Here is a 1106549-nt window from a genome sequence, read left to right on the forward strand (position 1 = left end):
TAGTAGGGATTTGGAGAGCTTCCAGATTGGCAAACATATTCACACACAGCGGTGGGGGGTGACACACCCCCAGCTTCACAGGGACAGAAGCTGCTGTGCTTGGTACCCTCCCAGACCTCATCGTATATATCTCTTCATCTGGCTATCTATCTGTATCCTTTACCATAACCTTTAATAAACTAGTAAACGTGAGTAAGTGTTTCCCGGAGTACTGTCAGCTCCTCTACCAAATTAATTGAACCTCAGGTCATGGGAACCTCTGATTTGTAGCCAATTCAGACAGAATTGTGGGTAATCTGGGGACCCACTACTTGCCATTGGCATCTGAAGTACGGCAGGAGCAGTCTCGTGGGACTGAGCCCTTTACCTGTGGATCTGGCACTGTCTCCAGGTAGGACACCCAGCTGTTGTTGCAGAGAACTGCTTGTGGGAAAAACCTCTACACATTTGGTGACGAAAAGTGTTGTGAGTGTTCTGTGTGAGAAGTAAAGGAGGCACCCGGCAGAGACACAGGAGAGAGAACTGGGTTTTTTCCTACTTGGGGAGACTGACCTGAGGTTTTTCCTCATATAAAGACTATGGATTTAATGAATTTAGAAAAGTTTCATGTAACTACTTATCCCTTTTTGAATTTGAGTTAATTCTGGACAAATGCTTGAATGTAAAAAACATGAGAACAGCTTCATTCGGCTCTTAAGGTGAATCAAACACTTAATCCTTGAATGAAATTTAGATTTATACATTTACAAAGTGTAAAAATGTTTTACATACTCAGTAATTTACTTTCTTTATCTGCAATTCAAAATTGATTAGAAATTAACAAAAGGATACCCATTTTGCAATCTTCCTGTACTTTTTAGTATGCGAAATTTTAAACATACAAAAGTTGTCTTAACAGGACGTGAAAAATACATTAATACATTGCCGTATTAGCTTTCTATTTCCTATACACTTGCAGGATAAACAGTCAATCTTTAATGTGTCCAATGTGAAGAATGTAATGTAATGAAGAATATAATGTAACTTCACTCGTGTACGATGTTGGTCAATTAAGACCCTATTGGACAAGCTAGGCCTCTTCGGGGGTATTAAAGTTATCATTCCCATATGTTACTATACAGGTCCTCGTTATCTCAGAGGACGTAACACACCCCGCGTCCCACGTTCGGGAGCTCGCACCCAGCCAAACACGCGATGGTCACATCGCTGATCCCACAGGGCGGCCCCGCACACACAGGCCTGCGGCCTCGGAAGGCAAGCCCCCGCAGCCCCTCCCACACGGACGCGCCTCCGGCACCCGGAAGTCTGAGGCCACCGGCCTCAGGTGGGCCGCCAGCAGTGCGGGATCTGCGCCTGCGCAGCCCAGTCCGGCCCTCCCAGAAGCCTCCGGGGCCGACTGGCGGCGCTTCCCCGAGACGGTGGCAACCTCGGACCCGCCTCCACGAGCACAGGGACGTCGCCTCGTGCGCCTTTCCGTCCCGGTGCGCGCCGCGCGTGAGCGGCCCCGCGTGAGGAGGAGACGGGCGCGGGTGGCGCGGGAAGGGCGCGGCGGCGCAGCCCGAAGCCCGCGGGACGGGAGCGGGTGAGGAGCCGCGGGGGTCCGAGCGAGGGGGCGCGGCGTCCTGGGTGACGGGGTCGCGGGGGCTACGGGGCTCTGTGGGGTCGGGTGGCGCGCGCCTCTCGGTCCCCGCCTCCTCTGCCCTCCTCTCAGCCCCACTCGGCTGTCGCGGAGATGTGGCCGCACGTGGGGAACACTGAGCCCGAGGAAAGGTCTAGGTGAGAAGGTGCGGACCCGAAAGGACGGGCGTGCAGATCAGGAATTGTCCCCGCCGCGGGCTCCTGGGGGCATCTGGGTGGAGACTCCAAGAACAGGCTTCCTCCCGGGGACTGTGCCCCCCGGGGCTTCTCGGGGGTCGTGTGCATGGTTGAGAGCGACCGCGTTCCCTGAGCTCCGAGCGCGGGAACTGCCGCGAGTCTGACCCGGATTCCAGGCTCTTCTCCCTTCCGTGTGGCTGCGCGCCGTCACGGGCCGCGGCCATGGAGGGTGGGACGTCGTGCTCGCTGTGGCGTCGGGCTCCTTCCGGTTGGGTTTCTCCGGTGGAGGAGCCGCGGGGTTGCAGGCTGAGGGGCCGAGGCAGAGGCGTCCCGCACGGGGGTCCTGGGACCTTATGCGCGTGTGCGAAGCGGCCCGCGGCCTCCCGGGCTGTGTAGGGAAGGGCTGGGTGCGGTTCAGTAATTCAAAAGAGACCTGAGTTTTTATCTAGAGTCAAAAATTATTGTTGGTATGATTTTGCACAAATTTAGTGGTCGGGATAATGAGAATGGTGAGAAAGTCACAGACATCCATGACAAAATAGACAGATAATAAAATTTCTGTTAGGGGCCAGCCCGGGGTCGTAGTGGTTAAGTTGGCAGCTCCGCTTTGGTTGCTGGAGTTTGCGCTTCCATCCCGGATCCCAGGCGCCTGCATACACACTGCTCATCGAGCCCTGCTATGGCAGCGTCCCACATACAAAATAGAGGAAGATTGGCACAGATGTTAGCTCAGGGACAATCTTACTCAAGCAAAAGGAGGAAGATTTGCAACAGCTGTTAGCTCAGGGCCAGTATTCCTCACCAAAAAAATAAAAAATAAAAAAATTCTGTTTATGAGAATTAGTCATTATAAGGAAAAATGGCTGTGATCTAATGTTACACTGTCTTCAAAGCTGTGGAGAACAGTACTGAAGAAAATGTTAAATTATATATGGAGTTCATTTAAAAAAATAAAATTTTATAAAACCCTTTTGCAAGGATTGTATTCAGAGTGATATTTTGATTATTCAGAGAAGAATGGAAGGTGTGTAGTCACATTTATAATCACCTTCTGTGTACTCAAAACTTTTCTGTCCATTTTGCGTACATATTCTCATTAATCTGCAATGGCTGTTTTCCTTTGTATTAATGGAAAAATCTTTATAGTGAAATGTGTCTGATTATGCCCGTATCGTACAGCTAAAAGATATTCAAGAACAGGTAAGTGATATTTGTTTCAATCACATTGAGTTTTCAAGGCAGGCCTAGTGTTTACAGACTTTTTTTTTTTTTTTTTTTGCTGAGGAAGATTAGCCCTGAGCTAACATCTGTGCCAGTCTTCCTCTGTTTTGTATGTGAGCCACCACCACAGCATGGCCACTGAGAAGTGGTGTAGGTCTGCACCCGTGAACTGAACCTGGATGCTGAAGCAGAACACAGCGAACTTAACCACTAGGCCACCCAGGCTCAACCAGTGTTTACAGATTTTTTTAAATGACGAAAATATAGCCTCTGTTGTCATGATGCTTTAAAGATTTTTAATACTTTGAAATATCTTTATGTTGTATTTATGATGATGGAATTAATGCTGACTTGTTGCAAACAATTTAATTTTCTAAGGAACTTATGAAGGAGAAAATAAGAATACTCCTTCATGCCCCTGCCTAGAAATAATCACTTTTACTGTTTTGGTGTATATGTTTCCAGTTTTTATGTGTGAACATTTCTGTGTGGTTTTGTTTTGACAGAATATAATCGGTCAAATAAAGGAGACTAAGAATCCTGGCCTTAGTTTGAAAAGGAAATCTAACCCTGTCATGGGTTTCCTCGCACCTCTGTGTGCTAGGGAGAAGGGTGCACCTGGGGTCTCCTTGTTTAAAAAACATTCTATTTTCACCTTTTAGATATTAGGAATGGTATTTAAAATATAAGTATCATGGCACCAAATTACTAATAAGACAGCCTTTCAGAATTAATAATTTAGAGACTTAAGGTTACTTTCAAGAAATAGCACTAGTTTCTTATTCCAGTTGTCTTGCAAGTACTAATAATATTTCTAAAGATAGTTATTATAACAGAAAATAAAAATTGTAATGCAAATCCCCATATTATGCAGAAGAATAAGATTCACTGGCTTGGAGCTGGCCCAGTAGCACAGCATTAAGTGCACATGTTCCGCTTCTCGGCGGCCCGGGGTTCACCAATTCGGATCCCGGGTGCGGACACGGCGCCACTTGGCAAAAGCCATGCTGTGGTAGGCGTCCCACATATAAAGGAGAGGAAGATGGGCATGGATATGAGCTCAGGGCCAGTCTTCCTCAGCAAAAAGAGGAGGATTGGCAGCAGATGTTAGCTCAGGGCTAATCTTCCTCCAAAAAAAAAACGAAAAACCAAGATCAAAATAAAAAACACTGTTATTATATCATAACCTTCCAGACTTTTTTATCTACTGATTTCAATGGTCTTTTTCTCTGCCACTCTTTCTCTATTGGTACTTTCATATATTTTTCAAAAATACATAGTTCAGTCTAATTACTCTATTGATAGTATGAATGTTTGATCTGGAATATCCTCAAATGTTTTTCCCCAACTTCACATTTGATATCTGCTTTGTATTGTAGTATGATGATGGTTTGTTATATATTTAACTAGTAACCTTTCCTAGATTCAAAATGCCGAACACTGGCTGTCCGTCTCCCATGTCTTAATCAGCTTCAGCCAATTCCAGTGCCATACAAGGGGTCCTGGTTAGGAGGGTCTGGGCTCTTTGCAGTCTTAGAAGGTGTTAACAGAAGGAAGAGGATCTGCTCGGGCCGTGACTGCACCGCCCATTCTCAGGTCTCCATCTACCTCACCAAAAGGACGCAGTGGCCAGAAATCTCCCTGCTGTCAAACCTGGGTCTGGCTTCAATACAGAAATGCCTGTCTTCTCTGACTGCTTAGCAGAGACCCCTGGGATTTGGGGGAGAAAGTGGATTTCTCTAGAATCCTAATGGGCCCAAATTGTGTGTGCTGGGAAATGGTTTGGAACCTGGAATGGAAGATCCTAACGATGTTATTAATTTAAGTCCTGTCGGGACACTAAAGCAGAACTGGTCTCAAGATCTTTCTCTTCTCCCAGCTCTTGCTTTCTGGATCTGTGCTTCCGTTAGAGGAGCCCTGAGGACTGATCCGCTCCTGCAGGTCTAAAACTATGGCCCATGTAAGTCGATGTTCCTTTCCTTCTTGAAATATGTGGGGTTTTTTTAGTCATGTGAGTATTTTTATTAATTTTATAAAGTTTACTGCCAAGAGAGGGCCCTCAAATAACCTGCTCCCCATCTCTTGTTCCAGTGAAATGTGATGCCACATTACCCAGCATCCTCTCTGTGTCGCCCGTTCTAAACTAACTAGTGTTCATGTTATCACTGGAAAGTTATGGACCATATCTTAGGTGCCCCTTCTTCTCCCAAAGGCAGTGATGGAGCGGTCAGGTGACAAGTCCTTTGAAGTAAAGATTTATGCTACTCAAGTCAGGTCTGTAGTTTGGTGAGATAGAGACAGTGGTTACTGGTTATATTTTACCATCCCTGAGAAGAATTTGCAATTTTCCAGACTTGAGATTTCCAGGTAGATAAGATAGAAATTTGGTATTGAATGACCTACATCTCAGTGTTGGGTGAAATGTCATGGTTTGTGTAGATTAGTACAGGCATAGCTCAGAGATACTGCAGGTTCAGTTCCAGGCCTCTGCAGTAAAGCAAATATTGCAATAAAGCAAGTCACGTGAATTTGTTGGTTACCAGTGCATATAAAACTTAGGTTTCTACTGTAGTCTTTTAACTGTACAACAGCATTATGTCTAAAAAAACAATGTACTTACCTTAATTTAAAAATACTTTATTGCCGAAAAATGCAAACCATCATCTGAGCCTTCAGTGAGTTGTAATTTTTTGCTGGTGGAAGGTCTTGTAAAAAATGCAATATCTATGACAGCAGAACACCGAGATAAAAGGTACCTGGGTTCCTGAAATGCCAAGTGAAAAGGCTGCTGAACACCCACATTGGATGGTGGTGTACATGAAAAATAAACTATCAAGTTAGGGGGAAAAAATGCAATATCTGCAAAGCACGATAAAGCCAAGAGCAATAAAACAAGATATGCCTGTATCTGATTGAAATTTGCAAACTTGGAGGTTGTGGATCTTGGCAGAAGATCTCTGAGAGATAAACATCAAGGCTAGCCTGTTGTTGAATGGGATATACTAAATTTGGGTGAAATCTACATAATTCATCACCCTTCCTCAATATTCTTTACCTCAGTGTATTGGTTATCTATTGCTGCGTAAAAAATTACCTCAGCACTTACTGGCTTAAAGCAGTAAAGGTTTCTCTCACAGTTTCCGTGGGTCGGAAATCTGGGCGTGGCTCAGCTCGGCTCTCCTGCTCTGAATCTCCTACAAGGCTATCAAGGTATCAGGGCTGCAGCCCTCTTAAGGCCAACGTCGGCTGCATCTGCTTCCGAGCTCACTCCAGTGGTTTTTGACAGGATCTGGTTACTCCTGGACTGTTGGCCAGAGGCCACTCGTGGTTGGGCAAGTGAGACAGCAAAAGAAGGCAAGCAATATGGAAGTGTCATAGTCATTTGTAGTCTATCAGAAGTAACATTTCATCACTTTAGCCATACTCTGTTTATTAAAAGCAAGTCACTCGGTTCAGCCCACACATGTGGGAAGGAGAGCACACAAGGGCATGAATGCCAAAAGGTGATCATTGGTAACCTAAGTAGCAGCTGCTCACCACACTCAGCATGAGCCAGGTGTTCAGTGACACATGGTAGAGGGCAACAACAAAAAATCCTAAGTAGTAAGTGAACATAGAATCACAGAATTGAGGAAGACCTTACAAATGTTATGCATCCTACCTGTGTAAGGATTAAATCCGTAAAACATAATGTCATATGCCAAAGAGTACATGGGTTTATCAAAACAAGAAAAAATAAGGTAAGATCTGATGTAATGAAGTATTTAATGCTTGAAAAAATTATTTTTATACAAACCCTATTTTCTAAAATTAAGACTTTATACTGCATTTCAAAAAATATCTGATTGAGGTCAGCCTGCTGGCATAGTGGTTAAGTTCATGTGCTCCTGTTCAGTGGCCCGGGGTTTACTGGTTCAGATCCTGGGTGTGGACCTACACACTGCTCATGCCATGCTGTGGCGGCATCCCATATAGAAGAGTTAGAAGGACTTACAACTAGAATATACGACTATGTACTGGGGCTTTGGGGAGGAAAAAAAAAAACAGGGAGATTGGCAACAGATAGTAGCTCAGGGCCAATCTTCCTCACACACACACACAAAAATCTGATTAAATTTTCTCTTATCTAAAAAGTGAAAATTTTCTTCAGTGACTCACATTTACTGAGAATTTATGTGACACATCTCAATCAGGCATTATGTTTGTATTCACTATTTAACAGTAAAACATTATTTTATCTATTATCAAATGGTTCAAATATTTAAGAGCGTGCCAGGAAATTTTGTCTATTCCAGCAGGCTTCTTCAAAAACATATGTTCTGCTTTAGTCTCCTCTCATAGTATAGATTTTTTAGCCTACTTACTTGCTGTGTTGCTCTCTTCCTGCAATGCAGTCCTTATCTCCTCTCCTTCCAGCTTCAAAATATTCCTTTAATTTCCCTAGTAATACGTGGGTTTGCCGTTTCAGTCATCTATGACGTTCAGCGATGTGGCCATAGACTTCTCTCAGCAGGAGTGGGAAGGTCTCGACCCTGTTCAGAAGACTTTGTACCAGGACGTGATGGTGGAGAGCTATAGAAACCTCATCTCACTGGGTATGTTTATCAGCTTCAAATGGTTTAGAATAATTTAGAATCTGTTCTTTAGGATATGTTTTTTTCCACTGTGATTTTCAGGGCTGCTTTGCAAGAAACTAGTTAAATTTCTTTGTTCTTTTTTTCCAAAGAAGTGGTTTGAGCTTTGTCCTGTTGGAAATGGCAGCTCCATTAAACACCTTCACCTTCCCTGTCCTTCAGTGACACTCATACCTCCTCCAATCTGACTTGCAGTTGCCTCTCTTCTTTAATGAATACGGTCTAGTTTAGAATTCTCTGGCATTTATAATCATCATCAAAAGATCCAGGTTTCCTATTTATTTATGCTCAGAATTTCTATAGATACTTCATTTTAATATCTGATCCACTTGTAGGGAGATGAGCTTGTCACAGGGTCCTGAATTGCTCTTAACTGCTGTAAAAGAGCTTCCACAATTTATGTAGTGGTGGATTAGATAAATAGAATTAATTGAGAACTGAGGCATACAAATAATATTTTGTAAGAAATTTTTTCTATTTTGTGGTTGAAAGTTATAATCTATGAACATTACATTTAAAATGAAATGAATATCCTATAGGTATCTCTTCTTGTGTACTCTTCGTAAAACAACATTATCAGTAATAATGTTGATAGCTGACATTGTGCTCGTATGTAACAGGCAATGCTCTAAGCATTTTACATATACATATCAACTTGTTTAATCCTCCTAACAGACTTCTTATTCCCATTTTACAAGTGAGAATTCTGAGGCCCAGGGGGTTTAAGTGACTTTCCCAAAATCAGGCACAGCTGAAAGTGGCAAAGGCGGGACTTGAACCACAGCTCCAAAATCTCTGTTTTTAGCTATGGTATTATGCATGCTCTCAAGAAAAAGAGGATATATGAGTGTATATTTTTAAAAACCACTACCATGCCTAATTTTTTGTTTTTTAGTTCCCTTACCCTCTCTTCTCAAAAATCTTGTTCAATATCATTTTATGTTTAGTTTATTATTATTATAATTTTAACTAAACAATGTTTTGTTCTACATCATATGGCATGTTTTTTCTTTGTAAGCAAGACATTCCAATTCTAAGCCAGATGTGATTACATTATTGGAGCAAGGAAAGGAGCCCTGGATGGTTGTAAGGGAAGAAACGAGAAGATGCTATACGAGTAAGTATGAGCAAGTCCAACTGTGGGAATATATTTGTGTAAGCAAAAGCCCAAGTAGTTAAGGACGAGACACACTTGAAGTGTTGGTTGGAAAGCTGCATTCGCATTGGAGAAAATAACCTGTGATCTAGAGGGGAAATAAATACTCTGCATGAGCTACCCAGTGAGTTTCATCTTCACCTCATTAACCACTCACTTTGTTATTCTTCTCATATTTCTGTCCCGGTTCAGTGATTGGCATTGTCCTTCTTCCTCATGCACCATTTTATCTGTATTTTGAACTCAAAGTGCTTTCCAGATCCTCTTGTGCAGGACAAGGTTTCATTGCCTAAAAAATGTATTCATTCCTATATCTGGCTAATAAAATGGAGTTTATAGTGTATTAGGTAAGACATATAAATAATCATGTAAACAAATACGTAGATATACAACATTATGTAGTGAAATGTAGTATGAAGGAAACTAACCAAGAACAGGGCAGATTTAGGTAAGGCAGGATGGTCAGGAACCCTTTTCTGAGGAGGTGATATTTGAGCTGAGACATAGATAGTAAAGGGCCCAGGCCATTTGAGTATCTGAGGAGCGTTCCAAGAAGAGTAAACAACAAATGCAAAGGCCTGGAAGGGAGCCCGAGTATTGTGTGTTTCAGAGCAGCAGGTAGATGAGAGCAGGGTTATTGAGGGGTGACTAACAAAATGTGCAGTCAGTATGTTATGAGGGACCAGATCATATAAGGTGTTATGATTCATTAAGAGGAATTAAAGTTGTTTTCTAAGATTATTTAGGAGCCATGATCTGATTATATTTTTAATATCTTTAATTTTCAAAAATTAAACCTTTTTGTTAATTATGAGACTTACACAGAAGTCTAGATAAAATAAATATAGATTGATTACTTATTTGCTTCTCTCATATACTTTTCATATATGTATTAATTTTTATTAAAGAAATTTTTGTCCTAATATTAATCTATTGGAGTTTTTCTTAATTTCTTTCTAGGTTGGTCTTCTGAAATTACTTTTTCTTTTATCTCTCCTGTATTCCTGAGCTTTATCACTTCATTTCTGAGTTTTTCTAATTCTGATTTATGTTGTTCTTTGATTTCTTGTAGCAGTTTCTTAAAGTCAGAATACTTAATATTGTTAAGATGGCAGTACCACGCCAAATCTCATTGTCTTATTTGCAAAACTTGACATCCTGATCATGAAACTCATGTGGATATGCAAGGGATCCAGAATAGCCAAAAAGTCTTGAAGAAAACAGAATTTGCACTTTCCCATTTCAGAACTTAATACATACCAAAACTTAATGGGATGCATTGAAAGCAGTGCTAGGAAGGAAGTTTATGGCTGTAAACGCTTACATTAGAAAGAAAGATCTCATGTCAACAACCTAACTTCATACATCAAGGAACTAGAAAAACAGTGGAGAAAATCAATGAAGCAAAGAACAGTGGAGAAAATCAGTGAAGCCAAGAGTTGATTTTTCAAAAATATCAACCAAAGTGAGAAAACTTTACCTAGATTCTTGAAGCAAAAAGAGAGAAGACTTGAGTAACTAAAATCAGAAATGAAAGAGGGGACTATAAACAATTGTATGCCAACAAATTGGGTAGTTTAGATGAAATCCTGAAAATACACAACCTACCAAAGCTGAATTAAGAAGAAATAGGAAATCTAATCAGACTTGTACTAGTAAAGAGATTGAATCAGTTATAAAAACCTCCTAACAAAGAATAGCCCTGGATCCAGTCACTTTACTGTTGAATTCTACTGAACATTTAAAGAAGAATTAACACCAGTTCCCCTCAGACTCTTCCAAAAAATCAAAAAGGAAGGAACATTCCCAAACTTACTCTGCGAGGCCAGCATTACCCTGATACCAAAGCCACACGAACATACAACAGGAAGAGAAAACTACAGGTCAGTATTCCTAATGAATATTGAGGCAGAAATTCTCAACAAAATACTAGCAAGCTGAATTCACAAGCACATAAAAAAGGATTCTACACCGTCGCCAAATGGGATTTATTTCTGGAATGCAAGGATGGTGCAATATATAAAAATCAAGCAATGTAACACGATACAGTAACAGAATAAAGGGGAAAAAACACATGATCATCTCAATTGATGTGGAAAAAGCATTTGACAAAATTCGATACCCTTTATGACAAAAACACTCAAGAAACTAAGAATAGAAGGAAACTACTTCAACAACATAAGAGCCATATATGCAAAGCCTGGCTAACATCAGTCTCAATGGTGAAAGACTGAAAGTACTATATTTTCTGTGTCCCATAAGTTTTCATATGTTCTGTTTTCACTTTCATTTGTCTTACAGCATTGTAATTTCCCTTGTGATTTCTTCTTTAACCCATTTGTTATCTAAGTGGCATTTAAGTGTGTGTTGTTTAATTTCCACATATTTATGTATTTTCTAGTTTTCCCTTGTGGATTTCTAATTTTATTCCTTCGTGATCAGAAAAGATGCTATGATTTCAGTCTTTTAAAAGTTCTTTATATTTGTTTTGTGGTCTAATGTGATCTATCTTGGAGAATGTTCCGTGTGCACTTGAGAAGAATTTGTATTCTCCTCTTGTTGTATGGAGTGTTCTCTGTATTTCTGTTAGGTCCAGTTTGTCTAGTGCTGTTCAGGTCCTCTATTTCCCTATTGATCTTCTGCCTGATTGTTCTATCCATTATTGAAGGTAGGGTATTGAAGTCTCCCACCATTACTGTATTGTTGTCTATATCTCCCTTTAATTCTCTCAGTGTTTGCTTCATATGTTTTAGAGCTCTGATATTTGGTGCATAAATATTTATAATTGTCTGTCTTCCTGGTGATTTGACTGTCTTATCATTATATAATGCCCTTTTTGTCTCTTGTGATAGTTTTTTACTTCAAATCACCCCTACTTTCTTTAGGTTGCCATTTGCATGGAATATCTTTTTCCATCCTTTGACTTTTAGTCTGTGTATGTCCTTAGATCTAAAGTGGGTCTCTTGTAAGTAGCAAGTCATTAAATTGTTTTTTATCCAGTTCAACCAATCTATGTCTCATGGTTGGACAGTTTAATCTGTTTACATTTAAATTACTGATAGGAAAGGATTTCTTATTGCCATTTTGTTACTTATTTTCTGGGTGTTTTTGTGTGTTTGGCTTTTTTGACTCTTGTTTCCTCTCTTACTGCCTTCCTTTGTGTTTCATTGATTTTTTTTTGTAGTGACCCACTTTGATTCCCTTCTCATTTCCTTATGTGTGTGTTCTATAGATACTTCCTTTGTGGTTACCATTGTGATTATATAAAACATCTTAAAGTTATAATAATCTATTTTAACCTGATAAAAACTTAACTTCAGTCACATACAAAAACTACTCATTTATAGCTCTGCTCTCCACCTTTCTATTATTGATGTCATAAATTACATCTTTATATATTGTGTACCCATTAACATAGACTAGTTTTTTTATGATGTCTTTTAGATTCTAAACTAGAATTTAAAGTGGATTTATGCACCAGAATTACAATAATACAAGATTCTATATTTGTCCATATATTTACTTTTATTGGAGAACTATATACTTTTGTGTGGGTTTGTGTGGCTTTCTAGTATCTTTTTGTTTTATCTTGGAAGGTATGATTTCTCCTTCATTTTTGAAGGACGGTTTTTCCAGATATACTATTCTTGGTTGATTTTTTTTTTTTTTCTTCCAGTACTTTGAAAATATCATCCCGCTCCCTTCTGGTCTACAATGTTTCTGCTGAAGAATACACTGATGATCTTATGGAAGCCCACTTGTATGTGATGAGTTGTTTTTCTCTTGCTGCTTTCAAGATTCTTTCCTTCTCTTTGAGTTTCAAAAGTTTTATTATTATATGTCTAGATATGGGTCTCTTGAATTTTCCTAGTGAGAGTTCATTCAGCTTCTTGTTTTTTTTCCTCAAATTTGGGATGTTTTCAGCCATTATTTCTTTAAATAAGCTCTCTGCCCTTTTCTCTTTTCTCCTCCTGGGACTCCCATAATGTGTATATTGGTCCCTTTGATGTTCTCCCACATGTCCCTTAGACACTCTTCATTTCATTCTTTTTTCGTTTTTTTCCTCTGACTTGATGATTTCAAATGACCTTTCATCAAGTTTGCTGAGTCTTTGTTCTGCCTGATCAAGCCTGCTATTCAACCCCTCTTATGAATTTTTCAGTTTGTTGTATTTTTCAAGTCCAGAATTTCTGTTTGGTTCTATCTTATAATTTCTGTCTATTTGCTGATATTCTTATTTTCTTCATGCATTGTTTTCCTGATTTCATTTAGTTGTCTTATCTGTGATCTCTTTTAGCTCATTTAGCATCTTTAAGACAGTCATTTTAAATTCTTTTTCAGAAACTTCATAGATCTGTTTCTTTAGCGTCAGTTCCTACAGCTTTGTTTTCAGTCCTTTGACTGGGCCATGTTTTCTTGTTTCTTTGTATGCCTTGTGATCTTTTGTTGAGATTTTAGCTTTAAGAAAAGAGCTACATCTCTCAGTCTTTACAGAATGGCTCTGTACAAGAGAAGACCTTCACCAGTCAGCCCAGCCAGGGGTTCTAGAACCTTTTGCACCTTTTCTGGAGATGCATCTTTTTTGGGGTTGTGTGTGTGCTTTTATTCTAGTATATATGGCTGCTTAACTGTCTTAATTTCCTGTCTCTTCTCAGGAGCTTTCAGTTTCTGTTGTATTCCTCTATCCTTAGTCTTTTGCTTCTCCTGGCGACTGCCTGTGGAACTGCCCATCCTCTACTGCTCTAACACACTGCGGTGCTTACCTGTTTTCAGTGGTCTCCAACCTGATGTGCAAACTATGCTGGCATTCCATCAGCACCCCAAGCCAGGTGAGACAGAAACCAGTCCCTTGGGCAGCCTACAGACAAGCCAGAATGCTGGACACAAGTTCCACGTTTTTTTCTGTCCCAAGAGAGGAGCCAGAAATTGGGAGGTGGTATTCTCCCCATCTGACCTCATTACCCTGGGTGGCACGAGGGGCTAGGGCAAGCAAACTATGACCAACTCTTACCCTTTTTGGCTGCCTCTTCTTTTGTTTATATGTTTACCGGGGTTCTGTAGCCCCTTATGTAGTTTTTAGTGTTCTCACAAAGACATTTTGGTACATATATTGCTGTTAATTCAGTGTCTCTTGGGGAAAACAAAGGCCTGTATCTTCCTAGTCTGCCATCTTCCTAATGTCCTATCCTCTTGGTTTTAGTTCTGTTTCCCATTTCCTGCCTTGTACTGGAATATTTAAATTTTTTTACTATTCATTTTAACTTATCTATTGGCATTTTGGCTGTTTCTCTTTGCATATTTATTTTAATGTATGTTATAGGCATTACAATATACAATATACCTAAGCTTTCACAATCTACATAGTTAATATTGTAGTATTTCTTGTAAAATGAGGACACTTTGCAACTTCAATCCCTTTATACCTACCTTTCCCTTCATAATTGTCATGTTTATCACATCTACATACATTGATAATACCATCAGACAGTGTTATAAGCTTTGCCTTCAACAGTCACATATATCCGAAAGAACTTAAAGGGGAATAAATGATCTCACGTATTTACGTAGATATTTACCTTTCATGATACCTTTCCTTCATTCCTGATAATTCAAGATTCTCTTTTGTATCATTTTCCGTCAGCCTAAATGACTTCCTTTAGTAGTTTTGTTCTTTTCATCAGACATTTTTTTTTGCCTTTGTCTCTGTTTTCTTTTCAGATCCTAATTACATCTTTAGATTTATTACCACAGGTCCCTGAAGCTCTATTATAAAAGTTTTTAACCTGTAATATCTATGAATTTCATCTTGACATCTGTCTGTACATTTCTATACATCTGTCAAGTTTACTGACTCTTTTCTCTGTTGTTTCCATTCTGCCATAAGATCTTCCAGCAACTTTAGAAATTATATCTTTTAGTTCTGCAGTATTCATTTTGTTCTTTATGTGGTTTCTTTTTCTCTTGTTTCTATTTCATATCTTTTCAGTAATTTCAAATGTGTGGGTTTTACATTTTTTCTTAATCTCTTAGTGTATAAATAAAAATAGCATCTTTTATGTGTTTGATAATTTTACCACCTGGATTGTCTCAGGTTTAGCATCTGTGGTTTCTTTTCCCTTGAGAGGGGATCACATTTTTTCTTTTTATGATGAGTAATTTTGAATTGTATTGGTGGACGTTGTGAGTGCTGTGTTGTATTTATTCTGGGTTTTCTCCATTTCTCTGAAGAATACTGATATGTTTACATGTTGATATTTTAGCAAGTAGTCAAAGCAATAATATTTAGACTTTACGTGTGTTCTGCTGTTTGTGGGCAGTGGTTTAATTCTCAGTTGGTTCTCTGAGGCTTTGCTACACTGGTTTGTGTTCTTCTCATGCATGTGTAATTCAGATTCAGACTAAGATTTGTACTGGTTTGTACCCCAAATTAGGGAATCTTCTCTAAATGTTTCCCATCCAGGATTCCTCCCTCACTTTCCAGTTTGGTTGTTTTCCTTGCCATGGTTTTCATAGCAGGAAATATGTTGGGGCTTTTGTAGCCCATTTTTGTGCCAGTATAACTGGGGCCCACCCCTGTGGGAAGGCTATAAGTGACAGGGAAAATAGCAAGAAACTCACTCTAGTGTAAGTCACTTCTTAAGGTTTTCACTCCCCTCTCCACTCTTCCTCTATTGTTTACTTTTATTTACTGACTTCAGGTGATTGATTTATTTTGTCAAGCATTTTTAGTTGATGCCAGTCAGAAAGGGAGATGGACTCTAAGAGGTTTACTCCACCATCCTGAAAGTAGAACTTCCTCAGTTAAGGAGTATTTAATGGTGAAAATGGTTTTTTTCATTTATTTTCTCTTGTATCATGATGGACTCATTGGTTTTTATTGTATTCTTTTTATCTATCACAATCATTTTTATGCTACTATTTTAAAAATTTTGGCCAGTCATGTAAGTCTTTGACATCTTCATTTCTTTTTGGCATAAGATTTCTAGGCTCACTTTTCTTGCCCCCTTCCCAAATTGTTTTTTTTATCCAACTATCTTGGATCCATATGGTGGACATTGATATTTAGAAATTATAATTTAGGAGTTAAAGATTGCTCTTTATAACTATCTTTTCTGACACCTTTTTCTATTTCTTCTGTGGCAATTGATCTGTTTAAGCTTTCTCGGTGACTTTTTTTTGATGAATTTTGTTGAATTTTTCTGGAAAATTTTCCGTTTTGTTTATACTTTCAAAAGTATTAATGATGTATTAAGAAATATTCATAATATCAATAAAATTCATTTTAATTTTGCATTTACCCCGTAATCATTTTTTTGTTTTTGTTCTTTTTTGATTGGTTTAGCTAGTGTTTTACTTCTTGATTTTGAAAGCACCAGCTCTTTATTTATTAACACTACTCTTTTCTAATTCGTTACATTTTCTTTTATCTTAATTTATTTTTTCTGCTTTACTTTGTTTGTTTGCTAAGTTTTGGAAGTGGTTCCTTAACTCATTTGTTTCTTCAGTTTTTATTGAAATAAGTGCTTAAATCTTTGAATTCTCTGAATGCTGAAATTTCCGAGATTATGGTATGTAGTTATTTTCTCTATTGTAATTTACTGGAATTCTTCTATTTCAGTTTTATATTTCCATATTTACCCAGCATTTATTCTAGAGAGGATGTTTCCATTTTCATGTGGAACATGTTTTCATTTTCTAATATGGCTATTAATTTATATTGTTACTTGTTTTTGGAGCGAGAGTGTGTATGTTGTCTCAGAGTTTTGCCACGTACATACTCTACTTGCAAGATATTTCTTGCCCCCAAATCTCATGCTGCTTATTCAGCAGTTTCAAATTTCATCAAGATATTCCTTCATATTGGTTGTTATGTTACAGGTTACGTCTGTCAGTTCTTTTTCACATACTTCCTGGCATTCTTCCTCCAAACTCCTTCACTGTATAATTCAGTTTCACTTCTTTTCCTTGAAGTCCCCAGATTCTCAGAGTTTTATAAGACTTTTTGTAGGGTGTATACCCAGTACATGTCTGAAAATTCATTGAGACACTTGTAGGAATTACCAGAATGATCAACCTTGGTTAGAAGGAAAAGAGAGAGAGGACCTGAGGGAAGATTTGAAGGGATAAAACAGATAAAACATCTGTAGAATGGGTAGTTAATAAGAAGGAGCTCGATGAAGATAAGTAAATAAGAACTCTCATTTTATTTCATATGGGAACAAAGAAATGCACTCATGGCTGTGCACTGGAGGGAGTGAACCACAGTATCTGTATTTTTAAGGGGAAATATATAATTGGAGAAAGATCAGGTATAAACAGTTGCCTTTAATATATTTATATTTTATATGGAAACTTATACAGGAAAGAGTACATTAAATCATTGTAGTAAAGTGTGATAAATGAATTATGGAGACATTGTCAGTAACTGTTACAAACTGCATAGCCGATTTTAGAGTTCTCTAAAGTATTCATCTCTAACAGGTGATATTTTTTATTTTTAAGAAAACCTACTGTAAAACATTCACCTTTTTTGGTCAGGAAAACAAAATGTCTTTCTCATTTCTTTTAGATTTGGAGTCAAGATATGAAATAATCAGCTATGAAAAAGTACCCATTTATGAAAAATGTCCATCTCTTACTCTGCATCAGAAATTTCATAATAGAAACCCTATGAATGTGACCAGTGTGAGAAGGCCTTTAGTTGACATACAGACCTTACAGTACATCAGAGAATTCATACTGGAGAGGAGCCCTATGAATGTAAGCAATGTGGAAAGGCTTTTAATTGTGCATCCAACCTTCCACAACATCAGAGAATTCATACTGGTGAAAAACCCTATAAATGCGAGGAATGTGGAATGACCTGTAGTCGTAAGATAGATCTTAGAGTTCATCAGAGAATTCGTACTGGTGAGAAACCCTATGAATGTGAAGAATGTGGGAAGGCCTTTAGTTGTGCCTCACATCTTACTCAACATGGAAGAGTTCATACTGGTGAGAAATCCTACATATGTAATGAATGTGGGAAGGCCTTTAGTCAATGTGGAAGACTTAGAATACATCAGAGAATTCATACTGGTGAGAAACCCTATGAATGTAAGGAATGTGGGAAGGCCTTTAGTCAAGCCTCTCACCTTGTACAACATGGCAGAATTCATACTGGTGAAAAACCCTATGAATGCCATGAATGTGAGATGATCTTTAGTCGTGGTATAGATCTTAGAGTACATCATAGAATTCATACTGGGGAGAAACCCTACAAATGTAAGGAATGTGGGAAGGTCTTTAGTTGTGCCTCAAATCTTGTTCAGCATGAGAGAATTCATACTGGGGAGAAGCCCTATGAATGTAAGGAATGTGGAATGACATTTAGTCGTGGCTATCAACTCATTCCGCATCAGAGAATGCATATTGGTGTGAAACTCTATGAATGTAACGAATGTGGAAAGGCCTTTAGTCATGCTTCAGCACTTATTCAGCATGAAAGAATTCATACTGATGAGAAGCCCTATAAATGTAAAGAATGTGGTAAGGCCTTTATTCTTATTTATTATTAAGAATGCATCACAGAATTCATACTGGTGAGAAACCCTATGAATGTAAAGAATGTGGGAAGGCCTTTAGTTGTACCTCAAACCTTGTGAGGCATGAGAGAATTCATACTGGTGAAAAACCATATGAGTGTAAGGAATGTTGGAAGGCCTTTAGTCATGTTGAAAGCCTTAGAACTCATCATAGAATTCACACTGGTGAGAAACCCATGAATGTAAAGAGTGTGGGAAGGCTTTTAGTAGTGGCCATCAACTAATTGTACATCATAGATTTCATAGTGGTGAGAAACCCTATGAGTGTAAGGAATGTGGGAAGGCCTTTAGTGTGTATGGATGACTTACTCGACATCAGAGTATTCACAGTGGTGAGAAACCTTTTGAATGTAACAAATGTGGGAAGTCTTTTAGGCTTAATTCAAGTCTTAAAGTACATCAGAGAATTCATACTGGAGAGAAACCTTATGAATGTAAGGACTGTGGAAGGGCATATATGCAGTAGACAAGGTACAGACAGCAATGGATTTATAACACTGAGAAAAAATTTGAATGAAAAGAATGTGGGAATGCTTTTAGATATGGTTGAGTTCTTATAAGGCATTAAATAATTTGTACTGGTGAGAATCCCTCAGAATGTAAATGCTGTTTTGGTTTTTTAATTTATGACCCAAATATTGTTCATATTCAGAGAATTTAGGATCTATTTTTATATAACATGAGAAAACCTTTACTAGCATTTCTCTATTTATAGATTATGAAAATATTCATAATGGAGGAAAACTCAGAGAATGTAGAAATGCCCTTGTTTTTGATGCTTTATTTATAAAAGCCCTCCAGCCCTAGTCAATTATTGTTAAACTTGAGAAAACTCATACCCCAGAAAACCCCTGTTGACCTAACAAATGTGGAAAACCATCAGGATTGCTATTTGATTCTTTACAGTCTGTATGACATTGGGTAAGATATTTATCCCTGTGGGACTCATTCGTAAATGATGATAATAGTACCAACATTATATTGCTGTTATTGGAATATAGAAAACTTGGAGAGCTATCTCAAACATAGTCTTTATTCAGTGAGTATTAGATGCTATTTTTAGTGTTGTCATTATTTGTATTCCTATCAATGAGTTATTATGTGATCAAGTCCATATGGATGTGGTGAATTTAGATAAACTTCATGTAATTACTTATGCCTTTGTTAAGTTTTAAATAATTCTTTCTAGACAAAAATCTAGTAGAATGTAAAAAACATGGGAGGATTTAAAACATGAGTCTGTTGGAGCGCTGCCATGGTCATTCTTCACATACTGTCTATGGCCGCTTTTGTACTTCTCGATGGAGCTGAATAGTCGCAAAGGAGGCTGTCTTGCCCACAAAGCCTAAAATAGTCACCAACTAGTTCTGCACAAAAATGTTGTGAATTCCTGCTTTAGAACAACATCCTCACCATTTTTTCATGACTGGATTTTTGAAGAGTACAAGAAAGTAGTCTTATCGAATATCCCACGTTCTGGATTTTTTAAGTAGTTTCCTTGTGGGTCATTTATCTCGTTTTTCTATCCCCAATAGTTCCAGCAAATTTGAAGTTCAAGGGGTTTCATTGAGTTGATGTTGTGTACATTAAGAAGCATATAATTTTGAGTTTTGCCACTATTAATGATCCTAGATATTATCACTTTTTTGTCGTGGTGACTGCTAGATCTCTCCAATGTAGAGATCCATTTTACATCTGCATGGTAGTATTTTGTCACCTCCTTTTGCAAATTGATAATCTCACGTATAAGTCCTGAATTGAATAGGAAATTAAAATTGAAACGAGGGCCTAGTTGGAAAGGAATGATAATGAAATGCTTGTATACCAGAACTTTGGGATGTTGCCAGTCCTCTACTTGTTGAAAATGTAATATTCTTCAATGCATGCAGGAAACCAAAAATGAAGACTAGAGCTTTATTTCCATTGACCTCTTTATCCCCAGAACCTGTTCAGTGCCTGTCACTTAGTAGGCAGTAAGAAAATAATGGGGCCGGCCTCATGGCCGAGTGGTCAAGTTCACGCTCCACTTCAGCGGCCCAGGCTTTAGCTGGTTTGGATCCTCGGCATGGACATGGCGCCGCTCATCAGGCCATGCTGAGGTGGCGTCCCACATGCCACAACTAGAAGGACCTAGAATATACAACTATGTACTGGGAGGATTTAGGGAGAAGAAGCAGAAAAAAAAAGAAGTTGGCAACAGATGTTAGCTCAGGTGCCAATCTTTGGGAAAGAAAAAAATAATGAATAAGAATTTGACTTACAAAGCTAGGAAAACAACAACATAAATCCTAAGTCAAAATAAGGAATTAATACAACTAAAATTATTAGAGTTTATTGATTAGTAACTGAAATAATACTCTTTAAAAGTTTGGGGTTTTTCCTGTGAAAAGCAATGATACATGTAGAAGTAGAGTTTAGTGATTTAGAAGTGAAACAGTAATCTTGCAACAGTATTTTTTAACTTTTAAATTTCTCCGTTAAAAGTATATTAACATCAAGTAGACATTGGTAAATCTGGTCAAGAAAAACATATTAATGATTACGTTCTAGCATTGTTAATAAGGAAAGGGATATAAATGTGGAAGAAAAATTTAAATTATGAAATAATGCTTTATTTTATTCCAGTATACTTAGAAATCTAGAGAGAATGAATTATGTTCCTAGAAAAAATGTGATTTATCAAAATTAACCTAATATGATATTGGAAATTTATTTTAATAAAATCAAAGGAAAACCTCTTTCTCTTAGAAGTAGCACTATGGCCCATTCTCAGGTGAGACTTAAATAAGGAAATTATTCCTAACAAAGTTTTTCCATCTCATTGCTACATGGATTATGTGATAAATCTCTATGAGAATAGGTCGCCCAAATCAAAAGTTATATGCGTTTCTATTTACTATTTGCCCTTTACAAAAAAGTTTGCTGACGTGTGATCTAGATTGATTAGTTTTTCTAATCTTTATTTAACTTTAGGAATGAGTTGAATTATAGATTTCTTCAATACTAAAAGGAACAAGTTTTTTTTTTTTCCTGCATTTTACCATTTTCTAAATCAGAATGCTATTTATAACTGACAGCTACTTTCAGTCACTTCCAGCCAGCTACCCATCATAAATTAGTCATTTGAAATGCCTTCCACCGTATTTTCTGGCAATGTCAAAATGCCAGCATCAAAGCATACGAGTTTTGATGAAATATTCTTTTTGCATAATTAGTATTCAACCCTATAAAAGAATTAATACCTTTCAAATAAGAATGATTGTGGAGGGCTGGCCCAGTGGTGCAGTGGTTAAGTGCGCACGTTCTGCTTTGGTGGCCCGGGGTTCGCCGGTTCGCATCCCGGGTGCAGACATGGCACCACTTGGCACACCATGCTGTGGTAGGCGTCCCACATATAAAGTAGAGGAAGATGGGCATGGATGTTAGCTCAGGGCCAGTCTTCCTCAGCAAAAAGAGGCAGATTGGCAGCAGATGTTAGCTCAGGGCTAATCTTCCTCAAAAAAAAAAAAAAAGGAATGATTGTGGAAAATCACAAATTACCTATTGTCAACCAACAATCCAGATACCCATGTGATTTTCCCTTAATAATTGACATTTCTATATCCATTTGTTGCAGATGGGGAATCCAGTGTCCTATTTAATGATTCACCATCTGATAGTTAAAACCATCATCCCATACAAGGTAAAGTTTTAGAATTAAATATAACACAATGGGATAATTTGAGTTCCCTAATATAACCCATTGGTGCAGTAGGTCAACGTGGTAATTCTCCAGGTTACTATATTTGCAGGTTGAATGTAAAGACATACCTTTACCCAAAATATTTGTAATTATGCCCCCAGGAGCACTGTTAGAACTTGATAATATTTTTAAAAACGTTTTTGTGCTTAAACAAGTTTATGAAGTGCTGAATACTAAGTCCCTGCTTTTGAACAATGAAACGCTCATGTCAGCTGACAGATGAATGGGACCTGTGGTGAAGAGCCTTTGATAATGTTTCCGTGGAAACCCCGTTGCTAAAGCTGTTAGCATCTCTGGGGAGCGTTGCCAAATCCAAAGGGGGCGACTCTAAGGTTGGAATTACGTCGTTACTTCATGTAATTAGTGATGATTTGATGGCAGACAGCTCCCATCATGACCTACAGTTAGCTTCCTTTTTCTGAATGTTCTTTCTACAAAATGAACTATCTTTTAGCCCAAGTTTATATACATATACGTCAATGAATTTGTCTTGCCCTTTGATCATTATACAGTTGTTGACTGTTTTTCAGTATTACAAAAACAGTGGCTAGCTTTGTTCTCAAATGCTAGTAGATGTGAACAACAGTCTAACTGCTGAGGCATAGGGTGTGTGTATTTGTGTGCATTTGGTATGTATTGCTAGCTTGTTTATTTTTGTAACATCTGACAACTCAGTCAACAATGAAATGTGTCCTATATTTCTTCTAGTATGTGGTTTAGTTTTTATTTTTCTAATTACTAGTGAGTTGATTACTTTTCACATATTTTTGTCAGCCAATCGTGTTATTTATTATGATTTTCCTAGTTCTGTTTTTTGCCCATTTATTAATCTTTTTCCTGCTGATTTATAGATGCTTTAAAAAATAGTATCTAAATCCTTTGCTTGTTTTATATGATGTCCTTAGTTTTCCCAAACTTATACTGATTTATGCTATTATTTACTGTGTTCAATACCCATCATAGAAACATTTTAAATTTCAATATAGTAAATTTTCATCTTACCAGATATTCTTATTAATTTCTATTCACAATTTTATTAGACTATTTCGTTTTCTAAACAATCAGTCAAATTATTGGCGAACCAAAATGAAAATTCCTTTTTAAATATATGGATTAGTCTTTTCATTGAAATAGCTTTGGTTGTATTGTATATTGGTAGTGATACCAGGCTTTCAGTCTTTTCCTCCAATTTAATGGAAATTATATCAACATTTCATGGTTAATGAGTGGTTTGCTTTGGGTTATGGGTAAATAATCTGTGTATCTAAGTAGTTTCCTACATTAGAAATACCTAATTTTTTCCAAATACCGTTTCATTATTTGTTACTTTAATCATATAGTATTCTCCTTTAATGTATTGATATATTAATTAATAATGATAGATTTCTTGGTTTTTAACCATCCCTGCAATAAATCCTGGTCAGCTCTGGTATATTATTATTTATACCTGCTGAATTCCATTTGTTAAGATTTTATTGATAGTGTTTACGTTTATATTTGTATGTGAGATTGTATCATATTTCTCATGTTTGATATTGCAATTATCAGGGTTTTTTTAAAGCTTAAAAAGTTTAAAAGACAAGATAGAACTTGTCTTTGAAAACTCAAGAAGTCTTATATATCTCTTGATTTTATTTGTTTTTAATGTTAGATCGTTACTCACCTTAAAAGAAGCATCTTTTTACACAAGCCCCTCAGTAAAATCAGCTATCATGTTTTTGGCAATACTAGTTGGGACACCAGAGCTCCTCTGGAAGGCCATAAATGCGTTTTGGCTCCTTAAAAATGTTTGGATACTTCTCAGCAACCACGTTGGTACTGATTGATTCTTTCATGCCTGGATTTTTATAAATAGTTAATATTTAGAAGTATTCACTAATTAGAACTATTAGAAATAATACTTCAGGAATATCAAATAGAAAATGTCACTGATTTAGGAATATTTAGTATTTAGAAATATCCATTGATATTTGTCTTTGTTTAAAGCTAATTTCTAATCTTTTAATCTATCAATTAGTATTTCATTAAGTATTAAGTAATCAGCATTTCTCTACGTATTTGCTCTATTTAGACAGCCAATAAACCAGATCTTAAAGATTTAACAAATTAAATGTCTCTATGTAGTGATCAATTGTAAATGTAAGGTCTTTGAACATCTGCTGAAAATCAGAACCTTAATATTTTTTTTAAATCACCTAAAACCTGTAAATGTAAAGATAACATTCCAAAGATTGAAATGTTTATAAAACTGATCAGTGAACTTACAATAATTTGTTTTTCAAATGCCTTACTATAGATTCACTTCTCTATTCTAATGCTGTTTTTTATTTATGTTCTAATTCCTTCCCAGTTTTTCTTCCTTGGTCTTTTTTCCCCATGGGACAAGTTTTATGGTGTATAGTTTCAATATTCTCCCCCGTCAGACAAGATGGCAGAATCTGAGTGATCCAGCATTTGTTTCTTGGTCAGATCACTGGGGCTGGTCAGAGTCACTGTGATCCTGAGCTACTTCAGGGTTGTTTTTTTTTTCCACTTTAATAACATATCTTAAAAATTGTAGTAAAATACACATAATACAAAATTTACCATCTTGACCATGTTAACCATTTTGAACTGTGCAGTTCAGTAGTATTAAGTACATTTATATTATTGTGCAACCATCTCCGTCAGCCATCTCTTTTCATATTGCAAAACTGAAACTCTCCACCCATTAAACAGGAACTTCCCATTTCCCTTCCCTCCAACCCCTGGAAACCACCATTGTGCCCTTCCTCTATGATTGGTACTGTTCTAGGTCCTCATGTAATACAGGCATACTCTGTCTTTTTGTGACTGGTGTATTTCTAGCACGCCTGCTGCCTTTTGGTGTCTGTTTGCATGGAGTATCTTTTTGCATCCTTTCACTTACAGCCTATTTGTGTCTCTGGATCTATAGTGAGTCTCTTATTGACAGCATATAGTTTGATCATTTTTTTATCCATTCTGCCAATCTCTGTCTTTTGATTGTAAGTTTAATACATTTACATTTAAAGTAATTACTGATAAGGAGGGACTTCTGTCATTGTGCTATTTGTTTTCTATATGCCTTACAGCTTTGTCCTCCTCATTTCCTGCATTCTTGTCTTTTGTGTTTAGTTGATTTTTTTGCAATGAAATATTTTAATTCCCTTCTCATTCCCTTTTGTGTGTATCCTATAGCTATTTGTGGTTACCATGGGATTACAGTTAACACCCTAACATTATAACACTCCACTTTGAGTTTATACCAGCTTAACCTTTGGGTCTTTTAAATTAATAAATATTGACAAATTAAGTTGTAGGATATTTAAGTCAAAATGTGTTCTTATGAATTAAAATTTTATAAATATAATGTTTTCCCCACCATTATAGTATATTAAATAGGTCTGTTTGCTTTTTAGTTCTTTTTTTTTTTTTTTTTGAGGAAGATTAGCCCTGAGCTAACATCTGCCAGTCCTCCTCTTTCGGCTGAGGAAGTCTGGCCCTGAGCTAACATCCGTGCCCATCTTCCTCTACTTTATATGTGGGACGCCTACCACAGCGTGGCATGCCAAGCAGTGCCATGTCCACACCCGGGATCTGAACCGGCGAGCCCTGGGCTGCCAAAGCAGAATGTGCGCACTTAACTGCTGCGCCACCGGGCTATCCCATAGTTCTTTTTAAAATAATTGATAGGTATTTCAGTTCATGGGAGATGACTGATTTAGTCTGTTGTTTGATTTTCTCTTCAGACATTTGGCAGTTGTTTTCTTTTGGGGATGCCACTGAATCCTCCATCTATCTGATTTTTGATTGTGACATGCCTAGTGCTGATGACCTGTTGGACCCCCTTCTGTGTGGTTATTCTGAGTGACCATCAGTGCTGATCCAGTTTTCCTCGTCTTTGTATAATCCTTATTTGTCTCATGGATTTCCTGTTTTCCTTCCTTTTCTCTTTACACAGATTAACAAAGTTAGATATTGCTATCTATACCTTCTAAACAGACATACAATTGATGAGAGAAAAAAATACTTATTTGTATTAACACTCTCTAACTTACTGATGTGAACAGTACAATACATGTAGATTATATATATCCATATTTATACCATAACTATTTTATACATTTTGTATTATTTCTTCTTATTTTAATGTTATCATTATTTTATGCCTAACTATTAAAATGATATTATCATTGTCATCTTATGCTTAACTAGAACAGCTTCATCCGTAGCAGTCCCATTACACTGACTCCTTTCTCTTTAGCACTGTCCATGACTTCCTTGAAAGCATTACATTTTTCTGAAAATAGAAGGATGTTTAGACTTACCCTTTTTGTTTGTTTGCTTTTAATTTTGCCTCGAGACAGGGACTTAGCCTTCCTCCTTATAGTAAAGAACAACATTGGAAACCAAAGTTTGGGTGTTGTTTGATGGGATATAAAATTGGGGAAGGAAAAGGGAGAAGATGACTAGATTATTCTCTACACTCAGGAAGTGAACCTACAAGTCCTCGATTCTAGGATCTCAGTTCAGTTCAGTAAGTCTTTGTACCAGTGATGGTCTCCAGGAAATCACTGAGTCCCACTGTGCCTGGTTGCATTTAGTCAAATTTAAACTCTATCCTTGGCTTCCCCAGTGGGCTGTCTTATTTGTAAGACTGCAAAATCCATTACGCCCCTTTTGTGGCAGTAGCTCCTCCACTTGTGAGTTGGGGTTATGCCCAGTCCGATTGAGGAGTACCTTTATTGCTGCTAGGTGTGGCCGTAGAACAAGTTATCATCAATGGCCTGTCAGTGGAATTTTGTAGCGGTTTCTGGGTACCTTTCTCAAAGGCGTCTTGCTCATGTCCTTTGCTCCTTTTCTTCTTCCCTTTCTCCATCTATTGCCTGTGTATATATATAATATCCCTGAGGACGTCGTATACTGGCCACACTTATATAGTTCCTCCAGATTTCTATGTGACAGGGGAGTACACTACTATCTGGTTGGAGCCACTAGTTAGTTTGTGGAACAAGGCTAGGTAGGAAAACTCATGAAAGAACATAAAGGTTCCTAATTGTATTAGTCTGCTCTAGCCACCATAACAAAATACCATAGAGTGAGTGGCATAAAACAACAGAAATTTATTTTCTCACAGTTCTGGAGGCTAGAAATCGTGATCAAGCTGCCAGCAAATTCAGTTTCTGGTGAGAACTCTCTCCTTTGGTTGCAGATGGCCACCGTCTTGCTGTGTCCTCACAGGGCAGAGAGAGCAAGCTCTCTGGTGTCTCTTATAAGGGCACTAATACCGTCATGAGGACTCTACCCGCATGACCTCAGCTGATCCTAATTATCTCTCAAAGACCCCATCCCCAATACCTCACATTGGAGGTAAAGGCTTTAACATACAAATGTGAGGTTGGGTGGCACAAGTATTCTGTCTGTAAGACTCATCCTTGAAAAATGTAAGTATAGCATATTTGCCAAAATAAAATCACTAGTTCACCTGATAGGTGACTTAAAAATCATCAAAGCTGATAATTTCTAAGGTTCCTTTCCTGTGAGGTAAGACATAGGGCCGGGCTTTGAGGGAGGCAGACCTGAGGTGCAGAAGTCCATGAGAGCATACGTATGTTCATTAAAAGTGATATCCTAGAAGGCCCATCAACAGTAGAATGGGTGAATTCTGGTATATTTACACAATAGAATAATACACAGCAGTGAGCATGGATCATCTCAAACTACAGTCAGCAATATGTATGAATCTGCCAAGGAATGTTGAACAAAAGAAACCAAACAGAAGACTGTATCATCTAGAATTCCAATTATACGTTCTGACAGCACAGATTAGGAAACTAATTTACACTCTAAGGAATTAGGAGATTGGTTTCCTTCAAAGGTAGTGACTGGAGGACATCATGAAATGGGACTTGGAGCGTGCTGCTAATGCTGTTACTCTTCATCTGGGTGCTAGTTACAAAGGATTGTTTAGCTTAGGAAAATTCATTGCACTGTTCCCTTATGTGTGCACGTTGGAAGAGAGAATCTGCCATGGGCCCTTAGCACTTCTGCACATTATTGCTGAGTGTGGATTGTGTTCCCGTGCCAAAAAAAATCATGTTGAAACCCTAACCCCCAGTACCTCAGAATGTGACTGTATTTGACGTTGGTGCCTTTCAAGAGGTCATTAAGTTAACACAAGGCCCTGAAGGTGGGCCCTAATCCAGTCTGACTGGTGTCCTTATAAGAAGGGAAAATTTGGACACAGACACAACCATGTGAATGCACAGCAAGAAGGTGGCAATCTGCAAGCCAGGGAGAGGGGCCTCAGGAGAAATCACACATGCTGATACCTTGATCTTGAACTTCTGGTCGCCAGAACTGTAAGAAAATAAATTTGTTTAAGCCACCCAGTCTGTGATGTTTTATTATGGCAGTGCTAACAGACTAATACCCTGGGTATACCAAAAACACAGGTCTCTGACTACTCTTTGCCCAGGACATTCCTCAAGTTTGTGCTGGCAGCAAGCAAATGTGAGCGATGGGGAAGTGCCTGACCCTCAACAAAGAGAAGGCTTGCTCACAGGCCGCTGTGAAGTAGCGGGTTCCCCAGCCTCAGTGCTCCGCTTGTCTAACGACCCACTGTGTGCAGGCGTCCGTCTAGCCTCCCCTGCTTCACGCCTGTGGGACTTGGGGCCACGGAGAACTCACACAAACAGGAAACTCACGCTGCCTCGTGGTCCGTGATTGAGTCATTTGTTCTTGACTGGAAATCTCATGTCTTCTGCCCGCTTCCATGAAACAATAATAGGTTTGCTCACTAGCTTGCTGATAGGGCAAAAAAATCTCAGTCCCTTCAGAAACCTTGACAGTGCATACTGTAAAGAGTATTATTATTATTGTTATTGTTGTTATTATTTCCATGAGAGAATAGTCTTGGCTTCCCTCTCTCAGACTGACCTATTTGAAAAAGCTCCTCTGTAATCCAAACATGTTGAGCGAGAATGGACCACTCCTTCCTTTAGCACCAGGGATTGCAGGCTCTTCCTGGAGTGGAGACAGAAGTTAGCCATCTTCTCTCCCTCATGCATGTGCCGTATTCTTTCCTCCTCAAAAGTTTTCACAGAGGAGGCTTACAGCTTCCCTTATAACAGGGGAAGCTTCTGGGGATCCAAGTCAGGATCAGGAATTTCTCAAACTTCCCTGAGCAGAGCTTAGTCTGACTGAACAAGAGACTAGATTTACTTCCTTGGTATTCCAAATATAATGATTTTTGCCCTTATCTCTCTGTAGACAATGTTAATGGCACTGCCTCCTGGGCCTGAAAGAAAAAAATCCACTTGCATTGTCTACCAGCTTTGTTACCTATTTATTTCCTAACTAAAACTTCCAGGCCATGCTTCCCCTGGTTCCAGTCAGTCCCTCTCATACTTTGTTTGTAAACTTCAATTTGCCTCCAATCCTGTTTTGTGCTGTGGGGGACCACGGCCCCCTTGCCTCTGCTTTTGCTGGTTTCCTTTCCCCATGCATTTAGCAACAGATCTAATAGATAGGCCTTCAAGAAACTGTCAGGAGACCAGTGAAAAAGACAATTACAATACAGTATGAGGAGATGGGGACTGAGATAGCATATGAAAGGGAAGGTTGTCTGTACAAGTTGGTATTGAACCTCGTCTTAAGGAATATATATATTTCTCTTAGAAGCAATAGAGCAGACCAGATAAGCTGATAGAATCTTTCTCTACAAAACACCTGTTAGTAATGCACACAGTATAGGAGCCATCCTTTTCAATGCATAGCTGAGTTCACAAAATCCTATTGGAAAGCCGAGGGAACAACAACAACAAAAAAGTGGGCTCATATGCTGTGGTTAACCTGGGAGGTCTTTGGATATTAGCACTTGTGGTGCACATACCCTAAATTGACCCCTCCAGTGATAATGAGTCACTCTCTTATATAGTCCTCTCCTCTTGAGTACAACAGAACTTGTGACTTGTTTCTAGCCAATGGATTATGGCAAAGATGGGATAGTCACTCCTATAATTACTTTACTTTGTAAAAGACTCTGTCTCCACAGACTGGTGTGATAAAATCTGCTGCTGACCTTGAAAAAGTGAGTTGCCATGTTGTAAGAGGACCTGGAAGAGGTCCCATGGGAAGAAGCTGTGGGCAGCCTCTAGGAGCTGACAGCACTCCCTAGGTGACAACCAGCAAGAAAACAGAGCCCTCAATCCTATGAATGCAAGGAACTGAATTGTCAACAACCACAAGAGCTTGAAAGAGGACCCTGAACTCCAGAAAGGAACATAGCCTGGCTGGTACCCTGATGACAGCCTTGTGAGACCCTGAGCAAAGAAGCCTGTTAAGCAATGTATAGACTCCTGACCCATGAAAACTGTGACATATGAACTCTTTTTTTTTTTTTTTTTTTGAGGAAGATTAGCCCTGAGCTAACATCTGCCTCCAATCCTTTTCTTTTTGATGAGGAAGATTGGCCCTGAGCCCATCTTCCCATCTTCCTCTACTGTATATGTGGGATGCCTGCCACGGCATAGCTTGCTAAGTGGTATGGAGGTCGGCGCCCAGGATCCGAAGCAGTGAACCCCAGGTTGCTGAAGAGGAGCACGCGAACTTAACTGCTATGCCAGCAGGCCAGCCCTGTGAATGTATGTTTTTATAAACTGCTTGGTTTGTGGTAATTTATTATGCAGCAGTAACTAAAACAGAAATAAAAGAGTTTGCATTTTAATGTCTGTAATGTGATAGGTTATGAGTCTTAGGAATGAATGATTCAGAGAATTGGAATTAAGAACCCTGCATAAGGCTAGGTGCCAAGATGGAGAAACACTTCTTTCCCTAGTATTTATAAATTATAAGTATTAGTATTTATACTAATTCATAGGTTTTTATAATTAGTTTTATACTAATTCATTCATATTTATAAATTAAAAGTCTTCCTTGGGTTTTAGATATGAGTTTATTTTAGTTGCAAGGTATAGAAATATCAAACCAAGAATAAACAAACAAAACTTCCCAACTGGTGGAAGCCATAGGGTACAAGGCAGAGGGGAAAAAAATCATCTCAATTTAACCTGTTCCTCTGAGATTTTCCACAGGGAAAACCTCACTTATCATGAGCTCAGTCCAAAATTAGAAAACATTCAAGAAAACAGTCCACTATGAATAAATTTTGATGGACACAATGAAGAGCAGAATTCACACTCTTTCCACCCGTCAGAAAATGTAAATACTGCTTGGAGATTATACTGTAATGATTGTTAAAACAATAACTGACAATAGATATAGAAATCACGGGGAAAGAAAATACTAGTAAAAACACCAGATGGGGCTAGCCCAGTAGGGTAGTAATTAAGTTTGTGCACTCCACTCCAGCAGCCCAGGGTTCACCGGTTCATATCCTGGGCATGGACCTACACACTGCTCATCAAGCCATGCTGTGGTGGCATCCCACATGGGAGAACTAGAATGACCTACAACTAGGATATACAGCTATGTACTGGGGCTTTGAGGAGGAAACGAAAAAAAGAGGAGGATTGGCAACAGATGTTAGCTCAGGGCCCATCTTCTAAAAAAAAACCACAAACAGAAAAAAAAAACACCAGACAGGTTTGGAAAAGACAGGATAGACCAGTTAACTGGTTTGACACAGCTGAAAAGAAAATGAGTAATCTAACAATTAGATCAGAGGAAATTAAAGAGAAGGTAACTTAGATGGATGGAGAATCTATGAGAGGTCAAGAGGCAATGTTGTTGAATGAGAAGTGCCAACCTATGTGCAGTCAGATTTCTAGAAGGAATCAATAGAGTGAATGAGGGAGAGGAAATAAGCAAAATGTTAACATGTGAGAATATTCGCGTAATGAAGAAAGACATGAATCCTCAGATGGAACAATGAAAAACAATTATTGCCAAACATTTAAAGAAGAATTGATGCTAATCCTCAAACTCTTCCAAAAAATAGAAGAGGAAGGAACACTTCCAAACTCATTTTACAAGGCCAGCATTACCTTGATACCAAAACCAGGCAAGGACACTATAAGAAAAAAATAACAGACCAATATCTCCAATGATCACAGATGCAAAACTCAACAAAATAGCAAACCAAATACAACAATACATTAAAAGTATTATACACCATGATCAAGTGGAATTTATTCCAGGAATGCAAGGATAGTTCAACATCCATAAATCAATCAGTGTGATACACCATATAAACAAAATGAAGAATAAAAATATGATCATCTCAATAGATGCAGGAAAAACATTTGACGAAATTCAACATCTGTTCATGACAGAAAATCAAAGTGGGGTAAAGAGGGAACATACCTCAAGATAATAAAGGCCATATATGAGAAGCCCACAGCCAACATCATACTCAATGGTGAAAGACTGAAAGCTTTTCCTGTAAGATCAAGAACAAGGCAAGGATGCCCACTCTTGCCACTTTTATTCAACATAGTACTGGGAGTCTTAGGCAGAGCAGTTAAGCAAAAAGAAAAAAGAAATAAAAGGCATTGAGATTGGAAAAGAAGTACAACTGTCTCTATTTGCAGATGACAAGATATTATATATAGAAAACCCTAAAGACTGCAACAAATTGTTAGAGTAAACAAGTCGAGTAAAGTTGCAGGATAGAAAATCAATTTACAAACATCTGTTGGGCTCTCAGACCTTTCCCCTGAGGTCTGACTACTACTCCAGGGTTTCTTTCCAATACTCCCGAACTTCTCATCTCCTGGGCTAAGCTTTTGCTTAGAATCTGTCACCTCCCTCAGGAGTCTGATTTCTCATGCCCAAGATCCTCCACTGGGCTTCCAAGCATCTCCTTCATGCTCTAGCTCCTCCCTTCCTCTTGCAGTCTCCCTCTTTGAGCTCTGTGTCCTCTCCAAAGGTACCTCCAAACTTCCTTGAGGTCCCAGGCTCCCCTCCACCCTTCAGTTCCTCTTCTGTATTCCCAGTACACTAAAATGGGCCTAGCCAGAATCTCATGTGAGCCTCACAAATGAGCCCCATTTTGCACATGATGAAACTGAAGCTTAGCGAGGTGAAATCACTGGCTCAAGATTACATGTTAAGTTGGAAGGCAGAGGTTCAAATCCTGGTTTGAATCTAGAACACATTTTCATACACACACCAGCTCCCATTAAAATAGCTACCCTTCAGAGAAAGACAGCTATGTTCCAGGAACTGTGTTAAGCATTTCACTAAGGTAGGCGTTACTATCACCGTTTTACTTTGAGGAAACCAAAAACTAAGATTAAAGAGCTAATAAATGGTGGAGCAAGGACTGAAATGAGAGTTCTGAATTCAAAGTTAGCATTCTTAACTGTTACTTCACTCTCTGTCTCCATTATATAGATGAGAACACTGAGGCTTAGAGGTGTTTAGGAACTGAAGTCAAAGTTTATAAAGAGGCAAAATGATGGGTCTCCTCTGCTTCCTCATATAATGCTAAATAAATAAAAGCGCACCTGGGCCAGGCACTCTCCCTCCAAGATCCTTTGAGGAAAGAAAACAGAAGCCGAAGAATTTGAGTACCAGGACAAACTTTTCTATCAAAAGGTGATCAAGTACCGGCCCCTGCCCTCCAAAGGATGTAACCCACTGACTGAAAAAATTGTCCCTCTTAGAACAAAGGTTATCTGTTTTCTCTGGCAACTTTCTAGGGGATGCCAGGCTTGGAGAAAGAGGAATAAGCCAGCGTATTTGCTACTTATTTTATTCAACACAGACTAGCAGCTTTCTGAATCTCAATGAAGACGAGTCCTTGTCCAGCCCCACCTTGAAGTCGAGAAGAGGTAAGGAGCCTTAAAATCTGTGGCCCAGGTTCATTTCCCAATAAGACCCCGAAGTCATAATATTAGGCCAAATCAGAGAGGACGAGTAGGGGTGGTGGGCGGCCTCTCAATAAGATAAGGATTGACTTGCGGTAGGCTTTTCCAGGCAAGTTCTAGGAAACCATACTGGGCGATGCCCACAGGTTGGATAGTGTGCACCTTGTTCTGCCCAGGCAGGGGGATAACCTTCTGGAACTTGAGGGGACCTCCAGGGGCATGGGAACTACCACAAAACAGGTCATACAGTACCCGTTCACCAAGTACCAGCTCCTTGGTTTTCAGGGCCTTGTTGTAGATGGTCTCTTGGGGCTGGAGTTCCTTTCTGTGCAGCAACTCTAGTAGAAGCCTCTGGATTCGGGGCGACTTAAGTTGGTACAGGTCCATGAGCTGGTGGAACTGTTCCATCCAAGCAGTACTGTCTTTTGCATATCGCTGCTGCAACATCCGCAAAACATGATACAGTGCCACAAATGTCTCCCATTGAGGCACTGCTTCCTTTATTTTAGAGATGGGCTGTGGCTTCTTCTCCAACTGGGGCAACTTGAGGGGTCTGCCTTTACCCTTGAAAGCTCTGAGATCCTTCTGAAACATCAGTGCTAGAGTTTGTTTGTCCACAGAAGCATGGGCACTGGTGGAAATGTCTCTTGTGTCAGGATAAAAGTGTCGCATTTCCATGTCTTTGAGAGCACTGGCTATCTGCTGTGCCCGTGCACTCCTGTAAGGTTCTCCTAAAAGATGCCAATTTATAGCCTTTGGGACTTGAATCCTCTTGGTGGTTGATGGTAACACTGGTGCAGGGATGGGCAGTGCTTTCTTCTTTGCCTTGTGAATTTGGGGGAGTTCACTCCTCCCCCTCAAGGCCCAGAAGTCCTTCTGGAATGTCCAGGACAGGGATTTTTTATCCACAGAGGGATGGATAGCTGTAGGAACTTCCTTTCTGACTGGATAAAGCTGCCTTATCTCCTTGACAGCAGTGGATAACTGTTGTGCCTGCTTCCTCCTGTAGGACTCAGCTAAGAGGTGCCAATTGAGAGTTTGGGCTGTTTGAGTCCTTTTGGTAGCTGATGGGGACACTGGTTCAGGGATCGGAAACAGCTCTAGCCACCTCCCCTTTTCTTTTCTTCTAATTGGAGGGATCACTTGTAAATGCACTGGACTCAAAACATCCTTATAGGTTCGTGCTATATCTGTGTGACTTAACTCTAGGTTCTGCCTGAGGTGTTTAGCAATGGCTTTAAGATTGGACAGATTCGTCCATTTCACGTATCCCTTTGAAGTCAAGTGTCTGAGGAGCTGGCTCAGTCTATGGAAACTGTCTCTGGAAAGTTGCTGTCCTGCTTCCAGCCTTATTAAGGCATTATTAATCCAGTCCTCATCTGAGAGGCTGGCTTCTGAGTAGCACGGGCTTTGGGCCGGCATGGAGGTAAGGGATGGGGCTGGGGCTGGGGCTGGGGCTTGGTACTCAGTTTTCCCCATCAGGGAATCCCACTTCCACCTGCCGCCTTTGGTCCTCCATTCAGGTTTTTGTGGTTTCCTGGTTTCAGATAAGTGGAACTCTGGCCTGTGGAGGCCTTCTGGGAACTGAGTCTCTAAGCCTGTTTCCATGACTTGTAAAAACATGCCCCTGGCTTTCTCCAAGAGCACATCCTCTTGTCTTCTCCATGAACTTGTCATGGGGCGTGCTCCAAGAAGTCGATTTTCCTGTGCTTCCAAATCCAGATGATCCCCTAACACTTTCAGGGGCATTCCCTCTTCTTTCTCGAGGACTACTGGGAGTGGTATTTTGAAGGGGCTCTTCAGAAATGTTGTCCACGTAGCCGTATCCATAAGTGTAGGTTCTCTCCTTCCATCAGGCAATCTCTCTTTCTTAAAAGGCATTTCCCTTCGAGCTCTACGCTCCCTTTCCTCAGTAAGAACATCACCTTCTGTTACTGGCTTCAGTAAGCTCACTTCTTCCTTTGCAAGCTCTGTTTTCAGTACTCTCTCTTCTAAGAGCACTGCCTCCATAAGTCTACTCTCTTTTTCCTCGTCTTTGCTCAAGCTCTCCTCCCCCTCCTCCTCCCTCGGGCTCTCCTCCTCCTCCTCACTCGGGCTCTCCTCCTCCTCCTCACTCGGGCTCTCCTTCTCCTCCTCACTCAGGCTCTCCTCGTCCTCACTCAGGCTTTCCTCCTCCTCACTCGGGCTCTCCTTCTCCTCCTCACTCAGGCTCTCCTCGTCCTCACTCAGGCTTTCCTCCTCCTCCCTCGGGCTCTCCTCCTCCTCCTCACTCGGGCTCTCCTTCTCCTCCTCACTCAGGCTCTCCTCGTCCTCACTCAGGCTTTCCTCCTCCTCACTCGGGCTCTCCTCCTCCTCCTCACTCGGGCTCTCCTTCTCCTCCTCACTCAGGCTCTCCTCGTCCTCACTCAGGCTCTCCTCCTCCTCACTCGGACTCTCCTTCTCCTCCTCACTCAGGCTCTCCTTCTCCTCCTCACTCAGGCTCTCCTTCTCCTCACTCGGGCTCTCCTCCTCCTCACTCGGGCTCTCCTTCTCCTCCTCGCTCAGGCTCTCCTCCTCCTCCTCACTCAGGCTCTCCTCCCCACTCGGGCTCTCCTCCTCACTCAGGCTCTCCTCCTCCTCCTTGCTGAGGTGCTCCTTCGCTTCCTCATGTGGGCCCTCTGTTTCCTTCCTCCTCAGCCGCTCTTTCTCCGGAAGCAACCTCTTTTCCTTTTTCCTTCTTTGGGCTGAACTCTTAGGCTTCTTAGCCAAGTTCTCTTCCAGTTTCTCTTCACTCAGGCTTACCTTCTTTTTCTGCTTCTTAATCAGATGTTTCCTTTTCTCTCTCTGGGGCAGAAGCTCCTCCTCTTCTCCTTCCTCAGTGAGACTCTCCTCCTCTTTCCCCTTCTTAGTTGGGCCTTCCTCTATTTCCTTCTTAATCAAGCTTTCAGATAAGCCCTCTAACATTAGGCCTCTGATATTCTTTAATAACCACTTTACCCAGGTCTTTTCTGGTTTATTCTCAACTCTCTTCACAAGCTTCTTTAGCTGCTTTTTTCCTAACAGATTTTGCTCCTGGACCTCCTTTAAGATACTTTGTACCTGGATTTTATCTAATAGTGTGTTTTCCTGGGCCTTCTGTAATAACCGTTGGTCCTCCTCCAGGCTCTCTTCATCAGTCAGTGTTCTCTCTTTGGTAGCTAGTCTGTCGTCTTCTAGTTTTCTCTCTTTCTGAGCTAGTTCCTTCTCGTCTGTGGTTATTTCCTCCTGTTCTTTAAAAAATTCCCACCTCTGGTCATCAATTTCACTCCTTTCCATAATGAATGATCTCTTTTCCTCAAGTATTTCTGTTTCTTCCAGTGTCGCTGTACTTATTTCTCTAATTGTTTTAGCCAGGATCCTCAAGAGCTGACTCTCTTTCTTCCTTATATCTTTTTCCCTGGAACTGGCCTCTTTGTCTTCCGAACTAATACCCTTTTCCATATCCAGTTTCCTCATTGCCTCTATTCTTTCCTCTTTGGTTCTTTTCTTTTTTTTCTCGGCAGCAGCCGTCTCCTTGGTCCTAATATCATAGGCCAGTTTCCTCTCTTCCTGGGAAGGTTTGCCCTCTTCTTTCACAACTTCTTTCTCTTCTTGGGTTGTTTTTTTCTTTCGCTTAGTTATGCCAATTCCCTCCTTGGCTTTTGCCTTTCCTTTCTTAGCAATATGTCTCTCTTCTTTGGCCACTTTACTACCTTCCTGTGTCAGTCTTTTCTCCATGTCACCTGCTTGTTCTTCCTCTTCTAGGGACAATCTCTCTTTTTCCCAGGCCCATTGTTTTTTTTGCTCACTCTCTTTCTCCTCTTTCTGACCCTGTATTCTCTCTTTCTGGGCCTGTTTTTCCTCTTGTAGGGCGAGCTGCCCTTTTTCATAGGTCCATTGTTTTTTTTCCTCGATGGCTTTCTTATCTTGCCCAACCCATTTCTCCTCTTTCTTAGTTTGTTTCTCTTTTTCCATGGCCTGTTTCTTTTCTTTTGGGGACACTTCCTTAATTTCCTCCTTCTTTTTCTCCTCTTTCTTAGCCTGTTTCTCTTTTTCCATGGCCTGTTTCCTTTCTTTTGGGGTCACTTCCTCAATTTCCTCCTTCTTTTTCTCCTCTTTCTTAGCCTGTTTCTCTTTTTCCATGGCCTGTTTCTTTTCTTTTGGGGGCACTTCCTCAATTTCCTCCGTCTTTTTCTCCTCTTTCTTAGCCTGTTTCTCTTTTTCCATGGCCTGTTTCCTTTCTTTTGGGGTCACTTCCTCAGTTTCCTCCTTCTTTTTCTCCTCTTTCTTAGCCTGTTTCTCTTTTTCCATGGCCTGTTTCCTTTCTTTTGAGGTCACTTCCTCAATTTCCTCCGTCTTTTTCTCCTCTTTCTTAGCCTGTTTCCCTTTTTCCATGGCCTGTTTCTTTTCTTTTCGGGACACTTCCTCAGTTTCCTCCTTCTTTTTCTCCTCTTTCTTAGCCTGTTTCTCTTTTTCCATGGCCTGTTTCCTTTCTTTTGGGGTCACTTCCTCAGTTTCCTCCTTCTTTTTCTCCTCTTTCTTAGCCTGTTTCTCTTTTTCCATGGCCTGTTTCTTTTCTTTTGGGGGCACTTCCTCAATTTCCTCCGTCTTTTTCTCCTCTTTCTTAGCCTGTTTCCCTTTTTCCATGGCCTGTTTCTTTTCTTTTGGGGACACCTCCTCAATTTCCTCCTTCTTTTTCTCCTCTTTCTTAGGCTCTTTCTCTTTTTCCATGGCCTGTTTCTTTTCTTTTCGGGACACTTCCTCAATTTCCTCCTTCTTTTTCTCCTCTTTCTTAGCCTGTTTCTCTTTTTCCATGGCCTGTTTCTTTTCTTTAGGGGACACCTCCTCAATTTCCTCCGTCTTTTTCTCCTCTTTCTTAGCCTGTTTCTCTTTTTCCATGGGCTGTTTCTTTTCTTTTGGGGACACTTCCTTAATTTCCTCCTTCTTTTTCTCCTCTTTCTTAGCCTGTTTCTCTTTTTCCATGGCCTGTTTCTTTTCTTTTGGAGACACTTCCTCAATTTCCTTCATTTTTTCTTCTTCTGGGATCAGTTTCATTTTTTCTCTGCCCTGTTTTTTCCCCTCAGCCTCTTTCTCCACTTTTTGAGCCAACTTCTCCTCTTTCTGATCCCATCTTTTCTCCTTCTGGGCCTGTTTCTTTTCTTCCTGTGACCATCTCTCCATTTCTTCAGCCTGTTTCTCCTCTCCTAGGTCCATTTTCTTTTTCACCCTGGCCTGTTGTTTCTTTTTCTCAGTTGTTTTCTCCTCTTCCCGGGCCCTTCTCTCCTTTTCCCAAGCTTTTGTCTCCTTTTTCTGGGTCTTTTTATCTCCTTCTTGTGACAATTTCTCCATTTCCCCAAATGGTTCCTCCTCTTCTAGGCCTGGTTTCTTTCTTTGCCACGCTAATTGTTTATCCTTGGCCTGTTTTTCCTCCTTCTTAGCCTGCCTCTCTTTCTGGTCTTCTTTCTCCTGTTTCCCATCTTGTTTTTTCTTTTCTTGGGTTTGTTCCTCTTTATGGGCCTCTTTTTTCTTGTTTACTAACCATTTCTTCTTTTCTTGGGTCAATGTAATCTCTTGCTTTGCCATGTTGGCCCTTTTTAATGCCTGTTTTCTGTCTTTCCCAGACAGTCCTTCCTCTTCTCTAGACAAATATTCCTTTTCCTGGGCCAATTTTCCCCTTTTCCAGGCCTCTTCCTCAACAAGTTTCTCCATACTCCAGATGTGTCTCCTCTTTCTGAGGACCTTTTTCCATTCTTCAGCTTGTTTCTGTATGTCCAGGATTAGTTCCTCTTCCCAGGCCAGCTCCTCCTCTTCCTCACCCAGCTCCTCCTCTTCCTCACCCAGCTCCTCCTCTTCCTCACCCAGCTCCTCCTCTTCCTCACCCAGCTCCTCCTCTTCCTCACCCAGCTCCTCCTCTTCCTCACCCAGCTCCTCCTCTCCTTCACCCAGCTCCTCCTCTTCCTCACCCAGCTCCTCCTCTTCCTCACCCAGCTCCTCCTCTCCTTCACCCAGCTCCTCCTCTTCCTCACCCAGCTCCTCCTCTTCCTCACTCAGCTCCTCCTCTTCCTCACCCAGCTCCTCCTCTTCCTGGGACAACTTCCTCTCTTCCCAGACAGGCAACCCCTCTTCCTGGGCCCACACGCCTTCTTCCTGAGCCAGCATAATCTGCTCCCGGTCCCACTTCCTCCTTTCTGGTGTTGCCTTCCCGTCTTTCCGGGTCACTCGCTCTCTTTTCCCTGGAAGTCTCCCCTCTCTTCCAGTCCATTTCTTTTCTCCTAGGCCTAACTTCTTGGTTAATATTTTTTGTGGGAAAGCCAGTATTTCTTCTTTCCCAGCTATTTTACCTTCTTGATGGGTCAGTTTTTTCTTATCCTTGGTCAGTTTCTCCTTTCCCTGCACTAATTTCCTCTCTGGCTTACTCAATTTCCTTTCTTCCTCAGCTATTTTCCCTTCTCGCCTGGCCAGTTCCCTTACTCCTTTTTTTAATTTTCTTTTCTCTAAGACTAGATGATCTGAGAAAGAAATTTTCTTTTTCTTGACTTTCTCAAAAAGTGCCTTGCCTTTCTTTAATAATTTTTCACCCCTTTGTTCTCTCCATCCTACTGTCCTTTCTTCCTTGACCTCTCTAACCACTTTTTCTTTTTCTTCCACCCCTCTGTCATCCAGTTCTGATGAGTCCTTTAAAAGGGGGCAGATCTCTTGGAAGAGATCCCAGCTGGGCTGTCGGGAAGCAAGCATCACCTGAGCCAAGTCCACCAATTCTTGACCCAAATCCCTTAACATTCCTGGATGGGTACTTGCTATCCTTGAGGTGACAAGATAGCAAATGTCATCCCTCCAAGACCTGGTGTCTGATCTACTTGCACGTCCAGGGATCCCAGCCAAACCATGGGAACTCTTTTTAGATTTCTTCCTTGTATCTTCTTCTTGCTCAGTAACTTGTACGACTTCTTCCTTGGGCTCTTCTGCAGGTGTCTCAGAAATAACCTCCGAATGTTTTTTCTCTTTCAACTTCACATATGCGTTTTCATGCCCTTTTTTCAGTGCGCTTTTCCAGAGCCCTTTCACGTATTGTTGTTTTTGCAGTGTAGGGATCACTTCTTCATCCTCTTTCATGCCATGTTGATCTATGGCCTTCATCACCTCCATGACTTCCTGGGCTTCTGTGGCTTCCGTGGCCTCCAACGCGACCTCCTGTGATTCAGCGTCCTCTTGGGATCCAACTGGGCTGAAAGTACTTAGTGTTGGCTCTGGCTCCAAGGCAACATCCTGGGTGTCAGTTTGCCCTGATTTCCTGGCCTCTCTTTGTTCACCTTGATCCTCTGACTCCACCAACACAGGACTAAACTTTACAGATTCTGTCCGTCTCTGCTTCCTGGAAACTTTCAGATCCTTTTTACCTGCAGAGATATTGGGAGAAAAATAGTTAAGAAAAACACAGAGTTCCTGAGTGGGATCCTTTGTACTATCTAGTTCAATGAACTACCATAAGAGGTACAAAGGCAAAGGAGACTGAGGCTTTATGGTACAGAAATGCTTGCTGTTTTATCCCAGCTTCCACATCCTAAAGAAATAAGACCTTGGTCTCTGTTGTGTGGTCAGTCTTTCCCAGGAAGCTTACTTTCTGTGAAAAAGATTCTCCTTATTTAACTCTGTTCCCACTGGAATCTTTTTATATACCTTGGCCTTATAGACCTTGCCTTTTGGTGCCCTGAGATGGGCCCCAATTATGCGCCACATATTACCCCATACATACTATGATATCTGCTCCTTGCTTGAATATGTGTCGTTCTTCTCCTCGGTTTAATGATCTTTTTATGTTCTGAAAAAGGTGTGCGTGTTTCTTCATAAAGGGCCTCAAGTTCACTAGCCCTTGCTCTATCTAAAGAAAAAGTAAATTCTTGGTCTCCACGTGACAAGGTCAGGTTTTCTTTTAGCCGCTGCTGCACCTGAGTAAGCAGCCACTGGATGTCTTTAGCTTGAATCCCCAGCAGCTGGTCCAGAGAGGCTTCTCCAATAAATTGCTTCCTGCAAAAGTCAAGAGAAAAGGAGGATAATCCTGAGCCAGCAATAAAAATTTGAAGAAGAGGAGGAGGGCGGGAGCAGGAGAGGGGGAGGAGGGAAAACGACAATGGAAGAGGCAGAAATAAGTAGCCACTTAGGACAGTGTCTTCTGAAGGAAAGGACGGATAAAGGAAAAAGAATCAAAGATAGCAGGGAATAGAGTAGTCAGGGTGACACAAGATGTTTCTTTGGTTGGGAGATTTGTAGGCTTGAGTCTTAAGGAATTTAAGGAAGTGAGGAAATAATGCAGGGGCAGGCTAGCCAATGGTCAGAAGAAAAGGGGTAGGCACTAGGGGAAAATGTGAATAAAAACAAAGAACATGGGGGAGGAAAAGAATAGAAAAAGAGTAGTAGAAAAGGAGGAGAAGCAATCAGATTTTTACCTGCAGAGATATTGGGAGAAAAATAGTTAAGAAAAACCAGAGTTCCTGAGTGGGATCCTTTGTACTATCTAGTTCAATGAACTACCATAAGAGGTACAAAGGCAAAGGAGACTGAGGCTTTATGGTACAGAAATGCTTGCTGTTCAATCAGCAATCAGAATCAGCAATCAGGTTAGAGCTAGAAGGGACAGAAGGGAAGAAGGTCACCACCAACTTACTGCATTTCCTGGAGAGTTTCTGGTTTCTTTAGCAGGCCCACCAGCATGGTCTTAGTCTGGATGCCTGTGACTCTTATCATAAGGTATAAGGCCTTAGCCCGCACATTTTCGTTACTGTCCATCAATCCCACAGCCAGTGGAATAGCGAAGAGATGGCTTATGAGGCCTAGCCTTTCTAGTGCCTCCCAGGCTAGCTCACGGATCCGCGGATTGGAATAGGTTGTATCTTCCAGGAAGCGACAGGCAGCCTCAGAGCGCAACTTTGAAGGCACTTCATAATTGGCAAAAGTTTTTGCCAGGACGCTAATATATGTCTTGTATTGCTCTACAGAACAGCAAATTGTGAGGCTGAGGATGGCCTCGATTGCATTATTTATAAGTCGTTCATCAAATTTTCCCATCCAATTTTGGTTTTTCATGCTTAGAAGAACATCAAAGAAACTTCGTTTCCCCTTCCTGGGTTTCTTCTCCTGTTTACCCATTGAGATTTTCTCTTCTGTTAGAGTCATAGGTGACAGTTCACTCTTGTCCCTTTCCTCATCTCGGTAGGATGGGTACAGATCACAGCGTAGGAATATTGGGGTACCCTCAGGCCAAAGGCGGGCGCGGATCACTGAGTTGGGGATGTAGCCATCAGGAGCGAGGGGCCATTGCCTCCCATGACCAAAGAAGCACCGTAACATATGGTAGGGCTTCAGTCCATCCCAGCCGGCCAGCCGTAATTGAGCGGGAACCACGTGTAGGGGACGATTATGTCTGGAGTCCAGAGTAGAAGAATCAATACCCTTATCCTCCAAAATATGTGATTTGGATCCCTCTGGAATGACAGAGGACATATGTCTCTCTTCCTCTACAACATGGGGCACAGTATTGTCAAAGGCAATGACCCGTTTGTTAACAAGGGCCTCTAGCCCCTGTAATTCCTGCAGCCCTTGTCCAAGGTAGACAAATTTGGGTACAAACACTGTTTCAAAAGAAAAGAAGAAGCTAGGCAGGAAGGGTTTAGGGGCTTCTTGTCTGTGATCGGCACTGTTTAGGATAGTTAGGTGAGTCAGCCGAGCTGGATGGAGCAGTTTCAAGCAGGATACCAGGTAAAGACTCTGGTTAAAAGTCACAAGCAGGTCACCCCGATTATTGGCAAAGCAGAGTGGGCCAAAATGCAGTGCTGAGTCCAACTCAGTTATGAGTCTACCATGGAAGTCCCAGATCCGGACTGAGCCATCAGTGCCCCCCGTGACAAAAAGTTTCAGGGAAAGGCAGACATCAAATGAGGTGATAGCACACTCGTGCAGGCGTTTTGTCTCTTTAAACCTAGAGCTTTGTTCTGATCCTGAAGATGTTGGAAAATCTTGGTAGTGCCAGAGACGCCAGCAGTTGTTCTCAGTGATGGCGCCCACAGAACCTGGCAAGAGGATCACATATGTTAGCAGAGAGCTGCAGAAAATTTTGCTGACAGGCTTCAGGGTTACCTTGTTCCCCTGAAGTACAGCTTCTGTCAGGTGGACAACATTATCCATGCTGTAGGAACAAAGCAAGCAGTCTTCCTGGGGGCCTTCCAGGGTAGACAGTGCCAATACTGCCCCAGAGTGAACTGTCTTCTCTGTTCGGGCACAGCTGTAGTGGGAGAGGATTCTCACAATGCCACTCTCATGCCCACAGAACATCAGTCCCACCAGGCCCTTCCCCAGACAGGACTGCGCATAGGCCAGGCATCTTACTCTATCCTCATGGTTTACTGAAGTGCACACAAGATACTTGGCTGTGCAAGGCGAGCGTGTTGCATCAAACACCAGCACCTCTGGACTGTCTGTTGCCACAAAGAGCTCCTCTCTGTCTGAGTCATAGGCCCAAGCCACAGCCTTATCCATGACAAGTAGAGGCCAGGTGATAACCAGGAGATCTCCTGTTACTGGAGACAAGAAGCGCAATAAACCATCCTTAGTGGCACACAGGATTCGAGTCCAATTATGGCCACAGCAGACCCGCTGCACCTGCTGGGGAGGAGAGCCACAGACATTGAAGAGGCTATAAAAGTAGGGCAGACGGTACAATGAGAAGGTGTAGGTGGTCTGGCAGAAAAAAGCGGTGTTATCAATAAACTGCAGTTGCTGCAGATCCCCAGCAATATTCAGCTGCCGCAGCAAGTTCCCAAAGGCAAGATTCCATTCCCTCACTACGCCCTCACTGCCTGCTGTTAGTAACGTGTGGGCCTCTGGCCGGCTATGGATGCATATCACTGACGAAGAATGGGCCTGGAAGCTGTGGAGGAAGTTACCCTGGTCTAGACCCCAAGCATGGATCTCTCCATTCCTGTTTCCAGCATAGAGATAGCCCTGAGAGACACAAGTGAAGGAGCAGGTGATGGAGGAGCCACTGCCTACAGGAATGAACTTCTTTACCTCTTCCAGCCGGCCCTGTCCCTGGTGGGTGAAGACCCTCACCTTATTCTCACAAAGAGCCAAGAGGGAGCCCCGGGGGCCATTCAGGGAAAAGCCCTGTACAAACTCACAACCAGGCAAGGGCACTGCTTGTGCCATCTCGAGGCCCCTGCCGTTTGGTGAGATAAACCAGGTAACCACAGCCCCTAAGGTACCAGAGAGCAGCATCTCAGCTTCTGAGTCATAGCAGAGGCAGCTGATGGAGAAACGACAGGGCACTGTACCCAGAGGTGTGAATGCTTGATGGTGGTCTCCAAAGAGCCACAGGTGCATGTCGCCACAGTAAGCAATTAACATGTGGTAGGAACCTGTGTGGACCATTGCTTCGATGGGTGGCACTTGATCCATCACGTTAAACTTCGTCTTCTCTATCATTCCTGCCATTTCCAGATCTTTTTCCTGTACCCAAAGTACTGCCTAGAAGAGGAGGAAAGAGGAAAGCTTGACTGTGGAGGCAGATTATCTCCCAATAGTGAGGGGGTAAGAAAGGGTTGCATGTTTAGATACCGGTTCCCTCTTGTGGGACTAAGGAAAGACTGGACAGCCTGACTTCGGGAGTCTCCTGGCACGAGGAGTCGGGTATGTGATAGAAGCCCCATGCTGTGGCTCTTTCCTTAGCCTTCCGTCTACTTTATGGGGCATATGAATTCCAGTGACTAGAGGTGAAGAAGAACCGCTGCATCCAGGTCAATTGGGATATGGAGATGGCTATTAAAATGTGCCAACTCAGAATCACCCTCCTCATTCTGAGACGAGGGCAATTTAGGTATGATGCAGGTAAAGTGGAGAAAGAAGGAGGAAAATAAAAAGGTCACGTCGCTTTACCTGCGTTTCTTTTGAACTCGGTTCCACCCAGTTTAAGGAGACGAAGTAGTTGGCGTTGATGGAGTAAAAGCAGATAAAAGGCTTGCTTCTGGGGTGGTGAGGCTCCTGGTATAGAGTCTCAGGCCAGTCACTCAGTACAACCACATCATTCTTTGGTTTTCTATCAGCCTGAGAGAGAAGAGTGACCTGAGCTAAGAGGACTGAGTCTCCACTCACTCATTTAATGAATATTTATTGAGGGATTAGTGGACATTTGTTGTTGTTTAGCTAACCAACATTTATTCACTCTACTACTGGAAAGCACTCTTTGGGGAGTCATGCCTCCCTCCCCCTCAGAATACATCCTAAGTCGTCAAAGCACCTTCAGCCCTTCTCAACCAGGGCTCCATAAGAGAAGTGAGCCCTGAAGTCCTAAAGTATCCACTCTACATAATGAATTCATCTCTTCCCTATGCGTCTAGAATGCTACTGGTTATGTACCATCCTTAAGAGAACTGAGAAAATAGCCCCTCAAATCATTTTCTGTGTTCCATGGTTCACATGAGGAGCGACATTTGAGGAAGGCTGGTCTGTTCTATGACAAACACTGTAGACACAATGCTGAGCAAAGGACACACGGCCTTAGCTCTCAAAAGATAAAGATCCAGTGGAGGAAACAGACATTAAACAAACCACTAACAAATGACTGTGGAAAACAAGTAAGTGCTTCAAAAGAAAGGGGTACAATCCCATGCGAGAATGACAAGGCCCCCCAACCTTGGCAAATATTGCTACCTGTCACGGTTGCAACAACTCTTCACAGTTCCTGCCTAGCCCCAAAGGACTACTCCTGTCACATTCACACTCATGATATACTGCCTATGGGAAACTCATACTTCACAGACACAGAATGCCCCCACGTGTGCCAGCTACACCTGTGGCACACTCCGCCTTCACTATTCCTACGGACATCCAAGGGAAACATGCTATTCACAGCATGGAGTTAGACTGTGCTTCGACTCCAACATTCTGGAGTCTCACCCAGTGGGGTTTGTGTGTGTGTGTGTGTGTGTGTGTGTCAAGGGAGATAGATACCTTTTAACATGTTACACAGTAGAACATGTGCAATGCACACTACATTCCGGTGGACATAGTGTATATCTAGCATAAAAGTGCATCAACTCGTCCTGAGCAGTGAAAACTGAGGCTCATGAAGTTGGCTTTTGAGGTCTCTCTTCTCAGCAGATACTTATGCTATACCTGCCTCCTGAACAATGCTCCATGACTCTAACTCTCCAAGTTTCTCTGCACCAGAATTTGTGCTATGACTACCTAAGCTGAAAAGTAAGACATTGAATTAAACCAAACTGTTAATATTTCTTTACTCAAAATGTCTCTCATGCCTGCTTCCTGCATCCACAAAGGATTTGAGACCATACTGAGGCCATTATCTGCAACTCAGAATCTCTCTTCTCCCTGTATTTCTCATTTTCAGATCTTTGTGTATCCTGAGAGAATACAGAATGCAGAGAGCTGGAGGGCTTCTAGTACCCATTGTCATTACTGATTCAGTGACAGCAGCAGAGTTGAGAGAAAGGACCCTGGTGTCTGAGCTCCCAAACTCCCATTTAATCAGAAAGCTCATTTATATACCCTTTATTCCATTAGTTAATCATCATTCCTTTTCTTCTTTCCAGACTTCACGTACAAACAGCTCATTCACTCAGTCAACAATAGCAACGTCTATCTACAGAGGACACTAAAAGATCAAGACTGTCTTAAGCTCAAGCAATGTGTCTGTGCCTGGCACTACTGTTGCCTCCTCTCTATAAATCTCCCTTCCTTCCTCTTCCCCCGCCTTCCATCCCAATAAAACTTGAATCTTGTTTAGGGCGATCATGGACCCAGAAATTCTGGCAGTATAGAGTGGCACCGTGGTACTCCATGGCCGTCACAGCTCTGGGCTTTCTGCCTTTTTCTCTTCTACCTACTTACAATTTAAAGCTGATACATGGAAGTGCAGCAAATAATCTAGTAACTTTCAGATAATAAGCTAAAATATCAAGGTTGGTGAAAAAGAACAGAAAAGAACATGGGTCCTTGATGACATGTAAGACAAAGATGCCTCCTGCTTGTCTAATCCATGTGAGTGCATTCTCTGTTTTTTGTATCAGAAAGTGTGCTAATTATAAGTAATGTTATCATCTTAGTCTAGAAGGGAGAGTTTTTTAGGGGGATGGGAGGACCCTTCCGAAGCTGCTCCCTGTTGCCCGTGCCACAGGCTGCCTTAGCAGGGATAGATAATTAGTCTAAGCCCACCATGTGCATCTCTCTCACACACGTCACCTTTATATCCTTCAGCTTATTATCTATGAGGAGTTTCAAGTCCTTCCACTCAGGAATAAGCCTGGATGAAGACGACATCCTTGTGCTATTCCAGCTCTTTACAGACATCTTGGATTACAGAACCTGTGGAAGGAAAAGTGACTTACAACACCTGATGATAGACTGGAAATTAAGGGAACTGAGAGAGGAAAGAGCAACAGGGAAAGTTAGAGAAGGAGAGAAGGAAAAGAACTCCTTTAGAAACAGGAGAAACTCTCTTATTTCAAAAAGATAGGGGAGGAGAATGAACTACTGATACTTACAGTGACATGGATGAATCTCAAAAACATTAAATGAGTAGAAGTCAGACACCAAAGAGCACATACTATATGATTCCATTTATATGAAACTCTAGAAAAGAGTAATCTCACCTACAGGGACAGAGAGCAGATCCGTGGCAACCGGGGGCTGAGAGTTTGGGGAATTGCCTGGGGAAAGGGAACTTCTTGTAGTGATGGGAATCTTCCTCATCTTGACTGTACTAGTGGTTACATGGGCATATAAATCTGTCAAAACTCATCTAAACATACACTTAAATTGGTACACTTTGCTACATGTAAGTTATACCTAAATAAATTGGACTTTTAAAAGAGGATAGGAATGAAGTGGGAGTTTTATGAAGTCTAGAAACGGGAAAAACCGTGCCAAAAGAAAGCTGTTAGGTGAGCTGAGGCGAGTCAATTGTAGCAAAGCTGAAACGATACAGGCGCCTGGCTTTCCAGCCCTCCCATAAGGCTCTTCATTGGCGTGCTCATGTTTGTAGACATGATTACATCTATCCTTCACTGCTGAAGCCTTGATGTATGTGAAAGTCACTCATTTGTTCAACAAATATTTACTCAGCGTTCATTGTGTGCCAGACTCTGTGTTGAGAGCTGGAGATAAAGCAGTGACCAGGAACGATTATCTGGTCACCTACATGGTCAAACTGAAAGGGAGTTTACCATCTACTATGGAAAGCAGACACTCAGTGAGTTCAAATAGACATCTAGTTTTGGCAAAATGCCAGATGAAAATAACCTGAAAGCCTCTCAGTACCAACTCCTAGAAATTCTGGATAGAATAATGAGTAGCTGAATTCCAGGAGCCAGAAATGAAGGGATGGGGTAAAGACACAGCATAAGTGCAAACTACTTCTGGGATGGCCCCGAGGAGGTGTAGTTGTCAGAGCCCCACACTGACCATAATGGCTGGAGCTAGGGTAGCATTGTCCTGGCAAAGAGAAACGACAGGACTTGGGCCGACCAGAGGTAGGGAGCTAGAACTGAGACGCCTCCATTACCTCGGAGAGAGACACTTCCACAGACAGAGCTGGCTCGTGACCAGCTTCCTGAAAGCTTACACACCTTTAAACATTTTTCCAGGCATGAGTCAGGAACCTACATACCTCCACTTTCCAGGGGATACCCATGCAGTCCTCCAAATGATTCTTGGACACGTATCTCACCTGGACTGACAAGGAAGAGAAGCAAGAGGGAAGGAGAAACACCACAGAGCATACCAACAATTCTCTCTAAATCTATACCTGAGAAGGTAACAAACTAAGGGCCACAAAAATCTCCTTAACAATCTCGTAGCACACTCTGCATAGGTTCTCTGACATCTGTTGTTCTCAAATGAAATTCACAGAACACTGAACGTCACGTTTAACACCCTGCCATATGTGTATATTAAAAATGCAAAGGAATACTCAATGGACAAAAACTGAAACCCATCCCCCTGAGAACAGGAACAAGACAAGGGTGCCCACTTTCACCACTCTTATTCAACATAGTACTGGAGGTGTTGGCCAGAGCAATTCAGCTGGAAAAAGAAATAAAAGGAATCCAAATAGGCAACAAAGAAGTAAAACTCTCGCTGTTTGCAGATGACATGATCTTATATATAGAAAACCCCAAAGAATCCATAGGAAAACTATTAGAAACAATCAACAGCTACAGCAAAGTTGCAGGGTATAAAATCAACATACATAAATCAGTAGCATTTCTATATGCTAACAATGAACTAACAGAAAAAGAACTCAATCTCATTCACGATCGCAACAAAAAGAATAAAATACCTTGGGATAAATTTAACCAAGGAAGTGAAAGATCTATACAACGAAAACTACAAGACTTTCTTGAAAGAAAGCGATGACTACATAAAGAGATGGAAAGACGTTCCATGCACATGGACTGAAAGAATAAACATCGTTAAAATGTCCATACTACCTAAAGCAATCTACAGATTCAACTCAATCCCAATCAGAATCCCAATGACATTCTTTACAGAAATTGAACAAAGAATCCTAAAATTCATATGGGGCAACAAAAGACCCCGAATTGCTAAAGCAATCCTGAGAAAGAAGAACAAAGCTGGAGGCATCACAATCCCTGACTTCAAAGCATGCTACAAAGCTACAGTAATCAAAACAGCATGATACTGGTACAAAAACAGGTGTACAGATCAATGGAACAGAATCGAAAGCCCAGAAATAAAACCACACATCTATAAACAGCTAGTCTTCGACAAAGGAGCTGAGGGCCTACAATGGAGAAAAGAAAGTCTCTTCAACAAATGGTGCTGGGAAAACTGGACAGCCACACGTAAAAGAATGAAAATTGACCATTCTTTTTCACGATTCACAAAAATAAACTCAAAATGGATCAAAGACCTAAAGATTAGGCCTGAAACAGTAAGTCTTCTAGAAGAGAATATAGGCAGTACACTCTTTGACATCAGTTTCAAAAGAATCTTTTTGGACACCATAACCCCTCAGGCGAGGGAAACAATAGAAAGAATAAACAAATGAGACTTCATCAGACTAAAGAGCTTCTTCAAGGCAAGGGAAAACAGGATTGAAACAAAAAAACAGCCCACTAATTGGGAAAAAAATATTTACAAGTTATTTATCAGACAAAGGGTTAATCTCCATAATATATAAAGAACTCACACAGCTCAACAACAAAAAGTCAAACAACCCAATCAAAAAATGGGCAGGGGATATGAACAGACATTTTTCCAAAGAAGATATATGAATGGCCAATGGACACATGAAAAGATGCTCATCATCAGTAATCATCAGGGAAATGCAAATCAAAACTACACTATGATATCACCTTACACCTGTTAGAATGGCGAAAATATCCAAAACCAAGAGTGACAAATGTTGGAGAGGCTGTGGAGAAAAAGGAACCCTCATACACTGTTGGTGGGAATGCAAACTGGTGCAGCCACTATGGAAAACAGTATGGAGATTTCTCAAAAAGTTAAAAATAGAAATACCTTATGACCCAGCCATCCCACTACTGGGTATCTATCCTAAGAACCTGAAATCAGCAATTCCAAAAGTCCCGTGCACCCCTATGTTCATCGCAGCATTATTTACAATAGCCAAGATGTGGAAGCAACCTAAGTGCCCAGCAACTGATGGTTAGATAAAGAAGATATGGTATATATATACAATGGAATACTACTCAACCATAAAAAAGGACAAAGTCATCCCATTCACAACAACATGGATAGACCTTGAGGGTATTATGTTGAGTGAAATAAGCCAGACAGAGAAAGATGAACGCTGTATGACTCCATTCATAGGTGATAGCTAACATATAGACAAAGAGAACTGATCGGTGGTTACCAGGGGAAAGGGGGCTCGGGGGAGGGCACTAAGGGTGAAGTGGTATACCTACAACATGACTAATAATAATGTACAACTGTAATTTCACAAGGCTGTTTAACTATCATAATCTTAATTTTAAAAAAAATGCAAAGGAAGCCACCAAAAGGAGAGAAACAAATAGAATGTATGATTTAACCAGTTGGGGAAATGGGAGAGCAAACAAAGGAAATACAAATTAATACAACAGCAGAAATATAAGACAAAATGTAAGAAGGAAAAAGGAGGCATAATAAATAGAAAGAAATGAGGTGATAGATGTAAGTCTAAATATGTCATTATTATCACACAGACTAAACTCATTAGATAAAAGACAAATTCTCAAAACAGATTTCTTTAAGTGAATAAAGTACATTTGCATGCTATTAATAAGAGTCAAGTCTAAAATGTAAAAACAGAAACCTTAAAGTATCATTATTACCATGGCTTTCTGTTCCTGAAAATCATCTGAAAGTGATAAAGAGAATGAAAAGATCTTTGGAAACCCCACATTCAGCAAAACTAGGAGATAAATATAATCTCTAGATAACAAATTACACATAAGTGCTGGGAAGAGCAGCTGAAATCAGGGGCAACCATGACAAAGAAATTGGAAACAAGAAACTGTGGAGAAACATTTGAGCAAAAGAGGGACAAACAGCGGCAGATCTTTGAAAAAAAACTCCAGGAGAATTAAGTTTCCTAAAGGTGAGAATCTGTGCCTCCTACTTGTAACTACAAGTGCAAGAACCTTGGAAGCAGAAGCAGATGAAGTTGAGCTGCTCAGTCCCTTATAAAAGCCATCTATGCAGCGGAAGACAAGAAATGAGCCTTAATGTTGGGAAAACCAGCCCGCCTGGAACTCCACCCCCGACCCCTTCAACACACCCGGAACCACTAACAAAGAACCAGTCCCGGAAAACCCAACTCAGACAACGCTGTTCAAGAAGAAAGGAACTAGTGCTACGTTAATCCAAAGCTACAAAAAGAACTGTGAAGGAAAAGAGTAAAAAAAAATAAATGAATATATGAAGAGCATTCACTAGAAAACGGCTGCAATGGATCAGATAAAATTATAACTAAATACTTTATCATGAATGTAAAAAAAATTAATTAGTTGCCTCTATGATGGAAGACCACAAAGCAAAAATGCAAGAACTCAGGGAAAAGATGGTAAAACAACATAGTAAGATAAAAGGTGGGCAGGCAGAAATGGAAGAAAAATCAAATATCATAAATATAAGGACAAAATCTGAAGAAACACAAAGGAGAGAAACTCAGTAAGGAATATAGAGAATAAAAATGGAAAAAACAAAAAGAAACATAAATAGAAAGAATTACGTAGAAAATAATACTTATTTTCAACAGATGGTCTGGGACAGCTGAATATCCAAACACAAACTAACAAATTTGGACCCCTATCTCATGCCGTGTACACAGATTAGCTCACAATGGGTCAAATACCTAAATGTAAGCCTAGAACTCTAAAACCTTCTAGAAGAAAACATAGGAATGAGTCTTTCTGACCTTGGAGTAGACAGTGGTTTCGTAGATGACATCTAAACCACAAGCAACCAAAGGGGGGAAAAATTGGACTTCATCAAAAGGACACTATCAAAAAAGTAAAAACAACCCACAGAATGGTAGAAAATATTTGCAAATCATCTATCTGGTGAGGGTATAGTATCTAGAGAATATATAAAGAACTGTTACAGCTGAACAGTAAAAAGACAAATAAGTCCAACTGAAAATAGGCTAAAGACTTGAAAAGACGTTTTTTCCAGGGAAGATATACAAACGGCCAATACCCACATGAAAATATGCTCAATATCCTTAGCCATTAGAGAAATGCAAATCAAAACCACAATGAGATACCACTTCACACTGACTAGCATGGCTATAATTATAAAAAATGAAAAGCGACAAGTGTTGGCAAGGACGTAGAGAAATTGGAACCAAGCTGCCCAAACTTGGAAGTAACTGAGATGTCCTTCAGTAGGTGAATGGATAAATAAACTGTGGCGCATCTAGACAGTAGAGTGTTATTCAGGGCTAAAGAGAAATGGGCAATCAACCGTGAAAAGACAAGGGAGAACCTTAAAGCACATTACTAAGTGAAGGAAGCCAATCGGAAAAGGCTGCATATGTATGATTCCAGCTACATGACATTCTCAAAAAGGCAAAACAGTGAGAAGACCAGTGGTTGTCAGGGTTGAATAGGCAGAGCACAGAGGATTTTTAGGGCAGTAAAAATACTCTATGGTGTTATAATGATGGATATATGTCATACTTTTTCCAAACCCATAGAATGTACACATCAAGAGTGAACCCTAAGGTAAACTATGGACTTTGAGTGATTATAATGTGTCAGTGTGGGTTCATCCTTGGTAAAAAATGTACCATTCTGGTGAGTGATGATAATGGGGGAGACTGTGCAGGTGTATATAGGAGTGTATGGGGCAGAGTGTATGGGAAATCTCTGTACTTCCCTCTCAGTTTTGTTGTAAACCTAAAACTGTTCTTAGAAAATGCTTTTAAAAAAACATATCTTCACTCAAAAATTTGTACATAAATATTCACAGGAGCATTATTCATAATAGCCCCAAAATAGAAACAGTCTAAATGTCCATAAACTGATGAATGGGTAAACAAAATTTGGTATTTGTGTATATATATGTATACACACACACATATACACATACAGTGGGATATTATTCAGCCATGAAGAGGAATGAAGTACTGGTACATGGCTGCTACAACATGAATGAACCTTGAAAACATGCTAAGTGAATGCATCCAGACCCTGGATAATTACACAAAAACTAATTACAGTGAGTTTCAAATGTGAAATTCCGAGCTGTGGGGACATGAATATTTGCTCTTTTATTCTTTACACTTTTTTGCCAGTTCTTTAAATTGAAAACAAATTACAGCTGTAGAAGATGCTAAGGACAGTGTCTAATAAAGATGTGCGGCAGTGAGACCTGACTCCGAGGCCCTGGAGAGGGAGACGTGTGCCTCACATACTGAGACGGGAACCTTCAGAGGACAGGCAGCTTTCCTGGAACGTCAGTGGTGGTTTTTGGTTTTCACACGGAGGAACTCTTTACAAGGCAGGTACATGTGATTAGAAGGCTGGGGTGAAAGTTCTTGGGTGAAAAAAGTCTCTCCAGAGCTAAGGGGAACCCACACCTGCGGAGGGCCTGCTATATGTAAAGTGTTGCACCTAGCTCTGTAGCTGCCCCATCTATCTGTCCATCCTCATTTAATACTTACAACAACCTGTGAGAAGCGCATTGTGGTAGGCAGAATGGCCCCACGAAGTCCTCCATGCCCGAAGCCCTGGAACCTCTGAATATGTTAAATTACATGACAAAAGGGACTTTGCATATGTGATTAAGGTTATGGACCTTTAAATAGGGAGATTATCCTGGATTATGTGGGGGGGCAATCTTATCACATGAATCCTTAAAAGCAGAAAACTTTCTCTAGCTGGAATCAGAGAGGTGAGGCACGAGAGGGAACAGAAGGGAGGGGTGGCAGAAGGGGAAGTCAGAGAGATTCCAAGGTAAGAGCATTTGATTCGCTGGCTCTGACATGTAGGGGCCCAAGGCTTCTGGAGAGAAGCCTCTGGAACTAAAGGCAGCCCCAGCTGAAAACCATCGAGGAAACAGAGACCTCAGTCCTCCGATTGCAGGAAACTGGATTTTACCAACAACCGGAATGAGCTTGGAAGCAGGTCCTTTCCAGAGCCTTTGGAGATGAACCCAGCCAGCCAACCCCTTGACTTCAGCCTTGTGGAACTCCAAGCAGAGAGACCAGTCAAGTCTACTGGACTTCTGACCTACAGAACGAGGAGAAGATACACTTGTGGTGGTTAAAGCAGCCGATTTATGGTAATTTGTCACCACAGCAAGAGAGAACAAACAGAGGCACTCACAGTTTTTGAAAATTTATTTATGCAGCAAAAGTACTTTCTGTGTGTTATCTCATTTAATCCCAAAAACCCTCTGAAGTAATAGCTAGCTTTATTCCCATTCTGCAAGAGAAGTTACTGAGCTCACCTACAGTGGTACGAGTAAGTGGCCAAGCCAGGATTCACGCCCAGAAGCGTGACAGCAGAATGCGTCCTTTCAGCTCCCGAGCTGCACAGCCTTCCGAGGGTCATTGCAGCTCACAGAGTTTGTATTGTGTGTCCGAGGTGAAACAGCTTGCAGTCAGCTGAGCTCAAACATGAGCCAGGTTTGTCTACTTTCAAAAATGCCAATCGCAAAACCTTCAACAAATACTTGTTAAGATTTTACTTTATAACATGCATTCTGCTATCCACTGGGTACACTAAGATCAAAGGTAGTCAGTGTCCTCCAGGAACTTCAATTGTTAAAATTTGGTCAGGCCAGCCCAGGTGGCCTAGTGATTAAGTTCCCGGGTACGGACCTACACCACTTGTCTGTCAATGGCCATGCTGTGATGGCAGCTCACATACAAAATAGAGGAAGATTGGCAACAGATGTTAGCTCAGGGTGAATCTTCCTCAGCAAAAAATAAATAAATAAATAAAATTGGTAATTGCTGCAGTGGAGAACCTGAAGCTGCACGGGGCACCACAGAAGACTGTTGGAAGAAATGCTGGCACTGAGGAGGTTGCCAGGCAGAGAAGGCTGAGGCATTCCAGGAGGAGAGAATGGCACAGACACTTAAAAGTATGATTTGTGCCAGAAACGACACAGGAGTTAAATATTCTGACCGCACAAGTTCAAGAGGGCAGTAGAAGAAAAATGGCTACATAGGTGGGAGTCAGTACTAGGTGCCATGCTAAAGAGGTCGATTTTTATACGGAGTAGGTGTTAGAGAAAGGCTGAAAACAACTTTAGCAAGAGAGTGATGTCAGACCAGCCTTTTAGAATGTTCACTCATCCAGCCTGGGGCTGGGGGTCAGGAAAGACCCCAGCAAGGAGGTTACTGCAATAGTAGAGATGAAACATTGTTATATATTCTGATTTAGAGCAGTGGGAAAGGAAAAGCAAATGATGAGAGCAATATAAAATATTTAGGGGGTAGAGTCTATGGGTCTTAAAGATTAATCGATACAGAGAGTCAGGAAAAGAGAAATCTAGAATGGTTCTGGGTTTCTGGGCTGGGCTCTGAATGAAATTTGCTGCATTGACGTGGACTGAAGAGTAAGAGCAGATCTGGAGGAGAGAAGATCGGTTTGATTCTGGATTGGTTGAGGTGGTCATGGACTATCTGAATGAAGACAGCTGGACATGTGGGTCTGGAGCTCAGGAAAAAGGTCTGCGCTGGAAACAAATATATGAAAATGACCAACCTATAGGGACAGCTGAGGCCACGTATCTGGAGGGGTATACCCCTAGGGGAGTAGGCAGCATGAGGAGGAGACTTGATGACCAGATATTGATGGGGAAGCACACTGAGGAGGAGCAACTATGAAGAGAGAGGATGTTCGCCCAGAACCAGAGGAGGAGAGCTTCCTGAAGATAGCGGGTCAGCTGTAGCAGAGAGGTCAAGTAAGACGAACCAGAGTGGATCTGGCAAATGGTACTGGTGTCCTTAATGGGAGCGGTATGGACAGAGTAGTGATTCCTGAAGTCACATTGGAGGGATCTGAGGAGGAGATGAAAAGTAAGAAACTCAAGGCCACTTAAGTGTAGCTTTTCAAAAGCTTGAGGATGAAGGAGTGAGAGGGAGAAGGAGAGAAAGACAGAGGGAGAGAGGTATAAGAAGGAAAGTTTTTTTTTAACTCCAGATTTTTCATTATTAAGTTCAACAGACTAAGATTACTCTGTCAAATTGCTATAAAAGTTCCTAAATGCTTGCTCTGAATTTCTGTACTTATCTTGCCGAGAACCAGGGCAAACAGCTCCTGGGCTGGCGTTGAGTGCTGTGGAGGAGCGCCTTTGCGTTTCCCACCCCTAGCTGAACGATCCCAAGCGTTTCTCTTCCACTAGCAACAGTTACTGCCTCACTTCACTTTCCACCATGAGTAACGTTTCAACTCTCCAAATCCTGCATACAACTCTCAAGGACATGCCTGGGAATACCAAATGATTGGCCCCTGAAAAGAAAGACTTTGTGTGCGTGTGCGTGAGAGAGAGAGGAGGACTGTTGCTGAGCTAACATCTGTTCCAATCTTCCTCTATTTTATGTGGGATGCCGCCACAGTGTGGCTTGATGAGCAGTGCTAGGACCTTGCCTGGGATCCAAACCTGTGAACTAGGGCCGCCAAAGTGGAGTAGGTGAACGTAATCACTATGTGTGATTATTTATTTATTTATTTATTTTTATTTTTTTGAGGAAGATTAGCCCTGAGCTAACTACTGCCACTCCTCCTCTTTTTGCTGAGGAAGGCTGGCCCTGAGCTAACATCCGTGCCCATCTTCCTCTACTTTATATGTGGGACGCCTGCCACAGCATGGCTTGCCCAGTGGTGCCATGTCCGCACCCGGGATCCGAACCGGCGAACCCCAGGCCGCCAAAGGGGAACATGCGCACTTAACCGCTTTGCCAGCAGGCCAGCCCAAGAAGGACTTCTTTAAATGAGATAATTAAACATGTTTAAATGTCAGGAGGAAGGAGCCCTTAAGCAGGGAGAGTAAAAATGCAGAAAAGAGGAAAGGGGCTGCTACACCGAGCTGATGTGAAGAGAAGTGAGGGTCGGGTCCCACAATCTCAGAGACTCCCTACAGTTTCCTCTGGGAGTTTAAGAGTAGGAGCTCTGAGTGGGAAACTGGAAAGTGCCTGGCACTTCTGTCTAAATCCAGGGCTACGTTCTGTACCCCCAGGTCTGCAGTGAGAGGCGTTGCTCGTGAACCCCTCTTGGTCTCAGAGAGGAAGGACCCTCGCTTTTTCCTTTACAAAAGCCTTTTAAAAAATAAAGCGAGACAATGAAACTCAAAAGCCTTTATAAGGAAAACGTGCGCCATAAATTCCAGGCGCTATTCTAGTGAGAGAACTGAAGGGGCGTGCTGGATTGAGGGAGAACGGGAGACTCCAGAATCCGACAGACTTACATGTATCTTCCCAGGCTCGGCCACTGCAGCGTGTCCTTTTTGCCTTTAGACTTCTCAGTCCTACCGCACTTATGGCAGAGGTCTGGTGAGCTCAGCGGCACCAGTGCCACTCACTATACATTCTCCGAGTTGGGAAAACCTGTTCCTGACATCACAGGCTTCCCCATTCCCTCTCCCTTTCCTCCTAGCTCACACACCTTTATCCTCTAGAGGATAACATGCCCTTAATTCTAGAAGAGACAGACTCTACTCCCAGCTTCCTACAGAAAGAGTGTCACGGGCTCCAACATCATAATGGTTCAGACTCCCCACCCCCCGACCCCCACCTTTGTGACCCAGTGACACAGCACCAACACTACTAAGAACCTGAAAATCCCCACACGAATCTGCCAAGCAGTGGGAGGCAGGGGGACCTGGGTCCCTCTAGAGCCGTAGGGTGGACAGGGCATTTAAACTGCCCTCCTATGACAGGGTGGCTTTCTGAGGGCTGGCCACTTCCGATAGTACAGGCAGAGGACGAGAGTCGCGAATGTGTTTGGAGCGGGGATGCGGTGGGAGGAGTTTGGCCCTTCGATATAAATAAACCTTATTTTTTATATAAGTACACGTTATTGCACGTTTACACATGCCAGGCACTGTTCTAAGGACGCGTTCATGCCTTCCATCAGGGTTGCCAGATAAAATACAGTTAAGTTTGAATTTGATTCCCAGTTCAATTTGAATTTCAGATAAACAATATTTGGGACAAGCTCATGCTAAAAAAAAAAAGTGACTTTTTATGTGAAATTCAAACTTAACTGGACGTCTCGCATTTCTATTTGCTGGACGCGGCAGACCTACCCGGAGGTACATTACAACCTCCTGCAGCCGCCGCTGGATTTTGGCGGGAAGACACGAAAGACCCCTCGACTTCGCATGCGTGCGGGCGGGGGGCGGGGCTGGGACGCGCGCCGTCCTTGGGGCGCGGGACTCGGGGGTGCGGGCGCTCCCGGGCCTGGGGGGCCTTCCTGCAGGGCGCTCTCCCTCTACGGGTCCGAGCCTTCCTCCCGCTCCGGTTCGGAGAGGGACGCCAGCAGGGAGGACTCGGCGGGAGGAGCGCATCTCCCTCGGGGCGGACGCTCGTCCCTCCGCCGGGGGCTCGAACGGTTGCTTTTCCAGTTTGCAACCAAGTCCGTGCGATCGCCCCCAAGTTGCGCGAGCTTCGCCGTTCCCTCCGGTCGCGCCGGCTCCCCAGCGCCCCCTGGCGACCGCAGAGGAGGGAGGGGACCGCGTGTCCCGCGAGCCCCGCGGGGAGTCTCCTTGGGCTTCAGCGCCCCGCCGGGCCCACCCGCTTCCGCAGCGTCGCCTGCGACAAGTAGCTGGAGGGGAGCCGGTGTTTGGGGAGGTGACGGGACATCCGCGACGCGGGGAGACTTCGCTTTCCAGGGTGGCTCGTCGTAGCGCCCTGTGTTTCGTCTCTCCGCCTCCTCGAAGTTCCTGAGGAGAAGGTGGCGGTGACGGGGACATCACCGCTCCCGGGAAGCTGCGGAGGGAGGGAGCTTCCCGGCGGGCGCCGCGCCACTTGCCGAAGGTGGCGGAGAAAAGCGCGCTGTCACTCTGGTCCCCACTTCCAGCTATGACCGTGAACCTCAAGCGGTTCTTAATGCTTCCCTGCAAACACTTTTTTGTTTTGTTTTCCAAGTCCATTCACTGCCGCACACAACGTTTCAAACCTGCAACCCCTGCTGCCATTGCCTTTCTCTCAAAGAGTAACCCTGCTGCCCACTTCACGGAGAAAATCGAAGTATCAGGAGAGCATCTCCACAGACTCACCCACCTCCCTACCGTCTACACCTGTGCCCTATACACTGCTTCTGCTCTCATCCCACAAGTGAACCGACCATGTTGTCTAAAGCTAGTCCCTCCACTTGGGCGCTAGCTCCCACGCTCTTTTGTCTATCAAGTTCTTAACTCTAGCAATTCCCTCACCTTGAAAACAAACACACCAAACACACACACACACGCTTTCTTTATCCCCCTTCTCCCATCAACTACTGCTCCATTTGTAGCAAAACTCCTAGAAAATATTATTTTTCCTGCTTCCAATTTCTCTCGTCTCATTCCCTCTTGAATCCACTCTAGTCAGACTTTTGCACCCATCACTCTACTAAAACTGTGCTTGTCAAGGTTACTAATCATCTTCATCTTGCTAAATCTAGTGGTTGACTTTCAATTCTTTCCCCCCCCCCAAAGATTGGCCCTGAGCTAACATCTGTTGCTAATCTTCCTCCTTTTTTTTTCTTCTCCCCAAGGCCCCCAGCACATAGTTATATATTCTAGTTGCAGGTCCTTCTAGTTCTGCTATGTGGGACCCGCCTCAGCATGGCTTGATGAACGGTGCTGGGTCCACACCCAGGATCCGAACCGGTGAAACCCTGGACCACCGAAACAGAGCCTATGACTTAACCACTGGGCCATGGGCTGGCCCCTGACTTTCAGTTGTTCTGCTTGACCTGTTAACAGCACTTGACACAATTGATCACTCCCTCCTCCTTGATACACTTTCTTTGCTTAGTTTCTATGATATTATATAGTCTTGGTTTTCCTCGTTCCCATTAGTGGCTCCTTCTCGGTTTCCTACGCTGACCTCTCCCTGATCTTAATGTTGGAGCTCCTCAGGCTACCATCCTTTTTCCTCTCCCTTAACCACACTCTCTCCCTTGGTCCTCTCATCCAGTCTCCTGGCTTTGAGTATCATCTATATCCCAATGATTGCCAAATTTATGGCTCCAGTCTGAACCTGTTTCCTGAACTCCAGACTCATATCCAGTTGCCTACCAGACATCTTTGCTGAAATATCCAATAGGCATCTCAGTCTCAGTTTGTCCAAAACCGAACTCGTGAACTCCAGCCTTCCCACCACTACCAACTCCTTTGTTAATCTTCCCCAACTAACTCGATCACTTGATGGCGCCTCCACCTCCTGCCCGGTCAAGCCCACAAGCCTGGAGCTGTCCTTGACTCCTCTCTTTCTCTCAAGTTCACGTCCAGTCTGTCAGCAGATCTGACCGCTCTCCCTCCAAATAGGTCCAGATCTGCCCAATCCTCCTCCTTCTACTGCTCCTTTCTCCCTGGTTCAACCCGCTATCCTCTCTCCTCTGAATTATTACAGCAGCTTCCTCACTGTCTGCTTCCCTTCCTACCCTCAACTTCTGACCCCCTTACCACCATCTATTCCACACAGAGCCACCAGGGTGCTTTTTTTGGTTAGACTGTATCACACCTCTGCTCAGCACCCTCCTATGGTTTTCATCTCATGCAGCATGAAAGCCAAAGGCCTTAAAATGTCCCGAAAGCTGTTATAAGACATCAGGAAAATCTATATGGTACTGAGAGAACTGAGAGAGAGTACCCAAAGAAGGACAAACTTGGAAGGATGCTCCCTCCCCGAGGCTGGGGTTCAGACCTCGTTGGAGAAAGTGTAGTTCAGCCCACTGGGTGGCAAAAACTTTCACTGGTTCGTCCAGGCTGGAGCTGGTCGGCAGTGTCTGGACGATGATAACCGAATGAGCAGCTCTACGAGGCAGAGATACGTTGTAAAGAAAAGCGAGGCTTTATTAAATGTTTGCAAACGGGGCAAGTACACCTCAACCCACAAATTGATAGGTGGGCGCCCTCTCGGCCAGGGGGCGGCGGGTGTTTAAAGGCAGAAATGCAGTGTGTGCAAGTTAGGGCTGAGTCCAGTTCTGCTCAAGTCGCCCCTTCTGGCTACAGTGTATCTCATGCCCCAGGCTTTCTCAGTGTCCTAACTGCAGGGAAAGACCGCATTGTTCTCTGGCCTTCTGGCGACAGTCAAGGTTAAAATGTAATTCTTGATTTCTGCCCATAGTTCAGCCTAGAGGTGGTCATGGTAACCATCACCTCAACTCTGGCCTCATTCTTATCTCTTTCATCAACAAATAGGAACCAACCCTCCTGAGTGCAGGTGGGGCACAGACACTCAGCAAACAGCGGCCTGGGTGTGCAGAGGAACCAGAGGCTTGCTGGGAGCCATCTAAGCTGCAGGCCAACAACGCGGGAAGTAGTCCACGATTGGGACACCATTGCAGGTAAGAGGCCTTTGGGGTACTGGCTTCCGTATCCGTGTGGGAAGGTAACTGGAAGACCGGGCCAAGGCTGCAGGGTCACCAAGAGACTGCGAGTTCTGCGCACCTGGCTGTGGCAGAGCTCTCTTGCACGTCCTCACTCCTACACTGCTGCCCCCCACCCCCACCCCGCCACCGTGCAGTAGCCAGAGACAGCAGGAGGGCCCTTTCCTCCCGCAGTGACCTTGCAGAGCCCCACACGGAGAAAGTTTAATGTTGTGCTCCCTGCAAAGGAGAGATGCTTAAAGGAATTCTGTCCACACAGAATTATTGAAGGGTGAATTCGGAGCTGAGAGGCAATAAATTGACAACATCATTTCTCTAGCAAGACAAAGTACTTTAGCAGGCTCTCGTGTCCTTTGGTCTTCTCCCATCCTTGCTCCCTCCATTCGTGTTGATATTGTATAGAATTTTATTTCTGAGTTATGGATGTTCTCTTTGTTTTATTTGACCCTAGCCTTTTTAATATAACAATAATAAGGAATGATAAACAGTTACCAAAATATTTGGTCACACTTTCTTCCCACTTCTCTTACAGCATCTCTGGGATTTTTCCCTTCTTCTTTTTAGTCCTTCCTCCAAAACTGTTTTCAAAGTGGGCCTTTCTGTGACAAACCTTGTGAGGCCTAATGAGCCTGTGGATATTTTTTTTTAGTCCTCACTGATGGGCAGTTTAACTGGATATAAATTTCTAGGTTCCTTCCCTTTAATATTTTACTCCACAGTCTTCTTGCATCCAGGGTTGTGACAAAGAAATCTGATGTCAACCTGAACCTTGTTCCTTTGTAAATCAAAGCAAACTCTTGATTTCCTTAAATTGCACTGTGTCTAGATTTGTGTTTTTATCTCTTCTGTTTTGCACTCTATAATCCTTTCTCTCTATCTCTTAGCCTTTATTTTATATTTTCCCTTTCTCCGTTTTTGGCTGCTTCCTGGGAGAGCTCTTCAAGCTGATCTTTTAATTTACTCACTTCTGAGCTATATTTATCCTACTGTCTACCTCATCTATTTTGTTCTTTATTTCAATTACTACTTTTTTTTCTGCTTTTTCTCCCCAAATGCCACCAATATATAGTTGTATATATTCTTTTAGTTGTGGGTCCTTCTAGCTGTGGCGTGTGGGATGCCACCTCAACGTGGCTTGATGAGCAGTGCCATGTCCACGTCCAGGATCCGAACCGGTGAAACCCTGGGCTGCTGAAGCAGAGCGCGCACACTTAACTGCTCGGCCACGGGGCTGGCCCCTAATTATTACATTTTTAATACCTAAAATTTCCACTTGCTACTTAAATGTATATTATTCTGCGTTTTATATTGCAGACATCTTCCCTGATTTCCTTAAGAATATTTTGCTTATTTAAAATTCTTTGTTCATGTAGTTCTGCTTCAGATGGTGTATATTTTCCCATCCCGTTGTCATTCTTTGAAAGAATCTGTGTTCCTCAGATGTGTGGCTGTTTTGGCCCAGGAGCTCCTGTTTTCGTGGGGGATCAGCTACCCTCTCTAGTAACATGTACTCAGAAAGGGCTGAGAACCAAGGCACGTCCATTGGCGGTTCTGGTGAATGTGAGGGAAGGGGAGGGGTGAGACCCAGAGTGGAGCCCCGCAGGCCCCAAATGGTTATAGCAAATATTACTCCTATTTGCTGCCATTGCACGTGGAAACTTCTCTGAACAAGGTTTCACCTTTAAACTCTTAGGGAAAGGCAGCATTGGAGTGTTGCAATTTCTAGGTTTTTTTAAGCGTACATTTATCTCATTTAATCCTCACCAGATGACTGTCCATCAAAATTCGTATTTCTCCTCCAACAGTGTAGAACTGAGGCTAGGAAGTGGTTGCCCAGCCAACCCTGCTCAAACCCCTGCATTTTGGTGAGGCCGTTAACCATTCTCACCAATGGAACGGCAGCCGAAATGATAAGTGTTGCTTTTGGGCCAAGTCGGTGAACTAACAGGTTTTCCTTCTTCCTCTGCTCTTTCGTGGGGGCAGAGGACTCCAAGCCCCTAGCAAATGGCAGAACCACAAGATGGAGGAAGTCAAGGTCCCTGAATCACTGATGGAGGGGTGCTGCCTCCTGACCAGGAGGTCTGCCATGTATGCAAATAAGAAAGAAGCTTCGGTTTCATTAAGCCACTGCAATTTTGGTGTCTATTGGTTACAGTAGTTGGATCCAGATCTGCCCACACTTCTGCCGCTTCTTTCTCCCTGGTTCAGCTCCCCACCCTCTTTCCTCTGGATTGTGGCCGCAGCCTCCTCACTCATCCCCCTGTTCCCATTCCTGACCTTTACAGGCAGGTGTTATTCATATGCCCATTGAACAGATGCAGAAACTCGCCCTCGGTGGCAAAGCTGGGCTTGGAGCCCGAACAATCCGGCTGCAGACCCCATGCTGCTTTTGTAAGTTCTGCTGGACTAAAGGCTGTTTCTTGTCAACCCCATTTTACTGAGGCCGGCACAGGATGTCACACTGATGTCTCCGCATTTGGCCTCCAAAACTGACTTTCAGTGAGCCTGTGGTCGGACTCCCAAGAGATCATGGGGAATTGTGACAATTTTGTTACTCTGTGTTTTGTATTCGTTTCTGAGGTGGTCAGTCAGGCGCAGTCATAAGAGGAGACCGTTGGGGCTGGCCCGGTGGCACAGCGGTTAAGTTCCCACATTCCGCTTCTCTGTGGCCCAGGGTTCGCTGGTTCGGATCCTGGGTGCAGACATGGCACCGCTTGGCAAAAGCCATGCTGTGGCAGGCGTCCCACATATAAAGTAGAGGAAGATGGGTATGGATGTTAGCTCAGGGCCAGGCTTCCTCAGCAAAAAGAGGAGGAGTGGCAGTAGTTAGCTCAGGGCTAATCTTCCTCAAATAAATAAATAAATGAATAAATAAGAGGAGACCGAGGAGAGGCCCAGGAAATGAGTTTATGACACTCGCAGGTCCTGGAGATGGAGGCACAGCGTACTACGGAGGCCACGTGGGAAGGACAGCGGGGTGATTAGGAGGCAGAAGACAGGACCGAGGCGAAGGCTTCGGCCACAGCCTTTACCGGGGTTTCCGCGAGAAAGGCAGGGCGGGGCAGGATGAACACTAGGATTGGCCAGTTTGAGTAATTTCTGCAGGTTTTGGACTGTGGGGTGGTCCCTCGTTGCCTGGCCCCTGGCCCTGGGACGATTAAGCCAGGAGAATATTGCCTCCGATTCTTGTGTTTGCTCTCTGCATTATTACTACCATACCTATTCTTCAACTGCATCAAGGTCTCCAGTTAGTGACCTTTCTCCCTATTGGTCAGCTTCCTGCTGATGTCCTTTCCTTCTCTATCCATCCTACATACCACGAGCGTCTGATTTATCCACTCCTCCGCCAGTACACTTCAGCCTCATTGCCTCTTTCTCCTCACACTCTGCAAACCCTCCCGCTGTAGATCACTCCAGCTGTCCACACTGACCAAGCGTTCCCAGTTGCCCATTTTTTTTTACGCTCTGCCTGGGCTTGACCAAACTGTAGTCAAGCTTCTCTTTTCCCCACAAGCCCCTGAAATTTAGCTTGACCTCCAGTCTGAGCAAGCACTAAAATGCTCAACATCCTCCCTTAACGGTTCTTCCCGAGAATCAGCTACCAGCTGAACACAGGGAGAATTATTTCCTGTCAGATGAACCTGATCACGCTGTCTGCTCACCTCCTTGCTTGCCCAGTTTCCCCTTAAAAGTCCTGGGGCCGGCCCAGGTGGCGCAGCAGTTAAGTTCGGCACACTCCGCTTCAGTGGCCTGGGTTTGGTTCCTGGGTGCGGATCTGTGGTGCCCATGCACTGGTGGTGGCCCACATCCAAAAAAAAAGAGGAAGATTGGCAGCGGATGTGAGCTCAGGGTGAATCTTCCTTAGCAAAAAAAAAAAAAGAAGAAGAAGAAAACCTCCGTGTGATTCTGGGGTCCTTGCAGCATTCTCTCTCTTGCAATGGTCTTTTTGAGTAGTCTCTCTTTGTCCAAGTCTGAATTTGTTTTGGTTGGACAGCATTCACTGCTCTTGCGCCCAGGCTTCTAAGCATTCCAGAGAATCTTGTCCGTCCTTAGAGATTGGTGCCTACAAACTCCGGTCTTTTCACACTCCCAGCAAATAACTTTCACTTTACTCAAAAAAGAGAGTGTATTAGATGGGAGCTCTGAGAAAGAGCTTGACCAAACTTCAGTCAGGCTCCTGAGCCTTCTCCTGGGCCCATCTGCGCACTTCCTTGTAAAATCCAGTTTTGGCGAGAACCCTGCTTGCCAGATTAACCAGAACCCTCCACCCTCGATATCTTATCACCTTGGATATCTGATCAGGTTCCCTGCCCTCCAGCATCCCCCAGGCGCTGTCTGATCCCTCCGGCCTGCTTCAGCAAGAATCCTGTTAAGTCGGTTTACCCAGAATCCCTGCTCACCCATGATGTGTCCTCTGAGGAATTTTCCATCCACTGCCCCCACCCTGCTGCTTGGCTGTTAAACCCCACCTGCCCAGGCTGTATTCAGAGCTGAGCCCAGTGTCTCTCGCCCGCTGCAAAATCCCATTATGGTGGTCCCCATACCAGTCAAGATGGTCTCCTTGCTCAAATAAAATCTTCCTCACTGTGCTTTAACAAGCATCATTGAATATTTTTTTTTCTTAACAATTTCCATAGCGTTTTGTCACACCTACAGTCTTCTCCATCTTTTCTTATTCCCCTTGTTATTATGCTGGAAAGATACACTCACCCACCCACCTTGTACCCTTCTCTGGAGCGAATTCTTCCCGCTGGGCTCTGGACCCCATTCCCTCGTGTTCTCGAGGCCCTCACTTATACCAGTATCCCCAATATTCTGCTTTTTCTTCCATATCTTCAAAACTACCATCTCCACTGGTTTGGCCCCATCAGGGTATCAAACATTTGCGAGTTTCTCTCGTATGACAATCTTCCCACGCTGTCTTCTTTGGGGATACTGCTTTCTCTCCTCCCTCTACTTGATAGTCAAACCTATTGAATTTAGATTGTCTTTCTTGGCACCATCCATTCTCCTCAGCCCGCTGAGGTCTAGCTTCAGGCTTCATCACTCCACTGAATCGGCTTTGGTCAAGGTCATCACAACCTTCTTGTTGCTGAATCCGCTGACTCGCTGTCAGTCCTTTTCACGCCTCTGCGGTAACTGGCCCTGCTGACCTCTCCTTGAAACACTCCTCCTCCTAAGGCTTCTCTGGTCCTACGCTTTCTTGATTGTTCTCCTGCCTCTCTCTGGCGTTTCCCTCAAAGTGTCTGTCAAGGAAACGATGCTCCTTGAATGTTATCATGTTTCTGCGTGGTTTGGTTTCTCGAGCAGAGGAGGATGCCGTGCGGGGGAATGTTCTTTTCCCCAGACCCGTTTGTTCCTGACATTCGCATGGTGTGAGACCCGGAGCCATCTGCTTCTGTGCAAAGGGGAATGAAACTTCTCTCGCTAGAGCCAAACGCTTGCATTATGAAGCAGGGACTTTGCCCTCTCTCCTCCTGAGAGAACTTGTTTACACGCCGAGGGATGTGTTGACATCAGGGGTGTTGGGCAGGGTGGCAGGTGGGCCGCGTGTAGTCTGTATACACTCTCAGATTCGTCATGTCCAGCTCCTCTCCTGTGGTTCAAGAAAACCCCTTTTTCACAAGCCAGGTCCGTCTGGTTCCATCGTGTCACCTGTAGGGTACTGGGCATGGGGGACTAATGCATTTATTGCTATAAGTAATAATCGTGATAAATCTGATCTCAGATCCAGAAGCCTCATGTTTTCTTTCAGAATAATATGAAAACAAAAATAGACATTCAAACCTTGTGAGGCTCCCCCAGCTCTACCCATCCGTTAGATATTGGTGCTCTTTAAAATTGTATCCTATACCCTTTTCTCTTTCAACTTCATACTCCTTGGATAATCTTAATGATTTCCAGGAGTTCAATTACTGTCTATATGTGGATGACTTCCCAACTTCTATCTCCAGCCCAGACTTTTCTTCTGAGCTCTAGACACAGATTTCAAGGGTCCACTGGAGATTTCCATTTCCTTGTCGCACAGGCCCCTCAAACTGAGCACTTTTTTCTCTACCCTTCCTTCATCTCCACACAAAAACTCATACCTTTTCCAGGAAAAACAACACGTGCTCAAGTTATGTGAAAAGGAAACCTGGTTGTCATATGTGACCATTGGTTCTACCATCTAAACACCCCCCCTCATATCCTGGTGTAGGCCATCAGATCTTGTCAGAACTTGTCTTGACCACCTTACCCCGTTGGGTGACTGTCCCTCCTGTGTGTTCCTGCAGAAGTCTCTGCCCACTCCTGTGTGGCACTTATCGATCTACTTTGTAATTACTTGACTATCTCAACTGTAGATTGTATTCTCCTTGTGGGTGGGGACTGAATTTTACTCAGCATCGCACACCCCCTCTCCTGCCCGACCCTGGCATAATGTCTGGCTCTTACAGTGACCAGTAAATATTGGTGAGTGAATGAATGGACCCCAGTTACAGTTCTGCTCCTGACTGACTGAGCAATCTGAGTTTCCTTTAAGATTACAGCTAGAAGGAACCCAAGAGATGGCATTGCTAAGGTGCAAGCCTGTAGCATTCCTCCTGGTAATCTGGCCACCATGATGAACAGGTGGATTTTAAAGTCTTAGGACTAAGTTCATTAGCATTCATTGCATGGATGGCTCGGCGTATTACTTTCCCAGTCCTTGAGAGCCAAGCCTTGTCTTTGGTTACACAGAAGCTAACAGCTAATACGTGTAGATTCACCCATTCAAGAAATTCTTACTGAGAGTTTAACTGTTTTCCAGGCACTGGGAATAGCAGTGAACAAAACAAAGTGATTTCTTTCATAGAGCTGACACGACGTGGGGAGAGAGAGACAATAAATGCAGAAATGCCAGTTGCTAAGTGCTACGGAGAAAAATAAAGCAGGGTGAGAGGGAGGAAGAATGCCAGAGGGAAAAGGGGAAGGAGGCCTCTCTCATAAGGTGATATTTGAGCCGAAATTTGAAGGAAATGAAGAGTAAACCTTGTGTTTATCTGGAGGAAGAACCTTCCAGACAAGGGAATAGCAAGTGCCAAGGCCCCTGGGGCGGGGGGAGCATTGCACTTCACAGGTCTGAGCAGGGTTGCTGGGGGGCAGAGGAAGAGTGACAGGACGTGTACTTGGAGAGCCAAGGCGGTGGGGGGCTTGCTTTAGGTTATGTGGGCTTCTGGGCCCTTGTAAGGACTTTGGCTTTTCCTATTAGACGGGGAAACATTGGAGAATTTGAACAAGGGGAATGATGTGTTGGATGTTCGCTTTTAAAGACTCCTTCTGGATGCTGTGTGGAGAATAGAATATAGGAGGTCCAGGGTGGAAGCAGTGAGTTCATTATACTGATCCAGATAAGAGGTAGTCCCTTGGATGCTGAAGCCAGGTAGGACCTGCTGATGGACTGGGTGTGGGATATATCTGGAAAAGAGGAGTCCAGAATGATCCCAAGCGGCTTGAGCAAATGGAAGAATAGAAATTGCTGTTACTGAGAGTGGGACAAACTGGGGGAGGGGTAGTTTAGAGAGATGAGATGAGGATGTTTTAAGTTTGAGATGCCTATTATACATCCAAACGGAGATGTTAAAAAGGCAATTAGATGTCCCAGCCTAGAGCTCAGAGTAGAGATTCAGGCTGGAGATATAAACTTGGAGTCATCAGAATGTGAAAGCATTTAAGGCCCTGAGTGGGGGTGGGAACCCGTCTGACTGCCGCCTCCTCTATCTGTGCAGCTTGCTTCCTGTCTAATGACTCTTGGACCCCGATACAAACCGTTGATCCTATAACCTTTCACTGTGCCTTCCCACCCTCGTCTCCTCATGTCCCTCCCCACCACACTTACCTGTGGTCCACCATTATAGTCACTCTCTTGACTATTCCCTCCACAAACTTATGCCTCTTTCCCTCCATAATATTGAATTAGAAAAATGTCAGCTGTGGTTAAATCAAATCGTCTGCCCACTGCTCGCATCCATGCAGATGAACAGAGCTGGAGAACTATCTACCAGGCTAACTAGTTTCATTGAAATTCATGACCACTAACCTCAAACGAGAACAGACTGCTGCCTGCCAGCCTCACTGCATGTTCCAGGGCTGTTTCCTCTTTCACTGTCCTCGACCTCTATTTCGTGACTTCTCAAACTTCCAATACTTCCTCCCTCCTTCACTCAGTTGATGACCTTGCTTCCCGTTTCAACGAGAATATCAGAAATAACAGGAAGAACACGTCTTCATGCTCCCTCCATGACATTTACACTCATCTACTCCCCCTGCTCTCAACTGCTATAGATGAATAGCCCATGTTCCTGTCTAAGACCCACCCCTATAATTGGACACGGGATTGCTGCTACTCACCACCCAAGGTCATCGCTCTAGGAGTTTCCCCCAGTCTCCTGGGTCATTCCCATCGTCAAACAAACATACAGTGAGATCCCACATCTTAAAAAAAAAGGCCCTCCCTTGACCCCATCTTCTCCAGCTGGCACCCCATTTCTCTATTTCTCTGCTCTGGTTTATGTTTTCAACCTTTTTTATGGTGGTAAAATCCTTGTAAAATTTACTCGTAACCGTTTTTAGTGTACAGCTCAGTGGTGTTAAATACATCCATGATGTTGTGCAATCATCACCACCCCATCTCCGTAATTTTCATCCTGTCAAACTGCAACTCTACAGCTATTCAACGGTAAGTTCCATCCGCCCTCCCCTCAGCCCCTGGCAACCACCGTTCTGCTTTCTATCTTTATGATTTTGACTGCTCTGAGTACCCCATATAAGAAGAATCATGTAGCATTTGTCTTTTTGTGACTGGCTTATTTCACTTGCCAAAATGTCCTCATGTTGTAATGTATTGCAGAATTTTCTTCCTTTTTAAGGTTGAATAATATTCTACTGTATGTATATAACACATTTTGCTTTTCCATTCATCCATCAATAGACACATGGATCGCTTCCACATTTTAGTGATCGTGAATAATGCTGCTATGAACATGAGTTTACAAATGTCTCTTCAAGATCCTGCTTACAATTTTTTGGGGTATATACCCAGAAGTGGAATTGCTGGATCATATGTAATTCTATTTTTCATCTTTTGATGACCTCCATACTGTTTTCCGCAACAGCTGTACCGTTTTAGATTCCCACCAACAGTGCAGAAGGGTTCCGATTTCTCTAATCCTCACCAACACTTGTTCTTTCCTGTTTGTTTTTCTTATAGTAGCCATCCTACTGGGTGTGAGGTGGTAGCTCATTGTGGTTTTGATTTGCATTTCCCTAACGATTAGTGATGGTGAGCATCTTTTCATGTGCTTATTGGCCATTTGTATATCATCTTTGGAAAAATGTCTATTTAAATCCGTTGCCCATTTTTTGTTTTTGTTTGTGTTTTTTTGTTGTTGAGTTTTAGGAGTTCTCTCTCTATTCTGGGTATTAATCCCTTGTCAGATATATGATTTGCAAATATTTCACTCATTCTGTGGGTTGCCTTTTTACTCTGTTTATAGTGTTTTTTCATGAACACAATTTTTAAATTTTCATGAAGTCCAATTTTTCTATTTTTTCTTTTGTTAACTGCACCTTTGGTGTCTTTCTGAGAAATCATTGCCAAATCCAATGTCGTGAAGCTATCGTGTGTTTTCTTCTAATAGTTTCATTGTTTTAGTCGCACATTTAGGTCTTTGATCCATTTTGAGTTAATTTTTGTATATGGTGTGAGGCAAGGATCTAATTTCATTATTTTACAAGTGGATATCCAGTCTTCCCAGCACCATTCATTGAAAAGACTATCCTTTCCCTATCGAATGGTCTTGGCAACCTTGTCAAAAATCATTTGACCATATATACAAGGGTTCATTTCTGGTTTCTCCATTCTGTTCCACTGGTTTATATGTATATCTTTATGCCAACACCACACTGTTTTGATTACTGTAGCTTTGTAGTAAGTTTTAAAATGAGGAAGTGTGAGGCCTCCAGTTTTGCTCTTCATTTCCAAGATTATTTTGGCTATTCCAAGTCCCTTGACATTCCGTCAATGTTTTAGGATGAATTTTTCTATTATGCAAAAATCATCATTGGGCTTTTGATAGGGATTGCATTGAATCTGTAGATTGCTTTGGGTAGTGTTGATATTTTAACAATATTAGGTCTTCCAATCCATGAACATGGGATGTGTTTCCATTTACAGTCATGTGTCACTTAACAATGGGGACATTCTGAGAAATGCATCGTTAGGCAATTTTGTCCATGTGCGAATATCATAGAGTGCACTTACACAAACCTAGATGGTAAAGCCCACTACACACCTCAGCTGTATGGTGTTAATCTATTGTGAGCACCATTGTATATGCGGTCTGTTGTTGACTGAAATGTCCTTATGCAGCGTGTGACTGCATTTCTTTCAGCGATATTTTGTAGTTTTCATTGTACAATTCTTTCACCTCCTTGGTTAGGTTCATTCCTCAGTATTTCATTCTTTTTGATGCTCTTGTAAATGGAATTATTTTTGTAATTTAATTTTCAGGTTGTTCATTTTTAGGGTATAGAAGTGCAATTGATTTTTGTGTGTTGACTTTTTATCCTACTACTTTGCTGAATTCGTTTACTAGAGCCAACAGCTTTCTTCGTGTGGAATCTTTAGGATTTTCTACATTTAAGATCATATGATCCGCAAACAGAGATAATTGTACTTCTTCCTTTCTAATTTGAATGCCTTTTGTGTTTTTTTTCTTGCCTAATTGATCTGGCTGGAACTTCTAGTCCTATGTTGAATAGAAGTGGTGGAAGCAGCAGGCATCCTTGCCCTGTTCTTGGTGTTAGAGGAAAAGCTTTCAGTCTTTCACCATTGAGTATGATGTTTGCTGTGGGTTTTTCATATATGGCTGTTATTACGTTGAGGTAGCTTCCTTCTATTCCTAGTTTTATGAGTGTTTTTTTGTTTGTTTGTTTTGAAGAAGATTAGCCCTAAGCTAACATCTGCCGCCAATCCTCCTCTTTTTGCTGAGGAAGACTGGCCCTGAGCTAACATCTGTGCCCATGTTCCTCTACTTTATATGTGGGACACCTGCCACAGCATGGCTTGCCAAGTGGTGTGTAGGGCTGCACCCGGGATCTGAACTGGTGAACCCTGGGCCGCTGAAGTGGAATGTGAGAACTTAACCAGTACACCACCGGGCCAGCCCTGAGTGGTTTTATTTAAATCATGAAAAGGTGTTGAATTTTGTCAAATGCTTTTTCTGTACCAACTGAGATGATCGTGTGTTTTTTTTCCCCTTCATTCCGTTAATGTGCTGTATTACACTGATCAAGTTTTGAATATTGAACTATCCTTGCATTCCAGGAATACATCCCACGTGATCATGGTGTATAATCCTTTTAATATGCTGAGGAATTCAGTTTGCTAGTATTTTATTCAGGATTTTTGTATCAGTATTCATAAGGGATATTAGTCTGTAGTTTTCTTGTAGTGTCTTTGGCTTTGGTGTCAGGGTAATGCTGACCTCATAGAATGAGTTAAGAGGTGTTCCTTCCTCTTCAATTTTTTTTGAAAAAGTTTGAGAAAGACTGGTTTTAGTTCTTATTTAAGTGTTTGGTAGAATTCACCAGTGAAGCCATTGGGTCCAGGGCTATTCTTTGTCAGGTTCTTGATTACCCGTTCAATCTCCTTACTAGTTGTAGGTCTATTCAGATTTTCTCTTTCTTTGTTATTTAGTCTTGGTAGGTTTTGTGTGTCTAGGAATTTGTTCATTTCATCTAGTGAACCAATTTTTGGTGTATAATCATTCATACTACTCTCATAATCCTTTTTATTTCTGTAGAATTGCTACTAATTTCCCCACTTTCATATTTGATTTTAGTAATTTTTGAGTCTTCTCTTTTTTTCTTGGTCTGTGTAGCTAAAGTTTTGTCAATTTTGTTGATCTTTTTTCTTAATTTATTTTTTTTAAGATTTTAATTTTTTCCCTTTTTCTCCCCAAAGCCCCCCAGTACATAGTTGTGTATTCTTCGTCGTGGGTCCTTCTAGTTGTGGCATGTGGGATGCTGCCTCAGCGTGGTCTGATGAGCAGTGCCCTGTCCACGCCTAGGATTAGAACCAATGAAACACTGGGCCACCTGCAGCGGAGCGCACAAACTTAACCACTCTGCCACGGGGCCAGCCCCAATTTTGTTGATCTTTTGAAGAACCAACTTTTGGTTTCATTAATTTTCTCTGTTATTTGTCTCTGCTTCATTTATCTCTAATCTAATCTTTATTTCCTTCTTCTATCTTTGGGTTTAGTTTGTTTTTCTTTCCTAGTTCTTTAAGTTGTAAAGTTAGGTTGTCGACTTGGTATATGTCTTATTTTTTAATATAAGCATTATGGCTATTAATTTCCCTCTTAGCACCACTTTTACTGCGTCCCATTAATTTTCATTTTTGTTTATCTGTAAGTATTTTCCCTTGTGACTTCTTCTTTGGTCCATTGGTTGTTTAAAAGTGTGTTGTTTAATTTCCCAATTTTTGTGAATGTCCCATTTTACTTCTGTTATTGATTTCTAACTTCATCCCTTCATGGTTGGAGAAGACACTTTGTATGATATCTATCTTTTTTTTTTTTTTTTTTTGAGGAAGAGTAGCCCTGAGCTAACTGCTGCCAATTCTTCTCTTTTTTTTCTGAAGAAGACTGGCCCTGCGCTAACATCCGTGCCCATATTCCTCTACTTTCTATGTGGGACACCTGCCACAGCATGGCTTGCCAAGCAGTGCCATGTCCACACCCAGGATCCAAACTGCGAACCCTGGGCCGCCAAAGCAGAACGTGCGCACTTAACCTCTGCGCCACCAGGCCAGCCCTTGATATCTAACTTTTAAAATCTATTGAGACCTAATTTGTGGCCTAACATATAGACTATCCTGGAAAATGTCTCATGTGCATTTGAGAAGAATGTGTACACTATTGTTAGGTAGAGTGTTCTGTATATGTCTTTTAGATCCAGTTGGTCTATTGTATTGAGTCCTCTATTTCCTTACTCATCTTCTGTCTGATTGTTTTTCCATTATTGTGAGTGGGGTATTAAAGTCTCCGACTATTATTGTAGAACTATGTATTTCTCCCTGTCAGTTTTTGCTTCATATATTTTGATGGGCCATCACAAGGTGCATAAATGTTTATAATTGTTCTATCTACTTGCTGTATTGAAACTTTTATTACTATATAATATCCTGCTTTATCTCTCTTTTTTTTTTTTTTTGCTGAAGAAGATTATCCCTGAGCTAACATCTGTTGTCAATCTGCCTCTTTTTTTTTTTTGCTTGAGGAAGATTAGCACTGAGCTAGCATCTGTGCCAGTCTGCCTCCACTTTATATACAGATTACCTCCACAGCGTGGCTGATGAGTGTTGTGGGTCCATGCCCAAGATCCAAACCCATGAACCCACGCCACCGAAGCAGAGTGCACCAAACTCAATCACTACAGCATGGGGCCAGCCCCCATCTTGTAAGCTTTTTAAATTTAAATTCTATTTGTCTGATATTAGTATAGCCACCCCTGCTCTCTTTTGGTTCCTATTTGCATGGAATATTTTTTTTCCATCCTTTCACTTTCAATCTATTTGTGTCTTTGGATCTAAAGTGAGTGTCTTGCAGATAGCATATAGTTGGATCATGGGTTTTTTTTTTTACTCCATTCTGCCAATGTCTGTTTTTGACTGGAGAGTTTAATCTATTTACTTTTAAAGTAGTTACTGATAAGGATGGATGGACTTCTTTCATTTTGCTTTTGTTTTCTGTATGCCTTATAGCTTTTTTGTCCCTCATTTCTTGCATTATGGTCTTCTTTTGTGTTGAGTCAATTTTTTGGTACTGAAGATTTTAAATTCTGCTCTCAATTTCCTTTTGTATATAGTCTACAGCAATCTTCTTTGTGGTTGCTATAGGGATTATTTTTAACCCCCTGAAGTTATAACACTCCAATTTGAGTTTATACCAACTTAACTTCAATAACATAGAAAACCTCTCTTTATAGCTCTGTCTCCACCCCTTTTAGTTATCAATGTCACAGAATTACATTTTTATATATTATGTGCCTTCAAACATCAACTAATAGTTCTTTAAATGCATTAGTCTCTTAAATCATGTAGAAAACAAAAAGTGCAGTTAAAACCTTTTTTACAATAATATTAGGTTTTATAATTACCCATGTATTTATCTCTATTGAGATTCTTATTTCTTCCAACGGCTTGGTGTTCCTGACTAGTGTCTTTTCATGTCACCTTGCAGGACTGCATTGAGCATGTCTTGCAGGGGAGGCCTAGCAATCATGAACTCCTTCAGCTTGTTTATCTGGGAATGTGTTAATTTCTCTCTGACTTTTGAAGGACGCTTTTGCCAGATATAAGATTCTTGGCTGACCTTTTTCTTTCAGCACCTTGAATGTATCATCCCACCGCTTTGTAGTCCCCAAAGTTTCTGATGAGAAATCTGCTGATAATCTTATGGAGGATCCCTTATATGTGATGATTTGCTTCTCTTTTGCTGCTTTCAAGATTCTCTCTTTGTCTCTGTCTTTGAAAGCTTGATTATAATATGTCTTGGTATAAGTCTCTTTGAGTTCATCCTTCTGGGAGTTTGTTGAACTTGTTTATATTCGTGTCTTTCATCAAATTTGGGAAGTTTTCAGCCCTTATTTCTTCAAACATTCTGTTTCTTTCTTTTTTGAGAGTCCCTTTCTCTCTCTCTTCTCCTCTGGGACTCCTACAATGCCCATGCTGGACTGCTTGTTGGTGTCTCACAGGTCTCTTAGGTTTTGTTCACTTTTCTTCAATCTTTATTTCTGTTCCTCAGACTTGATCATTTCCATTGTCCTACCGTCAAGTTTGCTGATTCTTCCTTCTGCCTGCTTAAATCTGCCTTTGAATCCTTCTAGTGAATTTTTCATTTCAGTTATTGTACTTTTCAGCATTTCTTTTTAGGTTATCTCTTTATTGATATTTCTCTTTTGTTCATACACCATTTTTTTTTTTTACTTTCTCCACATCATCCTTCAGTTCTTTGAGCTTCTTTAAGACAGTTATTTTAAAGTCTTTTTCTCATATATCTGCAGTTAGCTCTTTTTCAGGGACAGTTTCTGTTTTGACTTTTTTTCCTTTGAATGGGCCACATTTTCCTGTTTCTTTGTATGCTTTGCATTTTTTTCCCCGAAGATTCATTATTAAATGTGTAAAATGTTTTTTTTATTGCAGTAACATTGGTCTATAACATTATATAACTTTCAAATGTACGTCATTGCTTTGTATTTTTTTGTTGAACACTGGACATTTGAATCTAATAATGGTAACCCTGGAAATGAGATTCTTCCCTTTCTCCCAGGTTTTCTCTTTTTTATTATTTTTGTTTATCTATTTATTTTTTAATTGTCACAGGCTGTCTCTGTGCCAAGGGTCAGCCTGATGTGTAACTTTAAGGTCTTCTGAAGTCTTTTATGAGCCTTTCCCTGGCATGTAGGTCACTTCCTAATTTTCCCTGTATATGTGGTTGTTTTTGAATGTCCTACTGTTTAATGCCTGGCTACCAAGGGGGCAAAAATAGGGAAAATGAGGAGGGGACATAAAGGGCACTGGCCCTTCAAGTCCCCTGGAAGTCACTTCAGCCAGAGGGGGAGGGGCTTGCAACAATGGAGGAGGTACATTATTGAATGGCTGCCTCTGTCTTTGTTTGTACCTCCGGAATCAGAAGCAGCAATCAGCAATGAGAGCACAGATCCCTGATATTAGGTGGACAGAGCCCTTTTGCCTGTCCTGGCTCCTGCAAGCTGTGTGCAAGTTGCTCCAGGAGCACATGCACAGCTGCCTGCCACTGGGCTGGGGATGGAGGATGGGTAGCTGCTACTGTGCCAAGAGCTGAAACTGACCAGAATTAACTGCAATTTACCATGCGAGTCTTCCTCTGGAGGTTGCAAGCCTTCAACAGACTTACAGTTACATCAGACAGATTCTACCAGTGTGATTGTTGTCTAGGCAGGGAACTAGATTCCTGGCGCTTCTCACTCTGCCATCTCCCCAGGATCCTCTCCTGGCCTGCTTTCTTTTATAGAAGACCCCACTGAATTTATTACAAAATGTATCACAGGAAAGATAAACCAGAAAACAGTGAAGTTGGATACCTACAAGGAGTATGTAGGGCGCAATGGGGTGGATGGGATGCAGAGGGAATGACACTTCTCTGAGTATACTTTCTGTGTACTGTTGACTTTTGAAAGCATGCTAACCTTATGCATATTCAAGCAAAAATAAATAAGAGCTAGAAGGAGGGAATCCTATAACTGAAAGCAAACTGACAGAATTGAACCTAATTGTATTTCAAATAAATAACATAACCCTAAAGGAAAAGGGAGAAGGAAGGAGACGAACTAGTCCAAGTATCTTACATGCACAGTATTTGACACATACCCTCAGTCTTGGGTGGAGTGGGGTGTGTACAGGAAAAGAACTCAAGCAATTCAACTCTTTTAATAGGCTTATGTATTGTAGTGGTATGGGCACAGCAATTCTGAAATGATTTAAAATGCATCATAGACTTGAGCAAATGTGTTTATGTTGTTGGGGGTCAGGGTACTTACTGTGGAAGGAAGGACATACGAACGTGAACAGGGGCAGACACAACGGACCTTGTGGGGATGGACTGAAATGGAAGGTATTGGTGTGAATTCATGATCTCTAAAATATGCATATGTATGTATATAGGCATGTTTATGTGCACATGCATGTATGTATATATGTGTACATCTATGTGTATATATACATCCATATATTTCCTAGCTGTGTCTGCTAGAAGGGCGTTGAAACAAAGTCACCCCAGTAGCCATGAGCACACTTAGTGCCCAGATTGTCACTGTTTCCTAGGGCCGCCATGACAAATTACCACAAAACTGGCTGGCCTGCAACAACGGAAATTTATTCTCTCACAATTCAGGATGCAGAAGTCCAAAATCAAGGTGTCAGCAGGGTTGGTTCCTTCCGGAGTCTCGGAGGGAGAATCTGTCCATACCTCTCTCCTCGCTTCTGGCGGTTACTGGCAATCCTTATTGTTCCTTGGCTTGTAGAGGCACCACTTCAGTATCTGCTTCTGTCATCAGGTGGCCTGCTTCCCTGTGCATCTGCGTGTCTCCAAATCTCCCTCTCCTGATCAGGACACCAGTCACTGGATTTGGGGTCTACTCTGATCCGGTACGACCACATCTTGATTACACCTGCAAAGACCTTACTTCCAAATAAGGCCATGTTCACAGGTACCGCAGGTTAGGACTTCAACACGTCTTTTTGGGAGAAACGATTCAACTCGCAATAGTCTCTCATCCCGTTCCCCTTTAAGAGGAACCAGGTCTCCCCAGGGAAATAGTTAATTTCAGAGCTGGAGAAGGGCGGGGTGCAAGAGGAGCCTGGAATATCTTGTTCTACCAGAAAGTAACGAAGTGCTAAAAAACAAATGATGGGAGCATATCACAGGGATGCAAGAGGCTGAGGGCTGACAAGAAAATGTGGAGGGAATTCTGGAATCAGGAAATCATTTTGCAGCCATCGTGGTGATGATCAGATCAGCCAAGAATCTCAGTGGACGCTCAATCTCAGGAGAAACTTTGATAAGGAGCCAAATATTTGATTGTCTTAAGAGTGTCTCCTCACATACAACTTACTAATGCGAAGGAAGGGGATAAACAGTAAATACAGTGGAGAAATTGGGCCACACATTGACCGAGTGATCAAAATGAACATCACCAACGAGGGGTAGATGGATATTGTATGCTCCAGTTGTGACACCCTACAGGACGCAGCGTCACCTAGACAGTTGTCTGCTCGAGAACACGTAACTTTGGTCTATTCAGGAGGAAACACCAGAAAAACCCCAAACAAGAAACGTGCAGCTAACTAAGTGTGTGTGTGACTATATTTTTCAAAAATGGCAATGTTTATAGTCAAAGTCCTAGAGATAGAAAGTAGAATGGTGGTTGCCGGGGACTGAGGGGAGTGGAATGGGGAGTCAGTGTTTACCGGGGACAGTTTCCGTTGGGGAAGATGAACAAGTTCTGGAGATGGAAGATGGTGATGGTTGCACGAGAATATGAATGTAGTTAGTGTCACAGAAGTGTACATCTAAAAGCAGTTAAAATGGTAAACTTTATGTTATATATATTTTACCCCAATAAAAAAGTGGCAATGTTATGAAAGGCAAATAAAAGCTGTGGGAATGTTCCAGATTAAAGGACATTAAAGAGACATGACAATTCAGTACCTGACTCTAGATTGGCTCCTGTAACGGTAGGGAAAGAATGCCATAAAGGACGTTAGGTCAGCTGACAACACTGCAACTGGAATATGGATGGCAGATTAAAGTATTGCCTCAATGTAAATTTAGGAGGTTGATAACTGGACAGAGGTTATGGAAAAGAATATCCCTATTCCTAGGAAATACACACTGAAATGTTCTATGTGACTTACTCTTAAATAGTTCAGACAAATATCATGTATCACCTACACAGCACACACACACACACACACACACACACACTCAAGAGAGAGTGATAAAGCAATTGAGGTAAAATGTTAACAATAGTTGAATCTGAATAAGGGTATACAGGTTTATTGCATTATTTTATTTTCGCAGTTTTTTGTCAATTTGAAATGATCTCCAAATGAAAAATAAAAAACAGGAAAACCCCAATGAGTTAATTCTTTTCACTCCATTCTCTCTTGAACCCACTCTAGTCTGGCTGTCTGTCCTACAACTCCACTAACATGCGTTTGTCAAGGTTACCAATTACACCTAGTTTGCCAACTCCAGTAGCCAGTTCTTAGTCTTTCTCTTGATCCGCCAACAGCATTTGACACAGGTTATTACTCCCGCCTTCTTGAAAGTCTCATCTTGAATTCTGGACACCACTCTTTAACGGCTCTTCTCTTACCTTCCTGGCTGCTCCTTCTCAATCCCCTAGACAGGTGCTCTTTACGTCCCCCTTTCCTAAACACTGGAGTGCCCCAGGCTCAGTCCTCAGAGCCGAGCCATCCAGGAGTTTCCGTGGGCTGTCAGGGTCATTCACAACTCAATCTGGCGTCTTTATTCACTCACCTTGGTGTGAGCATGTAATACTCTTCCAGGAAATGTAGACTCCTCCTCCCCTTGAGGTCTTACCCCAGGTCAACTTCCTATTACCTGTTTGCTGGCTCAGAGCAGCTGGTCGCTGTGCGTGGTAGGGAAAGTCTCTCACGCTATCCTGCACACCATCTGAGAGAAGGATGGGGGGCTGGAAAGCCTTTCTAATATCTTGGAAAGGTCTTAAGTATAGCTACCCAAAAATTAGAAATCTAGGGCCTGTGAGGGGTAGGTACTTGCTGAAGGTCATTCAAGTGATTACTAGCAACGTCCGTGCTAAAGCCCAGGTGTTTCTGCTCTCGCCGTAAGTGGTGATGTAACGTGTGTGTCAAGGACTTCCTCAAGAATCTGAGGGAAGCTACAGACTTTCTCCTTGGGGGAGGGGAGGGAGGAGGTGCCCAGCACATACCTATAATTTTTTCTCATCTAATTTCAGGAGCTTCGTGGACCCTTGAAGGGAGTTGACCTCTGGTTGCAAAACTCTGCTCTATCAGAAAACTCCCAAACATGGAGAAATCTATAGGATAGTTGATTCAGTGTCTTTGACAAATCAAAGGTGCAAAAGAACTGAGGAGAGGGGAGTGTAAATGTTTAAAAGAGTCTTAGGGGGCCGGCCCCATGGCCGAGTGGTTGAGTTCATGTGCTCTGCTTCAGCGGCCCGGGGTTTCACTGGTTCGGATCCTGGGCGTGGACATGGCACCGCTCACAAGGCCATGTTGAGGCAGCATCCCACAGTCCACAACTAGAAGGACCCACAACTAAAATATACAACTATGTACTGGGGGGCTTTGGGGAGAAGAAGAAGAAGAAAAAAGAAGATTGGCAACAGATGTTAGCTCAGGGCCAATCTTAAAAAATAAAAAGTGAAAAAATAACAGGGTCTTGGGAAGCATAACAATCAAATGCAGTGTGTAGACCTTGCTTGAATTCTAATGCAAACAAATCAAGTATAAAAGGTCGTTTTGGGGGATAACCAGGGAAATTTGCATAGAGTATTTGGTGATATTAAGGGATTATTATTTTGTTAGATGTGAAAATCATTATGTAAGAAAATTTTATTTCTTAGAAATGAGTAATTAAATCTAGGTGATGGGGACTTGGGGGTTCGTTATCCTACTTCTACTTTTGTGATTGAAAATTTTTATACTGAGGAGAAAATACAAACAAATCCTACTCTCTGCCTTTCTGGCAAAGACAAGAGGATACCTAGGTTGTCACAGCCAGTACCAAGGTTTTGAGGTGCCCTGGAGAGCCATCCATAGACTTCCCGACTCTGGGACCACAACAGGTAGACTGTTTTTTTTGTCACTGTGTTTCATTTGTTTTTGAGCAGAGGACCCAATGACATCCTGCAAAATGAGTTAGATAGATATTGCTATTCCCTTTCTGGGTCTTTCAGAGAACTTGTCCATTTCATCTATGTTGTCAAATTTATGGACATAGAGTTGTTCATAGTAGTCTCTATCCTTTTAATGTCTTTTAATGTAGGATCTGTAGTGATGTCCCCTCTTTCATGCCTGATATTTGTAATTTATGCTCTATCCCTTGTTTGACACAGAAAAGTAAACAGAGGCCAAAAAGGAGAAATGATTCCGGTCAAGACTGCAGAGCCAGCCAGGCCATCCTTAATTCTGCTGCCTTGCCCATCTGTTGGGTCAATCATCCTCTTTGAGGCTCCCTGTCCCCAGAACACAGCTATCATATACTCCACGTGCCCTGATATGTAGTCTGACGTGGAAGAGCCCAGTTACACCCCCAGGGCTCTCATCACCCTTGGCCTCCAAGGTGAGTCTGACTTCTCAGAATGTTCTCTTGCCCTGGATTCCTGGCTTCCCCACAAAAGCTAACTCAGGTGGAAGGAGCGGAACAACAAAGGAGCGGTTGGGATGGGGGTGGCAAATGGTCTAGATGGGCTACTTGCTAGAAGCTGTTGGAAGGCTCAGCTTGCCTGGAAAGAGGCAGTTTTGAAGCCTCCATGGTGGGGAGAAGAGATGAGGGAGGAACGTGAGCACCGGCAGTGACATCTTCCTCCACTTTGCTGCCCTTTTCCCGTTAACTCGCCTCCTTCATTGCTGGAGGGAAGGGCCTCAAGTCCCTAGACAGTTGTGAGGCCTATTTGAGCTTATACCTCATCTTCCACATTCTCGTTCTGTCATCCTCCCCACACCCCAGGTCTAGGTGTTGGCAAAGGAAGTGAAGACATAGGCCTCCCGCCTTTTGTTTCTGCTGTGACCTCACATGGCCTCATCCCTTAGTGCCGTCCGGCACTGAGGTCAGCAGGTGGTGCTGGCTAGAACTTGTTGAAGCTTTTTCCCTTACTGTGAGGGTCTACTCAAGACCCACCACACGTGCTGCGTGGGCCTCAAGTCATCAGCATGCACAGCTATGATCAGAGAAATGGAGTCTGACTCCACCGTGTACCCCCAAAACTAAGGGGACAAAATGCTTAGTCTTCTGATTCTAATATTAATTTTCTTTCCACTATATCAATTCCTCTTACATTAACAATGCCAAATATCCATTCTTTTTTGTGCCAGGTACTTTCCTTCCTATAGTCTTTAGGGGAGGTAGGTGGGAGGCAAGGAAGGAAGAGGCCTCCGGAGGGTGAGCACCAGTGGCTTTCGGGAAGTCTCCCGCCCCCAGGAGCACATGGGCATCTGGTCTCCCTGGCCGCCTTTCTGGAGAAGCAGCCTGAGGAAAAGGGACGCATCACAGTGCTTGCTGCAAACGAGAACTTCCTCTTTATTCCACATACAAAACCTGGTTTCTGGAGCTGGGTAGGGAGAGGGCTGTGGCCTGGCTCTACCTCTGTGTGGGCCCTAGAGAGAAAGGTCTAGATTCTGGTCACAAGGCCTTTCTCCAGGCGGGAATGAAAAGTCCTGACCTCCCGTCAGTCCCAAATTAGGGGGTCGGAGCCACGACGTGGGGCAGTTCCTTGGTGAGGTGAAAATCAGCATGAGGTAGGCTCTTCCAGGCAAGTTCTAAGATCCCATACTGGGCGATGCCCATGGGAAGCATGGTACGCACGTTGTTCTGCCCGGGGAGGGCCACCACCTCCTGGAACTCCAAAGGACGTCTGCGGGCGTGAGGGCCACCGCAAAACAAGCGGTAGAACAAGCGCTCCCCGGGAGCCAGCTCCGTGGCCTTCAGCGCCTCTTCATAGATGATCTCTTGGGATTGGGGTTCCTCTCTCAGTAGCAGCTCCTGTAGCAGCTTCTGGATTCGGGGCGACTTAAGTTGGTACAGGTCCATGAGCTGGTGGAACTGTTCCATCCAAGCAGCCCTGTCTTTTGCATATCGCTGCTGCAACATCCGCAGAACGTGGTACAGTGCCACAAATGTCTCCCATTGAGGCACGGCTTCCTTTTCTTTAGGGATAGGCTGTGGCTTCTTCTCCAACTTGGGCAACTTGGGCAACCTGCCCTTATCCTTCAAAGCCCAGAAGTCCTTCTGGAACATCAGTGCTAGGGTTTGCTTTTCCACGGAGGCGTGGGCACCTGGGGAAACATCTCTTGCGGCAGGATAGGAGCGCTGCATCTCCATCTCCTTGAGAGCGCTGGCTGTCTGCTGTGCCCACGCGCTCCTGTAAGGCTCTCCTAGAAGATGCCAATTTATAGCCTTTGGGTCTGGAATCCTTTTGGTAGCTAATGGCAGCTTTGGTGTTGGGACAGGGAAAGGTCTGGGCCAGCTTTCCTTTTCCTTTCCTTTGATAGGAGGGATCACTTTCAGGTATTTTGGACCCATGGGTTCCTTCCTGGGTTTTGGGACACCTGTGCTTCGCGATTCTAGGGCCTGCCTGTGGCGGTACACTATGGCTTCAAGGATGGGCAGATGCATCCACTCTAGTTTTCCCTTTGAGGTGAGGTCTTTGAGCAGCTGGCACAATCTGTGGAAACTATGCCTGGAAAGCTGTTCTCCCGCCTCCATGCGTTCTAGGACACGGTGAATCCACTCACCGTCTGAGAGGCTCGCCTCTGTGTCTATTTCCTCAGCCAGGATGTGGGGCACAGGTAACTGTACCTCAGTCTCTGCCAGCAGAGATGGGTGATACTGCAAGAGCCACCGCCACTTGGGCCCCAGTGGTTTGCCATGGAGTTTCTGAGCTTCCACGGTCTTCCTCAAAATGTGGGATAAATATGGGGACATTAAGTCCAGCTCTTCGGACTCCAAAATTCTATCCATAACTTGCAGAGGCGTGAGCTGATATTTCCTCAAGAGTTCTTCTTGTCTGTTGATAAACCTTGCTTCTGGGAATATCCTGAATGCCTCGAGATAAGTGGCCTTGTCTCCCCAGGATACTTGTTTCCTAGGCACTGGCTCTGGCCCCGGCCCCACCTCCCCCCTCCCCAGAGCTACTGAGATGAATTTCCTGGACGGTCTCCTCAGAAGGTCCAGTTTGATAGCACTGCGTCTGACCTTGGGGGTTCTTTTCCCGATAGCAAGGATTGTGTCTCTTTCTTGTAGGTCCTTTCTTCTCTTCTCTCGTAACTTCAACACTTTCTCTTTTTCGAAGATCTCTTTTTCCTTGTCTACCTCCTTCTCCTTATCTACCTCTTCTTCCGACGAGCTGCTCTGTTCTTCTTCTGTTTCATCACTCACACTTTCTGTCTCCTCCTCACTCATGCTTTCTTCCTTCTCCTCAAACGCTTCCTCCTCCGGAACCTCCTCCTCCTTCTTTTTCTCCTCCTTCCCTTCCTCCTCCTCCTTCTTTTTCTTCTCCTTCCCTTCCTCCTCCTCCTCTTCCTCCTCCTCCTCCTCCACTTCCTCCTCCTCAGACAAACTCTCTCGCTCTACTTCATCTAACAGGCTTTCCATTTCTTCATCAAAGCCCTCTTCTTCACTTCCCACGTCCTCCTGGACCACATCAACTGTCTTTAGCTCCTTGCTCTTTTCTGACCTCTGTTTAAGGAATGGCTCCACCTCCTCTTCGTCTGGTGTTTCTTCTTCCTCTTCTTCCTCTACGACTTCTCTCTGTTGCCTGGCCAGTCTCCTTTCTTGCTCAATCATTTGTTTCTCTTTCTTTGTCATTCTCTTTATTTCCTTGGCCAGTTTTCTCTGCTGCTTAGCCAATTTCTTCTCATCTTCAGTCACTTCTGATTGATCCTCAGAGAGACCCCACTCCTTGGCCTCAAGTGCTTGCCGTTTTTTGCTCAGTCTCCCTTCCTTAGCCAAGAGGGATCTCTTTAATTTTGTCATCTCTATTTCTTCCTGGGTTAGTTTCCTTTCTTGTTGGATAAGATTTTGAAGTATCTTCAAGACTCTGCTGCTCGCTTTTAGTGGTTCCTTGGAAACGCCCTTGCTGTGTTTAGCCAATCTCCTTCCTACCTTGGCTAGCTTCCTTTCTTCCTGGGCGTACACTCTCGCTCCTCTCGTTAGCTCCAATTTTCCTTTGGCAATGTCTCTTTTCTCTGTGGCCACTACCCTATCTTCATGTAACAGTATCTTCTCCTCTAGTGACAATTTCCTCTTAACTCGGTCTAATTCATCCTTAGTTGGTTTCTTCTGTCTTGAGGTTTCTTTAATCTCTCCCTTGGAGAGAGTTACCTTTCCCTCAGCCACCCTCACCTTGTCCTGAGCCAGTTTCTTCATTTCCATGTCCAACGCCTTTTCTTCCTTAGCAACATCCGACTTTCCTCGGAGCACTTCCAGTTCTTGAAATACTGCCCTGCTCTCTGCAGCTAATTTCATTTTGTCCTGGGCCAGTTGCTGCTGTTTCTCAGCAAGACTTTCCTGTTCTTGGGTCAGCTTTTTCTCTATTTCAGCCTGTTTCTCCTTTTCCTGGGCAAGTTTCTTCTTGTTCTCCACCAGCTTCTCCTCTAACTGTGTCAGTTTGTTCTTGTATCTGTCCAGTTTCTCCTTTCCTTGCACTAATGTCTTTCTGTCCTGGGTGAGGTTTTCTTTGAGCTGGAGTAAGTTCTCTTTCCTCTGAGCTAATTCCACCTTCTCCTGAATCAGAGTCTTCCTCCTCTGGGATAGCAGCTTACTCTTTGTGAGTTCCTCCGTTTCCTGGGCCAGTTTTGCCTGGTTTTTCATCAGTTCTTCCCTTTTCTTGGCAAGTCTTTCCTTTTCCTCACGCGGTTTTTCTTTGTCCTGGGCCAGTTTCTTCTCTTCCTGGGTCAGCAGCTCTTCTTCTCGGACCAATTTTTCCCTTTCCTCAGCCAGTTTTTCTTCTCGCCAGGCCAGTGTCTTCTCTCTCTGAGCCCGTACCTCCTCTCCCTCTGGCCGTTCTTTCTCCTTCTGATTCAGTTCCTTTTCTTTCAAAGCCAGTCCCTCCTCTTGCCACGCCAGCTCTTCCAGTTCCTGGGCTAGTTCATTTTCTTGCCATGCTATATCTTGCTCCTTCTGGGCCAGTTTTTCCATTTTCTGGATGAATACATTTTTTACCTCGGCCAGCTTCCCTCCTTTCTTTGCCATTTTCTCTTCTTCTTGAGCCAGTTTCTCCAATCTCTTGGCCAGTTTCTTCCTTTTCTGGGCCAATTTCTCTGCTTCCCGGCTTATCTTCTCCTCTTTTTGGGCCAGGTTTTCCTCTTTCTGAATGAGCTTCTTCTGTGCCTGGACCATACCCCTGTCTCTCTGCGCCAGCTTCCTCTCCTCCTGGGCCAGCTTCCTCTCCTCCTGGGCCAGCTTCCTCTCCTCCTGGGCCAGCTTCTCTTCTTCTTGTGCCAGCCTCCTCTCCTCTTGGGCTCGCTTTCTTTTTGCTTGCGCTCGTTTCGTCTCGACCCAGGCTTGTTTATGTTCTTTCTGGATCTGTCTCTGCTCTTCCGTCACCAGCTCTTCCGCTTCCTCCCACTCCTGAGACAGCTCCTCTTCCTCCCAGGTCATTTCCTCCTCATCCTCAAGCACCCGATCCCTGGACCTGGCTGACAACGTTGCTTCCCAGATCGCTGCCCACTCGTCCCATTTCTGCTTCCTCCCATCTTCATACGGCTTCTCCTCCTCTGGGAGTAGCTTCTTCTTGTCCTCTTGTGGTTTCTCCTCTTCCCCAAGATGCCTCCTGTCCCACGCTTCCTTCCATTCAGCCCAGGACATCCCTGACTCACGGGAGGCCCGCTGCCAGTCATCCCAGGACTTCTTCCACTCTTGCCACGACAGCCTCCTCTCATCCCGAACTGGGCTTCCTTCTTGCTCAACCACCTCCCACTGCCGTTTGGCCATTTCTCTCATTATCTTACTCACTTCCGGCTCTCTCTTGGTCACTGTCACCTCCTTTTTCTCCACTTGTGTTTCCTGCCGGGCTGCTTCCCTCTCTGGCTTAGTGGGCTTCTTCAAGGCTTTCTTCTCCTTCTTCGATATTCGTTTGCCCTTGGTTAGCTCGCCTGGCTCTAAAAAAATAACTCTCTTTTTCTTGGCCTTTTTGAAAATCAAGGGGGTTTCGTGCAAGTCCTGCGTGCCCGTTGCTTCCTTTTGCTCGTGCGTCTGCTCCCTTAGTATCTCTTCCATGTCTGCGATCACCGCGTCCTCTCTAATCGCTCCTTCGTGAAAAAAAATTGGTTTCTCTTCCGGCCAGGTTACATCCCAGTCGAGGTCCTCAAACAGGACATCGCTTTCTTGCTTCAACAGGGGGCAGATCTCCCGAAAGAGGTCCCAGCTGGCTTGCTCATCTGCCAGCACCTCCTCAGCCATGGTCACCAGCTCGGTGTTTAGAGCGTCTAACATTTGCGGTTGGGAACCGGCTATCCTCAGGGTCAGGAGCCGACACAGATCGTCCCGCCAGGACACAGAGGCAGCTCTGTGGCCAGGCGCTCCAGCCGCACCTCGCCCTTTGCCTTTCATCCTCCTCACAACTGGGGCTTCCCTTTCGGGAGACAGAGGTTCCTCAGTTATAACTTGACCTTTTTTTGTCTTCTTGTGCCTCTTGACTGGTTTTTGAGCTCTCTTCTTGCCTGTTTTGTCACGGATTTTCCTCAGCATCTTCAGGCTGAGCACGACTTGATCCCTTGAGGTGTCTTTCTCTGGAGGTGGTTGTTCAGCGTCTTTGGACATCCTTAGTACACTGAGGATGGAGGACCGTGTGGAGTAGATGGCCACGTCCTCCCCCTCAGGCAGCACAGCTTCAGTCGCAGCCTCTTCACCCTCTGAGGGAGCTGGCTCCCTGTCAGCCTCTTTTGTCTTCTTGAGGCTTCGCAACCATTTGCGGGCTGTGGAGAAGATCAGCAGATGTGGATAAGGAATGCACGGGAGGCTTAAATGAAACCCTTCCCAACATCTGGTGTGAACCAAGAGGAACTGCCATAAAAGAAGGAGCAACAGAGGGGGCTGAGGCCTTAAAAAATAAAAAAAGGCATTCTCCTTGCTTTATTCCCAGTGCCCCACACCCCCAAATCCTAGGGAGATAGGCCTTGGGCTCTCTCTGAGTTTCGGTGGGTTTTTCCTTGGTAAGGTTCTTTTCTGTGAAAAGATCTTTCCACTTATCTCGATTCCTAGCTGATATCCCTTGACCCACTCTAGCCCTAACTGCCCTGCCTCTCAGGGCCCTGAGGCATGAGCCAGATCACCCCGTACATACTGTGCCTTTTGCTTCCTGGTCGACTTCGTCTTGGACCTTTGCCCGGCTTGATGCCAACCTCAGACTCTTCAGGAGCTGTATCAGCTTGCTTGCGATCAGATAGTTCAGAAGCCCTGGGGACTTCTAAAGAGAAAGAAGGCCTTTCAGCTCCTTGTGACAAGGTCAGGTCTCCACTCAGTCGCTGCTCCACTTGAGTATGAAGGATTTGGAGATCTGTAGCCCGCATCCCCAGCAGATGGTCCAAGGGTTCCTCCCCAACCATTTCCTGCCTATGGAAGTCAAAGGAGAGGAAGGACCACGCTGAATCAGGGACCAGAGGCAGAGTGAGAAGGAAACAGCTGCTGTGGAGAGGCAGGGGTCTTGGCAAAGTGGCCAACAGAGACAGACAGTGTATGTAGAGGGAAAGGATGGTCAAGAAGAAATAAAAAGCCTGGGGAGCCAAGATGGCAATGAATGGAGTGAGCTGCATGGGGGCTGCAGGGGGAGGATAAAAGGATGGAAAGGGGAACTTGAAGACGTAGGAGGATAGGGATAGGAGACAGGGATAGGAGAAGAAATGGAGAAAGGGGTGAGCAGTCAGGGGATGGCCAAGACAGTCTAGGAAAGGAAAAGGACTGTGAAGAAGGAAACAGCCCAGGAAGAGCTGCTGAGCAGGGATGAAGGGATGGCAAAGCAAGGGAAGGGCAAAATGGGGAAGGGCGAGAAGCAAACTGAAGCTAGTAAAGAACTGAGGAAGGCACAAAGGACTTACTGCATCTCCCGGAAAGTCTCTCGGTTATGGATCAAGTCTAAGAGCGAGGTCTTAGAGTGGATTCCGGTCTCACGCATGAGGGACAGGGCCTTATTCCTCACTCTTTGGTCCTTGTCCATTAGTCCTTGGGCCAGAGGCATGGCAAAGAGACGAGTAATCATTCCTAGACGCTTCAGTCCTTCCCAGGCTAGCTCTCGGATCAGTGGGTTGGAATGGGCTGTGTCATCCAGCAGACAATGGGCTGCTTCGGAACGCAGGGATGGAGGCACCTGGTAAGAGGCAAAGATTTGCCCGAGCACGCCGATACAACATTGGTACCTCAGTGGAGGAGCGTGGGTCATAACGTTGAGGAGCGTCTCAACCAGGCTGTTCACAGCTACTTCACTCATCTTTCTTCCCAGCCAACTGCGGTTTGCTGAGTCTGTAAGGACATTGTAGGTCATGTCCTTAGACATTCTCATTTCTAGGAAGTCTTCATCCTCTTTTTCTTCTGGATGTTGTCCTGCATCACTTATAGCTCTTACCCTACTGTGCCAGAAGAAGAATTGATGAGTCTTGTCCCATTCGAGTTCGCGCACAGGTGAGTGCAGGTTGCCCTGTAGGTATATCGGGCTGCCTTCTGGCCAAAGTCGGGCACGAATCACTGAGTTGGGGATGTAGCAATCAGGAGCGAAGGGCCATTTACGCCCACGACCAAAGTAATGTCGCAATATCTGATAGGGGTTGAGTCCATCCCAGGTAGTCAGCTGTAACTGGGGAGGAACCACATAATGTGGAGGAGGAGGTTTGCTCGCTTGCGTCCCCTCGATTTCCTCCTTCTGTAAGAATTCGTGTCTGGAGGTAGACAGTAACATGGTGTTCCCTTCCTCATCTTCTTCTATGACGTGTGGCACAGTGTGGTCAAAGGCAATGGCCCGCTTATTGACAAGGCTCTCCAGCCCCACTAGTTCCTGTTGCCCTTGTCCAAGGTAGCTATACTTGGGCACAAACAGGGTCTCAAAGGAGAAGAAGAAGCTTGGTAGGAACGGCTTGGGGACTTCGAGCACTTCATCTGTCATGCTGATAATGGAAAGGCGAACCAGCATGGCTGGGGGGAGCAGCTTTAAACAGGACACCAGATAAAGACTCTGGTTGAAGGTCACAAGCAGGTCTCCCCGGTCATTGGCGAAGCAGAGCGGGCCGAAGTGCAGTGACGAGTCCAGCATGGCTACAAGTCTGCCATGGAAGTTCCAGATCCGGACAGAGCCGTCAACACCACCTGTGACGAAAAGATTCAAGGACAGGCAGACGTCAAAGGATGTGATGGCACACTGGTGCAGAGGCAATGTTTCTATGAACACTGAGCCCTCCTGTGACCCAGAGGACAGAAAGTCATGGAACTTCCAGAGACGCAGGCAGTTAGTCTCCGTGATGGCACCCACAGACTTGGGCAAGAGGACCAGGTGTTTCAGGTGACAGCTGCTGAGAATGCTGGCAAGGGGCCGCAGACGTACTCTGACCCCCTCAAGAACAGCTTCTGATAGGTGTACGTAGTCATCCATTCCATAGGAACAGAGCAAAGAGTTTTCTCGGCCACCAAAAATCCCTCCAGGCAGCGTGGAAAGTGCCAGGACAGCCCCAAAGTGCACGAATTTCTCTATTCGGGCACAGCTGTGCTGGGAAAGCACCCTTATCATACCACTTTGGTGCCCAGAGAACATCAGTCCTTCGAGACCCCGACCCAGGTGGAAGTGCCCGTAAGCCAGGCATTGCACCAAGTCCTGAGAATTTGGTGAGGTGCTTAAGAGATACTTGGCTGGGCAAGGGCAGCGGGTTGTGTCAAACACCAGCACCTCTGGGCCACCTGTTGCTACAAAGAGCTCCTCCTTATTTGGGTCATAAGCCCAATCCATAGCCCGGTCCAGGATTGAGAGGGGCCAGGTGAGAACCAAAAGATCCCCTGTTAACGGGGACACAAAACGCAACAAGCCATCCTCAGTAGTGCACAGGATCCGGAACCAGTTAGGACCAAAGCGGACCCGACGCAGCTGCTGGGGAGCGGAGCCGCAGACGTTGAAGAGGCTGTAGAAGCAGGGCAGAGAGCGCAAGGAGAAAGTGTGGGTGGTCTGGCAGAAGAAGGTAGTGCTGTCGACGAACTGGAGTCGATACAGCTCCTCGCCGAGTTCTAGCCGCCGCAGCAGGCTCCCCGAAGTCAAGTTCCACTCCTTGATCAAGCCTTCCTTGCCAGCTGTTAGCAGGGTGTGGGCTTCTGGCCGGCTGCGGATGCATATCACTGCTAAGTAATGGGCCTTGAAACTGTGGAGAGACTGGCCCCGACCGAGGCTCCAGACTTGGATTTCCCCAGTCTTGTTTCCGGCATAGAGAAAGCCCTGATCGAAACAAGTGAAGCAGCAGGTGATCGAGCTGCCGCTGGTGGTAGACGTGAACCTCTTCACCTCTGCCAGCCGGCCATGGCCCTGGCGCTCAAGCATCCTCACCACAGTCTCACAGAGGGCCAGGAGGGAGCCGTTGGGGCCATTCAACGTGATATCCTGGACAAGCTCTTCGCTAGGCATGGACACAGTGTGGGCTATCTGGAGGCCCTTGCCGCTCCGCTCGATGAACCAGGTGACCACTGCTCCCAGGATGCCTGACAGAAGCATCTTCATTTCCGGGTCGTAGCAGAGGCAGCTGATGTTAAAGCGGCAGGGCACTAGACTCAGAGGTTTGAAGGACCGAAAGTGGTCCCCGAAGAGCCGCAGGAGCAGGTCACCGCAGTAGACCACGAGGATATGAAAGGAGCCTGTGTGGACCATGGACTGGATGGGCGGCAGTCGCTCGGTCATGGAGAACGTTCTCTTCTCGACCATGTCCTCGGTTTTGCTCTTCATCCATACTACAGCCTAGAAGAGAATAAAGATGGAAACTGCCTAGAAAAAATAGCAGAAGAGGAAAGGGCAGAATATTATCAGCTATTTTTCCCTGTTCTTGTGCTAAGGAGGAATTGGAACACTCTGGATTTTACCTCTCGGTTATGGCGGTTGGAAATACTGTAGAAGCAGCACGGGCCTAGGACTCGTTCCCGAACCTTAGCGTCCTTTAGGGGAACCGTGAAATCTTTTCAGTATGGAGGCCATAACTGGAGAAGGGACGGGGGCGGGAGTCCTGGATCCAGGTCACTTTCATTCAAGGATATATCTGCCTTTGCCAATCTGGGTGGAGAGTTCCTATGGGCATGGCCCCTACAGAATGGGCTAAGAAGGAGAAGGAAGGCCAGCCGGGTTTACCTGTAATTCCCTTGTGCCTGCTGTCACCCAAGAGAGGGAGGCAAAGAAGTTGGCATCACTGACGTAATGGCATATGAGCGGCATATTTTGAGGATGGCGAGACTCTTTGAACAGTATCTGGGACCGGTCACTCAGCACAACTACCTCATTCTTTGGGTCATCTAAAGTTTCCTGGGGAGAGGCATGGCATAAACTAAGAGACCAGGACCCCACGTGCACCAAATACATTCTCACACCAGTCACAATTGAAGCAGTTCCCAAAGTCATGCCTCGACCCCAAGGACCACTCCTGTTACGCCTTCACATGCACAGCTTATCACCTGTGGGACACGTGCACGTCGCAAGCATGTAGCAAAACCCCCAACACAAGAGAGAACCAAACCCCTACAGGGCCTGTAGTGGCACATTTTATAGTGTGAGCACAGGGAAAAGCGATGTTCTTCTCCACATGAAGTTGGCCATCCGTGTCCTCTGACATTCTCCCTTCTGTCTAAAAGGTACATATGTCATAAAAGACACATTTAACAGATTACCCAGGCATGTAAGTGCTCCGCCATGTACCCACATGTAACAGGGTGTCCTGAAAGTCTTACTTAGTGCAGCTTTAAGTTATTAAAACTGACTTTCAGGACACCCTACCTGGCCTTTAAATTTGCCAGAGGAAGATAATATATACACAACATACATACAATATATATTATCCCACAGTGCTCGAGCATGGTCTATGAAACGTGCACCCGGGATCCTTTTACCCGGAGCCACCCACAGCAAAACTGAGGTTGGCAAATGTTCTCTCTGGTGCCTTCCCCCTTCTCCTTCAGAAAAATCTCTGTTCCCAGAGGGTTGGTTCCTCTGACAATGCTCCAAAGTGTTCACCTTCCGCTATCAAAATGTCCTTGCAATAGGTCCCTGGACTCATTTGGAAAGTGATGGCCCACTTCCTAGTAAGACGACAACTGTCTTTATGGTCTACCCTGCCTGCTTCCTGCTTCCATGGAAAACCTGTGCTCCTCTGAAGGGCTTATAACTATTAAAATAGATAAAGGCCAATACCATGTTGATGTCCCACATATACGTTACCTTGCTTTTCTCTATGGTGTCACTTAAGAGGTATTTAAAATCCTTCAGCGGGGGAATGAGTCGGGGCGAAGACATCACCTCGATTATCTCCTGGTCCTCAGGACCGTTGCTTAAAAACCTGTGGGAGTCCGAAAGAGGCCCTCTTAGCCACTCCTGCTATTTGAGGAGCTAGGACTGAGAAGGCAAGATTCATGAATTCATGTTTATTGGACGCTTTTTGGATGGCGGGAACCATGCGTAAGACACACCTTCTCATTTAACCCTTGCTACAGCCCAGCGAGACAGGTACCACCTCATTTTACAGACAGAACACTGAGGCTGGGAGGCGGGGAGTGAAAGAGCCAGCGGTTGCATCTTCATGTAGGCTGTCACAGCCCAGTCGGATACTCCGAGTGAGGGAAGCAGAGAAACCTAGAGAGGGGCTAGAAAGGTGTACTGCCACAGGCAAATCATAGCTCTTTGCTGCTGGTGGTGTGTCCAGAGAGCATTTTGCGAGGACTCGGGAGTTCCCCAAGTATGGTCCCCGGACCTCCTGCACCAGGTCCTGGGGGAGGGGGTACGTCTTCCAATGCAGATCCCGAGGTCCCGCCCTAGACCCACTGAAGCAGAATTCCGGAGGTGGGACCCGGGGACCTTCACGTGTAACACGCTCCCCAGGTGATTCCATGGACAGTCAAGTCTGCCTCCTGAAATAGGAAATCGAGATAAGGGGCGCCCAGGAGTAGGAGTCAGCCCCCCCAGCGCGGCTGGAGAGAGAAGCCCGCCATTGGGCGTGCAGGCTTTCCCAGGCTCGGGAACCGAGCGGCTCTCTGACGCGGGATCCGTCCGCTGTCATCATCCTCTCCCCCAGGCCCTTCTCTCTGGCCTTCATGAGGACAAACCTCTACTTTTCCTGTTTGGATTGTGAATAAATCCCACTTTTAAGAAGCTCCCTCTGTCAGGGAGCCTGTCATTACTGGTCTGACGATGTGCTTGTTTTCCTCATTTGTAAAATGAAAATGCCAGTCTTGCCTACTTCACAGGATTGTTGCAAAGATCAAATAATTCCTGTGAATACCTTCTAAAGTATACTCTGAAGCAACGAACAATTTGGATTGCTGTTTTTAGGCTGGCTGGGTTCTCAGACAAGTATTTATTTCCTTCCAACCCATACTTTGTACTCTTCAGCGGCTCTGCGCATATGACAGCTGTATTTCTATCTGGCCAGCAGAGGGCAGTGGAGGCCATCCTTGTGCCTGCCAGATGAAGGAAAACTGACGCGCTCTCAGTTGAGAGAAGTGGTCCCGAAGTGTGGTCCCTGGACCAGGAGTGTCAGCATCACCTGGGAACTTGTTAGAAATGCCAGTTATCGGGCCCTACCCCAGACCTACTGAATGGGAAACTCTGAGCTTAGGGACCGCAAATCCGGGTTTTAACAAGCTCTCCAGCTGATCTTACGCGCGCTAAAGTCTGAGAACCACTGGTTTGGAGAGCTGTGGGAGTTCCAGGTTACTTTGGCCTGGGCCTCGTGAGGCAAGATCTCACCATCTCCCTTATGCATATGAAGAACGTGAACTCAGAGAAGGAAAGGGGTGTGTTCAAGGCCACGCAGGGCAGATTCAAGACTCGGACCCAATCCACCGTTCAGGATTCTTCCACCACGTCAGAGGAGGAAGAGGTTCTGTCAGCTGATGCTAAGGAAGCTCTTTGACCCACGAACGCACTAATGGGAACTGAGGACCGGCTGTCAGACATCAGCAGCCCCTCGCTCTTCCCACTCCCCACAAGGCTGCGGGCTGCCCTCCCTCCATATCTTTGTCCATTCTCTTCCCCCGTAACCCTGCACTTACTATTCTTTTGGACCCCCTTTCAGGAGCCAGTGTGATCGGCTTCAGATCCTGCACATCAGTGGATGGGCCTGCGGGCCAGCCCCACAGCTCAGATTTACCCCACTGGCACTTCCTGAGGCCCCAGAGCTGCTGAGCGAGTAGTCGTTAGTAACAAATTTGCAGTCACTGCCATCAGTTTCCCTTGTCCCTAATGTGTCCTCGGGGTCGAACCTCTCTTAACCAGGCTACAAAAACGAAGCAGTTGGGTCCCTTTGGGGGCACAGGCCTTGGGGGTTAGTGAGAAATAAGACCTTCAACCCCCAAACCTCTGCTTATTTTTTTGCCACTCTCCCATCCCATACACCAGGTTCCCCAGGTTACCGTCAGAGGAAACCTCTCTCCTAAAACCCCCACACTTGATTCCTAATCCCATTACCTGCCTTAAAAGCAAGCCCAGAGTGAGCTCCAGATGCCTTAATCCCAATGGTCTTGACTTTTTACTATCTTGATAACCCAAAGGTGATCTAATGGGAGAATTCAAGCCGTGCAGCCAATTCAGGGGAGTCCGTATTTGGGGCCGAGATATGGTATGTCCTGCTGACTATGGAGACGAACCAGGTCTGTCTGGGCATTGACACTGGCACTACATCCTTTTTCTTAGCCGCAGTCACTCCAACGTACTGTGTCAGCGGTGGCGGGAGGGAAGAACGCCATCCCAGGAGCCCTGCCGTTGTGAAACAGAATTGGCGGTAGGGGACGCTGCACCCCATGACTCCACTGGGCTCCTGGGCTCCTTTGGGGTCCCTCCTTGGCTCCATATGCTCTGTCGTAGGATTGTGAGGGCACTCAGTTCCGCCCCATAGAACTTACAGTTCGGCAGGGAAGGCATACAGCAAAGAATAGGCATAAAACTGATTACAGTGGGAAATTCCGGGTGAGGGGGTACATTATTCTTTGAATTTTTCTGCAATTTTTTTCTCAAACTTAAATTACGCGAATGCTTCACCTTGAAGAAGGAAACGAACAAAATGCCCTGAGTACATGTAACAAGGAGACGCGGCCACCCAAAAGGAGGGTGATGTGCGCTCCACACTTTGAGGTAGGGCCCTGCGTGGATCCTGCAGCTTTACAGGTGGCCCTCACGTTGGGGGACAAGGGTACAGAAGGCTCAGCTGGCATCAGAAGGACCTAATTAGAAGGGCTATAACGCCAGAGGACAATCTTGGCTTACTCTGTTTTTTGAATGACGTTACTGATAAGGAGCCCGAGTCTGTCCCCAGGGCCTGGGAATGCTACTCGGGCCTTACAGGTGACTTCTCAGCTAGGGCTGGGGCTGTAGACTTCACTTTTTTTATGGAAAGAAACAATCTTCCAGGCTGACAAACGCACATGATCAGGGTGGGCTAGTTTTTACTGGCGGGGGGAAGAGTGACCTGGGAGCAGCAACAGCATCTAGAACTGATTAAGTTGGAAAGCTGTAGCCAGGCACTTTATATCTATTGTTTCATTTAATTTTAACTATGATTCTGTGACTTAGCTATCAACCTCAATTCAATTAAACAACTTTTAAAAACGGACATGGTAAGAATATTCCAAACACACTAAGGAGCGTTTAATGAAAAGAAAGTCACCTTTTCACCTCCGATCACCTGTCCTTCTGTTTCCCCTTCTCAAAGGTAACCCTACTTGTGTCTTTCTACAGGTGTTCTGTACCTACACAAGCATACAGTATATGTAAAAACATTCTTTTTCTTATACAAATGCTTATATGTTATGTACACAGCTCTGCACCTTTTTCTCACATAATATATCTTAGAGACTAACTCATTAAAACATATAGCTCTGTCTCATGTTTCAGCAGTTGCCGGCTGCATGATATCCAACTGTGTGGCTGAACTATCATTTATTTATCCAAATTCTATTAATGGCCATTGGGCAGTTTCTGTCCTTTTGCTACGGCAATCCACGCCACAAATGAATGTCTTTGTTAATGCCTCAGAGTTTTAATTTTATTTAACTTCAGTGAACTGAAAACTGAAGCAATGTCAATCCTTTTTTCATTAAACATAACTTATTTTGGCTATATTGGGTTAAATAAATTTCACTTTTTTTAGTGTAAAGTTTAAAATTGCGTGGCTTGTGTTTAATTTCTATTATAGTACTGCTTTAGATTGTCACTGTGTGCTGGTGGTCTGAAACCCCGACTGGACTTAGCTCCTTGAAGGTAGGAACCCAACTTGTCTTTTGTGTCCGCGTAATCACGCGACCTGGCATGAAGTAGGTGCTTAATACATGTTTGTTGAATGAATGAGCAAATGAGTAACCTTCTGCCCTCTCCCAGGAATCAGAAAATACAGTGTGCTTCCCAGTTTCGAGTCTTACTGCGCATCTGCTCGCAAGGAAGGATGAGGTGGGCAGGGTATTGACTGGGTTTTCTTGGCCAGAGGACCTTGCAATTCCAGCCAATTCCCTCAGTAACCCCTACGGAGTAGGAGTGGCAACATCCAATTTTTTTAAAAAGGGTCGGATCTCTGATTATGTCAGCAGCTGGACTAAATTTGGACAAAATCTCCCAGGCCGTAGGTACTCTCTAAACACCAGTTACTCTCAGAATGCGCGATCAACGAATGGATGGCACATAACAGGGCCTCCGGGGCAGCCCCCCGGGTGGGAGTCACCAGACTCCTGTCGCAGGCACAGCTCTGGAGCCGCCTGGGCCGGGCAGAAGCGACCAGACCCGCGTCCCTACACCCTCGGGCGTCCCGGCCCTCCGCGTGGGCGGGGAAGGAGGGCGTGGCCGCCTCTTCCAGGCGGGGGCCGCGCCTATTACCTGCGACTACAGGACTCCCGACAGGGGATGGGTACGGCGTGGGGGGCGGCACCCAGGAGCTCCTACGTGAAGGACCAGACCTCGAAGGAGCACCTGAGGAGCCACCTTGGGGATGCTGCGGGAGGACCGGGCCGGCAGAGCGGTTAGCCCCGCAACCCCGCGCGCCGCAGACTGAGTCTGGCGAGGGGCGTGAGCGCGCGTGCGTACTGGCGCGCGCCCGGCAGGAAAGAGCCCAGCGCGAGACCCCGCGCGCGCGCTCCTTCGAAAGGAAAAAAATTCCTCCGCGCGGGGGCCCGCGGCAATTTAGGCCGGCGCTGGCCCGCGAGCGCGCGTGCGCGAGCGCGCACACACGCCCGCCGCCGCCGCCGCTCCCTTCGTTGGGGGTCTAGCGCACTGCTCTTCGTCCCCGCCTCTCCCGAGGCTCGCGCCCTCGGGGTAAGTACCTCGCGCTCGCGGAGAGGGAGGGAGAGAGTCCGCCGAAGGAAAGGAGGAGGCGGACAGGGCTGGGGAAAAGGGAAAAACCGCCCTCGCCGTGCGAGGAGCGCGGCAGCCGCGTTGGAGTCTGCAGAAGACACGCCTCCATCCCTCACGCCCCTCGGGGCTGCGGAAGTGCTCTGGAGACTGGAGCGGCTCGGAGCCGACAGGTGGACTACCATCCCCAGAAGGCGGCGCGGGCCTGCGCCTACTGCTCCCGGCAGCCTCTGCGCGCCAGGCTTTTTTCAGTTTGCTGCCGCCTAGGGCGAAACTACAGTTCCCGGGAGGCCTCGCGCGAAGCGGCTTGGAAGTGGGCAGCCTGGAAGTCACTCGGGCCACCGGAGCTGGCGGCGTCTCCAGCGAGCCGCGCGGGGCCGGACGCAGCGCTCGTGGGGCCCGCGGGGCGGGCAGCCGGGACGCCCAGGTATGTGGCTCCGGGTGCAGGGGCGGCCTCTTGCAAGGGTGGCGCGGAATCGGTATCCGCTCGGACCCCGGGGGTCAGCGCGGCAGGCTACCGGGCGGATGGCCGGGTGTGGGCACCGGTTGTTGGGGGCGGCGGCGCCGGGACTCGCGCCCTCCGGACCTGGCCGGACCCGTGCCCGCGTGGCTCAACTTTCCAGACGTGCTACCCGGCGCTGTGCGGAAGAGCGTGGAGGGTTCGCGTCCTGGCTCTCCCACTCCGGAGCTGCGATCTGGGGAAACCGCGCCGAACCTCTGTTTCCCCATTCGGTGAAACGGGGGAAGAAGAGTGTCTGTCTTTTGCTGGGGATTCTGTTGAGATCTGGCGAATAGAGATTTTGGCACATAGAAGGCGCTTATTGACGTGTTTGCGCTATTGTTGGCCCCCGAGAAATGGGGTGAAGGAATTGTCGACTGCATAGGGTTAGTTTCGAGTGTGCATGTAGAGAGCCGAGTCTATAGTTAGCACTCAAGGCAGGGTGGCCGCTGTTAACTGAAATTATTTTGTTGAGAGCTTTGGCTTGGGAGGCAGAGAAACCCAGGTTCAAATTTAGGTTCTGCCATTTGCCAGCTGGGTGACCTTGGGCTACCGACTTCACCTCGCTGTGCCTTGGTTTCCCTTTCTATAAAATGGGGATTTTAGTAGAAGCCACCTCAGAGTTGTTTTGAAGATGCAACGAGAACGCCATGTGTAAAGTGCTTAGAGCAGCAGCTGGCACATAGTCAGCGTTCAATAAATGGTACCATTTATTCAGCGTTTTCCCAGTGTCCCTGAGACCCTCTGCGAGTGGGGCTCTGGCTGTAGTCTTGGTCTCCCCAGTGGGCAAGACTCAAAGTGGTCTAGCTGACTTCCTCTCCTGCAGCCTCAGGTCCCTCATTTCTGAAATTGGATCGCGGTATCAGCCTCCGGGGTCTGTGAGGCTTTGCCGGGATTGTGTTCCGAGTGCAGAGCCATCTCTCGCTGAGTAGCAGCTCTTATGTATTATAATTGTTCTTCAGTGTTCTCCATCTGGCCTAGAGACTGCCTGCCTGTGGGCTGTGACATGACAGCCCTGAGCTCCCCCACACGTTCGCTCTCAGCCTCAGTGTCCCATCTGTGAAATGGTAGTCACAGGACTTTCGTGCCAGGGTTGTTTTGAGATAATTCATGTTTAGTGTGTAGCACAGGGCTGGGTGCCTAGTGAGCACTTAATAAACGTATCTTGTTTTTCTTGATAAGCCTTTGCTGCTTCTGTCTGTATTTACGGGGCAGAGCAGGTAAGGTGACTGCGTGTCTCCACCCTTCAGTTTTTATTCACCAAAGGCTCCATTGTGGAACATACTGCACTGTGAGGCCCTAAAGGAGATGGTGCTGACCTGCTCTCAGCGGCCCCCTGCTCTGCTCTCGTATATTCCTCCCCCCAAGCCAGGGCTTTATGTACTGTCCCCGTGATGCCAGCACTTAGCTGTCTCAAAGTCATGTTAGCCCCTGAGCTCCAGCTCCGGATGTGGAGCATGTTCTTCCACGATGTGTCCGGGGCTCCTGTCCCTTGGGTACCATGAACTCAACGTATTCAACCTAAACTCGTTCTCTCAGGCCCAGTAGCCATCGTCCCGGCAGGTGGGCCGACGGTGACCCAGTTGCCCAGGCCAGAAGCTGGGGAGTTGCTCTTCTCGCCCATCCTTCCCAGGTCCCGTAGATTGGCAAGAGGGGTGGAGCTCCCGTTTCACTGGCCAGTCTTGGTCTCCCGTCTCTTGGGCACTGCAGGTTGCCCTTGGCCCCGGGAGGTGGCCTTTTCTGACAACGTTGAGATGTTTCTTTTAAGTCACCACGGATTCATGTATGTAAAACATTGTATTAGTCAGGGGCAGAGAAGATAATATGGACTTGGCCAGACTGCAGTGGCGGCGGGTGGGACATCAAAGCCTGGCTTTCAGGGAACCCATTTCTGTGGTTTTAGCCTGGCAAAGCTCGGCTGAGTTGTTCATTTCATTCTGAAAAGTTATCCCGTGACAGCGGGTTAGCATACCCTGTATGGGAAGGTGGCCCTCCCAGGCACCTGGGGAGGCCGTGCACACACCCGGGGGGAGGCTGGAAGGGAATTTATTAGCTCTCCCCGTAGGTTGAGTCTTCTCAGACACCTGTCATTGTGATTTCATTTGCTGATGGGAGCCCGTGGTCTCAATCAGATTTGTGATGGCGCCAAATTCACTTAAGTGTTTCTTTAATCTGAGGAAATAAAGCGGTGACTTTTAAAAAAATCGTCATCGTCATTGTTGTTGACAGCAGCACGCGGGTTTGAGCACGTGGGTCGAAGGGCTCGCTGTGAGCCTGTTTTCAGACGTTGCAGTTGTCGGGCGGTAAATCAGACGTGGAATCTAGAACGCTCAGTGGTCGATGCCTTTTTTTTCCTGTGAAGTTTATTTTGCCGATATATTTCAAACTTAGGTTTAAAAAAATGACACAGGTTATGGTAGCAGCTTAACCTTGTTAGACATTTAACCGGCAAAATCTAAGTTAAATGTATTTATGTTTTAGTAAAAGAAGCAGTCATTTCCTTTAAAGAAAAGTGTGTGTTTTTAGCTGTTAGAACGAGAGGCCCTTGGACCCGTTGGTGGTTTGTGCTTGCAGTGTGACCGACACTGCTCCTGGTTCCTAGGACTGCTCATGGCCTTTGGCGTGTGTGAGAATGATGAGTTGAATTTGGTTATAAAAAAGTTATGTGAAGAAATACATGCTGGTTGTAATATGTCAAGCAATCCAGAGATGTTTAAGGGGAATAATAGGTGCCAGCTCCCGCTCCAGGATCCCGTTCCCCAAAGATAACCATTTATTCCGACAGTGTGTTCGCTAAATATCCACTGTTGGGTTTTGGAGATGGAGTTGTGAACAAAATGGATCGCCTCTGCCCTTGGAGATTTGGGTGGACGCACTTTCTTACCTTTTCCGTGCTTAGGTGGAGGTGCAGATGCACATAGCAATTGTTACTTCCTTCTCTTTCACCGATCCCCAAAAAAGGTGGGCGAGGGATCAAACCACACATATTTGTAACTTCATTTTTTCAGTTAATGATAGAGCGTATGCCTTCAAGTCGTTACCTCCAGATCTGACTCATTCTTTTTAACAGCTGGACCCGAGTTAGCCTGCTTTATCCCGCCATTCCCCTAATGCCGGACATTTGTCTCTGGGAGTTCTTTGCAAACACACCTCCAGTAAGCATCCTGGTCCGTAGGCAGTATACCACAGTGGCTGAAAGCCTAAACTCTGGACCGTGAGCAAGACAGACCAGATCTTTGCTTTCCTAGGGTTTACATTCTAGCTGGGGAGCCGTGCCGTAAGCTCGGGCATTCACACAGTTTCCGTGGAGGCCGTCACAGGCTGAGGGCTAGGGGCTGGCTGGTGGGCGGGCTGATGGTGGGAGGGGTGGTTACTTTAGCTTCCATGGTCAGGGAGGCCTCCTAGGCGTCTCTGAGGGGGCGTCATGTGGGCTGGGACCCTATGAGCAGGAGGCACCAGCTGTGCCAAGAGCCGGGCAGGGGAAGAACCTTCTAGGCAGAGGGAACAGCAGGTGCAAAGGCCCAGAGGTGGGAATGAGTTTGCTGGAGAAGGGTGGCTTCCCATTTTTCAAGTTCTCCCTACTTTAATTTTTGTAAAATGCTAATAATAATAATAATAGCAAGTAAGGTGCTCTTCTAAGCATCTCACACGTGTCCTCAGTCCACAAAAGAGTCCAGTGGAAGAGAGGAGCTGATGGAGCTCACCTTACGTGTGAGGGAGCGGACTCCGGGCTCTCGGCCCATGTGCCCTCCTCCTTCCCTCCCAGCCCTCTGTGCCAGGCCGAGGCCGTTGTGGGAAGTGGAAGCAGCGTTTCCTCTCCGTGTCATTTAACATGCAGAGCTCTGTGAACTATATTTAGTGCCCCATTCATGAGGCAGCGGGAGTGACCTCGGCATGTTGCGGCCTCCTTCCAGGGACCGTAAGACGCGATGGGGTCAGTTTCTGTAGGGGTTTTGGGTTGGTTGTTTCAAAACTGAAGGCCCTTCCACAGAGCCTGCCGTCAATACAACAAGCCTGACTGCCGGCTGCCACCACAGACACAGGGTAACAAGGAGCGAGGCATGTGTCAAGGAGACTGAGCAAGGCGAGTGTCTCATTGGGGTGAGCTTGGTGAGGGGACTTGGGCTGGTGGGCGACAGAGTGTTTCTAAGCCCCAGGCCCGCATTACGGACCGTTAGAATATCAAAATCCAGTCCGGCACCTAAAGTGGTGATGCCAGCCCTCCTGGGGCCCCAGGACCCTGCTCCGGCCGCCGTGACTGTGTCCATTTTGATTTGGTGTAGCCTGTACCTTATGGCTGGTTAAATGTTTTGAATGAAGGGCAGGCCTGGTTAGGCACGAGGATAGTAGTGGGTGCTTTTAAGACCAGAATTGTGGAGAGCATCTTTCATCCAGCCACCCATGGAACATTGGTTTCTACCTAGCATGTGTGCCAGGCACCATGCTGGACACTGACAGTGTGAAGTCGGGTAACACTGGTTCTCAAAGGTTGCAGCAATACTGTTCATTAGAAATATAATGCGAGGGGCTGGCCCGGTGGCGTAGTGGTTAAGTTCACGTTCTCTACTTCAGCGGCCTGGGATTTGCAAGTTCGGATCCCAGGCACGGACCTGCACACACCGTGCATCAAGCCACACTGTGGTAGCGTCCCACATGCAAAATAGAGGAAGATTGGCACGGATGTTAGCTCAGCAACAGTCTTCCTCAGCAAAAAAGAAATAAAATGCGAGCCACCAGTTGGACTGTATACGTAATTTAAAATTTTATAGGGGCCACGTTGGGAAGAGTAAAAAGAAACAGAGGAAATAAATTTTAACATGTTTTATTTAGTCCAAAATATTATCACTTCAACGTGTAATCAATATAAAAATTGTTGAGCTATTTTACATTATTGTTTTCACATTGTCTTCAGAATACAGTGTGTATTATATGCCTTCACATCGCCATGTGCACTGGCCGCGCGCTTCAGATGCTCAGTAGCCACGTGCACGGGACAGTGTGGGCCCAGGTGAGGCTCCCATCAGTCAAGGGCGGTAGTTCACAGCAGCAGATCAGAGGCGCCAGCCTGTGTTTTCTTGGTGGGAGGGAGGGATGAAAAGCGTGTCTGTCGTAGGCAGCGGTAGCTGTCGGCCATCAGGGCTGCTTCACGGCCTGGCACTGTTCTTAGTGCCCGGCGTGTGTGATGTGGGTTCTGAAGTGGCCAGGACTGTGATTGTCCCCATCGACAGATGAGGAAGCTGAGGTCTGGCCATGAGAAGCCGCTCACTTGGTTTGGAAGTGATGGAGGCAGAATTTGAACTCAGCTCTGGAGCCCATCCCCTTGCATCTCTGCTGTGTCCGCTGTGGGTGTGTGTGAGGGCGATGGGGCCTGAGTTTTGAGCAGTAGAAACCACAGGAAGGGCTGGCTGCACCAGACGGACTCCCAGAGTCTGTCAGCCTCGGTCCTCGGGCTTCTGTCGGTGCCAGGGTGCTGGTCTCGACCTGAGTGACTGCTGGGTGGCACCTCACATTGAGCTCCCGGTGCGGTGGAACAGGTCTTACCTCCCAGGAAAGAAAGGGGCTCTGGGGACTGGGGAGGAGGGTGGACAGGGGGCTGAGGGAGGCACGGAAGGGGCCCGGCCTCTTGAAAGCTGGTTCCGAACAGCTGCTTTGGGCCCGAAGCCTCTTTTCTCTTTTGTCTCCTGCCTGTCCTGGCAGCTGCGGCATCTTCCTGTGAGCCCGGCCCCAGCAGCGCTCACCCGGCTGTGGCTCTTGCCCTTGCTCTGGTCCGGAGCGGCCTTGCTGGGTGGGGGCGGAGAGAGGGGGCGGCACAGTGGTTTCCTCTCTCATCGTTGTGAGTCACTCTTCTAGGCTTTTAGTCACTCTCTTGGTTCAGGGTTCCCCATCTCAGGGGCAGGGGGAATCTGGGCCTCCCACCCAAACAGGCCAGTGCTGGAGATGCCGAGTCTGTTCATGTCGCCAGGTGGTGGCCTGGTGCCAGTCCCCATCCCCAGGTGGTGATTCCTGGGGCTTTTAACCTCTTTGCTCTTGGCTTCCACTGCTGGACGGCGCCTGGCAGTAAAAGATGCTCCATACTTGTTCCTTGGCTGAACTGATGGTACGGGCAGTGTTCCCTGAGTTCTCATTATGGATGGACGGGCGGTGCTCTGAGTGCTTGCCTTGGAGTATCTCATTTAATCCTCACGACGACTCCGCGCGGTGGGGACTGTCCTTACTCCCATTTCCCGTATGAGGAAACTGAAGTCCTGAGAAGTGTGTGCGGCTGGTGAGTGTCAAAGCCAGATTCAGACCCGTGCCACTGCCTCCAGTGTCCAGGCTCTTAGACACTCCCCCGCGGTCTCCGTGGACGGACAGACAGACGAATGGGGTGGACAAGCAGGACCATCCTGACTAGTTCCAGCTGCTCCACCCTGTGGGTGGTGTCTGATCTCCTCTTCTGGGGGAGCCATGTGTCAGGACCGGACCACTGTGGGCCTGGAGGCTCCCACACCACTCCGGGCACGGGGTTTTTATGATTCTGGAACCTGCACTTCCCTTTTCTTTAAAATAACAAAAACTAACTGCAGATTTGATATTATTAAGGAATTCTTGTCAATGTTGTAGGTGTGATAATGATGCTGTGGTTCTGCTTAAGAAAAAAGTCCTTGTCTTTAAGACGTGTGTTCTGAAATCCCTGGGAGCTGCTAAGATGTCCGGGATTTGTTTTGAAATAACGGACGGGTGGGGCGTGCAGGGGGACACGCGTGTGCGGGCGAATGAAGAGGTGGGGGGAGAGGACCAGGAGTTGACGGCTGCGGAAGCCGGCCAACGGCGGCTCTTAGCTCATCGCCTCTGTGTGTTTGGAATGTCTTATCATGAACAGTTAGGAACAAGTACAACAAATGTCCCGCAGCATGTGCGTGTTTCCAGCCCAAGAGTACGTGGCGGGGACTTCCCTGCCTCTGCCCAGTCCACTTATATAGTAAAAACACATTTTTTTTTTTTACGAGTCAATACTTGGCCCAGGTCTTTAGAAACCCCTTGGTAAACAGCGTCCAGCAGCACTGAGGACACGGCCGAGGCGCCAGCGGCCACACGCTTCCCCACACGCTTCCCCGGCTGCTCTGAGTCGGCTCACAGGGGTCCCTCTTCCCTGCGGTCTGTTTCCTGCCAGCACCCGACCGTGGGGCCCCTCCCACATTTTTTCCAAAGACGAGTTTGAACAGGAGGCCTCCCATCCTCTCCCATCCTCCCCTCAGGACAGACGTGTACAGCTCCTTCCTCTGATGGGTCTTTGTTTAGGCCCCACAGGAACCAGGCTCCAGCCTTGGGTTCGCCTCCAGCACTGCAGCGGGAGGCAGGGGACGCGCCCCCTTTCAGTTCTGACTTGGGTAGAAGACGGAGAGGGGCAAGATGCAGCTTGTGACAGTGCCTGGGACCTGCTGCTATTTGTCATCGAGTCAGCAGTTCCAACTCCTTCACCGCAGACGCGCACCCCCGCTTCACATCGAGTAGGGGCTCCTGTCGCGTTTGTTCCCTGGGGTCCCCGACTTCTCAGTGGAGCCGCGTGGTGCAGCAATCCTTGTGTGGAGGTGGCAGGAGCAGAGGGCACCTTCCTCCGGGGGTTTCTGCGTATCGCTGGCTTGCCAGGTAGGTGGGGATGGCTGAGGGAGCAGGATCACTGCTGGTCCTATCCTACTGGATGCTGGCACCGTGAGGTCCACCTGGTGGCCGGCTCTTGTCTCCAGTGCCTGTGTCTGTCACCACGTGCTCGGTGTGCGGGAGGAAGGCGGGAAGCCTGCAGCCCCTCCGGCCTCCTGAAACTCTGGCCCTAGCACCCTCTTCCTGCTGGCCTTCCTTTTCCTTTCAAAGGCCCCAGCGTGGGGAGGACATTCGGAGCGCTCTCACCAGTTTAGGGAGCCTGATTTTTCCAGGTTTCCCACGTAGACTGCATGTGTTGGATCTGAGGGCAGCAAACCCCTGATCCTGACAGTGCATCTGATTTTCAGACGTACTCATTCAGCAGGTATTCACCGAGCTGAGCACTCTCCTAGGTACTGGGGTGCTAGGTACTAGGGAGACAGCAGTGAGCCAGACGGACGAGGCCTCTGCCCTCCCGGGCTCTCATTCAGGTGGGGAATTGAGACAGGAAACAAGACAAATAAGGGGCTGGCCCAGTGGTGTAGGGGTTAAGTTTGCATGTTCTGCTTTGGTGGCCCAGGGTTCAGAAGTTTGGATCCTGGGTGCAGACCTACCCACCGCTCATCAACCCATGTTGTGGTGGCGTCCCACATACAAAATAGAGGAAGATTGGCACGAATGTTAGCTCAGCGACAATCTTCCTCAAGCAAAAAGAGAAAGATTGACAACAGATGTTAGCTCAGGGCCAGTCTTCCTCACCAAAGAAGAAGAAGAAGAAAAACCCCCCAAGATAAGTAAGTAAGATATGTACTGTATTAGGTGGTAGTAGTGCTGAGCGTAAGAAATTAAGCAGGGAGAGGGGCTGGAAAGTATTAGGGTGGAGGGTGTTGCAGTTTAGAGTAGAGGGCCAGGGATGGCCTCCCTGGGTGGGCTCTTGAGTACAGGCCTCAAGGAGGAGAGGCAGTGTGAGCAGTGGGAGTGTCTAGGCAAAGGGAGTGGCTAGTGCAAAGGTCCTGAGGCAGCGGGCCTGACAGTGAGATTGAGGAGCTGGCAGGAGGCCCAGGGCTGGAGCGGAGTGGAGGAGGGGAGACGTGGTGGGGACTGGGGCAGAGGGGTGGTGGGTTTGCAGATCTCTTAGCATCCAGTGCAGTTTGTTCTCTGATTGAGATCGGAGGAGACTGCAGGGTTGACTGACTGATTAATTTCATTAAATTTTGAATAGTGACCACACATGCATGGAACCAAAGGAACAAAAATAAGGCGCCCAGTTCCTTCCCCAGAGGCCACTGCCCTCCCAGTTCCTTACTGGTGACCCGTTCCTGGACACCACATTATTTGAATGCGCTTCCTGGCTTCTGTTAGGTTGAACCGTATGAGCTTGCCTTTTTGTGGGTCAAGAATGGTTGAACATTTGGCAGTTTTATGATGGTCAGCCTGATAGCTTTCTTTCCAGAGCCAGAGGAGTTGGACCAATCCTTTCTTGACCCCGGGCTTGGTGGTCAGAGGTCGAGACCTCCTACCCCTTCCCGCCTCCCACACTTCTCTGTGAGTCCCGACCCCGCAGTGTCAGTGACCTGGTGAGTCCAGAAGCCCTGTCCCCCACCAGAGCCCCGTCCCCAGTCTTGCCCTGGAGCCTGATGACAGGCTGCCTCTTCCTCCTGGGACCTTACCTGGGGTGGCATTAGTCATTCTTTGGCTTTCTGCGTCTTGGTGCCACCAGTTTTGAAATCACAGATAGCTCCCGGAGGGAAGGGCCCCCCTGGGCTCTGGCTGGATGTTTGGCATGGCTCCCACGGTGGGGGTGCTCTGTCGGCCGGCAGGCCTCGTGGGCATTCTGGACCAGTAACTGGGCAGAGTGGTTGGCAGAGCGCCCGGGCCGGGGCGTCCATGGGCGTATCTCCTGGGACCGCGGAGGCTTTGGCCGTGGGAGGAGATCCGGACTGGGAGACAGGCCTTCAGCCCCTCCTGTGTGTCACACCCGGGTGCTGACCAGAGAGTCGCCCGTCTCTGGAAGCGCAGGGCACGGGGCTGGGTCCTGGGGGGTAAAGTCAGCATAGAGGGGCTCTGGACCCAGCCTTGGGGGAGCCGTCAGGAAGGCGGCGCTTGCTGTACCTCTGGCCACCAGCAGTAGTAACAGCGACCTCAGCAGCAGCCAGTGGCAGTCACTAGGCCGTGCACCGTGCGTGCGAGGTGCTCTGCCGGGCGTCCCGCGGAGTGAGTCAGCGGAGCCTCCCAACAGCCTCGTAAGGCGAGTACTCTTGTTATCCCTTTCTCACAGATGACGTAACCACATTTAAATAGCTCGCCCCGGGTCACACAGCTAGAAGATGGCGGTGACAGGATTTGGATCCAAGGAGGCTGACTCCAGCAGCCTCACTCTGAGCTCTCCTCACTGTGCTTCTCAAACCTGAGCAGGATCAGAATCCCCTGGAGGGCTTGTTAAAACCCAGATGGCCTCGCCCCACCCAGAGTCTCTGACTCAGTAGTTCTGGCTCGAGAATTTGCATTTCTAACAAGTCCTTGGGTGATGGTGGTACTCTCGGGGCTGGGAGCACATTTTGAGAACCACTGATCTACTGTAATGGGAAACCTAGCTGAAACTGGCCTGAAATCAGATTTATGAACTCATGTATCAAGCCTATAGGTAGGCAGCACCAGGGTTGACTAGGCAGTTCCACAAGACCTGTAGGCAAACCCTCTCTGTTGTGCCACTCTGTCATCCTTGGTGTGTCTCCTGTGTCCTCAGGCTCCCCTCGTGGCCACAAGATGACTGCCATGGCTCCAGTCATCACACCCTGACAAGGCTCTATCCAGCTGCAGAAAGAGGGCCTCTCTCACTCATTATGTGTCTTAATCTTAAGAGTGAGGGAACCTTTCCTAGACGACCTGTCTCCTAGATTCCCCTCACATCTCATTGGCCAGGATTGTGACATATTACCATGCCTGGGCAAGGGCCAATCAGGATTTACTCTCAGGGCTGGGGCTGGGGCTGGAACCATCCTCACCTGAAGCACATGGCTGCTGGGAGGAGAGTGGCTACAGGAAAGAAATCACAGTACTATTTAGGAAAGGACTGGTGGGGGGGGAGGGATATGGGGTAGGCGAGCAAGCGGTCTGCGGCAGAAGTTAGCGACACGAGGCGGAAGCACAGTACCCATGCACTTGTGTCACCAACTTTGTCTTGTGATTGCCTGAATCAGGACCTAGGTTTTGTGCTCTGATCACATCCACCTGTGCGAATGTGTACGCAGAGTCCCTGTACCTAGGAGCGCTCGGTCTTGTCCAGAAAACAAACATTTCGTCTGAAAATTCGGGGAGACCCAAGCTGGGTAAGGAGGCGGCAGAGAGGGGCAGCGTGCGGGTGTTCGAGAGCATTCGTTCTGCCCGGAAATACCTGGGTCTCGCTCCTCTTGCTGCTCCCGACCAAGTCCTATTGAAGGTGCGCCTCCCACAGACTCGGTTTCCCCGTCTGAGGACTGCCTGGTAGGCGGTGGTGTGGGTGAAGGGAGAGGATGCAGGTGAGGGCTTAGCCCCAGGCACTGGCACAGGGTGAGTGCTCCAGAATGTGGCCTCTGCTATTAACGTGAACCGCGACTTATTCATTGAATAATTAAGTATCCTTTAATAACCCCGCCCTCTCCTCCCGCCCATCTGTGAAAGTGATGTCGACTTGCAGGCTGACATTTCCTGCGGGCGCTTGTTGCCGCTGCTGGTGGACGCGCAGAAAGTGCTGGCCCTCAAGCCCGCAGAGGGCTGAGGAGGGGGCCTGGGCTCGGGCCACAGCTGGTGCAGGCCTGGGCCCGCCTCAGGCCCCCGGGTGGCCTTGGGCAGGCCACCGAGCCTTGCTTTGTCTCCATTGCCCTATCTTTAGGGTGGGGCTGGCGATGGTCCTGTCCTCCTCAGATGGCTGACTCAGAAGAGAGACTGTGTATTTTTTGTGGGTGGAAAAAAAGGACAGTAAGAATCTTTCTTATTTTTTCTCTTCGGCTGCCCAGAATTTCAACTCCGTGACCATGATTTTACCCCCATTTTGAAGGTATAAGCTGAACCTGATTGAGCCCAAGGGTGGCATGTGACAACTGCAGCCAGGAGACAGTGAACATGCTTGGTGGGTTAAGGCTAAGATCTCGCCGACTCCTCACACTCACCCCATTTTACAGAGCAGGAAACTGAGGCCCGGCCGGGGGGACCTGTCTGTTCTCTTGAGAGGAGGTCCAGGGCAGTGGTTAAGAACTGGAGACCCAGAGTGGCCCAGCTTGTGTTCACTCCGCCCCAGCACTTCCCTGCTGTGTGACCTCATCCCGTGACTTCTCTGTTCCTGAGCTTTCTCCTGTGTAAAATAGGCATGATCACAGTCCCTACTCAGAGGTAGCTGGGAGCACCGGGGAGATCATTCTCCTGAAGTGTGGAAGACAGGAGGACGGTGGTTTTATTAGGCAGGGCCAGCAGCCGCCTTCCAAAGCTGGCCGAGGAGCCCGCAGCCGGGCTTAATCATTAAGCTGTGTTGCTCTGAGAGCGGCCCGCTGTCTGTCGGGGAGAGGAGCCCGCCTTGGGTTGGGCGGCTGTGAATGAAGCGGGCAGGCGCCAGCACAGCGCGGGGGATGCTGTGGGCGCAGGGCCAGCCCTGGCACAGTCAGCGAACAGGTGGCCTGCTCCTGGAGGGAGGGATGGGAGGTGACAGGGGACCCCGTCTTTGTTACCTCTGAGCTTTCTCTGAAGCCCATTCAGGCCTCAGACCACGTGGCTGATGAGTAAGGAGGCCTTTCTTTTCCCTCCCCTAAAGCGACTGTTGGCAAAACAGCCCTCTTTGGGAACACGCCTGTTCCCGAAGAGCAGCCATCTCTTGGGGAACTCCGGTGGCTGGCGGCTCCTCGCGGCCGGTGAATAAGTGACTGTGAAGAGCTGGCACGGCAGGTCCCGTTTCCGCATTCCAGACACCCACGGCGGCGGCCAGGGGTGGCCCCACCCTGGGGCGGCCCCGAGCTGGTGCAGGTGGCCTTCGCCCGGAGGAGACCCGGCGGAGCTCCCTTGCAGGCACCTGCCCCTGCGATCGGGCTGTGCTGGGGACCTCCTTCAGGTGAGTGATGTGTGTTAAGTTTGCCTGTGACTCGTGGAGTAGAGGAAGTTAGTAACTGTTTCTCCTTTTCGGATTAGACTGGTGGCTTTTTTTCTTTTTCTTTTTTTTCCTCCTCTCCCATGAAATGTTTACCTGTCTGCTCCTAACTGTGAAGAAAGGGTGGGCGGAGTGTTGAGGGAGTGAGAAGGAAACGGAGGACGTTTCTCCCTGGAGAAGGGATCGTTGCCTTTGGTGGAGCTCCGGCGGGAAGCAAACTCCTTTGCTGGGGCTGTGGAGCGTCTCAACCTGGTACGGACGAGCTGTGTGTTCCTTTCCCTCTCTGGGCCTCAGTTTCCTCATCTGATGAAGTGGGAAATAGGAGCAGCTTTTTCCAATGAGTCCAACCCACCCACCTTTCCGATGAGTCATATTTGTGGCGTGCTCACAGCCTGGGCATGGAGCGGTGCTCGATGTCAGCTCCCCCTGGGCCCCCAGCCCCCCAGATTCCCTGTCTGGCCTTATCTCTGACTTCTCCCCTGCTGCTGGCTGTCCTCCAGCTCCACTGGCCGCCTGCTGTTCCTCCCTCAGGGCCTTTGCCCTGGCTGTTCCCTCTGCCTGGAGCACTTCCCCCTGTGTCCCCAAAGCCGTGTCTGCCTTCAGCCTCTGCTCAATGTCACCTTCTCGGTGAGGCCTCCCTCCTTAAATGACACCTTCTCCGTCACCTCTAGCCCTTCCCTCTGCCTTATTTGTTTATAGCATTTATTGTCACTTGACGTGTATTTATGATCTGCCCCTCCCCGAGCCGTGGGCTCCACCAGAGCTCGGGGACTTCTGTCTCTGTCCTCGTAGGACGGCCCCTGCACGTCAAAGGTGTGCGATAAATTATTTTGTGAATGAGTTTGTGGAAGCAGGTACAGTGTTGTCCGAGGATGGGCGGCTGTCCCCATTTGGGGATTGAGTAGAACGCTGGCGGACGCGCACAGCTGCAGCTGTGGGAGGTGGTGTGCACACGCCCTGCCCTTGGTCACCCAGCAGTCCTCAGCCTGCCTGCCGTAGCCAGCCGTCTGGCTTCCTGTCCCTCAGCCCGGGTCCTGGCATGGCTCATCCAGGCGGCCTGGGTGCATGTGGCCTGGAACAGACATGCGCAGGTTTGTTTAATGGGAAGGGCCTTGTTGGGGACCCCGGCCACACACACGTCCCCATGTGTCTGCAAAGCGACCCCCTCACCAGGCCATCTTGGGCTTGTAGTAGGAGGGCGAGGAGTGGCCGGGACATGAGTGTGCTGGCCAGGCGAGGTTATCAGCCTCCCCTCCTTGAGCACGCTGTAATTCTTGATCTGGGGCTGAGCAGGTTTTAATTAAAAGGTGAGCTCGAAGAGTCTGGCTGTGTCCGAGCTCACACCTCGTCGTCTGTTTTCTGGCTCCCGGTGTCAGCAGTGGATTCTGTAGAAATATCCTGGGCAGGGCTGCCCCAGGCTCTGGGGCGCAGGTCGGTGGCCGTCTTGGATTTCTCCCAGCAGCGCGAAGCGCAGGGACTGAGGTGGGTGCCGCTGCGGCACACGCCAGCACCCCCCGGGCCTGCTGCAATGTTAGGAACGGGCGAGCGTGAGGGGAGCCGCTCCTGCAGCACGCGCCCCGTGCTCTGAGCTCCAATGCCATGGGTTTGGGGTTGGGTCCGGAGCCTCCTGGGAGGCCGGTACACTCAGTCCTCACGTCGTAGCACTGCCCAAGCTCTGGGCACAGTGCTTAGCTTCTCTGGGTCTCAGTTTCCTTATCTGGAAAATGGGGTTAATGAATAGTACCTGCGTTAAATGAGAAGTGAGACCAGGTGACCTTGTGAGCTCTGTGTGGTGCATGGAGAGCACTGCATAAATGGGCTGAAAGATTTCTATTAATTGGTTTCAAGCCCCTTTGTAATTTTTTTCAGTCCTTTTTTCGTGGGCTCCTTCTCTCTTCCTCTCTGCCCCACCCCCACGTCAGCATCCTCCCACTGTCCTTCATCCATGGTGTCAATCAAGTACTGTATGGATTTTTCCATGTTTTTCTCCATGGTTATATAATCCTATAGGACATAGCCTATAAGGGGGCAAATAGCCTAGAAGGGGTAATATGGCCCTTGTTTTCCTGCATTTTGCTTTGCTCACATGGCAGTACCAGGTGGAAGTGCCTGCAGGTTCTCATGGAGAGCTCACATGTGCTCTTTTTAATGGCTGTGTAACACACTGTGGGGGGGTGGGGGGTGCCATCATTTATGCGGCCAGGCCGCCACTGATGTGCGTTCCCTCTGTTTCCAGGTTTTTTCCTTCCGAATTATTTTTTTTGATAGCCTTCTTTAATTAGATCGCAGGCGTCCAGCCCGCTAGCCACCTTGTTAACTTGAGCTCCAAGCCTTCGAGAATGAATATGAAGCAGCATTACTATGATGATGCCTCTTGCCCAGATAGGAGATACGTTTTCTGAGCATCTCACTGCGTCCAGCACAGTGTCGAACCATCTGCTTTAAATGCTTTTTCATTATTAAAGTGGCTAATAGATTGATCACTCATAATAAAGATTACTTGTGCTTAATAAGCACTTATTATGAAATGGAGGGAGGGTTCATGTCTTTTCATAGTAACAATCTTCGTTGGAAATCAGAACATGAAGAGATTTGGGGCGTTGTGATCAACCGGCATGTTTCTCTCGTGGCTTGTCCTTAGCTGAGGACCGTGTTTGGCCTCATGAGACTTGTACGGTGGTGAACGCAGGTACAGCTTTGTTCTCATTCGCTATTGCAACGTCACAAGCCATCCCCGAACTTAATGCCGCAGAACGACAACAGTTTATTACTTCTCATGACTGGTCGCCTGAGGCTCAGCTGGCTGGCTCCTGTGCCGGTCTTGCTTGGGGTCTCTTATGTGGCAGTTGTCAGAGGGGAGATGGGGCTGGAACACTCAAGATGGTTCTGCTCACATGGCACCCTGGAGGTGCCTGGGCCCCTCTGTCCCTCTCAGCTCAGAACCTCCTTCCATGTGGCCCCGCCAGCTAGTAGCCGGCCTCATAAGCCGGCAGCCCGGGGCTCCCCAGGCTTCCTGAGGGGTGGGTCCCCGACGGGCCCAGCCTCATCGCAACCTCATTTCGTGGTTCAGGTGAGTCGTAAGGTCAGCCTGCACTCACTGTGGGAGCTATGACGGGAGGCTTGAGCTCCAGGAGGTGTGGCCTGCTGGGGGACACCTTTGGAAACTCCCACAGTGTTCGTTTTCTCAAGAAAGGAGAAGTGCAGAGGTCGGCAGGCCAAGGTGGTGCTGAGCTTGTCTCTCTGGGGCCCCAGGCTCCTCTGTCTGCGTCGCTGCCCTTGGCCTCCATAGTCACAACGTGGCGGCTCCACCTCCAGCCCCGCATCCTTCTGACGGGCTCAGGAGGCCAGGCTCTGAGGACAGGGGGCAGCTCCCCTGTCAGGAAACCATGGCCTTCCCGGAACCCCTAGGCGACTTCTGCTTCTGTCTCTTTGGCTGGAGCTTTGTGACACGACCACCCCTTCCCACAGGGAGCTCTCAGAAATGCAGTTTTGAGTTGGGCTTACCACTCCGTCGAACAAAGGGTCAGGAAGGAGGAAGAGGGGCGAGGGGACGTGCGGGCTGGCCAGCTCAAAGTGGTCTGTTCACACAGCAGAGGGGGTGCCGGTTCAACTGAGGCAGCGCACGTTCACTCCTCACCTGGTTAGGAAGTGCTTGGGATGGGCCGTGCCTGGGCTGCTCACAGAGGCTGCACGGATGAGCGAGGCCAGCACATCTGGGGGTTACACTGGCCGGGATCATTTGCAGGCCTTGACCAGGTAATTGCTCAGCTCGTACTTCCCAGGTAGCTGTTCGAAGTGAGACTAGCGATAATAACAGTAGCCGATCTCATTAAGGGCTTAACTTGCGTGGAGGGACTGTCATGAGTACTTTTCATCAGCCCGCTCGTTTCCTCTTCACAATGGCCCCGTGAAGCCGGCGCTGGGATCATCTCACCTTTGCAGATGCAGAAAGAGGCACAGAGAAGTGCAGTTACCTGCCAGAGGTCCCAGGCTGGGTGTCATGAAGTGGGCACGCCGTCCCGGTGGGCTGGCTGTGGAGTCCATGCGCTGGACCGTACCGCTCTGCTTTACTCATTTATTTATTCCAGGAAGCATTTTTTGTTGAAATGAATGTGTGAGTGACAGCAGAGCAAAACATGAAGAGAAGCAAACCACTTACCACTCCATCCCCTCCACTCCCGCTCCCTGCCTCGTTGGTCCGGGCTGTCAGTAACTTGCTGAGTTCCCCCTCACCTCTTTCTAAGTGCATTTCATTTTCGAAAGTTGGCCTTAGGGCACACAGAATCGGATTAATCATAATCCTTGATGCGTGATACATCGGTATTTTGGTCCATGCAAAAATATCTATTATGATGAACAGCCATTAACCTACCGCCCGCCCAGCAACTAGAAGCTTAGCAAGAACTCGTATGAACCTGTGTGGTACTTTCCGGTTTATCCCCTGCCTGCTCTCCCAGAGGGGACCACCATCTTGAATTTTTTTGTTTATTGTTCTTTGTCTTAAAAAGAATTAGTTTTGGGGGCCGGCCCCGTGGCCGAGTGGTTAAGTTTGCTTGCTCCGCTGCCGCGGCCCAGGGTTTCGCTGGTTCGGATCCTGGGCGCGGACATGGCACCGCTCATCAAGCCACATTGAGGCGGTGTCCCACATGCCACAACTAGAAGGACCCACAACTAAAATATACAACTGTGTACTGGGAGGATTTGGGGAGAAGATGAAGAGAACAGAAGATTAGCAACAGGTGTTAGCTCAGGTGGCAATCTTTAAAAAAGAAAAAAGTAAGACTGACTTTTGAACTTTACACAAATGATACTCTACTGTGTATAGTCTTCCGGGACTTGCATTTTTCACTCGATATTATGATTCTAAGATTGATCCAGACTGGTATAGCTGTAGTTCATTCATTTTTTACTGCTCTGTACACCTGTTTCTATCGTGTGCCACATAGGCGTACGGCCATGTACACATCTATCTTAGTGAACATGGATGAGAATTTCTTCTGGGTTTGTCATGAGGCGTGAGATGCTGTGTTAGGATGTGAGCATCTCTAACTTTGCCAAATGTTGTCAAGCCATTCTCTAAACATTCCCACCAAGGATGTAGAGTTCCTGTTATTTTGTATTCTTGTGTGGTTTTATAATGCTTTTTTATTTTTGCTGGTCTGATGGATATGAAATAAAATCTCTTTGTGCTTTTAATTTCTATTTCCCTGAAGACTAGTAAGGCAGAATGTCTTTTCCTTTATGTTTCTTCTTCTGGATATGGTTCCTTCATCACTTCTGCTTCTTTTGCTTATTGATTTGTGTGTGTTCTTTATGTACTCTGGTTACTAATCCTTGGGCAGCAGCCTCTTTAACCTAATGAGAGGTTTGTGATTCTGATGTCCTCATTTCCTTGGTTGTCTCCTCTCCCCTGTCTGCTTTCTCCCCAACTCCATGATATCTCTTTGTGTACCCCAAGCTCACAGTGAATCTGTCTTGGGGACAGTCCTCAGTTATGGGCATTTGTATATGTTTGTATAGATATGTGACTCTCCCTGTTCCACCCCCTCTACCATAGCTTTTTGATCCCAGGCGTATCAGTTAAGATTGGGTTCAATTGCATAAATAGAAAACTGCATATAAAACAAAATGACAATGGTCTAAGCAAGATGGAAGTTTATTTCTCTCTCACATAAAGGAGCCCAGTGATAAGCAGACCAGGGCTGCACTCTTATCAGGGACCCAGGCTCCTTCTACCTTTTTGCTCCACAATCCTTAGCCTGTCACCTCATGGTTCAAGATGGCTGCTGAAGCTCCAGCGATTATGTCCTAGCAAACAGGAAAGAAAGGATGAAGATGGGATCCCTGTCTTCTTAAAAAGCCTTAATGAAAGTTGCACACAATAATTCTGCTTATAGACTTTCGCCTAGAACCTTGTCACCGTACCCTATATAGTTGCTAGGGAATCTGGGAAATGTAGTCTTTATTGCACATGGCCTTGTTCTTAGCTAAAAATCGGAATCCATTACCAAGTTAAAGAGGGAGACTAAATCTTGGATTCGGCAGCCAGCAACTTTCCTAGTTCTGAAGTGTTCCATAAAAATGGCTCTTAAAGGAGCGGCCAGCCACCAGGATGGACCTCCCGATGATGCCCCTTTGATTCTTGGGTTTATTACACGCATATTTCTTGAGCACTTATTTTGCTCAGGCACCGTCCTGGGAGCTGGGAAGATGGTAATGAACAAAACAAAGGAAGTCCCGTCTGTCCCCCGTGGAGCTAACGTTAGAAAAGGGAGGATAGATAGTAGACAAGGAGTGTATAGTGAGTCAGAGATAATAGGTGTGAAAGACACTAAAGGCGGATGTTGGCCTGCGAGTGAGTGGCAGGCAGGTGGCAGGCTCCACGCGGAGTGGCAGGCCGTGCTCTTGCAGGCAGAGTGGTCAGGGCAGGCCTCTTTCCTGAGGCGACACTGAAGCAGACAGAGCTGAGGCAGGGGAGCGAGGGGGCCATGTGGAAATCTGGGACGAACACGTGGGGCAAAGTCAGGGCCGGTGGAAGGCGCGAGGTGAGCCAGCCTGGCAGGCCTGAGGAACTTCAGAGCCATCAGCAGTGCTCGCTCGAGGGGCGAGCGAGGGGAGGGAGGGGAGAGGAGATGGGGCAGGCGCGGGCCGTGAGTATCTCACAGCTGAATAGTTCAGTATTTGTCTGCGGAAGACAAGAGTTCTTCAAGGACCTAAGGACAATATTATTGTCACGATTAAAATAAATAATTAAATAAAATAAGTAAAATAACAATTGCTTGACGTCACGCGTGTCCCTTGAGTGTTAACATTTCAGATCTTCCCATAAAGATCTTTCTAGAATTGATTTGCTCCAGTCAGGACCCAGTAAGGTCCACTGTTGGATTTGGTTCACGTGCCTGTTAAGTGGCATTTAATTTGTGGGTTCCCCCTCCCTCTTTTACAGTTTATTTGTTGAGCAAAGCTGTGTCGTTTGTCGTTCGGGTTTCGCACAGTCCGCCTGGCCGACTGGAGCCCTGTGGTGGCAGGAAAGGCTGCTTCTGTCCCTGAGTTTCCTGTAAATGGGGAGTTGGGTCTAGAGACTGGAGCAGAGTGGAGATACACACACACACAGACACACACACACACACACACACACACACATTTCGGGGTGTGTGGTGGGGGGCGAGACATTGTCCTAGGCGTTGCTGTGTGTGTACAGCCACTAGGAGGTATGTGAAGCCCGTTGGCTTTCTGGGATGTTCTGTAGAGTTAATGGCTGCCAGTGACCGTTGCCTAGGCCTACGATTTTGTTGGGGTTTACAAAAATTGTGACAGTGTAGTTCTGTCCTCCTGTTCGTGTATTAGCTGGAATATTCCTGCAGAGAGAACCTCTGTCATCTATTATTCAGTGATCCTGAGGGCACTGACTCTTTTGAACTTTTGTTTACATTAGAAATGAGTATCGAATACTTGACCTCCTCGTGGTTTCTAATCTGCTCATCTTTCCTTGGTGCCTCGAGTCTTCTGTCCTTGGTTTTGTGTGCATTTGTTCGCTATTTCCCGGTCTCTGCCGCCGCCCACGCCCCGTCTTGGATTTGGGGGTAAACAGAGGAACCGGTCAGTCCTCTCATTGCGTGGGCATGGCTGCCTCAGGCCCTGCCTTTGACCAGGCAGAGCCCTGTGCGTGCCTCTCAGTCGGCGTAACCAGGGAGAGACGACTCTAGACTGTTGACATTTCCATTTTTTTCTCTCTCGCCCTGGCCTTGTATTCTCAGACCTCCAGCTTCTGAAGAGCGCCTGCTCCACGCCAGGGGATTAAACCTTTATGCTTGGGGCATGAGGGTTTTGAGCATTTGAATTTCTGCTGATCTGAAACTCAGTTCCTAGACAAAAGAATAAGGGCTCTGCTCCACTGGAGAGGCTGGTCCTTCCAGTAACCTGGCCGGGGGCCACTCTGACCCCAGGCACTGCTGTTCTTTAGGGCACCAGCACGCTTGAAATCGTTTGGATGCCTTGGGATCAGTTATGCATTTTATTGCATGCTCCCTAAGGGCTTTCTTTTCTTCTGGGGATTACAACAGGTTTGTTCCCTTGGGGAGGGGAGAAGATTTGATGTGAAATGACGTAGAATTCATTAATTCGTTCAGTCACTGATTTGTTCCTTTGGCAGACATTTATTGAGCGTCCCACGTGTTCCCGGTGCTCGGTCGGAGCCTGGGGAGGCCTGTTCGGCTGGAGCGTATGTGCAGGTGGAAGTACACAGGTGATAAAGTAGTGAACAAATCAGTGAGATAATTTCAGGTGGGGATGAATGACTCAGTGGAGGCATTGAAGCAGAATGGTGAGAGACACACACCTGGAAGGTGGAGGGGCCGTGGGAGGCGGACGACTGGGGGATTGGGGGCAGTGACACGTCAGCTGAGACTGGAAGGAGACGGGCCAGTCTTGTGGAGGGTCTCGGGAAGAGTTGGTGCCAGGAGCAGCAGGTGCGGAGGCAGGAATGGGCGTGGTGTGTCGAGGAACGGCGGAGCGAGTAGCCGGTGCGGCTGGAGCATCGAGGATGAGGTTGAAGGGTGGGTGGGGGCGAGAGCCTGGAAGGGAGTTGGGGTTTGATTCTGAGTGTCGTCTCTCTCTCCGTCCCTCTGGCCACTGTGGGGAGGGAGCACAGATGGAAGAGGAGGGGCGTGGAGGGAGGCAGCGCGTACTGGAGTGAGGACAGAGGTGTGGTGGCAAGGGTGCCTAGGAGAAGTGCTTAACCCACCAGAGCTTGCCAAGGGTTGGTCAGAGTGGGTGGTGAGTGGGCAAAAGATCTCCCAGGGGTTTTGGACTTCGGTCTCCCATAGTAACAGTCCCAGACCCCCTTAACACGCATCTCGCTATAGGACAGTCGACTCTTCTTTCCTCTTTTGCAGATTCGGAAACTGGGGCCCAGAGAGATGAAGCCCGTGATCCTTGTCACACAGCTAGTTGGGGCTGGGCTTGGAACTGGCCATCCCGACCCACAGTCTGACCTTGCTCTCTTTTCTCTCCCTGCAACCCCAGCTGTTCCTAAGCGATGCTGACACAGCCTGGGCCCCCGAGGAGCCGAGTGTCAGTGTCCTACATTTGTGAAATCGGGAGGGGATCAGGTCCCCCCACACCCGTGGCCCTTCCACCGTCCCCGCTAACCTAGATCCCGACGTGCCTTTTCTTACGGTATTTATTACAGGGTAGAAAACAGGGACTTTCTGGTGGCTGACACGTACGTAACTTGACACATGGGCCAGATAAGGTGTGGAGAGGCCTGGGACTTTGAGCTCCCCAGCCTGCTTAACTGATGGGGCCGAAAGTCTCCTCACCCGTGAGTCCTCCTTATCTCCTCCCCAGTGCTCCACCTGTAAAGGGAGCTCGCCGCCCGTGGGGATGTCGGATGTGATACCTTGGCCGCCAGACGGCCTTGCTCAGTGTCCTCTGGGAGAGGTGTGACCGCTGCCTTCCTTCTGCATGCGGCTCTGGGAAAGGTGGCTGGAGTTGGATCCTGCCTCAGCCCCCCGCTCCCCTTCCTTGGCCCTGACAGATGCTGGTCATCGCCTGCTCCTACTTGCATTTAAGTCACATGACAAAAATTCTCTATCAATTTTTTAAAATTCTGTTAAAAAAGTCTTTATTGATGTAAAACTTAAGAGAAGCCACACGCTGGTTGCAAAACAGTTCCAGCAGTAGGGCCATGTGTCAGGTCGAGCATGGAGGTTCTCGTTCCCATCACGCCCCAGCACCTGCCCTTCGCTGTCTCTGTCACCCCCCGAGAGGGCAGGAGTTGTACCCCTCCTTGCTGTGTGTGCAGTGTGTTGTTTTTGTTAAGAGCCTGGGCTCTGGCGCTTCAGTGCTTGGGTTCAGACCCCGGTTTTGCTAGGTACTGACTTGGCCTTTATGGGATCACCCTGTGCCTCAGTTTCCCCATCTATAAAGTGGTGGTGATGGTCCTAACCTCTTGGCCTGCAAGGACTCATTGCGTGAATGTGTGTCAGAGTCAGAGTGGAGCCTGGCAGGTGAGGAGTGCTCACACATTAGCTATTTTTATTGCACACACGTACGCGTACGGCCGGTGGTTTTACAGACATGCTCTCCAGGTCTGTTCTTCTGCCGATGGCACTTGCCTTCCGGAATCCAGCTTGGAGAGCGTCCCGGGGCAGTGCCTCCAGGTCGGCCACGTTCCTTCTAGTGACTTCGCAGCGTTCCCTCCTGTCACTGCCCTGTTGTTGGACGTACCGTGGTTTCCAACTTTCATTGTTATGACTCTGAGCGGCTCACACACAAAACCCTTTGTTTGCCTCTTAGATCTTTCTTAGGACAAAGCCTGGGGTTGCAATTACTGCAACAAAGTGTATACATGTGTTTAGAGACGAGGTATTTATGCTGACTGGTCTTCCTGATCTGCTTGGGAACCATGTGTATTTCCTTGTTAGTTGCCTTCTCTTCTGGGAAGGAGGTTATTTCTGATTGATTTATAGGGGATCTTTACATTATTGAAGGTACAGATCATTTTGTTATATGTTGTAAACTTACATTCCTAATTGTTTACCTTTTAATTTTTTTATGTTATTAAACATCATGCTGAGGGTTTTTTTTTTCTTTTATGTTCTGGCCTTTAAGATGAGACAGATATTATACATGCTTCTTGGTAGTTTTGTGGCTTTATTTTTTACATCCAACATCTGGAGTTTTTTTCTTTGGGGTTAAGTGTGGGATGAAGAGCTTAAACCCCCCTCCACACCCCCTGCCAGGCGTTAACCGGTTGTCCCCGTAGTGTGAACAGTCCACCCTTTGCCACTAACTCGAAAACCTTCATATGAGCTGGGCCGTGGTCTGAGTGTTTTCACGTCTCCCTTTCAGTCTGCCACCATAACTCAGTGAAGCAGTCGGCGATGTCCCCACACACAGAGAAAACCTGCAGCACGAAGAGGGGCCCTCCTGGCTTGATGTCCCACCCCTTGGGGGAGGCAGAGTCCAGCTTGGAATATTGTGGTTTATTCAGTAACCAGCCTCCTTATTTCACGTGTATTTTCAGTAGCTTTGCCTGCAGTCTCTTGGCAGACCTGCCTTTTGTCCACTGGTAACAGTCCTCGTGATCGCTCCTCCACGACGCTCATCTGTTTCAGGCCTCTTCCCTGCCTCGCTGGCTTGGCCAGGACTTGCATGACACAGTTGAATGCCAGCGGAAGTCACAGGCAGGTCTGGGTGCCCCAGATGTTTTATCCTGCAGGGCTCGTCTTGATGGGGGCCTGGTTAGCCAAGGACCAGAATTTTTCTGAGTACCCTTAAGAGGTCCCCAGTTGCCACTCTGTGGCAATGTCAGTGAAGGACTCCTCTGTCCCCATGGCTGGGCCAAACCAGGGAAGAAGCTGGCATCAGGGGCGACAACTTGAGTACAAGCAGCAGTGGACAACATTCTGGCGCTTTGGTTAATATTTTAAAAAAGGTCTGGGGCCGGTCCGGTGGCACAGCGGTTAAGTTCACATGTGCTGCTTCAGCGGCCCGGGGTTCACCGGTTTGGATCCCGGCTGCGGACATGGCACCACTTGGCACGCCGTGCTGTGGTAGGCGTCCCACGTATAAAGTAGAGGAAGATGGGCATGGATGTTAGCTCAGGGCCAGTCTTCCTCAGCAAAAAGAGGAGGATTGGCAGATGTTAGCTCAAGGCTAATCTTCCTCAAAAAGAGTAAATAAATAAATAAATAAATAAAAGGTCCAGCAGTGCGGCTGTGGGAGCTCAGCAAGGAGCCTGCACAGCGAGCCCAAACATGGAGAGGGCAGCCTTGGAGCTGGCTGCTGGATCTCTGGAACTGGTTGCCCACCAGGATATCATGAGACCGGACATCAGACTGCCAGCTTCACATCTCAGCAGTCTTTCTTCCTAGCTGGGTAGCCTTGGGCAAGTAATTTACCCTCTCTGTGCCTCAGTTTCCTCTTCCGTAAAATGGAGCAATAATAACTCTTACCCTGGGTGTTTGTAAGGATTGAATGATCCATGTAAAGGGCTTAGAATTGTGGTTGGCACCTAGTAAACTCTCAAATAAACATTAACAATGTTTCTTTCTCTCTTTCCCCTTTCTCTATTTCTGAGGGCAGGGATGAAGGTCCCAAGAGGGTGTGTGGGCAGATGTCATCATTCAGGTATTTCCTGAACACCTACGACATGGCACACGCGTGCCGGTGCCACAGCAGGGCTCAGGAGCTGACTTTCGAGAGGGGAGGTGGACAGTAAACACACGGGTAGATGATGTGACGTCAGGCAGTGGGATGTGCTGTGAAGAAACCGGGGGGAGGCTCTAGTGACAGAGGCTGCTGTCTAGCGGAGGCCATCGGGGCAGGCTTCCCAAGAGGCGACACTTGGACGTGAAAGATCAGGAGCCGGTCATGGAAATGGTTGGGAAAGGTCATTCCCAATGGCACAGCAGATGCAGAAGCCCCGGGGTGGGAGCTTGCTGAGGGCGTTCTAAGTTCAAGGAGCTGGTGGGGCCAGAGGGCAGTGAGGGAGGGACAGCGAGAAGGGCAGGAGGTGGGTCAGAGAGCGGCCAGGTGGGAAGTTCTTAGCCCCGGTTTTTTTGGTTGAAAAATAACAGAAACCCATATCAGATCCACCTGGCCCTAAAGAATTCTGAGCTGCCTCCTGGAGCCTGGGACAGGCACTGTCTGCTGGCGTCGTGAGCAGTGGGCCTGAGGCCCACACAGTCTGCCCTCTCTGTTCCCCGCCCCCTGCCTCTCTGCTTCCCTCTCTCTCTGGGCTTCTCCAGGCATTGGCTGTGCCATAGCTCCTTCCTCTGTGGGGTCTGTAGGTCGCAGCCCTGGGCAAAGCCGTGGGCAAAGCCGTGGGCTGTCTCCATCCCAGGACGGGGGGGTCTGATAGGCCCAGCCTGGCGCAGACGGCTGCCTCATCCAGTGAGCTCTGGCGAGGCGGTAAGCACGACACACACATACTTCTCGTAGGAGGAGGCCTCGCGGAAGCTGGGCAGATCCTCTTCTCTGCCTGCCAGGCCCGGGGCGTCACTGCCCTTCTTACTAACGGAACATCTTCACGTTGTGGTTAAACGTGGACCAGACGGCTGGATTCAAAGCTCAGCCACTCGCTGGCAGTGTGACCTCGGGTTTATCACTTCACCTCTCAGGGCCTCAGTTTCCGCATCTGTAGAATGAGGACGGTACAGGTTTCTACCTCGGGGGGCTGTTGGGAGCATTGGACAGTCTGAGCCTGGTCCCTAGGAAGCGCCCAGGAGGCAGTGGGCATCGTCGTCCTTGTTTCTCTGTCCTGAGGCTGGGTCGTGCTCCATCGTTCTGGCGTCGTCATCCTCGTCGTCGTCCTCGTTTCTCCGTCGTGAGGCTGGGTCGTGCTCCATCGTTCAGGCATCGTGGTCCTTGTCGTTGTCCTCATTTCTCCGTCCTGAGGCTGGGTCGTGCTCCATCGTTCAGGCGTCGTCGTCCTTGTTGTCGTCCTCGTTTCTCCGTCCTGAGGCTGGGTCGTGCTCCATCGTTCAAGCGTCGTCATCCTCGTCGTCGTCCTCGTTTCTCCGTCGTGAGGCTGGGTCATGCTCCATCGTTCAGGCATCATCGTCTTCGCCGTTGTCCTCATTTCTGCGTTCTGAGGCTGGGTCGTGCTCCATTGTTCAGGCTGAGACTTGGGAACGAGAGCCTGGAATTTGGCCCCACTCTGCCACCCACCAGCTCTGCGACATTGGCCACGTGCGTAACTTCCCGGGAGTTTTGGTTTCTTCGTCTGCATGATAGGGAGATTAACAACTGATGGGCTCGTTCGTTGGACGTGTGTGCTCTCTGAGGTTGGGGGGATTGTGGAAACTCAGGGGATCCGGGTGTCTGAGCTCAGGGCAGCCCTGGCCCCCGATCGCCCCCATGAGTGGAGCTAGTGGTGAGAGTGACGTTAGGATCCACCACCCATCCTTCACAAAGGCCTGGCCAGGCCCTCTGTGAGCACAGGTTCACCCTCTGTGCAAGCAGGACCCAGGTGCCCCCCGCCGTTCCCAGGCCCCTGGGGTGCGGGTCCAGGCGGGAGTGCAGAAACATGCACCTCCATCAGGCGGCTTCTCGGGGGGAAGACAGGCCTGGGAGACGGCGTCTCAGGGCATGTCGTGTTTGTGTCTGGTCATAGCCGTTCCCCGGACGGTGACTCTGGAACCTGGCTGGGAATTGGCACCACCTGGCCAATCTGGTGAACAGTTGGGCTCTCTGGCCTCGCTCCTGGAGCCTCTGTTTGCGCAGGTGCGGCAGGGGATCATCTGCTGGTTTGGCCACCCAGCAACCGCTTGCCGTTCTTCTGGTGGCTCCTTCTAGAAGCTGCTCTTCCACCTCCCAGTGCCCTCATTGACTGAGCCCCACTGTGTGTGGACACTGCTTGCTCCAGGCCCTGGGCGTGTGGCAGTGAGCGAGACAGGCAGGAGGCCCTGGGCCCAAGTAGACTGAGATCACAGCATCTTAGAAGTTACAGATGTCTTACAAGTTGTACGGTGGGTAACCGGGCCCTAGATAGCGGGATCGTATCACTGCCCCTTTCTGATGTCAGTAATTTCTCTGTGATTGAGAGAATATCATTGTTCTTGGGAACACCCCCTGACTTCTGTAGGGGCTAAAAAATAAGAACAAATTCATGGAAAAGGGGATTCAAACCAAGATTGGTCGAACAATTACAAACACGACTAACATGTTTATCATTTTTCGCTTTGGGGGGCATCATCCTGAAGACCCAGCCATAACAAAATGCTTTGTTGTACAGAATAGGTTTCTGTTGAAGAAATCAGTGCTCATATGCACAATTTTGAGTTTAAAAATTCTAAAAACTTTAGTTCATCAGCTGAGTTTCGTTCATCGATTTCGTTTTCTTCTTTATACTTTTATGTATTTTTCACATTTTCTAGAAAGGACTTTTAGAAACAAGAAAAGAACAACTTCAGTGCCCCCCTCGTGGAGCATTCTGGTCCGTGTGGTTTGGACGCGGAAGCCCCTCAGGAGCAGGCAGGGCGTTCACGTGCTCCCCCCACTCCTTGCCAGTGATTGGCTCCGGGAGGGGCTCACAGGTCACGTGTGTTCACTCAGAACTAATGCTCGTCTTTTCTGGAGCAACCAGGAAAGAGTTGCTTACTTTCTACTGAGTTGCTGCTGAGGGCCATCTTTGCCCAAGGGGTCAGATAGAAAGGAGGTGGAAGTGATTCCTGATAAATTCTTTGGGTGGCTGGAAGTGGGAACAACCCCTGGACTTTTCAGTAACGTGAGCCAAAACAAATTGCTCTTTTTAAATTCTTGAGCCAGTTTGAGTTGGGTCTCTGCTATTTGCGACCCAGAGTCCTATAAGTAATGCGGTAATTTTAGTGGGCCCTAGAATCTGTATCTTAAAAATTCTGCACAAATGGTTTGTATGAATCAGATGTTTGAGAACCACTTTGCTAGACTTTTCTGAGTGGCAGTTCTCGGACTGAAGTGAGCAGCAGATTTGCCTGGGGAACTTGTTGAAACACAGAGGCTCTGCTCCAGACTCCGGAGATGCTGCTACGGGGCCTGGGCGTCTGGGTTTGGAGGAACGTGCTGGGTGACTGGGTGCGCGTGAGTGGGAGACCCGCTCTCCTGGTCAAGGGCAGGGTCAGCCCAGCCTCCAGCCTTGGTCTTCCTCAAATGAACGACAGAGTTTGAGTGTAGATCTTCTCTGGAAGATCCTTCCTTTCCCGCCTGTTACCCGGCCTGGCACTCCACATCATGTTGCAGGAGAAATTGGGTGAGATATGTGAGTTTTATGAGAATAGCAGTTTAACCAGAGGGTAGCCCCTCAAGTAACTTTGACAAGAGCTGGCTACGGTCCTGCTGAAATGTTGCCTCAGATTCAGAACAACGTCTGCTCTCGAAGAAGAATTTTGGTGGTAGTGGAAAGTGTTCAACAGGGTAATTACGCGCTGACTTAGTCTGAGGTCATTTATGGTGACTGCTTCCCTCACGTGTGTGTGCGTGAGTGTGTGTGTGTGTGTACACACTCATACTTAGGGAGGTGAAGGAAGGGCCACAGACCTTTTACTTGGGTGAAAGGGAATCTTTTGAGGTGACCCATCGGGCCAGAAAATCCCTTTTCAAATACTGGCTCGTAGCATCGAGGCTTTTGAGCCCCCTGATAGCTGGGGCAGGGGGTGTGGAGCCTGACCCAGTGCCCTGTTGGCTCCAGCCCGAGGCACGTGGGACTTTGTCATTGTCTGAAGTCTTTTTTCCCCAGGATTTGGACCCCATGCTGAGTTCCTGTGGCTCAGCTACCAGGAAGTAGGGCGTGGGTTGGCCAGGATTATTCAGATTTAAACTGATCGTCTTCCCGTATTTTTGTTTGTGTCCTCTCAGAAGCGTTTGCATAAGCCCTATCCCCTTGTGCATCATAAAGCTAATATCTAAAGGAATTTTGTGGTAAATTGAAATTTTTCTTATTTGTGGGAGAAAGGAAATAGTATGTATTTTGTCAGATGAGATAAGATGAAGATTGACTGTAATTGAAATAAATATTATGATATGGTTGGATAAACTAGATTTTCATTGCCCTGTGGACTGAAGCACACAGATTCTGAAATTTACATGAATTCTCCCTGGGAATTTTTTCTGATGGATTTTGAAAAATTTAGTGGTCCTGCAAAGCATTCCATTGAAATGAATCAGGAACACTGACCTGTACTGCTTTGACTGATCTGAATTTAGGGGATCCCAGCAGGGGCCAAGTATCCTGTTTCAAAGCCAAGGGTCGTATTTAACAGAAAGATGTCTGAGTCAAGTCAGGGAAGGACAGACAAGTCAGGGGCCTTAAGGGGCTTTATTATGCATTGAAGACTACTTCCCTGAAACCAGTATTTGATGTTTTCTGTTTGGAGTCCCGGAGGTTTACACGCCCCCTGGGCAGTCTCTCCTTGGGAAGTGGCGGGTGTCTGTGCCGTGGGGGATGGTCAACTGAGAAGGCAGGCTGGTTCGCAGGCGGCTCCGTTTTGCGAAGGAGCTTGTGGCAGTTGAGGATCTGAACGTTGCTTCCCGTAAAAAGGTGTTTGCTCTTGGATCCATTGAAAGTCTCCATAAACCCCTGGGCATCGGCACATGCAAGCCTGGAGACTTAAAGAATCTGTCTGCTCCTTCTCTCAGGGAGCAGCAAGTGCAGAGGTAGGTGGGTTACAGAGATGGGTGATGGGGTCGCCGCCACCACTGTTGCAGACCCGGTTGCTCTCAGCTCCTGGCTCTGCAGCCTTCTCCTGCGTGCAGCCCTTGCCAGGTCCCGAGAGCACTCCGGCAGCCCCAGGCATTCTGGCCAGACAGAACGGTGTCTAAAGGAGAAGGAGGCCAAGCACCTGTCTCCAGAAGCCCCAGCGGGTCTCTCCCCTGTCTCCTTGACCCAACTGGCTTAAGCCGGCTCATCTCCTGGAGATAAGCAACAAACCATAAGGTTAGGATATAATGTTCAAAACATCACTTGCTGATCAGGAAACAATTAATATGGTGGCTAAAAAACAGCTGCCATGTAGGCCTCAACACCATGGTTCCCCTGTAGTCAACATCTAAACTCGCATCACCTCTGTTCACTTGGGTCATCTGTTTCATGTCCACACGGGGTTCTGACCTTTTACTAATTTTATTTAAAATGTAACCTTGAGACTTTCATCTTTTTGTTAAAAATGTTGTAATGAGTTTTGAGAGCATAAGTTTTTCCCATATAGGGGCTGGCCCAGTGGTGCATCAGTTAAGACTGCATATTCCTCTTGGGCGGCCTGGGGTTCCCTGGTTCGGATCCCAGTTGCGGACGTGGCACCACTTGGCACGCTATGCTGTGGTAGGTGTCCCACATATAAAGTAGAGGAAGGTGGGCACGGATGTTAGCTCGGGGCCAGTCTTCCTCAGCAAAAAGAGGAGGATTGGTGGCAGATGTTAGCTGAGGGCTAATCTTCCTCAAAAAAAAAATTTTTTTTCCCCTTATAAAAATTAGGTGAAAACACATCAAGAACTATATATGCTCTGTGAAGTTGGGTATTAAAAACCAAAGAAGCATTTTACTAGGAAAAAAATGTTAACCCAGGAGACGTTCTTTGCAGTGGCACTTGGCCCGTAAATCCTTGGTAAATGTTGTTGTTATTACTGGTGGGCTGTTGGTTAAACTCTCCAGCACCTCCCTTCCCCTAGACTAACAGTGGCTAATAAAGTAGCCACTCAGAAAATGTTTGTTGAGTGCATTAGGAGGAAGCACAGGGTGGCGATTGAATTGACAGCATCTGATAGCCCTGGAATTAGACCTAAGTGCTAATCCCACTTCTGCCACCTTTCAACTGTGTGTTCTGGAACAAATCATTTAAGTTACCTGCGGCTTAGTTAATTTCCTGATAAAAAGAGGCGTCACTCAAAGGGTACTGAATCCTCAAGGAATAGGCTGGGTTATGTTGCCACAGCACATGACCCTGACATCTTGGCAGCTTAAAAGACTGCAGATTTATTTCTCGTTAATACCACGTCTTCTTCGTGTGTTGGTGGTGCTCTCTGCTCTACGCCATGCCCCTTCAGAGAGCCAGGTTCCACCACCTGGACCAGGTTCACTCATCCAGTGAGGGGAGGAGGGGAATTGTACGGCAGCTCTCAGATGACCCCGCGTGGAACTGGCCCATGTTGCTTCTGCTCGCATTTCAGTGGCCAGTGCAGATCTTATGGCCATAGTTAACTTTGGGGTAATGGGGACATGTGGTTCCACCCTGTGCCTGAAAGGTGAATCAGCTGATGCAGTTGCCGGGAGGTTTAAATAAGATAATTGTGTGAAGCAGTTAGCACCGTGCCACAGTGAAGGGAAGACATGTCAGTGCGAATTTTGTTACGGTTGACAGTGATGATAGGAGACGAATGGTTATCACCTTCATCCTGAAGATTGCCCTGGGGGCTAGTGGATGAGCTCAGTGGCTAAGGTGCTGGCCTGAGTTCCGTGTCAGTTCCCTTCTTTGCTAACCCTGTCATTAAAGAGTGGTTATGGTGGTGGGCTCCTGGGGACCTGGGGACGTGATGTTCCTGCCTGGGAGGGATCAGGCCAGAGCCTGTGTTGGACATATTCAAAAGTGGGTTGTGGGGGCTGGCCCCGTGGCCGAGTGGTTAAGTTCACACGTTCCACTTCAGCGGCCCAGGATTTACCAGTTCGGACCCTGGGTGCGGACATGGCACCCATTCATCAAGCCATGCTGAGGCGGTGTCCCACAAGCCACAACTAGGAGGACCCACAAATAAAAATATACAACTATGTAGCAGGGGGCTTTGGGGAGAAAAAGGAAAAATAATATCTTAAAAAAAAAAAAGTGGGTTGTGGGGCCGCGCTGGTGGCTCAGTGGTTAAGTTCGCATGTTCTGCTTCAGCGGCCCAGGGTTTGCTGGTTCGGATCCTGGGTGCAAACCGACGCACCGCTTGTCAAGCCATGCTGTGGCAGGTGTCCCACGTATAAAGTAGAGGAGATGGGCATGGATATTAGCTCAGGGCCAGTCTTCCTCAGCAGAAAGAGGAGGATTGGCAGCACATGTTAGCTCAGGGCTAACCTTCCTCAAAAAAAGAAAAACAAAATTCAAAGAAAAAAATGTGGATTGTTATTAATGTTGTCATCAACGTCGTTTCATTAGCAGGGCCTGAAATACCCCACACAGAGTACATTTAAAATTACATAGCCGCGTCTCTCCTGCCTCTTTCCCCCTGCGCCCCTTCCACTAACACCACTCCATACAGGTTTTGATATGTCATTTCTCATGAGTCATTTCTTTCCAAATGATGAGCAGGTTTTTTTTTCTGGGAAAGATTTTGCCCTGAGCTGACATCTGTTGCCAATCTTTGTCTCTCTTTTTTTTTTTTCTCCAAAGCCCCAGTAGATAGTTGTATATTCTAATCATAAGTCCTTCTAGTTCTTGTATGTAAGCCACCACCACAGCATGGCTACTGACAGATGAATGGTGTGGTTCTGAGCCCAGGAACTGAACCTGGGCCGCTGAAGTGGAGAGCACCGAACTTTAACCACTAGGCCATCAGGGCTGACCCTGATTAGCAATTTTTAAACACGTTTATTGAGGTATAACTTTTTGCATCTGGCTTCTGTCACTTAGCATAATGTTTTTGAGGTTCTCCAAGTTGTAGTGTGTCTCAGTAGTTCATTCCTTTTTATCACTGGGTGATATTCGATTGGATGGGTATACGAATGGATACGATGTGTATCCGTTCACCAGCTGATGGATATTTGGTTGTTTCCAGTGTTGGGCTATTATGAGTAACGCTGTTATGCACATTCATGTAGAAGTCTTTGCATGGACCTATGTTTTCATTTCTACTTAGGAGTGGAATTGCTGGGTCATTTGGTAACTCTATGTTTAACTTTTTAAGAAACTGCCAAATTGTTTTACAAGGTCACCTCCCCATTTTACAGTCCTGCTAGCAATGTATTGAGGATTCCAGTTGTTCCATATTCTCACCCACACTTGTTATTGTAGCCATCCTGGTGGATGCACAGTGGTACCTTATTGTGGTTTTGATTCATGTTTCTCATGACTAATGTTGTTGATCACATTTTTATGTGCTTATTCTGTATGCGTATCTTTGGTAAACTGTCTCTTTGTATCTTTTGCTCATTTCTTAATCTTCTTATTGAGTTGTAAGAGTCCATTTTATGTTCTGGATAATAGTCACTCATTAGATATATAATTTGCAGATATTTTCTCCCAGTCTGTGACTTGTCTTTTCATTTTCTTAATGATGTCTTGAAGTGCAAAAGTTTTTAATTTTCGTGAAATCAAGTTTATCTATTTGTTCTTTTATGGAACCTTCTTTTGTATCATGTCTAAGAACTCTTTGCCTAATCCAGTGTCACAAAGATTTTTCTCACATAGTCTCCTAAAAGTTTCATACTTTTAGGTCTGTAATCCATTTTGACATCATTTTTGTGTGTTATGTGAGGTAGGGGTCTAAATTTATCTTTCTGCATGTGACTATACAGTTGTCCCAGCACCATTTGTTGGAAAAAGACCATATTACCCCATTGAATTGTGTTAGAACTTTTGTTAAAAATCAGTTGACTGTTTACGTAAAGGTGTATTTCTGGACTCTTGGTTCTGATCCTTTTATTTAAATGTTACTCTGTTGCCAGTACCACACTGTCTTCATTATTGTAACTATTGTTTTATAATTAGTTAAGAAACTGGGAAGATTAAGTCCTTACTTTGTTCTTTTTCAAAATTGTTCTGGTTATGATGGGTCCTTTGCATGTCCTTGTGAGTTTTAGGTCATCTCATCAATTTCTGCACAAATGCCTGCTAGGGATTTCATCGAGTTTATGTTGAATCTATATATCAGTTTGGTGAGAATTACCAGAGTAACAGTAGTCTTCCAGTCTGTGAGCATGGAATTCTTCTCCATTTATTTAGATTTTCTTTCATTTCTGTCTTCAGGCTTATTTTGTAATTTTCAGGGTACAAGTCTTAACACTTTTTGTTAAATTTATTCCTATATATTTTATTCTTTTTGATGCTGTTGTGAATGGAATTGTTAATTTCATTTTTTTGATTGTTGTTGCCAGTATGTAGAAATACAATTGAGTTTTGTATCACTGTTTGTATATTATGACCCTTTTGTATCAATGTTTGTATCCTATGACCTTGCAGAATTCATTTATAGTTCTAGTAGTGTGTGTGTACATGTGTGTATTCCTTAACATTTTCTATATACAAGATCATATTATCTACAAGGAAAGAGAAATGGTGACAGTGTACATTCTTGCCTTGTTTCCGATCTTAGAGGGAAAGCATTTAGTTCTTTCCCATTAAGTATCCTGTTAGATTTAGGTTTTTTAATAGGTGCCCTTTGTCCAGTTGAACAAGTTCCTTCTATTCCTAGTTTGTTGAAAGGTTTTTCTTTGTTTGTTGGTGGTGGCTTTTTAGTGAATGGGTATTGGATTTTGTCAGATGCTTTTGCTGTGTGAATTGGCATTATCATGTACTTGTCATTTGTTATTCTATTAATATGGTATATTATTGCTTTACAGATGTTAAACCAACCTTGCATTCCTGGGATAAATCCCTCTTGCTCATTTTGCTGGATTCAGTTGCTCATATTTGTTAAGGATTTTTGTGTGTACATTCATGAGTGATGTTGATATATAGTTGGATTTTTTTTATGATGTCTTTATTGGGCTTTGGTATCAGGTAATACTGGCTTTCTAGCATAAGTTGGGAAGTATCTCTGCCACCTATATATTTTTTAGAAGATTTGTGAAGGATTGGTATTATTTCTTCTGGAGCATTTCATAGAATTCACCAGTGAAGCCATCTAGAGCTGGGCTTTTTTTTTGTGGGAAGATTTTAAATTATTGCTTCATTTTCTTGTTAGGTCTGTTCAGATTCTTTTTTCTTTTCTAGTCAGTTTGGTTAATTTCTGGGAGTTTGTCCACTTCATCTAAGTTAACAACTTTGTTGGCATAAAAGTTGTTCAGAGTATTCCCTTATACTCCTTTTAATTTATGTAAAGGTGGGATATTTTTTCCTTCCTCATAATTTTTGTCTTTTCTCTCTCTTTTTTCTTTTTGGTTAGTCTAGCTAAAGGATTTTGTTGATCTTTTCAACAGAGATCAACAGACTTTTAGTTTGATAGACTTTTCTGTATTGTCAGTTTCCAATTTCATTGATTTTTTTTATTGAGGTATAATTGACATATAACATTGTATTAGTTTCAGGTGTACAACATAATGGTTTGATATTTGTGTATATTGCAAAATGATCACCACCGTAAGTCTAGTTAACGTTTGTCACCATACGTAATTACGAATTGTTTTTCTTGTGATGAGAACTTTTAAGATTTACTCTCTTAGAAACTTTTAAATATGCAATACAGTATTATTAACTATAGTCACTATACTATACATTACATCCCCAGGACTTATTTAGTTTATAACTGGAAGTTTGTACCTTTGACCCCCTTCACCCATTTCACCCATCCCCACCCCTGCCTCTGGTAACCACCAGCTTGGTTTCTGTATCTGTGACCTTTGTTTGTTTTTTTTAGATTCCACATGTAAGTGAGATCATATGGCATTTGTCTTTCTCTGTCTGACTTATTTCACTTAGTATAATGTGCTTGAGGTCCATTCATGTTGTCACAAATGGCAAAGTTTCATTCTCTTTTACAGCTGAATAATATTCCATTGTGTGTGTATATATATATATATATACACACACCACATTTTCTTTATCCATTCATCCATTGATTGACACTTAGGTTGTTTCCATATCTTGGCTAGTGTACATAATGCTGCAGTGAACATAGGGGTGCATGTATCTTTTTGAGTTAGTGGTTTTTTTCCTTTGGATAAATACCCAGAAGTGAAATTGCTGGATGATATGGTAGTACTATTTTTAATTTTTCAAGGAACTTCCATACTGTCAATTTCATTGAGCTCTCCTCTGTCCTTTACTATTTTTTTCTTTCTGCTTGTTCAGAGTTTGTTTTTCTATTTCTAGTTTCTTTGGGTGAAAACTTAAGTATTTGATTGGAATCTTTCTTCTTTTCTAATATAGGAATTTAAAGCTATAAATTTTCTTTTAAATACTGCTTTAACTACATTGCATAAATGTTGTTATGTTGTGTTTTTGTTTCATTCAGTTCAAAATATTTTCTAATTTCCCTTGTTATTGCTTCTTTGACTCATAATTTATTTAAAATATCTTTTTGAATCCAATATTCATGAGAGTCACCAAATTTCTTTCTTTTAGTGACTTTTAATTTCATTTCACTGTAATGGGATAACTTTCTTTGTATAATTTCGGTTCTTTAAAAAATTTCCTTTGTGTTTTATTTTGAAGTAATTTAAGTCTCACAAGAAATTACAAAAATACTACAGATAGGGCAAATGGATACCTACATGCAAAAGAGTGAAGTTGGATCCTTACCTCACACCATATACAAAAATTACCTCAAAATAGATCACAGACCTAAATGTAAGAGCTAAAACTATAAAACTCTTAGAAGAAAACATAAGAGTATGTCTTTGCAACCCTGGGTTAGATTGTAGTTTCTTAGATATGACATCAAAAGTATAAGCAACAAAAGAAAAAAAGTAGATAGATTGGGCTTCATCAAAATAAAAAAGTTTTGTGATTCAAAGGATAGGATCAGGAATATATGGGCCGGCCCCATGGCCAAGTGGTTAAGTTTGCGTGCTCTGCTGCAGCAGCCCAGGGTTTCACTGGTTCGGATCCCGGGCGTGGACATGGCACCTCTCATCAGGCCACACTGAGGTGGCATCTCATGTGCCACAACTAGAAGGACCCACAACTAAAACATACAACTATGTGCTGGGAGGATTTGGGGAGAAAAAGCAGCAGAAAAAAAAAAGAATATAAAAAGGCAACCCATAGAATGAGAGAAGATGTGTGCAAATCATGTGTCTCATATGGGACTTGTGTCTAGAATTTACAAAGAACTCTTACAACTTGACAGTTTAAGAATAAATAACCCGATTTAAGAATGGGCAAAGAATTTGAATGGATATTTCTCCCCTAAAGATATACACCTGGCCTATAAGCTCATGAAAAGATGCTCAGTGTTATTAGTCATTAGAGTAATTCTAATCAAAACTACAATGAGGGGCTGGCCCCGTGGCCGAGTGGTTAAGTTCGCACGCTCCGCTGCAGGCGGCCCAGTGTTTCATTGGTTCGAATCCTGGGCGCGGACATGGCACTGCTCATCAAACCACGCTGAGGCAGCGTCCCACATGCCACAACTAGAAGGACCCACAACGAAGAATATACAACTATGTACCGGGGGGCTTTGGGGAGAAAAAGGAAATAATAAAATCTTTAAAAAAAAAAAAAAAAAAAAACTACAATGAGATTCCACTTAAGTAGGATGGCTATAACCAAAAAGGTGGACGGTAGCAAGTGGTGGCAAGGATGTGGGGAAGCTGGAGCCCTCGTGTACAGTTGGTGAGATTGTAAAATGGTGTAGGCACTTTGGAAGACAGTTTGGCAGTTCCTCAAAAAGGTACGCAGTTACCACATGACCCAACAGTTCCATTCCCAGGTATATACCTAAGAGATATACAAACGTATGTCTGCACAATAGCTAGTATGCAAATATTCATAGTAGCTTTACTCATAATAGCCAAGAAGTGGAAACAACCCACATGTCCTTTAACTGATGAGTGGATAAACAAAATGTGGTATATACACACAGGAGTATATTATTCTGCCGTAGAAGGGAGTGAAGTACTAATATATACCACTGCAGGGATGAACCTTGAAAACGTGATAAATGAAGGAAACCAGACACAAAAAAACTCATATTGTATGATTCCATTCATATGAAATATTCACTGTAGGCAAATAGAGACAGAAAGTAGGCTGGTGTTTGCCGAGGGCTGGGCGTGCTGGCACGGGGAGTGGGAAGAGATTGCTTTTATCAATTTCTTTTTGGGATGATGAAAATTTTCTGAGTTTAGGTTGTGGTGGTGACTACACAACTCTGACTACACTAAAACGATCGACTTGTACACTTGATAAGCGTGTATTTCATCCATTCACGTTTGCTGTGATTATGGGTCTGTTTGGGTTAACATCTGCCATTTGTTTTCTTTTTCCCTCTGTTCCTCTTACTGCCTTCTTTCTGATAATTTCGTATTTTCTAGTGTTTTATCTTAATTCCTTTGGATTTTTAAAAACTCTTTCTCTTGTTATTTTCTTAGTGGGTCTCTAGGGGCTGACAGCATGCATCCTAATTTATCAGGATCTATTTCAGATTAATACCAAAACTTAGTTCCAGTTAAATATGGGAACTTGGCTGTAATGTAGCCCCACTTCCTCCTCCCTCTTTCCTGTTGTTATTGTCACGTATATCTTTATATGTTACAAGCCCCACGGTACAGTTTTATAATTGTTTTATGAGATCTTATGAAATCTTACATCTTTTAAGTCACTCGAGAGAAGAAAAAGATGTAGGCTTTTTTATTTACTATGCATTTACCTTTTCTGGTGTTATCTCTTCTTGTCAGCTGGAGCTACCATATGGTACCTTTTCTGTTCAGCCTAAAGGACTTCCTATAGTATTTCTTACAAATCAAATCTGGTAGCAGTGAGTTCTCTCAGTCTTCGTTTATCTGGGAATGCCTTTAATTCACCTGGATTTTTGGAGGATAGTTTTGCTGGATAGAGAATTCTTGTTGGACAGGTTTTCTTTCGGCATTTTGAATGTGTTATCCTGATGCCTTTTGGCCTCCATTGTTTTTGGTGGGAAACGAGCTGTTGATTGCATTGATGCCTCCTGTGCGTGATGAGCTGTTTTTCTCTTTCTACTTTAAAGATTTTCTCCTTGTCTTTGTCTTTCACCATTTGACCATGTTGTGTCTAGGCGTGGATATCTTTTTATTTATCCTCTGTGGACTGCTTGGACATGTAGACTAATGTTTTTCATCAAATATGGGATACTTTTTTCTTTTTTTCTTTTTTTTTTTTGCTGAGGAAGATTTGCCCTCAGCTAACATCTGTGCCAGTCTTCCTCTGTTTTTTAGTATATGGGCCACCAGCACAGCATGGTCGCTAAAAGAGCGGTGTGGTTCCGTGCCTGGGAACTGAACCCAGGCCGCTCAAGTGGTGTGCACTGAACTTAACCACTAGGCCACCAGGGCTGGCCCTGGGATGTTTTTGACCATTACTTATTCAGATTTTTTTTCTGCCCTTTCTCTCTCCTCCTCTTCTGGGACTTCATTATGCTCATGTTGATGTCCCATGTATCTCTGACTGTCTTTTTAAATTTATTTTTCTTCTTCTGTTTCAGATTTGGATAAGTTCTGTTGATCTATCTTTAAGCTCACTGGTTCTTTCTTCTGCCGTTTCAGATCTGCCATTGAGTCCCTCTAGTGAATTTTTCATTTCAGTTATTGTAATTTTTAACTCCAGAATTTCCTTTTTTAAGAAATTCTTTTTTTAATTGTCTCTACTTTCATTCTTTAAACACGATTTCCTTTAGTTTGTGCACATATTTATAGTAGCTGTTTGAAGTCTTTGCTACCTCCAACTTGCAGGCCCTCTCAAAGACAGTTTCTATTAACTGCTGCTTTTCCTAGTGTGGGTCACACTTCACCACTTCTTTGTCACTTTTTTTTTCATTAAAAACTGCACGTTTTGGATCATATATTGTAGCAGCGCTGGATTCTAATCCTTCCCTCCAGGCCATTGTTGTTACTGTTTTGTTTTTTGAGTTGTGGTGTTTGTTTAATGACTTTCTCCTTTGGCGTGGAGACTCATGTCTCTGCTCTTTTAAAAACATTCTTGTCTGAACTTTGAGCATAAGTTACTAGGGGTTGCCCTTGGTTCAGCGTGGTTTAGTGACCAGCTAATGCTTGATCAGCAGTTGTGCTGAAACACCTGGAGCTATAAGGCTTCCCCCCTTTGCCCGGGGATCAGCGTGTGGGTTGGGGAGTGTTTTCAAAGTTCAGGCGGTTTATGAGTCTGCCCCAGCTGTCGCTTTCTGCCTGGCCGTCCAGTGTCGTCTTTGCACCGTCTCAAGCCCTCCTGTTCAGCCAGGGATGTGCAGATGGCTAGGCCCCTCTCTGGTCCCTCCGGAGCTTGCTTGCAGCCTTGTCTATACGTACATTCTTCCAGACCAGCAGGGACACATGGGAGCTTACCAAGGCTCCGTGTGGCTTTCTCCTCCTCTGGGTCTTCCTGTTGAATTTCTGGCCAGTCTGCAGGTCTGCTGCTTGCTCCGACCAGATTGTAACCACAGGCCAGCTGTGACGTTGATCTTCCCTGTCCGTCTGCCACTGAGGTTGCCGCTGCTTCAGCAAGGCCCAGGGGCTGGGGGTTTTTCCATGCCCTGCTCTGGGTCAAGTCAGCCCCTTCCAACAGCGAGCTTTTCACGGCTTGCTCTGCTCTGGTCACCTGTAGCACTGGTGGGGCACGTGATGGAGGCGTGCGACAGGCATGTGACAGGAGCCGCCTCAGGTAAATGCCACATGCTCCTGCTGTTCCTACTTGAAGTTTGGCAGTTTTTCTTCAGTGAATGCTTCTCAGATTGTTGTCTGCTCTTGCATGATTTCTGGAGTCCTCAAATGGTTGTGTATCACAGTTCTGTCCAGTTTTATTACTGCTTTTTGGGAGAAAGAATGTTCTGAGCTCCTCGTCTTGCCATTCCGGAGGTCTCTTGGCACTTTTGACTGTTAATTTCCTCTTTAACTTAAGACACACCCAGAAGTATTTACAAATTTCAAATATGTAACCCTGGCTGCACATTCTGGTCCACTGGGGAACTTTTTAAATTGTTTTTTGTTTCTTACATTTCCCTCTTTATTAGAAGCAATTGCAGACATGTAGCAGCAGAGCATATGTTATCTAGTCGTGACCAGTCTTGTCTCCTTCATGTTCTGGCTCTCCCTGCCCCCCTGCCCATTATTTTGGAGCAGGTATTACATATCATATCCTTTCACCTGCAGATACTTCAGGATGTGGTTCCAAAAGGAGAAGGTCTCGTTTTAGAAACATAACCACAATACCATTATCGCAGCTAAAACAATTAATGGTAATTCCTTAACATCCTTGGATAGACTTGGGGAACTTTGAAAAATGAGTTACCCAGGCCAGGGACGTCAGACTCTGCGGTGGAGGGGCTGGGCCTCAGCATCGAGTCAGCTCCCAGGTTGTCATGACTTGCAGCCTAGGCGGAGAACCACTGAGTTGGTTTCTCTCTATCCTTTTTCAGAATTGTTCTTCATTTCTAGTTTAAATGCGTTAGAGTCAGAGGATTGTGATAGGAAAAATTCTCTTTGGGGGAATTTAACATTTTTTTTTTTTCTTTTCCTAACATACAATCAGTTTTTGTGAACATTCAATATATATTTTATAAAGAGTGAATCTCATCTGTTTTCTCCTGAAAGAGTTTTATGGAAACCTTTAAAACCAAGTTGCTAGTTTGTGTTATTCAGATTCTCTCTAGCCTTATTTTTGGCCACCTTTATCTGTTACTCTCCTGAAAGAAGTGTGTATATGTGTGTGTGTTTCCCATATTGATTATGATTTTGTCAGTTCTTATATTTCTAAATGTTTTACACATTTGGATTCATATTTCCTTTATAACTTTTTCCATGAAACGTTGAAGAAAACAACAGCAGGCTGTCTGCTCCCCTTCCCCCGTGCCTGCCTCTCCAAAGCCTTAATTGTAGTTGGAATGTTTTCTGATGTGTCATCAGATGTGTTGGGTGACATCGAATGCCATTTCAGCCCTTCTGTGATAGGCCCTGTCCCGCCAAGGTTCGTGTGAGGGACCCAGCCTTCCACGGTGCCTCTAGCACGTGTGGACGTCGCCCCCTCCCGCCCGCCTCAAAAGCACCTGCGCGTTCCTGTTCTTCGTGGGGTGCCCTTGGGGGAACTGTGCGTGCTGGAATCAGCAAACTGTGGTTTTTCACCTCGCCTCGCTTGGCCGGGTGTGTGCTGGGCTAGGTCGCCACCCTCTGTTAGTACCATTTGGTCTGGACACAGACTGAGCCCCCACTCCCCTGCTGTGTGATCCATGGCTCGCTGTTCTTCCCAAAATAAGTGCTAATTGGGTTTCCGTCCCACATGGATTTGAATGCAGCCCACTGCAGCCCTGGGCCAGAAACACTGACCTGTTAGCTGAGGGCTCCCAGGAGGAGGAGTCAGCCCTGCAGGGAGCTGGCAGGCGCTGCCCTTCCCAGCCTGCCACTGTGCCTGTGGGCGTCTGCCAGCCACATGTGCCACCTGCTCAGGCTCAGCGACAGGTGCTGTGCAGCGACTTGCTCTCCGTGGTGAGGACAGGTTGGGACAGAGCTCCCCCTCCTCCACGTATGGAGCGCGACGGGGCCTTGGTTCGTGGGTGCTGGAGGAGTGGCATTTGCCCAGCTTGGGGGGCTGGGTCCTGGACTCCTGATCTGGGACCCAGGAGCATTCCTGTGTCTCCTGGACGACAGCCGCCAGAAGCCCACCTCCCCCCGCGTCGCCCATCTGGGCGGCTCTGTTCTCCAGTTTGCCGCGGGGGGCGTGTGGGGAGGCCGGGTGGTGCTGTGCCAGCCATCTGGGGTGGGGAGGTGGTTTCGGGCTGCCTCCAGCCTCCTCCAGTGTTTTCTTCTGCTCAGAAGGCCATCCAGGGCTGTCCGTTTGTGTGCCGCCTCCAGAGCCCTGCACCCCTGCGGCCCTCCCCTCCGCGCTCCTCCCCTACCCAGGCGTGGGGGCACATGGAGAACAGGGGCGCGTGGAGAGCTCAGGACTTTTCTAGACCCCATGATCGGGTGGAACAGTTCCAGAAGGCAGGGGGGAACATCGCAGTGGTTGGAAATACCGCCTCCCCGGGTAGACAGACAGTACTTCCACCTGGCTGGGGAGTTTGGGGCAGGTGGGCACACCCCTCTGGGCTCACTTTCCCCTTCACAGTTAGTTTGCTGGCTTGGCCGTAACCGAGTAGTACACACTGAGTGGCTCAAACAGCTGGAGTGCGTTGTCCCACAGCTCCAGAGGCTAGGAGTCCGAGATGCAGGTGTGGACGAGGTAGGTTCCTTCTGAGGGCCGTGAGGAAGCTCTGTTCCTGCCTCACCCGCAGCTTCCGTGGTCTGCTGGCAGCCTGCAGTGTTCCTGGGCTTCTGCGGCATTACTGTGATCTCTGCCCTCGTCTGCACACGGCGTTCTCCCTGTGCATGTGTCTGTGGCCACATTGCCCCTTCTTATGAGGACACCAGTCATCAGACTAGGGGCCCATCGTGTTCCAGCATAACCTCATCCTTTTTTGTGTGTGTGTGTGAGGACAATTCACCCTGAACCAACATCTGTTGCTAATCTTTCTTTTCTGTCTGTCTTTATTTTTTACTTGAGGAAGATTCGCCCTGAGCTAACATCTATGCCAATCTTCCCCTGCTTTGTACATGGGATGCCCCACAGCATGGCCGCTGAGTGGAGTAGGTCCACACCCAGGCTCTGAACCATGAACCCGGGGCTGTCAAAGCGGAGTGCGCAGAACTTTACCCACTTGGCCACAGGGTCGGCCCCCAGTGTAACCTCATCCTGACTTTACAAATTGTATCGCAACAACCCTGTCTCCAAACAAGGTCACATTCTGAGATACTGAAGGTGAGGACTTCACCACACAATTCAACCCGTAACAGAAAAAAAACATCACTGATAATACTACCCGTGCGGTAGGGTTGTTAGGTTATTAATTCATAGAAGTGAAGCACTTCACTCCGTTCCTGTCACATGGCGAGTGCTCAGTGTTAGTCAGTCTTGTCAACAGGCTCCCATGACTTCATCTCTCGCTGGGACTGTTGCAGTAGCCTCCTGTTGGCTCACTCATTCTGTCCTTGCCCCCTCCGTTCCGTTCTCCAAAAAAGAGAAATGAAGTCATGTCATACCTCATGTGTAAACCCTTCAGTGGTTTCCCATTTCTCGCAGCCAGGATCTTAGGGTCACAAGTAGAGGAAAACCCAACCCAAACTGGCTGAGGGACATCGACAAATTATTGGCTTAACATAAGTGAAGTCTGGGGGTAATCTGCTTTAAATGCGGCTTGATCCAGAGCTCAAATAATGTACTGAGTTTTTCTCCTTGATCTCTCAGTTGGTTCCTCTGAGCTGTTTCACCCACAGCACTTCTGCCACCAAATATGTGGGTTTTTCCCTCATGCCATCCAGTTCCCCAACTCTCCAGACACTGAGTGTCTTACAGTTCAGTTCAATTCAGATACTAACTACGGAGTTAGCGCAGACCCCACAGGTTGAGGGCTCAGTCCCACAGCACTGCCTCCACTTCTGACGCCAGTCACAAGTCCCAGGTTGTCACCTGTACTTCCGACCAACTGGCTATAAACTGGGGGTTCCAGTGACCCCCTCCTCAGGTTTGATGATTTGCTAGAATGGTTCTCAGAACTTTACTTACATTTCACTTTACTTACATTTAGCAGTTTATTGTAAAGGATACAGCTCAGGAACAGCCCAGTGGAGGAGATGCATAGGGCAAGGTGTGGGGAAGGGGCACCGAGCTGTGACAGCTTCGGTCATGTGCCCCTCCTGCCACCTCCTCACCGTCACCAGCCTGGAAGCTCTCCAAACCTCTCGTTAGGGGTTTTTGTGGAGATGTCATTATGCAGGCATGATTGATCAACCATTCGCCATTGGTGATTAACTCAGTCTCCAGCCCTTCTCCCCTCCTGTGGGTCGAGGGGTGGTGCTGACCGTACCACCCTTTAGTCCTGCCCTGGTCTTTCTCATGACCGGCCCCCGTCCTAAAGCTCTAGGGGCCTCTGAGCCCACAGTCACTTTGTCAGCATGAACTCAGGTATGGTTGAAAGGGGCTTGTTGTGAATAACGCACGATGTTCCTCTCACCCCGTCATTCAGGAAATTCCAAGGGTTTTAGAAGCTCTGTGTCAGCAGCTGGGGACAAAGACCAAGTATATATTTATCACAGTTCCAGTCTCGAATTGGTCGTTCTCTGATACTTACAAGATGATTGCAACAACTCTAGCCTCAAATTATGAGGCTCAAGTCCGGGGGAAAAAGGAGAGTGCCCTTTCTTTTTTTGTGTGTGGGAACTTCTACAAAAGTTCTGAAGTCGCCTGTGAGCCAGCTTAGGTCATGTGGCAAGTGTCACCGTCACTGTGACCAGGAGGAGACAGGATGCTTCGAAGGGCTTAGTTAGGCCTGGGTCAGGGCTGGAGTCCCACTGACGTCTCCTGGCCTGAAAGTGGGGGCCATCTGGGCTCCAAGGAAATTTAAGGAGCTTTGTGGGAAAAGAGACAGTAGATGCCAGTGGGGAAGAAATAACAGTTCCCTACTACTAAGCTCTTGTACTTAAAATAATATTCAAAAAGCCTTCTCGTGGTCTATAAGGTGCCGCATGATGCAGCCCTTGCCAGCCTCACTCACTGCACACCAGCCTGTCTTTCATTTAGTTTCTCAATTAAGCCAAGCTTTTTTGCTCCCTCCGCGCCTTTGTATGTGCTCTTCCCTGTCCTTGAAATGCTTTTCCTAATGGCTCTTCTTCTAGTCTTCTCCTCCTTATCTCTCAAATCACAGCTTAAGTGTCAACTCTCCAGAGTCCCTTTTGGAGCATCTTGAATCTAATCTAGGTCCCTGTTTTTCTCGCTTGGCAAACCTTCAGAGCAGTTATCAGAATATTTAATTACACGTTGGGTTTGCCTTCACATGTTTAATGTCTGTCTTCCCCACTGGGCTGTAAGTCCCAGGGGGTCAAGCCCAGGCCTGTTGTTATTTCCTCTCATTGCATCCCCAGTACATACTAGGTTCTCAAAAAAAAAAAAAAAGTTTATTAAATGAATGTGGTTGAAGAGGAATGGTTTACTCATTTAAAATTATCGTTGGCCTGTCATTGAACTGGAGCAGGAAACAATGACCGGCCGGAAGTTTCAAAAACCCTGGCAGGGAAATTTCAAAGCGAAAGTTTTACTAGTAGATTAGATGAAATGCCTGCTTCGGCCCTGTTTTTATAGGCCTGTTGGTATTAATGATGCTCGGAGTGACCTTCCTTTTGGAGTCTTGGGGCCAGTTGAGATGGTACATCTAACAATAAAAACTTCGCCACGTTAACTAGAGACCGACAATTAACGTGTTTAATTAGCCTGTTGGTCATCTTGCTTCTGAGGTGGCCGGGGAATGGGAAGCTGAGGTCAAGCGTTTTAACACTTGGTCATTTGAATGCCTCCAATAACTGTCCCATGCCGCTGGCCCCGTCTGCAGCTCCGCCGTCCATCCGGGATCCTGCAGGCGGGAGTCTCTCTCCAGGTCGCTCTCTTCTCTCCCAAAGCCGCAGTCAGCATCTCAGAGCAGAGTGGAGAGGTCACCATACTAGCACGGCAGCTGGCGTGGCTGAACCCTCCTCTCCTGCAGGAGGCAGGGGTGGGGACACTCAAGGATGTGGGAGTGCATCTCGGGGAAGAGTTTGCCTCAGCAGGCATCGGGGAAAGCAAAAATGCTGCAGTCAGGTGTCACCTTTAACCTTCTCTTAGCATCCGGGCGTTAGTCAGATGAGTGTAACAGACCCAGGAGAGCAGTGGTGTAAATGGGAGATCAGTTGATTTCCCTCTCATGAGACAGTTTGAGAGTGAGTAGCAGGGCTGATGAGGCAGCTCCACAGTGTTGGGGACCCAGGCTCTTGCCATCTTGTTGCTCCCCATTCCTGGGATGTTGCCCTCATCTGCGTGGTCCGTGGTGATTCCCCACCATCCCCATGTGTACATTCTGGTCCATGGGAAGGGAGGAGGTGAGAGAAGACGCCTCACCTCTTCTTCTGAAGGTGGGGATTCTTTTTTTTTTGAGAGATAATTCACATCCCATAAAATTTACACCCACCCCGCCCTTTTTTTTCTGAGGAAGATTTGGCCTGAGTTAACATCTGTGCCAGTCTTCCTCTGTTTTGTATGTGGGTCGCTACCCTAGCATGGCTGCTGAGGAGTGGTGTAGGGCCGTGCCTGGGAACTGAACCCAGGCTGCTGAAGCAGAGCACGTGAAACTTATCCGCTAGACCATGGGACCGGCCCCAAAATTTACCCTTTTAAAGTGTACACTTCAGTGGTTGGTAATGTATTTACAGGGTTGTACCATTATCGTCTCAGTCTAATTACAGAACATTTTCATCACTCCCAAAAGAAATCATGAATCCATTCATTCCCCATTCCCCACCTCCACCCAGCCCCTGGCAACCACTGATCCACTTTCTGTCTCTCTGGGTTGGTCTGTTCTGGACATTTCACGTAAATTGAATACTGCATTATAGGGCCTTGCATGTCTGACTTCTTTCACTTAGCATCATGTCTTCAAGGTTCCTCCATGTGCCAGCGTGCGTCAGTACTTCACTATGGCTGGATAATACTCCACTGTGTGGGCGTACCACATTTGCTTTATCCGTTCGTCAGCTGATGGGCCTTTGGGTTGGTTCCTCTTTCTGGCTGTTATGAATAATGCTGCTCTGAATGTTTGTGTACAAGTTTTTATGTGAACATATTTTTCAGTTTTCTGGATATATACGTAAGAGTGGAATTGCTGGGTCGTGTGGTAACTTTTTGAAGAACAAAGCAGAGGTTCTTAACCTTTGTGTGCTGTGGACCCTTTGACGTCTCCTTCTCACAATCTTTAAATTCATAAAACGCATGAGATTACAGAGTAAACCAGCTGTGTTGAAATGTAGTTTTCAAAGTATGAAGATAACACGTTTGTGGTGTGGCCTGGCAAAACCCAGTGACAGGTCTAATAAGTACATAATTTCAAAGTACTAAAGGGCATAAATGCTGTTTTGAGATGTTTGTGAGAACCGTAATGTGATTTTAAAAACCCCTGTGATTTCTATTGGTGACAAATTCACAGATGTTGTGAAAACTATTGTGGTTTGCCCAAATTCATAACTGAAGGAAATGATGAATTTGTTAGAGGTTAGTGAATCTAATAAAGAGGTAATTCTCCCCCCTCTAAATTAATGGATCTCCTAAATCGTGTCACATTTCAAAGGGGTGACACAGAAGTCATCTACACCTCATCCACTCCCATCCCATTGGTCTGAATGTAGCCACATGACCACACCTGGCTGCAAGGGAGGCTGGGAAATGTAGTCTTCATTCAAGTCAGCCATGTGCCTGCCTAAAATGTAAGAGTTCAGTTATTAAAGGAAGAAGGTGAAAATGGGAATTGGGGGACAAGAAGAAGTCACTATTATAGTACCCCGGCACAGCCAATTTCTCACCCAGGTTCAGAATGTGTGTTCTTCCTTCCGATAAGCACCTGCCAGAGAGGTTGCTTTGCCATTAGAGGCCATGTCGTATGAAAGGCGTGTGTCTTGGAACACTAGCGTGCTCCTCCGAGTGGTGAGCTGCTCCCGGATGAAGATCCGAGCCTGCCTGAGGGACTAGCATATGCTCCACTCCTAGCTCACATTCACACCGGAGCTCCTGCTCATGGAGCGGAATGCTGGACATCTGTTCTCTTTAAATTGTGGGTCCTTTTGGGGGCGGGGGTGAGGGGTCAGGTGCATTGTTGAATATGTGTGAGGTAAACATTCGATGCCACCTCTTTGTAACTTTTTAAGGTGGCATAAGATGTGTGGTTGGCTTCTCAAATGACTGGATGTTGATGATATATTGGAACGCTTGATTCTAAGTGTCAGAACTCATCTCCCGTCACCTAAGGCAGATGATCTGTTGGTTCGGATCCAAGAAGGTCAGCAGCAGAGAGAGTGGCCAGCTGCCGCGTCGGGTAGGAAATTGCGAGACGGGTATGGCCCATCAGCAAGGTGACCTCCCCGTTGTCTCAGTCGTTGGGGCTGAAAAGCAATGATGCTGATCCTAATAAAGACAACATCTCGTCTCTACTGAGTGCTTACTGTGTGGCTGGCAGTGTTCATGGGTGAACTCATTTTACAACAGCCTTGCGAAGTGGATCCTGCTGTGTCCTCATTTTTCTGATGCACGGGGGTCCACTCACCCACCCAAGATCAATTGTGTGTTTATTCATGGCAGAGGCGGGATTTGAACACAGGGTCCAGTTCTGGCCCGTGCTCTTAGTTAACCTTACTGTGGTGAGGGAGGAGGGCGAATGCAGGAGTAGAAGCCTTGGAATTCTGGACAGGGGAGCGTGTGTTTACTTCCATGCTTTTTGTCTCCTCGGTATTTATTTTTCATGCTGACTTGTGGGTTTCCAGGATTTCGCCGTCACAGACACCCCTCCGTCTGTTCTAGAACCCAGCGGTGCATGGCCCCTTCCTCAGCTCCACCATTTGAACGCTGAAGACCCTGCTGGTCTCCGTCTCCCTCGATTCTAAGCCAGCCCTTCACTCTGGTCTCGGTGTTAGGAGCCCGTGTTTTCCTGTCCGAGTTTTAAACGTGAATTTTTAAAAAGTAGTGGATTTGTTACTCAGTGCGTATTTGCAGTGCCCCCCAGGTGCGGATCCGGGCCACCAGACCCAGGTGCATCGTTAGGGAAGTGCCTGCCCTTGTGGAATTGACAATCTGGAGGGAGGCGAGAGGTTCAGACACTCCGCAGCTTCACGAGCACTGGTTGCCGCTGTGATGAACGCCATCCAGGGAAAATGCAGGGGGCTTGGAGGGCATGGGGACATGTGGAACGTGGGGCCTGAGGCTGGGGTCAGGGGCAGGCGGCGAGGGGTGTGGAGGCACCATCTGTGCTGAGGCCTGAAGCTGAATGGCGGCGAGAGGGCAGCTTGCAGGCAGAGGGGAAGCGGATCCCCTCCCACTGGACTCTGCGGAGGCTGCTCAGATCGAGGCCCCCCCCCACCTCCTAGCAGGTCACACAGCCTGTCCAGGCTCAGTTTCCTCATCTGTCATATGGGAGTGACATTGGTCACGGCACTCACTTCGTTGACAGCCGTGAGGATTAAACGAGTTATACCACATAAGCCGGTTAGAACAGCTTCTGGCGTGGAGCACGGGCGCTATGGGTGTTAATAAGTCATTAAAACTTGAATGTTGTGGGACTTAAACAAGCTAATCGAAAATCAAAGAGCCAGCCGAGAGCCGGGATCCAGGTGAAGAAAGCGCTTGGCAGGGGCTGCCAGACATGGGCACGCGGTGTGGGGGCCGGGGTGCAGCCGCTGGCTACCACCCCCAGGAGGCATTGAGAGATGTGGGGGGCGGTGTGGTCTCACCGTGAAGGGGAGGGGAGGGCCTGGGGGCCAAGGATGCTAAATAGAGGATTGGTCTAGTAACACAGGCTTGTTCCACCCATGGTGCCAGCCTAGGCCCCTGTGGCGGGCTGTCCCCTAACGTATGTCCTTGGCTCTCCCTCCTGCTCCCTGTCTCCTGTTGGGGTCCCCTCCCCAGGTGGAAAGATGGCTGTTCTCGCAGATGCAGGCTGCCCCTAAATGCCCTGACCACCTCCTCCTCCTAAAATGTCTATAAGCTGCCCCTCCCCGCAGCACTTGGAAGCACCGCCAGCTCATCTGGCAGAAAGCGTGAAACCGAGTAAGTCGTCCTGGTGTATCAGTCAGGGCTCTTGGGTTGCAAGCAACAGAAACCAGCTTGGGCCGCCAGCAGTGAAAGTGAAGCTGGGGTCAGGCAGCTCTGGGGCGTCTCTAGGTGGGGGTTCAGGGCTGTGCCGGGCATCGAGGAGGCAGTGGAGGGTAGCAGTGAAGACCCCTGACTCTGTAGCTGGCCTCCTGGGCCGGAGGCCCAGTGTCACCGCTTGTTCGTAAGTTTACAGCCTTTCTGGGCCTCCGTTTGTCAGCTGGAAGACGGGGGTAAGACAGGGTTGCTGTGAGGATCCAGTAAATCGATACTTGAGATGTTTAGAGCAGAGCCGAGTACGGAGTGTGTGGCTAGATAAGTGTTAGCAGCTGTTTTTATTTAATTGCTGCTGTTATTAGCATTATCATCACTGTTATCTGCAGCTTGAAAGTCAGATTCCTGAGGAAGAGCAGCTGAGTGGCCCAGCTTGGATCATGTGGGTGGGTGGGTGGGCTCCTGTGATCGTCCCCCGCCCCCAACCCCAGCTAGGAGGAACTGGGGAGGAGTGGCTGTCCCCAGGAAAAGTGGGCTGCTGTCCCCAGAAGTTGGAGCAGAGACACCAGGCAGGCCCAGATGCCAGATGTCCTCCTTGCTCGGGCGTTTGACTCGGTAGCTGGTGGTTATTTGCCTGCTTTGTGCCGTGGTCTGTGCTGAGCACAGGGGACACACAAGAGACAATGATTCGAAAGGTCCCTTCCTGACAGGTCTTGAAGTTCAGAGGGAAACAGCTGGAGAATGAGGGTCCTGGTTAACACCAAGTGCCTAGAACAATGCCTGGCCCTCAGGAGGACAGTGAATATTTGTTGAATGAAGCAGCACACGGGGAAATGCCAGAGGTTTCTGGGAACATTCAAGCAAAGCATCTACTCTCTGGTCCCGCTAGTTACTTTTAAGAGACGCTCATGTTTGCACCCGCAGCCTCCAGGGCAAGGCGCAGAGGGTGTCTGCCTGCAGGTCCTTGCACACAGTAGGTGTTTCATGCCCACTGAATGGTCTCATAGGTGCACAGCCCTGCAGTCCACCCTCTGTGACAGTCGGGGACAGACCCAGAGTTGGGGAGCTGGCTGCCTTCTCCGATGAGCAGGATGTGCAGACGTGGCTCCAGGATGCATCTCTGTGGAACGCGGTTGCTCAGACAAATGAACTTCCTCCTGTCACAAGGCATCTATTATGTGGACAGTCGGGTGGCGCCCCGTGGGACCGGGCGGGCTCGCCACGGGGATTTCGTAGGCGCAGTTATGTTTCAGCCTTCCCTTCGCAGAAGGGCTTTTCCCCACAAATGATTCTTAATAAGCACGATAATAACAGCCAGCGCTTTCCAGGTGCCTGACACTGTGCAAAAGGATTCACCCAGGGAATCCTCACAGTAGCCCCTGAGGCCAGGACTTATATTATCCCCATGATGCTGAGGCTCAGAGAAGTCAAATAACTTTCTTGTTGGGTACACAGCAAATGAGCAAGAGAGTTGGGGTTCTGACCATAGGCTTAGGGTCTTAATCCCATACACGGCCTCCTTTCTCTCTTTAGTATTAACTTTAAAACAATATGTTATTAATCTGCACATGGTACATTGTTTAAAAAAGGAAAAGTCAACTTTCTTCCCACGCCCTCCACAGAAGCAGCCATTGTGCCCTGCCAGCTTCCAGAAATTCTCTGCGTGTGTGCAGCACATACGCAGACGTGGTGGCCCTGCTCCACACCAAGGGCGGTAGACCACAGCCCACGGGCCACATTGGGCCCTCTGCCTGTTTTCGTGTGGCCCCAGGAGCTAAGAATGGTTTTTACATTTTTTAATGGTTGAAAAAAATCAGAAGAATATTTCCTGACGTGTGAAATGATATAACTTTGGGTTTCAGTGTCCCTGAATAAAGTGTTACTGGGGCACAGTCGTGCTCCTTCACTGAGGTGTTCCCTGCGGCTGTGTTCACACTGCCACGACGGAGCGGTTGTGACAGCGACCACGATTAGGGTATTTGCTCCCTGGCCCTGTGCAGACACTGGCTGATGCCCGCGCTGCCCTCTCCCTTGGCAGGGTGTCTTGGAGCTCTTGTCTTGCGTGGGGACTGTGTTCCCTCCCCCCACCCCGTTCATTCATTTCATGGGAACAGGCAGACCGGCTGCAAGCTGTGGGCCAAGCCCAGGTGTGTGGCTGGAGGTAGGCCGGGTGCCGCATCCACGCACGCTCACTGGCAGCATTTCCCGGGCACCAGCTGTGTGGCAGGCATCTGGCTGGCGGCCAGAGCAGGTCTCGACCAGCCCTCGGGAATCCACAGGCCAGTGTGGGAGTCTGACGTTAGTAGGCCGTCCCCCGGATGGACGGATTCAGGTCTGCACCCTCCACCCATTACTCCTACTTTGTTTTGGTTTGTGACAGTTTTAAAAAAGCTCGTGCATTTATTTGCTTCAGAAGCCAATTCTGTGTGCATGCCGCTGTGCGTGCACACGTGTGTGTGTGTGTGTAGACAACACGCTGAAAGGTGTCTCTCTCCGACCCCTTTTCCTACCCATCTGGTTCCTCCACCCCTTAAGTAACCGTTTGTGTTAGTTTCTGGCATATCCTTCTTAGGTTTCTGTGTGCAAATACAAATACCTATTTTTCTCTTTCCCTCCTTTCTTATACAAAATATAGCCCGCTCCACACCCTGTCCTGCACTTTGCTTTTTTTTACTAACAGCACATCCTGGAGATCTCTTTTTATCCAACCGAACCCTGAAGGATGGGTAGGAGTTAATTAGGGGAAAGAGAAAGGTGTGTATTGGGACAGGGGGAGCGTGAGGAAGAGCATTCCAGGCAGAGGGAACAGCATGAACAGCATGTGTCAAGGTCCTGGGGGCGCATGGCTTCCCTCCAGAGCAGAGGGAAGGCCTGTAAGGCTAAAAGCAAGGGAGGGAGGGGCCTCCTGCTCAGGCTGAGAGAGCCTGATGGTCGGGGAGGGACCTTGGCCTTGATTCTGGGAGCACCTGGGTGTGGGGTTCTGCTCTGTTTCCCTCCGTGTCCTGCTTTTCTCTGTGGCCAAGTACACGTGGCCTTTATCACGTGTGACCAAGGAGAGGCCAGGAATGTCCTTGAGAGTGAATTATTGACTGTGGTTAATAATAAAAGAAAGTTTCTCCTGCAGGCTGTTCCCCAGAGGCGTGATGTGGTGTGTAGGGGGTTGCAGCCTGTACCTCCAGCCCACGGTCCTTGCCAATCAGGTGACACTGGTCAAGCCCCATCGCCTCTCATCTTTTCAGTGGACACAGTCACAGTGCCGACCACGGGGGTGTTCGGAGGGTAACACGCTGTGCTCGGCTCCCAGGTTGCCACGCAGTGACGGCTCCGGTCGTTTTTACGGGGCTGGCGCAGTCAGGCTCGTGCTTATTAGGAGAGCTCACCATGAGGAGTTTTGCTGAGGGAGTCGGGTCGCCTGGGTTCCAGTACCCTTCTCTGCCTCTTACAGTCTGCACTGTGCAAGTTACTTAACCTCTCTGTCCCTGCCTTTTGTCATGTAGAGTGGAGATGACAGTACCTCCTCCTGCTCTGTGCTGAGAGGAGATGAGTTAGCGCTGGGACTGCACTCAAATAGCGCCCAGCAGGTAGTGCCATCAGGGGCTGCCAGCTGCTGTTACTAGTTGCTGCACAGCCTCTGCTTTCCAGCCAGAGGTCCTGAGGTAGACTCGGGAATGCGGTGTCAATGCCACCAGCGTTGCAGGGGAGCAGTGCCCATTGTTTTCAGGAACACCTCACCTTTTCCAAAGGACACCCTCCTGCAAATACCAGGAGCAAAGGATCGTCTATTTAGTCAGGAATGGCAGTCCCACCGGACTCCCCCTCGTATGTCACTGGCCATGCACAGTCACGTGAGCGCTCAGCTGCAAGGAAGCCTGGGAAATCAAGAATTCTCCTGATTGTCTCTCCCAGTAGAATACAAATACCGTAAGCACAGGCGTGTTCAGTAAATATTTGCAAGCATGTGAATCCGTTTGTCAATCTGGCCGTCGTGAGGCGTCCCAGCAGTTTACACGTCTGCGTTGTGGTCGCTTTGCAGAGAGCGACGGTGGAATGTGGCGCAACAGCTGGCCCCCAACCTGAAGTGCTGGAAGGAAGCTTGTGAGGGCCTCCTGAATTGTCTGTCTAATCAGGGAGACAGTTACACCTCCTGGATCAAAGTCACGGGGCAGCTTCTGGGAACTGGACCTCGAGCAGCCGGAGAAAGGCTGCAGAACTGGTTTCTCGGGCACGGCTGTTTACTTGTTTGTCTGATCGCCTAGTGGACAATCCCATTGGCTCCCAGGGGCCTTCCGGGTCAGCTCCTCCCCTGGACTGGGCCTCTCTTAGCACGTGGCTTGGCCCCCGGGGCCAGGGAGGGCTGACTGTGTGTCTGGTTCTGTCCAGGGAGGGCCTACTGTGTGTCTGGTGCTGTCCCGGGTGCTAGAGATAACAGTCAGTGACATTTACTGGGCGTCCACCATGTGTCAGGTGTTGCAGGTGCTCGGGTTAACTCATTTGATCCTCTCAGCAGGAGGTGGGTCTGTGTTAGGCCCTTGACAGATGAGTAAAAAGTAAGGTCTTCTGCTGAGGAAGAGTGGCCCTGAGCTAACACCTGTTGCCAATCTTCCTCTTTTTTCCGCTTGAGGAAGATTAGCCGTATGCTAACACCTGTGCCAGTCTTCTTCCACTTTGTGTGTGGGATGCCGCCACAGCATGGCTGACGAGAGGTGTAGGTCTGTGCCCCGGATCTGAACTCGCAAACCGCAGGCCACTGAAGTGGAGCTCACCAAACTTAACCACTACGCCATGCACCCTGCCCCTAAAGTCCTTTTTTTAAATGAGGTATAATTGACATAACGTTATGTTAGTTTTAAGTGTACAACATATAAATTGTTATTTGTATATATTGCAAAATGATCCTTGATTCCTTTTTGAAATTGAGGTATAATTGACCTAACATTATATTAGTTTCAATTGACAACGTAGTGATTTGATATGTATACATATTGCAAAGTTATGCTAAAATAAAGTCTTAACTTTATAAAACAATCCTTTTTTTATATAGTGTTCAATTTTTTAAAAATTATGAATATTTATCTCAGAATAACATAAGCCTTTTCATTGATGGCTTATTTTGTTAGCCTGATTTTTCTTTTAACAGATTTGACTTTTTAAAGTAGTTTTAGATTTAGAGCAAAATTGAGGAGAAGGTAAAGAGATTGCCCGTGCACGCCCTCCCTGCTCATGCATAGCCTCCTTCGTCATCAGTGTCCCCCCAGTGGCACATTGATTGCAGTTGCTCACCTGCATCGGTGGTGTTGTCATCACCCAGAGTTCATAGTTTACACTCGGGTCCACGCTTGGTGTTGTACCTTCTGTGGGTTTGGACAAGTGTATAGTAGCATGTGTCCACCATCGTAGTGTCATACAGAATATTTTCACAGGCCTAAAAGTCCCGTGTGCTCCACCTGTTCACCCCTCCCCCCAGTCCCCGGCAACCACTGATCTTTTTACTGTCTCCATAATTTTGCCTTTTTTCAGAATGTCGTGTGTTTGGAATCATCAGTACGTAGCCTTTTCAGATTGGCTTCCTTCACTTAGTAAATGCACTAGGGTCCCCCCTGTCTTTTCCCTCATTTCTTTTGAGCGTTGAGTAATCTTCCATTGTCTGGATGCACCAGAGTTTATCTGTCCATTCACGTACTGAACGATGTCCTGGTTGCTCCAGGTTTTGGCAGTTATGAATAAAGCTGCAGTAAACATCCGTTTGCGGGTTTTTGTGTGCCAAAAAAAAAAAGTTTTCACCCCCTTTGGGTAAGTTCCAAGAGCGTGATTGCTGGATCCTGTGGTAAGAGTATGTTTACCTTTGTAAGAAACTGCCAGTTGTCTTCCAAAGTGGCTGCACCATTTTGCATTCCCACCAGCAGTGAGTGAGAGCTCCTGTTTCTTCATGTCCTCGTCGGCACTCGGTGTTGTCAGGCAAGATCCTGCGTTCTGGATTTGGCTGTTCTAATAGCTGTGTGGTGGTAGCTCATTGTTTTAATTTGCATTGCCCTGATGACATCTAATGTGGAGCATCTTTTCATATGCTTATTTACCGTCTGTACATCTTGCGTGATGTGTCTTTTAAAGCCTTTGGCCCATTTTTTAATTGTGTTTGTTTTCTTATTGTTGAGTTTTAATAGTTCTTTGTGCATTTTGGATAACCGTCCTGTATCAGATGTGTCTTTTGCAAGTATCTCAGTCTGTGGCTTGTCTTATTCTCTCGATGTTGTCTTTCACAGAGCAGAAGTTTTAAATTTTATGAAGTCCAGCTTATCACTTCTTTCTTTCATGGATCGTGCCTTTACTGTTGTGTCTAAAAAGTTATCGCTATACCCAAGGTCATCTAGGTTTTCTCCTCTCTTATCTACTAAGCGTTTTATAGTTGTCCATTTGACATTTAGGTCTGTGACCCATTTTGAGTTAACTTTTGTGAAGGGTGTAAGGTCTGTGTCTAGGTTCGTTTTTTTGCACGTGGATGTACTGTTGTTCCAGGACTATTTGTTGAAAAAGTGATCTGTGCTCCATCGTATTGCCTTTGCTGCTTTATCAAAGATCAGTTGGCTGCATTTCTGTGGGTCTGTTTCTGGGCTGTCTCTTTCGTTCCATTCATCTGGTCGGTTCTTTTGCCAATACCACAGTCTTGACTACTGTGGCTCTGGAGTAAGTCTTGAGGTCCGGGAGAGTCACTCCTCTGACTTGGCTCTGCTTCAATGTTGTGTTGATTATCCTGGGTCTTTTGCTTCTCCGTATGAACTTTAGAGTCAGTTTGTCGATACCCACAGAATGACTTGCTGAGATCATGCTGAATCTGTAGATCAAGTTGGAAAGAACTGCTATCTTGACAATATTGAAGCTTACTGTTTATGAACATGGACTGTCTCTCCATTTGTTTAGTCCCTCTTTGATTTCATTCATCAGGGTTTTGTAGTTTTCCTCATGTAGCTCTTGTACATATTTGTTAGTATTTCATTTTTGGGGTGCTCATGTAAATGATATTGTGTTTTTAATTTCAAATTCCACTTGTTTATTGCTGGTATGTGGGAACGTGATGGACTCTTGTATATTAACCTTGTATCCTACAACCTTGCTATAATCACTTAGTTCCAGGACTTTTTTATTATTATTGTCCTTTCCAGTCTCTGTATCTTTTATTCCCTTTTCTTGTCTTATTGCATTAGCAAGGATTTCCAGTACAGTGTTGAAAAGCAATGGTGAGAGGGAACATCCTTGCCTTGTTTGATCTTCATGGGAAAGCTTCGAGCTTCTCACCATTAAGTATGATGTTATGAAGTTGCCTTTTCACTCATCAGCTCCCTTAAGCCAAACATTTAAATGGTGGGTGGGGGACTTGCATCCGCTTCCTTAGGCCAATCCTGACCACGCAATAGGTTTCAAAAGCGTGTCTGAATGAATGAGTGAATAAGTGGGTCACGTGGCACAACGAACAGCTGAGCAGAACTTGCTTGCACTGTCTTCTGGGCAGATGTGGGGTCAGGGTCAGAGGCAATGGAGTGCTGGGACCGGAAGCCACTCTGGAGCCACGGCTGCGTTTCCTTGCTGAGTGACCTTAGACAAAGGACTGCCCCTCTCAGGACCTCAGCTTCCTCATCTGTGCGGTGGGGATCATAATAGGACCGACCCCGTGAGGTGGTCGTGAGGATTAAATGAGTTGGAATCTTAGAGTGTCTGGCACACGAGCACGCGTGGGAGAGTTGTGGTCTGCTGCTGTTGGGTGTCATGTCAGTAGTTTTGACTGTGACAAGTACTTGAGTCCTTGCTTCAAGTGTGTGGAGAAACAAGCTCCATTCCAGGGGAGATGAAGCGCAGCCCGTGAGCCTGAGAACAGCGCTGGCAGCCGACGATGGCTGCTGGGCGCTGATGTGGAGTCGTAAATCCACCCCGACCAGTGCGCTTGCTTAACACCGATGTTAACAGTTAGAGTTGGGGTTTTGTGAGAAACTGTGTGTTCCTTGTGGGGGAAGTTGGGAGAAAGCCCCACCTGGCTGACTCTCCTGAGAACCAGGGGTCGCTTCCCCAGACACCCTTAGTTCGGCTCAGGGCGCCGTGCCGTGAGCCCTGTGCGGGCAGGCAGGGCAGTGGTTGAGGGCCCGGCACGGTACTCAGTCCTGGCTAAGGTGTGACCTCGGGCAAGTGACACAGCCCTTCCGAGGCTTCGTGTCCATCTCTGCAGGACGAGGAAGAACAGATAGCACATCACAGGCCTGTCAGTGAGCTTTGAGCTAGTAAAGCACCTTGTGCGGTCCCTGGCACACAGTAGGTGTTCATTCAATGTTAGCTGCCGTACTATTATTACTGTAGTTGCTATTGTTGCTGTTGTGCTTTCGTTTGCTGTAGACTGGAGCTGGTCTGGTCGTCCACCAGCATCTCTTACGCAGGCGACTCTGTAGCAAATGAGAGCATGTCGTCCTGATGCCCCTCAGGAAGATGATAGTTCTTTCTTTTTTTTTTAAGATTTTATTTTTCCTTTTGCTCCCAAAGCCCCCCAGTACATAGTTGTGTATTTTTACTTCTGGGTCCTTCTAGCTGTGGCATGTGGGACGCTGCCTCAACATGGCTTGACGAGCGGTGCCATGTCCGCACCCAGGATTCGAACTGGCGAAATCCTGGGCCGCCGAAGTGGAGCTTGCGATCTTAACCACTCGGCCACGGGGCTGGTCCCCAATAGTTATTTCTTTAACCTGGCTAGAAATAAAGATTCATGTATTCATTCAAAAAATATTTAATGGGTCTTCTGCTCTGTGCCAAGCACTGTTGTAAGTCCCAAATACACAGTGGACACGACAGACCCAGTCCCTGCCCTCCTGGTGTGCAGGGTCTTGCAGGGGAGACAGCCTGGAAACAGTGTCAGAGGTGATTGCTGGTGCTGCGAAGAAACTAAAGCAGGGTCCTGTGATGTGAGTGGTGGTGGGAGGGGTGCCTTAGAGAGGGGGTCAGGAAGGCAACATTTGATCTGAGACTTGAAGGATGAAGAGGAGGCAGGCATGCCAAGAGATGAAGAAAGAAGGGGCCTGGCAGAGAGAACAGCACGTGCAAAGGCCCTGAGGCAGGAATGAGCTCGGCAAGCTGGAGGAAAAGAAAGGCTGGCGTGGCTTGAATTGGGTGAACAAAGGTGAGAAAGTGGTGGGAAGAGTTTGTAGGTCTGAGTTTCCTCCCTGAAGCTTCGGGTTTTTCCATCCCTGGAAGTGTTTGAAGAGAAGGGCTGTCGGGGGCCGACTTTGGCATCTCAAAAGAGGGCTGCGGGGGCCAGAGGCCTGGCTTGTGCCTCGCTCTTACCAGCCTTCTCAAGGCCCTTACCCAGGGACTCCAGGCCACGAGGAAGAGACCCTTTGCCCATGACTGGGTTCTCTGCCTCCCCAGCCGAGAATGTGGTTCTCATTTCTTGTCCCAAAGTGGCCCAGCTGTGCTGTCACAAGAAGCGAAGCCCGAAGCCCCCTTTCTTCTTCCCCAAAGCAGGGCAGCTGAAAGCTAGCTGCCTTGGAGAAGTGGTGGGGAACAGCCCTGCCAGACGGGGCCCAGTTCTTGGGGGTGTGGACGCTCCATGAGCTCCCCTCCCTGAGTGCCCAGGGCCTGTGGGATGGAGCAGCAGCGAGGAGTCGGGCTCTGGTGTCAGCTCTGACTCCCCGGTAGGACCTTGGACAGGTAACTCCCTGGGCCTCGCCGTAGCTCCCTCATCTGTAGAATGGGGACAGTAGTTGCTGCACGCGGGGAGTGCTGGCGCTCCTTGTCAGCGCCTTCCAACTTTAAGTCGCAGTGGCATGAGCTCCTCTTTGCTCTAGTTTCTTGTGAACAGTTCCGACGCTCGGATTCGACTCCTGTTTCCCGCAGCAGCCCGGTTCTTGCCCAGAGCTTGGCAGTGGGCAGCCAGCCAGGCCTCTGGTGCCAAAAAGCAGCCCAGCTTCAGGGTGACAGGTTATTCGATGCCAAGAAGCTGAGAGTCGACAGGATATTTGTCACCAGAGATCGGGGACTGTGAGGAGCCTTCACAATGGTGACCGCTCCTGCCTGCCGAGCAGAGAAGCCGGCTTCCTTGGGGCAGGTTGCTGTGCTTCTGAGCTCCAGCTGGATGGAACTGGGGGGCCTGTCGGAACCTGCCCAGGCCTGCCCCCACCCCCGGAGGGCCCGAGGCCCAGGCGCGGAGAGCTTCTCAAAGCTCCCTACCGTGGCACCCGGATTTCTGGTCACTGAATGTGCCTGAGGGTCACCTGGGGACCTTGTGAGAATGCAGATTCTGATTGCTGGGGTCTGGGGAGGCGGGGAGGGTCTGCCTGTCTCGGGAGCTCCGGGTGGTATGGCGCCTGTGGCTGCCGCTGCACCCTGGACCCCAGCTCCAGGACCAAGGGCCCAGAAGCCGGCTTCCCAGACTCAGAATCTGGGACCCCGCCATGGAGTCCCGCTCTGCACTTTCTCACATCCCCGGTGATCCACTGTCCTCTGCGGTTTGAGAGTCTGGACCCAGAGTTTTGCAACCTCAGTACTGTCGTCCTTTAGGGCCGGATCATCCTTGGTTGTGGGCTGTCCTGTGCATTGTGGGACATTTAGCAGCATCCCTGCCACTACCCACGAGATGCCAGTAGCAGCGCTCCCCCCGCCCCCAGTCACAATGGTCAAAAATGTCTGCACATGTCCCCTAGAAGATAGGGGGAGGGGTGCAAAATGGCCCCCCAGTGAGAACCAGCGGCCTAAATCTTTGTTGTGCCTGGGAACCCCTGGGCCGGCTGGGCCCCCGGATGTCCGGACCCTGCAGCAGAGGTCATGGCTGCTTCGGTTCTGGGTGGGGTCAGCATCCACACCGGCCTTCCTGCTCCGGATGGAGTCTCTAACCCGTGATGTCCCTGCACTGCTTTTGGGTGCCACATCCAGACTGGCCTCTGGTCTCCACTCACCCAGTGGGCTTGCCAGGGCCTTCCTGAGCTGGCCCTGGGGAGGAGAGGGGTTGGGGCTCACGGCTGTGTTCATTGGTGTTGCTCAGACAGCCATATGAGCCCCACCTGGCCTTTCGTCTGCCTGGTGGTGGTGTCTCTCTGCACAAGGCGAGCTCGCAGGTGCAGCAGGGCTCCGTGGGTGGGGCCAGGGTGGCAGCTGCTCTGGCCGTGCCTTGCAGAATCCTCGGGTGGGGTCGACTCCTGTTTCTGTGCCCCGACCCCTGGCCTCTCCAGGTTGCTGACCTGCCCTTGGAATGTTTCTAAGTCACTTTATACCATATCTTGATCTCGGTGACCAAGATCACCAGATGCCTAGGGGCAGGGATGGAGGCATCTTTTTTTGGTCTCTTTTAGACCTGGCAGGTGGAGTAATGCTATTGTTAAATAGATCCAAAGCCCTCATTCACTCATTCATTCATTCCTTCACTAAGCGTCTCTCTGGAGGCCTTGGGCTTGTCAGGGGAAGGCAGTGAATGCGATGTCACATGGGACCCGGGTCACAGGGTGAACATGTGCTGACCTCCAGCTCGTGCCAGGTCTTGTGGGGTCTGGAACAGCAGCCTCGCCTTCATGGAGCTCTCTGTCCTAGCGTGGGGTGGGAATGAAGGAGAGACACGTGCACAGCCAGACACGCCGAACTGTTGGCAGTGGACCACGACGGCCGCTGTCTCGCAGCTGGTCAGCAGGAGCCGAGAACCCCGCGCCAGCTCTGGGCTCAGGTGCCCTTCGCCACCAGCAGGCCAGTGGGGTCCTTTGAGAGAGTCCGCTTTTTCTTGATGCGTAGCTGGAGGGTGGTCACAGGGTCTTGGAGGCCCAGTGGCCATCTCTGCCCCCGCCCCCCGGGGTGTGAGTGGGCCTCTTTGGGCCCCTGATACTAACAGTAGCGAACACTTAGACAGCTGTAGTGCCAGGCCCATTGAGTGCTTTAACCCCACAGCAACCCTATGACGTGCTCTGATTATCCCCCCCTCTTCCGCATGAGGAAACCGAGGCACAGAGAGGGCACGTAACTTGTCTGAGGTCCCACAGATGGTAAGTGGCAAAGCTGCGATATGAACTCAGGCCATCTGGCTTCAGAGTCCTCCCTCGTAAGCACTCTGGACGCATCGGGCCGTTGGGCAGGACCAGGATCTCTCACTGGTGGAGCTGTCTGGAGTCGGGAGGAAGGCCCTGCCAGGGCAGAGAGGAGCAGAGGCCCAGTTGCAGAGCTTCAGGGAAGAGACACCCCCCACGCCCCCAGAACAAAGGCTGTGGAGGAGAAGCTGAGGGCAGGGCTCACGGCAGAGCAGGGTCACTGGCCAGTCGCCGTCCTCCTGGAGAGCCCTGGCCTGGCTCCCAGGCCCCCGCTGCACGTGAGTCCCGTGGGCTCAGGAGAAGGGGGCAGCTGCGGAGCTATGTGCCGCCCTGCGGGGTGGGCCCGGCTTCCTCTGGTTGTGATGCCGTCTGAAGTGACGGTCCAGCCTGCTTTCTTGGACCTGCAGACTGACTTCTCTTCAGGGCTTGCTGGGAGCAGGGTGAAGATTTGGCATGTTTGGAGTTTGGGTGTGAGGTATGGAACTTTGCAGCTAATGGTTTTGGAGTCACACTGTAGGTCACTGTGTCTTGGCTCCACCCTGTTCTAGCTGTGTCACCTTGGGCAGGTGACTTCACCTCTCTGAGCTTCAGGCTCTTCATGTTTAAAATACATACTCATCGAGGTGTGTATGTGTGGAGGGTGAGGGTTGTAATTCACAGAGGTCATCTTATGTAAAGTGTTCAGTCTGGAGTCTGGCACCCCGTGAGTGCTCAGTACACAGTACACAGGAGAGATCTTCTTGTGAGAGGTAGTGTCACCAAGTGGTTAAGGCAGGGCCTCTGGAACTCCCAGTTCTGTGGCCTTGGGCCAGTGGCTTAAGCTTCTTTGCAGCTGCCTTTCCTCATCCTAAACCAAGGGTGATGCTCGCCCCTACCTTGTGGGGATGCTGGGCACCCTTGGAAGTCAGCCCGAGGGGCACGGAGTGCAGGCCTGGTGCGTGGTGAACCCCCAGGAGCAATCGCCGTCCTGCTAGAACCGCCAGTTCGTTCGCGGGCTGTGGCCTGGCAAGCAGGAGAGGAGAAAGCGGCACAGCATTGTGTGAATGGGCTGGTTTAGGAGACCCCGCTTTGGTGAGCCGGTGCCCCTCTGGCAGGAGAGACATGACATGAGCCTCCGGTTGGTGGCGTCCAGGTCGTGTTCCTTTCAGAGGAGGAGTGGCCTCTCAGGGCTGAAGAGCGAGCTGGAAAGGCGTGAGGAAGTGGGGGTGGGGGGCACAGGAAGGTTCTGTTGGGTCGCCTGCCGTGCCGGCTCCGGGTCAGCTGTGCAGGGCCCGTGCTCCCAGCTGTGTGACTTGAGGAGGTCCTCAGACTTGCTGGGTGTCTGTGTTCCGTCAGTGCAGAACTTGGTCAGCGCTGGCTGCTCTGGGGCAACGGGGAGTGAGGAGGTGAGGATGGAGGTCCCCAAGGTCAGTCACCTGGATGCAACCCTGGCAATGTCACATCCACGCTGTGGGACCTTGAGCTGCTGACTTCTGAGCCCCGGTTTCCTCATCTGTGAAATGGGGGTGATACACGGCGCCTCATAAAGTCCTTAAAGTGGCACCTGGCACAGAGACAGTCCTCAGTGCACACAGGCTGTCATTACTGTTACCGTTAACTCGTCCTAGAAGACATCGTAAGTGGAAAGTATAAACCATGGATGTGTTCCGGGGGACCGAGCCCCAAGGGAGGAGTTTGGGAGAGACTTCGGCCTGTGGGGGGCTTGATCAGAGCTAGGGTTCGAGTTTTTGTGTTTCTAGAAAGTAAGCGAAAGAGAGAATGTGCGAAGGAAGTAGGTAGGCGCGTGCTGACTGGGAATGATGTCTTATTGCCATGGGGACAGAATTCCCAAGGTCGCCTCACTCCGTACTGGATCATTCGAGGTGCCGTGTGAATAAACACGTTAGGCGTTTTAATAGTTGTACTTTTATTTTAATGCATAACAGGAAAAGAATTTCAATAGCTCTTCAGGCCCAGTATTCCGTGGCTATTTCTGCTTTGGGTGAGGCTAACATTGGTGTGTAAGCGAAAATAAGAGTGAGCACAGTTAAAGAAAGGTGCAAAGTAAGTAATAGTACAGGTGGGCCGAGGCTATGGCACAAATGATGCCAGTGCGTATAGATCCTGGCCGTCAGGACATGTGGCAATACGAGAAACAGGTCCGAGCTGCATTTCAGTCTTGTTTTTTAGCCTTGCGGGCGCTGCGAGGTTGCCGAGCCACTGGCCCCACTTTGCTTCTCTCCTCCTCGGCTCCTTGATGTCTCTGAAGGCCAGGTGGCAGCCACCTCAGAGTGTCCCTCCCTCCAGGTGGCAGGTGGGTGCAGTGTACCAGGTGTGCGCACTGGCGGCTTCCCTCCCTGCTGGGGGATGAGCAGCAGGATGGAGAAGCTGTGAGTGGCCTTGAGCGGCCGGCTGCGATATGGTAACCATCTTTAGCCGACATGGAGGGAGTGCCAACAACGGGCCAAGCACTTTCCATGTGGATGGCATGGAACCCTTACTCTGTGAGGCGCCCTGGGTTTGGGGCCCCTGGGGCTGCAGGTAACAAGGTGCGTGGTGAGTCCTGGCTGGCAATGGTGGTGCTTAATCCTCTTGCAGCAAGGTGTGGAGGAGACAGGCTCCGCGGTGGGTGGGGAGGCTCGGGGACATCTTCGAGAACTGGGCGCTTTCTCTCTTTCTGCTTCCCAGCCCTCCATGTGCAGGCGTTTCGTCCTGATGTTGGTTTTTGCCTGGTCAGGGGATGGCTGCCCCGACCTGACGCTCATGTCCTCAAACACAGCATCCCAAGCAGGCAGGAGGGGCAGGGGAAAAGGCTGTCTCTCCCTGTGCCTTCCCTTTCTGAAGGGACTATGTACCCATGAACACCTCTCCCGCAGCAGACGTCTCTTTCTCCCTCACTGGCCATCAAGGAGCCAGTGGCCACCCCTAGCTGCAAGGGAGGCTGGGAAAGTGGGTGTCTGCACGGTGGGAGGCAGCAAGAGCTGGGTCGGGGATGACCGTAAGCCACACAACCAGGTGTCTGCACAGGTGGCTTCTCACCAGCCCTTCCGTGGATGAGAAAAATCGAGGAGCAGAGAGAAGAGGAAGTGGCTGGCCTGGGTCTCAGAGCGGGGATTTGAACCCACATCGTTCCCCCCGCAGAGCCTGTGGTCCTAAGTCCTGTACGGTACTGCCTTCCCCGCCGGGCACACCCAGGCTGCTGGAACACACAGTGCTGGTGAGCACCAGGAGCTGTGGGAACAGGGAGCAAAGAGAAAGGCCTCACGGGGCTCGGTCAGGGAGCGAGCTGGGCGGAGAGGGGAGTGTGGAGAAGCGCCAGCGGAGATTGGGCTGGCCTTGCACAGGTGAGCCGGACTCCTCCAGGTGCCCAGGGCAGGAAATGGCATGAGGGGGGCGGGCCCCAGAGGGAACCCAAGTCGGGGGATGAGTCAAGGCCCTTCGGGTTGTGAGATGACCTTGACTTCCGCCCCTGGGAGTCCGGAGGGGAGGGCCCGCGTGTCCCGGGCCCTGTCTCTCTCGCTCGCTCTGCGCGGCTCCACTGTGCAGACGGAGGGCTGGGTGCAGGAGCAGACCCTCCTGACCTGTCAACCGAGAGGAGAGGATTTCTTGCCCTCAGCGTCTCCGCACAGCCCCAGGGCAGATTCTGACTGCGTGTCTCCGTCCATTGGGGCTGCTCTACAAAAATATTTTGGATTTGTGTTGCCAAGAGGCCCTTCAGAAAGCCATCGCTCCGTCCGTAGAGGCCAAGGGGTACCCGGTCTTACCTTCCAGGACAGATTTCATTGTTGTTTTCATCAGTAATGAAACCAGCCTGGTGTTATGGACACATAAGAAAATGTCCTTATTTTTCAGAGCTGCAAACTGAAACCTGGGAAGATGAAATGACATGATGTCTGGGATTTATTTTGAAATACTTCAGCAAGAAGGAAGGGGAGTGGAATGGATAAGGAATAGATGAAGTTCCTGTGGCAGAATCTTGAGAATTATTGCCTCTAGGTTTGAGTACATGGGAGTTCTTTGTACCTTTCTCTCTACTTTTTTAGAATTCCAACAGTGCCAAAAAAACAGCCCTCCCCCCCCACCCCCCAAAGAAGCCTCAGCCTTGAGTAGTGGTGCCTGGTCACTGAGCTCCTGCTCGAACAGGCACTCTGGGGACCCCGGGCCCAGGGGGTGTTGGGTGAATGACAGCCCTGCAGCCCTCGGTTCCCTCAGTCCCTCTCTCCATGGACCCCCTTTGTGGGGAGACCCTTTCGGCTCAGCAGCAGGGAGTATGGTGGCGTCCAGACCCAAAGCAGCAATTTCTCGTCTCCTTCCCTGAACCCAGCGTTCAGCGACCTTTTCCTGAAACAGAGGTTTTCTCTTCCCGCCCTAGAGGGGAGGCCAGGCTCCCTAGTGTTTTGGGAAACCCCCCTCGCTGGCGGGTCTGGTTTTGCCGTGGGAGGAGGGAGGCGTGCTTTCCTCAAGGATCTGCGTGATGATGGTGAAAACGTAACTGGCTGATGCTCCACGGTGGCTGTTGACTCCAGCCCCACACAGGAGTGGCCCTGTCCATCCCTGGCCAGCGGCCGGCACCCCAGCCCCTTCTCCAGATGCACATGTAAACGGGGTGGCCTGGTTTTCCAGCGTTGGGCTTGTTACCCGTGCCGTTGCCCCGTGGAAGTCAGGGAGGAGCCTTCACATCCCATCTGGCGCCGGGCGGGTTCTCAGTCCGCGGAGGGCTGACCCTGGCCCCTCCAGCAAGGTCATCGCTGAAGAATGTGTCTTGGGCAGCTCAGCAGGAGACCCACGTGTGGATGTGGTCAGCTGTGGCTTCCGGCTGTCTCACTTTTGCTGAATTCCAGCAATTTCTCATTTCCTTTAGGAAACAAAATGAGCCTGGAGAGCAGTATGAATAATCATGACGACAGACTGACAGTGGGGCCATTGGGAACCTTGCCCTGAAGCTCATAGTTGCTGTCATTGTTGCCAGGGTCTTGAGTAGCGTGGACCAGGGGAGAGAGGGCACCCGGGGCCAGACGGCCTGGGTTCAAATCCCACCGCCACCGCTTAACGGCCACGTGACCTTGGGAAAGTCACTCAACCTCTCTGTCTCAGTTTCCTCATCTGTAAAATGATGAGTACCTGCCTCATGGGATTCTAAGGATTAAATTAGATATGTTATTTGTAAAATGTTTAAAATGGCCTGTCTGTAGTAGTTGCTTAGTTAATACAGGCTGTGGCAATCACTGTGTCCTGCTGTTATGGTCATGCAGTTAGGGTTGAGACACGCTGGTCTGTAATGGCAGTTCGGGTGGAGACAGGAATTGGAGGAGAGGAGGAGGGAGGTCTCCTCCCTCCCCCAGTCTGTAATTTGGGGAAATAGGCTTAATTTTGCCATTTAAAAATGTTATTTTTCACTTGGGATTTAAAAGCTCCTAGGAAAGCCCCGGTGAAAGACTTTAAAGGGGGGAAATCTCTCCCCTCTGCTTTCATACACCCGCCACTCACACTAGGAAAAAAGACTGGAAGGAAGTGAACCAGCATCTCTGTGGTGGTTGTCCTTTGGTGTGGAGATTATGGGTAACTTTATGGTCTTCTTTGCACGTTTCTTTATTTTCCAGGTTTTTTATATGTGTATAGAAGCATATATCACTTTCATAAACAGGAAAAATATTTTAAAAGGTAAGGAATCAGGTGAGCTGTGGCCTCTGGGGAGGCTGAGTGGCATTCTCCCAGAATGCAGCCATCTGTTTAACGTTCAGGTGTGGCCAGGAGCCTGTGCTCCAGCCTTCCTTGATGGGGTTCCTCTAGCCCTGTAGAGTTGCTGCTAAGAACGTCCTTCATCCCACAGCCCGTTCCTCGGCATCCCTCCCTGCACCTGCCCAGCCTTGCTCTCAGGGTGTTCACGCTCGCCCCTCCTTCTCTTGAGAGGAAAGAACTCTGTTCTTTTGTGGTTCTCACCTTGAGAAGGAGCCTCACTTTTAAAACAGGCATGACAGTAATAAGTACCTCGTGGGGTGTCATGCATCTCAGCTCACTGCCATATACATCCAAGGGCTGCCATGTTAGTTAGCTGAGATTATGAATGACAATAAAATTGGGAACAAAACAGTTGATTTAGGGGGCCGGCCTGGTGGCCTAGTGGTTAAGTTTGGCACACTCCACTCCAGCGGCCTAGCTTGGGTTCCTGGGCGCCGACCTATAACACTTGTTAGTGGCCATGCTGTGGTGGCTTCCCACATACAAAATAGAGGAAGACTGGCATAGATGTTAGCTCAGGGTGAATCTTCCTCAGCAAAAAACCCCAAATAAACAGTTGATTTATTTATTCAGTAAACATTGGCTGAAGACCTGTTCTGGGCCAGGTACCACTGAGCAAAGCAGACAGTCTGCCTCCTACAGACAGAAGACACAAGAAACACACAGCCACACGGATGAGTCCTGTGTTCTAAATGTTCAGCAGAACCATAGGACTTTTTGAGCCACAGAACAAGGACTTCCCAGAGGCTCCGCAAGGAAACGGACTGTAGCATATCCCGGGTGCAAGCAGAAAACATGAATTTGGTGTCCATCTCTTGATAAGCCTTTCTTCTGAATGTTTCCAGCTGTGGGCAGGGAGCTCCAGATGGGTGTTGCCATGGAGGCACCTTCCCGGTCTCACTTCCTGAGCGAGTTTATTTCCGAGTTTCCCGTGCTGGTTCCCAGCTGTAGACACAGACGTGGCGGGGTCCCTCCTTCCTGCCGCCTTGTAGCTGTGCAGAGAGCGGATGTGGCTGGAAGCCAGCCCGGGAGCCTCTCCCCACTGTTAGTTGTGGAACCTGCTGTGCTGTGCTTTCTCTTGCATCCAGGCTCCCTCCTTTGTCCCCTCGTGGGACGGTGCCAGGGCGCCGCAGCCTGTGTTTTGAAACTTTAGACCCCAGCTTGTATTTGATGGAGAAACGGGTTCATGAGGGCTTCCTCCCCGGCCCAGCTCCTGGAGAGGTTGAGTCAAATCTCTTTCATTCAGCTTCCCGCTGAGGCCAGCTCTGCCACCCTCCGGACAGAAACCGGGCCGGCTGTTCTTTGGGACTGTTTGTGAAGAAAGGACTTGCTGACCTGAACAAAGGACCAGCCCACAAGATGGGGGAGGGGTGTAGCTGACTGCTTTCTGAGGTGGAGACCTCTCGGCCACCCTCCAGGGCTTTCGAAAAATCATTGCGATGATGTGCTAGGTAGTCTTTAAATCATTTTTAATCCTCTTAACAACCCACTGAACTTTTGTTACTATTATCTCCGTTTTACAGCTGGGAAACTGTGGCAGGGGGCAAGTTAAGTGGTTGACCGAATTGCTATACTACTCTCCCAGAGCATCGTAAGACCTGCCATTTTAGCAGTTTAGGCAAAAAAGGAGGAATTAACCCGAGCGTGCTGGGATGGCCCGGAGGCTGAGGCAAGGCCTCAGGAAGGACTGGCCCCGTCAGTTACTTGGTTGCAGGTAACAGAAACACCAGCTCAAACAGGCATAAACCCTAAGGGAGAGGATTGGCTCACACAACCAGAAAGCGCAGAGGTGGGGCGAGCTTCTGGACTGGTTGGTCCAGGAGCCCAGGGCCATCACCTGACCCACTTTCTCTCTGTCCCTCCATTCCTCCCTCTCATGGCTGCGTCATCCTCAAACCTGGCTGCCCTGGAGGTGGCAGACCGGCTACCAGCACCGGTCCAGGCTTCGTCTCCTCATCCTTGGCCTGAGAGAGAGGGAGAGGGTGTGTGTGCCCCAGCCATGGTGCCAAGCTTCGCAGCTCCTCTCTGGTTGGACCTGCACAGGTCACGTGACCTTCTCTGAACCAATCACCATATGGGGGTGGGATCTCCCTAACAGGCTGGTTGCTCCCACCCAAAACCACTCATGGGGAGGGCGGAGTGGGTGCTGGAAGCAGCAGGCCTCTGCCTGGGAACCACAACGCCACTGCCACTCTCAGGATTCTCTTCCATCCTGCCCCCGGCCTGTGTATGCTTGAGTCCTCCTCTCGTATTCCTGGTCTCTCTTTCTGTCTTTCCCTGTCACGGGTGGGAAACCTGGCCATGCACAGACCAAGCTATACCCTGGCAGTGCAGGCTCCCAGAGAGCCCAGCACAGCCCTGGGAAGGGAAGATGCTCCCTCTGGGCTCAGTAATCAAGGCCAGGGAGGGGGTTCTCCAGACAGGCCCAGCTGGGGTCAGGGCTCTCCCTGGGCCAGTCAGCTTAGGCAGGGACGGGTCATTGTTCCCTCTGTCCCCTCCTCGGTGCCTACTAGCATCCTAGCATCCTACTGGCCTCCTGGCATCCCTACTGTGTCCTTTTCCCAGGACCTTTGAGCTGGGGGTCATTGAAGCAAGACCCTGAGAACAGCTATTGGTCTGCACCTCTTGACTGGAGTGACACGAAACCTCATTTTTTCCCCCAGCCGCTAGAGGATGAGGGGTGTCCCTTGCATTTTCCACATTCCCCAAGCAGTGCCCCGTAGAAAGGCCGGCTCTTCAACGTAGCCCACCAGGCCAAGCATGCTGCGGCCTGTCCTCAGCCTCGTCCCGCACGTCCCTGTGCACGCGGCCCTCCAGCCACCTGGCCTGCTTTCAGTTCCTTCAGTGCGTGACATTTGTGCCCTATCCCAGGAGAGCTTCCTCTTCTCCCCTGTCGTCCCCCGCTTCTGGCCTGCCCGTGCTGCCTCTTCTTCAGAGCTCTCCTCGAGCGTTGCCGCAGGGGGCCTGCCCTGGCTCGCACCCCACGCTTCTTCCCTGAGCTCGGCTTACGCATTTGGGGCGTTTCATCCTCTCGGTCAGGTCAGCTCCATAGAGGCAGCAACCGAGTCTGTGTCATCAGAGGAGGGGTCCCTTCCCCCAGGTGTGCGCCCTCCTGAGCTTTGCTGAGGACGTGACTGAAGTGATCGTAGGAATGTAGTCAAAACGGCTGATTTTGAGTGGCTGCTTCCTAAGGGGGACAGCACGAAGCACTTTTACATACAAAACCTTTAAATGATTACTCCCATTTAACAGACTAGAATAACGACGAGAGTGATTTGTTCAGCAGTGAGTGCCAGCCATTGTTCCCAGTCCCTCACCTGTGTCATCTCGTTGAATCCTTCCCACAGCCCTCGGAGGCTGGGTTTACTGTCATCCTGACCTCACGAGGTCGAGGGAGATGGGGCACCGTGACCTTGCCCAAATCATTCAGCGAGGAAGCGGCAAGGCTGGGATTCAGCCCAGACTGTGGAACTGCTGTCCTGTCCCCTGCATCGATGGTGACACGGTCCCAGGGGCTTTGGAAATTTGACGAGGCCCACCCAGATCGGAGGTGGTAAGAGCCCCCCATTTAACCATCAGCCAGGTTTGGAGCTGCTCACAGGACTCAGGAGAACATTTCCTTACTAGGTCACTGGTTTATCCTAAAAGGACATCACTCAGGGACAGCCAGAAGAAGAGACGAATAGGGCAAGGCGTGGGACAGGGCGCCGAGCTCCCTGCCCTCTCCCTGCACCTCCCGGGTCCGCCAACCGGAAGCTCTCCCAGCTTCATCGTGTTTGGGTTTTCCTGGAGGCTTCGTTACATAGACGTGGTTGATTAAGTCATTGGCTGCTGGTGGCTGAACTCCATCTCCAGCCCCTCCCCTCCCCCAGGGCCGGGCAGGGCGCAGGACAGGGCTGGAAGTTCCAACAGACCTGCTGATCTTGGGTGATGCCCCTGGCACCCAGGCCCCCACCCTTAGGTCGCCTGGGGGCTGTCCGCAGTCCACAGGTCAGCTCATTGACTAAAGTCAGGCCTGGTTGAAGGGGCTTGTTTTGATGAACTGGCCACTCCTTCCACCTTTGTCACTCTGAAGCTATTTCAAGAACAGAGAACAAAAGACCAGATAATGCAAAACAAAGACGCTCCCCCTGCTCTTATTCCTTAGGGAATTCCAAGGGTTTTAGGAGTCCAGTGCCAGAGACGGATGAGGACCACAGATGATTTCTTATTATAAATCACAATGTGTGCTTCCATACTGTATTTATTCTATAACGTGAATTTTGCCCACTTGTTGAGTTGATAACATAGTCAAGCGTTCACAGTTCAAAAGTGTGTGCCGTGAACAGTCCCCTCCCATCCCCGTCCCCAGGCCACCAAATTCTGCTTCCCAGAGGCAGCCGCTGTGAGGTTTCTGTGCTGTGTGTGGATTTTCCTTCCAGAGATTTCCATATGTGTGACAAGCGCATTGTCTGGTTTTCTTTTTCCCCCCCAGAATGTCGTTGACTTATGATCTCCCCAGTAGTGACAGTCAGGCTGCGCACCCCCTGGGCAGGCTCCGTGTTTCTGGTTTTCTGCCCTCCGGAGTCCAGGCTCCTGGTTTCTGTCCTGACATCTGTGGCCTCTTGCTGTCGGCCTGGACCCATGTCCCTTCTCCAGCATCACTCCTCGCCTGGTTTGCTGCTTATAGTTCAGCCTGGTTCAGGCGACAGGATTGCCACATTTGTGGAAAATTTCGCCTTAGCAGAAGTCCTTGAGACTCTGAGTGAGGACCCTGTGAGCTTGGCGGCCTCGAGAGGTGTAGTGTGGTGGGTCAGAGCCCAGGTTGGTGTCCCAGCTCTGCCACCCACTAGCCTGGTGACCTTGAAGAAACCTCTTCACTCCTGGGCGTTTCCTCAGCTGGAGAAGGGGTGTGGTGAGAGACGGGGGTTTAGTAAGTTGGTACCCAGAGGATGGGGGGTTCCCAGAGGAAGTGCCTTACTTACCCAGTGAGATGGGGGAAGGGAGGCAGGTCTGGCATCAGAGGAGGTTTCCCAGAGAAGGGGCATGTGAGCTGACGGCTGAGGAAGAGGGAGCCCGTCAGACAAGGGCAGGGTCTGTCTTGTTCATGCCATGTCCCCAGTGCCACTGTCCTCTTCCTTAGCATGTGTGTCAGTCAGTCGGTCTATGAACCTTCCCAGCCCACTTCTCTGTGCTGCACTCCATGCTGGATGTGGAGAATTCAGCTGAATCCAGTGGTCCTGGTCACCACCCTCACGGAGCTCAGTCTGCTGTGTGTGGTGGGGGAGGGCAGGATTAAACAAATGGGCTGACAGATAAGCATTTAGTTCAATTGTCAAGGAAGAGGTGGGCGCTGAGAGGCCTTAGAACTCATTGGGGGAGGTAGAAGTAGGAGTGTGCCAGTCTGGGGGGGCGTGTGGCTGTGGTGATCTCAGGGAGGAGCTGGGAACAGCACATGCAAAGGCCCTGAGGTGGGATGGAGCCAGTTTGGAAGAACTGGAGGCCAGAACATGGAAGTGTCATGAGTGAGGGTGTTGGCTCCATGAAAGGGGAGAGGGGGCAGGCCCCAGCCATGCTTGGCCTTGTGGCCTTCAGCTGGGATATTGGGCTTCAGTTCTTTTGCATTCTAGGGCCTGGGGAGGAGAAGAGACGGGAGAAGGCGAGAGAGGTAGGAGGCTGTGAATACTGTCCAGGGAGATGACGTGTCTGCCACCCGCCACCGGCAGCATCTGCAGAATAGGAGATGCTTTTTACAGCAAGGAAAGGTGTTCAACATTGCACATCAAAGAGAGACACCAATTAAAGTCATGCTGAGATGATACTTCTCACCTCTCAGAAGGGCAGGAGAGAAAGGCAGCAGTGTGGGGGAGCAGGCAGGCAGGCTGGGCTGGGCTGTGCCAGCGGGAGGGAACAGGGGCCCTTGCTTTAGAGGGACTTTGGCAGTGTCTGTCAATGCGACCCTTGCACATGCGCTTCCTTTGCCCCAGCAGTTCCACTTCCAGCAGTTTCTGCCTGCAGACGTTCCCAAGTGTGAGGCTGATCCATGTCCAGGGCGGTCCTTACGGCACCGTTGGTCAGCGTGAAGGATGGGAACCGTCTTCCGTGTCCCTTAACAGCGTACTGGATGGATCGGGCTGTCTGTGCAGCGACGAAGGGGGACCGGTTCCTGGCGGGGCGGGCCTCCCTGTCTGCGTGCCCCGCCAAGTATGAGAGAGGAGAGAAGAGGAGCAGCTTCTATTTGTAGTCCCCCGTCGGGGAGGGCACACTGGGATCCGGGGGAGCAGTGTCGGTGTTACGAAGATGCAGGCGCAGGCAGCCCCAGAGCGCTCGGAACTATCAGACCCGCTCAGCCTGGGTCTCCGTGGCGGGCACTGCGTGTGTACCTGTCATAGAGACAGACAGACAGATAGGTCCGTCATTATGTGTCTGTGGGCGTGGACGTATAATTTCCCTGCTTCATCCAGGTCTCTGCTCGAATGGCTGAGACCCCGCCCCGGGGAGGCCTTCCTGAGCGCCCTGTCTGAGACGGCCCTCCCGCGCCTCTCTGTCCCCTGCTTTATTCTCTTCCGAGGCCTTGCCATCTTCTTTTTGCGCCGTCCTCGCCAGCACGTGCGCTCCGAGGGCTGGGGTCCGTGGTCCTTCCCTGCTGTGACTCAGGGTCTGGAGCCATGTCTGGCCCGCAGTCGGTGCTTTGTCAGTCTGCGCGGAACGATAGGGAGCGAGCCCGAAGAGTGAACATTATCCCGGGTTACAGATGGGGACCCGGGGCCCCCGGAGGCCTGGCGCTCAGTGCATGGAACAGACGGAGGGCCTGCTGCCATTCTGACTGCGGAAGAGGCAAGAAATCGCCCTAGACTGCCTTTGATGCTCTTAAAATTCTCCCTGAACTCACGTTTCCGTTTCAGAGTCGCCTTGAAAGAGGTAGACCCAGGCCGGATGCCTTCTGCAGGGGGCCTCTGCCTGGGAAGCACCGAGGACTGTGCCTGTCCCATGCACGGTTGGCACCCACTCCTCCATCCTTGGTGGCCCGGCCTCCTCTGGCTTGGGTGATGCTGTGGGCAGTTGTCCCTGGAGAAAGGGTCGAGGAGAGGGAAGCTTCCGCAGTGAAGGCCTCTCTCCTCTGGGCGACCCTTCGCTTCGGCCCTGTGCTCCCTGTTATCAGAGTGCAGTGTGCCCACACCCGTCCTCAGACCTGAGGAGTTGAGAATGTCGCTTGTTATTTCTTCGGTATTTCAGTTACCATAACAGCTTTGCCATCCCTCGATCCCTGTTGCAGCCTTCTTGGGGGTGGGTTTGACGCCCCCGCTTTACTGATACGGAAGCTGGGAACTCAAGGAAGGTCTGGTGATGGCCGCAGAGCACAGAGCTGCTGAGGGGCAGAGCCAGGGTCTGATTCCTGCTCTATGACCACCAGGATGGTGCTGCCGGGCCACGTGGCCATGCTGCTCTCCCGTCTGCTTTTTGGGATTCCCCCAGGGGCCGGGGGAGGGTGGTCTGGTTTCCCATAGTGTGATGTCGATTGGTAATCGTGTTGGAAAGCCCTGCTGGCCGCAGGAGGCCTTGATGCGTCGGAAGTAGGCAGAGAGCCTTCTATGTGTTTATTTCTCATAGACGTTTGCCGCACAGATGACCGCACTTCTGTTTCTTGTCGAGGTTGGGCATCTTGGGCAGGGGAGAGGGTTGGGTAGTGGCCGGAGGAACCCTGTTATTGGCCAATCAGATCTGTCCCTCGTCTACTGAGATGCCTCCTATGGCTCCATCTCACCCAGAGTGAAAGCTGAAGTCCTCACCGTGGCAACCAGACCCTGCACGGTCCGCCCCCGTTCCCTGTGACTTCACCTCCTCCCCCTTTTCTCCCCACTCACTCATCTCCAGCCACGTGGGCCTCCTCACTGCTCCACAGACACCCGGATGTGCCTGCCTCAGGGCCCTTGCACTGGCTCTTCCTGCTACGAGGAAAGCTCTCCTCTCGGATACTCATGTGGTGTCCCTCACGTCCTCCAATCCTTTGCTCCTGTGTCGTCTTCGCAGGGAGGGCCCCATCTCCCTTCTCTGTTTTTCTCTGTTGCACTTGACAAGCATGTCTTTTACTTCTTTTGTTCATTATTCATCTTCAGCACGAGAATTGTCAGCTCCAGTGTTCTGTTTCCCTGGATCCCTAGCCATCACCATCACAAAATGATCCCCTGGACCTTTGGGGCCTAGAGCAGTGCCTGGCACCAAATAGGCACTCAGGAAACACTTCTGGAAAGAATGAACGAGTCCCAAGTGCAAGGGCTCAATCCTGGCCTTATTGTGCTGGGGGAGGAAATGTGGATGTGGGTAGGGGAGTTAGTTCCTCTCCTCAAGCCGCAGGGAGACCCTCCCACATGCCAGGATGGAGCTCTGGACACCGCGGGGAATAAGCCCTGCTTCCCCAGCTGGTGGGAGTGTGGAGGGAGGGTGCGCCTGCCGAGGGCCCGGTCCTGCCCCATGGCCCGGCCACAGGGGAGGCTGTGAGAGCCCGTTGCGGCCTCTGTAACAGCTCACCACGGGAGAGGGGCCCGGCCCCCCTCGAAGGCTCACAGGCAGGAAGTTTCCAAATCATAGGAAAATGATGGGCAGCCAAAATGTTTTAATTAAACTATCATGTAATGCAGAAAAAGGCAAGCACACATGTCAAAGATGTGTAGTTAGATGCACATTCACACCCTGAACACACCCATGTAGCCAGCTCAGAAAAACAGTATTTCCAGCCCCTAAAGTCCCCTTTCTGCCCCTGCCAGTCATTCCTCCCTTCCGAGCAAAACCACTCTCTTGACATTTCACTTTGAACTTTATGTAAATGCTCCTTTGTGCCTGGCCTTTCTGTTCAGCATTATGTCTGTGAGACGTCCCTGTCGCTGTGTGTAGTTAGATCTCATGCCTACTCACCACTGTGTACAGTCATGGGGAGACCTGACTGGCAGGAAGAAACCAGCCTTGAGAAGAGCTAAGGTAAAATGTGCAAAGGCCCTGGGGCAGGAATGAGCTTGGAAGGGAAAGAAAGCCAGTGCAGTAGGAGCATTTGGGTGATGGGTAAAGTGGAAGGAGATGAGGTTCGAGAGCTGTTGAGAGATTTTAAGCAGGAAAGCAATCTGGTGTGATCCCTGTTTGATTTGATCTCTCTGGCTGTGTGTGGAGCATCGAATCTAGGAAGGCAAGAGTGGATGTGGGGAGACCAGCAGAGGATCTGATGGAGCTGTCCAGGTGAAAAATGATGGTGGTCGCTTGGCCTAGGAAGGATGGGGAAGGAAGTGGATTCAGGATCATTTTGGAGGTTGTGGCAACAGAACTCGCTAACGGACTTGCCGTGGAGGGTGAGGGACAAAGAGACATAAAGGATCCCATTGTGTGTGTGAGTCACAATTTTCGGCCCATCCCTGCTAATGGGCACTCAGAGGCCGCTCCAGCCAGCCCCTACGTGCACGCGCCCTTGCTAACTGAGCTTTAAGGCTCAGTAAGGGGTCAAGGGCAAGAGTGTTCCAGGAAGCGGGAGCCACAGCAACAAGGCTGGGGCCTCGGGCACCGAGCTCCGCTCAGGCCAGGGTGTGGGTGGCAGAGGGCAGCACGGGACCTGGATCGTGTGGACTGGCGGACGATTTTAAGAGTTTTTTTCACGCCGTCCCCTCTCCCACCTTCCCCTGAGCTGTTTTCTCCTCTGGCTGCGCCCGGTGCCGTCCGTTCTGCAGGTTCATCTCTGGCAGGTGCGTTTCTTTGGAGTTGCAGCCGTACTTGGGGCCCGGCTCTCTGCGCTGGGTCAGCTTTGTTTTCCTGTCGCGTGAGTCACAGTGGAGCTTAGGAGCAGTGGCTGGCAAGCCTTTTGGTTCTGGTCCAGCCTAGAGCATGACCGGCCCAGAGCATGTGAACGAGAAGGCCTCTTGTTTGTACGAACTTGACTCTCCCGTGTTCTTTGTTGCCCATTCCCTCCTGTCTGCCGTCTCTGGCCTTGCTCCTGAGAGGGCAGGTCCTGGGGCAGCAGCTGCTTCAGGCTTCCCTCACCCTTGCTAAGAGGCTGTGGGCGTGTGGGGGCCCCTGGGCTGCTGGCTTGTGAGGGCAGCTCAGCCAGCGTGAGTTTAGAACAGCGTGCCCTGCGAGCGTGTGAGGAACCAGCCCTGCCACTGTCTCTGCCATCGGCGCCCTCAGGTCCCGGAAGACGTCGCTCCCACCCTGGCTTGGGTTTCTCTCTTGGGCTCCTGGGAGGTACTGGCCAGGCCAAGCCGGGAAAGTGAGCATCTCTGGAGTTTGCCCTGTGCCTGCCCAAGGGCTGTAGACTGGGAGGGCTCACGGGCCGCAAGCAGGTGAGACTGACGTGGCTCGGCTCGGCTCATACTACGTCAGAGAAAGAAGACCGGTGGGGGAGGGGCAGCCTGGAAGGAGGAAAATGTAGGACGTTAATGAGCTCAGCCAAGAGCTCTCCCAAGTTGCTGGAGGACGTGTGGATCACTGCAGCCTTCCAGAAGACAGCCTGGAAAAGAAAATTGTATTTGTTTATTTTTACTTGAGTACATGCACGTGAAAGAACGCTCAAACGGCACAAAAAAAGATGCACAGTGAAAAGTGTCCCTGCCCTGTTCACTGTCCCCTGGCCCCCCTCCCGTGAGCACACCGTTTCAGGTGTGCCCTTCCAGAGATACTCAAGACAGAAACACACGGTCACTTCTAGGCTTTGATCTTGGAAACCATTCTGTGTGGTATAGAATATTCCAGAATAGTCTTTGAGGCAGCACTGCCAGCCCTGACAACTTAACCCACGGAAAACTCGGCCCCCGTATAAAAGGGTATTTACTGCAGCGTTGTTTGCAGTGGCAAAACAAAAGGCAGACTCTGCAAGTAAAGGGAATGCCCATTTCCGAGAATGAGTGAGGAAAACGTGGCACGTCCCTGTGGTGGGGTACCCGCTGCTGAAGAGAGCGGGTGAGGCCGTGCCTCGTTGGTTTGGAGGCGTTTCTGGGCTCTGTTTAAGGGAAAGCAGGATTCAGAGAAGTAGTTACGACACGATCCTGTTGGTGTGAAACGCAGTGACCAAAGTCTCAGCGTCTCTGTTGTGATTGAGTGATGGGTCTCCGTGGAGAGGGTGCTCCGTGCCCTTCCACATCGCGCGACCTGCTGGCCCGACGTTCTCTCTGGGGGACTCGGCAGTGCCCTCCGTTGTAGTCAAAGCAAACCTCACTTGTTGGGGGGTGTTAGAGGCTCTGTGGGAGGGTGCTGCGGCCCCACCCCTGCTGGAGAACCCGTGGCGTCTGTGTTGGTGAAGGCTCGCCTGGACCCCGTCAGGCTGGCAGAGGCTGACATGGTGCCATGGTACCATGACAAGCGTTTGACCTAGTTCCTGGTCATTCAGCAGCGTGAAATAAGCACGGAGTTGGTCAGCTGTGACACACACACGCTGGCACCAAGTCTGGGAGAATAACCCGGAGGAATTGCAGAAACACTGATGTCAAGCCGTTGGGTCCCCGGCTGTGTTCCAGGTGAAGCTTCACGGGGCTCCCGCACGTCTACCCCAAACCCTCACAGAGCTACCCAGCGGAACGCTCTCACCCCCACTCATGAAACACATGAGCCCTATTGCTGGGGATAGTGACCTGGAGGGAAGGTTCTCGATGGGCCCATCCGCACAGGACCGTTGCGTTGTCCCACTCCGGAGGCACTGTTTGCCTGTGGTCTGTGATCTGGTGGCCCCGGAGTTGTCTCTCAGACTCTGCATCCCTTGCCCTGGGTCCAGGATAAGGATGGTACTCCCCTCAGAATGGACGTGGCTGTCGGTGGGCTGGGCTCATGACCCGTTTGGCTCATCACTTGTCTCCTTCTGGGCTTCACTTGCAGTGGCTGCTCTTAAAAGGAAAGGCACAGGGTCAGATTGAGGGCCCCCCAACCCCAGACCATGTCTTCACAGTGATTTCTCCCCTCTCTTGACTGTATCCCCTACCCCTCCCTGCCCTCACCAAAAGGAAAGAGAATGCTTCCTGTCTCGGGAGCATATCTCTTTCTGTTTCCTCTCCTACAGGTTGTTCATCAGGAGTGAGAGCTCACTTCCCACTACCTTGTCTGCTCCTCTGAGCCCCTCAGAGAAGGAGGCACCTCATTGTTACTGACTCAGCGGCTTTATCTTGCTTAGGGCGTGTGTATAGATAAAAGAATAACCCTCAGATTTCTGGTTTGAGCAGACGGGTAGTTGATAGTGTCCTGTGGACCATACATAGTCTTCCAGTGGATGGGAGAGAAGCAGGTATAGGTAAGGATATTGTGTTTATATAGATAGAGACAGACATATACGTGTGTATATCTATGTCTGTGTATGGAGAGAGAGAATTCACTTCTTGAAAATACAAAAATGAGCCCCACAAAGAAAATGGGCACCGACTTTGTTCATTTATGCAGTTCATTTAACAGGCATTTGGTGAATGTTCTTGCTGTGCTGTGCACAATTTGAATCTGGCAGAAAACCACTTTGGAAAAACTCCTGAGACCACGTGAAGACCATTCTTGTGTCTTCCTTTTCTGCCTCAGCCGCCGCGGCTGATCCATCAGCGAGGCCTGTGTCCTGGATCTGAAAACAGATCTCCGCCAGCTGCCTCCTCTCCCTTCCGATGCCCTCGCTCTGGTCCCAGCCACCACCGTCTCTCCTTGGACGTCACAGCAGTCAGCTCCCTGTTCTCCCTGTTTCTTTTGAACCCCGACAGTCTATGCAGCAGCCAGAAGGGTCTTTCACAAATGTCAGTCAGAGCACATTATTCTCCTCTCACACTTGGAATAGAAAGCATGCGGCTGACCGGGGCTCTCACAGCCCCGCCAGCTTCTGCCACATCTCCTGCCCCGTCCCCTGCCACGGCGATCCAGCCACGCGGGCCTCCTGTGCGTTCCTTCTGTCCTCCTCCGTCTCCTGGGATGCTTTTATTTTTTTTAACTTTCCTTAGAGACTTTATTACCAATCTGCTAATTCATCTGGTACCCCTTTGTGTTTTAATTGAGAGATAATTCTCATACCATAAAATTCACCCTTTTCAGGGTCCAATTCTGTGGTTTTTAGTGTATTCATAGGTTGTGCAACTATCCCCGGTATCTAATTCCAGTACGTTTTCATCGGTCCCAAAGGAAGCCCTGCACCCGTTAGCGGGCACTCTCCGCCATATCTCCCCATCCTCCGGGGCTCTGGCGATTTGCCTATTCTGGACATTTCATGTAAATGGGATCATAGGCTGCGTGGTCTTTTGTGACTGGCTTCTCTCATTTGGCACGATGTTTCCAGTGGTCATCCGTGTTGTGTATGACTGATTCAGTACTTCGTTCTTTTTATGGTTGAATAATATTCTGTTGTATGGACGTGCCATATTTTGTTGATGCATTCTGCAGGGGATGAACATTCTGGGCTAGTCTGACTCCCACTCTTCGCCTGGCTTCCTTCTCCTCTCTCTTTAGTTCTGGGCTAAAACTTCCACTGGTTTCCTGCATGGCACATCGCACCATCTGTACTTATATATGAGTTTGTTTGCCTGATTATTTCTTCTCTGTCCCCTGGTCTGGACTGTAAGCCTTGTGAGGGGAGGGACTGTGGCGCTGGTGTTCACCATGTCTAGCCCCTGCCTCACCCCGTGCCCCGCGAAGGGCCGTGCTTGCTAACTGCTGAATGAGTGACTCAGAATACCTCAGAGTTCTCATTTTACCTCCTCCTAAGGCACAATGACTGTAAGCCCGTTCTGGGGGAAAGTCTCTGTCCAGCTTTCTCCCTGGTCTGGAGGGGGAGCAGCGTCCTAAAGCACAAGGACTCTTTCGACGGTGGCATGTTGCTAGAAGGGTTTTCTGGTGTGGAACATTGTCCCCTTGGTCGTCTGCTGTGTCAGACCACAGCATCATTTGAAAGTGCATTTGGCTGCCAGTCCAGAGACCAGAAATAACAAGGGTTTGAGCTCAGTGGAAGATGCCCTCATGAGTCAAATGTCCAGAGATCCACAGTCCGGGGCTGGTGTGGCGTGTAGCTCCTTCTGTCTTTCTGCTTCACCATCCCTAGCACGAGGCTTTCATCCCTAAGGTGCTTCATGGGCCAGTGTGACTGCTGGAGTCAAGCCAGTGAGCCTGGAGGCCAGGTGGGAATCAAGGTGCGGGGGTGGACAAGTGTATCCAGCTCTGTGTTGCTGGTGTGGAATGTTCCTTGAAGTCCCACAACAGCTTCTGTCTACCTCTTGTTGGCCACCCCTAGCTGCAAGGGAGGTTGGGAGTTGTCGTCTCAGCTGAGCGTCCTGAGAAGAAAGGGAAGAATGGCTGCTGGGTAGGCGGCTGGCACCCAGTAGGTCCATTTCCTGCCCGCAGTGTCCTGGGCCTTCAGGCCTCGTCCTTCCCTAAGTGGCCAGAATCAGAGCAGTGCCTTTCCCTGCCTGTCTGCTTGACACTTCTCACAGGCCTTCCGTCCAGGAGACTCTCCACGTCACCAGCCGTAAGAGTGCTGGCAGCTCACCTTTACTGAGTAGTCACCGCACGACAGGTCCTGCTCTCAACGTTTTTCCTGGACTAACTTACTTAATCCTCACAACATCCCCGTTATTATCCACATTTTATAGATGAGGGAAACTGAGGCACAGAGAGCTGAAGTAACCATAGACGTTCCCTATGTTCATAATGTTGATTTTTTCGTTCTTCCCTTTCAATATATGATGAATAAGAGGATTAGGAAATAAAGCCTGACCTCTTTTGGTAGATTGACCACTGTTCTGTCTTCCGTCTGATTAGCCGGGGTCTGGGCAGCGCTTTGTGGAAAAGCACCCAGCAGTCGAAAGCACACTGACAAGCTGTTTTTGTAGAAGGGCAGGAAGGGGCTTAACCGTTGGCACATCCAGCAAATGGCTGGTGACAGGAGGAGAAAGGATCTACAAGCTGTGCAGGATTTCCCCCGCCCCGCGAGCCTGGGGCCAGCGCTCCACGATGCGCTTGTGCCAGGGGCCGGGTGTGCCCTTTAAAATCACAGTCTCCCTGACTGCTCTTGGAAGTCTGCGGGGAGAGCAAAGGCTGCTCCCGGTGCAGGTGCTCCGAGAATTAATGCCGGCCCCGCGTTATCTTTCTAGATGCCTCTGTCAGCCGTGCTCGGTGGAAGCCTCTGATCCCCAGAGTCCATCTCTGAGTTGAGTCGTTTGGAGACACCTTCAAATCCATGTGTGTGGCTGTTTGCAGACACCCCGGGGTGACGGCACAGCATGTGGCTGCTGGAGCCTGGCTGTGGCTGGCATTTCCAGTAGGAAGGCACTTGGCTGCAAGTATCACAACACGCGAGTGACATTGTCACTTCGACACAGAGGAGGCAGTTTGTGCCACATAACATCTGGAGGGAGCGGGCGTGGCTCAGTGGCTCGGCAGAGTCCACGCCAGCACTGCTCTGACTCTCCTACCCCCTCAAGGCCACCAGACGGCCACTGCCCCCACCTTCCCCGGGAGGCTGGGGCACCCAGAGAGTTCAGCCCCTCTGTGCTGGCAGAGTAGTGTTTGGCGACAAGAGGGACTCTCACATCTGGGTATCACTTCCCCATTCCGAGATGGAGAAAGGCAGCCTGGCAAAGGGGCAAAGGGCTTTGTCGATGGGTCTGCCCCTTTCATGAGGAGAGCACACGCTTTCCCAGAATCCCCAAGTGGGAAAGCTTGGCCTGCCCCAACGCAAAGATGTGCTCCCCTCTTATCTTCTAGACGCACTCGTGTTTTTCCTCTTGTGTTTAGGTCCCTGATGCCTCTGCGGTTGATGTCTGAAGGTGGCGTGAGCTGGGGCGCAGGCTGAGCGTCCTCTTCACTGCGCTGTGTGGGAGGTGGCGCTGCTGGCTCCCCAGCCCGGCCCCCTGGGCTCCAGTCTCTCCTGGCTGTGCCCCCTACTTGCTGTGTGATCTTAGGCAAGTTACCTCTGTGCCTCCGTTTTCCGGTCTGTTAAAGACGGGGGTGCTGGTCGACCCTGCCTCACAGGGTCGTAGGAGGGTTTAAATGATGGTTGAAGAACTGAAAGCCGCGCCTGGCGTGTAGTAGGGTTAGAGCGAACGCCTTGTGATTCGAGCTGAATGACAGTGCACAAGGCCGCGTGGGTCTGGGAGCTCAGCGGGGAGTCCCCCATCCATGGGGGAGGCGAAGCATGTCCCCCAGGTCCCTGTCTCTTCCTCTTTACGAGAAATTGCTGGCTGCTCTCTCAAAAATGTGCTCATCACCACTCCCACCCGTGGTGACTGAGAGTTCCCCTTATCCCACAACGTCAGTACTTTCGGTGGCCTCAGCCTCTGACGTTTTGGCCAGCCTGCTGTGCGTGAAGCAGCCACACGCCACTGCTTTCCCTGGGCTTCCCCTGCAGAGGCCTGCCTTGTGCCGCGCCCCCGCGGGGTTCCTTGGGCTAGGCTGGGGACAGGACAGCCCTTAGCCCCCTGGCACAGTGAAGTCCTCAGAGCCCGGGACAGCAACGCTTATTTTCAGACGGGAGAGACAGAAGATGAGGACACGAGACCCTGGAAATCAGTGACCCAGCCTTAGTCATGCTCGTGGACTGAATGCATCAATGAAAGAACCAGTGCTGAATCGTTAGTGTGTGTTATTAATAGAATGTAGGTCAGGAGAGAACGTGATTAATTGCAGGATGGTCTTGGTGGCTGCGCACAGTCCAGCGGTTGAGGGCCTGCGTCTTCCCAGGCAGAGGCCTTTCTTTGTTGCCAGGTGGGTAGAAACACTGGAGTGACCAGCTGTTTTCCCAAGTCCCTGTTTCAAAGACGGGATGGGGATGGTGTGATGGCAATCTTCTCTAAATGAAGGATGCAGGGACCACCATTAGTAGGCGAGCAGGCCTCCGATGCCCCAGTGGGAAGCTCTGGTCAGGTCTGGAAAGGAGGATGCAGTTTGTAGCAGGGAAGGCTAGGAATGTCAGGCCCAGAAGCACAGGCCCAGAAAGGCCAGGGGCACCAGCTGCCCTGGGGTCAGGCGAGCAGCACCCTGGCTGGCCCCGGGCAGAAGCACCTCGCACGGAGCCGTGGCCACAACGCCTGCGCCATAGGGTTCCAGGGAGGACCAAAACCAAGGTCATTCACGTGTAATACTTTGAAAGGTGACGCTGGAGCTTGGTTTTCTGTCTGCTGATTCGGGGGTGATGGATGCTTTGTCAGACGCTTCCCTGAAAGCTCATTTTATGAAACAGGAAAAAGTGGAGCTGCTGCAGGGAAATGGGGTGCGGAGGCCTGGAGCCTCACCGCCTCCCCTACCCCCACCGTCTACCCAGAGACCCTCCTCAAAGGAGTTCAGGGGGAGCCTCCTGGGCTCATTCTCAGGTCTCCGTTCCTCCCCGTCATCCCCACCCCAGTGGCAGAGAACCCTCAGCAGCCCTTTCACCCAGCAATTCCAGCCACATTTCAGGGCCGGCTCTGATGGGCCCTGCTTGGAGCGTGTGTCTCCGCTGAGCCAACCGCTGTTGCTGAGGGAGGAGACATTCCTGCTGGGAGTCGCCCCCTGGCCCTCTCACCCAGCTTCTGTTTCTTGCTGCTCTGGTGGGTGAGCCGGGGTCACCCCTCCAAGGGCGTCCTCCCTTCCCAGGTGGTGTGAGGAGGGGCTCTGGGCTATGTCTGGAGTCCTGGCTGAATTCCTGGCCCTGAGACCCACCTTTGCTGCCCTTTCCGCAGCCCCTCGGCATCTTCCGCTCTGTGCCGGGCTCTCCCGTGTATCAGGACCCCAGACTGTGGGACATCACGGCTCCCTCCAGTCGACAGGAAGGAGATTCCCAGCTCAGAGACGTGGCACCACCGCACGTCACCACTCATGTGCCTTTGAGGAGCCGTGTGCATCCATCACTCTAGAGAAAGAAAGAGAAGTGAGGGTGGCAGAAAAGCCATTTCCCTTGCAGTTTAAAAGGCAGCTGTTAAAATTATACAGACCTTTATTGCAGGGGTTCCTCATCATCCCAGGAATTTTCCTAATGGGAAGTCTGGTGATAAAGGAAGCAGTTCTGGGTGCTTCTGGTTCCCTCCTGCCCTGCCAAGCATCTTGAAAACCAAAATGGTTAGGGCTTCACAGACCAGCTTAGGGATAGCAACTACCCTAGAGGCTATTTGTGAGTGTTTTTTTTTTTTGGTTTTTTTTTTTTTGGAAGATTAGCCCTGAGCTAGCTACTGCCAATCCTCCTCTTTTTGCTGGGAAAGACTGGCCCTGAGCTAACATCCATGCCCGTCTTCCTCTACTTTATATGTGGGACACCTACCACAGCATGGCTTTTGCCAAGCAGTGCCATGTCCACACCCGGGATCCGAACCGGCGAACCCCGGGCCCCTGAGAAGCGGAAAGTGCGAACTTCACCGCTGCGCCACCAGGCTGGCCCCTATTTCTGAGTTTTTAAAGAGTGTTTTTCTGTATTTGCTGCTTCTGTGTATAGCAACCGTTTCTAATTGTTTGCTTTCCTCAGTGGCTTGGTAGTGAGCTATGGGAATTGTCAAGCACTGCCCTTGCCTCTGCCTTTCTCTGTTACTTGAGAGTCATTTGGTTGTGCAGATGAAAAGAAATTCAGGTCAGCCTTCTTAAGCTAAAAAGAAATGTTTGAACTCACGGCCTGGGACAGCCTATGCATAATAGCTTCAGGCATTGCTGGATCCAGGACCTCACATGAGGTTGCCAGGACCCTGTTTCCTTCTACCACCTGGCTCTGCATTCCTCTCTGTTGGTTTTATTGTCAAGTAGGCTCTGAGGCAGCTCCACATGTATAGCCCCAGTGGAACTAAACCGTCTCTTTCTCTGGAGTCTCAGCACATGTCCTGAGGCTGGTGTTCATGTGACCTGATCAGCCTGGCTTCTGTGCTAGGGCCACCCTGAGCCATCTCTGAGGCCAGGGGCAGGGAAAAAGGGAGGTGGCTTTATTGACCAGGCCTGGATGTGTCACCAGCTCCCCCCTTCCCTGCCAACCTGTGGGTGGGGTCATCCCCACAGGAATTGCATGGGCCGAGGGGGAAAGGTGAGGTTCAGGCAGCTGCCCCAGAAGGGGAAATGGATGCAGGGGGCCCCGGACTGCCACTTCTCAGGACCCCTCCCCGGGCAGAGTTCACAAGGATCTGAATCCGCCCCAGGCCCCCGGTTGTTCCCTCCTCTGGGAACCTGCCCCACCTTTCTCCTGTCTCAGGTCTAGCTTGGGGTTCTTAATCTCGGGCCCATGGACCCTTGAAGGGTCCCTGGATGGAATTCAGAGGATCATGAAGTTGGCTGGGCATAAATTACATCTTTATTTTCTCTACCATCTAGCTGAAATTTAGCATTTCCTTTCCTGAACGGGGGCCACAAGCCACAATTGTATTAGCAATACCTGTGACATGTTGCCACCAGAAGTCAAAAAATATTTCCATAGCGTGTTACTGTTGTTGCAGAGATGGCAAAATATCATTTACACTCGTCTGTTTCTAAGTTACTGTAGTTATTGGACCCACCACTAAAGATCTTGTCATTTAAAGTGCTCATAAGGAAGCTCGAATATTACTGTCCTCAGGTGAGGTTTTGTTTTACGGATATCTTGATATCTGAATATAATTGGTTTCCTTCGTGGTCTTGTGTATCACATTCTGTACATTTAAAAACGTGGTTCTGAGAAGGAGTCCACACCTGACTGCAGCAGGCTGCCCGCAGGGGTCCCTGGCGTGAGGAAGGGTAGGAACCTTCTCTAGCTTCTCCGGGGACCTCTAGGGCAGGATGATTGGAGCTCTCCCGATTCCTGGACTCTGGGAAGTTATCTAGCTGCTTGATAGGGTTCCTTCCTGGAGCAGGCTTCCAGGAGGAGGTGGCTGCTGTTTGAACTCAGCCCTGGTGTTTGCGTAGCATCTGGGTGTTGCAGTGCTGAGGGGTGGGCTGGGTCGGCATTGCCAGCCTTCTCTGACCGCCACGGCCCTGTGGCCTGGCCCGGTGGTCAGGAGCCAGCTCTGGAGCCAGGCTGCCTGCGTTCAGCCCAGCTCCTTTTGACCAGCTGGGCAGCCTCAGCTAGTGGGTTCCTCCCCCACTCTGTGCCTCGGTTTCCTCATCTGTAACATGGACATAATAGTAGCATCTATTTCTTAGGGTCATCGGGAGAGTGAAATGAGTCAGTGCGTGTCCGCTAGGACAGAGCCCGGCACGTAGGCAGTAGGAGTCGTTATTTAATGGCCGTTCTGTATAGGAAGGTTCGAGGTTGTCCTCTCGGGTCCCATCCCCCTGACTTAGTGAGTGCTGGCCTAAACTGAGATGTGATGGTGAGCAGTACCGACAGTTCTTCTCAGCCTGGAGTCATTCAGTCATCCATGAATTATCCATTCGAGTGTGAACAACCATACTAAATATTCAAAGACTTAAATTAATAATATCAAGTTACAAGTCAGGACAAGTGCTATTTCTCTGCCACTCCTTTGCTCACAAGTGTCTAGAGGAAATGTCCTCATCGTGGCCTTCCATGGGCCCTGTCACCTCCACACCCTTCTCTCCCACCACTCGCCCCTCCCTCCGCCTACACAGTGCGCACCGCCTCCTGCTGAAATGCTCCGCACGCGTACTTCTGCCTCAGGTCCTTGGCACTGGCTGTTCCCATGGCCTGAAAGGCTCCTTCCCAGAGAGTGGCGCGGCTTGTGGTCTCCTGTACTCAGGCCTCTGTGCTCTCCTCCGGCCTCCTCTGACCGCTCGGAAGCAGGAGCCCCGTCACGCCTCCCTCTGCTTAGTTCCCATCCAGGCTCTCACCACTCTGCCTTACTACCGTGTACTGTGTCCCATCCCCTCCCCTGCTGGGATGTCTGCTCCCTGCGGACAGCCACTGTGTTGATCGCGGTGTCCCCTCGGTGCCTGGCGCAGAGCACGTGTTCGCCAGGATTTGTTGAGGGAGTGGCCTGGGGAGTGACAGACGGATCCTGCAGCAGGAAGGTCCAGTTGGCCAAGGTCTGACCTTGTTTGTCCCTCCCCACAGATGCGCCATCTTTGACGTCGGCTCTCCTGGGACCCTCGAGGAGCACTAGTGTGCAGGACGGACAAGGGTGAGTACAGAGTGGCTGCTTGTTTGTTTGCTTAAATTTTACAACTAGTGCACATAAGCCTCTTTATTATTAAAAAAAAATTATCGAAAGAGCATCAAGGGAAAAAGGGAAATCTTCACTGTCCCTCCCGGTACCCACAAGTCTGACGTCCTCCCTCAGAGGTAGTGACGACTGAGGGTCTCGGGGGTCTCCCGCCAGACCTCTTTGCACGTGTGAACATTCCCACTTATGCGTACACACACTGGTTGTTTGCTAGATAGAGAAGAAAGAAGCCTAACGCAGCCTGTTTCCCACTATCCCCAGCAGGTGTGTATCCTGGAGATTTCCATTCAGAGCATACATCAGTGTATCACACTTTTTTGATTCACTTTTTAAGATTTGCATAGAGTAACAGTCACTCTTCGCTGTGCCGCTCTTTGCATTTAGGCAAATGGGTGCATTGTCAGGATATGGAATGGCCCCGTCACCCCCGTGGGGATGTGCTGTTGCTCTACAGGCTGGAAATACAGTGTGGGTATTTACATGCCATGAAAATGTGACATATGGTAAATACTCACCTGTAATGCAAAGATTTTGCATGTGGTACAATCATACTTTCTGGAGTTTTTGCTGGTGAACGTCCTCTTCCGTTTCTGGGGCGTAGACTGAGAGGGGCCTCAGGGCGCGTGGCGTTCCGGCTCCTGAGGGAGGACGCCGACCTTTGTGGGCAGGATGTAACCAGGGTGCTTGGGACGGGGGCCGTCGTCTGACCCTCGAAGCAGCAAGAGACCCTAACAGTGTGGAGAGTGGGACAACAGAAGCTTCTGGCTCCCGGACGCTGGATGCAGGTAGCGATGTTGGCCACTTACAGGAACCAGCCCGTCGAGCTCTGGGAGCTGAGTGAATCTAGAGGGTCACCTCCATCGGGTCTCTTCGCCGTCCTCCCTCCTGGCCTGAGGCTCTGCCCGGCTACCTGGAGCTTGGTGGTGGCACAGTCCCTAGGGGCCAGATTTCCATCAAAGTAAGCTTTTTAGCACAATTCTTTATTAACTTTTCTATGTTGAAGGAATTTTAGACTTATAAAAAAGTTGCGGAAATAGTCGAGAGAGAGACAGATCTGCCTGTCCCCGAGCATCGCCTAATGTTACCGTCTCATACGACTGTGAAACCGGGATGTTAGCACTCCCCCAGTACTGTGAACGAGCTTACAGACTTTTGTCGGCTTTCACTGGTTTTTCCCCGATGTCCTTTTCTGTTCCCCGATCCTGTCCAGGACCTGACACCACGTTTAGTGGTCCTGTCTCCTTAGTCTCCCCGACTCTGCAACGGTTCCTCGGTCCTTCCTTGTCTTTTGTGACTGTGACACTTTGGAAGGAGACTGCTCTGTTATTGTGTAGAATGTCCCACTTTGGGTTTTCTAATGTTTTCTCCTGACTGTATTGAGGCTGTGCCTTGTTTGGCAGAACCCTACAGGGGTGAGGGGGCCCCCCTCAGTGCCTCATACCAGGGGGTCCGGGATGTGCGTGTGTCTGTCACTGGTGATGTTAACCTGGATCGCTTGGTCAGGGTGCTGTCTGCTGGGTGCTTCTCCGCTGTAGAGTGACTCTGTTTCCCTCTGTGACGGATAGATCTCTCGGTGGAGGTTCTTTGAGACCGTGCTTGTTTCCCCTCAAACTTCTGCCCGCTGATTTTGGTACGTTTTGGTGGGTGAATCCTGCCTGCCACAGTGATGACTGTAGTTTTTCCCTAATGGTGGTTTCTGTATGTTCCTCATTCCTTGTACATTTATTAACTGTCCACATAATTAATTCTGTAAGAATCACCTGTCCCTTCTCTCTCATTTATTTCAGTTTGTTCAGTTGTTAACGTATATCTGTATGGCCTCATAGATAATCGTTTTAATCTAGCACATTCCTTTTTAGTGGGGTAAAAGGTCTCAAATTCTGAGTGAATTCCTAGTTTGCCTCTCAAACCACAGGAGAACCGAGATTTTCCCTGCAGTGGTACCAAGCGCGGCTGGAAAGGGGGAGACAGGGCTTCATTTTGTTCTTGCATTTCTTTCTTTCCTTCACTCAACAAATGTGCGTTTGAGCGCCTACTGTTAGGGTCCAGGCGCCGGGGATTCACGGATGAACAACGCAGAGAAATCCTTTCCCTGTGGGGACTGACGTCCTACGGGCAGATGGAAGCAGGCGGACGAGCGCGTGAACGTGGGAGAGGCTGTGGGGTACGGGCTGCAGATGCGTGAGGCGGGCGGGGGACTGATGGGAGAAACAGGGGGCCTTTCTCCACAAGGTGGTCTGGGAAGGCCTCTCCGAGGGGCCCTCGACCGAGGGGACAAGGCAGGTGCCTGACCCAGTTCTCCCACCGGCCAGTGGGAGATCCGAGAGAATTCTCTCACTTCTGGACAGGGTTTCAGGAACCGTGGCTGACGGGAAACGTGTCCCCTCTCTGCCCAAGTATTGCCAGATCTTCTGATATTTTTTCCCCAGTTGAAGGCAAAAATGAGGAATTCTTGCTAGTCCATTGAACCCAAATTACGTCACATCAGACAATTTTTAGTGGGAGGTGGATGAGTATATTTTGTTTGTTTTCATTGTATTTCCTTATTGTTAGCTTTGTAGCAAGAGATACCAATTTTTATTTTGACGGTGATGTAGATTTCTCTTCAGATATGTGTATGTGTGTATATATGGGTTTAAAAGTGAGTTGACTTAAAGAAAACATGAATAAACAATTGTGCAGATGGGACACAGCTGCAGCTGGAAAGGAAGGGCGAGCACAGTGACTGAGGCCGATGACCATGGACGACATGTGCCCTGAGCCGTTGTGTGATGGTGGGTGCGTTAGCCAGGACTGCTTTCGGCTGCATGAGCCGACAGCCGGCTCACAGCAGCTTAAACAAACGAGAACTGATTTCTCTCCCGTAGCAGCAAACCTGGAAGTACTGGGCCGCTGATGTTGGGTTGGAGGCTGAGTGACGCCTGGCCTGGAGCCTCCTGGGTGTGCCTGGTCTTCCCTCACGGATGCAGGGTCGCTGCTGCAGACCGAGGAGGGGAGGGTCAGCTCCAGCAACACTGGGTTTCAGTTCTGGACCACTTAAACACTCCCAGCATCCCCCAGAAGATTCCACTCATGTCTCATTGGCCAGAAGCGTGTCACGTGGCCTCCTCCAGCTCCAGGAGGGTGGGAAATTTCATTTAGCTTTTCAGCCTCCTCTGAAGAGGAAGCCAGAGAAAAAGGGAGTTACGAGCATTAGTCGGGTTAGCCAGCTGACAGCGTCTGACTCCACAGGGGAAGAAAAACAATAATAATTAACTTGAACGGGTGCTGACCCTGCGCCAGGCCTGCTGTGAGCACTCTGTGTGCGTGATCTCACTCCATCCTGACCCCCGCCCCAGGCAGTCACTGCTGTGATCTCCCAGTGGTAATGACTTGGAAACTGAGGCACAGAGTGTTGAAGCTACTTGCCAAGGAGAGGAGCCAGGCTGGGGACATTTGCATCCTCTCTCCAGAACCCTCGCTCTTGGCCGCTACCCTCACAAGAGGCCCGGGGTTCCCTGCTGCTAGCCCTGTGCCCTCGGTTTAAATCCTGCCACAGGGAGGCACAGGGCAGCATGTTTTGCTGTGGGGAAGTTTCGATCATTCGGAAGTCTCCTTGTGAATCACATCCGCCCAGTGTCGCTGCCTCTCACTGGGTCTGGTCCAGTCCTGGGGAGCGGCTCCAGCCACGTGTCTTCTTTGTGGCTTGCAGATGGCTGAGAAGACTTCTGGCCTTCCCTTTCCAAACAAATTGTACCTGTGCTTTTAATTATTGTTTCCAGAATGAGGCTTCCAGCCTTGTTTCCTTTCTTGGGGTTCTGCTGGTCCGTTCAACACACATGTAATCTGTGTGTCCTCGGTGCCCGTTCCTCTGGCATAGTGGTGTGGGTAGGACAGTCTCACAGCTGGGGGACTGCCCGCTCCTCATCCCACAAAGGAGCCAGGCCCTCAGACAGTCTCACCCAGCGTGGTCAGGGCTGGATGGGGGAAGTCCAGGTGACAGTGGGAGCCAGAGGAGGTGTCCAGCCCAGCCTGGGGGTCAGGGAGGGCTCTGGAAGCAGCTCTGGGCCTGGGAGGAGGAATGGAGGTTCACCACGGAGCAGTTTCCCCTTCTCCTCCACCCCCTTCTTGGTGGACTCCTCGCCGCAGCTCTCCCTTCTCAGTGTCCGCTCCCTTCCTCTGGAAAGTGAAGGACTTGCAGTTGGCTTTCCATCCAGCCACGTTGAGTGGGCATGTCCCCTTCCCTGGTCCTGAGCTGGGCCCTGGCTGACGGGAGACCCTCCTGGAGAGAGAGTTTGGGGACAGCTCTGCAGGTGAACAGCCCAGAGTGATGGGTTCTCATAGGGGGAGGCCTCAGGGCTGTGGGGACTCCGCAGAGACGCTAACCCGGCCTCGGGGTTTCAGGGAGAGCTGCTTGAAGGAGAGAAAACCAAAGATGGGTTGACACAGTGGCCAAGTGCACAGGCTCCAGAGTCTAGCCAAGCTGGCTTCTAGTTCTCTCTTAGCCACTGACGAGCCCCGAGTGGGGAGCCCAGCCCTGGGAGCTGCTGTTTGCTCCCAAGGTTGTTTTGAGAATTAAAAGGTGATTATGAATCTCAAGTACTTAGGACGGTGCCTGGCAGAGTGGTCACGTCATGGAGGAGATGATGATGGCGGTGGTGGCGGTGATGGTGATGGCAACGGCTTACATCCGTTAGTCCTTGCTGCATGTCGCAGCGTAGCCGGCTTAGTCACCGGCTGTGAGATCATCAGCGTTCGCTGCTGCTGTTATGATTATTTATTCACCAGATATGGGTGTGTACCTGTGCCCAGCCCCGGGCTAGTGTGTTGCCTGGATGTAGCCGGACCACGCTCTGGACACAGGGCTTGAACGGCTGAGACCTGGGCTGATCTTTCCTGGGAGAGGACAGGCATTGCCTTGGTGTGAGTTGGAAGCTCACAGCTGTCAGCCTCCAGTCCCCTCTCCGTCCCGTCCCTTTCAGCCCTGGCCTCCAGTGTAGGGGCTGCCCTTGACCTCCGTGGCCAGAACGCATGGATGCTCTGCTCAGCCCATCAGCCGAGGCCCAGATTAGACCTGACAGTGTGATTTATTCTCTGGGATGGAGCCGGGAGGGCAGCGCCCTAGTGGGTGATTCCGAGGGAAGGCTGTCAGCCCGAATTAGCCGAGCCCTTCATGCAGCCGTGCTGCTGCAGCTCCCCCCAGCTAATAGGGTTTTCTAGGGTGTCACTGGCTTCTGAGCGGCCTCCTCCTGTCCCCGGGGGCTGAGACTTGGCTGTGATCCCTAAGGAGCTGTGTTTGATGAGGACCCTCCGAGGCAGGCCCCGTCTGGAGGGGGCAGGGGGCTCTGGGTCCTTTCATCTCCCACGTTGGGAATTGAAAGTGGCGACTCTCCGGGAGTAGCTGTTCCGTCCCCCTCTCTCGTCCTGTCACTGAGGTTCAGTATTGGTAACTAGAGGCCACTGCCTTGCTCCTCACCCCCGGGTCTGTGATCACAGTGATCTCTGCCCCCAGCTGCCTTCATGCATTCACAGGACTGCCGGTGACAGGCAAGATTCTGCGGCGGTGACGAGTTAACCCTGAAGTCCCAGAGGTGGGGACAAAACCAGTGTCAGTCTCCTACTCCAGACACAAGGCCGGTCAGGTGGGGACCTTACCTTGTGTCTCACGGACCCAGGCTGACGGGGGCTCCCCTGTCTTGAAGCCTTATGACTGGAACGCACAGCGTCCAGGGTCACCACGGCAGGACAGCACGTGGATGCCACGGCCCAGGGCGACTCAGATCACTTCCACTCACACCTGGACCTAGGTGCATACACCTGCCCGACTGCAAGGGGCCAGAGATGTCGAGGGCACAGGGTTGTTCCGTGAGCAGGAAACACCCCGGCCGCAGTAGGCAAGTGTGGTGTTTATTAAACACCTACTGTGTGCCAGGCCTCCTGAGAGTTCTGGACACACAAACGGGCGCTCAGAGTTCAGTGGAGGAAACAGAATCTAAGTAAGTGGTTACTGGTAAGTGATTGAACCGAACCCCGGGCACCAAAGCAGAGCATGCCAAACTTAACCACTGGGCCATCAGGGCTGGCTCTGAGTCCTCCTCTTTAGCAGGCAGTGTTTCAGGTACGAGGGAACAGCTGTGAACAAGACACACAAATACCCTGCTCTCGTGGAGCTGGTGTTCTGGAAGAGGGGACAGGCGATAGACCAGAAAAGCAAATAAATAAGACAGTTTTACCTGGTGAAGCAACTTACGACCAAAAAATAGGACAATTTAATGGAGAGCATGTAGTTTAGATACTTTTGGATGCAAATCACAGAAATCCCCATTTGCACTGGCTTGAGCTGTGAGGAAATGTGTGGGCTCCCCCACTCCAAGTCCCAGGGTTCTCAGGGCTGCCTCCCGGGCTGGGGACATGGCAGCTCAACAGGGGCCTCAGGGACCTGGGGGCGTCTGTCCTCGCTCTGCCATCGCTGCTGTTGCCTTCCCCTTAAGATTTCTCTGAGAGGGCCCGGCCCGGTGGCGCAGCAGTTAAGTTCGCACGTTCCGCTTCTCGGTGGCCCGGAGATCGCCGGTTCAGATCCCGGGTGCGGACATGGCACCGCTTAGCAAAAGCCATGCTGTGGTAGGCGTCCCACGTATAAAGTAGAGGAAGATGGGCACGGATGTTAGCTCGGGGCCAGTCTTCCCCAGCAAAAAGAGGAGGATTGGCAGCAGATGTTAGCTCAGGGCTAATCTTTCTCAAAAAAAAAAAAAAAAAAGATTTCTCTGAGAGATTGTGCAGGAAGGAAACCTGCTTTGACAGTGGAACCTTTTTATTTCCTAAAAGACACTTAGTAACATGTTCTGCAGAAATGTTTGAAGAATTTTGCTTTAATGATGATTCTGATCTTGACTGCACAATTGAGTCACCTGGGAGCTTTAAGAACCCCCGGCCTGGGCCCCACCCCACCCCGGTCAATTAGAATAAGTGAGCGTAGGACCCACGTGGATGGTTTTTCTAAAGCTCACCAGATGTTTCCAGGGTGCAGCCGGGGATGAGGACTGTTGCCCTCTGTGTCCTGGGATGAGCTTAACCTTGTGAAGCCGTATTGCTCATTTGCATGTCTGATTATCAAAGTAATGCCTGTTGTTGAAAAAAAGAAACCCAAGGGCCCAGAATCAGCCAAGAGAATCACTTTTTCAAGCTGGTGTGTTCCTTCCGTTTTTTTAAAAAAATACTTGTACTAAAAAAAAATACCAGATTTTATCCCAAAACAAGGTGATTCCCCATCTTTCCAAAGAGAAGATTAAAAAAAGTTTTGGGGCCCCCTTGAAATCTTTGGGGATACAGATGACATAACCAGCCGCCTATTTATGTTTTTTAATTTATTTGTGACTCATTTAGAATCATGGTACCAAAAGTCATGGGCATCGTCATCATCCTTAGAGTCACTTTCTGGGTTATCTGCACACGCTTCCAGATTATGTCGTCTCCACATCCGTCTGAAGTGTCTGTGATGTGGCCCTTCCTGAATCTGTTTGTTATGTTGTTATGGGAAACTGCATCCAAATAGTCACGTCATTAGACAGTTTTTAAAAAATTCCCCTTTTAGTTGTATATTGGTGACCTCTAAAGTGTAGCCACTAACTTACTGTGTTACATTAAAAAAAAACCTGATTTTTTTGTTTTAAGGACAGTTACTGAAAATGGGTAAATGAATAAATGTGAACATGTGAAAGTGGTTACCTAAGCTCTTGTTTTTGAGTCAATCAGACGAATCCTTCCAATGGGAATAATAAATGAGAGTTTAGGAAAATTAAATTTATCGCACCCAGTGGCACTTGTTTCGTGACAGTTTTCAAGATTACCTTACAACTGTTTGACTGCCTTTTTTTCAGTTTCCAAATTTCTAGTTTAAGTGTCTTTCTATAAATAGTGAGACTTACATCAAGCATTCGGTTTAAATTAGGTGGATGTTGTTTATAATCATTTGTCTCTATCTTGCTTTTTAACGTTTCAAAGGCCTGTTTAAGTGACTTATGACACTTGGAATTGAGGTCAACCCTCCGGAATGGTGACACGCAGTTTAAGTCTCTAGATGCTAATGTGTCTTTCCCAGACAGCACTTTGTTCAAAGTAAAATAATATGAAAACTCGGAAAGACAGCTGTTATTTCTGAGGATGATTTTGGGGGGGAAATCTTGCTTATATTTGGATAGATCTTGTATTCAAAATAAATTAATTAGGTTAAACACACCATTAGCTCAGTGGTATTTGACCTTCCTGCCATGAGCGATAACTAGTTGGAGAGCCTGAGTTCTCTGGCTTTCCCAGCTTAATCTCATTCATTCATTCATTCATTCATTCATTCGGCACTGATTAATTTCCTGTCAGCTATCCTAAGAGCTGGTATAGAGGACAGTTGTAGAAATGGCCTGTGCTGGCGTGCCAGCTCTCACCCTTCTACTTGTGCAAGTGTGGCCAAGGCACTTAACCTTCCTGTGCCTCAGTTTCCCCATCTGCCAACTAGTCGTAGTAATACTGCCTACCTCATAAAGTGGTTGTGGGGGTTCAGGGCTTTAATACCGACCCACAGTCCCAGATGGACGGTGATCCAAACTGACGGATCGTCACTGCTGCAGGATACCGATGTGGCGGGTGCTCCCCCAGACCCTGCGGGGGGGCGGGCGGGCAAGCTCTCTGTTGCCTTTCTAAAACCCACATTATCCAGAACTCCAAAACACGTCTGGCCTAAGAGGTTTGGAAAACTATCTTGTGCAGCTGTATATATAAAGCAGCTCGCATAGTGCCCAGCACGTAATAAATGCGGTGTAGATGCTAACCATTTATCATTATTACTGTTATTGTTATTATTTCAAGGGTGTACCTCACCTTCCTTAATCATCGTCCTGCAAATGCAGATGCTAACCACAGTGAGATGCCACCCCACACCCACCTCAGCGGCTGAAATAAAAGACAAGGGGGAGAGGAGGGCAGGGAATTGCACGTGAGGCCTTGTGGGCACCAAGGCTCTTTCCTAAGTGTGTAGAGGGAGGGCTCTGAGCAGGGGAGGGACGTGACCTGGCTCACGGTGGCAGAGGACCTCCAGCTGTGTGTGGGAGCAGGGGTGGGCGCCTGGAAGTCGAGGGGGAGCTCCTGCCGTGCCCAGGGTCCAGGCAGGAGGCAGTGAGGTGGGGGGAGAAGTAGGTGGACCCTAATCATGTTTTGAAGGTGGAGCCGACAGTAGGTGTGAACGGACCGGATGTGGGGGTGAGAGAGAGGAGTGGAGGACGGCACCAGGGTTTTGGCCTGAACTCCAGGCGAATGTGAAGGTGTTGACTCAAGGACCCCAGAGTGGAGGTTTGCAAGGAGGGGGCGCAGGTGGTGTGGAGGATCAGGAATAGGGCCGTGGGTCTGTTCACTGTAAGATGACGTTTTAGACAGTTGGCTCTTCAGGTCTGAGCTGAGAGAGAGGTCGAGGCTGGAGAAGGAGGTGCAGAGTCCTCGGCAAGGAGATGGTGTTTGAAGCCAGGGCAGATGAGGTCCCCAGGGAGGGGTGCTGATGGAGAAGAGAAGAGCTGTCCAGAGCCACTCGAGGAATGAGCAGGGGAGGCTGCAAGGGGTGCCGGAGGAGGAGGAGAGTGTGGGGCCCCTGAGGCCAGGTGGGCAAGGAGGGAGGTGAGGGCCCAGAGATGACGGCTGGGTCAGGCGAGGGGAGGGACGCACGGCCAATGGGATCGGGCTCAAGAGAGACAGGGTTTTTTTTTTTTAAGAGTGGTTTTAGGTTTACAGGAAATTAATCATCGGGTACAGGGAGTTCCCACAAACTCCCCCTCTCCCCAGCACACACTTTCCCCCATTATTTACATCTCCTGTTAGTGTGGTCCATATGTCACAACTGATGAGCCAAACTGATGCATTGTTATTAACTGAAGTCTGTAGTTTACAGTAGGGTTCACGCGCTGTTTTACATGCTGTGGGTTTTGACAAATGTCTGACATGTATCCACCATTACAGTATCACACAGAATAGCTTCCCGGCCCGGAAGCTCCCCTGGGCTCCACCTATTTGTTCCTCTCTCCCTGCCTCCCCCTGACAACCTCTCCTCTTTCTACTGAAGAGGGATGGGACCTTTGGGTTCATCTTCCTGATGAGCAGACGTGAGCCGTGTGAAAGTGATGTGTCTCTGGTGCTCCGGCCATGCCTGACACATAGTAGCTGTGCAATAAAAATTTGGGACCGGCCCAGTGACATGGTGGTTAAGTTCGTGCGCTCTGCTTCAGTGGCCCAGGGTTCATGGGTTTTGCATCCCAGGTGCACACCTACACGCTGCTCGTCAAGCCATGCTGTGGTGGCATCCCACATACGAAATAGAGGAAGATAGGCACAGATGTCAGCTCAGTGACAATCTTCCTCAGCCCTCCCCCCCCCAATGTATTAAGTTAATGTCACCCTGGATTGGGGAGGGGTTAGACTGGAAGGGGCCCTTGGAATCGCAGGCTGTCCCTCTAAAGTGTGGCAAAAATGTGTCATATGGACCTCGGTTTCTCCCGTCAGGTTAGGGGAAGAAGAAATCAGAAATATAACCCAGACATCTGGATGACCCCCAAGCTGACCATTCTCTGAGTGCCTGTGGGCAGGACTCATGTGGCTTCCCCATCTGTGAAATGGATAATAACAGTGCTGACCTCATGGAGCTGTTGGGAGGAGTCGGTGAGATAAGTCTGCGAAAGCCCGTAGGTGTTTAATAAATGTGGGCTGTTGTTCACAATAATAATATTATTACCATTATTCTGACTTCATGACACTCCCAATCTCGTGGGGGAGATAAATATCAGATAATCGCTCAAATAGCCACATAATTTAACTGGTAATTAAACTCTAAAGAAAAAGCCCAGAGCACCTTGAGAGAGGATACCCGGCTGGGGGTGGGGGTCTCACTCGAGGCTGGAGTAGGGTGGGCAGGGTGTGAGAAGGCGTTCCTGAAGAAGTGACCCGCAAGCCGAGACTGGAAGGGTGGCTAGGAGCCTGCGCAGGGGTGGGCTGGGGGTGGGCAAACAGCCTGGTGGAGGGACAAAGGCCGCTGCCCTGAGCGGGGTGAGGGGGCTGACGGGCAGCAGGCTGGCCGCTCTGGTCTGGCGAGCCATCGCTCGAGATGGGGACTGTCTTCAGGGCCCTGGGCGCCACGGCAGGGTTTTCAGGACAATAGTGATGTTCTTTGGTTTGGCTTGCACTTTCAAGGCTTGGCATCCTGACTCCCTCGCTCCCCCAGGACAGGACCATTTGTCCCAGGGTCAGGGTCAGAGACTCCAGCCCATCCCACCATGTGGCCCCGTGAAGTGCTGCGCTGTCATCTGGCTGCTCAGCCTGCAGGGTTGAGAGGAGGAGCTTTCTATGAGGAGAAGGTGCCCTGGTTCCAGACTTCATCCATCCTTAGGAAAGAGGCAGCTTGCCCCTCTGCCCCGGGCCACCGGGAGGCTGCAAAGCAGGTCACAGCAGCGTCGTCTCTTCCTGATACAGGAGGCTCAGGGCCTCGCTGACTCACCATCACTTCCTCCCGGAGAAGGACCCCAGCCCGCGCCCCGCAAAGATGGCCTCGTTTCCTCCGGCCTGGAGCTGCCCACAGCCCCCACCCCTTCTCCGCTTCCCTGTTTTGCAAGATGCCATCCCATTTGCTGCTCTCGCTTCCCTCTTCTGGGCCAGGCCCTGGAGAGAGGCGGCCGGATGAGGAGGGGAGTTTCCAGGTCACCTTGGTCTCTGCAGCACCGCACAGGAAGTGCCTGTTTGGTGGGAGGCCCATGCCCAGCCCCTCCAAGAGGGCCCAGCTGAGTCCGCCAGCCCCACTCTGGCCTGGGAATGGCGTCAGCCTCCCGTGCGCCACGTGGGTCTGAGCATCTCCTCCGATCCTGTGCCCTGGCAGCTCTGCCGGAGTCACCTCTGCCAGTGGCTGGGTGAGTGGGGGGCCTTGCTGTGCCCACGGCTGTCCACTCCCAGAGCAAGGTGGGCTCTGACCCCGCGGGGAGGGGGCCTCCCGTCGGTGCACTTGGGTGCATCGTGTCTCGGAAAAGCCACTTTCAACTGTGGCTTCTTAACAGTGCCGCCCAGGTGGCTGATGGGCTCTTAGAGCCACTCTTAGCTAGATGGCTCCCCCGTCCAGGTCTGGTCCTTGCAACTCACTTAACCCTCCCAACAACCCTCTGCGGTAGGTACTATCCAGTTTCACAGACGAGGAAACTGAGGCACAGATAAATCAGGTCACTTGCCTGAGCCACACAGCTAGGAAGTGGTGGAGCGAGGATTCAAACCCACACTGCCGGCTTCACAATCACTGCGCCACGCCTCCTGCCCACCCGCTCCTCCCACCCGCGAGCACACACTTCTTATCATATCACCGTGTTTGTTTTCTCCTCAACACTTAACACCATCAGTTTGTTGACTTGTGTGTTGCTGTGTACGCCCTTCGGTGTGAAAGCTCCTATTTGGTAATGCGAATTATGAGTCTTTTGTTGCTGTAAACCCAGCGTCTAGAACAGTGCTTGGCACACAGGCTGGGCATTCATAAATACCTGTTGGATGAATGAACACAAGTTGCCAGTGACAAGATGTGGAGAAGCTGGTCTTAGACGTTGCTGGTGGGAATGTCAAGTGGTACAGCCACTCTGGAAAACCAATGGGCAGTTTCTTAAAACGAAATGACCAACTGTTATATGACCTAGCCACCGCGCCCTCGCGCATTGATCCCAGAGAAATAAAACTTATGTCTACACAAACACCTGTACACAGTTGTTCACAGCAGCTGTATTCATAAAAGCCCCAAACTGGAAACGGCCTGGATATCCTTTAGCAGGTGAACGGTTAAAACGAACCCTGGTACGTCCAGACCACGGAATACTGCTCAGCAATAAAGGGGACAGACCATTGATACACATGCCAATGTGGATGCGTCCAGGGAAACTGCCCTGAGTGGAAAAAGCCAATGCCAGGGGTCACACACAGGATGATTCCATCTCTCTCACATTTGCTTATTGGCAAAACTATACAAGTGGGGAGAGGTTGGTGGCCATCAGTGGTTCGGGATGAGGGGGGTCACAGGATGGTAGGTGCTTCTAAAAGGTGACATGAGGGATCTTCGTGGTAACAACTGTTCAGATCTAGATTGTGATGGTGGATACACATGTGTACGTGTGATGACATTGTTTAGAACTGAATACACACACACAGATGAGTGCAGGAAGTCTAATAAAATCAGTCAATTGTGTCAACATCAGTATCCTGGTTATGATGTTATACTATAGTTTTGCAAAATGTTGCCATTTTCCAGACTGGGTGAAGGGTAGATGGTATCTTTCTGTGTTAGATCTTACAAGTGTGTGTGATCTACAGTTAGCTCGAAAAAGGTTGCCAGTGAGACTAGAGGACTCCGAAGGGGGCGTGGAGGGTGGCGCTGGGGGGATGGGTGGGGGGAGCACATGGCTTCCTAGGCCCCGGGGAGGAATTGACCCCGAGCTCAGGCAGGGGAGGACCCTGGCCAGATCCGCGTTTTTAAGTGATAACGCTGGCCGTGCACGGAGAGACTGGTGAGGAGACTGGGGCGGAGAATCTGGGGAGAGAGCGCCACCGGGGGACCGGAACGTGGAGAACAGTGAGCCAGCTGGAGAGCCCCGCCTCCGCAGGCGAGGGCCGGGGGTGACTCCGGATCCTGACTTACCCGTCCTGCCCCCTGTCTGGCCGCACAGTTGGGAGGGCTGGAAAGGGGCTCTCTGCAAGGATGGCGCCTGGCTCGGGCCTCATCGACCGTGTGGAAGGAAATAGCTTTATAATCACCCGTGGGCCACCACAAGGCCCTGACATGCCTGCCGGTGGGACCCGTCCCTGAGATCAGGAGCTGGGGCTGGGGAGGAACAGGGCAAGCCCTGTGGCTTGTTTGGGGTGTGGGTTACACAGTGTAGACGTGTCAGAATTCCTCAAACTGTATGCTCAAAACAGGTGCAGTTGACTGTATGTAATTGTACTTCGTAATTGGATAGATATACACCATCAAATCCTAATGATAATAAAATAGCTCATGTTATGGCGCCTTTGCTCTGTGCCAGGCTCTGTGCTCAGCACTTCACACGTGTTCATTCATTTTGTCTGCACAGCACTTCTGTGAGGTGGCTGCTTCTGCTCATATTTGGTGGCTGAGGCAGCTCAAGTGACGTCACTCGTCCAGGGTCACAGGCTACCCCGGGGCTGAGCAGCAGTTGGCACCAGGGCTGTCCGGCTCCGGAGTGCGGTTCCTTTAACTCCGTCGTCTCCCTCGGGCCTTTCCCGGGCTGCTGGTGGAGTGGAGACTCGCCCGTGGTAGCCGGGAGCTCTCCTCGCTCAGGTCCTCGGGCCTGTGCCACTTCAGAGAGCCCAGCTGCGGTCAGATAGGGTGGCCCACATCCCCGAGTCTGGCCTCCGACTCAGGAACAGAGCCGCTGCAGGCGAGCCGGGCCGCTTTCTTGTCCGGTCTCATCCTCTGCTCCAGCCAGCTGGGGCCTCCCCCCTGCTGCCATCAGAAGCAGCAGAACACAGGAGCTGCCTGCAGCTCGGCTCTTGTGAAGAAAGAAGTAACGCGCTGCCCAAGGGTTTCTGAGCCCCGTGCACAGAGGACAGCGCTGCCGACCGCTGCTGTGGCATCTCGCGTGGTGCTGTCTGCACGGCAGGGGACTTGCCACTTGAGACTTGGGGACGCTCTCCGTACGTGAGATGCATCGTCCCTCCCTGTGCGTGCCTCTGATCTCCCATTTCCCTTGCTTTTTGTTGTGGTTGTTAATGCTGTCGAGTCAGTTCTCACTCCCAGCACCCTGTGCACAGCAGAGCAGAACCTGCCCGCTCTCTTTGCGCCGTCCTCTCGCTGTCCAGCGCTCTATCAGACAATGCTCCGCTGCTACTCAGAGGGTTTTCATGGCCAGTTTTTTTGCAAGTGGGCGCCCAGGTCCTTCTTTCTGCTCTGTCTTAGTCTGGAAGCTCCGCTGAAACCTGTCCACCATGGGTGGCCCTGCTGGCATTTGAAATCCTGGTGGCACAGCTTTCAGCGTCCCAGCAGCACGCAGCCGCACACTGTGACAGCTGACAGACAGGTCATGCGGTTCCCTGACCTGGAAATGAGCCTGGGCCAAAGCGCCGAATCCCTTGTTTAACAGTCAAAAAATGACTGCCCAGTGTGTGGGTCTCAGGATGCTTTTCGTTGCAAGTAACAAAAACCCTGGTATTATCTAGCCAAATGGTAAAAACATTTAATATGTCTTGGAAGTCTGGAAGTAGGTGGATGTCAGGTGGGGTAGGATCAGCAGCTCAAATGTCTGTTGTGAAGGACTCAGATTCTCAGCATTAGCTTCATCCGAGGATGGAGATATGTATGTGTGTGTGTGTGTGTATATATATATATATATATATATATATATATATATGTATCTTGCCTCTTAGTCCCAAGATGGCTGCCAGTGACCATCAGGACCACTTGCTTTCTTTCATCACAAGACAGAGGGAAAAAACAGCCCTATCCCCTAAGAGTATAAATGCTTCCCTTTAATCTGGTTGGTCCAGTTTAGGTCGTGTGCCCCCCTCACCAGGCCAGTCGGATCACCAGAGGAATGCCACACCCTGATTGCCGGTGACCAGTGGGGTCTGTCATCCAGGGCAAGGGGGACATGGTATTGAGTAGAAAACCAGCGCCTGCCACAAAGGGACAGGCCTCCATGCTCAACCCCTGACTGAGGCTCACTGAATCAACAAGTCGCATCAGGCCCAGCTGATCGTGGCGTTGGGGAGCAAAGGAGTGTGATTTTCTTTTGAAGGAGTATAGTGATTTGTGTCCAGGTCCTGCCTTTGCTCTTCCACCCGCACGTAACCCCACAAATGGGGTGCAGGTTGAGGCTGGCTCCACCAGACTCCTTGTCTGTTGGCGGAAACCATGTTTGTGTTGCCTCCCTTGTCACTGGGTAGGTTTTTGTTATCTTTTCCTTCTTCATCCTCTCTCTCCCCTTCCATTCCCTCCCCCACCTGAGGTGCTTGTGGTGTGTCTGTAATTATGTACATGTCCTTGCAAAATATATATTGACATTTGAGTAAAGAGTCCACTTTCAGAGCCAGCCCTGATGGCCTAGTGGCTAAAGTTCGGCGTGCTCTGCTTCGGCAGCCTGGGTTTGCTTCCTGGGCGCAGAACCACACTGCTTGTCTGACGGTAGCCATGCGGTGGTGACCACTCACATAGAAGAATCAGAAGGATTAACAACTAGGATTTTCAACAATGTACTGGGACTTTGGGAAGAAGAAAAAAAAAGGGAAAGGACTGGCAACAGATGTTAGGTCAGGGCAAATCTTTCCCAGCAAAAAAAAAAAAAAAGCTGAAAAAAGGAGTCCACTTTCAGAAATGGGTTTGGGCTCTATATCTCATTCTTTCCATTTCTTCTGGTTTCCACCAAACAGCATGTTTCTGAGATGAGCTGTGTTGCTCTGTGAGCGCCGGGGGTGTTGTGTCTGTCCAGTGAACAGTTGTACGTGACCTGCATCTGCCACTCCTCACATTCCTAGTCCCCAGGTGTTGGGGATCTGGGTGGCCCCTGGCACCACACCACTGCAGACAGTGCCTCAGGGAGCGTCCGTGCTCCTGTGTCCTGCTGAACCCCGGGCTTTGCATCCAGGGCTCGCACTGTGGCAGGAGACGGCGCTCCCTCTGCCCCAGGGATGGCCATGGTGCCCCCGGGAGCCTGCTCTGGCCCATGCTCTCCCCAGAGCGCAGGGGGGTCCAGCGTTCCTGTTGGCTCGTCACGTCTGCTGTTATCCTGCCGCCTGATTGTGTCGCACTGATGAACTGGGCTCTCCGGTTTCAGTGCTCTGGTTACCCATCTGGCCGAGCGCCACTTCCTGCCTCTTCTAGCACCTCTTACCCCGACTCAGCCTTCCCTTTCCGCGAGTGGCCCCCTCAGAGATGGACCGAGGCAGGAGGGCAGGTGAGAGGGGCAGACCCAAGCCCGATGGCCTGGGTTCGAATCCTGACCCTGCCGTCTAACGCGGCAAGTGACTTGACCCCTCTGAGCCTGCATTCCTTCAGTAGCAAATGGGAATAATGACAGGAGCTGTATCCTAAGATATTTTGGGGATTTAATGGGATGACACATATGGAAAGCATCTAGGGAAGTATCTAACGTACACGGGATTTGAAAATATCAGCAATTATCATCGTCGTCATCATCATCATCATTGAGTGTCTTAAAGTTTCTAAGAACTCAAATAGTATACCCGTTCTCTTCTTTTCGTTGACATCAGAGGCATTTCTGGCCTCTCGCGGGCGGCTCCTTAGGAACCACGAGCGACAATATAGTGAAACTCGTAGAAAGACAGCCCAGGCCTGGATACACTCCTTTCTCCCACACTTGGGTGGGGCGCTGTGGGTTCATTTCCATATGTGTAGTTTTATTTTTGATTTTTAAAAATGTGTGAATTTTTTAAAATTTAAACCTTGTAAAAGTATCTAAAGTAAAAATTGAAAGTCTCGCTCCTCCTCTCCCTGCACCCCGCCCCACTGCTCACTTTCTGGAGGTGAAATAACCCTTGTGAACGGTTTGCTGTGTTGGGCATGTTGTTACGGGTCGGACCCTGGAGCCGGAGGACCTGGCCTGGAGCCTGGTCCCAGCACCCCCCGGCTTTGGGACCCGGTGCGGCAGTTTGCTGGGGCCGTCGTAACAGCACCGCAGGCTGGGTGGTGTAAACAATGGAAGCGTGCTTTCTCCGGATCTGGGGGCTGGAGGGCCAAGATCGAGGGGCCGGCTGGTGGTCTCCTCTGAGGCCTCTCTCGCTGGCTCGCAGGCGGCTGCCCTGTTGCTGCCTCTTCACGCGGTCATCCCTCCGTGGGCATGTGCCCCCAGTGTCTCTGCATGTCCACTGATCTCCTCTTCTCATGAGGACACCAGGCAGGTTGCACTAAGGAGCGCCCTGAGGGTCTCTTTTTAATTTACCTCTTTAAAGGCCTTATCCCCAAATAGTCACAATCTGAGGTCCTGGGGGATAGGACTTCAGTGTGTGGCTGTGATCTTCTGTGCCTCAGTTTCCTCATCTGTAATATGGAGGCGGAACTGCATCTCCCTTCTAGGGTTTATGGATGTAGATATCCTCTCTGAGGTGCTGACACGTGGTGAGTGCCCTGTTCATATTGTACTTCTGTTGGTGTTGGAATCGCTGGGTCCACGAATGTATGGAATTTTAATGTAATTAACCGACAATTGCCTTCAAAGAAGCTTCTGCTGATTTGTACTCCCACCAGCAGAACAGGGACCCATTTTCTCTTCCCCGTTGGTTTTGTATGAATAATGGAAAATTTGAAACATTTACAGAGGTGGAAAGGGGTATACAGAGGCCACAGGCACGCTCTTGTCACCAGATCCCTGTCACCAGCACGTGGACAGGCTGGCTTCTTCCATCTCTCTGCCTTTGAGCTATTTCTTTTTTTTTTTCTTTTTTGAGGAAGATTAGCCCTCAGCTAACACCTGCCACCAACCCTCCTCTTTTTGCTGAGGAAGACTGGCCCTGAGCTCACATCCATGCCCATCTTCCTCTACTTTATATGTGGGATGCCTACCACAGCATGGCTTGCCCAGCAGTGCCATGTCTGCACCCGGGATCTGAACCGGCGAACCCCAGGCCTCCGAGAAGCGGAATGTGCGCACTTAACCACTGTGCCACCGGGCCATCCCCTGAAGTATTTCAAAGCAAATCTCAAACATCTTATCGTTTCGTTTGGGGGGCTTCAGACTCCACGCCCATGACGAGCCTGTGCATAGTGGGAGAGAGGAGGACGTCTCACAGATAACCCTCGGTTGGTGTGCTGCTTTCCGCTTCCCGAGGGCATCTTCCCCCGTCGTTCTCCGATGCCCCTCAGATGCAGGCGAGGCCGGTGGATCTACCAGGAAAAGGGGATCCGCTCTGGCTGCTTCAGGCCGAGGGGATTCAAGGCAGAGAATTTGGTTACATGAGCGATGGAGGAACAGAGGAACCAAACAGGGCCCGAGGGGCTGGAGCAGCCAGAGCTGGAGGGACACAGAGTGGGGGTGGTGTCACCAGAGCCCAGGGCAGTGGGGGACCGGGGCGGGAGCGTCCCCTGCCCAAGACGCTGTCCAAGGTGGAGGCGAGAGGGAGGACCGCCCGTCTTCCACCCCCTCTGCCTTCCGGGCTTCTGCCGCGGTCCCGTTGGCGTCACCTAACCGGGAGTCCCGGGAGATGTAGTTCCCTGCAGCTCAGAGCAGGGCCGGTGGAGGGCAGGCAGGGGTCCCTCAGGGAAGCTGATCCTGTTCACAGGCGAGAAATCCGGAGGGTCTCAAGGGCCTGGTCAGGGGCGCGTTGGTTGGTGACAAACACCGTCCCAGACACCGGTCCCTTGGTTGCCGGGGAAACCCAAGGCACCTCTGGGGCATCACCTGGCAGCTGCCGGTCACTGCAGCCTGGGACAGGCCTCCCTGGGGGCGCTCAGGGCCATTTGCCCATGGTTGCAAGTTCTTCCTTTGCTGGAGGAATCCTCTCCACGCTTCCCCATCCCACGCTCAGCGCAGATGCTTCCCTTGTTCCCTGTCGGGGGACAGAGTTGTGCCTCATCCGGGAGGGGCCCTGTGAGGACACTGCTGGCAGGCGGAGGGGCCCTGCCTGACTGCAGAGTCCTGGCTGGCGGGATGTTCTCGGGGAGGCCCTGCAGGAGGCGGCAGTGTCCCAGCCAGGAGAGAGGCCGTAGGAGCGTCACCCCACTGGGCAAGGCTGCCTGGTGGTTCACGGGCACTGGGCACGTGCCAGGCGCCCCTGGAGCTGGAGGTAGCCAGGGGCGCGGGTGGTGCCGGATCTGCAGGAAAACAATGTGAGAGGTAAATAAAAGCGTAGGAGGCCAGCCGTCCAAGAGCCCCCGCAGAAAGGACGCGGTCACTGGCAGGCGCGGGGCCTTCCGCTGAAGCAGGCCTCATTTCAGTCCTTCGCCCTTCTTGTAGATCGACTTCGTTCTCAGAATGACCCCGTGGGGTAGGTGCTACCAGCCACCCCGCGCTGGAGGGGAGAAAGGCAGAGTTTGTCACTTGGCCCAGGCCGCACGTCGGGGGAGCCGTCTACCGGGATCCACGAGACTAGAAGGAGTAGGAGCGGCTGACCCTTCCTGGCGGTTCCTGCACCAGCTCGGCTCTAAGAGCCTCGTGTATTAACTCTACCTATTAGCTCATTTAATCTTCTCGTCAGCCCTGTGAGGGAGGTACTTTTGTTGTTTTCATCTGACACATGAGGTGACTGAGGCACAGAGAGGTAAAGTGACCTGCCCAAGGACACACAGCAGAGCTAGGATTCACCCAGGCAGCCCAAATTCAGAATCCATGCTCTTAACTGCTCCCCTGGACTGAGTCAAAGATGAGAATTAGCATTGGCTCGCAGGGCGCTTCATACTGAACTCTCTCAGATCTTATCTCATTAAAGTAGAGAGAGATCCTGGTAGTCATGTGACAGGCAAGGAGACAGAGGTGGTGACAGCAGCTAACTGGTGTCCCTGGGATCACACCCAGCGCGGTGCTGAGCACCCCACACATGTGGATGTGGACGTGTCCTCTGAACCCCGTGGGGTAGACACTCGGAGATGAGAAAAGTGAAGCTCCGGGAGGTGGACGGCCCCATTTGGAGCTGGGAGGAGTGCAGCTGGCAGTCGGCCCGGTGCGTCACCCTCCAGTGCCTCTGTGCTCCACGACTCTGTGGACGGTCTCCAGGGACCTCAGGATCGCTCACCAGATGTCGACTGTGTGTCTGCTGTGCCAGGCCGTGTGCTGGTGCTGAGAGACACACTGAACAAAGCTGACAGTGATCCCAGCCCTCGAGGAGCTCACACGCAAATGTTTGGATACACACAAGGCTGGTGTTCACCAGCTGCCATCCATTCGGATTGCCTGTCACTTGTGCCATACTGGTTTCTAAATATTTCAGCCTGGCGTATAAGTAACAGGAACTCAGCTCACAGTGACTTATTTAGCTAGAAGTCCAGAGAAAAGGCAGTTCTGGGATTAGTTCAACAGTTCCACATGTCCAAGTGTGTGCTTCTGAAATCACTGCAGCCTTTCCTCCTGGTTGCAATATGGTTGCTGTGGCTCCAGGTATCACATCCTCTCACAGCCATGAGATGAGGCAGGAAGCAGGGAACCAGCTAGGACCACGGTACTGCTCTTTTGTCAGGAAGTCGTCCGCCTCCTCACCCCTCTGCTGCCAGCAGACTTCTCAGTGGAAAAGTGAGTGTCTGGCCTTCTCAGCCTCCATGTTGGCTCGTAAGCAAAGGACAAGGAGGTCGGAAAGCTGTGGAGACGCCCGTGAGAGTGTTTGCTGTGGCTTAAGTGAGGTTTGCCTCCCTAAGCCAGAGCTCCCACTCACTCAGGCTGGTCCAGGCGTCCCTCTCCGTGCTGTGGACGTTGTGCAGTGATGCATGCAGCAGGCGGGCGAGCCGCGAGGTTCCCAGCGTGGACACTGGGGTCCGCCCGCAGGATTTGAACCCCACTCTCCCGTGAACCAGCAGTGTGACCCTGGGCGCGTTCCCTCACTCTGCCTCCTGTGTAACACAGGGGTGGCAACAGTGCCTCTCGGAGGGTCATTGTGTGGCCCAGTGCTCGGCACACCGCCGGGTGCGGGGAGCCCTGTGAGTGCCAGGTGGCGTGCTGACCTGCTCGCCCCATCGTTGCGTGGACCTGAGCATCTCCTGCAGCTGCCGGCGCTCGGGGAGGAAGCGAGGATGTGGGCACCTGCCCATGGTGGCTGGTCTTGTCACCCCAACAGGGGTGCCAGGGAGATGGCCTTTCAGACGCCACAGCAGGCAGGGGGTGGGCCAGGCGGGCAGGGCCCCGAGCACTGCTCGAGCGGCAGCGCCTCACTGGGTGGGGAAATCAGGGAGGGCCTCCCGCAGGAGGTGGCTGGGCAGTCCGCCCGAGGAAGCAGAAGGCCTGGTGTGCAGAGGGCAGGCGGAGGCAGAGGCAGGCCCTCGGTTCCACGGTGGCTGGGCACGAGTCAGGAGTCCGGGGCCGCCTGGCCCGGGAGTCATAGCTCATCTGTGCAGAGAAGTCAGCTTTGAATCTCAGTTTAGACACAAAGATCGTCTGGATTGGTGAACCCTCCTGGTCACAGGGGGACCTTTGAAGGGAGACCCAGAGCCCGTGTGATGGTAATAATAGTAGGACCGGTTGTCGCGTGGTTACTGGACACCACACCCATGCTTTATATTCACTCCTCGTTGACCCTCCCAGGCTCCGGTGGAGCCAGCGCGTTCCCGTTTTCTGGAAGAGTCGACTTCCGTGCGTTCAGTCCTTGCTCCTTCGCAGTGTGTGCTGAGCGCGTGCCGCCAGCCGGGTGCTGTTCCCGGTGGTGGAGAGGGAGCCGGGGAGAGCGCACATTCCGTGGGGCTTGTGCTTGCCGTGGAGGGGGATAGGATAGGCACACTGTTCAGTAGAGAAATGGACTCAGCCCGGTTTCTGCACAGCCAGGACCCTGAACTGAGATTCAGGGCTGCTGTGAGGGCATGGGGAACGCAGGCCCACGCTCCAGCCTTGTCCCTGCCTGGCTCTGTGTGACCCTGGGCTGCTGACCTCCTGCGCAAAGTTTCAGGGTCCTTACCTGTAAAATGAGTGTCAGGTCTATCAGTTAAGATTGCAGAAAACCCATAAGCAGTGGCTGAAATAAGGAAATAGTTTCTCTCTTGCACAGAGGGAGGAAAGGGGGTGTGGATAGACCAAGGCAGGGCCACTGCCTGGGAGAGTGGCCACCTCCTCACTCCCTGCCCTGCCATCCTCAGCATGTGGCTTTCAGCCTCACAATCACAAAATGGCTGCCACACCTCCAGATACAGTATCCTCATTCCGGGAAGGAGAAGAATAGAAGGGGTGTGACAGCTGAGGCGACTTAGGACTTCGTTTTACTGGCAAGCAATAGCTTTACCAGAAGGCCCCTGCCCCCACCCCCAGCCAACTTCCACTTAACCTCTCATAAACCAGAAGGGGACACTGTTAGCCAGAGCTGCAAGGGAACCTGGGGAAGCAAGCCTTTTGTATGGGCATCCTGCTGCTCCAAACAAGTTCAGGCTTCTCTCAAGGGGGAAGAGGTGAGTGGGTTTGGGTTTGACAGCCGGCAGCGGAGTCCGTGCACCCGCGAGCGTGGAGCGCTCAGCCTGTGCCTAGTGGACGAGTAGCCCCCAGTGGAGGGTCGCTGTATTCTCCCACCAAGGCCCCAGTTCTCGTTCCTGTTGTGGAGGAGCGCCGCCCCTCTGTGCCTGGCTTCCTCATCTGCCCATTGGGAGTCTGTGCTCCTTGTGAGTCTGTGAGAACTGGATGGGAAGGACTTTGAAATGCGTCCCACCCTGTGGGAGGGCTGGGCTGGCTTTTGTCTGGAAAATTGTCAGATGTTCCTCAAGCTGAGCTGAGCCCTACCAGCTGACTGCGAGCCCAAGCACACTGTCCTGAGATGGCTCGTCCCTTCATCTCTGTCCCCCCTCGTCTGCAGAGTGTGGGGGCCAGAACAGGAGTGGGGCCCACATCGGTGACCAGTGTGGCACCGCGCCCGGTACCCACCCGACGCTCAGCTCAGGACCGATGCCTTGGAGCGGCTCTGCGTGTCCCAGCATCCCCACCTCTCCGCCAGCGCCACCGCTGTTCTGGGCCTCACTGCTCCTGCCCCCACGGGGACGGCTACCCCAGCCCCAGTGGGGCTCTGCCGCCCGTCGCGTTCGTTGTGTACACAGCAGCCAGATCGAGTCCCGCCTCCTAACCTGCAATGGAAGCCAACTCCAGACGTTGTGGGGTCTTCGCACCTGCTGCTCATCTTTCTCCCTCTCCTGCCCCCAATGAGTTAAATGAATGAAAACTTACATTTGTTCCCTGAGCCTGAAACCACATTCATTCAAGGGAATTTGGGAAAATACAGGAAGGGGTAAATAACCCATTTTCAAAAATCTCTGGCAGTCCCAGCTCCAAGAGATAACCCCGACACGCACTCTACAGTCCTTTCTCCAGCCTTTTTTCTGTGACTGCTTCTGCGTAGATATGAACGTTTAATGTCATAAGGACGTGTGGGAATTTATTTAACAATTCTGTTGTTGGACATGGAGGTGGGTCTGTTTCTTTGCCTTCTAAGCGATGCCATGAACTTTTTTCTCCGTCTCTGTTATTGGTTTGGGATGAAGTCCCAGAAGTGGCGTTGCTGGTTCAGAGGGTAAGAACCGTTTTAAAAGCTCCTGGCAGATTGCCTCTAGAAAGCTCCCACCAACCGTGGACCTTAGAAAAGCAGTCCTGGGACGGGGTGGCTGATCTCCCAGTGCCCTGGGCCCCCACCCCCTTCCAGCCTGTCTTCCGCCGCCTTGGCTCCGTGTGCGTCCTGCCTGTGGCCCTGTGCAGGATGTTTGATTAGGGTGTTGTGCAAACAGAGCTGCAGGCCTTGCCATCTGCCGCCGGCCCGCGGGCCCACGAAGAGGCTCAGCACGCAGGCAAGGGTCAAGCCTGGAGCCCTCCTGGAGCCCACGGTGGCCTCTGCAGGGGTGGGGCTGGGGTGCACCCCTAACAGCCCTGGAAGCCCGCCCCGTGTCTCTTGGGTGGGTGTGGGTCCCCTCCCCTCTGTTCCCCGACTGTCCTCTGATGAGTTGTCCCCAAGCTGCTGCTGTGAAGCGCCTTCACCCAGCCCAGCGTGCCGGATGTTTGCGTTCCTGCCAGGGAAGCGGTCCTGCTGGTTCTGGGCACTGGAAGCCTGGGGTAGGAGAGGGGGTTCCAAGCCAGGGCAGCGAGAGTGACTTTACGGAACACAAAAGTACCAGCTCGTTGTTTAAAAAGAATTCACGCAGCACAGAAGACTTGTTAAAACTTTGTTAGTGTGAAACGTACTGAGAAGTGCGTTGAACACATAGGAAGCAAGCGCTCATGTGACCCCCCCAGATCGAGGCGAGCCTTGCCAGAAGCCTCCGTGCCCCCGCCCTCCAGACCCTCCCCCAGAAGCCGCTGCTCTGGACTCCAGGGTCACCATTTCTTGCTTTTTGAGGGTTTGGCCGCCTGTGTGCAACTCTCAGTACCACCGTTCTGTTTCACCTGTTTCTGAGCCTTATGTAAACGGAAGCATCGGCTGCACGTGTTGGTCTGTGCCTGGCTTTGGGCTCAGGATCGTGTCGGAGAGCCGCACCCCAACCTGGATGTCAGGGCGTCTCTGGTGCCCAAACTGACTTTCACCGATGCACAGACAAGCTTTACGAATTTTCACATTCGTGCATGTTGTTCGATGAGTATTGGAAAAAAATACAGTGACTGCAACACCGATACCGTGAAGGCTTTAGTAAGCGGCGGGTGGAAGGGACCCTCCAGTGAATGACAGTGCAGGTGGTCAGTGGAGGCGCTGGCTGCGGGAAGTCTGGGAGCTTCCGGGTCGCTGCCCCACGTCCACACGCACCGTCCCGCCCCCTGGGGGCACCCACGTGCAGCTGGAGTCGGCCTGCCAGACCTGTGCTCTGCGTCAGCCTAGGCAGATATATAGCTATCAAATATGTACTGGGGATTTCTTTTAAGTACCAATTTATTTTCATGGTAAGAGCGACTATGCCCTTCTTCCGAATTTCTTCTTGGGGTTTCTGAGTTTGTTCTCTCTTAAAGCAGCCAATTTCCTCTTGAGATTCCACTTCAGGGTGGGTGAGACTGGTCGAGACAGTCAGAAATCCTGCCTAGAATACGTGACATTCGGGGCCCGAACAATGCTGCCTGTGCCCGTGATGCTTTTAGGAGGGGCACGGTTTGGTATCTGCCTCCCCATCCTTTTTTTTTTTCTTTTAATAATCTTGGCCAATTCCTTAGCTTCTCTCCCTTCTGCAGATGTTGGGGACTTGGCGTCTGGGAGGGGGTAACAGAGGGACTGGGCAGGAGCCGCCCAGCCTGGGACACATCGCTGTGGGGAGTTAACATGGGATTTTTGACTCAGGGGCCAGAAATGTGCAGGGCTGTGCCATCTGTGTGTGCATATGTGTGAGAGGGACACAGAGACAGAGGCACGGGGACACAGATGGAGCAGAGACACAGAAACGCGGGGCAGGGATGCAGACAGAGGGTAGAGATGTGGAAATGGGGACAGGGACACAGAAACATGAGACCATTGGCTGGTTAACTGGGTGGTTGGTTGTCTGGTTAGTTGGTTATCTGGTTGGCTGGCTAGTTGGTTATCTGGCCAGGTGGCTGACTGGTTGCCTGGTTGGTTTTGATTTTGCGTGGGTTTTTTTTTTTATGGACTCAGAAAATTCTTCTGGAGGCCTCACCTCACCTCGGCTTCAGACCTAGGGACAGAGCAGGGAGCAGCAGGCGCAGGCATTTGGGTGTCTGACCACCACTTTGCCCCCAGCACGAGGGGACCCTGGGGGTGCTTTGTCACCGTCGTTGTTTTCTAAATCCTGATAAGGATGGGTGAGGGCTTATTGTGTGCCATCCACTGTGGGCAGTGGTGCCTCATGGGGATCCTCTCGGGCTCCTGCAGCAGTCCCACAGGTGGCACTGCCATCCTCTCTGGTGCGTGTTGGGGCCAGGATTTGATCCCAGGCCATCTGGCCCCAGAGCATGAGCCTCATTGCTGCCTTAAAATCACTCGAGGATGGACGGTGGGCATTTATTGAGCACTTACTGTTTTCCTAACTCTCTCCCTGCTTGTTAGCCATGGCAGTGGTTGTGATGGCCATCAATTTGTCCACCCGGGTTTGAGCCCCACCTCTGCCTTTTGCCTCCTTGCTGATCTTGAACAGGTACCTAGATTCTCTGAGCCTCGGTGTGCCCTTCTGTACAGTTGGGGGAACAGCAGGGCCCTTCCCCAGGACACCGCGTGGAGTGAGCAGAGCCGGGGTGCGGCCCGTGCTTCCTCGAGGGGCTGCTGTTGCTCCGTCGGTTGGGGAACAGGGCCCCCGGCGCAGGCCTCCCCCCTGGGCTCCTGGCTCTAAGGGCCAGGTTTTGCTCTCCCTTTTGACAGCTTGTGCTCTCATGCAGTGGCCCCAGGACTGGGCACAGGGCGGAGGCTGGAGTCAGCCAGAGCCAGGTTCAGAACCCCCACTCCTCCTCTCATCCCTGCTGTGCCCTTGGGGACCTCGGTTTCCCCATGTTGAAGTGGAGGTGATGAGAGCCCGCCTCCAAAGGTCACCAGGAGACTTGAGTGCAGTGTTCTGTGACCAGCGCTCTGCACGGGGCGTGGCCCTCGGCAGCCCCAGATCAGGGGACAGTTAGGGTGGTCACTGCTGGGCCCCGGATAACAGCACCCGGCTGCGTGCCCCGCTTACCCACCTCCCTCCCACCGCAGGGAGCCTTCCTGGCCACGGGGTCCCTGGGGGCCTCCCTGCTCCCCCTCACCCCCCCGGAGCCGTCCTCAGGTGAGGACAAGCAGACCCGGAGAGGCCCGGGCTGGCTCCCCAGGGCGGGCTGGGAGGAACAGGACTCTGGCAGATGTTCTCTGACAAGAAGTCCCTGGCTCTGTTTAATCAAGATTGTCAAATATTGATTTAATCTCCAGGCCCAGCAGATGTGATCCTAACAGGTTTCAGTGGCAATTAGCTGGGATTCGTTTGCAAGTCAGGCTCCATGCTGACAAGACACTGCCTTCTAAAGGAGCCTGGCCTGGCCACAGGAGTGGGCCCTAGGGGCACGGACTAAACATGTAACCAGCAGCCCCACCTGGGCGCCAGCAACCTCAGAGCAGACCCAGAAGCCCCTGTGGGCCCAGCGTTGCCCCACGCAGTAATAGTGGGGACACTCGGGGTGCAAGGCAGCTGCTGTTTACCAAAAGTTTCAGTATCGAAGTAAACGGCATGGCCACCCCAGTGCAGCAGCTTCAGGACAGGCCTGGCTAGAGCCAGCGAGGTCCCTCTGGGGTGTCCGGCCACCTGGAGCAGGGGTTGTGCCCCCGATTGAACCTCCCCAGGAGGGGCTTCCCTGACCAACAGGCCCCTCATCTGGGCCTTCCAGGCCCCCAGCCCAGCTCTGCAGCATCACCCCCCGCACCCGCGGGGCTGTGGCTCCTGGGTGGGCCTGGCGCCGGTGCCCAGACTCCGGGAAGCATGCTTTTTTAATTTTGCACATCGCAGTCTCATTTGAAGTGAGTGGGCCTGCGCCCAGAGCTGCAGCAAGAGGCCCAACCACATGTGCTTCAGGGAGGCAGCCACACCCGCCCGACCCCACGGGGACTCGCAGGGGCCCCTCCCCATGGCGCTGGCGCTGGGCTGCCAGGAAGGGGGGGTTCGCCCCTCTTCTTGTTCAAGGCAGGCCACCCTGGGACTGAGGACCCAGCGTTCATCCCAAGGCCACATTTGGTTCCGTTCGTTTGCTTGAGATTTTTCTTTTTACTATTACACAAGTAAAAACAACAATAGCTGGCACTTGTCTATCATTGTGTGCCGGAGACCGTCTGAGTCTGCATTCATTAACTCATGCCGTCCCCGAGAGCTCAGCCCTGCCATGTCCACTTGACAGATGGGGAAACTGAGGTACAGCGTGGCTAACTTACCTGCCTCTCCCTAGCTGGTCAGGTGGCAGAACTGGGAGCTGGACCTGGCTGGTCTTTGCTTCTAAGCTCTGTGCTGCAGCCGCCACGTCAGGGAGGATGGCCAAGAGCTGGTAACGAGGAAGAAAAGCAACTAGGAAGATAGTTCTCCATAAGCCTGGAAAGATCCAAGCATTTCACCAAGCATTTCACCAAGCATCTCATGCTCGCTTTACAACTGAAAACGTAACCCCAGCCTGAGACGCCACCCCTCCGCGCCCGCCATGCCTCTCCTTGTAGACTCACAGAGAAAGGTCTAGAAGAAGGCACGCAGGACCTGTTCACAGGGCTTCGCTCCAGGGTGCAGACTGGGGCAGGGCCTCAGAGGGGCCTGAGGCCGGCCTTGAACTGAGACACATCAAATTTTTTTTTAACGTTTCCCTTTTTGTCCACCCTGTTTTATTCCTTAGAAGTAACCACTGTTAGCAGTTTGGTGGCTGTCTTCCCAGGCACTTTCCTGTACATTTAGAGACAGTTGTGTACACACACATTAATCATCTCCCCACCCCCCCCCCCCCCCCCCCGCTTTCGCTGAAACCAAACAGGGCCATGCTATACAAACTATTCCACAACTTGTCTCTCCCTTCGCAAGTGGCAACATAGAGTAGAAGAGTACAGATTACGAAGCTGGATTGTGTGGGTTCGAATCCCAGTGCACCATTTTCTAGCGGAGTGACCTTGGGCAGGCTACTCAACCTCTCTGAACTCAGTTGCATTGGCTTTAAAATGAGGATGGTATTAGTCCCTCCCTCACAGGGTTGTCGAAAGGTTTAAATGGCTGACTGTGTGTAAAGCCCTTAGCCTGGTGCACAGTAAGCACTCAGTAAGTGTGAGCTGAGCTCATTCACTCGGGGCCACGTGGGCGTCTTGCATGCATGACACACAGTGCTACCTCTCTGTTTATCCCGTCTGCATTGTGTTCCCTGGAATAGAGGCGCCCACATTCCCTTAACCCGTCCCCCGCTGGTGGCCCCGGCTCTTCCGTGTCACAGCAGCGTGGCAGTGGGAAGGCCCTGCAGTCCGACCACCGTGCCCCTGTCTTCCGATATGCACTGGTGTGACTGAGGGACAGACTCCTGGAAGTGAAATGGCTGGATTAAAATAAAAGTGTGCACACCTAAAATTGCAGTGCATAATTCCAGTTCATTCTTCCTGTTCCCCCCAGGGGAAAAAATGATACCACTTTACACCCTTAGAGGCGGTCCAGGCCACTCGGGACCTCTGACCCACATGGGACCCCCATCTGTTTGAGTGCCATGGCTGTACATGGCTGTGCTTGCCCGTGTGGGGACTACCCCGATGCCTCACTAGGAACGCGGGCCCCTTCTTTCCACCTGGGAGGGTTTAAATTAGGTACACCGATCCTCTGGGTTTTTTGACATTAAATGTGAAAGTGCAGGTTTCACAGTGTGTTATTGTGATAGAATAATAAATATATATTTGGTCTTCATCCGGGTTCCTGGCATAAAACCCTTGGAATTTGCTGAGTGACATGGGCGATAGTGTTTTTGGTTATTCATGATAAGCTCCTTTCAACCATACCTGAGTTTATGCTAAGGAGGGGACCCCTGGTGGGCCCCTAGATAGCTTCAGGATGGGGCTGGTTGCCCCGGGGAGCCCACTGTGCGGTTGGAGAGGGTCAGAACTTTCAGCCCTACCCAGGGATTGAGTTAATTACCGATGGCCAGGTTTAATCAATTATACCTACTTAATGGGAACACCCTAAACAACGGGGCTCAGAGCGATCGCATCCATGTGCTGGGAGCCCTCCAGCTGCTGCGCTGGGGACCCTTGTGGACCTCATCCTGTGGACCTGTTCATCTGGCTGTTCATCTGTATCCTTTATAATAAATCAGGAATCGTACGTAAAAGGTTTCCCTGAGTTCGGTGAGCTCTTATAGCAAATTATTGAACCTGAGAAGGGGTCGTGGGAACCCCGATTTGTAGCCAAGTCAGAAGTGGGGGGGAAGCCCTGTGGGACTGAGCCTCTGCCTGTGGGGTCTGATGCCAGCTCTGCGTAGTGAGCATCAGGACCAAATGAAATTGTACAACACCCATAGGGTGTCTGCGGAGAAGTGGAGAATTGCTTCGTGTGGAAAACCCACACGTTTGGTGTCAGAAGTGGTGGAAGTAGGGATCAGAGCGCACACGGCCACGGGTCCGGTGCCACTCATTGTTCCAGGCTGAGGGAGCAGCGCCTGTGCCGCGGCGCCTCCTGCTGAGCCGGATGGATGAGTCCACTGTCTCCTTCCTGGGGGAGCCCCCAGGTGGTCCCCTGTGTGCTCAGGTTTCAAATAAAGTGGGAGAGACATGGGCGAGAAAATAGCTCCTTACCCTGAAATCCGCTGAGCGGTGGGTGACTTTCTGGAGTTTCGTCCTCAGGAATTCATTTTGAAGCTACTTGCGTCCTTCATGCATTCACACAACACACGCGTTTGGACCGCGCCATCTTTTATTTAGAGCCAAGTAGTGGAGTGTGGGAGCCAGACTGTCGAGGCTTGAACCCCAGCTGCTCCACCAGCTGTGGGGTGGGCCACGTGGCCTTCGCCTCATCTGTGAAATGGGCATGCTAGAAGCCCTCCCTTGTAAGGTGATTATAACACGCAAGTTAATACACGCCAAGTGTGTGGCCCCGCGCCAGGCATGTGGGAGAGTCTGTGTTAGCCTTACTGTCACTACTGTCATCACCATATTGTCCCCCCCACCCCACACGGCAAGGACACATGGGGTAGATCCCAGTGCGCTGCAGACTTGGAGCTCTTGAGAGTCTCAGGAGGACAAAAAACGCTCCAAGGCTGCGGTCCTTGAGTGCGCAGACGCCTGGGGGCTCAGCCGGGGGAGGGGCCACGGGGAACAAGTCGGGGTCAGCCCGCTGCACTGGGGGACAAGGGGCAGGGACAAGGTTCCCGGGGCAGCAGTCCCTCGAAATACCTCCTGTAATGATCACCCATGCTCTTCAGACCAATAACTGTCAGCCAGCCCTGCAAGCACCTGGTCCTCCCCAGGGCCCCCGCTCCCTGCCTCCGTCACACCCGCCCTCCTGCCTCCCCCTATCCGGCTAATGGGGCGTGGTCTGTCCTGCTCAGGACTGTATCTTCTTGTGAAACGTGCACAGTAGGTGCTTAAGAAATGTACTGAATAAGTGAATGGATTTTAAGTGCTTGGTGTTTGTGGAATGAATGAATGAGTTATACACACCTGGTAAGTGTGGAATAAATTTTTAGTACTTTTTTTTTTGTCCAAATGAATGTTTTGGACTGAATGATTCGTAAGAATGTGGTAGGTGCTTGCTGTATGAGTGAGTGAGTGAATGAATGAGTTTTAGGGACTAACTGGTTTGTTGTCACTGTCCTGAGCCGTCCTGAGCTCTTGGGTCCCACTGAGCCCACAGCACAGTGACTGGATCACACTTCCATGGAGGGGAAGCAGCCGGAGCAGATCGGGGCCGCCCTGGACACAGAGGCTGCATGGGAGGAGGCCCTGGATACCCTCTGCCCCCTCATCCGCCGGCCCCCACCCCCAGACACACTCCACTCACTCACTACTTTCAGCTCTTGGACGTGCTTCTTTCCTGGGACAGACACACCTGGGCACCAGGCGAGCCCCGCCTACCCTCAGGTCACAGACCCCCCCCCCCGCAAGCCGGTGCTCCCTCTTCCCAGTGATATTGTCGTCCATCCCTCATTTAGTCAGCAGAGGTTTATTAATGGCTTCCTATGGCCTGTGCTGGGGATGCAGGCAGTGGCTAAGAGGCTCACATTCAGTGCCTCGCAAACCTTACATATGGCAAACAATTAATTACATGGTAAATTACTTACATATATTGATGTAGGTGCCCCCAAAGAGAAAGGCAGAGTGCTCCGGATTGAGCAAGGTTGGTGAGAAGGGAAGGTCATGTGAGAAAGTAGCATTTGTCCTCAGTCTTGAGAAAATCACATGGGTAAGGGAAGGAGCAGCAAGGATGGCATGTACAAAGGCCCTGAGGCAGCAGGGAGGACAGGGCATAAGAGGAACTGAAAGAAGGACATTGTGGCCTGGGCCCTGAGAGCCAGGGCTTTGAAGAGGGGTGGAGAGCCTTGAGGGCTGAGGTGAGGATTTTGAACTTTCTCCTAAGATTGCTCTGCCTGCTGGGTGAAGAAGGGCCCTTTGTGGGGAGCAGGAGGGACAGCAGTGAGGCTGTGGTGTGATCAGCCAGTGAGAAGTCACGGTGGCTCGGGCCAGGGTGGGCACTGGGAAGGGAGGACGGACTCAGATCTGCCGGGGGGAGTCAGTGGGACTGCGGTTGTTGGACTGGACGTGTGGAGGGAAGGCTCACATTGCCGCTGATGTTTCCTGCCTGGGATGGAAGGAGCACCCTCACTGGGACCTGGAAGAAGCAGGTGAGCAATTGCCTTCCTGTTCGGACCAACACTCTGGTGTACCTGCCTGTTGACATCAGTCCTGGGTGTGTGACTAGATTTGGCCTGTGAAATGTGAGCAGAAGTGACACTGGTTGTTCCTGAGCAGGAGCTCAGAGGGCCGTTGCGTGGTTCAGCCGTGTCTCTTCCCTCTGAAATGGGCGCAGTCTCAGGAAAGGGCCACTCTGTCAACTGGGAGCGAAGCTGGTCTGAGCAGGGCCCTTGGCCAACCCGTGATGGACATGCAGCGTGGGCAAGACCAGACCTTTGTTATGTCAGCCTCTGAGCACTTGGGGACCTTTGTTACTGCAGCACAGCTTCGCCCATCCTGACTCCTGAGAAGGTCCGAGGCTGGTGGATGGGGAGAGAGCGAGAGTTGCAGCTGGGAATGTCCGGTTGGCAGTACACGTGAGCTGCAAAGGTGTTGATGTCAAGTAAGCAGATAATAACGATGGCTACCTCATGGACTTGTTGCGAGAGTTAAGAGAGACGACAGAAGTGCTTAGAAAAGGACCTGGACCTCAGAAGGATCATAGTCACGGTAGCTGCTGTTACAGTTGTTTTGTGATGTAACTAAACTGTCCAGTGGCGGGAAGTGGAATAGTGCTGGCTTCAGGTCCAGCTTGATGCAGAGACTCAAATGCTGACTACAGCCCCCAGATTCTCCCTAAGTCTCAGCTCCTTTCACTGATGGTTCCCCCCTCATGGTCACAAGATGGCTGCAGTGATTCCATCCTTCACGTCCTCTCAGACTCAGGGTAAGAGGGGAAAGCAGAGTCTTCAGCCCCTGCACTCCTGGCAGAGATGTCACTGGGTCTCACTGGTTCTGATCAGGTCACATGATTTGTTCCCAAGCTCCAGAGGAGCCCCGTTTCTGGCCCATTGGGTGGGAGTCAGAGAGGGTAGGTTCCCAGAGAGAAACCTGGGCTGTTGTTGGGAAAAGGAAGCTTTCCCATGGAAGCTGGGGAAGCAAAACATGTACGTCTGGCACTGGAAGGCGTGTGTTCTCCCGTCTGCTCTGGCCTGTGAGGTTCTGGTGGACATTGTGGCCACACGGAGCAGAGCCCTTCAGGATACTGAGGCTGTGCGCTCGCCTCTTATCCCGCTGTTCCAGGCTTCAGGTTTGGGGGCCTGATAAGGGAGCCTCCTCCCAGCTCAGACTCCCCAGCTCCTTCCCAGGCGACAGTCAGGGAGCGTTCACACAGGTCCACCGTTGGCTGCCTGCTCTCCTAACAGACTCAGACATTCCCAGGGATGATCACAGATTCTTTCCAGCTTCCCTGGCACCCGGAGTGGCCATAAGTGACCCCATTCTGGCCAATGAGACATAAAAGAAAGTCTCTGGAGGTAGGGCAAATGTTCTAGCAAAGGTTCTTCCTGATCGGGGGCACATGGGCAAGAACACGCCTACATCTCCCTCTATTTCCCCCTTGCTCGTGGTTCAGGGAGAAGCATGGCTGTGGCCGCCAGCTTGCAGCCATGAGCCCAGAAGCCAAAGATGGAAGCCAGCAGCACCGGGAGGGAGGCAGGCGGGATGGGGGAGAAAGAAACCGCCTGACATCATCCACTGGACCGAGGGTGGTGCCGGCATCTCTGGCCTCCTTGTCACACGTGATGATGAAATGTCTTCATCGCCCGAGCCGCCCCGTTAAACAGTGTTCTGTTCACTGCAGCCAGATGCGTCCCACTTGACTCTCCCACAGCCACTTGCTTCTCATTGTGCTGCTGTCGTGGCCCCGTCCCTTCACACCACCAGCCCCAGCTGATTCCTCGCACACGGCGCTGTGTGTTAGTCACGTTCTCGGATGCCAGCAGCAGAAGCTGCGCTTGACAGTCTTGAGCAGAAGCAGAATTGATAACCATCATTGGGCCAGAGGAGCAATCACAGAAAACACGGGAGCCCAGGGAGGCTGGAGGGAAGGAAGCAAGGGTCCCCAGCAGTCACTGTGGGAAAAGTCAGGGCCACATGCCCCGCCTCTGCAGGACACCCTCCAGCCTCTGTGCTCTTAGCTGGGGTCCTGGGTCCCCCTCCCCCATGCCTGTGCTTCTGTCATTAGGGAGAAGGGGTGGACCTCCTGCCGAAGATACGTGAAGGAGTGGTATTAATAGCTGTGGCCGTGAGGCGGGTGGTATTGTCCCCATTTTACAGAGTGAAATTAAGTCACAGTTTCAGTAGCCAGTCCATGGCACATCCAGGCGGTCTGGCTCTCATGGCAGTCGGGGCTTTCTCATCAGGAAGGTCAGCGTGCTTTCAGGAAGGGGGAGCTCGGCCACAGACAGCTGGAAAGGGACCAATGTGCACCAGTCCCTGGATCTCAGAGAGGCCGTGGGTGTCACTCAGCCTCCGAGCATCACAGGGAGACTCGACTGCACCTGCTCAGAGAGGGGATTTGTGCAAAGGGAGTGGGGCCTTGAGAACATTTGTGTGTTTTCACAGAAGGGAGCAAAATGGATTGGGAGTTTCCGACTGAGCTGCAAACAGAATGCCATCAGTGAAGCCTGTGGGTCGGGAGGTGCTTGCGTCAGCCAGTCAGGGTCACATCCGGGCCACTGGTTTTCCCAGCCAGCCCCAGTGCGGCCTCACGGGACTGATCCTCTGCACTCTGCCAGGCTGACCCAGGGGCGCGCCGGGCTGCCAGTGCAGGCAGTGCCCTCGGCCGGCCAGACCCCTTAGCTTGGCCTGGGACCCAGCAGCCCGCGGAGTGTGGGGCTGGCCTCAGGCCCTCCTCTCTGGCAGAGCTGCCACACTGACAGTCACCAGAGGTCGCACACCAGCAGCCCCCGCCCACATCCAGCCCACGTACTTGCTTTGTTGACCCTCATTGTGGTTTTGGTTGGTAATGTTCTTAAGTACTTATCTGTTTATTAGAAGAAGTCCATGCAAATAATTGGCAAAAGATTGCCAGTGGTGTAGAACGAAAAGTAAACTTCTTTCAAAACACAGGTCCTGGGGAGTACTAAGTACTAAGGGGAAAGTACTAAGTACCAGTACTAAGGGGAAAACATGAAGTGGGGGGAAGGCACCCAGTTCCCCTCCCCAGAGACAACCACTGTGAGCAGTTTCTTGAAAAGCCTTCTAGAGATCATCTCTGCATGGTAGGTGGTGGTGGTTGCCATATATTTTTTTTTTCAAATTGGGAGATTTTGCACACGATTCTAGATTTCTGGCTTCCCCTGAAAACTCTGATGGTCTGGCATCCACGTTCTTGCAAGGCTGGTCCCCGGAGCTGAGGTGCACCTGCTCTTGAGACGCCCCCGCCGTCCAGGTCACTGAAGACTCGCCTCCTGGCTCCCGTAGCCAGCCCGGCCTAGGAGCTCTCCGCTTTCCTCCCCTTCTCTGCCCCCTCCCCTGCGTGCTCCCTGCTCGTGGGGAACCAGGAAGAGGGGTGCCCTCTTGCCTGCCCCCCCCACCTCCACTTCCCATCTTCCCAGAGACTGTAGGCCCGCCTCACTCTTTCTCTCTGTGAATGTGTCAGGTGTCCCCTCAGTCTCTCTGCCAGCTCACTCCGTACGTCTGGGCACGAGTTAGGAAATGCCCCCTACATACTCACACTCACGCACTCACACACACACACACACACACTCACACAGGAGGCCTGCCACGTGCTCGCTCAGAGCACCAGCACACATTGACCCCATGGCCATGTCTGGCTCCACATTCCAAGGGAGAGAAGTTATTGGTCCCCGTGCGTCAGATGCCCAGCCCGAACCAGCGCTCTGCTGCCCTGAGCAGAAGCAGGAGGGGTCACAGCTGCTGGGACAACCCACAGGGTCTGCCCCAGACCGCGCCCACTGTCCCCTTCCTCCCCCGCAGAGCGTTCCATCTTCCAGAACTTGAGGGAGACAGAAAGGGAGGTGATCCTGCAGAGTCCTCGGGTTGCCAGGCAGAAGCCGGGCTCCCTTCCCTGGAGCTCTGCACGCTGGGATGTGCTCCTCCGGTGGGTTAGGTAGGGCTGCCTGCTCGCTGGTCCCTACAGTACATAGTGGACGAGAGTCCTGGATGCTCTTCTTGAGGCTGGGAGGCGGGGCTGGGACACCCCGCCGTCCTGGAACTGATGAGTTAGCATCGGAGACGGTAAACAGGTAATGAACAAGAGAATATCAATTGGTGGTAACTGCTAAGGAAAGAAAGCAAGCAGAGTGGGTGACAGAGAAAGGCTTTGAGGGGACGGGAGCTTCTCCATCTGCATGCGGTGGTTGGAAAGCTTCCTTGAAGAGTCGACGCCATGGAGGGAACCAGCCTGGTGAAGAACCCAGGAAGGATACCGAGAGAGCCTGGATGGGGTTGGTATGTCAGAGAACAAAAAAGCAGGCCAGTGTGATGGGCTCTTGGTCAGGGAGGGGAGGGGCATCAAGCAGACGCAGAGCCAGATCCTGTGGGGCTGGTGGGCCCGCAGAAGGAATTTGGGTTTTATTCCTAATGCAACAAGGAGCCAAGGAGGGGGGCGGGAGGGGCAGGGTCTCAGCAAAGAAAGGACGGGAGCTGATCAACCGGCTCCTGGGATCTATTGGTCATGTAGGTTTCTAAAGAGATTCCCTCGCCCAAATCCACCAGCGCTCACGGTGCCTCAGCGCTTATTGTCGCTTCCTTTCTGGTGGGGGGCTGGTCGGGCAGACTGCAGAACAGATGGACAACGGTCTGGCCTGTCCCTGCAGCCACCCCTAGACAGGACTCACGGGACAGAGGAACGTGTTCAGTGACACCACAGGGAAAAGTCAGCCAGATCCTGGGACAAGGGACCCCACTCCTTCCACAAGGAAGTCCCATCAAAGTAACGGTGGCGGGGGGCATTATAGAGTACAAGAGACTTAAATACGTCTGCCAGAGCGGAGTATGGCTCTCGTTTGCATCCTGACTTGAACAAACCAGCAAAGACATCTTGGAGACGATGGGGAGATGTAATGCAGATGGGGTACCACATGGGATTAAAGAATTCTTACTCATCTAGACGGGTTTGATAAAGGCATCGTGGTTATTTCTTTACAGGCCTTATCTGCTAGAGATACAGTCTGGAGTATTGACGGGTGAAATGGCCTGATGTCTGGGATTTACTCTAAAATATTCTGTCAGAAACACAAAGGACAGGAGCGGGTGGAGAGCCGAAGCAGGCATGGCTACTAGTTAGTGGCGGTTGCAGCTGGCGGGGTGGCTCATCACGCCCTTCTCTCTGCTTTTGGGCATGTTTGAAAATGTCTAAAATAGGAAGGTTTTGTAAGTGAGTAAAGCTGTCCAAAAAAGTCCTCCTCTGGAAGCTGTCACGTCCCGCTCACCTTTACTTCTCTCCTTTCTAGGATGGCCGCGAGGATACCGATGCAGCCTGCTGGCCGGCACCCACATCTACCACTGGCCCTGCCCTGCTGAGCCGCCCATTCTGGAGCCGCAGGACAGCAGCCGCTGCCCGAGGCTGTTCCGGCGCCGTGGTCCACAGCGATGGTGGAGAACTGGACTCCACAGGCTCACAACGTTCCCGTCAGGCTTCAGGGCCCAGCATCCTTCCTCCTGGGACTGGTGGCCCTGAACAATGGCTGAGGCCCAGGGGACCCCATAAAGTTACCTGACAGCTTCCGGGGGCCAGTAGCACTCCAGTGCCCGTGGACTATGACCACCTATCGGCCCATTCCCAATGATGCTGTGGACCTGGCAGCCAGCTGTGGGGTCAGGGGGGCCGATGTCCTCCCGGGGCCACACACAGGGGACTACGCCCCCATGGGATTCTGGGTCCAGAACGGCAGCATGGCCCAGCCTGTTGAGAGCCCCGCCAGCGCCACCACCCGACCCAGCCCCACCACCCCCGCGATGCCCAAGATGGGCGTGCGCGCCCGAGTGGCCGACTGGCCACCCAAGCGGGAGGCCCTGAGAGAGCAGAACAACCCCAGCCCCTCACAGGACACAGACGGCACGAAGGCCACAAAGGTGGCCCATCCCATGAGGAGCATCCAGAACGGACAGCCCCCCGCCAGCACCCCGGCTTTCTCGGGGTCCAAAGCCTTTCACCGGCTGTCCAGGAGAAGGTCCAAAGACGTGGAGTTCCAGGACGGGTGGCCGCGGTCCCCGGGCAGGGCCTTCCTCCCCTTGCGGCACCGCAGCAGCAGCGAGATCACGCTCAGCGAGTGTGACGCGGAGGACGCGGCGGAGGCGCGGGGCGCGCGGCACGCGGGGGCACTGCCCCTCTTCCGCGAGTACGGGAGCACATCCTCCATCGACGTGCAGGGGGTGCCCGAGCAGAGCTTCTTCGACATCCTCAACGAGTTCCGCAACGAGCAGCCCGAGGCCCGGGGAGCCCCGCGCCTCCCCGAGCTTGACCGGGGCGCGCACGTCCCCGGGGGCGGCGCCAAGGGGGACTCCCGCCACGGGCAGCCCGGCAAGGACGGCCTGGTGGCGCTGCAGCCCACGAAGGAGAAGGCGCGGAAGAAGCCCCCGCGGGGCCCGGGCGCCGGGGACGCGGGGGACTCGTGCATCTTCCGCAAGCTGCGGAGCGGCCGCGCCGAGGCCGAGGCGGCCCGGGCGCCCGGGGAGGCGGAGGAGGCGCGGGGCGGCCCGGAGGCCGGGCGGCCGTGGGTGTGCCAGAGGAGCTTCGCGCACTTCGACGTGCAGAGCATGCTGTTCGACCTGCACGAGGCGGCCGCCAACCGCGCGTCCACGGCGCAGCGGCGCAACACCACCACCGGCGCCTCAGCCGCCTCGGCCACCGCCGCCCCAGGTGCCACGCGCACCCCCGGCCTCGGCGGCCCCGAGCCCGCCTTCGCCAGCACCGAGGACCTGAACTGCAAGGAGAACCTGGAGCAGGACCTGGGTGACGACACCAGCAACGAGCTGCTGCTCAGCTGCCCCCACTTCCGCAACGAGATCGGCGGCGAGCGCGAGCGCGACGTGAGCTTCTCCCGGGGGGCGGCCGGCTCCCCGGGGGGCGGCGGTGAGGGCCGCCCGGCAGAGCCCGCGCGCAGCGCCTACCGCACCAACGCCAGCATCTCGGTGCTCGAGGTGCCCAAGGAGCAGCAGCGGACGCAGAGCCGCCCGCGGCAGTACAGCATCGAGCACGTGGACCTGGGCGCACGCTACTACCAGGACTTCTTCGTGGGCAAAGGTGACGGCCGGGGCCCGGGGGACGGGGGTGGGGAGGAGGGGGCAGCTTGTCTCGGAGACGCCCCCTGCACACCCGTTCGCAGTGCTCCAGACCTGGCTCTCGGCACTGAGGGTGTGGCAGGAAAGCAAGCCCCCGCGGAGAAGGGCTGCGAGCCAGCCTCCTGGCCCCCACGGCTCACACTCCGAACCGTGAGCCCCAGGGGACAGTAGATGTGCCCGTATTCAGCAAATCTCTGCTCGGCTGAGCTATGTGCCAGGCACTTTCGAGAGCCTGAGGTTACAGTATTGACCAACTGAAAACAAAAATCTTGTTCTCCTGGTACTTAGCGATTTAGTGGGGTGAGACTAAGGCTGAAACTAGGTAATTAGGTGAAACGTGTGTCTGAAGGTGGCAAGTGTCGTGGAGGAGAGTGAAGCAGGGAAGAGGGAGACGGTGTCAGGGTGGGACGGGGGAGGCCGAGGGGCCTCCTAGGTTGGTGTGGTGTGGAGACTGGAGACAGTGTTCCTGGCACAGGGAACGTGGAGTACATCAGGCCTGGAACACTGGAGGACTAGGAGGGAGGTCAGGGTTGCGGGGACAGAGTGAGGAGAGGGGAAGGAGCGGAGGCACAGGTGACAGGGCAGAGCGTGGGGGTCTCTGTGGGCCATGGGAGGGCCCTCACTTTTGCCCTGAGTGAGGCGGAGCCGCAGGGGGGCTCTGGGCTGGAGAGGTCCTGGTCTGACTCCCTCTTGGGAACAGACCGTGGGGGTGGGGAGCCAGAGACCAGGGCGGGCCTGCTGTAATAGTCCAGGCAGGGGATGATGATGGACACGTCCAGGAGGGCGCCCAGGAGTGGGGAACAAACTGGCAGGTTCTGGAGCCCCTTGGAAGGTGGAGCTGTTGATATCTGGAAGGTGTTAACACCAGGGAGAGACGGGCTCCCTCCATCCCCAGGTTCCTTGGTGCTGGTGGGACAGTCCCAGGAAGCAGCATTGCAGAGTGCAGGGACCACAACCCGGGCAGCCACAGGGGCCAGGCGGGACCCACGCAGAAGTGAGGCATGCCATGCAGGGGCCAAGCACAGGGCAGCTTCTGCTTGGCTCCCGCCTGCTGTTGTCATGCAGGAAATGCAAACAAATCCAGTCTTGCCAGCCATTCCAGTTTTTCAAGATTCTCCTGAAATTCAGATTTTTTTAGTGTAGATTGTCCTAATTTTGTAAATGCTGGCAGCTGTATCGATTCAGAATTGCTTAAAACTGCTAGTTACAGGCTTAAACAAACAGAGGTGTATTTCTCTCATATAAGGAGGTCTGGAAGTCAGCAGCCCAGTCCTGATATGGTTGCTCCTCATCAGTGGAACGCCAACCATAGTGCATGGCCTCCAGCCCTCAGGGTGGTCTCCTGGTCCAAGATGGCTGCTGGAACTCCAGCCATCACATCCATGTTTCCAGGCAAAGAAAAAGAGTGAAGGATAAGAGCAAAAAGGCAGATCTCCTGTCAAGTCAGCTCCCTTTAAAGAGCTTTCTCAGAAGCCCTGTCCACTTGCTTCTACTCATTGGTCACTCCTATCTGCAAGGCAGGCTGGGAAATGTAAGTTTTTAGCTAGACACAATCCCTCTCTTTTTCTCCCTCAAAAGTAGAAGGTTTTTCTTAAAAAGGAAAAAGGGAGGGATAGGTGATGGATTGGCAGCTAGTATTCCACATCAGCTAGCTTAAAATGTGTTTGAGTGTCCTAGTCAAACATAATGAATGTCAGCTGGGCCGTCTCACTGGGCTCAGGTGCAGTCTCTGGAGCTCCAGCGTTGGGGTCAGACCCCTGCGATCGGGGTGTCTGCTCCAAAGCTTATTAGCTCTGTGACACATTTCAGCACTTGCACTCCGTCCTCCCGTGAGGAATGGAGATGACTGTTGCAGCATCGCATGCCCCAAGCCCAGGTGACACAGATCGAAAATAAAGGGGTGCAAAGAGAAAGTCCTGCCAGTTGCTAAACCCAGAGAAAGCAGCGAGGCAACACCACTGTCACACGAATTAGATTTCAAGGCCAAAAGCACTTGTTCGAGGAACTGAACATTTCATGTTGATTTTTTAAAAATCACCAAGGAACTCTTGTGGTTGTGAACCGTGTGTCCCTGGCAGCCTGCGTTGGGGTTCGTAAATAAAAACCCACTACAGGGAGAAGTGGGCAAATCCATACCCAGTGGGAGAAGACGACAGGGTCTCTGTTTGAAGCTGACGAATCCAGTAGCCAGAAAACAAGGATGCAGAGGATCCGAATAGCCCAGTGAAAGCCTGATTTTGCGTGTCTATGCAGTAATTTTGTGCCATGCCAGTAGAGGATACGTTGCTTTCAGCTCACACCCAGAAAGACCTCCTTAAGAGGACTCTGAAGTGGATCAGATAAGATGGTACATTAAAACACTTAGTTCTTCATCAGACACGCGTAAGTCCTCATCACGGAGCTTTAAAAAAAGCCATTTTCTGTAGACACGGTTTCTTGGTAGCCCCGGCAGCTTGTACATAAATTGGTTGTTGGTCAGTGTTTGTTGAGTGCCTCCCGCATGTCAGGACTGCAAGGTGGCGGGTGTGCGTCAGTGCGGAAGAACCTCTGTTGCTGCTTTGGGACTGAGCTGATATCCGGGAAGCACAGTCCTTTCTCTTTCTCTGGCCGGCTGGGGCGGTGGTGTCACCCACTGCAGGTGCTGTTCTGATTGGGGCCGTGAAGTAACACGTTTTTTGGGCCTTTGATGAGCCTTTGGTTTGCCAGGAGCGTCTCACAGGACCGGGAACCCTCAGTGAAATGTCAGAGCGCAGGGTGGGAAGGAGTCGCTGGCAGTGGGTGGCCGCTGGCTCACAGACGTGAAGGCAGACTGCTGGTGGGCGTCCCCCACGAGCTGGAGATGCTGGGGCCGCCCATCGGGAAGAGCTGTTTGCCTGGAAGGGCTCTGAGACAGGGGGAGCCAGCTGTCGCTGAGGGGAGGGGACAGGAGACTTCCCCCATGGGTCATTAAAAGCTCTGTCACCACGAGGACAAAAAGAGCAGCGTTTAAGCTTCCTGGGTTTGTAGGTACAGGGTTAGATGAAGTCGTGTTTAGGCACTTGAGTCCTGGGCCCTTTTCTCCACAACCGTTGTGCCGTGGGGACGGGACTAGCCCGCACTGCTCACGTGCCTCCTGTGTGCCCCGCTCCGCGCTTAGTGACTTACGTGACCCTCACAACCGCACTGAGAGGCGAGTCCGTCCTCCCTGATCCGGGCCATTTTACTGATGAGAATGCTGTCCAGTGTCTGAGCCCGGGCCGTACATCTGACAAGCGGCAGAGCCCAGATTTCAGCTGGGCAGGAGGCCTCCAGACTAGAATCTTCACCACTTTCCAAGGGCTGATGGGCAGCCAAGCTGAGGGAACCTTGGCAAAGACAGGATGATCCCAGTGAGGCTGGGTTTGTCACACGCCGTGTGTGGCGCTAAGCATTTTCTTTATGTGGCTTCGTTTCCCTGTCACATCAGCTCTGAATTGTGGGTCGCAGCTGGGCCCCCATTCCTCGGAGGAGAGCATGGAAGAGATGAGGCTCAGGAGTTCTGGGGCTTGTCAGAGGGGCATCATCGTACGGTCTCTCCTATGAGTGTGGCCGTGACCAGGCTTGAGGTTTGTGTGGCCGGATCCCACGGGTTGCACAAGCGCCCGCCCTAGCTGTCCCCTCAGGGACAGGCCGTGGGACGCCACCACCTTCCCGGGGGGCTGACTCTGAACTCGCCTGCTCTTCCCCCTCAGAGCATGCCAATTACTTTGGCGTGGACGAGAAGCTGGGGCCAGTGGCCGTGAGCATCAAGCGGGAGAAGCTGGAGGACCACAAGGAGCACGGGCCTCAGTACCAGTACAGGATCATCTTCCGGACCCGTGAGGTAGGCCTGTCACTGTCGTTAAGCATGTCACGGCCCTTCCTTTGCCCGGGTTCTGTGGGCAGGCGCTTCCCCTCCTGTAGTCCTTCCAACAACCTCTTGCAGGCCATCCGGTTAGCTCCCCATTTCACAGAAGGGAAAACTGAGACTCAGAGAAATGAAACCATTCCTACGGGGTCAGCGGGTCAGCGGCCAGGCCAGAATTAGGATCCAGCGTGTCTGGCGGCAGGGCCTGACATTCTTGCACATGCAAGAGATTCAGTGTGGTTGGCGCAAGAAATAAAGTAGGAAGTGTGAGACCGTGAGATGTCCTGCAGAATGGAAAGGAGAATTAAGACAACAGGCCTCAGGTGGGGTGGGAATTGGGGACGCTCAGCAGGGGGCTGTTGACGCCCGTGGGTCAAAACTCTCCCAGCATCTCTTTCCGTTCCGAGTAGGGAGCCCTGTTGTCCTCCCTTGGTCAGACGTCTTACCCTGGATTAAGTGTCAGCTGTGGCTAGGGGACAAGGCCTGTTGAGGGCAGGCTGCCACATTAGAACTCTGACTTGTAACTGACAGAAATCTAATTCTAACTGGTTTAAGCCAGAAGTAGAATTCATTGGTTCATGAGACTGCAACTCCAGGCATAGGGCTAGCTTCAGGCATAGCTGGATCCAGGCATTCAAGTGATGTCACCAGAGCTCTGCCTCCTTATCTCTCTGATCCCCTAGGCTCTGCTTCTTTTTTTGCGTTGTGACTGTCATTTTCTTCTGCCCCCGACAAGCTCTGTCCATGTCATAGGAAAGTGGAGACCGGCTGCTCAAATCTTCTTCATCTTTAAGAGACTCTTATCTGCCGAATCTCCTGGGGGGACTCTGACTGGCCCTGCTTAGATCACAAGCCCACACCTTGGGCCAGTCCATGTCATCAGGGGTGATAGAGAAACTGGCCTGATCTGGGACATGTGCTCCACCCTGGGGCCAGGGGCAGAGCACTGTGATTGACAGTTGCATCAGAGCCACCTGGAGGAGGCAGCAGACGGTTCCTCCGAAAAAAGAGGGGCACTAGGCTAGCAGAAATGATGGAGACTTCCAAAAGACCCAAGTAAGGAAGACCTTGCCAGAAAAGGGGCAGTCGTCAGCGGGGCAGGCCCCCCAGAATGGGTCTCCCTCTGCCCGGCATTGCCGGTCCCCGTTGGGCCTGGCCTTAGCCCAGACACGGGAACCCAGCAGGCTGCTCTGTCAGGGACTGTGGGGGTGGGGCCCACCAGGCCTGGACCTCGTCCAGACCGGCAGATGCCGCACGAGGCCCCAGCCCCGTCCCCTCACGGGGACCTTCATGCTCCGGGGACTGAGACGGCACGGAGGCTCTGAGGCAAGGCAGCCCCAGACCGCAGGTGGGCACCGGCCCCCTATCTCCCGAGCCTCCCGCCCCACCTTCCTGGCCACGTGAGCAGAATGTGAGGTGACAGCTCACACTGCCTCCGACTGTTGTATCGGACACGGGGAACTGCCGGGTGAAATGACGACAGTCGTGTGCTGACAGATAGTATTTATTGCAGTTGCTGCTGGACCGCGCATCTCAGTGACCTTGGGTGTCGGGCATTTTCTCTGCCTTCACGTGTGTCCAATCATTCAGCGTCATGACAGTCGTACGATGAGAGCAGTGCTGTCCTCGTGTACAGCTGACGAAACAGGCCCGGAGAGGTTAGGGGACTTGCCGATGTCAGCCTGTGCTCGGCCACCGTTCGCCCCCTCTGGGGTTCCCCTGACTCAGCCCAGACCGCACAGCAGGCCCAGCCGTGGGTTATGAACTCAGCTTCCTGCCAGCCTTTCTGTCTCGTTGGGTTTCTTTTTAATGAAAGTAGTGTGTGTAGGATGAATTTTTAAAATACCCAACTGCGGTGTGTGTGCTGGGAGTCGGGACCGCGGTGCGGACATGCTGGGCCAGGGGGCGACAGCTCTGCGCTGGTCCCTCCAGCAGGTTGGAAACCGCCTGGCGCCATTCCAGCCTGTGCCTGCTTTTGTCCGCTTCCCACCCCAGCACCCGCAGATCCAGCCTCTGTCCCACCCCCAGCTGGGCCCGGGGCCCTCAAGACTCGGGCACAGGATTCATCCACTCTGCAGACATTCCCCGGGCACCACCACCTGCCGGCCCTGGGCTGGCACTGAGGACACAGTGGTGAGGAAGGCCACAGCGATGCTCACGGAACTGCATTCTTGCAGGGGAGGCAGACAGTACACAGATAACCTGAGTAAATTGTCCAGTGTGGTACGTGCTGACGAGGTGGAGGCAAGGAAGAGAGGCAAGTCTGAGGGGTGGTAAGATTGTTAGACAGGATTGTCAGGGAGGTGCCCTGGCAAGATCATGTAACATTTAAGTAAAAGACCTGAAGGATTTCAGAGAAGGAGCCGTGTGGATATCTGAAAGAGCATTCCAGCCAGTGCAAAGGTCCTGAGGCAGGCACATTGGAGACCTGCTGTGGGTCCTAGTTCAGCCACTCAGCAGGTATGAAACCTTAGGCACGTGGCTTCTTCTCTCAGAACCTCAATTTCACCCTGGGAATTCCAGTGTCACAGGACTGTGGTGTGGGCTCGGTGAGGTTGTGCTGGGCCTGGTCCTGGAGGAGAAGGCCTTTCCTTTCCTGGAGGCAGAGCAGGGGTCACACAGCCCAAAAGGAGGAACACCAAGAGTAATCACAGAGCTGATTTAGCACATGTTCCTGCCAGGCACCGTCCCGAGGGTTTTCAGGGCACTGACCCTTCGAATCCTCTCTGCATCCTGTGACGTGGGTCCCTTGATAATCCCCACCCTATGGATGAGGACGTGGAGGCCCAGGGCCCCACAGGGGCAGAGCCGGGACGAGACCCAGGCTGCCTCGGCCCGGAGCCCAGCTGAATCCTGGCTCTGGGAGCAGACACGCTGGGTTCAGCCCGGCTTGGCCACTCTACAGCCTGTGACCTTGGGCAGAAGGCTTCACCTGGGGTGCCTCAGTTTCTCCTCTGTAAAGGCGGCTGTGTGTGGTGCCCTGCCCTGGAGCCGTGGGGAGGGTCCCCTGGGTGGGCAGGGCAGTGAGTGCTCTGAGCGCCAGATGTCACTGTAATGACGCGGCCGGTGTGGCCGCTCTCCTGCGAGGTCAGAGGGCCGTGCTGGGGAGCAGGGGTTGGGTTCACGGGCAGGGTGCTGTCCTCCTCCTGTCCACAGGCACAGTCTCCAGCTCCTGTAGACGAAGGCGTGGGGGCCCCAGTAAGGGGCCCAGGCTGGTGTCCAAGCCACCGGCTGGCCCGCCCCAGATGGCCGCCCCCGGCCGCCAAGCAGACAGTTGAGTGGGCCCACACTTCCCAGCAGATGGGAGGTGAGCGTTGGCAGCCCCGAGCTTCCCGCCCGGGCAGAGCAGACTGCGAGCTGGGCTCTGAGACCACACGCCTGAACCTCGGCCCGGCCCCACCCTGAGCCTGGACGGGCCCAGCCCCATGCCAGGGCCACCCTGTCCTGAGCCCCGCTGGCTCTGTCTCTCCCGGGACACAGGGGCCCCCACTAGCCAGCGACAGGCTGGCCCGCCAGGCCCAATGGGTGCCATGTAGCCCCCAACATGAGTTTTTGACGGGCCTTAGTTTTGTTAGGGTCAGAGGTTTGGCTTTTTATTCTATTTAAATAGTAACAGTCACTACTGTCGTGAATTTAATTAAGTGTGCAAAGTAGAAAGGACGAGTCTCGTATTACGTGGAAAAAGCAAGTGTAATAGTGCGTTGAGTGGGGCCTCGTTTGTGTTCAGTAGGTACCTGATTGTGTGTGTGTGTGTGTGTAGTAATCTCTAAAGCATACTGTTAAGTGGGGAAAAAAGTAGTTGTAGCTTCCTGTTTATGGTTAAACTTTTTTTTAAAGTCTTAATTAAAGATTTGAGATGCATGTGGCTTAGTACAAATGTATTTGACACGTGTGCACGTCATGATGGCTGAGACGTGTCGAGCGCTTGCTGGCTGCCAGGTGTGGTCCTGAGTAGGCCCCGTACGTGGGTTATCTTATTGAGTCCTCACAGCCCTTGAGATGGGCACTGTTATCTCCATTTTATAGATGAGGACACAGGCACAGAGAAATTAAGCGACTTGCCCAGGGTCACACAGCTAGGGACAGAGTTGAACCGGGATTCGAACCCAGGCCGACCGACTCCCAGATGGCCTCCCACGGAAAGTTCTTAAAGGGCGCGCCCCCCGCCCAGCACGGAGAGAGGCAGGGACGCACCTGAGTGGGGGCCGGTGGAGGACAGCCTGTGCAGAGGGGACCTGCTTGCTCACGTGGCTCCGTGGCCCTTCACGGCTCCCGTGACTGCATGTCCTCAGTGAGGTGACGCCCGGTGGCATCGAGGGTCAGATCACTCGGCCTCGTGGACTGAGCTGCAAGTGCCGACTGTTCAGAGAGAGATGAGAAGCCCTTAGTGGGTTCTGCGCTGGGGAGAAACGTGATCTGATTCAAGCTGCTGTGGGAAGAACGGGCTGGGGTGGGGCGGCAGCAGGGACAGGAGCCAGGAGACCCTTGCGAGGCGGCTGTCACAGTCCGGGGGGGCATGACAGGGGACAGGACCCGGGGGAAAGTGATGATAGCCGCTCATTGCAGCCTCCCGGTACCTGACTTGTTATCCCCAGCAGAGGAGGGAAAGCTGGGAGCTTTTCAAGCAGTGGCTCTTGGTTATGTCATCCGAGCCGAGATGTGACCGGAGGCCACCTGTCTCCAGCGTGGAAGGAGGGGGGATTCTGCTCGACGCCCAGCAGAGGGCGCTGTGGGGCAGCGTCCGCAGGATGCAAAGCTGCGGATCCCGGTGCTGCGTTAATTGAAACCCACAAACCCCCCGATTGGCCGCAGAGCTTCTGGCGTCAGTGCCTTTCATGGCCTGTTTCAGGACTGCCCTGCTCACGATGGGCCAGATGTGTCTGTCTGTGAACTGTCAGGGCCAGAACTGGGAACTCCCAGCCGCCAGCTCATTCCTCTCCTTCCACCCCCGCCCCTTGCCTGGGTCCTCTTTGCTGAGGGGGCCGTCGGCTTAGGGCGATGTCAGGACACGCTGTTTTTGCCGCTTCCTGCCTGTTGACTTAGGGTGAGGATGTTTTTCCAGTTAACACTCATCCTCCTTGGTCTTAAACCATGGCCGCGGGTGTGTTCTGGGAGCCTGTAACAGTCCCCTTGGGAGAGGACGTTTTCCCCACACTGCTGCAGACCCGCTGCGGCGCAGCCTGGTGCGGCGGGACCCGGGGCCAGCAGCACCGTGTGGCTAGAAGCCCGAGCTGGTGTCAGTGAGGACGGGAGCACCAGGGGCCATCAGACCGGGCTGCCAGGGAAGCTGGGACAGCCACCTGGAAACTGGCAGTTCAGTGAAGTTGGAGACGGGCGTGCCCGTGACTCAGCCATTTCTCTCAGGTCTAAACCCAAAAGAAGCTGTTCATGGGCCCCCGAGCGCTGTTTCTTGCACGTTCCCCCAGCCGTGTTCACAGTTGTCAGACGCCAGGAGCACTTTCCGTGCTCATCACAAGGGACTCAGTCCATCGCGCTGAACGTCAGCCGCTTGCGGCAACACGGTGGGATCTCACATCTATAACGTTAGAAGAAAGAAGCCAGTGGAAAAGGATGTGGACTGCCCAAAGCCCAGAAATAGGTTGTGGTGTTAGAAGTCAGAGGAGGAGGGGGGGCACGCAAGAGGGCTGTGGGGCCGGCAGGTCGTATTTCCTGCTCTGGGCGGGCATTGCCTAGGTGTTCACCTTGTGATGGTTCCTTCAGCTGTACTTACACAGCTGTGTACTTTTCTGTGTGTGGGTTACACTTCACAGCAAAAAAAAATCATGAGCTTTGGAGAGGTCAGACCTGGGATGGCGCCCTGGTGCCGCCACTTCACCGTGGTGACCTTGGGGAAGGCGCCAACCTCTGGAGCTTCAGAGATGATAAACTCTCCCCTGAACAAACCTGTACGTGTAATTACATAACTGTTGTCATCCCTGGAATACAGTGCCGTGAACTCTACTGTCATAAATGGGACTTGTTGTAAAGGTGTGTCAGTTAGAAATTGCTTTATCTGCAAAGTGACAGAAAACCTGACTAACTATAACTAAAACAAATGAGAGTTATTTTAATTATTTAATGAGAAGCCTGCAGGTAGGCAGCTGCAAGGATTGAGTTCTCTGTGATTTTGTTGTTGTCGTCTCTTTCCTCATGATCACAAGATGGCTGCCACAGCTCCAGGCATCTTATCCTCACACCAGTGTCCTTAGCAAGAAGAAATGGGCAGGTGGAAAAGGACTTTCCTTTTACCGGGGAGGAAAATCTGCCCCAAAAGTCCCCCCAAACTGAATTCCCCTCCCGTCTGATTGCCTGGAGCTAATCACGTGACCAGCTATTGGAAAACCTTGGAGAGCAACACCTGGGGAAGGGAAAGGGGAGTAAGATGGCCTTGACTGGCTTGACTAACGGTTTTCAACCCTGGCTATAAGTCAGAATCGTCTGAGTGTTATTAAAAATGTGTATGTTTATAAGTATACGAGTGAACACACATATATGCCTGGCCCCACCCCAGACCAACCGGATCAGAACCGCTGGTCATGATTTTGTCAGGAAACCAAGTGGAAAACCAGCCGCAGTTCCGGATGGTTCCCCGGCGGTGCTGATGTCTGGGGTGGGCGCGGGTTGTACAGAAGAGCTTATGGTGGTATGTTTACACCTAATAAAATCATGATAACGTCACTGAGAGTGTTGGTTTGAGTGCCCACCTGGAGCCGGTTTTATTCATCCTACTTCTCACTACCTGACGTGAGCCGTCTCCGCACTCGAATGCCAGCTCCACGAGGACGGGGGTCTTCGTTCTGTCCACCGCACCTGGAGCAGGGCTGGCACTTAGGAGCACGCGGTCAGTATTTGTTGAACGAATGAAGGTGTGTTCCATCGTTGTCTCATTTCATCCTCCCAGCCTCCCTTCAGGGTTGTGACCCCATCGCTGCACCCATTTCACTAAAGAGAAAGCTGAGGCTCAGAGACAGGCAGTGTCCTAGTCAAGCTCACACAGCCGGGTGGCAGCAAGTCTGAGTCCTGGTCCAGATCCCGGGCTCTCTGGCCCTAGAGCCCCACTGCTGGCCCTTGTGTTGCTTCGAGAACAGAACACCCTTCCTGGGCCCAGAGCTCCTGATCTTCCCTTCCCTCCCTCTCAGCTCATCACCCTGCGGGGCTCCATCCTGGAGGACGCCACGCCCACAGCCACGAAGCACGGGACGGGGCGGGGCCTGCCCCTGAGGGACGCGCTGGAGTACGTCATCCCTGAGCTCAACATCCACTGCCTGCGGCTGGCTCTCAACACACCCAAGGTGACGGAGCAGCTGCTGAAGCTCGACGAGCAAGGGGTGAGCGGCCGGCCGGCCTGGGGCAGCAGCCCGCAGCCACTCCTCGCCACGCCTTCTGTCCTGCTCTCTTTCTTCTTTGCAAAGAACAGAAACCCGCTTAAGCTAGTTTGAGTGAAAGGAGGGATCTGTTATCAAATTCTGGGGGTGCCAAGAGCAGGAGGGTGACGGATCTCAGGAAGGAAATAGTCTAGGGGTGGACAGTCGCCAGGCTCCTGTGTGTCTGTGCGTGTGTGCATGCGTGTGCATGTTTTCCCTCCCCCTCACTGCACACTCGCTCCCTCTGCCTCTCTGGCCCTCCCACAGCTCCCAGAACTGCCGGGAAAGTTACAGCCACATGTAGCCCCCAGCCAGGTGACTCCCACGCCCAGGAGAGATTCTCACTGGGCCACAGTTCGGTCAGGTGTGTGTCCGTGGTCCAGCCACCAGTGACCAGGGGAATCAGGGGTTCATCAAATACGGTGATTGGGGACCCACCCCCTAAAAAGTCGTGTTGCCTGTGCTGGGCCTTGAGTCCTCCAGAATCTCCTTTGGCAGAACCTTAGCTGTTCCAGCCCGCCTTCTGTGGGAAGCTGGCCCAGGTGATCATCTCTTTCTCCCTCGACGGTGGCATCACCCTCCGTGGAGAGAAGAGGATGGGTGGCATGGGCACCTTGCCCTGCTTCTCTGGAATGGCATGGAGGGAGGGGACAGCTGGGACGTGCCCTCCGCCTTTTTCTTCCTCTCCGGCTGTGGCACTGAATTCCCAAGTGGCCCCAGGAGCTCCCTGGGCTCCGCGCCCGAGACAGCCCACTCTGTCCCCTCCCCTGTGGCGGCTCTGCCCGGCCCGCCTCCACCAGCCCCTGTCGCCCGCGCAGCTCTGCCGGAAGCACAAGGTGGGCGTCCTGTACTGCAAGGCCGGCCAGAGCTCGGAGGAGGAGATGTACAACAACGAGGAGGCCGGGCCTGCCTTCGAGGAGTTCCTCTCCCTGCTCGGCGAGAAGGTCTGTCTGAAGGGCTTCACCAAGTATGCCGCCCAGCTGGACGTCAAGAGTAAGTGGCAGCGGGGGCCTTGTGGGACAGCCGGCTGGATCATGGGGAGCCCCCCGGCCTCCGCGGGTGGGAGCGAGGTGGCGCAGCCACTTTGGAAAACAGTACGTAGCGCATGTGCTAGTCCAGTCTGAAGGTCCCCTTCTCCCCGTCTCGGCGATTGCTCTGCTAGACGTGTCCGTGTGCGCTGGGGGATGGCCTGAGCATCCGTCCCCACAGACGCCGGGGTGGTGCCCAGCGTACAGGCAGAGCTGTGGTGTATTCCCGCAGCAGGGTGCCGTATGGCAGTGACAGTGACAGACTAGAGCCGCAGGCGTTGGCCAGGACAAGGGTGCGTCCTTGGGGTGGAGCACGGACAGCGGGTCTGAATGAGGCCTTTTGCAGGATGATTATAGTAAAAGCACACTCAACAATGCGCCATTTGCAAGGTGGTTGTTATATAGTAAAACCCTAAAGAAAGACAAGGCAGTGACAGAGCCGTGTTCGGGACAGGGGCCGCCTCTCGGGGAGACGGTGGATTTAATGGACAGTGTGCTCACGTTAGAGTGTTGGTGCTGGTCTGTTTCTTCAGGCGGGTGGTGGAGAAGCACGTTCATCAGAGCATTCCCTGGACATACGTGTGCACGCACGTGTGTTTGACATGCCATCAGGTCAGCTCCGGCTCCTGGCGACGCTGTGAATGAGTGATGGCCACAGCAGCCCGTCCTCATAGCCCCGCTCTGCCCCTGTAGACTCGTTCCGTGGCTTCCCGTATGGACTCCGTCCGTCTCATATTTGCTCTTCCTCTTTTCCTGCTGCCTCCTGCTTTCCCCGGCCTTCTTGTCTTTTCCAAAGAGTCCGCCTTCTCACGATGTGCCCGAAGCAGGACGGCCCACTGTTGCCTCCAGTGGTCGTTCAGGCTTAGTTTGCTCTGGGACGCCCCGTTCATCTTTCTGGCTGTCCAGAGTTCTCCGCAGAGCTCTCCTCCACCACCGCATATCAGATGCATCCGTTGCTGCCCGCCAGCCTCCTCCTCTGCCCGGCTCTCACGCCTCTGCAGGGTCGTCAGGAATACGAGGTGTGGCTAACCGGGGCCTTGGTCTCCCGCGACACTTCCTCGCTCGATGGCTTTCCTAATTCTTGCGTCGCTGCCCTTCGAGTCTCAGGCTTCTCTTGATTTCTTGGCTGCAGGTTCTGTTTAAATTAATGACTGAACCAAGGTAAACAAGATGTTTAAGAATTTCGGCGTCTTCACTGTCTCCGTTAAAGTCAAGTGTTTCTCCTGTGGTCGTGGTTTTTTCTTCTTGATGTTCTGATGCACTTCTGCTTCGGCTCTTTCTTCTGTCGCTTTCGTCAGAAGTCGTTTGAAGTCATCGCCGCCTTCTGCCAGTGAGGTGGTGTCGTCTGCATGTCTTAGATGGTTGACATTTCTTGCGCCTATTTTCTCTCCTCCATCTGCGCCTAGCCCATACACATCCATAAATATATTTATATATGATACAGAGGCTTGAACTGTTTCATGATGAGCAGTTCTGGGGGGTGGCTCAGTGACGTTGTGTGCTGGCATCATGGCTCCTGGGAGAGGGCTGCCCATTGCCCATGGGGTGGGCTGGTTGCTCAGGCCGAGTCGGAAAGCCCCGAGATGGGACCCTGGCTTGATCACTCGCTCTTCGCCTTTCCTCGCCAAGCCTAGTTCCCTCATCTGGAAAATGGAGGCGCAGATGAGGAGGCCAAGCTTAGAGAGGTGAATCAAGTGTCGAGCCAGGTGCCTCTGGCTCTTGTCCTCACCATCACTGCCTCTGCTGAAGGAGGCAGGAGGAGGAGGAACCTTCCCATTGTGCCAGCTGCAGGTTTTATGGTCTTGGGCAGGTGGCTTTGCTGCTCTCTGCCTCAGTTTCTCCGTTTGTAAAGTGAGGGTGATGGCTGCACTGACCTCAGGAGCACAGTGTGGACCCTGACATACTGAGCCCTCGCTCTGCGGGCACCAGGTCTGCCAGCTGTGGGGCACTGCTGGGCGGCGGCCTCTCAGCAGGTGTGAGCGCCAGCGCTGTGGTTCCGTGGTGACACTGTTTCCTCATCGCTAAGGGCAGTACGCTCAGGCAAAGGGACAGGAGACTTAGCATCCCCCTTCCAGGCCGATGTCTACCTCGGAGGCTCAGCATCCCCCACAAAGTGATGCTGTTGTCTGGCCCCCTCCCTGGCCACTGTGAGGACCAGATGCCCAGCACAGCGCTTTCCTGAGAATCAGTGCTCTGATGAACACCAGCTGCTGCCATGTGGCCCTTGTGGGAATGGGTTTCCAGAGGACCCTGCTCCCGGCCTGTCTCCCTAGCCAACAGACAGGGTGCCCTGGGCTCGCAGCCACCAGAGGTCACCTGGTTCGGGCCTGGCTCTGGCGCTGGCCACCCGTGGCTTCAGCGCCCTCCCTCGTCACAGCCTCTCGCCTAGAACATAAGCCCACGAGAGCAGGGACTCCTGGGGCTGTTTCCTGCTGTGTCTGCAGCCCCTCCAGTTAAATCAAGCTGGTGGACCTGAACGCCCCAAAGCCAAAGGGCAGGCTTCCAGGCTGAGCACGACCCCTGGAGTTACCTGCAGCGTGGGTTAGGGTTCACACATGCGTTCAGCAAAAACCCAGCCCTCCTCCCTGGGCCGAGAGGAGCAGCTCAAGATAATGCAAGCCTGTGTGGAGAGCCTGACATCGTGTCGGGGCTGGGAAGGGTTCCTTGAGGACGTGGCATGTGATGTGAGAGGGACGAGTTAGAATCAAACAGGAAGTGGGAAAAACATTCCAGGCAAAAGAAACAGCACATGCAAAGGCCCTGAGGTCTGAAGGCTGTTGTCCAGGGAACTAACATGGAGGATGAAGTGAGGGAGGCAGGTAGGGGCCCTATCGTGCGAAGCCTTTAAGTCTAAAGATTAAGAATTTGGGTCTGTTTGCGGAAGTCATTTATGTGGCGGCCATGACTCATTCTTCTTCATGGCCGTGTAATTTTCCACAATATGAACATACTGGTTTGTCTATCCATTCTTCTAACTGATACTTGAAGCCACTCGTACCCGTATCCCGGGGACTCGTGTACGATTTCTCTAGGCTCTGCTCCGAGGAGAAGTGGTGCCCGGCCATCATTAAGCCTAGCTTTAGGTTCAATAGTTCTTGCTAAAAAGGTTTCCAAAGTGGTTGTACCAGTTTGCACACCTGACCGGCCGCGTCAAGGGCCGCAGTTGCTGCCCGTCCTCACCAGCCCTCGGTACTGTCACACTTGAATTTTTCCCGGTCCGGTGGGTGTATAATGTAACATCTCCTTTTTATGTAAGTTTATTTAATCTTAGGGAGTGGAGTTAAGTGCAAACGTCCTTACAAACGGGTGCAGATGGTCTGTGGGACGTGGCGGAAGCGCAGAGGTTTGGGGACGTGGTGCTCACTGGTGTTTCTGTTTCAGCCGACTCCACGGGAACCCACTCCCTCTACACGACATACCAGGACTACGAGATCATGTTCCACGTCTCCACCCTGCTTCCCTACACCCCCAACAACAGGCAGCAGGTCAGTGGGGCCCAGGGCCGGGGCCCAGGTGACGCCCAGCTGATGCACAGCCCGAACCCAGACCCCTCCCTCCCCACGCTGTTGGCTGGCCGCCTGCCTGGCCTTGGCGGCCCTCTACAGCACGGTCGTGTCACCTGGGGGTTGGAGACTAGGCCAGGTGTCACTTGATGTCAGTTTTTTTCTAGTTGTTGCTTGGCCACCCTGCTTGCCTCTAGCTACCCCAGTTCCCCTCAAGGGTCTCTCGAGTCCCCCCCCCAGGTCCTATGAAAAACAAGAGTAAATCAGTCAACATTATTTCAACCACAAGTGACAGAAACAAACCAAACTAGCACGAGCAAAAATTGGGGTTTACTAGGTTATGTAACTCTCAAGTGCTAGGAGATGGCTGGCTTTAGGTATGGCTGGATCCAGGGGCTCAAACAGTATTAGGAATCCTTTCCATTTCTCACCTCTGCTTTTTTTCATAGTGGCCTTATTCACAGGTTTTCCTAAGTTAAGTGGCAGAGATGCCCCCTAGCAGCCCCCAGCTCACATCCCACTGGGGTGGCCACCCCAGGGGAAAGAGAGCTCTGCCTTCCAGGGGTCCCAGAAATGTTTCAGGGCTGAATCTTGTTGGACCATTTGCTTGCCAGTCCCTGGGCCTGGGCAGGGATGGAGTGGGCTGGTTGGGCAAACCTAGAGCACAGGCCCGCCCTTCGAGAGAGTGAGTGGGGTCAGCTCAACCTGGAAGGCGACAGAGATCAGGGAGGGGCTTTCCCAAAGGGGCTGGACGTGGATGCTGAAGGAGGAGGAGGAAGCGGACCTGGTGGGCTGCCCAGAGGCTGCGCCTGGATGCATCAGGCAGACCCAGTCCGGGGACCACTCTTTCCAGCTTCTGATGAACAGAAACTCTGCAGACTTTGATGAGTTGGGAAGTGTTTATTTTTTCCATTGGTACAGGTGATGCAGATTTTATAGGCCAAAGACAGTCAAATGTCAGTGATTCCTCAGGTTAACCTACTAGCATGCTGTGGGAGCGCTGGTCTCAGTGAGACCTGGGTTCGGGTTTGTTCTTTGCCACTTCCTACTGGGTGACTGTCCGCTCTGAGCCTCGGGGTCCCGCTCTGTAGAATGGATGGAATGAGAGCATCCGTGTCTTGGGGTCATTGGGAACGGTCCCTGCGCTTGTGCGTGAAAGCTGAGCGTCAGGCAGGGCCTGGCACCAGGAGGGGCCCAGGAAGCAAGCAGTGCCTGGTCCTGGGTATTCGGCAGGCGCGCTGGAGAAGAGCTTGGGTTGGAGAGTCAAGCGGAAGTGGATTCAAATCCTGGTCTTTCCCCCCATGACTGTGTGACCCAGGACAAGTCATAGAACCGCCATGAGCCTGTTTACTCATCAGCGGAAAGGAGTAGGATGCGTTAATGCCTCAGGGGTTGCTGTGAACATAAGTGAGGTGGACTTTAAGATGTGGGTATAAATTACGCAGTGCAGGCCAGGCCCCAGGAAATGGGTACTAGATCTAGCAATTTAATTTAATCCGGTTTCCAACACACATAAAGAACTAACGGTTCAGTAGCGTGAGCTGTGCTGCTCCGTGTGTCTGGATTTCACGCTGTGGGCCACCTCACGTGGAGCCACGTGGGACTCCCGTCTGTGGACCTCGCCTGACCAATGGGGATTCCTGACAGTTCTGTGAAGGCTGAGTGTGTGTAAATAAGAGCAATGTGATTTCAGCAGACAAGTAAACACCATGAATCCACCGTCGCAGGCGAAAGTCACAGAGTCTGCCCCGAGATGGTGACGAGCAGGGAGAGAGGACGAGGCTCCTGGAGGCCAGTGTGAAGCCACAGCTGCCCTGGCCATTCCTTCCCGGGTGTCTGAGGAGGGGCCGGTGGCCTGGGGTCGGCCCTGCCCGAGGTCTCCAGTCTCACTCTGCCTTCATTGTCTGTGCGCGTGGCCTCGAGCAGATCGAAGCCTGCCAGCCCATGCTCTCCTCCAGGAGGTTCTTATTGAACACCCACTGTATACGAGTCGCTACCCCGGGCACTGAGGGTACAGCAGTGGACAGTGAACAGCACAGGTGAAGTCCTGTTGTCATGGGGCTGACACTTTAGCAGGAGGAGACAGACGAGAAACAGGAGGAAGAGAGCAAAGCCACTGTGTGCGAGGTGTCGATAAACATTGAGTGACAGGGGCAGGAAAGCAGAGATGGGGTCTTGAGAGGTGAGGCTGGGTAAGACAGCGAAGGCCTCCGTGGGAGGGTGACAGTGCGGCCACCACCTGAGGCGGGGGAGAGGGAGCCGTGTGGGGCTCTGCTGGATGAATGTTCCAGGCAGAGGGGACAGCCACGCAGGGGCCTTGAGGAGGAAACGTTTCTGATGTGTTTGAGAAACAGCAGGAGACAGCGTGGCTGGAGCAGAATGAGCGAGGGGGAGCATGGACGGAGGTGGGGGAGAGGTGACGGGGCAGATCGGGGCAGGGGTGCTCCCTGGGCCACGTGGGGACTTCATGCTTTACTCTGAGCCAGAGGGACGTGACCTGATGCAGGGGTCCATGGGGGCCAGGCTGTGGGGCAGGCTGGGGACCGGGAGACAGTGAGGAGGCTGCTGTGATGGTCCAGGCGGGACCCTGGAGTCGACCTCATGCTTTTCGCCCCCCCCCCCCCCCCCTGCCCGCCGTGTCCCGTTTACCAGCTGCTGAGGAAGAGGCACATAGGGAACGACATCGTGACCATCATCTTCCAGGAGCCCGGCGCGCTGCCGTTCACCCCCAGGAACATCCGCTCCCACTTCCAGCACGTCTTCATCATCGTCCGAGCCCACAACCCCTGCACGGATAACGTCTGCTACAGGTACGCGCCTCCACAGGGCCCCCCAGGAGATCACAGAAATAGGCCACAGGCAGAGAGCGAGGCCGGGAGCAGGCCTGGCCCAGACTGCCCGCCGAGTCCCCCATTTGTGCTCGGTGGGGGAGCTGTGAACACACATTCCCCCACCTTCCGAGAGAGTGGCTCTCAGCCAGAAGGGGGCCTGTCACCCCAGGTCTGATGAGGAGACCATCAGGGGTTTGGATTTGCCTGATGTCTATTGGTTGCAAGTGACAGAAAACCTGCCTCAAGCTGGCTGAGGACAAAGAGGCGGTTGTGTGCATACGAGCTCTCCCACATGACGGGTCCAGGCTGGATCTGCTCCGCTTTCCAGCCCGATGCTTCGTGTGCTGGTGGCTCTGAGCTTAACATCCTTCCAGCTGCTAATCCAGCAGGAAGAGAGCTTTCCTTTCCCAGGAGAAAGAGCCTCAGAATGGGGGCTCATTGACCTGCTTGGGGCTCGGGTGCCCATCCCAGAGCAAAACCCCGGCCACGCCTGCGCAGCGGGCACACAGGCTGAGAGGCACGGGAGTGAGTGACAGCCCACGGGGAAATTGGGAGCAGGGAGGGTGGGGGCCGGGCGGGCAGGGCCCCGCCAGGAGTAAGCTGAGGGTTTCGGTTCACAGATCAGCAAGTGGCACAGGCCTCAGAGCCATTCCGCATCCTCCCCAAGCCCCAGTTCTCACCCGCAGGGTGGCCGGCCCCCAAGGCCCCATGGGAAGCACTCTGTGTGTGGGGTGAGGATAGAGCTGTGGTCCTTGAGAAACAGCCCATCACTCACCCAGGCCGGGCGGAGGGCAGCCCTGTCCTGGGAGTGGCCCTGCAGCCTCTGGGGAACAGGCTGGGGAGAGGCGAACGGTGAGACAGAAAGGTGACAAGATCGAAGTCTCCCTCGCACCTCTGACCCCACCCGCCCAGTCGCCCCCACCAAGACAACCCCTGTGAGCAGCTGCTCGTGCGTCCTGATGTTTTACACACATAAGCAAATACTTAGGAGCATTTCTTTTCCAGCTTCTTATTACAGATGGTGGCATGTCACATGCACTGTTCTGCGTCCTGTATTTTTTCACACAGCAGTCCTTCAGATCATCCCAAACCAGTACATAAAGTGCTTTTCTGTTGCTCCTGACTGCGAACATCCCATCCTATGGATGCACGAGGATTTTTCCCCATCCCTGTCGATGGGCCTTTGGGTTGTTTCCTGTTTCCCACTGTTACAGTCCATCCTGCCACGAATACCCTTGTTTATATTCTCATTGTGCACATGTCCAAGTGTACAGCTGGGATAGGTAAATGCCTGAAAACAGAGTTCCTGGGTCAAAGGGTATGCATAGGCGCACTGGTGTTCTTGGTGGAATTGCCAGAACCTCCCAGTTCCTTCTCTTGGCCGGGTGTGTGAGAGAACGGAGGAGGTTCCAGTGTGCAGCGCTTGCTGTTAAGAACCGCTGTGCTAGATGTGGCCCGGGTGGCTCCTGGGAGCCAGGACACTGTGGCAGGGCCCCTACCCGATTCTTCCCGGGACACTCAGCATAGCTGTAAGCACCTGCACCTCCAAGCTGTGTGTGGGCCTGCGGTCACTCAGATGGCCATCCAGCAGTTCCCAGCAGCTGAGAGATGGCCCTGGTGAGGGAGGATGGAGTTAGCAATTCCCCGGATCACGTGACTCAGAATGTATGTGGTCAGGGCTCACACACATACACGTGCGCGCGCGGGCACACACACACACACACTCGTAGCACATCAGAGGTAGGGGGTGGGCCCTCACCCCCTTCCCACGCTCCCCCCAGGCCATCCCAGGAGCCTGCGGCTGACCTCCCACCTTTCCAGGCCAGCCTTTCCCGGGTCTCCACGGTAATTGCTATTTTCTGATGTGCAAAGCTTCCTTGTTTTTTACAATGTAACTTAATATATTTTTTGTAATATTTTAAACATTCTGAAAAGTACAGAAAATAATATAACAGACACCCCCGTGCCCAGTACCAGATCTAACAGACGTTAACATTTTGCCACGCTTGCTTCAGCTCTCTCTTCATTTTTAAAGAAAGAAAATGTTACGCATACAGCAGAGGCTGTGCCCTCCCGCTCCCTTCCCTTCCCCTCCCGTCGTTCCCCACAGGCAGCTGCTCTCTGGACAGACCTTACCCTGCCTCCCCTGTGTCCCCAAGCACGTTTCTGTCCCAGCACTCGTCACACTGTGAAAAAGACTGATTTATGTGGCTCTTGCCTCCCTGGAAGGTAACTCCATGTCCTGTTCACCTTTGTGTGTCTGTCCTGGCACGGTGCTTGCCATAGTGGGCCCAAAGACATTTCTGCTGGCTGGACAGATGCCTGGCCCAAACATCGTTTAATCGAAATAATAGTTGGGTACGTCATTGTGAGTATTCTAGAAATGCTTCCTGAGCCTCAGTGACCGGGCGACCTGGTGGTCCCACCATCTCTTGGTTTGTAGCAAGTTGCCATCCTTTCTTGTTTCACGTGTGCTGTGTCTGCACAGCACCAGCCTCCCTGTGGCCCGTGGGCTAGGAAAAGCCAGTCCCTCCTGCTGGGACGCCAGGGACCAGCTGTTCTGATTGCCCAGAAAGCCTCAGCAGCTTGCAGTTTCCTGGTTCTTAAAATCATGAATCAGGACTATGGGAAAAGCCAAAATCTGTCACTATAAGCAGCCACGTGCTGAGTGAAGACGTGGCCGAGCCATTCACGTCTGTAAAGCACAGTCTGAAGGCCCGGTTCATTAAAGGCGCCAGCAAGGCCATCCCATGCATCGTCCTGCCCGGGGCCAGGCCGCTCCCACGAGGGTTCCCTCGGAGTAAAACCTGTCTGGTGTGTGGGGCCTTTGGAGAACCTTTCTGCTGGGGAATGCCTTTTCCGTCAAACCTACAGCCGCTGCACGGTGGTAGAAATCTATTCCTTCTTGGTCTGTCTGTTCAAATTTAAGTCATTCCTTAACCCACACTGAGCACCTGTGCTCGTGCTGGGGCACCAGCCGAGCCCAGGGTGGCACCCGCCCATGCGGCGCTCCAGGCACACAGCAAAGGTCATGGACAGTGGCAAGTGGAGGTGGAGAGTGAGGCACTGGCCTCATCCGCCTGGGTCCGCAGGAGCTCCCTCCGTGGCCTCCTGCACATGCTCTGGTCCCTTCCAGTCCTTTCTTCATGGACAGCCATGGGGGTCTTTGCAGACGTCAATCTGGTCGTCACTCTGTGCCAGCACCTGCGTCCCTCAGGAACCCAGCAGGGAGCAGGTGCCTCCCTTACAACTTTACCCGAAGGGAGCTAGTGGACTGACTAACAGAGGCATGGCTAGGTTAAGGGAACCCATACAAGAAGCGAGGCATCTGGGAACCAGCAACAGCAGGGAGCCGTTGCCCCACCCCCTCAGCTTGAGGAAGTTGAAGAGGGATGGGAGAAGTTTCTGGAAGCTAGAGAGAGGTGGCTCTGGGAGGGGGCCCACCTGACAGGAGCACTGACTGAGAGGAAGGGACAGAGTGAGTAGTAGGCGCAGGCAGTGCCACTATCCCAGCCCAGCAGAGAAAGAAGTACCCCATCCTCTCCCTCTCCCCCTCCATCGCCTGCCAGCGCCACATCTTGGCTGAACTCAGCTGGAAGCCAGAGGGCGTGGGTACCCAGGCGAAGGTGACCTCGTCCGTAGAGACCCACCTCCGGACCCTGAGTCAGGCAGAGAAGGCCAGAGACTGGATCTGGGGGCGCAGGCGGTGAACAGCGGCCCAGATGGTTAGACAGTCACTTGCTCTCCTGCGCAGGATGAAAAGTGCCAACTAACCATGAGGGCCCCACGTGGCCTGGCCTGCCCGGCCCCTGGCCACCTCACCAGCCTCCCCCTCCTTGCTGTCTGGGCTCTTTGACCCTGGCCTCCTGTGTGCTCTTTCCCAGCAGGCCTCGCATGTGCTGTGCCCACGGCCTGCGGCGCCCTCCCCTCGGCTCTTCCTCCGGCTCCTCCTCAGCCGCACATCCCAGCTTCATTGCCACCTCCTCAGGAGGCCCCCCTGGACTCCCCGTCAGATCCGGTCCTTCTGTTCTCACGTGCCCCGTTCACTTTCTTGGTGTTTCTGAGTTCGTTTGTGAGTGTGTTTAGTATGTCTCCTTCCAGATGAGAAGCTCGGGAGGGCAGGGACCGCTGCATCCCCAGGGCCCCCAGGAGAGGGCGTCCTGGAAATGCTGGCGGACAGGGCGGGGAGCTTGCCCGGCCCCCTTGTCAAGTGGGGAGTCAGGACCTGAATGAGCCTGACACAGTGTGTGGGTTTCATGGAATATGTTTTCCGCAGGAATCTTGTTTAAAACACTGTTTTCAGGTAGGAGGAGAAGCAGTAGACGTCTGTCCCAGCCACACTCACAAGAGCAGGTGTTAGGGTGAGGACAGTGCTCTAGAAGGAGCAGCTCGGCGAGCTTGCCGCTGCTCGTTTACGGCTCTTAACCATTTTTAATCGGCGCCGTGTGAGCAGCAGAGCTCAGGGAGTCTCCGCGGCCCCTTGAACCGCCTTTCAGCAGCTCATCTGCCCCCGCCACGGCCCCGGGGTGAGCACTGGCAGCTGCCGTGAGCTTTTCGCTCTATTTTAGAAATCTCTGCCTTGTAGGCCCTGACTCTCCACTCGATTTGGTCATTAGAACGTCACATCCAAGATCTTCGTCAAATCTCCGAACTTGACTTATTAGCGGATCTTCTCCCGATTCCCAGCTCAGGGTGCTGCCGTCTGGAAGCCTCTGGGGACGAGGGGCCTGCCTGCCTCTCCTCTGCTTCTCCCTGCCCCAGCCCTGCGCACTGTGGGGTTGGAGCACAGGGAGGAAACAGGAGGTGGGAGGTGTCGCTGGGACCGTGTGACAGCTGGCAGCGTGTCAGTCAGGTGTTCCTGCGGCCACACTGCTTCACACACCACCCCAATGCAGCGGCTCACAAACACGAGCATTTCTTTCTGGCTCACAGAAAACTGGCAGGTCCAGTGGGGGCTGGCTGGCTTTGGGTCCAGGTCTGCCCCGGGTGTCCGTCATCCTTCTGGGACCAGTAGGCCCCACACACACTTGAAAGCCAGTGGCCAACTCGGGTCACTTGCCCACGCCCAGGATTAATGGGCCTGTCCGTGAAGGCGGAGAGGAAGCGGGGAATTTTTGCCCAACTATAATCTAACGTACCACACCGTCTGTAGGTACGTATAAGGGGGGTAGCTGAAGTTGAACGGTGCTAGAATTATTCTTTGAATATCAGTGGATGTTCTGATAGCCTCTGTATAGGAGGTGAAAATGCATGTTTGTGCCCCAAGACTTTCTGAAGTTTTCCATCTAGTTAGCCAGCAACTTACTAATTAGGTGTGGACTTCATTCTTAAACTGGAAGCTCCTATTTCTGATCGTGTATTTTCTTTCTAAAGGGAATCTCAGGCGTCTTTCTTTCTGTCGTCTAAATGATTTCTCCCTCCCCAGTATGGCTGTGACCCGATCCAAAGACGCTCCTCCCTTCGGCCCCCCCATCCCCAGTGGAACCACATTCCGCAAGTCTGACGTCTTCAGAGACTTCTTGCTGGCCAAGGTGATTAATGCCGAGAACGCCGCGCACAAGTCCGACAAGTTCCACACCATGGCCACCAGGACGCGCCAGGAGTACCTCAAGGACCTGGCTGAGAACTGTGTCTCCAACACACCCATCGACTCCACTGGCAAGTTCAACCTCATCTCCCTGACCTCCAAGAAGAAGGAGAAGACCAAGGCCCGGGCGGGCGCCGAGCAACACAGTGCAGGGGCCATCGCCTGGAGGGTGGCAGCTCAGGACTACGCCCAGGGGGTGGAGATCGACTGCATTCTGGGAATTTCCAACGAGTTTGTGGTGCTCCTGGACCTTCGCACCAAGGAGGTGGTGTTCAACTGCTACTGCGGGGATGTCATTGGCTGGACCCCAGACTCCTCGACGCTCAAAATCTTCTATGGGCGAGGGGACCACATCTTCGTCCAGGCTGCAGAGGGCTCTGTGGAGGACATAAGGGAAATCGTGCAGAGACTGAAGGTAAGGGAGGGAGCTCAGCAAGGGGCAGTGGTTCTGCGATTGGCAGAGGTCTCGAACGGCTGAAATGCCTGCCCTCGCCCAGTCAGTCCGGCCAAGGCACTGATCGGCCCCAAGAGAACCAGAATTGTCACTTAAACACACCAGGGGTCTCGTGGGCCCTGCGGCCTGGGTTCCTTGTGGGGAAGGTTTCGGCCAGGGGTACAAAGCTCTCCATGCCGTCCTGGTGGGAGGACAACGGCGTATTTGTTCACTCTAGATGTTGATAGGAAATACGGTTAAGCTTATGTTAAAAATGTAAAGGTCCTTTCTAGAAGAATTGAAATAGAATGAGAAAGCTTCCAGGCCATTAAAGGATGGAGCGTAAGTAGGGAGGTGGGGGGAATATAAGAAAGTGTGGTAAAGGAAACAAAACAAACACAAAATTCTGTGGCAGGAATAACGCCACATCAGTAATCACAATAAACATGAACGGCTTAACTTCTATTAAAAGACAAGGACTCACAGTCTGGATGAAAATCTTACCCTAAGCTCCTGGTGGACAGCTCGGGCTCAGTCCATTGGCCACTTGAAGCTAGGAGGTTGTGCTCAGAAGTACTCAGGCCACACCTGAGCTCTGAGAAGGAGGGCTGTGTCAGCGACGGGCTCGCAGTGGGTTTAACAGAACAGCATGTCGCACATGCAAAATAGAGAGGGCAGTGCAACATGGGCGTTAAGAACACGTCCTCTAGAGTCAGCGGGCCTGGCTTCAAGTCCCAGCACTGCCACTTCCCAGCTGTGTGACCTTGACCTGAGTTCGTAACTGCTGTGTGGCTCAGTTTCCCCATCTGAAAAATGGGAACCATAGTCATCCTACATCACATGAAAGTTTTAAGGACGGGATGAGTTATGTGGCCCAGATGAGCTTGCCTGACTTGGGCTGCGGCCTCCCGGCACCACCCTGTCTACCGGCCGTGCTCGCCCTTCCGGGCCTTTGTGCTCTCTCAGTTGGCTCAGGCTGGATTGTAAAGCCCTGCTCTCGGTCTTCCGTGGCTGCAGAATTCATGTGCAGCCATTGGTAACCACAGTGCCTGTTGAGAGCTCCCCTTGGGGTGTGAGGTCTGTGAACCAGGGCCGCCTCCATTTTGTTTGCTTGCTGATCTCGTATGCGTAGATCAGGGCCGGCTCATCAGAGATGTTCAGTAAATGCTGATTAGTGGGTTAGTTGAATGAGTTTGTGGAGCCCTGACTGTGCTAATGAGCATTTTACATGCACGATCTCACACTCCTCCTCCCCGCCCGGACGGTAGATATTGTTCTTATCCCCGCCTGACAGATGGGGAAACTGAGGCACAGAGTGGTATAGATACTCACAGTAGGTCGTACAGCCAGTAGGTGGCCGACTGGGGTCTGAATCCAAGGTTTTCTGATTCCAAAACCTGTTTCTCGCCAAACTTGTGGCAAGTAGCTAACTGTTTTCTTTACTTGGCATCTCCCGTCAGGTGTCTATAAACCCCTGAACCTTGAGATGTCCAGGGGCAGACTCCTGGTTTTCCTCCCCCACCTCTCAGTCCCTGTCTCAGTAACGGACAGTCTGTCACTGCGTTTGTTGAGGTCACAAGCCTTGGCCTCAGCCTCGCCTATCTCTTTCTCCCACACCCACACCCACCCCATCAGCTCCTTCACCAGGCAGACTGCAGCCACTTCTCCCCTTCTGTGGCCACCCCCGGCCTCCCCTGGACTGGCCAGTAGCCACCTCGCTGGTCTCCCTCGCCCCCACCTTCGCTTCCCTGTGCTCTGTTCTCAGTAAGGTAGTCAGAGGAATTGATCACGTCACTGCTCTGCTCAAACCCTCAGCTCCCCCTAGGTGAGAGCAGTGGTTCTTACGGTGGCCCGCGAGGCCCTGTGTGATCTGGCTCCATGCTGACCTCGTCTTCCCATCACTCGGTCTCTGCTCTGGGCACTCAGACCTTTCCGTTTCCTGACTGTGCTCGGCAGGCATCCAGCCTCAGGGCCTTTGCACTGTCTGTGCCCTCTCCCTGGAACGCTTTCTCTGACCCCTACATGGCTCATTCCCTCCTCTCCTACAGGCCTTTAGTCACACGTCACCTTGTCAGTGAGACCTTGTTACCTAAAATTGCAAACCTTCCTCCCCGACTTGGCCCTGGGAATCTAACCCCCCCTTTCCCTGCTTTCATGTTCTCCGTGGCACCTCCCACTCTCTGACATGTATTCCTATATTCATGGACCCCCACCATGTCCCCAGCACCCGGGCCAGCACCTGGCACACAGTAGACGCTCAGTGACCGTGTACAGAGTGTGTGCCCACCTGCTGCGAGAAGGAACAGTTACAGAGGTTGACTGGCAGGCCCTGCCCAGCATCTTGCACGACCTTGCATTCCTTCCTTGCAAAAATCAAGAGAGGGAGATACCATTTTCATTCCCACTTCACAGATAAGGAAACTGAGGCCCAGAGGGGCAAAGCGACTTGCCCAGGGCCCAGAGTGGGTTCAGTGCCTGGGTTCTTAGACATGAGGGCGTTCTTCCTCCCCAAATCCTGACAGCAGCTTGCATTCCTTGAGCAGTGACCATGCCAGGCACCGGGCCAGAGGACATTTTACCCACATCTTCCCTGTGCCACTCCATCCCACGCCTGCCCTCTGCCTACTGTTGGCGCGGGGCTTGTAGAGCACATCCCCACAGCCTCCTCAGTCTCAGTGCCCCAGGGCCCGCCGAGGAGCCAGGAGGCTGGGAGTGGTGACAGAGACCGTCTTCTTAAACGATTCCTAACAGCGAGTCTCTCCCCTTGTGGAGGCCTCCAGGGCGAGGAGTCCACGCCCTCCCCCAGCAGAATGGGGACTCAAGCACCTTGCATTTGTGAAGTTTTATGATGTGCCTGGCCTGGGCTGGGCAGTGCTGGGACGAAGCAGTGACCACGGTGGCCTGGGCCTGCCCTCCTGGGGCTCCCATCCGAGGCAGATGTTGAACAAGGAATTACAGGTGCCAGCAGGTCACAAAGGGGAGCGTCGGAGGCCAGGGGAACCTGTCATGGGGGGACAGTCTCAGACTGGTGGGTGGGATGCAGCCCCAGACACATCTAATTAGTTCCGAAAGCAGCATTCAGGGGGTTTCACGGGAATCTTGCATTCTGGCCTGTCTTGAAAAGCTGGGGATTGGGCTCTGCTGGGCCTGGGTCTGCACGCGCCATGGTCAGCTGAAGCTGAGTGCTGGGTGCCCGCTTTAGAGGGGGCCTGAGTGCACCATTTGGCCATGTCCTCCAGCCCACGTCCCACTGACATTCCCCACCAAGCGGCTGGGGGCCCTCCCCAAGGAAATGACTTATAAACTGAGACTAGAACGATCCATAAGAATCGTCCTGAAGAATGAGGGGGAAGTAAATAAAAGCATAAACGGCAGGGGGAGCAGCAGGGCGCACAGTGGCTGAAGGCACGAGCTCAGGAGTCGGATCTGCTCTGTGGCCTCGGACGGCGGTCAGCACCCCAGTTTCCGCAGCTGTGAAATAGGCAGATTAGTGGAACCTACCTCCTAAGTGAGATGTTAGCCTAATTGAGCTTATAAAGGGCCTGACCGGTGCCCGGCACACTAAGATCAGTCCCCAGGAAAATGAGCTTTGAAAAGGGGACCTGGGCCTGTGTGGCCACATGACGCGGCCGAGGTTCCTTTGGCCTGGCTTGTGTGTTTGGGCTCAGAAGGTGCTCCCTGTGCCGGGGCCGTTCTGGGACCTCGTAAACATCGAGAATGGTTCTCCTCTTCGGGTGGTGCTTCCTTTAGTTTGTTACCAGAGCGAAGGGGACAGAGGTTCCAGGACGCTGAGAGACAGAGCAGCCAAGGAGTTAACCCGCCAGCTCGCTGTCCCCTGTTTAAGATGACGCAGAGCAGGTGTAGTGCGCCGTCACAGACCAGGCTCCTCAGAGAGAGCCTGAGAATCCCAGATCTGAAGGAGGATGGGAGGTTCTTCTGGGAGGTGGCGCTGCGCCTGGTCGGGGCTGGCGGGGAAGCCCAGGGACTCCTGTCCTTTCTGTCTTGTGCTCCTGCTTTCGCTTCGATGTCGTGCTTGTCTGCGTGGTCAGAGCGGAGTCACTCCACATCCATCTTCCCGTCTGTGGGGAGGGAGAAAGCATGAGCGAGGAGGGCAAGCCGTGTCATTTTTAAGAACATGAAGTAAAGCTTCCATCGCTTCTGCCCGTATCCTGTGGGCCAAAACCAAGTCTTGTGTCCACACCCAGCTGTGAGGGAAGCTGAGAAATGTCGTCCCCAACTAGGTGACCCTGTGCCCATCAAAACTCTGATTTGCAGTGTGTGGGGGGATCTTACTCCTAAAAGGAAGGAGGGGAGATGGAGAACGGAAGGCAGTCGACAGCCCCTGCCGCGGCAGTGTCTGAGCTGGCCGGGCCTCTGGAAGGTCAGGCCCTCCCCGTCAGGACAGCCCGGACGCCCAGGGCTGTGTGGCCTCCTCAGTCACAGGCAGGGACACACAGCACTTTTCTCTGTAGCCCACAGCAAATTCTTTGCACACAAGGGTGACTGCTTCAAAGAATTGTGACTCCCAAAGCAGAGGAAATGGGCTAGGACAAAGCCAGTCACAACTTTCTCTTTCGAGGCACTAAATAGTAGGCTTTTCGTTCAAACCAGTTTTTTGAATTTTTATTTATGGAAAATTCCCAACATACACGAAGAAGAGGGACTTGCGTCACGGACTCCTAACCCCATCGCCAGCTTCCGCAGCTCAGCCCGTGGCCAGTCCTGTCTCTTCCCTTCCCTCCCGTTTACTTTGCAACAGATCCTACACATCCTATCATTTCATCTGTGAGCATTTCAACATTTAGCTCCAAAACATGCAGACTCTTAAAAGAATAACTTTTGGCATTATCGTACATAAAGAATTAACAATAATTCCTTATTGTCATATAAATAAATGGTGCTATGAAATCAATTACTGGGTCTCAATTGGCAGTTTTCAAGGGTTGGATGGGAAAGAATAAAAGTGTCAGAGTACATCCAGTGAGTAAGGGTAAGTGTAAGTGCTGTTTTGGGGGACGTGGTTCCCGGCTTACGCGTCCCCCCAGATTCTCCCCATCCAGATCAGGGACCACACAGATGGGACCACATCTTCAGGTAAGCCCTTCCCATCCAAACTCTCATTCCCTTCTGCCCGCTCAGGAATGGCATCGATCCGGAATGCGTGGACCATTTTGTGTGTATGGCTGTGTGTGTAAATGTGTGAATGCATAGCATGGCTTGTGACATAGAATTCCTTCTTACTGTGGGTGGTGGTCAGTAAAGTGTGAAAGCCCCCGCTCTGATAGGCACGTGAAACAGCCTTTCTAGCCAGGGATGGATGGCTTCTCACGGGGAATGCGAACCGTCATCACGTGTTTTCTTTCCTTGATACGGTTCTAGGAAAGGACAGGCAGAGCGTGACGCAACTTCTGTAAGAGCCATAGCTTCTTAAGGTGATCGTTCTATCCTAAGATGAGGAGGCGTCCCTAAGGGCATGCTGAAGCACTGGTGCTTGTGTTTGGCAGGTCCTCGTATCTATGGTAGTACGTTATCCAGAGGAAAACCTTACACCTGTGAAGCAAGGAATAAATTGGAGGCAAGACCCCATGTGTCTGGTCGGCTCCAGGTTGGGAGATCGGGAGTGAGTTTTGTGCCTCTAAAGATGATGTCATGAAGTAAAGAATACAGCGCGAGCCCCCAGCCTAGAAAAGATCCCAGGCTCGCTGGTCTGTTGTTTCTCGGCTTTCTTTGGTTAAACATTCTGTCAGTCAGGATACGTATTAGTGGCTTTAGCAACAAAGGTTTATCTCTTGCCCACACTACACATCCATCTTAGGTTCAGCTGGGGCCTCTGCTCCACGTTGTTCTAACTCCGGGACCCCAGCTGGCCAGACCGCCACTATCTGGACTAGTCCCAGTGGCTGTGGCAGAGGGGAGAGGCTCCGGAGGGTCTCAGACTGGCAGTTAAGTGCCCCGGCCCAGAGGACGCACCAGTTCCTCTCACCACCCCTTGGCCAAAAAGGTCCCTGAGCCCACCAGCCACGAGCGGACCGAGAGTGCAACCCCGCTGTCCCCGGGGCAGGATGGAGGCGGGGGCATTTGGAGAGCGTGGCCTCTTCGGGTTAGTGAGCCATGTAGCTGCATTTCCACATCCCCCAGAGTCAGGAGTCCCCGCTGGGACTGGGAGGCTGTTTGTGCTCCTGTACGCTGGCACCCCCAGGTGGGGGTCAGCAGGGTCTCTGGCCTCAGAGGAGGGAATCTGGCTGGGGGTCTTGCAAAAGAGCTGACCCGGAACAGCCTCTGAGGCTGGATCCCGCCTGTTGCCCGCAGGTGATGACCAACGGCTGGGAGACGGTGGACATGACCCTGAGGCGGAACGGGCTCGGGCAGCTGGGCTTCCACGTGAAGTACGACGGGACGGTGGCCGAGGTGGAGGACTACGGGTTTGCCTGGCAGGCTGGCCTCCGGCAAGGCAGCCGGCTGGTGGAGATCTGCAAGGTGGCCGTGGTCACGCTGACCCACGACCAGATGATCGACCTGCTGCGCACCTCGGTCACCGTCAAGGTGGTCATCATCCCGCCGTTTGACGACGGCACGCCCCGCAGGTAAGGGGGTCCCCTGCAGCCGGGAGCCGGGTGGGGTTCGCTGCTCCCAGAGTGCTGGCATGAGGCCGCCCCGACTCAGCTGGCACTCGAGGGCCTTTCTCACCCTGCAGACAGTGGTGATGGTAACGGGGCTGGGGGTCGACGTCCATGGAACACTTACACAGGCCAGTTCTGGCTTGTGCTCTCCGTATGCAGGTTATCCTGTGTAACCACAACAGCCTCATGGGGTGGGCGCCCTTGTTAGTCTGAATCTTCTAGATGACGCACACCCCAGTAAAAGTCACCTGCCCGAGGGCGCACTGCACTTCATTCATTCATTCAGCTCACGTTTATGGAGCCCGTGCCATGTTCAAGCTCCGCTTGGAAGTGCTGGGGACACAGCAGTGACAAAGTGCCTGCTCCCTTGGGATTTGTGTTCTAAAGGGAGGGATGGGCAATAATTAAATAGATAAATGATGTGGGACCAGGCAGCGATGAGGTCTCAGGAGAAAATTAGAGCGGGGTGGAGAAAATTAGAGCGGGTTAGAGAAAAGGGCCTGTCGTGTGGCGGGAGAGCCCCTTATGGGTGGTCAGTGAGGGCTCCCAGGCGGAGGCGGCCATGTGGTTTTCCAGGCCAATGGGTCCCAGACAGGAGCCAGCCATCACAGTCTCTGAGGCGCATGTGTGTGGGGCACATCCCTGCGGCACAGGGAGGTGGTGTGGCTGGAACAGAGTGAGCAGGGGTGAGAGCTGGGAGAGGGGACGGGGCAGACATGGGGGGAGCATATGGACACGGTGATGAGCTTGGGTTTATTATTCCAGCATAGTGGGAAGTCAGTGGAGGGTTTGTTTCTTTCGTTTTGCTTCATCTCTCAAATGGAACCTTGCAAACATTCACAGTACACGGAGCCCCCTGTCCCGACAGTTACCAGCACGGGGCCAGTTTATTGTGTTTTATCTCCACGTCTCCCCACCTGGGATCGTTTAAAGCAATCCCAGCCTTGGAACCTATCGCTCCCCACTCAGGACCTTTTTAAAATTATTGCTAAGTCAGTGTCACCCACTCCTCTCTTTAGCTTTCTGTTGTAGCAGAGAGATTGTTTGTTAACCAGGCTCCTCCCATTGCATCTGGTTGATGGGTCTCTTCAGGCTCCTTTTAATCTCTTAGTTTCCCCTCCCTCTTTTTTTTTCCTTGCCGTTTATTTTGGAAAGAAGCCAGGTCCCTTGTCCTTGAGAGTTTCCCACTTCTGGGTTTAGCTGTTTGCATCCCCGTGGTGTCCCCGAACCGGTTCCTCCAGCACGCATACTTCCCGTAAACTGGAGTTCCATGTGGGAGCTTGATCTGATTCTGGCTGAAGTCCTTCTGGCAACAACACTTCCCGGGTGTGTCCGTCAGGAGGCACCACGTGTCTGGTTCTCCCTCTGTGAGGGAGACTAAGGGCAGACAGAGGGTGCAGGTGATGGCGGCCCGCTCCATCGTCACACACGGCCCGCTCCATCGTCACACACGGCCCGCTCCATCATCACACACGGCCCGCTCCATCATCACACACGGCCCCCCGGCTGTCAGCGGCCATTCGTGACCACTGCTAGATCCGGTATTTCATTGCGGGCCACAGATGAGCGATGCTCTCAGTTCTGTCTGTCCTCCTTCGTTGGTTGGCTGGAATTCTTCCAAAATGAGCTTTCTTTCAGTAACTCTCGGTGACTCTGAGACGTCATTGATGCAGAGAAGGCAGGATAAAGGCAGTGTTTAGAAGAATAAATGGCTACCCTAGCAACCTCCAGAGGTGACTGGAGACAGGTTCCGAGTGCTGGAACACAGCCGCACAGAGGACGGTGAAGGCCTTGGCCCCCGGGAGCTAATGGATGGATTGGGGGAGACAAACAGTAAACAAGGAAGCAGATAAGGTGATTTCCTGCTGCAGAAGCGGGAGGCGGCTGAGCGTGGTGAGAAAGCGGCTCCTAGGTGAGGTGGTCTGGGTTTGAATCTGGCTCTTCCTCTTTTTAACTGTGTCCCTGGGCAGGTGGCCTCCCCACTCTGTGCCTCGGTTCCTTCATTTGTAAAATGGGAAAGATGACAGATGCTTTCCCCGAAGGTGGTTGCGAGGTTGGAGAGGAGACTTGTCACCACGTAGGTCTGCATTGGGCCCGCAGGGGGCGCTCTAGAGTCACAGGGCATGAGGAAGATAAAGAGCCCGGCCTGACAATGGACGCGTGGTCAGGGAAGGCCTGGGGGAGTGGGGAGCCATCACAAAGGCCCGAGGTGAGGATAGCAGCCCTTGATTGTGTGGCTAGAGCCAAGGGAGCCAGGAGGAGGGCAGGAAGTGAGGGGACACCAAGAGTTTACACACGTGACCTCACAGGGCTGATGTGATCCCCACTTCACAGATGAGAAAACCGAGGCTGGCGTGGCCCAGCCCCCTGTGCAGAGTTGTACAGATAGAAAGCGGCAAAGCAGAGCTCAACCCACTTTGCCGTCTCCATCCTGCTCCGCGGCTCTGAATGCAGTGCTCCCTCCCCGCTTCCTGGGTCCTTCTGCTCCGAACTTGGCGGGGGACAGTGTGGGCAGGCCTGGACTCTGCAGCCAAGGGCTTGGCCACCCCCACGCACACCCCGGTCCCCCGACCTCTGGCGCCTCTTCCAGGGCCAGCTCCACCTCTGCTCGGAGCCACACCCGCTCCCAGCCCTGCAGCAGCGAGTCCAGCTGAGGTAACCCCCCCCCCCCCCCGGCGAGCTCCCTGCAGGCCTCCTCTCCTTGCTCTGCACACACGCTCACACCCGCATGTGTGCACACGATGAGCCCGCTCGCCTGTCAGGTGACTGTCCCAAAATGTGTGCCCAAGAGGCCGGAAAGCCGCCCCTGGATCTGCAGGTAGGGACCCGCTGAAGCGAAGTCAGAGTGTGCAGGCTCCCTTCTCCGGCTCTGGGGTGACAGGCCAGGGAGGGTGTGACCAGACAGATGCGTTCCGCTCCCTGCCCTATTTAGGCGAAAGCCAGCATCCTGCTCCCTTTACAAGGCGGCTGCGAGACAGGGTCTCCCGTCTGCAGGGCTGGCGTGGGTTGGGACTTGCATGGGTTCTGTTGTTCCTCAAACGCAGAGGCGTCTGGCTGACCTCATTTGCAGAGCTGATAACCCCAGCTCTGCGTCCCGCCAGCCTCTCGCTGCAGCCCTGGCCTCCTGGCTCAAACGTCGCGGTAACGCGTGGGCATGGGCAGAGGGCTGTCACTGCCACCAGCGCTCTCTGCATGGTATGTGTCCAACCCCGTGCTCTCTAGAAACTGGGGAGAGTACAGGGGGTCGGCCCCCAGCCCCAGGCCACAGGCTGGGGTTCTCGAGTGAGCCCTGCACCGCTGGGCCACAGCTGGGCCGGGCCAGGGAGCCAAGAGGACATCCCAGAGCCCCAGCTGAGATGTGTCATGGCGACCTGGGGTGCTGGAGTAGGCTCCAGAGGGGTGTTCTCATCTCACTGTGTGTCGCTGCCTGAGGGGGGAGGCCATCCCAGGATGCTTTTGTCCCCTTATGTTGGACTCAGGACCTCTGGTCGCAGGTCGGAAGCTCCTCCCCGAGAAGGGAACTTGAAACCCCACAAGTGAGCGAGTAGAAGAGGTGAGAGAGGAGCCGTGGCCCCCAGAGACTGGGCTGTCAGGAGTCAGGGAGCAAGAGCGGTCTGCGAGCCCGGCCCCCTCCCGCGCACGGCTCCCCACGCGCCCGAGAGGCAGGACAGAAACCTTAGCGCAGCCTTGTTGGTAGAGAGAAGACGGGAAGCCTCCGAAATATCCATCCGTGGGGCTGACTGATGGCACATCAGCCGTGGGATGAGGAGGAATTGGCTGGTTAGGGACGATGAAGTGACTGCTGAGAGCACCTGGTGAGAAACACTGTTAATTGAGGCAGAAGGAAGCCAGATGTGCACGGGGCTGTAGGGTGCAGTTTTTATGACTGTTTTAAGTTGTATTTCTTATCTGCGTAGAGTATTTCAGAAAGGATATGTAAGAAACTGGAAGCTGTGGTTGCTTGTGGTGGGTGAAACCAGGGGACAGAGAGACAGGACAAGGACACTCTGTTGTTCCCCTTTCATCTTTGAAAACGATTCGAAAACTCAGTCAACAAACTGGGCTTCTCAGGCTTTTCCGTGTGTCGAGATCATCCCGGGCAGCTCAGTAAAATGCAGACTCCTGGGCCCCGCCCCGAGGAGGATCCTGACTCAGAGCAGCCGAGGGGCCCAGGCTCGGCGTCCCCCTGCTGAGTGCGCAGGGTGACTTAGATGCTGGGCAGGAGCTGGTTTCCGAGCCCGCAGCTGGGTGTGGTTGGACCTCAGCAGCTGGAAGGGAGGCTTGGGCCTCTGAGCGTGTGGGAGCCGCAGGTAGCTGTGGGCAGAGGGGGCTGGAGGTGGCGACAGCATGCATCAGCTCTGTTCCTTAGGTGGTGGCGTGGCCTGGCTTTCTCCTGATGCTCCCAGACTGCCCACACCCACCTTGTTCTACAGATTAGGAAACAGGTTCCAGGAAGGAGATCCCTTCCCCATGGCCACCCGGCCCAGGAGCCCTGGCTCGCCACCCCTCTGAGCTGCCTTCAAGATGATGAGATGCTGTGGCCCTCCTTGAGGTCATGCCCAGGGGCTTCTGGCCAAAAGTGAAGCTGTCAGTAACTGGAGGAGACGTTGGGGACCCAAGAAATCTGCCCACTGGTCCCCACAGCACTGTACAGTGGGCCAGTGGGCATGGTGGCTAACATGGGCTTTGGAGTCAACTTAAATATACTTAAATCCAGTTTCCACCTCTTACGGCTGTGTGACCTTGGGCAGGTTACTTCACTTCTCTGTGCCTCAATTTACTTCTCTCTAAAATGTGACGCGGTAATCAGGTCTCCCATTACTAGCAACAGAACCAACCCAAACGTGTTGAAGCAAAAGAGGAACTTAACTGGCTTATGTACCTGACAAGACCAGGGGACGGGCACGATTTAGCTGTGGCCGTATGCAGGAGCTCAGGCGCCCTCACGAGGAATCTCTCCCACGTGTCCCCTTTGCTGGGTCGCTGTTGTCCTCAGGCACACTCCCCTCCTCAGAGCTCCAGGCTCAGGTCTCCCCAGCTCAGCAGCCCCAGGGATGTAGATCTTTGCCCCCAGCAGTTCCGGATCAGGTCCACAACTGATGCTACTGTCTCTGATTGGCCTGCTTGGCCACCTGCCCATCTTGGGCCGGGCGGTGTGTCTTGGGGGAGAGGAGTTTCTGATTGGCCAGGCCTGGGTCACGTGCTCATACCTGGAGCTAGGAAGTGAGGTGAGCCCCCCGCCCCCCCAGAGCGCACAGACCTGTTCTCACGAGACAGGGTGCGGAAGCCGGGCGGGCGGACGCGGTGCGTGCACTGCCTGGGCGCCGCATGGTGCCTTCCTTCACACGCCTGGCCTGCTGTGTCCCCGGGCTCTGTTGGCCATCCGCATTGTTGTCATTCCTCGCCTGGTACCTGGTGAGGCGTCAGCACCTGCCAACCCAGAGAGAGAGCCAGGAGGAGCTGCCGAATGTCGGCTCCCACTCACACTGCGGGGCGCACAGTGGGGCAGGCCCCGTGCAGAGCGCCTCCCTGGGTCACCTTCTCATGACTCCTGAGTAGCTGTGTCCTGGGCCTACGGCCTCCCAGCCACCAAGCCCATCAGGTCTTTTGCCGGGTGGCCCTGAAAGTTCCGTGGGCTGCGGGCACTCAGGAGAGCCACAGAGGGTCACCTCGACGGGGGCAGGAGAGCTTCCAGGCCCAGGGCTCCTCCGAGCTCGGCTCCCACAGCCGCTGGGAGGCGGCTTTTGTGAGCACGGCCCCCTCCTCGGGCTCGGAGCCCCCACCGTGCTGCGCTGCAGCCGCGGTAGAGAGTGCCAGCCAGCGCGCGGAGCCCCCGCCTCCAGCCCGAGCCTGTGCTTGTGCAGCCTGGTCTTGGGGGAGCCACAGGCCCTTCTGCATCTATTTCAAGGTTCTGGATTTTGTGGCTTTTTTTTTTTTTAACCACCCTGCAAAGTAGGTCACCTGCTCCTCTTCCAGCTGCCTTTGAGCTTCTTCGGAACAAGGCAGATACTATCCTTTGATTCCAAGGGCATCCGCCTTTCTGGCCCTGAGGACTGCTAAGGGGGGCCGAGCCAGGCCATGGGGGACAGTGGCCGGCTTGAGGCCTGGGTCAGGGAGAGGAGAGAAGGGAAACGAGAGACGGAGAGGAGAGGCGAGGAGAGGAGCTAGAGAGGGCCGGGCAGTCAGAGTTCCTGATGCGCCCCGTCCCGGGTGAGGACTCTGAAACTGGTGAGTTTCAGACCAATTTCAAGGGTCTCTACGCGGCCTTGAAAACGGGCCATCACCGTTCAGACTTGACCGGGCAGTCCCAGCCCCGTGTTCCGGGGCTCAGGCACGTGCGCTGGTGGGCCAGGGCCTTTCCAAGTAACGAGGTTTCTCTTCCAGGGGGTGGCCGGAGACCTATGACATGAATACCTCGGAGCCCAAGGCAGAGCCGGAGAGCGTGACCCCCGGGGGCCGGCCCCCATACCGCAGCAACGCTCCCTGGCAGTGGAGTGGGCCCGCATCCCACAACTCGCTGCCAGCCTCCAAGTGGGCCCCGCCAGCCACCCCCGGCCACGCCCAGTCCCTGAGCCGGCCCCCGAAGCAGCCCCCTGTGGTCCCCTTCCGGGAGCCCCAGCCCCTGCACAGCAAGAGGTAAGGTCACCCCGTCATCTCCCTCCCACGCTTCGCCCTTCCCTCCCTCCTCTCTCCCCAGCCTCTTCCTCTCCGCAGCCCCCTCCTTCCTCCTCCTTTGTGCCTCCTTCTCTCCCTCCCTGACTCGTCCAAGGGCCCAGGGCCGGGAGTGCAGCCACCACGCCACGTGCAATGAGAACTTTCTGTTTCCTGAGAGGTTGGGGACTGAAAGCACACCATTTAGGACGGTGACTGCTCTAGGGGGGCAGGGAAGGGGGACAGGAGCCACCCACAGGTGGGGGTGCGTTGCCGCCCTTCTGTTCTGGGGTTGGCTGGTGGCTTCAGGGAGTTCGTTTCATTATGATGACATACAACTTACAGATATTCCTTTGAATCTGTTAAAAGATAAGGAGAACTTTCCAGAAAATGAGGGAATCCAGCTTGCAGGTCGTCTCGCCTCGTCCCTGGAGCGGGCGAGAGCGTCTTGGGCAGTGTCCGGGGGAGCGGGCCGGCACGTGGTCCTGGTTCCTGCTGCCCTGTGCCCTGCAGCTCTCTCATCCCTGGGGGGTGGGCACGTGGCAGGTGGTTGGGCCGGAGGGAACGGCCTGGTATGTCCGTCCTCTGTGGGGAGAGGGGTGGCCTCCACACTCACTCCCGGCCTCCTCCTGTCTCTGTTCCAGGCCTGTCAGCTTCCCAGAAACCCCTTACACAGCATCACCAGCAGGGGCCGACAAAGTCCCTCCCTACCGGCAGCCTTCTGGGAGCTTCTCCACCCCCGGCTCAGCCACCTACGCAAGATACAAGCCATCCCCTGAAAGGTCAGATTCTCTTCATCTTCTTAAGGAATCTGGTGAAATCTGGGGATCCTTCTTCTGCAGGAAACGCACATACCCCCCAAGTTTATTTGCCATTTTATGGGGTTTCTAGATCTCTGCAGGTCGTCAGAGGGCCAACAGGAGGACTGGCTGTGTCTCCTAAGATTTAGGGCCAAGCGACTCAGGCAGGGCTCACCGTCGGCTTTCCTTGCAGCAAAATTTTGGTTATCATTTTCTTTTTTGTTTTTCTTTACTTTTTTTTGTTTGTTTGTTTGTTTTGCTGAGGAAGATTTGCCCTGAGCTAACATCTGTCTCTAACCTTCCTCTTTTTGCTTGAGGAAGATTCACCCTGAGCTAGATCTGTGCCAGTCTTCCTCTACTTTGTATGTGGGTCGCTGCCACAGTGTGACTGACAAGTGGTGTAGGTCCATACCCATGATCTGAACCCAGGCCACCAGAGCAGAGCATGCCAAACTTTAACCACTACACCACAGGGCAGCCCCGGTTGCCATTTTCTTGACAGCTGTATCACTTGTTTGAGCAAGACCATCCGCCTTCCAGCACAGCCATTCATCTAACTCTCCAGCCCCGCTTCCCGAAACCAGGCCACCAGCATTACCCCGTTTTCATGGCCTTTTACGCTTCAGTCCTGCCCCCTTGAATCCTCCGCCAACCTGGCAGCCTGAGGGATCTTCCCAACTCCTCCATGGCTCCCCAGGGCCCTCCCAATAAACCCAGACTCTCCAGGTTGCTCTCCGGCTGCCTCAGCTCCTCCGTTCCCCTGTCCTCGGGCCCGAGCTGTGGGCCTCGTCTGGATGCCTCCCTTCCTCCTCCCCCTCCTGCGGTCCATCCGTTAGTCTTCAGAGCGTCTCTACCCCGTCCCCCCCATCGCTCTGGCTCCTGCCTGGGCCCCGGCCTTCGTCTCACCTCTGGTCCACCCTCCACAGCGGCCAGAGGGCTCTTTCTGTATCTGGCCACACCTGTCCCCTGCTCCAGACCCCTCTCGTGCATCTGAGAGCCCTCAGGACACAGCCTGCGCGCCTCCCCGTGGCCAGCGAGGCCCTGCCCGCCTCGCCAGCCGTGTGTGGTGCGCACATCAGCCACGCTGGCCGCTTCCAGTCTCCTAAGCAGGCTGTCGGCATTTCAGAGCCCTCCTCATGTTCTTCCCTCCTCCTAGAAGTTCTTCATGCTCTTCACCCCACTGGTGCTCTTCCTCCAGGAAGCCTGCCCTGAACCTCCCCCGGCACTCGGGGAGGTCTGTGCCCTGCCCCTCGCTTCCCTGTGTGTTTCCCGACCGTGGCCGTGAGCGCTCTCCATTCTGTTAGCCCAGTTGTGTGTGTGTGTGTGTGTGTGTGTGTGTGTGTTTACACGCATGCGTGCTCTTGAGAGCAAGCCCTCTCCCCAGGATCTAGGCTTCCCTGTCCATCTTTGCGTTACCATCATGCAGCACAGGGCCTGGCACATGGTGAATCCTTGGTATGTGTGTGATGAAAGGATGGAGTGAATTTGTTTCCTTAAAGCCCCTGCCGTGAGGCCGGGGATCAGTGCCCTCGGCCAGTGGGCCTGCCTCTGAAGCACCTGGAGGGAGGGTTGGTCGACATCCAGATGCCTGGGCCCCACCCCCAGCTTTCTGGCTTGGTCGGCCTGGAGCAGAGCGTGCGATGCCAACATTGCCATCGAGGGAACACTCTGAGAGCTGCCCCACTAACCATCGTTTGATCGCAAGCCTCTGCTGTAAAACCAGGGGAAACATACCCCCTCTCTCCTCTTCTGGTAGCTGCCAGTCAGCTTCCTGTCAGCACGGGCTCTCCAGGGCTTCTGTGTGCCATGTGCCGGGAGAAATGCTGGAGCTGCCCACTCACCGGGGCTCCGCGGGGCAGAGCGCTGACTGGTGGAGAGAGGGTCTTAGAAGAGATGTGCACCCTGAGGAAAGTGCTCAGACTCAGGCCCTGGAGGAGGGAGCCTGCCACCCTGGAGGTCTAGGCTGGCTGCTGGAGGAGGTGACATTCGTGCAGGGCTTTGAGAGATCAGTAGGAGTTCGCTGCAGAGAGGAGGAAGGACGTCATTCCAGACAGAGCAGAGGCCACAGACGTGAATGAGCAAAAGGGTGTGGAACTCGGGAGGAACCAGAGGAGCATGGGGGCTGCAGGGCGCAGAGACCCCTGGGCAAGGGCTGCAGGGCAGAGGCTGGATGTGGCAGGTGGCCCGAGAACAGAGGTGGCGGGGATGACGCTACTGCTGCCCCAGGGAGCTTTCCTTTTTTTTCACTTCAAAGTCTTGGTGTCCCACCTTTATTATTATAATTTTGAAATAATTATAGATACACAGGAAATTGCAGAGAAATGTACAGGGAGGTCCATGGACCCTTCACGCAGCCCCCCAGTATTAACATCTTGTGTAACTGTAATCCAAGACCGAGCAAGATGTGGACCTTGGTGCGATCCGTAGAACACATTCAGAATTTACCAGTTACGCATGCACACGCGTGTGTGTGTGGCTCTGTGCAGTTTTGTCACGTGTGTAGTCTTATGTAACCCCCACAGTCAAGACACTCTGTTGTATAATCACCACAAAACCTCTTCCTGCCACCCCATTATGGCCACACCCATCCCTCGCCCACCCCAGCCCCTGGCACCCATTCATCTGTTCTATCTCTCTTTAATTGTTGTTTCATGAATGTTATTATATAAGAGGAATCTTATCGTATGTATCCTCTTGAGGTTGCTTTCCACTCAGCATAATTTCCTTGGCGTTCACCCAACTTGTCGCCCGTATCTGTAGTCGATTTCTTTCTGCCACTGAGTGCGTTCCATGGTGCAGAGGTACCAGAATTTGCTAACCATTCACCGTTGAAGGATGTTTCAGTAGTTTCTGGGTTTGGGCTATTATAAATATTTATGCTCTGAACACGTGTGAAAATAAGTGTTCATTTCTCTGGGATAAATGCCCAGGGATACAGTTGCTTGCCAAGTTGAGGAAACCACCTCAGTGTCCATCAGTGGAAGAATGGCTAAATGAAATGTGGCACATGCCCACAGTGGAGTATTATTCAGCCCTAAAAAGAGGAAATCCTGCCATCTGTGACGACGTGGATGGACCTGGAGCGCGTTACATTAAATGAAATAAATCAGACAGAGGAAGAGAAATACTGTATGGTATCAGTTGTATCTGGAATCAGGAAAAAAGTTGAACTCAGAGAAACAGAGCAGAGTGGCGGTTCCCCAGGGGCGCGAGTGGGACGGGGAGTGTTGGTCCAGGGTACAGACTCTGAGTCATGAGATGGATTAAGTTCTGAGGGTCTCAGGAACAGCACTGGGATTATAGTTAATAAAGGTGTAGCATATACTTAAAATCTGCCAAGAGAGTAGATCTTAAGTGTTTTTACCCAAAAAAGGGTAACTGTGATAGATGTGTTAATTAACTGGGTTGTGGTAATCATTTCACAGTATAGACGTATATCAAACCGTCACATGGTGCACTGGGAATATATTACAGTTTTATCTGTCAGTGATGCCTCAGTAAAGCTGGGGTGGGGGGTGGCTCTAAGTGCCACTTGGCAAGTGGAGGGCAGGGTTACTGCCGCGAAGGGCTGGCCGACCCTTCTGTATTGCGTGTAGAGAAGTGTTTAGAAAAAAAAAGAATACCACTGCTTACTGTGTGGTAAGTCCGTGTTTAGTTTTAAAAGGAACTGGCAAACCACCCTCCCGAGCGGCCGGAGCGTTTCCCATTCCCACGGCAGTGAGGAGCCATCCACTTTCTTGGCATCCTCGCCCCCGTTAGTCTCATTGCAGTTTTTTGTTTTGCCCATTCCGATAGGTCTGTAATGGTGCTCATTGTGTCTCTCGAACAGCTAATGACGATGAACATCTTCCTGGCTTATTTGCCAACTGTGTGTGCCTTGAGTGAAGTGTCTGTGCCTCGTGTTGGCCGTCTTCTCATTGGATTCAGTGTTTTTCAGTGTTGGAGAGTTCTTCGTGTAGTCTAGATACAAGTCTTTCATCAGATATATGATTTGCAAATATTTTCTCCCAGTCTTTAGTTCCTGAACAGGGTCCCTTTTTTTTTTTTTTTTTTTGGTGTGAGGAAGATTGGCCCATTGGCCCTGAGCTAACATCTGTTGTCAGTCTTTTTGCTCGAGGAAGGTTGTTGCTGAACTCACATCTGTACCTATCTTCCTCTGTTTTGTACATGGGACACTGCCACAGCATGGCTTGATGACCAGTGCATGGGTCCACACCCAGGATCCAAACCCACAAATCTCAGGCTGCCGAAGCAGAGTGCGCGAACTTAACCACTACACCACCAGGCCGGCTCCAACAGGATCTTTTGCAGAACAGAAGCTTTTAATTTTGATGAGGTCCAAATTATTTTCTTTCTTTTACGGATCGTGCTTTTGGTGTTAAGTCTAAGAACTCTTAGTCCTGAAGATTTTCTCATGTTTTTTCCTGAAAATTTTATTGTTTTCCATTTTACATTTAAGATGATGATCCATCCTAAGTTAATTTCATTCAGTTAATTTTTGCATAAGGTGAGAGGTTAGGGTGAAGTTCCCTTTTTTGCCTACAGATGTCCGTTTACTGAGAAGGCTCTCCCTCCTCCACCACATGGCCTTTGCTCCTTAAAGCGAAAATCCGTTGGAAGGAGACATTAATTGGGCACATTTGTGTGGGTCTGTTTCTGGTTCTCCAGTCTGTTCCATTGATCTGTATGTATGGTCTCAGCGAGTGCTCCCAGCGGCTCCCCGAGTAGGTGGTTCATTATCCCATTTCACGGAGGGGAAACTGAGGCTCGACAAGGTGAATCCTCTTGGCCAAGGTCACTCTTCCAGGAAGTGGCAGAGCCAGGCATGTGACTCAGGGGGCTCACCCTGATCCCAGAGCTGTGCTGCCCGCCCAAAGGGCTCTGAGCGCATCCTCCGAATCCAGGCGACATGCACTGTCCCTGATGCGGTCCCTGCCCACAGCGACCCTCGGTGGCTGTGTCTGTGTTTCCGGCTCTCTGGCATTGACAAGTGGGAACATAGCAGTTTTTCCTGGGCCTCTCCCTCTTCCCTGCCCACCCGTCCCTTCCCAGAGCTCCAGTGGAGCCTGGCTCTGCTCTCCGCGGCCCAAGCCTCCGCGTTTTTATCTCTGTCCGTAGCTAGCTTCCAAGCTTTGCCAGATATCCCTGGCACAGCTCATCCCTGAAACCCCCAGAAGTGTCTTTCCTAGGCTGTCACCAGCCTGTGGTAAGAGGCCTGGGAGCAGGTCAGGCTGCCTCAGTGGCCTTAGGCCTCAGCTCCGTAGCCCTGTTCCTGCTGCACAGTTGCCCCCTGCCATCCTGGAGACTGTGTGACGCAAGCCGGACCTTTCCGCCTCTGGGCTCCTCTGTCTCCTGCTGAAGGCTTCTCCTTGCCAGGCTTTTAGGAGCACAAAGGCCCTTGTGGACAGAACCTATCCCGTGGCCCATCTCAAACTTACTGAAGGACAAGGTGGCGAGATGGCCTGCCCTGTGAGCCAGTGGCCTGCCCCGTGAGCCGTGAGCATGGGCGGGTGGCTTCGCCCTGCGCGTCTGCTCACACATGGAACGTCCGTGTCCGAGCGGTGCTGAGACCAGTGCTGCCGAGAGGAGGGCCTGGGCCAGTGGCTGGTGACAGAGGCTGGCGGTCGCTGGCTGCCCTCAGGAGTTTGCCCCGTTGCATGCAGGATGGGCAGACCGCACTCGGGACAGCGTTAAGACAGATCATGTGCCCGGCTCACCCAGCCTGCAGGGCCAGACCAGGCCCCAGACCCTGGCTCATCAGATTGCCTAGTTGGCTTTTTTTCCCCTCTGTATTTTTCTGTCAGCTCCTTAAAGAGTGGTACCGCAGTTAGGAGGCATTTGGCTCTCTGTGAGAGAAAACCTAACTCAAGAAGGCATGAAGGGTCAGCCCTGGTGGCCTAGTGGTTAAGTTCAGTGCATCCGCTTTGGTGGCCTGGGTTCAGTTCCTGGGCGCACACCTATACCACTCACCAGTGCCGTGCTGTGGCAATGGCTCACATATGAAAAGAAGATTGGCAGCAGATGTTAGCTCAGGGCAAGTCTTCCTCAGGAAAAAAAAAGAAGAAGAAGGCATGAAGCATTGGAGGGATTTATCATCACATAATAAGAAGTCCCGAGATGTATGGCTGGTTAAATTCTGCAGGGCAGTCCTCAGGGACCTGGCTGCACTCGTGACCCATGATGGCTTCTGTGGCCCCAAGAAAACCAGTGCCCTTCAGAGGAAGACAGAAGAGCTTCTCTTTGCTTTTGAGAGTGAAGGGACTGGGTCACTTGCCCATCCCTGAACCAAACCTGGCAAGGTCGCCTGCATGACTGTCTTAAACCATCAGGACTGACTCCAGTCACCTGGCAGAAGGATGCCTGCCAGAGCAGAATCGGGGCTCCACCTGCAGGGACGCGGCAGCTGAGGGCTGCTGGCGTGGCAGCCCACGATGGCCACACCGTCCTTCCACCCTCTCCCCAGTCAGCCTGTGCTTCACCCGTCCTTTGGTCCATGATCGGTGTGGGAGAGTGACTGCAGGCTGGAGCCCTGCCCTCAGGAGAGGCCTGTGCCCTCGTTCGTGTCTGTCCTGGCCGTTTCCTCTGTGCTGCGTGGGATTAGGTTTGCCTTCATGATACAGAAAATGTTGATTCAGATGAGATAGTTACTTCCTCCCGTGTTGTCAGGGAGCCAGTCTCCCCGTCGCCGATGCTGTGCCGTCCTTGGCCTGCGTCCTCCTGGTCTTCAGCCTGGAGGAGAGGATGAGGCAGAGGCACCAGAGCGCACTTCCAGAGGTTTCCTGGAAGTCACGTCACGGGCAGCACTTTTATCTCATTGACCGGAACTGCAAGGGAGCCTGGGAAATGTAGTCCGTTGACTGATGGCATTGCTGCCCTGGGTGCAGTTGGGATTCGGTGGCAAAGGCGGGGAGGGGAGGGATCTCGGGGGAGCCGCATGCAGCACCTGCCCCTCATACCTTCCTCTTTCCTCCGGCTGACCCCAGCCGCTGCTGCTGTTTTCCTTTCGTGCTCGGGATTTGATGGAGAGCCTTTGAGAAAATGGAACGAGCACATCAACACTTCCATTTCCAGCTATGGAGGAGCCACACTTTACCAGGCAGTTGGCTGCGAAGTCAACCGGTCAGCTGAAGATTGCTTATGCTTTTGTCGTCCTGGCTCTGTCTTCCTTTCCGGGAGGCATCAGAGGTGATGTCTGGGAGGGGGGATGTTATGTGTTTTCTCGGCAGGTGAGCAGAGACGAGTTTTCAGAAAGTCCAGTGCGTCTCTGAAGCCGCCCTCTGCTGCCCTGGAGGTCTTTAGAGTCAGTCTTTGCGGAGACCGCCTGGCTTGGGGCTGGCGGGGTGACCCTGGAGAAGTCGGCTAACTCCTCTTTTGGATGTCGGGGGTCCCACTGCATCACCCTCCCAAGTGGCAAGTGTAGACACAAGCAGCCAGACGAGTGATCACCATATGGGCTTGACTCGTCGAGGCTCAGGAACGCCACAAAGTACGGGGCCTGTGTCGATGGGGTGCTTCTGGCCGCAAGGAACCGAGATATGGCTGGCTCAAGCATTGTAGGAATTTGTTATCTTACAGGACAGGAGGCTCAGCGGCAGGGCAGGCCCGGGGAGGGTTAAGGCAGCATCTCGACTACTTTACCGAGGGCCGGGTTCCTTCCACCTCCCCTCTTCACCCGCAGCCATGACCTCATCCTCAGACTGGCAGCCGGAGGCTGACAGCAGCTCGCGGTGTTCTGCCTGGACCAGCAACGCCCAGATGAAGAAGAGAGGCCATCTCTTTTAGAAGCAAGAGACTTTTGTAGCCGATTTCTCCCATATCAGTCAGGTTATGCCAGGTGACAAGCACCTGAAAATCTCAGTGACTTAAATTGACAAAGGTTTATTTCCCTCCCAGGGTGCAGCTCCACTGCTGGCTGGCAGGGGATGTCTCAGAACCCAGGCCACCGGGGCAGCCTCCATCTCCGAGTCACTTCCCTCACGGCTCATTGACGAGAACCAGCCGCACGGCCCCCCCACCTATCTCAGGGGTCCCCTCCTGCCATGTGCTTGCCAGGGGAAAAGCCAGAAATATTTTGTGGGAATCTTAAAAACTCACACCCTCTCACATCTCATTAGCCAAATTGTGTTATTGCCTGTGCCCAAACCAAGCCAGGGCGGGGAGCAGGGTTTCTGGCATGACTGACTCTGAGCTGAGGTGAATGGACGTTGGGAGGCGCCCAGAGGATTCACGTCAGGGCATGGAGGATGCTTCCGGGGGGTGAGGCCACGGGGGCCCCTCCCCCGTTCGGTCTCCGCCCTGGCCTGTGGGTGAGCAGAGCCAGCCTCCAGGAGAGTCTGTCTGGGAGACGACTGTTTCCTCCGCTCTGTGACCCTGTGAGGTGGAAAATGTCATTATCCCATTTTTCAGATGGGAAAACTGCGGCTCACCTCGACGAGGCTTGCGGACCAGGGTCACATGGCTTGCAAGGCGGAACAGGGGTTTGAGCCCAGATCTGCCTCGCTGTGAGGCGTGAGCGCACAGCTGTGCTCTCCTCCGGCAGAGGGACGCGCAGAGCTCTGGCCCGTGGGCCCATTGTCCCAGCTCACCTGTGTCGTATCAGCCTCAGGCCCAGTGCTGGGCACCCTGGATGTCATTCAGTTCTATAGGGAAAGGCCTACTGTGACTGCCTCTGACAGCTAGGGAAACTGAGTCTCCAGGCTAGAAAGTGACTGTCTGTCCCTGGCTGGATGAGAGGCGGTGATGAGGTTTGAACCCCATCCTGCCCGGCTCCAGGCCTCCTGTGCCTGCAAACACTCCTTATCCTGCTCTGTTCCACCCGAGAAAGGGGGAGCCCAACAGGCCCCGGGGGCTGCTGACAACAGCTCACCCCGTTTTGCAGCCAAGAAACAGGATCCTCCAGGAGCCCACGGGTAGGGCGGTGGCCCCAAGTGGCTCCTGCCCCTCCTTCCTTGAGGACCCGCCTTGCCCTGCGCTCCCTGCCACCACCAGCTCCCTGGCGGGAGTCCCAGGCGAGACTCATTCCTGACCCTCGGTTAATAGCAGGTTTCCAGGCTTACTCATCCAGCCTTGCTTTCTCCTTCCTCGCAGAGCCTCCTGTGCGTAAACCCCCCAGGGGACAAGCCCGGGGCTCAGGTGGTTTTGACACAGCCGTCCTCACCCGCCTGTACCTCCTCTCACTCCCCTGCAGGTATGCGGCCGCCCCTCACCCACTGCTGTCTTTTGATCCCCACTTCGGCCACGATGGGACGTCCAGCGGCGACTCCTCCTCGGGCGGCCTGACCAGCCAGGAGAGCACCATGGAGCGCCAGAAGCCAGGTAAGGCCCCCCCAGGCCAGCCGTGCCCACCGACCTCGCCCTGCACACCCCTCCCTTACAGTCTGACGGGGGACGCCCCTCGCCTGTCAGTCATGGATAAAACACAGAAAAGCTGCAGGAGCCACATGTGAGACTAGAGAGGTCACCCGGGAGAGCCGTGGGGACCGGTGAGCCGGGTCCTGATCCATCCAGACGGCCTCAGCAGACGGCCTCTGCCAGCACTGTCAGTCAGCAGCCAGAGCACAGATGTGTGACGTGGGGTGGTGACCACCAGGAGACAGCGATGAAAAGGACTAAAAGCGGTGCTCTCAGGAGGACGGTGTTGTGAGGCTGTTCCTTCCATAAGCCTCCGGTGCTGTTTTCCAACTGTTACAGACGAACAGCATATGCTGAGCATCCCGTGTGATACCATCACAAAGTGACGCACCCGCGTTCCACACCCAGCCTCCCAAGAGCCCCCATGCCCCTCCCAACCAGCACCCCGAGGGCCCCCCACTCCTGCTCCTCACAGCCAAACCCAGTCCTGCCTGGTGCTGAAGTTTATGGGCTGCAGGCTCCGCCGGCTGCATCATGTGTGTGCTGCTGGCTGCTGGGCTCAGTGTCGTGTCCGTGAGAGTCATCCGCGGGACAGTGTGTAGCAACGCGGTTTCTGAGTAGCGTTCCATTGGATGAATGGCCCACCCTTTATGACTCTGCTCTAGTGTTGATGGGCGTTTGGGTTGTTTCCAGTTTGGGGCTGCTTAGAATAGTGCCGCTGGGGAATATTCTCACACATGTCTTTTGATGAACACAAGCTCACATTTCTGTAAGTGTGTACCTGGGAGAGGAATTGCTGGGCCACATGTTTAACTTTGTAAGAGACTGTCGAACTGTTTCTCAAAGTGACGAACCATTTCACACTGCCACCGGTGACACCCAAGAGTTCCATTTGCTCTGTATCCTCTCCAGACTTTTCTTTTTTTCTTTTTCTTTTTTTATTTTTCTTGGTGAGGAAGATTGGCCCTGAGCTAACATCTTTTGCCAATTTTCCTCTTTTTGCTTGAGGAAGATTGTTGCTGAGCTAACATCTGTGTCCATCTTCCTCTGTTTTGTGTGTGGGACACCAGCACAGCATGGCTTGATGTGCAGTGTGTAGGTCCGCGCCCAGGATCCAAACCCGTGAACCCCAGGCCGCTGAAGTGGAGTGTGCGAACTTAACCCATGTGCCACTGGGCTGGCCCCCTCACCAACCTTTACATTCCAGCCATTCTGGGGGGCACAGAGTAGTAGCAGGTTGTGGTTTTAGTTTCCGTTTTTCTGCCGTCTGATGAGATGAGCATCTCCTCATCTGTTCGTTCTCCTTGATGTAATTACTGCTCGTGGGCATGTACTCCTTAGGGGAATATTTTAAACATAATTTCACATAGCAAACTTGCAGTTCCTTTACAGTCTGAGAACCACCAGATGAATGGGTGGGTTCAAAAGAAAGGAAGTATCAGAGAGTGTTGACGTGGGAGGGGGAGGGGACGGACGTGTCCACTTAGGGGATGTCCGAGAATTTCCAGGCAGCTCCTGGGGCTGGCCGTGCCGGCGCGTCACTGGCTCCCCGGGCACTGTCGGGTAGGGAGGAGGTTGCACGGCCCGGGGTCAACGGCCTGGAGAAGGCCTCAGTACCCTGGCCCCGGGGTTCCCTTAAACCGGGGAAAATGGTTGGACTGGAGGCCAGCAGCTCACCCTCCCAGCCCTGCCCCTGCCCCCCCACCCCCCGCACTGCCCCCAGGGCCTGCGGACACGGGATGCTCCTCTCCTCGGCGCGCTGGGTCCTGCCCATCACTGCCAGCACTTCCGCAATCTTTGCTCCGACACAGACAGATACGGATCTTTTTTTTCTCCACCCAGTTAATAAAAGAAAAGTGTTGCTTAGAGATTTCATTAAAACAGGGAGGAAATTTTTCCAGCACTTACCGTGGGCCTTAAATAAGGTGTCACAGAAACCCACCGTTGTTCTTCCCTTCTCCTCTCTTCTGTCCCCTGGAGCTTGGTGCCCCTCTCACTTCCTTGGGACCTTGTTGTAAGTTGACTAACAACCCCCCTACAGACACACACACACACACACACACACAGAGTGTGTGTTTGGAAATCATCACGCAGTCTAGAATGTGTTCAGACTCAGATAAAAGGTGGTCAGGTGAGGGGCAGGGATCTGACAACATGACAGACACGGGCTTGCACAGCTGTTCAGATGATGATAATCATAGTCACAGCAACCCAGGTTTGTGCACTTATTTCCTCATCCCAGAACACAACAGAGTGGGCACTAGGGCTGCCCCGTTCTCGAGATGAGGAAAAGGAGGCACAGGGAGATTGTCACGTGTCCAGGGTCCCTGCTGGTGAGCAGCATAATTGGGATTTGAATCAAGGCCTGTTGGGTTCTAGAACCCTCCTTAACCTCCCCCACCTGCAGACCCCACCCGCAGTGTCTCACCCACGGAGTGTGAGTGTCTCCCAGGCATTTGAGCACCCAGGTTGGGAAGGTGGCCCCAGAGTCTCCAGCTATCCGGAGTCCAAGCCCGGGCACAGTTTCAGCACCTCTCTCACAACCAAATCCGTGTCTGTCACCCGTGTTAAAGGTGTTAAAGGGAAGGTCACTGGTGGCCAGTCCAGACGACAGTGAACAGCCCAGAATTAGGGCCTGCTAAGGGCAGAGCCAGGGACACTGGGAGAGCCAGAGGAGAAGGAGACTGGCCTTCATCCCTCGGTTCCTTCGACATGTCACTAATGATGTCCACCAGGCTGGGTGCCAGGGATACAGTGTGGGCCAGACGGGCACCTCCTGCCTTTTTGGAACTGACAGTCTGGTAGGAGAGATGGACAGTACACGGGGGCACGTGGTGATAAAATAATCACCAATAATGTCGCATGTCAAGTGGAAACTAACACAGGCCAAGAGAGAGGTTGACAGAGTTTGGCGGAATCTCTGAGCAAATCACATTTGAGGCGAGACTAGAAGGAGAGCCTTCCATGGAAGGGATCAGCTAGTGGAAGACCCTGGGGCAGCAGTGAGTCTGGAGCTGGAGGGACGAGAGGAGGGCCGTGTGGGGCAGAGAAGTGGTGGGAGGCGAGGTCAGGCAGGTGACGGGGACAGAGCACGGGGGAGGACCTTGCGACTTTGTGCTCAGAGTGAGACAGGAGCCACAGGGCTCAGTTCTTCTGAGCGGGGGAGGCATGGGATCCAACTCAGGTGTTCACAGGGTCCCTCAGGCTCCAGATTCTTGACAAGTGGGGACAGTATGGGGGAGAGATGGGCTGGTTCTGGATCTGGTCCTTTGAAGGTCGAATCGACAGTTCCCTGATGCCTCTGTGGGTGTAGAGAGAGGAGTCAAGGATGCTGTGGCCTGAGCAGCTGAAAGGTCAGAGCCACATGGACTGAGCAGGAAGGACGGTGAGAGGTGCAGGTTTGGGGGAAGATTTTGGTTTTGCCCGTGTCCAGTGGGAGGTGCCCAGTAGACACCCCACTGGAGGTGGTGAGGCAGCCATATATATGAGTCTGAAGTCGAAGAGAGGTCCAGGCCAGACAGAAATGTGGGAGTCGTTGGTGCTGTAGGTGGTTGGAAGGCTTTGCACATGACTGCACGGGGTTGGCTCTCAGGAGAAACCTGGTCTCCCAGCGTGGTCTGGCTGCCTCCCAGGGGACGGGTACCTCCTGTACCCGTGGGATGCTCCAAAGAGGAAACCCCACTCCAGACGTGGAGTAGGTAGACAAAACGGCCAGCCTCCCCGCTTTCTCGTATCTGTGGTTCCCGACTCAAAGCCACACAGACGGTGACACCCATCACTGTACCAGCCAGGCCACTCTCTGCGGTGGCCCTGAGCACCCTGCCCGGCCCACCCAGAGCGGGAACCTCCCCCAGCAGGAAGGAACGTGGGCCCAGAGCACCCTGGGGCTGCATGGCTCTAAGCACAGGCTCTGACAGGCCTGGCGGGAATTCTGGGTCAGCCATGTGACCTTGACAGTGACCTCAGATCCCTCCTCGGCAGTAGACGTCCTAGGTGTCTCTCCTTCCAGGGCAGTTTGGGGCCCAGTGAGATCACACCTGCCCAGCCCTCAGCACAGGACCCCCCTGTCACCAGGAGCATGACAGCTGCTGCTTGTCAAGCCCTGATTGTCTTCGTTACCCGTGGTGTCGTGTTGGGGAAGCACAGAGGGCACAGGGGTCACGAGCTCAGGTCTGAGCCCTTCTCACTGGGAGACCTCGGACCAGTTCCTTAACCCCTGCGGCCTGATGTTCTCCTTCATCTGTGGGACTGGGACTGTCCCTACCTCACAGTGTTATTGAGAGGACGCGGCAAGGTCATGCTGCTGACCCGGGACACTGGCTTCGTAACAATCATCGTTACTGATGAGTATCGTAAACGCGGCAGTGATCAAAAGTGAGGGCTCTGGGGTGAGACCATCTGGTTCAGATGCTGTGTTAGTGCATTTGTAAGTTTAATCGATACTGACTAGCCTTCCATTGGGTCATTGTTTTGCTTTTTAAGGTCAGATGCTCAGGTCAGGCACACTGACCAGCCTTGGGAGTCTAGACTAATTTACACCCACGCCAGCCGTCATGGTTTTAAACCCACTTCACGTTTGAACCAGCAAGCCCACTTGTAGAACTCTGTCCCAGACGCGTCCCACGCTTGCTCCAAGTTGCATGTAGAGGGAAGGCCACTAAAACCTTGTTGCAAAGAAAAGATGGAAAATAACCTAAACATCCATCAGTAGGAAACTGGTTAAGTAACCGATGTCCATTCACGTGCTGGAATGCCGTGCAGCTCTTAAAAATAAGATGACCACATGTTCAGTTGCGTGAGGATGTGTTACGAAGCAGCAAAGCGAAAGGCAAGTGTAAGTATATCGTAAAGTGAAAAATCAAGTTGTAGGACATTTGTTATGATGCCGTTTTCCTTTTTTAAAAACGTTATGCACGTTTAACCAACAAAGGATTGCTACCTTGCCTATATGAAGAGTCCTATTCGCCAGTAAGATAAAAGACAGTCAACCCCATAGAAAAACAGGTAGAGAATGTGAACAAGGAATTTACAAAACAGTCTGAAGGCCTGTAAGGATGGCCGTGTGCACAGCCTCCCTTAGGGATGGTGATGGAGGTTGCTGAAAGGCATCAATGAGTGGACCATGTGAAACGCTGGAGTGGTGCCTGGCACAGTGGAAAGTGCTCAGTAAATATTCCATTACTGAGTCTCACACCCAGGACGGGAGCAGATGGGGTCAAGGCCCTGGTGAGCTGAGCCAGCGGGCTGGCAGAGGGTGGGACCATCAAAATATCTCTAGGCCACATTCCTCGGCCTGCGTCACCTCTAACCGCTGCTGTGTCTCCTTTCTTCCTGCAGAGCCTCTGTGGCACGTGCCCGCCCAGGCCCGGCTCTCAGCCATGGCCGGAAGCAGCGGGAGCAAGCACACCTCCAGGCAGGACGCGGCAGGCAAAGAGTCCCCCAACAGGCATTCCAAAGTGAGTCTGGGCCCCGCGCGCCCCACCCTGGGGCTTTGGGACTGCCAGCTAAGTGAGCTGAGTGCTGTGGGGCATGGCCTCCTCTGGGCGGGGCCCCTGAGTGCCACGCGTCCTCCCCCTTTGCCACCGTCCACTCTAGCCGAGGAGCTAAATGCTTGGTCTGGAGTTAGAACCAGCCAGTTTCTCATTATTGCGTCTGTCGTGGTAGGTGTCTTCCCAGCTCGGGCTGCTGTAGCAAAAATACCACGGTTGGGGTGGCTTAGGGACAACAGAAATTTATTTCTCGCAGTTCTGGAGGCTGAAAGTCCAAGGCCAGGGCACAGGTAGATTCGGTGTCTGGTGAGGGCCTGCTTCCTGGGTCACAGGCAGCCTTCTCGCTGGGTCCTCACGTGGCGGAAGGGGCGAGGGAGCTCTCGGAGTCTCCAGGGGCACCGATTCCATTTGTGAGGGCTCCTCCCTATGACCCAGTTGCCTCCCCAAGGCCCCACCGCCAGTCACATCTGAGATTAGGATTCAACGCGTGAACCTGGGGACACAAACCTTCAGTCTACGGCAGTAGGTTAACGGGCACCACAGGCAGTCCCCAAACCTCGGTGACCTCACACAGTGGAACTTATTTCCCTCATCTGACGATACAGGACAGGTGTTCAGTGAGCAGCTTTCCACATAGCGGTCCCGGAACCCAGGCTCCGTTCCTCCTGTGGCTCTGCTGTCCTCAGGGCCCCGGAGCCTCTGCTGGGTCCCGGCCTCTTTCCAGCAGACGGGGGTGAGAGGGAGAGAGGATCCCGTGGGAAGTGTTTGTGGCCCAGGCCTGGAAATGGCGTAAGTCACTTCCACTTCCACTGCATTGGCCAAGGCTCCGTCACGAGGCCACACAGAAGTGCAAGGCAAGCTGGGAAATGTAGTCCCAGTGCGCCCGGGAAAGGGAGAGAGTTTGGTGAGCACTTGGCACCTTTTGCGTCCGTTCATTCAACGGGTGTTTGATGAACTCTTACAACATCCCAGCACTGGGACCACAGTGATGAAGGGGATGGCCGAGCCCCTGTGCTCACACAGCCGACATCCCAGTGGCAGCAACAAGCAGTACGCAGATAAACAGATGCATTATGTAACACGGAGAACTGATCCTTGCTGGGGAGGAAAAGCAAAGCACGGTTAAGGGAAGAGAGTGTATCAAGCTCTGCTACGTTAGGATGAGGGGGTCCGAGAAGGCCTTTGAGGAGGTAAGCTGTAAGCCAAAACCTTGAATGAAGTAAGGGGCGATCCATGAAAATACTTGGGGGAAGAGCATTGCAGACAGAGGGAGCAGCAGGTGCAAAGGCCCTGAGGTGGGAGTGTGCCTGGTGTGCTCAGAGAACAGTGAGGAAGCCAGTGTGGCTGGAGCAGAGTGATGAGGAGGGAGGGAGGAGGTGAAGTGAGAGCCCAGAACTCGTGGGCTCTTCCTTGGAGGGAGGTGGCACCTCGGGAGGGTTCTAAGCAGGGAGGGGACGTGATCTGCTGCAGGTGTTCTCAGCCTCTCTCTGGCTGCATGTAGGGAACAAAGTGGGGGCTGGCAGGGTCAAGGGAACCAGGAGGGAGCAGGGAGACCAGCGAGGAGGCTGCTGCCGTGATGCAGCGGTAGATGGGAGCGGGGTGGCGCCGTGGAGGGCGGAGAGGGGACAGGTCTGTTGTGGGCACGCAGGCTGTGGGATTTGCTGTGGGACTGGATGCGAGTGTAGGAGCAGAAAGAGGGTCGGGTGGCTCCCAGGCTGTGGGGCAGGGCGGCTGAAAGGATGGAGGCGCCACTGCGAAGGCAGGGAAGGGGCGAACTCGGGAGGGAAGGTCTTAGACGCAGTGAGCCCGAGCTGTGGGCAGCACGTTACATCCCCACTGCCACGTCTCCCTCTGAGCAAACCCTGTGAGGCAGGGTTGTCATGAGTCCTGCTTCACAGTTGTGGAAACCAAGGCACCGGGAGGTTCGTTCACTTGCCCGAGGTCACGTGGCCGCTCTGTGGGGGCCAATGCTGGAAGCCGTGGCTCCAGCCTTAACACTCACGAAGAGAGCCGGGGAGGCGAGCGAGGGCTGACACGCTCCCTGCCTTCCAGGGCGAGCCTCAGTACTCCAGCCACTCCAGCAGCAACACCCTCTCCAGCAACGCGTCCAGCAGCCACAGCGACGACCGCTGGTTCGACCCCCTGGACCCTCTGGAGCCAGAGCAAGACCCCCTGTCCAAGGGCGGCTCCAGCGACAGCGGCATCGACACCACGCTCTACACCTCCAGCCCCAGCTGCCTGTCGCTGGCCAAGACACCTCGGCCAGCCAAGCCGCACAAGCCGCCCGGGAGTGTGGGCCTGTGTGGGGGTGGGCACGAGGCCGCCGGGCGCTCCCACCACTCGGACAGGCGGCGTGAGGTGTCGCCTGCCCCGGCGGTGGCTGGCCAGAACAAGGGCTACCGGCCGAAGTTGTACTCCTCGGGCTCCAGCACCCCCACCGGCCTGGCCGGGGGCAGCCGTGACTCCCCAAGGCAACCCAGGTAAGGCGCTGCCCCTAGTCTGGCTTCCTGAGGGGACCAGACTACCTCCCACTCCCCCACAGTCTGGAAGCGTGCTCACAGATGTGTGTGCTTGCACACTGGTTTGCTTATAGAGTTGGGCGGCTCGGGGACCAACCCCTGCTGCCCATCCATCAGCCTTCGAGGACGCAGTACAGGGAGAAAAATCCCTGGCTGTTCGTCTCATCTGTCTCTGGTTCACTCTGACCCTCTGTCTCTCTTTCCTTTTCTCTTTACTGAGACCAACGGGTTTTATGACTTCTGGGGGGGATCACAGACTATCTGTTAGGAGTGCATTCAGCTGAAGGTCTGGGGAAACCTGACCCACAGTGGCCTAAACAAAGAGGTTGAACAGTTCCCCTGATGGGAAGTCTGGACAGAGAGAGCCGACTGGTGCAGTAGCTCGGGGCCTGGCACCCTGTGTCCTCCTGCTCCACCATCCTTATTGTGCCACCTCCAGCTTCCTGCTCTGGTGCCCCTGGGGCGCAAGGTGGAGAACAGCGGGAAGGTTTTGGCGTCTCTATAGCTCCCTTCTGTGGAGAAAGCGAATGCTCCCCTGTCCGCAGCTGCGTCATGTGCTCCCAGCTCCCGGGAAGTCTGGGAGCTCACGGCTTAGCCTCCCAGCCCCCACAGTAAAGGGCAGGGCCCCACACAGCTGTTCAACTCAGATTGCCGGGCCCCGCCCAGCATCTCTGATTCACTGGTGGGGCCTGAGAATATGCATTTTTACAAAGTTCCCAGTGGATGCAGATGCTGCTGGGCCCAGGACCACACTTTGCGAACCAGTGGGAGAGAGGCAGGCAGGCGAGCAAGTGACAAAGAACAGACGTGGAGGAACCGACACCTGGAGTCTGGACCTCATCCACCCTGAGCATCTGATGGCAGCCATGAGCTGCCGCCCACAAAAATGCAGAGACAGGAAAGTCCCCCTGGGCTCAGCCTCGTCCCTGGGCCCCTGAGAAGGATCCCTGTGCTGGGACACTTAAGGCCACAGCCTCCCTTTCCTTTCCTGAGTGCACTGAGCAGGGGCCAGCCGTGTCCAGGACCCCAGCGGGGTCTTCATCTCCTTGGCTTCCTGACGCCTTTGCCGGTCCTCAGACCTGTGGCCTCTCTCCACACAGGACATGTGCACCCAGGCAGTGGCTCAGGCCTCCTTGACCACAGTCCACAGTGGACTGTGTCTGTACAGAAACATCTATGTTTAAAGACGGATGAAGCCAAAATTTCCCTAACGCACTTAGCCAGACAGTGTGCGATGCACTTGGCTCTGGGCCGGTCTGTTTAAAATGTTCGACTCCCGCTCAAGACCCAAGTCAGTGACCTCGTGACTTAGCAGTGGTTCTCCTGCAGATTTGGGAAACACTGGCTTTGAGAGTGTCCAGATGGCAGGGCTTCCCCCTGGCGTGGCCCAGGGACCCCTGAGTTGAGGAGCCCAGGAGAAGGTGGAGAGAGCGCCCCGGGGGTTCGGTCTAATCTCAGCCCGCCTCCCTGGGCGGGTAGTTCTTACTCATCTTCTGGACTCACGCACTCCTTGGAACAGCGTCGTCATGTATTTATTTATCCATTTATTTCACTCAGTGCTTCTTGAGGATTGTTATGTCCCAGACACTGAGCTGGGAGCTGAGGAGGAATAATGAGCAAATCCCAAGAGACCCCCAGCCCTCAGCTCGGCCCACCGTCCATCGATGGAGACGGCTGTCGGAGCGCCCCCCAAGGGGGACCCGGCACCCGGAGAGTCCCCCCCGGGGCTCAGGTCTCAGTGTGGGCGCCCCTGTGCCGGGCACAGCCCTGTTGGTACACTTGGTACCTGTGGGATTTTGGCTTCCAGGGTACAATGGCAGCAGCGCCGAGGGGTCAGTGGTGGCTGAGGCAGGGGGTGGCCGTAAGATTACCCATGTCTGGGAGAGGGGTTCGTGAGGAGCCGGCTCCAGACGAGGCCCTGCGCTGGGGAGCTCTCGTTTGCATGCAGACAATCGAGGCTAATTGCAGATGTTCTCATCCACTCATTAAATCTGCTTCCTGAAGTTTTCTCCTAGGCAACCAGGCGCTCGGGGGGAGTGCGTTTCCCAAAATGGGGTGCTTGAGGTGATTTGGGTGGTACCGGAGGAAAAGGGTTTATTTTAAATGGATATGTGCTGGCTTTAATGAGTATTAGGAAAAATGTTATCTACCCATCCCCTGACTGACGGGTCCTGCCTTGGGCAAGTTCAGGAAATTAAACGAGTTGGTTTAAAGAAACAGATTCATGGGAGATGAGAGTGCAGACTCCAGCCCACCTGACTTCAAGCCCTCCGCCTGCCTTGTCTTGGCTGTGTGGCCTTGAACACATGACTGAACCTCTCTGGGCCTCGTTTTCTTCATCCATGAAAGGGGGGATACATCACAATCCCACCTCATAGGGACGTGTGAGGATTACCGGGCCAGTGTGGAGAGCCCTTGGAACACGGCCTGGCACAAGACTCGAGCCTGGCTGCCCTTAGAATCGTGGGGGGTGGTACATAAAGATGAGGCCCTGCCTCAGGCTCAGGCACAATGTCTCCTGTGGGTCAAGCCTCTTCCGGGCTGTGCTGGGGACTCCGACTGAGACAGCCCCAGGCCTGGACCAGTGGGGGAGGCAGACCTGGCCCCAGGCAGTGACAGGCCGAGTAGTCAGGGCTGGGGTGAGGGAAGCGCCTGGGATGCAGGAGCCTGGAGGAGGCGCCTGACCCCGCTGTGGGAGGGGCTTCTGGACAAGAGGCTGCACCAGCCAGGGAGCTGGGGGGCAGAGCGGTCCAGAGAGACCTGCGCATCCTGCCATCAGTCTCACCCCACCTTGCTCTGCTGGTCCTCCCACAGTCTGCCCATCTCCACAGGCACAGGCTCCCCACGTGGTCGCCAAGCACCCGCTTGGGGTCAGACCTGGGTCCCAGGGGCCACACGGGCCTCTGCCTGCTGCTGGCCTCGCTGCCCCTGCATCTGCTGTCATCGATCTGTGCCCTCGGGCCAAGCACGATGACAGCCTGCTGCCCGGCCTCGGTGCTCAGAGCCGCCCTGGGCTCTGTGTCACAGCGCTTTGTTAACATAGCTCTTTGGGTTTATTCACACAGTGAGTGCCTGCTGTATGCCCGGCTCCCTGCTGGGTGCTGAGGGCACACTGGCTGCCGGGGAGACAGCAGGCCAATAGTTAGAACAGTAAGGAATAAATGATGCTAGGGGAGAGGCTGCAGAGGAGCAGGCTGGGATCCCAGAGTGGATACGGTACAGGCCTCGGGGGGAGGAGGGGGCGTCTAATCTAGCCTGGGGCGGGGACAATGTCCTGGAGGGGGCTGTCATCCCTGCCCAGGGTGAGAGGGATGAGGAGGTGGGAGCAGGTGAAGAGGTGTTGGGGGGCTGATGATATGTTCTTGATCTGGGGCAAGTTATGTGGGTGTTTGCTTTGTAGCTGTTTTTGAAATTGTACATATATATTTTGTACACTTTGCTGTATATGGGCTATTTTACAATTTAAAAAGAGAGAGAAGGGAAGGATGGAGGACGGAGAACAGTGTACTTATGAGAGGGAGTAGCGTGTGCAAAGGTCCTGAGGTGGGGAGGAGGGACGGTGCCGTCAGGTCCCTGAACACAGGCCCCTTGGCTCAGCAGGCCTGTGTTGGGATGGGAGGTTGGGATGGCAGCGGGGCGACACCACACACAGTCCTGCCAGCCACACTGCAGATGGTGGCTACTGAGGGTCAGGAGGCTGCTGCAGATGGGGAGCCAGAGGTTCTGGAGAGGAGAGGGGCGGGGCAGGCCCGAGAGGAATGGTGCCCTTACCTTCTCCTGCCCCTGAAGCCCGTTGTGTTTCAGACACGGCGATGCAGCAGGGCACTGTCCCTCCCCCAGGGAGCTGAGGTGCTCCCGGAGAGAACGAGGCAGACAGACGCCTGAGCAGCCGTGTGATATTAACGTGCCAGCGGGAGATAAGGTCTGGGGAGAAAGCCCGAACAGGGCGGAGGTCTGGGAAGGCCTCTGGGAGGAGGTGACATTTTGTAGGAAGCAAGGGAGCAACCCAGGCAGAGGAACCAGCCTGTGCCCAGCCCCTGAGGGCGAGCTCATCTGCAGTGCCCAGAGATGGTCAGGTGGCCGAGGGGGTGGAGCAGCCAGGGCGGAGGGGAGAGTGGCAGGAGGTCAGCTGGGTAGGGTGGGCGGGAGTGACCGTGGTCAGATGCTGGGTTCAATCTGAGGGACGTGGGAGCCACGGGAGGCATTTGAGGACATCATCTCACTTACGAGAGATCGCCCAGGGCTGCTCTGGGGAAAATGGACAATCTCAGGGTGGGGGCGGTGGGGAGTGAGTTTGCTGGCAGAGTTGGAGGGCCATGGGGAGAGGCGGGCCCTGCCGAACCCCTACAGGGACCCAGCGCCCCAGCTCTCGCAGCCTGTTGCAGCTTGTGCCCAGCGATGACCTCAGTGCCTCAGATTCTCCCGCAGACGTTCGTCATGGGAGCCCGGCTCCTGGGCTCGCTGCCAGGCACCAGGCCTGCTGCGGGCACTGCCGTGGGCTGAGCATCCCGGGCGGCCCCAGCCCCACCTCCCGTGAGCAGCACACGTCCCAAACTTCCAGAGCAATCTGTCAGTGCCGTTGAGGGCAGGCCGAGGCTCCACACAGAGGTGCCCGGCCGGGCCCTCCCGGCGATGCCCCTCTGGGGGTGCAGCCCTGAAAGGTTCTGCAAGGCCTCAGGGTCCGCTGGGCCCCCCCGCCTGTGTTCACGAGGAGGCTGCGGTCACATGTGACACAGACCTGCTCGGAGTCCCTGTCAGCTTGGGCAGCGGAGGCCAGGCTTCTCCTGGGACTCGGGGGAGCGGGAGGGAGCAGCGCACAGGCTGCGGCGTGGACATGTTTCTGGCCGGTTGAGGGGCTGCTTCCATGTGGCCGAAGCAGCGTGACAGGGAGGGACAGGGGGAGGAGCTGAGGGCAGCGGGCACGGAGCAGGTGGTGGGATGGTGGGGCCGCAGCGCCCTGGGCAGGAGGGGGCCATCAGCCTCCTGGGGCTCCAGGCTCCGGGGCTGCGTTTGTGGGGTGGGCTACAGGGGCCGCTGCGGTGGTGCCCACGGTGGGGAGCGGGCTCGGATTCCGCATCGATCTTGAGCCAGTGCGTCTTCACCCCGGGTCCTGTCCGCTCCCACCCTCAGAGGACCTGCCGCTTCCGCTCCCAGGCCACACGGTGCCTTGCGGCCCCTCGCGGCTCCCACGCTGGGGCGTAATCCCAGCCACGTGCAGGGACGGGTCTGACTGTCAAGCCCACGCCAGACACCAGGGAGAGAGGGCGAGCTTGGTCCAGCAGTTAAGACCAAGTGGTGAGTTTATTTAGTCTCTGGGCCTCAGTTTCCCCGCTTGAGACATGGGGATGGTGGTAGATCCTACCTCCTGGGGTTGCTGGGGCGATGGAATGAAGTGACCCCTGCAAGGTGCTTAGAGCATGGCGGGGCACGGTGCAGTGCCACCGTCACCTGCTCTGCCACCATCCTTCCTCCTGAAGGCAGGGCCCAGCTCCCATGGTGCCTACGCCACCACCAGGCCCCCGGCAGTGTCCCTGGGGCCAGGCAGCCAGAGCTGCACGTGGCCGCACAGCTGTGTGGTGTCTCCATCCAGCCTGTGCTTTTTCAGCTGTTTTTTAAGCCACGGAACCTTTCACTTCAACCCTTAAATGCTCCTTTAAGATACAACACAGGTAAATGCAGAGCCGCAGAGCCTTTCGGGGTGGGGGTAGGGATGCAGAGCAGGCTGGTCCCCCCGCCCCAAGTCCTGGCTGGGCCCGGAGCGTTTAGCCCCTGGACCCACCACCCCTTTCCTACCTGCAGCTCGGGGAGCATCTCTCGGGCCCGGCCTGCGCTGTGTGATCCATGAGGCAGGCGGGCGCTGCCTCATTTCTCAGAGGAGGAAACTGAGGTTCGTCGAGGGGAAAGGACTTGAGCAAAGAGTGCAGTGTGTCACTTGGCCAGGTGGGCGGCCCGGCCTATGTTCTCATCAGCCGCACGGTGCTGCCTCCCTTTTGAAGTTGAAGCTGAGGCCCAGCCAGCCAGGACCCCTGGCCACGCCGGTGCTTCAGAAAGAAAATGTGCTCTCTCTTGATTGGTGGCGGGGTGGGGGCTCCACCTGTGCCACACACCTTGCCCGCTGCCACTGAGAAATGAAGCGTGCCTGGCATGGCTCCTGGTCCCTGGGGGTGTGGGAAGGGCGGCCCGCCTGGAGGGCTGGGTGGAGAGGCACAGCCTGCTGAGGGCCTGGCGCTTTGTTGCGGCCCTGCTTCCATTCCTGAGGCTCCTAGCGGCTGAAGATGGGACAGCCGTGGGAAGGCCTTTGGCTGCAGGCAACAGAATATTCCAGCTCCTTGGGAGAAGTCTGTTATCTCCCAGAACTCGAAGTCCCAGGTAACAGGGCCCCAGGACTGGGTAATTCATTGACTCAAGGACCCAGGTTCTCTCCCCTTTTTTGTCCTGCCCATCTTGGACTACAGGCTGCGTCCCCTCACGGTCTCACAGAGCCTGTCATTTAAGCAGATAGTCAGTGTCCAGTGGCAGAGGGGGTGATGTTTTCTGCAAAGGCTCTTTGTGTGTTTTTTGGCACACAGTCCACACACACACTCGGTGTCTCACGGGCCCACCCCAGCCCATCCCAGACAAGTGATGTCAGCTAATCAGGATTCGCCCCCTGGGCTGGATGTTTGGTCACCTCCCTCAAGCAAGGGACAAGTAGTCAGCCTTTATTTACTGGGGGGGGGGTGGGGGGGGTGGTATTGGGATGACACCACAGGGTCTGCCACGAGGCCTGAAGAGGAGCAGCCCCTCTGGAAAAAGGCAATGGATCGAGCTGGTGTTCAACTTTTTCCCTTCCTTTTTAAGATCCTCTCTTGTTTTCTCGGCTCACAGAGGTTGAACATGCCTGTTGACAAGGTCGAGAAATGTGTACTGTGGGAAGTACAAGTTAGAGTTAGAATCCATGAGGGTATGTCCATGGAGTGGACCCTCTGCAGCCATGGAAGAGAGGGGGCTTGTCTGGCCTGACGTGGAGAGATCTCCAGAACGTGCTGTGGAGGTAACAGCAGGTGCAGAGCGAGCTTGCAATGTGCTGCCATTTATTTTACAAAGACAAGTTGGGAGGGTACGCACTCGGTCTCGCACCCATGCCCACGCGCTCTGTCGAAGAGGAAGACAGGGTGGAGCGAGGCTGCCCAGAGGAGGGCACTGAGTGTCAGAGGGCACTTCCTTCTTACCCTGTGCGACTTCGACGGTTTCGCTTGACTTCTGTACGCGTTCCCCATCAGTGCTGCCTGCAGAGATAGTCAGTGTACACTCCCCCGGAGATTTTTCTCCAGTCGGCACCAGCTTAGTTCCTTCAAACATTTTTGACCATTACCCAAAACAGGAAAAGCCTTTTACGTTGCACCCAGCACAGACACCCAGAATGAAGTCTCACACGGTCCCGTCATGTACACCAACGTTTTTTATTTTAGCCTGTTCCTTTTTTTCCCCTTAATAATGGTCAAGACCTACTAAATTGAGTTCCTGACCCACAGTTGGAAAAACACCGTACATCTCCTTTTTGTAAAAAAGACCCAAAAAGGCCCAATAATCATACAACACGTAGACATTTGAAAAAAGAGAAAGAAGGTCCAGCTTTGCACCAAGCCTTATTTCCACTTCCTGTAGCTCAGACACCTGTCCACATCCGTAAACAGAAATCTACCTCATGCTTTGCACTCGCTGCGTACTTTTTGATCGTATGGATGTGCTGGGGATGATGTGTTCATCTCCTATCAAAAGACGTTCCTGCCGTTTCCGAGTTTCCTTGATTGCACACAGCACGCAGTGCCATCCTTTGTGTGTCTGCGTGTGCTGGTGCTGGCCTTTTGTGGCACGGACTTCAGGGACGTCAAGCGTTCGACGGGTGCTGCTCATCCTCCAGTTCTCGGCTCAGATGCCCTTGCCTCCTGGCCGTCCCAGACAGGCCACTCCTGGTGCGATGTGCTCCATGGCTCCCTGGACCTCCCCTCACCAGTGCCCGTCCTGGCCCTGTTAGTAGATGCTGCTAAATTGTAGAAAGCATATAAGTCAGAGCTTGCTCTTTTAATTTAGTCTGACAGTCTCTGCCATTTGATTGGGATGTTTAAACATTTGTGTTTAATGTAATTATTGAATGGTGATTGGATTTACGTTTGCTGTTTTGCTGTTTGTTTTCTATATGTGCACTGTTTTCTTGCTCCTCTGTCCTTTACTGACTTCTTTTGTGTTAATTAAATGTATTTAAGTATACTTTAGTGTATTTTAGTTTGGATTTCTCTTAATTTTGTTGACTTTTTTAGCATATTATAATATGCATCTTATCAGTATAATTCAGATTAATACTAACAATGCCAATAAAATACAGAAACTTTTCTCCAATATAACCCCATTCCCTTCCCCCTCCTGTGTGCTATTTTTGTCATATGTATTATGTCCGTCTGTGTTATAAACCCAACAGTATGGTGTTATGATTATTGCCTTATGCAGTCTTATGGCTTTAAGGCAGTTAGAGAAGAAATACGAAAACATAAATCCATAGAGTCTTTTCTTCTAAACCACAGATTTGCCATCCTGGATTGTTCATTTCTCCATGTGGATTCAGCTCACCATCTGGCGTCATTTCCTTCCAACCTGAGGACTTCTTGTATTGTTTCACTCTGCAGATAATCCTAGCAATTAATTCACTCACTTTGTTTATCTGGGAACGTCTTTACTTTGCCTGCATTTGTGAAGAATAGTTTTGCTGGATGTAGAACCCTTGGTTGACAGTTTTTTCTTCCAGCACTTTGAAAATATCATTCCATTCCACCGTTTCAAACCAGGAGTCAACAGATCGTTGTATTGATGCTCCTCTGTGTGCAACGAGTCCTTTTTCTCTTAATGCTTTCAAGGTTTTTATCTATAAGTGTTTGACGTCCACCTGTTTTTCTAGGTGTGAATGTCTTTGTATTTATCCTGCGTGGGATTTGTTGAGCTTCTTAGATGTATAATTCATGTTTTTCATCGGATTTGGATGGCTTTCGGCCATGATTTCCTCAACTCTCTTTTGCCGCTTTCTTTCTTCCTTCTTCTGAAACTCTCTTTGCGCGTGTGTTAGTGTGCCTGGCGCTGTCCCAGAGATTCCGCTGTGGCAGAAGTTCCTGGTTCATTGAGCTGGGCAGGGGGTGGGAAGAGCCCCAGGCCAAAATGCCACACATGCCCTCTTTCCTTCCCTGGGGATCCACAGTTTTCAAGTATAAACGTTTCCTGGGTTGTTGTATGCCCTTGGTCAGTTTCAAGTGCCGAAATGGTGGGTTTTGTCAGTTTTGTGCTTTATTAGAGAGAGGATTGCCAGTCTTCTCATTCGGCCATAGTCCAAAGTCCCACCCCTTCATCTTGCTAAGTTGACCTTCAAAAAGGATGTATTGACTTACACTCCAAGGGCGTTAATTTTCTCATTAAATACCTCTTACCTGAAATGGAATTGGAATTTTACTAAAAAGTTTTAAAAGTTGATTTGCCTCAGTGGGGTAAGCGGTTGGGTCCCCAAGAGTTGGGTCCCAGCGAACAGCGGTGGGGTTCACTGCAGCGTTAATCTCACAGGAGCCCAGCATTTGGGATGCTGAGCTGTGGTTTTGGTTAGATCACTTGGGATGTTGTCTGACGTGTAGTCGGTGCTCAAAAACTGTTGAAATGAAGAGACTACATGGCAAGATACATTTTAAGTAAAAAAAAACAAATCCACGTTACAGAACAGTGTATTGACATGAACCTAGTTATAAAAAACGTAGCACTTCACCCCCCCTCCAGAAAGGGTGCTGGTTCTCTGGTCGTGTACACGTGTGTATCTGGAATGCGCAGGAGAAGGTGAAGAGGACAGAGCACACTGTGAACCGTGGGCACCTCTAGAGACAGGTGGCAGGACCCCACCTTCGGCTGGAGGTGGTCCCCAGGAGACAGAATCTCGGGGCACATCCACCCACGGAGGTGACATTTTAGATTCCGACAGAGCTACCAAACGTGCTAGGAGGGCATTCCTGGGTGGGACTGGGGGCCGTGCAGGCAGCTTTGCTTTTCTCCGTGTGGCTTCTGTATTGTTGGAATTTTCACAGCAGGAGTGTATTTGTGACTCTTGTGTGAGTGAAGTTTCTTCTTTCCCAAGAGTAAATTGAAACAGATCGGTCCTCTGAAACGTGGGGCGGATTCAATCCTTCATTTCTCTCGTTTCTACTTTGCAGTGACATGGGCTCCAGGGCCGGCTACCCCGCTCAGGTGTACAAAACAGCCAGCGCAGAGACTCCCCGGCCCTCGCAGCTAGCCCAGCCCAGCGCCTTCCAGCTCTCCGCCTCTGTCCCCAAGTCCTTCTTCTCCAAGCAGCCTGTGCGCAATAAACACCCAGCAGGCTGGAAGAGGACGGACGAGCCCCCACCGCGGCCGCTGCCCTTCACTGACCCCAAGAAGTAAGTGCCCGGACGCCCCGTGAGGCATAGCTGGAGCGTCTCTGGGCAGGGGAGGGGACAGCACCTCTGTCCTCATTCAGTAGGACACTGCACCAGTTTGCGCCAGGACCACAGCTGTGAACAGGCAGAGATTCCCGCCCCCGGGGAGCTGACGTTCGGGTTGGGGAGATAGACTACAAATAGAGTAACTAAGGAAAGGACGCAGTAGGTCAGTGGTGGCTGGCGCTGTGCAGTGTGCGGATGAGGAGCATCCCAGGCAGAGGGATGACCGCTTCAGAGATGCTGAGGGGGGAGCGCGCTTGGTGTGCGGGAGGGCGGCTGGGATGGCTGCAGCAGTGAGCACGTGCAGTCAGAGACGCCTTAGGGACTGACCATGGAGGGTCTTGTGGGCCACCTCTAAGGGCTTTAGCGTCTGCTCAGAGTGACATGGCTTCACGGGAGGGTGTGGCGCACAGGAGGGACATGATCTAAACGGTGTTCACAGGGTCCCTGTGGCTGCATGGGGTCACGACCAGCAAGGAACTGGGAGACCAGGGAGGGGCTGCTGAGATGGCCCAGGCAGGAGCAGGGTGGAGGCCGAGGAAGGGGAGAAGGAGCGGCCTCAGGATAGGTTCTCAGATGGCAGCAGACTGGGTTACTAGCAGAGTGGATGTGGAGCGAGAGAGGGCGAGGGTGAAGAGGATGCCAGGTCTCGTAGCCTCAGGGGTGGCTTTGCCTTGAGCTGAGAGGAGGACCCAGTGAGGAGCAGGCTGGAGAGAGAAACCTGGGTGTCGTCAGCATAGAGGCACGAGGCTGGAGCAGCTGACTAGGCCGGGAGTGTGGGTAGAGAGGCGGGGAGGTGTCAGACTGGGCCTGAGCCCCTCGGTGATTAGAGAGGAGGAGGACCAGCAGAGGAGGCTGAGAAGGAGGCGCCCGGGGGTGATGGACCACGAGCGGTCAGCTGGGACGGAGCCCCGTGGAGCTGACTCGGGGGTGCAGGAGGAGAGAAGGGGAGCAGACGTGGAGGCTGCCGTGTGAGCAGCTCGTTTGAGGTTTTGCTGCAAATCGAAAGAGAGACAAGAAGTACGCAGGTAGGAGAGAGCCGTCGTTTCTTCATGATAGGGGACTGTGGTGTCTGACATTCACTGAGTGCTGGCTGTGTGCCAGGCTCGGTTCTGAGTTCTTAGATGTGAGTTAGTTCACTGAATCCTCAGCAGCTCCGTGAGGTGAACCTACTGTTCGCCCCATTTTACAGATGAGGCTCCTGAGGCCGAGTCGTGCAGCTGGTCAGGGATGGTGCTTGGATCAGAGCCTGGGAACCTGGCCCAGGGCTCCCTTCTGCTGGGTCTGAGGGCGTCTACCATCCTCCATTCTGTTCTTTGTAAGGTCATCTTTCATGACTTGGATGGGGCCATTCAAATGTGGGGGTGACACAGAGATCATAAGGAAGTAGAATCAGCGTCCCTGGAGATGTCGAGGGGAAGCACGCTGAATCACCCTGAGAATCCAGTTCACACACCTCCCTGACAGCCAGGGGCATTCTGGGAATGAGTCCCCGTCCTCCAGGCCCCTGGTTAAAGACTCCAGTGCCACCCCCCGCCCCCCCAGGGTTAGTGAGAGCCGCTCACGTTTCTGAGCACGTTTCATACCAGGCCCTGGTGCGCCGTGTGCTTGGGCCGACTCCCGTCCACCCCGTGTGACCACCCCACACCCCCTCCTCACTCCACAGGCCACCCGCAGGGCCGTGGCAGTGGCTCCTCACCGCCTGGGGCTCGCCCCAGAGCTTCAGGCCCTCCACACAGGCCCAATCTGCTGCCATCTCCTCAGAAGGGCCTTCATGGCCCCTTCTGTCATTCTGTCATTTTTCTGTTTCACAGCCCATCCCCACCCCCACCCCCTGGGAAAGCAGGTGGCACTGTCTTGGTGACAAGACACTAGTGGCCTGCCTGGCACTCTGGGTGCCCCATCGTGAAGCTCTGAGGCAGGCATCTCGCTTCATTGTCACTGCAACCCCGTAGGGTATGTAAGGCCCACTCTTAGGGTGGCCCAGGCTCAGGCGGTGCTGAAGGTTCGAAGTCCCAGATCAAGGTGTCAGCGCAGGTTCCCTCCGAGGGCGTGAAGAGGGATGTGCCCCCTGCCTCCCTGTCATCTGCTCTTGTGCTGATCTGCTGGCCATCTGGGGAGTCCTCGGCCTGCAGATGCGTCTCCCCTCCTCTGCCTTCTTCGCCAGGCTTCCTGTCCTCCCTGTGCGCGTGTCTGTGTCCACGTTGCCCCTTTTTGTGAGGACACCCACCATGTTCAGGTCCGCCCTGACTGCCAGGTTGTACCTTGGTTACCTCTGTAGCGACCCTGTTTCCACTTAGGTCACATTGCAAGACCCTCCAGGTTAGGACTTCAGTGCATCTTTGGGAAGACCCATAACACCTGTCGCGACCTCAGCACACGGGCCCTGCCCTGGAGAAGGTCTCCCAGCGCACTCCAGGCTCACCCCTCCCGCAGAGCCCGCGCCCCCTCCCTTCCGTGGGCCCAGCCCAGCGCCCATCCGGAGGTCATCTCCTGGTGACCGCCTTCCTGTCTGTCGCCCCCACTGAGCTGAGAGTCCTGGGAGAGCAGGGACACCCCAAGCCCCACCCAGGGCCCTGGACGTAGTACATGCTCAGAAAATATGCCTGGATATAGGACAACCCTAAAAACCAGCCCCTTCCCAATGGGAAGATCCGAGAAGCCCTTCACGTAACGTGTGTGTCCGTGTGAACGTATGTAAGCTGAATCTATAAAGTATTTGGGGACACAAATAAGATAACTCCATGGATTCTTACAATATTTATTAATTTATCGATACGTTTTTAAAATCCCATGCATAAGATAATACGCTAGTCTAGAGTGACTGCTTTTGTCCACATACTCCCCTTTCATAAAGCCGTTTTATTCAAACTCTCCCCGAGCATTTTGGAGGTTAGTGTCTCTGTCATTGTTACAGTCACTTGTGAGTCACCTAACCCAGTTTTCCAGAAAACATTGTCATCACTTCCAACTAAATTATTTGAGGTTAAGCATGTGTTTTTTTGATCTGTGTATGATGCTGTTGCTAAAATTTTATCCCGAGGCACAAGAATTTATTTGCATAACATTTACCTACATTTACAGACAGCTGCCCTGCCAGACACCGTCACAGCCCTTTACCTGCGTAAATTCATGTACTTTCTGAGTCCGGAACAGTAGGCGTGGGCCCTTGGCACCCCATTTTCCAGATGAGAAAAATCGAGGTCCTGAATGGTTGAGACACTTGCCCAGATTCACTTGGTCAGTTCAGGTTCATCACTGCAAGTGTATGATGATTGGTTTTGTAATTTGTCCCCACAAGGTCACCACGTATTATGAGCCCATCCCCCCAGGAGTAGTTACCACATCCGTGCCCTAACTTTCTTGGCCTCCATTCTCTGGTCAGGGCACACTGCCTTTCAGCCAGGCCACTCTGCGCCGGCTGTCCAGGCCTGGCCCCAGGAGAGGGATCCTATTCTTATTGCCATTTCCAGATGAGGAAACTGAGGCACGGTTAGAAGTGCCTAGCCCAGGTCGCCCAGTGAGACGGGGCAGAGCCAGCTCCATACCCGGCAAGATCAGGAGCAGAGCGTCTCGTCCCGGGAGAGACTCAAGGCGGACCCCGTCCAAGGCAGGGACTCGTATGTTCTGAGGACTCGTTTCTTGGAGGGAAGCGGCCCCCTGTATTTGGGCATGTGCTCTGTTGGTTGAACGACAGATGGAGTGAGCTGGGGGAGGGCAGAGAGTCTGTGTGAGGGGACCGAGTGCATCTGCCTCGGGAGCGGGCCGCAAAGCCCCTTCTGACCACTTGGTCCCAGGACCCTCAGCTTGTTGGCCTGCCTTCTCCAGCCATTGGGGGGCAGAGCCACATGGGGTCAGGGTGGGTCCTCGTGGGCTGCTCACCCCTCCAGTTCCCTCTCCTTAAATTGGGGTGACAGTCCCACCTCCAGAGTTGTGCAGACTTGCTTCGTTAATCCATTAATCCATGTGGCCCAGTACTGAGTTCGAGCTGCCCGGGGCTTCACAGGGGCGGGTGTGACGGGGCCCAGGGGATCCAGGCTCACAGGGAGCAGGCAGCACCAGTGTCCCTGGCCCTGCCCTGTGGCCGTCCTGGGCACCTCCTCCCTGGCAGTCTCATCTCAGCCCAGGTGAAGGGCTGGCACTGCCCCAGCAGGCCAGTGGCCCTTGGCCTCCTCGAGAAGCTTCCCAGGGCTGGCATAGCCAGGACGGGCCTCTCCTCCTCCAGAGAGGGCCACGCTGCCACCCTTCCTCTGGGTGTTAACCGGGTCAGCGACACCACGGAGGGTTGTCATGAGGTGCATGTGGCTTGGCCCCTGACTCCACAACCCAGGCCCACTGAGGGGGAGACAGGCCCTGGGGACCACACCCTGTGCTGCCTGAAGGTGGAGCAGTGGCTGGGGGCCGCCCCTGAGGGCCCAGGCCCCAAGCATCCTCATCCACAAGAGGGACAGCCCCCCTCCTGTTGGGCCTCCAAGGGGATGAGGTGAAGGAATGCGGGCACAGAGCGGCCCGGCCTGGGAGAGGGTGAGCACTGGCTCAGAGGCGCTTGGCTGTTGTTAGCCAGGCTGGCGGGAACTGGCATCTGGAGGGTGACACCTGGCACTCGGGCCCCTCCTTGCTGGGGTTTCGGGCCTGGGTCCAGCTCAGTGCAGCCATGGCAGGAGCCGAGGAGGCCTCTCCCCAGCGTCAGGGGCAGGGTTGGCCCCTCTCCCAGCATCCTTCTAGGAAAACCCACCAGCCACCTGCCATGCCGTGCAGACCTGGTGCGTGTCCTCGCCAGCCATGGGGCAATGATGCTAATCAGCTTATTAACCGGCCCGGGAGCTGCCCCAGGTGGAGGCTTGCAGTCGCGGGATGGGGCCCAGCCAAGCTGCAGCCTCTGGTCGCCCTCCACTTCTGGCGCTCCCCTCACAGGAACAAGACACGGCTCTTGCCGGGGTCCTGACTGCAGAGCCTTCTCTGTAATGTTTCTGTCTTTTTCTTTTCTAACGTAAGTGGTTTAATGCCACAACATGACAGGATCCCAGTTCAGACAACACGGGCAAAGCAGAGATGCTGTCCAGGGCCCGTCAGTCAGGACCTTCTGGATGTTTCTTCATTTGCTTTTTGAAAAGTCAAACACGCACAGGGTGAAAACCAAACCAGCAGAAAAGGGTTTGCCGTGAAAACCGAGGCTCTCTCCGGCCCCGGCCCCCGCCTCCAGCCCCCTCCCCAGAGTGGCTGTCATTTCATTTCTCCTGCATCCTTCCAGAACATTCCCAGCACCACCAGGCGTGTGGTTGTGCATCCCTCACAGCCCCTTCTATTTACCAGTGTGGCCACCTCCTCTCTCTGCCCTCAGCCTTTTCTGCCTGCTCTTTTCTCTCCAGATGCCTTGGTGACAGTTCCATATCAGACCGTAGACAGGGAGCTCGTCTTGTTGAACCGTCAGAGAGTGTCCAGTTCACCCTCAGAGGCTGTGAGGCTCTAACAGTGGAGGAGAGCGGAGATCTTGAGAAAAAGGAAAAGGATCAGAGATTTATAAGGCCAGTTTGGTTTTTTAACCTGGAATTAATACCATTTTGAATTATTGCTTGGGATGTGCAATTTAGAAAATACATTGGGGGCCGGCCCTGTGGCGCAGTGGTTAAGTTCACATGCTCCACTTTGGTGGACCAGGTTCACAGGTTTGGATCCCAGGCATGGACATAGACGGCTCATCAGCCATGCTGTGTTGGTGACTCACATTAAAAATAGACAAAGATTGGCAATAGATGTTCGCTCAGGGCCAATCTTCCTCAGCAAAAAAACAAAAGAAAATACATTGGAAAATTCTTCCAGAAGAAAGAGAATAAGAGCAAAAATGATGAATTTGACTCTCCAAACTGAATTTCATCGTACTTCTTCCTGTTAGACGTGTCATGGCAGCCCACGGATAGTGTCAGGCTGTGGGACCTGCAGGGGATGAGATAGGTGCAGACTTGAGGGTCAAGGGAGAAGGTTCTAGCATGATTTCCTCGGGTGAGCCAGCCCTCCACTGTAGAATTAGGATGTCCCACTAGAGTCCTGGAGGTCCTAGGGGCGGGAAGGTGACTTTAGCAAATGGACACAAATTAAACAGAACGGGGAAGGAATACTTCCGTCCTTTGGCTCGGTTTTTCAGAGTATCTCTATACTTTGTTCTGTTTTATAAAAGTCACTTACACCTGTGAAAGGAAGGAAAAAAGTAAGGAGGGCTGGAAGGAAGAAGGTAGGGAAGCTGGTCGGTTGGTTAGAAGGAGGGGTGGTTCCATGTCCTCCACGTTTAGCAGGCACTGTCGGGGTGCACCCCGTGTGGCCTGCCCTGTTCCGACACTGGCCATAGAGTGCAGAGGGCTGCAGGGGAGGTGGGAGGAGTGGGGCCAAAACGCACAGGTACACACAGTGAGAAAGCAGCACAGGAACTGATGACCGTGCGCTCCTGGGCTGGGAGGAGCCCCAGAAGGTCCAGCGGTCAGACGAGGCCTCTCTGAGGAGGTCACACTTGAGCTAAGCTGGATGGATGAGAAGCTGCCAGTCATGGGGAATACTGGAGAGGGCACTCTGGGCAGACAGAACAGCCAGTGCAAAGGCCCTGAGGCAGGAACGTGCCCGGTGTGTTTAAGGAATGTTGGGAGGCCTGTGTGGGAGGAGATGAGGACAAATTGTTCAGACCTCATGGGCTGTGGTGAGGAACGTAGTTTGAAAGTGAATCCCCCACATATCCACCTTTTGAGCCGAGAGTTTGGTAAACTTGATATGCCAAGCTAAGCGCTCTGTGAGTTTTGCTTTCTAAAAATGAATTCACACTATGCGTACCACTGCTTTATTCCCCTGACGGGTCTGGGAGAAGCTCTTGCCGTGTCGTGCGAGTCAGCTCCTCTTGTCTCTGGCAGCTACAGGGTCTTGTCTTCTGGGGCCCCGCCCTTCTCCTGCCCACCGATTCTGTGCGCTTCACAGGCAGGACCCTGTGAAGTGTCCCTGGCACCCGTGGGTCCACACGAGCCTCTCTGAAGGACACACTCCCAGAAGGAGAGCACACTTTAAAGTTTCCAGCAGGTCTTGTGACCGCCCTCCAGAGGAGAGCCTGTGGACAGTGCCCCTTTTTTGCGGTATAGGCAGCGAGGGCCCAGCCGCTCCCCCCGGGGGAGACGGGCACCGCACATCGTGTGTCCTCGCTGAGTCTCATTCTCCCCGTGCAGGGGCTTCTGGGAAATGGCGAAATCCAAAGGGAACGCGGGGGGGTCAGTCCCCTCCTAGCTCCCATGGGAGGAACGCGTGCTCCGGGGTTTCTGCGTCTCTCCGTCCTTCTCTCTCGGATCTGAAGGTTTTCCCTTGCCCAGTGAAGGCCCTCAGAGAGCTCCCTAATGCAGCCAGACCCCCAGCCCGGGCGTTCTCATTTGGGAGGAATATGACCTGACAAAGCCTGCCGCCCGCCCGCCCTCGCTTTGTTAAAGTCCCAAGGCTGGCAGCTGAGGAGAGAGACGACGTCGACCTCAGAACCATGGGGAGCCCCACAGCTTCTGTCCCCACGGGCCAAAGACTTCTGTCTTGAGTTACAAAGTGATGAAGTCTAGGTGTCAGCTTTTGTAAAACTGGTTTTTGTTATCATTGTTGTCATAACATGTGATTCTGGTACAGTAAATTCAGACAGTTCAGAAGGGGATCAGATGAAAAAGTCCTGTTTTTCCACTTCCTAATGACTCCTCCTTTCAAGAGGTCATCATTGTTCATTGTTTCTTCCAGAATGTTCTTTCCGCATATAAAAGCGTATTATTAAGCCAAAGGCGGCTATGTTCCACACACCATACGTCTTCTGGGGGCCGTCTTTTGTGATAGAAACATGGTGGTCCAGCACGGTGACCCCTGGAGACTCTGCAGCCTCGTGGCCCTGGCTGGCATCTCGACTCCTCCACTCAGGCCATGTGTCTTTGGACAAGTGTCATGTAGTCACTTTCTCTCTCCGTGCCTCAGTTTCCCATCTGTACAATGGGGGGGGGCATAGGAATAGTGGCTCCGGGGGGAGCTGCCATGTGGGTTTAACAAGTGGGCTTACACAGAGCCCTCGGGATGGGGGATGGTGCCCGGCGCACGGCGAGGGCTGTCCCCCTGTTAGCTGTCATTATTTGTCCCCCGGTGATGGCGACACATCAATTCAGGGACCCAGTTTTCACTGGGGAGGTAAGACCTGAGCCTACAGGCTGGGCCAGAACCGGAAGGCAAGAGGAGGCGTCAGGGGCAGTCTCAGGAGTGGAGGACATGGTGTCCCGCGGGCGCCAGCCGTGGCCGGGAGAGGGCCCGGGAGCCACGGGATGACAACCTGTGGAGCCAGCAGAGGGCGAGGGAGCCGCCGAGCAGGGTGGGTGCTGGTCAGGGTGCTGGTCACCCTCCAGTAAACGGTGAGAGCCCTCAGCCCTCACTTTCCAAGCGTCCGCGCCATGTGAGGCGCCGGCCAGCCCTGTGCAGCAAAGCCCCCAGCTCTGCGAGGTCAGGGTGTTCTCCCATAAACAAACCAGCATCAGAGAGGTGGTACGATCCGCCCAGGGTCGCACAGCAGGAACAGGCAGAGCCGGGACTCAGACGCAGGCCCATCCACCTCCAGGCTCCTGCTTTTAACCCCAGGCTGTGCTTCAGTGGCTTTTAGCCCACAGAGCATTCTGGAAGGTGGTACAAGGTCGGCTTTGGGAATGCCGAAGAGGGGGATGGTTGTTGGAGTGGCCAGGCTCGCAGGCCGACTTCTGGAGCGGGAAGTCCAGTGGAACAGTGGGCACGGTGGCAGTCAGGGCTCTAGGCTCCCGCTCAGGGCAAGCCACCCCATGATGCATGAGCTCTCCTACCCCACGTGACAGATGAGGAGCCCGAGGTCAGGCAGGTCTGATGATAGGCCCTGGGGCACCCGGGCCGGGGCTGCTGCCTGGGGCCCTGTACTTCCCACAGAGGCCAGTCCTCCCCAGGGGACTGTCTGTTTGGGAGGCCCCATCCCTCCTCTCTGACTGGAAGCCCTGGTCTTGGCCCCCCCCGCCCCATCTCTCACCAAACAACTGCAGGAGCCTCCCCGCTGCCTCCTGTCCCCACTCCCATGAGGGTCTCTTTTCTCTCCAGCAGCCAGAGCCAGTCCTCCCAAAGCGCAGATGAGGAGCAGCACTCCCCAGCTCAGAGTCCGGGGGCTCCCGCATGCAGCCAGGTCCCCTCTGAGGCTCACCGTTCCCTCACGTCTGCCCCCGCCCCTCCCGGGCCCCTCCCTCCACCCCTCGGCCTGCTCACACCCTCTGCCCCCCTGGGCCTCACCCCCCTCACACCTCCTGGCCTGGGATGCTCCTCCGCCCTGTGGCTCCCTCCCTCCACCCAGGACCCTGCTCAGCAGTGACCTCCTCAGGAACGCCATCCTCCATCCCTATGGCTCCTTATCCACTTACCAAGCTCTCTTTTTCTTCAAAACCCTTCTCTCTACCGCACCTCATGGGGTCTCCCTTTCCATTCAGTTGCTCATTGTAGGTCTCCCCTCCTGGAGGTTGGCTCCACGTTCACGGCTGAACCCCGCGCCCCACCCCGCACCAGAGAAGGTTCCCAGGAGGTATTTGTGGGCTGAGGGAACAAGCGGACAAGCGGAGTCCCGCTTCTATCGCACTCCGCCAGGTGAAGTGGACACGGCTGCGGCCTCTCACCCAGGGCAGCCAGCCTTCTCGGGTCAGGACAGCTTGGAGAAGCCACTCGAGCCTGCCCGAGACCCTCTGACCCGACCCTCTCGTTCCAGGCAGGTGGACACCAACACGAAAAACGTCTTCGGGCAGCCGCGGCTGCGGGCATCTCTCCGAGACCTGCGCTCCCCGCGGAAGAACTACAAATCCACCATCGAGGACGACCTGAAGAAGCTCATCATCATGGACAACCTGGCGCCCGAGCAGGAGCGGGAGGCAGGCGTACGTGGCAGGGCCGGGGGCGGGGGGCGGCCAGCTGCCTACAGAGTCAGGACGTCCCATGGTTCCGGGACAGAATCAGTGTGAACCGGCCTGGGCGGGCTCGTGGGGAAGTTATCCCAATAGTACCGCATGTGGCCAGAAAAGGACGCTGTCGTTGGTCCTCATGTCCTTCTCATGGGGCCCGGGGGGCAGGCGGTGCTGGCCCTCCAGAACCTGGTGGGCCACAAGTTGGGGAGGTGGTATCCCCAGGGGGAAACCAGGGTGCTTTGACCAGAAAGGGGGCAGGGTTGGACGCTGGGTGCGTAAGCGCCACTGATGACCAGGCCGGGAAGAAATCTCAGAGCACGGTGACCATGGCCAGGCTGTGACGCGCCACACGTCCACCCTGTCTCGGCAGCAGTCGCCACAGAAGAGCCTGCAGCGGACGCTGTCGGATGAGAGCCTGTGCAGCGGGCGGCGGGAGCCCAGCTTCGCCAGCCCTGCCGGCCTGGAGCCCGGGCTGCCCAGCGACGTGCTCTTCACCAGCACCTGCGCCTTCCCCTCCAGCACGCTGCCCGCCCGCCGCCAGCACCAGCACCCCCACCCCCCCGGCCCCAGCGGCCCTGGCACGGGCCCTGCCCCCGGCAACGGCTTCCCCGAGAAGAAATGTGAGCCGGGACTCTGGGGGTGGCAGGGGGCGACCCCAGGGCTGGGAAGCGGGGGCATCACCACTGGAGGTTGTTGGTGTCAGTGTCAGCTGAGGGAGGGATCTGGGGGGCACATGAGCATGGAGGGGGGCCCTGATGGTTGGGCACTGAGTGTCACCCTCGGGGCAAGGGATGTTAGCCGAGCATCTAGGGATCACCTAGGATGCAGAGCGCCCAAGGATTGGGGTTGTCTGAGACCAGAGAGAGGACATCAGACTGGAGAGCTCATCGTGGGGCCCCGAGGGTGGGGTGTCTATTTGCTGCTCCCCACTCCTGGTTCCAGCACCAGACAGATTGCTTCATGAGTGTTGACTGACTTAGCTGACTCACCCGAAGTCTGCCACCTCTTGCGGGGGGTGCAGGGGTGTGACTCCCCCACCCCTTTGTTCATCCTCAGATATTTACCGGCTGTCCCTTGTGAAGGGGCACCGTGCACACAGCCCCATCAAAAAGCTGAGCGCTAGCTGGGGGTGGCCGTGGCTTTGTCCACCCTGTCGTCCCTTATCCATGACCCCAAAGGCTCTGAAATTGAAATGCAGCACAGAAGCTGGGGCCAAACTCATTGGGTGGCGAGACCCAAACCTGGGCCGCCATGAGGCTGTTTCTGGTCCTTTAGCCCACTCAGTGTCAGCCATCACTGCTCCCCGCAGACACTGGGGTGTCAACTATGGGGTCCTCCCCAACCTCTCTGGGGGTGTTAGGAATATACAGCATCAGCACAGCTTTCTCAGATCCAAACAGATCGTGACTTCAGAGATGTGTCCATCCCAAGGGTTTTGGTTGAGGTCCCGTATCATCTATTTTTACTTTTTTTTTCCCCCCAAGGAAGATTATCCCTTAGCTAACATCTGCCAATCTTCCTCTTTTTGCTGAGGAAGACTGGCCCTGAGCTAACATCTGTGCCCATCTTCCTCTATTTTATATGTGGGACTCCCACCACAGCATGGCTTTTTGCTAAGTGGTGCCATATCCGCACCTGGGATCTGAACCGGCAAACCCAGGCCACCGAAGTGGAACATGCGCACTTAACCACTGTGCCACCAGGCCGGCCCCCCATATCATCTAGAAGGAGCCTCTGGTACACTGCTCTCCAGTGTCTGGGTCCATATCCCTTGTCCTGGTGTTTTGGGGCCCCCCGGCTGCTGGCTCCTGGTGGGGGTCCGATGGCTTCCACACACTGCACCTCCAGAAATAAACTTCTGATCCCACACCCAGATCTCCCTGTCTCCCTTAGTGCCAGCGGTCTCCCACTCTGCCCAGGCCAGAACCTCGATGACATCCTGGGCCCCCCCATCACATACCCACACCCACTCTCCAGGAAACATTTCTCATTCTGCCTACAAAATAGATCCGGGAGGGGCCGGCCCGGTGGCGCAGCGGTTAAGTTCACATGTTTCGCTTCAGCTGCCCAGGGTTCGCCGGTTTGGATCCCGGATGTGGACATGGCACTGCTTGGCACACCACATTGTGGCAGGCGTCCCACATATAAAGTAGAGGAAGATGGGCACGGATCTCAGCTCAGGGCCAGTCTTAGCTCAGGGCTAATCTTCCTCAAAAAAAAAAAAAAGAGATCCAGGATCTGCCCACTTGTCCCTCCACAGCCCTGCCTGCTGCTGTCCGCCCTCGTCTCCCTCCTGGACCAGCACAGCCTCCTCTCCGTCTCCCTGCTCCCCCCACTGTGACACACACACACACACACACACACACACACACACACGTCTGTCCCTACACATAGCCAGAGGGCGCCTGTGAGCACCCATGTTAGGTCACGTCCCTCCCTGCTCAGAGCCCTCCCGTGGCTCCACGGGAAGGGACAATGTCATCGTGGCCCACAAGGCCCCACACGGCCAGCCCTGTCACTTCTCTCACTTCACCTCCCTCTACTCTCTCCCTCTCGCTCTGTCCCAGCCGCACGGGCCTCCTCCGTCTTTCTGAACCTACAGTCACGTTCATGCCTCGGGGCTTTTGCACTGGCTGTTCCAGTTGCCTGGAATGCTCTTCCCCCACGGATCCCCCAGCTCACTCACTCCCCTCCTTCAGAGCTTTATTCAAACACCACATTCTCAGCAAGGCCTCCCCTCGCACCCTCATTAAATTGTACCCATGTGAACATGTGACTCCCCTCACCCTGCAGGGCATCTCCCTGGTGTTTTTCACCTAATAAAGATGACGTGTTTATCTCACTGTGTGTAATATTGTAACAATCGGGTATAAAGTGGAACCTGACATGTCAGTTGCTTTGTCTCGCCTGCCGTCCTCACCGTCCCCGTCTTTGCTCTCCCCGCCAGCCACCATCTCGGCCTCGGAGCTCTCGCTGGCTGACGGGCGGGACCGGCCGCTGCGGCGCCTCGACCCCGGGATGATGCCGCTGCCCGACACGGCCGCCGGCCTCGAGTGGTCCAGCCTGGTCAATGCAGCCAAGGCATACGAAGGTAGGCGCCTTCCACCAGCCTCGCCGGATCCCTACCCTTCTCCATTTCAGAAGGATCAGTGAGGGGCCTTGGGGCTTTGAAGGGGGACGCATTTGAGTCCCAGAATTGGGGAGCAGGCTTCACGTCCTACCCTGTCACTTGCTCGCTGTGCAGCCTGGGCGGGTGTCTTCATCTCTCTGATCCCCAGTGACTTTGTCTACAAAACAGGGATGTGACTGTTCCCACTGCCGGGGCCCCAGTGAGCAGTATATGAAATGCTGTGTGTGAAACGTGTCAGACACAGAACGAGCCCTCAACAGACGGTACCTTGTATTATTACAGGGCAACGTTGCCATAATCCAAACTGTATTTAAATTTGCTCTGGTTGCAACTGGCAGCAAACCCAAATTAACAATAACTGAAACATGCAAAGTTTTGTGGAGGTAAAAATCCTGGGACGGGGGACCGGCCTAGTGGTTGAGTTTGCGCTCCGCTTTGGCTGCCCAGGGGTTCATGGGTTTGGATCCCGGGTGTGGACATGGCACTGCTCATCAAGCCATGCGGTGGTGGCGTCCCACATACAAAGTAGAGGGAGATTGGCGCAGATGTTAGCTCAGGGCCAGTCTTCCTTACCAAAAAAAAAATCCTGGGGTGGGCACTCTGGGGCTGGTGTGGCACTTCCACAAGTTCACAAGGGCCTGGACTCCTTCCAGCCTCTGCTCTGCCATTTTGGGGGGCAGGGTTGGGGGGGGGGGGGTCATCCTCATGGTCCAAGATGGCTGCTGGAGCTCTGGCCATCAAGTTCAGCTCCCACCAGCAGGAGAGAGGACACATCCCCTCCCCTTACGGATGCTTCCCGAAGCCTCACCCTCCTCCTGTGCTGACTTCCATTGGCCAGAGCATCACACACAGCCACACTTAGCTGCAGGCAGGCTAGGAGATGAGGCCATGTGCCCAGCTAAAATGTGGGATTAAGTTATTACGGAAAACGGGAAACCGATCCTGAGGAACAGCTAGCGTTCTCTGCTATTTCCTTCCCACCTGACCTTGGGCGAGCAGCTTCACCTTCCTGAGCCTCAGTTTCCTCATCTGTACAGTGGGACTCAGGGTGATCCCTGACAGACACGAGCATGTTCTTCTGGCTCACGTTTCCATCTTTTAGGCCACTCCTTTGCTGTGCCTCCTCCAAGAAGCCCTCCCTGATATCCCCCATCTGGATCAGGCACTGCCCCTGTGATCCCACTGCCCTGACCCCCTTCCTGTGCTGTGCCTATCCCAGCCCTGACCACTCTGGGCCGTCACTGTCTCATGATGTGTCTCTCTCCCTATCGGGCTGGGAGGGCAGGACCCAGGGCTGCCTCAGTCACCACTGGGTGCCCAGCATGGGTCTGGCAGAGCAGGATCCGTCAGTGCAGATGCAGAGGGTGCCTGTGCTTCATGTTGCCCCGATTGAGCAGTCCGCATGTGGCAGGAGGCCCCAGAGGAAGCTTCCTTCCTCATCTGCTCTCGTTCGTTTCTTCTGTCCATCCTGCAGCCTCTCCTGGCCGCAGGCTGTGGCGGTTAGGCCCCAGGGGGACAGGGGGGCCACCGGGCAGGGGGGAGTGGTCAGAGAATGCCGGCCGGGCCTCTGGTCTACCCCAGTCTTAGGCTCCGGCACCAGTAGAGCAGGGCTGCCGGGCAGCAGCCCAGTGCTGCAGGTGGATCTGAGCCTTTGGAGGCCTGACTCCCTCAGTGGGGAGAGGGTTACTCGGGGCGCTTCTTGGAGGAGGCAGCTGTGCAGCAGGAGCCCCTCCTGAGCCGGCGCTTTGTCGCTTTACAAACAGTAGCTCTTCCCATCCAGTCTGAGGGGTGTGTTAGGATTCCCATTTACTGATGGGGAAACCGAGGCTCGGCTGCCAGAGTCACCTGGCCAGGACATATGGGTCAGGATTTGAACCCACTCCTGAACAGCCCTCCGTTGTTCAGAGAACAGACCGTTTACAGGGAAAGGACTCAGTGGCCCTCAGCTTCTGAGGACTCCGCTCAGCCTCTCCTAACAAGACAGGTGCAGTGGGAGCTCCTGGCGCTTCCTGCCCTCACAGGACTGCGGGGATGGAGCGTGACGGTGCGGGGGCGGGGGGCGGGCAAGCAGGGAAGGGCCCCATGTGCATTGCAGGCGTGAGCAGGGTACAGGCCCCCGTGGAGGGCGGCTTGGCCGTCCCTGCCCCAAGCCTGACAGTGCCCCTCCTCCGGCCGACAGCTCCCAGGAGCCGGGGTGTGGGGACAGCCTTCCCCCTGTGTGAGCCAGTGACCGTCGTCATGGCCCATCTGGCCTGGCGTCGTTCCTCTTGCTCCCCCGCCGTCCAGAAGGCCACAGTGGGCAGCAGGGGTGATTCCTGGAGAAACAAGAACCCCGAATATTTTATTGGTTCATTGGTTGACTCCACAGACTGGATGCTGGTGGCCCAAGGACTTCGCGTGCCGCCTATAAGTCCCAGGACTGTCAGGCTGTGCAGGACTGGGGTCCAGGCAGTGCGGGGCCCGGAGAGTGGAGGACACGGTGTCTCCTGAGGGAGGGAGGATCGCCAGGGGTTGGAAAGGAAGCCCGAGCTGCGGCCTGGGTCCTAGCCCCAGCCTTGCCGCTGGTGGGTGGGCTGGGTGACAGGCTGGCTTCTGTGGCCTCAGTTTGCCCATCTGTAAAGTCAGATCCTAGTCCCGCCCTGCAGGGGGCTCTGAGCATTAAGTGGATTTACATAGATTCACCGTTTATAACGCCTGTGTGTCCCTGGGACGTTTGGGATTTTGCCGAGATTTGGGAGCCAGGAGGGGTCTGAGGGCCTTTATTGAGCGTCCCCTGCAGGTCTCCATGGGGCCTGCAGAGGGGCCCTCCCTCCCCAGGCTCCCGGAGCAGTGGGCAGGGTCTGCTCCAGCCCAGGGCTCTTGATTGTATGGGGTGTGCGGGCCAGGCTGTGTCCCGGGAGGAATGCAGGGAGTGGGGCCAGGTGCTGGGCCGGCTTCTGCCCCCGGGTCTCCCGGCATCCTATCCTGGTCCTGTGCCCGCGGGAGGCGGATGGCCAGCTCCAGGCCTCTCCCTGGAGACCCGGAGGCCGTCTGGGGAAGGCAGAGCTGTCCAGACACTGACCCACCCAGCCATGGGCCCTTATCCCAGGGCCCTGCCCCTGCTCCGCACCCCACAGCCACCGCTTTACCCTCCTGCCCGTGTCTGTGGGAAACGCACCCACGGGTGGGAAAGCTCAGGGAGCCAGCTCGGTGGCGCTGGGTCCTCACCCAGACTGTGCGTCAGTCACCCAGGGAGCTGTTTCCTCCTCCTTTATGAAATTAACAAATGCAGCGCAGTGACAGCATGGAGGTTACGGGGGGGGGGGGGGGGGGGGCGGGGGGGGCGGTCAGGTGGGGGGCGCAGCTGAGAGGCCTGGAAGGAAATGCGGATACCATAGTGGCAGTTACTGCCCTGGAGCTGGGAGGGGGCCAGTCCGGGAGTGGAGTCATGGTGCCTTCAGCTCATTGTAAGGTTTGATTTTTTTAGTGAAGATATATGTGGGTTATCCTGTGCCGGTCGATTATATGGAAAAGACTAGGGGCCAGCCCGGTGGCACAGCGGTTAAGTGCGCACGTTCCGCTTCTCGGCGGCCCAGGGTTTGCTGGTTCAGATCCCGGGTGCGGACATGGCACCACTTGGCAAAAAGCCATGCTGTGGTAGGCGTCCCACGTATAAAGTAGAGGAAGATGGGCATGGATTTTAGCTCAGGGCCAGTCTTCCTCAGCAAAAAGAGGAGGATTGGCAGCAGTTAGCTCAGGGCTAATCTTCCTCAAAAAAAAATAATAAAAATAAATGGAAAAGACTAAAGGAGTTATTGTTAATTTGGGTAGGTGCGTCCGTGGCATAGTAGTTTTGTTAAAAAAAAAAAAAAAAAACTAACAGGAGAGATACTTAGTGATGTTTCTTCAGGTGAAACACAAATACAGAGATGTCTGGGATTTGCTTTAAAATATTCCAGAAAACAAAAAAGTAAAGGGGATCACCTTCTATGGTATCAGAAAATAGGGAAGGGCTAAAAAAAATAAAAGGGGATAGGGCGTGTCAAAGGGACCCAGGAGCCAACCTGGAGCGCTCCCGGTGGCCTACGGTGGAAGGATTGAGCGACAAAATCAATAGCGGTCGTCTTGGATTATAACCCGAGGAATAAAATGAATACCCGAGTCCATTCTCTTACAAGTAAATAACTTAATACACAGATGGGGGTAACGCGGCAACTCTTGGTCACAGGAGGGTTCCAATTCATAAATCTAGAAGGCACAGGGGGAGCAGAGAATCCTCAGGACGACACTGTGATTGTTGATGAGTGCTGAAATTCGTGGGGAAGCTTTCAGCAGAAGCAGGATGCTGACATAGCCTCAGTGTCTGCCTCAGAATATTCTGGATTATTGTGCTCTCCACAGATGCTTTTCTGCTCTCCTTTTGAGTGGGGGCTGGACTTAGTTCCCCACTTCTAACAAATTGAGTATGGAAAGAGAAAAACAGTAACTTCACGGTGGACAGAGTGGGCAGACAGCACCGTAACCAGGCGTTCGAGGTCACCATCGCCGGCGACCAGACGCGTGACATCATGGACCCCTGGTACAGTGCACTGAGAGGGACACACCACCTGTCTCGTCTTCCCCCAAATCCATGAAAACATCAGACACACCGAACCTGAGGGACATTCCACCAAGCCTGACGAGAACACTTTGGGTGTGAACGTCACGAAATGCAAGGACAGCTGAAAAACTGTCCCGGGTTGGAGGAGACCCAGAGATGTGGCAACTGAGTGCCACATGGGATCTGATGAGACCCCAGGTCAGGGAAAGGACACGGGTGGGAAACAGGTGCCACCCGCAGAAAGTGTGTAGTTGAGTGAATAATGGGGACCGGTGTCAGTTTCTAGTTTGCTCACAGTGTCCCGGTTATCTGAGAAGTCACGTCGGGGGAGGCTGGGTGGACGGGACACAGGAGTCTCTCCCATCTCTGCAGCTCCTCTGTAAACCTAGTTATTTCCAAATGAAAAGTTGTTTTAAATTGAGGAAACAGTTGGGGGAAGGTTCTTGCAAATGGGCACAGGAGACTTCCCGGGGAGTAGGTATGTTCGTGATCTTGAGGATGGCGATGGAGGCACAGTGTGTGTAACATGCCTCACAACTTCTCGAGTTAGACGCTTTCCACATGTGCAGCGTACTGTATGTGAATTCAGCCTCACTAAACTGTTTTGGTTTTTTTGTTTAAGGAAGATTAGCCCTGAGTTAACATCTGCCAATCCTCCTCTTTTTTGCTGAGGAAGACTGGCCCTGAGCTAACATCTGTGCCCATCTTCCTCCACTTTATATGTGGGACACCTCCCACACCATGGCTTGCCAAGTGGTGCATAGGTCTGCGCCCAGGATCCGAACCAGCGAACCCCAGACCACCTAAGCAGAACATGCAAACTTAACTGCTGCCCCACTGGGCTGGCCACTCAATAAACTGTTTTTAAAAAGTAAAGGAGAGGAGCCGGCCTGGTTGTGTAGTGGTTGGGTTCATGCACTCTGCTTTGACAGCCTGGGGTTCGCAGGTTCAGATCCCAGACACAGACCTACACACCACTCATCAAGCCATGCTGTGGCAGCATCGCACATAAAAAATAGAGGAGGATGGGCACCAGACATTAGCTCAGGGCCAATCTTCCTCACCAAAAAAAAAAGAAAAGTAAAGGAGAGGAGTAATCAGAAGAATGAAAAACAGCAAGGAAATGCTGGGGGGGAAGCCAGGGTGTGTTGAAACTGGTGATGGGTTCAGGAGGACTCATGATGCTATCTTCTCTGCTTTGGGGCCACGTTTGAAGTTGTTCATATAAAAATATTTTCAAAGAGAATATTAAATCCAAGGCAGAATACAAGAGCTATGAAGGATATTAGCGAATCAGGGAAATTTTAAGATGATTCTATTAGACAGTGTATGGTATAAATGTTAAATTTCTTGAATGTGATAGTGTGCTGTGTCCTTACTTTTTGGAGAAGTGTAGTGAAGTCCATAAGGTAAGGGACCGTGACGTTGGCAGTTTACTCTCAAAGATTAAGGGAAAAAATATACACACACGCCGATAAGGAGAGAAAGAGACACTGTGGCAAGATGTGAATAATTGGAGAGTCTAAGGGAAGGGTGTTCAGGTTTTACTGTGCTGCTGTTCACGCACAGAAGTGTAAACAGTTGCTCGCTGGCGGTGTGTGTGCGCTGCCCCTGGCGGTGCCCTCTCCCCGGGGCACACGCGCAGACCTGCCTGCTGCCTGGGTCCACGTGGTCCCCTGTCCGGCTGCCCTGGGGCTCCCTGACCCGCTTTTCGAGGGCAGCAATTCCTGCCGTCACAGGGCAGCTAAAAATGCAGGTGCTCAGGCCGAACCCAGAGCGTCACGTGTCTGCGTGGGACCCAGGGATCCCCGCTTTAACTGGCAGCCCCCCGTGACTTCTCCCCCCGTATACACGATATTCTCTGCTGCACTTTTCCTTTGAAATTTCGCAGACACGCTCAGAGCTAGAGCGTAGCAAACCCCAACCTGGCCACCAGCCAGCTTCGACCCGGTCCACTGACTCACTGATGACACCAGGTCACTGGCGCTGACTTGGGTTGGGTCCTTCCTCACACTGTCATTTCACTCATTCCTCTGTGCCTTGAGTTGGGTGTAAAGTGGCCATTGGATCTAGAAGGATCCGAATCAGGGTGGGGTTTGCTGGTTCTCCTTATTTGGTTTTTTGGCAAGAATCCCCCCCAGGTGCTTGCGCGATCTCACAGAAGTGGCATGGGGAGTGTCTCGGGGATGTGCAGGGGGAGGCGTGGCTTGTCGGTCTGGGGGCCCTGCCAACCCTGCTCCCCCCTCTCTCCCCGGCAGTGCAAAGAGCCGTCTCGCTCTTCTCTCTCAACGACCCAACTCTGAGCCCGGACGTCCCACCTGCTCACAGTGCTGTCCACAGCCACCTGAGCCTGGAGAGGGGGCCCGCGACCCCCAGGACCACCCCCACCATGAGGTGAGCTTTCCCTGGGTGCACCCAGGGGCCCGGCCACCCAAGGCCCAGGAGGCGGCCCGCCCGCACAGTGAAAGAGGGACACCGGGCAGGAGGCAGGTGCTGCAGTCAGCCCGCCACCCGCCAGGCAAAGCCAGGATCATCTCCTCGCACGTCACTGACAGTAGGGCCCCCCCCCACCGTCTGCCCAGCTCGGGGCCCTGCTCTCTGCCTCAGTTTCCCCTTTGTCTGCTCCTGGGTCTCCTCCACGGATTCCTCAATTATGCAAACGTTCGCCTGCCCTTTGCCTTCCCCCGCCCCACAGGTCCTGTGCTGGGCTCTCTGGGGACCGAGTCACTGGTGACTGAGGCCCAGGCTCTGCTCACGAGGCTCTCGGGGGCAGGAGGACAGAGACAAATGTGCGTTTGTCTCCTCCCCTTTAGTGCTCCATGTCTGTCGGCACTCGCTTGGCAGAGACTAGAATTAAAAAGCGGGAGAGAGAATGGGCAGGGCGTGTATGCACGTCCCTGGATCTCAGTAGTGCGTTTCACACTCAGCTGCACTCCTGGCCGTGCCCGGCGTCCGGGCCCTGAGCTTCGGGCACTGTGAGCGCTGTTCCAGGGCGGCTTTTCTCTTCTTGGTTTGGCTTCCCGCGCTGGCTGCAGAACTCAGCCCCCTCCAGAGCTGTGCCCCCAGGATGACAGGACTAGGCAGTGACTGCCAGTGCAGCCGGGGTGGGGACAGGGCGGGGGCGGAAATGGAGGACCTGTGGCCTCTGGGCACACACCTTCGCCCCCTTTGCCCCTAAACTGGTGACCTCCTCCCCCCGCCTCCACCTCCCCTGCAGCCCCTGGTCCCCAAGGTCCAGGACTGTGATGGGAGGAAGGGCTGGGGGGGGCGGAAGGGCCGAGTGCTCCCCGCTCCCTGGGCCGAGACCCCTGCCTCTCTCCTCATCTGCTGCAGCCCCCGCTTCCCCGCACCCCCAGCGGCTGTGTGCATCCCTCAGTGCTCCCACGACGCCAGCCTCACCCACAGACTGCCCTCGCTGGGTGGAGCTTGGGGGGAGGGCTGGCTTCCGGCTTCCCCCGGAGCTGCTCCTCCCAGCGCCCCTCGGGGCTTTGCAAGGAGAGGACTCCCCAGAACCTTGGGGGCAGAGGGGCCTGTGCCCCATGTTCCTCCTAGCTCTGGGCCTTAGGCCTGACCCTGTCCCCTGTCCCTGCAGCGAGGAGCCGCCCCTGGATCTGACAGGCAAGGTGTACCAGCTGGAGGTGATGCTGAAGCAGCTGCACACGGACCTCCAGAAGGTAAGGCAACCAGGCAGCCGCCTCATGTGGCACGCACCTCCCAATTCCACTTCCAGACGCTCTGGGGGCCAGCGAGACTGAGGCCCATGTCCCAACCCACCCCTTCTATTCCAGGGGAGGCCGCCACCTTTGAATGTAGTCAAGACTAAAGAGAAAAAAGTGACAATACTGGCACCAGCCCAGTGGCATAGTGGTTAAGTTCATGCACTCCACTTCGGCAGCCCAGGGTTTGCAGGTTCAGATTCCAGGTGTGGACCTAGCACCGCTCATCAAGCCATGCTGTGCCAGGCATCCCACGTACAAGATAGAAAAAGATGGGCACGGATGTTAGCTCAGGGCCAATCTTCCTCACCAAAAAAAAAAAAAAAAAAAAAGTGAAGGCTGGTAAGCACACGGAGAAATTCTCATTCATTCTTGGAGGGAGAATAAATTGGCTCAACCTTTTTGGGGGGCAGCTGGACAATATTTATCAAAAATGTAATTGCAGGATGTTCATTGCTGCACTATTAGCAATAAAAAGTTGGAGCCAGTGCAGCCATTCCTTCACGGGAGAAAGTTATGTGAATGACAGGACACCCATGCAGCGGAATATCCTGCAGCCAATTAAAATAATAACAGAAATCTGTATATTTACCAACATACAAAAGAAGTCCAGTAAGTAAAAAACTAAGCAAGCAGCAGCACTGTTTCCTGGAACAGCACACACTTAAATGTTTACCATCCACGAGTCAGAGGGGCATGCAGAAGGCAACCTTCCGGATTGTTCCGCATCCTCATCTCCAGGGTGTGGAAGAGGGAGGAGAGAGAGGTCAGAGGATGCCGACTTGTTGTTTTATGTACTCTGGGGTGAAAGGCAAATGGTGGCAGAGTAGAACGTGCGGGTCTCAAGCACAGGACTCCAGGGGCCCGGGTTCAGCCCCACCCCACCGCTCGATGCTGTGTGACCTCGGACAAGTCACTGCCCTGGGATGTCCATGATCCTGGAAGGGCGTCTCAGAAGAGGCCGTGGAGCCTGTGCGGCAGCCCCACACCCACTTCCCAGCTCCACACCTGCTCTTCCGGGAAAATGGGGGTGACAGCAGTCCCCAAGTCCTTGGGCGGCTGTGAGGGTGAAATGAGGTGACGATAATGACAGTGGGGTTTGGCGAACGGTTACTCCACATTAGGCTGTGTCTCAAGAGCTTGGCATATATGTCCTCATAGAAACCTCAGCCACCCCTCTTAGAGCTGAGGGACCCAGGGCCCAGAGAGGTGCAGCGACCTCCCCAGGGTTGCTCAGCTGTCGAGAAGCAGAGCTGGGATGGGAACCTTGGCAGCCTGGCTCTATCCCACAGCCGAGCCGGGGCTCCCCAGTCCGGGAGCCACTGGCTGTGCCGCCTGCTGATGCCCGGCCCCACCCACAGGAGAAGCAGGACAAGGCCGTGCTGCAGTCGGAGGTGGCCAGCCTGCGGGAGAACAACCAGCGGCTGCAGGAGGAGTCACAGGCCGCCAGCGAGCAGCTGCGCAAGTTCGCTGAGATCTTCTGCAGGGACAAGAAGGACCTGTGAGACGGAGAGGCCGCGGCCCCTGCTCCCTTCTCCCTCAGCTCGCTCCGGGTTGCAGGCGTGACCAAGAGAACCCAGCCAGGGCCCTGCCGCCCTCCCGGTGGACACGGAAACCCCAGACGGCAGTGGGCCCTGAGCCAGGCCTCACCGGGGCTGGGGGCCAGGGTGGACTCATGGTCCCCGAGCCCCAGAGGGTGACATGGTCTCAGGCCTCCCTCTGAACTGCCTGTCTCCGCTCCCGGGGGGCTGGGCTGTGCCCACAACGCCCCGGGGGCCCATCCTGCCCTCCCCATCCAGCCTCTTCCTAGGACCAAGCCATCGGAAGCTGGAGGAAGGGGAGGGAGGGCAGGAGCGAGGCTCAGACCTCAGCACTCCAGGAGTTCACGACCAGCTGGCTTCCCCACATACGACAGAGCCTGGGCTGCATGAAAGTCACAGCGTGAAAGCCACCGTCCTTCCCCGAGGCCCCGGAGAGAGGAGGCCCCAGGGGAAACAGTGCCCTTGCTCCAAAAAGCACGGACATGACCCCTCCCACCCCATCCTTCCGAAAGCAGACAGGAGCACTTTCTTAGAGGCTCAGTGGTTTTCTTGGGGGTCCCAGGATGGAGAGCAGAAATCCCAGCATCCAGAGGCAGCGTCTCGGAGGGAGCGCCCTCTTTGCACACGTGGGACCGTTTACACGGTCTGTTTCTATCGGCCCTTGCCCGCCAGCAGCCTCGGCGCCTGGGCCCCTCCACTTCCAGCTGCTGCCCACCAGGCCCGGGGCAGAGCCCCCCAGCCTCACCGGCCCCGACCACGCAGCGACAGCTCTGGGCTGGAGAGAGACAGCCTTCATCTCTTCTCCGGGTCTGCTTGCCCTTCTCGGCCCGGCTCGCAGGCCCCCCCCGCCCGGGGTGGCCTCCCCGTGCGCCCCCACGGGGTGCTGCTTCTCTAAAGGCAATAAGGGGCAGCTGGCCAGCAGCCAGGCCGGTGTGGTACTACACTGTTCACCCAGGAAACAGAGTTTCTTTTTTTCCTTTAAAAACAAAACAAAAAAATATATATATATTTATTTTTTCATGTAGAGTTGCGCCAGAACAAGTCCTTATGGCCACAATCTGTGGATCCCCCCAACCTCCAGCTGAGGATCAAGGCGCGTCCCCCGAGGGCTGGGGCTGCACAGAGGACTAGGAGGGACAGACAGGGTGGGCGGGCGGGTTTCCCTTAGGGGGAGCCACCAGGCAGGGCGTTGTGCGGGCCTGGCTCAGGCTGGGAGCACCAGGCGGCCAGCCCTTGTCCAGAGATCCCACCGCCTTCTCTTTGGGGCCAGAAACCTCAGGGAAGGGGGTTCTGGGGACCACACAGGACACAGGCACTCGGGCAGGTACCAGGCTGGATGAGCAGGGGTGAGAGCAAAGGGCGCCCCTTTGTGCCCCCCTGCCATCCCCCTCTGCCCGCAGCCCCGCCCCGGGGAGCCCTCAGCCCTGCCGGCTCCTCCATCGGGGGGGGGGGGGGGGGGGGGGGGGGTGAGGCGGGACCAGCTCGGTCCTCAGCCCTGGCCAACTACTGTGACGTCTCTGCCCCTCTCCCTGGACCCCCTTTTCCAGAAGGTTCTCCAGGATCACCCCACCCCCCCTCCTCGGACCCTAACCTGGAGACCACCCTCCCCCCCTTTTTTAAGTCATCTCCTCACCTCTTCAGATCATTCAAATCATTTTGGGGACCTAATCATGTACATTGACAAGTGTAAATTATGATTTTGGGTTTTGTTTTCTGTTGTTTTTTTTTAAGGATCTCTGCAAAACAAATCTATTTAATTTGAGATTGGTGTTCTATCCGACGGCTGAAGAGAGCGGGAGCATTTTTTTCATGTGTTGATTTGTTTCATTTGGATTTTTTATTTTTATTTTTTTTTTTTCCTATTCCTGTCTTGAGATTTTCTGGCATGTTTCTGGAGGTTTCAAAGGAAATAAATGTTTCATAGAAACGGCTCGTGTGCTCACTAGCTGGGCAGCTGCCTGGAGTCACTGACGAGAGGGTGTGGTCCAGCGTGGGCCCCCTCCCTGTCCCCGTTGTCCCAAGCACTGTGACACACACTTCCCTAAGAGCCCGGGAACACCAGCCTTGCAAATTTCTTTTCCTCGAAACCCAGACAACAGAAATCTATCACGCGGAATGTCAAAGTCCTTAAGTTAAAAAGCAGGAGATTGTCCCCCGGAAGTCCCGTACCGGTGGCCCGACAGCCAGACCCAGCCCACGGAGTTGTGTTGGCTTTAGAATTACTGTCCCCTTTAGAACTCTGGAGACCAGGTGTCAGGAAAGCCAATCTCCAGCTCAGTAAATGTCTCCTTCGCAGCAAGTCTGGGGCTGAGTCTGGGGCCTCTGGGGCTGGGCTGTCGCCCCCACCAGCCCCCCCAGCCCTGCTGAATTTGCATTCCACCCCCCTCCCCCCCGTGGGTGGCATTGGGCCTCTGCCCGTCATCTGGCTGGTGGTTTGGGGTGGGAAATGCCCCAGCTTCCAGGCCGGGGGAGCACGGCGAGGTGGAGGTGGCCGGAAAGATACTGACGGCCTCGGTGGCCTCAGCCCGGGCCAGGCCCTCCTCCAGGGGCTCTCCTGGCCGTTGGCCGGGGAGCATCTTCAGCTCCCGGGGTCCGGATCTGCAGCTGCCACGCGAACACTTGCAGTTTGACCGGAGGAGCAGGGTCAACCTGATTCTCCAAATCTCGAAATTCCACACGAGAATCCCAAAGTCTGGCCTCCCGTGGGAAGTCTGGGTCTGGCTCCACCCGGATCTGAGAGCAGCCCAGCTCTGGACAGGGCTGGCCACGTGGCAGGGTCTCAGGCCCACCAGCCCCGTGTACCTGCCGTTGAGTTTTTCATCTCTGAGCTAAAACCTGATGCTTCTCTGACTCAGGCCTTCCCCCAACCCCCGAAAAATATATTTTTTCAAAACGGGTATGTATCCTTTTTCCAGAGGAGGTGGACCAACTATTTCCACATCTCCTAAAAATTCTAGAGTGTTCCAGACATGCTCCCTGCTGTCCCCACCCTCCGTGAGGCCTCATCCTTAACCCGTGCCGCCCTCCCCCACCAGCCCTGGACGGGTGGAACAAGCTGTTCTCACATCCTCTCCTGGCGCCTGTGACACACCAACTCCCAGATCCCAGATCCCAGGACGGCACATGCCAGCCCGCGGTCTCACCTCAACTGTGCCCTGCCCGTCCCCTCCCCACCTTGCCCCAGTTGTCCGCTCCCTCTGGCTGGTGCCCTGTCCCCCTCTCTCTCACACAGGCGCCCTCTCGGATGCTCCCCCGGTCTCTCCCCCTCCCACCCCGTCTCTGGCTCTCTCCTCATCCAGTCTCTGACCCTTTCCCCCCTTTGGCTGTCTCCAGATTTTCCTGTTGCCCCCTAAATTCTTTGTGTCCCTCTCTTCCCTGAGTCTCCTCTCTCTCTGTCGTCGTCCTGGGCCTTTGCCTGTCCCTGGTCCTAACTCTGAGGCTCTCTCCCCAAATGTCCTCTCCTCTGATTCTCTTTTTCTCTCTCCTCATTTGTGTGCCCTGGGTCTCTGCCTCCCCTCCGTGAATCTCTTCTGCTTCTCTCTCTCCAAATCACTGTCTCCTTCCTCCTTCTGTCTCCCAAAATGTGTCTGCTATTTTTCATTAGTTATTTCCCCTCTCCCACTAAATCTCCATCTCTTCTCTTCGCCATAATTCCTGTGGCTCTCCTCATCTCCATCTCTCTCCTGCTCTATTTCTTCCCTCTTCAGCTCTCTCCTGCTCTCTTTTTCTGATTCTCTATAAATTTGTGACTCTCTGTCCGCGTCTCTCTCCCCATCTGTGTCCTGGTTCTCTCTCACTCTTCACCTCGCCTCAACCAAATGTCAGTCTCCTGATGTCCCTGTGTCTCCACCTTTCTTTCCTTTGCCCCTTTCCCTCTGCTCTTTGCCACCCGTCCGGGACAGGGAGCCCCAGGCGAGGTCTGGGCCTAGGACGAGATGCTGCTGGCTCCCAGCTCCCACCCCAGCCCGGGAGGGGCCACCGTCTTCATTTCCATCCCTTCCCTTCCCCCCGTCCCAGCTCCCAGCTCCCGCCTCCCTCCTCACTTCCCACTGCAGCTGCAGCAGTCCGTTGCCAGGGCAACCACAGCTGGCGGGGCGGGAGCCCCCTCCACCCCATCCCCCCTCTTCTCCTTTCCGGCAAGGCAGGGAGGAGCTGGGACAAAGCCAGAGAAAGGCGGGGTGCAGGGGGGAGACGGGGAGACGGAGGTAGGGCCGGCTCCAGCTGTTAACCTCAATTGCTTCTTCCCCAGCGAGGCCCCATCTCCCCTTCCTGGTGACGCCCCAAACCAGCCTGGAGGACGAGGTAGTTGTGGGCAGACGGGTCAGGCCCGGTTTAATACACAGAACAAGTTAATTCACAGCAGAGCAGGCAATAAAGGAGACTCGTTTACAAGGAGGGGCATGCCTGGATTGGGGGAGACCCCCCAACCCACCACCTCCCCCACTTGCAGCCTCAATTTCCCTTTTTTTTTTTTAAACCGAACAACAAACACACACAACCACAAGAAACAACCACGCCCCCTCGCTACCCCCAAAATGGCCAGCGAGGGGGGCCAGGGCAGTCCGGCCTGGCCGGCGGGGCATCGGGGCAGGGGGGCAGGAGAAACGAGTCCGTTGCAGAGTATGTGCTTCTCATCCCAGCAGGCGCCAGGCAGGGGCCGCCAGCCACCCAGCCACGCCGGCCACGGCCACCGGCAGGGCGGGGCTCCCAGGGCGGGGCGGGAACGGCGTTCAGAGCCATGGTTCACTTCATGCAGTATCCATGGTGGGCACCAAGAGGGGCGGGGGGGGGCACCACACCCACCTGCCGTGGGCACAGGGGGGAATGGTGCCACCTTGGGGGGAGGGGGACAGCTGCCACTCCAGAAACTCAAGAGAGAGGCCGCCAGGCAGAACGCTGGCATAGACTGGTGCCCAGAGGACGGCTCAGCGGTGCCCCCGTCCACCCAGCCAGGCCTTATAGGACTCTTTGTATATATTAGTTTCTTCTTTCTTTTTTTTTTAACTTTTTGGCTTTTTCTTTAGAAAAAGACTGTGTCCGTGCCCCCAGCTGGCATCCACGACCCCTCGTGCCCGCCCAGAGGCGGGGTATGGCTTTGAGGGGAGCAGAAGCCCCTGGTGCCCATTGGCCAAGGGGTGGGGGAGGAGAGAGGGGGCCCTGCCGGGCGCCGACCCCCAGGGCGACATTCCACTTGCACGGAGGGAAGGGGGCCCAGCCCCCACAGGCCCCGTCCCCTCCCGCTGGGGGGCCTCAGGGACGGGGAGAGCCGAGCAGCCCCAAGAGGCAGGTAGGCGAGCACCACCCCAGAGTTCCGGTGAGCCAGAGCCAGGCCTAGGTGAGGGTGATGTAGGCAGAAGCCTTTTCTTTCAGGTGCCGAAGACAGAGGTGACAACTCCAGCTCCCTGTGGGGGCGGCAGAGGACAAGGAGTGAGGCCCAGGTCCGGGGAGGGCTGCCCAACCCCCCCCACCTCCAGCAGACAACTTTCCTGCCCACCCACCTCTTCTCTCACCTTCCGGGGGCTCCGCCATGGGGGGACTCAGGCAGTACATATGGTAACCCCGATCGCAGTCGTCACAGAACAGCAGCTGGTCCTGGGGGGTGAGACCCGCCCAGCTGGCACCCTGGGGGCATGGGTACCAGAAACCGGGGTGGGGGGCTGGGGCAGGGGCTAGGTCCGAGGGGCTGGGGGAGGCGGTCCCTTCCACGAGAAAAGGCTCTGAGAAAGTCTGCATCACGGACTCTGCAAAACCCTGCAGCACCCTGAGGACTGTCAGTGTGCATTCTGTAGCCTGGGCTCTCTAAGATTCGGTGGGGCATTCACATGACACTGAGATGGGCTGATACCAGCCCTGGAAGCAGTGGACAGGGGTTCAAGTCCCAGCTGTCCCATTTTCCTAGCTGGGCACCCTTGGGCAAGTCCCTTCCCCTCTCTGGGCTCAGTTTCTCTCAAGAGTTCCTCCCTCTGTGGGTGTTGGGAGGGCTCAGAGCGATGAGGAGTATGAAATGCGGGGCCCAGTGAATGGACACTGACAACAATACTAATACAGTAACGAGAGTTCACCAGGGAGGGGCTCCTGGCAGAGGCGGGGGCACGGGGGCCGCCTGGGGGCAGGTCCCGGGGAGGCGGGCGGCACTCACGTCGTTCTCCGACGTGCCGCACAGGCTGCACGACTTGCACTCGATGCACTGCCAGCGGTAGGTCCGCACGGCCGCTGTCATGTTCACGGTGAACTGCAGACACGAGGGGTGTCCTGGGGGCCGAGGGGCAGGGATGCGGTTAGGGGTCATCGTGCCCCTGGGGAAGAGACAGCTCAGAAGGCCGGGCAAGCTTCTGCGGCCCACAGCCCGGCCCCACCCTGCCCACGGGGCCCAGCCACCGTCCTGCGGGCAGGGCCGCCTGGCCACCAGCCTCCTACGAGCCGCCATGGCAACCACCCTCTGCTCCCCAGAATGCCATGGCAACCGCATTCCATTACCCACGGTGCTGTGGCAACCACTTCCTACCACCCACAACCCCGGGCAGCCACGCTCTCTGAACCACCGTGCTGAGGTGGCCGCCGTCCATTACCCACGGCAGGACCGGCAGTAACGTGGCAGCCACGTCCTCCCAGGCACGAGGCCATGGCAACCACCTTCTGCAGCAGGGTCCCACACCCTGCCTCCCTGCGCCCCCAGCCCGTTGCACGGGATGCCGCAGCGACCGACCTGGTTCTAACAGTACCATGTGATGCCAATCTGCCAGTCAGCCCACTACCCCGGTGCAGACACCCCAGCCACAGCCAAGGGCCACGACAACGACATTGCACTATCCCCAATTGCCACAATGACCATATTTCATTCCCCGCAACACCATGACAACCACAATTCATTAGCCGCTGTGCTGAGGCAACCACAGTCTATTCCCCACAAATCCACCGTGGGAAACCACATTCCGTTAACCACAACTCCGTGGCAAGTGCCCTCTCTCGGCCACAGCACCAGGCAGTGGCAATCCATTACCCGCCATCACAGTCCGCTTCCCGCCACGCCATGGCAACCACATCGCCTCCTTCCCAGAGCCTCGCGACCACACTCAGTTCCCACAGTCCTCAGCAGCCCTCTGGTTATCCGCAGGGCCCCCGTGGGGACCCCATCCTCAGTGTCTGCCTCCCATGCTCCAGATCGGCACTCCTGGAGGCCTCTCCACCCCGGCCCCCGGGAAACTCCGGCAGGGGCATCACCTGATCGCCCACAGTCAGCACAGGAGATGAGGTCCTCGGGACACCCCGTCTTCTTGGAGCCACCCAGGCAGAAGTCACAGTAGCCGTTGGGGATGACAGTGCCGTCCGGCGCCTTTTTGGCTGCAAGACAGCAGGCAGGGGTTGGCACGGGCAGGCAGGGCACCCCGTCCAAGGCTGCTGCTGAAGTAGGGGCAGAGGGAGGCGTCCCTACCTGTGTGTTTCCTCTGTGCCTCAGGGACCCAGGCCAATTCTTTGTAAAACTCTGGGGGTGGAGGACAGAGAGAGGGGCTCTCACCATAGGGCAAGGCCCCACCCTGCCCCCAGCCTCAGCCCCAAAGGTGGACCCCTTGGTCCAGGCAGGAGAGAGGCAGGGAGAGAGAGTAGCTACCCCGAGCTGCGGCCAGGAGCAAAAGAGATTTGGGGGTACCCAAATAATTCTCACCAGGAGCCCCCTAACTTTGAGGACAACGGACATGTCCTCTTTATTAGGTAACAACTTGGCAAATACAGCATCAGAAAGAGTCCCCTGCCTCCCGGCTCGTACACGCTTCTACCAGACAGCCACTCCCCACTCAGCCCCAGCGAGATAAAAATTGGGTCGATGCCACTGGCCAAGATCTGGTATGGAAACAGACATTCCAAAGGAAAATTCTGAAGCCAGAGGTGCCCGGGCGAGCATGGGGACGGGACCAGAGACTGCCCTCTCCTGCCAAGGGATGGGTGGGAAGATGGTTTCTCCCCCAGCAGAGCATCTGCACAAGCCCTCGCCCATCCCTCCGCTGTCGAGGCTGGCATGGGATGGGCATGGGCGGTCACCACCGGCTTCCAGGCCACCGACCCTGCGCCTCAGCCGGGGCTCAGCAGAGAAGGGAGAAAGGGGGGCGGGGAGGGAGGGGAGTCATCTATCACCCCCGCCCCAAGCTCTAATTGAAACAATAAATCAGACCCAGAAATATTACGCCCGGCCGGGAGTGAGGGAGAGATGGTTGGTTGCCATGGCAACCCCAGAGCCAGCATCCCCATGGTCGGTGGGGGGAGGGGACCGCCGAGCTGGAGATTTTCCAGAAATGTCTAACGTGCCCCCTCCTTCGCAGGCTGCACAGCCCCCGCTCCCAGGGCCCCTCGCCACCCCCGCGGCCGGCCGGCCTGCTCACGTTTATGGTTGTTTTTCCGGTGGAAGGGCAGGGCGTGGCGCTCGGCGTTCTCCTCCCCCTCCTCCTCCGCCAGGTGGGTGTGGGTGTAGTGGTAGCTGAGCCCGGGCCGGTTCTTATACCGTTTCCCACAGACTGGAGAGCGAGCAGGGAGGGCCCGTCAGCCCCCCAGCCCAGGCTGCCTCCACACTGGCCTCCAGGATCATGCCTCCCCCCTCTGCCAGAGGCCTGAGCTTGCCCCACCAGGGTCCAGACAGGAGGGAGGGGCGGGCCGGGAGGGGTCTTTGGGGCCCCCCTCTCTCTCTCTCCCCCTCTTCAGAAGGACTCACTATCACAGACATACGGCTTGTCTCGGTCTTCCAGGGAAGCGGTGTCCTGGCGTTTCCGGAGACCTCCGATGCCATATGCCTGGGGGGAGAGGCAGGAGTGAGGGGCCGAGACAGGGAGGGAACTAAAGGGCCCACAAGTCGAATCGCAGCTCTGCCGCTTCCTAGCTGTGGGCCTAACTCCCTTGAGCTCTCTGGGGCTCAGTTTCCCCATATGCAACCCAGGTATGAAGACAGCGCTCACCCACTGTACTATCTCTGTTTGGCAAACGGTTTACTATCTCCGACCCTCCATTCCCTCATCTGTAAAATGGGCATAAAATGCTTCAGGCTGCTCTGGGGAGTAAATGAGGTCAAACTGGGGCAGGGTCTGACCGCTGGGCACACTCCCTAAACGGGCTCTGCAGGGACGGGAAGGGGGAGGGGGGTTTGGGGGGTACCTTGCCCTTGGCCCTGTTCTTCCTCCTGGGAATGTCATCCTCCAAGTCTTCGACTTCGAGATCGTGCGGAAACTCCAGCAGCTGCTGTTTCTGGGCATCAGGAGAAGGGAGATGGGGGTCAAGAAGGTGGGGGGCACTGTTCTGCTTTGGGGCGTCCTGGGCAGAGCTGGAGATGGGGGGTGGTAGGGCAAGTCAAGAGGTCTTCCAAAAAGAGACAAGGCGTGGGAGGATGGAGACTCAGAGGCACAAAGGCCCAGGGCACAGGGAGAATTCAGACAGGGACGGGGTGTGCGAGGGCAGGGGACAGAGGGCAGCTGGGGCCCCTGGGGTCCTACCTGGCAGTCCATAATGGTCTCCTCCTCCTTCAGCTCAATCTTCTTCTCCCCCGGCTCCGCGCACAAGAGAGCCTCAAGGACCGGCCCTTCCGGGAGGCCGCCCTCCTTCTTCAGGGGCGCCTCACAGTCTGGGGACAAGGCCACGGGGGGTCAACTGGGGAACTTGTCCCTAGAGGACTCCTCCAACTGCCCAGGTCGGGGACCACGCTCTCGGCTGGAGGGACGAGGCTTTCCCACACTCAGCCAGCAACAGACGCCAAGATTCAACCATACAGAGTGGAGGATGCCCAGACCCTGGGGAGACCCAGCCAGACCCTCACTTACACGTGGACACATATGGAGAGATACACACACTCAAACCGGATACACAAGAAGCAACACAGGGACATCCATGGGGGAGATACAGACAGAGCATCCGAGACAGCCAGACACACAAAGAAAGAGACACCCAGACACTCAGAGACACCGAGACACGTAGAGCAGACACCTCCAGACCCTTGGATACACCCAGACACGCTCAGAAAGAGACCATTAGACCATCAGATGTGCCCAGACCCATGGGGGAAGACACAGCCAGATCCTACGATACACCTGGACACCCATGGGGAAGATCCAGACACACCCAGAGAGGGTCGCTCAGATGGATACACACGGACATACATAGAGATACAGAGATACAGACACAGCTGGGAAGACAGCCAGGTGGACACTCCGATACACCTGGACCCACACAGACTTGGATACACCTGGATGGGGGCAGAGAAACAGCCAGTGACTCTGATCGTACTGGACACATTCAAGAAGCGGCAAGGCCAGACATTCTGCTGGACCAGCACGTGGACAGAAATACACCGAAGACGCCAGACCCGAAGGGAAGAGGTTTTCCCAGACATTCCAGAGCATGTGGGCACCCCCAGGAAGAGACAGCAGACACCCTGAAACCCCCAGACACACTCAGGAACACCTGGATCCTCTGACAGGCCAGACACACACAGGGGAAATAAACCTTCTAATACACTTGGAAACACCTGGAAAGAGACTGAGACACTTAGCTGCAGTCCACTGCAAATGGAAGGGTTACCATCAGACACTCTGACACACCCAGACACACGAAGGCACACACAGGAGGAAATACAGCCAGACACTCTGATCCACCCCAGCTCATAAGGGGAGAGACACAAAGACTCGATACACACAGCAGATACCACTCCACCCTGCAATACACCTGGGCCCAGGTAGGGCCAGACAGAGGTCGAAGCTCAGTGACTTAGGGAACAGCGGAGAATCTCTGGGTCCCACCCAGACACACCCTGCAGACACACAGCCAGCCCCTCGGACACTGGCTGGGAGGGGAATAAAGGCGGATGCTCAGACACACACTGGCACCACCACACACTTCTCAGCGCCTGCTGGGGGCACGGATGGCGGCCACCCAGGCACAGGACCAAGCTCCACCCACCAATCTTGTACTCGCAGGGCCGGAGTCTGGGGTCCTCCAGGATGTTGAGTCTCCGTTTCTTCCTCCAACAGCGGGCGGGGTACGTATAGATCTGTCCCGGGGCCAAACCTGGAGGGAGAAGGGCGGTCAGAACGCGGGCGCAAAGCCGCCGCCCCGCCCCACCCCGCCCCGCCCCGCCCTCCCGCCGGTACCCGGCCCGCGGTGGGTCTTCTCCATCCAGATGTAGCAGTTGTTCTGGGCCACGCCGGTCTGCGAGTCGAGGAAGGGCAGGCGCAGGCTGCGCTCGGCGCACAGGCGCGCGTTGTAGCTGCGGCAGTGCTCGATGGCCTCGCGGTAGAAGTCCTCGCCTAGGCTGCGAGGGCGGGCGGGCTGCTGTCAGCAAGGGCACGCGCCCCCGGGCGCCCAGCACCCCTCCCCCAGCCGCCCGCCGGGAGTGGGTGGGCCCACTTCCCCAGCCTCACCTCTCCCCCTCCTGCCGCTCCTGGACCCAGGAGCCCCCAACCCGGGGCTCAGGCAGGCCTCAAGCCAACGAGTGGATACCCACAATATAGAAAGAGACAAAAATACACCGAGACCCTACCATCCCAGCACATATCCACACACACAACACAGACAAATCGCACACAGTCACACAGGATTCACACACAAAGAGAGACACATCCCAAGACTCACAAAGGAGAAACAGACAAACCTCACATATGTGCACACACAAATATCTTCCGAAAAACACAGATATCTCAAGTCACATAGTGTAGAAACAGCCAGATCACACATATATCCATGCACAGATACGCATGGCATATCCAAAGACACACAACATAAACAAATCACCCACACAAAGACACACAACATGCAAACAGTTCCCACACACCACAACACACACACACTCATCATCCAAAGACACACGCAGATACACAAATGTTAGAAGAAATGTTAAAACAAACTACCTACATATGCACTTACACACATATCCAAAGACACAACACAAATCACACACACGATCCAGACACACTATACAAAGAAATCACACAGAGTCACACAGGATACACACACACATTCACAAAGATACACAATATAAAAACCAACATATAAATGCCACATATTCAAACACAGAAAGATACACACATATAGGACACAGAAACACACAAATCCACCCATATTCACACAAAAATTTACACACCAATACATGCATACCCACGTATGCAAAGCCACAGAACACAAATGAGGCACAGTTTCAAAGGACATGGACACACACACTCAGAGACCCAAATATCCAAAAATACCTAGTGTCGAATAAAAGAAATTAAGCACATATCCACACACATAGCCACGAAAACCAGAACACAAACAAGTGACACACACTCCACATGCCAAGACAAAGGTGGTACGGGCTTCACTCAAGTTTACCAAGGCCCCCGCACCCCCGGGCCTTTTCACCCCCTCCCCAGCCCCGGGGGTCGCAGGTCGGGACATGACCCCGTTCCCCGGAGAGGACCCGACGAGGACTCGGAGTTCCCCACGCCCTCCGCTCCTCCAGGAGCAGCGCGTCGGACCCCGTTCTGGCCAGAGCCCACAGTCACACACGCTCGCACCCCCGCGCAGCCCGGCCCGCGGTGACAGCCCCCCAGACACCCCGGCGGCCCCACCCCCAGCCGCCACACACACGCCCGCCCGCGCCGACCCGCCCGCGCGCCCTCCCCCGCCTCCCGCCGCCCGCGGCACCTCAGGGGGCCGGGGATGACCGTGGCCATCTTGCTCCCCGGGTCCTGCCCCCAGCAGGTCCCCGCCGGGTCGGTCCTCCCCGCGCTCGGGCGGGCGCTGAGGCCGCCCATCCATTCATTCCCGGGGGGCGGGCACAGCCGGGCCGCAGCCAATCGCGGCGGCGGGGCGGGCCGGCCCGGGGCATGCCGGGAGTTGTAGTCCCGGGCCCGGGGCTGGCGGGACCCGCAGGGAGGGGCGCCTAGGAGGGCTCGGAGCACGCACGGTCACTCAACACGCTCACCCGACACGCTCACCCGTACACACGTCTAGCCTCAAGGGCGTACGCTCACACGTGCACACCTGGACGCGCACACCCACACGGCAGTGTACACACATTCACACGTATACTCACAGCCGCCCACGTAGACTCACGCACGCCCCCACTCCCACGCCTCCACCCAGACGCACTTTCAGTGACACGCGCACGCACACCTCAATGCCAGGAGACAGCGACGCCTGCCTTCCAGGTGCCCACACAGGGTCCCACCAACACACCCGCGCTGGCGCAGGCGGTGGCTCACTGACACCGCCCCCACCCCCATCCCCCCAGTCCCTCCTGGCTCCAGGGACCCCTGTTGTCCTTTCCCACTCGGGGCTGTCACCTCACAGTGACCCCGCCCTGCTCAACCCTCTCCGCAGGCCTGACAGCCCCGGGGCTGGTTGAGAGTTGTTGCCACACCTCCTGGGTTCAAATCCTGGCTCTGCCATTTGGTGACCATGTGACCTTAGGCAAATAACTTCACCTTTCTGGGCTTTAGTTTCCTCATCTGTAAAATGATTAAATGAGTAAACATGGGTAAGATGTTTTAAAAGACACCTGGCAGGGAGTAGGTGTTCAATAAATTCATTCATTCCACAAAGAGGATCTGGCAGGTACTAAGCTGTGAAATGGTGAGAGCTAACCGTTGTTAAAAAGAATAATGCCTGGCACAGAATAGATGCTCAATAAATAGTTGTTGAGTGAATAAATATCCTGAGGACCTGCCATGTGCCAGGCACAGTTCTCAGTGCTTTGACAGGGATTAACTCATTTACGCCTCATTATGACCCTCCTGGGTGATGCTGTTATGACCCCATTTTCCAGATGAGGCACAGAGAGGTGAGCTCACCTGCTCTCTGCCGCTGGTAGCTGTTTGAAGGTGGGACTCCGGGAAGGACCCCTCACCATGATGTCTGTACCCAAGTCAGCCTTACCTCCTTCTCTCTCCCACGTCACCCAAACAGGATCTGCCCTAGGGGACCCCCAGAGAGTGAGGCGAGTCATGGCACTCACCCAGTGCCACGCATGCACCTGGAACCCAGTTGGTCCAAAGTTTGTGTTCAAGTTAGAGCCCCTGCATGGATGACAACGCCCACAAATGTCCTTGTCCACCAGAGGGCTCTCCAGCAGACAGAAGAGGTGTACTAGCCTTCGCTTCTTGGTCACTTGATGCCCCCACCTGCCTCCTAGTGAGAGAGACCCGCTCGGGGTCTTCCACACCCATGGTCACTGATAAACAGACAGGTGCACACACCCCTTTAGTCTTAGAGCTCTTCCTCAAAGGCTCCCCTTTGCCCCCAGGTAAGGTCTTGACCTTCTCCCTCCCCCATCCCCAACGGAAGGAAGGGAGCGGGCCTCTGCTTTACATCTGGCCTAGAGCAGCTGGCCAGGGGAGTAAGTCAGGAATGCTGGCAGCCCCATGCTCACTCCGGCCCCCAGGCCCCCACAGGGGCCACCCCACATCTTACCCACAGCAAGCCCTGCCACCTTCTTCTTGCACCTCACAGACCCCCCAACACACCCTTACACTGCTCCCCACATCTCCAGCCTCAACACCCCGGCTCACTGCTGCCACACCCAGAACCCTACACCAACTCCGTCATTTTGGAGTCTGAGTGTGGAACACTCCGTCGCCTCCCCAGAGGCCCTTGTCCACCAGCACGACTTGACCCCCAGACCCAGGCTGACACTTGTGGAGGGGGCTCCCTCCCTTCCCTTCACCTACCCCTCTCCCACACTTGAACTTCCCTGCAAACCACTCTCCTGTCCCCACCCCCAGCGCCCTAGGTGGAAACTGGAGCACAAGTGAAATCAATATTGATACTATTAATAATCGTCACTCCACTCCGCTAGGGTCAGGCTCTGTAGTGAGGGCTTTACAAAGATCACAACAACCCCACGAGGTGATAAGAGCTGCTATGAGTCCCCAGGTCACAGATGGTAACACTGAGGCTGGAGGGGGGATCCGTGTCTCCAGACGGGGTTTGAAGGCGAGCAATCAGAACTCTGAGGGCTGCACCTTCCAGCCTCCCATTCCCAAGGGGATTTGACTCACATTCTTTCAGGAGCAGGAGTCCCACCCTCTCCCCTGCAGACCCTTGGGAAGGTGACAGCAAAGAAGGGCGCTGGCGCTCCCAGCACAACGCTTCCTCTGGCCTCCGCGGCCCTGCAATGGGCTGCCCCACGCCTCCCCCAAGGTCTGGGCCAGGGTTAGCGTGCGGAGGCCTGGATGCCTACAGACCCACCAACCTGCACAGGACCCCCATCCCAGCCAGCGTGAGGGTGTCCCTCATAGCGGAGACATCTGTCTGTATGTACGACTTCGAGTGAGAGGGAAGCAGGAGGGGATCGCCGTCACACAGACCCCAACCCCACACACGCCCTCCCAGCCCTCTTCCGCTCCCCGCAAAGCCGCACGTGTAGGCGTGTGCCTACAAGCCCCCGCCCCTCCTCTCTCAACTTCCCCCGCCAGAAACCAGAAGCAAGAGGGGCCTGTGGTCCAGCCACCAGGCACAGCCCTTCTGGGGTAAGGGGGGGCGCTCCCGGGCCCCTCCCCCTCCCAACCCTCTCCCCTCCCTAACCCCCCACCCCCGCACACGTTGTTCAAGGTCAAGGCGGCGAGCGCACGGGGTTGGGGGAAGGGTGGGGGAGGTCGCCCCGGCCCCTTTGTGCGGCGCTGCCGGCGTTCGCCCTCCGCCTCCTCCCCCGGGCCCAGGAGGAGGGGGAAGGGAGTGCCGCGCTCGCCAGCCCGGGCGGGAGGCGGGAGCGGCCGCGCCTGTCACTCCGAACCCGCTGTCACTGCCTGGGGAAGGGGGGTGGGGAGCGCTGGGACCCAGGAGTCCGGGATTCCGAAGAGGGAGCGAGAGAGAAAGGGAAAGAGACGGAAGAAGAGAGATGGAGAAAGCGAGGGATGGCTAGGAGAGGGGAGGGATGGGAGGCAGGTAGCCTTGAACCCGGGCCTCCAGGTTCCTGGCCACTGGGCCCGGGAGGAAGCCCACGCACGGAGGACGGACGCGGACAGGGAGAAAGGGAGGGAATCCCCGGAGAGTGGGGGAGCTCGGAGCACCCTCTCCCGAGCATCTGGTCCCCAAGCGGATGGGAGATGCTCTCCTTAGATGTGTATGGGCGGAGAGAGGGAGGGATCCCACAGTCTAAGCTGACCGGGGCTTCGAGGCTTCTAGGTCTTGAAGACCCAGGAAGGAAAAAGGGTCGACAGCAGGGATCGAACCGAGGACCCCCGGCGTCTCAGCTTCCACCCTGCGGCCGCGCGGGCCGAGGTCCTCGGAGAAAGAGCGGGGAAAGAGAGAAAGGTGCTTCGATGAGGGGAAGAGGGTGGTGGAGACCCCGGGGACTGAGATCTGGACTTGGGCGTTCGTACTGCCATCCTCGTGCTGGGGCAGGCCTGCGCCCCCAGAGACACGGAGGAGGAGAGATGCAGGAGGAGGGGAGGGAAGCCCCTACCCCCACTCTGGGTGGGGAAACGGCCTCCGCCACCCCCAGCCCGCGCCACATTCCTTCACTGACAGCTACAAAGAAGAGGCGCCCCCGCGACCCTGGAGGGGCTCCGGCCTCAGACCCCAGGGGGCGACAGGGGGTGGCAGGCCCCCCAGGGGCACGGGGGGGCGTGCTGGAGGCCCCCACTCAACTACCATTCGCGCGCTGCGTCCCCCTCCCCAGCGAGGGAGGGGGAAGGGCTCCGGGGGTGGGAGGTTCGGGATGGAGGGATGTGGACGGCGGGGACACTCACGACTTGAGCGGGTTCTGAATGGCGGTGGCCATGGCCCACTCGGCTGGGCCGCCTCCGGCCCGGGGCGCCGCTGCCGCCGCGCGCGGGCCCAGCCCGGCCTGCGCCGCCCGCTCTGCCGCCCAGCGCGCTACGATTTCATTCATTCTTGGGGCTGCGGCGCGAGCGGAGCGGGGCGGACCGGGGGCGGGGCTCGGCCAATCCCCGCTCCTCCCGGCGCACGACGGGACGTGGAGTCTAGGGGCGCGCGGCGGCGCCCAAGGGCGCCCGGGTCCGGACTACACGTCCCAGGGGGCGTCGGGAGGACCGCGCGCCCATTGGCTGCTGGGGATACGGGGCGGGGCTGGGTTCTCCCCAGAGCATCCTTCCCTCCTCCCTTGGGGCTCTCCATTCCCAGACGGGGCTTTCCATCCTCTAGGCACTGCGGGCGCGGGAGTGGGTGATCCCCGGCCTCTGGGTCTCCCCAGGGTATGTGGTGACCCTGGGGTCTGTCATGTCTTCTTGTCTAGGCCGGCTTGTCTGTGTGTCTTTTCTGCGTAAGCCAGCCTGTAAACAAGAACGGGAGTTAATCAATGCCTTTGTTCATTTATTAAGGGCCTGCTACGTGCCGGGCACTCTTCTAGGCACAGGGGATACAGCGGCGATCAAACAGACAAAGTCGCTGCCCTCAAGGGGCTGACCTTTTAATGGAGAAAGACAGATGGTAAGCAAGAAAATGAATAGACAAGATCATTTGAGAGAGTGATAAGTGTTTCTCTGAGGAGGTGACATTTGAGCTGAGCCCTGAGAAGCTGCCAGCCATCAATAGGAGGAGAAGGGGAACAAGCTTGACACGTCCAAAGATCAGTAAGAAAACTAGTGTAACTGGAGCAGAGTGAGTGAGGGGGGAGACAAGGTGGGGGAGAGAGCAAGGACCCAGATCACGCAGGGCCTTGCAGGCCATTATAAAGAAAATGGATTTTGTTCTAAGTGCAATCAATCATCCGTGACTCTCTTCTCTTTTTCACACACACACCAAGCCCATCAGCTAATAATCCTGTTATCTCTACATTCACAAAATAGATCCAGAATCCACTCAGTCTTCTCCCTTCACAGCCTCCACCCTGCTAATATCCACACCTCTCCCACCTGGGCAGTCCCATGTCTGTTCCCTCCATGGCAGCTAGTGGGCTATCTAAAGCATAGGACACCAGAGGCTCTCTGGCTGAAAACCTCCCTTGGCTTCTCTCACAATTCGAATAAAATGCAGTCCTCACTGTGCCTTCCAGGCTCTGCTCCATCCCCTCCCCAACCCCCAGCACATTTCTGACCTCATCTGCCTCCTTCCTTCCCTTGGCCAACTTTGCTCCAGCCACACTGGCCTCCTCCCTGTTCCTGGAATATTCCAGTCCCACTTCAGCCACAGGCCCTTTGCACCTGCTGTTCTCTCTGCCCAGAACACTTCTCCCCTAGATAGCTGCGTGGCTCCACCCCTCACTTTATTCAGGTTTCTAATTAAATGTCACCTCCTCGGACGACCTCAGCCTAACAGCATCCCCATAACTTTCTGTCCTCTTAAATGCTTTCTGTTTCTTCCGACACTTGTCATAGTTTGTCATCGTTTGTTAGACCTATTTCATTATTTGATTTATTGTCTGTCTCCACCCCTGAGAATGTCAGCTTGGAGAGGGCAGGGGCTGTTCTTCCACCTCCCTTGGTGCCTAGAACAGGGCCTGGAAATAGTATGTGCTCAGTAATTGTGTGTTGAGTAAGTGAATGGATCGATTAGTCACTGTGCTCCGGATCTCACCGCACGGTCTAGCTCAGAGGCACACAACCAGCAGGGAGAGGGTAGGGTGGGCTCCGGGCTGTGCCCTCTCACACACACCAAGGCCCAAGGCAAAGAGAAGGCAGAGGTTAGCAGGCACATTCACCCGTTTCTAGAGTGTTATGGTCCCCAGCCCTGCGGGGGCGTGCTGGGCACACAGCAGTGACGGTTATGGCCCCAGGCTCTGCCTTAAGCTCGCAGTCCAGCGGGGTAACAGACCCATCACCACACAGTGACAGCCACGCGCAGGCAGAGGGGTCAGGGCCGGGATAGGGGAGGCACAGGGGGCTGTGGGAGCCCAGAGGAGGCTCCTGACCCAGCCTGGGAGGCAGGGAGGGCTTCTTGGAGGAGATTTCAGGGGAACCTTTTCAAGGCCTGACCCCTTGACCTCTCAAGACACAGGGCACTCTGTCCTGACCTCTTGGGGCCTTGATGCCTGATCTTGCTGTCACCCAAGTCTGGGGAACAAACCCTCATCCTGGAAGTTGCAACCTCTGTCGCTTCTCCTGACCCTGGAACCCAAAGATTTTGCCACTAGAGGGCACTGTGGCCCCAGTCTTTGTCCGCACAGCCTGTTCCTGAATCCTCAGACCCAGGAGAGCCATCCATCTGGCCATGGGGCCGCAGCTGGAGACACTGGTCCACCCACCCTGAGCCTCAGACCCTGCGCAGCACCTAGTCACCGGAGTCTGACCCCCTTCCCCAAAGGCTCGTGTGCAATTGCCAGGAGACCCTCTGTCCCAGACTCCTGGGGGCCCGGCTTGCACCTCTGAGGGAGACGCTATTGCTCACCCCTTCCCCATCCTTCTCTTCCCCACTAATCTTCAGAGGATGCAGCCCTCCCCTAAGCTGCCCTTGGGATGTCCAGACATGACTTCAGAAGTCTCTTGCCCAGATGGGGATACTGAGGTACAGAGGAGGTGAGGCTGGGGGGGTCGCACAATACCTGGGCAACAACAATACATAAAGCCCCATTGACTGAGCTTGTCCTGTGTGTCAGGACCTGAACTGGACTCTCACAGGTTTTACATCGCTGAACCATCCAGACCACGCCCAGGAAGCAGGAGCACGTCAGCTCAGCATCAGACGAGGCAGCTTAGGCTCAGATGGGACCGTACCCTCCCCCCGTCACACAGGGAGAGCCGAGATTTGAACCCGGCTCTGGCTCTGCAGCTAACACCTCAAGCTTCCTCCCTCCGCTCCTCTGAGGGGGCTTGCTGACTGCCCGCGTCAGAATCCGGTCAGGCCCCCCGTGCAAACGCCACCCCTGCCACGCCGCCCCATCAGTCTAGGCATTCAGGGACTCCGAAGGCAGATCGCAGAATCTGCCCTTCACCAGCCCCAAGCCTTTCTAACGACCTCAAGGCCTGAGATTACTGGGTAGGGTTTGGAGCAAACCCAGAAGGAAGGAACACAACGCAGTTGGACGGATGGCTCTCGGGCTCTGGGATGGGGTGGGGCGGGAGGCAGAGCTGTATCAGAGGCCACAGAGCCAGGAGTGGAGAGTGTGGCTCTGCAGGCTGATGTCCCTTGTTCCCCTGTGGCTCCACAGGAACCTCCCCAATCTTTCTGGTGCTTCACTTTTCTCCTCTGTAAAATGGGAGGAATGGCCCCAACCTCACCAGTTCGTGGTGAGGATGCTGCGGCCCATGTAAGGCTCTTAGAAGTGCCTGGCACATTTTAACACACAGTGAATGTTACCTGTAATCCTTACACCATAAATTCCTGTGGCTGGACACCTACTGTGGGCCACCCCTGGGCTGAGGGTTTTGCGTCCGTAGTCTCAACAGCTCAGTGGGACAGACGTGACGTCATCCCCAAAGAGGTGCAGGCTCTGGTTGGAGTTCACAAATAAATTGCAAAGCATGGACTTCGACTCGGGTGTGCTGACCCCCAGGCACCTGTATGCTGGCCAGATGGGTGGGTATGGGAGGAGTCCCGCCCATGGGTGCTCTTCCCTCTCCAGGCCCCCTCCGAGCGCGCACGGAGACAGGGGATGAGGTGACATAATGTGAGGCCAGAAGTCGGAAATCAGTATCGTGAGGTTGAAATCAAGGGGTCCGCAGGCTACACACCCTCCAGAGGCCCTGGGAGAATCTGTGCTTCGCCTCTTCCGGCTTCTGGGGGCTGCTGGCATTCCCAGGCTTGTGACTGCATCGCTCCCGTCTTCCAGGCTCCATCTTTGCATCGCCTTCTCCCCTGTGCGTGTGCTGAGTCTCCCTCTGCTTCTGTCTTATAAAGACACCGTGATGGCATTTAGGGCCCCCTGGGATAACCCACCATAATCTGCCCCGCTCAAGAAGCTGGATTTCGTCACATCTGCAAAGACTTCCTTACAAGGGATCAGGACCTGGTCCCTTTGGGGGGGTCATTGTTCTGCCTACCATGGCAGAGTGGGCACAATCTGCGGATGGACAATTTATGGGGCATTAGGGGAAAGTCTGTGGAGTGTCAAGGAGGACTCCAAGGTCTGGGGCCTAAGCAGCTGGAGGGATGGAGGCGTCATTCCCCCTCCCAAAAGGGGGGGGGGAGGGGCAGGTTCGGGAGAGCCCAGGGGCTGAGCTGGGGACGTTGAGTTTGACATGCACATGAGACATCCAAGTGGGGCGGCTGGGTAAGCCTCAGGGTCGGGTTACAGAGAGAAATTTGGGAGCTATGCGTTCTCAATGGCATGTAAAGTGAGGGGGCCGGGAGGAGCTCTCCAGGGAGAGAAAAGGACCAAGGTGGACACCTGGGGCTGGCAGTCAGTGACAGATCCCGAAGATGCAGAGGAACCCAGGAGGGGACTGAAAGGCAGCCAGCCAGGAGGCGGGAGGGGACCAGGAGAGGGTGGCCAGTCCCTCAGGAGCCAAGAGAAGAGAGTGTGTCCAGGCACAGGGAGGGATCGCCGGGCAGGTGCGGCTGACAGGTCAAGTGAGATGAGGACTGAAATGTGACATTGGTTAGCACCAGGGGACCCTGACAAGAATGTTTCTGTGGAGCGGGGCATGCCGGGAGAGTGACCCGTGAGTATGTGATTGCAAGGATTCGAGAGAGAACTGGAGACATCTCTGTGAGGAATGTCACTGCAAAGGGGACAAAGAAATGGGGCTGTCGCTGGGGGAGGTCAGGAGAGTTTCGCTTTGTGTTTTGTTTTAAGATGGAAGAAATTACGACATACTGGTGTGCCAGCAGGAATGATTTAGGAGAGCAGAAAATTTGACCATGCTGGGGAGAGGCGGCATTGCTGGAGCAGCGGCCAAGACGAGAGAAATGGGGAGAGTCCCTAAGTGGGCCCCCAGGGACAGTCGATCCATTGTAACAGGGGGAGAAGGCGCGTGTGGAGCAGATGCCAGGAGGTGGGGAATCCAGAACGTTCTCTTCTAGTGGCTTCCATGAAATAAGAAGCTGGGACCTGGGGCCGGCCCAGCGGCGCAGTGGTTAAGTTCACACATTCCGCTTCAGTGGCCCGGGGTTCGCCATTTCAGATGCCAGGTGCGGACATGGCACGCTTGGCATGCCATGCTGTGGGAGGCGTCCCACATAGAAAGTAGAGGAAGATGGGCATGGATGTTAGCTCAGGGCCAATCTTCCTCAGCAAAAACAGGAGGATTGGCAGCGGATGTTAGCTCAGGGCTAATCTTCAGCAAAAAAATAAAAAATAAAAAAGTAGTAATAATAAAAAATAAAAACCCCTGGAAAAAAAAGAAGCTGGGACCGAAGATGGGGGAAAGGAGAGAGGCCACTCACCAGAACAGTCACTGGGAGCACAGGAGTGTGACCAGACTGGAGGACGAGGCCGGAGTCGGTCAGGAGCTTAAAGTGAGAACTCGAGTTTCCTCCAGCCACTAGCAGACAGATGAGGGCGCAGGCATGGAGTAGAGGCCAAGTTCAACTTAACCAGTGATGAATAAATGACAAGCAATAGGATATATTGGAGAATACGGGGAAGCCATTGGGTTTAGAACTAATTCAGCCTGACCTTGTTTTTCCAGAAAGGCCTGCTGTGGCCTGTTGAGCATGCGTTGTCCATCTGCTTTAACATTTGCAATGTCCCAAAGCCAAGAATGATGCCCCTAAAGACAGAGATGTATCTTCCCCCCATATCGCCATTTCTTTAAGGATAAGCATCTCTTCCCAAAGACTCAGGATTAATTGCCCACTTGCTGTGTTTACCTTGTGACCACTGGCCAGCTGTGCCAGCAAAGCAATTTATGACTGTTGTAAAAGGGACATTCCTGCCACATGCGATGTACACTCTTTGTTTCAAGACGGGATATAACCACTCTATACGCCTGCTTCTTCGGGGTGCTTCCTTCCTCATGAAGGTCCTCTCCCGGACTATATGGTCCTTAGATTTAGCTCATAATAAACTCACCCCAATTTTGAGTTACAGATTGATTATGGATTATTCGCATCAACATTTCTAGTCATAGCTGCAGCAGGATTTCAGAGAAATCAACTGAGACCACCTGGAATCTGCATTGAACCAGCACTTGGTACCACAACTGGAATATTGCCAGCATACCCTGTCCACTCCACCTCCGTCTCCCCGTCTCCTCCACCCCTAAGGAAACAATGAGTAGCTCTCCGGGAGCAGATACTGAAAGTCCTAAAGTTATCGTGGCCCCTTTAAGGAGAAACCGGTTACTGGGAGAGACGAGCCCATTCTTGCATCCACTCCCTGGACTAGGACTGAACTTCAGAATTTAAGGAAGGACATCCCAGACCCTTTGCAAGATCTTTTAGGGTTTGCACGAGAATTTGATGTAATTGTTAGAACATACGCACGAGGATATTCAGATTTATATCGGCTTGTGCATTTGCCGGTGTCTGAGAGCAAAGCAAAGAAATGGATAAAAGCAGCCAGTTGGAGAAATCCCCCAGAGGGTTTTCGTCAACATGAGCCTGAGGAAACTCCAGAACTGTAGAGATGTTGCTCGGGAACGATAGAGAGCCGTTCCTGTAGTTCCTCCCAGGAGAGTGGATTGGCCGAAGTCCAGCAATTCAATTGTAGACCTGAAGAATCTATCTTTGATTATGTTGAAAGGCTGGAGAAAATCTTCAAACCATGCTCCAGGATGGCTCCCCAAAGTTTTCAGGAATCATCAAAATGATCCAATTTTAAATTCAATTTTCCTAGAAGAGTTAGATGAGGGATTTGCCAAGTTAATGAAAAGACGTGAATTGGACTGGATTTTACTGCACACTAGTGCTCTTGTCACTACTGGGAGTAAACTCTCTAAAACCTTACAAAAGAAAGAAAAAGCCACGAAGTTTATGACGATAGCTTAGGGGCCCAACGGAAACCATCCTTTGAATGGAAATAGAAACAGAATGGCCATGCTTGTTATTATTGCAAAAAACCTGGTCATTTCAAACAAGACTGTCGTAAACTCAAGTGGGATTTGGAGCTCGCAACAGTGAGCAGGAACAGGGAGGCTCCGAGGGCATTTCCCCTCCTCCTCACCAATACCTTGGGGGAAATGGAGATAACTATGGCAGGGGAAACTTTACAGGCCCTTGTAGATCCCGGGACCACATTATCTGACCTTAACTGCACCCTTGTTCACTGTCCTCGTCCTTGGAGTAAACAGCCCATTCAAACGGTAGGGGTTTCAAATTTTCCAGTGCAGGTTTTTCAATCAGAACCAATAATTTTTCAATTAGGAACCATCACGGGAAAACACGTGTTTCCCCTGGTAAAGCATGCTCCAATTCATTTGATTGGACGAGATCTTCTGGAAGCATACGATGCCCAGATTGCCTTTTCACAAAAGTGTGAAATGCTTCCAAATCTAGAAAATCGAGATGCTGACCGAAATGTAGTTACTGAAAAGCCAGAGATGGTAAAATCAGTGAGTGAGATGGAGGAAGAGGAGACTGATGACCTATTATTACAAGCGCCTAGAGAATTATACTCAACATCCTCTTCAGATATTGGGAAAATTAAATTGGCCACTCCTATTAAGGTGACTGTCAACAGCTCTGAACATTTACCTAATATTCGACAATATCCACTTAAACCAGAGGCATTAAATGGGATAAGGCCTATTGTTCAGGAATTTCTTGAAAGGGGACTTGTAATTCCTTGTACTAGTCTCTGTAACACACCTATCTTGCCAGTAAAAAAGCCGAATGGGAAAGGCTGGAGATTTGTTCAAGTTCTTTTGTGTGTGTGTGTGAGGAAGATTAGCCCTGAGCTAACATCTGTGCCCGTCTTCCTCTACTTTGTATGTGGGATGCCTCCACAGCATGGCTGATGAGTGCAGTAGGTCCACACTGGGACCCGAACCCAAGAACCCTGGGCCACCAAAGCGGACCATGCAGAACTTTAACCACTCGGCTGTGGGGCTGGCCCCCTGTTCAAGTTCTGAGAGTTATAAACGACATCGTGATTCCCCGATGTCCTGTGGTCCCAGATCCACACAGTCGGCTCTCGGCCATTGCAACTAACAGCTGCTGTTTCTCAGTAGTTGCTCCACGCAGAGCTTTCTTCAGCATCCCCAGAGAAAAGCACAGTTAATAGCTCTCTGCCTTCATGTGGGAAGCTGGCCAGCACCTGGACAGGGAGGCCACAGGGCTATCCTGAGAGCACGTACTGACTTTCCCCAGATACTCAAGGCTGATTTAGCTCATGTGGAGTTCCCTAAAGACCCCACCTTAATTCAGTATGTGGATGTTTTGCTTTTGTGTTCAAAGACTAAGCTGGACTCTGAGAAACGCACGATTTATCTGTTACAACAGTTAGCATCCAAGGCGCATAAAGTGTGGAAGGGTAAACTCCAATTTTCCCTGCCTGTTGGAAAATATCTACAGCACTTATCTAAGGATGATGCTGAGAGGATTAAAGGGATCTTGGCTTTTTCTCTCCCTAAGACAAAGAGGCAGTTAAGGGGATTCCTGGGACTAGCTGGATGTTGCAGGAACTGGGTACCTAACTTTCCACTTATTGCCCAGCCTTTACAGACATTAGTAAAGTCTCACCAGCTTGATTTAATTGAATGGACACCAGAAGGAGAGGAAGCAGTTACTACTTTAAAATCTATTTTGCCTTGAGCCCCAGCCCTAGGGCACCCTAATTACAGCTTGCCATTTTTCCTCTTTGTCCATGAAGATAAAAGAAATGCCTTGGGTATCTTAACTCAAAAGCATGGGGCTCCACATCGAGCTAGAGGGCGTTCCAGCCAGCAGTTAGTCGCAGTGGCAGAGGGTTTTCCGCCTTGTGTGAGAGACATTTCAGCAGCAGCCCTCTTACGCAAGACCACCAAAGAAATAGTGATTGGGTCTCCTTTAACTTATGTCCCTCACTCCATCGAGTGTCTCCTAGATTTCCATCATGAACAGCATTACTCTGTAAGCCAACTACCCTCCTATGAAGTTCCGTTGCTCTCTGCTCCTAATATTCCCTTAGCCCAATGGAATAATCTTAACCCTGCAACTTTACCCCCAGCACCACAGGAGGAAGATGCCCACGCTGCATTTTATTAACTGATTACCTTCTGACTCCTAGGAATGACTTGCAAGAGACTCCCATGGATACTGCTGATCTAATTTGGTTTACAGATGGGTCTTACTTAAAGGATGAGCAAGGACATTATCGGGCCAGATATGCAGTAATGTCCTCAGTGGGCATAACTGAAAGTTCTTATGTACCAGAAATAAAGTCAACACAGCAAGCTGAATTAATTGCTTTAACTTGAGCTTGTCCATTGGTCAGAGAGCAGGTAGCAAATATCTACACTGACAGCTGTCATGTTTTTGGGGCGGCATACAACCTTGGATTACTGTGGGAACAATGAGGGTTTTTAAGCTCTGCAGGACAACCTATAAGGGACTGGAGACAGGTTGCAGAATTATTAAATGCTATACAGTTACTGAGACACTTAGTAATTATTAAAATACCAGGGCCTTCCAACTCTGATACTTTAGAAGCTAAAGGAAAATGACTTCCTGATGCATTTGCTAAGTGAGCAGGCTTGAAGGCTTGAAGGCTTGTCCTGTCCAACCTTGAGAATGCCCGCTGCTTCCTGTTAACTCTGCTAACCAAGGAAAAGACTGCCTTCTACCGGCTCAAGAAATCGCCACGGAAGAAGAGAAACAGATGTGGCAACGAAAAGGGGTAATTTTCGACACCACCTCGCAGATGTTGTTTGGGTCCGATAAAAAACCCACAGTGCCTTTTGGATCACAATTGCCACTGCTCCATCATATACATCAGTTGACCTACTGGGCTCCTGAAAAAATGATTTTATGGGGAAAACAATGCTTTTGGAAACTTTCTCTCGCGGTGGCTCATAAAGCCTCTACGTGTTGTGTTATATGCCCCAAGTATCCACAGAAACCACTTCGTGTGTCACAAGGCCACGTTCCTCCTCCTAAGGGACCCTTTGAGGTATGGCAGTTGGACTTTGTCCAAATGCCACCATCTCAAGGATCTAAGTATATCTTGGTAACGGTCTGTACGTTCTCACGTTGGGTCGAGGCCCTTCCTTGCAGAAGAGCAATGGCCTTCGCAGTAGGTAAACAACTATCGGAAAGGATAATTCTTATTTGGGGAATTCTTACCGAGTCACACAGTGACCGGGAACTCATTTCACTGGACAAATAATTCAATCTATTTGTGATATTTGGCCAATAATGCAACATTTTAACTAACAGCACCATCAAAACTCAATTGGCAAAGCTTTCGGAAGCATTTAACCTCTCGTGGCCGGAGCTTTCCCACTGGTGCTCCTCCGTCTTAGATCTACACCCTTTGGTCAATATCGGCTGTCCCCTTCAAGATGGTAACTGGACAGCCCATGCAATTAGATGAAGGAACGTACAAATGAACTTTGCTTAAAGGAGATCTTACATTATTGTTAAGGTCTCATTGAGATGCTTAAAAGCAATGAGAGGTTGGCAGCTGCTTCTTTTCACAGTGAGCTCCTGGGAGACAAAGACCTTAGGGATCATGGACTACAACCTGGAGATTGTGTTTATTGAAAAAGACACTGGATATAAGACTTTTTGCAGCCCTGTTGGAAAGGATCCTATCAGGTGCTTTTACCCAGTCATGCGCTGCAAAACTAAAAGGCACAGGCTCACAGATTCACATTTTTCATTTAAAAAAGGCTTCTGCACCTGAGTGGATTTCAACTCCTGTTTCTGACCCCCAGCTTTGATGACCGACCAAGACAAATATCTCCAAACTAGGATGAGAAGAAGACGGCATCTGTCGTACACAGCTGTCCAAGACTCTGGACCAGGCCTGTATTCCCAACCTTGTATCTCCCCATTTAAACCCTGGTCCTGCCTAACCCTACACAATTGCCACAATCATCAGTTTCTAAATTGCCTTACTTTTTAACCCACCCCAATAATTTACTCCCCTTCAACTCGAAAAGGCAGATTAGAACCTAATTGCAAAAACTTTTAATTAATCACAAATATGCCATTGAAGATTTTCCTGGTACTGTGTTTGTTTTTCCAGTCCACGTCTGCATGGGCCTCTGATGACAGTGTTTTTTTCGCAATGGGTACGTTCCCTTGCTACACATAAAACTCAGCCCAAATGTTGGATGTGTGGCCGACTTCTCCTTTCTAGTACATCTGGGCTGCTTTGGTGGGTTTCTCCTTTTCAAGGCATGGGTTGGAAAGCCTTAAAGCAATTTATTATGATGGAAGGATCTAGGGCCAGTGTTCGCGGTTTGTCTGACATTGCTAATTATGATCCTGAAACCTGGCAGCAGCCCATACTGTTAACAGTGTAGAGCACAGGTCCTCTTTTTCTTTACTCAGACCATCCAATGATCCCAATAATTTGCCAATAAACAAAAGAAGCCAGATGTTGCAGTAAGAACTGTGGAAGGTTTCACACATATTCGGGATGGCTATGTTTGGCTAACTCCTAGCCACGGATCTTTAAACATACCAGCACCTTTATGTTGGGAGCAAAGAAATCATTCCAAACAAAAACTACCAAATTGCACTCGAAATATAGGATGGACATCTCCCGAGTCGTGTCAGAATACCATCGTGCTTAAAGAAAGAGATTGGTTTGGAAGAAACTGGTCTCAAAGGCCAAGTGTTTATTGGGTGGCTCCTAATGGGCCTCAGTGGTTATGTGGAACAAACCCCTGGCCTTGCTACCTCCCGGATGGCTAGAACACGGCTCCCTGGGCTTCCCTGGGGTGCAAGGAAGGATTCGCCCTGAGTTAACATCTGTTGCCAATCTTCCTCTCCTTAAGGCCAGACGGGATTGTTCAGTGTTCCACTGGTCTAACCACCTAGTGACTGTCTTTGTTCCTTCCTCAGGGTTAGAAGAGGTCATATCACATAGAAGCCTTGACGAAACTTACTCAACAATAGTCAAGCAGGAATGGCCTTATTAAATACTGAAATGTTTTTAAAGAGAAAGGCTGTCCTTCAAAATAGAATGGCCTTAGATATTCTAACAGCACCCCAAGGTGGTAAGTGTGCAGTCATTCAGACTGAATGCTGTGTTTTCATACGTGATGAATCTTCCAATGTGTCATCTCTGCTAAAGCACATTAAAAAAAAAAAAATAGGTAAATGCCTTAAATGGTTCTACACCCAGTCTTGATTTGTTTGGTTGGCTCCCTTCAGGTACTGGTTCACTTTTTCGATCTGGATTGCAATTCCTATTTCTAGTCCTCCTTGGAATTCTTGCATTAGTCATAATATTCTAACTAACTACTGTTTCCTTTACTCAGTGTTGTAAGACTGGCATGCAGGCTAGAGTAATGACTGCTCAGCAACTTGAGAAGGTCAATTGATCTCACAACCCTGGACAAATTTCCTCTTCTGACAAAGACTATGCCTAACAATTCATTTTAAAACTAATCTTTTCAAATATTGAATTATCATCATCGTTACTGTACCCATTCTATAATTGTAAACAGTGTAAACATAAGGATTCATGTAAAAGCTCATATACGAAGTTTGTGCAACAAGCTAAAATTAATTGAAAAACCTATGAAACGCTTCCTCAGTTAATATATTCCTCTATACTTGTCCAACTATTTCCCCCCAACATGGATAACTGGGCAAATCAATGAAATAAAGGCCTAGAGCCGAGGGACATGATGGACCCAGGCAGCCAGCAATCACCCTGGCACCGTGGGACAATATTCTGATCATCAGTGCTTTCCAGAGAAAGATTATTTATCAAAAGGGGGAAAATGATGCATAAATGACAAGCAATAGGATATATTGGAGAATGTGAGGAAGCCATTGGGTTTAGAACTAATTTGGCCTGACTTTGTTTTTCCAGAAAGGTGGCCTCTTGAGCATGCATTGTACATCTACTTTAACATTTAAAATGTCCCCAAACCAACAATGATGCCCCTAAAGACAGAGATGTAGCTTCCCCTATATCATTTCTTGAAGGATAAGCATCTCTTCCCAGAGACTCAGGATTAATTGCCCGCTTGCTGAGTTCACCTTGTGACCACTGGCCAGCTGTGCCAGCAAAGCACTCCTGTGACTGTTGTAAAAGGGATATTCCTGCCATATGTGATGTATGGTCTTTGTTCCACGATGGGATATAACCACTCTGTACACCCCACTTCTCTGGGGCGCCTCCTTCCCTTGTGAAGGTCCTCTCCTGGGCCAAATGCTCCTTAGGCTTGGCTCATAATAAACTCCCCCCAGTTTTGAATTATAGACTGATTATGGATTATTTGTGTTGACACCAGGTTGGAGGTTTCCCAAGTGAGAATAACAAATAAGAAGGTTTGACGGTGGATGCAAGGGAGCCATTTTGATGAGTGACACAGACTTGAAGGGCTGAAGGACAGCAAAAGGGAGTGAGGTCAATGAGACTGTAGGTCCTGATGGGGTCAGGGTGCTGGAAGGAGGGAGCTGGAGAGAGAGGCGGAGATGGATGGAGAGTGAGAAGCACGGAACTGAGGTTGGAGGGGCTGCATTATCGGGGATGACAAGTCCAGGAAGAGGCTGGGGTTTGGGAGAGGACAAGAGACATCAGGCACGGAAGCTGCAGTGGTCGAAGGAGCATCTACCCATATATTAGGATTATGTGACAATGAGCCGCATGGAAAATGTAAGAGGCCGTGATCCCTGGATCAATAGCCTCTGAGGCCAGCCCCCACGCTTTCCCCTCTCCGGGCTGTGTCCCTCACTAGAAAAGGGGGGGCAAGTTCTGCTGGATGGACAGTTGGTTTGGGAACTGGGTCCCCGTGAGAATCGGCTGCACCAGCTGCATTGTAGACCTACATGTGAAAGGCAAATCTATAAAGTTCACAGAAGAAACTGTAGACCACTCTCGCCACTGAGCAGCAAGAGGAAACAACACTTTTTTTTTAGAATTTTTAATCTTTCAAAAGAAAAACAACAAAGTAAAAATAATTGGTTAATTTGATCACTTTGAAATTAAGAATTTCTTTGGCCAAATCTGGAATGTGGCAAAAGAAAGCGTTTTGTTTTGTTTTTTTTTTTGAGGAAGATTAGCCCTGAGCTAACATCTGCCGCCAATCCTCCTCTTTTTGCTGAGGAAGACTGGCCCTGAGCTAACATCCATGCTCATCTTCCTCTACTTTATATGTGGGACGCCTACCACAACATAGCTTGCAAGCGGTGCCATGTCCGCACCCAGGATCTGAAATGGTGAACCCTGGGCTGCCCAAGCAGAATGTGCAAACTTAACCACTGCACCACTGGGCCGGCCCAAGAAACTCTTTTTAACAAACGGGGCTGGATTGACTGGATATGGATACAGAAACAGAAAAAAAAAAAAAAAAAAAAAAAAAAAGGAACATAAAAGTTTATCTCAAATCAAACATAAAAATTAACTCCAAATGGATCATGGACCCAAATGTAAAACCTAAAACTATAAAACTTTTAGAAGAAAATATAGGAGAAAATCTTTGTTACCTTGGTTCAGGCAAACACAAGGCCACATGACCTGGATTTTCAACAAATAATTGGCTTTAAAGACAGGGAGGGAGCGGATGCTGTTAGCAAGTGTTGTCAGCCATTTGTGAGCTGGGGACACTTTGGCATCTAGCAAAGCCCGTGGGCCCCTTTTCAGAATCATCTTTGTAAAGACATAAAATCCATAGGAGTACAGAGGAGGCTTGATGTCTTGATATGTAGCTAGTAAAAAAATTGCGATATGGCAATGTATGTGCTTCCTTACTAATACATTCAATAATAAGATCTGGCTGCAGATCCAATAACGACTATAATTTCTAAGTAGTGATGAGTAAAACCAAGATTTCAGGATCTCTGCAACAACTGTAATGTGCCATGAAACACCTGTCATCTATCTTAAGCAGCAGTCACAGGTTCTGCCAACTGTACTGTGATTTGTTGCCAAAATTCATAATTGACAGAAATGTTAACTTTTAGCCAGAGGGTAGCGAAAATAAAGATGTAAGTTTTTTCCCACCAAAGGTCATAGACCCCAAGAACTCTGGACCCTTGGAGGTCCTTGGACCTGTAGATTAAAAACACAATGTGTGGATCTTGTGTAGATCCCGATTTGAACAAACCAACGTTTTGTTTTCCGTTCCTCCCCAAAGCCCCAGTACATAGTTGTACATCCTAGCTGAAAGTCATTCTAGTTCGTCTGTGTGGGACGCCGTCTCAGCATGGCTTGATGGGCGGTGCATAGGTCTGCACTCAGGATCCAAACCAGTGAACCCCCGGGGCCACCAAAACGGAGCACGTGAACTTAACCACTCAACCACAGGGCTGGCCCCCGAACAAACCAACTTAAAAAGACATTTCTGAGAGTCGGCCCTGATGGCCTAGTGGTTAAAGTTCGGTGCTGTCTGCCTCGGCAGCCCAGGTTCCTTTCCCAGTTACGGAACCACACCACCCGTCTGTCAGTTTTCATGCTGTGGTGATGGGTCACATAGGAGAACCAGAAGGACACACAACAAGGAAATACAACCATGCACTGGGGCTTTGGGGAGAAGAGAAAAAAAAGGGGGGAAGATTGGCAATGGATGTTAGCTCAGGGTGAATCGTTCTCTGCAACAAACAAACAAACAAAAGATATCATTTAAAAACAAAAGACATTTCTGAGACAATCGGGACATTCGAACATAGAGTACTATAAGATATTAAGAATTTATCATTAATTTTGTTGGTGTGATAATGGCATTGTGGTTACGATTTTTGCAAAGCCATTACTTATTTGAGATAGATAATGAAATATTTGTGGTTCAAATTACTTGATAGCCAGGGCTGAGTTTTTTGTGTGGTTTAAAACTGGGGTTTGCTTTCAAGTACCACAGCCGATGGGGCGTGAGGGCTATTTCTGGGATGATGATGATGTTGTGTTTCTTGATAGGGGTTGGGATGACGCAGGTATAATCATTTGTCAAAACCCGTCGAATAGCATACTTAAGATTTTGCATCCTTTGTGTAAAAATTTGACCTTAAAAAAGCAAACAAACCTTGAACTCCAGGATATGTGTACTTGTTCCCAGGGCTGCCTTAACAAAGTACCGCAAACAGGCTGCCTTAAAACAACAGAAATTTATTGTCTCTCAGTTCTGGAGGCTGGAAGTCGAAAATCAAGATGTCTGTCAGGTCATGGCCTCTCAAAGCTTCTAAAGGAAGATCTTTCCTCGCCTCTTCAAGCTTCTGGTAGCCCCTGGGTTCCTTGGCTTATGGCCACGTCCCTCCCTTCTCTGTCTCTGTCTTCACATGATGTCCTCCCTGTGTGTCTGTGTGTCTGTGTCTTCACACGGCCGTCTTCTTACAAGGACACCAGTCATCCTGGATAGGAGCCCAGCCTGCTCCAGGGTGACCTCATCTTAACGAATTACACCTGCAACGACCCTGTTTCTGAATAAGGTCACATTCTGAAGTCCTGGGAGTTAGAACCTCAAAATATCTTTTTTTTTTTTTTTGAGGAAGATTAGCCCTGAGCTAACTGCTGCCAATCCTCCTCTTTTTGCTGAGGAAGGCTGGCCCTGAGCTAACATCGTGCCCATCTTCCTCTGCTTTATATGTGGGATGCCTACCACAGCATGGCTTGCCAAGCGGTGCCATGTCCGCACCTGGGATCTGAACCGGCGAACCCCGGGCCATCGAAGCGGAACGTGTGAACTTAACCGCTGCACCACGGGGCCGGCCCCAACATATCTTTTTTTGTGGGGGACACAATTCAACTCATAATAATCTGCTTGCTAAAGCGTTTAGAGGTAGGGAGTGGAACTTACTTAAAACGCATTCAAAAAATACGATGCATGGATGGGGGGACGGACAGAGGAATAGGCGTGTGATAAAGCGAGTCGAGTAAAAAGCTAATGGTAGAGACCAGCTGGTGGGTATATGGGTGTCCACTGAACAATTATTTCCACTTTTCTATATGTTTGACAGTTTTCATGGGAAAATGTTGGAAAAGAAAGTGTTAGCTAAAAAGTAAAAGAGCGAAGGAGGAAAATTGAAATCAGATGGCCATGCATTGATAACTGTTGAAGCTGGAGGATGGCTAAGTGGGGGATCATTGTACTATTCTCTCTACTTTATGTATGTTTGAAATTTTCCAAAATATGTAAAATTAAGGATTCTGCTCAAGGGAGGAGCCATGAACAAAGTTAATAGGTGAATGAAAGAGGATTGTTACTATGTCTGAAACTGACAAGGAATTAGTAACAAGATTAGGGCCAGCTTGATGGCGTAGGGGTTAACTTTGCATGCTCCACTTTGGCAGCCCAGGGTTCATGGGTTTGGATCCCGGGCGAGGACCTACACACTGCTCATCAACCCACGCTGTGGCAGTGACCCGCATACAAAACAGACAAAAACAGGATAGACCTTAGCTCAGGGACAATCTTCTTCACCAAAAACAAACAAACAAACAAATATATAAATAAATAAAATAAACCTTATTTAAAAAAATAACAAGAACTCTTACAAGGCCACAAGACGGCCACCTCCCCTACAACAAAGGGCGAGCAAAGGATATGAATACTTAAATGTCAGGAGACCACAAAAATAACAAGCATAAGAAAATGTGTTCAAAATCATTGGTACTCAGAAAAATGGAAGTTAAAAGCACAGTGATATGGGTATTCATCGTAAAATTCCTTTCAACTTTTCTGCATGTTTGAAATTTTTCACACTAAAATATGGGGAAAAAAACAATGAGAGATCACTTTGTACCTAGTAGACTGATAAAAATGAGAAAACTGGGTAATTCCAGGGGGTGGGGGGGATATGGGGACCCAGGACCCCCATGCACTGTGGGTAGGAGTGTGGCCTGGGGTGGCAGTTCCGGAGGGCAATATGCCCCTCCCTCCCTACAGTCAAATTAAGTATCCTCAAAGCCTGCAACACAGAAATTCTGCTCCTAGGGAGCATCCTCTGGAAATTCTCTCACGGGTCTGTAAGGGGAATGGCCGAGGACGGCCACTGAGCATCGCTTGTGGTGGTGGAGCCAGCTGCCCCCCAGGTGCCACCCTGGGGGAGTGGGCAGGTAACCGGTGGGGACACACAATGGGGAGCCCTGTGTGGCAATGAGAAGATGGGTTGAGCTATGCACAGAGCAACATGGATGGATCCTTAAAACACAGTGCTGAGACACAAGTGTAAGAAACAGAGCAGGATGCTTAATCCGATTCCACTTGCATGGATGGAAATATCCGCACACAGTACATCAGGACACATTTTGCAAGAACACATATACGCAAAAGACGCCATGGTGTGAGGCTGACGTGCAGGATTGTCCTGTGAACGCCCCCCGTGCCAGGAGCAAGAGCTCCCCTACCCTCAGTCCAGCCTCCCAAGAGAGTGGCGCATTTGCCAGTGAAATGCTGCCACGTGGGCCAGCCTTTAGGGTTTTGGACTCAGAGACTTGTCCCCACTGCTGGCTGGTATGCCCCTTTTGAGAGGCAATTTTTAGCCTGCTACTGGGCCCCGGCAGGGGGGCGGGAAGATGGCTTCATGGGAGGGACGTTGGAATCTGACATTCCCATCCTTCAATAGCGTTCTTGTGGGGCAAGACAAGTAAATTTCCATTATTAAAAACAGGGCATTTCATCTGGGCTCGCTGTTGGGTCAGGTCAGAGACCTACCAAGACCGAATGTTAGAGATACACCCTTGGAGGGGACGCTTCATGAAAAAAATATAACAGTTAGTTGTAGCGCAATTTGCACGCCAAATATGTACACATCCCAAGAACGGAGCACATTTTAAAGAAAGCATCTGGAAAGAGAAAGCAGATTGAGCTGAGCGGCCGTGATATCCACAGCAGCCAGCTGGAACCTTTCCCCAACCCTCCACAGGAACAAAACCGCCATAAAGCACTGTTGCGTCCAATGAGGAATGCAGTGGTGACACGAAGGAGCCACTGATGCTTAAGAGCTGTAGTCCTGGCCCAGTAGGTGGACTTCGAGGTGCACTGCTGGCTTGAGGTGGAATTGGCTGTATCAATTATGGCCCCAGGAGGAAACACAGGGCCAGCCAGGTGAGGATAACCTGAGCCAGACAGCTTTAATAAAGAGGCTACGTACAGAGCCAAGAGCAGGATGCGGGGACTCTCTCAGGAGCTGGTGGCATGTTTCATATCTTCCGCGACCAAGGGCTGGGTTGTGGAAAGAGACAAAGAGGATTGTGGGCGAATGACCTGGAAGCTCCGGTTGCCTGGCCATCAACTGACCAGGGCAAGGACTTCCTTCCCCTTCCCCAATGGGCAAGGTTTCCCACGGGACCCTCAATCCTCATGGGACCCTCAGCAGCTCAAACAGAACCCTCCCCGCACCTTCAGTGAACTGCTGCTCCCCCTCCACTGCCCTCACCGTGTGGTCCAATTAGAAGCTGCCATTTTGGATGTGATCCCACCCCCTTGTCTGAGAGACAGGACAGGACCCAGACTGAGCCAATCAGAGTCCTTCCCTGGGATTGTTCAGTGGACCCACGTAGAGAGGTCCTTAGTTGCACCATGAGGTCTGTTGCTTGCAACCAAAGAATCCTAATGGACCCAATCTGAGTCCGTCTGAGTCTCCGCACCTCTCATTCATTCATGGTTCAGAGAATGTGTACCGACTGTGCGCGCATGCTGGGCCCCGAGCCCACGGCACTGACTGAATCTCCACCCTCATGTTGGGGGTACGAGAATTTCCAGCCATGGGAGACTCAGCCCTTGCTGTAAGGTACACAGCGCCAAGTTGCAGTTGAAGGAAGCTGAAAGTCAGAGAAGTGGCTCAGCCCACGTTTAGCAGAGGGGCAGCTGCCTTGTGGTTAAAAGTCTGGGCTCAGGAGTCCAATTGCCTGAGTCTGACTCTCTTCACGGATGACTGGCCCTCTCTGTGCCTCAGTTTCCTCATCTGTAAAATGGAATAATAACAGGACTCACCTCGTCCACCTGTTTATCGATCCTACAAATATTTACCAAGTGCTCACCCCGTGTCAGACAGTGTTTGAAGGACTGTGAATCTTGCATGGAAAAAAAAAAGGGCAGAAATTCCTGCCCTCCTGAAGGTGATTTTCGAGAGGGAGGAGATAAGCAATAAACGTATGTTTAAAATAGGTTGTACGGAGACTTTTCCTTCTGCTCAACATGGAATAAGAGGGACTGGATTTGCCTTACTGCCTGTGACAAGAGAAACAATCAAAACAGACAAAATATATAAAATAACGGTTTTCAAGATCTGGGATATCAGGCCGTGAAGGACAGTGACCCCCGAGAGATGGAAAACAAATGAAGTGACACTTATAATTGTCCGAGCACGGCCTGGAAGGTGCGACCAGTGTGCAACGCATGGAGGGGACCCAGGCGGAGTCTGAGGGGCAGCAGAAAGATGCCACTTGGCCACAGCATCGTTTTGAGCCAAAGACAATGGAGAAGAAAAGCTCTCTGCCCTCCCCCATTTGCCTATAAGCAGGACACGAATTTGTAAAGGTGTCCCCTCCCCCTCTGCCAGGAAGGACAGCAGTTAATCACCAGACAACTCCAGCTCCTTATCACCCCCGAGAACCCCCAGAGGAACCTACACTACAAACCTTACTAACTAGCCCTCGCCTTCCACTAGCTCCCCCATAGCTCTACCTTCCCACAATTTGCCACCCTAGGAACTCAAAGTCCTTTTCCTTTGTCTCGTCATTTCTCTAAAAAGTTGGGTTTTTTGGTTAAGATGCTCTATAAGCCAAAGTTCTAACCACCTTTTTGAGTTACTCATCGCCGAGCGCTCCCATGTGTATGCACGATGTTAGTAAGTGTCTGTTTTTCTCTTGTTGAGCTGTCCTTTGTCGGGCTAATTTACAAGGCCCCAGCCAGGGAAACTTGCAGGGTAGAGGGAAGATTTTCTGCCTCTGCTACAAGTCCAATGGACTCCCCGAGCTCAGAAGAGATGGAGCTGAGGGTCTGGGGAGAGTGAGGTGGTGAGAGTTTGCAGGACGGAGAACCAGAGAGGAGACAGCTGCAGAGGGAGACCCCAGAGATCTGCAGAGGCCCCTCGAGTGTTCATGGGTGCTGATCAGCGCATGTCTGTGAGGAACTACTCGCGTTTGGGGAACGAGGCCATCTGAAAGGAACAGCGCCTGTCCCCACCAGCCGGACGGGATAGGCTCATCCTTCGTGGGGCGCTGGGTAAAATATTCCAGAAGCTGTTGCCTCAGCAGAGGAGAACAGTGGGCTGTGGATGGAGCACTGCTCAGGACCCACCTAAAACAACATAGATGCAAAACCCAAAAGCAGGGGCTGGCCCAGCGGCGCATGTTCCACTTCAGCAGCCCGGGGTCCACCGGTTCGGATCCCGGGTACAGATATGGCACCGCTCATGAAGCCATGCTGTAGCAGGCATCCCACATATAAAATAGAGGAAGATGGGCACGGATGTTAGCTCAGGGCTAATCTTCCTCAAAGAAAAAGTAAAAGAAAAATAGAAAGAAAAGAAAAGAGCATCACTGAGCTGTGGGTCAACTTTAAGCAGCCTCTTTTATGGTAACCATGCGTATTCAAAGAACAAGGGCCATTTTTCTGTCCACCACACCACCCTATTCAAAATTGCAATCTTCCCCCTCCAGCACTTCTAATCTCTTTACTCTGTTTAATTTTTTTTCCTTCCGTTTAACTTTTTCTGTAATTCTCACCACCTTCTAGCACACCATATGATTCATTCATTTATACTGTTTATTGTCTGTTTGCCCTGCTAGAATCTGAGCTCCTCTTATCACCTGGCACCTGGAACAGCGCAAGACACCTAAGAGGTGCTCATGAACATCTGTGGATGGGTGAATGGGCCACTCTCCAGAAGCCTGGACCGTGATCCACGCCCACCCGCAGGGCATGGGGGCCCTATTTCCCTGTGCTCGGGCCAGGGCCTCATCCACTTCACTCACGGAGCATGACCACACACCATGTGCGTGCCCACTGGTCTGTTCTGTGGGTCAACGCCACTGCTGCTCCTGTCAACACTTGGCATTCTCCAGCTTTCTCATTTTTCTCCCATCAACACATGTTAAATCGTATCTCATTTCTGTTTTAATTTGCATCCTTAGGATTACTATTGATTTTGAGCATTTCCTCACGTGCTGGTGAGCATTCCAGCTTCCTCTTCTCTTAATTGTTTGTTCATGTCCCTTTGGCATCTTTCAGTCAGGGTTGCTGTCTTTTGATGCTGATTTGCAGCAGTTCCTGAATTATTATTATTATTTTTGCTGAGGAAGATTGGCCCTGAGCTAACATCTGTGCCAATCTTCCTCTATTTTGTATGTGAGATGCCACCACAGCATGGCTTGATGAGTGGTGTGTAGGTCCGTGCCTGGGGTTCCAAACCTGCCCTGGGCCGCCAAAGCGGAGCATGCAAACTTAACCACTATGCCACCAGGCCGGCTCTAGTTTCTGAATTTTAATCATTTATCAGTCTCAGATGTTGCAAATGTCTTCTCTCACTCTGTCGATTAAATATTAACTTCATCCATGATGTCTTTCCTCGACCAGAAACTTTCGACGTATCAAATTCATCAAACTTTCTCCCCTTACGGCTGACACTTTTGAAGTTCTGTTTTAGAAGTCCTTCCCCACCCCAAGTTCCTGTTCCTGTCATCACTGGCTGCGTGACAAACTACGCTAAACTTGGGGGTGTCAAACAGTAGTCATTTGTGACATGTCTCTCTCCTGGTTCTGGGAGCGTCGGGGCTCGCTGAGCTCCTCTCCCTGGGGGTCTCTCCTGCTGTCACAGCCAGATGGTATCTAGGGCTGGAGTCCTCTCCCTCCGGGCTCTCTCACCCCTGCGTCTGGCAGTCGATGCTGGCTGTCGGCTGGGACACCAAGCCTCCCCATGCGCCTTGGGCTTCCTCACATCACGGTAGCTGGATTCCAAGAACAAGCATGCCGAGAGGACTGAGCTGGAGCCTTCTATGACCCAGCCTCAGAAGTCACTGTTACGGACTGAATGTTTGTGTCATTCCCCTGCCCCCCGAAATTCCTGTGTTGAAGCTCTAACCCCCAAAGTGATGGTATTTGGAGATGGGGCTATGGGAGGAGACTAAGTTTAGATGGGGTCCTGAGGGCAGGTCCCTGGTCTGATGGGACTAGTGTCCCCATAAGAGGAGACACCAGAGAGCTTGTTCTTTCTCTTTGTGACATATGAGGACACCCAAGAAGGCAGCTGTCCCCACGCTAGGAAGAGAGTCCTCACCGGAACCCCTCCATGCTGGCATCCTGATCTCAGACTTCCCAACCTCTAGAACTGTGAGAAAATTGCTTTCTGTTGTTTAAACCACCATCTATGGTATTTTTTTGGCAGACTAAGACAGCCACTCGGCACCACTTCCATCACATTTCATTTCATAGAAACAAGTCGCCGAGGCTGGTCTGCACTCAAGACAAGAGGAATGAGACGCCACTTTTTGATGGGAGGCATGTCAAAGAATGGGTGGACAGGTCACAGTGATATTCTCCTCCGTTTTCTTTCACGCCACAGTTTTATTCTCTACGTTTAGGTCTTTATTCCATTCAGACTCTACCTTTGTATACGGTGTGAGGTAAGGATCTATTTTTCTTCTCCATATAGTTAGCCAGTTTTCCCAAAGCCACAATGAGCAACCCATCTTTTCCCCACGGGAGGGCAGTCCCACCTCTAGCATTTTGTCATGTCCCTATCTGTGCCTGGGAGTCAGTTCTGTTCCTTCTGTGTGTTCACGTGTTCTTGCACCAAGCCCACACTGTCTTTGCTGCCTGTCTTCATATTTCATAGGGCCAGCCCTCCCCCGGTCCTTTTTCATGTTGATTTAGCTATTCGTACTCCTTTGCTCAATGGATTTATCAAGTATCTCAAAAAAATCCACCTGGAATTTCCACTGAGATTGCTTTGACTATGCTGGCTAACTTGGAGAGAACCTACATGTGGATCATATTAAGACATCTAGCCGAGGGCACGGTTGGTCTCATTTTTTTCAGATTATCTTCGATATCCTTTATTGGCATCTTAATGTTTTTTCCATCAAGGCCTATGCATCTTTGATTAAGTTGTTAGATAAACTATAGTTTTTGTTGCTATTGAGAACTGCGCAATTTTTTTAAAAATTATGTCTTCTTTGGCTACTACAGTGTTAGTGAAATGATATTGATTTTTGCAGGTCGATCTTATATCAACCAGGATAATCCCTTCTCTAGGAGCTTTACTGCCCTCTTTATCACGGGGGTGAGAAGTGTTATCAAAACATTTCAGCCGATTGTGAATACCGGTCACATGACCGACGCCAGCCCATTCCTAATATTTATCACCCTAATTGGCAAAGCGGCTGGTGTTGATCCGAGATAAAGACGGGTGAGCGCCCTGTAGACCTCCCGCGGGAGCCTGCTCCTCTAATTAAAGGCCAGCGGATCCGTCCTGGAGAAACCGATCGGGGTGTAATTTAAGACCAACGCGCACAGCCACGAGAGGGCGGTGAGTCCCCGCTCTCCACGGGGAGGGTCCCTGCGGAGGAGCACGTGGCCAGCAGGGGGCACTGTGACCGCGCCAGCACCTACTGTGTGCCGGGTGGAGCCACGCTGGAGGCAGGCGAGGAGCTCATGTTCCAGAGGTGGGGCAGTGGGGACAATCTAATCATTTCAGAGTAATAAGTCCCACAGAGAAAATAAATCCGGGTGACTGACGGTGGCGTCTAGGTAAGGGGCCCAGGGACGCCTGTCTGAGACTACACTGCGTCTGCATGCGGACCAGGGGCTCTGGGCAGAGGGATGGCGTCTGCGGGCCCTGAAAGGAGGGAGCCTGGGGGCGGGGGAGAGGGAGGGACAAGTGGTGATGAAGGACAGAGAGGGGAGGGATGAAGGCAGGGTGGCAACAGGTGGCGGGTCGTGATATGAAGGCGCCCCGGATAGGGTGGGAAGGGAGACAGGCAAGGCCGGAGCGGCGCGCAGGGCGCACGCTGGGGGTAAGCCGGGGACCAGAATACAGGCTCGGCCTTGCTTGCATCTGCGTAAAGACACACTGGGATACCACCAAGAAACAGGTGCAAAACGGTGAGCTTGCGGGGAAAGAGGGAGAGGGAACGAGTGCATGGAGACGTAGGTGAGATGGGGAAAAGCGTCACCTGGTCACCGAGCGGGAAACAGACCCCAGACCCTGGGAGGCAGGGAGCCCCCCAAGAGGTGAGGGCGGCAGGTCAGGTCCACTGTGTCCTTGGGGGCTTTACCGTGTCAGAGGGCTTGCAGGACGTCCTGCTGGCCAGGGATGGTGGCTGTAGGAGCTGGTGGTCCAGCCCCTCCTTATAATGATAAGGTTGATGACTGCTTATTATGTGCCTGGCGCTAGTCTGTGATCTGTGCATTTAAACATCACAATAACCCCGTGAGGCGGGTACCATTATAATCATCTTCATTTTACAGAGGTGGAAATGGAGGCACAGACAGGTTAAGCGACTTGCTCAGGATCACACAGCTGGGAAGTAGGAAAGACAGCATTTGAATCCACGCAGTAAGTGAGTCCAGGCTCATACCCACCACAGTATGCTGCTTCTCAATCCTTTCGTTGTAGCCTTGTTCTCCATCAAGTTGTATTGCCCTTTAGAGAGGATATCTCAGAGGGTTGTGAGCAGTCACTAACACTTTAGTCTGAATTAGCCAACCTCTTCCTGCCACTGAAGAATAGCAATCATCGCTATGGTGATATGGGCACTGGAGTGTAGGAGTTAAGTAGTTGCGCTCTGGGGTCAAAATGTCTGGGATTGAAGCCCAGCACCACTTCCAAGTTGTGTGACTCTCGGCAAGCGACATCACTAATCTGGGCCTCGGTTGCCTCATCTGTGAAGTCTCCATTTTCCAGACGAGGAAACTGAGAGGCCCAGCCTGTGTGTGGCACACCCAGGACTTTACAACTTGGGTTTCGAGCACAAACCACCTCCACAAAGATGAGGAACCAAAACCAGGTTCTGTGAGAGGGAAGTTCAGAGTCCCCGAGGCCCAAGCGGGGTGTCTGGAGACGGGCCGAGGGGCTCGGATGGCAGGAGGAGGGGTTCCTCCATCTCCACACAGCCACCCTTGATGTGTTTGTGTGGAGGGAGGGGCACTGAGGTCTGTCTGTCAAGGACAGCAAGGCCACCTGAAGGGCTGGCCAGGCCAGGGCCCCCCCAGGCTCTTCTCCAGGGGCATCTTTCTTCCCGCTGGACTGGAGCTCAGACCCCCGGGAGAGGTGCCTGATCCTGGCAGGGGTGCCGGACGGCAGGGGGCGGGGAGACATGCCTGGTCCCGGGGTCAGGGGGCGGGGAGGAGCTCTGGCCCCGCCCCAGTCGGTAGGGCAGCCACAGCCCCACCCATCTCCTGACCATCCACAGCTGGGACCACGGGGACCACCAGAGCCGCTGTTCGAATACTCCAACATTCCCATAGTTCTCGGTAAATAACCACATCACAGCCCCTCCCCTGGACGCTTCAGGCCCCCCACGCCCCAGCCCAGAGCTGTCCCTAATCCAGCTCTGAGGGACTTGCCCATCTTGCTTGGTGGTCGGCCCTGCCAATATCTGGTATCTTCTCTGGCTCAGCCTCATGTCAATCCCTCCACCCCCAAGTTCAGAGTCCTCAGACACCCGGTACCCATTCCACACAAACTCCTATGCGTCCTTCAAAGCCCTGCCTCATTGTCACTTTCTTCAGGAAGCCCTCCTAAATTTCTCCCCCACCCCAAGAGTGAACGGCTCCTCCTACTCCCTGGGCTCACAAGTGCCTCAGACCACTCAGCACACTTTGCTCTAACCCTCTGCACACAGGCCCTTGTCCCCCACCAGTGTGAACACCTTGATGCCAGGGACCATCTTCTGCTCATATTTGTGGCCTCGATACCAATGGCCACGCCAGCACATAATAAGTGCCCAATAAAATTCACGGAGCGGACGGATGGTTGGTTCATGGGGTGTTGTGGTGATCTGTGCATCTCCCCTGGCCTAGCGACCATGAGCCAGCGTTCCCACAGGGGCCCTGAGTGCCACCCACATGCCCGGGTCCCGGGAGGTGGGGACAGGATATGAGTCCCGGGGGTGGGAGGCCAACAGGGCCTGTTCTCATGCTCTCTGGCCTGGGAGGAGTGATTCTCCATCTGTCAGGGCCAGCTGCAGGCGCTGGGACACGAGGAGACACGGAGGGGGCGGGGGGGGGGTAGGGGGGGCCGGTGGGGGGATGCCCACAACGACCAGGGAGAGGACACACAGGCAAGCAGTGTTATTGTTACAGAACCATTAAATACAACTTACAAACAAGCCAGGATGGCCTGGGGGCGGGGGACACGAGGGCCATGGAGGCAAGAGAGGGTCAGGGTGGCGCGGTCCAGGCACGGTCCTGTGGGGGACTCAGGCTGCCGTCCCCCGAGAGGCTGGGCTGGGGGAGGCCTGACTGCTTGTGGAGGCCCCGCAGCTTCCCCAGCAGCTCCTGGATGAAGTCCTGAGGACAGGGTGGGGGTGTTGAGGACACAGAGAGGGGTGGGGCCCTACCTGGCCCAGCCCAGCCCCTCTGCCCTGGGCCCTCCTTCTCCAGCATCCTGGTCCGTGGGAGGACGCGGAGGTGGTTAGGGAGGGGAAGAGGCTACAGAGATGGAGGAGAATGTGATGGGGGTAGAAAGCGAGATGGAGACAGGGAAAGAGAGCAAAACGGAGAAAGAGACACAGAGAAGGAGAGATGGGGACAGATACAGAGAGAAAGATAGGGAGAGACAGAGACTGATGGGGACAGATATGGAGAGAAAGATAGGGAGAGACAGAGACTGCGAGAGACAGCGAGAGAGAGATGGAGAGAGACAGAGACCCAGACATGGAGACCAAAACAGAGACACAGAGACAAAGCGAGATGCAGAGCTAGAGAGAGAGACAAAGGGACTGAGAAAGATACTGCACCACAGAGACCTCAGCATGCTTCTCAGGCCAAGAGCTGACCAGGAGGGCCCCCAGGGACAGAGGCCTGGGCCAGCTCCAGGGCAGACAGACACACAGTGACGTTTGTCCCCCAGGCAGCCCAGAGCTGCTTAGAGAAACATGAATATTTTTCCCTTTTAAAGCAGGGAAGGAAGTGGGAGGGGCTGGACCAGGAGCCTCCGGGGCCTGGAAGGATGGGGGCCCCTGAGAGGTGGGGAGGGAGCCCCGGGGTGGCAGAGGCAGGAACAGGGGAGAGGGGCGGGGCAGAGGCAGAAAGGGGAGACAGACAGGGGAGGGTCCCGGGGGAGGAGATCCTGGAGCCCCCGTGGCAGATGGGAGAGAGAGGAGACAGGAGTGGGGAGGACAAAGAACACGCTGGACATGAGAAGAGGGCCCTGAGAGAGACGGGGGCTCCCCCAGCCCCTCTGCGTCCTGGGCACGGCCAGCTCCTCCCTCCTCCAGAGACCCCTCCCAGCAGGGTGCAGGGGCCCAGATCAGGGCCCGGAACAGGGACATCTCACCTCTGTGGGGTTCCTGCAGGACTTCAGGAGTCCCTAAACACCCCCGCCCCACAAAAAGAGAGAAAACAGTAAATGACTAACATCCACAGCCCTCCGGCCCCTTCCCTTTTCCAACAAAGCCCCAAGGCAACAAGACAAATGGAAGTCAGACTCCACGGTGGACTTCCCACATGGCTTCAGGGGAGGAACACAGCCTGAGGTTCTTATAGGGCAATTGGGGGCAGGGTTGATCCAGAGAGGGCAAGAAGGTCACACAGCATTTCCTGCCTCTAGGAGAGCACGGGCCGGAAGAGCAAGAACGCTGCAGCCAGACTGCATGGCTTTGACTCCCAGTTCTGCTCCTTCTGAGCTGTGTGACCCTGGGCCAGTAATTAAACCTCTCTGGGCCTCATTTTCCTCATCTGGAAAATGGAGATAATAATAGCGATAATAATGAAATGGAGATAGACCCTTCAGAGAGTTTCGTGAGGATTCAATGAGTTAAGAAGTGTAGAGCAATTGAAACAGGGCACAGCACATAGTTACTGCTCAGTAAACACCTTAACTCGTGCTGTGGTTTTTAGGGAGGTGCGAAGTCGAGGACGGCTTGGCTTCCCTTCCACCTACCTGGAGTTTCCGGCTTCGCTCCTCGTCGCTCTCTAATTCCAACAACTCATCAATGTTGACCTCGTCGGGCATGTCGGCCTCCTAGAGCAGGAGGGTGGGGTGGTCAGGTTCCCCCCCTACACCGCCTTTGTCCAAGGCTCTCGAGAAGCCCCGCTGGCTCCAGGGACCAGCTGGCGGCTTCCGGAGCAATAATGTGGCAGTCAGGGACAGCACCGCCTAGGCGGGACATCTGGGCCTTGGGGGGAGGAGTGACAGATGGGGTGACAGAGGCCCGGGGGCCTGTACCAGCTCGGATGCTGGGCCCCTGGGCCCTGGAGCCTCGAGGCTGGCACAGGTCTCCCTCCTTGGCCCCAGTTCCCACAGCAGGACACAGGCCCGGTCCAGTCTTGGAATGCGGGATTCTGAGCTTCAGGAGAGGGGCTGGCTCTGCCCTTTCAAGGAGAAGTCTAAGCACTACGTGCAGGGGAGGGCAGCGGGCAAGCCCGAGCCTGCTGGGGGCCGCCCTGGCCCAGGGGACAGGAATAGTGAGGAGGGCTCGGGGCCAACCCCGTGGACCAAAGCAAATCCCCGTGAGTCCAGGAAGATGACCACTGAGGCCCCCAAGGTGGGTGGATGGGTGGGTGGGATGAGCCAGGAGCCCAACTTTGAGCAGCCAAGAGGGGGACTCCTAGAATGGCCTCTTGGGGCAGAGGGCCAGCTGCAAGCTGGCTCAGCACCCCTGTGGGGGACAGGACCCAGCTGTCGGGGCAAAAAATCCGAGGCCACATATTTTTCCTTCCCCCATCCAAAGTCCTGCTGACTTCTCACAGGCACCAGGGCTGGGTGGTGGGGGCTGAGCGTATGGAGCACAGGGCTCAGCAAAGGATGGAAGGTGTATAAGGGTGTTACACGCCTGTGGCAGTCTCTGCGTATGAGCCAGAGCTGATGCCAAGGGCCAGGGCAGGCGTGAGGGTGCAGAGGGATGTGGCATCGTGTGGGGGGCTGGCACAAGGGCCTACAATTCTGCGGGTGTGAGGCGTGTGGCTCTCACTCAGCTGTGCTTGTCTCATCGTCATGCGTCTCGGGCAGCCGTAGTGCCCCCAGTCTGAGGACGACCTCATAGGAGGCACCTACCATCCGTACGAGCCCACCTGTGTGTCTGAGAACAGAGGGGCCTCGGGTCACTGGGAGGGGCCGTGACTTCTCCCACCTTCGTGCTGAGCGGAGGATTCATGCGTCCTGTGTCCGGGGACTTGTACGACCATCCGTGTCTGTGGTTGTGTTCCGCAGCATGTGTGTGTTGTACAAAGTGTGACTTCAAGCAGAGACTCAGGTGGAAGGTGCATGTCTGTCTGTTGCTTGTGTGTCAGCAGATGAGGCTGTAGCTTATGTCCCGTGTGCCCAGGGGCAGCTGTAGTTTCTGCCGTTGTGTGTCTGGACCCACAGCTTCCGCGGAGCTCTGTCTGGGGGTGGCTATCATGTCTGTTAGTTTATGTCTGAGTGGCCGCAGGATCTGTCATTGTGTTTGCATGTGGTTGTGTTTCGCCTGTAGGAGATAATGGATGGTTGTTCGTTGAGATATTTGGAGTCCGGGGTTAGCTGCTGTAGCTTGCACTGTCTGTGAGTCCTACAGCTTGTGCCAGTGTGTATCTATCAGAGCCGTAGGTGGAGTCCTTTTGTGTGGGTGTAGTTGTGTGTCTGCACGTGGCTGTGGTCTGTGCTATTGTGTCTGTGGGTGCCTGCAGCTGTAGCATATGTTGATCTGTAAGTGACCACAGCTTTCATCCTTGAGAGTCTGTGTATGGCTGTCGCTCCTGTCACTGTGTCTGTGAGAGGCCATGGCCTGTCATCCGGCACGTCTGTGAATGCTGCTGCTTCCTTTGCTGTGTGTTCCTGTGTGGCTGTATCTCTGCTGTCACCATGTCTATGTTTGGCTTTAAGACATCCTCCTCCCCCCACCCTTTCTCCAGATAGAGCCACTTTGCCTCCTCGCCCCTCCCATGCTAACCCTTGGCCCTGCCCAGGTGTCTGGACACATCTCTGGAGACTGAAGCGTGTGTGTCCACAAGCAGAGCGCCATCGAGGCTGGATGGCGGGGCCAGTGGGGCCAGCGAGCGCCTGGCCCCGGCTGTGCATCCTCTGGCGTGAGCGGGGCTGCGTGTGCCCCAAGAGCACAAGCACCCGGAAACCCCCGAGGGCCGGGGCGTCCGGCCGGGGTCTGCGGGTCCGGGCCGGCGCCACGCCCCACGCCCCTCGTCACCTCACCCTGCCGCGGTACAGCTCCTCCAAGCGCCCGTCGATCCACTTCTCCACGTCCAGGCGCCGCTGCAGCTCCCGCCGGTCGTACTTGACGGTGACACGCGCGTGCCGCTTCTGCAGCCCCCGGGGGCTGCCCCCCGGGCCGCGGGCCCGCGCCGGAGCCTGCAGCTTGCTCAGCACCCGCTTACCCAGCCGCTGCGCTGCCATCGCGGTGCTCCCGGGCCGGCCCCGCGCCGCGCTGTGCGCCCGCGCCTCGCGCCCGGGCCTCCACCGGCTGGACGGGGCGGGGCCGGCCGGGGGCGGGGGCTCGGGCTCGCGGGGGGAGGGGAGGACGGCCCCGCCCCGCCCCGGCCTCAGTTTCCCCGCCTGCAGCGCGAGCACTGGCCGCTGCGCCGGCGTGGAGCACGCCTCCGGGCACGGCTCAGGTGTGGGCGGGTCCCCGAGCCCCGGGCCCGGCAGGGCGGCGGGGTCTCCCGGGGCCGGGCTCCCGGGGGCGGGGTCCCGGGACGGGCTCTCGGGACCGGCTTGTCTGCGCCCTCTGGCGGCTGCAAGGGATGGTGCAGGAGCCCCGGTGCCACCTTCTTTCTCAGCAAGGAAAAGTCAAGCCGTGTCCCCACCGCGCATCATTTATTCGTTCTTTCATTTATTCGCTCATCCCTGCGTCCATTCGTTCACTTATTCACTCTATTCAACGAATGTTCATTCGACATCGTGACATCTGGGCTGTTAGCCCATCTCTCTTTCTCTCTCTCTCATATCACACTCTTTACACCAGATCGCATCCAGGGGGTCCTCTCTCCCCCAGGTCATTCCAGGTTCCCCCTCCCCAGTCTCTCTCCCCACGGGTTCCTTAGTGACCTGTGCAGAGGGAGACGGCCGCTGCGCCCTTCAGTCCTCTCAGCTTTCTGTAGCTATTTATATAGCAAAATCTCGATAAGATGTCTTCTCCCCAAATACACACACACACACACACACACACACACACACACACACACATGTTACCAGGCACTGTTCAAGGCCCTGGGGATAGAGCAGTGGACAAGACAGACAAGCCTGGTCCTCATGGAGCTGACGTTCTTGTGGTGGAGACAGGCAGTAAACATAAGTAAGTACAGTATATTATACAGTTTATTAGAATATGATAAATTCTGTGGAGAAATAGGAAGCTGAAGAGAAGTGGAGTGAGGGTGGGGCCGCACTTTTATTGAGGGGGACCAGAGCGGTCCTTTACTTTACAAGTCTGCTCACTTCTAATTATAAGCTGCAAGAATGATACTTTAAAACTTAAATTTGGCCGTGTCCCTCCCCCGCTTAAAACTATCCATAATTAGCCAATGGTTTCTTAGATATGGCACCAAAAGTACAAGCAACAAGAGAAAAAATAAAGTGGCCACCATCAAAATTACAAACTTCTGTGTTTCAGAAGACATCAGCAAAGTGAAGAGGAGAGACGACCCACAGAATGGGAGGAAAAAATTGCAAATAATCTATCAGCTAAAGTACTCATACCTACAATAAATAAAGTTGTGCAACTCAAAAATAGTAAGACAAATAACCCAATTAAAAAATGGACAAAGGATCTGAATAGACATTTCTCTTAAAAATTTACAAAAGCCGATGAGCACATGAAAAGATGCTCAACATCATTAGCCAGCAGGAAAATGCAAAGGAAAACCACAGGGAGCTACCACTTCACACCCAGCAGGATGGCTATACATTTTTTAAATGGAGAACACCAAGTGTTGGCAAGGAGGTGGAGAAGTCGGAACCCTCACACATTGGCGGTGGGAATGTGAAATGGTGCAGCCACTTTGGAAAACAGTCTGGCAATTCCTCAAAAGGTCAGGGTTACCATAGGGCCCGGCAAGTCCACTCTTAGAGACGTACCAGAGAATGGAAGACAAACGTTCACACGGAAATGTGTCTGTGAATGTTCACAGCAGCATTGTTCATAACAACCCAGCCCACCAAGCAATGAGCCGATAAATAAGATGTGGTGTATCCATACAACGCAGTGTTATTTGGCAAGAAAAAGAAAGTAGGTTTTTATACACACTACAACATGGATGAAGCTTGAAAACATGCTAAGCGGGAGAAGTCAGACACAAAAGGCCACGTGTGGTCTGACTCTATTTGTATGAAATGTTCAGAACAGGCAAGTCCACAGACGGAAAACAGGTTAGTGGCTGCCTGGAACTGAGAGAATGGGGGAGAATGGGAAGTGACTGCCGAAGAGGCTGGGGTTTCTTTGGAGGATGATGAAATGTTCTGTAATTGATTGTGGTGTAGTTGCACAACCCTATGACCACATTAAAAACCATTGAACTGTACAGTTTAAAGGGTGAATTGTGTGGTAGGCGAGATATACCTCATTAAAGCTGTTATTTTAAAAACAAAAAAGAAAACAACTGTCCAGAGCTCCTCATTGCCCTGAGGCTGAAGGCCAAGCTCCTAAATTTACAATCACCGCTCTGCCAGGCACGTCCTCATCTCAGCCTCTTCATACTGGCAGTTCCCTCTGTCAGGAAGGGTCGTCCTAGGATGATATCGACAGGGCTCGCTCCTTCATCTCCCCCAAAGGCACCTGTGCAGGGAGGTCTGCCCTGACCGCCCTGCTTCATATTGCAATTCCTCTGCCCTTTACCTGGCTCTCTGTTTCATCCGTAACACTCATTATCTTTTTTTTTTTTTTTTTTTTTGCTGTGGAAGAGTTGCCCTGGGCTAACACCTGTTGCTAATCTTCCTCTTTTTTCTTTGCTTGAGGAAGATTAGCCCTGAGCTAACATCCATGCCAGTCTTCCTCCACTTTATATGTGGGTTGCCCCCTCAGCATGGCTGAAAAGTGGTATACGTCTGTGCTGAGGATCCGAACCCGTGAACCAGGGCCGCCAAAGCAGAGCACGCCAAACTTAACCACTATGCAACCCCCTCACTATCTTTTAACATTGTGTGTAATTTACTCATTTTCTTTATTGTCCATTTTCCAACTAGTGGTGTACCAAAGGGAGGGCAATGGGAGTGGTCCACCTTGGGGACAGGCAAAAAGGGGTGCGCTGTCTGGATAAGAATTTAAACATAATAATAAAACTGACCAAAAGTTGGTCAAGTTTTTCCTATAGCACGAACTGACAATTCTACATGGTATCACTGATAACATGATCCTCCCACCCCCAGGAGAAAACCTCTTGTTAGTCTTATAATTGTCACTTACTAAACAATTCATGCAATTACTGTTCAGTTTTAATAATATACATGTAAGCTTCTAATTAGATATTTTTATTACTCTACCCTTTCATAAACATTGGATCTCTATTAGTTTTCTAGTGCCGTATAATAAGTTACCACAAACTTAGTGCCTTAAAACAGCACACACTTATTATCTCACAGTGTTGCTGGATCCAGGCCAGTCATGGCTTAGCTGGGCCCTCGGCTCCAGGGTCTCACCAGGCTGCCATCCAGATGTCAGCCGGGGCTGCTGTCTCATCAGGGGTTCAAACGGGGCAAAATCTGCTTCCACCTGCTTGAGGTTGTAGGGAGGAGGTCTTCATTTTCTTTTTTTTTTTTTTCTTAGAGGAAGATTAGCCCTGAGCTAACCACTGCCAATCCTCCTCTTTTTGCTGAGGAAGACTGGCCCTGAGCTAACATCCGTGCCCATCTTCATCCACTTTCTATGTTAGACGTCTCCCACAGCATGGCTTGCCAAGCTGTGGCATGTCCACACCCGGATCTGAACCGGTGAACCCCGGGCCGCTGAAGCAGCACGTGCGCACTTAACCGCTGCGCCACTGGGCCGGCCCCGGTCTTCATTTTCTTGCTGGCTATCAGTGGGGGCTGCTCGCTGCTCCTGGAGGCCACTGACAGTTCCTTCAATGTGGCCTTCTCCGTAGGTCCTCTCACAGTGTGGCAGCTTATTTCCTTCAAAGCCAGCAATGGAGAGTCTCTCTTGCCCGTCCTCTGAGACAGAGTCTTACACCATGTAAAGTCATCACAAACCTCCTTTGCCGTATTCTCTTAGTGAGAAGCACGTCCCAGGACCTGCCCACACTTGAGAGGGGGGGATTATACCGTCTATGAACATGGGGGCTGCTCAACCTCTGTTTGCCAGAGTATTCTATAGAGAAGTTACTGGAGAGAACTCCTAGGTATACTGTTGACCTCTGACATATGAAGACTCAGCTATATGTGTTCATTTTGAAAATAAGTTCATAACAATTTGGAATCATTTGGGCTTGTATCACGCACAGTTTCAATCTTCAATCTCTGTGATTCTACATGGTCTTGTGTTTAAGTAATAGATTAGAAATTAAAATGAGGGGCCCGCCTGGTGGCACAGCAGTGAAGTTCACACATTCTGCTTTGGCGGCCTGGGGTTCACCCGTTCGGATCCCAGGTGTGGACATGGCACCACTTGGCAAGCCATGCTGTGGCAGGCATCCCACATATAAAGTAGAGGAAGATGGGTACAGATGTTAGCTCAGGGCCAGTCTTCCTCAGCAAAAAAAGAGGAGGATTGGTGGCAGATGTTAGCTCAGGGCTAATCTTTCTCACACACACACAAAAAAGGAAGTTAAAATGATAGCGTTACCGAACCAGGTTCGTTTTGCCCGCTGCACAATTATGCCAATCACCAAGACGATGAGTTTGCAAAGAGAAAGGATTTAATCACAAGGCAGCCAAGCAAGGAGGCAGGAGAATCAGTCTCAGATCCACCTCCTTGAAAATGAGGACTCAGGGATATTTATGGGGTCGGGGGAGAGGTGGTCTGAATGTGGGGATAGACGTCGGGAGGTGAGGAGAGTTGAGGTAGCTGATGATCCACACAAGCGTAGTCCAGCTACATGGCTCTTCGCAGGACACGTGTTCACAAAATGGCCCTGTTCCCATGATCTGAGGGTGGCGTTTTTAGCTCCCTGACGTCAAAGAGTCGTTTATCAGTCATCCGTGCAGGCCCACAGGCCCCGTTGATGAGTTGGTGGTCTCAGCTGGCCTGAACTGCACAAGGAGTCAACTCTCAATTCCTGAAAAACCTGAGCACCCCACCCGTTACCAGGGTGACCCATGCGTCAGAGATGCTATCTGTAGGGTGAGTTTCAGTAACGCATTATCTAACGACTTTTGCAAACAGACAGCTAAGCCTAGTTAAAGCAAGTTGGCCCCCAGTTTCAGCAGCACAAGGATCGGAAGGATGAAGAAACTATTCTGTCATTCTATGTATTCTTTTGGAGTTTTCTGTTTAAAACTGAAAACAGTGAATCAGGGTACGAACTGCAAGGTGTAATATTTTTATTTGGTAAGTGTAAATTTTCATTCATACGTGTGATATTTTACTGAATTTGAGTAATATCTTTAAAATGGAAATCTATTCATTTTCAATAGTTAATTTTGAAATGAAAGAACAAATAATGATTCTTCCGTGCTTATTATTGAAAATAATTTTCTGGTAGAGAGGAGATATAAAAAATTATCTGCTCCAGGTGTCAAACAGGCTGGTTTCACCACTGTCCCCAAGACGATCAAGGGAGTTCCAAAAGGGCAGGAACTCTGCCGCGTCCACAGCTGTCTGTTCTCCAGGGTTTCAGACAGGACCTGGCTGGCAGTGGGTGCTCAGTGAACGGGTGGACGCGTGAATGGATGAACGAATAGGCCCTGCCTCCTCTCCAGCCTGCCCCCTCACCCCAGTCCTCTCCGTCTTCCAGCTCAAGCCCTGGGAGGGGGTGGGGCTGGGGTCAGGTGCTGGAGAGACCTTTGGCTTCACATTCAGACTCCTGACCTTGAGTCCCAGGACCTCACTCCAAGATAAAAGAGGAAGGCTGGCATGAAACAATTGTTATGGTAAACACCATTTGGATAAGAGTCGAGGCTCTTCACATATTATTATGTCAGGAGGGAGGCTGAAGAGCCGGCTGAAGTGCTCCCGGAACACCCTGATGTCTTTCTTGCCTCAGGACTTTTGCATCTGCTGTTCATGATGCTTGGAATGTTGTCCATAAGCCCTTATCCTTCAGGGTTCATGATCAAAGCCACCTCCCCCTGGAGCCCCTCCTCCAACACCCAGTTCAAATGGTCTCCTGTTATTTTCCATCCCAGCCCCCAATGCATGTCTCTCCTAGCACTGTTAGTTGTTTTCAATAATAATGCATCTATTTTAATTATCCCGTTGGTTATTCTCTACTCCTATACCTGCTGCACTCCCTCCCCCTTTCGAAACTCAGCTCATATACACCTCTTCTAAGAAGCCCACCTATGGGGCAGTCCTGTGGCCTAGCAGTTAAGTTTGGCTGGCTCTGCTTTGGCAGCCCAGGTTCCTGGGTTTGGATCCGTGGCATGGACCTATACCACTTGTCAGCCATGTTGTGGCAGCGACCCACAGATAAAACAGATGAAGACTGGCAACAGATGTTAGCTCAGGGCCAATCTTCCTTAGCAAAAAAAATTTAAAAAAAAGGAGCCCACCTACTCTGGGTTAGGTGTCTCCTCTGGACTTCCCTCCTTTCAGGCTGATTATTCTGCCTGTGCTTCCCCATCACAGCCAACACCTATCCCTGCCTAGTGAAGTATTTTCTTCGTCTCAGGACTGGCAACCTCGGAGGCAGGGCCTGGGCTTGCTGTTCATTCAGGGGCCGATCACCTCCTCTGGAACACCTCCCTGACCCTCTCTCACGCTGAATGGGGCTCCCATCATGCCGTGCCCTTCCACCACCCCAGCCTGTGGTCACTCAGGCTGTGCTTCCCGCATCACATCCCTAACCACTCTGCCCTATGCTTCCGTCATCACCACCCTGGGCTGTTCCTGCCTCGTGACGCAGGGACCAGTCTGGCGTGGTCGCCGCTGGGTTTCCAGCAATGCCCCGAGTAGGAGCTCAGCAAACGCTGCATTTAGGAAGGAACCAACACCCTCCCCCAAAGGAAGGCTGAAGCGGTGGGCAACACCCCACAGGTTTCCAGGGAGAGCGTGTCTGCGCCCTATCCTCCCAGCCCGAGGCCCAGCCCAGAGCGCAGGGACCCGGACGCCGACCACAGGGGCGAGGGCTGCAGGAGCCCCACGCGCATGGGGCGCGCGCCTCCCAGGGCAAGGTTCCCACAGGGGCGGGGCCACTGCAGGCCCCGTCCCTCCCCGCGCCGGGGGCGGGCCCAGGTGCGCCGAGGGAGGGGCGCGGCCGCCCAGGTGCCTGCTCTCTGCGCATGCGCCCTGCCGCCCCGCCCCGCCAGGTGCGTCCCGCCCCTCCGCGGCTGCCACCTGAGGGAGCTGCTTCGAGGCGGCCGCCATTGGCGCCAGCACCCACCGCGCGTGTGGAGGTGTGGCGGGGCCTGCACGGTGGGACAGTCGCCGAGTGTCGCAGGGGGCAAGCGAGGGGCGGACTGACGCATCGCGGGCGGAGAGGCCGCGTGTCCGCACCCCGCCGGTCCGCGACAGGGTCTTCCCGGCGACTTCGACCTGAGCGCCTGCGCGGCACCTCGCAGACCCTCCGGGAGCGCCCGCACAGGAGCACCCGCACGGGAGCACGAGGCGCTCCAGTGCGCGTGCGCGGCAGGGGTCTTCCCGCACCTGCTCGCGAGACCCCAACGGCCCGCGGCTCGAGGCCTCGCCTGCCTGGGCGGCGGGTGGAGCCGGTCATGGCGCCGCTGTGCGGACCCGGGTGGTGCCGGGCGCTGCTCGCGCTGCTGGCCTCGCTGCTAGTCCTCGGGGCTGACGCGGCCGACGGAGAACAGGGCGTCCACGGTGAGGGACGCCAGCTGTGTGGCCCGGGCGGGTCTCCCGGGAGGGTGTGGGGCCGGGGGCCCGGAGGCGGGGCGTTAGGGGCAGGGGCCGAGCGGGGAGGGTCGGCGGGGGTGCCTGAGCCTTGAGACGAGGTTTGGGAGCCCTTGGGAGTGAGAACGGGCGGAGGAGCCCGGGCTGGGAAAGTTTCCTGTGGGTGAGGGCGGGGACTAGGGCTGGTGACCGAGGCGGAACGACAGTGGCCCTTCCTGTGGCAGGAAGGGGTGAGAGGCGGCAGACCATCCTCTTCCTGGCAGCTGAACGTTCCAGGGTCCGGGAAAGCCCAGGGAGGCCAGGCCCGAGGGGGTGGGAGTTGGATTGGGGATCAGGTGACCTGGTGGCAGTTTTAGCCGCGGAGAAACAGCCCCCACCGCCCCCTCTTTGGGTACGGGACCAGAGCTCCCCGAGAAACCTTTTGGGTCAGTTGCAGTAGAGGGCCTCCAAGAAGGAAGGCGTTTCTCAGACCAAAGGAAGGAGAAGGAAAGCAGGTGCTGCAGGGGAGAAACTGCCCCGCTGCAGGGGTGTGGCGCCTTGTGTAAGGAGAGCGTTGGCACTGGGGGGGCTGCGCTGGGGTTGCGTGAACTGGTCCCCAGAGGTTGGTGGGGCATAAGCCGGGTTTAAACCTCTACATTCCAGGGAGGTTTGGCCTGCAAAGTCTTCTTGAACGAGTGGTACAACCTTAAGGGCTTCAGACAAGCACAAGCGGGCTTGGGAAAGAAGTCTCTTGAAAGAAGAATTTATTGATTCAGCAGAAGCGATTGAGGCCCTGCTCTGTGTCAGGGACGGTGCTGGCCCCGGTGATAACAGCTGTGACTCAGACAGGCCGGGTCCCTGCACTTAGAGAGCTTATGTTCTAGTGGGAGAGACAGACATGAGTAAACGTTTACATCAGGAGCGCTCACCGCAGTATTAAATTACTCAGAAGGAAAAGGACAGGGCGAAGTACACAACAGGTAGACGGATGTAAGGCGAGGGGGGGTGCTTCAGCTCAGGTGGTCAGGGGACTTCTCTCTGAGGAGGGTGACCTCGGAGCTCTAACCTGGAGAATGAGGAGGTGGCAGCCACGCACAGACCTCGGGGACGAGTGTCCAGTTAGAGGTAATGGAGTACAAAGGCCTTGAGGCTGGAACAAGCGTGGTGATATTCCAAGGAAAAGACGGAGAGCTGGCATGGCTGGAGCAGGGGTGGGGGTGGGGGTTGGAGGAGGGCGTGAGTTGGATGCCAGGTCGTTTTATAGGCCAGCATTTTGGGTGGAAAGAAAGCAGGATGTGTATGCACCAAGTCATTGTCTGTGGTGACTTTTGAAAACTTCATTTGCCTATGCCCAAGGCAGAGAGGGAAAAATGAGTTAATGGGGATGTCGAGGGCCAGTGGGCAGAGGCCCAGCTCTAGAGGACCAGGAATTAGGCTTGCAGCTGTTGGTCATCCTTGCAGTCGGAACTGGAATTTGTCAGCCCTTCTGGACTCTGTTAGATGAAGTAATTATGTTAGGATGTACCTTCCAGGTACCTAGCCTGGGTCTTCATCAGAACTGACTTTGGGGCTAACATCTGTTGCTTACTCTGAGCTCGGATGTGTTATTTAATCCTTGAGACAACCAGGGGTGGTAGTGAAGTCACAGATCTGGCCTAAGGTCACACAATAGTTGTGACGAAGCCAGGTTGGCCGCAGAGCCCTCTCCCTTCCCAGTGGCCTCCCCAGCTGCTGCAGCCAGCTCGACCTGCTGACCTTTCAGAAGTACTCCTGCCTGGCTGGGTGAACTAATGCCCTCACTTATCTGAAGTTGTTTGTTCAAAAGCTTTCCACAGCTCAATTGGAGGCAGGAGGTAGTTTTGATTTTTTCCCCTTCTCTCTTCTGGTCACTTTGATGCCTAGCCTTCTCAGGAAGGAAGGTCATCTGCAAAGAGTGAGATGTTTCTCTCGCCACTTGCAGTTGCACAGGTCCTGCCAGAGGAGTCGGGGCAGGGGGGAGTGTGTAGTGAATGTGTGTAAGAGGGTGGTTATAATGGCTGAGCAAGGAATTTAATCTGTGTGAAGACATGAGGGGGCTGAGGGGTCGTGGAAAGGTGGTAGGGCTAACGGATTGTTGGATTTTGGAGGAATGATCTAGAAGGAAAGGATATGATGGGCCGTGAGTGATGTGCATGAAACTGAGGTCCTGAAGAGGCTGCAGTTCTTGAGACGAAGTCTAGGCATGACCATGGGAGGGAGGACCTGGGGGAGGACAGGATCACTGGAGGAGAGAAGGTCTAGGAACCAAGAGGCCAGGATGGTCCGAGGATATGGAAAGGTTGATGGTAGGAGCAGCGGCAGTGCTCATGAGCCAGGAGCTACAGTCGTGGAGAAGTGAGGAATAGGCATCTGAGTCAGCAGGGGATGCACCAGGGCTTGGATCCACTCTGATGGAGAGATTTGGAGCTGGGGGCTTTTGAGGGGGTGGAGGGAGGATGGTCTGGAAGCACCGCTGAGGAGCAAGGAGACCTTCCCTCTTGGAAGGGCACAAAAGAAGGCATATCTCGGGGGAGAGCGGGTTCCATTAGAGTAAGAAAGTGACAGGAATGTTCAGAGAAGAGATTGAGGAAATGAGATTCCACTTAAGATGGGTCATCAGGACGAGAAGCCCCAGGAGTTGGGGGACGGGAGCTGGTGACGAAGCAGGATGTACGGGGATGAGGGGTAACTCAGGACTCTGGGGCTTCTTGTGGTGATAGGAGCATCAGGTGGTCTCAGGACTGATGGTGTTGGTGAGGCGCTGGCTGGGAGAGGGCAGGTGGGGGTGGGGGGGCGGCATGGGACACAGTGGACACCTGGAAACTCGGCGAAGAGTGTCCTGATCCAGCTCCTTTGGGGAGCGGGACCACTGGTTTTGCTCCGCGTGTGTCTGGCGTTCAGGGAGAGTTCCAGTCTTCGATGGAAGGCACGCCGATTATAAACCGGCCATTCCCAGGAGGCTTCAAACAGGCTTTAAGTGACTTGTGCAGTTGCCAGAACTGGGAATTTTTTATGGAAAAATCTAGCTTTTGGCTTCATCTGAAAACTGAAGATCTGGTGGCACCAGGCCAGTGTTCCCACCCAGCGGCCCTAAGCTGGTGCTGAGTGCTCCTTGGGAACAGGACATAGACTTCTGTCCCTCAGTCTGTGTTTCTTCACTGGGCCTGCCCACTGTATCTGTAAGCGTTTGGGTTGTGACCCCCCACCTTAAGAATCTGCTCCACTTAGGAGAAGGAGGTGCATCACACACAGCAGTGCTGTGTCCGTAGTCCAGGGCAGAGAGGGTGTGTTTGTGTGGCGCTGCTGTTAGGGAGGGAAAACCCCTTATCAGGTGGCCACAGATGGGCATGATTGTCTCTCTTCCCCAGGTGATAAGTCCTGGTATTTGGAGGGCCCTCAAATCCAGAGTTTTGATCAATACAAGGGCAGATAATGTATGCCTCCACAGAACAGAGCCTCGAAAGTGCCTTTGGGCAGTGGTCGGTTAAGTGTAGTTCCTGCTGCCTTTCTGCCGCCGCGGGCAGCAGAGCTTGTGTTAATGGTTACTTGGCTCACAGTCCTTTGTGGATTGTTCTTGGGAATTTCCACTGGAGACGAGTGTGGCAGCGTTCATTTGAGAGTCTCCACCGCACTTTCAAGTGACCTTCAGTTTCCATTGACCTCTCGGGTTAGTTACAGTTTCCCCAGAGCTTTGACCAGAAGGCTGAACTTTCCAGCCAGTCTCCAGTAAGCATGTTTTTAGTCACGTTCCCTTGTCTTCTCCTCACTCCCTGGATCGTGGGTGGTCAGAGGTCCCTGATAGATAAGCACCCAAGTGCACTGGTGTTGGTGGTCAGCGGGGCTGCTCCAGAGGAGCGGCTGCAGGAGTCCTGTCCCCCTAGAGGAGGCGCTTGTTGTGCTTGCAGCAAGGCCATGGGTCCCAGGACAGTCTGAAACGGCTGCTCATTGACTCAGTGCGTGTTTACTGAGCACCTGCCAAGTGCCAGGCACAGTGTGAGGCCCTGGAAATAGGGCACTGAACAGAACCGGAGAGCCCCACTCCGTGCTGTTGCATTGCACTGGGAGGAGGATGGAACGGCACATAAATGAACAGTGAGTCTGTCTGGTGGTGGGTGCGCTAAAAAGTAAGGTAAGGTGTGGTGTACTGACAGTGGGGCCTTTTGAGGCTCCAGTGGTGACAGCCCCTAAAGAACGGGGGGCGCTTTTTTAGGTGCACTGAGAGAGTGGCCGCTTTCCTCTGGAAACTGCCTTTGCCCTGGCCAGCACTCGAGAGCTCCTCGTGTGGTAGAGAGGGCAGGCTCTCCTCTTTCACGAGTCCCACCAGGCTCGCAGGTTCCCCATCGCAGTCATCTGCACGTGGGCTTGTCTGCAGGTGGTTGGCCAGGCAGCCAAGCCTGTGTGTGCATGGCCTGCGGCCAACAGGGGAGACCAGCTAAGGGTGAGGTAGCCTGTGACGTCACTAACCCCAGGAGGCCTTGGGGGCCCGCTGGTCACATGACTAATGCATCGCTCACCGGTGCCTGGAGGCATTGGAGTAGGGGTTGTGGATGCCTTTGTACGGGCCTGGCCACAGAGGCCTCTGCGCCTGTTGTTTGTGACAAGACCTTTTTGGAAGCTCCCTGTGAAGGAATGCGGGAGCATGGATGCTGAGGCCCAGAGCTTCGGACTTGAGTGACTTTGAGGTGTATCTCCCATCACTTTCACTATTGGAGAGGGTTCTGGAAGTGAGGGTGAGAGTTTCACTGTTTTATACACAAGCATCTGAGGTGGATCTCACTGAGGGGTCCTGGGTCCACGGCTTCAGAAGGCCCTTAACTGGAAGTCCCTGAGTTTATATGTGCTGTTGTGTCCGTGTGTGTCCCAGGGTCTGTCATGTAGAGTCTAGGGCATGTTTGGGGGGGGGGGTGACAAAATATTAGATATTACAATAGTTAGTGACCTTTCAAAGTGCTACTCTACCTAGATAGATATTCAGTATGTCTGTGGTATTGAAATGTGATGGGTGACTAGGAAAAACATGTCTAAAAAGGCTCCTTAGGGCAGTGATAATGAAACAAACGTTAAGAGATGGGCTCTAGGGAGAGGACCCTTGGCTTTCCTCAGAAGAATCTCTGAGAACAGTCCTTGCTTCAGGAAAGGTTAGCCCGGGAGTGCGCACTGGCAGCAGCGTGGGGAGAGGCTCCGCAACGGCTTGCTCCTTCCACGTTACTCGGATGGGCCGCTGTAATTCCAGCTATGGTTGAGGTGAGGGTGGAATTTACAATCCTGCTGGAGTGAGGAATATGAAGTGACAGTGTGTAGGAGCGCTGGTTTGCCTTGTGCTGGTCGTTTATGAAATGTAAACTTTTATTTCTAAATATTTTATATCTAAAATGCCAAGATTTTACATCTAAAACACCAAGATTTTATGAGCTTTATAATTTAAGTTGGATTTGTCATTGTAAATGTTCTTTTCCCATAAATACCTCGGGGTGATTTTAAATTTTCTGAATTGCTTGTCCTAATAATGACAACTTCCAGGCAGCTGAACCTAGAGGAGATGGGTAGCTGGTAGCTGTCTGTGCTGGAAACAGAAGCGCTCAGGTATGTAGAACCGAGCCAGCGAGCCGAAGTAGGTAGATTTTTCCATCACCGTGAAATAAGGCTGATTATAAAATAAACGTCTCCTTTGGAATTTGGTGCGATAGAGTTAAAACAGCCTTGAGTACCTCCTGGTCTTCGTACCTCTTCACTCACACAGAATTTTGAAGATCCTCTGATTCCTTGGGGAAAAGGCACTTAAAGGTCCAGAAGTGCAAGTGGGTGACCAAGGCCTGGCTCTTCTCCCTCTCTCCAGCCCCGCCCTCGGGCTCTGTGTCTGAGCTCAGGCTCGTGATGGTGCAGCGTTGCCGGACTTTGATCTATTGTCCCATGCTGGGTGAAGATTAAAGGAATCCTGTCACTCAGGGCATGGCAAGTGGGGGCACAGCAGACAGACAGAGGTTGAGTTGGTTTGATCGGCTCTGACTCAGAGGTTGTACTTCCGGTTGTCCGTATCCCTGTATCCTGTCAGTCACCACTTTCAGTTGGACTTTCTGCTGAAATGTGTCATCCATCTCTTTCTCTTCATTCCCATTCTCTCTGTGTTTGTCTGGTCTTCGTAAAATGTAATGTCTACTATTTCTTCAAAGCTTTGTGCCAAACATTTGAAGTGCTCGTAGTTGAATTAAAAACTCCTTTAATCTTCACAACACTCTTCTGTGTCCAAGAAACCCTTCTCTCGGAGCCGACGTTAGGACCCGCCTCTGCACAAAGATGGGCCTTTGGGTCAGCTTGGACTCAGTGAGACTTAGAGTGGCCTCAGGATACCTCTCGCCAACGATCTTGGCCTTGCACCTCCCCTGACCTAAAGGGATTTGAGAGGGGAGGCTCTCGTTACTCCAGAGTACTTCGGACCCCACGGGGGTGGGTTTTCCTGCATCCCTCCTCAGTGATATGAACTGGGTGTCCTCCAGTGTAACTCAGTTCTGACACGAACTGCGGAAGTGAGCGCAGGCCCCACAGGTTAACGGCCCAGGCCCGCAAGACTGCCCCTCGCCCTTCAGGTGCCAGTTGAACATCCCAGGTTGTCACCTGTTCTTACCAACCTACCATCAATTGAGGGTTCCCATGACCTCCTCCTGGGGTTCAGTAATTTGCTAGAGTGACTTGCAAAACTCAGGGAAAACATGTTTACTGCTTTATTATAAAGAATACAGGTGAACAGCCAGGTAAAGATTTAGGGCGAGGTCTGGAAGGGTCCCCCAGCACAGGAGCTTCTGTCTTCGTGGAGTTTGGGGTGAGCCACCCTTCTGGCATATGGATGTGTTCACCAACCTAGAAGCTCTCCTAAGCCCTTAGTTAGGGATTTTTATAGAGGCATGATTGATTATTAACTCACCCTCCACCCTTCACCCCTCCCTGGGGGTTGGGGTGGGGCTGGAAGTTTCAGTTCTCTAAACTTGCCTTGGTCTTTCTGACAACCAGCCCCCATCCTGAAGCTGTCTAGGGGCCCCCCAGCCACCAGTCATCTCATTCGCACACAAAAGACAATCTTATCACTCCAGGGATTCCTAGGGTCTTAGAAACTTGTGTCAGGAACCTGGGTCAAAGACGAAATAGAACAAAAGATGCTCCTAGCACTCAGGAAATCACAAGGGTTTTAGGAGCTCTGTGTTAGGGTAGGAACAGCAGTGAGCGGGGGCGGCCAAGACGAGATATCTATTTCTGACTGTGTCACAGATATGGTGGGTCCATAATCAGAGCTTTGCCTTGTCTTCCTAAGTCTCCGAGGAGTCTTTGATTTAGATACTCTAAGACTCTAAAATCTGCATTTTTTAAAATTAACCAGGCCTAAATCCGTGAATATGGGGCTTGCTGAATTAAAAAATTTGGGGGTTTATACATTTTCCAGCTTTATTGAGAGTGTCGTACATGTTTGTTACATGTATTGTGGTTCCTGTGTTACGAATGAGGAAGTAGCTCAGGGAGGTCAGGGAACCGGGCAGTCTGGGATTCCTGCGCGTGGGTGCTTTACCAGACGGCTTCCTACAGCCTCTTCTCCAGTCTGTCCTACACACTTTTGCCGAACGACTTCCTTATGGTGTCACTCCCCTCCCTATACCAGAGCCTTTGGTCGTTCCCTTTGTACGTTGTGAGGCTTACAAACCCTTTGAGTTTAGGGTGTGATTGTAATATTTTACTTTGTGTTCTTCTATCTAAGCAAGACTTGCGGCTCTGACTTAATTGTGAACCCGTGGGGCAGGACCACATCCCCAGTCACTGTCTTCTCTGTAGGATGGCTACTCAGCCAGTTTACCTTGGAGGGTTCCAGTTTACACCCCTGTATGTTCCAGGGTAACTATTAAGAACACCTCCCTTCATTCTGAAAAGTGTCGTGATCCGGAGGATAAATTATATAGCCACCCTGTTTACATATAATAGCTATTCACCAACCCCTGGTTGCTTAGTGCTGCCCAAGATGCTAGGGAATTTAGTACATTCAGTTTTATTTACCATGTAGTTTTAAATTTTTAAGTGTAAAATTTAAGCCAAAAAAGGGATCATAATCCATTATCCAGATAAAACCACTCCTGAGCCTTAAAAAAAAACAAAGCAACACATTCACAAGACTAGAATACTCCAACTGAACTAAAAGATGCGGATGGAAAAGAAAACCTGTGGAAAAGCCTCTCCCTCCTTTAGTCCCTTTCCCTGAAGGTAGATTCATACATGCGTCTAAATTAAAAGTTTAAAAAAGCAATCGTAGAAGCCATTCTTTAGCTTTTTTCCCCTCTTAGTCTTAGACGTTTTTCTGGACCAGCACGCGCTTGCCTGTGTTTACCAGCTCTGAGTGTTCCGCTGTGTGGCCGTCTCACGGGTTACTGACCCAGCACAAACGAGCTGCCTGGTGCTAGACGGCCAGCTCCTGTAGGGCTGGGCACCAGGCCCGTTGTGGATGGACTGATAGTTGCCCCTGTTCTTTGAAACTCTTGAAGTAAATGACTCTTCATTACTTTCTTTGCTTTCGGATACTGAGGGATGAACTATATCTATTTTTTTGTGTAAAATATGGTTTTCAAATGTGAGGGTTATTATAGTAAATAATTTCCCTTTTTAGGCATTATCCTTAGAATTCCAAGTGGCTATAATGAAAAGCATAGAGCTGTTTTTAGTGATGGAAGGATGTGCCACAGCGTTTTTGGCAAAGGATAGACCTGAGGAATGCATGATCAGTGTTGTTGTAAGAAATGTGAACTCTCAGAGTGTATATGATAGCTTCTGACCACGCTTATCAGACTCGCCAAGTCCTGACAAGAGGGTGGAAAATCTGAGCAGGGTGTTTTTATAAACACTGAAGAAGCTTCTGGCAAACTGCAGCTCGGGGCACTGCTGCTTATGGCCTGAGAGCTAAGTATGGTTTCTACATTATTTATTTTTTTTGCTGAGGAGGATTGGCCCTGAGCTAACATCTGTGCCAGTCCTCCTCTATTTTATATGTGGGTCTCCACCACAGCATGGCCACCAGTCTACACTCAGGAACCGAACCCGCCAAAGCCCAGCATGCCGAACTTAACCATTAGGCCACCAGGGCAGCTGTCTGCATTTTTTAATGGTTGAAAAAAATCAAGAGAATATTTCAAGACATGTAAAAATTATGTGAAGTAAAATTTTAGTGTTTATAAATACAGTTTATTGGAATGACAGCCGTGGTCATTCACTTACATATTGTCTAAGGCTGCTGTCATGCTGCAATGACAGATGAACTGTGTGACCCACGAAGCTTGAAATAAAGGCAGTCCTAGCTTGTGTGGCTTTTGATATGCACGAGTTTCAGTTACCACAGTTTCATTAAGTAATTTCAGTGGCCCAACTGCAGGGCTCAAATTTCGATTACCACAGTATATTAACTGAGTACGCGGGAGGACAGGTTTCAGCTCCTGGTGCTCCAGTCACAGGTCCCCGTGTCAACTACGCGGGCTGATGGCTCCCTGCACGCCTGTGGTTCAGTTCATACACAGCAAAGCCTCTCCTTTCCCAGTGATAAACATGGGCGACAGTGTACAAAACTCGTTAATCGGTAGAAGTAACAAGAGGAACAGTGGTAACGCTGAAGGTCAGGCTCCATTCGCGCCTAAGTGGAGTGATAGAAGCAGCAGCTGCCCGCGGGGACAGTGACACACTTCTGTCTGAGAGCCTGGACGTGCAGCCGGGGAGCTCAGTGAGGGCGCCCTTACCCACAGGAATGAGGACAGTGGTTGTGACAAAAAGGATGATGTCCCGGAGGAAGCATCACTGGCAGACACCTCTGCGCGAGGTAAAGCAGCTCCCAGAGCAGTTTGACGACGTGGAGAGGGCAAAGGATAAATGTCGGAAGCGGCTGCAGCCCTGCAGAGAGGGAGCACGGTCCCCCGGGGGAGCTGACGGGGGCCGGCTCCGTGGGTAGGGGTGTGACCGAAGGCCACAGCACTGTCCAAACGGCTCTTGGCGATTTATTTTACGAAGAAATTTAAACACTTTAATTCTCAAGTTTCTAATGTTTTAACTTAGAGTGTACTACACAAATATTTGTTTCACTGTTTTTTTCATTATTCTATACATTTACAACCCACAGTTTTTAATGTTTTGACAAAAAATTTTAGAGGTCATAGACCAGTGGTAATTTTTCCTGTTGTTTTGCATGATTCTACACTCACGTGCAAAGCAAGTCAGTTCTCCTCATGTTTACCATTTGGCCCATCATAAAAAACGTTTCCTGACGTTCGCTCTAGAGAAAACGATGGTGGGAGGAGGAGGAGCAGTTCACAGGAGGCTCCAGGCTGGTGGGGCCATCTGGGGCTTTCTTACTGTGCATGCGGTGGGCATGAAGTCAGCGTTCGTCAGTTCGTAGCACCGTGGGGTGACGTGTGTGCCAAGGAGTAGAACCCTAGGAGAGTTACTTTTGCTTGTTTTAAAAGTAACCTACTCTGAATGGGTATAAAACATGAAGAAAAGCAAACACCAAGTTCATGGTGGTGGTTAATTCGGGGGGGAGAGAAGGTGGGCTTGAAGTGAGGGATGTACAAAGGGTTTCAGTTCTATCGGTAATGTTTAGTCCTTCAAAACGTTAGAATTTGATAAAGCTGAGAAGTGGATACACCAGTGTTATGGTATTTTCTGTTCTTTTCAGGATATTTGAAATCTTTTATTAAAGTAAACTTCTTTCTCAGTGTAGGCACCGATGGCAGTTGCACATTTTTTTATTTTGTTTTGTTTTTGCTGAGGAAGATTTGCCCCAAACTGACATCCATGCCAGTCTTTCTCTATTTTTTAGTGTGCGGGCCACCAGCACAGCATGGCCGCTAACAGAGCGGTGTAGGTCTGCACCGGCAAACCAAACCTGGCCGCCAAAGTGGAGCGTGCTGAACTTAACCACCAGGCTGCGGGGGCCACTGTGCCTTTGTGAAGAATGATTACACACCATCTTCTTCAGCCTGTGAAGTTAAGTTAAATTATAGTGCCTGGGGGCCTGAAGTTCCCCTGACGTCCTTGTTAGAAGGTGACAGCAGATGAGTCCAGTGAAGTTGTCTGAGCCATTGCTGCTTGTCTTGGTCGAAGCTCTGGTGACTTCAAGACCAGAGAAACCTGTTTTCCATGACAAAGACCAGTCTGTTTGGCAATTTTGTAATAGCTGATATTCAAAATGCCTGCCGGGGTTTGTAATTAGGCTGATATTTCAGAGAGTGTGGGATTTTAACCGTTTGTGGGTGCTTTTCCAAAGGAGCATTACTGTTTCTACAAGGCGGAAATGCCATTTTGGCATATTCTGAAGTGAGTGTATCCAAATTTGGTTCCTTTCAGCTTTTCCCTGTTTTTCTTACTCTGCGCTTTGAAAACATATAGAATAGTATTTAATTTTGCACTAGCGTTTATGAGCACACAAATAGGACTTGAGACGTGTTTTTCAGGATTGTTTCCCAGCACTGTTATAAGACTAATGTCATTTCATCATCTCTTAATAATAATAGAATTGTTCATTAAGGAGTAATTTCTTGAAGATGTGTCCAACCACATTCTCCCCAGCCTTGACTGGTTCCTTTGGTATGGGCTGTCCGTGACCCTGTCTTGGTATGGGCTGTTTGTGACCCTGTCAGTTGAGTGTGACTGAAAACAGCGGCCTGGCCTTGCCGATAGAGGCCCTCAGGAATGTTTTGGCTTTTAGGCAACTTGAGTTTCTTGTTTTTCCCACTGCCTGTTACTACAGCGACTTTCTCTTTGTGTCGGACCCGGGCTGAGGGGTCGTTACATTAGTGCTCTCTGCTGAGGCCTGTGTGAGCGCAGATCCCAGCTCTTCTCTTGGTCAGCTTCCCAGCCCCAGGCTCAGGGTCCTCGGGCATGTGCGGGTGGGCCGTGTTCTCCATGGTTCACAGTTTTATTGGGACATTAGGCACAGGGCCCAGAATGTGCCTGCCGTAATGCCTGGGGCAGGCCGTAAATGGGGAGTCAGTTGAGGAATGAATAATGCATGAATAGTGCGCTGCATTTGGGTTCATTTGACTGTAATCTGGATCTACCAAAGTATAGTACTTTAAGTGTTTTTTAGATTTTTTTAAGGAAGATGGTAAGTCATGGAAGCCCCTGTACATGCTGAAGTATTTCTATTTCTGTCTGTCTTTCTGTACAAGCTTTTTGGAAAACAAGGAAAGGAAATGGCCTGCTGCTGTTTGAGGCAGAGGTGAAGAGCCTGTGGCCCGGATTCCCTGAGGGAACACTGTGCCTTTGAAATGACAAGCAGACAGACGCAAGATTCTTTTCCATGAGTTCGTGTCTCTCCCGTCCAGAGAGTAAAACTTTGTATCATTGAGGCTTAAAGGCAATTGAGTTAGTAAACGCATGTGACACGTGACAGAATGAGACCCCTCCAGTCGCCGGGCTTCCGCGTTTATGAAGGACCTTGGCGCTGTGAGGGGTGCTTAGACTTCGCTTTGTTGAACCTAGCTTCGGCCGGTTACTCTGTGACTGAGGGCTGTCTGCATTTTACTCTAATCAAATTTGAGGGAAAAGGAAGTTGCCTTTTTTTCTCTTTTTATTATAGGAATTTTCAAATGGACACAAAGTCATGAAAACAGTTTTATGAACCATCACTCAGCTTCACCAATTGTCAACATTCTGTCTTTCCAGACATACTGTGGTTTTTGTCCAAGTTTTCTCTTAATAAAGAAACATTTCTAAATTCCCCTGGGACAAAAGTAAAGTTGTTCCCCGCTCCCCCCCCCCCCAAGGAAGCTGGAAATGAGGCTGCTTTCTCAAGCTTCCACTGTGAAATCAGTTGTGACAATTGAGAGCAGATGTGAGCATCTGGCTGAGAGAACAGATTAGTAATGAAGGGACTAGCACATCCACCGGAAGGACGTTCCTGTCAGGAAAGGGAGCGTCCCGGAGGCAGACCTGGGCCGCGCTCTACTGACTGGTGAGCTGTCCCCACTTGTCTGCTGTGTGCCTCTGGTCTGCCTGCAAGGTCCCCCCGGAGGGGACGTCCCTGGGAATCCTGCAGTAGACGTCCCTTGTCTGACTCCACACGACCTGCTACACTTGAGCTTGCTCTCTGAAGTGCTGTGCTGGTTACTGTACACATCCAGCCTGCTTGACAGGTACTTTCTTAGTGTCCCCTTGTGCGCCTCATTAGTGAGGATCAGCAGGCCTGTGTCTCGTCGGTGTGAGGGCACCTGGAGTGCGGGTCCCAGCCTGCAGAGATGAGGGCCAGATCCCCGGCAGCACTGACTTCCCCAAGGCACTGCCTTCCATCCCTGGATAAACACACCCTCAGCTTCCACACCTGCTACAGAGTGTGTGTCTGGCACCCTTGCTCATGAAAAGCCCCCGAATTCCCACCCTTTATACTAGGTCACCCTGTCGAATTCTCTGCCGTGGTGTTTAGTCCTTCCTGCCTGGCTGCCGTGACCTTCGCTGGGTCCTCTCTCAGGTTTTTGTTTTAACTGAGATCCAGTTCACCCACTTAGAGTGTGAGTGCCCCCCTCGAGGTGTTGACTGTGGAATTTTTTTTTTTTTTTTTTGAGGAAGACTGGCCCTGAGCTAACATCCATGCCCATCTTCCTCTACTTTATACGTGGGACGCCTACCACAGCATGGCGTGCCAAATGGTGCCATGTCCGCACCCGGGATCCGAACTGGCAAACCCTGGGCCGCTGAAACAGAATGTGCGAACTTAACTGCTGTGCCACCAGGCTGGCCCCGACTGTGGACATTTTTGACCTTTGGCACATCGTCCAAAGTCCCTGCTCCAGGTGCACACCCAGCTGGTTCTGGTTGATGTGTTAGGGACAAAGGATGCCCCGGTTATTTTTTAACTGTTTTATTGAAAAGAATCATTTATATACCATAAAATCACTTGTTTTAAGCATGCAGTCCAGTGATTTTTGGTACATTTACAGAGTTGTACAACCATCCCCACAATCCAATTTTAGAACATTTCCATCATGTCCAAAAGATCCTTGTGCCCATTTTCAGTTGCACCCCACCCCGCGCCCAGCTCCCGGCAACCCCTGATCTACTTCCTGTCTCTGTCGACTTGCCTTTTCTGGACATACTGTATGATTCCATTCATATGAGGTGTCCAGATAAGGTGCTTTGTAACTGGCGGTTTAATCGACGGTTGCTCTCAAATTAACAGAGAATTTCTGATTTAGAATACGCTTTTTCTGCTGTACTGGTCACTTGTATTTATTGCTGTGCGGAAGTTCCCTGGGGTGCGTGTGTTTGTTTCGCACAGTACCGATCTTTTTTGTCCAGAGATTGATGTTTTGTGAAGCGTTTGGTTTCATGCCCATCCCTGTGACGTATTTTGGGAGACCCTAGAGAAGCACAAATCTTGACCCCTGTGCTTTCACAAGTCATCCCCTGGTTGGTGAAGTCAACCTGACAGATGTGAAAACAACTAGAGAGCAGTAAATGGCAGCGTGTGACCAAGTGTAGGGCCCTGGGGTGCTTTTATTTGAGGTGTGCGTGGAGCCCCCTGTGCTGGGCCCACGCAGGCTGGATGCCCTGATGCCAGAGGGCAGAGGTGGGTGATGGCTGGGTGTCAGGAGATGTGGACTCGTGCTGAGGGCCAGGAGGGGCGCTGGGGTGGTACAGGGCAGACGTCGAGGCGTGTGGCCTGGTTACGCCCTCGTTGAGCTGCTGTCAGTCCTTCTGTCCTCCCGGGGAGTCTCGCTTAGTGCGGGTGAGTCTTCCAGCGCTGGCTTCTTGCTCCCTTTTTTAGAAAGCGCGCAGATTTCTAGGCCTTTTGCAGGCAGACGTATCTGGCTAGAATTTTATCCCGTTGCTTTGCGCCCCGTGTTCTGGAGTGGGGCCAGATTTTAGGGCTCCTGGAAGTCCAGGCCGGTCTCGGTGTGCTCAGGTGGGAGCCGCTACGGCGCCGGGCAGAGGGGGACCAGGCTTAGGGAGCTTCTCTCTGCGGCTCCTGTGCTCAGTGAGTGGAAAGTGGCCTGCCCCAGCAGAGGGTGGACGGGGGGTGAAGGAGGGTCCTGGCGAGGGGTGCCGAGAGCTCCAGTCGAAGCACTGCTCCTGCCACACGCCACCAGCTCTGGCCTTTCCAGCTACGCTCCCCTTGGCCCGGGCTGACGGGGTGCACAGCCAGAAAGACCCTGACTGAAGTCTGCGTTTTTGGCTTTGAAGGTCTTACTTTCTATACTGGATGTGTGGATCTTTGATAATGGGGGCCGGACAAGATCAGCATGCAGCTGGAACACAGTTCAGTCGGGTGGGTTGGCATCAGTGGTGTTAGATGACGTGTTTCCCCCCTATACAAGGAAGGAGTCACTCAGTGGGCCTGATGGGGACACTGCAGAGCAGCCCACAGGAGGGCTGTGCTGGAACCTCAGGCTTTGGGGCTCTGAACGCCCGGCCTTCCCTTACCTGTCCACGCGTGTCCCTCGTTGCCGGGATTGCGCTGCCAGACTGACTGGTCTCTGCTTTGTGTTTTAGAGTTTTGCCACGTTTTGAAGGCTGTGGGAAGATGCCGGGCCGCCTTCCCTAGGTGGTGGTACAATGTCACTGACAGATCCTGCCAGCAGTTTGTGTATGGAGGCTGCAACGGGAATAAGAATAATTACCTGACCAAGGAGGAATGTCTGGAGAAGTGTGCCGGCGTCACGGGTGAGACGGTGCTGGGGGGAATTTTATTTCGAGACAGTGTGTTGACTGGGATGTGAATGCCTTTTTGCTCTTCCCTCGTTCTTCATGGCTGAACCTGGGGGATGTTTTAAAAAGCAGAAGAAACAGGCACACGTGCAGGTCGCCCACGGTGGTTTCACAGTGTTACCCTCCCTCGTCTTCCTAGAAAGGGGCGAGTAGGCCGCAGACGGGGGCCCTTCTCTCCGACTTCCTTTCTCCTGCTTCTGAGTGCGTGTCCCACAGCAGACCCGGCATAGGAGGAAGTGGCCTTCCCCTTCTGGAGCAGAGCCCTCCAGGTCCACGCGGACAGGCTGCCCCCCTTTGCTCCCTAGGCATTCGGGTTATTTTTACCTCCAGGACAAATGGCTTGAAGAGCTCACCCAGCCAAGTTATGAGTCAAGTGAAACTAGCACATACTTCCTGGGATCCGTCCTCCCAGCCCTCGCCTGCAAGGGCTTCTGTGGGATCAAGCGGATGTTGACCGAGAGCCTCACCATCTAAACAAAAACCTGAAGGCTCACAGCAGCATGCACTGGCTCTGAACTGAGCTGGGACGACTTCTTGAGGTCTGGTGGCACTGAGACTTGGACCCTCTGGGGCCTGATCTCTCCCTCCCGAGTGTTCAGAGACCCAGGGATTTGGCCAGCCAGACCGTCTGTTAAAGATTTTTACTGGCGATCTCCCTAACATTGTCGTGTGGCTCGTTGCAGCCTTCCTTGCCAGCGTGGCATCTGCGTTAGGACTCTGGATTGTGGTGCTGTGTCGGGAGGTACTGGTGCCCCAGTGCTCGCTGCGCACCGCCAGCCTGTGAGCCCCGGCCTGGAGACAGCCCCGTGCCCGTGTTGGGTTTTCACATCTCCTCACTCACCGGCTGTGATCTCAGCAGTCAGAAATCAGATAGGCTTATTAAAGTGGCCTGTAAAGAGGGGGAAACAACAGTGGCTTTGGCTGCGATGTGAGGTTGAAAACATACGGCCCGAGCACACAAGCCCAACAGTGTGAGCACCTCGAGGAACGTTCTGTGGGTCTTAGTGTGGCCGGTGCCCAGGGGCGCTCAACAAGTGTTTGGATCATACAGGCGAGTCCTGCACCTTTGGGGGGACAACTGACAACCTTACCAGGTGGCAACTAAGGAAAATACCATTTATTATGCTTTTCCATTGACAGCTATGATCCAGTGTCGGGGGAGGAAGTAAGGAGAAATTTTTTTGCATTTTCTGTCCTTTCCCAATCAAGAGTTGCCTGTAGCAAATGTACCTGGTCGTCCTGTTACTCCTTATTTTCTCAGGAAGAAAGTCGAAGTTGTAAGAACACAAGCAGCGGACAGTGTGCATTAAGACAGGGTGTCGCTACAAGGGGCCGTGGGTGATGGTTTTGCTGGGAGAAGGCAGACCGCTGTCTCCCTAGAGGTGGTCCAGCGTCTGGCTGTGCTGTTAAGGGCTCAGAGACCCATTTGTTGGAACGCGAGTCTGGCTCCACTATGTCTCTCTCGAGGCGCCCTCGCCGGAGTCTGTGAGGAGATCTGGCACTGCCAGAGCAGCTAGTCACCGGGGTCTTGCCGGCATATTCTCTCCCAGGCAGGCCAGCTCTGTGGGAAGCCAAATGATAAGAGTGCCAGTTTATGAATTTATAATGAGAGCCAGATCCGCCCCGGGGATCAGACGCTTGGGCCCCGATGCTGCATCCTCGGGCCACGTAGGCAAGCCTCTCGGCCAGACTCCTGCGATGCTTTCTGAGGAGGAGGCAGGCAGGGAGCTGCTTTGGGATGTGGCTGGGCAGTGGCCTCAGGTCAGGCCAGCCCGCGCCCTCCACAGGGGCTGCTGAGACTGGCAGGGAGGCAGGCAGCCAGGCGGGTTCCCTCCCTGGACCCTGCCAACGCTCCCTTTGTTCTTGTTCTTCCTTAACTGGCCGGCCTCTCCACCCCATGCCTTAAGGCTGTGTGTGTGTGGGTGTGTGTGTGAGAGAGAGGGAGACAGGGAGAGAGAGAATATACATAACAAAGTTTACCATTTTAACCATTTTTAAAGGTACCTGTGGCTGAGTGGTCAAGTACGCACACTCTGCTTTGGCGGCTCAGGGTTCGCCAGTTTGGATCCTGGGCGTGGACCTAGCACTGCTCATCAAGCCATGCTGAGGTGGTGTCCCACACAGCAAAACTAGAAGGACCTACAACTAGAATACACAACTATTTACTGGGGCTTTGGGGAGAAAAAAAAAGAGAGAGGAAGATTGGCAACAGATGTTAGCTCAGGGCCAATCTTCCTCAGCAAAAGAAAAAATGGTGCAGTTTAGTGGCATCAGGTGCATTCACACCACTGTGCACCCCCTTAGCTTTTTAACTCATCCAGTCGGTTAATGCAGTTAAACAGGTTATTTGGCCATGGAACCCATTCTGTCTTTTTAAAGTCACTTCACACGTCTTTGCTCTGATTCACAGCGAGTTGATCTTAAAGTTTAACCCCCAAGGGCAATCTTGGTTCCTTATTTCCCAGCTCCGGTAGGCTTGTGGTCCCACATGCGCATCGAAGGGCCCACATAAAGCAGAAATCGGAGTCACTGGGAGAGGCGAAGGCCCCTGACTGCACAGGCCCAAAGCTTGTGTTGTCCCCGGCAGTCTCGCAGGTGCCCTTCCTCACGGCGTTGTTTGTGTGTCCTCTTGTAGAGAACACCACTGATGACTCGGCTGCCAGCGGGACTAGAGTGGAGTCCTCTGTCCCAAGTGGTAGGTTCTTAAGCCCCAGATGGACTGAGGGCCGTCCGAGTGGGTAGCTGGGAGAGGACCTTTGTAATCTGGGATTGTACAGGGGCTCCCACCTCCTGCTTCGCTATGCCCGGGATTGGCACACGGGCTCTGCCTCTTTACGCTGGGAGCTCACCTTGTCCGGCGACACAGGGCCGGGGGACTCTGCAGGGCTTCCTGGCTGGCCTCAGCTGGGGACAGGAGGTTATGGTGGTCACTGCCACTTGTGGCTCAGGCCTCTGCTCCTCTCCTCCTCCTCTGGGCTGCCCCTTGTCTGCTGTGCTGTCTTCACAGCCCCGCCCCGCCCCTCCCTGCCTGTTCTGTCTCCTGTGCTCTCAGGTGTCCTTGCCACTTCCCTCCCTGTGCTGAGCCCTCTGTCCTCTGCCGCCCCCACCTCCATTCCCGCTTCAGTCCCTGATCTCGAGCTTTCTGTTAGCTTGCTTTGTAGTGCTGACAGCAGCTGCCCCATGCCTCCTTTATGCTTAAGGACTCTGCACTGGGAGCCTGGGGTGAGTGGTCCAGACACACTAGCCAGTCCAGCCCACCTTTCCTGAAGTAGGCAGTGGGCTCAGCTGGATGAGATCTGCCCTGGAGGGAGGGATCCCCCCTGCCGCCCCATTTGAGGACGGCCCCCCACTTGGCCAGTGGACACGCGCTGGCTGCAGTCTTGGCTCTGGTCCTCTGGCCCCGACGTTGGTGCTCACATGAGAGAGAGCATTTGTTAGTTCAGTGGTTGGCTGACTCGCAGAGTGCCGAGAGTTAGGCTAGAGTGACTTTCCGGTTATGCTAGGCCGGGAGTCCTGTGACTGTCCTGGCCATTGCTTTGCCTGGGTTCACTGTTTATTCCTGAGCTGTCCTCTCCCAGGTCATCCCGACCCCTGGGGCACTGGCATGATAACTCTGGTTTCCACCTGTTTTGGGAAAAAATTTCTCACTGTGTCAGAGTAAACAGGACTGTCTTCCCCATCACCCCAGGAATTGTGGCTGGAATCCGTTTCCATAGTAACCCCAGTGGTGGCGGCAGGTGGGCCTCCCCATCCAGCATCCGCTCTGCGTGTGCTGTAGAGCCCATTTGGGCTGGGAGGTGACAGAGCGAAGCTGCCCATGGAGGTGGGCTCCACTCCCTCCCTTGCAGGTGCCACAGTGTCCACGCTCCCTCAGTGGTCCCCTTCACACTCAGCCCCAGCCAGGCCTCATGTCCTGTGTCCATCCCAGCCTTCCTGACACGGATGTTTGTGTTTTAGTTCCCAGAAGGCAGGATTCTGATGACCCCTTCAGTGATATTTTCGACTACGAAGGTATAACATTTAAAAAATATTTATATATGGGCAAAGCGTGTTTTCTTTCTTAGTTGGGAACTGAGACACAGTTGATGATTTCCACTAAGGGCGTCCTGACCTTTCCTGGGTGGGAGAACTCCGAGGATGCCCCAGGGCGGCAGGAAGCAGCATGTGCCACAGCATGCCGGGAAGCCCTGCTTTAGAGAGGTGGTGTGGTGGCAGGTGACCACAGCTCTGCCCCAGATTCCCCGAGGACAAAGTAAGGGGCCTGGGACAGATCTTAGAGACCGAGTTAGTGCGCATGAACAGTGGCTGGCATAGAGGAATCAGCATAGCAACCCAGTCTGGCTGTGAAGGTGAAGGTACCTAGGAACGTGGAGGTGGGCGTCAGATGGGCCCCCCGGCTGCGTCTGTGACGCACGGGTCTCTGTAGCAGAGAGGGCTTCTTCGTTGGCTGGCCTCCGCGTGACTGCTCAGGAGTGTTCCGGCTCCATTCCCTTCCCTGGGCCCTGCTGACTGTCCTCCTTGGGCCTTCTCGCTCCCAGAATACTGTACTGCCAAGGCGGTCACGGGGCCTTGCCGTGCGTCCTTCCCGCGCTGGTACTTCAATGCCGAGAAGAACGCCTGTGACAGCTTCGTCTACGGAGGCTGCCGGGGCAATAAGAACAGCTACCTCTCCAAGGAGGAGTGCATGAACCGCTGTTTCCGTGAGTGGGCCAGCCTCCTGTCCGAGCGGCGGTGGGGGCGGTCAGCCCTTCCCCTGTCCACCCCTCCCTAAAACCGAGGCCTGCCACATGCCAGCGTTTGCACTGCAGCCTGCTCTGACTCCTAGTGGGGCACGCTTGGGCTTTGGCCCGGTGTTGGCAGATGTGTCTTAGGACCCCCCCCCCCAGGGTGGCAAGGCCTCAAAGCCCTCAGAAAGAGCCCCTCACGAAGGCCCAGGGCTGTGGGCATCCTCGGGTGGCAGCTCCCAGGGCAGGAGGACTGTGAGCTGACCTCTCAGGGTTGTCTTCTCTTCCAGGCAAGCAGCTGTACCCTGCTCTGCCCCACAGCACTAAAGGTAGGTGGCCTCTGCCCTCCCCCCGCCTCCTTGGCTGGGCTCAGCGGTATTGGCAGGCCTATGTTGTTGTGGATCCCTCACCCTTCACTAGAAACAACTCCCTGGTAGAAAGTCGTGTTTCTGCACGAGAACGGAACACGTGGGGGCCGTTTGTCCCACCGCACAGTGCAGTAGTGGGGGCTGGGCCCAGGCAGGCCCGAGTCTGACTCCAGCTTCGGAGGGAACTCTGCTGCCCTGGGGTGTACAGGGTTGGTCACGGGTGACAGGAAGGAGAGCCCTTGCCATGTGTGAGCGGAGCGTGGCCAGGTCAGTGCTCTTGTCCCCACCAGTCTGGTCTGACAAGGAGGCGGGGCCTGCTCTCCCCTTTGTTTCTGGTTCTGAGCCTGAGTCACTGAGGGCAGTGTTTGCACAAAGGACCTGCCGTGCTGGTTGGGCCTCTTTCCGCCTGCTGCCTTGTTAAGGAACGCAGAGCTGGTCTGCGTGCCTGCTCTGTGTCAGAGGAGCGAAGCTGGAACCTGTTGGCCAGGCCTGGGCAGGAGCAGGCCCGGTCTGCAGGGTTGGGGGTGGGGAGGGAATCGGCCCTGTCTGATTCTGCAGCCAAGCCGGGAAGGGAGCTGGGTGGCGGCCACAGGAGGCCACGTTCCTTAGGAGCCCCACCTAGAAAAAAGCGTCTTAACCGACCTGTGGGACTGCAGTTAACGCCCCCCTGTTATATTACCTGGGCACTGCTCCGGGTACACCCTCGCCTCCCCAGCCACCTGTGGGGCTATGTCCTTCTCTGTGGCTCCCGAGGGTGGGGCACACGCAGGAGCTGGGGCAGGGAATGCAGAGTTGCAGTGGGACCTTTCCTTTGAGAAGGAGCCCAGATAGTCACTGCGCTTGTTGTGCACGTGCCATGGCGCCTTCTTTTTCAGGAACCTGCTGCTCAGGGCTGCAGGGACTCTCCTTGGTGACTTCCCTGGGGCATGGTGTCAGGTGTCCAGACCCACCCAGGTTGGGGGGACACCCCCCTGAGCCCACGTGTCCTTGGTGTGCCCCGGGCGGCCCTCCCTCCCAGTCCGCAGGTTCTGAGCCTCTCTCCTCCGCAGTGGTGCTGGCAGGGCTCTTCCTGATGGTCCTGATCCTCCTGCTGGGAGCCTCGGTGGTCTGCCTGATCAGGGTGGCAGGGAGGAGCCAGGAGCGCACCCTCCGCTCCGTGTGGAGCTCCGGGGACGACAAGGAGCACCTGGTGAAGAACGTCTACGTCCTGTGAGCGCCCCGCCCTCAGGACCCCGAGAGGGCGACAGCAGGATGCGCGTGTGCTTTTAGAATACGGGATTGGTGTCTGTGTGAGTGCCGGGCTTCTGTCCGCTCCTTCTCCGGAGGGTGAGAGGCCTGCTGCCCGCGCCCGGGCCGTCTGCGCTGGAGACCCTCTTCCGGAGGCGCCCTCCACCGCAGGGCGGCCCCCAGGGGCGTTGCCTCCTCAGTTTCTTTCTTCGCTCCAGGTGTAGTTCCTTCGCTTCTGTTGAATCCTGTTGCCTCCTTTCCCATCACAGAAGTGGTATTTTAATAGTTTCCTTTGTTTGTTTGATTTGGGGTTTTTTTTAAGTAAGCAGAAATAAAAGGTTTTTTTATTAGGATTACTGAAAGCGAGAGAGTAAAATATACAAATTCAATAAAAGGGGCCTTCCCTTTCAAAATAAATTTCAGCATGTGCCTCGTTTCTTTATGGAACTGCTCATTTAAACTGTACCGAAATTGTCACAGGGCCCTACATGAGATGTCCCATTCTAGAAACGGACTCCTTAAAAAAATGGCGGCTCTCAGATATTTTTGGCCAACATACCTCTTCCATTACAGCTGAGCGCCCATAAAGTTTCACCAGACAACACTTAGCCTCACCACCTGTGGTGAGCTCGGATATTTTCTGATTCGATGTCCCTTTTTAAAATTCTGGCCACATCCCACTGAATTGACTTTTCTTCTTTTTTTAATGCCCCACTGTGGAGTGTACTCACAGCTTGAAGCGCTGCCTTTGAGGGCACAGGAGGGTTGGGATCAGGATGAAGAAGGGCAACACCGAGACCTTGCTGAGATCGGCGTGGCTGTGCCTAAAAGTCACTTTGGCGTCCACGGTTTTCATCTTTCCCTGCACTTGCGCAGTCTTCCTCAGGTCTCCCACATGCCCTGCATTGAAATGGGGACCAGGCTCAGGCCCCCTTCTGCTGCCTTCCCGGCTCTGGACTCTGTCTTCCAGACACGTAGTGCTAAACACAGAGCAGCTTCTGGGCAACCCCCGGGGTCAGGCAGGTGGCCTGCGGCCTCCGCCTGCCTCAGTCACTCAGGAGGCTGGGCCCTGGCCTGGGAGTGGGCGGGGGTGCCGGGCCAGCCTGTGGGTCCCATGCAGCTGACAGTTCCAGACCTTGGAACAAAAAGACTAAGCTCTCCTAGAAATCCCTTGAGGCCAAAAAGGCCACATTCTACACGTGAGGGGAAGGACTTGAATCCATTAGGGCTTAAAAATCTCTTCCAGAAGCAAGTTGGGCAAATGCCGCGTCCCTTCCCCGGCCCCCCTCGTCCATGGTGGACATTGCTCATGGATTCTGGCATTCTTCCTCCCCAGACTTCCAGGCTGCCCGGCGCTGGTGAGCAGGTGAAACACTTGTCCTGCCCAGACGGCTCGGCTCCCCAGAGCAGGAGGGCCCGTGGCCGGGGAAGGAGGCCTGGGCGCTGCGAAGATTCCCCGCCACTGCTGTCCAGGTGTGCGTGGCGCACCCTCGCCTCCTTCACACCTCCGCTTTCCTCACCGTGAGTCGGGCGAGTGTGAGGGTTCCATGACATCATAGCTGTCAGGTGGCCCGTTGCTAAGTGCTCCGCGAGGGAGCCTCCTTCGAGGGGCTGGTGCCCGCCTCTGCCCACCCGCCTGTCTCCTGTGCTCCTCAGTAGTTGGTGGAGCTCATGGGGTGGAGCAGGGTTTACCCAGGAGACGGCCACGTGCGGAGACCGGACCGCCTTACTGAATGTGGGCCAGCAGGAGGGCGAGTGAGAGCTCTGTTGATTTTTCAAAAGTGCATTCCATCTCTTCATGATGCCAGCAGCCGGGGGATGGCAGGCGCCCTGAAACGCCCACTGTTGGGCAGCCTTTGCCACAAAGAGCCCCTGAAGGCACCCTGCCACCCCATGAGCAGCCCTCAGACCCGCCGAGGCCTCTGGCCCAGCAGAAGGCCTTGCTCCACGAGCTTTCTCCCTCACGCCTCGGTTACGTGAAGGGGAAAGCTGTGTGTTGGGATTTCAAAAGCACCTGCTGGGAATCACTTTAAAACAGCTGCAGTGGGAGGGTGGTCAAGTGACTTGGCACCATCCAGACCAGGGCTTTTGGAGGCTTTCATCCAGGCTGCCTTTGTGTGTTCCTGACGCAGCAGTTAGCGTTCTGCAACTCTTCTGCCGCAATCTGGCCCATTTGTCTCATGGTGAGGGAGGCCCCAGGGCCCCGCCTGTCCTGGCAGATGGACCGCCTTGGACCTGGGGACCCCTCTGGGTCTGCAGTGGTATGTCACCGCTGTGCTTGCTCAGGGGACGGTGCTGCTGGTCCAGTCTGATCAGCCCACCCCGGCCTCGCCGCGTGGCCCCTGGGACGAAACGGTGCCATGTGTTTGACTTTCGGGACCATTTACAGGCTGACACTGGGGCTCTTTGTTGGAAAGGCTGCCCAACAGTGGGCCAATGGCCAGGGTACTCTGGACGTTTCAGGGTGCCTGCCATCCCCCGGCTGCTGGCATCATGAAGAGATGGAATGGACTTGTAAAAAACCAACAGAGCTCTCCCTCTCCCCTCTGCTGGCCCACATTCAGTAAGGCGGTCCGGTCTCTGCATGTGGCTGTCTCCTGGGTAAAGTCAGGTCAAAGGCGTGCTGAGTTCTGTGGACTATTTTGAAGCTTGGAGCTCTGCCTTCATTGTCCCCGGGTGTGGTTTATCTTTCTTCCCCCTCACATAGAGCCTGGCCCCTGATTGGTGCATCCCCCCAGTGGCCAGCGACCAGAAGGGGGCCTCAGGGACCCAAGTTGACTCTGGTTCGGCCCCCAGGGTTCCTTCTTAGACTGAGTGGTTCTAGGTTGTGAAGACAATGACCACTTGGTCATTGAGGGCCCTGCTTGCCAACTCCTGTGGTGGCCCACCTAGTCCCTTGGTTTGCAAATGCCGTTCCACTCGCAGCTGACCCTTCTGAAAATCAGGTCTGCGTGTGAGTAGGTGATGGCAGAGGAGTGAAGCTCGGCCTGCTTGGATTCACACTGATTGGGTGTCCCCGGAGGGAGAGCAAGAACCTGGCACCTGGGAAGGGAACGCCTTAGACCCCAAGGGCGAGAGGAAGGGGGAGTGTGGTCAACGCGCCCTGTCCTCTAGACCCAACACTGCCACCTGCCAAACAGCCACCTAGTCCGCCCGAGCCTGTCACTCCTGCAGCTGGCACTGCACCCCGGAGACAGGGCCAGGCCTGAGCGGTTCTGCTGGGCCTGGTGTCGTCAGTGGCAGTTCCGGAATGTGGCCCTGCCCCCAGACGTTTCCAAATGCGTGCCCCTGCTCGACCTTGTTCTCCTCTGGCTGACAACAGAATCACACACTCGGATGCCAGGCCGCCCTGGGCTAGGCCAGGTACGGCCTTGGACGCTATGACTGCTCAGCACACTGCCCGTGCGGCTTCACCAAGCCCTGCGGTGGTGTTCCCAGTCAAGTTTAACTGAGCGGGGGTGCCCTGCGGCCTGTACCCCATGTCGTTGCCTGTGGGGAAGAATGAGCCCCAGTGGCTCTCCATTGGACTTGAGGGTTGCTTTGCAGCCTATAATTATTGGCAGGGACACCAAAGACCAGCAACTCAGTCTGAACTCCCGTGTGTGAGTCCTGGTGGATGATGGACTGGTTAGTCTTCGCTTGCATCCTGGCCGTCTGAAATACACCCTGCTCCTTTGCAGCTGCGTGAGCCCGGGCCCTGGACAGCAGGTTGGCCTCACGTCAACAGGACTCTGCTGCTTGGAGCCCTGTTGACAGTGGCTTTGCTAAGAGACAAACTGACCGGATTTGGTTAATCAGAGTGGCTGACAGATGGCCTACTCACGAAGATTCACCAGAAGCCAAGAGGGCTGGGAGGCAGTCCTCCGTGGGGGTCTCGTGCTGCTGCAGGCCTTGCTGGATGCGCCGAGAACGCCCACCCAGACCGCTGGCCCGTTTCCCAGGGCCGGCTTGGCAGCGAGCACCTTGAGGGATGAGGGAATGGCTGCCTCTGGGACGACGGGCAGGCTTGCCTTCTGCTGGCTCTGGAGTGCCAGCTGCCCAAGCTCGGTGTCCCTCTCTTGTAACGCAAGCCACCACATGTGCAGGGTTCATCTGGAGCCTCCGCTTTACCCCCCGGGGGTGGCGGGGAGGGGAAACCAACACATGTGCTGATGCTTATGCCGCTTGCTGGGAGAAGAAAGCCTTGTGTCTCTGACCCAGGAGTCAGTCTCAAGGCTTCTGCCAGCATTTTGGGAACAGTTACAGGCTAATATATTAACTCGCAGATAGAATAAAATCAAGTCCCGAACCCAACAGTCAGCTGGGTGGGGGCCAAGCTCGGGATTCCCCAGCTGGGCTGTCAGCCCTTGGGCACCTCCCAACGGATGGCCCACCAAGCCTTTCTGATTATAATTCCAGAACGTCCAGGGCCAGCACAGTGGTTTTGTCTTGTGGGAAAGGAAACTGAGTCCCTGCATACTGTGTGCTTAAGGTCATGCATCTCGGGGTTGTGGTTAAGTTTAAAGAAAACATTCCAGAGCAGGGATTACGATGTTTATCGACCGGGACTCTGTTCACGTGAACTTCAGGAAAGACACTAGACCAGGCCTGGTCGCGGTTGCTCTTCCAGTCAGCCAAGGCAGTCCTCAGAGGTGTGGGAGCGCGGGACCCCACGGAAGCCTGGCTCCCTCACAGTCCGCTCCTCGGTCCATCTTGGCTTCCCTGGCCACTCAAGTTGACATCCAGAAATCTCTTCCTAAATTGGAGTGATTAGGTAAACACTGCAGAGGCGGAGTGGCCCTCTGAAGGTCTCCTGGGGCAATGGGAGAAAGGGTGAGCTGACACGGCAGGGAATTACGCCAGCCCTGCAGGCCAGTTGGGAGCACGGTCCCTTTCTCCTACAAAGGAGAAGGCGTTGCTTAAACCCTCAGGACCAAGTCATTGTGGGCAGAAATAAGGAAACAAGCAGGGGACGGCAGAGCCATTAGATGCCAGGGGCAGGCAGGGCCTGGGGAGCATGGACATAGGCTACTGTGCCTGCTGCCATGAGCCATGGCAGATGAGCACCGAACGGCAGGGAACTAACACTTCCCCAAGAGCCGAAGGATGGACGTGCGCTCGTCTTAGGACCCCACGCCTAGGTTTTCATGCAAGCATTTGTGTCCACCTTCCCAGCTGTCATCTGGCCTCCATTTGTAAACCTTCTAGGCCGGGCAGAGCAGGGGAGCAAGGGACACTCACTGCCACCAACAGGGAGTAGTGACGGACAGGCCCCCATGGCCATTTTCCTGCTTCTGTTCAGTAAGAGGTCCCCGGGTTTTCCCTGGGTGTGTGGCTGCCCAGCTGGGAACTACAGTTCCCAGCCTCCCCTGCAGCCGGATGAGGTCATGGGGCTGAATCCTGGCCGAAGGGATGTGCGCTGCCTCCAGGTGGGGTCCTGAAAAGGAAGTGGTGTGCCCTCCTCTTCCCCTTCCCCTCCCCAGCGCCTAATGTAGGGCCAGCCTCCCCGTACATCCAAGGGCAACATCCTGGATGCGGAGCAACTAGACAGAAGGAGCCCCTGTCCCTGGTTGGCCTCGCAGCACACCCACCCAGCCCCGGACTCGCGCCAGCTCAGGGCTTCGAGGGAGCAAAAAGGGAGCTGTCTTGTTAAGCTTCTGTCGTTCGTTCAGGTCTCTGTAAAAGCTGCCACCTGGCGGGCTTCCAAGATGGCGCCGTGAGTAGTCCTCTTTGTCTCTCGCCCTTCGAGTCTACAATTATTTGGACACTTATCGCTTGACAAAGGATATCCAGACAGCATCTCAGGACGTCTGAGACACCCACGCGACTATACATCGGAAGGTGGACGGACTTTCCTCCGGGAGGATGTGGAAATAGGTGAAAACTCTCCGACCCCGACGGGCAGCCTAGTACCTGCAAGCGGCTTTCTTCCAACGGACGCCCCCAGAGGATCCACACACATCTAGGGCAGGAGCGAGAACACAACAGAGGAGCGACGGTGGAAACAGGTGACCAGAACCCTACTTAAACCCCCCGCAATTACTCCTAAACGCAGAGGGAAACTTTGGAGTTGCACACCTGAGCCCGCGGGGAGAGTCTCTCCCCGCCATTGGCGGGGAGACCCGGCCTGGTGCTCGGGGCGCCCGGAGGGTCCCAGAGAGAGACACGGTGGGCACGGAGGTCTCCCAGCTGCCGTTGCCCGCCCCGTGGGACTAGGGATTGCCGGAGATCTCGGAGAGGACCGGGGCGGGGGATCTTTCAAAGGCGGGTCCGGCGACCCGGTGGGGAAGCGCCAGAGCTCCGCCAGGCAGCAGACAAAACTCTCTGTCTGCCGGTAGCAGAGGGGCCACGCTGAGCATTCAGAGCTCCCGGCAGAGGCCCGGACAGAAGCCCAGAGGGCGGGGCGACCCCCAGCTGCCGTTGCCCGCCCCGTGGGACTAGGGATTGCCGGAGATCTCGGAGAGGACCGGGGCGGGGGAATTTTCAAAGGCCGGATCGGCGACCCGGAGGGGAAGTGCCGGAGCTCCCCCAGGCAGCAGACAAAACTCTCTGTCTGCCGGTAGCAGAGGGGCCACGCTGAGCACTCAGGGCTCCCGGCACAAGCCCGGACAGAAGCCCAGAGGGCGGGGCGACCCCCAGCTGCCGTTGCCCGCCCCGTGGGACTAGGGATTGCCGGAGATCTCGGAGAGGACCGGGGCGGGGGAACTTTCAAAGGCGGGTCCGGCGATCTGGTGGAGAAGCGCCGGAGCTCCGCCCGGGCAGCAGACAAAACTCTCTGTCTGCCGGTAGCAGAGGGGCCACGCTGAGCATTCAGAGCTCCCGGCAGAGGCCCGGACAGAAGCCCAGAGGGCGGGGCGACCCCCAGCTGCCGTTGCCCGCCCCGTGGGACTAGGGATTGCCGGAGATCTCGGAGAGGACCGGGGCGGGGGAATTTTCAAAGGCCGGATCGGCGACCCGGAGGGGAAGTGCCGGAGCTCCCCCAGGCAGCAGACAAAACTCCCTGTCTGCCGGTAGCAGAGGGGCCACGCTGAGCACTCAGGGCTCCCGGCACAAGCCCGGACAGAAGCCCAGAGGGCGGGGCGACCCCCAGCTGCCGTTGCCCGCCCCGTGGGACTAGGGATTGCCGGAGATCTCGGAGAGGACCGGGGCGGGGGAACTTTCAAAGGCGGGTCCGGCGATCCGGTGGAGAAGCGCCGGAGCTCCGCCCGGGCAGCAGACAAAACTCTCTGTCTGCCGGTAGCAGAGGGGCCACGCTGAGCATTCAGAGCTCCCGGCAGAGGCCCGGAGAGAAGCCCAGAGGGCGGGGTGACCCCCAGCTGCCGTTGCCCACCAGGTGAGGCTAGGGATTGCCGGAGATCTCGGAGAGGACTGGGGCTGGAGAGAGTTCCAGAGACCCAGCTTAGTAGCCTAGGGGGAAACCCTACAGGCTCACAGAAGCCTTAGGGAAAGCCTCGGCACAGCACCAGTAGAAGGCACCCAGCCGCCAGCCACAAGGCTGGAAGACCCCAGGGCAAAAGCAGCATAGCTAGGTGTACTAACCACAGACTGTAGAAGATGCCAATAGCTCTCCTGCGACCCATAGAGGACAAGTGAGATTTGGTGGGTGCCGACAGCAACCGAGCGACAAATAAAAGTGATCCCACCCCTGGCCGCTGGAAAAGCCCATAACACCGTTGCAGACCCCAAGGAGAGAGCGCATCTAGGTGGGCAACAACAGTAGGCACCTGCAGTCTGAAGCCCCCCGTGACGGCCCCCACGGCAGAGGAGGGAATCCAAAGGGCCACTGTGGCTACGAAGAGGGGCCCAGGCCCAGTTAGCAACTACGGACAGGGTTCCTGGTTGGTGAAGTATAAACAGCTGCTCCCCCCACCGCAGCAGCTGAAACAAGTGAAAGGAGCAACTAAACTCTATCTCCATGCGGAGGCACAAATCAACATCATCAAGCAATATGAAAAAATACATCAAATCTCCAGAACAGAAAGAAAGTAACAAATACACAGAAAACAATCCCAAAGAAAATGAGATATATAACCTAAATGATGATGACTTCAAAACAGCCATCATTAAAATACTCACTGAGTTAAGAGAGAATTCTGACCGACAACTCAACGAGTTCAGGAGCTATGTCACAAAAGAGTTTGATACGATAAAGAAGAACCAAACAGAAATACTGGAAATGAAGAACACAATAGAGGAGATTAAGAAAAATCTAGATGCTCTGAACAGTAGGGCCGATAATATGGAGGAAAGAATTAGCAATTTGGAAGATGGCAATATAGAATTGTTGCAGGCAGAGGAGGAGAGAGAAGCAAGACTTAAAAGAAATGAAGAAACTCTCCGAGAATTATCAGACACAATTAGGAGATGCAACGTAAGGATTATAGGTATACCAGAGGGAGAAGAGAAGGAGAAAGGGGCAGAAAACCTATTCAAAGAAATAATGGCTGAGAACTTCCCAAATCTGGTGAGGGAGATGGATCTTCAGGTGACAGAAGCCAATAGATCTCCAAACTTTATCAATGCAAGAAGACCAACTCCACGCCATATAGTAGTGAAGCTAGCAAAAGTCAACGACAAGGAGAAAATATTAAGGACAGCCAGGCAAAAGAAACTAACCTACAAAGGAACCCCCATCAGGCTATCAGCAGATTTCTCAGCAGAAACTTTACAGGCTAGAAGAGAGTGGAATGATATATTCAAAAATCTGAAGGACAAAAACCTACAGCCGAGAATTCTCTACCCAGCGAAAATATCCTTCAAATACGATGGAGAAATAAAAACTTTCCCAGATAAACAAAAATTAAGGGAGTTCATTGCCACAAAACCTCCTCTTCAGGAAATCCTCAGGAAAACCCTCATTCCTGAAAAATCCAAAAAAGGAAAGGGACTACAAAACCAAGAGCAGAGGAGATAAGTAGAAGGACAACAACAGAGAGTAGCAGCTCTACATCAGAACAGATTAAACCATGGGACGAGAAACAAAGGAAACTGAAGAAAACCGGAAAACAAGACACAAAATGGTAGTGGTAGGCCACCACGTCTCAATAATCACTCTAAATGTAAACGGATTGAACTCCCCAATCAAAAGACACAGAGTGGCAGGATGGATCAAAGAACAAGATCCAACAATATGCTGCCTCCAGGAAACACACCTCAGCCCCAAAGACAAACACAGACTCAGAGTGAAGGGATGGAGAACAATACTCCAAGCTAATAATGAACAAAAGAAAGCAGGTGTCGCTATACTAATATCAGACAAGGTAGATTTCAAAGCAAAACAGATAAAGAAAGACAAAGAGGGACAGTATATAATGATAAAAGGGACTCTCCACCAAGAAGACATAACACTTATAAATATATACGCACCCAACACAGGAGCACCAAAATTTGTAAAGCAACTCTTAATAGATCTAAAAGAAGACATCAACAACAATACAATAATAGTAGGGGACCTCAACACACCATTAACACCAATGGACAGAACATCCAGACAGAAAATCAACAAGGAAATAATAGAATTAAATGAAAAATTAGACCAGATGGACTTAATAGATATATATAGAACACTTCATCCAAAAACAGCAGGTTACACATTCTTCTCAAGTGCACATGGAACATTCTCAAGGATTGACCATATTTTGGGAACCAAAGCAAACATCAATAAATACAAGAGAGTTGAAATAATATCAAGCATCTTTTCTGATCATAACGCTATTAAACTAGAAATCAACTACAAGAAAAAAGCAGAGAAAGGTGCAAAAATGTGGAGACTAAACAACACGCTTCTCAACAAACAATGGATCATTGAAGAAATTAAAGAAGAAATCAAATATTATCTGGAGACAAATGAAAATGAGAACACGACATACCAAATCATTTGGGATGCAGCAAAAGCAGTCCTAAGAGGGAAATTCATCGCAATACAGGCTCACCTCACTAAACAAGAAAAAGCTCACGTAAGCAACCTCAAACGACACCTAACAGAACTAGAAAAAGAAGAACAAACAAGGCCCAGAGTCAGTAGAAGGAGGGAAATAATAAAAATAAGAGCAGAAATAAACGATATTGAAACAAAAAAGACAATAGAAAGGATCAATGAAACAAAGAGTTGGTTCTTCGAAAGAATTAACAAAATTGACAAACCCCTAGCCAGACTCACCAAGAAAAGAAGAGAGAAATCGCAAATTAATAAAATCAGGAATGACAGAGGAGAAATCACAACAGATACCAATGAAATACAAGAGATCATAAGAGAATACTATGAAAAACTATATGCCAACAAATTGAACAACCTGGAAGAAATGGACAAATTCCTAGACTCCTACAATCTCCCCAAACTGAATCAGGAAGAAATGGAGAATCTGAATAGACCAATCACAAGTAAGGAAATAGAAACGGTAATCAAAAACCTCCCCAAAAACAAGAGTCCAGGACCAGACGGCTTCTCTGGAGAATTCTACCAAACATTCAAAGAAGACTTAATACCTATTCTCCTCAAACTGTTCCAGAAAATTGAGAAAGATGGAGAACTCCCTAACACATTCTATGAAGCCAACATCACTCTGATCCCCAAACCTGACAAGGACAACACAAAGAAGGAGAACTACAGGCCGATATCACTGATGAACATAGATGCAAAAATCCTCAACAAAATTTTGGCAAACCGATTACAGCAATACATCAAAAAGATTATACACCATGATCAAGTGGGATTTATACCAGGGACACAGGGATGGTTCAACATCCGCAAGTCAATCAACGTGATACACTACATTAACAAAATGAAAACCAAAAACCACATGATCATCTCAATAGATGCAGAGAAAGCATTCGACAAGATCCAACACCCATTTATGATAAAAACCCTCAGTAAAATGGGTATAGAAGGAAAGTACCTCAACATAATAAAGGCCATATATGATAGACCCACAGCCAACATCATACTCAATGGACAAAAGCTGAAAGCCATCCCTCTGAGGACAGGAACAAGACAAGGGTGCCCACTTTCACCACTCCTATTCAACATAGTTCTGGAGGTGCTGGCCAGAGCAATTCGGCAGGAAAAAGAAATAAAAGGAATCCAAATAGGTAACGAAGAAGTAAAACTCTCGTTGTTTGCAGACGACATGATCTTATACATAGAAAACCCCAAAGAATCCACAGAAAAACTATTAGAAATAATCAACAACTACAGCAAAGTAGCAGGGTATAAAATTAACGTGCATAAATCAGTAGCATTTCTATACACTAACAATAAACTAACAGAAAAAGAACTCAAGAACTCTATCCCATTCACAATAGCAACGAAAAGAATAAAATACCTTGGGATAAACTTAACCAAGGAAGTGAAGGATCTATACAATGAAAACTACAAGACTCTCTTGAAAGAAATAGGCGATGACATAAAGAGATGGAAAGACATCCCTTGCACATGGATCGGAAGAATAAACATAGTTAAAATGTCCATACTACCTAAAGCAATATACAGATTCAATGCTATCCCAATCAGAATCCCAAGAACATTCTTCACAGAAATTGAACAAACAATCCTAAAATTCATATGGGGCAACAAAAGACCGCGAATTGCTAAAGCAATCCTGAGCAAGAAAAACAAAGCCGGCGGAATCACAATCCCCGATTTCAAAACATACTACAAAGCTACAGTGATCAAAACAGCATGGTACTGGTACAAAAACAGGTCCACAGATCAATGGAACAGAATTGAAAGCCCAGAGATAAAACCACACATCTATGGACAGCTAATCTTCGACAAAGGAGCAGAGGGCCTACAATGGAGAAAAGAAAGTCTCTTCAACAAATGGTGCTGGGAAAACTGGACAGCCACATGCAAAAGATTGAAAATTGACCATTCTTTTTCTCCACACACCAAAATAAACTCAAAATGGATCAAAGACCTAAAGATTAGGCCTGAGACAATAAGTCTTTTGGAAGAGAATATAGGCAGTACACTCTTTGACATCAGTTTCAAAAGAATCTTTTCAGACACTGTAACTCCTCAGTTGAGGGAAACAATAGAAAGAATAAACAAATGGGACTTCATCAGACTAAAGAGCTTCTTCAAGGCAAGGGAAAACAGGATTGAAACAAAAAAACAGCTCACTAATTGGGAAAAAATATTTACAAGCCACTTATCCGACAAAGGGTTAATCTCCATAATATACAAAGAACTCACACTGCTTAACAACAAAAAAACAAACAACCCGATCAAAAAATGGGCAGAGGACATGAACAGACATTTCTCAAAAGAAGATATGAATATGGCCAATAGACACATGAAAAGATGTTCATCATCGCTAATCATCAGGGAAATGCAAATCAAAACTACACTAAGATATCACCTTACCCCCGTTAGATTGGCAAAAACATCCAAAACCAAGAACGACAAATGTTGGAGGGGTTGTGGAGAAAGAGGAACCCTCATACACTGTTGGTGGGAATGCAAACTGGTACAGCCACTATGGAAAACAGTATGGAGATTTCTCAAAAAGTTAAAAATAGAAATACCCTATGACCCAGCCATCCCATTACTGGGTATCTATCCTAAGAACCTGATATCAGATATCTCAAGAGTCCGTTGCACCCCTATGTTCATTGCAGCATTATTTACAATAGCCAAGACGTGGAACCAGCCTACATGCCCAGAAACTAATGATTGGATAAAGAAGATGTGGTATATATACACAATGGAATACTACTCAGCCATAAAAAAAGACGAAATTGGCCCATTCACAACAATGTGGATGGACCTCGAGGGTATTATGTTAAGCGAAATAAGTCAGTCAGAGAAAGACGAACTCTATATGACTCCACTCATAGGTGGAAATTAGTATATTGAGAAGGAGATCTGATTGGTGGTTACCAGGGAAAAGGGGGGGTGGGGGGAGGGTACGGAGGGGGAAGTGGTGTACCCACAACATGACTAACAAAAATGTACAACTGAAATCTCACAAGGTTGTAATCTATCATAACATTAATAAAAAAAAAAAAAATTATAAAAAAAAAAATAAAAATAAAAAAAAAAAAAAAAAAAAAAAAAAAAAAAAGAAAGAGACAGTATATAAAAGCGGCACAAGGGCCACATTAGACTTAGGTAAGCAAGGACTCTAAGGGACAGCATCAGAGCGGAAGTAGAGGGTCAAAGTCATTAACATTCGCTTTCAGGAAAAAGCTAATTTATTCATTCAAAAATATTTCTTTTTGCCTACTATTTATCAGGTGTTGTACTAGAATAATATTTAGTTTTATAATGACTCTGTAGAGTTTACTGTGTAGTAGTTGAGCCAAACTTTGAACAAATAATCAAAATAAATGATATAATTTCAATTGACTTAAGTGCCATAAAATAAAAATCAAGGTTTAAGAGATTAAAAAAAAAAAAAAAAAAAAAAAAAAAAAAAAGCTGCCACCTCCTGACTGTAATCCAGGAGGGAACAGAGAGGAGTCTGGAGGACCAGGCGTGGTCTCCCTGGCCCCACCCCCGCTCCCCCAATTTGAGCACAGTAGTAAGAGCGCTTTATCTGGGTTCTGGAAGGTGTCGCACTGCTGCTCCACGACCAGCATCCTTGGGTGTGAAAGTGCACCTTTTTGAGGCTTCACCGCCTCGTATATAACACAGGGATCCCACTGGCACTTCCAGGAGGAATTAGGAGATTGTGTTTCTGAATGATAATAAAAACTAACATTTCATGAGCATCTATGTACCTGGTGCCAGGCAGGCTCTGCACGAAACCGTTTACCTTATGTTCTCCATTGTACAGAGGATGCACCTGAGGCCCACAGTGGCTACCTTCTTTGTCCCCAGAACAGTAAGGGGAGGAGCGAGGAGTCACCTATGAGCAGGCTAACCACAGAACCCAGACCCGTAGCCACTCTCTGCCCGCTCCAGCCTGCCGTCAGCTGTGCCTGGCATCGGGACCTCATCCACCAAATGATGGCAAGCACCAACTCTGAGTCACACTGTTCTGGGTGCTGAGCAAAGCAGACGAGGGCCCACCCTCATGGAATTTGTGTTCTGCCAGGAGAGACCGACACTTTCTCTTATATCCTGCATCCAGCTGTGGGCAAAGCCACAATCATCACTTACCTCTCCTCACTCAGAGGGAAGACCACCAAAGATCTCTGATTTACACGACCCCTTCTCCCCACCCCTCCTCATCTCCTGCTTCTTTCCTTAGATTCTCTCTGCCACTCTGATCTCCTTCAGTTCCTCAGACACACAGGTAGGCCCTGCCCCAGGGCCTTTGCACTTGCCATTCCCTCCGCCCAGAGTACTGTTCCTCCACATGCCTGTGTGGCTTGTCTTCTCATCTTCAGATCTTCACTCAAAAGGCTCCAGTGAGGCTTTCCCTGGTTACTCATTTCAAACTCCAGCCCCTCCCCAACATACCACAGAGTTATTACCTAGTCCCCTTTCTTGCTGTGTTTTTCTTCGTAGCATATATCTCTTTTTTAAAAAATAGCTTTTGGGGCCGGCACTGTGGCCGAATGGTTAAGCTCACGTGCTCCGCTTCAGCAGCCCAGGGCTTCACTGGTTCGGATCCTGGGCATGGATGTGGCACTGCTCATCAGGCCATGCTGAGGCGGCGTCCCACATAGCACAGCCAGAGGCACTCACAGCTAGACGATATAGAACTATGTACTGGCGGGCTTTGGGGAGAAGAAGGAGGAAGAAAAAAAAGAAGATTGGCAACAGATGTTAGCTCAGGTGCCAATCTTTGAAAGAATAAAAATTTTAAAAAAAAAAGGTTTTTTGAATATGTTACATGCAACTCACCCACAAGTGGACAATTCAGTGTTTTTTAATCACTTTACCAAGTGGCGTGGTTGTCACCATAAAGCAGTTTTAGAACGTTTCCATCCCCCAGTGAGCCCCCTCATGCCCATTTATAGTTAACCCGCACCCCCCACTCAGCGTCCAGCAAGCGCTCATCTCCTGTCTGTCTCCGTAGCTGCCTTCTCCCAGCGCTCCATGCGAATGAGGTCATACAGCAGTGTGTAAGCCGCCGTGTCTGGCTTCCTTCACCCAGCACAAGGGTTCTGAGGTTCATCCGTGATGTGGCCTATGTCAGGAGTCCCTTCCTGTCTATTGTTCAATAGTTTTCCACTGCATAGATGACCACGTTTGTTCACCAACTGCTGGGACATTTTAGTTTCCCGCTTTTTTCTAACATACTGTGCATTTCACCTCGATTCCCGCACTAGAAAGTCAGTTCCACGAGGCTGGAATGTTTGCTGGTTTTGTTCCCTCCGTAGGCCCTGCACTTGAACTGTGCTGGACGCAGAGGGTACTCGACAGACAGACGGGGGCGGGAACGGGTGAGGGTAAAGATGCCTGCAGACAGTGGTAAGGGAGGGCTGCGCCCGCCATCCCACAGGGGCAGGTGGTGGAGTGAGCGGCTCTGGGGAGCGGGTTGTCGGGACAGGCTCCTCTAAGGAGCGGAGCCCTGGGGGCACAAGGCTGACCACTGCACTGAGTCACCACGCCCAGGCCTCAGCCCCCTCCCACTCCTGCAGGATGGGCAGCCCAGGGCTGAGGGCGGGGCTGGGCTACGCTGGGGAGGACGCCCAGCCTCACGGCGACAGGAGCCGCCCCCAGGCTGAGCAAGGCTGGGCTCGCTGGCAGCCCCTTCCGCAGAGCGCCCTCCGCCGGCCAGAGCCTTGGACTCCGGGCACTGACTGGGTTCGAATCCCAGTTCCAGCCTGTGTACTGCTCTACACGCCCCTCCTCATCTTAATTAACTTGCCCCTCGGTTTTCTCACCCGTAAAGTAGGACAGTAGCGATACTTACCTTTAAAAACACCCAGAGTATTATTTCATAAGCCCTTACTCTGTGCCAGGCAGTTCCAGGAAAAGAATCCATTTGATAGTCACGTCAACTCCATAGGGCAGCTGTCATTTACAGGCGAGGAAACTGAGGCACAGAGAGGCGAGCAACTTTCCCCAGAGGTTCTGGCTGCTAGGGGAGACAGCTGGGCTGCAGATTCGGCAGCTGGTTGCGAGTTCGCGCTGCTCACCCCTTCCGACACTGCTGCTCACCGCCACGGGGGGATCGTTAAAGTGAGTTAATAGGGGTGAAGCCCTTGGAAGCGCGCCGGGCACACAGTAAGTACACGGGCGCGTTAGAATTATTACCGTGGCACAGAGGGCGCGACGAGGCGCCCTCGCTCACTCCTTCAAACGCTGGCGTCTGCCCCCGTTGGGGAAGCTCATGAAGCTGCAGCCCCCGCCCCAGAAATCTGCAGCTGCCCCCAGGTCCCGCCTCCCCTCCAGCCAAGGCTCCGGGGACGGGGTTGGACGGATGCAGCTGCCCGCCCTCCCCATCTCCGGCAGAGGGAAAGCGGGGCGGGGCCGTGAGTCAGGCCCGAGGACAAAGAAAGGGCGGGCGCGGCTCTCGGAATTCCCGGGGCGGGCAGGCCCGCGCCGCTCCCGGGCCCCCGGCCACACCCACGCCCGCCACCATGGAGTTCGACCTGGCGGCAGGTGCGCTCCGGGGAGTGAGGGGCTTGAGGGGCACGGGGCCAGCCCCAAGGCCAGGGCCCCTCCGAGGGAGCGTCCCCTGCGCCTGCGCCGACCCACCCTGCTTGGCTTCTCTCCGCAGCCGTGGAGCCCTCCTCTGAGAAGCATCCGGAAGCAGGCCAGGTGGGCGACCCCAAGCAGAGCCCCCCGAAAATTCAGGGCCCGTCCGCGGCAGGGGCCGCTGGTAGCCCGAGGGTAAGTCACCGCACCACCAGGCACACCCCGCGGGGGTTGGGGGGTCCGAGTTGCTTCTGATCCCAGGGCCCTGCCTGGCCTCGGGCTTCCAACTTGGGGGGCGGGGGCTGGGTGGGGCCCAGCCTCACAGCCACGTCCCCAACCAGCACGGCCACCATGGCTCCTCGGACTCGACCAGCAGCAGCAGCAACTCCAGCGACTCGGACCCGGAGGCCAAGGTAAGGGCCGCCCCTCCCCAGCGGGTGCGCGGCGCCAGGCAGGGCAGAGGCTCACCGGCCGGACCCTCTCTCCTCTCCCCTCGGCCGCAGCACGAAGGCACGGCGGGCAAGGTCAAGAAGCCCAAGGTGAAGAAGAAGAAGAAGGAGAAAGGGAAGAAGAAGGAGGCTCCCCACTGACGGGCGGGGCGGGGCGGGGCTCGGCTCAATAAACTTCTCTGGCCCTCCGCTCGTCTTCTGGCTGCGAGGCGCAGTGACCCGCCCGCCCGCGTCCCCTTCCCGGCCGGGCCCGCCCCCTGCCGGGCGGCCGCGCCACCAAAGAGAGGCTGCCCACGCAGAGCCCATCACGGTTTATTGTTTCTGGAACGGTGGCCGCACCGCTGGGCGGCCTGTGCAGCTGGCGATCTCAGCACCTTGCGGGGGGACAGGGGGCCTCGGGATGGGGGCGCCGGTGCCACGCGGGCGGGCGGGCTGGGGAGATGAGCGGCGCGCGGGGCCGCCTGGAGCAGCAGCTGCAGCCCCGGGCCGGGCCTCACCGCACCAGGTGGAAGGTGAGCCAGTACATGAGCAGGGGCTGCGCCGCCGCCACGGCCATGGTCAGGTACATGCGCAGCTGGTTCCGCGCCCCGCGCACCGGGACGCCCTGGGCCGCCGCCTCCGCCAGGATCTTCAGACGCAGCGTCCGGATCTGGGGCGGGGTGGGGGGCACCCGTGAGCCCTCCCGGCCCCGCACGCTCCTCCAGTCCCTGCATCTGTGCAGCCACCAGTTTCTCCCTCCCTCCAATCTCGCTCCTGGGGAGCCCTGGTTCCCCCAGGTCTCCTAAGAGAGGGTGAGGCCCCGCTCCTCCCCAGGCCTGGGAGAAATGGGAGGGTTCCAAATTCAGACGCCAGTGGAGGCCCCTGAGTGAGGCGGGAACTTCTCTGTGGCTCTCCCGCCTGAAGGGGGTGGCCAGGCTCAGCCCTGGCTGCCGCCACCCGCTTCTACGGGCCAGACAACAATTTTTCAACATAAGCCAGAAATGCCTTTTTTTTAAAAACTTTGAAATAATGCTATCTAAGTCGAAGTTTATCTGGGGGTCAGATTTGGCCCACCAGCCATGAGTCTTTGCCCACTGCTCCTCACACAGGCTCACCCTGAATCCTCCCAGGACCCTGAGGTGCAATTACCATCATCCCCACTTTACAAAAGGGGAGACTGAGGCTTAAAGAGAGGCAGTGAGGTGCCCAGGGCCTGGAGGGGCCCGGTGCTCTTAACCAGCGTCTCCAGGCCAGCTGGAAGGGCCCTCCCAGGAGCTCCTTCTCGGGTGCTGACGCTTTCTCACCCTAACAGACTCTGGCAGGAAAGCCGCCATAGGAGTGTGGACAGAGGGTGAGCGTCCACCCTGGCTGCCTGGCTGGCTCCCCTCTTCCTTCAGGCCCCAGCTTGGGCACCTCTTCCTCCAGGAAGGCCTCCTGCCCCCCAGGCCGGGGATCCACTCCAGGGCCCCTTGGTTCAGCAGTGCGGCTCTGGCCTAGACTCCCCACCCGACCCCCTCTGCTTGGAGGCCTCCAGGGCCCCCGACTCTGCCCGGAGGCCTGTGCCTCAGCCCCATCCGGCCCGCCCCAAGCCCCCGCTCACCATGAACACAAAGATGGATACGCAGCACCAGCCCAGCACCAGGTAGTAGCCGATCTTCCCGCAGAGCAGGCCCATGAGGACGCCGCCAATCATCCTGGGGGAGGGAGGGCCGGTCTGAGGAAAAGGCGCCAGGGCCCGGCTGGCAGGGGTGGGAGGGGGTACTCACCCGACGTATTTGTAGCCCAGGAAGGCCACCAGGTCGATAGTGGTGAGGTCGGTGTTGACAGTCAGGAGGTAGAGGCTGAGCAGGATGGCCAGCACCTCCACGGTCAGCCAAGCCAACGCTGAGCTGGCCTGCAGCCCCAGGAGGTCCGGGGAGAACCTGCCGGCAGCCAAGCTGTGTCACTCTTTGGCTGGGTCGGACCCTCCCTGCGCATCCGCTGGGGACGGGGTGGGGCTGGAGACCCAGCAGTGACCAAGATGGATCTGGGCCCTGTCCTCGTGGAAATCTCATTACAGGGAAGGTGGACCTGCCCTCAGGGACAGCTCAGAGAGGTCAGGGCTGGGATGGAGGAAACAGCAGGCTCTGGGAGCCCAGTGGAGGTGCCTGACCCAGTCGGGAGGGGATGTTAGAGAGGGCTTCCCGGAGGAGGAGACACTGAGCTGAGGCCTGAAGGAATAAGGAGGTGGAACAGAAGGACCTCGGTTTCTGCCATATGCCCCATGCCTCAACAATGAATTGATTCTAATGACACCTGTTTTCAGTGCCACAAAGGAAATGAACAGGGGCCTATGAGCGAGAGGTGGGAGCCTGACCCAGACTGGGGGGGCAGCAGGCATCCCTGAGGAAGTGACATCTGAGTGGAGACACTGTGAATGAGCAGATGCTCAGCAGATGATGTAGGGGAGGAACATACTCCTGAGCAAAGGGAACTGGATGTGCAAAGGCCCTGGGGTGGCAGCACCAGGTCCTCCGGAGGAGGCAAAGAGGACCAGAGTGGTGCAGCAGAGTGAGGAGGAAGGGCAGGCAGGGTGAGGAAGAGGATGGATCTGGTGGTGAAGCCCAAGGGGAAGGACAGATTTAAAGAGGCACACCAGCACAAGGTGTGGTGATAGGCAGAAGGGGAAAGAGAGGGAAGAGGCGAGGGTGACCATGAGCGCGACAGAGGGCTCTGTCTTGGGCCGAGGGGAAGCACAGTGGGCTCTTCTGAGAGAAGGGATCCAAGAGACCTTCGGGCTGGCCCTCAGCCCCCCAGCCCACCCCACTCTGCCTTCCCCCTGCCTCTCTTACCTATCCTGGGTCCCCAGGGCCAGGCCAGCCACCAAGATGTAGGTGATGAAAGCCATAGCTGTGGGAGGCAGACACACAGACACTGGTCAGAGGAAGAAGGACCGTCTGGGCCTCCGGGCACCTAGACCTCCGCCCAAGACCTGCCCACCCAGAGGAAGGAGGGTGCCGGGGTGGAGGCGGGTGGGGGAGACCTGGAATGTAGAGGTCAGGCGCGTTGATGTCAAAACGGGGGGCCACTGGGGTGTCCTGCTGGTACTGCACCTCCCAGTCCTGTGGGGAGAGGGGGGGACAGGCAGGACCCCCAGAGCTGGGCTCCTCCCACCCTGCCCCCCACACCTGCCCCAGAGGCTGTCCCCACCCAGCCCCGGTCCCTCGGTGGGCGGCGCTGACCTGGTGCAGGTAGGGGAAGAAGAGCAGGCCCAGCTTTTTGCCCACATACATGGTGTCCACAGCGAAGTAATACTTGAGCTTGGTGACGGGGATGAAGCGGTCAATCTGGGGAGGCAGAGCGCAAAGCTGACGCCCGGCCCCCAGGGTCCCCACCCTGTCCCCCAGCCCGGCCCACTCACATTCTTATCCACCAGCTCCTTGCCCTGCGCCGCCAGGCTGCTCCCGTAGGCCATGGCCATGTTGGACACGGGATCAGCCAGGAAGGCCTCCTGGGGCGAGGCAGCGGCTGCAGGGTAGCCCAGGCCGCCAGGTCCCCGCTGGGCCCCGAAGCCCCGGCTCTGGGCTGAGCTTGTGTCATCAAAAAGCTGGTGGGGGTCAGCCATGCCGGGTGGGGACACAGGGATCCTCCGCTTCGAGGCTGCAGGGGGAGAGGGGTGAGGCTCATTCATTCCGCCTGCGTTCTCCCGCCCACCTGGCTCTGATGTCAGGTGGGCTGGCGTCAAGTGCAGGCGGCTCTCCCTGCCGTCCACCCATCCGATGATGACGATGATGACGACAATGACATGCTCCCATCTCAGGGCCTCCGCGCTGGCTGTCCCTCTTCCTGAACGCTCTTCCTCCCGACATCCTCATGGCTCCCTCCCCATCTCGAAGTCTTGGCTCAGGGAGGCATCCCCCTCCCATCCCTGCTTCACTGATGGCCACAGAACTCACACCTCCTGATGTACTCCCTAGCTGTTTTATGTGTCTGGTTCACCGTCTCCCCACTCAAACGTGAGCCCCCCAAGCTGGGGATCTTCGTTTTGTTCACGGCGGAATCCCCAGCCCCCAGAACAGGGCTCGAAAAGGTACTTGATAAAAACCTGAAGAGTGAATGAACGGCTATCCCCATTTTACAGATGGAGCAACCGAGGCCCAGACAGGCTAAACGACATGTGTGAGGGCCAAAGCCAGCAAGTGACAGCACGAGCCCAGCCCAGGTCGGCCTGATAAGCATTAGAATAATTAACCCCTAAATGAGCACTGACCACACAGCACTTCGGATTAACTCTTCAATCCTCACCACAGCCCCGTTTGTGTCAAGTCTATTATCAGTATTATCAGAGGGAAAAGCGAGCCGCAAAGAGGTTCAGGCCCTTGCCCAAAGTCACACATGGTATGAGGCAGAGCCAGGTTTCAAGGTTTTAAAAAAGCCCCTCTGGCTTCACGTGGGGACAGGTTGGGGGGCGGGGGCAGGGAGAGGACGGGAGGGAGGAGGCGGCTGAGGCGGTCCAGGTGGGAGACCAGGATGGAGGGTGGGGCTGCTTCTGCAGAGATGTTGGAAGGAGGAGGGGGGACTTGCTGGAGGCGCTCAGCTGGGCGGGGAAGGAAGGGGGAGACGGGACGCGCAGAGGGCGGGTCTGACCCCAGCACTGGGGCTCCAGGGCCCCTGCTCCCAGCCAGTAAGGGAGGCTGCTGCAGCAAACATCTGCTGGGCTCCTCCTGGGTGCCAGGCGCCACTGTGGGCACAGGGCAGCAGGGCGGACAGGAACCGAATAATCCGCATCGTGACTTCCTCTGCTTCTCAGTTCTCTCTGTGGAGCGAACCCCAGGCAAAGTGACCTTAGAAACCACTCAGCCCCTGGCCGGGCTCAAATACAGCGGTCAGTCCCTGTCACCTGTTATCAACGACTGGCCCCTCCACTCTTCCTCTCAATTACCAGCAGCCTGAAAACAGACCCAGGTGTCCTCAGTCCCAAAGCAGGCAGCCCTGGCCCCGGCCCCCGGCCCCCGGCCCCAAGCCCGCTTCCCTCTCCCCTGTCCGACCCGGGGCCAGAAGGGCCGGTTTCCTGAAAGCTTTGATGCAAGGGCGTCCTCCCTCCCTGTCTCCCCCTCAACCCTTGGCCTTTGGGGGTCTGCAACCCCGCCCTCCTAACTGTCCCCCTGTGCTTCCAGGCCAAGGGCGTGACGCCACTCTCTCGACTGCAGCCCTCAGCAGCATTTGACGCCACTGCCCCAAATGCCCGCCTCCCACTCTCTTCTCTCCTGCCTTCCGAGACACGCCCTTTCTCTTTCCTGTCTGAGCCACCAGACACCGCTGGAGGACCTCTGTGAGTCAGGCCCTGCTGCGGGCCTGGCCGATTCAGCGAGGATCAAACAGACACACGCTCCTGCCTTCCCGGAGCTGATGGTCTCCCGACAGGTCCCTCTCCATCAATGACTTATTTCCAGCTCCCTGAAAAGTGTCACCCCAGTCTCCACTCTGGCCCTCACCTTCTGCCTCTCGCCTGGGGCAACCTCCCAACCCACAGCTTTCACACCCACGGTGTGCCCTGGGCCCTGGCCTCTGTCTCTAGTCACCACTTTCCTCCTGGCTCCAGACCCGGGTCTGGCCACTTCCCAGCAACGCCCTCGGGCTGCCCCGGGGCTCTTACCTCAGTGTCCAAACCCCGATTCCCCTTCTGGCTGACATCCAACCAGCCAATCGCTAGTTCTCGCCCACCATGTCTCAATGTTACCCTCCCCTCTCAGACTGTCATCTTGCACCTGACTTAAATGTCCTCCTACCGGGTCCCCTTGTCCATTCTTTGCCCCACCAACCTTCTCTGTCAGCAGCCTGAGTGATCTTTTTAAATGCTAAAGAGAACACTTTATGTCCTCTGCCTGAGATGGGTGCCCAGTGTGATGAGAATAAAATCCAACAGCCTATGAGGCCCTGCGTGAGCCAGCCCTGCCAACCACCCTTGGTCGATGACAGGCTCTCTGCACCAGTCTCAGTGGCCTCCTCCTGGCCCTGACCACGCCAAGCCCCTGGCCCCCACAGCCTTCTGAGCATGCAGTGCTAGCCCCTTGGAACGCCTGCCCCCGGTCAGCACTTGCTAATAGAGCACTGGGGCCTCAGCCCAAACGCTTCCTTCTCAGAGGGACCTTCCTCACTGCTCAGCAGAAGGCACTAGCCCCAGCTGTGCTTTCTCACAGTATCCAGTGGTGCCTTTTCCCCTTCTGAGCACTTATGACAATTGCTAAATATATATTCATGTGTCTACTTGTTTACTTGGCACGAACCTCCAATGCTTTTCCCTCTCACCACAAATCTCCTTCTCGGGCCTAATTCCTCATCATTAGACGTCCCTTGTCCAGGAAGCGTCACTGACACCCCCAGGCTGGGTCACGTGACTAATCGGGGCTACAACACCTCCGGCCCGGCCACCAGCACTCCGATTGGGCTTCCCCCATCCCAGCCCTGACTCCTCTGCCTGTGCTGCTCTCGTCACAGCTGCACCGCTCTAGACTGTCGCTGCCGTCTGCCCTGTACTGGTAGCTCCACGAGGACAGGAACCAGAGCTGCCTGGCACAGCTGTATCCCCAGCATCACCCAGGGCCAGCCAGGCACCTCACTAACGGGTGAGGAAAGGAATGAGCGCCCCATGCCCTCTGCCTCGACAGAGAGGGCTCTGCAACCCCGGCTACGTCCTGGATTAGTTATGCCCTAATTACTCCCCCAATTATCTTGCTGACGTCTCTGCTTCCCAGTTCAGGGTCTGTCTTCCCACTCAACTCTGAGCCTCAGGGTAACAAGGACCAGGGCTACGCCGGTTACTACCGGGCACCCAAACTCCAGCACAGGCCCTGGCACCATGGGATCTGGGGCAGGGCGTACCGAATGAATAAACGAGATGCACACACACTCACGGAGACGCAGAGGAACCTACGTGGGGATACAAACTCAGAGACAGGGAAAGGCCGTGAACAGTACGATACAGACAGGTTGCAATTTAAACGCGGGATGAACCCGGCCCTCAGCGCTCACGCAGAGCTGCGAACACCGTCGTCAGGAGCGTGGGCGACCGCTCCAGGCCACAGGACGGGGAGCGGGCCGATCGCTAACTGACAATGAATGAAAATCGCGTTTTTCTGCACATCACACAGCGTCCTGCCCAAAGTGGTTTTCTTCCAAAGGAATTTCCTAAGGAAAAGAAGAATCGACCCCAACGCGCCCCCTACCCAGACCTGGCATCCCTGCGCTGCGCACACGAAACTCCAGATCCCTGACCTCGTGACCTCCGACCCGCAGCGACCTCGCCAACTGCCACAGCGGCCCTGCCACGCCCCTGCCCCCCCCATCGCCTCGCCCAGCCACGTACGCCACTTACGCTGCCGGGGCGTCCCCGCCGCCGCCGCGCCTGCCGGGTGCATCGTACACCTCCTCCGCCGCCGCCGCCGCCGCCGCCGCCCGGGCCGCGGTTCCAAATGTGCCCGCCCGGCTCCCGTAGCCACCCCCCGCCGGTGACGCGACAGCCAATGGGCGACACGATCGCGCAGAGGCCACGCCCCCTGGCGGAGTCGTGGACTAGCTGGCGGTGGGTAAGAGGCGGGGACTGGAGGCCGTGACGTAAGGCGAGGGCTAGGGGCAGGAGGGCGGAGCCGGGAGCAATCCTAGCAGTGGGCGGGGTCGCGCATGATCGGAAATGTGGGAGTCGAGCGAAGAGGCCGATGGGAAATGGAGTTCTTTATAGACGGAAGCTCACCTTGGGCGGCTGAGAGCGCTGGGGAGCCAGGGAAGGGTGTGGAGCAGAGGAGGAGAGATCCATTTGTGTTCCCGAAGGGCTAAGCGGAGTTAGGCGGGCTCTAACGCTTGTACAATTTTGGCAGACCTTAGGTATTTAAGATTTAAGTGAATATTTGGAGTGAGAAAAGGACACCTAACAAGTTAGGTGGGAAGAACCAGGTGTCTTTCTTGGAAGACATCTTAGACGTTTTCCCAGAAATTCATCAATGCTCTTGCGTTGCTACCTGGCTCCCTGGTCCGCCCAAAACACTACAACCCCCAGCAACTCCTAGCGCACACAAGCACACCTGCAAGTGAGGGACCCTGAAAATTGAGCTTCCTTCGTCTCTCCTCTCTCTGTCCCCGTCTCCCCCTTTATCTGGCCCGGTCTCCCCACTTCTCTTCCCCTCAGCCTCCCTGCTTCTGTCCCTGGGCCTCCTCCACTTATCTCAGGCAAAGATAATGGTAGAAGTGACTTCTGGGCAGTGATAGCACTCCGGAAGGATGTCAGCAAGTGACCCTGTCCCTGTGGCTTTCCCCTTCCTCCTCTGGGGACCTCGAGGACTGTTCTGGTCTCTCCGTTGTGAGTCCTGGCTCAGCCACGGTCCTTTTTGCTAGTGAGGTGCCCCCATTCTTCTTCTGCACCTTCAGTTTAGCATCTGTCCCTTGGCTCCGCTACCATTTTCTCATCCGTAGGTCCCCCCCTTCTAAATTCTGTGAATATTTTTTATTAATAAAGCAAGTATTTTGGCTTTCTGTTGGCCTCATCCTCACCCCTGACTAGTTGCGTCACTACTCCATTTTGAAGCCTAAATTTTCTCATCCGTTTAATGGGAATGATATGGGGGGGGGGGGTTTCAGGACATGTGTCCCCAGGGCCTGGCATAGTGTGAGCCTTTGATCCCTGGCAGCTACTGTTACTGTTTTTATTATCAGGTGTCTCTTCCTATGAGTTGTCAGCCCCAAGCTGGGCTCTGTTTTATAAATAGAGGCGGCTGGGGTGTGTCTGAGCTGGGCCCCAAGCCCACTCCTCTGCTAGTCAGCTGTGGCCGGGACTCCGGGCTGCTCTCCAGACGGTCGTCAGGGAGGGTGCTGAGTTACAGCGGGAGGGGGACGTGCAGAAACACACGGGGGGAGCAGGGAAGGGAGACTCCCCTTTAGTAGAGGTGTGGATCTGTGGCTCTGCCAGGAAGAGATTTCCTGTGCGTCTTCATGCATCAGCTCAGAAGACCCCTTCCTGGGGAAGCTCTCTTGACCCCCCTCAGCTGGGGTGGTCACCTCCTCTGGGCTCCACAGGCATCTAGTCTTCCCCTCACCTCAGCCCTGGTCACTCTGCCTGTGCTTCCCTCATCACCCGTGACCCGCTGCGCTGTCACTGCTGGAGTGCTGGGAGCCCCCGGAGGGTAGTGTCTTGGTCAGTGCTGTGTCCCCAGCATCACCCAGCAAAGGGCTGGGCACAAAGTGGGCGCAGAGCAAAGATTTGGTGAGTAGCAAAGGACCCTTACTCCGTCCATTGGCACAAGGGACCCCTGCCCCTGTGCTGTCCCTCGTTGTGAATTAGGTGTCCCCTCCAGGTGGCCGCAACCCCACTCCAGAGCGCACGATTTAGTGAATGGAGCGAGGACTGGATTCGGGTTGTCCCCTTGTCCCCTCAGCCACGTGCCCTGATGCAGTCCGTGCACAGTCTTCGCAGCGGGGCGCCTTGGCCCTGAGGAGTTAGGGGGCGACACCGCGGTCCGCGAGCGGAGAAGACGGTTCGGATTCTCTCGAATACAGGGAGCCGCCAACTCCTGGGAGGAAGAGAGGGAAGAAGAGAGGGAAGAAGGGACGGAAGGAAAGGAAGGATGGTCCCCAGCCCCCACCCTTTCCAGCCTGTTGGTCTGCTGGATCCCGGAGCTCTGGGCTCCACCCTCTTGGTACACACGAACACCTGGCGGCGGGGCGTGCCTCAGTTTCCCGGAGGCGGAGCGTCCTTTCCCCGCCGCCCCTCCCCGTTCCCTCTCCTTCCTCTTTGGGGCGCTTGTGGCCGCGGCCCGAGCGCTCCCGGAACTGAGGCTGGGCGCCCGGCCGTCGGGAGGCGGGGGCCACGTCAGCTGGGCGGCCGGGGGCTCCGCGGGGCGCGGGCGGCGCGGGCCATGCGGCAGGGCGCGCTGCTGGCGGGCGCGCTGGCGGTCTACACCGCGTACCTGGTGCTGGGCGCGCTGCTGGTGGCGCGGCTGGAGGGGCCGCACGAAGCGCGGCTCCGAGCCGAGCTGGGGGCGCAGCGCGAGCAGCTGCTGCGGCGCAGCCCGTGCGTGGCCGCCCCGGCCCTGGACGCCTTCGTGGAGCGGGTGCTGGCGGCCGGACGGCTGGGGCGCGCCGCGCTCGCCAACGCCTCCGGGCCCGCCAACGCCTCGGACCCCGCCTGGGACTTCGCCTCGGCTCTCTTCTTCGCCAGCACGCTGGTCACCACCGTGGGTAAGTGAGCCGCGCCCGGATCCCCGCAGCCGGCGAGGACCCGGCACCCCCACCACGTCCCCGCAGCCATCACGAAATACCCCTATCCCAGCGGATCACTCCCAGTCCGCTCTGGGCCCAGGATCCCCTCCAAACCCCTCATCGAGGACCCGGGACCCACACTCGTGGGATCTGGCCCGCTTCAGGGAACTCCCATCCAAGCCTTTCCCCCAGCAGGAAGTCCCCGGGTTCCTTCTGGGACTCGGGCCTCCCTCCCAGTACCTTCCAGTGAGCATCTGGGACCCCGTTCCCAGGCCTTAACCCCCTGGGAGACCCAGGTCCGTCCAGTCCCCTTTGGGCCTAGGGCTACCTTCAGAGACCTCCCGCGAGGACCTGGGACCCTCGGCCTGAGATCCTCACCCCCCTGGACGGGGACCTCAGCCATGCAAGGACCCCTGTCCCCTCTGGGCTCAGACCACCATCCCCTCCGACAGTGGCCCCTGACTCTCCAGATGTGTCCTTCTGGGACACCAATTGGGAAGCCCTACCCCAACCTCCTGCTGACCCTGGTGCCCCAGTGAGGACCCTGAATCTCCAGACCCTCTCAGGGCGCCGTCACTAAAGACCCTACTGCCAGTAGAGATCCCTCAGCAAGGACCTGGTGCCCCCACCTGAGACTTCCACCCCTCTGGCCCTAGACCGTGCCCCAGCAAGGGCCCCTGCCCTCCTCCAGACCAAGGACCACCCCATCCTCGTACTCCCCAGCAGGTAGTCCTGACTCACACATGGGACCCCTCTCCCCATACCCCATTCCATCTTGACAGCACCCCTGTCTTGGGAAGCCCAGTGGAGCACCCCCTCTCCATTCTGGACCTGGGACTTCCAATTCAGCAGCCCCTAACTGTGGACATGTGAGAGGGACCCACTGTGAAGGGGGCCAGAGCGCCCTCCAGGAAGGACCACTGACTGTTTCCCACCAGAAGCCCCCAGCCAGGACTCTGCCCCTTCAGTCCCTGACCTGCCTGCAGCAAGACGGCTGACTCCCCACCGGGGCCTTTTGAACACGAGAAGCCCTGGGCGAGGCTCTCATCCCTCTCCGGGCCCTGACTCCCCTCGGCGAGGGCCCCAGAACGACCTGGACCCCCTTGCAGGGGCCCCAGAGCTCTGTACACTGAGAGCAGAATCCCAGCCCCCTCCACATGCACACACAGGATGCCAGCATCTGCCACGCTGGATTTCCCAAGGGAATCTCCTGGGGATCAGGGACCCTTCAGTCTCCTCCAGACTGACAGCTGGGACTTCCCTCTCCACCTTAACACTGCCCCAGCCTGCTGTGGACCGGAAATTCTCCCCCCATCAAGGACGCCCTGGGCCCTCTGCACCCCAGTATCCACTCAAGACCCTTACTGCCCACCCTGGACTAGCGAGGACCTGAGACATGGTTCCCTATCGTCCCCTCAGCAGTGCCTGTCCCCTTCACGCCCCCTCAGGCATCCTTGCCTGAGGACTCCCCTCCCCATCCCATTTGTGATCCAGAAAACGCCCTGCTGGTGCCTGTCCCCTCCTTTCTGTGGACCCAGGGCACCCCCCCACCCCCAACGCTGCCGCCCCTGCAGGTGGGACCAACCCCCTCCCCAACCCTCCCAGGGAAATCCCTGCCCGGTGGGCCCTGCAGACCTGGGAAACCCCAGCATGCTGGGCCTCCCCCTGTGCCTCCCCAGCCCCCACACTTCCTCTTTGTCTCTTTGCCTGGGATTTGGACAGGGGAGGGGGTGAGGCTGGGGCCGGGCTAGCCCGCACTCCTCCCCGAGGCTGTGGCCGTGGCCGTGGCCTTGGGTGCCCTGTTGTGTGGACCGGCAGACCAAGGCCACAGGCAGCGGGCCTAGCAGGGCCAGATGCTTCTCACAGCCTCTGGAATTCGCGACCTTCCCTGGGGCTTCTCTTCCCCTGCTGGCTGGGCCTGCCTGACTTGCTCCTGGGCTTGGCTGGGTCACATCAGTGTCTCCCTCTGCCTCCGCCCAGATCCAGAAGCCCTCCCAGGCGGGACAGGCCAAGAAGCCACTCGAGGCAGGCACAGCCTCGGTTCAGATCCCTGCTCAGCCACTGCTCGTCTCTGGGCCGGTGCCCCCCCTTGTCTGTAAAATGGGGCTACTAATGCTCCCCCTTCATATAATATTCGTATACCTGGCAGAGTCTTACAAATGGGCTTTTACTCACTTAATTGGCACAGCAGCCTGTGAGGCAGGTACCATTGGTGGCCCTGTTTTTTTAGCCATGGAAACGGAGGCCCAGAGAGGTTGGATAACTTGCCCAAGGTCACACAGCTCGGAAGGTATACAATCCCTAGTTCTTAACCAACACTCTGCACCACCTCTTGGGCTTGCACAAAAGAGGGGGATGTATGTGCATGGTAAAAGAAAAATTATTCGGAGAGAGATGGAACTCAACTCCAAATATGGCGAAGACAGCTGGGGGTTTAGAGCCGAGAGCAGAGGGAGGGATCGGTGGATGGAGAGTGACTCAGGAGACAGCGAGGGTGGGGGATTCTGGCTCAACTGGCTTGAGAGGATTCTTGCTAAAGACAGGCCAAGGACTGAGATCAAAGGACTCGGGTCTGAAGGGCAGAGGAGGAGGAACTTGATGAGATGTCTAGAGTGGGGGCATCCTTCCGTAACCGACTTAGGGCTCCTGCTGCCCCCGGGCCTGGTTGAGCAGAGGGCCCAGCGGGGCCACATGAGTTTGGTCAGAGAGGGAGTCCTGTCAGCGTGAAGCACTGCTCCCGGTCACGGAGCTTTCCTGATGCTCGGTGGCTGCCGTCATTGCTGGCGAGACCGGGAAGCCAAAGGTCCTTTGGAGGCTCCTCTCCCACAGCATCCCTGGTCCTGTCGGCCCACCGGGAACGGGGAGTCGGGAGCGAGGAAGCCAGCAGCGCCGTCCTGGTGACTCTTCCCACGCCCTGTCCCCACCTGGGAGGATTATCATTGTCACATTTGAGGAAGCCCGTTTGGCAGTACACTGGGGAAACTGAGGCTCAGAGAGGAGAAGTCCTGTGGCCAAGGTCATGCAGAGAATAAAGGGCAAAGCACTGACCAGGATTTGACTCTTCGAGGCTCCCGGCCCCCGTCCTGACTCTATATAACTTTTCTGTTTATAAGGATTTTGGGTCCTTTGCAAGCTTGTCGTTTCACCCAGGCTGCTGGCGTTTCTCCATCAAAATCCTTGTCTTCATGAGGGCTGGAGCCATAAGGGATCCATCTCAAAGCACAGTTATTTACGTAAGATAGAAGGTTCTTTTTTCTTTGTTTTTTTGAGATTGGCGCCTGAGCTGACATTTGTTGCCAATCTTCATTTTTTTCCTTCTCCCCAGAGCCCCCCAGTACATAGTTGTATATTCTAGTTGTAGGTCCTTCTGGCTCTGCTATGTGGGATGCCACCTCAGCATGGCTTGATGAGCAGTGCCATGTCTGCGCCCAGGATCCGAACCAGTGAAACCCTAGGCCGCCAAAGTGGAGTGCACAAACCCAACCACTCGGCCCCAGGGCTGGCCCCCAAGATGGAAGTTTCTTTTTTTGGTGAGGAAGATTGTCCCTGAGCTAACATCTGTGCCAATCTTCCCCTATTTTGTATGTGGGATGCTGCCACAGCTTGGCTTGGTGAGCGGTGCATATGTCCATGCCCAGGATTTAAACCTGCGAATCCTGGGCCACCGAAGCAGAGCACACGAACCCAACCGCTATGCCACCGGGCCAGCCCTGGAAGTTTATTTCTTGCTCACATTTGTGGTAGTTGGTCCAAGACTGGAATGGTCATAGTTGGAGACCCTCATGCTCCTCCATAACTCCTCTTTGCACAGCTGCCATTCCCAAGGGTCACCTCATTGTCCAAAATGGCTGCTCAACTCCAGCCTTCACATCTGTGTCCAGGCAGCAGGATGAGGGAGGAAAGAAGGGGACAGGCATTCCCCTCTCTTTAAGGACCCTTCCTGGAAGTTGCATGCTTCTTTCACGTGTACCACATTGGCCAGAAGTTATTCCAGAGTCATACTGGGCTGCGAGGGAGGAGGGGATGTCTTTATTCCAGGCAGCTGTGTGTCTAGCAAAAACTGGAGGATCCTTTATTTTCCCAGTTCTTTTTTTTTTTTCTTTTTTTTTTGCAGGGAAAGATTCGCCCTGAGCTATCATCTGTTGCCAATCTTCCTCTTTTTTTTTTTCCTCCCCAAAGCCCCAGTGCATGGTTGTATATCCTAGTTGCAAGTCCTTCTACTTCTATGTGAGTCGTTGCCACAACATGGCAACTGACAGACGGGTGGTGTGGCTCTGTGACCAGGAACTTTAACTGGGCCCTCAGGGCTGGCTCCCCAGTTCTTTTTTAATTTGGTAAAATACACATCACATAAAATTTACTATCCTTTTTTTCCTCCCAAAACCCCAGCACATAGTTGTCTATCCTCGTTGTAAGTCCTTCCAGCTCTTCTATGTGGGACGCCGCCACAGCACGGCCTGATGAGCGGTGTGCGGGTCCACACCCAGCACCTGAACCGGTGAACTCCCGGCGGCTGAAGGGGAGTGCGCGAACTTAACCACCACGCCACCGGGCCGGCCCCTAAAATTTACTATCTTAACCATTTTTATGTGTACACTTCAGTGGTATTAAGCACATTCACATTGTCGTGCAACCATCACCACTGTCCATCTCCAGAACTCTTGCAAAACTGAAATTCTACGCCCATTAAACCCTGACTCCCCAGGCCCCGGCCCCCACCGTTCCATGTGAACTTGCCCACTCTAGGAACCTCATATAAGAGGAATCTCACAGCAGTTGTCTTTTTGGGACTGGCTTATTTCATTTAGCCTGATGTCCTCAAGGCTCATCCACAGTGGAGCACGTGTCAGGGTTTCCTTCCTTTTTACGGCTGAATAATATTCCATCGTATGTATGTACTGCATTTTGTTCATCCATCCATCTATAGATGGACACTTGCGTCGCTTCCACCTTTTGGCCGTTGGGAATGATGCCGCTGTGAACGTGGTGGTACAGGTGTCTCTTCAAGCCCCCGCTTTCCGTTCTTTTCAGTCTATAACACCTGAGGACCCTCCTGCCTGGAAGACGGGCACAGGGGAATGGCCACCGTGTGTGCAGGGTTTCGGTGTGTATAGGGGGTCCTATAGCCCCATGGCCCACCCCGGGTACTACTGACCACAGGCTGGATCTGCAGCCTCTTGGGCGAGACGTCTTACTGTCAACACAAAGCAGGCCCCTCAGCACCCCGGTCCTGTCTCCGAGCCTTTGGTGTGCCTAGTTTGGGAAATAAAGAGACCTTAGACTCCACATCGCCAAAGCGAGTCCTCCCAACAGCTGGGTTTCCCCGTATCATATGTCTGTTTGCAGAACTCACACCCACACCGAACTTCCTCGTTCCCACCGTCCTCGGGAGCCCAAGGGGGCTGGTCACGCCCATGGTAGCGTGGAGGAAACTGAGGCTCCGAGCCAGGCCAGAGCCTGCGCCCGTCATTCTTTCTTTGACTATTGATCGAGCGCCCACTCTGGGCCTAAGACCAGGGCTCCAGGGGTGACAAAACAGACAGAAGTGCTGCCCCCCGGGAGCTGGTGCCCAGAGACAGACAGGAACTAATAAGGAAACTGTATATTATGCTAGAAGGTGTTGAGGCCATGAAGACAAACACAAGTGGGTTTGGTAAGAGGGTGGAACGGTTTAAAATAAGGTGGTCAGGGAAGGCCTGAAAAAGGGACATTTGATCAAAGACCTGAAAGGAGGAAAGAAAGGGAGCCACGTGGGCGCCGGGGGAACCTCGGAGAGAGGACAGTCCGTGCAAAGGCCCTGGGATGGGAGGGTATTGCCCTGTCGCACTGTGTGGGGCCTCGTGGGTCACAGTGAGCGCTTTGTCCTTTTACCCGAGTGGGAGGCAGCCACGGGAGGGCTCTGAGCAGCTGAACTCGGGTGTCCACAGCTTCCCTCTGGCTGCTTGTGGGGAACAGACAGGGGTCAAGGGCGGGGGGAGAAGGGAGGCGAGGGAGGAGGCTGCCGGGGTCGGCAGGACCAGGTGGGGGCCGTGGGGTGGGGTGAGGGGAGGCGGGTGGGCTCGATGTGTATTTGAAGGTTGAGACGACAGGATGCGCTGACAGATGGAAAGTGGGTGTGAGTGACGAGGGACTCAGGGTGACCCCAAGGCTCCTGGCCTGAACAGCCGCAAGGATGGCGGTGCTATCACCTGAGATGAGAGACTGGGAGGGCAGCTTCAAGGGTGAAATGAGTCTCCGTTTGGGGTGAGCCCCAGCCTGAAGGGAGGTGCTGAGCGGGCAGGACGTCCCCTTGCTCCCACAGGCTATGGGTACACGACGCCGCTGACCGACGCAGGCAAGGCCTTTTCCATCGCCTTTGCGCTCCTGGGCGTGCCCATCACCATGCTGCTGCTGACCGCCTCGGCCCAGCGCCTGTCGCTGCTGCTGACCCACGCGCCCCTGTCCTGGCTGAGCACGCGATGGGGCTGGGACCGCCGGCGCGCAGCCCGCTGGCACCTGGTGGGCCTGCTGGGGGTCGTAGTGGCCCTCTGCTTCCTGGTGCCAGCTGCGGTCTTTGCCCACCTCGAGGAGACCTGGAGCTTCCTGGATGCCTTCTACTTCTGCTTCATCTCTTTGTCCACCATCGGCCTGGGGGACTACGTGCCCGGAGAGGCCCCTGGCCAGCCCCACCGGGCCCTCTACAAGGTGCTGGTCACAGGTGAGGGCAGTGGCTGCCTGGGGATGGGAGGGCGGGGGCACAGCCTGGCTCTGGAGGCTCTGAGGGGGACTGGCCCTGTCCCAGGGGGGAGTTGAAGGGCACGGCCCCACCCTGGGGGTCCTATAGCCCCATGGCCCACCCCGGGGGTCTGAGTCCTCCCATCGGCCCTCCGCCATCTCCACAGCCTACCTCTTCCTGGGCCTGGTGGCCATGGTGCTCCTGCTGCAAACCTTCCGCCACGTGTCCGACCTTCACGGCCTCACAGAGCTCATCCTGCTGCCCAGCGTGGACCCTGCCAGCATCAGGGAGGAGGATGACGATCGAGCGGACATTCTGGGCCCCCCACCTGAGCCGCGCCAGCAACTCATGGCCGGCTCCCACACCAACTATGCCTCCATCCCCAGGTAGCAGGGCCAGCTCCCAGGCTGGAGGGAGCTGGTCTGGAACATTCTAGAACATCCGCGAGCACATGCCGGTGTTCCTGAGGCATCGCCACCAACCGTCCGTCCTTTGTCTTATGTGTCCCGGCTCCCCCCCGGCGCCAACACTGCCTTGTCCTCCCTGCCCCTTCTCTCATTGCCCCCTCTGTGCCTCCCTGGCTTCCTCACCATCTTCACGTCTGGTTCTTTTACTCACTCCATCAGCCTCTCTCTCCCAGCCACTTGTCACCTGCGTGTTGCACCCGGCTCTGGGCTTGGACCTCATTTCTGGCACTGGCTCGCTCACTACACCTCGGGCAAGTGACCGCCCCTCTCTGCACCTTGATCTCCTCATCTGTCAAGTGAGGAGAATATCGTCACTCATCCACAGCTCCCTCCTCCATGCCGGGCAGTGCTCGGGACACAGTACTGGTCGAGATGGCCTGACCCTGCTCCCGGGGGGGCTCACAGTCCAGGGAGGTAGACAGACCCGTCCCCACACAGTGACAGCCCAGAATGGGCAGGACCTCAGTAGGGGAGGCAGTGTGGTCAGGGCTGTGATGGAGGCAGCACAGGGAATCACCTAATCCCCCCTGGAAGGTCAGGGAAGGCTTCCTGGAGGAAGTGACAACTTGACTCAGCCTTGAAATATGAGGAGTAGTCGGGGGAGGAACGTGTACTTGACATTTTCCTTAAGTGACTCCAGGAAGCCAGACCCATGCGGAGAGCCCTGGTAGCCCCCAGTGCTGGAATCTTCCTCAGCCACCCAGCAGGAGGATGCCACAGGATCCCAGCCTGGACACCACGGTGACTGCTGTCCCTGCTCCCCCAGCGCCCTGTCCCAGCCCAGCTGCATCCCGCCTCCGCCCTCGGGCGGTCCCTTCCCCTCTGTTTCTCAGTTCCCTCCCCTGTGAAATGGCCGCAATAACAGTGCTGACTTCCAAAGAGGATGTAGGGACCCTGCTCTGTTGTCTGTGCCGCTGTCTTTGGCCAGGCCCTTCACATAGAAGGAAGATTATATCATTGCCCTGTTTGCACAGATGAGGAAACTGAGGCACGGGGAGGGGAGGGCCCTTGTCGTGGACTCAGAGCTAGGAGGGGACAGATTTTCCATTTACTCCCTGAGATATGCTCCCTCCCGAGACGGTACGTCAGTGACAGCACTTCTGCCCAAGGCCGGTCCTGAGCTGTCACCTCGACCACGCCCTTGGGGGTGGCAGAAGGGCTGGGGCCTTTGGGCTGAGCCTGCCGAGTAAGTAGACAAGTAGAAAGGGCAGGGAGGGCGTCCCGGCAGAAGGGCCTGTGTGCACGGCCTGGGGGAGGAAAGCATGTGCACATCGGCTTCCTGCACAGTTTATGTGACTGGCGTGCAAGGGAGTGGGGGAAGGAGGGTGTGGCGGTAAACACGGGCACAGCTTAGGTGTCCTCAAGTGACAAGCTTGGGAACTTGCCCTCTTTCTTGAGGGCACTAGAGAGCCATGGAAAGGCTTTGAGCAGGAGAGGGTCATGGCTGGGCTTGTGCCTTGGAAAAAGCCCCCTAGCTTCTCTGTGGACTTAGACCAGAGCGAGAGACCAAGGCTGGGTGTCCAGCGGAGGGTGGGGCGGGAACCAAGCAGGAGGCCATGGGGCTGGGCAGGGCCAAGGGGAGGCGGGGGTTGGGGGGTGGAGGGGTGCTCCACAGGCCTTACAGACTTGGGAGGGACAAGGCCAGGGAAGGGCCCAAGGGATGGTCAGCTGCCCCTGAGATGGGGACCTGGGAGAAAGAACAGGTTTGAAGGGGAGACGCTGAGGCTAGTTTGGAACATGGTGGGTGTGAGGGACTAAAGAGACCCCCAGGGATGGGGCTCAGGGGATGGGGTTGGGGGGCGGTCGGGGCTGGAGACAGATGAGGGAACCGAGGCCATGATGGGGGTGTGGCAGCCCGGGGTGGGAGTGAAGAGAGAAGACCAGGCTTGAGAAATCAGCCGTAAGGAAAGGATCAGTAAGGAAAGATTTGGCTGCAGGGAACAAAGTCCTGACTGGCCCTGGCTGAAACAATGAGATAACTGTAGATTGCACATCCCCAGAGTTGGGCAGACCTCTGGTCATGACACAGTCCACAGCTCCAGGAAGGTCTTGTGGCCCCAGGGTTCCTCTCTCTCTACTCTGCCACTCTCAGCTGAAGGCTTGGCTCCCACACGGGTTCCCCTCACAGCCCCAAAGTGGCTGCCACAGGTCCGGGCATCACAACCAGCCATAATTTCTAGTGCAAGAAGACAGGGGCATCTCTTCCTGTGTCTCTTTGGAAACAAGGAAACCTTTTCCCAAAGCCTCCCAGCAGACTTCTCTTCCATCTCGTTGGCCAAAATTGGCTCACATGCCCGAACCAATCATTGGCTAGAGTGATGGAGCCACCATGATTAGCTTGGATTCCTCAAAATTCTCCCTGCCCCCGGGACTGAGGTTTCGGTTTGGAGGCTGGTGAATACTTGAGCAAAACTGGGCTTCTATTAGAAAGGCAGAAGGTCGGGAGAATGCTAAAAAGTCACACAAGATTGTTTTAATGCCAATGGTGGGAAACACATGGGATTTACCAGGTGCCAGGCACTGTTCCAAGCCCTTGATACATTATAATTTATTTTTTTAAAATCTTTCTATTTTATTTTACTTTTTTTCCTTTTTCTCCCCAAAGCCCCCGGGTACATAGTTGTATATTTTAGTTGTGAGTCCTTCTAGTTGTGGCATGTGGGATGCTGCCTCAGCATGGTTTGATGAGCAGTGCCATGTCCGCGCCCAGGACTCGAACCAATGAAACACTGGGCCGCCTGCAGCGGAGCGCGTGAACTCAACCACTCGGCCACGGGGCCGGCCCCCATAATAATTAATTTAACCCTCTCAGCAACTCCGAGTTAGGTACATTCTCTACATTACAGGTGAGGAAAGGAGGTCCAGAGAGGTTAAGTAACTTATCCAAGGTCACACAGGAAGTGCAAAACTGGGATTTGAACAAGGTTTTGGTGGATCACCTTGTCCCACGGAGGCTCAGAAACATCCGCTGTCCAGCTCTTTCTCGGCCTCCCAGCCTTCCTGCCTCCTCCGTGCGCTCACTGTCGACCTTGCTGCTGAAGTCAGCGGCTGGGTGGGGAGGCAGTTGCTTCTCCCCTTCTCGAGGGTGGTCCTTGTGGGATCTGGCTTTTGCTCTTCACCACTTCTCCTTCCAAATTCCTCTAGAAAAAGAACCCAGGCCCTGTTCAGTTCAAGACCTTAAGAAAAAAATGTGCGTGCTACAAAATTGACAAAGTACGAAAGAGCGGAGAGTGGAGAGTCAGCATTTCTCTCGCACGCAGGCTGTGGTCACTGAGGTCTCCTTCCAGCCGTGGAGCAGCACTGTATGTGTGTGTGTGTGTGTGTGTGTGTGTGTGTGTGTGTGTGTTTCACTTTTTCCTTTCCCTCTACACAAGTGGTACCTAGTATGGTGAGGTGCTCAGTTACAGACTCTGGAGGCAAAGTTCCTGCTGTAAATCTCAACTCTGTGCCTCCCCAGCTCTGTGGCTCTGGGCAAGTGGGTTCACCTCCCTGGGCCTCAGTTTGCTCATCCGTGAAATGGGATGATAACAGCACCTACCTCGTGGGCTTGTTAGAGAATTAAGCAACTTAATATCTGGAAAGCTCTTCGAACACTGTCTGGGCCTCAATAAACTGGTAGCTAATGACTATTATTCTCTTGTCTGCACCTTGCTTTATTGTATGTTATATGTAAATATATAATGTTTCTATCCTTTTCCCAATACTATTCTCAGTTTTGCACCTTGCGTTTCTCACCAAGCCCGTGTAGTCCAGAGATCGTTCCAGAGACACACAGGTCTCAGATCCTTTTTGACGTCTGCAGAGCCTCCTCTAGGACCCGCGTGCCATAAACTATTTCCATGTCTGGTTAATGGACATACGTGGTTGCCAGTCTTTCGCTGCCATAAATGATGCTGCAAAGCGTACCTTGGGCCGTCAAGATGGAACGAAGCCTCCTGTCCCTGGAGGGGCTGTATTGCTGAGCGCGGGGTGCCAGGAGGAGACCCCAGGCTCTCTGACTCTGTGCAACGGCAAGGGCTCAGGTACGCAGCCGCTGATTCCCTCAGATGAAGTCACCCCTCCCTGACCTGTGGGCGCGGGCTGGGGAGCAGAGACTTCCATCCTCCGTTCATTTACATAGAACACCTATTCTGCGCTGTGTCCGACTGAGTTGGGGTCAACAGTGCCCAGGAAGCCCGTGATGCTGTGGAAACAGATCCGTTCCTAGACAGTCACGGCCTAGGGTGGTCGGGGGAGCGGTGGGGGGTGGTCCTGTGGCCCAGACACGACCGAAGGAAGGAAAGCGGGCAGCCGGGGCGGCATCACGGCAGAAGCTGGTAGAGCGCGTGCAGTCCGGGGCGGGGAGCGGGAGCTCGCCCCATCAGGGATGTCCACGCCGCCCCGTGTGGCTGGGCTGGGGCCTACAGAGAGAGCACGTGAGTCAGACAGGAAGGACGGCGGGGAGGAGGTTCGGCAGGGCTCTGCAAACCAGCTGAGCATGGTGTTTCCTCGAGGTCCTGGCGAGTCACGCAGGGGACGGGAGCGCTGGCTCCCAAGGGGTGGTCCCCAGACCGCCAACATCAGCATCAGCTGGAATCGCCAGCCAGCAATGCAAATCCTCGAGCCCCGCCTCAGACCCGCCGGAGCAAAAACTCGCGCGGAGCCGCAGCACCTGCTCCAACCAGTCCTCCTGGGAAAGCTCGGACGCCACGGGGTGGAGCCAGCCGCGCGGCTCATCCAGAGGTCACGCTGGGAGTCACACTGTTGGGCATCAGGACCCAAAAGAAACTTGTTAACTTATTGAATATTTGCTTGTGCCGCACACTCTGCACGTGTCATCTTACAGACTTCCCACGATAACTGTTTTTGTCCCTGTTCTGTCGAGGAGGGTGTTAAGCCGCAGTCAGAACAGCTCCTACAAGGAGACCCACCTTATTTTTTAGGAGTAAAACTTTCGATGGAAAAGCCTGATTGCGAAGAAGGACGGCCGCGCATAACCAATGGAAACTCCTCGAAGGCCCTCCGCGCGTACACGCCGCCTCCAGCGCCCCCTGCCGGCCGGGCCACGCGCCCGCCGCGGGCGCCCCGAGGGATACGCGTTGCCATGGAGACGCGCGCGGAGCGACCTCGTGGAGGTGGGTGGCGGCGGTGGAAGTGCGGGCGGCCATCTTGAAACCGGGCAAGAGGGGCGGGACTGGAGCGGCCGAGTGACGGTTGACCGGTTTTAACCAAGTGACTGGTACCGCGGGGCGGGGGAAAGAGGGAGGTGCCTGGGGCCATCCCAGGGAGGGAGGCGGGGGGCGGGGGAGGGATTAAGAAGGGGCGGGGAGGGGAGGGGGCGAAGAGGAGGGAAGAGGCTGGGGAGAGGGAGGAGAGGCGAGGACCGAGCCGAGGAGGGGAGGGGCGGAGAAAGGGCGGGGCGAGGAGGAGGGGGCTATGAGGAGGGGCGGGGTAGAAGGGGCGGAGCGCTGAGCCGGCAGCGGTCCAGGGCATGGAAACAGATGGTGAGAAGGGGCGGGGCGAAAAGGTGTTGCGGTTCCCGGGGAAGGTGAGGATCGGGAAGTTGCCGAGCGACAAAGGAGCGCCGGCGGGGCAAGAGGAGAAGGTGCAGGGAGAGGCGAGGGCGAAAGGCGAGCAGAGGGAGAAAGGCGAGCAGAGGGAGAAAGGAGAGGACAGGGCGAAAGGCGAGGACAGGGCGAAAAGAGAGAACAGGGCGAAAGGAGAGGACAGGGCGAAAGGCGAGCAGAGGGAGAAAGGAGAGGACAGGGCGAAAGGCGAGCAGAGGGCAAAAGGAGAGGACAGGGCGAAAGGAGAGGACAGGGCGAAAGGTGAGCAGAGGGCAAAAGGAGAGGACAGGGCGAAAGGAGAGGACAGGGCGAAAGGCGAGGCGAGGGCGAAAGGAGAGGACAGGGCGAAAGGAGAGGACAGGGCGAAAGGTGAGCAGAGGGCAAAAGGAGAGGACAGGGCGAAAGGAGAGGACAGGGCGAAAGGCGAGGCGAGGGCGAAAGGAGAGGACAGGGCGAAAGGAGAGGACAGGGCGAAAGGTGAGCAGAGGGCGAAAGGCGAGGAGGGATCCCGCAGCGTGGGGAAGGCCGGGGGCGAGGAGCGATCTGAAGGCAAACAGAAGGTCTCGAAAGAGAAGGGGCGGGGCCATAGGCGGGGGCGGGGCGAGGAGCATCCTCGGGCAGAACAGCGCTCCCAGGACGAGGGGAAAGGGCGGGTGGATAAGGGGCGGGTCGAAGAACAGGATCGGGTGGAGGAAAAACGGCGGAAGGAGTGGAAGCGGAGCGAGGAGCAAGCTCCGGGCGAGAAACAGAGGCAGGGACAGGGGAAGGGGCGGGGCGTGGGGAAGGGGCGGGGCGTTGGGAAGGGGCGGGACCAGGACCGAGAGAGGGGCGAGGCTAGGTGCAGGAGCCTGTACCTGGGCAGGACCACAGCGAGGAGAAGGGGGCGGTGCGAAGAGAAGTGGGGGGGCAGGTCAAGACGAGGGGGCGGAGCCAGGTGCAGGTGCGCGACCAGAGGCACTAGCCGGATTGGGGAAAATAGGAGGGGCGCAGCCAAAGCGAGAAACAAAGACCGAGACCACGAGAAGAGTAGGGGCGGGATGCAGAGCAGGGGCGGAGCAAAGAACAAGTGTGGGCCAGGGTTAAGGGCGAGGAGGCGGGGCGAAACCAGGAGCAGGGCCGTGGCCAGGAGCCAAAGTAGAGGCGGGACCTGGAGTCACAGAGGTGGGATCCAGAATAGGAGCAGATGCAGGGCGTGGGGCAGGGGCGAAGTCTGGGGCAGAGGCGGAGCCAGGAGCAGAAGTTTGGATGGAGCCGGGAGGAAGAGCAGGGATGGAGCCAGGAGCAAGAGCAGAGGCGGAGCCAGGAGCAGAAGCTGGGATGGAGCCGGGAGGAAGAGCAGGGATGGAGCCAGGAGCAAGTGCAGAGGCGGAGCCAGGAGCAGAAGCTGGGATGGAGCCGGGAGGAAGAGCAAGGATGGAGCCTGGAGCAAGAGCAGAGGTGGAGCCAGGAGCAAGAGCCGGGATGGAGCTGGGAGCAAGAGCAGGGGCGGGGCCCGGAGCAAGAGCCGGAGCCAGGCCCCAAGTCCGAGCAGAGGCGGGGCCAGGAGCAGGGGCGGGGCGAGGCGCAGGAGCGAGGCGGGGTCTCAGAAGACGGCCCCCCAGCGCAGTCTGGCCGGTGGTTGTTGACCCCGGCGTTCCCCAGGGTCGAGCCGCGTTGCGCGCTGCCCCGCGATGTTCCCTACTGGGCCTGCGTGGCCGCGACTCCGAGTCCTGCGGGCGCTGTGGGCACTGCTGGCGGTGCTGTGGGCGCCGTGGAGGCTGTTGGCGATGCACGAGATCCACACGTGCAACTGGCAGGTTGTCCTAAACCAGTTCACGACGGTCGGCAAGGAGGGCGAGAGCGACCGCTTCTCCGATCAAGAGCCCCTGGACACAGTGGACAGCATGTTCAGCCAGCTGGTGGACGCGCCCATCAACCGGGACGAGGTGAGGGGCCCGGGGTCAGGGGAACGGGAGAGGTCCTGGACCCGCACCCCTCTGGGCTCTGGACGTTTGCCCAACCTCTGCTTGCAGAAATACCTGGGCTTCCCTTACTACCTGAAGATAAACTACACCTGCAAGGGCAAGGTAAGTGGGTGCAGCAGGGGTCATCCTGTGTGGGCCTCAGTTTCCCCATCTGTAACCTTTTAATAGTGGTGGTGCCTCCAGACCCTGGGGACCTTAAGGATTCAAGAAGATCCCTGTATCCCACCAGATAGATGCTCAAGTAAGCTTTTTTTTTTTTTGCCATTAAAAAAAATTGAGACATAATTCACATACCACAAAATTCACCATTTCAAGTGTACGGTGCAATCGTTTTTAGTATATTCACAAAGTTGTGCAATCAGCATCATTATCTAATTCCAGAACATTTCATCACCTCAAAAAGAAACTGTACCCCCATCCCTCCAGGTCCTGGAGACCACTAATCTACTTTCTGTCCCTCTGAACTTGCTTATTCTGGACATTTCATAGAAATGGAATCCTATACAATATGGCTTCTTTCACTTAGCTGGTTTTCAAGATTCATGTATGTTGTAGGCTGTGTCCGTATTTCCTTTTTATGGCTGATAATGTTAAACTGTTTGGATGTGCATTTTGTTTATCCATTCATTCCTTGGTGGACATTTGGGTTATTGCCACTTTTTTTTTTTGGCTGGTATGAACAATGCTGCTATGAACATGCGTGTGCAAGTTTTTGTGTAAACATTTTTCAGCTCTCTTCTGTACCCCTGTGGGAATGGAATTACTAGGTCATGTGCTAAGTCTGTTTCACTTCTGAGGAACTGCCACGTGGGTTTCCAGAGCAGCTGCGCTAGTCGACATTCCTATCAGCAATGTGTGAGGGTTCCAGCTTCTCTACAGCCTCACCCAGCCCTGTTACTGTCCGTCTTTCTGGTTATAGCCATCTTAGTGTGTGTGAAATGGTACCTCCTGTGGTTTTGATTTGCATTTCCCTCATAACTATGATGTTGAACATCTTTTCATATACTCATTAGCCGTTTATCTTTCTTCTTTGGAGAAATGTCTATTTGGATCCTTTGCCCATTTATAAAGTGGTTGTCTTTTTATTGTTGTGTTGTAAAAATGTCTTTACATATTCTGGATACTAGTTCCTCATCAGATATAGGATTTGTAAATATTTTGTCACATTCTGTGTGTTGTCTTTTCACTTTTTTGATGGTGTCCTTTGAAGCACGAAATTTTTATGTTTATTGAGGTATAATTCACATACCACAAAATAGCACCAACGTCTTTAATTTTGATGAAATCCAATTTATCAATTTTTTTCTTTTGTTGCTGTCTCAGAAGGCCTTGACCCACCGAGGATCAGGAAGATTTACTCCCATGTTTTCTTCTAAGAGTTTTTTAGTTTTAGCTCTTATATTTAGGTCTTTGATCCACATGGAGTTAATTTTTGTATATGGTGTGAGGTAGGGGTCCAGCTTTTGTGTGTGATTATCCAGTACCATTTGTTGAAAACATTATTCTTTCTTTGTTGAATTCTCTTGGCACCCTTGTCAAAAATCAATAGGCCATACATGCAAGGATTTCTTTCTGGGAATAACTGTATTCCATTGCTCTATGTGTCCATCCACATGCCAGCACCACACAGTCTTGATTACTATAGCTTCGTAGTATGTTCAAATTGGGGAGTTTGAGTCCTCCAACTTTGTTTCTCTTTTTAAAGATTGTTTTGGCTCCAGTAAGCTTTTAGAGGACAGTAGAACATTGTAGTCTAGACCAGGCTGCAGACCTGGGTTTGAATATGCCACTGACTAACACTGATTTGGAGGGAGCATAGCGTGATAGTTAATACTTTGGGCTCTGGAGCCAGGCTGCCTGGGTTCACACAGCTGCTACAAAACAGCTGTGTGATCTCAGGCAAGTTACTTAACTTCTCTGTATCAAAGTTTCCTCATCCTTAGCAAGGGTTCCATCATGATCATACCCACTTCATGAAATGATTGAATACGTGCGAAGCACCTAGCACAGGGCTTCAGAGGGCTCAGTGCACGACAGCAACAAGTTTCCAGAATGTGACCCCAGGTAGAGAGTTTTACTCCATGAACCTTCTCTCCTTATCTGTAAAAGTTTGATAATAGTACCTTTACTGTTCATTCAACACCTACCATGGGTCAGATCCTCTTTGTTTACAATGGGAGGGATACAACGATCAACAACAGGCCATGTTTTTCTTATGGATTCAGCCCACCAGGGAAGCAGACAATCAGCAAGTAAATATATAAAATAATTTATGTGGGGCCGTGGTGTCGTGATTAAGTTTGTGTGCTCCACTTCAGCAGCCTGGGGTTCACTGGTTCAGATCCCGGGTGTGGACCTATGCAGCACTCATCAAGCCACGCTGCGGTGGCATCCCACATAAATTAGAGGAGCATGGGCAGGGATGTTAGCTCAGGGCTAATCTTCCTCAGCAAAAAGAGGAAGACTGGCAATGGATGTTAGCTTGGCCCATCTTCCTCACCAAAATAATAATAATAATAATAATAATTTATGACAGTAACCTCAGTGCGACGAAGAAGAAAATAAAATGAGGTGATATGTTAGAAAGGAGGGTGTTAGCCGGGTGGTTGAGCAGAGACCTGAATGGTGGAAAGGGATGACCATGCGGAGAACTGGGGGAAGCAGTCCAGGCGGAGGGAACAGCAGCGCCACGGCCGAAGTAGGGAAGAGGCCCATGTGGCTGTGGCAGAGTGAGCCAGGGGGCAGTGGGAGGAGACAGGCCAGGGAGGTGATGGGGGCAGAGTCTTAAGGCCTCGTGGACCACAGTGAGGACTTGGCTTCAGTCTGAGTGAGATGGATTCAGGAGAAGGTTCTGGGCGGAGGAGGGAGGAGGGACGCACTCTGACGCAGGTGTTCCCGCACTCCCACCTGCTGTGGGGGAGCAGAGCAAGCAAGAAGAGGCTGTGCATGGTCCAAGCAGGAGTCGAGGGTGGACAGGGGCACCGTTGCCCTGACAGGGAGGAGGTCACCCCCCGCCAGTACCTGCTGCCCTGCGATTGGAAGCCCAGAGGCAGGGCTGGGACAGGTGTGGCCAGCAGGACTGGAAGGGCCCTGGCCAGGGCACTCCTCAGGATGGAGGCCTGTGTGAAGGTGGTTGTGCAGCCCACCCCCAGCCCTGCCCACAGTGGCCTGAGCGCAGCCATCTCTTGGGGATGCTTCTGAGCCTTTGCTTATGCTGTTCCATCCACTGGCACACCCCTCTCCTTCCCGCCTTCCGTCTCCACTCTAAGCCCTGCCTGCCCTTCTCAGTGCAGCCAGGACCCTGGCATCTCTGGGGGGCGTCCCTGCTGCTTCCTCCCCCTCGTCCCCAGTTCCTTTCTGTCTAACTGTGCTATCCCACTCTCACCCCGGGCCCCAGCCCCAAACCTGGCCATCCTCTGACCGCTGCGGGTGGCAGAGGGTCTAACTTCTGCAGGGAGGGTGGAGGCCTCAAGCGCGGCCCAGGAATCGCTGCCGTGAGGGGAGAGGCTCCTGGCAGTTCCGGGTCCTGGGTTTATCCCCACCTCACATTTTGCGCATCTCGTGCCCCACTTCCCTGTGCATTCCCTACATCCAAATTCTGTCTGAAGACCTTGGCTCTGGACTCACTTCCTCCAGGAAGGCCTCCTGACTCCCTCCACAGCCCCTCTGCCCCTCCCGTGGCCTAGCCCCCACCCCAGCCCCAAACCTGCACCAGGTTCTCTGACCTTCCGTTGGTGGAGAATCTGTTCTCCCCACCCAGCCCAGGAAGACAGGCCACTAAAGGTGGGGTTAAGGCAGGGGGACCCAGAGGCTATCTTAAGGATACGTCTGTGGGGCCATCTTGCCCTCAGTCCTCCAAGGCCCTGGTGCGCAAGGGCCACCTGACGGGGCTGAAGCCCGTGGTGCTGGTCACCTTCCAGTCCCCAGTCAACTTCCATCACTGGAAGATAGAGCAGCTGCAGATCCAGATGGAGGCGGCTCCTTTCCCCAACAAAGGTGGGCCTGGGGGCACCCTGAGGGGTCGCAGCCTGGCAGAGGTGTTGGGGGATTGCTGGGGGCCCCAGCAGGGTCCATGACCTCGAGGGGAGGCTGGGGTCATCAGAGGGGCCCACGGCCTGGCGGGGAGGTGGGTGGTGTTGGGGGCCGCAGAGGGGTCTACGAACTGGAGGGAGGGCACGGGGAGCCCCCAGCAGGTTCCACGGCCTAGGCGGGGCCACACAAAGGCTGCAGTGTGGTCCGGGGCGCAGAGGGGGCCTGGGGAGTTGCAGGGAGATCCCGGGGTCCTGTGGCCTGGGGGAGCCGCGGGGAGCCCGCAGCCTCAGGGCCCGGTGCCTGCGCGCAGGGGGCTGCGCCACGGAGGAGGTGTGCGCCATGAGCTGGTACACGCCCATGCCCGTCAAGAACGGCAGCGTGCTCATGCGCGTGGACGTCAGCAGCAACGGCCTGGGGCCCTTCGTTCCCAAGCAAAGGTGCCCTTTCCCAAGCCCGGGGCGGGGGTGGGGGGTGGTGGTAGACTCCGGGAGGGACGTCCCAACCTCAGGTCCCCAAGAAGCTGGGAGACCAGAGGGAGGGAACAGAGCGGGGATGGCTGTGGGCCGCGGCGGGAGCGCTGACCCCGGACCGTCGCCGTGCCTGCCCCACGCCTGCGCCAGGTTCCAGGTGAACATCAACGGCTTCCTGCAGAGGCAGCAAGGCGACACCCCCCAGTTCACTGTGGGAAATGAGGTGAGCGCGGCCGCGGGCTGGGGCGGACCCGGCGCGGAGCACGTACTGCGCCAGGCCCCGGGGAGGGCGACTGCTCTCCTGACGGTCTTGCATGATGGTGACCGTGTGAGGGAAGGCGCGCCCAGGGGCCCATTGTAAAGAGGGGAAACCGAGGCCCCAAAGGGCTGGCGCCGTTTGCCCAGTCTCTGCACGTACATACGGCCCCAGACTTGAAGCTGGGTCAGCCCGACCCCTGCACCCATGTTCTTCATCACTGTGCATTCATTCACTCCCTCATTCGTTCAAGCAGCAGCCTCTTCCCGGGCAAACGGTGTGCCACCAAGGGAACACAACAGTGACACACAGACACACAGCCCTGCCCCCCTAGAGCTGACATTCTAGTGGGAGAGGCAAACACCAAAGCAGTAAATGGGAAATCGAGTAAATTCCACAGTAGGCTAAGAGGTGGTAAGTGCTCGGGAGAAAGTCGGGAGGGAGGGGAGCTGGGTCTGTGCAGGAGGGGGTTGCCCTGTTCAGTGGAGGGGTCAAGAAAGGCATAACGGAGAAGGCTGATACTTGAGTGAAGCCTTGAAGGAGGAGAGGAGGGAATCGTGCAAAAGCCAGGGAAGAGCATTCCATACAGAGGGAACAGCCAGTGCAAAGGCCCTGAGGTGGGAACACACTTGGTGAGTCTGCACAGCAGAGAGGAGGCCCATGTGGCTGGAGTGAGGGAGCCAGGGGGGAGTGGGGGGCTAAGGTCAGAGAGGTGACGGGGCAGATTGTGTCAGGTGAGGACTTTGGCTTTTACCCCAAATGAGATGCCGGAGCCCATGGAGGCCGGAGAGGGCTGAGCAGCCCCGCGCCCCTCCCCCGCAGCTCTTCCATCTGATCCCGCGGTACTTTGTGAACGTGCCGTCGAGGCCCTTGTGGTACACGGTGGACCAGTCGCCCGTGCTCATCCTGGGCGGCATTCCCGAGGAGAAGTCCATCCTCCTGACCGACACCAGCTTCAAGGACTTCTTTCTGGTGGAGGTGAGTGCGGCGGGACAGACCAGGGGCTGGGGCCTCTGGAAGGGCCTGGGCCTCAGCCCCTAAAACGGGGTGGGGCCTGGGGCTACAGAGGGGGTCCCCAAAGACCTTCCAGCCCCGTGAGGGGCAAAGGGCATGGAGGAAAGACAGACAGCAGCCGGACAGCCTGGCTTCAAATCCTGGTTCTGCCCCCTCCTGGCCCGTGACCTGGGGCAAGTCACTTCGCCCACCCAGGCCTCAGAGTCCCCATCCGTAAACGGGAGTGACGTTTCTGTTCGCCTCATCGGACCGCTGTGAGCACAGTGTCAGTCAATATCGGCAGACCCAGAATGCGACTGTACCGTGGGAGTCACAGCTGTGATTGTGTGTCGGTCTGCCGTTTGTAATTCTGGAATCCAAAAAGCTGTGAAAACTGTGTTTTCACAAGTTTGGGACTGAAACCTATTTGTCGAGAAAGCCTGACCCGAACTAACAAAGGCTCTTTGTAGTCTTTCTGCATCCCACTTAGATATTCTGCATTTCACATTCGGATGCCGCCCTGCAGAAAGATTAAGGGGTCTGATTATGGGGTGCTGCTTAGGGCTTACGCATGGATGGTATATATGTGCCACATTACCTTGTAAACGCTGGAATATTTTGAACTGCAATATACCTCGGGCTCCAAATTCGGCCTTGTGAATCTATTCTATTAGAATTGGGGAAGGAGTGTCTGAAGAAGGTTCTTTTGGTGTGAATGACTGAAACACGTTTGAGCTGGTGCAGCTGTTGGCAGAATTCCGGCCCAGTTTGGTTTAAGAAGAGAAATGGATTTAGTAGGCGCACCTGTCAGCAAAGCCTGGGCACAGATCAGGCTTCAGGTCTGGCTTGATTGGGGCTCAAATGAAGACTCCAGCTTTCAGTTCCTCTTCTTCTGGTTAAGCCCCATCCTCAAAGTGGCTCATATCATCCCAACTTGCAGGCCAGAGGGTGGGAGCATCTATTTCCTAAATAGCTTAAAAAAAAAGCTGATATTTATTTCCTTGGTCCTGATTGGTGCAGCTTGGGTCATGTGTCACCAGATCATGGGATGCGCCAGCTGGCTTAGCACAGGTCGTAAACTCCCTCCTAATGAGGAGGGCGGGGACGACAAGAAGCAGAGAAAGAATCGCTCCCCAGAAGTCAGGGTAGCTTTGCCACAAGTTGGGGGGAAGGAGATGCTGGTCGTTAATTGTGTCCGAGATAACAATTTTGCATCACAGCAACCCCATAAGATTGCCTGGACCTCCTCCCTCCCAGGTGGAAAGCGCCCCTATGACTTCTGAGAACCAAGTGGATTAATGCTCTCCCGGTTCCCTCTAGCTCTGAATTCCTGGTTCCACTGAATTTGTTCAGTTCACGGACCCTCTCCCTGTCCTGTGCCAGCTCCCTCCGTCCTGGGCGAGTCTTTCAGACATCGCTCAGTTTTCACAAGCCCTGGACCCAAACCCTCCCACAGGGGGCGCGCGGCTGCTATGGAGATGCGGAGGGCAGAGAGGGGGTTCTTGTCACAGCAACAAGAAGTTCCGTTTGAACTTCAGGCATCCTGATCCTTGTGCCTTTTTTAAACAAAGATTCATCAAGGTGAAAATCATAAAATTAGCCATTTTAAAGTGACTAATTTAGTGCTATTTACTACTGTGCATTCGTATGTGCAACCACCACCTGGTTCCAGAGAATTTCCATCCCTCCCAAGTAAAAGCCCGTTTCCTCTCATTCTCGAATCACGGGGATTTCTCCCACATTGCTGTCTCCGCTCTTTTCCTCCTCCCGTTTCAGCTCCCTGCTCCCTCCCCGACTGCCCCTAGGAGTGCTCCCCCTGCACGGCCCTGCGTGGGTCAGGTTTAGATGCTGTAACAGAGACCCCTGAAAGGGAGCAGCTGAAATAGATGCTATTGCTCATTCTCGTCACAGTCCAGAAGTCAGGACCCCAGGTCCTGTCCGTTTTCCTGGTTCGCCATCCTCTAGGCCCCAGGTGTTGATCTCATCTGTGTGGTCGGAGCTGGGTCAGGCCCACATCCATCTTCCAGCCAATGGGAAGGGCAAAGAGCAGAAGTGGAGGGCAAGCTATTTTCTTTTCAGCAAATTTCACTTACATTCCATTAGTGAGGAGTCAGTCACTTGGCTACATCCAACTGCAAAGGAGTCTGGGAAATACAATTTCTACCTGGGTGGTGCATGCCTTGCTAAAGCTAACTTACCAAAGAATATGGGGGAAATGGATTTGGGAGCTCAACTAGCCATCTGCCAAAAGTGGGAGAGGAAATTTGTTGGTTCATATAACCAAAAAAAAATTCAGGACTTCAGGTCCAGCTTGACCCAGGAGTTCAAACAATGTCACCAAGACTGAATTTCTTTCTCTTCATCTCTTGGACCTGATTCTGCTGTATGGACTTTATGCTCAAAACAGCCCTGTACTCTGGAACGGCCGAGGCTGTGTCCTCTCTGTGGGCAGAGGCCCACCTTCAGTGGGAAAGATCTTTGCCATTACACCCTAACTCCCAAATCACACGTTTCCTTCCACTTGGTGTGGCTCAGACCTTTTGCCCACTTGGACTAAGTCATGGCCAGGAAAACCCAACCTGCTGCTTATGGAGTTAAACGAGTCAGAAGTCTCAAACTTTGCTCAAATAAGGAGTCCAGCTGACTCACAGCTTTTTTCCCTCTCCTCTCATATGTGGGCAAAGAGGGGAAGGTGGTGATCTTCTTCTAGCTTCACAAAGAAAATTTCCAAGTATTTGTTCCAGAAAACAGAGGCATCACTTCCAACATTAACAGGGTAACACATTAAGTATGACAGCTAACCAAAGTGACAGACTTAGAGGGTACAGGGTAGTTTCACCAGGCACAGCAACAGCCTCTGTAGTCTGGATTGCAAGACTTTTTTAGAAATAACATTTGCACGGGCCCTCTTTTGGTGCTGAATAGTGTAGGAGAAGTGAGAATGTTCAGTTCTCCTTAACTTGATGAAATTTCCCTCAGCAGCAGATCCTAGTGTTTTGCTTTGATTTTTCTTTCTTTCTTTCTTTCTTTCTTTTTTTTTTTTTTTGCTGAGGAAGATTGGCCCTGAGCAAACACCCCTGCCAGTCTTCCTCTATTTTGTTTGGGGGTCGCTGCCACAGCATGGCTGCTGATGAGTGGTATAGGTCTGTGCCCAGGAACTGAACCTGGGCTGCCGAAGTGGAGTGCACTGAACTTAACCACTAGGCTATGGAACCAGCCCCTGATTTATACTTTTTATTGGAAAAGTTAATGGAAAATTCCACTTTTTGGTGGAAAATTTCAATCTGACACAAAAGTAGAGAGAATAGTATGATGAACCCAGCTTCAATAATTATCAGCATTTTCCTTTTTTTTTTTTTGGCCATCATTTTTTTTATTTCCTGGAGTATTTTAAGGAAAATTTCAGCCATCATACCATTTCATCTGTAAGTTCTTGAAATACTCGAAGAAGTATCTCTAACACATGAGGACTTTTAAAAAATAAAATCACAATGCCATTATGGTACCCAGCAAAATTAGCAATAACCCCTTAATATCATCTAACCCAGCCATGGTCAATTTTCCCCAATTATCTAAAAATGTCTTTTAAAGTTGGTTTGTTTGAATCAGGATCAATATGTTGCATTGGTTGTTAAGTCTTTTAATGGTCTTCTCACCTGTAAGTCTGTTCCTCCCAACCAACCACCCTTTTTTCAGGCAATTTAAGAAGCCAGGCCTTTTGTCCTATGGAATTTAGCTGCTTGCTTCTTCGTGGAATCATTAACTTGTGCCTCTGACCCCGTGTATTAGTCTGAGCAGCCTGCCCTAACAAAATACCACAGACTACGTGGCTTAAACAACAGAAATTTGTATTCTCATAGTTCTGGAGGCTGGATGTCCAAGGCCTAGGGGTCAGCAGGGTTGGTTTCTGATGAGGCCTCTCTCCTCACCTGTGATGTCTCTTCCTCTTCTGTTTTTTTGCTGAGGAAGATTTTCCCTGAGCTAACATCTGTTGCCAATCTTCCTCTATTTTGTATGTGAGCCCCTGCCACAGCATGGCCGCTGACAAATGGTGTTGGTCCGCCCCCGGGAGCCAAACCAGGCCAGCGAAGCCAAGCATGCTGAACCGCCGGGGCTGGCCTGCCTGCTCCTCCTCTCCATATAAGAATCACAGTCCCTGGCCCGGTGGCCCAGTGGTTAAGTTTGTGCACTCTGCTTTGGTGGCCCAGGGTTTCGCCAGTTCAAATCCTGGGCATGGACATGACACCACTCATCAGGCCATGCTGAGGCGGCATCCCACATACTGCAACTAGAAGGACCACAACTGAAAAAAAATACACAGCTATGTACCAGGGGCTTTGGGAGAAAAAGGAAAAATAAAATCTTTTTTTAAAAAAAAGAACCCCAGTCCAATAGGATTAGGGCCCCACCCTTATGACATCATGGGACCTTAATTATCACCTTAAAGGCCCTATCTGCAAATACAGTCACATTGGGTGTGTCAACTTGAAAAGCAAATTTACCTGTTATTTTATCTCAAAATAAGTTTATTTGGGACTAACCAAAAGAATTGCAATTGAGGAGGTGCATGCTACGGTGAACCACAGGTGAATCCAGAAAACAAAGGAGGGGAGCTGCTTTTTGGGGTGTGGGGTTGGGGAAGATTAGCCCTGAGCTAACATCTGCTGCCAATCCTTCTCTTTTTGCTGAGGAAGACTGGCCCTGAGCTAACATCCATGCCCATGTTCCTCTACTTTATATGTGGGACGCCTGCCACAGCATGGTGTGCCAAGCTGTGCTATGTCTGCACCCGGGATCCAAACCAGCAAACCCCAGCCGCTGAAGCAGAACATGGGCACTTAACCGTTGAGCCCTTGGGCCTGCCCAGAGGTGCTTTTATACAGAAAAAGGGCAATATGGAGGGACTGTTCTAAGGGGAAGTCCATTGGGGGAAAGTAACAGTTCAGGGCGGCAATGGCTTCTCATTGGCTGAGCTGTGGCATTTCTCATTGGCTGAGCTGTAGTGTTTCTCATTGGCTGAGTTGTGGCATTTCTCATTGGCTGAGCTGTGGTGTTTCTCATTGGCTGGCCTGCAGCGTTTCTCATTGGCTGAGCTGTGGTGTTTCTCATTGACTGAGCTGTGGTGTTTCTCATTGGCTGGCCTGCAGTGTTTCTCATTGGCTGAGCTGTGGTGTTTCTCATTGACTGAGCTGTGGTGTTTCTCATTGGCTGAGCTGTGGTGTTTCTCATTGGCTGGCCTGCAGCATTTCTCATTGGCTGGGCTATGGCATTTCTCATTGGCTAAGCTGTGGTGTTTCTCATTGGCTGGGCTGTGGTGTTGCTCATTGGCTGAGCTGCTGTGTTTCTCATTGGCTGAGCTCCTGCATTTCTCATTGGCTGGGCTGTTGCTGGGTGGGAGAGAAATCTTCCTTCGGCAGTAAAGTAGTTTTATCTCCTGTCCAAGATGTGAGAACACTTCCCTTCCTGGTTGGAGTAATTGATGACGTGTGATAGGGCACAAGAGCTGCCCCTACAGGCCTCCCCACTCCAATTTCGTTAAGATTCCTTTTATTAATTTCGACAGGGGTTAGGGCTTCAACATGTAAATTACGGGGTCGGGGGAGAGCACAGTTCAGTCCCTAACACCCTATATTGCCTATAAACTGATAGCTTGTCAGTATAAACTGATAGTTTATAGGCAATAGGGAGGCTGGAATATGGAGCTCTAGAAACTTGATAAAACTTAGATTCAATCTTTTAGGCAAGAACCCTTCACTGATGGTGCTTTCCCACTGTTCGTGATATTGCCAGGGTTAGCGGTTGGTCCGTGAGTTCAGACGGTGTTGGCCTGACAGCCAACTGTGTTCTAAGTAGAATGGGATTATTAAGAGTGCGCCTTGGGCCAAGCGTGGACTCTTTTGGATCCACGTGGGTATTATCCTGAGTGCGGCCTGGGGAATTGGGACTGCCAAGCACCGTTGAGTACTGCTGTGCACTGCCCAACTCTAGGGAGCACCCAGAGCCCCAGCTGGCTCCAGCCTGGGTCGCCTGCTGCCCTGGCCCATGGTGGGGAAGTTTGACCATCAAGCTGCTGCTTCAGGGTGAACAGGGAGGGCACCCTGGGGACAGCTGCGTGTGTCCCTCCTGAGCAGTTGTCAGAGCAGGTGCCTCCCCCCAAGGCAGGACGTGGGGGCTGAGGCCAAGGCCACCTGCTCACCGCTGGCTCCGCCCGCCTGCAGTTGAGCATCGACAGTTGCTGGGTAGGCTCCTTCTACTGCCCCCACCCCAACTTCACCGCCACCATCTACGACGCCATCGCCACTGAGAGCATCCTCTTCATCCGGCAGAACCAGCTCGTCTATTATTTCACGGGCACCTATATCACACTCCACGAGAGCAACCGTGGCAGCGGTGAGGGGCCGTGGCATCTCAGGTGGGGAGGGCGCCTCAGCGAGTCCGTCCACTGGAGGCACCTGGGACTGGAATTGCCGTGGGGGCGGGGGCGGGGGCAGGGGGGAGGGTGTCGAGGGAACTTTCCAAGGTCCTGAATCATCCCTGCCCTCCCTGCAGGGCCTTCTCCCCTCTGCACGCTGGGGTGAGGCTTTCTCCCAGACCTTCCGAGGTACTGAGAACCAGCTGGGGGAGGAGGGAGGCTCGAGAGGGAAGGGAAGGAGCAGAGAGAGAGAGACTCAGCATGCACGCGTGCACCCACACACACATGTGAGTGTCAGAAGGACAGAGACAGGCATACCAAGAGAGAAATCTGGGGGGTGGAGGAGAGGCATAGAGAGTCAGAGAGAGAGAGACAGAGAGAGAGAGGGACGGGACACTGGAGAAGCAAAGCTGTGAAGGAGATTGATCAGAGAGGAAAAAGAGAGACTTCTTTTTCTTTTTTTTTTAAGATTTTATTTTTTTCCTTTTTCTCCCCGAAGCCCCCTGGTACATAGTTGTATATTCTTAGTTGTGGGTCCTTCTAGTTGTGGCATGTGGGACGCCTCCTCAGCATGGCTTGATCAGGGGTACCATGTCCACGCCCAGGATTCGAACCGAGAAAACACTGGGCCGCCTGCAGTGGAGCGTGCCAACTTAACCACTCAGCCACGGGGCCGGCCCCTAAAGAGAGACTTCTGATTCATCCCCATCTTTTAACAATAGCAAAGCCCTCCAAGTCCTAGTTTTCCCCCCACCTAAATGAGCGATGTCGTTTAGACAGCTTATGGGGTCACTCAGACTTACAGGGTCACAGAAATGGGTACTGTAATGTATGTTCCATTAGTTAGTGCCTGTTCTCGACAGCCCCATTTTTCTCCCTTTCTTTCTGAGGGCACTTCGACAGTGGGAGAAACCAAGTTAAAATGGGCTTAAGCCAAAGAAAGGGGGTGTTTATTGGCTTAGATAGCTGAAAACCCCAGGAGCAAGTTGGTTTCAGGCATAGTTGGATCTAGGGGCTCACTGTAGCTATTAGACAGCCCCCTCCTTGTGGTGGCCATGGTGACTCCCCCCTTCCCCAGCAACTGCAGACTTTTATGCCCTCAGGGGCCCCAGGAAAGATCATCTCTTTGTTAGTGGTTGCAAGCTGGGACTGTCTTGGACTTGCCCAGTTTGGACACATGCCCAGCTCAGAACCAATCACTCTGGCCAGGGGAATGCAAGGGTGGGGTCAGCCCAGTCTGAACCTTGGGGATGGAGTGTGAGCAAGCAGGCTTTTCTCAAAGGCAGCTGGGGCCCTATACCAAGGGCCCCTCAGACACCACCCTGAACAGCTGCTCCAGCAGGAGAGGACAGGTAACAGGCTCATTAAGGCCGGGGAAATGTGGTTGGGGGGCCAAGGTCCCAGGTCCAAATGCTTGGGCCTGAGGCTCTATGCTGGCCCCCCACAGGGAGCTGGGTTCGTGTCCTGGCCAAGGAGTGCATCAAGAAACTATGCCCTGTGCATTTCCATAGCAACGGCTCCGAGTACATAATGGCCCTCACCACTGGCAAGAACGAAGGTTATGTCCACTTTGGGACCATCACAGGTAAGGGTGAGGGCCCCTCCATACCCTCTCACCTCCAAGAATTCTGACCTCAGGCCCTCATCCCTCATCAGGTGCCTTCAGGAGGGATCCCAGGCTGGAGGTTGTCCCTGTGAGTGGGGATGGGTTTATGCATGTGTAGGGGTAGGGCTTGGGGTCTATTATGTATCTTTCATGATGTGTTTGGTTTCAAAGAGCAGAAGCCCAATTCAAAAATCATTTAGGCATAAAGAATTTGTGGACTTATATAAATGAAAAGACCAGATTTCAACTTCAGGCATGGCTGGATCCAGGGGCTCACAGGGTATATCATCAGAACTCTGTCTATCTCTTGGCAAGGTAGTATAGCATAGCGATTATAGCACAGGTCTGGAGAGAAACCTCTCCGACACACCCAACTTAAGTCACCTGTGGCTTTCGACGGACACTTAACCTCTCTTTTTGGCCTCACTTCCTCATCTGCAAAATAGGGCTCATAGCAGTAGTACCTGCTTCATTGGGTGGACAGGAAGATTAAATAAGTTGGCATATGGGAAGTTCTTAGGACGGTGCTGGGGACATGGCGGGTGCTATAAAGGGTTTATTATCATGAGCCCTATGATTTGGCTTCGTTTTCAGGTAGATACTCCTCTCACGGGGGTTAAAGATGGCTCCCAGGAACTCAGGGTCACATCTCCCACCAGTTTGAGCCCCCCAGCCTCCAGAGAATGGGAGCAGCCTCTTCCCCATTAACTCTAGCAGGAATCCCAGGGTGCACTCTGATTGGCCCATTGTGGGTCACGTGCCCAGACCTGAGCGGAGACAGACAGACTCTGATAGGCTAGATGTGAGTGACTGACAAGCCAGGGGGTGGGACCTGCTCCCTGGCATCCCAGGGACTAAGCCGGCAGGGAGGCCCCAGTGTTCCACCCTGGACAGTGGGATAGCTGGCGGGGCGCAGGGGGTGCCAGACGGGCTGGGAAGGGCCTGAGTGTGGACCTGCCCTGCTCCCCAGATGGCCGCGTGTCCTTCGAGTTGCTGCCCAGGAAGCAGTCCGTGTGCCAAGGGATACAAGGTACCCGTCTCCCAGAGGGGTCTGTGGCCGGCGGGTGGGCGTTCGAGCAGGTGGGAGAGCAGGGCAAGCGGGGAGAGGTGACGGGAAAGGATGGCAGTGTCTTGGGAGGGGTGGAGCGTTACAGGGGCAGACTTGGCAGTCACAGAGACGGTGGAGAGGGGCGGGGTCCGAGGACATCTCCGGACCGCCCTCTTCCCCGTCCAGTTGTCAACTGCTCCATAACCTGGGCCATATACATGGAGGACCACCACCGCCTGCTGCTGCTGGTGGAGATCGAAGACCCTGCCGCCGGGAAGCGTTTCCAGGTGGTCAGCTACGACCTGGGTAATTGGGGCACCATGAGGGGCTGAGCGCCAAGGGGTGGGAGTCCAGGATGTGAACTGCGTGTCCATCCTGTGGGGTCTGCGCCCAGCAGACAGTGGGAGGAACTGTTGCTCATGTCACTCCTGGGTAAGGAGTAGTGGTGGAAAACAGGCTTGGTGGGCTGGAGAAACTGAGAGGAAGTCCATGTGACCAGAACAGAGGGGGAGGGAGGAAGGAGCGAGATTGGAGAGGTGAGCAGAAGCCAGATCTGGAAGGGCTTTGTGGCTCACAATAAGGAGATTTGATTTGATTTTACCTGAAGTGAGAACAGGGCTGCCACGTACAGTTGTAGAGGCTGTGCACTGCACTCCCCAGCCAAGGAATCAGAGGAAGCAAGTCCTGTGCCCTACCACCAAGCCTCTATCCTCTCAGAGGATATAATTCACACACAGAAACTCTAAGGGCTAACAGACCCCAGTGGGAAGCCATTGGAGGGTTTTTTAGAGAGTTGGGAACCTCGTGGCTTGCCCAGTTTCAGGTTTTGGAAGCTCAGGGCCTCAGGAGATTTTGCTGTCTTCTCCCCACCCATAGTCAGTGATTACCTGGCCATCCTCTACACCATCCCGGAATTCATCCCTGACGGTAGGAGGGGAAGGCAAGGGGGTCTCAGAGGTGGGTGGGGTGAGAAAGGGCCCAGGTGGCCCCTCCTCACTGCTGTGTCCCCTCTGCCTCTGCCCGGCCAGCCCGAGGCCTGGAGTTCCTGATGATCCTAGGAACAGAGTCTTACACCAACTTCCCTATGGTGCCCAAGGGCATGTCCTACAACCCATACAACCACATGCTGTTCATCTGGGGCAACTTCCTCCTGCAGAGGTACGGGTCGGGGCGTGGTCTGCCTCCCCAGCCCCATTGCAGAGTGGGGGGGGGGGGGGCGGGGGCTGAAGTCCCCGAGTTTTTAGAGGCTGCCTGAGTCCAGAAGTTGTCAGGACTGTGATGGGGGAAGTGCTGCTGGGGTGGCCAGGACTAGGATAGGGGAAGCTGATTTTGAAAACTGTGGCAGCCCCCTTGTGAGGACGCAGCCTAAGTGAGCAATGGCGGGGCACTGTCTGCAGAGAGGCTGGGATCCCTGTCACCCCTCAGGAACCTAGGGGCCCAGAGCCAGCTCCATAGGTGGTTGGCCGAATGCTCCTGCTTGCAGATGGGCAGGCCGCCCGGAGGGTTTGGAGTGGGGGGCGTCCCGTACATGTTCTCACAAGGCTAGTGAAGAACTGAGTGCACGGTTCCTGCCTCCGGCGAGGCCTGGAGTGGGGGGAGCAGATGCCCTCTGGGGGCCTGGCCTGGGCGCCCCCAGCTCCCCTCTCTGCCCTGCAGCTATGACAACGAAAACTTCATCTACCTGCTGGACTTCCCCAAGGAGCTGTCTATCAAGTACCTGGTCAACTCCTTCCGAGGGGAGATGGCGATTGTCACCGAGACCGAGGAGGTGGGCTGCCCTGTCCCTCTCCCCACTTCTTCTCTGCGTACCCCCAAACCCCGGGAGTCTCCCTTCTCCCCTGTCAGGGTAGAGGGGCCCAGGGGAGGGAACACCCTCAGGGACCCCGGGTTAGGGCAGCCGAAGCTCCATTTATACCCTGGAACTCACAGGATCAGTGTCTTTTCCAAAGCCACTCAGCGGCGTGACAGACCTGTGCTCAGAGTTATCACCCGATTTCCCGAGGGGGCCCTCTTTCATTCATCCTGTGCTTGTTCATTTCATAAATATTGAGCACTTACTGTATGCCTGCCGCAGTGCTGGGGACACAGTGGTGACTGAGTCAGCCCTGGGCCCTGCCCTCACAGGGCCACAGTCCATCGGGAAGACAGACTCCTTCCCAGACAGTGACAGCTCAGAGTGGTCAGGGCCACAGTGGGGAGAACAGCGCCCATGGAAGTTCAGAGGAGGGCCTGATCCAGGCTGGGCGTGTGGGCATCAGGGAGGGCGTCATAGAGGAGGCCACATGGAGCGGGGACATCCTAAAGGCTGAGCCTGAGGAGGAGGCCAGGTCTAGAGTCAAATGCATTGGGGGCCTAAAGGGGTGGGCATCAGTGCAGTGGTGGGAAACTGAGGCCGAGGGGATGGCGAGACCCTGCAGTGGGCAGAGAGTGAGAAGGAAGAAGAGGGCTGAGCCCTAGGAACCCCGGGCGTTAGGGGCCAGGATTAGGAATGCTTAAGTGGCAAGTCCTCGGAACTCAAGCAGACCAAAACCCGGAAGACACGTATCCTGGCGAGTGAGGGCTGGGCTCGGGGGAGCTTGGGTTCTGGCAAGGAGGGAGAAGGTACGTGAGCTCACCTGGTTCCAGCTGAGAGGCAGAGGTGGGGTCCGCGGTCCCCGTGCCCTCACACACACAGCTGGCTGTCACCCCCAGATCTGGTACCTCCTGGAAGGCAGCCACCGGGTGTACAAGCTGTTCCCGTCCGAGGGCTGGGAGGTGTACGTCAGCCTGCAGCGGATGCATCAGTCCTCTCTCCACGCCCCCAATGAGACCATGGTCACTCTCTTCTACGAAGACAGCAAACTGTACCAGGTGCTCGGCGGGGGCCGTGGGGAGACACCGGGGCGGGGGGGGCTGCAGGAAGCTGACTGCAGCTCACCTGGCCCTGCGTTCCCGCTGCAGCTGGTGTACCTTATAAACGACCAGCAGGGCCGGCTCGTCAAGAGGCTGGTGCCCGTGGAGCAGCTTCTGATGTACCAGCAGCTGGGCAACCGCTACATCTTGGAGCGGCAGGGGTGAGAAGATGCTGGACCACGGCAGTAGTCAGAGAGCCCTGGGCACTGCTCTGCTCCAGGGGTGGGGGTGGTGGGGAGCTGAGCCATCCCTAGTGACAACCTCCGGGCTGTGATGGGGGAGCTCAGGGCTTATGGAAGCTCAAAGCAGGGGCCTGGCCCAACCTGGGTGAAGGGCGCATCAGGGAGGGCTTCCAGGAGGAAGAGGTGCATGAGCACTTCTGTGACCGGAAGGGTAAGGAGGAAGTGGCCAGGGGGTAAGATGGAGAAGGGTGTTCCAGACGGGGGAACCACATGTGCAAAGGCCCAGAGGAGCAAAGGAGATTGGGTGTTCAAGAACTGAGAGAAAAGACAGTGCCGGTAGAGTGCAGTTGTGATGGCAGGGTGGACCAGGTGAGCCTGGGGTCAGAGGGAGGAACTTGAACTTCATCCTGAGGGGCCTGGGGAGCCATGATGGGACTAAGGGGAGGGACTCCATGGTCAGATTTTACTGTGTTCGGTGATGATCCTTCTGGTCACCTGCAGAGAGTCCGGGGAGGCATTTAGGGGGCGGGGGGAGTGAAAGGCCGCTTAGGAGCTTGAGTGCCCTGGGGCCAGGGGCATCTGGGATGAGGTCCAGGGCACCAGGACTGAGGCCGAGGAGGAAGGCAGGGCTGAATCAGATGTGGGGCCCCCGCAGCGCAGAGGGGAGAAAGGGGCCTGCGAGCGCGGAACAATCAGCTGCGTCCCCCTGCCGCCGCCAGGGGCCACCTGACGCTCTCCTTCAGCAACCTCTGCCCCTTCACGGTGATGCGCCTGCGGGACCTGCCCAACCCGCAGATCTACACGCGCCAGGAGCGCTACCGCGCGCGGCCGCCGCGCGTGCTGGAGGCCTCGGGCTTCCACACCAGGAACTCGCTCGCCGTCTATCAGGGCCTCGTCTACTACCTGCTCTGGCTGCACTCCAAGTACTACAAGGTGGGCGTCCGGCGGCCCGTGGGGCCGGGGCCGGTCGAGACGGGATGGAGGAGGCTTGGAAAGCCCGCGTGGCTGGAAGAACGGGCGCGGAGGGTGGAACAGAGCGGCGCTGCCTTGGAGAGTCTGAGGCTGAGTGGGGGCCGGCTGAGGACTATGAGCCGGGCTTTGAAGCATGGCTTTCAGGATGTGGTGTTGGGCTGAAAGCGGGGCTTGGGGACAGGCCGGGGTATGCACCTTTTGCTTTGGGTTAGGGGCTGGGACTGAGGCCAGGAAGGGGGCTGGGAATGCCACCTGCTTGGGGACTCACCCGCCCCGCCCCCCTCACGGTGCCGGCGGTCCCTGCAGCCATATGCGGACCCGGTGCACGACCCGACCTGGCGCTGGTGGAAGAACAAGAAACAGGACCACGTGCGTGGAGAGGGCGGGGAGGCGGGGAGGGGCGGCCCGGACACCCCTCTCCGTGCCCCTCTGCGGACGCTGACTTTGCTCCTCGTCCCATCCCCCAGCATTACTACTTCTACCTGGCGAGCAACTGGCAGAGCGCGGGTAACGTGCACATTGACATGGCCAGCTACGAAAAGATCTACGACCTCAAGGCCGAGCACGAGCTGCCCGAGCGCATCTTCCTGGACAAGGGCGCCAGCTACCGCTTCTCCATCTTCCTGAGCGTCCGCGGGCACTCGTTCAAGTCGGAGGCCCAGAGCGGTCTGTGGGCGGGGCCTGCGCGGAGCCCGACGGGCGGACGGGGCGACGGCGGGGGCGGGGGCGGGCGCCTGGGCCCCATCCGAGGGGCGGGGCTTCTGTGGGCCGGGCGCTAGGCCCTGACCCCTCCCTCTGGCCCCGGCAGGCTTCTCCTTCTACCTGAGGAGCCGGTTGGATCTGGGCCTGGTGCTGGCCCACCCGCACTGCATTGAGGCCGTGGTCTGGCAGGAGCTCCTCATCAATCGCAACTCGGTGCTTTTCTGGGTAAGACCAGGCGGGGCGGGGGTGCCAAGGGGGGGCAGCGGACCCTGAGAAGCCCGCGGTCAGCCGTCCCTGGGTGCTCCCGCAAGCCTGCTGACCCCTTCCTTTCGGCCCCCACCCCCAGGTTACCCTCAGTGATAAGAAGGCTTGCTTTGACCAGGGCATTAGTGGACACCATCTCATGAAGACCTCCATGCTCATTAAGGTGCGCCCCCGAGCCTGGAGGGAGGTAGGCGGGATGAGGGGAGAGAGCGGGCCCAGGGGGCCGCGGTCATCACCTGCTCCTACCCACAGGTGGTGGGCTCGGCCGGACACTGCTTCCAGAACACGTACCAGGGGCCGCGCATGCAAGTATTGGACCTTGGGGTACTGGGCCCTGTGCAGGAGGGTGGGGGTTGGGGCGAGTCTCAACAGGGCTGGTTCCGAGTGCTCCCCGGGGGCATCCTACCGCGTTCATAATTTCTTCCCTCTCCTTCGTTTTCCTCCTTCATTCACCCACCCATCCACTCCCGCCTTTCATCCATTCCTGTTTCCAGAAAGGGCCGCCTTACTGGTTGTGTAGATTGCACACAAGCTTGTATGTTCCTCCTGGTCCTTCCCTGCCGGGGCAATGACTATCTGGGACTAACCGTGTGACCATATTGCCCATCTAAAATTAAGTTTAAAAAAGGCAATGATGTTTGCTTCTAGACAGACAAAGAAACGGAGGGGCTGAAGGTAGGATGTAGTCTGAGCTGCGCTTCCTTTGTATGCTCAGGCTGGGGCCTTTCAGATTCTCCTCTCTCCCCTCACCCCCGCATTACAGATCAAGAGGCATGTGTATTTGGAAGGCTTGGCGCCTCTCTGGCTCCCCATCCTGGAAAAACTGGAAGCTGGAACTCACTGATAAGCAGTGGGTTCTCAATCTGTAAATAGGGTGCATGAAGGAGGGAAGAAATGAATTTACATCCAGTAGGTCCTCAATCAAACTTGCTTAGGTGAATAAAGGCTCGGAGTGTCTCTCAGCAGGCCAGCCCCAGAGGCGGGCCTACAGGGGGAAGGGGGCTGGGGCTGGGGTCTCACGCATCAAGCAGGAACAGATATCACGCCCTGCCCCCTGCCCCAAAGCTTAGTCATTCGTCCCACCAATGCTTACTGAGTGCCTCCCACACGCCAGCATTGTTTTAGGTGCTGGAGTTAGGAGGGTGACCGAAACAGACAAAATCTCTGTCCCCATGAAGCTGATGTTCTGGCCGGGGGGGGGGGGGGGGGGGGGGGGGCATTGATTTCTTAAGGCTGCCATAAGGAAATACTGCAGACTGGAATTTCTTCTCATCCAGTTCTGGCGGCCAGAAGGCCGAGGTTCTGAGGGAGAATCTGTTCCATGCCTCTCCTCGCTTCTGCTGGTTGCCAGTCCTCTTCTTGGAGAAGTGTCACTCCAATCTCTGCCCTCATCTTCCCAAGGCGTTCTCTCTGTGTGTCTGTGTCCAAATGTCCCTCTTCCCGTAATGACACGAGTCCTTGGATTAGGGCCCACTCTGATGCAGCATGACCTTCTCTTAACTTGATGACGTCTGTAAAGACCCTGTTCCAAATTAGGTCAACCCACAACAGAGAGTCAGGCAATGAGCAGGAGAAATACAAGGTGCTGTATGTTAAGAGATGATGAGAGCTAGGAGAAAAGTAAGCAGCAAGGGGCAGGGGGGAGGCGAGCATTCTCCATGGGATGGTTCAGGGAAGGCCTGGCCCAGGGAAAGTGAGCAAAGACTTGAAAGAGAGGAGGAAGCGAGCCCCGGCGTTCTGTGTGGAAAGGCACAGCCGAGAGGGACGGGTGGTGGGAAGGCCTGGAGGCAGGAGGATGTTTCCTGTGTCAGACTAAAGGAACAGCCAGGAGCAAGTGTGGCTGGATCAAGGCGAGAAAGGAGGAAAGGGGAGAGAGACGAGGTCACAGTTGCGACGGTGGGCAGATCACTGAGGCCCAGGGGGGCTGCGGTGAGTGAGATGGTACCCCGAGAGGGCTCTGAGCAGAGGAGCGGCTCGGGTGCTCACAGGGACCCTCTGGCTGCACCTGGGGGACAGACTGGGAGGGGCGGGGGCAGCAGGAAGACCAGGCAGGGAGCAAGGGTGGGGCGGAGGCGTTGAGGAGCTGAGTGAGAGAATGGCTCTGTGCTGAAGTTCAGAGATGACAGGATATCTGGAGGGATTGGATGTGAGGGGAGAGGGCGAGGTTTCCGGGATCAGGCCAAGGCTTGTATCCTGAACATGGAACGATGAGGTGCCAAGAATGAGATGGGTTGTGGTCAGATTGAATCCGAGACGTCCCTTAGACCTCTCAGTGAGCAAGTGGCCTCCGGGTAAAGTCTTTGGCCCAGGCCTAGCCTGGGAAGTGTTTAATCTATGGCCACCAACCCCTTTCCACAGTTGCTGTCAGGCCCAGGCCCGTCTCTGGATGCCCATGTCCCTCTGGCGATCGGGTGAAACCCTTGGGCCCTCCCGCCGAAATGAGCCAGGGGCCCTTCCCTCTGAAGGCAGTGTCATGGGGCTCCCTGACCCTGACCCCCATCCTGGCCTCTCCCTCCCTCATAGAGCCCACACTCCCTGGGTCTATTGTTTGAGAATTCGGGCCCAATTTCGGCCCCATGAAGCCCGCCTAGGAGTTGCCTTTTCCACAGGTGCAGGTGTCAGTGGTTTTGTTTCTGTCTTACTCTGGACGCAGCTCGAGCCAACCTGTCTCAGCTCCAATCCCAGCTCTGCCACCTACCAGCTGTGTGGCTTTCGATCATTAATTAGTGGCTTGACCTCTCTGTGCCTCACTTTTGCCATCTCTAAGACGGAGATATTAGTAGTCTTTACCACACAAGGCTGTTATGAGGATTAAATGAATTTGAATATGTAAAGCATCTGGACATCACCCAGTGCCTTGTGCACAGTGAGAGAAGCTATTGCTCTAATGATAATAGTGACCACACCCCTCCTGGTGAGGGTGAGCCTGGCAGTAGTGGTGGGGGATGTGGGAGGAGGGGTGTGGGAGGGGGTGTCCAGCGCGAGGCTCTTCTCCCCCAACTCAGGGTAACCTGATGGTGCCAATGTTCATCGGCTGCCCCCCGGGCAAGCGCCTGGCCTTCGACATCACCTACACGCTGCAGTACAACCGCCAGCAGAACAAACACTACTTCGACTGCGTGCACGTGGACCGCGAGATGCCCTGCTTCCTCTTCCGCGATAGTGCGTGTCCGGCTGTTCGCGCTCCTCTGCCCCCACCACTTGGCCCTCCCTGCCCGCTCACCTCGCCTCTGCTCTTCCTCTTGGTCCTCGCATCTCTCCTTCCTCCCCTCTCCTTCCTCCGCCTCTCGGGCCCAGCTAATTTCTTCTCCTCCTGGCTTCAACCCTCTCCGACTCCACAGTCTTCTACCCCTTCTTCTTGATCCAAGATTTGGTGACGGGAGATTCTGGCAGTTTTCAGGGCAGGTAAAGGCGTGGCCAAGCCAGCGGCTGACGGGAGTGGGGTGGCTGGAGTGGGCGGGGCAATAAGGGGGGTAGGTGGTAGAGGTAATGCGGGACTCAGGACACCGAGGCCAGTCCCTGCGCACCTCTGCTCCCCGCAGCTACGTGCTGAAGGTGGTGGGCGGCGGGCCCACCCTGGACACCATCAAGGAATACAGCGAGGAGGACATCTACCGTTACAACAGCCCCCTAGACAAGTAATCCCTGTGGGCCCTGGCCCCCACCCCCCATCGGCCTTCCTCTCCCGCAGACCCCTCCCGCTTCCCGCCACAGACCTCGCCCTTGCTGCAAGCCCCGCCCACAGCGCCAGCTCCTAGGGTCCCGCAGACTCTGGCCCCGCCCACGCCGCGAGGCCCCGCCCGCCAAGGGCTCCGCCCCTCCTTCCCCTGCTCACCGGCTGGCCTCGCTCTGGGCCCGCGGCCGAGGCCCGCCCCGCCCCGCCCCGCCCGCACTGAGGTCCCGCGGTCCCGCACAGGACCGACAGCCTCATCTGGACCACGAGGAACGCAACGACCACCGAGGACCCGGCCTTCAACATCTTGTCCCACCAGAGCTTGGGCATCGAGTGAGTGCATGGCCTGGCTGCAGGCCACCTTACCCCCACCTGCCCACAATCCCTTCTGCCTCCGTCCTCAAGCCACGCTGACCGCCTTGTGTTCCTCAAATGGGACTGACCTTTACCAAGCTGGACCCTGTGTGCACAGTGCTGGGCCCTCTGACTCTCTTCAGACCTTGGTTCGGATGCCCCTTCATCCAGGAGGACTTTTCTGACTGTTCTGGATGGGCCAGGGGACTCCCACGTCCTCCTGTGCTTTCCCTATTTTCACCCTGACCCCTCTGCCTGTATCTGCCATCCTGGTCCCGACCCCTCTGCCGGTGCCCCCTCATCCCGGCCCTGACCCCTACGGTGTGAGATTATGCCTCATGGGGGCTCGCCAGAGTTCTGGGTTGGAGGGAGAAATCGGCAGTTGGCACGTGCCAGGCAAGGTTTGTCCCACAAGTGCCTGAACTTGTGCCGCCAGGTGGCTGTGTCTGGAGAACTCCCCATGCCATGACACCATTCCCCATAGCATCTTCGCCCCCGAATTCTTCTTCAAGGTGTTGGTGAGCAATAGGTGAGCCAGGCATGGGGCCCAGGTGGGGTCGGGGGCCTCCTGTGGGGTGGCCGATCTTCCCCCAATCCTGCACCCCATCCCCGCCAGAGGTGTGGACAAGAGCACATACTGTGACTACCAGCTCACCTTCCTGTTGCACATCCACGGCCTCCCACTCAGTGCCACGCAGGCGCTCTTCATCCTCGTGGTGAGTGGCTGTCGCGAGCTGCCCTGTGGGGTGGATGGGGCCCCGGGCTGCCCACCCACCCACACCTGCTGTGCGGTGCCTCCAGGTGTCGGCCAGCATCTTTTTGGGCCTGGTGGTCCTCTACTTAATCTTCTGCCTCCTGCTGCCTGTTATGATGAAGGCCTGCAACATCCTCCGCTGGAAGATCAACAACCTCATCGCCTCAGAGTCCTACTACTCCTCCACCTCCTCTTCCATGATCTTCAGCAGCGCCTCTCGGACCAGATCCAGGATCGGCTCGAGGATCAGCTCCAGGATCATCTCCAAGATGGCCGAGGAGAAAACGGCCAAACCTGAGTAGACCTTGTAGAAGAAGTCGCCGGCCTGAGCCCCTTGGCTGCCCCGACCCTGCCCCCCCGCCTCAGCCCTCACATCCTGGGCCAGCTTGGAAATGCAGCCTGTCACCCGTCCCAGGCCTTTCTTTCTGTTTTGCTTGAATTTTCATTTCTCATTCAGACCCTAATAAAGCCTCATTTCAGGACCATCTGGGGGGCCTTGTAAGTGTTCCTGTTCGGTTTGTTTGACTGTCCACACAGCCACAGGGGCCACTAAAATCTCAAATCCTCTGTGCCGGCTGGTGAGTAGTGGCTTCTCTGTGTGCCTGCCAATCAGCCCCTCCCCAGTGCCCCCACCCTCCCTACAGTCCAGCAGGTCCTCCATGACCCAGGCCCATTGCCATGGCCAGCAGTCTGTTCTGGTTGTTTGGACGCAGGTTTAGAACGAGTCATTAAATATTTTGAATGTCAACACCTATCTAGTGTCTAGCTTAAGGAAGGGACTCTGGAGAGGTTAGGATTTTTGTTTTAGTTGCCAGTAGCAAAAGTTTCGTAGTCCACCTGGAAATGGTAATTTATGGGCTTGGTTAATATAGGCTTCAGCTACAGTTTGATCCAGAAGTCCTTGATGTCCAGAGGATTCTGGGACCATTTCCCTGTAGCTTTCCCTGCTCTGCCCTCCTCTGAGTGTGGTCTCTGACCTCAGGCCAGCCCCCGTCGCGGTTTGAAGCTGCACATCTACAAGTCTTATTGTCCAGAGGAAGAAGGGGCTGGAGGCCAACATTCCCAGGCCGAAGCCCTGACAGTGTCTCTGACTGGATGGGGCTGGGTCACCACTTCACCACTCGCTGTGCTTGAGGGATCAGCCTTTGATTGGTTTAAGCCACTCAGAGCCCACCCCTGGAGCTGCGGGTAGCCCGTCCCACCCTCGTCTCTTGCTTGTGTGTGTGGAAGGGCAGTTCTTATAAGGAAAATGTGCTCTCAGGAATGGGAAAAGGAGACTGAAAGGCAAAAAGCAAATGCGCCTTTGGACTCCACTCCCCATTCACTGAATAGGCTCAACTCCAGCCCCTCCCCAAAGGGCCTGGGCGGACTGACTATGGAGGTTGTCTCACCATCCCCCTCCACTCCTCTGCTCCAGGAGTACAGGCCCAGGGGACACATGCTGTGAGGGGACACCAGGGCAGACAGCTGGGTCAGCTTGTCCATGATGAGACAGCACAGCTCCAGAGCAGGCAAGGCCACTGAGGTCACATTATGGAGCTTAGCAGAGGCGAGAACCCGAAGGACCGCAGTCTGATGTAGAAAGATGCTCCTGGCAGCCCTGTGGAGGACAGCTCAGGGCTGGAGGCAGAGATCCCAGGAAGGCAGTAGGCCAGGGACCTGCGCACAAGAGGGTGAGCTGGACCAAAGCCTGGTGGAGGGAGGAGAGGAGGGGGCAGGTGGGAGAGATGCTTGGGAGGCCTAGGGGACAGGCTGTGGGGCTGGTGGGCCACGGAGGGAGTGGGAGTGAGGGAGGCATTTAGGAAAAGGCCCAGGGATCTGTCCTGGAGACCAGGGGACAAAGAGGCTGTCCCTGAGATAAGGTGCAGGGAGAAGGAGCAGGTTTGGGGGAGATACTGAGGCCGATTGGTGTCCTGGTGCGTGTGGGAGACCTGAGAGATTTCTAGAGGAGGCCATGCAGGAGGCTGCGGGCACCTGGGACCTGGGGTTCAGGAGGGAGGCCGGGGATGGTCAAGCAGTATGGCACAGTGGTCGGAAGTAGAGACTTGTCTGCCAACAAAACCAATTGCATTGATGCAATTAAGGAGAACGCGATGAGGGAATATCCCGGTTCGACCTAGCTTCATCTGTTTAGGCTGCTGTAACAGAGTACCGTAGACTGGGGGCTTACAAATAACAGAAATTTATTTCTCACGGTATGGAGACGGGAAATCTGAGATCGAGGTGCTGGCAGATTCGGCATCTGGTGAGGACCTGCTTCCTGGTTCATAGACAGTCGTCTTTTGGCTGCCTCCTCACGTGGTGGAAGGGGTGAGGTAGGGCTCTGCGGTCTCTCTTATAAGAGCATCAATCTCAATTATGATGGCTCCACCCTCATGACCTAATCACCTCCCAAAGGCCCCGCCTCCTAAAGCCATCACATCGAGGGTTAGGTTTCAACACATACATTTGGTGGGGACGCGACATTCAGTCCACAGCAGAGCCCTTTCCTTGGATTGTCCGGTAATCCCTATGATGTTTTATCAGGAAAGGGCTCTCATTATCCCCACTTCACAGATGAAGAAACAGAGGCTCAGGTGACAGACACGTGTGATTACATAAACAGGTGCTTGGACGGGCTTTTTCTAAAATTCAACACCCGTTCCTTACCTAAATTCCAAGTCAAATAGAAATAGAAGGAAACTGAACATGATTATCAAATGGCCTGATTACCAAAGACAGATGGCGTGTGACCTGTGGTAGTTAAATGCCGGAGCCATTTTCATTAAGATCAGGAACAAAACAGGAATGACTCCTCTTGCCACTGTTTCAACACTGTGTGTGGAGGTTTTTAGCTAATGTAACAAGACAAGAAAAAGAATAACTCTACACGTTAGAAAAGAAAAGGCAAAAATTATCTCTACAGTAGCCCCCCATCAGGGATATGTTCCAAGACCCCCAGTGGATGCCTGAAAGCACAGATATTACCAAACCCTATATGTACTATGTTTTTTCCTAAAGATACATATTTGAGGTGCAACAACAAAACTAGCACAACGTTTTTTCCTTCACAATTTCATAAACAGAAAATTTGTTCTCACTGTAGGTCTTAGCAACCTCACCATTTGAATTTTTTTCTTTCCTTATTAAGTCAAGAACTTCCACCTTTTTATTTAAAGGAAGCCCTTTACAGCTTCTCTTTGGCATATCCGAATTGCCAGCAACACTACTCTTGAGCTTTGGGGCCGTTACTAAGTAAAATAAGGGTTACTTGAACACCAGCACTGTGATACTGCGACAGTCAATCAATCTGATAACTGACTTGGCTACTGACTGACTAACGGATGGGCAGCAGATACAGTGTGGACACGCTGGACAAAGGGGTGATTCACGTCTGCATGGGACAGAGTGGGCTGGGGCGGGATTTCATCATGCTACTCAGAACAGCACTCAATTGAAAACTGATGAATTGTTTATTTCTGGAATTTTCCACTTAATATTTTCAGACTGCAGTTGACCACAGGCAACTAAACCACAGAAAGCCAAACCATGGATAAGGGGGGCTACTGTATATTCAGAAGAAATGTTGTGTACCGAAGACATCTGAATGACTCCTGTAAGAAAAGAAACCTAAGTGAATTAAGACCATTTGAAAAGGTTTCTGTATATAGGACTGTACAAAATCAATAGCTTTTCTTGGTACTAGAACTAAAAGTTCAAGATGAAAAAATACAATTTGTCCAATTCCTGATAGCCACACAAACTACAAAACACCTAGGAATAAATCTGTCTGGAGAAGAACAGGACTTAAGAAAAGTGTACAATCTTGCTGAAAGGTGGTAAAGTTTGACATAAACGAGTGATTGAGAAGATGCGAGTCCCCGCGTTGGGAGGTACACTTCCATTCAATGAATGTTCCTGGGAATAACACAAGTCTGTATGAATCTTTTCCCACTACAGAGGGAACTTTTGGACCTGATTTTGGCTAGCAGCCTTTTCTGATATCGACCCTGATATCAGCTTCCCCACATTAAACCCAGCATATATGGGGTTAAAACCAAAACACTCATTCCCTGCTTACTCCCTGGCTTCCTGGCTCCAGAATCCGCTATCCTCCATGGAGACAGACACCGTCAAGGACAAGCACCTGGACTATCTCCTCCCGCAAAGAGATACAGGCTGGTGGGAAAGCTGCTGACCAGCAAGGTCATGAGCTCCCTCCTCTCTGCAAGTGTCTCAAGGCCAAACACAGGCTGGTGGGAAAGCTCTGACCAGCAAGGCCATATGCTCCCCCTCCCCTACCTAAAACCCCAAATAAAAACCCTTCCTTTTAGCTTTTCCGGGAGCTTGGGATTTCAGCGTTAGCTGCCCTCTCTCCTTGCTCAGCGCTGTGCAAAAATAAAATTCCTACTTTCTTCCACCACACCCGGTGTCAGAGATTGGCTTGCTGCGCAACGGGTGAGCGAACTCACTTCAGGTTCGGTAACATTTCCAGAAAATATCAAAGAGTAGTCAGCTCTTAATGATAGGAAAACCTGACAGTAGCAACCAGAGCTGGCAGCATCCATGTGTGCAAAGTCTGCTGGCCAAGGATGTTCCCACAAGAGTTGAGAAATTCTGCACACCAGCACCAGGATTCCTTCAAATCACCTCATGGTCCCCATCATAATCCTGCATCAGCCAAGTCAATGTCTGTTTTAAATATCGCCATCTCCATTTCTGGCCAAGATGGAGGAACAGGGACTGGATTTACCCTCATAGCTGAAACAAACAGACACAATACATGAAACAATGGTTTTCAAGACACTGAACACCATGTAATAAAGACCAGTGATCCCTGAGAGATTGGAAACAACCTGAGTCCTGCCTGCAGTTGCCCCATGTTACCGCCTTGAGTGAGGGTCCAGGACAAGGCGCAGGGAGGAGGAACTGAGGTATAAGTCTTTTCCCTACATTATTTCACAGGCAGTTGCATAAAACAATAATTATAAATTAATGTTAATGAGCACACAATATGTAACGATGAAATTGTGATGATAACAATATAAAAGAGGAGGGGTGGAGCAGAGTGTCTGTATACTATTGAAATTAATCTGACATTTTTCAAACTTAAGTTGTTGTAAGTTTCAGGGTTTTTTTTTTTTTTTTGAGGAAGACTGGCCCTGAGCTAACATCCGTGCCCATCTTCCTCTGCTTTATCTGTGGGACGCCTACCACAGCATGGCTTGACAAGCGGTGCCATGTCCGCACCCAGGATCTGAATTGGTGAACCCCAGGCCACCGAAGTGGAACGTGCGAACTTAACCGCTGTGCCACCGGGCTGGCCCCAACTTTCAGATTTTAATCATAATCCCCAAGGTAACCACTAAGAAAATAACTAAAAAATATACAGAAAGGAAATAAAGGAAGGAAAGTGGTACACTATGAATAATCAACTAGATTTTTTTAAAAAGCAATCATGGAGAAATTGTGGAACAAAAAAACATATAAAACAGAGAAAACAAATAGCTAAATGGTAGAAGTAAATCCTTCTTATTAGTAATTACTTTAAATGTAAATAGGTTAGTGTCCTATTAAAAGGCAGAAATTGGCAGAGTGGATTAAAAAAACATGATCCTCCTCTTCTATGTGCTGTCCACAAGAGAATCAATTTATAGACCCAAAAGATTAAAAGTAAAAGGACGGGGAAAGATATTCTGTGCAAAAAGTAACCAAAAAAGAGCTGGGGTGGCTATATTATTCCAAGAAAAAATAGACTTGAAGTCAAAAAGCTTGTAAGAGACAAAGGACATACATTGATAAAAGGCTCAATCCAACAAGAAGATATACCATATGTATAATATATATAATATAATATAATATAATAATGCACCTAAAATAGAATGCCAAAATATATGAAGCAAAAATTGACATAATTGAAAGGAGGAATAGATAGTTCTGAATAATAGTTGGAGACTTCAGTACCTCCCTTTCTATAATGGATAGAACAACCAGAGAGAAGATCAATAAGGAAACAGAGGACTTGATTACACTATAAACCCGTTAGACCTACAGACATGTAAAAAACGCTTTACCCAACAACAGCAGAATACACACTCTCCAGGACAGATGATATATTAGGCCATGAAACATGTCTTCATAAAATAAAAAATATTGAAATCTTCCAAAGTATCCTTTCTGATTACAATGGAATGAAACTAGAAATTAGCAGAAGGAAAAGTGGAAAATTCATAAATCTGTGGAAATTAAATGATACACTCAAACAACCAATGGGTCAAAGAACAAATCACAAGGGAAAATTAGAAAATACTTTGAAAAAAATGAAAATGCAATCATAGCATACCAAAATTTATGGGATGCAGCCAAAGCAGTGCTTAGTGGGAAGTTCATAATTATAAATACCTACATTAAAAGAGAAGGAAGACCTCGAGTCAATAACCTAACTGCCTACCTCAAGGAGCTAGAAGAAAAAGAGCAAACAACACCAAAAACTAGCAAAAGGAAGGAAATACTAAATATTAGAGTGGAGATAAATGAAATAGAGAATAGGAAAACAAAAGAGAAAATCAATGAAAATGAAAGTTAGTTCTTTGAAAAGATCAACAAAATTGAGAAAACTTTAACTAGACTATGAACAAAGGAGAGAAGACTCAACTTAAATCAGAGACGAACGTGAGGAGTACTTACTACTTATTTTACAGAAATAAAAAGGACTATAAGAGAACACTATGAACAATTGTACACCGACAAATGGGATAACATCGATGAAAGGGAAAAATTCCTAGAAACATACAAACTACCAAAACTGACTCAAAAAAACTAAAAATTTAAATATATCTATAACAAGAAAGGAAATTGAATCTATAATTTAAAAATGTCCCAATAAAGAAAAGCCTGGGACTAGATGGCTTCACTGGGGAATTCGACCAAACTTTTAAAGACAAATTATCACCAATTCTTATCGAACTCTTCCAAGAAACTGAAGAGAAGAGAACATCTCCTAACTTATTCTTACCCTTGTATCGTCATACCAAAGCCAGACAAGACACCACAAGGAATGAAAACTAAAGGCCAATATTCTTCATGAATATAAATGCAAGAATCCTCAACAGAGCACTGCCAAACCAGATTCAGCACACAGTAAAAGGATTATTCACCATGGCCAAGTGGGATTTATGCTTGGAGTGTAAAAGTAGTTCAACATACAAACATCAATCAAAGTGATACACCACATTAATAGAATGAAGGAAAAAACTCATAACAATCTCAACTGATGCAGAAAAAGCATTTGACAAAACCCAACATCCTTTTATAATACAAACGCTCAGTAAACTAGGATTAGATAGGAACTTCCTTAACACGATAAGGGTAATAGGTAAAAATTTCATAGCTAACATCATACTCAGTAGTGAAAGACTGAACTCCTTCCCCCAGGATCGGGAGCAATCAAGGATGCCCTATTCTGCTTAACATAGTACTTGAAGTTCTAGACAGTGCAATTAGGCAAGAAAAGATAAATGAAGGCATCCAAATTGGAAAGAAAGAAGTAAACTTATGTCTGTTTGCAGATGACACATGTTGTATGTAGAACCCACATGCAAAAGAAACTGTGAGAGCTAATCAACGAATTCAGCAAAGCTGCAGTATACAAAATCGGCATGCAAAAATCAGCTGTATTTCTATACACTAGCAATGAGTAATCTCAAAAGGAAATTTAAAAAAACAATTCTGTTTACAACAACATCGAAAAGAATAAAATATTTAAGAATAAATTTACACAAGGAGGTGAAAGTCTTGTATACTGAAAATCTAGACTTGTATACAACAAAACTTTGCTGAAAGAAATTAGAGATTTAAATACCGTTTATGAATTGGAATACCTAACATTGTTAAGATGACAGTACTACCTGTATTGGTCTGCTAGGGCTTTCATAACAAAATACTAGAGACAGGTGGCGTAAACAGCAGGAATTTATTTTCTCACAATTCTGGAGGCTAGAAGTCCTGGATCGAGGTGTCGGCGGGTTTGGTTTCTGAGTCCTCCGTCCTTGGCTTGCCAATGGCTGCCCTCTCGCTGTGTCCTCACATGGTCTTTTCTCTGTGTGGTTGCATTCCCAGTGTCCCTTTGTGTGTCCAAATTTCCTCCCCTTATGGAGACTCCTGCCAGATTGCATTGGGGCCGTCCTAATGAGGGGAGGGCTCATTTTAACTTAATCACCTCTTTAAAGGCCTCATCTCCACCTACTGTCACGTTCTCAGGTACTGGGGGTTAGAGCTTCAACATACACATTTTGGGAGGACACCACTTAGCCCATAACACGACCCAAAGTGATGTACAGATTCAGGGCAATCTCTAACAAAATCCCAGTGGCAATTTTGCAGAAATAGGAAAATCCGTCCTTAAACTCATGGAATTGCAAGGGACCCCAAATAGCCAAAACTATCTTGAAATGTAAGAACAAAATTGGAGAACTCAGACTTCCTAACTTCAAACTGCAAAGCTACAATCAAAACAGTGTGGTGCTGGCATAAAGACAGACATACAGACCAATGTAGCAGAATAGAGAGCTCAGAAATAAACCCCCACATACGTAGTCAGTTGATTTTTTTTAAAGATTGGCACCTGAGCTAACATCTGTTGCCTATCTCCTGTTTTTCTTCTTCTTCTTTTCCCCAAATGCCCCCAGTACACAGTTGTATATTCTAGTTGTGGGTCCTTCTGGTTGTGCTGTGTGGGACGCCGCCTCAGCGTGGCCAGATGAGCGGTGCTAGGTCTGCGCCCAGGATCTGAACTGGAGAAACCCTGGGCCGCCAAATCGGAGTGCACAAACTTAACCACTCGGCCAGGGGACCGGCCCCTCAATTGATTTTTGACCAGGGTGCCAAATCCAATGGGGAAAAGACACTCTTTCCGACAAATGCACTGGGAAAACTGGATATCCGCATGCAAAAAAATAAAGTTGGGCCCTTACCTTACACCATATACAAAAGTTAACTCAAAATGGATCAGATTCCTAAATCTAAGAGCTAAAGCTATAACACAAAATCTTGACCTTTGACTTGGCAATGATTTCTTAAATATAATATCAAAAGTGCAGGCAAAAAAAAAAAGATAAATTAGACTTCATCAAAATTAAGAACATTTGTGAGTCAAAGGATACTATCAAAAGAGTGAAAAGGCAACTCACAGAATCGGAGAAAATCTTTGTAAATCAATTATCTGATAAAGATTAATATCTAAGATACAAAGAACTCCTACAACCCAACAACAAAAATCACATACAACCCAATTAAAAAATGAGCAAGGGACTTGAATAGACATTTCTCCAAAGAAGATATATAAATGGCCAATAAGCACATGAAAAGATGCCACCATCATTAATTATCAGGGAAACGCAAATAAAACCCACAGTGAGATACCACTTTATACTCATTAGAATGGCTATAATTTTAATAAAAACAGCAGACACAGCAAGTGTGGGTGAGGATGTGGAGAAATTGGAACTCTTGTACATAGATGAGGGGAATATAAAATGGTTAAGGGGAAAACAGTTTATTGGTTCCTCAAAAAGTTAAACAGGGGCTGACCTGGTGGTGTAGTGGTTAAGTTCATGTGCTCCACTTTGGGCGGCCCGGGGTTCACTGGTTTGGATTCTGGGCGCAGACCTACACACCGCTCATCAAGCCATGCTGTGGCAGAGTCCCATGTACAAAAAATAGAGGAAGACTGGCAAAGCTGTTAGCTCAGGGATAATCTTCCTCAAACAAAACGAGGAAGATTGGTAACAGATGTTAGCTCAGGGCCAATTTTCCTCACCAAAAAAAAAACCATGTTAAACATAGAATTACCATATCATCTAGCAGTTCCACTCCTAGGTATATCATCTAAAACAACTGAAATCATGTTCTCAAACAAGTACATGTTCATATCAACACTACTCACAAAGCCAAAAGGTGAAAATAGCCCAAATGTTCATCAATGAATGAATCAATGAGTGAATGGCAAGCAAATCATGGTATAGCCATACAATGGAATATTATTCAGCCATAAAAAGGAATGAAGTACTGACAGATGCTGCAACATCTATGAAACTCAAAAACGTTGCCACAGAGGCAGAATGCAGACTGATGATTACCAGTGGCAAGGAAAAAAAGGGAATGGGATGCAGCTGCTTAAGGGGCATGGGGTTTCCTTTTGTGGTGACAAAAATGTTTTGGAGGTAGACAGAGGTGGTATTTGCACAACACTGTGAATATATTAAATGCGACTGAATTGTTCACTTTAAAAAGGTCAGTTTTATGTTATGTGAATTTCACCTCAACAACAAAATAATGATCTATACATATCATTACAAACAGTATGATATTTACCAAGAATAAATATAGACTAGAAGAATATAATAGATGCCTTAAAGTATATCTGATTGTTGAAGAGATTTAAAATAAGACACAAATGTCTTTCATTTTGGAGGGAAAGCGATGGTTTATTTAATAAATGGTTCTGGAAAAATTGACCATGAGGAATGAAATCAAATTTGGATCCCATATGAAAAAGTTAATCCAAGGTTAATAAAAATTACATGTGGAAAAACACAAATATTTTACCAAAAAATCTGGAGAGTATTTGTTTTACTTTGACATGGGAAGAACTTCCTAAAAAAGACAGAAAGCACAGCTGTCTGTGGAAATTAATGAAAGAAACCTCAACTAAATTGGAATCGGGAAGGCCTGTAGGGAGCGCTCGCCCGTTCTAGCACATATCGTCATTTACTCCAAAGAGAAGAGATGGACACTTGCGTCTTCTGGCATCTTCTGCAGGAAGTAAAACTACTTTACTACTAAAGGAAGATTCCTCTCCCCACCTGGCAGCAGCTCAGCCAGTGAGAAGCCGCTGCCTCAGTGAACTGTTACTTTCCCCTAATGGACTTTCCTGTGGAAGGACCCCTCCCCATTTCCCCTTTTTCTCTATAAAAGCAAGCTCTCCGCCTTTGATTTCCGGGTGTGCCTACGGTTTGGCCATAGCATGCATGCCCCAATTTGCAAATCTTTTGGCTATTCCTGAATAAACTCATTTTGAGGGTAAAATAACAGGCAAGTTTGCTTTCTAAATTGACACGTCACGAAGGGAAAGTTACATAAATTTGACTATATGAAAATTAAATTTTGCACTGGGACAGATAAATAAATAAATTCAGAAGATAAATAGACCAAAGAAGATAGTTGTAACAGATTTGACAAGAGTTTTATCTCTAATACGCAGAAGTGCCTAAACATTTATAGGAAAATGCAACAACCTCGCAGAAAATTTAAGAGAAGAGGAAATCCAAATGTTCAACAAACGCAGGAAAGGATGCTCAACCTCATTAGTGGAAATGCAAACTAAAGCAATAAAAAACTAGTGCTTGCTCCCTATCAGACTGGCAAAAGGAAGGAGAAACTATAAAGACCAGGGGCTGTGATGCCAGCACTCTTTCATTGCTGGTGGAACTGTAGGCTGCTACAACTTTGGAAAGCGATCTTATGATTTCCACCAAAATTAAAAATATGCATATCTTGGGGCCGGCCCTGTGGCAGAGTGGTTAAGTGCATGCACTCCACAGTTGTGGCCCAGGGCCTCACTGGTTCGGATCCTGGGTGCGGACATGGCACCGCTCGTCAGGTGATGCTGAGGTGGTGTCCCACGTACCACAACTAGAGGGACCCACAACTAAAAATATACAACGATGTACTGGGGGGATTTGGGGAGAAAAAGCAGAAAGAAAAAAAGAAGAAGAAGATTGGCAACAGTTGTTAGCTCAGGTGAGAATCTTAAAAAAAAAAAAAAAATGCGTATCTTAACTCAGTAATCTTAGGACCTGTCCCTTAGAAACAAAACAACTGTATTCTAGGAAATGCATTTAAGGATCTTTATTGTAGCATTGTTAGCAGTGGCAAACAAATAAACAAAAACAACCCAAATATTAACATGAGAACTGTTAAATGAATTGTGGTATATTCACACTGTGGAATATTATGCAGCCAGTTTTTTTGTGTCAGAAATACATCCATTGATCTGCAGAGATATCTTTAGCATATTGCTAAAAAGCATGTTGTTTTTTCTTTTTAAAAAAATATGTATAGTACGATCCAGTTTTTGTTTAAAAACTTTTTAAAAAGATACAACTTATTTTACATATCTATTCATTCACTCATTCAACAAATATTTATTGACTGTCTATTACACGCTGGAAATACAGCAGTAAAGAAAACCGATATAGGCCAGCCCTGGTGGCCTAGTGGTTACGTTCCACACGGTCCACTTCAGAGGCCTGGGTTCGGCTCCTAGGCTCGGAGCTACACCACTCCTGCTAGCGGCCATGCTGGGGTGGGGGTCCACATAAGAAAGAAAAAAAGTGGAAGATTGGCAATGCATGTTAGCTCAGGGAGAATCTTCCTCAGCAAAAAAAAGAAGGGAAGAAAGAAAGGGAAGGAAGGGAGGAAGGAAGGAAGAAGGAAAGACAGAAAGAAAGAAAATCAATAAATATCCCTTCTGTCATGGAGCTGACAATCTAAATGATGGAGACAGAGTTGGGTGTGAGAAAAAGTGGAGTCTTTGAGAAAAAGTGGAGCTGTTGAATAGGCAGCTGTGGTATCTGTGGAGGAACCAGCAGTAGGGATAAAGAATTGGGAATGCTCCGCATACATGTGGCATTTGAAGCCATAAGCGCGGATGACTTCTGTAAAGTTCGTGCGCATTTGCACCAGCTTGGAGAAAGCTCGGGAGGATGCGCTGAGAGACGAGAGGGAAACACCTAGTCTCCCATCCTGGCTGCTAGTCCTGGGAAGACCACCTAGCTTCTCAAAGCCTGTCTATGAGGGGGAACAAGAACAGCTGTCCCCACGGCTCCACCGTCGCCAGCTGCCGGCTTAGAGAAGCGGCCGCGAAGGTGGAACCTCCAAGGCGAAACGCAGCATCCCGAACGCCCAAACTGAAGCCACGGCAGCCATATTGATCACGGGCGGCAGAGGGGCGTTGCGACCGCTCCCATTTTCAGTTAGGGCAGGAGGCGACTTCGGTCACCATCTTGAGCGACAGTAGAGGCGGAGCTCGGACGGTCATGTTGGTGAAGGGCCGGGCTCCGAGGGCACCTCGCCGAGAGCAACAGAAAGCCAACCGCGGCGGGCGGGGCCCGGCGGCTCTAGCCCCGCCCCCGGTCGCAGGCCCCGCCTCCCGGCCCCACTTCCGCCGGGCGAGCGTCTGCCGGCGGCGCTGCCGTAAGTCGGGCCGGCGGTTTGCCGCATCACGGAAGATGGCTGCCGCGGCGGTGAACGGGGCGGCGGGCGCCTCGAGCTCGGGGCCTGCGGCGGCCTCGGGCGCGGTCCTGCAGGCGGCGGCCGGCATGTACGAGCAACTCAAGGGCGAGTGGAACCGTAAAAGCCCCAATCTGAGCAAGTGCGGGGAAGAGCTGGGCCGGCTCAAGGTAGGGCTGCGCGGGGGCGCTCCCGGGGTCCGGCCGCGGGGAGGCCGCGCTGCCCACGGGGCCCGGGTGGGCTGGGGATCTGACGGCACGGAGGGTGCGGGACAGCCCACGTGCGGGCGTGGAGGGGGGACGAGGCGAGCGAGGCCTGGAGCGCAGCAGCGCGGGTCTGCCACAGCCGAGGGAGAGGTTAAAATTGGGGGGCCTGGCTGGCTGGGGTGGCAGGACGGGGTTGTCGGGGTTTTTCTGATGGCGGGTTCTGGACGAGACCAAGTGGGGACTGAGGGCTGGACCGGGTGATGAAACGAGAAGGCTGAGATGATGGGGTATGTGATCAAGACCAGGCCAAGTTAGAGTCTGAGAGATCTGGAGCTTAGGACGCGTCTGTGCGGGCTGGGGGCCGGCCACATGGTGAGCGCACGACTAAATCTAGACAGATAATCTTATTCTAGAGGACGGAATGGGGCTCAAGGTGCTTCAGACCAAGTGTTTGGGAAAGAGTAAGACGCAGTGGGCTGGAGCAAGTGGCTGAGAGGGTGTGTGGGATAAAAAATGCTGTGTGGGCTGGGCTGTGGGGGACGTGAGCGCCCCTCCCTCCCTGCTGTGGATTTTGGGGGGCAGGTTGGGCGCAAGTCAATACAGAGTCTGCTGAGCAATTGGAGATGCTCTGTCCCCCACACTCCCTTGCGTCCATTGGGTCAGGTGCAGTGTGTGTCCTGTTTGCCCAGTGAGGCTGTGAATTATTGTAATCTGAGGTCATCCTAAATGGGCGCCCACAGTGTGCCCAGGCCCTGTTCTGGTGCTTTCGGAGAACTGACGCCTTCAATACTGAGAATTACCTTATGAGTCAGGGATGATGATGAGCTCCATCTTCGAGGTGGAAAGCCTAGGCCTAGAAGAGGTTAAGTGACCTGTACTTGAAATCCTGTCCTCTTTCCTTCCTTCCCTGTTCTCATTGTCAGCTGGTTCTGCTGGAGCTCAACTTCCTGCCAACCACAGGGACCAAACTGACCAAACAGCAGCTCATTCTGGCCCGTGAGTGTCCCTCGAGTTGGTGGCGGGTGAGGCGCTGGGGGTGGTGGCAGGACTCGCAGCAGTGGCCGTCAGGCAAGGGACTCAATCACTTCCTGAGAACGCACCCTGTCACCCACAGGTGACATCCTGGAGATCGGGGCCCAGTGGAGCATCCTACGGAAGGACATCCCGTCCTTCGAGCGCTACATGGCACAGCTCAAATGCTACTACTTTGATTACAAGTGAGGATGGGCCCTGCCCCTGGTGGGGGTGGGGGTGTTACGTGGCGTCTCTTTCAGCCCTGGTGCTCCAGCCGCTTGGGTCATTTTCCTTCACTTGGGAACTCCCCCTTTGCCCTGCTCCGTCCCTAGAGACTGCAGGGTCAGCGGGTTGGCCTGGAGCCCCTGAGTCTAGGATTGCACCATCCGGCCTCTGTTGGCCTCCAATCTTTCTCCCCCTCTACCTTCTCACACTCCGTTTCCACTCCAGAGTATAGCCACCATTGCCTTTCGCCTGCCCTGGCCCCAGCCTTGCCCCTTGCCCTCTTGGATTCATCCCCCATGACAGTTAGTAGGATCTTTGTGACACTACAATTTGACCATGTTCATGCCCTGCTTAGAACCTGTCGTGGCTCTCCATGGCCCTCAGGCTCCGGACCAAGCTCTCTTGTGGCCTCCAGTGCTGTTTCAGCCCTGATCCCTGTGCCTGTACCCCCCACCCCCCAATCCAGGCCCTGGCCCCTCTGCCCACCAGGCTCTGTCTCCCCCACTGGACTGTGAGCCTCCTAAAGGCAGAGGGGTCTTGGTCCCTGCTGTGTCCCAGCACTGCCTGGCATGGGGCCAGACCCAGAGCAGGGAGTCACTGGATATGTATGGAATGTAAAACGGGATGTTTTATAACTCAGTGGTGCCTGCATGGACTAATGGTCCAGAATTTGACATCAGAAGTCAGACAAACCTGAGTTTGAAACTAATCTTGCCACTTCCTGACTATGTGGTCTTGGGCAAATGCCTTCACCTCCCTGGGCCCCAGCTTTCCCTTAGAGTAAGGGTGATGGTTTATAACATCGTAATCACAGCTGACATTTACACAGCCACACATCGCTTAACGATGGGGATACGTTCTGAGAAATGTGACATTAGGTGATTCTCTTGTTGTGTGAACATCACCGAATGCACTTACACAAACCCAGATGGTACAGCCTGCTACACACCTAGGCTCTATGGCACTGATCTTGTGGGACCACCATTGTACATGCAATTGTCGTTGACCGAAACGTCGTTATGCAGCATGTGACTGTACAGTACTCTTTTGGGCCTGTACTGTTCTGATCACTTTACCTGGGTTAAATCATTTCATTAACTTAACTCTTATTCATTTAACCTGCCTCTATGAGATGGATCCTGTGGTGATACCCATTTTACAGCTGAGTAAATCAAGGCTGAGTCACTTTACTGAAGTGAGGTCGCTTGCTTGGGCCCACGGGACTTGTGACTTCTTTGTGCTTCTCTGGGCCTCAGTTTCATCTGAAAACCCAGGACCCGATACCTCTCCAAGGAGACAGCACAGGGCAGTCATCAGGGGCCCTGGAGCCCGGAGTGGGGGGCTTGGTAGGCACCTGAGCCCTCCTTACCTTGGATTCCCCACCCTGGTCCACAGGGAGCAGCTCCCCGAGTCGGCCTACATGCACCAGCTCTTGGGTCTCAACCTTCTCTTCCTGCTGTCCCAGAACCGGGTGGCTGAGTTCCACACAGAGTTGGAGCGGCTGCCTGCCAAGGACATCCAGACCAATGTCTACATCAAGCATCCCGTGTCCCTTGAGCAAGTGAGGCAGGCGGGAGGGCGGGCCGGGCTAAAGGAGGTGGGATGGGGACACGTTAGGGGGGGTTTCCTGGAGGAGTGGGCAGGCTCCGCCCATCTTTGAGCCCGTGGACTCATTCATCCAGCAGATACTGAGGCTCAGCCGGGTGCCAGGCCCAGGGGTTGGTTTTCAGACTGTGTGGTGAACAGATAAAAGCCCTGCTCTTGTGGGGATGACGTCCGGGTGAGGAAGCAGACAGTGCACGAAAAGCTTCAGTAACCTGTATGGTCCATCAGATGGAAGTGCTCTGAGAAAAATAAAGCGGGCAGGGCGTGGAGCGTCGGGGCCAGGGGTGAAATTGTTTATGAGGGTGGCCAGGGAAGGCCTTGCTGGAAGGGGAGATTTGAGAAAGACATGAAAGGGGCGAAGAACCCAACCCCCTGGAGCTCTGGGGGGAGAGTGATCCAGGTGGGGGGAGCAGCCAGTCCAGGGGTCCCAAGGCAGAAGCATGCATGGTGTTGGAGGCTCAGCGAAGAGGACAGTGCTTGTGAAACTGGGTGCACAGGCTCAGGGCGGAGCCTCAGTTCTAAGGTTAGAAGCAGTTCCTGGAGCGGAGGTCTTGTGAGAGGATTTGGCTTTGGGGAGAGGATGTGGGGGCAGGTACAGCAGGAAGCAGAGCTTGGACAAAGGTGTGGAGGATTGGGCTCGGCGTGGACCCAGCTCTGTCTTCCTCCTGGGACTGAAGACTAGATGAGATAGTTAGATACCAGCCCAGGGCAGCTTTGGAGTGCATGCATGTGTACAAACCGAGGAGGGCTTCCCGGCGGAGGAGGTGCGCAGTGTGCATGGGGAATGGGTGACTGTATGGCAGAGGGTGTTCTAGCAGGATTGGGGTTCTGGAGGCACCGGGAGCAGGGTGAGGCCTCGGCGCCTGTGCTGCCTCTCCCTCATCCTCTCTTCTTCCCCACCCCGGCCTCTGCAGTACCTGATGGAAGGCAGCTACAACAAAGTGTTCCTGGCCAAAGGCAACATCCCTGCCGAGAGCTATACCTTCTTCATCGACATCCTGCTTGACACCATCAGGTGCGGGGGCCAGGGCCCTGTGGGGCTCGGGGAGAACTTGTGGAGTCTCGACTCAAACAGCCCTGAGTTTGACTCCCGTTCTGGCCCCTGTGCTCTGCGGAGGCTGACACATCAGTTCTCCTTTTCTGCAGACTGACCCGGTGGTGAGACTGTGGATGGCGGCCCTCCCTCCCTCCCTGGGCTGTATGCAGTGGGTGGTGGGCGGTGTCCTGAGCACTACCCGGGTGTGGTGCCCAGATAGCACTCGGCAGAGCAGGGCCACGCTGCCATCTTGGAAGTGCTCCAGCCCCCTAGTCATGGGACCTCCCCTCCAGTCACCTCAACTGTGCATCCCTCAGTTTCCCCTTTAGAATGGGGCCATCCAGTTCCCGCTTGGGTTGCTGTGTGCACAAGTGACATCACACGGGCAGGTGGGCTTGAGAAGTAAAAGGGTGTCCAGGTGGTGGCAGAGCTGGTTCACTCAGGCAGAGTGCTGGATGGAGATGAGTTTCCATTCCTCGGGTGGCAGAGCCCGGCCCAGAGACGAGGTGGGAAGCAGGAGGGGTAGTTGAGTGGGTTTAGGTTATTTTTAATTATGAAATATTTCTGCTCTCCAAAACGAACAGGGAGTGGTGTAATGAGTGCCCGCATACCTACCGCTTGGCCTAAGAGATAGCATCCCTCAGAAATGGGTGCATGCTCCCCAGCACTAACCCCTGCTCCTGTTTCAGTCCCTCAGTGCCTCTTGTCAGGGGTGCGAGGAACCCCCTCTGAATCAGATCTAGAAATGGTGTTAGGTGGGGAGGTCCACTCACGGGGATCCCGGGTTGTGTTTCAGACAGCATGAAGGCCTCGTGGCTGCGAGCAGGATTTGGAGTGTGGCCCCTCCTGTGGCCCTGGCCTTGCAACTCTGGTCAGGCTGTCCTCTCTCTGAGCAGGAGAGTTGTTAAAAAGGGCAGGTGACAGATTCCAGCCATCAGCGCTGAACCAAAGGGTCAGGGCGCACACGTGTCGGGGGGGACGCGGCCTGGAGAGTCATCCGTGCTCAGTAACGAGAACCCCGTCTTCCCCCAGGGATGAGATTGCTGGGTGCATCGAGAAGGCCTATGAGAAAATCCTCTTCACTGAGGCCACTCGGATCCTCTTCTTCAACACACCCAAAAAGATGACAGACTACGCCAAGAAGGTGGCTGGGGTCAGGGTGCCGGGTGTGGGGCTAAGGGGTGCGTTCCCTGACAGCAGGGTGGGGTGGTCTGGGGGACACTGGAGCAAGACTACCCATGTTTAAATCCAGCTATGTGACCTCAGGCAAGTTGCTGGACTTCTCTGAGCTTCAGTTTCCCCATCTGTAGAATGAGGCTAGAGTGTAAGACGTGGGATGAGCCTAGCTGAGCCCCTGGCACCAGTGAGGTGGGCACTCAGCACGCCTTGACTCTTGTCCTTGCCCTTATTCCTTGGAGGCTGCAGCTTTTCCCCATAAGACTTTGGTCCATTTGCTCCGGGGTATTTTTGCAAGAGCAGGGTCCCGGAGATGTGGGTGCGCAGGGTGCAGTGACCCTGGGGACTGGGGAGGCTCGAGACCAGACTGGAAGAGGTGAAATTGAACCGGAGTGGTCGTGACGGCTGGTATTTAGTGATCGTTTACTCGGCCAAACACGATTCTCCACGCTTCAGGGCCTTGATTCACTGACTCCCCACAGTGGACCCCGAGAGCTGTGTGATGAGGGTCCCTGTCTCAAACATGGAGAAACTGAGGCACAGAGAGGGGGAGTTACTTGCCTAGGGTTGTGTGGGTGAGTAGGGCTGGTGAGGGAAGTGAGCCAGGGCCCACTTGAGGTCAGTGCTGGCCCTGCGGGGTGGGGAGGGAGCCCGTGTGGTCACTCCCTGCCTCCTCCCTCTTTCCTGCAGCGAGGGTGGGTCCTGGGCCTCAATAACTACTACAGCTTTGCCAGCCAGCAGCAGAAGCCGGAAGATACCACCATCCCCTCCACGGAACTGGCGAAACAGGTCATCGAGTATGCCCGGCAGCTGGAGATGATCGTCTGAGCACCCGGGCCCTGGGGGGCAGCTGGTTATTTAAGACCCCTGAGGCCTCGCAGTCCCGGGTCACCCGGGTCTCCAATAAAGGTGGATCGACACTCTCTCCCAGGCCCTTGTCTCCCCGGGGAATGGTGGGCACACCGTTCTTATCTCTAAAGAGCTGGGAAGTTTGGGGGCCTTGGGGGGTCTGAGATAACCCTCTGTCTGGGTCAGCTCTGTCCAGTGGCCATTGCCCCAGGTCTCAAACACACGTCCACTGCAGGGGCCCAGTGGCACTGTGGCTGTGGGAGAGTGCAGGCCCTGGGTGGAGGGACTGTTGCAGCCAGCTGTGGACACAGGAAGGCCAGGCCAAGGCACCAGAGTTTGTCAGTGAAGGGGGTGAAGTGTCCTATTTTAAAAAATATTTGCAATGAATTAAACCAGTTTTGTACATGATGTACGAAAAGGAACCCGTCTGTGGGCTACCAGTTCAAGACCTCGGGTGGATGAAAGGTGTGGGCCCTGGGTGGCCTCGTCCTGGTCCCCAGCCTTCTTGAGCCAGGGCTGGGACTTAGAAGCTCCCGCACCCCCAGCCTGTTTTCCTGAAGGTGTTTAAGGCAGAGTCCACATCTGGCCGAGCCATCTGTGGGATGTGGGATTTCCAAGAAAGTCTTCCGGAGTCAGTTTCCCGGCTGTAAGCTGAGAGTGACCACTCCTGCTTCTGCAGTGATTGTGCTGGATCCCTGAGTTTGGCCCCAGATCAGCTGAGCAACGGGGCTGGGGTGTTAAGGGGACTGAGACTGTCTCACCCCTGGGCCCGGCAGTCTGGGTGCTGGATGAACGGAACCTTCTTTACTGCTGCACTGCCTGCAGCCGCCTTGTGTCCCCAGGATGTGGTGTGTTCATGCTCTGCCACACCCCTCCACCCTTCACAGGTGACCGACAGGCAGCTAGGCATCTGGATGTTATTTTATTGTCGAGGAGGGGAAGGCAGAGGGCACTGAGCACGCTGCTCAGTTGGAGTGGGTGGCCTGCAAGTCGTAGTGCTCCAGCCCGGCTACCAGCGAGCCAGCCAGCTTGATGGTGGCGACCCAGGGCGGCTCACTTAGGTGGTTGGTGGGCGTGCTCAGCCTAGGGGAGGGTGGAATCAGCAGGGCCTGCTATGTGGCCAGGCCCTCAGCCCTTTAGGCTTCACTTTCCCTGTCTGTGTAGGGGCCACGTCTGAATATCCCAGAGGCAGTCTAGGGCAGGCCCATCCACTTAAACTTAGCAGGAAAGGGGGCTGATGGTTGGGGTTAGTGTCCCCCACACCTACCCCAGGTCTTAGCTGAGCACCAGGGGTTCAAGGCAGAGGGTCTGTCAGTGACTCAGACAGGTCCTGGTGACCAGATGCTGAGATCCAGTGTGGGGGAGGGGGACCTGGAGCATGCACTGTCTCCTGGGATCTGAGGACTCAGCACAGCAACTGGGGCGTCAGTGCCCTCTGGCGGTCAGCGCCTGGGTCCCAGAGTCAGGAGAAGTTGCCAAGGCTGGAGGGAGGGCTCAGCAGTGTGGGGCCAGGCCGGGGCTTCCTTCAGAGGCCTGCGTTTACATCCATTTGGTTCCAGAAGACATCTCCTCCCCTCCCGTTCCTGAGCAGCCTGGGACGTGGCCCCTCTTGGTGCCCTCAGGCACAGGGTCAAGGCCCTGAATAGGGTCCGGCCAGCTGGGACCAGCTTCCTTCCCTGGTGGTTCCAGAGAGTAACGAGAGGGCCAAGGGTCAGCTTGGAGGTCTGGGTACGGGCCCTGTCAGGGGTCAGTATAGTGTCAGGACTCCTTGGTCCTGAAGGATTGGAGCTCAGCTGCCTTTGAAATGCAGCCAAAGGGAGGGTCACGAGTCAGCTGGGGTCAGGACACCAAAGGGCTCAGCGGGTCTCTATCCGGGAAGGTCGAGTTCAGGTTTCCTGGGGGTATTCTAGGAAGTCCGCCCTTCCCTACTCCCTGACTTCTCCTCACCAGGCAGACACGTTGCGTGGCAGGCGACGATGGCGCGGTTGGTGGCGACAGTAACACTTGCAGGGACACGAGTTAAGCACCTGAAAGGGCGGCCAGTGGCGCGCGGCGCCCGTGGTGGCCGTCCCCGCCGGAGGAGCCCCGCCGCCACCACTCCCTCCGCCGCTGTCAGTCACAGCAGCTGCAGTCTGTTCGTGAGGGCCGTCTCCAGGCGCGCCGTTCTCACGGGTCGCGCCCCGGGCTGCGCGGGAGCCCTTGTTCCTGCGCGTGCGGGCCTTAGGCGCGGGCGGGGGCGGCGATGGCTCGGCCGTAGTTGGAGTTGGAGCTGGAGCCGGGGACGGGGCCTGGGCCGGAGATGGGGCCTGGGCCGGAGATGGGGCCGGGGCCGAGGCCCGGGCTGGGGCCTGGTCGGCAGCCAGGGCAAGGGGCAGAGCGGGAGCCGGGGCGGGAGCCAGGGCCGACTCCAAGTCGCCTGGGCCTGGGGTGGGCGGGGGCGCCACGGGCAGCGGCGTGGGCTGGAGCACCGGCGGCTGCGGGGTGGGCGGCGGCTGCGGGGTGGGCGGCGGAGCGGGAGGCGGCGTGGGTGGTGCCCTGGGCGGCGGCGGCGGCGGCAACTCCTGCGGGCCGGGAGGCCCGGGGCGCACAGGCTTGCCATTGGTGGGCGCCGGGAAGATAAACATAGGCGGCGCCAGCAGGGCGGGCGAGGGCCTGCGGGGCCCAGGAGCCGGGTGCATCTGCCCCGGCAGAGGCGGCGGGGAGCCCCAGGGACCTGAGAGCGCGGCCCCGCGCCGTCGGGGCGACCCGACGCCCCCGCCTGCTCCATTAAAGCGGAAATGGCGTTCAGGGCCATCGGGAGGGCTCACCCAGTCAAATTTGGGCTTCGAGCCTGGGAAGGTGGTGTAAGGTGGTGGCGGAAGGGTCCCGGCGTGGGTCGCTGGCGCCGAGGGGCGTCCAGAACACCCCTCGCCGTCTCCATCACCGCCCTTTGCTTCCTGAGTCCCCCGAGGGACGTCTCCCGAGGGCCGAGCGGCCCCCGGAGCCAGGCGCCCCTGCTTTAGGACCTCAGCGTAAGAGATGGCGCCCGAGGTGGAGGAGAAGAATCTTCCACCTCCGCCGCCCCCGAGCGAGGCTTTGGTCGCTAAGGAACTCGACGCCGCTGCAGGGGGCAACGGGGGCCCCAACTTGAAGGTGACTTTACACAGCAGGCTGAGGCCAGGCTCCGAGGCCGCAGGCCGGGCCATCTCGCCCTCGCCGGCCTGGGGAAGCGCCCCACCGCAGGCCCCGCCGCCCGCCTGGCCTTCGCCGCCGTGCCCGGCCTGGCTTTCTGCAGGGGCGGCGGCGGGTGTGGCCAGCGCGGGGGCGATTCTGCGCTCCGGGGGCTGGCAGTCGGAAGGTGGCGGCGGCAGCGGCTTCCGCGGCTCCATGGGCGGCGGAATCGGGGTTGGGGTCCTCGGGACAGGGTCGGGGTCCTCTTCCATCAGTTGCCGGGGCGGCGGCGGCGGCGGCAGCGGGCGGAGATTCGGAGGGTCGCCCTGGCCGCGGTGGCTCGCCTCCAGCAGACCGCGGATTCGGGGCACCGGTGGGCCCGTGGGTTTTCGCCACTTAGACGGCGCGGGCATCAGGGTCCCCACGGGGGGCGGGGGTGGTGTGGAGACCGCGGCCGCAGCCGCCTCCTGAGAAAGGGGCGTCACTGGCGAGGGCAGTTCTAAGGTCGGGGGCAGGGGTGAGGGTGAGGCCTGGGGCTCCGGGGGAACCAGGAGTCCCGGGGGTGCGGAGCTGCCGGGGAACCAGACGCCCAGCCCGCGAGCCAGGCGCATGGCCGGGGAGGAGGGGGTGACCTCGGGCTCCGCCAGGGACGTCCGGCGGGAGTCGGAGGAGCGGTCCGAGGCCTGCTCTTTTCGGGAGCCCCCGCCTGCGGACGGCTCCGACTGCACGTTCCCCATTTCTGACGGAGGTCGGGGACTGTGGTCAGAAAAACTTCCTCCAGTCAGTCTGCCAGGATTGTGGGGACCCCCACGAGGCTGGCTGTACGTGGTCCTACCCGTCCCCATCGGCCCCGCCCCTGTCCTCCAAGATCCACTCAGGCACTCGTCTCCAGCCTCATTCCTGTTCCCTGACTCTTGACACTCACGCCTTCTTCCCCATGGCCCCATCCTCTTAGTGTACTAAGGTTCGGTCCCTGTCCCCCTGGCTGGTCCCTCAGATCACATCCCTACACTTGGGCCACGTCTCCAAATTCCAAGACACACGTCTTGCCTCCTTTCCTGGCAGTCACCCAGGCCACATCATGATGATGGTACTCAGTAGCCTCTACGGCCTACAAGGAGTTCAAGCTTCTCTCCCTCACTTTAACCGGGCTCTTGAGGCCCAGGCGCCGTCCCCGTCCCCTGGTCCCGCCCGGGTCGTCAGGAGTCCAGCCTCGTCAACCACCCCCCAGTTCTGGCCCCGTCTCCGTCTAACATACCGGGTATTCTTGTCCTGCTAACCCCTCAGTCCTCACCAATAGCCCTCCAATCCCTCTCTCTGTCCATCACTTGGGTGAGGTCCAGCCCTCTGGAAAGAGGCAGATCCTCAGGCCTGGCTCCTAAACTTCTGTTCCCGCTTCGGATCTGCCCGCAGGCCTCACCGCTCAGGCCCCACCCCTCTCCCCAAGCTCCGCCCTGGCTCCGCCTTCGCCCAGACGTTGCCACTCACCGACTGCTGCAGCCCACCTAAGTTCAGACCGCGGCCCCCTGGGCCCAGGGCAGGGCGGGGAACGGCCGTAGCAGAAAATAACCGAAAAGAACGGGGGTGCGGGTGAAGGCAGGTAGGCGAGCCAGCGAGGGCAGACCCCGAGGCCTAGGCCCCGCCCCCTCGAGGCCACGCCCCCGTGAGCCAGCTTGAGCCCGGCCCCCTACGAACCTGGATCTCCCTTTGAAATACTACTCCGTTGTCTTCTTCCCCGCCCCCAGGCCTGTAGCCCTGGGTCCCACCCCTTTCGATCGTTCTCCTTGGCTCCGCCCCTCTGCAATGCTCCGCCCCTCTCCGTTAGTCCCTATCCCGAAGCTCCGCCCATTATGAACACGGCTACGTAGCTCCTCCCTTTTGGCTATTTCTTGCGCCCCGCCCCTACGACAATTTACTTCTAAACTTCGCCCTTTTAGGACCCCGCAACATCTTTTCCCAGGACCCTCTCCTGCCTCGGGCCCGCCCAGAAGGCCCATCCACCGCGGGCCCGGCCCCCCGTGACGCACGCGCCGGTCCGCGCCTTCGGCGTCCTCACCCTCTCCTCCCCAGGTCCTCCGACCCCGCCCCCTGGCGATGCTTCCTCCTCGCCCCACCCCTTTTCGAACCCTGCCAGGCACCCAGCCCCTCCCATTGAGAAACCTAAGCGTAGACCCTCGCCTCTTTCGAACCTTGAGACCAGGCCCTGTCCCGGACCCCTTCCCCACATCCTCAAGAGCCAATGGCGCGGATGGATGGGAAAGTAGGGGGTCCTCTCTGGATGCTGAGAAAATGGGGGCTGGGGGGCTGTTCGCTGGAGCCAGTGCCGGGCTCTAGGACCCAGCGGGCAAGTGCGCCCGCCTCGCGCTTACCCCTCCCCCAAGCCGCCCCCTCCCCCCCACCCGTCTTCCAGGTTCCCCCTCCCTCCCCCCTCGCCCCGGCTCCCGGTGCCCGTCTCTAGCGCCGCCGGAGCCAGCGAGGGAGCCGGAGCGAACAGGAGGAGGAGGAGGAGGCCACGTCGCCGCCGCTCGGAGCCCGGCCGGAGCCTCCCAGGCAGGTGCCGAGGGGGGCGAGGGGGCGGGGGCTGACCGACCGCCTGTCACGGTGAGGGGGCGGCCAGGACCGCGCTGCGCCTCCTGCCCACCAGGGCGCCCCCCACACCCTGGCTGGAAGGACAAGGGGGTGGGGGCCCCTAAACTGCGCGGCAGCCATTTGGGGTACCAGTCTCCATTTGGGGGGCCTGGACTTCTTCCGAGGACGCCCCATTCATAAAATTCCGTACTGGACCCCCATCATTGAGGAACTCTGGGGACCACTCCCCCTGGGAAACATGTGTAGGGAGCGTAGGGCACCCAGAAATCCCGGCGTCCCATCCCAGCTAGGCCCTGCGGGGGACCCCTGCCCTCTTTCTCGGCTTCACCTGTTGTCGGCGGAGGCGGGCGGACAAAGGAAGCAGCGTCACGTGACTGCTCATTCACAAAATCCCATCCCATTGAGAAAAGGGGGCTGGGGGCTCTGCGGCCGCCCCTTCCCCTCCCCACCGGCCGGGGAAACCCGGCAGCCTGCGGGTGGGGGAAGGGGCTAGAGCTTGTCCCCTGGGTCCCTAAGGCTGGGACGCCAGGGTCCTTGCGCTAGGTGGTCGCGAGGGCCTGGACGCTGATCCCGATTACTGGGCGGAGGGCTACGTCCCCTGAGCTGGGGGGCGGGGTAAGATGGTTCTGAAGGATGCTGGGGCGGGGAGGGAGAGGAGGAGGGATCAATCCCCCCCCACCCCCCGCCAATCTCTCCCCCTTGCCTTCCCTCTGCTGAGGCCTGAGGGAGCAGGTTTGATTTTTGTGAATGAAATGCTCTCTGGATGTGTCTTGGTCGCCCGTTTCTGGCTTCCTCTGCCTCCATCTCCCTTTCGGCCTCTCTCTGGCCATTTCTGATTCTCTCCCTGCTCCTTGCCCATCTCCCGTTGCTGGGTGACTCAGTGAGCTTTGCATCCGGTCTCATTCATAAATCCGGGAAGGGGTGGGGGTAAGGGAGCCTGGGTTTCTCACCCAGCCAGTGGCCTGGGCAGCCGGGTGCGGAGGCAGTGTAGGGAGGACTGGAGCTGAGTTGATGGGCTCTAAGAAAATACATATGCGCAGGCACCCAGCTGTGAGGGGGAACGATGGGTGGGGCTGTGGGTCTGTGCTGAGGGAGAAGAAGGAGACAGGGTTGATAGGGGATGAACAGGAGGGGGAAGGGAAGTGGAAAACCGAGGCTATGGCAGAGGGGACGGGAAGGATGGGGAAATGAAGGAAAGGAGGGTATGGGGAGAAAAGGTAGTTATGGAGAAGGTAGGCATGGGAGAAAGAGATGGCAGGAGGAAGAAAGAAGCCCTGCTAGAAGAAGGTGGGCATGGGGGAGAAGGTGTAGATGGGGAGGAGTGGATGGGGGAGAAGGTGTAGATGGGGGAGAAGGAGTGGATGGGGGACAAGGTGTGGATGGGGGAGAAGGAGTAGATGGGGAGAAGGAGTGGATGGGGGACAAGGTGTGGATGGGGGAGAAGGAGTAGATGGGGAGAAGGAGTGGATGGGGGACAAGGTGTGGATGGGGGAGAAGGAGTAGATGGGGAGAAGGTGTAGATGGAGGAGAAGGTGTGGATGGGGGAGAAGGAGTGGAGGAGGGAGAAGGTGTGGATGGGGGAGAAGGAGTGGAGGGGGGAGAAGGTGTGGATGGGGGAGAAGGAGTGGATGGGGGAGAAGGTGTGGATGGGGGAGAAGGAGTGGAGGGGGGAGAAGGTGTGGATGGGGGAGAAGGTGTAGATGGGGAGAAGGTGTAGATGGGGAAGAAAGAGTGGATGGGGGAAAAGGTGTAGATGAGGGAGAACGAGTGGACGGGGGAGAAGGTGTGGATGTGGGAGAAGGTGTGGACGGGGGAGAAGGTGTGGAGGGGGGAGAAGGTGTGGAGGGGGAGAAAGTGTGGAGTGGGGAGAAGGTGTGGATGTGGGAGAAGGTGTGGAGGGGGAGAAGGTGTGGAGTGGGGAGAAGGTGTGGAGGGGGGAGAAGGTGTGGAGGGGGGAGAAGGTGTGGAGGGGGAGAAGGTGTGGACGGGGGAGAAGGTGTGGAGGGGGGAGAAGGTGTGGAGGGGGGAGAAGGTGTGGAGGGGGGAGAAGGTGTGGAGGGGGGCGAAGGTGTGGACGGGGGCGAAGGTGTGGAGGGGGGAGAAGGTGTGGAGTGGGGAGAAGGTGTGGAGGGGGGAGAAGGTGTGGAGGGGGGAGAAGGTGTGGACGGGGGAGAAGGTGTGGACGGGGGAGAAGGTGTGGAGGGGGGAGAAGGTGTGGAGGGGGGAGAAGGTGTGGAGGGAGGAGAAAGTGTGGATGGGGGAGCAGGTTGGGGTGGAAGGTAGAGGATCGGTGGCCAAGGGTGCCGTGGATCCAGATGTGAGGGATGAAGAGGGGAGGTGACGGTTGGGGGAACAAGGAATAGGCAAGCAGGATTGGAGCTCACTGACCATGTTGTCCCTGTCCCCCCATCTCCTCCAGGTACATGGTTCGGGTCCGAGCCGTGGTGATGGCCCGAGATGACTCCAGTGGGGGCTGGCTGCCTGTGGGGGGCGGGGGCCTCAGCCAGGTGAGCGTATGTCGGGTCCGAGGGGCCAGGCCCGAGGGGGGGACCCGCCAGGGGCACTACGTCATCCACGGGGAGCGCCTCCGGGACCAGAAAGTGAGCCACCCTGGGCGTGGGGATGTGGGGGGCATGGGGACATAGGGAATGGGGCCGGGAGAGCAGAGCTGAGGCCAGGGCATCTCCCAGCCTGGAATCACCCCGGCGTGTGGGAAGGAATTTGGCAGTGAATATCTGTCCTATGGATAAGGGTTGGGAGTTTGGGGTACCAAGCAGGTCCTGTCCACTGCCATCACCTGCTGGACTGTCACAGCAGCCTCCTCACTGGATTCTTGCCCTGCTTCTGCTCCCTCCCCCAACCTCAGTCTGTTCCAGGGTCCCTGCTAACACCTGACTCAGATCATATCCCTCCTCTGCTCAGAACCCTCCCGTGGCTCCATCTTGCTCAGAAATCCTCACCATGAGGCCCCTGTCTGCCCTGAGTATACAGAGGCATTTGGTGGGGGGCCATCTGGAAGTGTCAGATAGGGTTTACAATGCCACATATGGGTTCGGCAGGAATATTCGGGGCTCTCTGGCACGATTTGGAAGGACAAGGTTGAAGCTTTGGCGGGAATGTAGTAGAAAGATGTGAATTATCTGAAAAGCTTTGGGAGAAGGGTTGCATCTCAAAGTAGGGGTCAGCAGGAACAGTGTGGGGGAGTGGAAACGGTGTGAGGGAATTTTGTGGTGTCGGGCAAGGATATGAGGGAATGGCTAGGTGTGGACCAGCGTCTGAGGGGAAGTCTGTGGGAGTTTGGTAAGAATTTTGGGGGTAGTGTTTTGGGAGATTATTGAGGCATCAGAAGGGGATTAATGGTAATCTTTTGAGATGTTCCATAACGTTTGGGGGTGCACTTGACTTGGAAGGGGGGATGTTGGGTTATCAGAAGGGGGTAAGTAATTTTTTGAGAGATCCAATAAGAGTTGGGATTCCCATTGGGAATATCAGAGGGAGGTATTGGAAAATGTAGGGCTCAAGGGGCTTGGGAGAAATGTTGGAGTATCAGAGGTGTGTTCAATAAAATTGAGGAGTGGTATTGGGGTGTTGATCAGGGTTCAGGGGTACCCCTAGGAGAAATGAGGTTCGCGGGATGCTGGGCATATGCAGAGAGGCTGGGGGTTAAGGGGAGGTCACAGGCATGGCTGGATGGGTGTCTGACCTGGCCCCCTCCCGCCCCCCAGACCACCTTGGAGTGTACCCTGAGGCCAGGCCTGGTTTACAACAAGGTGAACCCCATCTTCCATCACTGGAGCCTGGGCGACTGCAAGTTTGGGCTGACGTTTCAGAGTCCTGCAGAGGCTGATGAGTTCCAGAACAGCCTGCTGGCCGCGCTGGCCGCCCTGGGTCGAGGTGAGTGGCACAGGTGGTGGCCAGTGGGGTGCTGGGTGGAGAGGTGAGAGAATCTGGGGCCCCGGGAACTCACTCTCTGCCTCTCTCCCTGCCACAGGCTCGCTCACCCCCTCCTCTTCCTCCTCCTCCTCCTCCCCTTCCCAGGACACCGCAGAGACCCCCTGCCCTCTGACGGTGAGTCTCCAGGACGCAGGTCTGCTGGGAGGGAGGGGTTCATTTCTGTTCTGCAAACATTCTTGAGCACCTGCTGTGGATCAGGCACCAGGCCACGTGCTGGGGACACAAATTTGGGCCCAAACTATTAGCATCGATCCAATCCCAGTTACTCTAGTTTTTCTGTTCTATCGTGATGGAGCACATTCATCCATTCAGTCAGGGCTGTTTACTGAGCACTGTCCATAGGTAGTGTTTTAGGCACTGGGGATGCATCGGTACAAAACCAAGTCACTTCCTCCTGGAGCCCCTATGCTAGTGTGGAGAGGCAGGGAAAAAAGATAAACGATAAAAATGAACAAATATGAAAAGTAAATGGAGGAGCAAACAGTGACAAGTCCATCCTTCTAGTGACTCAGGGTACAAACCCTGGAGTCAGCCTTGACTCGTCTCCTTTTTTATGCCCCTCATTTAGTCTGTCAGTAAATATTGGCTCCGTTTTCAAGACTACCAGGATCTGGCTCCACCCTGGTACTGACTACCCTCATCTCCCACTGGACCATCTCACCAGCTTCTCATTGTCCCCTGCCCCCTCCTATGCCCTATTGGCTGCTCCACACACACAGCCAGAGGGACCCTAGTGACATCGAAGTCAGATCGTGGTCATCTCCCACTCAGAACCCTCCCAGGGCTCCGTCTTACACGGGGTAGCGGACAAAATCCTTACAGTAAGATCCCACACCATCTGGCCCTCTGTTGCTCTCCGTCTTGCTCACTCTGCTCCAGCCACAGTGGCCTCCTCACTGTTACTCCAAAAGGGCAGACACATTCCTGTCACAGGGCCTTTGCACTGGCTGGTCCTTCTGTCTTGGCACACTGTTCCCCAAATTTCTACCTGGCTCATGCCCTTATTTCCTCAGGGTTTTCCACACATATCCCCTTCTCCCTGAGCCCCTCCTTGAGTAACTGTTTAAAATTGCCATCCCAGTGCTCCTTATCCTCTTCTAATTTGTTCCCATCTTCTAGGCTATTTCCCTGATTTGCTTTCCCAGCAGACACTCTTCTTATGTATCAGTTTACTGTCCCTCTCCCTTGCTAGAATGTCAGCTCCAGGAGGGCAAGGCTCTTCTATGGCTTTCCCGCTGCATCTCCAGTGCCTAAGACAGTGTCCAGGATACACCAAGTGTTCAGTAAAGATGTGTTGAATAAATTTATTGACTGAATAAATGTACATAATGTCGGATGCGAGTTGGTACTTGCTGGGAACACTGGGAGTTGCTGAAAACACTTGGAGGAACTAAACTGGGTCCCTGGGCAGAAAGGTGGAATGCCAGGGTAATGGGAGATACAGGTGGGGCCACAAAAGGTGCGCTGACCATTCCCACTGCCTGAGCTCTTGCTCAGGAAAGATGCTGTGCTGGCCACACTCCATCTCCCATCCTGACAATGTCCCTTGTGCGCCTGGCACGTGGTGGGTGCTTAACGAATGTTTACTGAAAACAGTGAAACGATCCCCGAGTTATGGAAAGGCAACTGAGGGTTCTCGGAAGCTATGTTTCAGCTTATGAAGGGCAGAGCTCGGTTTGGATGGGAAGGAACCCATCTCAGGTGGGTGGAACTGCCCCCGTACAGGTGTGGCCGTGGGAATGAGGCAGCAAGGCGGCTGACTGGCCGCGGGAGAGGGGTTCTGAGAAGGGAGAAGGATGGTTTGATGTTCTGTAGGTTGGTGAGCTAAGCCTGGGGTCGAATACTAATAACAATAACGATAACCACTTCCTGCTCTTCCTGCCCTTTAGAACACTGTTATGCCCAATACAGTGGGTCCTAACCATACCCTATGAATAGACACTACTAGCATCCCCATTTTACAGAAGAGGAAACTGAGGCTCAAAGAGGAGGTCACGCAACCAGTCAGTGGCAGAGCTGCTGCGGAGCCCTTGCTGGACGTGGGAGGGGGTCTGTGTGAGGGGATCGGCAGCCGGGTCGGGGCGGGGAGGTCCGGCTCTGAGTTCGCCCGTCTCCCCCAGTCCCACGTGGACAGCGACTCCTCCTCCAGTCACAGCCGCCAGGAGACGCCTCCCCCCACCGCGGCAGCCTCCATCGTCACCGTGGAGTCAGCCTCCGGCTTCGGGCCGGCCACGCCGCCCCAGCGCCGCCGCTCCTCGGCTCAGGTGCGACCTCCGACCCCCAGCGGAAGTCTGGGGGTCCAGGTGAAATGGGGCCAGGCGCTGGGGTCCCGAAGTGGGTGGGAGCTGAGGCCACAGAGGGGCGAGAGACCACACCTGGATTCTGGGGCATGCCTGACCTGACTTCTGGCGGGGCGGGGCGGGGGGTGGGGGAGGAGGGGAGGGGGCGGGGCTTGGGGGCCTCCGAGGGTTGGGACTGTTGGGCGAGGTCTTCCCGCGTCTCCTGCGCTCTTGGAGATTTTAGAAAGTTCTGCAATTCCAGAGGAGTTCGGGGGACGACTTGGCCATTGAATTCGTCAAGTATGTTAGGGGGTTGCTAGGACTCATGGAAGGAGTTCTTTAGACTGCGTAATTCACGGAGTTGGGGGGGAGGGCGGCGTGGTATCCAAGGGGCTAAAAGAGTACCCGGGGACCGGACTCCTGCGTCCTGAAGGAGGAGGTGGCTGGGGTCCAGGACTCCTGGATCTGAGAGTAGAGGGGGCTGGGTGCCGGGACTTCTGGATCTCGAGAGAGGACAGGACTGGGAGCCTGGACCACTGGGTCCTTACGGTGTGGGCTTGGTGTGGCTTCTTCTGTCCGTCTATAGATTTCCTCTGTCCCGGGGAGAGGAGCGGGCTGAGGGCTTGGAGTCTGAGAGGCGGAGGTCGGCACTCAGGATCGGAGGATGAGTGAGGCCTGTGGCTGCGTCTTTGGATTCTCTGGTCTTCTGAGACTGATGGATTGTGGATTGTGGTAGGGTGTGGGGGATCCAACACCCCACTAACTCGTTCTCCTGTCCCTTCGTCCCGCAGAGCTACCCTCCGCTTCTACCGTTCACGGGGATTCCGGAGCCCTCAGAGCCCCTGGCCGGGGCAGGGGGCCCGGGCTGGGGCGGCCGCGGCTATGAAGATTACCGGCGCGCCGGGCCGCCCGCGCCCCTCGCCCTGTCCACCTGCGTCGTGCGCTTCGCCAAGACCGGCCCGTTGCGGGGCGCAGCCCTGGGGCCCCCCGCTGCACTACCCGCCCCTCTCACCGAGGCTGCGCCCCCAGCGCCCCCGGCTCGCCCGCCCCCTGGCCCCGGCCCGGCTCCTGCGCCGGCCAAGGCCTCCCCGGAGGCGGAGGAGGCGGCGCGCTGCGTGCACTGCCGCGCGCTCTTCCGCCGCCGCGCTGATGGCCGTGGCGGCCGCTGCGCCGAGGCCCCGGACCCCGGTCGCCTGCTGGTGCGCCGGCTCAGCTGCCTGTGGTGCGCCGAGAGCTTGCTCTACCACTGCCTGTCGGACGCCGAGGGCGACTTCTCGGACCCGTGCGCCTGCGAGCCAGGCCACCCGCGCCCCGCCGCGCGCTGGGCCGCGCTGGCCGCGCTCTCCCTCGCCGTGCCCTGCCTCTGCTGCTACGCGCCCCTGCGCGCGTGCCACTGGGTCGCGGCGCGATGCGGCTGCGCTGGCTGCGGGGGTCGCCACGAGGAGGCGGCGCGGTGAGGACGGCCTGGGGGGTCCCGCAGCCGGACCGAGGGCCTAAAATTGAGGGTCCAGGACCCCGGACTCCATTCGGACCCAAAAACCGGAACTTGGAGCTTGAGTTTGGTCTGAGAGACCCCACACCTGGAACTTGGACCGCAAATCTAGGACTGAGATACCCCAGACTCAGCTTCATTGGGATGTCTGCGCAAGAGGTCCCAGGCATCCTGATTTCTAGCGACCCTGTACGCCCCCCCTCCCGCTCCCATCCCGACCTGACTGAGGAGACTCCAGGCACCCTCAGACTCGGCAGCTCAGGCTGCCGGGCAGCACACGGATCCCTGAGAGACACAGGGCCCTGAACCCTGACTCCCTCTTCAAATAACCAACCCAGACCTGGTCATGCTTGGCGCCATGACCCCTCAGATTACAGCCCCCGAATTAGTCAGGAGTTGTCAATATCTGACCCTGCCTGTATACAGTTACTCCCAGGCCTTGAGACCACAGGATCCAGAATCACCCCAAATGGTCCCTGAGTGCTCACCTAAAACTTGGGGCACTCATATCTGAGATGTTCTTGTAGCCCCAGGAGCCCTGAGACATCAAACCCTCTTAAGATGCCCTCAGTCCTTGGATATGCTCAATCAGATGTTTTCTGACCACCATTACTTGGGAGACCCATTCCAGAATGCTCCCTCCCTGCCCTGCCAAGACCCAGATGTCAGACTCCCAAGATGCTCTGGGAGTCAGGGGTCAAAGACCTCTGTAGACCCACCCATCCCCAGCCAGTGTTCCCAAGAACTTCGGATCTCATATATAGGACTCTGAGCTGCCTAGTACCCCCAGATGTAGGACTGAAGCCCACCAACACCTCAGGGCCCAAGACACTGGTCCCAAGTCCACAGATAACCCTCTTCCAATCCCCCTTGGACCAGGAATTCAAGCCCCAGCATGTCCTGGAATCTTCGGCTTCTTTGTACCCACAGATTCCCAATCCCCGAAAGGCTGGGAACCCAGCTTGGGACATTCATGGCATCCCAGACCTCTGACCCCTTGGAGCCCAGCCCCTGAGTGACCCCAAGGTGCTTTAGGAGCACTGGATCCATGACCCCAAGGTGCCATTGACCCCCCAAATTCAGGGCTCAAGCCTACACAACATTGGAATTGTCTCTGACGCAAGACCTTGGTCCCTCCATGTCAGAGATGGTCAGATCTAAGGTGCCCCAGCACCCCAGCACCTTCAGGTCCCACATTTCTTTGCACTCAGACCTCTCTAGCCTGATGCTCCCTGAGACCTGCTGTCCCTTGAATGGCAGGCCATCCATGGGCCCCTGAGACCCCCAAGGTCCCAGACTCTGGAATTCTTGTCTCAGGGGCTCCAGCCTGAGCCCCCAGCATCCCACAGAATTAGCCCTTTACTCTAGGGGAGGAAAACTCCACCATTTTGAGCTCATATTCCTGGATTCCAGGACTACCAAGAGCTCCCCGACTCCCATCTCTAGGACCCAACCATGGATGATTGATTGTGCAGGCTGTGCACCAAGCAAAGGCATGTGGCCAAGGCGGGGAGTGGGGCTGGAGCTCCCACCGCCCTCTGCTGGCCATGCTGTGCCCTCAGAGGAAAGTGTGCCTTTTCTAAGTTGCACAAAGGCAACTTTTGGGCTAGCTGTGGCTCTGCTGGTGTACACACACATTCACACTCACTCACTCTCTCACCACAGCCTTGTAGACCCTGCCCCAAGCCCCAGCTTGAGTCCTAGTCCAAGCTTTTTATGTCCGCTGCCGCCCCCACCCCCATGAACCCCTTCTCTTCCGTCTCAGAGTTGAAGTTGCTTCAGAAAGTTTGAAAGCCTGTTTCAAGGCCCTCTCAGACCCCTCTTCTGGGGAAGGGAGATGCCACAGTGTCTTTACCCTGAATGGCATGGGACTTCCAGGGTACCTCAGATCTGATGGCCTGAATGGGGGGACCAAGGTCCTGAAGCAAGACAGTCTCACTGTTGTGTGGGCCTGGGACCTGCCCCTGGTCCCGAGCATCTGGAATGTGCACATATCTTTCTTAATTACCCAGACTTGGATGGCCTTGTGGGGGTTCAAGGGATAGGTCAAGGGGGCCAGAGGGATAGATCCTTCTGACGCTTCCTTTAAATTATTAACTATTTATTATATCCGGAACCTGTGACATTCAGCTCTCCCAACCAGACCCTGGGATGGGTGAGAGAAAAGGGGGGTGTCCCTCCCACCCCCACTCTGCCCAGCTCTCATCACTGTCAGACCCACCAGAGCTGAGGGCGGAGGGACTGGGGGCTGGGGCAGCCTGGGTCCCCATCCCTCTCTCTGTGCCTCGGTCTCCTCCCTTCCGTGGTGGGCGGGGGGAAGCTCCATTCTTAACCTACCTCGTTTTGGGGAGGGGTGGGCCGGGGACCAGAGTGCTGTAAGGTGCTGTGGGATCTGCGGATGAAGCTCCGCCTCTCCCAGGTCTCCCAGTCCTGCTCCCTGCTGATACCCACCTCTGATCCATGATTACCCTTCATCACCCCCAAAGCAGGGGTGCATGGAGGGCTGATCCTGGGAGCCAGGAAGACCTCAGACCCTGGAGCCCCCAGGCCCAATTTCCCAGCTGCTTGCCCCTCGGATTGGATGCTTGGCCCCCAGACTTGGGGGAGGCACCCCGATATTTATCTTCCTGATCTTGATTCCAAGCCAGTCTGTGACCTCAATATCTTATCGTCAGTGCAGGCTGAAGTGGCGGGGGAGGATGGGGGCCAAAGACCCAGCCTTGTCATCGGGGGAGGGGGGCATGAGATATCCGCTCCAAGAAATGTCTGTGACAAAGTCTCAGCCTGTCTTCTTTATTCGCATCGATGTGCCCCCATCCACGCATCTTCCTGAACCGCCGAACCAGCCTCCTCCCCAATTCTCCTTTCTCCTCTGCAACCTTTAATCCCGAGCAGACCCTCCAGCTGAGTTGTATGCATTGAGTCACTCAAAAGCACATTTATTGAACACCATTATGTGCCAAGCCCTGTTCTAGGCACTAGGGATAAAGCAGTGAAGAACAGACAGAAATCCTTTCCCACAAGGAGCTTATGAACCTAACAGTGAAGGGGACAATAAACAAATGACATGTTAGAAATGACCTATACTATAAAGAAAAAATAAAGTGGAGATGGGGGTGCAGGCAATTGTAGCCAGAGTGGTCGGGGAGGCCCCCCTGAGGAGCTGAGGGAGCCCTGTGGACGTCTGCAGGAAGAGCATTCAGAGAAAGGGGACAGCCAGTGCAAGACTGTGAGGGAGGGGCATACCTGGTAAGTCTGGGGGACGGCAAGGGAGCTGCAGGGGAGGAAGCAAGGAGGAGGGTACTTAGGAGATGAGGGCGGGGAGGTGACAGGGCAGATCTGAGGGGCCTTGCTAGCCGTTGCATGGACTTTGGTGTTTGTCCCGGGTGAGAGGGAGCTACAGGAAGTCTCCAAGCATGGGAGGGGTGTGACCTGACTCAGGGGTTCACAGGTTCCCTCTGGCTGCCAGTGGGGAACAGACACGGGGCTGGGGGGCAGGGAGACAGAGAGGAGGCTGCTGGGATGGTCGGGGGCGGAGGCGGGGGGGGGGGGTGGGCAATGGTGCGCAGGACCACGGTGAGAGCGGTGGAGGCAGACACTGGATCTATTTTGAAGGTAGAGTCCACAAATTTAGATATGGGGTTTGATATAAAGAGAGGAGCCAAGGTTATCACCCCCAGGTTTTGGCCTGAGAAATTTTTAATGTTTTATTAAGGTCAACAAATGGCCCCTGAGTCCCCCGCCTTGGGGGAGGCAGGACCATGGAGGAAGGTCAGGGCAGGCTCTGCCCAGGAGGAAGTTCTGGCCCCTGTTCTTCCCCGCGGCTCAACGCCCAGCCCACTTCCGCTCCCAGCAGAGTTATCTAGGAATGACTGGAGACCAGGGTAGCGTCGGGAAGAGATAAGATCTGGAACAATAATTTTAACAACAGCAACAAAAACCGTAGCAGTAAAAACAGTCATAATAGGTTAAGTGGATAAAAGCATGGACTTTGGAATCAGATCTGAATTTGAGTCCTGGCACTCCTACCCGTTCATTCTGGGACTTAACCTCTCTGAGCCTGTTTTCTCTTCCGTCAAACGGGGATAAGATACTTAGCCCAGTAGCACACAGAACGCTCAATATACGTTAGTTATTCTTGAGAACTCCCTACATGTCTGCTAAGCACTTACACACAGCACTCTAACCCTCATTATTATTCCCACTATGCAGATGAGACGCAATTTGGCAGCGACACGGAGGTGGGGTGGGGAGTGGCGGAGCCAAGCCCTAACCTTGTCCGCCTGACTCCTGGGGGGGGGGGGTGGGGTGGCAATCTCTTAGTCACGACAGCCTATTGCACCTGCTCCCTCTCTCCAAGGCCTGGGGAGGGAGAGGGATGAGGGACTAATGCGTGCCAGGTGATGGATGAGGAGGGCCGAGCTCTGGTGGGAGGGGGGTGTGAGGGACGAGGAGGGATGCTTGGGTCCCTGACAGAGTTCCAACGCTAAGTAGGAAAGGAGGAAACATGCTTCTGGGTTTGGAGCGGAGGTGAGAAAACAGCCCTTGGTCTGGGGTGCTTTAAGGGCAGGGGGCGGCTGAGGAAAAGGAAACCGAAGTGGCTTCTCTGTCGCAGCAGTAGCGACACGCGGGATCCAGATGCACGCTCCGGGATGCACAGAGCGGCGGTTTCCAGAGCCGGGACCCGCACCCGCCGGGCGGCGCTCTAGGTCCCTGTGCCGGCGGGCCTGGAGGCGGGCTCTGCCTCCCCCTGCACCAATGGGAACGCCGAAGGCCTTCGCGAGAAGAGGCTGATTGGCCGGTGGCGCCGCAGGGGGCCGGGCGCTCCTGGAGCAGGGCCTCCAGCTGGCCGGCAGGGGGCGCGCGCGGCGGAGAGGCGCAGCTTCTATGGAGGGGGCGGCGGCGGAGGCGCGGGAGGGGGCCGCCGTGGCCCGGGACCTGCGGGCCTTGGGGTAGGGGGGCGGCGTGGGGCCGGGGTGCAGGCGGGGGCGGGCTGCCCTCGGACGCCCTTCCTGATGCCCGCGCCCTCCCGCCGCAGGTACGAGGGCTTCCCGGGGGCGGAGGCGCTGAGCCCCGCGTGCCCAGACTTCCGGGCGCTGTGCGCGCGGCTGGCGGCGGAGCTGGCGGCTCTGGGCGCCCTGGAGCGGGAGCCGGAGTGGGGCGCCGGGGCGCTGAGCGACGGCGACGGTACGTGCGGAGCGGGAGGCCTGGGGGTGGGGCCGCGGGGCCGCCGCGCCCTGACGTCTCCGTCCCGCAGGCCCCGGCGCGGAGGCGGCGTTTGTGCGACAGCTGGCCGGCCTGCTGCGGGAGCTGCACTGCCCGGTCCGCGCGCTCGGCAGCGGGGACTGCGGCGCGGCGCTGCGGGAGCCCGGCGCGGGCCTGCGCCTGCTGCGTGAGCCCGGGCGGCCGGGGGCGGGGCCTCCAGGGGGCGGGCTCGCGCATCGAGGGGGAGCCTGGGGCCCCGGGGGGCGTGGTCAGGGCTTGGAGGCGGGCAAGAGGACCTGGGGTGGGCGGGGCCGGAACAGTGCGGCGGGCTCAGGGCTTTGCGGTGGGTGGGCCTTGAGGCTCGGGCGGGTTGGGCTAGATGCAGCCAGGTGGACGGGGTTCAAAGTCCGGGGAGGAGCCTGGGTCTCGAAGTGGGCGGAGCTCACTCTGGAGGAGAACCCAGGGTCCCAGGTGGGCGGGAGTGGTAGGCGGGAGGTTTTGAAGCCTCCGGTAGGGAGTGGCAGCCCCCCTCCGTTGCATCGCTCCCTTTCCCGACGTTTAGGCTTTCTCTGCTCCGAGCTCCAGGCCGCCCGCCTCCTCCGCCTGCGGCCCAGGCTGGATCCCGGCCCTGCGCCGCCCGGTGGGGAAGGGGCAGAGGAGGGAGCCGGCATGGTCCAGGAACTGGTCCTTACTCTTCAAGCCCTGGGGCTGCCCAGACCCACGCCGGGGACCCCTGCCAGCCGGCTGCTGCGGGAGTTGCACGCCAAGGTAGACAGCCGGAGTCCCCTCGTTCCCGGGCCACCCCACCTTCTTGTCGGGGGACAGCCCTTTCTGCAAAAGCGGCGCTGGGAGGGGTCCCCCAGTCATCGCAGTTTTCTAGAGCTGTGACCTCCCTTCTTGATTTGGGACCTGAGGTCGGTGGAGGAGTCCATCCTCCCTCTGCGCGGTCAGCCTCAGACTCCTCCTCCTCCCCCCGGCAGATCTCGGGGCTGCTGCCCTCCCTGCCGCCAGAGTCCCTGCAGCCCCTCCTCGGCTCCCCGCTGGATGCGCCCAGATGGGTAAGAGAGCGTATGGCTGTGTGTGAACACTGTCCTCATCCAGAGATGGGAGCGAGGGGGACCCTGGTACGACCGAGGTCTTTCTCCCCAGGAGGCGTTGGCGTCCCTGTCCCAAAGCCTGCGAGCTCAGTACTGCTGCCGCCGCCGGCTCCTGCTCCGGCGTCTGGACCTCACTACCTCGGCTTTCCACTGGAGTGAGCGGGCAGAGGTGGGCGAACAACCTTGGGGGGGGGGGCAGGGATGCTGGGCTGGGGGGCCGCAGTGCAGGGAGGAGGGACGAGGGCCAGGAAGAGCGCCCTCGGGCAGGTTCTGCGGCCCAGGACACTTTAGAATCTTGTGAGGTTTGAGGTCCTAGAATCTCAGGGTCCCCAGGGCATCCTAGAATCGCCAGCTCTGAGCTGGGACTGTCTTCAGAGCTATACTGCTTCTTTGCAGAGGTGGGAAGTGAGGCCCTGAGTGGGCAAGAGATGCTTCCAAGATGACACATCCCAGCTGGGGAGGGCTCTGGGGCACGCTCTCCATGCCCCGCCTCCCCCAGGTCCAAGGAGAGGCCATGAAGGCAGCTCTGATCCCAATTCGAGAGGCCCTGACCCCGGAAGTGGATGTCTCCATTGCACACGTCCTGGCTGCCCGAGCTGACCTGTCTCGTCTTGTCCCGGCCACCAGCAAGGCTGCCCGTCGGGGGACCTGCTGTGCCATCAACAAGGTGCACACCTGGGTGTGGGGAAGGGCCCCAGCATCCTTGGCCTTCAAACTGGCCTGTCAGCCTCTGCCCTGGTCCAGGCTTGTCCTCTCTGGCCTGGGTTCCTGGCCTCTGGACTCGCCACCTCTGATCTGCCCTCTCCACATCGCAACTAGAACATTTCTAACTCAGAAATCTGATCATGTTCCTCCCTACCTCAAAACCCTTTTATGGCTCCCCAGTGCCTTCAAGACTATTTACTAAGCCCCTGCTCACCTCTCCAGCTTTGGCTTAAAATCCTGCCCCCCAACTTCACCCTGTCTGTTGTATTGGTTTTTAACCATTTTTAAAACAGAAATACCCTCTAGGGGCTGTCCTGGTGGCATAGTGGTTAAGTTCGTATGCTCTGCTTTGGAGGTCCAGGGTTTGCGGGTTTGGATCCCGACCACAGACCTACACACCACTCATCAAGCCATGCTGTGGTGGCGTCCCACATACAAAATAGAGGAAGATTGGCACAGATGTTAGCTCAGAGCCAATCTTCCTAACCAAAAAAAAAAAGGAAATACTCTCTGTTCAGTGATTACATATTTAGCCTCATACCTCTCGGTTTACACAGTCTTATAGTTGTGTGAATGAGTCTTAGGATAAAGTCTAGCACAGCAAAGAGTGAGGCAAAATTTAAGAAAAAAGGTTATTTGCTTTAAGGAAATGCAGGGAGTAAATAATATTCCGGGTGATGCATGAGTGATGGATATTTAGGAAAAAACACTAATTTGCTGGAAATGGTATAGAAAGCCCCAGATATGAAACAGACGAAAGCTGAGGTGTCCTCGTTAATATTGGTGGGGACTTGGACCTCTGCCATCACCCTCCCCTTTCTTTTTATTTCCCTTTTGCTGAGGCCCCTGGAACCCAGTTTGAAAGCACCAGGCCTGTATGTTCCACCACTGCACCCAGACAGTCAACATCTGCCCTTCCATTTTCAACCTCATGCTGTTCCCTTTGCTCTCTGGCCCCCTTGTCCGAGATGCTTTTCCTCTCTGAAACTCAAGTCTAATCAACTGTCAGGTGCTTATGGGCGATGTGCCAGACCGAGGGGGCCGCCCTGACGAGCTGGAGGCCCCCATGCCCAGCTGGCAGAGCAGGAGAGAGGACGGGGGCGGGCGGCAGGCCGGCCGCCAGCGCTGGGGCCGCAAGAAGAAGAAGAAGTAAACCGCGACTGGCGGTGGGAGTGGTCCCCGAGGAGATGCTGACGCCCCTGCGCATGCTCTCTGGGGAGCTGGCCTGAGGGCTTCTCTTGGTACCCGGCACCCAGGCCCCACCTCCCCTGTTCCTGGCGCCCAGATGTCCTCTGCACACCCACCACTCAACACCAAAGACGTGTTCTCTGGAAAATAAATTTAATTTCTGACAACCGTGGGACCTGTCTCTGTGGGGCCAGGTCAGGGCGCTGGGGTCTGAGGAGGGATGGGGATCTCTGTCATAGCAGGCCCCTGATGCTCTGACCCAGAAAGTCCTTGGCTCTTTGGCCACGCATCTTTCCCTTCCTGCGGGCATGGGGAAGCGGACACGCAGCATCAGACACGCAGCATCGGACAAACATTTATCAGGGGCCCACCAGGTGCCAGCCCTGTTCTAGGCACTGGGGACGCAGTGGGGAAAGATACAGATGATGAACCCCTGCTCTCCCGGAGCTGCCATTTCTGGGGAGGAGGGGCAGACATTCAACAGGAGAAACAGGTAAAAAAGATAGTTTGTCACGTGGGGAAAAGACTTTGGAGAGAAATAAAACTGGAAGGCAGGATCGGCACTGTGGGAGGATGGCAACTTTGAGCATCATTGAGGAGGCCTCACTGAGAAGGTGACACTTGAGCTAAGTCCCAAAGAGGGAGCCCTGTGGTCCTCTGGTGAAGAGCATTCCAGGCTGAGGGAACGGCCAGTGCAAAGGCCCTGAGGTAGGATTTTTGGCATGTTCAGGGACCACCAAGCCCAGTATAGCGGAAGAAGGATGAGTGAGGATGTGAGTGGTGGGAGGTGAGGTTGGAGAGGTAGGGGGTGGTCAGGTGGTGTTGGGTGGGCCAGTGGGAGGACTCTGGCTTTCCCCTTGAGAGAGATGGAGCCACTGGACGGCTCAGGTGTCCGCAGGGTCCCTGTTCACCCCTTCTCTAGCCGTCTCTCCTGTCTCTGAAGCCCCAGAGTTTGGAACTCTGCCCAGCATGTCCCCTCCCGCTCCTGACCCATGCTGTCAGTGTAGCACACCAGGCAGGAACTGATGTTTTAGAGGCAGACGAAGACCTGGGTTTGAGTCCTGCCTCTGTGGGCAGCTTAACCTCACTGGGCCTCAGCTTCCTCATCTGTAAAACGGAGATTTAAGGAGTCGGTGAGATGGTGCCTAAGTCTAAACGCACCCAACATGGAGCCGCACAGATCCTCGGTGCGGGAGAAAGGGGTACAATTAACAGCCACTCTGATGCAAAAGAAGAAAGTGACTTTCAGAGTGAGAGATGGTGGATGCCTCCACAAAGGCAGTGTGGTGGGACGCCTGCGATGCCTGTGGGATTCTGCTGGAGGCCCAGTGACAGGACTCAGCCGTGATCCAGGGGAGGGGAGAGAGAAGTGACCGAGGCAGGTCTAGGAGTCCGGCTTGGAGGACTGCGTGGGTGGCGAGGCCATCGCCGGGAGGGGGACCTGGAGGGAGAAAGACATGGGTGATGTGGGGAGTGTCTGGTGTCTCCAGGACGCTTCACAGCCGGGGGCAGAGCCTCCCCGAGACTTTTGTTAAGTGGATGAATGAGTGACCCCTGGGGACATTTTTTTTTCCACTCAATCTGAGAGTCTCTACCTTTGAATAGTGGAATTTATGCCACCGACATTTATTATAGCTCCTGATATATTTGGCTTTATTCTTGCCATCTTATTATTTTCTTTGTTTTTTATCCCTAAAATCCTTTTTCTGTTCTACTAGAGGCTACTCCCTCCCCGCCCCCAACATATTGAAAGTTCCGATTTTCTGTCAACATTACAAATTAACCCGTATCTGTACCCTCCTACCCAAGCAGGTGAGGACTTCCACACATCACGCTTTCCTGCGCTTCCCCAAAGCTGCCTGGGTTCCCCCAGGCCAATGGCCTGGTCTCTCCTGTACCAGCCGGGGGCAGGGGGCAGTTCCTCCTCACCAGCTTGGGTTCCCAGGAAGGGTGTGGGGGCTCCGTCTGGGTCCACGCGTGGCGGAGGCGGCGCCCCGTCTCGGCTTCCAGGGACAGTGTGTAGGAGAGGTGGTCCTCGGAGCCTGCTGGTGAGGTTGGATGGGAAGGGTCTCAGGACCTTGGGATGGGTCCCCCCCCCACCAGGACCACTCCGCCTGGGGTCTTACCACAGCTGGCATGGGGAGCTGGTGTGGGTGGGATGGGGGCTTCTGGGGAGCTCACGTCACCCTTGGCCCCTGGCCTCTTCTTACATTCCACCTTCACTTGGTCTCGGCAGTGTTTGTGGCAACACAGCCCACAGTCTGGAGGGGAAGGTCAGTGGTTAGTGGCCAGAGGCCCAGTCCATGCCCCTCATTCTCCCAGCCTGCAGGTCCTGGATCCCGCCCCACCCCCAATGCCCCACTCACCCTGACAGCGGTAGCCTTGCTTGGTGACACCCCAGAGCTGGGAAGAGAAAGCAGAAGAAGTCACCTAGGTTAGGGGAGTGGGGCTGTGGATGGGAGCGGCTGTCTGGAAGGGTGGAAACTGGCCAGCTTTAGGAAACCCTCAAGGCTAGAGGGGTTCAAGGAATTCGGGGGTTATCTCAAGTTTGGGGAGTCAGCTAGGATATTAGGTAAAACTTGGAATCAATAAAATATAAATGCTATGGGCAAGGATCGTGTCTGTGTTTCCTGCTGTCCCCCACCCGGCCCGGAGCCTAGACCCGAGCCTGGCACACAGGAGGGGCTCAGGAAATACTGAGCGACTGACAATGCGAACTTGGGAAGTAAGGCAAGGCCCATGAATTAGTCTTGGTCTGCAGATGGCGAGATCCGTCCACTGTCCCGCGTTTGAGGACACCTTGAATTTGCAAATTATCCAGGGCTTGAATTCTCTGGAGTCTAGAGACTTGGAGAGGTATCCGTCTGGAGGTAATCTGCTCAGGGGTGTAGATTACCCAGGGTTGCAGACACCGTCCACGGTTTGACAGTTACCCAGGATGGAGATGCTCTGGGATCTGCGCACTATCTAGACTTCAGAATGATCCGGCATGTAGGGAATATCCGGCGTTTGGAGTTGCTGTGAAATGTGGGGATCGGGGTGGAGAATCTTCTAGAATTTGGGGATTATCTGGGGCTTGGGCACTGTGACAGCTCCGGGGCCGCGCTGGCTTTCTGAGCTGGGGCTATGAGGAGCTGGGGGCACTCGGGGGGAGACGGGCCTGAGGATAGTGGCGGGGGTGGGCAGAGCACTCACGAAGCCGCTGCAGCTGTCACAGAAGGTGGGCTTGCGGAAGGTGACCTCGTGGAAGGTGTGCAGGAAGGCCAGGCCCAGCTTGGAGCAGATGGCGCTGGCCCGCAGCAGGTACCCCGTCAGCTCCTCTCGGCTGAAGGTACCACTCCTGCGACAGAGATGACACCTCAGCATGACTGGCCCCTTCCCCCTGGCCCTGCCAACCCCAGTCTCCCCATGTGGGGGACCCAAGAGTCGGAAGCACTCACCCCTGGCACGGGGGCGGGTGAAGCCCGTGGCAGGCAAAGGGGAAGTTGCCTGAGAGACGCTCGAAGTCCTCCCGGGAGATGGTTCCGCGGCCTTCGGAGTCATAATGCTTGAACACAGACTTCAGAGGAGCACGGGATGGGGACAGTAAGGACCAGGACCAAGTCCTGCCCCCGTGGCCTGAGCTCCCCTGTGCAGATAGCTTCCTCCCGGCCCCCAGCCGCCAGGCCACGGTCCCCTCCTTACCTCCACCAGCTGCTCCACATGCCGACCCAGGGTGACTCTGTCAGGCTTGGCAGTCACGCCAGGGGCCCACTCCACCACCAGGGGCGCTTTGAAGGGGGAGGGTGGCTGGGCAGGGGCAGAGGGGCACGTCAGTCAGTGCCCGGGCTTGGGCTGGAGGACAGAGGCAGGGCGTCAGCGCTTACCAGGCTTCTGGGACAGCGGGGCTCCCGGGCATAGGAAAGCTCATAGATCTCATCCTCCGTGTAGAAGAGATCCAGGGAAAGCTGGGGGGTGGGGGGCAGGGCGTTACACACGCACCCCGGCCCCTGCCTCCTGCCTCCAGCCCGCGCCTGCCTGGACCCCCGCCCTCTTCCCGAAGCCCCTCTTCTCGGGGACCCCTAGGGTCCTCCCTCCCACTGAGCCCCATTCGCCCTCTATGCCGCTGTCCCCTCGCCCAGAAATGCCATCTTCTCACTGAGGCTTTTTTGGATCCTGTTTAAAATCGCAAACCTCTGTCACTTTCCACACCCATTAATGTCCTCCGTGGCTCTTATCCAGACGACCGTATGACTGATGTGCTGTCTCCCCCACTAGGATGTCAGCTCCACAAGCACAGCAATGTTTTTTTCTGACGTGCTTGCTACTGTGGACCCCAGGGCCTGAAGCAGCGCCCGGCACCCAGCAGCAGCTCAGCGAAGATCTGGGCTGATGGCCTTTCAGAATTAGCGGAGTGCAGGGCCTCGGGCACCTGCCATCTTAAGGCGGGGCCTGCTTCACGACAAGCCCCGCACTCAGAAGGGCCCCCACTTCGTTGAATCCTCTGCTGTCACTGTCCTGACATTCTTTCTTTCTTTCTTTTTTGCTGAGGAAGATTGGCCCTGAGCTACGTCTGCTGCCAATCCTCCTCTTTTTGCTGAGGAAGACTGGCCCTGAGCTAACATCTGTGCCAGCCTTCCTCTATTTTGTATGCGGGATGCCACCAGAGCATGGCTTGATGAGTGGTGTGTAGGTCCATGCCCAGGATCCAAACCCTGGGCTGCTGAAGTGGAACATGCAAACTTAACCACTCCGCCAATAGCCAGCCCCATCTTGACATTCTTAAGAATGTTGAAGAAAGAGCCCCACATTTTCACGTTGCACTTGGCCTTGCAAATTTTGTAGCTGGTCCTGTCTTAGAAGCTGAAAATCAGTCTTAGACGACAGGGCCTTCCGAACGCCAGTCTCTCTCAATTTATGGCTCCTTAGAATACAAGTATATGTATCAATAATATCTATAAAATAAAATATACCCAGAACCCACACTCCCAGCCTAGGACAGCGTGATGGGTAACATATGTTAACACACACGTTGTGAAGCTGGCCTGGGTTCAAATCCCGGTTTTACTGCCGTGGGACAGTGGGCAAGCGACTTTGCTTCGTGGGCCTCAGTTTCCCAATCTGTAGAATGGGCACGGTAAAGGTAGCGAGGGGGGAATGAAGTGCTCTGCAGAGCATGTGACACGGTGCCCAGCACATAGTAAGTGATCAATAACGGTTATTAGCTTTCCGCTTAGGTTCCTGGATATATCAAAGCTGGGCAGTTCAGACTAGTGACATCAGAAGCTCAGAGGCTCGGAGCCCAGTAGTGTGAAAGCCCAAAGCAGTCGTGGAGTCCGCATCAAGGGCTCCTTGAGTCACTGGGGAAAAAACGCATCACTTACACCGAGCTCACTGTGTCCCAGACACTATTTTAAATACTTTATATGAATTATATTACTGATTCATCTTCTCAGCCACTCTCTGAAGTGGATTCTATTATTATTCCCACTTTGCAGGTAAGGAAACTGAGGCTGAGAGGTTAAGTGACTTGCCCAAGGCCACACAGCTGAAAAAAGAACAGACCCAGAAGCTCTGGCTTCAAAGCCCAAGCGCGTTGTCATGTGCTGGCCCTGCAGACCCTCCGCAGGCAGGCCCCTGGATCTCGGTGCCCTTGGCCCAGCCTCCAGGTGCCTGGCGGGCGGCTCACCGTGAGCAGGTGCAGCAGGTCCTCGTTGGCGCTGCAGGGCGGGCGCTGCCTCTGCAGGGCAGCCAGCTCCTGCAGCCGCAGGTAGAGGCTGTTGAGCTTGGGCAGGTGCAGGCGGCCGTCAGGCAGCCTGTCGGGCTGGGCCTCGTGCAGGGACACGAGGTCCTTGAGGTGCACCCCCAGGAGGGGCAGCCGGAAGCCGGTGCAGCCGGCCCAGGCGCGCCGGTACCGGGCGTAGTTGTTGTGGGCGGCAAGGAGCTCTGTCAGCTCCAGCAGGGCCTGTGTGCAAGGGATGTGTCACTGGGGGCAGTTCTGTTCCCTCAGACCCCCCGAGGGGAGTATCTGAGAGGCCTCCTGTGTGGGCTCTAGACCCCAGGGGCCCAGTGGCATTTTGGATACTTCCCAAGCCCCTCCATGCCCCATGCTGGCCTCAGCATCTCTCCAAACTGCCTTGCCTCTTGGTCCTCACCAAATCTAATCATGGTGCTGCCCTCACGCCCAGACCTTCTGTAGCTCCCCACTGCCCTCTGGGTAAAGCCCAGGTACCTTAGTTCAGCCTGCAAGGCTCAACAGGGTCTCCTCCTGGGCATCTCCAGCCTAACTTCCTGCCACTTCCCGACCTCGGCCACACACAAGACTCATGAATGACTCACTCTCCCCAGGACATCCTCAACCTTGATCCTCCCAAGGGTGGCCCAAATGTTGGTGTCCTTGGGGGCATCATTTCTCGCCCCACCTGGCCTGCAAGTGCCAGCATCTCTCTCATCCGCCTCGTCCAGTCCTGCTCAGGACCAAACATGCAGAGAGTAGCGAGTGTCAGCACCGTGGGCGGACGGATGAGGAGGGAGGGAGGACAGAGGAGGACAAAGCCTGGGGGTCTGTGGGATCTGAAGGAGCAAGGTCTGAGGAGGATCCCTGGCAGGGATGGAGGGGCTGGGGAAAAGCGTGTTCAGGGTCCAGGGTGACTGACAGTGGGGACTTTGGGGAGGGGAGTGGGGCTCACCTTGGTGCTGTCAGGGCTCAGGTGGGCGTGGGAGTCCTTGAGTCTGGAGATGGCGCTGTGACACAGGCCCCCCGTGACCGCCATCAGCGTGTTGAAATTGTGCAGCTGGTGCAGCCTCTACGGAGGGCGAGGCAGAGACGGTGGGACTCACAGGGAGGACAGGCACCTCGGGGGTTCGGACGGCAGCGTCCCAGCTGAGTGGGGGTGTGAGGAGGCGACGAACAGGAATGTGGGCATTGCTCCGGGGGCAGGCAGGTGATAAACCGATGTGAGGTCAGAAAAAGTGGGCGGAGTCAGGCAACTATGGGGAGTTGGCGAGGCGTGGGGACTCAGACAGGGGTCGGGGTGTCGGGCACCTGAGGGTCAGACTGAGCTGAGGGGAGACAAGGCCCGGGCTCTGGGCGGGAGTTAGGAGGTGAATGGGCCAGAGTGACAAGAGGGGTCCCACAGACGGGAGACAGGGGTGGGGTCAGCCGGGCCTCAGGGGCCATTGCCTCCCCTTCCCCCTTTCCACGTTTGAAGGTCGGAGGTCGCTGTGGGGGGAGGGTGGGGCCAGGGAGGAGCGGAAGATGCTCAGACCGAGGCGACCCCAGACGGACGCGGGAACCCCCGGGTCTGAGGGGCCGCACAGGGCACAGGGGAAGCGAGAGGAGAGCAGCCGCCAGAGGAAGGGCGTGGTCTGCGAGGAAATACGCAAGGCCAAGCCCGGGGTGGGGAAGGAGGGCTTCCCTTTTCTCCAGAAGGGAGGGAAGGTATCTGGAAGGGAGGGGGAAGGGAGGGGCGGGGCGCAGGGGGGCGGGGCAGGGAGAGACCCGACGGGATGGAGAGAGAGGCAGTCACTGTCCCGAAGGGACGGCTGGGGGCTGGGGACTGGGGTGGAGGGGGACGCAAAGGCGGGGGCATGAAAGGGACGCTTTCACTGCCCTGGGGATAGAATATTGGGGCGTAGGGCTTGGGAGACGGGGCCAGGAGGGACGTCAACAGCCACGTCTAGGAATGGGGGTGGGACGAAGGGGTTTGACGCGGTGACGTCAAAGCCAGGGACGGAGTGGCGTCACAGTCCCGAGTTAGGACGAGGGGACTGAGGCTCGGGGGCGGGGCCAGAGTGGGGCGTGGGGCGATGGGGCGGGGCCAGGAGGGTGACGTCACTGCCCGGGATGGACAGAGGGTCCGACGCCTGGGGCGGTGGCGCTCTCAGCCCGGGGCTGGCCTCACCTGTGCCACGTGGATGAACTTGTCCAGCACCTCCGCGCGCTGTGCCGGCCCGGGGCGGCTCAGCACCATGACCTGCACCCAGCGGGACACGCTGTTGCTGAGCCCTACGGAGCCCTCCAGGGTCGGGCAGCCCCGCACGGAGCCCTGCAAAACGTAGCCCCGCAGGTCCTGGGGCTGGGGGTGAGGTGGGCGTCAGCGTGGGCCGTGGCGCTCAGACCCTGCCCTTCACGCGCCCAGCCCCCTCGCCGTCACGACCTCCGATGTCCTAGCCTGGCTGTCACATGTCCCTGTCGTCACCACGGCCCTCTCCCATCTGAGGAGCAATGTTTCAGTAAAGCCGGCACTATTCTGAGCCCTTGGTCATATGAACTAATTCAATCGTCACATCAACTCTGTGAAGTGAAGACTCTATTATCCCCATTTTAGAGATGAGGCCACTGAGGCACAGAGAGGATAAGTAATTGGTCCAGGGCGTGAGTCAGGGGGGGACTCCAGTCTGTTGCTCTCAACTGGTGCCTGACTGGTGTCTGCTCAGCAAAGGGAAGGATGGCGAAGAGGGCAGGGAAACAACTTCTATTTCTTCCGCTCCAGGGGTCAGCATTGCATACCACATCCACTGCACCGTGTGTGTGTGTGTGTGTGTGTGTGTGTGTGTGTGTGTATACAATCAGGAAATTTTCACATTAAGGAACCAGATCGCCATCTTCCCTTGAAATGGTGATGGCAGTAGCTAACACCTCTGTATAGGCTGAAGCATCTGAAATTGCCACTTGGGTAGGTAAAATATGGTAAAATATGGCAATTTCAAATGGTTCCGCCAGACAGCATTGACACTGGACGAGGCACTGAGCCTGTGAGGCAGGCACTGTTAAATCCCCCTTTTTACAGATAACGGAACTGAGGCGCAGTGGATTTCAATGCTCCTCAAGTAAATGAATAATTAATAAAATATTTAGAGTAAGCATTGCAACAAGCACTTTTAATTGGATGTATTAATTTAATTCTCCCAACCACCCAATGAAGGGTTATGAGCTCCATTTTACAAATGAGAAAAGAGAACCAGAGAGGTTGACAAACTAGTTCAAAGTTGCACAGGTAAGAAGGGGCTGATGAATTCGAATCCACGGGCCCTGCGCTCAGCCAGCTTAATTCATTTTCTGGACTTTCGAGCACCAAAGCTGGAGAGCTTGAGATCATGCCTGGTGCCCATGCGGGGGTCCTCCCAGTCCTGCGGGGCCCCAGCCAGGCTCCTTCCCACCCCAGCCCTCCCCAGCTGGGGGTGGGGCGTCCTCACCGTGATAGCCTGGAAGGACCGGAACTCCAGGTAAGTGAGGTGCTGGGCCAGCTCCCCGGTCTCCAGATGGTCAAACAGCAAGGACACTTTGCGCTTTTTGCCCAGGCCTGGGCTGCTCATGGGGGTTGGGGGGCCAGGGCCGCCGGGGCTCAGGCTGGGGGCAAAGAGAGGACAGGGTATTGACGAGGCTCAGGGTGGGGGTGGGGGAGTGTGGAGGGAGGTGGCCCCGCGAGGTGGGGAGGGACCGACGGGGCTGACTCACAGGTTGGAGGGGTCTCCCAGGCTCCTCTGGGCCGCGTTGCCCTCCTGCTCCACCGCAGCCCAGAAGCGGCCTATCACTTCTTCTAACTGGGGCTCCTGGTGCACCGTCTCAGGGTGCTGGGTGAGCCAGTACCTGCGTGTGGTTCAGAGAGAGCGGGATGAGGCTGGGGGTGGGGGTGGGGAGGCTCTCTGAAAGGCGCCTCTCGAGCTGAGGAATGTCCAGGTGCTGGGCTCAGGGGTCTGGAAGACCACAGGTCGGCGAGAGAGGCCCCAGGCTGGGGCCATCTCTGGGGTAGGGTTGGGGCCTCTTAACACAGGCTGCGGGATCAATGGGAGATAGACTGGGGGGGTCTCTTGGAAGTGGGACTGCTGGGAAGCAGGAGAGTGGGGGGGGGTCTCAGGAACCAAGCTGGGGGCCTCTGGGGGTGAGATCTTGGGGGAACAGGCTGAGGGGGTCTTAGAAGCTAGGCTGGGCTATACGGAAGGTGGGAGTTTGGGGGGTCAGAGCTGGAGGTGTCTGGGCACCAGACAGGAGGGGGCCTACGGGATTTGGTGAGGGGTCTGTAAGAGGAGAGGCTCTAAGGGGCAGAACTGGGAGGGTCTTAGGAACCAAGCCAGGGTGCCTCAGAAGGGGACCTGGGGGAGCAGGCCTCAATGGGTCTGTGGGGACTGGGCTGGGGAGCTCCTGGGAGGTGATGGGGGGCAGCAGGGTGGGGGTCTTGGCCCATCCCTACCTGACCAGGTGACAGATCTGCAGCCGCCTCAGTTCCTGCTTGTTCCCTGTGGCCTCCTGGTACGTGAGCTCTGGTCAAGGCTCTGTTGTCCACATGCCAGACCCGCCTGCTCACCCTGTCCCCACGGCCCAGGTTCTCATGTCTCCGCCCTCTACCTTCCACCCACTGCTCCCGGCCCTGGGAGGATATAAGGTCAGCAGACGGGCAGCAAGGTGGGCAGAAGGCAGCACCCAGCTGTGCATGGCCAGCGCCATGTTGAGAATGTGGTCCCCGCGGCACAGGCTGCCAGCTGAGTCTGGGGGCGGGAGGAGAGGATGTCAGAATGGCCCCTGGGCAATGGACTGCCCAGCCTCCAGAGCCAGCTGACGGCCTGGCTCCAACCCCAGCTCTACCGGGGACTTCCTGCCTGAACTTGGGCAAGCAGCTTAACTTCCTTGTGCCTCAGTTTCCTCGTCTGTACTGTGCATGGACCAGCACAGCTCCTGGCAAGCTATGCTGAAGGTTGAAATAGCATCAGACTTCTCTCCCCTCCGCATCGCAGGAAAAAGAAATGCAGGCATCTCTCTTATCCCTAATACAGTGATTGAGACCCATTCCGCACACCCCTGGTCCCACTTTATACCCTGCAAAATCGAGGCCTAGAGAAGTGGGTGCTGGGCCCAACCTTAGGCCTGGGGAGGCTGGCAAGGGAGGGGGCCGCTCACCGAAGGACTGGATGCATTTCTCCAGCAGCTCGTCCTCGCTGCAGCCGCCCTCGTTGAGCATGCCCAGGGCCATGGAGGCCATGACCTTGCTGATTTCTCGCGGGCTGGGGCACGTCTTGTGGCGCCGGGCCTGTCGGGGCCGGCCCCGGCCTCCTGTCGTCCCGGAGCATTCCTGGTGGGACTTCCTGCGGCACAACCCCCCGCCCCCCCACAGGGAATCATGAGAGCCCCTTCCTTCGGGCAGACCCCCAGAATTCTCCTTGACCCCACAGCCCCAAGGCATCATGGGAGAAACTTTCTAAAGGCAAAGCCCCAGGGCTACTCCTGACCTACCATGGACTCATGGAAGAAAACCCTGGAATGCTCCAGATGATGAGAGCCTTCTCCTACAGGTAAACTCCAAGGGTTACTCCTGCCCCCTTCAGGGAATCAGAGGAAAAGACCCTCCAGACTACCCTGCACTGCCCCTCACGCAGGGAATCACAGGAGAAGACCCCCAGGACTACTAAGGACCCTCCAGGGAATCATAGGAACTCTCTCCTCCAGGCATTGTCCCCAAATCCTCCTTGACTATACCCTCCCAAAGCATCATGGGAAAGACTTCCTGTTGGCAGACCCCTGGGATTACTCCTGGCCTCCCAGGGAATCATGGGAGAAGACCCCCAGAATTTTTCTGTCCTCCCCCGGGGAATCATGGGAGGTTCTGCCTTCGGGGAGACTCACAATTCCCCTTTGCTGTCCACCGCCCATCTCTCCTCCCCTCAGCTGTTATGAGGGCAGCAGACCCCTGAAAGTCCATCTCTCCGTCCTTCCCCACCTTGACCCCCACTAAGGTGACAGACCCCTCCCCCCAGCCAGCCCTCCCGCAGGACCTGGGTCCCTAGATTTCGAGCCTGGAAGGAAGATAGCGATGCAAAGAGGCCTCGCAGGGCTCTTCAGAGCTGGGCGGGGTCCCCGGGGCTGAGGCAGCTTCAAGGAAAGTTTAAAAATAACCCTCGCTCTGCCCCGTGCCTCCCCGAGGCTCATGTTCCACTTGGGGACAGAGGGTAATGGGAGAGACAGAGACGGTGGAGGAAGGAGGGAGCAAAACCCTGGCAGAACAGCCTTGGTTTCTGCAAGAGTCAGACAAAACTGGGCTGGAAAAATTTATGCTGGCCCTGTGACTTTGGGTTAGTCACTTAATTTCTCTGGGCCTCAGTTTCCTGATATGAAAAATAACAGTCATCCTTGGACCTTGCCCGGGAATTTATTATGAACATTCAATGCCTTGCTTTTGGAAAGTGCTAAATAAGGGACCGAGTTTGCTTGGGCTGTGAAGTGGCCAGAGGTGGGAGAGTTGAACTTGAGATGCAGAGGGAGAATGATGGAGCAAACTAGCATCCAGGCCTGGGGCATGGGGGGGAGCCAGACCCTCCTAACAGGGGCACTACCACATCCCTGGCACATCCCAGGGGCTTGGCAAAGCAGTAGTGAATGTTGTCGAGTCACAGCTGGCATCTACGGAGTCCAGAATATGTGCTGGGCAGCGGGCTGAGCACCTATCCAGATCAGTGGTTCTCAAAGCACGGTCCCCACCCACGATCAACAGCATCGCCCGGGAGCTTGGTACAAATACAAATTCTCGGGCTGCACCCTGGACCTATAGAATCAGAAACTTTGGAGGTGAGCCCAGCAACCGGGGTTTTGGAAGCCCTCCGGGTGGTTCTGATTCGTGCTTAAGCTTGAGGAGCAGTGGTCTAGACTGTCTCACCGAGGACTTACGTGCCCCTCCAAGGAGAGACTGTGATTGTTCTATTGACAGAAGAGGAAACTGAGGCACAGAGCAGTTAAGTGACTCATCTAAGATCACGCAGGTAGAAAATGAGGCAGCCAGGTGTCCACGACCAAGCTGATGGATGTTAGGGGAGGGGACCCCTTTGCCCATCAGAGATAGGCTGGAGGAGCCGCCCAGGCTTGGGGCTCAGCCACAATGGGCCCTGCGAGGACAGGAGGGCAAGCTTGCCCAGGTGATGGGAAGCCCATTCCAGAACCTGCTGGCAAAGCCAGGCGCTAGGCCCTCACCTGTGGACTGTCTGCCCCGAGCAGTGTCTGGAGCAGCCAGGAGAGCTTTCAGACCCAGGGAGCCGCCTTGCCCTGCGTCACACTCCCCTCCCCCGGGGCAGGGCCCTGCAGGAACCTGGAGCTTCCAGTCCAGCGGGCAGCAAGCGACTGTGTTGGGGAACCAGGAAGACCCCAGGAGGACAGAGACACCCAGCCTAGGGAGCTGGATCGGGGCGGGGTAGAGGGGGAGTCGGGGGGGGGGGGTGCCGGGGGAGAAGGGATCCAGAGCAGCTCAAACTCCAGAGAGAGCGACGACAAGACACAGACACTCATACAAGCAGCCCCAGCCGGCTCTGGCCTGCCTGAGCATCTTTCCACCTTGCACCTCTGCTCCAGCTCCTGCTCCCAGAGAGGCCCAACACCCTCCCCTCCTGGTTGGTACCTCCCCAACCTTCCCATGCAGGCGGGTTGGGGGGGGGGGGCGGGCCAGGGCCTTAGGGCGCTCCGCGTCTCTTTGGAGAGGGTCCTCTCACCTCTTGCTGTCCTTCCTGTTCATGCTTCCTGGGGGGTGGGGGTCTTGCAAGAATCTGGTTCGGCTCCTCCCCCCCTCACCAATGCTCCAGCTTCTCAGCCCCTTGGGAGCTGGGGCCTCTTCGGTGCTTGGGAAGGAAAGAGGAACTGCCCTCCCCACCCAGCCCCAGGCCAGGGGGAAGGAAGAGGCTGGGGAGAGACCAAGGGCCCCCTCCCCCCACTTGGGGATCCCATCAGGCTGAGGTTTCCGGTGCAGCCGGCCGCCACCCCCAGCGCTCCGCGGGCTCTCTCTATCTCCCCATCTATCTTTAGCCCCGTGATTCTCTGTCCTGTCACTGTCACACTTCAATAAAAGCAGCTTTTTTTAAAAAAAGTATGCCTAATATGACACATTTATGTAGAAATGCACACTCAGAAGGAGAATATGTTTCTACAAGGTTCATGCATGTCACGCACAAAGGTTTGAAAGGAAAGTCACAAGGCACGATACTTTGTATATTTCTTCCTACATTTCTTTTGTGCCTAGTTTAGTTTTAATAGTACCATTTGTACCCCAGAAAACATTTTCACTTTATTACTTTTATTGGAACAAATTCTTATGTCGTACCTACTGTATGCCACATACTGTTCTAAGGGCTTTTAAAATATTAACTTTTTTAATCCTGACACCATCTTAAAGACTATCTTATTATGGAAACATTACAGATGGAGGCCGAACCCTCTGGGGGCCCCTCCCCATCCCACTGGCCCTCTTGGGCTGGGGTGACCCATATCACACATTGTCGGCTTTCATGTGATCTGTTGGCTATGTGTTTGTTCAGGTACATAAATACCTGCTCATAGAAACCCAGACTTGTCTTTTGAGTATGTGTGCTTTTTTCTTTTACCTAAATGTGTCATGCTTGACATACTTTTTAATTCATGTACAAAAAAGAGCAGAAATCAGAAGTGCTCAGGTGGATGAAGGGTGACACACTTACCACATCCATGCAACATTCACGGAACATTCCCGTCTCCCACAGCCCCCTTGTGCCCCTTCCCCATGCTACCTCCCCAAACTTCCCAGTGGCCGGACTGCTAGCAAACGGTTTTGCCCCATTTTGAGCTGTATCTAAGCGGAATAGTTTATTGTGTCTGGTTTCTTTCACTCAACATCATGCCTTTTGTGACTCCTCCATGTTCTTATATTTGGTTGTCATTTATTCCTTTTTGCTACCACGTGGGCTTCCGTTGTGTGACTATTCCACGATTTATCCATCCATTCTCCTGTGATGGGCATTTGAGTTGTTTCCAGTTTGGGGGCTGTTGTGAACATTCTAGCACCTGTCTTTTGAGGAACATTCATGTGTGCAATTCCGTAGCAGATACCCAGGAATGGATCCTAGGAATTAGTATGATTCTGCCAAACCTAGTCTGTTAGTCAATTCAACCAAAGCTTTCTTAGACGTATATTTTTGATTCTTTCTTTTTTTCACTAAAAGAAGTCACCATGGATGTTTTTTTCACACCGGAACATTGAGACGAGCGCAGAGCCCATTCTCTTTAGCTTTTCCAGACCCTCTGTCTCCATTTCTTCCTCTTCTGTCTCTTTTTCCCTTCTCTCTCCCCTGGTCTCAAGTAGTGCTCTCCATGATGCGCTGTCTGTCTGTCTCTCAGCCCATCTCCTCAGCACCCGCCTCCCACAAGGTGATGACACACTTCTTGCTGAGCTGGGTTTGCAGTGTAGGTGTCCCCAGGCCCCCGGGACTCAGGTCAGCAAAGCCCGTGGCACTGGTATACACACATGCCACCCTCTAGGCCCCCGGGGATAGTTAATACCAACAATAACACTGACAACTACAAAGGAAAAGGCTGCTGAATCAAACCACAGAAACTCGTAAGGCAGAAAAAGGGTGCATTTGATAACATCCAAATAAGGATTTCTTTTGATGAGAATGCTACGGGACAAATATCAGATGACAAGGCGGGAAAAGGCATTTACAATGTCTAAAATCAATGTGAAATTAATATCTTGAATGTAAAAGGAACAGCTGCAAATCAGCAAGAAGAAAAGACAGGTACTCTGATAGAAAAATGGACTAAGAGTATGAGCAGGTGATGACGAAATCCCAAACTGGGACAGGCACCCGAGAAGACTCGAGAAATTACTGGTAACTGATCAGGGAAGGGCAAATTGAAACAACAGTGAGTCATCCTACTGGTCTAGCAAAAATTAGACACTGGAAAATGCCAAGTGGAGGTTGGGGATGTGGGGACCTGGGAACCCCCACACATTAAGAGTGGGCAGCCATTTCCGTGGACCACTCGGCACCATCTAGTCAAATCAAGTGTGTGCACGGACCTCTCACCCAGCAATAGAATAGCTCCCAGGTCTGCATCCTGGGCCACGCTCCCTCAGTTCCACACAAGGACGTTCACCTCGATGTTAGTTTCGGGGAGCTGGGGGCAGCCTGGGTGCCCACCCGCAGGGGAGTAGGTGAACCAACAGAAGGGGACAGTCACCAGGGAGTCCTGCAAAGCCCCCACAGCCACAGACCAGGTGTCCACCAAGCAACATGGCTAGTAGGTCTTCAAACACATAATGATGACGGACACAAAAAAGAAACACTATTAATATCTTATGATATAATGCACAATGACACAGAACAATTGTAGGTTACATATAAAATTCTAAGGAAAAACCTAATATTTCATATACAAGTGTGCATTATATAATGTATAATAAACATAAAATTGTATTGTACTGTATATTAGCCTAAATATATAATTATGAATTACATAGTTCAGTAATATAGTACAAACTTGTGTGCCATATATTACAATTGTATCAATACTTAATGGTGTAAGGCATAGCAAATTATTATACATTTAATAACATTTTCTTATAATTTTATTGAGCTGTGAGATATTGTTTTGTGGAATGTAGTAGATATCATTACATGTTAATAATAATAATTTTAATAGATCCCTGAATCGATCAGTCACCATGGGGTCATCTCTAGTCAGTTTCCTCATGGAATCTTCCCCTGTACCGCCCAGACCCAGGAGATGGCGACCATACCAGATTAACCCAGTTGACAGATGAGGAAACTGAGGCCCAGAGGCATGAAGGTGGCTGCCTGGCAGGAGGCCCAGGTGTGCGTGGGGTGTCGCGATTTGGGCCTCCAGGCCCCGCCACCGTCTGTGTTAAGGAAGGAACTGCAGAGGCCCCTGGCCTGAGCCCCCGGGAGCCAGCACCTCCTCCAGCCCGGGGCAGCCAGGAGCCAAAAGGAGCTGACTACCTCCCAGGACTCTCCTATTTACAAAGCCCAGGGCACTCATCTGCATAAAAGGTGGCCCAGCCAGTGGCCCTTAGTGGCTCAAGCGGCCCTTGGAGAAAGGGAGGGTTAGAACTCTGGGAGGCGGGCTCTGGCCCCGTGGGGAAGTGAGCTTTGTTATAATTTGGAGATTTTATGCAAATAGCAAGACAGTAAAGCGGAATGGTTAAGAACCTTGGCTCTAGGTTCAAATCCTTGGCTCAGTTTCTGTGTGACTTTGGGCAAGTTACTCCACCTCTCTGTGCTCGGCTTTCCTCATCTGTAAAACGGGCACCCTAAGAGGACAGACTTGACAAGATTGTTGTGAGAAATATATTGTTTATTCCAGTCATGTCCTTAAAACTATACATGGCAAGGACCACACATTTTTATTGCCTCTCTAAACAACGTGAATCATTAGCAAGATTATCGTTATGTTAGCAAGAACTAAATGAGATGCAGTAAAAAGATCTTAACTCAGGGCCTGAAATACAGCAGGCGCGCAAAAGGCATCTGCTACCGCGAGGATTCCTGCCTCATCAGTTTTCATAATAATGAGGAGGAGGATGACGATAGCAGCACTAACATAACATTTACTAGGCGTTGGTGCTGTTTTAAGAGCTAAATTAAGATAAATAAATTATCTCATTTCATCCTTGCAACAACCTTGGGGGATAGGTGCTATTAAAATCCTCCTTACCAGTTGGGGAAACTGAGGCACGGAGAGGTGAAGTGACTTGCCCCCCAAGTGAGGGGCAAGGCTGGGATTCGGGTCCAGGCTGGCTCAGAGACTTTGCTTTTAATAACTTTTAAAGTCGGGAGACCTGGTGCGCATCTGGCTCTGCTGCATGACGTCAAGCAGGGGCTTTCCCAGGTCAGAGCCTCAGTTTGCCCTCTGAGAAATGGGAGAACGACGGCGCCTTGCACACCGCGGAGGTGGAGGGAGGGCAGCTACCCTCTAGACACGCCCCCTACGCCGCCCCACCCTCCACGCGTACCCCGGGCCTGTGGGCGGGGCTCCGGCGAGGGGCGTGGCCGGTGTCGTCCGGGCCCAATGGGGACCGGGGGGCGGGGCCCTCCGTCCAGCTCTGTCCAGCACGCGCATCCTCCTCGCAGTTCCATCTACTCCGCGGGGGGCCTCAGGCGTCCCCAGAGGTCTCCGACCCCAGCCCGCCCCCAGCCCGCCCGCCCGCCCGCCCAGCCCGCGGCCCCCTCCTCCTATTCCCCGACCTCAGCCCCGGCCTCTCGGGCCTCGACATCATGGGTGACGGAGCAGAGGGCGAGGATGAGGTCCAGTTTCTGCGAACGGTGCGTATCTGCGTTAGGGGTCTCTGGGGCTGTCTCTGGGGACCCTCTGAGTGTCTCTCTGTCTCTGGATGTCTCTGTCCTGATTGCTGGTGGTCTGAGCTTCGGAGTCTCTTCCTCTGTCCCTTTGGGTGGCTGTCACTCTCTCTTTCTCCATGTCTATCTCTCTTAGTCTCCCCCACCTTTCTCACCACAGAGAATTAGCAGAATTGGGGGCCAAAGATGGAGAGGGGGCTCTTTGGCTACCCTTTCTTCTGACATTAGCGATCGGTCCCGGAGAAGGGGGACCGCTGAGGGAGCACCCCCTCCCACCATCCTGGACGCAGACACTTGGGGAAGGTGGTTCTAGTTCCTGAGCTTAATTTAGCCGTCCCCCCCTGCCCCCACCCAGCCCTAATTCTCTTCTTGCTCCAGACTCTGACCTATTTAAGTTCTTGGGAAGGGGGCTGGGGTGGGCTGGAGGACGCAACTCCTTTGAACTCCCAGCCCTGAGGGTCTCCTGGGGTCCCTCTGGTTCTGGATCTTCTTCTTTCCGTCCTGGGGTTCACGGAAGAGGGTCAAATATGGCTCCTAATGGTCTCTGGGTGGTGTCTCTGCTTATCGGTCTCTTTGGATTGTCTCTGTGTCTCTATCTCTCTCTGTCTCCCTGTCTCTGTCTCTGTCTTTGTTCTTTGGCTTCAGGCCCTCTGCGTTTCGCTCTGCCCATCTAGCTCCGCGTCTCTGATCCTCGGCTGGGGGGCAGGGATGGGAATTGGAACAACAGGTGGCCCTCCCAGAATAGCCCACATTTCTGGGGCCTGGGCAGGGGACAGGGAGATGATGAGGGGGAGGAGTCCTTCCCACTTTTCCTAGTGGCTTCCCCTTCCCAGGGGCTGAGCCGGGTGTGGGGCTGTGAGGGTGGCAGGGGATGTTCTCTCTTCTGGGCCAGGTCTGCTGACCCTGCATTAGCCCCTCCCCTCCCCCTCCCAGCCCTGGGAAATGCTGACACAGCATTCCGGCCCCAGAATAGGACCCTGGTGAGCCGGGTCTGGTTTCCGGGGAGGGAGGAACAAACAGCTGGGGCTGGTAGTGAAGGATAGCGACAGCTGGACATTCGGCCACGGGAGGAGGCCTAGCTTCAGCGTGGACTCCTGCCCCAGCTCCAGCCCCTTAGCAGACACCATGGGTTGGGCTCTCCCCCCTCCCTGGCCCTAATAAGACCATGACCATGGCCATCAGCCCCTGAGCAGCCACTCTACGTCAGGCCCCGTGCTCAGGACCTCAGCCTCCTGAGGCATCTAATTATATCCTCGCTGCCCTATCTTCTGAGGTAGGGCCCTATCTTTATCTCCCTGCGAGACCTGAGGGAAACCGAGGCCTGAGTGTCAGTCACTTGCCCAAGGTCAAGGCCAGGAAGTGTCATCTCTGGATGCCCCTGGGCCTAGCCCTCCGTGCTTTCACAAGAGGAAGAGTGGGCTCAGACTTGCCAATGTGGCCAGTGCCAGGTTCTAGAGGCCTCACCCTGGCAGCTCTTGGCTCCAGTCTGGGTCTGTTTTCCTGCATTTTATTGAGGTTTTGTGGTGGTTTCCTCAAACTTTTTGGACGTCCTGCCACCAGCAATAAATATATTTTATATTGCAACCCAGTATATGCACATACATACATATATTATAAGAAATAAGCTTTCTTGAGGTATAATTGACATGCAATGAGCTGGACCCATTTTAGCCGTTACAGCCCAGTGAGTTTTGACAAACTGTGCACGTCTGTGTAAACACCATCATAGTCAAGACGAAGAACGTTTCCTTGACTCCAGAAAGTTCCCTCTTGCTCTTAGCAGTAGTCACCTGCCCCCATGTGCTTTATGTTACCACAGATTCCATCAGCCACTTCTAGTGTTTCATATATACTGTGTGCTCATCTCTCTTGCTTCTTTTCTCACCGTGATATTTTTGATATTCAGCCATGTAGCGTGTATCAAGAGTTCACTCCTTTTTGTTGCCAAGTAGTATTCCATCGAGGGAATATGCCACAATTTGTTTATCGGTTCACCTGCTGATGGACATGGAGTTGCCTCCCATTCATGGTATAATGGGCAAATTAGGTGCATTCACACACACTTTTTTTTTTTTTGGTGAGGAAGATTCGCTCTGAGCTAGCACCTGTTGCCAATCTTGCTCTTTTTTTGCTGAGGAAGAGGGTCCCTGAGCTAACATCTGTGCCCATCTTCCTCATGTCAGAACCCCTGGGGGCTGGTTAATGGCACAGACTCCCTGCTCAGCCAGATCCGCTGCATCCGGCTCTGGTGTCACGGCGGGGGGACTGGCCAGCAAGGAAGCTGCATTTTTAACCAGACCCCCGCCCCCTTCAATCTGATGCAGGAGAAAGTTTGAGAATCACTGGGTAGTGACCCGCCCCCTGTGTCTGGTTTACATCTGGCTTGGCCATTGCCTGCTTCCTCACTCTGGGAAAGTGATTTTTACTTTGCTCTCTGAGCCTCAGTTTCCTAATCTGGAAAGTGGGGACAGAAATAGGTACCGTCAGATTCAAGTGGTCCATGCAAATATTCCTCTGAGCTCCTCTCCTCCCACCTCCCCCCTTGCTCCTGCCGCCCTCCTGTCTCCCTCGCCACCCCAACACCCTCGGCCCTAGGCCTTTGCACAGGCCGCCCCCTCTTCCTGGAGCATGCTTCCCCCAGAGATGGCCAGACCTGATTCCTTCTCGTTATTTGGACAAGGTTCTTCTCAAATGTCACCTCCTTGGAGAGGCTGTCCCTTCACCCCCTCACTGATGTCATCCCTACCCCAAAAGTCACTCTCTTACGGCACCCTGGGTTATTTTTTCCATGACGCTTATCCCTGATATCAAAGTGATGAATCTATTCACTGTTGATTGCGTGTCGCGCACGAGGATGTCAGCTCCAGGAGGACGGGGATTCTGTCCCCTTGATCCACTGCTCTACGTCCAGTGCCTGGCCCATAGCAGATGCTCAATAAGTGCCTGTCTGATGAATGTAGAGTCCTGAGCAGAAGGCCTAGCAGACAGTACGTGCTGGATAAATGCAAGCTATACGATTCCTATAAATACACAAGCGCACGGCACGTGCCTGGACGTCGGCGTTGGGGGTTCAGGCCAGAACCACTGTGGGGCCTCCTGCCAGCGGGTCAGTCCTGCCTCCCTTCTCCCCGGCTGGATGGACAGACTGAGGGCTGCCTGTGTGGGTCAAAGCCCAGGAGTGGGACATGTTTGTGTGATATGCTGGGAGGGCTAGAGGCTGTGTGACCTCAGGCTGGACGCCTAACCCCTTCATTTTTGATGGAGACTGCTATAAGTAAAAATGTTGAGTACTCTCCCATGTACATTTATATTAGTTATAAATGTAGACATGGGCTACTATACTAATGTGTTAAGAGGCAGGCTAGTGTTCTAAGAGGGTGGCATATAGAGCCACAGTGTTGGGATCAAATTCCAGCTATGCTGTATGCCAGCTGTGTGACCTCAGGCAACTTACTTCACCTCTCTGGGCTTCAGTTTCCACAGGCTCACATAATAGGACTAACCTCAGAGGCTTGTTGTGAGGATTAAATGAGTTAATACATGTTAAGTGCTTGGAATGGGACCCAGCACATAGAAAATGCTTTTATTTTACTTAAAATTTTAATTTATAATCTCGAAATCATTTCAAACTTAGAGAAAAGTTGCAAGGTTAATTCAAAGAACTCCCATATGGCCTGCGGTCATTTCCCCCAAATGTTGGCACGTCTGCTTTACCTTCCTTTCCTCTCTCCTTCTCTCTGTCTATTTTTTTCCTGGACTGTCTGAGAGTAAGTCATGGACATGATACCCTCACCCCTAAAGACATCAGTGTCTGTTTCCTAAAAACCAGGGCCGTCTCTTAGCCAACCAAGGGACACTTATCAACATGGACATTCAGTAAGCTCTGACCCCACTATCTCGTCCAGGGTCCTGACTCAGCCTTCACCAGTGGTCGCGACGCTGCCCTTTATGGCATTTCCCCCGTCCAGGGTCCAGCCCAGGCCCCAGCACTGCATCCAGGTGTCATTGGAAAGCGCCCTCCAATGACAACTGTTGTGACAACAGTGCACAAAAGAGAAATCAGAGTAGGCTGGGCTTAAAAGCTGCTTAACTCGAGGTGCTTGTAGCCCTCTGATGGTTCACCTCGCTGCACACCCCCTCCCCGGGAGGCTTCTAGAGCCAGCCAGACTCGGGTTCAAATCCCAGGTCCTCCTCTTACCAGCTGGGTGGCCTTGGACAAGCCATGTACACTCTGAGCCTCAGTTTCCCCGTTTTAAGATAGGGGTGACACTGGCTCCTATCTCAGGGGGATGTTAGAAGTGTGTAGAGTGCCCAGCATGGGCCCTGGCTGGATAAATCTCGAGGGTGGGGTTTATCAGCTGCTATCCTCTTCACGAGGAGGAGGGCGGGCCGTCAGCGGGATGCTCTGACCCCTGGGTCCCACCCCCAGGATGACGAGGTGGTCCTGCAGTGCAATGCCACCGTGCTCAAGGAGCAGCTCAAGCTCTGCCTGGCCGCCGAGGGCTTCGGCAATCGCCTCTGCTTCCTGGAGCCCACCAGCAACGCCCAGGTGTGTGCTGGACGGAGGGCGGGGAGGGGGTCGGCCAAGGGGCGGAGAGTCTGGGGTCCAAAGAAGAGGGGTCCAGGAGTCTGGAGAGCGGATGCTGACAGGGGAGAAAGCAGGGAGGGGGCTAAGAGGGAAAGGGGGCCGGGGGTCCAAGGTGGGTAAGCGTGGGAGACTGAGGATGGAGGGCAGGGGTCCCAGGGGTCTCAGGAGGCAGGTGTCTCAGGGGCAGCGGGCCCTGAATGGAAGGCAAAAGGGCCTGGGGTGGGGGGCGCAGGGGGATGCTAGCAGGGGGCTGACTCAGGAGGAGGTTGGAGGCTCAAGTTGGAGGGAGCCTGGGGTCTCGGGCGAGGTGGACGCAGGGTCTGAGAGAGGAGGTGACCTGGGGGTGGGGAGCAGGAGAGGGAGGGGACGTGGAGTCCAAGGCGGGCAGAGGGTCTTGGATTCAAGAGGAGGGCGTCTGGGAGTCTGAGGTGAGGGGGTGTGAGACTGAGGGGGGAGGCGTCAGGTTGGACCCTGCCAAGATTTTGCAGCAGTGTCCCCAGGTGTCTGAGGGAGGAGGAGGCGCTGGGACTGTCCCCTGGTGACGTCTGGGGCTTCCTTTGGGACTGGAGAGATTGGGGTTTCTCAGGGAGGGCACAGAGGAGTCCCCTGGAGTTGGAGGCGGTGCCGTGTGTCTGAGGGGGGAGGCATGGCCCGGGGCTTCCTATGCCATTAGGTGGGGCGTGGGGTACCCGAGTGGGAAGGGGAGGGTGGAAGCTTCCGTGAGGCTCGGGTGGGCTTTAGGTGTTCGAGGGAGGAGCCGAGGCAGAGGTGTTTCCTGCAATGGGGTGGATGCAGGGTGTCTGAAGGGGGTGGCAGAGGGCAGGGCTTCTTGGGGGGTTGGGGTCAGATCTAGGTCTCTAAGGGGTGTGGGTGTTTAGACCAGGGGCAGGGGGTGCGCCAGCTCAGCCCCGCCTCACATCTCCCCACCCCCCACCCCCAGAATGTGCCCCCCGATCTGGCCATCTGTTGCTTCGTCCTGGAGCAGTCTCTGTCGGTCCGAGCCCTGCAGGAGATGCTGGCCAACACGGTGGAGGCCGGAGTGGAGGTGAGGCTCCCGCTCCTGCGGGCGGGGCCCTGGGGCCAGGATGGCCCGGGGGACCTGGGGCTCGTTTACCATCTGATCTTCTTCCTCTTTCTGCCCCGCCCCCAACAGGCCCTCAATTTGGATAAGTGGGTAGGTCTGGCCTCGGGTGTCACCTGTCCTTCCCACCTCTCCTGACCCCAGGTCCGCCTCTTGGGCCCACATCCTGCACACAGGGGCTGGAGTCCCCCCACCCCGGGTGTCAGGAGCTGTGGAGCCCAGAACAGGCCCGGCAGGAAGGCAGGAAGGAAGGAGGTGGGGGCTTCAGAGCCCCCGTCCCCCCCACCTGCTCCTTTCTCCTCTTTCCCATCCTTTCCCTCAGCCCCGATCCCAGCTCTTCTCCGCATGGGACCTCTCCCCTCCCCTCCCCCACCCCCACTGTGGGTCCCCTCCGGTCCAGGAGTGGGTCCGCCATGTGATCAAGTGGCCTCATCACATGGCCCCCTCAGAGCATGGGCATGTGAGAGCTGGGATGGGAGGCATGATGCCATCAGGCGACCGGGCATCGCCCCCACAAAGAGGGGCTGGGTGTCCTGGTGCTCGGTGTGTGTGGCAGCCCAGGACGGGTCCCCACGGGTGATGCTCAAATATTTAACAATGAGTTAGTCTGTACCAGGGCACACTGCCTGCAGCTCAGCCGTGTTATGACAGGTTAGAGGTGGGGGGGGGGGTTGAAATCCATGGGACACGAGATACTAGGGCGCCCCCAAGTGTCCCCAGATACCCAAAGGAGCGGTCCAAACTCCCTGAGTGACTCTGGGGCCTGGTGAACGAGGTGAAGGAGGCAGGGAGGACAGAGTGGGCTTTGGGAAATATAAAATACCCCATCCACAGGCTTCTCAGCCCCTGCTTCCACGAGTGGGGAAACTGAGGCAGAGAATCTGTTGCAGTCTGAGCTGAGGCTTCCTTGCGGCCAGGCCTGAGCATGGTATTTTGTGGGGAGCATATTCCCACCTGGGAGAGGCCAGATGTCTTGGGGGGTCTGTGCTGACTCTGTGCCGACTCTGTGCCCTCCCTCCCCCTACAGTCGTCCCAGGGCGGGGGACACAGGACACTGCTGTACGGCCATGCCATCCTGCTGCGGCATGCGCACAGCGGCATGGTGAGTGCACCAGTGGGGGGCGGCGCAGGGAGGGGGCAGGGAGCGCAGAGCCTGCTGGGAGGAGACTGACACCCCCCCTCCCCCCACTCCACAACCCTAGTATCTGAGCTGCCTCACCACCTCCCGCTCCATGACTGACAAGCTGGCCTTCGACGTGGGACTGCAGGAGGATGCAATAGGTGCAGGGGCACGGGGATGCCCTAGGGGCAGGGATGGGGGGCGGTGAGGCAGAGTTGGTGGCAGCAATAGGAGAACGGTGGGCAGAGGGCTCAGTGGCAGGGAAAGCCCTGGGGACGAGCTTTCTGGGCAGCCAGCATCCTGACACTCCTTTCGCCCCCATAGGAGAGGCCTGTTGGTGGACGACGCACCCAGCCTCCAAGCAGAGGTCAGAAGGAGAAAAGGTCCGCGTCGGGGATGACCTCATCCTCGTTAGTGTCTCCTCCGAGCGCTACCTGGTGAGCAATCCCCCGCCTCCCCCATCAGGGCTCCTGCTGCCCCCAGGGCTTGGGGCTCCCCGTCAGCCCATCTCCTCATCAGGTTTGCCTGTTCTCCGGCCCCAACTTCCTGACTCCCAATTTCCAGGTTCCTGACTCCGACATCAACTTCTGGTTTCTGACCCCCATTTCCCATTTCCTGATCTGTGACCTCTAATTTTTGGTCTCCCGTCTGCCTGTTTCCTGGCTTCCACCCCTGCTTTCTGGCCTCTGACTCTGGAACTATTGCCCCCCACCCCACTGTCTCTGATCGCCACATTCCGGGGGCCCCCAGCACCTGTCGACGGCCAGTGGGGAGCTCCAGGTTGATGCCTCCTTCATGCAGACACTGTGGAACATGAACCCCATCTGCTCTGGCTGCGAAGAAGGTGAGGCCCCAGGCCTCCGGCCCCTAAACTGGGACCCCCCAAAAGACCTCCTACATTGTCCCTCAGATGTGTCCAAGCTGAGCCTTGTACCTCAGACCCCAAATTGTGACCTTCGCACTTGGATCTCAGCTGACCCCCAATCCAGAACCCTGGAGCCCAGATCCCAAACCTGAGACTCAGCGTTAGACTCCCAAACTCAGACCCCAAACCAAGACCCCTCATTCAGGCCCCAAACCTCAGCCAACCAGCTTCAGACCCCCAACTTTAACCTCCAGTCTCCAAAATCATCTCCCAGATTCAGACCCTAGGCTGAGCCCCCAAAGCATGAGCCCCGAACTTCGGCTCCCCCCAAACCTCAGAGCCCTGAGCCAGATGCACTCTGAGACTCAAACCATGGACCCCAAAACTCAGAACCACCAGCTTCCAACTCCACAGCTCAGATCTCTCCAGACTCAGGCCCCAAAGCTCAGACTTCCAAACTGTAGACCACCTCAGACCCCCAAATCACCCTCAAACTTCAGACCCCAACTTCAGACCCAGCCAACACACCTCTAAACCCAGACCCCACATCCCTGGAACTCAGACCCCCACATCAGGGAACATTAGACACAACCGTCTGACTCAACCTTCCAAATTCGAACTCAGACCCCCCTACCCGCCAGCCCCAGCCCTGCACGCTCACACCCCCAAACTTAGATCCCCAGCCTCAGCCCCCAAATCTCAGTGCCCCACTTCAGGCCCAGACTCAGCCCAAACCTCAGACTACCCCTTCTTACCCTGACACTCACATTCTCAACTGCAGACCCGCCTATCCAACCCCCAGCCTCCCGCAGGGGAGAAGCAGGGCCCCCTGACTCCACTTTGGTCCTGGGCTTTCAGGGGCTCCAGCCCCAGGGTGACCACCTCCTCTTGCTTCTCTCCAGGCTATGTGACCGGGGGCCACGTCCTCCGCCTCTTTCACGGACACATGGATGAGTGTCTGACCATTTCGCCTGCTGACAGTGACGACCAGCGCAGGTCAGGCTGGGGACAGGAGGGCCTGGGGGCTGGGGATGGGGGCTGGGAGGGGGCAAAGGTCAGCTGGGGCGTTATGAGGGAGGTTGGGGATCTGGGGGGCTGCAGCCTGAACCCCTGACCTCACTCCCTCCCTCCTGTGTCCCCAGACTTGTCCACTATGAGGGGGGCGCTGTGTGCACCCATGCCCGCTCCCTCTGGAGACTGGAGCCACTGAGAATCAGGTATGGGGGGGGGGCGTGGAGCTGGGCTGGGAGAGCGGGTTGGGGCCCCTAGGGGGCCTGGAAGGAGAGAGAGGGTTTGAAGGAAGCTCTGAGGAAGATACTGGAGGGTTTTGTTGGAAAATCTAGGGAGCCTAAGAGAATGACAAAGGTCCTCAGGGTTCTAGAAGCCTGGAGGAAAAGGAGGTCTTAGGGGATGGTGGGGGCCCCTGAGGGGGTCCCTAGTGAAAATGTGGGGAGTGGAGGAGGAGAAAATGAAGGGTCTGGGAAAACTGGGGGCACTGAGCCATCTGGGGAGCCCCAAGGAAGCTGTGAGGGCCTGAGAGGATTGGGGTTCCTAAAAGAGGACTGGGGGTCCTAAGAAAGATCGGAGGGTCCCAAGGGAGATTTGGACCAAGACTGTGGTGTCCGTGGGAGGACTGGGGGTCCTCTGACCCCTCACCCTCACCCTCCGCAGCTGGAGCGGGAGCCATCTGCGCTGGGGCCAGCCACTGCGCATCCGGCACGTCACCACCGGGCGGTACCTGGCGCTCACCGAGGACCAGGGCCTGATGGTGGTTGATGCCAGCAAGGCTCACACCAAGGCCACCTCCTTCTGCTTCCGCGTCTCCAAGGTCAGCGGCGTCAGGGTGCCTTCCCCCATCCCGAGCCCCAAATCCCACTGCAGCCCCCCCTGCAGTCTCCCGGTGGTGCTCCCCCGTTAAACGCACAGGCAGGGGAGGCTGACCAGTGTCCCCTGTCCCTGCAGGAGAAGCTGGATATGGGCCCCAAACGAGACGTGGAGGGCATGGGCCCCCCGGAGATCAAGTACGGGGAGTCGCTGTGCTTTGTGCAGCATGTGGCCTCGGGCCTGTGGCTCACCTATGCTGCCCCGGACCATAAGGCCCTGCGGCTCGGCGTGCTCAAGAAGAAGGTGGGTGCCTAGCAGGGGCAGGGGTGGGGGAAGGCAGGGGAGGAAGCGGGCCGGGGGGAGGTCGTGCTTGAGCTTTCACGAATTTGAGGATGGGGCCGAGAGGAAGATGGAGACTGGGGAAGAAATTGAGATTGAGAGAGAGAGGCAAAAAGAGGGATATATATGGGGGGGGGGTGCGGGGAGGAGGGAAAGAGAGGAAGGGGAGGGAGGAAGGCAGAGAGAGATAGAGACAGGGAAAGGCAGAGGCAAAATGATATGAACAGAAAATAGAGAAAGATAGACACAGAGAGGCAGAGATGGAAAAGACAGAGAAAGACAGACAGAGAGAGAAAAAGACAGATAGTGACAGACTGAGGGTCACATTCAACAAATTACTGAGTACCTAAGTGGTTCTGGATGTGTGTGTGGAAAAATAGGCGAGCTATACAGACCTGCTCCCTGCCCTCCCAGTGCTCAGACATGGCGAATAAACTGCCTTTAATGCAGTACATAGTCATACAGCTACTTTTGACAAAGGGAAGAGCATGTGCAAAGGCCCTGAGGTTGGAATGAGGTTGGATCCAGTTTGGCAGGAAAGAGTGAGTGAGGGGTGAGTTGTGGGAGATGAGGACAGAGAGGGGATGGCAGCAGATTGTGTGGGGCCTTGTGAACCATGAGGAGGGTCCTGGCTTTTACCCTGCTGAGATGGAGCCACAAGGGCATTTTGAGCAAGCCAGGGAGGTGACCTGAGTCAGGTTCTCAGGGTCCTTAACTGCTTATGGGAATAGCCCGTGGGGGGCAGAGCTGAAGTAGGGAGACCAGGAAGGAAATTGCTGCAATGGTACAGCGGGGAGGTGACAGTGGACTGGGTGGGACTGTGGAGTGGAAGGTGGCGGATTCTGGTTGTATTTTGACGCTGGAGTCAACAGGATTTTCTGACAGATTAGATACAGGGTAAGAGAGACAAGGGTTGAGGATGACTTTTTCCCTGAGCAACTGGAAGGATGGAAGTGCCATTAACCGAGTCGGGGAGAGTGAAGCATCAGCTCAAGGGGACAGAGCCCTGAAGTTTTACCCCCAATGCCTAGAACAGAGCCGCTCCATAGACGCGCTGAGTGAATGAGTGGGAAGACCAGGGAGGCACCCGTTTGTGAAAATAAGGCCTGCAGTTGGATACATGAGCAGAACATGTGGGTCTGGTCCAGACGGGGAGACGCGGGAGGCATCAGCAGGTGGATGGCATTCCAGCCCGGGGACTGGGTGGGGCTCTGGGAGGTCAGCTCAGGGGGAAGCCGGCAGCCAGGATGGTCTCACCTCCCAGAAAGGTGATCAGGCGGTCTATCTGGGACCTGTTTGGGGTGCCGTTAGAACTTTCGGTGGGGGGGGATGTTACAGGAGTAGATACAAGTGGAGAGGATGCAGCCTGAGACAGACAACAGGCAAAACAGGGAGAGACAGAGAGAGACAGAGAGAGAGGGAAAGAGAGAGAGAGAATGAAAACCACAGAGACAGATAAAGAGGGAGAGGAGGAAGGGGCACTGGAAGAGAGATTCGGTGGGGGAGGGGGCAGCTTTGGGGATAGAGTCTGGGGGGCATGGCCCTGGGTGGCAGGGCCCCCTCCTGACTTCTCTGACCCCCCACTGCCAGGCCATGCTGCACCAGGAAGGCCACATGGACGATGCCCTTTCGCTGACCCGCTGCCAGCACGAGGAGTCCCAGGCTGCCCGCATGATTTACAGCACCGCTGGCCTCTACAACCAGTTCATCAAGTGAGCCACCGCCCACTCTGTGCGGGTGCCAGGCCACCCCTGGACCCCATGCTCCTGGCGTTCATGCACCTGATCCCTTTAATCTCTCCTCTGACAGCCACACCCCCGTCTAACATACACAAGACCCCTAACCTCTAACCTCTAACCTCTATACTCTTGACTCCTAATCTAACCTCGACAGCTATGGTCCTGACCCATCGCCACCCAACTTCCACACCCCTGGCACCCAGACCCTTGACCCTGGACCTCCCCAGCCCTGTCTCTTTCTTCCAAGAACCCCTGTGCCTACACAGGCGTGAGTCCCAGTCCCAGTCCTGCCCTTGGCCACTGGGTGACCTCGGGCCAGTGCCTTCTCTCTCCGTGTCTCAGTCTCCCGCTCTGTTGTGTCTGTGGGAGTCCTGCGGGGACCAGGGTGGGTACTCGCCAGCGCATCCCCGACATCCAGCGCTCCCGGCCCCCTGCTGACCAGGGTGCGGTCCCCGCAGGGGCCTGGACAGCTTCAGCGGAAAGCCGCGGGGCTCTGGGCCGCCGGCCGGCACGGCGCTGCCCATCGAGGGCGTCATCCTGAGCCTGCAGGACCTCATCGGCTACATGGAGCCGCCCTCCGAGGAGCTGCAGCACGAGGAGAAGCAGAGCAAGCTGCGCAGCCTGCGCAACCGCCAGAGCCTCTTCCAGGAGGAGGTGGGGCCGTGGCCAGGGAGGGGCGGGGCCTGTGGGCGCAGGGGCGGGGCCTGCGGGAGGGGCGGGGCCGCGATGTCGGGGGCGGAGCCTCCAGGAGTGGCGGGGCGGGGCCTGAGGGACCTGGGAAGTAGTGATCTGAGAGGAGTGGGGCTGGTGGAGGGCCTCGAGGAGGAACCCCGGCCTGTGCTACCAGGCGGTGGCGCCGCAGGAACGGGGACAAGTGGGGGGGGCGGGGCCCTTAGGGGGCGGGACTGTGGTTGTGGGCGGAGCCTTGATGAGGGGCGGGGCGCGTGGTGGAGCAGGGGCGGGGCCTGTGAGAGAGATGGAGCTGGAGCGATGAGACGGGGCCAGCCTTGTTCCCTCACATGGAAGAGGGGCGGGGCCTAGTGAAGTTCAAGGCCAAAGAGAAGGCAAGGACTGGGGAGAAGTCAGAACAGGAGCGAAGTGAGGCTGCGAGACTCAGGGGGCGGTGTCTCTGGGGGCGGGCCTGGGGGTGGGCAGACAGAAGGAGAACAGGGCATGGAGGAGAGAGGCAGGCCCAGAGGTGGGTCTTCAGGCGTCAGGGAGGGCAGCGCAGGGAGGGACCTCAGCGGGGGTCAGGGGCTGGGAGTCTGTGTGTTACCAGAGCAGGAAGGGAAGAGATGTTGGGGGCTCCGCTCAGCTCCAGGTCTGAGTGGGAGGGGCCGAGGGGCTGGGAGGAGGGGCTGCACAAAGGTCGGAGGGTCTGACGTCTCCACAGGGTGATAAGGGTACATGTTCATTTAAAGGCCTCCAACTTGGCCCTCCCTTCTCTCCAGGGACTCCCAGCCTGATGGGGGGAGGCCGACCCAGAAAGGATAATAGTAACAGTAACAAAACTTCCTTATGGAATGGAATTAGTGTATGCAAAGTGCTTAGAACAGGCCCAGCGCGTAGTGGATGCTATACGAGTGCTAGTAGTAGTTATTATCACCTTGAACTCAGCCCTTACTAGGTGTTAAGGGCGCTGTCTACGTGGCATCCTCCCCATCACCCCATGGGGGCTTGTAGTTCCCATTTTACAGATGGGTCACTGAAGCACAGAGAGATGAAATAACAGTCATCTACACAACAAATATGCTGGGGATACAGCTGTCAACAAAACAGACGGACATCCCTGCCCTTCTGGAGCTGACATGGGGGGAAGGGTCGATGATCAATAAAATAAATAAGTAAATTATATGGTATATTAGATGATGAAAAGTGCTAAGGAGAAAAATAAAGCAGGGCCCTGGCAGGGAGTGGTGGGGTTACTGCAATCGAAAACAGCGTGGTCAGGGAGGGTGACCTGAGGGAAGAGGGGGAGCCAGGTGGACACCTGGGGCAGGGAGATGGGGGGGCTAGAGGGACAACCGAGTGCAGAGGCCATGAGGTGGGGGTGTGCTGAGCAGGTTCCAGAATAGGAGGAGGCCAGGGCGACTGGGGCCGTGTGAGCCTAGAGGAGGAGAGGGGGGATATGAAGGCAGACAGGCGACAAGGGCCAGGCTCTGGTGAGGACTTACCCTTTGGGAGCCACGGGAGGGTTAGGTCTTCTAAAGTCACAACTAGTTGGTGGCAGAGGCAGTCTGTGTGACTCCAACCTTGCTGTGCCCGCTGCCGTGATGCTCTGCCTCTGGTGCTAGTCAAAACTCAGTTACACCGTTGCCATCAAAGTCAGGATGTCGGTTATCCCCAACAGAGAGGGCTGTGTGATGCGGAGGGGCACCCAGGGAGTCTGCATGGCTGGCCACGTTCTCCTTCTTGACCTGGGTCATGGTTACACAGATGTTCCTTATATTTGTTACGTCATATACATTTGCTCCTTATTATTCGCAGATTCTGTCCTTGCAAATCTGCCTACCTGCTAAACCTTGTTTGTAGCGCCCCAAATCAATACTTGCAACACGTCTGTGGTCATTTACGGACGTGTGCAGAGTGGCCAAGGATTTGAGTCCTCTGATGTGTATGTTTCCAGCTGAGGCTGAACAAGGCAACACTCTGCCTTCTCGGTTCAGCTCTCCAGATGTAAACAAGTGTCCTATTCATGGTCTGTTCAGCGCCACACTTTTTGCATTTTTGTGCTTTTTGCTGATTCCACTGTTTAAAATGGCCCCTGAGCATAGCGGTGAAGTGCTGCTAGTGTCCCTAAGTGTAAGGAGGCTGTGATGTGCCTCGCAGAGAAAATGTGTGTGTCAGATCAGCATCGTTCAGGCTCAGTTACAGTGCTGTTGGCTGTGAATTTAACGTTAATGAATCAGCACTATATGTAGTAAGTAAGTGTCTTTAAACAGAAACGCACGTAAAACGAGGGTGTGTATTGATTGACTGGTGAAAATGTGAGCAGAGACCCACAGGAACTGTCAGTATGTCCCCTGGGAGCCGTGGTTCCTAGTCACTGATTCAGTGTTCCCGGGGACTTTATAAATCTAAGTACCACGAATAATGACAACTGGCAGAATGTGTTTTATGTGCTTTTCTGTATGTCTGTGATAGTTCACAATAAAGGGAGACAAAAGACTAAAATGTAAAAAAGCAAGGGGCAAGTGAGAAAATCTCTCTGATGGGTGGTGCGGAGAGTGAACCGGGCCAGTTGGAACGAGGAGGGGGGTGCTTGGAAGTGGAAAGGATGGAGAGAGAACTGCTGGAAAGAGAAGCGTGAATTCGGTCCTGATGTTAATAAGGATGTGTTGTGTTGGGGGCAGAGGCAGACAGGACAATGTGGGGAGCTGAGGAGGACAGGAGGGTGATGGGAGCGCAGGGGACACGGAGCTAATGGCGCTGGCTTAGGTCTAGGGACGCACAGTTGCTCGTTGTTAAAGGCATGTGAACTAGCAAATCCAAGAAGACAAGGAAGGGAGGGCCTGGGACTCTGTGGTGAGCCCCCGGTTTTGCTCACCCAGGGGATGCTGGCCCTGGTCCTGAATTGCATCGACCGCCTAAATGTCTACACTACTGCTGCCCACTTTGCCGAATTTGCAGGGGAGGAGGCAGCCGAGTCCTGGAAAGAGATTGTGAACCTGCTGTATGAACTTCTGGGTAAGGGGCCCCAAGTCCTGACGCTGCCTAGAGCACCCTCGGTCCCCGGTCCCACTGGTCTGACCCCTCTTTCCACCCTCAGCCTCTCTGATCCGTGGCAATCGCACCAACTGTGCCCTCTTCTCCAACAACTTGGACTGGCTGGTCAGCAAGCTGGATCGGCTGGAGGCCTCGTCCGGTAGGAGGACCCAGAGGGAGGAGACAGGGACTTGGGACTTGGGGGAGGGGAGGGCCGCAGCCACCTCCTCTCTCACTCTGCTCCCCGGCCAGGGATCCTGGAGGTGCTGTACTGTGTCCTGATCGAGAGCCCCGAGGTCCTGAACATCATCCAAGAGAACCACATCAAGTCTATCATCTCCCTCCTGGACAAGCATGGGAGGAACCACAAGGTCGGCTCTTCACCCACCTCTCATCCCCCGAACTCTGAACCCTGACCCCTCCCCATTCCCTCACTCCCCTCCGCCATCTCATCTCTCACCTGGATTCTCTCCCACATGCTTCCGTCTCAACCCAAGGGTCTCAAACTCATGGTTCTTAAGCGGATTCGGGGCCACAGATGTGTTTCGTTAGATCTCTGAAATCTTTTTTGAATTTTCCAATCTCATAGCCTTTGGGTGGGCTGCGTATGTATACGCTCCCCAGTTTGCCACAGGTCTTACTGGTCCCCATTGCATTGTCTCACCACTTCACGTGTTTACATTATCCACCTGGCCCCTGGAGACCCCAGTTTGCAACCCCTGCTGATGTCCAGTCTCATCCTTGCCCCGTGCTCTCTCACTGACCCCACCCTTTCATGCTTCTGCCTCATATGGCCCCCAGCCTTTCACTTGACCTTTCTCTTTGACCCTTGACCTTTCTCTGTGATCCCTCACCTCCCACTCACTACCTTCTCTCAGTCAAAATCTCCATCTCCTACCCTGATGCATCGTCCTTTACCTCCCACCCTGAGCCTCCCGTGACCCCCATACCCTGTGCCCTCATACCCTGACCTCTGACTTTGACCTCCAGGTCCTGGATGTGCTGTGTTCCCTGTGTGTGTGCAATGGCGTGGCCGTGCGCTCCAACCAAGATCTCATTACCGAGAACTTGCTCCCTGGCCGCGAGCTTCTGCTGCAGACAAACCTCATCAACTATGTCACCAGGTCTGGCTCCTACCTCCGGACCCCAGCCTGACCTCACCCTGACCCCAGAACTCAGACCTCTCAACCCTGTCCCTGACTCAGGGACTCCATGCCCAGGTGGATGTCCCTTCCTCCATCTCCCACCCCAGGACTTAGTGCCCAGTCCTCACAGATGTCCGCTGTCCCCCAGCTCCGGCCGGCTCCCCACTCTTGTTCCCTCCCTGCTCCATTTCTGCCGCTGTCTGCTCCTCTCCCTCTTTCTCTCTTCCTCCCCCTCTCTCCTCTTTGTCTCTCTCTCCATTTGTCTCTCTCTCACTTTCTCCTCCATCTCTTTTTCCCTGTCTCTCTCCTATCTCTCTTTGCCTTTTGATGTCTCTCTGTCCCTGTTTTCTCTCCGTCTCTTACTCTCTGTCTCCATGTCTCTGCCTTTCTTTTTTTCCGGTGTGTGTACCTCTTTCTCCCCTCCCCGCCACCAGCTTGGCCCTCCTCTCCATCTCTCCCTCATCCGCTCTCCTGTCCCATCTCTTCTGCAGCATCCGCCCCAACATCTTCGTGGGCCGAGCAGAGGGCACCACGCAGTATGGCAAATGGTACTTTGAAGTGATGGTGGACGAGGTGGCTCCATTCCTGACAGCTCAGGCCACCCACCTGCGGGTGGGCTGGGCCCTCACCGAGGGCTACAGCCCCTACCCCGGGGGCGGCGAGGGCTGGGGCGGCAATGGGGTCGGCGATGACCTCTATTCCTACGGCTTCGATGGGCTGCATCTCTGGACAGGTACCTGGGCCCTTCTAGCGGGCCCTCAACTTTAACTCTTGATCCCAGAAATTCCAGGATTCTTATCACACACTTTGGGGATCTTGGGATCCTGACCCCCAAACCAGGCCGACTTTTGACTCCTAATTCCTCATTTCCCAAGACCCTAGCCCTAGAGCTTCCAGAAATGTGCCCCCAACACATTTCTTCATAGCCTCCAGAACTCTGACCCCACAAGATGTAGGATCTCTGACCCTAGCAATGCCAGAAAACAGCCCAGATTATTATGACCTCTAATCTTTGACTTCTGACCCCAAAGGTACCAGGATCCTAACTGTAGGGCGAGTTTAATCTCTGATCCCATAGCTCTCAGGATCCTAACCTCAGGGGAACCTTGACCTCTGCCCCTAATCTCAGAGCTACAGGACCCTCCACGGGAACACTTGACCTTAGGGACTCACACCCCATAGATCCTCTAATATCTGCCCCTTGTCTATTGAGACCACTGATTCCACGGGACCTCTGACTTCTGACCCCTCCCTGGTGACCCTGGTGCAGGACACGTGGCACGCCTGGTGACTTACCCCGGGCAGCACCTCCTGGCCCCTGAGGACGTGGTCAGCTGCTGCCTGGACCTCAGCGTGCCGTCCATCTCCTTCCGCATCAATGGCTGTCCCGTGCAGGGCGTCTTTGAGGCCTTCAACCTTGACGGGCTCTTCTTCCCTGTGGTCAGCTTCTCGGCTGGTGTCAAGTAAGGATTTGTCCCTGTCCCCAGACCTGGGACTGTCCTGAGACAGCTTCCCCAGTCACTCCGGGGCCTCCTCTGAGGCTAAGACCCAGAAGCCCACCCTCACACCCTTACGTGAAGGTCCCAGTGACCTCTACATGATCCCAGACATTTTCAGTGTCCTTCCAATGACCCCAGACCCTCCCAATGACCTCACTTTCTCCCCAACCCCATGTCCTTCCAATGACTTCCAAGTGTCCCCCAAATTTCACAATGACCTTCTAATAACCCCAGACTCTCCCAGTGACTCTGTGCCATTCCAATGACTTCCAAATGACTCCAGAATCTGACAATGACCTTCTAATGACTGCAGACCCCCCTAAGGACCCCCCGATGATCTGGGACCGTCCCAATGACTCCATGCTCTTAATAGCTTCTCAGTGATGCCCGCACCTCCCGATCATCTTCCTGTGGCTCCATAATCTCCCAGGGACCCCTCAATGACCGCAGTTATTTCAAAGACCTCTTAGTAACTCAGTCTGTCCCAGTGACCCCAAGCTCTGTGAATGACTTCCCGATCATTCAGGGACGATTACGGTTGTCTCACAGTTACACGAGACTCTTGGTGCCTTCCAAAGGAACTTCTTGGTCTCCCCCAAACCTGCCAATGTCCCCAAATGCTCTGTTGACCCAGGGTCTCCTCCCGAGGGCCTTCCCAGGACCTCGCATTAATTCTGCAGTGGCCCCACACTTTCCTCTTTTCATCCTCCCATGATTCCCATTGGCCTCAGACATCCTCTTTGAACTTAGACTTTTCTTCCTGACTCCTAAATGACCTCCGTGACCCCATGACTGCCCAGTGACCTCAGGTCTCCCCAGAACCTTCCACTGATCCCAGGATTGCTCCCTTACCCCCCTGAGCACAGACTCTGCCCTGTGAACTGCCTCACGGTTGGCCCCCCCTCCCGTCCAGGGTGCGGTTCCTCCTTGGTGGGCGCCATGGCGAATTCAAGTTCCTCCCTCCCCCTGGCTATGCCCCGTGCCATGAGGCTGTGCTCCCGAGAGAGCGACTCCATCTGGAACCCATCAAGGAGTATCGGCGAGAGGGCCCCCGGGGGCCCCATCTGGTGGGCCCCAGCCGCTGCCTCTCACACACTGACTTTGTGCCCTGCCCCGTGGACACTGTGCAGGTACTGCCTGCCCTGCAAGGGTTTCCTGGGGAGGCAGACTCTCCTAGGAGTCAGGGAGGTGGGGAGCTGAGCTGGAAGTTGGGGACCTTGTGCTTTAACAGATGGGGAAACTGAGGCAGAGAGGAGGTAAGGGACTCGATCAAGGGAGAATCCCAGTTTAGCCTCCTCAAGAAAGTACTATTATTGCCTCCAATTTACAGTTGAGGAAAGCAAGGCCCAGAGAGGTTAAGCAACCTGTGCAGGTCACACAGCTGATCTGAACTCAGGCCATCTGATCCCAAAGCCTGTGATGTTACCCAGTGCTATGTGTCAGACATTTCTTCTATTCCAGCTGCTCCCACTTTCATTATCCCAGCCTGAACTCCCCACCTTCCCCCCAGGCATGTCCCCATAGGAGAGGCTATAGTGTTTAGGGGCCTGACTACAAGGTCCACTATGGGCAAGTGGCTTCTCTTCTCTGTGCCTCAGTTTCCTCATCTGTGAGGAAGGTTAGATGAATTAAATCATGCGAAGCACTGTCCTGAGTAAATAGTGAGTACTCGATACAGTTACTGTATTGTAACATTATCTCGGGGGTGAACTTGCCAGCCCCCTGTAGCCAGGCCAGAGCCCCAGGCCTCCTTCTGGATGCCTCCCCCCGCCCCCCCAGCCCGTCAGCCTCATGGGCTGTCACTCGGCTTCCTGCACATCCCTCCCACCTCTCCTCTCCTCCCCATGGCCGGCCTTGGCCCAACCATTATCTCTTGCCTGCAGACCACGAACAGTGTAAACATTTATTAGGCACCTACTGTGTGCCAGCCATTTCTATAAACTGTACGACATTTAGTGGTTTATGGAAATGATTGCACTGAATCCTCAGAGGTCAGTATTACGAGTTAATATTGCTCTGATCCTCATCGCACAGAGAGGAAAAGAGACTCATCCATTCATTCAGCAAACATTTCTGGAGCTTCTCCTCTGGGCCTGGCTCCGGGCTGGGCAGGGCTGAGCAAGTGGTGGAGACAGAGGTAGCCCCAGGCCCTGCCCCGTGGAGCTCCTGGTCCACAGGGGGAGACAGGCCCATTCCCAAAGAATTCCTTAGTTCTGGTAATGGGAGGTCCCTATTTAGCTGGGTGTCAACCCTGAGAGCAGGGCTGCGGGATGGCAGGAAAGGTCCAGAGAGCACGTGAGGGGCCCTGTCCTGGCCCATAGATGTTCTCAGGACGAGGGGTCATGGCACAGGCTAGAGGGGCCTCAGGGACCTCACGACTGTCCCCCCTCCCCCAGATTGTCCTGCCTCCCCATCTGGAGCGTATTCGGGAGAAGCTGGCAGAAAACATCCACGAACTCTGGGCGCTGACCCGCATCGAGCAGGGCTGGACCTATGGCCCGGTGAGGGGCTGCCCGCAGCACGAGCGGGTCAGGCTAGACCTGCTGTGGGAGGAGTGAGATGGGCTCACTGGCGGGGAGGGGCCGGTGGCGGGGGAAGGGACTTTAGGGCACCAGGGGGGACCTTGGTTTTCCAGAGGCAGAACTACGGGTTGGAGGTCAGAGGCCATAGCGTGGGAGTGTTGGGGGGAGGGAAGGGGACCCGAGGAGTTGACTCTGGGGTTTCCCCAGGTTCGGGATGACAACAAGAGGCTGCACCCGTGTCTGGTCAACTTCCACAGCCTCCCAGAGCCCGAGCGGAATTACAACCTGCAGATGTCGGGGGAGACGCTCAAGTGAGGGGGCACCGGGGAATGCGGGCTGGGGGCAGGCCAGGAGAGACAGGGACTGAGAGAGACAGTGAGAGAGACAAGAAGGGAAACAGAGAGAGGGAGACAGAGACTGTGAGGCAGAAGCTGACAGACAGTGAGAAAGAGAGACGGAGGCAGAAAGAGATGGGAGAGAAGCAGACAGGAAAAGATGGACGGAGTCAAAGAGATACAGAGACAAAGAGACAGGGAAAGACGGGAGTCCGAGAGACAGAGACCCAGAGAGAGATGGGGACAAAGACACGCAGAAAGTCAAAGAGACCCAGAGTCAGAGATGACAGGAGCGGAGGGGGAAGGGGAGCCCAGGCTGGGGGAGACAGGGCCAGGGGCAGGGAGGCTGTGGCGGGCATGACCCTGTCCCCTGTCCCCGTCCAGAACCCTGCTGGCACTGGGCTGCCACGTGGGCATGGCAGATGAGAAGGCGGAGGACAACCTGAAGAAGACGAAGCTCCCCAAGACGTGAGTGTGGGTGGCCCGGGGCCCATCTGGGAACAGAATCCAGGCTGGGGGTGCTGTGGTGAAGGCTGGGGCAGTCAAGGGGTCTTGTGGGGAGATTGAGGTCGGAGATGAAGGGGCCGCGGGTTAGGGTGAAGGTCATAGGGGCAGGGGGCAGGCTCTGGAGTCAGTAGGGAGGGCCCTGGGGCGGTGTCAGGATGGCTGAATTGGGAGTTCCAGAGAGAGTGGGAGCGAGTCAGGACCCGGGGCCAGGGCCTGCCGTGGAGCCAGGGAGAATGAAAGCAGTGGTAATATCTCTGACTTAGTGGCACGGGGCCCACGGAAAAGGGTGAGAGTTATTGGAGGTGTAAGTGAGAGACCCTAAAATTACAGGTGAGAGGTCAGAGGTGAGAGGTCCTGGGCACAGAAGCTGGGGTTCAGAGTGAAGGACTCCAAAGCCAGGAGTCTGCAGTGATAGGATTCTGGGGTCAGAGGTAAGAAACCTCAAGGTTAGCAGTGAGAGGCCAGAGAATTCCAGGGTCCGAGAGGAGGCTCCCAAAATCAGGATGAAGGGGTCACAGAGGCCAGAGGTCAGTGAAGTCAAAGCCCTTGCTAAGGTCACAGGATCCTGGGGTCAGAGGTCAGGTATCTCCAAGCTTCTTTGAGGGAGTTGTAGAACCCTGATGTCAGACATCAAAGGCCAGAAATTCCAAAGCTCAGAGTGAAGGATCCTGGGATCCTGGGGCAAGGGTCGGGAGTCGGGGATCCCACAGCACAGAGTCCAGAGCGGAGGGGGGTCTCATCCCACGGAGCCCCACCACCCCGCAGGTACATGATGAGCAACGGGTACAAGCCGGCACCGCTGGACCTGAGCCACGTGCGGCTCACACCAGCGCAGACGACACTGGTGGACCGGCTGGCAGAGAACGGGCACAATGTGTGGGCGCGAGACCGCGTGGCCCAGGGCTGGAGCTACAGCTCGGTGCAGGACATCCCCGCACGCCGAAACCCACGCCTTGTGCCCTATCGTCTGCTGGATGAGGCCACCAAGCGCAGCAACCGGGACAGCCTCTGCCAGGCCGTGCGCACCCTGCTGGGCTATGGCTACAACATCGAGCCGCCCGACCAGGAGCCCAGTGAGTGCCGACTTCTGGGCCTGACCCCGACTCCTAGCCCGACCTGGACTCAAACCCTGACCCCTGATCTCTGACCCAACTCAGCACCTCAATGGGCTACATCTGCACCACTGACCCCCTCCCCCCAACCCTGACCCTTACTCTGACCCCAACCTCGAACCCGATCTTGACCACTGACCTTGACCCAACTCAAGCCCTGCCAGGGCTATGGCTATAACACTGAGCAGCCAGGCCAGGGGCCCAGTGAGCATTCACCCTGACCCCTGACTCCAAATCCTGACCCCTAGTGATGACCCCTAACCCCTGACCTCTGGACTATGGAGCCACCCAACTAAGGACTCAGAGAGCCTCTAATCTTTACCCCTAACCTGACCCCTGACCTATCACTGACTTGATCCCAGCCTTGACCCCTAACCCTGGCTCTGGTCCTCAATCTTCAATTTCTCAACTCCTGGCCCAAACCCCGATTTCTATCCCCTCCCTGCCCCTGACTCTGACCCCTCTCCCTGATCCTGCTCTCAATCTGTGCTTCTAAACGTCGACCTTAATCTTGACTCTTTTTTTTTTTTTTTTTTAAAGATTGGCACCTGGGTTAACAACTGTTGCCAATCTTTTTTTAATTTTTTTTCTGTTTTATCTCCCCAAACCCCCCCTGTACGCAGTTGTATATCTTAGTTGCACGTCCTTCTAGTTGTGGGATGTGGGATGCCGCCTCAGCATGGCCTGACGAGCGGTGCCATGTCCGCGCCCAGGATCCAAACGCTGGGCCACCGCAGCGGAGCGTGCGAACTTAACCACTTAGCCACAGAGCTGGCCCCTTAATCTTGACTCTTAACCCCAGACCATGACCTTGACTGACCTAACTTTCTCCCTCTGTGTCTGTGTCAGCATCTCTTCTCAGAGAGCTCTGACTGCCAGAGACACGGGGGGAGGACTCTCCCCCAGTAGAAACCTCCTACCTCTCTGACTAGTCTGAGATTCCCCAATTCTTCTTCTCTAACGCCAAGAAATTGTCCCTCTTCCCCCAAGGCCCTTACCTTCTCTGGCCTCTCCCACCACCCCTTCAATGTCTTGGGATCCACATTCCCCGCAGCCTCTGACTCTGCCTGGCCCCATTTGTAGGTCTGGTGGAGAGCCAGTCTCGTTGGGACCGGGTGCGCATCTTCCGGGCAGAGAAATCCTATGCGGTGCAGAGTGGCCGCTGGTACTTCGAATTCGAGGCGGTCACCACAGGCGAGATGCGAGTGGGCTGGGCGAGGCCTGAGCTGAGGCCTGACGTGGAGCTGGGAGCTGATGAGCTGGCCTATGTCTTCAACGGGCACCGCGTGGGTACCCCACTGCGCTCTGCTCTGCCAGGCCTCGTGGTCCCTCCCCCAGCTCATACACTCCATCCCTGCCTCTATCTGTGCCTCACGGTGTCCACCCATCCCTGCATCTACCTTACCATCCATCCATCCATCCATCCATCCTTCCCTCTCTCTCTGTCCATGGATATCCATCCGTCATCCATCTCTCTACTCAACCATCCATCTGTCCATTCATCTATTCACAAATCCAACCATCCACCCACCTACCCATCCATCTATTCACCTGTCCAGATAATCACTTAGCCATCTACTCTTCCATCTAGTTACTAACTTATTTGTTAGTTCAGCCATTCGTTTATTTAACCAATTTGTGACTTCATTTATCTATCCAATAATTTAATGCATGCATCCATCAATTCATCTATTTATCCATCCATCCATCCATTTGTCTGTATATACTTTCTTCCTGCCCTGCATCAACCCATATAGACTCTCAGCTTTCATTTCATTCTTCCATCCAGCCATACACTCAGCTTCCCATCCATCCATCTCATCACCCGCTCATTTACTCCAGGGGCACCTGGGTCTATAGAGATCTGTACAGGGGACGTGATAGGCTCGTTTTTCCTTTCCATCTCTCTACTTGCTGGAGATACAGAGATTAGTAGAAGTGAAAGCATGAAAGCCTATCCTTTACATTCCAAGGATCATGGATGCAAATGCGGGGAAAGATGAAGGACACTGTGGGGGTGACCCCTCTCCTGTCCCACATGCCCCGGACCTGATGCCTTGCGTGTATGTCTTTTCGCGTCTCTCCTTGCTGCCGTCTCTCTCCATTTCTCCATGTGTCTCTCCCACACTGAGCCCTCCCTGTGCCTCCTCACAGGGCCAGCGCTGGCACTTGGGCAGTGAACCATTTGGGCGTCCCTGGCAGCCGGGTGATGTCGTGGGCTGCATGATCGACCTCACAGAGAACACCATCATCTTCACCCTCAACGGCGAGATCCTCATGTCCGATTCAGGCTCCGAAACAGCCTTCCGGGATATTGAGATTGGCGATGGTGAGGGCTGGCCTCGCGGCCCCCGAGACCCCTTCATATGCCCTTTCTGGTTGTCCTCCATCTCCTCTGACCCTACACCGCCCCCTGCAGCCTCCTCTCCCCTCCCTTCCTTCCACAGTGCGCCCTCCCCACGCTGCCCCTGCCCCGCCCACCTATCCTCACCCCCGCCCATCCCTCCCCTCCCCCCAGGATTCCTGCCTGTCTGCAGCCTGGGGCCTGGCCAGGTGGGCCACCTGAACCTGGGCCAGGACGTGAGCTCCCTGCGGTTCTTTACCATCTGCGGCCTCCAGGAAGGCTTTGAGCCATTCGCCATCAACATGCAGCGCCCGGTCACCACCTGGTTCAGCAAGAGCCTTCCGCAATTTGAGGCCGTGCCCCTTGAGCACCCCCACTATGAGGTGAGGACCGACCCCACTCGATACCCTCTGATGTGCCTCCAAACCTCGATCTCCCCACAGTTCTCTCCCCTGAGTTTCTCCTTTCCTCCTGGGTTAGCCCGCAAACCGCGCAGAAGGGATGTCAGGATAATGGGCTCCCGGGGCTGTCTTTTAGCATTTAACTTTGGCAAACCACAACCTTTCTGGGCTCCAGCTACCTCACCTATAAAATGGGGAAAGGGAGAAAAGAGAAGCTGGGTTAAGTGACTCCAATGGAAATTTCCAGTCCTTATAACTATCTGATCCTAAAACAAGGTTTGAAGAAATATAAATCCCTGGGGACATTTTGGCACCTTCCTTACTCATTGTTTTCTGTGTGTATATGTTTTTTGTTTATTTGTTTTTAGTAGCTCTTTATTAATCTGAGCATCCTAATTTTTAGACTCTAGTGTCTTTTCTTCCCCAACGTTGAAAAGTCTGGGTCAGACTCAGACATAAACGCCCCCACATACACAACGTGACTTCCCTCAACTTGGGAAGAATTTGAACTCTATGTGACTGAGCCTCAGTGGGCATTTTAGAATCAGACCTGTGGACTTTGGGCAAGTGACTCTGTCTTCCTGAGCCTCAGTTTCCCCATCCAGGGCATCGTTCGCATCCAGCACTCACATAATCTCTTTTTCTCTTTTCTGAATCATTTGAGTAAGCTGGAGCCAGCGTGCCTCTTTACCCCTCAGTATTTCAATGCGCATCCTTCAAAACCGGCTGTGCTCTCATGGAACTGCACGCAGTGCAGTCATGGACATCAGGAAATTTCACATTGACACACACTATTTCCTAATTCGCAATCCATAGTCAAGCTTTGTTAATTGTGGCAATAAGGTCCCTTTTTATTTTTCCAGCCCAGGATCCAATCCAGGATTACAAGTTGCATTTAGTGGTTGTGTCCCCTTAGTTTTCAAAGTAGAATGTTTCTGAGTCTTTGTCTTTCGTGATATCAATATTTTTTTAAGAGTACAGGTCATTTTTTTGGAGTACGGTCCTCAGTTTGGGTTTGTCCGATGTTCCCTCCTGATCGGGCTCGGGTCACACATATTCGGCAGGGATGCCCCAGAAGTGAGGCCGTGCCCTGCTTGACGCAAGGGCTCAGTTGGCACATGGTGTCGCCATGTCTGATGCTGATTACGTCAACTTTGACGATTTGGTTAAGGTGGAGTCTGCCAGGTTTCTCACTGTAACGTTTCTTTTTCTTTCTTTCATAAGTAATTTGTGGGGAGGGGTAAGAACAGGTAAAAATGGAAGGGTTTTAAGCAGGGAGATGTCCAGTTCAGCTTTGAGTTTTGGACGGTCCCTCTGGACACTGGATTGTAGGAGGTGAGAGTGGAGGCAGACAGACCAGGGAGGTGGCTGGGGAGGGAGAGGACGGCAGAGCAGACACGAACCTCCGAGTCCATCCCACAGTCAGATGGCGTCCTCAACCCAAAGAACGGAATGCCAGACAGCAGTGGGAAGGCAGAAACGGACCTACACACAACCACGCGGATGAATCTCACAGACCCAGTGTTGAGTAAAAGAAGCCAGACCCAAAAGAGCATGTCCTGTGGGAAGCCATTCATAGAAAGTTCAAGAACAGGCAAAGCAAATCGATGGTGTGATAAATCAGGAGGTGTTACCGTGAAAGAATAACTCAGGGACATTTGGTCACTTTGCACACAGTCACAGGAGGGAGTCGGTCAGTAGACCGTGGTCAAGGAGCAGGGGCACGCAGTGCCTCCTCGATAAGAGAGGAGGGAGAAGGGAGAGGACAAGGCCCTGAGGACAGTCTGGGAACAGCCAATCTTGGTGGCACAGTTTTGGGGTGAATTCATTGGCTCGAGAGGAGCGCAGAGGTCTGTCTTGACAATGGGTCACTGAGGAGGGGAGTCAAAGCAAGCGAACCACTCCAGTTGTTTCTGGAGTCTCCAGAAAACTTTTGAGAGTCCGTCTTTGCAGTGCACAGGCCAGGCATCTGTCCCTCTGTCAGCCCGTGTCCCGTATTTAGGCCAGGTCGGTGCATTTCTGTGTCAGAATCTTCACTGGCTTTGAGAGGGTATTGACTAAGTGGGCACCGAGGGGCCCCTGGGGGGCTTGGTTGTGCTCTGTATCTCCATCTGGGTGCTGAGCACACGGGCGTGTTCACTCTGAAAACTCAGCAAGCTGTGCCCTTAGGATGTGTGCGTTTTTCTGAGCATTGTATTTCCACAAGTTTAACAAAAATTCATCTGGGAGCCTTTACAAAACTCTGACCCTTATGGGCTGCTCTTTCCGAGAAATCTTCCCGAGAGGCCAGGAGGGCAGGGCCTTTGTGCTGTTCACTGATGCACCTGGAACAGGGCCTGGCACACAGTAGTGCTCAGTGCCTATCTGTGGAATGGGTGGACAGGTGGATGGACGGGTGGATGGAGGGGTGGATGGACAGGTGGATAGACAGTAGATGGACTGATGGATGGAGAGGTGGATGGACGGGTGGATGGAGTGGTGGATGAACGAGTGGATGGACGGGTGGGTGGACTGGTGAATGGGTGGGTGGATGGAGGGGTGGATGGACGGGTGCATGGACGGGTGCATGGAGGGGTGGATGGAGAGGTGGATGGAGGGGTGGATGGATGGGTGCATGGAGGGGTGGATGGACGGGTGGATGGACGGGTGGACGGAGAGGTGGATGGAGGGGTGGATTACTTAGTGTGGAGTGAGGACTGTGCACAGGTAGGTTTTGAAAGCTTCCCAAGCGATGCCAGTGCCTGACCAGGGCTGTCACTGCACAAGGTGCCCAGACAAAGGTTGACAGAGGGCTGAACGCACCCCACAGCCAAGCTGTGTGCCCCACGTGAGCTCCTCTGCTCAGAGGAGTGAGTCTCTGGCTAATTCTCACGCAGGTGCTCTAGGGACTAATGGTGGCTCTGTGTGTAACAAGTTTTAGGACCAATGGTCTAGGCTGCTTGCCTGGCTCAGTGCACCCTGTACCCCCCAGGTGGCTCGTGTGGACGGCACCGTGGACACGCCCCCCTGCCTGCGCCTGACCCACCGCACCTGGGGCTCCCAGAACAGTCTAGTGGAGATGCTCTTTCTCCGGCTGAGCCTTCCAGTCCAGTTCCACCAGCACTTCCGCTGCACCGCAGGGGCCACCCCCCTGGCACCCCCTGGCCTGCAGCCCCCCGCGGAGGACGAGGCCCGGGCAGCGGAACCTGACCCTGACTATGAAAACCTGCGCCGCTCAGCTGGGCGCTGGGGCGAGGCTGAGGTGGGCAAAGAGGGAAATGCCAAGGAGGGGGCACCGGGGGCCACGCCCCAGGCTGTCGTGGAGGCCCAGCCCGCCAGGGTGGAGAATGAGAAGGATGCCACCACAGAGAAGAACAAGAAGAGAGGGTGAGTCAAGGGTGGGGCGGGGGGGTTGGGATTTGGAAGTGATGGAAATTTTTTGGTTATGACAGTTTTGGGGGGAGGTGCTCGTGTGGGGGGCAGGGTTGGGGGGCTGGGCTTGAGAGCTGGTTCTCATGGCAGCCGCTCCTTCTCACCACCAGGTTCCTGTTCAAGGCCAAGAAGGCCGCCATGATGACCCAGCCACCAGCCACCCCTACTCTGCCCCGGCTCCCTCACGAGGTGGTGCCCACCAACGACCGTGACGACCCTGAGATCATCCTCAACACGACCACGGTGTGAACCGGGGGCCTTCAACTCTGGGGACTCCACAGATTTCCAAATTTCATGCTGCAATTCCCAGGAACCACCTAAACCTGGAGACACCCCACTATACACTGGAGACCACAAAATACAGACTCCTAATTCCATAGAGCCAGGGACCTAAAAATTGCAGGGAACACAGTGAAGCTATGAGGAACACTGTTATAACTCCCAAAATCCAAGGGTTAAACCGATATGGACTCAGCACCCCAATATTTGGGTTCACCCATACAAACTCGGTACCCCCAAATTCAATGGTTATTCTCGTATATTCCTAGGAACCAGAATTTACAATTATTCCAATATAGTCTTGGGATTCCCCAAAGCTGGAATATTTTCTGAGACAAACAGCCCAGTGGTTAGGACCCTGGGCTGCCTGGGTGCCCCTTGGGTAAGTCGCCTGGCCGCTCTGGGCCTTCTTTCTGTGGAAGCTCTATGGTTTCCCCATCAGTAAAATGGGGATGAAAATTGTACCCACCTGCTGGTGATCGTAAGGTCTGAGTTAATTTGTGAGCTATTATTTATTTATAACTTTGCTGTAACCTGGGGAGGACCTAAATTTGGGGGTATCACAAAATAGTCCTGAAGGATTCCTGAATCTAGAAATACATCAGTAGACACAAAAACAGCAGGACATAGAGCCAGGGGGTCCCCAATCCGGCAACTTCTTGTTAAACTGCCAGAGGACACAGAATCCAGAGAGACCAACTTAGGGTGCCAGGGAAGCCCTGCGTCACCAGCCTTCCAGACTGACCACAGGTCCCCCTTTGCCTCTCCAGTACTATTACTCCGTGAGGGTCTTCGCTGGCCAGGAGCCCAGCTGCGTGTGGGTGGGCTGGGTCACCCCCGACTACCACCAGCACGACATGAACTTCGACCTCAGCAAAGTCCGGGCAGTGACGGTGACCATGGGGGACGAACAAGGCAACGTCCACAGCAGGTACCGGCGAGGGGTGGGGACTGCGGAGGTGGGAGTTCAGCGCTGGGCCCCTGCTCACAAGCTCCCCTCCTCCTCTCCTCTTCCTGTTTCTCTTCTGCTAACGGCTCCTGGTCTAATGGCTCCTCCTCTTTTCCCATTTCTTCTTTTCCATTTTCTCCTCCTTTTCCATCTTGCCCTCCTCTTTCTACGCTACCTCCTTTGTCTGTTGTGTCTTCCTGCTCCCCCTCCTTCTCCTCCTTCCAGAAACCCCCCACCAGCTTCTAAGAATTCTGGCTCCGAGGGGCTCAGGGTCTGGGGTGAGGGGTGTCAGTGCTCAGGTCTGCAGGTGGTGGGTGCTTGCGGATGGGGTCTGAGGTCATGGTATTCTGGGAGCTCGGGAGGGTCCAGGTCCCGAGCTCCTCAGCTGAGGATCGGTGCAGGGACCACTCATGTCTCCTCCAGCCTCAAGTGCAGCAACTGCTACATGGTGTGGGGCGGAGACTTCGTGAGCCCCGGGCAGCAGGGCCGGATCAGCCACACGGACCTTATCATCGGCTGCCTGGTAGACTTGGCCACTGGCCTAATGACCTTTACGGCTAATGGCAAAGAGAGCAACACCTTTTTCCAGGTGAGCCCAGCCCTCAGCAACTTAGCAATAGCATCTTCACGTCCCAGCATCCCGGATAACCCTTCCAGACACCCCGCAGGCCAGACCCCAGAGAATCAGCTCCTAGTCTGTCCTCAGGACTGGCCAGAGCTGGGAGGCCCCCGGGGGACCACCTAGTTGAACCATCCATTGAACAGAAGCCCAGAAAGAAGGAGACAGAACACAGCCTTGACCTTCGAGAGAGGTCCGTGTTCCCTCTTAGGCCGGGGGACACCAGTTGCCACCTTTTCACCAATCAGGGGACACCCCAGGATGCACGAGAATCCTCAGGTGGTCTTCTCCTTTTCAACATTTTATTGTGGAAGATTTCAAGCACACAGCAAAAGTAAAGGACCTGTACAGTGAACGCCTACATACCCAGTACCGAAAATCCACCGTCTGTGTTTTACTGCCCTGGCTTTATCACATATTTATCTGCCTATCCATCATTAACCCGTCTAACGTGGATTCTGTAAGACTTTATTTTAAATGGAGAATTTCAAAAGTAGACAACAATAGAATAGCAAGATGAACCTCCACATCCCCAGTACACAGCGTCCACTCTCAGCCAGTCTGCTTTCATCTTCACCCCACACACCCTCACCCCACACACCTTCACCCCACAGCCACCTCCACCCCCACACCCACCCTCACCCCACAGCCACCTCCACCCCCACACACACCCTCACCCCACACCCACCCTCACCCCACACCCACCTCCACCCCCACACCCACCCTCACCCCACACCCACCTCCACCCCCATCCCCCACCCTCACCCCCACCCACTCACCCCACCACCCTCACCCCACAGCCACCTCCACCCCCACACACACCCTCACCCCCACCCACCCTCACCCCACACACCTCCACCCCCACACACACCCTCACCCCACCCACCCACCTCCACCCCCACAGCCACCCTCACCCCCACACACACCCTCACCCCCACACCCACCCTCACCCCACACCCACCTCCACCCCCACCCTCACCGCACACCCACCTCCACCCCCATCCCCCACCCTCACCCCCACACCCACCCTCACCCCCACCCTCACCCCACACCCACCTCCACCCCCATCCCCCACCCTCACCCCTCCACACACCCTCACCCCCACAACCACCCTCACCTCACACCCACCCTCACCCCCACAGCCACCCTCACCCCACACCCACCCTCACCTCCACCCCCACCCTCACCCCCACACCGACCCTCAGCCCCACACACACCCTCACCTCCACCCCCACCCTCACTGCACACCCACCCTCACCCCACAGTCACCTTCACCCCCACAGCCACTGGGAGATCTTGATGGAAATCCCAGACTTCATATGGTTTCATCTCTTTTGGTATGTAGCTCTAAAAGATAAGGATTCTTTTACAAACTATAACCACAATACCACTATCACCTAAAAAAGTTCCAGCGATTCCCCAGTATCATCCATATTCCCCAAAATATCCAGTCCATGCTCAGATTTCTCTGGTCGTCTCAAAAACGTCTTTTTGCTCTCTATTTGTTTGAATTGGAATCTAATAAGGTCATATAGTTTAGTTGGTTGCTGGGACCCTCGAGTCTCTTTTCAGGTGTAGATTTCCCTTCCAGCTCTTTCTTTTTCTTTGAAATATATTTGTTGAAGAAGCTGGGCTGTCTGTTCTGTAGAGCTTTGCTCTTCACAGGGTGGTCTCGTGGACCAGCAGGATCTGAGTCCCCTGGGAGCTCCTTAGACAAGCAGACTCTCAGGTCCCTCCTCAGACCCGCCCGATTAGAATCTGAATTTTAACAAATCCCCGGGAATTTGTGGGCACACTACGTCGGAACAGTGCTGGCCTGGTTTCCCACCGTCAGGATCTGGCCAATGCAGCCCTGCAGTGTCCCTTTACCATTTTCCTCTGTTCCCTGTATTTCCTATAAACTGAGAGACGGGTCCAGAGGTGCGATTAGACTCAGGTTCGGCAAGACTGCCTCACAGATGCTGGTATTTGTGGTGGTGGAGCCTGGGTGGGTCCCCCTGTGAAGGTCGGAGGGGCTGGAGGGAAGGGGCAGGCAGAGGACGCTGTCTGGATTTTGAAGAAGGAGTACGTTTGGAGAGAAACGGGAATGGCATTTGTGGTGGGGGTATGAGGTGCGCAAAGATACGGATGTCAGGGTGCCCTGGGGGAGCTGGACGAGGTTGGCCTGGCTGGATCGGAGGGGCTCACTGTGGGCCCCCCAGTGCCTGAGTCTGGATCTGCAGACACTAGGAGGATCAGGAGGGGCAATGGGCCCCAGAGTTTGGGTTCTAGAGTCAACACCTCCTCCAGCTCACCCTCCCCACTTCTCCTTTGCCAGGTGGAACCCAACACAAAGCTGTTTCCTGCCGTCTTTGTCCTGCCCACCCACCAGAATGTCATCCAGTTTGAGCTGGGGAAGCAGAAAGTAAGAGTGCAGTGGTCGGGCAGGCCAGGGAGGGAGGGGTGGGCGGTCAGGCTGGCAGAGCGGCTGAAGGGGAGGGGGCGACCAGGGAGGCCTTCCTGGAAGCAGGGTGGCAGGATGCAGCGGGCTGGGAATCCTGACCCGTGCGCCCCTCCATGCCCCCAGAACATCATGCCACTGTCAGCCGCCATGTTTCTGAGCGAGCGCAAGAACCCGGCCCCGCAGTGCCCGCCACGGCTCGAGGTACAGATGCTGATGCCCGTCTCGTGGAGCCGCATGCCCAACCACTTCCTGCAGGTGGAGACGCGGCGGGCCGGCGAGCGGCTCGGCTGGGCCGTGCAGTGCCGGGAGCCGCTGACCATGATGGCCCTGCACATCCCCGAGGAGAACCGGTGAGGGCCAGCCCAGTGCGCAGGGGTGGGGCAGGTACTGCAAGCCCTCTGGGGTCTGGATCCAACTCAATGACCCCTCCCACTACCCTGGGATTCCAGACAACATCCCAAGAGGCCCTGGACCTACCTTACTATCCCCCAATAATACCCCTGGGGGCTCTAAATCCATCTTAGCGGCCCAGATCCACCTCAGTGGATCACAGACCCATCTCAGGGAAACCACACTCAGCCCAGGGGCCCCAGATAACACCCCAGGGAACTCCGGACAGCACCCCAGGGCTCCAGACCCACCCCACGGGGCTCCACTCATCTCAGGGAGCCCAGATCCACATCAAGGAGCCCACACAATACCCCATGGACCTCAAGTGCACCTCAGAGGGTCTTGGCCATTGTTGGAGAGGGCTCGATACATCCCAGGTCTCTCGGGCATATGCAGGGAGATTTTAGATGCATCCATGGAGATCTCGAACCCCCTCCAGGGGACCCAGACACACCCAGGGCTAGAGATGTGCTCACATGGATGGCAAGAATGCTCTCAAGCACTCTGATCATGGCCAGGGGTCCCAGATGCACCCACACGGCTTCCAACATGCCTCATCTTTCCTTCATTCATTCATTCCATAAATAGGTCTGAGCTCCTCCTGTGGGACCGGCGGCATTCTAGGCTGGGGACACCAAGCCCTTGTGAATGCACATTCTAGTAATGCTCACGTGTAACTTAGGGGCTCAGACCTGCCCGAGGGGGCTCAGACCCATCCCCAGACACACCCATTTGTTTATTTATTCATTCAACAAATACTTATTGAGCGCTCACTATCTGCTAGGTTCTGTTTAGGTGTTGGGAATATAACAAAACAAAACTCCAAACAGGCAAAAACGTCCTGCCCTGTGCAGTTTACATTCCAGCACTGCTCAGACATAAGCAGGGGACTCAGACCTGCCAGAGGGGGTTCAGACCCAACCTGGGGATCCCAGATACACCTCAGGGTCACCAGATCTTCTCTGTGGACTCTCAGGTACTCCAGAGTCCCAGACCATCCCACGATCCCAGATGTATCCGAGGGGGCCCCCAGACCCCTTAGGGACTTCCAGAACCACTCTAAGACTCCTAGACCCAGGGGAACACTGGGATTCCCTGCTGGAGCCACCACACTCACTAAGCACCTCTTTACCTCTCCGTGGTCTGTGTCTGTCTCCCATCTCCTCTGCCCGCTGTGTTCCTGTCTGTGGCCCGTCTCCGCCGCAGGTGCATGGACATCCTGGAGCTGTCGGAGCGCCTGGACCTGCAGCGGTTCCACTCCCACACCCTCTGCCTCTACCGCGCTGTGTGCGCCCTGGGCAACAACCGCGTGGCGCATGCTCTGTGCAGCCACGTGGACCAGGCGCAGCTGCTGCACGCCCTGGAGGACGCGCACCTGCCCGGCCCCCTGCGTGCGGGCTACTACGACCTCCTCATCAGCATCCACCTCGAAAGTGCCTGCCGCAGCCGCCGCTCCATGCTCTCTGAGTACATCGTGCCGCTCACGGAGGAGACACGCGCCATCACGCTCTTCCCGCCCGGAAGAAAGGCGGATAACGGCCCCCGCCACTATGGCCTGCCTGGCGTCGGCGTCACCACCTCGCTGCGGCCTCCGCACCATTTCTCAGCCCCCTGTTTCGTGGCTGCCCTGCCAGCTTCCGGGTTGGCAGACGCCCCGGCCCGCCTCAGCCCCAGCATCCCTCTGGAGGCCCTGCGGGACAAAGCACTGAGAATGCTGGGGGAGGCCGTGCGAGACGGTGGGCAGCACGCACGCGACCCTGTCGGGGGCTCTGTGGAGTTCCAGTTTGTGCCCGTGCTCAAGCTTGTGTCCACCCTGCTGGTAATGGCTTCCTCCTGCTTCCCTCTGTCCCATTCTTCTTCCACATGCCAAATAATCCATCCATACATACATCGACCCCCCTCCCATTTCTACATCCAACCACCCATTCATCTCTCCATCCACACATCCTTCACCTTTCAGTTTATCCTCCTATCATTTACTCATCCTTCATCCACTTTTCCTTCCATCCATTCATCTGTCATCTATTCATGTGTTTATTAAGCTCTTATTCCTTCTTTCCATTCATCCATCCAAGCAACCATCATTGATCCACCTATCCGTCCATCCATCCTCCACCTTTCCATCCATCCCTTTATTCAAACATAACCCTGTCTTTCCATCTGCAAGTCCATCCATCTATTTATGCTTCCATTCTCCACCCACATATCCATCCATTCATCCATATGTGTATCCGTCTATCCAACTTTCAATCTAATTGTCCATCCAGCCTTCCATTCACTCATACATCAGTCCATCCACCATTCCATCTATTCATCTACCCACCTATCCATTTACTTATTAATCTACCTTTTCTTTCATACATTCAATCATCCTCCTCCTCCCACCTGTGCACCCATCCATCCATCCATCCATACATCTACCCTCCACAGATCCACCGTTCTTTCATCTTCCACCTACCTGTCGATCTATCCAGGCACCTCTTTATCCATACGTGTGCACACGCATCCCCCTACCCACGGTCCATCCAGTCATCTACATGCATTCATCCACCCACCCATCCGCCCATTCTCCGTCCTTCTATCCATCCTTTACTTCATGTGCCCTTTCATTCATATGTCCATCTAATAATAACTCATCCGTATATCCATCCATCCGACTTTTCATTCACAAACCTAGCACCCATCCATCCATCCCATCCCACCCCATGGCTATTTATTTACCCATTTGTCTATTTACCCATCCACTCATTTACTTGCTCATGCATCTATCAAACCATCCATCCACCTACCCACCTATCCATACATCATTTATCCTCTGTCACCGTCCACTCACCATCCCTTCCTCCACCTTGACCTTCACTTCTCCGTTATCCACCCTTCCATCCATCTCCCCTTCAAACCTCTACTATTCTATCTATAAATTCATCAAGCCAGCCACCCAGTCCTCCTCCCATTCATCCATCTCTCTCTTTCCCCACTCCTCTTCCCTTTCATCAACCTGTTTCCCTCCCACCTGTTAGCATCTTCATTATGTTACTGAGAGCTGGCATGTGCTGGGGGCTACGAGGGCCTCCAGCGGGCATAGGGTGTGTCCTGTTCCAGAGTCACATGCGCTCAACCTTAGGAGAAAAGATACTTACTTATGTAGGGAGAGGCACTCATGTTTGGTTATGTGGTCGGGCCATGTGGGTGGGACACAGGGTGCGGATCTGGGGGGATCTCAAGGAGGATGGATGGCAGGGCGGGAGGATGCCCTTCCTGCACGTGGGAGGAATCATATACAGCCAATGCAGGAGTGAATCTGGCGTGTGCAGGAGAAGCAGGTCCGGGAAGTGAGGTTAGGACTTCATTAGGGAGGCTCTGCAGGCCACAGTGAAGGACACAGGCTTTGTCCTGTAGGTCATGGGCATCTTTGGCGATGAGGATGTGAAACAAATATTGAAGATGATTGAGCCTGAAGTATTCACTGAGGAGGAAGAGGAAGAGGAGGAGGAGGAGGAAGAAGATGAGGAGGAAGAAGATGAGGAGGAGAAGGAGGAGGATGAGGAGGAAGAGGCACAGGAGAAAGAAGATGAAGAAAAAGAGGAAGAGGAACCAGCAGAAGGGGAAAAAGGAGAAAGCTTGGAGGAGGGACTGCTCCAGATGAAGCTGCCGGAGTCTGTGAAGTTACAGGTGGGCTGGTTCTTCCCGCTTGTCAGCCTCCATCCATCTGGGCTGGGAGGCACAGGGTCTGGTGAGGCATGAGTCTGGACTCTGTCCTGAGGCCATGGAGAGCTGTGCGGAAGTGCGTAAAGCAGTGGGGTGCTGCTGGCTTGGAATGATCTCTCTGGTTTCCAAGTGGAAAGTGAATTGGAGGTATGAGGCCATGGGGAAGTCTGGCTTAAGGGTCCAGGCAGGAGACAATGGTGGCTGGACTGGGGCAGAGCCATGGAGAGGGGAGAGAAAGCAAGAAAAGTTTCATGGAGGTCCTGATGGTCTCACCACCATCCCTCCTACTACATGGCTGTCCTCCCACAGATGTGCCACCTGCTGGAGTATTTCTGTGACCAAGAGCTTCAGCACCGTGTGGAGTCCCTGGCAGCCTTTGCAGAGCGCTATGTGGACAGGCTCCAGGCCAACCAGCGGGACCGCTACGGCCTCCTCATGAAAGCCTTCACCATGTCTGCAGCTGAGACCGCCCGGCGTACTCGCGAGTTCCGCTCGCCACCCCAGGAGCAGGTCCTCTGACCCCTGATCCCGGCTGGCCTTAGTGTCTAAACCCCAACCTCAGCCCCTCCCCTACTCTCATCACTAATGGTACTCGACCTCTGAACCTGTGCTTGGTCTCTGACCCTATTGATAGACTTACCTCTCACTCTCCTAACACTCTGGACCAAACCGACCTCTGAGTCACCTCAGACTGTCCCTGGCCCCTTCAAACCTCTAGTCTCCCAGATATTCTTCACTAACTCACACTTTGACTCATAACCTTAGACAGGGAGTCACAACTGGATCTTTGATCCTTGACCTCAGAGTTCCTGCTCTGAGGTCTCTGACCCTCATCCTAACCTTGATCCTTCTCCTAGATCAACATGCTATTGCACTTCAAAGATGAGGAGGATGAGGAAGATTGTCCTCTCCCTGAAGACATTCGACAGGATTTGCTCGAATTTCATCAAGACCTGCTGGCACACTGTGGTAAGGAGAGGGGATCAGGGAACCATCCTCCCAAACCTTCTCTTTAGACGTCTCCTGAAGTTTCCCTCAGATTTCCTAATCTTAAACATCTACAGTAGTGGTGCTGTGTAACTGTTGGTTGGTTGAATGAATGGATGTATTAGTGAACAAATAGATGAGGAATAGAAGGATATGTTCATATGGGTATTTGGGTGGATGTATACATGGATGGATGGCTATAGGCAGATGGATGAGGGTGGAGGGATGCATGGCTGGAGGGATGGATGGATGACCTCCATTGTTTCTGATGTCAGCTAATAATCTTACTGAGATTCCCTTATGATGTGTTATTTTCCTCTGGCTGGCTTTCAAGATTTTCTCTTTGCCTTTGCCATTAAGTATGATGTGTCTAGAAGTGTAGCTCTTTGAATTTAACCTGCCGGGATTTTGCTGACTTTCTTGGATGTGCAGATCAATATTTTTCATAAAATTTGGGACTTTTTGGCCATATTTCTCCAAATATTTTTTTCTGCCCCTTTCTTGTGTCTCCTTCTGGGACTCCCATTATGCATATATTGGTATATTTGATTGTGTCCCACTGGTCTCTGAGGCTCTGTTAGTCTTTCTTTATTCTTTTATTTTTCTGTTCTTCAGATTGGATAGTCTTTATTCTCCTACCTTCAAGTTCACTGATTCTTTCTCCTACCAGCTCAAATAGGCTGTTGTACCCCTCTAGTGATTTTTAAATTTCTGTTGTTTTACTTTTCACCTCCAGATTTCCATATGGTTATTTTTATATTATCTACTTCTCTATTAATATTCTCCATTTGATAAGTCATTGTCATCATACTGCTCTTTAATATTTTAGACATGGTTTCATTTAGTTCTTTGAACCTGTTTATAGTAGCCGATTTAAAAGACAAATGCTTCAAAGAATGATTAAATGAACGAACATATGAACATGTAAAGAAATAAATGAAAACCCCCATGAATGAGAAATGAATACACAAACAGATGAATGAATAAGACGTGAATGCTTGAGCAGACGAATGAGCAAATGGATGAATGACACTCCCTCCCGTCTTGATCACCTCCAGGAATTCAGCTGGAGGGCGAGGAGGAGGAACCGGAGGAAGAGGCCACCCTGAGTAGCCGCCTGATGAGCCTGTTGGAGAAAGTGCGGCTGGTGAAGAAGAAGAAAGAGAAGCCTGAGGATGAGCCGCCCGCAGAGGAGAGCAAACCCCGTGAGGACTGGGACCACCAGGAGGGGGCTGGGGCGGGGTGGGCAGCCCTGTGCTTGGGGAGCCGCGTGCATGAGGAGTAGGGCAAGGAGGGGTATATGGGTATTAATGAGAGAGGAGGAGTGGAGGGCGGGGTGAGAGATGAGGCAGGTGGGAGGTGTGGCCCAAATGTGGGGGCTGCACTGTACGTGTGTTGCACCAGGATAGCATGGGTAGCCCTCCAGCCCAGAGACATACACCCAACCTTGGGATGGTGGCAACTCCTTTACCTTCGTGGTTTCCATGTCCTTGTGGCTCTTGTTTGTTTTTCTTTTCTTTCTTGGTGAGACAATTACTGTGCTGAGGCATTAGAAACCCAGTTATGATAAATGTTGGTCCAGTGGATCACTGTGCAAACTATATATCAGCTCCATCTAACAAGGACAGAGTCCCTGACGTTGGTACAGGGTTTATTCTGCAAGATTCAGGAAACTTTTATTGGGCCAACTCCAGGCCAGGCACTGTTGGCAGGGCTGGGGAGTACAGTAGGGGAAGAGTCAAAGTCCGTGCCCTCGAGGAGTTTAGACTATTACAACAGACATAAATATACACATATCATAATGTCAGGTGGCCACGGGTGCTGAGAAGAAAAATAAAACTGAGTGAGAGGGACAAAGACAGCGGGGTGGGAGCTGGGGAGTGAGGTGTGCAAAGATCTGGGGAAGGATGATTGGTTCAGAGGGAACAGCCAGTGCAAAGGCCCTGAGTCAGGGACATGCTTGACATGCTTAGAGGCCCATGTGGCTGGAGCAGAGAGGATAAGGGGGAGAGGAGCAGGAGATGAGGTCAGAGGGGACAGGGCCGGATTGTGTAGGGCTGCTGGAAGGAAGGTAGGATTAACATATTGCCAGTCATGAAGTGACACCATCATTCAATGCCAGTGCATGGAGTTTTCTTCTAACACTGAGATACAGGGGACATCTGTCTTCTCTCCCAGAAATCCCGAGAAGGAAAAGGGTTGGGAGAAAAAGAAACAGAGAGCAAAATGGATGTGGGACATGGGAGAGGTGAGTCCCACCGAGATCAGCAGGGAAAATAAATGAGTTGTTTTGACATCATTTTCAGACGACGCCAAAGTCCTCCCAGCTTATCTTTGTGTCTGTCGCCTCTCTTGATGAAATGTTGGTGGCATTTGTACAGAACCAATGGAGCTGGGACTTGTGCTTTCAAAGATGCACAGTGAACTGCTTACAATAGTGCGTTGCTGTTCTGAGTGACACAGTTCCTTCTTCCTCTTGAGACTGGTCGGGGGCCCTGAGGAGTGAGGATGAGGGTGAAGAGAGCAGAGAGTCTTAGGGCAACAGGAGAACATCTGCCCGGATTCGCGCACCCCTGGCAGGTGGAGGATGTGGGCCCTTAGTGACTGAGGAGCCTTCTGGAAAGAGGGGCCCCTTCCGCATGGCTCTGGCTCAAAGCCCTGGCCAGATGGAGGGTTCTGACTCTTGCGTCCCCGTCCAGAGTCCCTACAGGAGCTCGTGTCCCACACGGTGGTGCGTTGGGCGCAAGAGGACTTCGTGCAGAGCCCAGAGCTGGTGCGTGCCATGTTCAGCCTCCTGCACCGGCAGTACGACGGCCTCGGGGAGCTGCTGCGCGCCCTGCCCCGGGCCTACACCATCTCACCGTCCTCCATGGCGGACACCATGAGCCTGCTTGAGTGCCTGGGCCAGATCCGCTCGCTGCTCATCGTGCAGATGGGCCCCCAGGAGGAGAACCTGATGATCCAGAGCATCGGGTGAGCCCCGCCCGCTCCCCTGACTTTGCATGTCCCGGGGAAGAGAGGGGCGCCTTCCCAGCTCCAGCTTGTCCCCCTGGGTCATGTCCCCTGGATACAATGATGTCTCCCTCTCCCACTTCTGCCCCATGCTCAGCGTCATCCCCTCCTCCCCCCTCAGCCAGCCCATCTCCCTGGGTCATGTCCCCTCCTCTTACCACTCCATCCACCCCACGTAACAGCTCCTACTCACCTGCAACTCTTGGCACAAAGTTTACCATCTTTGAGCTTCAGTTTCCTCGTCTCCAAAATGGAGAGAGCACGTCTCCCTCATAGAGTCGTGGTGCGGCCTTAGTGAGCTTGCGCACAGTCGCAGGAGTAATAATAATGGGAATAGTATTGAGCACTCACTCAGTGTCTAGTGTGCCTCATTCATTCACTCAGCAAACTCCAAGCACCTACTGTGTGCCAGGCCCTTTTGAAGCACTTGGGGATTCCATGGGCCACAGGACGAAGGTCTCCTCCCCAGGGGAGCCCACCGTGGGTCCAGGCCTTGGCTTGCTTGTCTGTGAAATAGGGGCAATTATAATCCCCCTCCCAGAGCGGACAGAGAGTGGACGAGTTCAGAGCTGTAAAGGGGCTGGGCCGGGCACAGAGTAAGCTCGATGAGTGTTAACTGTCATCACGTGGAGGCGACAGCTCCCCCAAGGGCTGGGGGCCCTCCCTGGAGTTGGCCCCCCCCTCCCCCCGCCCCTGGTGACGCATGCGCTCTCTGGCTCCAGGAACATCATGAACAACAAGGTCTTCTATCAACACCCGAACCTGATGCGGGCGCTGGGCATGCACGAGACGGTCATGGAGGTGATGGTCAACGTCCTCGGGGGTGGCGAATCCAAGGTAAGGGGCCCAGGGGGCCGGGGGTTCAGGGGCGGGGGCCGCGGAGGGCAGCACTGACCCCCGGCCCCCCTGCCTGCCCAGGAGATCCGCTTCCCCAAGATGGTGACGAGCTGCTGCCGCTTCCTCTGCTACTTCTGTCGCATCAGCCGGCAGAACCAGCGCTCCATGTTCGACCACCTGAGCTACCTGCTGGAGAACAGCGGCATCGGCCTGGGTGAGGACCCTCGTCTCCCTCCTGGCCGTCCATCCAGGCCCACCTCATTCTCTGGGCTCACTCACTCATTCAGTCATTCAACAAACACTCCCTCTCAACCCACTCTGGATCTGGGCCTGTAATGGGCAGTGCTGTGGACACCCAGAGAGCCCTGGATCTGGCCCTTAGGGGCCTCCCAGTGCCGTGGGGAAGACCGACTCATCCCAGACAGCGACAGCCCAGAACAGTCAGGCCAGGGATGGGGAAGCACAGGCCAGAGGAGGCCCCTGACCCAGGCTGGAAAAGGGGTGGTCAGGGAGGGCTTCCTAGAGGAGGTGAGGCAAGCAGGAATGAGACAGGCGGCCGCACACCTCCAAAGAGCATTCTCGTGGCCTCTCGCCCCACAGGCATGCAGGGCTCCACGCCCCTGGATGTGGCGGCTGCCTCCGTCATTGACAACAATGAGCTGGCCCTGGCGCTGCAGGAGCAGGACCTGGAGAAGGTGCAGATGGAGGAGACCAGGCCCCCTGAGGCCCCCCGGGGCCCCTGCTGACTTGGGACCCATTCGGAGGGGCGATTCTGGGTGGTCCAGGACCCGATCAGAAGGGGAACAATTTGCTGGGCAAGAACAGGACTCAGTCACTCATTCACGGGGCTGAGTGCGAATCCACACTCCCCCTCCCCAGCCGCGCGGCCTTGAGGTGCCTCTTGGCCCCTGTGCCCCCGCTTCTGCATGTAGCAGTGAAGGGCCTGGGCTCTGGAGTCCAGTGACTTAGGTCAACAACCCCGGCTCCCTTGCTGTGTGGCCTTGGACAAGTGACTTAACTTCTCCAGGCCTCTGTCTCCTCATCTGTAGAATGAATATCATAATAGAAACCACTTCATAGACTTCTGGGGATTAAATGAGTTAATCCAGGCTGCGTTTATAAAACAATAAGCACTCAATAGCAGTTACCCGCGGTTATGTATTACTTATTTAACCAATATTGATTGAGCACCTGTGGGCATGGGGTGTGACAGTGACTGGGACAGTCAAAAAGCCTTGTCCTTGTGAAGGTGACTAGCTGGGAGGATGGATGATAAGATGATTAAGTAAAATACAGGTGTGTAGCTGGTGACGAGTGTTGAGGAAAAAAGTAAGCAGGAGAGAGAAATATCGTGTCACAGGGTGTCCGAGTTTAGACAAGAGCGGTCAGAGAAAGCCTCATCGGGTGACATCCAGGGAAAGCTCTGAAGGAGGTGAGGGGCCTTATGGACATCGAGGGAAGAGCATTCCAGGCCGGCAACAGCCAGTGCAAAGGCCCTGAGGCAGGAATGAACCTCATGAGTTTGAGAAACAGCAAAGTGTGGTTGGAGCCAAGGAAGGGAGGGGTGAGCAGAGGGAGGTGAGGGCAGGGAGGTGACAGGGCAGATTGTGTGGAGGGTCCTGTGGGCCACAGTGAGGGCCCTGGCTTTTACGCTAAGTAAGATGGAGCCACAGGAGGGTTCTGAGTAGGGGAGGGGCATGACCTGACTCAGGTGTTTGCAGGGGCCTTCTGACTGTGTGTGGGGGACAGACTGGGGTGAGCAGGGAGGCAGGGAGGAGGCCGCTGGGATGGTCCAGGTGGGAGATGAGGGTTATTGTTTGCGGAGGGATAGAGAGATGAATTGGCCTGTGGAGCCCCAAGGATGGCCAGGGACCTGCGCCTTGGTGAGGAAAGTGGTGAAGGTCTGGCCCTGGCTGAGCCTCCTCCGCCCGCAGGTGGTGTCCTACCTGGCAGGCTGTGGGCTCCAAAGCTGCCCCATGCTCCTGGCCAAAGGGTACCCGGACATCGGCTGGAACCCCTGCGGCGGAGAGCGCTACCTGGATTTCCTGCGCTTCGCGGTCTTCGTGAATGGTGAGGCAGGACGGGAGGCGGGGCCCCGGTGGAAGCTCCCCCGGGGTGTGGTCCACATCCTGAGCCCCCGGCCCGGCCTGCGCAGGGATCCCTCCCGGTGGGCACGGGCCAGGGTGTGAGCCAGCAGCGGCCTGGCGTCACCCCTTGAGGTGCTGGGTGCGGGGCTGCCCCGGGGGGCGGTCCCTGCTTGGTGGCTCACGAGGCCCCGCCCCCGCCCCGCGGCCAGGAGAGAGCGTGGAGGAGAACGCCAACGTGGTGGTGCGGCTGCTCATCCGCAAGCCCGAGTGCTTCGGGCCGGCCCTGCGAGGGGAGGGCGGCTCGGGGCTGCTGGCCACCATCGAAGAGGCCATCCGCATCTCCGAGGACCCCGCGCGGGACGGCCCCGGTGTTCGCAGGGACCGGAGGCGCGAGCAGTGAGTCCCCGCCCCGTCCATCGCCGAACGGCCCGCCCTCCCCCGGCCCCTCGCTGCCTCCCCCACACCACCGCCTTCCCCCGCAGCTTCGGCGAGGAGCCCCCTGAGGAAAACCGGGTGCACCTGGGACATGCCATCATGTCCTTCTACGCTGCCTTGATCGACCTGCTGGGACGCTGTGCGCCAGAGATGCATGTGAGCCCCAAAAGGCCAGGAACGGGGAGGGGCATCCATGGCCACCCTAGAACCTCCTCATTCAGACATGACAACACTGACTGAGCTCTTGCTATGGGGGTGGTCCCGAGCTAGGCAATCCTGGGGACACACCAGCGACCAGGACACCCCAGGCCCGCTGTCATGGAGCTCCCGGTCCAGTGGAGGAGACCAGGCAAGGGGAGCGGGGGTGGTCAGCGCTGCAGTGGGGAAGCACCGGCAGAGGGGGCAGCTGGGCGTCCTAGAGTTAGCCCCCCAGAAGGAGGCCTGCGCCACCTGCCAGCGTGTCAGGAAGCCATGGATGGAGTAACGACGTGCGCACCTCCCCCTCCAGCTAATCCAAGCCGGCAAAGGCGAAGCTCTGAGGATCCGTGCCATCCTGCGCTCCCTCGTGCCCCTGGACGACCTCGTGGGCATCATCAGCCTCCCTCTGCAGATCCCCACCCTGGGCAAAGGTGCGGAGGACGGGGCGGGACTCCGCAAGGGAGTGATGCTGGGGAGGGAGCCGCCGGGGCCCAGGGGCGGCCCTCACCCCCTGCCCTCCTTGCCCACAGATGGGGCTCTGGTGCAGCCCAAGATGTCGGCATCCTTCGTGCCCGACCACAAGGCTTCCATGGTGCTCTTCTTGGACCGCGTGTATGGCATCGAGAACCAGGACTTCTTGTTGCACGTCCTGGACGTGGGGTTCCTGCCTGACATGCGGGCGGCCGCCTCGCTGGACACGGTGAGCTGCCTGGCCAGCCTCCCTGTCCAGAGCGGGATGTGAGATGGGTCGTGGGAACAGCAGCAGCACGGTGGCTTGTTCTGAAATTGTGCACGTGTCATAATCCTCCCTCCCCCACCATCAAGACAGAAAACAAGAACCAGGAAAAACTCTGAGTTCTGGGTAGGCCAGGTGGAAATCTCCAAGACCTCAGGTGTTAAGAATAATCATTCTCACTGATGGCTCAGCACATGGAGACACAAAGACCTGTGCACAACCACAATAATAGTAACAGAAAGTGACAAGGCCACGTAAGATGAGGACTGAGAACTGAACTCCCCTTGGCTGTGGTCCACATCCTGAGCCACCGGCCTGGCCTGAGCAGGGGGATCCCTCCCAGTGGGCACAGGCCAGGGTCTGAGGCCAGCAGCGGCCTGAGGTGCTGGTTTGGCCAAATGAAGGTCCCTGGTGAGCTGGACAAGCAGTGTCAAGGTTGGAGGAAAGTCTGGCTGAGAGCCTGGGAAGGGAGAGACTGGAGACAGCGAGTGTCGACAGTTCTTTACACGAGTTGGTGACAGAGGAGGCAGAGGGACGGTGGTGTGCTGGAGGGTGAGCTTGGTCAAGGGGAGGCTCTTCTGAAGGTGGGAGAAATAACTGTTGGCGGTTAACAGGGAAAGGAACTTCAATCTGTAACCACCAGTTTATCAGAAGTCCAGGGGACAGAGGGACAAGTTAACAGACACCACCGGGAAGCGACCAGCCAAAGCCAAAATGTGGGAAATTCCACTGGGCAAATGACCCTATTTCTCCAGCAAATAAATAGCATGGAAAAGGGACAGTTACAGAGGAAAAGAGCCATCAGCCAAATACAGTATGTGGCCCTTCTTGGGACCCTGATCCAAACAATCCTGGCTAAATGCAAAGCAATTTTTGAGACCCTTGGAGAAGACTGGTCATGAAGAGTAAGGGATTGTTAATTCTGTGTGGTGTGATAATGGCAGCGTGGAATGTTAACTGGAAGCACTTGTCTGAAGGGAGACACACATTTTAAGTACCCGTGGGTAAAATGGGATGTGTGTGGAGGTTGCATGAAAATATTAGAGGAAAAAAGGTGAGAGAGAGAGAGGAAACAAGCCTGCAGAAGGTGCGTATCTGCTCAACAGTCCAATCTGGGTCATGAGGGTTCATTGATTGGCACTTCGATTTTTGTGTGTGTGTAAAATTTTGCATAGTCCAGAGTCATAAGACTGGGAAGAGCTGGTTTGGGGGGAAGATCAGAAGCCTGGGTCGTTTGCTCAGAGTTGTCCAGGACGGGTGCCAGGGCAACCCCAGGAGCGTGCAGCGGGCCTGATGTCCCTGCCCTGCGCCCCAGGCCACTTTCAGCACCACGGAGATGGCGCTGGCGCTGAACCGCTACCTGTGCGTGGCCGTGCTGCCGCTCATCACCAAGTGCGCGCCGCTCTTCGCGGGAACCGAGCACCGCGCCATCATGGTGGACTCCATGCTTCACACGGTGTACCGCCTGTCCCGCGGCCGCTCGCTCACCAAGGCGCAGCGCGACATCATCGAGGACTGCCTTATGGCGCTCTGCAGGTGGGGCGGGACCCCGAGGCGGGACGGTATGGCGGGGAGAGGTGGGGCCTCAGGGTGACACCCGCCATCACTACGTGTCCCCACAGGTACATCCGCCCGTCTATGCTACAGCACCTGCTGCGGCGCCTGGTGTTCGACGTGCCCATCCTTAACGAGTTCGCCAAGATGCCGCTCAAGGTGAGGGCGAGCCCTCTTTAGCGTGCTCATTTGCATGCCCCACCCACCCGCTGGCTCTGCCCTGGGAAGCCCCCTAGAAACCTCTTTGGCGTTCTTAATTTGCCTAGCGGGATTCCCAGGACATTCGCTTTGCGTCATTGGTGCCTCTAACACTCCCTAATTAGCATTTAATTTGCCTAACAGTGAGCCAGCCCCCGCCTCAATTAGCATAGATTTGCATGGGGTGCACCGCTTTTCCTAATTAGCTTGCTTATTTGCATGGTCAGACCACCAGCCTTCCACTATTCAAATGAGTGCATTTATTTGAATAAACAGTACCACAGCTATTCTGAATATTTGCACACTGTCTCTCCTATATTTTTTCACTTGCGTGCTAGTTTGCATAAGGAGATACCCCCAACTCGGATAGCTTGACTATTTTGCATAACACAGCTAAATCAGTCCTACTTCAATTTGCATATTGGATGGTGGAGGCCCTCTTCCCAATTACCATATATTTGCAGGGGTTCTGTCTATGTTTCTATTTGCCATAGTAATTCGCATAAGTGTGGATCACTCTCTCCATATGCCCATTTGCACATGACTCTACCCACGGATTAATATTAGCATGCTTATTTGTGTAAAGGAACACTGACAAATCCAGCTCTGATTTAATGCCCACCCTGACTCTAAATTAGAATGCCAAATTTGCATAAGAAACTGTCCAGGACCGCTCGTGATACTATTTCCTCCTCGTTAGCATATCATTTGCATAATCCACACCTCCTTCATAATTTAAAAGCACTGGCACCCCTGGGCCTCCCAGGACCCTCACTTGCCTGCCAGCTGCTTATGCTCCCTTTATTTGTGTGTCCCCCTCTTGCTTCCACCCAGCTCCTCACCAACCACTATGAGCGTTGTTGGAAGTACTACTGCCTCCCGACGGGCTGGGCCAACTTCGGGATCACGTCAGAGGAAGAGCTGCACCTCACTCGGAAACTCTTCTGGGGCATCTTTGACTCACTGGCCCATAAGGTCTGGGCCCCCGGGGGCCCTGAAAGGAGCCTGTTTGGAGGGTTTGGGGCCCAAAGTCTTGGATCCAGAATGAAATCCTTCGGGTTCAGGGAAGGGGGTTGATGATTGGAGGGGTGAGTTTGAGGTCCTGGGGCTCCAGGATTGGAAGGCTCAGCCAGGCCTGTGGTGACCGCCCCACCCCCGGCATCTGCAGAAGTACGACCAAGAGCTGTACCGCATGGCCATGCCTTGTCTGTGCGCCATCGCAGGGGCCCTGCCCCCCGACTATGTGGACGCCTCGTACTCATCCAAGGCCGAGAAGAAGGCCACGGTGGACGCTGAAGGCAACTTTGATCCTCGGCCTGTGGAGACCCTCAAGTGAGGCCTGGGGCCAGGAGGGCGGTGGGGCTGGGGGCTGGGAGAAGGAGGTGATGTCAGAGGTGGAAGGAGGGGCCAGCCCCAGCATGTGCTGATCCTGTCCCCCTTGATAGTGTGATCATCCCAGAGAAGCTGGACTCCTTCATTAACAAGTTCGCTGAGTACACACATGAGAAGTGGGCCTTCGACAAGGTTGGCGTCAGGGTCCTCCCCTCACCAGGACCCCCCACCCCTGCCGGCCTCCCTCAAGACCCCAGCTTTCCCCAGACCCAGGTCTTCCCTGAGGCCTCCAAACTTCCCCGAGACCCCTAACTATTCCTAGGACCCACAGGCTCCTCTGGAGCCCTCAGCCCTCCAGGGTTCCCGCCCTGTGTCCCCCAGGCTGCTGTCTACCCTTCATCCCGCCCCACCCCCAGCTCCATAGCGGCACAGCCTCCACCATCCCCTCTCTGCCTCCAGATCCAGAACAACTGGTCCTATGGGGAGAACATAGATGAGGAACTGAAGACACACCCCATGCTGAGGCCCTACAAGACCTTCTCAGAGAAGGTGACGAAGCCTTGGGGCCCCATGTTGGGGGTCCAGAGTGAAACCTCCCATTTTGGGGGTTCAGGGAGGAGTGTGTCTGCTTCACGGGCTTGGATCAGGCTCCGTCTGCAGGTTGGGGCTCCCCACCCAAGGACTTTGCTTTTCCTCAAACTTGGCTGCCTCCCCTAGAACCCAGACTCCTAGTGTTCCTTCTAGAGTCAGAGAGACTGGGTTTGCTGCCTTGACGGTGCCATTTAACTTCTCCGAGTCTCACGTGTAAAATGGGATAATGAGGGTTGGTTTGGGAGGCTCTGTTACAGAGCAGTAAGAAGCCTGGGTTCGTATCCCGGCTGGACCACTTCCTACCCTTGTGGTCGGGGCTGTCGGCTTCCTGGGACACTGGAGGCCAGGGAGGCTGAGCCAGGGGCTCCGACCTCCACCTCCCTCTCACCCCATTCCATCAACTTCGTTCCCTCCTGTCCACCGCAGGACAAAGAGATTTACCGCTGGCCCATCAAGGAGTCCTTGAAGGCCATGATTGCCTGGGAATGGACGATAGAGAAGGCCAGGGAGGGTGACGAGGAGAAGACGGAGAAGAAAAAAACGCGGAAGATATCCCAAAGTGCCCAGGTGGAGGCGGGGCCGGGGCAGAGGGCGGGGTCACCAGGGGGTGGGGAGGGGCTAGGGCGAGGGGCGGGGCCGTGAGAGGGTGGGGCCAGGCAGGGGGTGGGTCGAGAAGGGAGAAGAGCCAAGGGAAGGGGGCGGGGTCGGGGAAGGCGGGAGGGCAGGAAGGCTGAGAAATCTGGGAAAGGAGAGGGCATGGTCGGAAGAACCGCAAACAGCAGAGGAGAGAAGGCAAAAGTGACTTAGAGACGGGGCCTTAAGGAAAAGGCGCCGAGCAGGGGTCTAGGGCCAGGCGCAGGGTGGATTGGGTTGGGGCCCGGGCTCCCTGCTAGGCCGTCAAGCCCCCCTCTCCCCCTTGTCCTCTCAGACCTATGATCCGCGCGAAGGCTACAACCCGCAGCCCCCCGACCTCAGCGGAGTTACCTTGTCCCGGGAGCTGCAGGTGAGACCCCTGACTCTGTATTTGGGGACATGGAGATGTCTGTTGGGGTTGGAGGATCCTCTGAATCTGGGCCTTGAGTCTTTGCATCCACTCCCAGGCCATGGCAGAGCAACTGGCGGAGAATTACCACAACACGTGGGGGCGGAAGAAGAAGCAGGAGCTGGAGGCCAAGGGTGAGGCGGCCATCCGGCCCTGCACAGACCCCCTTCACCGCGGTCCCCTAGTCACGGGCTCCGCAGGGTGCAGTCGTGTGACTTTGCACAATTGCTTTCACCCGCTGAAGCTCGGTTTCTGCGTCTGTGCAATGGGGATAATGACAGCGTTTGCTACCTAGGGCTGTAGCGAGGGTGTGAGGAGCATCGGAAAGCCATGTTCTGGTTATTCTTACCTCAGTCCTTATTACACTAATCGTGCACGCCCTAAACTACAGAACCACTTCCATGAGAGTGGCCCGGGTCCTCCCCAGCCCCCTGATACCTGGTCTTTGCCGCTGCAGGTGGTGGCTCCCACCCCCTGCTGGTCCCCTACGACACGCTCACGGCCAAGGAGAAGGCACGAGATCGAGAGAAGGCCCAGGAGCTGCTCAAGTTCCTGCAGATGAACGGCTATGCCGTCACCAGGCACGAGGGCTGGGAGCTGGACCTGGGAGTAGCGCGGGACGTGGGCGGAACCGCAGGGCAAAAGCTGGGAGAATCCCACCGGGCAGAGGGCGGGGGGACGGAGGGGCTAAGGAGGGTGGGGCCTGGAGAGGAGGGGCGGGGCCAGAGAGGGGAGGAGGCTAAGAGGGGTGGGGCCTGGAGAGGAGGGGCGGGGCCAGAGAGGAGGGGGCTAAGAGGGGTGGGGCCTGGAGAGGAGGGGCGGGGCCAGAGAGGAGGGGGCTAAGAGGGGTGGGGCCTGGAGAGGAGGGGCGGGGCCAGAGAGGAGGGGGCTAAGAGGGGTGGGGCCTGGAGAGGAGGGGCGGGGCCAGAGAGGGGAGGAGGCTAAGAGGGTGGGGCCTGGAGAACAGGGGTGGGGCCAGGAGGGGAGGAGGCTAAGAAGGTGGGGCCTGGAGAACAGGGGTGGGGCCAGGAGGGGAGGAGGCTAAGAAGGTGGGGCCTGGAGAACAGGGGTGGGGCCAGAGAGGGAGGGAGGCTAAGGCGGGGGTGGTATGTGGAGAGTGGGGGCGGGGTGAATAGGGGTGGGGCCTGGAGGCGTGGGCAAGGCCAGAGGGGAGGAGGCTAAGAGGGATGGGGCCAGGGTGGAGCAGGGAACTCCCTAGGGTCCCCGAGGTGAGGCAGCAGCCTGCGGAGGCAGGGCTGGGGGGCAGAGGCAGCACTGGCGAGGCGTGGTAAATAGGGCAGGCGTGCTGCCGGGTCGACCCCTCTCTCTGCGTGTCCGCGCAGAGGCCTTAAGGACATGGAGCTGGACACGTCTTCCATTGAGAAGCGCTTCGCCTTCGGCTTCCTGCAGCAGTTGCTGCGCTGGATGGACATTTCCCAAGAGTTTATCGCCCACCTGGGTACGCAGAATTCCCTCCCGATGCCCACGCTCCCTGCAGGTGCACCCAGGGGCCCGGTTTCCTGCCTTTCTCCTTCCTCCCCTCATCTGCTTAGTGTGCCAGACACTGTCCTGGGTGTTGACAATACAGCAGTGAACGAGACAGAGATCTCTGCAACTTACAGTCCTGGGGTGGCTTCAGACAGTGAACGTCAGAAATCGCGGGATCCCTTCGCGTGTTAGAAGGTGGTTAGGTTATGGGAAGAATTCACCAGGGCCAGCTAAGGAGGCCTGGAAATGTGGGGCGATGGAGGCCGTGAAAACTCAAATAGAATATTCTAGGAAGACCTTGAAGGAGCTGGGGAGGGAGCCGTGTGGACATCTGGGGAGCGTTCCAGGCAGAGGAGCCCCCGTGCAAAGGCTCTGAGAGGTCGCTGTATGAGCATTAGGAGGCCACCGAGTGACTGAGGGGAGCGGGAGAGGACATGGGGTCAGAGAGGTGACAGGGGCAGATCCTGTGGGGCTTTGCAGGCCATGGTGAGGCCTGTTGGCTTTTGCTGAGCGACTCCATGTTCACAGGCTCCCTGTGGGAACGGACTAGGGGGCAGGAGCAGGAGAGGGTGAGAACTGGGCAGATTCTGGATCTAGTCTGAAGGCTGAGCCTCCTGGGATGCCCTGCGCATGTCCCGTCTGTTCATTAATTTATTCCAAATTTATTCAGTATAAGTTCAGGAAGAAAAGGGCCTGTAATAGGTGAGGAGGGGGATGTTCCAAGGCCTTAGCCCATCCTGGTTTGTCCTCCTCCCCATTTTCAGCCTCAGGAAGGGCTTGATCAAGGAGTCAGGGGATCAGATGGAAGGTAGGGGAGAGAGGTTTATCTCAAAGCCAACAGAGGGAGCCTCATATCAAGAATCTATCTCCCATCATTTTCTAACTCTGCCCCGTCAGAACACCCTGAGTTCCCCAGCCTTGAACCCACCATCACCCCTCTTTGCCCTCCCCCACCAGAGGCTGTGGTGAGCAGTGGACGAGTAGAAAAGTCCCCGCACGAACAGGAGATTAAATTCTTTGCCAAGGTGAGGGGTGGGCTCAGAAGCTGGAGGGGCTGGGGACAGGGTGGGCTCTCCCCACCTTTCACCTAGTCCCCCCCATCTCTTCCCCATCCCCCCAGATCTTGCTCCCTTTGATCAACCAGTACTTCACCAACCACTGCCTCTATTTCCTGTCCACACCGGCCAAAGTGCTGGGCAGTGGCGGCCACGCCTCCAACAAGGAGAAGGAAATGATCACCAGGTGGGCCGCCCTGTGACCTCTGACCCAAGCCCCTGACCTCACAGGATTGCAATCCTGGACCCCTTCCTCCAACCTTGCACCTCAGGGGCTCTGTCCAGGTGCTGGGCACTGGCCGCTGTACCTGCAGGAGTGATCGAAGGGCTGGGGTGCCCAGGACTAGGGGTTTCCTAGGCAACCGGGGATGAATTGGTCGACCTGTCAGAAAGGCAGGCCAGCCTCCGCCCGTCAGCATCCCGCTTCCTGCCCGTGACTTTCAACCTTGCTCATCTCTCTGCCCCTCCCCACCCCTCCTGTCTCCTTCGCTTTCTTCTCCATCATCCTCGCTCCTCCTGGCCCTGTCTTCTGGCCTTGTCTCCCTGTCTTCCTTGTCCCTGCCTCCTCTAATTGTGTCCTTGTCCCCTTGGTGTCCTCGCTCCGTCTCCCCTGGCCTTCTGTCCCGCTCTCTTTCTTCAGCCTCTTCTGCAAGCTTGCCGCCCTTGTCCGCCACCGGGTCTCTCTCTTCGGTAAGTGGCTCTGCTCCCCGAGCCTTTCTCCCTCATCTTCTCTCTCTCCCCTCGTCACCAGCCCCGCCCTGGAGAAACAAGGCCCAGGCTCACGGCTCAGTCTGAGCAGCCTTCGCTGTGTTCCTCCTCTGGTCTCGGACGTGGACTGGGTCGTCCTGGGGACAGGGCAGTGATGGGGACAGCCCTGGGCCCTGCCCTCATGGAGCTCCCAGGCCAGTGAGGGGACAGACTCATCACCAGACAGCGACAGCCTGAGGGGTCAGGGGTGGGATGGGGCCAGGTAGAGGGGTCAGGGCCGGGATGGGGGGGCACAGGCAGAGGGGTCGGGGCCGGGATGGGGGTGCAGGCAGAGGGGTCCGGGCTGGGATGGGGGTCCCAGGCAGAGGGGTTGGGCCAGGATGGAGGCGCAGGCAGAGGGGCCAGGGCTGGGATAGGGGAGCGATGGGGTCTAGGGGAGTCGAGGTAGGGGTGGGGTGGGATGGGGAGAGGTTGGGTGGGGTCGGTGTGGCGGAGTTCTCTAGCCCGTTCTTCACCCTAGCCCGTCTTCCTCTCCCAGGGACAGATGCTCCAGCTGTGGTCAACTGTCTTCACATCCTGGCACGCTCCCTGGATGCCAGGTAGGGCCGTGGGTCGTGGCGCCCCCTCCCCCCCAGCCCCCGTTCTCCTAGACTCTCCGACATCTAGAATCTGAGATTCTAGAGCTGGGGTGCCCCCGCTTCCCGCCTAGGACGGTGATGAAGTCCGGCCCCGAGATCGTGAAGGCCGGCCTCCGCTCCTTCTTCGAGAGCGCCTCGGAGGACATCGAGAAGATGGTGGAGAACCTGCGCCTGGGGAAGGTGTCGCAGGCGCGCACGCAGGTGAAGGGCGTGGGCCAGAACCTCACCTACACCACCGTGGCCCTGCTGCCCGTCCTCACCACGCTCTTCCAGCACATTGCCCAGCACCAGTTCGGAGACGACGTCATCCGTAAGGGCTCCTGACCCAGGGGGCAGGGGTCGGGGGTCAGGGCAGCCAACACCACCCACCCTGTGCGCCTGATAGCATCCCCAGGTGTTTGAATGTGTATTTCCTGAGTGGGTTATTGCTGTAAGGACAGTGTGCAGCCAGTATATCGGCAGGTAACAGAATGAGTTAATGAGGTACGAGTTCAGAGCTCTGACAAAAGACTCTGAATTACTGGAGCTTAAACCAGAGAGAAATGTATTTCTTTCTCATGTGATGATCCACTTGTAAGTGGATCATACCGTCAGGATCCCTGGTCCCATCACCTTGCTGCTCTGCCATCCCTGAACTGTTGCTTTATCCTTCTGGTCCAAGATGGCAAACGCTACATCCTCATTCGAGCCTGTAGGAGACGGGAAAAGCAAAGAGGAGGGCACCTTGGTTCTTTTAAAGGAACAGTCTAGAAGTGGTCCGCATCCCTTCTGCCTACATCCATCCCATTGGCCAGAACTTAGCACATGGCCACGTGTTGCCGCAAAGGAGGCTGGGAAAATAGCCTTTATTCTGGGAGGTCATGTGTGGGGCTAAATATTGGAGGTCTGTCATAGGAAGGAGAGAAAGGCAGGAAGAAGGTAAGAGCAGATATGGGAAATCATTAGCAGCGTCTGCAGTGTTTATCTCACCAAACGGCATCTACAGCGTGTGACCCAGCCTGGGATGTGTGTAGCATACTGTTGTTAAGGGGACACGGACAAGATGGACCTTATTGGTAAAAGAAAAGTAGCACTTGGATGGGTTCTTCCCCGGTCTAACATTTTATTTCGAAAATTTAAAAACATACGGAAAAGTCAAAAGAAGAGGATTGTTAACGATTTGCCCCCGTTGCTTTTCCTTCACTGTCTGGGGGACGGTATCTACAAACATTTTGCTCAACTTTTGCATGTGAGTTGCACGCACAGTGACATTTCATCCGTGAACATTCAGCCTGCATCCCCTGGGACAGGAACCTCCTCTCGGGGACCCGCAACCTCAGCATGCCACCTCACCTGACTATATTTAAATTTCTGTTACCCTCCAAATGTCTTTGAGTTTTTCAAAACAATTCAGAATCCAGTGGTGTTTCTCCACTACATTTGGTTGTTAGGTCTCTGTCGTCTCTTTTCAATCTAGAACAGCCCCCCTGCCCACTTTCTGCCCTCCTGACATTTGTGAAGTGGATGAGGTTCTTTTTTTTTTGAGGAAGATTAGCCCTGAGCTAACATCCATGCTCATCTTCCTCCACGTTATATGTGGGACGCCTACCACAGCATGGTGTGCCAAGTGGTGCCATGTCCGTACCCGGGATCCAAACCAGTGAACCCTGGGCCACCAAGGCAGAACGTGCACACTTAGCCACTGTGCCTCCGGGCCAGCCCTGATGGGGTTCTTAGCCTAGCTTCCGGCGGGGGGGGGGGGGGGGGGATAATCTAAAACTGTAGTCAGGATTGGAGTTTTGCTTGTGTTCTTCTGGAGCCAGCGTCCATTGCTATCATCAAAGAGCTCCATGACTCCTCTCATGGGGTGCTTGCTGTGTGCCCTGTTCCAGCTGCTTTCCAGGTAGTAACTCGTTAATCCCCACAACCACCCCATGAGGAAGATACTATAATTATCTGCATTTTACAAATAGGGAAACTGAGGCCAAGAGAGAGCTGGTCCTTGCTCAAGTCACAAAACTAGTAAATGGCAGGCTGGCCTTACAGCCCCTGCTCTTACCCTCTGTTGGAGACGAGGGAGGGTGGGGAAGGACGAGTGGGGTGGGCACATCCCCGACCTCCCCTCCCCCCCTCCCTCCCTCAGTGGATGACGTCCAGGTCTCTTGCTACCGAACGCTGTGCAGTATCTACTCTCTGGGAACCACCAGGAACCCTTACGTGGAAAAGTAAGGAGGAAGAGCCATGGTTTGTGGCTGGGGTGGGTCCTGTGGTGGCTCGGGGAGGAGAGGGCGCAGGAGAAGATGGGGGGAGAGAAAAGCAGGGGAGACGGTCAGTCCTCGGCCACAGACGTGCGCACTGTGGCAGCTGCAGTTCCCCAAGGGGGCCACGTGAGGGCGCTCGGGGCGGGGTGGGGAGAAGGCCCGCGGAGGCCACCAGTGGGGGCCACGCGGTCAGGCACTTGCCGGTCGGGGTGCCAGGTTGCTCTCCACGGGGGAACAAGCTTGCCTGGCCAGGGGCACGCAGAAATGAGGGTAGTACACAGGAGCCACAGCAGCCTGGGAGCACCGGGGAGGGCCGCGGGCCGTGCCCGCATGGACTCTCCTGAGCCCGGATCACCAGTGGAGTGGGGTGGCAGTCAGGAAGCCTGGGGAAAAGGCCACGTCGATGCCCAACGGTGCCTGGCGTCTCTGCTCCGAAGGGCTCTAGGGACAGGCACTTCTGTGAATGAAGGGGCTGGGACCCAGGACCAGGCAGAGGGGGCCATGGGAACTAAGTAGCCCCCTCTTGCAGGCTGCGGCCAGCCCTGGGGGAGTGCCTGGCACGCCTGGCAGCGGCCATGCCAGTGGCGTTTCTGGAGCCTCAGCTGAACGAGTATAATGCCTGTTCCGTGTACACCACCAAGTCTCCCCGCGAGCGGGCCAGTAAGTCATGTAGGGTGGGGCAGCGGTCAGGGTCACATCCCGCCCAGCATGGGGCCCAGGGGAGAGCCCACTTTGGGAGCAGTATGGCCCCATCTGGGCTCTGAGGGGCTGAGGATTCCCCAGGTTGGGGGTGCTCCAGATAGGAGAATCCTGGAGTTTGGGGGGCCTGGTTTGTGGCGTGGACACTGAGGTCTATGGGAGATGGGTTGGCATGCCCTGACCCCTCCCCGCACCCCAGTCCTGGGGCTCCCCAACAGCGTGGAGGAGATGTGTCCCGACATCCCAGTGCTGGAGCGGCTCATGGCAGACATCGGGGGGCTGGCCGAGTCGGGGGCCCGCTACACAGAGATGCCGCACGTCATTGAGATCACACTGCCCATGCTGTGCAGCTACTTGCCTCGCTGGTGGGAGCGCGGGCCCGAGGCGCCCCCGCCTGCCCTGCCCGCCGGGGCGCCCCCGCCCTGCACAGCCGTCACCTCTGACCACCTCAACTCCCTGTTGGGGAATATCCTGCGAATCATCGTCAACAACCTGGGCATCGACGAGGCCACGTGGATGAAGCGGCTCGCTGGTGGGTCTGGGGGCACCAGGCTCCTGAGGGCTGGGGCCAGTGTCCCGGGGCTCCGGTCCCGTGACTGAGGTCTGAGAGGGACATCCTGGGGTCCGTGGTCTCCTGGGAGTTGGGAGGAGTCAGAATCTAGGTTTGTTCAGGGTCAAAAGGCCAGGGCTCAGAATCTCAGGTGCCTAGGGTCTGAGGTAGATGGATGGGTCCTGGGAGCCCGCCAGGCTGCATTCTGAATGTCTGGAGCCTGGAGAGAGTTAGGCCAGGGGTCAGGAGCTGGGCCAGAAGCCTGAGTTCCTTATGCAAAGGGTCAGAGGAACAGGTCAAGTGTCAAGGTCCCTGATATGGACAGTTAAGCTTCTAGGTCAGGGGGTCAATAAAGGAGTCTTTAAAGAGTTGGGGCCGGCCCGGTGGCCAAGTGGTTAAGTTTGCTTGCTCCGCTTTGGTGGCCCAGGGTTCGCAGGCTCGGATCCTGGGTGCGGACATGGCACCACTTGTCAAGCCACACTGTGGTGGTGTCCCATATACAAAACAGAGGAAGACTGGCACAGATGTCAGCTCAGTGACAATCTTCCTCAAGCAAAAAGAGGAGGATTGGCAACAGATGTTAGCTCAGGGCCAATCTTCCTCACAAAAGAAAAAAAAACAGTTGGGATTCCCAGTTCAGAAGTTCCATGTCAGGAATTGGGTTTTCAATCATGGTCAAGCTAGACTGGGGCTGGGATCAGAGACCAGGGTCAGAGGTCAGAGACTGGGATAAGAAGCCTGGGGTCATAGTCAGAAGTCATGCATGAGGTAAGAGTCTGGGCATGGGCCAGGCAGGGGTGAGAGGTCATGGGCTAGGGTAAGAGATCAAGTTAGGATTCAGTCGTTGGGGTCAGAGATCAGAGACTTGTGCAGGCTGGGGTCACAGGTTCAGGTCAAAGGTTATGGCTGGGATCAGGGTTCAGGTGCTATGTCAGAGGTCAGGGCCCAAGGTGAGGAGCAGGATCAGAGGTAGATGCTGGGTTAGAAGCCAGGGTAAGGCTGGGGTCAACGATAGCTGCTGGGTCACAGGTACAGGCTGGAGGTCATGGATGGGAACAGAGGTCCGGGGTGGGGTCAGAGGTCAGAGGTCAGCTGCCGGAGTTGGAGGCCGGCCAGCAGCGAGTGCGCCCTGTCCGCCCTGCAGTGTTCGCCCAGCCCATCGTGAGCCGGGCCCGGCCGGAGCTCCTGCACTCGCACTTCATCCCCACGATCGGGCGGCTGCGCAAGCGCGCGGGCAAGGTGGTGGCCGAGGAGGAGCAGCTGCGCCTGGAGGCCAAGGCCGAGGCCCAGGAGGGCGAGCTCCTGGTGCGGGACGAGTTCTCTGTGCTCTGCCGCGACCTCTACGCCCTCTACCCGCTGCTCATCCGCTACGTGGACAACAACAGGTCAGCATGTCCCCGCCGTGCACACTCACCCGACCCCTGACCTCTGACCGGCTGTAAACTTCCCACAATTCTCACCTGACCCTGTCCAACCTTCTGACCCCCCACCCCCAACACACACACACAACTGCTTCTGGCCCAACAAAACCCAGCCTGCTGGCCTCTGCTCCCCGACCCCTCCTGAATTGGAGCCCCTGTGAGGAGACCCCCCCTTTCCCCTCCAGGCGTGGGGACACGTGGCTGTCTAATTTATGCAGGGCTTCCTCCGTCATTGAGGGAAGAAAGGCAAACAGTGCAGTCTGGCCAGCCTAGCTTCCCCCAGCAACATGGGTCTTAAACAAAAGGGCAAGCGCAGGCATTGACTAAAATCTCCCTAAAGTCAGAAGCAGTGTTAACCAGTTATTAACTCCAAGGTGCGGCCTCACTCAGGAACAGCAAGTAAATTTCAACTCCAAGTTCCATTCCGGTTGAAACATTTTAAGGTTGCAGCAGACTTTGTGAGAAAGGGTGCTCGGATTGATTAGTTATGTCTGTGAGGAGAGCAGAAAGGGAAAGTGGTGGTATGCATGCTGACATCTTTGCACATCCATCTTGTGCTCATGAGTGGGCACTGCTATAGGGCAGACTCCTAGGGGTGGGGGTGCTGGGTCAGAGTGTGAACAGGTAAACTGTGGTATATTCAGACAGTGGAATACTACACGGCAATGAAAGCGAACAGCCTGTTGCAACACACAACAACGTGGATGAATCGCACAAACATCAGGTTGAATGAAAGCAGTCCGAAGAATGAAAAATAGAGTACATATCGCATCCTCTATTTATGTAACACTCAAGAACAGACAAAAATAACTTCTGGTCCAGAAGTCAGGGAGAAGGGTCATCTTTCAAGAGGAGGGAAGGCGGAGTGGCTGGAGGACACGAGGGTTCTCCTGGGGACTGGAAATGGTCTATTTCTTGACTTGGGTGGTGGTTATGCAAGTGTGTTCACTTTGTGGTAATTCATTGAGTTGACACTTTATATGTATGTTACACTTCAAGAAAAAGGTTAGAGAAAGAAAAAACTTTTTTAACAAAAGAAATGGCCATTTAAAAATTTCAAATCATCTGAATGGCCAGAATCCCCTAGAAAACTCCATCCCTCCCCCCCATTGCCATCTCCTGGTCCCCCTGGTCGCCGCCCCTGAGCTCTCTCTGCGTGGCCCCCTCTCCTGGTGTCTCCGCCTCCCCCTCGCCGCCATCGCTCACGAGCCCCTTCCCTACCGCTCAGGGCGCACTGGCTGACGGAGCCCAATCCCAGCGCGGAGGAGCTGTTCCGGATGGTGGGCGAGATCTTCATCTACTGGTCCAAGTCGCACGTGAGTCCCCGCCCACTCCGCCCCTGCTCTCCCTAACCCCGCCCCCGCCGCCCCAAGATGCCCTCCGCCACCCCGTCTGACCCCCAGCACTGCCTCCCCCGCCAGAACTTCAAGCGCGAGGAGCAGAACTTTGTGGTCCAGAATGAGATCAACAACATGTCCTTTCTGACCGCCGACAACAAGAGCAAAATGGCCAAGGTGGGTGCTCTGCTCTGGGAGGAGGACTCAGCAGGGGTGGAGGGAACACCCTGCAGGGCTTCCAGCTGACGCTCCTCACCCAGCCAACCTGTCCGGTCCGGTCCTGTCCTGCTCACATTCCCTGCAGCCCCAGCCCCCTCCCCCATCTCCCTCCCCTCTCATCCCCATCTCCTCCCTCCTCCCCACATGCCTTCCCGCCCCAGTTCATCTTCCGCCTCTCTCTTCCCAATCTCCCTCCTCCCTATCTCCCTTTTCATCTCCCTCCTCCCCATCTTCCTTCTCCCCTTCTCTCTCCTCCCCATCTCCTGCCTCCATCCCAATTTCCTCCTCTCCCATCTCCCATTTCTTTCCTCCTACCCCCCCTTTTTCTCCCCTCATCCTTCTCAGAACTGCCCCCCTCAGAGTCCTAAAGAACAAACCCACCCTCCTGGAGTCAAGGTCTAGAAAGGCCCAGCTCGGGGATGCGAGTCGGGTGGGGCAGAGGAGCTGGGGTAGGGCCGTGTGGAGGGGGCCTGGGGTTGTCTGAGGGCCTGGGGTAACCCTCTTGTCTCTGTCCGCAACCGGATGAAGCAGGCAGGAGATGTACAGGTCAGCCCCACGTCTGGGACCTTCCGCATGGCTCTCGGCTAATACCCTCTTCACCCCCAAACTCCAGCCTCAGCGCCGCCTCCAGGAAACCCCTGTCCCCACTCCACACCCCTCATCCTTGGCTCCCAGCCTCCATCCTCATTCCCTTCCTCTCCCCACCTCCCTGAACCATCCATTCCCTCCCCAACCCTCAGCTTCTGGCAATCTAACTTTTTTTTTGTTAACTTTTGTTTAAAAAAAAAAACCCAGCACCTCTCAGCTTTCCCTGAAGCACCTCTCGAAGCATTGTGGGCTGAGGTCATGGGGGATGGGAAGGGGGTGGGAAAGGCACGCGCATGGCTGGGTTTAAGGCTTGGGCTCTGGAATCAGACAGACTTGGGTTAGAATCCTGACTCTTGGCAGTTAGCTGTGTGACCTTGGTCAAGTGTCATCCTTTTGAGCCTTGGATGGCATCGGGCCACTGGCCCATGGCCCCCCACCCCAGGGCTCTGCAAGGACTCAGTGAGAAGCTGCATGTGTGGCCCACGTGGGTCATGCTCGATATGACGAGCCAGCGTGGATGTGGCTCTGGCCGAAGCTTGTCATCAGTGCTTCCCATTGGCATGACTGGGCTGGCCCTGGCCATGGGTCTGCACCCAGGCTTCAGAACACGGCTGTGGGACTCTGTGCCCCGTGTTTCTGCTTCCAGATCTTTCTGGATCTCTCCTGCATCTTCTCTCTTCCTGTCTCCTTGTCTGTCTCGGTTTCTCAGTGTCTCTCTTTTTCTTCCAACTTCTCTCTTGAGACTCTTTATGGTTCTGCGTCTTTGTCTCATTCTTGGGAACTCAGTCTTGGGAGATGAAATGTGGGGTTGTGCATGTTGCATGTGGGGTCGGGGGGAGGGGGCCGTGCTGGGAGTTCTCAGGGGATTCTGGGAGAAGAACGCCAGAGGTTGAGAAAGGCCTGAGAGTTGGGGGAAATCTGGAAGGGTTTGGGGTAGAAGTTGGGGATTTCGGATAGGGGTTAGGGTCTGGGAGGGTCGAGGGTCAGGGCTGAGAGTCTGAAATGAAAGATCAGCAAGGTCTGGGGTGGAAACTGAGGCAGGCTCTGAGATGGGAGAGGGGGTACCTGGTATCCAGGCTGGGGGCGGGAGTGTGGACAACGTCTGCAGGTTGGGGCTGGGGCAGGGGGCTGGGCTGGGACTCTGGCTGGCACTGAGCCCCGTGTCCCCACAGTCAGCTGGCTCGGACCAGGAACGCACCAAGAAGAAGCGCCGGGGGGACCGGTACTCCGTGCAGACGTCGCTGATTGTGGCCACGCTCAAGAAGATGCTGCCCATCGGCCTGAACATGTGTGCACCCACTGACCAGGACCTCATCATGCTGGCCAAGACCCGCTACGCCCTGGTGCCTGCCCAGCCCCATTCTGGGACCCTGCCAGATCCCTCTCAGCACCCCACCAAGCCCCCGGGACCCTAATGAACTCCAGGATCCCACAGGAAGCCCTCCCTTAGGGCCCTGCTGAGTCCTTCTCCAGGACCCTGAGGACTCACTGGCCCCTAGGATGCCCTGAGCCTGCCCCCAGGATGCTGAGGACCCTACTCAGGATACTGCCAGGGCCCTGGGACCGAAGGAGCCTAACTGGGACCCTTAACTAGAAAGGCCACTAAGACCCCTGGGACCCCAGGACCACACTGAGCCTTCAGGGACCCTACTGAATACCCACCCCCACCCCAGCACCACACCCAACCTGCTGGGATGCTGAGGGCCCCACCTGAGACACCATGAGCCCCCCTGAGACTCCTCCAAGCCCTCTACCAGGACCTTCCCAAACCCCTTGGGACCCACTAAAGCCCTCATGATCCCATTGGCCCTCCCCTTACTTCTGGGTCCCCACTGAGGTCCCCAGCTCACCACCTCTTTCCCTCAGGACTCTGGTGACCCCTCCCCTGGACTCTGCTGACACCCAGCTGAGCCCCCGAAGACTCAGGGGCCCAGTGAGCACCCTGTGACCCTAAGTAGCCCCCCAGAATCCTAATGGCCCCTTCTCCAGGGCCACACCCAAACCTCTGAGGTCTCAAGGATCCTCAACTGACCCCACCCTGAACCCTCTTAGGCCCTCTGGGACCCCAAAGAGGCCTCCCAGGACCCCACTTACCCCTGGCATGGGACAGCAGCCAATCCTTTTCAGCCTCAGGGACCCTAAGAAGCCCTCCCAGGATCCTGCTCTTAGACCCCTAGAACCTCCCCCAGGACGCTCCTAAGCACCCTCACAACCTACTCGCCCCCCTGGGGCCTGGAGACCACAGGCTTCTCCCCGGGATCACAAGCACCCCCTCTCCTGGAACCCTAAAGGCTCCTTCCCTCTGGACCTCAAGCTCTTCCTGGGACCTCTTGAGTCCTGCCAAGACCCCAAAGAGCCCTCCAGGGCCCCTCTGACCCTTCAATTTGGTGCCCCTCTCCTTGAGGGCCCTCCTCTTCTGGGAGCCTAAGGAACCTCCACCTGCTGACCGCCCCCCTTTGGCTTCCATGTAGACCCCAACAGTCACATGGCTGAGCTGCCTGATCCCCATGACCTCTGTTGACCTTGCGTCTCCCTTATAACCCCCCTCATCCCCTCTGATCTTCGAAAACTCCCTGCCCCTCTCCCATGCACTCCTAGCCTCACGCTGACCCTCCCCGGACTCCGATCATCCCTCTGGCCTTATTTGACCTTTGAGACTATCCTATCTCCTCTCACGCCCTCCCCCCCACCACGAGGCCCCTCTAATGCTTACTGTCTCTTCGCGGTGCCTCTGTGGCCTCCGATGCCCTCTAGGACCCCCGCTCTGATCCTCCTGACCTTTGACCCAGTAGCTCTCAGACCCTCCCCACAGAAGCCTCTCACCAGCTGCTGGGGGGACGGGTCTAGAAGGGGTCAAGGGGGATGCTGGGAGCCCTCCGGAGTGACCCAGCCTGGCCATGTCTCCCCAGAAAGACACGGATGAGGAGGTCCGGGAATTTCTGCAGAACAACCTTCACCTTCAGGGAAAGGTACGCCCCCTTAATCTGCGACGCCGGGCGCCTGTCACGATATAGCAACAATCATAGCCGACGTTCCAGCGCTTACTGTGTACCAGGCAGCGAAGGACCTCCGGGTACCCGCTCACCCGCTGCATCGTCACGGCACGGGAGGGGCCGGGCGGCCGGGGAAGCCACGCTGCGCGGAGGGGCCCTGGGAGCACCCGGCCGAGGGGGCAGCGGGCAGGGGAGGGGCCCTCACGCCGGCGGCCGTCCTTCCTCCTCAGGTCGAAGGCTCGCCTTCCCTGCGCTGGCAGATGGCCCTGTACCGGGGCCTCCCCGGCCGCGAGGAGGACGCCGACGACCCCGAGAAGATCGTGCGCAGAGTCCAGGAAGTGTCTGCCGTGCTCTACCACCTGGAGCAGGTGCGCGGGCCCGAGGGGACCTGGAGCTCGGCTCTCTGGGCGGGGCAAGGGGCGGGCCTCGGCCATGTGGGCGTGGCCTGTTGGTGAACTGCAGGCTTCTGGGCGGGGCAAGGGGCGGGCCTCGGCCCTGTGGGCGTGGCCTGTTGGTGAACTGTGGCTTCTGGGCGGGGCAAGGGGCGGGCCTCGGCCCGGTGGGCGGGCCCTGTTTATGAACCCTGGGGCAAGGGGCGGGGCAAGGGGCGGGCCTTGAATTTAAAGGAAGGCTTAGAATGGAAACTTGGCCTTGGGGGCAGGACCTGGTGCTTAATCTTGGGCCTGGGGCGGGGCCAGGGGCAGAACTTTGGGTCTGGGAGCGGCCGGGGAAGACGCCTGAGTCAGTGTGCAGGGCCTTGGGCGGGCAGTGCTCCTGGGTCTGCGAGTGGGGCCAGGTCTGGAAGCAGAGCCCAGGTCAGAACCTTGACTGTTGGTGGAGCCAAGGTGTTCCTTCGGCCCCGTGAGTCGGGCCTGAGTTTGGACCCAGGCACAGAGGGGCAGTTTTCCCCGGGGAGGGCCAGGGTCTTGGGGACATGACAGATTGTCCTCCCTCCAGATCGAGCACCCTTACAAGTCCAAGAAGGCCGTGTGGCACAAGCTCTTGTCCAAGCAGCGCCGGAGGGCAGTTGTCGCCTGTTTCCGCATGACCCCCCTGTACAACCTGCCCACGTAAGACCCCCAGGGAGGAGGGGAGCTTGAGGGGCAGTGGAGAAAGGGTGGCTGAGGAGGCGGGAGGACGGAGTGCCAACACGATGGGGTCTCGAGGAATGGTTGGGGGAGGCAGATGCTAGGAGGTCAGAGGGGGCGTGGAGGGGAGAAGGTCCCAGTGTCATCCCACACCTTCCCTTGCAGGCACCGGGCGTGTAACATGTTCTTGGAGAGCTACAAGGCGGTATGGATCCTGACTGAAGACCACAGTTTTGAGGACCGCATGATAGATGACCTTTCAGTGAGCTGGGGCCTGCCTGGGGGTGTGCGGGCAGAACAGGATGGGGCTGGGGCCAGACTGTTCGTTGCACACCTCCAGAGGTCGCCCCTCACGTTGAGGGGCAGGAATGGCAGCGTCTGGCTTGGGCAGAATTGGCGGGGGGAGGGCGCCCGCGCAGGATGTGTGGGAAGAGAAAAAAGTCCAGCCCAGCAGGGCTACAGGGAAGACAGGAGGGGGCTCTAGAAGCCCCTCCTCCAAGCCTCACCCCTCCCTCCAGAAAGCTGGGGAGCAGGAGGAGGAAGAGGAAGAAGTGGAGGAGAAGAAGCCAGACCCCCTGCACCAGCTGGTCCTGCACTTCAGCCGCACTGCCCTGACCGAAAAGAGGTGAGGACCCTTCCTGGGTCCTGGGGAAGGACCCCACTCCCCCCACCCCCACCCCGGCAGCCTCCCTGTTCCTCAAGAGAGACCCTCTGTGTCCTGGGGGAGCCCCACAGCTGCTCTTGTAATGTCATTTCACTAGGACAGACAGGGTCACATGTACTGTTGTGCAGGCTGAGCACTTCACAAGGGTTCACATCACAGTTGATAGCAATTTAGGCTTTTCTAGAAGACAGTGTCTTGCTCAAACAAAATCAGTATATTATAGGGAAGAAATCAGTATATTGTGACAAATTTCCAACAGGCAGAAGTAAGGAAGGGGAGCCTTCTTGTAATTCACACAAAGGCTTCATACGGGCTAATGGCAGTCTGGGAATAAATAACAGTCATAAGGATGCTGCTGCTGTCACTGATGCTAATAACAGGCAACATTTATCAAAGGCTTATTATGCGTGAGCCCCATGCTCAGTACTTGCTATATATATTCTCTCACTTAATCAAGTCAGGAGGGAGGAAGTCCAGGGCGGGGCAGTGACGTGATGACACTCACAGGGACCCAGGCTCTTCAGGCTTTCCACCCTGGCCACTCTGAGCTGTTGTCTTGCGGTCACAAGATGGATGCTGACCTTCCAGACATACCCACATGCCAGGCAGAAGAAGGGGCCACCGTTTCCTCTAAGCAAGACCAAAATCTTCCCCTCAGAGGAGAGGCCTCCCTGGCGGGCTTGTGCGCCATCTCATCGGCCAGAACTCGGACCTCGGGCCGCCACCGGCTGCAAGGGAGGCTGGGAGGCTGAGGGTCCTGTTTTCCATCCTCTGGGGAGGCAGGGACTCTGGAGTTGGGCTATCCAGGTTTGAATCCCAGCACACGCTGTGTGGCCTTGGCCAAGAAGGATCTCTGTGCCTCAGTTGTCTCATCTGTAAAATGGGGCTAGTAATCTATGTACCTCACAGGAACGCTGTGGGGAGTAATTTGTTAATATATACAAAGCACTTAGAACAGGGGCTAACAGAGTAAACACGCAGTAGGTGCTGGCCATACTTCTATTATCATTATTATTAATAATAATATTATAGAGGTGACCCGTGGAGAAGGAGGTTGGTCATGTTGTCAAGTGAGGCAGCAGGTGGCAAGGTGGCCCCTGAAGCTCCAGGCTTCCATTGCACCATTCTAGCGACCCCAGTGGAAGGGAACACTGCTACCAATAGCCCCAGCAAGACCCCCAGCGTGAATTGCGTGGGACCAGCCGGGATCATGTGACCATCTCTCACCTACTGTGTGGCCAAGCAGATCAGCTCAGCCTTTCTCACATGCCCGCGCCGGCAGTGGGCAGTCTACCCGACCTGAACCCCTCGGCCTGAGCGTGGGGAGGGGTGGCTGTTAGAAGATGGGGTTCCTGACTCTCTCCCCACTTACTTCCTCAGCAAACTGGAAGAGGATTACCTGTATATGGCGTACGCCGATATCATGGCCAAGGTGCGGCCCCGCCCCGGTCCAGGGCAGGGAGCCTCCGCTGCGAGGCCCGTCCCCTGAAAGGGCTGGGGGTGGGCGGGGCTGTCTCCTCTGTTCGCCATCCCTAACTGATGCCCCATCTCCAGAGCTGCCACCTGGAGGAAGGAGGGGAGAACACCGAAGCTGAAGAAGACGAGGTTGAGGTTTCCTTTGAGGTAGGTGGGATCGGGTCTTGGAGGAAGGGGACAGGGGACCTTGACTTCAGTCATCCCCATCCATTCAGCAGGTGTTCGCAGAGCAAGGCTCTGGCCTGGCCCTGTGCTGGGCGATGCTGGGGACACAGCAGTGACCAAGTCAGTCTACTGGGGAGACAGATACACAAGCCAGACAGTAACAGCGGGAGTATTCATGGTGATGAGGGATGCTCGGGCAGAGGGGTCCGGGCAGGATAGGGGGGCACAGGCAGAGGGGTCCAGGTAGGATCGGGGGCCAGGCAGAGGGGTCAGGGCCAGGATTGGGGGCCCAGGCAGAGGGGTCGGGGCCGGGATTGGGGGCCCAGGCAGAGGGGTCGGGGCTGGATGGATGGGGGGCCCAGGCAGAGGGGTCGGGGCTGGATGGATGGGGGGCCCAGGCAGAGGGGTCGGGGCCGGGATTGGGGGCCCAGGCAGAGGGGTTGGGGCTGGATGGATGGGGGGCCCAGGCAGAGGCGTCAGGGCTGGGGAAGTCAGAGAAGCTCAGGGGGCCTTGGGGGAAGTCCAGGGGGCTATGGGAGTCCAGTAAGGCGCCTGACCAGCCTAGGGGGAAGGGTATCGGAGGGCTTCTCAGAGGAAGCGATGTTTGAGCAGAAAGATAAAAGGAGTGAAGTTCCAGTTGAAGAAAAGGAGAACGGTGTTCCAGGTAGGGGACACAGGACATACAAAGGCCAGGCATTGAGAAAGAGCTAGTAAACACACAGTGGGCCCATCCATCCATCATTAAATTAAGACAGTCAGCAAGCACGTCCCTGGGTTTCTTAACTTTCGTTTTGCCAGGGTCTCTTTTGGCACCTGATGAAATCTTTCTCAGAATCTTGTTTGTTTTTAAATGTATGGGATGCATTCAGAATAGAGGAAATGATACAGTTACCATCTGCATTCTTTATTAATCTCTCAAATAACAAGATCTAACAGGGAGTCCAGTAGCTACTGTAATTGATGGGTAGTGATGAACGTCAGCGGTATTTCGAGATGTCTGCAAAAATAGTGTGACATGGAGACATCTGTCATTCTTATTGGTGACACGACTGCAGCTTCTGCCAATACTGCTATGACTTATGGCCTCACCCGTAATGGGGGCAAAGGTGACATTTCAGTTAGAGGGTGGTAAACATAAAAATCTGAATTTTTTTTCCCCATCCAAGTTCACAGACCTCCTGGGTTCTATCCACTGACGCCTTGGAGGTCCGTGGGCCCAGGTTAAGATGGCTCCATGCCCAGCCTTGTGCTGGGTGCAAGAAACAAATCTGGGACTTCAATCCGAGGGCACAGAGGGAGCTGACAGTTGAAGGCGCCAGTGGCTGTGGCTGGAGCAGGGAGGGCAGGGGTGAGGGACTGGGCTGTGAGGGGAAAAGGCTGGCCTGGTGAGCCTGGACTCACTCGGCGCTGCGGGCCTGGCTCTGCCCCAGGAGAAAGAGATGGAGAAGCAGAGGCTGCTGTACCAGCAGGCGCGGCTGCACACCCGGGGCGCCGCGGAGATGGTGCTTCAGATGATCAGTGCCTGCAAAGGTGCCCTCGCCGTGCACTCGCTCCTCCTGAGCACGCCCTCCTGTCCCCGCTCTCCCTGCCCACCCACTCCCCGTGTGCCCAGTGGCCACACCCTCTCACCCCTGCGTGCCTGTGGTTTGCACACACACCCCAGCCCACTTGCCTTGCAGTTGTTCCACTTGCCTTGCAATTTCTCTCTCCTCTTCCAGTCACGATCACCCCTGCATGCACGCCCTTGCACCCTCCTCCACCCCCTTCCCTCGCATCCCCTGGGATGGCCGTTTTCTTGTGAGTGGAGAACGCTGCTCTGAAACCGATCGGGCCATCTTTCGCTGCCCCCTCCAGGAGAGACGGGCGCCATGGTGTCCTCCACCCTCAAGCTGGGCATCTCCATCCTAAATGGAGGCAATGCAGATGTGCAGCAGGTAACGGGTGAAGGGATTTGGGAGGACGGCTAAGGGGCGGGGCGTTCCTGCGTCACTCCCAGCTCCCCCCTCTGCCGCCCCCTCTGCAGAAAATGCTGGATTATCTGAAGGACAAGAAGGAAGTCGGCTTCTTCCAGAGCATCCAGGCGCTGATGCAGACATGCAGGTAGGCTCTGGCTACACCTTTTAGTTAAGCTGTCTGGTGTGGCTGAGCCCCCACTCCTGGTACCACTTCCGGTTCCAGGAACAGAGCCCCCACTCCGAGCAGCTCGAATAACAGGGAGTTTACTCTAAGAATTCACATGGAACAATAAGGGAGGCAAAATGCCGCAGGCTTTAAGAATGAGTTGTGTTATGATCTGGACAGCTGGACTAGAAGGTTGTTCAGGATCCAAGGGGCAGCCAGCAGCGGGGAATCGGGGCTCCGATGGCCCCCAGTAATGTGGCTCGAGTCCTGTCTGCCTTTATTCTCCTCTTGCTGGCGGCTGACTTTCCCGACCCCCTGAAGCTTTCCTGTCTTTCCCTCAGCGTCCTGGATCTCAATGCCTTTGAGAGACAGAACAAAGCAGAGGGGCTGGGCATGGTGAACGAGGACGGAACCGGTGAGGCCCTCTCTTGGGTGTCCCTCTCCCCAGGACATCCTCCTCCTTCGGGATCCGCCTCCACCCCCAACGCTGCCCAGAGCTTCCTTCCTCCAAGGCTCCCCCCTCCCCAAGAGCATCCCCGATCCCCATCACCCCCGCCCCCCCACCCCCCGCAGTGGTCGCCCTTGCTGCCCCACCATGGTCCCCACCCCTGGGTGTCCTTCTGTCTGGGTTCTCTTGTCCATCAGCAAGTGAAGCCCGCCTGGAACATGCCCCAAACCTCCCATCCTGGTTGGTGTTCTCTCATTAATGTCCCTAATCCGGGTTAATCGACTCTCCTCTTTGCCGTGTTGTGACGTATCTAACCTTTCTGCCCTGATCCTCGCCTCCTGCCTCTCACCTCTACCTGTCCATCTCTCTCTGTCTCTTCCCTCTTCTTTCTTTTCTCGGCTTTTACCCTCATTTCCCACTCTCCTCCTTGCTCCTTACCGCCCTTTCTCTCTCTGGGTTGTTTCTCTGTGTCTATGTCTTCATCCCTGACCGTCTCACCGTGTGTGTTTTTCTGTGTCTGTCTCTCTGTCTCCTTCGGTCTCTCTCGTTCCCTCTTTTCTCCTGCTTCCTCCTCCCATCCTGTGGCTGCCCCAGTCATCAACCGCCAGAACGGTAATTCCCCGCCCGTAACCCCTTGCTGTGCGACTGCCACCCCTTCCCTTCTAACCCCCAACCGCCCCTCCACCTGGGGGCTGAGGATCTGGGACATCCGGGGATGGAGGAACCCTTCCGTGGGTGCACCATGCCCGCGGAAAATCTGAGGTCCGGGGTCCAGAGACCAGGATTCGGGCCCCAGATTAGCCACCAACATCACCTGGGACTACGAATAAGTCTCTTACCTTCCCTAAGCCTCAGTTTCCCCATGTGTAAAATAGAAGCTAGCGAAGATGGCACAGATCCCTTTCCAGCTGGATGTTCTCGCACTTCCAGACCCAGATTCGCAGTCCCGAGGTGGGGTGATCCCCACTCCCACCTACCCAGCTCTCTGTGCCGCGACCCCAGACTGGTCGGGTCTGCGGTTCCCATCACCAACCGGATTGGTTGCCCCAGCTCCACTCTGATTGGTGTGCATGACCCCTCTGCGCCTGCTCTGATTGGCCCATTCACCTCTTCCCTCCCCTACAGCTCACCGTGATTGGCTTCTTTCAGATGCTCGTTCTGATTGGTTTACACGCCTTCCCCTCTGCTTCTCCTGGATTGGCTGCTTTCAAGGCATCTGAGCCACTTGGCTGGCTTTCAGTCCCATCCTCAGACGAATCCCTTCCTGCTCAGAGCCTTTGCGTGAAAGTGAGCCCAACCCCCCATAATCCATTAACCTCCACGCCCCGAACCTCTGCTGGGTCCGCAGACATTCCCGGATGTCACATAAGTGGTGACATCACGGGGATACTGATGTTGTAGAAAGACCCTTGAGGCCCCAGCTTCATGACTTGGGGCCCCTCAGGTCTCCATGAACTCTGAGGTGGGGACCCTCCCGTGTCATGGACGCTCGTGGCGCTCACAGTTCCTTTGAAGCGGTGACTGCTCCTCCCCGCGCCCCTGTGCTTTGTGCATGAGGGTGCAGTGTGCATGGGCCGTGTGCATGCATCTGCTGTGTCCTGGCACATCTGACCCCTCCTGGGCCCTGGCCCCCTCTTTCCCCCAGGAGAAAAGGTCATGGCAGATGATGAATTCACCCAAGACCTGTTCCGATTCCTGCAACTGCTCTGCGAGGGGCACAATAATGGTGAGGAGGAGGGGCGGGTGGGCAGGAGGCCGAGGTTTGGGGGCAGTCTGCAAGGGTTGCCTGACTTAATCCATAGTCCCCTCCTCTGATTTTCAGTGATGCCTCACCACCCATCCTGACCTTGTCCTTGACCCCATTGCCCTTCATCCTTTCCTTTCAGCCCCCATCAAGCCTTGTCCACTCCCCTTCCTAAGTCTCTTGAATTTCTGGAATCTAGCCACTTTGTTTCTCTTTCACCTTCTCTCACCAGTCCAGTTCCCCAAAAGCAATCTGCCAAAAACCAATTGGCCAAGAATCGATTTGCCCAAATGAGCAATTACCCTTATGCCATTTTTCCACTGGCATTTTGCAGTGGCTGCAGAAGTTCAGTAAATGTGGTGGATTTCCATACTTTGGGTGCATATAGGGAAAAAAAAAAATCACACGACATTTTTAAATAAGTCTATTCGAATCACATTAATTTTGCTTATAAAATGCTTTGCCAGGAGGAAGGCCTACAGATTTTTTTCCTGACTTAAACAAGAGTTTTCACAGCTTTTGTTCTGGTTCAGGCAATTGAACCAGGTCAGGATGACATGCAAGTTAATGAAACACATCCGGTGGTGAGAAAATATAACCCCATGTGGCACACGTAGCTTACGTGAAAGGGGCAGCTAAAATTCTGTACAATGAACATTCTCCCCAACGCCATTTCCTCTAACAAACACGTACAGTGTCGAGGTTGTGGTTGTGACGCTTAGCAGGTGATGAGGAAACCACAGACTGCCCAGAAATCAACCTGCACGACAAGAATGGGAGTAGTTATACGTGTAACTTCCATAGAAGCTGCACCCCACGTGGCTAGTGTTCTTTAAGGTAATTGATTAGTAAAGACCTTTAACCTTCACTCTTTTCTTTTCCACAAAGGACAAAGCATGATCCATTGCTTTGCATTCTCAAAAGCTCTTATGCCCATAACTAGTTCTTCTTCAAAGTTTATTAAATATCTTCGTGCCACATGACTATGGTTTCCTCTCTTTAATTTTAACTAAGGTGGAGTCAGTCTTTGGGGTTGAAGATGAACTTTATTTTCTGGATCTATGACTTTTTAGAAATGAGAATGTTCTTGTGGGTAGGATTTCTCTGTCCCAACAAATTTGCAGTCCAGTCCTCTGCCTAAATTCATGGATTCATTAACCAACCGAATCAAAGAAATATTTGGAATATCTTTCTAAGCTCAGATGCCTGGCATATCTTGAGTATTCAGTGCCATTCAAAGCAGAGAAAAGGGTGTTCCTTGTTTATTTGCATGTCTATGACAGTGTCTTCAGCTAACAGAGTCCTTTACAGGCGGGAGAGCTGTATATGTAACCATTTAGGCATATGGTCCCATTTAAATTAACGCAAAGGAGTTAGAAAACAGAATTGATGACATTTGCTTATAGAATCTCGAATATGTGAGTATACGTTCGTCTCTAACGTGAAAGCAGGCAAAATGGACATTCAGCCCGATACAGTGATTGTGAAGTGGCTGTTAGGATGTCACTGGAAAGTAAAACTTTGGAGGGAAAAGGAAAAACTTTCAAGGGCTGTAAAAGCCATCCTGTACAACGTGACATTGCTGTCAGCATTCACAGGACTTAACTGAATCCGTCTTTGTTGCCTTGATAATTTGATGAGTTGGTCATTTGGCAAATGGGTCTACAGAGGTGGTTCTTAAACTTAACATACCTAAGAATCACCTGGAGGCCTTGTTAAAATGCAGACTTCTGGGCCCCACCCCAGAATTTCTGGTTTAATAGTTCTGGGCTGGAGCCCAGGAATGTGCATTTCTAACAGGTCCCCAGGAGATGCCGCTGCTGAGTGTTGAGGCCACACTTTGAGAACCACTGCTCCGAAGCGCAGCTTTTAACCTCGGCACTCTCTTTAAGGCCCTTTAAGCACAGTTTATTGACGTACCAGGTGCTGTCCCAAATTCTTCATGTATATTAAAGCATCAACACCTCACAACGGCTCCAGAAAGTAGAGTCTGTTTTGACTACCATGCTACATCTGGGGGAACTGAGGCACAGTCTGTGTCACACAGAGAGGTTCGATAACTTGCCTGAGGCCACACAGCTGGGAATTCCTGTAGCAAACTCTTACTTATCTTTCAGGTCTCAGCTCAGAAGTCTCCTCCAGGGAGACTTCTCTGACCACCCAGACTGGGTCAGGCATCTCCTCGGCTCCTCCAGCCCCCGGGGCTTCCCCCATCACAACTCTGATCATTCCTGCCCACCCGCACCACCCCTGCCACCCATGAAGTGTGTATTGTTATTATTATTCTAGAACGTCTCAATCACACACTCAAGTAGAGAGAATGGTCTAATAACCCCCCAGGGCCCCATGGCTGGGCCTAACAGTGACCAGCTTTCTGCCATAGAACAATGTTTTTCACATCCTGGTGGGAACCACTCGGCAGAGGCTCATGACTCAGTTTATCGCAGAGGTTCTCACCCTGACTGCATGCTGGACACCTGGGGAGCTTTCAAAGATGCTGAAGCCCAGCTTTCAATGCAATTGGTCCGGGTGGGGCCTGAGCGCTGGGATTTTTGAAAGTCTCCAGGGGATTCTAATGTGCAGCCAAGAGCGAGGTTGACAGCTACAAATTGAGTGGGTTGAGATCAGAATTCTTCTGTAGCTCACTAGACGTAGTACAGGGCGGAAAATACCAGCATGCACGGCACATAGTAAGGGCACGTGACACTTCCATTCTGGGTACCCGTGGATGTAATTCCTGATTAAACGTGTGCACCAGGTCCCAATGTAAAATGGATTTCCGACTGTAGGTTGCAGTTAGAAAAGGCTGAAAAGTTGGCACGAGAACATAAACTTCACAAAGGCAGGGACTTTGTTCACTTTGACTGCTGTATCCCCAGGGCCTGGAACAGTGCCTGGCAGACAGTAACTGCTCAATAAATTTGCAGTCCCAAAGAGTAAATGGCCAGTCTTCGTCTCCCGAAAGCATATAGTATATGCTTGATAAATATATATTGAATGAATGAACACATAAATGACAGATGCTTACCTCTTGCTTTTGGGAGATGCTCAATCAATATTTGTTGGATAAATGAATAGCCAATCTTCCATCTCCCCCGGCACATAGTAGGCATTCGATAAAAAGGTTTGGAAACAAATGGAGGACTGAATCTCCACTTTCCTCTGTTACATTGTAGGTCAAAGAAACATATCTTGGAAAACAATGAGTGAATAAATAATTGACCCTTCACCACAGCTGGCATGTGGTAGGCCCTCCATAAGTATTTATTACATAAATAAATAAATGATTCTCCATCTTCCTCTGACACACAGTAGGTACTTAATAAAGAGTTATTACATAAATTAATGATTATATGCCTTCTGGCATACAACAGGCACTCAATAAGCGTAAAGGAATAAATGGCCCACTCTCCCCCTCCCCTAGCACATAGTAGATTCTCGACGAATGAATGACTTTTTATCTCCCTAGATTTCCAGAACTACCTACGGACACAGACAGGCAACACGACCACTATTAACATCATCATCTGCACGGTGGACTACCTCCTGCGGCTGCAGGTCAGGATATGAGGCCGTCCAGGAGTGGCCTGGGTCGGGGGCCGTGGGGCCACGGTTGGCCCCGGCACCCCCTCACACCCTGTCGGCCCCCAGGAGTCCATCAGCGACTTCTACTGGTACTACTCCGGCAAGGATGTCATCGAGGAGCAGGGCAAGAGGAACTTTTCCAAGGCCATGTCGGTGGCGAAACAGGTGTTCAACAGCCTCACCGAGTACATCCAGGTAGGGCCCGCCCGCGGGCGCGGGGTGGGCGGGGCGGCCCCGCATCCGCGCCCCGCCCGGCGCTCACGCAGCCCTCCGCCGCCAGGGCCCCTGCACCGGGAACCAGCAGAGCCTGGCGCACAGCCGCCTCTGGGACGCCGTGGTGGGATTCCTGCACGTGTTTGCCCACATGATGATGAAGCTCGCTCAGGTTCGGGCCCCTCTGTCTTGCTCCAGCGGCTTCCGGGTATCCCCCCAAGGGGCGCGTCCCCAAGTCTTGCCCCATCGGCCAGTTTCTCACCCAAGCGCTCCTGCCAAGTTCCGCTCCGGTTCCCTCCCGGTGTCCAAATCCATCTTCCTTCCGGATGGGCTCTCCGCTTGACCCCGCCCCTCCTCTGCCACCGCCAATCGGCTCTTTCCCATCCGCGCTTCCATTGGTCTGGCATCTGGGCTACGCCCCCTCTGGCCCAGAGCTCCTCTCTGATTGGCTGATGTTCTTTCCTCGCTGACGGGGTCATCTCAGGTTCAGACAGCCCCGGGGATGGGATGGGGGCCGGCTTGCAGATCAGGGCCTGGGGCTGAAGGAGTATTTTGCTTCTTTCTTCTGCGTGCGGCAGATGACGCCCATCCCGGGCACCCATGATGTAAGGTCCCTGCCGAGCCCCGGTCTCCCATCTCTAGAATCTTCGTGCTCCCCTTTTCCCCAGCACCCGCGCCCCCCTGCAGCCTTGTCAGTGTCTCACGAACACCTTATCCATTTGCTCTGCTTCTGTCTGGTAAACGTATTCGAGGCTGCCATAGACACTGCACCAGGGCTCGACATCTGAAGGGGCGCCAGCCGCCTCGTAGAGAATCATACACATACCGGTGTATTTATTACAGTAGTTTTCCAGCAGATGGCAGTCAAGTTGCCTGTATATTATAATTTCCCAACAGCAAGAGTGTTGAGGAGGGGTGCCTTTTCTGATTCACTCAGAGGTGCCACAGGGGCTGGCAGAAATCCTGTCTGGTGTCATCTGCCTTTTGAAAGGAGCTGAATTTAAGAATGCAATTCCTCAGTGTCAGGCTGCTGGCATAACCTGAAAATTCTAGAGAGTGTCTGTATCTTCGTGCTGCAAATCCTGCAGTGTTAATTCATCAGCGTGATCTAGGGGTAGGGGCAAAGGCTAGAAATCCGATGCAAAGTGGTGGCTTATGGGGGTGGAGTGGGGGGATTGATCAGTTCACATCACAGATCCGGGGCCTAGAGTGATGTCCGCAGAAATGCCTCTCTCCTCTTTGGCTTCATTCTCAGTCAGGCTCTCCCCACGGGCTGCAAAAGTGGCGCCCAGGCTCCCAGGCACCCCTGCTAACAGCTCCGGAGGAAGAGAACCCCTCTTTCTTGGGAACCTCTGGAAAAGCCCTTTCGATGGTCTCTGATTGGACTGTTGGGTCACATGCTCATCCCTGAGCCAATCACCGTGGCCGGGGAAAGAGAGCTCTGATTGGCCAGGCCTGGTCACGTAGCCACCCCTAGACCAGGAACGTGGGGTTCCCCCCCCCCCCCCCCCCCGAGCTCTGAGAGTGAAGTTGTTAAGAGAAGCAAGGGGCTGCATCGTGGGCGGGCGCACACAGCAGACACCGCTCGGCTTCGGATCTTGAGATCCTGGAATGTTGGAATCTTACAGTTCGATTGCAGAGCTTTGGGAGTGTGGCAATGTGTTAGGGTAGAAGGAGCCTTACATCCCATTTGTTTGGCATCTTTCCCCTCCTTCATTTTTTTTTAGTTAGAACCATATGAAATTACCACTTTGTGGGTCAAAAATTGGCAATTTTCTGGAGCTCAACCTGATATAATAAGGATCCTGTGGCAGAATTGTGACTATTTTGGAGACTTCTGTGGGTCCTACTTCTGTGGGCACTGTGACAGGGGAGGCAATGTGTCCCCACATTCTTCCCAAATGGCTTACCAGAAAACACATGGCTGTATCTTCCAGCCTTTTTCCTGAACTCAGAGTCCCACTTTTTTCCATCTCTCATTCATTCAACAAACAGGTGTCAAGCACCCAACATAGCCCAGGTGCAGTGCTGAGCTCTCTCCCTTCCCAGATCTGTATCTCTGTCCCAGTACTTGCTTCTTCTGTCTCCGTCTCTCTTGGCCCCAAGCATCTGCTCTCCGAGCCCCATCCTCCCTCCAGTTCTCCTCATCTGCCAGCCCCTGTCCCCGCACATCACCTGTTGGGCTGCTTTCCCAGAAGTGCCAACCCCGCCCCCACAATCTTGTCTCTCTGCCCCTTCCCCTGCTTCCGAGGAACATATCTGGACTCGGGTCCCCTCGGAGGTAAGAGGGGAGAACAAAGGGGTCTTAGGCCCTGCTGGGCGGGGGAGGAGGGGAAGGCGTCTCTGCAGAGAGCAGCCCTGACATAGCTGACGTGGGGGTCTCTAGGACTCGAGCCAGATTGAGCTGTTGAAGGAGCTGCTGGATCTACAGAAGGACATGGTGGTGATGTTGCTGTCACTACTCGAAGGTAAACGCCCAGCAGGTGGGGGCGAAGGAGGGTACGAAGGTGCAGACCACCCCAAGAATGGCCCCCTGAGCCCCAGGAGACCCTAACCTTCCACCCCGTCTGACATCATGTCAGGGTCAAAGCCACAATAACAAGCCCGGCAAACACTTATTGTGTTTGCTGCCTGGGCATTTAGGAGTTCATTGAATGCCCAGAGAAATCTTAATAAGGTGGATGGCCTGGATGCTTTTTAAAATTTACATATTTATTTATTCACTAAATGTGTCAGTTAGCTTCTGCTGCCTAACAAATATCCCCACAATTTAGTGACTTCGAACAACTATAATTTGTTACTGATTAATAAAACAATTTAACTAGTAGACAAATACTTTTTTCTGTAGAGGTTCATAAAGAGTGTCCTTGTTCTTTTATATGGCTGCATAGTACTCCACGGTGTGGGCATACAGCAATTCATTTAACCACACGCCTATCAATGGACATTCAAGGATTTAAAAAAATATTTTGCTATTACAAACAATGTTGCAATGAAGAATGCTCTTACAGTGGCTTGCTTTTCTTGTAACTAATTGTTTGCTTTTAAAAATCAGAAGGTTCCCTTTAAACATCAGATTTCCAGCTTTTCTTGAAAAACTGAAAGATTTGGTGACCCTGGATCCACATTCTCACATGGCAAAAATCAGCTGCCCTGGATTAAATCGCTGAATTATATCAATGTTAAATCTCTTGATTTTGATGAGTGCGCTATGGTTATGTAAAAGAATGTCCTTGTCTCTTAGGACACATACACTGAAATGTTTAGGCTAAAAAGGCCACGTGTCTGCAACTTACTCTCAAATGGTTCAGGGAAAAAATATACATGGGAGGGAAATTATAAAGCAAATGTGGCAAAATGTAAACAATTGGTGAATCTGGAATATATAAGCGTTCCCTCCACTATTCTTGCAACTTTCATGTAAGTTTGAAATTATATTAAAATTGAAAGTTGCAAAAAGAAGCCGGAGCCAGTTTGTTTTTGAGGGGGTGTGGGAGCCCAGTTTGCCACAGTCTCCACCTTGCCCTGCTGTCTCACCCTTTGTCCTGCCTCCCTCATCTGTGGACCTGCTTGGCCTCTGGGGGCTAGGGGAAGGCTTAGGTGTGTGAGCTCTGAGGTCATGCAGCTCGGGGTCAAGTCCTCCTCAACCCCTTCCTGGCTAAGGAAACCGGAGTGTGTGGCTTACTCTGAATCTCAGTGTCCTCTGTAAAAATGGATAGTAATGTCGCTTCTTGAGAGAGCATGGATGAGATCAAGGATGAGAGCACGCCAGAGCAGCCCTGGGCATGGCGTCTGGCTTATGCCATTGTCATCTTTATTGATGACTCCCCCAGCTCTCGGGGGAGGTGGACAAAGATAGGATCAGCCAGGCTCACCTGCTGCTGGTACAGATCAGGAAGTGCCCTGTGCCCTCCGAAGGGAGACCTGGGAGCTGGTGCAGGAAGCTTCCGCCAGCACAGTGCATCCTGGGGGCTCCTGAGCTGGAGAGAGGCAAGCCCGCTGGGGCCCCAGAAAGGAGGCTTTGCCGGGCTGCACTGACCTGGGGCCGCCCGCAGGGAACGTGGTGAACGGCATGATTGCCCGGCAGATGGTGGACATGCTGGTGGAATCCTCATCCAACGTGGAGATGATCCTCAAGTTCTTCGACATGTTCCTCAAGCTCAAGGACATCGTGGGCTCTGAGGCCTTCCAGGACTACGTCACCGATCCCCGTGGCCTCATCTCCAAGAAGGACTTCCAGAAGGTGGGTGCTGGAAAGCGGATGGGTGTGGGTGCCACGGGCCGGTCGTGTCCTTCCTGGCTGCCTGCCTTGGGCAGGAGACATCTCTGCAAGCCTCAGTTTCTTTCTCTGTAAAATGGGGATAAAACAGTCCTTGGTCATTTTGAAGATGAAATGCGTTAACACAGATAAGAACCGTTATTTCTATTATCATTATTAATAGTCATAATATTATCATCATTATCAATCGAGATCAGTTATTCAGTTGATAAACATCTACTGAGTTTCTCTTCTCTGCTGGGCCCTGTGCTGGGACCATGGACACAGCCGTGACCGAGACAGACGCAGCCCTGTCTTCATGAGTCTTATAGTCTAATGAGGGAGGCAGTCACTACTGACCGTTGCAGGTCTAACTCATGAGGCTGTGAGAAGGGAAATGCAGAAACCAATCTGGCTCTGCCCTTTCTTCCTGTGTCACCCCAGGTAAGTCACTGTCTACTCTGAGCCTCAGTTTCCTCCTCTGTGCAGTGGGCTAGGATGATGACATTAACTCTCTCACGGGACTGCAGAGAGGGTGGACAGCGTGTGGCCAAGGCTGGAACACAGGAGCGCACCACGTGAGCCGCTGTTATTCCTGCCAGATGGTTTCCATCACTGTTTTATCAACTTTTTCTTTTGAAATAACTTCAGGCTCATAGAGAAGTTGCCAGAACAGTACATAGAGTTTCTGCCTTCCCTTTACCCCTATTGCCCAAATGTTAACTTTTTACCACATTTGCTCTGTCACGAGTCCCCTTTACCTCTAAATACCTCAGCGTGTGTCCCCTGAGAACGAGTTCATTGTCTTACAGAACCACAGAACAATTATGCAAATCAGGAAATTAGCATCCACACAATGCTGCTGTCTGCGAACCTTACTCAGTTGTCACTCCTGGAAGAAATTCTTTTCCCTGCCAGGGATCCAGTCCAGGGGCGGGGACTGCATTTAGGCACCGTGGCTCGTTAGCCCCCTCCAATCCCACACGCTTCCTTGATCTGTGTGTCTTTCATGACCTTGACAATTTTGAAGAATAGAGGTCAGTTGGTTTATAGGATGGCCCAGTGCGGGTTTGTCTGAATTTTCCTCATGATGCATACATCTTTGGCTGGAATGTCATGGAAAGGACCTGTCCTTCTCAGTGCCTCGTATCAGGAGGAACGCGAGGTTGGTTCTTCCCGATACTGTGGGTGTTAACGTGGCTCCCTTGGTTATGGTGGAGTCTCCCCGCGTCCCCACTGTCCGGATGCTACCATGAGGACGTGCTCTGAGACCGTGTGAATGTCCTGCTCGCCCTCTAGGGTTAGCATCCGTTGATGATTCTTGCCGGAAACAACTGTGACTATGGTAATTGACAAATGGTGGTTTTCTAATTTCACCCTACCCGTTATGTTTATCAGTTACCATTTTACCATAAGGGAGAGTTCTTCCCTTCTCCTCCATTTATTTACTCATTTGTCCATTTACCTATCTATATCAGTGTAGCCTCGAGGCCTCTTATTTTAATCTAGGGGTTGCAGTCGCTACTGTCCATCAGCATTTGAATAAGCTCAGGATCTCCTGAGTTAAAAATAAGGTGCCCCGGGGTTGGCCCGGTGGCGCAGCAGTTAAGTTCGCACGTTGCGCTTCTGTGGCCCGGGGTTTTCAGGTTCGGATCCTGGGTGTGGACCTACACACCGCTCATCAAGCCATGCTGTGGCAGGTGTCCCACGTATAAAGTAGAGGAAGATGGGCACGGATGTTAGCTCACGGCCAATCTTCCTCAGCAAAAAGAGGAGGATTGGCGGCAGATGTTAGCTCAGGGCTGATCTTCCTCAAAAAGGAAATAAATAAATGGATAGATAAAGTGCCCCCTGCCTCCCAGCACCTCTGAGCATCTCTCCCCACTTCTCAGCCACGCCTCCCAAGAGCTGTCAACCCTCACTCACTCCCTTCTCACCTCCCACTCCTTCCCTGATTCAGGGCTGGCTGCTCTTGGCAGCATTTGCCACGGTCGGCCATTTCCTCCCCCAGCAAAGCCTGCTTCCCTGGGCATCCGTGCCACACACTCCCAGGGCCCCCACCTTCCTTGCCAATCGCTTGCCGGCCCGGGACCTCCTCCTCCAGGAAGAAGAGGATCTAACGCTTATCATGGCCTCCCTCTGTGCCAGGCCCTGTGTGTAAATGGATTAGTTCACTGAATCCTTACAGCAGCCCTCTGTGGTAAGGACTGTTTCTTAGCCCCATTTTACAGAAGTGGAAACTGAGGCACAGGGAGGTGAAGTGACATGCTCAAGGTCACCCAGCTAATAAGTGACAAAGCTGGGATTAGAAGTCAGGCAGTCTGGCTCCAGGGTATCCTGCCTCCGGATTCATCCATCAGTCTAGTCCAGTAAATAGTCAGTGAAGAACTCCGGGTGCCAGGCCCTGGCTGGGAGGCCCGCCCCGCTCTCAGGACTGGCGGGTGCAGGGACAGAGTCTCAGTGGGCCTACAAGAGAGTCAAAAAGGACTCTGCAGGAGCTGGCGTGGCGTGCACAGCATTCCTAATTTAAAAATGATTCTGCTCGGTAGAAAAAGCCATCCACAAAAGGAAAAGGCAGCCTGCTGAATGGGAGAAAATGTTTGCAAACCACGTATCTGATAAGGGGTCAATATCCAAAGTATACAGGGAATTCACAACTCAAAAGCGATAAAACCAACAACCCAGTTTAAAAATAGGCAGAGGAACTGGATAGACATATTCCCAAAGAAGACACACAGACACCAGCAGGTACATGAAAAGACACTGGACGTCACTCACCCTCAGGGAAATGCAAATCAAAGCCCCCAGGAGATCGCACCTCCCACCTGTGAGGATGGCTGTTATCCAAAAGGCAAGCGATAAGTGTGGGCAAGGATGTGGTGAAAAGGGAGGCTTTGTCTACTGTTGGTGGGAATGTAAACTGGCGCAGCCACTATGGAAAGCAGTATGGGATTTCCTCAAGAAATTAAATAGAACTGCCATACGATCCAGCAATTCCACTTCTGGGTAAATGTCCAAAGGAAATGCAACTATTAGCTCGAAGAGGTGGCAGCCTCCCCATGTTCACTGCAGCGTTATTCACAGTAGCCAAGACATGGAAGCAACCTAAGTGTCTGTCAGTGGAGGGATGGATCAAGAAGACGTGGTGTATATATAGAGACACAATGGAATATTATTCAGCCTTTAAAAAAAAAGGAAGTGCTGTCATTTGCGACAACATGGATGAACCTGAGGGCAGTATGAAATAAACCAGCCAGAAAAAGACAGATGCTACCAGATCTCACTTCTATGTGGAATCGAAAAAAGGTGAACTCGTAGAAACATAGACTAGAAAAGTGAGAGGTGTCCAGGGGCTGGGAGGTGGCGGCATAGAGAGAGGTTGGGGAAAGGGTACAAACTTTCAGTTATAAGATGAATTTTTTTAGAACAGGTAAAGATCGCTCCCACCTGTTCAGGGCTTTACAGATCACAAGATTTGATGTCACGTACACAACATTTTATAGCCCAATATCTCTGTTTCACAAAGTTGAAAGTAACAAGCAACCTGTAACTTTGAAAGTGCATCAGTTTTCTTTTTTGAATAAATAATACATTCACAAGATTAAAAAGTAATATGTAACAAGGTACAAAGTGAGAAATCTCACTGCCGCCTCTTTCTCAACCTGCCCTTCCCCGACTCCCACCACTGTGAGTAAGCATTAGTTTCTTTTGTACCTTTCCAGATACTGTTATTTTCCTCCTTTTGTACATAATAGGTAAGGAACTACATACACTAGTCTATATCACTTGACAATATATTCTGGAGATACAGGGAGTGTCCTCCTTATTTTTTTTTACAGGTACCCAATATTCTACTTTGTATATGTATTATAGTTTATTTGATTATTCCCTGTTGATGGACACTTTTCCTGTTACAATGCATGCTGTAGTCAGGGCTGCCATGGATAGTTGTGCAAGTTGTGCACTGTGCAGAAGTGCAGTTTATAGCACAGATATTATAAATTGGTACTGCAGATTTCCAGCAGATGGAAGTAAGCGTGCTGAGGAAGGCTCCACATGGCCCGCAAACAATGCCGGCTGCAATGATTACCCTTGTACATACATCATTCTATATGTGCAGTTATATCTAAGGATAAGCTTCCAAAAGTGGGATTGCTGGGTTACAGGGTAAATGCATTTGTCATTTGGACAGATTTTGCCCTCCATTTTTCCCCCTCGTTAGCAACATGTGAGAGTACTTGTTTCCCCACAGTCTCGCTGCTAGACCACATTGTCAAATATTTGGATTTTTGCCAATCTGATAGGTGAAAAATGGTATTACAGTGCAGGTTTAATTCACATTTCTCCTGTCATGAGTGCAGGTAAGCATCTTTTCATGGTATTGTTTTTGTATTACTTGTTCAGTGAACCGACCATGCCCTTGGCTTATTTTTCTATTGGGATGTTGGTATTTTTCTTCTTGACTTCTAGGAGCTCTTTATATATTAGGCTGATTATAGCTTTGTTAGCAATAGGAGTTACATCCATTTTTCCTGGTTTATCATTTGTCTTTTGACTTTGCTTATGGTGGGTTTCTTTTGCCATGCAGAATACTTGATTTTTATGTAGAAAAATCACTTAATTTTATTAATTTTTAACAAAATAGGAAATACAGGAATACATTCTTCTTGTAAGGAAATTCAGATCGATCCAGTGTTGGTTGAAGTCAGCTTTGACCCCACCCCCAATCCTATTCTCATCCCACCTCTGCAAATGCTGCCAGTGTCATCCACGTGGTCTGTGTCCCTCCAGACATTCCTTTCTGCATTTCCGTTTATATGTAAATCTGCATTAAAAATATATAGCATTGTTTCATGGCTTCCCAAGTTCTTCGTGGTTGACAGAATTCTTGACAGTCTACAAAGCACATCTCCATCCATAAGCACTTTGCAGATTCCAGAACCTCTGCTACACTTTGGAAAAGCCCTTCCCGAGAGTTGAAAACACATCGCAGGCTCCTACTTTAGTCTTGGTCTGGACCATTTTGAGATTTTCCTTATTTTTTTTTTTTATCGGCAAATATTTTATCTGCAAATATCTTTGTATGTCTCTTTAAATTAAAAGGCTTCTTTTTAAAAACATCTTTATTGTGATAGAACTCACACACCATAAAATTCGCCCATCGAAAATGTGCCGTTCAATAGTTTTTTTAGCATATTCACAGAATTGTGTAACCATCGCTACAATCTAATTTTAGAACATTTTAACCACCCCAGAAAGGAAACCCTGGACCCTGTAACACTTACTTCCCATTTCCCCCACCCAGGCCCCGAGCAGCCACTCATCTACTTTCTGTCTCTATAAATTTGTCTCTTCTGGACACTTGATATAAATGGAATTGTACAGTATATGGTCTTAAAAGGCTACCCTTTTATGTAACAAGCCACAGTGTCATTCTCATGCCCAACCAAAAGCAAAACCATAAAAACAAAAAGAAAAATATCCACTGTTCCTTAAATCAGCAAATGTCTGATCAGTGTTCAAATTTCCACATCTCATAAATATCACGTATTGTTTTTCGCAGTTTCTTGGAACCGGGATCCAAACAAGGCCCACCCATGGCAATCAGTTGATCTCTCTTCAAACCTCCTTTTATCTACTGCTTCCCCTCTGTCACTTTTCCTTTTCCTCGCAGTTTATCTGCCACAGACGCAGGTCGTCAGTCCGTAAAGCAGCTCTGCCTGGTAAAAATACAATGTATGACTTAAAAATTTCTAGTACCCACTCTTTAAAAAAAGAAAAAGGAACATGAAATTATTCTCAACGATATGTTGTCTTTAACCTTTGTTAGTACCATCAAGTCGATCTGACTCTTAGCGACCCTGCGGACAGCAGAGCGGAACCCTGCCCGGTCTTTCTGCGCCATCCTCTCACCTTCTGGCGCTCCATCAGACAATGCTCCACTGCTGCTCGTAGGGGTTTCATGGCCAGTTTTTCAGAAGTGCGTGGCCAGGTCCTTCTTTCTAGTCTGTCTTAGTCTGGAAGCTCTGCTGGGACCTGTCCAGCATGGGTGACCTTGCTGGTATTTGAAATACCAGTGGCATAGCTTTCAGCATCACAGCAACATGCAGCCGCCACGGTGTGACAACCGACAGACAGACAGACGGGCAGTGTGGTTCCCTGACCAGGAAATAAACCGAGGCCTCAGCGGTGAGAGCGCCGAATCTTAACCACCAGATCACCAGGGCTGGCTTTTAATTAAGCTAGTATATCCAAAATATGATTTCAACATGTAATCAATATAAAAAAGTATTCAATATTTTACATTCTTTTTTTCAAAAGACAGGATGGATTTACACTATCAGCACATCACCATTTGCGGCAGCCACGATTCCAGAGCTCGGCAGCCACGTGGGGCTCGTGGCTCTCACTGGTGGTGCCGTCCTCATGGTAGAGTTTCCAGAGTCTGGGTCTGGTGGGTGCATCCTTGTGGTGTCACTTAATGTGTCCCACTGTCCCCTGTGTTTCCCGTAAACTGGGACTGAGCTCAAGAAGCTCAATGTGATTCAGATTTGGGGTATTTGTTTTTGGTTTTGCCAGCGCCTTCCTTTGTGGTACTGTGTACATAATCCATGAGGAGGCACAGCCTGTCCTGACATCTCTCCTTTTGTGACATCAGCAGCCACTGCTGTTCAATTCCCACATTCGCTCATTAGAGACTGCGAAATGGCAATATCCTCATTTCTATATGTTTGACCACTTACCAGACCTCATTTGATTTCCCAAACATGAAACATCATATGATTTCCCAAACTCTTTACAAATCTTGTATTTTACACCACACTTTTGAGTTTCTTGATGGTTTAAAAGACAAGTTCAGGATTTTTTTTTTAAAGGACTTTTTAATTTTCAAAAATTGGAACCGTTAAAAACTCTTCTCAGTTTTCAAGGTGCTGAGTACATTTGACAAATATGTATTAAGCAGCTACTGTATGCAGCGGCAGGCAACGCAGAGCCCACCCTCAGAGCTGATAGCCAGCCCAGTGGGGATGGGCGGGGGAAAATAAGTAAATAACCAAAGTAATGTCATGTTATAATCTGTGGTCTGAAAGAAATGAGCAGGGTGGCATGCAAAAGAGCAGGGGTGGAGTGAGCCCCGTACACTGGGTGGTCGGGAAAGACCTTTCTAGAAGAGGACGCTGAAGCTGAGAGCTGAGAGGTACCATGTGAAGTTGGGGAGGTTGTGGCATCCCGGGCCCCGGGGACGGCAAGTGTAAATGCTGAAAGCTGGGAATGAGAGGGATGCAAAGAAGGCCAATGTGGCTGGAGAGGGCTGCTGTGGAGGAGAGAGGAAGAAATAAAGTCTGAGAGATGAGAGAGGGCGGGCCTGGCTGGCTGCAAGGAGGACTTTGACATTTAACCTGAATGAGATGGAGCCAAGGCAGGACTCTGAGCAGGGGAAGGATGTGGTCTGGCTCACATGTTTACAGGGTCCCTCCAGCTGCATGTGGGGACAGACAGGGAGCAAGAGGACCAGGGAGGAGGTTGCTGTGATGGCCCAATGGGAGACGATGGGGGACAAAACCAGGATGGGGGCCAGATTGTGGGTCTAGATCTGTTGAAAGCAGAGCTGACAGATTTGCTGATGGATCAGGGGTGGGTGGAGATAAAAGAGAAGAGCCAAGGATGACTCAAAGATTTTAGCTTAAGCACCTGGAGTGGGTGGGTGGTGATGCTATTCCTGAGATGGCTAAGACTGTGGGAGGAGAGGTTCTGAAATCAAGAGTTCAGTTTTGGCCATTTCCAGTTTGGGGGAGAGATCCACAAAGAAATGTCAGGTAGAGCTGCAGCTGTAAGTGGGTTCTGGAGAGCAGTCAGGGCTGGGATGTAATCTTGGTGGTCGTTGGTGTGGGATGGCATTCAGAGCCTCGGGCCTCAATGGTATCTCCATGGAGAGTGCTTATCTCAAGAGAGGGGTGCAAATTCCAAGCCTGAAACCACTCAACCCCTGCAGCCCTTAGAGATCTGGAAGATAAACTGACAGCAGGCAGAGAAGAAAGTGTTTCAAAAGAAGGGGGTGGGCTAATGGATGATGACAAAGAGAGAGCAGCAAATCCCAAGAGTCGAGTCCAGGACTGAATGGAGAGGATGGAGTCCCGGGACATTAGTGGGGGGATGGTGGCTTTCAGGAGGGGCAGTGTCACACTGCATCATAAGGGGAGAAGGCAAGTTGGCGGAGTGAGGGTAGAAGGTGAGGAGTTCCTGTGTGATTATGTCTCCACGCTCTGTGGTTTCAAGACTTGCCCTTCATGACTTGCAAAGCACGTTACTCATTTAGAAAGCATTTTGCAAAGTTCTTGGCTACAAAGCACTTTTTAGAGCCAGAAAATTTCGCTTCTGTTCATACCCCAGAGCAGCATTTCTCAAACTGCAGGTTGCAACACATCTGTAGGTCACGAAATTAATCTAGTGAAGTCATGACCAGCATCTTTGAAAACAAAATAGACTAGAACATTGCAGAGCGTGTTGCACAGCAAAAGTCAGAATTGTGTCGTGAAAACTTTTTTTTTGGGTCACATTGTAAAATGCATTCTTACTATGGTCAAAACATTTCAAAACTGCCCTAGGGGACCTCTTGCAAAAAGTGCCTAGGATATCAGCACAAGAATGTTCTATGAAAGTGTTGTCTGTAAGGTAAAATACTGGAAACAACCTAAATGTCCATCATCAGAGGAATTGATAGAGTCTTCTATTTATAAAACAGGAATACTACACAGCAGTGAAAATGAATTCATTTGATCTCTATAGCAACACGGCTGGATCTTGAAAACATACAGTTGAATGAAAAAAAAGCAGGTTTCGAATGACATGATTTTAATAGCAATTCTTTAAATCAAAAATTGCACAGGACACTATCTGTTTTTTTGTGAGAAATGGTGAGATAGAGGTAAGAGAAATATTGACACATTTGGAAGGCTATGCCAACTGCAGGATAGTGGTTACCGTGGGGGGGTGGGGGGAATGAAGCAAGAGAAGGATGCACAGAGGGCTCCACTCGCACCTGTAATGTTTTAGTTGTTAAAAAAAAAGTATTTGAAAAAAATATGTCAAGCCAGCCCTGATGGGCTAGTGGTTAAAGTTCGGCTGTCTCATTGCTTTGGCAGCCCAAGGTTCAGTTCTGAGTCACAGAACCACACCACCTGTCTGTCAGTTGCCAAGCTGTGGTGGTGGCTCACATGGAAGAACTAGAAGGATTTACAACTAGGATATACAACTGTGCACTGGGCTTTGGGAGGAAAAAAAAAAAAAAGATTGGCAACAGACATTAGCTTAGGGTGAACCCTTGCATACAAAATATATATACCTATATATCACTATGAGCATTTAATTCTGGGGTGATGGGCACATGCCAGTTTGTTTCAGTTTGAAATTTAGAGGCCTCCACTGTGTCAGGTGTCAATCATTTAGTTGCTGGAAATAGGAAGGGGGCAAAGGGGCTTGGGGGAGGGGCAGAGGTGGTGGCATGTAGCCGTTGGGGCCCAGCCTTGAGGGGCCTGACTAATTGTCTCAGTTAGTTACCTAACTGGGAGACGGAAGGAGCTGCACTGGGGCAGGGCTGCAGGACAGACCTCTGAGTGAGGGACACCGCCGGCAGAAGGAGGAGGCCTGGGAGAGAAGTGCCATCGCCCCATTCTCCTCCCGCTGCCTGACCCCCAACTGAACGGACCCCACCTGAAGCCAGAGGGCCAAGAGAGCCTCTGATGCAGACAACAGGTGCCACGGACGGGGGGAGGAAGGGTGGAGAGCAGGGCTGCAGGGGCACACCTGGATGACACATAGAGAGCTGGGGCAACATCTCTTTACCAGTTGCTACACAGGTGCTGACTCTCATCAATTCACATCTTACCATCTCTGAAAATGGAAAGTCTCTTACAGTGGGTGGCGGCTCAGCTTTATTGAAATGCAGCATTTCAGTATTTTCATGGCTGGTACAGCCTTGCTGGTGCCAACCTGCTGGGTATCCCCTTAGGTGCTGGTTATACGATTCTGGACGTTTCTCCCTCTATGAAAAGTCCATAGTTATGTTAAGAACAGCATCCAGGCTCCCCGGGCGGCCCTCTGACCTCCCCCGCCCATCCCTTCCCACTCCCCAGGCCATGGACAGCCAGAAGCAGTTCACTGCTCCGGAAATCCAGTTCCTGCTTTCGTGCTCCGAGGCGGATGAGAACGAGATGATCGATTTCGAGGAGTTCGCCAACCGCTTCCAGGAGCCGGCCCGCGACATCGGCTTCAATGTGGCGGTGCTGCTGACCAACCTGTCGGAGCACGTGCCGCACGACCCGCGCCTGCGCAACTTCCTCGAGCTGGCCGAGAGCATCCTGGAGTACTTCCGGCCCTACCTGGGCCGCATCGAGATCATGGGCGCCTCGCGCCGCATCGAACGCATCTACTTCGAGATCTCGGAGACCAACCGCGCCCAGTGGGAGATGCCCCAGGTCGGCGGACCTGCGCTCGTGCATGCTCGCCTCCCAAGGCTTTGGGGCATGCTCCTCGCATGCTTGGACCCCTCAAGGGGCTGTGCATGCTTTGCACATCTGCTCTGCAGACCCTGGTGGGCCCTTGCTCTGCTTCTGCAATGCACACCCTTTTACACACTTTTTATGGGCCCTGCTGTGCCCCTGCACATCCCTGGTTCTCCCACGCCTACCTCCTGCAGACTTGGTCAACGCATGAATGTACATGCAGCAGCGTTGGTATGCCCGCACTGTGGCTGCTGGTACACCATGCCTACCTCTTGCACACTCACCCTGAGAGCTCTGGCATGCCCTAGTCCTGATGTAACCACACCCACACCCTGGAGTACATGGTTGTACACCTCTTGCTCACCTTCCCAGCAGCTTGTGGTGTGCCCTCTCTTGACCCTGGCCTACCCACGCCTACTCTTTTGCACACTCACTTTGGGGGGCTCTGGGATGCCCTGGTATGCTGGCCCATACCTCACCAGTCACTGCATATGCCCCCAGATGCCCTCTGAGGTTCTAGCACACAGCGTCCATCCCACTTACTCTGGGCCCACATGTGGGTGCACAGCTCTTGCACACTCACTCTGAGGATGCGGCCTCGGCACATTATATTCTTGTCTACTTCTCACTCATTCACCTCCTCACGGAAGCCCTGGCACACCCACGCACACTTGGACCACCCTCTCCAGCTCACCCACAAGAGCCCCCGTGTGCCCCTGGTGGCCAGGTCTTCTCCCTAGCCTAAGTGCCCTGTCTCGGCTCCCCAGATACCCAGCCCACAAATGTTGAATGCCCCTTATGTATTCACTTGCCCCAAGAGTACACTCGTGTGGCCCTGGCACGTCCCCAGCCCACCTCACATACTTAGCTTGCATGTGGTTCCCATGCCCCGCTCTCCCGCTCCCACATGGCCCCCCACACACACGCTCACCCCCAGCCCTGCCCCTGCTGCCTGGCGGCCCTCCTGCTCACACTCACGCTGCACGCCCAGCCGGCCTCCCCTTCATATGCCCCTTGTACTCACACTTCCCTTTCGTTCCTCAGATGCCCCAGGCACCTGCACACTCCTCCCACGTGCTCTTGCACGCTCCTTCCCATCTCACACTTGTACCCCATGAGGCTTGCACTCCCATCATCTCTTCAACAACTGGGCCCCTCCTGTTGCCTCCTCAGTGATGCCTGGCTCAGGCACACCCGGGCTCACATTCCACACTGAGCCCTGTCCTCATGTGCCAGGCCCTCCTGCACTGACTCCTGGGTTCACTTGCACACTCATGCCTGCCTCACATGCACTGACTCTATGAATAATAGACCCCTACACACTAACACTCCCCCAAGAATTTTGGCCCCAGGCCCTTGCCTGCCTGCCCTGTGGGCCCACGTCTGCTGTGCACACTGAGCCCCATGTGGTTGCACACTGCCCACATCCTCCCATGCGCCACGTCCTCCTCGTGCCTGGTTCCTCCTGTAGCCCCTGGTGCCCTCTCACAAGGCTCCTGCACATCAGCCCCCTCACATACTCCACAGAACCCTCAAGACTTTGCACACTCCCCTGTGTCTCTTGGGGCACCGCTGTGTACTCAGCCCCCCAATCTGGCATGAAAGCGGTCACACCATCCTTGCCCCCAGGATGTCTGCTGCATCCTGCAGGAAGCCCCGGTTCACCACTGGCCCTTCACACTCTTGTAGGCGCTGTAGGAGCTCCACCCCCCTCCCCACCTGTCACGTGCTCCCCAGGTGCACACTCTTCCCCTTAGTTTATTCCTCCAGACACCCACTTCTGCCTTCTCACCCCTTCCCATTCCCACTCTCCTGGTCAGGATTCCGTTTAAGCCACGTGGGCCTCGAGCACTCATGCAGCTGTATAATAATAGCGAACACTGGACAGTATTTATTAGGCCCCAGGTGCTGTTCAAATCCCTCAGCATCTATTAACTCATTTAATCCTCACACCAACCCTATAATGTCGGTCCTAGCATTACCCCCTAATTTACAGAAGGGGAAACTCAGGCCCAGAGGGTTAGGTGTAAATCACGCAGCTGCTCAGTAGCAGAATCAGGATCCGAGCCCAGGCAGGCTGGCTGGCAGGAGGACCTTTGCCCTCAGCCACGACGCTCCATCTCTCAAAGGAGCTAGAAACATCGATTCTGCAGCCAGCTTGTTGGGAGTTCGAATCCCACATCTACCACCTCTCAGCTGCGCCACCCTGGGCACGGGACCTTCCGGGCGTCCATTTCCTCATCCGTGAAATGGGCCTAAGAGCCCCTCCCTCTAGGATTGTTGGTGAGGAGTAAATGAGCCCATCTGTGTAAAATGCTCGCAACAGGGCCTGGCCCGAGGGACGCCCTCGCAAGAGCGCCTGCAGCCTGCGCTGTCTAGGTTTGCTATTAATAGGAAAATCCACCACCGTGTGTCCAGAACAGCGGCGGCCGCAGCGAGCACGTGCAGCCGCCCTGGCTGTTGTCGCCGGGCCCCATCGCGCCCCTCCGTCCCCACCGCAGGTCAAGGAGTCCAAGCGCCAGTTCATCTTCGACGTGGTGAACGAGGGCGGCGAGTCGGAGAAGATGGAGCTGTTCGTGAGCTTCTGCGAGGACACCATCTTCGAGATGCAGATCGCCGCGCGCATCTCGGAGCCAGAGGGCGAGCCGGAGGAGGACGAGGACGAGGGCGCGGCCGAGGCGGCCGTCGAGGGCGCGGAGGAGGGCGCGGCGGGGCCCGAGGGCGCGGCGGCCACGGCGGCGGCGGGGGTCTCGGCCAGCCTGGCGGCGGCGGCGACCCGGGCCCTGCGGGGCCTCAGCTACCGGAGCCTGCGGCGGCGCGTGCGGCGGCTGCGGCGGCTCACGGCGCGCGAGGCGGCCACCGCGGTGGCGGCGCTGCTCTGGGCGGCGATGGCGCGCGCGGGCGCGGCGGGCGCGGGAGCGGCTAAGGGTGCGCTGCGCCTGCTCTGGGGCTCGCTCTTCGGCGGCGGGCTGGTGGAGGGAGCCAAGAAGGTGACGGTGACCGAGCTCCTGGCCGGCATGCCCGACCCCACGAGCGACGAGGTGCACGGCGAGCAGCCGGCCGGGCCCGGGGGCGACGCGGACGGCGAGGGCGCCGGCGAGGGCGCAGGAGACGCGGCGGAGGGCGCGGGCGACGAGGAGGTGGCGGTGCACGAGGCCGTCCCGGGAGGCGCCGACGGAGCCGTGGCCGTGGCCGAGGGGGGCCCCTTCCGGCCCGAAGGGGGGGGCGGCCTCGGGGACATGGGTGACACGACGCCGGCGGAGCCGCCCACGCCCGAGGGCTCCCCCATCCTCAAGAGGAAGCTGGGGGTGAGAACGCAGGGCTTCGGGGTTTTGGAGAGATTGAGGGTAGGAGGAGAGAAGACAAACTCTGAGAGACAGGTGGGTGGAGATGCGCAGAGAGGGGAGAGAGAAACGGCGGAGAGCGAGCCTGAGAGATGGGCGCACAGAGACACGCACCCAGAGAGACGCACAGAGAGGCAGAGAAAGACAGAGAGACACCCAGAGAGAGAGAGAAATGGACTCAGTGATGAAGACCTAGAGAGAGGCTTGCGGTGACAAAGGTCGTGTTTCTGGGAGTGATAGAGAAAGAGAGATCTGGAGCCAGAGACCAAATTAGAGGGGAAAGGGGACCAGGAGCTAAAAAGAACCGAGATAGGGCCGGGGACGCTGGAAAAGGCCTGCAGAGAGACAGATGGTTACCGGGAATGAAGTAGCCCACAGGACCCAGGCCCCTAAAGCATCCTCAGCCCCTCGCGGGATGCGGGCCACGGGAGTGCGGTTGTCAAGGTGATGGGAAACTGAGGGAGAAGCACCCCACTTGGAGTCAGCCTGAGCCTGCACAGTGGTTTGGGCTCAGTGCTCCACCTCTCTGAGCCTCAGTTTCCCCTCTGTAGAATGAGAATCGTAAGCCCTCCTCCTTCTGGTGGGGAGAGCGCAGAGCTTAGATTGCCCAGGGGAAATGACCAGAAAGGGACATGGAGAGGAGCAGGCGGGCAGCACTGAGGGGCGCTGGGCTGGGGCTCGTCCTGATGCTTGCTCTGCCGCCAGGTGGATGGAGAGGAAGAGCAGCTGCCTCCGGAACCAGAGCCAGAGCCCGAGCCCGAGAAAGCCGAGTGAGTGGCCCGGCCCCTATCACTGCCTCCCTCCTGGCCTGGGAGCCTCCTGAGGTCAGGGCCTGAGGCTGTCCTGGGGACTCTGTGTCCTCAGCATCGCCCAGCCCAGGGCCAGGCCCAGAGGAGGGCCTCTGTGACAGGGAGTAGAGAGATGAACGCTCCTGTCTTCCCCCAGGCCCTGGTATGGGCTGTTCCCTCCGCCGGGAACACCGTCCCCCAAGCTTCATCTCAGTCTTCCTCCTCCAGCCCATTTTGGCTCATGTGTCCCCTTCTCCAGGAATCCTACCTTGACACCACCACCCCCCCCAAGTTGAAGAGGTGTCTCCTCTTGTCTCCCACAACCCCCTGAGCTTCCCCCGTCCTAGCCCTGACCACTCTGGGCTGCCACTGCCTGCTCACAGGTGTGTACCCCATTGGCCTGGAGCCCCATGAGACAGGGCCTGAGGCTGTCTCATCACTATGTCCCCAGCACCATCTAGCCCTGGGCCAGTCGTGGGGTGGCCCCCAGTGCTCGGCTTTGAATGAACGAACGAATGAACGCGTTGCCCAGGCACCTCCTCACTCTCTCTGTGTCCTGTCCTGCAGCGCTGAGAATGGGGAGAAAGAAGAAGTCCCTGAACCCCCACCAGAGCCCCCCAAGAAGGCAGAAGCCCCTCCCCCACCCCCTCCAAAGAAGGAGGAAGCCAGAGGTGGGGGCCTGGAATTCTGGGCAGAACTGGAGGTGCAGAGGGTGAAGTTCTTGGTGAGGACCGAGCAAGGGCGCGCTGCAGTTCCCCTCCCCCAAGGCCCCAATGTTCATCCCACCTCTCCTCCCCACCCTGCTCTTGAGCTCGCCTGCGCCAGCCTCATCCCTGAGAGGAAGCCAGGCCAGGGAGAGGGCAGAGAAGTCTCCAGACAGAGCCAGGGCCTGGACACAGGGCAGCGTTTTCAAGTGGTCCCCTCTTGGCTCCTCTGCATCTCCCGCCCATGGTCCTTATTCCCACCTCCACACCTTTGCTCATCCGGGGCCATCTGCATCTCCCACCCCCATCCTCTATCCAGGGCTGAATCCAGCTGAGGCCGTGGCTCTGTTGCTCCCACCATGGCTGTTTCTTGGCTCCCAGCCTTTGGGTGGGAGCCCCCGCTGCGGCCCCAGCTCCTCCTGTGGGACGGAGGACTTATACCCTCATCCAGGCCGGGAAGAGGGGCAGGCGTTGGGGAGAGCAGGGCCCAGGGCTCCACCCATCCTGTCTCCTCTCCGGGCCCAGCCCGACATAGAGGGTTCACGAGAAGAATGAGGGACGGAGAGAAGGGCAGAGAGAAAAAGAGGAAGGGAGAAATGGAAGTGGGTGTCCTCTGCCTGGGGGAGGCAGATGGCGTCACTTCACACGGGAAGCAGCATGGCAGAGCGGTCAGGAGCATGGCCCCTGGAGCGTGACTGCCTGGCTTCGGACCCCAGGTCTGCCACTTCTTGGCTCTGTGACCTGGAGCGAGACATCCCACCTCCTGGAGCCTCTGTTTCCTCCTCTGTAAAGTGGGCGTATCAGCAGCACCCACTTCGCAGGGTTGTGGGGAGAATCGAACAGGTTCCTGCGAATAAAAAGCTCTTAGCCGGGGTCTCGGTAAACAGTAAGCCCTCAATAAACGGGAGGTGGTGGGACCAGGTATTGAGCGCCCAGGGGCTTGGACTGTGGGTGAAGGGTGGGATGAATTCTCCAGGGAGGTGGGCGGGCTGTGAGCTCCCTCTCTCTCTTTCTCTCCTCATCTCAGAACTACCTCTCCCGGAACTTTTACACCCTGCGGTTCCTTGCTCTCTTCCTCGCTTTTGCCATCAACTTCATCCTGCTGTTTTATAAGGTGCTGGTTGTGAGGGGCCAGGAGGATTGAGTGCTTATCCCGGCCGTGGGGTGGGAGCTCCTGACAGGTTCTCAGGGTCCCTGTGGGTCACCAGGGACATGGTGTTGGGCTCGGGGTTCCCAAGAGGATTCAGGCTGTACACCCGGGTCTTGGGACCCCCATGGGGTGAGTGTGGGTGTCTGGTCCATCCGGGAGATGCCTGAGTGCCCGCGGGAGTTAGAGTGGAGAACCTGTTCTGGGCTCCATGCTCAGCTCTGCCACTTGCCAGACCTGTGCCCCTGGGTGCAGGCATTCACCTCTCCGTAACCCTCTGGTTCAGTTAAGCTTCTTTGCTTTCACATAAGCTACAGAGGAATTTGTGGGGAGGAGGAAATGGGCAGCTCATGGAATAGAAGGAAATGGTTAAGAACCAGGCCTCCTGAAGGACAAGGGGACTCTAGGGGTCTTGCCAGGGATCTAGGTAACAGGACAGAGAGGCAGGGGAGCAGAGTGGGCAGAGTGTGGCTGCTGTGGGATCGAATCCCGGCCCCACCTCTCTGACTGGGTGATGGTAGGCAAGGAGCCTAACCTCTCGGTGCCTCAATTTCCTCATCTGTAAAATGGGATAAGAATAGCATCTGCCTCTTAGAGCTGTGGGGATTAAAAGGGGATTAATATGCGTAAAGCACTTAGAACAGTACCTGGCATATAGAAAGTGCTACGTGAATGTTGGCTACTACTAATTTTAGTGTTAGTGTTACTATCAGGGTCAGTCTCTGTAGGGCTCCACTATCAAGATGAATCAACTCTGTTTTCAGTCCTCCTGTCATTCAGGACAGTAGTCAAATTCCCCGGGCAGAGTCTGAGTCTGATTTGCTGGCTAGGGTCCTGGGCCCGCCCCTTGATTTTGATTGACAGCCCCACCTACAGCGTATCTGACAGGGGCCGGGTCCAACCTCAGGAACGGAGGCTGATAATTCTGTTAGTGGGTCCTGGGTGTGGCAGACCAGGTGCCAGGACCCCAGGGTCCCCGCCCTGACTGACCTCTGCCCCTTCCAGGTCTCAGACTCTCCACCAGGGGAGGATGACATGGAGGGCTCAGCAGCTGGGGACTTGTCAGGCGCAGGGTCTGGTGGCGGCTCTGGCTGGGGCTCAGGGGCCGGTGAGGAGGCGGAGGGCGATGAGGACGAGAACATGGTGTACTACTTCCTGGAGGAGAGCACGGGCTACATGGAGCCTGCCTTGCGTTGCCTGAGCCTGCTGCACACGTTGGTGGCGTTTCTCTGCATCATTGGCTATAACTGTCTCAAGGTGGGCCATGGCCACGGCTCTGGGGCAGGGGCTTCTTGGGGGGGAGGCGGGCGGCACTGGCTGAGAGGATCCAGTGGCTCACACAGTGGTTGGGACAGGATCAGGGTAAGGGCTGGGGTACGGGGTACAGGATCTGGGTCTTCAGCAAGGATGACATTCGAACTGGGAACAGATGTGGGTCACAGCTCAGGAGCCGGCTCTTGTGACTGTGTTAATTCTTGGATCAAGAGGCAAAATTCGTCACTGGGGATATTAACTTCTGCATTCATCAGTTGGAGAATTAAGATCTGTTGGGTCTGTGGGCTCTCAGACATAACATGCTGCTAATGGGGGGATGTGGATGCTGACATCAGCTATGCCTGAGGTTTCTGATGCCCCATAAGGCGTGTTACGAGAGCCTCAATTTGGGTCCCATGAGGTCTGACTGTTGCAGCAAATCTGGATGCTCGACTACTGGATGCACAGAGATCTTCTGGCTTAGAACTTTTTCATATGCCGTTCCCTCTGCCTGGAATGCTTTGCCCCACTTCCACTTCCTTCTGCCTGCCTGTTTTATTCGTCCCTCCTCCCTTGGGAAGCCCCGGGCTGCATCAGACACCACTTCTGGGTGATCCCGTTGTTCACCCGCTTCAGCCCTGACAGTTCTGCCTGCACTGCCCCATCACTACCCTGATCCCTGTGGGGCGGGGTCTCCCACAGGCTCCAACAAGGTCTCCTGGCTCCTGCTGGGGCTGTGGCTTCCTGAGGCACCTGACACGCACCCCTCTGCTACCCGCACAATCTAGGTGCCCCTGGTGATCTTTAAGCGGGAGAAGGAGCTGGCCCGAAAGCTGGAGTTCGACGGCCTCTACATCACGGAGCAGCCGGAGGACGACGACGTGAAGGGGCAGTGGGACCGACTGGTGCTCAACACGCCGTAAGGGCCCAGCCCCCACCTCGGCGTGGGTGGGGGGAAACAGAGCTGACTGTCCGCTCCAGTCCGGGCCTGGGCCTCAAAGGCTGGAGTTCCAGTCACTGCCGGTCCCAACCCATTCTCCCCGTGCCTCAGTCCTCCTCTCCATAGTACACACCAATTTCCCGAGCACGCAAGCCCCTGTGGGGGTGCGGGGGGTGCGTGGACATTCCTGGGCCCCAGCCTGGGAGATTCTGCTTCAGCCAGTCTGGGCGGCGCCCTGGAACCTGCATTTTAAACCCCGCCCTCAAGTGTGACTCTTGCCTGGGTGCCAGGAGTGGGAAGTATGAAATCACGTGGTTTTTAAACTGAGCCCGGAGAGGGAGTGAAGGTGTGTGAGGACAATATGGGGGACCCTGCACCCCCAAAGTGTGCTCCCAGCCCACTCTGTTTTCCCCCAGAGTCCCATTTCCTGTGTTCCTCCAGTGGGGCTGCATCATTAGAGGGGACATTTCTAGAATAAGAACAACAGCTTCAAATACTAGGTTGGCCACACCCTAGCTGGGAATTCTTGGTCAAGCGACTTTGCCCCGCTCGTGGTGCCTCAGTTTCTTCATCTGTGAAGTGGCGAAAGACTTAAATAATAGCGTTGCCCTCACGAGGATCTTGTGACGATTAAATGATTCATGTAGCTTCTGGGGCACAGTAAGTCCCAGATAAGTACTGGAAGTTATCGGACTGCGGGGTCCTGCCTGGTCGAGGTGGTGTGAGGAGGAAGGGAGAGAAGCCACACCAAGCGCATCTTACGTCTCATTGTCACTATCAAAGTCACGTGTAACTTACACACATTCAGGGACGCGTGCGCAAGACCTTGACTTCCAAATGCCATTTTCCACGAAGAGGAGCCAGGCTCCGTGGAGAAGCGGCAGATGGTCAGGGACGGGGCGGGAAGTGCCAGATGAGCCTGGATTCCCTTGTCGTGTCATCAAGCGGGGATGTGCTGGATGAAAAGTGGTGACGTGCTGAATGCACCCAGCCACCAGCTGGAAGGGGCTCCCGCTGGACAATGCAGGGACCACTCGAGCATCAATAAAGACGGATGGTGCAACGTACCTCCACCCGTCGGATAGGTCCCAATCCCCAGATTCCTAATAAACCTCCGCTCCAGCCTCCTTGCCCTCCCCTAAAGCAAAATTCATTGGCCCCCTTTTCGGGGGGTTAGCACACCAACTCGTCATTCAGAAAACTGGTAAATAAAGAGCCAGAATCATCAAGGAAAATTAAGCGAAATGGTGTGAGAAGGCACATGGTTCGCCCGCAGCTGGAGCAGAGTCAGGCTGCTGGCTGGGACTCCTCCCACCCTTCACACGCAAGAACCACCCCCCACCCCGGTGGACCTCTGTGGTTTTTTGCACACCCGGCTCTGAATGCAAGCCCCTGCCTTAGCTGGCTCCAACAAAGATGGCTGTGGGGATGGTGGTTGACCTTGGGCCAACTCTGCCTGGCTTGGGGGCTTTAGAGCCTGACCCCAAGTGAGATGCGACCCCACTGTGGGGTGGGGGTGGGGGGCCCTGTAAGAAACGCCTTGGAAGTTCAACCCCCCTGGCCTGGCTGGTGGCTCCTGTTCCCTCTGCCCTAACATCTCGCCGTCTCTCCCTCGGCAGGTCCTTCCCCAGCAACTACTGGGACAAGTTTGTCAAGCGGAAGGTGAGAGGATGTGGATGGGGAGGTGGGAGGGCCTCCCGGGCTGCGTCCACTGCTGCCACCGGCCATCCTGGCCCTGTCAAGCACTTGCTTTGTGTGCTACCTCGGGCACAGGGCTTGTGTGGCTGAGCAGCACCTCAGTTTACCCATCTGGAAACGGGCATGAAAACCCCACTTCCCTCTCTCGAAAGATATGACAGGCGTCAGGAGCACAGCAGATGCCTGGCACAGAGGGAGCACTCAGGAAACATGAGTTATGAGGGAGGGAGGGAGGTGTGTTATTTTAAGCACCCAGGCTCTGGGGTCAGATTGTCCACTTTTTTACTCGTAGCTGTGTCATCCTTTCAGAAATGCCTCAGTTTCCTTCATATGCAAAGTGAGGTAATCCTAGGGTGTTGTCAGGATTACATGACCTACTATGTGAGCAGTATCTGGCACATAGAAAAACACTAGACAAGTGTTAGCTGTTACGATGGTTCATTCACTCAACAGATGTTTATTGAGCACCCACTGTGTGCCAGGAACCGTCTTAGGGGCCTGGAATCCAGCAGGAAACAACAGTGATTCTGACATTTGAGTTGGAAAGACAGATGCTGAACACGTTTATAACGTCAAGGAGTGATAAGTGCTACAGAAGAAATAGAGCAGTGGAGAGGGATGGGCAGTGTGTGTGTGTGTGTGTGTGTGTGCATGCGCGCCCACCGGGAGAGGTTGCTCTTTCAGATAGGGTGGTCAGAAAATGTCACACTAATTGATAAGGAGGTGAAGGAGTGAGCCAGGTGGAAATCTAGGGGAAGAATGTCCTAGGCAGGGGGAACAGCTGGTGCAAAGGCCCCGGGGCAGGAATGTGCCTGGTGTATTGGAGGAACTGAGAGGAAGCCAGTTGGCTGAAGCAGAGTGAGAGAGGGAAGGAGATAAATTCATAGATGACAGGGGGCCCAATTATATAGAATTCCTTGTTTATTTGCCTAATGATCATAAATTATCTCAATTAATTTTGCTAATGATCAGCTAGAACTTTATCACTTTTGGCCTCTTGCCCTGAGGAGCTGAAGAAAGCTCTGGCCCTTTTCCTCAGAAAAATGCACCCCCAATTTCTCACACAAAGTTCAGCGTGTCCCCAGGCCCTCCCCCACTCCAGCAGTGTCTGCATGGCCCTGCGCTCTCCTGTGCAGGTCCTGGACAAGCATGGGGACATCTATGGGCGGGAGCGGATCGCCGAGCTGCTGGGCATGGATCTGGCCACACTGGTGATCACGGCCCACAATGAGCGCAAGCCTGAGCCACCGCCGGGGCTGCTCACCTGGTGAGCCGCGACGGCCCTGTGCAGGCCTGGGGCAGGCAGGGCGGGTGGCCGGGTCTGAGCCCCAGGCATCTGGCCATCCCTCTTCCCCTGCCCCACACAGGCTCATGTCCATCGACGTCAAGTACCAGATCTGGAAATTCGGGGTCATCTTCACAGACAATGTGAGGAAGGGCCCGCAGGTTGGGGAGGGACCACAGGAGAAGGGCCCTAGGAGGCTTGGGGACTCCACCCCCGTATCCTGACCGGCAACTGACTCTTGAGCCCCTGCACCCCTCTGATCCTAGGGAACCCTCTGCCCCCCGCCCCATGGTACCTTATCCCCAGAGTGCTGTTGAATTCCCAGATGATGTCCTTCTGCAGAGAGTTCCTCAGCTCCTCCCAGGGGGCTTCTCACCCAGAGTACTCCTTACTCCAGAGTGCTCCCCATCCTCCAAATACTCCCTAGCCAGAGCTGGCACCTGACTCCCAGAGCACTCCCAGGGCTCTTGAATGTTCCCAGACCCCCTGAGTGCCCTGTTTCCCAGGGGGCTCCCTGACCTCCCTGAGTGCTCCCTGACCCCTGGAGTGCTCCCTGACCCCTGGAGTGCTCCCTGACCTCCTGGAGTGCTCCCCATGAGTCCTGCCGGCTTCCCTGACACCGGACCCTGTGTGTCCACAGTCTTTCCTCTACCTGGGCTGGTACATGGTGATGTCCCTCCTGGGACACTACAACAACTTCTTCTTTGCTGCCCACCTCCTGGACATCGCCATGGGGGTCAAGACGCTGCGCACCATCCTCTCCTCCGTCACCCACAATGGGAAACAGGTGTGGAGAGGGCCTGACCGAGGGGTGTGAGCCTGGCAGGGACGAGCTAGGCATCTGGGTAGAGCTGGAGGGGTGAGGCTCGGTGGGCTGAGCCAGGGTGGGTGTGGGGAGCGAGATCCCAGAGGGAGGGCCACAGGGGCTGAACCGCCATCAGGACCAGGAAGGCTGGGCACAGAGGAGGGGCTGGTGGTGGAGCTGACCGGCCCCCTGTCCACCCCCAGCTGGTGATGACGGTGGGCCTCCTGGCGGTGGTGGTCTATCTGTACACCGTGGTGGCCTTCAACTTCTTCCGCAAGTTCTACAACAAGAGCGAGGACGAGGACGAGCCTGACATGAAGTGTGACGACATGATGACGGTGAGCCCCTCCCCCCAACCCCAGTGCTCTGGGGCCAGTTACTGACCACCCTGACCCTTAGTTTTCCCATCTGTACAGGGGGTTAATGATAGTGCCTACGTCATAGGCCCACCGTGAAGGGTCAGAGAGCTGATACCGGGGGGGGGGGCGGTGCAAGACACCTAATCAATGTTCAATAAATCCTGGTCACCGTTGTCATATTCTTTGAGCCTTCAAAGCTATTATTATTGGAAAGGGGTTCAAGCAAAGTGCCCTGCCACTTCTGAGCCACGTGATTTTGGGTAAACTACTGAACCCCCCCATCTTCTAGTGTCCCCCCTACCCCCATAAAATAGGTGTATAATAATGGTACCTACATCTTAGAGTTGCTTTTAGGACTCAGTGGTGCTCCTTGACCATTAAGACTTAGAAGTCTTAGACTAGTGCCTGGCACATATTAAGGATTACATTGATATTAGCGACTATCATAGTTGTAATTAAAAGTTTCACCCAGAGAGCCAGCATGCCCTGCGTGTTTATATTTTCTCTTCTATTCTAATGATGGTGGTCATAACTCAAATTGAGTTTAACCTACTACAGGCATGGGCCACAGTTGAAAGAATCATCTCGGGGCCTTCTCCCAGAAGATGTCCTGTAATCTGGCACCAGCCTCTCAGGACCCAGGCCAGCACCTCAGCCTGACCTTTGAGGCCCCGCCAGGTCTTGCCACTCATAGCCTTCTTCCTGCCACCGTTACTGGCCTTTGCTCTTACCCAAGACAACTGGGTTCTCTCACTTCCTAGGGGCACAGAGAATAAATGTGGAGTCTTTCCCAAGCGCCAGGCAGACTGTGTCTCCCCCCTGCTCAGAATCTTCTTGTGGCTCCCCAGTGCCGGGTGGATAAAATTGAATCCCCTCACCATGGCTTACAAAGCCAGGGAAAAGCTAATCTTGTCTGAGTCTAACCACAGTCCTTCTTGCTTTCTGCTCTCTCGCTGCCTTGTCCTCTTTCAGTTCCCCTAAGACCATGTGTTTCCTTCTGACCCAAGCCCTTTGCATCTGACATTCTCTCTGTCCCCCGCCCCCAGGCCCTATGTACACACATACCCCTTCACTTGACACCTCACCTTTCAACTTAAATGCTGCCTCCTACAGGAAGCCCTCCCTGACCATTGGCCGGGCCTCCTTTCTCTCCCTGCTGTTGCTCACAGGAGCTCTATTTTCCAGCCCCGCTAAAGCTCTTTCGGTTCCTCACAGGAGAAATTGTATTCTTTCCTCCCCAGTGGTGATGTAACACGTGGTTTTCTCTGCGTGGGATGCTCTCTCCCACCTGACACCCCCTTCAAGTTCCAGGTCACACATGTCTCCTCTTCTAGGCAGCCTTGCCTGATCACTCAGGCTGGGGCAGGCTTTCAAAGCTTCAAAGCTTCCTGCGCTTCCCCCGTCCTGGCCCTGACCCTCTGCCTGTGCGCTCTTTCACGGCCCTGAGCATTTCTAGGTTGTGACCGTCTGATGCCGTGTTCGTGACCCCATGAGGGCTGTCTCCGTCATTGCTAGGTCTCCTGCCCCCCTCGCCAGGGCCCTGTAGGTACTCAGTGAATGTCGAATGATCGAACGCTAACCAATGCTTCTCACCCTGCCCCCGCAGTGTTACCTGTTCCACATGTACGTGGGCGTCCGAGCGGGCGGAGGCATCGGGGATGAGATTGAGGACCCAGCCGGCGATGAGTATGAGCTGTACCGAGTGGTCTTCGACATTACCTTCTTCTTCTTTGTCATCGTCATCCTGCTGGCCATCATCCAGGGTCAGTGCTGGTTGGGGTTGTGAGTGCGGGGGCTCAGTGCTTAGCACCAGTCTCGGGGCTGTAAGACAGCAGCCCAGGATCCAGTCTGCCTGGTGCATGTCCTGGCTCTGCCTCTCTCTGCTCTGAGACTTCGGGCAAGTCACCTCTCTGGGCCTCAGTTTCTCCATCCATAAAACGCGGACATTAATCATACTAATCTCATGGCGTTGTTGTGAGAATTAATTCATACTTGTTAAGTGTCTGGCTCCTAATAGGTGCTCCATAAACCTTAGGTATCATTTTTAGGAAGCAGGATGAGATGAGGGAGATGGGGGATGGGAGGCAAGGCTCAAAGGTAGGTCGTCAGAAGAGGGAGGCGTCTGAACGGGGTCAGAGGTTGGGCACTGACCTGCGCCCTGCCGCCCCAGGTTTGATCATTGACGCTTTTGGCGAGCTCCGAGACCAACAAGAGCAAGTGAAGGAAGATATGGAGGTAGGTCATGTTTGGGAGCCACCCAGAGGGATTACAGGACCCTGGGGGGTCAAACAGGCCTCCACTCTGATGTCTCCCGCCACCCGCAGACCAAGTGCTTCATCTGCGGCATCGGCAGCGATTACTTCGACACGACGCCGCACGGGTTCGAGACTCACACGCTAGAGGAGCACAACCTGGCCAATTACATGTGAGCTGGGCCCGCTGGCCAATCAGGAGGAGGGGGGCGTGGCCACCACCAGCCAGGGGCGGGATGCTGGGCCAGTTAGGGAAGGGGGTGTGGCCTCCAAGTGGGTGGATCCCCAGCCGACCAATCAGGAGAAGGTAAGGGTGGTCCTGACCTGTCTCCGGCTGCCCTCCCACCCCCAGGTTTTTCCTGATGTATCTGATAAACAAGGACGAGACAGAACACACGGGTCAGGTAAGGGGGTGTTAATGGGATGAGAATGGGCAGGGACATGGAGATTTTCATATAAGGTCAATCAGCAGGCGGCAATACAAAGCTCATAGCGATATCAAGCGTTTGAAGATGCGACCAACCGACTCTTCCCATCCCCCAACTCTAGGAGTCTTATGTCTGGAAGATGTACCAAGAGAGATGTTGGGATTTCTTCCCGGCTGGCGATTGTTTCCGCAAGCAGTACGAGGACCAGCTTAGCTGAGACACCCCAGCTGGCCCTTCACCCCCACCTCAAGTGCCTTATTCTTACAGCAAGCCCCTTAGCCCCCAAAACCCTCCCCCCAAGGCGGCCGGGGGAGAGGTGGTCATGTACTGGAGAAATAAATTCTGTGCCACACCCCTGACATCGTAGTGTTGGACTGTTGACATTTCGGGGGGGTCAGCCTCCAGGAATTCTGCCCTCCCCGCTCCAGGAAAACAAGATGACAGCAGAGGCTGAAGTCATGTTTATTGGGAGACAGGGGCATGTCAGGACCAGTAAATTGTGTCCCTTGGGGAGGGAGGTGCAGGCACTGGTTCCTGACACCCCCCCTAGGAACTCATTCCTGGATGTAGAGATTGCTGGGGGCAGTAGGATCATCTGCTGGGCGTGTCTCCACCACCACAGGCCTAGGGAAGGAAGAGAGAAGTCAGTCCATTCATTCATTTGTTCATTCATTCATTCATTCATTCACAAAGGAGTTGTTAGAGGCTGTGCCAACACAATGCTGGGCTATGGCATTGAACGAGCAGACATGGTCCCTGCCCTTGGGGAGCTCAGTCTAGAGCGGGAGACCAATATGAGTCAGTGAATTACATGAGTGCAAAGAAGTGTGGGGCACACAGCAGGAAAACCTAGCCCAGGAGGTCAGCCAAGGTGCCCCCAAGGAATGGATGGTGGAAGCTGAAAGAGACTCAGCAGGGAACTTGGCAAAAGGCAGGGAAGTGTGTTCTAGGCAGAGAGAACAGCCTGCGCAAAGGCCCTGAGGTAGGAGGGAGCCTGGGGCTTGGCTGCAGACCTCATGGTCTTGTGGCCAGGATTGGGTATTTATCTTGAGGCCACAGGAGGGTTTTAAACACGGGGAGAGTGACACAATCAGATTTGGATTTTAAAAGACCCCTCTGACATGTCAAAAGGTCATAAAGGATCCTTGAAGGGGCTCTCACTGGATAAATATGGGAGTATTTGTGCTTCAAAATAAAGAACGCTAATAGTAGATTAGAACCCATAGAATAAAAGGGAAATCCAGGGGCCAGCCCGGTGGTGGAGACGTTAAGTTCGTGTGCTCTGCTTTGGTGGCCCAGGGTTTCACCAGTTCAAATCCTGGGATTCACCAGTTCCAATCCTGGGAGCAGACATGGCACCACTCATCAAGCCATGCTGAGGCGGCATCCCACATGCCACAACTAGAAGGACCCACAACTAAAAATATACAACTATGTACTGGGGGGCTTTGGGGAGAAAAAGGAAAAATTTCAAAAAATCTTAAAAAAAAAAAAAAAAGGAAATCCATGAGCCTGTGCTGACATACATACATAGATACAGACATACATGTATAAATGGTGGAGAAGGCACAGTTTGCCTACAGCAGAATGCCAACTAAGAAAGAAGGAATGACAAAAATAGAAAATCACCATTTAGTAACCATCCTAATAATAGATTTAGGCAAAAGTCATCAATAGATGCTAAAACTAGTGGGTGAAAGTCTGAGAAACATTATATTTACATAGTCTCAACAAACTGCCCCAAAAGATACTTATAATACAAAGAAAAAAGAACATAGTGGAGAAACCTAGCTGACTCTATCTTAACAAAGGATCAAAGATAAGGTCACCAGTAATAGGACAAACTGACACGCGCCTCCTGATATGACTCACTGAGAAGGACACACCATCACTTCTGCGGTATTCCTGCCCCAAATGCTGGAAACCTCAAACCCGACTGAGGGACATTCTGTACAACTTTCCTGTACGCTTCGTAAATGACAAGGTCACGAAAAAGAAAGAGAGTCTGAAGAATTGTTCCAGGCTAAAGACTAAAGAAACGTGACTCCGAAATGCATCCTATCCTCCTGGACTATATCCTGGATCAGAAAATAAAACATTATTTTTTTATTATAAAGAGTATCATTGATACAAAAACAGGCACACAGATCAATGGAACAGAACTGAAAGCTCAGAAATAAACCCACACATCTACGGACAGCTAATCTTTGACAAAGGAGCCAAGAACATACAACGGAGAAAGGAAAGCCTCTTCAATAAATGGTGTTGGGAAAACTGGACAACCACATGCAAAAGAATGACAGTAGACCATTCACTTACACCATGCACAAAAATTAACTCAAAACAGACCAAAGACTCGAAGACCTGAAACCATAAAAGTTCTGGAAGAAAATATAGGCAGTACACTCTTTGACATCAGCCTTAAAAGGATCTTTTCAAATACCATGTCTACTCAGATAAGGGAAACAAAAGAAAAAATAAACAAGTGGGACTTCATCAGACTAAAGAGCTTCTGGAAGGTAAAGGAAACCAGGATCAAAACGAAAAAATAACCCACCAAATGGGAGAAAATATTTGCAAATCAAATATCCGACAAGGGGTTAATCTCCATAATATATAAAGAACTCGCACAACTGAACCACAAAAAAAAAAAAAAAAAAAAAAGCCCCATCAAAAAACGGGCAGAGGATATGAACAGACATTTTTCCAAAGAAGATATACAGATGGCCAACAGTCACATGAAAAGATGCTCAACATCACAAATCATCAGGGAAATGCAAATCAAAACTACACTAAGATACCACCTTATGCCTGTTAAAATGGCTATAATCACTAAGACTAAAAATAACAAATGTTGGAAAGGTTGTGGAGAGAATGGAACTCTCACACACTGCTGGTGGGAATGCAAACTGGTGCAGCCACTATGGAAAACAGTACAGAGATGTCTCAAAAAACTAAAAATAGAACTACCATATGACCCAGCTATCCCACTACTGGGTATTTATCCAAAGAACTTGAAATCGACAATACAAAGAGACCCCTATGTTCATTGCAGCATTATTCACAATAGCCAAGACGTGGAAGCAACCCAAGTGCTGGTTGACTGATGATTGGATAAAGAAGATGCGGTGTATATATATGTAATGGATTACTACTCAGCCATGAAAAAAGATAAAATCATCCCATTCGCAATAACATGGATGGACCTGGAGGGAATTATCTTAAATGAAATAAGCCAGACAGAGAAAGACAAACACATATGATTTCACTTATTTGTGGAACATAAACTTACGGACAAAGGGAACAGTTTAGTGGTTACCAGGGGGAAGGGGGTGGGGAGTGGGCACAAGGGGTGAAAGGGCACATTTATATGGTGACTGACAAATAATAACGTACAACTGAAATTTCACAATGTTATAAACTATTATGACCACAGTGAAAAAAAAATACCATTGGGACAACTGGTGAGACGTGAACGGGCAGGTGGATTAGAAGGCAGTGACGCCTCGTTGTCATTTTCTTGATTTTGAGAGCTGCATTGTGGTTTCTAAGAGTATGGCCTTGCTTTGATTTAGGAAACATACACTGAAGTATTTAGGGATAAACGGGCATCATGTGTGCAATTCACACCCAAACAGACAGAAATTATATATAAAAAATTATATATACATATGGAAAAGAAGGAGAAAGCAAGTGTGGTAAAAAAAAAAGTTAACATCTGGAGAATCTGGGTGAAGAGGATACAAGAAACTTTTAACTGAATTTTGCAAGCTCTCTGTGACTCTAAAGTTGTCAAAATAAAAAGTTAAAATAAAAATAAAAAATGAAACTAGCCCCTTGGCTGCTGTGTGGGGAGTGGACTATAGGGGGCAGAGATGGAAGCAGGAAAATCAGGTGAGAGAACGTCTAGGCCAAAGATACAGGCGGCTGGGACACGGCAGGATGCCCTCTCCACACCAGAAACCCCCCTCCCCGGTCCTCTGTCCCCTTGCCCAAGTCCGTACCTGGGGGAGCCAAGCAGACGGAAGGTGAGGCTGGGGTCTCTCAGCTCCTGCAGTAGCTGGGGGAAAAGGCGTGTGGTTAGTAACTAGAACACACCACCCCTCTCCTTCAAAGAGATCAAGGCGGAGGTCTCTGAACTTCCGGCCTCTAGTCCAGAAATAATCATTCTTGCTAACACCACTCACCAGCTGTGTGACCTCAAGCAAGTTACTTAACCTCTCTGTACCTCAGATTACTAACCTGTGGAATCATAGTACCTACCTGATAGGTGACCATGAAGATTAAATAAAATATAAACATGTAAGGGCAGAGTCTGACACATAATATTCTGTGAGCTAAGCACCACTTTTTGCTCCATTTTCCAGATGAGGAAAGTAAGGCACAGGAAAGTTAAGTCATTCGTCTGAGGTCACTCAGCTGGATTCCAACCCAGGCATGCTCTTAACCACTCACATATCTTTATAGTGACCGCCATTTTATAGCTGGGAGACTGAGGCTCAGAGAGAAGCAACGTGCCTTGCACAAGGTCACACAGTGGCCTGGGACGAGCTCTGGACCCAAGAGACCCTGGGGTCGAGAAGGGGACCTGTGTGACCGAGACTGCAGGGGGCGCCTCCTCCAGGACCTCACACCCTGACCCAGTTCTCCCAGTGCGTCTGAGGAATGGGAAGACGGCGGTGGGCGGGGCGGCTGTGGGCGCGTGGATGGAGGAGCTTACCTGGTCGGAGCCGAGAGCCCACACCTGCACGCCGTGCTTCCAGAAGGCCTGGAGCCGCCCCCCGACCATGGCTGGGAGGAAAGCAGTGCCTGTCACCCTCGGGTATCACTTGAGCCTCCCCTCTGGACCCCGGGCCCGCCCATCCCCGCACCTACCCACGGCCTCCACTGCTTCGGTCATGGGGATCTCCGGAGTTCGAAGCCCCCGGACCGGGGCTCCCTCCGGGGTCACCAGCTTCAGAGTCCCTAGCAGCGGGTGGAGAGAGGGCTTTAAGGGCGGGGCTTGGAAGGTTACTGAGGGGCCAGCGAATACACTCAGTGTGAGAAGCAAAGCGGGACAGGGCAGGACCCGGAGGAGGCACAGGGTCTGGGGGTGGAGATCCAGGAACAGGGCGGGACAGAGAGGGAGGCGGGTCCTTACCGTCCATCAACACCATCACCTTGTCTTCCTCTACCTGGGTCACCTGTACAGGTCCCTTGTGCTCTGTTTGGGAGGAGGGGGTTCAAGGACCAATTCCGCCTCGCTCCGCCTTCCTCCGCTAGGCGCCGCCTCCATTCCCAAGCGAGCAGGCTGACCCCGCCCATCACAGCGGCCTGCGACCGCATCGATTACACATACCCGCCCTTTTCCCGCCCCCTCTAGGGTCAACCCCCTCCCGAGGGACGCCTCAGGAGAAGCCCCGCCCAGCCACCCAGACCCACCCCTCCAGGCAGCCCCGCCCCCAGCGGGACCCCGCCCCACTCACCCGTGCTCATCTCGCCGAGCCAGCAGGAGAGCGCGCCGAAGCGCACGGTGTGGAAGAGCACCGACTTCGCCGGCCGCCCGGGGCTCACGCCGATGCACACGGCGGGCAGCTCGGAGCCTGGCCCAGTCAGCAGCGCGAACACCGGCAGAGGCGTGGGGAGCGGGAAGAGCACCTGCTGCGGGCCGCACAGGGAGGGGCGGGCTCAGGCGAGGCCAGGGGGCGTGGCCAGGGGCGTGGTCTTGGAGGGCGTGTCTATGGGGGCGTGGCCTGGGGGACGGCGCGTTTGGGGCTTCCCAAGTATTTCCTGGGCCATCAGTCTTGGAAGGCACCATCTAGGAATTTCAGGTGGTGAGGACGCAGAGCGCTTCGGTGATGCCTCCTTAAAAACTGACGGCTGTGGCCTCAGAGTAGGCGTGGCTGCCTTTTGGGGGCGTGCCTTCCGCTTGGGGGAGTGCCTCCTTGGGGACAGGGCCCCTGGGGGGCGTGGCCTCAAAAGTAGCAGTCTCCTTAGAGACTCCAAGGACCTGAATGGGGTCTCCTTAGAGACCCGAGAGGGTGGGGCATAGGGCTGAAGAATAATTAGGCCAGGGTGAAGGGCGGAGCTTAAGGATCAGGAATACCTAAGAAAGGGGAGCCTCCGGGTGGGCGGGGCCTTAGGGAGACGGGGCGGGGCCTCGGGTGGAAGCGGGGATTCGCGGAGCTCTCCACTGAAGCGCAAAGGGTGGAAGACCCCAGCCACCGAACCTCAGCGTCCCCAGCCTCTACAGGCCCCCTACCCGGACCAGCAGGAACTTGTTCATGGGCTGGTACCACTGAAGCAGGACCACGGACGTCTCCAATGCCCCGCACAGGAACGGGCCCCCGGAGCTCGCGCCCTCCGCTGTGGGGGTGGGTGAGGACGGGTTAGGGTCAATCCTCTCTCCCCTTCCCCGCCCCCTGAAAGGCCACACATCCTTCCCCGGGCTCTGGACGTCCTGCCTTAACTCTGCAATCCTCTCGGGTGGATGCGATCTGAGACCTGCCCCCTCTCTGCCTGCCCGTGGGGTTCTCTCTTACCCACGCAGCACGCCCGGCAGCCTTTGGTGTCCTGGATCTTGGTGGAGACCATGTTCTTCCTGCAGAAGACGACCGGCGTGAGTGCGGGGAGGGACAGCAGGAAGGAGCGATTCCAGGGGTCTGTGGTGCCACTGGGGGCTGGTACCTTGCTAGTAGCCGGTGGGGGCTAATGTGCGCGATGGGGCTTCCTGCTCTGGTCTCTTTCCGTTCCAGCAGGCCCAGGATGCTATGAGAATACAGGTGGGGGGTCTTTCCTACAGTGTGTGTGTATGTAGGGGGAAGCAGGCAGTTATAGGATGCTGGACACCCCCACCTTTCCCCATCCCTTTGCTGGGCCCCATCCCTCTGAAACTCCCAAGCTTTCAAGTCTCAAACACTTTTCATTTATTCATTTTCTCACTCAACATGTTTTACTGTCGGCCAGGCCCTGTGCTTGGCTCTGGTGAACAGTGGTGAGTGAAATAAATACGTCCCAGACCCTCAGGGTCCTCGCAGCCACCCAAGAAACTGTGGACACTTCACCAGCCAGATGATGTCACACACATTTCAAAGTTTAAGAAGAAACCAATCGAACAGACGGTGAACTATAACCATAGACACCTGATATTTACACGATGTGATAAACCAATGTGATCTCAATAAAATAATTCAAAAAAAAGAAGAAGAAACCAATCTAGAACTTCTTCTAAAGTCTGTCATTACAGATGTGATATTGACCAGTTCATGAATCCTATGTGGCTTGGCATTTCCGCATAAATTACAAATTCTCTTACATGAAATGTTTATAAAACAATGACACAAGATTTTATTCTATAACTTGCTCACTCTATTTTAGTAAACGTGGAATAAGCTCTGTCGTCTGAACTCCAAAGAAATGTAAAGACTGACTTGTTGTAGAAATTACCTCGAAACTGACTTGAGAAGTGAGAACTATAATGATAGTGAGCCCCATTTTACAGATGGGGAAACTGAGGCTCGGGGAGCAGAAGTCTCTTGCCCCGAGACCCAGAGTGAAACGTGGCTGGGATTTGAACCATAGGCTCTGTGAAATGGGAACTTAGTTCTTTTTCAGTTGTGTCCATCTACCTCCCAACCCCCTGACCCTAGACCCTTTAACTTCTGACCCCCACCCCTCCCATCCAACCCACAGCCAGACCTGAGAGGGACATGAGGACGTTGTTGATGGAGTACACCCACGTGGTCCGGCTAGAAAAGAGCTGCAGAGAATGGGGGAGATGGCTTCTCTGAGACCCCAGCAGCCCCCGACTCCAGCCCCTGCCCTGGGCCTCCCTGGGTGCTGTCCCTCACCATCTCCAGCGTGGCCTCCTGATCGTTCCGGTTCAGGATGAAAATGCCTTCCTCGGCCCCCAGGAGCAGGTGCTGGTCTGGGAGACAGACACGAGGGCGCTGGGACCAGCTCATCCTGGGGGATCTCCCAGACCCCCAGCATCTGACCCCAAACACTGGCACAGTCCCCCAGCTCTGACCCTCAGTTCTCTAACGCTCACCCCACACTGACACCCCCAGCCTCGGTTTCCCCAAATCTGAATGGAAGCCCTGACCAGTCCCTTGAGCTGGTCTCGTTCTCGCCTACCTCTCTGACTTCCCACCTTCCAGTGGTTCTTCCATCTCTGACCCGGATTCCTGACCCTCAATTCTGCCCCCAACATTAGACGGGCCTCCCCAAAGAGCCCTCTAAATTCTGTCCCTCTTTGTCCCCAGTCCTGGTCCCCAAATGTTAATCCCGTCTCAGCATTGATCCTCAAACTCAGACCCCCCTAAATATGCCTTTTCTGCCCCGTGTGACTCCCCAAACTCTCATGCTGCTTCCTTAACATCCACCCCGCACTGACCTTTTCTCCACATCTTTCATCCTGAACTCTGTCCCTTCCTGCTACATTCGGATCCCTAGAACTCCTAAGCCCCAAACACTGACTCCAGTCTCGCCACCATGAACCTCCAACTGAGGTGGCAGGCCCACCATCCCCATCTGTACCCCAAACTCTGGGCTTTCCATTACACTCTGACACTCCTGGCCCCCAAACTCTCATCGTCCTAGTTTTCACTCTCAAACTCATCGTCACTCCTCCCATCTTCCATCCTCAAACCCCAACTGTAACTCTGGGGCCAGCTCTGCCTCAGCTCTGTCACTCCCCACCCTACTGAGACCCTGCCCCCGTCTTTGTGCCTTCCGTATGGCCCCTCTCTGCGCCCCCACACCCCCACAACCCTCCTGAAAGCTTACCCTTGGTGGAGGGGTGCGTCCAGGCGGCCGTGCTGTGGATCCGGAGGGGACAGCCATTGAACAACTTTACGAGAAGGGCACATCCCTGGGCAGGCCATGGGAGGCAGCACAGATCCAGCAAAAAAGGAGGAGGGGGACAGGAAGGTACAGTGGTTAGACTCTGGAGCAAGGATGCCAGGGTTCCAATCCTGCCTCTGCCTCGTCGGTTGACCCCTCCATGCCTCAGTTTCCCCATCTGTGAAATGGGGGATAATTTCTATCTCTGTGATATCTATCTCTATCTCTGGAGGTTTATACCACGTAAAGACACGAGATTGGTGTCTGGCACAGAGGAACTGCTCAACTAACATCACCTATTCTCATTAATAGTCTTCCCCTCCCCCGACTCGCACCGGGCATCCCCAGGCCCATCCAGAGGTGCCAGCCCTCAGCAGAGCCGGCCTCACCTTCCTCTTCATCTTCTCCTTCTTAGGGGGCAACAGTGGGGGCTGGTCAGGCTCCCGGGGGGCTGGGTTCCAGAGTGAGGGTTCTGAGATGGGTGGGGGAAAATCAGCCCCTGAAGTCCCCCACTCCTGCCCACCCCCCACCCCAGCCTGTCCCATTACCTGAATGGGCTGTTAGGTGGGGACTGCGGGTGGCTGGGGGAGGCCCCAGATGGGGGGTGCGTGGGGGAGGCCCACTGGCACACCGCACAAGCACCCCAGGGCTCAGCTGCCCCTCGTCCGCAGTGCCCCCGGGACCGTCGTCCGATGGAGAACGGAACTTGGGCTTTGGAGATAGGAGAGGAGTGTGGGGAACACATTAGATGAACTTGGGGGGAGGGCACCCTGCAATCCACCCTCAGCCACTGACATTGCTCATGGCTCTGAGCATCCCCACGATGTCCCACCACCACTCCAGCCTTCCCCCTCTGACCCACCCCCATGTCAATACACGCCAGCAACTAAGGGGTTACTACTAGATGCCCAGTGCCGGGGGTTCCTAGGACAGTGTCCATCAGGCTGAATACTTTGAATGGTACCCTTAGGTTCAGGGAGGCTACTTCCGGGTCCCAGTGTGCTCTCATCTCAGACTCTAAGGGACCTGGTGGCCCAGGCCTCAGCCCTAGAATGCCCAGGATCCCAGCATGAAGGACACCACCCCCTGGCTCCCCGTCCTCACCTTGGGGGGCAGGGGAGGAGGGATGTCCTCTGCAGGGGTGGGGCTGAAAGGCAATGATGTGGTAAGCAGGAGGGGTGTGGGGAACGAGGCCTGGGGGCAGACGGGGGGGGGTTCAGGGCTGCAAGTCTGAGGTCAGGAGAGTCGGGGTGACTTGGTGGGCAGGAGCTGAGGACTAAAGGATGGATAACCATGGCAATAACAGTGACAGCAACTCTTGGACATCAAGTGCTAACGATGCATCAAGTCTCCGAACCTTCTCACCCCCCAGTCACACGACACAGGAGCTCTGGGCTCAGGTGCTAGCTCAGAGCCTGGAGCCGCACTGGAGCCCATTACAGACGAGCTGTGTGATGGATGGGTGGCCCTAAGGCTGGGCCTGGGCCTGGGGCTGGGGGAGGGGCACCTGGGCAGACTGTTGGGGTTGAGGATGGGGTGTGGGACGGGCGTGGGGGAAATTCCCAGGGGCCAAGGTTCAGTCTGAGGTTGGGTGAGAAGATGAAGAAAGATAAAAGCCAGGGGTGGAGGGCTAGGGCTGCAGTCGAGGTCTGGGGGTTGGAGCAACCCCTGGGAGGAGCTGGGGGATGCAGTGGAAGGTCCAGGGCTGACAGGATAGGTGGGGAAAGATCACGGGCTGGGGCAGAAAGCTATTCTGGAAGGAAGTGGGATTGAGGGCAGGTAAGGGCTGACGTTGGGGGTCAGGTCAAAGGTCGTATAAGAAAGTAGAAGGAAGATGGGGGCTGAGGTTGGGGTCCTGATCAGAGTTGGGTACGGAGGAAGGTGGAGCTGGAGTTGGGATCCGTTGGGGGTCGGGGTCTAAGGTGAAGGAGGGTGAAGGGTTGGTTGGGTGGGCTCAGGGAATAGGGGTTGGGGAGGAAGGAGAGTGGGGCTGGGCTGGGGGTCAGGCTTGGGTCAGGGGTTGGGGGTGAAGGACAGTGGGGGCTGCCCTGAGGGTCCAGTCAGGGGTCAGGGATGCACAGTGAAAGGAAAGTAGGGGCTGAGGTTGGGGCTGCGGTGGAAAGGAGGCCGGGGGTCACAGGTGGGTTGTAGGAAGGTAGGGGCTGATGAGGGCCTGTGGAGCTGGGGCCCCGCCTCTCTTACATGTCCACGTCGTCGTAGTCATCATCGGACTCCGACAGGTTCCTCCTGAGGAGTGACACACATGAGCCTCAGGCTCCCCCACATCCCAGCCCCCTCCCCCCGCCACCCTGAGGGTCGCTGACCTAGGACTGCTGCTCCTGAAGTCTCCAGGGGGCTGTAAGAGGGCCTGTGGGACAGTAAAGGGTCAGCAGTGGCCTAGGGAAGGGGAGGGAGTCTGGGGGGAGCAGGGGGAGGCAGCTCACAGTGTCGGCCGCGGGTCTGGACTCCATTGCTCTGAGCCTCCTGAACTCCATATGCCGCCCTGGAAGCGGGGGGACACACACGGATTTGAGAACAGGAAGAGTGGAACTGGGGAGCTTTGGGGTCAGGATCTTAGGATTGGAGCTGTCCCTTAGAGGAGGGATTTGGTTTACAGGCGTCTCGCGTGGGGGTCAGGGTTTGGGATCAGGGAGGTGGGGGCCCAAAATGGTTACAAAGCGTTCATTTCCAGGGTCAGCTTGGGTGCCAGGGATCTGGCAGATTTCTGAGGTCTCTTTGGGGGTCAGGGCGGTGGCGGGGAGTCCCATGGGGTCTGTCTGCCAGTCAGGCAGGTGGAGGTCCCTGTCGTCAACTTGTAGGTCAGGTGGCGATGACGTTTTCTGGGCTCTCTTGTGGGGTCAGATGGTGATGGGGGCTCTGGGGGTCTGTTTGGAAGTGATGAGGGATGGCAGAGTGGGGGGGTCTCTTGGATCTATTCCAGGGTAGGGTCTCCAGGCATAAGGATTCTCTACTCACGACTGCAGTCTGCATCTGGGATCCCCAGAGAGCTGGATCGATGGGTAGATCTGATCCGCCGGGGGATGGCAGGGGGTAGCTGGAGAGAGCGGTGGCTGCATCAGGCCCACAGCCCTCCAGTGCCCCCGCCACCCTGCGGGCCAACCTGGAGCCCTCAGCTCTCCCGTAACCTCTGCGCCCCCAGCCCTGTGCCAGGGCCCGCCTCCTCCCCACCCTGTTTTCCTTCTAAGAGAGGTAGCAGGAAGGCACTCCAGGCAGGGGGCACAGCCTGGGCAAAGGCTGGGAGGTTCCAGTCCTTTTGTCAGCCAGGGCGCCCTCACCTCAGGCTCCTCGTCTTCAATCTCACCAGCAGGAGCCCCCTTCCCTGGGTTCCTCAGTTTGTCCAGAAGATCTAGGATCAGGCCTCTGTTTAGCCCGGGCTGGGACACCAGTTGATGCTGGGGGAGGGGAGGAGGGTGTCAGCAGACAGAGGGCAGGTGTGGAGGGGGAAGCTGGCCAGGGCCTTGCAAACCTGCCTAAGGGAATCTGGTGGGGAAGGTGCCAACCGAGGGAGAAGGCAGGAGCTCTGGGGAGCTGCCGCCTGGGGAATTCTGAGGCATCTGAAGGGCTTAGAGGAATGTAGAGTTCTTGCGGGGGCGCTTGGAGAATTCCAGAGGTGTCTTAGAGGGCACTGGGCTTCACCTGGAATTCCAGAGTACACCCAGGAATGGGTCTCAAGGCTATTGGGAATATATGAGTTTTAACAACTCAGGGTATCTTGGAAAAAGGTCTGGGGTACAATTTGGAGGGTCTTGGGCGTCCTGGGGAATTCTGAGGGACTGGGTCTTTAAAAGGGCCACGGTGGGGGCTGGCCCCGTGGCCGAGTGGTTAAGTTCACACACTCCACTGCAGGCGGCCCAGTGTTTCGTTGGTTCGAATCCTGGGCGCGGACATGGCACTGCTCATCAAACCACGCTGAGGCAGCGTCCCACATGCCACAACTAGAAGGACCCACAACAAAGAATATACAACTATGTACTGGGGGGCTTTGGGGAGAAAAAGGAAAAAATAAAATCTTTAAAAAAAAAATGAAGAAACAAAAAAGGGCCACGGGGGTTCTGTGGAACTAAATTGTCAATGTTCCAGGGAGCTGTGGAAGGCCCCGGAATGCTGGGGTCAGAGTCTGGGGAGGGTGTAGGGAGGGGGGCTTACACTGAGCATCTTGGTGGCGCCGGGTCGTTTCTTGGGGCTCTTGGTGAGGGTGACTTTGACAAAGTTGTGGAAGGCGGCCGACCTTGGGATGAAGAAGTCAAGCTCTGGGGTGAGGGGCCCAAGCCCTTCCCACCAGACCATCAACCCCGGCTCTGCCCACCCCCATCACCCTCTCCTACCATTTGCCTTTTTCCTTTAGCCGAGGGGGCTGGTAGCCACTCTTGGTCATGAGGAAGAGAACTCTAGAAGAGGAAGGAGAGAACACTGGCTCAGACTCCCAGGGAGGGTCACACCTCATGGCTCGAGGAGTCCTCACTAGCACTGAGGTCAGCAGAGGGCCAAGGCCAGGGGTCAAATGAGAATGAGGCTGAGGTTTGACAATGCACTGGGATACCACCACCAGGGGACACCGTTTACCACGTTAGAGAGCCACAGTGTTGCAGAGGGAGGCTCAGAGTGGGATCCCGTGCCGGGGATGCCAGCTGGGGGTGCAGGGCTGAAGAAAAGGCCTCTGGGTTGAGGGAATCCTTGGGGGTTTCAGATTGGGCTTGGAGGATGGGGGGGGGGTCTCCAGAATGGGGGTCGTCTTGACGTGGGGACCTAGGCTGGGGATAGTGTTCAGGATCAGGGGATCTCCCAGGTGGACCTGCCAAGCCCACCTACCTGAGAGGATGCACATCAAAGAGTGGTGGCTGTAGCTCGGCCAGCTCGATGGCTGTGATGCCCAGGGACCAGATGTCACACAGCTCGTTGTATCCCCCCTTCAGGGCCACAGCTGCCACTTCTGGAGCCATCCTGGGGGCAGAGACCCTCAGAAAGCCAGGGGTGACACAAGGAGGGGGAGAGGAGACTCCCTGGTATAGGGAGTGGAGACAGGAGAGAGACAAAGAGAGAAAAGGAGAATGGGGCAGAGAGAGAAAGCCAGATGCAAAGAGAAACATAAAGATGGAGAGACACAGAAATACAGACAGACACACAGTAAAGACAGAAAGACAGAGACAGACTGGAAGACAGAGAGAGAGAGAGCCACGAGGCAGAGGGAAAAGGCAGAGATGATATAGAGAGACAGAAAGATCAGGAACAAAATCAACACTACACTGAGAGAAACAGGCGGAGGGGGCACAGAGAGACCTCCGTACAGGGGAACTCAAGACAAGACAGAATGTTCAACAGAGAAGGACAGAGGCAGGGGACAGGAGCCAGGAAGGAGATTCCCAGGGATCCGGGGTGGGCAAAGCTGCGGCCCCCCACTCCATCCCTAGCCACCCACCAGGCACCCTCACCAGTAGGGCGTCCCAATGAAAGAGAGGCGTCGAGCCAGCGTTGCCCCGATCTGGGCCGAGATCCCAAAGTCAGCTGGAGGCAGAGGGAGAGACATGGTGACCTGGGGTCCCTGATCCTCTGGGGTCCCCTATCCCCTGTGGCCCCCAACCAGTCCCCCTGCGCACCCCCACCAGCCACACTCACCCAGTCTGACCTCCCCAGCGTCATTGATGAGGATGTTGGCTCCCTGAGGACAAGAGGGGGGATTAGAGGCTATCAGAGACACCCCCCGCAGCCCAAGACCACCTCCAGCCCCGGTCTCCCCATAGCTCAACACCACTCCCGTCTCCTGAGCCCACCACCCTTTCTGAGGGTGCCCCCTTTCTGCCCCCAGACCACCTTGATGTCCCGGTGTATCTTCTTCTGTGAGTGCAGATAGGCCAGTCCCTGGGGAGGAGGGGAGACATGGGGGCCGTGAGCGTCTGGGGGCTGGAGCAGGCTCCTGCCCCCATCCAGCCCCACCAGGCCCCTCCTCACCTGGAGCACCTCCCGGCAGACATAGCTGATCTGGAGCTCTGACAGGGAGCCTGTCACTGCAAAGGTCACCCCAGCGTGGCATTGAGTGGGACCCAGGGAACCTGGGCCCGAGAGCCCCAGTCCCCACCCATACCGGCTGAGAGGGTGCCACATGGGGAGTGGGAAACAGGACAGGACAAGTGAGAGGGGAAGAGGGAGGGGTGGTCAGTCACAGAGGGGGACAGTGATGCTGTGAACCAGAGGCCAGAGGGAGACAGAATCATTCAGCAGATATTTACTGCGCGTCGACTGCGTGCCAGGCCCTGGGTCGGCACTGGGGACACAGCTGCGGACAAAAGAGATGGAGATCCCTGCCCTCATGGAGAGAACATTCCAGTGGGGGAGACCGACAGCAAACAAGATGAATAAATGAAAGACGTGCTACATGAGAGGCTAATAAATAGTAAGAAGACAAATAAAGCAAGAAAAGACAACAGGAAATATGTGTGGGAAGGGGTATGACATTTTACACAGGGTGGTCAGTGAAGATGGCTCTAAGACGGTGACGGGGTAAAGACGTGAGCGGTCCCGCTCCGAGGGGGAAACAAGAGGAGCCAGAGCAGAGGTGGGCCAGTGCCTGGAGGGTCTGGAAGGCAGCCAAGTGGGTGGAGCGGAGGAGTTCGGGGAGGAAAGAGGTAAGAGGTGAGGCCTGTTGGCTGTGGGCGGGAGTTGGGGTCAGCCTCAGGGGCAGGACAAGGAGTCTGGGCTTCTCTTTGGAGGGAAATGGAAGCCATGGGAGGGGTCTGAGGGGGCGGCATGTGATGCTGCAAAATGAAGAAAGACAGAGAGAGAGAGAGAAAAACAGAAAGACAGAGAAGCAGGAACAGATCCAAATTGAGGCAGAGAAAGAAACAGATGGTCAGAGACCAAAACGTGTGAAGACAGAGATACCAAGAAAGAGAGAGACACAGAGGGCTGGAGAGAGAGACAACAGACAGAGAGAGGGGGTCAGAGACCAGGTCTGACAGACTGGCTGTGTGAGTCACTTCCTCTCAGCGGGCCTCAGTTTCCCCCCTGAGGACTTCTTAATGAAGTCCTTCTTTTTCTGCCACTTGAGGTCTTGGACCGGAGGGAGACAGGGACATGGTCAAAGACAGAGGCGGGCATCAGAAATTGAGAGGTGATCAGAGGCTCACCCCGCCCCCCACCCTCAAATTCTCAAAAAGCAGGCTGAAAGGGCAAATCAGAAATTCATTCACTCATTCTACGAAAATGTGGGTACCGACTATGAGCCAGAAATGCAGAAATACTCAAACACAAGAACGGACCTTGGCGAGAAAATGCAGACCCAGAGGAAGATGGGGAGGGGAGGTAGAGGGAATCATCGCAGGCAGAAAGATTAAGGCTGGACTTCATCTGTCAGGTCCCAGGGGGCAGGGCCCAGGGCTCACTCGGTCCCCACAGTATCCCCAGCATCATCTCAGCCAGGCCCAGGCCCAGAGGGCTCACTGTGTGGAATATGGACCAGAAAAAAGGGACACAAATAGAGACAGGAGAGGTGATTGGAGGGGTGAGGGCTGCCTGGACCCCCTTGTCCCTCCTCTCACCTTGGTAGATGTCCTGGAGAGAACCAGCCCCACAGAATTCCATGCAGATCCAGAGCTTCTGTAGCCTACAACAGTTCAAGAGTAATAATACTGATAGCAGTAATAAATTACTATTTATAGAATAGCCCCTGGCTCGCCATCTGTCTTATTCTAGTTGCACGGGAACTTTACTGTAACAGCTGTCATCTCTCTATTCCCCTTGCCCACCAGAGTGAGATCATCCCACTTCCATTTTATCAATGGGGAAGTTGAGGCTCAGAGAGGAAATGCACACTCAGGGTTAACTGGATTCAAACCCAGGTCTTTGGGCTCCTAACCCAGGGCCCCCTCTGCTGTCACACGCTAACCTAGGAGAGAGGGCAGAGATCTCAAAGGTTGTGGAGGTTGGGAGGGGACACAGGTGCTCAGGGTGACAGGTCTGGGGGACACAGGTCATGACTGGGGCATATGGGATATTAAGTTGGGGTCAGGGAATTTCAGGGTTCATAATAAAGGAGCAGAGAGTGAAACTGGGGGACCTGAGGGCAGGATGATGAGAGATTAGTTTTAGGGGACTTGGTTTCAGGTTTGGTTAGCAGGAGTGGATCGATTTTGAGGACCCCTGGTTAGAAACGGTTGTTCTAGATTGAGGATTAGATTAGGGGGTGTTCTGGTCAGAAAAGTGGGACTTCTGACTGGGAAGTTAAGTTAGGGGTGCCCCAGTTAAAAAAATGGGGGTCCCGGATTGGAGGTCAGGTTAGGGGGACGCCTGGGTCAGGAATGGGGTCTCTGGGGTAAGGGCTGGGCTGGGTCCCAGGTTGGGTCCACGGCTCATCACCAGAGATAACTCCCATGGTAGGCCACGATGTTGGCATGCCGGCAAGTTTTCAAGATGAGGATTTCCTTCTGAAGTGTGGAAACATCGTCATCTGTGAGGAGGGGCAGGAGAGAAAAGGCCGCTGCAGGGAGGGAGCATGGGGGAGATCCCTGTGTCCCAGAAGGTAGGGGTGGGGGTGGGGGTGGGGACGGAGCTCCTGGGTCCTCTCCTCACCAGGCTCCATCTTCACCATCTTCAATGCAACCAGGTCCCCCGTCACCTTGTCTCGAGCCTTGTAAAGGGGAAGTTGGCACTGAGGCAGGCTCCATTCGCCGGAGTTCCTCCTCAGCATCCTTGAGTCAAAGCCGAGGACTGGGACCCTCTCGCATCCCCTTCCCTTCTTGGGCCTCACCCCAAAGGTCACTTGCTTGAGGGTGATGGAGAAGGAGGGGGTTCCTTACCTTGAAGACTTCCCCATAGGTGCCGCCACCCAGCCGCTGCAGCAGGTCATAGTGGTCCCGCGGGTCCTTATTAAAGATGTCGGGGTCCACGAGGTCCATCCCTGGGGGCCGGAGCTGGGCCTGCGCCCAGCGGCCAGCAGGGCCTCAGGGCTCGAGTGCTGGCACCTCCCTCCCTCCCCACAAGCCCTGCACCCGCCTTGCCTCCACCGGCTGTGGCCTCCCCCCTCCCCACTCTCGCTTCCTGCCCCAGCGCAGGGCTGTGCAGCTGGCTCCACCCCCTGTCCCCTGGGCCCTGAGAGACTGTGAGGGGCAGCTTGCGTGGGGACCCAGGGGACCCCCCTGCACCTCCAAGGCTCTGGGCTGAATGTAAACCAGATGCAAAATATCTTGATTGTGATCTGGGGGGTGCCCTAGCACCTCCTCCTCCATTCTGGGAGGTGACTAAAAACCACCGTTGAACCTCTGCAGAGTGCTTGAGGGTTTGGCCACAACCCGGAGATGGCAAGTTTGCACAGGGATGGCCATGCAGTGTACGTTATTATTCGCCTGGGGCACACACATGATCTTAGTGGTACTCCCCTGTGCGGTGCGCAGACCAGGCGACGTACACATGCCTGGGTACCTGTATGTTGCACACATGCGCATGTACCCAGAGCTCATACCTCCACATATATGACATATGCGTGTGCGTTCACGCCCGCAGTGTGCTCAATCTGTACACACATAAGTCATGAAGGCACACATGGGGGCCGGCCTTCACTCACAAGACTGACGCCTATGGGGACTGGCCGCGATGCGGCAGCCCCTCACCCCAGCCCCCACCGGACACAGCACAGCATCTTTGCGGGCCCCTACCCCTGCAAGTTAGGGTGGAGCCTGGGGAGCAAGTTCAAGGCTTGAAACTGCAGAGCTCAGGGTCCTGCCTAGGGCAAAGGGGATCTTAGAGAGCTCCACCCTCGGCGCCTGGCCAAGCCACTACATGCATTCCAGCAGTTTTGTGAGTTCACGGCCACGCGCGACGCGATTAGAGTTCCGCGTCCTTCCCAGACAGTCGGCGCGAACTTCCCGGGAGCTAGACCCGGGTTCGCGAGGCCCGGGAAAAGCTTAGCCCCGCCTCCTCGCCCCGATAACGCGCCTGCGCACTGAACTAGACGAAGCTTTTTCTCACGCCGTCGGTTGAGCTCGGGGGGAGCGTGTGCGCATGTGCCAACTGCGCCCGCGGGGCAGAAGTCACGTGGCAGCCGGAAAGCGTGGCAGCCGCCGCAAGAGCCTTCCCCGTCCCCGCCCCCGGGGCTGCGGGGAAAACAAAGACGTAGTTTCCCTTTCCGGCGCCTCTTCCTTTTCCGGTCCTCGAGGACGCTGTGGCGCCCGGTGGTAGTCTCCAGCCCCGGTGTGGGAGGCGACAGCAGGCATGGCGATGTTTGAGCAGATGAGAGCGAACGTTGGCAAGTTACTCAAGGGCATCGACAGGTCTGAGCCCGGCCGGAGGGAGCGCTTCTGCTCAGGCGGGATGGAGGAGAGGGTTTTCTGGGAGAGCAGGGGATGGTCAGGGGCCTGCGCTTGCCGTGGGGTGGGATTTCCTGTCATCTGGGGGATGTTTCGGGAGACAGCCCTGTAAAGGCCTGGAGGCAGGAGATAGCCTTGCTATCTTGCTGTCGTTCTCTTCGTCTTTGATTGTCTCAAGGCGCCCCCTGTGCCCCTCAGTTTCCTCTCTCTCTGCTCCTCAGGCTCTCACTGGGTCTCAGTGTCTCTTGCTTCCTCCTTTCTTTTCCCCTTGTGTTGTTCATTCAATACATGTTCACTAAAATCTACTCCATCAGTGCCGGGGACCAGAGGTGACCAGGACAGTCCCAGGCCATGCTTTCGTGGAGTTCCCAGTTCACAGTCCAGGCAAACCCGACAGCAGACAGTGCTAGCCTGGAGTGCTCAGGGCTGTGATGGAGGAAGCCAGGCCGGAGAGGATGGGGCTAGACCAGAGTGGGGGCCTGGGGAGGGGAGGAAGGAGTGGGTGCCAGAGATGTCCAGGAGGCCAGGTACACAGCCAGCCGTGACTGATCAGCTGAGAGGTTGAGGAGGCATCCTAGGAAAGACCCAGGGCTCCGAGGGGGTTTAGAGCTTAGCCTTAGGTCTGGGATGTGGGTAAGTTTTTTTAGAGGGTATAGAGCTGATTCAGGACTTGGCTAGAGCAGCTGGCTAGTGCCAGATTGAGAGGAAAGGGAGGGAGGGAGGGAGAAGTTACCGTGCCTCCTTCCTTCCCCCGCTCTCGTCCCATACAGTGACTGGCCTCAGCTCCTGTCTCCTCTCTATTCACCCATCTTGATTCTCCTCCAGGTACAATCCTGAGAATCTGGCCACCCTGGAGCGCTACGTGGAGACGCAGGCCAAGGAGAATGCCTATGATCTAGAAGCCAACCTGGCTGTCCTGAAGCTGTGAGTGTCTGCCTCCGTCCCCAACCCCATGCCAGCAGCCAGCAGGGTGCCACTCCCAACCCTGGGTTGGGCGGGAGTTGGGGGTAGCCTGCAGGATGTGGCTTCTCTTGGTGTGCAAAACGAGGAAGCCAGGGAAGTGGGGCAGGAGGAGGATGGTTTGGTTTGGTCTGCTTTGGTGAGGACGATTGTCCCTGAGCAGATATCTGTGCCAAGCTTCCTCTATTTTGTATGTGGGATGCCACCACAGCATAGCTTGATGAGAGGTGTGTAGGTCTGCACCTAGGATCTGAACCTGCAAACCCCAGGCCACTAAAGTGGAGCATGCGAACTTAACTGCTGCACAACTGGGCGTGGCCCCCTGTTTTTAAAAAGAGTCATTCCAAGGTACACATATGAGCTAGTATATAAAACAGATAGTCTTACAAGTAATTATAAATGAACACCCACGTGATCACCATCCATGTTGCAAAATTGAGTGTTGCTGGTGTCCCAGGCCTTTGTCCCATACGCTTTGTGCCGGCCACCCCATTCCCCACCCTGGTAACCACTCTCATGCTCTCCTGGCCTGCCTCTGGGTGAGTTTACCACACATGTATGCATCCTGGCTAGCTTAGCTCAGGTTTGCGTGCTCTGAATGGCACACAGATGTCATTCAGCATGTGCTGTTCTGCATCTGGCATCTTCCACTCAGTGCTAGGTCTGTGAGATCTTTCCATTCTCTGTGTGGCTGTGGTTTGTATGTTGTCATTGCTGTATCGTGTTCCACGGTGTCACCGTGTCCTGATTATCCATTCTCCTGTGGATGGATGTTGGGGTTCTCCCCCCCCCCCCCCCCGGTCCTTTATTGACACACTACCAGTTGGGTAATTTTTGCAGATCACGTAGCTTCAGTTTTAACACCTGTAGGTTGGTGATAACAACGCTTGCATTTGGGCTTGTTTAGATTGTTATTGGTGGGGACCACTGCCTTGTGAGCGCTCGCCTGTGTAGTTACGGTGCTGTAGGCTTTGTGTGAACTCACCTAGGTGCTCCAGGGCCCTTGAGAGGTGGGTATGGTTGTTATCGTTCTCTTTTGCAAGGGGAGAAACTGACGCACAGGGAATTTAAAATGAGTAGTCCATGGTCACTTGGCAAGGAAGTTTACACCCAGGCAGTCTGCCTCCAGGGCCCTCACCACTCCTCCAGATGGCTACTTCTGTGCTCGCTTGCTTGTGAATCCCTGAACAGCGTCTGCCTTGCTGGGTGGCTGTGAGGCTTAACCGTCCCCGTCTACAGAGCAGGAGAGGCGGCTGAGGGAGGTTAAGGTCACACGGCCAGAGGGGACTGTTGTTGGGATTGGAGTCCAGGCATGTCCAGCTCCCAAGCTCTGGGCCAAAGCAGTGGGCAGCCCGCCTGGCAGCTGGTGAGGCCCAGGGACCTGGAGATGCCACTGTTGCTGTGTCTCTTGTTCCCCGTCTCAGGTACCAGTTCAACCCGGCCTTCTTTCAGACCACGGTCACCGCCCAGATCCTGCTGAAGGCCCTTACCAACCTGCCCCACACCGACTTCACGCTGTGCAAGTGCATGATCGACCAGGCACACGTATCCTTCCAGCTCCTGGGCGGGTGTGTGCGGAGGGGCGGGGCAGGGTGGGGAAGTCACGGGGAAGGGGTCTGTGAGTTCAGCCACAGATGCTGACAGCCTGCTTTGGGCTTGGCCCAGTGCTGGGTGGGGCTGGGGCGCTGCCCTCATGCAGCTCATTGTCCGGGGGGGAGACAGGCCCCTGGCGGTGACAGATTGGAGTGGTCTGGGCTTGGGGTTGGAGGGGCCAGAGGAGGTGCCTGACCCCAGCCTGGGGGTTAGGGAGAGCTTCCTGGAGGAGGCAGCATCTGAAAGGTGAAGAATTGGGTGAAGCAGTAGGAAACGGTGATCCAGGCAGAGGGAACAGTGCATAGGGAGGCCTAGAGGAAAAGAAGAGCTCAGTGCTGTCTATAAGGCAGTAGAGGAAGTTTAGCATGGCCGTGCCACAGACTTCAAGGTGGAGTTTGGTCAGACTCAGAAAGGGCACTGGGGAGCCATAGAAGGCTTTAAAGCTGCAGAGTGATGTGGGGAGATTTAGAAAGATGCTCATGAGGGTGCCTAGCTGAGTAAAGACTACCACGCAAGTAGCAGGTGGGGATAGGGGCTGTGCACAGGCAGGAGGAATGAAGGTGAGCTGGATTGTCACCTGAGCTTTATGATGTGCATCTCATCACTTGACGAACTTGGCCGAGTCCCCTGTCCTTGCCGGCCCTGTGCTTGTAGCGCTCAGCCCCGAGACTGTCACACGTACTGCCTGAGCCGAGGCAGGCGGGGCTGAGCTGAGGAATGCTGGCCCACTCTGCACCTGATCTGCCACGTGTGTCTGGAGTGCCTGCCTCCTGGGAGATGGTCCACCTTCCCCAAGGTTCTGTTCTGGTGGCTTAAAAAGAAGGCATACAGTACACTGTTAAAAGTACAAAAAAGCAGGGGCCGGCCCGGGGGCGCACCGGTTAAGTGCGCACATTCTGCTTCAGCGGCCCGGGGTTCACCGGCTCGGATCCCAGGTGCAGACATGGCACTGCTTGGCAAGCCATGCTGTGGCAGGCGTCCCACATATAAAGTAGAGGAAGATGGGCACGGATGTTAGCTCAGGGCCAGTCTTCCTCAGCAAAAAGAGGAGGATTGGCAACAGTTAGCTCAGGGCTAATCTTCCTTAAAAAAAAACGGGGAAAAAAGACAAAGCTTCCTCCCTCCCCTGTTCTGTAGCCACCCCGTTCCCCTCCCAGGAGGCAGTAATTCTTTGTGATTCTTGGGTCCCTTTCTGCCAATATCCTATAGATACACAAGGACAGGCGAGTGTGTTTATATACACATCTGCCCCCACCCAAATGGTAGGCTACTCTGCTCGTCGTCGTGCATCTAGCTTTCAGTGTGTCTTGTCGCGTTCTCCACTTCAGTTCTCTGAGAGTTGAGTTGATCTCAGCGTGTGGACGGGCCAGCGTTGATTTAATCGTCCACATCATTGGATCATTAGGTTGTTTCTCACTTGTGCCATTATAAACCCTGCTGCGGGGAACAGACGGTGGGCGGGGAGGGACCGTCTAGGACTAAGTACCTGCACCCTCAGGCTCCGAGGCCGTTTTTCCTTAACGCTTCCTCCTCCCAGCAAGAAGAACGGCCGATCCGGCAGATTTTGTACCTCGGAGACCTGCTGGAGACCTGCCACTTCCAGGCCTTCTGGGTGACTTCCTTTGGGTGCGGGGGCAGGGTGGCACTGGGCCCTGTGCTCAGGGCTTTGCGTGCGGGATCTCATGGAATGGTCATCCTCACAAGGAGCCGGGATTCCCAGGCCGTCCCCTGTGCCCCCATGGCTCAGGCTCACACACACAGCCATCCTTCCCACGAAGGCCTCACCCCTGAACGCCCTCTCCCTTTCTTGCTCTAAAGAGCCCGGCTCTCCATTTTTGCAGCCTCCCGAAAGGGAGGCCGGCTGGCCACCTTGCTTCTCACCACCACTCCCACACCAGACTCCCACACCCGTCTCCCACCCCGTCTGGAAGCTGCAGTGTTACCCCTTCCTGCCCGACTTGGTTGGTGTCAGCGCCCCCAGGTGGCTGCTCCTTGCTGCGGCCCCTTACGACTCCTGTCCTCATTCTCAGAGGCTTGAAAAGCCAGTCCAGTGACCCTTCTACCACTGCGACCTCTCGGTTCCTCCATCTCTTGTCCTCCTCATGACCTCCGCCCATCACTCCCAGCCGTACCCTAGCCCAGTTCTCAGCACACAGGACTCCAGAGGAGTTAAAAAAACCCAGTGAGACTTGAGTCCTGCCCTCTCACAGTCTGATGTAATTGGTGTGGGTGTGATCTAGGCTTTGGGGCCTGACAGTTTTCCCAGGTGGTTCTCACTTCCCCAGGCTCGTCTTCACCAGGAACTGCCCGCTCTGCCCGTGAGTGTCAGACATTTCCACCCTGACCGCTTCCTCCCGGCTTCCCAGCTCCCTCCTTGAGGTCTCCCACCCAACATTCTTGGGCCTGTCCAGCAGCCCGAAGTCCTCTGCGCTGCTTCCTCCTTTAGCATCAATCGTGCGTTCCTCCTAGGAACCTCCTAGGGTCCTGTCTCCTCCCCAGTTAGTGCCTCCCCCCCCCCCAGCTCTCCTGGACAGCCCCTCACACCTGTCGTCTGCCCCACCTTTCTTCTTGCCTCAACTTACCATCTGGCTTCTTACTTAGCGGGAAAGCAGAAGCAGCCAAGGGAGAACTCGGACGCGTCCCTGCCCTGCCGCTGACCGAGCCCTTGTCTGTTTTAGTGGGTGACCTGTCTCTCCTCCCGTGCCAGGCCAGCCCTCCCCTGCTGCACTGGCCCCTTCCCTCTCGCCCACATGGTGGCATCGCACCAGCGGCTCTCCCTGCTCTCCCCTAACGGCCGCCTTGGCCTTCGTGGATAACTTCTGTCCCCACGGAACACGTCTACCCTGCGCTTAGTTCTGGCCTAAAACTGAGAGCTCTCCCTTGACCTCCATGTTCCCCACTGGCCCTGCCTCCTGTCCCCTTCCTCCGCTCCCCTCCACGGCCATGCTCCTGGCCGTCCCAGTTTGCCTGCGTCTTTGCTGGTTTTAAAACTGAAGTCTCACACCCCAGGGAGCCCCTCAGTCACAGGCGAGCACTGTTGGTCACCCTGCTCCCGGGACAGGCTGCCTGTGCTCAGTCTCCCCTTCTCTCCCACTCACTTGAAGCCACTCCATTCAGTCCATTCAGGCTTTTATGACCAATGCTTTGCCCCCCGGTTCTCAACACACTCCACGAGACTGCGCTCGTGGAGGTAAACAGTGACGTCCCTATTGCTGGACCCAGCAGGCGGTCCTCAGCTCCTGTCTTCCCTGCCCTGTGGGCCGCCTCCTGTGGGGCAGTCACGCACTGCTCCCTCAGACCCTTCTATCACTAGGCTTCCAGGCCAGCTCCCCTCCTACCTCTCTCCCACCTCACCGGCTGCTTCTTCCGGTGTCCTTGCGGGTTCCTCATGTCTGTCACCAGTGTTGGAGGCAGCCCTTTCTGGGAAGGTGACCTTTGAGCAGAAGTCTAAAGGAGTAGGGGTGTTAGCCATGGGGGTGGAGAGTGCCAGACCCAAGAACAGCCCATGCAAAGGTCCCGGGGTGGGCGGGTGCCTGGCTTGTCTGAGGAGCAGTGAGGGGTGAGTGGGAGGAGGCGACGGGTAGATCTCCTGGGCTCATGGGCGGTGGAAGGACACTTGGCTGTTGCCCTGAGTGAGCCCGGAGCAAGGAGGTCGTCGGGAGCCCTTAGCTCACCTGGATCTGTCCCCTCTCGGGACTGGTTTCTGCCAGGCTCAGACCCCAGCTCTGATTTTGGGCAAATCACTGAGCTGCTCTGAGCCTTGGTTTCTTCATCTCTGAAGTGGGCATAAAAACAGTATCTGTTTCATCATAAGGTGTCACAGGGGAGGAAGGCTGGCATGTGGGGTGAATGCTCAAGTGTTAGTTTCTATTCTTAATATCATTAATAATTCTCATATTGTTAATATTAACGTTACTGTGAACATTACTGTTCTCCTCAGCAAGCCCTGGATGAAAACATGGATCTCTTGGAAGGTATAACTGGCTTTGAAGACTCTGTCCGAAAATGTAAGTCCCTCTCTGAGCCTGGGCTCCACGGGGGACGGGCTGGGCTGTGGCAGCAGGGTCCTGGGGTGTGGCCCGTCACCGTCTCTGTCCCTCTCTTCCACAGTTATCTGCCACGTCGTGGGCATCACTTATCAGCACATTGATCGCTGGCTGCTGGCCGAGATGCTCGGGGACCTGACGGGTGAGGCGCTCTCTGGGTCCCTCATGTCGGTCTAGGAGGTTGGGGCTCAGGCGCAGTGGGCCTCAGCCAGCTTCTCAGATGCGCTCATCCCTGCCTCACCAGGTCCTTGTTGAAGGCCCAGCCCAGGGAGGACATAAGGAGTTAGTCACAAACGTTCCTTCCTTGCGGGGGAGCCTATGGCATTTATTCATTTCTTCTGCACAAGTTAATTGAACACCCCTCTGTGCCAGCCACTGTTCTAGGCCCTGGGGACATGGCAGGGGACAAACACAATGGCCCAGATTCGGTCTCACGGAGGCAGCAAAACAGACACCAAGTTAAGATGCACATGTCCAGTGGCAGTTCCTGCGACAGCCCAGAGAGAGGGCGGGGGGTGGAGGGGACTCCTGGGGGACAGAGGGCAGCGTGCGACAGTTACCTCAGTGGAGCGCGATGGGCAGCCTGGCGCAGGGCGCATGTGCAGATCCCTGGGCAGGGGTATGCCTGTCATGTTCACAGAGCATCCGGGGCCTGTGGCTGGAGCCCAGGGCGCGAGGGTCGGGGCCGGGGCAGAGGTGTGGTGGGAGGAGTGAGGCCTTCAGGTGCTGCGGGGCCTCCTCACGACTTGGTCCCTCACCCTGCCTGAGACGGAGCCACAGGAGGGGTCTGAGCGGGGGGGCGACAGGATCAGATCTAAATTTCAAAAGATCCTTCCGAAAAGAAAAACATGCGTTGGTATATTTGGTTATTTTTGCAAAAAGAAATAGAGGGAGGAAAATTTAAAAACTAAGGAGAATGTTTACTCCTTGGGGATGAGGGATGAGAAGAGAGGGGAGAGTGGCTGGGATGGGATTTCTCTGAGTACCTTTTGGGGTAGTTTTCCCTTTGGTCGGGATAATTTTTTTGTGGGGTTGTGTTGTTTTTAATTTCCTTTCATTATTTTAGTGTAAGCTAACTTTTATTGGGCACTTTGTGTCAGGCACTGTATTACTTGATAGTGCTTTACACCAGGTAAATGTGTTACGTGTTTAAAAGTGAAATTAGGGGCTGGCCCGGTGGCGCAGCGGGTTAAGTGCGCACGTTCCGCTTTCGCAGCTTGGGGTTTGCTGGTTTGGATCCCGGGTGCGGACATGGCACTGCTTGGCACGTTATGCTGTGGGAGGCGTCCCGCATATGAAGTAGAGGAAGATGGGCACGGATGTTCGCTCAGGGCCAGCCTTCCTCAGCAAAAAGAGGAGGATTGGCAGCAGATGTTAGCTCAGGGCTAATCTTCCTCAAAAAAAAAAAAAAAAAGAAAGAAATTAAACCAAAAGGGGTTGAAACAACCATTAGAGTTAAATATAAAGAGAAGCAGTTGAATACGTATCAAATTGATAATAGTCACACAGAGTAGAATTATTTCAGGTAGCAGAACACTCTGGCTGGCCGTCCTTACTGGTATGTTTTCTGAGAGCAAAACAGAACTGCAAAGAAATTCTCACACCAGATGCCATGGACTTCTCGTTCGTGATGTGATGGCGTCCTAATTTAAGACCGTTGCATGTGGGTTGTGGGGAAAAGCAGGTAAGTAAGTACATGGCCGTTACTAGGAACCAAGATTTGCACTGGGAGAGAAATAGAAAATAAAAGAAGCTAAGAGAAAGCCCTGTGATGCTAAGGATGCGAAAGCTGGGGCTCCCTCTGGCTGCCGGCAAGAGAATGCACTGTAGCAGCGCAGGGCTGGCAGCTGGAGAGCAGTTCAGCTGCTGCCGCCATCCAAATGGGAGCTGCTGGTGGCTTTGGAAGCAGTCGGGCACGGAAGGCGCCCCGCCCTTGGCTCCTAGACCCCCTGAAACTGTGGGATCGGGGTAACCAGGGCCTCTGCTGCTTGTGTTCCCTGCAGACAGCCAGCTGAAGGTGTGGATGAGCAAGTACGGCTGGAGTGCCGACGAGTCAGGCCAGATCTTCATCTGCAGCCAGGAAGAAAGCATTAAGCCCAAGAACATCGTGGAGAAGATCGACTTCGACAGTGAGTGGGGGCCCGAGGCCTCAGGCTGTGGGGCTGAGGGTGCCGTTGGACAGATGGGGCTGGGCCCGAAGGATCCGGGTAGATAACTTCTGGTTCAGGGCCAGGAGGTCGCCCAGAGTGGAATGGCAGGGAGTGCTGGGTGTCCTTCCCTGGCACTTCCCAGGGCCTGGAGGGCCTTGCAGGGGTCTCCACACCTATACTGCTCCCAGGGGCTCTGTCCTGGTGGCCTTCTGTCCTTGAGGCTCTCGGGGCTCAGCCTGGCATCTGTTGAAACGCAGCGAAATGCCAGAAAGTGCAGGCTCTGGAGTCGGATTAGCTGGGTGGGGATCTTGGTTCCCTGCTTCGTAGCTGTGTGGCTTTGGGCAAGTGATTTTACCTCTCTGTTCCTCAGTTTTCTCATCCAGAAAGTGCAGATGGCAGCACCAATAATTAGGACAAACGCTGGTAGTTCTTTACACTTATTAAGTCATGGGTCTTCACATGAACCTCTAGGCCAGGTGCCCTTGTTAGAAGTTACTGAATAATATCGTAAGACCCACCTCATGGAGGTATGGGTGTGAAGCGAGACACTTCCATGTATAACACTTGGCGCAGAGCCAGTCCCAGTTCACTCAGTGTAGCCATTGTCCTCACCATCACACGTCACACACATTGACTCACAGACTCCGCTGATGACTCAGCCGAAGCGAAAGTGAGGATGTCTTGGAGTGAGTGAGCCCTGGCTGGGCACGGGTGTGCTGTCCCCTGGGACCCTGCGTCTCCTCCCCACTCTCTTGAGTGGGATTCTGCCTTTTTAAAGATACATCTCGGTCCAGCGTGGCTTCTCGGTCCAGACTGGCTGACTGGTCCCTAACCGAGGCACGAGATCAAGTGGGCAGACATCTGCCCTTGAGGACTGTGGACGCTCCCTCTCCGTGAGATGCGCCCGCTGTGTTGGGTTCTGTGTGGGAACCCACTGGAGCAGAGGGCCCTGCGGCGGGACAGACCAGTCCAGCACTTGGAGTGTCCTGCAAATAGTCCACAGTAGACGTTGTGAGGATGGTGACGACGATGATAATAATAGCGACTGTTGAGTGCCAGCAGTGTTCTAAGCACGGCATTGAGTCCTGCCATCCTGTAGGGTGGATGCTTCATAGAGATGGGGAAACCGATGCTCGGTAACTTGCCTGAGGTCGCCCACCTGGTACAAGGCAGAGCTGCAATTTGAACCTAGGCCTCTTTGTTCCAGATCCAGGCCTTTACTGTCCCAAACTGCCTTTGTGTTGGTGACCAGGGCCCAGAAGGAGTTCGTGGTCTAAAGTGCGGGTGCTGTGGTTGGTGGCTGGAGGTTCTGCCCATGTTGACCCTGGTCCCTCCTTCTCTTCTCCACAGGTGTGTCCAGCATCATGGCGTCCTCCCAGTAGCTCTGCAGGCCTTTAATAAAGATTGGTTGACTTCTTAACCCTGCTGGCTCCTCCTCGTTGGCTTCCTGCTTCTGCCCCTCGCCCGCCAGAGGGAGCCCAGGAGTGGGCGTCTGCCGCCCTGTGCTGGAGCCGCCTGGGTTCTGGCTGGGCTCCCCGTGGCACCTCCTTGGACTTCTCTGCTGCCCTGCCCCAGCAGCCCAACTTCCAGTCACACCTTCCTGACCTATCAGGTCACAAGTGGGAGGGCAGGCAGCCATGAGTCAGCAAGGAGGAAGGTGTGAATGGGGTGGAGGAGCCCAGCCCCAAAGCTGGGGCTGGCCTGGGCCCTTCTGCCCTCCAAGGTGAACAGGGCGGGGTCCCTTGGGATCCTGGGGAGGGAGAGGCCCCTCCTTTGTCCTTCCTTGGGTGTCACACAGACAGGCACGAGGGGCCCTGGGGCAGTGGCTGGAGAGGTGAGGGGGGAGGATTCCGTCTACCTCCAATCCTGGCTGCTGCCCAACCCACTGCGAGTCCTTGGTCTGGTGACTGCCTCTCTGTTCCTCAGTTTCCTCATCTGTGAAAGGAGGGGGAAGGGAGCACCCTTGTCAGAATCCTGTGGATCCCATGAGCTCTTGCCAGGAAAGGTCTCAGACTGGGGCCTGGCCTTTTCTTGACCATTAGCAAACGAGAGTTGTTCATTTCAGACTCAGAAGAGTTTGTCCCCAAGGTGGCAAACTAGTCCCCAGAGCTCCTCTGTTTGCAGAGACTTGATGAGAAATTGGGATTTTCAACCCCGCCATGCTCCCGCATCCCCAAGTGCTAGCCTCCACCGGCCAGGAGGCCTGGCTCTGTCACCTGATCTTAGCTGAGCTGGTTACTCCCTTCTTACCCGAGGTATTTGGCAGGGTGACTTTGGGCAGGTGTCTTCCCCTCTGAGCCTGGTATCTGCAGGAAGAGGGGGTGGGGACAATGGTGACTGCCTTTTGGGGAAAATGGAGGAAGTCATATGCCACGACAGGTGTGTAGCTTTTGGCTTAGACCAGCGGAAGCTCCTGAGGGAGTGCCTCTCTCTACGATACAGCCTGTGTGGACTTTGCCAGTGGAGAGGGCGGTGGCAGTGCCCGAGCTGCCAGCCTTCCCCCCCCACGCCCGCTCGCCTGCACGCACAGCCATTGTTCGTCCATGGACACTGGCTTGGGGAGCCGGGCAGGGCACCCTTTGCCCTGGCCTCCAGACGTGAGCAGGAGCCAGGAACTAGGGTGTGCCCAAACCCAGGAGACAAAGGCTGCTTCTGCAGCTCAGGACTCCAGAGCCAGCTCGAAGTGGGGTAGAAGGGTGGGGGAAGAGCCTGCTACCCACCCATTTGGTTGTATGAATTAGCAAAAGGTACCCCTCTGGGTGTGCACAACTCCCACTCACCCCTTGGCAGGTGCCCTTGTATGGGCTACAACCTGCTCAAAGGCTATGGGCACTCTGCAGGGGAAGAGGAAATGACCTTTGTCTTGCAAACCCCATCGTGTCCTGCTTTCCTGATCTGCTTTTGCTCCAGGAGGATCATCCTCTGAGCCGCTGAGAGGCCTGGCTGTGGAGAAAGACTGCTCAGTTCGAACCCAGTCCAGTGGCTTTGGGTATCTTGTCACCCTCCCGGTGCCTCTGTTTGACAGCTCGGGAGGGTACCCACTTCAGTAGCTGCTGTGAGTTAATGCAGGCGCAGAGCTGAGAGCAGCTTGGCACATTGTAAGAGATCGTAAACTTGTCGCTTGTCTGCTGGCTGCTATTTCAGCCACTTCCACAGCCACTTCTAGACATCCCAGTGTCTGTTCGCGTCCCACCCCGAGAGGACACAGCCCTCCCTCCTTTGTGTGCCTGAGTAGTATTAACAATGGGGTACAACTCAAGTCCTGAAGTCTCGAGGATTCCAAGAAGTGGTGGACCTAAAGCCAGGGCCCGTTGGCTGTACCCCTTCACCCAGAGCCCCTTCCTGTCTCTTCCTACCCCCCTGAGCCCCTGCCTGCTGCCCTTTGACCCTCACTAGATAGCAGCTGTTATTACTGCGCTGTCCATGGATGGCTGCCGGGAAGTGGCCTCAAGGCTGGCAGTTAAAGGGGGCCTTTAATTTAAACCTCATTGCCTGGGGCCGTCTGCTTCATCTCTGAGCCCTTGGTCTGGGAGGTCTCTCAGTGTCCACCGGGAGAAGGCAGGCAGGGGCAGATGGCCCGTCGCCCAAGTGGCCTCTCCCTGCTGACCAGGCCCACACAAGAACCCTGGGCTTGTTCTCCAAGTCCAGCAGGAAGAAGCTGCCTGCCCAGCCCAGCCCAGCCTTGGAAACAACCGACACTCCTGGGGCTTTGGCCAGGGCCCAGTGTCCTCTGGGAAAGTGGGCTGCTGCCCAGGCCTTGTTGCCTTCCTTTGCTTGCTGTTGGGTTCCTTCCAATGCCTTTGAGAGGGGTGGGGGGAGATCCTTGCAGCTCCTTACCTGGGGGAGCCATGTCTTCCAATTCCCATCCCCTCCTTACCTACTGTCAGCCGGTTTCTGCCTAGTCTAACTCAAACCCTTACCTTCTTACCCTCCCTGACAACCACACCCCTCAAGTCCTCTGAATTCAATAAAGTTCTTCACATGCCCCTGTTGCTCAGGTCCCAAACCTAGGGGCCGTCTTGAGTCTTGATCCTTCCCTCATCCCCACCCCCCATCAAATTCATGACAGTAAGTCTGGTCAGCTTCATTTTCCCAAGTCCTCCCACTGCCCTCCTCTATCGTTCTCTCCTCTTCCAGACCCTGGTTCTGTCCACCCTTATCTAGATCATTGTAGCAGCCTCCTTGAGCTCTCGCCACCTTCTACAGTCTGTTCCCTCCCCTGCTGTAGCCAGAGGGACCCTGTGAATCAGATGCCAGCCCTGCTTAAAATCCTCTGTTAACTTCCCATTGCATTTAGAATAAAATTCGTTGAGCCAGCCCTGGTCGCCTAGTAGTTAAACTTCGGGGCACACTGCTGCAGTGGCCCAGGTTGGGTTCCCCAGGCGTGGACCTACACCACTTGTCTGTCAGTAGCCATGCTGTGGCAGCAGCTCACCTACACGCACTAAAGAGAGGAAGATTGGCAATAGATGTTAGTTCATGGCAAATCTTTCCCAGCAAAAAAAAATAAATAAAATTCATTACATGTCAATTATCTCTCAATATAAGAAAAATTCCAATTCCTCACCATGGTTGTAAGTCTGTTCATTCGTTCCCCTAGGATTTGTTAAGCTTCTCTCTGGTGTCAGACCCCATTTCAGAGACGAGGGATACAGCAGTGACCAAAGATCCCCACTCCCATGGGCTGACCTTCCTGGGAAGGAGACAGATAAACAGTGAATAAACCAATCATGTACGTTAACTGGTGATCAGTACTTGGAAAAAATAAAGCAGGGAAGGTGTGGGGTGCTACTTTAAATAAGGTGGTTGCGGAGGGTCTCACTGAGGAGGTGATATTTTCTTTCGCAGACCTACAGGGGAGGAAGCTGTGAGCCCAGTCTCGGGGGAATCCAGTATCTGGGGAAAGTGTTCCAGGCACTGGTAACAAGGCCACGCACAAAGGCCCTGAGGCTGGAGCACGCCTGGTGTGTCAGAGGAACAGCAAGGAGGTCAGCAGTGAGGCACGAGCTCAGAGGGGCGAAGTGGGTGGTGAGCTGGGAGAGGACATGGGGACCAGGGCGCCCAGGACTTGGAAGACCTTGTGGGTCTGGCTGAAGCCCCAGGGCAGGGAAGAGGCCTGCAGCCTTTCCGCCTTTCCTTGACTTTGACTTGGACCCTGATTGTGGCGCCAGGGAGGGTTCTGAGCAGAGAAGGGAGAGACTTGATCTGACACAGGTGGTCACAGGCTGCCTCTGGCTTCTTGTGGGAAACAGAGTGGGGAGTGGTGGGAGGAGCAAGGAGATGGAGAGGAGGCTGGTGCAGTGGTCCAACTGAAGACAAGGCTGGGTGGGCAGGACCAGGGTGGGGCCACGGGGGCAGGAGGAAGTGGGTGGATTCTGTATGTACTTGGAAGATAGAACTGACAGAATTTCCGGAAGAACTGGATGTGGGGTGTGAAGAGGAGTCACGGATGACCGCAAGGTTCATTGCCTGTGCAGCTGGAATGCTGGAAGCACCATTAACTGAGATGCCAATGACCGTGGGCTGAGCAGATCTGGGAGGAATGTCAGGAGCTCAGCTTTGGATATTTAAATTTGAGACATCTATTAATGTGGCAATGTCATTTATCTGTGTTTATTATTTATTGTTGCCAACCCCCACCGCCCTTGCAGTGCTAGCCACTTGAGAACTACGCATGCTTATCATGCTCAGCACTATATCGCCAGCGCCCAAGAACAGTGCCCGGTACACAGTAGGTGCTCAATTAATATTTGAATGAATGAATGAAAATAGGTAAGTCCAAAAATAGACAAGTCCAAAAAATCCTCCATCCACTTTCCCAGTCAGCCAGGATCTATTCCAATCTACCCATCTCCCATGTCCATTTCGTGTCCTCCTTCTCTGAGAAGCCTACCGTGACAACTTCATTTACACCCCAGCTCAGACTTGATGTTTGTCCATAACGCTTATCACCTCGGCGGAATATACTATAGGCTTCTTGAAATTTTGTCTGTCTACCTTCCCTAGAAGGTAGTTCCACGAGGGCAGGGATTTTTGTCGATTTTGTTTGGTGCCAATGCGTAAAACACGGTCTGCCGTACAGCGTTTAACAAATATTTGTTGAATTTGTGTGGCTGAATGGAGATACAGGTTAAGGCCTGAGGATGGCGAGACCCGTCTCATGAATCATTCATGACTCTGGCCCCGCCCACACGCGGAGGACATGCGCGCGCTCCCGCGGCGAGGGGGCGCGGCTCGTCCACGAGCCGAAGGGGAGGCGGGGGAAGCGGGCTGTGCGCAGGCGCAGAGCGCCCCGAGGGCTTCCCAGGGCCTGTCTCGCGGGGAGGCACGCGCGCGCGGGAGGGCGGCGGCGGTGGCAGCGCGGTGCGCAGGCGCGGCGGGCAGTGCGCAGGCGCGGGCGGAGGGCGGGCTGAAGCAGCCGAGGCGGCGGCGGCGACGGCGGCGGCGGCAGCGGCAGCGGCAGCTCAGACAGAGGGGCGGGAGCCGAGGCGGGAGAGGACGGGCTGGTGGGCGAGCGAGAGGCGGCGGAATGGTGGACTACCACGCGGCGAACCAGTCGTACCAGTACGGCCCCAGCAGCGGGAGCAATGGCGCCGGCGGCGGGGGTAGCATGGGCGACTACATGGCCCAGGAGGACGACTGGGACCGGGACCTGCTGCTGGACCCGGCCTGGGAGAAGCAGCAGCGCAAGGTGCGCGGCCCGCGGGCCGGACGGGCCGGAGGGGGGCTCCGAGGGAGGCGGGCGCCTGGAAGGGGCTCGGTGGTCCTGGGAGGGCGCTGGAGGGGCTGCGGTGGGAGTCGGGGGTCCCGAGGAGCGATCGGCGGGGCTGGGGAGGGGTTTGGAGCCCTGAAAAGGAAGCGTCGACCTCGAGCAAGGAATGGGGAGTCTGAGAAAAGCGTTGGCGGCCGAGGGGGGCGTATGGAGGTCTCCAAAAAGGAATCCGGGAGCCGGATGAAGGCATCGGGGGGTCTGGGTGCGGAATTCGGGGAAGCGAGGAGACGGCTGGGGAATCTAAAATGGAATTGGGGGCTGCAGCGGGCTTGAAGGGTCAGAGGGTGAGAGGGAAACGGAGGACCCTGGAATTTGCGGGTCAGCATAGAGTTCGGGTTCGGGGGAAGCTGAAGAGGAGCTCGAGAGTGGAGGGGGCTCTCTGGGGTGCAGGAAGGTCTGAAGAGGATTGGAATTGTGGGAGTCGCGGGTTGGGGAGCTCTAGAGGGGATGGAGATTCTGGAAGTCTGGAGGTGGAGGAGGGGTACTAAGGAACGGATTGTGGAGGCCGAGGGTCGGGGGAGGACTGGGAAGAGGAAAGGAGAGAGGCTAAGGAAAGAAGTGGGTGTGAAAAGACCTGGGGCGTGGGGATGGGTCGGGGTTTGGAGGAGGTCTGGGACCAGGGGTCTGGTGGGAGAAGTGAGGGACCTGTGAATAAGAAGTTTTTGAAGAGGTGAGATTTATTTGGGGTCCCTGTTCTAGAGGGAAGAGGGGAAGATTGGGAGATTGGAGTAAGAGGAATTGATGAGGGATGGAGAGGCACAAGGGGTTTTCAAAGGGGGCTTCTGAAGAATCGAGGGAATGTGGAACTGCTCAGCAAAGGGTTGATGGCGCCTGAGAAAAGGTGTTCTGGAAAAGGTGAGCATGGTGGGAGAGAACGTGAGCCGAATGGCGGATAATGGGAGGGAGGTGAGTTAGGAAAAGGAAAGTCCCATTAGAAAGAGACTGAGAAGGGAATCTAGGAGAGGGCTTCTCCCAGGACTGGAGAGTGTGTGCGTGCTGTGAAAGGGAGAATGGGAGTTTGGGGAGGAAGAGGTGACAGTGTCCAGGAAGAACTGTGTCTTTTTGGGGGGAGGGAGTGAAGGGATCCTAAAGCGGGGTCTGTTTTCAGGTGGAGATTTGGGGTGTGAGAGCCACTAGGGGGGAACCACAGAGTGAAAGGGAGATCAGAAGGAGTGGGAGGCCCGGGGGTGCTGTGCGTGTCGGGGGAGGGGGTGATCCAAGGCGGTTGTGGGGGAGCTCATATAAGAGGGTTTGAGTGTGTGCAGGCAGAGCTCGAGAGAGGAGTGTGTTGAGTGGGTGTGTGTGCTGGGAGGGGGTTGTTTAAAAGTGTTGAGTGTGAAGAGGGTGGGAGGTACTTGAAGTTAGAGGCATTTAACGTGTTCTGGAGATCTGAATTTTCTTCCCAGATCGGTTACTAATCAGCTCCATGGCCTCTGGCAAGACCCTTGATCTCTCAGTGCAGTCCTGTCATCTGGAAAACGAGGAGGGTGCAGGGGTCCCCTGGGTGATTCTACCTAGATGCCTGTCTATGGTGTGGGGACTTTGTGGGGCCGCTTTGGTGGAGCTGTCGGGAACACGGACCTGGAGCGCTGAGCTGAGAAAGGAGTGGAGTGTGACTGGAAGCCCCCGGAGGGTGTGCTTGGTGCCCTGGGGCGCCGGCCCGGAGGGGAAAGGGTGAAAGGAGCAGCTGTGCCAGGCCCGCCTGGGGTGGAGCCTGGCATAACCTTGGGTAAATTACCAACCTGGCTTGAATTTCCTCATGAGTGGTGGGGGGTGGCAGGCTGCTGGTGGTGTCCTTATCTGTTTCCCCACCCCCCTCAGGGTGGGCAGGTTGAGATAATCTGACATACAACTGCTTGTTGAGGGGAGGGGAGACCTCGTCTGCAGCTCAACAATAATTTATTGCCTGAGGCAGTGCCGGGCTGGAAAAGGTTAAGAGTTGCCAAGAGACTTGGAAAGTTGGGAGGAGGGCAGGGGGCTATGGTTGTTTTGGAGAACATCTGGGATCCAAGATCTGCCTTCTCCAGCTCCAGGTGCTTGGGGACACGAGCCCCTGACCCTTTTTGCTCAGGTGCTGGCGGTGGGACGTCTTCCTTCTCCCTCCTTTCCTGTCGTCTACACTCTCCCAGTGACTCCTTTTGCTGGCTCAGTTCCACTCCCTTGTGGGAGTTAGGGTGTGTGCTCCTTCGTCTCTATGGCCTCCCTTGCACAGAGGGTGAGGCCGGGGCACCACTCAGGTTCTGGGCGGGAACCAGGCCTCAGCGGAACCCCACGGCCTCGCTGCCGTGTGTCTTCTCCCTCCTCCTTCCTCAAGGACCAGGCAAGGTGGAGGGAAGGCTGGTTCACAGCATCCTCTAACACCAGCTGCTTTAGATGGTCAGTGAGGGCCAGATCAGCTGTGTCCTGCTTTATACCTGCTGCAGCAGTATTTACTCATGGCTGCTCTTTGGGGAAAAATATTACTTCACTGCTGTGCACTTTGCTATTCTGGGGTAGAGATCCTTTATGAAATGGGGGGAGGAGTCATGGAAAGGAATATATACACAAATTTGTGCTATTCTCTCCCTTCCAAGAGGACCCCCCCTCCCCCTAAAGTTTTTCTGACTTGCAGTGTCTCTTGAGTGAACGATGGACTGCCCTTTTTGCCTCTGCAAGGCTGAGCCACCGGGCACAGGGAGAGTGTCAGTCCTGTGGTGTCCTGTGCATACTCACATACTCTAAACATCTGTGTCCAGGACAGCTGTAGGCTCTTAAAGCATGTGGAATTGAATTCTAGGAATTAGCAAGGGTTGGCCCGAGACGGGGTGTGTGTGGCTTCTGGTGGTTTTTACTTCTACCTGAAGCCCTTTTGCTCTGACTTCTAGGGACCCCTGTAGCCGGGGCGTTAACTGATGAGTAGGTTATGTGACAGTTCTGACCTGGGAAGGCCCTAAGTGTTCTCCTGAGGGATGGGGGCAGGGGCAGGACCAGTCTGGTTTTTTGAGCAAGTTCTCGAGCAGTTATAGTTTGCAGCCACAGTTCCCTCTCCCAATTTCTGAGAGGGCCTCGCCCCCGATGCTCTCCTTGGGGTGGGGGGGGGGGGGGTGAGGTCTCTTGACAGCTGCTCCCGAATTTCTCATCACAGCAAGAGGAAGTGCTTCTTTGCTAAGCGTGCGTGTTTATTGAAACATCCCTGCTTGCGGGGCCTCAGTGTTTGGACCCCGACCTTTGGCTCGGGCTCTGTTGGCTGGGAGTTAATTATTTGAAAGTTCTGATGATGTTGTGTTTTTCTCTAAGTAGATTTTTTTTTAGGCTGATAATAGAGGCCCCAAAGAAGCCACCTGTTATTTTGTTCCATTACTCTAATTGCTTGCCTCTTAGGATCTGGCTAAGACTAACAGGTCCTTAGCAGTTTTCAAAACTGAATAATGTACTTACCAACCCCCTCCCCCCAAAAACAAACAAAAAAACACCCAAACTCAATTGTCATCTAGAAATAAGACTATGGATATGTGAGGGGGCAGGTACCCTGCGTCTGCCCTCTTGGGAGAGGGGTAGGGGAAGCTACTCAGCTGCTAGAACTCTATCCCTCGCCCCCCAAATGTGTGTGAGCACATGGCTTTTCTGATGACCGCAGAAGAGGTGGGTATGGGAGGGTGACTTGGCAGTGCAGCGACCCTTGGCGCCATGCACACTCATTCAGTTGAGAGCTGAAATCCGATTGGTGCCTTGGAATGGCACCTGCTGCTTCATCTAATCCTGGGCGGTCTAGGACGTGGGCTCAGGGTTGCCCTCTGCCTTTTGAATCACCCTCCCTGGTTCCGGCTTCCAAGACCAACAAGGAGGCCACTTTGGCAGCAGGGAGCTGATTCACTCTCCAGTTGGAACTGGCACTAAATGGTTTCACTTATGGCAGCCGATTGCCTGGCCTCGAGTGGGCTGCCTTGTGGGGAAAGTTTGGGGAAAGTGTCGGAGGAAAACAGCCCAGGAAATGAGGGCAGTGTTTTAACACCCAGGTGCGGCTGGTGCTGTTAAACCCCCTTGTTGCAGGCAGGGAGGTCAGTTACAATGTAGGCTCGCGCTCTCAAAATGTCCTGTTAATCAGACGTCAGGGGAGGAGGGGCAAGTCTGGATGCCAATCTTAAGCCTCTGGGGTGGGGAGTTCTGCCATTTAAACATACGGTTCAGTCCTGGCACACTTTGGCCGGACAGTGCCCTTTTCAGAGTTAACTGAGCGAGTAGTACAAGTGATCCAGCAGGGCGCTCTAGCAGAGGACAGCAAAAAGATGGAGCCGAAAAGAAATGAGGCTATTGAGGGGAACGCTTTAGGCTTTTGCTGTTTTCACTTACAGTGTGCTGGGAATTATACAAGCCTTTCACCAGATCTTAGGGCTGGTCTTTAAAAAAGTGATTCCCTTGCTGCTTTTGTTTGCGGGGGAAGGGAGGAAGGGAAGGGCAAGAATAATTAGCAAATACTTGTTTGCTCTAGCATCACTTGCTCGGTCAAGTTTTCTGAATAGCTAAAACATCAACATGTTTATCTCTTCCCTGGCATTTAGTCTGTTCCAGATCAGGGCTTCCCCCAGCTTTGTTCTTGTTTCCTTCACTTAGTGCTGTCTGTGCTCTCAGCAGTCACATTCGGCTCCCTTCCCTCAGTTTCCTTCCGCGGCCTTTATTATGTATTTATTTTACAGAATAACAGAAGCACTCAGGTGACCCGGTTTAAGTCCCCCTTCCCCGCCTTTTCTTTTTTCATGGAAATCAGAGGCAAGTGATCGCAAATTGGTGCTTCAATGGCAGTGGTAACTGAAACACTGACCTACTAAAAGGTAGGCGGAAGTTTCTGCTTGAGCAGATACAATCCTGTCCTCCACGGAAGTTTGAAAGAAGTCTTTATATCGTGGGTAGTTTGAGAGCTCAAGGTTGGTCTCCTTTAGGATGAGTTTAAACTTTGAAACATCAAAGCACGTTATAAGGAAACTTAGTTTTTGAAACATCAAAACACCAATATAAGGAAACTTACTTTTACAACATCAAAGCGCCAATATAAGGAAACTTAGTTTTACAGTGTTGGCAGTCTAGGCGCCAGAATTTGTTATAAAGTATCTGAAAGTGGTATATGTAACACTTACTTTTCTACAAGAAGGGTTATGAGTTACATTTTAGTCGAGTATCCCAGGTATCAAGGAGTGTAAGCTTCAGTGAATCTAGAGAAACAGAATTATTTTAAATTCCAGCCTTTGTTTAAAGAGCGATCTTATTGGGGGAACACAATTGACTGACTGGCTGGGAGGAGAAAGATCCCGCCTCTTCCAGAAAGTGAAATCTTTGCATACGTTTAACTGGCGAGAGTGTCCTTAGAGCAGAGCTTGGGAAGTGTGGCCAAGTAGCCGGCTCCCTGGGATTATAAAAATCCCTGAGGCGTTGGTCTCTGTGTGTTGTGCCTTTTTTGGTTGTGTTGTTCTTTCACGTCCTCCGCCTCCCCTTCCCCTCATAAACAACAGATGCATTAACTTGGAATGTCCACGGGAAGCCTTTCAAAGCTACTTGGTGGAACTTGGTCGCCTCCTTTTTAGTCTGAGCGACACTTCCTCTGCAAGAGGCCGGTGGCCCTTTCCTTACATGTAGTTTATTGAAGTGTTAGCCAAAGGTGAGTGGATTGAGCCTACGTGGGATTTGCTATCTGCCACCTTTTTCTGTGCTGGCTCCTGCCATCCTGGGGTGAGCCCCAAACCCCCAAAAGTGAGAGGCCATCCTGTGTTTCCAGAAGGGGCGATGGTTCTCAGCCAGAGCAGCCCCCTGCACCCATCTCCATCCTTCCTAAACTCCAGTCTTCTGTGATTTTTCCATACCCACACTTACTTCTGTATACTTAATAATTTTCTTTAGGTCAATTTGCCTTTTTTAACTGAAGTTTTAAAAAGAAAAATTTATACAAGTGTGGTAAATGGAAAACCCCGCTTCCTTAGCCATAAATAGAAGGAAACTGCAAAAGTAAACACACTGGAAACAAAACAATGAGCTGCTCGCCAGGTACTATCCCTGCTGAAGGCGCAGCCTGAGGCCTGCTCCCTTTGTTGAAAAGAGAGATTGGGGAGGTGCTGAAGACCCACGTGCCAAGCAGACTTTCTCTTTGAAGTAATCGGAAGGTCTAGAAGAGAATCAAAGGGAACAGCCTTCTCGCTGTGATTCAAGGTTTAATGGAGGATGGGGATAACCTTACGGTCTCCCACGTGAGCATGCCACACACGGAAGAACTTTATCTCCTTTGACGCGGGAAGCATTCCGTGCGTGGCAGGGCCGAGTGGCTTACCCGGGAACACACGGCCCGTCCTGCGTGCTCAGCGTCCCACCAGACTAGACTCGAACGTGTCGCTCATGATTGCCTGAGCCAGGATTTCTCTTTGCTTTCAAGTGTTAGGATTTTTAAGAAACCAGGGCCACGTGGTAAATATGAGAATTGTGGGTTTATTGCTTGCTCCTCACACAGCTCTTTCTTTTTAAGACCCCAACTTTCTTACACACGTACACTTAGAGTTTGGCTGCTCCCATTAGTAAACCACACTGCTACCCCATCTGGATATCTGAATCCTAAATTCTGAAAGGAAAGCAGTGCCCTCCTGCCGAGTTAAGAGAGGCTTGTTTAAATGTTTTTCTTCCAAATGTCAGAGCAGAGCAGATTCTTTGTCTTCCAGTGGAACCATCCATAGGGGGCAGAAGTCGTTGGAAGTGGCGGTTACTACTCCGCACAACACAGTGAAGTCATCTTGGGAAATATCGTTGACAGTGTTGAAATGATTGAATGGGACGTTAGAACGCCAGCAAGTACAATAGCATTTGTGTCTTCAGCTTCGGGCCGGAATAAAGAAGACATTGTGGTTTGTTTTATGCTTTTTAAAGTTTCCCCCCCCGAAAGGTGTGGGGCTGAGTGATGTCTGTCACTGGCTTTCTAGTGGGTTTTGCTTTTCATCTTCCCCGCTCCCTGACGGCTGCGCGCAGTGGGTGGAAGCCACAGTCGAGGTGATGGGAGGCCGTGCGGAAGGCAGGCGGTGTTCCTCCCTTCTCAGTCTCCACGGGTGACGGCAACACGTTGGGTTTGCTAATCTCCGCCAAGCCTGAGAGAAAGAGTTTCCATATCCTACCTCCTGAGCAGTCATGACTCTGATTCTAGCTTCAAGAATGTCTTAATTAGCAGCCATCCAGGATGGGGGCACGGCAGGAAGTAAAATGGATGCATCTCTTTTCTTTTAATGCACGCTTCATTTTGCTGGCGGAGAAGGCCGGTTTGAGGTTAGGAGAAACATCACGGGAGGAAGCTTGAAAGTGATTCAACAGCCAGCCACGCAGGGAGGGTCACCCGGAGGAGGGTTTGTGGCTCTTCAGTGTGCGTCGTTGAAACGATGGACCTTCCTTTAGCAGACGTCAAGCTGATCTCAGTCAGTGTGAAAGGCCTCGGTGTGCACGTATGTAATTGTCATCACATTAGTGCTCCGTGGTCAACCTAAATCTGGGCGTGAGTCAAAGGTATTTGGTTGATACCACCATGGAGACCCAGTCGCTTACTCACTGTCTTGGGGAGTGCCTCCATACCAACGGCAGTGCTATGGTGGAAAATTGGCCTTCTGGGCAGAAATACGATGCTGCCAACAGGAAAGTGTCCATGTGCATGGTGGCCATGCTGGGTAGGGGGACGAGGGGCCTCTGTTCCCAGGCGCAGGCGTCGGGCCAGTCCATTTTACCGACGAGGCGTGTGTATTTGCGCATGAGAGAGGAAGAAGAAAAAGGAGAGTGCACCGTGAAAGCCACTGTTGGCTTTGTGGCTGGGACGTGTGCTTTTTCTCTGGTCATTTAGAGTTGGAATCTCAGCTATGTGACTTCTTAATAGCAGGGCAAAATGTGCCTGCAACTTTTGCCTGCTTTCACAAACACTGACAAATTAAAAAGAACTCTGAAGTTTCCAGCAAATCCCAAGTGCACGGTTCATTCCATGGTAACCTTTTTTCTTTTTTAGTCTACATCCTTCCCACCCCAACTCTGGCAGTAAGTGAACCTTTTTCTCCCTATCACTCCCCGGTCTTTCCCTGAAGGAAATGAGTACCTTTACATTCAAGTCCGAGTCTGATGAAAATATGAAATGCTTTCACAAAGTGCTTCTTTGGTTGTTGCTGGCATGGATTGCGTTTGGAAGAGTCAGGGTGTTTTTTTTTTTTTTTTTAAATTTTATAGGCTTGTATGATCTTCCAGTTCTGGCCTATGAAATAAACTCAGTTTCAAGATTCAAAATGTCTGGAAGCAGCCGGCTCGCCAGGCTAGTTCAAGGGCAGTCTGATGAATCAACCCTTCTTACAGGCTGTCTGCTAACCAGTCCTGGAAGGTATCCAGATGGTAAACATCACCAGGATTGTGAGGCAGTTGTGGTTTTTTTTGATCATTTGAGCTACGCTGCCAAGTCTGGTAGGATTTGACTTTCTGTAAAACAGAAAGGTCTGTATCAAGATGTCTTTTTCGGAGATGTCAGGTCCTTGTCACCCAGCACTGCGTCTGCTGATGGGGTGAGAGGAAACGCCTAGACCAGTTGGGGGAGGCCCTTGACCATTTGGGGAAGCTAATTTTCCCTGTCCTTTTGTAACTTTCATTAACTCGCTGACTCAGACACAACCCGCAGAAGAGAGAATCAATCCACTGAGAGCTGTGAACCATTTTAGGGGTGATTGGCTAATGGATCATGGCCCAAAGCTGCAGAAGGTTAGGGAGTGGCCCTCGGCTCCTAACCACTGCACAGAGACACCCGGAGAGTCATGGGGAACGAGCTTTGACCATAAAAATAGAAGATTCACAGTGCCTTGAGTTCTCTTCGCAGCTACTTTGGACTTGAGAAAGTTCTGGGCCTCTTTAATAAACAGCCACAAAGCCGTCCTTGCCAAATACGGCCTGCTCCAGGGCACAGGGTTAGCCTAGGAGGCAACTTTCTTGCCTAAAAATAAATGCGTGTTCCTATCGAACATTCCAAGCATAGTTTCAACATGAGCCTTCTGAGCAGCAGTTCAGGCTTTGTGGGTTCGGTTATGTCAGAGTGTGGGCAGCTGAGGGTCTTTGGGGCGCTTGCTCCCCGCTTTGGGATTGCCTGGCGGCCACCAAGGAACTACAGATGACCAAATGCAGACCATCTTCCATCTCGTTTCTGTATGTTCTTGGTCTACTCACAGGCTGGTGGGGGAGACAGAAAACAAGCATGTAAATAAAACAAGGCAATTGCAGCTAGGGTTATGCGCTGTGAATTAAATAATAATAATAATAGCATATTCCTCTGTGCTATACAGCTTTCTAAGTGCTTTGCGTGGACTGGCGCGGGTAATCCTGGGAGGTAGGTGGTGTTCCCTTTGCAGGATAGGTGCAGAAATGGAACCGTGGAAGGTTAAGCCATTTGCCCAAGTGACAGGGCCAGGATCTGGACTTCGAAGGTCTGGCTGTCAAGCCTGTGCTCCTGTTTCTACAGCACACTACAGTCTAGTGTGCGGGCATGGTCTGGGGAGAGGTCGGTGAGCGGGGGAGGCTGGTACAGGTACTTTAGATCATGAGGGAGATCTCAGAAGACCAGAGGTTTTAGCTGTTCCCTGAGGGAGCAGAGAGGGAGCCGAGAGAACGCTAGGAGAAGGCTGTTCCAGGCAGAGGGAGCGAAGGCGGGGAGGCCCTGGGGGTCAGGAAGAAGGCCGGCCTGGTCAGAGCAGGGGCTGTGGGAAAGATGGGCACAGCCAGGTCTCTGAGAGCTCTGCTGTGGCGATGGCAATGAGGCCTGGAGTCTGCCAATTCAGTCCTTAGACTCCAGTAGGCCAGGAGCCTCGTGCTTCCAGAACTCTCTCAGTGCAGCCCTTCCTCTCAGGCCTCCTGGACAGGCCAAACCAGAACTGACTTCTAAGGTGGGAACCTGGGGACTGCAGAACGTGAAACCAAACAAAAGTGCCAGTTATCTCTGTGATGGCTGCTGCGGCAGGCAGCTGTGTTTGATTAAAGCGTTGGTAACTCTGGGTCTGGAGTTTTATGGCACCATGTGCTTGTATGGCTCTGTAGTCTCTCTCTTAGGGAGCTTAACTTTGACCCCGTGCATGAAGTCCAGCCCCCTCTTGTCCCATCCCGAGGCCGCTTGGCTGACAAAGCATCTTTGGTAAAATTCTGTGCGTCCCTCTTTGAAGGAGGAAGCCAGGAAGCCTGATTTGTAAGCTGCCTCTTCTCCTAGGTCCTCCCTTCTCTGTACACCCCTCTTCTGTGGGCTTGCCACTGTTTCCTTTGCTCAGGTGGAGCTGTAGCAAGGGTGGTTCTAGACCAGAGAGAGAGACGTGCCAGCTGACTCACTCTGAGGTGGCCCGCTCTCCGTAGCCCCCTGGAAGCCAGTTCAGGAACAGGGCAGGCTCCCTTTGGCCCGTGGCTCCCCACTTTGAAGGCGCACCTCGTCAGACTAGTTGTGTGGCTTCTACGCAGGGAGGGAGGAGCAGTGACAGAGCTCGGGGCTGTCAGTAGACACTCCTTCCTCTGTACACACAGTGCCCACGAGAAGCTAAGTTCACAGGTCGTGAGGTGTCCATTGTGACCTGGGCTGGGGTTCTGTGCCCTACCCTGGGTGCAGCGAGAATCCTCCCCGTCGATGGAATGGAAAGGGGCGAATGAGTGTGAAGGTGGCCTGTGATGGCGTGGCCGGCCGAGCGGCCTCTGCTGAGAGAAGATGGCGAGGTTTCCATTCTTCTGGCAGCACACCCATGTGAACTTGTAAATCTTTTAAGTAGCTGCCTAGGAGGGGAGAGAAGCGTGTGTTTTTATCCTTATCCCCTCAGATACAAAAATAAAACTTCTCCTTTATAAAATTGATTCAGAGTGGGAAGAAAGCGTATGGCAGATGGAATATGTGTCCGATTATGTTGAGTCCTACCCCACGTTTGGGATCCAGCTGTAAGTTTCCATGGTAGGTGGCTAATTATGCATTTGTGCTGCGCTGAACTTGCTCTAAGTCGTTCCTGCAGATAGAAAAGGCTTTCGGGGGGCGGGTGGTGTCTGTTTCCAATACACTGTAAAGACTTGGAGGGTCTTTTGAAAGTCTTCAGCCATCACCTGGGCAGCAGAGTGAGGGGCCACTGACCAAAGCAGGTCTGCGTTTTCTGGCCAACCAGCATCTTGTGTAATATGAGTTGGGGCTTTATGGGCCCTGGAGTCCAGTGCTCAGGTAGAAACATGACCGCCGGGCCAGACAGCCCGCGCCAGGCCCTGCTGCAGAGCTCCGCACCGCACTGTTGGGGGACGAGAGAAACCGGAGACCCGGCCCGTGCTCTCGAGGAGCTCGCCGTGTGGCTGGGGAGAGAGCAAAGCCACATGAGCCTCAGCAGGACACTGCGCGCACACCGCCACGCCACGCCACGCCACGCCCACAGCACTCTGGCCGCGTCCTGGAGAGGAAAGGGGTGAATCAGGGCAGGTGGGGTCTGTCATGGAAACTTTCATAAAGGAGGTGAGTGCAGGAGTGGCGGGCCTGGGCCGCAGCTGCGGCAGGTTCTGGGGGCAAGTTTAGGGGGCCCCACGTGTGCAAATTGAACAGCTTTCCCTGGCGGGCGTTGTCTGTGGGGAGTTTCACGCTTGCGGCCTGTGTCCCGTATACCTTAGCCTTGCCTGGAGCCTCTGGATGGCAAGACCCCAGGTTCTGACTCTGTCTCCGTTCACAGGTCCTGTTGCTCCCTGGCTGTCCTGGGCAGGCCAGACCTTCCCCAGGTGGGAGTCGACCCTGACTGTGCTGAGTTTTGAGGCGTTTGCTTTGAGGTTGCTGATGGTTCCTTCAGCATAAGCACAGGTTTCAGAAAAAGAGGAACAGAGAGACCCCCTTCTTATGTCCGAGGGTCTCTCCCAGCCCTGTGCCTTCTGGCTCCTCCAGTGTGTGATGCTCCACAGCGTCCTAGACCAGAGGACCACTCGAAACTGGGGGCAGGTCCCGTCCTGAGATCCTGGGAGGGAGTGGGGTCGACTCCCAACAGACGGGCTGGTTTGGGGTGCCCCAGTTAACATGCTGCCCCTCGGGGGAGGGCAGTTGGGGTGTGCTGCTGTTAGAGTTCCTTCTTGCCTGCCGAGCTCAGCGTCCAGGTGCTGTTCTTTTCTTTAAGTGCTTTAGAGCTGGCTCGTGGGACTTAGAGTTCCCATCCCAGGAAATACTCCAGTGTGTAAAAAAAAAAAAAAACCACACAAAACTCATTCAGGTGCTCATGGCCAAATGTGTGGCTCAAGTGCTGCACTGCCCTTGATACGCTTTCCCAAAACTGACTGACTTGAGCTGCACTTGGCCCCGCTGCGCGATAAGGTTGGGGTACCTGGCCCACGCCCCTCGCCTTGCGTGCTTTCAGGTTGGATTTTTCCTCCCTTCGGATGATGCTTGGGGGCCGTGACATAGCTCAGCTCATGCAAGTAAAGTGGCTGAAATCATCCCGCAGAACGTGGCCACCATCTTTGGGCTGCCTGGGATCCTTAGGTTCCCGTGGGAGGATTTGGTGGGGATGGTGAGGGTGGAGCCAGGCTCTGCAGCGTGGGCACCGAAGCGCTGCCCGTGCCGTGGAGGAGAGCTGCTGCACGGTAGCACGGCCAGTCTCTGCTTCCTTTTCCAGCTCGATACGGCTTCCAGGCAGGGTCTGCGTGACAGTCCTTAAGGCCTGCCTCTTCCCCACTTTGGAGAGGCAGAGGTGTTAGGGAGGTGGACAGCCTTCGAGGGAGAAGCTGGGCTCAGTGGTAGTTGGGGAAGGAATTGCTGTATCTCCATTTTGAGAGAGGTTCCTGGGGGAGAAGTTGCAAAACCTTCCGGGTCAGGAGGTGTCTCGCATGAACCAGGCTCTGGAGGGAGACGCCTGCTCAGCCCAGGCGGTGGGTTAGCTGATAGCGCCCAGCCTCACCCCAGACGATAGGAGGCGGCTCAGATGTCACCGCAATTCAGGCTGTCTCCTGGCCCAAGCAGCTGCCACCTGGGAGTGGGTGTCGAGAGCGCTGAAGCTCCTGTGGGAGGGCGCTTCTGGCACCCCCATCTCCATGCTTGGTTCTGGAGATAGAACAGGAGGTGGTGAACGGTGTGGGTGAGAAGAGGGCTGGGGTCAGAGCAGAGCCTTTAGAGGGAGACAGACCTGTGTTCCGCACCCGTCTCCTCCACCTGCTGGCTGTGTGACCCTGGGCAAGTGACGGGGGTTAAGCTTCAGTGTCCCCCTTTGAAAAGGGCCATCGTCCTACCTCACAGGATGATTCTAGGATTAAATGAGAAGGTGTGCGTGAAGCACTTGGCACAGTGCCTGGCACATTGTCAGCGTTGAATAAGTGTCGCTTCTCAAGATGATGTCAGCGGCTCACCATCCTGCATCCAGGAGGGCCCGCTGCTTGTGTCTCCTCTTTAAAGGAGTTGAAAGGGTCTGTTGAAATGTGCTGATCAGTGGAGAGCCAAAACATATACCCCCTTTCCTGAAGGCCTCGCCCGGGGAGCTCAGAACCCTGAACCCAGCCAGGAATTTCAGAGAAGCAGCCTCTGTCAGGTGGCAGTTCAGAACACTGCAGGTGACATAGCAGAGCCCTCTCTGTGGCCTCCGTCCACCTGGGCCTCATCACCTGAGAGGTGGCCTCTGGTTTCACAGTTGCAGGCCTGAGAAGTTTTGTGTCTGCATGAGCCACTGGCAGTGCCAGCAAGGCTCTTTCATGAGTAACTCAGCTTGTTATTAAGTCTGGGATCAGCCAAGGGACTTGTTCCCTGGGTCGCCTTCTCTCCCTGTCTCCTGACACCTAAAGAAAAAAAAAATGCTTATCCACTCAAGTTAGAAACAACCCCCAGCCTTGAGTCAGACTGCCTTCCTTCAACTGGTAGTGATGTAGAAACAGGAAGGGCTTCCCACTGATAACCCCCCCAAAACACACCCAGAAATGCTGTCAGACAGGGCCTAGAGGTGGGCAGGAGCCTGGGCCCAGCCGCGGACCCAGAAGGCGGGACCTTCTAGGGGCTTAGTGGAGCCACACCGCTTCCAGGCCGCTGTCCCCAGGCCTTCGCATGCCCGCCGCTCCGTCCTCTTTTCCGCCTTCCTCCTGGCCCCCCCTTTCCCGAGGTCACTTCCTGATGTCATTCCTCAACTTAGCCCCTATCCCCCCCAAAAGCAATCAAATCCACAACCTAATAAGGCAAAAGAATGAGGAGAATGTCCGCCTCCCAGCCTCTCCCCTTACAGGGTGCAGGCCCGCAGCAAATTTGGAAAAATGTTACAACGGAGTGACAACCGACTGGAGTTGGGGTTGGGGGGAGTGGGGGCAGCCATTTTTAGGAGCTGCCCATTGTTGGCAGCAGGCAGAACCCTGCGGGAGGGCCACCCGGCTTGCGATTTCCAAATGAGGCAGTTGACACCCCTCTCACACAGAAAAGTGTGTGGAAAGGAACAGCCCCAGTCGGCTGCATCTCCAGTTGGGATTTGCATGCCAGGAGAGCAGGAAGCACACACACGGAGAGTCCGAGGTGGGAGCCCACTCACAGAGCTCTCCCCTCGTCACAGCCGGGACCACAGAGCCAAAGGCTCTCTGCCTCTGAGATGAGCAGTTTTCTTCCTCTCCACTGTGCCAGGGTTAAATTAGCCTGGGCGTTAATTAAAACTTGTCAACACTGAGAGTGGGGCCCCCCAGAAACCTGTCACCCCTCCTACATCGTTCTCCCAGGCAGAGCAGCCCTCTCCAGCACGGTTTCCATTCTCCGCTGGGAGGAGGAGCAGCAGGCCCCTGGGCCAGGGAGCCTGGGGGCGGGGCTGGCTGCGCCAGACCTACTTTGTTCTGGAAGGTCAAGCTTAGTAATTAACCTGAACGCTTCGGGGAGTGGGTGAAGGAGAAGGAACCAGGGCTAAGGATGTGCCAGGTCTTTCAAATTGCTAATTATCAGCAGGCATGAGGTCATCCGTAAATATATCTAATTCTTTAGCTGTAATTAAGGTGCTCATTAAAAGTTCAGGGAAGTTTTGTTTTCTTAAAAGGAAAAAACACAAAAAGCCTTTGTTTCGACTTGACAGGATAGCTCAGAACAGGCGGAGGACTCAAGGCACAAGACTAGTTTCCTGCCTCAAGAACCTTTGCAGGAAATTCACTGCAAACAATGTTGGTGACCCTGCCAAGGAGGCAGACCTGGGGTGATGTCATTGTCCGAAGCTGTCACCACCAAGCTGGCCTTGGGGGGAGGGCTGGGATTGAAAAAGGCGTTTGTGAGCGTGTGTGTGTGTGTGTGTGTGTGTGTGTGTCTGTCTGTCGTTGTCTCTGGAAGAGGCAAGTCAGTTGAAAAGCTGGGCGTGAGAGAAATCACAGGTGGGGGGGGTCTTTGAAATATTTGTAGCTAGGTTCAACTTTCCTTGTTTTTCCAAGTTTAAAAAATTCTCTCTTACTATTTTTGGTCCTGAAAATGCTGCTCCTTTTTCAGAGATAGCCTTTTTTGAGCCATTCCCTATTTAGTGCTTCCTTTCTTGGGTAACTGGCTGTTGTAGCCTGAGATTTGTGGCCCACAGGGCGGGGTGCTGAGTTAGGCTCAAGGTGAATGCCTACTGCTGCTTCTCTGAGGCCCAGAGGGCTCCATCGTCAAGAAGTGGGGAAACTGAGTCACAGGACTAGTTTAATGTATCTGTTTCTGCCACAAAGACCATTTTGGAAAACCACCCCATGCCAGTGAGTTGGCATCCATGGGTTGTTAACCTTCGCATGTGCCTCCAGGAACCGTCTGGAGCATCTCTGGAAAAAAGACGAGCTTTGCATCTTGTCATTTTTCTTCTGGCTGGAAGTCTAACAGAGAGGCATAAACACAGTCTTAAAATGAACGCAACAAAAATAAACTCGAACCAGCCCTGCGTGAAGACATTAATGCAAAATCTGCAGGCTGGCTGACTATTTATGTGGCGGAAGGCAGTCATGAGAAGATCCAGGCCTGGTTCACGAGAGTTATGTCTTCTGAGGTGCCCGTTCCTTAGAATTCCAAATAAACCACGGGTGATTTACTCAGATGAGGTTATAATGTGGTGTCGCGTTTCATGTTTTGCGCCGTCCAGTTCCTTGATGAAGCCTCTGAAATGCTAATACGGGATCAGGATACGGTTTAGAGTACCCGCCCCGCGTACCCTCCCCTCCTTAAAAAACATCCTAACAGCTTTAGAAGGAAGTTTGAGGATTAAATAGGAGAGCCGTGTAAGTTTCCTGTGGTTCACATCCTGTGATCTGTCCTTTTTTTTTTTTTTAATTCAACTGACATTTACCCAGAGATTGTGTTAGCCTTAGAGATACAGTCAGAAGGGGAACCAGCCTAGTAGCTCCTGTCCATGGGGCTTGGGGTGGTCACATTCTGGAGGGGAAGATGGATAATGCATTAAATGATGGAAGTGAACCAAATATTAGGGTGACATGGAGACGTGAATGTGGCCTTTGTTGGACTGCTCACAGGCCCACTGCCATGGCCTTCCTGGGCTGGGAAAGGATTCTTCCCGGCATGTGCTGTGAGCTCAGGTGTTCAGGGCTGCCTCTCTCATAGATCACCCTCCAGGTGAGCCCCGAGTGTTTGGTTCTTGGCGTGTGGTTCCAGAAGTTCTTTAGGGCTGAGCCGTCACCTTGGGCTCCAGCTTTTCCTGGAACTCTTCTAGCTTGTTCTTGGGAATGGGACGACAGATCTAGGCAAGAAGGATGCATCTCCCGGCCAAGGAAATGAGAGTTTGCAGCTGTCCCCCGTCAGTGGCATCTAGAATGTCAGTGTGAGAAAAGCTTAAGTGGCCAGTCTGGTCTTGAGGGGCTGGTCTCCACCATGCCAGCATGCCTTGTTGACTCAGCTTGCGTGTGTGTATGAGGCCGCTGGCGGGGAGCTGGCGGGCATCACGTTGGTGTCGTGGCAGAAGCCACAGCCATTGCTGGGAAGATGGTCGCTCTGGGATTGCTCGAGCTGCTGCTTGATTCTGGAGCTGCCTTGTGCACTTGGAGCCACATTTTTGTGGTAACCACCAGGAAGCTGAGCCCCGTGTGGCGCAGGAAGTTGGTGAGGTTAGCACCACTTATTGACAGGCTGGTAATAGTACCAGGGCTGGTCCCTCGTGGTCGTAGCCCTGGGATTTTGTTCTTTGGCGACACCGTGGACCTCATCTCTTGGAATGCTGGCTCAGTTGCTCATTAGGTAGTTTGTAACAAAAGTTAGGGAAGGAAGGAGAGGAAATTACAGCCCAGCCAAAAATCTCAAGGCTCAGTCTTCAACGTATGGAAACTTTAGTGCGTTTCTGATCTTTACTGGAAATAGCTATTGGCTCTTAGCACCTACTGGAAAGCGGTGGCAGCTGAAGGGGGTTGTTCCCTCAGGGCCCCGCAGGGCCCGTATACCTGGTGTTTTTAAGATTTTTCCTAACCATACCTCTCTCTTCCATTTGCCCCATCGCTACCTCCCAGGCCCACCATTTGGATAGGGTGCCTGAAAAGAATGTCCCCTAGGTCCCACAGGAAATTTGCTGTTTCTACTCTGGGGAGTTGGGGACCACATGACACCCTCCACTCCCACCTGGGATTTCAGGCCGTCCATGGGAGTGCAGGAGCATGGTGGAATGGGGTCAGAGGAGGCTGGGAGCTGAGCCGGGGCAGCTCCGCCCTCAGTTCCCCTTCAGAAATAGTGAGGATGTTCAGGTCCACCTGGCATGGATCTTGTCCCCCGGGTGGGTGGTCCTGTCATTTGGGCCGTTGTGAGGGGAATGGATGTAAGTGCTCCTGGTGTTCTTCTGGAGCTGAGGGACTGTGGTCCTGGATTATCACAGGGCCGGGGACAACCAGTGAAGTAGCCTAGGTGGGGGCAGGGCAGCCACTACTCTGCTTCAGCTGATTGTGGCCTGGTGGGAACAAGGGAGGGCCTGGGCCTTCATTTTCCAAGAATTTGGAAATCCAGAGTTTTATGGGGTAATTAATTTAACTTAAAAAAAAAAAAAACAACCCACAAACCAAAAAACTGCAGACCATACAAAGTGGGGCCTGTTTGGCCCCAAGAGCTACCCCATTTGTGGCCTCTGACCTTGGATATTTGCATGGTCTTGATCCTGGCTCTGCCTGTCCTTTAAAAGTTCCTTGTTTCCTCTTGACTGGAGTCTGCTGCTTAATCCTCTTACTGGGAAGGAGAAAATCCATTTTCTTTTGCTCCTTGGTGACGGCTCTGATAAAAGGTGGTTGAAATGAGTGGCAGTAAAAAGGGGCTGCCTTATCTGGTTTTCCATCTCTGGACTCTTCCGTTTTTCCCATTACCATAGAAAATTCAGAGTTGGCTCCTCAAAATTCCTCTCACTGTCGACATATTTTTAGGATAGGGCTCCATGTTTCTGTTTTTTTGTTCGTTTTGTTTTAGAAGGCCCCGAACGACACTTTCATACAAAGGCAGCTATTCTGTCCGCACAATACCCTGGCGAACAATGCCAGCCATCAAAATTCACTGCCGCTTCAGAGTTTGCCCCCAAGTGGCTATGTACAGAAATATTCATTTGGGATCGATCACTTAAATTTGACTTCTGGAAGGTGTTGGCAATCCAGGTTTTGTGAAAGGGATCAATTCTAAGATCTGTGTAGACAGAAAAGCCAGAACACAGCACTAATTACTGATGAGAGAGTTGATGGATTTCAGAAAAATGGGATATACTAGGTATGCAATAAATTCGTTGACTTTGAAAAAAACTTTGACGCTTATCATTGAAAAATTCATGTAATTTTTTTTTTTCTCATCTCTGAGTCAGTTGTTAATTGGATTAACGACCCTGCAGAACGGGATCCTTACCACGTTATGGTTTGGAGCTGTCTGTCTGGGAAAAGCCAGGAAACTCTCCATAAAGCCATCGCTCTCAGCTTTGACTTTGCTGGGCTCTGTTGCCTCCACGCTGGGTTGAGTATTTCCTGGCTCGATTGTTTTCTCAAGCTGGCCTTGAGTCCTTAGATGTTATTTGTGTGCCTCGAAATAGCTGGAGGAAAAATGGTTGTAATGCTTTGCATTGCTCACTGCCCTCTGTGGATGGAAACTCTGGAAGGAAAGCACTTTCCACCCAGAGAAGCAGCTGGGTGGAGAGACTCCGTCGCCTCCGGCCGCCGATCTCATTTTTCCAGCAGGGCCCTCACTGGACCACAGTGATTGGGACGACAACGTTCCCAGCTCTCCCCAAATGGGCGGCCCGGGGTTCATCAAGGGAGAGACCACAGTGGCACGAGCTCTCATCAGCAGGCTTCGCCGCCAGCCATATGGGCACACAAGGGTGTTTGTTACTTGACCTTCTATTTTTTGGTCTGTGTCCCTTTTGGTGGGTTTGGAATGAATGGAGGAGGAAGGAAATGAATCGTGGAGGGGAAGGGAGCGGTAGAGCCACAGACTGATAAGGGAGGAGAAGCCTTCTCACCATTGTTTAGTAATTGCTCCCAGCACGATCAATGGAGAAGACGGGTCATCCATCCATTCAGCATTTATCCAGTGTGTGCCACAAACAAGGTACTGGGGACAGAGCTGTGAACAAAACAGCTCCTGTCCTCATGGGGCTTACAGCCCTGTGGGCAAGATAGCCACTAAATCACAGAAACCACAAAAATACCAAATATGTAGTATTCCAAATTGTCATCATTTTTATGAAGGAAAAGAGCAGAGCCCTTTAGAGGGTACAGCGGGGTCTTGCTGTGGATTGGGCATGAGCCAGGAGGGGAGCCCTTTCTGTGATGTGAGACCTGGAGCGGGGAGCGGGAGCCAGCCTGGGGGAAGAGTGTCCCAGGCAGGAGGACCCGAGGGGCGTGGGAGGAGAGAAGCAGAATGGGACCCGTGGGAGGGAGGTGTGAGCTGAGCTCAAAAAGGTGACAGAGCCCAGAACACGCCTGCAGCGAGGATCTTGGATTTTGTTCTAAATGCAATGAGAAGGCATTGATTCCACACATATTTATTCCATGCCAGTTACTGTTTTAGGCACTGGGTATACAGCTGTGAAAAAAACAATCAGAACCACCCCTGCCCTCTTGGAACTCCAGATGAGTGCAGCGCCATGGACGCACATCCTCTCCTGATGCTGGAACAGACACCGTGATGGCTCATAGAGCCTGTAGCACTTTCCCACCGATCCCTTCACCCGTCCTCACAGCAGCCTCGTCGGGTTTTTGCAGGGAAAGATTCGCCCTGAGCTAACATCTGTTGCCAATCTTCCCTTGTTTTTTTTCCTCTTCCCAAGGCCCCAGTGCATGGTTGTATATCTTAGTTGTAAGTCCTTCTAGTTCTTCTGTGTGGGATGCCACCACAGCATGGCTACTGACAGACGGGTGATGTGGTTCCACAACCCGGAAATGAACCCAGGCCGCCAAGCAGTGAGAGAGCCGAACTTTAACCACTAGGCCATCAGGGCTGGCTCTCAGCCTTGTGTTTTTATCCCCACCTTCCAGATGAGGAAACTGAGATTCAGAGAGGTTACATGGCTTGCCCAAGGTCACTCAGCCAATAAACGGCGGAACCAAGAGTCAAACCGTACCCTTCTCCTTTTAGGTAATTTCTCCTCTGTGAGGGCTGAGCGATCGGTTCTCGTCTCTCTTACTTCATACCTCTAGCGGGAAGACTCAAGGGCTCTCCATGATCCGTGGACCTCAGGCATGGGATAACATCCAAGCATCTGCAGTTTGGGTCCTGGAGGATGGGGTATGGTGGGAGGATGGAGATGGTGGCATCCTTGCTTCCATAGGAGCATTGCCAGTCCACGGGCATTCCACCGCCCGCTCAGCGCCATAAGTTGGAGATGAGCATTTGACTGAGCCCCAACTCTGCAGAAGCCATCTGATCAGTTGGAGAGTGGACCCGGCTCTCTGGCCAAACCCTCTGGGTTCGGTCTGCCTATATATGGCTTCATTGCCAAGAACAGGTGACGGCAGTAGGAGTTGTTTTCTGTGTTGCTGGTGGGAGGTGCTTACCTACATTCCTTTACAGACAAGCACAAACTAGCTATTTTTGAAACTGAAGTTCTGAGACCAGCCAAAGAATTAATCTCGGTCTGAAAGGCATATAGTGAGAGTACAGCCAACTTTGCTGGGATGTTGCCTTCTCGACTTTGTTGATTTTTAATAAGCCTAGAAATATCTCTTAAGAGGGAGGATCTCTGTGGACATCTCAAGCCACGTTCTTTCTGGCTGACAGAGGCCCCCTGCTATCAGAAGGGCTCAAGTCCGTCTCGCTATCGTGCACACTTTGGCTGATGAGGTGCTGGGCAGAGGTTCCAGCTGCTTCCAGAGGGTTTCCTGATGAAAGGTCAGCTGGACGGGCCCAGCTCTTCATCGCCCAGCTGAGAGGCCTCGTAGCAGAGCGGGGGCTGCGAGCTACATGGCTGGGCCCAGCGGGGTGTTCTCGGGCTCCATCCTGCCCTGCAGGCTGTAGACTTACCTTCTTACAAACTTGGGCGGTGAAGCCAGAGAGGCTCAGATGCTGATGCTGGCCCAGTACTTACTCCCCGAGGGATTTTGAGCCAGGAAGCCTTGGTTTCCTCTTCTACGAAGCGGCCAATGATGTATGTACCTCTGGGCTGTCAGGATTCAGTGAGGCGGTGGCATGGGCCGCATCTGGCACATTTTAGAGATCAGTGCATGGTGGCCGTGTTAATGATTACTCTGTGTGTGGGGTAGGGGTTTGGGATGGTGTCTTCTGAGGTCTCGTCCTGTGGGATCTGGAGTCCCTCTAGGAGTGATTGGCTGGGGGAATGAGGAACCTTTCTTCAACAAGGAAACTGCAGCTGAAGAACCAAGGCAGGAGAACTGACTTATGATGACTAAGTTTGAAGCCAGCTGCTCTTGGAAGATGGACCCCGAGTTCTAGCAAGTTCAACTGCCAGCTCTGTGAGCATTAGGCATCTCAGGGGTCCTGGAAGGGAGATTCTTAGAAGGAGGCAGCAGTCTCTTACTCACCCTGGTTATCTCAGACACAGGGTGGTGGAGGCCCTGTGGTTTAGGGGCAGCTGCTGGGTGGGAACACTAAGCCGGGAGAGCGAGTGGGCTGCAGGCTTTACTGAGGGTGGCCTGTGGGCCCCGCCGTGCCTCCAAGGAGGCTCGATGAGATGTTGTGTGTCCTGCAGAACGCCACGTGTGGCCTTCCCTCTGGGCAGCCTTCCACCGGGGCAGGGTCTCTGGGACCGGATGTGGAAGGTAAACAATCAGCCTTTCTGCTCTTTACCACAGACAGGCCCGGAAAGGCCCAAGTCGTAGCTTTTCATCACAGGAAGCCCTGAGGTCTCCCCGGCTCTCCTGAAGCTGCCTCACAGCCCCCTTGCAGGAGCATCACTGGGGGCTCCAGTGGAGGACCAGTGCAGCCCAGCACCAGTGCTGAAGTCTGAGCAATGCTGACCCCTGGCCCCTCCAGTCCATTCTCCACCTAGAAGCAGAGCATATTCTACTTCAACTCCGGATCGATATCCCCTGCCCTTGGGATCAAATCTGGAGGTCCACTGTGCCCTGCAGGATCTCCTCTCCCCTCTGCAGCCTCCCCTCTCCCCCGCCATCAAAGCACTGTACTCCGGGCATGCCAGCTGCTCCTCTGCTCCCTGCTCTTTCCTACCTCTGGAACCCTCTTCCCCCTGCAGATCCCCACCCAGCTCCTCCTCATTCCTTAGGGAATGAGGGAAGCCATGCCTGACCCTCCAGCCTGAGGTTCGGCCCCTCTCTAAGGGCCATGCCCATCGCCTCCTCTTCTCCTTTTAGCTCTTACCGTCCTTTGCCCTCTCCACCCGCCATGAGACTGTGAGGGCCTTGAGAGCAGAGACTGAATCTGTTCTGTTCACTGCTGTGTCCCTAACATGTGGGACAATGTCTGGCAGATACAGGTGCTCAGTAAATGAATATTCGTTGAATGAATGGGTAAACAGCCAGCCAGCCAGGCAGGGAGAATGGACCTGCCACCCATCCACCCATCCATCCACTTGTTCAAGTGTCTCCCATGGGACAGCACCTCTGCTTGGTGTTAGGGGTAGGGATTGATCACCCACAGTCCCTCCTCTGGGAAAGAGGGTGCTGTCACTTTCCTAGCAGGCCAGTTGAGTCCCATCTAAAAGCTGGCCCTCTGCTAAGCTGTGTGTCTTGAAGGTCGTAAGAAGTCCTCTCCTGGGACACTTCCAGACCCAGCAGGCAGCCAGCTGCCCTTGCAGAGTTCTGCATCAGTGCCTGCTAGTTAGGATACCCAAATAGGATGCTTTTTGAGTGGGGAACGGAAGGGAGACATCACTGTCACCTGGAGAGGTAGGAAAATCAGCATTTGAACAGAATTCATCCTATGTTGTGCAAATGTTTACTGAGCTAGGTGCCTGTGTGTTGTGTGACAGGCGTGGGTCTAGGCAGCAGCGACAGTGGTAATCGTGACAAGAGAAGGCACCTGCCTTCAACGTGACACAGTGGCTAAAGGCAGGGAGCCCTTTCTCTCTGTCTTTTTTTTAACTTTTGCCTTTTATACAGAAATTACTATATCTAGGTCAAATTAACTTATATAGTAAGAGACAAGAGAGTGTTTTGTTTCGAGGGATAGCTAAAAACTTAAAATTGGGCCTGTGGTTTATCCGGCTGGCCACCTTCCTGAACCCCAGCTGACTTGTACCGTGTTCTGGGGCAGCCCGCTCATCTCCCTGTCCTGAGCTGAGCCTGGAGACGTGCCACCAGGAGAGGAAGTGCAGTCCTGCCTGCTTTGGTGGCCATTGTTATTTATGGGGCGTTGGCAGAGAAGTCAGCACTGTGGAAAATCAAGAGAAAGATCGAGGCTGCACAGCGTGGTTGGCAGAATCCGATAGCTCCTTGGTGCTCTCCAGGCCACGGGACCCAGGATGGCCTAGCCACCCTGTCCCTGCTGTTGGGCTTGGCCTGGGGCTTTGTCCGCCCTGTCCCTCCACACCTCCTCTCCTGCCAGTGTGAGCCACGCTGGGACTCAGGCCCTCTGTGTTCCCAGCCCTTGGGACCTTCTCTCTGTTCAGGAGACAAAACCTGAGACTTTCTCCTTTTAAATGCAACTTTGTTCTGCAGGGGAGGAGAAAAGTGAGAAAGACATGGCTTGTTTGTTTGAAGATAGTAAGGTGTGCTCTGATATGCCTTTGGAAAGGCCCAGTCGCCCCAGCAGCCTTTCCTGGATAACAGAGGAGGGGACCACAGGGACCTTGTGGGAATCTGAAGCTGGAGTTGGGGGAAGCAGTTGGGCTTTACCTTGGAGCAGTCGAGTGTGTCTGTCTCTTGTAGGAAAACAGAATGGTGCCGGATGGCCCACAGCTGGGTTCTGTCCTGGGAAAAGGAAATGTGCTTGGATATTGGCCTTGGTGCATTTAAAAAATGTGTACACCCTCGCTCGCTGATTCCGTCTCCTCACTTCCCGCATACTTCTCAGGCTCAGCTCCCTGGACCCTGCTCTCAAAGATCCCTAGAGACTGGCGGATTTCCATCCCAGAGAGTGTGCGCAGCCCCGCCTAATCTGGATGGATCTGGCGCCTCCTAAGTGCCAGGCACTGGATTAGGTGCTGGGGAGACAGGTCCTGGTGCCTGGCCTCTCAACCTCTCTGCAATGCGCGAGCCTTTTGGAAAAACCACACTTGTACACACATGCGCACACACGCACGCACCTTTATAAACATAGGCAAAAGTAGAGAGAATCCTTATGTACCCGTCACCCAGCATCAATGAGCATCTTCTCTCCACGCACTCTCCCTCAGTGTTTTAGACAACCTCACACATCCCCCACAGATGCTTCAGTGTGCTTCTCTCATAGATGCAGATGTCTGTGTGTTTTATGTAACCACACACTATTATACTTAATGCTTCTGACTGTGTCTTAAGACAACAAAACCTCCTGCCCTTTGCCTTCCTTGACATCACCTCTTTACTTCTCCGACTCTTCCTTCTCATGCCCCGTCTCTGAATCCTTTCCCTCCACCCCACTCTGGAATGTGGGCCTTTCACGATGGCCTCTTTCCTGGAGGACTTGATTTCCCACCTTCCCTGGCCTCAGGTCTCAGGTCTCATGTCTGCATGACTCCCAGGTCTCCAGTCCTGACCCACTCATCGCCCTCTGGTCCAGTCGTCTGCTGACACGGCTCTGTTCCCTGTTAGACTTCGATGTCTTTCATGGAGGAGCCTTGTCTCGTTTCTCCCTGTGTCCCCCGCGCCAGCGCCAGGCCCGACTGTCATAGAAGCTCAGGAAATGTTTGTGACTGAAGGAATGCGTGTGTGAACAGATGACCTTGTTGCCGAGTTCTAGACTGTACTTTCTGAGTGCCAGCTGGGTGTGCAGCACGTACGTCACTGTCAGCGTGTCCCAAACAAACCCATTCTTGAGCCCCTCTCTCCGGGTTCTCATTCCCGGGTGCAACCTGGCCCCATCCGAAGTCATCCGAGTCAGAAACAGTGGATCCCTCCCTTGACTCCTCAGTGGGATGGGTACCAGGTTTTACTTCTTTCTTCCTCTCCGCTATCTCTTGGAATCCTCCTTCCACAGCAACCTCCACTCTTAGAAAGAAAACAAAGAAAAAAGGAAGAACTAAAGGCAGAGAGTGAGAGATCCTTACTTCATGTAACTGAACATCTCCTAGGGTGAAACCGGCCTTCAGAAAGCTTCCCGTCTCCTGGGGGAACTGAGGTTCAGGACGAGTGAAGAGAACCCCCATCTGCAGGTTGTTTCCTGTGCTGCGCTCTTGTGCTGATGCAGGAGCACGTGTTGAGTGCTTGAAGTGCACCTCTCAGGTCAGACGGCCTGAGGGCAAACTGCTGTGCTGCCACCTGCCACCTGGAGCTGTGTGGCTTCAGGGAAATGCCTTAACCCCTCCGTGAGTGTAATGTCTGCCTCCGAAGGCTATGGTGGGACTCCAGGGCGTTGGCACTTGTGTTCCCTTTGCATGTGCCTGGCTTGCAGGAAGTGCTCCGATGTTGGCTCCCATCACGACCATCACCATCCTTGTTGTGCCATCTGGTGCCAGGTCTCCTACAGCGGCCTCCTAACTGGCCACGCTCCAGCCTCCTAGTTCCCCTCGGTGGCTCCGCGAACATTATCTTTCTGAAACTCGTATCTAACCAGGTCACTCTAAGAAACCTTTCCAGGCCTGCTGCCCGAGCACAGCCTCTCCACCTTCGGACCCAGCTGACTCCATCTCCTGCCACTCGCCCTTCGGGGTCCCCAAACATCTCCTGCGCGTTTGTGGTTTGGCTCTTGATGTTCCCGCGGCGTGAAACGACCTTCTTCCCCGGTCAGCACCTATTAGCACGGCGCTCCTCTTTCAGGGCCCAGATCAGGTGTCCCCTGACCTCTGCTGTCCTCGGGTCACACTGCCCCGCGGTGACTGGCTCACTGGTGTCCCTCTCCAGCCGGACCACGTGCTCTTCCAGGATAGAACTGTTGGATTTTGCAGGTCTCCCCGACCCTTGGTGGGGGTTCTCTTCACTCGTCCTGAACCTCAGTTCCCCCAGGAGACGGGAAGCTTCCTGAAAGCCAGTTGCACCTTAGGAGATGTTCAGTTATGTAAAGTAAGGAGGTCCCATTCTCTCTGCCTTTAGTTCTTCCTTTTTTCTTTGTTTTCTCCAAGAGCGGAGGATGCCATGGAAGTTAGAAACTCACGGCAAGGATTTGCTCCTGTTGAGAGTGGCTGCCACCTTTGGCAACTCCACTGTGAATTCAGGCTGCCTTTCTCTGTTCTCCCCATCAGGTTCCATCTGTGGGCACCAGGCCATACACTGGGGGGCTCTGGGATTCAGGCCCTCTTATCTTCCCTTTGTTTGTTGCCCCACCTTACAGAAGGGAGCGGGCCTCCGCCCTGCCTCCGCCCTGCCAGACTGGAACAGCAGCGCATGTGGCGTCTGCTGCCTCCAGCTGCCTGCCACCCACGGAGCAGAGAGGATCAAAGGCGTCAGCAGGGGAGGCGAGGGCCGGGGTTTCCCATCAGTAGGACCAGGAACTCCGTTTCCCCTTCTGTAGCCCGGCCTGACAGAGCCCTGTCCCCATCTCAGTCCCGTGGGATGTAGGGCCACTGTGGGGGGGCCACAAGCACTTGGAATAGATTTTGCATGGAGGATTTAAGATTTAAAGCGATGATGTCTTTCAACAGCACCACTGTTTTTGAAGTGGCGTCTCATGTGGATCTGCCACATTATAAAATTGATGGAAGAGCTGCTGAGGTTTGATTTGAGTGGGAGCTGCCCCCCCCCCGCACCCCCCAAGGCTCAGCTCTTTGGGGAACACTGTTGTGCATCGCTCCTCCGTGTAACTCCCACTTCTCCGCTAAAGGGAGCGTCCCTCTCCTGCTGCCCTCGGGACGGGACGGCCCTGGGTGAGGGCCCCGTGGTTCACCCTCAGGCCTGTGTGTTTCTAAAGAAGGTGCGGGCGGGGGCTGTGTGTCCTGGTCTGCACTTGGGTGCAGCTTCATGCTGTGTGGGATGAAGGTCCCCTTGTAGCCCCGGCCTCCCGGTTCTGTGGAGGGAAGGAGAGGCTGTGACTCTGCCTGCAGAGTTCTCTCCATCTTCACGGCGATGACCCTGCCGTCCACACGCCACCAGGAGCCCTCCCACACCATCACTCTGGGCGTGCTGCTCCCCCATGAGACCCTCCAGGGGCTGCCTGCTGCTCTCAGAGCAAGGACCGAGAAGAACCCTGCCCCTGTGGCCTGGAAGGCTGTGAACCAGCCCCCTCCCCCCACCCCTCTAGGCTCCTGCTCCAGCCACGCCCTCCAGGCCTCCTCCGGGCCTCTTTCTCCCAGGGCCTGTTTTCCTGGAATGATCTCCCTCCTACTTGTGAACCGTTCGACCCTTTCTATCCTTTCAGGTTCTACCATCACCTCCACAGAGAGGTCCTCCTTGACCAGCCACACTTGATGCCCTCCCTGTCAGTGCCCCGCTCCGGTCGCTCTTTGTCACATTGCCCTGTTTCACTGCACCGTCACTGTCCAGTGTCTTCTTTCCTTATGTGTTGCCTCCTCTGCTAGACGGTAAGCCTCCCGAGGGCAGGGATGTCTGTCTAATCCTAGTGCTCAGAACAGCAGGTGTGTGTGGTCGACGCCCAGTGCGCTTTAGAATTGGAATGAATGGACGAAGTTTGGGAGGCTGCGAGAGGGTGTGTCTGAGGCCCGCATTTGGGCCCAGACAGGATGACTCGGGAGTCCCATGGGGCCCACTCGGCCTCTTTGGTTCTTGTGCTGTTTCAGGGCACTCAGACCTAACCACTGGTCCCCTGCTGGCCTGCAAGGCGGTGCGTCCAGCGCGGCCTCTGCCTCTCCTCTGCTGAGCGCCCCTGGGAGAAAGCAGGTGCTCGGGGCTCTCTGAGCCCAGACAGGACTTGCTGTCCTGCTCCAACCTGAAATCGGTTTCCTCCAGACCTTGCCTGGAGCCAGGCCTGTGAACAGCGGGAGGGTCTGAGCCAGGCTCCCCTGCCTCGTGTGGGGAGGAGAGTGGCCTGGGAGCCACCAGCCTCTCCCCTTCTCTAAAAGGCGCACAGTGGCAGTTGGGCTGCACCTTTGTTTTATGAGTCACTGGCGATAACCCGTCATAAATTGTTATTTCCTATACTTTCAGAGCAGCTTTATCGGCGTCTCCTGTGCAATCCGGGAACGGATTTGACACAGGGTCAGTTAACGCAGCGTGTCGAAATCTGTCATTGTGCCCATATAAGGCAAACTCCTCGGGTTACTTTTTACCTTGGCAGAATCACAGGAATGTCAAGGTAACCAGGCCACCTCAGCATAGCTCTGATTCTCGCCGGGTCACCTGACTCCCCTCCCTCTCCTGTGACTCAGCCCGCAGCCCAGTGCTGCGCCTGCTCGCTCGTGGTGGATGGAATGGCCAAGGGCCTCCAGGCTCACTCTTGGTTGTGTGTCTTCCTTAGGGTGGGCCCGATGAGAAACTATGCGAGGTGCCTCACGTGGGGCCAGATGGCGTGAGAGCAGAACCAGAAAGCAGCCTTGGGCAGACTTGAGGTTAGCTAGGAGGCAGGAGGGTGCAGCTCTGGCACCTGCCAGCTGCGTGAGCACGGGCGGATCACTTCGGCTTTCGGAGCAGTATCTGTCAAACATAGAGCGCTGAGAACAAATGGTGGCACACAGTGAAGGCTCAGTAAGTGGGAGTCTATTAGGGGAAGCCCTGGCCCCACTCGTGGAACTCCGCTTGCTGTTTTTGTCTGAGGTGCAGCTCCTAGTAGCTTTAAAGGGGCCGATTGAGCTGATTCGATGAGTCCTTCCCTGGAAAACTGGACCCACACCTTCACGAGGGCACTCCATTCCCCCTCGCCTGCCTCCCTCTCACCCGGGCACACACACACGTGCACACACACACACACACGTGCACACACACACACGCCGCCAGTCCCCTCTTGTTACACACGCACACACACGTGCACACACACACACTCCGCCAGTCTTTTGTTGTCACAGGGCCCCTTTCTCCTCTGACGTCACACCGCTCCTGGACACAGCCGCCCCTTAGGACTGCCGTGTGGTTGGGCTGGGCCACGGTATCAGCCCCAAGAAGGCCTGTAGGTGGGGCGAGCCAGGGTGCGAGTCTAGCCCTGTCACTCTGCCAGGGCAAATGGTTTCACCATTTTTAATGGAGCAGTTATGAGTCAGAGGTTTCAGCCTCTCTTTACTGGTTCCTCCCAAACGTGTAATTACCCTTTGGTTATAGGACCTTATTTTGGTTTTTCTTTTTTTAAATCCTCCCAAGACGCTGTTAATATCGTCCATCTCGTGTGTCCAAGGGGGTCTAAGATGGAGAGAATATGGTAAAGAGAAAAAAGACCCCAAATCCGGAGTGATTTCGTAACCCACAGACGTTGTGCCTCCACCCCATCCTAATGCCACAGCAGGAAGTGGAGCCAGCGCTGCTCACACCAGGCTAAGGGCACGAGTGGGTAACTCTGAACACCACCGGTTGCCTCATAGCCAACTCCAGACTCCAAACCTGGAAGTTCTGGTCTGAGGCCCCTCCCAGATTGACTGGTGGATTCTTTCACTCCTTCAGCCAGCACTCACTGTGCCCCTGCTCGATGCCAGCCCTGAAGAGGAGCTGTGCTGAGCCTCAGCAACGGGCACCAGCCCCTCCGCGGGCCCCTAACAGTGCTAGTCCGTGCAAGAGACAAGAAGACTCCATCATGCCGATAAATGCCCTGTGTTCTCTCAGCCTCCAAGCTCCCCCGGCTTCTTAGAGGGCTCGCCTTACACCCGGGCTCTGATGGTGGAAGCCGGTGGGACAGTCTGTGTGAAACAATGCTTGTCTGTGAGTGTCGCCCCAGACTCTGATTCCCCCGGTGTGTCAGGAGCACAGACTTCCAGACCACCGGCTCCACCTAGCCGTGCTGCCCACTCCCAGCCACCACTCCCTGCTCTCCCTGGGGTGGGAGAAAGCTTCTGACCTAACCGGCAGACCGATGAATCAGAATGTCCCAGAACAGGAAAAAGGAAAGGGTCACCAAGGAGGAGTTTCAGTTGTCAGAGGCGAAACCCGCCCCACTGTTAGAGATCACTCCTGGGCTGGCATAGTTACCCTTCCGCCAACGCCCAGTGTGTGGATCCTGTAAATTCCAGAAAACAAGCCATCTGCCAGAGGAGAACAGAGGGAGAAGTGAATGGGACTGTTGGCCCTGCCTCCAGATGCCTCTGGCCTCTGCGCCTCCGTTCTGCTGGGGAGTCCCCAGGGTGGGCCTTGGTGGCTCAGGGCAGAGGTAGCACTTGCCTGAACGACACTCAGGTCCCATCAGCCCCCTCTGACTTTTTCTCCCCAAACGCCTGTTATCTGGATGAGCAAGTCCATGGGTGGATTTCCCCAGGCTAGAATGGTTATTCTAAAGAGTGGTCCTTTCAGGCGCTTGTTAGGATTCCAAGCTGCGCGGTCTCAAGGCCAGGCCAGAATCGGCTCGCTCGGCTATCTTTTTAAAGGATCAAAGTTTAAACCAGACAGTCTTTAATCTCCCCTCCTGCCCCGAAATCTGAGCTCAGCTGTAAGCCATTGAGAGTAAATGGGGTTTTTGTAGCTCAGACACCCTGTTCTCTAGGTGAAGGGCCCCCTGTGCCCGATTGTTTCACAGCAAAATGCCAGCTGGGGCTAGAGGAGGCGGAGGCAGGGCCCCAGCCTCTGCTGCTGCCCTAATTTAAAAACTGCCTTGTGGGAGTGGAAGTTTTCTCTTTTAAAGGTGGCTATTTCAAGGGAGGGCTCACCCATCCCCTCCCCGCTTCCTGCTCGAGAGCTCTCCTGGGGAGCTGGGCTCTGCCTCCTGCCTCTGCCCTGTGGTCTGCGTTAGTTCAGACCCCTCTCTCCCTGTGGACTCTGTAGAGAGGGCAGCTCTTGCCCCTGGAGAGGACCCAGTTCTTTGCAGTGTAATCTGAGTGGCTGTGGGTGGGTGGGTGGGTGGGCTGGTTGGTTTTGTGTGTGTGGGATGGCTCTGGAAAAGTTGGTCTGAGGACAGAGACGAGCTCAGAGACTGGGGCACCTCCCTACCCTGGGCTGCTTTCCCCTGCTTCTCTAAGGTTTCTTTTAGCTCCAAGGGTCCAGTCCAACGTCCAGTGGCAAGGGCTCCCTGGTTCTACCCGGGCCTCAGACCCCTCGTTTCTAGATGAGGGGTCACGTTAGAGCAGTGGTTCTCAACCCTGGCTTCATTTAGACTCACTCGGTGCCTTTTGTAAAATATCGTCATTCAAGACCTGCCTCCAGGGGATCTGATTCCTTTGGCCTGGAGTGAAGTTCAGGCATTTTTAAGAAGCTCCTAGGTCCCATGCATTCGTTGTCAATTGATATTCAACAAGGGTGCAAGACATTCAATGGGGAAAGAATAGTCTTTGCAGTAAATAATCCTATTGGAAGCACTGGATATCCACATGCAAAGAATGAAGTTGGACCCCTATCTCACACCATATACAAAAAAGTACCTCCAGCTGGATCAAAGGCCTAAATGTCAGAACTAAAACTATAGTCCTTAGAAGAAAACAAGTTCGTAAATCTTCATGATCTTGCATTAGGCAATAGTTTATTAGCTGTGACACCAAAAACATAAGCAACCAAAGAAAAATAGGTAAATTAGACTTCATCAAAACTAAAAACGGTTTTGCTTCAAAGGGCACTATTAAAGTGAAGAGAATTTCCTCAGATTGGGAGAGAATGTTTGCAAATCATACATCTGCTAAGAGTCTAGTTTCCGGAATATATAAGAACTCTTAAAATGCAACAACAAAAAGACAACCCAGTTAAAAATGGACAAAGGACTAGAATAGACATTTCTCCAAAGAAGATATACAAATAGTCAATGGCACATGGAAAGATGCACACCATCAGTAGTCATTAGGGACATGCAAATCAAGACCACAATGAGAAATGACATCACACCCACTAGGATGACTATAATCAAAAAGTCGGATAATAACGAGTGTTGGCGAGCATGTGGAGAAATTGGAACCCTCATGCATTGCTGGTGGGAATGTAAAACAGTGCAGCTTGTTTGAAAAACAGTCTGACACTTCCTCAAATGATTAAACAGTTATCCTGTGACCCAGCACTTACACTCTTGGGTGTATATACCCGAGAACTGGAAACGCATATCCACACGAAAACTTGTACATGAATGTTCATAGCAGCATGATTCGTAATAGCGGAGGCATATGATGGCAAAGGGAGAAATAACCCAAATGTCCATCAGCGTATGAGTGGGTAAACCAAATGTGGTACATCCATACAGTGGAATATTATTCAGACAAAAAGGAGTGAGGTACTGACAACATGAATGAACCTTGAAAACATGCCGAAAGAAGCCAGACACTAGGGGCCACATAGTGTATGATTCTGTCTATATGAAGTGTTCAGAAGAGGCAGAGCTGCAGAGACAGGAAGTGGGTGAGTGGTTGTCGGGGGCTGGGGGCGGGGAGGGAGACGGGGAGCGACTGCCCACAGTTTTGCGGTGATGAAAATGTTCTGACATTAGATAGTAGTGCTAGTTGTACAACCTCGTGAATATACTAAAACTCACTGATTTTTATACTTTGAAGGTGTGAATTTTATATGTGAATTGTAACAATAAAAAAAATATCGATTTTCCAAGGTATGGACATGATTAAAAACAGTAGACACACACCTATGGTCCGGCAACTCTGCTTCTATGCTGTATAAATTATCTATTCTTGTGTAACAAATTGCCTCAAAGCTTAGTGGCTTAAAACAATAAATATTCATTATCTCAAAAAAAAAAAGAAAATCGGGAATGCTCCTGGGTAATTCTAACGGATAGCCAGGATTGAGAACCACTGGATTTGAAGGATCTCTGGAAGCGAGAAAAGCCAGATCCGAGAGTTACATTGCCCGATGCGGTTGGTGGTTGAGTGGCAGGCCAAGGGAGGGGAGGTCTGGGGACGGTCTCCTTGTGTCAGCCACCAGCATGCAGCCAGCCACTTGGCGAGTCCTGGGGGGGGTCTGGCTTCACCTGCAGTGCTAAGACTGACCGTGGCGCCTTCCAGAATAGAAATAACATAGCCATGAACGCAGCGTCCATTGGTCAGTCACTCACTGCCAGGCGATATGTGTAGCGCGCTCTCTGTGTTATCCTGTTGAATGCTCACGTCGTGTCTGTCACCCCCATTTTACAAAGGGGGAAACCTAAAGTTCAGAGAACTGAAGTTTGTCTTCTGCGGCCACACACAATAAGTGGCAAAGCGAGGATTTGAACCCACATTTGTTTAGGCCCAAGAGCACTGTGCCGCGTTGTCCTCTCCTCACCCTTGTAGACCGTGGCGGATCGATGTCCTGGCAGCATCTGTCAGCTCCTCAGCTTGCCTCCCACCAGCTCACCCACTGCTGCCTGCGGTCCTGCTTGAACCAGGGTCTCTGTGAGTCCAGTGGCCTCAGATGCCTGAGCAGTGAGGGCTGCTGAGGGCTCCTCTCTCCCGTTGGAGTGGCAAGCCGAGAGCAGCATCTGCCCTGGCTTGTTTTTGGAATATCTACAGCTCCAGGGTTATTTTTGTGAACTGAAAGCATGCAGTTTTATCCCTAAGTAGGGACCCTCACCAGGATAAAATCGGATTAGAAACCATGAAGTCCTAAATGGCTGGACATGAGAAGCCCCAACCCTGTTCCATTCATCCTGGGATTTCCTGAGCACCCATCACGTGCCAGGCACCATTCCAGGCCACGGCTCCTGCCGCAGATGGGATCCCCCTCTCGCGCAGCGGATATTGTCCTGGGGAGGGAGCCTAGGTTTGGGCAGAACCTAATTTCTGATGGTACCGAGTCCAGTGAAGAAAACAGAGCAGAAGAACACGAGAGTGTGGTGGAGAGAGCAGGCCAGGGGAGGCCTCCTGGGGTGGTGACCTCGGGAGGAAGGCCTGAGCGGTGAGAGACAGCAGCCCTGTGAAGAGCAGGGAGAAAGGCTTGGACCCGTGCTTCTCATGAGGCAGGGACCGCATTCCAGATTCGGCTGTTGCGGCCACAGCGCACACGCACATGTTTGGCCAAGGGGAGTGCTGGCTACTGGGAGGGGGCGGAGGGGAGGGAGCTGGTTTCTGGATGGACACGCAGGCCCCTTGGAATGCTCGCTGCTCCACTCTGCAGTATTTATACCTCTCCTCTGACCGGGAAGTCAGAGCTTTTTCATGTAGGCCGAGAAAACTCCGAATAAGGCAACGTCAGGCCAGAACATAAGAAGCATTCCATATTTCTCTGTAATTGCTTTCAAATTAGGTTCTGTCGTCATGGGGCAGGCGCACACAGCATGCCCGCTCTGCCCCCGGCTGGATATGGAGTTGAGTCCCCTTGCTGCAGTACCACCAGCCCTGATCACCAGTGCTGGCGGGGCCGTCCCAGTCCCATGCTGGCCCCGTCTAAACGGCGGCCGTGTCATCAAGACCCGTTCATTTTCTGTCCTCTCAACCCAGTCCCCGGTTTTTATCTCCTTCGGAATCTGGTAAAGGCAATGGATCTTTGAAAAAGTGCTCACATGTGCAGTCTCAGCTGTCCAGAGGCTTCACAGAGCCCCTGGACAGGTCCGTGCAGAGGTTGCCAGGGCAATCGCCTTGCCGTCTGGGCCGCTGGTAACCCAGATTCCAGAAGGCTTAGCCGTGAGACCCTGAAAGCACCTTTAGAACCAGTGATGAAGCCCAGGGGCCAGGGGAGCAGTCTCTGCTTTCATAAACTGGAAAGGTGCGCCCCCTCCCCCGCCCCCCGGGGCTGGGCCTTGCCTGAGGCCTGGCCCCGGCCTGGCAGATGGGCGATAAGAAGTGGGGATGCCTACCCCAGGAATAAATAGCTGTCCCTCCCCTGTGTCCAGCCCCGGACACCCTTCCTGAGCACCCATGGGCAGCAGGAACCATGGGCAGCATCAGAGGCCACAACAGGCAAGGTGGGAGTTCAAGAGGTAGGACGGCGCCCTCTCCCTCAGAGCAGCCAATGTCCCAGCGGAGCGGCAGACCCAGCACGGTATTGCAGAGACGGGTTTGAGAACTCCCGGCACCCGAGGGAGCCCTGTCTTGCCTCCCTGTGCCCTGGGCAGTTTGCTGTGGCCAGTTCCAGTCAGCCCTGGGCCTGGGGAAGAGACACGCAGCTGGTCCTTTTGGGTCAGGCACTTGGCCTGTGACATCCCTCCAAAGGGGTGGGTGGTGTACCCAGTGGAGGCGGGGGGTGCAGCATGAGGTGGTGACCAGTTTTTCCTAAAATCTTGTCAAGCTGGGAGTCAGTGGAATCCACATGTGAGCATCTGCCGGGTGGGTGGAAACAGTGCAGCCTCCCTCCCTGGTCCAGGAGCCTCCTTGGCCAGTGCCAGTCATCACAGCCAGCGCCTTCGCCCTGCCCAGGGACTCGGGGAGTCTGTTCTCGTGTAACCGGACTTTGCAAGAGGCTCCTTTCTTCTGGGCTTAGTGGAATTCCAGCTTCCAGCAGACGTTTCCCTCCACACCTCCCCCTCAGCACTCAGAACTTGCTTTGTAGCAGAGGTCCTTGGGCAGAAAAGGGAAGGAAAGTTTTCTCAGCTGGGTCGGCCGCATCCCCCCAGGCTGCTTTCTCCTTGCACTCCCCGTCACTCTGCCCACTGCAACACCCCTCGGTTGCCCGGTCTTCTGAGTGTTTGTTTCTTACTCAGTGACTGCCCCTGAGTAGAGGCCTTACCTCTCTGGGTCAGGGGAGGGAGTCATCGATGAATGGCTCGTTAAAGCCCACTGCTGCCACATTCCTGGCTGCTGAGGTCACCTCCTGAACAATATCCATCATTCATTCACCCAGCCACCCCACATCCTGGCAACTGGGAGGGGTCCCTGTGACACAGGAAGGACTTTATGACCAGCCACGCTCAGCCTCCTCCCTCTCCCCCAGCACTCAGAGTGACAAAGCAGAAACAGCCCTGGGGCCCCTCTGAAGCTTGTCTCCCCAGGGGCCTCTCAGGCCTCGGCACAGGGAGCCGGGGCAGTGGGTCCCAAACGAGCCAACAAGCTCGTCTTTCTCTCTGCCACCCTCCCTCTCCCCCACTCACACCCTGTGCTATTTGAGCACCCGGAGAAACAGCTTGAACAGGCTGCCCGTGCGCAGAGGCGAGTTCTGAAGGCTCTTGTCTGTGGTTTATTTCACGTGTGTTCTCAAAGGCAGACAGTCCACATCCTTCCTCGCGAGAGAGGCGAGGGCTGCGTGCAGGCTCCCTTCACAGGATGGCAGGGCCACCACTGGCACTGTCTTGCCTGCCTTGCACACTGGGCCCAGGCTCCCCTTGAAGAAGCAGCTCTTCCCCCCGACTCACACTGTCAGTTGTCCTCCAGCTCGGGCACTGAGGGGCCGCCGGGGCCCTTCTTGACTCACTTCTGCCAGATGCACTCTGCCAGGCCCGTGCCAAGCACTCTACTCAGACGTTGCAGAATCAGTGGCCACCCCGTGTTTGCATTTATTAGCTGTGTGACCCTGGGCTAGTCACTCAGTCTCTGCCTGCCTCAGTTTCTTCATCTGTAAAATGGAGATGATAACATCTCATGTCATCATGGGGTTGGAGGTCCTATAGAGTTACTCTGTGTAAATAGTAAGAACTGGCAATTAGCAGTTCTTGCATAATTATCTTTAGCATACCCCCCCCCCCCAATCAGAATGTAAATTTTGTGTCTGTTGCTTCCTCCCATGCCCGGTACCTAACAGGGACTCCGAGTCAGCGTTTGTCTGCCAGGTGAGTGTTGAGTGCCTCTCAGGTGAGGCGCTGGGGGCAGGGCCACCCCTCAGAGTCAGTGCTGCCCCTGGAAAATGCCCTTGACAGTAAAACCCAGAAGAGCTCAAAGTTCTTTGCCTTTCCCTCCTCCCACAGAGGGCCAGTAGCTCTCGGTGCCCCCAAATGAAACTGAAACCTTGAGCTTGCATTTCTCAGTCGTGACAGTCAGCATCTCCGACACGGCTGTTCTGCTTCCTTCTCCTGCCAAGTTCCTCTCGCTGCCCTCTTTTCTTCCCACTCATTACACGTTGACCCTTGCCCCCTTCAGCTGGGTCCCCACACAGCAGCAGCCAGCGTGACCTTGTGAAGGCCCAAAGAATGAGGGCAGTCCTGCCAGCCTCGCAGCACAGCTTTCTATCCCTCATTCCCTTCTTTCTTCTCTGTCCCCACTGCTGGAGGGCCTTTGCACATGCTGTCCCTATTCTCTCTCATTAACTCATTCCCAGTCCGATCAGGGTTTGAGAATCTCCTCCCAGGGAAATTTCCCCGTGTCTGCCCTGCCGCTAGATCAGGAGCTGTCCCTTCGCGTGCTGAACACTCTCCTCCACTCCCGTTCTGGGGAGGGGGTGGGGGAGGGCAAACGCAGCATGGTACCTCAGAGCTTGGCCTCTGGACCACAGCAGCTGGCTTTAAATCCAGCTCTGACTCTCCAGGTGCCTGCCTGACTGTGGCCAAGTCACTTCGCCTCTCAGACCCTTGGTCTCCTCATCTGTCAAATGAGGCAACCACCTCACAAGAGAGTGAGGATGTGAGCACTTAGCATGTGGCAGGGTGCCTGGTGTAGCGTCCGGCACAGAGTCGGCTCTGTCGTGGTGGTAGCTGTGCTTGTTACTATCAGCACTTTCCCTAAGGGCGTCACTTCTGCAGTGGAGTCAGTGCTTGGTCACTGAGATCCTCTCCCTCAGCAGACTGGGGGCTCCAGGGAGTGTTGCCTGGGTCTGCTTTTGCTCCCACGACATACTCGGCACAGGACCTGGCCCTAGATCAACACTCAGCCATCGCCTGTCGAGGGAATGGGTGTGGCCTGACCCCACGGTGTAGGTCTAGGCCATCGAGGAGTCGGCGGTGGGCTCTCGCTCATGCTCTGAGAATTCTGCGTGGTCAAGGGGGGACAGTGGGCACATGAGGCCTCCATCTGTGGACCCCCCCATCTCCGCCTGAACCAGGTTGGGAGAGGGAGTGTGTAAGGATATTATTTTTGTAACCCACTAGGAAGAAGCTATGACTTGTTAACATTCCACCTCCAGCTTCTCCTCACCAGTCACACAGTGTGGAGAAGTGGCCGTCCAGGGTTGGCCTGTCCCCGAGGGTGGACTCGAGGTCGTGCTCTCTTGCCCAGAGCTCAGGGGTTCCTGTTCTGTGCATGCCAGGTTCTGGTGGGAGTTCCTCCTGCCCACGCAAGCCGGGTGAGTGCGTCTTCTCCCCGAGCACCTGCTCTGTGTTCCGCTTGGGGCTCTGCCTGCTTGCAGCCAGGCTGACAGAGTGCATGGCAGAGTCACCGTTGATTCCAAAACAGGCCTTTCCTCGACACTTGAACGACACCGAGCACTTGATCTGGGCCAGGCACCGTCGTCGGTGATTTACTGGCATGGTCTTGTTTAGTCTTCGTTTAAGAGGAGAGATTATTGCCTCCACTTCATCAGCGAGGACTCTGAGGCTCACTGTGTGCCCGGGGTTACCCCGCTGGCTGGTTGCCTCAGTGGCAGAGGTGAGATCTGAATCCAGGTCTGTGTGAGCCCCAGGCCAGAGCTCTTGTTTGGTGCCCAGAGAAGATGAGCAAAGGCACAGAGGTGGCATGGGTTTGGAGGGCGGGTAGTGCAATGACCACGTGAGGACAGACAGCCTGGACCGGACAAGGCGAGGTTTGTCCAGAGCCCAGCACGTTGAGTGAGGGCTGTCTTGAGAGGGTGTCCTGCAATCTTCTTTCTGCTGCAAACCATGGGGATGGGGTAAGGGTCTTTGCAGAGACCCCAGATCCCACCCTTCCCAGGGATTGAGTGGGGAGCGGCGGGTGTGGACGTGTGTGTGCTCACGGTTCTCTGGCATGCACTTTATGCCAGGCACTGGGTCGGATGCTTTAAAGGATGTTCCCCCCATTTAATCCTCCAGCAACAACAGGAGGTAGATTGTAATGAGTCCATTCTACAGAGAAGGGAACTGAGATATGAGTAGGTCAGCTCACTTGCTTGCACATAGAACAAGTAAGCCGAGGAGCTGCCATTCCGACACAGCCCTGTGCCCTTCAGAGCATGCAGGCCTCGCCTGGCAGGCCAGTTGGCTGAGTGGTATGGAACCTGCAGACCAGGGGCCCAGATCTTGGCCCCAGCGGCACCAGAGCCTCAGGGGGCTCGCCCTCTGGGAACTGCCCTCCTGCAGCCTCAGTCGTGGGATCTGATTGGCTACTTTGCAGCCCAACAGCATCTTCCAGGCAGGTGTGAGAGCAGAGGCCCAGCATCCACTGCCACTTCCTGTCCCGGCCCGGTCTGCTGCCTTGCTGCCCAGGGCAGCTGAGTTCCAGGTGCGCTGCTGTCCACCACCAAGGTTAGAAAGGCACGTGAGATGGGAGACGGAATTCCTACCTGCTGAGAGCGTGCACCCGTGCACAGAACACCCAGGAAGACCCCACACGACTGGAGAATGCTGTCAGAGAGATGCTGAGGGCCGTGTGTGGTGGCGAGGGCTGCCAGGGAGCAGAGAAAGTGCTCTGTGGAAGAGGCGGGATTTTCGGAGAAGAGAGGTCTGGGGGCAGGGACGTCCAGAGGACTGCCATCGATTCACCTGCCATGTGCGTTGATGCCTCAAATCCTCCCCTGACCTTGCCCGGGTGGTGTCTTTATCGCCACATGACAGATGAGGAAACGGACGTTAGGAAGGTTGGGTAACTTGCCCCCGTGAGTGTACAACCAACAGGCTGGCCCTGGTTACTCTGGGTTCCGAGTCGTGGGAAGAAGCGTGGGAAAGGCGGTGGGGCCAGCAGTACCCGCATCCCCTGATGAGAACCTGCTCGGCGGCTGGAGCTCAGAGCAGCTCACAGTGGTGGGGAGCAGAGGACAGTACTGACGCCTGAGAGAGCAGGGAGAGGGGTGCTGTGCTGAGAGCTGGGGGCGGCTGGAGGAGCGGCTCTTCGTGGGACTTTGAGGGAGGGGTGGGAGCCGGCTCAGGCGACGCGGGAGCAGGGCACAGGCGGCCTTGGCTGAAGTAACAACCTCCCGGGGGGAGTCCTCTGTTTCATTAGCAGGCCTCTTTTATGTTGCGAGAGGCAGGATGGCGTGCCCTGGCCTGAACACAGAGCCGCCCCCCCGACCCCCCGCCCCAGGTTTGGAAAGAAGCCTCGTGCCAGGCCTGGCTGTGGAGCAGCGTGTTAATTAGGCGGCCCCTTTGTCCGGGAGGGGCCTTGTGTTCATGTCTCAATGAGCAGGCTGGTGACAGTTGTCAAAACACATGGTGCTCGGCCAGAGCTCCGCGGAAGCCCTCACTCCGCGGCCCCCGCCTGCACCAGGCTCGGAGTGTGCCCCTGCGCCATCCAGCTGTCTGCCCGCATCCACCCGGGCCCTGCAGGTTGAGGGGGCGGGGGACAGGGGATGGGGCTCCCCTGAGAAACAGGCGTGGGCTTTTTCCCAGACCCTGCTGCCCAGGCCGAGCAGGCCGGTTCCCCAGGAGGCGTCTGGACCTGTCCGCGTGGATTCACATGACAGGTTGCCCGGGTGCTGACATCTGATAACGTGCCCCAGCCGGCGGGGGGCAGGGTGGCCCGGGCCCTGTGCTTGGTGTTCTGTGTTCCAGTTTGGAGTTTGGACTTCTCGTTTATGGCCGTTTCTACCCCAAAGTACCCTTTCGCCTTCCAAAGTCTGCTTGCCTTGTGTTCCACAGAAACTTCCTCCTCCCATGAGGCTGCCTAAGCCTGCTGGGGTGGGTGCCCGCCTCCCCGTGCCTTCCAGCACCTCTAAAACACTCTGAAACTTAAGATTTGCAAGTGGAGTATTCTCTGGGGAACAGAGGGCGTCTGGCATGTAGGGAAACAGACTGTGTGGGGTGTGCATAGGGCTCAGGGTCTGTGCCCCTGGCCTTTCAGGAGCTGCCCACTGTTGGGCCACCAGAGCTCTAATCTAAGAGGCTGACTTGAGGAAACCTTGAATTTACAGGAGGCTTCTGTTTTCCAACTGCTTTCCTGTCCCAGGTCATCTCTATGCCAGCGATGGGGAAATTGCTGCCCAAGCTCCTGCCTGGTGGCGGGCGGAAGCCAGCGCTGGCTGGGCCTTGTGGTCGGGTCTGCCCCTTGGGTGGCATGATAGCTGGTGCGTCTGTCCGAGAGCACAGCCCTGGCTCTTGTTTCCACTCTCGGGGCCTGGTGCCATCAGGCTTGCAGGACTGGGCGAGCACACAGGCCGTGGCGCCTTTGACGTGTGTACTGGGTTCACTCAAGGCATTGTGGAGAGAGCACTTGTGCCAAGGGTGACAGGCTCGGGTCCAGTCCGTGCCCTGCTGCGTGTCCCCCGGTGATCATGGGGTGGGTCTGTTAACTCTCCTGAGCCTCTGTTTCCTCAGATTGACCTGCCTGGATCTCAGTAAAGACCAGAAACAGTGTGCGTGAAGGGTGGAGCCGAGGGAGGGCCCCATGGTGGCCGCTGTTGTCCTGGGGTCAGGGCTGTAGCCCAGCCCTTTGGCTGGAGAACCCCAACAGCCATCTGACCCTCTGGACCTCTCTGTTCTATTCCCTAGACCTTCACAGCCTGGTGCAACTCCCACCTGCGGAAGGCCGGCACGCAGATCGAGAACATCGACGAGGACTTCCGAGATGGCCTGAAGCTCATGCTCCTCCTGGAAGTCATTTCAGGTGAGGCTCCCCTCCTGCCAAGCGCATCGCACCCCGAGCGGGGCCTGTGCAGCTGTGCCGCTGCTGCTGGGAGGAGAGCGAGGCCTTTGACGGCTGCGGGAGCAGGGGGTCTGGGCGTCACTGCTGGGGCAGGCCAGAGTGCCGGGGCAGCAGGCTCCAGAGAGCTCTGGGGACCCTAAAGCTTCTGTGCTTCTCTCTCTCTCTCTCCCCGTTTCTCGGTGCTCGGCTCTCAGGGGAACGGTTACCCAAGCCGGAGCGGGGCAAGATGCGAGTGCACAAGATCAACAATGTGAACAAGGCGCTGGACTTCATCGCCAGCAAGGGGGTCAAGCTGGTCTCCATTGGGGCCGAAGGTGAGCTGGGCTGCGGGCCTCCGTTCCTGACCTGCAGGCTCTGAGGCCCGGCCTCTGCGTTCTGAACAGAAGTCGTGTTGGGGGCAGAACACTTGGGGTGCTTAGAGCCCCAATGAGTATTCAGCAGTGACCGTCCTCCATGTGACGTAGGCCCCACCAGCTCCCCCTCCCTGCACCCACAGCTCCATCCCGTCCGAGTGTGGGGTTGGGTGCTCCGGTCGTGCGGGGCAGGCTGCTGCTGCGGCGAGAGGAATGGCTTTGACTCAGACCCTGGACGCCCTCCCCATGCTGGGCCTGAGAGATATTGACAGACGGTGACAGGGCCTCTCTCGGTGCCGGGAGCACCTTTGCCCCTAGGCCCTGCCTGGTGTCTGTGGGCAGACGGGAACACAGAGGAGAGAGGGCACGGGAGGCCTGGTGTCAGTGTCAGGGCTCCGGGGCAGGGAGTGCGGGCCCAAAGGTCAATGCCCAGACCCTGCTGGGCACACTGGCTGGGAGAGTTTGACCTCTGGCTGGATACCCAGGGTCCCTGTCTGCCCCGTGGGGACACCCAGAACTGTGACCCTCCCTTCAGGCCCTCCCTCAGAGTGACAACGGCTGTCCCTCAGCAGTGGGCTGCCGTGTCGAGCTCACAGGCACTTTGGGAGACGAGGTGAGGCCTGATGGAGCCCAGCAGCTCCCCGTCAGCCCCGCTCGCAGTCCTGCTCAGTAGACGGAGCAGAGTTTCCTCCGCCCCGACGTCCATGTTGTCCCAGCTTTTAGAAAAACAAAGGAAACTAATTGCTGTTAATGACAGGGCTCAGAGAGTTTGGCCCAGACTCTAGACCAGAACGCATGTACGGCGTTCCAAGGCTCTGCTCCCGCTGGGGACCTCTCGGGGAGGGGCGCCAAGCCCCACATGCCACGGTCGAGGGGGCTGGTGTTTGTTTAGAAAAATCAAAACCCCAAAATCCAGTCAGGGCCTGAGAATTTCTGTCCTTCATGGATGTTTCCTCCTGGCTGCCCTCCAGCCTGCTTCTCGCAGCTGCGTCTGTGTTGCTCACATGCTAGCCTGTGAATGCGGAGCTCAGAGGAGAGACCGGTGGTCATCTGTCTTCATCTGGAGAAAAACTCAGTCTGAAAATGTCCTCTGTCCGTGCCCAAATGGGTTCACTCCCAGCCCCTGGGACCATCGGCCTTGGGACAGAGCTGGGGGCAGCCTACAGGAGGCACTGGAGGGCTTGGGGACCCGAGAGCCCCGCCCGCAGCCGCCCCCTCTCCCGGCCCTCTCTCAGGTGTCAGCAGTTGCAGGAACAGGCTTCCCGGTGGGGGTTATGAGAAGGGACGGGGGTCGGAAGCACAGCTGCACGTCCGAGGAGCAGCTGGTGGCTGTGCCATGAGAGAAGCCAGCTTCCTCGCCTCACAGGAGCTCTCTGAGCCCTCTGAGACCGGCTGCCTCGTGTAACCGGGGGTGCAGGAGCTGCGACCTCCTCTCCAGACTGTGCCCATCCCCGGCCTACATCTCCTGAGGGACTCTCTCCTCTGCCCCGGGCTGGGGCGGGCCCGGGGCTCTGCCTTGTTTCCAGCCCTGGGAAAGGATGGGGACAGACACTGTGTCCCCCCTTCTCTGGGCAGCGGGCTGTGCCTATCTCCTTATCCTGCAGCTCTAAAGCCAAAGCTGCCCTCAGCCCTCAGCCTGCGGCTTGGCCGTGGGGAGCTTCTCCACTGTGGCTGATGGAGCCCCTACCCTCTCCTCTCCAGGGTGTCCTTGGGGAAGGGTGGCCCCATCCTCTGGGTGACACTATGGCTCCTTTCCAGTCAAGCCCGCCCCAGAGTTCTCTGTTCTCGAGGGTCAGTGAGCAGGTCTCCTGATGTGCCCTCTGTTGTCCCTGCCTTCTTCCTGCGTCTGGTGTGCTGCATGTGGGCAGAGGCAAAGGACCACCAGGGGCACTTCTGGCAGCAGATGCTGAGCCACGCCCGCTCACCCTCTTCCCTCACCTGTCAGTGGACACAGGGGGCCCTGAGTGTGGGAGGGATGAGTTCTCTCTAGGTTGCTGAAGCTGGAGCCTGTGTGGTCCAGAACCTCCCCTCTTACCTGCACAAGTGAGAGAGGGGTTGGGTTTCCGTTAGTCAGGAAGGCCTGTGCCTGGAGCTGGGCCTGGTGTCCCCACTCTTCCTTTCCTGCAGCGTCGCATCTTTCCTGGGGGCTGGGCCCAGGTCCTGGGGGTACCGTCGTGATCATGAAGAGACAGTGAACACATAATCAGACTGACAGATCCACGCCAGAAAATGGCGATCCGTGTGTGAGGGCAGGGCAGGTGCGGGGGAGGACCAGGACGGGCATGGGGAGGTCGGGGGCCGTTCTGAAGCATGACGAGTAAGCAGAGGCTGGCAGGATGGGAAGGACCAGTCGTCTGAGGAAGGAGGGTCCAGGTGTGCTCTGGGTGGACAGAGGTGGGAGGTCCTTAAGGCAAGAAAGAGGCTGGCTTGCCAAAAGGACGCAGCTAGAGAGCACGGGGAGGTGGGCCGGGTCCCTCAGGGCGGCCTTGTAAGCCGGACTCTGGAACATGGGCTCTGTTTTTGGCGTCTCAGTGGAGCTTTAAGTAGGCGAGTGACTCAATCTGTCACAGCTTTTAAAACGACCACCTGGCTGCTGTGTAGAGGGGGGTGCAGGGGGGTGCAGCAGGCACTGCGTTGAGCTCTGGGGGACACGACAGTGGCTTAGACAAAGGTGGCAGCAGTGAGGTTGGAGGGAAGTGGACAGATTCTCAGCAGAGAGTAGTGCAGTGCACCCGCTGGGGGAGACATGCCCACAAAGGCCCATAAATGCACGATGGAGGTATGCGCAGAGGCCAGGGCTGCAGGCTGGCTTCGGGACAGGCCTTGGTCAGGAGCAGCATCCTGAGCTGGATCAAGACAGTGAGCAGGGTGGGGGGAGACGAGGCCTGCACAGCTGAGGACACGTGCACAGAAGCCCGAAGGTGCTAAGCAGTGGAAGGGTTTGGGGCCAGTGCTTCCCAGAGCATTCAGGGGACACTGTCTCCTGGGTGCTTGGCGGGGACAGACAGTTGGAGCCAGTCTATAGACAGGACCAGAGGGCTGCCTGAGGGGTCTCTCTCTGGTGTAACAGCTGTCTCACCCTCTGCCCCCTTTCCCGCATGCAGAGATCGTGGACGGCAACGCAAAGATGACCCTGGGAATGATCTGGACCATCATCCTCAGGTTCGCCATCCAGGATATCTCTGTGGAAGGTGAGAGCCAGGAGCCTGCTGACCGGCAGGCTTTCTCCCCACCCCACACTCACCCGATCTCGGCAAGTTAGATTAGCGTTTGGGCGTCTGGTCCTCATGTTTCCAGCCTCTTCCGTGTCTCCTGGCATCACTCACAGGGCTGGCCCTGCCCAGGAGTGGTTAGTGGAGCGGCTGGCCTAGGCTGCAGGCGAATGGGGTCCCCTCCGGCCTCCATGTTGGTGGACTCCTCACCACCCTCGTCAGGCAGGCCTGCTTGGCCCCCTTTTACAGTCAAGGAACTGAGTCACCGAGCAGCCTAGTGGTGGAGTCAGGCCTGGCTTGGTTCTCCTGGGCATCAGTGCCGACATATTTCTGCTTGACACCCCCACCCTCAGCCCTTTGCCTCCATGGACCTGGGGTCAGTCCAGGCCACCCAGGAATGAGCCGCTTTACTTTACTTTCCTGTACGCACCACAGGAGGAGGAAAGCCCCCCAAGCCAGCATGTAGAGGGGGCTTCTGGGGACAGGCCACAGCGGTGAACAGGACAGATGTGTTCCCTGCCCTCGTAGCAGACCAGTCTGTCATGGAGAGTTAGAGCTGTCCACAAGGGATGAAGGACCACCTGGACCCCCAACTCTGCTCCCCTGAAGCCGTGGCGAGGGCTGCGAGCCCCTGAGTGGGCAGGGCCTGGGGCTCTGGCCCTCGGCTGATTCTCCCCCAGCTGATTCTCCCCCCAGCGCAGGGGAGGCCGAGGTGGCGTCAAGGCCTGTTTGTGGTGCGTTCTGGCCGTTAAAGGCACAGGCTTTGCGGTCAGACACATAGCATAGGTTCAGGCCCTGATGTCCTGTCGTTGCCACTTCCTGGGGTGACCCTGGGCGAGTGGCTTCTCAGGGCCATGCACGCGGATCGGCTTTAGGATCAGCAGAGGCCTGCCCGTATCTGGAACAGAGGGGCTGTTGCTCTGGGCTCTGCTGCTCTGTCGACACCCTGCCCCCGGCCTCTGTCTGACCTGGGCCCGAGCTGAAAGCGCGATCTGTCCGGGCTGGTCCCAAGGCTTTCGTTTCAAGCCGATGCTCACCGTCCTTGTGTGTTTTGCAGAGACGTCTGCCAAGGAAGGGCTCCTTCTCTGGTGCCAGAGGAAGACCGCCCCGTATAAGAACGTCAACGTGCAGAACTTCCACATCAGGTGAGCACCTGCCGAGGGTCCCAGCCCACCTCCTTCCCTCGCTTCTTCCTGTGCTGCCACGCCGTCCTCCCACCTGCCTCTTTTCTGTCTTTCTGTTGTCGTCTGTGAGATGCCAGCCCTCGGGGCCCTCCCCTGCCACTGGCCCCCGTGAGCTCCTTAGAAGGTCCCTGCATCCTCTCCGAGGAGGGGGAGGAGGCAGTCGCCACGCTGTCCTGGGCTGAAGGCTTTAAGGCCCGGCTCTCTGGTGGGCTTTATAGAATCTTCTTCCTCCCCAAGCAAGGAAATGTAGAGACAACAACAAAACTCTGCCTTTATTTTGACCTCGCAAGAGGGACGCGTCCTGAGAGTTGCCAGTGAATTTCGTGTTAGGAAAATGGGCTCTGTGTCCACTATGATGAACAAGACTCAGCCCCGCCATGAAGCTGCCCTCCCTCGGGAGACAGGGAAATGAGACATGTCTACCACCACCGTAACAGGAGCTAGCATGGTCAGCGCCATGTGAGATCCAGAGTGCGGGAGGCTGTGTGGCCTGCTGGTCAGGAGCGCGGCCTTGGGGTGCCCTGATCAGATCCGGCTTGGCTTGACTTCACCCCTCTGAGCCTCTGGTGTCCTTGTGGGGGATGGACCAGGGACGAGGCACACATCGGAGTGAAGAATGAGGCCTCCTGGGCCCCAGAGAGGGCCTGCTATATCCCAGGCTCTCTGGGGCCCTGGCATTGGGGGTTGGGGACCGTTCCATCGTCCTCCCCCACGAATAGCGTGTGGTACCTCCCTGATGTCCTCTGTGTGTCTCCTTCCTTTTCCTGTCACCAACTGCCTGGTCCTCTCTGCAGTTCTCACTCATTTATTTCTTCAATTGATACAAATCTATGGAGTGCCTACCCTGTGCCAAGAGTGGGACCAAAATGAATCCTGCCCCTGGAAGGTTGCATAGGGGCCCCGTAGCTGACAAAGGCGCACAGCTGCAGGTGGCGAGGACTGCTCTGCAGATACAAGGCAGGACGAGGTGATGGACAGTGAAAAGGGGCAGCACCTCTGTCGGGGGCCCTCCCGAGGAGGTCCATTAAACCTGACCCCACAGGAACAGCCCTTAGAGGGCCTCAGGGAGGGACATGTGGCCAGTCTAGCTTGTGACCAGCGTCGTCTTCCTCTAAACAGAGACCCTCATGCCAAGCCACACTCACTCTGGCATTCAGCCAGCCCGAAGTTCAGGTCAGCCAAGGGGCAGAGGTCACAGTGTAGGCCCTGGCCTCCCGCAGTGGGCCGTCTTGCCCAGGGGCCTGTCCAGGGCCGGGGAGCCTTGCATGTGCCGAGGGCAGCAGGCACGGCCCTCCCAGTAGCTGCAGTCCTGGAGTGTCGTACGGCTGGGGTGCTGGGCTGGGCGTTCACACGTTCACTCGTGTCATCCTCACCACGGCCCTCGGAAGGAGGGACTGTGCCTCTTTTCTAGACAGGGAACCCGAGGGAGTAGATTATGGGACTTGCCCTAGGTCATGCTGACAATAAGTGGGAGAGCCAGGATTTGTCCGGCTCCAGCGGTCATACTCTTGGCTGCTGTGCCGTGCCGTCCCCCTGCAGGGCCTGGCACGCACACTCAGCTGCCCCGATAAGCAGGAATCCATCATTCCTCAAGGTGTGCGGGGCCTCTCAGCGCTCCCAGGACAGTGTGTGCGCCCTCTTCATGAGCTTTCCTTTCCGTCCACAGCTGGAAGGACGGTCTTGCCTTCAATGCCCTGATCCACCGGCACAGACCAGAGCTGATCGAGTACGACAAGCTGAGAAAGGTGTGTGTCCTTTGCGTCCTCAAGGGCCTCAGCCCGAGTCCCACCCCAACTCTCGGTCACCTCCCCCAGGCCCAGCCATCGCTGGCGTCCAGAGCTGGATCCTGGGCTCAGACGGGCAGGCTGGGAGAGCCTCGTGCCAGCTGCTGTCAGACCCCAGGCTAGATGGCTGATTCTCACCTCCCTTGTTCCCTCGGGCCCGGTCCTCTTCTCCCTCCGTGGGCACTGCAACTGCCTGGGATTATGTCGGGGCCTGGCCAGCCAGGCCTTCCAGTTCCCCTTGCTTAACTCCTAGATTCTGGAAGCCTTCTCTCTCTGCCCCTGGGGGAGGGGGTAGATGTTTCGTGGGCAGGGTCCTGTTCTGATTTGCCTACACAAAGCTTATGACCCTGTAAGACCTAGGCCCTGCCCTCGAGGAGTGCCCAGCCTCGTGGGGAAGGCAGGACAAGGTGTCCAGAGCAGACAAGCCGCATGAGGCTGTGCACGTGTGCTCAGGCCGAGGGGAGGCCGGGTGGGGGTTGACTGGGCGGGGCTGTGGAGGAGGGATAGGGCCCTGCCCAGCCAGTGGGAGGGGTCTCTGGAGGGGGAGGCAGCCTAGAGCCAGAGAGAGGGCATTCCAGGTGGGGGGCACGTGAGGGATGGTCAGGGTGGAGTGGGCTTCAATCCCATAGGCAGTGGGAGGCAGCGTGCAGGATGCTCTGGGCGCGTAGAAACGTGGAAGCCTTGGTTTGCTCCCTTCCCCCCCCTCCCCCCCCCGCCCTCCAACCCCCCCGGGGCTCTCCCAGGTCTGGACCACACTTTCTGGGGCTCAGGACAGGGGTCTGTATCTGGGGTCTCGGGGGTGGCTGGAAGTTGGAAGAAAAGAGTGCACCTGCATTTTTTTCTGGAGAAAAGGTCCATAGTTACCCCTCAAAGATTTCCAGGGGATTCCTCTTGGTAGGAATTGACTGTCTCTGGGTGTCCCCCATCCCTGCAGCTGCACAGGTGGCTGAGAGCTGCCTAAAGGAACTTTTCCAGTCCTGTCCCTTCCCGGGTCCCACCTTCCGGGCCAGCCCTTCCTTACTCTCTTCTGCTTCTGCCTCCTGCCCCTGACGGATTTCTTCCTCCTTCCCTCGCCGACCCCCCCAGGACGACCCAGTCACCAACCTGAACAATGCCTTTGAAGTGGCCGAGAAATACCTAGACATTCCCAAGATGTTGGATGCAGAGGGTAAGTGCATCGGTTTTGTTCAGTCGACACCCTGCTTTGTGGGCGTGGCTAGCAGTAACTTCAGGAGCTGGCAGAGCCTGCCAGGATGGCTGGATGAACTTGGGTGAACTGGGGACAGTGGTGTTGCGGGGGGAGCCTGAGCAGGACAGGCACGCTTGGGGGTGGAGAAGCTGGAAGAGGATCGGCTCTGGGGGCTGCATCTTGGTCCAGGGCCCGGGCACCTGCCTGACGGTCCTACTCTTCCTCGGGAGGGGTGCGGGTGGCCCGGAGGGCTGACTCCTGCCAACAGTGGAGGCCTCTCTCTGCCTCCCCGCCTGCCGCAGGCTCAGTGCGGAGCCCTCCGAAGGGGAGTGTTTTGTTTTTTCCTTTTCCGGCTGTGCTCCGTTTCCCAGCCATGCACCACCCCCAGCTGGGACTGGTGCCTCTGGCCTCCGGGGGCCCCTGGGGTTGTCTGTCCAGCAGACCCTTGAGGCCGTTCTCAGAGAGAGGAAGTGGCCTCATTCCAATCCGGTTCCCACAGCCTTGGCCTTTCCAGAGACCCAGGGGGCTGGGGGGCTGAGGGTGTGGCCAAGCCCACCGGAGTCACAGGGGTCACTGGATCAGCTCTGAGGGTCCCTCTCCCGGGGTGGCTCTGGCCTTGGAGCCTCTGGATCCCGGGAGCCGCCCTCCCCCGCCCCTGCTGGGCGGATTAACCCTTGTTGTTCACTTGCAGACATTGTGAACACGGCCCGGCCCGACGAGAAGGCCATAATGACCTATGTGTCCAGCTTCTACCATGCCTTTTCGGGAGCGCAGAAGGTACCGGGCAGGGCCAGGCAGGCCCCCCCGCCGCCACTGCCCAATGCCGCTGCTGCCTCTCGCTCCACGCTCACTTCGTTTCTCTTGCAGATGGCAGTGGCCTCTCTCTCCGACTGGAAGCCACCCCCCAGCTCCCTGGCATTGCTGCCCATTTAGTCTTTGCTCACACTACCTCTCGAGGGCCTCTTCTGTGCCAGGCTCTGCTCTGGGCACTGAGGGTACAGTAGGGACTGAGGCAGGCAGAGTCCCTCCTCTCGTGTGGCTGACATTCTAGTGGGTGAAATAGACGGTAGGCAAGTCCTCAGAGGAGGCATTTCATGTGGTGAACAGTGCAGTAGAGAGCGTGGGACGTCATAGAGGTGCCCAGGGGCCGCATTAGGTCTGAAGGACGAGTGAGCAGCCACTGGGAGTGATGAGCAGAATTGGTAGGAAAATCGCTCCAGGCAGAGGGCAGAGCAAGGTCAAAGGCCCCGAGGCAGAAATAAGCTTGGCTTGTCCAAGGAGTGGCTGGAGAATGGTTAGCGAGGAGAGGAGAGTTGGAAAGTGAGGCTGGAGCAGGTGACAGGGCCAGGCTGTGTAGGACCGTTGTCATCTGGGGTCAGGAGTTTGGGTTTATTCTGAGGCCCCCAGGAGACCGTTAGGTGGCTCATGCTAAGGTGGTAGGTGGTCGCACACAGTATGATTGACTTAGGTTTTCAGAAAGGTCAGTTAGCATTTGACTGCTCCAGACCCAAACAAGCCTTCCTTTCTGGAGCCGATGGCTAGTATCACAAGCCCAGGCCTGGTCAGAAGAGGAACCCACCTATTTGGACCCCCTCCCCACCGCCCTCTACAAACCCTCGGCAGCCGTGCCTGCAGCCCAAGCTGGGGTTTGGCTTCCAGTCCAGAGCAAGCTGTTCCTCCTGCATGAGCCTCGGCCGCCCCTGCGTCTTTCACTCTCTCCTGCCTCTCTCTCTCTCTCTCTCTCTCTGCGCAGATATTGTAGGCACTCTGAGGCCAGATGAGAAGGCCATCATGACTTACGTGTCCTGCTTCTACCACGCTTTCTCGGGGGCTCAGAAGGTGAGCTGAGGCGGAGCGCCCCTCGCTGCTGTGCCTGGAGACTTGCCCTCTCTGTCCCCTCCCGTCCCCACCACCCATCTGTGGTTGGAGCCGTGGCCAGGCCGCCGTGGCATGAGGGCTGACCCGCTCAGGTGGGTTTCTTGTGACCCTGGGCCTCCAGTGCCACCTGTGAGCCGGTGCAGGTCCGGTGCTGACATGCTGCAGATGACCCCTGTGAACACCTGTGAGGTAGGGGCGCCCCAGTTTCTCAGACGAGGCCGTTGAGGCCCAGCTCCGCATTCACGGCAGAGCTGCCGTGTGGCCCAGGCTCCACGCTGGGCCCTTTCCCCCGGAGCACTGGCTTCTGCCCCCAACTCTGAAGCTCCTTTCCCTCCCCAGCACCCCGCGAGGGCTCTCGTGAGCAGGTTAGACTCCTTGCTGAGCCGGCCCCTGCTGGCTCAGCTGTCCGGCCGGGCCCCGGCAGCCCGCTAATGCAGGCAGAGCAGGCGGGAGTGTCTGTTCCCAGAGGCAGCACCCCGTGAGCTGGGCTGACCTCACACTGCACCCGTGGGGGTCCTCCACTTCCGCAGAAAGGTGCCCAGCTGCCCCTGGGGAGAGAGGCTGCCTGGAGGCCTGGGCACCTCTGTCCCCGCTGCTTGCCTCCTGGTCTCTGGTCTTGGGCAGCGATGGACCCCTAGTGACTTGGTTTTGTGTCACCAGTTGGGAGGAGGAGAAGAAATGAGCTCTTGCTTATGGAGCTCTCACCACCTGCGAGGCACCCCTCCCAGGACCCCACGAGCATAGGCTCTAAGAGAGTCCCAGGGAGGGTGGGTGGTATCCCTGGTCAGAAGAGGAGGAAGCATGGTTCAGGGAGGTGGGAGCTGCCCCTGACGCCACAGGACAGGACTGCACCTGCGGCCTCCTGCAGAGCGCCCCCTTCAGAGCCGGGTCCAGCGGGGCCTTCCCGTGGGCGGTCTGCCCGGCCCTGCTCTGCCACCCTTAGCGCTGTGACCTCGGATAAATCACTTCCCCTCAGCTCCCCCGTCTGAAATGGGGACCATGTCAGTTCCCATCTCAGGGTTGTTCTGAAGATGAAGGCAGCTCGTACGGGTGAAGGCTTAGACGGTGCCTGGCTCCCTGAGCGCGCCGCAGATGATGGCGTCGCAGCGGCAGGGGTCTCCCCAGCCCTGTCCCGGGAGCCACATTTCAGAGCCTCTCACCAGCTGCCCTGCATGTGGTTGGAGCTTGTGTTTGGCATGTTCTGCTGGAGGGGACCCCACCCTAGTGGGGGTGGGTGGGCAGCGGTGGAAAATTCTCACCACCAATGCTGGCTAACAGCACGTTCACCACTGGACTCAGCCCTCGCGGCCCCGAGCCAGGTGCCCCACGGTGCCTTCGAGGGAGGGTGTTCTCTCCTGCCCAAAGTGCTCCTGTGCTGAGCTGGCCTCCTGTGCAGAGGGACTGAGGGAGCTGACACTGGCAGGGCAGCCCAGGTCAGAGCGTCCCGGGTTTCCGAGGCAGCGGGGCCCCTCTCGTGAGGGAGGAAACAAAGTTCAGGCTTCTCCAGCGATGAGTCCAGCTTCCCTCTGCTGCGTCTGCTGCTCAGGACAGCCTGGCCATGCTTTTTATTTTTGCCACTGTCTTGTCCCCAGAGACTCCGTCCAGGCTCTTTTTGTTTGTTTGTTTGTTTTTTGGTTTTTTTTTTTTTTTTGAGGAAGATTAGCCCTGAGCTAACTACTGCCAGTCCTCCTCTTTTTGCTGAGAAAGCCTGGCCCTGAGCTAATGTCGTGCCCATCTTCCTCTACTTTATACGTGGGATGCCTACCACAGCATGGCGTGCCAAGTGGTGCCATGTCCGCACCCGGGATCTGAACCAGTGAACCCCGGGCCGGCGAGAAGTAGAATGTGTGAATTTAATAGCTGCGCCATCGGGCCGGCCCCCGTCCAGGCTCTTGAAGAGCCCTCCGGGGGTGTAGCTGTAGTCTGTCAGTGTGAGGCGAGCCCCAGCTCTGGCTCTGAGTACGCCGTTTGCTCCTGATGGTTCACTTCTAGCCGCTGAAGCGCTTGCCCCTTGCTCTTTGCTCTCGGGTTCATTCATCAGCCCTGCGTACATCACACACGCCCAGCCCCGGCTGGGTGCCAGGCGCCCAGCCGTGCAACAGACACCGATGACTGCAGCGCCTGCCCGTGTGGGTCTGCACAGCCAAGTGGGTTTCAGCTTGCGGTGCCGGTCATCTCTTCCAAGTTAGGGGTCAGGGCCTGACCTCTGTCACCCCCCATAAGCTGCGACCTGGGCTCTGCTTCCTGTGTCGCATGGGCCAGTGGTCATTGGCTGAGCCCTCCTGAGCCTCATCTGAGGGGCAGTGCCTGGGGCCGTCGACGTGTCCTGCAGCACGATGCGGGGTGTGCGTGTGCACAAACCTCGGCGGTCCCTGCTCGGCTCCCCGCCTGTCCCCTGGTGCGGCGTGTGACCGGGAGAGGCGGGCCTGGAGCCCTCCCCCAGCTCTCTGTTTTCCTTCCCCACCACTCTGTAGACCCTCCTATTTCTGTTCCTGTTCTGTTGCTGTTTCAACTCTTCCTCTTGGACCCTTTCTGTGCTTCCTGAAAGGTACCTGGTCTCTCCTCCCCCGTGTGGCACTCCTCACCTTCCTCCTCCTCCTCTCCTCGCACTGTCCCCCAGCAGCACAAGGCGGGACCTTGTCCTGTGGTTCTGGGCAGAGACTAGTCACTGTCTCCACCACTCTGCTTTCCAAGGCCCTGGCTCCCTTCTGCCCCGTGGATTGTGACTTCTGCCCAGTGAGCTGTCGACACCCACCTCCAAGGGGAGGATTAGGAAGGGGCCAGGCACGCTCTGGCTGTGTGCTGACCACCAGGCTTCTTTTGGGGGGACACCAGTACCCCTGCCCCCTGCTCTGTCCCATCGCTGTCTAGCTTGGCCTTCTACAGCCTACTCTCCCACCTAAGGGAGACCCCTTCCAGGGCTTGGCCCACCAAAGGACCCCACTCAACCTCGCCCAACCCTCCTGTTGGAGGCCACCAGAGGGCCTGTGAATCCATTTCCCCTACAGTGGGAGGGCTCCCCAGCTCCCCTCAGCACCTCCAGGGTCCAGGCCCTTAGCCGAGGGGCCCAGCTATCTGGACGGGGCCTTTAGCGGTCAGCTGCGGGGACACCAGCAAGGTCTCTCGGGACACGGCACTCAGGGCGCCATCTTGCTGGAGCTGCGCTTCCTCTCCTTCCCTCCTCGGGGAGTTCTCTGTGGGCCCTGGAGGAGCCAGCTTTCAGGGGACCTGTGTGTCAGGAGGGAGGGTTGCCAGCCCCAGGCAGCCCTGACTGTGTGCTTCCGTCACCCAGGCTGAGACGGCCGCCAACCGGATCTGCAAGGTGCTGGCTGTCAATCAGGAGAACGAGCACCTGATGGAAGATTACGAGAGGCTGGCCAGCGATGTGAGTGTGCCACTCATCCCCACCCCGGGGCCCCGCTGCAGCTGAAAGGTCGGGTCACCCCTTGTTACCCTTGGCCGGAGGTCGTGTGACACTTGCAGAGGGGAGGACCAGCATGGCAGTGAGACTTTCTAGAAAAGGTTGTAAGGTTACAGGCAGTGTTGGACCAAGCCAATTTGTGACCTCTCGGGTTGGTTTCACAAGGCTAAGGGTGACACTGGAATGTCACTCTGCTAGCTGGCTCCTGGGTCTCGAGCATGGTTTCCTACAGAGACACTCAAGGGCAGCTTCCTGAACGTTGCTCTAGAACCTCCCAGGGAGCTTTTTACAAACTCCTGTTCCCGTGCCCTTCCCCCGAGGGACTGATCAGTAGGATGGAGAGAGCAGGAGCTGGTGTGATGGTGACAGGATTGCTGTTATCATGGCAGGCCCCTGCGAGCCCCTCGTGAGCGGGCTCAGCCGTCTTCACAGCAGCCCTACGAGGAGGGCCTCCTGTCACCCTGTTTTCCAAGTGAGGAAACTGAGGCCCAGAGAGGGTCCAGCGCACGGCTACCATCACACAGCTGGTGGGACAGAACCGGGGTTCAAACCGAGGCAGCCCCACTCCAGAGCCTGGGCCCGACTGTCAGTCGGGAACATGGGCGTTTAGGACATGCCTTCTAGATTCGCTCCTTTAGTTTTTAAATTCCCAGATTAAAAAAATAAAAACACTTCAGCTCCCCGAGGGCAGTCATTTGACTGCCCTTCTAGACCAGTGGTTCCCAGACTTTGAGATTTCACGGACCGGGAAGAGGTGTGACAGCCAACCCATGGCAGCCAACTTTTTATTTTGCCAAGTTAAGGATATTTTAAAAAGAAAAAGCTGCCATCTGTTACCACCATCATTTCTAATACCAAGAAGAAGTTAAAAGGTTGCATATTTTAGAATCAGCCTTTCCCGAGAGAGGGCAGTTGGCGCCATGCATCAAGACATAAACACACGCGGCACCTTTGTCCTCGGTTCTCTTCGTTTGCCAGAGGTTGGCGTTTGCGAACCACTTCTCCGAGCGTGTCTATGTTGCACAGTAACCGATTTTACTCTCCTAGGATTGCTCTAGAATGTCCAGTTTGTTTGCTTTTTATACCCCTTCCCCACTCCATCAAAGACATGAGCGGCTCATAAAAATAGAGGTCACTGTCTTTTTCAGCCTCACTTTCTGGTTTTTTATGTCCCAGCCCCTTTGCATGGCACTGGCCGCCCCAGAGCGAGCTGGGCCTGCGGTCAGTGAACAGGGAGCCGGGAGATTCAGACAGTGCTGAGCCCAGTGAAGACGGTGACAGCGGGCTCACATGGTGGGCTGTGATGGGGAGGCCCTCCGAGGAGGGGCGTTTGACTTCAAGCTGCCCAGCTTAGATCTGAGGAAAAGGAAAACCAAGAGAGGAAGTAGCCAGAGAACAGCACGGCGGTTCAGAGAGGGGCACGTGTTCCCAAATTCCTTGCCATGGGATCCCAAGAGGAATCTTGGGCAAGTTGGGCTGGGGAACAGGGGTGATCCCCAAGATCGGGCCCTCGAAGATCCAGGTCTCGTGTCCCCACGAGCCGGGGGTGGCCCTGTCAGCGCCCTGAGGGCCCCCCACAAAGGCCTCCTCCGTGCTCCTTGTGGGCCCACAGCTCCTGGAGTGGATCCGGCGCACGATCCCCTGGCTGGAGGACCGCGTGCCCCAGAAGACTATCCAGGAAATGCAGCAGAAGCTGGAGGACTTCCGCGACTACCGGCGTGTGCACAAGCCGCCCAAGGTGCAGGAGAAGTGCCAGCTGGAGATCAACTTCAACACGCTGCAGACCAAGCTGCGCCTCAGCAACCGGCCCGCCTTCATGCCCTCCGAGGGCAAGATGGTCTCGGTGAGTGCCCAGGGCGCCGGGGCTTGCGGAACTGCGAGGAGCAGAGGGGCAGCTCCAGACCCTCCCAGGCGTGTTGTTTGGCGCACACAGTCTCTCTTAACTAGAATGCACAGCCCGTGCGATGGGGGAGGGGCACTTGGTACTTGACCATGCGCCCCTCCCTGCCTCTGCCCAGAATCTTACCCCCATCCCCAAACCACACCGTAGTTTGTGTGGAATTGTTTGAATTTGGACCGGCTGTCAGCTATGACTCCAGGACCACCAGGTGCTTGAGGCCCCTTCTCAGGGGACGGACGATATCCCCTGGACAGTCACCTTCGGCTCCCATAGCCCCATCCGTGTCATTCATTCATTTTCATTCATCCATTTAATCTCAAAGAACTGACTGCACCTGCCATGCACCGGGCCCTGTCTGGGCACACGGACACAGCGAAGCAGGGGGCAGACGTGACCCCAGCCCATCAGCATCCCTCAGGGAGGCATCGCCCTGCTGGGTGCCCAAGCTGCCCTGTGATAGCCCTGCCCCCCTGCCCTGCAGGACATCAACAACGGCTGGCAGCACCTGGAGCAGGCCGAGAAGGGCTATGAGGAGTGGCTGCTGAACGAGATCCGCAGGCTGGAGCGGCTCGACCACCTGGCGGAGAAGTTCCGGCAGAAAGCCTCCATCCACGAGGCCTGGACCGATGGTATGGCCCTCCGCTGCCTCACCGCTTTCCCGTCTCTGAGGCGCACGCTCACGCACAGCACCCCTCCTGCGGTGGGTCTGTGTCAGGCCCCCTTTCCTGCTGCTTGGGCATGTGCATGTCAGAAATGCTGCTCTGGGTCCGGGTCCTCCAGTCCCAGGCAGCAGCGAACAGTTTGGGGCCAGGCCCTCCTTATCGTCCTGGCTGCTCTGGCCCAGAGGTTACAAGCAGGTGGGCCCCTCCCTGGGTCATCAAAGGCCAGTCGTCCAGGAATGCAGCCATGCCTCACCCCAGCTCCATGGGGAGGTGAGCCGTGCCCTGTCCACTCTGCCGTGTCTTCCCTGAGGACGGTGCCCGTCCTGGGCCTGGTGGACGTGGGGACAGGCTCACCCATCCCCAGCAGCCTGTGTGCAGACAGCACGCCTTCCGTCTTCCCCACCCTTTGTGACCATGGACTTCGTGCTGAAGAACCCGTGCTGGATGGACCTGTGTCCTGAGCACGGTCCTTAAAGGCCAGGCCAGGGAGCTGCCCCCTGGCTTGCTGCCCGACCCGAAGACCGTGCTCGCTGGCCGCTGGCTGCCACCCCTCACTGTGGCCCACCTGGGAGCTCTCTGCCCTCGTGACCCTTCCCAGGGCCTGGCCCCCCACAGGATGGCTTGTCCCCAAAGAGTAGCTATGCCTCCTGTTCCTCAGCGGCTCTGGGCTGCCTGTCCCCTTGGCTCAGGATGTGGAATTCCATCACGTCCCTGGCCTCGGTCAGGAGCCCCCATGGCTGAGATTCCAGATCCCAGGGGCCTGTAAGTCTTCAGAAAGTGGCTGGTGCCTGGGAAAGCCGAGAGCATCCATAGCCCGCACTCCCGCTTCTGGCCACCTCCTCACCAACTCTGTCTCTGCCCTCCTGCCACCGCCCTGCCCGGCTGATTTCACACTTCTCTGCATTGCTCAGTGTTGGCTCTCATCCCTTCCACCCCCACAGCTCCCTGTGAGATCCTCACTGAGCCTCTGGTGGCTCCTCCAGCCCCCACCCACCCAGCTTTTCTGCAGGCAGCCCCCACACTAGCCACATACTAAGACCTACCCAGAGGCACCCATACGGAGTCTGCCCCGCCCCGTCAGCCTGTGAACACATACCTGCGTGATCGCAGACCTGGGCCCACGTCACCCGTGTCCCTGGCTGCAGCCCATCTAGTGCCCTCTTCACATGAGCTCAGGCCGGCTGTTCTCCAGCAGCAGCTGCCAGATCCAGAGCCAGACCCTGGTCCCTCCTCCGCCAGGGAAAGAAGGTAGAGGAGGAGAACCCGGAAGGGGGGCGCGGAAGAGCTGGCCCGGGCCAGGGATGTGGGCACCACCGTCACACCTCGCAGAAATGGTGCCCAGGGTTTCTACACCGCCCCCCCCGGAGGAGGGGCCTTGGCATTTAGTTCATTTGTTCATTCATTCACCAGACCCCTCTTGAGCGTCGTCTTTGTGCACAGGCGTTTCCCAGGTAGGCGAGGTCCCAACCTGGGGGGCTTACAGGCCAGCAGGTTGGGGTATTTCTCCTGTCAGGGCCCCTCGGGCACAGCAGCTGTGTCCCATGCCTGGACTGGGCTGTCTCCTTGTTACCACGCCATGTGTCTCCCTCATCCTTCACGGGCTCTGGGTGTCATCCCTGTGGATTTCCCTTCTGGAGCCTCTTGGCCCATGTTATCAGCTCTGCAGTCCCTCGCCTGGGGCTCCAGCGGACCCTGGGAAGATGGCTTCCTGTGGCTGAGGAGTGTGGGTGTGCGGCCACCAGACCTTCCCTGGGAATGACCCCGGGGCCTGCCTTCATCTGAAGGTGTTTAGGGGTAGCCGGCCCTGTCTCCAGCCAGGGCCCAACTGGTTCAGCGGTCTCCACATGCCCCTGTCCCACCCCTTTGGCATCTGGCCCTGCTCCTCGCGTCAGCCCAGGGACCCCAGGCAGTCCTGCCTTCTCTCGTTCCCAAGATCCAAAGCCTCTGTCCTCTGAACCCCCAATTATGCAGAACAGGAGGACAGACCGGCCTCCCGCCCCCTCAGCCCAGCTGGGACCCAGTTGTAGCAGCCTCCTCACCCTGGGGGTCAGGCCCAGAGGTTGGGATGAGCCGCCATCACTCTGTGTCCCCCTCAGCATCCCCCCCAGCCTGCAGGGGTGCAGGTCTGTGCAGGTCTTGGATTGTCTGGGGAAGAACGAGCCCCGAGTCCCTCCGTGGCTGTCGCGGCCTCTCCCGAGTTTGCAGTGCGCCCCCGGCCGGCTCCCTTGCTGAAGCTCTGCGGAGGCGGAGAAGTGGGAACCTACTATTTCGGGTTCCCACCCTTGGGAGAAAATTTGGAGAAGGGAATTGCAAGCTTGCCTTTGTGGTTAGGCCTCCCGCCCCAGGGCTGCAGGGCTCGTGGAGTCAGGCTCCCAGGCTGCCGCCCCCGCCTGCCAGTGCCGGCCTGGTCCTCGGGGTGGATGCGATGGTCCCGGCTCCATGCCTGCCCTTCTCGAACGTCACCTCACTGAGACGCCAGGCCTGACGTTGACCCTGTTTTACAGATGAGGGACAGGCGGGGAGAGGCTGCGTGCCACCCCACCGCTCCGAGGTCCGCACCAGGCGGGCAGCTGTTGCTCAGATGCTCTGGTGCTGTGCTGAGGAGGGGATCTCTGAGCAGCACTCCAGGGGGAGCCCAAGGTGGCCTGCCTGAGCAGGGCACCTGCAGGAGCCGGGCTCCCAGCTGCCTGCCCAGGCGGGCACTTCCCCTTGGTCCTCTGCAGCCCTTCCTGTGCGTGAGCCCTTCCTTGAGCTCCTGTCCTTGGCTGTATAACCAGCCGGTCTCCAGGACCAGTAACAGTGTTCCTCCTGCCTTCAGAGGGCCTGACGGTGCACTGCACAGAGAAAGCCCTTGGGACGGGGTGGAGCACATGGATGTGTGTTAGGACCAGCACCCTGAGGGGGGCGGGCCCAGGGGTCGGGTCCTGGGAGAAGCCTGGCTTGAACACTTCCCCTGCCCCACCCTGCTGAGGCAGGGCTGTAGCCCCGCTGCTTCTGTGGGTCACAGCCCTCCACAGGTGGGTGACCCCTCTCCAGCCAGGGTGGCACATCCTCTTATGGTCTCCCACCACTAACGGACACTAAGTGTAGGACGTGCAGGTTCACCTGGGATATCCGTCTCAGGCCCACCAACCCCACAGTATCTCCTGGTTCCATCCAGGATATAGTTGGGCTTAGAGATCCCTGGAAAGGGCAAGGAAAAAGGTTCCAGAAGTTTCTAGCCTTCGTGGCACCGTCCTCAATGAGGCAGGATGTGAGGACCGCACCCCGTTTCCCTCTCTGGTTGGACGGCCCTCTGGACTCCCGCTGTGCTGGTGTCTAAGCACCCCCTGCCCTCTGCGCCCCCAGGGAAGGAGGCCATGCTGAAGCAGCGGGACTATGAGACGGCCACCCTGTCGGACATCAAAGCCCTCATCCGCAAGCACGAGGCCTTCGAGAGCGACCTGGCCGCACACCAGGACCGCGTGGAGCAGATTGCGGCCATCGCCCAGGAGCTCAAGTACGTGTGGGCTCACGGAGCCCCGGCACCTGCCTTCCCTTCAGCACCCAGCCCAGAGCAGTGGTGGGGCTGCCTCCTGAGGCCCGGCCTGCCACAGGGCCTGGACGGGGCCTCCCAGCCCGCCCCCCAACTCCTGTCAGAGGCCAGGGAAGGGCCTGTTCGAGGACGCCCTTATCCATCTCGTCTTAACCCCGGATGAGAAACAGTGGGGTCTGGATTCTCTGATAGAAGGGAGGTCTCTGACCCCCTGTCTTGATTCCTAGGCTGTAGGGGTCCCTGGGGCTCCACCTCCTCTGCCTGCCATACCAAGGGGACCTCCTGGCCCCCTGATGTGGGGGCAGCCTAGCCCCTACTGCTCCCACCCGCTCCTCCCTGAGGGAGTAGGGCTGTACAGAGAGCCCATTGTTCTGCTGCCCTTCCCTCTCCTGCTCAGAATACGCTTATTGTAAAAGCTTCCAGGCAGCCGGTTCTTTGCCCTCCCTTCCCCGCCCCAGTCAGATAAACTTGCGGACACAATTAGTACACTGAACCTCCAGAGCCAGTGAATGGGGGCCTTATTCCGCCAGTGCAGCGGCCAGCAGCGGGGAGGGCCCAGCGAGTGGGAGGCCCAGGCCATTACTTCATGGAAAATCCGCAGGCCCTGGAGGGGCGGCAGGGCTCCCAAAATAGCTGTCTGCTCAGAAATAGGAGCCTTGGCTGGAACTGCCCTTTCCACAGACACCCCCACCCCGCCACCATCCTCCCCACACTCCTGTTCCTACAAGGCCAGGGCCAGCCCGACGCCTGGTACAGCCACGCTGGGCTGGGCCAGTTTCCTCCCTGACTCCTCCCGCCGCACTGCCCAGTTGCTCTGGGGGTCCCCCGTTTGCTCACCCTGCGGCAGAAGTACCGTGGGGCCTTCGCAGTCCCTGCTGGGCACTACTGGAGGGTCCCCTTGGGGTCCTGCAGCCTCTCCTAGGATTGAGCCCCTGCACCTGGCGTGCCCGGGCCGAGGAGATGAGGTCACAGACGCAGACATCCGCAGGGATGTGGGGGTGGGATGTGGGCAGGTCCCCCCGTTGGTGGGCGAGCCCCTGGAAGCTGGTGGGACACACACTTGGAGTAAGTCCTAGGCCGGCCTACTTCGCAGGCTCAGGGGAGAGCCGTGCAAACCCACTCCCCGAGCCAGGGAACGGACGGTCCTGAAGCAGTTCTCCGGACCGTAGCCCTGGAAGAGAAGGGCAGGGCTGTTTGGGGTGCCGTCCGTTCCCTCCCCGATGATCAGGGGCCGAGGGCCGGCCAGGACCATCTGGATGGACAGCCCGGCGAGCGTGGACTAATGGCAGTGACGAAAACTCAGAGTGCTCGGTGCTCTGCCTGCACCAGCTCCTTTACTCCCCCAGCCACTGCGTTGCAGAGGGGGAGCTGAGGCACAGAGAGGCTAAGGGGCTTGCCCAAGGTCACACAGCTAGGGAGTGGTTGGGACAGCAATGGAACCCAGGCTGCCTGGTGCCTCTGTGGAGCACAGCCTCACTCCCTCTCCCAGCCCTTGCATGCGCCCTGGCCCCTGTATCCTGCCTGCCTGGCTTGCTCACCAGGCAGGCGAGACAGCCCCCAGGTCCTGTTCCTCCCCAGAGCTGTTCCCTGCTCCCCACCCCTCGCCAGGCCCCCAAGGTCCTGCTACAGGCATGACTCCCTAGGATCCCGCTGCTAAGAATGTCCGTGTGTCTGGACTGCAGGAGCCAGGGACCTGGGCTGGTTTGAGGGATGGAGGGGCCGGGAGGCTGTGGTGGGTGTGGGGGCAGGAGCTATTGTACCAGCCTGGCGCTCCCTGAACCCTGGGCGAAGCAGTGATCAAACCTACTCCCTAGTCAGCTCTCTTTTTTCTTAAATATGTTAGTAATTGCATAGAATGAGAGCAATTAACTGCTTTAATACCCATTAAAACAAATGTGCAACCTGGATAAATACTGCCGCTGGTTTTACCTACGGAGCCCGCGGGCTGCTCTCAGCGTTCACGTGTACTGGGTGACATGCTCTCCACGCCCTCCCATCTCATGGATGAGAAAATGAGGTGGCCAGAGTAGGGAGTGCCCTGCCAGGGGTCACATGAGGACAGCATCAGAGGCAGAATTCAGCCCGGGGGGCTTGGCTCTAGCCCATCCCGTAACCAGTGCACACTGCTGGACTTCTTTAGATGGAAACGCAGTCCCGATGCGGGCGTGGTTGAGGGCCGCACTCGGGGGCCTCCGAGGTAGCTTATGGCGACAGAGCACATCACGGAGTGTGTGAGCAGGAGGAAGCCCCTGCCCGTCAGCCCCTCCCCCACGTTCCTCCTACCTGGGGGCCCGTGGGCTGGAGGGGTGATTGATGACGGATGTCCTTAAGTGTTGGTGTCCCTGGCACCTGGCCTGAGACGCCTGGGGTGGGTGGGCCCTAGCACACCCTTGACTGCCCCTGCTGGCCTCATCACCATCTTCCCGGCCCACAGCGAGCTGGATTACTACGACTCCCACAACGTCAACACCCGGTGCCAGAAGATCTGCGACCAGTGGGATGCCCTCGGCTCTCTGACCCACAGCCGCAGGGAAGCCCTGGAGGTGAGGAGGGGCGATGCCACCCACCGAGCCTGTGTCCCCGCTGCCTTGAGGCTGGGGGGGCGGTAACCATGTCCAGACCCTTTAGCTTCCCCTGACCCACCCAGATGGGACATTCTCTGGCTCCTTCCTGCCCCCACGCCCCTCCCCCCCATTCCCCACCGCTCTTGCTCGCTGGCTGACCTCTGTACTCTGTCCCTGTCCCTCCCCATGCACACCAGAAAACAGAGAAGCAGCTGGAGACCATTGACCAGCTGCACCTGGAGTACGCCAAGCGGGCAGCCCCCTTCAACAACTGGATGGAGAGTGCCATGGAGGATCTCCAGGACATGTTCATCGTGCACACCATCGAGGAGATCGAGGTCTGCAGCCGCCGCCCTTCTCCTGGGGCCTCAGCGGGGCTGGACGGCCCCCTCACTCCCTCTCCTTCCCCAGGGCCTCATCTCAGCCCATGACCAGTTCAAGTCGACACTGCCAGACGCCGACAGGGAGCGCGATGCCATCCTGGCCATCCACAAGGAGGCCCAGAGGATCGCCGAGAGCAACCACATCAAGCTGTCGGGCAGCAACCCCTACACCACCGTCACGCCCCAGATCATCAACTCCAAGTGGGAGAAGGTGAGTGGGGCCCATCGGCAGGACCCGAGCTGGGGCTGGGGCTGGGCCAGCCCGGTGAGGGAGCCGCCACCTGACCGCGCTGCTCGCGGCCGTCCCCAGGTGCAGCAGCTGGTGCCTAAGCGGGACCAGGCCCTCCTGGAGGAACAGAGCAAGCAGCAGTCCAACGAGCGCCTCCGCCGCCAGTTCGCCAGCCAGGCCAACATCGTGGGGCCCTGGATCCAGACTAAGATGGAGGTGAGGGGCCCGGCCCCTGCTGTGGGCCCAGGAAAGCCTGGCAGGGCCGAGTTGGGAAAGAGCCCCCAGTGAGCGGGAGGCCCCAGTGCTCCCTGGGGCCAGCAAGCTGGGAGCCCCGACGGCCTCGCGGGAGGAGGCGGGTCAGTGGGATTGCGTCGGTGGAAAGGGCAGTGCTGCCCAGAGGGAGACTCCGCTGAGCAGTCAGAGGTGGCTCAGGCCTCGACTCTGCCCTGGACTGGCAATCGTGAGCTCAGGAGTTTAACCTCTGCTCCTCAGTTTTCTCCTCTCTAAAATGGGTGTGAAAACAGTTACCGCGCTCAGACCCTCAGTGTGCTCACGGATGAACCTTGTGACCCGGCCACAGGAAGGCTGGTAAAGATCCGATTGCAGCTCTGGCTGCCACTTGCCAGTTGCTCACCGTGTACCAGGCACCCTGTTGGCCAGGGCGGCCTCGCTTAAACTTGCAGCAAGCCTGGGAGGGGCGCAGGCAGGCCAGCCTCGCAGCCCAGAGCTGGCTGCCCAGCGTGGCCACTGTGGGAGCCGAGGCGTGGGGAGCCGCTCTGAAGATGGCCAGGCCTGGGACAGATCCCAGCTCTGTGACAAGTTGCTCTCTTTGGGCCTCAGTTTGCACATCTGCACTCTGGGCTGTCACCGTCCTGGGCCTCACAGGGAGTCGAGGGTGCAGTGAGGTTGGGCGCATTATACTTGGCACAGAAACGCTCCATCCTGGCTGCTTTACTCTAGATGACAGGACTGGGGGGACAGCCAGCGAGCTGCAGGCCTTCCAGGAGAGGGGACCCCTGGGCAAAGGCCCCAGGCTGGAGGCCCCCCTGGCTGTGGGGCAGCCAGCGACAGAGAGACCTTCCCCAGGTGGCTGGGGGTGGCCGGGGGCCCGCCAGCCTGCCCCCAGCGCAGCGCCTTCTCTGCAGGAGATCGGGCGCATTTCCATCGAGATGAACGGGACCCTGGAGGACCAGCTGAGCCACCTGAAGCAGTACGAGCGCAGCATCGTGGACTACAAGCCCAACCTGGACCTGCTCGAGCAGCAGCACCAGCTCATCCAGGAGGCCCTCATCTTCGACAACAAGCACACCAACTACACCATGGAGGTACGTCCACCGCCCGCCGCCCAGGCCGGGCCTCCGTGTGCCAAATCGTTGGGGCCAGTAGAAGAGCTATCTGCCACTTCCTCTGTCTCCTCTTTTACTCTGACGGCAAAGAGACTAGATTGAACGTCCACACATTTCAGAAAAGCACAGTTTTCCCACCACCGCTCTCCCATCACCATGACAACGTGTGGCTCAGGACAGGCTCCCGGGAGAGCTGGGAGGGCAGCATCTGCCCCCGCTGTGGCCTCAGCAGTTTCGTCCTCGCTTGAGGACACAGATCCGCCAGCGTGTGCAGGAGTCCGTGGGCACAGCTCGCTGCAGGGTCAAAGTGTCGGGCTGGTTGCCATCCTTGGGGTAGCTTGAAATTGTCCACCAGGACCATATTTACACCATGCACATCCACAGATACCACAAAACAAATAGGTTTTCCCCCGTAGAAAGCCAGTTAGACGTTGCCCAGCATACCTCTGCTAAGGTTCCCAGTGGATCCTGGCATAGGTATTGGGCCCTGGCCCTGCTCTGCTGGGACATAAACCAACGTGACGTGGACCCTGCTGGTTGGCAGAGGCCACAGGGAGGCGCCACGCCTGTTGCTGTGTGCAGATGAGGCCCAGAGAGCAGGAGCTGGACTGGGGCTGGGGAGAGAGTCGGGGTGGGTCCGACTCCAGGCCACATCCTGCTGCGAGGGGGCGCCATGGTCCCAGCTCCCCAGTCACAGCCTTGCCCCTCCCCAGCACATCCGTGTGGGCTGGGAACAGCTGCTCACCACCATCGCGCGCACCATCAACGAGGTCGAGAACCAGATCCTCACCCGCGACGCCAAGGGCATCAGCCAGGAGCAGATGCAGGAGTTCCGCGCCTCCTTCAACCACTTCGACAAGGTGGGCCGCTCCTGCCGCCCCCGGGTCTCCCTTCTCCCTGCTCTCACCATCCCATCCCGCCCCCTCCGTCGTCTTTGCATCTGTCCGTCTGTTCACATCACAGTTGCTGAGTATCAGCCGCCACTCACAGGGCCTGGCAGGGCCTCAGCCACTGACGGGGCGCAGAGGCACGTGACCTGGACCCCCAGCCTCGGCTTCCCTCGAGGCAGGAGAGGAGGTCCCAAGCCCCGGCTCTGGGGCAAAACCTTGCCAACCTACCAGTGAACTAAGTTCCAGCACGGCTGAGATCCAGGACCCAGCTGGGCTTCTGGGATGTGCATGCACGCACACACACACACACACACACACACACACGCACACACACACACACACGGGGGTGTTAACGTGCAGATTCCGCCTGGCATTCCCTTTCGAAGGGCCCTGAGCACCTGTGTTTGCCCCTCCCCCTCCTACCCTGCTGGGCCGGGTGCCCTCAGCTCTGCACTGTCAGGCGGGGACCCCGACATCCCACGCGGGATGGGGTGCGGTCCCTTTTCTTCCACCCCAAATCCTGGGGCAAGGAGAGCTCCCACTCTCTCACGAGTCCTGGGACTCAGTCCTCAGTCCTGCACCTCAGCTCCTGCCCCTGCTCTGGCCCAGGGGCCTCTGACTGCCCGCCAGGCCACCCACGGCCCTCCACTGTCCCTCCCTGCCCTGGCCGTCACCTCATCCTCGTCCCCTCTAACTGTGTGTTTCCTCCCCCATGTGTTCCCCTCCCCCTGCCCTCTGCACGGGACCCTGGCCCCTCTCCCCACCTCTCTGCGGGGCCTGGTCTCCACGGACGCCCACCCGGCAGGACCACGGCGGGGCGCTGGGGCCGGAGGAGTTCAAGGCCTGCCTCATCAGCCTGGGCTACGATGTGGAGAATGACCGGCAGGTACGCACCCACGCCCGCCGACCGTGGCATTAACTGCTCTTTCTCTCTCTCTCTCCTCTCTGTCTCCCCTCCTCTCGCCGTGCCGCCCCTTGTCATTGCGTGTGCCATTTCACCCGCTCTCCTGCCTCCTCCCTGCCCTGTGTCTCTGGACACCGTCCCCCTTACCTGGTCTCTCGGGGCCGCCTGTTTCCCCCGCTCTCCGCCACTGTCCTGTTTCCCGCTGTGCACATGGGGCGGCCCCTCTTGCCTACTCTGGGTCTGGCCTCCTCTGCTGTCCCTGCGTCCTCGAGCAGAAACAGACAGGCAGCATGGACTCCGATGACTTCAGGGCTCTGCTTATCTCCACAGGATACAGCCTGGTATGCGGCCTCTGCTCCCCTGCTGCCGTGCTCTCCTCCTCCACTCCTCTGCCTCCCCCTCCCCCCCCTTCCCCATCCCTCTTCTCCCCCCCTCCTACTCCCCTTCTCCTCCTCTCCTTCCTCCCCTGCCTTCTCCCCCTCCTCCCCTTTCTCTTCTCCCTTCTCCTCCCGCCTCCCTCTCCTTCCTCCTCTCCCTTCTCCGCCTCTTCGTCCTCCTCCCTCCCCTTCCTCCCCTGCCTTCTCCTCCTCCTCTCTTTCCTCCTCTCCCTTCTCCCCCTCCTCCCTTTCCTCGTCCCCCCGCTCCTCCTCCCCCCCTGCTCCTCCTCCCCCTCCCCCTCCTACTCCTCCTCTCCTCTTCCTCCTCCTCTCCGCCACCTCCGCCCCCGCCTAGAGTCTCCCTGTCCTCCGGGACACTCCACCAGAGCAGCACAGCCTCGCTGCCTCTTCCGCTGCATCTGCTGGGCTGGGGTCCCTCCAGTGACTCCCTGGCCTCCCCTTCCTTTCCTAGAAGTCTCTGCGGAGAGGGGTCAGGTTCCTGGCTCTCCCCCTTCTCTCTCTTTCTCTCTCTCCCCCATCCTTCAGAGCTAGCTTGTGAGCCTGGGGCTGATGAGCAGGAGCCCTGTGTGGTCCACGTCCCAGCTCCTCACTTCCCACAGACATGGGCGGGATGGAGCAGCGGGCCCAGCCCGGCCTGGGGGACCAAGGCCCTTGGAGGCCGGCTCACAACGGCAGCTTGCTGGGCCAGGCTCGGGCTCTGCTCTCCTGGCCTGGTTCTCCTGGGGGGCATCTGCCAGGCCAGGCTGGGCCGCCCTGCTTGGCTCACATGCTCTGTCCCCTGCCCGACTCCCACCCCGCAGGGCGACGCCGAGTTCAACCGCATCATGAGCATGGTTGACCCCAACCACAGCGGCCTCGTGACCTTCCAAGCGTTCATCGACTTCATGTCGAGGGAGACCACTGACACAGACACGGCCGACCAGGTCATCGCTTCCTTCAAGGTCCTGGCAGGGGACAAGGTAAGCGAGACGCCTCGGGGGCACCTGGGGGCCGGCGGCGTGGGGCCCTTGCTGCCAGGACAGGGCATGGGGGAGGGTGGGCCAGCATGTGGGTAGGGGTGGCCCAGAGTCCCACTCTGCCGCCCCCAGAACTTCATCACGGCCGAGGAGCTGCGGAGAGAGCTGCCCCCCGACCAGGCCGAATACTGCATCGCCCGCATGGCGCCCTACCAGGGCCCCGATGCCGTGCCCGGTGCCCTCGACTACAAGTCCTTCTCCACAGCCCTGTACGGCGAGAGCGACCTGTGAGGCCGGCCCTGTGCAGCCTGCGCCCTCCTCGCAGCCTCCCGGAGGGGCTGGGCCTGGCCACTCCTCTGACTCTGTATCTATGCAAAGCGCCTGGCAGTCCTTCCTGGGGTGGGCGGGGCGGGGAGGCGCTGGGCCGGCTCTCTTCTCTCTCTGCGTCCTGGCCCTGGCCGGAGGCTGCTCTTCCTCCCCCTGGACGGGGCATGCGTGCGGGCCTCTGGGCAGCGCTTCTGGTCTGGTAAATATATATGATGTGCTTTGTCATTTTTTTTAACTACATGGAGGGGCCAGTGGATCCCCACAGCAAAACAGGCTCCCTCCTAGCCCTCGGAACGCCCTCCACACCCCGGCCCTCCCTTTGTCCCCGAGGTTCCTTCAAGGCTCCCAAATCCATCCAGGCCAAAGCCCGACGTGCCTTGTCCAGGAGCCGCCCGGGCCTGCGACGGGCCCAGCAGAGGGCGCCTCGGCTCCCGACAGGACAGGGGACCCCACTCCTGTCTCCCCGCCCCCCCCAGGTGACTGCCCCACTGAGGGGTGCTGCCCGGCACCCCTGCTCTGCAGCAGAGGAGTGGGGCTGGCAGATGGCCTTGCCCCCCGCCGGCCCCACCATGCTTTGTCCGGACCTACGCCTCTCAGATTTTCTAAGGACCAAAAAAAAAAAAAACCCACAAAAAAACAAAAAATCCACCCACACACAAAAAACTATAAAAAAAAAAATTTAAAAACTTTCAGAGAATTGCTATTTACTTTATTAACTTACGGATTTATTATATAAATATATATCCACCTAGCACCGTATCTCTGCCGCCTCTGCTCGTAATGACGTAGCGATCGCCCCCCCGCTCCCCCCACGCCCGCTGGTCTCTGTCGTTGTGTGGAGCGAGGGTCTCTGGGACCCTCCCCAGGGGAGGGTGGGCTGCTGGCCTGGCTGCCTGTTAGTTGATGGTTTTGCTCCCTCCCTGCCCTTTTTTGAGTTTATTCTGATTGATTATTTTTTTTTCTTGGTTTCTGGATAAACCACCCTTCTGGGGACAGGATAATAAAACATGTAATATTTTTAAGAAGGATTTCTACAGTGTTCTCTCTTCTTCTCTCCTGTCTCCGCTCTCCGCCTTCTAGGAGAGCGATGATAGGACACCTCTTCCCAGAGCAAGGCGGGGCTGGGGGCTGGGGGAGGGCACAGCCCCTGTTCCCCTGAGTGTGGAGGAGTGCGTGCTCCCGGGGACCGCTCTGGGCCAGGCACTGTTCTAAGCGAGTAATGCGCCCCAACTAGTATAGCCTGCACGAGGAAGGTGCCATGACTGCCCCGTACACAGGTGAGGAGTGCAGAGCCCAGAGAGGTGCAGACACAGCCCGGGGTCACCCAGCTGGCGAATGGTGGGCCAGGAATCGACCCCAGGCAGGCCGGCTCCTGAGGCCTAGAGGCTGCGCTCTGAACCGCTGCTTACGCCAGAGCATCAGCCCAGGCCAGACAGGCAGGGGAAGGGCCGCAGGCGGTGCCTCTGCTCAGACCCCCTCTCTGCGGAATAAATGCTGGTCCAGGCTGGTGGAGGGGAAAGGCGGGGCCCCAGCCGCTCTCCCGCCTCTGGCAGCAGGTGCTCCTGCACCGAGATCCTAGGAGAAGGTGGCCACCTCCATCCACTGGGGAGAGAGGACAGGGGGCTTGAGGCTGCGTCCCCCGGGGCCCTGCGCCGCCCTCCCCCTCGGCCCAGGCTCACCTGTCTGTGGGTCAGGCAGACGACGCCCTCGCCCCCATCCAGGTGCTGGCTGCAGTGGCCTGTACAGAGTGGGCAGGTGAGCGCCCCCCTCCCTGCCCCCTGCCCCCCACGCCAGGGGTGGCACTCACGGAAGATGCAGGTGAGCTGCGCCACACAGGCCACGAAGCGCTCGAAGTCCACACGTAGGCGGCTGTCCCGGTAGCGGCTGGTGAGGGCCTGGGTCAGCTGGTTGTTGAGGTGGAAGCCTGGGGGGAGGCCGCCTCTGAGCCCCTGACCCCCTCAGTGCCGCCCCCCCCCGCCCTCACTCCCCTGGGAAGACAGATGCTGGGGGCCTGTTTCCCCCTCTCAAATCCCAGCTGTGTGGCCACGGACAGCTCCCTTCACTCCTGGGCCTCAGTTTCCTCATCTGTCACGTGGGGCCTCTGAGAGCCCTGACCCCATAAGGCTGTGTGACGATGTTACGTGTGGAGCTTAGAACAGTGTCCAGCATGTCACAGCTACGTGTCCCTGTCGTCACTCCTTTAAACTGTGGAATCTCTGCTCATGGACACTGGAGGGTGTTCCCGTCAGCAGAATGTTGTGGGTGCCCCCGAGTCGATTTCTTTATACTCCCCCTCAGGCGATTTCTGAGGTTTAGAAATCCTCCATGATGAGGACTCGCCGGAGTCATTTTAAAGCTGCAGACACTGGTCCCCCTCCAGGCTCGGGAGTGCGGTGACGCTCCATCCCGCTCGAGTCCAGAGACAAGTGAGCCGAGGGCGCCTGCAGCGGCCTCTGCTGCCCCCATTCTGTGCATCCGTTCACTCAACAAATACCCACCTGGCAGGAGCCGTCACACGCCATGCCTTGTTCTGGGGGCTGCAGCCTCCCCCTGGCCGTGTGACCTCCCCCAGGTCACTCTCCCTCTGGCCTTCATCTGCCTTCAGGATTGGGGGGGGATGCCATGCCCAGGACCGTGGGCGACCCCCACCCACGGAGGGCGAAGGGCCCTCAGCTGCCGGCTCCCTCCGACCACCGTTGTGGCTCGTGTGTCCTGTGTTGCCTGCTGTGGGGTCCTGCCCAGGGTCCCCTGGAACTCGTGAAACCCCTCACCTAGTGTATTGGGCCCTGGTGACATGACCCGCACTGTCCTCAGCCACCTGGTGGCCCCGCAGGCCACACCATCTCCCACTGCCCTCCCCCACTTCTCCACCTGGCCTGTGGCCCTTATCTGGCCTCCTTTGTATTTGCTGTACCCTCTGCCCAGAGCACCTTGTCCTCTCGGCCGGGAGCATCCCACTCTTCAGACACTCTCCTCCAGGAAGTCCTCTCGATACCCCCCAGCATGCAGCTCCCTGTGCCGCCCCGTCCCGCCCTGACCCCTCTGCACTGTCACTGTCACTGCGGGCTTTGGCTGCCCCTGGACTGGAAGCCGCGGGAGGTCAGGGAAGGGTTTCTGGTCACCACTGAGTCCCCAGCCTCGGCGGGCACGGGAGCAAGTGTTGAGGCGATGCTTATGGAGCACAGGATGGGACCAATGGGAGCGGGTCATTTCTCTCGCCGTCCCCCGACCCCGAGCCTGCCCGTCTGTCCCTGGGCTCCTGGGAGGCGGCTTCCTGCTGGCCCTGGGCATTCCCTCCTCCATACGTGGCACTAATGTTCCCTTGCCAGTCGGCTCCAGCCCCATGCGCCCTGCCCCTGACTTGCCTCTCCCTCCTCCCTCTCATAGATGTGAAGAGCTGAGCTCCTCCGAGGCCTCATGGGGCTCCACTGTCTCCCCACCAGTGTCTCCTCTCTGACCACCTGCCCTCCCCAGCCTCTTCCTCCTCCAGCCACACTGCCCACCCCCCCCCCCCAATCACTGGGCCCCTTGTTCACTCTACAGCAGCCTCCTCGAAGCTATTCCAACACAGTGGCAAGATCCCATCTCAGGGCCTTTGCACTGGCTGTTCCCTCTGTCTGGACTGCTCTTGTCCCAGTCTCCCTAAGGCTCACTCCCCTTCCATCACATCTCTGCTCAAACATCACCTTCTCCCGGAGGCCTTCCCCAACAGCTTGTCCCAGACCGCACCCCACTCCTGCACGCCCTGATGCCCTGGCCTGCCTTCTTTCACCGTCACAGCACTTATGCCATCTGCCCCAGATGCTTCCCTTGTCTGCTGTCTGTCTGCGCCCCGAGACCGTGGGCCCCACCAGTGCACTGCAGCAGTTTCTCCTACCTAGAGCCACTCCGGGCACGGCCCAGGCTCAGTGACACTGAAGCGGCCGTACTGACCTCCCCTCTGTCCCCTTCCTCCGGCCTCTGTGCCTGTCCATCGGGACTCCGTTCCACTGCCTCATGTCTGCCCGTCTTCTGCTCTCTGGCTCCACCTCTCCCCTCCTCTGTTTTTTTCTTGCGCATCCCTGGACCTTTGACCTGCCCCCTTGGGGTCTCCCTCTGGGTCACAGTCCCCCCCTCCCATCTCCCTTGTCTCCCCCTTCCTTTGTGTGGCAGTTGAGCCCTGGGGTCAGGCGGGGGACCTGGCAGGCCCGCGTCTGATCCTGGCTGCCCCTCCAGCGCCCCCACGAGGCCAAGAGCGGGGGCTGATCCCGCACTTTTCTAACTTGCTTTGGAGCCCAGGAGAAGCCCAGCTCCGGCTCCCACACGGGTGGAGGGGCTGTTCCACCTCCCCCGAAGAACGCAGCCGCCAGCGGGAGCCCTCGGCACACTGTCATGGCAGCGCGCCCCCAGCACCAGGCCCTGCGGGCCCCATTCCACAGGCTCCTCCGAGCCGCCCCGGGCAGTGGCCACTTTACAGAGAGGGGACAGAGGCTCAGGGAGCCGGACGTGCGGCCAGGGCCAGCCGAGGGGTGAGTCAGCAGAGCTGGGATTCCAACCCAAGCTCCCAGGAATCCAGGACATTCCACCGCGAGGCCCTGGGGGCTGGGGCCTCAGACACCAGCTCCCAAGCCTCCCCCATCTTCCCTCTGCGTCCCCCAGGCCCAGCCCCTCATACCCTCTTCCACCCCCACACAGAGGGTTCTCCCCATTTGGCCTCTCAGGGTTACCCCGTCCCTGCCGAGAGCTGGCAATGAACCCAGGCGCGGGCTTTGTGGATGGCTGCAGCGGGGCGGGCAGTCAGGACCCCAAGAAGATGCAGCAGGCAGGGAGCAGATCCCGTCCTAGGCCCCCCAGGACCCTGTCCCTACCTGCCGCATTCAGCGCCAGCCTCAGCTCGTAGGAGTTCATGGTCCCGGAGGCGTCCTCATCGAACTTGTCGAATGTGGCCTGGGCACAGAGGGACAGGTCAGCCCCCTGCCTCAGGCCCCGGGCACCCCCAGGGCCAAAGGGGGACCTCGGAGGCCGACAGGCAGGTCCCACCCCAGCTCCCTCCTTCCCGGCTGGTGCCCTGGGCGAGCAGCCATCCCTTGGACCACAAGGGGCTTGGAGGAGAGGTGACGTGCCTGAGGTCACACAGACAGAAAGGGGTGGATGGGCAGGGGCGTCCTAGCCGGTTCCCTCCCAGCTGACATGGGGTGGTCATTCCCCCGTCTCCCTAAGGCCAACCAGCCCTATAGCACCCGAGTCCCTGTTAGTAAAGAGGCTTCTCCCTCCAGGAGGAGGCGGCCCTGCCCAGCCCCCATCTTACCTGCCACTCCAGGAGGTGGCGCCAGAGCTGCTGGAAACGGTGCAGGCCTAGACTCCGGCCGTGCTGGGGAGGAGGCATGTGGCTAAGGCAGGGTCCCCAGAAGGGGAGCAGAGGCCCCCCAGGCCCCATCCTCCACACCCAGGCACCACCTCCACCATGTACCCCAAAACACTGCAGCAGCTGCTCACAGGTCCTGAGCCCCAGCTCTCTCGGGGTCCGCGCGTGGGCCCTGGCTACAGGAAAGAAAAGAAAAAGACGGAACGTCCTGCATGCCTGCCATCCGTGTAAATGCTAGAGATTATTGCCACCCCCATGTTAATAGAAACTGAGGCACAGAGAGCCAGGTGGCTGCCGGGGACGAACAGAGTCTGGATCTGACCCCAGGCAAGGGGGTTCTGAGTCTGTGCTCAAGGCGGCTTCAACCCCTGCCTGTCCCTGAGATCGTGGCCTTGGCCACGGGTCCTGCCACAGGACCCACACGTGGGGAGGCGCTGCCAGGCTGAGCCCATGGCTCCCATGGCCTGAGTCCCAGCAGCATAGTGGATTAACACGCACAGGGGTCCACTCTGGCCCCCAGCTCACCAGGCTCCAGGGCGATGCTTAGTAAGGTCTGGAGCTGAGGGGCGCTGAGTTCTTCCTCCTGGTCAGGGAGAGAACGGGTCATGAGGCCATTCACTCAGATAGCCACTCAACAAACAGCTTGGGGCTGGGTCCAAATGGCATGGTGGGTGAGCAGCGCTGGGGACACAGCAGAGAGTGAGGGAACCCCTTTCCCTCTGCTTGCCATTTCAGAGCTGACAGTCCAGACAGGGAGACCTGTCCCCAGAGCGGTCAGGGCTGCACTGGGGAGGCACTGGGCTGTGGGAGCTGACCAGCCTGGAGGAGGGGCAGGAGAGCTCCCAGAGAAGGCATTTTAGAAAGAGGAGGCTTAGCCAGGCAGAGGGTTTGAAGGGAGAGAAGGCGCCCAGGCAGAGGGACAGATTGAGCAAAGGCCCTGGGGCAGGGAAGAGCTGTGAGCATGAGAGAAGAAGGTCATGAGATTTAAGCTCAGAGAGAGAGGGAGACACTAGAGCAAAATGAGACACCCAGGATGAGGGAGAGGCTCGGGGGGGGGTCCCCCTTATCCCCCTCCCCGTTCCTCACCTCTCCTGCCAGCTCCTGAAACAGCTGCTCCAAGCCCACCTCCAGGGGAACGTAGGGGACCTGTGGGTGGGGGGAGTTTAGTTCTGGCCAAGAGCAGCCTCCACGTCGTGCCCCCTCCAGGGCAGCCCCTCACCGACAGGGCGCGCAGGTCGGCGCTGATGGCGTCATCGATCTCCCTGCAAATTACAGATGGCAGTGGGGGCGGCTCACCCCGGGGTCTCGGCGGAGGAATGGGGGAGGGGTGTCTAGGCGGGATCCCGGGGGCCCTGGGCGGATGCACTCGGGGCACGGGGGCCGGGGCGCCCGGGACGCGGGTCTGGGGGTCCCCGGGGCGGACGGGGTGCCCGCTCACCGCGCGGTGTGGCGGCGCTCGGAGAAGACGCGCAGCGTGAAGTCGGCCTCGTCGCCGGCGCGGGCGGCGCTGGGCACCACCAGGTAGTGGCCGGGGCGCAGGCGGCAGCGGCGGCTCACGTCGCGGCGGGTGCAGAAGGGCGAGCGGTCGGCGCGCAGCAGGCTCGGCAGGAGCGCGCGGCTGCGCGGGGAGTCCCAGAGGCCCAGCAGCTGGGGGCGGGGGCGGCGTGACCGCGACGCCCCAGCTCACGCCCCAGCTCACCCCCCACCCACCCACCCACCCACCGCGCCCGGTCCACACCCGCGGGTTCCCCCGTCACCCGCCCTGCCCCCCCCCACGCAGGTTGTCCGAGCCCCTGGGGCTGATTCAGGCACGGATGGACTCTGGGATCTGGGGTCCCATCAGAGACCCACCTCCTCCGGGATCTGTGAGAAGGAAGAAAAAGGGGAGACAGGGCCAGAGGCGGCGGCCGCTCCCCAGAGTCCCCTCCTGCCCCCTCCACAGCCTCCACCTCCCAGTGCCCTCTCTTTCTCTGTTTCCCATTGCACCCCTCCTTGAGCCGCTGCCCCCGCATCCAGATTCCAGCTCCTCCTGGACCCCTCCCTCCCGGCTGTGCCCTCAAGGACCTTCTCTGCTCCTTGGTCCCCTCCCTGACCCTCAGCCCTCAGCCCTTGCTCTGACCCCTTTCTGACCCCTCATCCCCTTGCCTTCCTGGCCCCCGCCTCCCTCCGCGCCCTCCCTAGCCGCTCAGTCTCTCCCAACACTCCTTCTGATTCCCTCAGCTCTCTCTCGGTCCCTGACCCTCGGCCGCATCCTCTACCCCGCAGCCTCCCCGCCGCCTCCGGTCCCCCACGGTCTCCGGCCGCTCGCTGCCTCCCTGCTCCCCGCGCCTCTGCCCAGCGCGGGGTCCCACCTGGAACACGTGGAACCCCACGGTGAGGTAGGTGAGGCCCTGGGCCCTCAGGCGCCGTCGGTTCCTCTGGATGAGTGACAGGAGGACAGTGCACTTGGGGGTGCGGCCCCCCTGCGCAGGGCCCCGCGCCCCTGCTGCCCCCCAGCCCCCCCAGGGCCCCTCCTCGTCCTCGTCCTCGTCATCGGGCTCCAGCAGCGTCAGCCGGAACTGGGGGTTGGTCCAGAAGGTTTCTAACAGAGGAGAAAGCAATGGGGTTACGGCCTGCCACAGCCCGCCCCCGCCCCCACCCCACCTCGCGGCTTGCCCCTCAGGGACCCTCGGGGCCTCACCGGCACCAGGCTGGCTCCCGCCGGAGTTGAAGCCGCGCACCCAGCGGCCTTGGAAGGTGTGGATGTGCCAGCCGCCTCCCGCCGGGCTGGGGCCCAGCACCTCGGGGCTCAGCGAGCAGATCTGGACGGTGTCGAAGTGGTGAAGGAAGTCCTGCAGCTCCATCCTGCGCGGCGAGAGGCCAGTGGTCAGAGCCCCGCCCGCCCCCGGGGCCGGCCTCCCAAACGTGTTAAGACCCCAGCGTGACCCCCGAGTCACGGAACCCCCCAAATGCCTTAAATAGTGCCACGTACTCTGCAGTCCCCGCGGTAATACCCTGTCTCCAGAAAGGACCCCCAATCACTGAGCCCCAGCTCCGCCAGATTTCTTCAAGTCCCCAGAAACCACCGCGAACTGTGAGATGCACAAACTGCCCCCGAATGTCGTCAAATTGCGTTCAACCCCCAAAATCAAGACCCTCAGACTCTCGACTACCAACAAGTATCCTACCGCCCCTTAATATTGCCAAATCGCAAGAAACGCCCCGGATGTCACCAAGTCCCCCTCAATTGCCCTAAATGTCACCCCTCCCCCTTCAACCCCCAAGGTTATGAATTCCCCTAACATTACTGCCAGTTCTTCCTGACTCCCCAGTAGAACCCGACCCCCAAATTACCACTGACAGGGTCAGTGCCCATCCCCAGGGACTTCCGCCGTGTCCCTGCACGCAGGCCGCCCCCTCCCTGAGCCCCACGGCCTGGCGCCCCTTCCCTTCCCCCGGAGGCCGGGCTGGGCGCCCCCAACTCACCAGAACTCGCCGTCCTCTTTCTTCACCAGCAGGGCCTCTCGCCACTCGGCGGGGAGCGCGTCCCAGCGGGGGCAACTGGGGAGACTGGGGAGTGAGCGGTGGGTGGGTGGCGCTAAGCCCGCCCCCGCCCCCGCCCCCCAGATGCGTCCCACCTGTCGCTCCAGGCCCCGGTCCACTCCACGCGGCCCCATGGGTTCCGCAGCCGCAACAGCCGCACCTTGGTGAAGCCCAGGGACACCTGAGGGCGGCATCGGCAGTGGGGGTGACGCTGGGATACCCCCTGCCAGCCCCCCCAAGGGGATACCCACCTTGTGCGTGCCCGTGACGGAATACGCATGTCCCTTCACCAGCCCGTCTTCTGTGCGGTACTCGCCCCGATCACTCTGGGCGGAGGACAGGGGACGGTGAGGCCACGGTGGGGGACGGGAGGATGGCCGCTCCTCTCTGCCCCACCCCCCGACCTCCTGCCACCAAAGCAGGAGTCAACCAGAGCCCCCAGTTGAATGGCGCGGGGCTTGGAGAGGGTGAGGGCGTTGGTGAGGGAAGATGGGAGATGACGGAGAGAGAGGCAGAGGAGAGGAGTCAGCAATAGATGGAAGGAGGAGGAGAGACAAAGAGACAGAGAGATACAGAGCAGACAGAGAGAGATGGAGAGGGCAGAGAGACACAAAAGACAAGGAGAATCAGTTACACAGTGGAGGATTAAGTAAACGAATGAGTGAATGAGTTAGACTGACTCAGTGAATGAATGAGTATGTGACTGGGTAACAGACGAACATATGACCCAAGCTGAGCCCATGAAAATCAACCCTGGGACTTTTGCTGAAATTCTCAGAAAGAGGCCCTCGTTTTTTGTTTTTTTTTTTTTTTTTTTTAACCGCTGGGGTGGTGGGAGGTACCTACAGCTGTGAGGGCCCCTTTTGTGCCCATGAGGGGAAAACCTGCCTGAAAGTGAAGCTAAGTCAGAACGAAGAATAGAAAAATGCATTTGCAACATCCACTAAGCGCCTGGATCCAGCTATGCCTGAAGATTGGTTAGTTCTGAGAGTAAATAAATGTCCTTTTGACTTGCTCGTGTTTGATTTGTGAGAGAGAATAAGGCAACAGTGAAAGCAGAGAGGAGGACACGTGACCCCTGCCCTCTTCCAGCTGTGACTGTGCTCTGGTCTGGGTGGGGGGTCCCCATGGGAGGCTGACTCTCTCACCAGGGCAGTGGCGCCCACGAGGGACTCCTTGGCCAGGGCATGGCGCAGGGCCGAGAAGAGGCCCGGGGTGCCTTGCCTCAGGTAGAGCACCTCGCCCACGCCGCCCGTGAAGTCCACGAAAGCCTCGTTCATGTGGCCGCCTCGCATCACCTCGTAGGAGCCGTGGAGCCTGTGGGAGCGGGTTGGGGTGGGGGTGTCTGAGGCCCGTGCGAGCATCTCGGGCAAGCCCAGGGATCTGGGGGGCCTCTGTCGCAGGGTGTGGGGTCCCAGGGCTATCCCTGAAGTTTGCAAACTCTCGAGGTAGAAACTGTGGCATATTCTAGAAGCCCTTGGAAATCGGGCCTCTGGTCCCTGGTGGCCTGTGTGATTCAGAGGTCACAGGAGAGCTCTGTCAGAATGCTGGGCGTCCTGGAGACTGTGTCTGAAACCTCGACTCTCCGGAGGGGTGATGTCTGCTTCAGGGGTACCCTGAGGGCTCGTCTGAGATTTCAGAGGCACAAGATGGGGAAAAGCAAAGATTCGAGGGTCTGGGGACCACAGCCAATATTTTGGAGATCCTTTGGGTTTCTCGATGGATCGGGAGAGACTGTCTGAGATGACAGGCCCCCGAGGGGATAAATGTTAGATTTGGTGCCTCAGGGCCTGAAAAATGAGATTTCAGGCTCCTTAAGAATTGGGGGTGTCTGGTGGGTCCCCAGGAATATTTCCGTGAGATGGCGATGGAGGGAGGTGTTTATTATTCAGAGGTGCTCAGGGGAGGGTGTGACATCAGAGTCCTGGGACTTGGTTTGGGGTCTTTGGTGGGGTGTCCAGAGGATCCGGGGGTCCTTGGGGGCTCGGGGCTGCCGCGGGGGTGCTGGAAGCCTTACTTGGCGTACGCCTTCTCCAGGAGCGGGGCCCAGAACTCATTCCGCTGAGCCGAGCGCACGAACATCAGCTTGCCCTCACGCACAGGCAGCCTGTCGTCCACCACGACGTCCACCCAGCGGCCAAACTGCCAGAGCTGGCGGGACAAGGGGCGGGGCCCAGGCGCGACCTCAGCCTCTGACCCCTGCCCCAGCTGTTCCAGCCCAAGAATTACAACTCCAAGGGGACAGCGTCAACTATTAAATCCATGTCACCATGGGGGAAACTGAGGCATGGACAGAAGAATCAAGCTTTACCTGGAAGTGGAAGACACCTGCGTAGCCATCTTGGAAACCCTGTCCAGGGGGGACCACCCTGCATAGGAGCCGGGGGTACAGAGTGAGGGAGGCCGCGGCCGCAAGAAACCAGCAGTTACCTGGGAAGAAAGGCCAGGATTGGGTGATGGGGAAAGAGGGACACGGAGGGGAGGCCCGGGGGCGGAGCTGTCAGGGTCTCAGGGGCAGCTTGTGGGATCTGGGGGCTCAGGATGGTGCGGGGGTCCTACCCAGGCTCCCCTGACACACGTCTGTCCGGCTCATGTCCTCACAGATGAACTGCGGCTCAGCGCAAAACTCCTGTGGGTGACGGGATGCCAGGCCTCAGCCGGGAGAGGGAGGGAGGGAGGGAGCTCCGGGGAGGTCAGACGCCAGGTCCTCTCCTGCCCTCGCTGCTCAGTAATGAGCACAGAGAGGCTTGTAAAGCCTGTGGGCGGGCGGCTGCCTTCCCTGACCCAACAGAGGGGAGGGGGGGCTGGTCTGCTCTGAGCCTGCCCGGCCACCCCTCCTCCCTCAGACCCAGGAGCCCAGCCCCTAGCCCCTCCTCCCTCAGACCCAGGAGCCCAGCCCCCAGCCCCTCCTCCCTCAGACCCAGGAGTCCAGGCCCCCAGCCCCTCCTCCCTCAGACCCAGGAGTCCAGGCCCCCAGCGCCTCCTCCCTCAGACCCAGGAGCCCAGCCCCTAGCTCCTCCTCCCTCAGACCCAGGAGCCCAGCCCCAGCCCCTCCTCCCTCAGACCCAGGCCCCCAGCCCCTCCTCCCTCAGACCCAGGAGCCCAGCCCCCCAGCCCCTCCTCCCTCAGACCCAGGGGTCCGGGCCCCCAGCCCCTCCTCCCTCAGACCCAGGAGTCCAGGCCCCCAGCTCCTCCTCCCTCAGACCCAGGAGCCCAGCCCCCCAGCCCCTCCTCCCTCAGACCCAGGGGTCCGGGCCCCCAGCCCCTCCTCCCTCAGACCCAGGAGTCCAGGCCCCCAGCCCCTCCTCCCTCAGACCCAGGGGTCCGGGCCCCCAGCCCCTCCTCCCTCAAACCCAGGAGTCCAGGCCCCAGCCCCTCCTCCCTCAGACCCAGGAGCCCAGCCCCCCAGCCCCTCCTCCCTCAGACCCAGGGGTCCGGGCCCCCAGCCCCTCCTCCCTCAGACCCAGGAGTCCAGGCCCCAGCCCCTCCTCCCTCAGACCCAGGAGCCCAGCCCCTAGCCCCTCCTCCCTCAGACCCAGGAGTCCAGGCCCCCAGCCCCTCCGCCCTCAGACCCAGGAGTCCAGGCCCCCAGCCCCTCCGCCCTCAGACCCAGGCCCCAAGCCCCAGCCCCACTTTACATGGGGCCGCATCCATTCCACCCCTTTGGTCTTCTCGGAGTCCGGCCCCAGCTGGTCATAGCCAAGGGTATCTGGGCCAGCAGGGAAGTAGGGATCTCGGAACAGAACCCCCTCCTCCAGGCAGGCTGCTCGGATTTTCTCATAGCTCTGGCCCCGAAAAGGCTTTGGGCCCCTGGGTCCAGGCCCTGCCTCCTCGTCCACCAGCTGGATGGTGACCCTCCTGCTGTCACACGCCATCCCAACACTCTGGGCTCACAGGCTGGTCCCAAGCCCTTTAACCTCTTGAGTCACGGGGGGCGGGGCTTCTCCTCCATCTGACCCCCATGGGGGGTCTTTCCGCGTGAGAAGCCTCCCTCGTTAATACTAATTGATGGTTTGGTGTGGGGAGCAGGGACGCCTCTTCAGCGGTTCCCTCCCCAGGGCGTGGGGCCTTCAGTTGTGGCCACCGTAGCAGCTTAATGGGCTTGGCTGGCAGCAGGAGGGAAGGCGGGCAGAGCCGAGGGAGGACTGGTTGCCGCTGTGGGAGTGCCTAGAAGGAGGTCAGCGTGGGGGTGCCTTTCTACCAGCTTGTACCTGCGTGTCTCCCTCTGTGGGGCCAAGGAGAGCAGGGATGGGGGGCGTGTTTCCCGCTGCGTCTGTATCTCTCATTGTCTCTCCATCTGCCGGCGTCTCTCATTGCTGCCATCGATCTCTCTTCTCCATCTTGGCCTCGCTGTCTCTCCGTGTCTCTCTCTTGTCTCTGTTTGTCTTTCTCTGTTTTTCTTTCTTTGTCTCTCTCTCTCTCAGTGACTCCCTCTGTCTCCATCCCTCTCTCTTTGTCTCTCTTTCTGTGTCTCTGTTTCTCTCTCTAGCTGCCTGTCTTGTGCATGTCTCACTGTCTGTCCCTCTCCATTCTTCTCTCTGTCCTTGTAAGTCCTCAGTCGCCCACAGGGAGCCGTCAGGACCCCCGTCTCCCTCCTCCCGACCGGGCAGACCTCAGCCTGGTCGCCCCAGGCAGGGCTGGTAGTGGAGAGGCCACTCTGCACCTACCTGCCCTAAGCTGGGAGCTGGGCCCCCCGGGGACGATGACTCCCCGCCCTGCCCACACGTGGCTCAGGGTTCGGGGAGCAATGTTTCCCAAAAAGGATGCTGGAGCCGTTTGAAGAAATGGGAGAAATAGGTTCCAAGAGGCCAGAAACTCACCAATTTTTGTCCCAGTGGAGCTTCCACCCTCAGCAGGGCATTGGGGGGTGGGGGGGAAGGGTGTCTCCTGTGCTGGCAGAGCCTTGTCACTCTGTGGCACCCAGATGTCCCTCAGCCCTCTAACATCCTTCCCTCCACATAGACCAACAGATACTGTCTGAGCCTCTGGCTGTGTGGCCACCAAAAGGGGGTTATAAGACAGGTTTTCTTCCTGTAGAATTGCTGAGACTCTGCCACCCCACCCCCCACGTGAGGCCGGTGACAGTGATTATGAACACGTGCCAGGGTTAGGAGCCAGAGGGTTCGAATCCCAGCTCTGCCACTTAGAACTGTGTGTCTTGGGCAAGTCACTTAACCTCTCTGTGCCTGTTTCTTCATCTCTATACTGGGGGTGATAACAGGACCTCCCTCGGAGGCTTGTTGTGAGAAGTCGATGAGCTAACAAGTGGGCAGGTTCAAGCAGTGCCTGACATAGCAGGTGCTCAGTGGACGATAGATATTATGATCACGTTTTGAGGTCCCATCCGTGGTCACCTGTCACCTCTGGCTCTGGCCGCTGTTTCTGCCACTTCCATGGTCACCTCTGCCATCCACAAGGTCACACCTCTCCCCTATATTTGCCCCAGAGTACCAGCAACAGTAGGAGGAAGATTTTAACAAAACCTGACTGACATCTTGCAGTGGCCAGGAACCAAGGACCCGTGAACACTGCCTGGCAGATCATAAGCCGTTAGTCGCCTCCTCCCTCTGCGGGCCCCTCCTGGCTGCTGCTCCTCCAGCTCCCTGCAGGGCCCTGGTCAGATCCCACACACAAGTGTCCCCTTGATTATCACTCTCCACATCACCCCTTGCATCCAGGGTCCCAAATATGCTTTCTCCGGCCAAGGTAAAAAAAACGCATTGATACCATTGTAGTGGATGTCTGCTACTTTGCAAGCCTAGCTCTTTTGCTGGAATCAGCACCTCCATGATGTTTTGGGGACCCACTGGTCCTTTAATCTCAAGCCACGTGGCTCTGGTAGGGCTGGCCCCGCCCCCAAGCCCCAGGGGAGGGCATTGGGCCCAGACCAGCCAATCGGAGCAGCGCAGCCCTGGCCACGCCCCTCGCCCAGGCCCGGGGACTCAGGGTGGGCGTCTCTTTTCCTGGGGCCACTAAGCTGGCGGGATGTAAGCGCCGGGTGGCCGGGCTCCACCTTTGCCACGTCCTTGTATCGGGGGACCCTGCCTGAGCGAAGCAGGGCCAGGCGATGGGAGAGACAAGATTCCCACGAGCCCAGAGGCCCTCGAGCCGGGTGTGCTTGAAACCGGATGTTTACGGCAAAGGAGTCAAGCATCTCTGCTTCTCTCTTTTCCCCAGTTTTTATTTTTGTTTTACTTTTTGTCACTAGCAGCCAAAAGAAACCTTCCTAGTGCAGTTGGCATGATTTCTGCCGCGATGCACCAGCTCGAGTGTCCAGGACATCAGTCCCCTTTGGAGGAAGGGATCGACACAGCCGTGGAGTAATGGAGCTGGTGCCAGTCTACTCCGATCCCACCCTGGCCTCCTTACCTGCCGGCGAGGAGCGCAGTTCCTGCTTCCCCGCGTTGAGGCTGCGTTTGAGCCATTAAAAAAAAAAGATTCCGGGGGCCAGCCCAGTGGCCTAGTGGTAAAGTTCCATGAACTGTGCTTTGGCGGCCCTGCTGGGTTGTGGTGCAGACCAGCACCACCCGTTGGCGGCCATGCTGTGGCCGCGACCCAGATACAAAATAGAGAAAGATTGGCAGATGCTAACAGATGTTAGCTCAGGGCCAATCTTCCTCATAAAAAAAAAAAAAGATTCTGCATAAAGCACTGTCATGAAAATGAAAAGACCCGCCAAGAAGAGAGAGCAGATATTCTTACACATATAATGGCAAATGCTTACTGTTTACCCAGCGCTTCCTGTGACTGTGCACCAGACACGGTTCTACACGCTTCACAGATATGATCTCCTTTAATCCTCACGCGCACCTTGAAAGGTGTCTCAGTCAGCTCTGGCTGCGATGGCGGACACAGTAGACTGGGGGCTCAAAGAGCAGACATTGATTTCCCACTTCTGGAGGCTGGGAGTCCCAGATCAGGGTGCCAGCATGGCCAGGTTCTGGGGAGAGCTCTCTTCCAGGCTGGCAGACAGCTGCCTTCTTGCTGTATCTACCCATGGTGGAGAGGGAGGGCTCGGTGTCTCTTCCTCTCCTTGTAAGGGCACTAATCCCATCATGGCCGCCCCCCATGACTTCACCTAAACCTAATTACTTCCCAAAGGCCCTGCTTCTTAATACCACCACATGGAGGGTTATGGCTTCAACACATGAATTTTGGGGAGACACAAACATTCCATCTCTAGCAAGAGGTAAGGTTTGTAGTGACTCCATTTTACAGATGAGGAAACTGAGGTACAGAGAAGTGTGGTGTTTGTTCATGCTCTCGCAGTTGCAGAATCAGGATATGAATCCAGTGGTCTGGCTTACCAGTTATACTATCTTGCCTCTCAAAAGATTAGTAGTCAGAATATATAAAGAGCTCCTGTAAATAAACAAGAGTTGACTCAATAGCAAATGGGCAAAAGATGTAGAGAAGCAATTGAAGAATCAGTGGCCAATAAGGATAAGAAAACGCTTAACTTCAAGGAAATGCTAATTAAGGCTGCATGAAATACCATTATCCTGCTAGATTAGGAAGAAAGCTAAGAAGTCTGAAGATACCAAGTGTTGGCAGGGATGTGGAACAACAGAAGTGATGATGGAGAGGTGGAACTCGGTACAAACACTTTGGAAGACAATTTGGCATTACTCAGTGAATGCCTACCCTAGGACCCAGCAGTTCCTGTCCCAGGTACATACCTCCTAAAGAAATGCACGTACGTGTGTCCCAGCAGACACGTGCAAAACCGTTCACAGCAGCACGGCTTGTAATAGCGAAAAACGAAAAACAACTCAAAAATCTAGTGTCAGCACAAGGAGAAAACTGTGCTATATTCACACATGGGAAGTGAAAAGAGGATGAATGGCAGCTACGATGTGCGTGAATCTTTGAAACATAATGTTGAATGAAGACACAAGCCCCAGCATTCCCACAGTCTGATACTGTTCTCTAAAAAGCACTTTTTGTTAGGAAAGTTTGAAGCCTAAACAAAAGTAGACAGAATGGTATCATGAACCCCCATGTCCCCGTCACTCAGCTCCCACAATTGCTAACTCTCACTGGCTCAGCTTTACTTGTACGCCGACCCCACCCACCCCTCCTGTATAATTTTGAAGCAAATCCCATGCATGATTTCATTTCCTCAGTAAATATTTCAATATATTTCTCCAAAAGATAAAAACCCTTAAAGAAAACCATAACCTGAATACCATGGTCACATCAAGAAAGTCAACAATAATTCCTTAATATCATCAAATATCCAGGCAGTATCCACATTTCCAATTGCCTCATAACTCTCTTAAAATTGCTACTACTTTATTTGAATCAGGACTCCAATAAGGTGAATTCACTGCAATTGATGGACATGTCTCTTAAATCTCTTTTAATCTATAGGTTTCTTCTTTCAGCTCTTTTTTTTTTTCTTACAATTTTTTGCTGAAGACCTGGATCATTTGTCCTGGAGAGTTTCCCGGTCTGGACCGGATGCGTCCCCTAGTGGCATTTAACATGTGCTTCTGTGTCCTGTAATCCCTGTAAAGTGGGCATGGAATCTAGAAGCTTCATTGGCTGCAGTCTCGGTTTTTGGCAGGATGATCCCCTAGGAGGTACTTGGTTTCTCCGTCTAGTTCTCTCTGCATTTGTGATGTTAGCCGCAGGTGCTCACTGCCCGCAACTGTTGATGCGAGATGGGGATTGCAATGTGTGATGTTCTAATTCTATCGTTTCCTCTTCAGATAGTAGCTGGAATGTTACACAAAGGGACACTTCCCCGTCTCTACTATTTGGCTGCCCTGGAGTACTGTTCATAAAAGAAAGACAGGATAATTCCTTGATTTTTGTCCCTTTGTTTACCACTTTTCAGAGCCACCTTTGTTCATTAAATATCCACGTGTGTCAGAATTCCTTCTGAGAGCTTTTGTTGTAACAAACTGCCTAGTAGTGAGTTGGGGTGGGGATTTACCTCCAATTCTTGGCAGCTATGGACACCCTCCCCAAAGCACTGATGCCCGAACATAATTAAATTGGCTTAAGTCGATTTGCATCAAGAGGCGAGCATGCTCGAGAATGAAGTCCACACAGCGGGAGGCAGAGCAGAGACTCAACCAGCCCAGACCAGCTAGAGACAAAGCGGTTGTCGGGGATGGTTAATAGCAGGCAGGGGCTAAACCAGCCTCACAGCCTGTTCTGTAAGGTGGATGAAGTCCCAGCAGGCTGTGCTTCTAGGTGCTCTGAACTCATCTTTCACAGAAGGAGCCTTAGAGGTGAACCTGGCTGCATCCCTGAGGACCATATTCAGCTGGCCTTTAGCTGGTATCAAGTGACCAGAATCCTTCTAGAACGATTGACCAAACACAGGATCACTTAGAACTCATTCCCTGGGCACCATTCCTGCAGGTGAATGATGAAGGTTTACTCAATTCTTATACACTGTTCAGACAAGAATGGGAGCATCCAAAATGTTTTAGCCAGCATTGCATGCTACCAACTTCACCAATAACAGCCCATTTTAAACACCCACTATGCCAGTTATTACTTAGACTCCCAATACACAAATGAAAATCCGTTTCTAACTTTCATCAGGCTAATGAATGAAGTCCCTGGTGTTTCTCAAACATAAATAGTTGAAATCCTTGTGGTAATTGCCTACTTGGCTTTCGATCAGATGCAGGCTGACTGTTCCGGAAGTGTGTATTCCAGCTAGGGCCAACTGATGGCCCCGAGAGTGTAACTTAAATGACACATATATGTATATCACCCTGGGTCTTAGGGTGAGCTCCTCAGAAATGGACTCTGAGACAGAGAGTTGCATGCAGAAGGGTTACTGGGGAGTGGCCTCAGGTGACACCCCTAAAAGGAAGCGAGGTGGGCATGAGTGGGCAGATGGTTGTAAGGAAGACTCAGCAATGCCATGGGGAGCTCTGGAGCTGGGGTGGGGGTCAGGGTTGTCCCACATTGAGGCAAGGGGGCCAGGGCTTTGTACCCAGAACCTTCCAGTCATTGGCGTGGGCCACCACCTGGGAGGGGCGTAATGGTGGGTGAGGCTGTTATCTGCGACAGAGGGCACTTTGCAGTGAGGGGCCAGCTGTGAGACGTCAGAAGTCCAAGGCCCCAGCCTTTCCTGGCTCTGTCCACTGAGAAGGCCGGTAGGGGGGATTTTTTTCTGTAAGTTTGTGATGATTTCAAAATCAAAACAAATATTATCTTAAAAGATTGAAATGATTATTAAAAATGATTCTGCAGGCTGAGCTCATCTTTGTCTTCTCCGTGGCTGCTTTGGTGGCCTCATAGAGGCCCCACATACTGGCGAAGTAGGGGCAAAGAAGAAGAATAAAACCCTAAATCGTATCCACAAAAACTGGAATGAGTTAGTGGGAAGAAAGAATAATGACATTATCTCCCTCATAGTCCCCGGGGAGAGTTAACAGATAACATTTAATTTTTTTTTTCTTTTTTTGCTGAGGAAATTTGCCGTGAGCTAACATCTGTCGCCAATCTTCATCTGTTTTTTGTATGTGAGCAACCACCACAGCATGGCCACTGAGATGAGTAGTGGAAGTCCGCACCCAGGAACAGAACCCCGGCTGCCAAAATGGAGTGCCCCGAACTTAACCACTAGGCCACCAGGGCTCACCCACATTTAATTCTTTCCATTGATAATTAAGAAACCATAGGGCTTAAAAAAATCTATAGTAGAATAAGAACAGAACGTATAACTTTCAAATCAGTGGAATAGCTTGAAAAGAGAAGAAAATATAATCCATATGGAAAAGGTCAAAAAACAACGGAAAATGCAGAGAATCCTAAAAAGTAAAAACACAGCCAGTCCTGATGGCCTAGTGGTTAAAGTTTGGCTCTCTCGCTGCTTTGGCGGCCTGGGTTCGTTTCCCAGTCGTGGAACCACATCATCCATCTGTCAGTTGCCATGCTGTGGTGGTGGCTCATGTAGAAGAACTAGAAGGACTCAGAACTAGGACATACAACCATGCACTGGGGCTTTAGGGAGGAAAACAAAAAAAGAGGAAGATTGGCAACAGATGTTAGCTCAGGGCAAATCTTTCCCTGCAAAAAAAAAAAAAAAGTAAAAACAGAAAGCATGAAACAATGGCCAAAGTAAAGCCAAGCACATCAGTTATAATAATATTATGCAAATATGTAAAACTTATATGTTAAATCAATAAACGAAATTATATTTTAGTGATGTTTGCACAACTCAGTGAATACACTAAAAAACATGGAATTCTACAGTTTAAATGAGTGAATTGTATGGTATGTGAACTATATCTAGAGACGTTATTTTGAAAGCTCAATGGGGGCTGGCCCGGTTGCGCAGCAGTTAAGTTTGCATGTTCTACTTCAGCGGCCTGGGGTTCGCCCCTTTGGATCCCGGGTGCAGACCTGTGCACCTCTTGTCAAGCTATGCTGTGGCAGGCATCCCACATATAAAGTAGAGGAAGATGGGCACGGATGTTAGCTCAGAGCCAGTCTTCCTCAGCAAAAAAGAGGAGGATTGGCAGCAGATGTTAGCTCAGGGCTAATCTTCCAAAACAACAAAAAACAACTCAATGGAATTGGAGGTCAGGGCAAGAAGGAGAGTTGAAACATTCATTCTAAAGTCTCTGAAGGAAAACTTAATAATTAGAACTTACTCTACTAGATATTAACTTGTATTGTAAAACTAAAATAAACAGTGTTATAGTAATACAAAAATAGAACAATGGAAGAGAAGAGAGAGCCTAGAAATTACACCCCATCATAGTTAAGAATTTGGTGTATAATTAAGGTATCGACAGAGACCAACAAATTGTTCAGTGAACACTTTGAAAAATATATCACTTCTAGGTGGATTAAAGAATAAAATTTAAAGCTTATACAGAAACTAAAATATCTCACAGTTGAGAAGAATCTTATAAGCATAAAAACAATGTATGAAATTGCAAGGGAAAATCACTAAATTTGACTGTAAAAAATCAAAAGCTTTTATACATCAGAAAAACATTGAAATAATATTTAATAGCAAGTGGCAATAGGAAGTGGGGAAATATGTGCAACATACTTGCACCATATGTGACAGAAAAGAATTTAGAGTCCTTCACTAATAAAGAGTTCTGACAAATAAATACCCAAAACTTCACAATAATAAAATGAACATATACAAAGGCGATAAAATTGACTGATTAAAATGTGAAAAAAGCACATTAATAAAAAATTCAAAATAAAACAATCGTGAGATATTTTTGGCTATAATATTCAAAATTGGCAAGCGTATTCTTTGGGGTTCTCCATGGAACCAGAACCAATAGGAGATATATATGTGTATATATATATACACACACACACACACACACACACACATATGGAGAGACAGAGAGATTGATTTATTATAGGAATTGACTCATGTGGCATGGAGGCCAAGAAGCCCCATGGTCTGCTACCTGCAAGCTGGAGCCCCAGGAAAGCCTGTGATAGAATTCAGTCTGAGTCTGAAGGCCTGAGAAGTTGAGGGCGCACAGGTGTAAGTCCCAGAGACCCAAGTGCTGAGAACCAGGAGCTCGGATGTCCAAGGGCAGGAGAAGATGGATGTCCCAGCTCAAGAAGAGAGAGAGAGAATTCCCCCTTCCTCTGCGTTTTTGTTCTATTCAGGCCCTCAAAGGCTTGGGTGATGTCTGCACACGTTTCTAAGGGTGGATCTTTTTTACTCAGTCTACTGGCTCAAATGCTAATCTCTTTTAGAACTGACGCACCCAGAAATAATGTTTTACCAGCTACCTGAGCATCCCTTAGTGCAGTCAAGCTGACACATAAAATTCACCATCACAGCATGGTTTACTAATCCCTCTACTGATGGTTTGACTGTAAGTTTATGAGAAATCTTGAGCCCCAACCGCCCAGGTAAGCCAGTCCCAGATTCCTAACTTCAGAAACTGTGTCTGATAATAAATATGCGTTGTTTCATGGTGCTAAATTTGAGGGTAATTAGTTATGTAGCAATACATAAATAATACATTGTCAGACTGGATAAGAAAGCAAGATCGAACTGTATGCTGTCTACGAAAGACACTATTTAGATATAAACAGACAAATACATTGAAAGTAAAAGGATGGAAAAATATATATGATGCAAACAGTGAACATAAGAGAGTTAGGAGGTCAATATTAATCTCGGACATAATAGGCACTAAAAGAAATTTGACTAGAGACAAAGAGGGATGTTTCATGATGAAAAATGGTCAGTTCATCAGATATGTATGCATATACCAAGTAAATATATCAAATATATATATCAAGTAAAGATGTATACTAACAGATCCCAAAATATGTGACAGAATTGAAAGGATAGACAACTAACAATTATAAGTGTAGATATCAATACCCCTCTTCAGTAACTGATAGAGCAACCGGACAGAAATGAGCAAAGATATAGAAGACGTAGACATTATCAACCAGTTTGACCTAACTCTTAACACTGCTTCTAACAAAAGCAGAATATACATTATTTTTAAGCACACTTGGAAAATTCTCCAGGGTAGACTATTTTCAAGGCTATAATATGTCACAATAATTTTATACAAATTGAAATCATACAAAGTATGTTTTCTAACCATAGTGGAATTAAACTAGGAGCCAACCCGTAAAAAAAATTTAGAAGTCTCTAATTATGTGGGAACTAAACAACGCACTCCTAGATGACCCATGTGTCAAAGAAAAAATCAAAAGAAAATTTAGGAAATATCTTGAGCTGAGTAAAAACAAAAATGCAACATAACAAAATGTATATGATGCAGCTACAGCAGTATATAGAGGGAAATTTTTAAGCTTTAAAAACATAGTAGAATGGAAAAAGGACCTAAAATCAAGCTAAGCTTCCATCTCAAGAACTAGAAAAAGAAGAGTAAATCAGAGTAAATAGAAAAAAGGAAATACTAAAGATCAGAGCGTAAATCAGTGAAATGGAAAATACAAAAACAACAGGGAAAATCAATGAAACCAAAAGGTGGCTCTTGAAAAAGATCAACAAAATCAATAAACTTTAGCTAGCCTGATCACAAAATAAAAGAGAGGACAAAAATGACCAAAATTAGGAATGAAGGAAGGAATTCCACTGACAACCCCACAGAATTTTTTTTGAAAAAAAGATTATATAGGAATATTATGAACAGCTTTAGGCCAACAAATTAGGCAACTTGGATGAAATGGATAAATTCCTAGAAAGGCAAAAATTACCAAAACTGACTCAAGAAGAAATAGAAAATATGAATAGGCCTATAACAAATATGGAAATTGAAAAAGTAATTTAAAAATATTTCCCACAAATAAAAGCCCAGACCTCGATGATTTCACTGGCAAATTCTATCAAATATTAAAGGAAAAATAGTGCAAGTCCTACATAAACTCTTTCAGAAATACTGAGGCAGAGGGAACCCTTCCCAAATCATTGTGTGAGACAACTATTAGCCTGATACCAAAGTCAGACAAAGATATCAAAAGAAAAGAAAACTATAGATCAATATCTCTCATGAAGATATGCAAAACTCCTTAACAACATGTTAGGAAATTGAATCCATCCTATCTATAAAAATTATTATACCCCAATACCAAGTGGGATTTATACCAGGAATGCAAGGTTGGTTTAACATCAGAAAATCAAATCATGTCATTGGGACAAAATGACATAAAAATCTCAGTAGATACAGAAAAAGAATGTAACAAATCTAACACCTATTTATGCTAAAAAAGAAAAGAAGAGAAAAACTTGCAACAAACTACAGATGGAAGGGAAATTCCCCAACCTGATAAACGGCATCTACAAAAAACCTTGCAGCCAACATCATACTTCATGGTGAAAGGCTAAATGTTTTTCCACTAAGATCGGTCACATGGTAAATATGTCTGTTCCTACCAGATACGTTCAACATGGCACTGGAGGTCCTAACCAGTGCAATCAGGCAAGTAAAAGAAGCTAAGAGCGTAAAGATCAGAAAGTAAGAGGTAAATCTGTTTTTATTCACAGATGGCATGATTGTGTACCTGTGAAAATATTTAAGGAATTTACAGAAAAAGCTATGAGAACTAAAATGTGAATTTAGCAAGGTTGCAGGATATAAGGTTGATATTCAAAATGAAACAAAAACCGTGTATTTTTATATGGTAGCAATGAACTGGAAATTGAAATTTTTTATAAAAATGCCATTTACAAAATCATCCAAAAACATTTAAACTTAGATATAATTTAACAAAACATTTGCAAAACCTCTACAGTGAAAACTATGAAACATTGATGAGAGAAATTTCAAAGACCTAAGTAAATGGATTGACATACCATATTCATAGATGGGAAATCTCAATATTATTAAGGTGTCAATTCTTTCTAAATTAATTTATACATTCAATACAATCCCAATCAAAATCTGAAAAGACGTTTTTGGTGAAAATGTTGATAAAATTTTTTTTGAATGTATATGAAAACAAAAAAGACCTAGAATAATCAAAATAATTTTGAAAAGAAGAACAAAGTTGAAAGACTTGTACTATGTGATTTTAAGACTTACTATCAAGCTACAGGGATCAAGAGTATCATATTGGCTAAGAAGGGATAAAGAAACCAGTGAGTCAGAAGGGTGAGGCCAGAAATAAACCCATTACACAGTCAATAAATTTTTGACAAAATTTCCAAGGTAATTCACTGGGACAAAAGACAGTCTTTTCAACAAACAGTGCTGAAACAATTGAAAGTCCATATGGTGAAAAATGAACCTTGACTCTCACCTCACACCATACGTGGAAATTAACCAAAAATAGATCATCGACTTAAATATAAATGCTGAAACTATAAAAACAGCTAAAATAATTTTAAACAATTTTGACCTTAGGTAGGTAAAGATTTTTTAAATAGAACACAAAGGCACAAACCATAACAGAAAAAAATTTGATAATATGCATTTCATCAATTAAACACTTCTTCTCTGAGAAAGACAGATAAAAAAATGGAAAAGGCTAAACATGGGGGAGAAAATACTCATAATACATATATTTAACAGAGGACTATATCCAGAAAATGTAAAGAACTCTTGTAACCCAATAATAAGAAAACAAATAATCCAATTGAAAACGGGCAAAAGATTTGAACAGACAATTCACAAAAGACATACAAATGGCTGCTGAGCACATGAAAGGATGCTCAACATCAGTAGTTACGGGAAAAGGCAAATTGCAACCACAATGAGATACCAATACACGTCTACTGGAGTGTCTAAAATTAAAACAAATAAAAACCTGACAATACTACCTATCGATGAAAATAGGATGTCCTGTAACTTTCATACATTGCTGGTGGAAATGCAGAATGGTCCCACCACACTGGAAACGTTTGGCAGTTTCTTATAAAGTGAAGCACACAGTCATCAAATAACCCAGCAACTCATCTCCTGGGTATTTACCCAAAACAAATCAAAACATATCTCCACACAAAGACTTGCACATACCATCCTAATCCAGGATCACCAACACTGGAAACAACTCAAGTGTCCATCAACACATGAATGCATAGACAACCTTGCTCATGCAAAGGAATACCACTCAGACAAAAGGGAAGGAATTACCACGACGTGCAAATACACGAACGAACCTCAAACACATCATGCTGAACGTAAGTAGCTACTCAGAAAAGAGCATTACTGTATTGTTACACCAAGTTTTAGAGCAGCACAAACTACATTATGATGACAGAGAGCAGACGTGGCTGCCAGGTGCCGGGAGCGTGCATGGGGAGGGGTCATGGAGTTATCCTGGACCGTGACAGTGCTGTTGGTTACACAACTGTGTGGATTTGTCACGGTCTATGGAACTGTGCACCTAGAAAGGGTGAATTTTATTGTAGGTACATTATACCTCAATGAAGTTGTATTATAAAACACATTTTCCCAGCGGTTTAGACCCCATGCTGTGGAATCGCATTCATCTGACTCTGGTCCCTGCTCCACCATCTACGTGCTGTGTGACCTTGAACAGGTCACTGAACCTTCTTGAACATCAGATGCCTCATTTGCACAAGAGGAATAAGAGGTTCTACCCCAGAGGTCACTTTAAGGATTGAAGGAATGGTTAGCACAGGGATCAACACATAGTGGGGACTCAGAAAATGTTAGCTGTCGATAGATAGACAACACAGACATCTACTTATATATATGAATCCCACTTGTCCCCAAAATGTACAGTGTGGATAAATTATTATAGAAAAAGGACTAGAAGGAAACACCAACATATTAAAAGTGATTATTTCGGGGTGGTGCAATTGTAGGTGATTTTAAATTTCTTATTCAAAACCCTACAATAAGCATGCACATAATTTATAATCAGAAGGGAGATTATAAAACAGGGAAAAGATCGTGTCTGGCGCAGGTCCTAGGACACTCAGAGCAGCATTGCTTGTAGTGGGTGATGTGACACCAACAGACATCCAGGAGGGCTCGAGTGACATTCGTTGTGTTGCTCCTTACTGTGGGCACTGGGCAGCCAGTGAAGTGAATGAAGCCGGACATATATATACTGGTAAGTAATATAAACAAGGTCAGTGGATGAAGGATGCTACCGTTTATGCAAGGAGAGAAAAAACCCTACATTTGCATGTGTTCACAGGAGCAGAGATTTTTTGAAAGACGCACAAGATATGACACGAGTCACAGCAGTTTCCTTCCAGAAAGGACTTTTATACATACATATTTTTTTTCCAGTTTTTTAATTGTGGTAAAATACACATAACATAAAATTTACCATCTCAACCATCTTTAAGTGTACATTTCAATGGTACTAAATATATTCGTAATGTGCTACCCCCCACCAGCATCCGTCTCCAGAACTCTTTTATCTTGTAAAACTGAAATTCTATACCCATTAAACAATAACTCCCCATTCTTCTCCCCACTCCCAGCCCCTGGTAACCACCATTCTACTTTCTGTCTCTATGAGTTTGATTTCTCTAAGTACCTCAAATCATGCAGTATTTATATTGTTGTGACTGGCTTATTTCACTCAGTCTAATGTCCTCAAGTTTCATCCATGTAGCACATGTCAGAACTTCCTTCCTTTTCATGGCTGAATAATATTCCATTATATGTATATTCCACAATTTGCTTATCCATTGATCTGTCGATGGGCACTTGGGTTACTTCCATGTTTTAGTTACTATGACTGATGCCGCTATGAACATGGGTGTGTAAGTAGTTCCTTGAGACTCTCTCTCAATTCTTCTGGGTATATACCCAGAAATGAAATTGCTGGATCACACAGTAACTCTATGTTTAATTTTTTGAGGCGCTATCATACTGTTTCCCCACAGCAGCTGCTCCATTTTACGTCCCATCAACAACGCCCAAGGGTCCCAATTTCTCCACATCCTTGTCAACACTTGTTATTTTCTGTTGTTGTTTTATTAAAAAAAGAGTATTCGTCCTATTGGTGTGAGGGGGTATGTTGTGGCTTTAATTTGCAATTCCTTAATGATTAGCAGTACTGAGCACCGTTTTATTTACTCGTTGGCCATTTGTAGCTCTTCTTTGGCCAAATGTTTATTCAAGTTCTTTGCCCATTTTTTAACCAGTTTCATGTTGTTGTTGTTGTCGAGTTATGCGAGTTCTCTATATATTCTGATATTAATCCCTTATGAAATATATGCTTTGCAAATATTTTCTGCCATTCACTGGGTTGCCTTTTTACTCTGTGGATAGTGCCTTTGATGCACAGAATTTTTAAATTTTCATGAAGTCCAATTCACCTATTTTTTCTTGTGCTGCCTGTGTCTTGGTTTCATATCCAAGAAATCATTGCCAAATTCAAAGTCTTGAAGGCTTTGTCCTACATTTTATCCTCATAGTTTTTTCCCCCCTTGTTACTGTTTTAATTTATTTGTTTTCTTTCTTTGGTGAGGAAGATGGGCCCTGAGGTAATATCTGTTGCCGATCTTCCTCTTTTTTGTTTCCTCCCCAAAGCCCCAGTACATAGCTGCATATCCTAGTTATAGGTCATTCTAATTCTTCTATGTGGGATGCTAACACAGCTTGGCTTGATGAGCAGTGTGTAGGTCCACGTCCAGGATCTGAACCGGCGAACCCCAGGCTGAAGTGGACATGTGAACTTAACCACTCAGCCGTGGGGCCAGCCCCTATCCTCATAGTTTTACAGCCCTCTTATATTTAGCTCTTCGACCCACTTTGGATTAACTTTTGTGTGTGGTGTTGGGTAAGGCCCCACTTCATCTTCTGCATGCGGATATCCAGTCATCCCATTTGTTGGAAGGACTGTCCTTTCTCTGGTGACTGCTCTTGGGATCCGTGTCAAAAATCATTTGATCAAACATGGGAGGGCTTGTTTCCAGGCTCTCTGTTCTACTCCCTTGGTCTACATGTCTGTCTTTATGCTGATACCACACTGTTTTGATTACTTTAGCTTTGTAGTAAGCTTTGAAATCAGAAAGTCTGAGTCCTCCAGCCTCATTCTTCTTTTTCAAGATTTTCTCTATTCAGGTTTCTTTCAGATTCCATATGAATTTTAGGATGGGTTTTTCTATTTCTGGAAAAAAAAAAGCCACTGAGATTTTGATTGGGATGGGATCAAACCTGTAGATTGCTTTGGGTACCATTGATGTCGTAACAATATTAAATCTTCCGATCCATGAACATGGGATACGTTCCATTTATTCGTTTTCTTTCATTTCTTTCAGTGTCGTTTTGTAGTTTTCATGGTCCATGTCTTACAGCTCCTTGGTTAATTCCTAAATAGCTTATTCTTTTTGATGCTATTGTAGATGGACAAGTTTCCTTAATTTCCTTTTCAGGTTGTTCATTGTTAGTCTAGGGAAATGCAACTGAGTTTTGTGTGTTGACTATGTATCCTGCTGCTTGGCTGGATTCATTTAACATGCTTTTTTGTTTTAACAGTTTTGGGGGGGATCTTTAGAGAATTCCACATATAAGATCATATCACGTATATGTACGACACAAGTCATACATATATGTTGTTGAAATGACAAACCAAAAATTAAGTACAGTACAAGCTTTAGTTTTTTCCTGAGCCATTTATGAATAAGTTGCCTATATGCTCCCTATTCACTTCCAAGTACTCTACTGTGCATTTTGTACAAACGAGAACGTTCTCCAATATATACACGGGAAGACAGGTGAAAACCAGCACATTAACACGAATGCATCACTACCATCTAATTTGAAGAACCCGACCAGCCAGTAAGGTCTTCTTTTCACTGTATATTTTGAAATTTGCACCATATGGATATGTTATCTTTATAAAAATTTGTTAAAACATTCAAAAACAAGACGACACAGACAAATAAAATAAAATTAATTCATGTAACAGCGAGCCCTGGAGTACAATACATTGCAGACTTTCTCAGGTCTGCTCCCCCGAGAGGGGGACCCCCTCATTCCACCGCCTCCCAGAAATATACTCAGGGGGGCCAGGCACGGATAGGGGCCGCTATAAATGGAGGTTCGCAAAGTGCAGAAAAAGTTCTGGTCCTGGAAGGGCTCCGACCTGCAGCCAGGCCTGGTGGGCTCCGCAGGGTTTTGCACGCCGGTAACAGCCCAGCTCCTGCACCAGTTCCCAAAATTGCAACGTCGGCAGCGGCCACCAGGGGGAGACGCGTCACAAGCGTCCCAAAGCTCCAGCCGAGGGCGTGGCGCCGAACTTTCCTGAGACCCGACACCCGAGACCCGAACCGAACGTGCGAGGTTGAATCGACGCCACCCGGCACCCAGCGTGCAGAGCCCTCGCGAGGGGGCAGGGCTCGGGGGTGCGCGGGGTCCCAGCTCCCCCTCCCACGGCCATTAACTGGAGACCCAGCAACAACCCCCCTACACCCAACCCGACCAGAATGTCACCCCCTGGCGGTCAAGGGTGAAGTGGGCGTCTGGGTGTGAGCCCCTTCCCCCGTTCCAGCTCCAGAGTCTCCCGGGCAGGGCGAGGTCTTGCCGTCCGGGGTGCGGAGGAGGGAGAGGTGTGGGACTGCGGCTCGTGACCGCAGCGGGGGCCCAGGAGGCCGGCCCTTCGAGTCCCTCGTCCGTCTCGCGCGCCAGCTGCTGCTCCGGTGCGCGTCTGCCCCGAGGCGCGAACCAGTGGGGACCTGTCCCGACTGGGGACTGGAGGGGAGGCCGGCGACGCCCCATCCGCTTCCCAGCCCCTCCTCGCGCGAGCCGCCTCCCGCCCCGAGAGGCCGGGGATGGGGAGAGGGGAGAAGGAGGGGCGGCGGCGCTGGGCGCCTGATTCCTGCACCGTCGCCGCGAGGGGGGTCTCCAAGGGACCCGGCGGGGCGGACTCGTCCCCCTGTTTGCGGATGGACGGATGTGGGGTCCGTTAGATCCGCGCAGGGGTCACCGGGGCAGCGCGTGAGCCCCCTGCCAACTCCATCAGATCACCCCAACGGCATGGCCGCCCGGCTGCTTTGCAAAGCGCCGCGAGTCAAAGCCCCGCCCCCACCGTTTCGCGACCCTCCTGAGGCCTCCCAGCCAGAAGCGGCCGAGGAGATCCCACCTGGGCCACCGAGTCCCTGGGTGACCCTTAGTGAGTGTCTTCCCCTCTCTGAACCTGTATTCCTGGTCTGGGTGAAGGAGACACAGACGCAGAGGAGCGAGCTCACATTTTATTTGCCATCCAAGGGCCCTGGACCCCATTTCCGCCCTTCACCCGCAACCCAGGAGGGCTCAGAAGACCTTCACCGAATCCAGCTGCAGGTCTCCACCCACTTCCAGCAGGCGCACGTTCGCCGGCGGGATCCGGTGGCGGAAGTGGTAGTATTCCGAGTCTCCGACCACCGCCTGCAGGGGAGGGTCGGGGCTTCAGGACCCGGAGGCCGACTGCGGGGTCGGGCCCGTCCGGCCCCACGCTGTGTGACCTGGGCCCACTGGGAAAACGGGGCTGCAGTGCGTTCTAACGGCGCGGGGGTTCAGTGAGTTGCCTGGTGCACGCGAGCGCTTTGAAGGGCTGGCGGGGCCGTGATGCCCACGATTCCGGCGTCCACGGCCCACTCCTGACGGCCTGGTGGAGGAGGGTCTGCGGCGACCACTCCCGTGGGGACTTGTGTCTGGGCAAGTGTCTGAGCACGGCCTAGCCCCAGCCGCCGAGAGGCTAGCTCAGCATGAATGACAGGCAGTGGGGTCGGGACGGAAATGGGGGCCACGCCTCCCCGCTGGGACACCCCCACCCTGGGCGCTTGGCTCTTGCTCGCTGGTCCGGCCCCTGCCACACACCTGCCCTCCGACATCAATGGGGTTGCACCAGGGGAGGGCGACGGACTGGGGACAGGCGCCCAGCCTTGGCTAGCTCCACCAGGGGCCTTCCCCCAACTGCTGAGGGACCTGGGTCTCGGCACCCATCCCTGCGGGGAAGACACACCTTGAAGCCATCTTCGGTGGTGATGATGAGCACGTCGAAGGGCTGCCCACGCTGGAAGGGAATGCCCTGGCCGCGCTCCTCTCGGCCCCAGCGGCCCTGCTCCATAGTGTTGAAGACCACTTCGGACCTGTCCAGCCGCGGGTTGAAATGCAGGGCATACTCGGCCTCGGGCCCCTCGCTGCACAGCAGGTTTACAAAGAACCTGGTAGTTGGGGGGCGGGGGGGGGCGGCGCGCATTGGATGGTGGTCAGAGGCTGAGACCCACCCAGACCAAGGTCAGGGTCAGGGGACAGGACTCGCCATGGCAGGAGCACACCCAGATTTATAGGGACATGAGATTGTCACACACCACAGAAGGAGGGGTTGTGGACGGGTGGCCAGGGAGCCCAGATACCAGGGCATCCAAAATCTGATTGGGGGCCTGGTCATATATCCACCGAGAAAAGGGTCACTGTGTAGTGGCCTGGGACCCCTCATTTCCACACAGTCTGGGAGTTGCCAAGGAGTCGTGGTGCTGATGGCCAGGCTGCTCCCCATTCCCGGGGCATCCCTAATTCCCAGAGGGCTAGAGGGTCCCAATCCCAGGGACCCAGTATTTTCAGGCACCCTAGAGGCCCAGGAAGCCTGACGTTCCCGGACCCAGGAAGTCATAGGACCAACTGTCAAGGCCTCCCAGATGCCAGGGCACCTCCACGTCTCAGGACATGTTCCCACAGTTCCTGGACTCAGACTGGAAGTCATAGGACTAGGAACCCCGAGTTTGCCATGGAGCCCCAGATTCTTAGGGAGACATGGGGACCCCAGCTCCACAGTCAGGGGGCAAAAAGTGAAGACATCAGATTCCAGAAGGTCAGAAATGGCCTAGGGGTCCCAAAACCCCGGGGGTCAAAGGTGGCTCTGGCGCCCTGACCTCTGGGCTGGAAGAAGTTGGGGTCAGCTGAGCCTGGAGCCCACCCACCCCTTCCCGCTGGGGCCTGGGGTCTCACCGGCCAGCATTGTCGGGGACAACACCACGAATTCTCATCACGTTGCCCACTCGGACGCCCTCAGGCAGCGGGCTCTTGTGCAGCACGACCTGCAGGAGAAGGGGTTAGGGGGCCATGTGAGCAGGGAGACAGAGGAGGGAAAATGATGCCTCAGCCCCAGGGAGGAAACGGACAGGACCCAGACCAGCAGAATCAGAGAAAAGAAAGGGCACAGAGAGAAGGAAAGAGAGCCCGAGACAGGGAGACAGCTGGAGAGAGAAACACAAAGAATCAACAAAAGTCTCCAGAGAGAGAAACCCAGAGGAAGGACCCAAGAGATGGGAGCATGCGGATGGGTGGAGTCAGCCACCACTCAGACTCTTCATAGCACACCCCAGCACCCACTTTCTCCCTTGAGACAGGGGACCCCAGCCAGGCCCCAGGCCCTCCCCAAGTCTGGTGCAGCCTGGCGTCCAAGACCCCCCAAGGCCTCAGACCCCTGAGGCACTCACAGAGCTCCCTGCCATGGCTGGGACAGTGGGACAGGCAGCGGGACAGGCAGCGGTGGTGGCAGGGATGGCTGCTGGGGCCTTAAGTAAAAGCAGGGTGTGGCTGGCCCTGCTGACTCACCTCACCCCTTTCCACACCCACCGCCCACACCTGGCTCAGACCCTGGCCCCGAGGCCAGGCTGGCCCCGCACCCTCTTTCTGGGGCCTCTCACTCCCTCCTCTCACTGAGGGTTCCCAGGTGGCTGCCCCGCTTCTCTGACCTAAAAATGACAGGGACAGTTAATAATAATAATAACAACAGAGCCAGCCCCGATGGCCTAGTGGTTACAGTTTGGCACCCTCTGCTTTGGCAGCCCCGGTTCTGTTCCCATTGTGGAATCACACCATTCGTCTGTCAGTAGCCATGCTGTTGCAGCCACCCACATGGAAGAACTAGAAGGACTTACAATGAGGGTACACAAGTATGCACTGGGGCTCTGGGGAGGGGAAAAAAAAGAGAGAGAGGAAAATTGGCAACAGATAGCTCAGAGGGAACCTTTCCCAGCAAAAATTAATAATTATAATAATAATAATGACAGCAGAGAAGGCTCCCTGAGCCACCCTGCAGCCAGCCCTACCTTCCCCCTGCCCAGCAGAGAGCAAAGACACTCATGCCCATTTGATCATGGAAAACGTGGGTCCTGAGAGGCCAACCCGGGGCTGCAGCTCCGGACCCCTCTCTCCCAGGTTTGGCCCTGCAGCCCACGGCTGAGGAAGTGTCTCCCCGGAAATTCCAGTTGACGCTCTGTCCTAGTGTAATAACTGTGGCAACAACATCGTCATGGAACATGGGGCTGCGAGGGGCAGGACTCGTGCCTGAAGTGGCAGCCGTGCCCTGGTGCCCAGAGCAGCGCCCACACACGGTAAGCATTCGGGAAATATGGGTGGGGAAGGAAACAGAGTAACAACAGCTGCCAATCGTGGAGCCTCTGGGTCTGCCAGGGATAGACAAGCATCACTGATGCTCAGCACAGGCCGGGCCGGAGGGGCGTCAAACACCCACAATGCCAGACGGGGAAACTGAGGCTCAGACAGGCGGGGCAATTGGCCCAAAGCACACAGCTGTGCACTAGCATGCTGACTGTGTCTCTGGCTCTCTTCATCTCTGGAAGTTTCTCTGTGTTTCTTCTGTCTCTGTGAATGCCCCAGTCTCCCTCTGGGTCTCTGTCTCCCCGTGTCTCTCACTCAGTCCACCACGAGTTCGTGTTTCTCTCCTCTAAGTTTCCGTCTTGACCCACCTCCCAGAACTGCTCCTCTCCCACCTGGTTTTCAGGACAAGGGGGTGGAGTGCAGGGTGTTCTAGAACCCACCCCCCCACCAGCCCAAGGAAGAGAATATGTGGGACCCTCCACCCAGGCCCATTTCCAGCCCCCATAACCCAACACTCCAGAAGAGGAACCCAGGCCAGGAAGGGCGGGGTCAGAGGGAGAAGGCTGAAAGATGGTTCTAGAAGGCAGGGAGAGGGGAGGGGGAGGAGGCTGAGCAGAATCCCCTCCTAACAGCCTGCAGGCCTGCTCCCCAGTGCCCCACCCTCCTCCCATAACCCTATTTCTGCCCCACCCCATAGGGGGCAGAGGCCTGGGCCAGAGATGGGTTGGGAATGGAAACTTTGGGTGGAGACACCAGACTACGAACCCGACCTACCACCCCACCGTCCCCAGGCCTCCCAGACTCTCTCCCTGCCCCTCCCCACACACGAGGCTCCCCAGGGGGTGGTGCAGTTCAGGGAGCAAGGGCCTCGGAGAATGAGGCTGGGCGGCTGCATTTACGGAGGATGCAAACACCCCGATTTTGCAGAGGAGAAAAGTGAGGCTCAGAGAGGGGCAGCCTCTCAGCCAAGGCCACACAGCGAGGAAGGCATCAGGCCTGGGCTGGAGGTCAGGTCTGAGTGCCAAGGGCTCATTATTGGGACTTTAAATAGAGAAGACAGTGGGTCTGAGGTTTTAACAGCAAGAACTAGGGTGGAGAGTTTCCCAGCATGATGGCCTCCACTACTCTTATAGAGAAGGCCGTCTGTGTTTCCTGCCTCATCCTGTGGATTGCTGCTGATCCCAATGACTCACCTTCCCAGATTTCTTCATCGTGGCTGGATATTTCTTCACATGCTGCCAACCTGCAGGTCCACACTTGACTTTGGCGTTTGGCCAAATGTTCCCATTCAGTCTATTATCTGTTTAATCACCAGTTCATTTCTCGGAACCCACATACGCTCATCCTTGATGGATCTGTTTTTATTTGTGTTGATTATCTTTATATCAGTTTTGGAATAATTTTGGGAGATGCATATATTTTTTCATTTCCAAATAAATAGTGATTGTATTTATTTCCCATTATTCCTTTTTTTCTCACACCACATTTCACAATCATAAATTGTGCAGATTTTAACGGAATACTTTGATGAGTTTTGACAAATGCACACACCTGTGCAACTGTTACTGCACAAAATTGGGGTTTTCTGCCTGATGCATGTGAACGAGCCAATTAATTATGGCCTCGGCCTTTAGGGGGAGAAATCCACTTTTATTCTGTGAGATCGATGTGCAGGCAGACAAGGGTGTGTGCCCTCAGATCTGTCTCCCCAATTCAGGATTTGGGGCAATATTTAAGAGTTTAGGGAGAACAGGCTGGCATGTGGCAATGTTCATGGGACAGGTTTTGATTGGTGGGCTTCAAGCATATATGGTAAGCTTTTAAACATTTACAACAAGGTGGGGAAGGAATTTTAACACCAGATCTTCCTGAATGAGGGACCCCTCGCTTCTGACAAGAGTCCAGTTGTCAAGTTCTGGTTGTGTCCCGGTCGTTGGGTTCTGTGGGGAGGAGGATCTTTAGTCCTGAGGTCGTTTCAGGTCACCATTTCCTCTTTTATGCATGCTCTGGCTAGATGACTTTGGAGTTTTTCTGAAAGACAATTCTTAATCACTCTGTTGGTAACAGATGGTGTCAGTTGAACTGGTCCTGGAGGGCCTGTGGTTACAAATCCTTCTTTTTTTGTTGTTCATTCCTCAATCTTGAGGGACATAGGGTGATGACTGCTCTAACTTCTTCCTGCTGATAAAGGGCATAGGTCGTTCCATCTCATTAAACCAATCTCTTAGTAAGATGGTGATGCAGGTGGGCTCCCAAAGTTAGGCCTATATTGAGTAAGCAAATAACCAGTTATATAATAAGAAGCATTTCTAGAGAAACAAAAAGGAAAACAAGGTTAATGATGGGAGCAAATTATAAACCAGTTTCTGAGCCCAGGGAACAGCCAGTCAAAGGATCTCTAGGTGTCAGAGACAAATCATCTTTTGCAGTTTGAAATGTCTCTGATGATGTGATCAGGTGTTCAGGTATGTTTCTGAGTGGCTTACACAGCAACAGACAGAAAGCTCTCTTAAGTTTATATCAAGTTGTCCAGCTTCAGTTTGCAGGGCTTCAGGGAAAAGGGCAGTTTCAGCTCTCAATGATTTCAAATGAAAGTGATGGAAGAAATTGAAAACATTAGTTTGGAGATTTGTAGCCAGATATTTCAGGAGACTAGAAGAATTCAGGATCCAGTCCAGTTAATAGATATAAAACAAAAATCTCAAAGACAATGATCAGAACTAGAACCTAATATCCATGAATGTGTACTATAGTTTCTATTGAAACATAATCTTTCTCTCTAAAATCACCCTCATTTTTACCAAAGACAGCCAATTAAGACTCTTGGTTGCCAAAATAAGTGTAGTTTCAATGAACTTGGCCCAATTATTTACATAAGTACAGCAAGAATAGCAATTGATCATATATGCTCTTTCAGATCTGCTTTGCTGGAACATTTCATAAGGAATCTAGAATCTAAGATTGAACTTTAAAGGCATCTTGAGGCCAGGAAAGCTCAGCCAAGGACTTGTCATCAGACTCTGCCTGCAATACCTAAAGATTTGGGTGGATGTCTCTGTTTTCTTGAGGTCCCCAAATATCCTGAGATCCCTTGCATCTGTCAGGGAAGTGACCTTCTTTACTCACCTGATAAGGTTGCTGGGAACCCTGTTAACAAAGTATCAGGCCAATATTTCCAGGAGACTTTATTCCATAAAATCAACCTTTATTCCTCAAAAGCAGTCTTGTCATATCTAAGACTGTGTCTTTCTCTCCAATATGACATTCCAGTCAAAGCTTTGGTAATATAACCAATGTTTCCAATTGTGTCCTGTTAAAAGGAGAACAAATTCTTATTGAACTTACGCAAATAACTATATTACCATGAAAACAAGAATATTTACTCACTAAGAGTTTACAAATTCTGGAGGGATCAAGTATGGAGAAAAAGATAAATGTTTCAATTTTACTTACAAAGGCATAGTTTTACCAAGTTGCTATAAGTCATAGTTAGCTTAAGAGAAAGAGAAAAAGGTTTCCTTAAATCTAGGCAGAACAAAACATTAAAAAAATTAGCAATATTTCAAAGGAAAAGCCATAGAAATTATAATCATTCTCATCAGTTCATTCAGTCCTGTGTAATCAAGTCTTGATCTTAATCTTCTGTTAGCAGTTTCATGCTCATCAATTTCTCCATTAGAGCTCAGTACTTTTTTACCCAGTTCTGTTTTATGATATGTAGGTTTATCAGAAACCTGTATTCTAGAGTAAGTGTTAGAGCCCTTTCCAAAAATCTCTCTGCAGATGAAACATATTTGCAAAAGAATCAGAGTAAATCAGCAACTATCTGCAAATGACAAAAGACTCAAAAGAGCAATTGACAAACTTGGCTATTTCTGTGACATACAACACTTCAAGATAGTAATTAGAATTATGGCTGACAACCAGGACAGATCAGAATTTTAGGAATGTTATATAATTTTTATAACATTTATTTCAATAACTCTTACCCACATAATACCATCTAAGAAGTTTATCATCACTTATTTGGCAAAGCATCCCACATAATTTAACATACAAAATAAGCCTAATTAGTTTAGTGTCTTCTTCTTTATAGGAAGAGAGAGAAAAAATTTCTTTCAGGAGTCCCAAGTGTCCTCTGAAAATTCTCAAAGAAAAATTTTTTCTTTTAGGTCAAAAGAAAGCCTTCATTTAGGATTTGAATTTTTGGGGAAGCTTGTCAAATGTATCAGAAGGGTTTAAGACATTTGGTCAAATAGGAAACAATGCTCAGTTATCCATTCAATCAAAGTGACAACAGAAACAGACAAGGGCAAACAGAGAGTTAAATAGTGTAAAAAAAAAAAAAAAAGCCTTAGTAGAGAGACCTCAGTCTTTTCGAACATAGGAAATTATTTTAACAAAACATAGATCTTCTATCTTTTAGGTATACTTACTCAAATGTAAAGAAAAACCTTTTATAACCTCTTTATCAAGAGCAGACAAAAAGTCCAAGAAAATTATCCTTTTAAGAGAGAGAATCAAATTTTAATTTTTGCACCAGTTTATTTTTGACATTAAAACTCATTTACTTAATTCGATTTACTTCACTCTTAGCCCACTTGACCATGCATAATACTCTTTTTAGTGTCCTCTTCCACAAACCTTCTATACTTTTTTTTTTTACATTCAGAATTTTTCCTATGCCTTTCTTTTTTCCTTCTAGTACTTTAGGACAAGGCTATCTTTCTTAACAGAACAAACAAAATATTTCCATTCTTTATACATTCTTTGCTGAAAACATAAATCTTACTTTCCTTGAATACACAGATGTTTTCCTTATTAATTTTTAGTAGCTTTAAGCACACATATTAGTTAAAATTCTTAACCCTTACAGACCTTAGTGAAAACTACAAAGCAGTTATGAACTTTTTTACTAGCATTCTAGACATTTTTCATAATTTCTAGAAACATGCTACTTCATTGTATAATCTTTAATGAAATACAAAGCATATTTACTAATTGACGCAAATATATTTATTTCTTTGTAATAAGAAGCCAAAAGTAGATAAAATTAGACAAATTTAGCGATAATGTTTTGGTATGTTATCTTATTTGAAAATGACCCAGATATCCAATGAATTTTTTTTTATCATTTAATTTCACCTAGAAAAACTTCATAGTTTCAAGTTACCAGAGAGATTCTGGAAGTTATCTTAAATATACATGTCACAACACTAAAAAGTTCACCCAACACTTTTAACTTTTTCACATACATTTAGTTGACCCATTCCCAATAATTATTTAGATTGCCTACAAACTTCATGAGGCATTAGACAAAATTAGCCATCATTTTAGGTTATTATTTTTGTTAACTAGTTTTGTAATAGAGAGAACATTAGCTTATTTGACCCATAAATGTAGAATAAAGGCTGCCTGCCTGCAGTGTATCCAATGTTGATAATTCTGACGACATGTCCATTTTCATCAAACCAACAATCTTAAATCAGCTTTCAGTTACCAAATATTAATTTATACCATGTTAATTTGACAGAAATTTGGGTTAGTTGCGTTTAGAAATAATTTATGGAAGCACTTACTTTAGAGATCTTAATTTTGGCCATGCCACCTGGAGGTAAAGTATCACACATATAAAACATACATGAAGACACACATACACAGAGTCTCCACAGCTATTGATTTAAAATTACTGCCATGAATCAGGTACAAAGTTCCCTAATTATGAATCCAAATTTTGTTTTAAGCCTTTTTTTTTTTTTTTTTTTTTTTACTAATATTTGTGGAGAAGACACTCAAGATGCTAGATTTTGGTGAGGGCACACTTATGGACATTTTTCTTTCCTTTTTCCTTTTTTTTTCCTTCAGTCCTAGGAATCAGTGACGGTCTAGATAGACCCCAGAGGGTTGGCAAGCTCTTTGAGATAAGGCAAACGGGTGGAACCTGAACTGCCTCTAGAGCTGCATTTCCAGTCTTGCAAGGATTTTTTTAAGGACAATTGCTCTTGATTTCTCAGAAATTAGGTTGTAACTCAAATGACATTATAGGTTGACCTGTCTGTCCAGCTACATCACAAAGGCACAGAGAAACCACTCAAGCTTTCTCCAAGATGGAGTTTCTGGGGCATATTTGCCTTATTGGTTTCTAACGTCTCGGTATCTATGAGCATTTGGAGAGGAATGGGGGAGGCTTGGCATTGGGATTGGAAAAGGACAAGTGAACTTTGAACCGCCTTCTAGAGCCACACCCCAGGCCCTGCAGAGATTTGCAAGACAAAGATGATTGCTTCCATCTTCCCAAAGAACTGGAAAGAGGTTGACCCACCCTTTCAGCTGCATTTTTCAATTCAGCAGTTTTTCCAATTTAAGAATCCATCCTCTGACCATTGGCGAGTAGGATCTTAATAGCAACTCAAACCAATAAGCATCTATGGCTTAACTATGGACGCAAGAGGAGTCCCCAAAAGAAATTGCAAAAGAAGCAGTCCTCACAAGGTCCAGAAAGTTCTCTCCCAAAAATAGTCCAGGAAAACAAAGGCTTCTGCTGCACAGATGGTAGTGCACTGACAAGCAATGATGGTTGATATGACAAAGGCCCCTGATGGACTGGGACCCCTCATGACCAAAGAGGTCACAGAACCAAGACACAGAACAAGACAAAAGAAAAAAAGCCCTCATCTTACATGCACATTAACAGCTTTAGCTATGCTTTGGGTCTCTCGGAGCCAGACTAACACCCAGTGGGGAGGTGCTGTGGGGTTGGGCACTATATGCACTTTACAGAGTAACTCGTCATTGCACAAACATTTTCTTCAGGTTGGCAGGGGACCTGTCATCATGTACCCTGATCCATGACCAATTTGTCCTGTCACGGGAGTCTTCTTGACGTGGCAAGCACCCTAATGGCTCTTAACTGCTCAACCTGTACCCACCAGTACCGCGACCTTTTTTGGCTTCCAAGAAGTCCCATAGCAACAGCTTCCACCTTACGTGCATACTCCATAGGCGGGCCCTATGGCAAAGCCCATTCAGACAACAGGCTTATGGAGATGCCTGTGTCTTGCCCTGAGGTTTTTTTCTTTTTATGACAAACTATGCAACAAAACAGAGACAATGTAAAATAGAGGCTGTTTCTGGGAGGAGGGGGTCAATAAACCAAGGCGTACCCAGTAGCTCACACTATGTCCTCATAGCTAAAAGTCATCCAATGCAGGAAAATGCAGCCTAAGGGGCTACAGGTGGGGATCGAATGAGCATTTCCCATTGTTTCAGAATTTAGACACGGCCGGTCAAAAGTATATTTATGCAGCAGCTGGAACCAGATCCTGAAAAGTGTAGGCATCTCCGAACTCAAGAGCCTCACAATGGAAGCCCAGCCCAGGCTTTCTCCTAATGGCCAGTGTAATTCTCCTGAGGCTGATGGCAGTTTGGTAGAACCCTGAGCCACAGACAGGAGGGCAACCTGAATTTCTGCCCGACTCTCTGACTATAAATGGAGTCCCACTGTAGCTTTGGGAACCCCCAACCTGACGATCATCCAGCCAGGCCCTCAGGACACACAGCAAGCTTGGTAAGACTCCGCAGTTCTCTGCAAACACCTGCAGCGCCTGGAACCTCTAGGTCGAAAGGTGGAGCCCTTGACTCTTTAAAGATTTCTTTGTTTCTCGGTATGAAAGCTCACAAAGAGCCCAGAATGGCCACTGTAACTCTGAATTATCCCAGGTTGTCTTACCAGCTCTGTACAGTTGTCCCCATTTTATGGGGGGCTTTTCCCAAGATGGCCACAACCAACTGGGTAATTTCTAAAGAGAGTTTGTTACCGTTACTGAGAAACTCAGTCGCCGAAACAGCCAATTCAACTCAGACAAACATTGACACACAATACAGTTCTACATATAACAGACCGGAATACTAGCTAGCATGCCAGCAGCAGCTCAGAACCAGTGCCAGGAGCTACTGAAAACCAGACTGCCAGGGGCAAGTCAGAGCCAGCGCCAGGACCGGCCCAGACCTAGAAGCAGCTTCATGAGTGAAACTTTTTTCCTGCCTGCACTTACCTTGGGTGGTTCAGGCCCAATGTTTGGGTCTCAACCCTCCAGGATTCTCCAGAATACAAGGCAAACTTATATTTCCAGGAAATCAAATCAGAGAGAGAGGTAAACGATAGTCAGTCTGGTGGCACAGCAGTTAAGTTGACACGTTCCGCTTTGGCAACCCGGGGTTCACTGGTTCGGATCCTGCGTGCGGACATGGCGCCGTTCCACAAGCCATGCTGTGGTAGACATCCCACGTATAAAGTGGAGGAAGATGGGCACAGATGTTAGCTCAGAGCCAGTCTTCCTCAGCAAAAGAGGAGGATTGGTGGCAGATGTTAGTCCAAGGCTAATCTTCCTCAAAAAAAAAAAAATTGTTTTTGAAAAAAGGATAGTCACTTTCTTAGAGTTACTTATCCAGAGACTAGAGACGTCTGGATCCAGAAGCTGTTTCTTCTCCCAAAGGAAAAAAAAAAAATGCTGCGGGGCCTGGAGCACGGCAGCAGGGAAATGAGAATCCAACCAGTGGAGCCTCTAGACGAACGACGCCACACCCCGCTGGGGCTTCCAGAGCCTCGGGGGGGCGGTCACAGGACCTTCGACCCTTCGTGGTCGTCAACTGTTACTGCACAAAATTGGGGTTCTCTGCCCGGTGTGCATAAACAAGCCAATTAATTATGGCATCAACCTTTTGTGGGGAGAAATCAACTTTTATTCCACAATATCGATGTGCAGGGAGATAGGGCGCACGTGCCCTCAGATCTGTCTCCCCGATTCAGGATTTGGGGCAAAATGTAAGAGGTTAGGGAGGACAGGCTGGCACGTGGACATGCTCGTGGGACAGGCTTTGATTGGCGGGCTCCGAGCATTTATGGTGGGGGTGTGGTGGGGAAGTTAGTTTTAACAGCGGGTCTTCCTGAATGAGGGGCCCCTGGCTTCTGATAAGAGTCTGACTTTCAAGTTTGGTCCTTGGGATCCATGGGGAGGAGGATCTTTAGATCCGAGGTCATTTCAGGTCACAATTTCTTCTTTTATGCATGCTCTGGCTATGTGACTTCACAGTTTTTCTGAAAGACAATTTTTTTTTGGAAGTTTATTCTTTTTTTCCCCGTTTTTAAAAAATTGTGATAACGTGGTTTATAACATTATATAAATTTCAGGTGTACATCGTTATATTTCAATTCCCTGTAGATTACGTCATGTTTAGCACCCAAAGAACAATTTCCATCCATCACCACACACATGCGCCTAATCACCCCTTTCACCCTCTTCCCTCCCCACTTCCCCTCTGGTAACCACCAATCCAATCTCTGTCTCTGTGTGATTGTTTCTTGTTGTTTTTATCTTCTGAGTGAGATCATACGGTCTTTGACTTTCTCCCTCTGATTTATTTCACTTAGCATAACACCCTCAAGGTCCATCCATCTTGTCACAAATGGCCAGATTGCATCATTTTTCACGGCTGAGTAGTATTCCATTGTGTATATATACCACATCTTCTTTATCCATTTGTCTCCTGATGGGCACCTAGGTTGCTTCCAAGTCTTGGCTATTGTGAAAAATACTGGTGCACATAGCTTTACACATTCACGTTGTCAAGTTTTTTGGATAAATACCCAGTAGTGGAATAGCTAGATCATATGGTAGTTCTATTCTTAATTTTTTTAGGAATCTCCATACTGCTTTCCGTAGTGGCTGCACCAGTTTGCACTCCCACCAGCAGTGTACAAAAGTTCTCTTTTCTCCACATCCTCTCCAACACTTGTTGTTTCCTGTCTTCTTAATTATAGCCATTCTGACTGGAGTGAGGTGATACCTCATTGTAGTTTTGATTTGCATTTCCCTGATAGCTAATGATGTTGAGTATCTTTTCATATGCCTGTTGGCCATCCATATATCTTCTTTAGAGAAATGTCTGTTCAGATCTTTGGCCCATTTTTAATTGGGTTGTTAGTTTTATTGTCATTGAGATGTATGAGTTCTTTGTGTATTTTGGGTATTAACCCCTTATCAGATACATGGTTTGCAAATATCTTCCCCCAATTGTTAGGTTGTCTTTTCATTTTGTTGATGGTTTCCTTTGCTGTGCGGAAGCTTTTTAGTTTCATGTAGTCCCATTTATGTTTTCCATTTTTCCCTTGCCCAGTCAGACATGGGACTTGAAAATATGCTGCTAAGACCAACGTCAAAGAGCATATTGCTTATGTTTTCTTCTGGAAGTTTCGTGGTTTCAAGTTTTACCTTCAAGTCTTTAGTCCATTTTGAGTTGATTTTTGTGCATGGTGTAAGGTAATGGTCTAATTACATTCTTTTGCATGTGGCTGTCCAGTTTTCCCAACACCATTTATTGAAGAGACTCTCCTTTCTCCATTGTATGCTCTTGGCTCCCTTGTCGAATGTAAGCTGTCCCTAAATCTGTGGGTTTACTTCTGGGCTCTCGATTCTGTTCCATTGATCTGTGTGTCTGTTTTTGTGCCAGTACCACACTGTCTTTGTTACTATGGCTTTGTAGTATATTTTGAAATCAGGGAGTGTGACGCCTCTAGTGACAAATAAAAATGGCAAGCAATAGGATAAATTGGAGAATATGAGGAAGCCATTTGGTATAAACCTAATTCAGCCTGACCTTGTCTTTCCAAAAGGGCCTGACCGAGGCCGTTGAGCATGCATTGTATATCTGCTTTAGAGATTCCCTAAGGCAAGAGCAAAAGGCCCTTGAGATAAAGGTGCAACTTCTCTCCCCCTCCCAATGTTGGCGTCTCCTTACAGATTAAGCATCTTTCTTTAGGCTGGGAACCGATTGCAGCGCTCATCTGAGACCTCCCAGCCCGAGGCAACACACCTGCCACCCCATGGCGTTCACTGAGACAGCAGACCTATCTGCCATTTCCATCAATCGCTGTGCTGACAGAGCAGCCTCGTGACTATTGTAAAAGGGACATTTCAATCATATGTGAAACATACTCTTTGAGGGTATATAACTACCCTGTATAGCCCCACTTCTTTGGAGTGCTCTGTTCCTTTGTGGAAAGACTCTCCCGGGTTATAATCCTAAAATTTAAGCTCAGAATAAACTCACCCAAATTTTCATTTATAGATTGATTATGGATTATTTTCGTCGACACTAGCTTTGTTCTTTTTTCTCGGGATTCCTTTGGCTATTTGGGGTCTTTTGTTGTTCCATGGAAATTTTAGGATTCTTTGTTCTATTTCTGTAAAAAATGTTGGAAATTTGATAGGGATTGCCCTGAATCTATACATTGCTTTAGGAAGTACAGGCATTTTAACTATATTTATTCTTCTGACCCATGAACATGGAATATCTTTCCATTTCTTTGTGTCTTCTTCAATTTCTTTCAACACTGTTTTATAGTTTTCGGTGTACAGATCTTTCACCTCTTTGGTTAAGTTTATTCCTAGGTATTTAATTCTTTTTGTTGCAATTGTAAATGGGATTATATTCTTAATTTCTCTTTTTGCTACTTTGTCGTTGGTGTACAGAAACACAACTGATTTTTGTATATGTTGATCTTGTGTCCTGCGACTTTACCGTATTCCTTTATTATTTCTAAAAGTTTTTTGGTGGATTCTTTAGGCTTTTCTGTATATAAAATCACGTCATCTGCAAATAGTGACAGTTTCACTTCTTCCTGAAAGACAATTCTTAGTCACTCTGTTGATAAGAGATGAGGTCAGTTGAACTGGTCCTGGAGGGTCCTGGAGGGTTACACAACCAGCACCCCCATCAAGTTTCCTGGCGCCCCGGAAGCAGCCAGCCCTCCTTGCCCCTGCCCCAGGAAAACTCTCATCCTGCAGTATTTAAGACCATGAAGTTCATTTGTCATAAAAATCAAGAAATGGAGTGGCCAGCAGGCTGCCTGTTTCCTGATTTTCATCTTCCTTCAGGAAATAATGCAAGTGAAAAGCAGCTCATTGCATTCATGGTGGTTGCAGGAATTAAGTCCAGGCTCGGTCAATGTCAGCTTCTTGGTGACTTCTGGCTGTTTTTTGTGCACAGTGAAGATATTAGGAGGCCCCTTGGTTTTGGAAATGAACATTCAAAAGGGGATAATACCCCTTTTAAAAATCTATTTTTTTAAGCTGTGAAGTCCATGGGAACCCTACAGTTGTATTCGTAAACATAGGCAAGTGTGCCCATCCGGTCACTGCCGAGGGGAAGCATTTTCTGTAGCATTTGGTTCCATTGATAAACGGAGCTCATTAAACCCTCTTCAAGATTTTAAGCTGCGTGTGGGATTCTATTTTTGCATGTTATGTATCATGTATTTGCATGTATTAAGTTGTAAGCGTTCCATTGTCCAGTGAGCTCTAAGTCATCAGTAATCCTGTGCGTTCCACGCTTGAACTGTAAATGCAGGCCTGGCTCTTTCCCCTCCTACCCCCTCCTCTCCCTCCTTTGCTGGGCCAGGGGGTCCTCCAGCCAGTAGGTGGGTGAGCAAGCGTGGCTCTTGGAGTGGGGAGGCCTGGGGGGTCTGAGTGGGTTGAGGAGGTGCCCCTCCACCGGGGGTGGGTCCAGCCTGGGGGTCAGAGGGAGCAGGAGAGGAGGGCGCTGGGCAGAGGCTGGTCCTCGGGCCCGGGTATGGAGGGCAGAGGACAGGGGAGTGCCCGGCCCCAGCAGGGGAGGAGGTGTCTGTGTGGGGATGGGGCCCCTGGGAGGTGCTGAGGTGGTGAGGTGCGGAGGGCGTCCCTGGAGGAAATGGGGCGTGGGTGTCAGCGATGGGAGACAGAACCCCCCTCACTCTCAGAGGAGGGAGGAGCAGATGCCGAAAAGGAGAGGAGGCCCTTGGACCCTGTGAGGTTGGCTTGGAGTTGGAGGCATCCACGTGAACTGGTGACGTCCTGAGTTGTTTGTGGTTTTAGATGGGAGTGTCCCTTACAAAAACTTTTTTTCTGTGAAAAAATGAAAACATACAATTGACCATTTTAACCACTTTTTAAGTGGACAGTTCGGTGGCATTAAGTGCATTCACATGTTGTGCAACCCTGGCCGCCATCCCTCTCCAGAACTTTCCACCTTCCCCAAATGAAACTCTGTCCCTATTAACCCCAGCTCCTCGTTCCCCGGCCCAGTCCCTGGCCCCCACGGTTCCCCTGCTGTCCCCATGCATTCGCCACTCAGGTCCTGTAAGAATGGAATCACAGAATTGCCCTCCGTGACGGATGAGCAGTATATGCACATGAAAGAGAAATAAATGTGGGTGCAAATCCGCATGCGCATGTCAGAGGGTGGCACACACGCCACCCCAGCATATGCCCCTTTGGCACAAGGATTAATTTGAGCCAAAGGCACTTGCAAGACAGAGATGCAAGATGACCTTCTCGTTTCCCTTTTCTTCCTGAAAAAGGAGATAAACTCTGCCTGGGAAAGACGCCCGCCTGTCCCAGAAGGACAGTGACGCTCTTATCATGAGGTTGAGACCTGGAGAATTCCATGCCAACAGGCCTTGTTGAAATAGTTCTTATCTTCCTTTAGCCTCCCTGCTATTGGTTTAGCTACTTTCCCACAATTGCCTCTATTGTTCCACAAATAAAAACCACTCAGGGTCAGCCATCTTTGAATCTTCACCTCCTTATGAGGGCTGCAGTGCCACATAAAACTGATATAAATGTGTCTGCATTTCTCCCATTAACCTGGCACTTTGATAAGTCAGTTTAACTCTTGGGCCCAGCTGAGCAATCCTGGGAGGCTGGAGGAGGCGTTCTGCGTGCCCTACTAGGTGTAGACACATCTGCATTCACGTGTCCCCCACCTCCATCCCCTGAGAGAGACGCCTGGATCGCGATGGGTGCACCTGTGCCCAGATCTTGGTTCCGAGACCGTAGCTTTCTGGACTCAAGGACTCTTGCAGAAACGGCTGTTTCCGAGGCCTGGACTGGGAGAGTGGAGGACGGGGCAGAAGAGCTCTGCGTCGGGGAAGAAGGAGCGTTCACGAGGGGCTGGGCCACGTGGACTGTGGCTGCGTGAGCTCACCTGGAGGACCCCACAGGGGGATCTGGGAAGTGGGAGCCACACGAGATGGTACCGGGAACGGAATAGGAAGCTGTGAGCCCAACTGCTGTTGTCTTACTCTGTTAGGGCTGCTGTAACCAAGAAATCAGCAACTGGCTGGCTTCTAAACCACAGAAACTTATTTCTCAAGCCTCTGGAGGCTGGGGAGTCCAAGGTCAAGGGGCCGACATACTGGGTGACTGGTGAGAGCCTGACTCTTGGCTCTTAGACGGCCTTCTTCTCGCCCTGTCCCCACATGTCTGAAGGGGCAAAGGAGCTCTCTGGGGTCCCTTTATGAGAACTCTCACCCCACTGGTGAGGGCTCCACCCTCATGACCTCACCTCCTCCCCATGGCTCCCCCTCCACAATGCACTGAGGATTCGGTTTCAACATAGACATTTGCGGGCACACAGACTTTCAGTCTATAGCAGATGTGAATAATGAAATGATAAAAGTTTGATGAAGAATGTGATAATTTTTGTCTAATTTCCAAGCACTGCCCCACAAAATGCTTATTAATGACAAGGGACAAAAGGGTAACTTCACGGTGGAGAAGCCTGGATGGGACACTGATCCCATGATCCATCCAAGTCAGCCTCACCAGCATGGGGACACGTGGAGGGCGTGGCAGCTGGGTAGGATGCACACGGGGTCGCTTCCGTGGGTCTCCTGCCCAAAGTGAACCACCTGAGCTTAATGCGAGGAAACATCCACCACGACCTTCTAAAGTGCCAAGGTCATGAAAGACAAAGGAAGAGGGAGGGGCCACTCCAGACTGAAGGGACGGACGCTAAGAGGACATGACAGCCGAACCATCGCCGGGCTCTGAACTGGATCCTTTGCTGGAGGGGACATTACAGGCCGACAGGCAGGACTTGCATGGGGTCTGCAGGTCAGATGGCAGTGGGGGCTCAGTGTCGAATTCCCGATGTGGACGGTGTAGACGAATGTCCTCGTTTCCAGTAGATACTCATCAGAGCACTCAGGGCGGTCGGGCTTCCTATTGACCACTCACGACGTGTTGTATTTGCAACTAATCTGTAACTTTGCAATTGTTTCAAAATGTTTAAGTGACGTAAAGATATAGTGAGTCTTAATTACTTTTAAATGTTCCTGTACTGTTTTTAATGTAATAGGAATCATATTTTTAAATTAAATTCACAAATCTAAATCATTACTCAATTACTATATACTTTAAATTGGAATCACAAGGCTATTCGTTTTGCTATTTTAATATGCTAAAGTTCTTTAAAACATTACACATTCTTAATGCACCAAAGTTAACATCATTTAATAATAGCTCATTGAGATAGAATTCATACCCTTAATACACCCTTTAGTATACGCTTTTAACGTATATAATTTAGTGGGTTTTAGTATATTCACAAAATTTGCCACCATCAAGGCTCTGTAATTTTGGAAGAAATTTGCCACCCTGAAAAGAAACCCTGCACCCATAAACCACCCCTCCCCATTCTCTTCCCTGTTCCTGGAGAAACACATTGATCTGCTTCTATCTCTGGATTTGCCTGTTCTGGCCGTTACACACAAATGGAATCCTACACTGTGTGATGCTTTCTTTCACTCAGCATAATGTTTTCAAAGCTCATCCACGTCATAGCATGGAGCAGTGCTTCATTCCTTTCTATGGCTGATTAACATCCTATTGTTCAAATATGCCACATTTTGTTCATCCGTTCACCAGATGCTGGATGTTTGGGTTGTTTCCATCCCTTGGCGATTATGAATAATGCTTCTCTGAACATTCTGTGGACAATTTTTTGTATGAACACATGTTTTCATGTTTCCTGGTTGTATACCTAGGGATAGAATTGATGGGTCCCCCAAATATTTTATATAGTTGTGTCTTTTGACCTCCTCCTTCAGGAGCCAATGAAGGTTAATAAGTTTCGGTTGGTTGTCTTGTCATTGTCTTCGCGTGTGGAACAGTCCTTTACCCTTTTTGGTTGACAGGAAACTGATTTTTTACAAAACTCCAGAGCAGTAGTTCCGTAGAATGTCCCAGTTTCTGATCGTTTCCTTGTGGTGATATTCACATCAGGACGTGCATGACATCAGGTTATGTCACTCTTGCTGATAAGTTTCATCATTGGGTTAGGTCTTGACCGCCCGATTTCTCCATTTAAAGGTACATTTTCCCGTTTGCACTTCGTAAGTAATCTGTGGACGCCGCTTAGAAACTAGGTCTTTTTTCATCTTTGACCCAGTGGTTCAAGCTGTCTGAATCTATTCCTGCGCTGGGATGGTGAAAGGATAATAGGATTTGCTTTTAGGGCTTGACATCCAAAGGCTTGAGGTATTTTGGTCGTTCAGATCTTTCAAAGGCATCGTAGGATGTGGACGAGTGTCTCTAACCCTGGGAAGACTTAGAATCCACTACAGAGATTATGAATGAAATCAGAACGCATGGTGTCAAGTTTGGTGCTATACAACTTGACAATAAAACGATAGACAATTCAAAATGGGCAAAGGATTTGAAGAGACACTTCTCCAAAAAAGACACGCAAATGGCCAATAAGCACATGAAAAGATGCTCAACATCATCAGTCATCGGGAAAATCAAAATCAAAACCACAATGAGATACCACTTCAACACACTAAGGGGGTTGTAATCAAAATTGGAAAATAGCAAGTGTTGGCAAGGACGTGGCGAAATTAGCACCCTCATACACTGCCCATAGGAATGTAAAATGGTGCAGCCACTTTGGAAAACAGTCTGGCAGCTCCTCAAAAGGTTAAACATAGAAGAGGTGATGTGATGGTTTCACAGCCTTGTGAAGATAGTAGAAACCACTGAATTGGGGTAGTGGGGTGGAGGAAAAATTGAAAAAAAACCCCTGTACTTTAAAAATAAAATATCAAGGTCAATTATGGTTCATTAGGATGTTATTTTTAGAACAACTGAGAAAAGTTGAACATGATTACATGTGTCCGTCTTTTGAGGTGTGATTCATATTGGGTTCTACAAGAAAATGATGCTTCGGAAATGCATACCGCAGTATTTAGTGCACACTGCACACTGAGGTAACTTGCCGTCCAATGGCTCACAGCAAGCAAAATGGCAGATAGGGTAAAATCATAACAACTGGGAACAAGATGACTTCTATACAGGTGCTCGTTGTACCATTCTTTCAACTTTTCTATAGGTGTGAACATTTTCAAAAAGTTGGGGGAAATAAATGAAACCTGGGCTCCAAAATTTCACAATCAGGACTTATGCAATCCCCAAGAAGAACATCCTCTCCAACGTCCCCACCCCCAGATGTGGCCATGGGGAGCCACGGAGACAAGGAAGAAGCTCCCTGGAGGCAGGACCAGAACCAGTCTTCGCTGTTCACGTCCAGCGGGCTTGGTCTTTGCTAAGGGCCCGTGTCTGCTATGTGCTTCCATTTTTCCCCTTTTCCACATAAGAATTCTTTCTACACCTTTGTTTATTGGGCGTCCTGGGCCAGCCACATCTGGGCCTGATAAAGAAGACTGTCTTCCTCCAAAATCCTGGACTCTGAGCTTGACACAGTACCCAGATGGGAACCTAATATTGTCTCCATTGGAAGATGCGTGAGTGTGCCGTGGGTAGGGGAAGAAGTGTATGTATGAGCATTATTGTAGCCAAAGGGGTGGACTGTAGCAGGGAGCACCAGTTGACTGTCCAATATCCATTACCACTGTCTCTCTTGATCAAAGACTCCTGACTCAGTGCAGGGTGGCAATATGTCTATTTCATTTCCCAGCTGCAATTACGTTTGTTGTGGAACAAATTACCCCAAAGCTTAGCATCTTAAAACAGCCATGTTATGGGTGTGTGCTCATGGCTTCTGTAGGTCAAGAGTTTGGGCAGGGCACAGTGGGAATGGCTTGTCTTTGCTCCATGGAGTCTGGGAAACCATGTCTGGGACCCACACCTGGCCTCCTTGGGAGGCCTAGGCATCCTTGGGGCAACTGGACTTCTTCCATGGCCGTTCAGGGCTCCAAAAGCAAGTGCCCCTTCGGCTCACCAGGAGAAGCTGCCTCACCTTCTCTGACCTAGTCTGGAAAGTCATGCTGCATCCCTTTTTCCACATTCTATTTGCTATGAGTGAACTACTGAGGTTGGCGTGCATTCAAGACCCCACCTCATGGCAAAAGGAGTGCCAAAGACTTGGTGGATGTACTTTAAAATCACAGCACCCACCCTCCTTTGCACCTACAGATGGCTAAGGGCATGTGAGTCAATGCTCTCTGTAGGGCTTCTGGAATGATCTTTGCAGGAAACTGACCCACTCAAGGAAGAGCCATTTTGACCCTCCACCTTACTCATTCTTTCTGTCTGGAACATACCATGATGAGAGATTTGGGTCACAAGGGAAAACCTGTATCTGAAGACATCCAAATAATTTTTGTCAAGACCCAGAAGTTCTGCTGAGTCTCTTTTCTCTCCAATTTTAGTACAGTCAGAAATGTACATGCGTAGCATTTAAAGACACAATTCTACAAAGCTCACGGTGATAAAGAGCAGTTCCCTCCCCATCTCCCCTCCTCATTGCCCCGTTTGGAGAAGCACAACACTTTTAGCTGGATCTTTACCTCCATAAGCTCTAAATAATCTACTTATTGCTGCTTCTGCAATTTTCTATTTGCAGCATTGTCTATTGACTTCCCACTAAAGAGGAAGAGGCTGTAGCTTTCTTTCGTCTCCTCACCTCCTCCCTTCTGCTGTGTATGTGCTCCCCTCACTGTTGGCCAATAGAGTTACAAAGTTGTTTTGATTAGATCATTATGTTGGCACCATTAGCATCACTCTCCACCTAGCCGTGTGGTGTATTTGTGATTCCTCCTTTCTTGCATAACTTTCTATGTCCCCTGGAGTTAATGATCATCTCGTTTAGCGTTTGCTAAGCTCTCTGGACGTCTCATGAGTCGGAATCCTGAGCTCTCTGTCCCGTGACTAAACCTCTCAGTCCATTTGGAGGCATCTAGACTTCTATCAGTTTCAGTTTTTGCCCCTGACTGTCCCCTATGTCTTCTCTCCCTTTCCTGTCCTCCATATGCTCTGTGTGGGAAACCCCAGGCAGCTGTCATCCTGAACTTCCTTCACCACCGTCCTGGGGATTTCCTCCACATCTCAGCCTCCGGCTTGCAGTCTCACCTCCAGAAGTACCTGGTGCCACAGATTCCCGAGCAATTTGGGGGTTCTGGGTTCAATGAGTCTCTTCTCTACTTTCCCACCTGCAGCCTGAGATTCAGTTTTCAGAGTCTACCAAGAGGTTACCACATATCCAGTCCCTAAACTTGTCTTCTCTCTCCTTTTCTCTGTCCGTGAGGGTTTACCCCTTTAAAAAAATCCTTTAAAACATAGTGGAAACAGGGGAAGAAGTCTGGGATCATTTTCTGGCTCTGCATTTCCTGGCTGCATGATCTGAAGACAGTGACTTTTCTCTCTGTATCAGTAAAATGGGATAACAGGAGTCCCTACCTCATTAGATGGGAGTGAGGAACTAAAGGGTTAATGTTGGTAAAGTGCCCAGAGCCGTGGGACACACAGCAGGACATGCCACCTGCATGTGAGCGGTTCCTGTTACTGGGGTTTAGGAAGGGAGCCATATTACATGCTGTTGCTGCTTAACACGTTACTCCCAACCTGGAAGCTTAGAATAACCGTTTTGTTTGCTCAAGGGTCCTTGAATTAGGAATTCAGATAGGGTAGAGTAGGGGTGGCTTGTTTCTGCTTCTCAATGTCTGGGGCGTTAGCTGGGAAGACTCAATAGCTGGGGATGATGTGAAAGCTGGGGCTGGATCATCTGGAGGCTTCTGCACTCACATGTCCGTCTGCATGTTGATGCTGGCGATCGGCTGGACCTCAGCGGTGTGGACCTGTGGACACGTGACCTTTCCAGGTGTCTTGGGCTTCCTCCCAATATGGTCGCCTCAGGATAACCAGACTGCTAATGTGGCAGCTCAGGGGGTCTTAGAAGCCACGCACACACACTCGATGAGAAAAATGGCAAAGTCACACCACAGGAGAGCCTGTGGGACAGGAGACATTATTGTCGCCATCTTTGGAATCTGCAATCTGCCACGTTTCTCAGACCTTTCTTGATGCGGTCTAGACTGTTTAAGTCTGTCCTCAGCCCACATCCCTTGGATTCAAGCGCCACCTGCTCAAGTGTGATGTGTCGGCCACATTCGCTCAGAGGACTTCTTTGCCTGACCAATAGATCAGCATGATCTAGTGTTCTGCCCAGCTGAGCTCCTTTCCTATTTCTCTCGCCTGGCAGGGACACAATGCTTATAGATAGTCCAATGACATTGGATTAGGGTCTACACGTTTCTTGTCTTATCTGGCTTTGTGGTCAGACTTTTGTCATGCACTTTGCTGTTATTATGGGGAACATTTTTCTCGGTTAATTATTTATATCTGTAAAACTTCTTATTTGGAGACTATCAAACATGCACAAAAGTAGACATAGAAGAGTATAAGGACCCCCTGTACCTCTCACCCAGCACAACACCTGCCAAACCACAGCCAAGTTGGCCCCATCTGCAAGCCCACCCACCTTCTACCTCCCATGTTATCTTTATTTATCGTTCCTGTACCAGAAAACTCAATCTTTAAAAGTGCACAACTCAGTGGTTTTTAGTGCATTCACAAGGTTGTGCAGCCATCACCACTATCTCATTGCAAACATTTCATCACCTCCAAAGTAGCCCATCCCCATTGGCAGCCACTCTCCGTTCTCCCCTTCTCCCAGCCCCTGGCAGCCACAGACTACTTTCCGTCTCCGTAGATTTGTCTTTCCTGGACAGTTCGTATGGAATCATACAATATGTGGCCTCTGCTGTCGCCTTCTTTCACTTAACATAGTGTTTTCAAGGCTCATCCATAGTTTAGCATGTAACGGTACTTCATTCCTATTTACGGCTGAATAATATTCCATTGTACGAATATACCACGTTTTGTTTATCCATTATCAGGTGACAGATAATTAGAATGTTTCCAGATTTTATAATCAATGATGTTTCGACTATTGTGAATAATGCTTCTGTGAGCATTAATGCATATATTTTTGTGTGGATGTATGTTACCATTTTTCTTGGGTATGTCCCCAGGGGTGGGTTGTTGGGTCTCTAGTGGGTCTATCTTTAATCTTTGAGGAATTGCCGGAGTGTTTTCTACAGTGGCTGCACCATTCCCATGGGCAGACCGTGAGGGTTCCACTATCTCCGCATCCTTCCCTACGCTTGTGATTCTCTTTTTTTTTTTAAGATTGGCACCTGAGCTAACAACTGTTGCCAATTTTTTTTATTGCTTTTTCTCCCCAAATCCCCCCAGGACATAGTTGTATATTTTAGTTGTGGGTCCTTCTAGCTGTGGCATGTGGGACGCTGCCTCAGCATGGCCTGATGAGCGGTGCCATGTCCACACCCAGGACCCGAACCTGCAAAACCCTGGGCCGCCAAAGCAGAGCGTGTGAACTTAACCACTTGGCCACGGGGCCGGCCCCTTGCGTCTCTCTTATAGTAATTCAAGTGGGATCATTATAAAATGACTCATACAAAGGATGTTAATTTTTTTATTGTATGACCCCATTTTCATTTAATATGCATTTTTATATACATGAAAGTTTGAAAGATTATTTACCAAATTGTTAATAGTAGTTACCTCCAGGTGGTGGGATTGTGGTCCTTTTACTTCTATTAGCTTTTGATAATGAAAATGTGTTGCTTTTATAGCCAGAAGGAGAAAAAGGTTTTTAAAAAATCTATTTATCCATCTACCTATTAAAAATGCTGCAATTAATATCCTCGTGCACTAAACTTTGTCTGTTTTCTGATTATTTCTTTAGGAGAGTTTCCTAAAGCAGAATTGCTGCCTTAAAGGATACGAGCATTTATGTTTCTTTTTTCTTATTTCTATATTTGAAATAGGTAATGCATTTTTTTTTTTTAAGATTGGCACCTGAGCTAAAATCTGTTGCCAATATTCTTTTTTTTTCTTCTTCTTTTCTCCAAAATCCCCTGGTGCACAGTTGTGTATTTTTAGTTGTGGGTCCTTCTAGTTGTGGCATGTGGGACGCCACCTCAGCATCGCCTGATGAGCGGTGCCATGTCCATGCCCGGGATCTGAACCGGTGAAACCCTGGGCCGCCGAAGCAGAGCAGGCAAATTCAACCACTGGGCCACAGGGCAGCCCCAGGTAATGCATTTTTATTTCAGAACTATTGTCTATTATTGGAATAAATATTAGAACACAAGAGTTCATGAGCAATTTTTTCTTTCTTTTTAAAAATTTTATTGAGGTCTTATCAGTTTATAACACTGTGTAATTTCAGGCATACATTGCTATTTATCAGTTTCTGTATACACGCCGTCATGCTCCTCACCAATAGGGTAGTTTTTATCCATCACCATACGTATGTGCCCCTTTACCCCTTTTGCCCCTCCCACCGCCTTCCCTTCTTGTAACCACTACGTTTTCTTTGTCCACGTGCTTGTTTATCTTCCACATATGAGTGAAATCATGTGGTGTTTGTTTTTCTCTGTCTGGCTTATTTCACTTAACATCATACCCTCAAGGTCCATCCATGTTGTTGAAAATGGGATGATTTTGTCCTTTTTCGGGCCCAAGTAGTAGTCCATTGTATATGTATATATACCACAAGAATATGTTAATTTTGATATATTAAGTATGTGTAATGTATTAAAGAACTTTGGCATATTAAAATGACTAAATGAATAGTCGTGATTCCAACTTAAAGTATATAATTCAGTAATGATTTAGATTTGTGAATTTAATTTAAAAATATGACTCCTGGGGCTGGCCTGGTGGCACAGTGGTTAAGTTCTCAAGTTCCGCTTTGGCGGCCCGGGGTTTGCCAGTTTGGATCCCAGGTGTGGACATGGCACCGCTTGCAAGCCATGCTGTGCCAGGCATCCCACATATAAAGTAGAGGAAGATGGGTAAGGATGTTAGCTTAGGACCAGTCTTCCTCAGTAAAAAGAAGACAATGGGCAGCAGATGTTAGCTCAGGGCTAATCTTCCTCAAGAAAAAAAATAAAAATAAAAATGTGATTCCTATTACATTAAAACAATATTGGAACATTTAAAAGTATGTAAAACACTATATCTTTATGTCACTTAAACATTTTGAAACAATTGCAAAGTTACAGATTAGTTGCAAATACAACACGTCGTGAGTGGTCAATAGGAAGCCCCACCGCCCTGAGTGCTCTGATGAGTATCTACTGGAAACGAGGACATTCGTCTACACCGTCCACATCGGGAATTCGACACTGAGCCCCCACTGCCATCTGACCTGCAGACCCCTTGCAAGTCCTGCCTGTCGGCCCGTAATGTCCCCTGCAGCAAAGGATCCAGTTCAGAGCCCGGCGATGATTCGGCTGTCGTGTCCTCTTAGCGTCTGTCCCTTCAGTCTGGAATGGCCCCTCCCTCTTCCTTTGTCTTTCATGACCTTGGCACTTTAGAAGGTCGCGGTGGATGTTTCCTCGCATTAGGCTCAGGTGGTTCACTTTGGGCAGGAGACCCACGGAAGCGACCCCGTGTGCATCCTAGCCAGCTGCCCGCCCTCCACGTGTCCCCATGCTGGTGAGGCTGACTTGGATCAAGGGATCAGTGTCCCATCCAGGCTTCTCCACCGTGAAGTTACCCTTTTGTCCCTTGTCATTAATAAGCATTTTGTGGGGCAGTGCTTGGAAATTAGACAAAAATTATCACATTCTTCATCAAACTTTTATCATTTCATTATTCACATCTGCTATAGACTGAATGTCTGTGTGCCCGCAAATGTCTATGTTGAAACCGAATCCTCAGTGCATTGTGGGGGGAGCCTTGGGGAGGAGGTGAGGTCATGAGGGTGGAGCCCTCACCAGTGGGGTGAGAGTTCTCATAAAGGGACCCCAGAGAGCTCCTTTGCCCCTTCAGACATGTGGGGACAGGGCGAGAAGAAGGCCGTCTAAGAGCCAAGAGTCAGGCTCTCACCAGTCACCCAGTATGTCGGCCCCTTGACCTTGGACTCCCCAGCCTCCAGAGGCTTGAGAAATAAGTTTCTGTGGTTTAGAAGCCAGCCAGTTGCTGATTTCTTGGTTACAGCAGCCCTAACAGAGTAAGACAACAGCAGTTGGGCTCACAGCTTCCTATTCCGTTCCCAGTACCATCTCGTGTGACTCCTACTTCCCAGATCCCCCTGTGGGGTCCTCCAGGCGAGCTCACGCAGCCACAGTCCACGTGGCCCAGCCCCTCGTGAACGCTCCTTCTTCCCCGATGCAGAGCTCTTCTGCCCCGTCCTCCACTCTCCCAGTCCAGGCCTCGGAAACAGCCGTTTCTGCAAGAGTCCTTGAGTCCAGAAAGCTACAGCCCCAGAACCAAGAGCCGGGCACAGGTGTACCCATCGCGATCCAGGGGTCTCTGTTCCCGGGGTCGCTCAGGGGATGGAGGTGGGGGACATGTGAATGCAGATGTGTCTACACCTTGTAGGGCACGCAGAACGCCTCCTCCAGCCGCCCAGGATTTCTCAGCTGGGCCCGAGAGTTAAACTGACTTATCAAAGAGACAGGTTAATGGGAGAAATGCAGACACATTTATATCAATTTTATGTGGCATTGGAGCCCTCATAAGGAAGTGAAGACTCAAAGATGGCTGACTCTCATGCTTTTGATCCAGTTGAACAATAGAGGCAACTGTGGGAAAGTAGCTAAACCAATCGCGGGAAGGCTAAAGGAGATGGGAACCATTTCAACAAGGCCTGTTGGCATGGAATTCTCCAGGTCTCAACCTCATGATAAGAGTGTCACTGTCCTGGGACAGGCAGGCATCTTTCCCAGGCAGAGTTTATCTCCTTTTTCAGGAAGAAAAGGAAGATGAGAAGGTCCTCTTGCATCTCTGTCTTGCAATTGCCTTTGGCTCAAATTAACCCTTGTGCCAAAGGGGCATATGCTGGGGTGGCGTGTGTGCCACCCTCTGACATGCGCATGCGGATTTGCACCCACATTTATTTCTCTTTCATGTGCATATACTGCTCATCCATCACGGAGGGCAATTCTGTGATTCCATTCTTACAGGACCTGAGTGGCGAATGCATGGGGACAGCAGGGGAACCGTGGGGGCCAGGGACTGGGCCGGGGAACGAGGAGCTGGGGTTAATAGGGACAGAGTTTCATTTGGGGAAGGTGGAAAGTTCTGGAGAGGGATGGTGGCCAGGGTTGCACAACACGTGAATGTACTAATGCCACCGAACTGTCCACTTAAAAAGTGGTTAAAATGGTCAATTGTATGTTTTCATTTTTTCACAGAAAAAAAGTTTTTTTAAGAGACACTCCCATCCAAAACCACAAACAACTCAGGACGTCACCAGTTCACGTGGATGCCTCCAACTCCAAGCCAACCTCACAGGGTCCAAGGGCCTCCTCTCCTTTTCGGCATCTGCTCCTCCCTCCTCTGAGAGTGAGGGGGGTTCTGTCTCCCATCGCTGACACCCACGCCCCATTTCCTCCAGGGACGCCCTCCGCACCTCACCACCTCAGCACCTCCCAGGGGCCCCATCCCCACACAGACACCTCCTCCCCTGCTGGGGCCGGGCACTCCCCTGTCCTCTGCCCTCCATACCCGGGCCCGAGGACCAGCCTCTGCCCAGCGCCCTCCTCTCCTGCTCCCTCTGACCCCCAGGCTGGACCCACCCCCGGTGGAGGGGCACCTCCTCAACCCACTCAGACCCCCCAGGCCTCCCCACTCCAAGAGCCACGCTTGCTCACCCACCTACTGGCTGGAGGACCCCCTGGCCCAGCAAAGGAGGGAGAGGAGGGGGTAGGAGGGGAAAGAGCCAGGCCTGCATTTACAGTTCAAGCGTGGAACGCACAGGATTACTGATGACTTAGAGCTCACTGGACAATGGAACGCTTACAACTTAATACATGCAAATACATGATACATAACATGCAAAAATAGAATCCCACACGCAGCTTAAAATCTTGAAGAGGGTTTAATGAGCTCTGTTTATCAATGGAACCAAATGCGACAGAAAATGCTTCCCCTCGGCAGTGATCAGATGGGCACACTTTACTGTATTTATGAATACAACTGTAAGGTTCCGATGGACTTCACAGCTTAAAAGAAAGTCAGATTTTCAAACTGGTCATTTTCCTCCTTTGAGTATTCATTTACAAAACCAAGGGGCCTCCAAATTGTCATCACTGTGCACAAAAAAACAGCCGCAAACCACCAAGAAGCTGACACTGACCGAGCCTGGGATTTCAATTCCTGCACCCACTGCGGGTGCCATTGATATCAGCCCAACACAAGGCTGACGTAAGGGACGCCATATTGTAGAAAAGAGACCATGCCGTAACCTTGAATGGCCTCTGACTAACTGACCCAGCTGGGTTGCACCCTCCAGGAGATCCACGCGCTCTGTAGATTTTATGACCCCTCCTTGTGCATGTGCCTCCCAGCTGCAATGAGACGATGACTTCGTTCTTTTGAGTTCCTTAGGAATGTGATGGCCCCAGAACAGAGCGTCTATGCTCACAGCCATCGTCAATGACAACGGAAAGATCTGGTGTGGCGAATCGTGGGACAACAATTCCAACCCCCTCCCCTATAACCCACAGGCCTACATAACTGCTTCCAGATTCTGTGCCCCCTTAAGACGGCTCTTTTGGACATTAGTCAGCCATCTTCCCTCTTGCTAGCAAGCTGGAATAAAATGCCCTTTCTTCGTGCCATCTTGCCTTTGGACGACTGGCTTTTGTCTTGTGATGACCAGATTGTGCCCTTTGTGCAGTTACACAATGAGCTGCCTATCCCTTGAGTTATTTCCTGAAGGAAGACAAAATCAGCAAACACAGCCAGCTGGCCGGTCTTTTCTTGATTTTCACGGCAAATGAACTTTGTGGCTCTTAAATACTGTGGGATGACTGGTTTCCTGGGGCAGGTGGACAAGGGCTGGCTGTTTCGGGGGCTCAAGGAATCCTGATGGGGGTGGTGGTGGCACAGGTGTGTGTATGTCAAAACTCATCCAAGTAGTCCATTAAAATCTGCACAATTTATGAATGTGGAATGTGGCTTGAAAACAAAAAGAATAATAGGAAATAAATACATTCACTATTTATTTGGAAATGAAAAAAATTGCTCCCCCCAAAATTATTCCAGGACTGATAAAAAGATAATCAACACAAATGAATAAGGATGCGTCAAGGGTGAGCATATCTGGGTTCCAAGAAATTAACCAGCATTAAATTGATAACAGACTGAATGTGAACATTGGGCCAAACACCAAAGTCAGGTGTGGACCTGCAGGTCAGCAGCTTGTGAAGAAATATCCAGCCACGATGAAGAAGTCGGGGAAGGTGAGTCATTGGGATCCACAGCAATCCACAGGACGAGGCAGGAAACACAGACGGCCTTCTCTATAAGGGGCGCAGCGGTTAAGTTCGCACGTTCTGCCTCGGTGGCCAGTTCGGATCCAGGGGGCAGATATGGCATCGCTTGGTATGCCATGCTGTAGTAGGCGTCCCACATATAAAGTAGAGGAAGATGGGCGCGGATGTTAGCTCAGGGCCAGGCTTCCTCAGCAGAAAAAGAGGAGGATGGGCAGCAGATGTTAGCTCAGGGCTAATCTTCCTGAAAAAAAAAGAGGAACGGAGGCCATCATGCTGGGAAACTGTGCACCCTGGTTGTTGATGTTAAAACATCAGATCCACTGTCTTCTCTATTTAAAGTCCCAGTGATGAGCCCTCGGCACTCAGACCTGACCTCCAGCCCAGGCCCTGGCCCCAACCTTGCTGTGTGGCCTTGGCTGAGAGGCTGCCCCTCTCTGAGCCTCACTTTTCTCCTCTGCAAAATCGGGGTGTTTGCATCCTCCCTAAATGCAGCCGCCCAGCCTCCCTCTCCGAGGCCCTTGCTCCCTGAACTGCACCACCCCCTGGGGAGCCTCGAGTGTGGGGAGGGGCAGGGAGAGAGTCTGGGAGGCCTGGGGACGGTGGGGTGGTAGGTCCGGTTCGGAGTCTGGTGTCTCCACCCAAAGTTTCCATCGCCGACCCATCTCTGGCCCAGGCCTCTGCCCCCTATGGGGTGGGGCAGAAATAGGGTTATGGGAGGAGGGTGGGGCAGAAATAGGGTTATGGGAGGAGGGTGGGGCACTGGGGAGCAGGCCTGCAGGCTGTTAGGAGGGGATTCTGCTCAGCCTCCTCCCCCTTCCCTCTCCCTGCCTTCTAGAACCATCTTTCAGCCTTCTCCCTCTGACCCCGCCCTTCCTGGCCTGGGTTCCTCTTCTGGAGTGTTGGGTTATGGGGGCTGGAAATGGGCCTGGGTGGAGGGTCCCACATATTCTCTTCCTTGGGCTGGTGGGGTGTGGGTTCTAGGACACCCTGCACTCCACCCCCTTGTCCTGAAAACCAGGTGGGAGAGGAGCAGTTCTGGGAGGTGGGACAAGAGGGAAACTTAGAGGAGAGAAACAGGAACTCGTGGCGGACTGAGTGAGAGACACGGGGAGACAGAGACGCAGAGGGAGACTGGGGCATTCACAGAGACAGAAGAAACACAGAGAAACTTCCAGAGATGAAGAAAGCCAGAGACACAGTCAGCATGCTAGTGCACAGCTGTGTGCTTTGGGCCAATTGCCCCGCCTGTCTGAGCCTCTGTTTCCCCGTCTGGCATTGTGGGTGTTTGACGCCCCTCCGGCCCGGCCTGTGCTGAGCATCAGTGATGCTTGTCTATCCCTGGCAGACCCAGAGGCTCCACGATTGGCAGCTGTTGTTACTCTGTTTCCTTCCCCACCCATATTTCCCGAATGCTTACCGTGTGTGGGCGCTGCTCTGGGCACCAGGGCACGGCTGCCACTTCAGGCACGAGTCCTGCCCCTCGCAGCCCCATGTTCCATGACGATGTTGTTGCCACAGTTATTACACTAGGACAGAGCGTCAACTGGAATTTCCGGGGAGACACTTCCTCAGCCGTGGGCTGCAGGGCCAAACCTGGGAGAGAGGGGTCCGGAGCTGCAGCCCCGGGTTGGCCTCTCAGGACCCACGTTTTCCATGATCAAATGGGCATGAGGGTCTTTGCTCTCTGCTGGGCAGGGGGAAGGTAGGGCTGGCTGCAGGGTGGCTCAGGGAGCCTTCTCTGCTGTCATTATTATTAGTATTAACTGTCCCCTTCATTATTAGGTCAAAGGATCAGGGCAGTTTGCCTGGGAGCACTCAGGGAGGGGAAGGGTGAGAGGCTCCAGGAAAAGGGCGCTAGGCCAGCCTGCCTGGGGGCCAGGGTCTGAGCCAGGTGTGGGCGGTGGGTGTACAAAGGGGCGGAGGGAGTCAGCAGGGCCAGCCACACCCTGCTTTTACTTAAGGCCCCAGCGGCCATCCCTGCCACCACCACTGCCTGTCCCACTGCCTGTCCCACTGTCCCAGCCATGGAAGGGAGCACTGTGAGTGCCTCAGGGGCCTGAGGCTTTGGGGGGTCTTGGATGCCAGACTGCACCAGACTTAGGGAGGGCCTGGGGCCTGGCTGGGATCCCCTGTCCCGAGGGAGAAAGTGGGTGCTGGGGTGTGCTATGAAGAGTCTGAGTGGTGGCTGACCCCACCCATCCGCATGCTCCCATCTCTTGGGGCCTTCCTCTGGGTTTCTCTCTCTGGAGATTTTTTTTTTCCTTTTTTTTTTTCTCCCCAAAGCCCCCCAGTACATAGTTGTATATTCTTCGTTGTGGGTCCTTCTAGTTGTGGCATGTGGGACGCTGCCTCAGCGTGGTTTGATGAGCAGTGCCATGTCCGCGCCCAGGATTCGAACCAACGAAACACTGGGCCGCCTGCAGCAGGGCGTGGGAACTCAACCACTCGGCCACAGGGCCAGCCCCTCTCTCTGGAGACTTTTGTTGATTCTTTGTGTTTCTCTCTGCAGCTGTCTCCCTGTCTCGGGCTCTCTTTCCTTCTCTCTGTGCCCTTTCTTTTCTCTGATTCTGCTGGTCTGGGTCCTGTCCGTTTCCTCCCTGGGGCTGAGCCGTCATTTTTCCTCCTCTGTCTCCCTGTTCACATGGCCCCCTAACCCCTTCTCCTGCAGGAGGTGCAGCCGAGGGTCCCGCTGCCTGAGGGCATCCGAGTGGGCAACGTGATGAGAATTCGTGGTGTTGTTCCCGGCAACGCTCACCAGTGAGACCCAGGCCCCAGCGGGTAGGGGTGGGTGGGCTCCAGGCTCAGCTGACCCCAATCTCTTCCAGCCCAGAGGTCAGGGCGCCAGAGCCACCTTTGACCCCCGGGGTTTTGGGACCCCTAGGCCATTTCTGACCTTCTGGAATCTGATGTCTTCACTTTTTGCCCCCTGACTGTGGAGCTGGGGTTCCCATGTCTCCCTAAGAATCTGGGGCTCCATGGCAAACTCGGGGTTCCTAGTCCTATGACTTCCAGTCTGAGTCCAGGAACTGTGGGAACATGTCCTGAGACGTGGAGGTGCCCTGGCATCTGGGAGACCTTGGCAGTCGGCCCTATGACTTCCTGGGTCCGGGAACGTCAGGCTTCCTGGGCCTCTAGGGTGCCTGAAAATACTGGGTCCCTGGGATTGGGACCCTCCAGCCCTCTGGGAATTAGGGATGCCCCGGGAATGGGGAGCAGCCTGGCCATCAGCACCACGACTCCTTGGCAACTCCCAGACTGTGTGGAAATGAGGGGGGCCCAGGCCACTGCACAGTGGCCCTTTTCTCGATGGATGTGTGACCAGGCCCCCAATCAGATTTTGGATGCCCTGGTATCTGGGCTCCCTGGCCACCCATCCACAGCCCCTCCTTCTGTGGCGTGTGACAGTCTCAGCTCCCTGTAAGTCTGGGTGAGCTCTGGCCATGGTGATGCCCAGTCCACTGGCACCTGCTATCTATACAATGCCCTCCCTTCCCCAAACTACCAGCTTCTCTATAAACCTGGTGTGCAAGGAAGGGCAGGATGGCGAGGTTGCCCTGCATTTCAACCCCCGGCTGGAGGAGTCCATAGTGGTCTTCAACACTATGCAGGAGGGCCGCTGGGGCCGAGAGGAGCGCGGCCAGGGCATTCCCTTCCAGCGTGGGCAGCCCTTCGACGTGCTCATCATCACCACCGAAGATGGCTTCAAGGTGTGTCTCCCCCGCAGGGATGGGTGCCGAGACCCAGGTCCCTCAGCAGTTGGGGGAAGGCCCCTGGTGGAGCTGGCCAAGGCTGGGCGCCTGTCCCCAGTCCGTCGCCCTCCCCTGGTGCAACCCCATTGATGTCGGAGGGCAGGTGTGCGGCAGGGGCCCGACCAGTGAGCAAGAGCCAAGCGCCCAGGGTGGGGTGTCCCAGCGGGGAGGCGTGGCCCCCATTTCCGTCCCGACCCCACTGCCTGTCATTCATGCTGAGCTAGCCTCTCGGCGGCTGGGGCTAGGCCGTGCTCAGACACTTGCCCAGACACAAGTCCCCACGGGAGTGGTCGCCACAGACCCTCCTCCACCAGGCCGTCAGGAGTGGGCCGTGGACGCCGGAATCGTGGGCATCACGGCCCCGCCAGCCCTTCAAAGCGCTCGCGTGCACCAGGCAACTCACTGAACCCCCGCGCCGTTAGAACGCACTGCAGCCCCGTTTTCCCAGTGGGCCCAGGTCACACGGCGTGGGGCCGGACGGGCCCGACCCCGCAGTCGGCCTCCGGGTCCTGAACCCCCGACCCTCCCCTGCAGGCGGTGGTCGGAGACTCGGAATACTACCACTTCCGCCACGCCACCGGATCCCGCCGGCGAACGTGCGCCTGCTGGAAGTAGGTGGAGACCCACAGGTGGATTCGGTGAAGGTCTTCTGAGCCCTCCTGGGTTGCGGGTGAAGGGCGGAAATGGGGTCCAGGGCCCTTGGATGGCAAATAAAATGTGAGCTCGCTCCTCTGCGTCTGTGTCTCCTTCACCCAGACCAGGAATACAGGTTCAGAGAGGGGAAGACACTCACTAAGGGTCACCCAGGGACTCGGTGGCCCAGGCGGGATCTCCTCGGCCGCTTCTGGCTGGGAGGCCTCAGGAGGGTCGCGAAAGGGTGGGGGCGGGGCTTTTCTTTGCTGCTTTGCAAAGCAGCCGGGCGGCCATGCCGTTGGGGTGATCTGATGGAGTTGGCAGGGGGCTCACGCGCTGCCCCGGTGGCCCCTGCGCGGATCTAACGGACCCCACATCCGTCCACCCGCAAATAGGGGGTCGAGTCCGCCCCGCCGGGTCCCTTGGAGACCCCCCTCGCGGCGACGGTGCAGGAATCGGCTCAGGCTCCCGGCGCCACGGCCCCTCCTTCTCCCCTCTCCCCCATCCCCGGCCTCTCGGGGCGGGAGGCGGCTCGCGCGAGGAGGGGCTGGGAAGCGCATGGGGCGTCGCCGCTAGTTGGCGCACCCGAGCAGCAGCTGGCCCGCGGAGGGGACGGGAACGCGAGGGGCCGGGCTCCTGGGTCCCCACTGCGGTCATGAGCCTCAGTCCCACACCTCTCCCTCCTCCGCACCCCGGACGGCGAGACTCCGCCCTGCCTGGGAGATTCTGGAGCTGGAATGGGGCAGGAGGCTCACACCTGACCGCCAGGCGGTGCTTTTCTGGTCGGGTTGGGGGTGCGGAGGTGCTGCGTCCCCAGTGAATAGCCGTGGGAGGGGGATCCGGGACCCCCCGCGCGCCCCCGAGTCCCGCCCCCTGAGCGAGGCGCGTGCAGGGGCGACATTTCTCTGTTGCGGGATGGAGCCCCTGCCACGTGGCCGCCATCCAGCCAGGTGCAGGTTTCCGGAAAGTTCGAAGCCACGCCCCCGGCAGGACTCTCTTTGGGCTTCTGGCCCGCAACCCGCGCCGGGCTGGACAGACTTGCCCCCTCCCCTGGGACCCTGCAGAGGTTGCGTCTGCCCGGACCGAGGCTCAGTGAGCTCGGACTGCGCTTAACCCTAACAGACCCCAGGGCAGTGGGCAGACCAGGCCCTGCGGCGAGGCTTGCGTCTTCTCAAGACCCGTTTTTCTGCCCCTTGAGACCCTTGGACTGAAGCCACCCCACTTGATGCCCGACCCTTGAGAGTAGGGTCTCTGTGTGGGCCGTGGAATGAAGGGTCCCCTCTCTCAGTGGAGGACCCAAGGAAGTCTGAATTTCCCTGGTCCCCAGCGCTCATTGTGGAATGACTTAGATTTTACTTGCCCGTGTCAAGTATGTTTTTAAACTTTTGTCAAGATAACGTATAGAGACGGTACAAATTTCAAAAGTATACAGGGGAAAGTACAGTTATTGGCACAGCTGGTGACGGTGGTTGGGGGCCTGGCGTGAGATGGTCACGATCCATGCATGTTAATTTCCTGGTAGTTGCCGTGGCCTTCCAGTGGACATGCAGCAGAATGTTCTCGTTTGTAGAAAATACACAATAAAGTATCTGAAGGTGATCAGGAAGCATGTTGACAACTTATTCTCATCATTTCCAAATAAAAAAATATATATGCAAAGGAAAGTCGTCCTTTATGAGAGTAAACTGCTGTTACTCATGTCTTCATTTCTTGCGTATCTTTCCAAAACTCTCTATGCACTTCTAAACACAGGCATATTCGGGTTTTTTCCCTCTTTGCATAAACGGTAGCATCCTTCATCCACTGACCTTGTTTTTGTCGCTGACCAGTATATATGTGTCCAGTGTCACTCACTTTGCTGGCTGCCCAGTGCTCCCTTGCAAGGAATCAATAACGTGACGAATGTCACTTGAGCCCTCCTGAATGTGTGTTTGTGTCATATCATTCACTACACTCAAACAATGGTACACTGAGTGTCCTCGGACCTACGTCAGCAGGACCTTTTCCCTTTTTATAATCTCTGCTCTGATTATAAAATGTAAGCATGCTTATTCCAGAATGGGGAATAACAAATTTAAAATCACCCATGATTTCACGATCCAGATAATAATCACTGTTAGTATTTTAGTGTTTTTCTTTCCAGCCTTTTTTCTATAATAATTTGTATACACTATGCATTTGGGGGAAATTGAAATATATATGTGTATTTAGATATATATTTTTTGAAAGATAAATATTCCAAAATATTGGAAAATTGAAATATATATCTACATATTTCCTGAGTCCCCACTAGGTGTTGGTCCCTGTGCTAACCACTCTTGCAGTCCTCAAGAAGAGCTTCTGGGGTAGATACCCTTATTATTCCTATTTTGCAAATGAGGCATCTGATGCTCAAGAAGGTTCAGTGACCTGTTCCAGGTGGAGCAGGGACCAGAGCCAGGTGAATGTGATCTAAACCACTGGGAAATCGTGTTTTGTCTTGTTTTTTAGTATCAAGTTTATTGAGGTTTTTAATATCAACTTTATTTATATACATACAATAAAATTCTCCCTTTCTAGGTGTACACTTCCATGAATTGTGACAAACTCATATGGTTGTATGACCAGCACCGCAGTCAAGGTCCAGGACATCTCCGTCACCCCTTCCCAAGCACCCTCCTGGCACCTGGCAGCCTTGCCTGCTCTCTATCGTCATAATGTAGCTTTTCCTGCTCTAAAATTTTGGATAGAACTAGGCTTTTTTTTCTGTCTGGCTACTTTTGTTCAGCCTAATGTTGTTGAGGTTCTTTCACGTGTTTTCATGTCGTGGTAATTCCTCCCTATTTGTCTGAGTCGTATTCCAATGTATGGCTATACCACACCTTGTTTATCCATTCACCTGTTGATGGACTTGAGTTGTTTCCAGTGCTGGATTATGAATTAGGATGGTGTGAACAAGTCTTTATGAAATGAGCCTCTAAGAAATGAGTGTGGACTCGTTTCTTACTACATGATTTTATCTTCTGATGTTAAACCAACCTTGCATTCCTGGGTTAAATCCCACTTGGTTAAGATGTATAATCATTTTTGTACATAGTATGGATTCAGTTTCCAAATATTTTGGATCAAATAATTTGGATTTCAAATATTTTGTTCAGGATTTTTGCATTTATGTTCATGAAAGATATTGGTCTGTAGTTTTCTTTTCTTGTGATATCTTTGTCTGACTTTGGTATCAAGGTAATAATCATCTCATAAAATAATTATGGAATTGTTCCCTCTGCCTCAATTTTTCTGGAAGAGTTTTTGTAGGATTGATATTACTTTAATATTTAATAGAATTGACTGGTTAAACCACCTGCGCATGGGTTTTTCTGTAGAAATATTTTTAAATTACTCAATTTCTTTTCTTTCTTTCTTTTTTTTTTTGAGGAAGATTAGCCCTGAGCTAACATCTGCTGCCAATCCTCCTCTTTTTGCTGAGGAAGACTGGCCCTGAGCTAACATCCATGCCCATCTTCCTCTACTTTATGTGGGACGCCTGCCACAGCATAGCTTGCCAAGCAGTGCATAGATCCACACCCAGGATCCGAACTGGCGAACCCAGGGCCGCCCAAGCAGAATGTGCACACTTAACCACTGCGCCACCGGGCCAGCCCCTAAATTACTCAATTTCTGTACTTGCTAAGGGTCTATTAACATTTTCTAATTCTTTTCTAGTTAATTTAGATAATTTCTGACTGCCCAGGAATTTGTTCTTTTCATCTAAGTTGCCTAACATGTTTGCCCAAACTTGTTTATAATATTCCCTTGTAATCCTTTTTATTTTCTTTAGAGTCATTAGTGGTGTCCCCTTCCTTTGTTCTTGATTTTATGTCTTTTCTCCCTTATTTCTTGGTCAGTGTAGCTAAGGTTTGTTAATTTTGTTGATCTTTTAAAAAAACCTTCTTTTGGTTTCATTGATTTTCCCGATTTTCTATTTTATTGATTTCCACTTTGCTCGTTAGTATTTCCTTCTTTCTATTACTTTAAGTTTGATTTATTCTTCTTTTTCTAGTTCTTGAGGTGATGATGTCTATGTCTTCTGTATCCTTACTCATCTCTGTCTGGTTGTTCCATCAATTACTGAAAGAGGGGTATTGAAATTTATAATTACAATTGTTAAATTATCTGTTGGTCCTTTCAAATCTGGCATGGATTTTGGGATCCATTGTTAGTGTACATGTTTACTTGATCTATATATTTGATATGTTTACTTGATATATACATATGTGTCTGATGTATTGAGCCTGTAGAAGTGTCGCTCTTTGTCTCTGGTACAATTTCTTTTAACATCTATTGTGTCTGATATTAATTTTGTCCTTCTTATGTTCTTATGGTTACCGTTTGCATGTATATCTTTTCTCATCCTTTCACTTTCAACTTATTTATGTCTTAGATCTAAAGTGCACCCTTTGTAGACAGCATATACTTGGAACTTGCTTTCTTATCCAGTCTGACAATGTATTGGTTACCTATTGCTTCATAACAAATTACCCCATAACTTAGCAGCATAAAATGACAAATATTTATTATATTACACAGTTTCTGAAGTTAGGAATCCAAGAGTGGCTTACCTAGATGGTCTTGGCGCTGAGTTTTCATGAAGTTGCCGCCACACTATCAGTGGAGCTGTAGTCATCTAAAAGAAAGTTTGGCAAACTACGGCCGTGGGCCAAAGCCACCCATTGTCTATGTTAGGATGGCTCACAAGCTAAGAATGGTTTTTACACTTTTAAATAGCAGAAAAAATAAAAAGAGTAGTATTTCATAACACTGAAGTGTTATGAATTCAAATTTCAGTGTCCATAAATAAAGTTGTATTGGCACACGGCCACGCTCTTTCATTTATGTATTGCCTAAGGGCTGCTTTTGTGTTTTGTCAGTGGAGTTGAGTAGTTGCAACAGAGACTGGATCACCCACAAGGCTTAACCTATTTACTACATGGCCACTATAGAAAAAGTTTGCAACCTCTGCTCTAAAGGCTTGCCTGAGACTGGAGGAGCCTCTCCCAGGAAGGCTCACACACACGGCTGTTGGGAGGAGTTTCCAGTTTCTCGTCACGTGGACCCTTCCAGAGGACTGAAGAAGTTACTGACTCCTCCCAGAGGAGCAATCCAGGAGTGAGAGCTAGAGAGCAAGGCCAAGACAGAAGTTGCAATTATTGATATAGTTGGCTTTACGGCTGCCATTTTGCTATTTGTTTTTACCCTCTGTTACTCCTTCACGACCTTCTTTTGTGTTAAACAAACAATTTTTAGTGGACCACTTAAATTCCAGCTTTGATTTTTTTTTTAAAGATTGGCAACTGAGCTAACGTCAGTTACCAATCTTTTTTTTCCCCCTTGTTCTTTTTCTCCCCAAAGCTCCCAGTACATAGTTGTATGTCGTAGTTGTGGTCCTGCTGGTTGTGCCATGTGGGACGCCGCCTCAGCATGGCCTGATGAGTGGGTGTGTAGGTCCGTGCCCAAGATCCAAACCAGCGAAACCCCTGGCCACCAAAACAGAGTGTGCAAACTTAACCACTCGTCCACGGGGTCGGCCCCAAACCTTTGATTTTTTTAACTGTACATTTTGAAAGCTGGTTTTTAAATGGTCACTCTAAGGATCACAATATACACCTTAACTCATCATAGCCAACTTTAGGTTGATACAGATTTAATTCCAGTAAAATATAGCAGTTTTGCTCCAATATATTTCCATCCCCCACCCTATTTTGTGCTATTGTTGTCATATATATCACATCTGTGTATGTTAGACACCCTGAAATATAGGTTTTTATTTTTATTTTTAAATAAAAAGAAGAAAAAAGAAAAATATACAATTTTTTAAAATATGTATTCACATATTTATAATTTCTGGGCTCTTCATTTCTTCTTGTGGATTTGAGTTTCTGTTTGATGCCATTTTATTTCAGGGTGAGGGAATTCCTTTAGTATTCCCTAAAGGGCAGGTTGGATAGCGATGAATTCAGCTTTTGTTTATCTGAGAATGTCTTTCTTTTGCCTTCAGTTTTGAAATATAGTTTTGTTGAATATAGAAATATTGGTTGACGGTTTTATTTTTCTTCTAGCACTTTGAATAAATTGTTCAGCTGCCTTCTGGCCTCCTTTGTTTCTATGAAAAGTTAGCCAATAATTGTGCCTCTGTTCGTCTGTAGCTGATGACTTGTTTTTCACTTGCTGCTTTCAAGGTTTTCTCTTTGTCTTTTTTCTTCTCAGAAGTTTGACTAAAATGAATCTAGATATACATCTCTTTGTATTTATCCTACTTGCAGTTCATTGAGCTTCTTGGATCTATAAATTAATGTCTTTCATGAAATTTGGTAAGTTTTCAGCCATTATTTCTTAAAACATTTTACAGCAGCAATAGAAAACTAACTGTGACCCCTCAAGCTCATTCAGGGCATCAACCTCTGGGAGGAGCTCCAGTCTCCACCTCTCTCTCTGAACGTTTTTGGGGTCTGTAGCTGACATGTCTCCCCACTACTATTCCTGGGAGGCACCACCCTGGGCATCAACTGTCCAGTGAGGGAGGGGGGTGGAAGGGAGAAGGAGTCTCCCCTCCCATGTACCCCAGGAGGAAAAGAGCACCTCAGACTGGAGGCTGCCCAGGTCAGCCCTCCACCCTTCCTCACCTCCTTGGCATCCATCCCAGGGTCTGAGTTTAATAAAAATATTGATGCCCATGACCCATTACTGATTTACTAGACTAGAACATATGAAATTGTTGATATTTAACCACTTTCAACCTACAAAAATGGTATTTTTATATGGCTTAACCTAATAATAATGGTCTGTGTTGGGGTCAGGTATCAATATTTTTTTAAAAGCTCCCAGGTAATTGCAATGTACAGCCAAGTTTGAGAACTAAACCTGATGAATGAAGGCAACAATAAAGAGAATGAATGAATGAAAAAATGAACAGACATTGACAAATGACTGAATAACGCATATGTGAACAAGTGAGTGAGTAAATAAAGCAGGGAATGAATGGATGAATGAAAGTGTAAATAAGTGAACAGATGGTTAAATCAACACAAGAGTAACTTGATAAAAAGACGGTTGGATGGACGGCAGATGATTAGTGGAGAGATGGAAAGATGGAGAGCTAAATGAATGGATAAACAGTTGGAAATGGATGGAGGAATGGATCATTAAGGGATGAACGGATGACTGGATAGAGAATGGAGAAATGGATGGAGGGATGAATGGAGGGATAAATTGTCATATGGAGGACAAATGGATGGATGGATGGATGTGATGGAAGGCAGAGAATTGCATGGACAAATGGAGTGATGAAAAGATGAATGGATGAATGGAAGTTGGCTGTAAGGATGGCTGAATGTATAGACAGATGGACTAGTAAATTAATAAATGGTTAAATGTTTGAATGGATGGATGGGGAGATGGATGGGTGAAGGGTTGGATGATGAATGGATGGACAAACAGATGGATAAATGGAGAGCTAGATAGATTGATAAGTGGATGAATGGTTGGATGTTTAGACAGATAGAAGAACATATACTTGCATGGATGTTTGGAGAAATTGTTGCATGGTGAGATGGATTGGTGGAGAGATAAATGGATGGGTGGATGGATAAAGGGTTGGATGAAAGGATGGCTGGATAAACAGATGGATAGATAAATTGAAGAGTGGCTAGATGGCTGGATGTTTGATGAATAGATGGATGGACTTTTGGTTAGATGGATGCATGGAGAGATTGATGGATGTTGACATGGATGAATGGAGAGGGGAATGCATGAACGAATGGAACAACAGCCTGTATGGTGGTTAAGTATGTGGCCTTGGGAGCCAGACCACCTCGATTTGAATTCTGGTTCTTTTGTTTATGGGCTTTGTGGCAATTTGCTTTATTTTTCTTTGCCTGTTTCCTCATCTTTCACAGAGGGATGGATGATAATAATAGTTTCTACCTCCTGGTGTTTTTGTGAGGAATGAATGAATGGATACACATAAAGCCCTAAGATCAGAGTCTGGAGCACACCTAGATTTATCATGATGAGAAGATGGATGGACTGACAACCGGATGGCTGAATGGGCAGTGCATGATTGAACCAAAGAAGGAAGGAGCAGTGAGGGAGGTGAGGGGTCACATATACTCATGAGATATCTCAGACATTTTATTAGGGGCTTAGAAGGGAGTCTTATAGGATCTTTCTCTCTGTGTTCCCAAGGGTTATAGCCCCAGGAATAGATCAGATCTGGACGTAGGACAAGGTGACATCACCCTGGATCTCCAGCACGTCCACCCTCTGGAATGCCGGCAAGCGATGGGAGAAGTCAAAGAGATGCTGGCCGTTGGCAAAAACCTTGAAGCGATCTGTGCCACAGCGAATGGACAGCTGCAAGGAGAGGGCAGGCATGAGGCCAGGGCCAGGACCGAGGCTTTAGAGCGAAGCAGGTAAGGAGACTCCAGACTCACGTCAAAATACTGGCCAGCTCTAAATGGGTTGTGGGGGATCCTCCTCTCCTCGGATCCCCAGGAGCCATTCAGAAAGCTGTTCCGAACCACAATGCCCTCAGACAGGCGGGGGTTCATGTGCAGAGCCACATCCCCTGAGGAGCCCACCTTGAAATTGATGACAAAGCTGGGGGCAGAGATAGAGAGACATCGAAGTGAGCTGGGAGCCAGAACCTGGTTCTCCAATGAAGGAAGGGGCTGGGGCCTAGATTCCTGGGTCCCTTGTGGAGGCGGCAGCTGAGGGCCCAGACTCCAGGGTCTGAGGGGAGAGGGGGCTGCGGATTCCCACCTCCATCTAGATTCTGTACCTCTTGCTTGAGGGGGGTACAAAGCCCTTGATTATGATGGTTCTTCGAGGTGTAAGCCCCCCTTGCAGTCTCTTCACAAACGGCACAGGCTGTGGGAAGAGAGCATGGGTCCCATCATCTCACAGATCTCCAGAAGCCAAATACAGGGACGAATTTTCAGTGAGGGGAACCCACTCCTCCTAGGCAATGCCCCAACCCCCATCCCCTCCCCACCCTGACCACCACTCCACCCTCTCCCCACCTCCCGCCCCAAACCCCCTCTGCCCACTCTATCTCCTTCCCTCGCAGGGCTGCCCATGGACCAGGGCCCCCCACCACCATTGGGTCCTGCTTCCCCACACACTGCCCACTGCAGGGCCCTGGACTCCTGCAGGACGCCTTACCGGGTTGAAGGCTGGGGGTCCCTCCATGGTCTGTGAAGTGAGGAAGAACAGATGTTATTCTGTAATATTCGACAAACATCTCCGGCACATCTGCCACATGCGGGTGTGTCTCTGGGCGCTGGATTAGGGCAAGTGGGGAGCCAACCTCTCTCAACTCCCCAATTCTCGCCACCCCGCCCCCCACCCACCAGATGGCCATGTAACCCTCCCACTTACAGGCAGGGAACCCTGCTGCGGGTAGCTGTGTCCGTGACCCTGTGTGGATAGACGGCAGGATGGAATGGTGAGGGGGCTGGAGGCCCTTCTGCTGCCCAGAGACCTCCTCAGCCACCGAACTCCCCACCCAAGGCCAAAGCCACCGCCCACCAGCAGGTACTTACTGGGTGAGGCGGAAAACCCCTAGGTGGCTGTGGGCACAGAGGGAGAAAGAGGTGATGAGGGGGACATCAAACGAGAGCCTCCAGGGTGTCAAGGATGCCTGCCCTGGGCAACCCACCACCGCCATCCCGGGGAACGCTGGGCTCCAAGATGGCTCAGTGATGGAGAGGGAACTGCTGTGTTTAGAAGTGAATTTCGCTCCATCCCTTTAGGACAAGCCTGGTACATTCTCTTCTCGTCCCCTCCCCTGTCCTGGCTTCCTGCTGTTCCAGGACCCTCATGTGCCCCTCTCCTTCCCGCTCAATAAAGTGTGCTCTCCCCCAGAACATCCTCCCAGGCGCACACAGTTCATGCCCCTGCCCGCCTCCTCGGGAAGCGCGAGTAGCCCCTGACGCCCACCACGGGGTGCCTGGGAGTCCTTGGACCCAGCCCAGTTCCCGTCCCTCCCTTGTCTGTCTCAGGCCCTCACAGTCTCTCTGTGTGTGTCTCTCTGCTTCTGTTTCTCGGTCTCTGTCTCTCTCCATCGCTGTTTCCCTCTCTCTTCCACACGCTTTTGCACAGGTGGTTCCTTGCGCCGCGAACACCTTTCCCTTCCCCAGAGAACTTAGATTCACGCTTCTCTCTGTCTCCTTCTCTTCCTAATGAACCCCTTTCCACCTTGACTTCCATCTCAAGTCAGTTCTTCTGAAGGCCTTTTAAAAATAGCCTTGTGGTTTTTTAAAATGTATGGACGACGCCCGATAGGAAAATGAACCCCCGCAAGCCCACGGCCGCCTCGCGGATGAAGACGTTCCTGATGTTTTCCGTGCGTGCGTTAGATCAGCTCTGTGACCTCGGGCAGGTTACCTAAGGTCCCTGTGCCTCGTTTCCCACATCTGTAAAAGGAGGCTGCTGATGAGCAGAGACGGTCCCTGTGGAGCTGCCGGGGGCTTACAGGTTGGGAGCGTAGAGCCCTCCTTGGCTGAAGGACACGTGGGGAGCCTGGAGTCGGGGCCCCTCCAGGAAGTGCTCCCATGAGTTCCTGGTGTGTGTAGGTGGGTGTCCTGTCATTCACTGTGGACCTGGAGAGGGGCTTCTAGGTGGTTGGGCGCGTGTCTGTTCAGCTTTCACAGACCGGGTGGGGGTGTCGGCCAGGCCAAGGTCCCACCAGCGATCGCCATCGTGCGCCTTGTCGTTAGAGCTCCTCCTGACTCAGCTTCCACACCTCCTCCTCCACCAGGAAGCCCGCCTCCCCAAACCTCCTGTATGTCCCCCATCCCGGCCCTGACTGCTTGTGGCCGGCACCGTCTGGTGACATGTCTGTCTCCCCAGTGGACTGCCTTGGTGGCGTCTGGGTCCACGGCATTACCCAGCAAAGGCCCTGGCACAGAGCAGGAGCTCAGGAAATAAGTGACTACGGGAGTGCACTAAGGAAGGAAGCAAGTAAAGAAGAGAGGGAGGCCCCACGCACCTGGGGGTGGGAGGGCTGGCCTCCGATGAAGTTGATTGACTGAAGTTGAACGTCCCCATCCACTTGCAGGTGGGTGACCATCTGGAGGGGGAGCCGGTGCCCGAACTCGTAGAAGGAATTTCCATTGACCACCACCTGCAGGGCCAGGGGAGGTCAGGGTCGGCACTCACAACCTTGGGAAAGCAGAAGCAGGAAGCAGGAGACAGGGACCTTTTTAAACTTGAGGTGACAAATCTTGGGGGTGAGCTGGGATAGCCTCCAAGTCAGGAAGCTTGGCATCCACAAGTCAGAAGTCAAGCCGGGGTCCAAAGTCACCTCCCAGACGGGGGAGATGGGAGAGAATAGAGAATTTCATCTGGGGGTGGAGATAGGGAGAGAACAGAGTCTGAGTCCTGGTTTTGGCACCAAATGAGTTGAGTCTGAGGTCTAGCTCTGACATGTCTTGGCTGTGTGACCTCAGGCAAGTTGCTTCACCTCTCTGAGCCTTTGTTTCCACATCTGTAAAATGGGGGCTCACTCTGGGATTGTCGGGAAGATGGAAAGCTAGCAAGGCTTGTCAGAGGCGTTGTGGAAATGTTGGCTAGAGCCTTGCGATCATCGCTGAGAGGACGGAAGTCTAGTTTGAGTGCTAAGCCGTGGACACAGGGCTGAGAGCCACCTCCGCAGGACCGAGAGTTCACCAGGTGCTAGTACTTTCCATAGTGATATCAATGTGGTCACTGTCTCAAGAGCTCCGTGAGGCAGGACAAGAGATTGGTCCTGTCCCTCAAGAAAGCGGAGGCTCCAGGCAGTAGAGCGACCAGCTCAAGGTCACACCTGGGGGCGTGGCAAAGCCCAGGTTCCAGTCTTGCAAACCTCGGATCCTTGTCTGTCTAACTTCAAACCATGACATTAACCTCGGTGATGAGCTTAGAAAGCTGTGCCCACAGGAGGGCAAGTCAAGTCCAGGGAGATCCTCCAACCGGCCATTCCCCCCAGGACACTCCTCAGGTGGGGCATGTGGCTGTGAATGGGCACCGGGACATCCCCTGCAGGGCTGTTTGTGGGGAGCCAGATGCGGGGACAGCGGGAGCTCAGAGCATGGCCCGGGAGGCCTGCACAGCCAGCAGAAGGCGCAGAGCAGGGGTGACAGCACGCGGGGCTCTAACACATAAATGATGACGGAGAAAAGCAGCGGGGGGTGGGGGGAGTGTAACATAGCGGTGAATACGTAAGGAGAGAACCTGAAAAAACACGCAGAGACACTATCCAGGCCGAGAGAAGTGAGGATAAAGGCTGCCCTGGGGACGAGGGGACTGAGGGACATGAGGGGGCTTCTGGGGCTGGAGCGTTCTGTTTGTGGACCCAGGTGCTGCGTACACGGGGGGCATTCTCTTTGCAAAAAACCTGGGTGCTTCGTGCAGATGGTTCTCTGTACCTGGGTCACACCGTAAGAACACATCAAAAAATACTTGAAGAATAGTAACCGTCACAATGTGTGGGCCTCCTTTGGACCCTGATTTAAGCAAACTAACTGTAGAAATCAACAAAGCTGATGGCATTTATGGGATAACCGGCCGCTGGCTGGATATGCGGCGACACCAGGGAAGAACTGTCGATGTGTAAGGTGTGACCATGGCATCGTGACCGTGTTTTTAAAAACGGAACTATTTCTGAATGAAATGATGTGCTCTCTGGGATTTGCTTTTAAAGACTATGGGAGGGGAGGTGTGAGGTAGAGGTGAAAGCAGAGGGACTCAAGTGGACAGCTGTTGGAGCCGGCCCAGGAGATGGGGTCACCGTCCCGGTGCTCCCTTTGTGTGAGTTCAGAGTTCTCGACAAGAAACAGCAAAAATACACACTCGGAGAGCACAGAGGAACGAGGTGATGGACGGTCAACGTGTGACAAGGTTCTCCGTGGTGGAGGAAAGGGAAATGAGAAAAAGAGGTGAGGGAGTTTTGTAAGAGGCAGGAAAGAGGGATAAGAAAAGACAAAAATGAGGTAGGAGGGGAGGGGAGACAGGAGAGGCTGAGAGAAGGAGGGGAGGGAGGAAGGAAGGGAGGGGACAAGGGAGGAAGGGAGGAGTGGGGAGCAAGGAGGGGAGGCTCCCACCTTGTAGTGCTCCGGCAGGATCATGAAGACCAGCTCGAAGGGGCAACCCTTGCGGAAGGGCATCTCCCTTTTCCTCTCCTCTTTGCCCCAGTGGCCGCCCTGCTGCGAGTTGAAGACCACCTTGTCCAGGCCATCAAAGCGGGGATTGAAGTGGAAGGCGATGTCCGACCCGGGGGACTGCCCCACCGCAAAGTTCACGAAGAACCTGGTGGGACACAGAAGAGCTGGTCCACGTGCCCCACCCGCCAGCACATGGGGCCGTCCTCCCGGAAGCCCTTTCCGCCCCACCATGTTCCAGGTTCCAGAGGGAGGGCAGCCTGGCCCAAGAGGGGAGGAGGAGGTCGTGGCCCTGAGCTCCAGGAGGCGGGTTCCCACCGCCACCCTTTCCCTCAGTCCATTTCCTCACCAGGCCAGCTCCCCCAGCCTCTCCCCAACTTCCAATGGGACTGCAATTGGTACTCCTGCGTTTCTGCGTCCACCGTGGGCCAGACACTGTCCTAGGTACCTGACATCTCTCAGTTCAGATCTCTCTGCTCCCTGCAGGCCATTCCCCACATACAGCCAGAGAGACCTTGTGACACCCAAGTCAGAGCATGCACATTCCACATCTCTCCTCACACCAGCATCCCCAAAGTTATTGGAATGGGGCAGGCACACACCTTTCTCAGAGCCTTTGCACTGGCTGTTCTTTCTGCCTGGAACGCTCTTCCCTCAGATACATCCCAGGCTCCCTCTCTCACTTCCTTCTCATCTTTGCTGAAATGTTCCCTTCGCAGGGAGGCCTTCCCCGGACGATGCCACGCCCTCTGCCCCACGTCTACTCCCTATCTCCCCTCCTTATTCATCTCCATAGAGCTTCTCATCATCTGACGTATTATAGATTTGACTTATTTATTGTCGATCTGTCTCCTCTACCAGAATGTCAGCTACACAAGGACAGGGATCTTTGTCTGTCCTGGTGACTGCTCTGTCCCCGGCGCCTAGGCCCAGAGCAGACACTCAGTGAGCAAAGAAACAAGGAATAAAGGAACAAAAGCCCTATGAGGTAAATTCAATATTGATCACCATTTTAAGGTGATAACAAAGGCTAAGATTCGTGACAGTGTTTATTTTACAGTCCTACATGTTTGTATATTGAATCCTCAAACAGGATTCGCAAACAGAGGTCCAGCCACTTTTGCAGGCACCCAGCTGGTAAGTGACGAGCCGGGACGTGAAGGCTGGGGGCCCGGCTCCGAGCCTGTCACCTTAATTCATGCTATCACACTCGTCAATTCCAGCCCAAAGTCCCGACCTGGGGCCACCTCTCATGGGGACCTTCCCTGACCCCTTCCAGCCCCCAGTGTCCCCCCTCCTGATCTGATCGCCAAGCCCAGGATTCCCCAGACCATCGGGTGGGGTGACAGAGAGTTCCTCCCCACCCAGGGTGGAGGAAGGGAAGACGGCCTCCTGCGCCCAGGCCAGGAGCCCCCAGCTGGAGCCCCCGGCTGGAGCCCCCTCCTAGCCTGGCCTGGCGTGGGGCGGGTCTTACCTCTTCATGTGCTCGCTAGGCACTCCTTGGATGTAAACGGACATTCCGACGCTGAGGCCGCCCGGGATGGGCTGGTTGTAGGGCAGAGTCTGTAGAAGGGGCCGGGTGAGGGGCCTCGAAGGCATCTGCCTGCTGCGGCCTTTACCCCTCATTGGGAAGCCCCCCCTACTCCCTTAAGCAAGGGAGCGGGACCCAAGGAGTGAGGGATCAGCGTGGAGGTGAAGGCCAAGAGTCAGGTCTGAAATGAGCGGCCTGCGTCTCGGGGTGGGAGTCGGTCAAGCCGCAGGGCCGGGACGGGGTCCATCAGCCCCTCGGAGGATCAGGCCGAGGGCAAACAGCGTGGGGCTCAGGGTGGACCCTAGACAGGGCCTGGGGTAGGGCCTGGGCCGGCATCTCACCGGGTTGTAGGTGGGCTGGTAGCCGGGTGCCGGGACAAAGGCCATCTTGCCGGGCTGGGCTCAGGGCTTGTGCCTTGAGGAGAGCTGCAGGAGTGAGCAATGGTGGCAGAAGGCAGCTGATGAGCGCCTCTTATACCTGAGGGGAAGGGCGTGGCTGGCAGGGCAGGGTCCACAGGGTCCCTTTTCTGGGCATCCCACGCTCACGTCTTCGCCTAGAGCATCCCTGGACCCGATTCTCTTACCAGCCTCATGGGTGACCAGCCAGACCCTGGGTCACCTGGGCCAGGCCTGGGGGACTCGGCTCAGGGCCCCCTCCTCCAGGCCCTTCTGCAAAGAGGAGGTGCCAGTGAACTTCGCCCCCGCCAGGGCCTTATCAGAGCCCATAAAACCCTGCCCAGATCTCTGTTAGCAGAGGGAGGGTGAGGCCAGGCGTGTTGGGCAGGGCAGGGTTGCAGGAGTGGCCGGGGACAGATGGGCAATGGAAGTGAGAGAAAGCCGGGCGGAACTGACACACCCAGGGACTGTGAAAGGACCTACATTTATTGCGTGCCCACTACGTGCTTTTCCCATGCACTTTAAATGATATGTATGGTGGTTGAGGGGCCGGCGCGGTGGTGTAGTGGTTAAGTTCTCATGCTCTGCTTTGGCAGCTCGGGGTTCGCTGGCTTGGGTCCTGGGCACCGACCTACACACGGCTCATCAAGCCATGCTGTGGCAGCATCCCACATACAAAATAGAGGAAGATGGGCACACATGTTAGCTCAGGGCCAATCTTCCTCAGCAAAAAGAGGAGGTTTGGTGGTGGATGCTAGTTCAGGGTTAATCTTCCTCAGGAAAAAAAAAATAGATAGCTAGATAAATAAATAAATGATAGGTATGGTGGCTGAGATCCCTGACTTCTGCAGCCAGATGCTCTGGGTTCGAATCCTGCCTCTGCCACCTCCTGGCTGTGTGATCTTGGGTCAGTGCCTTAACCTCAATTTGCCCATTTGCCCTTCTATAAAATGGGGATATTAATAGTCTCAACCTCATAGGGTCCTTGAAACGAATCACTGTGTTAATAAAGGCTCAGATCAGGACTTGGCACCTAGAAGGCACTAGATTAATGTTTGGACTCTTGCACTCGTATCAAACAGAAATCCAGGAGGTTGGGATTGTATATGGATAAGAACACCCAAAGCTTAAAGAAATGAGGCAAGGGGCTCACCCGCTGGTGCAGTGGTTAAGTGCCTACGTTCTGCTTTGGCGGCCCGGGGTTTGCTAGTTCGGATCCTGGGTGTGGACATGGCTCTGCTCGGCAAGCCATGCTGTGGCAGGCGCCCCACATATAAAATAGAGGAAGATGGGCACGGATGTTAGTTAGCTCAGGGCCAGTCTTCCTCAGCAAAAAGAGGAAGATTGGCAGCAGATGTTAGCTCAGGGCTAATCTTCCTCAAAAAAAAAAAAAAAAAAAAACAGAGAAAGAAATGAGGCAGTTGGCCTAAGATTGGCTAACCCTGGAACCCTAGCCAGCCCCCAGTAGCAGATCCGCTCTGCTGTGCAGTGAGTGGGTGCCACGCAGGGTGAACGCAGCCCAGGAGCCGGAGCAGGCAGAGACCACCTGTAGCGTTTCAGCCTAGGAGCCGTGTGGCGTTTGCTCCATCTCTGCCCGACTTTCTATTGGTCCCCGCCCCCGCACCGCCAGCCCTGAGTGGTCCGCACCGGCACAGCTCCCATTCCCATTGGTCAAACCTCTGTTCTCGACCTTCACTACCACTGAGGTCATGGGGCGCATCTTGGCCCCTTTCCGCCTCTCCTCTCTCTCCAGGAAAGGCACCAGGTTCTTTACTTCGCTTTATTGCTAGTAAGGCAAAGATAAGATGAGGAAGTCAGTGTCATAAAGTTATAAACGGGGAGGCTGGGTGAGAAGGCGGCCAGGTGACCATCTTCACCCATCCTCCCGTTCTGCAGGTGAGGAAACACGGGCACGAGGCGGAACAAGGCCAGACCCCGGGCCAGGGTGGGGACGCGGGGGCTCTCAGAGATTGGAGAAAGTGATATTCTTCAGTTCCTTCTTCTCCATCGCGGCCTGGGCGGACTTAACGATGTCCTCGGTTTGCAGCATGCTCATGTTCCAGGACGCCTGGGTAAAGAGGGTGAGGGGAAGGTTGGAGTGGGACCAACGAGAAACGGGAGGGAGACAGCAGCGCACCAATCCGAGGGCAAGGCCTGCAGAGGGACGCTGAGCCCTGATTGGTCGCTTTGGGATCAGAGAAGGGCTGTGATTGGCCGGGCGGAGAGCCTCACCGCGTAGTTGAGGCTGTCGGCCACCGAATGGTCGCGGGAGTAGAGCAGGTTGATTTTGGTACCCTGCACCGCCACGGGGCTCTTGCTGGAAATCTCGGCGGCGAGGGCGAAGGCGGCATCAAGCATGACCTCTTTTTCTGGGAACACCCGGCTGTGGATGAAGTGGGTTGAGTGGTCCGGGAAGGGCTCTCTCGCCTCCCTCCCAGGGATGACGAAGTGGCCAATCATAGGAGACAGCGGGAAGCTTTCCCCTCCCCACCCCCCACCTCCCCCCGAAATGGACCAATCCGTGCAGGGCACTGGACTCTAGAATAAAGAGCTGACCACCGAGGGAGAGGAAGCTGCTTGGAATCCGTGAGTGAGGATGCAGAGAGCCCCACCCAGGCCTGGCTGCCCCAGAGCTCTTGACCAGCATGGGCCTCGGCCCCTACCTGACCAGCCCACTGCCCAGGGCCTCGTCAGCCATCATCTTGCGGGCGGTGAAGGCCAGCTCGTTGACCAGGCTGCAAGAGGGTGGGGCGTGTCAGGGGCCGGCAGACAGCCCGGGTCCCGGAGATGCCCTGCAGTCCCCTCCCCCAGGCTCTCGCCCACCCACCTCTGGTTCCCGATGACTCTGGGCAGTCGCTGCAGGGTTCCCACATCGGCCGCCAAACCTATGTCCACCTCCTTGGGGGAGCAATGGTGTCAGTGCTTGGTTTCTGCCCAATATTGTCCTCCACACAACCTCAATGCCAATCAAATTCTGCATTTCCTGCAGAGCCCCCACTCCACCACCTCAGATTTCCCCTCCAACACCCCACTGCATTCCCACCCATATCCCTTCATCTTTGTAGCTTCTCTCAGTCTAGAATAGAGCCCACCCCTCGATTCCTGTGCCTTCCCAGTTCTTCGGGGTCAGCCATGTCGGTCTCCATTGGGCAGCCCTCCAGTCCTGCCCATGCGACCCCCTTCCTGCATCCCTGGGCTCCATCCTGTCTCCTGCCCTCTCCAGCACGGACCCCAGCGGGACCCCAGCCTCATCCCTGCTCCCACGCCTTTACTCACTCCCGCCCTCACCTGCACTGAATGGTCTACCCTTGACTTCCTCCATGGCCAAACCTGACTTTTTAAGGTTCAATTTGGACTAACTCTTCCGTGAAACCCTGCGGCCTTCCTCCGGGACCTCCCTCCCCACTCCCGCCCCGTAGCCTGTGCCGCCCCTGCTCCACCCGGGCTCTGCTGCTCACGGCCCAGCTCTGAGCAGAACCCGGAGAAGCAGAAGCTCAGGAGGATGGCTCACCTTCACCTGGAAGAAAGCATCCTGGGCACAGTAGCGGATGTCACAGGCAGTGATGAGGTCCACGCCTGGGAGTCAGAAGCCAGGGACATTAAATCACCCCGAGGACCAAGCAAGCCCTCCGCCCAGGTGGTGGGGACGCACCTCGCGACAAGGTCTAACTAGCAACAGATCTGAGGCTGGAGGCCATTGGCTAAGAACGCAGGGCAGCAGCCAATGGGTGCCCAGAAAGAGGGAGCGTCCGGAAGGCAGCAGCCAATGGGTGCCCAGAAAGAGGGAGCGTCTGGAAGGGCAGCAGCCAATGGGTGCCCAGAAAGAGGGAGCGTCCGGAAGGGCAGCAGCCAATGGGTGCCCAGACAGAGGGAGCGTCCGCATGGGTGGTGGGCGGCTGCAGACTCACCTGCGCCGATGCAGCCCCCGTGGATGGCTGCGATCACCGGTTTAGGGCACTGGAGGGGAACAGGAGGGGTGGGTCAGGGCTGGCCCAGGAGAGGTGGGCAGGGAGAAGGCCATGCCAGCTCCCCCGAGTCACCTTCTCGATGACGCTGAAGGTCTCTTGGTAGCTGGCGATGAGCCTGCGGAGGTGCCAGCTGATGCGCGCTGCGTCTTCTCCCTGGGGCTGGAGGAGGTCCGAAGCCATGTCCACGAGGTCGATACCTGGTGGGGAGGGTGAGGACGCTCACCTAGCCTCCCAGGCCACACTCGCTGCCCCAACTAGAGGTCAGAACCAGGCTCAGCCGATTCGAACCCCCAAACGACCGCAGGGGAGAAGGCAACTCACCCGAGACATAGCGAGGGACTGCATGGAGGGTGTGAAAATAAATACAAGCTAACGCGTATTGAGTCATTATTCCCGTAATCCTCACAACGACCCTATGAGGTGGGTCCTATTACTATCTCCATTTTTACTGGGGGGTAAACTGAGGCACCGGGAGCCTAAGTCACTTGCCCAAGGTCACTGGCTTGTGAATAGTGAACTGGGATTTCGAACCCAGAACCATGCAGCTGGCTCCAGGGGCCACGACCCTCACCCTTATGCCCATCGGCCTGGGAGGTTTTGGGCATGAGCAATCGAGTCAACGGTGGTCATGTCTCCTGCCGTGGGAAGAAGGGAGGGAGCAATTTTTGTGGCTCCAACTGCAAGACAGCCCCAAATCTACCTTTCTTTCACCAGTCCTTCTCCATGACTCTGGCGACCATGGTCTCGCCTGGTCTCCCAGCTCCCACACGCAGCAGAGGGACGCTGTCAACCCCTCAGGGCCCTCTTTGCTTCCCTCCCATCCCACTGACTTAGAATAAAATGCAAGGTCTTTGCCAAGACCTTTCCAGTCCTGCACCAACATCATTGCCCACCTACTCCTGTGGGCACACAGGCCTCCAATGGTTGTCGCGACAACACGACACATTCCCCACCCCCGGGGCCTTGGTGCGCACTGCTCCCTCTGCCAAGAGCAGTCCTTCCCCCGTGATGGGCAAGACTGACTCCGTCACTTCAGCAGCAGCTCAAAGGTCACCTCCTCGGAGAGGCCCGCTCTGGGTGCCCTGGCTACATAGTGGCCCCACCCCCCACTGTCTCCTTTCTCTGCTTTATCTCGGCTGCTCTCTCATAATCACATAATTATGTGCTTATCTCGTTTAGTGCCTGTCTCCCTTTCTAGGATGTGAACTCTGGGAGTGGAGGAGTTTTTGTCTTTTTGTCCACCACTGTATCCCCAGTGCCTAAATGGCCTAGTATACAGTAGGTGCTTAATAAGTGAGCAATACAGACAACAGTCCCCGCCCTCATGGAGCTGCCCTTCTGTGGGGGGAGACAAACGAATAAGAAAATACATTTTGCCAGGTGGTGATAAGTGCTGAAAGAAAGTTAAAAGAGGGAAGTGGAAGTGGAATGGAGTGTGTGTGCGCGCGTGTGTGAGTGTGTCTGTGTGTGCGCATGCGGTGAGGGCTGTTGCAGTATTAAACGGGATGGTCAGGGACTCTCTCACTGAAAAAGTGACATTTGAATGAAGATCCACAGGAGGAAAAGGAGGGAGCTATGGGGATAGCTGGGATGAGGGTGGCAAATGTCAGGAAGAGCCAGTGCAAAGGTCCTGCGGTTGAAACGCACTCGGTCTGTGTGAGGACCAGTGAAGAGGCTGGCGTAGCCGGAGTGGAGTGAGCAAGGCAGCAGGTGTGAAGAGCCAAGGCCGGAGAGGTGATGGGGGCAGATCGTGCGGGGCCTCACAGGCCAGGGGGCGGACTTTGGCTTTTGCTCTAAGAGGGTTCTGAGCAGAATCATCCTTCACATTCTTCCTCCTGGGGTTAATCATTGCCATCCTTTTGCCTGTCCTCCCAACAATGCCATTTAACAAGCCTGCAAAATCGTTCCCGCATTCGGCCACACCCCTGACTCTTGGAGGGGCCACCATGGCTCTGAGAGCAGGGGAGGGCTGGCTCAGGGTAGAGCAGAATTTGTGCAGGTTAAACACGTGGAAGACGGGACTCCCCTGGGTGACCTCGGCCAGGCCATCTCATCCCTGGGCCTTGGGCTTCTCCTCTGTAAAATGAGAGCTGAGGGGGCTGCAAGGATTCCAGGAGACGGGGCTCCAGAGGCACCTGGCACAGTGCCTGGCATGGGCTGGCGTCACGACAATTACTGTTATGATACGCTCCGTGTCCGCAGAGGCCAGACCCAGCAGGGGCAGTCTGGAATCTGCTGGCTCCCCTGCTGGGAGCCGTGGCTACATCATTTGATCGGCTGTTTGACAGCGTCCAGCCGATTAACGCCGAGGGGTGCAGGGTCGCCTCTTGGTGAAGAATAACTGGCCAGCCCCTCACATAGTTCTGAAACCTGTGCTGCTTCTAATTGCCCTTCATTCCTTTTCCTTTCTTAACCTCCAGTTTTCACTCCTTTGGGTGGCTGCTTGGGAGGCACTACCTCCTGGGAAAATTAGATACAGTAAGAGAATGTGACCACCTGCAGGTAACTTTCAAGATATTTTTCAGTTAATTATTGGAGGAGCACACAGTCCCATTTGAGAAAAGCAGAAAGGAATCCTGCCCAGATAAGATGTCGAATTAGGTTTATGGCCTCTGTCTGGTTAATGTTTCCTTCTCCCTCCAGTTCTTTGTCTAAATATATATGCATCGTCCTTCTAAGTTTGTTGGTTAATTGGATGATCAAGAAGTATCTATATATTATTCTTGACCTTCTGCTTTCTGTTAAAATGTTATAGAGGTTTTCTCCTAAAAGCAATAAATAATAAATAATTGATGAGTAGAAGGGCCGAGGGGTGCAAGAATGCCCCTCAGTGAAGAATGGCCAGCCGAAACCCCTGATATTTTCTGAATTATATGCATGCTTTCTAGCAAGGTTGTCTATACTTGTTTCTGTTTTTCATTCTTGAAGATACATACTTTAGCTTAGCTTTTCAGCCCTTTACTTTACTAACAAAATGATACTTTCTCCGGCAGTGTGCTTAAGGGACTGTTAGCTCTACAATCTAAAAGACAAAGGAATGCTTCCACCCACTAAAGGGCGCGAAAAAGTAAAGATGTTTAACTGCCCACTGAGAATGCAGATAGCCCTGGGGCTAAGACACCCTGGAGTCGCCTTTTGTTCCCATTAACCATCTACACTAATGGTGTAAATGATTGAGGGAGGCAGGGATGGCTCCACCAGGATGTAACCAGACGGACTGCTGTCCTGCCCGGAGGCCTGGACCTTCTCTCTTTGATTTAACTTTACCATGAATTACAACAGACGCCTAGGTACCTATCTCCTTTAGCTTAGAGACAACAAACACTAGTTAATTGCGGAGAAGACTACCATTAACCTTATGCTCTATAGAATAGAATGCTAATAAATATTCTTGTGCTCGTTTTTTACTTCCTTATCTCTCTGAGAATATTTGTAGAACTATTTCTGTACTAATCCTGAAAAATATATAAACGACACTTGTGCACAGTAAAGGCGGACTTGCTAACACCAACCAAAGTCTCACGTCCCCCTTTATTTCCCCCTCAGTCATTGCGCCGACGCCGTCCATCCCTCAGGAACCTGGACTCCGCCGGGGCGGGACCTCGGCACTCCCCCACGTCTGAGAAGCCATGTGACACAGCTTGAGCCACACTCACTCCAGGACAGGCCAAGCCAGGTGCCCTGCCTCCTCCCACTGGCTTTTCTGGTCTACCCGCCCCACCCAGAGCTGCAGACACTGGCGTTGGAACCTCTTGAAATAAAGGGCCCCAGACCATAGGACAAGGTGTCTCCCACCTTGTCCCCCGGTGCCCCTCGAAATGTCTCAGATGTCATTGTGAATCATCAGTAGGTTATTCATTCATAAATAATAACAGCTACATCAACCGAGGTTTTGCATGTGTTAACGTTTTGACCGTCTTCACTCATTGAATCCTCACGGCCGCCTGATGAGGTAGGGCCTGTTGACATGCTCTCCATTTTCTGCAGATGGAAGCACGCGGCACAGAGAGGTGAAGGGGTGCGTGCAGGCGGCAGAGGGGGGAGGTGGTGGCTGCTGGGGTCAGAGTCCTTGCTTTGAACCAGCATGCCAGCCCTCTGGGTCACAGCTCAGGGCACAGACCCTGCAGCCAGGCAGCCGGACTTCGAAAAGCCCAGCTCTACCACTTACAGGCTGGGACAACTGGGCAAGCTTCGTCCTCTCTCTGGGCCTCAGTTCCCTCCCCAGAAAAATGCGGATGAGAAAGGACCTTGTCACAAAGGGCTGTGGTGAGAACATAGAATTCCTGGCAACCAGGAAGGGGGCTGGCAGTGGAGTGACCTTGCTGAATGTTTGTTGAAAGAATGAAAGGAGAACAGAGAAAGGGTGGGAAGAAAATATGTGAAGATGTTAACAGAGGAAACAGAAAGAAATAGATTGTTTACTGCCTGTTGTCCCCACTGAAGTCGGGAGCTCCATGAGGGCAGCCGGGGGCTATCTCAGGCTGCACTGAGTCTCCAGCCCTGGGCTGGGCCCTGCGCAGAAATCAGTGTATGTGATGCCTCCCTTCTGGTATGTTCTCTCCCACAGACATCCACTACGTGCTCTGGTTGGACGACACACAGCTACCTGACAGCGCGGGGCAGATTCTGGAAGGGGTTATCATTTAGAAAAAGGGACTGGCACCCAGTAAGTCACCTGTTTTTAACGCTGCTGGCCTGAGGCCAGCTGAAGTCATGCTTGAAGAACCAGAAGCTAGAGTCCAGGCTGACCCTTGCTGCCGGAAAGTGAGGGGGGAAATTCCAGAAAGCAGAGAGCCAGAGGGGGGCCCCAAATTCTATGTATAAAAACTCTGCCCAAATCTCTCGCTGATCTGTGACCCATGAAAGCAGGCCAGCGAGAGATTAAAAAACTGGGTCTAATTTGGTAAAACAGGAAACTCAACTCTCTTTGGAGTTATGTAAGAGTGTCCAGAATTTCCACAACCTCTCCTTCCCGTATCCTAACCTCCAGGACACAGTCCAAACTTACTCCAAATACAAAGAAACGGGAAAACGAGACCCAGTTTTTCAAGAGGTAGTAAACAGGGACGGACCCCAAGGTGACCCAGATGTTGGAACGAGGGGACAAGGTTTTTAAAGCAGCCTGTACGACTATGCTCAACGACACAAAGAAAAATATGCTCGTGATAAATAGAAGGATAGGAAACTTCAGCCGAGCAAGGGAAAACGTCTACGAACCAAGTGTAGATTTGAGAAGGGAAAACTACAATATCTGAAATTTTAAAAGTCACTGGCTGGGTTTAACAGCAGAACAGAGATGGACAAGGAGTCAGGGGGTCTGGTCCATGGAAATTATCCATGGGACGAACAGACCCATGGGACAATCAAAAGATCAAACAGACATGTAACTGGAAACCAGTTCACATGTGCTGAATAACTGCATAAAGTACGATATTATTATAACACACTTGACCAACACACAAAAACACAGACCGGGACAGGTTAAGGGCCTTGGTCAAGGCCACAGGTCCAGGATGGAAACCTAGACTTCAGAGGTGATCCTGTCATCTAACTTCTGTATTTGAATGTTTTAAATGAAAAAATAATAATAAAAGTGGAAGTTGGAAGCTGCTTACAACCCTGATTAAGCAGCATTCCTCTGCTCCCAGGAGTAGAGGGGTCGGCGGGGGTGGGTGTGGAGAGCCCCTGGTACCTGCACTGAACATTTTTCCTGAACCAGAGATCACCACAGCCCGACAGTCAGCGTCTTGCGCTATCTTCTTAAAGCATTCCACCATCTCCCTGTGGAGGGCAAGGAGGGGAGGGCTGTGTCAGGGTGGAGATGCCCACCCTCCTGTCCATCTGTCTCCCGCCCCCCAGTCCTGCCTCCTCCTGCAGGCAGGCCTCCAGGATATGCAGGCCAGACCTCCAGAAGGCCCTGTTCATGGCATTCCTCTTCTCCAGCCGGTTTAGCTCCACGTGCAGAATGTGTCTCTCGGCAGCTGTCACCCGAAGGGACTCATAGCTGTGGTCTGGGGCTTCGCTGGGGGCAGCTCCGCGGGTCTCACTGGGTGCAGAGGAGCCCATGGGGCGAAGGCTAAGGTTCAGACCCCGGTGGGTGGGGGCTGTCAGTCCTGGGGAGACAAAGGAAGGAAGAGCCTTCGGTGACCCCAGATTGGGGACACAGTAGAGGCGCAGTGACGTTAGACTGGAGACTGCAGGCCCCTTTGAGACCTTGGTTTAGGGGCATATAGACTTCAAGATTGGAGGTGCTTTTAGTGGCCTCAGTCTGAGGACAAGTTCAGATCCTCAACCGTGGGACTGACCCCAGGTTGGGGATCCTGAGCCGCCAGCACCCCAATTTTAAGACCCAGTCCTATAGAATTGGGAAGCCCTTTGAACGAGAGCACGCAGCCCCCTTAAAGGGGCTCGCTCGGACCCTGCCTGACCCGGGACAGGTGTCCCTGTCCTACCGTCGCTATGACAGAACGACAGTGCAACAGACCCCCAGAGGTGAAGAGGTGACTCACGCCATTTCAGCAGGTCTCCAAGTCTGCGAGAAGCCGCCGTGACCGCCGCCATTGGGACAGTCCCTGGCGTCACTCGACTGGAGAAAACCAGGGGGGCGGGCACAAATGGCTGCCATATTGAGTGAGGGCATCAATGCTGCAGCCCGCCCGCGGTGACTACCCCCCTCCCGCCATCTTTACTAAGGGCAAGCGGAAGCGGCCTTCTGGGCTCGCCTGCGCGTCAGAGGGCGGCTTAAAAGGGCCCTTGGGCCCAGTGGGAAGCTGGCCTGAGATGGTCCACACGGCTGCGGGCGTGCCTGGACCGAGTCCATCACAGCGCTGTTTCACAGGGTGTGCAAAAGGGGCCGCTGAAACGTCCAAGGACCTAGTGGCAGAATAAACCCAGCCCTGCCAGTTTGCAACCTGGCGCTTGTACCGTCCTAACCAGAAAGTGAGCAGTGCTGTTTACCCACGGAAGGGAATGAACATAGAAACGGGCCAGCGCGAGGCGCCCACTGTGCGGCCCGAACCCCGCACCGCCGGGAGGGCAGAGAGGCAGGGGCTGGGGAGGGGGCTGGCTCGCCGTCTCCGGGCGTCAGGAGTGCTGAAGGGGGGCATTTACGTGCCTCCGAAGTCCATGTGCTCACAATTTCTTTAAAAAAATAAAGTCACTTGGGAGAAAGCCAGCTAACTCGAGAACAGACCGTGGGGGCGCTGCTCGTGCTGCTCTGGAGGGAGACGTCCGCCGGGACGGCCCTGGGCAGCGCCTGGCCTCCTGGCAGACGGGCCACAGCCGGGCAGGCTCCGTCGGGAGCCACCGGTGACCAGCCGTCGGCAAACTGCCTGGCTGCCCCTGCAACGGGAAACTGAAACCGCTACGCCGGTCCCAAGATACAGGAGGAACACGGGAAAGACGGAGAAGTTTGTTTGATCCATTTGTGTAGAAAGATGCTTCGAGGGGGCTGTGTGTGTATAGAACACGGCGCACGCACGGAGTATCTAGGAGGCAAAACTGCGTGTAACAAGGGATGAAAACTGGGTGCTGGGAGACAAAATGGGCGTGTTTACTTTTTACCCCCTTGATTGGCTGAAAAAGAAATCCTACATTGAGACATTTCCGGCTGCAAGGCGACTATTTCTCCTAGACCGCCAGAGGTTGTTTGAAACGTCCCCTGGCGAAGCGGAGTTTGTTCCTCTGACAGATACCGCGTGACCTCAGTAGACGCCAGTGATCTGAGTTTGACCTTCACAGTGAATTCCCCAAGTGGGTGCTTTCTCAAGCGCACACGCACCAGCAAGGCCCTGTACTGACTTGCTCCTCTCCGCAGGGCCTGCTTCCTCCGGTAGGAGCCAAAGTCCTTAACGCTGGCTCCTGCCAGGCTGCCACCCACCTCGCCCCACCCCAACCACACACACAAGTCCCCAGCCACCACACTGGGGAGTGTGTCATGCTGCAATCGCACACATCCTTTAACCCAGCAACCCACCTCCAGAGCACGGTCAGGGAGGCCGGCTGTTTGTGTAATGACAGACGTGACAGGACTGTTCTCAATTGCAAAAACGTGGACATGACCCTTCGGCCCAGATAAAGTAAATCATGACACACACACAAGATACTGTGCAGGTGGTGGAGGTCGCTCTGCATGTGATACGGTGCACAACACTGTACAGTACACACACAGCACTTGTTACAGTAACACACATCCAGAGAACTTTCCATATGGAAGAAAGGATCACCAGGCTGTTCAAGGGCACACTTTCACTTTTATCTGAGGTTTTATTTTCTAACCTTATAAAAATGCAGGCTGTTTACTTTGCAGGATTAAGGCTCTTTTTTTCTCTCGAGTCTGAATTTCTTCAACACCATTTACTTTTTTCGTTGTTTTTAAGACAGGCACCTGAGCTAACAACTGTTGCCAATCTTCTTTTTTCTGCTTTCTCCCCAAATCCCCCCAGTACATAGTTGTATATTTTAGTTGTCATGTGGGAGACCGCCTCAGCGTGGGCTGACAAGTGCCATGTCTGTGCCCAGGATCTGAGCAGGTGAAACCGTGGGCCACGGGAGTGGAGTGCGCAACTTAACCACTCGGCCACGGGCCAGCCCACCATTTTCTTTTTAAAGTGACTCTCAAGTGGACTGAGCTTGCTCAGGCAGGGCCCGTGAAGAATGCAGCCAGGCGGCCCCGATGTTCCTCCAAGGCCTCCTGAGTTCCTAGATGGTTCCGTGTCTGCCCAGGGTGGGGCCTGCAGCTCCCCCAGGGCTGCGGCTGGGGCCCAGCCTGCCACCTCTGCAGAAGACTCAGTGGGAGGGAAGCAGACACACCGTGGAATCCCAGAAAGTGCTATGTTTATTTTCCAAACAATTTTATTGAAATGTGCAGAGTACATGGGCAGCACAAACATATGAACAGGGAAAAAAAATCACATGTACAATAATTTTTAAAAAGTGAACGTTAATCTTGGGAGATGTTTCCCTTCCCCTCCCCCTCCAGACCTCGAGCATTTTCATTATGGTTAAGCCTCTACTAACCTAGCATTAAAAAAAAGGAATACAGGAACTTGTGCCAAAACAAACAAACCAACAGCATAAAGGAAAGAGAAACGTTTTCCTGCTCAGAAGGGCCTCTTCTTCGGCACCTCATTAGGAGGCATGCTGAGCAGTGGAGAAACACAACTTCAGGGTGTAAGGGTACGGACCATCTGCGGAGGGGAAAACAAACGTTGGCCTGGGCCCCTTTCTAGAGGCTCCCCCCACCCAGTTCCCCTCGTTTTGTGCACATCTCTTTTTCTGCAGTTCAACTGCAGAGATCTAACCCGTCACTGCCCAGTGTGAGTCCTAAAAACAAGCCACTTCTCTTTCTTCAACCCCACGCCTAGCTCCCTCACTGCCCCAGGGCAAGAGTCCTGCCCCAGGAACTGGGGGCAGCGCGCAGACCTGCCCAGCTGGCTACGCTAGCCCCTCTCCTGGCACTGTCTGAGCCGGCCCCTGTGACTGACGCTGCTGGGCGTGTACCAGCGTCTTCTGACAGAGAGCATGCCGACTCCCTGGAGGACAAGCCTGAGCAACTCCCAGGCTGGCAGAGGGGGTGGCACTCAGCAGCCGGGCTGGCCCTCCCATGGGGAACATGAGGCTGCTCTCCTGACAACCAGGCCCCACCTGCCTGTGTCAGCGACTGTGAGAAAAATCTCTGGAGCCCTGTCTTGAGGGCAGGAAGGATGGCTCTGGCCTGAAGCCAGCCAACACAGCGGGCCACAAGGGGACGCCGCACGACACACAGACACTCACTCGGGTTCTTCATCTGGTAATGGTTCAGGAAGCCCAAAGTCTCCAGGGCGTCGCTCTTGGATTCCCACTCCAGCAGCCCAGAGGAGCTGCGCTCACCTGCCCGGAAAGCAGAGGTTGCGGCCTGCGCCCAGCAGGACCTAGGGTGTGCCCCCTACACCCAAGGAGTGGGAAGGGCGGGTGGGGGGTGCGGGGGGCGCAAGGCACTCACTTTTGCCTGAGAACACTTTCACAGAAGATGGCCGCTTCACTCCCAGCTCATCGCAGATCTGCAACAGAGCAAGCAGAGACTGAGAAACACACGGCGCCTCTGCCACAGGGCAGAATCAAGCAGACCGTGCCTGAGTGCGGGAGTGCTCCCGGAGAACGGGTTTCTAGGCTTCTACCACATCCCCTGAGGTGTCCCCATGAGCCTAAGGTTTGGAAACACCGCTCTTACCTTTCTGCTGCCAAGAGCTGGCACAGTGCTTGTGAAACGCCCCATCCTCACCTGCTGCCTGGGTGTGCTGGCACCAGGCAAATGTTTGCTGAGCTCAACCTCTCAGGCTGGAGCAAGGGGCAGAGTCCACCCCGCCAGCCTGGCCTCCTCCTTCCCATGAGCACACCTAACGAGAGCCCCCTGCACCCAAGGGCCAACGATGGACGCCCTGAGACTAGACTGGGATGAGCACTCTGCCACCGGGACGGGAGGACTCTAACCAGCAAACGACAGCGGCAAGAGCACGGCTAACTCCAGTGCTGCTGGAGTTCGCTGCCACTCCAGCCTGTGTGTCCTGGAAACTGCTGTGTCCCCAGCACCCAAACCCAGCATCTGGCAGAGCGGCTCAACAGGTATCCGTCAGAACACAAGGCACGACCCACTGAGGGCAGCGGTGAGGGCCCAGCCCCGCGGCACCCACCTCGAAGAAGTTCTCCTCGGTCACCTCCAGAGGGGCGTTGAAGAAGTGCAGCACGTTGCTAGGGTGCTGGATGCGGTTCTTGGCGGCCTGCTCCGGAGTGGAGAACCGATTGTTCCGGGACTCGCTGAAGTCTTTGTAACTGCAGGACCCGTCCTCCAGGCCGTAGGACTGACCAGGCATGATGGCCGGCTGCTTGGAGACACTGCGGGGGAGGCAGAGCCCTTCGTCAGACCTCCAGTGGTCCCTCAAGCCCTCCGCTGCGGCCTGGTGCCCATCTGAGCGCGGTGTGCCTAGGGGGCACTGCTTCACAGCCGGGTGAGGCCCACTCGCCTTCTCCCCCTGGTGCGGAGGAGCATCTGGGAACGCATCTGCCACGCCCACTCCAGCCTGATGAGCTCCTCGGCCTCACTGTGCTCCGCTGCAGCGCCCTGTCCAGAGCGGGCCCCTTCCCTTCTCAGTCCCTCGCCAGCCCTCCCCAGGCCAGGGAGACCGGGCACCTACCAGACTTTCAGCTTCTGCCCGAACATGAAGTTGTTGTTGAGGTGGGTGATGGCCCGGTCCACGGCATAGCCGTCAGCCATCTCCACCATGGCGGCCCCCGGCTTGCTTTTCATGAATTTCACCTTGAGGAGAGCAGCCGCGGTCGGCACCACTGCCCAGATGCCAGGGACCCTTCTCCCGCCCCTCCGTTAGTCAGAAGCAAGTCACTCCTGCTCTGGGCCTAAGCTTCCACTTCCTCACTTGTGAACTGGGAATCAGGAGAAGCAGGCCCAGCCCACGGCAAGCGCTCGGCCCAGGAGACAGTGTTTTTCTAACTGCAGGACCTAACCCCCAAGCTTGTCCCTCCAGGATGCGCAACAGCAAACAGAGGGCAGAGTGAGAAACTACAGCAGCCCTGCTCGTCAGTGTCTGTCACACACAGACAGCTGCGTCGACAGATACTGGGTCACAGCGCGAAGCAGTTCTCCGTGTGGGTTACAGCATCAACATGCTGCTGCCAACAGTAGCGCAGGTGTGGAAGCCAGGCCCTCTCTCTCTGAGTCCTGCTTCCTCGTAAAGGGACGGGAACCTGGGCAAGCTATGCGCCCTTGGTGCATCTCCCCTACTTGTTTCATTAAAGCTCCGTATCAAAAGTCAACTTCTTACATGTCAAGCACTTTTAACAGTGCCTGGTACATACGAAAAACACAGAACGTGCACTGGCTGCTCCCACCATCAACGAGCCGAGCCAGGGCTGCAAACTCAAAGGCTTCCAGGACCCAGCTGGGTGCGACAGAGGAGCCCACCCGGTCTAAGGCGGACAGTGACCAGCCAGCCCCAGTCAAGCATCCCGACAAGCCAGGCAGGAAGGCCTAGTGCTGCCAGATCATCTGATGTTTTCCAGATGAAATCCTTGCATGATCACCTTTAACTATCATGGCTAAGTTTTCTAAATCACGATATCCACATAACGTTAGACAGTAGTACTTTCACGTGACAAGGTCCTGGCTTGTGAATACTGGAACACCCACACACGGGGAGGCCCAGACTAACGGCGTGAGCCCTCCGGCCCGCGCTCCAGCCAGGCCTGCCCCCGGGCCCGCCAGGTCTAAGGACAGCAGGGCATCCAGCAGCAGCTCACCTTCTCCACATTGCCATACAAGCAGAAGACATTGAAGACTCGATCACAGTTCATCTTAGATTGATCCAAGCCATAGACCATGAGCACGGGGCTGTCGGCGTGGGGGCCATACTCGGGTGGTGGGGGAGGGGGTGGGGGATGCCCATACTGGGGGCCATAACGACTTGGGCCCCGGCGGTGACCCCCCACTGGTGGGCCCATCCTTCTCCCTTCGTAGTGAGGTGGGGGGGGGCCGTAGCCCTCATCATGGTAATGGCTGTGGTACCCACCGTGGGGCCCTCCTGGGGGGTGGGAAGGAAAGAGAGGGAGGACGGGTGAGAATTTGCGCGGCGGGCAGCGGGCAGGGGCACATGAGCCACGGGAGTCCACGGAGGGGAACCCCCTGCCCTCACCATATTCTGCGGGGTGATCTCCCAGGAGAGGGGGCTGCCTCTGGCGTTTGTTAGGGTTGCTGCCAGGGTCACCTGTGGACAGAGAAAGAGAGTCAGAGCCTAACTTGGAAAACGGGGGCGTCTCTCCCTCCTGACTGCAGAGGCTAATCTCGAAGGCCCTCAGCTCTGCAACCTGGCTGCAGACCCTCCCTTCCTCACCGGGGCTGCCGGGGCCTCCTTCCTGTCGTCTGACCCAGGGTGGGCATCAAGCCCAAGCCTCAAGGCTCAAGGCTGGAGTGACTGCCCCTCCCCTGCCCTGCCCTAGCGGCTGGTCTCCTCTCTCCCTACAGGAAGCAGCCAGGGTTTGGGCCTGCTCTCCCCTGCCCTGGCCCTGGTGGGAGGCCCAAGGCGTGGGCCCTCTGGGGAACCTGCAGCTGCTGTGGAAGCTGATATGTTTGTTACGGGGGCCAAGAACAGCTTTCTAAAATAGCTCCCAATGAAGGGAGAGGAGCGAAGAGCAGAAAATACCCAGGGGAGGGCAGAAAAGAAGATAAAATTTGGCCCCCAAAGCCCCAAGGTTCCAGGGGCTCTAAGGCCCTCTTTCTAGACCCTTTCCCTCTCAATCCTGGTCCCAGCCATCCCCCTACTAGTCACGTCCGACCCAAGGAGAGGGGCCGGAGGCAAGGAACACAGGGCAACATCAGGATCAGTTCAGATGAACAGTTATGTACAGGCATCAACATTCTCAGACCCAGACAATGGCGCAGATCCCCCCGACCCCAGCTGCCGGTCACCATCGCTCCCGTTAACTCAGCACCTGAGTGGCAGGCACTGTGCTCAGCATTTTACAGACATCACCGCTTCTTCAGTTCCTCACAACAACCCTATGAGGTAGGTACTATTTCAGCCCCATTTTACAGATAAGGAAAGTGAGCAGTTAACTTTTAACTGAGCAGTTAAAAGACACTTTGGCCCAAGGTCACAAAGCAAGTTAGTGGCTGAGCCGGGATTTGAACCCAGGTCTGGCTGACTCCAAAACCCAGGGCTCGAGACCACTGCCGTTTCCTGCCACCCAGCCTGGGTTGTGTTTTCAACAATCGGTCATTACAAAGATGGAAAAGGGCTACTTACAGCAGAAGTACAGAGTACAATGTCCATTTGTCACAAAAAACAAATCTGTCTTTTCTCTTACCATTGGACGCTTCAACAGTGAGTTAGCACAGTTCTGAAAGATGGCGTCCCATCAAACATACACTGCGACCCTGCATCACATGGTTTTACAGTCATAAATACAAGTTACGGCACACATCCGCTACAATTTTTTTTAAAGAATTGTTTTTTAAAAGTCAATGTTCTGATTAAATCAAAAATGGCTCACAGATGTTCTGTCCTCAGAAGATACCAGAAAGTGGAAAATAAAGGTGTATGCAGTGGGTAGTGTCCCTCCGTGTTGTCACTCCTCACATTGTGTGCTGCAGTGCGGTGCTTCTGGCTGTGTAGCGCTCCGTGTGCGTGTCTCCTGGTTGTGAAGTGTGCCAGTGGCCCCACTATGCCCGCGCTTTTGGCCTTGGGAGCACGCCCGGTTACCCGCCAGCAGGTAACTGTGTACCTCTGAGCTGTTTGGCTGTCTGGTTTTAGGTCTGTTTTGGTTTTTTGGTTTTTTTTTTTGTTGTGGTTTAAGTTTTTTTTTGGTTTCTGATCTCCAGTTGGTGCAGATTATGTTGGCAGCCGATGACTGCAGAAAAAATAAAAACATCAAAACAGAAAAGAAAAAAAGAAGGCCCTCCCCAAACCAAAGGACTTAAAAAAACCAAAACCCATATGGCGAGGAATGGAGAGGATCCTATTGTCTCGGAGGCCCATGGAATCTACTTCAGTCTATGAACGTTCTCCGCAAAGAGTGCCGCTGGCTGGCTGGGAGAGCTCTGTTCTCTGTGTTTCCTACTTCTGTGTACATTCTCGGGCTCGAGTTTGCTTGGACTTTGACCTTTAATGTCTAGTAAAGAGCAGCGTCTGCTGCCGTGTTGCGCCTCTTTCTTTGCCTCTGTCTGCCTCTGTCTCTGTGCTTGGAGCTGTTCCTTGGAGCGCGGTGTGGTGTCCTTGATGTAGTGAGCTCAAGTCTGCGGCTGCTCTGGGGACGTGGTGCAGGCTGCGTGTTCTGTCCTCTCCAGGAAGAGCTAGTGGTTTCTACCCTGTGTGTTGGTGAGCAATGTGCAGAGGCAGAGCCGCTGAAGTACGGTTCCCGAGGGGGTGGCGAAGCACCGCCCTCGCTCCAGGTCACCTCCTCAGCTCTCGTTTTTGACCCCCGGCTCTGGGGCGGCCAAAGCTGAGAGGCATCAAACAATGCCCGGCCAGCCCCTGCCACTAGCCCCTGCTGGTCTGCACATCTTCTAGTTATGTTCCTTGGAGCAGCAGTGGCTGGTTGCCGTGTTTCTGTTAGCGGTCATGTAATGCCATTGCCCGCTCTGGTACATTCACTTGGCACCAATGTGCCTCTGACCTCTGCAGGGGGCAGCCGGGCCCACAGCGCCCATTGTGAGGGTCCTGGGGAGAGTCTAGCCCACCCTGCCCACTGCTTCCCAGCTGCAAGGGCGAGCAAGACAGGCCTGCCTGGGACTCGGGGCCTCTGGCCTCCCGGGGCCCGAGAGATGTCAGCCACCAGCCTCCTCCCTCAGCCCGCGGCCTAGTCCGACGTAGCAGACCAAGACAGACACAGAGGTGGACGGTCTCGCTGGGGGGGTGCCGCTGTTTTTCAAAGGCAATCCTCCACCTCTCCCTCCTATCCAAGGCAAACCATTCTTGACAGATTCTAGGAAGGGGGCCGTCCACGCGGGCCCCCGGCAGAGATGTTGAATCCCCTCTACAAGTGAGGTGAGGCGTGTCGGCCCTGCTCCAATCCAGGGTGTCTCACCTCCACCAGGTCAGCCTGCTCAAAGGCTGTGCGGCAGGGCCCAGGAGCCCTCGTCACCTTCCCAATCTGCCCCCGGCCCCAAGCAGACCCTGTGGGCCGGGGAGAGCAAGGGAACGGCTCCCGGCCCAGTTAATGGAGAATCAGGGACTCTAAGCAGCCCCCAGAAGGGAAGCAGCAGAGTCCACCTGGGAGCTGCAACGGTTTACCAGCCCCCACCAGGCCCTGTGCTCAGTGAGGCCCTGCTCCCAGCCCGTCCAAGCTTCTGCCCCGACTGCACCCTCAGCCTCAGCAGAGGACAGGAAGCAGCAGCTGGGACCCAGAGGCCCCTCGGTCCCCCTCTCCAACTGCAGCGTCTTTTCCAAGAGCTGAGCCCAAGGCCCTCTCATGTCCACAGGGAACCCAATGGCATTACATAACCCTGAGCCCAGGTCTATGAGGTGCACTAGTCGAGTGAAGGCAGGTGGTGTGTGGAGAACAAAGTGGCCGCAGGATTACCTTGTCCACTGAGATTGGGGTTGGTGTAGTCCCAAGTATCCTGGTCGTTCCTGAACACGTTCAAGCGTGTGGGCTGCAGGGACGAGACAGAGTGAGCTCAGCCCGGGGCCGGGCCCCGGAAGCGGACGGGGCCGGCTCTCCCCAGACCTACCTTGGCGTACTCGATCTTCAGAGTGCAGCAGCCTGAGTAGATGTCAGCCCCATTGAGCGAGGCCTTGGCCCGCTGAGCACTCTGCACTGAGTCAAATGTGAGGACAGCTAAGGAAAGTCTCGGCACAGCCGTTCCTTGGTAAGGGTTTCAAGTTGTCCCGGAGAGGAAGGAGAAGGTAGCACCAAGGACTATGCTACATGTGGCTTTGGGTTAGGGCCCTGCACACGGCCACCAGTCACTCGTACAGAGCGCTGCCCTGGGTGAGCGGTTGCCAGGCAGAGTTCTCCTGTGATGTGCACCCCCACCCCACCACCTAGAGGTGGCAGCCACCTCCTCTGCCACCACACAGAACAAGGCAGCTTCTTTAGCCTAATCCTCTCCCTTCCCTGCCGTGTGCTCTAAGCCCAACCAGCCTGAAACGTCAACCAGACCATTCCTGTCCTGGGAGTCCCTCAGTGGCTTCCCGCTGCACCCTGAGCAAGCCTCACGCCATCGTCTTGGCCGCCTTAGTAACGCCACCATGTCCACGGCGAGCCCTCTCCCCTCGTGAGCACCTCTTCAGCTGTCACATCCCTCACCTCCTCCAACACTACGCTCCTGCCCACCTGACGACCTGGGCAGAGGCTGCTTTCTCCGCCTTCAATACCAGCTCCCTGCTCCTCTCGGAAACAGGCTATCACCTCCCCAGACACGTTCCCGGAGCCCCTGGTGTCTCAGAGCATCCTGCTCTTCCCCCTCACAGCACCTTAACTACTGCACTGCCACACTACATCCAATCACTGGTTTATCGGTGGTCCCTGCTGTCCGACTGTGGGCTCTGTGAAGGCAGCTGGCACAGGACAGCAGGTAGCAGCACAAGTCGGCTGAGAGGCTGGACCCCTGTGTGGCTGCGACAGCCCGTGCTCCAAGAACACCAGTTTCCCGGCAAAGGATATTCCACCATGGCCTGCACTCCATTCTTCCGGAAAATGACAATTCTCTGAACAGGGCCACAAGGGTTACAGATAGTGTACAGAACATCCTGGAAAAGTAAAGACAGGCAAGATGAAGGGGCACTGGCACGTCAGTGGCTCGGGGCAGATCTCAGAGAGGAGCCTTGACGAACGCCCCCTGGCACTCACCGTGGTGATGGAATAGATGGGGTTCAGGATGGTAAAGAGCAGCACGCTGTTGACGCTCCGGGAGTCATCCGAGTCCCCGGGGCGGGAGATCTTCTGGCTGGTAGAGTAATTGACAAAAGCTGGGTGACCAGCAATGTAGATCTGGTTGTCCGCTGCGTAGTTCACGGCGTTGCAAGCCCCCAACACGTCTTCAAACTCCACCAATGCTTGTCTCTTTTTAGGCATTACCACCACATAGCTGGCAGAGAGAACAGGGGGAGGGTGACGAGAGTAGGAGAATGGCCTTCAGTCCTGTGAACTGACTCCTGCCTGGCCTCTGGACTCCTCTGTACCCTGTCACAGTTTCCCGACCTGAACACCAATGGCAGTAAGTGGCACAACATGCAAAAGAGGTGTCGCTTTGGCATCACCTCCTCTAGGAAGCCTTCCTTCCTGACTCCTCCCCCCCCGACTGAGTCAGATGCCTCCCACAGAGGCCTAGGCTTCCCCCATCACCATGTTGGTCACTCTGGTGGGTGACTGACTTGAAGGAGGCCAGGACAGTTTTGTTCACTACGCTTTCCCAGTCCCCAGCACGCGCCAAATACTCAGTGAACGCCTGCTAAATGTGAGAGTGCCAACTACAAATGACAAGGCAGAGGAAGGAAAGAAAAAAGGACAAAGAGCTTGCTGTAACCTGACCCAAAGTACAACGGCCATGCCAAAGAAGAGATGAGCCCCAGGACCTAGCCAAAGGAGACTGGACCAAACTGGCCACATTGCTTCCAACCAGAAACAGGTAATGCATGGGACACCAAGGCGTCAACTTCTCTGTATACCCAACTCCTGGCCTCGAGCCGAGTACCTGATGGGTCCAAACTCCTGCAAGGCCTCCACAAGGTCAGCTTCCACCACACCGTCAATCAGGCCCCTGATGTGGACAACTGGGGAGGCAGGGGTTTTGTGCGGGTCATCGTAGTTCTCCTAAGAAACAAAAACAAGACTTCATTTCCTGCTGTAAACATGGTGGCCCACTGGCCCGAGCTGCAGGGGACTCAGTCTAATAAGACAAGTGAGTGTCACTCAGGAAAAACAAAGGCAGACAAAAACGGGCAGCCAATCACCCTAAAAGGATTCTAGGCCAGCAAAGCGGAGGCCCTGAGTGGGTGGCCACTTGCCCAGGGGCTCCTGTTGTAGCTGCTGAGGGAAGCAGAACACAGGATCAGGTTAGTCCCCTATCTTACATTCCTCCCAGGACCTGTCTCTTCCCACTGGTCAAGGAAACATGAAAAGAGAGTGACCTGGAACGGGGACACCACCGGCAGGAAGGGGTCGAACAATTCTCTGCAGCAGTGCGAATCAGGACATCCCATGGCATCCGCCCCAGCTTCTCTGCCCTCTCCCGGGTGAAGCAAGCTACCATCATTACCCAGCCGGGCCTTCTGTTCCCACCACACCCTCCCACCCAAATCTGCATTGGAAAATACGGCCTAAGCCAGACTAAGGAAAAACGGGGTGAGGACGGTCTTTCAGAAACACAAACTCCCACCCATACCACTAAAAACCAGTTCCCTTCCCAGGAGAAGTTATCTTTCCACCCACTCACACAGAAGCCTCTGGAAGGAGGAGGAAAGCCACTTTCTCCACGTCTCCTGGGCTCGGGGCCCAACCTCCTGCCTGAGAACGGCCAGGCAGAAAACCATGGAACAGGGGCAGAACTGGATTCTATTTCAGGAATGAACCACACAAACCACAGGAGGCACACCCAACTGACGGTTCCCAGCTCGCGGTTCAGAGTTCCACAGCCCCGAGCTCCAACTCCAGCCCCTCCCCTCCCCGGCTACCTGACCTAAAGGAATTTACCTCATCTCGGTACAGGGAGAATAAGAATACCACCCCCTACCTCCGTGTCCAACTGCAATCCAGCTACCTACAGACCGCGTGGAGCAAGGCCTGGCAGACACTAAAATGCTGGCAAATCACAGCTGCGGCTGCCACTAAACCCTGGAAGACCCTGCGTTGGCTGGACGGCAGTTCATGAACTCGGAGGAGGGGGGGGCTCCCAGCCAGCAGGAACTACTAGGGGTGTTTTCGCAGAAGGAGACTAAAAATCCTTCCAAAATCCGAAATGCCCACGCTCAGGGAACATTCCGGGGCATCGAACCCACTGCGCAGGAAACTAAGCAAACGAGGGCTCCAAAGCCGGGCTCCACTCCCAAAACGGCTAAAAAGTTCTTTCCCGAGCCTGGCTTCCGGTTTCCAAGACCCACCAAAATGGGGGACATACTGTGCTAGGGGAACAGCCTCAAATAAACCAACGTCTGTATCGACAGAAACTACGACGCTATAAAAATTAAACAGCGATAGCACAAAAATTCCCACTTCGGCGCGAAGAAGAGGGGAATTCACCGCCCACTCGTTACCGCTCACGCGGCGCCCCCCCCAACCGCCCACGAGGCCCGGGCGGCAGCAGTGCGCCTGCGCGGGGGGCCAGAGGAGGAGAAGATAAAGAGGAAAAACCGGCCCGGCCGCGTGCCCGGCCCCCACACGCCAGCCCGCGGCGCCTGCGCACTGCGCCGCCCGCAGCGCGAGCCGCTTCCTCCGCCCCCCCACCACGCAGGGGCGAGCGCGCACGCGCAAGCGCCTGTCCTCGCTCAAACCCCGCCGTTTGCCTAACGCCTGCCCCTCCCCCACCCCGTCAACGGCGCGAGGGCCTAGGCGCGTGCGCAGAGGCCCCCCCCTAAAATAAATACCCTAGAAGTAGAAAATTCTCCCTCCCTTCCCGGCCGTCCCTGGCAATGAGGGCCCTGGCCTCACCCCGCCACCGCCGCCCGCCGCCCCGGCTCCTCCACCGCCGCCGCCGCCGCCTCCGTGCTGGTCACCGGCGTTGTCAGTCTTGAGCCGCTTAGGGGCCCGGCCGCCCTCACTGCCGCCACCGTAGTAGCGGCCACCGCCGCCTCCGCCGCCCGCCGCCGCCATCTTCACCATCGCTCCCGACCGCCTCCGCTGCTCGTCCGGCTGCTGCCTCTGCTCCAGCCGCCGACGCCGCTTCTCCGCCCGGGGCAGCAGCCTCCGCGACATGGCGGCGCAGAACCCGCCTCCCCCCGCCTCTCATTGGGGGAGGGACACGCCCGTCACCCGCCGCCCCCACCCGATAGGGGGAGCCACTGGTCCCGCCGCGGGGGGAGGGGAAGCCTCCACATGCCTTGCGCACCTATTGGATACAGGCCACGCCGTTCTGTAGGAGGGCCCGCCCTCGTTTGTCTAGGACACTCCTTATAGGCGAGCGCTTTCTGCCAGTCATTTCGCCGACCCCGCCGCCTTAAAATAAACTTCAATTTGATAGGTCGGATTTCTGGCACTGCCTGGCCTCCCTACGAGCACCTGATAGGAACGGCGCTCCCCACTCTCCTGAAAAGCCCCGCCTTCTTCCCAATTTCATTGGTTTTCTCGCTAATCCATCAAACCGAAAGCCTTTGGTGTTCCAGTCACAACGGCTACCTATCCGCGCCACTCCGCAAGGGGACAAGGAAGCCCCGCCCCTCTGCCTCTTTCCAGTGGCTACTGGAGGTGCCCATCTTCTGCGTCTCCACCCGATTGGTTAATGGGGAGTAGAAAGCGTCCCCTCGCCGGATCGTAGGACTGGCGGTCTCTGATTGGGTGAAAAAGGGGAGCGCTCAGGCCGGTAGGCGCTCTTTGGCGCAGTCTAGGAAAGAACGCATGCGCGAACACGCTTTCAGGCGCCTCCCGGGGGGGAGCGACCCTCTAAGGGAGCTAGGGCCTGCAGTACCCTGAGTATTTGTTGCGTGACTGCTGTGTGCAGCGGCGAAGGCTGGACCAAGACACAGGGGCGCTGCCAGCTCAGCTCTGTTCCCATCACTATAGCCTGTTCCTCGCCACCTCTAGCCTTCACAGGGCCGGAGGAATTTTTTTTAACGCTAATTTGACCCTTTCTCTCATTATAAAACCATTTGCTGCCGCCGCCTGTGTTGCGACCGTAGCCAGTCCGGCGGCGTCATTTCACCACTCCATCCTTAAACTCGGCCACAGTGACTGTTTGCAGTTTGCACGTGGGGAAGCCTCTTTCGCGCACCTCTCGACCTTTGCCCGTGCAGCCCTTCCACCTAGAGCATTTGCTCCACTACCCCTCCTGCCAGAGCAAAGAATAGCTCCTCTTGTCGTGCAGTTCCGGTTCACTCCGAAAAGCCTTCCTTGTCCCTGCCAGCCCAGACCCCCGGCTTCCCCCATGGTAACCCCTGATCGCTCAGGCCAACGGCTTTCACGCGACAGCCCTGACCACTCTGGGCCGCCAGTCTAGGGACTGTCCAAGTCCTGCACGGGCAAGGGAGCGGCGGTCCCTGCCTCGGCCCGCCCACCAAGCACCGGGGACAGCACCCGGCACGGCGCTAGCGCTCAGCCAAGGGGAGTCAGGGTGTTCTAACCGTCTGGCAGGGCTTCCTTCCCCAGGGGCGGGGTAGGGCCACCCTGCAGAGAATGCCCCCGCTCAGAGTCTCTAGGGTCCAACGACGCCCAAACCTGGGGATCTGGGGCCGGGGCCGGGGGTTGACCCAGGATCCCGCCCTAAGGGCTCTGAGTCGTGGGGCTGCCCGCTGGGGAGACACTGCGCTTAGAAAGCGAGGACAGAGTCGTGGGAAACGCTGGGCACGCCCCCAAAGATGCTCCGGAGCCTTCCCCCTCCCCGGGTGCCCGGGGCTTCTCGAAATAGTGGTCCTTGTGGAAACTAAGTTTGAAATAGGGTCAGTGGCACTAAGAGAGTGGGACAGGCCCGGTGGGTCTGCGGACAGAAGAAACTTGGGAGTGGGCTGATGGAGATCGAAACGAGCTCCCCGTCTCACTGGGAAGAGCCGAAGAGGCGGGCAGAACCGAGATGGGGGCGGCGCAGCGCCCGCCACACGTGATCCGTGCGACGGGAGCCAGGCGGCGCCGGTCCCCTCGAGGGGCGGGGTCGCGAGGTCCCGACGTCAGAGGAATGCGGTGGGGGGAGGGGAGAGGGGCCCCTCCCCTCCCCGCCCCCGCGCCCGGCCCGGACGCCCCTCGCGCCGGCGCGCGCGGACGGCCCTCCGCGGAACCGGCCCGGGCGTGGCGCTTTCCGGGCCACTCGCCCGCTGCGCGCGCCCACGGCGGGCGACCAGGCGGCCGTGTTATCTGCAAACCCGCGCTCCCGGCCGCCGCCCCGCCCCCACCCCGGCGCGCGGCCCTGGGCGGCGGGCGGCTGGGGGCGCCTCCCGCCGATCCCCCCGCCCCGCTCCCCGCCCCTCTCCCCCAGCCCCTACCAGCTCGGCGGCGAGCCTGGCCGGCCGTCCGGGATCGAAAAGAGAGCAGACACTGGGAAGTTTTGGGGGAGGGAGGGGCGGGCCTTAAAGGGACCGCGACCTCTTTTCAGCCTGGAAAAAAAAATGTGGGGGGGGTAGAAGGGGGGGCACCGAGAGTTGCTCCACGGTAGAACGGAGGAAACAACGCAAGAGAGGAATGGGAAGACTCTAGAGCCGCAGCGTTCGGGCTCCGCGTCCCTTTTCCCCAAACGCCCCCAACCCCTCGATGCGCCCCCCCATTTCCTTCGCAGCAAGTCTCGCAGTTTGGGAATCACGCCTCGTTTCTCCTGGTCGGCCAAATGTTCTGGTGGTTGAAGGCAGTGTTGGGGTGCACATTGTACAGATGGGGAAATGGGCTCGGGGGATGCAAACGACTAACCCAGGATCCCACAGCTTGTAAGTGGCACAGCGGGACTTGTCTGCCGCCAAAGAGGCGTGACCACCGCACCGTAGTGCCTGGTCAGGTTATGGGGGCTGCAGTATGCCACGGAGGTTGAAGGCACAGGCTCTAGGGCCAGACTGCCGGGGGTCAAGTATGAGGCTACACTTAACTGGCTCTGTGGCCTGAGGAAAGCGATCTAGCTTCTTGGGGCGTCTGTTTCCTCATCCAGGAAGACGATGGTAATAACGCCTGACTCCTGGGGTGGTCTTGAGGAGTGCAGAGAATGTCTGGAAGCAGAGGGGACCTCAGGCCTACCCCCATTTCTCAGATTAGGTAAAATTGAGGCACAGAGAGGGGAAAGACCAGTTGAAATTCACCACAGCTGGGCACCCTCTGAAAAAGCAAGTGGTTCCCCCCTTTAACACCCCCAAGGCAGAATGCACCCATGTGGGCCCATCTAAATCCATGCCCAGCCCCTTCCTGCTTGTTCTTGACATGGTGCAAACATTGGCTTTCCTTCTCTTCATGAAATACCTAATGCTCGTTTCTGGCTTCACCCTGACTGTTCCCTCTGCCCAGAATACCCTTCTCCCGGATCTTTGCTCCTCATTTGACAGACTTTGGCTCCAGTGTCATCTTCTGACCGGCCCGGCCTAGTCAGCCCCATACACAGTTATACTCATGGCTCCCCATTTCTCTCTCTTTTTGCTTTATTGCCCTGTGAAAATATCTAGTTATTTGTTTAATTTCTGTCGCCTCACTAGAGTCTGGGCTCTTCGGGGGCCAGAAGTGGGCATGTTTTAATTCCTCTAAGGACCTACTCTGGTAATGATAGTAAGTGATGCAGTCAGAGAGATGCGGGAAGGAGCAGTCTGGGAGGGTCCTCATGTGCCACCCACAGCAGGACTCTCACTTTTACTCTGAGGTGGAGCCACGAAGTGTCTGCAGCAGGGAAGGGCCCTGATCTGGCTCAGATATTCACACGAGGGGCCTTGCAGCTGCATGATGTGGGTGTGGGAAACACACTGTGGGAGGTGGGGCGCGAGCAGGAAGACAGTAGGAAGGCTGACTCAGTGGAACAGGCTGGACAAGAAGGTGGAGGGGACCAGGGCGGGGGCCGTGGAGGAGTTGAAGTGGGTGGGTTGTGGATGTGTTGTGGAAGTAGAGACCCCGGGAAGGGCTGAGGGCTCAAAGCTCCTGGTGATTAAGAACCCCAACTTTGGGGCTCAGAGTGGCGGCCCAGGACCCCGGCTCCTTTCGGTGCTCCATCCTCTGTGCAATGCTGCATTTTTAAGGAGAATCCCTTCTCCCTCTCCCAGGACCAGCCGCCCACTGCAGTGACTGTCGGGGTCATGCATGTCTGCGGCAGCCCCATCCAGATGGGGATGGCGGTTCCCCTGGCCCATATCCTCTTTTCAAACAGTCAGATTTCTTTCAATTAAAAACATATTGGGGCCGGCCTGGTGGCGCATCGGTTAAGTGCGCAGGTTCTGCTTCAGTGGCCAAGGGTTCGCCAGTTCGGATCCCAGGTGCGGACATGGCACCACTTGGCAAGCCATGCTGTGGCAGGCGTCCCACATATAAAGTAAAGGAAGATGGGCACGGATGTTAGCTCAGGGCCAGTCTTCTTCAGCAAAAAAGAGGGGATCGGCAGCAGACGTTAGCTCAGGTCTAATCTTCCTCGAAAAAAAAATATTAAGTGGGTAACATGACCTTGGTGAATGAAGTAATTTGTGGCGAACACTCTCCCTCCCTGCTCATCCCCGTCTCCCGCCCCTGAGCATCCTTCCAGAGGAATCCTAAATACACACCAGCAAATACTTCAATACAGACACTGTTTTCACATTCCACACAGATGTTTCTGCTCTCCACTGGAAGATTCGCCTTGAGCTTTGTCTGTGGGTTGCTGCCATAGCGTGACTGCTAACAGCGGTGTAGGTACGCACCTGGGAACCGAACCCGGGCCTCTGACGTGGAGTGTACCGAACTTAACCACTAGGCCATGGGGCTGGCCCCCTCTTTACTTTTTTTGTGTATGTGAGGAAGATTGGCCCTGAACTAACATCTGTTGCCCATCTTCCTCTTTTTACTTGAGGAAGATTGTCACCGAGCTAACATCTGTGCTAATCTTCCTCTATTTTCTGTGGGATGCCACCAGAGTGTGGCTTGACGAGAGGTGCTAGGTCTTCGCCTGGGATCCAGGCCTGCAAACCCCAGGCCACCGAAGCGGAGTGCACAAACTTAACCACTGCGCCACTGGGCCAGCCACCCCTCTTTACTTTTTTTGGAAGATCATTTCATATTCTTATATAAAGAACTGCTCCATTGTTCTCCTATTTTGCTCTTTATTGCTGATAGGCAACTTATATAAACCAAGGTGTTGCTTAAAAGTTGTAATAAAATATACCCAGATGTTCACCCCTCAGCTTAACATCTAAAATATTAGCAACGCCTTCGAGGCCTCTCCATGTCCTTCTTGAATTGCATCACCATCTCTGTACTCAGACATAACCACTGCCCTCAATTTTGTCTTTCTAAGTCCTTCCTTTTCTTTACGGTTTTATGGATTTGAAAGCAATCTATCGTTTTGTTTTCCCAGTTTGGGGCCCTAATAAAAATGGAATCATACTGTTTGTATTGTACTTTTGAGACTCCTCTGTGATGATTGGAATATCTGTTAGTTAACTCACTGTATGGACGTATCCCAATTTATCCATTGTGCCGATAGCGGTCATTTGAGTGGTTCCTAAATATTTGGTATCGAGAGAAAAATGCTTGGTCTCTTCTCCATACTCCACGGTAGAGGCAGAGTGGGGTTTGGCACAGAGGTCAGCCACCACCTAAGCTGAGAAGGGCCCCTTGCATCCGCTCACAGAGCTCCTCCCCCAGAAGCTGCCTACCCCCATGGCAATGTAGAGGGTCAGGGATGGCCGGGGAAAGGCCTGTTAGGCTCTGACTGTTACTGAGTTGATCCCTCGCAGACTTTTCCCACTTTGAAACGTTAATATAGCTGCTAGGAGAGAACCCAGTAAGGTTCCCTCTTTCCCTTTTTTTCCCCCTACTTCTGCATTTTACGCAATTTTATACGTCCATCTTGAAAGAAAATTGGAACTGCCTATAGGTGCTTTGTTGGGCACATGGTCTTGACTGTGAAACTTCCTGCAATCACAGCCTCCGTGAAGGCATCCACAATGCGACAATGGAAGATATGATCATCTAAGCTAATTTGATTATAGCTTATCAATAGAGAGGGAAAAGGTTTTAAAACTGGAGGGTTGGTGCTCCAGGGTTCAGGTAGTGGAGTGACAAGTTGAAGGTGGGCGTTGTTTACAAAGACTCTGTTGATCCTTTCTAGGATCACTCTTTCTTGCACTGGTTGTCTGTTTCTTCCACCATAAAACAAATAGCAAAAGAACAGAATATAAATTATTGAATGTGACACATTTCTCTCGAAATCGGCTCCCACTGGCTGGCTGAGCTCCCTGATAAAAGATCGTGATGTGAGGGCTGTGTGTTTTTAAAAATACAGAGAAATGAAAGTGTGGAGAGACAGTCTCGAAGTTGAGACTTTTCTGTTGTGCTGATGTTGGTGCCTCAGCCACGGCCGAGGTGCCCAGAAGCAGCATTTTCACATAATCGGTGATTTTCAAATATTTTAAAGCTAGGCTTTTCCCCCTCTATATTCGCCACTGTAAGTGTAAGGCTTTTGTGTTCCTTCCTCCTGGAGCCATTTGTTTTGTAAACAATAAAGTAACAGAGGGGACTGTGGAAAAAAGAAAAGAAAAGAAAAGAAATGCTCCTTGGACCTTCCTAGTATAGTCTTTTCGTGCACATGTGTGGGAGTTTTCAGGGCACATACCTAGGAGTGGGATGGCTGGGTCATAGGATCATCTTCCTCCAACATTACTGGATAATGTCAAATTGTTTTCCAAAATGTCTGTACTGTATGTTCTCACCAGCAGTAACTGAGAATTTCTCATTCTTTTTAATGTCTGGATAGTTTTCCTTGGATGGAAGTCCCATAATCTATCTTATGGGTGGCCACTGAGGTTGTCCTCAGGCTTCTGCTACCACAAATAATGCTGCAATGGCCAGACTGGTACATACATTGATTTCCATATATGCAAATATATCTCTAGAAGAAATGCTGAGAAGTGCTGACTCAAAGAGTATGTACCTTTTATTGTATGAATTACTCTTCAGTATTACATTTGTTCTCTCTTTCTTTCTTTGGGTTTCTTCTGCTGTTCTCTTTCAAGACTTCTTAAATTGGAAAAGCTGATGAATTCAAAGCTTTTCTTCTTTTCAGATACAACCATTTGAGGCTATGAATTTCCCTCTCCATACTGATTTAGCTGCATCCTACAGCTTTAAATGTTTTATAATTTCCATTTTAATTTCTCCCGAACATAGAGGGTTTTTTCTTCTTCTTCTTCTCCCCAAAGACCCCCAGTACATAGTTGTATATTCTAGTTGTAGGTCCTTCTAGTTGTGCTATGCGGGGATGCTGCCTTAGCATGGCTTGGTGAGCAGTGCTAGGTTTGCACCCAGGATCTGAACCAGTGAAACCCTGGGCCGCTGAAGCAGAGCACGCGAACTTAACCACTCAGCCACGGGGCCAGACCCCCACACATAGAGTTTTTAGTTATCTCTTTGTTGTTGATTGCTAAAATAATTTCCAATTGGTACATTTTGCATTTTGTGAGATTTCACCAAATTACCTTCCATTAATACTGTAACAGTTTGAGTTCCCAACATTACTATATAAAAATACCTGTTTCTCCACTATCTCAAAAACACTGCAAATTTTTTTTACATTTACATTTTTACAATCTAAAGGGTAAAATCTGGCTTTAATTTACGTTTACTTTATATTTCTCTCATTGAAAGTGAGTCTGTCATATATATACACGTGTGTGTGTGTGTGTGTGTGTATTTACATGCCATGGAAATAGCTGGGGAAAGAGCATTCCAGGCAGAGGGAACAGCAAATGCAAATGCCCTGAAGTAAGAACTGAAGGAAAGCCAGTGTGACCGGGTGGAGCAAGTTTCGGGGTGTGTAAGAGGAGACAGGTTGGGAGAGGTGATGGGAACAGGTGCGTGGGGCCTAGTGGGAGGTGGCGAGGATGAGGACTTTGGTCTGAAAAAGGAACCACAAGAGGGTTTAAAACCCAGAGTGACCAGGGGCTGGCACGTCAGCTCTGACGCGATTGGCACCTTTGGCTCACATCAGATGTCATCTATTCAGAGGCCACAGCGTGCAGGCAGCTGAAGGTGGTGGAGTCTGTCCTGCTGGCAGCGGTGTACGTATTGAACCCCAGAACAGTTTCCCCAGCTGACCTGATCCCAGGCATGCAGGCCGAGTTCTTCAGTTCACTATGTGGCTCTGGATTCTCCAGTGCTTTTGGCACGACTCAGATGCCGGGCTGTGTCACTTTCCACACCCAGACCCTTCCCAGTCAAAGGATGAAGAATTAGGCATCCTTTCTGATGATGAAGACTGAAAGTGTAGATTCAACTCTTTACAAGAGCCAGGTGAGAATTTCAAGAAATCACGGAATTCATATTGTACCTTACAGTTGTAAATGGAAGTGTTTTGGTCAAGAATAAGGGGAAAAAACATGGGAATGACAGATCAGATTTTTTAAAAATAACGTCTTTATTGAGATATAATTCACATACCATAAAATTCTCTTCTTTTTTTTTTTAAAGATTTTATTTTTTTCCTTTTTCTCCCCAAAGCCCCCCAGTACATAGTTGTATATTCTTCGTTGTGGGTCCTTCTAGTTGTGGCATGTGGGACGCTGGCTCAGCATGGTTTGATGAGCAGTGCCATGTCCGCACCCAGGATTCGAACCAACGAAACACTGGGCTGCCTGCAGCGGAGCGCACGAACTTAACCACTCGGCCATGGGGCCAGCCCCAAAATTCACTCTTCTAAAGTGTGCAATTTAGTGGTTTTTAGTATATTGACGAAGTTGTGCAGCCATCACCACTGTCTAATTCCAGAATGTTTTTGTCACCCCCAAAAGAAGTTCCATACCTCCCTTCAACCCCTAGCGACCACCAACCTACTTTCTACCTCTATGGGTTTTCCTATTCTGGACATTTCATATAAATGAAATCATACAATATGTGACCTGCTGTGTCTGGCCTCTTAGCACATTTTCAAGGTTCACCCATGTTATAGGATGTACTTCGTTCCTTTCTGTGGCCAAGGAATATTCTACTATCTGGACGTGCCACATTTTGTTTATTTATCAGTTGGTGATCCCTATTCCTCACTTCTCCATGGTTTTAGCTGCCAGCTCACCAGCACTCCTGCTGCTCCTATCATCGTTCCTGGTGATTTCCACATCCAGGTAGGTGATCCTCGGACCATCCTTGCCTCTCCGTTCCTAGACCTTCTCTCCTCCAGTGATCCTGTCCTCCCCCAGGCCCTCCCTCCCATGGGCACCCCTAGACTTTGTTTCAATAACTGCACCAATTTCATATGTATCACTCACGGCCCATCATATCCTTTCCTTCTAGATCATTCCCCCAAAACCTCAACTCCAACAATCCGTTAGCCCTACCACCTTTCCACAACCCCTCGGCCCCCTCATGTCTTCACACGGATTAAATTCGTTGACCAACTGTTATAATAATCACCCTCTTACACACATTCACCATACACTTCCCCCCCTCCACCCTGCTCTTCTGGCAGAACCACAACCCTTGTTAAATCTAAGGCTCCATGTATCGCATGGCTGCATCTGTGCAACTGAATGTGGATGGAGAAGAACACACACCCATGCTAACTGGTCTTGCCTAAAATTCACGCCCACTGACTTGGAGTGGCCCCAAAATGCTGCTCAGCAAATCTGCCTGTGTCCCTGGTCCCTTGGCTCTCCCAGATGACATATCAGACCTTCCACTCGAACCTGCAACACTCCTTCCTCCTCCTTGCCCTCAGCAATGGGCTTGTTCTTGCTTCCTGAGAAAACCACAGCCACTTTCCCGCCACATCCACCCTCCTCCTGCGTCTTCACCACACACTCCGCCTTCCCACCTGGGACTGGGGTAGCCAGCCATGTTCCCATCTGCTAAGTGTCTTTTTTTTCATATGCATGTTCTCATTTTTCACTTCCCCCATTCAAGAAACTGGTTCCCTGTGGGCTCAGGAGAGAAACGTGACAATCTCGAAAGCAGAAATAAGCCAACTTTCTCTTTTTTTTTTTTTTTAAGCCCCTTTAGGGCTCCATGTGGAAATAACTTCATGGTCTATTAACCTCAGATTGAAAACTCAGATGCCCCCAGGGGCCAATGGGTAAAACCGGCCCCAGAGAGGGAAACCTCTTAGTCTCATTACACAGTTGTGGCACTTTTTTTTCCAGCTTTACTGATGTGTAACTGACATACAAGAAACCACACATTTAAAATATACAAGGTGATGAGTTTTGACTTATGTATAAACCTGTGAAACCGCCGCCACGATCAAAATAATGACCATAAGGTAATGAACACACCCATCATCCTCAAGTTTCCTCACGCCTCTGGCAAACTCTCCACCCCTCATCCTCCACACACATCACACATCCCTGGATGACCTCTGATCTGCTTTCTGTCACTCTCGGTTCATTTGTATTTTCTAGAATGAAATTGTATAGTATATTCTCATGTCTGGCTTTTTCCATTCAACACAATTATTTTGAGGTTCATACATGTTCGACAATAATTCATTCTTTTTATTTCTGAGTACCAGTGCATTGCATGGAATGGTTTGTTTACCAAGTCACCATAATTTATCAAATTCTCAAAATTATCAAAAGTCACCTGTTGATGGACATGTGGGTTGTTTCCGGTTTTTGGTGATTTCAGATAAAGGTACTGTGAACATCTGTGTACAAATCTTTGTGTGGACATATGCTTTCATTTCTCCAGCGTATATACCTAGGAGTGGGTGCCTGGATCATATGGTGGGTATATATTTAACTTTTTAAGAAACTGCCAAGCTATTTTCCAAAGTAGTTGTACCATGGCGTCACTTATTTAATAATAATAGTAATAAACTGGATGAAAATTGTCTTTATTTTAATTCCTTCGTTCAACAAATATTTATTGGGTACCACTCTGTGCCAGGCCCCGTTGTAGGCACCGTGGATTCAGCAGTGAACAGGGCACCCAAAATTCCTGCCCACGGGAAGCTGATGTTTGATGTGGATCCTCTCTCATCACAGCTGATATGGTTCAGAGGTTGGCAGCATAAATGTGCTCAGGAGACAGATGGCCTGGGTCCCAATCCTGGCTCTGCCATTTCTTAGCTGTGTGGCCTTGGGCAAATCCCCCTATCTCTGAGTCTTATTCTGTAAAAAGGGGATGCTGATAATGCAATCTTTACCTCCTAAGGTTGTGGCATTGTTGCTTTGTAAACAGAGGGCAGGGAGAGACTGAAGAAAGAGGCAGAACTCTCCAGGTTGGGGGGTGGCAGGTTTAATAAGCAAGGGAACTTACTTGCCAGGCTTGTCTTGGGCAGCTGCTAGACGAGTGGATCTCCGCACCCACCCACCAGAATCTTGGAAGTTGATCTAGACACTTAACTGGGCTCGGTCACGTCTACCGTCCAGATGGTCTCAACAACACTTTGCTTTCTCAAGGCTTGTGTCTTGGAACAGCTCCCACTGGGGGAACTGTGGGCAGAAGTACATTCCAAGCACAGCGGAGGGAGGGAGGAGCCTCTGATTGCCCAAGTCCAGCTCTCGGGTCAATGGGCGGTCACATTCTCCCTATGACCTCCTCCAACACTGCCCCCCTTGTGACCGGCTCTCACAATCTCACAAGCCCCCTCTTCCACAATGTGACCTGAGCCTCAGCAAGGGGTTTTGCTGCCATGGAGGGGGCTCATTTGGCAGCTGTCTGACTATATTGGGGGCAGATCCCACAGCAACGATACAGGCACATGCAAGAGAAAACACAGATTAAAATCAGGATTTCCAAAATGAGTGACAATTTTTTCCACCAAGAGCCCCATGACCCAAACCACTGACTTACTAAGTCCCCTAGGCTGGGGTCGGACCACTCAGGGCGTTCACTCGTGCCCTTATGTGATTTAATAAAGACGACACGTTAGCAGACTCATCAGGTCTGAACACAACAATCTGTTTGGCTAACGGCCCAGGAGCCTCCTTGTGAGGCAGTAATAGGGTCCAAGGCCATCCTCTTTTGGAGGACAGCGTTTCCATTGAAGACATTTCAGGGTCCAGTAAGGACAGGCTCTGTTGGGTGTCGTTTAAGGCTTGTTGGGTGAACTCAGGAAGGGCTCCTACGTGAGCTACAGCATCCTCCAGGCCAGTGGAGGGGACAAAGATGGCGGCCAAATGATCGTACCAGTGGGAAAGAGAATGTGCCCACCCGGCCTCGAGGAGAGGGGGGTTGGCAGCTTTAGGAACTTGACCAGGTTGTGCAAACCGTACATGTCGTCCGGGGGAAGCAGGACTGTCAGGCCTGACGAGATGGATACACCAGACCAGGACCCCCACGGTCTCCCCTCTTTCCATGGTTTGTGTTGCTTTCCAGGAATAGTGCATTTCAACAGGTCCAGCTTGCAGCGGGACAACGGGATCCCAGCAGAGGTTGTGTCGCTCCCGCTCACCCAGGGGTGCGAAGTAACTCGCCCGTCTCAGTGCGACATTTCACTAAAGCCCCCTCCCCCGACATGACGGGCACGTGTTCTCAGCAGCATAGCGCGCTGGTCCACGGCGAGAGTTGGGCGGTGGCTGTTTCCCCAGACTTCCATCCTTTACGGCGCTGGGTGCCTCAGCAGGGTCCCCAGTCTGGCACATGAGGCAGCAGGCCCTGCTGGCTGATTGCTCAAATCTACTGAGGCCTGGGACGGTACTTAGCTCGCCCGGCCAAGGGGGCCTCACCTGTCAGCTATTTAATCTGCTGCTTTAAGGTTCCATTTTCCCTTCCTACCAACCTGGTGTTGAGGCTTATAGGGGAGATGGAACCCCCACCCAATGTCATGTTCTTTTGTCCCGTCTTGCGCATCATAACCTTGAAATGTGACCCTCAGTCACTGTCTAATCAACGAGGGCATCCATCCATGGGACTCAGCTTCTCTAACCCACTCATAGTGGCAGCCTGGTCTACACAGCAAGGAAAACTGGGGTTAACCAGAAGCGGTGTCCACAGGAACCAAGGCGTATTTAGAGCCCTCGCTCATGGGAGGGGGCCGATATAACACATTTGCCAATTCCTCACCAGTTGGGAGCTCCAGTGGACGGCAGGTTCCTTAGGCAGCTGCCTTGGGTGTTTAGAACATACAGGACATGCTGCTACTTCATTAACCAGGCCACTGTGTTTCAAGGGCAAATGGCGTCCTGGGCAATACGCCATCCCATGTGGGCATGGCGGTGACCACTCTTTCTACGCACCCAACCTGCTGTATCTACTGAAGGGTCGGTTGCCAGGGCTGGTCCCTGAGCTGGGGCATCAGCTTTCTGACTGTCAGGGGGTGTCAGCGCCTCATGACCCCAGACATGGAAGACAGCGAGGACTGCCTCAGGCTCTTGCAGGTGAACCCAAATGTCCCTCCACACATCCTGACCCCACAGGGGCGTATTCATGATCACCCACCCCTTGGGCTTCCCATTGTCCCAGCCACAGGGTTAGTCCCTTCAGAAGAGCCCGACGGTCAGTGAGTACAGCCCATTGGCTGCTGTGTTTGTTCCTGATTCCAGGCATCTGTATACTGGGCATCAGCGGGAATTGACCCCACTCCCTCTCTACAGGCTGCAGGGACCACCAGAGGAATAGGGGCTGGGGCATCTGGAAGATCTACATCCCGTACAGGGCCAGGAGCCCCCGCGTTTCTAGAGACAGCAGGCTGGTGGAGAGGGTGCCCCTCTGCTACAAAGAGGCATGCCACTTAGTCAATGTGGGGGTTTGAGCCTTGGCAGAGGTGGGTCGATGGAACATATTCTCAACCCCGCCTCGATAAGAAGGGAAGTTCTTACCACGACATGCCGTTCCTTCGTGAGAGGCTCTACCCGGAGCAGCGCTGTGTACACTGCTGGGAGCTCTTGCTCTGTGAGGTATGTCAGCTTTCTGCCCCCTCCCAGACCTGGGACCAAAATCCTAGGGGCACTGTCCCCGCCTCTTGTCTCTGCCGCAGTGCCTGACCCGCAGTCACAGCCACATCTGACTCAAGAGGCAGCCCTGCTCGGGAGATGCCCAGAGCTTCAATCTGTTCACTAGTATCGTTGTCTTTTCAAGGGCGGCTTGCTGCTCTGATCCCCAGGCCCACACGTGCCCGTTCTAACCAGGCGATATAAGGGATGGCGGCCCTGTGCCACATGGGGAATAAAAGTCCTTCAAACCCCCCCATCCCCAAAAAGGCTCACCCCTCTTCCACATTCTCAGGGTTGGATAGGCTCATACCTTATCAATCACAGCTTCTGGGACAATATACATCTTACCCAACCAAACAGCTCCCAAAAACTTTAGAGTGGTGGCTGGGCCTGGAATTTTCTGTGGGTTCACTGCCCGTCCTCTCCCTTGCAAAGTCTGCAGAGTGTCCTCAGCAGAGGCAAATCTTCACATGCTAATATTATACCATCAGTGTAATGGGCCCATTTCACTGACACGGGGAAGGAGAGCAGGGAGGGGTCTCGGGCGACCACCCCATGAGATGTGGAGGGGCTGTGTGGGGAAACTTGGGGAAACACCTGGAAGGTCCATTGCTGACCCTCCCACATGAAGGCAAATTATGAAAAACTTGTACTTGGCTGAGACTTTCCCATGAATCTCCTTGAAGATGAAGCACTTTTGCAAAAGCATCAGAGTAAAAAAATAACAGCCTATAAATGACAAAAGTCTTAAAAACGGTCATGGTTAAAGATCTGATGAGAGTTGATTATAATGCAATTGACAAGGAAGTCTTGTTATTTCTGTGACATACCTTTTAAAATTTTGACTGATAACATTATACCAGAACATATCAGATTTTTAGGAATTTCATACAAATATACCCTAAAGAAAGTTTAGTGTCAACTCTTCTTTGACAATGCTTCCCAAGTAATTTAAAGTATCAAATAAGCCTAATTAGTTTAATATCTCTCTTTTATAAGGAGAGAGAACACACCTTTTGAGATGTTCTGGGGTTAAGTTTGGCACACTCTGCTTTGGTGGCCCGGGTTCTTGGATTCGGATCCCAGGCACAGACCTACACCACTCGTCAGCCATGCTGTGGTGGTGTCCCACATGTGAAATAGAGGAAGATCAGCACAGATGTTAGCTCAGGGCTATTCTTCCTCAGGAAAAAAAAAAAAAGTGAGATGTTCCAAGGGCCCTCTGGAAAACCCCAAAGTTAGTTCAAGGTCAACAAGACTTCACTTAGAATTTGATTTTTGGGAATTTTGTCAAAGACATCAAAAGGTTTTAAAACATTTGATTAAATAGGACCATAGGGCACTGTGAAACAATGCTTAGTTATCCATTTAACCAAAGTGACAAAGACTTCAAAGGCAAATGCAGAAAGTTACATAGTTGTAAAAAAAAATTAGCTCTTTTAATAGAGACAACTCAGTTTTCTTTAGTAATCAAAGACCTGATAGGGGCTGGCCCAGTGGTGCAGCGGTTAAGTGTGCACATTCTGCTTTGGTGGCCTGGGGTTCACTGGTTTGGATCCCGGGTGTGGACATGGCACCACCTGGCAAGCCATGCTGTGGTAGGCGTCCCACATATAAAGTAGAGGAAGATGGGCATGGATGTTAGCTCAGGGCCAGTCTTCCTCAGCAAAAAGAGGAGGATTGGCAGCAGATGTTAGCTCAGGGCTAATCTTCCTCAAAAAAAAAATACCTTATAAAGACAACATGAAACACATAAATTATTTTGATAAAGCAAAGAATCTTTGTTTTCTAGGGAGATTAATTAAAAGCTAAGAAGAACTGTTCACACTCCCATCAAGAACAGACCAGTAGTCCAAGAAAACTTTGTCCTTTTACCAGATGAAAGAAAATCGTTTCAGTTTTACGTAAGTATGCTATTGATATTAAAGCTTATTTTTCTTTAAGCCAATTAAATAGAACTCTTTTACAAATTAATTTTGGCAATACCTTCCAGAGGCAGAAAAACATCCCAAACACAACATATATCTATAGACATACGTAAACATACAGATGACACAAACAGAGACCCCATAGCTTTCACTCCAAAACTTCAGCCCTTGACAAATAATCTTACGAAGGCTGTGGATTTGGGGCAAAAGGGCTTCTAGCAGTGTATTTTAAAAAGCCTCTTCCCCCTCTTTTCCTTCTTCAGTCTTGCACGGTCATCAGCAGTTTATATTTCAAACACGTGACATCCCTTCAAGGGCTAGAGAAAGAATGCAAGTCTTCTCCTAGGAGTTTTGGGGTGCATTTCTCTATTATGAGAAGTCTAAGTTAATTACTATTTAAAATTTTCCCTTTGTATTAGGGGTTGGATGGCATGGGGCACTCGGTCTGTTTCATTGTCAGTCATCACAACATCCTCCCCTTTGCTTTCCTCGCTTTCCCAGAGATTCACCTCTCAGTGTCCTACTCAGGCTCTTCCACAAGTGCTCAGATCTTAATCTGTGTCCGTTGCACCCTCCTAGCTCTGCAAAATGGCACGCTAAGGTCTCCACTTACTATTCTGCTCTCCCACTTTGTCTACCAGCCCTGGAGCCAGCAGAGTGGTGAACAACCACCTGTGCTTCTCTAACTTCTGCTCTTCTTCTGACTTTATCACTTGAGTTTCAGCCTCTGGTTGGGTATCGCTGGCCAGCCGAACTGCCCACAGTAGAGGCCGGCCCTGCTTCAGCTGTTCATTTCCCTTGTTTGCCACAGTGCACTCTGCACAGCTCCTCAAACCAGCTCATTAGACCCGCTGGCGTTTTGGGGCCATCCCTGTACTCTCACGCGGTGGCCCACAAGCTTCTAACATATGGCTACCCCTCCCTACATGGAGGTCGATGGCCAACTTGGGATTCCTATGCCGATGCCCCTTTCCCAAGGCCCATTTCTTTTGTCTCCTGGCTGGCTTGTCAATTGTTGGTTCATAAATTGGTCCCTGTACACAAAGGGCAAGGAGAGACCAAAGAAAGAGGCAGACCCCTCCAGACTGAGAGGTGGCAGGTTTAATAAGCAGGAGAATTTACTTATGTGCGAGATAAGCAGATCTATGCACCCACCCACTAGAATCTTAAAAGTTGATACACAGCCTTAACTGGGCTCGGTCACATCTACCATCCAGATGGCCTGGACAACACCTTACTCTCTCAAGGCTGTGTCTTGGAACAGCTCCCACTGTGGGAACAGGGGGCAGAAGTACATTCCAAGCACAGGGGAGGGAGGGAGGAGCCTCTGATTACCTGCGGCCAGCTCGAGGGTCAATGGGCAGTCACATCCTCTTGATTACCTCTTCCAACAGCCATGCAAGCCACTGAGCATTAGCTATTTCATATGGTGGGGGGAGCCAGCGATTAAACAGGCAAAACATACAGTGTTCCTCAACAGATAAGAAATGGTGGCTCATTGTGGTTTTGATTTGCATTTCACTAATGATTAACGATGTTTAGCACTATTAGCCATTCACGTATCTTCTTTGGAGAAATATCTACTTAAGTCCTTTGTCCATTTTTAAATTGTGTTTTTGTCGTTGTTGTTGCTGCTGAATTTTAGGACTTCTATGTATATTCTGGATATAACCCCTTACGGTTTGCAAATATTTTCTCCCATTTCGTGGGTTGCCTTTTCACTCAGTTGATTGTTTCCTTTGATCCACAGAAGTTTTGAATTTTGATGTGGTCTAATTTATTTTTTCTTTTGTTACCTCTTCTTTTGGTGTCATATCTAAGAAGTCATTGCCAAAGTCAACGTCATGGAGCTTTTCCCCTATGTCTTCTCCTTTTTTTTTGAGGAAGATTAGCCCTGAGCTAGCTACTGCCAGTCCTCCTCTTTTTGCTGAAGAAGCCTGGCCCTGAGCTAACATCCGTGCCCATCTTCCTCTACTTTCTATGTGGGATGCCTACCACAGCATGGTGTGCCAAGCGGTGCCATGTCTGCACCCGGGATCCGAACCGGTGAACCCCAGGCTGCTTAGAAGTGGAGAGTGTGAACTTAACCACTGCACCACCAGGCCGGCCCCCCCACCACGTCTTCTTCTAAGAGTTTTGTTGTTAGTTCTTACATTTAGATCTTTGGCCCATTTTAGGGTGATTTTGGTATAGGGTGTTACCTAAGGGTCTGATTCCATTCTTTCACACGTGGATATCCATCCAGTTTTCCCAACACCATTGTTGAAAAGACTATCCTTTCCCCATTGAATAACCTAGGCACCCTTACTGAAAATCATATACCATACATGGGAGGGTTTATTTCTAGAATTTGCATTTTTAACAAGTTGCTGAGAACCGTTGATATATAGCATCAGGTTAAAAATAAAACAGGAAGGGAGGTGGGACTTTTCAAGAAGTCATATAGGAGGTGACACTTGAGCAAAACCCTGCAAGAGGCAAGGGAGTCAGACATGCATGCATCTGGGGAAGATGTTCCGGGCAGAGGAAAGCCAGGCAAAGGCCCTGCGGTGGGCGGCTGCCTGGTGGGGGTAGGGAACAGTGAGGAGGCCTGTGAGGCTGGAGCAGGTGAGTGAGAGGAGATGAGAGTCCGATAGGTCGTGTGGGGCCTTGTGGGGAAGGGCTCTGGCTTTCATGCAGAGTGAGTTGGAGCCGTGGGAAAACAGTGGGACTGTGGGATGAGAGGCCTCCAGATCAGAGGGGTGAGTTGTCTCCAGGTGACTTCTGTAAACAGGTCCTGTGACCAACCAAGGGGAGGTGGGGGCTTATGGTGTTAAAAAGGATGAAATTTTCCTCCCAGGTTAAAGTGTCTTCCCATCATAGTGGGACAAGGGCTCAATTTACATATCAAGAAATAAAAAATAAAATTATAGTTCTTGCAAACCTAAGTTCTGGCTTGGAGGTGGACCTATGATCTCTTTTAAAAATTTCCTTCTGGCTCCCATGTGGGTGGGGATTGGAGGGCATCCCCAGGACGGGAGCCAGGAGGAGGGGGAGGTTGGGGCTGGACCGGGATGTGGCCAGGGGAGGGGAGGACGGGGGTAGTGGGAACGTGGAGAGGCAGGTGCCCAGGACGAGGCTCAGGGCTCTGGCCTAGGGACTGGGGGATCAAGAGGGTCCCCTGAGAAAGCGTCTAGAAGGAGGAGCACGTTTGGGGGAGATTCTGTGGCCGTTTTGGGACACCATGGGAGTGGGAGCCCAAAGGGAGGCATTCAGCATGAAGCCCAAGAGTGAACAAGAGGCCAAGTGTGACCCCAAAGCCCTAACCAGTGACACCCCAACATCCGGCCCTGGAGTTTCACCTTCCTACACTTTGCCACATAGCCACGCCTCACTGGACACTTAGCTACTAAATAATTTTCTTTAAGTCAACTCACTGTTTTTTTTTTTTTTTAATTCAACACATTCATTTAAACAGGAAACGCCATTTCACCCCAGGAAGTGGAAAACTGCCCTAAATAGAATATAATAGCACAAATAAATCCAATGACTCAGCAAGGATCGAGAAGAGGTGCCGAAAGCATTGGGTGACAGCTTGTTGGGGGACAGGTTACTCACAGGGTCTCAAGGTGCCACCCATAGATGACATCATAATTCGAAGGGGGAGAGACCTGGTGGTCACTTCCTGTTATGGGCTGAATTGTGTTCAGCCTCATCCCAGGACCTCAGAATGTGACTGTGTCTGGAGAAAGGGCCTTTAAAGAGGTGATTAAGGCAAAATGAGGTCACAGGGGTGGACCCTAAGGCATGATGGGTGGTGTCCTTATAAGAAGAGATTGGGACATTGCCATGCACAGAGGGAGGAGCAGGTGCAGACGAAGGGAGAAAATGGCATCCACAAGCCAAGGAGGGAGGCCGCAGGATGAAATCAACCCTGCCAACGCCTGGAGCTCACAGTTCCAGCCTCCAGAACAGTGAGAAAGCAAATTTCTGTTCTTTAGCCACCTGTCTGTGGTATTCCGTCATGGCGCCGAGCCAGCCAACGAACCTCTTAACAGTTCAGTGGGCAGTGGGCAGGGCTAGCATCACTGGTCCTGGGGCCCCGAGGGGATACACTGAGAAGGACACAGTGTCCCCTATGGAGTATTCTTCCCTTGACTGGATTACTGGAATCTAACCATGAGGAAATGCCAAACAAATCCAGAAAGCGAGGCTGTCCACAAGACATCCCCATCCAGAATATGAAGAACTCCAACTCAACAACAAAACCCCCAAATAACCCAACTTAAAAACGGGCAAAGGACTCGAATAGACATTTCTCTAGAGAAGATCAAGAAATGGCCAAGAAGCATATGAAAAGATGCTCGACATCAGTAATCATTAGAGAGATGCAAGTCAAAACAACAACGGATATCAGCTCATACCCGTTAGAATGGCTACTATCAAAAAACAGAAACTAAGTATTGGGGTGGACGTGGAGAAATCAGAGCCCTTGCGCAAGGTTGGTAGGAAGGTAAAATTGGTGCCGCTGCTATGGAGAATAGTTTAGAGGTCCCTCAAAAATTTAACATAGGATTATCACATGATCTGGCCACTCTACTTCTGGGTAATATCCAAAAGAAATGAAAGCAAGGGGGCCAGCCCAGTGGTACAGCGGTTAAGTGCACATGTTCCACTTCGGCAGCCCAGGGTTTGCCGGTTTGGATCCCAGGTGTGGACATGGCAACGCTTGGCACACCATGCTGTGGCAGGCCACATAGAAAATAGAGGAAGATGGGCACGGATGTTAGCTGAGGGCCAGTCTTCCTCAGCAAAAAGAGGAGGATTGGCAGCAGATGTTAGCTCAGGGCTAATCTTCCTCAAAAAAAAAAAAATGAAAGTAGGATCTAGAAAAGATGCCTGCACCCCCTTTTTCATTGCAGTTTTAGTCACAATAGCCAAGGGGTAGAAGCAATCCACATGTCCACAGAACGACAACTAGAAAACAAAATACGGAACACACACACACACACACACACACAATGGAATACTATTCAGTCTTCAAAAATGTGGGAATTCTGTCACATGCTACAACATGGATGAACCTTGAGGACATTGTGCTTAGTGGAATAAGCTTAGTGGAATTCACCAAGAGATGAATATAAATATGATTTCACTGATGTGAGATGTCTGGAGTCATCAAAATCATAGAAACAGAAAATAGAGTGGTGGTTGTGTTCGATGGGGGTAGTTTCCAATTTACAAAATGAAGAAGTTCCAGAGATCTGTTACACGACAATGTGAGGACAGTTAACATCACTGGGGGCCGGCCCCGTGGCCGAGTGGTTAAGTTCACACACTCTGCTTCAGCAGCCTAGGGTTTGCGGGTTCGGATCCTGGGTGTGGACCTACACTCTGCTCATCGAGCCATGCTGTGGCGGCGTCCCACATAGAAGAACTAGAATGACCTACAACTAGGATACACAACTATGTACTGGGGCTTTGGGGAGCAAAAGAAAGGGGGAAGATGGGCAACAGACGTTAGCTCGGGGCCAATCTTCCTCGCCAAAAAGCAAAAACAAAAAAAATTACTGAACTGTACACTTAAAAGTAGTTAGGAGAGGAAACTCTACATTATATTATGTTTTTTACTACAATTTAAAAATAAATTAAAAATGCATACATACGAATATGTATACATACATAAATGCATAAGAAACATGATGAAACTCTTGCAGCCCTGCTTGCCCTGGAAGGTGGCTCTTTCTTGTAGGAAGTGATCCCCTCGCACCTCCTGGGGTCCAGCCGCCCCCTCAGCTCTGTATGAACATGAGGTCAGAGGCTGCTTCCTCCGGTCTCCCAACCCCTGCTTCAACGCCAGGTGCAGCCATCCTCAATCTTTTTGGCTTTCAAAAACCATTGCAAAAAAAAAAAAAAATCTCTATTCTTTAGCACATTTTTTAGCTGATATCTAAATTACAGAATTTTGATCACTATAAAACGTAAAATTTTAATTGCAGTGCATCTCTTTGTGAGACAGATCGAGAGGACTTCTCCTATTTTTCTAGTTAATTCCTGTATCTGCAGATCAACCTCCCGTGTTGCTAGAATGAGAGTGAGTCGGGAATCAATCCTGCTGCTGTTTTTCTCTAAGTGCTGAGAAACCGTGTCAGTTTCCTGTGGCTGCGGCAAGAAATGACCACAAACTGGGCGGCCAAACCAACAGAAATTTGTTCTCCTCCAGTTCTGGAGGCCAGAAGTCAGAAGTCAGTGCCACTCGGCCGAAATCAAGGTGCCCGCAGGGCCCCACTCCTTCTATGGGCTCTGGGGAGAGTCTGCTCTTTGCTTCTTCCAGCTTCTGGGCGCCGCCAGCATTCCGTGGCTTGCGGCCGCGTCACTCCTGTCTTCAAGGCCAGCTTCAAACCTCTCTCTGCTCTTGCCTTCATGTCGCCTCCTCCTGTTTGTGTCAAATCTCCCTCTGCCTTTCTTTTATAAAGATACATGTGAGCCCACTTGGATAATCCAGGAGAATCTCCCCTTTTTAAGATACTTAATTTAATAACATCTGCAAAGACCCTTTTCCAAATAAGGGAACATTTACGGGTTTCAGAGATGAGGACATGGATATCTTTTGGGGAGCCATTTTCAGCCTACGACAAAAACTTCGTTCATTGAATCGCCCAGAAAGCATTTATTGAACACCTACTTCGTGCCAGGCATTGTCTAGGCTCTGAAGATACAGATATGAACAAAACAGAGATCCCTACCCTCCGGGAGCTGACATTCTAAGGCTGCACCATCCAAAAGGGTGGGGACGAGCCCTTTGTGGCTGTTGAGCCCTCGAAATGTGACTAGTCCAAACTGAGATGTGTCGAAGGGTAAAATACACACTGGATTTTAAGATGTAGCACACACAAAAATAATGTTAAATATCTCAGAAATTTTTCAAATTGATTATGTGTTGAAGTGATAATATTTGGGACATACTGGGCTAAATCAAATATGTTATTAAAATTAATTTGACTTGCTTCTCTTTAGTCTTTTTTTAAATGGAGCTACTAGAATACTTAGAATGACACGTGTCGCTGGCATTGTGTTCCTATTGGACCGTGCTGCTCTAAGAGGAGAGAGAAGACTATGGATCATTAACACAATAAATAAGTCTATTATATGGCACGTTGGGGAGTGATCGCTTCTGCAGAAAAAAATACAGATCAGAGTACGGGAGTGTATTAGTCCCCTGCGGCTGCGGTAACAAACCACCACGAACTTGGTGCCTTAAAACAACACAAGTTTATTGTCTGGCAGTTCGAAAGCTGAGAAGTCCAACATAGGTCTTAGGTACCTAAAATCAAAGACTAGGTTCCTTCTGGAGTTTCCAAGGGAAAATCCATTCCTTGTGTTTTTCAGCTTCCGGAGGGTGCCTGCACTCCGGAGCTCCCGGTCACCCCTCCGACCTCTGCTCACATCATCACGTCCCTCTCTGTGACTCTGACCCTTCTGCCTCCCTCTCACAAGGACCCTGTGACTACACTGGGCCCTGGGGAATCCAGTTTAGGGGGACCTAGGAAAGCCTTACTGAGAAGGTGACGTCTGCCTAAAGACCCGAAGGAAGGGAGGAAGGAGCAGTATGGATGTTAGGGAAGGGCATTCCGGGGAAGTAGGAACAGCCAATGCAAAGGCCCAGAGGTGGGCCTGCTCCCTTTTCCCGGGAAGCATCCCCTGCCCCTTGCTGCCCCTAAGCCACAGGGGGCAGAAGTTGGCGCTGTCCCAGGCGCCTCTCCTGTCTGGCTTGAAGAGCAGAAGGGTTTAAGACCCCTAATCCTCATTGATCTCTCGGCACCGTCTCTACCGCCCACGGTTCCTCAAAGGGCAGGTCTGCCTGCGGGGAGAGGGGGAGCCGGGTCAGGAAGGCAACAGGTGCAGCCCTCCCCTCCCCCTGCGGTGCGGCCGCGCGGTCACCTGGGCTCCGGGGCCGCCCTGGCGGTGCAGCGTCCTCCTGCTGTGCCACTGGCGCAGGGAGGCGCGGGCCTCGGAGCTGAGACCCTGGGGCGCGCGGCCCGCCTCGGGCTGGTAGTGGGCGATGTGGTGCAGCGCCCCGAACCACGTGGTCAGGTAGTACCCGGCTAGGGACAAGAAGGGGAGGTCAGCGCAGCTCTCTCCGCCTCCCCAGTCGCCCGAGGCGCCCCTGCAGTTTGCCCGCCTTCCCACCTGCCCAGGGCGAGGCTGTCTGGGGCGCGGGCAGCCCCGGGGAGCCGCCCGTTGGGTGCCGGCGCTCTGGGGACGAGGGCTCACCCTCTCCTCGAAGTTCATCCGGATCCAAGAGCTCCATGAGAAACTCCACGTCCAGCTGCGTCTCCCCAATGTGCGGACTCCAGATCAGCTCCTCCGTCAGCGCCGGCAGGAAGGCGTCGGCCCCCATGGGCTCTGGGGCAGCGGGAGGACAGGCTCTGAGGTGGATGGGGGCGTGTGGACACCTCCCATCTGGTCCCCAGGGCCGCGGGCGCTGGCTGCCCTTCCCTGGGTCTCATCGACGCCTCCCACTGGAGCATGCCACCCTCTCCCCTCGACGTGCGAGCACAGGCGCCTCCTACCTGGTTCCCGCCACCCCCAAGCCACTCCACGTCCAGGTAGACGCAGACGCCTCCTTTACCTTGGTTCTCACCCCGAGCCAAGCCCGCATAGATGTCACTGCACATCGCCAGCAGCAGCGCCACCTTGCGGCGTGGGGAGCAGGAGGCATGGAGATGCTCCAGGCGCGCGTGGATGCGGCTCCGCACGGCGGGGGCGGGGCCCTGCCCCTCAGGCCCCGCCCCCTGCCCTCCCGGAGGCCCCGCCTCCGCCCGCAGGGCTATTTGTCGCCTCCGCAGTCGTCGCAGCTCCGGGGCTCGGAGTGTGCGGAGTCGCGACCACAGGGCGGGCTTCAGGGGCGCCAGCACCGCCCGGCACAAGGCCGCCTCCACCGCGGGGCCTGCGAGGGGTTCGGGTAGGTGAGCGAGGGGCTGCCAGGCCGACCCACGCCCATCCACTCGCTCCACCGAACCACCCTGGCTGATCGCCATCCCTCTCTAGCTTCTGGACACCCACCAGTGTAGACATGGGTGTGAACACGCGAGTGGGAGAGGGAGTGTGGCTGTCACACATGTGTGAGATGGAGCAGTGGGGAACAGAACAGGTGTTACTCTATGTAGAAAAGGGCATCTGTGTGCACGTGGAGGGAGAGATGGAAGTTGGGTGTGAACACATATGTAGGGCCAAGAGATGGCACAGGTGAAACGGGGGGGTTCAGGGAGTGGCCGTAAGTTCCCTCCCAGTCCTCCTCATTACCAAGATCCTGGTCCTTCTGGGGGGCCCCAGGGCCCCTGCTCCCAAAGACAGCCCTGACATCTGGGTCCTTTGCTAGGTGATCCTGGAGGTCAATGAGCAGGTGCCGCACATCCTGGAGCAGCTCTGTGGCGGGGTCCCCAGGCCTGTGGGGGCCCCGAGCATCTGAGGTGAGGCGCGCCCGAAGGCTCCGAAATTGCCTGGCCACATAGCTGCTCCGAGCCCGGGCCAGAACCCGGACGTGTTGGGTGAGCACATCCTCGGGTCCTTCCTCTTCATCTTCGTAGTCGTTACGCTCCTCCGCCTCCTCCTCCTCCTCTTTCTCCTCCACCAGGCTGGTGAGAGCCGGCCTAGGATGGTGGCCTTCTGGGCTGAGTGGGCCTTCCACCCAGGAGACCTGGTGAGGGGTGGGGTGCCTAGGGGCTGGATGTGGGGAGAGGGGTGGGTCCCACAGAAGAGCAGCAGCAGCTCCCTCACCCCTCAGGGGCCCAGGGCCCTGCCCAGCGAACCTGGATGGTGTCTCTCCTCAGTCTTTGGAAGTGTCTCTGGGGGACCCTGGTCCATCCCCCACTCTCTGTGGGTCTCCAGGTAGAGCTTGTTCACCACGGAGAGCACCCTCCCTGCTGTGTTGAGCTGGATGCTGCCAATCTGCAGAGCATCTGGGGGCCAGCAGAAAGTGAGGTGTCCCAGATGTCTGAGGGGCCAGCCCTGGTTCCTTCAGGGCACCAGGAGACCTAATTCCCAGCCTCATTACTGGAGGAGCTGAGGATTGGTCCTGGGCCCCTCCTTGCTCAGGTCCAGGAGCCGAGCCTCCCCAACTCTCCCAGACCCCCACCCCTATCCTCCCTCGGACCCAGTAGTCTGTCCCCCAAGTGCCATCCTCCTGGACCAAGAAGGCTGGAAAGTTGGCCCCTCCCTCTCTTAGAGAACCATGCCTCACCTGTGTGTTGGTCTTCTGGTCCTAGAGTGGGAGGCGGCAAGAGCAGTGTTCTGGGCAAAACATCCCTGAGAAAAGATAAAGGGGGAGCCACGATGGGGCAGGGTGTCTTAGGGAAGGAGTCCCCTTAGCCCTTTTGATGGGTGACCTGTACCTGCTGGCTGATAGGAAGGCCAGGAGATGGAGCAGGTCCTGCATGCAGAGGTTAGAGGATTCCAGAGACACACCTTGGGGAGGGGGCAAACAGGGACAAGTTAGAGAACTTGAGGGCTGCCAGCCTTTCTTTCCTGGGATTCTGTCTTCCCCAGTCCTGCACTCCCCCCAGGAACCCTCTGAACAGGGACATTTCCACCCCTTGGCATCCCCATTTTCCCCTGTGCCTTTATGCTCACATCCCACTTATGCCACCAAATAGGATTCATTCGTTAGACAAATATTTATTGACTAACTATTCATTTCGAGGCACTGGGGATACAGTTGTCAAAAGGCAGACACATTCACTGCCTGCCTGTGCTTACCTCTTACTGGAGGGAGACAGAAAATAAATGAGTAAACAAACAAAGCTATGTGTATATTATATGGAGTGCTGTGGACGAAATGGAGCGATTGAAAATAACTAGGGGCTATGTTAACTGTGGTGGTCACAGATACCTGAAGGATGGGGACCAAACCAACCATTCAAGGAAGGGCATTCAGGCAGGGAGAACAAAGGAAGAGGCCTTGAAGCCGGGACACATTTAGCATGCTCAAGGAACAGGGGAGAGGACAACGTGGCCGGAGCAGAGTGAATGAGGGGCAGTCGATGGAGAGGTGGGCAGGGACCAATCACACAACATCTTATGATGTTGGAGTTTAAAATTGTACATAAGGATGTTGCATATTCTTTGCAGGGAGTTGGGGGAGGGGTGTGTAACATCTAATCGATGTTTGAAAATACCACTCTGGCTGTGTGCTCGGAATAGATTGCAGGAAGGAAAGGGTGGGACCAGAGAGACCAGAGAGGAGGCCATTGCAATTATCCAGACAGGAGGTGACGGTGGCTTGGACCAGAGTGATGGAGGCAGACAGGATTGGGAAGATTCAGGAGGTATTTTGGAAGTAAAAAGTATTCTTGGTGATAAATTTGCTGTGGCCTGGAGAGTCAGGGCTGGGCTCCTCACCTCCAGGAAGCTTCTGGATCCTGTAGGTGTTGACTTCCCCTGGCAAAGGTCCTGTCCTCAACACCAGGACCTGGCTGGGGTCGTGTCCTGTGACCAGGAAACTCTGTGGGGTGGAGGCAAAGGTAAGCTTGAAGAGAATTCGCGCAGAGACTTTTGCCTGCCTAGCATCCATTTCCCTTATTTTGGGTTCCAAACCCCAAATTTCTTTTACAGAAACCCACTAGTACTCTCAGGGCCTGTGGGTGGGACTAACTCTCCCAAAGCCCTAGGGGTGGGTCCCTGATCTGACCTAACCAATAGGATGACAGCACTCTCTGACCACTGTGATTGGCCCGGAGATGGGCATGTGAACCAAGCTCAGCCAATGGAAATCTTCCACAGGATTTTTGCTGGAGCCCTTTGGAAGGAGGTCTGTTTTGACGTGGGGGTTGCTAAGCTGGTGAGATGTGTTGGCCCTGAGCTGGGACCAACCATCTCTGCCACCACAGGAGGAGCCCCCTCTGAGGAGGAAGCTGTGGCAGACCTATTAGTTACCTTATCCACATCTACCCCCTTTTCCTTGCAAAACTCCAGCTCCGTTCAGGGCATTAATAGGCCCAGCCGTGGAAGATGGATACTGCTTGACGTAGGCAGTGTATCCCACTTCCAGCTGTCTAATTCCCAGGTGAGTTTTTAAAAATATTGCTACCTGGGCCCCATCCATATATTCTGAATCATTTGTGAGGCCTTTTTTCTTCCCCCCCTGGTAAAAGAAACAGATGCGACTGGTGCCTCCTTTTTTCCCTTCCTCTGCCTGGAATGCATACGTATGCTTGGACCTGTGCAGCCACTGGGCGACCATGAGGGACGTCCAAGAGAATTGCAGAGAAGCTGGCCTTGATGTCCCCCGAGCTGCTGCACTAGAGCCAGCAGCGTCCTTTCTGGTTATGTGAGAAAGATCCACGCCTGTTTATCTCAGCTACTATAGGATCAGCGCTTGTTACTGGCAGCCCCAAATGTCCAGAATTCCCCACACTTTAAAGCTAAGCCAAGCAGGGGGACGAAGAGAAATTCGTAAGTTGTCTGATGCTCAGGATTTAGACATTCCCGAAATTACTTTTACTTCTCAGTTCTTCAGTTATTTGAATCAATAAGTTGCCTTTTTGGGTTGCTGATTTGTGTTGTGTTTGTCCCTAGCAACCAGCAAGAGTCCTGAGGGATCCAGGGTGTCATGGGGAGGGTCGGTGGGGGTGGGGGTCCCCGGCTGTGAGTACTCACCCCTGGTGGCCACAGCTCCAGAAGCACTTCTGCCTCCTGTGCATCCAGCTCTGGGATCTGCCACACCCCCCATGTCCTCTGCAGGCGAAGGAGTGGCTCTGGGGTCCTGAGGACCCCTAAGGGGATCTCGCCTGCTCCATTCATCTGTGATGGGGCCAGTCTGGGACATGCAGGGTCCAGGAGACCAAGGGTCAGAGGTGGGCAGTTGGACACTAAGGCGGGGTCAAAGGCGCAGGAAGGGCAGCCCAGGATGAAGGCTCAGAGATGGGGCTTGGGGTCCTGTGGGGTGTAGGCATTAGATGGAAGGGACTTCTGAATTCAGGGACAGGAGATGGAGATCTCGACCCCAGCAGCCCTCACCTCTCCCCGTCGGTGGGGCCTGCTGCGGCCTTGTCCTCTGGCCAGGCCATCCTCAGGATGTGGGAGGCCAGCGAGCCTTGGTCTGGCCCCTGGAGGGGCGGAAGATAAGGCTCGAGTCAGCTCCAGCCCAGGAGCAATATTCACAATATTTACAGCCAGTATGGCAGAGGCCCTGACCAATCAGAAGGGACCCGAGACCCCCTGCTCTGCCAGGTGTTAATTCTTCAGCTGCTGGATGGTGGGGAGATCTGGGGATCCCAGGAGCAATGCTGGTGTGTCTTGAGGTGTGGGGAGAGGACTCAAAATGACAGCTCTTTACAAAGTGGTAGGGAAATGTTTCAGATTTTAGCATCTGGAGCAGCCACACAAATGTGGACCAGCTGAATAACGACCCTTGCCAAAACCCAGTGCCTGGAAATGGGCTCGGGGCATAGTAGGCACTCCATAACTAGGATACATGTCACACAGCATCCCCTCCTCCTCCCCACCCCCAGGCCAGAGGGGACCTCAGATATTTCCCCCAACATTTTATGATGAAAATTTTCTGACATTCAGGAAAACTGGAAAAATTTTACAGTGAACATCCATATACTCACTACCTGGATTCCACTATGGACATTTCACTCTCTGCTCTATCCCACATCTCTCCCTCCACCCATCCATCCACTGGACCCCACCCTTAAGCAGGTACGCAGTCCGACCGTGGGTTATGACTTGAGGAGGGCGTTTTGACTATTTTCCCTGCAGCCTCTCAGAAGTAGGAAACCTGGGTCTGGGAAGGGGTCCACACATGCATCCATCCATCCAACAAAGACTGACTGGGTTCATGCCCAGAATTAGGAGCCAGAGCCTGGGGAAAGGGCGATGGGCAGCATAGGCTCCTGCTCAAAAGGGCTTCCATTCTTGCTTGGGGTGGGTATGGGACACGGATAATGAAGAGCCAAACAAATCCATCAGCCCACTGAACAGAAGCCCAGGGTGTCAGGAAGGGGGAGCAGAGAGCAGGTGCCCTCCCCCGGGGAGAGCAGGCGGGAGGAGTGGGGGACGGAGGCAGAGGCTGCCTAGGTACCACGAGAGACAGGAGGAGGTGGGTGGTGCTGGGCCGCATGGGATGGGGCACCTGCCTGATACCACAGGGAGGCAGTGGGGGGTGACAATGCCAGCTGCTCGGCCCCTGGGGCCCCCTACCTGTTCTCGAGGCCTGGAGTAACAGGAAGTGAAAGTGTTCCTCGCAGAGAGGAAGCTGAGCGGGCTGGGGGAAGAGGCGGGGCTGGGGGGTATCTGAAATCGACCTTCCTCCCTCTTTTCCGGGGCTCAGGCCTTGGGAGGAAAGGACCCTGGCAGCCTGGGAGTCCAGGGGAGAGCCACAAGGCTCCCACTGCCCCGAGGCCCCTCTCGGCACCTGCGCTCTGCTCCTCACACAGGCCTGTAGATGCCCCGGTTTCCATCGAGGCCCAAAATCTGACCCTCCCTCCGGTGGCTTCCCGGCGCGCCCACAGAAAGCAACAGCGAGGCCAGACAGCTAAGTGTTAGTTGTCTCTCGTTTTTAATTTCTCTCCGATAAGCAACGCCTCTGTCCATCCCCGAGTGGGAAGTGGGTCCTGAGTGAAGGGGGCCCAGCACTCACTTTGGGAGTTGGAGGCAGGGACTTGGGGGTCCCCCACGGGGTGTGAGTCATGTTTGGAAGGCCCCTCCCAGCCCCCAGGGATGGTTAGGTTTTGGCCACAGGCCCCTGGGAGCAGCAGAGGGCGTGGGGGCCCGGGACCCCTGTCCTGGGATCCTGTGTCGGTTAGAAGTGTGGAGGCACCCCCGGCCCTGGGAGCAGTTAGAGATGAGGGAGGTTGCAGGGGTTGGAGCCAGGCTGCCCACGCCTCGGCCCCTTGGAGACGTTGGAGATCTGCCGGATCCGGGGGTCTGGGATCCCCGTTTTGGGAGGGAGAGGTTAAGAGACTGAGGAAATGTTCTGAGCTCCCCTGACAAGAGCTAAAAGTTAGAGGGGGCAGGGGCTGGTGGGGCTCAGCTGTCCCAAAGGAGCGGGGCGTCCCGCCCGGGGGACACGCTGTCACTGTGGTTTCTCTCCCTCCGTGGTCCGGGCTTCCTCCTTGGCGGGAGGTGGAGACTTGCTGGGGGAACCTGAAGTGGTGGGGTTGGGGCTTCCCGGCCCTGACTGGGCGTCTATGCTGGCATGCTCCTTCCGGACGAGGTCCTCCAGCTCCTTCTGCAGGGGGCAAAGGTCACAGAGGTCAGAGGACCCCATGCGGCCCAGGGACTGGGCTCAGGGTGGGCTGGGCCGCGCAGTCTCCTCACCTTCCATCCGAGGAGGTCAGCAAGGGCCAGGCAGCCCTGGTCGCAGTCCCCCAGCCAGGCCACGTCCCTGCGGGCGGGTGAGAGAGTCAGAGCTCCCGGGCTGGTCCCAGGCCCCTGCCAGTTCTGCCCTGTCCCTCTGTCTTCGCGCCTTCCCTCGCTCTGTGGCCCTGGCCCTTGCAGGCTACCCCCCCCACCACAGGCCCAGGCCTCACCTGTAGGCCTTCTTGGAGTCAAAGTCCATGCCTCCGCCGAGACCCATCATCATTCCCAGGAAGGGGTCCGTCTGCAGGGGACGGGGGTAACGGCGGGGGGGGGGAGCTAAGAGCACCGACCTTGCAGCCAGGCGGCCTGGGTCTGCATCCCAGCTCGGTGACTTCGCTCCAGGGACCTGACCTCTCTGAACCTGTTTCCCTATCTGTCGAGTGGGGGTGATCATGGAACCCACTCCCAGGTGGTCCTGGCAGTGGGTTAATACACAGAAAATGCTTAGCTCAGCATCTGGCACACGGTATGCTTTGCTGGTTGGAGGAAACATCTCTCCCCGGGAGGGAGGCCTGCCTGGGAACGAGGCGACCTCAGGAAAGGAGCCGAGACAGGGAGCGGGGGCCCCAGGGGCACAGCTGAAGGCCGTGGTCCGGCGGGCCCTGACTCCTCAGTCCCGGGAAGCACACGTTCCTGCTTCTGCTTAAGTCGCTTTGAGCTGGGGTTCAGTCACTTGCTGAAAAGGGTCCTGAATGGCGCAGAGGCCTGCGGAATCCTAGGGTCAGAGGAGCTGGAAGCTGACCCTCTCGACTCCAGATGCCTGGTTCCGAGCTGAGGGGTCCAAAGACTGAGACCTAGAGACCTGTCCCCTCATGCCCGAGGAGGCCACTGGGAGGGAACATGGGACCCAAATGAGGAGGGGGAGGGGAGAACGGAAGGATGTGAATCCAAGCCACTCACCTGGCCAGCTTTCTCCTTGTTGATGAGCAGGCGCGGGGTGGACAGGGGCGCCCTGAGGGGACGGCGAGCTGAATGGTGAGGATCCGTGGCGGCTCCCCAGTCCCCAGCACCCCGCAGCCCCGCCCCCGACGCCCGACCTACTTGCTGATGAGGGATGCAAAGGGCTGCACCTGCAGGGAGGTGCCCATGATGATGAGGAGGTCCACTTTCAGGAAGTCCTGGAGGGGGTGGCCAGTGAGGGCTCTGGGCTCTGGGAGCCTTCCCTGCCCCCCGGCCCACCTGCAGCTGGCTGAGGAAGGGCCCTCCCCGGGGCGGGGCTGCCCCCACAGGCCGGGCCGGGGTGGCGGGCGGTGGCAGGGAGGGACACTCACTGACTGCATGCAGGAGAAGAACCGCGCTGGGAGGCTCTCCCCGAAGAACACGATGTCTGGGGCAGAGAGAGGTGGACAGACGCATGGATGGAGAGACGGAAAGAGACGGTGAAGCGGGGGCACAGAAAGAGAGAACAGGCCGGAGCGGAAGGCAGACCCAGGGGCTGAGGGGGAGCGCAGAGCAGCGGGGACAGGCCAGGGGCACAGAACCCACTCCCCCTGGGGCAGATCTGGGGCTCCGGTCAGGGCGGGGTGAGGGTGAGGGGGCCTGTGGGACGGGGTCGCTGGGGGCGTGCTCACCAGGCTTCACCACGCTCTGACACTTTTCGCACCTGGGAGTCACCTGGGAGAAGATCTTCTCTGGGCGCGGGAAGGGAAGGAGAGAAGGAGCTAAGAGGCTCTGGGCTGGGGCTGCCCCGCCCCCTCCCTTCACAGTCAACAAACACAGCTCAGAAATGGGGGCCTCTGGGGGGGGTGCCTGCCCAGAAAGGACCCCCCCCTTCTTAGAGAACAGCCCCCACCACCCCCAGCCCCCAGGATTCCGGGGGGCAGGGGGCTCCAGCCCCAGGCTCTAGCCCTTGAATGGCAGAATAAAGGGAGGAGCAGACGCTGGACCCTAACAGGGGAGCACCATCCCCGGCTCAGGGATCTGGACTCAGGGCAGGAGTTCCTCCGGTGGGGATGTGGGGGCAGCCCTGGCTCAAGCTGTTAGAGGGGCCTGGCGGGTCCCAGGCTGGTGGCGGAGAGCGAGGGAAGCATATGCAGATGCCCCTGGGGTGAGGACAAATGCTTAGGCCCAGCTGCTTCCCACCCTCAGGCTCTGTGACAGACCGCCCCCCCACCATCCTTGTGACAATACTCCTTATTGCTTATTGATGAGGGACACTTGAAAACAGTTGCTCACTTGCAACTCACAGATCCCAGCTTGTTCGTGCAACTATTCATTCATTCCTTCATCAGATATTCACAGAGCACTGTTTTATGTCTGTAATTTACTTGAAAATATTTCTGCCTTGACAGCATGCTATTCTGTGGGTGATGCATGTGACATCGCCATAAATGAAACACGGCGGGGGGATGTGAATTGTGTGTTCCCCAGCTGCGCGCAGCGGGCTGGTCAGGATCCAGGGCCCGGGGCGGTCAGCTGGCCACACTCCGGGGACCCTCCTCCACGTGCGGCAGCTGTCCTGTCTCACATGGACACCAGGGGCTTTGTGAAATCAGCATAAAGAAGGTCAGAAAAGGCTTCCCACCAGTGAAATAAGCGGCTTCTTAATCCGCACAATCGATGTCAGAAATAGGCCTTCACTGGTATTCAAGAAATGTAGATTGGCTGGGCTTTTTTTTTTGGACACTTACATGAACAGGGCCCATGATTCTAGCAAGGCCTGTAGTCTGCACCCTGAGCGACAGCCCTGGGCTTCCTTCCGAACCAGGGCTGCGTCTCGTCCCAGGCACCACAGATTCCACTCGCCTGAATCTGATAATGGCTGAGCGAATCTCGTGCCCCAGCACAGTGCTGGCCAACGTGGTGGTCACAGCCACACGTGGCTTTTTAAATTGAAATTAATAAAAACTAAAGAAAATCTAAAATTGAGTTCCTGGGTCCCACTCGCCACACTTCAAGCGCTCCGCGGCCATGTGTAGCCAGTGGCTGCCGTGTTGGACAGCGCAGCACGGACTCTCTCCTCTCAGAAAGTTCTACGGGACAGCTCTGCTCTTCTCAGAAGGCAGTCGCATTTGCCTTGACGGGCAGCTCAGTAAGATGGGGTCGGAGCCCCTTGAAGGACTAAGCTCGGGTCTGTACAAGCACGTGGGTGCCTCTCTGCTAAGGCACGTCGGCGTGTGGCTGAAGTTGGTCTGGGACTTGCATCCATTACAACCTGGTTGCGAGCTGGTGTGGGGAGCAATGAAGCCCCACTGCCACTTCATCTTGGGGGGCTGCCATTATCTGCTAAAAAGAGCCACAGAGCCATGCAGGACAGAACTGTGCCACTTGGTGGAGAGCCTGCTCCTGGCGCTGAGGAGGGGACGGTGGGCGGAAAGCCTGCCCTCGAGGATGGCCTCCAGCCGCTCACCTTTCATCCAGCCCAGCGTGTACTCCCGCCGGCAGACGGGGCTGATGCAGTGCGACGTGTAGAAGGTGCCGTGGGCCTCCACCAGGTCCTCAGGCTCCAGCCCCGCCACGCGCTCCAGGGTGTCTATGTTCTGGAGGGAGAGAGACAGAAGAGAGATGGGGAGAAGTAGGGGCAGGGTATGTCCGAAAGCCACTGAACGGGTCAAGGTCATAGACGCTTACATGCAGGGGCCCAAACTCAAATGTCTATGAGCCCAGGCCCACTGCCACCACCAGCCCATATGGCATTTTTTGCAAATTCAGGCCACTTTGCTTCCATTTTTCAGAAAATTTGTCTTGCTAGAAGCCCACACTTTAGTGCCACCTGCCAGAAATTGAAATAAATGTACAAATCCACAACGTCTTCACTGTAAATGGAGCCCTCTCAGACGCAGCACTCTCGTGCAGTACTCAACCTGCACAGCTGTACGTGGCAGCCCTGGCCAGGCATTAACATAAATAGACAAATCAGGAGGGGTCATTTGGCTTGAGTCACACTGTTTGCCTATTGAGCAGTCAGGTTTCTTACTATGGTCTGTTTCATAGATGGCATGTTAACTTTCATTCTCTTAAGACAGAGATACGTTCCTCATTAAACAAGAGAGAACGTTCTCTTCCACTTAGACATTTGTGCTCGCTCCTTGTTCTCAAAACACACAGCCTCCTCTGGAGCAGCTTTTGTTTGCCCGTGAGGAATGGTGCTAACGGGGGACACGGGCAGACATTCGACGCATCACACGCGCCCCACAGCTGAACCCACAAGCTTTCCCAGAGACTCCATGAACAGCATCAGGGTTCCCTTTCAAGGACAGCGGCTGCTCCCCGCCAGCAGTCAGCTTGTCCCCCGAACGCACAGACAAGAGTCACTGTTCCCAGCTCTGCAGCTCCCCCCCCCGACTAGAAATCCAAGTTTTGCCTTTGTCGCTTGACACAGTCTCCTAGCTGACTCCCGTGCATGTGAGTACGCAGTGTGCGTGCAAATAACTAAAGAACACAGAAAAGAACTGCTAAATGCCTCTGTTATCCTTTGATGCCGCTTTTGACACAGAAGCTACAAACAAGCAAAAAAGAACGAGGCCGACCTGACGGACTGATGTAAAATGATCTCTCCAAGATGCGAAAGGTCCAGAAGAAGCAAGGCAGTGGGTCCAGGATGTGGGAAAATGATAGGTGAATTTGTGTGTTTGCTTCCCCGAGGGCAGAAGATCTTCGAAGCAGACACGAGAGGCGGGCGACAGCGGTGGCCTCGAGGGCGGGAAGTGGGGGGCTGGGAATACGGCCAAGGAAGTTCTCTGCTAAAGGACAAGCATCAGCGGACGCTCGATGACACACAGCAACTAACACCTGACCGTGCAGGGAACAGGGCGAGGTGGGGAGGTGGGCCTGGGGCAGTGGTGGGCCGTTCCTGGAGGGGACAGTGGCCGCATAGCTCCAGCCACCCGCTCTCCCTGGGAAAGTCAGCCAGTGTGCAGCCAGCTCCTCGCACCTTCCAGGAGGGGCCTGGAGCCTGTGTTTTCAGGTGTAACCTCCTGATTTTTAAACCTCCGCTCACTTTTTGCTACCAGACATCGTGTCCCTGATTGACACGGCATCGATGGCAGCTTTCGAAAAGCACGAAGCTGCTCCGTGGGTGTAGACAGGGAAGGGTCCTCCAGACAAGGAGGGGAAGCGAACAACAGCCGATGACAGACCCCTCTGTCTGGTGGAAACACCATATATGTATTTAAAAGAACTCTGTGCTGTTTCGCTGTGTTGATCACGGCGACTTGACTGAACAGGACAACTGTTCTCCTGTTTGAATGGATACTGTGTCTTGACATAAAAATAGCATCGCCCAGCGCTTCGAAAGTGCTGCGTCGTCACAATTCAGAAAGACGGGAAGGCAATGTGTTCTAGAAAACTGGGTCAGTGACTGAGAGGAGCTGAGGCTGAAGGAGAGGGTTACAAGTTTGAAAAAAAATAACAGTTTCATGAAATGTGAGAGTAGAATTTTTTTCCACCTTTATCTATTTTATGTAATATGCCATTTCCAGTGTCTGTGTAGTTAAATCCATGCATTAAATACTGCAAGCAGGGGGGCGTGCCCGCACGTTGCACACTGACCCCAGATCGTGCCCATGTTGGCTTTCGTGTAAAAACAGCCTGCAGCTGGTGTGCCCTCGTGGGCAGACAGGGGTTTTGCCTCCGACAGAGCTGGGGAGGGAGCAGCCGGTGCGGCCCTGATGGGTTACTTTGCCCGGGGCCTGGGTTTCTCGTGCTGGGGCCCTGGGACCCCATCCCGTCTGCTGAGTTTAAACATTGTCTATTAGCTGCTCCTCCAGCTCAAGTCCAGACTGCTGCATCCACTGTCTGCCCTCCTCTCCACCTGGCGTCTAATGGGCATCTCAACCTCCACAGGCCTCGACCCAGACGGCTCCGCGGCCCCCACGTCCGCACTTCCCACATCCCAGGGAAACGCCAGCATCGTGGAGAGCTGTCCAGCCATCCTCGACTCCCCTCTTTCCCTCACTGTCATTCCACACCCCATCCATCAGCAAGTCCAGCCGGCTCCACCTTCAGATGGATTCATAACTTGTCTGCTTCTCCCCCTCAATGCTCTCCCCCACCCCCGGCCCAGCCTCCATCCTCTCCCACTTGGACCATCGCAGCAGCCTCTGCCGGGTGTCTGTGCCCTCTCCCCACTGACACCCAGTCTGTCCCCTATACGCACCCAGAGGGACCCTGTGGACACCTGGGTTAGGTCACGTCCGGGCCCTGCTCAGAGCCCTCCTGTGGCTCCATCTCACTCAGGAGAAAGGACAGAGTTCTCCCTCTGGCCCCTGAGGCCCTCCATGGTCCACCCTGCTACCTCCCTGACCTCGGCTCCCCCGTTCTGTCCAACTACTGTCCTCCTCGCTCACTCAGATCCAGCTGCTTGGGATTCCTTGAACATGCCAAATACATTCTCACCTCAGGACCCCTGCACTGGCTGTTCCCTTTGCCTGGAACACACTTTCCCCGCAGAGAATCTCATGGCTCGCTCCTTCCCCTCGTACAGGTCTGTGTCTAAATGTCCCCTTCTCAAGGAGGCTGTCCCTGACACCTTGTTTACAACAGCATCTCCTGCCCCCCTGCACACACACATACACACGCACACAGAACTTCTGATTCCCCTTTCTGCTCAGCTGTGCTCCCCAGACTTCTGGCCCTTTCACACACGCCATACACTGCATCTCCATCCCGTCCACGGTCTCTCCCCACATCACAAGGTCAGCCCCAGGGGGGCAGGGAGCCCTGCTCCGTCCACTGCCAGCAGGACCTGGCACTGGGTTGGTGCTCAGTAAACACTGTCACAGGAGCTGACAGACAGGGCTGCCAGCAGGGCGTGGTGAGGAGCTGATGAAATCCCACCCAGAAGGCACGTGGCCTCAGGAGAGCAGCTTTTATTGTACCTGAGCCACGTCCCATGGATAAAACTGACCCTCCGGGAAGAAAGGTCAGGTTTATCCGGAGCTGAGGCTCCTCCTGGAAGAAGAGGCCGCCCCAGCCTGGCGCCACCACCTCTCCTGGGCTGGAGCACCTGCCCCATTTGAGAAATCTGAACCTCAAAATAAAAAGAACCATCCTCCCTTCAACATCCACAAGTCAATCAACGTGGTGCACCACATTAACAAAACGAAAAACAAAAACAGCCATTCATGATAAAATGGGCACAGAAGGAAAGCACCTCAACGTGCTAAAGGCCGTATAAGACAGAGCCGCAGCCAACATCACACTCAATGGGAAAAACTGAGCGCCATCCCCCTGAGAACAGCAACAAGACAAGGGTGCCCACTCTCACCACTCTTATTCGGCATAGTACTGGAGGTTTTGGCCAGAGCAATTAGGCAGGAAAAAGAAATAAAAGGAATCCAAATAGGGAGTGAAGAAGTGAAACTCTCGCTGTTTGCAGACGACATGATTTTATGTACAGAAAACCCTAAAGAATCCATTGGAAAGGTATTAGAAATAATCAACTACTATAGCAAAGTTGCAGGGTACAAGGTCAACTTACACAAATCAATGGCATTTCTATACTCTAATAACGAACTAACAGAAAGAGAACTCAAGAACACAATCCTATTTACAATGGCAACAAAAACAATAAATTATCTTGGAATAAATTTAACCAAGGAAGTGAAAGACCTATACGATGAAAACTACAAGACTTTCCTGAAAGAAATTGATGACGACATAAAGAGATGGAAAGACATTCCATGCACATGGATTGGAAGAATAAACATAGTTAAAAATGTCCATACTACCTAAAGCAATCTACAGATTCAACGTCATCCCAAGCAGAATCCCAATGACATTCTTCACAGAAATAGAACAACAAATTGTAAAATTCATATGGGGCAACAAAAGACCCCGAATTGCTAAGGCAATCCTGAGAAAAAAGAACACAGCTGGAGGCATCACAATCCCTGACTTCAAAACATACTACAAAGCTACAGTAATCAAAACAGCATGGTACTGGTACAAAAACAGGTGCACCGATCAATGGAACAGAATTGAAAGCCCAGAAATAAAATCACACATCTATGGACAGCTAACATTTGACAAAGGAGCTGAGGGCCTACAATGGAGAAACGAAAGTCTCTTCAATAAATGGTGTGGGGAAACCTGGACAGCCATGTGCAAAAGAATGAAAATCGACCATTCTTTTACACTATTCACAAAAATAAACTCAAAATGAGGGCCGGCCCCATGGCTGAGTGGTTGGGTTCATACACTCTGCTTCAGCAGCCCAGGGTTTCGCCAGTTCGGATCCTGGGTACGGACATCGCACTGCTTGTCAGGCCAGGCTGAGGCGGTGTCCCACATGCCACAACTAGAAGGACCCACAACTAAAATATACAACTAGGTACTGGGGGGATTTGCGGGGGAAAGCAGAAAAAAAAAAATAAAACCAAAATGGATCAAAGACTTAAAGGTGAGACCTGAAACCATAAGGCTTCTAGAAGAAAATGTAGGCAGTACACTCTTTGACATCAGTCTTAAAAGGATCTTTTCAGACACCATGTCTTCTCAGACAAGGGAAACAATAGAAAGAATAAACAAGTGGGACCTTATCAGACTAAAGAGCTTCTACAAGGCAAGGGAAAACAGGATTGAAACAAAAACACAACCCACCAACTGGGAAAAATATTTGCAAATCATACATCAGACAAAGGTTTCATCTCCATAATATATAAAGAACTCACACAACTCAACAATAAAAAATTAAACAACCCGATCAAAAAATAGGCAGGGGATATGAACAGACATTTTTCCAAAGAAGATATACGGATGGCCAATAGGCACATGAAAAGATGCTCATCATCACCGATCATCAGGGAAATGCAAATCAAAACTACACTAAGATATCACCTTACACCCGTTAGAATGGCTAAAATAACCAAAATGAAAAATAACAAATGTTGGAGAGGTTGTGGAGAAAAAGGAATCCTCTGCTGTTCCCTGCTGGTGGGAACACAAACTGGTGCAGCCACTATGGAAAACAGTATGGAGATTCCTCAAAAAATTAAAAATAGAAACACTGTATGACCCAGCTATCCCACTACTGGGTATCTATCCAAAGAACTTGAAATCAACAATTCAAAGAGACTTATGCACCCCTATGTTCATTGCAGCACTATTTACAACAGCCAAGACGTGAAAGCAACCTAAGTGCCCATTGATGGATGATTGGATAAAGAAGATGTAGTATATACACAATGGAATACTACTCAGCCATAAAAAAGGACAAAATCGTCCCATTCACAACAACATGGATGGACCTTGAGGGTATAACACTAAGTGAAATAAGCCAGATAGAGAAAGACGAACTCTGTATGACTCCACTCATATGAGGAAGATAAACAAACACATGCACAGAGAGAAGAGAGAAGAGAGAAGAGTGGTTACAGGGGAAAGGGGAGTGGAGGATGGGCCCAAAGGGTGAAGGGGTGCACCTACAACATGACTGACAAATAATAATGTACAACTGAAATTTCACAAAATGATGAACTATCATAACCTCAATTAAAAAAAAAAAAAAGACCCATCCTCCCCCTGGTGGCAGCTTCTGAGGCTGCAGGCTCCAAATCGCCAGGCGCGGGAAGAAAAAGTTAGAACACTTGTTTTTATGCCGCTGCTCTCTCGATTTCGAACTAGGCGCTGAGGCATGAATGATAACCTGCACACATCAGTGCTATAGTACACCACGTGACTGCAGTACGTGTTCATAAAACAAAGGTAGAGGTGCAGGCGTTTTTCACTTTTAGGGGTGCGACACCCTGAAGGTCCCGTTGACGGGTCCAGAAGTGTACAGTGAAAGCTCTCCCGGCTGAGTCCCCAGGGCGCGGCCCCCGCCAAGGACCGCACAGGAACGAGCCGCGGCCCCACGCCCGGCCCCGTGCGGATTACAGGAAAGCCCTCTCCCTGAAGACGCCGCGTGCAGCGGCTGGAAAACCGTCAGAACCAGTCATTGCGGCATCATCCGCTGGAAAACCCTAACGAACATAAAATCTACAGGGCGCGCGGCGTCCCCTCAGACATGGGGTCCTTCCCCGGGATAGGAGATGGCCCAGGGAGGAGGTCGCTGCCACGTCCCCACAGACCCGAGAGGGCGCCGCTGTGCTGGCCTCTGATTTATAGAAGGGGAAACTGAGGCTGCGAGAGGGGAAGCGACACCATGCAAGGCCCACGATGAAGAAGCAGTGGCCCGAGCTCTCAGGCACTGAGGTGCCAGGACACTCCCGGCAGCCTGACCCCTCCTAGGGCCCGCCCCGTCCCCTCGGGGTCCCCACCCCGCTCCTCCCTGGGCGGTCCCGCCCCGCCCCTCCCCTCCGGGGGGGGGGTCCCACTCCGCTCCTCCTAGGGGGCCCCGCCCCGCCTACCTGCGTGTAGCAGCGCAGGAGCAGCCCCTTCTCCTTCAGCAGGCGCAGGAAGTAGTGACAGACGGTGGGCTGCAGGGGAGCAATCGCGACAATGCTGATGTAACGGAGAACACCCCCTCCCCCGCACTGCCCCCAGGAGCTGTCCCAGGCCTGTGTCACCTCACGGAATCCTCCCACGGCCTCGTGAGGCACAGACCTTCCCTAACCCCATTTCACAGAGGAGGAAACTGAGGCCGGGGAGGCTGCCTGTCTTGCCGAAGCCACACGGCCGGTAAGTTGCAGAGTGGGGGTTCGCACAAAAGCAAGCCCGGCTCCAGAGTCTGGGCTCTCCCGTGGGTTGTTAAGCCTCATGACGACCCTTTTCACATACTATTAACGGCTGCATTTTACATCTGGGAAAACCGAGCCTCGAGGTCATGGGCCCAGAGCCCATGAATTTCCTGACCATGTAATATTTGTGCAAGAGGGCCTTCCCCTTCTTGCGGTCCCCCAGCTGTCCTGTCCCCCGGCAGAAAAGAGCTCACCTTGAACTGCCCAGGATAGAGCTCCTTGGCGAGGGCAAAGAAGGGCTCTGGATGTTTCTGTGGAGAGAGGGCCGCAGGGCAGTGGGCAACCAGATGCCCCTGGCGGGATGAGCGCGGAGCCAGGAGACCCTACTCCCCCATCGTTACAGACACCCCTCCCGGGGGAGCACACACCTTGAAGTAGCCAATCTCAAAGATGGCCTCCGGGTAAGGAAGGTGGTACTTCTCCAGGTTGGCGTAGAGGCCGGTGGATGGGGAGCGGAAGTCAGGGATGCCCGCGGCTGGGGGAGGAGCGCAGGGAGCAAGCGATCAGGGACCTTGGCCCCGGCTATACCACACCCACCTCCCACGTGGGCGACCACACACGGCTCCTCTCCCGCCCTGGAAGGGGCGCCCCCACCTGGGGGCGGCTACAGGGGGAGGGGGCACTTACACGTGGAGATTCCAGCTCCCACCAAACAGATGACCCTGCGACCTGCAGGAGAGGAGTTTAGAGATCATGTGACATGGTTTGCTCACTCCCCACAACGAAGCCACCCATCACAGCCCCTGACACCGTGTACTAGGAGCCGGGCCCTGGAGCAAGCATTTCGGATGCATGAACAGTCCTCCCAGCCATCTCAAGGCGGTGGTGTTAACATCCATATTCCTCAGATGAGGAAACCAAGGCTCAGAGAGGGGAAGGGGTCACAGAGTCAACTGGTGGAAGAGCCAGCATGGGGACAAAGAATCCACTGCTTGCAATTATGTCCATTTAGACAGTTTTGAGAAAAGGCCACTTGGAGAGAGTCTCTCCCCCTGACTCGATCTAGACAAAAATGCATGAGGGGCTGGCCCCATGGCTGAATGGTTAAGTTCACGCGCTCCGCTTTGGTGGCCCAGGGTTTCACTGGTTCGGATCCTGGGTGTGGACCTAGCACCGCTCATGAAGCCATGCTGAGGCGGCGTCCCACACAGCACAACCAGAAGGACCTATGACTAGAATATAGAACTATGTACTGGGGGGCTTTGGGGAGAAGAAGAACAAAAGAAAAACGTATGAGATCTTATGAGAAGGCTGGGGCCGGGGTTCCCGGAAGGCCTGCGGGGTATTACAAACATCTCTGGCAACACTTCGCCTTTTGATTCCTCTGTAAACACACATCAGCCACTGGTAGTTTCCAGGGAAAGACCAGAGATTTGTCACTCTCGGCCCGTGCCCAGTGAGCAGGAACGTGGAGCAGGGCTTCAAATCCTGGCTCTCCTGCTCACCAGCGGGGGCTTAGCCCAGATCACCCCTCGGGGCCTCAGCTTCCTGCCCTGTGAAATGGGCGTAATGACAGTAGGGACTTGGCGGGCCCATGAGAGAATGGAGGAATTCACGGAAAGCTCGGGCCGCTGCCCGGTGCTGAGCAGACAGCGCATATTGTCTACTGCTATTCTCTGCTCAATTGTGCTAAACTTCTCGAGACCCATAAACTTCTTGAGACCCAGTTGCTGGCTGGCGGGCAGCCCTCCAGGTGGTACCCTGGTGTCTGTGCATCAGTTGGGCACGCGGGACACACACAAGTGTGAGGCCCCGAGAACAGGGTGCCTCTGGGGTGTCCTGTCCAGAGGAGGCCAGCAAGGGTGAACTAGGCCGAGGCCTGCCCAGCCTCAGCCCTGGGCTTCGTCTGGGGGATACCATCAGACCAGGCCCGGCTGGACCCAGGGGGCCACGTGGGAGGGAGTATGTGCTCTGGACTCAGGGGGCCTGGGGTCGAGTCCTGACTCTGCCTCTTGTCACTGTGTGACCCTGCACCACGTCACAGCCTCTCTGTGCCTCAGTTTCCTCGTCTGTCCAGATCACTTGTGTAACGACCTCACAAGCATAATGTGAGGACCAAATGAGAGGATGCCTGTCAAGGGCTTGGTCCAGCCTCTGGCAAACAGCCAGGGCTCAATTAATTGTTAGTATTGATTATCATCCCCTCATAGACACCCCTCATGAGCCAGTGATCCTCAAACCCAGGGGCAGCAGGACAGAAGGAACCAACGCAGTGTGGCCACTGCCTGCGTTCGCTGGGGTCAGTCCAAGCCAGAAGATGTCTGTGGACGGCCGCCTGGCCCGCCCAGGAGAGAGAGGCTCAGGGCAGTGGCCCGGCTGCCCGAGGAGGGAGCCGGCAGCAGCTGGAGGCTGGGGCAACTGGAGAAGACGTTCACAACAAAAGGCCGTTCAGGACCCTCAAAGGGGCGATTGTTCTAGTCGAGGACTGCCGAGGGGCTGGTTTCTCAGACACTGGTGACCTCAACTTGCACCAAGAAATATAAATTACACGATGGCCCAGGCAAGAGGGACCTCTTTGCCAGACCTGCAACGAGCCTCCTGTAGCAATAGTCACAGGGAGCATTCACACAGCTCGTGCCCTGTTCCAGGCCCATTCCAGGCATTCACGTCTATATTAACTGGTTTAACGCCCAAGAACCCCGTGGGTAGATACTATTACTATCATCTTCATTCCATCAAACATGCCCAGCCAATGAGGGCACAGTCATTGGCTCAGCAATGGAGATGTGACCCAGGTCTGCCAATCAGAGACACACTGACGGGTTCATGGGCAGGACCCAGCCTGGGCCAACTGGAGCCAATCTCTGCTGTGTTGCTTGAACAAATGTATGGAAGATATTTGGGAGAAAGAAGCTCTCTTCAGTGGGAGTTGCTACGCTGGTGAAACTTGTACTCAGAGCTACCCCCTCAACACAGAGGAGAGCAACTCCAGAGAAGGTTATGATTTTTGACAACATGGAAGCCCCTGGATCCAGCCATACCTAAAGCTGGATTTTAGTTACAGGGTCAACACACTTCTTTTTTGGCTTTTTTAAAGGCAGGCTGAGTTGGGTTTCTTGTTACTTGCAAACAAAAGATGTGAGTGATTCAAGTGGCTGGGGCTGAGAAGTCTCTTGGGGCCCCACGCAGGCAAGGGACTTACAGCGCTCGCTCTGCATATAGCGGGCCACCCCTTCCAGGGTGAGGTCGTCCAGCAGACGCTCCTTCTGGGTGCCCAGGCCCAGCGTCTGGGAGAAGAAGTTCCGCAGGAAGTCCACTGGCCAAAAAGAAAAGAGACAGCGGCCAGGCGGGCGTTCAGCCGGGGTACACAGATGCCCCGCATGCCGCTGCCCCAGCCCTGGGGTACCCGCCTTCCCACAACTAAAGGCTCAATGCCTGGTCCAGCCAGCTGCCTCCAGGGCTGGCAGCGAACCCATTTTACCTACTTTGAATGTCACCCCTGGTGGAGGTGAACAGTGTCACCCCAATCAGTGCCTGAAACCGCCCCCCAGCAAGGGCTCCCAAGGGACATACTCACTTTCTGCTTCTCCGCCAGCCGCTCCTCCCTCAGTGTCTGAATCTGAGTCCTGGAAGGGGTGGGGGTGGGGTGGCCAGGCCCCAGAAGTGGGGTTAGGGAGGCAGGGGGGGAGCGGGGTGACACCCTGGTTCAGGGAAAAGGCTCTGGCTGGGAGGTGGGCCTGAGGAAGTGTGGGGCCATGGAGGGACATGCTGGGGGCCCCTGTGTGGGCACTGGGACAGGCCGCCTGCACTGGAGCCCCAGCCCTGCCATTCGGGAGGAGCATCATCTCATGTGGGTGACTTCACTTTCCTGAGTCTCAGTGCCCCTCATCTCGGACACAGAGTCAGAGGGCCCCCACCCCTGAGGCCACTATGAGATGAGACAAGTTAACCTATGCGAGGTGCTCAGAACGGCACCCCACGGGATGAGTGCCTGGGAAGTGCTGGCTATTGCCACTGTCACCTGCCTGGTGTCCATGTCCATGCCCTGCACCCACCTTGTTCGCTGTAGCGTGGGCCTCACCCCGTCCCAGGACCCCCACAGCCCTCCTTATCAAAGCCCCTCCTAGGAATAACGCCAGTGGGAAGGCCTCGGTCCTCGCCCTCCCGCTGGAAGGCCCAGATACACCTGTCCAAGCCCTCCTCCTCCTTTCTCTGCTCCTCCCATAGGCCAGGCTCCCAAACACAGGTCTTGGGACTCTGTCCCTGGGCCCTCCCTGCTTTCTCCCTCCGCCTTCCCAGGGCCACCTGCCTCATCCATGCCAGTGGCCTCGGCCCAGTCACTGACAATGTCACCTCTCTGTCCCCAGATCCAGTGTTCCCACAGTCCCCTGGATACCTCCCCCTAAGGGACCCCAGGCCCCTTACTCCCACTGTGTCCCAAACCGCCCTCAGCATCTCCCCCAAACCTGCGCCTCCTGCTGGGCCCCATCTCAGTGTGGCTTCCCAGTCTGTCAGACACCTCCCGCCTCCCTCCCCCACCCTCCCGCCATAATGTGTCCCCTCCTCAGGGCTCCACCTGGTCCAGCCTGTCCTCTCCCCACCAGGGCCCTGTCCCGGCCTCCTCCCTAGGCTCCCAGCCTCAGTCTCCATCTCCGATCTACTCTGCTACCCTCCTTGTGATGGCCTGTTGGGATCAGCCCACTCCCTTCCACTACGAAGGCCCTTCCCTTTGCCATCTCTGGTCTAATCATCTTTTTTTTTTGGAAGATTAGCCTTGAGCTAACATCTGCCACCAATCCTCCTCTTTTTGCTGAGGAAGACTGGCCCTGAGCTAACATCCATGCCCATCTTCCTCTACTTTATGTGTGGGATGCCTGCCACAGCATGGCTTGCCAAGTGGTGCCATGTCCGCACCCGGGATCTGAACCAGCGAACCCTGGGCCGTGGAAGCGGAATGTGCGAACTTAACCACTGTGCCACCGGGCCGGCCCCTGGTCTAATCATGTGATCACGAGCATCCAGAGCCTACCACGCTGTCAGCTCCACAAAGGCAGGGATCTTTCATGTTCATCACGGGATGCCCAGCACAAGAACAGAGTCTGGCACCTGGCAGGAGCTCCAGAACTATCTACCCCTGAACAAATGAATACCTGCCGGGGCTGGACCAGGGCTGGGCCCTGCAGGGACCTCGTAAAAATGCAATTCTGACCAACTCACTCTCCTGCTTAAGCTGTCTCCCCCATCACTCACTCTCTGGTTCCAAGCCTTTTAGCATAGGAATCTCCTTTCTAGACATTTTTTATTGCTTCTCAAGATTGTATGAGCTTTGGAAAAATTTTGATCATTAGCCAATGTATAACTTGGGGCACCAGCCTCATAATTCCCTCAGCCACCCCAGCAAAATGACCACTATTAACAGGACAATCATTTTTCCAGGCTTTTTCTCTGCATATAAACCTCAGTTTTTCCAGAAATGGGTTATACAATGGTACGATGCCGCACCTCGCATCTTCCTGTGAACAATATCCTGTAGCCCCACCTCTGTCTTTTAAGCGGCTACAGAGTTGCACTGCAAGCACGCACCATGGTTCATTTCACCCGTCTACCGACAGCCACTTGGGCTGTTTCCAGTTTCGCCCGGTCACAGACAATGCTGTGATTTACATCCTTGAATCTCTCTCTGGGACTGAGAATCCCTTTTTCACATGAAACCTTTTTCTCTGACAGCGGTTGGCTTTGGGAGCCAGAGGGAGCAGCCCCGGCCTGACGGGAGCTCTTAGACCCTCTGCCGGGCATCTGTGGGGTGCACTAGTCACAGCTTCTGCTCTGCCCCGCATCTGAGCAGCGACCGCGTGTCTGGGGGTGGGCTGGCATTCTTTCAGGCTGCAGACAGTGAGGCTCTGTGGAAGGACTCGAGGGCCCTGCCCAGCACGTGGGAGCAACTTGCTGTGTGTCCCCCAGCAACAGGGATGCTGGGAAGATGAAATGAGATGATGCCCACAGAGCCCTAAGCAGAGTGCCCAGCTGGAATAAGTACTCCACAAATGCTACCCACGAATATAATTAGCTGACCACCCCCGGCCACTAACTACTGGACACATCACACTCTTTCATGTCCCTGGGTCTTTGCACAAGCTGGACCCTCTGCGTGGAACACCACTTCTCACCTTGCCCCAGGAAGTTCTAAGTCACTGGTCACTGACTACAACGTGTCTGTACCTCAGTCTGACTCCCAGATCAGCCTGTGGACTCCACCATGGAAGGGACTAGCTGGAAGCTCTGTGACCCCACAAAGTTGACTCTAGGCTCCCACAGTGCCCTGAGCTCCTTTCATAATCACCCTGTTACGGCCATTCTCTAGTCACTTGTTCATGGGATCCGTGAGTTCAGGGACCAAGTCGGATCCCTGTCTCTTTCAGCCCCAGCACACATAAGGTTCAGAAGGGTCGGGCGGGGAGGAGTCTGGGAGGGCAGGCTGGGGCTGAGGCTGCACGACCTTCTCTGACAGTGCCCAGAATCCATCATTCCCCAGGAGGCTGACCCGGGAGGTGGGGCGAGGGACTGGGGCAGTGAGCTGAGGGCCCTGGGGTAACTGTCTCCCCTCTTCCGCCTCCCCCCAGGGGAGCCGGGCGTGGGAACAAGCAGGTCTCTCTCCTTCCCTCCACCCCTTCCCCATCTCACCTGAGCCTCCTGCACCTTCCCTGCCTGGGTCTCCAGAGGGTCAGAGGCTGGGGGAGGAGCGGGGTAGACGTGGTTACAGTGTGGGGAATGGTTAAGGGGCAATGAAGGGCTTCAAGGCAGTGGGGTGGGGGCAAGAAGATCCACTAACCTAATTATCCTGGGCGGGGGATAGTAAAGACGGAGGGGATGGGGAAAGCAGATGTTTTTAGGGTGGAGAGGGCTGGGGGGAGAGGTGGTGAGTGAGGGGCAGAGGCTGGGCCAGGAAGGTTTAGGAGAGGGAGGAGAAAGCAGAGCTTATAGGGCATGGAGGAAGACTTAGGAGACGTTAGACAGGACACGGGAGCGTGTGCGTGTATGTGCGGGGAGGGTCAGGTTCACCAGCAGAGGGAAGTTTAGAAAGGAAGGGAGAAGATAGGAAGAGATCCTCTGACTGGAGGAGTGGGGAGAGTGGGGACAGTAGGGTTAGGAGAGGCACGGGAATTAGAGGAGAGAGATAGGCGGGACACCAGGGGTTCCCGAGCATCCTACAGTTCCCTCCAAAAACCAGGTACTCTTAGCAACCGGGACCGCGGCAACCTAAGTCCTTAGAAACGAGGGTCGTTAGCGACCAAGGTGCGAGAAACACGCGATCATCAGTAACCTGGGGGTCGCGGCAAACGGACCCTTAAAACCTCGCGACCCAGAAACCCACCAACCTAGCAGTATGGATCACTAAGCAACGGCCGCCAAGCCCCCATTCCCCCGCGGCATGCAGCCCCTGTCTCCTGCCCCATCAAGCCCACCCTTGGGCCCCGGGGCCTGCAGCCTTCAGCCAGGCCCCGGCGCGGCCCGACTCTCCCACTCGGGCCCCCGACTCACGGTCCGGCTCGGCCATGGGTGCGGGACAGGGGCCCTCGGAGCTGTCACCGACTGCTCTGTCCCGTGACGGCACCGGAAAAGGAGGGGCAGAGATAGGGCAGAAAACTGCAACTCCCAGAAGCCGTCGCGGCCGCAAACAAGCGTTCGCACGACGTCGGGAGCGAGCCCCTCTTAGGTGAGGAAGATACGCGAGGGCCAGACTACAAGTTCCAGAGTGCCCCGCGCCAGCAGCCATGTTGGTAAAGGGCGCCCGGAAAATGTGGGAATGGGTAGAGAGCCGCTGTCCATCTGAGTGCTCTGATTGGTTATGGTGTGGTAGGGGGCGGGGCAGGGACTATTTAGCCCACTCTGATTGGGTGATTCAGGGGGCGGGTTGGGGAATTCCCCGCAGGGCGGAAACGCCAGACCTCCAGGTAGAGCCCAGCATCAGGCGGGCGGCCGCTGGGGGCCCCTGAGGATTCGGGGGCCATGGCCGGGGTCGCGTGCTTGGGGAAAGCTTCGGACGCCGACGAATGGTGCGACAGCGGCCTGGGCTCTCTGGGTCCGGACGCGGCGGCCCCCGGGGGACCGGGGCTGGGCGCGGAGCTGGGCCCGGGGCTGTCGTGGGCGCCCCTCGTCTTCGGCTACGTCACTGAGGATGGGGACACGTGAGTGAACCTTAGGTTGTCTACCCCGGCCCTAGGATCCGACTTCTGATTCCCTGTTAGTCTCTGATCCCGGCTTCCCAACCTCTCACTCCTAAATCTGATTCCGATGCTTGACTTCCTGACCTCTAACCCCCAAGTCCTAACCTTTAATGAAACCAATTTCCTCTCCAGCTTTGATCGTAATCCAGTCATGTCTGACCTTCCTTGAACTCTGGCTCTCAGAGTTCCACATCCCTATCCATTGATCTCTAAACTCGATTTGACCCTCCTGACCCCAGTCCTGAGACCGTTGTTAAAACTGTAGCTCAGGAAGGCTCCTCTTGACCTCTAACCTCCAAATACGGTCTGTGCTCCTGAGCTCTTGATTTATGACCCTTAGATTTTGATTTCCCAATTCATACTTGACCTTTGACTCTAAGATCCCACCTTCTGAGCTCTAGTTTTCAAATCTTACATTCAAAGAGAAAATATAAACTCCATGACAGCAGACATTCCTGTGTTAAACAAATATTTATCAAACTCGACCATGTTCCAGGCCGTGTTTGAGGTGCTGGTGATATGGCACCTGAAGGAAAAAGACAAAAACCTGGGGAGCGTCCATTCTAGCGAGGGTGTGTGGATGGCCAGAAGGACAGACAGACTGAGAGAAAGACAGGAAAAAGAAAGAGAGAGAGAAGGAAAGAAAGAGAGAGAAAGAAAGAAAGGGAGACAGAGAGAAAGAAAGACAGATGGGCAAGAAACAAAGAAAGAGGAAAGAAAGATGGGGAGAAACTAAGAAAGAAAGAAATGAAAGAAGAAAAAGAAAGAAGTATGGTTTGTCAGAAAGTAGTACGTTCTCTGGAGAAAAATAAAGCAGGAAAATGAGACAAGCAGACTCTCTGGCCAGACGAGCAGTCCAGGGACAAGGAGCAGCGGTGGTAAGGGCCCAGGAGGGGGTTGTCCCTGCGTTTGTGTGTTGTCTTTACTTCTGTATCCCCATAGGAAGACTCAGTAAGTGTTGATCTTCTCAAAGAGCCAGATTTGGTTTCATTACTTTTCTCTCTTTTTTTCTCTTTCTATTTCATTGATCTCTGTTTTGACTTTCATTATTTCTTTCTTCTGCTTCCTTTGGCTTTAATTTGTTCTTCCCTTTCTAGTTTCTTAAGGTGGGAGCTGAGGTCATTGATCTGAGACCTTTCTTCTTCTCTAATAAAGGTATTGTGTGCTGTAAATTTCCCCGAGTGCGGCTTTAGCATAGCTCACAAATTCTGATACGTGTGTTTTTAGTTTCTGTTAATTCAGTATACTCTCTAATTTCTCTTCTGAGTTCTCCTTTGGCCGGTGGATTATTTAGAGGTATGTTATTTAGTTTCCAGATATTCGGGGAACTTTCTAAATATCTCTCTTTTATTGATTTTAAATTTAATTCCATTGTGGATAGGGAAGATACTTTGACTGGAATCCTTTTAAATTTATGGAGACTTGTTTTATGGCTCAGAATGTGGTGTGTGCGCTTGAAAGCAGTGTGTGTTCTGCTTTCGTGGAGTGTAGTGTCTGCTATATGTCAGTTAGAGGTCGTGTTGGTTTGTAACGTTGTTCAAGTCTGTCTCCTTGCTAATGATTTTGTCTCCTTGTTCTTTCACCTATTGAGAGAGGGGTGTTGAAATCTCCAACAGTAATCGTGGATTTGTCTATTTCCCCTTGAAATTCTATCAGGTTTTGCTTCATGTAATTTGATGCTCTGTTATTAGGGTCACATATGTTTAGGATTATTATGTCCTCTTGATTAATTGATCTCTTTATCCTTATGAACTAACCTTCTTTATCCCTGGTAATAGTCCTTGCTTTGAAATCTATTTTTTCTGATATTAAAATACTCCTGCTGTCTTTTGGCTGACTGGTGGTATATCTTTTCCCACCCTTTTATTTTTAACCTATTTTTTTTAATATTTATATTTCAAGAGTGTTTCTTCTAGGCAGCATGGAGTTAAGTTTTACTTTTTAAGTCAATCTGACAATTTCTTCCTTTTAATTGGAGTGTTTAGACCATTTACACTTAATTTAATTATTGATATGGTTATGTTTATCATATTGTTAGTCATTTTCCACTTTTCTCTCCCTTGTTTCCCTTTTCCCATTTTTCTGGCTTCTTTTGGAACGAGCAAATTTTATTCCCCTGTATTTCTTCTGTTGGCTTATCAGTTTTAACTGTCTGTTATCTTAGCGGTGGCTTTGAAAGACGAGGGTTGGCAAACAGTGGCCTCCAGCCAGCCACTTGCTTCTGGATGGCTATGAGCTAAGAATGGTTTTTACGTTTTTAAATGGTTGAAACCAATAAAAAGAAGAATATTTTGTGGCAAATGAAAATTATAGGAAATTCTAATTAGTCTCCATAAGTAAAGTTCTGTTGGAACAGAGCCACACTCGTTCATCGACATATTGCCAATGGCTGCTTTTCCATGACAACAGCAGAGTTGAGTAGTACAAGAGAGACCTTGTGACCCACAAAGCCTAAAATATTTACCTGGGCCCTTACAGAGAAAGTTTGCCGGGGCTGGCCCGGTGGCAGAGTGGTTGAGTTCACGCTCTCTGCTTTGGTGGCTGGGGGCTCACAGATTCGGATCCCAGGCACAGACCTAGCACCGCTTGTCACGCCATGCTGTGGCAGCATCCCACATACAAAATAGAGGAAGATGAGCACAGATGTTAGCTTAGGGCCGATCTTCCACACGAAAAAAAAGAAAAAGTTTGCTGACCCCTGCTTTAGGGCTTATAGTACAGCTTTAACTTATTATGGGCTGCCTTCAAGTGATGTTACACCACTTTGCATAGAGTAAAAGAACCTTAGAATAATGTATTTCCTTTTTTTTTTTAAAGATTTTATTTTTTTCCTTTTTCTCTCCAAAGCCCCCCAGTACATAGTTGTATGTTCTTAGTTGTGGGTCCTTATAGTTGTGGCATGTGGGACACTGCCTCAGCGTGGCTTGATGAGCAGTGTCATGTCTGCGCCCAGGATTTGAACCGACGAAACACTGGGCCACCTGCAGCAGAGCGCGCGAACTTAACCACTCAGCCATGGGGCTGGCCCCAGAATAGTGTATTTCTATTTGTCCCCTCCTGGCCTTTATGCAATGTTGTCATACATTTTACTTGTATGTATGTCATAAGCTCCACTAAATATTTTTATTATTTTTGCTTAAACAGTCAATTATTTCTTAAAAGTTGTCTTCTAAAGAGACTTAGACACTAAGAGAAAAAACATGTATTTACTCCTATAGTTACTATTTCTGGTGTTTTTTATCCTTTTGTATAGATCCGTTTTTCCATCGGAGAGCATCTACCTTTTGCTGGCAGAGTTCCTTTAACATTTCTCGTGGTGTGGGTCTGCTGAGTTCCTTCAGCTTTTGTGTATCTGAAAACACTTTATTTTGTCTTTGTTTTTAGAAGATATTTTTGCTGGGTTAAAGAATTCTAGGTTGGCCGTCTTTGAGTACTTCCAAGATGTCGCCCTACTGTGTTCTCTTGCATTATTTCCCGCGTGAAATCAGTTGTCATCCTTATTTTTATTCCCCTGTACTTAAGGTATCTTTTTCTCTGGCTGCCTTTAAGATCTTTATCTTTCTCACTGATTTTGAACAGATTTTTTATCACGGGCGTTGATGTAGTTTTCTTTGTATTTCTTGTTCCTGGGAGTCATTGAGCTTCTTGGATCTGTGGGTTCATAGTTTTCACCAAATTTGGAAAATTTCCAGACATTGTTTCTTCAGTTATTTTGTCTAACCCTCTCCTCCTTTAGGGACCTCAGTTACAAATATATTAGGCTGGGGCTGGCCCGGTGGCGCAGCGGTTAAGTTTGCATGTTCCACTTCGGTGGCCCGGGATTCGCCAGTTTGGATCCCGGGTGTGGACGTGGCACCACTTGTCAAGCCATGCTGTGGCAGGCGTCCCACATATAAAGTAGAGGAAGATGGGCACGGATGTTAGCTCAGGGCCAGTATTCCTCAGCAAAAAAGAGGAGGATTGGCAGCAGATGTTAGCTCATGGCTAATCTTCCTCAAAAAACAAACAAACAAAAACCCCACAAATATATTAGGCGGCTTGAAGTTGTCCCACAGCTCACTGATGTTCTCTTCATTTTGAAATATTCTCCTTGTGTTTCTTTCTGGGTAGTTTCTATCATGAAGTCTTCAAGTTCATTAATCCTTTCTTCTGCAGTGTACAACCTGTTGTTAACCCCATCCCGTATATTTTTCATTTCAGGCACTACAGTTTTTATCTCTGGGAGTTCAATTTGAGTCCTTTTCTTTTATCATCCATGTCTCTACTTAACTTTTTGAATGTATGGGATACAGTGATAATGAATTGTTTTACTGTTTGTTCGCTAATTCTAACATCTGGCTCGTTTCTGGGTCAATTTCAACGGATTGATTATTCTCATTATGGAGCATGTTTTCCTGCTTCTTTGCATGCTGATAATCTCCGATTAGCTGCCAGGCATTGTGGATTTTACCTTCTTAGGCTGGATATCTTGTATTCCTATAAATAGTCTTACCTGTTATTCTGGGATGCAGTTACAATACTTGCAAGTAGCTTGATTCTTTTGGGTTTTGCGTTTATGATTTGTTAGGTGGGTCCTGAGCAGTGGTCCATCTAAGACTCATTATTCCCCACTACTGAGGCAAAACCTTCCTGAATATTCTACCCAATGTCCTGTGAATTATGGGTCTTTCCTAGACTGGCTGGTGGGAACAGGGTATTCCTGGCCCCGTGTGAGCAATGGGCATGGTTCTCTAACCCTTTTGGGTGGTTTTTCCCCCAGAGTGGGGTATTTCCTTATACCCGCGCACCAATCAGTGTTGTCCTCAGTACTCAAGAGTCCCCTCTGCAGATCTCTGGGGTCTCTCCCTGTGGGGTGCTCTCCTCTCGGGGTCTCTGCTCTATGACTCTAGTCGCCTTGCTCTCCCCAGACTCAGCTCCACCTCCTCACCTCGGGCAGTCTGCTGGGCCCTGGCGGGGTTCCCCCTCACTGCTCTGTGGCTTGGAAACTGTCACCACAGTGAGCCGTGCCAGTCCGTCAGAGGACTCATCTCACTTGTTTCCTCTCTCTCAGGGATCATTTTCATTCATCGAGTGATGTCCAGTATCTTGAAAACTGTTGTTTCATAAACTGTATCTTGTCTGATTTTTTTGAGGGAAATCTAGTCCGGTGACTTCATCTTGGGAGGAAGTAGAAGTCCCACTTAATAAATATTGATTAAACAAATTTGCTGGGTTGACTCAGACCTGCCCCTCCCAGATTCCTGACAACTGCTTCCAGAACTGTGGTCACAGTGCCTAGCACACAGTCGGTGCTCCATGTTTGTTGAGTGAAGAAACACGAGAGTACTTGACCTCTTGCCTCTGACCCCAGTCTTTGTCCTCAGGGCGCTGCACTTGGCTGTCATTCATCAGCATGAACCCTTCCTGGATTTCCTCCTGGGTTTTGCGGCTGGCACTGAGTACCTGGACCTGCAGAATGACCTGGGCCAGGTGAGCCACCGGGGGACAGTGTCGGTCTTGGGGGCCAGGATTCTCAGTGTGGCCCCTAACCCCTTCCCTCTGCTCCTGCAGACAGCCTTGCACCTGGCAGCCATCCTGGAGGAGGCATCCACGGTGGAGAAGTTGTATGCAGCAGGCGCCGGCTTGCGCGTGGCAGAGCGTGGGGGCCACACGGCGCTGCACTTGGCTTGCCGTGTGGGGGCACACGCCTGCGCTCGTGTGCTGCTCCAGCCTCGCCCCCGGCGCCCCCGGGGAGCCCCCAGCACCTACCTCGCTCAGGACCCCGACCACACCCCCAACACTGACCATACTCCTGTTGCCTTGTACCCCGACCCCGACTTGGAGAAGGAAGAGGATGAGAGCGAGGAGGACTGGAAGCTGCAACTTGAGGCTGAAAACTATGAGGGTGAGGTCTCCAGTCCCCGGGCAGGGGCCAGGCTCCCAGGCAGGACAAGAGCACCGGCTCTTAGCTCAGCTCTCCTGGCTCAAGACCCAGCCCCTTGGGAAGGAATCCTGAGGCGTCAGGGACCCACGCATCACGAACAAGGACTCCCACCCTGGCCCTGGATTAATAGGAATGGACATGTGGGACCCAGGACTCCCAACTGGGGGTCCCAGACCAGCTGGACCCAGACCTGTCACCCGTGAGCCTAGAGCTACGATCTGATTGTTAGGCCGGGGCTCCCCAGCTGGAAGGCACAACTCACCCTGCAGGCCCCTCGGCCCCCCACAGGTCCTTGCCCACCCAGGACGAGGGAACTCAAGGCCCAGGCCTTCTGTGAAACTTTGGCAGCCCGTGTTCCCAGAAATTGACACTGGCTTCAGGGACAGCCATCGTCAGCCAGGTCTCATAGGAAAAACGACCCCGTCTACCCAGGGCCCTGGCATCTGAGTCTGAGCTCCCCCATCTCTAAGCCCAGCTACCTGGGACCAGGCCCTTCCACGAGGAGACTGAGATCACCCAGGACCCAGTGTTCAGGGCCCATCCCACCCCTCAAGGTCACAGGCCCTTCAACTACTCAGTTGGGGGCAAGTCCTTCGTGAAGTAAGACCAGAGACTCAGGTCTCTTGGCCCCGAGATCCTGGCCTCCCGTCCAGAGACCCCAGGCTCCTCACCCATAGTCCCAATCGCCCCCCACCCCAGGCAGTGGCAGTTCCAGCACTTTCCAGACCACCCGAGACTTAGGCATTTGGGATGCAGGTGCCTCTTTGCCATACCCAGGAGCTCAGGAGCCAGACCCCAAACCCTCAGGCCACAAAGCCCTCCCCCAGGATCATGGCATTGCCTCCATCATCTGACACCAGTCACTTTGTCCCCAGGCCACACCCCACTCCATGTGGCCGTCATCCACAAAGATGCAGAGATGGTCCAGCTGCTCCGGGAGGCTGGAGCTGACCTCAACAAACCGGTGAGCCGCCCCGGGGAGAAGGTGCGGCTGGGTTGGGGCTGTCCTCCGGTGGGGGTGGGGAGCGGGCCTCCTCTGACCTCTCTGCTGCCCCTCCCAGGAGCCCACGTGCGGCCGGAGCCCCCTGCACTTGGCTGTTGAGGCCCAGGCAGCCGACGTGCTGGAGCTTCTCCTGAGGGCGGGCGCCGACCCCACAGCCCGCATGTACGGTGGCCGCACCCCGCTGGGCAGCGCCACGCTCCGGCCCAACCCCAACCTCGCCCGCCTCCTCCGTGCACACGGAGCCCCTGAGCCCGAGGACGAGGACGAGAAGCCCGGCCCCTGCAGCAGCAGCAGTAGCGACAGCGACAGCGGGGACGAGGGCGTGAGTCAGGAGGAGAGACGGGTGGCCCAGCTGGGGGGTGAGGGTAAATGGGCAGGTCGGAAGGGGGAGAACAGGCGTCTGGCAGCGCACGGAGACCGACCTTGGGCTGCTGCGATTAGAGAACTCAGGCAGCGGTGCCAGTGACATCGGGCAGCCATGATTGAGACAGGAGTGGGGAAAGCCAGCGGTGAGGGGATTTCGTTGGGGAACTCAGGCAGCAGAGGCACTGCCTTGGGCAGGGGACAAGGGTGCCTGTTGGCGGTTGAGGAATTTGGGTGAAGGCGGAGGGAGTGGGCGGAGGAGGGAGACCTCGGGGCTGTGGCTGCTGAGAACCCGCGTCAGCAGGCCTGGAGCCCCGGCAGCAGCCAGGGGACGACACAGGCCAGGGAGAGGCGACCTTGGAAGTGGTGGGGGGAGAGCTAGGAGCAGGGGCGTTGGACCAGCGGGGCCCTCGGGCTTCAAGGGCAGAGCCACCGCTCAGGGTGGGTGGAGGAACTGGGCAGCGGCAGGTGGCGGCCGCCTAGCCCTCTGCCTGTCCCCTCTGCCCCCAGGATGAATACGACGACATCGTGGTCCACAGAGGCCGGAGCCAGAACCCGCTACCTCCCGCCCCAGCCTCCAAACCTCTCCCTGACGACCCTGTCTGACCGCCTTGTGAATAGAATCTCCAGTTTAATAAAATCCCAGTTCTGCCAGCCAGAGTGCGGACGGCCGGGCGCCTTCCCGGGCCTCTGGTTCATTCCCGGGCCTCTGGTTCATTCCCGGGCCCTGGCCCTCGGAAAGCAAGTCCCTCACAGTCCGCCTGGGTGGTTTTCTCTGCGCTTTATTCACTGGGAAGGGTTGGTGGGCAAGATGGGGGTCGGGTGTTTCCTGAGCCGGGCCGAGCCCAGTGCTCTCCCCAGCTCCCGCCTAGCCCCGCAGGCCTGCTTCCAAGGCACACTCCTCATCCCACTCCTGTGGGTGGGGGAGCGGGGTGGGGGCCCTGGGGGTCAAGAATCCTAAGCCATTGGGTGTGTTGGGAAGGAGGACGTGAGGTCGGGGGTCAGCCCGCCCTCTGGAGCTCCTCCCCCAACATCGCCGCCGCCTCCTTCAGCTCTTCTCTGACATGCTCCAGCCGCTCCATCTCACGCTCCTGCTGGGATCAGAAACGGGGTGGTCAGCGCCCACCGTTAAGGGTAGGCCTCCTCAGTGGTCACCCGTGACCATGTCTGTCCACACAATGGTAGCCAGCAGTGGTCGTCCTGGATGGCAGTGGTGGCCCTAGCAGTCACCACGACCCTGGAAGAGTTATGTTGGCCAACACGTGAGGCCTGTGTTGACTCCGGAGCCAAAAGCAGCAGACGTGGGCCTAGCCGGGGTGCCCACCCGGAGGCCATGGCCCATTAGCGATGGGACGGCCCCTGTGGCTACTGCCACCAATCGTGGTGACATCTTACATTCCATGACCCAGCGATGGTTCTATAGTTCCGTGAACCAGGCATGGCGGCTGCTTTCCATGCGGCCAACTGGCTTGTTTTGGACTAGCAGTGGTGGCTAACTTGGACGCGTCTGTGCCATAACGGCAGCCATCGTGGTTACTGGAATCCAGTACGGAAGCCGTCTTGGTCAAGTAGAGGCCCTGCTTGGATGTTGCTACCTAGTCCTGGCATCATCCTGGTCACCGTGACCCACTCGTGGTGGATCTCGCTGTTTACGGCCCAACCCTGGTAGCCGTTGGGTAGCAATCCCACTGACATTTGGTCCACCCCGCGCCCCCACTGCCTCCTCCGCTCACCTCCTTCTCCAAAGCCTCTTCCTTCTCCTCCTGCTTGGCCTCAGCTTCCGGCTGGCGGAGGTGGTAGTGGTGCGGCGAGTCCTCGGGCCTCTCTCCTCCCCGCCCCCGGGCCCCCTGCCGCAGGCCGCGGCCCCCACCCAGCACCTGCACACCCTTCTCTTCCGCCTCGAACTGGGCCGTCTCCTCGTCACTGGCCTGCTCTGCCACCCGCTGCCGGGGCCCCCCTCCACCCTCTAAATGCCGCTTCCACGGGCCCTCGGAGGTGTCCAAGGGCCCCCTCTTCTTTTCCTTTTCCTCCTCCTCCTCTTCCTCCTCCTCTTCCTCCTCCTCGCGGTCCTCCTCGTGGCGGAGCTGGCTGTGGAGCTGCTTGCGGATGACCTGTTCCCGCACCTCGGACTTGTGGGTCCTCTCTGCTGCCTCCTCTTCCTCGTCCCTCGCCTCGTGGCTGGACCTCGTCTTCCCAGCCTCCTGCTTCTTCAAGGCCCCAACCAGGAGGCCTTTCTCCCCGGTGGACACACAGCCGTGGGGCTCTGTCTCACACATTTCTAGTGGAAAGAGAGGATGCTCTCGGTGCAGCAGACCTGGAAACGGAGCTAGAGGGGTTCTGGGGGGCTGCCTGAGGCCCCACAGGGGGACTGCCAGCACTGGGAGAGGACATTCTCTGCCCCGCTCCCGTTCCTCTGCAGGGAGCCCAAGGGTGGGGCTGGGGCCCCAGCTCCATCAGGCTGGACCCACTGGGCAGTGCTGTGCCAGCCCAGGCAGGAGGGCTCTGGAGTGAGAAGAGGACCCCTTCCTCCAGGTGGCCCTGGGCAGACCCCTGGGCGCGGCAGGGGCTCCTTACCCTTGTGGAGGAGAGCGGTGCAGGGGCCTTTCTGGGCCTGGCCCAGCGTCAGCATTTCTGTGACCACCTCTGCCAGACAGCGGGTCAGCTGGGATGAAGGGTCAGAGGGGAGGTTGAGGGCAGGGCAGATGGGGGAAATGAGAACAGTTGCAGGGTTAGAGGGGAGACGAGGATCACGGAGGAGGCTGGCAGGGAGGGCAAGGGGGCCACACTCCTCACCTCCTCCTTGGAGGGTCTTGGTGCCAAGGGAGCAGCGGTGGCTGTGAGGAAGGAGATGGGGGCTGGGCTTGGACCCTCGGCGCTGTCCTCGGTGCTGATTCCAGCTCCAAGGGCCGCCTGGTACCCACGGGCCCCCCGCCCCAGCCCACCTGCCAGGTGCACCAGCCCACCTGGGAGCTCGGCCCATTAAGTGTAGTCCGACTCCACTGGGTTGCACCATCCCTGCCCCGGTCACCCCACTCCCAGGCTGGCCGCCCCAGTCTCCCCGGTGTCTGGCACTCACCGGCCCCCAGCAGCAGCACCAGCAGCGGGGGCAGGGGCAGTGGCAGCAGCCTCCGCAGGGGGGCGGGCCCACAGCGCTGCATGGTGGGGCGTCGACCAGGCTGCTCAGCGCGGTGCAGCTGGCTGGGCGGCAGCTCCTTATAACCCGCCTGCGGCCCCCCAGGGGAGGAGGGGATGTCACCACGGCTCCCTCCCCGCCCTTGGCAGGGTGACAGCTGCGGGACGGCGGCCTGCCCGAGACCCTCAATTATTCATGGGGGCCCACGCCCTGCACCCGCTCCCCTCTGGCTTCCAGCCCCTGGTGCCAGCATGGAGGGCTGGGGCTTCCCTCCTGGAGAAACAGGGTCTGATGTGCTTAGAGCCACACTGGCAGGCCGACCTGCGTTCGAATCCAGGGGCAGCCGCTTACAGATCAACCTCAGGCAACTCCTTCCCTTCCTTGGCCCCAGTCTCATTGGGAAAATGGGTCATTAAACCTCCTTCCTCAGGGGTTGTGCTTGGGCTCCACCACCACCAGCTGTGCAGCCCTGGGACAACTGCTTAACCTCTCTGAGACCTGTCTCCTCATTAGTGAAGGAGGGCTGGTGACCGGCTGCACAGCAAGGCGGGGAGAGTTAGATGCGTGTGGATGAGTAACTTAGGCAGGGGACTGCACAGGTCCGAGCACCTTTATCCCAGTGACTTTATTAAGCACCTTCTGTATGCCCAGCCTCTTCCAGACCCTGGGGCTGCGGCAGTGAATGACGGGCAAACACCCCTGCCCGCGTGGAGCGGACACTGGAGAAGGGAGGCAAACAGCACTCAAATACACATCATGAAGGAAGGAGGACATGACAGAGGTGGCAGGCCAGCGGGTGAGAGCGGAGAGCTGCGGGGTTACGTTGGCCAGGTGATCAGGGAAGTCCTCTCTGAGGAGGTGACGCTGGGCTAGGGCCTGAGTGATAGAATGGAGGCCATCACACAAGATCCACGGAAGATAGGCCGGGAGGGGACTAGCAGGGTAAGGCCTTAGGTGGGGACGAGTGGGCAGAGTGACACCCGCAGGGCAGAGAATGGGACAGACAACAGTGGGTTGAAGAGGACGGTGAGGGGCAGGTCATGCGGGGCTTTGTGAACCATGGTGACAACTCTGTCCTTTCCCCACAGGAGGGCTCTGAGCAGGCAAGGGATGTGACCTGACGCAGGGGTCCCCAGGGTCCCTGGCCTTGTGTGGGGGTCAGGGAGCAGGAAGACGGCAAAGAGGTCCAGGGAGGGGCCGGGACGAGAGAGCAAGGGCAGCTTCTGGAAAGACTCCGAGGGAGGAGCTGCCAGGGTTTGCTGGAGGACTGGACGTGAATGAAGAGAAGAGGGGAGGATGCCCCAAGGGTGCGGCCGGAGCGCTGGGCACACAGCTGCAGGAACGGAGAGCGAGTTCTGGCCTCCCAGAGCTTGCGCTGCCTGCTGGACCGCTGCCTGGAGCCAGGGGCCGAGGGGTGGGGTTGCAACTGGGGTCGGTGCGAGGTGCCACTCGTCCCAGAGGAAGGGGAGAGGACTCGGCATCCTCTCGGCTCCCCTGGCGGCCCCCACGCCACCCTCCACGTGCTCCGGTGGTTGCTGGATGCTTCCAGCCAGTCCCTGCAGCCGGAGACCCTTCGAAGATTAAGCACCGCCGAGCCATGGCCCAGCAGCCCGCCAGAGGCCAGGGCCATCCCCCTCGCCCGCAGATCCACAAAGGCCTTCGTTCTGACCGTTTATTGGGGACTTTCTGCTGCGCACGGAGGGAGGGACGGGGAAGGAGTGCGGAGGCCCCTCTCTCTCCTTCCCCAGCCCCAGAGCCTTCAGTCCCCAGACCGCTGCTTTCCAGTGCGGGTCGGGACCCCCAATGACAACAGGTCCCTGACTGATTCTGAGGAAGTAGGGAAGTGGGAGAGGTGCCGGAGGCCAGGGGGGGACCCTGCCATGGAGCCGACAGGAGGAACGCAGACGTCAGGAAAACAGGTTCCAGGTGTCCAGGGGCCCCTGAGCCCCAGGAAGGAGGAGGAGGATGAGCTCTCAGCTCAAGGTAGGCCGGCCGGGAGCCTGGGCTTCTGGGGCTGGTTGGGGCCGATGTACCGGAGGGGCACGTGGGTGGGGGCCGTGATCCGATCGGTGCCGAGGTAGGGCTGGAGGGCAGGGGGCACGAGGACCGAGCCGTCCTGGGGACAGAGCAGGCCTCAGGATGCTGCCACTGCCCCGGCCCTCCACCCACTGCCTCTCTGGGTGCCATCCTCCCCGCCCAGCACCTCTTGCTGATTGCTCTCCAGGAGGGCGATGAGGACGCGAGGGACAGCACAGGCCGTGGCGTTCACCTGGGGGAGACGCGTGCTCAGGGCCAGGGGCAGGCCAACGCGGTGTGGGCCTTGGGGAGGGAGGCGCTGGGGAGGGCGGGTGAGGGTGTGCGGGTGCTCACCGTGTGGGCGAACCGCAGCTCCCCGGCCTCCTCCGTCTGGAACATGATGTGGAGCCGGCGGCTCTGGAAGTCCGTGCAGTTGGACGCACTGGTGACCTGGGGGGGGTGCCGGGTGGGCTGAGAGGCTCGGCAGCAGTGGGGGGGTAGTCCCACCCTCTCTCCTACCCTGCATCCCCTGGGGGTGGGGGCTCACCTCGCCAAAGCGGCCGCGGCCTGGCATCCAGGCCTCGATGTCGAACTTGCGGTAGGCGGGGAGGCCCAGTTCCTGGGTGGGCATGTCCAGGACCCTGTCGCCGAGGAGAAAGACAGGGAGAGGGTCAGTGGGGGAGAGCTGACGGAGGAGGGGGAGTAGGAGGAAATGGAGGCGACGGAAGAGAAGGTAGCTGAAAAAAGAGGGAAATGGCAGGAAGAAAGGAGGAGGTGACAGTGGCAAAGGGGAAGAGGTGAGGCAGGAGGTGGTGATGGAGACGGTGGAGGAGGAGGAGGGGGAGGAGGGGGAGGAGGAGGGAAGGAGCCGCTGGGCGAGGAGGACGGGGAGAGGAAGGGCGGGCGGCCGAGTCTGCAGGCTGCTTGCAGGGCCATCCTCACCTTCTGGAAGAACAGCGCCCCCAGGTTTTGCAATGGGTCACCCCCAAAAAGTCAGCATCTCTCAGCCCCTCCCAACAGCTACGTGTGCCTGACTGACTGTGAGAGGAGGCGGGCTTGCGACGTCTGGGGCATAGGCCCCCAGCCCCTCCCCACTGGGGGGTGAGAGCCATGGAGGCCCATGCAGATGAGGCACGCCCCAGGGATGCGGAGCAACGGGAGGGAGGGGGCCTGGGCCTCCACACTGGGGCGTCCCCTGCTGCCCATGATGCTCTCACAGCCCTCGAATCCTCTATGGGGCTGACAGACTGACAGGTGGACATACAATCCTAACACAGGAGAAAGAGGCGAAGGGAGAGGAGGTGGTGAGGGTGTTCAAGGTGGGGAGCACCCGGCCGGTCCCCCCTCACGCCCCCTCCCACCACGCGCCGCCCTCCACCCCCGCCCCACCCCCGCACCGGAAGTGCAGGCCCAGCTCCGTCAGGATCTCCATCTGAAGGGACAGGAACTCCTCCAGCAGCTGCGAGCTCTGCTCCAGCCCGGGGCCTGTCACCCCGAACATCTCCACCTGGGGCAGGGCAGGGGCACAGGGGTCAGGGGCCCTGGGCCATGGGGGTGAGCCCCTCGCCCGTCCCAGCTGTGCCAACCTTGGTGAAGTGGTGCACGCGATAGAGCCCCCACGGCTCCTTCCCTGTGTCTGTTTCCGCCCGGTAGCAGGTACTGGAACAAACCATCCTGGGGGAGCAGGGGAGGTGCGGTCAGGGAGCGGGGAGGGAATGTCACAGGTGGGGACAAGGTCTCAAGGAATGGGGCGTCACCTGATGGGCAGGTCCCTGAAGGCCACAGAGTGGTCCATGAAGTAGCCTGGGAGGAGAAGGGGACAGGACGGGTCAGCCAGGGCCCCCATCCGTCCATAGGAAACCTTTGTGAGAACCAGAAGAGGTATCCCCTCTGGCGGACACACCCTCACGTCAGGGCATGTGGCTGGATCCTCACTGTACCATTGTGCAGTAAACAACCTACACAACTGTACACGTCGACCCTGGGGTCACTGAAGATATCCTGGGCAGGCAGCTGCCCCCCCAGGATGCTCCTGGTTGTCCCCCTACAACCCCTCTTGCTCTGAGGACACTGGAGGTGTCCTTACCCCCCTGCCCCAGGCAGGTGCTTACCGGCCAGCCCCACCTCTGCCGTCCCGGCCAGGCTGAGGTCTTCAAAGCGGGAGGGGTCTATGTTGTAAATTTGGGATGGGCTGGCATTTGGTGTCATCCCACAGCCTTCCTGAGGAGGAGGCCAGGTCAGAGGTCAGGGGATGGGTAGCCTTGGCCTCCTTCATTTTGCAGTCACAACCCTTGCTCCTCCCCTGGAAGCATCTGGAACCCCCTGGCCTCCCAGTTACGGCCTGACCCCCTCCACACAGCCCCAGGGCCGTCCCTCAGGGGAGACAGGCTGGTCTCCCGGCCTGGGCCCCCAGAACCGGGCCTGACACACCCTGGGCGCAGGGGGCGGAGGGTCCTCACTCACAAACACAGCTCCGCGGAGAAGGTCTGGCACCGTCATGGGGGTGAAGCCCTGTGGGGGGAGGCGAGGGGTGAGGGGCACAGCCGGGACCCCCCAGACCCCAGGTTCAGCCTGAGGAAGGGACTCTGCAGAGGGGGCCAGTGGCTCCCCGTTGTCACTCAGGTCCATTCCACCTCAGACAAAATGGGGGAGGCCCGAGCAGGGGGCTCGAGGCTGGCCCGGAGCCCTGGGGTCCGGCGCCGGGCCCTCCTGTGGGGCCTCACGGCTCCTCACTCACATCACACGCACAGGGCAGCCGGAGCTGCAGTTCTGAAGGACAGCTCAGACCGGGTCCCTCCCCTGCATAAAGCCTTCCATGGCTCCCCAGTGCCCCCAGGAAGGGTCCAAGTTCTTCACCATGGCCAGCGCCCTGTGCATTCAGCCCCGCTGGCCCCTCCACTGTCAACCGAGTCTGTATTTCCCCAACACCCCCTTTACGCCAAGGCAGGCAGTGAGGTGCAGTGGTTACACGCCACTCTACACTAGCCGGGAGACCCTGGGCTCCTCCTTCTCCAGGCCACAAGGTCTCATCTCTAAATTGAGGATAATAACAGCATCCGACTCACAGGAGTTCAACATGTCAATAATAGATGGAAAGCTCTGCAACAGCGACTGGAGCAGAGGTCCTCCCCCTCTTTCCCCCCCGCCCCCTGCCTGCCTTGAGCCTTCCGAGCTCAATGCCACCGCCTCCAGGCAGCCCTCCCACCCTGGCCCATACCCGGCGGACGAGCTTGTTGAGTGTGAAGTTGACCAGGCCGTGCTGCAGGAGGGCCCCAGCTCCGCGCAGGTAATAGGAGCGGTGGCCGGACACGTGGGACAGGCGCCTGGGGGACAGACGGGCAGACAGGCGGGGGTGTGTGGGCCAGGGCTGGCGGGGGCAGAGGCCCAGCTGCTAGACGGGGACTGGGCATCAAATATTCATGTGGGGCGCGGCCCTGGCGGTCCCCCAGGCCGTGCTGAGCCCGACGGCGGGCCGGCAGCCAGCTGTTGGCGTGGGGAGGGCGGGGCGGAGGAGGGGGCCTCAAGCGGGCTCACTTCTGGCGGATGATGTCGAGCTTCTCGGCGATTTCCAGGTGGCCCCGCGGTTGGAAGGAGAACGCTGGATGTGGGTGAAAAGCGATGGGGTGAGAGAGGAAGAGAGAGGCAAGGAAGAGGGACAAGGGAGACAGACAGACAGACACACGCACACACCAGGGAGACACACAGGAAGTCCGAGGTGAGGGGAGATGTGCCCCACGGATGCCGAGGTGGCAAGATGAAGCCGCCTCCCGCACCCTGGGGGTTCCACAGGCACCAGGCCAGGCCCGGACCCCAGGGGCCCCCGCCCCCAGTGTGGGGTGTGGCCCACCTGGCTTGTCCCCGACCACATGGAGCACTCGGGCCTGGCTCTCGTCCCCGACGGGCTGCAGGAAGACAGTGGTGTCATGGGCAGGTGGCAGGAGGCGGCCCGGGCCTCCCCCGCCACCCCGCCTGGCGCTCACCACGTCCGGGTGGGTCCGGTTGGGCAGCCTCAGCGCCCGCAGGTAGAAGCGCTCCTCCAGCTGGGCCTCCCTCGGGTACAGGAGCACCAGCTCCTTCCGGATCTCCCGGCCACGAGCCCGCAGACGCTGATAGTGGGGGTTCTGGGAGTGGGGCGAGCGGGGTCAGCCCGGGAGAGGGGGAGGGCCCCTCAGCCGCTCTGACCTTGAGCTGTGCTAGCTGGACCTCTGTGGGGGACCTCTGTTGTGTGTTCTTTTGGCTCAACATCCTGAATATCCTTCAGGAACTTCCCCTCACTACCCCATGGCACGTCCATGGGAACATGACTCAGGCCTGGCCTACTGGAATAGTCAATTGCATTGGCCACAATGATGGGCTCCAAGACAGGCACATGATCCAAGCCGAACTCATGAGAATCAGCCCCAGGACTATAGCTGGAGCAATCAGGGAAGTGGCCCTATTTGCACGGGGACCCTGCCTCTCCTTCTCCCAAAGGGAGAAAGCTGGTTGGTGAGGGAAGCAGAACCAAATATGGGGCCAGGGCCTGGATCCAGCTCTACCTGAAGCCAGCCTTTTTAGTTTCATGAATCAATAGAGCCTGGTTTTCTTTTCTCCCTAATCCTGTTTGTGTTTTCTGTCCCATACAATGGAGGAATCATGCCCGATATGGTCTCCTCGCTGCCCACACCCCACAGGGGACAGGACCCCAACTCCCTGTAGTACCTGCTGCACTTGGCTGTTGTCCTGGTTCACCTGGTAGAAAAGAGACAGACAGGGCGGTCAGGTTGATGGACTTGGGGGTGGGGAGGAGGGAAAAAAAGAGGGTGAAAGGTCAGACAGGGCCAGGCATCTGAATTCCTTGCTCTGCCAGAGCCTGGCTGGACCCTCCTCCACTCTGTGCCTCAGTTTCTCTGTCAGTAACGCTGGGAGGGGGCCAGATAATGGAACCACACCTGTAGCTCCGTTTACTGAGTGCTGCCTCGCGCCTGGCTCTGTGCAGGGGCCCTCACACGATCCTATTTCTTCATCACCCACTCTAGGAGGTTGGCAGCCCGTGACCCCCGTTTTGCAGCTGGGAAAACTGAGGCTCAGAGAGGTGGGCTGTGAGCGGGAATCTGGGGGCCTGCCACCTGGGCTTTTGACACCCTGAACCTTCTACGACCCAGAGCAGCAGAGGCAATCAGGCGGACCTGGGTCTGAATGGTGGGTGCCCTTGGGCAAAGCTCTTCCCCCGGCGCCTCGGTATCCCCATCTGTGAAAGGGGGCAGTAACAGCACCGCCCCAGCAGGGCTGTTGCACAGCCTCCCTGAGAGACGAGCCAGCACTCACTGCACAGTGACAGAGACGCGCCTGGGACGCGCGTGACCCGGGGCCCAGTGCAGACATGGTGGGTCACTGGGAGATGTCATCAGTGTCTCGAGAGGACCCGAGTGGACCGGAGAAGAGCAGCCCAAATGCCCGGGGGCAAGTCCACTGCTCCCCCTTCCCAGCTGTGGACTTGGGCCCATTTCAACCTCTTGGGGCCTCAGTTTCCCCCACTGTAAACTGGGTTTGCATGTAAACCTGCTCCCAGGGCTGTCAGCAAGGAGAGCTCCCAGAACAGCACCTGGCGCAGGCTGACCGCCGCTGTTGTCACGATGACTCCTCAGCCCTCTGCGGCAGATGCTGGGGCTGGCTAACCGGAGACCCTCCGCCCTCCGCCCTCCTTTCCCAGGGACCCCTGACGCAGGCCACCCTCCCCGAGCCTGCAGTTCAGGATGGGGCCCCAGCTGGAGTGGCCTCCTGCTGATGACGCGGTGGGTGTGGGGTGCCTGGGCCCAGGAGATGAGGGGACTCTGCTGGAAGCTTCGGGGAGGCCCCCCCTCCTGGAAAAGGCACTCAAGCCGGGAGGTCCTTTTTCTGCCCCTGGCAGAGTCATGCGAGGAATTGCTGTCCTATAGCAGCCAGCTTGAACTTCAAGAGGGAAACTGAGTCAAATGAACATGCCAGGCAGAGCGGGAAGGAAGGCAGGCTGCGGACGGTGGGGGAGCCGCGCCTGCATCAACCCCAAGGATGCCTGAACCTGGGTGGGACAGGCGGGAACCAATGGGCGCACCCTTCAAGGCCCATAAATTGGGTTTCCCGTTCTCTGCAGCGCGGGGCCTCGCCGCCAGCCCCCACCTGGAGCCCCGTGCTCACCAGCAGGGCCCGCACCGCCTCCGCCACGGCCCCCTTCTCCTCTTCCAGGCTCTGGATCTGCGCCCGCAGCTGCCTCAGCTCCTGCCACGTCGAGATCTGGGGGGACACAGGGGCCAAAGACGTGAAGTGGCCACTGTCCCCCGCCCCGTCCGCGGGAGCCCTGCCCACCGGCCACCTGGACCAGCGGTGGGGTGAGGAGAGACCCCTCTTGGCCCCCGGGAGCCATTCTGCGCTCCCTCCCTCAGCACTGGAACTCCTGATGGTTCGCTGGGCCCACGGCTGCCCAGAATTAAGACCCTCTCCGGCCTCCGCTGCAGCCATGCGTGCCCAAGGTCCACCGCGGGCGTGAGAGGAGGTGGGAAGTGTGACCACTGGTCACCTCTTTGAAGGTAAGCCCCCATCCAGGACCTGCTCTCTCACTCTCCCTGGACTGGATGATGGACTGTGGGAGAGCCGACCAGGACAATGTCCTATGAGACTCAGAGCAAGAAGATGAAAGGACTTGGGCGCAGAGGGGCGGCACGGAGCTGAGGGCCCGCCGGCTCTGCCCCCTCCACTCTCGAGGGGGAGCCATACAGCCTCTCCCCGTGGGGCTGCCAACACAGCTGACCCTGCACCCTCCATCACAGGGGGCCAGAGGGCCGGGCGCGACCCACACACCAGCTCCCACTGCCTGGGCGCACCAACCACCGCAGGGTCCCTCGGGGAGCCCACGTCCCTGGGCAAACCCTTGTCCTCTCTGGTGGCAGCTTTCCCTTCGACAAAACGGTACAACCACTGTCCCCTCTCCCTGGGGCTGGAAACCTGCAGGGGAGGGTGGGCCACAGGGAGGGCTGTGACTCTCTTCATGGCTCCCCCTGGACACTTCACACTCCTCACGTGCAAGAGTGACTCTAGGAAGAGCATCGCCCCCCACATCTACTCCTTCTCCTCAGGGACAGTCCCTCCCCTTGCTCCCCTGGCCCCACCCCTGGCCCATCCCCACCCCGGAGCCCCAGGCCTCCTCCTGGACATATGTCACCCCCACCCTGCAGCCACGTACCATGTCCCATCCTTTATGCCTCATGAACGTCCAACAGATCGGTCCGTCCCCATCCCCCACTCCTACCCACCCAGGTCCTGTCGTTTCCCACGAGGATCCTTGTGCCCGCCTCCCAGCCTTGGGGCTCACCCTTCCAATCCAGGCAGCATCCTGACACAGTCCCTGTCCTGCCTAAAAGCACCCACAGCCCCCCAGTGCCCCAGGAACGATCCCGTGCCTCGCTACGGCTGCAAAGCCACGCGCCATCTTCCTCCTCACACTCTGTGCCCTGAAACAGTGTCTTCAAGCTTTGGGGTGTGATCCGCCAGTGGGTTATAAAATTAATTTAGGATCTCTAAACCAGCACTTTTAAAAACCGTGGTAAAATACACATAAAGTGACCATGGTAACCATTTGTGAGTGTACAGCTCAGTGGCATGAAGTACATTCACATGGTTGTGCAGCCATCAGCACCAGCCACCTCCAGAACTTTGTCACCTTCCCCAACTGAGGCTCTGTCCCCATTAAACACTAACTCCCCATTCCCCCTCCTCCAGGCCCTGGCCACCATAGTTCCACTTTCCGTCTCTATAAATTTGCCTACTCTAGGCATAAGGGGAATCTTATAGTATTTGTCTTATTGCATTTAGCATAGTGTCCTCAAGGCTCGTCCATGGTGGAGCATGTGTCAGGATTTCCTTCCTTTTCAAGGCTGAATAATAGTCCATTGTATGGATATACCACATTTTGTTTATCCATTTATCCACGGACGGACACTGGAGTTGCTTGTGTCTTTCGGTTATTGCGAATAACGCTGCTGTGAACTTGGGTGTACAAAGAGCTGCTCAATTCTTTTGGGTGTAGACCCAGAAGTGAGACTGCTGGACCACATAGGAATTCTGTTTAATTTTTTGAGGAACCACCATACCTTTTATTTTTAATTAACTTTTCTGTGCCTTAGTTTCCCCTCTGATAACATGGGGGGAAATAATGGCACCTACTTCACAAGGTTGTTGCAAAGCTTCAATGAGGCGAATATGTATAAAGCACTTAGAACAGGGTGGCAGGGGAGTTCCAGAGAGGGCTGGGAGTCTTTGGGGTGCCCACCGTCCCCAGTACCCCAGCAGGGTCTAGGAGTAGGGTGACCCTATTCTAGCTCCCCAGCACGTACTACAATATCATGGTAACATCATCACCATCATCATTATTAATTATTATTACCCACCGCCTTATTCTCAGCACCTGGATCATAACAGGCGCTCCCTCCATCTGTTCAATAGACCCATCCATTCACTGAATACCCCATTTAACCGCCTGCCTCGTGTGGGGCAGGGGCAGGACTCCACTCTCGCTCTCCAAAGGCCAGAGGCTCCCCCGCCCCCACACCGCCGCCCCCCCATCTTCCTTGTGGCTTGAGGGGAAGCCCGGCCTGAGGTCGGATCGCAGAGCTCCACGGAGCAGGCGCAGCCCGGGTGTCTACACAGCAGGGCCCGGGCACCCCGCGGATGACGGGCACGGATGTGGGTACCAAGCACAACACGTGCGCAACACTTGCGGAGGAACTGAAACCCCGCGCCAAGCCCGCCCCCTGCTGGAGAGCATCCTGCACGCCCTCTTCGTCCGGAAAGCGCACAGCCAATAGGCGGCCGCCGGCCGGCGCAAGCGCACTCACGATCGCGGGCAGCTCTTCCGGCCGCAGCTCCCCCTTGCGGTGCTCAAGGGCGCGCGCCGCCTCTTCCGGGCATGCGCACAACAGCTCCATGTCGAGCTGAGGGAGCGCGCTGTAGCCCTCGCGCGCGTGCTCGTACAGGAGGTTCCGGTCTCGTCTTTCCGTCGCGAAAGTTCTCCTTGGGCTCTGACTGCAGACGCAGACTCCCCGGGGCCGGAGGCTCCGAGCGCCCGCCAAAGGCCACAGGCGCCGTGCTATGGACGCAGCCATCTTGGACGGGAGACAGGGAGACACGCACCCTTCGTCCCGCCCACCCTACGTTTAGACCAATTGCAAAGCAGCCGTCCTGCGGGGAACAAGCCAATCAGATCCTGGAGGTGGGGGCTGAAGACAGTTAACTGAGATTGACTCTGTCGCTGCCCAATCGTCTTCTGTGCCCCGCCCCCTCGGTGTACGCGAGAGTCAGAACCCGCCAATCCCCGCCGGGATAACTCCCGGAAGGGACTGGAGGCCGGATCCCGAGTGTCTGCGGAACCTTCTAGGGTCGGTGAGGTCAGCGGCCTCCCCGGGTTCTCCAAACCTTTCCGGACCTTCCCTCAGTTTCCCTTTTCCTCCCGTATGCTGATGAAGGCGTTTGGGTCCCCGATAGCCTACTCAGAGCGAGGCTAGATTCACGGAGGGGCTTTGTTAGCAGCATGAGGGGTTTGTGGCTAGACTGTCAGAGGAACTGCCTTAGATCGAATCAGGAGGCCCTGAGAGTGGGATGGGGAGAATCTGGACCTTCGCCCGACTACGGCCACTGTTCCCTCCTCCTTTCTGAGTCTTTTATCCCCTAACGCAGGGACGCGGCAGGCAGCGGGATGTCCTGGTCCGGCCTTCTTCGTGGCCTCAACACGTCCCTCGGTTATGGTAAGAGGCGAGGCTGGGTGAGGGTTATCCCCGCTGGGACTCGGGCGCCTGTGCTGCAGCCCGAGGGAGTCAATTTGGAATCGGGGATGGAGACGCGATGGGTTTTGGCGGAGCGCGGGCTGCAAGGGCAAGAGCGGAGAAGCGGGTGCGCTGAGGGCTGCTGTGCGCCCCTCCGGTGGGCGCCAGCGGTTTGGGTCAGTGATTTCTTCGGCAAATCATTAACTTATTCCTGCCACTAACATCACATGCCCTCACTTATTCACCCTGCAAGCGCATTTGCCACCCACCGAGGCTCACAAGGCACAGACGTGCCCCCCGCCTAGGGCATCTGGGCTAGCCTGACGTGTGTATCTCGTGGTCGCTCGGGAGGGAGACGTGATTGTGGGGCCCACGATACAGATGGGGACCCTGAGGCACTGCGAGGTGAGGCGTCTTGCTCAGGAGCACAGCACTAGGAAGAGGCTTCTAGGACTGGCTCCTCCGCTCTGAGGATGCTGCTGTAACCCGAGACATAAGGACGTGTGGAAATGGCCAGGAAGACCAGGACCTGCCCTGGATGTGGAGGGAGTGTGACATTCGGGTGTGAAAGGGCTTCCGTGCTAGTGAAGTTGCAGGAGAGCCCGCCCAGGGCCGTCACCGTCATCCCTGTGTCTCATTATTGGAGTCGAGACCCAGGAGATGCTCCGTGAACGTTGGTTGAAGAGAATGCAGGGCTGATGCAGTGGAGGAGGGAGAAAGAGATGGCTTTGCATCCGTTTTGGAGGTTCAGCTGACGATCTCTTCGCTGGGGCTGAAAGTGGATGTGACAGGAGGGGGCGGAGCAGTGACACCTCCCAGGACTACCCCGCAGGTCCCAGGTCCCAGGTCGCTGTGGGGATGGCATGAGTTCACGCAGCTTCCATGCATAGAACGGGACGCACAGCGTTCGCTTTATGATGATGTTTATACAGCATTAAAATTAATACTCTCCTTGCAGAATAAAATGAGTTAATTCATGTGAAATGGCTAAAACAGAACCTGACCCGTGGTGGTTGCTCAGTACCTGTTGTTATTCCCGTGATCTGTGAGGACCCCGGATGTAAACCAGTACACGCTTGTCAAGCGCTCGGCGCGGAGCCGGCAACCCCAGATTGGAGTCGCTGGTACTATTATCTGTTCATCGGCTGGTAACCCTCCTGCGCCCTCCCGGTTGTGTCTCTGCAGGCCTCGCCCTGGCGCCCCGTCTCTGGGCCGCCCGCCCCATGGCCACGCTGAACCAGATGCACCGCCAGGGGCCCCCGAAGCGGCCGCCCCCGAAGCCGGGCCCCACGGCGGGCCGGCCGCAGCTGAAGGGCGTCGTCCTGCGCACCTTCATCCGCAAGCCCAAGAAGCCCAACTCGGCCAACCGCAAGTGCTGCCGCGTGCGGCTCAGCTCGGGCCGCGAGGCCGTCTGCTTCATCCCCGGCGAGGGCCACAGCCTGCAGGAGCACCACGTGGTGCTGGTGCAGGGCGGCCGCACCCAGGACCTGCCCGGCGTCAAGCTCACCGTCGTGCGCGGCAAGTATGACTGCGGCCACGTGCAGAAGAAGAAGTGACAGCGGCTGGGCGCGCAGCAGCAGCGCCGGCAGAGTCGCCACCCGCCTCTCTGGGCTCCTGCGGGACCTTGGGAAGCTAGGCCCGCTCGAAAGGCGGCTGGTCTTGGGTTCAAATCCCGACCCCGCCTCTCCCATCAGGACCAGCATTGGGTTAGAAAAAGGCCCGTCTGCCAGCATCCTTGGCTCCCGTGTATAGAGTGGTGGCGTGAAGGACCTCTTCTGCTGGGACAGGACACGGCACTGCCACCTGCAGGCAAGGGCTTGCAATAAACACAGACCCCCAGGGTTGTGATATGAACTCCTGCTCGCGGTATTCGCCCTCTGTGTGGTCTTGGCGACTGACACCCCTCTGGGCCTCAGTTTCCTCCTCCAGAAATGAGCTCCCCTCGCAGCATGCCCTTTGTTGGGTTTGGTGAAGGTCAATAGATGCTTTGTGTGCAAAGCGCATGCACGTGGCTACTGTTCTAAGCTCTGGAGTCAGGGGTGCGGCGCTGAGGCTGTTCCCCTTCCTGCAGGCCGGGCAGCCCCCCCCCCCCGCCCTACTTCCGGGCTGGGTGACCTTGGGCAGGTCATTTGAACTCCGAGCCTGTTTCCTCCTGGCCTAAGTGGCATTGATAAGGGTGCCTGGGTGAGAGCCATTGGGAGAACAGCTGGGAGCCGCGTGGGAGCTGTCCCGTGCGTCCTTGTGGCCTCTCTGGGTTCTCAAAGCCGCCTCCATTTGTTGCATGCCACTTCACACACCTCCTGAAGTTCTCACTAGTGGGATCCTCCCACCAGGCCTTGCAGGATCAGAGCTGGGCTAGAAAGAACACCAATGACAGACAAAAATCCCCCCTCACTTCACACCGAGCACCAGTTTTATTGAGCTAGTTTGCTGGCTGAGCTGAGCGGGGTAGGGAGCGGGAGCTCCCCTCTGGGCACGCCCTGCTCCTGGAGGCCGGGTGCAGGAGGCCGGGGTGTGGAGGAGCGGAGTGTGCTGCCCTGAGGCGGGGCAGGGGTTGGGGTCCTCGGCCTCAGGAATTCTGAAGGGAACAGCTCCAGCCTGGCCTAACAGGGTATGCTGATGGGCAGTGCTGGTGGAGGTTGCAGGGGCCCCACAGCTGAATCCGAGACTCCTGGAAACAACAGAAAGGGATCCTTTGATGTCCCTGGTGGTCCCCTTAAGGGCAGACTGACAGATTCACCTCTGCTCCCTGCCAGCCATCAGCTTACCCCAAAAACACGCCGACAGGAGCCACTGGCCCAGATTGTCGGCAGCTTCCTCCCCCATTAGAAATCCTGGTTTGGCCTTTGATTTGGCTCCGTCTACCCACTGACAGCCCCACGTGGGTAAACAGTTTGCAGGCAAAGGAACCGCCTCCGAGGTACCCTCCGCCCCCCACCGGGGGAGCCGTGAGCAGCCTGGCTGCATCCCTGTCTTTGCGTACAATGTGTGGGCCCCGTGCTGAAGCAGCAGCAAGTGGTGTTCCCTGGAGGCCACGTGGGAGCCCGCTGTCCACGGGCGTCCTCGGGCTCCCGGCTGCCAGCCACCCTGGGTGGAAGACGGTGTCTGGCGGAGGGCAGTGCTTCCCGGAAGGCACGCAGGCCGGTGCGCTAGGACAGGCGGATCCTGACCCGCACGCTGGAGTGGGTCACCAGGGCGCCGTAGTGCCCCACCCAGGAACGCGTGTCCCTCCCGTACTGCTCAAAGGACACGTAGCGGATGCCCTTGCCGAAGTTGGTGAAGACATGGTAGACCTGCAGGGGGAGGAGAGCAAGAGGGTGAGGTCTGTGCTCCTCCACCGGATTGCAGATACTCCCCCCGGAACGGGTGCCAGGCCTGTCCTGGTGCCGGGGAGACGGCGGTGAAGAAGGCAGCGAAAGAGCCCGCCCTGGTGAAACTGACCATCTCGTGGGGGACCAGGCACTGGAGACGGATGGAAAGGGGCAGAGGGAATTCGGCAGGAGGGCGGGGTCGTAAATTGAGGTGACATTTGAGCAGAGACCTGAAGGAGAGGAAGGAGCCATGGGGAAATCTGGAGGAGAGTGTTCCGGACAGGAACAGTCAGTGCAAAGACCCTGAGGTGGCAGCGTGCTGGGAGCAGAGCACGGGGAGAAGTAAGAGATGAGGTCAGGGAGCTAACGAGCAGATCCTGGGGGTTCTTGTGGGCCAGGGAAGGACTTCGGCGTCTGGCTTTTCCATCTTTTGCAACTTTTTTATTGAGATAAAACTCACCTAACATGAAATGCACCATTTTAAACAGTACAATTTAGAGGCTTTTAGTCTATGCACAGCATTATGCAACTATCACCACTATCTAATTCTGGAACATTTCCATCACCCCAGGGAAAAACGCTGAATCTGTTAGCCACCATCCCTCACTCCTCCCTCCCTGTCGGCCCCTGGCAGCCACTCCCTGTCTGGCTCTGCCTGTCCTGGACGTTTCACATAAACGCCGTCCTACACTCTGGCCCTTGGCCCGGCCTCCCGCACCTAGCAGGTTCCCCGGGTCCCTCCGTGTGGCAGCGTGGGTCCAGACTCGCCTCCTTTCCACCAGTGCCTGGAGGGACTCTGAGATGGAGCCATGGAGGGTCACAACCAGGGGAGACGTGTGACCTGACTGCCTTTTCAAGGGGATCTTTCTGGATGCTGTGTCTACATGGTGGGGGGTCAGGGAGGAGATGAGGAGTGGAAATGAGACCACTGAAAGGTTGTTTCGATAAGTGGGGTGCAGTGATCGTGATGGCTAATGCTCGGGAGCCAGCCTGGGCTTGGGTCAGGCCCTGCACGCTTCTGTGCCACTCTGGGCCAGAGCTGTGCCTCAGTTTCCTCAACTCTAGAAGGGGCACAGTGTGAGGACTTGCGTTCCCCGCTGCATTCCCAGCACGTACAGCAGTGCCCAGTACACGGTAGGCGCTCAATAAATGTATGCAGATCAGCGAGGCTGGTGTGCTAATGAAATGAGTTAATGCACAGCGCCTGGGCTGTGATAAGGGCTCAGAGATGGTTGGGGGTTCTGGATGAGAGCCGAGGGCCGCCCCTGAGCAGAGTGAGAGGTGGGGTGCACCCCTGGGCGGGTCGGGGGCAGTCTGGAAGGCGCTCTGGACCCACCTGCCGGCAGCCTGGCTCCGTCCACTGAAGGACAGGGTTGGGCGAGGCCGAGAACTTGACCACTTCGTTCTCGTACACGTCCAGGAGGCGGACCCGCAGCCGGTAAACGCAGCCGCAGTTCTCTCGGGCGCCCCACCTGCCGGGGGGCGGGAGGACGGTGAGCCTGGACGCCCCCCACCACCCTCCCACGTCTCTAGGGTGGGGAAGGAGGCTGAGGGCTGGGCCTCCCTGCGCCTGGACGAGGGTCGCGCCCCCGATGGCGCAGATGGGGGGGTCTGGCTGGGGAATCTGGAGGAGGAGCCAGGGCATAGGAATCTGGACGCTGTGGGGGAGGAGCCAGAGTCCCAGGGAAGAACCTGGATTTTCGGCGGGGGAGCAGGAGCTTGAAGGAAGAGCCCGAATGCTTTGGGGAGCAGCGGGGTGCTCTGGAGAGGAGGGGGCTTGTGCTTGGCCCGCAGACTCTGAAGCCGGCCAGCGCCCCCATCCCAACTCTGCCGCTCAGTTCTCAGGACACGGGGATCCCTTCCCTTCTGAGGCCGTGGGTGTCCACAAGCCCTCAGGGTCAGCCTAAGTTGCCGACTATGGGGGTGGAGTGGGTGAGAGAGGCTGGTCTGTTTCAGACCAAGCGAAGCCCGTCAACGGCTCCCATGTCAGCGACCCGGGTACTGCTGGGAAGAGGGGGTGGGGCGACGAGTGCAGAGTGAGGGGTCTGGGCTCCCCAAGGCTCCGCCCCTCCCTGGCTCGGCACCTCTGAGAGCATCGCTTCCCCTCTCGAAGCCTCAATATGAAGCGGCAGAGTAATGGGCCAGCCCATGGGGTTGATGGCGGCGGGAAACGAGCGCCTCTTGCAGAACCGCTGCCAGCACCACAGTCGGTGCTGGGGGCAGGTCGCCAATCTTCACTCACCAGTCGGCCACACAGATCTCGATCTGGGCGCTGTCCAGCAGCTCCTGCCACACCCCCTCCATGACCAAGTCGACAAGCTGTCTCTTGAAGCACCATCTGCGAAGTGGAGACCATGGGGGAGCGGGGGCAGACAGTCACAGCCTAGAAATCACCTCCTCCAAGAACTCCCTCCCCCCAACCCTATCTTCGGCAGCCCCTCAGGGTTTGCTCTACCAGCTAAGATGGATGATGGGCTGGGCAACCCTGTTGGCCTCTGCAATCCCCTCCACCATTCTCCCCGCTGCTCTGGGCTCCAGGAGGCTGACTGCTATGCAAGCCTACCCCTGATATTTGTGGGGACCGGGACATGGGTACCAATGGAGGCCCACATTGAACGGGGCATTCTGGGGCTTCTGAGAGTGTGGGGGCCCGGCTGTGGGGCTGTAGTGCCTGCAGAGATGGTCTCCCTTCCTCTCCCTTCCTGTTGGGTCAGCAGTGGGAAGCTCCAGCAGAAGATGGAAGGGAGAGAAGAGAGTAAAATCAGGGTATTTACCCTCCCGGCTCCCTCCCAAGGGATCACTGTGGACTGCTGTGTGCCTCAGGGAAAGGGCACAGCTCCGAAGTGGCCTCTCCTCAGAGCCTTCTCTGTCTCACATTTCAGTAACTTCCCCGTGTCGGGTCCAGGGGTGGCGATGAGCTTCCCCAATGTTACTAGCCCGGGCTCCTGCAGTACCGCCTGTGGTCTGCCTACACCTTTGAACACTGTCCTCCCCCTAGTTTGAATGTGCCATAATAATAGAAATAGTGCAGTGCTGGCAGAAGAAGTGATAAACTGGCCAGTGGAACGGAACCCAGTGCTCAGGGACAGACCTAGGTATGCAGAGGAACTTGACAAATGATAGAGGCGGCACCGCCAGTCCATGGGCAAATGGATGGATTCTTTAGACGATGCTGTGGCGAAAACTGACTGAATCTGTGGAGGGGGGAAAACTGGACCTTTCCTAACACCACGTTCAAAGGTGGATTAAAGATCTAAATGTGAAAGGTAAAACTATGAGGTTACCAGAAGAAGGTATAAGAGAATTTTGTTAGGCTATAAGCGTGGGGAAGGGTTTTTTAAACAAAATTTCAAAAACAAATTCTAGAGCGAAAAAAGAGAGAGGTGAATTTGATCATATGAAAATAACAACAAAGAACACCACGGACACAGTTAATCCAGATGGAGAGTGGGAGATTTCCACAGTGTTCAGGATGGACGAGGGACTGACAGGTAGAATCTACAAGGAATTCCTGTATATCAACAAGAATAAAACATCAACCCTAATAGGAAATATGAACAGGCAATTTACAAAAGAGGGAATCCAAAAAGCTAACAAGCATATGAAGAGATGCTTGATTATTAGGAAATCGAAACATGCAAATTAAAACAGCGATGAGATATCACTTCACCCCTAATATACTGGCAACTACTAGAAAGCTGGATAATGCCACAAGAGAATGGTTGACTATGGGGCGAGAGACAAGGAAAATGGTTGTGGGGTATGAGGGTAGAGAGAATCAATAAATCAAACGGTTCTGATGGCTTCATAGCATTTATCACAATCAGCAGCTCTGGAGCCAGAACCCAGATTCCCTGGGTTCAAATCTCAGCTCCACCATTTACTAGACGTTGGTTAGCCTCTGTGCCTCAGTTTCTTACTATAAAGTGCAGATAATAACAGTCTCTACCTCACAGGGTTGTTGCCAGGATTAAGAGCTCTATGCAAAGCATCTGGCATAGAGTAAGTCCTGTTGTTTTTTTTTTTTTTTTTAAAGATTTCATTTTTTTTCCTTTTTCTCCCCAAAGTCCCCCAGTACATAGTTGTATATTCTTCGTTGTGGGTCCTTCTAGTTGTGGCATGTGGGACGCCGCCTCAGCATGGTTTGATGAGCACTGCCATGTCCGCGCCCAGGATTCGAACCAACGAAACACTGGTCTGCCTGCAGCGGAGCGCGCGAACTTAACCACTCGGCCACAGGGCCAGCCCCAAGTCCTGTTGTTTTTGCTGTTATTTTACTGGTTATGTGTGTAATGTCTTCCCCCACCCTACAATTAAAATGTAGATGAAAAAAGAGCAGGTTCCTGATGTTGCCGCATTTTCCTTGTGTCTCTGGCATATAAAACAGTGCCTGGTACCTGGCAGGTCCCCAACAAATATTCGTTGATTGACTGCCTGAATAAATGAGTGAGGGAAGGAGAGGATGAAGGTGGGTGAGGGTGAGGAGGATGATGGGGTTGGGTCCCCCTCCCTCCTCGGAACCCTTGCCCCAGGGATCAAGGGCCACTCACTCGAAAGAAGTCACGAAACAGGTCTGGGAAGGCGCTCCCGGCACCCGTGTGAGGTTCTTTTCCACGGCCCAGCCGTTCCCGCCGTGCTCCACCTCCCAGCCTCTAAAGCCCTCTGTGGGATACAATAGGGTTGAACACAAGGGATTCTCCCGCCAGCTCGTCCGCAGAGCCCGCCACCACCCAATTAGCCCCGCCCACCAGCTTCTCCCAGCAGCCTGCATTCCTGGTCCCACCCCACCACCCCGTCACCCAGCCCTGCCCATCCTCTCAGCTTCCCCTCGGCCCCACTCGGCCCCATCCCCTGTTCCACCTCTCTTCAGCCTCTCAATTTACTGGGTTTCAATCCTGGCCCGCCCGCGGCTCCTTCTACCAAGACCCCATCCTCTCCCACCACAGCACCCCCGGCTCCTCCCTTGGCCCCGCCCACTCCTCAGTTCCCGTCCCCAAGGCCTCTCAATACATCGTATATTTCCATGCAAGCTCCGCCCCCTCCAGCACCCAATCGGCTTCTCCCTAGCCTTCCCCTTGGCTCCTCCCTCTTTAGCCACGCCCACCGAGCCCACTGTCCCAGCACGGGGCCATTCCGGCCGCGGCCCCGCCCCCTGGCTCCGCCCGCTGGGTGTCGCCCATCCATTTGGTGTCCCTCCACCGCCTACAGCCCCCGGCTCCACCCACCCAGTCCGTCTCTCCCCCAGCCCCTGAGGGGCCTCGCCCGCCCACTTTCCCAGGAGCATCTTTCCTGGACCACGCCCCCCGGCTCCCGGCCCTGGCCCCGCCCCCTCCCAGGCCCCGCCCCCGGTACCCACGCTCTCCGCAGGAGTTGAAGATGAGGTTGCGGCCGAGGGGCGCGCGCAGGCAGTAGCGCGCCAGGGCGCAGAGCGGGAACTCCTCCTCGTCCTCGCCGTGGGGCGGGCAGCGCTGGGCCGCCGCGTACAGGGCGCGGCCCTCGGCGCTGCGGTCGCGGGCCAGCTGCAGCAGCCACACGGTGGGCCCGTCCACCACGTCGCGCCACGCGCGGCACACCGGGCGGCAGCGCAGCACTAACGCGCGCGGCGGCACGTGGCTCAGCACCTGCACTAGCAGCTCCGGGGGCAGCGCGTCCAAGGCTAGCGGCGGGTCCGCGGGCAGCCGCCGCCGCGAGGGCCGCGCGCCCATCGCCGGCCGCCGGAGTCCTGCAGGGCGAGAGGGGTGGGCGGGTCAGGGTCGTCTGGCCTCCCTCCACCGCTCCTCCCTGGACGCAAGCCCGCTGCGGCTGGACCGTGACCCCACCAGGTACGTGGGCCACCCGGGACTGACAACGGCCGCGAAAACCAGGCAGCTAGTTCCGGCCACCTGGCTCCGGAGGGCGATCGATCGGCTTCTCCCCAGCTTTCCCCCTGGAGCAACAACCCCCTGGCCTGACCAAGACCCCCACCGGGACTGCTAACCATGGCTCCCATCCCTGGCCGGCGCACTCGTGTCAGGCTAAGCACTTTATAGATGACCATAAGCACACTGAAGACCCCCGAGAAAGACCCAGCGGGGAGGAAACCACTGTCACCCCATCCCCCAACCTGTCCCAGCTCCTCAGGCCTTTGGAATTCATGACCTGTCTTCAGCAAAATCTATTTCCTCAATCTCTTGACTGGACGTTCTTGTCACCTTCTTGTTCTAATCAGAACCCAGCTGTCCTGTGGGCCTTCCAAGTGGGGAAATCTCCTTGCTCCTTGGTGCTGCTTCCAGACCCTTCTCCCTCCATCCTCCCCAAGCTCCCCAACTATGAATCTCATCATCAGAGCAGATTGTTGACTACCCCACGGGGTGCATCATCTGCTGACCCAGATCAGTACTTCTCACTTCTCCAGGCTCACTGTCAACATTCTTAGTCATTTCACATCCAGGTAGATGATCCTTCCTTCTGTCTCCTGCCCCCCTCCCCCCCTTTCCTGACCTGCTCTCCTCTCTGTCCCCCCCTCCCATGGTCACACCTAGACCTTGTCTCAATAACGACAGCATCTTCAGAGCCTCAATCTCAGGCATCTCTCCACCCGTCTCCTCTCTTTCCAGCTCTCTCCCCGCAATGCCCTAGACCCCCACTGTCCTTCCAGCCCACTGGGGTCTGCCACCCTCTGTCTCTCCCTCCTTTTCAGGCCCCTCATCCCCTCACATCCTCATTTCTTCCTTATGCAGCTTAACTTCCTTGGTTTCTTTGCATACCACATCGCCTCCTCTGGCTTCCTCCTACACGAGACCCTGGTTAAATCCAGCCCCCCGTCTACCTTGTGCCTCTCCCACCCAGTTTAAAGCTGCTGAAGGACAACACACAGCTTCACTGGCTGGTCTCCCTTCGAGTTTATGAACTTGACCCTCGAGTGTGCCCCTAATGCTGCCCAGTCATCAGGTTTACATTTTTCTTAGGCCCTCGCTCTTCCTCTCTGTAGATAACCATTTCACACCAGATCAGGAGTAAACCCCCAAGTCAGGTCCTGGCCCTCCCTGCCCAGAGCCCTCGTCTGGCTCCATGTCATTCAGGGGAAAGGCCAAGTCTTCGCCGTGGCCCACAAGACCCCTCACGATCTGCCCCCATCGCCTCCCTGCCCTCATCTCCCCCTCACTCACTCTGCCCCAGCCACAGCGGCCTCCACACCTCAGGGCCTTTGCACAGGCTGTTTCCTCCACCTGGATCCAGAGGATTTCTTTGCTCGCCTCAGTGCTTCCTTCAAGTCTTTGCTCGAATGTCAGCCTCTCCACGAGACCTTCCCTGGCCACCTGATTTACAACTTCTGGGCCTCACGACCAGCCCACATTGTAACCACCACGAGGGCAGAACTGTTGTTTCTTTCACGTACTGCAAACCACAATGTCCACAGTGGATCCTGACATAGAATAACTGTGCGATAAAGAGATGTTAAATGAACGAACGAATCGTCACACCAGAAGCCCACTGCGCAGGTGAAGATGCGAGGCACAGTGAGGCGAAATCCCTTTATTTAACAAGAACTCAGCGATCAGCCCAAGATCTAGTGCAAAATTCGTTGATTTCCCTGTTTGGGGCAGAACAGCCTCGTCCTGAAAGTCCGACATCTGGATCCAGCCGGCCTGGGTTCGAGTCCCAGCTAGACCTCTTCCTAGTAATGTGACCAAGGGCAAGTCACTAATCTCTTTGTGCCTCAGTCTCCCCTTCTGAAAATGAGGATGTTAACAGTGGTTAATTCCTAGGGTTATTGTGAGGACGAAATGAGTTGATATTTGTAAAGGACTTAAAAAAAACTGCCAGTGTCTCATAAATAAAAATAATATTACTCTTAAACACTAAATTATTAGTTGCTCTTATGATTACACATCATAAAAAAATAACAAGCTCCATTTAGCTATATTTTCATCTGGCGACATTTCTGGAGCCCTCGTTTGGCCACTGAGCTGAGCGTTTAAGCTGGATCGTCTCACTGCATCCCATCCACTCAGTTTGATGGCCAAAACCATCCTTGGAGGTGGGCCCGGTCTAACAGCCTTCAGCCAGCTAACGCTTGTCATGTTGTCTAAAGCCAGTGGGTGCCCGGTTCCTGTCAGCTGTTGTTATTTTTAAACAAATCGATGAAGGTCTTGTTAAGAAATCAGCCTCTTTCGGGCAAGCGGTCTATGGACATGGCGCACAGCCCGACACCCCTTGGCCCCGACGGCAGAGTGACCGACATTGTGGAGACCGGCTTTAGAGACTAGAGTGTACTTTGCCCCCACGGTTGTTAGTTGCGTTAATAATTAGCAGCAATTTACCAGCAAGTGCACCAGTTGCCTGGCGTGGACGGGACACTCACCAGAGTGTAGCGGGTGGGCCCTCTTCCGGAATGCGGAGACGGGGGACCTCTGGAGCTGGGGGGCCCCCTCACACAAGGAGGGCAGCCAGACTTCACTGAGGAGCAAGGACCTTCAAGCGACGTACCTCCTGAGCCCTGGGGATAGAAAACGCTTGTTTAGGATGCTCTACTGAGGGCCCCGAGGCAGCTCATAGCTGCCAGGTCCACACAGCTGAGTGCCAACTACTGGCTGGCTCGTGTGGGCCCTGCTGCCGGGGCATTCAGGAGCATGTGCGTGTTTAGGGGGAGGTTTTTACTGGTTATCACAGTGACTGGGGGATGCTGCTGGTATTGTTTCCAGGGACCCATGATGCTACGGCAGAGCATGTCTTCCCAAATGGCTATACAACGTACCCTACCTGACACACTCTTCCAGGGCTGGACCCCTCTCCATTAAGAAGTGAGTCCGGGGGCCGGCCCGGTGGCCTAGTGGTTAAGTTCACGCATTCCGCTATGGCGGCCCAGGGTTTCACTGGTTCGGATCCTGGGCGCGGACACGGCACCACTCATCGAGCCACGTTGAGGCGGCATCCCACATGCCACAACTAGAAGGACCCACAACTAAAAATATACAGCTATGTACTGGGGGGCTTTGGGGATAAAAAGCAGAAAGAAACCAAAAAAGAAGATTGCAACAGTTGGTACCTCAGGTGCCAATCTTTAAAAAAAAAAGAAGTGAGTCCACACCCCTCCCCTGGACATGGGCAGGCCTCTGCGACTGCTTCAACTTTCAGAACAGCGCAGAAGTGACTGCTAAGGGGTTTCCGAGGCTGGGTCGTCACAGAGGAGATGCTGTCAGGATGCGCACCTTGGGAGCCCTGAGTCCAGGGGTGTGCTGCTCAGTGTTCAGCAACTGGCTGTCTGGGGAAAAAGGACAAGAGTCTGGGTTTGTAGCATTTGCTGTTTTCCTTGGTGTAAGTACACCCACTGGGGCTGATGGCGAGTTCTCACGGTGAAGACCTTGCCCTGTGGGGCTGGAGAGTTGCCCACAGTCCGCTCTCGCCAGCCACCGCTGCAAGCTGGTGCGGCATCCCGCTGCCTGGACCCTCGCTTCAGGCTGGCTGCCCTGAAGTCATCATTCTGGAAAGCCCGTGTGGGGACAGAGGGCAATGCCTGGGGAGCCCCAGATGTCTGAGTGTCCACATCCCAGGTGCTAACATGGGACTGAATCAGCCTTCAGACGACCCAGCCGCCGTGTGTCGCTGTCTGAGGGCACCTGCCCGAGAGCCCCTAAGAACCGCTTAGCTGAGCCGGGTCAATATCCCCAGAGCCATAAAAAATAACGAGAAAAGAATGGGTATTGTTTTAAGTCACTGCGTTTTGAGCGGTCTATTGTGCAGCTACATGTGACGATGCTCAGAGACCTGCATTTCGTGGCATGGGTACCACTTCAAAGAGCTATCCTGCCCCGGATGTCAAAGAGCCCCAAGGTATTTATCCAAAGAACTTAAAGTCAGCAATCCCAAAAGTCCTATGCACCCCAATGTTTATTGCAGCACTGTTTACAATAGCCAAGACGTGGAAGCAACCTAAGTGTCCAGCAACAGACGAATGGATAAAGAAGATGTGGTACACATATACAATGGAATACTACTCAGCTGCAAAACAGAACAAAATCATTCCATTTGCAATAACATGGATGGACCTTGAGAGAATTATGTTAAGTGAAATAAGCCAGCGAGAGAAGGACAATTTGTGCATGACTCCATTCATACGAGGAATTTAAAATTATGGACTAAGAACAGTTTAGTGGATACCAGGGGAAAGGTGGGGTGGGGGGTGGGCACAAAGGGTGAAATGGTGCACCTACAACACAAATGACAAACATTAATGTACAATTGAAATTTCACAAGATTGTAACCTATCAATAACTCAATAAAAAAAAAAAGAAATAGTTAAAAAAAAAAGTAAAAAAAAAAAAAAGAGCCCGAAGAAGAAAGAACGGGTGCCCGATGCAGACCGATCTGGGTTCAAACACTGATTCTGCCTATTTCCTATCTGTGTGATTTGGGGCAAAAAAATAATTATCTCCACCGAGCCTAGTAAATGTAATGCAGGAAGAACATGCTTTTCTGTTTGTTTTTAACAGCATGGTATTAAATATATTCATAATGTCATGCCACCATCACCACCATCCATCTCCAGAACTCTTCTCCTCTTGTAAAACAATAATGCCCGGGGCCGGCTCAGTGGCGCAGCGGTTAAGTGTGCGCACATTCTGCTTCTTGGCGGCCCGGGGTTCGCCAGTTCGGATCCCGAGTGAGGACATGGCACCGCTTGTCAAGCCATGCTGTGGTGGGCGTCCCACATATAAAGTAGAGGAAGATGGGCATGGATGTTAGCTCAGGGCCAGTCTTCCTCAGCAAAAAAAGGAGGATTGGCAGCAGTTAGCTCACGGCTAATCTTCCTCAAATAAAATAAAATAAAATAAAACAATAATTCCCCATCACTCCTTCCCTCCTCCCTCCAGGAACCACCACACTACTTTCTGTCTCTAAGATTTTGACTACTCTGAGTCCTGAGATGAGGAATCATACAGTATTCATCTTTTTGTGACTAGCCTATTTCATTTCTCATCATGTCCTTGAGGTCCATCCATGTTGGAGCATGTGTCAGAAGCTCCTTCTTGTTTAGGGCTGAATAATATTCCATTGTATGGAGAGCTCACATTTCGCTTGTCCGCTCATCTGCGGATGGACACAGGGTGCTTCCACGTTTTAGCTATTCTGACTACTGGTATTTTTAGTGGTGTGATATCTTTATTTGATTTTATTTAAAAATCTGGACTCTTTTGTACCCTTAGCTTGTGATCAATGACTCAATGATTCGTTTCATGATGAATCTATGTCCTGAACACCAACAAAACATTCTCTGCCAAGACAATTTCAGGCAGCACTGCAATTTCACACCGGGCAGAGGTATACTCATTTAGAAAACGTGTTTTTTTCTGTTTCTCAATCTGAGGGCTGACTATATATGTGCATTCATTTGTAAAAATTCATCAGACTGTACAGTTTGAGCGCTTTTTAGAAAAGGTTTCCTAAAAACAACAATAAAAACAGAGATGGTAATCCACGGAAAGGAACAAAAAGATATCCAAAAGCTCTCCCCAAAGTTATCAAACAAAAGATAGGACTGCTGTAAAATGAAGGAACCCATGGAAACTACGGAGAGTTGGTTCTCTCTCTCCTCAGCAGTTCCTTGAATTGTGTCGGGCTAGAGACCTTTTGTTTTTTGCTTTTTCTCCCCAAATCCCCCCAGTACATAGTTGTATATTCTTCGTTGTGGGTCCTTCTAGTTGTGGCATGTGGGGCGCTGCCTCAGCATGACCTGACGATCAGTGCCATGTCCGCGCTCAGTATCTGAACCGGCGAAACCCTTGGCCGCCGAAGCGGAGCGTGCGAACTTAACCACTCAGCCAGGGGGCTGGCCCCTAGAGACCTTTTTATAGTGACTGGAAAATTTTGCACAAAAACACTGCCGTGGGACAGCCCCATGGCATAGTGGTTAAGTCCAGCATGCTCTGCTTCGGCAGCCTGGGTTCACGGGTTCAGATCCTAGACACAGACTTACATAGCTCGTCAGCCATGCTATGGCGGTGACTCACATACAAGATAGAGGAAGTGGGTACAGATGTTAGCTCAGGGCCAATCTTCCTCACCAAAAAAAAAAAAAAGAGAGAGAGAGAGCTGGGGGCTCCTGAGGCATTTCTCTGTCTCCACGTGGTCTCTCCAGCTGAGCATCCTTTTCCCAGAATCTACACTCAAAATGTCAAATAATATAATTTCATTTTCAAGGCTCCTGATTCACTAAACTGTGTTCATTTTATACAGTCATTTTTACTTTATTAATTTTATTCCTTAATTTTTGTTAATTTTACCTTTATTATTTTAGCAGTTTTATTTCAATTGATTTTGAAATTATTTTAATCAATTTTATCAGCTAATAACAGATGAGAATGACTTACGCGTAACCCTTATGCATTTATAAGTGTATGTTTTTACTGGCTGTGATATTTAGACAGTTTTGTCCTTGAAATGTCATTTTACCAACTTTTTATTTTATTTTATGAATTTGGAAGACTGACTAAACTGTTACTATGAATAGTAATATTTCAGTATCAGCCTAAATAATACACGGGTAATGTTAGCATCTCCCCTCCTTAGGAGTCAGCGAATATTCACTGTATAATTACTTCAACTTTTCTGTATGCTTGGACACTGTCATAAGACAATCATGGGGGGAGAAGAGACCCAAATGCCCCCCAGCAGGATAGGTGGTGGCTGGAGCTCCCACTATGGAGGCGATGATCTGGGTTCGAATCCTGGGCACGCCATCTCTTAGGTGTCCTGCTGACCTCTGAGCCTTGGTTTTCTTGCCTGTAATTTGGGGATACCTCTTGCTCTGCCTCAAAGGGTCGCTGTGAGCAGTGAAGGACAAATGTCCCTAAGCCATGCCCAGGACTCAAGCAACAAGACCCAATGGTAATAAAACAAGGAGTAGGATTTTGCTCTCAGGGTGAGTGGATCATCTGAAAGGATGGGGGGCCCTCTGTGGATTCACCTTGGGGAGGGGGGAAAAGGAGAGAGGAGTAGGCGCATGCGCACCTCATCACCCCCGTAAACTCAGCCACTGCCCACAGCACCCACATTGACCTTGAACCCCTCAGGGAGAGTAGGAGAGCAGGCCTCCGAGCCAGTGCCAGAAACTATCCCGACACCACCCCATAGAGACACAGTCACCAGGGTAAGCTGGGGGATCTCGGTGGTGGGATTCAGGCTGCCGTTCTGCTGTGTGTGCACGTGTGCATTTCTTTGCATTTATAATTGCACGTGAGCCCTGTTTCCAAGATTGGGTACGTTTTAAAAAAACTACCTTTATTTATTTATTTTTTTGCTGAGGAAGATTGGCCCTGAGCTAACATCTGTTGCCAATCGTCCTCTATTTTGTATGTGAACCACCACCCTAGCATGCCTGCTGATAGTGGTGTAGGTCTGTGCCCGGGGAACCAAAACCAGGCTGCCAAAGCGGAGCCCGCCGAGTTTAACCAGTAGACCACCAGGGCTGGCCTGCCAAAAAATTACCTTTATTGATGTATAAGTCACATCCAATAAAATGCACATATTTCAAGTGTACAATTTTAAACAACTCTACACAACCACGTAACCATCACCACAGCCAAGATAGGGAACATTTCCGTTTACCCCCTCCCAGACAACCCCCGCCTCCACCCCAAGGCACTAATCTGCTTTCCGCCACAATAAGTTCGAGTTTTCTTTTTCAGATTTTGTATCAATGGAGCCATACAGCGTGCCAGTTATCAGTTTACTGCCTCCCAGCTCCAAGCGGCGAAATACGAGTTTGGCCCTTTAAATCTTTTTCCTTCGCCCGCTGACATGATACGTTTTTCCAGTAGAAGGAGCCAGAGAGTCGCTGCCGGTGGGACAGACTTTGCCTCCAGCTTCCAGACCTGCTCCCTGGAGGGCGGGCAGCTTCTGGGGCAGCTCGGGCAGCGGGCACGCCTCTCCAGGGTCTGGCAGCCAGCGGCATGCCCTGGCCCCCCACGCCGCCATCCGTGGCTTCCTAGCAGGGCGCCCCTAGTGAGGCACGTCCTTGTGAATTGCTTTCCCCAGCATCCTAGAGGATGGACTTCTGGCAGTTTCCAGAGGGTGGATGTCCAGCAAGTCCCACCGGTGCAGCCTCCCCAGGGACTCCCCTGCCGTCTAGTGAGCCTCGGCCAAGCATTCTGCAAGGAGCTCAGAGTCTCTGGGGGCTGTCATCTTTCTAGAGCTCTCTATCTTGGATCTTAGGAGTCATGGCTGCTCCTTATAGCTGCTATTTCTATGTTCTTTAGCATTCTCCTAATTTCTTAGTAGCTAATTGCTCTTACACGAATCCTCTGCTATAATGAATAATTCTGTATATTAAACATTCTCCCTTCAAACTACTGTGTGGCTCAGTGTCCTGGCTGGACGCTGACTGATACATATAGTATGTGCTCCCTGTGTCTTCCTTCCTTCAGGATAACCTTTGCGTGATTCATACACATTGTTGCAGGTGTCGATCAGGAGTTCATTCCTTTTTATTGCTGCATAGTATTCCATTGAACAGGAAATCCACAATCTGTTTATCCGCTCACCATGGTGGACACTTGGGTTGTTTCCAGTTTGGGGTTAGTAAGAATAAAGCCGCTATGAACATTCCTGTACACGTGTTTAAGTGGACGTATGTTTTCATTTCTCGTGGCTAAATGCCTGGGAGCAGGACTCTTGGATCCTATGGTAAGTGTATATTACCAAGCGCATTTCACGTAACAAGAAAACACCCAGCGGTTTTTCAGCCTTATCGTGCCCTTTGCGTTCCCATCAACAGTGTAGGCGAGCTGCAGTTGCCAGCACCTGCTGTGGTCAAGCTTTTTCGTTTTAGACAGGATGGCTTCCTTTTCAGGCCTCTGGGGGATTCCGCTCTATCTGACATTCTCCCTTATTAATTTTAACTTTTTGCTCTTGAACTGTAGCGCTGGGGTTGCTTCTAATCTGCAACAATTGGTTACATAAAAATCGTCGAGACAAGGTTAAAATTTTTTGCTCTTTAAAGTGGTTTGCATGTCCAAAGATTTGATGTGGGGCCAGACTGGTGGCGTAGTGGTTAAGTTCCTGTGCTCCACTTCAGTGTCCCGGAGTTTGCAGGTTCAGATCCCGGGCCTGGACCTACACACTGCTCATCAAGCCATGCTGTGGTGGCATCCACATACCAAATAGAGGAAGACAGGCATAGCTGTTAGCTCAGGGCCAATCTTCCTCACCAATAAATAAATAAATAAATAAGATTCGGTGTGGCTTCTCCTTCGAGAAGGCAGACTGAGCTATTGATAATCAGGGCCGTACTAGCCTTTATGAGCCTTTGGGTAGATTTTTTTTAAAGGCAGCCATTCTGGGTGAATGCACCCCTGGGCCAGCACTGCCTGGTGGTCAGAGCAAGGGCTGGATCTGAGACCCCACTTACATGGCTGCCTTTGGCTGGCCTCATAATAGTAACAGCTCATATGTGCATGGTCCTGTGCTAGATGCTCTCAAACCACTATCCCAGGAATTCCAAGTTCAAATGTCTACAGGAGACAGGCAGTACCCCAAAGGAGGCTGACTGGTGGGAGAACCAGGGAGTGGTGGGGACCCTGGCAAACCAGAGCACAGCTCAGCCTAAAGGCTGTGCCAGCACTCACTCTGGCTGACTGACTGCCAACTGGGTGGGTGGGGGGCCCAGTTTGGCCATATCTTCCAGTTTTTCAAAAGAACCTGGAAATCTCAGTTTTTATGCAAAATCACCCAATTTTCAAATGTTAGCAATGCGTTAATAGTAATAATAATAATAAATAGTAAAGCAAGTACAGGCCAGATGAGACAGATCTACAGACCCAGGAACCGACTAGGGGTGGCCATTTTGTGACTTCTGTGTTTTCCCACTTGATCTTCACACCATGAGGAAACCGAGGCCCAGAGAGGAGAAATGACTCACGTAAGGTCACACAGCAGTCAGAAGTGGAGTGGGGATTGGAATCTGGGCAGTCTGATCTCGCTCTCAACGGGCATTCTCTCTACGTACGGCAAAGAAGTTGAACAGCAAAGTCAACAGCAGGGAGATCATCAATGAAAAAGCCATGTTGATCTGTTTCTGAAATACAGAAAGCAGACAGAAGTGCAGGGGCTGGGACAGAACTCACAGTGGGAGCCATGGAGCCTCAAGGACCCCAGAGGCTCTGGAGCCAGAGGGGCCCAGGCTGGCGTAGGCGTCCAGGTCAGGACTGAGAGGGCAGAGTGAGGGCAGAGGTTAGTCCATCTTTGAAAAAACCGTGCCTATTGGCTCCCTGCTCATCTCCTTCCTCTTTCACGCTTTGCCACACAGATCTCAGGCTGTCCAACGCTCTCACACCAGAAACACAAGACAAGAATGGATGATTGTTCCCTAAACAAACTGCATGAAGTGTCTGGGAAGTGCCAGGCTGCCGGCGTTCCTGGGTGTAGCCCTCCCCATTCCAGCATCCAGCTCCCAGCAGAGACTGGCTTCCTCCGTGCTATCACCAGACAGAGGGCTCAGTCGGCCCTTCAACTCGACAAAGGCCAGTGGGAAAGAAGGACTATATTTGTAACAGCCCCAAACCTCATCCCAGTTACTTAAAAGAGTCTCCCAGCCCCTCGTTTGTTTGAAAATGTGACTGGACAAGAAGGATCAGCAGATACTTGAGGGAAACTGGGAACCTGAAAGAGAAGGAGAAGCTCCTCAGGCAGAACCAGAGCAAAGTGACCCCAGAGGAAACAGACGATTCAGAGGCCAAAGGAAAAGAACAAAACCTAATTAGCACACTCAGGGCCAGCTTCAGGCTTCATGGGCGTGTGACTCGTGCATTCACACCTGGCCCCACACTTAGGAGGGCCCCATGCTTGTTTTAACGCTCTGTTGTTGCCAACTTGAAATTCGGAATCATTTTTGAGCAAGGAGCCCACATTTTCACGTTGCCTTGGGCCCAGCAAATTATGTAGCTGGTCCTGGGTCCACTTAGATTTGAGAAGATATTGAAAACGAGACGAGAATAGGATACTATAAAAAGAAGAATGTCTTCAAGAAGAAAAAAAAAATCTAAGAAATAGATCAGACGAGTTAGAAACAGGAAAATGCTTCTCTCAAAAGGGAAAAATGAAAGCGATGAGAAACTGCAGGAAAAACAAAAAGCTGCTTAAGAAAGTTGTGGTCTGAATATGATAGACACTAAACTGGATCCATGTTGTGTCCATTTGACAAAGTGCAAGAGAAAGGAATCCATGTGACCTGGGGGCTAGGGGCATTCTCCTTAGAGAAGCCTGTTTATTGGTTTTCATGGGGAAAAGATTGCCTTTTTTTTTTTTTGAGGCATAATTGACACATAGCATTGTATAAATGTAAGGTGTACAATGCGTTTTGATACTTATATACTGTCATGCGACGACAATTGTAGCATTAGCTAACACCGCTGTGAAAATTAATAAAGGAAACCTCAAGTAACGTTGGAGTATGGAGGCCTATGGAGAGAGCTCTCACACCCTACCGCTCATGGTCAGTTTCCCTACACAGGAAGAGACGTACCTTGCATCTCCGACAGGAAGTTGTCTCCACCTGACTACCCTGGCAGGAGGAAGGAAGATTTTCTCCTTGCCCAGCAACAAGCCCAGCCAATGGAAAACACCGTCGCTCAGCCAATGAGAAGCCACTGTCACTCTGAACTCTTACTTTCCTCCAATGAACTTTTCTTAAAGACATTTTATTTTTTTTTGAGGAAGATTAGTCCTGAGCTAACATCTGCTGCCAATCCTCCTCTTTCTGCTGAGGAAGACTGGCCCTGAGCTAACATCCGTGCCCATCTTCCTCTAATTTATATGTGGGACACCTCCCACAGCATGGCTTGCAAAGCAGTGCCATGTCCACACCGGGGATCCTAACCAGTGAACCCCCGGCTGCCCAAGCGGAATCTGGGAACTTAACTGCTGCGCCACCAGGCTGGGCCCCAAAACCTTCCATTTTGTTTAACTTCCCAGAGTATCTCTCTGCTTGCCAGAAGAGATACTGTCTGATTCATGAATCATTTCATAAAGCCAATTAGATTTTCAAATTTACTCAGTTGAATTTTGTTTTTCAACACATCTATCATGTCACATAATTATAATTTCTTTTTTGTGATGAGAACGTTTAAAGATCTGATCTCCTAGCATGAAGACTGTCTTTTTAACAAATGGTGCTGGGAAATCTACATGCAAAAAAGATGAATTTAGGCCTTTACCTCACACAATACACAAATAGCAACTTCAAATGAATCATAGACCTAAAAGTAAGAGTTAAACCTGTAAAATTTTTAGAAGAAAACAAGAGAAAAATCTTGTGATCCTGGGTTAGGCAAAGATTTCTTATATATAACACCAAAAGTATGATTCATAAATGAAAAGAATGGATTAATTACGCATCAAAGTTTGGAACTTTTGCACTTCAAAAGGCATCATTAAGAAAATGAAAAGACAAGCTATAGATTGGCAGAAAATATTTGCAAATCATACATCTGATAAAGGACTGGTATCCAGAATATATAACGAACACTTAAAATCAATAATAAGACAAACCAATTTTAAAAATTGGACAAAGGATTTGAATAGAGATTTCACCAAAAAATATATGCAAATGACTGATAAGCACAAGAAAAGATGCTCGACATCATTAGTCATTAAGGAAGTACAAATTAAAATCACGATGAGACACCACTTCATGCCTACTAGAATGGCTATTGTTCAAAGGATCGGAGAGGATGCAGAGAAACTAGAAACTTCTCATTGCTGGTGGGAATGTGAAAAAACAGCCACTTTGGAAAACAGGCAGTTTCTTTAAAAGTTGAACATTTAAAAAAAAACAACTTAAACTTGCCACAAAATCCAGCAATTCTAGTACTGGATTATCTACCCAAAAGAAATGAAAACATATGTCCACATAAAGACTTGATTGCGAATGTTCATAGCAGCATTATATATTTGGAAAAAATCCTAATGTCCATCAATGGATATTCAGCGGCCATCCGGTGAACAGAGCAACAAAATGTGGTCTGTCCATACGAGGGGATACTGCTCAGCAATAAGAGGAATGAAGTACTGTACATGTTACATCGTGAGTGAACCCCAAAACAGAATGCTAAGTGAAAGAAGCCAGACACAAAAGAGCTCCTATTGTAGGATGTATTTATATGGAATGTCCAGAAAAGACATATCTAAAGATACAGAAAGATGAGTAGTTGCCTGGGCTGGGCATGGGAAGAGGGAGTGAGCACAAATAGGCACAAGAGATATTTTTGGAGGTGATGGAAATGCTCTAAACTGTGGTGATGGCCGCAGAACTCTGTAAATTCCCAAAAATCTCAGAATAGGACATTTACAAGGGCTGAATTTCATGGTATGTCAATTACACGTTGATTGCTGTCAAAAACCCCTTCAAACTTTACAGTTAAAGCAGGCAAGACTGAAGCATGTTACTTATGGCAGCAGAACAGACTTGACAGTGGGAAAATACACGGATGACTGACAAAGGATGGGAAATGAAAGGTGGGGGAGGGGGTCCAGGATGCTCAGCTCACCCACCTTTTAGCACGGGAATCAAAAGTTGCCAGAAGAAAAAATAGAAGTGATGCATGAAATTTAAACTTAGAAAGGCTAATAAGAAATAATCCCTAGGGGGCCAGCCCCGTGGCCAAGTGGATGGGTTTGTGCGTTTCGCTTCGGCGGCCTAGGGTTTCACCAGTTTGGGTCCTGGGCACAGACATGGCACCACTCATCAAGCCACGCTGAGGTGGCGGCCCACGTGCCACAACTAGAAGGACCCACAACTAAAAAAAAATACACAACTATGTACTTGGGGGGGCTTTGGGTAGAAAAAGGAAAAATAAAAAATGTTAAAAAAAAATACCCAAACAGTACAATTATTAAAAATCACTGGGGCAGTAAAGCAGAGGAATACACAGTTGGCCAAATACCATCTTTCATAGCAGACAGTAGTAGGTGATTCTGGATTTCTATCTATTTCTCTGTCATTTCATTGACATCACCCTCTCAGTTACCCAACTGCCCTCCAGGCCACAGTGTGAGAGACGGGGGAGGCGAAGTTACCTTGGCTGTTTGGTATATTCTAATTTAAATGTAATGAATATCATGTGTAATAAAGATATGCTTTTTTTAAAAAAAATAATAAACCAATCAACCAGTACAATGTCACCATAATTTACCTAAAATGCTATCAAGGAGGGACCAGCCTGGTGGCATAGTGGTTAAGTTCGTGTGCTCCGCTTCAGTGGCCCAGGATTTGCAGGTTTGGATCCCAGGTGTGGACCTACACACCACTCATCAAGCCATGCTGTGGTGGCGTCCCACGTATAAAATAGAGGAAGACTGGCGACAGATATTAGCTCAGGGTCGATCTTCCTCTCAAAAAAAAAAAAAAAAGAAAAAGGAAAAAAATGCTATTAGTGAGAACTCACATACACTCCTGGTGGCAGGATAAGTGGGTATAACCACTTTAGAAACTAGTTGGCATTTTTTACTGAAGTTGAAAATGTGCCTCCCCCAGGACCCAGCAATTCGACCCTAGAGCCAGGAAACTCATACTAGAATATTCCTGAGAGCATTGTTCCTCACAGCTTCAGCCTGAAAATGACCCAGATGCCCATCCACTGTAGGATGTGTAAATAAAGGTAGTCACAGAATGGAATACTATGTAGCAATAAAAAGGAGTTAACTATAAGTACCCACTGCAGACTGAATGAACCTCAAAAGCATAATTTTGAGTGAAAGATGCTGGACAGAAGTCACCCGAAGTGTGGTTCCAGGACAACCAGACAGCCTGGGACAAGCCTGGCTACACCTGTGGTCCCAAGGTAGTTAGGGTAATTATTAATAGTGACTTCTATTGCTTCCAAAATTTCCTGGTTTGGATGATAAATTACTCACACCAATGGTTCTATTCTCAGCAAGTTCGCACACGGGCTAAACTAATCAATATTGTTTACGGATGCGCGCATAGGTACTAAAACAACATGAAGAAAAGCAGAGCAGAGAAGTGAATAGCATGAAAGTGAGGACGGTGGCTCCTAGAGGAAAGGAGAGAGCTTCAACCAGAAGGAGCACACAGGGAAGCATCTGGGAGCTGGCGATATTCTCGCTGTTGACTTGGGTGCCAGTTACATGGGTAAATTTATAATTATTTGTTAACGGTACATATGTTTTATGTACTTTTCTGTATGGATGGTATATTTCACAATTAAAAATAAATGATGCCATCAATGAACACCATGCTTATTTAAGCCAAAGAACGCAATTGTCTAATTGCATCTTAGTGCAAGAAATAATTCACATTTGTCGAGTGCTTTCTTTGTGGGGCACTCTGGGAAATTCTTTCCGTGCATCCTTTCGCTCCCAGGAGGCAGTGGTGACATTTCTGGGCGAGAGGGCATCACAGGGCTAGCAAGGGACACTGGTTTGGGGAATTAGTGGTGACAGCCTGAAGTCCCAACTCTAACTTTTTCATGACTTTGGGCAAAAAGGCTTTCCCTCTGAGTATGAGATTTCTCCTCTGAAAATGGGAAAGGTCGGGTCCACATCCCCTCACCATAATCCCCAAGCCCACAAGCTCTGAAAACGGAAAGTCTTTCTCAGACCCAGGTGGTGTCAGAGCTGACTTGACTGGCGTGAGGTTTTGTTTATTCCCCTGGGAATGAACAGGCATTTCGCTGAAGAAATATCAGTACGTCGGAGCACACGATGCTCCGCAGCCTCGCCGGGCGTCTCACGTAACGTACAGGATGCATTCCATAGGACTTGCCTAATATTCATTCATAGTCTGGATTCCCAAACGCATTTGGCCTCAAAAGTTTTGGATAAGACACTGAGGACTTCTAATAACTCCCGCCTCTCATGGAGGTGGGAAAATTAAAAGGTCAAGCCTGGCCCTCAACAAATGTTGGTTGTTGTGACTGTGATTAACAGTGAAGGTGGGCGAAGGCACTGGAGTCTGTCTGCACCTCCACACAGCGGAGTCACGCGGCCACTGAACCCACGACCAGAGGAACGTGGGCTGAGGGGGGAAGAGCTCAGAAAGTAAGGGACGAAACACGGCAGAAAACCACACTGACGGCAAAGTCAGGGCCACGTGCTGAATTTTAAGAAGAAAATGCTAAGTTCAAAATCTCTCTATAAAAAAGAGAGGGAAGGACCCAACAGGGTCATGGCGTTAACAGCGGTTATTCCCAGGGGAGGAGTCTGTGCTGGTTAAGAAACATCCTTCACAAAATACTAATGGTTGCTGTTAACTGAGAACTGACTCAGCTCTAGGTACGTGGGGATGCTTCACAAAACCCCATAGGAGCCCCACAGACAACATGAGGCAGGCGCTGTTTTTCAGCTGGGGAAACTGAGGCTTGGAGGAGGGCAGCGACGAACCCAAGGTCACCAGCTAAGTCAGTGGCAGAGCTGGGATTTGAACCTCGGTGTGGAAGATGCCAGCGTCTGTGCCACTGTGCACATCTTCATCTCTTTCTTAGTTTCTCAATTGTCTGACTTTATTTTCCCCATAAAAATTTCATCATAGGGCCACCCAGTGGCGTATTGGTTAAGTGCACACGTTCTGCATCGGCTGCCTGGGGTTCACCAGTTCAGATCCCAGGTGCGGACATGGCACCGCTTGGCAAGCCATGCTGTGGTAGGCGTCCCACATATAAAGTAGAGGAAGATGGGCACGGATGTGAGCTCAGGGCCAGTCTTCCTCAGCAAAAAGAGGAGGATTGGCAGCAGATGTTAGCTCAGGGCTAATCTTCCTCAAAAAATAAAAAATTTCATCATAAATTTGAAAGAATAGTAAAACGAACATCTCTGTATGTTCCACATTTTGCCATATTTGCTTTCTCTCTATTTTCATGAATTCTTAAATATTTCGACACGGGGCTGGCCCAGTGGCGTAGTGATTAACGTCACATGCTCCAATTCAGAGCCCAGAGTTCACACATTCGCATCCCAGGCATGGACCTATGCCATGCTGTGGTGGTATCCCACATATAAAGTCAAGGAAGATGGGCACAGATGTTAGCTCAGCAACAATCTTCCTCAAGCCCCAAAAGAGGGAGACTGGCAACAGATGTTAGCTCAGGGCCAATCTTCCTCACCAAAAAAAAAAACCTTCAACTTGCATCTCCTAAGAAAGAATCAGAGCCCTTTTTAGGTCTTCACAACCACTTACCACCAAGAGAAGTCCATTCTGCCCTCTCATACCCAGCCCGTGAACAATTTTCCTCATTGACCCAGAAAAGTCTTCTGCAGCTGTTTGTTCCTGACAAGCTCAGGGGCTTGCACACTGCTGTGGGTGGTTACGGTTCCCCAATTTAATCTAAAACACTACCCTTCCTTTTCCATTTTCTTAGATTATATTACTTTTATCATAGAAAAAAAAATAAGGCACTCTCATTTCTATTTGATTTGTGAACCACGTGTATAACCTGATTGGGTTAAACAATAAAAATCAGTAGTTAAATAAACAGCCAACAGGGAAGCTGACAGGAATGCTGTGATCATTAGGAAAGCTGTCGCCATCTATTTTTAGCAAGAGATTAATGTGTAAAAGCTGATAAACCAAGAGATAACCATCCAAGAATCTGCTTTAAAGATGTGGAAGTAACTACCAGAGGAATCAAAAGCAGAAAAGATTTAAAACGATGCGCCACAGACCACAAGTTACTTTTTACCATTTCTGAAAAGTAACTTAATTTCCAAACGTTTTCATTGGCCGTGGGGCTGGCGGCTGCGGTTTAAAGGATCCGTTATTTTTCCTGTAAAGCTTTGTCTTTCCTATTTGTCCTTTGTTCTTGTGCGTTCCCGGGACGTTTTTAAAAAGCTGTTATTATTTATTCTAAAAGTGTGTTTGCAATAGTGCGATCTTCCCAAAGCGGGAGTGAACAGATGCTGTCTAAAGTTGAAGGAACAAGATACCCAGCGTTCAGCAATATTCCTGGACACTGCAAAAGTTGACTTAGAAGAACCAAATTTAAATTGGGAGGAGCTCAAAACACCCTGTGCCCAGTTGCTAAATCAAGCAACGGCGCCGGCGCCGGGAGACCGCGGATGGGCAGGGTCTGCGAAGGGGCGGCGGCCGGCAGGGACAATGGGCACAGCTGCTGGCGAGCGGCCCGGCCCTTCGCCGGCTGCAGCGGACACGTGTCGGTCGCTGCGTTTGGAGGGACGGACTTAATGGTGGCCTCGCAGCGGGCGGAGCGGGACAGGTTTGCAAAGCAAAGCCCTCCCCGCAGGATCTGGGGCTCACTCTGGCCCGGGAGCCCAGGACCGGAGGCCCAGGAAAGGGCGCAGGGGCACAGGACGCCCGGGACCCGCCCCTCCGGGTAGGGTCTGGGGGCGGAAATCCTTCCTGGGACCCCCAGCGGCGAGTGGGGACCGGACGCGGGTCCCGACCTGTGCCGGCGCTCACCTGGTGGCCCGCTCGGAGGCGGCGGCGGGCAAAGATCCCCTTTCCCCCGCTGCTCCGGGAGGCGGGCGGGGGCTCCCTGGATCGGCCCCCCAGGGAGCCCCGGGGCGGGCGGTCCTCCCCCGGGGGTGCTGGCGGCCGCGGCGGCTCTGGATGCGGCCCGCCCTCCTCGGGCGGCTGCGCCGGCGGGCGGGACCCGGGAGCGCGGCTGGCGCCGGGCCGGGCCCAGATGCCACGAGGCGGGCGGGGACCAGAGCCAGCCCCGAGCTCCCGGGTCTGGGGGCCCGCCCCTCGGGGAGCCTGCGCGGTCCCCACGTGGGGACCTGCGGCCCCGGCGCCCCGCGATCTGACACCTGGGTCCCCGGCGCCCAGCCCGCCGCCTCCTCGGGGCGAGCTCCACCTCCGGGAGCCTCCCGCCGTGGGGACGCCCCCGGCTCCCCCAGAACCCCCAGACCCGGGTTTCCTTCTCACCCCGGCCTCCCGCCTCCAGCCGCCTCCGCCATTCGCAACACCTCCCCACCATCTGTCCTCTGCTCTTACGTGGCTTAGCTGAGACTGTGACGCTGGGCCTGGTTTGAAACACTGGATCAGAGTTCCTCCCGCGGGGATCCTCTCGAACTTACATCGTGTCCCCAGAGCCTCGGAAACCCGGCCTGCTCCCACGCTGAGCCTCGCTACCCCGCTTACTTCTCTGCGGCCGCGACAACCTGTGCCCCCTGCTTTGGAAACCCGCCCCCTGCCTGTATGACACACAACTGGATTAACCCGAGGTTCAGGGCCAGCGAGGCCGAGGCCACCAGCTATTTGTCCCCTGCCCTCTGCCCTTGGGCCCGCACCGTTCCTGCATTGCCCTAGATTGTCCAAAGGTCCTCAAGTGACTGCTCTCAGACATCCCAGGGCCGGTGCCCTGAATGCCAGGCCGCCCACCACGAGTAAAGCCTCGCTGGCACTCGCTCATGGCGTGCACTGTGCGCGATGCTTTATAGGCACGACCCCAGGGACGCTCTCCTGGGAAACTGAGGCCCAGAGAAACGTAGGCTATGCACCCGGTGCAAGTCGCTTGCTTGGGGGGAGAGGGGGTGGTCACACGACAGGAAAGGGTTCGGGCGTGGGTTCCCCGGTCCCCTCCTCTAGGAGCTTCTGCAAGGGACCCCAGCGCCATTGCGAGGACCGCGTGGGATCCCGCGTGCAGCGCCGAGGGATCCTTACCTCTCCGTCACCTGGACCCACCGCCTTTCCGAGCATTTCTGTCGCAGGTCGTAACATTATTGCATTATTTGTAGCGTTTTTAGTACAGATCCACACACAGTCTCTTATCTAAGAGGCTTGGGATTCCGGATTTTTTCTAGGAGGCGATAGGAGGCATATACCGTACACAGAGTTCTGCAATAGTCCCAGCAGAGTGACGGCCATGCTCCGTGATCGCGCGATGTTTCTGCTTCAAAGCGCGTCTGGAGAGGAGCACACGCATAGTGGAATAGAAGTTATAAATCCCCCCGACGTCGCTTCAGTCGGGTCTTACTGCGTGGAGAACTGGGGGGCCTAATTGGTGAAGAAAGTTTGCTTGCGGACTGGAGATAATAGCAATGACTTTTTCTTTCTTTTATTGATACCATCAATAAGCGCCTGCTGTGCACCAGATGCAGACCGCATGGATGACGTGGGTTTACAGGCACCATGCGATTTATGTCAATAAAGGATACCAGCTTATTTTAGATGAGTTGGAAAAATCACAGGGGACTCCAGTAAAATAATTGGATCATCAAAGGATGCTAAAACCATTGGTAAAGGTTGTTGCGGAACATTCTAGAATCATCCCCCTCCCCCCCCAGATGACTTATTCATTACAAAGGGGAAAAAATGTACCTACCTAGTGAGGGGGAGTGGGTTCTGGCAGACACCCTCTTAACCGAGTGATCAATATCCCCAAAGTGGGACAGCGTGACATCAAGTGCCTCTTGATGTGAAACTATAGGAAGTACACAAAAGTGCCTATGCGGAACTCTTGTAAAAAAAAAAAAAAAAAAAAAGCTAAACCTGTGTTTAGTAATGAAGGATATACCCAAGATAACTGGCCAGGGCTTTTTTCAAAAAAAGAGACGTAACACCCAAATGCGGTGTGCACGGTGACCGGGTCCCGGCTGGGCCGTTCGCTCTGGGTGCTCTTTGCTCTGCTGGTTTCTTCTCCTGTCTGGTGCTGCTCGCCTGCTCCTAGCCATTCTCCAAGGAGAGGCGAGGCCACTGCCTGGAGGTGATGGCGGTGTGCTTTCTGCTGGAAGCCTGGGCCTGTTTTCCTCTGCCCTTGAGTTGGAGCATGAATGGCAGCTTTGTGGCCGGGTGTGGGGCTAGCCGCCAGGCTGGCCTCACATGTGGGTGGGTGAGGCCAGGAGCCCTCTTCCTGCCACCCCTCCCTTCTACCACAAGTGCCAGAAGAGGACTGGCTTTTTTAAGAAGCCAGCCCCTCCCTCGTTCCCACCTCAGCTGTCAGAGAGTTGGGTCTTCTTAGGGGTCCACCCTGCAGTCCTTGTTTTCCTCGACGTGAGTGGGGGGTGGCCTGTGCCCTGGAGAAAGGGGACGTGGGATGGTGCACGAAATGCAGGCAGGCTGTCATCGGGGCCGTCTTGGCTATCTTTTCTCGCTCCTGCCTCCTCCCCACAACCCAGGTGATGCTGGGTTCCCTCTTGCGGGCAGCCCTCTCCTGAATGACCTCTGATTCCTGTCCCCACGCCTCTACCTGATTTGTCTGCCAGAACTGTATGGGCATCTCCCCAGTGGAGATGGTCTCTGTGGGTCATTGACTAATGGTCCCCTAAAGATGTCCACGCCTGGATCCTTGGAACCTGTGAATGTTCCCTTACATGGCAAAAGGGATATTGCAGATGGAGGAGGTGAAGGATCTTGAAACGGGGAGGTTAACCTGGTTTCTCTGGGCGGGTCCTGAATAGAATCCCAGTGGTCCTCCTAAGAGGGGGACAGGAGGAGGCAGGGATGGCGGTGGACAACAGAAGCAGAGATTGCAGTGACGAGATGTGAAGAGCGAGGAAGAGGCCACCAGCCCAGGAAGAAAGGTGGAAGAAACCAGGAAGAAAGGTGGCCGCTAGACGCTGAAAAAGGCAAGGACATGGATTCCCCACTCAGCCTCTCCAGAAGGGACCAACCGGGCCAACACCTTGACTTCAGCCCAGTGAAACTGACTTGGAACTTCTAACCCCCAGAACGCTAAAAGAATACATTGTGTTGTTTTAAGGCACTAAGCTGATGGCAATTTGTTCCAGCAGCCACAGGAAAGAACACAGTCTCCTTCTCAATCTTTTTGCCGTTGTCACTTGACTTGCTTTTTTATTCCACTGCTTTATACAAATGAGAGAGTGTAAGGACACTCTCAGATGGCGGGCTCCGGGTCAGACCTTATCTCTTGGTGACACCCCTGATTCCTGAGCTCCCCAAGGCAAGTCTCTGTGTTGTCAGTTTCCTTATGGTGTGAGGATCAAGTCAGACGATGCCGAAGTCACAGGTTGGCAGCCTCCAGTTTAGAGTAGACCCACAGGTACGTTTTGTGTCACTTTCAGTTTTGTAAAGTTTCTCATTGTATTTCTTTTGAATAGGAGAATACATTTACACTGTGTACAATTTAAAAAGTATAAAAAAAGGTTTCCAGTGCTAAGCTCTCTTCTACTGCTGCCCTCAGCTACTCCAGGTTTTCCCTTGATTCTGATAGATTCTTGCAGAAATTTTCTATATGTAGACCAGGAATTTCACACACACACTGTAAACAGTAACATACGATATACTCCTTGTTCGACACTTTGCTTTTATCATTTCATATAGTTTGGTGATCTTACCATATCACTACATAGAAACTGCCTTCTTTCTTTTTTACTTTTTTTAGGTATGCCCCCCCTTTTTTTTTTTGGTGAGGAAGATTGGCCCCGAGCTGACACCTGTTGCCAGTCTTCCTCTATTTTGTATGTGGGATGCTGCCACAACATGGCTGACAAGTGGTGTAGGTCTGTGCCTGGGATCTGAACCCACAAACCTGGGTCACTGAAGCAGAGTGCACTGAACTTTAACCACGAGGTCATCAGGCCAGCCCACAATCTGACCACTTTTCAGTGTACGATTCAGTGGCATTAGTTACATTCATAATGCTTTGCAACCATCACCATTATCTCCTTCCCAAATTTTTTGTCATCTTAAACAGAAGCTCTACCCATTAAGCAATAACTCCCCATTCCTTTCTCCCTCCAGCCCCCATAACCTCTAACCTCCTTTCTGTCTCTATGACTTGGCCTGTTCTGGATAGTCCATATTTGTGGAATCATACAATATCTGTCCTTTTGTGTCTGGCTTCTATCACTTAGCATCACGTTTCCACAGATCATCCATGTGGTCGTAGCGTGCATGAGTACTTCATTCCTTTTCATGGCTGAATAATATTCCCTGGTGTGGATAGACTGTATTTTGTTTATCCATCCCCAGCTGATGGATGCTTGGTTTGTGTCCACCTGTTGGCTCCTGTGGAGAAGGCTGCTAGGAACATTCACCTACATGTATCTGCTTCAGTCCCTGTTTTCGGTTCTTCGGGGTATATACACCTAGGAGTGGAATTGCTGGTCCACGTGGTTATGTTAATTCTATGTGTAACTTTTTAAAGACCGGTCAAAACGGTTTCCCACAGAGGCTGCACCATTCTACACTCCCACCAGCAACGTACGAGGGTTCCAGTTTCTCCACATCCTCCCCAACACTTATTTTCCTTTTTATTATTAATTATTATTGTTATAGCCATCCTATTAGATGTGAAGTGGTGTACAATCTCAGCTTTTATTCTCATCAACCATTAAGATCTGGAATATCCAGCCCCTATATGTTTGCCAATTGAATGTGTTATCAAATGCTTTAAATCTTTGTCTAAGAAGTGAAAAATGATAACTCACCGTCCATCGTCTTATTTTGCATTTGTCTTGTGATGAGGAAATTGAGCATCTTTTCTTGTGTTGAAGAACCACTTGCATTTCTTTTCCCACGATTTGTCTGTTAATCAGCCTTTGCCCACTTTTCTGTGGTTCTGGCTCACAGGCTATGTTTTAAAAATAGTGTATTGGTGTTGCAAACCCTGAAAAACCACAGGGCTGATGTCACACAAAAGTCCAATTTTTATCTCCAGCTTCCCTTGGAAACAGAAAGGCCCGGCAGCTTGATTTGCACTCTCAGGTGGAGTGAGTGGCTGGAAGAGGGGCCCCCTGTGGGATCCCCCGTCTCCCGCTGTCATCGTCCCCAGCCTGAGCCGTGGCGTGCCTGGGCCCTCACCCATCACCAGACCTGTCTGGCCCTGTGGGCATTGATGGTGGCAGCTCCTGAGATAATCTTTTCAAAGCTCTTAGCCCAGAGCCCGGCCCTGCAGACCACGATGCTGTGAGCAGAGGAAGGGGATCTCAAAAACAGAGGCGGCTGGTCTCGTGTCAGTGATGGCACTTCAGGGACCAGTGAATAAACTAGAGCGACAACTGCATGGCAAGGATGTGCACATTTGTCTTTGTTTTTGTTTTTTTTGAGGAAGATTAGCCCTGACCTAACATCTGCCATCAATCCTCCTCTTTTTGCTGAGGAAAACTGGCCCTGAGCTAACATCCGTGCCCATCTTCCTCTACTTTATATGTGGGACGCCTACCACAGCATGGCTTGACAAACAGTGCCATGTCTGCACCTGGGATCCGAATCGGTGAACCCCGGGCTGCCAAAGTGGAATGTGCACGTGTGCACTTAACCGCTGCGTCACTGGGCCAGCCTGAGGATGAGCCCATTCGGAGGGCAGAGAGTTAACATGCAAACGCATTTCAGGTAGAGGAATCTTCTGAATGACGAAGGCAAGTTGCAAGGGGTGGGATTTACGACATGCTACCCCGAAATATGGCATATTGGATATTTTAAGCTGAAAGAGTTTGAGAAAATGGCAGAAGCTGGAATTAGAGACTGGGTCTTTAATTAAATTAAGACTGGGTCCTAAGAGTAAATTTAAGAGCAAAGGAACACTTCTTCCTCCCCTACTCAAGAAACCCATTTGGGGAACGTAGAGAACACCAACGCAGATCGAGGCGTGGGTGTCAGTGTAGACACACACGCTCGTGTACAGATACAGACACACGCACTTGGATCTGTAGGTACACACGCAGAGGAAGCATCGAGAAAATATTCTCAGCGCACGCCCCGCCCGGAGAGAGCCCTGCCTGCAGGCCCGGGCTGGGTTCTCCGCTCTGCCGGGGGCGCCGTGCGCACTAACATCGGTGCTGTGGTTAGTTGGCGCTGGAGTTGGCGATTAGGGACCAAGTATCGTGTGCCCACTCTCTCCCTCCCTCAGCCCCGTGTAAATGTCCCAACATCCTCTCCCCGGATCCTCCATGGCTGCCAGGACAAACTCAAGCGTGCTTTAAAACAACACATGTTTCTTCTATGCGGTTCTGGAGGTCAGAAGTCCAAATTCAGCTTCACCGGGCGAGGAGGCAGGGCGTCGGCAGGGCCGCCTTCCTTCTGAGGCTCCAGGGAGAATCCGCTCCGGCCTCTGGGGCGGCCGGCTCTCCTTGGCTTGTGGCTGCATCGCTCCAGTCTCTGCCGCCCTCGTCGTATTGCCCGCTCCTGTTCTGCAGCTGAGGCTCCCTCTGCGTCCCTTGTAAGGACTCGTGATTACATGTAGGGCCACCTGGATAATCCGGGCTGGCGTCCCCATCTCAAGACCCTGTGAAGGCCCTTTTGCCGTATAAGGTAACATCCCCAAGTTCCAGGCATTAGGACCTAGATAATTTTGGGGGCCATTATTCAGCCTATCACAAACCATAGATCTTTTATAATACGAGTAGTCATGATCCTAATAGTTGTCACACAGTAATGTTCCATCATTATTAGCTCTCAAATCTTATGTGCCCGGTGCTGGGCTTAGGGATCCAGGCCCGCTGTCTCATCGAAGCTCCCTGCAAGCTCCCATCACCATCCCAAAGATACAGGCGAAGACAACACAGGAGAGGGAGGAGCCGGATCGGGCCGGGAGCCCGTGGCCACCATCCTGGGCTGACCCCCTTAGGAGTGCAAGAATCCCAGTTCCCCTCGGATGCCCCCTTTCCTGGGGAGGATTCCTGAGTCTTTGTGTATGTTGGATCTTACAAATCCACTCAGTGAGGTGTTGGCCCCTTCACGAACTCCTCCTGCCATCATTTTGTGATGCTGGCCCGCCTCCGCAGGAGCGGCCCGGCTGAATCAGAGAACTGAGGACCGCGGGGTCGTCTCGGTGCCAGCGCACTGCGGGGACCCTGCAAACCATGGTCACGCCCACACAGATAATACCTCCAGGCGAGCGCTGGGCATGGTTTTCTCTGAGGCAGTTTGTGCCAGATCTCGAGGCTGCAACCTGGATGTCCTTTGAAGACCCGGACTTAGGAAGAAAGGGAGCCGGTGGCTTTTGTCAAGCTGGCCACCTGGGGGACCGGGAGTCTGTGGGTTGCCAGAGGGCTGCTGGCTTATGAGAAGACAATCTGAAAAGCAGTGTATGAATCTCGGATCTCTTGCAAAGAAATCTAGCCTTTCCTGGGGCAAAGACAGAGGAGAGCAGTGTTTACAGCTGATGGTGTGTGTGCCTGGGGTGGGTTGCCCTACGACTTACAGGAGAGAAAATGTGTTTATTACCAACTGTAATATGTTTTCGGGAAAAAACTAAAAACACGTGCCAGGCACACCAAACTATAAGATCTTGGTTATTATTGATCAAAATGAGGCTAATTAAAAAAAGAAAAAGAGCGTGTTGATTAAAAGATGATGTGGGGGTTTGGGAAAAGCCGACATTTTGCTGTTCTAACAGAGATGCAAGTTGGAAGTTTATTTTGCTCTCCCCATTGGTCTCCAGGTTGACGAAATGACTCTGCTCCACAGAGTCAGTCAGGGACCCTGGTTCCTTCTAGGTGTTGGTCTTGTCTGTGTGGTCAGAGGGCTTGTCATCGCTACCACAGCCCACTGCCTGTGCCTGGCTGCAAGGGAGTATGGGAAATAGAGACTTTCTTTCTGGGCAGGGTAATTAGAATCTTCTGGTCAACAAGATTCTATTACTATTGTATTAGTTAGCTACTGCTGTGTAACAAATTATGCCATCCCCCAAACTTAGAGACTTAAAACAACATTTTTCACATTTTCTGTGGTCAGAAATCTGATGCTTCTGGTTCAGTCTCTCCCAAAACTACAAGTAACGTGTCGGCCGGGGCTGTAGTCCACTTAAGGCAACCCGGGGAGGACCCTTTTCCAAGCTTCCTGGCACACTTCTTGGCTGGCCTCAGGTTCTTGCTGGCTGTTGGCCGGAGACCTCAGGTCCTCGCTACAGGGGCCCCTCCCCAGGTCAGCTCACAGGGTGGCTTCCCTCTGAACCAGGGAGCAAGTGAGTGGATGAAAAAGAGCACCATCCTTTTGGAGACCAATCTCAGAAGTGACATCCCACCACTTTTGTCATTTTCTGTTTTTTAGAAGCGAGTCACTAGGTCTGGCCCACCCGCAAGAGGAGGGGACTGTGCAGGGCACGAATGCCAGGAGGGGGGTCATGGGGGGCCATCTCAGAGGCTGCCTCCACGACGGTGGACCAGGGGAGATGGACTCGCGGACACTTAGCTGCGTCTAGCACTGTTTCTCTCAGGGAAGGTCAGTAACTTACATTGACGAGGGGATGGCTTCTAGATGTCAACAGAGGACACAGCATCTGTGCCAGCTCTCTAGTGTCAGTGGGGGAGACATTGGTGCATAGAAAAGACTGATTAATTTATGTTTTAGGTTAATCATCAATGTATTGAAGCTACCAATTAAAAGCTACCAATTATCTTGGGCTGGCTTAGTGGTTAAGATCAGTGCTCCACTTCGGCAGCCTGGGTTCAGTTCCCAGGTGCAGACCTACACCACTTATCTGTCAGTGGCCATGCTGTGGTGGTGGCTCACATAGAAAATAGAGGAAGATTGGCGCAGATGTTAGCTCAGGGTGAATCTTCCTCGGCAAAAAAAAAAAAAAAAAAAAAACCAACACACACACAAAGCATTATCTTCCTTAAGCTTCAAAGTTCTACTTCCAAATATTATTCTATTTATTATTCTACTTATAAATCTAGTCAATTTTAACAGTCACTCAGGGAAAGTCTTTCATTAATATTCAGCCAACTCCCCTTTCAACTGCTTCACGTCCTGTTTAGAATCTCAGTTCATTAAATCCCCTTAAATGTTCTGCTTTCACCAATTTAAACTGTTCAGATTTTCTTTGGAAGCGAAACAGAAGCTTCCAAGAAGCAAAACCTTCCCAAATACTTAACTCTTGTGATAAGTTATAAGAATATCAAGATCTTTTAAACATTCCAGTGCCATTAACTCAGGAAAATTCTCTTATAAAAACTACAAGTCTAAAATAAAGAATTACTCAATTACACACTTTGTGTTGGAAGATTTAGATTTACAGGACAAATTTGTCACATTTTCTCCTAGGCCAGAGGCTCTTAAAATTACAAATACTTTAAAATACCAAGCATCCCACATGATTCTTCTTTTTTTTTTTTTAAAGATTGGCACCTGACATCTAACATCTGTTGCCAATCTTCTTTTTTCTTCTTCTTCTTCTTCTCCCCAAATCCCCCCAGTACATAGTTGTGTATTTTTAGTTGTGGGTCCGTCTAGTTGTGGCATGTAGGACACCACCTCAGCATGGCCTGATGAGTGGTGCCACGTCCACGCCCAGGATTGGAACCAGCGAAACCCTGGGCCGCTGAAGTGGAGCTCGTGAATTTAACCACTTGGCCACGGGGCCGGCCCCTGCAGATGATTCTTAAACATAACACAATAGTATTAATTCTGTGGGTTTGATTGACTCTGTCTATTCAATTGTAAGCCTTTCTTACAATTGGGCATTAAAAGACACTAGTAAGGAAAATTTTACTGGTAAGGTGAGGTCAATTCTTGGCCAGAGATCTGGGACTGGAATGGGAGGTCTGACTCTCTAGTTACAGCAAAAAACCTTGAGGGGCCCTTTTTAAGTAGGTACCAGAACAACGGGCCTTCACGGGCTACAAAGTTCTGGCCCTCGGGCCTGCATCCCAGGTGGGAGTGCATCATTCCCTCACATGGGTACCATTTCACAGCCAGCGATGGCAGGGGGAGGCCACGCTGACCCCCGGGGCTGCTCACAGCTGGACCGGCATCAGCTGGTCTGTCTACTGCCCAGCTCTGTTCTGCATTCTTTCTGGAGTCTCGCTGTCTGACCTGGCCACGACCCCTGGAGAGAGTTAATGATGTCCTGTGTGTTGACGGAATTGCTCATCAACACTTTGCCTGGCTCTGCTCCTGGCCAGGCTGAAGTCGGGGTCGTGACCCAAAGATGAACAGGGAGGTCTCGGGGGTTCCCTCGGGGATGGGAGATGGGGATCTGGAGGTTGTCCCTGGGATGGATCAGCTCTCACAACTGCGTCAAGCGAACATGGGGAGGGTGCTACTAGCCTGGAATTGACCAGCCTGTGTGGGGGGGGGGGCGGCAGAGTGTGGGGCTGCTGGGCTCAACTTCTTAAAAACCCCAGAGGCCGCATGGCCTGGAGGAGGGGACGCAAGAGGCCCACTTATGGGGAAAGCAGATAACAGGCTCTGGGAGGGGGGCCTGGAGGAGGACTATGAAGGAGACTAGCCAAGCCCGGCCCCTTCCACCAGCACAGAGAGGGGCCTGGGGAGGCCGTTCCGTCAGCCCAGAGACCAGCATCTACTGTGTGCAGCATCTGTGATGTGTGGGGGGCTCTTCCAGGGTCCTGCGGTCAGGGAGCTGGATGAGTCGTAACCGAGGTGAGAGAGATCCTGCCCGGGACCAGAGCTGATGGCAGCAGAAGTGGGGAGGATTCTGCACATATTTTGAAGGAAAGAAACAGGATTTGCTCTCGGATTGGATGTGCAGCGAGAGAGGGGGAGAGAGGGGGTCCAGGCTGAGGCCAGGGTCTTGGATCTCAGCGACTGGTTAAACAAAGGGGCCTTTTCCTGGGAATGGCGTGAGGAAGGGGTTCCGAGGGGGTGAGACGAGTTCTTTCCGGGCACGTGGTAGGGACATCAAGGCACAGCGTGTTTCTAAATGTCATAACCATAATCTGAGTTGGAAATACACTTCCATACAATCATTACACATATAAGTAGAAAGAATTTCTTGTAGCAGTATTTGCCGTCATTATGTGCGACGGACTCTGATAAATCAATTTTCCATTGTATTTCCTTAAAGAAAAAGTGCTCATTGAGACTTGGCAGTGAGTCATGGCCTGAAGTGTGAAAACCAATGTTAGGGGTTCTTCCTCCTCAAGACTTAGCTCGGTGTTTTCACTGCCCTGGGGACGGCAGGGAGCCTGGGCTGGGCTGACCACAGGGCTGACCATGGGGCAGTCAGGGACGGCCTGGGGGACCGGAGCGGGGGGGGATGGTGATGGCCGGGGAGACCCTGGGGAGGTGGGAGGCAGGAGTTGAGGATCCCTCCGGGAATCAGAGACAAGGCCGATGACCCAGCGTGGGAAAGGGGTGAGGAGGCTGCGGGGTGGCTGGGCGGCCACCTCTCCAGCCCCCATGCTACAGGGGAAGCCCTAGATCTGTGGCACAGTGGGAACGACACACGGATGAGGGCAGACACTGCTCAGCCGCAGCCAGGACCTGCTCTGTGACCTGCCATGAAGGAGTGCTCGCCCCCTGCCCCCACCAGCCCCTGGGTGGGTCCAGCAGCTCTGTTATGTCAGCAAGGAGCCTGGCTGTCTCTCTTCCCCCCCACCATCCTCAGCATCTTGGCTTTTGTCCTCCAAGATGGCGGCCTCAGCCGCAGGTACCACAGCCACACAGAGGCAGGAAAAAGGGGGAGGGGTAGGCCATGCAGAGGACCGCCCCTGCCCAGAACGGTCCCGTGGCCACCTTTTGTGCAAAGGAGGCTACGAGAGCAAGCATTGGCAAAGGGGACCGGATTCTAATTCACCTCCTGAGGCTGGGCCCGTTGCCACACTGAAAAAAATATGGGGTTCTGTCATCCAGGAAGGAGGAATGGTTGATAAGTAACAGATCTGCCACAGTGGGTCCAGGGGTGACAGCCGCAGTCTTTAATAACGGCGTGGTATGGCGGTGCCCAGTCATTACCGGCACTTGCAAAGAGTCTCAGAAGCGCCCTGTGTGCCCCTTTGATTATGGGAGGAGGGCAGGGGGGTGAGGACGTCCTGAGGAGGGCAAAGCAGGGCAGGGCCCCTGGCAGGGACAGTCACCAACCTGGATGAAGTAGTTTAATATTTAAACAACCCATTTGGCTGACAGAGGGGCCCTGCTCCAGAACCCCCAGAAGTGGGTCAGGAACCCAGACCTCCTTGTTTGCTATGAGACCCCCTGGGGATGCACAAGAAGGCAGAGCATCCTCAGCTTGCACAGGAGGAAGGAGGCCCGGAGAGGAAACTGATCCCAGACGCCAGAGAGGAGCCACCTAGCTTCTTAGCAGAAGCATGGGCCCCTACTTTGCAAATAATAATAACAACAACAATGATAATTGCAATAATCTAACAGTTGCCCCTCTGGGGACAACTGGTCCTCAGCACATCACACGTATTGACACACGGTTTACTGTGCAGACACATACTGCTATGCAGGTAGATACGGTACACAGTGTAGACGTGGTCTAACAGGGAGATGCTGTCATTGGCTCCATTACGTAGAGGAGGAAGCTCTTAGAAATTAAGTGGTTCCCCCAGGGCAGTAGCACTCAACTGGGCAATTTTGCCCCCTAGGGGACATCTGGCAGCATCTGGAGACATTTTTGGTTGTTACAACTCGGGGGAGGGGATGCTAGTGGCATCTAGCGGGTAGAGGCCAGGAGCACTGCTAAACATCTTATAGTCCCCAGGACGGCCCCTCCCAACCTGGAATGACCCGGCCCAAAGTGTCAGTAGTGGGGACATTGAGAAACCCTGCCGGAGGGACACTCAGCCCATCGGCCCCAGAGGCACGTTCGAGAACGTTGATAGCAACTGGAGGCAACGCACATGTCCGCTAAGGAGGGAAGGGACACACACATTGCAGTTTATTCACAGAATGGACCAAAGTAACAAACAACCGCTATCTCCTCAAAATGGGTGAATCTCACATCGATGTTGAATGAAAGAAGCAAGTCCCAGGAGAACACAGTTGTACGCTTCCATTTATACAAAGGTCAAAACAGACACAGCTATATTTACATATATGAAATACATAGATACATACGTACAAAACACTAAAAAAACAAAGGAACAAGAGATTATTACAAAAATCAGGATATCCATGATCTTCGAGGAGAGCAGAAGGAGACGATGGGGAGCACCCACAGGTGGCTTCTAACATGCTAGGAATAGTCTCTTCCAGAACTTCATGGCAGACACTTAAGTATTTATTTTATTTTTGTTTAAAAATAAACACACATGTGTATGTGCGGTTTTTGGCATGGAGAATTTCCCAGGAAAGAGCCTCTGGGTTGGAGATCTGCGGTGAGCAGATGCTTTCTGGGGTGTGCTCTCTGGGGCGACATTTGTAAGGAAGAGGGGAGGCAGGACGGGCTCGGGGAGAAGTTGATGTGGTTGCAACAAGAGCTCAGCCATCCTCCAGAGGACCAGGATGGCCCTTCTGGGTTGTCCCTAACTGAGGCACGAGCCAGGTTTTTGTCCCCCTTATTGAGCAGACAAAGAACGTGGGCTGCCCTGCGGAAAGGGGCACAAGCTTGAGAGGGAGGGTCTCTTGAGCTGAGCGCATCTCTCAGCTGGAAGCCAGCAGCCACCAGCTCTCCTGGAGCTGGTAGAAAGGATGCCTCCCCACCAGGAAGGGATCTAGCGGGGCACATGATAGCATCTGCTCCGCTTTCCCACCTGTGACAATTCCACAGCAAAAATTTAAAAGAAAATCTATTAATGGAAGACACCATATTAACAAATTAGAAGAGAAAAACCACTGGATGGAATTCAACACTCAATTAAAGTAAAAGTTTTGCGGCCAATTATACATAAAAGGGAATCGTCAGCCTGCTATCAGGAGGCTACTGGAAACCTGTAATAAATATGCAAGTTAATTTGAAACATTTCCTGTAAAGAACTGATACCAGCTCAACACAGGTTGACATAAGGGAAGCCATATTGTGGAAAGGAAGCCATATTGTAACTTTAAATGACCTCTGACCAACTAACCCAGACACGCTTTGTGGACTTTATGGCCCTTCTCAGCTGCCATAACTTGATAACTTTGTTCTCTTGAGTTCCTTAGGAATGTGATGAGCCCCGGGCAGAGAGCCTGTACTGATAGCCATCATCAATGACAACTGAAAGATCAGGGTACAGGGCGTTGCTCCTGTCTCTGATGCATATCCAGTAAAACAAAGGACTGTCAGGAACTGGGACCAGATGTCTGCCCCTCCCAGAGACCAGCTACCTCCCCCACCTGGAGATTGGCCCCGTATATAACTGGCCTGTAGTCTTTGTTCTGGGAGATGGTTCTTTCAGACATGAGTCGGCCGTCTTCCCCCTTGCTAGCAAGCTGTAATAAAGTCCTTTCCCTCCTACCCCCCTGCCTCCTGACTATCAGCATGCCTTGCGGTGAGCAGACAGACGAGCCCCCTTGGGCGGTAACAGAACTACGAAGAAATGTCAGCAAGTCAGCTGGATATCAGATCAACGTACAAAAAAACCAACAGCACTCTATAACAGCAGTAATGACCAATTAGAATATATAAGTCTTTAAAAAAGACTCTATGCTCTCATGCAAAAAAGAAGCAAGGTGCATAGCCCACATGCCAAGAAGGGATGTCCCAGTTCATTTTGGGATAAATTATGAGACTTCATTAAAGGATGACAAAGGTGACCGAAAGGAAGCGATGGAAACTATGTTGCACAGTTGTTAAAATGAATGAATTACAGCAGACACGAAAGGACAAATACTGCAAGATTCCACTTCAAAAAAGTGCCCAGAATAGGCAAATTTATAGAGACAGAAAGTAAAATAGAGGTTACCAGGGGCTGGGGGAGGGCGGATGGGGGGTTACTGCTTAATGGGGACAAAGTTTCTATTTGGGATGATGACAAAGTTCTGGAAATGGATAGTGGCAGTTGTCCAACATTGAAAGGTACTTAATGCCGCTGAATGGTACACTTAGGAATGGTCAAAATGGTCAATTTTATGCTATGTTTATTTTACCACAATAAAATAAAGAGCCTTAGGTCAATGACCCATGAAGGAACTGTGCCAAAGAAAGAAAGAAAGAAAGAATTAGATATACATAAGTCAATATGGATACACATAAAAAAATGTAATACTGAGTGAAAAGGCTCATGAAGTATGACATTCTCTGTATTAATTAGGACTTGGATTTGGCTTTGTGTAAAGACACTGAAGATCATAGTAACTTCAACAAGATATAGCTTATTTCTCTCTCAGGTAAAATTCAAATGTAGGCTATTTGGGTGGCTCTGCCACTGTCTAGGATCTAGGCTGCTTCTGGCTTCTCATTCTGTCAACCTTAGGATGTGGCTCTTGTCCTCATGGCCCACAATGTGGCTCCAGCCATCACATCCGCCTTCTGAGAAGCAGGAATGCTGAAGAGAGGCTAGAAAGGGCATGCTTCTTCCCACCTTAATGTCACATCTCACAAGTTGCACACATCAGTTTTCCTTACATACCACCAACTGGAACTTAGTCACATGGCCACGTATGGCTGCAACGGAAGCTGGGAAATGTAGTTTTTATTTCAGGAAGGCTTATGATCAGAGATATTATGGGGAGAATGGACACTGAAGGACATGGAGTAGTTAACCCCACACCATCTGTGACAGAGACTGCTAACTTCATCAGTTTCCTCAATATCCATTTTCCCTTTCTTCCTCTTAGTAACAAAAGCCCTAAGTTTTAGCTGATCGCTCAGCCACAGACTACATTTCCCAGTCTCCTTTGCAGCTTCATGGCCATGTGACTAAGTTCAGGCCAATGAGATGTGAGCAGAAATTATGTGCAACTTCTAGTTCATCTCCTTAAAAACAAAGCCAATTTCCCGTACTTTCCCTTCTTCCCCTCCCCACTGGGTGGGAAATAGCACTTTAGGTAGCTTCCTTGGACCTAGAGGTGGAAGGCACATGTTGAAGGTGGTAGAGTTGATGGGTCAAGGGTCAGAGCCACCGACCTGCCCCATGCTGCCCACCAACCTGTAAGATATGAAATGAGAGATGAGCTTCCCCGCTCCCTGAGGCAGCGCATTTTAGAATCCGTGGGTTAATACAGACATTGATTAGCCTGTGTCTTAACTAATATAGAAACTGACACCAGAAGCGTGCTGATGTAAAAAATAAAACTCTAAGACATGTGACATTGTCTTAGTGATCATGCAGCAGGTGTCAAAGGCCAGCTACTGCAGGACGAGAAGTTGGTGACTTTTTTTTATGTCCCAAGAAAATATTTTGTAGAACCATCTGCTTTGGTAACTAGATCAGCCGGCCATTGGTCACCTGAGCTTGTGGCCCTAGGGAATTGGTTGGAAAACCCAGGCGTGTATCCTGCCCCTTTTTGCTTTTTGCAATATCCTTATAAGAGAGATGAGCTCAGACAAGAACTGATGAGTTTGTAAGCAGAGATGGAAGGAACTGAACTCTGCTAAGGGGTTCTGCTCTGCTTGTGGGCTGTAGTCTGAAATAACTAGACTCCAGACACTGGACACCTGGGAGAGCTGGCAAAGCTAACACTCTGTGCACCTGTCATTCAGACTCCTCAAAAGCTCCCCCACAATGTCTCCATGACACAGCGGAAGGCACCCCAGCTGCAAACATCATATGGAAGATGCTGGTATCCCACCCAAGCTATTGATTCCGATGGCTTCAAGGTCGCCACCTGTCAGGGGAGGGAGAGAGGGTTGGGCCGCTCAAAGAGGAAGACAGATGAAATAGGAGGTTCCACATATTTCAGAAGAGCAACTAAAAGAGAGTTTGGATTGTGGCTACATTCACGTGGAGCTGAGTTGGGGACTGTGAAGAAAAGAGTCAACATAGCCGGCCTGGGGCTTTTATCTTTAGGAGGGCCTGCTTTCAAGGTTGGCCCTTGGCTGGCATCTGGAAACCTGGCTTTTGGAAGTGTTCTCACCATTCCCCAACTGATAAGAGTGATTTACTGTGGCTGGACTATTTGTGTGAACACCGTGGCTTATGCTGAACACAGCGTGGACCTAATTCCTAGCATGTACCAGAATTCAAGAAGGAAAATAGCATAAACTGTATTATTCACAGAATCCAGGCACTCGATCCTCATCATCCCTTATCACTCCCCAAATCCGAGATTCCAGAGGCCAGCCAAGGGCCAAACTTGCAAGCCCACCCTTGAAAGATGCTTCCCACAGACACTATTTAGGGAGAGAAAAGATTAGGTTGACAGTGAAGGCCGGCAGACACCACCTTAAGTCGGTGATCAAGGTGAGCACCGTCAGTAACAGGACAAATTGAAATCATGGGCCACCTGTTGGGATCGAATGAGGACAAAAAAGTCACTGCTGTGATATTCTTGTCAAAGATGCACGATCTGAATTTACAAGGAACCACCAGACAGAACTAAATTGAGGGACATTCTACATAGCAAAACTGGCCTATAATGTTCAAATCTGTCAAGATGATAAAAGTGGAAAAGAGACGGCAGAAATGTTCCAGATCGAGGAGTCTAGGAGACAGGACAACTAGAAGCCATCACACATGATTCTGACCTGGATCCTTTTGCTATAGAAAAATATTACTGGGACATTTGGCAACATTTGAATGGAATTGAAAGATTCAAGGTCCAGTGTTGGGAGTCCCCAAGACCGCTCCCACGTCCGGTGATTTTCTGGAAGGACCCATGGGACTCAGCATGCAGCTGAACTCGGCTAAGATTTATTGCGGCAATGTTCTGAGGATACACAGCCAGATCGGAAGGGAATGAGACACAGGTGGGGTCTGGAGGAATCACTCCAGGATTTTTTGTGCGCTCTCCCTCCCACGAGGGGTCACAGAGTGTGACAGAAAGGCAGCAAGGCGTGTGTGACGTTTCTGCCCAGGGAAGCCCCTTAGAATGCTAACATCCAGGTTTTCACTGGGGACCAGTCACATAGGCCCCCTCTGCCCAGCAGGGACCAAAATTCCAGACTCCAAGAAGGAACACTAGTGCTCAGCGTAAACCACACGTTTGCACAGTCCCAGCTCTGTGTACCCCCTCAGCAAGTAGGGAATGATGGGAAAGCCCCGGACGCCAGCCACCGGCCAACCTTGTAAGCAGCCCTTCTAAAGACAGCTGCCCCAGGCCTGCCATGCTGACTCTCTTCTGCAGTCCCCTCCATCGACCCTTGGCCAAGGCGTCTCTGCAGAAAAATTATCATCAGTAGGAGCCCCCAGAGGGAGACCAACCTGCAGGACTGGCTGCAGTGATGTCCTCCAGGGTCCTGGATTCAGCCAGTTAAAGCAAATCCCATTAACAGAATACCTGGACATATTCAGGGCTGGGGCCCCCTCCTGCTCTCTCCTGGTCAGCTCTGTCAGGTGTGAGCAGCTGGAGGGACAGACATGGGGGCTAAACTCGCAGTTTGAACTCAAAGCAGTCCAACCACTGGGAAAGGTGGCACTGGGCCTTCCTCTTGTTTTCTTCTTTGGGGAGGCGTGGGGAGCTCCCAGGGGTAGTTCGGAAAGACAAAGATCATGCGTGTCTCTCCTCCGATTCTCGTGCCTCCCCAGGGGCCGAGTTTGTGTTTTTCCTTTTTTGTTACAAAATTCGTGTGGCTCACCCAGTAATCATAACTTTATATGTTTTTCCCCAACATTTTTTTTGTCGAGGTAAAATTCATATAATATATAATTCACCGTTTTAAAATAAACAATTCACTGGTTTTTAGTACATCCACAATGTCGTGCAAGCATCTCCATTGTCTAGTTCCAGAACATTCTCATCACTCTATGGAGAAACTCTGTACCTGTGAGGGGTCACCATCCATTCCCCCATTTCCTCATTCCCTGCCAATCACTAATCTATTTTCTGTCTCTATGGATTTGCCTATTCTGGGCATTTCCTATAGTTGGAATCATACAGTGTGTAGCTCTCTTTCGCTGAGCATAATGTTTTCAAGTTTCATCCATGTTGTAGCACGGATCAGTACCCCATCATCCCCATTCTGTTATGGCTGAATACTGTTCCATTGTATGGGTATATCTCATTTTGTTTACCCATTCATCAGGTGATGGACATTTGGGTTATTCCCACTTTTTTGCTATTATGAATAACGCTGCTATGAACATTCATGTACAAGGTTTTGTTTGAACACCTGTTTTCAATCCTCTTGGATGCAGTATACAGGTAGGAGCGGAATGGCTGGGTCACGTGGTCACTCTGTGTTTAGGTTTTTGAAGAACAGCCGGACTGCTTTCCAGAGTGGCTGCACCATTTTGCATTCCCACCTGCAAAGCATGAGGGCTCCAATTTCTCCACATCCTTGCCCAACCTTGTTATTTTCTGTGTTTTTGCTGACAGTCACCCTAGTGGGTGTGAAGTGGTATCTCATTGTGGTTTTGATTTGTATTTCCCTAGTGACTAATCATGTTGAACATCTTTTTGTGCACTTACTAGCCATTTGTATCCCTTCTTTGGAGAAGTGTCTATTCAAGTTCTTTGCCTATTTAAAAATTATTTTTTTGTCATTGAGTTGTAAGAACTCTTTATATATTCTGGATACTAGACTCTTATCAGATATATGATTTACAAATATTCTCTCCCATTCTGTAGGTTGTCTTTTCACTACCTCAATATCCTTTGATACACAAAAGTTTTTAATTTTGATGAAACCCAATTTATCTATTTTCTTTTGTTGCTTATGCTTTTGGTGTCATATCTAAGAATCAACTGCCAAATCCAAGGTCAGGAAGATTTATTCCTATGTTTTCTTCTAAGGATTATAATTTAAGCTCTTATATTTAAGTCTTTGATCCATTTTGAGTTAATTTTTGTATATGGTGTGAGGTCAGGATCTGACTTCATTCTTTTGCGTATCCAGCTGTCTCACACCATTTGTTGAAAAGACCATTCTTTCCCTGTCAAATGGTCTTGATACCCTTGTTGAAAATCTGTGGATGTATGAGTTTATTCCTGGACTCTCAATTCTCTTCCATCGATCTATATGTCTGTCCTTAAGCCGGTACAACTGTGTTGATTACTGTAGCTTTGTAGTAACTTTTGAAATCAGGAAGTGTGAGTCTTCCAAATTTGTTCTTTTTCGGGATTGTTTTGGCTGTTCGAGACCCCTTGCAATTACCTAGGAATTGTAGGATAAGCTTGTCCATTTCTGAAAAAACGATAGTTGGAATTTTGATAGAAATTGCATTGACTCTGTAGATCAATTTGGGGAGTATTGCCATCTTAGCAATATAAAGACTTCCAATCGATAAACATGGGGTATCTTTCCATTTATTTAAGTCTTTAATTTCTCTCAACAATGTTTTGTAGTTTTCAGTGTACAAGTCATACAATTCCATGGTTAAATTTATTCCTAAGTATTTTATTCATTTCAAAGCTATCGTAAGTGGAATTGTTTCCTTAATTTCATTTTCAGATGGTCATTGCCAGCATACAGAAATTCAAATGACTTTCATATGTTGATCTTGTTCTGTAACTTTTCTGAATTTGTTTATTAGCTCTAATTGCTTTTTTGGTTGATACTTTAGAATTCCCAATCATTTTATTTTATTTATTTATTTTTTTGAGGAAGATTAGCCCTGAGCTAACTGCTACCAATCCTCCTCTTTTTGCTGAGGAAGACTGGCCCTGAGCTAACATCCTGCCCATCTTCCTCTACTTTCTATGTGGGACGCCTACCACAGCATGGCTTGCCAAGCAGTGCCATGTCTGCACCGGGGATCCGAACCGGAGAACCCCGGGCTGCCGAGAAGCGGAATGTGCACACTTAACCGCTGTGCCACCCAGCTGGCCACAGAATTCCCAATCATTTAAAAATTCTCATTCAAACTTTCTGTCCAGAAGAGTTGGATGCAATAAGGCACAAAAGCATAACATTTTTATACAACTTACCTGAAAGACACATCATATCCAGGAACTGGTCAGGATGAAATCTTGAACTTTTAGAATAATTTTTACAACCCCCGACCCCTTCCTTTTGTCCTGATCATTTATCCAATGAGCAGCCTGGAGCAGATCAGTACATTTCTGAGGACAGCTGCCCGAGGGGGTCAAGAGTCCGTCTATTAGGAGTGACCAGAGGGGTCACCGTCTGTGATGCGCCCTCCCCTAACTTGCAGCTTTCGGCAGGAATCATGAGTTAGAAAACGTCAGAAATTAGCATCTGCCTCAGAAACATAGAGCTGAACAGTAGCTTGATTTCAGAGAGTTCCATCAAAGAAGCCTCTTCCTGTGGGCGTTTTTATGTGACCCAGATGGTCGCGCCAGCATCCATGATGTTTTCACAGTTTATGGTCCCACAGAGGGTGTCCTCAATCTGCCGACATCCCAGAGCCAAAGTCCTGTTCACTGAGCATATGCCTGCTTTCCACTGAGCACAGTGCACGCTGAGAGTGAATCAGCCTGGGGCGGACAGGATCAGGTTTGGGCTTAGAGTCAGTCCAGGCAATCAGGATCTGTGAGTTCAGGAATCCAGAAAAGCCAGTGGCTTTTCTTCAGCAGCAGCAAGGCCCAGACGTGGCTGGGCCAGAAGACTGTGTTCCAAGTCCACACGTTAAGACAGGCTTTCGCGAGCCCTTAGTGCCACGTCTGTCTTAGAGCCCCGACTGACCCTCGCAAGAGAATGAGAAGACAAGCCACAGACTGGGAGAAAATATTTGCAAAAGACATATCTGAAAGAGGACTGTTATCCAAAATATACAAAGAACACTTAAAACTCAACGATAAAAAATTAAACAATCTGATGGTTAAAAGACTTGAACAGACGCCTCACCAAAGAGGATATACCAATGGCAAATAAGCATATGAAAAGATGCCCCACATCATATATCCTTAGGGAAACGCAAATTAAGACATTAATGGGATACCAGTACACACCTATTAGAATGGCCCAAATCCAGAACACGTACAGCACGAAATGCCGACAAGGATGTGGAGAAACAGGAACTCTCCTTCATTGCTGGTGGGAACGCAAAATGGTGCAGCCACTTTGGAAGACACTTGGGCAGTTTCTTACAAAGATAGACATTCTCTTCCCATAGCACCAGCATTCCTTGGTATTTCCTTAAATGAGTTGAAAACTTATGTCCACATGAAAACCTGCACATGAATATTTATAGCAGCTTTATAGTCAGCTTTAAAATCAGCTTTACAGCAGCAAATTGCCAAAACTGGGAAGCAACTAAGATGGCCTCCAGTAGGTGGATGGAGACGTAAACTAGGGCACATCCAGACCACGAATATTATTCAGCACTAAAAAGAAAGGATCTATTGAGTCATGAAAAGACATGGGTGAACCTCAAGTGCACATTACTAAGTGAAAGAAGCCAATCAGGAAAGGCTGCATATTTTTATGATTCCAACCATATGACATGATGGAAAAGGCAAAACTATGGAGACAGTAAAAAGATCAGTGGTTGCCAGGGGTTGGGGGGAGGGAGGGGTGACCAGGCAGAGCACAGTGGATTTTTAGTGAAGCTATTCTGCATGACGCTATAATGATGGACACGTGTCATCACACCTGTGTCCAACCCATAGAATGTACACCACCAAGGGTGAACCCCAATGTCAACCATGAACTCTGGGTTGTAACTGTAGCCACCCCTGACACAGGAAGGGTTAATAATCACTGGAAAAAGCCTGCCAACAAACTGTGACCCGGAGGTGAGAAGGCCGGTTAGCCAATGACGGGTAAGACCCCCTGGGGGGGCAACCTAAGCCAGGCGGCGGCCGCCCGGGGGCACAGATGGAGAAATGATATCGATATCGGGAGCAAGAGGGACCGTTGCCTAAGAGACCTTGCCTGCTCTGAGATAAAAATATAGGAGCACAGCAACAACATGATAATATCAAAACAGAGGCCAAGGGAGGACTCCTTGAGAAATCACTAAGAATTCTTGGCATTCGCTAATTACTTCATCCAGAACACCTGTGTATGTTTAACAGATGTAAGCTGTGTATATATTGAAACGCTGGTTATAATAAACTCAGAGTGGCCATCAGCCCTCTCCGCATCTATCCTGATGTGTACATTGGATTGCGACACCGACAGTAACGATGTTGATGTTGATTCATGCGTTGTCACAAATGCCCCACTCTAGAGGGTGATGTTGACGGTGGGGGAGGCTGTGCCTGTGTGTAGGGAGTGGGTATATGGGAATTCTTTGTACTTGCCACTCAGTTTTACTGTGAACCTAAAACTGCTCCAAAAAATAAAGTGTATTAAAAAAAACTAACAATCAAAGGCAAAAGAAAGATTTTTTCAAACACATTCAAAAAATATATGCACACCAGTCTGGAAAACCAACAGCCTTTAGCGGTCAGCCATTTGGTTTTAACAAGGCCCATCAGCAAACTGAAAATTGGTTCACAACTCCAAATGTCCATCTCCATCCGGAGTGTGCCTCTCTTTTCATCTTGCTCCTTTTTTCCCAAAGGCTCCAAGAGGTCAAATCATAGCAAAAATCATCATCGTACAGCGACTTACTCTTGTTCTGTCTCCAATACTCAAAGAGTTTAAATTCCAACCCTCCCACTGGTGGCAAAGGACAAGGGAGTGTGGCGTGTGCTTGCACGTGTGCACACACACTTGTTTCTGTTGCATCCCCTAATCCAGACGATCTCTCTAGTGTACATTATAAATGATGTGGGCTCGGTGAGCCCGGGAGTTGAAAGAAAGATTTTTGGGCTCTCAAGGTCTGGTCGTAGTGATGAGGATTTTTAGGCTGCTTAATTTTAAAATGGCTTATGATGAGGATTTTTAGGCTGGTTAGTTTTAAAACTACAGATGAGATTCAGGCTCCAAGGAGTGGAATTTGCTTGCCCCTTTGTTGGGAAACATTTACATTTCTAAGGGAAACCTCTATCTGTGAAGATGCCTCCCTCTCTGTGCCAGGAAGAGGGGGGGATGGTCTTATCTCTAGAGGCTCTTGGTCAATGCCAGAGGCAAGAACTTAAGTTGGTTGCTGTCTGGCAATCTCATGTAACTGGTTTAGGGTGGTGGTGTCTAACCTTTCTAACCTTTACTTAATCCGATTTGATTCTTGTCTAAAAGTCATGGGATCACCCAATGACCAGACCCCACCCGCACTGATACCATTTTAACTTTTTTTCATGTTCTTTCCTTTGTCTTGTAAAGAGATGAATCATATACCTATGCCTTATAAAATTAGCCCTAACCCTCAACTCGGGGCAGCAGCAGAAGCTCTGACTGCCCGTGGGTCCTGTCCCCACGCACCAGCTCTGCCTGCCCATGGGTCCTGTCCCCATGCCAGCGGGGGCAGCAGCAGCGGCTCTGCCAGCCCATGGGCTCTGTCCCCATGCCAGCGGGGGCAGCAGAAGCGGTGGCAGCAGAAACTCTGACTGCCCATGGGTCCTGTCCCCATGCTATTCTACTCTCTAAATAAAAGAGCACTACTGCCAGATCTTGAGAGTCTAAGAAATCTTTCTTTCGACTCCTCGGCTCACCGACCCGCATCAGTAGTGCTCCTTTATTCAGAGAATAGCATGGGGACAGGACCCATGGGCGGTGAAGGGATGCAATGTGTTGAGGGTAGGGCTGAATTGGTAAGGCATAGGTATGTGAGTTATTTCTTTACAAACAAAGGAAAGATTATGTTTAAAAAAAAAGTCATTAAAATGATGTCAGTGCAGGTGGGTTCTGGTTATCGGGTGGTCCTATAACTTTGGATAAGAATCAGGTCGAATCAGGTCAGGACGTCTGTCCTATGCTTCCCTGAGGATGATGAGGTAGATTGGTGTGTGGGACAGGGCGCCGTGGGCCTCTCTCCGTGGGGCAGCCTTGATCCTCATCAGTAAACGCACAGCATTTTATTGTCTTGTGTTCCTTCATGAGATGGTCAGTCAGGTGTGGCCGGGAGAGGAAACAGAGGATATGCTCACCCAGAGATGGGCGGTGCCCATGCAGGGCCACAGGGGAAAGAGGCAGAGTGGTCAAGAGAAGACAGGACAGAGGCTTGGGCCATGGCCCTTATTGGGGTTTCTGCGGGAAAGGTGGGGCAGGGTGCACAGTTGAGGACTGGCCAGTTGGAATAATTGTGGAGGGTTTAGGATTATGGAGGTGGTCCCTGGTTGCCTGGTCCCTGCATGATGAAGGCAGAGGAATATTCCTTTCCAGGGTGCAGGGGCCTGACAGAGGAGGTGGGGCTCTGGAATGCCTCATTTGCATATCAAAGTCATGCTGGGGTCCTTTGCTATCTCTAAGAATTGGCTTGCCCTGGAGGGGCTGTCTCTCCCCAGCCAGAAAAGTATTTTAAGATGTCAAAATGTCATAATATACAGAAAACAAACAAACCAATGTGTGTGTGTGTGTGTGTGTGTGTGTATACTATATATATATATATATAGAATACATACATTGATCATTGATTTTTTTTATCATACATCCAGATGAAATGGCCAGAAAATACAAAGCCATTTCTCAGATTTCCTTTTTTTTAAGTTGAGATATCACTGACATATAACATTGTATTATAAAATTCCCTTTTTCTTTTCCTCATTCCAAGTTTACTCAACTCCCTAGAAGTGATTTCAGCATTTACAGGGCCGGCCTCACAGCGGCCCGGTGACCCCAGCTGGGATCGGTGGGCAGCCTCCAGGCTGGACGCTGGAATGTTGTTTTTCTTCTTTTTTTTCCCTCAGGCTTATCTAAGGCTTTGATCCAGCCCTGGGAATGGATTTAACCTTTTTTCCTCCCACTGGGAGGAGAGAACAATGCAAATTCTTAACATTTTTGGTTCACTTCAGGCCCGTCTTTGGGAAATTTGGCCCCTTTCTCCTCCCACCAGGAGTATGGAACAACTACAAACTGAGGTTGATGGCCTTTCACTCGCCTCAAACTCATTTTGGGGAATGTTTGGGCCCTTTCTCTTCCTGCCTGGAGGAAAGAGAAAAAAACCGAGAGGCATTGCCAGCCTGTGTTTTTCCCCACTTTCGCCAGCACTGGCTGAAGTCAGCTAGGGGGTCCCTGAGCCAACACCCCAGGGATTGGAGCTAGCATTTTAAATTCCATAGGTAACTTTTTTTTTTTGAGGAAGATTAGCCCCGAGCTAACATCTGTGCCCATCTTCCTCTATTTTATATGTGGCATGCCACCACAGTATGGCTTGATGAGCAATGCATAGGTCTGCACCCAGGATTGGGACCAGTGAACCCCACGCTGCCGAGGCGGAGCGTGTGAACTCAACCGCTGCCCCACCGGACTGGCCCCCCCATAGGTAACTTTTACCTCACAACAGACAACAGCTCAGCAGCTGTTTGACATGACAAATAAAAATGGCAAGCAATAGGATATATTGGAGAATATGAGGAAGCCATTTGGCGTAAACCTTGTCTTCCCAAAAGGGCCTGACCGTGGCCCTTGAGCATGCATTGTGTATCTGCTTTAGATGTTCCCTATGGCAAGGGCAAAGGCCCTTGAGATAAAGGTGCAACTTTCCTCCCCCTCCCAATGTTGGCATTTCTTTAAGGATTAAGCATCTTTCCTTAGGCTAGGAACTGATTGCTGCGCTCACCTGTGACCACCCAGCTCAAGACAATAGACTTGCCTCCTGCTATGCCCACGGAGAGAGCAGACCCACTACCTGCTGTGTCCATCAAGTGCTGTGTGGACAGGGCAATCTTGTGACTATTGTGGGAGGGACATTTCAATCATATGTGAAACGTCCTGTATAGGGGTATATAACCACTCTGTATACCTCACTTCTTTGGTGCCCTTTCTTCCTTCGGGAAGAAAGGCCCCAGGCCATGGTCCTCAGATTTCAACTCAGAATAAACTCACCCAAATTTTCATTTATAGATTGGTTATGGATTATTTTTGGCGACATACACCAGGGGTAACTTCATGGTGCCCAGGAACCAGGGCTTCATCATGCCCCACCCCTCTCCCTTTTCCCTACATAATGTTGTAACCACATTTTACTTAGGGTCATTCTAGTAAATCCCACTTCTGCCACCACTACATGTGTTTTTTGTGTGTGTGTGTGTGTGTGTGTGTGTGGGAGAGACTCAGCATATAGCTGTACTTGAGACAGGAACCAGCCTAACAAGACAGGACCATCTGCAAGGCCCCTGGCCTAACAAGCTAAGGCCCCTAACCAATTGGCAAGCTAGGAGAATCAGACAGAGGCCAGCAAGATCTACATTCGGCAGCCTCTGGACTTTCCTGGGCTTACACATGCGCCCTAGAACTCAGGAGTCCACTGAAGGAGACCCTAGCCCCATCAGTACGGTAGAAATCACACCTGCGTGGAGAGCTAGCATGCTAATGATACAGGCAACGCATGTGGTGGCATGTTGAACAACAGTGCAAGCACAAGCACAACCCCACCTCTCCATGCCATGACAAGGCACTCCTCCCCAGCCTCTGCCTAATAAAAGCCCCACAATCTCACTCCCTAAGGAGCCGGTCACCCGCCCCTTTCCTTTTGCACCGTCTCCCTTGTGCCACTCCTGTGCACAAGCTAATGAACTTCTACTTTTCTACTCCCGTTTGTTGTTGATCTTGACTTCCATCCTAGGGGACAATAAGAACCCAATGTGCCGGGAATATATGGGTGACCACAAAGGGATGGGACGGGGTGGGGCTTTCTTGAGACCCAGTCGAAGATTAGACGGGCCTGTGTTGGACTGGCCTGGCCGCCCGGATGTGGACATAAATGGCCCCAGCCAAACCTTTGTTTCAGACTCCAGCATTTGGTAAGTCAGGTTGAGGTCTGGGAGCCAACGCCCTCTAGTCCAACCAACTTCTTAAAGTCTCCCTCTTTCCTCTCCCTCTTTTATCCTCTTTAGGAGGATCTCCTCTCCTCTGGTTTCAGGGGCACCGTGAGCCCCTGGGTCAGTCATTAGCCTGACAATCTGATTTTTCTGTCTCATTGAGTCTGCGTTCCACCCCTGGGAGCTCTCCGGAACTCTGTTTTGTCTCCTGTCAAGAACCCGGTGAGTATTTTAGGTGCCTACTGAGTCGGTTCTGGGGTCAGGAGACCTGTAATTTATTCTGCAAACTGTCCTGCCGGGAACTGTTGTTTGTGTGACCTTTATCTTGATAACCCTTGGAAAGAGGCCATGAGGGCGAGGCCTGATCACCTCTTTCCCTTCTTCTTTTTTTTTTTTTTTCAGATTGGCACCTGAGCTAACAACTGTTGCCAATCTTTTTTTTTTTTCTGCTTTATCTCTCCAACCCCCCCATACGTAGTTGTATATCTTAGTTGCAGGTCTTTCCAGTTGTGGGACGTGGGACGCCACCTCAACATGTCCTAACGAGCAGTGCCATGTCTGCACCCAGGATCCGAACACTGGGCCGCCACAGCGGAGCGCATGAACTTACCCACTTGGCCATGGAGCCGGCCCCTCTTTCCCTTCTTTGTCCGTCTCATTCATCACCTCCTCTGTTGTCACCAAGTTGACGTTAAGTTTGAGCTGGACCTGAGCAGAACCTGGATCTTCTATAAAATCAAAAACTTGAAAAACTTTCTGCCAGGGACTTAACTCTCAACCCTGGCATTGAGAGCCTCAGCCTCCGGCCTGCCCCAGGCCTTTGCCTCTTGCCTCCTGGGCTTGCCTTGTTCTGGCTCAGGGACTAAGTGCCTGGGCTGAATGGGACTTGACTAAATCTTATAACTATGTTGACACCTGCAGTTGGGCTCTGCACGCTACTCCGGCTGCTGACAGCCAGACACTGATGGTGCTTTACCACCACGGGGAACGCCCAAAGCATCCCCAGAGACTCACCCCTCGAGTGCATTTTAACTAATTGAGAACAGTTTCAACTGGATGGGTTATGCCCCAGAAACTCCATCTGGGAGAAAACTTGAGTGGTTTCTCTGTGCCTTTATGAAGCAATTGGACAGGTAGATGAATTCATAACCCAATTTCTGAGAAATCAAGAGCAATGATCCTTAAAAAAAATCCTTGCAAGACTGGAAATGCAGCTCTAGAGGCAGGTCAAGTTCCACCCATTTCCTTTATCTCAAAGAGCTTGCCAACCCTCCAGGGAATATCTAGCCCATCACAAATTCTTAAGACTGAAAGGGGAAAAAAAAGGAAAAAAGAAAAAAAAAAAGGCCAAAAGAGTGCTCCTGCCAAAAATCTAGCATCTTGAATGTTTTCTCCACAAATATTAGTAAAAAGTCTTTTTTTTGTTTGTTTTTGAGGAAGATTAGCCCTGAGCTAACATCTGCCACCAATCCTCCCTCTGCCGAGGAAGACTGGCCTGAGCCAACATCGTGCCTGTCTTCCTCCACCTCACATGTGGTACGCCCACCACAGCATGTCCCGCCAAGCGATGTCATGTTTGCACCCAGGATCCAAACCAGTGAACCCCGGGCCACCGAAGCAGAATGTGTGAAATTAACCACTGCACCACCAGGCAGTCCCCTAGTGAAAAGTCTTAAAACAAAATTTGGATTCATAACTAGTGTATTACTGTACCTGATTCATGCTAGTCATTTTAAAACAATAGATGTGGAGACTCTGTGCATGTGTATCTTCATGTATATTATACATGTGTGATATTTTACCTCTGGATGGATGGCTAAAATTAAGAGCCCTCTTTAATTGGCTCAAAGTAAACACTTACCTAAATTACTTCTAAATGTAAAAGAAACTAACCCAAATGTCTTTCATTAACGTGATAAAGTTAATCTTTGGTAAATGAAAGCTTATTTATGTTTGTTGGTTTGATTAAAATGGACATGTCCTCCAGAATTAGCACTGGATATGATGCAGACGTGCAGGCTTTATTCTACGTTTGTTGGTCAAACAAGCTGATGTAATCTCTGTTACAAAAATGGCAACAAAAATAACAACTTAAAATGATGGCTAATTTTGTGTAATGTCTCATGAAGTTTTGCAGGCAATCTAAATAATTATTGGGAATGAGTAAACTGAATAGAAGTGAACAAGATAAAAGTGTTGGGTGAACTTTTTAACAGTAATTATGTGTTATGCCATGTGTATTTAAAATAACTTTCAAAATCTTTCTTGTAACTTGAAGCTTTGAAGTTTCATTAGGTGAAATTAAGAGATAAAAAACTCATTGGATATCTGGGCCATTTTCAAATAAGATAATATACTGATACATTATTGCTAAACACATCTAAGTTTATCTACTTTTGGCTTCTTATTACAGAGAAACTAAAAGATGTTTGGGTCTATTGGTAAGCATGTCTTGTATTTTATTAAGATTGTACTATGAAGTAGGATGTTTCTAGAAATTATGGAAAGTATTTATAAATTTGCCAAGCCACAGAATGCTAATGTAGAGGACAGTTCATAATTGCTTGCTTTTTAGTTTTCATTAAGGTCTGTGAGGGTTAAAAATTTTAATTAATACATGTAATTAAAGCTACTAAAAATTAATAAGGAAAACATGTTTGTATTCAAGGAAAGTAAAATGTATGTTTTCAGTAAAGACAGTATAAAGAATGGAAATATTTTTGTTTTGTTAAGAAAGATAAATTTGTCCTAAAGTACCAGAAGAGAAGAAAGAAAGCATGGGACAAATTCTGAACATAGAAAGAAAGCTATGGGAGGTTTGTGGAAGAGGAACCCTAAAAAGAGTTTTATGGATGGTCAAGTTGGTTAAGATTGAAATAAATCTCATTAAGTAGGTAGCTTTAGTGTCAAAAATAAACTGGTGCAAAAATGAAAGTTTCTTTCTCTCTTAAAAGGATAATTTTCTTGGACTTTTAGTCTGCTCTTGATAAAGAGGTTACAAAAGGTTTTTCTTTATTTTTGAGTAAGTGTACCTAAAAAGACAGAAAATCTATGTTTTGTTAAAATAATTTCCTATGTTCAAAAAGACTGAGGTCTCTCTATCAAGGTTTCTTGACTGTTTTAACTCTCTGTTTGCTTCTGACTGTTTCTGTTGTCACTTTGATTGAATGGATAACTGAGCATTGTTTCGTATTTGAACAAGGGTTTTAAAATCTTTTGACATTTTTGACAAGCTTCCCCTCAAAAATATATTCAAATCCTGAATAAAGGCTTTCTTTTGACCTGGAAGAAGGAAGAAAATTTCTCTGAGGATTTTCAGAGGGCCCCTGAGACTTCTCAAAGAAATTTGCTCTGTTTTCCTACAAGGAGGAAGATACTAAACTAATTAGGCTTATTTGGTCTGTTAAATTACATGGGAAACATTGTCAAATGAGTGATGATAAGCCTTCTTAGGTGGTATTATGTGGGTGAATGCTATTGATATAGGTGTTTTGAAATTGCATAACATTCCTAAAATTCTCATCTGTCCTGATTGTCAGCCATAATTCTAGTTATTATCTTGAAATGTTGTATGTCAGAGAAATAGTCAAGTTTCTTTGTCAATTGCCCTTTTGAGTCTTTTGTCATTTCCAGATAGTTGCTGTTTTACTCTGATGCTTTTTGCTTTTGCAAATATGTTTTGTCTTCAGAGAGATTCATGGAAAAGAATCTGACACTCACTCTAGAAATACAGGTTTCTGAAAAACTTTCAGATCATAAAACTGAACTGGGTAAGAAATCACAGAACTCTAAGGGAGAAACTGATGGCTTCATAAAACTGCTAACAGAAGATTCAGATCAAGTATATATTACACAGGACTGAATGAACTGATGACAATGATTATAATTTATATGACTTTTCATTTGAGATGTTGCTGATTTATTTTGATGTTTTCTTTTTCCAGATTTAAGGAAATCTCTTTTTCTTTTCTCTCATGCTAACTATGACTTATAACAATTTGTTAAATTATACCTTTGTAAGCAGAATTGAAACATTTATCTTTTTCTCCCTACGTGATCCCTCAAGAATTTGGAAACTCCTAGTGAGTGAGTATTGTTTTCATGGCCATATAGTTATTTGCATAAGTTCAATAAGAATCTGTTCTCCTTATAACAGGACACAATTGGAAACATTGGTTATATTACCAAGGCTTTGATTGGAATGTCATATTTGAGAGAAACATACAGACTCAGATATTACAAGACAGTTTTTGAGGAATAAAGGTTGACTTTCTGGAACAAAGCCGCTTGGAAATATTGGCCTGGTACCTTGTTTACAGAGTTCCTAGCAACCTTACTGGGTAAGGAAAGAAGGTAACTTATCTAACAGGTGAAAGGAACCTCAATATTTTAAGGAACTTCAAGAGAAGAAAAGAATTCCTCCAAATCTATGGTATTGCAGGCAAAGCCTGATGACAAGTCCTTGGCTTGGCTTTCCTAACCTCAAAGATGTTTAAAGTTCAATCTGAGAGTCCTTATAAAAAGTTCCAGCAAAGCAGATTTGAAAGAGCCTATATAACCAATGGCTATTCTTCCTGTACTTGTGTAAATTCTTGGGCAAAGTTTATTGAAACTAGACTTAGTTTGCAAACCAGTGGGTCTTAATTGGCTATCTTTGGTAAAAATGAGGGTGATTTTAGAGAGAAAAATTATGTTTCAATCGAAACTATAGTACACATTCATGGATATTAGGTTCTAGTTCTGATAATTATTTTGAGGGTTTTGTTTTCAATCTGTGAACTGGATCAGACCCTGAATTCTTCTAGTCTCCTGAAATATCTGGCTACAAATCTGCAAACTAATTTTTTCAACTTTCCTTTCCATCATTTTCATTTGGAATCATTGAAAACTGGACCTGCCATTTTTCTGAAGCTCTGTAGACTGAAGATGGACAGCTTGATATAAACTTAAGGGAGATTCATGTCTGCTGTCATGTAAGCCACTCATAAGACACTAGAACACCAACGACATCATCAGAGATATTTCAAACTACAAAAGATGCTTCGACTTTGACACCTAAAAATTTTTTTGGCTGGCTGCTCCCTGGACTCAGAGACTGGTTTATAATTTGCTCCTACCATTAACCTTATTTTTCTTTTTGTTTCTCTAAAAATGACTAATGTTAATAACTCAGGAAAGAGTGAGACCAACATCTGGGAAATCTATGAACAAGTGTCCTGGCATCACTGACATAACCAAGGATAGATAGACCCCAATCAGGCGTGGTCACTGATCAAGGGTGCTTTCCCATCCCTCAGTTGGTTCCTTCCCTTTTTGGGACCCCCTGGAAATCATTGTACTCCTATTAATTTTTGGTTCCTGTCTTTTTAATCTTCTTGCCAAGTTTGTGTCCTCTAGGCTCCAACAATTCCACGTTAGACTGATGGTCATGCAAGGATTCCAGGCACTTCCAATGGCCAACTCACCTGGTCCTCATTCTCATTCCTGCTGGACCCTGCGACAAGCTGAAAAAGATTTTTACTCCTTCTAGATATAGGGCCCCCTTCTCAATCCCTGTCAGCAGGAAGTAGCTTCAGAAGAAGAGACCTTAGCTCATGATCCTTAAGATTAAGGAGGATAGAATCTCTCTGGGGGGAATGAGACAGGAAGCAGCCTAATGAGACAGGGCCATCTGCAAGTCCCCTGGCCTAACAAGATATGGCCCCTAACAATTTGGCAAGCCAGGAGGACCAGGTAGAGGCCACCAAGATCTACATTCCACAGCTCTGGATGCTTCTGAGCTTACGCATGCACCCAGGCACTAAGCAGTCCACTGAAGGTGACCCTAGCCCCATTAGCATAGTAAAAATCACACCCAGGGGTGGAGAGCTAGCATGCTAATGATCCATGCAATGCATGTGGTGGCATGTTGAACAACAGTGCAAGCACAAGCACAACCCCACCTCTCCATGCCATGACAAGGCACTCCTCCCCAGCCTCTACCTAATAAAAGCCCCATAATCCCATTCCCTAATGAGCTGGTCACCTGCCCCTTTCCTTTCTGCACCGCCTCCCTTGTGCCTCTCCTGTGCACAAGCTAATAAACGTTTACTTTTCTACTCCTGTTTGTTGTCTCTCTTGATTTCCATCCTGGGGGACAATAAGAACTCAATGTGCCAGTAACATGCTCACTGCTGACATTTACTACAGTGGTGCAGTAAGGACGCACAGTTGGATCACAAGGGAAAAAGACACAGGCAGAGACTGGAAGACTCCAAGGGCAGGTTCCTCTGTCCTCTCCCTTCCCTGAGTGGTCATGCAGAGTGTACTCCCCCCCCCCCCGCCCCCCGAAGCAATGAAAATGCAGCCACATGTGGGTGATGGTCAGGAAGCTCATTAGAGCAGACTCAGCAACCTCTGCCTGGCACATACCAACATGCCAGACTCCCAGGATGAAGGCAGGCAGTCAGCATAAACCATATTGTTTGCACAAACAGTCTAAGCACAAGGAGCGCCCCCCCCCCCTTATCAGTTAGGAAATAGAGGGAAAACTTCCAAAATTCAGGTTCCCAGATGCCAGCCAAGGGCCAACCTTGCAAACAGGCCTTTCTATGGAGAGAGGCCCACTCTGTTAAACCCTTTTCTGCACAGACAGTTACTGAATCAAAGTGACAGTCGTGACAGTGATGGCTGTCTTGTGGTTGCGTAGGAGATTGTCCTTGTTTGGAGAAAATACACACTAAAGAATTTTGCAGTGGTGTTAATGGTGCATCCGATTGGAAACATACCCCTAAATGTTTCAGGGGAACCATACCTACAACTTTTCTGTAAGTTTGAGATTGTTTCAAAATCAAAATATATTAGAAAAAAATAATATGGAAGAGGGGAGAATCGACGGGGATGTGGACTGAGGACTGGCCATAAGTCGATAACTGTTGCCGGGCAACAGAGACACGGAGGTTACAATACTCTTCTCTCTACTTTTGTTTATATTTAGAATTCTCCACAACAACAACAAAAGCAACAAACCCCTGTGAGCAAAGATGTCTTCTAAATGTAGTTATTTCTGGAAGGGGAGGGAGATGACATTGGAGGATCCTTTATATTCGTCTATAACATTGTATTTCTACACACACACACACACACACACGCACAGAAAATGAGAAATACAGATAAGCAAAATCAATAAGTAGAAAAATCACCACTACCCAGAGATCAGCATTGCAGTAACCTGTAACAATTTAGTTCATATTCTTATTCTTTTGAATATACATATATACAGTCAGGCATCGCTTAATGATGGGGACCCATTCTGAGAAATGCACCCTTAGGCGGTTTCGTCATTGTGCCAACATTTTAGAGTGCACAGCTGTGCACTGTGTAACGATGTGTCAGTCAACAACAGACCACATAGAAGACGGTGGTCCCATAAGATTAGTACCATATAACCTAGGTGTGTAGTAGGCTGTACCATCTAGGTTTCTGTAAGTACTGTAGGGGAGGGATAAATTCTCCCCCACCCTTCTAGGTTCTTCTGGCTGCTCTAAGAATTAAATTGACATGAGATAGATTAACAGGAGAAAAACAAAAGTTTAATAACATGTGTGCATGGGAGAAACCCAGGAAAACTGAGTAACTCACCAAAGTGGCCAAAGCCACCACCTTAAATACCATCATCAGTTAAAGACAAAAGAAGATGCTGGGGGTGGGGAGGGTCAGGGACTTTAAAGAGAAGGAAGGCCATTCACAGGCAGGTGACAAGGAGCAAACTTTGGAAGATGAGTGTTTTTGGCCACACAGAGACAGAAGAACACAGAGGGGAGCCCAACAAACAGGCTTTTCTAGGTTCCTCCGTGTTTACCACTTGGTTCGCGTGATGCTAAGGTGATCGCTTGCTTCCTGAGACAGGCTTTTCTATCTGAATTCTTTTAGGCAGTTAAGAGGGAAGTAACAAGAAAAACTTTCTGAGTCTTTCGTTTCTTAAAAATAATGGATCTAAAACAAGCCTCATGTTAAAGAGACACATTTCGGGGTGGAAAATTTTGTTCCCCTTCAGTCTACTCTATGACGTTCACACAAGGACAAAATCACTTACGGACACGTTTCTCAAATGGCTTCCCATCTTTAAGGGACGTGTAACTGCCCTCATGCAAAACTAGATGGTCTAGCCTACTACACACCCGGACTATATGGGATAGCCCATTGCTCCTGGCTACAAACCTGTACAGCATGTTCCTGCACTGAATGCTGCAGGCAACTGTAACACAATGGTAAGTATTTGTGTAGCTAAACATAGAAAAGGTACAGTAAAAATATGATATAAAAGTCAAAAATGGTACACCGTATAGGGTGCTTACTATGAATGGAGCCTGCAGGACTGGGAGTTGCTCTGGGTGAGTCAGTGGGTGAGTGGTGAGTGAATGTGGGGGCCTAGGTCATCGCTGTACGCTACTGTAGACTTTATAAACACTGTACACTTAAATTTATAAAAAATTTTTTCTTTCTTGAATAATAAATTAACCTTAGTTTACTGTAACTTTGTACTTCATACATTTTTTAAAAACTTTTTGACTCTTTCGTGATAACACTTAGCTTAAAACACAAACACATTGCACAGCTGTACAAAATATTTTCTTTCTCTACATCCTCAGTCTACGAGCTTTTGTCTATTTTTCTATTTTTTATTTATTTATTTTTTTTACTTTTTAAACTTGTTTGTTAAAAACTAAGACAGAGGGTCCAGCCCCATGGCCTAGTGGTTAAGTTCAGCATGCTCCACTTCGGCAGCCTGGGTTCAGTTCCCAGGTGTGGACCTACACCATTCATTGGTGGCCATGCTGTGGTGGTGACCCACATACAAAAGAGAGGAAGATTGACACAGCTGAACCTCCAAGAAATCTTCCTCAAGCAAAAAGAGGAGATTGACAACAGATGCTAGCTCAGGGCGAATCCTCCTCAGCAAAAAACAAAAAATAACCAAGAAAACCCCCTAAGACACAGACACATAGATTACCCTAGGCTTATACCGTCTTCCACCTCCACATCTCGTCCCACTGGAAGGTCTTCAGGGGCAATAACACACATGGAGCTGTCATCTCCTACAATAACAGTGCCTTCTTCTGGAACACCTCCTGAAGGGCCTGCCTGAGGCTCTTCTTGAGGAGATGTCACTCTTTTCAGAAATATGGCCATGGTGCTTTGCTTGGTTTGTTTCTTTTTTTGTCATAGATATATGCTGCATTCACCATGACCATTCCTTTCTATCAATGATAACCTTTCAGTGTTGGGGTCCCTGTTTTGAAACTTTTTAAGGAGCCTGTTGAGGGCTGCAAAAGCTTCTGCTAAACCCTCTGCTGTGAATTTTCTTGGGGGTTCTTCTTCTCTTGCTGTTTCCTTTTCTCTTGCCTCTTCTTCAGCTATGCACTCCTGTTCCAGTTCCCCCAACTCCTCATTGGTCAGTTCCTCAGGAACCCGCTATGGGAGCTCCTCAGCGTCATCCTCATCCACACCCAGGTTAGAGCTGTTTGCCATCTCAGCCACAGCTTTGTTGATTTTGGCAACCTCTTCATCCTTAGCGAATCCTTTGAAGTCATGGACGAACCTCGTGAGCGTCTTCTTCCGGGTGCCATTCATACGCTCCTTGGTGACAGTACCCCAAGCCCAAGCAAGGTCCTTGATGCAGTTATAGATGTAACTGCATCAGCATCTTCTCAGTGTCGTCCTCAGTTGCACAAGAGCCTGGGCAAAGGTCCTCCTCAGGTCGTAGGCCTTAAAAGCTGCTATAACTCCTTGATCCATTGGTTGGATCTAAGACGTGGTGTTTGGAGGGATAAACACTGCTTTGATATTGGGATGAAGACCACCAGCAAAAGAAGGATGTCCCAGAGCATTATCCACAACAAGCAAAATCTTGAAAGGGATGTTATTCTCCAAACAGTACTTCTCTGTTTCGCTGGCACAGCACTTCAGCGGGGCATCTTGAAAGAGGAACTGGGTCATCCATGACTTCTTACTGCTCCTGTAGACACTGGCAGTGTGTGCTTATTGACATGCTTCAAGGCCCTGGGTTCTCACTGTGCCAGAGCACAAAGGGTTTCTATTTGTAGCCTGCAACATTGCCCCCATGCAAACTGTTATCCTGTCCTTCAAGCCTTGGAACCTGGCACTGACCTGGCCTCCTCATGGATGAAAGTCCTTTCAGGCATCCATTCCCAGCATAGGGAGATTTCATCCTTTTTGAATATTTGCTCTGGCAAGTAATCTTCCCCCACAATCAGCTTATCTAGAGTTTCCAGAAATTCTCCAGCTGCCTTCACGCCAGCACTTGCAGACCCACCGCTCACTTTCCCATCACGTGATGAACAACAATTCTTGAATCGTTTAAACCACCCAGAGCTGGCAGTAAAGGCAACATCGTAGTCGGGTCCAGCCTCTTCTTTCAACATTGCAAACAAACTTTTGCTTTCGCCGTGGTCGTCAACGTGCTGAGGATATGCTTCCGTGTCTGGTCTCAATCCTCATCACTGGAAGTCTCTCCATGTCTGATATGGGCCCTTCTCAAATTTTCCTTAGTCTCGCTGCCTTCGATGGAGCAGATCCTTGAACAGCTTCTGTCATATGTTCTTGTTCTTCAAGATCGTACCTGTTGTGAAAGGGCGCCTGCCTGACTCGTGAGCAACAATCGTCACTGATTTTCCACCTTCGTAGCCCTTAATCACTTTCAATTTTGCTTCCGGGTCCACCACTCAGTGTGGCCTCTTACTGACGACATTAGGAGTGGATTTGGTAAGCTTAGGGGCCGTGATGAACAAAACAACGAGATCAAATCAAGCGCAAGAGAAAATGGTGCAGTCAAGAGACACAGTAAACACGAGATGTATGAGGCTGCTGCTGGCATAACAAAGCATATTGTTTCACAGTAAACTTTTTTATATAAATAGAAAGAGTACACTCTAATGATAAAAAGCATAGCATAGTAAAGACATAAACCAGTAACATAATTGTTATCATTATCAAGTATTATGTACTGTACATAATTATATGGGCAATACTTTTAAACTTTTAAACCAGGGCGGTAGGTCTGTCTGCACCAGCATCACCACAAACACAGGAGTAACGCGTTGCTCTGCGACATTACAACAGCCATGACATCACGAGGCGATAGGAATTTTTCAGCTCCGTTATAATCTCATGGGACCACCAATTTATTTGCAGTCTGTCATTGACTGAAATGTCGTTATGCAGCACATGGCTATATATGTATATATATAAATACATATATCCAGAAGGTTATCCAGGATATAAATACAATAATACAATGCATATGTATATATATAAATATAATATATATACACACATACACGAGTATGTGTATATCTGTGTGCCTAAAGCAGTACAATATAATTTTGACATACACAGTATATATAAACATATGTATGTACATAAATATACAACATAACATACATGTGTATATATATGACAAAATTAAATTATATGCCTACTTGTCTTTCAGGAAGTGGTCTCCACCTTTCCCTTCCTGCAAATGCTTATCTCATGTTCCTCATACCCAAATTCCCCCAGTTGACCCAAAAATATCCTCTAGAGCTGAACTGTCCAAACCAGTATCTCCTCCAGGACCGCACACGCCTCTTAGGTCTGTTTCACTCCGCCACAATCGCCTTCATTGATGCTGATGAAACCCGCCACCTCTGGTGGTCTGGCTGCCCCTCTGCTGGCGCTGGGCCCGTCTCCCGTGCTCCCCGTACCCTGCAAGGCAGGCTGAAGGCCGAACGTCTGAGTGAGGCCGCTCCGGGGACCGTACATTGAAGGCAAGGGCACACTTCACTTGCATCCCTCAGGAGCCCTAGAGCATCCCGTTGGTCCACCAGCAGTGAGGCTGGCCACGACCCCCAACTGGGGTGAAGATGGCCTGACCCTGCCATCGCAGGGCTCCATCTCACCCTTATGACCAGAAAGTCATGAGTGTGGTGTCACTGTGACGCGTACCCACATCCACTGTCTGCCTCATGCTTCTAACCCCAATTGGTCATCTTTATCTGAATCGATGATTTCCTCAGGGCTTGGGAAATACTGTCCTAACTCTTCCACTCTTTCTACGGTAAACCACCCCCTATTGCTGTTTCCCCCTGTAGAGCTTTCCCTCCTCAACTGAGACCACTGGTTCCTCTGACCCAAGTAGTAACCAAGGCAGTCACACCACATTTCTATTAAAAGGACCTGAGGCACTTTTGGCAAAATAATAAATTTATTGCATATGATTGGCAGACAGACGTTGCTAATAATTAATTTCTCAATGTTTGAAAAAAATCAAAATAAAATAGTCTTATACACCACACCATTACAGGGGTCCGTGAGGATCAGGGTTGGGCCCGGGGGGACCAGCCCACTTTTCAGAGAAGTCAGAGTGGGCAGCAGCATCGATCTCCAAACATTTTTTGAGCTCGTGGACTTTCAGCTGCGAGAATTGGTCCCAGCCTTGAGGCTCAGGAGGTTGAGTTCACCACCCAAGGGGGCTAGAATTTTCCCAGCCATACAGATGAGATGCTAGTTCAGAGATGAGGAGAGGGCTTCCCTGAAGGGACCGACAAAGCCCCTGGAGCAGAAATAGGACACAAGGGCAGAGGGGACTGGGGCTGAACCGAGGGCCTGCGGGGGGAGGCAAGGAGCCCTCTGCGGGGCCAGCGTTCCCCTGTGCTCACCTATGGGTCTCCCCCCAGTAGAACAGGGGCTGATCTAGAGCAGCAACAGTAGGTAGATATGACGGAGGAACTTTCTTCTAGTAGTTTCTAGAACCTGAAGAGGGGACCTAGCAGGACCCCAGACTGGACCCAAGGTTCCCCGGGCGCCGGGGAGGTACAAGCCATTGGTGAATGAGAAGTCCCGGCCAAAGGTTCCAGCTCCTGGAAGGCACAGTCAGGTGCTTGTGCAAGGACAGCCCTTGACTAGGACAGACGGACTCGCACGATCACACTGGAGTTGGTCACACGGGCTCCATAGTGGCCAGCCCAGAACTGCGTGTCCTGGCCCCAGTGTTCAAAAGACACAAAGCGGACGCCCATCTTGATGTCGGAGAACACATGGGTGACCTGTAGGTAGAGGAAGAGGTCAGCCCCGTTGTGCCACAGCCTTCCCCTCAAAAGCTGAGGTTGGGGCTTTCTGGCAGATGGTGTCTTCCAAGGATGGTTGCAACAATGTCTCCAGTCCACAGATGCTTCTAGAATCACGCCACTCCTCATCCAGAGGCAGAGCCTAATTCCCATCCCCTTGAATCTGAGCGGGTTTGCTTGTTACCAAGAGAGCAGTGGAAGTGACGCTGAGTGACTTTCACCAAGTGACTTCCAAGGCTACACCAGAAAAGGCAATACAGCTTCCAAAAGTTTCTCTAGAACGCTCATGGTGGCACCACCACACAAGTAGTGTGACTGCCCTGAGGCCACCATGCTGTGCGGAAGCCCAGAGCAGGCTAAGTAGAGATCCCATAGTCAAGCTCTGAGACTAAATGAAGAAAGAGATGCTTGGCCAGCCACCAGGTGCTGTACAAACACACACACACACCCTGCCATTCAGCTCCAGCCATTGTCTGAAGGCAACTACATACGAGACCAGAGCCGGGCCCTTCTCATACAAACCACAGAGAGAGGCTCTAACATGACTGCTGTTGATGGTAAACCACTAAGTTTTGGGGTGATTTGTTATGCAGCAATAGAGAACCTTCACAGGCCCCCAGCATCCTTTCCCCACGCCCCTGTCAGAGGCTCACCTGATGGCAGACATTGTTGTTCCACTGCTGGATGGGGTCAGGCATAGCAGAGAATTTATCCAGGATGGTCTGATTGGCATCTAGAAGTTGGACAAGGAGGCGATACATACAGCCACTGTCGTGCCGGGCTCCCCACCTATGGGAGGAGGGAGTCCTTGACGGCTGGACTTGCCACTCCATCTCTTTGAGTGTCTGCCGACCCCTCCTGAATGGCCTCCCTGCCTATGCAAGTTTGGTCCTCAGACTAGCACCATCAGCATCACCTGGGAGCTTGGTCCCACTGCATACCCAGTGAATCAGTGTCTGCATTTAATAAGCTCCCCAGCTGGGCTGCACGGACACTCATTTTAGAAGCAATGACCTAGAGCAGTGCCCTTTATGGTACTTCCTCCATATTATTAAGGTGACAACAGGTGTCATATGTGATGTGCATAAGGTTGATGTTTTTAAAACACAACTTTCATATCAATCCTTTAAAAAGATCCAGGGGAATCTAAATCAATTGGTGGTGGGATACCCAGCAACATTAAAAAAACAACATCCAAGGGCTATCAGTGGTAATGGATAAATTACGGTATATTCACATAATGGAATACTATACAGCAATGAAAGTAAATTGCAGCTACATACAATTATGGATGAATTCACAAAACACGTTATTGAGTGAAAGAAGCCAGATACAAAATATATTCTGTATGACTCTGTATATATATATATATATATATATATATATATATATATATATAGTACAAAAATGAACAAAACTTGTCTATGGTCACAAAATTCAGCATGGTGGCTGCCCTTGGGTGAGTAGTGATGGGAAAGGGGCATAAGGCAGGGTTTGCTGGCAACATTCTCTTCTTGACCTGGGGGCTGGTAATGTGAATGTCTTCACCCATGACAATTCATTGAGTTAGAAGCTAAAATTTAAAAACCTAAGAGTAATGGGCAGTAAAAATACATGAACAAATACGTCCTTTTACAGAGACTTCACATGATTCCACTTCTTAGAATTAGATGTCCATTCCACTTCTCCCACAGAATTTTGTCCTAATGTAATATTAATATATTTTTATGTTCTTCTGACTTCTATTGATTATCCGTTCGTACTGCTCTGTGCCAACCACACACACACAAAGAATATAAATAGAAATTTAAAATGTTTCCTGTGACCATAAAGCTCTAAGTGTTAACATTTTTCTCTTGGATTGAATTATTACCTACTAGTGGTTTCCAGACTTTGCTACAGGTTGGAGTCATCCGGAATATTGAAAAGATACTGCGTAGAGAAGAATTTAGCCTTGTCCAAAGGTATGGTCTTTGCCCCCAGCTTCTGGAAGGTAATTTCTGGACCCTTGGAATATTACACCTGACAGGAGTATCTTTGTTTGCCTGGGGACCTTGGGTCATACTGAATAACCTACCAGTGTGGTTTTTTGGGAGCTGGCCGCATCCACATAGTCTCATGGTAGGGGCCAGCCACTCCAGAAAGACCCATGATGTGACTTAGGACGGGTCACACGATATCAGTTAACCTGGAAGCTGAGATTAACCACATGATGAAGCCCCCATAAAAACTCTGGACACTGAAGCTCAGGTGAGCTTCCCTGGTTGGCAATATTCCATGCATATTGTCACCCATGGATGCCAGGACAATAATACATCCTGATGCCCCAGGTAGAAGACAATGGAAGCTCCACATTTGGTACTTGCCCTGGATGCTGCCCTATGATCTTCTTCCCTTGGCTGATTTTAATCTGCATCTTTTCCTTGTAATAAGCTATAATTGTATAATAGTTTTCAGTGAGTTCTGTGAGTCTTTCTAGTGAGTTACTGAACCTGAGGGTGGTTTTGAGAATCCCCCAAACTTGCAGTTGGTGTCAGAGATGAGGGTGGTCTCGGGGATTGTGCCCTCTAACTTTGTAATAAGCTCTAAACTTCTCATAGACATTCATGCCTGGCTGTCACACTCAGACACTGATTTAATTGGGATGGAGTGTGACCTGGGCATTGGGAGTTTTAAATGTTCCTGGGTGATATGCAGCAAAATTTGGGCACCACTGATTATTACAATCAGATGATATACCATTGATCAAAGCAACACAAATATGTTACGATAGTTTGATAAATAATGATTAAATTTAAAAAAAATTTACGAGATGGATTTGCAGAGGGGGGAAGATTATGGTGCCTTGATTTAAAGTGAATTTAGTAAGGCCCAAATTTCAAATGCTGACTTTGTAGAAAGTCACATTAGTCTTTACATCTGGGCACCACACACCATAAAGAGGGGCTTGCTTTTCCTGTGAAACTGGAGGACTGTGAGAAAGGGACTGGGAAAGGACAACCATATGATACTCATCCTCTCACCATAAATCATGTGATCTGACTAATTTTAGAATAGGGAACACATAGCTGTGGAGAATCTGGAATTTGCCTCCCTTAAAATGATCTCGGTTGTGCATCCCTTGGAAAGTCTTCATGCACCCCCGTTTCAAGACCATCACTACCGAGCATAAGATTTGTAGTCAGACGAGTCTGAGTCTAATGCCAGGTCCTGCCAAGCCCCAGCTGTGCCACCAGGGCAAGTCACCTCCCCTTTCTGAACCTCTCAATTTCCTGTGAAGCTCCGAAAGATCTGAGGTCTTGAATACACTTTCCTTCAGGATCAAGGTTCAAAAAGTGTATTAAAACAGCTCACACTTATAAAGCACTGGCTATGTGCTTGACATGTAACCCTGTCTTATAAAGATGGGGAAACGGAGACACACTGACTTGCCCAACACCACAAAGCTGCAGAGCCAGGGTTTGAATCTGTGAGGGCTGGCTCCAGAATCTGAACTCTTAGCCAACTCTACCATATTGCCTCCTCCTAAGACAAGGAGCATCTCATTCACAGACAAGACTGAGCTGGGTCCAAGCCCTCTGTATTGGATCCAATGTGGCATCTTTCAATCCAGTTCCCTTTGAAGGTGGGGAGAGGGGTGTTCAGGGTGTGTACTCTGCTAATTACTAGGGTTACGCTCCTGGTTAAGCCATTCACCTCCCATGAGATTCAGTTTCTTCATCTGTTGCCGGGAGGCGTAAACGAAGTCAGCCATGCAAAGGTCACAGTGCAGGTGGTCAGTGCTTAGCAAAGCGCTGTTTTTTTCACCACACTCACCAGTCGGAGATACAAATCTCAATCTTCCCACTATCCAGCAATTCTGGCCACAAACCCTCCTCCTCCAGGTCCAAGACCTGCTTCTTGCGACACCATCTGGGAAAGAGGCAGAAGGGTCAATAAGAACAGGCAGATCTTCCTCAAAATGGGCCAGCCCGTTGCGTGGTTAGGGCATTCACCTGAAGGAAGACACGAAACAGGTCTGCGAAGCGGCCCCAGGCACGGTGGACCTGTTTTCTTCCACCACCCAGCCGTCCCCACCGTGCTGCACCATCCATTTCTGGAGACCTTCTGTTAAATAAGAAAGGCTTGCGCCCAAGTTCCTCGCCCGCCCGTGGGCCTGCGGACGCCTCCCACTGGCTCCTGTGCGGCCCCGCCCTCGGCCCTTCCTATTGGCTCTGGTGCGGCCCCGCCCCTATCCCCGCCCACTGGCTCCCATAAGGCTCCGCCCCCGCCCCTCCCATTGGCTCCTGTGCTGCCCCGCCCCAACCCCTTCCACTGGCTCCCGTCAGGCTCCGCCCAGGCCCCGCCCATTGGCTCCTTGCGGCCCCGCCCTGCCCCTCCCATTGGCTCCTTGCGGCCCCGCCCCCTGCCCCTCCCACCGGCTCCCAGGAGGTCGCCCCCTCCCCGGGCTCCCCACCCTGGCCGCACGGGTTGCGGATGAGGTTGCGGCCGATCGGGGCGCGCTCGCAGAAGCGGCCCAGGAGGCAGGGCCCCGCGTCGCGGGCCTGGGGCAGGCAGCTGCGGGCGAGCGGCAGCAGGGCACCGTGGTCGCGGGCCAGGATGAGCAGCCACAGGGCCTGGCCGTCCACCAGGGCGCGCCAGCCCCGGCACACCCGGCGGCAGCGCGCGAGCAGCGCGCGCGGGGGCACGTGGCTCAGCACCACCAGGAGCAGCTCCGGCGGCAGTTGGCTCAGGTCCAGCGTCTCCTCGGGTTCGGGCTCCGGCGCGGGGACCCGGGCGGGCCGGCCCCTGGAGGCCGAGGCGCCCATGGTCCCTCCGCCAGGCCCAGCTGCGATCGCAGGAAAGAAAGTGTCAAGGCTTCAGGGACCGGCAGCCTTCGCGGCGCGCAGCCTGCGCCCGCCCCGCCCCTGCCAGCAGCACCCCAAGACTGCCGGGCCCCAGATCCCATCAGCCACCCACCAGCCCCGTCCCCAAGTCCCCAGTCCCCCAACCCGTCCTTGCCAGCTGCGCATCTCAGCCCCGCTCAGACTCACCACCGGGCCTCCAGCCAGCCCCCATCTGTGGCCTCGCCGACGCATCCGACCCTGGATCCCGGCCGGTGCCCCTTCGGCGGGCCCTCGCCCGCCGTCGCGCCCCCATCCCCTCCCCCGCCTGTCACTCGGCGGCCCCTCCCTTATTAATCACCGGCATTCTCCACCCACCCCCGACCCCGCCTCCGCCCGCTCAGTTCTTAACCCCCACCTCCCCCGCCGGGCCCCCTCTTACAAGCCAGCCCCTACCGGCCGCCCCGCGACCCCATACTCGCCAGGCCCACTTCCGGCTGTCTTGGGATGCAGAGTAACTACGGAACCCGACCTGATGCCGCAGACGAGGGAGGGGGCGGAGGCCGCCGGCTTGCAGGGTCTGTCACTCGTCGTCTGCACGGCCGGCCCCTTGGAGTGGCTCTAAGCCGGCTGGAAGGCGCCTGGCGCCGGACAACTGCTGTTATTTTGGTCAGGCGTCCGGGCAGGAGGCCTCACGTCCGTGAACTCCCGTAAAAATCCCCATCCGTTTGAAGGCGGGGGTAGCCCCGTGTCACAGGGAAAACCGGCGCCGGTAGGAGCCAGACGCGATTCTATTTGAGTCCATACGCGAGCGCTCTGACCTGTCGTCACACGAGCCAGGCTTCCTGGAGCGGTTTATTCCCAGTCCGGGTAGGCAGCCCCTGAGGCTGGTACTGCTGTGCCCCCCTTCACAGAGGGGAAACTGAGGCCGCCAGAGGCCCAGTGACTTGCCATGGTCACACAGCCAGTAGGTGACAGAGCTGAGATCTGAACCCAGGTCGGCCAGGCTGGGTCCAGAATCTCGGCTTTTAACCTCTATGCCAACTCTATGCAATAAAAATCAAACGGAGCCACAAGCAGAATTTTAAATAATAACAAGTAAAACCAGACGTGGATTCTTGCCCACATGGAACTGGACTTCTAGAGGGGGGAGACACATGGACAGGAGACATAATAAGCAAATTACATAGTGCTGGGGAAATAATTAAAAATAAAATCTGCCGACCCCAAACAGTCCTCTCCACAAATGCAGACAAGAAGGAAAGAGTTTTATTATTGAATAGGCAGGGACCAGACTGTAATGTGCATGGGCCACGATGAACAGCAGACATAACGTGCAAATTCTATAGTATGTTAGAAAGTGACTAATGCTATGGAAAAAGAGCAGAGAAGGGGTGTGGGCATAAGCAGTCTGAGTGGGGAGACCCCTAATTTGGAGAGATGGGTTGAGTATTATACTGGCCTAATTTCTTTTCTTTTTTTTTTTGCTGAGGAAGATTGTCCCTGAGCTAACTTCTGTTGCCAATCCTCCTCTTTTTTTGCTTGAGGAAGATTAGCCCTGAGCTAACATCTGTGCCAGTCTTCCTCTATTTTGTATGTGGGTCGCCACCAGAGCATGCCTAATGAGTGGTGTAGGCCCACACCCAGAATCCAAACTTGTGAATCTGGGCGGCCTGAGCGAAGCACGGCAAACTTAACTGCTACACCACGGGGCAGCCCCTGATTGCTTTTTAATACATGCATTTTCAATACACTTTTTACTGCTGAGGTTTTCAAACAGCCACAAGGGGGACCCACCTCCAACAGTTCAGTCCTGGCCAGTCTGGGTTCATCTCTGCTCCCACCGACTTGGTCCTCAAGATAATTGGAAGCAAATCTTAGACATCACGGCCTTCTGTGCATAGAAATACATTGTTTTTTAATGTAATGTGTAAGCTGTGGGAATCTTTTTGATGAGATGATGAAAACTGATTATGACCCAACTATATGAGTTCAAAAAATGAAAAAAAAGAAAAAAAGGTTTAAAAACTTCAAGTGGGATAAAAGGGCAGACCCTGACAAGTCAGTTTCCTTTCCCGTCCCTCAATTCTCCCCATCAGAGGTAATCTCTGGCAACTCCTGGAATGACATCCCATGCTGCACTCTGATTAAAAAGAAAAATAAACAGGGGCCTCCCGGTGGCGTTGTGGTTGTGTTCGCACACTCTGCTTCATTGGCCTGGGGTTCGCCAGTTTGGATCCTGGGCGTGGACCTGTGCACCACTCGTCAGGCCATGCTGTGGCGGCATCCCACGTAGAACTAGAAGGACTTACAACTAGGATAGACAACTATGTACTGGGGCTTTGGGGAAAGAAAAAAAAAAAAGGAAGATTGGGAACAGATGTTGGCTCAGGGCCAATCTTCCTCACCCCCCCCCCCCCCGGAAAAAAGAAAAAGAAATATGAATGGGTTCCAGAAGGGCTTACCACCTAGAAGATAATGGTTAGAGAATGGCTCCCACGAGAGGGGGCTGTGCAGAGCACCCCAAGGGCCTTTTGGGAAACTTCTCGGGGCATGTTGGTGTCACAGTAATGGGAATGCCATTGGAAAGCCATGCACAGGACAGTGCTACCCAGCACAGCACTGTCCTGTGCATTTTCATGTAAGAGGAGAGCCTGTTAGTCGGAGCCTAGAACCCAATTCCAGTTTGCATGGAAATGCACCATGTGTGAACAAACAAAACTGTCCAGGAATTCGACTGCCGGGTCAACTGGGAGATTGTCCTTGGCACATTGCAAATTGTACTCCAATTCAGAAAATCTCTACAAAATCTCTTCATCTTGGCAGTGCCAGCTGCGGCTTTTACCGAGCTTCAGGGAGCCCCACAGAGAGACGAGCATCCTGGGCATGTATCAGATACCCCGGGGAGATTTTTAAAACGCAGACTCTGAATCAGGCCTGCACTGGTAGCAAATTCCCTAGGGATGCTGATGGCCACCCTCTGTAGACCATGCTTGGAGCAGCTGAATCTGAGAGGGATCAAGCCCAAGCATTATTTGCATATTGAAACACATATTCTTTCAATTATAAATTTCTCTCCTTTTATTTCAGCTTTACATTATACATATGCATAGTCAGGGCATTTATTAACATTTTATTAACATCTAAGTATTTCATTTCAAGATAGTAAACAGTGTGAGAAATGATTTGCTATAAATGGAGGGGCTGACTCTGTGAGGTGGAGCGAGAAGGATGGCGAGGGAAGGGCTGAGTGGGCCTCGCAGGTGCATCTCTTTGCTGGCGGTATAATTGGGCAGTTGGGGGAAAACCTGCCAGTCCGGTTGCAGAAGTAGAAAATTCCTGAACCTCAGGGCAGTGGGAAGTGAGCCGCACAAATAATTCCAAGGGCACCAGAGGTTCCACCAGCTTGTCCTCCCACCCCAGCTCTCCTACCAGGGGCCGCTGTTAACAGGAGTGGAGTGGAGAGGGCTGCATTTCAGTTCCAGGAAGTTGAACTTGACCGCAGACGGGCACTTTGTTCGGGGGGAAGGTTGGAGGGAGAAGGTTGAAATAGTTAAATCTCCGCTCTCAGAAGGCTGGGAGGAATTTGGAAAGAGGCTGACTCCCCAGAGGTAGGACTTAGTTGGGCAGCCCTGAGTGAGGGTAACCCAGCCCCTTCCCCACGGTGACAGCCCTGGAATGCCACCTTTCCTGGGGGAGGACCTGAGGATATCAGTGTAAACCCTCTCAGCTCCCCACCCGACCCAGCCTCCAGGGGGTCAGGGGAAAAAACAAAAGAGCCACAAAACCCACAAGACTTCTTTGCCCTAAAGAAGTAATTCCTCCTACTGAAGCCACAAGTAGAAGTAATCCAGACCTTAACCAAAATTCCCCAGGGGCCAGCCCCTTGGCTGAGTGGTTAAAGTTCCACTCGCTCCACTTCGGCTGCCCCGGTTTGCGGGTGCAGATCCCGGGTGCAGACCTACACCACTCGTCAGCCATGCTGTGGCAGTGACCCACGTACAAAATCGAGGAAGACTGGCACAGATCTTAGCTCGGGGCTAATCTTCCTCACAAAAGAAAAAAAAAACCCCACAACCCCAGAGAGCCACTTTTTCAAGGTTAAACAAAACAACAAAATAAGAGGCTTTAAAGATCACCACACTGACCTACCTGGAGGAGGGACACACCCAGCAGGCTTTGAAAAGAAAGAACTGGGCCAGGCAAGGAGGTGGAGGGGTGGGAATGGGGTGGAGGGCGACCGGTGGGTAGGAAAGGTCTGCAGGGAGGGGAGGGGAGAGTGAGGAGTGGGAGGGCCAGGAGGGGGCGCTGGGCCTGGAGGGGGCAGGGCTGCCTCCTCCCAGAGGAACCCACCAACCTGCAGCCCAGGGACTGTCGAGCCAGAAAATCCAAAATAACAGACCAAGTGAAGCTTCTTAACAGGGGGTCTGCTGGAGTTTCTTATATCTCTAGTGTATAATAACCAGTAGCATTACCACATGTGGGCAACTGCCTGTTGAGAAAATGTAATTAAAAGGTAACTCCATATATTACAAAAGAAATTGATAATTCCTTAAGTATAACAATGGGATTATGGCTTTGTTAAAAAAGCAACAGAGAGTCTTTATCTTTTAGAGATCCATACTGAAGCATTTTTGGAGGGAATGGCATGATGTCTGGAATTGCTTTAAAAGAATCCAGTGGGGAATGGGGTGGAAGAATAGATTAAAAATAGATTGACCGTGAATTGCATTAAACACATGAAATGCTGCTCAACCCCCTTAATCATCAGGGAAATGCAAATTCAAACCACTATGCACCCACCAGAATGACTGAAAAACCAAACAAACCCCAAAACAAAAACCAAGAAAAACCCAGTGTTACTGAGAATGTGGAGCAATTGATCAGAGCTCTGCTCCACAGCCGGTGGAGTGGAGATAGGGTACCCCCATGCTTGGCAGTGCCTACTAGAGGTGAATGGACGCCTACGCTGTGATGTGTAATTGCACGCCTCAGCGTAAGAAATGTGTGCATGTAAAAATAGATACTAGAATTGTTACCAAACCAGACTCGTTTTGCCCACCACCTGGGAGGCCAGTCACCGAGATGACGAGTTTGCAGCAGAGAATGTGTTTATTCCCAAGGCAGCCCAGCGAGGAGATGAGAGAACAAGTCTCAAATCCACCTCCCCAAAAATGGGGATTCAGGGATATTTATGGGATGAAGGGGCAGGGTGGTCTGAAGTGAGGGGATAGGTGATTGGAGGTGAGGAGCGGTGAGGTCCTTGATGGTCTGTGCAAGTGTAGTCAGGCTTCATGGCTCTTCACAGGACGCATGTTCACAAAACGGCGGTGTTACCATGATCTGAGGGTGGAGTTTCCGGCCCCCTTGACGTCAAAGGGTCAGCTATTAGACATTTCTTGCAGGCCCAGTTGATGAGTTGGTGCTCTTAACCGGCCTGAGCTGGACAAGGAGTGACTTGCCCATTACCATGGCGACCCGCCCGTCATCAGAGATGTCATCTGTACCATGGGCTTTGGTAACACATTATCCGACTACTTTTGGAAACGGACAACTCAGTATTGTTAAAGCAAGTTGGCCCCCAGCTTCAGAATGTTCGTTGCAGCTTTATGCATCATAGGCTCAAACCAGGAACCAACCAGAGTCTGCCCCCGGCAGACAGATCAATCAATAGTGTGCAGCAGTGAGAAGCTTCAGCCACCTGCAACAACATGGAGGGACTGCAGCAGCCTAAGGTTAAGGGAAATAAGCCAGACACGAAGGACTAAGCACAGTGTGAGTCCGTTTAATACAGTTCAGGAAAGAAGAACCCAGCGGTGATGTGAGAAGCGAGAAGTAAGGATAGTAATCAGCCTCGGGGCGCGAGACGCCAGATCCGACTTGTTTCTCCACCTGGTTGCTGGTTATCGATGGGCTCAGGTTGACTTTCCTGTGTGTGTATTATACTTCAATCGAGAGTTAAAACAAACATATAAACAAAAAATGAGATTGGCCCTGAGCTGATCATTGTTGAATCTGGCCCATGGGGATATGAAGGTTTATCACGCTATTCTCTCTACTTTTGTGTGTGTGAAAGTTTAAAGTTAAAAAAATTTTAAATTTCATATGTGATCCAGCAATTCCACTTCTGAGTATATACCCAAAAGATCTCAAAGAGATGTTAGTACACCCGTGTTCATAGCAGCATTATTCACAATAGCCAAAAGGCAGAGGCAACCCAAGTGTCCGCTGACAGGTGGATGGATGAACAAAATGTGATGTACACATACAGGGGAATATTATTCAGCCTTAAAAAGGGAGGAAATTCTGACACCTGCTACAATAAAGACCTTGAGGACATTATGCTAAGGGAAATAAGCCAGTCACAAAAAGACAAAAACTGTATGATTTCCCTCCTATGATGTACCTAGAGGAGGCAAATTTCATAGAGACGAAGTAGGATGTGGTTGCTGTGGGGTGAGGTCGGGTGGGTGAGTGGGAGTTATTCATCAATGCGTACAGAGTCTCAGTTTTACAAGAGGAAAAGAGTGCTGGAAATTGGTCGCCCAACAACGTGAACGCACTCAACATCACTGAACTGTAGATTCAAAAATGGTTAAGATGGTAAAGCTGACATTTTACCACAATTAGGAATTTTTTTAATTAAAAAAATTTCTAATTCTATTTCCAAAAGCAATGAAAACCTTAAGGGGCCTCAGAATAACTCCAAAAAAAGATAGGCAATATTTTACAAGAAAATTTATAAAACTTTATTGAAGGGCATTGAAGAAGAGTGGAATAGTGACACACGAGGGAAGATGTACACGCAGCCACAAGGACTATTCCAGAAGCGCGTCCTCAGGGCAAATAAGCTGCAGGTGGGTGAGTACAATGTACCCTTTAGATGGAACTTAAAAACACATAAAGCAATGCTCTATCATAATTGTGGGACAAACATATGTAGAAAAAGGAGGAAATAACCCAAAGCGTGCATCCTTCCCAGGCGAGTGGCTGGGGGTGGGGGATGGGGTAGGAGGGAGGGGTAGATACGGAGTGATGGGTTTGTCAGAGTCAGGATTGGAAGTCCGGCCATCTTGGCTTCGGAATCCCCACTCCAGCGCTATACCAAGGTCATGGGTTCCCGCAGGAGAAGGGCCAGGGGCTCAGGGCACCTGCCTTCACTTGGCCCAGAGAAACAGCTCCTGGCTGAGACTGACTCCTTCATCCAGTCACTGCCCTGACCGGATGCCCTGCATCAGGAGCCAGCCGGCCATGGACCCGGGGTGAGCGGTGTGACTTTGGGCAGCCTGCGACCCTCTCCAAGCTTCAGTTTCTCATCTTATAAAACGGGATGGTAGCCAAACACAAATCAAAGGGGAGCTCAGAGGAGCCGATGAAATAGTGTCACCGAACCAGGCTGGTTTTGCCTGCCACGTGGGATGCCAGTCACCGAGATGATGAGTTTGCAACGTAGAAAGGGATTTATTCACAAGGCAGCCAAGCGAGGAGACGGGAAAACAAGTCTCAAATCTGCCTCCCCGAAAACGGGAATTAGGGGTATTTCTGGGATAAAGGGGCAGGGCGGTCTGAAGTGTGGAGTAGATGATTGGAGGTGAGGAGAGCAAGGTAACTGGTGGTCCGCACGAGCACAGTCAAGCTACATGGCTCTTCATAAGGCGCATGTTCACAAAATGGTGGCCTTTGCATGATCTGAGGGTGGAGTGTTCGGCCCCTGACATCAAAGGGTCACCTATTGGGCATTTGGTGGTCTGAACCTCTTAACGGGCCTGAACTGGGCAAAGAGTCGAATCTCCATTCTAGAAAAACAACGTAAGCCCCCGTTACCATGGTGACCCATGCATCAGCGATGTTATCCAAAGGGTAGGTTTCAGTAATACGTTATCCAACCACTTTTGCAAACAGACAACTTAACTGAGTGCAGTGAAAGCAGGTCGGCCCCTGGTTTCAATGGTGCTGCGACTTCCAGTACAGCGGCTGGGATGGGAGAGGACACTATTATTACTGGTGTTGTTATTGCTACCGCGCTCCCTGGGTGGAAGGGCTCGAGAAAGCTCGGCCATCATCCAAGGGCAGTCCAGGCCACCCTTGGCCTCCCATTCCCTCGCGGGAGAGAGAAGCCCCCCGGAAACCTACTTCTCCAGGGCGATGACGACAACATCCACACAGACACCACCCCCCACTGAGGCGGGGCAGTGCTGGGGGTCAGAGTGCAGATCTAGAGTCGGACGCACCCAGAAGCCCCCTCCTGAGCCGGGCAGGTCATTTGTCTTCTGTCAAAAGCTCTCAGCTTCTTCCCAGATTAAATGTAGGCTGTCACCTCTGTTCCCTGAGTTGGGCGATGATTTCCTGCATGGCCCGTAACTGTCATCACTCAGCAGCCCCACACAGAATCTAGTTAAAATGGAACTGCAACACTGTAAGGAAGGGCCGCGACTCACTCGCGGATTCCGCAAGCATTTATTGAGCACTGACTGTTTTCCAGGTCCTGGGCTGGGCACTGGGGACACAGCAGGGAATGTGACAGGCAAAGCGTTTACCCTCCTGGAGCCGAAACCAGACAGTAAATAAGTAAAGATGTAAATAAATGGAATATAGGAGGGTGGTAAGTATTATGGGGAAAAAAATTAAAAAATAAAGCAGGGAAGTGGGATAGAAGGTACAGGGGACGAGGTGACAGCCTCAGGCAGGGCAGTCAGAGGCCTCACTGAGAAGGTGACATTTGAGCTGAAGGCTGAAGGGGATAAGGGATTAAGTCATAACAGAATGTGAGAAGAAGCACTCCTGGAAGGGGGAATGGCAGGTGCAAAGGCCCTGTGGCAGGAGCAAGGAGCCAGGAGAAGGCCTGTGTGGCTGGAGCGCAGGGAGCAAAGAGGAGAGTGATAGAAAATGCACTTGGGGAGGTGATGGGAGCAGACTGTGGGCATTTTGTCTTTTCCCCTGAGTGAGTTGGAGCCACGGGAGGACTCTGAGCAGGGGAGGGACGTGACCTGACTCAGGTGCTCGTAGGCGCCCTCTGCTGCATGTGGGAACAGGAAGAGGCAGGGAGCACAGGAAGAAGGATGCTGCCATGCTACAGGTGTCGAGAGAGGCCCATGGCTGGACCAGGGCCGGGGCATGGGAGCGGGGAAAAGTGGATTCGTTCTAGACACATTTGCAAGTGAGGCTGACGAGACCTGCTGGAGAATTGGGTGTGGGGTGCAGAGCCCCAGGCAAATATTTTTTTGCTGGAGTCCCTGTCTATGGACATGATTGATTGAAAAATAGGTTACAAAATTCATAGACCCGAGTGAGCCACAGTGATTTACCAAAGAAGATTTATAGTGATGGGTAGAAAAGAGGTACTTACGGATTCGCTTATCATTCGGCCCCCCACCCCCTACAGTCCAGGGCCGTCTCTTCAGGCTCTTTATCACCAGATGTGCCATTTCTGGCTCATTTCATAGCTCTCATCACAAGAAACAGGCAGCAATGCCATGATTACTCACTGTCCTCTTTTCCTCTCCTGATCCCTGATGCCATTTATCTAACTCCAGCTACATTGTTACTCGGGACACTGTCCCATCCATCGTGCCATCACGGACACTGGCCTCTGGTGACTCGCTCAAAGATTTTACTGGGCTTCATTGACGCTGACCACAAATGCAAATCTTAACCAGAGAATGCAGGAAAATGTGAGCGAGAATTTTTCTGGTCGTGTTAAATGGTCGTGTTTGGAATTTCGTAGTGCGAATGTGGAACCCATCTTGCGACCAGGTCTTTCTCACACTCTTTAGGCCATAATCTTTGCCTCACGTCCGCCCCACCTCTGGCATGGCTGAAGACTGACCTAGGGGAGCTTCTTGTCTCCCGTCGCTGAAAGGGACCATGGCGTCGTGGGATCATGGTCTCGATGGCCCTGGGAGGAAAGAGGTCTCACCACTTGCTGATTAAGGAGAAGGGACTGGCCAGTCCTTTAAGAGCCTTGTGCCTCCCCCTGGCAGCTGGAGTTATAGGCCATGAGTAATAGTTTCTGTGGTAGAAATAAGAGGATCTTCACAGACAGCAGAGGAAGTAGGGAACTCCCACCTGAAGAGACATGGAGTTATTGTAAATACAAATTTACTCACTAGTTAACCTCAGTCTTGAAAATGGGAAAGGGGCTGGCCCAGTGGTGCAGCGGTTAAGTGCGCAAGTTCTGCTTCGGCTGCCTGGGGTTCACCGGTTTGGATCCTGGGTGTGGACATGGCACCGCTTGGCATGCCATGCTGTGGCAGACATCCCACATATAAAGTAGAGGAAGATGGGCACGGATGTTAGCTCAGGGCCAGTCTTTCTCAATAAAAAGGGGAGGATTGTCAGCAGATGTTAGCTCAGGGCTAATCTTCCTCAAAAAAAAAAGAAAGAAAGAAAGAAAGAAAGAAAGAAAGAAAGAAAGAAAATAGGGGAAAACACACTTCTTGGATAATAGGCTACTTAGGTCAGAAGAAGCAAAATATATCCTGAATGTTTATGATCCATATTTTGATCAAGAAGCATCTGGAGGATTTCGATGATGCTTTATTTAGACTTGTAAAGAAAGAACGCAGATTTTTCTTTCCTATGTCAACCCAGTTCTCTCTCCTGTGTCTCTCCCGTGTTCCTCCTGTACTTCTCATACAGAACACTCACAACACTTCTCGTCACCAAGTGTGTGGAGGTTTTCCCCACAGCAAGCAATTCTCTGCCACACTAGCTGTGTGTCCCACCTGGAGACAGTGCCAGATCCCACAGGTAAAGGGCTCAGTCCCACGCGACTGCTCCTACCCTACTTCAGATGCCAATGGCAAGTAGTGGGTCCCCAGGTTACCCACAATTCTGTCTGAATTGGCTACAAATCAGAGGGTCCCATGACCTCAGGTTCAATTAATTGGCTAGCGTGGCTCACAGAACTCAGGGAAACACTGATGTTTACCAGTTTATTAAAGGTTATGATAAAGGATACAGATGAACAGCCAGATGAAGAGATACACAGGGCGAGGTGGGGAGGGTCCCCAGCACAGGAGCTTTTGTCCCCATGGAGCGGGGATGCGTCACCCTCCAAGTGTCACTGTCCCGCCATCCTGGAAGCTCCCTGGACGCTGGACTCTGGGGATTTCCCAGAGGCTTCCTCACGTAGGCACGAGCAGTTATTCACTGCATTCCAGCCCCTCTCCCCTCCCTGGAGGACGAGGGTGGGGCTGAAAATTCCAAGCTTGTAATCCTGGCTGGTCTCCCTGGTGACCAGAGTCCCTCCAGGAGCCACCCAGAGCCACCTGATGCTCCCAGTGCTCCTATCACGTAGGAATTTACAAGGGTTTCAGGAGCCCCGTGTCGGGAACTGTGGGCAGAGACCAATATATGTTTTCTATTATCTCACGGACTGTACGTTATTGTGTTTTAAGTAATAAAATTTAACCCTCCTCTGTGTGGTTTTAAAAAAAAGCCCTCGGAGGAGAGAGCGAAGACTAGCTGACTCTTGGCCTAGAAGTGGGAGGGAGTGGCTGCTGTTCCCACCCTGCCCCGGGGTGCTGTGGACAGGAGGGAGCAGGGCCATGAGAACTGATGCACGGACCCACCTCCTCGGCTCCAGCCCAAGGGGTGGTGGGCAGTTGACGACCCAGAGCCCTGGACTCGTCCCGTGTCTCAGGAAGCAAGTCCGAGGCGTCTCAAGTCAGCACTCCAGTGCTGTCCTGGCGGCCAGCCAGTGGGAGCCACCCGCTGCCAGGCTGCTCTCCTGGAACTGGGGTCCAACCGCGGGAGGGATGACCCCATTAGGGCCGGCGTCTTGGAGTTCCGGCCGGCCCCATGCACAAAGGAGTGGTGATCTGGGTGGAGAAAGAGCTTTGGAGAGCGCCCTAAAGGGGAGAAACAGGATGGGACCAACACGGGTCCTGATCTAAAGCCAGGGTCCCCTGTCCAGACAGCACGGCAGCCCTGGCTTCGAGAATTTCCGGGACAGTATTACAAATGGCAGTGCCCCCACTTCCTGGTGGGAGGACGCTCCTGATGGGGTGTGAGAGAAACAGAAAATCCAAGCGGACTCCACAGTTTCTGGTCCAAGAACGAAAGAGACTGTGCTGCTCTTTACAGAGATGGGAGGAAGCTGGTGGGGAAATCAGGACTCAATTTTGGGGAAACTGAGGCTCAGAAAAATTAACCTAAAGGTGCAGAGTGAGGGTGTGAACTATCGTGTCTCGTCACCCCTGGCGACACCACCTACCCCAGCCCCACGGGAGGAACCGTTTCAAAGCATTTACAATGCACCAAGCTTAATGCTGCTCCTGGCTGGGCTCGTGAATGATCCCAGTGAGTCTTCCCAACAATGGGCATTCGGATCCCTTTTAGGGGGAACAAAAGGAGGCTCAGAGACACCTTGCGCAAGGCCTCAGACTGAGGAGGCGGCAGAGCTCTGTCGGCCTTGAGTCCAAGCCCATGCATGTGCTCACAGAACATTTCTCTCCCTCCCGTCCGGGGCCAGGTTTTCCCCAGGCCCCCTCCTCCCCTGTCCGTCCTCCCTCAGGGAATCGAGGAGCTGAGGGGCCTCATCTTTGCCTCCCAGGGGCCACAGCACCTCATTCCTGCTGTTTTATTTGCATTGTTTGGACCCAGCTGGCGCCATGCAGCCTGGGTGTCGCTGGCTCAGCAAGGGCCCCAGGCAGGGGCTGGTGGGAGAGGTGCTCAAAGGAAGGCACGATTCAGCCTGGGACGCTGAGAAACAGTCATGGTGGGCCTGTCCTCAGTCCCGGGACTCGGGAGCACCCGGAAGCATGGTCCCTGCCGTGCCGGCACAGGCGACCTCCCTGTGGACCACACCCCAGACCTGCCAGGGGCCCAGGGCAAGTATTCCACTCTGCATTCTCTCACACCCACAACCAGGCTCTCAGCTAACTGTGCGGGCTCCAACTTCATGAAATCCATCCAGAACCTGCCCCCTTCTCTCCCACCCTGGTCCCGTCCACCCTCATCTCCTGCCTGGACCACTGAAGTAACCCCTCCATGGTCTCCTGCTGCCCCCCCCCCCCGCCCTCCGTCTGTTCCCACAGCCAGAGGGACGCTGTGAACACCTGCATCGGACTACGTCCATCGTCTGCTCAGAGCCCTTCGGGGGTGCCACCCTGCTCTGAGTAAAGGGCAGAGCCCTCACCGTGGCCCCCGAGGCCCCACATGACCTGCCCCCATCGCCTCTCTGACCCCGTGGCCTCCCACCTGCCCCCTTCCTCACCCTGCTCCACCCCTCACGCCTTCTTGCTATTCCATGACCACATCAAGCGTATTCTACCTCAGGACCTTGGTACTGGTTGTTCCCTCTGGTGGAATACTCTCCGCCAGGTTTCCCCATGGCTCCCTCCCTCCTTTCCTTCCAGTCTTTGCTCAGCTGTCACCTTCTCAGCCAGACCTCCCCTGCCCACCACACTATATTCCCACCCCACCCTTTCTATGCCCCTGACCCTGCTCTGGTTTTCTTGGAAGCCTTCCATAGGCTTCTCCACCAGCTCCCCTTCATGGTCTCACTCATCCAGCTACTGGACAGCCACCTTCCCAGACTTCCCTGGGCGTTCCGACCTGCCCCCTGGCCAGTGCTCCGGGACGGCCGGTCAACTTGGTGACTTAAAGCAGAAATTTATTCTCTCACTGTTCTGGAGGCCAGAAGTCCAAAATTGGCATGACTGTGCGAGAGTCAAGGAATCGGGGCTGCATTCCTTCTGGAGGATCTAAGGGAGAATTCATTCCAGCTTCTGGGGGCTGCCAGCACTCCTCGGCTCATGGCCGCATCACTCTCATCTCTGCCTCCATGGTCGCATTGCCTCCTCCCCTCTGTGTGTGACCTCCCTCTGCCTCTCATTTATAAGGACATCTGTGATGGCATTTAGGGCCCACCAGGGTAATCCAAGGTAATCGCCCCATCACACAACCCTCATCTTCATCATGTCCTTTTTCCCTTGGTAGGGAAAGAAAAATACGGTTCCCCTACCTTTCTCAGTTCTTAGCTAAGACCCCCTGTAATAAAAGACAGATTAACCAGAGAAAACCAAACAGAAGCTTATTAACATGCATACGCGGGAGAGACCCAGGGAAACTGAGTAACTCCCGGAAATGGCCCAAGCCACCACCTTAAATCTTCAGGTAAAGACTAAAGAAGGATGTTAGGGGAATGCCAGTTAAAGGAGGTGACCAGGAAAAGCAGAGTAAACAACTGAAAAATTGTTTGTAGATTTACGTCGCTGCCGTTCCCATTGATAAGATTCTCTTACGACTGAGAGTCTCCCTTCTCGTCCTGGAACAGAGAGGGAGATGCTCTTAGCAAAGGAGATTTCCTTCACGAGCGTAAATGTCCCTCACGAAAGGGTAACAGAGCTTCCTGCGTTCTTAGAAGTCGTAGGCTCAAATAACCCTTCTGCCAAAGAGGCATGTTTTGGGTGGCGCCTTCTGCTCCCCTTCACACAGAGGGCGACATTCATGGGTTTGGGACCTGGATGTGTTTGGATCCTGACTGATGGCTATTGGTGCTGAAAGTGGTTCCGGGAGAACGGACCCTTAGGGATGGGGGTCTGGAACTGATTCTCCGATCTGTTGGGTTTAAAGACGTCATCGACCCTATTGCCGTGGTAAAGGGGTGCTGGCAGTTCACCACACACAAGCAAAACAGTTACTTAAATTGTCACCTGCGGTCACCTATTCACAGGGTCAGCTCCATCCCACATCGGTCTCCTTGTTGATCAAGGATGGTGGCCATTGTCAACTGGGACTGTCTGCTTCCTGGTTCTTATTCCTATTGTCTCCCTGAGGCTCCTCTGAAGTGCAGGGGCCTCTTCATCACAGAGCAAATGCTCCTGGTCCCTCCTGGGCTAGATGGCAGAGTGGGTACTGAGGAGCCCTGATACGTCCACCTCAGCGGGGACCCGATGTAACCTACTGGCATATGGAAAAGCCTGATGCGGACATGGACATTGACCCCCGGATGTAAGTGTGGTCACACTGTGAGGCCTCCCCATATCCATTCAATTCCTTTTCTTTGGAGGAGCCCGCAAGGATCTGCAAGGAGACGGGCGTATGCTCTCAGATCTGTCTCCTTGATCCAGAACTTGGGGCAAGATTTATGGGATGAAGGGTAGAGTGGTCTGCAGTGTGGAGACAGATGATTGGAGGTGAGGAGAAGGGAGGTAGTTGATGATCTGTGCTAGGGTAGGCACACTTCATGGCTCTTCATAGGATGCACGTTCACAAAATGGTGACATTACCATGATACAAGGGTGGAGTTTTCCGCCCCTTGATGTCAAAAGAGTCACTTATTGGGCATTTGCACAGGCTCAGTGGATGGGTTGGTGGTCTCAACCAGACTGAACTGGACAAGGATTTGTTTCTCAGTTCCTGAGAAACCACTCTTTTTTTTTTCGGTGAGGAAGATTGGCCCTGAGCTAACATCTGTTGCCAATTTCCCCCCCTTTTTTTTTCTCCTCAAAGCCCCAGTACATAGCTGTATATCCTAGCTGTAAGTCATTCTAGTTCTTCTATGTGGGATGCCTCCACAGCATGGCTTGGTGAGCAATGTGTAGGTCTGTGCCCGAACCAGCGAACCCTGGGCCATTGAAGCGGAGTGCATGAACTTAACCATTCGGCCGCAGGGCTGGCCCCCGAGGAAGCATTCTTAATTACTCTGTTGATAAGATGGGGTCAGTTGAACCAGTCCTAGAGGCCCCTGGTTACAGGAGGAGGAAGAAGGGTTCATTGAAGCTCATCCGTGTGCTTCTAATCCTGCCAGAGAGAAGCCTGCATTTTGGAGAGTAAGTTCAATTTGGGGAGCGTTGGGAAGCCCACTATGGACACCTGTCTAAGCCGTGCCCACAAGCAGATCTTTTGATTTCTGTCTGTGTGGTTCCTGGGTCTACTTATCAAACTCAGCTGGGAAACAGGGTGGCAGGGTGGCGAATGGAGGAGAGCTAGTGCTCTGTAGCCCGACTGCCTGGGTTCAAATCCAGCCTCCACCACTGACTAGCTGGGAGACCAGATATTCATGCCGTTCAGTCTGTGACCTCAGTTTCTCCATGTCTATAATGGGGATGGTGACACTACTATAGGGGGCAGAATTTGCTGCCCCAAAATAAGTCTCTTTGGCATAAGGATTATTTTAGGCTGGTTATTTTTTAAGAAACAGTAGACATAGTGATACCGGCTGAACACAAGGTTGACATAAAGGAAGCCATATTGTAGAAAAGAAACCATATTGTAACTTTGAATGACCTCTGACTAACTAACCCAGGCATGCTCTGTAGATTGTGTGGCCCCTCCCAGCTGCTTTAAGATGATAGCTTTGTTCTTTTGAGTTCCTTAGGAATGTGATGACCTCTGGGCAGAGAGCCTGTACTGATAGCCATCATCAATGACAACTGAAAGATCAGGGTACAGGGCACTGCTCCATTCTCTGATGCATATCCAGTAAAACAAAGGACTATCAGGAACTGGGACCAGATGTCTGCCCCTCCCAGAGACCAGCCGCCTCCCCTACCTGGAGACTGGCCCCGTATATAACTGGCCTGTAGTCTTTGGTCTGGGAGATGGTTCTTTCGGACATTACTCAGCCATCTTCCCCCTTGCTAGCAAGCTGTAATAAAGTCCTTTCCCTCCTACCACCATGCCTCCTGACTATTGGCATGTCTTGCAGTGAGCAGACACCCTTGCAGTGAGAGTTACCCTTGGGCAGTAACAATGGGAGAAGCTCTGAAAACCCAGCAGAAGTTACCCTTTGTAAGAAACATTTACACGTATAAGAGAAATTTCCATTTGTAAGGGTGTCTCACTCACTGTACCAGGAAGAGGAGATGACTCAGTCTCTAAAACTCTTATCAATGGAGTAGACGATGATTTTAAATCTGCATAATAACCTTGTTCTTGTTTACTGTGCTTTTCTTGGTAAACTCCCATAACTGACTCCCCACCGCCACCAACTTCTTCCATCTTTAGCTGAAGGTGGTATTTAAGGTGGTGGCTTTGGCCGTTTTGGAGAGTTATCCAGTTTTCCTAGGTTTCTCCCATGTACACATGTTGCAGGGGAGGAAAAACTATTCTGTTCCGCCTAAGAATTAAATTGACATGAGACAGGATAACAGGAGAAAATCAAACAAAGTTTAATAACATGTATATATGAGAGAAACCTGGGAAAACTGAGTAACTCACCAAAATGGCGGAAGCCACTACCTTAAATACCATCTTCAGCTAAAGACAAAGGAGGGTGTTGGAGGTAGTGGTTTGGGACTTCACAGGGGAAGAGGGCAATTCCCATGGAGATAGAAAGGCAAATGTTTGGTAACAAATGTTTGCTGGGCCATCTATAGACAATGCGACCTGAGAGACAGAACTTTGATAAAAATGGACTTAGCAAAGATGTTCCTAGTCTATCATACCCAGAGTTATCTATGGCGATAGCTCCTCCTGGAGCAGGCCTTCAATTTTAAATTCTTTTAGGCAGTTAGGGGAAAAGTCATAGTTTCTTTTTGAGTCTTTCATTAAAAATAATCAAGTCAAGGGGCCAACCCCACGGCTGAGTGGTTAAGTTCGCGTGCTCAGCTTCAGCGGCCCAGGGTTTCACCGATTTGGATCCTGGGCGTTGACATGGCACCGCTCATCAGGCCATGCTGAGGTGGTGTCCCACATGCCACAACTAGAAGGACCTACAACTAGAATATACAGCTACGTATTGGGCAGCTTTGGGGAGAAGAAAGAAAAAAAAAGGATTAGCAACAGATGTTAGCTCAGGTGACTATCTTAAAAAAAAACAATCAAGTCAGAGAGACACATTTTGGGGTGGCAAATTCTGATCCCTCACAATGTTGTTAAACTTGTTTGTTTTTCTCCTGTTAATCTGTCTTATGTCAATTTAATTATTGGGCCAGCCAAAGAGCCTAGAAGGGTAGAGGAAAATTCTTCCCGGCTACACTACCTACCTCATAGTGTTGTGGTGAGGAGCAAATGAGCTAATATGGGGTGTTTCATTGACCTAAGGGATTGGGATGGGAGTTAAAATAAATGGTCTGTCATGGTTTAATTAGAAGCATTTTTTCTAAGATGCCTCTTACACACAGAGCATCTTAGGGTTGAAATAAGGTGTACGGAAAGGCTAAGAATAGTGCCTGTAGCACAGAAAGTGCCAGATAACTGTTAATCGTATTATTTCTTTTTTCTTGTTTTTCTTTTTGTGAGGAAGATTGGCCTTGAGCTAATATCTGTGCCAATCTTCCTCTATTTTATGTGGGACGCTACCACAGAGCAGCTTGACGATTGGTGCTAGGTCCGTGCCCAGGATCCAAACCTGTGAATCCCGGGCCACTGAAGCGGAGTGCAAATTTAACTACTATGCCACTGGGCCGGCCCCTCAGTATTACTCCTTTAGCTCTTCCTGAACACCCCAACAGCACCCTCCCCACTCTTGAGGGAGGGTTCCCCAGGAAGACACCAGTTCTCTCTCTGTCACTATGTCTGTCTCTGTCTGTCTGTCTCCCTCCCTCTCTCCTACTGAACTCAAACAAGGAGGCATGTTGCATTGGCACTGGCAGCCTTCCCGCCATGTGAGGATGAAGCTGAAGGTAGAGACCACAGGGCAGAGAAGCAGGAACCTGGGACCCCGAGGACATTGCTGACCATCTGGACGGACCAACAAATCTCTGTGTGTTTCCTGTTACTTGCAGCCCAAAACATTCACATATGGAGTTCGTGTGTGTGTGTGTGTGTGAAGGTATGAGTGTGTGTGCATGTGTGTGTGTGTGTGTGTGTGTGTAAATGTTTCCCCAAAGGATTGGTGGGTTCTGAGAGTTCTGAATACAGGCTGTTTTTACTAGTGGTGTTTTTGACCTCTCTCCTGCTCCTGAGCCCCTAAGAGAGCATCCTCTTCAGCAGATCTCTTTCCCCACCCTACACTGCAGAGGTCTGGGAAGCTCAGCTCAAGACCCTGATGGATGGGTGGCTCCAAGATGTTGTTCAAAGATGCTCCGAGGTGCCCAATGCCCCATCTCCCCAACACCATTGACATAAGAGCAAACACTTCTGTCTCCCATCTTGTTACCTCCCCTGAGACACCCAGCCAATCACCCCTGTCTTCTCTCCTCCATCTTGGGGCCAGTTTCCCACCCTTGACAAAACAATCTCTCTGGAAACGCATTCGTTTCCTCTCAGAACAGCATCTCCCAAAGAGTTGAACATGCTAGCGAGATTTTAGGTGGCACAGAATGAACCTTTGTTATGTAAACAGCTCCATATCGTCTTTGAAAAAGTATTAAGCAATATTGATTTTCCCTTGAAAGTAGTGATAGTTACCTTTTAAACTAAATTAGTCTAAAAATGATTTAAAGAAAAATATTAAGTGAATAATGGTCCAAGTAGTCCTTGAATATGGCTAAAAATCTCAACTGGTTCACAAGCCACTGAGGTTTGGTTTGGAAAACTTGGTCTCAGAGAAACCCAGCACTGTTTCTCCTTCAGGTGACGGCCCCAGTTTGTGTGGCTTGGGCCTGAGATCCACCCTTCTTCTTTCTTGGGTCTTCTGGTCATATGCATGGTGTCCAGCACCTAGCTGGCCAAAGTGAGGGATAATGGTTGTCACCAAGCCCCTGTATCTCTCTGTTAGAAGCCTTCAGAGAGATTACATTTACAGTGATGCAAAGTAAGCTGAGACTCTTAGGAAACCTCTGCTGAAGTGGCAGAGTGGGTAATGCCCACACTCATGTTTCTTTCTTTTTTTTTTTCTGGTGAGGAAGATTGGCCCCAAGCTAACATCTGTTGTCAATCTTCCTCTTTTTGCTTGAGGAAGGTTGTCCCTGAGCTAACATCTGTGCCAACCTTCCTCTATTTTGTATGTGGGACGCTGCCACAGCATGGCTTGATGAGCAGTGTGCAGGTCTGCGCCTGGGATCTGTGAACTCCAAGCCGCTGAAGTGGAGCATGCGAACATAACCACTACACCACTGGGCTGGGCCCCGCACTCGTGTTTCTTAATGCTCCTGGGTGGGTGGGGTTGGGGCCAGGGACTATGGAGGGTTGGGTTAAGCTGTGGAAAGGGAGAGACCTGAGTTCAAGTCCAGGCTTCACCACATACTAGCCATGTGATATGACAAGCTACTTGTCAATGCAAATAATCCATAATCAATATATATATATCACAATTTGGGGTGAGTTTATGATATGAGCCAGGTCTGAGGACTATAGCGCTGGTGGCTTCCTTCCACAAGGAAGGAAGTGCACCAAAGAAGCAGGTGTACAGAGTGGTTATATCCCGTCTTGGAACAAAGAGCACATATCACATACGACAGGAATGTCCCTTTTACAGTAGTCACGGGATCGCTCAACACAGCAGGTTGGTGGTCACAAAGTGAGCACAGCAGGTTGTTAATCAATCCTTAGGTTCCAGGAAGAGATGCTTATCTTTAGAGAAATGCCAATGCTGAGGGAAGGTACATCCCTATCTTTAATGGCATCATTCTTGGCTTTGGGACATTGTAAATGTTAAAGCAGATGGACAACGCATGCTCAAGAGGCCACAGCAGGCCTTTCCGGAAAAACAAGGTCGGGCTGAATTAGTTTTAAACCAAATGGCTTCCTCACATTCTGCAATATATCCAATTGCTTGTCAGATAAGCTGGGGATAGAGATGTAACCGTGGGCCCTCCAGGACCAGCTCAACGGACCTCATCTTACCAGCAGGGTGATTGAAGTGGTTTTTCAGGAACTGAGACCCCTTGACTGGTTCAGGCTGGTTGAGACAACCAACCCACCAAGTGGGCCTGTGCAAACACTCAACAAGTGACCTTTTTGACGTCAAGGAGCTGAAAACTTCACCCTCAGAGCATGGTCATGCCGCCATTTTGTGAACATGCGTCCGATGAAGAGGTATGAAGCTGGACTATGCTTGTGCAGATGATCAATGACCTCCCTTCTCATCATCTATCCCCACATTCAGACCACCTTGCCCCCATCCCGTAAATATCCCTGAGTCCCCATTTTCAGGGAGGTGGATCTGAGACTGATTCCCCCACCTCCTCGCTCAGCGGCCTTGTGATTAAATCCTTTCTCTTTGCAAACTCGTCATCTCAGCGGCATCATTGTGCAGTGGGCAAAACAAATCTGGTTTGGTAACAAGACCGTCAGGGAAATTTGAGATAGACAACATAGAAAATATTATGGACTTAGGTGCAATAATAGGAGCTCAGTAGATAGGAGAATGACTGGGTTCTTAGGAGAGGTGTGCTTAAGTATGTAGGGTGAATAGTCTCCATGTCTGCAACTTACCCTCAGATGGCTCTGGAAAAAATAAGGGCAAAGCAAACATGGTAAATTATTAACAATTATTAAATCTGGATGGAAGCCATAGGTGATGTTGATGCAAATAACCTATAATCAATCTGTAAATCAAAATTGGGGTGAGTTTATTATGAGCCAGGTCTGAGGACTATAGCCCAGGGCCTTCCTTCCCCAGGGAAGATGTGTACAGAATGGTCACATACCATCTTGGAACAAAGAGCATACGTCACATATGATAGGAATGTTCCTCCTGCAATAGTCACGAGATTGCTTTGCTGGCACAGCATATGGGTGGTCACAAGGTGAGTGGTCACAGGGTGAGCATAGCAGGTCAGTAATTAATCCTTAGTTTAGGGAGAGATGCTTATCCTAAAGGAAATGCCAATATGGGACAGGTTACATCCTTGTCTTTAGGGGCATCATTCTTGTCTTTGGGACATTGTGAATACTTAAAGCAGATGGACAATGCATGTTCAACAGGCCACCTCTGGCCCTTTTGGAAAAAACAAGGTCAGGCCAAATTAGTTTTATACCAAATGCTTTCCTCATATACTCCAATATATACCATTGCTTTTTGTTTATTTATCAGTAGTGTTTATTATGCTATTTTCTCCACTTTTGTGTACGTTTGAAACTTTTTAGTAAAAAGGGTTTTGGCAAACAAAACACCCATTATGATATGGGATTCTCCTGATCCAAGGCAGGGCTGGAAACCACTGGTGGGTTCAGAAGAGATGGGGTTCGCTTGGTGCTCAACATTATGGCAGATGGTAGACCTGCTCCCCTGCCCCAATTTTGTTCAGGTACCACAAGGCAGTTGCAATATTGTGATTTATAAGAAAGATGTATAACTGGTCATTCAGATGATCAAAATATACTTCTCAGACATATTTGGTCTTGATCACAGTCCCTGGCTTACAGCTCCCAAAACCCTTGGAATTTCCTGAGCCATAAGACCAACAGAAGCACCTTTTATCATAACATTTGGTCTCTGGCCCTCAGTTCCTGAAAATACTTCAGAGCCATGAGGGTGAAGTGAATGCCTTGTTATTCGTAACAAGCCCCTTTCCACCACAACTGGGTTTATGTTAACGAGGTGACTTTTGCAAAGCACCTAAGGATGGGGCTGGTTGCCAGGGGAACCAACCATGAATAGATGGGGGGAATTTCAGTCCCACCCCCTGATTTCTGGGGAAGGGAGAGGAGCTGAGGATTGAATCAACCGCCAATGGCCAGTGAGTTAATCAATCATGTCTATGTAATGAGCCTCCATAAACACCCAAAAGGAGGGGGTTTGGAGAGCTTCCACGCTGAGGAATCAGAACGCTTCCATGTGCCACCATGCTGCATGGACCCCAAGCTTCACAAGGACGGAAGCTCCTTTGTTCAGGACCTGGCCCCATGTATCTCTTCATCTGGTGGTTGATTTATATCCTTTGTAATAAATTGTTAATCTAGTGAGTAAACAGGTTTTCTGTGAGCCATTCTAGCAAAGTAGTTGAACACAGGATTTGGGTCATGGGAACCTCTGATTTATAGCCAGTTGATCAGAAGTCCAGGTTGTTACATCCTGAGTTGGAGGGGGTCACTGGAACCTCCAATTTGTAGCCGGTCGGTCAGAAGCACAGGTAACAACCTGGGTTTGCAACTGGCGTCTGAAGTGAAGGCCAGTCTTGTGGGACTGAGCCCTTTACTTGTGGAATCTGATTCTATCTCCAGGTAGGTAGTGTCAGAATCGAGCTGAATTGTAGGACATCCCGCTGGTGTCCAAGAACTGCTTCTTGGTGAGGGGAAGGCTACACACACACACACACACACACACACACACACACTTTGGAATTGTGTCCAGCACCCTTTCAGCAATATTCTCAGGGAACTGGTTTCACTTGCGGTAGAGATGCCCAGGTCTGTGGGAAGAATGATGAGGGGACATTGGGGAGTTTATCCTGCTTGATAAAGCCATGAGGTGTATACACCACCTCCCCCCAGAGTTGTCGGTGGGGGGGGTCTGTGATTGGGAGGGAGCATGATGAGGTGAACTTTGGGGTGAGACAATGTTCTTGATCTGGTGGGTGGTTATATGTGTGTTTGCGCTATAATCATTCACTTATGCTGTCTATACTTTTTGGTGTGTATGTTACAGTGTGTGTGTATGTATATAAAATGTTTTCTTTCCTTTCTGTAGCAGAAATCGAGTGAAGAAACAATCACACAGGAAGCACTGGTGGCCATCTTAGGACAATGAGACGACAAGTCCCAAGATGGATGCCGACACGCTGAGGATGATGGAGGAGAAAAACGGACAGAGATGTCCCTTGCCGCCATCGCTGAGCCACTGCACAACACAGGTGTGGCCCTGCCTCAGCCCTCCTGGTTCTGAGGGAGAATAAATGTCCTTATCTTCAAAGCTTCATGGAACTGAAATTCCTCTTACTATATCCCAAAGCATCTTGGGTATTGTGTTGGGGGTCTCCAAGACCACCCTTGGGTTTGGTGATTCACTAGAAGGGCTCACAGGACTCGGAAGCTGTAATACGCACAGTTATAGTTCATTACAGTGAAAGGATATGGAGCAGAATCAGCAAAGGGAAAGGGTGCACGGGAGAAATCCAGAGGAAACCGGGGCAAGCTTCCGAGTCCTCTCCCAGTGGAGTCACAGGATGCCCTGAACTCCTCCAGCCATGATGTGTGACAACACATGTGAAGTGCTGTCTACCTGGGAAACTCACTTCAGCCTAGGAGTCCAGGGTTTTTATTGGGGGCCCATCACATAGGCACACAGGACTTGAATGACTGACGACAGTTCCCGACGCTCCAGACCCCCAGAAGGAAAGCAGGTGTTCAGCCACAAATTACGTTGTTTGCACGACCTATCTGGACAAACTGGTACAGCGTGGTTCAAGAGCCCAGCCATGCAAAACGTTATCAGAACATTCGAAGAGCTCAATTCCCAGGCTGGTCAAGGACCAGGCACGGCAATGGGCTCTTGTTGGGAATGTCCAGGGTTTGAGCAACTCAGGCCTGGGGAGTTAACTCTCTTCTCCACAAGCATGATCATCACCCTCATTTTTTCCTTTGAGGGAATGGAGGTCCAGAGAAATGTGCCCAAAGCCACCCTAATAAATAGGGGAGCTCTTAACTCCTTGGCGTGACTGCTTCAAATGTCCCCTTTCAAGTTGGCCACACCGCTGGGACCCACTCTCTGGACCACAGAAAACATGGCTGTGGGTTGGCTTTGGCCCAAAGGTCTGCAGCCTGCATCCCTGGACCATCTGGAGATTCCACCGAAATGCCTGTAAAGGAATAAAAGGAGGGAAGTTCCCAGCGGGAGAGGAAAGGAACGCGGCGGAAGACGATGCAAAGGGATAGAAGTGTCAACAAATTTCCCAAAGATGGACCTTGTCTTGGAAGCTGTTGACCCTGGGAGAGCAAGAAGGAGCCCTGTCCCAGAACCTGCAGTAAGGGGCTACAGGAGGAACAAGGGGGGCCTGGTGGTGAGTGGGAAGGGGAGCTGAAATCAGGCGCCGCGGCTCTGTCAGCTCCAGGGGGGAGTTTGAGAGGAAGCTTTTTGTTACAGGGAGGAAGGGGAGCCACTGGTACTTCATTGCAACGCTGTTTGGAATAGCAGAAGATAAGGCACAATCCAAATATCCCTCAGGAGGGCGTTGGGTAAATTCGTCCTGGTATTCCGAATACAGCTGGACGTGCAGCCATGGAAAACCAATCTGTCACCAGCTCGTCACAGTCACCAATGACCTCCATATGGTTGCTAAATCCAGAAGTCAGTTCTTTCAATATCCTTGGTCCATCAGCAGTGTTTGACACGTTTAGGCACTCCATCCTTCCTTCTTCCTTTGGCTCCCATGATACCACGTCCGTTGGCTGTTCTTTCTTAGTCTCCCAAGACTCCATTCTTGGTCCTCTCCTCTTCCCGTTGGTGTTCACAGCCAGCCTCACGGCCTCAAATACCACTGATAAGCTGTTGGCTTGCAAGTTTCTCTTCCCAGCCTGATCTCTCCCCTGAACTCGACTCATTACCCAACTGCCTATGTGATATCTCCATCTGCAGGACCAATAGGCATCTCCAGGTTAACACACTGAAAATTGAACTTCTGGTTTTCTTGCCCAAATCTTTTCTCTCTTCCCCATCTCAGAGAAAGGCAATTCGCCCTTCCAGTCTTTGAGTTGGTCCTTGATTCTCCTTTTTCTCTTTCATCCTCTAAAATCTGACATCAATTTCTGTCAGCTCTACCGTCAAAATCTATCCGAAACAGGATCACTTTTCACCCCCTCGGTGCTCCCCCCATACCTGGTCCCATCTGCCCTTGTCTCCTGCCTGGACCATCTCAGCAGCCACCTCACCGGGTTCGCTGCTTCTACTTGCCTCCTCTTTGTACCCACCAGAGCTGATAAAAATAGAACCTTCCTAGGATATGTCATTGTGAAATTTCAGAACTCTGGGGACAGAAAGATTTAATGAGTTTGGGGAGTGGCATGACACATCATCAGCATCATAATCATCATCACCATCATCATCATCATCATCGTCATCATCAAAGGATCAAGAAACAGAATGACTTTAGACTCCTCAAGAACAATACTGCCGACAAGAAGACAAGGGGGCAACACCCTCAAAATTCTGAAGGAAACTACTTTCTGTCCCTAATTCTATAGCCAGCCAAGCTGTCAATCAAGTAAGAGGGGAAGTTGAAGATATTTTCTGATTTGCAAGCTTTCAAAACTTTACCTCCTGAGAAACTTTCCTCAAGAAGCTACAGGGGGGAAATAAAAAGAAGAAGCTACAGGATGTGTTCCACCGAAAGGAGAGTGTCACCAAGAAAGAGGAAGAATTGGAATCCAAGACACAGGGGACCCAACACTGGAGGAAGTGAGGGAAAATCCCAGCACGGCAGCTGGGTATCAAGGTTAGAGGTCAACCAGTTCAAATAGGACCATGTGACTCAGGGGACACTCATGTTGAGGGTTGTCATCATCAGCATGTCAACTGCCATTGCACTGTTTTGCTTTTTTTTTTTTTTTAAAGATTGGCCCTGAGCTAACACCCATTGCCAATCTTTTCTTCTTCTTCTTCTTCTTCTCCCCAAATCCCCCCAGTACATAGTCGTATATTCTAGTTGTGGGTCCGTCTAGTTCTGCTGTGTGTGACGCCTCCTCAGCACGGCTTGATGAGTGGTGCCATGTCCACGACCAGGATCCAAAGTGCGCAAACCCTGGGCCGCCAAAATGGAGCACGTGAACTTAAACACTCGGCCACAGGGCTGCCCCCTACTGTTTTGCTTTTAAACGTGAGGAGGGGACAGCTGGGGGAACGTAACCCACATTCTTGTCTGTATTTGACTCATCTTGGCCATGATGGACATGCTGCTCTCCATGATCGCTGCTGGATCCACTCAGGATGTTCGTTTTTCCCCTAATAAACGTGCTGTTTGGCTCCCACTTGTGAGAGTGTTCTCAGAAGAGGAAAACAGAGCTGACCACATTCCTGCCATGCACGTGGCTCACGTTTCGGCCCTGACAGCTACCTTCTTTTTTGGTGATCCATACACTTTCTGAGATTCACTCATGCCCTCGTCCACTGAATTCTCCAGAAGGGGTTTGTGTGGACTCTCAGGGAAGCTGACACAGATTATGACCTGGACACGGTCCAGCTCATCCCCTCCCGGGGGTCTCCACTCGAGAGTGGCCAGTCTGCCCTGTCCTTACACAGATAGATGGTCCTTGCTCTCTAATCGGTTTTTAAAAACTCAACCATACAGTGGAAAAATGGCTAAAATCTAAATAAAGTCTGTGTCTAATTAGTACTATTGAACCAACATGAATTTCTTAGTTTTGACAACTGCGCCATGGTTTTGTAAGATGCTAACATTAGGGGAAATGCTGGAACTCTGTACTATCTTCGCAACTTTTCTGTAAATCTAAAATTATTCCAAAATAAAAGATGAAAAGGAAATCTCAACCATTATGTTGTTGGGGGAATTCACGCATACGTGATAAACTATAAAGAAAAGCAAGAGAATAATTAACACACAAGCCATGATAATGGTTACAGGGCCTTGGGTGGGACACACAGCTGGAGCTAAGGCACTGATCATGAGTTGGCTCCTTACCCAGATGGAAAGTGCACAGGTTTTTAAATCGTTGCTCTTTAGCTGTACATTTGGGTTTTGTACTCTGATCTGTGTTGTATGAAACAGAATACAACATTTGGGCAATGTCTCACACAACACCTAATTGTAATCTACTCCCGCCAATGATACATCCAGCCAGCGTGAACACACACATCCCAGGCTTTCAGTTCTGTGTTCTCAGGGGAAATTTTCCCCTCCAAAACAAAACCAGCTCCCTAAAGGCTATTCCACGATTTCGTTATTCCTTCCCATAGGACGAACGTCTTTCTCAAGGTAACTGTGACCCTCATTTATAGTAATATGTATTTCTTTCTTTTTTTTTTGGAGGAAGATTAGCCCTGAGCTAACTGCTGCCAATCCTCCTCTTTTTTTGCTGAGGAAGACTGGCCCTGAGCTAACATCTATGCCCATCTTCCTCTACTTTCTATGTGGGACGCCTACCACAGCATGGCGTGCCAAGTGGTGCCATGTCCACACCCAGGATGCGAACCCGCGAACCCCAGGCCACCAAAATGGAATGTGAGCTCTTAACTGTTGCACCCCCGAGCCGGCCCCAGCAATATGTATTTCTAAGATATAGTGGATCTTGAATGCAAGCCAACTATGTTCAGTGATGTTCTGTCATTGTTCTCAAATTTTAACCACAATTCAAGCTTTAGCCAAACCACTGTTGAGTGATCGACTCCAATATTCGAGGAAGAACAAGATGTCTTTGTTCGTGGCAGTTTACCCAGAGACAGGAAATTCACGCTGGACTTTCCTCATCTGTGAAATGGGTATAATAAAATCCCTACCTCACAGCCTTGTTAGGAGGATGTGTAAAGCACTTACAGTGGTGCCCTGGCACCCACTGGAAATGCTCTTTTTAAAAAAAGATATAGGAAGAGGGTTTTTATTTATTTATTTATTTTTGCTGAGGAAGATTGGCCCTGAGCTAACATCTGTGCCAATCCTCCTCTATTTTGTATGCGGGATGCCACCACAGTATGGCTGTCGATGAGCAGCATACATCCGTACACAGAAAGTGAATCTGGGCCACTGAAGTGGAGTGCGCCCAACTTAATCACTAGGCCACAGGGCCAGACACCAGGAAGAGTTTTTTAAAAGGCAATTTTAAATAACATCTGCTTTTAACCCTTATATATTGACTTTAAAAATCCTCCCTCAGCCCTCAACGCAACACCAATGGAAAATGTGGCCAAACAGCAACACAGTAAATAGTTGGGCAAATACTCGCGAGAGCTCACATTGTTGAGGGTTTTCTCTGGCCCAGCCCTCAATTGTGGATCTTGTGGAACCAGCACTCCCACCCCGTGATTGGACAGTGTTAGGAGATGCCACTGCACTTGAGGCCCAAAATCCAGGATGTGATGGCCAGTGCCTCTGGGCGGCGGGTGGAATCAGAGACAGTGGAGCCCAATGGCTAGGGCCCCGGAGGCAGAGCCGCCCTGGGAACCAATCCCAGCTCTTCTTCCTAACACTGTGATCTCAGGTAAGTGAGCTCACTTCTCTGAGCCTTAGTTTCCTCTTCTAGAAAACAGGGCTATGAGGATGGGTGTGGAAGCCATACAATCACACGCGTGGTACCTGACACAATGTGCGCGCCCGTGGCTGTGGTCAGGATAACAAGGAGGAAGCCTCAGCTGGGCGGGACATGGAGTATCCAGGGGGGCTGCCCCGGGTCTGTCACAGGAAGCTGCCATATCTGAAAGGGTAAGTCACTCCTCCTTCCTGCCCTAATTTGAGGGCAGGGTGGCATCTCCCAGGAGGTGACCTGTGCCCCGGGTAGGCCCTTCACCTCCAGTGGCTCACAGGTCCCCTGACACATGACGTCACAGTCAAGATGAAATCATGGAGCCCAAAGTTTGGGATGAGAGGCAACGGTTGTTGGCTCGCGTCTTCCTCCCAATCTCAAATTCTCGGACCCAGCACTTAGCCAGGCTCCTCCTGGAGCAGCAGGGCCTTCAGACGTGGGCTCTGGTCGTGATTACCCCCGGTGAAGAAGGTGGCATGGAAATAAAGCGTGGGTTCATGCTTCCAAGGGTCATTAAGATTCATTCATGTATTCAATCATTTAACAAATCTTTACTGTGCACTTACCATATGCCAGACAGACAGAATCTCTGCCTTCCTGAAGTTGACAGTCTAGTGGGGAAGTCAGACAATAAACAACACAGAAATAAACATTATGGTCTGTTAGAAGGCGACAAGCGCCCTGTGAAAATACTGGGCAGAGGGAGCCAAGGGCGGGGGTCGGAAACTGTAGCCCGCAGCTCACGTCTGGCCCATGATTTGCTTTTGTACGGTTCCCAAGCTTTTACATCTCTTAATGGTTGGGAAGAGGTAATCAAGAGAAGATTTTGTGACACATAAAATTTGCATGGAATTCACACTTCAGTGTCCGTAAATTAAGTTCCATTGGAACACAGCCGTGTTCACTGGGTTACATACGTTCTCTGGCTGCTTTTGTGTTAAAACCACAGAGTTGAGTAGCGATGACAGAGATCATGTGGCCGGCAAAGCCCTATTTAATATCTTGCGCTTTACAGAAAAAGTTTGCAGATCCCCAGCTTAGGGGATCGGGAGTGGTATGGGGAGGTGGATTGTGATCTGATATGAGAAGGTGAAGGAGATCCTCATGGAGAAAGTGACATTTGGGTAAAGCCTGAAGGAGAGAAGGACAGAGCTATGTAGCAGCAAGAAAGAAGGTTTCAGTAGAGGGAACAGCCAGTGCAAAGGCCCTGGGGTAAGAACATGTCTGCTGTGTTCAAGGGACAGTGTGGAGGCCCCTGTGTGTAGAGTAGTGAGCAGGGGGTGAGCAGGGGGAGATGAGGACGGAATGGTGACTGAGGTGTTCACAGGGTCCCTCTGGCTGCACGTGGGGAAGACTGTGGGAGCAGGATGGGAGCGGTGAGTCCAGGGAGAGGCTGCTGAGACAGTCCAGGAAGGGGATAATGGGAAGATGCTCAGGAAGGGAGGGAGGCAGGAAGATTCCGGGTAAATTTAAGGGTGGAGCTGACAGAATTTCTCCATAGATAATATCCTCACTGGGGAAAAGTCTTTTCTAAAAGTGTTCACATCCCCGGCTTTCCAGTCATACACACCAGGGTTCTAGCCCCAGCTTGACTACATACCAGCTGTGTGATCGTAGTTAAGTTGTTCAATCTCTTCTAGCCTCAGTTTCCCCATCAGGGTGCAGCATCAATGAGATCATCCATGCAAAGCACGCAGAATTCTGCCCAGCACCTGGAGAGCGCTCCAGACCAGGCAGCAGTGAGAATGAGGATCGCTCCCCGGCTGGGACCCCAGGTCACTGTCCTGGAGGTGTGCGCCACCCTCCCGGAAGGGAGCTGGCCCTCCGCCCCTCCCCTCCCCTGGATCTCACACTCCTCCTCTGCCCCCCGACATGTCTGTGACCTGAAGGCCGCACCGTGAAGTGCTAAGCCTTGCTGAGCCTCAGTTTCCTTCTCTGCCAAACGGGTCTCCTCAAGTCTACACTACAGGCGGTCAGGGCCATTAAATGACCGTGTCATACACAGGGCGCCCGGCACACACCAGGCGCTCAGGAATCGATTGCTCTGTTTTCACCATGACCCTCGACAACAGCAGCTACGCGGGCCTCCTCAAGTATTTTCCCCAACATTTTATTACGAAAAATTTCAAACACACGGGAAAACAGAAAGAACTTACAGATAGATTTACACCAAGCACTATTTTCATTACTGTTCCTGGTTTTCACTACGTCCATTCACTCATCTAATTCTCACAGCGACTCTCAAAATATGTCAAGTATGCAGTGTGGTGTACGATCCCCATTTTACAGATGAGGAAACTGAGGCACAGAGAGGCACAGAGATGCACAGGACTTTTAGCTACTCAATGTTGGAGCTGGAGTTGAACGCAGGCCATCTGGCTCCAAAGCCTGGGTTGTTCCCCATTAACGCCATCTCTCTTCTCCTCAGGATGAGTAAAGTTTGCCATTCAATGGGATATCGTGCAGCCAGCACAAAAGAATGTTTCGGAGAGTCCAGTAAAAATAATATTGGACTATGGTATGTTTGTGAATGAACTCAGATCCAGCATCTAGGAAAAAATGCTCTGGTACCTAAGACAAAATTCATTGTTACCAGTGGTAGCTTAGGGGTAAATGGACACTGAGAGATTATAAAGTCCTTTGTTCGTAATTGCAGTCATTATTTGTTGAGCTCTTTCTTTGTGCCCCACCCTGTCTGACTGGCTTTACATGCCGCACCTTTCCGATGACTGGTGAGGTAGGCACCGCTAAACCCATTTCAGAGATGAGGTCACTAAGGCTCAGAGCAGGGCAGGACTCGCCCAAGGTTACCCAGCCATGAGGTGGCAGAACCGGGATTCAAACCCAGTTTGTCAGTTTCCTGAGCTGTTAAACCTTTCTGGCTCTTTCTACTTATTTTTCAATAATAAGACAATTTGTTTTCATAAGGAGAAAAGATTTAAAAAAGAAAAAAAGAAGTCTCCTTAAGAAAGTAGACTCATTGATCTTTACTTTATTAGCCATGTGTATTACTTTAGTAAAATTTAAAATCCTGCCTCACACCATACACGAAAATCAGTTCCAGATAGATTGCCAACCTAAACGTAACGCAAAATGACAAAGCTTTGGGAAAAGAACAGAAGAGAACATCACCATGTTTTGGAGGCATGGACATATTTTTTTAAATGACGTAAAAATAAGCATCCAGAGGAAAAGATTTAGAAATTGGGCTGTGCTAAAGCAGTGACTTTCTGCTTATTAAAAATTGCCATTAAGAGAGTGAAAAACCAAGCCACAGAGTGGGAGATGTTCACAGTACAGACAACCAACAAATGGCTGGTGTCCAGAATATATAAGGAATGAATCCATTTAAAAAATGGACAACCCGATAGAAAACTGAGTGAGACGCTTGAACAAGCACCTCACAAAAAGGATATCCAAAAGGCCAATATATAAATGAAAAGATGTTCCATATTATTACTCATCAGGGAAATGCAAATTAAAACTGCAGTGAGGGGGCTGGCCCTGTGGATTAGTGGTTACGTTCGGCACGCTCCACTTCGGTGGCCTGGTTTTGGGGGTTCAGATCCTGGCCGTGGACTACTCATCATGCCATGCTGTGGCAGTGACCCACATACAAAATAGAGGAAAGACTGGCACAGATGTTAGCTCAAGGCTAATCTTCCTCAAGCAAAAAAACGAGGAAGATTGGCAATGGATGTAAGCCCAGGGTGAATCTTCCTCAGCAAAAAGGAAAAAAAAACACGCCCAAAAACTACAATGAGCTATCACTACACATCCAATAGAATGGCTAGAAATAAAATGCCTGACACGGCCAAGTATTGGTGAGGATGTGGAGCAATGGAAATGCTAGAATGTGAAGAGCAGTACTAATTGCAAGAGCCAAAAAAATGGAAACAACGCAAATTTCCATCGCCAGTTCATATATAAATAAATCGTGATATCATCACACAAAGGAATAGATGGCACTTATGCACCCAACCTCGACGAATATCACAATCGTAAGGGTGAGTGGAAGAAGCCAGCCACAAGAGTTCACACTGTATAATTCTATTTATATAATGTGGAAAATGGGCAAAACAAAACTACCGTGTCCAGGGAGGCATACTTAAGTGTTGAAATCCAAACCAGGTAAAAATCAGGAAAGTGGGGACCTTCATGGGGAGGGAGAAAGTGGTGTCTGGGACGAGGCGGGAGAGGGCTTCTGGAAAGCTGGTGACACTGTTTCTTCACCTGGGTGATGGCTACACAGGTGTGCCCGCTTTATCATAATTCATTAACCGGAAGGTTTATTTTTCACATACTTTTCTGTATGTGTCCTATTTCACAATCGAAAAGGTTTCAATAATTTAAAAATCATTTTGAAAGGCAGGTTCTTCATAGCCTTATCTTGCAAACCGGGCAGACTGGATGTCCTGGGTATAATAACGATTGGAAGGGGTGTGTCAGACACCTGCCCCGTGCTAGGAGTTGCTCTGAGTGGCCTATATCTACGACCTTAGTTAATCCTGACGACAACCCTGTGAGACAGTTACTATTACTTCCCCCATTTAACAGATGGGGAAACTGAGGCACAGTAACGTTCAATAACTTGCCTCAGCTGGTCAATGCTCGCGCTAGATCGAAACACAGGCCACCTGGCCCCAGAGAAGATGCTCTGTCCACCCCTCCGAGGTCTTCTCTCCAAGGAATGAAATAAGAAATAGAGGAGTGGAAGGAGATTTCTCAAAACACAAGGGGATCTAAAAAGAGAAACTAGAAATAGTTCGATGGCTGTCCTGGGGGGAGGGGAGGGGCCCTAAGTGAGCTGTGAGCCCTCAGGCACCACATCAGGGGCCAACAGGTCCAGTCCCACTGGGGCTTCTTCACCCGAGTTGGTGGATGGACTTCAGAGGCTGCACGAACTTGGGTGGGAAATCAATGACCTCTTTGATTTCACTCAGCAGTCCTCAAAACATGGTTCGGGAACCCCTGCGAGTCCCCAAGACCTTTCTCAGGGGGTTAAGGAGGTCAAAACTATTTTCATAACAATACTAAGCTGTGTTTGTCCTTTTCACTTTCCCAGGTCTACCTGCCAGGGGATGGCGTCATCGCCCTGACAGCTCGTGGAACGTACGCGTGTGTATTCTTGCATTGTCAAAGCTTTCCAGCTTTATTTCCTTACATGATAGATATTAATAGATATAACCCACATGTACAAAAGCTCTTTGGGGTCCTGAATAATTTTTAAGATGGTAAAGTTTAAGAATTGCTTCTATAATTGAAATTCGGCGTGTCCTTTGGCCATGATGCAGGGGGGGCAACAGACCACAGGACCGTGAGCAGGTTTCCAGCTTTGCCAGGAGAAATCGCAGATGTTTTCAGATCCCACAGCGGTCCTTGTGGACTCTCAAACCTCTGCTATCCGTTCACCCCGACTTCTCAGTTACTGTAATTTTTGGACCTGCCACTAGATCAAATGGCTGGAGTTTAATGCATTAATAAAGAAGCACATATATTACCATATCACATATTTGTTTTTAAAATATTTGTATACAAACTTCCAGTTACAAAATTACTGAGTCACAGGGATGTAATGTACAGCATAGGGAAAATAGTCTCTATACTGTAATAACTTCGTATGGTGACAGATGGTAACCGGCGACATTGTGGCGATCATTTTGTAATGTACATAAATATCAAATCACTATGATGCACACCTGAAACTAATAGGATGTCGTATGTCAATTATCCTTCAAAACGAAAAATATCTGTGGGGCCAGCCCAGTGGCATAGTGGTTAAGTTCAGCGCACTCCACTTTGGCAGCCTGGGTTCGCAGGTTCAGATCCCAGGCGTGGACATACACCACTGGCAGCCACACTGAGGCTGCGACCCACATACAAAATGGAGGAAGACCGGCACAGACGGTAGCTCAGGGCTAGTCTTCCTCAAGCAAAAAAAGAGGAAGATTGGCAACAGATGTTAGCTCAGGGCCAAACTTTCTCACACACACACACACAAATTTGTATATCTATAATTCAATAGCATTGGTTCTTTCTTAATCCTGTGTATTTATTTTACGCATGTTAAAATAGGATTTTGAGATGGGCTTCACCAGCCTCCCATAGGTCTCTTTAACATAAAAACGGTTAAGAACCTCAGATTCTGGAAGATCACCAGAAAAACTAAAACTAAGGAGACTTTACAATCGATGCGGGTGGGTGAGGGTGGGGCAGTCTGGAAGGCGTTTGAGTCTGGCTAAGAGCATTGCTTTCTATTACATTTTAAGCTGTGACAGAGACTCGGGAATGTGGGGAAAAGTCCAAACACTGCAAGACCCCTCTTGAACCCCCTCACTCTCAGGATCCGTCTCTGAATCGGTGTCCCGAGCCTGCAGACACCACTGTCCTTCGAATTTACAAAGCCAAGCCAGTGAGTCACTTTCTTTGCAGACAGGAAGGGGGGACAACTGAAAATCTGGACCTGCAGACTTTTCCTGCTGCTCCGGGAAGCCCCCAGCACATTTTGTGGCAAGCCACTCACCACCTTCAAACAGCTCATGAGGGTTCCAGGGGAACTTCTCACTTGCTCCCACCTAGATCCCAGGGCCATTTCTGGAGCTCGGGCATTAATAACAAACAAAATAACAGCTGATACGTACCCAGCCCTCACTCTGGCCAGGCTGTGTTCTCAGCACGACATTTCCTGCATCAACTTGTTTAATCCTCACAACGGCCCATAGGTTCGTGCTATTACCACCTTCTTTTGGCAGGTGAAAAAACCGAGGCCCAGCGAGGTCGAGTGACCCGCCTAGGGCGCACAGCTCAGAAGCGGCACTGGCAGCCGTGGATTTTGATTTTGTTTACAGCGTGCCCGGGAGTCAGGGGAGGACGCAGTGGGCTAAGCTTGGAGACAGAGGAAGGCGGAAGGACTTGCGAGGCAGATGCAGCCGGCTTGGCGGGAAGAGACGGGGGATTCCCCGGGTCGCGGGCGCTGGCGCCAGCACACCTGGGTACCGCGGGATCCCTGGGGGCTGGCGTCCGTGGCCTGGGGGCTTCGCAGCTGCGGGGTGGGGCGCCTGGGGGACGAGCGCAGACTCACCTGTCCAGGCGCTCACCTGGTGGCCAGCTTGGAGATGGCGGCGGCGGCGGCGCACCGACCTTCCTGGGTCCCCCTGCTCAGGCTCCGCCCTGGGGGGGGGGGGGTGGGGAGGGGAGCGAGTGGGGCGGCCAAGACCGGCCGGACCTGTGGGACCCGGGGCCCCGGCTGTCTGGGGAGCCCGTCACCTGGAGAAGGCAGGCTCTTCCGGGGCTGGGACGGCTGTGGGCGGCGGGATGCCTGGCACCTGCAAGCTCATAAATACCGCCGCCGCAGCGGTGGCCGGAGACGCGCGCGGGCAGGTGGCGCCCCCGAGGGTGAGCCGGGGACCGGGAGGGCGCCCCCCGCCCCAGCTCCCGACCTCCGGGCTGACGATCCCGGCCCGGCTCTGCCCCCGGCAGGTCCTCGGGGAGCTGGAGCGGGCGGGAAGGGCCAGGGAGAAAGGGAATGGTATGCAGGTGCAGGGCTGGGGGAGACAGGTGGAGATAGGGGCGGGGTTGGAGTTACTAAAGGCAGGATGGGATCCTGGGGAGGGGACGGGAGGCGGGGGGAGGCGACGGGGAGAGAGGGCTTCTCCAGGTAGGATGGAATTCTGGGGACTGGAGTCACTAAGACCAAATGGAAATCTGGAGGATGGAGTACAGTGATGAGGTCTCTGAGGGCAGAATGGAATGCTGGGGATCTAGGGAAAAAGGCAGAAGAAACGGGGGTTACTAAGAGCAGAATGGAATGCTGGGGACGGGGTTACCAAAGGCAACTTTGTACACGGAGCCGCCCCCGCCAACTCCCCCCTCCCCACTCCCAAACCTGTTTCACTGCGAGTGAGCATCGTTAAGAGCAAGGACTCTGGAGTTGGGACCCCTGGGTACCAATCCTGGCTCCATCACATGCCAGCTGTGCGGCTGAATCACTGGGTTGCTCATTTTCCTCATGGGTGATTTGGGGTGATGATCACAGCGGCCACCGCACACAGGAATGCTGGGAGGCTCCTGTGAATTCATCTCTGCAGAGCGCTGAGCGCCCAGTGAGCCTCAGACGGCATCTGCCGCTCCGTGGTGATCGTCAGATTTTTCTCTCCAGCATCCGCATAACCAGCCCCTCGAAGACCTCCCTGCTATCCCGCCTCGTGGCACTGCCTGATCCCCCTGCATTCCCCATCCTCCCAGCTGCTCCTGCTGCTCCTGCTGCTCCTGAGGGAATCTGACCTTCTCCGGACCCCTCCCCTTCCCCTCTCTGCCCCCGCCATCCCCTTACCATGCGCATCCTTCGTCCCTGCTGGTCCTGCTGCTGTCTGCTCCTCTTCTGCTCCCTGGGAATCCAGGGTACCCCGAAGGCTCCCAGCGCTGCCCCCGAGCAAGTCCACCTGTCCTACCTAGGTAAGTGTCTGTGACCCCTGCTGGGCTGTTTCCCAGCGAGGCCCAGTTGGCCAGGGTCTCAGGAATCCGCCCCCCACCCCCCATGGCCGTGGGGCCCTAGGCCGGTGCCTTGTTCTTCCTGAGCCTCAGCTGGCCACCTCTGTTAAATGGGGATGATAGGCAGCGGTGCGTCTGGCTGTGTGGGAAATGATTCCGGTGCCCAGCCCATCGTAAGCACTCTCCAGAGGGGGCTGCTGTTGCCCTTGCTCATGTGTCGCTGCTCATTGTAGCCCCACAAGGCGGCCTCCTGATCCTGGATCAAGAAGGCGTGGTGCACTGCGGGGGTAAGACCTCAGACTCTGGACCCCCTGCACCCAGGCTTCCTGGGCTTGAATCCCTGCTTTGCTACTTCCCTGCTGTGTGACCTTGGGCAAGTGGCTTAACCTCTCTGGCCCCATCCTCCTCGTCTGGACAATGGGGTAATGTTAGTGTGACCTGCTGAGGAGTAAATGAGACATTACCCGTGAAGTGGCAAAACGGAGCTTGGTGTGTAGCAGTTGGTTCTAACACGTTTTTTTGTCTCGGGACCCTTTTGTGCTGCGGAAAATTATCGAGAGCCTCCACGGGCTTTGGTTTCTGTGAGTTCCATCCATCAATATTTGCCATGTTAGAAATTAAGACTGAGGCCTTTAAAAATACTGTCATTTAAAATGAACAATAAGGAACTCATTCTGTATTAAAGTAAATGACATTTTTCATGAAAAATAATTATACTTTACAGAAGAAAAGGAATTCAGTAAGAAGAGTGGCATGGATTTACATCTTTTTAAGTCTCTAATGTCTGGCTGAATAGGAGACAGCCGGCTTCTCAGCACATCTGCTCTGCTTCCATCTGTTTTGATTTGTTGCTTTGGATGATGTGTGTGAAGAAAGTTTGGTCTCACACAGACGTGTGGTTGAAACAAGGAGGAGGATTTTAATAGGAGTTTCAGGTAATTGTGGCCATTCCTTTTCCTTTCTTTTCTTTTTTGGTGAGGAAGATTGGCCCTGAGCCAGCCAGGTGTCATAGTGGTTAAGTTCCCACACTCTGCTTTGGGGACCTGGGGTTCTTATGTTAGGGTCCCTGGTGTGGACCTACACACTGCTCATCAAGCCATGCTGTGGTGGTGCCCCACATACAAAGTAGAGGAAGACTGGCACAGATGTTAGCTCAGGGCAAATCTTCCTCACCAAAAAAAAACAAAAAAACAAAAAACCCCACCAAAACCACCTCTTGGTGCTGCTGTGAAAATCCATTGTGTCACAGCTGCCCCTTGTTTGGCCTACACAGTAATATTCACAAATATGCTCTTACTAAGTGTTTCAGATGGATGACCCACTTAAACCATATTGGACCCTCAGCTGTCGGCACTATTGTTCCTCCCATTTTATGAAAAGAGTAAACTGAGGCCCCTAGCGAAGAAGAGTCTGACCCCAGGTCCCACAGTCTGGAATCTGAACCCAGGCAGGCTGGCTCAAGAGCCCATGATATTTGTTTTCAAAACGTTAAATTTTGTCCTAATTTTAGATTTAACAGAAAATTTGCAAAAATATGACAAAATTCTCACGTCCCCCCTCCCCCCATTTCCCCTCGTGTTAGCATCTTATGTGACCCTGGTCCAAGTACTGAAACAAGGAGATTAACATTGGTGCAACGCTCTGAGCCAACCTACAGACTTCACCTGAATTGCACCAGTTTTCCATAATGTCCTTTTTCTCTTCCAGGATCCAGTCTTGCGTTTACTGCTCGTGTCTCCTCCGTCTCCTCCAATCGGCCAGGTTCTCAGGCTTTCCTTCTCTTTCATGATCTTGACATTTTTGAGGACTGAATGGTTATTTCGTAGGCTATCCCTCCTTTTGGGTTTGTCTGACTTTTTCTCATGATTGGAATTAAGTTACGTATTTTTCCGGCCAGACTGTCGCAGATGCGCTGTTGTGTCCTCCTCAGTGCGTGGTATGGAGGTTCCGATGCTGACGTGGCTTGTTGCTGTTACTGGTGATGTTGACCTTCGTTGCTTGGTTCAAACGGTGCCTCCTGGGTTTCCCCACTGTAAAGTCATTATTCTTTCCTTTGCAGTTAGTAAATACCTTGGGGGAGACTCCTTGAGACTATGCAAATCATGTTTCTCCTGAAACTTTTGCCCACTAATTTTAGCATCCATTGGTGGATCTCGTCTGCAACAATTATTAGCGTGGTGTTTGCCTAATTGTGATTTTGTAAGTTTGTAATTCCCTCTCTCCGTCTGATCGAAAATTTTACTGTAAGGAAGGGCTGTCCCTCCCCCTTCCATTTGTTTATTTGTTCAATTATTTATTTATATCGCTACGGACTCACGGATATTTCTTTTATTCCATGGGTTAAAATCCGATACAATTGTTATGTATTTTATGGCTCAAATCATCCCAGATTTGATCTTTTGGAATTCATTCAGACTGGCTTCTTGTTGTTCCAACAAACCCCTATCCTTTTTTTGAGCACTTCTGCACTTTCTGGCACCACAAATTACCCCAGGCTCCTCTTGTGTATCTCCTGCCCCGTGTCTGGAATCAACCACTCCTCCCGGGAGCCCTGTTTCCTTTCACAGGAGAATGGGTGTTTAGACAACAAGATCTGACCTCTAGCTGCGCTCATGGCTACTGAGGTGTCATTGCTTCTAGGTCTGCTCACAACCAGAGCTTAGCAATATGCGTGTGTGTGTTGACACACATATGCACACATCTCTATTTCTGCGTCTGCGTGCATACATATGAAATACCACGAGGTCATAATGATAGCTCCAATTTCAGTCCAACAGCAAGGGTTTATTTTGACCTTCTTCTTTCCTTATTTGTAGCTTCTTTCTCCAACATTGAGAAACCTAGCTCGCACGGTCTACAATGTACTTACTTATTTGTTCAGTGCTCGCAGAGGCATAAAGCAGTGTCGGAACTGTCTGTGGTCTCCCTGCAAGGGACACTTTCTAGAGATGGTATTCCTGTACAGCCATGCTGAGTCGAGATTCGGCTTCCCCTGTGGTTACTTTTCTTCCTCACCCCTTCAGTGTGTTACATTATTCATCTTTTGATACAGTGACATTCATTTGTTAGTGTTTCTATTCCACAGTGGCTTCTCCCATGTCCTGGGTGGTTTTGCTTGTTAGTTTATTTTTGGGGGTGTGTGAAGGAAATATGAAATACGACCATAGTTCTAAGAGTCAGATTTATACAGAAAAGACTCAGAGCGGTGCTCTCCCTCCTAATTCCTGCTGCTCCATCCCCATTCCCTCTTTTCTACTCCTTTCCCGTCCACAGCATGTCAGTAATCCATCTCTTTAGTTTCTGGTGTATCCTGCTTGCGTTTCTTTTGTGCGAATGAGTGATGCCGGGGTATTTTCTTATATCCTCTTAATGAAGAGCAGCTGACTCTGGATACTCTTGTGTCCTTGCCTTTTCTATTTACCTGTACGTCCCGGACATCGTTCTCTACCAGTTCCTAGAGCTTGTCCTCTTTCTTTGTCACAGCTGTATGGTGCTCCATTGTACGGATGCTATATAACTTACTCGGTCACTCTCCTATGCATTTCGATTGTTTTCGATATTTTGCAGTTACAAACAGCGCTGCAACGGGTAACTGTGTGCCCCTGCATCCTCACGCTGCTGGAGGAAGCAGTCATGCTCTTCACATTACACAAGCCCACGTGGGATTTTTAAAACTTTGATTTTGTTGCTCACATTTACAAATTTGGAGCTATTGCTTAAAAGTCTGGATTTGTATATCTATATGTGCTCCTGGGACATAAAAACCATGGTGGAAAATGTTACCTTAGAAATTGACAGATTTGGTGGCACTGGGCCCGCCTCCTGCATGGCAGCTGTCACGGGGGCTGAGTGCTGGCTGTCCTGTTTAGATAGGGCGGGGTCTGCCGTTTGCACACACTCCACAACTTCTTGCTGCCTTACTCCTTACAGCCGGCCCTTGTCCCCGTTTATATGCCCTAGCTGGCCTCTGGACACCTGAGTTTACAACCCATAAACAGTATGCCTGTAAAATGTTCGGCACAGGGCCTGTGCACGGTAAATCATGAATTCATAATAATACTCATTCACTCATATAACCTTCACTGTACTAGGCGCTGTCTCAAGTAGTTTATTCATCTAAGCCTCATAAGAACCCCATGGGGTAGATATTATTACTCCGTTTTACAGATGAGGAAACTGAGGCTCAGAGAGGTGAAGCAACTTGCCCAAGGAAAGCACAGCTTGGAAATGGCAGAGCTGGGTTGAACTTGGGAAGCTCCAGAACCTGCATCCTTAGCTCCCCCATGTTCAAGAGCCCCTCCCTGTCCCTACACATCCCTCCCTGCCCTGCCCAGCCCTCACTGCCCGGCCCCCTGTGTTCCTGTCTCCCCAGATGAGCCGGGCTCCATGACTGTCACCTGGACCACATGGGTCCCCACGCCCTCTGAAGTGCAGTTCGGGCTGCAGCCCTCGGGGCCCCTGCCCCTCCGGGCCCAGGGCACCTTCAGCCCCTTTGTGGACGGGGGCATTCTCCGGCGGAAGCTCTACATACACCGAGTGACGCTGCGGGGGCTGCTGCCCGGGGTCCAGTATGGTGAGCAGGGTCCGGGGCTGAGGTGGTGTCAAGGGGGGAGCGGGAAGAGGAGCAGCATATGGGCAGGAAGCTCCCACCTGCAGGTGGCTCAGGCTGGGCTGGTAAGGCCTCTGCTTATCTGCAAGCCTATTGTAGGAGACCCCGGGAGGAGAACGGAAGGCACTGGGGCCCAGGGGCGAGGTGGACAGAGGGAGCATGGGTCAGACCCACTCGATTCCCACCTCCTCCCCCAGCCCACTGAAGATGGACGAGAGTGGAGGAGACATCCTGAGGGGCCCCCAGCCGACCACAGCCGTTTCCTTCTCCCTCAGTTTACCGCTGTGGCAGCGCTCAGGGCTGGAGCCGTCGGTTCCGCTTCAGGGCCCTAAAGAATGGGCCTCACTGGAGCCCCCGTCTGGCTGTGTATGGGGACCTGGGGGCTGACAACCCGAAGGCCCTACCCCGTCTGCGCAGGGACACCCAGCAGGGCATGTACGATGCTGTTCTCCATGTGGGTGAGGCATCGGCAAGGGTGCGCCTGGAGGGATGAGAGGGGGCTGGGGGGCGGCAACACTAAGACCGTGGAGGGGATGGGGCTGGGGCTGGCGTGGTTCTGGAGGGACGGGGGCTGAGACTGGCCGTGGAGACGGTGTCTGTGGTTCACCAGCCCGCTCTGGTTAAAATCCTAACTGCGACCCCTGGAGCGATGGGCGTGGGCTTTCTATATGATTATTATCGGAGCTAAGACTAGTTCTGAATTCACAAGACTGCTATGATGACCTGCAGGTTGACATTGCCTGGCACGCCGTCCGTGCTCCCCAAGTGTCAGTTGGTATCATGACTGTCACGGTCTGAGTGCACAGGGAGCCAGAGGGGGCTGGGGATTAAGCTGACTCTGGAATCAGACTCCCAGAGTTTGAGTCCTAGATCTTCACTGATGGGCTCTGTGACCTTGAGCAAGCACTCACCCTCTCTGAGCTTCAGTTTCCCCATCTGAAATGGAGACAGTAATCGCATCCAGCTCAGAAGGGTGTTTTAAAGATTCAGGTGGTCAAGCACAGAGAGCATTTGGAACTGTGCCTGGTACAAAACCAGTACCAGACCCCAGACCAGTCAGTCTTAACGTGGTCCTGCTCTGGGAGGGGACAAGGTGGAAGGGGAGGTGGGGGCTGGTGTGAGGAGAGCACAGGAGCCCAGCATGGTCCTGCAGGGGTCTCGGGGACCAGAGGTTCAGTAGACCGTTCCAAGTGCACACGTGGTGGATGTGAGGTAGGGATCAGAGAACCGGGACAGATCAGGAGCTGGGGCTGGCACAGCGCACACCTGAGCCACCGGGTCTCTCAAATCTGGTGAGAGCAGAGCCGGGTCCGGGTCCTCACTGTCTCCCTGCCCCCTGCCCCCCAGGAGACTTTGCCTACAACATGGATCAGGACAACGCCCGCATCGGGGACAAGTTCATGCGGCTCATCGAACCCGTGGCCGCCAGCCTGCCATATATGACGTGCCCCGGGAATCACGAGGAACGCTAGTGAGGGCCGAGGGCTTCAGGGTGGGCGGGAGCCGGGCCCGTGAGGACAGACGTGTCCTGCTCAGTGTCCTGCCTTACTCCCTCATGCTGCAGCAGCTCATGCATGACAGTGAGAGGAGGGAGGGGAGGGGAGGGCCGGGAGTTGGACTCTGCCAGGCAGTGGGGAGGCGGGGGTGGGACCCAGGCACCCAGACCCTCCCCTGACCTTTTCCTTCCTTTTATCCAGCAACTTCTCTAACTACAAGGCTCGCTTCAATATGCCGGGGGACAGTGAAGGCCTGTGGTACAGGTAATCTGGGGGACCTGGAGGCCCGGCCTCCCTCCCCTGAAGGATGGGAGATGCAGAGGAGACCTCATCTCTGACCCCTGCCCTTTGACCCCTCCAGCTGGGATCTGGGCCCCGCCCACATCATCTCCTTCTCCACCGAGGTCTATTTCTTCCTCCATTACGGCCGCCACCTGGTAGAAAGACAGTTTCACTGGCTGGAGAGCGACCTCCAGGTAACCGGGGTGGAGGGCCCCTTCCGTCTCTTGGACCCGCCTCCCCTCCCCCTCCCTCCACCCTGCCCCTCACTCTGGGCCCTCCTCTCTAGAAGGCCAACCAGAACCGGGCCGCCCGGCCGTGGATCATCACCATGGGCCACCGGCCGATGTACTGCTCCAACGCTGATTTGGATGACTGCACGTGGCACGAGAGCAAGGTGAGGACCCCGGCCCTGGGCGGGGGGGCGGGGTGCTGACAGCCACGTGAGGGGCCGGCCCGAGTCACCCCGCCCCCCCTTGCTCGCCCTGCCCAGGTTCGCAAGGGCCTCCGCGGCCGGTTCTACGGGCTGGAGGATCTTTTCTACAAATACGGTGAGTGGCCCGGGGGGCACGCCCCAGCCCCAGGTCCACCCCCATCTCTCCTGGATTCAGGGGCCTGACCCCCACTTGCTCTGTCTCAGGGGTCGACCTGCAGCTGTGGGCTCACGAGCACTCGTACGAGCGGCTGTGGCCGATTTACAACTACCAGGTGAGGCTCGGGGCGGGCGGGTGTCCGTGGACCCCCGGTCAGAACTGAGGGCGTGGCCTGGTGTGACGCCCCCCCCTTGCCCTTGTCCCTTCTCCAGGTATTTAACGGGAGCCAAGAGAAGCCCTACACCAACCCTCGAGGCCCCGTCCACATCATCACAGGATCTGCGGTGAGCAGGGCGGGAAGGGGCCTCCAGCTTCTCTCCTCTTGCTATTTACTGGGGCTGAACTGGTACCAGCCTGGGAGCCGCCTGCCTTAGACAGTTGCTCCCCCTGACTCTCGACCCTAAAGCTTAGGTCCCCTAGTAATGAGCCCCTTGTACAGATGCAGAAACAGAGTCTCAGACCGTGAGATACTCGTTCAGAATCTCAGGTTTGACATGTGGCAGGGGTCGGGGGCTTGCCCAGGTCCCCGGGATGGGTCTGGGTCAGACGGCTGATGATGACACTGGCAACTGAACTCCAGCCTTTATTGACGCGCCACCAGCCTTCTCGCTAAGGACCGCTCTCTGCTCGGGTTCCGGCATCGTGTTGAGTTTTGTTTCTGCTCGATCCCCTCTGACCCGTGGCACCTCCTCAGTCTCTCCTTGTCCTTCCTCCTTCAGACTTTTGAAGACTCCAGGCCAACTGCTTTACAGAATACCCCTCAATCTGGGTTTGCCTCGAGTTTTCCCACGCTGACCTTTGGGTTATGCATTTGGGACAAGACAATTGCTGCAGTGGTGTCCCTCTCGGGCCGCCCTACTCAGGGCATCAGGGGTGCGTGACATCTCTGGATGTTTCTCTGAATTACCTATTACAGAGGTGTCTGCTGGGTTCCTCCGACACAATTATCATATTTCTCTATCTAGTTGATAAATATCTTGGGGGAGATACTTTTCGATCATGCAAATGTCCTATTTCCCCTCAAGCTTCTGCCTGCTCATTTTTGATTCTGCAGCGGGTCTTGCCCGCGACAGTGGTGACTGTGGGGCTGGAATGGGGGCTTTCTATTTCCCTCGTTCCTCCTAGATTTACTCATTAGAATCGTCCTGCGCGGGGGGGGTGGGATCGTCCCTTCTGCCCCATTTATTTGGTTAGTTAGTTGTTGATTTATACCAGGATGGCCGCATGGGCAGCGATTTTGTTCTCTGGGCTGTAATCCAGTACTGTTGTTTATGTGGCCTCTCAGATTGCTGCGGCTTTGGCCCTTGCATCCCTTCGATGTGTCCCTGTCATTTTGTGAGCGCCTCACTTTTCGGGGCGCCATGAGGCGCTCCGGGATCACCCTGTTGTGCTCCCTGCTGCGGCCTTGGCTTCAGTCACTTCTGCAAGGAGAGCGGGCTTCCGCTGGGACGGCTCCGGGGGCATTTGAGAACGTTGTCTGCGTACACAAACGAGGAATTGGCTCCAGAGAGCTGTGTTACTGTATCATCCACTTTTAAAAAAGAACTCGGATCGTCCTTCTGACCCTAGCAATTCTCAACTTTGGTGCCTGTTAGAATCACCTGGGGAGGTTTTAAAACTCCAACGCCTGGGCTCTCCCCGGAACACACCCCAGAATCTCTGAGGGCTGGGCCCTGGCATTGCGTGCCCTTGTGAAGCCACCACCCACGGCAGGAAATAGACTGTCGTCAGTACCAGATGGCTCCTCAGGCCCATAGCGGATGGCTAGTCTGAACTTCTTCAGCACAGATTTGTTTTTTTTTTTCTTTTCTCTCTCTCTCTCTTTTTTTTTTTTTTGGTGAGGAAGACTGGCCCTGAGCTAACATCTGTGCCAGTCTTCCTCTATTTTGTGTGTGGGTTACCACCACAGCATGGCTGTGCCTGGGATCTGAACTTGCGGACCTTGGGCTGCCGAAGCAGAGTGCACGAACTTAACCACTACGCCAGTGGGCCAGGCCAGATTCAGGTTTTTTTCTTTAATTTTAAATTTTAAGATTATTTTAGACTTACGGAAAAGTTGCAAAAATCATGACAGTTTAAGAATCGAATTCAAGTAGTTAACACTGCCATCTAGTATTATCTAACCTGCAGGTTCATTCAGGTTCAGCCGGGTATCCCATTCGTGTCCTTTACATCGAAGCAAAGAACTTTTCCATCCCGGCCCAGGCTCGTCTCAGATCACACACTCTATTTCGAGGTCTTGTCTCTTCAGCTTCCTCAAATCAGAGACCTTTCCCCACTCTTTCTTCGTTTTTCATAAGCTTGAAAAATTGGGGGGGGGGGGGCTGTCCCGCGAAGGCGTTTTGTAGACTATCTCTCAGTTTGGGTTTGTCCGAGGTCTGCTCGTGATTAGGTTGAAGTTGCCCATCTTTGGTGAGAACACACAGAAGTGAGGCTGTGTTCTTCTCGATGCCTCCGACCAGCAGGCCCGCGGGCTCTCTGAACCCCTGTAACCCTCGGCTTCCCGTCGTATCATGTGGTGCGGGTCCGTCTCATTCCTGAGGATGTCCACGTTGGTCCCTTACAGGGTGGCGTCTGCCGGCCTCTCCATCCTGGGTTACTCCCTTCCCCTTTGAAGTAACAAGTGTCCCCTGGAGAGACACTTTGAGACTATGCAAGTGTCCTTCTCCTCGAACCTTCACCACGAGCTGTCCCATCCGTTGACGACTCTTGCTTCAGTCCATCATTACAGTGGCAGCTGCAAAATGCTGATTTCCCGGCTCCCTTGGCCTCTCTGCTTACGTCGCCTGGCTTTCTGCTGCCAGGATGAGCCCTCTCTCTCCTGCCAGGCGTGGGTGATTGTAAAAAGCTTTCTTGAAGGGTCCGCTGTGCAGCAGCATAGACACCCACCGGTGTCTTCTGTCCTGTGGATTGCTGTCTCTCTGTGTCTCCCTGCTTGCTGTATAGCGTGCTGCCTACGCTAGGATTGATTTACCCGACCCCACTGATGGGCATTCGGGGGGCTTCCAGCTCAGGGCTTTTACGGACAAGTCTGGTACAGCCGTGCCCTTTTCTAGAAGTCAAAGGCCCGGGGCACAGGAAGCTTGGTGGGGTCAAAACGCTGGATTATGAGTATTCTGGAGTTCAAGTCGTAACTGACTTTCTCTTCAGTGGAGGCGGCGGGTCCCGGCCTGGCGGGTCGCTTCTGCTCCCCCGTGGGTCCTGCCCCTGCCCCTGCTGGCCGTGTGTCTGAGTGACTCTCCCCGGCAGGGCTGTGAGGAGCGGCTCACCCCCTTCAGCCTCTTCCCCCGGCCCTGGAGCGCCTTGCGCGTGAAGGAGTACGGGTACACGCGCCTCCACATCCTCAACGGGACCCACACCCACCTCCAGCAGGTGTCCGACGACCAGGTCAGTGAGGGGCCCCGTCACCCGCCCGAGTCACCAGGCCCAGCGCATTCTGGTTACAAACATGGGCTCTGGAGCCAGAATCCTGGGTTCCGATCCTGCCTCTGCAGCTTACCAGCTGGATGACCTTGAGCAACTTACTCAACCTCTCTGAGCCACAGTTTTCCCATCTGTGAAATGGGGACGTTAATAGTTTCTACCTCACAGGATCAAATGGCAGTTGAATGACTTATTATATATAAAGCACTTAGAACAGTTTCTAAAACGTGGCAAATTTTATAGGTGTTTGGCAACATGAAGCAGAAGAAAAACGCAGGTGGTGGCAGATAGAAGGAAACAATATGATGTGTATGCGGTAGGGGTGGCTCGAGGTTCTGTGGACCCAAATAATCAAGGCTCACCTTCTTTATTTTGGCCTTTGGTAATTTTAAAATGATGACAGTAACTATGATTTACTGAGCATCTGTTGTGTCCCAGACCCTGGGCAAGATGCTTTATACTCAGTAGCTCTTTAATCCCCATGACAATCCCATGGGGCAGATTTTCTTTCCGTTTTACAGATGAGAGAACTGAGGCTCAGAGAGGGGAAGTAATTTTCCCAGGGTCACACAGGCGGAGGGTGGCAGAGCAGGGATCGGACCCTAAAGAACTGTGTTCTTTTTCTTATAAATAACCAGCATTAATGGAGTGGTGCATGCAGCAGGGGCAGGCTTGTGTGTGTACGATCTCCTTCAGTTCTTCCCGGTTTGCAGAACATGGAAGGCAGGCTCAGAGTCCCATCACGAGCTTAAGGCCACATGGAGAGTGACCTAGTCTTTGCCATGTGCTTGGCTCCCTTTTAAGCCCTTTCCAAATATCTCATTTAATTCCCACAATGTCTAGGATGTAGGTCCTATTACTATCATCCCCACTTTTCGGATGAGGAAAACTAAGGCTCAGAGAGGTCTAGCAATTTGCCCAAGGTTACACAGCACATCAGAGGCCGAGCTGGGATTTGAACCCAGGCCACCTAGCCCCAGAGTCTGGGTTTCCAGCCTTCCCTACCGCCTCTGTGTTTGTCCCTTGCAGGACGGGAAGATCGTGGATGACATCTGGGTGGTGAGACCTTTGCTTGGCCGGATGATGTACCTGTAGGGATGGGTGCAGCTCTCATCAGGAACCGTGGGCCTCGCCACCTTGGCTGGGGTAACCGGACACTGCTGGGGCCTGGGTGGCAAGTCGGGGCGGGCCTCGACTCCTCTGCCCTCCGCAGGCCCCATGTGGGGTGGAGGCAGCCCTGAAGGAGCTGTGTCCGGAGAGGCGAGGGTCCCGGCTGGCTGTGCCCGGAGGACAAGGTGCAGGCACAGTGACACCGGGCAGGTCTGGGGTGGCCCGGTGCCGCCCTCCCACGCGGTGCTCCTGGGCGGGATGCCCGTGGGGCCTCGGGAATAAAGAAGGTTCTGCCGTGGCTCCGTGGACTCCACACATCTGCTGGGGATGCTGCCGGCAGCCTCCCCTCCGGCTGCCGGGGCAGGGGCGTCACCAGCCGCGCGTCTCGGGTGGGCCCGGCCGTCACTACGCCGCTCTCCAGCAGATGGCATCGGTGACTTTCTCCTCCTAGGCCAGCCCCCAGTGCCACCCCAAGGCCTGGCTCCAGTGACCTAAGGAGTGCTAACCAGTGTCCCAGCTTTGTGCCTCAGTTTCCCAGCTCGGCACGGACTTATCCTGGAAGCGGGGAAGTGTTAACACTCCTGCCTCCCAGCTGGGGTGGCTGCCCGGCCTCAGGAGCTCCCAGACCTGCCGTTTTCTTCCCTTATCCCCTTCCTTTCCTCCTCCCAGCTCTCTCTCTGCCTTCCGCCTTTCATTGGCTCGAAGATTATTTATTGCGCACCTACTGTGTGCCAGGCCCTGTGCTCGGTACCGGGGAGACAGCCATGAACAAGACGGAGATCCCCGACCTTGTGGCGCTGACGTTCCAACCAGAGTATCAGAGAGCAACCACAATAAATCAATAAAATGTATAACAACGTAAATAGTGATCTGCGCGCAGAAACAGCAAGGAAGAGGGATGGAGAACCAGGGTGCAGCTGCTCTTTTCACGAGGATGGGCAGGGAGACCTCACGGAGAGGATGCCATTTGATCTGAGGGAGGAGCCACATGGGCCGAGGGGTCCAGGCAGAGGAACAGCCAGTGCAAAGGCCCTGAGACAGAAACACACCTGCCCAGTCAGATGCTGATGAGGAGGCCAGTGCAGCAGGAGCAGAGAGAGAGAGAGGCGGAGTGGGATGAGGGCAGAGAGGTGACGGGGGGTGGATGGTGTGGGACCTCGTGGGCCACAGGGAGGACTTGCCCTTCATCCTGAGTGACATGGAGCCCCAGGAGGGCTCTGAGCTGGTGGCGGCCATGACCTGACTCCTGGACTCCTAGGCAAAGGCTGGGGCTCTGGCCCCAGGGCTGAGGGCTCCCCAGGGGAAGCCCGTGAGGTCGCAGCTCTGAGGCTGGCCTCGCCTCTAGGCCCCCATCGTGCTGCACAGTTTCCGCTCCTCACGTCTGTTCCCACCCCCACCCCACCCAAGGCACACGGCTCCTTGCAGTTTCTTGAACACACCAGATTTCCCCCTGTAGGGCCTGTGCCCTCTCCCCCGTGCCCCCGGGCTGGCACCTCCTCGGCTTCGGGTCTCAGCCTTTCCTGCCGACCCCAGCTGAAATGACCCCAGCCGCCCTCCGTCTCATCCTCTGTCACTTCACTCCCAGCTCTCAGCCTCCTGCCATCCTCTCGGGATTGATTTGTTAACATGCTCATTGTCAGTGTGCCCCCTGGGCCGGCGTGAGGATGGAGACCAAGGCCGTCTTGTTCATCCACTGTCTGCCACCTCCATGGAGCCCTCCCAGACCCCTTCTGGCGCTGGGTTGGGGCCCAGGCTTCCCCCACATCCTCCCGGTGCCCCTTCTGGGCCGGCACCGTCTAGGGGCAGGACTGGCTCCCCCACTGGACCGACTATCAGCCCAGGAGGGCGGTGCCCAGACCTGGCTCCAGCCCGAGACGGATGCTTAATGACTACTTGTTGCACGTGCCAGGCTCTGGCCGGGCGACACCAGGGACAGCGAGGAATCAGCCCCAGGCAGGCTCTGTGGGCGCTCACGGCAGGCCGGGAAACACAGTTACCCAACACGGTGACAAGGAATGAAGGAATGACCTGGAGACTGAATCAAGCCCGGGATGTCACCAGCCAGGAAGTCATGCATTGTGTGCTGCGGCCAAAGACGGAGCTGGTGCCGTGCGAGCCCGGCATGTCCTGTCCCAGGCTGGACGGGGCTGTGAACAAACCTGGGCGGTGGGGTCCTTAGAGGGCAAAGGCCGGCGGGCGCTGGAGCCGGACAGAAACCGGGCTCCTCTCTCAGCTCTGCCGCTTCCTGTGTGATGGGGAGCCGCTGGCCCTCTCTGAACCTCTGTTTCTTCCTCTGTAACAAAAGCGCGATTGTCCTTTGTGGGGTTGCCTTGGGGTTAGAGGAGGTTGGGAGCCTTGGTGTGGTCCTCGATGTCTCTTTTTCTCACGTCCCACATCCAGGGAACTGGCAAATTCTGTCGGCTTCATCATTTTTTTTTTTTTTTTTTGAGGAAGATTAGCCCTGAGCTAACTACTGCCAGTCCTCCTCTTTTTGCTGAGGAAGACTGGCCCTGAGCTAACATCTGTGCCCATCTTCCTCTACTTTATATGTGGGACACCTACCACAGCATGGCTTGGCAAGCGGTGCCATGTCCGCACCTGGGATCCAAACTGGTGAAACCTGGGCCCCTGAAGCGGAACGTGCGCACTTAACCACTGCGCCACCAGGCCGGTCTCTGTCGGCTTCATCTTTAAAATCTGTCTAGAATTTGTCCCCTCTTCCCACCTGCGAGGCCCCCACCCTGGTCCTGTCCGCTTGGCCTCTGGCCTCCTGCCTGGTCCCCCCGCTGCTCCTGTCCCCGCCCCACCGTCTGTCCCCCACACGCAGCCAAAGGGATGGTGGACACCCGCGTCAGTCAGATCGTGTCCCTCCTCCGCTCGAGCCCTCCTGTGGCTCCATCTCTCTCGGAATAAAAGCCATCGTCCTCCCGGTGGCCCACCCCACACCCGCTGCCCCGTCACCTCCCCGCCCTCATCTCCCACCCCCCACCCCCCGCCCTCGCCCACTCCACCGCAGCCCTGCTGGCCTCCACGCCACCAGGCCACCCTCCCACGTTGGCACCAGCCGTCCCTTCACCGGAGATGCTGCCCCCAGGTACCCACACGGCTCCTTCCTCTCCTCCTTCAGCTCTTTGCTCAAATCTCACCTTTCCGGGGGGCCTTCCCTGACCACTTTGTTGAAAACAGCATCCCCACCTCCCCACCCCCAGCTCCCATCCCCTCTCTCTGCTTTATTTTCCTCAAGAGCACTTTGACTTTGTGACCTACTATATAGACACGTTCCACTGTTTATTCTTTATCTTCTCCCAGAGAAAGGGAGCTCCCAGGGCACAGGGTTTCCCCCAGTTCTGTTCACCTGGCAGCCCCGGTACTGGATACGTAGTAGTTACTCAATAAACGTTGGTCGGATGAATGAGGAAAGGCAGGGAAAATGCTTAGCACAGCTTCTGGGGCCGAGGGAGCAGGTGACAGACAGTAGGAATGACAGCCATCAGGTGAATCAGATAAGGCAAGGCCCAGCCCCCGGGGCTCCCACTGCTGGGGACACAGGAGACAGGCACGTAGGGCCGATTGCCACACCCGTGACATGTCACAAGCACAGGAAGTGACAGGTTGCACGGAGACCCTGAGGCTTCTGGGAGGCGAAGCTGAGCGAGGCTTTTGGGGGCTACACGGACACCTGCCTGGCAGGCCGGGGGTGAGTGCTCCCAGAAAGGGTGGCGGGGCCCGGGGGAGAGCTTGTGGGCTGGCTGGGGGTTGGTGGAGAGACCAGAAGGGGGAAGGTGCAGATTTCTGGGTTCCATTCATTAACCAACGTTTCTTTAGGGGCCGGCCTGGTGGTGTAGTCATTAAGCACGGGCTCCACTTCGGTGGCCCAGGGTTCATGGGTTCGGATCCTGGGTGCGGACCTAGCACAGCTCATCAAGCCACCCTGTGGTGGCATCCCACATACAAAATAGAAGAAGATTGGTACAGATGTTAGCTCAGGGCCAATCTTCCTCAAGCCAAAAGAGGAAGACTGGCAACAGAGGTTAGCTCAGGGCCGATCTTCCTCACCAAAAGAAAAAAAAAAAAAATTTATTTACTAAAGTCCTTCATGGCTCAAATCAGCCAGAAATGGTTTCTGTTGATTGCAACTGAGAAGCATGAAGGAAGCACGTGCCTACTATGATCCGCCTGCTGGGGATGCTGTGGCAGCCAAGATGACGTTTTGGCCCTTGTGAAGCTTAAATTCTACTGGGGCAGGTAGAGAAGAAACTATGAAGACAAAAATGCTATCACATGATAATTCCAGATGGTGATAAGCACTGTGAAGAAAATACACTGGAATTAGAGTGTGGGATGGTAAAGTTGCTTTAGATATGGTTCCAGGGAAGGCCTCTCTGAGGAGGTGACATTTGAGCCAAAGGACAGGGAATTAGTCAAACTAAAGACCTAGAAGAGTGATCCAGGCAGCGGGACCAGCAGGTGCAAAGGCCCTGAGGCAGGGCTGAGCCTGTGTGTTTGAGAAACAGCCAGGAGGCCAGGGTGGCTGGTGTGGAGTGAGTACAATTGCCAGATAGAATCCAGGATGCACAGTTAAATTTGAATAATATTAATCAGATGAATAATAAATACATTTTTTAATATGTCACAAATATGGCTACTAAAAATACTAAAAAATGACTTGAGGTTTGTCTGAAATTCGATTTTAACTGGGTATCCTATATTTTTATTGGCTAAATTTTTATTGCAACCCTAGGAATGAACAAGGGGGAATGTGGAGGGAGATGAGGACAGAGGACACAGGGAGCCCCAAGTTCCTCTCGGATCCTGCACGTTTGTGTGAAGAGACAGGATGCTCTCTGACCTCCGCATGGGCCTCTGTCCTATGGGGTCCTTGCTCCGTGGGCAGCGGCCCCTTCCTCCCTTTCCAGACCACCCTCCCCATCTTTGCTGCTGCTTTTCAGCAAATTTAAAAAATGATACTATCTTTATTTGACTTCAGGGAAGAAAGTAACACACTCGTTGTTAAAAAAAATAAATTCAAACCAAGCAAAAGGAAATAAAGTAGAACCGGAAACTTCCCGGCTGTCCCGTCCCTAACAGCTTCGAACTTCTAACATTTTAATATTTTTCCTCATAGCCCTTGATTTTTCTTTTAATGAAAATACTATCATAGGATATGGATGGGTTCGTAACCTTTCTTTCTTGCAGAAATTAACATGGGCATAATATCATCTCGATGCCCCTTTTTTTTCATTTTTAAAAATAAACTTTATTTTTGGGAAGAGTTTTAGATTTACAGAAAAACTGCAAAGATAACACAGACTTCTTATAAAGCCCACTCCCAGTTTCCCCTATTATTAAGATCTCACTTTAATATGGTACATTTATTACCACTAATGAACAAATGCTGATACATTATTATTGACGAAAGCCCATACTTTATTCTACTGCCTTTTAAAAACCTTTTGATATAATTCCATTGAGATACAACTTCGTACAACTAACTGGACCCTTTTAAAGTGGACCAATTTGATGAGTTTTGACAGAGATGTCGTCCCATGAAACTGCCACCGCAATCAGGACACAGAATGTTTCCGCCCCTCGCAGCTTCCGCCGTCCCCTGGCCATCCTCCCCTCCATCCCCCAGCTTTGGGCGACGCCCAGTCTGCTCCTGGTCACGACAGGTTAGGTTTACCTTTCCCAGCGCGGTGTCGATGAAGCCACATTGTACGCAGCCTTTCGAGTCCGGCTCCTGTCCCCCAGCCCGAGACATTCTTGATCCACTCACATTGTCCTGCTTGTCAAGAACTCCTTCCTTATCGCCCAGAGTGGTCCACGGGGGGATGGACCACAACGTATTTATCTTTTCGCCACTTGATAGACATTTTGGGTTGTTTCCAGGTTTGGGTGGTTATGAAAACCACTGCTTTGAACATTCCTGTACAATCGTTTTGTGAATATGTGTTTTCATTTCTCTTGAGTAAAACCCTAGGAGTGGGACGGGTGGGTCTTGCATCTTCCGCATTCTTTTTATAGCTGAGTGGATGTATTCTGCGACACATTTCGAGCTCTGCTCATCACCTTATTTTATGTTATAGTATTTATTTGTTCCTGTGTTTATTATCTACCTCTCAAACCTGGTTCTCTGAAAAAGAGGAGAAAATGGTTAGAAGCCTAGACTCTGAAGGCAGGCTACTTGTGTGACTTTGGAGAAGTTACTTAACCTCTCTGTGCCTCTGTTTGCACATTTGTAGAATGAGGATAATGATAGTGCTTAGAGTGGTTGTGGGGCTTAAAAGAGGTGGTAGACGTAACGTGCTTCGCCCAAGGCCTGCATGTTATATAGAAAATGCTCAATAAGTGAGGTTATCGTCATTCAATGTGCTTGGCACACAGCTGAATATATTTAGCGAACGAGTTTGAGCAGTCTTTAAGAGCACCAGCTTTGAAGTCAGACTTCCTGCTTAAAATTCCAGCAAAGCTGCTTACAAGCAGTGGGACGCCGTCCCTCTTCCTACCCTACTCCCGTGCCTCAGTTTCCTCATCTGTTAAATGGGGCTGAGGACCCCATCTTCTAGATAAGTGGTGAGAAAGAGACAAGATCAGGTTTCTTTCTTTCCTTCAAGAACAACTCCTAGAAGTAGAATTGGTGTATCAGAGGGTGGACAGCACTGTTAGGTCTCTTGGTGGACATTGCCAAAACCCTGCCCCAGGTCACAGTTCTACAAGTGGCGTAGGAGAGTGGCCGTTATCTTGTATTCTCATCACCACTGATTAGAACACTAAAAAAATAATTTTCTGAGAGATCGAAAAAAGGGGAAGGGTTTTTTTTAATAGTTTAATATCCATTTCATTAATTTCTTGTTTGCCAATTCCACTTTTTATTCGTTGTCTGTATCTTTTTGTTCATGTCTTTTGCCTGTTTTTCTGTTCTATGTTCACCTTCATAATTGATTTGTAAATGCTCTTTACATATGAAGGACAGAAAGCTTTGCTTGCCATCTATATATTGCCATTTATCTTTTTCCTTAATGTACTGAAATTTATCATTTTTATGAGGCCAAATCCTCCTCACCTGTTTCCACCATCTCACCACCTCCTCCAGGAAGCCCTCTGTAGGGGGCTCTTTTGAGGCTGATTTCCTCTCCCAGTGCCCCAAATTCGGAAGCCCTTGGAGCAGGTCTGTCACTGGGCTTGTTCCAGGCTCTGATCTCTGACTAAGACCCCCAAATAAAGCCACAAAAGGCCGTCCCCAGACATGGCCCTAGAGCCTAACACTTTGCAGTTTGTGCCCGGCCCTAAAGCGACAGGTTGCTTCTGGCCCTCCTTCCACCAGTGTGACCCGAATAAAGTGCCGTCCCCTCAGCTACTGGACTTGCTTTTTGTTTAAACGGAGACCCTGTAAGGCACCAAGATTTCAAAAGAGCCCATAAAACAAGGATGCTCGATGCTGGGGAGGACGCGAGGATGCTATGAAGGGCCTGTTCCCTCCGAGCGCGGGCGATGCGCGGCCCGGCCGTGGGGAGGCGGCAGAGGGCGGTCAGCGGGAGCCGGGCCCGGGGCCGCGCTGGGGACGAGCCCTGACTGCGCATCGTGTGTGCGACTTCGTGCAAACGCAGGTCCTTCCCTGAGCCTCAGTGCCCCCCTCTGCGAAGCGCGGATCCTCAGCCCCTGCGGTTTTATTAAAACCTCCCTGCTTAGCGCCACGCAGGGTGCGTAGAGACGCCTGACACGTGGGAACGGCTACTATTTTTAAACCTTGATGTACATTTCCTTTGACCCGGCGGTTCCACTTGCGGTCATCTGTTTAAAGGAAAATAATTAGAGATGTGCACGAATATTTAGCTGCTTGGGTTTTTTTGGGGGGGAGAAGGGAATGATTTATAATAGCAAAATATTTATCCCAGCTTCGATGTCTGAGAAGAAAGAATGTTTAAACAAAGTGGTGTTCTTGGACAGGGTGGCATCTTATGCAGCCATTAAAACTAATGTTCTCGAAGAATACTTAATGACCTGGAAAGATACTCATGATATTTATAATCTTGTTTTAAAAAGATACAAAATCCTTTATACATGTGTGCCTCCGATTCTGTTTAAAAAAAAAAAAAAAAGGTAAGGAAATGGACAGAAAAAATTACCCATCATGCAATAATTTCTTCATTGGTGTCCACAGGCATTAATTCAATGCCTACTACGTGCCGGACGCTGTGCTGGGGCAGGGGAGGCGCTCTAAATATTTAAGAGTGTCTCTGAGGGGACGGAGTTACGGCTCATCCAACCATCCATTCAGCGGATCTCATGAAGCATCCACAGGCCAACAGCGCCCAGACCCTGGGCATGCGCACTGAACAAATCAGACTCAAATCCGTGGTCCCGGGGAGCCGACATTCCTGCAGGGAAACAACCAAAACCAGTGACCGCGATTAGCTAGTTATCTAGTCTGTTAGAAGGTGACTCGAGCAACTGAAAATAAGACAAAGCAGATCAGGGAGAGGGTTCGATTGCACGTTAGAGGGACGTCAGCCGCTTTAGTCTGGGTGGGCAGCAACAGTCGACCGAGGAGAGGCCTGAAGGAGGGGAGGGAGGGAGCCCTGGGGGCACCTGGGAGAAGAGGCTACTCCAGACAGAAGGAACAGCCAATGCGGAGACCCTGAGGCGGGAGAGCACCTGACGTTTTTCTGCAAGAGCAAGGTGGCTGGAGCCCAGGGAGTGAAATCACGGACCAGGATGGCCGAGTTTAGTTTATGCTCGCGTCTTTTTTCTTTGTTTCTTTTTCTTTGTTTATTTTATGGAGGTCACATGGACTTATAACTCGTTTTATAAATTGTGTCATTTCAGGTGTACATTACTATATACCAGTTTCTGGATACACAGCATCATGTTCACCACCAATAGTCTAGTTTTTATTGTTTTGTTTTTAATTTCCCAATTTTGGGGGGACAAATTAATTACTTAAACTCATAAAAAAAGATTAAGATCAAACAGTGTCTTGGTTCCGGGTCAAGTTCCCGAATGCAGACATACCGAATTTCAAAACTCATTGTCGACTTCCAGTGATCCTGAGCCAGCTACTTCTCCCCTCTGAGCCTCAGTTTCTTTGTCTGAAAAATGGGTATTAATACAATAGGGCTGTGGCGAGTATTCAGGGAGACCATGCAAGTACGGCGCTCGGCCGGGTGTCTGGCACATAGTAAGGCTTAAGAACTGTTTCCGGCCTTTATCACCCATTTATTGCCTTCCACCGCCAACTCCTTTCGCGCGAAGGTGGGAAAGACAGTCGCGAGAGAACAGTTCTTTCCCCTTTAAGAACCCGAGCGGGCGGGGAGCCAGCCTCCGGGCATCCTTTCCAAATTTTCCAATCCCGGCCTGGCATTTTCCGCCCGGAGGGCTCCGATTGGACAAGCTCCACCAATCAGAGGCGGGAGCGGGCGCGGCTGGGCGCCCAGCTCCGCCCCTGGACCGGCCCTGCCCCCCGCCCGGCAGCCCCGTTGCCATGGGGACGGGTGGGCGGCGAGGGGGAAAGCCCCGGATGTTCGTTGGGGATTCAACATGGCGGCGGCAGTGGCCGCGGTGGCCGCGGCGCCGGAGAGCTGAGGGCGGCGCGAGGGCGCCGGGTTCCGGGCCGAGCGGCTAGGCCGCGAGCGACTGCGGCGCCGAGCCGGTAGGACGAGCGGTCTGGCCGGGGGCTTGGGGTGGGCCGGGCGACGGCGTTAAGAGAGTTTTTACGCAAGTCGGGGGCGGGGCCGCTGGGGTCAAAGTTCACTCGTGGAGGGAAGGGTCGCGTCCGAGGGGTCGGGGGTCAACGCTGGGGAGGAAGGAGGTGTAGAGGAGGTCGAAGGTCATACTCGCAAAGGGGGCGTGGCGGAGGGGAGCGCAAAGTTCGAAATTTGAAGTCGGGGCGCGTTCGAGGGGGTCGGAACGAGTGTCCCAAAGGTGGGGCTCAGAGTTAATCATTTGAGGGGAGCGCGCCTACGAGGGTCAGAGGTCACAACCATGAGGGCGGCGGGTTGGAGGTTGAAGGCAGCCCCCAGCGGAGCAGATGAATGAGATTTAGGTTGGGGGACACCTTTTATGGGCTCAAAGGTGGGGCGTGGCCAGAGAGGGCAAAGATCAGAATCTGGTGCCTGCGCAGATGATGCACCCAAGGGTCAAAAGTTAGAACCCAAGTGGGACATCCGAGAGAGGTCAAAGGTGCTTCCTGGTGGGAGAGAGGGAGCCCCCTTCCGACAAGTATCAAAAGTCGTAGCAGACACTCATAAAGCCCTGACTGTGTGTCAGGCCCTGTTCTAAACGTGTTACCTGGATTTAATCCCGACCCAGCCTTATGGGGTTGGTGCCACCGTTAAGAGGGTAAACGAGGTACCCACGGTCACCTCATGAGTAGGTTGCGCAGCTGGGCTTCGAACTCGGGGGTTCTGAGCCCCGAGTTCTGTCACCCGCTGCTTCTTAAGTCATCGTGATGTTGGTTAATATTTAATGAGGGCTGACTGCGCCCTGTGTGCCTGGTCTGGTCATCGCACTGTCTCGTGGAGTGGGTGCTAGATAGACCCACTTTCCGGCCAGGGAAAAGGGGGCTCAGAGGGCTGCTGCTGAGTGACAGAGGCAGGTCCCACGCTGGGTCTGGAGGATTCCGGAGCTCCTGCCACACTGTGGATGGCGGAGGTCTGTTCCTGGAAGCAGGGGGCCGGGCAGGGCCAGGCCACTCCCTGGGCGGGAATAGATTGTCTGTTTGGCCTGGTAGAAGGGTGTGATCGGGGAGGAGAGGCTCCCACGGGCCGATGGGATGGTGTGTTTGTGGGTGGCCCAGAGGCCGAGTGAGTCGGATGGGCTTCTGGCTGGGGAGGGCGTCCTTGGGTGGTACCCTGAACAAAGTTGGGTGTTGTCTGTACTAAAACCCCAGGCTCTCGTCGTGGTCCCCAGTCGCTCCCACCTCATTCCTGCTTCCCTCCCCGTCCCGCCGGGCGGTCCAGCCACACTGGCCTGTTTGCCGTTCCTCATCTGTCTAGGTTTGTGCCTCCCTCCGGGTCTCTGACCTTCCTGTTCCCTCTGCTTGGAATCCTTTCCCCGCCCTGCCCCCGCTCGCTCACGTGTGGCTCACCCACAGCCCCGCAGGACCACCCTGGCTCCCGCCCTCAGATACTCTTTATCTCGCTGTCTTGCTTCCGCCCAGCGCTCCACTCTGGCCTCACCTCGGTTACCAGGGCCCCATTCGTTGTCTGCTCCCCCCTAGAACGTGGGTCCCTCACGGGCAGGAATTCTGCCTTGTTCCTTCTCCAACTGCCCACCTGACGCACTGCCTGGCCGACCGAGGATGCTTGTGGGTGGTGGTTGAATGTGTGGCCCTGCGCTGGGTGGGGGACTGCAGCAGTGGCCAGGCCGCACAGAGCCCCTGGCCTCCGCGGGCCCTCAGTGTCCCTTGGTGGGAGCAGACTGGAACGAGACCCCCGGCCAGTGATAATGGCTTCATCTCTGCATCTGTCCCCTGAGAGTACCTGGCCTGGAGGGGCATGGAGCAGGGGTGAAGCGTAGCCTCGCTGCGGCTCTGGAGCCTGAGCGGTGCTGGGGAGTGGGTTCAGACGGCCGCTGCTAGAGCAGGGATGCCTGGCTCACACCCAGCTCCATCACTCACGGGTTGTGTGACCATGGGCAAGTCACTTGACGGTTCTGGGCCTCAGTTTCCTCCTCTGCCCAGTGGGAAGAACGATCGTGCCCACCTCATAGAATTGTCGTGAGGATGCCCAGTGTCAAGCGCCTGGCCCGAGGCCTGGCACCCGGTACGTGCTGTGTAAGCACCAATCTCGATGCTGCAGCTGCTGCTGCCACCTGGGGAGGGCCCCCGGGCTGCTGGAGGGGCCTCTCTCCCTAGCCTCCCGGCTCTCTCCAGCAGCCGCCCCACCCTGACCTGGCTCCGGCAGGGTCACTGAGTGGGCACGGCGCCAGGCAGCCCCGTGAGGCCGGCCCAGCCTCGGGACCTCGGGGCGCCAGCTCCCTCGGCATCTTGGGACCCGGCACAGATAAGGGGGAAGAGGGCTTTGCCGTTGGAGGCCCACGTTCAGGTGCCTGCCCTGTCACTTCCCAGCCCTGCGACCTTGGGCGAGTGATTTCTCGTTTGCCAATTTTGTTCCTTGTGATACATTTTAGACGAGTGACAAAAGTGGAGCTTTCAGTATAACAGACACCCACGCCTCCCACGTCGGCCTGGGACAGAACATGCCGAGGATCCAGTGAAGGGCCCCCCACCCACCCCCGCTCTGCCCGTGGTGGCACCGTGCTGGGTTTGGTGTCCAGCCTTCCTCCGCAGGTTTGCGTACTTCTGCTGTCCTTGGACGCGTTCACCAGCGGGAGGGCAGTGGCTCTCCGCCCTGGCCACACGTCGCTGCCCCACGCAGCCACCTGGAAAGCTTGCCAAAACACTGTCGCCCGGGCCTGCCATGGAGACTCTCGCTTGGCCTCTCTGGGTCCGGGGCCGTCCGGCATCAGCGCGTGTTCTCATGGCTGGCCAGGCGGACCCACACGGCTGCACAGTTGTACAGATCATGTAAATGGGGTCATGGAGACAGAAATGTTGCTCTTTCTGCCGAACCTTAGAGTTTGGATATTTCTTCGGGTGCATGCGTATAGGTCTAGGCGGGTCGTTTGGTTCCCTGCTGTCAGGTGTTTCTTTTTTGTGATTGTATCACACAGGAGTTAGCCATTTACCTCTTGGTGGCCATTTAGGTGGTTTCCCATTGGGACTGGAACAAACAGTGCCGCAGTGAACATTCTAGAACTATATGCTGTGGCTGGAGTCTCTCTTGGGCGTATGCCTCGCGGTGGGACTGTGGGACCTTCCCAGTTGCCCTCCTGAGCGGTTGTCCCAGTGGCTTCCCCACGGGGCTGGAGGGTGCCCGCGGGTTGGTGGCCCTCGCCAAGACGATGTCCTCAGCCGTGCGATGGTAGGTGTGTGGTCCCCAGGCTGCTGGGGCACAGCTGGGGAGGTGGCTCCCATGATAGGTTTAGCTGGGCCGGACCCCCCACCCCGAGCCTCCACACCCAGAAGGGAGGCAGGCTGGGGAGGTCTTTGACCTTTGCCCTCTGGGGCACCAGGGGGACATCCCCCAGGGCTCAAAGTTGGGAAAGGAAATTGTAGTGACTTGAGCCTCCTCAGGAAGGAGGCAAGGAGGGAGAGGAAGTTTGGGAAGGGCCGAGCAAGGCCTTGTCACACTTGTGGTCTGACCATCGGTCCCCATGGCGACCAACACAGCCGCGGCCCTGCCCTCATGGTTATAGTCCAGTGAAGGAGGCAGACCTGTCCCCAGACAGTGACAGCTCAGAGTGGTCAGGGCCAGGATGGGGAAGCACAGCAGAGGAGTCTGGGCTGAGATGGGGAGGGCACAGACTGTAGGAATCCAGAGGAGGCACCTGACCCATCCTGAGGGGTCAGCGAGCGCTTGCTGGAGGAGGAGACAGCTGACCAATGAGAAAGAGTGAGCCAGGCCTAGGAAGGAGGTGGAAAGAATAGAACAGGTAGTGGATGTGGCAAGTGCAAAGGGCCTGAGGTCCGCATGAGCTTGGGATGGTCAGGTACCATCCAGGAGGCCAGTGTGGCAGAGTGGGCGATGAGGCAGGTGGGTGGGGAGGATGTGGAGCTGCAGCAGCAGCTGACAGGCTGAGTAAGGAGCGGGGATTTCTTCTGTGTGTCATGGGGAGTCACCAGAGAGCTTTGAACATCTGGTTTCTCTTTGATAAAGATTGCGCAGGCTGCCACGTGGGGAATAGCTCATGAGGCAGTCAGGGACACCCGTGGGGGGCTGCTGTGATAGTCCGAGCAGGAGGAGAGGGGGCACAGGACCAGGGTATCGGTGACAGAGGAGGGGCCTGTGTGCTGGCCAAGATGGTGAGTACTTTGTCCATATTAACTCATTGGATCTTCACAGCAACCTACGAGGTTGCTACTGTCATCAGCCCCATTTTAGAGATGAGCAAACTGAGACCCAGGGAGGTGCGTGACTTGCCCAAGGTCACACAGCAGGCAAGTGCCAGAGGCAGGACCCGCACTCCAGGCCTTCGGGCTGCAGTCACTGCTTGTCGCGGCTGCCCTCCGTGACGTGGAAGTGGTTCTGATAAGACAAGGCCGCTTCCTGTCCAGTTGGTTCTTCCCCAGGCTTCTTCTTAGATGGAAGCACCTGGGGGCCTGTTCACGCTGGGTCATTTCTGGGGACTGGGTCCCCATCTCCCTCAGGGCCCCCACATCCCCCTTCCCTTTCTTGTCCGCTGCCTCTCCCTGCTTGTCCTGCTGGCCCACAGTGAGCCAGACTTCCTGGCCAGACACCGGTCAGGGTGTCCCCAGCAGCTGTTTCTCCCATCACCCGGCTGCGCGGCCACAGATGCCGCCAGCAGGAAGCAGCCTCCTCCCGGATCACGGCCAGGGAAATGGGACCCTTCCCGCCCCAGCCACCCATCCGGGGTTGGGGCTTATTGTCTGACGGCTGCCTTGGCCCACAGGAACGAGGGGTGAGGAGGGTCAGTAGGGGGGTTTCCCCAGGTCCCAGGGGAGCCAGCTGTGCCGGATGCCACGGAAGCCACCGCTCGCTGCAGCCTGTCCGCTGGGGCCCTCTGGCCCTGGCCTGACCTTCCCTGGGGTGCGAGGTGACCTGCTGGCGACCTCAGGGGCAATGACAGCTTCCCTGCCAGGGCCACACAGTCCACTCAGGCCCCTGACCCCCTGGTGGGCCCCTGGGGAGAGCGCAGCGTCGAGTTCCCCCCGTTGAGGCTGGCGGGAGGGTTGGAGGAGCCCGTGCTGTACAGTGCTTAGCCCCTTGCCGGCCACACCAGCTCGTGGTGGGTGTCCCTCTGGCGGCAGCCTCCTCGCCCGCGCCCCGCCACCCGATGCTGTGCTGACCGCAGCTCCTGCGGGCCGCGCGCCGAGTCTGTGTGTTATGGGCATCGTCGCAGTGGCTCTGCCTGGAGACCCTGAGGAGGGCTTAGCAACCTCGGTTCTCTTGTCCTGCATTTTCATTTAAGAAGGCACGCTTTGCTCCGAGTGTGTGTGTCCTGCTCCCCAGAAGCGTCGACGGGGACGAGGAGGTCCCCTTCCCAGAGACAGCCACCGCTCCTGCTTCTCCTCCTTCTCTCCGCATTCGCTCCTGCACCCTCTCCCCGCTTCTGTATCGCAGGGAGCAGGGAGCCGGCTGCCCATGTTTGTCTCTGCCCTGTCCTGCGTTTTTCTCCCTGAAGTTCCGTCTCAGCACCAAGACTGTTGGTGAAAGCCGTCTGGGCCTCCTTTTCTGGGAGCTGTCTGTTCATGATATTTTTACTTTCCCTGAGAAGGGGAAACTGAGGCACAGGCTGGAAACGCCATAGCAAGTAAGGGGCAGATCCAGGCCTCAAACACAGGCTCCATTCTGGAGCTCTTGACCTGCAGGACACATGGAGGCTGAGGGCATGGACTCTGGAGGCAGCTTCACCACGGCTAGCTGTGTGATCCCAGACAAGTCACTTCACCTCTCTGTGCCCAGGTGTCTTCATCTGTAAAGTGGGGCTGATAATGGTACCTCCTCGTGGGCTTGTTTTGAGGATGTAAATGCATAATCGTCAGACAGAATGCAGATGAGTGCTCAAGGACTGCACGGGGCTGTTGGTCCTCAGGGTGGTACTCTTGTTCTGAGTGTGAGCAGGTGCTGTGCTGAGCGCTCTGAACTCGCTCACTGGGTCCTCCCTGCGCCCCGAGGAGGTGGGTGTTCCTATCCTTCCCCTTTCACAGGGCAGGAAGAGGAGAGCCTGGGACACTTGCCTGGGGTCACCGAGCCAGCAGGGCTGGGTGGCCCCAGGTGGCTAGTGCAGAGTCCAGCCCCTACCCACTGTGGCCCCTGCCCGCCACCCCATAGCTGAGCCCAAGGCGGAGCAGGCTCTCCCTCCCCAGGGCCCCTGTGGGTCTTCATTGCAGGCGGGCTGCACAGCTTTGGGGGGAACAGCTTGACAGGTGGGGGTGCCGGCAGGGGACCCCCAGATAGCACCTCCCTCCCGGGCCTCCTGCGTCCCACCAAGGTGCCCGGCCGGTCCCTGGAAGCGCCTGATAAAGTGGCCTTGTGCTGTGGTTTCGGCGGCGGTTGCCCAGGCTAGTTTCAGCCACGCCCTCACGATGGGAGGCGCTGCCGTCCTGGGCCTCCTGCCCTCCTCCTGTCCCCTCCTGTCCCCTCTCCACGGCCAGTGCTGGGAGGGGAGAAAGGACATTGCGGGAGGGCCAGGCTCCTCCATAGATGGTCCCCCCACTGAGGCCCCCCGGGCAGTCCTGCCCCGTCTCCCTAGGGACCCGTCCTCTGCTGCCCACGGCGGCCTCCCTTCCCCCACAGCTCCCACAGCAGCCTGGCCCCGGATCCATCCGTTCTCTCTGACATGCCGTGTGTGTGTGTGTGTGTGTGTGTGTGTGTGTGTGTGTGTGTGATATGTGTATATATATGTGTATATATACTTTTGTACGTTTGTAGTCCCACTGCCGTGAACCTGCAGCGACCAGGAAGTGCAACACGCCTGCAGAGAGTGTGGAAGCGCGAGTGGCAGCTCAGCCAACGACGGTCAGGGGCACGGACGCTGCCCCACTCCCAGGTCGGGGCTGAGAGCCCGGCACCCCAGAAGCCCCCATCGCTCTCCTGACGACCCCGGGACTGGCCACTCTGCTGACCTTGGGCGGCAGCACGTCCCCGCTTTCCTGGAGAGTTTTGAGTGGGTGCGCGTCCCTGAATGAGAGAGTGCGCCTTGCCTGCGCTCGCGCTCCTGTCCGTGGGTCCCCGGCATGTCCGTGCGTCTGCCTGCTCCCATCCTAGGCCGCGGGCTCCATCGCTGTGGTCGCTCGTGTCAGTGCTCCGCTCATCCTCATTGCTGGCGATGGTTCCATTGTGTGAAGAAACCACAGCGTCTTTCTCCGTCTCCTGCTGGGCGAGTGTGAGTGTCCTCTTTGCACGTGTCTGCTGGGTGTGTGTGCACGCTGTGCTCCAGGGCACACGGCCGGGGCGTTGTTCCATCAGAGGGTCGGGTATGTCACCTTTAATAGACACTGTAGACACCGCGCAGCCTCCCGGGTGGTGTGCCTGCGTCCGCGTCCAGCAGCTGCCCCGCGTCCTCACCACACTGGCTCTGTCAGACCGTTTGCTTGACCTTGGCCGTTTCGTAGTCTTGATGCTGCAGAAGTGGCTGTGCTTGTTAGCACCGAGACAGTCCCTCTGGTTGCTTCCTCCTCCCCGTGCGCCCGTCCCTGCAGCTCTGCCCTGTCCTGCCAGGGGAGTCAAGGGCTCATTCTTTGAGATGCCCTGTGCTGGGGCTGCAAGACCCAGAGGGGAGTGCAGCCGGTGGCCCGCACCGAGCTCAGAGAGGGGGACACGGACTTGACCAGAGAGCGACATGCAACAGGTAAAATGGACCAGACTCCTGAGCCCCTGTCTTGCCCCGGTGACCCTGTCTCGTTAATGGGCACCCCACCCATTGCCTCGATGGTCTCTCCCCTCGTCCTCTTCCTCTGCGTCCACTGTGTCGGGAAGGCCTGTTGCTCTGCCTTCAGAACAGGACCTGGCGCCTCTCATTCTTCTTCATTGTCACCTGGTTCAAGCCACCCTCCTCTCCTGCCTGGACGTTTCTGCAGCCTCCTACTCCCCCCCCCCCCTCGCTAGCCCCCCATAGGCTGTCCCACTTGAAGCCAGAGGGAGCCTGGGGCAGATGACATCCCTTTCCTGGCAGCCTTCACTCCTCTCCTGCAGTGCTGTTCCTGGAACATTCCAGGCTGGGTCCTGCCTCAGGGCCTTTGTTCATGCTGCTCCCTCTGCAACCTCTTACTCTCTCTCCCCTCCTTCGCCTGCTTGGTTTTCTTTGTAGTGCTCATCCTTGCTGCTCACATCGCATCATGATTTATTGTCCTCCCCACCCCCTAACTTGGCATCATGGTGGGGGAAGGGGAGGTCCTTGGCTTGATGTGTACTAGTCGCTCAATAAACGCTGGTGGACTGACTGACTGAATGAATGAATGGGCTGTAATAAGCTGTGAGTGGCGTCGTCAGAGTGTATGATGGGGGATCCACCCTGGGCGGGGAGCCCGGGGCAGGCTTGGCAGAGGAGGAAATGCCACCTGAAGGGCAAACAAGTGTAGACTAAGGGAGGCGGGGTGTGGGCGCTCGCAGCTGAGGGAGCTGCCTGTGCAGAGTTCCCCGGGCCGGAGAGCGAGGGGCCGTTGAGGACCTGAAGCAAGACTGATGGCAGCGTCCGCTCTCCTGTCGGTCTGGGTTCGAATCTTGGCAGCCACGTGGGCCTCTCCGTGCCTGTTTCTTCTGCTCCAGGGCTGAGGCTGCCCTGGGGTCCTGGGGCCTCTCTGAAGCTCTGCTCCTGACCTACTCACCCCGGAGCCTGGCGTATACATATGAATGGGATTGTTTCATTTTTTCTCCTGCAAATACGCTGGAGTGCCTGGCCCTTTGTGGCCTCCACGGACACCTGGTGGGTGGATAAATGGACCCTGTTGCTCTCCACCTGGAGCGTGTCCCTTGCCTCTCGCCTTCTGGGGCACCTCCACCCGGAGGCAGGGAAGGCCTGCAGTCACCTTGCCTGGGGTGTCCTTCCCCCACCCCCACCCAGGCGGATGAACAGGGAAACTCGCGGCGGGTTTGCGCGCGCTGGCCCTGTTCCTGCACGGCGCTCCCCTGCTCCTGCCCCGTCCTTCCTGGAGTCCAGGAGGTGGCCACGCCCATTCAACCCATTTCACAGATGAGGAGCGTGGGGGTGGCACCAGTGTGAGGGCTGGCCCGCCCAGCGAGCAGATCCACCGCTGCCTCGAGTGGGGCTCATTTGCGTTTCCCTGGTGGCTGGTCAGGTGGAGCAGACTTTCCCGTGTTCCTCGACCGTTTGGAACCTGTGGAGTGCCGTGCTGCGCCCCTGCGGAGAGCCCATGCAGGTCACTTGCCTGTTTTCCCATTGGGCTGCCTGCATTTTTATTTTTGATTCTTTGCGTCAGATCCTGGATTCTTTCTAAGATGTCACACGATCTTCCCCCAGTCTGCGGCTTCCCTTTTCCCTTTTCTTGTTGTGTCTTTTGATGGACAGAAGCGCTTCATTTTAGTGTAGTCGCATTTATCGCTGATTTCCTTTATAGTTCGATCGTTCTGCTTCTCACGTATAGTCTTATTTGTTCTGGAATTATGCGTGCGTGTGTATGACGTAAGGGGACATCAGTCTCGTATTTTCTTCCTGGATCCCCTGTCATCCAAATCCTATTTCTTAGAACGGGCTGACTTCTCTCCCTGCCACCCCGTTGGACGCCACGTATCCATGGGTCTGTTTCTGGGTGATCTCGTCCTTTCTCTCGCTCTCTCTGTTTATTCCTGCATCAGCACCATGCTGTCCGAATGTCTGTAGTTCACAGTAAGTCTTGATCGTGGGGTGAACACACCCTCCCGCTTGTTCTTCTTTAGAGTGTCTCGGCCATTCTTGGCTCTTTATAATTCCATGGAAATATCAGACAAGCCTTGGTCACACAAGCAGACGTGACCTGGAGTCTCCCAGTCCATGAACGTGGTATATCCCTCCATTTATTCATGCTTCCTTGGGCTCCCCGGAAGGTGTCATCCTTGCCAGCAGAGGCCTCCACCACCTCTGGCTGGGTTTATTCCGAGGTCCCCTGTGACGTGGCGGGAGCCTGTGCCCCCTCCCCGTCCCTGGGTCGGCCTCGCTGGGTGAGGCCCTCAGCATCGGCAGGGCCACCTCCCCGTCCCCTGCTTCCTCCCAGGCACCGCCCTGGGCCTGGGCAGAGGGTGGGCAGGACGCCCGGAGAGGAGGTTGTAATTTTCCTGAATGATTTCAAGGGCTAATTAAAGGTTTTCCTTGACTAATCAGCTTACGGTTTAATTATCGGGGAACAGGCTCAGAGATGCGGGAAGCAGCTCTGGGAGGTCTCCTGGCGTGGCAGGAAGGAGCCTCGGCCCATCGGCCCAGCCCTTCCCCGGGGGCGGAGTCGGGGGCTACCCGGGCATCCCTGTGGGAGAGCAGCCGGGGAGGCTGGCAGAGGCGGGGAAGGGAGGAGTGGGTCCCTTCCCTGGTTTTGAAATCTCTCCGAGGCTCCCACTGCCCGGGAGGGGTCGAGCCCTGGGGCCTCCCGGTCAGGCCTGCCCCCTTCTGCTTGCCAGCTGCCCTGCAGCCTGCTGGCCTCCGCCTCCGTGCGCTGCTCCCACGTCACGTGTCCTTTGGGGCGTGGCCTGAAGCTCACCCCCCCCACCCGCCACAGCAGGTCCAGAGCAGATGATAAGCACTGCCCGCCCCTTGCTGGCTGTCAGGGTCACTCGTCACCCCGGATAAGCGCTTCTTAGGGGGACGCCTGGGCTGGGCCCTGTGGTCCAGCATTTGAGTTGGGGGGACCCGAGAGGAGAAGAGGTTCGGGGGAGAAGGCTGGGAGGGGGTGTTCAGGCCCTGGGAACTGAGCGATGGCTGAGGCCTTCCCAGGGGAGGCGGCAGGCTGGACTGGACAGAGGATGGGCTCCTGGGAGTTTGTGAAGGGGGAGGGGACCGAGATAGCTGTGCCAGGCCTGGCTTCATTCCTCAAATTCCTCAGCCGGCCCCAGACTCCCAGTGGCCCAAGATGGGGGAGGGCGGAGCGGCAGAGAGGAGCCTCCTGGGCACTGCCCTGCCCTCTCCACGCCCCCGCCGCTGCCTCATCAGTCTCTCAATTTACAACCCCCTGCCCCAGGGCTCAGCCACCGACCTGGGGGGGGCACCCCCATCCCGTGTTCACTCCTGGCGGCACAGTCGTCACCTGGTGGGGGTGTCCATGCAGGGCCCAGGCCTAGACCATTTGAGTCCAGATCTCTGGCTGTGGGACCTGACATTGGGGTTTTTGTAACTCCCTGGGTGACCCTAGTAGGATTCTGAGCTGGGATGAGAGCCGCTCGCCTACAGAAATGATGGTGAACGCGTTCGCTTCTGTGACCTTCCGGCACTTTTTCTAGGCTTCTGACGTGGTGGGATGAAGTCATGTCACCCCCACAGCCACACTCCCTGTGGGAAGATGTGACCGCTGTTCCCGTGCTACAGACGAGGCACCCGAGCCGGGGAGGCCTCCGTGCCCGGGCCTCAGGCCCCTGGCTGGGTGACCGGCTGTCTACCCCGCTCCCCGCTTCTCCTCTGCTTCTCTCCCCTGTCTCTGCCTCTGCCTCTCTCCCTCCTTCCACCTTCATGTCTGCCTCCCTCCCGCCCTGGAAGGCGCTTCCAGGCCTCCCTGTTTAGAGCCGGGATCTCGCTGAAGCCGCAGTGGGGAGACAGCTTCTGCAGGCCCAGGACCCATGGGAAGGACGCTCTTGGCACCTGGGGGCGGGGAGGGCACGCATCCCACTGACGGTCGAGGCCTGAGGCAGGGAGGACTGTCTAGGCGGGCAGAGCCTGACATCCTCTGACCCCACGCCCCTCTGTGGGCCCAAAAATCTGGTGGTGTCATCTGTTGCCAGTTCACCACTTCAGGCTCCTGTGGGTGGCCCATGGTTTCATTTCAGCAGAGGTGACGATCACATTGCAGGTGCCTTTACTGTCTGGTAGGAATGAGGGGGACTGAGAGTTCAGTGTCCCTGTGTGTCCCCGCTCACCGAGGGCTCCCTTGCCTGCTCTCCCACCCCTCCCAGCTCCCCTGGGGCCACGCCCGGAGCCCCCAGAGCTCTGCGTTGGTTCCTGCATCTGGAGCAGATGCCTCCCGGGCGCTGGGAGGGTGAAGTGAGTCAGCGTGCGTGTGTGGCACCCGCACGGGGCCACCATCATCGTGTCACTAGGCGTTAGGGTTGCTGTTGCTGCGATGGCTGGGACAGTTATTAGGGCAGGATGCGCATCTGGATTTAGTAATTAAGATTTACGGGGCAAGCGATCTGTCATGCTCTGCTGTTGTGGTTAGGCCACGTTCCGTTTCGGAAAAGGTTTCACAGCTTTGCGTATGGCAGTGTTCACAGATGCTCAGAAGGATGGTCGATGCCCGCCGCACGAGCCCATCACCGGCTCCCACACGTACCAGCCATGACCCGGCTCTGTCATTCGTATCCCACCCGACCTCACTGATGATCTCAAAGCAATTCCCCAGCATCGTATACTTAGCCAGAAATGTTTCATATTTTTCTCCTGTAAGAGATAAGGAGTCTTAAAAAAAAGCCGCAGTACCATTGTCGCAGGAAGAAAAGAACACCGTAGCCTCACCTTTCCCCGATTGTCTTATCATCCTTCTGCAGTGTGCTTGTTTGACTTGGAATCCAGACCAGGTCTGTGCTTGCACTTGGTTGACAGGCCCTCCAGTCCTCTGTCGTCTGTCCTGAGTGCACTTGGGGTTGGGTCGTTTATCTATCACAGACCCTGGTCTCTCGTCCTCTAGAGCTTTCCAGTCTGGGGCTGGCTGGTGCATCCTTGTGGCGTCATTTAACGTGCTCCTCTGTCCCCTGTGCTTCCTGTAAATTGAGGTTTAGGTCTCAATGGTATTCAGGGTCTGCTTCTTTCATGGGTGGTGCTATCAGGTCAACGTTACTGTCTGGGGCACTTTTTAAATAACTTTAATTAAGATTTTTTAAAAAGTGAGTAGACTGTAAAGAAAATTTCTCAGTCGCTCCTAGGAAGGCCGGTACCTGGATACATCAGAAATAGGGCAGGAGGGTCCTGCACGCCTGAGGCTTGGGAATGGCTGGGGCCTGGGAGCAAAGGGCTGCGTGTTGGCCTCCAGTCTCCAGGAACCCTTGACATAGTGCACAGCTTTGGGCTCCTGCTTCGCTGGGACTGTAGGCCCCCAGGCCCCATCCTCATCCTCCACTGCCCCCTGCAGCCTGGCCTGCTGGTTAAGCTGGAGGGACAGAGCTGGACTCCAGCCCGGCTCTGCCCTTGGCCAGCTGGGCGCCCTGGGGAGCTTTCCCGTCCCCGCCTGCTTCCTGCCCTGGAACAGGAGGGGAGCGACGCCTCCCTCGCGGGCTGTGGTCAGGACTCAGAGACCCGCAGCAGACGGCGTGGCGCACAGCTGTGCTGGGAGCTGCGTTCTCCATTCACTGTAGACCTCTGACCTCAGCTGCCGGCCTCCCCACCCGCCCGCCCCCTCCCTGCCACACTGCCTCCTCGCACCTCCTGGCAGGTACCAGGCAGGCTCCAGGCGTCAGTGAAGTGGCCATTCCCTCCACCCGGAGCGCTCCTCCCCGGATCCCCACAGGGCTCCCTCCCTTCCCTCGGGTCCCATTCAGATGACCCCCTCTGAGACCTCCCTGACCGCTCTCTGTCCCCTCTCCCACCTGCTATGTACTTTTTTGTTGACTTGCGTGTTGTCTTGTCTCCCCCACTAGAATGTCAGCTCCAGGAAGCAGGGGCTATCCTGTTCCTTGCTGTGTCCCTGGAGCCTTGCATGCGCCGAGTGTCTAATGATTGTGGAGTGTAGGAACAAATGTGAGAACGAACTTGCTTGAGTGACTGGACTTTGGCCTGGGTCAGACCTGCTGTGGAAACCTGGCTCTGATACCCGCTGTGCGACCTTGGGCGGGCACCTCCCCTCTCTGAGCCTCGCTTTCTTCCTCTGCACCGTGGAGGCGGTAACAGCACCCTGCTCATTGCCTGCTTGTGCACCAGCACAGTGCCCACACATAACCCTTTGTCACTGGCCTCTCTGCCTTCCTGTGTCTCCAACACAGGGCACAGATGAACCAGCCAGGGCTGTGCCTGCCCTGGGGACTCGACCAAATCCACTCCTTCCGCTCTGTGGGACTGGCCGTGGTGCCCCAGGGCAGGGATGCTGTGGGTGAGTATGTCCCTGTGGCCAGAAGGGCGCCCTGGGGGGTGTGATTCATGCAGGACACGAGAGTGCCTGGATGTGGAGGGACCTGGGTGTCGGGGCTGCCGTGTCTGGGGCTGCTGCTTCCAGGCCTCTGCGAGGGGCCGTGGAGGTCTGGGCTCTGATTACGCTCACGGCTCCAGCCTTTGCACAGAGAAGGAGACTGTCTGCAGGCACGTGCATGTCTCTTGGAAGCTTCCAGATGTCGGAATTGCTGTCCCTGGTGTCTCCTGCACGGAGTGTAAAATATGGCACGTGTACAGAGAGCTGCTGATACCCCCTTGTTCCGTTTAATGAACAGTCATAAAGCAAACACCCACCTCCCGACCCCCGGGTCAGGACGACAGGCCGTGAAGCCGCCTCTATGCCCCATCGCTTCCCTAGGGGGCTCGGGCACTGCTCTGCAGGCTTGTCAACTGCGCGACTGTGGGCGAGGCCGTGGGCCCTGGGCTGCAGCTTGCTCTCAGTGGATGGCTCTTGAGATTTCTCTGCTGGAGAGGAATGCCCCCCAGCATGGGTCAGACACCCCCCTCCCCCCACCCTGCCCATGGCCCGATGAGAGCAGCCCTGTCCTGGGGGAGCCCCGGGGCGCTCCAGACTCCCCTCACCCCAGGCCGGCAGCCCCTCCTCCAGCCACGGTTGAGCCACCGCCCCAAGTGGGAGTGGACGTTTCCTGTCCACAGAGAAATGGGCTTCAGTGACAGGCCCTTGACGTGTCCGGGCCGTGCCTGAGCCCCTGTAAGGTTGGCTGGGGGCTCTGGCCCCATCCTGGGTCTGTCTGTGCCACGGAGGGCCTTCCCTGGAGAGGGTGGGACCCCCTCCCTATGCAAAGGGATTGGGGCTGGGGGCCCCTCCTCTTCTCTTCCCCCCCCACCCTGGCCCCTCCGCTCCGGGGCAGCCCTGTTAGCCAGTCTCAGCCAGCCTTCCGTGCAGAGGCCCTTGGGTGGGGATCGCTACCTGAGGCTCTGGGTCCAGCAGAACTGCATTTGCCACCCGGCTCTGCCACCTACCAGCTGGTGACCTTGGGCACAGGGCAGCACTCCCCCCATCAGCCTCAATTTCCCCGTTTGTGAAATGGAGTTGTGTAAAGGTTATTTTATCCATGTAAAGGAGAGCGGGCACGTAGAAGCCTCTTAGTGGGTACTAGCCATCATTGTCATTGTCCTTATTGCCCTTCACTCGTTCATTTTGCAGTATTCACTGTGTTCCTCCTCTGAGTCCAACCCTGTGCTGGCTGATGCTGTGTGTCAGCCCGAGACCCTGCCCTCGTGGAACTTGTGGTCCAGTGAGGGAGACAGACACAGCTCTGGGCATTGACAGCCCAGAGTGACCTTAGGGCAAGCACAGGCCAGAGTGTCACAGCTGTGGTGGGGGAGGCCCAGAGGACTGTGGGAGGCCCTGGCTCCAGCCCAGAAAATCAGGGAAGGCTTCCTGGAGGGGGAAGACAGCTAAGCAGTTACAGTTATAAAAAATAACACAGAGAGCACGCCTGTATCCCTCACCCAGTTTTCCCATTGGTGACAGCTTGCAAAACTAAAGTTAGTACAAGACCACAACTGGCATACTGACACTGATACAGTCAAGATACAGAACATTCCAGCACAAGGATCCCTCCGCATGCCTTTTATAGCCACTTCCCCTCCCTGGCCTGTCCCTGACTCCTGGCAGCTGCTCATCCCTCATCCCCAGTTTTGTAATTCTGTCCTTTCAAGAATGTTGTGTATAGAGTCACACCGTATGTGGCCTCCTGGGGCTGGCTTTTTTCCGCTCGGCGTGGGTCTCTGGAGATTCATCCAGGTTGTCACCTATGTGAACCGTTCGCTCCTTTTTATTGCTGCGTAGTATTTCACGGTGTGGATGGACCACAGGGTGTTTAATCATTCGCCACGCTGAAGGCTATCAGGGTTGTTTCTACTCCTTAGCTGTTGGAAATAAAGCTGCCACAAACAGTCAAGGACAGGTTTTTGTGTGAACATAAACTCCTGCTTGTCTGGAGCAAGTATCCGGAAGTGCAGGTGCTGGGCACTGTGGCAGCTGCCTGGTTAAAGAACCTGCCGAGGGGCTGGCCCGGTGGCGCAGTGGTTAGGTGCATACATTCTGCTTCTTGGCGGCTCAGGGTTCACCAGTTCGGATCCCGGGTGCGGACATGGCACTGCTTGGCACGCCATGCTGTGGCAGGCATCCTACGTATAAAGTAGAGGAAGATGGGCACGGATGTTAGTTCAGGACCAGTCTTCCTCAGCAAAAACAGGAGGATTGGCAGCAGTTAGCTCAGGGCTAATATCTTCCTCAAAAAAAAGAAGCTGCTAAACGGCAGCTTTCCAGAGTGGCTGTCCCATTTCGCATCCCCCAGCAGTGGATGGAAGATCCAGTTTCTCTGTGTCCTCGCCAGCATTTGGTGCTGTCACGATTTTTTGTTTGAGCTGTTTTAATAGGCGTGTCGTCATACCTCATTGTGGCTTTGATTTGCAGTTCTCCGGTGGCTAGCGATGTGGAGCATCCTTTCACATGCTCCTCTGCTGTCTGCGCGTCCTCTTCGGTGAAATGTCTTCATGTCTTCTGCTCATTTTCTAATTGGCTTGTTTGATTTTTTTGCTGTTGCGTTTTGAGAGTTCTTTCTCTCTTCTAGATACTAGTTTGTCGTCAGATATCGATTTGCAAATATTTTCTCCAGATCTGTAGCTTTTTATCCTCTTCACGTGGACTTTTGTAGGGCAAAAGGTTTCAATTTTGTGGAGGTCTACAATATTAATTTTTCCTTTTATGGATCGTGCTTTTGGTGTCAAATCTAAGAACTCTGCCCCAGCCCCAGATCCCGAAGATTTGTTTGTTTGTTTTCTAAAAGTTTTATAGTTTTACATTTTACGTTTAAGTCTGTGATCCGTCATAAGTTAATGTGCAAAGTGAGGTTTAGATCAAGCTTCATTTTTTGGCGTATGGATGTCCCGTTGTTCCAGCAACATTTGTTGAAAATGCAGTCTTTCCTCCACTGAATTTGCTTATGTTTCTTTGTCAAAAATCACTTACCACAATGAGATACCACTGCACACCTACCAGGATGGCTATTGTCAAAAAAATGGGAAGTAGCAAGCGTTGCTGAGGATGTGGAGAACTCGGACCCTCGTACGTTGCTGGTGGATGCGTACCACTGTGATGCAGCCGCTGTGGAAAACAGTTTGGTAGTTTCTCAAGAGTTAGATACAGGGACCGGCCCTGTGGCCCAGTGGTTCAGTTCGTGCTCTGCTTCGGCGGCCCAGGGTTTCACCGGTTCAGATCCTGGGCACGGACATGGCACCGCTCATCAAGCCATGCTGAGGCAGCGTCCCATATGCCACAACTAGAAGGACCCACAACTAAAAAAAATATATACAACTATGTACCGGGGGGCTTTGGGGAGAAGAAGGAAAAATCAAATCTTTAAAAAAAAAAAGTTAAATATGGAGTCACCATGTGACCCAGCAATTCTGCTCCTAGGTGTATATCCAAAAGAAATTGAAAACAGAGGGTTGAACAGGTACTTGTACACCGGCGGTCATAGTTGCCTTGTTCACAACAGCCAAAAGGAGGAAACAGCCCAAGTGTCTATCAACAGACGAATGGATAAACAAAATGTGGTGTATATACACAGTGGAGTATTATTCAGCCATAAAAAAGGAGTGAAATCTTGATATATGCTACAATATGGAGGGACCTTGAAAACTAGGCTTAGTGGAATAAGCCAGGCGTGGGAGAAATATTGTAAGATTCCACTGATATGAGGTTCCTAGAAGAGGCAAACTCAGAGAGACCAGAAGTAGGATGGCAGGTACCAGGGGCCGGGGGAGGGGCATGGGGAGTGTGGTTGATGGGCACACGGTTTTTGTTGGGAATGATGAAAAAGTTTTGGGTACAGACAGTGATGGTGGTTACACAACATCGTGAATGTCTTTAATGCCACTGAATTATGCGCTTTACAAATGGTAAAAGGGACAAATATTATGTATATTTTACCACAATGAAAAAATCAGTGTTTTAGAAACCAGCTGGGTGTATCCGTGTGGGTGTGTTTCTGGTTCTCTGTTCTGTTCACTGATCTGTGTGTTTATCCACACTGTCTCGAGTACTGTAGCTGTGTAGCAGGCCTTGATATCGGGGAGAGGGAGTCCCCCCACTTTATTCCTCATCTAGGGGCTGGGCCTGGCGTTTGGGGAGCTCCAGTTGGGCTACCCGTGTGGCCGATGGCACTGTGATTTTCCTAGGCCCTTGCCTCGTCCTCAGCCCCTGTGTCTGACTCATAGCAGGCGTTGCTTTTTCTCAGCAGATGTCGGTTCAGTCTGTCCCCACGTCTCCATGTCCAGCCATCAGGGTGTCTTCATCCATTGCCTGGAGCAGTGCTATGGTCTTGTCACTTGTCCCCACACCCACTCAGGCCCCGTGTCCTGTCCTCCACAGACAAGGTGGCCACAGGTACATCTTTCAAATGTAGGCCCATCCTCATCTCCCCTGTCCTGCCTTGCCCCCCCCAGCCCCCCACCCAGTGGCCTGGCTCCTGCCCCTCCCTGGCCGGGCTCCACCACAGCCACACTCTCGTCCCTCCAGCCAGCCCATCTCGGCTGGAATTTCACGTTTCATTTGTGTCACCCTAGAGTGTAAGCCCCAGGGGCGGGGACCCCCTCCCGCCCCCGCAGTTCCACTCCTGGGCATTTGGCCCACAGGTGCCCTGGCACACCTGTGATGTGACATCTGCACTGCACGTGCTCGTCATTGCCACACCATCTGTAAAAGCAAAAGCCTGGACCCCCAACCTGGCCCCGTGGGGACTGGCTCAGGGCATCGGGGCCCTTCCACGCGGCTGCCACGAGGCTGTGCTTTGCAGAGCTCAAGGCGCGGATATGAGAGGGAGATATTTTTCTTTAAAATCATAATTTAAAATTGTTTCATAGACTCTGGAAAGTGCATAAAGCGTAAAAGTAGAGCATAACCGGTTACCATGGAGGGAAGACCCCCACAGCGCCCCTGCAGGCGAGGAAGCCGGGTCCACCCCCAGAGGCAGCCCCTCGCCCACTGTGGTGACAGTCGCTGCCTGCTTCTCTCTTGGTTTTGCCACCCCTGCATGCGCCCCTCAACAGCGTATTTCATTTTGTCTGGTTTTGAACTTTTTCTAAACAAAGTGTAGGATGTATCATCTTACGCTTCGCTGCTTCTGTTTAGCATCACCTTCGATGTGCGTCCGCATGTGGCCGTGGGCCAGCCCTTCTCGCTGTCATGTGCTCTTCCCTGGAGCCCGGAGATCGCAGGTCATTGTCCATCACCAGCAGTCAGGCATTCGCCATGTCCCCAGTCACCGTGTCCCCACTCTCCGGCCCGTTCAGACTGTGCCGTGTCAACCTTCCCACGCCTACCTTCCCACGCCCATCCCCGGGGCCCGCAGCCACAGTTGCTTGGGGACAGACCCAGGAGAGTGCTGCCAGATGCCAAGTGTGCGTCTGCACCTCCGCTGGGCCCGCAGCGTAGGAGAGCCGAGGAGCCTCCGTGCCTGTGTGGTGTATGGTGTTTCTAAAAAGTGTGCAAGCATGTGTGCACAGGCACACACACGCATGTGAAGGCTCTCTCTGAAAGAAGACAGAGGAACCTGCACTAGAGGTTGCCCCCAGGGCTGAGCTGGGGCAGGCGCGTGCTGGCAGTGCCATTGGCTTCTGAACCCTGTGCCGTCTGAGAGACACAGAGCTGAGCTAGAGAAAGGAGAGGAGAAGATGGGCACAGACCAAGCCCTGAGGTGGCGGACGGCTGACACTGGGGGATCCGAGTGACAGGTTTCATGAGGGTTCATTGGCTCAGTCTCTATTTGGGGTGTGTTTTAAAAGTTTTATGATAAACAAAGGTCTGTTCCGGGTGCGAGACCTTGGACTGCCCTCCCCTTGCCCCTACGGGCTGGCCCAGGAGGACCCCTTGTCTCCAGTGAGACTTCTGGAGGAGGGCCACTCCCTCCCTCCCCCTGCCTCTCCCTGCCTCTCCCTCCCTCCCGCTGGACCTAGTTTCCCTGGCTGGCCAGAACTGCCCGATCCTGACCTTCTCCCCTGCGGAGCCCAAACCAGCCTGTCCGGTTTGGGGAGGTTTGGGGAGCCCGCCCTCCTTGGCTCCTCTCTGGGTGGCTGCCCAACAGGTGCTCCACCCAGTGGGGGAGGGGATGACCTGCCCTGCTGTGGCCCCTGGCGTGGTGGGCGGCTGGGAGTCCGGCCCTGGGAGCTGGTGCAGTGCTCCTGGTCAGAGCCATCAAGTCCTTTGGGAGCTGGCTGATGAGGGAGCAGCTGCGGGTGCCAAGCCGGGGAGCAGGAAGGACAAGGCGTCTCTGTCCACCTGCCCACCTGAGCCACTGGCCCACTCGGCCCCTGCCCTGGGCCTGGCCCACTGCACAACCCGGGTCCTTGCCACTCACAGGACCTGCCCTCCAGTGAGGGCGCAGCCCTGCTCGGGTGCCACCCCCGGGAGGGGAGTTTTGTCTGGTGTGTCCACTGCTGAATTCTCAGGGCCTCCAGCAGACCTGCGGGTGTGTGCTGGGAGCCTGCGGGGGGGAAAGACGTGACAGGGATAGTGACAGCCTGGAGGGGGCAGTGCTGGGATGGAGCCCAGAGGAGGGACCGGACCCCGCCAGGGGCTGAGGGAGGCTTCCTGCAGGAGAAGGTGCCTGAGGGAGGGACCGAAGGCTGGAGAGGGCTGAGCCAGGCAGCCCCACCCCTGCCCCCCAAGTCGTGTCCCCCGCCCCTGTCGTGGGGGAGACAGACAGACCATCACACAAGAACCAGTTTCACGCAGGGAGCTCTGACCTGAGCCAGCAAAGGTCTGCAGGAGGAGCGAGGTGCAAGGCCGAGACGGGCGAGGCCAGCGCAGCCCCTCTGGCTTCCTGCTCTCTGAGCATCTTCTTCCCCTGTTCTGGGATGGGGGTTCCGAGCAAGCCAGCCTCATGCTCAGAGCAGCTGGTTAAGGGCACAGGTGTCAGGACAGATGGCCTGAGCTCCCTGCTGGGTGCCTTGGGCAAGTCACTCAGCTTCTCTGGGCCTGATTCCTCTGTTGTAAAACAGGCCTGATACAGGACCTGTCCATTTAGAGCATTGGTGACGTAAAACAGCTTCGTGTGTGTCGATGCTGAGAGCACGGCCTGGCCCGAAGGAAGTTCTCCAGAAAGTTGGACCACTTATTTTCTGAAGGGTTAGAGCATCCTGGCCAGACATGGCATTCGGAAGGCCCACCCCTCCCCACCTCTCCCCGTTCCTGCCAGCCACATCTCCCAGGCCCCCTCTCACGCCTAGAGGTGGTGATGTGGGGGTTCGCCACGCTCCCCCCTGCATCCTGCCCCCTCCCCGGTTAGGCTGAGAGTCTCAGGTTCGTCCTAGTGGGTGAGTGGGGCGGCCCTCTTGGAGCTCTTGCTGGGATCACAGCCTGGGAGTGGGGGAGAGGGGACAGCAGCAAGCCCTGGGTCTCCAGCCACCCCTCCAGATGAGAGTCCACTCACCCCCGCCCCTCTGTCCAGCCCCAAGCCCTGGTGTCATTTCAAACCTGGCTGCCCCACCAGCCACCCAGCCAGCTGCTCCCAGGCCCTCAGCCCCACGCCATGTGGCTTCCCTGGCCCCTGGCCTCGCGTGGCATGGGGAGTGAGGTGTGCATGCGTGTGCATGTAGGGTCTGACCCTGCTGAAGCAAGGGCCGTAGTTGGGGTCCCTGCTCCAGTGTCCCTGCCCCTCCCTCTGTGGGGCAGTCGTGGGCCATGTGGCCCCAGCTCTCCAGGCTTGGCCCCACCTCCTCCATCCCTCCCTCCCAGCCTCCACTCTCCGCCCTCCCGTGGGCTGGAGCCACAGCCAAGCTCTACTCTTGCCAGGGCAGGGCCGCGTCACCACCCGCTGCCAGGGAGGCTGGGACGCAGAGCCCAGCCAGCTTTCCTTGGTGGGCACCCTCATCGAGGGCTGGTGGAGCCCCTTGCTCCCCACTCCCTGCTCCCAGCTGGCGGCCCCTCGTCCACTGGCCCCCACTGAGGGGGGTCCAGGACGGAGGGAAGACGATAGTGGAGGTGAGCTGGCCCGGGCCTCAGGCGGGAGTGGAGGGGAGGGGAGGGGAGGGCTGATTGGGTATGGGGAGGACAGTCCTGCCTCCTGGACACCTGAGCCACCCAAGCCAGTGGAAGCATGTGTGCCAGGGGCCACACCTTCCTTGGGTCGGGGCGAGGTCACCGTGTCACCGGGTGTTCCTGTGGCAGGTGTCTGCCGGGGCTCACCCGTGCCTTAGCACAGGGCCCAAGAGTCTCAGGGAGCGCCTTCCTGGGGTCTGGTGGGCATGGGGCAGGTTCGCAGGGACTCTGCCTCACTGGGTCTCTCTGGGTGACCCTGGGAGTGGCCGTGGGTGTGTGGGGGTCCATCAGGGGTCTCATCACCTACTGTGTGGGTCCGGGGTGGTGGGGTCCTGTGGTCTGCCTGTGTGTCTCGGGGTGCACTCCTGGGAGCGTGGGGCCCTGGGGGACACCTTTGTCCATCAGTCCGGCGGTTTTGGAGCATCTGGGATGGTGTGTGTGCACATGTGTGCCTGTGTGTCCAGGTAGGGGCTGAGGTCTGTACTGTGTGTGTCTCTTTCTGGAGCCCCTGCGTCTCTAGGGCTGTGTGGCTCTTTGCAGGGTTCGTGGATGGATCCTGGGGCTGGGGCTTCTTCGGGGTTGCAGCATGGGCTCTCCGATTGTCCTGGCCTTTCCATTCTGAGAGCTTCCTCTGAGCCTGGCCTCTCTTTATTTTATTATTATTATTATTATTTTTTGCTGAGGAAGATTGTCGCTGAGCTAACATCTGTGCACATCTTCCTCTATTTTGTGTGTGAGACGCCACCACAATGTGGCTTGATGAGCAGTGTGCAGGTCTGCACCCAGGATCCGAACCCACAAACCCCGGGCCGTCAAAGCGGAGTGTGCGAACTTAACCCCTACACCACAGGCCGGCCCCTCTTTAAGCTGCCTCCCCCACATTCTCTCTCATGCCTCACAGCTCGTCTGCATGCCCTGCTCTGGGCAGGATAGCCTTTCCCGCGCCCAGGGTCCTGTCTTCGGCCACTGACAGGGTGTCCACGTGCTGTGGGCTTGGGGCAGCTGCTGCTGTCTGGCTGCTCAGTGGCTTTTCTGTGGGACCGCTGTGTGTGTTGCTGTGCATCTGCGGTTGTGTGGCTGAGTGTCTGTGTCCTGGTCCCTGTGGACAACCTGGGCACCGTGGAGCACCGTCTGTGATGCTTCTGTGCTGGGGCTCGTGTGTGTGTGTGTGTGTGTGTGTGTGTGTGTGTTGGTGCGTGTCTCTGTGCTCCTTGCTAGGTTTTGGACCCATGGAGGAGAGGGCAATGTGTGTTGTGGGCATCGGTGGCTGTGTGTGTGTGTATGTGTGTGTGCGCACACGCGCGCGCTGGGTTCCAGGGGACTTGGGAGGGGTCCGGAGCCTCTTTTCTGCCTGGTGCCCCCTCCCCCCTTCCCGCCTGCCTCAGGAGGCATGAATGAAGTCTACTCCGATTTCCCAGTCCCTATGGGCTCACCCACATCTCAGGTTTGTGTGGCCTCCGTCCCCACCCTGGGCGCCTCTAGGGGGTGAGGGGAGCCAACAGTGCCCTTTATGTCCAGGCCCTGTTGTGCTGGCCAGGTAGGGAGGGGGCGCCCAAGCCTGGGGAGCCTCCCAGCCTCCCTGGGGGCTCCGAGCACCGGCCTGGGCCCGGCTGGTAAAGGAAGCAGTGACTCTTCCTTTAGCCACACTTGCTAGCTGCACCCCCACTGTGCTGGGCATGGCTGGGGACACATGTGGCTGAGATGGCCTCAGGCCCTGTCCTCTCCGGGCTCCCAGTCCAGCAGGCAGGGCAAACCTCAGACAGTGGCAGCCGCTATGCTCCCCCATCCCAGCCCGGGAGAAGGGAAGACTTAACAGTTTTGCTCTGGCTGGGAGAGGACCAGGCCCAACATCCTCTTTCATGTATTTGTTCCTTCCTTTATTCATGGAGCAGCAGCAACGACAGCGGCAATAATAATAACAGTAGCTAACCTGTGGTGAGGACCCACTGGGCGCCAGGCACTGTTGTAAATGCTTTGCGACGTGTCATCTCATTTGATCATCCAGACATTCCCAGGAGATTGGGACTCTTATTATCCCCAGTTTGCAGATGCGGACAACTGAGGCCCGGAGAAGTTGAGTGACTTGCTCAAAGGCGGACAGCTTGGAAGTGGTGGAGCTGACCTGAGCCTGGGCAGTCTGCTCTTAACCACCAGCTGCCTGTGGAGTCCTTGTGCTGACACGGCCTGTGCCAAGGCCTGCGGGGGGAGCATGGCATAGCATCTGGCCAGAACAACTCCAGGCCCTGCTCCCCAAGGCCAGGGTGACCCCAGATCTGTGGGTCTTTATGAAATTCCACCCGTGGGGGGACTCACAGATTTCCAGCAGCGTCCCCTGCTGTAGAATTTGCCTGTAGCCAAAACATGCTGCCACTTCCTCACATTTCCAGCCTGGGCCACGTGGCTGGAGTGGGCCTCCCTGGGTGGGCGGGGCCTGGGGGGGCCTCCTTGGGGTGGGCAGGGGCCTGGGGGGGCCTCCCTGGGTGGGCGGGGCCTGGGGGGGCCTCCTTGGGGTGGGCAGGGGCCTGGGGGGTGCCTCCCTGGGTGGGCGGGGCCTGGTGTGGGCTCCCAGTGGGGCCCCTCTTGTGGTGTTTGGATCATGCACCAGATTATTCACAAAATACCCAGGTTCCATCTCTGAAGACTTGGGCCCTGGTTCTCGGGTGTCAGGGTCAGACTTCCAGACAGTGTGGGATGGGTCTCGGGGCCCCCGTCTGCCCTCTGCCCCACCACCTCACCTCTTCAGGCTCCAGACTCACCACTTCGGCCCTGGCATCACTGTCTGTTCCACAAACATGTACTGAGTGCCTGCTGTGTGCCAGGCCCCATGCTAGATGCAGGGACGCAGCACAGACAAGCCCCCTGCTCTCCGGAGCTGACACTCCACTGGGGAGAGGGGAGGTGGGGGACTGACGGTAGACAGGTGTATGGTGCCAGGTGGTCATAAATGCCATGGGGAATACAAAGCAGGGGTGCAAATTTGCTCAGGGGGTTGGGGAAGGCCTCTGTGAGGAGGTTTTATTTGCCCCAAGGCCTGAATATCTGAAAAGGGGGAGCCATGCAGCTCTGGGCAGAGGGAACAGTAGGTGCTAAGGTCCTGAGGCTGGAACAAGCTTAAAGTGTCCAAGACTACAGGGGAGGAGGCCAGCGTGGCTGGAGTGAAGTGAGGGGAGGAGATGAGTCCCGACATTGGCAGGGCCTTGTTGAATCCAGTGGGGAGTTTCATCTGAGCGGGAAGCCCTCACATTTCTTCCGATTCCCTCCTAACCAAGGCCACCTTCCTGATCGTGGGTCTGGTCGTTGGCAGTGGAATTATCTCTGTCCTTGTTCTTGTCCCGTAAACCTCTAGGGTCTGTAATCTGGAGTGGAGGCCTGGGCTGGGGCTGGGGCTGCTCGGAAGAGGAGGCTGAGGGGGTGTCAGAAGGCCTTCTTCGTGGCTTGGGGCTGGCCCGGTTGCAGTAGCGGTCAAGTTCGCATAGTCCACTTCAGAAGCCTGGGGTTCGCTGGTTCAGATCTTGGGTACGGACCTAGCACGGCTCATCAGGCCATGCTATGGTAGTGTCCCACATAAAATAGAAGATGGGCACAGATGTTATCTCAAGGCCAATCTTCCTCACATAAAAAAAAGGGCCTTCTCTGTGGGTCAGAGTGGATGCTTTTGTGACCTGGCCCTGGGTGGCCCTGGGCAGTGACTTCCTCCCTGGGCCTCGGTTTCCTGGTTTGGGAGATGAGAAGGAAGAGGACCCTGTGCCCATCCCCTCCCCAGGAACTGGTGGGAGGGTTCAGCATGGCCTTGTCTGTGCGCCCAACGTAGCCCCAGCAGAGGCAGCATGAGACACGTGCGCGTGCCTTCTGTGTGCTCAGCCACCACAAAGGGGGGGCATATTCTGGGCTGGGATCTGGCTGTGACCTACCAAGACAGGGGGTCCCACAGTGCCAAGCCCCCGACTTGGCGGCAACAGTGATCAGCCGCTTGTGGCGGTCTCCCGTGTCAGGGGAGGCTGCCTCCTGCACCTGGCGGCGCTCAAGGGGGTTGGTTGGTGGGCGGGACCAGGCCACACCCTGCCCTAGGGACCCCACTGCTGCCCGCACAGGAGGAGGCACGGGCCATGGCGAGCCCTGCCCTCTGCACCTTACAGCGTGCCCAGGGCCCGCCTCTGCAGCCCCATGTGCTCCCTTCGGTCCACCTCGCCTCCTGCTGGACCGTCACATCCTCCTCCCTGGTCTCCCAGCTCCCGTCCTGCCCCCAGAGTCTGTGCCCCACGCCTGGCCAGGGGGAGCTGTGAACACCGAGTCAAGCCACGTCCCCACCTGCCGGAACCTCCCCATGGCTCTCTCTCACTCAGGTGGAAGCCAGAGTCCTCCCCATGGCCCATGAGGCCCCACACCGTCGGCCTCCGCTCTGCACTCTGACCACATCCAGCGTGTTCCCGCCTCAGGACATTTGTACTGGCTGTTCCTGCTGCCTGAGTGCTCTTCCTCCAGTTGCCCGTGTGGCCCCTGTGCCCTACCCCCTGAGGTCCCTGCTCGAGTGTCCCCCTCTCAATGAGGCCCTCCTTGACCCCTTCATGGGAAATTCCGACTCCCCCTCCACTCTCCTGATTCTGCCATATTTCTCTCCGCAGCCTACCATCTGACTTGCCTTATTTTCAGATATGTGTCATTTACTTCCTGTCCCCTTGCCCCCAGAATGTGAGCTCCGTAGGCAGGGCTGTTGGGGCTCTTCTGGGCGTGGGCCTGGGGGCGATCAGCCCTCAGCGGACGGCCATGACTGGCTGGGTGGCTGGGTGGCTGGGTGTGATGGGTCCTTTGTGGGCAGATAGGGGTTTGCTGGGGCTGGGCTGGGACACGTGTCAGCCCCAGAGCCGGGGGGCTGGGGCCGCATGCCTGCGGCATCCTTGGAGGAAGGTGGCTCAGGGCGGGAGGCCTGCAGGGAGCCTTGGAGGGGGCGTGGGGGCCGTGCAGTGGGCAGCAAGAACTGGGCGGAGGTGGGGGGTGATGTGGGGCGGCCAGTGGGCCACAAGGAGCCTGCCCTGGGCCGGAAGGCAAGCCGGACTCTCCCTCCGTCGGCAGAACACAGCCCAGGGAGGTATGGGGTAAACTGAGGCAGGGACAGGGTTTCCTGGAGCTGGTAGGTAAAGATCCTGGCTGAAGGGTGAGTGGGAGCCAAGTGCGGGCTGGGATGGGAGCACCTCTCAGCCCCTCTCCTGCTTTCTGCTTTCGGGTTTCATTCCGGGGACGGGAAGGGACAGCTGTGCCAGCCACGTCCTCTGCTCCAGCCCGGCCCCGGGTTCTGGCGGAGTCAGTTCCCTCCACTGTCCACCTCGGGGGAGCAGCTCGATGGAGAGCTGGCGAGGGCAGGCGAGGAAGAGTTACGCACACACACATGCATGTGCGTACACACACGCACGGCTTTGTCACACAGGTGGGTCTCGTCATCCCCCTGGGCTGATTTCCTTGGGGAGGGGCGGGGGGGACCATTTTCTTCTCCGGAAAGGTCAGAGGGTGGAGCCGGTCGGGGCAGGGCCTGGAGAATTTGAGGCTTCTGCTGGGGCAGGCGGGAGACTGCCCGTCCCACGTGCCCGATGGTTCAGAGGCTGGCTCTTGAACGGAGGTGGACATTTGAGAGCGGGGCACACAATGTGCCTGCATTTGGGCTCAAACACTGGGCTTCCGAGGCGGCCATGCCCGGGCCGGTGGCTGTGGGCTGCCCTCCTCCGCTCCCTCTCCTGGGGTTGCTGGCTCTCCGCCGCCTCAGGGTTCCAGCTGTTTCTCTGCCAGTTTCACACATCCTGCCCGGGCAGTCTGGGCGTCTGAGCAGGGGTGTAGCGTGGCGGGTACACGTGCATCCGTTCCCTCACCAAATGTTCCTTTGGGGCCTGCTCCAGGCCCGACAGTGTCGTGGGCCCTGGGGGACAGGGGAGCAAGAGGGAGGCCAGGCCCTGCCAGTGGAGCTGACGTTCTCGCGGGAGAGGCGGACAACACACAATGTATGTGGGAAGTGCAGTGAGGGAAAAGAAAGCAAGGAAAGCGGCATCGAGGGTGACAGGGCGGGAGCTGGGACGTTTGAGCACAGACGTGGGTGAGAGAAGGAGGGAGCCACGTGCAGATCAGTGAGAAGAGAGTTCCACCAAGCAGAGCAGGTAGCCGGTGCAGAGGCCCTGAGGTGGGCACGTGCCGAGGGTTTGGAGAACAGCGAGGAGGCCCATGTGACTGGGGCAGAGTGAGTGAGGGGTGTGCCAGAGCGGAGGAGGGCAGAGAGGCGGCGGGCAGCCCGGGCGGCCTCTCGGGGCCCCGGGGAGGAGTCTTGGGCTGGCCTTGGCTTGGTGTGGGGGCCAGCACGGGGCTCCAGGATGTCGACTCTGGAGTGGATCCATCCGTCTTCCAGGCCCAGTGCTGCTTGGTGACCTTGGTGAGAGGTGTCGCCTCTCTGAGCCTCAGTTTCCACATCTGCACAATGGGGATGAGAACAGCGGCTCTGCTGGGGTCACAGGGCTCAGGGAGCCGGGCGTTGGCATCTGTACAGGCTTGCCACTCCCCTTGTGCTGCCTCCTGCTACCCCTGAGGGGCCGGGACAGGTCAGATGGGAGGTTGGCACCCTCACCACCAGGGCGTGGACAGGGGTGGAGAGGGCAGGAGGAAGGGACAAGGCCAGGACCAGCCTTGGAGATGCTGCTGCTGCTGCTGATTCTTAATAATAATGACGAAAACAGTAGCATCGCCGCAGCGCACCAGGGCGGGACAGTCAGGGAAGAGGCTGGACTTTGGTCTCCGCCTGCCCAGGTTCAAATCCTGGGGGCCCTGGACAAGGGGTTCCCCTGTCTGGGCCTCGGTCTCCCCATCTGTGAATTGGGGTGATGAGCGTACTGTCTCCCAGCTTAGTTGTGAGGATGGACTGGGGTTCGACACCGAGGGCCCCGAGCAGGGCCCGCCCACGGGGATCTCTGAGGATGCGGCTGCTGTTGATTCCAAGGGCTGGTCGGCCCGGGCTCTGGGTCAGTCAGGCCTGGGGTCTCGTGTCCACCCTGCTACCACACCTGTGTGACCTGGGCGAGCGGACTGCCCTCTCTATGCCTCGTTTTCCTTATCTGTAACACGAGCCTCATAACGGCCCTTCCTCCTGGGACAGGTGTGCCGATTAAGCTAGGGGCCCTGCGGGGATGCTTGGATGGGAGGAGCACACAGTAGGTGCTTCGTGCGTTTAGGACTTACCGGGCACCTCCTTGCTGCATGCTGTTACCTCGTGGCCTGGCTGCCAGTACTGTGCTCTCTGTGACTCCTGAGAAGTCTAGGACTCAGGGGCTGTCATCGCCCGCTGAACAGGAGGGAACTGAGGCACAGGGCGGCTAGCTGCTGGTCCCCCGCCACGCAGCAAACTCCTAAGGCGGGCTGGCTCGCTCCACTTCACGGGTGCAGGAAACAAGGTGGCACAGGGCGGCACAGCAGGGCCAGGGTTTGGGGCCCAGGCCCGCTGAGTCCTGAGTTGCAGAGCTTGCCTGGGAACCCACCCCCGGCTCTGGGGCAGGCCCCTCCCTTCATGGAGCAGCTCTGTCCCTCCCCTTTTGGGGGTCCCTGGGGTCCGGGCTGGGTGGGAAGGGAAGGCCCGGTGGGGGAGCCGGCAGTGCCGGGAGCTGCCAGGGTGGGGCTCCCGCCTGGTCATTATAAACATGGTCAGTTCCTCTGTTTGTCCTGCCCTCTGTGTGGTGCGCCCAGAGGGAAGGGGTGGCCCCAGGCAGATATCCGGAGGTGTGCTCCCCACCCCCTTCCTCTGCAGGGTCCCACGTGCCTGGGCCTGGGGGCTGGCTTCAGGGTGCAGAGGTCCTTGGGGGATTATGGGCTGTCCTATCTTCCAGGCGCCCCTGCCTTCCCCATCTTGATCCTGAGTGCCTCCTCCCTGGGGTCTGCCCCTCCCTCTGCTGGCTTTACAGAAGGGTCACATGGCTAATCCCAGCCTGCAGAGGCCAGCTGACTCGGTGCCCCCAGGCTGCCGGCTGGGGTGGAGGCTGGGCAGGGCAGAGAGGGAGAGAGGCTGGGCCTGGGGCTGGACGGGGGCACGTCCGGGAGCCAGTGAAGGTGATAGGACAGGGGTGAAGATCTGGGGTAGGCATCAGGGAAGTGGGGGGAGGGTCGGGGGCAGGGACAAGGCTGGGAGCTGGCACTGGAAAGACAGGGCTGAGGGCAGAGAAGCCTCAAGAGAGAGAACAGGGTAGGTCAGGGCCACGCCGAAGTCTGGGAGGGCGGGATGGACAGTGTTCAGGGGGCTGGGGTGGGGCAGAGACATCGAGGGGGCTCCTGGCTTGGTTGGGGTCAGAGAAGGGGCTGAGGCAGAGGAAAGGGGCCCTGTCCTGGCCAGGCTGTCCCACCCCCCCATCCAGGCAGCAGGGAGCCCGGAGCAAACAGGGAAGCTGGGCCGCTGGAGGAGCCCTGGCCAGACCTGGCTCTGGCCACCTGCTGGCTGGGAGGCCTGGACCAGTTGAAACAGGTTGGCTGCTGGGTCCCCACCCACCTCCCACTGGGTTCCCGCGCCAAACCGGTTCTCCTGGATCACTGCCCACCATGATCCTCCCTCTGGGCGGATGGTCCTCCCTCTGGTCTCCGCTCCCACAGAGAAGGAGCTGGGAGGAGAACCAGGGGCTGGAGAGGCAGGAGGCCATGTTGCGGACATGCCTGTGAGTGTCCTCACGAGGTCACAGACTTAGTGAGCTCGGGCCACCCCTGTGCCGGGTGCTGGGGAGCCAGCCATGAAGCAGACAGAACCCCCACCGGTGCATCTCCCCTGGTCCTTTGGGCCTCAGCTCACACGGCCCCTCTTCTGGGAAGCCTTGCCTTGTCCCCTCTCTGCCATCCCCCCAGGCTGGGTCTGCTCTCCCTGACCCCAGCCTTGACCACTCTGGGCTGACAGAGGCTGCCTGGGTCACGGCTGTGTCCCCAGCATCAGCTAGCACAGGGCTGGGCACCAAAGGGTGAGTTATTACTGAATCAATGAATGAATGAACGAGCAAACGAACAAATGAATGAACAACTTGGCAAATGACATTTTCTTCCCATTTTGCAGATGAGTAACCCGAAGCCCCAAGAGGAGACGTCACCTGCCCAAGGGCATTTCTAGCACAGCCAGCATCAAATCAGGTGTGTGGGACTCCAGGGCCTGTGTGTGGGACAGGGGACAGGACCTGGGCCCTCCCACTCAGACCCTGCTTGCGGTAATCCCATTCGTCAGAATGGCAAATGGTTGATCCAAGGCACACGGAGGTTAAGTCACTTCCCCAAAGTCACACGTGATAAGTGGCAGAGAGAGATTTGCGCTCTGGCCCTCTGGCTCCCCTCCCATCCCTACTCTGGGCTCCCTGGGGTCACCACCGCCCTCGTGTCCCCCCTCCGGCCCCCTTGGTTTTTGGACCTGGTGTCGTTGAGCACGTGCGCTGTGCCTGGCGCTGTTCGGAGTGCCCGACTGGAGGCTACAGACCCCAGACACGCGGACTGTGCTCTGTGAGTGCCTGTTCTGAAGCGGGTCCTTCCGCCCTGGGGGAGCTTGGTGAGGAACGTCCCGCTCTGGCCTCAGCCTCTGCGTGTAAAGTGGACTGTCGCCGTGAGGCCGCCTGGGCCATGCGTAGGCCAGGGGCTCAGTGACCGTTGGCTGCGCAGGTGGCCGAGCGGATCTGATGCTCCTAGCCCAGTGTCCAGGCTGGGCAGGCGGTGCTGACTGTGGCCCGGCCTTCCATCCCTGAGCACACACGGGGTGCCAGGCACTGTGCTGGGCAGGCCGTGGGAGAGGGGGAACTGGGCGGACGCGACCTGCCCCGCGCTCTTTCCAGTGATGGGGGTGCAGGTGCTGAGCTAGTGAACACGAGCACGAGCGGCAGAATTTCCAGAAGTAAGCATGCCGTGAAGTGATGTGATGGAAGGACAGTGGGACGTGGGGGCCCTTTTCCGTGGGGTGGTCAGGAAAGGATTCACCACGACTCTGAGACCTACAGGAGGGAAGGAGGGAGCATGTGTGGATACTAGGGAAGCGTTCCTCACAGAGGAAACAGCCAGTGCAAAGACCCTGAGGTTTGAAAGGCAGTGTGAGCGAGGGGAGATGGAGCAGAGAGATGATGGCGGCAGGTCATGTGGGGTGGCACGGGGAAGGCTTGGCTTTTCCCCCAGTGAGATGGAGCCACAGGAGGGCTCTGAGCAGGGGACGGTGTGACCTACTCAGGTGTTCACAGGGTCCCTCGGGCTGCACATGGGGGACAGACTGGAGGGGTGGGGGCAGGGAGAGCGGGGAGGAGAGGAGCTCGGACCCAACCAGGGCAGGGCCAGAGGAGCGGGTGCGATGGGCAGATCGGTGAGCGGCACCTCCCGCAGGCCTGCCGGAGGAACCGAGTCTGCGCCCTCGGGTGCCCCGAGCCTCGGAGCCATGTTTGGGAAGAAGAAGAAGCGGGTGGAGATCTCGGCGCCGTCCAACTTCGAGCACCGCGTGCACACGGGCTTCGACCAGCACGAGCAGAAGTTCACGGGGCTGCCCCGCCAGTGGCAGAGCCTCATCGAGGAGTCGGCCCGCCGGCCCAAGCCCCTCGTCGACCCTGGCTGCATCACCTCCATCCAGCCCGGGGCCCCCAAGGTATGGCAGTGCCCACCCCGGCAGGGGCCCCAGCACTTCACCGCACACTTGACCCCGACCTCCAGACAGACACACCCACCCCCACCAGGGGCCCCAGCCCTTCACCCTACACTTGACCCTGACTTCCAGACAGACACGCCCAACCCTGCACCCTAACCCTCGCCCCTGGCACTTGCCTTCCATCCCCCAGCACACGGATCCTCTCCCCTGGCCTCGACGCTGACCCCCGGGCCCGAGGAGCCCACACTTCCCTCAGCCCCTCCCACAGCCCCCACAGCCTCAGAGTTGAGCGCCTCTCCTGTAGCCTCACCCCCTGAGCTCTGTGTTCCTGTCCCCAGTGCCACAGACTTGTCCTCGGGCCTCACAGAGCTCCTGTTGCAGGGAGAGGGGCAGCCCCATTCCTAGGTGGTGACCGCCCCAAGTGGGCAGGCTGGGCCAGGGGAGTCCAGAGGGGCGCCTGACCCAGCCTTGGGAGCCACTGAGCCCCGAGGGCCGAGGAGGAGGAGGAAGAGGAGGCAGATGGGGGCGGGCAGGGCTTTTAGTGGAGGAAATAGCCTGTCGAAGCGCTGGGGGTTTTGGGGTTTGGAGTTGTTTTTTCCTGCCATCTTGAGCAAAAGGGCAGAGCTGAGATTTGCCTCGAGGTCTTTTTCCAAGGCCGCTGCTCTCACCCCCTCTCCCAGCCCCATGGTCCAAGCACTCGGGCCTGCGGGGAGGCTGGCCTGGTGGCAGGGCTGAGGCCACGCCCGGCCTGGGAAGCCAGCCCGGAGCCGGGACTTTATCCCAAGGGCAGCGGGAACCCGGAAGGGCCGTGGGCCAGGGGAGCTGGCCAGGGTTGTTCCGAGGGGTGGGGACAGCTATGCGGCCGTGGGCTCAGTGCCCGGGGGCAGGCCCACGGCTGACTCATCCTTTCCCAGCCCGGGCCTGGCGGCAGGAGGCCCAGGGTCAGCGAGTGTAGATGCTCTGCCCCCAGGCTCTCAGTCTGGCAGCCGCTGGGGTGCTGCAGTGTCCACGCACCGTGCTTCTGAGTGTTTGAATTCTTTCCCATTCTTTGCCACCACTTAAAAAGCAAGACTTCACATCCAGGTCTTTCTGGCTTCTCCTGACGAATGGGCTGGAGCCGAGTGGCAGCAGCCTTGCCAGCAGGGCCCTGGCTCTCCTGCCCGCAGGCCCCACCCGGCCCACCTCAGCTCCATGCGCTGCCTGGCCCCGTGGCTGCCTTGTGCTGGCTGTGCCCTCACTGGGGCTCCTCTTAAAATCTAGCCCCCACTCGGCCTCGCAGCTGTGAGCCCTCACTGGGGCTGTGTCCACCAGGGGGAGGGGCCACCTTGTCTTTTTTTTTGCTGAGGAAGATTCGCCCTAAGCTAACACCTGTGCCAGTCTCCCTCTATTTTGTACATGACCCGCCACAGCACGGCCACCTACGAGTGGTGTAGGTCCCGGCCCGGGAACTGAACCCAGGCCACCGAAGTGGAGCGTGCTGAACTTAACCACTGGACCACAGGGCTGGCCAGGGCCACCTTGTCTTAATTCACACAAAGGTGCCCCACAGGCTAGCGCTGTCCTGGGGCCCCAGGCTGCCCTTGGCTGGGAATCTGCCCAGTCCTCCCAGGCTGTCCCCCACCCCTTGGGGACTCCTCGACCTCTTCTTCAGCACCAGCGTCGGACCGGGGCCTCCCTTCTTCACTGGGTGTCTGGGCAGGGCCGGGCTCCAGGCTGGCAGCCGAGGCCCCAGAGAGGCAGGGCCAGGGCAGCCCCTGGGCACTGCGGTCTATAGCCGGGTTTTGCAGGATCCAGTTTTCTGCACATTCAAGACACTTCTGACTTCAGGATGTGCGGCGGCCGGGGCCCGGGCCCCTGCGTGCCTGCGATGGATAGCAGAGGGATGGGGACGGGGCGCCTCCTTGGCTCCTGCAGCCTCTGCCCAGCCCGCCTCACTCGCTCCCTGGTTCAGCGCATGTTTTTATTGAGCCCCTTCTGCGTACCAGACACTGCTCTAGGTGCTGAGATTCTAGCAGAGCAGAAGCGGACAGGGAGAAGGAATGGCTGCCCCCGCGAACATCCACGGGGAGCGGGCGGTGGATGGCTGCACGCAGGCTTTGTGTCAGCCGCTTTTAAGAGCTCTAAGAAAAAGAAAGCAGGGAGAGGGTAGGCATGTCGGGGCGGCATCTTAGACGGCGTTGGTCCGCAGAGGCCTCTTCCGAGAAGCTGTTTCCAGCAGAGACCTGAAGGAGGAAAGGGAGGAGCCGTGGGCACACTTGGGGGGAGGTGTTCCAGGCAGAGCAAACAGCCCGTGCAAAGGCCCTGACGTGAGAGCATGCCTGGTGTTTGAGGAGCAGCGAGGAGGCCTGTGTGCCTGGAGCTGAGTAGGGGACAGGGGGCACCCTGGAGGCTGTGACTACAGTTCTTGAGGGAAGAGATGGCCATGACCTGGGTCACGGTGGTGGCCATGGTGGATGAGGACTGAGTGGATTTGGGACACTTTATGCGGGCATTTGCATTGGCCGTCCCCGCTCCTGGGCCCTCCTGCCCTCTCCTTTGGGGCCAGTCCTGTCTGACTCTCCCTGGACCCCGCCCTTGGCCTCTGGGGGAACAGAGAGTGGTCTGGGGGTTAACAACCCTGGCAGGCTGCAGAGGGCGTGTGCCAAGCTGTGCCCTGGCCCCAGCATCCTGTAATTTGCGGTTCTCCGGGGCTGATTATGGGGTGGCGTGGCCTCTGCCTTCCTCCCCCTCCACCCCACAGGGCAGGGACCTCCCCCAGCCTGGAGAGCAGGAGAGAGCCAGGGAGGTGCTCCTCAGGGGGGCAACCAGCCCGGGGGGGTGACAGCCTGACTGACAGGAGGGATCTCCTTCAGCTCCTCTCCTTCGATGGACGTCTGGGTGCTGGGGGAGGGGCTGCAGGGGCCCCCTGGTGCCGCCTCCCGCCCCCATCATCACCCCATGGCATTTCTTCATTCCGTCTCTGTCTTGTCTCTGTGTGTGCTGTGTTGTCCTGTCCTTGTGTGTTGGATCCACGTCCTGTGTCCCCCTCCTTGCCCGGCCCCCGCCCTGCCATTGCCCCGGACCCCAGACCATCGTGCGGGGCAGCAAAGGCGCCAAGGATGGGGCCCTCACCCTGCTGCTTGATGAGTTCGAGAACATGTCGGTGACCCGCTCCAACTCCCTGCGGAGAGACAGCCCGCCGCCGCCCACCCGGGCCCGCCAGCAGAACGGGATGCCCGTGGAGCAGGCCACCACAGCCGGAGGGGGCCCGGAGAGAGCGGGCCACGGCCGGGTGGCTGGGCGCAGCGAGGGGGGTGGCGGCAGTGGCGACAGGCGGCGGGCGGGGCCGGAGAAGAGGCCCAAGTCTTCCAGGGAGGGCTCAGGGGCGCCCCAGGAGTCTTCCCGGGACAAACGCCCCCTCTCCGGGCCCGACGTCAGCGCCCCCCAGCCTGCCGGTCTGGCCAGTGGGGCGAAAGTGGCAGCTGGCCGGCCCTTTAACACGTACCCGAGGGCTGACACGGACCACCCATCCCGGGGCACCCAGGTAACCCATCCCCCTGCCCCAGGAGCCCCCATCGTCCCCGGGCCCAGAGCTTTCCCAGGGTGGCCCACCTTCCAGCTCCAACCCGTGCCCAGCCCACTGTCTGTCTCCATCCTGACCACCATGTGTCTGTCCCTCAGCCGGGGCCCCTGTCTTGCTCTGGGAGCAAAGCTGGCCCCCGGCCCCTCTGCTGACAGCCGCCTCTCTTTTCTGTTTCAGGGGGACCCTCACAACCTGGCCCCCAATGGGCCCTCAGCGGGGAGCCTGGCTGTCCCCCAGTCCTCTTCCCGGCCTCCCGCCCGAGCCCGCGGCCCCCCCAGCCCTGGGGTGCTGGGCCCCCACGCCTCCGAGCCCCAGCTGGCCCCCGCGGCCCGCACCCTCGCGGCCCCTGCCGCCGCCCCCGGCCCCCCCGGCCCCCGCTCGCCTCAGCGGGAACCCCAGCGAGTATCCCACGAGCAGTTCCGGGCTGCCCTGCAGCTGGTGGTGGACCCTGGGGACCCTCGCTCCTACCTGGACAACTTCATCAAGATCGGCGAGGGCTCCACGGGCATCGTGTGCATTGCTACCGTGCGCAGCTCGGGCCGGCTGGTGGCCGTCAAGAAGATGGACCTGCGCAAGCAGCAGAGGCGCGAGCTGCTCTTCAATGAGGTGGGCCTCGTGCCCCCGTCTCCACCTCGCCCTCCTCCCCGAATTCCCGCCAGGGCGCCTGGTGGGGTGGGGCTGGGTGCCGGCCCATCCTTTCTCTCGCTCCTCGCCCTCCCCGGGCTGTCTCTTCCATAACGACAGCTCCCATGGTCTCTGTCCGGCCCGGGCCCTTCACACAGCCATCAAGTCCCGAACTGTCCCCCTAAACCTGCTCCGTCTGGTCCCTTCTCAGAGAGGCCCCAGCCTGCCAGCCCCGAGCAGCCCCACCCTCGCCTCCCCTCCTGGGCGCCCCCCATTCCCCACACACAGGCCTGCCCTGCCCCCTCATTGACCCTGGGGTGCCCCCTGGTGCCCTCAGGATAAAGGCCTGGGCCCTGTGCCGGGCAGTGGAGATAGGGCCCCATCCAGGCCCCTTGTCCTGTCCTGCCTCGGGCTTGGCGCTTGGTGGCCTCTCTGGGGGGCCCTGGTACAGAGGCAGCCTCTGGCTCCTCCCCAGAGCGCCTGGTGTCAGGAGCAGCCCCAGACTCTGATGCTGGAGTCCCAGAGGACCCAGCCTGGACTTGTCTGAGCTCCCCATCTCTTGGCACTCCTCGGCTGTGCCCCATAAGCTGTCCCCGTCCCCAGATGACAGTGCTCCAGTGGTGCCATGAGCTTCTGGTTAACGTGGCCCCAGGTGTCAGAGCCTCGTGGTCCCCACCTCCTCCGGGCTGGGCCTTGCTGGGCCCCCTGGGTTCTAACCCCAGCGGATGCCTGCTTGTCCTTCTGATCCTAGCCTTGTGCTTACACGCCCTCCTCCTACCCCGTCCCAGCACCAGCCTGGCCGTCAGGGCTGCGCACTCAGCTCAGGACTGGTCAGAAGTCAGGATGAGAGATGTGTGCACAGGGGTGGGGGCACCCAGCATGCCAGCCTCAGGCCTCAGGTTGCCTCTGAGGTCTGTGGGCTTTGGCAATGGGGAGGGCAGTCCAGGGTGACCCCGAGGAGCAGGGGTGCCAGGGGGAACCGGGCCTGCAGTGTGGCGGGGCCTGAGCCCGGGCCCGAGGGGGTGGCAGGGTGCAGCTGGCGGCCCCCTCCAGCGCGTTGACCTGGCCCCCGCGCGCAGGTGGTGATCATGCGGGACTACCAGCACGAGAACGTGGTGGAGATGTACAACAGCTACCTGGTGGGCGACGAGCTCTGGGTGGTGATGGAGTTCCTGGAGGGAGGCGCCCTCACCGACATCGTCACCCACACCAGGTACTACCGGGCAGCGGGACTGCGGCGGGCACCCGGCCTGCTGTCTCCCCAGGGGGTACCTGGTCCGCTCTCCCATGACAAGGCTCATCCCCTCCAGGCCCCTTGGGGTGGGGCCATGTCTCAGAGCCAGCAGGGCCTTGTCCTCTCGGGTCCCCAGGGCAGGGCCTTGTCCTCTCGGGTCCCCAGGGCAGGGCCTTGTCCCCTCACGTCACCGCGGCAGTGTTGTGCTCCCCTCAGACCCCGGGGCGGGGCCCTGACTGCCCCAGTTCCTCACCCCCACCCCTGCAGGATGAACGAGGAGCAGATCGCCGCCGTGTGCCTGGCCGTGCTGCAGGCCTTGTCTGTGCTCCACGCCCAGGGCGTCATCCACCGGGACATCAAGAGCGACTCCATTCTGCTGACCCACGACGGCCGGGTGAGGAGCGGGCTGGGTCGGGCTCCCCTCCGCTGTCAGGTGGGCCGTAACCACAGTCCAGCACCTTGAGGAGCAGTGAGGTTACCGCCCTCAGGCAGCAGCCCCGGGCCAGGGGCCAGGTCGGCGGGGTCTCTGTCCTGTGATCATTAGGGGCTCGGGCTGGCCCGGGCTCTGCCCTCAGCACCACACGCTGGGAGCTGGAGTCTAGCCCTGGGCCCAGAGGGGGCGGCCGGCCCCAGCTCTGGGCCACATGCGTCTCCCTCCACTGAGAACCTGTTCTAGCTGAGCACCCAGGGTGGGCTGTGGACCTCAGTCCTGTCTCCCATCTTCTGGACTGAAGTTCTGAATCTGAGGTCCGTGGATGGGGCTCCCCGTGCCCGGAACCTGCATTTATGTTCCAAGAGTGGCCCTGATTTTCAGTGGGGGGAGCCGTGCCTTTCACTAATTCTTGGTGGTGGTTTGCCTGCCATGCCCCAGGCTGGCTAAGCCGGTCAGCAGGGTGGGGCTCTGTCACATTGGGAATCTCAGCCGGGGTCCCTGAGCACCTGGAGATGTCCTCAGATATGTTTGGGGGCCATCTGTGAGCCTTGTCTGCACACCATGTGGGATGCTTCCTGGGGGCAGGAAGATCCATAGATACCTCAAGAGTCTGAAAGGGGCCCACGGTTCCAGAAACTCTGGAAACCCTTGGTTCTGTGGACATGGCTGTTGCAGAGGCAGGCTGCGTCCCCTCCACCCCTCAGGCAGGCTGTGTCCCCTCCGCGCCTCTGCCAGGCTGCGTCCCATCCACCCCTCGGGCCGGGCCACGTCCCTCTCATTCGTGTCAACTGTGGATGTGGACTTTGGGAGCCCGCCTGGTCTCAGCCCCTGCCCAGCCTTTGGGACCTGTGGGACGCAGGCCACTGCCCCTGAGCCCAGTGCGGAGGAAGGCAGCTGGAGTGATTGAGGAGGTGACACACCCGAGGGTCCCCTGCCGGGAGACGGCAGAGCTGCCCAGGGGTCTGGCTCTGACCTCTGGGCTGCACGGTGGAGACGCAGCGGTCCGCAGCCAGGGGCTTGCATAAGTGGCCACCTCTGCTCACCTTCCCCGCCAGCACCTCTGACCCCACGGCCTGCCCTGCTCCAGGTGAAGCTGTCAGACTTCGGGTTCTGTGCCCAGGTGAGCAAGGAGGTGCCACGGAGAAAGTCACTGGTCGGCACGCCCTACTGGATGGCCCCGGAGCTCATCTCCCGCCTTCCCTACGGGCCAGAGGTGAGCCAACGGCGGCCCAGTTGCCACGCTGTCAGCACCGGTTTACGCGGCGACAGTCCAGAACAGCTGAGTGCTGGGGACGAGGCGGGCGCAGTCTAGGAATGGGTCGCTGGGGACGGTTTTGTGGGAGAGGCAGGCATGCGTGCACGCGTGCATTCCTGATGGGGGACTAGTTCAGAGCCAGGCCCAGTGCTTGGCCACGGGAACCGAATGCTGAACAGCAGTGGCCACGGCCCTGCCTGACAGCCTGGTACGGGGGCCACAGGCTGGCAGGCTCCTGGCTGGTGTGGTCTGAAGATGCTCTTGGAAGCATTCTCAAAAGAGAGCCCTCACATAAAAGTCTGAATTTCCATTTTCTGTCGGGAAACCAAGAGATCCGGCACCGTGGAGGCCAGATTCCCACACGTGAGCAACCAACAAGCACCGAGGGGCCACCCTGCTTTAGAAAGGGCAGGGGCACCTTCGTCTTGGCCACACTCCTCACTCCTCCCTATTACCTGCACCAACCTGCTTCAGTCACTGCCACGACCTGCCTGGCCCTGAGACCTCTGAGCTGTGGCCTGTGGCCCCAAGGATTTCTTCACAGTCACTCAACAAGACTTGACCCAGTGACTGGCCATGAGAAAGGCATCCTGGGAACCGTATTGTAGGACCTCAGGCTGGAGTGGGTCACTCTGGGAGAGGAGGCTGGTGTGATTCTGGGGGGATGTCTCCATCAGGAGGCCTGTAAGCGACAAAACCAGCTTAAACAAACTTCTCAAAATGTGAAAGCTCTGGGTCCCTAGAACCATGACGTTTGGGGGTGACAGGCTTCAGGCTGGCTAGCTGGCTGTGCACTCTGTCCCTCCCAGCTCTGGTTTTCTCAGCAATCTTGGCTCAGCCAGGCCCTCCCCTCGTGGGAGCAGAGATGGCCCGGCCACTCTGGGACATGTCTCCCTGTCCTTGAGTGCCACCGTTTTCCTAGATATTTTGGTTAAGGTCCCAGGGTCGACTGTGATTGGCTTTGCTTGAGTCATGTGGCTGCTCCTGAGCCAATGACTGCATCCTGACTCTGCTGATGGGGACCTGGTCACGGACCCAGCAGATGCACCGTGGACAGACAGTGAGGGAGGGGGTCCCTCAGGGGAAGCCAGGGGTGGTTCGCAGAAGGGGCTGGAAGCTGGGTGGGCAGGCCCTTCCGCAGGCTCCCTGGGCGAGGAGGGCATGGGGCTAATGGGCTGGCATCCGAGAGAGCGTTCTTGCCCCAGGAACTCCGGGAGCTAGGAGGCGAAGGCCAAACTGGGGGCTGTCCCTCTGTGGGCTCCCCCATCACTGGCCTGCCCCTGTCCCCACTGCAGGTGGACATCTGGTCTCTGGGGGTGATGGTGATTGAGATGGTGGACGGGGAGCCCCCCTACTTCAACGAGCCACCCCTCAAAGCCATGAAGATGATTCGGGACAACCTGCCGCCCCGACTGAAGAACCTGCACAAGGTGGGCCCCTTGGGCAGGTGTGAGGGGGACAGTGCACCAGCAGGCGGGGGCTGGGCACCGGGCAGCCTCCCACCTGGCAGAGTAGCTGGGCTGCTGGTGGCCCTGGGCTGGTGCTTCCTGTGCACTGGGTCCGTGTGTGTATGTCATCCCCCCTCTCCCCCACCCCCGGCCTCAAGTGTCTGTGCAAGCGCAGACCCACTGTGTGTTCATCATCCTGCGGAGCTTTGCTTGGGCTGGCCTGCTGGGCGCACGGCCAGGGCCCGGGGACAGCCTTCCTGGGGCGGAATCACCGGGTGAGAAGGGGGTGCCTCTAGGCCCAGCTGCCGCCGGCTCCTTGCCAGACCTGGAAACTGGGGTGGCACTGAGCCCTTGGGCCCAAGCTTTAGCCGCCTGGGACCTCTTTGCTCGTCCCTGGGCCTTCGGTGACGTCAGCCTGTTTGACAGAGGAAGAAAGGGGGCCCACGGCGAGTGAGCAGAGGAGCTGGCACTCACGCCAGAGCCGGGACCTCTCCTCTGACCCTGTCCCCGCCACCTCCACAGGTGTCGCCATCTCTGAAGGGCTTCCTGGACCGCCTGCTGGTGCGCGACCCCGCGCAGCGGGCCACGGCAGCCGAGCTGCTGAAGCACCCGTTCCTGGCCAAAGCGGGCCCGCCCGCCAGCATCGTGCCACTCATGCGCCAGAACCGCACCAGATGAGGCCGGCGCCCCGGCCTGAACCAAAGAGCCCCTGCGGGCCCCTGCCCCGCCGGAGGCCAGTGGGGGCACCGTCCTCCAGCCTGGGAGACACTCCATGCGCCGCCCTCCTGCCAGGGGGATGTGCCAGACCCTACTACTGAACTCCAGTTTGGATTTTGTGACCTTTCAAAAAACACAGGGACTCGTGGGAGCAGTGAGGCTCCCAGGACCCCCCACCCTGGGGACAGGCCCTCCCTGTTTCCTGTCCCCAGGAAGGCTGGGCGGCCCTCCCATCACTGGAAGTCTGCAGTGGGAGCCGCTGGGGGTGCAGAGAACACTATGAAAGAGGTGTGTGTGCCTGCACGCTGTGTGTGTGTGTGTGTGTGTGTGCGTGCGCGCGTGCCCACGTGTGGAAGGCCCAGCTCCTCTGTCCTGCGGCCTGCGTGGGCCTCTCTGAGACCTTGCCTGACATACAGCCCCTCCCCCTGAGCCGGTGCGGGGGTCGATCATGAATGTCTGAAGTGTGGCCTTCTCCCCCCCGCATCCCCCCCTGCGGCTGGCTGGGGAGGCAGGAGTTGGGGCTTCCCGCCCACCCCAGCCTCCGCGGAAAACGACTACTGCACCTGGACAGCCTCTTTTCTAGAAGTCTATTTATATTGTCATTTTATAACACTAGCCCCCGCCCCCACCTGGGGACAGATGGTCCCTGTCCTGCGGGGTGGCACCGGAACCAAACCACTGCTCGAAGAATCAGGTTCCTGCACCCCCCCTCCCACCCCGGTGCAGCCCCGCCTCCCCGCCCTCAAGTTAGTTTTACAATTAAAACATTTTCTTGTTTCGTGTGGTGTGTGTGGAGGCCCTCCGTGTCCAGGCCGTCTCGGGGTGAGGCTCGGGGAAGGGGTCTGGTGTGGGGGAGCCTGGCCCCCCAGGATCCCAGCCCAGCTTCCGGCAAGGGCCGCGTCTGTGGGCGATGGGGAGCTCCAGGTGAAAGCAGGCAAGGATGCTCCCCACCCCATCCGGACACAACTGACGCACCCCAAGGCCAGGACGGGGCCGGTGCACCAGAGTCCGTGTGCCGTGGGGACCAGTTTGCCAAATCTGCAGTTTGCTGGAAACACGCTTTAAAGGATATTTGTCTTGAGCATTTTCAGTGGGTAGGAACTGACCATTGGTGAGATGATGTTAGTAAACTGGCCATTCGGCAAACTGGTCAGCGGGCAGGTGGGCTTTCAGGAGGCCGGCTGAGGCCGATGGACCTGGAGCTGCCATTGGCCGAGTCCTTCCCTCCAGGCCAAGGCCTGGGGGGCTGAGCCTGGCCCCCCACGAGGAATCTGGTGGACATCGGGGTGATAGCACTGCTTCTGCCTTCTCGGCCCTGACCGCCCAGGCCAGTGTGGCGCGTCTTCCCCAGCGCCTGAAAGGGGTCGGGGGCCACAGCAGCCTCGGGGGCAGGTGGGAGGGCAAGGAGTGCAGCCCCCCTCGAGCCCTCCGAGTGTCACTGGCACCAGGGCCCTCCGCCTGCTCCGTGGGCGGGAAGCGTGTGTTGCAGGCGGGACGTCTGCCTTAGCCCACGTCCCCCGCTCTGCACGTCACCCCCACACTGTCCCGCCCGACAGCACCCCTCTCCACGGGCCCTGAGCTCCCCCAAGAACTGGCCTTCTGCTTCTAGGGCCAAGAAGATGCGGGATCTAGAGAGAACCACAGAGATGCGGACGTAACAGCGCCGCCTACTGCTGCTGTGCGTCGCACCGCTTAACGACGGGCATGCGCGCTGAGAACCGTGTCACTAGGTGGTTTCGTCGTTGCGCGAACGCCAGGGCGCATGCTCGCACAAACCTACGTGGCACGGCCAACCTCACACCTGGCTCTGCGGGACCACCGTCGTAGACCGGAATGTCGTGCAGTGCACGTGACTGCATATGAATGTTTGAGGCCTGGGTGAAGCGGGTACATCTCTGGGGAAAAATATGCCAAAATTGGAATAAGGAGAAATAGAAAATAAGAAAAGACCAAAATAACAGCTCCCCACACACGTGTATGAAAAAGGGGAAAAAAGCTTCAAGCTTGACTGCTAACGAGTGAGTTCTAGACTGAAGCCTCAGGTAATTCCTACCTTGTACAGCTTGTTCCAGAAAACAGAGCAAGAGGGCGGCTGCCCGGCCCTGAGGAGGCTGGTGCGCCCGCGCTTCCAGAACCCATGTGGGAGGCGAGAACAGAGCTATGGAGCCCCCGGCGGGCCCTTGCGGTGCGGAGCCAGGGTCCTGGGGCAGCTCCAGGAGGCGCCACCCTCCAGGAGAAGAAGCCGCTCAAACACAGCACGACGCTTGCCCGGTCACATGATGTCACACTGTCGGGCAGGTGGCTCTGTCTGTCTCCGCGGCGGCGCTGCTGTTAATGTTGCCTTCACTCACCATCACTGCGTTGAAATGGTTGTGGTTGGCTTAGGGGGAGCTCCTGGAGACCCCTACTTCCCTCCCGCTGGCACCCTTGCAGAAGGGACTCCCACAGCGCCTGTCAAACCCTCTGAGTGTTACAAATGGGGCGCGTGATCTGGGATGGGGGTACACAGGCGCTGGGAACGCTGGAGGAGCCAGAGGCAGGAACCAGCCAGTAGTCAGTAGAGGCAGGAAGCCGCCACCCACGGGGCTGGAGGCAGGGAGGGGGCAGGGCGGGGGGCACCCAGAGGCCAGGAGGGAGGCCTCAGGCTGTAGGTCAGAGGCGTGTTTACAGACACCCAACAGGAGCGACTGAAACAAGTCAGACCAGTGGTTCGTCAAGCACGGTGCCCGAGCACTGGCTGGAAATGCAGATTCCCAGGCACCACCCCAGGCTGAATCAGAGGCTCTGGGTGGGGCCCGGCGATCTGTATTGCAGCACGCCCTCCCAGGGATTCTGATGCTGCTTGAGTTTGGGAACCATGAGCTCTACGGTCGCTCTCTCATGTGAAAGGCCCAGAAGCGTGGGCCTCAGCCCCGTGCGGTCCGCGGCGTCCCGGCCTCCTTCCATCTTGCAGCTCCTCCACTCTGGGACCAGTGCCTCCCTCAGGGGAGGACGGGACGTCCCTTTAAGGACGCGACCAGAGGTTGCACCACTGCCTCACTGGCCGGAGCTTAGTCACGCGGCTGCACCCGGCGCAGGGGAGGCTGGAAATGCGGTCTTCGTTCCGGGCGGCTGTGTGTCCACTAGAAATTCTTTGAGCATCGAATCATGAGTGGCGCTCCCCTCCTGCTGTTCATGAGATCCTCCGGGCTTCTCCCCACGGACCCAAGTGTATGCAGGAGCTTAATGTTTGATAAGGGTGGCCCCACACATCAGTGGGGGAAAACAGGGTGTTTAATGACAGTGTTGGAGAAATGGGTTCGTTTTGTGGAGAAAAAGAAAACTCAATCCCTACCAAATAGCACAAGAAAAGGCAGCCCTAGACCTCGGCTACCTTGGGCAGTAGCCACTAGCCACATGTGGCTGCTTGATTTTAAATGAAAAGGAAATAAAATTAAGCGTTCAGTCCCTCGGTTGCACGGGCCACGTTTCACATACTCAGCTGTCACTTTTGGCCAGCGGCTACTGATTAAGTATGAAACCTTCCATTTTCTTCGTTCTGTTGGACACTGTTTCTCTAGACGGAATAAACCTCACTGTGACAGATAAACCGTGAACCTGATAGAGGAAAATACTGGATGACCCAGGGGCAGAGAAGGGCTTTTTGTTTTTTAAGTTTGACGTGGGTTTCTATGAATCTAAACTGACAGGTTATCAGTGCGAGAGAAGGACTTTTTAAAACTCCAAAGGAACAAATTATAAAGGAAAAATAAATTGGATTCTATCACAATTAAAAATTTTTGTTCGAGGAATGACATCATGGGCAAATGGCATGGCCATGTTTCAGCATGGGAGGAAATATTTGCAGAGTCTAACACTGATGGGATGCTTTTCAACGGGAAAAAGAGCAGCCCTTACAGAGAAATGGGTGAAGGACGTGAACAGGCAACTTACAGAAGAAAAAAATCCAAAAGGCGGAGGAGAGTGTGCACAGGCACACAGTTATAAGAGAAAGGCAAATTCCGGCAGTGAGCTGTCATTTTGACACCAGGACTCTGGTAAAAACATATCGAGTCTGGCTTAGTCAAATGAAGTACTGTACACAATAATTCTGCTGCTGGGTGACTTCCCAAAGAAATTCTCACCCAGGGCCACGAGGGAGCGTACAGCCGGATGTCTGCTCTCGGGGGGGCTGGAGGTGGCCTGGGGGGTCCACCCCAGGGGGAGCGAGTGGAAAACAGAGGGGAGACCAGTGATCCATGGAAAAGGAAAATGAACATCGATAATACCAGCCCAGGGGTGTAAATGACAAATGATGGATGTAAAACGGTCCTCATTGTGCAAGACCAAAAAGAGAGACCATTTCTGTATCAGAATGGCACCCAGCGGGGAGGGCGGGGGGAGGGAAAGAAGAATGAAGGAGAGAGGGGTCTTGGGAGGAATACAGGCCTCGAAGGCCGTGACGACAGTCTGCTCTAGAAGCAAAGGGTGACCCCCTTCAGTGTGGCTTGGGGCTTGGTCACAGGTATTTACAAGGACAATTATCCAGGCGATCCTAATGTGCAGCCTGGCTTGAGGACGGGAGGACAGCAGTGTGTCTGCCACAGGAAGTCACTGTCGGCCTCAGACCTCACGCCAACGCCCCACAGGGAGAAGGGTCCAGGGAATGACGTCACGCCTTCCTCCGTCCCGCAGATGCCGAGCCTGAGGTCCAGGGATGGGAAGGGCCCTGCCCAGGATCACACAGCCTCGGAGGGCCAGGCCTGCAGTCTTGGGTCCCTCACTGGCTTTCTGTGTCCGGCCTCGGCTGCAACAGCGGCCGGGACAGACATGCTCCAGGAGGCTGGAACTCTGCGGCCCCGGTGCCAGACAGATGACATCGGGGAGCGGAGAAGTGGCCATGCACACGCCCCTTTGAAGGACAGCAGCTTCTCAGGCCAGTGTGGCCTTGCAAGCATTCAGCCCCCTGATGCCAAATGTTCTGATTTGTCTAAAGAAATCCCCATTTTCATGTGAATCTTGAATCTTAAGGGTAGGCGACTAATTCAAAACATTGAACCATATCCTGTGGTCCAAGCAAAATCAAGGTGACGGTGACAATTCCTCAAGAACCACTGGGTCCGGGGTTTCACCGAGCTCCTGGTTTAACCTCGTTGAACCCTGCAGGCGGGGGAAGGGTGCCCCCTCCCCCAAACAGATATGTCGGCGTGGAACATGTGAATGTCGCCTTATTTGGAAAAAGGGTCTTTGCAAATGTGAGGGAGTTAAGGATCTTGAGATGAGGTCATCCTGGCTTATCTGGGTGGGCCCGAGGCCCAGGGGCCCATGGCCTTGTAGGAGAAAGACACCCCAAGGAGACGCCGCGTGAAGATGAGGCAACAGCGGCGGCCCCCAGAAGCTGGGAGATGCGAGAAGGACCCCCAAAGGCTTCAGAGGGAGCGGGGCGCTGGGACACCTTGGTTTCAGGCTTCAGCTTCCGGAACTGTGAGAGAACACGTTTCTGCTGTTTCAAGCCCCCGAGTTTGTGGCAATCCGTCCGGCAGCTCTGGGAAACGGATGCGACCTCCCAGCCCTCTGAGGAAGCCCCTTCCTTGTCCCCTTTTACCGCCGGCAGACTGAGGAACAGCGACATGAGGTCACAGCCCGAGGTCCCGCAGCCGGAGAGCGGCGGAGGTGGGTGTGAGCCCAGGCGCCTGGCCTGGGAGCCTCTGCATGCGACCACCGCCCCACGGGCTCCTGAAGAACCGGGCAGGCCCCTCCCTCACCCTAAGGACCACAGGCCGGAGCAGAGAAGCATCGACCTCCGTCTGCTGGGCTGCCAGCCAAGGCCACGAGGGCCAGGCGCCAGAGGGGACCCAGGAAGAGAGGCGGTTGCTCCGGGAGAAGACTTGGGGCTGAGGGGTGTTGGGATGGAGGACGAGACGGGGCAGCAGATAGGGGCCCACCCTGTGGTTTGGGGAGGTGGGGACAGCTCAGAGCCTTTCCTGGAAGACCAAAGGCATCTACGGAAGCTTGGGGCCCGCTGGGTAAACCGTCAACCTCTCTCCCTTTCTGCCCCCCTCCTTCTCTTCCCTGTATGCTATCTCTTTCTCCTTTCTCCATCTCTCTCTCTCGGTCTATTGTTTAATCTCTTTTTTTTTTTCTGCAGAAGATTGGCCCTGAGCTAACATCTGCCACCAACCCTTCTCTTTTTGCTGAGGAAGACTGGCCCTGAGCTAACATCTGTGCCCATCTTCCTCTATTTCGTATGTGGGACACCGCCACAGCATGGCTTGATGAGCAATGTGTAGGTCCACACCCAGGATCCAAACCCACAAACCCTGGGCTGCTGAAGCAAAGCACGTGGACTTAGCCACTGTGCCACTGGGCCGGCCCCTACTGTTTGATCTTATTTAGTATTTGAACAGGTAACCGAAGCCCATGGTACAAAATGTAAAAGATTCCAAAGACAGTAAATTGCAAAGTCAACATCCCACCCTCCCCATTCCAAGCCTCTCAGGCCCCCTCCCCAGAGGGCAGCCACTGGTATAAGTTCTTGTATCTCCTTCCAGAAACGTATGCACATGCCAGGAAATACCTACACGCATACGCAGATCTCCGTCCTACTTTGCACAGATTTTACCATCACATGCGCGTCCTTCTCCGCCTTGCTTTTTTCTCCCTGATGCTGGATCTTGGTGGTTGTTCCTGGTCGGTACATCGACAGCAGCCTTGCTTCTGTTCCTGGCTGTGTAGTATTCCACGGAGCACAGGAGCCGTGAGTTACTGACACAGCCGCTGTCGACAGCGTTCGGGAAGCTCACGGTTGTTTGCTGTCGGAAGCGACGCCACAGGAGAGATGTCGCACACAGCTGATATTTGGCACGGGGGTATGCCTTCGCCTCCCTCCTCCCCGACCTGCCACTGGACTCCCACCTGCCCTCAGCCCAGGCAACGCCTTCTGGGTCTCTGGGACCCTCTGGATCCTTGCCCGGCACTGGTCAACCCCGGCCCGGGCTCTGTAAGTGTCCCTCTCTGTGTCTACGCTCAGGCTCTCTAGATCTCTCTACCGCTTGCTCTCTGGCTCTGTCTGTCTGTCTGTCTGTCTGTCTCCATGTTTTTGTCTCCCTCCTACCACCCTTCCTCCTCCCGCTCTCATCTCCCGCCTTCCCCGACTCATCGCTGCCTCTCTGTCGCCCCCTGCAGGGGGCAGCTGGCTCACTGCACCCCCACCTCCCCTCCCCCGGGGTTTATACTGGGGGTGGCTGCCCCCTCCCCACCCCACCTTCCTCCCACCCCCAGCCCCCTCCTGACCCGGCTGGGCTCTCCCACCCCCACAGTCCTGGTGGAGAACCCACGAGCTGCTTCTTCAGGTGCCCGGCCTCCGGGACCCCCGCCCCTCTCCCTCCCAGCGGGACGGGCCTAGGAGGCGCTGACGCTCCTGGGGGTCCTGGTTTTGCAGCGGGAGCCGTGGGAGCTGGACTTGGTGGGCCGGCCGTGGTTCCTTGGCGGGACAGAGCCTCGTCCTCCCGCCCGGCCCGGCCTTCTTGCCCTCCCTGCTCGGCAAACTCAGCCACCAGTCCGTGTCAGCACTGAGCCGGGAACAAACAAACGACCCACCCAGGGCCCTGCCCGGTGAGGCTGACATTCTCAAGGGGTGACACGGTTCATGACTGAGTGAACATACCCACACGGACGCAGGTATTTACAAATCACACCAAGTTCAAGAAGGAAAGAGCGGGGTGTGGTGATGGAGAATAGCAGGGGGTGGGACACAGACCCGGGCTGGGGAGGGCCCAGGGGGCTTCACAGGGACCAGTGGGGAACAGCCACCAAGATACACTGTCAGGCAGAATAGAGCAAGAGGGCATGTGTGTAACAAAGAGGGGACATTCGAATGGAGAGGAAGGCAGCCACGGAAACATAGAGTGGAAGGCCTTGTAGGCAGAAGGGGCAGCATGTGCAAAGGCCCTTGGGTGGGAAGGAAGTTGGAGGACCAAGGACCAGAAAAATATGGGACACCATGAGTGATGGAGAGACTGTGGGACACCTCGGGCAGCCCAGTGGGGAGGAGATAGCCCTGTCTTAGAGACGGGAAACTGAGGCTTGGAGAAGGACAGTCCTTTGCCCAAGGCCACACAGGGTAAGGGTGGGGTCTGTTGAGCTCAGGCAACCATATGCTTTTTACCACTAGGACAGTGGTTCCTAATGTGGGAGCCCAGACCAGCAGCGTCAGCATCACCTCCACGTGGCCCCGCCCCAGAACTACGGAATCAGGAACGAAAATGGTGGGGGTAGGCAGCAGTGTGCATTTAGCAAACCTTCCAGAGGATTCCGACACGCAGCCAAATCCAAGAACCTCTGAGCCCGCCTCTCCCGCCTCCCCAAGCTTTGCTCCCGTCCGCTGAGGGATCCCCGTTGGTTACGGGTTGAATGGCGGTCCCCAAAAAGATATGGTCCCACCCTGGTCCTGTCCACCCTCAGCTCCCCCCTCGCTGCTTCCCTGCCCCTCCCCACCCTCAGCTGGAGATCAGTTACATCTCGTCACTTCCCAGCTGAAACCTTTCCCACAGTTCCTCTCCGAATTTATGACTCAGATAAGCCCTACAGAGCCGCCCCAGTCCTTCTGACCTCGTCTCCCTTCAATCCCTCCCCTCCAGCCCCCCTGCTGTTCTCTGAACACACCAAGCTTGGTCCCACCTCAGTGCCTTTGCACTTGCTGTTCCCTCTGCCTGCACGTGCTCCTCCCCCAGCCCTTTGCACAGCCCACTCCTTCTCCTTCTTCAGGTTTCTGTTTTTCCTGCAAGAAGCCCTCCCTGACCCCCAGTTAAAACAGGCCTCCACTTGCTCCTCGTCTCTGTCATCACAGCCTCTTCGTCACCTTCAAAGCACTTAGTGCTATTTGTCAATTAACTAGTTGCTCGTCAATTAACTAGTGGCTCGACTTGTTGAAGCCAGAAGCCCACGGGGACAGGAATCTGTCTGTCGTTTCGCCATCATATTCTCAGTGCACGGGGCTCGGCTGCTGTGGTTACTTACTAAGGATTTGTTGAAAGAATGAGAGGTAGAAGGGGCCATGGGTAGCTCTGGATCCCTGTTTCCTTTATAAAAATTACTATATATTTTTAGAGAGATATTACACAGAAGTGGTACAAAATCCAAAAGGGACCAAGGGCATAGAGGGAAAGAGTCATTTCCCCCTTGTCTGTCCCGGTCACCACCTGACCACTGCCCTGAGGCCTCCCTGCTTTCTTGGGCTCCTTCCAGGGCAGTCTGACATACTCATTGTATATTTTCTTTCTTTCTTTCTTTTCTTTTCTTTTCTGTTTTTTTTTTTTTGGTGAGGAAGATTGGCTCTGAGCTAACATCTGTGCCAATCTTCCTCTATTTTATGTGGGACACCGCCACAGCATGGCTGATGAGTGGAGTAGGTCCACGCCTGGGATCCAAACTTGTGACCCCCGGGCCACCAAAGCAGAGTGTGCAAACTTAACCACTCAGCCCCCAGGCCAGCTCCCCTGTATTTTATTTCTTTGCACACATGGTCGCATACGAGGCCCACCGTTCTACATCTTGCTTTTTTCACTTCCTAGGCTTGTAGATATTCCCTTGTGAGTATGCAGAGAGAGGTGCTGGATTCTTTTTATTTCTCATCGAGGTATAAGTGACACACATCAAGTACACGCCTTATAAATATCCAGTTTGAGAGCTCTGACAAATGTCTACACCCATGTGACGACCACCACAACGAAGCCAGGACTTTTGCATCACCCCCGGGACGTCTGCTCGGGGCCTCTCTGCAATTGCTCCCCAGCCCGGCCGCCACCCACCGCTCTCTCCGGTTCTAGCTCACGGGGCCTTTTCCAGAATTTTGTATAAATGGAATCACACCGTCTGTGCCCCTCTTGCCCGGCTTTTGTCACCCTGCATGGCGATTTTTGGTTTCATCCACGCGGCTGCGTGGTTCGACAGTTCCTCCCTTTTTCTTACCGAGAGTGGTCCACAGCGGCTGCGTCAGCCGCTCACCTGTCGATGGCTGAGTCCCGGGCGGACCTTGGGGACCGCTGGGCGGTGGCTCAGGGCGTATTTGGCTTTACGAGAGGTTGCCTGTTTGCCGAAGTCGTCCCACCATCGCTCACGCTGTTGGACGTTTCAGGACACACGAGAGGTGGCTTTTGGGGGCGGGTGCCATGTTGGTCACCCAGGCCTCGGCCTGTCTGGGAAACAGCCTCTTGGAGGTTGAGGCCCCACCCTGGGCGCTTTACCAGTGGGGACATGGAGAGAGGGGACGTTTGAGACCTAATGGCTTCGCAGGGCCTCTGTCGTGTCCCTGGATCCCTCGGCTTTAGGGAAAAAGGTTGCTTGTGGTATGGAAAGCGGGGATGAGGTGCCTCTTAAATTTTAGATTCCAGGCCCAGAGGGACCAAATCAGACTCCTGGGAGCAGGGCTAGAAAATACACACTTTTGGGGCCGGCCTGGCGGTGCAGCGGTTAAATTCCCGCGTTCCGTTTCTCGGCGGCCTGGGGTTTGCCAGTTCAGATCCCAGGTGTGGACATGGCACCGCTTGGCAAAAGCCATGCCGTGGTATGGGTCCCACATATAAAAAATATAGAGGAAGATGGGCACGGATGTTAGCTCAGGGCCAGTCTTCCTCAGCAAAAAGAGGAGGATGGGCAGCAGATGTTAGCTCAGGTCTAATCTTCCTCAAAAAAAAAGAAAAGAAAATACACATTTTTAATCGGCTCCCTGGGTGACTCTGATGAGCCCTAAAGTTTGGGACCCATCGAGTACAGGGTGTGGGTGAGAAGGAAGGATGTTCCGGGTGGAAAGAACTCATGAACAAAATCCCTGAGACAGGGGAGCACAGGTCACGGAGGCCGGGACCAGAAATCCAGGGCCTCGAATGCCGACCAAGAGCTGGGACTTCTCCCCCACCCCTGAGGGCATGGGAGCCATGGCGGGTTTAAGTAGGGGAGTGACTGCTTGGGGCTTTCATAAGACCCCTCTGGCAGCCACCGCGCACGCGCGTGCGTGCGTGCATGTGTGTGTGTGTCCAGGGCAGAAGAGGATGGCTGAGACCTCCATTCTGCGGACTCTTTGCTGCCCTTCGTTTGGGTCTCTGGCTCCGGCCGCTCCCTGCCCTGGGTTCTGACCCGGGGACATCTCTGACTCTAACCACCAGGCACTCCTGCTCCAACTCTGCTCTTCCTCCTCCTCCTCCTCCGAGGCCGGGTGCGCAGGCAGCCAGACCTGGGTGTGTGTGTTCGTGCTTGTGGTGGCCGGGTTGTGTCTCCGGTTTGGGGCTGCGGCCTTCAGGTGCATGAGTAGGTTTGCCCCTCACACGGGTCCTCCCCGCCCCCCAGGGCCCTGGCTGGTTCCCAGCTTCCCCAGGCCGGCTCACTTCCCCTCTCGCGCCTCCGTACCCCGATCTGTGAGAGGAGGTGCCATGACCAGTTCCCACCTTCGGGGCCCGTTGTGGGGGACAGTGAGTTAAAGACAAATGTGCCATTACCCCCGTCTGCTCCTGTGTCAGCCAGTGTTTCTCCCTGGGGGGGATCTGAATCTGTGTCCCCATATATCTCATCTGAGTGTCTGTGTCTCCAACTCACCACCTGCCAGCTGTGCAACCTAGGATGACTGACTAGACCTCTCTGTGCCTCATCTGCTAAATGCGTGTAACAACAGTATCTATTTCCTAGGGCGGATGTGGAGACTGAATTAATAAGTCCACTAAAGAACTCGGAACAATGCCTGGCACACAGGCAGCCCTCGATGACAGGAGCATCCTCATTGGGTGTGAGCTCAACTGGGATGGTCCAGGGCGCATGTCTCTCGGCATCTTGCAGGAATCTGGGGCAGCAGACGTCCGCGGAAGCGTGCGGGTGAACTGGAGCGGTGTGGGGCCAGGCCTGTGAGGGCGGCCTCTCCTTGCCCATCTGTGTGGTGGGGGCATCCGCAGCGCCGCGCCCAGGCTGGAGGTGCGGATGAGACGGCGCCTGGCTCCCCTGCCTTTGCTGTTATCTTTCCTTCACCTATAAAATGCCAGGAACAGTAGCACCTGCCTCCTTCTCATCCTCAGAGGATGCGATGAACTTGGAAGCACTTAGAACAGCACCTGGCAAGCACCTAGGGGTTCTGGTCATCCGGGTGGGACTCTGCGCCCGGCTTACCCTGGCCGCGTGTGGGCCGCAACGTGGGCAGGCCGTGGCCGTGGGCATCTGGCCCTGCAGGTTCCTCCGCGCCCCAGCCTCCTGCCCCCGTCCCTCCCTGCAACCTGCCTGTGACCTCTGAGGGAGGAGGCCTCGCCGCCCGCCCGGCCCGGAGAAGGGTGCGGGCGCCCTCAAAACCCACGTGGGCTGCTGCTTCCCTCTGCGGCTGCCTCCGTGTCCCCCTGGGGTCCCCCATCTCTGTGACTCCCCATCTCTGGCTCCGGGTCTCCCTCTGCCCTCCATCCCACACCTTGGTTTCCAGAACAGGAAATGTCAGGGTCCCAAGGGTGTGTCCCCAGTGGGGGCAGAGGAGGAAGTAACAGAGGCAGGGCCCCTCCCACCCCCACCCCTCTGCTGAAGATGGGGTCCTCCTTAATCAGCCTCTTAACCCTGCCGCCCTGATCCTGACAGGGGAATGGACCTCATTAGAGAGCAGGGAGCACTGGCTGGAGTCCATCTGTCACTCTGGGTCCCGGGGCCCGTTGGTGGGTGCCTTGGTCCTCGGCTGGCCCTGGGGACCCTGGAACAGGAGGCTTGGGAAACTAAGGAGGGGTTGGGACCCAGACTCCCAGGTCTGAGGGAGGAGGGGCTGGACTCCCGGGTCTGAGGGAGGAGGGGCTGGGGGCCTGGACTCCTGGGTCTGAGGGAGGAGGGGCTGGGGGCTGGGCTCCTGGGTCTGAGGGAGGAGGGGCTGGGGGCTGGGCTCCTGGGTCTGAGGGAGGAGGGGCTGGGGCCTGGACTCCTGGGTCTGAGGGAGGAGGGGCTGGGGCCTGGGCTCCTGGGTCTGAGGGAGGAGGGGCTGGGCTCCTGGGTCTGAGGGAGGAGGGGCTGGGGGCTGGACCCCTGGGTCTGAGGGAGGAGGCGCTGGGAGCCCAGGTCCTTCCCCCAACACACCCCTCTCTCAAACGCCCGCTGGAGCGCCCCGCCCCTCCCAGCCCCAGTTAACCCTGCGCCCCGCGGAGCAGTCGGGGACAGTCGCCCGGACCCGAGGATGGAGGCGGTGCGGGACGAACACGCGCTCGGGGGCGGGATGGAGGCCGACGAGCCCGCGAGCCCCCAGGAGCCCCCGTCGCCGCCCCTACCCCCGTCGCCGCCGTCGCCCGCGGTCCCCGAGCCCCCCGAGGTCCCCGTGCCCGAGCCCCCGACCGAGGCGTCCGCGCGGCAGCTGCTGCTGGAGGCGTGGGGACCGCCGGGCGCGGGCCTGGAGCTGCCCCCGCGCCTCACCTGGAAGCTGCTCTTCCTGCGGCGGCCGCTCTACCGCAACCTGCTGCGCTCGCCCAACCCCGAAGGTGCGGCCGGGCCGGAGCGCGGGGGCCGCCCGGTGCCTGTCTTCTTCCCCGCGTGGCCCACTCAGACCGTCCGTCTCTTTTTCTTTCCGTCTATTTCCTTGTTCTCTCTACCTTCTCTTTCTCTCCATCCCTCTCTGTCTCTTTCTCTGTGCCTCTGTCTCTTTGCGTCTCTGTTTGTCCCCTCCCCCGCGCATCTCCGTCTCTCTCTCTGTCTCTCTCCCTCCCTGTGTCTCTGTCTCACCCTGTATCCCCCTCTCTCCCTGCCTCCCTCTGCCTATATTCTGTGTCTCTTTCCCTCGGTGCCTCTCTGTCTCTCTGCCTGGGTCTCACCCCACGCCCTCGTCCTCCCCCTCCCCCTCCGCAGCCCTCCCTCTCCCCTGAGGACATTCTCAGGGCTCTCCCGGGCCCTGACTCACTGTCCCTGCCCGGCTGGTCTGGCCTGGCTGGCGCGGCCCAGATTCCCGCCCTTCCTCGGGAGCCGGGCGGGCAGGGAGGGGGAGGACGTGGAGGGGGCGGCTTCCCCCGCCTGGGGCCCCACAAACCTGCTCGTTCCAGGCATCAACATTTATGAACCAGCACCCTCTACTGGTCCCACCCAGCAGCCCCTGGAGACTCTGGGTGAGCTCTTGGTGGCTGTCCCCGAGGGAGGGGGTGGTCCTGGAGAATGGGCAGGTTCCAACACTTTGCCCCTCCACCCACCAGGCAATTTCCGCGGGTGGACCATTAGGACTGAGATGCTCCAGCAGGATCTCAGGTGAGTGGCTGGGCCCGCGTGGCCTGCCTTTGATTCTCCCTTCGAGCCTTCCTCGCTGTGGGACCCGGAGCAACTGTCTTGGCCTCTCTGGGCCTCAGTCTCCAAGAGAGAATGCTCGTACCACACAGCATAGGGTCTGGCTAGATCTGGCTTGCGTGTAGTAGGTGTTCAATAAATAGCAGCCAACATTGTTCCTGTTCTCAATTTCTTTCCCTGGGAGGGGGACATCACCCAGGCCGCCATCTGTGCTCCATGACACCTGGCCCTGCTTCTGCACGGTGGGCGAGAGGGCGTAACTCAGGGGCCCAGAGTCACACGCACCTGGGTTGGGATCCCGGCTCTGCCACGTCTTTGCTGCTCGACCTCGGGCAAGTCACTTCCCTTCTTGAGCCTCAGTTTCCCCCCTCTGCAAGACGGGGTTGAGCAAGCATCGCTCTCAGGGGAGCTCGTGGACCTGAGACTGGAAGGGGCTGAGCGATGCTCAGCGCCCATCGGGTGCTACGTTCGGGGTTTCCTGCTCTCTGGGGCCCAGCCAACCTGGGAGACACCCAACAGTCCCTGCAGGTCCCAGACCCCGCCTCCCCCGTGTCCTCTCTCCCAGCTGGACGGTGAAGCAACAGTGTGTGGACCTCCTGGCCCAGGGCCTGTGGGAGGAACTGCTGGATGACGAGCAGCCAGACATCACGGTCATGGACTGGTACGTGCCTCAGCCCTGCCAGCCTGCCTGCCCGGCCAGGTCACACACGGGGCTCCCCGAAGCGCAGGCCTCGCCCCATCCTCCCCTGCGGTCTCAGCTCCTCACCAGGCCTTCCCGCAACCTCTCCGCCCCCTTCTCTCCGAGGCTTCCAGTGTTTGAAATCTGCCAGGCCCCAGGCTGTTCCTTCTTCCTTGGCCGCCTACCTGTTCTCCAGACAATTCCTGCGTCCGTCAGGAGTCAGTTACACAGGGCTCCACTGGGAAGCCCTCCGTGACCGCCCCCAGCTGGGTCACATGCGTGATGCTCCAGTGCCCTGGACTTCCCCCATCCTGGCCCTGACCGTTCCCGATTGTCACTGCCTGGTGACAGGTCTGCCCCACCCTGGACTATGAATCCCATGGCGGCAGACGTGGGGCTGTCTCGGTCACTACTGCGTGCCAGCACCACTCAGCCCAGGTGCACAGAGTGGATGCCAGTGTGTTGACTGGGGTCACGAGTTGGGGCCGGGATGTTCGGGCTGCCGTGGCAGCTGAAGGCCTGGACCTCCCCATGTCCCCCCACTCCCCCCGTCCCCCCAGGTTCGAGGACAGCCGGCTGGACGTGTGTGTCTATGAGCTGCATGTCTGGCTGCTGGCAGCTGACCGCCGCACAGTCATCGCACAGCACCATGTGGCCCCCCGGACCTCTGGGAGAGGCCCCCCTGGCCGCTGGGTCCAGGTGAGACTCTCTGCCCCGGCCCCCAGCCCCAGACATGGGGGTCTCCCAAGACCTCACGGGGAGGAGGGAGGAGAGCAGGGTTCATAGTCACGAGTGAGGACTTCTTCCTTCCCGGGTGCTGCCCCAGGTGTCCCACGTATTCCGCCAGTATGGCCCCGGCGTGCGCTTTGTCCACTTTCTGCACAAGACCAAGAACCGGATCGAGCCTGGGGGGTTGCGGCGGACCAGGGTGACTGACTCCTCTGTGTCTGTGCAGCTCAAGGAGTGACTGGCTGACTCCAGGCCTTCTGACCCCTTGTCTCATCTACCCACCCCTTGACACTTCCCTAACCCTTAGCTCCTCCCTGACCCTTAGCACCTCCCTGACACCTTGGCATTTCTGTCCTTAGCACCTCCCTGACCCTTAGCACCTCCCTGACCCGTAGCACTGCCCTGACCCTTAGCACCCCCTTGTTCCTTATCACTTCTGTCCTTTTAGCATTTCTCTGACCCCATAGCACCTCCCTTAGAAGTCCCTAACCCTTAGCACCTCCCTGACCTTTAGCACCTCCTTGACCCTTTAGCTCCATCATGTTCTCTTAGCACCTCCCTGTTCCCTTAGCACCTTCATGATCCCTCAACTTCTCTCCATCACTTACCACCTCCTAAGCCCCTTCCTCTTGCCCAGCCCTTGGCTTCTTGTTTGCCACCCTCCCGTGTCCTCGAATGTCTAACTCTGGCATTTCCCATGCACTCTCTGAGCAGCTCAAAGCCAGGGGCCACTTCTTGATCAGTGCTTGACAGATAGTAAGGACTCAATAAATTTTTGTTGGTTGAATGAATACATACCTGCGCCCGAGGATGCTGAGCCGTTCCCTAGTATCTGCCCCCTGGAACCCCACGCAGCTCGTATCCCACTCACACATCCTCTCATCCGTGGTTCTCCAGCACTCACAACCCCCCAACCTTCTGCACCTCCCTTGACCTCTGACCTCTTCACATATCCCCAATTTATGGCCTCTTAGGATCTGCACTCGCCTCTTTGCTCATATCTAACTGCCAGAATCACCCCCAATTCCCTGCCTCCCCGCACCCCCAAGTTGTCCACCCCTGCCCCCAGAGCTGACCCCACACCTCCTCCCCCAAGACCTCTCATTTCTCTTCTCTTCTTCCCCAAGAACCCCCAAACCCAAGTACCCATCAAGGGCCCTCATCCATGGGCGGAGACGGGGACAGAATGCAAATTCGAATTTGCAGAAATATGCAAATTGGAACTAAAGTGTCCTCCTGTGTTGGAGGGAGGGCGAATGAAAGATGCTAACAACTCCTGAGACCTCAGCTCTGGCCAGACCCCACACAGGCCCAGTCCCAGAAGACCTCCCGCTTCCTGAGGGAGTCCTGAGGTCCCTGGAGGCCAGGACAGCAGGGGGCATTCAGAGAAGGGCCACCTACCAAAACGTCTGGGGCGCGTTCCAGTGTTCAGCCATCAGCCACATGCATGTCCTGTGGGTGTGCGTCTGTGCACCCCTAAATCCATGTCAGAGTCTATGGGTGTGTCCCCATCCCCGGCATTGTCCCAGGTAGGGGCTGACCCAGGCCTGACCACCTGCTCTCTCCCCCATCCTGTCTGGTTCTGAGTGGGCTTGGCGCCCAAGCACAAGCAGATAGCAGACAGGGACGCTTCACAAGGGCTGCAGGGCAGGGCAGGCAGCATGCGGCGGGCAGGAAGCTCTCTCCTCCTGGGTCTCGGGGCCTGCAGCGGACCCCGGGATAGGGCAGACGGAGGGGCTCCGCGGGCCGGGGTGGGGGGTGGGTGGAGATGAGGCCCCTCCAAGGCGTCAGGAGCACCTGCAACAGAATCAAAACTGATCAGCAGAGGTTGCCGGGCCTCAGAGATCCAGGGTGTGGAGGGTTCTAGAAGCCTGAGATGGGATGGGGGTGGGAGCTGGGCTCCATGTTCAGGAGCCGGGCGTCCCGGCCCAGGAGTTTGGGGCTGGGGACACTTGGAGCCCTTGAGGAAGAGAGGCTGTGGGGGAGTGTTTTTTGGGGGATGTTACAACTAGATCTGGGGTCTCGGGGTCTGTGAGCTGGATCTGCAAGAGCAGGGCGGGCTCAGGGGCCTCCAAAATGGGGTCTGAGGGCTCCAGAACCTTAACCGGCTCTGGGCCTGGTTTCCGGGGCTGAGGCTGATTAGAGGGTCTAGGTGGGTGGGGAGCATGAGAGCGAACAGGATGTTCCTGGAATTGGGTCTGGGGTCTCGAGGTCCGGCTTGGATTCAGAGTCGGGAAGACCCAGAGAGGAGTCTGGGAGCACTGAGATCTGCCGATGGGGGAGGGGGGACGGGGGGTGGGGGGGGCCCGGGACTGACTTTGGTTCTGGGGCCTCCAAGGTGAGGGGGTTCATGGCTCCCCATCCCCAAGCTAGTTCATGAGTCCTCCTTGGGAAGGGCAGCTGTGGGGGGTAGGTGGGTGGGGGATTCACGGGTGTCACAGGGCTGCTCCCAGAACCGAGGCTGCGAGGTTGCGTCAGCTGAGTGTGGGAACCCCAGACTCGGGTCTGAGCGATCCAAGGAGCAAGGGCTTGGGGGAGGGGGCGCGGGCCAGGAGAAGGGGGGACCTCCAGGCTGCTTCCAGCGACTCCCAATTTGGAGCAGGGCCTCAGGGGTGTGGACAAGCCCCAAGGCCTGGGGGCTGGGTCCTGAGCGGCGCCCTAGGGGGCGGGCACCCGCAGCAGAGCCCGGAGGTGAACTTGCGCGTCCTGCCGGCCTCGCGGCGCGGGGACCACGCGGGGACCTCGTGTGCGTGCGCGGGGCCACCACGAGCCAGGCGGCCGCGGCCGCCCAGCCCGAGGGCGGGAAGGCAGGTGGGCGCCGGCGGCGGTGCTCACAGCAGAGTCGCTCTGGTCCACGCGCGCGGCTCCTTTGCGCTCCTGAGGTCGGCGGGTACCGGGCAGGCACCTTGGACACCGGCAGCACCCCCCCCCCTCCTCCCGCGCGCTCCTGTGCGCCTGACCCGTGGGGACCGCGAAGCTGCGACATAAGGACTCGGGAGGGAAGGGGAGGACGTCCCTTCCCCGGGAGCAGGGAGACCTTCCTAACCCCGGTGGGAAACCCACCACCGATGGATACAAGATGGACATATTTGTATAAAATAGCTTCAGCTTTTGTGTGGCAGGCATTATAAAGAAAGTCAACTACAGGACTCGAGGACCCGTGGCTTGCCATGCAGAGGATAGCATAGGGTTAACGGGTACAGGTGGGAAGAACTCTTAAAAATTGGCAAGGAGTGGAACCCCACTTCCAGATAAGGAGAGGCTAGGGAAGGGGACAAGGGAGGGGGCTGGGCCTCCAGGCTGGGGGGTCCCCATGCCTGGATGCAGGACCTTGGGGAAGGAGAAGCTGGAGATAAGGAGAGAGAGGGGCTCTGGAGGGGAAGGGAGAGGAGGAGAGGAGATGAGGAGGGGGCTCCCCTCTCCTGTGCCCCCTGAGGAGTGGGAGGTCTTCCTAACCAAGGATGGAAACCCAGAACCTGGGAAATATGAGAGAAACATATTTGCATAACACTTAAAAAGTGTTGCAAGGCAATATGCAAAAGGCTTGAGGAAAAATTTGGAACACTTAGAAGGGCATAGAGTTAATAGCTATAATACGTAAAGAGTGCTTGCAAATTGACAAGAAGATATCAAACAACCCCCACCCAAGAAGGACAAGCCTAGGAGGGGGAGGGGGAGGGAAGAAGAGACTGCCCCCTCCCACTCTCTAGGAGCCTGGAGACTTTCTTAACCAAGGCTGGAAATTTTGAATCTATAAGATAAACAGAGGACCTGTTGAACCGTATAAAACTTAAACCTTTTGTGTAGGAACAAACACAAACAACAACCTAATCTGGGGAAAAAATAGGCAATTCTTGTAACATACAATGGACACTCACCCATCAGCAAGCAGAAATGACACAAGTCAAAGGAGAAATGAAGAAGCAGCACAGGAAGGAGAGGGAGGCTGGGACCTCGTGGGGGACAGGGCCCCCCGTATCCGGGAGCCTGGCCAAGGCCCTTCCAAGGCCCTGTGGAAGCTCCGGCCTCCTGCCAGGTGAGAAGAGGGTCAAGAGTGTGGACGAGCTGATCAGACAGACGACGGGTCAAGTCGGTGGCTCTGGGGTGAGTCCAAGTCTCGGCCTCAGTTTCCCTCATCTGTAAAATGGGTGGTATTTCTTCCTGCACTAAGGGTTGTGGTGGAGGCTGCAAGGGGTAGAGAAAGTGCAGGGGTTAGAGGAACAGCCTACAGACTGGGGCCAAATCTCTGCTTCTCCAGGAGCTTCTGTCATGATTTCCTCTCAGGGCGCTGTGGAGACCGGGACAGTCTCCATCTCGGAATGCCGGTGTGAGGGGCAGACGAACAAGGCAGTAATGGTACCTACCTCTTAATCTCAAGTTCGTGGCCGGTGCACAATAAGCCCGTCACGGAGACACTGTGCCTGGAGATGGAGACAGGGTTATTCAAATTGGCCCAAATGAGAAGGCGGGAGGATAGGTTCTCTCAAATCCATCTTCACAAAAGAAGAAATCGGGGGGTTTTCTAGACCTGAGGGGCTCAGCAGGAGGAGTTGTGGAGAAACGAAGGGGAAGCCTGTGTTTCTTCCACTCCAGATAAGCCCTTGGGCAACTGGACTTCTGGGCGTCCACGGCAGCTGGGGCCGTTACCTGGTGATTGACACTTCCCTAAAGGCATCTTTTTTCTTCTGCAAAACAAGCTCATAAATCCTTGTGAGCCTTGAGTCAACAAGAAAACAGCAAATTGACAGGATTCACTTCCTTTCATCCGTGTCTGTGTTGGGAACATGATCGAAGGGTAATGGTGTTCTTACTGAATGTTCACAGTAACCTTGGGGTCCCTGGCTTCAGTAACGGCACGGACAGTAGGGCCCTTCCAAGTGCCACAGACCATATCCCGTCACTGTCATTATGCAAGCTCTGAGCACGGTGCCCAGCACACAGCAAGTCCTCAGTAAACGAATACTAGCACAATGCAACACCCACCAACAACTTGCTATTATCCAGGGCTGCTCAGCTAGCCCTGCTCTCTGCTGGCGCCCCCACCCCCACCCTGCTGCTGTCTTCCGCCTTGGCGGGGGGATGCAGTGGTTATGAGCCAAAGGCTGGAAACACTCGGAAGTGGGTTCCAATTTGGACTCTGTCCCCTTGCTGAGTGACCTTGGGCAAGTGAACTCACTTCTCTGTGCTTCAGTTTCCTCCTACCTTCAATGGGATAATAGAAAATCATAAGAAATTACGATGTAATTTACAACTAATATAATAAAATATTATGCATAAACATAGGTTAATCCGCATACTTATTTATAAATATAAATACTTACTATGTAATATTGAATAAATACAATAGTCTAAACATAAATCTATAAAGGACAGAGCACGGTGGCTGGCACGTGGCAGGTGCTCCCTAAACAGGAGCTGTTAGGACTGTTCTGATGATTCTGAGACCCTGGCCCCCGCCCGGCCCTGCCCCAGACCAGAGTCAGGTCAGACCCGTCTCCCTCCTTTCCTCCTCTCATCCCATGAAATCTGAGCTCCAGCAGCTAACTTCCCAGTGGGCTCCTTGACCTCCCAGAGCCCCCACCCTCCCGGCTCAGCCGGGGTCCGGGGACCCAAGGATGAGCCAGGGAAGCATGGCGAGGTCAGATCAGTCACCTAGCACACCACCCACCGGGGAGGGCCCTGAGCTTCTGACACGGGAGAGCGAGGAGACTGAGCGGGCGGCAGACCCGGGGACAGGAACACAGGAGCCACATGGCCACCCTCAGAGAGAAGGCACAAAGACCCAGGGCATGGGCGCAGCATCCCAACGCGGGGACACACACGGACAGGGGCAGGGACACCCCTTCCCAGTCAGCCACTGATTCTCCGTGGTGAATTCTAGAGAGCTGCGCGCATGGAGTGTAGACACACGCATGATACACGGTCCCAGACAACGCCCCCCACAGAATCACACCCCCCACGACAACCTCCAGCCCTCAACCGCTCCCACCCTACACCCCCCGAAATCTTAAAAGCACAAAACCTTCTGCGCGTATCTGACACGCCCATGTCAACACCCACTGCCATCTTCATCCAGAAACAATTTCCTCACGTCTGTTGACACAAACTGGACAAATAGTAGAAAAGTAAACATCTTCTTACGTGTTTTTTTTTTCTTCATATAGAAGAATGGCCTGCCCTTGAGGAGCCCATGAGCCCTTGAGAAAATCAGACGGTAAATCAATAATTCCAACACCGTGTGAGAGATCTCACAGGGCACTGCAAAGCACTCTGGGAATGCAGTGGGAAGAACAGCAAGGTTTTTTTTAAAAAAAATCTACTGATATATTTTGATTTGTATAATAAGAAAAAAATCTTCTTTTCAGATCCAACAACCTTGATTCGACATTTTTCACCAGACCTCAAAAAAGAAGATTGGGATACACGCGAAAGTGCCGCGAAAGGAAAAAAGAGTGTTTGTCTCAAGGCAGGACCTGAGCACAAACGACAGTAGAGGTGGCACATAATTTAGATGAAAATGCTAAATCTGTTGCATAAATGCAAGAAACTATTCCGATCAGGCCTTAAGTTCACACTGGATCGTCAGAACTCGTTATGCTTCTGAGAGGCTGTGTTACTGAATGGGGTTATTTCTACATCATTCTTAAGGGCTCACGTCACGGTCCAAAGCAGCCACAACAGTGTGGTTTGGGAACCACGGTTCTCAAGGTGTGGTTCCTGGACCAGCATCCCCTGGGAACTTGTTAGAAATGCAAATTCTCAGCCCCACCCTAGTTCTACGAATCGCAAACTCCCGGGGTGGGGCCAACAATTTGAGTTTTAACTCCCTCTCCTGGTGATTCTGATGCATGCTGGAGT

The 1106549-nt window shown here is 53.4% G+C and overlaps 37 protein-coding genes, 11 long non-coding RNA genes and 1 pseudogene across 187 annotated transcripts; 24 read left to right on the forward strand and 25 right to left on the reverse strand.

Annotated features, from left to right (window-relative positions):
• The first annotated feature begins 1369 nt into the window (after positions 1-1369).
• Positions 1370-19012, forward strand: LOC103552480 (zinc finger protein 30-like; annotated as a pseudogene).
• A 14851-nt stretch (positions 19013-33863) lies between these two features.
• LOC103552492 (WD repeat-containing protein 87-like) lies at positions 33864-59204 on the reverse strand. The gene is made up of 6 exons (XM_070557633.1): positions 58941-59204; positions 48234-48356; positions 45909-46076; positions 42646-45500; positions 41737-42008; positions 33864-41380 (listed from the first exon to the last, which is right to left on the reverse strand). The coding sequence occupies exons 2-6, from the start codon at positions 48339-48341 to the stop codon at positions 34023-34025; spliced, it is 10761 nt and encodes a 3586-aa protein (XP_070413734.1). The 5' UTR covers positions 48342-48356; positions 58941-59204; the 3' UTR covers positions 33864-34022.
• A 22479-nt stretch (positions 59205-81683) lies between these two features.
• WDR87 (WD repeat domain 87) lies at positions 81684-100678 on the reverse strand. Of its 2 annotated transcripts, XM_070557634.1 has the most exons (6): positions 100445-100678; positions 95807-95924; positions 94727-94897; positions 91461-94342; positions 90710-90978; positions 81684-90341 (listed from the first exon to the last, which is right to left on the reverse strand). In XM_070557634.1, exons 2-6 carry the CDS (start codon positions 95879-95881, stop codon positions 85105-85107), a joined length of 8634 nt encoding a protein of 2877 aa, XP_070413735.1. In that variant the 5' UTR covers positions 95882-95924; positions 100445-100678; the 3' UTR covers positions 81684-85104. The 2 variants fall into 2 exon arrangements, with proteins under 2 accessions (XP_070413735.1, XP_070413736.1); XM_070557635.1 differs by lacking the exon at positions 94727-94897 and having other exon boundaries at positions 100445-100617.
• Positions 100472-229355, forward strand: LOC139073680 (collagen alpha-1(I) chain-like). The gene is made up of 3 exons (XM_070559518.1): positions 100472-100586; positions 100885-101342; positions 229089-229355. The coding sequence occupies exons 1-3, from the start codon at positions 100472-100474 to the stop codon at positions 229353-229355; spliced, it is 840 nt and encodes a 279-aa protein (XP_070415619.1).
• SIPA1L3 (signal induced proliferation associated 1 like 3) lies at positions 229256-322278 on the forward strand. 4 transcript variants are annotated; one of them, XM_070557636.1, is made up of 20 exons: positions 229256-230881; positions 234630-234760; positions 241924-242112; positions 242967-243141; positions 246558-246661; positions 249332-249489; positions 254936-255512; positions 261840-262114; positions 268535-268786; positions 269446-269583; positions 278789-278916; positions 284290-284408; positions 286494-286921; positions 297178-297399; positions 307193-307358; positions 307756-308005; positions 310333-310476; positions 317353-317488; positions 318687-318768; positions 320172-322278. In XM_070557636.1, exons 1-20 carry the CDS (start codon positions 229396-229398, stop codon positions 320313-320315), a joined length of 5304 nt encoding a protein of 1767 aa, XP_070413737.1. In that variant the 5' UTR covers positions 229256-229395; the 3' UTR covers positions 320316-322278. The 4 variants fall into 4 exon arrangements, with proteins under 4 accessions (XP_070413737.1, XP_070413738.1, XP_070413740.1 ...); XM_070557637.1 differs by having other exon boundaries at positions 307759-308005; XM_070557639.1 differs by lacking the exon at positions 297178-297399.
• Positions 322279-324657: 2379 nt separating this feature from the next.
• DPF1 (double PHD fingers 1) lies at positions 324658-337203 on the reverse strand. Of its 11 annotated transcripts, none has more exons than XM_070557662.1 (12): positions 333006-333134; positions 331475-331635; positions 331284-331391; positions 329825-329952; positions 329490-329579; positions 329053-329131; positions 328727-328858; positions 327784-327834; positions 327573-327692; positions 326491-326603; positions 325862-325973; positions 324658-325753 (listed from the first exon to the last, which is right to left on the reverse strand). In XM_070557662.1, exons 1-12 carry the CDS (start codon positions 333113-333115, stop codon positions 325683-325685), a joined length of 1275 nt encoding a protein of 424 aa, XP_070413763.1. In that variant the 5' UTR covers positions 333116-333134; the 3' UTR covers positions 324658-325682. The 11 variants fall into 11 exon arrangements, with proteins under 11 accessions (XP_070413763.1, XP_070413766.1, XP_070413761.1 ...); XM_070557665.1 differs by lacking the exon at positions 333006-333134 and adding an exon at positions 331745-332937 and having other exon boundaries at positions 325862-325943; XM_070557660.1 differs by lacking the exon at positions 333006-333134 and adding an exon at positions 337052-337203 and having other exon boundaries at positions 325332-325753; positions 325862-325943.
• Positions 337204-343577: 6374 nt separating this feature from the next.
• PPP1R14A (protein phosphatase 1 regulatory inhibitor subunit 14A) lies at positions 343578-368942 on the reverse strand. Of its 3 annotated transcripts, none has more exons than XR_011522266.1 (5): positions 368532-368806; positions 366288-366368; positions 365682-365714; positions 364507-364693; positions 343578-343973 (listed from the first exon to the last, which is right to left on the reverse strand). XR_011522266.1 is itself a non-coding variant. In XM_008508275.2 (4 exons), exons 1-4 carry the CDS (start codon positions 368730-368732, stop codon positions 364565-364567), a joined length of 444 nt encoding a protein of 147 aa, XP_008506497.2. In that variant the 5' UTR covers positions 368733-368942; the 3' UTR covers positions 362623-364564. The 3 variants fall into 3 exon arrangements, 1 of the variants encoding a protein (XP_008506497.2); XR_011522267.1 differs by lacking the exon at positions 343578-343973 and adding an exon at positions 353331-356401; XM_008508275.2 differs by lacking the exon at positions 343578-343973 and having other exon boundaries at positions 362623-364693; positions 368532-368942.
• Positions 368943-369489: 547 nt separating this feature from the next.
• On the forward strand, positions 369490-370855 carry LOC139073487 (uncharacterized). Its single transcript, XR_011522268.1, has 2 exons — positions 369490-369630; positions 369949-370855. It is a non-coding gene; the product is annotated as an uncharacterized lncRNA (long non-coding RNA).
• A 4694-nt stretch (positions 370856-375549) lies between these two features.
• SPINT2 (serine peptidase inhibitor, Kunitz type 2) lies at positions 375550-398725 on the forward strand. Of its 3 annotated transcripts, XM_008508274.2 has the most exons (7): positions 375550-376245; positions 391774-391944; positions 394625-394684; positions 395947-396000; positions 396528-396689; positions 397004-397042; positions 398131-398725. In XM_008508274.2, the coding sequence occupies exons 1-7, from the start codon at positions 375708-375710 to the stop codon at positions 398292-398294; spliced, it is 1188 nt and encodes a 395-aa protein (XP_008506496.2). In that variant the 5' UTR covers positions 375550-375707; the 3' UTR covers positions 398295-398725. The 3 variants fall into 3 exon arrangements, with proteins under 3 accessions (XP_008506496.2, XP_070413810.1, XP_070413809.1); XM_070557708.1 differs by lacking the exon at positions 394625-394684 and having other exon boundaries at positions 375693-376245; XM_070557709.1 differs by lacking the exons at positions 394625-394684; positions 395947-396000 and having other exon boundaries at positions 375625-376245.
• Positions 390127-391876, reverse strand: LOC139073490 (uncharacterized). The gene is made up of 2 exons (XR_011522285.1): positions 391705-391876; positions 390127-391589 (listed from the first exon to the last, which is right to left on the reverse strand). It is a non-coding gene; the product is annotated as an uncharacterized lncRNA (long non-coding RNA).
• Positions 398726-402827: 4102 nt separating the features above from the next.
• On the reverse strand, positions 402828-414588 carry LOC139073489 (uncharacterized). Its single transcript, XR_011522284.1, has 3 exons — positions 414097-414588; positions 411715-412954; positions 402828-403979 (listed from the first exon to the last, which is right to left on the reverse strand). It is a non-coding gene; the product is annotated as an uncharacterized lncRNA (long non-coding RNA).
• Positions 414444-415462, forward strand: C9H19orf33 (chromosome 9 C19orf33 homolog). Its single transcript, XM_070557716.1, has 4 exons — positions 414444-414788; positions 414907-415019; positions 415166-415237; positions 415328-415462. The coding sequence occupies exons 1-4, from the start codon at positions 414767-414769 to the stop codon at positions 415412-415414; spliced, it is 294 nt and encodes a 97-aa protein (XP_070413817.1). The 5' UTR covers positions 414444-414766; the 3' UTR covers positions 415415-415462.
• A 107-nt stretch (positions 415463-415569) lies between these two features.
• Positions 415570-422853, reverse strand: YIF1B (Yip1 interacting factor homolog B, membrane trafficking protein). 5 transcript variants are annotated; one of them, XM_070557712.1, is made up of 8 exons: positions 422607-422853; positions 418653-418891; positions 418474-418578; positions 418275-418353; positions 418084-418141; positions 417019-417174; positions 416853-416946; positions 415570-415922 (listed from the first exon to the last, which is right to left on the reverse strand). In XM_070557712.1, the coding sequence occupies exons 1-8, from the start codon at positions 422647-422649 to the stop codon at positions 415767-415769; spliced, it is 930 nt and encodes a 309-aa protein (XP_070413813.1). In that variant the 5' UTR covers positions 422650-422853; the 3' UTR covers positions 415570-415766. The 5 variants fall into 5 exon arrangements, with proteins under 5 accessions (XP_070413813.1, XP_070413812.1, XP_070413814.1 ...); XM_070557711.1 differs by having other exon boundaries at positions 422598-422733; XM_070557713.1 differs by lacking the exon at positions 422607-422853 and adding an exon at positions 422464-422585.
• A 388-nt stretch (positions 422854-423241) lies between these two features.
• Positions 423242-436293, forward strand: KCNK6 (potassium two pore domain channel subfamily K member 6). The gene is made up of 3 exons (XM_008511584.2): positions 423242-425458; positions 431781-432176; positions 432361-436293. Exons 1-3 carry the CDS (start codon positions 424846-424848, stop codon positions 432582-432584), a joined length of 1233 nt encoding a protein of 410 aa, XP_008509806.2. The 5' UTR covers positions 423242-424845; the 3' UTR covers positions 432585-436293.
• Positions 436294-436397: 104 nt separating this feature from the next.
• CATSPERG (cation channel sperm associated auxiliary subunit gamma) lies at positions 436398-465266 on the forward strand. 50 transcript variants are annotated; one of them, XM_070557690.1, is made up of 30 exons: positions 436403-436683; positions 437584-437775; positions 439849-440132; positions 440220-440273; positions 444023-444167; positions 444514-444640; positions 444824-444896; positions 445752-445907; positions 452141-452312; positions 453782-453919; positions 454911-454970; positions 455175-455294; positions 455865-455915; positions 456017-456146; positions 456645-456756; positions 457680-457838; positions 457929-458041; positions 458782-458995; positions 459341-459403; positions 459502-459700; positions 459843-459961; positions 460083-460163; positions 460253-460309; positions 463006-463162; positions 463342-463405; positions 463543-463638; positions 463917-464006; positions 464464-464556; positions 464678-464743; positions 464829-465266. In XM_070557690.1, the coding sequence occupies exons 1-30, from the start codon at positions 436512-436514 to the stop codon at positions 464869-464871; spliced, it is 3600 nt and encodes a 1199-aa protein (XP_070413791.1). In that variant the 5' UTR covers positions 436403-436511; the 3' UTR covers positions 464872-465266. The 50 variants fall into 50 exon arrangements, 35 of the variants coding, with proteins under 35 accessions (XP_070413781.1, XP_070413779.1, XP_070413791.1 ...); XM_070557684.1 differs by having other exon boundaries at positions 436404-436683; positions 452249-452312; positions 464644-464743; positions 464904-465266; XM_070557681.1 differs by having other exon boundaries at positions 436405-436683; positions 464644-464743; positions 464904-465266.
• A 12223-nt stretch (positions 465267-477489) lies between these two features.
• On the forward strand, positions 477490-484237 carry PSMD8 (proteasome 26S subunit, non-ATPase 8). The gene is made up of 7 exons (XM_070632703.1): positions 477490-478220; positions 479180-479252; positions 479371-479473; positions 480891-481056; positions 482015-482115; positions 483169-483280; positions 484003-484237. The coding sequence occupies exons 1-7, from the start codon at positions 477858-477860 to the stop codon at positions 484138-484140; spliced, it is 1056 nt and encodes a 351-aa protein (XP_070488804.1). The 5' UTR covers positions 477490-477857; the 3' UTR covers positions 484141-484237.
• An 808-nt stretch (positions 484238-485045) lies between these two features.
• Positions 485046-488948, reverse strand: GGN (gametogenetin). 4 transcript variants are annotated; one of them, XR_011543734.1, is made up of 4 exons: positions 488800-488948; positions 486109-488067; positions 485429-485837; positions 485065-485244 (listed from the first exon to the last, which is right to left on the reverse strand). XR_011543734.1 is itself a non-coding variant. In XM_070632694.1 (3 exons), the coding sequence occupies exons 2-3, from the start codon at positions 488046-488048 to the stop codon at positions 485127-485129; spliced, it is 2058 nt and encodes a 685-aa protein (XP_070488795.1). In that variant the 5' UTR covers positions 488049-488067; positions 488800-488948; the 3' UTR covers positions 485046-485126. The 4 variants fall into 4 exon arrangements, 3 of the variants coding, with proteins under 3 accessions (XP_070488795.1, XP_070488796.1, XP_070488797.1); XM_070632694.1 differs by lacking the exon at positions 485429-485837 and having other exon boundaries at positions 485046-485244; XM_070632695.1 differs by lacking the exon at positions 485429-485837 and having other exon boundaries at positions 485046-485244; positions 488570-488804.
• Positions 488949-489466: 518 nt separating this feature from the next.
• On the forward strand, positions 489467-500407 carry SPRED3 (sprouty related EVH1 domain containing 3). Of its 6 annotated transcripts, none has more exons than XM_070632699.1 (6): positions 489467-489861; positions 492320-492500; positions 493626-493794; positions 493892-493968; positions 495975-496118; positions 496925-500407. In XM_070632699.1, the coding sequence occupies exons 2-6, from the start codon at positions 492324-492326 to the stop codon at positions 497588-497590; spliced, it is 1233 nt and encodes a 410-aa protein (XP_070488800.1). In that variant the 5' UTR covers positions 489467-489861; positions 492320-492323; the 3' UTR covers positions 497591-500407. The 6 variants fall into 6 exon arrangements, with proteins under 6 accessions (XP_070488800.1, XP_070488801.1, XP_070488802.1 ...); XM_070632700.1 differs by having other exon boundaries at positions 489685-489865; XM_070632701.1 differs by having other exon boundaries at positions 489727-489861; positions 492320-492407.
• A 1645-nt stretch (positions 500408-502052) lies between these two features.
• On the forward strand, positions 502053-505987 carry FAM98C (family with sequence similarity 98 member C). 2 transcript variants are annotated; one of them, XM_070632708.1, is made up of 9 exons: positions 502053-502155; positions 502244-502334; positions 502664-502812; positions 502883-503017; positions 503393-503598; positions 503811-503888; positions 503980-504096; positions 504427-504594; positions 505642-505987. In XM_070632708.1, exons 2-9 carry the CDS (start codon positions 502264-502266, stop codon positions 505783-505785), a joined length of 1068 nt encoding a protein of 355 aa, XP_070488809.1. In that variant the 5' UTR covers positions 502053-502155; positions 502244-502263; the 3' UTR covers positions 505786-505987. The 2 variants fall into 2 exon arrangements, with proteins under 2 accessions (XP_070488809.1, XP_070488810.1); XM_070632709.1 differs by lacking the exons at positions 502053-502155; positions 502244-502334 and adding an exon at positions 502452-502577.
• RASGRP4 (RAS guanyl releasing protein 4) lies at positions 505955-519519 on the reverse strand. 4 transcript variants are annotated; one of them, XM_070632704.1, is made up of 17 exons: positions 519270-519519; positions 516697-516881; positions 516182-516287; positions 515993-516055; positions 515260-515391; positions 514998-515151; positions 513704-513877; positions 512489-512605; positions 511489-511764; positions 509687-509767; positions 509505-509609; positions 509261-509379; positions 509016-509160; positions 508187-508223; positions 507947-508081; positions 507750-507865; positions 505955-507261 (listed from the first exon to the last, which is right to left on the reverse strand). In XM_070632704.1, exons 1-17 carry the CDS (start codon positions 519290-519292, stop codon positions 507205-507207), a joined length of 2025 nt encoding a protein of 674 aa, XP_070488805.1. In that variant the 5' UTR covers positions 519293-519519; the 3' UTR covers positions 505955-507204. The 4 variants fall into 4 exon arrangements, with proteins under 4 accessions (XP_070488805.1, XP_070488806.1, XP_070488808.1 ...); XM_070632705.1 differs by having other exon boundaries at positions 507750-507862; positions 519270-519480; XM_070632707.1 differs by lacking the exons at positions 515993-516055; positions 516182-516287 and having other exon boundaries at positions 507750-507862; positions 519270-519420.
• A 4103-nt stretch (positions 519520-523622) lies between these two features.
• RYR1 (ryanodine receptor 1) lies at positions 523623-629401 on the forward strand. Of its 4 annotated transcripts, XM_070632710.1 has the most exons (106): positions 523623-523871; positions 528334-528453; positions 529433-529537; positions 530601-530675; positions 530776-530854; positions 531018-531130; positions 531444-531537; positions 532461-532554; positions 532701-532775; positions 533230-533386; positions 533521-533685; positions 535312-535433; positions 535919-536114; positions 539012-539147; positions 539230-539325; positions 539418-539536; positions 540156-540289; positions 540802-541043; positions 541581-541773; positions 542723-542939; positions 544206-544310; positions 544539-544642; positions 545051-545134; positions 545939-546246; positions 547369-547571; positions 548440-548614; positions 548804-549012; positions 552002-552396; positions 552552-552684; positions 553491-553651; positions 554093-554258; positions 556606-556692; positions 556855-557081; positions 558328-558940; positions 560521-560793; positions 561139-561339; positions 561687-561798; positions 562875-563021; positions 564516-564789; positions 565551-565665; positions 565747-565879; positions 566266-566360; positions 567600-567735; positions 567962-568148; positions 568235-568343; positions 568696-568816; positions 568916-569085; positions 570437-570657; positions 570744-570834; positions 571708-571848; positions 572042-572205; positions 572319-572397; positions 572665-572754; positions 573223-573363; positions 573725-573799; positions 573897-573972; positions 574296-574419; positions 575182-575297; positions 576284-576351; positions 576447-576568; positions 577022-577071; positions 577628-577688; positions 577799-578037; positions 579850-579931; positions 580497-580627; positions 580866-581198; positions 582361-582601; positions 583866-583953; positions 584059-584151; positions 584725-584739; positions 585954-586124; positions 587691-587750; positions 588005-588142; positions 588732-588844; positions 589028-589124; positions 589381-589487; positions 590907-590958; positions 591081-591149; positions 592598-592697; positions 593022-593101; positions 593191-593267; positions 593630-593703; positions 594331-594348; positions 595382-595462; positions 598950-599038; positions 599132-599260; positions 599346-599450; positions 601665-601746; positions 603334-603521; positions 613670-614011; positions 616540-617346; positions 618088-618152; positions 618738-618894; positions 619902-619988; positions 621027-621278; positions 622064-622194; positions 623835-623877; positions 625050-625180; positions 625281-625341; positions 625839-625985; positions 626207-626341; positions 627969-628125; positions 628533-628597; positions 628687-628787; positions 628967-629018; positions 629164-629401. In XM_070632710.1, exons 1-106 carry the CDS (start codon positions 523824-523826, stop codon positions 629257-629259), a joined length of 15123 nt encoding a protein of 5040 aa, XP_070488811.1. In that variant the 5' UTR covers positions 523623-523823; the 3' UTR covers positions 629260-629401. The 4 variants fall into 4 exon arrangements, with proteins under 4 accessions (XP_070488811.1, XP_070488813.1, XP_070488812.1 ...); XM_070632712.1 differs by lacking the exon at positions 594331-594348; XM_070632711.1 differs by lacking the exon at positions 584725-584739.
• On the reverse strand, positions 592051-594784 carry LOC139085441 (uncharacterized). 4 transcript variants are annotated; one of them, XR_011543738.1, is made up of 4 exons: positions 594576-594784; positions 592840-593071; positions 592343-592495; positions 592051-592164 (listed from the first exon to the last, which is right to left on the reverse strand). It is a non-coding gene; the product is annotated as an uncharacterized lncRNA (long non-coding RNA). The 4 variants fall into 4 exon arrangements; XR_011543737.1 differs by having other exon boundaries at positions 592343-592528; XR_011543736.1 differs by having other exon boundaries at positions 592860-593071; positions 594576-594782.
• On the reverse strand, positions 595889-598907 carry LOC139085442 (uncharacterized). The gene is made up of 2 exons (XR_011543739.1): positions 598509-598907; positions 595889-596240 (listed from the first exon to the last, which is right to left on the reverse strand). It is a non-coding gene; the product is annotated as an uncharacterized lncRNA (long non-coding RNA).
• An 84-nt stretch (positions 629402-629485) lies between the features above and the next one.
• On the reverse strand, positions 629486-647859 carry MAP4K1 (mitogen-activated protein kinase kinase kinase kinase 1). Of its 3 annotated transcripts, none has more exons than XM_070632716.1 (32): positions 647531-647859; positions 646676-646795; positions 646449-646506; positions 646236-646326; positions 645419-645483; positions 643833-643888; positions 643695-643742; positions 643500-643542; positions 643316-643388; positions 642696-642827; positions 642212-642274; positions 642033-642114; positions 641162-641278; positions 640842-640920; positions 640310-640368; positions 640190-640233; positions 640068-640112; positions 638970-639012; positions 638414-638576; positions 638255-638337; positions 637809-637893; positions 636872-636948; positions 636720-636780; positions 635709-635817; positions 635564-635622; positions 635284-635387; positions 634508-634682; positions 634183-634245; positions 633918-634007; positions 633763-633833; positions 633047-633102; positions 629486-629666 (listed from the first exon to the last, which is right to left on the reverse strand). In XM_070632716.1, exons 2-32 carry the CDS (start codon positions 646772-646774, stop codon positions 629597-629599), a joined length of 2463 nt encoding a protein of 820 aa, XP_070488817.1. In that variant the 5' UTR covers positions 646775-646795; positions 647531-647859; the 3' UTR covers positions 629486-629596. The 3 variants fall into 3 exon arrangements, with proteins under 3 accessions (XP_070488817.1, XP_070488816.1, XP_070488815.1); XM_070632715.1 differs by having other exon boundaries at positions 647338-647770; XM_070632714.1 differs by lacking the exon at positions 647531-647859 and adding an exon at positions 647021-647239.
• Positions 647813-658350, forward strand: EIF3K (eukaryotic translation initiation factor 3 subunit K). Its single transcript, XM_008507476.2, has 8 exons — positions 647813-648145; positions 649007-649105; positions 650566-650686; positions 652272-652346; positions 654675-654741; positions 654845-654922; positions 656784-656909; positions 658281-658350. Exons 1-8 carry the CDS (start codon positions 648087-648089, stop codon positions 658310-658312), a joined length of 657 nt encoding a protein of 218 aa, XP_008505698.1. The 5' UTR covers positions 647813-648086; the 3' UTR covers positions 658313-658350.
• Positions 658351-663296: 4946 nt separating this feature from the next.
• ACTN4 (actinin alpha 4) lies at positions 663297-733862 on the forward strand. Of its 5 annotated transcripts, XM_070632721.1 has the most exons (22): positions 663323-663621; positions 705566-705680; positions 705914-706033; positions 709177-709263; positions 710342-710429; positions 712135-712213; positions 713339-713420; positions 714133-714218; positions 718612-718704; positions 720353-720583; positions 721122-721269; positions 724651-724801; positions 727272-727380; positions 727599-727739; positions 727813-727995; positions 728095-728229; positions 729159-729338; positions 730073-730219; positions 731055-731135; positions 731429-731494; positions 732352-732510; positions 732640-733862. In XM_070632721.1, the coding sequence occupies exons 1-22, from the start codon at positions 663460-663462 to the stop codon at positions 732796-732798; spliced, it is 2802 nt and encodes a 933-aa protein (XP_070488822.1). In that variant the 5' UTR covers positions 663323-663459; the 3' UTR covers positions 732799-733862. The 5 variants fall into 5 exon arrangements, with proteins under 5 accessions (XP_070488818.1, XP_070488819.1, XP_070488821.1 ...); XM_070632717.1 differs by lacking the exon at positions 731429-731494 and having other exon boundaries at positions 663297-663621; XM_070632718.1 differs by lacking the exons at positions 714133-714218; positions 731429-731494 and adding an exon at positions 715195-715280 and having other exon boundaries at positions 663315-663621.
• LOC139085444 (uncharacterized) lies at positions 720427-726147 on the reverse strand. Its single transcript, XR_011543741.1, has 3 exons — positions 725675-726147; positions 723622-723795; positions 720427-723538 (listed from the first exon to the last, which is right to left on the reverse strand). It is a non-coding gene; the product is annotated as an uncharacterized lncRNA (long non-coding RNA).
• On the reverse strand, positions 733513-745633 carry CAPN12 (calpain 12). Its single transcript, XM_070632722.1, has 21 exons — positions 745339-745633; positions 744260-744329; positions 744012-744130; positions 743718-743851; positions 742849-743017; positions 741952-742026; positions 741796-741881; positions 741644-741718; positions 740859-741022; positions 740530-740759; positions 740030-740041; positions 739617-739825; positions 739398-739440; positions 739265-739324; positions 738704-738761; positions 738284-738354; positions 738122-738184; positions 737682-737760; positions 734642-734758; positions 734514-734572; positions 733513-734436 (listed from the first exon to the last, which is right to left on the reverse strand). Exons 1-21 carry the CDS (start codon positions 745573-745575, stop codon positions 734410-734412), a joined length of 2157 nt encoding a protein of 718 aa, XP_070488823.1. The 5' UTR covers positions 745576-745633; the 3' UTR covers positions 733513-734409.
• Positions 737086-742713, forward strand: LOC139085443 (uncharacterized). The gene is made up of 3 exons (XR_011543740.1): positions 737086-737342; positions 740444-740556; positions 740841-742713. It is a non-coding gene; the product is annotated as an uncharacterized lncRNA (long non-coding RNA).
• A 17679-nt stretch (positions 745634-763312) lies between the features above and the next one.
• Positions 763313-765810, reverse strand: LOC139085445 (galectin-7-like). Its single transcript, XM_070632723.1, has 4 exons — positions 765555-765810; positions 765064-765152; positions 764078-764279; positions 763313-763500 (listed from the first exon to the last, which is right to left on the reverse strand). The coding sequence occupies exons 1-4, from the start codon at positions 765567-765569 to the stop codon at positions 763387-763389; spliced, it is 420 nt and encodes a 139-aa protein (XP_070488824.1). The 5' UTR covers positions 765570-765810; the 3' UTR covers positions 763313-763386.
• Positions 765811-766257: 447 nt separating this feature from the next.
• LOC139085446 (uncharacterized) lies at positions 766258-767914 on the forward strand. Its single transcript, XR_011543742.1, has 2 exons — positions 766258-766454; positions 767595-767914. It is a non-coding gene; the product is annotated as an uncharacterized lncRNA (long non-coding RNA).
• Positions 767915-793604: 25690 nt separating this feature from the next.
• Positions 793605-795679, reverse strand: LOC139085448 (uncharacterized). The gene is made up of 2 exons (XR_011543743.1): positions 795312-795679; positions 793605-794135 (listed from the first exon to the last, which is right to left on the reverse strand). It is a non-coding gene; the product is annotated as an uncharacterized lncRNA (long non-coding RNA).
• Positions 795680-795802: 123 nt separating this feature from the next.
• On the forward strand, positions 795803-798370 carry LOC103564560 (galectin-7). The gene is given in 5 exon segments (XM_070632724.1): positions 795803-795933; positions 796563-796651; positions 797400-797601; positions 798178-798210; positions 798213-798370. Coding segments are annotated over 5 exon segments (423 nt in total). The 5' UTR covers positions 795803-795918; the 3' UTR covers positions 798297-798370.
• An 8045-nt stretch (positions 798371-806415) lies between these two features.
• On the reverse strand, positions 806416-813480 carry LGALS4 (galectin 4). Of its 2 annotated transcripts, XM_008540374.2 has the most exons (10): positions 813321-813480; positions 812923-813011; positions 811392-811596; positions 809300-809434; positions 807852-807878; positions 807688-807726; positions 807472-807501; positions 807089-807177; positions 806742-806907; positions 806416-806661 (listed from the first exon to the last, which is right to left on the reverse strand). In XM_008540374.2, exons 1-10 carry the CDS (start codon positions 813363-813365, stop codon positions 806515-806517), a joined length of 972 nt encoding a protein of 323 aa, XP_008538596.1. In that variant the 5' UTR covers positions 813366-813480; the 3' UTR covers positions 806416-806514. The 2 variants fall into 2 exon arrangements, with proteins under 2 accessions (XP_008538596.1, XP_008538597.1); XM_008540375.2 differs by lacking the exon at positions 807852-807878.
• Positions 813481-815140: 1660 nt separating this feature from the next.
• ECH1 (enoyl-CoA hydratase 1) lies at positions 815141-824095 on the reverse strand. The gene is made up of 10 exons (XM_008540373.2): positions 823852-824095; positions 823248-823455; positions 823035-823123; positions 817415-817539; positions 817283-817331; positions 816886-816950; positions 816202-816272; positions 816038-816109; positions 815607-815757; positions 815141-815442 (listed from the first exon to the last, which is right to left on the reverse strand). Exons 1-10 carry the CDS (start codon positions 823901-823903, stop codon positions 815338-815340), a joined length of 987 nt encoding a protein of 328 aa, XP_008538595.1. The 5' UTR covers positions 823904-824095; the 3' UTR covers positions 815141-815337.
• On the forward strand, positions 821074-822497 carry LOC139085449 (uncharacterized). The gene is made up of 2 exons (XR_011543745.1): positions 821074-821294; positions 821910-822497. It is a non-coding gene; the product is annotated as an uncharacterized lncRNA (long non-coding RNA).
• Positions 824096-826177: 2082 nt separating the features above from the next.
• HNRNPL (heterogeneous nuclear ribonucleoprotein L) lies at positions 826178-840082 on the reverse strand. Of its 5 annotated transcripts, none has more exons than XM_070632729.1 (13): positions 839956-840082; positions 835527-835645; positions 834683-834920; positions 834497-834582; positions 833562-833658; positions 833411-833483; positions 830026-830097; positions 829634-829914; positions 828514-828635; positions 828013-828214; positions 827325-827382; positions 827117-827212; positions 826178-826530 (listed from the first exon to the last, which is right to left on the reverse strand). In XM_070632729.1, the coding sequence occupies exons 3-13, from the start codon at positions 834905-834907 to the stop codon at positions 826472-826474; spliced, it is 1371 nt and encodes a 456-aa protein (XP_070488830.1). In that variant the 5' UTR covers positions 834908-834920; positions 835527-835645; positions 839956-840082; the 3' UTR covers positions 826178-826471. The 5 variants fall into 5 exon arrangements, with proteins under 5 accessions (XP_070488830.1, XP_070488828.1, XP_070488831.1 ...); XM_070632727.1 differs by lacking the exon at positions 839956-840082 and adding an exon at positions 837479-838164; XM_070632730.1 differs by lacking the exon at positions 839956-840082 and adding an exon at positions 836268-837331.
• A 20565-nt stretch (positions 840083-860647) lies between these two features.
• Positions 860648-867726, reverse strand: RINL (Ras and Rab interactor like). Of its 2 annotated transcripts, none has more exons than XM_008540369.2 (12): positions 867600-867726; positions 866412-866500; positions 866052-866211; positions 864795-864897; positions 863789-863861; positions 863638-863702; positions 863207-863356; positions 862701-863120; positions 862027-862344; positions 861669-861800; positions 861336-861499; positions 860648-861255 (listed from the first exon to the last, which is right to left on the reverse strand). In XM_008540369.2, the coding sequence occupies exons 2-12, from the start codon at positions 866459-866461 to the stop codon at positions 861199-861201; spliced, it is 1692 nt and encodes a 563-aa protein (XP_008538591.1). In that variant the 5' UTR covers positions 866462-866500; positions 867600-867726; the 3' UTR covers positions 860648-861198. The 2 variants fall into 2 exon arrangements, with proteins under 2 accessions (XP_008538591.1, XP_070488832.1); XM_070632731.1 differs by having other exon boundaries at positions 866052-866330; positions 867600-867635.
• A 208-nt stretch (positions 867727-867934) lies between these two features.
• SIRT2 (sirtuin 2) lies at positions 867935-887093 on the reverse strand. 2 transcript variants are annotated; one of them, XM_070632735.1, is made up of 16 exons: positions 886859-887093; positions 886001-886047; positions 882897-882945; positions 882522-882635; positions 880007-880048; positions 879748-879854; positions 879574-879630; positions 879050-879118; positions 872110-872239; positions 870332-870391; positions 870032-870087; positions 869802-869878; positions 869661-869712; positions 868931-869001; positions 868719-868785; positions 867935-868629 (listed from the first exon to the last, which is right to left on the reverse strand). In XM_070632735.1, exons 1-16 carry the CDS (start codon positions 887091-887093, stop codon positions 868474-868476), a joined length of 1389 nt encoding a protein of 462 aa, XP_070488836.1. In that variant the 3' UTR covers positions 867935-868473. The 2 variants fall into 2 exon arrangements, with proteins under 2 accessions (XP_070488836.1, XP_070488837.1); XM_070632736.1 differs by lacking the exon at positions 886001-886047 and having other exon boundaries at positions 886859-887072.
• A 129-nt stretch (positions 887094-887222) lies between these two features.
• NFKBIB (NFKB inhibitor beta) lies at positions 887223-895491 on the forward strand. The gene is made up of 6 exons (XM_070632737.1): positions 887223-887505; positions 892908-893013; positions 893095-893428; positions 894343-894431; positions 894529-894792; positions 895344-895491. Exons 1-6 carry the CDS (start codon positions 887327-887329, stop codon positions 895437-895439), a joined length of 1068 nt encoding a protein of 355 aa, XP_070488838.1. The 5' UTR covers positions 887223-887326; the 3' UTR covers positions 895440-895491.
• Positions 895492-895597: 106 nt separating this feature from the next.
• On the reverse strand, positions 895598-898116 carry CCER2 (coiled-coil glutamate rich protein 2). Its single transcript, XM_070632738.1, has 5 exons — positions 897910-898116; positions 897627-897667; positions 897408-897495; positions 896567-897111; positions 895598-895924 (listed from the first exon to the last, which is right to left on the reverse strand). The coding sequence occupies exons 1-5, from the start codon at positions 897989-897991 to the stop codon at positions 895835-895837; spliced, it is 846 nt and encodes a 281-aa protein (XP_070488839.1). The 5' UTR covers positions 897992-898116; the 3' UTR covers positions 895598-895834.
• Positions 898117-899624: 1508 nt separating this feature from the next.
• Positions 899625-909122, reverse strand: SARS2 (seryl-tRNA synthetase 2, mitochondrial). Of its 3 annotated transcripts, none has more exons than XM_070632732.1 (16): positions 908832-909122; positions 906139-906234; positions 904684-904713; positions 903963-904103; positions 903830-903884; positions 903517-903580; positions 903200-903305; positions 902446-902493; positions 902094-902202; positions 901740-901785; positions 901569-901656; positions 901380-901489; positions 900530-900623; positions 900337-900432; positions 900170-900235; positions 899625-900082 (listed from the first exon to the last, which is right to left on the reverse strand). In XM_070632732.1, the coding sequence occupies exons 1-16, from the start codon at positions 909096-909098 to the stop codon at positions 899945-899947; spliced, it is 1554 nt and encodes a 517-aa protein (XP_070488833.1). In that variant the 5' UTR covers positions 909099-909122; the 3' UTR covers positions 899625-899944. The 3 variants fall into 3 exon arrangements, with proteins under 3 accessions (XP_070488833.1, XP_070488835.1, XP_070488834.1); XM_070632734.1 differs by lacking the exon at positions 908832-909122 and adding an exon at positions 908402-908772; XM_070632733.1 differs by lacking the exon at positions 908832-909122 and having other exon boundaries at positions 902094-902198; positions 906139-906507.
• Positions 908907-911758, forward strand: MRPS12 (mitochondrial ribosomal protein S12). Of its 3 annotated transcripts, none has more exons than XM_070632752.1 (3): positions 908907-909371; positions 909670-909737; positions 910941-911758. In XM_070632752.1, the coding sequence occupies exons 2-3, from the start codon at positions 909689-909691 to the stop codon at positions 911309-911311; spliced, it is 420 nt and encodes a 139-aa protein (XP_070488853.1). In that variant the 5' UTR covers positions 908907-909371; positions 909670-909688; the 3' UTR covers positions 911312-911758. The 3 variants fall into 3 exon arrangements, with proteins under 3 accessions (XP_070488853.1, XP_008538587.2, XP_070488854.1); XM_008540365.2 differs by having other exon boundaries at positions 909163-909380; XM_070632753.1 differs by having other exon boundaries at positions 909318-909375.
• Positions 911759-912146: 388 nt separating this feature from the next.
• FBXO17 (F-box protein 17) lies at positions 912147-938167 on the reverse strand. 19 transcript variants are annotated; one of them, XR_011543752.1, is made up of 10 exons: positions 938013-938148; positions 928965-929120; positions 921411-921545; positions 920215-920485; positions 918423-918788; positions 917617-917728; positions 915309-915404; positions 914403-914538; positions 912739-913048; positions 912147-912426 (listed from the first exon to the last, which is right to left on the reverse strand). XR_011543752.1 is itself a non-coding variant. In XM_070632746.1 (9 exons), the coding sequence occupies exons 5-9, from the start codon at positions 918769-918771 to the stop codon at positions 912905-912907; spliced, it is 837 nt and encodes a 278-aa protein (XP_070488847.1). In that variant the 5' UTR covers positions 918772-918788; positions 920243-920485; positions 921411-921545; positions 928965-929120; positions 938013-938148; the 3' UTR covers positions 912147-912904. The 19 variants fall into 19 exon arrangements, 13 of the variants coding, with proteins under 13 accessions (XP_070488847.1, XP_070488844.1, XP_070488845.1 ...); XR_011543751.1 differs by lacking the exon at positions 928965-929120; XR_011543750.1 differs by lacking the exons at positions 928965-929120; positions 938013-938148 and adding an exon at positions 937476-937617 and having other exon boundaries at positions 920243-920485.
• A 2307-nt stretch (positions 938168-940474) lies between these two features.
• Positions 940475-945257, forward strand: LOC139085454 (uncharacterized). Its single transcript, XR_011543756.1, has 2 exons — positions 940475-941019; positions 942640-945257. It is a non-coding gene; the product is annotated as an uncharacterized lncRNA (long non-coding RNA).
• A 32367-nt stretch (positions 945258-977624) lies between these two features.
• Positions 977625-984421, reverse strand: FBXO27 (F-box protein 27). 3 transcript variants are annotated; one of them, XM_070632755.1, is made up of 6 exons: positions 983861-984421; positions 982962-983333; positions 982501-982612; positions 982322-982417; positions 979159-979294; positions 977625-978484 (listed from the first exon to the last, which is right to left on the reverse strand). In XM_070632755.1, exons 2-6 carry the CDS (start codon positions 983311-983313, stop codon positions 978341-978343), a joined length of 840 nt encoding a protein of 279 aa, XP_070488856.1. In that variant the 5' UTR covers positions 983314-983333; positions 983861-984421; the 3' UTR covers positions 977625-978340. The 3 variants fall into 3 exon arrangements, with proteins under 3 accessions (XP_070488856.1, XP_070488857.1, XP_070488855.1); XM_070632756.1 differs by having other exon boundaries at positions 983811-984390; XM_070632754.1 differs by lacking the exon at positions 983861-984421 and adding an exon at positions 983539-983642.
• Positions 984422-1019063: 34642 nt separating this feature from the next.
• Positions 1019064-1033156, forward strand: ACP7 (acid phosphatase 7, tartrate resistant (putative)). Of its 6 annotated transcripts, none has more exons than XR_011543759.1 (14): positions 1019147-1019285; positions 1020452-1020747; positions 1025156-1025356; positions 1025668-1025850; positions 1026740-1026863; positions 1027090-1027152; positions 1027250-1027364; positions 1027457-1027564; positions 1027661-1027718; positions 1027808-1027875; positions 1027973-1028044; positions 1031010-1031147; positions 1032213-1032329; positions 1032745-1033156. XR_011543759.1 is itself a non-coding variant. In XM_008542258.2 (13 exons), exons 2-13 carry the CDS (start codon positions 1020627-1020629, stop codon positions 1032276-1032278), a joined length of 1317 nt encoding a protein of 438 aa, XP_008540480.2. In that variant the 5' UTR covers positions 1019064-1019285; positions 1020452-1020626; the 3' UTR covers positions 1032279-1033156. The 6 variants fall into 6 exon arrangements, 3 of the variants coding, with proteins under 3 accessions (XP_008540480.2, XP_070488858.1, XP_070488859.1); XR_011543758.1 differs by lacking the exon at positions 1019147-1019285 and adding an exon at positions 1019496-1019688; XM_008542258.2 differs by having other exon boundaries at positions 1019064-1019285; positions 1032213-1033156.
• Positions 1033157-1035926: 2770 nt separating this feature from the next.
• Positions 1035927-1084814, forward strand: PAK4 (p21 (RAC1) activated kinase 4). Of its 8 annotated transcripts, none has more exons than XM_070632761.1 (10): positions 1035927-1035990; positions 1073213-1073286; positions 1074508-1074763; positions 1077831-1078286; positions 1078503-1078931; positions 1080029-1080162; positions 1080451-1080577; positions 1081704-1081829; positions 1083167-1083301; positions 1083842-1084814. In XM_070632761.1, exons 3-10 carry the CDS (start codon positions 1074560-1074562, stop codon positions 1083995-1083997), a joined length of 1767 nt encoding a protein of 588 aa, XP_070488862.1. In that variant the 5' UTR covers positions 1035927-1035990; positions 1073213-1073286; positions 1074508-1074559; the 3' UTR covers positions 1083998-1084814. The 8 variants fall into 8 exon arrangements, with proteins under 8 accessions (XP_070488862.1, XP_070488860.1, XP_070488866.1 ...); XM_070632759.1 differs by lacking the exon at positions 1035927-1035990 and adding an exon at positions 1041785-1041942; XM_070632760.1 differs by lacking the exon at positions 1035927-1035990 and adding an exon at positions 1063893-1064103.
• Positions 1084815-1097005: 12191 nt separating this feature from the next.
• Positions 1097006-1100482, forward strand: NCCRP1 (NCCRP1, F-box associated domain containing). Of its 2 annotated transcripts, XR_011543761.1 has the most exons (7): positions 1097149-1097493; positions 1098049-1098111; positions 1098196-1098247; positions 1098849-1098944; positions 1099523-1099661; positions 1099789-1100019; positions 1100054-1100482. XR_011543761.1 is itself a non-coding variant. In XM_008542262.2 (6 exons), the coding sequence occupies exons 1-6, from the start codon at positions 1097196-1097198 to the stop codon at positions 1099927-1099929; spliced, it is 789 nt and encodes a 262-aa protein (XP_008540484.2). In that variant the 5' UTR covers positions 1097006-1097195; the 3' UTR covers positions 1099930-1100482. The 2 variants fall into 2 exon arrangements, 1 of the variants encoding a protein (XP_008540484.2); XM_008542262.2 differs by having other exon boundaries at positions 1097006-1097493; positions 1099789-1100482.
• The last annotated feature ends 6067 nt before the right edge of the window (positions 1100483-1106549 follow it).

Source organism: Equus przewalskii, chromosome 9 (assembly GCF_037783145.1).
Source record: "Equus przewalskii isolate Varuska chromosome 9, EquPr2, whole genome shotgun sequence".
Lineage (NCBI taxonomy): Eukaryota > Metazoa > Chordata > Mammalia > Perissodactyla > Equidae > Equus > Equus przewalskii.

Excerpts from the sequence above, each read along its gene's own strand:
- RASGRP4 (XM_070632704.1), bottom strand. The coding sequence starts at position 519,292 with ATGAACAGGAAGGACAGCAAGAG. Across the intron at positions 516,288-516,696 it reads GAAATGCATCCAGTCCTTCG|ACTCAGCTGGCAGCCTGTGC; the intron begins GTGAGCGGCCCC and ends TCCCGCCCCCAG. Across the intron at positions 515,392-515,992 it reads CAGATCTGTCACCTGGTCAG|GTACTGGCTCACCCAGCACC; the intron begins GTAGGGATGGGC and ends AACCACACGCAG.
- KCNK6 (XM_008511584.2), top strand. The coding sequence starts at position 424,846 with ATGGTCCCCAGCCCCCACCCTTTCCAGCCTGTTGGTCTGCTGGATCCC. Across the intron at positions 425,459-431,780 it reads CACGCTGGTCACCACCGTGG|GCTATGGGTACACGACGCCG; the intron begins GTAAGTGAGCCG and ends TTGCTCCCACAG. Across the intron at positions 432,177-432,360 it reads CTACAAGGTGCTGGTCACAG|CCTACCTCTTCCTGGGCCTG; the intron begins GTGAGGGCAGTG and ends CCATCTCCACAG.
- NCCRP1 (XM_008542262.2), top strand. The coding sequence starts at position 1,097,196 with ATGGAGGCGGTGCGGGACGAACACGCGCTCGGGGGCGGGATGGAGGCC. Across the intron at positions 1,098,112-1,098,195 it reads GCAGCCCCTGGAGACTCTGG|GCAATTTCCGCGGGTGGACC; the intron begins GTGAGCTCTTGG and ends TCCACCCACCAG. Across the intron at positions 1,098,248-1,098,848 it reads ATGCTCCAGCAGGATCTCAG|CTGGACGGTGAAGCAACAGT; the intron begins GTGAGTGGCTGG and ends CCTCTCTCCCAG.
- EIF3K (XM_008507476.2), top strand. The coding sequence starts at position 648,087 with ATGGCGATGTTTGAGCAGATGAGAGCGAACGTTGGCAAGTTACTCAAG. Across the intron at positions 654,923-656,783 it reads GATGCTCGGGGACCTGACGG|ACAGCCAGCTGAAGGTGTGG; the intron begins GTGAGGCGCTCT and ends TGTTCCCTGCAG. Across the intron at positions 656,910-658,280 it reads GGAGAAGATCGACTTCGACA|GTGTGTCCAGCATCATGGCG; the intron begins GTGAGTGGGGGC and ends TCTTCTCCACAG.
- PAK4 (XM_070632761.1), top strand. The coding sequence starts at position 1,074,560 with ATGTTTGGGAAGAAGAAGAAGCGGGTGGAGATCTCGGCGCCGTCCAAC. Across the intron at positions 1,074,764-1,077,830 it reads TCCAGCCCGGGGCCCCCAAG|ACCATCGTGCGGGGCAGCAA; the intron begins GTATGGCAGTGC and ends CCCGGACCCCAG. Across the intron at positions 1,078,287-1,078,502 it reads ACCCATCCCGGGGCACCCAG|GGGGACCCTCACAACCTGGC; the intron begins GTAACCCATCCC and ends TTTCTGTTTCAG.
- FAM98C (XM_070632708.1), top strand. The coding sequence starts at position 502,264 with ATGCACGCTCCGGGATGCACAGAGCGGCGGTTTCCAGAGCCGGGACCC. Across the intron at positions 503,599-503,810 it reads TGCGGGAGTTGCACGCCAAG|ATCTCGGGGCTGCTGCCCTC; the intron begins GTAGACAGCCGG and ends TCCCCCCGGCAG. Across the intron at positions 504,595-505,641 it reads CCTGCTGTGCCATCAACAAG|GTGCTTATGGGCGATGTGCC; the intron begins GTGCACACCTGG and ends ATCAACTGTCAG.
- LGALS4 (XM_008540374.2), bottom strand. The coding sequence starts at position 813,365 with ATGGCCTTTGTCCCGGCACCCGGCTACCAGCCCACCTACAACCCG. Across the intron at positions 807,727-807,851 it reads GGGGTTTTCCGCCTCACCCA|GGTCACGGACACAGCTACCC; the intron begins GTAAGTACCTGC and ends CTATCCACACAG. Across the intron at positions 807,178-807,471 it reads GACCCCCAGCCTTCAACCCG|CCTGTGCCGTTTGTGAAGAG; the intron begins GTAAGGCGTCCT and ends CTCTTCCCACAG.
- YIF1B (XM_070557711.1), bottom strand. The coding sequence starts at position 422,649 with ATGCACCCGGCAGGCGCGGCGGCGGCGGGGACGCCCCGGCAGCGTAAG. Across the intron at positions 418,354-418,473 it reads TCTTCCCCTACCTGCACCAG|GACTGGGAGGTGCAGTACCA; the intron begins GTCAGCGCCGCC and ends CTCTCCCCACAG. Across the intron at positions 418,142-418,274 it reads GCCTGACCTCTACATTCCAG|CTATGGCTTTCATCACCTAC; the intron begins GTCTCCCCCACC and ends TGCCTCCCACAG.
- PSMD8 (XM_070632703.1), top strand. The coding sequence starts at position 477,858 with ATGTTGGTGAAGGGCCGGGCTCCGAGGGCACCTCGCCGAGAGCAACAG. Across the intron at positions 479,474-480,890 it reads TGCTACTACTTTGATTACAA|GGAGCAGCTCCCCGAGTCGG; the intron begins GTGAGGATGGGC and ends CCTGGTCCACAG. Across the intron at positions 482,116-483,168 it reads ATCCTGCTTGACACCATCAG|GGATGAGATTGCTGGGTGCA; the intron begins GTGCGGGGGCCA and ends GTCTTCCCCCAG.
- PPP1R14A (XM_008508275.2), bottom strand. The coding sequence starts at position 368,732 with ATGGCAGCGCAGCGGCTGGGTAAGCGGGTGCTGAGCAAGCTGCAGGCT. Across the intron at positions 366,369-368,531 it reads AGGAGCTGTACCGCGGCAGG|GAGGCCGACATGCCCGACGA; the intron begins GTGAGGTGACGA and ends CTCCTGCTCTAG. Across the intron at positions 364,694-365,681 it reads CCTGCAGGAACCCCACAGAG|GACTTCATCCAGGAGCTGCT; the intron begins GTGAGATGTCCC and ends CCCTGTCCTCAG.
- RYR1 (XM_070632710.1), top strand. The coding sequence starts at position 523,824 with ATGGGTGACGGAGCAGAGGGCGAGGATGAGGTCCAGTTTCTGCGAACG. Across the intron at positions 539,537-540,155 it reads AGCATGGGAGGAACCACAAG|GTCCTGGATGTGCTGTGTTC; the intron begins GTCGGCTCTTCA and ends TTTGACCTCCAG. Across the intron at positions 568,817-568,915 it reads GATCCCCACCCTGGGCAAAG|ATGGGGCTCTGGTGCAGCCC; the intron begins GTGCGGAGGACG and ends CCTTGCCCACAG.
- SPINT2 (XM_008508274.2), top strand. The coding sequence starts at position 375,708 with ATGCGCCCTGCCGCCCCGCCCCGCCAGGTGCGTCCCGCCCCTCCGCGG. Across the intron at positions 396,001-396,527 it reads TGATATTTTCGACTACGAAG|AATACTGTACTGCCAAGGCG; the intron begins GTATAACATTTA and ends TCTCGCTCCCAG. Across the intron at positions 396,690-397,003 it reads GTGCATGAACCGCTGTTTCC|GCAAGCAGCTGTACCCTGCT; the intron begins GTGAGTGGGCCA and ends CTTCTCTTCCAG.
- FBXO27 (XM_070632754.1), bottom strand. The coding sequence starts at position 983,563 with ATGGGGGCTGGCTGGAGGCCCGGTG. Across the intron at positions 982,418-982,500 it reads TGTTTCGTGTCTTCCTTCAG|ATGGTGTCGCAAGAAGCAGG; the intron begins GTGAATGCCCTA and ends CCTCTTTCCCAG. Across the intron at positions 979,295-982,321 it reads GAGATTTGTATCTCCGACTG|GTGGGGAGCCCGGCACGACA; the intron begins GTGAGTGTGGTG and ends CTCCTCCCATAG.
- ECH1 (XM_008540373.2), bottom strand. The coding sequence starts at position 823,903 with ATGGCGGCGGTCACGGCGGCTTCTCGCAGACTTGGAGACCTGCTGAAA. Across the intron at positions 817,540-823,034 it reads AGGAAAAATGTTCAGTGCAG|GTATCGACCTCGTGGACATG; the intron begins GTACCAGGGGCT and ends CCTCCCCACCAG. Across the intron at positions 816,110-816,201 it reads AGAGTCATCGGGAACCAGAG|CCTGGTCAACGAGCTGGCCT; the intron begins GTGGGTGGGCGA and ends ACCCTCTTGCAG.
- DPF1 (XM_070557655.1), bottom strand. The coding sequence starts at position 337,194 with ATGAATGAAATCGTAGCGCGCTGGGCGGCAGAGCGGGCGGCGCAGGCC. Across the intron at positions 331,392-331,474 it reads GAAGACCCACCGCGGGCCGG|GTTTGGCCCCGGGACAGATC; the intron begins GTACCGGCGGGA and ends TTCTCCCTCCAG. Across the intron at positions 329,580-329,824 it reads AGACCATTATGGACTGCCAG|AAACAGCAGCTGCTGGAGTT; the intron begins GTAGGACCCCAG and ends CCTGATGCCCAG.
- RINL (XM_008540369.2), bottom strand. The coding sequence starts at position 866,461 with ATGGCCTGGCCAGAGGACAAGGCCGCAGCAGGCCCCACCGACGGGGAG. Across the intron at positions 863,703-863,788 it reads GCCTTCCTATCAGCCAGCAG|GGATGTTTTGCCCAGAACAC; the intron begins GTACAGGTCACC and ends ATCTTTTCTCAG. Across the intron at positions 861,801-862,026 it reads GGCTCGGGGTGAGAACCAAG|AGCCCATGGGGGCCGACGCC; the intron begins GTAAAGGAGGCG and ends CCGCTGCCCCAG.
- C9H19orf33 (XM_070557716.1), top strand. The coding sequence starts at position 414,767 with ATGGAGTTCGACCTGGCGGCAG. Across the intron at positions 414,789-414,906 it reads GGAGTTCGACCTGGCGGCAG|CCGTGGAGCCCTCCTCTGAG; the intron begins GTGCGCTCCGGG and ends TTCTCTCCGCAG. Across the intron at positions 415,020-415,165 it reads GGGCCGCTGGTAGCCCGAGG|CACGGCCACCATGGCTCCTC; the intron begins GTAAGTCACCGC and ends GTCCCCAACCAG.
- SIRT2 (XM_070632735.1), bottom strand. The coding sequence starts at position 887,093 with ATGGCTGCTGGCGCGGGGCACTCTGGAACTTGTAGTCTGGCCCTCGCG. Across the intron at positions 886,048-886,858 it reads ACCCATGGCCGAGCCGGACC|CCTCTGACCCTCTGGAGACC; the intron begins GTGAGTCGGGGG and ends CTCCTCCCCCAG. Across the intron at positions 879,631-879,747 it reads TTGAGATTGGCTACTTCAAG|AAACATCCAGAGCCCTTCTT; the intron begins GTGTGTGCTCCC and ends CTCTCTCCACAG.
- MRPS12 (XM_070632752.1), top strand. The coding sequence starts at position 909,689 with ATGTCCTGGTCCGGCCTTCTTCGTGGCCTCAACACGTCCCTCGGTTAT. Across the intron at positions 909,738-910,940 it reads CAACACGTCCCTCGGTTATG|GCCTCGCCCTGGCGCCCCGT; the intron begins GTAAGAGGCGAG and ends GTGTCTCTGCAG.
- NFKBIB (XM_070632737.1), top strand. The coding sequence starts at position 887,327 with ATGGCCGGGGTCGCGTGCTTGGGGAAAGCTTCGGACGCCGACGAATGG. Across the intron at positions 893,014-893,094 it reads TGCAGAATGACCTGGGCCAG|ACAGCCTTGCACCTGGCAGC; the intron begins GTGAGCCACCGG and ends CTGCTCCTGCAG. Across the intron at positions 894,432-894,528 it reads GAGCTGACCTCAACAAACCG|GAGCCCACGTGCGGCCGGAG; the intron begins GTGAGCCGCCCC and ends TGCCCCTCCCAG.
- SIPA1L3 (XM_070557636.1), top strand. The coding sequence starts at position 229,396 with ATGACCACCTATCGGCCCATTCCCAATGATGCTGTGGACCTGGCAGCC. Across the intron at positions 234,761-241,923 it reads TCATCTTCCGGACCCGTGAG|CTCATCACCCTGCGGGGCTC; the intron begins GTAGGCCTGTCA and ends CCTCCCTCTCAG. Across the intron at positions 317,489-318,686 it reads AGGACCACCCCCACCATGAG|CGAGGAGCCGCCCCTGGATC; the intron begins GTGAGCTTTCCC and ends CTGTCCCTGCAG.
- WDR87 (XM_070557634.1), bottom strand. The coding sequence starts at position 95,881 with ATGTCTTCGCCCCGACTCATTCCCCCGCTGAAGGATTTTAAATACCTC. Across the intron at positions 94,898-95,806 it reads ACACCATAGAGAAAAGCAAG|GAAACTTTAGATGACCCAAA; the intron begins GTAACGTATATG and ends GCCTCTCCCCAG. Across the intron at positions 94,343-94,726 it reads CAGGCACAAGGGAATTACAG|GCTGTAGTATGGATGAAGAG; the intron begins GTAAACCCGGCT and ends ATTCTCTTCTAG.
- CATSPERG (XM_070557668.1), top strand. The coding sequence starts at position 436,512 with ATGGACATACGTGGTTGCCAGTCTTTCGCTGCCATAAATGATGCTGCA. Across the intron at positions 444,168-444,513 it reads GGCTCCTTTCCCCAACAAAG|GGGGCTGCGCCACGGAGGAG; the intron begins GTGGGCCTGGGG and ends GCCTGCGCGCAG. Across the intron at positions 459,404-459,501 it reads AGAACAAGAAACAGGACCAC|CATTACTACTTCTACCTGGC; the intron begins GTGCGTGGAGAG and ends CCCATCCCCCAG.
- GGN (XM_070632694.1), bottom strand. The coding sequence starts at position 488,048 with ATGGGGAACGTGCAGTCGGAGCCGTCCGCAGGCGGGGGCTCCCGAAAA. Across the intron at positions 485,245-486,108 it reads CCACGCAACGTGTCTGCCTG|GCTGAGCACGCCCACCAACC; the intron begins GTGAGGAGAAGT and ends ACCCTCCCCTAG.
- SARS2 (XM_070632732.1), bottom strand. The coding sequence starts at position 909,098 with ATGGCTGCGTCCATAGCACGGCGCCTGTGGCCTTTGGCGGGCGCTCGG. Across the intron at positions 903,581-903,829 it reads TGTGGTCGGGGACAAGCCAG|CGTTCTCCTTCCAACCGCGG; the intron begins GTGGGCCACACC and ends ACCCACATCCAG. Across the intron at positions 900,236-900,336 it reads AGCTGCGGTTCGCCCACACG|GTGAACGCCACGGCCTGTGC; the intron begins GTGAGCACCCGC and ends CGTCTCCCCCAG.
- CAPN12 (XM_070632722.1), bottom strand. The coding sequence starts at position 745,575 with ATGGCGTGTGACAGCAGGAGGGTCACCATCCAGCTGGTGGACGAGGAG. Across the intron at positions 742,027-742,848 it reads TCGTGGGCGCCACTGCCCTG|AGTGATCGGGGCGAGTACCG; the intron begins GTGAGAGAGTCA and ends TCCTCCGCCCAG. Across the intron at positions 734,573-734,641 it reads GCAGCTCACCTGCATCTTCC|GCCACTGCAGCCAGCACCTG; the intron begins GTGAGTGCCACC and ends CACTCTGTACAG.
- ACP7 (XM_070632757.1), top strand. The coding sequence starts at position 1,019,217 with ATGCAGCCGGCTTGGCGGGAAGAGACGGGGGATTCCCCGGGTCGCGGG. Across the intron at positions 1,027,365-1,027,456 it reads GGCTGGAGAGCGACCTCCAG|AAGGCCAACCAGAACCGGGC; the intron begins GTAACCGGGGTG and ends CCTCCTCTCTAG. Across the intron at positions 1,027,719-1,027,807 it reads GGATCTTTTCTACAAATACG|GGGTCGACCTGCAGCTGTGG; the intron begins GTGAGTGGCCCG and ends GCTCTGTCTCAG.
- ACTN4 (XM_070632721.1), top strand. The coding sequence starts at position 663,460 with ATGGTGGACTACCACGCGGCGAACCAGTCGTACCAGTACGGCCCCAGC. Across the intron at positions 709,264-710,341 it reads CCAGGATATCTCTGTGGAAG|AGACGTCTGCCAAGGAAGGG; the intron begins GTGAGAGCCAGG and ends TGTGTTTTGCAG. Across the intron at positions 728,230-729,158 it reads GGATCCAGACTAAGATGGAG|GAGATCGGGCGCATTTCCAT; the intron begins GTGAGGGGCCCG and ends CCTTCTCTGCAG.
- LOC103552492 (XM_070557633.1), bottom strand. The coding sequence starts at position 48,341 with ATGTCTGTAAAGAGCTGGAATAGCACAAGGATGTCGTCTTCATCCAGG. Across the intron at positions 45,501-45,908 it reads CGAGTTCAAAAGAAACGCAG|GCAGTACTTTGGGTACAGGA; the intron begins GTAAAGCGACGT and ends CTCCTCTTCTAG. Across the intron at positions 41,381-41,736 it reads AGCAAGGAGCAGATATCATA|GTAAAAAGGATCTGAAAGTT; the intron begins GTATGTATGGGG and ends ATATCTCTGCAG.
- LOC139085445 (XM_070632723.1), bottom strand. Across the intron at positions 764,280-765,063 it reads GTCCCCGACAATGCTGGCCG|GTTCTTTGTAAACCTGCTGT; the intron begins GTGAGACCCCAG and ends CCCAACTACCAG. Across the intron at positions 763,501-764,077 it reads CCACCGAAGATGGCTTCAAG|GCGGTGGTCGGAGACTCGGA; the intron begins GTGTGTCTTCCC and ends CCTCCCCTGCAG.
- HNRNPL (XM_070632726.1), bottom strand. The coding sequence starts at position 837,742 with ATGTCGCGGAGGCTGCTGCCCCGGGCGGAGAAGCGGCGTCGGCGGCTG. Across the intron at positions 833,659-834,496 it reads GGAGTGCAGGCCATGGTGGA|ATTTGACTCAGTGCAGAGTG; the intron begins ATATCCTTTGCC and ends AGCTGTCCTCAC. Across the intron at positions 826,531-827,116 it reads TTACCAGATGAAGAACCCGA|ATGGTCCGTACCCTTACACC; the intron begins GTGAGTGTCTGT and ends TCCCCTCCGCAG.
- FBXO17 (XM_070632740.1), bottom strand. The coding sequence starts at position 918,771 with ATGGGCGCGCGGCCCTCGCGGCGGCGGCTGCCCGCGGACCCGCCGCTA. Across the intron at positions 915,405-917,616 it reads TGTTTCGTGACTTCTTTCGA|ATGGTGCTTCAAGAGACAGC; the intron begins GTGAGTGGCCCT and ends TCCACTTCGCAG. Across the intron at positions 914,539-915,308 it reads GAGATCTGTGTGGCCGACTG|GTGGGGCGCCCGAGAGAACT; the intron begins GTGAGTGAAGAT and ends GCCCCCCGGCAG.
- MAP4K1 (XM_070632714.1), bottom strand. The coding sequence starts at position 647,104 with ATGGAGGAGGAGGTGCTAGGGCACCCCCCAGATCACAATCAAGATATT. Across the intron at positions 639,013-640,067 it reads GACTACGACGACGTGGACAT|CCCCACCCCTGCAGAGGACA; the intron begins GTAAGAGAGGCG and ends ATTGCCTTTCAG. Across the intron at positions 633,103-633,762 it reads GGGCTCTCGGCTCCGACCAG|CTACTGCAGGAGCTGAGAGA; the intron begins GTAAGCTCCTCC and ends CTTTTCCCCCAG.
- SPRED3 (XM_070632697.1), top strand. The coding sequence starts at position 491,021 with ATGAACAGGAGGGGGAAGGGAAGTGGAAAACCGAGGCTATGGCAGAGG. Across the intron at positions 491,188-492,319 it reads AGAAGCCCTGCTAGAAGAAG|GTACATGGTTCGGGTCCGAG; the intron begins GTGGGCATGGGG and ends CATCTCCTCCAG. Across the intron at positions 496,119-496,924 it reads GCCGCCGCTCCTCGGCTCAG|AGCTACCCTCCGCTTCTACC; the intron begins GTGCGACCTCCG and ends TTCGTCCCGCAG.
- CCER2 (XM_070632738.1), bottom strand. The coding sequence starts at position 897,991 with ATGCAGCGCTGTGGGCCCGCCCCCCTGCGGAGGCTGCTGCCACTGCCC. Across the intron at positions 897,496-897,626 it reads CAAGACCCTCCAAGGAGGAG|CTGACCCGCTGTCTGGCAGA; the intron begins GTGAGGAGTGTG and ends CCTTCATCCCAG. Across the intron at positions 895,925-896,566 it reads AAGAGGCTTTGGAGAAGGAG|GAGCGTGAGATGGAGCGGCT; the intron begins GTGAGCGGAGGA and ends TGATCCCAGCAG.
- LOC139073680 (XM_070559518.1), top strand. The coding sequence starts at position 100,472 with ATGGGTACGGCGTGGGGGGCGGCACCCAGGAGCTCCTACGTGAAGGAC. Across the intron at positions 100,587-100,884 it reads AGGACCGGGCCGGCAGAGCG|TACCTCGCGCTCGCGGAGAG; the intron begins GTTAGCCCCGCA and ends CCTCGGGGTAAG. Across the intron at positions 101,343-229,088 it reads CGGGCAGCCGGGACGCCCAG|GATGGCCGCGAGGATACCGA; the intron begins GTATGTGGCTCC and ends TCTCCTTTCTAG.